The sequence below is a fragment of the Phyllostomus discolor genome, chromosome 7 (genome assembly GCF_004126475.2).
Source record: "Phyllostomus discolor isolate MPI-MPIP mPhyDis1 chromosome 7, mPhyDis1.pri.v3, whole genome shotgun sequence".
In the NCBI taxonomy this organism is placed as follows: Eukaryota; Metazoa; Chordata; class Mammalia; order Chiroptera; family Phyllostomidae; genus Phyllostomus; species Phyllostomus discolor.
In genome coordinates, this window is record NC_040909.2 from 58,435,069 (window position 1) to 59,432,275 (window position 997,207).

At 39.6% G+C, this 997,207-nt stretch overlaps 1 protein-coding gene, 4 long non-coding RNA genes and 1 pseudogene across 26 annotated transcripts; 3 read left to right on the forward strand and 3 right to left on the reverse strand.

The window, feature by feature from the left end:
- Nucleotides 1-220,892: 220,892 nt before the first annotated feature.
- Nucleotides 220,893-825,087, reverse strand: MAGI1 (membrane associated guanylate kinase, WW and PDZ domain containing 1). Of its 22 annotated transcripts, none has more exons than XM_036031542.1 (25): nucleotides 824,136-825,085; nucleotides 455,739-455,855; nucleotides 348,595-348,714; nucleotides 331,164-331,370; nucleotides 326,025-326,226; nucleotides 315,416-315,498; nucleotides 312,314-312,349; nucleotides 307,024-307,081; nucleotides 304,564-304,667; nucleotides 302,079-302,171; nucleotides 297,343-297,525; nucleotides 296,178-296,798; nucleotides 263,739-263,770; nucleotides 254,280-254,496; nucleotides 250,717-250,800; nucleotides 247,607-247,698; nucleotides 244,950-245,142; nucleotides 242,065-242,355; nucleotides 238,940-239,143; nucleotides 231,652-231,745; nucleotides 231,459-231,519; nucleotides 230,379-230,522; nucleotides 227,930-228,068; nucleotides 225,826-225,914; nucleotides 220,893-223,940 (listed from the first exon to the last, which is right to left on the reverse strand). In XM_036031542.1, the coding sequence occupies exons 1-25, from the start codon at nucleotides 824,446-824,448 to the stop codon at nucleotides 223,884-223,886; spliced, it is 3,834 nt and encodes a 1,277-aa protein (XP_035887435.1). In that variant the 5' UTR covers nucleotides 824,449-825,085; the 3' UTR covers nucleotides 220,893-223,883. The 22 variants fall into 22 exon arrangements, with proteins under 22 accessions (XP_035887435.1, XP_035887421.1, XP_035887423.1 ...); XM_036031540.1 differs by having other exon boundaries at nucleotides 223,750-223,940; nucleotides 263,724-263,770; nucleotides 312,314-312,352; nucleotides 824,136-825,087; XM_036031543.1 differs by having other exon boundaries at nucleotides 223,750-223,940; nucleotides 238,940-239,140; nucleotides 312,314-312,352; nucleotides 824,136-825,086.
- Nucleotides 679,589-686,082, forward strand: LOC118501827. Its single transcript, XR_004904490.1, has 2 exons — nucleotides 679,589-683,152; nucleotides 683,310-686,082. It is a non-coding gene; the product is annotated as an uncharacterized LOC118501827 (long non-coding RNA).
- LOC118501826 lies at nucleotides 722,403-728,398 on the reverse strand. Its single transcript, XR_004904489.1, has 2 exons — nucleotides 723,896-728,398; nucleotides 722,403-723,847 (listed from the first exon to the last, which is right to left on the reverse strand). It is a non-coding gene; the product is annotated as an uncharacterized LOC118501826 (long non-coding RNA).
- Nucleotides 723,720-723,890, reverse strand: LOC114502232 (annotated as a pseudogene).
- LOC118501829 lies at nucleotides 792,091-794,575 on the forward strand. Its single transcript, XR_004904492.1, has 2 exons — nucleotides 792,091-792,672; nucleotides 792,708-794,575. It is a non-coding gene; the product is annotated as an uncharacterized LOC118501829 (long non-coding RNA).
- Nucleotides 825,088-826,082: 995 nt separating the features above from the next.
- LOC118501828 lies at nucleotides 826,083-832,110 on the forward strand. The gene is made up of 3 exons (XR_004904491.1): nucleotides 826,083-826,199; nucleotides 826,962-827,004; nucleotides 831,873-832,110. It is a non-coding gene; the product is annotated as an uncharacterized LOC118501828 (long non-coding RNA).
- Nucleotides 832,111-997,207: the final 165,097 nt, after the last annotated feature.

Consider the following 997,207-nt stretch of genomic DNA (forward strand, 5'->3'; position numbering starts at 1 on the left):
AATGTAAAGCAAAATTGCAATGAGATACCACCTCATGCCTGTTAGAATAGCCATTATCAATAAGACAGGTAATAACAAGTGTTGGAGAGGTTGTAGAAAAGAAGCCCTCATTCACTGCTGATGGGAATGTAAACTAGTACGGCCACTATGGAAAACACTATGGAGACTCCTAAAAAATTTCAGACTAGACTTACTATATGACCCAGCAAGAGGGTAGTGGGTAGGTAACCAAAAAATTTGAAAACACTTATTCACAAAGATATATGCACTTCTATGTTCAGTGAAGCATTATTCACTGTGACAAAGACATGGAAACAACCAGTGTCCTTTGATGGATAATTGGATAAAAAGATGTGGTACACACATATTATGGAACACTACTCAGCCATGAGAAAGATGAAATACTGCCATTTGTGACAACTTGAATGGACCTTGAGAATATTATGCTAAGGGAATTAAATCAGTCAGAAAAGGCTAAGAACCATATAATTTCACTCATATGTGGAATATAAAACTGAAACCCATAGCCACAGACTACAGTATGGTGGTTACCAGAGGGAAGGGTGTGGGGAGGTAGTAAAGGGCAAAGGTGGCCAAATATATGGTTACAAAAGATAATATGATTTTAGGGGGGACACACAATGCAATATATAGATCATGTATCATAAAATTGTACAGCTGAAACCTATATAATTTTATTTAGCAATGTCATCATAATAAATTTAATTTAAAAATATAAAATAAAATAAAAAATATGTCAGTAGCCTTAAAATATTGCAAATAGAATTCAATCTTCTTCAAGTGCGTTAGGCACTTGAAAGCAACAGGTTTGTTGCTTTCATCAAAGAGTGGTCTTCAGGCCTTCCAAAGATGGCGGCTTTACTCTAGGCAGCATGATTCTCGGCTTCCGTGAAGAGGAGGGAAACTCGAGGATCAGTGGAGGAACAGAGCAAGTGGCCTAGGTTACAGAAACATTTTTGAAAACAGGACATCAAAAATTATAGCAATCATTGAAAAACCAGAGGATAAGGAGACTGCTTCAGGACAAACGGGACCCAGGAATCAGCGTGGGGACCAGGGGGGTTGCAGTCCCCAGGCCCAGTACTCCCGGGTCTGGCCCAGGGGAGTCGCTGCTCCCTCCCCGGAATACGGGGGTTGAGCAAAACCAAGGGAGACCTTGTTGCTTGAAGGCACAGAGAGGGCAGTTGGACTGGGAAAAAATTGCCCAGGGACTGTGAACAGCCACCCATAGCCCTGGGAGAAGTGAGTGCCACCAGCTGGCATGACCAGGGGTGGCCTAGAAGTGTACCTGCACCCCTAGCCTGGTGGGAGTGTGGATCAGTGGAAAGGGCGACCTTCCCTACAACATCCATCCAGGAAAGGGCGAGGGTGTTCTCGGGTTTCTGGAGCCTGCGGTGCTGAACTGTGGAAGCGCACACCCTGTCGGGAATCCTGACTCTCGCGCTGTGAACCCGGAAGGAACGCGGCACTTAGTGCCTTCCTAGAGCCCAAAACTCAAAAATTTGGTGGATGGGCGTGCCCTTTTATGATCCCCAGCGATGGCACCATGAATCCCAAAACGTCACAGGTGCTCCCTGAGATCATAGAGCTCGCCATGGTGTAATTCAGGGGAAGAGCAAGTCTCCTTGTAATCCCTGGAGCTTGCATCCAGAAACCGAAAAGTCACAGGAGCCCTGCGGGACCCAGAGCCTGGGAGACCACGGCAGTGAGCTCCAGAGACTGTGCTCGGGAGCACCCAGGGTCCTGTAGGGGAAAGTCAGATTGGCTCTGGGGATAGTACCTGAGACACTTACTGAGATTTGGCTGGGAAGAGTGATAAGCATTTCAAATGTCCCTCAGCCAGCTGAAGCCAGCAAGATCAGAAAAACTGGTCTGGCCAGTTAGAAACCAACAAGAGGTTGTTTTGTTTTGTTTTGTTTTGTTTCTGTGGCTGTTGTTGGTTGATTGATTTTATCTTGTGTTTTAAGTGACTTTTCATTTTTCAATTCTTATTATTTTTATATCTCTCAATCCCTTATGTTTCTCTTCCATTCATCCTAGTATTATTCCTTCCACTCCAAATTTATCTCTCCTGAACTCCATCTTCTGCTTTTTTTTCTTTTTTTTTTGATCTTACAAGTTACTGTAAATTTGTATTATCTTTTTCTCACTTTTCCGACACTTTTTATTTTAATAGTATTTTGGTATTCTTTTTCTTTCTGTATAATCTTCTTTGCTTGGCTGGTTATACTGTCATTTGATAGGTTCCCCCTGGTATCTCAGCCACAGGGTGTTGATAAGTTACTATCCTTCATCTGTGTTCCATTAATACACCTCTCACGGTTCTATACTCCTTATTCTTGATATATAGATCTCATCGATTCTGCCACAAGACTGTTCCTTTACTATCACTGTTAATAAGACTTAGTTCATACAATTGTAAGTACTACTCAACACCCCTACCTGATCTCACTCCACTTTGCAACTTCCTGGGCTATACTATTCTGGGGGTTGTCTCTATTCTTTTACACACTACTCCTATTTACTCATCTTTATTCCAATGTTACCTTAGAATCTGACCTCCCACAGCCTCACAGCTTGCTAGATCCAACTAACAATCCTTTTGTCCCCAATAAGAGTCTTACCTTCTTTCCATCCTTTCTAAAACGTGGGTAGTGGGGTGGAGGATCACGGTTAACACTATAAGGAGCCAAAGGATAACCCATCTCTTCTCTACTGGCTGCTAATGTAAATATCATAGTATACCGTCTTGCTGTCTTAAACCATTCTGCCTTACTCCTCCAACTGATCACAAAAAAGAGTAGGAGGAAGTTGTGAACACCAGGGTATACGAAGGAGACTGCACCACTGAATCTCACAAGTATTCTACCACAGAAGTTCACACCATAATTACAGGGAACCAGAACAGATCAATTTAAGAAACAGAGGCTAACAAGGAGAAGCCCACGAACAATGAGAAAACAAAGAAACAATCCCCAATTCAAGGGAAAGGAGGAAGCCTCAGGAAAAATGCTAAGTGAAATAGAGGCAACTCAACTATCAGATATTGAGTTCAAAACAATGATTATCAGGAAGTTCAATGAACTCACAATAAGCTATCAGAAACTAGAGGGAAGCTACAACAATCTCACTGCAAACTATATAAACATGAAAAAAGGAAATAGAAACTCTCAACAAGGGCCAAGAGGAAATGAAGAATGCCATTTCTGAACTGAGGAACACAGTAGAAGGAATGAAAAATGGGATTGATGAAGCAGAAGACCAGATTAGCGAGCTAGAGGACAAAGTGGAAAACAACACCCAGAAAGAGCAAGAAAAGGAAAAGAGGCTCAGAAAAAATGAAGAGGGATTAAGAGAAATGAAAGACAATATGAAACGTAATAATATCCGTATAATAGGGATACTAGAAGGAGAAGGAGAAGAACAAGGGATAGAAAACCTATTTGAAAAAGTAATGATGGGAAACTTCCCTAATTTGATGAGAGAAAAAGTCACACAAATCCAGGAAACACAGAGAGCCCCAATCAAGAGGAACCCAAAGAGGGTCACTTCAAGACATATCATAATTAAAATGGCAAAATTTCGAGACTAAGAGAGAATCTTAAAGGCAGCAAGGGAGAAACAGGAAGTAACATACAAGGGAGCCCCAATAAGGCTAACAGCTGATCGCTCAATGGAAACACTCCAAGCCAGAAGAGAATGGCAAGAAATGCTCCAAGTAATGAGAACCAGAGGTCTGTAACCAAGGTCTGCAACCAAAGCTGCACCCAGAGGTCTGTAATCTTAAATGTAAATGGATTAAATGCTCCAATCAAAAGACATAGAATAGCTGAATGGATAAGAAAAAATGACCCACATATATGCTGCCTACAAGAGACCCACCTCAGGGTAAAAAAACCTGCACAGGCTGAAAGTGAAGGGCTGGAAACAAATCATCCAAGCAAATGGACAGGAAAAAAAGCCAGGGTAGCAATACTCATATCAGACAAAATAGACTTCCAAAAAAGGTCCATAAAGAGAGACCCAGAAGGTCACTTCATAATACTCAAGGGAAGAATCCACCAAGAAGACATAAATATTGTAAATATATATGCACCCAACATAGGAGCACTCAAATACATAAAGAAAATCTTAGAGGACTTCAAGAAAGATATGGACAGCAACACAATTATTGTGGGGGATTTTAACACCCTACTATCAAAAATGGACAGATCTTCCAAACTAAATATCAACAAAGATATTGTGGCATTGAACAATATCCTTGATGAAATGGACTTTACTGATATATACAAAGCCCTTCATCCCAAAGAGGCTAAATACACATTCTTTTCAAATGTACATGGAACATTTTCAAAGATTGACCACATGATAGGACACAAAACAAGCCTCAAGAATTTCAAGAAAACTGAAATCATACCAAGTATTTTCTTGGACCACGAGGGACTGAAGCTAGAAATCAACCCCAAGGAAAAAAACCCAAACCACTCAAAATCATGGAGATTAAATAGCATGCTATTAAACAATGAATGGGTCAAGAATGATATTAGGAAAGAAATCAAAATGTTTCTGGAAACAAATGAAAATGAACTCACAACAACCGAAAACTTATGGGACACAGCCAAGGCAGTCCTGAGATGGAAGTTCATAGTGATACAGGCTGACTTACAACAGTTAGAAACATTCCAAACAAACAACCTAACCCTATGTCTACAAGAACTCGGGGAACAACAACAAAGACAGCCCAGAGCAAGCAGAAGGAAGGAAATAACCAAGATCAGAGCAGAATTAAATGACATAGAGACTAAAAGCACAATTCTAAGGATCAATGAATCCAGGATCTGGTTCTTTGAAATGATAAACAAAATCAACAAACGTTTAAGCAGACTCATCAAGAAAAAAATGAGAGAAGACCCAGATAAACACAGTCAGAAATGAAAGAGGAGAGGTTACAAAAGATACTACAGAAATGCAAAGGATTGTAAGAAATTACTACAAAGAATTGTATGCCAAAATTTTGAAAACCTAGGTGAAATGGACAAATTTCTAGAAAAATATAGTCTTCCAAAACTCAATGAAAAAGAAGCAGAAAGCCTGAACAGACCAATAACAGCAAAAGAAATTGAAGCAGTAATCAAAAACTCCCAACACACAAAAGCCCTGGACCAGATGGTTTCACAGGAGAATTCTACAAAGCATTTAAGGAAGAGCTAACCCCTATCCTTCACAGACTATTCCAAAAAATCTAAAAAGATAAAAGACTTCCAAACTCTTTTTATGAGGCCAACATCATCCTAATTCCAAAACCAGATAAAGACACAACAAAGAAAGAAAACTTCAGGCCAACATCACTGATGAACATTGATGTTAAAATCCTCAACAAAATACTGGCAAACTGTATCCAACAATACATTAAAAAGATCATACACTATGACCAAGTGGGATTCATTCCAGAGATGCAAAGATGGTACAATATTCACAAATCAGTAAATGTAATACGTCGCATAAACAAAAGCAAAAAACAAAAACCACATGATCATATCAATAGACGCAAAAAAAAAGCATTTCATAAGGTACAGCACCCATTTATGATAAAAACACTCGGCAAGGTGGGAATAGAGGGAGCATTCCTCAACATAATAAAGGCCATATATGAGAGACCTGCAGCCGACATCATACTCAATGGGCAAAAATTAAAATCTTTTCCATTAAGATCAAGAAGAAGACAAGGCTGTCCACTTTCACCACTTCTATTCAATATAGTAGCGGAAGCTTTAGCCACAGTGATCAAACAAGAAAAAGAAATAAAAGGCATCCAAATAAGAAAGGAGGAAACAAAACTGTCACTGTTTGCAGATGACATGATAGTGTACATAGAAAATCCTATAGACTCCACCAAAAATCTGCTTTACCTAATAAATGAATCTGGCAAAACAGCAGGATACAAAGTCAATAACCAGAAATCAAAGGCATTTCTGTACACCAACAATGACACAGCAGAAGCAGATATCAAGGAAAAAATCCCATTCGATATAGCAAAAAGAAAAATAAAATATCTAGGAATAAACCTAACCAAAGAGGTAAAAGACCTATGTTTAGAAAACTACATAACACTCAGGAAAGAAATCAAGGAAAACACAAACAAATGGAAACATATACCGTGTTCATGGATTGGAAGAATTAGTATTACGAAAATGTCCATACTACCCAAAGCAATTTACACATTCAAGGCAATTCCTATTAAAGTACCAATGGCTTATTTCACAGACATAGAACAAACACTTCCAAAATTTATATGGAATTATAAACGACTACCCAAAGCAATTTACACATTCAAGGCAATTCCTATTAAAGTACCAATGGCTTATTTCACAGACATAGAACAAACACTTCCAAAATTTATATGGAATTATAAACGACCCTGAAAAGCTACTGCAATTTTGAGAAAGAAGAGTAAAGTAGGAGGGATCACAATACCTGACACTAAACTATATTACAAGGCCTCTGTAATCAAAACAGCCTGGTACTGGCATAAAAACAGGCACATGGGCCAGTGGAACAGAACAGAGAGCCCAGAAATAAACCCAAGTCTCTATGGTCAATTAACAAAGGAGGCAGCAACATAAAATGGAGTAAAAATAGCCTCTTCAACAAATGGTGTTGGGAGAACTGGACAACTACGTGCAAAAAATGAAACTCAAGCACCGGCTTACACCTTATACAAAAATAAATTCAAGGTGGATAAAAGACTTAAATATAAAACGTGACACCATTAAAGTCCTAGAGGAGAACATAGGTAGGAAAATCTCAGATATTTCATGCAGAAACTTTTTTACTGACATGTCCCCTAGAGCAAGGGACATAAAGGAAAGAATAAACAAATGGGACCTCGTCAAAATTAAAACCTTCTGCACAGCTAAAGAAAACAGTACCAAAATTAAAAGAGAACCAATTGTATGGGAAAACATATTTGACAATGATACCTCAGACAAGGGTTTAATCTCCAAAATATATAAAGAACTTACACGACTCCACTCTAAGAAGACAAGGAATCCAATTAAAAAATGGGCAAAGGACTTGAACAGACACTTTTCCAAGGAGGACATACAGAAGATCCAAAGACACATGAAACGATGTTCAATATCGCTAGCTATCAGAGAGATGCAAAACAAAATCACAGTGAGATACCACTTCACACCAGTCAGAATGCCCAAAGCAACAAACAACCAGTGTTAGAGAGGTTGTGGAGAAAAGGGAACACTAGTGCACTGTTGGTGGGACAGCAGACTGGTATAACCACTATGGAAAGCAGTATAGAACTTCCTCAGAAAAGTAAAAATGGATCTGCCTTTTGACCCTGCAATTCCACTGCTGGGACTCTATCCTAAGAACACTAAAACACCAATACAAAAGAACCTTTGCACCCCGATGTTCATAGCAGCACAATTTACAATAGCTAGGTGCTGGAAGCAACCTAGATGCCCATCAGTAAGTGACTGGATCAAAAAACTATGGTACATTTACACAATGGAATTCTATGCAGCAGAAAGAAAGAAGGAGCTCCTACCCTTTACAACAGCTTGAATGGAGCTGGAATGCATTATGCTAAGTGAAACAAGCCAGGCAATGAAAGACAAATACCATATGATCTCACCTTTAACAGGAACCTAAACAACAAAACAAAGAAACAAGCAAAATATAACCAAAGACACTGAAATAGAGGACAGGCTGACAGTTACCAGAGGGGAGAGAAGAGGGAATTCAGGGGACAATGGGAAGGGTTTATGGGAACAAATTTAAAGGACACATGGACAAAAACTAGGGGATGGGTGGTAATGGGAGGGAAGTGGGGATGTTTGGAGGGTAGGCTGGATTGGGAGTAAAAGGGAGAAAACTGTACTTGAACAATGATTAAAATAAAATTTTTTAAAAAAGGAGTGGTCTTCATTATTGTTAGTATTATTCTACCTTGTAATCATCCAGAATTCTTTGCTCATACTATGTGTTTCACCAATTAACTGGTGAGTTGAATTGCTTAAATGTTTTCTCTTCTTAGTGAAGCTTTTGTCTATGTTACAGGGTAGGAACCAAATTTAACTCCCTAATCATAAGACAAATATTTACCACAAATAATAGCATTCTGACAATTTGAATTTCTAACTGCCAGCAGAGCTGTTACAAAGAAAATTATAAGCACAAATGCTCCATATTGAAAGACCCAACTGCTCCTAAGCCAGGCAGCACATGCCCAAATTGTCATTTTCTTCAATTGAGAACTGCTGTTTATGTCTTGACACCTCCACTTAAAAATTATTTCTGACAAGAATCTTAACAGCTTTAAATCAGTCTAATTAAAGATAATACATTTTTGCTAGAAAAGTGTTTGAAATTATACAGTATTGCAGAGTTCACTTTTTAAATGAAGTTACTGAGTGCATTAGCAAATGACAAAAACACCTCCATTGATGTATGACCTTCTGTCAAAGGGAAACATTTCTATTATTCTTAAGGAAGTTCCTAACTGCAAAGTAATTAATTAAAAAATGCTTAGAAAGTTTATATATATTTTATCAGCACCATTTCCTCAGATATTGCTTTGTATCGATGTAGCAGGAAGCGTCTGACAGGATTCTCAGTGATGCCTGGGATTCTTGTCCTTGCATAACCCACTTCCCATCAGTGTGTTTGGGACCTAGAGACTCACTTCTAGCATACAGAATATAGCACTCGTAATGGGATGTCATTTTCATATGAGGTTATAAAGGAGTCTAGCTTCTATCTTGCTAGTTTTCTCTTGGTTGCTCTCTTACCTTCTTGATTCTTGCTACCATGTTGTCAGTTTCCCAAGGAGAGGTTCCCATGGAAAACAACTAAGGGTGCTCAACAGCTTATGAGGAACTAAAACTCAGTTAAAAAATGTGCAAGGAACTGAATCCAGGCAACAAACACATGAGTGAGCTTGGAAACTTATCCTTCTCAGTTAAGCCTTGAGATGACTGTGGTTCCATGAGAGACCCAAAACCAGAAGACCCAGCGAAGTTGAATCTGGATTCCTGACACACAGAATCTGTGAAATAATAAATATGTTTTCATTTTCAGCTGCTACATTTTGGGGAAATCTGTTGTGCAGCAATAATGAAAAAAACATATGATATGAACTTTGATTCATTCTCTTTCTAAAAATCTATTCTTATATGAAAGTCTCATTTATCCTATTCCTTGATACATTTTTGTTATGGTTTCACCATGCTCTTAAATTGAATTCCGTGTCTTCTTACCTCCACACACACCACACATGTGTCATCTGATGTCTATGTTTTTCAAAAGCATGCTCCTTTATACCCTTTTTTCCTCTTCTCCAAAATCCAAATGAATGCGATGAGAAATGTAACCCCAGTCATTTGGGTTCTGAGCATTGATGTCATCATTAATGTCTCCATTTTCTGCCTTGACAGTCCTACACAGTCATAATGCCCTCACGTGTGCACCCTTTCTTAACAAAGGCAGCCACATCTCTCTTCCCTTCTTATTGTTTCTTTTTTGTGTCAGAACTATTGTAATTGTTCAAAACAGATTTCAATTCATTCTGTATATACAAAGCCTGGTTACACCTTCTAAAATAGCTCTCATTTTACATGAAGCTTTTGCCTAAAAACCTAGAGAATGCTCATTTGTGTTTAGAAAATTACCTTTGACCATGACATCCAATCTGACAGTGCACCTGGCATGCCAATTTTATCTCTTTTGTGACCAGAGCCTTATGAAAATGCCTTCTAAGGTTTAGTTTTTCCAAGTCTTAGGGCAAAATAAAACAGCACAGCCAATTTGATATAATATCCATCTAGGATGTTGTGACAAGTCAGGTTCCCAAGAAGCAGACTGTGAGATGGAAATTATTACCATGAGAGAAGATTGTTAGGGAGTCCTTTTAGGCTGATTGTTTGGAGTGTGGGGAGTGGAACTGGGAAGAGGGAGAAATTGGGAGACAATGCAATCATTAAGAAAGCATTAGCCTTATTCAGAACAGCATCTTTACTCATAGAAGCATAAAACTGGGAACAACACAAAACTGTCCATCAACAAAATCAATTGTGGAGTATCAGACAAGAAATATATGCAGTATTTTTTAAAATACAAACTACTATTAATTCAACAACATAGATAATTTTCATAGACATAAGAGTGATCAAAAGAAATCAGTCACCCAAGGGTAATAACTATATGATTCCATGAATATGAAGTTGAAGAAGTGACAAAACTAAGCTGTAGTGATAGAGATCAGAATAGTGGTTTCATCTTAAGGGAGAGGGGTTATTGTCTGAGAAGAGCCATGAGGGAAATTTCAGGGACATGAGGACTGACAACCTTGTCTTGATCTGGGTGGTTGTCATATACCTATGTAAGAATTTCTCCAGCTATAGACCGAATATCTGTGCAGTATGATGTATGCATGTTATAACTTCTTTTAGAAGGAAAAAATTAGCGTTAGTGTAAATAAAATAACAATTATATCAAACAAATATGTTCATCTTCCTTGACCAATGAGCTAAAGTTGCAGCCAATTTATAACTTTCCGAAGCTGTAGGACTATGTGTATACTTCTGTTCATAAAGTATAAGATATATGCATCAAAACAGGAGGAAGACACTTGAATAACAAAATAGTAATCTCTGGCACACACTTTGATTGTGTGTAAATTTTATTTTCTCTTTTTTACCTCTTTGATTTTTAAAAGGCAAACATTGATTATTCTTTAAAAACAGATTGTAATTCATTGGAAATGGGCTCAAATAAAAAAGCAATGCCAGAAGTGAGGTTATAAACACTGTAATTACTTAGACTCTAAGTAATTTAGTCTTAGAGTATGTGATAAACAGCAAAGTGAAATAATATGATTTATTTTTTCCAGTACAAGAGAGTGAAGATTAGTATAGAATGCTAGTTAAAAAAAAAAACAAGCTGAAAATGACCCACACTGAAATGACAGTGCATTCAGATGGGACCATCTAGTTTAAAGGACCACAGCATAACTACTGACATCAGTGAGGGGTTTCTGGCAAGCAGCAGGCAGAGACAGAGGGGCTGTCCCAGCAGCATGTCTCTGATTTCCCAGGAGGCCAAGAGAAAGCCCCATCCTCTGACAATGAAGGCTCTCTCCACAGTGGCAGCTTCCAATGCTGCACAGAGGACAGGCTACACCGACAAAAAGCATAAAACCCTTTCAGTCATTTTCAGATGCCAGGGCAACCAGGATGTCAGCCCTGCTGCCTAGGAATACCCAGAGTAAGCCACAGTGACAGGTAAATATAGAAGTGTGTGAATTTGTCAGACTCCCAAGGCTTCCAGCCACACAGACTCAGTGCCTACTAAAATCATTTCATGATGATCAGACTCTTCCCAGGGCCCCTGTGGTAAAGTATTGCATTCTCTGCCAGCACAACTCAGGATCATGAATCCCCAGGGATGGTTGAAGGAACACAGACATTTTCATGCAGAGGTTTTATAATAACAGGGAAAAGAGTCTCTTTCCCACAAAGAATGCTGAAAGCTCACAAAAAGAAAAGGTTTCTTTATCATCTAATAAAAATAAAACAATAATAAAAATAATTTAAGAATTTATATTTGAGGAAGGAACAGGGAGATAGAGTGGCAGTTTTGAAAAATGCCATTTGTCTTTGTGGAAGCCTTGAGATTAAAAGCATTAGTGTCAGCTGCATGGCCTCAGACAGTTTACTTCTCTGTGCATCAACTTCCTCCTGTATGGAGTAGGAGAATGATCACATCCATCTCACAGATGGTTGTTGAGCCAAGAGTAATGGGTTGATGTATACCCTGTACACTTAATACAATGCCTGACACATATCAAGCATGTATTAACAATACATGTTACATAACACATGCTATTATTGATTCCCACTATATATTGGCAGCTCTCATTATAGTCTCTTTTGACACTTCCCAGTTTCATTCCTGGTGTAAAGTCTTCTTTCATACCTCTTGTGTGTTCTTATTTCTAAAATAGAATCCAGCCTTGTAAAAAGGTATGACAAATGCTAACCCAAGCCAACTGGCACAAGGTCACAGTAAATGGATTCAATGCAACACATTGCAAATCCAGATAAACAGAAGCCTAGTTAAGACAAATAGGCAAAGTCAGCTTACCTGGTTTTTCCCATTGGAAAGACATCAGAATCTTGACTCATAAAGTCTGGTGTGATCCATCTATGTACCTACACATGAAAATACCAAGATGCACCCTTTAATCACAAAACCTGAGGGGCTCATAGGTAGATAGAATCCATATTCTGTAAAGAAATCTGCATTCTGTGAAATTGATAATAAAAGATAAATAATCTCTAGCTACTTCTTATTAAGGAATTGGTGATAATCTCTGAACAATGAAGTCGAGGAAAGAGTTCTCATACCATGTCTGGTAACAGAGAACCTTATTATTACTTTTGGCTTAGATTTGCTAGAAGCATAGTATCATAATAAAAAGAGCAGACTTTGGCATCACACTGCCTAGGATTCTAACCCAGTACCAACATCTGCTAGATGTGTGGTTTGGGTATGTTAGCATCTCTGTGCCTCAATTTTGTCAACAATAATTGGCATTAACAATAGTACCTATCTCAAAAGATGACTATAAGTATTAAACTTATTTATGATAAGGTAAAGAAAGCACTTTAGCCCCTGCACACAGCAGTTAAATCTTTAACTATTTTTATTAATACATTTTTGATCAATGGATGTCTATTATTAACTTTTTAATCATGTTCACTTCAGAAATTTGAGAAAATAAAAAGGAGAAAAATAAATTAAAAGGAAGAAAAAATCTTATTATCTAACCTCTCAGAGTTAACCACTATTAATGTTTTAGAAGTTTCCTTTTTAAATATAACTCAGAACAAGACAAAAGTATACTAGAAAAGTTATAACCTAATATGTTTCAACTTAACCACCAATTATGGTGGAGGGAATGTCATATTTTTCATTTAACCATGCTTTATGGGGAAAAATTCTTGTCATTAAATATTCTTCTACAACAATATTTTGCCCAATGCAGAGTATTACATTGCTTAGGGATATTCATTTAACCATTCCTTCATTACTAGGTATTTTAAAAGTATCCAAATTTGTATTATTTTTAAAAAATGAAAGACCATCTTCCCTGGCTGGTGTAGCTCAGTGGATTGAGCTTGGGTTGTGAACCAAAGTGTCACAGGTTCTATTCCCAGTCAGGGTACATGCCTGGGTTGCAGGCCATGACCCCCAGCAACCGCATATTGATGTTTCTCTCTCTCTCTCTCTCTCTTTCTCCCTCCCTTCCCTCTCTAAAAATAAATAAATAAATAAAATCTTTTAAAAAATTAAAGCAGATGGCAAAACATATACCCCCATTCATCAGAATAGGCATTGTTTTGTCTAAAAAAAAAAAAAAAAAAAGAAAGTAAGACCATCCTTGGAGCTGAATGTGCAGATCTAAATTTTTTTTCTTCAGAAAAATCCTAAGAGTGCAATTTTCAATATCTGAAAAGAAAAACATTATTAAAGCTTTTGGTATATTTAATGGATTTCTAATGTAATATATTATTTCTTCTAAAATGCTCTTTAAGTCTCAGCTGGTATAGCTCTGTGGATTAGCACAGGCCTGTGAACCAAAGGGTTGCTGGTTCAATTCTTAGTCAGGGCAAATGCCTGGGTTGCAGGCTAGGTCCCCTATACCGGGCACACGAAAGGCAACCACACATTGACGTCTCTCATCCTCTCTCTTTCCCTTCCCCTCTCTCTAAAGATAAATAAATAAAATCTTTTTAAAAGATAAAATAAAATTCTCTCTAATGTTCTTGTCTGGAACATGTGATGCTACAGCTCTTTGTCTCACTAATCAACAGGTTCTTTCTTCATTTCTGTTATGAGATCCACATTTTCCTCTGTGGCAGTAGAAGAACTTTCAAAACTCTGATAGGAAAGAATCCTTCTCTCTTGCCTGCAATTGGATTATGAAAAAATATGAACCATGATACTTATTGTGCAGCCTCTGGCAATAGCATCCCTGGATCTTACCTTTTCATCACTTGAAGCTCAGTGTTTTGTGTTTCATTTTTCACCTATTTGATGCTTTGCTATAGTGAAGAGCTTCAACACCTCTTGACCATCTCTCCACTTTCCCTTTTCACTTTCTGAACTTGTGATATTATATTTTACAGGACAAAGTAAAAGTTAAAAACATGAAATCCCCGAACTTCAACTATTTTACAAGCTGATGTTTGCATCAAATTTCCTCTAGTGGCACCTCCTTGGAATTAGAATAAATATCAAACACACTGACTCTCGGCACTGCCACCAGGTAGAAACAAGGTGCCAGGCTGGATAAAACAAGGTAGAGGGCCAGATTCGAGCCATGGGCCTTGTGTTGGCCACCTGTGTCCTAGAGGTACAAGCCAATGTAATGATTCACAGAAAGCAAGAATGATATATTATAGGGCCAACCAACCAAAGAGAGCTTCAAAAAGGAATTTGAACTGAGCTTGAAGAATTAGTGATTTTTTAATAGGAAGAAATGAATAACAAAAACATAGCAGATCCTGAACTAGCCCCTGGCTATTCTCCAACTGTTCTGCTCCCATCTCCCCTTTGCCTACCAAACTCTAGTCACACAAAATATTCTTCAGGTCCTTTAACATGCCAAACAATTTTGACCCTGGAACCTGGGCCTGAGCTGACCCTCTGCCTGGAATTATGTTTTGCTCTTACTTGTTATTCAAATCACCGCTGAAATGACATCTGCTCACAGACCTCCCCGGCCAATCAATCTTAAGATACCTCTCACTTACTTTCTGACATCACCCAATTTAAATCTGCATTGCACTTGTCATTTTCTGATCTTGAAAAACAGAGAGGACTTCAATGTCTTGTTCCCTGATATAGCCATTGGTACTAGTGCCTGCCACATGGTAGGTGCTTAACAAATATGTACTGGAAAATTTTGTTGAACAAGGTATGAAAAAAATTTCTTGTTATGCCGTGCTCAAAATGGCCATCAAACTTGAGTTCTGAAAGGAGGGGAATGTTATAATGAGAATAAGGTGAACCTCTGCAAGAATAAATCTGTTATATAACTAGTTTTAGGAGACCAATTGTGAGCAGATCTATAGATATTGGATAGGATATGACAGGTTTAGGGACTTTTAAGTGACAGAGAAACTTCTTCCTGATTGTCAAAAAGTGATGAAATGAGAAAATGAACAGGATTTGGAGAAGAGAGAAATGGAGGGCTAAGGAAAGAATGGAAAGGGAGAGGTAATGAGCAAGGAAAAGAAAGAGTGAATTCAAAGTTGGTGTTTTAAGTGCTATGTGGTTGAGATCTCCTAGGCAGGGGTGTCAAACTCATTTTCACTGGGAGCCACATTAGCCTCATGGTTGCCTTCAACAGGTCAAATGTGATTTTAGGACTGTATAAATGTAACTACTCCATAACTGCTCCATAAATGAGAGCTCGGCACTGCCACCAGGTAGAAACAAGGTGCCAGGCTGGATAAAACAAGGTAGAGGGCCAGATTCGAGCCATGGGCCTTGTGTTGGCCACCTGTGTCCTAGAGGTACAAGCCAATGTAATGATTCACAGAAAGCAAGAATGATATATTATAGGGCCAACCAACCAAAGAGAGCTTCAAAAAGGAATTTGAACTGAGCTTGAAGAATTAGTGATTTTTTAATAGGAAGAAATGAATAACAAAAACATAGCAGATCCTGAGCAAAGACAACTAAAAATAAAGTGCATGGTTCACAGGAACAGAGGTCATTTTGTGGGATTGATGTATGAGGAACAGAGGTGATGGGAGGAAATTATGACTGCTAGTACCTCTATATTAGGCACACATATTCCCCAGGAGAAATAGCAAGGCCTGGCTGGTTCTGACCTGTAACAAGAAGAGAAGTCAGTCATGAAATCCATGTTCTTAATGATTTTCCTCAATTTTCTTTTTCCATTTTTCTCTTTCTTGGTATCTTTATTGAGATATAGTACACACACCTTCCAATTTACCCACATAAGTGCACAATTCAATGGAGTGGGGTTTTTTTTACATTTTTAATTTTAATTGTTGTTCAAGTACAATTTTCTGTCTTTTACTCCCATCCCAGCCCAGCCCCCAGTGCTCCCCACCTCCCTCCCATTTCCACCCCACTTAGTTTTTGTCCATGTGTCCTTTATACTTGTTCCTGTAAACCCTTCCCCTTTTCCCCTGAAATTCCCTCCCCTCTCCCCTCTGGACACTGTCAGCCTGTTCTCTATTTCACTGTCTTTGGTTATATTTTGCTTGTTTCTTTGTCTTGTTGTTTAAGTTCCTGTTAAAAGTGAGATCATATGGTATTTGTCTTTCACTGCCTGGCTTATTTCACTCAGCATAATGCTTTCCAGTTCCATCCATACTGTTGCAAAGTGTAGGAGCTCCTTCTTTCTTTCTGCTGCATAGAATTCCATTGTGTAAATGTACCATAGTTTTTTGATCCATTGATTTACTGATGGGCACCTAGGTTGCTTCCAACACTTGGCTCTTGTAAATTGTGCTGCTATGAACATCAGGGTGCAAAGGTTCTTTTGGATTGGTGTTTCAGGGTTCTTAGGATAGAGTCCCAGCAGTGGAATTGCTAGGTCAAAAGGCAGATCCATTTTTAGTTTTCTGAGAAAATTCCATTCTGTTTTCCATAGTGGTTGTACCAGTCTGCAATCCCACCAGCATTGCACTAGGGTCTCCTTTTCTCCACAACCTCTCCAACACTTGTTTTTTGTTCATTTGTTTAGATGGGCATTCTGACTGGTGTAAAGTGGTATCTCATTGTGGTTTTAATTTGCATCTCTCTGATAGCTAGCGATATTGAACATGGTTTCATGTGTCTTTGGATTTTCTGTATGTCCTCCCTGGAGAAGTGTCTGTTCAAGTCCCTTGCCCATTTTTTAATGGGGTTGCTTGTCTTCTTGGAGTGGAGTCGTGTAAGTTCTTTATATATTTTGGAGACTAAACCCTTGTCTGAGGTATCATTGGCAAATATGTTTTTCCATAGTTAGTTCTCTTTTTATTTTAATACTGTTTTCTTTAGCCATGCAGAGGTTTTTTATTTTGATGAGATCACAATTCAATGTTTTTTAGTACATGCATTAAGTTGTGCAACCAACATCACAATCTAATTCGAGAATATTTTCATCATCCCCCAAAAGAAAGCCCATTCTATTAACAGTCAGCCCTCATCACTTCCCTCTTTCCCCAGGCAAACATTAATCAACTTTTTATCTCTATGGATTTGTCTATTCCAAACATTTTATATAAAGGACTCCCACAATATGTGGTCTTTTCTGACTGACTTCTTTTACTGAGCATAATGCTTTCAAAATTCATCCTTGTTGTAGCACCCATCATTATTTCAATTCTTTTCATGGCTGAATAATATTCCACCTTGTGGATAGACCACAATTACAGCTATTCATCATTTGACATATAGTTGGACTATTTCCATTTTTGGCTATTGACTTTAATGTACAAGTATTTCTGTGAACATATATTTTCATTTGTCCTGGGAATATAGCTAGAAGTAGAATTGTTGGGTCATAGTGTTTATGTTTAATATTTTTAGGAATTGCATAGCTGTTTTCCAAAGTGGCTGTAGCATTTTATGTTCTCACCAGCACTGTATGAAGTACCAGTTCTTCTACATTCTTGCCAACACTTATGACATCTATTATTTTGGTTACAGTCTTCCTAGCAGATGTGAACTTATATCTTACTGTGGTATCTCATTACAGTTTTAATTTGCATTTCTGTAATGACTACATGTTGAGCATATTTTATTGTGCTTTTGGCCATTCTATTCTGCTCAATCTATTCTTCACACTGTAGCAAAATTATAGTCTTTATCCTACACCAGGTCTGAATACTACCTTACCTAAAACTTTGAAAGGCTACCCATTATACTTAAACTAAAATTCAAATCCCTACTACAATATACTAAGCCCTGCATGATATTACAAGTTGCAAATATTTTACTAATTTGCACATTTCGTTTGGGGGTATGTTTCAGTCTTTCCTACTGAGAAGAGCAGAAATAATGTCTGCCTGTCCTCCATGAATCCCCATGCCTAGAACAATGGCCAATAAATGGTAAAACAAGCACTCACCAAATGCATGAACAATTAGGAAATTACAAAGTAAATGATTCCCCAAAATATAGCTAAATAATACACAATACTATATGAATAAAAAATGACAAAAAGTTGTGTCCCTTATTTATTTATATGGAATATAAATAGTTTGTTAACTTTTGTCATAAAAACATATATACTAGTTGAGCTAGAAGTAGAGGGTGTAATTAAAGTAGTCATACCTATTGTAGTTAATTCAATTCAATCACAGTCCCTAAAGAGTGTGTCAGCTATTATGACATTCCCAACCAGCACAACTCATATCCATGTGCTGTATATTTGCCACTCTGAACTATAAAAAAGGAGAATAAATTAGGCAAACAACAGGCCTATTACCATTATGCAGATATATAATGCAGGCTTATTTGTATAGATTGATACTGATGTGATTATTCTGATTGTGTTAACAATGAATGTGTAACAGCCAAATGAAAGTGTCAGCTGTTCCATTGTGAGTCTGTGTCTTAACACATTCCAAAGTCAGCCTTTGTTCAATAAAACATAAAAGTCATTTTTGAACTATGCTGTAGATGTAAGTGTCCTTGGGGTTTTGAGGTTGCTCTTGCCACACCCTTAGTAATTTAAAGTAATTGGAAGTTAATTGAGAAATAAATTATTCATGTCATGTGTTACTTAAAATATAAAATCATCATTATGATGGCTTGTAATCTTTTACATGGAAAGCATCATTTGCACTGGCTGGTGTGGCTCAGTGGGTTGAGTGCAAGCCTGCAACCAAAGGTTCACCAGTTGGATTCCCAGTCAGCGCACATGCCTGGGGTGTGGGCCAGGTGTCCCCAGGGCAGGGGAGGGGCTGGCACACAAGAGGCAACCACACAATGATGTTTCTCTCCCTCTCTTTCTCCCTCCCTTTTTCCTCTGTCCAAAAATAAATGCATAAAATCTTTAAAATAATTTTAAAAATTAAAAATAAAAAAGAAAGCAACTTTTATCCTTAGTCTTTCTAAATATATGACTTCGAAGATTCTGAACAAAACAAGAAATAGTTCCTACCTAAGCCTCACTGACTTCTCATACTTATTTGCCCCCCAAGAACTCATCTTGTTTAATTATGTAAACTTAGGTAAGTTTAGCTCCCACATAAGGATTCTAATGAGTCCACTCTGTCTTATCTCAAATCATCCACTTCTTTCCACCATGTCAGTCACCACCATGGTCTGAGACACTCATTTCTTTTCAGGACGACTGCAGCCACTGCCCTTGTGTCTTCTGCTCCACTTGTGCTTCCCACCAGCTAACCCTCCACCAAGCAGGTCAGATCCTGCCACTCCCATCATTACTGAATGAATGAATCAGTGAATGAATGTCTAACTCATATGAGGAGGAGCAGCAATTCTAATGATAATCTTCTCGTATGTGCAAAGCACTTGTTCATATCCTCAAACCAGCATTTTGATGAGAATATGTAAGAAGTATTATTATTATTTCCAATTTGCAAGTGAAGAAACTGAGACTGGAACAATGGGATGATTTTCTCAGAATTCTACAGCTAGTTTGGGGGCAGACAGAGCCAAGATTCTAACTTGAAATTCCAAATTCCCTGCCCTGTGCTCTTTCCATGATGTGTCCTCTGCCTTCCCTACCTAAACACACACACACACACACACACCAATTCAAGTAGAATCTAGGGTGCCCAATCTGCCTCAAAACAAATCTAAAAGCTATTTATGTTTTCTGTCTTTACATCAAAAGAAACTATTCCTTGAACATCTGCAATAGCAGAAGTATACCAGTGGGAGACTACTGCATTTCCAGGGCAGAACCAATCATGCTGTCCTCAGAACTGCCCAAGAAGAAACTCCCACTCTCAGAACATGAACACAGTTCAAATTATCAAGAAAGTCACTGAGATAAGAAAGCCTTCATTTCCTTTGTAAAGAGCTGCCTCAAATTAATGTTCTGTTGAGCATATCTAGAAAACTTTTGAGCCAGTTATTAACTGAGACAGAACTCTTTGTGAGGCCCCTTTTTCTTGTAGCTCACAAAAGGAATTTACAAGATAATGCTGGATGCTCTGATTAGGCAGGGCAAAGGAGAATGAAGAAAATATAATAAAAATAAAGAATCATAGGGTATCTTCATACTGAAATACATCTTAGAACAGAACTCATGCAGGGTACAGAGTGTCACAAAACTATTTCACTGTGCCATCTTCTTTCTTATAAACCATCTTAATCTCCTTTCTCATCCAGGACAAGAATGACACCCTCATTTTCTGGAAAAGGTGGTCAGGTAAGTACAAGGGAGAAAATGCTTCCATAGGTAACATGAAGAAGCTGGTTTCCATATGGTACATTTTCATTCTTTTTTAAAAGATTTTATTTATTTAGGGAGAGGGGAAGGGAGGGAGAAAGAGAGGGAGAGAAACATCAATGCGTGGTTACCTCTCATGTGCCCCACTACTGGAGACCTGGCCAGCAACCCAGGATGTGCCCTGATTAGGAATCAAACCAGTGACCCTTTGGTTTGCTGGCCTGCACTCAGCCCACTGAGCCACACCAGCCAGGGCCCATATGGTACATTTTCTATAACTAGTCAAAAAGGTAACTGAGAACTAAAGGGAACTAAGGGTAATCAAAATTAGCCTAGACCAAGGAATCTAGAAGAAAAAAAGAAAAGGTGTGAATCAGAGCTTGAGTCAGGAATACATATAAAGTCAAAAATTCTTCTTCAAGACCAATCTCCTCATTTCCACATGTAGGTAGTCCCTCTTACCTGTCTCTTTACAATTTTTGCTTAGTTAGTTAGTACCACCCCCCACCTAGATCGCTTCTTCTTCTTTCTCTTGAGTTCTAAGTATGGAAAGTTTTAAGAACAAGTATAAATGACCTATGGACATGGACAACAGGGTGGGGATTGACTGTGGAAGCAGGAGGTGGGAGAGGCAGGGGAGAACAGCAAGGGGAAATTGGGGCAACTGTAATAGAACAATATAAACTAAACAAAACAAAAACTTTCAGATGCCTAGGTAAGTTAAAGCAGAGCAGTCATGAGCTGCCAAGACCCTTCTCCTGCTCCACCCCATGTCTGCCAAACAACCCTGTGACACTGTATCCACATTTCTACCACATAGAAAGCGCTCTCTCTCTCTCTCTCTCTCTCTATTCTTTAACCACTCCACATGTTTGATTCCTGGGGACCTTCAAAAAATGTTTCTTTCCTCCTCTTGGAATGCTTTCTTTTACTCCTCATTTTTCTTTGGGTGACTGCCTTGAACCTGCCCCCTTTCCCTATCCTAACCAGACCTGATTAGTTCACTTTGTCTCACTCTCATGGTACTTATCACAGAAACAAACTAATTAATGAAACAATTATAATTTTTTATTGTGTGTCATCCAATTAGACTGGGCAATACAAGAGGAACATGATCTAATTCTTCTATTGGAATCCCAATGTTTAACTCATTGCCTAGCACATAAAGGGTGCTCAATAAAAATTTGTTGTTCCTTTGGCTACCTCACCTTTAAAAATCTTTCTACTCCATCATCTTTCTCAAGTTGTAATTCAGTATATACTGACCTGGAGATAAAACACAGGTGACCAGAGGGTGGCTATTAGGCCCTAATGACCAAGAAGCAGTAGGGTTGTTCCTCTCCTAGAATAATCTATCTTGTTGACATGGTTCACCATCCTTCTTGCTGCATCACCAGAAATCTAGACATCATTCTTGATACCTGTCTCTCTTTATTTTCACATCCCACATATTACCTAGGACTGCCTATTTTATCTCCTATCTAATGCTGTACAACCCACTCCCCAAGTCTCCTTCACAACACAAGTCCAAGCCACCACTCTCCCTGCAACAGCTTTCTTCTCACTGGTCTCACTACATCCATCTCTGTTGCCCCTTTCCCCTTTATTCTTCACTTAGCAGCCAAAGTGTCTCTTTTGAAACATCTACCATGCTGTAGCTCTGGCTTCAATGACTTCCCATGATTCTTAGGACAAAGAGTAAAAGACTTAGTTAGTCTATAAGGCCCTTGTAGAGAAGACCACTGTGCACCTCACACACCAATTCCTTGTGTGCTCAGCCATCTTACTGCCTTTTGGCCTCCTAAGCCCTTGGCATCACATGTCTTTGCACAAGTTTCCCTCAGTTCACAGTTCTCTTTTCACCCCCTCCCCCATGAACTCCTGATCATTTTTCAGATTCCAGCTCAATTGTCTTGCTCAGGAGAGCATTCATTTACCACATTCCCTTCCTAACTCTAAAGTCAATTCCTTCCCTTTCCAGGTTTAGATATGCTTCCAAATGTTTTTAACTGTGCATTCCTTCAGTAATAGTATATGAGTAATTCCTGTCTTTTATACTAGACTCTAAGTTCCTGGTCAGCAGAGACTTGATATTTTAATCCATCCTCAACATGTAACACAGTGCTTAGTGTATATAAAAGGCACTAAATAAACTTTTGTGGATGGATGACTAGTTTAAGATGCCATTTATCTGTCATGGAAAGCATTACAAAATCCTCACTGGGGCCGACCAAAGGCCATAAATGTGTGAATTATGCTGGGGGTTAGTAAAAAGAGTGGTAGAGAGTGCACTGAAATTTAAAATTTTCTTGAAACCTTACGTTGGGTCAACAAAATGTTTGCTGGCTCTTCTGTAGCTTTTAGTTTAGCCCTCTGAAGAGATTGTTCCAGGAAGCTCAAGTCCCACCTACTTGGCCCTTAGAGAGGAAGGAAGGCTTTGCTGCTGACAGGTCATGACCACAGTCTCTCCCCCAAGACCTCTGATTTCAGAAGGCAAGTTCTGTTCACAGGAAACAAAGAGTCTCCATATAAGCCCAAATCCAGTGAAGAAGTCTATCACATAACCAAGAAGCCAGAGACTGCAGTTTCACTTATACTAATACATATCATGGAGCTTAAGAGACTAAAAGAGGTTTAAAACTTAAACATGTGATATAACCCCAACAATTCATTTGTTTAGTATTTTTTTCAAAAAAAAAAGAAAGGAAAAAGTTAAACTTAGTAACAATAGCATGAAAACAAAAACATTTCCTGGGAGCAAAAGGAGTATTGTGTCTTTGAAATTTTGCTTTTATCTTCATGAGAAAAGCAAGAGCTTACAAGCGGAAGAAAATAAGTTTCCTTTTGATCAACTCACAGGCTATTGGTTCCCAATGACCTCAACTGATCTTTTTCTGATCCAAATGAAAACCACTGTCATTTTCATTTATCAGTCTTATTCTTTTCTATAATAAGAGCTAAATATATTCTAAGTTTACATATGATTTTACAAGATTTTTGCTATTGGAAATCTGTTTTCCCTTAATTACAAACTATCTGATTCTGATTTTCCCTTTCCATAAATCTGAAAATTTACTACATTTTATCTGGGAATACAACAGATGGGCTATGAACCAAGAAAAATGCAAGGGGAGGAAACAGAAGATAAAATTATTGGGAAAACCATACAGAATATGAAACAACTCTCAGATAGAATGTGATGGGGATGAAAGATGTAATCCCAACAAAACAAAAAATGATTTTACCACTAACTTCAAATGAAAAAAAAACATATTTTCTTTATTAAGAAAATTAAGAAACAGCTGGATTCACCTTTAGTGTTGTTGCAAACCACAAAGAAAGAAGCAGCTTTAGCATTTTATCAACAATATTTGTATGTGCTGCCATCAAAAATTTCTTTCCACTGTTTTCTGCATACTCTCTGGTTATAAAAGAGGGCAGCCATTTTCATTAATGTTAAATCCACAAGCTCCTATACTCCTGCCCCAAAACTGCATGTTTCCCTGAAACCAAACTCACTAGACAATTTTCACCAGACTTACAAAAAGATATTATATTTATTATGGGTCCATCAAATATTCTAGAGAACACACAGGTAAGAGCAGAGCCAATTGACTAAAGTCAATTGTCAATTATCAATTGACAATTTATACTTGCTACAAAATATTTAAATAGGAAAAGTTAAATTCTACCTAAATTCTACATCATATATGTACTATGTACTATGCCTACATGATGCCAAACAGATTACTTGATAGTTGCACATTAAAATAGCTGTCTTCATGTTAGCAACTTGTATCTAATTTCTATATGGTTCTGGTCCTGCAAAACTTCTCTGTTGTACACTGCTATCCTATTTTCTAAAATCCCTTAGCAAAAAATTCAAGATAAAAGAACCTTTATCTGATAGAAGAATCCCATCTCTCGTTAAAAAAAAGTCACTGATTAAACTTGACTTTCAATCAAAACCAAACATTCAGTTTTAAAAATCTCTACAACACTGCTTTCAGCAATTTAGAAAAACATACAGGTTAGAGTTTTTATTATTGTTGTCGCTTTTTACAAGGATTTATCCCCTTTGTGTTAAAGGCTCATTTTGTCCCAAGTAGCAGAAATTTACTGAATCTTGCTTTGGGATGGGGGATGAACAAGAATACATTTTGGAACTCAGGGGCAGGAAACAGCTCAGGAAGCACAAGACCCAAAAGCTGGACAGCCAGTCCCTGGATCCTTTGATTTCTCTGCATGAAGTCCATCACCACCACATCTCTGCATAGTCAGTGCTGGTCTTCTGTCTGTAAAAAAGCCTTCTCTACCACTAGGCCTGCTTGACAGAAATGCCATTCCCTCAGCTTGAAGATGGTGGGTTCCCAACTCAAATGACTAGACAAGTTACCTTTTCTTTTAAATTTCCAGATGGACTTCAACTCCCAATCAGCTTTTAGCAGAGGGGCACATTTCCATTGTAGAGTAATCCAGAACTACTCAGGCAGATTATGTCTCTGCCTTTCCTAGAATTTTTACTCCAAAGAGCATTTCACAGAGGTTTGTAAAGGGACATGAAAAATGCTGTCCTTTGCATGCTGTTTATTGTAGTGCCAAGTTAGGGGCTCATACCTGGGAGAAGAGATTAGGCAAAATTCAGTGGATGCCTATCTCAGAGTATTAAACATAATTTAGAAGCAAAGGACTACATATAGCTACACGAGAAATCTTTGTTGAGTTCAGGGTTTAGTCGCACACTATGTAAGCTTCACATGGACAGACTAGAAGTCCCAGAAAAAAAGGGCAGCTGCAGGAAATTGGCCACATAGTTGCCTTCACAACCACATCTCATGAAAAGATGTTCTGAGGACAGAGTGCAGCCAAATACATCATGGGCCATGTGCTCCTGGTGGGAGGACCACCCCTCCTTCTAAGGCTTGTGAGAGCTGCCTTGTAGAGCCACAATAGGCCATGTGGGAGTGTTGGCTCTTCAGGGGAGTTGTATGTCTGTGCTAATTCCACCTGGAGAAACTTTTGGGAAATTGAGACTAGGAGCAGCCCACCTGGCTGGAGAGAGAGGAGGAGCTTTCCAAATCCCAGCCAGCTTCCAGTTAATGGGAAGAGAAGACTATATTCAGCAGTTGACATTTTCATGGTCATTGCAAATCTTAAATAGAAAAAAGAAATATAGAATCAGAATGAGTACCATTCACATAACAGTGGGGTGTGTGCTAATAAAATGGGGTGGATGATGAACAAATAGAACAAAGGAGGATTTTTCACAAAACAATGATGATAATGTGGCAGCAACTGACCAGAACTCATCTGGACCCTTTCTTTCTATTGGAGATCCATCAACAACAACAACAGAAAAAAAATTTAAATAAGTAAATAAAAGACTTATATACCTATAATTTCAGAAAGGCTGGGGGTGTCAGGCTGAAAAGATTGCCTCAAAGCTATTTATGAAAACCTATCCCTAATCAATTGTACAGACATTAGATTCTGATTCTGAACCAGAAATGAATGTTGTTTTACAATGGAGCTAGAATGACCTTTAAATCGCAGCCTCTCTGCTAGCAGAGTATTTTTTACTGAACAGTAGACTGCTAAGAAATAAGATGAACTCTTTTTCTTCTGAAGGTGGTAGTGATGGTGAGATCAAATACCCTCTTGACCTCAAAAATCACATAAATAGCAGCCCAGCAATGTAATGCTTTATTTTTGTCAAGGAAAATCTTATCAACGAGCACTTAAACATTTGTAGAGAAAGAGGAAAAAGAAAGTATCTGGCAAACATTTTAATAAATCACTACAACTTAGAAATATGTCTGAAGTGCATGGCATAATATCTTATGCATGGCATAAACTGATTTCTAGATTTCTTACCTTAAAGTCTTGAAGACATTCAATACCTGTATGAACATATCTATTTAATGCTCATCACCTTTCAAATCAACTTAAAATGAGTCTAATGTGGTCCATGTAATGTCCAAAAACATCTTTGACTAATGAGAAACAGGCAGATTTCCTATATCAGAGGACAATTAAACACTGGGTTTTTAACTATAAACTTTCAATTATATGCCAACTTATGTTTCCAACTTTTGCCTTGTATCAACAAACCAGGATTGCCAGAGGGCAGATTTCAGAGTGTGAAATGCTGATTAAAGCCAAGCCAGGGTTGGATGGGGAGTTGAAAAGAAGCTTGCTCTTTTCCCTGGAACTTCTGGGGCTCACAGAGAACACAGATGATTGGGTCTGCAAGGAGAGAGGCCTCTGGCCACCAACAGGCAAGCAGAAGATCACTAGTTTAACGATGTACATAATGTCATAGTGACCCTTCACTTGGGTCTCAGGCTCCACAATTTCTAGTTTAGCATTATGTGACCTCTGGGAGTTTATTGAGAACCATTACTTTTCATTAGTAGTTTTTTTTTTAGCTCCAAGTTTTTTTATAGCTCACCTCCAGTATTCTTACAAAGGGCACTATATTTATAAAACCACTCAACACCCAAGAACTTGGCTGAATCAAGGCAACCCTGGGAAATGGTAACATCTGCTTTTGTATTCCAAACTTATCAGCCTTTTGTCCACTGCTCTTCTATTACTAAACCCTCCCCTTCCCAAATAGATGGCCAGCTTTGCATCCTTGGTCCCTACACATACTTTACTTCTCCTCCCCTGGCTGCCCCTACCCTGGCTTGGGTTTTGCTAAGAGACTGCTGATATTAAAATGAATTCACAATGTACAAGAATCAGCAGGTGCCACTGTTTTAATACCCAGATTCTCAAAGTTCAGCATGTATCAATGACCATACGTGGTATTAAGTAGCATCTGTTCTGATAGCTCAGCGCCCATGACACATTGGTTGTTAAATACTTTAACATCATTCTGCATGTGGAACTTCTGCAAGCTGCATATGCCATTCCTTCCCTTCCCTCCAATTTCTCTGTTCCTTTACCCAAATACAGATTCTGTGTTATGCCCAAATGAGTCACTGTGACTGATGAAGATGTATGGTAATCTGTAGGTGTTTTGATTCAGAAAAAAATATATATCCAAGGACCAGAGCTTAACTTCTTATTGCAATCATTTACAAGCCTGGTTGTAAGTTAGAAAATTATATGGGAGGGATTTTTATTTTTTAAATACTAATGCCCATTTCTACCTTATGCCAATTAAATTATATTTCCTTTTAGATGTTGAATAGCATCAATATTTTTAAAAGACTTTTCCAGTGATTCTACTTTGCAGTCATGGTTGATGACCACTGGCTTTGATGTTTATCTGTGCTTTAGGACATACAATGCTTTAAACTCAAAGGAAAATTTTACAGAGAAATTTCAGCTATTGTAGGTGAGTAGAAGAAATATTTTTGATCAGTTTGGACATCACATTATGTAGACAGTTTTTCTTCCCTCTATGCATGGGATGCCAGCATTTTGTCTTCATTCTCATCTTATTTAACCAACAGAGAAATCAGACTGGCTAAAGACTGGTAAGAGGTGCTCTGGTACCCACTGGGGTGTGTCTGATGAAAGCTTTCTCTTGGTAGTATATCCGTGTATGGTAAAGCAAACTCTGTGGTACTGTGCTGTTGAACATTGAAATTTTTTTAAAAAAGAGCAAAAACTTAAGACACTCTACTTCATACTTGATTTACACTACTTAAGTTTACTTCATGCTGGCATTTCTATATTAAATTATTTTTCCTGCTGTCTTGTATTTTAAAGCCCTTTGAAAAGTCCAACATTAAATTGGCCACACAATAGAAAATTGGAAGAAGCAGACTTCCTCCCACCCTCTTTTGTTACCATGATTGTTTTTATTAAGTAAGGTCCAAAATGAAAACCACAGGGGCCTTCCATTACAGACATCCATTTTAAGTCATGTTGAAGGCATTCTCAGAATCCTTATTAGAAGCCCTACTCATGGAAACACAGAGAAACTTGCTTGAAAATTCTGATATCTCAGAATCATTTCTGAAGAGTCAGGTTGTGGATAGAGGTACAGGCAAGGATCATTAAGCTAAACTACTTAAGATTAAAGAAATGTCTCCTTAAATTAACATTTTTATTAGAGTTTTTCCAAAATGTTATCACCATAAAAATCCAAGTGATTATTTAATTTTTTATGGCTTTGGCATTTCTTCTCCTCTCAGTTGCTTTTGTTTGTAATTGTGAATATTTTCTATCTTAATTCTGATGCCTCCATACAAAACTTTGTATACCATACATAGTAAAAGTTTTTCCCAAGAGAGGATGGTGGCCAGGGGATATTTATTTGACACCGAAACTGCTACCTATTTTTCCGAACCACAGATAACAAATACAATAAGTGCATCAATGACTTACTCTGCTTACAACAGATGCTTAAGGGTAGTGACTGTTAAAGGTTCCTTTAGGAGGGCTAGCCATAGCTTTATCATACAACTATCACTTATTAAGCCTTACTATGGGCCGTTTTCATTTTAAATCCAATTTCTTGTTTAACCCTCACCGTCGATATTATTCTCCTAATTTTACAAATAGAGGAACTCTCTTCATAGTAGTTAAGTTACTTGATCAAGGACACACAGCTAAAGAATGGAAATCCAGTTTGTCTCAGCCCAAAGCTCTCCATAACAACTCTCTTCCCTTGTGTGACAGAGACTATTAAACAAATTCTGAAAGGGAAAGCAAATGCACACATATCTTCTGGCCTGAATCCTCCTGGGTCATCTTGAAGGACACTGGATGGAGGAGGTGGGAAGTGCACGGATCAGGTCATTCTAGTAGGGCAGTGTTTCTCCGTCTCTCACTACAAACATGTGGGGCCAGATGATTCTTTGTTGTGGGGCTATCCTGTACAGTGTGGCATGTTTAACACCCTTGGCCTCTACCCAGTATGTACCAGGAGCAACCTCTCCCAGTTGTGGCAATGTAAAATGACTCAAGACATTGTACAATGTCTTCTAGGAGCAAAATCCCCCAGATAATCCCCAGATAAGTACCAGTGACACAGACTAAAATGAGAATGGGGAGCCCTGGCATTGTGCAAGGGCAGCAGTCCTGCTGCATTCTATTCATGACCAAAAGGCTTCAAATGAAATTTGAGATCCAAATGAAGTAAGTCAAACCAAAATGAATGGATGTTACTAGAGCAGAGTGGTTTGAGACTCCTCTAAACTATCAATTTTCTACTGGCATCCAAGAAATTTCAAAACATACCCTATTTATTCAGGGCACCAACCTCTTTTCCCTTAAATTGTCAAATAAAAAAAAATGACAACAGGCAGCACAACAATAGCCATCTGGCATGAGCGAATCAAAATTATACCTATTTCTTTTGTCAGATTGGCAAAAAATACAACATATTTTTTTTGGTGTGCTGCAGAATTTTAGTAATTACTTTATGTGTTCCATGACATGAGAAAGGTTGAAAATTACTGGTCTAAAACATATGTGTACCACCAGATTGACTGGATTGGAGTCTGCACCATTCCCCAAGTCAGCGAATCATTACTTTACAGACATCTCTTATTCACATTCTTCTAGGATCAATGCAGTTGGTGTCACACTGCCATGTCTGGTTTATGTCACACCCTAAGACATCTATTTTATGCTCTGTGCTGGAGTCTGCATTTTGCATCTTTCAAAAGCAGAACAGAAAATGGAGGCAGTAATGAAGTTGGCAGGGATGAAGTCTAGAGGTCAATGTGCAAAGTCTTGCTACTAGTCTGGTTTCCTTCACAGCATACACATTATTCCTGTTCTACAGAATGTCCATCTCATATATTCTAAAGACTTCTGGCCTAACATTATTCAAATTGCTGACATCATCTTTCACCCTATCACTGGCAAAAAAACTAGGCAAACTGAGCCACAAAAGGCAGTTCTTTAAATCTTGGGATGTTAGGCTTACATTAGAATTAAGACCTTGACAGGCTCATGTAATGAATTTTAATCTAAATGCCAGACCATTAGCAAAACAGAGTAACCATGACACAGATTGAATATATTTGTTGGTCTTAGCATTTTATCTTCTTATCTCCCCAGTGTTGATCCTAGTAGAGTCGCAGATACTTTCAACTCCAATTCAAGGCAAAACCTAGGATGAATGCAAGCCTTTTCATTAATGGCTGATAACAAGTAAAGAGGGAGGGTAGACAGGAATGTTCTAAGATTCTAAAGGCATTTTCTCTAGACCAACTTGCTCACAAGTCAGTCTGCAATTCATTTTCTTTTTTCCAGCGGGCTCAAGACAGGGGATTCTACACATAACATTAAAAAGCTTTTATAGCTTGGTCTTCATAGGGCCTGTTGCCTGCTGTCATCTCTGGGTGTCAAAGGAGGTGTTATCCCCTTGGTATCATGGCAACAGATGCTCCTAGGTTGGCTGCCAGACACTGGGGCCTGGAAATGATATTCAGGTCACATGGACACTTCTCCCTTGGCACACTGGCGTCCCAAACTGAACCAATGGTATTGTCTCCCTGCTAGAAATAACTCCAGGGATTTCCCTCAAGTGAATTGGAGCCTAGACCCACACTTGGCCTTGAAAGTTCTTCCTCTCAGCCACTTAACAGAGCCCACAGAATGAGTTATTTTAGGCAAAAGAGACTCCTTTGAACCTAGGACTTCTCTGTTCCCACCAGATGACTCTAACAATAAATCCAATTTCTCCTCCTTGTCGCTAATTTTCAAGCCATGTGCATGTCTCACAAACATTTTTACAAGTGGGAGAGTAAGGAAAGAATAAACAAAACAGCTCAGTCTCTTACCTACCCTTAAATTATTTTTCTAGTACATAAGCCTCAGGGAACTAAAAAATCATTGGCTGAAATAAGCACATCTGAAAACTTGTGACTTTTTTTAGTCAGGATTATGCCATGCTTTGGTTTTATCAATACCTGTGAGTTGGCAAGGTCTTACCCTGGTGCTTGGCATTGAGGTTGGTATGTTGGGAACATGACACACATATAAAGCAGATAAACTCACTCAAATAAACTCAGAGTTTGGAGAATGGTAGTCAACAAAACACAGTCCAGAAATCAAAAGGGAATTCAAATACATGAATTCTTTACACACAGAGAAGCACCAGATAAGGAGCCCCTACCTGGTTTCTCTGCCTCCTCTCCTAATCTCCAGCAGTTTATCTTCCATAAAGCAACCAGGATGACCAAATGGAAATGAGGCTATGTTACCCTCCACTTAAGACCATAAAATCCAAGGTTGTATCAGGTCCTCCATGTTCTGACCCATGATCAGCTACCTCTCTGATCTCATCTCCTACCTGTGCCCTCTTAATGCCTCAGTCCTTTGGTCATTAAGTCCTTGCTCTGTCTTTTTTCTTTTGTCTTATGAAGTAAAAAGGACTATGCAATAAATCTGACAGGGTACAAGGAAGCCCTGACAAACTCAGTGACTGAAAGTAATCCTACAGGGTTGTCTGATCACAAATTCCTAACTGAGCAGGTCATAGAAAGTAGTCACGTCCCCGGCCTCTTGCTTCCTTAACAAAGGTCAAACTTCACCTTACATGAGGTCCATTGTTCTTATACATCTAGGATTACATACCTTTGAAATGTCACAGTAATTTTTTTTCCAGACCCCCTCAAAGACATAACTGCAGACACAAGAGCACAAGACACCAGAGCAAGAGGCCACAAAGCCCCTTGTTGTTACCTTTTTGCCTGAATTATACCTGTATTTACTGTAAATGTTGTGTTAACTATTCTATACCCACCAATGTAAAAAAATGTTTCTTTATATTTTGTCTTTTATCCAATCCTAGAGATTTCCCCACCTTGCTTTCTCCTTCCTCCTTAATCTACCACCAGTGGATTTCATACACCTTTCTTATATTTTCTAACTTTGATTCTAATGTATAAAATAAGCCTAAAAACTTATTCTCTGGAGCATTTGAGATCTTGCTCCCTGGTAAATGTCATCAGTTTCACTCAAATAAATTCATAAAAATTCTGTACACTTTTGGATGTTTCTTAGGTTGACACTTTGAAAGTATAGACCTGTCCTTACCTGGTTCAAATGTCCACCAATCAGGACTTTGCTGACTGGTCAGTACAGCCTTGTCACAGCATCTCACCCAGATTTTTCTATTTTTTTCCTTACCCTTACTTGGTTTCTTATCATATTAAACACTAATTAATCTTTAATCAATTTACTTGTCATCTCTCCCAAAAAGGTCAGCTTTATGAAAACAGAAAGTTTTCCAGGAGAATGGTCAAAGAAGGTTTCTCTGAGGAGGTAATATTTGAACAGAGACCTCAGTGACCCCAGATAACCAGAAGGATCAAACTTGTGGAGGAGAGTTCCTGCCAGGACATAAACACAAAGACTCTGAGACAGGGCTGGGCCTAGCAATTACAAAAAACAACAGGAAAAAAATCATAATTTCTTAATGTTGGTTTCCTCACTTTCTGGGGAAAAAACACCTCTTTCCAATGCAGTTCATTATATTTGATAGAATTAGATTAAATCTTTGTGTTTGTATAGACTTACAAATTCTCTTGTCTGAGATTGAGTATTCTCTGTAGTAAGACAAGTGGAGCCCAATAGGTGTTCTGTAAAAGACAGCATGCCTGGGGAAAAGAAAGTGTAGACTGCCAATTCATTTCTCTTCTAGTCACAGGAAGATTTGCCTCTGGGAATTTTAAATGTTTTCTCCCAGTCTGAGTCCATCTCTAACCTCTTTAGGAAATAGAGACTAACTAAGCAAATGAACTGTCACCTTGACTACTCAATCCCCCCAAAACACTAGTTTACAGAGTAAACAGGCTAAGTCCTAATTTTTTAAAAGAATTTTAAAAAGACATCCCAGAGGCCTGTCTTCAGAGAGGCTAAGTTCCAATTCATGGTCTGTTACTCTGTCTTGCACCCCTGTGTGTATTTTCTTTTCTTAAGGAGAGATGGTGTTACAGGATTTGTGAATCTGTGAAATGCATGAGATACACATACCAAAGCTTAGTTTAGAGCAAGGAATTACCTGCCAGCTAATACTTGTGGGTAGATGAGAGAATTTAGGCCAGGCGTCTATAATTCAATTACGGCAAAAGAGCTGAGCTGGTCATGTTTTTTAACAAGCTTTGACTACTTTACATACTTCTGAATACGGAGCCATAGGGGATACCCGCCCATCTATCACCCAGCATTCAGGAAAAGATCTTTTAAGCTATTTCACCCCAAGGTGATAGAAACTTAATCTACTACTTCTCCCACAGTTGTTTGTATTATAATTTCACTTTGCTAAAACATTTATTAAGCACTTGCTATGAACAAGGCTTTCTGTTCACTGATTAAACCTGTCTTATCTCAGTGATTCTTAATAGAATGGGGCCATCAGAATTAAGTTGGGGGTGGGTATAAGTAGTTTTAAAAATATGTATATTAACTATTTTTTTCATGATATAAACTATAGAAACTACAGCTCAACCAATTTCCTCTTGGATAGTTGCCTTGCACCAGTTGACTCTCGACCTTGAATGTGTCCCCCTCCTCTCTTTGTCCCTCAACCCCTCAGAGTACACATCCTGCTCCTGCTATCTGCTTGCCAACTCCTACTGGCTTCTCAGTCTCTCTTCCATCACCCATGTGACCAATTCAGTGCAACATATCCTTCAATTTTAAATACAGAGAGTTCTCTATTTTTATGGTTGGATCCTAAATGACACAGAGACCATATGTAACATGTCCAAGGTCGTACATAAAAGAGGTAGAACTGGGAATGAAACTCAAGTCTGCCTGTATCCAATAGCCACACTCTTTCCACTGCTTCTTGCTACTTGGACAGATTAAATATTTCAACAAATATTGATTGAGCTCCCACTGTCTGCAGGCACTGGATGAGGAAGTGGATAAATAAGATTCTGAAAGCAAAGGCTTATAACTGACTCTAAGGTGGTCCTAGCTTAGACCCTGTGGTAAGAGGGTTCCATTCCCAAACATGAGCTCTCCCCGCACTTAAGGCCACATACTCCAGCTCAAACACTGAGGGAATGCTTGCCAGACCTCAATATATAAGAAATAAATCTAATTTTAGGAAATTATTTTGTCCATTTATGCTAACATCAGGCATCGCAATTGTGCTCAGAGATGGTCAGAAGGGTTATCTGAACTTCACAACTTTCACCACTCCCACTTCCTAGATACACTCTGTCTGCACTCATGGGTGTCATCTCCTGATTTGTTGAATCCTCAGAACCATCCTCCCCTTGTCACATACAGAGACAAGCTGGCAGGGAGTCTGGTCTCAGCACACAGCTTGTCATAAATTACTATTTCAATGTCTCCTGCTCCCACAGCAGGTTACCCCAAATAATATCATGAAATCCATCGTGCTTTTCCTTCTTTTCTTCTTGTGTGATGTGTGTGTGTGTTTCTTTTCACTTTCTCTTCCTAGTGCTTAATACTATAACTTTTAATTTCTTTTGGTAGGTGGTAGATTTTTATAAGTTTTTAAAGGTATTTCTAATTCTTTTTATTCAAATCACTGATGGCAGGAAACAAAGCTCTAATTCAACTGTAAATTCTATAGTAGACACAGGTTTCAGTTCCTTGAATAGAAGTTAATGGAACTACTTATTATTAAAAGAATAATTAAAATCATGTAGTAATATAAATGTCACAGCTAACACTGTTCACTCTTCTGTTTATTCACATAACTTTTTTTGTTTTATTAAAAATTTTCTTCACCATCAAGATTTTATTTTAACTTGCAAATGATTGTAATAAAATCTTTGGTTTATATCATATGTTGCTTCTTAAACAAAGAACAATCTGATCTTTGGCTGTAAAATTATCTCTTCCTGTATCTTATCAGCAGGGAAAAATGGAAGCATGTGACAGTGACACAGAGACCGTGGGATTTATTGAAAGGCCAAGCATATTCATTTTAAGATTTATGAGTTTAGGCATCTAGAAGAATTAGGTAAAACACATGTATAGGAGGGCTTTTTGTGTGTGTGTGTGTGTGTGGCTGAGCACCTCAGGCTGTAAGGTTTGTGGGGTTTAGACATGAGCTCCTGAATGCATGAAACCCCATGCCCAATGCAGCCTGACAGAGAATCCAAGGCACATAAAGATGGCATGATTTTCCCAATGTCATAATCTGAGTTTGTTGCAAATAGGTTTGACAAAGTCAGCCATCAAAGTTTTTCTCAGGCAGGAAAGAATGGCTGCTTACTTGTTTTGGCTAATAAAACATTTTAAACTATTTATATACACACACAGAGACAAATACATGCAATTATAAGTTTAGAAACCCTTAGGAAATATTCTATACATAAGGCATGAAAAGAGATTAGACAAATCTAGAGAGCAAAAAGCCATTCTACTATTTGGCATATCTTTCCTCAATAAAAATAATTATTTACACAAGAAAATAACCCCCTAACTATATCCAAGATCTTCTGTACACACAGGAAATACAATGGCTGATGAAAGGGTGAGTATGCTGTCTTCCCTTCACCAGGAACATTGCTCAGGTCAACAAATAAAAATGTCTCAGCCCTGTCTGGCATAGCTCAGTGGATTGAGCGCGGGCTGGGAACCAAAGTGTCCCAGGTTCAATTCCCAGCCAGGGAACATTCCTGGGTTGCAGGCCATAACCCTCAGCAACCGCACATTGATGTTTCTCTCTCTCTCTCTCTCTATCTCCATCTCCCTCCCTTCCCTCTCTAAAAAATAAATAAATAAATAAATAAAATCTTAAAAAATACATATCTCAGTGCATACATAAATTCTTAGCATGAAATTGAATTTCTTTGGGATTTGGAGTACTCATTAAGAAAATACATGTGATTTTTTCTGGTCTAGAAATTAAAGACCTTAATTCTTAAACTTAGTAAACTTATAACCTTCCTCTGTTAAACACATATATATCTCAGTCAAACTTGCACTGACATAGGAATAAATGTCAAGTGCTAGCTCAGAAAGACAAAAAAGATATTTTAATTTTCATGTTATGGTTTAAAAATGCATCCACAAATTCTTCGAAGCTCCTCTCATTAAGAGTGGATTCTCACCCTCACTGGTGTGGCTCAGTGGTTGTCATCCAACTTAGTGTAAGGTTACCTGTTCGATTCCCGGTCAGGGCACATGACTGGGTCACTGGCCTGGTCCCCGGTTGGGGCGTGTGCATGAGGCAAATGGATATTGATGTTTCTTTCACACATTGATGTTTCTCTCTCCCTCTTTTTCCCTCCCTTCCCCCTCTTTAAAAAACTAAACACAAAATATTTATTTAAAAAATGTAGGCTTCGGTTCCACTCCCATTAAATATGACTCCCTTCTAAGGAATAGAAGGCTACAGAAATGATACAGTGTAACTTCTGAGGCCAGATTCCTCCAAGGTACCTGGCTGCCTCTCCTCTTGGGACACAGACCTCTGGAGCCCCAAGACATGACGTAATAAGTCTGGCCACCTCCCACACTGGGGAAACCACAGAAAAAGAGATGAACAAGCGATTCCAGCTCTTCAAGTCTTCCTAGGCCAGGCACCAACTCTGTGAGTGGCAATGATAACTCCAGGTCTGCTACCATCTGGATGCAACAGCTTCAATGACCTAAGTGAAAAACATCTAACTGAGTGCTGTCAGCCCACAAGACTGCAAGACATGTTAATAATAAATGATTATTATTGTCTAATGCCATGAAGTTGGGATGACTTCTTATATAGTCACATACCAAATAACAATGTTTTGATTAACAACAGACTGCATATATAACAGTGGTGCCAGAAGATTATAATGGAGCTGATTTTCCAATAAGAAATGGAAGAATATGTGGTTCAGGAGGATTCTTTTCCTATGACAGGAGCCATATCTGTGAGATATGACAATAGAGTCCCCTCTCACTCAGCACCTCAATTTTGAGTTCACAGATGACATCCCAGTTAGTCAGCCAGCAACAAATTTCAGCACAGAGGAGCCAGACCCCCAGATCTAGCTTGATGGTCTTCAAAGTGTGTTGCTGTAAATTCCTTGTTGGGGACCTAAGATTCTGTATAAGGACACAGGTCCACAGGAGCTACTTTAACAAGTACTAAGTGCCGCTGCCACTTGAGTAAAAGCTTTCTGTGGTTGTGTGGGGCCAGCCTAGACTTTGGGAATATTTCCAGGTTGTAATGATGGAAAGCATAGGTAAGTTTTATTTCTTCCAACAATTCAATGCCAGAGAGAGTCTTCTCTGCTAGATAGGGTTATTGAAGCCAAAAATAAGTATCCAAAGTCAAAATATGGAGTCCTCAGTTCTACACCATCTCCATATTAAACCTCCTCTTTTTTCTATGAACACCACAAAGTTCCTTAATCTTGCCACCACTCCAACATGCAATAGCCAAAAACACATTGCCATGTCAGTTCCCTGTGCTCCTTTATCTCTCTATGTTGATTTCTTATTTCTACTGATCCTCAGGCCACCTTTCACTCCCTCCTGATAGTCACTGTTGTGGTAATTTACGCCTTACCCAGCCTGTTCCTCCTCTATATTTCTAATTAGTCTAGCCCACATCCTTATTCATGGAGCTGTGTTGACCTTTTTTTCTGACCCTGTTGGAGGACACAAGGCTTGTGGGACAGAATTTATAAAGTCCACAGTAATGTCCAGTCATATGTTCGGCCTTCACATTCACTGACAACTCACTCATGGACTCACATAGAACAACTTCCAATTCTGCAAGCTCCATTCATAGTACTTTTTACAGGTGTATCATTTTCTATCTTTTATAGAAATACTTTTACTATATGTTTTCTATATTTAGATATGTTTAGATACACAAGTACTTAGCATTGTTTTACAACTGCCTACGGTGTTCAGTATAGTAACATGTTTTTATAGGTCTATTGCCTAGGAGCAATAGGCTGTACCATATAGCCTAGGGGTGTAGTAGACTAGACTATCTATGTATATGGAAGTGCACTCTGTGAAGTTTGCACAATGACAATTCTAAAAGTGTATACCTTATGTTAAGCTATGCATGGCTTTACAGCAATACATAATCACAACATCCTAAGAAATAAATTATTACCTTTCTACTCAGTGCACCTCTGGTAATTTTTAGCTGCCTAGGCTTTCTCTTTTAGGAATTCTTCTTCTTCCCAATTCCATATGATTTTTCTGGAATTTTCTACCTGATAATTTGGAGTCCTCTGACTCAGGGACAGATGTGTGGCCCAACCTAGCCAATCATAGTATCATATCTCAGGTAGTGATTGGTTCAAGACAGGGAACACATGACTTAGAAAGTTCTACCAGAGACCCACCACTTCGGGAATCAATGCAGACTTTAGAAAGAGGGGATGTTGCCTTTTTCTCTGCGTTTTCTAACTTTGGGATGGCATCTTTGAGGAAAGGAAGAAATAGTTAACATGGAAACACGGATGGGACAAGAGAATGCACAGTGTGGACACAGAGCTGTGGAAAGCAGAGGTGAGGAAGTGGATAGACAGAGAAAGCGTTTGAGTCCCAGTGCCTGATTTGAACCCTTGGCATCTGGTAATTCTGAAGGCAGGATTCACCTACTTGGATTTTTCACACACATGAGTAAATAAAGCTTCATTTTTGCTTAAGCTACTTTGACTTTTACTTCTGACACTTGCAAAATGAGTTCTATCTAATTCAATTTTTTTAAAAGAAGCGTTCAGGAAAGAAGCAAAACAAAATTATAATTATTCATATAAATCCTATATGCCAATGATGGAAAACAAAACATGCAATTCATTATTTTTAGCCTCATTTGAAGACATTTTTTCATTGTTTTTAGAGTGAGATAAAGGGAGACAGAGAACCATTGACTGGTTGCCTCCCATATGCTCCAGGATGGAAGATCAGAGGAGGCATCAAACCCACAACCTAGGTGTGTGCCCTGACCAGGAATCAAACCCACAATGCTTCAGTTACAACACGATGCTCCAACAAACTGAGCCACACTGGCCAGGCCACAATTCATTTTTAAATACACATAACATAATCTAACTGAAAACAAATGAATAAAAGTACAAAACAGAGGGTTAGGATAAAGACTGGTATTAGGCTTATAAATGATTTTATTTAAGATGTAAATATTACTTTAAAACTTAAACTTAGTGGTTTAGAACTTTATTATCTCACAGTTCCATGGGTCAGTGATACAGAAGTGGCTTAGCTGGGTTATCTAAGGATCTCTCAGGCTGAAAACAAAGTGTTGGCCAGAGCTGGGGTCTCATCTGAATGCTCAACTGGGAAAGGATCCACTTCCAAGCTCACTTCTGTAATCATTGGCAGGATTTTTATCCCTGTGCCTGTGGACTGAGAGTCTACATTCTCCACTGGGTGTTGGCAAGTAGACACCCTCATCCTCAAGGCCAATCCACAACATGGTAGTCCACTCCCATCAGAACAAGCAAATGAGAAAGTGTGAGAGAGTGATAGCAAGACAGAAGTCACAGTCTTTTATAACACAATCCTAGAAGTCACATCCCATCACTTTGCCCTATTCCATTCCTTAGAAGTATGTCATTAGGTCTGGCCCACTCTTAAACAAGGATATGAATACTGGAAGACAGGTGTCACTGAGAGCACTTTTAGAAGTGAAATGTCTTTACAGAGGTATTCTCACTTCACAGAGGGCCTTTGTGTGCTCTAAGGCCAGACTTCAAGCCTTAAGAGTCTTATGATAGAGTTCTCAGAACAGAAAGGAATGATGGCAGAACAATCCTTTTAGGAAACTGAAGGAAGGGATTTTCCCAAACCTAGGCTGCTCAGAATTTCTATATATTGGAGGATTATATTCTATAGTCTTTTTAGAAGATAAAAACTAGATTTGTTTCATTTTCTTTTAGTTTGTCTGTGAGCAGTTGAGGAGTAGGGATAGTGGATGGAGGTTATGATGGTACTCGACCTTCTCTATGCCTCAGGTGTACCAGCATCAGAACTTTTTGAGACACAACACAAAAGCCACAACTTTTTAGTCTAAAAGAAAACTGGCCTTGGACCAAAGCCTTCCCATTCAAGTCACCAAGGTCACTCACACTTTTCATCCTTGCTGAGGAACATAGGTGTATTAGGATCTGTAGGAATGGGGGCTAGAGTCCAGAGCAGATGAACTGGTGGAATTGGAGGAACATCACAAGCTATCTGTTTATCAGAAGCACTTGGGTCCCCTGTTGTTTTTTAAAAAATGTTTGTTCCTCTTTCTTTCTTACCACTGATTATTCCATACAATCTTGTTGGCTATTGTAAACATGTTCCTACAGCTAAATGAGTCTGTAAAACAAAACTGACACCATTGGAACAGCTCTTTGTTGAGCTTTAGATAATGATTATCATTGTTCTTATGTGGCACAAAGAAAAGAATAAAATTATTTGCATAAAAATTATTGGATATAGAATTTTAAAAGAAGCTTCAAGCTTCAGAGTACTTTATTCAAAAATAGTTTCACTTTTTTTAAAAAAGCATCTATAGAAGGAGTTGTTTATCATTTTTAGTTACTTTTTCCCCACATATAGAGGTACATTCTATATTTTGTATGTTTTGTACTGATTCTTGAGTAAGTGCTTCCATTTTCCCATCTTTGTGGGAGTCAGTGTTAGATTGTCTCTGGAGAACAATGGACACAAATCAGGAGGTGGAAGATATCTTGTGAGTGTGTTTCCTGTGTGGAAAGGCCAAAGCTGAGGCAGAGGCTAAAGCAGAAATAGAGAATTTTCACAGCTTGATTCAAATTGTGTATGTGTCAAGTTCACTCAAGAATCAAAAAAATGACCTGCCATCTGGCTATTATTAATATAAGGCATGTGATCTACAGAAGAAACTACATGTCAGCAGAGATCTCTGCTACTTCCCATCACCAAAATACCAATATAATAATTGATACTTGATAGTTGGTTGTGACCTTTAAAATTGTAAACAAGCTTCCTAGTGTTCCTTTCCAAACTAGTTATGAACACTACAGGCACAAAGTTTAAGACTTGGATGTTTCCATGAGAAGCAGCATGAGTTCTCCTCTCCCTTCCTGTAGCCTTTAACCCAAGGAATACAAACTAGGTCAGAAATGACATAAGTCTCCACTCTGTGTTCTCACTCAGTGTTGTCCATGAAAGGCATCTCACATAAATGGGACACAGTGCTGGTTAGAATAGTTTTCAAGTCTTGTGGCTAAAAGGGTGACACCATACATATATCCAAGAACTCCAAGGTGGAAGTTGTCCTTGAAGTCGTTTTGAAGTGGCTTGCTTCAATACATAATTCCATTGGATGCAAACATGGCAGGGGACATGATAATAAAAAATGTGACCTTATTGCTCTTCATTCTTAGATCCTCCAATGCCAATGGGAGAGTCCTATTTTCCCCACCTGCACAAGGGAACACTACAAGGGAACACTACAAGGGAACACTACACCTGTCTTTTCTCTATCCTAGCCCCACTGCCTTTATAGCTGGTTCTCAGTTATGAACTATTGAAAACTTTTTACCTGGACTTAAATTCTTGTTAGGAATTTCATCTAAAGCCCCATATTAGACATTGTGATTATCTCCAAATATTTATTTCACTTTTCCCCACTGGGAAGATGACATAGATTTTTGGGAAAATGGACTTCATGCCCAGGACCCCCACTCCAGATGAGTTGTGTTGAGGTTTCCCAGTTTTCGTTTCTCATGGGAGACAGCCTGGGGGCTAGGAGCACAGATTTTGGTGTCAGAGAACCTAAGCTCTAATCTTATTCCTGACTCTTACTCTCTCTGGGCTTAATTTTCATCATATCACATTGGGGATGATAATGGTATCCACTTTATAGAGATGTTGCATGGGTTAAATGAGACAATCTCATGCTTTTAATAGTGCATATAGTAGATGTTCAAAACATAGCATAAAATTGGAATATAGTAGGGTTCAGTACAAGGAAGCAATGCCATCATTATATTGGTGGCACCAAGTTTGTGGAAATAGTGAGTTCTTGCATTCAAAAACAAACAAACAAAAAAACACGCAAAGAGTGACAATGCACAAGTTTCAAATGGAGGTGTAAAAGGTGTGTGAGAAAGAGAGAGCTTGGATGGACCAGTAGCTGGACAATTGGTTTGCATGTCCTGTGTCTGGAATGATGATGAGATGAGGAAAACGCAAGCTCCTATGCTTTTTCAGTTATTCTTCTCCCAACCACTAGGGGCCTGATGAGGTCATGACAAAGTCTTAGTCCTAGTCATAGAAATTTAGAAGTATCAAGTACAATCCTCTAATTTTATGGATAAAGAAATGGCAGTCCAACAAGGTGAAATGACTTCCCCAAGGTTATGCAATGCAACTGCTTTGTGGTGGAAGTAATAATGCAATACAATTTCATGACATCCAGGACTATTTTTGTATCCACCAGCCAGAATCTAATTAGCTTTTGCTCTTTATTAATTAAAGTTATTGGGATGACATTGGTTTGCAAAGCCATACAGGTTTCAAGTGCATAACTCAATAAAACATCATCTGCACACTGCCTTGTGCACCCATTGCCCCAAGTCTCTTTCCATCCCCATTTCCCACCTGCTTTGCTCATCTCCACATAGCCCCACACCCCTTTCTCACTAGTTTATCACCACTCTATTGTCTGTATCTATGTGTTATGTATATATGTTTTTTTGTTAATCCCTTCATCTTTTTTCATCCAGTTCCCCCACATCCCACTCCTCTGACAACTGTTTTCTCATCAGTTTATTTTGTTTATTAGATTCTACATATAATTGGGATCATGTGGTATTTGTCTTTCTGTGACTGGTTTACTTTACTTAGCATAATAGTTTCCAGGTCCATCCATGATGTTGCAAAAGGCAAGATTTCCTTCTTTTTATGGTCAAATAGTATTCCATTGGGTCTATGTACCACAGCTTTTTTATCCATTCATCTACTGGTGGGCACTTGGGCTGGTTCCAGATATTTGGCTATTTGCATATATTCTTTCGAGTTAGTGTTCTGGGATTAGGATATATTTCCAGAAGTAGGATCACTGGATCAAAAGGCAGTTTCATTTTTAATTCTTTTGAGGAAACTCCATACTGTTTTGCACAGTGGCTGTACCAGTTGCATTCGCACCAACAGTGCACTAAGGTTCCATTTTCTCCACATCCTCACCAACACTTGTTTGTGGATTTATTGATGATAGCCATTCTGGCAGGATAGCTGATTGTGATTTTAATTTGCATCTGTTGATAATTAGTGGCATTGAGCATTTTCTCAGATGTTTATTGGCCATCTCTAGGTCCTCTTCAGAGAGGTGTCTTCAGGTACTTTGCCCATTTTTTATTGGATTGTTTGTCTTCCTGGTGTTGAGTTGTATAAGTTTTTTGTATATTTTGAAGACGAACGCCTTATCAAATGTATCATTGGCAAATATGTTCTCCCGTTCAGTGGGTTCCCTTTTCATTTTATTGATGGTTTCTCTTTCTGTGCAAAATCTTTTAGTTTGATGTAGTCCCATTTCTTTTTTTTTTTCCTTTGTTTCCCTTGTCTGTGGACATACATAGGCAAAAATATTGCTATGAGAGGTATTTGAAATTTTTTGTCTATGCTTTCTTTTAAGATTTTTATGGTTTCAGGATTTACATTTAAGTCTTTTATCCATTTTGAATTTTTTCTTGTGTGTGTGTTAAGTTGGTGATCTTGTTTCTTTCTTCTTTTTTTTTTTTGCACATGCCTGTCCAATTTTCCCAACACCTTTTATTGAAGAGATAGTCTTTATTCCATTGTTGACTACTTTGTCAAATATTAATTGAATATAAAAGCATGTGTTTATTTATGGGCTCTCTGTTCTGTTTCATTGATCTATATGCCTATTCTTATGCCAGTAGTACCAGACTGTTTTTATTACAATGGCCTTATAATATAATTTGATAACAGATAGCATTCTTCCAACTTGTTCTTCTTTCTCAAGATTACTGAAGCTATCTGAGGTCTTTTTGTTTTCTGTATAAATTTTCGAAATATTTTTACATCTGTGAAATATGCCACTAGTATTTTAATAGGAATTGCATTGAATCTATAAACTATTTTGGGTAGTATGGACATTTTATTGGTGGTGATTCTTTCCACCCATGAACATGGTATATGCTTATACTTATTTGTATCTTCCTCCATTTCTTTCTTCAAAGTCCTATAACTATCTGAGTATAGATCTTTTACCTCCTTGGTTAAATTTATTCCTAGGTACCTTTTTTATTGCAATAGTAAATGAGATTGTTCCCTTAGTTTTTGTTTCTGATAGTACATTATTTGTGTATATAAAAATACCACTGATTTCTGAATAATATCAATTTTGTATCCTGCTACTTTGCCAAATTTATTTATTTAAGTCTTTGGACTTCTTTAACATACAGTATCATGTCATATGCATGTAATGAGTTTTACTTCTTCCTTTCCAATTTGGATACCTTTTATTTCTTCCTCTTGTTCAATTGTTGTGCTAAGACTTCCGGTACTATGTTAAATAAAAATGGTGAAAGAGGTACTTGTTCTTTGTCTTGTTCTTGATCTTTAAGAAAATGCTGTTAGTTTTTGCCCATTGAGTATGTGTTGGCAGTTGGTTTTTCATATATGGCCTTTATAATGTTGTGGTGTGATCTCTCTATTCCAGCTTTGCTGAGAGTTTTCATCAAAAATGGGTGCTGGATTTTACAAAATGCTTTCCTTTGTATCTATTGATACAATTATGTGGGTTTTATTCTTCATTTTGTTTGTGTGATATATCACATTTATTGATTTGCTAATAATATAGCAATCTTGCATCCCAGAAATAAATGCCACTTGATCACGGTGTATGATCTTTTAAATGTATTGCTGGATCTAGTTTGCTAATATGTTGTTGAAGATTTAGCTTCTATGTTCATCAAGGGTATTGGCATATAATTTTCTTTCTTTGCAGTGATTTTATCTGCTTTTGGAATTAGGATAATGCTGGCCTTGCAAAAATGGCTTGGAGGTCTTCCCTCCCCTTGTTATTATTTGAAATAATTTGAGAAGGATAGGTGTTGGCTTTTCTTTGACTGTTTTGTAAAATTTACCTGTGAAAACATCCAGTTTAGGACTCTTGTTTTCTGGAAGTTTTGATCACTACTCTAATTTCATTAGTTGTTACTGGTCAATTCAGGTTTTCTACTTCTTCCTGAATCAGCTTTGGAAGATTGTATATTTCTAAAAATATATCCACTTAACCCAGGTTGTCCAATTTGTTGGCATATAGTTGTTCATAGTATTTCTTACAATCCTTTGTATTTTTGTGATATCAGTTGTTATTGCTTTCTTATTTCCGATTTTATTTATTTGGGTCCTTTCCCTCTCTCTCTCTCTCTTGAGGAGTTTGGTTGAAGGTAACTCAATTTTATTTATCTTTTCAGAGAACCAACTTCTGGATTTATTGATGTTTTGAATTTCTTTTTAGTTTCTGTCATTCATTTCTTCTCTGATCTTAATTATTTCCTTCCTTCTACTCCCTCTAGTATTTGTTGTTGTTCTAGTTCTTTTAGGTTAGTGTTAGATTGTTTATTTGAGATTTTTCTTGCTTCTTGAGGTAGGCTTGATTGTTTATTTGAGATTTTTCTTGCTTCTTGAGGTAGGCTTGTAATGCTCTGAACTTCCCTCTCAGGACTGCCTTCACTGTGTCTCATTGATTTTGTGTTGCTGTGTGTTCATTTTCATTCATTTCTAGGTAATTTTTTATTTCTTCTTTGATATCATTGATAACCTATTAATTATTTAATAACATGCTATTTAGCCTCCATGTATTTGAATGTTTTTGAGTTTTTTAATTGAGGTTGATTTACAGTGTCATGCCATTGAGATCAAAGAAAATGTATGATATGATTTCAATTTTCTTGAATTTTTTAAAAATATATTTTATTGATTATGCTACTACAGTTGTCCCATTTTCCCCTCTTTGTTCTCCTCTGCCCTGCACAGCCCCTCCCACATGCATTCTCCACTTTTAGTTCATGTGTATGGGTTGTACATATAAGTTCTTTGACTTTTATATTTCCTACGCTATTCTTAACCTCCCCCTGTCTATTTTCCACCTACCATTTATGCTACTTACTCCCTGTACCTTTCCCCCCTCTCTCATCCTTCCACTTCTCTGCTGATAACCCTCCATTTGATCTCCATTTCTGTGATTCTGTTCCTGTTCTAGTTGTTTGCATAGTTTTTGTTTTTATTTTAAGTTCAGTTGTTAATAGTCATGAACTGTTTGTCATTTTACTGTTCATATTTTTTATCTTCTTTTTCTTAGATAAGTCCCTTTAACATTTCATATAATAAGGGCTTGGTGATGATGAACTCCTTTAACTTGACCTTACTGAAAAGCACTTTCTCTGTCTTTCCATTCTGAATGAAAGCTTTGCTGGATAGAGTAATCTTGGATGTAGACCTTACCTTTCATAACTTTGAATATTTCTTTCCAGTTCCTTCTTGGCTATAAGGTTTCTTTTGAGAAATCAGCTGATAGTCTAATGGAAACCCCTTTATAGGTAACTCTCTCCTTTTCTCTTGCTGCTTTTAAGATTCTGTTCTTATCTTTAATCTTGGCTAATGTAATCATGATGTGCCTTGGTGTGTTCCTCCTTGGGTCCAACTTCTTTGGGACTCCCTGAGCTTCCTGGACTTCCTGGAAGTCTATTTCTTTTTCCAGATTGGGGAAGTTCTCCTTCATTATTTTTTCAAATAAGTTTTCAATTTCTTGCTTTTCCTCTTCTCCTTCTGGCACCTCTGATTCGGATGTCAGAATGTTTAAAGTTGTCCCAGAGGTTACTAAGCCTTTTCTCACTTTTTTTAATTCCTGTTTCTTCATTCTGTTCTGGCTGAATGCTTCTTTCTTCCTTCTGCTTCAAACCACTGACTTGAGCTCCAGTTTCCTTCCCATCACTGTTGGTTCCCTGTACATTTTCCTTTATTTCACTTTTCATAGCCTTCACTTTTTCCTTTATTTTGCAACCATACTCAACCATTTCTGTGAGCATCCCAATTTCCAGTGTTTTGAACTGTGCATCTGCTAGGTTGGTTATCCCTTTGTCACTTAGCTGTATTTTTTCTGAAACTTTGATCTTTTCTTTAATTTTGGCTTTTTTTTTTGTCTCAGCACTCCTGTTACGTATAAGGGGTGGAACCTTAGGTGTACAGCAGGGCAGGGCAACCCATGTCACTGCTTTGTGACACTGTATGTGGGGTGGGGGTCTGAGAGGGAACAGTGTCACTTGCTCCACTCTCTGCTGCTTTTTCTAGATAATTTTCTAGTTACTTCCCTTGCTATGCACAATCAATTTGGGCCCTTCTGGTGCTGATTCCCTGGTGGTTGGGTTTGTGTATGTTCTAGGAACCTGTGGATCTCTCCAATGAACTCTCCTGTGAGGCTGGGAGTTTCTCCCATTGCCTCAACACCCACAGATATTTTCAGTCAAAGGCTTTGGGGCTTTATTTCCCTGTACTGGAACATTGGGTTGCGTGGTCTATCTCGCTCCCATTTTTCCTCCCATTTTATCTGCACAAGAATGTGGAACTGCCCAGTCTGCAAGCTGCCACCTCGCCCAGTCGACCAGCCACCACCTTACCAAGAGTCCATCTCCACCTAGCTGCCCATCTCTGCCCCTCCTACTGGTCTGGATGAATGTTTCTTCTTTAACTTCTTGGTTGTCGGACTTCCATACAGTTCGATTATCTGTCAGTCCTATTTTATTTTGTTTCTAAATTTGTCATTGTTCTTCTTTTGGTTGTGTGCTTCCATCTTGGCTGGGAATCCAATTTTTTTGAATTTGTTAAGACTTATTTTGTGTCCTAACATGTGGTCTATCTTTGAAAATGATGCATGTGTACTTGAGAAGAATGTGTATTCTGCTGCTTCGGGACGAAATGTTCTGTAAATATCAATTAAGTCCATTCAATATAGTGTGTCATTTAAGGTCACTGTCTCCTGGTTGATTTTTCGTCTCTGGAATATTTATCCACTGATGACAGTGGGATGTTAAAATCCCCTGCTGTGACTGTATTGCATCAATCTCTTCCTTTAAGTCCACCGAGATTTTCTTTATATATTTAAGTGTTCCTATCTTGGGTGTATACATGTTTACCAGGATTGTGTCCTTTTGTTGGATCAATTTTTTTAGTATTTATATACTGACCTTTTTTTGTCTTTTGTTATGGCCTTTGTTTTGAAGTCTATTTTGTCAGATATAAGTATTGCTACACCAGCTTTTTTTTCATTTCCACTTGCATGGAATATTTTTTCCATCTCTTCATTTTCAGTCTCTGTGTATCTTTTCTTCTGAGGTGTGTCTCTGGTAGACGGTATATATGCAGGTCATGTTTTCACATATATTCAGCTACCCTATGTCTTTTGATTGGAGCATTTAATCCATTTACATTTAAGGTTATTATTTATAAGTACTTATTTATTGCCATTTTATTCTTTTTACCTATATGTCTTTCTCTCTTGACTTTTTAAATTTCCTCTTCTTGAAGCAGGCTTTTTACATTTCTTACAATACTATTTTGGTGATAATGGACTCGTTTAGCTTTTTGGGGAGGACTGGGTGTCTAGAAGTTCTTTATTTTGCCCTCAATTTTAAATGAGACTCTTGCTGGATAAAGTAGTCTGGTTGTAGATCCTTGATTTTCATCATTTTCATGATTTCATGACAATATCTTCTGGCCTGAAGAGTTTCTGTTGAGCCCTGGCTGGCATAGCTCAGTGGATTGAGTGTGGGCTGCGAACCAAAGCATCGCAGGTTCAATTCCCTGTCAGGACACATGCCTGGGGTGCAGGCCACGGCCCCCAGCAACTGCAAAATGATGTTTCTCTCTCTCTCTTTTTTCCTCCCTTCCCTCTCTAAAAATAAATAAATAAAATCTTTAAAAACAAACAAACAAAAACAAAACAAACACACACACAAAAAACCCCTCCCTCTCCATTCCCCAAATATATTTTAAAGAAAGAGTTTCTGTTGAAAATCAGCTAACAGCCTTATGAGAGCTCTCTGTACATAACTAATTGCTTTCTTCTTGCTGCTTTTAAGATTCTTTCTTTGTATTTAATCTTTGACATTTTAATTATGTGTCTTGGTATGGACCTTTTTAAATTCATCTTGACTGGTACTCTCTGAGCTTCCTAAACTTGTATTACTTTTTCCTTCACCAGGCAAAGGAAGTTTTCAGCCATCAATTCGTTAAACATCTTCTTGATCCCTTGTTCTCTTTTCTCCTTCTAGTATCCCAATGCACATGTTGTTATGCTTGATGTTGTTTTAGTGGTCCCTTAGACTTTTCTCATTCTTTAAAATTTCTCTTTTCTTTTTGATGTTCTGCTTAGGTTCTTACTGTTATCCTCTAAATAACTGGTTTGCTCCTCTGCTTCATTAAACCTGCTGTTGTTTCTTTGCAGTGTATTCTTCATTTTAGATATTGTATTTCTCATTTATGAATGGTTCATTTTCATGGTTCCTATGTCCTTTTTAGTGCTCTCTTTATTTAAATTCTTAGTAAGATCATTCATCCCCCTAAGGTACTTGAGCATTCATAACCATTGTTTTAAACTCTGTATCTGGTATCTTGGTTGCTTTCATTTCATTTTATTCTTTTTCTGGAGTTTTCTTTTGTTCTTTCATTTGGGGATATTTTTTGTCTCCCAATTTTCTTTCTGTGCATTATGTATATCTGCTATGACTCCCAAACTTGTTATGATGACTTTATGATGAAAGTGTCATGTTGGGCTCAGTGGCACAATCACCCAAATCACCTGAGGTCCGTGCTCCAAGAATGTTTATTTTGGGTTATGTACACCCTTCTGCTGTATTTGAGTCTTGAATGTAGTTGGCCCTTTCATGGGTGTAGTTCCCTTCAAGTTGGCTGACAATAAGGGTAAACTACAATCACCACGTAAAAGACGGTGTGCAAAGTCTGCCCCCTGAGGCAGAGAGGTTCCCAGAAGTGTCTGGTGCCTACTGGAACCCCCTTTTGGTTGTGCTGCTTGGGTATCTAGTTGTGTTCAACTCTGGTGTGGTCTGAAGCCCACCACTGGTTGTGTTGGTTCTGGGTCCACTTGGGTGGGATTCAGGTACATGTCGATGTCCGATGTTATGTGTAACTGGCCTGTGCAGAGTTACCATGCTGTTCACTGTTTGTGGTTGTGTCAACTGAGCCTGTATGTGCATAGGAGGGGTCAATGTGTGTATAAGGGTCAGCTTCCTCCAGCTTACATTTAGGAGCAGATCTATAAAAGGACCAAGGCTCCCTGAGGTCCACCTCTACCTGTTAGCTACTCCACCTCTTCCTGAGGTTGCCTGGTTTTCCTACAAGGTCTTCCAAAAAACCACTGTAGAGTAGACCCAGACTGGCCACACTCCACAGACCCTTCCACAGGTGGCAAGCTCAATAGGGCTGGGCAACTGGGGTTTGGAGGACAGGACTAGTGGTTCCCCTGCTTGGGTGTCAGAGAGTCAGGCACTCAATGAGGGGACAGTAGCTCCTACACCAGAGCCAAAACACTCTGTTTCTGCCATAGTCTTCAACTCTAGTTCCCCCAAGAGGGTACACAGCAAGTTCAGGTTGGGTGCAGCCAGGTATCCCCTCTGCAGGAGCAATCTCAGCTGGACAGTCACCAGACACAGGGAGACAAATTAAGAGTCTTCATTGGGGGTGATGCCAGCCTAGCCCACAGGAGGGGATTAAGCACTTTGTCCCAGTCTCAAACAGTAGCCTCTGAAGGACTCACATTATGAATGTCTCAGTTCTGAGCAGCTCTCCTTTCCCCTGCAGAACTGAGGCCAGTGTAGCAGGGTATCCAGGACTTGGCAGGGCTGTTCCAAAGGTCTCCTATTATAGATGATGCCTACAAGCCTGTAGGAGCAGGGTGGGAACTTCTTCCTTTTCCAGGGTAGCATGAGGTGAGCTTGCTAGGGAGGTGAGAGTTGCCCTGCCCCTATAATATAGACACACACCCCAGAACCTGCCCATCTTGTTCCCAGACAAAAGTTTTCCCAAGAGACACACTCCAAAAGTCCCCACTCTGTGCAGCACTCTGGTCCCCCTGCACAGTTGAAATCAGCAAGTGATTCAATGTGTGAGGGGAGTGGTGCCAGCTGTGTACTCAAGGTTGGGGGAACCTGCCTTCCTTCCAAAGCCATGCAGTTTAGTTATTGTCTGAGTCTCCATCAAGAGCTTCCTCATAAGAAGAGAGTCCCAAAAGTCACTGCTGGGTACATCCCAGCAGAACCTTCCACAGGACCAAGAACAGCAAAGTGGCCTTGCAAGCATTTTAGGACTGAGTAGTACACTCCTGAGGCTGGTGGTTGTCTGTGGGAAGGTGAGTTTTCCAGGAGGATTGAATCCTTACTGATTTTCACCACCAGATCTTATGCGGGCTTCTCTTTCCTTCTCTGTTTCTCTGGGTTAGGGGTCGCTGAGTGGGGTTGAGAACTTGTGTTCCAGGGGAAGGGAGTTTTGCAGCCATAATATCTTTCTGGCTTCTCAGCCCTCACACCTGGGTGTGGGGGGTACATCTTTTCATGTCTCTGCTTTTCTTACTAGTTTCTATGCTGCTTCTACTGTAAATCCTTGATTATAATATTTCAATCCAGGTAGCCTTCCATTGGTTATTCAGGCTGGTTGGTCTGTGATTTAGCTGTAAATCTTGTTTGGGGCCAGAAGCAGGTGAGTGTAGCTTCCTTTGCAGCCATCTCGGAATCATCTACTGATTAGCTTGATTATAATATTATCATGAAAGTGTTTCAGGTGTCATGACCTACAAATCAACTTTGCATAATAAAAAGTTTTTAAAAACGGTTTAAGTTTTTGTTATTGAGGATGTGAACGTGGCAATCCAAACTACTGTTCGTCAGTAAGAAATACACAAAACAAATATTATTATTGTAAAATTCCCAAACCATTGGATTATTGAATAGAATGTACTTACATTTAGAACATCAATCTATACATAAAACAAAGCAAACCACCAAACACAAACTGGATACAGGCAGAATGGGGAAGGCTGAGATGTTAACTAACAAAACTGGTCCAAGATAAACCTGATGTAAAAGTCCTCTCACCAACCCAATTCACCATTTTATTCCTTATAACTGTCACGAGACCCAGGACACAAAGACCTATATTTCAACTCTCCTCTTCTTACTAGTTATGTGACTGGAGCCAGTTACTTAAACTCTCAGGTCTCCATATTCTACTTCTATAAACAGGAGATAATAACATATGACTCACAGTGCTGTCTTCATGAGGCATTAGAGAGAAATTGCTGATGATATCCAGAGTAGTGCCTGGCCCATGAAGTTTGGCACTGCCTCTCCCAGTCCAGGTATGGTCAAAGATTCATGTTCTAAAAAAGCAGTAATTATCTGTTGCATAGAAAGTCTTTCCTAATTGGGCTTTTGTTTTGTTTTGTATAATGATTTTTCCAAATTTAACAGAGAACAAAGAGCTGGTTTAGATTACAGAGTCACCACAAAATAGCTGAAGCTGTAGATATGACCTATTTTTAAGCTGCCACAGCATAATTGGGATTTTTTTTTCTTGGGAAGGAGCCAGAGTTGGAAGCCTTCTCTCCTCTGCTGTGTAGGTCATATCAACAAGGCAGCCACTTTAACAACTCCAAGGCCCTGGCCCATGCCTGGTTGCTTCCTTTGAACCTTCCTGAGGTTCCTCCCTTGAAGGCTTGCTTAGTACATTTCTCAGAATTATTGAAATTCCCTCTACTTGCAATTAAACTCCCATCAAGGCAATCATAAATGCATTTATGATGCTATTGATGAAACATCTACTGCCTCTAAGTCCAGTCGTGGCTTTGCTGAATTCTACAACAATTTGTGGTGGATTATCTCCAAAGACGGTCACAAACGCATCTTACAATAAATACTAAATGAAGTTTGTTAGGCTGAAAGAGAGGATTCTCAAATAGTAATCTGACTCCACATACACACACACACACACACACAAACAAAGTACACACCAGTTAAGGTGATAAAAGATATCATAAATGCTTATTGCTTTTACTTTCTTCTCTTAATTAATTTAAGTAGCAACTATACAAAAATATGTATGTCATTGTATTATTAGGGTTATAATATATGGAAATATGGAATATTTGACAATAATAGCACAAAGGTAGTGGGTAAGAGCAAAACTGCATTGAAATAAGAAAAGGACACCAGATGGTAACTTAAATCCAAAGAAATGGAAAAAAAAGAAATGGCAAATAGGAAGGTTAATATAATAAACTCTATAAATATATACTTGCCTTCTTTTTCTGTTTACTTTACTTATACATATAAATTATACAATGTGATAATTATAACAATGAATATTGGGTCTGTAGCATATATACATGTAATATTGTGACAACAGCACAGAAAGGAGCAAAAGTAATAGAGACATATAAGAGCAATGTTTCTGTATCTCACTGGAACGTCATTTGTACAAATCTGAAGTAAATTCTGACAAGATCACATGTATGTAGTTTAGCCCTAAAGCAACCACTAAAAAATAACTCAAGCCCTGGCTGGCGTAGCTCAGTGGATTGAGCATGGGCAGTGAATCAAAGTATCGCAGGTTCAATTCCCAGTCAGAGCACATGCCTGGGTTGCAGGCCATGGTCCCCAGCAACCGTACATTGATGTTTCTCTCTCTCTCTTTCTCTCTCCCTTCCCTCTCTAAAAAATAAATAAATAAATAAATAAATAAATAAATCTTTTAAAAAATAACTCAAAATATATAGTAAAAAATCACTAAGGAAATTGAAATGTTTCACTAGGAAATATATACTTAAAAATTTGCAAAAGAATATTTGCAAAATATTTTGCTATAATTTTTTACTACAAAAGAAGCAGTAAAGGAATAATAAAGGAGCAAAAAAAATGCACCATATAGAAAACAAAATGCAAAATGTCACACTTAAATTCAATTATAGTAATAACATTAAATGGGAGTGAATCAAGCAATTCAAAGGCAGAGACTGTCCGAGTACGTAAAAGAACAATATACAACTATTAACTTTCTACAAGAAACACACTTTAAATTCAAAGATACAAACATATAGAAAGTAAGAGGATGGGGAAAAGATGTCATGCAAACAGCAATAATAAAAAAGCTATCTTAATATTAGACAAAATATATTTTAACCACAAAATGTTACTAGAGACCAAAAAGGACATTTTATAATGGCAAGTTATACAACTTTTTGTCACTCAATCAGGAATATATAATAGTTATAAATAACTATAGTTTAAAATAAGCCTCAAAATACATGAAGCAAAGCTAGGAATTGGAAGGAGAATTAGACAATTCAACAATAGTTCACTTTCAGTAATGGATATAACCAGGGTATCAACAAGAAGACAGTAAACTTGAATAACATGATAAACAGACATTTATAAAACACTGCAACCAACAACAGACAGGATACAATGTTCCCAAGGACACATAGACCATTATTGAAAATATACCATATGTTGGGGACTTCCGGCAAGATGGAGGAATAGGTGGACGCACCGTACCTCCTCGCACAACCAAGATTAGAACAACAATAATTTACAGACAGAATAACACCCAGAACTGACAGAGGATTTATCTGAATGGAAGTCGGACAGCCAAGAAGTTGAAGTAGACCCGTACATCCAGACTGGTAGGAGATGACGAGCTGGGCGGGTGCGGGGCTGGCGCAGAGGTGGGGGAAAATTTGGTGCAAAATCAGCGCGACAGCCATTGGGGCGCAAGAACGCAGCGGTGATCCCTGAGTACGCAAGCTGCAGCTGGCGGACCCAGTGAGGCAGTGATTGTGGACCAGGGCAGAGCTCGCAGCCCAGGATCCCAGAGAAGGGTCTGAGCCCAGAAGAACAGAACTACTGCCATTGTTCCCTCCCGTCCCCACTCCCGCCCCCGCCCCCACATATAACATCACAATCTAGTGACTGGGGTGCCCAGCCCCGGTGGACACCTAAGGCTCCGCCCCCCACCATAACAAGAGCGACCAGACTGGAAAAAAAAAAAAAAGGAGAGATAGGGAAAGACATAAGGCATGTTTCTAACAGAACAGATCAGTCCCCCAGGACTCATCCTTTTGAGCGACTAAGAAATAGCCAATCTATCAGATGCACTGTTCAAAACACTGGTGATCAGAAAGCTCACCAGTTGAATTGATTGATTTTGGGCGCAAATTAGATGAAAGGATGCAGGTTACCATAAAAGAGATGCAGGAAGATATGCGGAGGAGAGCCAATAGTGAAAGGAAGGAATCTGAGCCTCAAAACAATACAGTGGACCAGAAGGAAGATAGAATCAACCAAGTAGAAAAGCATGATGAAATAAGAATTGAAAAAAAAAAAAACACAGAAAAGCTTAAGAGCATCCAGGACACCTTTAAACGTTCCAACATCCGAATTATAGGGGTACCAGAATGGGAAGGGGAAAAGCAACAAATTGAGCACGTATTTGAACAAATAATAAAGGAGAACTTCCCCAATCTGGCAAAGGGAACAGTCTTCCAAGAAATCCAAGAAGCTCAGAGAGCCCCAAAGAAATTGGACCCAAGAAGAAACACACCAAGGCACATCATAATTACATTAGCCAAGGTAAAAACGAAGGAGAGAATCCTAGAAGCAGCAAGAGATAAGGGGACAGTAACCTACAAAGGAGTTCCCATCAGACTGTCAGCTGATTTCTCCAAAGAGACCTTACAGGCAAGAAGGGGCTGGAAAGAAATATTCCAAGTCATGAAAGACAAGGACCTACATCCCAGATTGCTCTATCCAGCAAAGCTCTCATTGAGAATGGAAGGGCAGATAAAGTGCTTCTCAGATAAGGTCAAGTTAAAGGAGTTCATCATCACCAAGCCCTTATTTTATGAAATGCTAAAGGGACTTATCTAAGAAAAGAAGATAAAGAAAAGACATGTATAGTAAAAGGACAGCAAACTCACAATTATTAACAACCACACCTAAAGCAAAACCAAAAGAAACTAGGTAAACAACTAGAACAGGAACAGAACCACAGAAATGGAGGGCACATGGAGGGCTAGCAGTAGGGGGGTGGGAGGAGGAGGGAGGGGGAAAAGGTATAGAGAATAAGTAGCATAGAATGTAGGTTGAAAATAGATAGGGGGAGGGCAAGAATAGTACGGGAAATGTAGAAGCTAAAGAACTCATAAGTATGACACATGGACATGAACTAAAGGGGGGGAACGTGTGTGGGAGAGGGGGTACAGGGTGGAGGGGAGAGAAGGGGGAAATGGGACAACTGTAATAGCATAATCAATAAAATATATTAAAAATATTGTATAATGAAGTACATCAACATTTGGGTAATTTGCATAATCTGGTGAGCCAATGTTTTTCGAATAACTAATGTGTGTTATAAAATAAAGCAGGGGTAGGAAGAGGGAAGAGAAGATGGCTGAGGAATAGAGGAAAGTTATACTCACCTACTCCCAGGCCCAAACTGGAATTACAACAAAATTATGGCACAATCAACCTAAATAACCAACTGAAGACTAGGTGAACAGAAGTCTTATAACCAAAGATTTATAGAAGAAGCCACATCAAGGCTAGACTATGTGACATAAGAGCCACACAATGGAAGAAGCCTCAATCCCTGAGTGATTGTCTAAAAGAGAGCTACTCAGAAATGTGGCACTTACAATGGACTTTGCACAATTAAAATTAAACCTTTATTTCATTAAAAAATTACACAGGGGTAAAAGATTAATTCAAAGTGAAAAACAGATCAATGAGTTTTAAGGTAACAGAGTATAAATATTTCACTGATACAGTTTCAGATTTCTCACTGCAACTAACTTTTAAGAAAGTACCACTTGTTATACCTGAAACTAATACAAAATAATATTAAATGTAAACTAAAATTGAAAAATAAATTTTTAAAAAAGAAAAAAAAGAAAATATACCATACGCTAAGCCATAAAATAAGCCTCAGTAAATTTAGAATGATTGAAATAATATACAACATATTTTCTGATGCCAATAGAATGAAATTAGAAATCAAAGCAGGAAAAAAAATTTATATTAACAAACATAAAAAATTAAACAACCCACTCCTAAAAAAATCAATGTTTCAAAAAAATCACAAATAAAATTAGAAAATACTTTGTAATAAATTAAAATACAGACACAATGCCACCGGAACTCATGGGATGCAGCTAAAGCAGTGTTAAGAGGGAAATTTATAGCTATAAATGACTACATTAAAAAATAAGATATGAATCCCTTGCTGGCGTAGCTCAGTTGATTGAGTGCGGGCTGCAAACCAAAGTGTCGTGGGTTCAATTCCCAGTCAGGGTACATGCCTGGGTTGCAGGCCATGACCCCCAGCAACTGCACATTGATGTTTCTCTCTCTCTCTCTCTCCCTCCCTTCCCTCTCTAAAAATAAATAAATAAAATCTTTTTAAAAAAAGATATGAAATCAATAACTTCTACTTTAAGATACTTGAAAAAAAGGAGTACACTAATCCCAAAGTAAACAAAATTAGAAAATAATAAATATTAGAGCAGAACTTAATGACTTAGGGAATAGAAAAACAATAAAGAAAATCAATAAAATTAAACATAAGACACCAATAACCCATTTGTTTTTGGACACACATGCAGCTTTTCCTATGAAGAAATGGGAGTCTATTTCTTTTCCATATGAATCTTTAGTGTCATTGTAATTTGCACTAACTAGTCAAATAAGACAGAAATGAGAGTTAAAAGAGACCAACCACCATGTTATATAAGTCCAGGCTTGCATGCTGTGAGAGAGGCCTCATGAAGAGTCCTAGGAGGATGAGAGAACATGAGGGGAAGGTCCAAAGTTTCCTAACCACCAACCAGCACTGTAACGGGATTTCTGGAGACAGGATTTCTAGAGCCTTTGAGTCCTGCCCAGCCACCAGCTAAATGTGATTTCGTGTAGTCTTGCCAACACCATGTGGGGCAAAAGAACCACTCAGCCAACTGAAAAAAGTATAAGAAATAGCACGTGGTTATGTTAAGCCACTGAGCAAGATATAACTGAAAATAGTCTTTAGTATTAAACCTCAAAAGTAGAGGAATTTCCAGTAAAAGTTAGCTGAATCTCAATCTTATGTCTCCATAATGTTGAAGATAAGAGGTCTTTAGCCTCCCCTAGAAGAAACTGGATGAAAGTTAAGTTTCTCTGGTTGAAGTAAACATGGTGGCAGGGAGACACTCAGAAACCTACCTGTTTGGCCTCTCTCATTACCCCTCAGAGGTTTCTCATAGCCAGAACCTTTGAAAAACCAAATATTGTTAACATTATTTGAAAATCCATGATTTAAGTTGATAGTGTGGTTTTACAAACCAGGCAGCTCTGTAAAGGAGAGAAAGGAAGTTGCCCAAGTCATATAAAAAGTTACTGGCTTACTTGTAATCAAAGTCAGGTTTCCTGAGTGTCATTCAGTACTTTACTTTTAACACCAGAATTTTTCTGAAAACTACCTCTCCATGCTCACTTTTTAGGGCCTTTCTCACTGTTAATGGGCCATAGACTTTGGAGTCACATTCCCTTAGTAGTTGTGTGAACTTAACCTCTCCCAGGAGCAGAGACCAACACTGAGTCCCCGATATGACACCATTCTCCATGGTGGTCACCCAATTACATGGCAGCAGATTGATTATATTGGACCACTTCTATCATGAAAGGGACAGCAGTATGTTCTTACTGGAACAGACACTTATTCTGGATATGGACTTGCCTTCCATTCATGCTACCTACATAGCATTGCTCCTGATCCAGGAACTCACTTCACAACAAATGAAGTACAGCAATGGGCTGATGCTAATGAAATTTCTGGTCTTGTATACTCCCTACCATCCTGAAATGGTTGGCTTGATAAATTGGTGCAATGACCTTTTCAAGACTCAGTTACAGTGCCAGCTAGATGGCAATGCCTTGCAGGGTTAGAACAAGGTTCTCCAAGAGGCTATAATATATTCTGAATCAGCATCCAATATATGGGGTGCTTTTCTTTCATAGGCAAGATTAATGGGTCCAGGAATCAAGGGGTGATCTACTAGCTAAAATCCCTACTAATCCACTAGCACATTTTGTGCTTTCTGTCCTGGGAACCTTTCTTCTGTTGAACTAGAATTCTTACTTCCAGAAGGGGAAATGCTTTCACCAGGAGAAAAAATAACAATTCCATCAAATGGGAAATTACGAATGGCACCAACTAACTCTGGGTTCTGCATACCTCTAAATCAATAGGCAAAGAAATGGGTTTCTTTGCTGACTGGGATAACTGATCCTGATCACCCAGGGGAAATTGCACTGCTACTCCACAATGTAGGTAAAGATGAGTAGGTATGGGTTACAGATCTCTTATTATCTCTTAGAACTCTTTTGCTTTGTGATTAAAGTCAATGAAAAACTATAGCAACTCAGTTCAGACAGGATGACTAATGAATGGCCCAGACCCCTCAGGAGTAAAAGTTTGTTTGGGTCACCCCACTAGGTAAAGACTCACAGCCAGCTAAAGTGCTTCCTGAGGACAAAGGGAATATAAAAAGGATAGTGGAGGAAGGTAGTTATAAATACCAGCTATGACCACATGACTGGTTATAAATATGGGGACCCTAGTTATTATGGATACTTCCACATTTGTTTATAAATGTGTATATTAAGCTAATATTTTTCTTCTCTTTCTTATCCCTTTATCACATTAGATAATATATATTAACTCTACATTATGGTACTTAAGTGTTGTTAATTTTACATCATATATTTAAATAAAAAGATACCAAAAAGTGTATATCACTGAAAATTTTTTTACCTTTTCAGGGAAAAATATTAGTAAATTTTTTGTTTACAACAAAAAAATGGACTATTTGTATCATATTAAGCAGAAGTATGACCTAGTTATTGTTTTTATTAACATATAGAGATTAAGTATAGTTTAAGGGGATGTATATAGGTTTCAAGTTGACAAGGGATAGACTGTAATGGTTAATTTTATGTGTCAACTTGGCCAACTAACCAGAACTCTGACGGTTAATTTTACGGTGCCCAGCTTCTGCTCAAACATCAGCCTAGTCCTTGTTGTGAAGGTATCTTTTAGATGTAACTAACATTTAACTTAGTAGAATTTGAACAATACAGGTTATCTTCCTTACTGGGGGCAGAGGGCTGATCCAATCCATTGAAGGACCTAAGAGAAAAGCCCTCTAAGGAAGAAGGAATTCTGCCACCACACTGCCTTTGGACTTCACCACACTGCCTTTGGACTTGAGCTGCAATATCAACTCTTCCACAGTTTCCAGCCTGCCAGCCTGCCCTGTGGTTTTTAGACTTGTCAGCCTCCAAAATTGTGTAAGCCAATTCCTTAAAATAAATCCTTTTCTCTCTTCTCTCTCTTCCCTTCTCCCTCTCTTTCTTTTATCTCACCATACAAGGAGATAGATAGATAGATAGATAGATAGATAGATAGATAGATGATAGATAGATAGATAGATATTCTCTTATTGCTTGTTTTTCTAAAGAACCCTTACCAATAGAAACACTACATAAACATGTGCTATTATTATAATATACTTCATTATTTTAGGTATCTTTATATGCCATCTCAATTTTCCTTTGAACTATTAGATCAATTTCTATCCATGCAACACTTCAAAGCAGAGTGTGGATATCATTCTCCCTTTACTAAAATCTAAAACCTTGAGAACAAAAGCTAGTTTATTCATCTTTATATTCCTATAGCAAATAGCAGGTGATTGATAACTACTTTTGAATGGATAAATGAATGAATGGCTGAAAAATTCTGCCTTATAGCAGACACAAAAGTTCACTTGCTCTTAGTTCATGTCACATTAGTCTGATCAACTTTTGTCAGTGTAACTGATGGCTAAACTGTGGTTATGTTAAAGGAAAAAAATGTTTGATGACAACTATTTCAGAGATGAAACACTTATTATAGGATCCATAATGCCCTGTCATTCTTTAGATAACATCTATTAACTAAAATTTTCCCAGAGTTCTTAATCATAACACAGGAAAGAATCTACTCAGGTTTCCAAAGTTAATTACTACAGTATAAGTTGTCTTCAGGCTGAAGGTGCTTAAGAACTATGAAGATATGAAGACACACTTTGAAAAAAACATGAGCAGTTCCCAATACTTCATGATTTCTCAAAACCAAACACTCAGAAAAGCAAACCAACCAAGCCAGAGCCCAATAATCCTCAGTCCATCATCCTTTACTTGATGGTGTGGAATTAGTGTAATGAGCATTTAACTTACTATTTCTTGGTCACCTATTCTTGGCAGCTTGCTCTGTCTTCCATTTTAGCATAGCTGTTGAATTGGTGCAAACCAGAAGACAAGTAGTATATTCAGAACAATCAGTACCTACTTCTGTGGGCTAATGAGAATCAATTGCTAGAATTTCATCAGACACAGTCTTGTAATTATCATTATAATTAATAATAATTATAATAAGTAATCTAATTAGCAAAGGTGAAATTACTCAACACAAAATTGACAGATAATCTCAGTCATGATTATAGGCTCATCTTTTTAGCTGCTTGGGAATATAACCATTCTCTTGTCAGTTTAAGGAGGTGAGCATTTGGGAAATTTGGTTTATAATAAGTCATAGAATCCCAGAATCTCAGAAGGTCAGAGCTAAGAAAATGATCTATATTCAATCTCTTTAGAAGAGATTAATATATACTGGTGTGAGAAAATGTCCAAGCTTTATTGTCAAGTTGGACACAATAAATTGTTAAGACAATACATATAGTACCAATTTTTCATAAACATAACAACTACAAAAATAAAAATAAATAAAATGTTTTCTGAAAAATATGTATTCTCCAAAATAAAAATAAATATAAGTAATTTGGATAAACCCAGAAGACTATACATCAAAATAGTAATAGTGATTATTTCTGAGGGAATAAAGTTATGTAGTGATTACAAAAATAGCACCAATTATTTCCGCTTCCTATATGTATGCTGCTTTTGTGATATTACAACTCCCCCAACCAAAATGTGGAGTCAGTTTCTCCTTCCCTTGAATCTTGGCTGGTCTTATGACTTGTGTTGGCCAATATAAGTAGTAGAAGTAAGTGTGTCAGTTACAAACCCAGGTATCAGCGGGCTTCCACTTGCTCTTGTAAGGCCCTGCTCAGCCACCATGAACAAGCCCCAGTCTAGTCTGCTGTGTGATGAAAGATGCAACCCTCTCACCCCATTGTCATTGCCCTGACAGCCAGCACCACCAGATTTGGAAATTAGGCCATCCTAGACCAGTGGTTCCCTAGCCAAAATACCAGCTGACCATAGACACATAAGTAACCTCAAGTATGATCTTCTAATTTTGGATCAGGTCAGCAGAAATACCCAACTAACATTTATAGTTCTAAGCAGTAATTAACATTTATTTCAAACCACTGGATTTGAGTGTGATTTGTTATGCAGCAATCATTAACTGATGCAACCAAACAACAGTGATGTGGACACAACCAAGTGATCCATTTCTATAATGTTGTAATTTTAAAATAAGCATAGATTGGTTTTTAAATCAGACAGCAAAATATTTTTAAAATACCTAACTCTTTAAAGAGAAGCAACCTGAAAGCCTGAAGAAGAATTGCCCTACTTGTTACAACTCTGGCTGCAAATAACAAAATCTTCATTCAAAGTTTAAGCAAATCAGCTAACTTACTGATTCACAGGAACTTCAAGTCTGAGTGAACATTTCCAGTTTTGGTAATGGGTGAATTTAGGTGATCAAATCATATTTGCATGGAATATCTTTCTCTTCTTTTGCACTGCTTTTCTTCTGATTTGACTTCATTCTTAGGCAGGCACTTCTAACAATGAGAAGATGGCCATCTACAGGTTTAACACAAGAATTCTCCTTTTCTAAAAATTCTAGCAAAGTCTCAAGATTCATTGTAATTGACCCAGTTTAGGTCACATTCCCATCTATCATTCAATCACTCTTGTTCTTATTGGCCAGGCCTTTTCACACCTATCCTTCAATCAGGGATGTGCCCAGAATGAAGAAGGAGCAGCTACTCAAATGAAAATTGGGGTACTGTTTTCCTAAGAAGAAACAAGTGAGAGTTTGACAGAAAAATAAAAGGTTCACAACACCCAAGGACAAATAACTAGTAAGTAACCAAGTCGGGATTAACCCCCAGATCTCTGACTTCCAGCACCAGCCTAGAAAAAATGCCATTCCACATCTTAGCATAATATGGTATAATCATTTCTGCCCTTGCACTCTTCCTCTAACTGGAAAGCAGGCTTACCAATTATGAAATGTTTTCCTGCTATGATACCTTGTGACAAAATGCTGTGCTTTCACAAATTAAAATGAAGTAGCTGTAGCCCATTATTGGGAAGCAACAAAACTTGCATTCATTCATTCAGTAACTATTTTGTGGCCACCACAGTCTATTACATACCTAGGCTGTTCAATGATTCAATTGGCACATAAATGAAAAGCAATACAGATGCCCTAAAAGGGAGTTAAGTTTAATTATCATCTCGCAACTCCTCTGTTTCTCAAACTTTCTGGAATAGAGTAGAAAAGATGCCTTACCACAACAGAGGCACAGGCAGGCCCTCACTTGATATGTGAAATGAACTGACTCTGTAAAAATAGAACCTTGATATTTTAAAAGATATTATTTATTATTAGAGAGAGGGGAAGGGAAGGGGAGAGGGAAACATCAATGTATGGTTGCCTCTAGCACATCCCTTACTGAGGACCTGGTCTGCATCCCAGACATGTGCCTTGATTGGGAATCAAATCAGCGACCCTTTGGTTCACAGGCTGGCACTCAATCCACTGAGCCACACCAGCCAGGGCTAAAAATAGAAACTTTAAATGAACTTTTACTAGAGTTAAGTAACTTTCATGCTTTTCTCCTAAAGTTTCAGAATATGTACATATTGTCACATTTACCACAAACTCTCATAGCAAGCCTCCTTTTCACTGTAAAATAAAAGAATATTAAGCCCAGAGAGAGAAACCACTATGCTCAGTTTCACTGTTTGACTAGATGTGTGTCAGCTCTGATTATCCAGGAGTGGAAGGATCTAATCCAGTGGGAGGCAGAGACATTTTCTTCCATATATTTTGATATCACACCAACAAAGCTGGTACATACAGAAAGTATTTGAGGTCTTCCTCCTCTGATTCATTTGGTAATTAATCATGGACTGCCTTGTAGTATTCCTCCTTTCTTCAGTTATTTTGAGCTGAAAGTTTAATCTTTCTACTTTCCTATTTTCATGTTTGTCTTGGGAACAGAGACTCTATATCAAGCCAGCAAAGACCAGTAGGGTGTTCCCTGGTGTACCCTCTCCAATCAACTGCTGATAATTGATGGGGTGTTGGAAAGTTTGATGCCAGGGCTCTGTGGGAAAGAGGGCTGAAGTCACTGTTAATCCCTGCCATGACCTCAGACAGGGATTTGATTTGACTCCACAACTTTTTGTCTTTCATGAAACATTGATTAGTATCCTTTATCTAGGATTTAAACCTTTGTATGGGTATGGATAAATAAATGTTAGATATGCCCATATTCTTTTAAAAAACAATTTGTTCTATTTTCCAGTTAGAAAATGATCACATGCTCTGTGTAGTAAATTTAGGAAAAATTATAATAAACATAATGTGATAAGTAAAAATAACTGTAATTAAGTCATCCAAAGACAACCACTAATATTTTTGGAGCATTCCTTGATAGTCTATTTGTTTTTCTATTTGGGTTCCCCCAAATTTGGTTCATGCTAGTATATAATTGTAGATTATTTTTATAACTTTGCACTTATCTTAAACATTTTAAGTATAATTATTCTTCAAAAAAAAGTGTTCATTCCAATAATATTCCTGTACATGGATTTCCATGTGTTGATTTTTTATTTATTTGAGGATTTACCATTATTAAGTTATATCAGTTTTGATTATTTAGATAACTATTTATGACTTTCCTTAAAACAGTAGGACTTCTCACTGCATTATTACAATACATAAAACATTTTCACTGGTTATGCTTCCAAACTGGAAAAAACATCCTGAATTCAAGCCTCAAACATCCTAAATTCAAACCCTACCAGGATAACAATCTGCCTCGGCTATACTGTTGGAAAAACAATATTATAAAGAAAGGAGAATAGTAGCTAGGTTATGTGTCTATTGGAATATGATATGGAAGAAAATTATACTTTTTTATTTTTCTTACTGAATTTAGAATTTACAGTAAAGCCATCTAGTTAACTTTTTCCCTTAATTGCCCTTAGAGCCTCCATGGCCTTGAATCCAGGGGAAATAGTTATATTACCAACAGAGAATTTTCCTCTAACCTTCTGGCAGGTAATACAGTCTTCACAATTTATTCAGGAACATTCTGCAGAAGCTGTCCTTGGGATAAGATTGGAGGGAAAAAAAGCCAGCAAGAGCTAGAATTCAAGATAGATCACCCATAAGTATTTTTTATTTTTTCATTGACTCAAAAAGAAACTTTAAGCCTAACTATGATCAGTGTTTTTCAAGTTACTTAATGTTGATATACATTAGCATTTCCTAAATTCAGTTGTACATAATAATTACCTTAGAGCTTGTTAAAGTTTCAGATTCCCAGACTTGACCCTAGACCTACTAAATGAGAATGGTAGAGTAGAGGAGAGGAAAGCCATAGACTGTGTGTTGTAAAAAGTTCCCAAGGGGTTTTGATGAAACTCATGGAAAACCGCTCTCTGGAAACAAAGAAGTAGAATTTGAAATCACAGTCAATAATCTGCTATGTCATCTGCATGATTTGATACCAAACATTGAATAATGTATTTTGGTGAAACAGAGTCCCTGATCCAAGTCAACTAATAATATATTAAACATTAATGTGTTTATCTATGTCCTCTGCCAATGGTTTACAATTTTTTCTCTGTCACATTATACAGATCTGATAACTGGTCCACACACATCCCAGAAATTTCTTTATTGGCCTCGGCAACCAACTGATACCTCTGGCAAACAATGATAAAACATATATTACCACCCTGTTCATATAGTTCCAGCCAAGAACAAGAAAACTGACATCTTGGTTGGCCTAGCTGTCTTTAGGATGGGAAAATGTCTGGTTACATTTTGAAATACTAAAAATAAGTCCAAAATCCTCATAAGCTAGTTTTTACTCATAAATCTCTAGAGGTGTGGATTTACCAGGAGAGCAAAGTATAAGGCATATCCTTACTTAAGAAAATCAAAGGGGGATGAGAACAGAATTTATTCCAAACAGCAAAAAGGGAAAAATATAAGATACTGATTAAACAAATGAAGGAAGGACCTAAGTACTAGAAGAAGTTGGTGACCAATAAAACTATATGAGATTTGTTTTCTCTAATTATTTTAGCCTTGCTGATAGAAGCTTGCCTACAATTGAATGGTTTAGCACGATTTTTATTTTTAAATATATTTTATTGATTATGCTCTTCCAGTTGTCTCAATTTCTCCCCTTTGTCTTCCTCTATCTGGTACCCCCATTCCCTCCAGCCATCCCCTCTTTAGTTCATATCCATGGGTCATACATATCAGTCCTTTGGCTATTCCATTTCCTATACTGTTCTTAACACCACCCTGACTATTTTGTGCCTACCAATCTATACTCCTTAACCCCTGCACCTTTTCCACCATTCTTCCCCTTCCGCCTCCCAATTGATAACCCTCCAAATGATGTCCATGTCTATGATTCTGTTCTTGTTCCTCTTCTTTGCTCAGTTTGTTAATTAGATTCAATTATTGATAGTTATGAATTTTTGCCATTTTAATATTCATTATTTTTATCTTTTTCTTATATAATTCCCTTTAGTATTTCATATAATAATAACTTGATGATTATGAGCTCCTTTAGTTTTACCTTATCTAGGAAGTACTTTATCTGCCTGTCCATTCTACAGGTTAGCTTTTCTGGATAGAGTAATCTAGGTTGTAAGTCCTTGCTTTTCATCACACTGAATACTTCTTGCCAGTCCCATCTAGCCTGCAAAGGTTCTTTTGAGAAATCAGCTGACGGTATTATGGGAACTCCTTTGTAGGTAACTTATCTGCTTTTCTCTTGCTGCTTTTAAGATTCTCTCTTTAACATTTGGCATTTTAATTATGATATGCCTTGGTGTGGTCCTGTTTGGGTCCATCTTCTTTCAGATTCCCTGTGGTTCCTGGACTTGCATGTCTATTCCCTTCACCAAATTAGGGAAATTTCTTTCACTACTTTTCCAAATAAATCTTCAATTTCTTGCTCTTCCTCTTCTCCTTCTTGCATTCATATGATTCGGATATTGGTATGTTTAAAGATGTCCTAGAGACTCCTTAACCTATTCTCATTTTTTTAATTCTTTTTTCTTCTTGCTGTTCTTATTGAATGTTTTTTTCTTCCTTGCATTCCAAATCATTTATTTGATTCTCAACTTCATCCTCTCCACTGTTGGTTCCCTGTAGATTTTTCTTTATTTCACTTAATGTAATTCATTTTTGGCTGCATATTTTTTATGCTCTTGAAGTATCCATTGCATTCCTGGAACATCCTGATAACCAATGTTTTGAACTCTACATCCGATAGGGTGCTCATCTCCATTTTGTTTAGTGCTTTTTCTGGTGTTTTATTCTATTCTTTCATTTAGGCCATGTTTCTTGTCTCCTCAGTTTGTCATCCTCCCTTCATTTGTTTGTATTAGGTAGAGCTTCTTTGACTCTCTGTCCTAGTAGCATGACTTACTGTAGAAAAGCACACCTGTGAGTTGTAAGGGGAAAAGCCTTAGGTACTCACCAAGGTGGGGCAACCAGTGTCATTGCTCTGTGGCTCTGTGTGGGAGAGGGCTCAGAGAGCAGACAATGCCATTGCCTGGCCTCTAACGTTATGTCTAGGAGGAAGCTGTCTGTTGGCATTTGCCCTGTTGCCAGTCAGTTCACCTTCTCCCTGTATGCCAATGGTGCCCTTCCAAGTGTTGCCCTGTTGCTGAATCCCAGAGAGGATGGACCTACATGAGTCCTAAGTCCATTGTGGGCCCTTTAAAAGGAGTCTGTTGAGAATCCCGCAGTTTCTTCTGCCTGAACCTCATCCCTGACCCTAGTTTTTACTATCAGAAGTTATGGGGATTTATCTTCTTGGTTCTGAAACACTGGGTCAGGTGGTCTGGTCTACGGCTGGGATCTCTCACTCTTGGAGTATCCCTCCTGATTTTTACCCACCATGTATGGATTTGGGACTACCTGTTCCACATCTCCATGCCTCTCCACCTTTCTGCACCTCTCACACATCTCTGCATCTCTACCCCTCCTACCCATCTAGATGAGTGTGGCTTCATTACATCCTTGGTTGTCAGACTTATATACAGCTCAATTTTTTTGACATTTGTGGGCAATATTTGTTTTATAGCCTAGCTGTAATCTTCACTATAGTTGTATAAGGAGGCAAGGTGTGCTTTCCTACACCTCCATCTTGACTGGATATCTTTGTGATCTTTATTTTAAATGTGTTGGTATCATATCATCTCTGGATCCTGGATGGGTCAACCATTTTTGTTTGCTAATATATTTCAGGAACTTTTTTGAAAGCCTGATTTCAACCAGAAATTAGTCAGTTAAGACTTTAAACATACAATCCATTTAAAGAAGCAACTATAATTCATCCTGTCCTTCTTCTTGTACTAAAATATTTTTTGCCACAGCAATCCAATTTTGAATCATCAACAAAATAAAAAGACAATCCACATAATGGAAGAACATATTCACTGATACATCTGATAAGGAGATAATATCCAAAATTTACAAAGAACTTCCAAAACTCAACACACACATAAAAAAACCCAACAATTACAAAATAGGTAAAGGACCTGAATAGACACTTCTCCAAAAAGGACTTACAGATGGCTAATAGACATATAAAATGATTCTCAATGTCATTAATCGTCAGGAAAATGCAAATTAAAATCACAATGAGATATCATCTCACACCTGCCAGATTGGCTACCATCAATAAATCAACAAACAAGTGCTGGTGAAGATGTGGAGAAAGGGGAACTCTTTTGAACTATTGGTGGGAATGCAGATTGGTGCAGCCACTGTGGATCTGCCTTTCCACCCAGCTATCCCACTTCTGGGAATATATCTGAAGGAACTCAAAACACTAATTCAACAGTACATAAGCACCTCTATGTTCATTACAGTGTTATTTGCAAGTGACAAGATATGGAGGCAGCCCAGGTGTCCATCAGTAGATGAGTGGATAAAACAACTATGGGATATTTACACAATGGAATTCTGTGTGGCCATAAAATAGAAGGAAATTTTACCCTTTGTGACAGTATGGATGGACCTGGAGAACATTATGCTAAGTGAATAAGCCAGTCAGAGAAAGACACGTATCATATGATTTCACTCATATGTGGAATCTGATGAACAAACTGAACTGACAAGGAACATGAGGACAGAATCATAGATGGAGAGCAGGATGACAGCTGGGGGTGTGTGGTTAGGGGGTGGAGGGATAGAGCAAAAAGGAAAAAGGACTCATGGACATGGACAACAGTGTATAAAATAATAGTAATAATTTTCATTCAAGCAATCCAGTTGTGAATTGCCCAAAAGATGTCACTTACAGAATGGTTTGTCATGTAAAATAAAGAGGGGATTGATTAGTTGTAGTCAGCATCATTTCCCTATCTCATTTTGAAAGAAAATTTTTCTTTAAATATAATGGAAACTAACATTTAGAAAGCAAATGCTACTGAATATTGCTATGGATATAAATGTATTTTAATATTAAATACATTTGTATTTCAAAAAACTTTATACTATAATTCTACCAACCAGAAAGGAGCAATGTTAACACCTTGGTATATAACCTTCCAAATCTATACTTAAATGTATCACATGTACACACATGCACACACATGGATATATTTGTACAATACATAGGATAAAAATTAAAAATGTGAAGTTACACATAATATATTTTTATAAATAAGGGATCATGTTTAAAACACATGTGTAATCTGCTTTTTAACTCTATATGCATATATATTTTTCCCATATCAAAGTGTTCATCTTCAATGTTATTTGAATGGATAATTTGAATTCTATTACACAGATTTGCCAAAAAATGTATTCAACAAGTTCCACATTGTGAGATATTTAGATTTTGTCATAAATTGTTTTCTATTTTATTGATATAAAACATAATGATGAACATTGAAAAGATAACATATTTTCTCCAGTATTAATTATATTCTGAGGATAAATTTCTTGACGTGGAATATGGCAGCCAAGTGTAAGCTTGTGGTACACATAATGCCAAGTGTTCCTTGGCCCCTGCCCAGGCCAGAACCATGTGCCGGTGTTCTTTGCATCAGAGGGGAGTAACTGCCTGGCAAGCCCATCTTTCTAAATAATGTAGGTCTCCTGTTCTAACACACATTATAGTGCTAACACATTAAAGGAGCAAAAAGACATCCTCCCTACTACAAGTGAGGTTGAGGAAGGTCAATAAGGTGAAGAGGGAGAAATTTCACCAGGCACATTTCATTCATTCATTTCATGAGCAGGGATTAAGCATACACTTTGTGCAAGGCACTGTGTTTTGTGTTGGCAGTTCAAAGTTTACTGAGAAGTATTTTGTATAGAGATAATCACAGATTCTCATAGATAATCCTAGAAGGTTATGATGTGTGCCATGTGAAGGTCTTGTGCAGGGTGCCTTGAAAGCACAAAGAATAATGTCAGACTCTACAAAAGAAGTCAGAGTCATAGGTCATGGAGAAGGTCACCTATACATGGGAGGACATTCAGCCAGAGGGAACAGGTGTGCAAAGGCCCAGCAGCCTGTGTAAGAATGGAACATTCTGGGAAATTATAATATAACTGTGGCTATTAGGGAGCACAGAATCCAAGGTATACACAGGAGATAAAGATGGAAATGTGAACTGGGCCAGACTTCAAAGGCCCCTAAATATCAGGTTAAGGAGCCAGGACAACAAAATATTTTTGAGAAATATTTTTCTGAGAAAAATATTTAAGAGAGAGATTTTTTATTTTTAAAGACATGATCTCATTTGACCAGACTGAAAGTGATTAAATATAATGCTTTGAAGTCACCTTAAGCTGGAGATATCTATCTTAATTATTTGTCATTAAATAAGTTGACATTCATAAAGATCTTAGCAACTGCCTGAGTTATAATCTATACTCAATAAATAGTAGATGATGCAATAACAGGCATAATAGTTTATTATTAATCCTCACAGCAACCATTCAAAGAAAGCATTAGGGGAAAGGAAAGTTCAAAAGTTGAACATCTTGCCTAAGTTCCAACAGGTAGGTAGTTGCAAACTTGACTTCAGCATCAAGTTTTGTGGCTTTAGGTTCAGTGTTCCCTTTTTTACATCGTAATGTGTTTCACACAATGTGTGATGTTTCACATCACAATGTTTTAACTGACTGGAATGATTTCCTTTGATATTCAGCCAAGATTGAGCAAATTGGAACCCCTCTAAAAGACCATCTCTCCAGCCTCTCCAGGAAAGTAAGGATAAGAAAAATAACAAATTTGGGCTAACCACTAGCTTGGTTGAAAATAACAACATCAGTGATAAGGCTAACATAGCAGTTAACAGTATGAACAATCATGAGCTTTTATTGAACATTTGCTAGGTCCTGGGTACCACATTTTACATGCCTTACAATGTAACAACCTCCAGCTCCAACCAAAAATTAAGCAGGATTCTACAGGTGAACAAATTGAGGATTGAAGAGTTTAAACTTGCCCAAAGTTTCAAAAATATAAGATTCAAACATGAGCCACATCATTCCTAAGCCAGTATTTTTAACTTCTGTCAACATTGTATCCAAATAAACCAGACATCCCACCTTTCAGGAAAAAAAGGAAGGAAGGGAGAAAGGGCGGAGGGAGGGGGGAGAGAGAAAGAAAGAGAGAGAGAGAGAAGGGAAGGAGGGAAGGAGGAAGGAAGGGAAAGAGAGAGAGAGAGGGGAGAGAGAGAGAAAGAGAGAGAGTCTTGACAAATGTCATCATCAGCTTGGACATAGTCATTTTCCAGAGCTGATGCTCCTGTCTTGAACGCCAGAATCACCAGCTTATAAGGCCACTGAGTGACCCCTAGCATGCTGCAATTCTATCTCTTGCAGAAGGACAATCTCCCATTTGAAAGGTTACACTGGGGAAAGGCTCTTTGCTACTTTAATGAGCTGATAGGATCATTTGTAACTGGGTATCACTGCCTTGCACCAAAGGTCAGTGATGAATGGAAGTCGAGAGTGAAATTTATTAAATCAGATAGCACCCTCCATGCAGAGGAATGAGGAGCATGAGTCAGCAAGAGTGATTCACTGAACCTGCTTTGGCAGTCAGTGAAGACTTTACTCCAGACCCACAGCAAGGAAAAATATCCTTAAATTATATTGCCCACACAGCTCTCTGGGAATGAAATCTATCATGTTACTATAGGGGGAGAAAGAGAAATAAGCCCTGCAATTGTGTGCTGTGTCCAGTGACTGGTCACTGTTGTAAATATTCAAACATCCTCCAGATGTGCAATGAGAGGACACCAGCAACACTTAGCCAATGGGCTGGGAGGCTCCACTGGGCTGTGAGCAGCTTTGAGGTGATAGGAAACAGCCTCATTGCATAGAGGATGAGAAGAGAGCTTGCTTGGAAGGCTATAAACTGTCAGGAAGATAAAAGCAGAATTCTAAAAGGGAGAACACACTGCATCCATCTGCCCTCATGGTCAGTCATTGTCTTCCTTAACCAGGGATGTCAAACTCATTTTGACAGGGACCACACCAGTCTTGCAGTTGCCTTCAAAGGGCTGAATGTAATTTTAGGGCTGTATAAATGTAACTACTCCTTAACAAAGGTCAAGGAGCTCAGTGCTGCCGCCAGGTAGAAATAAGGTGCCGGGCTGGATAAAACAAGGTAGAGGGTAGGATTTGGCCTGTGGGCCTTGTGTTTGCCACCTGTGCCCTAATCTGAGTGTGAGCTTGATATGAGGTCCTGCCTGTGTGCAGGAGAGGTGGGTCAAATGCTTAGTGGTATTCATAGGTAGGGGGAGGCAGAAAAGCTTTAGCAACTACTTACCACCTCACCTCCTTCTCTAACCATATTGTCTATATCATGAGTCCTAATCTTTGTTGAGCCCTCACTATATGCTGGGTACTGTGCCATGTTAAGTCCATTTGTAAAACAAACCTCCAAAATGGGGATTACTATTATCCCTATTTTATAGATGAGCTTTCAGTGACTTGCCTGGGGTCACCCAAGTCATGAGTAGCTTTGCCAGGATTTAGATAGAGCCTTACAATCTAACCACTAGGCTCCCCCACCTCAAGTGCCTACACTAGGTTCTGCTCTTGAAGGTCATGGCTACATTACTACTTGTAATGGGGGTGATACTGAGCCTTTATTGATTCCCCAGTTCATTTCCTGTATGAACCAGAGGTGGGAAAAGTAGGTTTACAGTTGTTTTTATGGGGAAAAAGGCAAGTTTTTATTATTACTATAGTTTTATCAACTGTGTGTTTTGCATACTCACAAATGTAAACCTACATTTGTAGTCTCCTCTCCTAAATTCATGTCCACCCAGAACCTCAGCGGTGATCTTTTTGGAAATAGTCTTTGCAGATGTCATTAGTCAAAGATATCAAGATTTAAAAAACAATCCTGGATATAACGTACACCTTCTTCCTTCTCAGAGGAGATATTACAGAGCAACACAGAGAGCAAGTCCACGTGAAGACACTGAGACAGAGACTAGAGGTATGCTGCCACAAGCCAAGGAATGCCTGGAGCCACCAGAAGCTAGATGGGTCAAGATTTCTCCTCCAGAGCCCTCAGAAGGGAGCATAGCCCCACTAACGCCTTGATTTCAGACTCTGACCGCCAGAACTATGATAGAATACATTTCTGTCATTTTAAACTATCCAGTTTATAGTAATTTGTTATGGCAGACCTAGGAAACCAATACAGTAGTGAATGTATTTGAGAATACAGCTAAACTTAAATACATCATTCATATATACGTACGTATAGAACAACAGCAAATAACCCAAATTTGAAGCAGTTCAGGTTCTCTCTGGGAATAAGCTTAATGAATAAAAGTCTTAATTCATAGACAAGATAAATTACAGAGACAAGATCTTCTCAAAATTATTCATCACAGGATCTCCTCAGAGCAAGATTCAATTTAGCAAAATGTTTACTCACGAATTCTCATCCAACACTTTGTGAGCAAAATAAGATAAAATTGTAAAGACCATTGTCTTTGAATCAATAACATTCTTTTTTCTTTGCCTGATAAAATGAGATAGACTGCTTATTTATCAGACTTCTCCCTTTATGACTTTTTATAGTAAATAATTTCATTAAAGTATAACATAGATATGCAAAAGTACCCAGCATATATATGTGCAACTCAATAAATTTTTACAAATTGTTCACACCCATGTAATCAGGCAAGAAATAGAATGAGACTCGAGTTCTAGAAACTTCTCTCCTGCCCCCTCCCAGCCACTATTTTAACCTCTAACACCTTTGGTCAGTGTAGCCTGTTTCGAATATGTGTAACAGATTCACACAGCATGAACTCTCTGTCTGCTTGTTTGCCCAACATCACATCTCTGAGATTCATTCATGTTATGCATACACAGTATTTTGTTCTTCTGTATTTCCGTGTAAATGAAACATTATTTATTTATCCTTTCTACTGCAAATAAAATTTGGGTTGATTCCAATTTTGTAGCTATTAAAAATAGCACTTGTATGAACATTCTTGTATCATCCTCTTGATGCACATGAGATATTCAACATATTAGTGTTGAATTAAAGTGTTATAAAAATACATATACGCATTCACCTTTCCAATATAGTCAATTTTAGTCAATTTAATGGATTGCTAGTGGTATTTCATTGTGGTTTTAACTTGTATCTCTGTGATAATTAATGATGTTGGGCACCTTTAAAATACTTTCAAATATTGGTTGTCCATTTCATTATCCTGTTGTGTAAAGTGCCTGTACAAGTCTTCCCATGTTACAAAAAATTAAGGTGCCATCTAACATATCTTTAATTTCAAGTTTCCACAAAATTATTTTACCAAGTTTATGTGAGAAACATTTTAGCTGACCAACTACTGTAAACAAAAGGCTGACTATAGGAGATCTATTTTGCAATGTGGTTAGAGTGCTTCCCTCTTTTGTTGGATAGGCAAGAGCCTTAGAAAACACTAGGCTTTGGAGTCTTGAGGCTAGAGTTCTATTTTGGGCCACAAAATCAGAGTTACTATTGCAAACAGGCTGTGGAATTCCCCTGGGAGCCACTTGGAGAATGTCAATCCCTGAAGAAGAAAAAGGAAAAAAAGAAATCCTTTTTTTTTTTTAATTTTATTTAATTGTTGTTCAAGTACAATTTTCTATCTTTTACTCCCATTCCAGCCCACCCACCCAGCCCTCCCCACCTCCCTCCCATTTCCAACCACCCCTAGTTTTTGTCCACATATCCTTTATACTTGTTCTTGTAAACCCTTCCCCTTTTCCCCTGAAATTCCCTCCCCTCTCCCCTCTGAGCACTGTCAGCCTGTTCTCTATTTCAGTGTCTTTGCTTATATTTTGCTTATTTCTTTGTTTTGTTGATTAGGTTCCTGTTAAAGGTGAGATCATGTGGTATTTGTCTTTCACCACCTGGCTTATTTCACTTAGCATAATGCTTTTTTTAATAAAAAGAATTGATTGTCTTTCTAATTTTCACTTTGCTTTTAGAGAAAATACTTTTTATAATAAGTACAATTGGTTGGCCTAGATCTTATTTCTGTCCATACTGTGCTTTTTCTACTAATTACTGACATGACCAATTTGGACTAATTTGTCCTCCTCATTGATGGTAAAATGATATACTTTTCCAGGATTCAAGCTGTGAAGAAGTTACCTAAAATAGAGTGAAGAAACTTTTATATTCAATGGAGAAATCACGGTTCCTACTGGTGTTTTAGACTTTGGGTCTAGAGGCAGCTGTGCAGAAAAACCCTGGGGAAAAAGTCTGCAGAATTGAATATGCAGTCCTCAGGCCTTTTTATTAGGTGAATTTTCCAAATACCATTCTGCAATGTTACCACTGAGACACCTGACAGCAGTTGTAGCCTTGGGGGATGCTGGATGTAAGTCAGGGGGCAAAAATTTCATCACTCAGACAGTCTTTCCCTCCATGACAGACCCAAGTTTCTACCTGGAGTTCACATGCTGAACCTAGTGGTAGAGCTCTCAACCAACACTGGTGATATATAGCTTTGTTGGTTCTGTTTGCAAATTATCCTATGAAATAATTAAGGTATGCACAAAGAGTTGCAGATTAGGATGATCATGTCAGCATTATTTATAATGGTAACATATTGCCAATTACCTAAATATTAAACAGTAAAAAATTGGAGTTATGTGTTATGTTTTCCTTATTTTTGCTTATATGTTTTCTTTCCATTTTCCCACAAAATTTCTTATTTAATTAAAAAATATTTTTTAAAATTAAATGATATTAAAATCAGGTTAGATTGAAAAGAAGAATACAGGAGACTAGTTGCAAAGAACTATTTCACAATCTTTGAACTAGAGCTTCAGGATGGGGTGGGCAGGGCTGGGCTTCTAGTTGAAGGAACTTCCTTTAGAAAAGGAAGATAATGGAACAGTAACACGAGGCAGCTGGATCCTGTAGAGACTCTTGTTTGTAGAAAACAGTAACAGTGGATTTATCCTTGGGTCTAGTGATAGTTACCATCTGAGCACCATGCCAGACCATGTGCCGGACATAATTACATGATCCCTCAATTTGGGCAAAGATGTGATGCAGGCTTTATGATCTACACCTCCACCTCTTCTGCAACCCCATCCTTCCTATCTACACTACTTCCCTGACCCCCTACTCCCAATTCCTACTCCATGCCTCACTCACTACCCTCTGTGTGAGGAGTTGTGCTGTGTTCCTCTCTGCTAGTCATCCAGAGCATTCTGGACCTTCTCCGCACCCCACAGTCATGTTATGTATAGCTAAGTCATTCAGTCATTCATTCTTCCACTGAACATTGAGTACAGACCCAAACTCAGATAGACAAACTCTGAAATCAAGCACTCTCACCACTCTGTTCTAATAGTGGAGGGTAAATGGAGGCAGTCTGGCTTCCTCACCCAAGTGTCTGGGTAACTAAGGGAAGCAGTCTTCCCATAACCTTGAATAGGCATGATGAGTGCTGTTCACAGCCTTGAGACTGGGTCTGATAAACAGTTCCCATAACATGAAGTGGGCTCGAATGCACAGAATCATGCTGTTATATAATTTTTTGGCTTTTTCCAGTTTTGTTTGTCTTGTAATTAAGCAGGTAGGGGCTTCTCACTATAGGGACACACAACTTTCAGCATGTGTGTCTTGCCCACCCCTGAATAAAGGCATGTCAGACATCCCAATATTCTTCCATCTGCCCAAATCCTGTGAACCTGTCCCACCTTGAATGGTCACAACACAACTAGCCTTGGTATATATACAAGCTTTGATCTACATAGAGAGGGTTCAAATCCCTATGCTGCCAGTTTCTAGCTGTTTAAAACCTTGGGTAAAAGCTCCCTAAGCCACACTGTCTTTATTTGTAAAAATGGGTTTACCAATGGTAACTATTTCATAGGCTTAATGTGAGGTTTTATTTAAATAAGACAATGTAGCAGAAAGTCTTGCTCAAAGACTGACATATAGACAACTTAGTTTGATTGATTATAATTGAACTGAAAAACTGGCTCATCAAATCAAGCTTCTGAAAGAAAAATTTATAAGTGTTTATTGTAACACTTGGGAAGTGGTAGGAAATGAACCATGTCAATGAAGCTTTTTGGTCAGTATAAATACTGAGTTTCTGTTGAGGTCAATTTGTTTCCAGCCATCCCAAATTATCATTTTATAAAGGGCTAATTGAGGGCCTTCTGTTCTAAGAAGTAAACATCTCCTCTAGCAAAGTTTTCTCTAATTTTCTGCTCTCTCTGTCTCAGATATAACCTTCTGATCTCTTTGATTCACCTCAGTAAGATTTAAAATAGGATATTATGTTATAACACACTACAAAATTTGCACAGTATTTGAAGAAAGGAAAGACCCTCCAAGATTATCCCCCTTGCTGCTTCTCAATTTTTAATGTGTACACAAACCACCTGTAGTCCTTCTTAAATACAACTTCTGATTCAGCAGATCTGGAGTTGGGCCCAAGAAGCTGCATTTCTAAGAAACTCCCACATGATATCATGCTGCTTATCTAAGGATCATACCTTGAATAGCACAGCAACAGAGCCCTAGTTTTCAAATGTCCCCATATATTTGAGTTACCTCAGAGCTGTTAAAATACTGATGCCTGGTTCTCATGCCCAGAAATCCTGATTTCACCAATGTAGGGTGCAGCCTGGATGGTGGGTGCGCTATAGCTACTAAGAACAATAGTTAGTAGCTATACATACAAGATTTTGAAGAAATGGTAGCGTGTTTTTCTTGAAGTATTCACATATTGTAAGTACACAGAATGTACTGTGATCCCTAGGAACAAGAAGATAGATGCTTATACACATAGCCCAGATTGCTTTCTGTCAGATAAAATCCTCATTAAAGGACAGCTGGGGTCTCACTGTGTCTCACTATGTACCAGAAACTTTGTAATTACTATGTAATTACTGGGTCTCACTATGTACCAGGAACTTTGCTAGAAGGCACATGTATTTCACCTGACTCTAAGACAATTTCTGGGTTAGATATCATTAGACCCATTTCACGTTTGACACTCAAAAAAATTAAGTGATTTCCCAAGGTAACATTGTCAATGAGAGGCATAGTTGGGACTTAAAATCAAATCTGTCTGATGGCAAAGTGTGTGTGTATGTGTGTGTGTGTGTGTGTGTGTGTGTGTGTGTAACAGCTTTGAGGCATAATTGACATACAATAAATTATGTATATTTAAAGGGTATGACTTGATGAGTTGTAAAATATGTCTACATTTGTGAAGTTCTTACCACAATCAAAAAAAGGCCTCTATCCAAATAGCTTTTTTTCTGACCTTTTGTCATTCCTCTGTCCTTGTCCCCACCCCACACCCAGGCAACCACTACCTTTCTGTCACTATAACTTGGTTTCCATTTTCTGGAGTTTTATATAAATGGTATCAGAATGTGTGCCATTGTGAGTTGCTTTCCATGTTGTTGGGTGTATCAATGGCACTCCTTTTTATTTCTGAGTAATATTCCATTGTACAGATGTATCACAACTTGTTTATCTATTCACCTGCTGATGAACACTAGAATTGTTTCCAGTTTGAGACTATTACACATAACACTGCTAAAAGCATTCAAGTATAATAAGCAAATATTATATTTGGGTAGATATGTGCTTTCATTTCTCTTGGGTAGATAACTAAGAGTGGAATGTCTGGGTAACATGTTATCCATATTTAACTTTTTAAGGAACTTCCAAAGTGGCTGCACCATTTTACATTCTCACCAGAAGAGTAGAAGAGCTCCAGTTGCAGCAAATTTTTGCCAGCATTTGGTATGACTAAGTTTTTTTTTAATTTTAACAATACTGATGGATTTGTAGTGATTGATACCTTGTTGTGGTTTTAATTTGCATTTCCCCAGTGACTACTAATGGTGCTGAGCATCTTTTCATATTCTTATTTCAAGTGCAAGATTTTACATTCAACATTAGTGTTTCTCAAACAAATAAAATATGATTATTTTAAGTGAAAAAATATAATCAGACGTATCTTTGAACTTTATTTAAATAACAGTTATAGTGACATTTTCTTCATTATAATATTAATAAAATGTCAATATAAAACCAGGCAAACATTTGTTTTACTTATAAATTTGATATCACTATAAAAGTTAAATCCAAACAAATCAAATATTCCCTCTAATATAAATAACAATGAGACATGATGATGTTTGCTGACCCTAAGTCATGACTTGCAAATTTTTTTTCTTTTTTTTTAATTTTATTTTAATCATTGTTCAAGTACAGTTTTCTCCCTTTTACTCCCATTCCAGCCCATCCACCCAACCCTCCCCACTTCCCTCCCATTACCACCCTCTCCCTAGGTTTTGTCCATGTGTCCTTTAAATTTGCAAATTAAAACCACAATGAGATACCACTTCACACCAGTCAGAATGGCCATCATAAACAAAGCAACAAACAACAAGTGTTGGAGAGGCTGTGGAGAAAGGGGGTCCCTAGTGTACTGTTGGTGGGACTGCAGACTGGTACAACCACTATGGAAAGCATCATGGAACTTCCTCAGAAAACTAAAAATGGATCTGCCTTTTGACCCTGCAATTCCACTGCTGGGACTCTATCCTAAGAACACTAAAACACCAATACAAAAGAACCTTTGCACCCCGATGTTCATAGCAGCACAATTTACAATAGCTAGGTGCTGGAAGCAACCTAGATGCCCATCAGTAAATGAATGGATCAAAAAACTATGGTACATTTACACAATGGAATTCTATGCAGCAGAAAGAAAGAAGGAGCTCCTACCCTTTGCAACAGCATGGATGGAGCTGGAAAGCATTATGCTAAGCGAAACAACCCAGGCAATGAAAGACAAATACCATATGATCTCACCTTTAACAGGAACCTAATCCACAAAACAAAGAAACAAGCAAAATATAACCAAAGACACTGAAATAGAGGACAGACTGACAGTGACCAGAGGGGAGAGAAGAGGGAATTTCAGGGGAGAATGGGAAGGGTTTATGGGAACAAATTTAAAGGACACATGGGCAAATTTTCTTGAGTCATTGACATAGCACCCCATTATATTATATGGCCTTCCTTTGGCAGGAATTCATAATTTATGTACAAGGTCTGCCTTCACTCTTTAGCTGGTGTCAATCAAAGAAGATCTTCCTTGCTCCAACACTGTCATAAACACCAAAGCAAATGTGGGCACTGGCATTGCATGGCAATACTGGGTTATAAGGAGAACCAGATGATTCAAAATATGTTTATATTGTTTTTGTTAGATTTTCATCCAAATGGAAAACACAATATTGAAATGCCTTCACAGTAGTCATCCCCTGAAGACAGGGCTATGATACCCAGTCAGTTTGGGATGCCCTATAGTTAGAAAGGGCGTCTTCTAACTGGGCTGGGCTGTGCCCTGGGCTGGGCACAGGTCTTAACCTGACCACACATTCTGCTTGCACCCAGCGTCCAAATCTCCTTGCATTATCCATGTGCTAATGACACTTCCAACAGTTTATATGTCATTGTGTCACTGATTCCCCTTCCCTGCCACAGATTTCTGGATGAGGAAACTGAGGCTGAGAACTTTAGGTAAACCCTTCCGCATTCATATAAAAGAAACTCATGGAGTCAACACTAAAGCCAGTTCATCCAAGTTCAGATTGCATTTTTTCCCTATATTACAACCTCCCTGGCCATAGTACTAGAAGAAACATTCTGGAGAACATAAAAGCCTGGATCTTTTTAACTAGCTCTTCTTATGATCAAACAACAAATGTTTCCACCCATCTCATTTCCACTAATCCAAAACAGACTCAGTGTCTTTTGCCTGTAATTCATGTCTATTCTTTTAGTCATCTTTTTATCCTCCTCTATAGGATGCCCAAAGTCCTGGGCACACAACTGGGTATGACACAATCCAGATGCCACCCACGTGCAGCTACTGCCCATCATGTAAAAACAGGGACACTTTTCTCCCTCATTTCTTCAGACAACGCCCTTGTGTTTTTATAATCACACCAGCTTTCAGTTTTCTCCACACACTCATATATGTCATTAAACATGCCACATTTTTTTCCAGGTGGATATTTTCAAATAAAGCTCTAAAAACAATTACAACAGAACCACAACACCTGCCATTCATTGAGCTTTTGTTTCAGGTCAGGCTTTATGCTAAAAACTCACACATGCCTCATCACTATGCCATATCTCTGCAAGGCAAATGCACCTATTCTCACTTGGGAAATACTGCAATGAGTTCAGAGTGACAGTTTTACACAGCTAATAACTAGTGGAGCCAAGAATCAAACCTTTTAAGTGCCAGTAATGCATACTGCTATTACCTCAGAGAGGTCATTCCCAATTTCTGCTAGCTGTAGGGAATAGTTCCTTCCTCTAAAAAGTCATAGCCCTTCAATTATATCTCTTACTCTACTTAGCACTTCTGACCTTACACATTCTTAAACTGTGAGTCTCATACAGTGGTGAGCACACTGCTGCATCTATAATGGGCATTTAGTAAAGGTCTATCTATTTTGGGGTGGGGGGCTGGCTAAATGGCTGGATAGGTAGGCACATGGATGGAGGGGACCCAGTTGCTTTCCTCTGCCCAGCATCTTTATTTCTGGAACTAGTACCCACTACCTTTACCACCTATTTCATGAGTGGACAATCATCTTGTTCACTCCCTCCTCTGGTCACATAAATAAAATGATTCCTGAATTTCCCTGCAATAGAAATTGATCCAGAAGGGTCAGTTTATCCAAGCAAACTCAATTCTTGAAGTCTTACATGGACAATGGCAGAGAGAAGTACCTGATCCTTCTGGAATGGCTTAACTAGGACAAGGTGACTCTGAAATAAATGGAGCTTATTTTTCCACACCCTGAGGAGAGAACCTGCATGTCAGATGAGGGAAATATCATTTGAATCCTGAATTCAGCTAGCCATGCCTGAAACATGAAATCCCACCAGGCTTACTAGTTAAGTGAACCACATTTGGCCTATACTCATTTGAGTACTGGCCACTACCAATTTCAAGTGTCCTGAAAAACACAAGAAACAAGGGTCTCTATAAGGACAGTTTTATTTACATAAATTATAACTCTGTGTTATTATTATAAAATTGGTGATGGTAGATGAGGAAGGTAGACATGACACATGAGTTTTATGGAATCTGTCATAATTCCAAATACTACTTCACACAGCTAAGATACCATGGTCTTCACATGGATTTTCTCCTCTAGTCTTTTATTTATATTTTTTGTGCATTAAAAAGAGCAATTGATTTCCCCCCTTAAATGCAAAGTCCAGACATAAAGCTGATTTCAGGGTAGAATCAAACAATACCATCAAGGACCTGGTTTCTCCCTTTCTCTTCAACTTGATTCCTACCTTGTTGCCTCTACCTTCAGGCTTTTACATCATGGGTGCTTGGTGGCTCCAACCTCTCTCTTCATGGCCTCAAATGGCTGCAGTATTTCCAGCATGACCTCCTTATATTGCACCATACCAAGAAAAAAGAAGACTCTCTTGTTTTATTTATATATATATATTCTTTTTTTCTAATTGTCACCTGAGGATATGTTTTTCTTAATTTTAGAGAAAAAGATAGAGACAGAGAGAGAGATCCAGCAGTTGCCTCCCATATGTGCCCTGACCATGGACTGAACTCACAACCTAATTATGTGCCCTGACCAGGAATTGAACCTGCAACCGTTGGTGTATAGGGTAATCCTCCAACCAGCAGAGTCACCTGGCCAGGGAAAAAAATCTCTTCTGGCATCTCTGACAAGAGAGCTTGGTATAACTGAGGTTGTCAGTTTCCAATAATAACATGATTAAAAAGGGTGAAAGAACAGAGCATGTATATACAGAGAGAGAGAGAGAGCAAATAGAGCACAAGTATGGTAAAAAAATTAAATCTGGGTGTGGAAGGTATTTAGGTTTTCAGTTCAGTGCATGATTTTTTCAACAGTTCTACACATCTATAATTTTTATGATAAAAAGTTGATAGAAAAAGAAGGTATGGAGGACATTACTGGCTCCCACCAAGTATTCAGTTCTCAGCCTTTCAGACACATTATGAGTTTATTCTTCCCCCCGTATCTGAATTTTGATGTGGACAAGTGAGATGCCCACATCAAAGTGAGGCTTTGGCCTGTGAGAGGTGACTAGTGTCACTTCTGGAAGAAGCTCTATAGGCCCATTTATTACAGTGATCAAGGAAACATATATTGAGATGAAGCACCCCTCAACCTGGATCTCTGAGAATTTGTACAGAAACAACCCCAGGCAAACTACAGTGGGTATACATCTAAGCAGGAAATAAAACTTTCTTGTTACCCATCTCTAAGATTTGAGGGTTGTTTGTTATAGCAGCAACACTTATATCATCCTGACCAATATAAAATTGATGCTATGCAAGAAAAACAATACCACTCATAAAGTTTTAACTCCTAGATCATTTCTAAATAGGAGATTTCAAGCACACACTCTGAGTGGGTTTAAAATATTTATTTTTTTTATTTAAAATGATCAGTTAGATCACAGCCCAACACTAAACACAATGTGTTCAATCTTTTAAGATATCTGTGCTGTTAAATAATGTGGGGAAGATAACCCCAATTGCTGTATTTCCTTTCTTTTTCTGTCCTCCAAGAATGCATTCCAAATGGTGTCAGAGCGGTAGGGAAGAACTTTTGTACAGTGCTAGAGTCTGTCCCATTAGCCGATTGCTTGTGGATATGAACATCCAGCAGCACATTGTAAGGCAGATCACTGTCCATCATGTCTAACTGCAAAACAAAGAAAAGCAGCAAATGTACCTGGCCCTTGGAAAGTTTCCAATAAGTTGTAATAGTGAAGTGGAATGAGAATGAATTAACCAACAATATCAACAAAAGAAGTAAATGATTTCTCTTCACTACTTAGAGGAAGTCTTTCTAAACTACTCAAAATCCATTTCACCTACTCCACAAGCATTGCCTTGTCTGGCAAGAGGCACTTGGTAGGTCAGTATTGGATTTTTAAAAGTAACTGAAGTGACCTCTCCAAAGAGAAATCATTTAAAAGTGAAGAAGTCACCTGGAGTCCAAATTCAATATGGAAAAGATTCTCTGAGACCAGAGGAAAATAGGTAAATGGCCTGATGGATAGGCCTGTATTTTTTGTCAGGAAAGGACCACAGCATTTCTGGTGAATGATGGGTCCATGTTGACTGCAGCATGGGAGTGACTCACACCAACCTTTGAGGTCCCACCCACTATGTTACCTCTCAACAATTCCTTCAGCAGGTGTCTGAAACTGTTGTATTTTTCTCTATTGACTTAGCAGCCACAGGGTCTTGGGTAAGTTACCTAAAATCTCTGAACTTCAGTTTCCCCAACTATAAATGGGAATAAGGCTATTGTAAAGATTAAGCAAAATCAAAATATAAAGTGCTTGGCACATAGTGAAAGGTCAGTAAATGTTTAGGGGCTGTAATTATAACCTTTGTGTCTTTCTTGGATATTGTGTGTGTGTTTCTGTGTGTTGGCTAGCCTTTTCCTTTCTAACTCTTCCAGGTTTCAAGTCATTCTTTTCTTTACTCTTCAATTCAAGGATAGTGAACTATGTGCCAGGCACTTTTCTCTAGGTTGGTGACAATGATGGATGAGGCAGATTTCCTTGTCCTCAGTAGACAAAACACAGAATATAATGTGGTCAGATTGTAGGGGGTGACACCATGGAAGAGGGACAAAAGAGCTGGTCTTGTGTTCTGGCTCTCCTACCCTATGGAGCTGATATTTGAATGGAATTCTCCCCACAAGCCCAGCTCTACTCCTAGCAGGACCTGCAAACACCACTCTACCTGCACTTGTTAGGAAACTAAAGCAAAACTCCTCACCCAGCTTTCAGGGTTTTGGAAACTGTCCTGAAGAAAAAGCTTTGGGAGGCACAGGTAAACCCTAGACTCCAAGCCATTGGGCTTGGGGCTTGAGGTACCAGCAGGCATGGTTCTCTGGCTTGTGTATTGGACATATTCATAATAAACAACATAAAGATAGAACTTCTATTAAAAATATTAAGAAAACAAATCAAATTGCTGTCTATCCTTCTTTCTGCAGTTTCTGCAATAGACATTTCTCATTGCATACTTGTGTAAAAAGCTTCACTGGACAGTCTCCCTGAATCTCCACGTGAATTTATTGCTTCAGCAAAACCTCAGCATAATATTAGTGTGAACATACATCTTGATTAGGTTGAGATAGTCCTGCTTTATGCCTACTGTCCAAGTGTAATTGTCAATACTATTACCTTTCACTTTCAAAAGTGCTTCCACTTCAATAGTAAATTATAATTATACAGTGAACCCAATTTTAGTAAACCTCTCTAAAATTAAAAAAAAAAGCTTAAGCTAAAAAACAGTTCATTTTGATGCTGAAAATTCCTTAAAATTATAAGAGACATTGAACTCATTTTCAATATTATTTATATCATTGATTGATAGAATCATAGTAGAAATAAAATTATATACCATGTATTAAAAAGCAAATATGCTAGTCATTATGCTAAGGACTTTTCTTTCTCATTTTATTTTCTATATAAACTTCATAGTTCCATTTTGACTACTTTCTACAGATGGGAAAATGAAGCAGAAGACAGGGAAATAGCTTGTTGAGGAATCATCAAAGGGTAGGTAGAAGTATGTAGTGGGGGGAGACAAAGGCATGGTATCTGGAGGGAATATGGAAGATGCTATAAGAAGAGACTGGAAAATAGGGAGAAAGCAGAGATAAAGAAGTCTGCTTGGTTCAAGGCCAATCATACTCCTTGGCTAGCACCTTGCAAAAGTTGAAACACTAATGCTTCTTGACTTTGGAGCTTGAGTCAAACATTCAGCTGCCCAGATGCTTAAGTAAAGCCCTGAAGTCCACTGATCCTAGAACACTGTGATGCAAATCTTTGCAATAATGAAGTTTTTCTCATCTCAACTATCCATCTCCCCAGCTTCCACCCTAAGCTTTGTGACATCTCTCAAGAGCTCTCTAGAGAAATATCAAGTTATAAAGAGAAGTATGACTCAAAATCCAAGGATTATCAAATATGAATTTGAGAGTTGTCATGGCCTGCAAAATCCTTATGTGGCTCAGTGGCTGAGGACAAATTTTATACCCCTTCTCAGATTAGTCTACCCTAAAATGAAGCATGGTCAGTGAATCTGAGCACTGGGAGGTTGGTTCCAATCTCCCTTCTCACATTATTCACATTCTCACTGCTGCTAGCATAGGAGTCTCATTTCTGACATCATGATTAATCTAATCTTTCCAGGTTTTCACTACTAATCACATCTTCATAAAGTTTAATTTAATGTAATTTAAAGTAATACTGCCCTCTTGTGCCTCATTGCACAAGGGGCCTTTTGGAGGAAAGATTTATTTTTAATTAAAAATAAAATTTATAATTGCAGCACCTTATTGAACATTAGATGGGGAAGAGAGAACATATTTCTTGTTTATTTCCCTTCATCATTTATCCCAGTCTTTTGCCACATTGGTTTATATCATTGATAACTGCTGGCCATGGGAATCAACTCTAAGGGTAGATTTCAATGTAAATCCACGTGTGATTATTTTAAAGTAGCATATGGACGGAAATAGCAAACAATGAATCCAGGCTGCTGGGCAATGAGGAATGCAGGAGAAACTGAGTAAGAAATCAGGAAATGAAAGAAAGTTATTAAGTAGACTTGCCACAGATGGCTTAGTGATTTCAATAGACTTGGTTAATGGAAAAAACAATCATAGAGAGCCCTTTAATTGCTTTTCAGCTGAGCTCCTTTCCACCTCTTTATGTTTGCAGAGATTAATTAAGAGTCCCAATCACAACCTAAAGCTAAAGTCAAAAAGACAGATCAGAGAAATTTTTTTAATGGTGGCATGCTCCAGAGACTTCTGAGCAGCATGGCTCATAAAAGCAATGATCAGTGGCTCTGGTTTGCAGAAAATTACTTGCAAGGAACAAGTAATGTAAGTGCAGAACCTAACATCAGATAATACACAAATCACCACTTTTTGAGTCTTGTTTCTAGCCCCAAAATTGGGTCTTATATTTTTCTCTTAACTAGCCACTACTCTGCACTCAGGTGGAAAGAATAATGGGAAGGAAAATTATCTAGAAAAACTTAGATACTCCATAAATCACCTAAGAAGAAAGGATACAGCCAAGCTGATCTCTAAGATAAGGTGGAACACAGGGGCTGCGTACACACCTCTGGAAGTGTGCTCTTCACTCTTTCAGGGAAAGACCTTCCAAGATTGTTCCATTTTCCATTTGGTTTTCTGACTCCAGCCACCATCTCTATGATTATCTCAAAAGATGGGCATGTTGGCCAATGATAGATATCTGAGGACTGGGTACATAGGAGGGGTGCCTACTTTTCCCTTCCCTTACTCATCCCCTGTTAGGCCATACTTTGCTTTCTGAGGATCTCTTTTCACCAAGTCCAGAAGGTTTGGCTTTGCTTTAGGCTCTAGACATTCCTAATGTCTTAAGCTACCAAGAAGCTTCCTTTTGCTTTATCTTCTATTCTCTATTTTGTTTGTTTTGTTTTGTTTTCAAAATTGTGCCCCTTGCTGGTCTGTGTAACCCAGAACACTATCAGGGTTCCATGACAGACAAGCAAAAACGGGGCTCTGAGAGGGTCAACTTACCTAGTTTGGCAGGCTTCCCTCAGGAACTTTCACTCTCCTTGAAGATGAGAGCCTTGAGGGTGTGTAGGGGAAAAGGAGGGGGAAAGGAGAGGAGGATTATTCCCAATGGGAAGCATAGCAAAGGTGAAAATCAGAATCAAATAAGGAGCTCAGTGTGTTGGGGGAATTTACAAAATTACAGTTAAAAGCAAATAACTATAGAAGGGGACAGTGTGATGAGATGAGTCTGGAAAGGTACATTTTATGGCATTTTTTAGGAGACAGTAAGAACTCTTATGATCATTATACTATGGCTCCCCTTTCTTGATCCTTAGTACCCCATTTCTCAGGGCACACAAAGTTCTGCACATGGCAATTCTCTCCATCCACCACAATTACATCTCAACCATGCAGATGATGAAAACACATGCAGAAGTGACTACAAAGTCTTCATGAGTCACACCATTCCTGAAGTCTTGGTAGACTACAGAGCCTATAGAATCTGTAGATAGCTTGAATTCAAATCCAATGCTTCACTCTCACCTTCAGTTTCCTCATTGGTAAAGTAAAAATATTAATAGCACCTTCCTCATAAAGCTTTTGTGAGGATTTAATAAGATAGTAAAGAATTTAGTATGGGATCTAAGATGGCGTCAGAGTAGGAAGGAGCAGATTCGGCTTTCCTCTGCTCAGGGGAGAAAATCCTGACCGATCTATGGAGTAGAAAGGCAAGCAACCAACATATTTCAGCATTTTTGAAAACAGAGGACCAAGGATTGTGGCAGAACCGAAAGAACAAAGAACGGGTCCTAAGGGGAGTGCTGCAACAAGGTAGGGTCCCAGGACAGGCGTGTGGTCCCAGGGCTGCAGCCCCAGGCCCAGGCCGCTGCTGGGTTTACCATAGGGTCCTTGGGAGAGAGCCAGGTCAACTGCTCCCTCCCCAGCCGAGCAAGGTCTGAGCGGCTCTGGGAGGAATCCAGGTGCTGGCAAACACACGGGGGCTGTGAGCACCTTTGGAGGCAGTGGGCACCAGAGGGGCTGAGTGGCGCAGAGGACCTGGACTCCCATGGTCACCTGTCTGGCTGGAGCCTTTGGGGGTGAGAGAAGCCAGGCCACTGTGGGGAGCATCGGGCCTCAACAGGAGGAATTTCTCAAGAGGAAGGAGTGAATAGACACAGACACTGTTTGGGGAATTCTCCTAAAGTGATCAGTGGCCCCAGCCTCCCTGCAGCTGTGGGCGCGCTGGCCCGGGCGCACCGGGTCACCGGCACACTGGCACACCGGCACACCAGCACACCGGCACACCGGCAGACCGGAGCAATGGTGCATGGGCGCACCGGCACACGGATGCACCTGCAAGGAGAGCATCCCCACACACCAGCCCACAGCAGTAACCCTGGGGAAAGACCTGATTCCCACACCCAGGGCGCAAGGCTGAGGAGCCAGTGCGAACTCCACTGGCCAAGGAAGAAAAGCCAAACAAATCATCCTTCAGCCTGCCTCAACCAGCAAGAGCAGAAAAACCGGTTTGGCCACTTTGAAATCAAGAGACTTTTTAATTTGATTCTATTTTTTTAACAATTTTTAATTTTTTAAGTTTTATTGTTTTTATTCTCTTTTGATTTCTTTTTCCTCTCTTACCTGATCTCTTGTTTTATTCCTTCCTCCTTCCTGTCCTCCAATTTTATCGCTTCTTCCTTCCTTCGTCTGCCTTTTCTATTTTTTACTTTTTTAAATTTTTTCCTAAATACCTACAAGTGAGACAAAATCCTGGATCTGTGAAAAGACCAAAGTTGAACCCAAAGAAGGGACATCACAACAGCTGGGACAGTGAGATAAATGTCATTCTGCTATTACAGAGAACCTGCAAGTTATTGCATATTTGTATTATTATTATTTTTCCAGTGTTCCTACATCTTTTTTAAATAGTATTTTTATATCCCTCTTCTTTTTGTATAGCCTGCTTTGCTAGGCTGGATATATTGTATGACCTGACAGCTTTCCCCTGATATCTCTTTCTATACTGTATTACTAATCTGCTGTCCTTTAACTCACCTGTGTCCCATCAGCACACTACTCAATGTTCTGTACTTCCTATTCTTGTTACCTAGATCTCATAGACTCTGTCATATGAATATTGCCATAATATTACTGTAAATAACTGCTATTCCATGCAATTGTAATTACTTCACAACACCCCCCCCCCCCGCCCCGCACAGATCTTAGCCCATTTCAAAGTTTCCTGAACTCTATTACTGTAGTGGTTAACTCTATTCTCTCACACACTATACCTATTTACTAACCTTTCCTCTCACCTTACCCCAGAATCTGACCGCCCACAACCTCCCTGCTTTATAGATCCAACTCACAATCCTTCCTCCCCCAACAAGAGTCTTATCTTCTTTCCATCCTTTCTAAAAATCAGCTAGCTGGGTGGAAGACCACGGTTAACACTATACATAGTGAAAGGATCTCCTACATCTTCCCTACTTGCTACTACTGTAAATAGCATAGAATTCTCTGTTGCTGTCTTAAACCATTTTGCCTTCCCCCTCCAACTGATGACAAAAAAGAATAGGTGGAGGAGGTGAACACCAGGATACCCAATGGAAGAGGAAACCCAACAACAAAGGAACCACTAACAGATAACAGCAGAAGAAGGTGAAGGAGGGAGTAGTAACCACACAAACCTCAATCCAGGACTTATCTGGAAATAAAACTAAACAGTAGAGACAGTACGCAATACAAACAACTGAACAAGATTTCTTTAAACCTTGTACACACAGAAGAACCAGCTTCAACAAAACCTGCCCTCACCAGCACAACAAAATACAGAAGGTAGTGGAAAGAGTGACCCATATTTAACCAGCTGGTGGGAAGGAACCACCAAAGAAGGACTCAACAACAACCAAAACCCAAAGGCAAACACAAAGCCAAATTAAACGACAGCCCAAGACCAGTGAGCTTGTGAGATCCAGGAAACAGCACCACTGAAACCCACTGCTATTCTACTAAAGAAGTTCACAACATAAACCCAGGGAGCCAGGACAGATCAATTTAAGAAGCTGTGGCTAACAAGAAGAGTCTCACAAACAATGTGAAGACAAAGAAATAATCCCCAAACGAAAGGAAAGGAGGAAGCCTCAGAAAGAATGCTAAATGAAATACAGGCAATTCAACTATCAGATATTGAGTTCAAAGCAGTGATTGTCAGGAAGCTCAATGAGCTCACAATGAGCTACGAGAAACTACAGGGAAGCTACAATGAACTCAATGAAAACTACGCCAGCATAAAAAAGGAAATAGAAACTCTCAACAAGGGCCAAAAGAAAATGAAGAATACAATTTCTGAACTGAAGAACACAGTAGAAGGAATGAAAAGCAGGATCGATGAAGCAGAAGATCGGATCAGCTAGCTAGAGGACAAAGTAGAAGAAAACACCCAAAAAGAGCAAGAAAAGGAAAAGAGGCTCAGAAAAAATGAAGAGGGATTAAGAGAAATGAAAAACAATATGAAACGTAATAATATCCGTATAATAGGGATACTAGAAGGAGAAGAAGAAGAACAAGGGATAGAAAACCTATTTGAAAAAGTAATGATGGGAAACTTCCCTAATTTGATGAGACAAAAAGTCACACAAATCCAGGAAACACAGAGAGCCCCAATCAAGAGGAACCCAAAGAGGGTCACTTCAAGACATATCATAATTAAAATGGCAAAATTTCAAGACAAAGAGAGAATCTTAAAGGCAGCAAGGGAGAAACAGGAAGTAACATACAAGGGAGTCCCAATAAGGCTAACAGCTGACTTCTCAATGGAAACACTCCAAGCCAGAAGAGAATGGCAAGAAATAATCCAAATAATGAGAACCAGAGGCCTGCAACCACGACTACTTTACCCAGCAAGGCTCTCAATCAAGATAGAAGGCCAAATAAGAAGCCTCTCAGACAAAAGAAGTCTAAAAGAATACACCTCCACTAAACCAGCTCTGCAAGAGTTGCTAAAGGGACTGCTTTAAGGAAAGAAAGGAAAAGAGAGAGTGAGAGAGGATCACACGTACATAAAAGGCAATGAATAAGTACCTATCAATAATAACCTTAAACGTAAATGGATTAAATGCTCCAATCAAAAGACATAGAATAGCTGAATGGATAAGAAAACATAACCCACACATATGCTGTCTACAAGAGACCCACCTCAGGATAAAAGATCTGCACAGGTTGAAAGTGAAGGGCTGGAAACAAATTTTCCAAGCAAATGGACAGGAAAAAAAAGCCGGGGTAGCAATACTCATATCTGACAAAATAGACTTCCAAAGAAGAACGATAAAGAGAGACCCAGAAGGTCATTTCATAATACTCAAGGGAAGAATTCACCAAGAAGACATAAATATTGTAAATATATATGGACCCAACATAGGAGCACCCAAATACATAAAGAAAATCTTAGAGGACTTCAAGAAAGATATGGACAGCAACACAATTATTGTGGGGGATTTTAACACCCCACTATCAAAAATGGACAGAACTTCCAAACAAAATATCAACAAAGATATTGTGGCATTGAACAATACCCTTGATGAAATGGGCTTTACTGATATTTACAGAACCCTCCATCCCAAAGAAGCTAAATGCACATTTTTTTCAAATGTACATGGAACATTTTCAAAGATTGACCACATGATAGGACACAAAACAAGCCTCAAGAATTTCAAAAAAAATTGAAATCATACCAAGCAATTTCTCAGATCACAAGGGACTGAAACTAGAAACCAACCCCAGGGAAAAAAACCCAAAACACTCAAATTCATGGAGATTAAACAGCATGCTATTAAACAATGAATGGGTCAAGAATGATATTAGGGAAGAAATCAAACAATTTTTGGCAACAGATGAAAATGAACTCACAACAACCCAAAATTTATGGGACACAGCCAAGGCAGTCCTGAGAGGAAAGTTCATAGCGACACAGGCCCACCTAAAACAGTTAGAAACATTTCAAACAAACAACCTAACCCTACGTCTACAAGATCTCGAGGAACAACAACAAAGACAGCCCAGAGCAAGCAGAAGGAAGGAAATAACCAAGATCAGAACAGAATTAAATGACATAGAGACTAAAAGCACAATTCTAAAGATCAATGAATCCAAGAGTTGGTTATTTGAAAAGAGAAACAAAATCCACAAGCCTTTAAGCAGACACATGAAGAAAAAAAGAGAGAAAACCCAAATAAACACAATCAGAAATGAAAGAGGAGAGATTACAACAGATACCACAGAAATACAAAGGATTGTAAGAAATTACTACAAAGAACTGTATGCCAAACAATTTAAAAACCTAGATGAAATGGACAAATTTCTAGAAAAATATAGTCTTCCAAAACTCAATAAAATGAAAGCAGAAAGCCTGAAGAGACCAATAACAGTAAAAGAAATTGAAGCAGTAATCAAAAACTCCCAACACACAAAAGCCCTGGACCTGATGGTTTCACAGGAGAATTCTACAAAGCATTTAAGGAAGAACCAACACCTATCCTTCACAGACTATTTCAAAAAATCCAAAAAGATGGAAGACTCCCAAACTCTTTTTATGAGGCCAACATCATCCTAATTCCAAAACCAGATAAAGACACAACAAAGAAAGAAAACTACAGGCCAATATCACTGATGAACATTGACGCTAAAATCCTCAACAAGATACTGGCAAACCGCATCCAACAGTACATTAAGAAGATCATACACCATGACCAAGTGGGATTCATTCCAGGGATGCAAGGATGGTACAATATTCGCAAATCAGTAAATGTAATACATCACATAAACAAAAGCAAAGACAAAAACCACATGATCATATCAACAGATGCAGAAAAAGCATTTGATAAGGTATAGCACCCATTTATGATAAAAACACTCAGTAAAGTAGGAATAGAGGGAGCGTTCCTCAACATAATAAAGGCCATATATGAGAAACCTACAGCCAACATTATACTCAATGGGCAAAAATTAAAATCTTTTCCACTAAGAACAGAAACAAGACAAGGCTGTCCACTTTCACCACTTCTATTCAATATAGTACTGGAAGTTCTAGCCACAGCAATCAGACAAGAGAAAGAAATAAAAGGAATCCAAATCGGAAAGGAGGAAACAAAACTGTTACTGTTTGCAGATGACTTGATAGTGTACATAGAAAATCCTATAGACTCCACCAAAAAACTGCTTGACCTAATAAATGAATTCGGCAAAACAGTGGGATACAAAGTCAATATCCAGAAATCAAAGGCATTTCTGTACACCAACAATGAAACAGCAGAAGCAGAAATCAAGAAAAAAATCCCATTTGAAATAGCAAAAAGAAAAACAAAATATCTAGGAATAAACCTAACCAAAGAGGTAAAAGACCTGTATTCAGAAAACTACATAACACTGAGGGGAGAAATCAAGGAAGACACAAACAAATGGAAACATACACTGTGTTCATGGATTGGAAGAATTAATATCATCAAAATGTCCATACTACCAAAAGCAATTTACACATTCAATGCAATACCTATTGAAGTACCAATGGCTTATTTCACAGACATAGAACAAACACTTCAACAATTTATATGGAACCATAAACGACCCCAAATAGCTGCTGCAATTTGAGAAAGAAGAGTAAAGTAGGAGGGATCACAATACCTGACACTAAACTATACTACAAGGCCTCTGTAATCAAAACAGCCTGGTACTGGCATAAAAACGGGCACATGGACCAGTGGAACAGAACAGAGAGCCCAGAAATAAACCCAAGCCTCTACGGTCAATTAATATTTGAAAAAGGAAGCGGCAACATAAAATGGAATAAAAATAGCCTCTTCAACAAATGGTGTTGGGAGAACTGGACAGCTACGTGCAAAAAAATGAAACTCGAGCACCAACTTACACCTTATACAAAAATAGATTCAAGGTGGATAAAAGACTTAAATATAAAACGTGACACCATTAAAGTCCTAGAAGAGAACGTAGGTAGGAAAATCTCAGATATTTCATGCAGAAACTTTTTTACTGACTTGTCCCCTAGAGCAAGGGACATAAAGGAAAGAATAAACAAATGGACCTCATCAAAATTAAAAGCTTTTGCACAGCTAAAGAAAACAGTACCAAAATAAAAAGATAACCAACTGTATGGGAAAACATATTTGCCAATGATACCTCAGACAAGGGTTTAATCTCCAAAATATATAAAGAACTTACATGACTCCACTCTAAGAAGACAAGTAACCCAATTAAAAAATGGGCAAAGGACTTGAACAGACACTTCTCCAAGGAGGACATACAGAAAATCCAAAGACACATGAAACAATGCTCAATATCACTAGCCATCAGAGAGATGCAGAATAAAAAACCACAATGAGATACCACTTCACACCAGTCAGAATGGCCATCATAAACAAAGCAACAAACAAGTGCTGGAGAGGCTGTGGAGAAAGGGGGTCCCTAGTGCACTGTTGGTGGGACTGCAGACTGGTACAACCACTATGGAAAGCATCATGGAACTTCCTCAGAAAAGTAAAAATGGATCTGCCTTTTGACCCTGCAATTCCACTGCTGGGACTCTATCCTAAGAACACTAAAACACCAATACAAAAGAACCTTTGCACCCCGATGTTCATAGCAGCACAATTTACAATAGCTAGGTGCTGGAAGCAACCTAGATGCCCATCAGTAAATGAATGGATCAAAAAACTATGGTACATTTACACAATGGAATTCTATGCAGCAAAAAGAAAGAAGGAGCTCCTACCCTTTGCAACAGCATGGATGGAGCTGGAAAGCATTATGCTAAGTGAAACAAGCCAGGCAGTGAAAGACAAATACCACATGATATCACCTTTAACAGGAATCTAAACAACAAAACAAAAAAACTGGCAAAATATAACCAAAGACACTGAAATAGGGGATAGGCTGACAGTGACCAGAGGGGAGAGAAGAGGGAATTTCAGTGGGGAATGGGTAGGGTTTACAGGAACAAATTTGGAGGACACATGGACAAAAACTAGGGGTGGGGGGTAATGGGGGGGAAGGGGGGAGGGTTGGGTGTGTGAGCTGGAATGGGAGTAGGGGGGAGAAAACTGTACTTGAACAATGATTAAAATAAAATTAAAAAAAAAAAGAATTTAGTATAATGCTTAGAGTATCATAGCAGGATAGTCCTAGCATTCTGATCATGGGAACAAAGCTTTAGGCAGAAGGAATAAATCCTGGTAGAATTTTGGGTGAGAGTGAGGTGGAAAGGGATTTATGATATGCCTTTTGTTCATCCTGGAGTTATGTGCAGATCTCCAACTTGGCACATCGAAAAGCAACATTTACTGTCTCATGAAGCAAAGTGGAACACACTTTATAAACCACTTCATTGTGCCTTGGACCACAGGGACAGTACAGTATTTATCTTGGAGGGGGAACTGGAAATGTTTCTTCTTTTTTTTTCTGACTGGTTTATATTTACCTATCTATTAGTAATAAACATGAAAGACTTTTGCAACTTAAAAATACATTTTTTTAATTTAAATTTAAAAACATCCTTCAAAGAATTTTTATAGGCTTGGATACTGGCAAGCCTATAAAATTTTTCTTTAAAAATTTTTACCAGCCCTGGCTGGCATAGCTCAGTGGATTGAGCGAGGGCTGGGAACCAAAGTGTCCCAGGTTCAATTCCCAGCCAGGGTACATTACTGAGTTGCAGGCCAGAACCCCCAGCAACCGCACATTGATGTCTCTCTCTCTCTCTCTCTTTCTCTATCTCCCTCCCTTCCCTCTCTAAAAATAAATAAATAAAATCTTAAAAATATTTGTTTACCAAATTTGGATGTTGAAATTATTTCACTCCCTTTTTCATACACTATGTACATTTTTCCTTTGCAGCAGTATCTATTACTATTTAATGTAAAGTAATAATCATATTTTCCCTGTAAATCATCACCTTTTGTATATGGAGCTTTGATGTATACAGTGTACATGTGTTGAGGTGGGAGAAGATATAGGAAAGGGGGCAGAGACTGATGAGGTTTTAAATCCAGAGACTGATGAGTTTTGAATTCAGAAGAGAAGAGTCATACACACACAATTAACTGCTCCACAATGTGGGAAAAAATCAGTGCCTTCAGAGGTAGATATCAGTGGCCCTTAGCCTTCAGTACATATCAGAGCCACTTGGGCAATGTTACTCTCAGTCTTTCAGTTGAGGAGAGAGAAAGGGGCAGATGGACACTGTGAACATGGCAGCGGTACTGACCACATGTGCACTGCCTTCCTTGAGTATCCCAAAGTGAAAGGAAGAGCTCTGATTGCTTCTCTCAGGCTTCTGCCTTGATGAGAAGGCAAGGAAGCAGAGGAGACAGCTCAAACTCTAAAACCACTCTGTATTTCTTCTCTTTCCTTTCCATCTCCATCACACTTCTACTTTTGTTTGAAGGGATTGGAATGGCCATGGACATCTTTGGTATTAGGCTAAAGTTGGGGATATGTTTTGTTTGAATTTACATGTTTACAGTCATTTTCATGTAGTGACATGAAGATAAAGGACAAGCGGTCATATCCCACTGTAACTTGTCCTACAGTACCCTGCACCACAAACATGTAGAAAAGAAATATAAGGAAATTGTATAGAGCCAGAGGCTCATATGTAGATAATTTTTTCAATTCTTACAGGCTTCCTTAATTTGACAATTCTAAAAATGTTTAATACTGCCAAAAATATGTGTGAAGCTGAAATTAACTTTTGTAAGTCACAAATAATAAAAATTAAATGATAATAAAGTATGCTAAAAACAAGACTAATATAAATTTAAACAAAGAGGAAGTCATCTACAGAGATGTATCAAGCAGTTAACTAATAAAAGTATATTATTATTTTCTGGATTTTGTGTGATGTTTGTGATATTTGTCAGCCTTTTGAAATCTATAATTTGTTATGATTTATTTTCTCATTCTAAAAAAATAAAACACACTATGTTTGCATTAGTATAATTTTTTGCCTCTCCTGAAATCTGGAAGAAAAGCGTCAAGGTGAATACTTTAAATGTTGCAAGAATGTGTCTAGTCTTTAATCTCAGGAGAAAACAAAATGTTATATTTATTTATATATTTAAATTGAATTATCTGACTTCCGTTTTGCCATGGGATCAGGGAATTGTCAGTCATTATTGGTGTTTCTGCACCCCAGGACTGTGGGAAGGTCCTAGGTACCTTGGGATTGTACCCAACCAGAAGCATGGGGCGATGGTAAGGAAGCAACACTGCTCATTTGCTAGGCATCTGTGGCACACTGCTCCCAAGGACAGGCTCTATGGCTCCCATGCTATGCTGAGCAAATGAGAATCTTGGACTAGTGCTGAAGCCCTTGAGATTGCTTATATTCCTGTCCCTGCGCTCCCTGGGTAGGCCTGACCCCTCCCCAACTCAGGAACACAGCCTTGGACAGATCTGCTAAGCTTCCCACTGAGCTTCACTATGTTTAGGCTCTTCCCAATTCCTAGAAATACTCCCTTATCCTCTATCCTTGACCCAATAAGCTTGGATTCTTATTCTCATATCTTCTAAAAGCTTAGGCTTTTCAAAAGGCAAGAACGGTGTTATCTTTGGGCAACTTTGGCTACCAATATGGAACAGGGGGAAGACATGACTTAGAGGAAATATCCAGGGTCTGACCACTTCTTGGAACAGAGAGAAGGGGGAACTACAGGAAGAATACTGGCCAAAAATATTTAAATAATATCTCAAATTAAAAAACAAATCTGCCCTGGCTGGTGTAGCTCAGTGGATTGAGCTTGGGCTGCGAACCAAAGTGTCTCAGGTTCGATTCCCAGCCAGGGCACATGCCTGGGTTGTAGGCCACGGCCCCCAGCAACCGCACATTGATGTTTCTCTCTCTCTTTCTCTCTCCCTTCCCTCTCTAAAAATAAATAAGTAAAATCTTTAAAAAATAAATAAAAAATAAATAAATCTGACCATACCACCCCCTTAACTACATCTTTTCAGTGGCTTGCCATCACTTACTAGGTAGAGCATGTATCCATTACTGAAAAGACCATTTATGATATTGCTCCCATACAATAAACTCCATACAAGTTCTTTCTAAGATTTAATGTGCATCAAATTGTTTGGGTTTTCTCAAAATGCAGATTCTGATTTAGGAGGTCTGGAGTGGGGTCCAGGCTTCTACATTTCTAACAAGTTCCCAGGTAATGATGCCAAGGCTTCTGCTTCAAAAGCCACACATGGAGTGGCAAGGGACCACAGCTTTCTCCTCTGAGCATTCCAAGCCTTCTGGGCCCACTGCCAATCTGGAATGACTACCCTTCTGTGTGGCTTTCAAGCATCCATGAATACATACTTTAATCCTTATAGTCTGTCTGCTTGGATGTCTTTCTCATAGCTTGTGAACTACTTGAGAATAAGACATTCTTTATCATTTATGCACTATGGACATTACCCAGTGCCAGGGATGAATAAATGGATGGATAGATGAATAGATGGATGGACAGACAGATAGATAAAGAATGAATAAATCATGTGCAGATCAGTCTTTTAATCTAGACACATATAGAAGTTTTACTTGAATGAAATTCATGGGAGTCATTTAAAATACATTTAGTTAAATACATAGTGACAAAGTCACAGAGTGTGGTCATTAAAAGCTCAATAAAATATGTCAAAAATCTCAAAAGCAGGGCTTTTCTTCCCAAGAGGACTATGCCCTCTATTTTGGCCTGCAACCATGCCAGAGAGATGACAATAAAATTTGCTTTTAAGAAGTCATTTGAGAATGTCTTCTGCAGTCCTCTGTGTGCAGTTCTACTCACCCTTATGTCACCCCTACGTCACCCCTAGAGCATATCGCAGTTTCTAGCGCTATAGCTACTGTGTTACAAACTAAATTACAGCATCAAGATCAGCTGAACTATATGAAGCACTTTTTACCACCCAGGAACTCTGTTGATTCCTTTTATTCTAAACATCTCTTGTAAACTGCACAATGAGGCCAATGCATGTTACAGATGAAGAAAATGAGATTAAAGTGCCTAAGTTAGCTACCCAAAATCAATAGCTGGCAGGAGAATGGAACTGGGAACCCAGGACTCTCTGACCCCAGAGGCCACACTTGTAACCTCTACATAACAGTGCCTCCCAGGGAAAATGCTTTGGTCACCCATGCACATATCATTCAAAGCCTGTGGCACATTTATTTGGGTAGAACTTTGGATTTGTCACCATTACACTGGACGACCACTGGGAATTTTTGTCTTTGAAAACTCCTTGACAAAGAAATCTTTATGTTACTTCCTAGGGGATAAATCATACTCACGTTAGCCCCAGCTCCCATCCAGACCTCTGGGACCCTCACCTTCTGGACAGTCTTGCCTTTCTTCACCTCCATGTCTTATTATTAAAGCAGAGGGAGAGAGTCAATATGTGGTTAGTAAGTGGTATGTTAAATTACCCAAAGAATTCCACAAAGCTCAGTCTTGCCTAGACTCAAGGTGTTGTTTCTAATGTTACTTACAATTTCTGGAAGGATGGTGGTTTCAGGTAAAAATCCATCAAGGCTGAAGCTTTCCTCCAGTTATCCACCTGGCTGCTGAGACCTCTCTGCATCTGAGATTTAGATTAACTGGGTTTCAGTCAACGATTATGATACCCTCTCAGAGGCTTCTGCCACTTTAAATTTCTCCTATATGCCCACCTCCTGCATATGTTTTGTTTCCCTATTTTTCCTCCCAGATGAGAAATTCAGTCCTTTTCAGTTTCTACAAAAGCATTCCAAGAGTGAGGAAGAATGTATTAGCAAACAGGAAATAAGAAAGCAGTCACATCAGGCCTCCTGCTACATCCCCAATCCTCCTCCTATCTGTCTTCCTCACTCACTGCAGAGAAGCCAACTTAGTCCCTCCTGAATATGCAGAATAAATACACTAGACACTGATGCTTGGAGAATCAGAAACATTTCTCTCCTTTGCACCCTAATAGAACCCTGAGATTTTTAGCAATTCCCCTGTATAAGCCTCTGTGTGCTTCAGAGGATGTCCCCCTCCCAGCTACAGACATAACCTGAACACAGGTCTGGCTGCCCACTGCTCCAAAAGCCAATACTCTCTAGAGGCATGTGCTAATATAAAGGAAAGTGGTTTTATTCAAGTGCCAGCCACTTGGAAGATGGGGTACTCTCATCTCAAAGCCTATCTTTAACATCTCAGTGCAGGCAGGGTGGTTTGTAAGGAGAGAGAAGAGCAAGAATAACAAAGAGAGCAGGGAGAGGGGCTGCAGACACACAGGCGATGTCCTTGTTGGTCCTGATATGGATCTTTATGTCAGTGTCCTAGAGCTGGTCAGTGCCAGCCACATTCCTGCAGTTGGGCAATCTGCGTCACCTGAAGTCATGGACATGGCCATTTCTTGTACAAGCAGGAGCTAGAACTGCTGGCACTTGCAATATGCTTAAAAAGAATCTGTCAGTATGCGAGTTCTTTTCCAGTTTGTTAGTACATTTTCTTCTAATTCCATTCCATGGTAAGTCAGAGTAGTATAAAGCTTATAGTCTCTGCTATACATTGACAGGCTTGACTTGTCAAGGAGAAATTCCATTTCCTGCCAGTGATCAGTGAAGATAGAAGCAGCAATCAATGACCAATAAGAAGTAAGGAAAGGTTTTCTAGGGGCTTCTGGGAAAAATATCCTTATTCATTGGAGATGACCCAAACCAGAAATAGCCTGTCTCTTTCCTCCTTCTTCCATGCTAGATGGAAATGACACCTAGCACTACTACCTTCTCCTGGTAGGTAACTTTGAGAATGACACAGCAGAAAAATGGAAAGAACTCATGAGAAAGAGATAATATAATAAGCTCACTAAACCCATTTTATTTTCCTCTTGGGCACATAGCAAACCAGTTAACAGAATCCCCGAAGGTAGGCAGTGACACAAAACTGAGTCCTGATCAGTGGATTATGGATGGAAGTGACTTTTACAGCTTCTAGGCCTGGTCTTTTTCCTCCTGCAGGCTGGATCATGCCAGGGTGACCCTAAAGCCATCTTCAAGATGGCACAACTACAGTGCAAAAGAAGCTGAAGTCTTTGGATATAATAGGAGCCTCCATTTCCACAGAAAGTTGGCATGAATGAGTAGTAATGTTGTATTGTGTGAAGTCCCTGATCTCAGGACTAGTTTGTTATAGTGTGTTATAGACTAAATGTCTGTGTCCTCCCCCCCCAAATTAATATGTTGAAATCTAATCCACAATGTGATGGTATTTGGAGGTGAGGCCTTTGCAAAGTAATTATGTCATGAGTGTGGAGCCCTCATGAATGGGATTAGTGACCCATATAAGAAGAATCTAGACAGCTAGTCTGCCACATGACTATACAATGAGAAATCTTAAGCCCTCAGAAAAGAGCCCTCAAGAAACCTTGACCATACTAGCACCTTCATCTGGAACTTTCATCAGAACTTTAAGAAATAAATTTATGCTGCTCAGTCTGTGGTATTTTGTTACAGCATCATACGTTGACTAAGACATAGCATGTGGCATTTCTTACACTGACAGATACAACCCAAATTTTTGAGTGTTGAATTAAACAACTCTAAAGTCATTCTACATCTAGACTTCCCCTTATGAACTAAGTTTTTCTTAATATTTAAGCCCATTTTGGGCAAGATATTTTGTTAGTTTCAGTGAAAAGTAACAGAAAATTTCATAGTTCTACAGCTCCTACTTTCATACTTGTGTAAATAAACTCATTAAGATGTTTGCAGAATGAAGGCCAGGATCCACTATGTTAAAGAAGATTACCAATCTATATAAGAATTTTTTTAAACACTCTGTGGGGGTTGTTTGCTTTCTGATCTTCATCATGTGATTTTTCTGCCCTTTATTGGCAAGAATCTATTTCTGTGGTTATTTCTGCTTGATGAGTCCAGTGAATTCTCCTAACCAGTACCCTCTTCCACCCAGATAGGACACCTACAGCTATGTGGAATTTAGCATTAAGCATTCTAAAATATCTCTCTTGATATACCCATTGATGAGAACTCCTTGAGCAGTTCCCTCAGATCTAGCAATAAATTAGATTTTTTCTCTCGAGTCTCATCTCTGCTTTTGGTTCATTTGGCCTCCTTTTAAGAGAAGGGTCTTTCAGTGATGCCACCCTCCTTCCTTTGTATGCGCACTTTTATCTGCCCCTAGACATGGGGCCACAACATTGGCCTTTCACCCACTACAGGTGTCCCATCTTTCTCAGCCTGGTAGCACCATTGTCCCACCCTAAATGGATGTATCAATGTATCCACCCATATTCCAAGGATTTCCAGACTACCTCAATTGGTCTTCCTGCAGTTCCCATGGATATACAGATATAGATCTAGAGAAGAAATAAAACATCCCAAAAATCAAATCAGGAGTCACAGCACTATTCTGTATGTATGGCAAGTGTCTATATAGTCTGCTTCCTTATAGTATTTTCTCTTATAAAATGAAGTAATTTGTCTGAGCTCCAAAGCCTTTCCTGAAACTCCTTATTCCCCACATTAGAATTCATCCCTTCCTCCTGTATGTATCCTGGTATGGTACCTACTGTCCTTTGACATGCTCTTTGAAGTAGCAGGGTATAGACTTTAGGAACTTGGACTCTAGAATCAGGAAGCTTTGGCTAGGTTCCTAGATCTCTTAATCACTTGGCAAAGTAACCTCCCTGGGCCTCAGTCTCTTCACCTGTAGAAAGGGATAATAATAATAATAATAATAATAATAATACTGACTTCATCAGGTAGTGGTGAACATTAATTGATGAAGTTTACTTTACCTAGCCAATTAAGTGCTTAATAAATATCAATTAAGTGCACAAAGCTATTTGTATAGTATCTGTCTACCTCTTCTTAGATTATGAACTTCTTGAAGACAAAATCTTACTCATCTTTGTAGCCCCTTGATAGACCCTAAGTAATTCTCTATATGTATTGTTTGAGTGAGTGAGTGAATGAATGAATGAATGAATGAGGAATAAGTAACTGAGTGAATTTCCAGGTGTGCCTATGGTTAATAAGCAGTTACTGAAAGACATTCCCACTAAAAAATAGGACTTTATACCCACATAATTCCAGTTTTTGTGTCATGTGTCATAAACAAAGCCAAGTTTGGTTTTATGTTCTCTGTACCACTGAGATTTCTGATGCCTTTCCTACTCCTACCCCACACTCTCAACTCCCCCAACTCCACACCTGGTCCAGGTGAAAATATTCTGCTTATCTAACCACACGGGAATGGTTAAGAAAGTTAAATCATAGTATGAGGCCTCTAAAAAGGGAGGTTAGATACGTCATCCTTCTGCAGAAAGATGTTTGTAATAAACTGTTAAGTGATAAAATTAGGTTATAACACTGTATTATTTACCATTTTGGTAAAATATACATTTTATATAGTAAACATCTATACCTGCAATTTTTACTGCACATTAGAATCTTTAAAAATGATGCAGCCCAGGCCCACACCAGGCCACTGGAGTCAGCATCTCCAGGGTAACGCACAGGCAATTGTACACTAGCCTGCCCCCATCTGCAGTTTTGCTTTCTGCAGTTTCAGTTACCTGCAGCCAACTATAGTCTGAAAACACTAAATAGAAAATTCCAGAAATACACAATTGGTAAGTTCTAAATTGTGTGCTGTTCTGAGTCATGTGATGAAATTTCACACAGTCTCACTCCCTTGCTCCCAGAATGTGAACCATTCCTTGGTCCAGCATCTCCCCACTGAACATGCTTCCCACCCAGAAGTCACTTAGCAGCTATCTTGGATATCAGATCTGTCGTGGTATTGCAGTACTTGTGTTTAAGTCACCCTTATTTTACTTAATAATATCATCAAAGCACAAGAGCAGTGATGCTGGGAATTTGAATATGACAAAAAGAAGCTGTAAAGTGCTTCCTATAAGTGAAAACATTAGTACAGTATAAGATTCTTTGAGAGAATGAAAGAGAAAGATGTCATTCACATAGCTTTTATAACAGTATACTGTTATAATTGTTCCATTTTATGATCAGATGTTATTGTTAATATCTTACTATGCCTAATTTTCAATTAAACTTTATTGTTGTTATATATGTATAGGAAAAGAGATAGCATATATAAAGTTTAGTATTATCTATGATTTCAGGCATCTGTCAGGGGTATTGTAAGGTATCCTCCATGGATAAGGAGGGACAATTATATTTCCTAAAAGGCACCCAAGTGACTCTAAAGACATAAACTGATATGTTTATCAGGGCTGTCTTTGTCTGGTGGGATTATTAGTGTTTTTGTTTTCTTCTTTTGGCTTATTTTTTTCCTCCAATGAAAATGTATTGCTTTTGTGATAAGGAAAAAACCCACATTCAATCAAAGCAGAGGTGGAGAGAACAGTAGAGTCCAGACAGTTTTTATCATCAGCCTTGTAAGAAGGGAGCATACTGCACTGTTTAAATTCAATTCCACAGCTCAGACTACATGCAGGTCAACACCAGCCACTTGGAAAATGATTAAACAATAGGCTGGGCAGCTCTAAACACTGGGCTCACTGTTCTTTTTCTTTTTTTATAATTGAATTTGTTAGATGACATTGGCCAATAAAACCATACAGATTTCAAGTGTACAACTCTATAACACATCGCCTGCATAGTGTATCATGAACTCACAACCCAAAGATCTCTTTCCATCACCATTTATTCCCTGTTTGCCCTCTTCCACCTCCCCCACCCTGCCCCTTCCCAATAACCACACTGCTGTCTGCATCTGGTTTTTGTTTTTGTTTTAGTTCTGGTTTGTTTTGGTTTTGCTTAATCTCTTCACTGTTTTCACCCAGCCCCCCAACCTTCCTCCCCTCTGGCAACTCTCAGTCTGTATCTCTCTTCTAGGTAACACTTGGCTCACTTTTCAAGTTTATTCACCTTTGTGTTTGTTGAAGTCCAGCTTTAACTGTACAGTGCCATTGGACTTTCACTAAGAGAAGATAGTGTTCACAGAAGCCCCCTAATAGTCCCTAAGACTGTCTGAGATGTCTGAGGTGCCATGTTTGTTTGTGCAAATAAATGCAATCCTCTGCACAACCCTCTGTAAAATCTACAGATAGAATGTACAGAATTTGAAAATAATGTCTGAGTTTTCTCTATATTTCAAGATGATCATAAATTTCAGTATTTACCTAAATAGTGGGCTCGGTAGGAAGATCTGAAACCACCCCGAACATCTGCAGGGTCTGGCTCAAGAGTACAAATGGAGGCCCACATATTAGATGTCTATCTTAAAGTCAACCTAACCTACATGCCCAGCAGTAAATGAGTGGATCAAAAACTATGGTACATTTACACAATGGAATACTATATAGCAGAAAGGAAGAAGTGGTTTCTACCCTTTGCAACAGCATGGATGGAAGTGGAGAGCATTATGCTAAGTGAAATAAGCCAGGCAATGAAAGACAAATACCATATGATCTCACCTTTAACAGGAACCTAAACATCAAAACAAACGAGCAAGCAAAATATAACCAGAGACATTGAAGTAAAGAACAAACTGACAGTAACAAAAGAGGAGAAGGGTGGGGGGTAATAAGAGAAAAAAGGGGAAAGGTCATCAAAGAACAAGTATAAAGGACCCATGGACAAAGCCAAAGGGGGGCATGATTGAGGGTGGGAGGTGGGGATGCGTGGTGTGGGGGGGCGTGGTGCGGAGAAATGGAGACAACTGTGCTTGAACTAAAATTAAAAAAATCCCCCCCCACCAAAATAAAGCCAATCCAACACACTGTTAAATAAAAAGAGACTAAAGATACATGATAACCAAATGTAACATCGGATCCAGGATTAGATCCTCTTGCTACAAAGGACATTAATGAAACAATTGATAAAACTTGGGACATGTTGGTTAAATGGTTGTCATTTATCAATGTTAATTTTCTCATGTGTTGGTCATTGTTTAGTTATATAAGATAATGTCTTTGTTAAAGTCAAGTGTGCTCTAACATATTAGGGGATGACTGGGCACTATGTTTGCAACTTTCAAGTAGTTTGGGGAGGAAAACAAATTCATTGTACTGTTTCTTCAACTTTTCTGTAAGATAGAAATTTAAACACTGTTTTTATTTTTTATTTTTTATTAAATTTATTGGGGTAACATTAGTTAATAAAATGATATCAGTTTAAGTGTACAATTCTATGATACATCATCTGTATGTTGCAATATGTGCCTACCACCCAAAGTCAAATCTTTTTCTGTAACCATATAATTGACCCCTTTTACCCTTTACTATCTCCCACCCCCATTCTTTATGGTAACCTCCATATTGTTGTCTGTCTCTATAAGAATTGTATCTTTGTTTTTCTGGTTTGTTCATTTGTTACTTTCAATTTTATATCCCAACATGAGTGAAATCAAATGGTTCTTAATTTTTTCTCTCTGACTCCATTTAGCATGATATTCTCAAGATCTATCCACATTGTTACAAATGCCAGTATTTCATCTTTTCTTTTTTTAATTACATATTTTTAATTTTATTTTAATTGTTGTTAAAGTACAATTTTATACCTTTACTCCCATCCCAGCCCACCCACCCAGGCCTCCCCTCCTCCCTCCCATTTCCACCCACCCCTAGTTTTTTATCAATGTATCTTTATACTTGTTCCTATAAACCCTTCCTCCCTTCCCCTGAAATTCCCATGATATTCCCTCCCCTCTACCCTCTGGACACTGTCAGCCTGTTCTCTATTTCACTGTCTTTAGTTATATTTTGCTTGTTTCTTTGTTTTGTGGATTAGGTTCCTATTAAAGGTGATATCATATGGTATTTGTCTTTCACTGCCTGTCTTGTTTCACTTAGCATAATGCTTTCAGGTTGCATCCATGCTGTCACAAAAGGTAGGAGCTCCTTCTTTCCTTCTGCTGCACAGAATTCCATTGTGTAAATGTACCATAGTTTTTTGATCCATTCATTTACTGATGGACACCTAGGTTGCTTCCAACACTTGGCTATTGTAAATTGTGCTGCTACGAACATTGGGGTGCATAGGTTCTTCTGGATTGGTGTTTCAGGGTTCGTAGGATATAATCTCAGCACTGGAATTGCTGGGTCAAAAGGCAGATCCATTTTTAGTTTTCTGAGGAATTTCCATACTGTTTTCCATAGTGATTGTACGAGTCTGCAGGTCCACCAACAGTGCACCAGGGTCCCTTTTTGTCCACAACCTCTCCAACACTTGTTGTTTGTTGCTTTGTTTATGATGGCCATTCTGACTGGTGTGAAGTGGTATCTCATTGTGGTTTTAATTTGCATCTCTCTGATAACTAGCGATATTGAGCATCTTTTCATGTGTCTCTGAATCCTCTGTATGTCCTCCTTGGAGAAATGTCTGTTGAAGTCCTTTGCCCATGTTTTAATTGGGTTGCTTGTCTTCTTAGAGTAAAGTCATAGAAGTTCTTTATATATTTTGGAGATTAAACCCTTGTCTGAGGTATCATTGGCAAATATGTTTTCCCATACATTTGGTTATCTTTTTATTTTAATACTGTTTTCTCTAGCCATGCAGAAGTATTTTTTTTTATTTTGATGAGATCCCATTTGTTCACTCTTTCCTTTATGTCCCTTGCTCTAGGGGACATGTCAGTAAAAATGTTTCTGCATGAAATATCTGATATTTTCCTGCCTATGTTCTCTTCTAGGACTTAATGGTGTCACGGTTTATATTTAGATCTTTTACACACCTTGAATTTATTTTTGTGTATGGTCTAAGTTGGTGCTCGAGTTTCATTTTTTTGCACGTAGTTGTCCAGTTCTCCCAACACCATTTGTTGAAGAGGCTGTTTTTTACTCTATTTTATGTTGCTGCCCCCTTTGTCAAATATTTTTGACCATAGAGGCTTGGGTTTATTTCCTGGGCTCTCTGTTCTGTTCCACTGGTCCATGTGCCTGTTTTTATGCCAGTACTGAGTTGTTTTGATTACAGTGGCCTTGTAGTACAATTTAGTACCAGGTTGTGCGATCCCTCCTACTTTGCTCTTCTTTCTCAAAATTGCAGCAGCTATTCAGGTCATTTATGGCTCCATATACATTTTTGAAGTGTTTGTTCTATGTCTGTGAAATATGCCATTGGTACTTTAATAGGAATTGCATGGAATGTGTAAATTGCTTTGGGTAGTATGGACATTTTGAGGATGTTAATTCTTCCAATCCATGAACACGGTATATGTTTCCATTTGTTTGTGTCTTCCTTGATTTCTTTCTTCAGTATTGTGTAGTTTTCTGCATACACGTGTTTTACCTCCTTGGTTAGGTTTATTCTTAGATATTTCATTTTCCTTTTTGCTATATTGAATGGGATTTTTTTTCTTGATTTCTGCTTCTGCTGTTTCATTGTTGGTGTACCAAAATGCCTTTGATTTCCAGGAAAAAAATGCCTGGATAATGACTTTGTATCCTGCTGTTTTGCCAAATTCATTTATTAGGTTGAGCAGTTTTTTGGCAGAATGTATAGGATTTTCTATGTACACTACCATGTCATCTGCAAACAATGACAGTTTTGTTTCCTCCTTTCTGATTTGGATGCCTTTTATTTCCTTTTCTTGTCTGATCGCTGTGACTAAAACTTCCAATACTATGTTGAATAAAAGTGGTGAAAGTGGACAGCCTTGTCTTGTTCCTGATCTTAGTGGAAAAGATTTTAGTTTTTGCCCATTGAGTATGATGTTGGTTGTAGGTCTCTCATATATGGCCTTTATTATATTGAGGAATGCTATTTCTAGTCCCACTTTGCTGAGTGTTTTTGTCATAAATGAGTGTTGTACCTTATCAAATGCTTTTTCCGCATCTATTGATATGATCACGTGAATTTGTCTTTCCTTTTGTTTATGTGATGTATCCCATTTACTAATTTGCGAATATTGAACCATCCTTGCATCCCTGGGATGAATCCCACTTGGTCATGGTGTATGGTCTTTTTAATGTATTGTTGGATGTGGTTTGCAAATATTTTGTTGAGGATTTTAGCATCTATGTTCATCAGCAATATTGGCCTGAACTTTTGTTTCTTTGTTGTGTCTTTATCTGGTTTTGGGATTAGAATGATGATGGCTTCATAAAAAGAGTTTGAGAGCCTTCCATCTTTTTGGATTTTTTGGAATACTCTGTCCAGGAGCTAGCTCTTCTTAAACGGTTTGTAGAATTCTCCTGTGAAACCATCTGGTCCAGGGCTTTTGTGTGTTGGGAGTTTTTTTATTACTGCTTCAATTTCATCTGCTGTTACTGGCCTCTTCAGGCTTTCTGCTTCTTTTTCATTGAGTTTTGGAAGACTATATTTTTCTAGAAATTTGTCCATTTCACCTAGGTTTTCAAATTTCTTGGCATACAGTTCTTCATATTAATTTTTATAATCCTTTATATTTCTGTGGTATCTGTTGTAATCTCTCCTCTTTCATTTCTGATTGTGTTTATTTGGGTTTTCTCTCTTTTTTCTTCATGTGTCTGCTTAAAGGCTTGTCAATTTTGTTTATCTTTTCAAAGAACCAGCTCCTGGATTCATTGATCCTTAGAATTGTGCTTTTAGTCTCTATGTCATTTAATTCTGCTCTGATCTTGGTTATTTTCTTCCTTCTGCTTGCTCTGGGCTGTCTTTGTTGTTGTTCCTGGAGTTCTTGTAGACCTAGGGTTAGGTTGTTTGTTTGAAATGTTTTCATCTTTTTTAGGTAGGCCTGTATCGCTATAAACTTCCCTCTCAGGAATGCTCTCACTGTGTCCCACAAGTTTTGGTTTGTTGTGAGTTCATTTTCATTTGTTTCCAGAAACTTTTTTATTTCTCCCCTAATTTAATTCTTGACCAGTTCCTTGTTTAATAGCATGCTATTCAATCTCCATGATTTTGTGTGTTTTGTTTTTTTTTCCTTAGGGTTGGTTTCTAGGTTCAGCCCCTTGTGGTTGGAGAAAATGCTTGGTATGATTTCAATTTTCTTGAATTTGTTGAGGCTTGTGTTGTGTCCTATCATGTGGTCTATATTTGAAAATGTTCCATGTGCATTTGAAAAGAGTGTGTATTTTGCTTCTTTGGGATAAAGGGCCCTATATATCAGTTAAGTCCATTTCATCTAGGGCATTGTTCAATGACACAATATCTTTGTTGATATTTAGTTTGGAAGATCTGTTCGTTTTTGACAGTGGGGTTTTAAAATCCCCCATTATAACTGTGTTGCTGTCCATATCTTTCTTGAAGTCCTCTAAGATTTTTTTTATATATTTGGGTGCTCCTATGTTGGGTGCATATATATTTATAATGTTTATGTCTTCTTGGTGGATTCTTCCCTTGAGTATTATGAAATGACCTTCTGGGTCTCTCTTTATGGCCCTTTTCTGGAAGTCTATTTTTTCTGATATGAGTATTGCTACCCCAGCTTTTTTTTCCTGTCCGTTTGCTTGGAATATTTCTTTCCAGTCCTTCACTTTCAGCTTGTGTAGGTATTTTGTTCTGAGGTGGGTCTCTTGAAGGAAGCATATGTGTGGTTCATGCTTTCTCATCCATTCAGCTGTTCTGTGTCTTTTGATTGGAGCATTTAATTCATTTATGTTTAAGGTTATTATTGATAGGTATGTATTCATTGCCATTTTTGTACTTGTGTTCCTCTCTCTCTCTCTTTTCCTTTCTTTCCTTAAAGCAGTCCCTTTAGCATCTCATACAGAGCTGGTTTGGTGGAGGAGTATTCTTTTAGACTTCTTTTGTCTGAGAAGCTTCTTATTTGGCCTTCTATGTTAATTGAGACCCTTGCTGGGTAAAGTAGTCTTGGTTGCAGGCCTCTGGTTCTCATTACTTGGAATATTTCTTGCTATTCTCTTCTGGCTTGGAGCATTTCCATTGAGGTGTCAGCTGCTAGCCTTTGGGGACTCCCTTGTATGTTACTTCCTGTTTCTCCCTTGCTGCCTTTAAGATTCTCTCTTTGTCTTGAAATTTTGCCATTTTAATTATGATATGTCTTGAAGTGACCCTCTTTGGGTTCCTCTTGATTGGGGCTCTCTGTGTTTCCTGGATTTGTGTGACTTTTTCTCTCATCAAATTAGGGAAGTTTTCCATCATTACTTTTTCAAATAGGTTTTCTATCCCTTGCTCTTCTCCTTCTCCTTCTGGTATCCCTATTATATGGATATTATTACATTTCATATTGTCTTTCATTATTCTTAATCCCTCTTCATTCTTCCTGAGCCTCTTTTCCTTTTCTTGCTCTTTCTGGGTTTTTTTTCTACTTTGTCCTCCAGTTTGCTCATCTGATCTTCTGCTTCATTGATCCTGCTTTTCATTCCTTCTACTGTGTTCTTCAGTTCAGAAATTGTATTCTTCATTTTCTCTTGGCCCTTGTTGAGAGTTTCTATTTCCTTTTTTATGCTGGCGTAGTTTTCATTGAGTTCATTGTAGCTTCCCTGTAGTTTCTCGTAGCTCATTGTGAGCTCATTGAGCTTCCTGATAATCATTTCTTTGAACTCAATATCTGATAGTTGAGTTGCCTGTATTTCATTCACCATTCTTTCTGAGGCTTCCTCCTTTCCTTTCATTTTGGGACTGTTTCTTTGTCTGCCCATGTTTGTGGAACTCTTCTTATTAGCCTCAGCTTCTTAAATTGATCTGTTCTGGCTCCCTGGGTTTGTGGTGTGAACTTCTGTGGTAGAATACCTGTGATTTTCAGTGGGACAGTCTCCTTGATCTCCGGAGCTCACTGGTCTTGGGCTGTCATTTAAGTTGACTCTGTGTTTGTCTTTGGGTTTTGATTGTTGTGAGGTCTACCTTTTGGGGGGTTCTTCCCACCAGCTGGTTAAATGAGGGTCACTCTGTCCAGCACCTCTTATATTTTGTTGTGCTGGTGAGGGCAGGTTTTGTTGAAGCTTGTTCTTCTGTGTGTATAAGGTTTTGAAGATTCTCTCTTATTCTTCTTCAGTTGTTTGTACTGGGTAGTGTCTCCACTATTTAGTTGTATTTCCAGATAGGTCCTGGGTCGAAGATTGTGTGGTTTCTACTCCCTCCTTCACCTTCTTCTGTTGTTATCTGTTAGTGGTTCCTTTATTGTTGGGTTTCCTCTTCCAGTGGGTATCCTGGTGTTCAGTGCTTCCATCTACTCTTTTTTTGTGATCAGCTGGAGGGGGAAGGCAAAATGGTTTAAGACAACAAGACAGTATTCTATGATATTTATAGTAGCAGCCAGTAGAGAATAGATAGGCGATCCTTTGGCTATGTATAGTATTAACTGTGATCTTCTACCCAACTAGCTGATTTTTAGAAAGGATGGAAAGAAGATAAAACTCTTGTTGGGGAATGAAGGATTGTGAGTTGGATCTAGAAAGCAATGAAGTTGTGGAAGGTCAGATTCTGAGGTAAGGTTAGAGTAAAAGACAGTAAATAAGTATAGTGTGTGAGAGAATAGAGTTAACCACTACAGTAATAGAGTTCAGGAAATTGTGAAGTGGGCTAAGATCTGGGAGGAGTGTTGTGAACTATTTACAATTGCATGGAACAGCAATTATTTACAATGATATTAGAGCAACAATCATATGACAGAATTTATATGACCTAGGTAACAAGAAAGGGAGTATAGAACCTTGAGTAGTGTGCTAATGGGACATAAGTGAAGTGAAGGACAGTAAATTAGCAATACGCTATAAAAGAGATATCAGGGGAAACCTGTCAAGTGATACAATATAACCAGCTAAGCAAAGTAGACTATACAGAAAGAAGAGGAATACAAAAATACTATTAAAATAAAAGATGTAAAATAATGGAAAAAATAATAATACAAATATACAATAACTTGCAGGTTTTCTGTAATAGCAGAGTGAAATTTGTCTCACTGTCACAGCTGTTGTGATGCCCCTTCTTTGGGTTCAACTCTGGTCTTTTCACAGTTCCAGGTTTTTTTGGTTTTTGTTGTTTTTTTTTTTTGTCTCACTTGTAGGTAATTAAAAAAAGAAAAAGGCAGATGAAGGAAGGAAGAAGAGATAAAATTGGAGGAAAGAAAGGAAGAATGAGTAAAACAAGAAAAAAAAGAAAGAGAGGGGAAAGAAATTGAAAGAAAAATTAAAAATTGTTTAAAAAATAGAATAAAATTAACCCTGGCTGGTGTAGCTCAGTGGATTGAGTGCGGGCTGGGAACCAAAGTGTCCCAGGTTCGATTCCCAGCCAGGGTACATTCCTGGGTTGCAGGCCATAACCCCCAGCAACCGCACATGGATGTTTCTCTCTCTATCTCCCTCCCTTCCCTCTCTAAAAAATAAATAAATAAAATATTTAAAAAAAAATAGAATCAAATTAAAAAGCCTCTTGATTTCAAAGTGGCCAAACTGCTTTTTCTGGTCTTGCTGGTTGCAGCCAGCTGAGGGGTTATTAGTATGGCTTTTTTTCCTTCCCGATCTGCACTCAGTCAGCCTCGCACATCATCTGGGGAACTATTGCGGCACCTCTCCCGGGCGCCTTTGGCATGGGAACCAGGTCTTTCCCCGGGGTTACTGCTATGGACTGGGGTGTGACAGTGCACTCCTGCACACGCCCTCAGCCAGGCTGCCTCACCATTCCCAGTGCTATAGGGGTGCACAGGGTCTTCCGCACAAGCAAAGCCTTCCACACAACCTCAGGATCGCTGCCCGGCTGGGTAGCAGGGAGGCTAGAGCAATTGCTATAGGATAATTCCTGAAACAGAGTCTGTCTTTTCACTTTTTCTTTTTGAGAAATTCCTCCTACTCAAGCCTGCCACTCCATACAGTGGCCTGGCTTCTACCTCAGCCCAATTCTCCAGCCAGGCCAGTGACTATGGGGGTCAGGGCCCATTGCGTGACTCTCAATTCTGCAAGTGTCCACAGACTCCAAGGGTGCTCACAGCCCCTGTGTGTTTGCTAGCAACTGGGTTTCTCCCAGTGCTACTCAGACCTTGTTTGGCTGGGGAGGAAGCAGTTGCCCCAGCTCTCTCCTAAGGACTCTGTGGCAAACCAGCAGTGGGCACAGGGCCTGGGGCTGCAGCCCCCCTGGACCCTGCGCTGGTCCCTAGGACCTTATTGTCCTGAAGCACTCTTCTTACCATCTGGTGTTTCGGTTCTGCTACAATTTTTGGTCCTTTATTTTCATATATGTTGAGTTATGTTGGCTGTTTGCTCTTTTACTCTGTAGATTGGCTAGGATTTTCTCCCATGTGTAGGAGGAAGTGGATTTCACTTTCCTTCTACCCCAACGCCATCTTCCTCCCCCCCCCCATCAATTACCTCATCTCTTCTTATGGCTGAGTAATATTCCATTGTATATATGTATTACATCTTCTTTATTATCAACAAGTAATAACAAGTGTTGGAAAGAATGCAGAGAAAAAAGGAACCTTCATTCACTGCTAGTGGGGAATGTAAACTGGTATAACCACTATGGAAAACAGTATGGAGATTCCTCAAAAAGTTAAGAATAGAGTTACCATACAACCTAGAAAACCTTTTTCTGGATATCTACCTAAACAATTTTCAAAGATGTGTAGGAGACCATTCTGCGTGGCATGGACCCAGCTCTCACTTGGAGATGCACAGGGCCTATGCCCATGGATAAGTTCTCCCATGGGGAATCAGGCCTACAATGTGCCTAGGCCACTTTGAGTCTTGCTCTTGCTAAAAGACTCCCTCACCCTGAATTGAGGACATTTACTGCAAAGTAACCTCCTAAAATCCATGCTAAACCTTCCAAGGATGAGTGTAACTGGTTCAACCACTTTTCCCTTTCCATTTGCAAATATCTCTCTTCTGTAATGTGTAAAAGATAACCACCTAAAGTGAACCTGTACATAGTAAATGAGAGCCATCATGTAATGGGCGGAGAAACCCTATAAAGGCCGGTCACAGGAAGGGCCAAGGCTTTTTCTCCCCATGAGAGAAAAGCCATGCTGTCCCTTTTCCTCCACCAGACTTGGTAGTCCATGTGAATGTCTCATTTCATCCATAATTATGCGGACACTGCAGGCCAGTGTCTGCATCAAAGACATATGCACACATATGTTTACTGCAGCATTGTTCACGGTGTCCAAGATATGAAAATAACCACAGTGTCCTTTGATAGGTGGTTGGATAAAGAAAAGAACAAATTGACAGTAACCAGGGAGGAAGATAGTATGGTGGGGTGGTAACAGGGGAAAGTAGAGGAAGGGTCATCTGTTGGGGGGGTGGGGAGGGTCTGCTTGCAGGCCCCCCCACCATCCACTACAAATGAGAATAAGTGTACCAAGACACTTATCTACTTGAGGAGGAAAGAAGATCAGTCTCTCAAAGGAGAAGGGCCAGGAGCCTGTTCCTCAATGGGCTTTTATTGGGTTTAATTTGCATAGTAATACAGGTAAAGTTCGTCAATCACTGTCAGGCAGTGAGGATCAAAGAATAGATAACATTCAAAGAACTATGAGGGCTTACTCTGAGTCAGGGTCAGTTAGCTAAAGGGCTATAAAATTTTGGGGAACAAACGTATTTTATGCTTGGACCCTTATCAAAAAAAAATGAGGGCATTCTAAGCAAAGCAGTTTTCACAGGATTTTATGCATTCTTTCTTAGGCGTGATTGCCCCCGGGGAATCTACCCATTCCTGCCCAGGGCTGCACCACCCTCCAGCATTGTTTCAGGCTTAAGTCATACAGGGGAAGAAAGGCAACCAAGAGATTAGGAGACTTCTTACAGATAGAATGAGGACTCAGGCTATATCAAAGTGAAGGGGTGAGGCTCCATCACCCCCTTTTTTATAACCCCCGATGTCCTTTCCTGAGGGCAACTTCATGACCATGTAACAGGGTGGATCCAAAGGGGGGACCCAAATAGGGATTTGGAATGGGCCCCAGAACTCAGGGTGTCCAGGAAATATTAGAAAGATATATAAGGTGTCCTCACCCCTTCCCCCTTCAGGTGTGAGTTGGGGGAAGGGACACATGGAGCAGGGCCATTGAGAGCTGTTTTGCATAGCAACAGCCTTACAACTAACCTCTGGCATAGTCATTTAACATATCTATAACCTTTAACTGGTTGCATAGATATGTTAAATAGTTGTGGCCATGCTCTGAGCAAGGGGGATGGAAGTAACTTCCCCCTCAAGATGTAACTGGGAGGCAACTCCCCCAAGTTACAGTGCCTGCATGAGAGCTTGGAGATGATTGGCTCCATGACATGGGGCCACACCTGCCCAGACTCAGGATGGCAGCCCCGTAAAGCTGGAAGGATATGAGACTGCTGGCATGTGTAGCCAATTGTGGAAGGAGTTGGAAATGGGGCTGCAGGGGAAGATTGGTGCAGGGATTTAAATGGGGATGCGGCAGCCACTGGAAGGAGAATCACGTGACTTTGCCAGAGTGGGGATTCCCAAGGCCATTGTGCAGAGAGGACCACAAGGCTGTGGCAGCGAAGGAGAGCCACTCGGCTTTGCCAGAGTGGGGACCTCTGTAGCTTTAGAAGGGGGAACCACCACCCAGCTTTAGCAGAGATCCCGCCAACACAGCTGATGGTGCTGGGAACTGAGGGAGGCCTACCAGCGGAGACAGATTACTGGGATGAACTGGGGCCTGCCTGAGCCACAGACTTCTATTTCCTTTCCTGAGATACGGTACCCCAGACTGGGAAAAGGGGAAAAGAAGGACTGTGCATGTTTGTGGGTGTTTTAAGGGACTTTGGGATTTTGATGAAGACATTAGGTTACTACTTTAAGTCTGTACAGCATTAAATAAACATTTTCTTTCCTTTTCATGAACCTCTGGCATTGAGAGATGTCTTTCCTATAAGGTGGAAGACATAACAAAACTGGGGGGTTCCTTTCAGTAATAGTATATTGCCTTTGCCCACACCGCCTTCTTCCCCTCCCCCATCCCCAGCTCTTCTGTAACAATCATGCACATCTTAGTCATCCCTCCCTTGAGGAATCTTACTCATCATTGGCTGACCAATCATCCACCCGGGGCCAATCAGGGTGAAGTAAAAGGGGGCAGAGGTGGCTCCCCTGCCAGGAAGATAAGCTTTGTCTCCTTAGTGGCTTTTGGTCCCAAAGTCTCTCTACTCAGCCTTAGCCATGGAGGGTTACAGCTTCTGAAACCAGGCAGGATGGTTCCCAACAGTCATCAAGGAATGTGTAGAAAGGACCCATGGACAAAGCCAAAGGGGGGAAAGATTGAGGGTGGGAGTGGGTGTGGTGGGAGAAAGTGGTGGCAGGAAAATGGAGACAACCATATTTGAACAACAATTTTTAAAAAGGACAGAAAAAATAAATAAATAAATAAAGATGTAGTCCATAAATATTGTTTTTAAATCACCCATCCTGAAATTTCACAATTATTGACATTACTAATTCTTCTACTATAAAAAAGTTTTATTTTCTCCTAACTCCTCTTTTTAAACTACTAATACCCCTAAAGGAAATTAACACTTTCTATGACCCATGATTGATTGATTCATTAAATAAAATTTTACCCATCTATTCAATAAATATTTTAGCACCTATTAGGTTTTGGGAACTATATTAAGCAGTAGGAATATGTTGGTGAGCAAAATTAGTCTTGATCCTAGCCCTATTAGGCTGATGATCTAGTAAGGAAGACACAAATTAATACAAAAGTCACATTAGCAGCTATAAAGTTCCAATTGTGACAAATATTGCAAAGAAATGTGAGGATATTACAGAGGAATTGACCTAGTAACTGTGGAGCACTGAAGATAACAAAGTCAATGGAATATACATTTTATCATAGTGTAATTAAGAAAAATATGAAATACTTTATTATGCTATGGTAAGTCAAATAACAGTAATGTGAAAAAATACACTGGTAGCTCAAGGGCAATATGGTCTTAATGTAAAAATCAGTTCATGGAATAAGTGCTGTCTGATCCAAATCTTGAAAAATGAGTAGGCAATGAAGTACATCTGAATTCAAGAGAGTTCATGGGAACAAATATGGTGGTGGTAGTAAGGAGAGGGGTACAAGTCTTGTTAAGAAAGAGGCAACTATCACAGTTTATCTGCTACACAAATTCTGAGAAAGAATGGTAGGAGCTGTGGTATCAAAGGCAGTTTAGGCTTGAATTGAGAAGGAACCAAAATTTGACCTTTTTCAAGGTAATGTGGAGCCATTAAAATTTTTAAACAGTAGAGCTATATAGCCACTTCTTTGTTTAAAATGTAACTGTACTTGTCCACTGTATTGAGATTCCAAAGTATTGCATGAATAAATGAATTAATAAAGTAATCTTATACCTAAAAGGGTGGCTGTTAGAAAGACTTCTGAGAAAAGTACAAGATATAATCTAATGCTTATTGCTAATGTGGTGTCACTCCAGATTTAAATAATACAACCACACTTACCCACTCTACTAGTTTGGCTCGATTGTCCAAACTCTCACCCACAAAGAGCTCCAATTCATGCCTAAAGTGAACCTCTCAGAATCGTTCCCACATAACTTTTATCAATGAAATGTGAATTTCTGCAATATATACAATGCTATAATCTTATACAACCTCTATGGTCATTTTTACAAAAATGGGTGGTTTCCATATATACAGGAGGGTACACATCAAAATATGTTGATTCACATAACTGTGAGGCAGAACTTTGTAATGTAAGTGACAGAAAGCTAACTGGAACTAGTATAAACAAAAGGGAAACTTTAGGATCATATAACTGAGAAATCAAAAGGTTGATAGATGGGCATAGTTTGATCCAGAGATTCAACTGAAGTCAAAGGAATCATGTATTTCTCTCCATTACTCAAATCTTCCTGAACCTGACTTCATTTTCAGATATGTCCTCTTTCCATGGTGGCAAATTACCAGTTAGCAGCACCTCATTCGTATCCTGAATGTTTAGGATTCTCAGTAGTAATAACAAGCTTTTTTTTATAGCACCAGCCACAGAACCTTGGAGAAGACTCTTACCATGTCCAGGGGACATGCTCATCTAACTGAATCAGTGTCTACCATTGAGTGAAGTGTTCCCTTACAGAAAAAATTAATAAGTAAATAAATTCTGTTTCCAGAAGAAATAAGATGATGTGGTACCAGGCAAAGAAGAACAAGAGATGTGGTAAATTGTGCAGGTTAGCTCATGGCTTTCCACTCCAACCCCCCCTTATAGTATGCCATCCTGGATGCTAGAGGCTGGAAAGCTAGAAACTATGCATCCCAGACTCCCTTCCAGCTCAGATGTGCACAAGACAGTCTCTGCAGAAGACATACTCATGCAAAATTTAACAACTTATGTTGTTTATTCTGGCAAGTACAGTCATAGAGGCATTTTGATGAGATAATTATAGATGGCCTCCAGCTTCATGGGCAACAAGAAAAATAGTTTAGGACATCTTTTTGCTGGAAAGGGTCATGGCTGAGACAATCTGGTCTTGGAGCCAATAGCTGTGGCAACAGCTTGCTCATCATTGCTCTGGTAGCAGCTCCTTTGGTAAACCACTTTTGTAATGTTATTTTGGAAACACTCCATGAGAGCCCAGCCTACAGCCTGCTCCTCCAGTCCCTCCAAGGACAGTGTAAGCCCCTAAATGCTCCATATTTAATCCCTTTCTATGTAAATCAGGTCAATTATTTTCTGTTATCTGTGATTGGACCCAGATCAGTGCAGTTATCTGCCATAATTTTTGAACAATGCTCAAAAAAACTTTCTTTTTTTAAATTTTTATTTTTTAAATACAGTTGATATTCAGTAGTATACTAGTTCAAGTATACAGCATAGTGGTTAGACATTTATACAGCTTACAAATTAATCCCTTGATCCAAAAACTTTCTTCTGAATTTTTTACATAAATGGAATCCACCTTAGTGGAGTAATCTGTACTTTCACTGATGGGCCTCAACAGTTTGAGATAATACTTTTTTATTCTGATATACTATACTTCATGGATTTGTTCTTCTTTATATTATTTGCTATTAAACTTGTCTCTTAAGATGTTAATCTTTATTATTGTACTTTTTAATTCCCATGTTTGTGTTTGGTTCTTTTAAAATCCATTGTATCATTTTTCCAGTTTCCTGACAAGATTTTTAATTTTTCAAGCATAGTGACTTTGAAACTCGTTTGATCTTTTCATTTGGGTTAAGACTTAACTCTACTTTCTGTTGTTCTATTTGAATTTAGTCATGTGTAGTGTCCTTGCGTACCTGGTTATCTGTGGATATAAATGTATTTGAAAAAGCATTCACAGAAATAATTTGAGAAATCATGTTATCTTCTTCCAAAGAAGAGTTTCCACTTAACTTTTGTCAGGCAACTAGAGGCATTGAGAATATAGAATCACTTCTATCCAATTTGTAGGAGTCACTTACATAATTTAAAGGTGCGCTCCAGATTCTATGTTTCCCACCTATTATATATACCTTTTACTAGCTCTCTACCCTTAGTGGGTGCTGAACTTCAACTTTTGTCCTCCGGGTCCCATCAGGTCATCAAAAGCAGTGCTGAGCCCTCTGATGCCTCTTCCAGAATCAGCAAGTGCACCTGGAGTTCAGGCAGCCAAAACTGCTGGTTTCCCCTCTCTAGAGTGCTTCTGTCTCCTGCATTTCAGCCCAATAATTTCTCATAACCTAGTTAACTCTTTTAAACCTTCAAACATAATTTTTACATATAATGTTTTGTCCAGATTCCTGGTTGCCACAAGTGAGAGGGTTGTTCCAAATTACAAAATCTGCAAAAATCCAGGGGAATTTTACATTCTGAAATCCTGAATAGCTTTTCAAACTCAGTCTATCTCAGACTGTACAAAGACTTAAAAGAAAATTATAAACTTATATAGAATGTTCCAACTATTTTTAGAAAATCAGCCTGGGTACACTTAAGGGATGAACCAACCATTTTAAGGAAGTTAATGGCCATGAACTTTTCTCTTCCCTCAAACACAACAGTAACTAGAAACTCTTGTGAAGCAGCACTCTTCATGGTAAGACAGGCATTTCTCACACAGGAGGCTGCTGCTCAGGGAATCACTTCATTACCGACAGCTACTCTGCACTCTCCTCACTCCTAGCAAGCTGAGAATGGTTCTCCCAGTAAACTTTTTTATTTTTTGGTCATATTTCATTTTTAGTTGGCAGGGCATAAAATATGCCCTGTTTTTGGGTGTAAACAATTTTCTCTCAGTGAATAAAAATAAAGAGGCTTGCCTCAAACATGTTTTACAAAGGATTTAAATTTTAAATATATTTGAGATTTCATCATATTTTGTATGTTTTGCTTTGGCATATTGCAAGAAATGCTCCTTTGATGAACTTTTGCCTACATTTAATCCTTATCTAAAATCTGACCTCGTCCAAGCCTGCTGTCTTCACAGTCTCTTAGCATTTGCTTCAGTCCTGATGCTGAAGAGTAACAATCACAGAGCTTAAAGCCATTGAGTGGAAACATGATGCACTAGCACCAGGAAGCCCCAGATGTCCTGGGTTTTCTTTATGAACAAATTTTTTCATTCCTTTCTATAAGAAAGAGAGTCCCTCCATGCTGCTCCTCTGGTAGACAGATTCATTATTGCTGAGAAATCTGGGAAAATTTCCTGTGAAATACTAAGGACTGCCATGTTGATTGAATTTATTAAGCAACCAAGGATAAAATATCACCTGCAGAATTCTGCAAAATGACCCATGAAAACCAGTAACTCTCAACAGGTGGGGGGAAGGCTAGAGAAGCTGGTCATCAGAGCTGCCCAGAAAAAAGTTACTTTTTGTTAATGAGCCGCCCTGTAAATTACTGACATGAAGATGATGTACGGAACAATGAGACACAGTCAAAAGACTAAGAAATTAAAAATCATATAAAATGAATGTCAGAAAACAAGAATATAGGTCTTTGAAGTTTAGTTTTTCTGTGTGGACCTATGCAATAGAAAAACAATTCTCATAAAAGTAGATTAAAAGTGAGCTCAGTGCTTCCTAGTTGAATGAGTTTGGACACACTTCATAGTCTTTCTACACATCAGTTTTCTCATGTCTAAAATGGGGTTAGTAACAGTTGCCATCCTCAAAGGTCAATTGTATATGAAGAGGTTAGAATAGTCTTTGGTATAAAGTAAGTGATCAATAGTGTGATTGTTGATGTTACCACATTATTATTAAATTATCTTCCATGAAAACCAAAATACAAATGACAAAATGAAGTGGTCCCCAGAAAAACTGATGTTAGCCAAGGAGGAAGAAAGTACAGTGTCTTTAAGACATCATAATAAAATGTCCTTAAATAAAAAATCCACTACTTCAGATCCAGTAGTGCTATAAAAAGTGCCTCACTGACTGTTTCCTTTGAACCACTGATTTTTTAAATATATTTTATTGATTATGCTATTACAGTTGTCCCATTTCCCCCCTTCTCTCCCCTCCACCCTGTACCCCCTCTCCCACCCATGTTCCCCCGCTTTAGTTCATGTCCATGTGTCATACTTATGAGTTCTTTAGCTTCTACATTTCCCGTACTATTCTTGCCCTCCCCCTATCTATTTTCAACCTACATTCTATGCCACTTATTCTCTATACCTTTTCCCCCTCTCTCCTCCTCCCACCCCCTGCTGCTAGCCCTCCATGTGCCCTCCATTTCTGTGTGAACCACTGATTTTTAAAAAATGTTTTTAAACAAATGAAATAATGGAAAGTAGATTATATGGATTGCATATTACCAGCTTCAACAAAAACAGGAATATATGTGCCAGGTCATTACTCAAAGGTGACTCTGCTTTCAGACTTGCTTAAAAGAATTAACCATATTCACCTTGGCAAAGAGCTCTTAGTACAAGCAACAAAGATTCTTTTCCCATTTCTATGATATTTCTGTCTTCACATTCTTGACAAAGTTCTGTACATCCACTTGCTTCTTAATTTGCATTAGCCACAAATCCTGGTGACTTGCTCTGCTGGAAGATGTACCAGCAGGTCTTTTCACTTGTGCATGCAGAACCTCACTTTGATTTGACCTCACCTGAAAGCCAAGGGTTGATGGGCATCAGCATGTGAAATCCTGATAATCAGATGAAATCCATTAGGAATCTGTTTTTGTCAGGTCTCAACTGTTTTCCAAAGTGGTGGCTGACTCCCCTCACAATCACAAACTGCCCACCAGACACTGATCTACTTAGAACACCAGCAGAAAAAAATGAAAACTCTTTCTCATACATTCATAATGTATCTTGGACCTGATTCTTAGTGAATTGGCTTGGGCCTCTTTCCTGTCACTGAACCAGTCATGGTGCCAAGGGGAAAGAGGGTACATTTAGCCAGACCTCTATTACATGTCCATTCTAAATAACATAAAGTGAGAGTCAATCACATCCAGCCTACCAGTCTGAGAGCAGGGGTACAGTAACCCAGAAGAAAGAGGTATGTTCAACTAACAGAAGAGAAGCTGTGTATACAGAATAATAATTATTGCATGCTTTAGATCTTTCCTGTCTGGCCCCACTGTCTTCTCCCAACCTTCTGGACACTCTCTGCCAGTGAAACAAAAGGACTACTGCTCCTCAACCCTCCCTCCCCATAAATGTAATCTTCACTCATCTTGTAAGACTCTACTCAGTCACTACTTTCTCCAAGAAGTCTTCCTGACTATTCATATCACCATAACCCTAGACAGAGTTAGGAGCCCTCGCTAATCCTGAAATTCTCTTTTCTTCTAACATGTACTTACACATTTATGTGTTACTCTCTACTCCTCCACTGAACTCCTTGAACATAAGGAATATCTAAGTCAATTTCATATACCTTGAATTTAGCATACTATTTAACATACAGTAGGCATTCAGTTAGTCTTTGATAAATGAATGAGTTGATAAAAAATTCAACATAACATAAGGTCAGATGCCAAATAATTATATACACATGCACAAAGAGATGATACTCAAAATTGTTAGCAATCTGTAAATTCACTGACCAATCAGAAAGAACATGCTGGCTGTAGGAATTGGACAGGGGTCTGGAGGTACCCTCCAAGAGTCAAATGTTGCCACTCAGTTGCTGGATCACAGGGAGACTGAGAGTTATGAAAGTGACAAGAGGAACATTCAAGGGCAGCAGCTATTCACCAAGTTCTATGGGGATATCTCAGTATTTCCTCAGCAGAAATAGTTGTCCTGATACATACTTAGTAATTATCAGCTATATAAGTGTTTGTATTTATATGGACATATAGTTAATATACATATGTATGTATGAAATATAAGATTTCCATCTGTTTCCATTTTATACATTCCCCTATCTAAAAACTTCCAACAGTATCTAGGCAAGTCTCAAGATTTCTGATAAATAGTGTGTGTGAGCGGGAGTAAGGGATGCTGTCTTGGGGTGTGTGCACCTGGAACACTCCAGAATCCAGGCTGCTTTCAGCAATATCTCCATGGATTCGCAGGTTAGTTCTTTCTGAGCCCCACATGTTCACCAGATGGTTGAGGCAGCTTTAGTTTCATCATCCTCTTCATTCAAGCCTAGCTAAGAGAAAGTTTATTTCCTAATAGTCAAGCAAACCCCCAGATTTGCTTCTCTTGGCATAATAGCCTTTTTTGAGCTTCATCAAACCTGTAACTGAGACACATGGAATGACGTTTTGATGGGTGCATCCTGGGTCATATACCCTACCCTTATACCCATTCTGAAGGTAGCTTCACTGGGTCCTCTAAAGCATAATAGAACTTTAGTGGCAAGGACAAGTGGTAGTATATAGATACCGAGTGATCAAACCACAAATATCCATCCACCAAGTTCATCATTTTATTCTCCAAATATTATAATCACTGGTAATGAGGTAAGGGATCATTTGATTTACAAAGTTATGCTGAATAGTGATTTGGTCTTTGGATTCATCTATGGTAAACGAAATTGAAGTCTTAAGACTACACCATTAATCCAGATTAGAGAGGGGATCCAGGATGGCAGAGGAATAAGTAGAAGCTACACTAACCTCCTCCAAGGACTAATCTGGAAGTACAACTAAATTGCAGAAAAATCATCCAGAATAAAGAACTGAAAAATAATAGGAGAGACTTATAATCATGGACAGACAAAAGAAACAACTGCACTACAATATGACTGGTACAGAGTGCAGAGGAGCGTGAGAGGGTTCACTGGGCTCCCACAGGTGTCAGCTGAAGTGTTGGAGGAATATTTCAGCAGCTGGGGGTATCCCCTGAGAAGTGTGGGGTCTAAACTCCAAGTTAGGCTCCCCAGCCTATAGCACCAGAGCCCAAAAAGAACCCAGATAATATCCAGCTGCGAAAAGCAGCAAAGTTTCTCTTCACCAGGGACAGATGTCTGGAATCACAGAGAGCCTTTTAAAGGGCCAATGCAAAAAATTTCATTTGCAGCCACTTACCCAGAGCTCCAGCAAAGGGGGGTCAGAATGGACTGGAGACACTTGAGGAGGGACTGGTGATGGTGGCTTTGGAGAGATAACTGAGAGAGTTGCCACTAGGACTTTGGTTCTGAATCATCCCCCATACTTCAGAAACCACCCTGGTCAGGCAGAGCACTCCCCTCCAAGTGGCACCACTCTGAGGGAAAGCAATAGCCCTGCCCACAGAAATAACTCTACACCATGCTATGGTGCTTAAGCCTAATTGCTGATTACAGAGTGACAACATTAACAACGAAGGAGTCAGCCACAGACTAGATCTCTGGTAGTCTTGAACAGGCTGCCTGAGGCCGGACTGGATCACCATCTGACATCACCAGAGGCAAATCCAGAAAGAAAAAATCAGTGCACCTACACAACAGCATACAAGACATGGTTGGCAGAGTGACTTGTAGTCAACAAGATGGAGGGAAGGATCCACCAAAGAATGACCCAACAGCAAGCCAAACCCAATTACAACTATAGAGTTAACATTAATGACATAAAGTGTATCCCAAGAACATCAAGTTCAGGAGATCAAGGAGGCTGCACTACTGAATCCCACAGGTCTCCTATCATAGGAGTTCATACCATGAAGACAGGGAGTAAAAGCAGAACAACCTAAAAAGCAGAAACACACAACAAGAGTACCTAAAATGGGTAAACAAAGAAACAACCCCCAATTGCAAGGAAAGGAGAAATCCCCAGAAAGAGTGCTAAATGAAATAGAGGCAAGTAAACTATCAGGAGTTGAGTTCAAAATAATGGTTGTAAGGAAGCTCAATGAACTCAGTGAGAACTACAGGGAAGCTACAAGGGACTTATTGTGAACTATATCAGCATGACAAAGGACATGGAAACTACAAATAAGAGCCAGGATGAAATGAAGAATACAATTTCTGAATTGGAGAACATAGTACAAGGAATGAAAAGCAGTCTAGATGAAGCAAAAGACTGAATCAGTGAGCTGGAGAACAAGGCAGAAAAAAAATTCCCAGACAGAGAAACAAAATGAAAAAGACTCAAAAAGAATGAAGAGGGTTTAAGGGAGCTGCAGGACAATATGAAGTGCAATAAAGTAATATTATAGGAATACCAGAAGGAGATGAGGAGCAAGGCAAATAAAAGCTGTTTGAAAAAGTAGTGACAGAAAACTTCCCTAATTTGATGAGAGAAAAAGTCACACAAGTCAAGGAAGCAGAGAGGGTCCCAATCAAAACAAATCCAAAGAGGCCCATGACAAGACACATCATGATTAAAATGGCACAATTTAAAGACAAAGAGATAATATTAAAGGCAACAAAGGAGAAACAGCTAGTAACATACAAGGGAGCCCAGATAAAAGTACACACTGATTACTCAACAGAAACACTACAAGCCAGAGGGAATGGCAAGAAATATTCCAAGTAATGAAGAGCAAAGGCCTGCAACCAATACTACTCTACCCAGCAAGACTCTCATTTAAATGGAAAGCAAAATAAAGAGCTTCCTATGCCAGAAAAAAAAAAGGCTAAAAGAACACATCTCCACCATACTAGCATAGCAAGAGATGTTAAAAGGACTGCTTTAAGAAGTTGAAGAAAAAGAGAAAGAGGAACATAAGAACAAAGGGAAAATGACAATGAATAAGTACCTATCGATAATAACCTTAAATGTAAATAAATTAAATGCTCCAATTAAAAGACATAAGGTAGTGGAATGGATAAGAAAACATGACCTACACACATGCTGCATACAAGAATAAAACATCTACACAGACTGAAAGTGAAGGGATAGAAAAAATATTCCAAGCAAACAGACCTGAAACAAAATCTGGAGTAGCAATACTTATATCAGACAAAATAGATTTCAAAACAAAGCCCATAAAAAGAAATAAAGGAGGAAACAATGTAATACTTAAGGGAACCATCCATCAAGAAAATATAACCCTTGTAAACATATATGCACCCAACATAGGAGCACCCACATATATAAGGAAAATCTTGTAGGACTTCAAGAAAGATATCAACAGCAACACACTCTTAGTAGGGGATTTTAACACCCCACTGTCAACAATGGATAGCTCTTCCAAACAAAGAATCAACAAGGATATTGTGGCACTGAACAACACTCTAGATCTAATGGATTTAACTGATGTATATAGAACTTTTCACCACAAGAAGCAAAATATACATTATTTTCAGATGCTTATGGAACATTTTCAGAAATAGACCACATGGCAGGTCACAAAAAAAGCCTCAACAAATGCAGGAAAAATAAAATCATATCTAGCATATTCTTGGATCACAATGGATTGAAACTAGGAACCAATCTCAAGGAAAAAACCTAAAAACATTCATAGTCATAGACATTGAATAATATGCTATTAAATTATGAATGGGTTAATAATGAGATCAAGGGAGAAACAAAAAAGTTCCTGGAAACAAAAGAAAATACACACACAACAACCCCAAACCTATGGGATACATTGATGGAAGTCCTGATAGAAAAGTACACAGCAATATATGCCTACCTAAAAAAGATAGCAAAATTTCAGATAAACAATCTAACTTTACATCTACAAGAACTAGAGAAACAAAAACAAACAAAGCCCAGAGTGGATAGAAGGAAGGAAATAATCAAGATCAGAGCAGAATTAAATTACATAGAGACTGAAAGAACAATTCAAAGGGTCAATAAATCCAGGAGCTGGTTCTTTGAAAAGATAAAAAAAAAATCAACAAGCCTTTAACCAGCTTCATTAAGATGGGGTGGGGGAGAGGACCCAAATAAACAAAATCAGAAACTTGGGGGGAGAAAACTGTACTTGAACAATGATTAAAAAAAAAACAACAACAAAAAAATCAGAAACAAAAGAGGAGAAATTACAACCAATACCACAAAAATACAAAGGAGTTTAAGAAATTACTACAAACAACTATATGCCAATAAATTTGACAACCTGGGTGAAATGGACAAATTTCTCAAAACATCCAAGAAGAGGGAAGACTCCCAAACTCTTCTTAGGAGGCTAGCATCATCCTAATCCCAAAACCAGGGGTGGGGTGGAGTGGTGAGGAGGAAATGAAGACAACTGTACTTGAAAAACATAAAAAAGTGTGAAAACAAATTTTTTAAAAATATTTTATTTATTTATTTTTAGAGAGGGAAGGGAGGGAGATAGAGAGAGAGAGAGAGAGAGAGACAGAAACATCAATGTGCAGTTGCTGGGGGTTATGGCCTGCAACCCAGGAATGTACCCTGGCTGGGAATCGAACCTGGGACACTTTGGTTCCCAGCCCGCGCTCAATCCACTGAGCTACGCCAGCCAGGGTTATGTGAAAACAAATTTTAAAAAAATTAAATTAAATTATATTACATTTTTAAAAGACACAACAAAGAAAAAACGACAGACCAATATTGCTGATGAACACAGACATTAAAATTATCAACAAAATATTGGCAAACCACATCCAGTAATACATGAAAAAGATCACACACCATGATCAAGTGGGATTCATCCCAGGGATGCAAGTATGGTTCAATATTTGCAAATTAATGAACATAATAGACCATGTAAACAAAATGAAATACAAAAATGACATGATCATATCAACAGATGCTAAAAAAGCATTTGATTAAGTATGGCACCTATTTATGATAAAAAAAACACTGAGAAGGGGGGAATAAACAAAGCATATCTCAACATATAAATGCCATATATTAGAAACCTACAGCCAACATCAGACTCAATGTGCAAAAACTAAAAGCTTTCCCCCTAAGATCAGGAATAAGACAAGGATGTTCACTTTCACCACTTTTATTCAATACAGTATTGGAAGATCTAGTCACAATGATCAGACAAGAAAAAGAAATAAAAGGCACCCAAATTGGCAAGGAGGGAGCAAAACTGTCATTATCTGCAGACAACATGGTAATGTACATTAAAAAAACAGAGGCTCCACCAAAAACTGCTCAATCTAATTAGTGAATTTGGTCAAAAAGCAGGACACAAAGTCAATATTCAGAAATTGAAGGCATTTTTGTACACCAACATTGAAATATCAGAAACAGAAACAAAAATCCCATTTACTAACAGAAAGAAAAATAAATTATGTAGGAATAAACTTAACCAAGGAGGTAAAAGAACTCGGAAAACTACAGAACACTAAAGGAAGAAATTAAGGAAGATACCAACAAAGGGAAACATGTACTGTGTTCATGGATTGGAAGAATCAGCATCATTAAAATTTTCATACTACCCAAAGCACACCATAAATTCAACACAATCCTTATTAAAATATTAATGACATATTTCACAGAACTAGAACAAATATTTAAAAAATGTATATGGAACCAAAAATGACCCCAAATAGCCATGGCAGTCTTGAGAAAGAATAGAATAGGAGGGATCACAATACCAGATATCAAACTATACTACAAGGCTACTGTAATCAAAACAGTCTGGTACTGGCATAAGAATAGACACATCAATCAATGGAACAAAATAGAGAGCCCAGAAATAAATTCATGTCTCTATGGTCAATTAATATTTGACAAAGGGGACAGGAACATAAAATGGAGTAAAAATAGCCTCTTCAACAAATGGTGCTGGGAGATCTGGAATGGAACACACACAAAAATGAAATTAGGTCACCAATTTACACCATATACCAGAGTAAACTCAAAATGGATAAAACATTTAAACATAAGCTATGATGCCATAAAAGTCCTAGAGGAAAACACACAGTAAAATTTCAGATATTGTTGCCCATGCAACAATATTTTTGCCAATACATCCTCTAAGGCAAGGGAAGTAAAGGAATGAATAAACAAGTGGAACTACATCAAATTAAAAACCTATGCAGCTAAAGAAAACATCAACAAACTGAAATGGGGGCCAACCACATGGGAAAACATATTTGCCAACATTACCTTGGACAAGGGTGTGATCTCCAAAATATATAAAGAACTCATATGACTCAATGCTAGGAAGACTAACAATCCAATTAAAAAATGGGCAAAGGACATGAACCGACACTTCTCCAAGGAGAACATGCAGGGGACCCATAGGTATTTGAAAGGATGCTCAACATCACTAGCTATCAGAGAAATGCAAATTAAAACCACAGTGAGATACCACCTCACACCTGTCAGAATGGCCATCATTAACAAATCAACAAACAAGTGCCAGCAAGGATGCACAGAAAAGGGAACCCGAGTGCACTGTTGGTGGAAATGCAAACAGGTGCAGCCACTGTGAAAACAGTATAGAATTTCCTCAGAAAACTAAAAATGGAACTTCCTTTTGACCTGACAATTGCACTGCTGGGATTGTACCCTAAGAATTGTGAAAACATCAATTCAAAAGAACCTATGCACCCCTATGTTCATAGCAGCATTATTTGCAATATCCAAGTGCTGGAAACAGACTAAGTGCCCATCAATAGATAAGTAGATGAAAAAGATGTGGTACATTTACACAATAGAATACTACACAGAAGAAAAAAAGAAAGAATTCCTACCTTTCATGACAGCATTGATGAAGCTGGAAAGTATTATGCTCAGTGAAATAAGCCAGACGGCAAAAGGCAAATACCATATGATCTCACCTACAACACAAACCTAATGAAAAGAACAACCAAATGAGCAAAATAGAACCAGAGGTGTGGAAACAAGGAACAAACTGACAGATAGGGACCAGAAGGAAGGGAGAAGGGGGATAAAGGAGGAAAGAAGGGGAAGGGCCTAGTTAAAGAACAAATATACATGACCCATGGACTTGAACAACAGGGTGGGGATTGACTGCAGGAGGAGGGGGAGGGCAGAGCAGGGAAGAGGAGCCAGGCAAAATTGAGACAACTGTAATAGAACAACAATAAAAACTTAATAAATTACAATGAAAAAAGATTTCTGAGAAGTATATCTTTGCCCAGAATGATAATATAGCTCTCTTCTCCATTATACTTTCCATCAAAGAATCATCTGCTCTGACTTCAGCTCCCAAAACAATTCCTGTAAGCTTCATGGAGATGACTCAAAGATGATGTTTGTCTCTGTGACTCTTGTTCCTACCATAGCAATGTAGGTATACTCATAGCCTTCCCTCAAGCTTGCATTCATTTCCCAAGTGGTTTCACAATCCTTCTCTAAAAAGATGAAACAAACATTAAGAGTCTTCAGTGATCTAAAGGCAACCTGGTTGGGGAAAACCTTGAAAAAAAGCTAATTTTGCATTCACAAAGGAAGTGGCAGTAGTCAGGTCCTGCCAGTGAGTGAATTTACAACATGTAATTCTTTCAGAAAGAAATATGCAAATTAAATCAATTAAATCCTGGCTGTGGTTGGCCATTCTAATGTGCGCACTCATCAACACATTAATTGAAATGGCACTGAAGGAGTCTTAAATTCAGAGAGATAAGTTGACTGAGATAATCAACAGGCAATGCATTCATATTGGGCTGAGTAGGAAGAGCTGATTCTAAATCATTCAAGAATTCAGCATTGCATGTGAGAGAGACTAGTCATGTGGAGCTGGTACCCCCCGCCCCACCACCAAAAAAAGCTGTTTTTTTATTATATTGATAAGAGGCACAACTTGCTCAAAATAATAGCTGTTTCCTCCCCTCACTCTGGATACTTAGCCAGAATGAGGGTGAGGAAAAGCAGTAACTAAGATCTTGACTTAGCAAGAACTCAAGAGAATAAAATTAGGCCAATTGCTAGAAGTCAAGCAAGACAATTCTCTACCACACAGCAGTGAGTAGCTTAAGACAGAAACCTGTTTGTTATCCTGGATTCGTACCCTTCTGATGACCCCTTTTCACCAGCCAATCAGTCAGCAGATCCTCCTTTTTCTGTCTTCTAATTATACTCTTAATCCATCAGCCTTTCTCAATTTCCATTGACACCACCATCCTAGACCAAGCCATCACCATATCTTCCCTGAACTTTTGTAACTGCTTCCTCATAGGTTTGCCTGATTCCACTTTTGTTTACTTTATCTGTTCTCCATGGTGGCTTTTATGAATAGAAATCTGATCATGTTACTTCTTGCTTTAAAAAATCTCAATGATTTTGATATAGGGTACAGCCACAAAGCCCCCAAATGCGGATTTGTAATGGAGTCCAGGACTCAGGGTGTCCAGGAAATATTAGAAAAAAAATATATATAGGATGTCCTCACCCCCACAAGTCTGAACTGGGGGATGGGACTCAGGGAGTCTGGCCATTGAGAGCTGTTTTGCATAGCAACAGTTTTTCAGCTAACCTCTGGTATGGTCAATTAACATACCTATAACTTTTAACTGGTTTCATGGATATGTTAAATAACTGTGGCCATGGTTTGAGCCAGGGAGATAGGAATGACTTCAACCCATGATGTAACTGGGAGGCAACTTTTGCTGGTTACAGTGCATGTGTGAGAGCTTGGAGATGATTGGCTCCATGCCATGGGGCCATGCCCGCAGACTTACTATGGCAGCCCAGTAATGCTGGAAAAATACAGGAACGCTGGCAAGTGTAACTGATTGTGGGAGGAGTTGGAAATGGGGCTGCAGAGAAAGATTGGCACTGGGATTAAACCCAGGTGCAGCAGCCATACCTGACGGGGACCATGTGACTTTGGGGTGCTTCCTTTTGCCACATGGCTTAGGAAGCGGGAGGAACCTGCTGGGAAGAAAAGGGGTGAAATGACTCCTGCTGGTGAGCTGTGAGAAGGTGCCACAAGGTTTTGGATTAACTGGAGATCATGGCGGCAACATAGTGGATGGTGCTGGGAATTGAGGGACTACCTGAACCGTGGACTTCTTTTATCCCAGACTGGGCAGAGGGAGAAGGAAGAACTGTGTGCATTTATGAGTATTATAAAGAACTTTAATATTTTTAAAAAGACATTAAGTCATTACTCTAAATCTGTATAATTTTTTGAATAAATAATTCCTTTCTTTTTTACCAATTTCTGGCATTGAAAGACGTCTTTCTCTGGTGGCAAGCAAGGTGAACCTAGTATGGGGGGTACCCCCAGAGCACAAGGGGGGATCCATTCGGTAATATTACATTGTTCACCCCCCAACCCTGGGTCTGTTCTGTAACAGTCTCCTATTGCACTTTCAGTAAAAGCCAAACTTTGCATCATGGTCTAATTGGCCAAGCATAATGGGCCCCTTCCCCAATTTCCCCACTCTCTTCTCCCCGACTCCCTAATTATATGGACCACCTTTCAGTTCCTCAAATATACCAAGTTCTTTCCTCCCTCAGAGTATTTGCTATGCTATTCTTTATATCTGGAACATTCTTCCCTACTTCCCCCAGCCTCATCCCTAACCCCTTTTTATTATTGGCTCCTTCTGATTTTACTGGTCCTACCCTTAATATGACCCCCTCAGTAAGCCCTTCTCTTACCACCCTACCCAGAGAACATTCCTTTCCCATTCCAAAGCCCAATTCCATGCAATACCACCTCCGTCAAAGGAAGTTTGATACTACCTTCTAGGGTAGTATTTTCACAGTATCCTCTGTAGCTTGTTTAAAGAGATTGAGAAACAGAAACCCCCGTTGTTACCCTGGTCATCTGAAGCCTGTCAATGCTGCTGCAGTAGCAGTGAGAGAGTAAGTACTCAGAGATCTGCTCCTGCTGGGATCCATTTCCTCTACCAGCAGGCATACTCCAAAGGCAATAGCATTTGGATGACTAGGACCCACTTGAGCTGATTTGCCTTCAATCCAGTCAACAGGCAAGGCAATTTAACCCCACATTTAATACCGCTTGCTTTGCTGAGTACATTCTAACAAGTTTTAGTGATGCAGGGATCCCTCTTTCTACACATGTATCAGTTGATTGGTTGAGAACTTTGATTTTTCTCACTGGACATCTCCTGTATTAATCCATCATTTATTAAGCCATTAGTCAAAGATTTCAGCACCCCAAACATGCTGTCATTAAGACTTTAGCTACTCCCCTATCTCTCACTCTTCTGTTCCACTTCTTGGAATGACTTCTGGGTGCTGCTGCCTGAAGGTATCTGCCTCTCAAATCAATGGCATCCTCACCCCACATCATGTTCTGCCCACACCCTTCAGCCTTAAACTATGAATTACCCAAAATTTTCAACAGAATTGTCACAGTAGTCTTAACCAACTTCTCTACTCCTTAATGTAACTTCGCTCATCTTGGCCCTGTAAGGACTTTTAATATGCCCAGTGAGAGCTTCCCATTTTTTCTCAATTGATTTGGCTAACCCACTTAATTAGATCCATCTTCTGAAAACTCATTTTTGCAAATATGCTGGAGACTATGACACCAAAGATATATATATATAATGGATACCAGTCCTCTATAAAACATAGTCCATCAAATTGCTAATTTAGGAGGAGGGAAGATGGTGGCATGGTAGGAGGGAGCAGATTTTACATGGGAGAAAAACCTAGCCGATCTACGGAGGAACAGAGCAAACCACCAACAGTATCACAACATATATGAAAATAGGAGATCAAAAATTGTAGTGGACATTGAAAAACCAGATGGTAAGGAGATTGTTTCAGGATAATAAGGGCCCAGGGATCAGCCCAGGGACCAGAGAGGTTGCAACACCAGGCTGGCCGCTCCCTGGTCTGCCTCAGGGCACTCAGGAGCAAGCTGGGTCAACCACTCCCTCCCCAGCCAAACAAGGATTGAGCAACACCAGGGGAGACCTGGTTGCTTGAAGGCACAGACAGGGGAGTGAGGACTGAGAGGCAATCAGTCCTGAGACTGATTGAACAGGGGCTGAGAGCACCCACCAATACCCCTGGGAAGAGTATGCACCCCAGCCTGTGCAACCTAGGGTGGCCTGGCCGCGGGCCCATGCCCGCAACCCGGAGAGAGTGTGCTTTTGTGGAAGACCGGGAGCCCACAGCCATGAACATGGAAAAGGCACGGCCATTCCACAAGATCCCCAGTGCCTACGGCCATGAACTTGGCCTAAGTGTACACCCCTCAAGAGCCCCAGAGCCCACACCCCTGAACCCAGAAAAGGAGTGGGCGCCCTGCAAGAACTCGGGAGCACATAGCTACGAACAAGGAAAAGGCGTGGGCTCTCCCTGGGATCCCCAGAGCACACAGCCCTGAACACAGGGAAGGCGAGCCGACTCCACAGGATTCTGGAAGCCCACTGCCATGAGCTCCAGAGAGCATGCTTAGGAGAGCCCAGATCCCACTCCCAGGGTTGGGCGGAGAGGCACCAGACTGGCTCTGGGGAGAACTGGAAAGGCTGACTGAGTGCTGAACGGGAAGGGAGAAAAGTGACACCAATCGCCCCTCAGCCTGCTGAAATCAGCAAGACCAGAAAAACCGGCTTGGCTAGTTTGAAACCAACAAGAAGTTTGTTTGTTTAATTGTTTGATTTTGTCTTTTTTTAAGTAACTTTTTATTTTTTTAATTCTTATTAATTTTAGATCTCTCAATTCCTTATGCTTCTCTTTTTTCTTTCTAGTGTTATTCCTTCTTCCTTTCTTTCCAAATGTATCTCTTCTTCCTTCCATCTTCTCCTTTTTCCCTCATTTTTTTCCTTTTTCTTTTTTTTAACCAGCAAGTTATTACATATTTGTATTATCATTTTTTCATTATTCTTACATTTTTTATTTTAATAGTATTTTGGTATTTCCCTTCTTTCTGTATAGTCTTCTTTGCTTGGCTGGTTATATTGTATCATTAGACAGGTTTCCCCTGTTATCTCATTCATAGTGTATTGCCAATTTACTGTCGTGCATTTGTGTTCCATTAGTACACTACTCAAGATTCTATATTCCCTATTCTTGTTATCTAGATCACATAGATTCTTTCATATGATTGTTGCTCTAATATTACTGTAAATAATAGCTGTTCCATACAATTGTAAATACTACACAACACCCCTCCCAGATTTTAGCCCACTTCACACTTTCCTGAACTCTATTACTGTAGTGATTAACTCTATTCTCTCACACACTACACATATCTACTATTCTTTACTCGCCCTACCTCAGAATCTGATGTCCCACAACCTCACTGCTTTCTAGATCCAACTCACAATCCTTCCCTCCCCAACAAGAGTCTTCTCTTCTTTCCATTCTTTCAAAAAGTGGCTAGTGGGGTGAAAGATCACAGTTAACACTATATGTAGCCAAAGGATCTCCTATCTCTACTGGCTGCTACTGTAAATATCATAGAATACTGTCTTGTTGTCTTAAACCATTTTGCCTTACCCTTCCAACTGATCACAAAAAAAAAGAGTAGGGGGAAGCTGTGAACACCAGGATACCAGAAGGAGACTGGACCACTGACTCTCACAGGTATTCTACCACAGAAGTTCACACCATAAACCCAGGGAACCAGAACAGATCAATTTAAGAAACAGAGGCTAACAAGAAGAATCTCACAAACAATGGGAAGACAAAGAAACAATCCATAAATGAAGGGAAAGGAGGAAGCCTCAGAAAGAATGGTGAATGAAATACAGGCAACTCAACTATCAGATATTGAGTTCAAAGGAATGATTATCAGGAAGCTCAATTAGCTCACAATGAGCTACCAGAAACTACAAGGAAACTACAATGAACTCACTGCAAACTATATCAACATGAAAAAGGAAATAGAAACTATCAACAAGGATGAAAAGGAAATGAAGAATACAATTCCTGAACTGAAGAACACAGTGAAAGGAATGAAAAGCAGGATCAATGAAGCAGAAGATCAGATGAGCAAATTGGAGGACAAAGTAGAAAAAAAACCCAGAAAGAGTAAGAAAAGGAAAAGAGGCTCAGGAAGAATGAAGAGGGATTAAGAAAAATGAAAGACAATATGAAATGTAATAATATCCATATAATAGGGATACCAGAAGGAGAAGGAGAAGAGCAAGGGATAGAAAACCTATTTGAAAAAGTAATGATGGAAAACTTCCCTAATTTGATGAGAGAAAAAGTCACACAAATCCAATAAACACAGAGAGTCCCATTCAAGAGGAACCCAAAGAGGTCCACCTCAAGACACATCATCATTAAAATGGCAAAATTTCAAGACAAAGAGAGAATCTTAAAGGCAGCAAGGGAGAAACAGGAAGTAACATACAAGGTGTATTTTGTTTCTGTCCAACATTTCCATCTTCCAGCCCACCCCCACTCTACCCCAGGCTTCCTGGGGATCAGGGCCTCATCTTTACTCCTACCACAGTACACAGTAAAAATTCAGAGTCCTTGTCCTGGATTTAACTCTTCTTTGTTGTTGATCCTTAAACAAGTTGTTTAATTTTTCTGAGCCTTAGATTCTTCATCTATAAAATGATGAATGCCTACTTTGCAAAGTCATTGTGAAAATTAAATGAAGTAAGGCATTTGTAAAAAAAAAACTTACATTTCATTGGCTAAGCACCAAGAGAATGACTCACTTTATTCAGATGTCTATCCTCACCCATTCTGGAGTCAGGGAGGAGGATAGTTATGCAATATAATCATAACTGAAGGTTCTCACTTCTTTGTGTGTGGAGACAAACAATTTCTCAGAGAAACAGAAGCCCAAAAGCAGCTACTAGAATAACCTTGACTATTAAAATGACTGCCTAGTGTTCAATCATCTAGCTTCTCTCAAGCATCTCAACAATGGGCACCTCCATTTACACATTATGACAATTCACTCATAAAGAGATGTGAACTCTATAACAGTGCCGCAGTCACAGAGGTGCACGGCTCAGTTCTCCTTTCAAAAGACTCTGCCATCTCAAGGAAATATTTGCATACCCATGTTTATTGCAACATGTTTCACAATAGCCAAAGGTAGAATCAAGCCAAGTGTCCATCAACAGACAAATGGGTCCAAAAATGTGGGATAAATATATAATAGAATATTATTCAGCCTGAAAAAAAAAGGATGAAATTCTGAGAAATGTTAAAACTTGGATGAACCTTAAGGACAGTATGCTAAAGTGAAAGAAGCCAGTCACAAAAAAAGACAACTCACTGCATGATTTCACTTATAGGAGGTACCTGTGAAGGAGGTGAAGGAGGAAGTGAAGTGAAGGAGGAAGAGTCAAACTTTTAGAAACAGAAAATAAAATGGTTGATGCCAGAAGGTGTACTTGTTCAATAGATATCAAATTTCCATTTTGCAAGATGAGAAAACTATAGAGCTCCGAAGTAAAACAATATGAATACTTAAAATGGTTAAGATGGTAAATTTTATCTTATGTGTTTTTGAGAGAGAGACAAAGAGGAAAGACAGCTGTTAGTTTCCACCTGTGGGTATCATCTGACTGTTTAAATCTCCATCAAAGGCCCCTGTTCCCAAGCACACCCCAGCCAGTAACAGACACCATGATGGCACAGGGCTCACCAACACAAGATCCAATGTCCAAGCACAATGATGGCATAGGTAATCTTTTTACCAGTGCTCCCTTTGGGCTGGCCAAGACTTTCTCAGGGCTGTCCTGCACTCTGGGACTCTTCCATCTTCTCCTTACCTTTCACAGGTGTCACCCTGACTTCACGATTTGAAGCCTTTCCCAGCCTGTTCTTTCTCCCTTCCTCTTACCTTTCATAGGAAATATCCCCAATAAATCTCTTACCCTTCTACCTCTGTCTGTCATCTGTTTTCCAAAGAATCTACACTTCATAAGTCACTAAAGCTACACACACAAACAAGTTCTCCCATGCACCCCAAGAGAACACCATAGGAGAAAGCCCCACTGAAGGCTGACAGTGAATTCCCCCAACAGCCTCATCTTTCCTCTATTTCCATTGAATCTTAGCACACTTAGCACATCTATTTGCAGTTAACACTTGTTTAACAAGTTCATGATGCCACTGTGAATATGCTCCCTGAAGGCTAAGGACTTAGCCTTATTTATTTCTGTATTCTGAGCAACTGCCAGGATTCTGGCAGAAAGGACATTCTCAGAAAAAGTTTAAGGAAGGAAAGAAGAAAGGGCAGGAAGGAGAGAGTGAAGGAGGAAGAGTTAAAGGATAGGGACCATTCAATACTGCCCACCCACAGGTATGTATACAGTATTCTGCCCCTTCCTGTGATCTACTCAACAGTTAATAAATATGTATTGAGTGTCTACTAGTGCCATACGGAGAGAGACTGTCACCACATGACTTTTGCCTGTGGTTGCTGTCCTAAGCACTGAAACACATGGGGCATTTGATTGTACTGTAATCAGTTGGTGTCCATGTTTCCCACAGCACTATTCAGTCAACAAAGCATCCTGTGCACACTGTGGATTTTAAGAGGAAAAGTAAAGGTCAATGCTTGAGTCAGTGACATTGTCACTGATGGTTCTTCCAAGAAGGTGCATGGAAACATTTCACTTAAAATAAGCTATTAGTCATTTTCAGGTATAGCCTAAGGTTTCTCCTCACTAATTATGTTGACCTTTCTTGAGGCAAAGATTTATACTGTGAATATATTATTTGTTTCAAGAATCATTGGTTTAGAGGTGTAATGATGTTGTGGTGCCTGGGGAGGTTTGCAGACTCAGCGACATGAACATTCCTTCCATTTGAAAGATTTTACCACACTTAAGTCATTTAAGACCTTATAACAATTGTCCCAATGATTATAAAATCACGACTTTCTTCAAGAACAAATACTACTAAATATAGCTGAATTTTAGCTCAATCTTTAAAATTTGTATTGCTGACTTATCCTTGCTTTGGGTGGATTTCTAAGTTCCAGAGTGGAGTGACCAGTAAGTGATGGAGATTGGTTCAGTTCAGTGTCCCTTAGCAACCACAATTTCACTCTCCTGTTGCCATAACAACCATAGCACGAACATCAAGGTCATCAAATCCACTGAGCCTCTCTCAGGAAGCTCAGCCTCTCACACTCTCCAGGTTTCTCTTCTCCGTTAGCTCTCACAGGAAATGTATTATGGAAAATGACCTTTGCTTCTCCCTTCCTCCACTCTGTGTTACTTTAGAAAGCAATGTATTTAAATAAACAAAGTAATCCATAATAAAAGAGATGCAAAGGCCTCACCTCTAGATTGAAAGAGCCACTGTTACCAAGCATTATGATTGTGCTGTATTTCAATTTTTTGTTTTAAAAAAATAGATAGATAACGTGGCAGGAGGAAGGATTTTGAAACTCTGAGTCTTGGGTTCCAGTGACATTTGTCACAATCTTATGGCTCAGTTAGGTCCTCTAGCTTGTAGTTTCTGGAAAAGAGGGAGAGGCTTAACTTGATAGTCTCTAAGGTCCATTATATAGGTGTTACATTTTGTGAATCCACATTTCAATGCATTACATTTTTCAAAGGCTTGCTTGTAAGTGGTAAACTGAAGTTAGTCCCAGCAGGCTTGTCCAGCTCCGATGAAATAATCAGCTTCATGGAACAAAGGCAAAAGGCCCCTCTCAATATAAGCTTTTGTGCTTGTTCCTCTGTGCACAGGGTAGAGATGACACACCAGAATGTTGAATCACTATGAATAATTATGCAGTAGGGAGACTTTCCTTTCTCTGTGTTCTCTTAAGAATTATAAGTAGTCAACAATAAAAAGTAGCTTTTTACATCAGCTCTCACCCAAAATCAGAGGAATTAGCTAGATATTAGCCTTTGGAGATAGTGGTTTTATAGCTCTATTAAAGCAAACAAATCAATCTCCCAGCAAATTGATTCCACTTTGGGGGAAAGAAGGGTCTGTCTACTTAGGCTCCTACAAGAATAAGGGATCCTGAGCACATTCCTGGCAAGCCCCATTTGCCAAGCTTTCCAACCATTATTATCAACTGCAAACATCTTCTGAAAGTCTGCACTGCCATTCACACAATGTAGGTCTTAGGGTATGTTAGATAAATTTGATTTTAGGACATGTACACGAGCTCATTTAATGAACTGAAGACCTTATCTTTTTCCTCATGTTTTTCATTGATTTTTTGTTGGAAAGAAATATTTCATTAGTTCAAAATAGTTCTTATGGTATTTTGCCTTTTTCTATTTGCCAAAATGTTTACAACATTGTCATAACGATTTTCTTTTTTTTTTCCAAAATGCAGTGCTAGCAGGCATTGATGTTTGAAATTACCATCTGGCCCCTTTCTAGCCTTCCAATCCACACTGACATCAGAGTCTTACTGTTTATGGCCTTATCTCCCACCAGCATGCACACCTCCAGAAACTGCTAGGTGGAAATGGGACACCAAGAACACCACTGACATAGTTGAAAATTTTTTTTCTTTGGGGTAAGGAAGAACACTGTAATAAAGAAAGGCTGCTTCCTGGTTGCCCTGATTTTACCAGTGGTTCCTCAGGAAGAGAAATAATGTCTCTTGGCAAAGGAGGCAGGGCACCTAGAAAGTGGTCAATAACTTCCTCTCGAAGGTTGAGACCTGAGTAGTATGTTCCTTAGAACTGGAAGAAGATGACAGATACAAAACAAATGATAAATTCCTTATAACCAGCTAATTAGAAACCAGTGCCTGGCACACAGTGAACATTTAATAAATATCTACAGAATGAATGTATGAATCCAATGTCAGTAATTAGTGTGTGGTGAGTGCAGGTAAAATAAAGTTGAAACGCTGAAGAATTAAATCAAATTCATCCACTCATGGATGGAAGTTAAATAACTTCCTGGAAATCATATAGCTAAATAGCTACCCAACTGGGGCTTTAGTTTTTCCTGACTCCAGCCGAGTGGCTTTACCCTAAGGTGGAAATTTTTCTACAAGGTGGATGAATTTGGAATTAGAATACCTTGCCTATTAAACACAGTTAAAGCAAAAAAAAAAAATTTTAAGGTATCAGTTAGGATTCCTGGCTGCAAGCAAGAAAAACAACAGTGACCACCTTTAGCCAGAAGAATTAATTGGAAGGATGTTAATGGTTCCTACAACTGATGGCTGGAAATGGGGATTGAGAATGGCAAGGGCTCTTGGGCTGATTTGCTAGAAGCAGAAAGCACAGCAACTCTCTCTCTTCAGAACTAGTCTTGTTAGACATTGTACAGGACACAGCTCTTGTCACTGCCATCATTGCCATTGATAGCCATGAAAATTCATCCAAATATTTTCTTTATGCCTATTTCACTGCTTCAAGATTAAAGTCCCAGGAGAGGATGTCTGGTTGGCTGAACTTCTGACTCTTTCAGAGAGCAGATAGAGCAGGAATCTGCTTTCCTTGCCCCACCCATCAGTTTCTATAGCAGAAGATGAAGGATTACTGATCTGAATGAAGGTCAAGTATTTGCTATTCCCAGTTATAGATAAATGTATTGTCCGTAGAATTTTATGAGTAAGTTAAAGCTCCAAATGTAAAGAACTGGGCCACCACCCATCACTTGGACCCTTCTTAAGGTCCCGGGGAAACATAGTGAAAATAGAAGCTAGAAGGACTCATAGACTCTGAGAACACCTGGTTGACTTTGAGAGATGCTCTGACATCATGGAAGAAGATATCTTCAGTTCTGCTTAACAGAGAACATTTCTGCAAAGGCTGGTGCTAGTTAGCCTTGCTCTACACTGCACTGTATTTTTTCACTGGCCTCCTAGTTCCATGTACTCCTCCATAATAAGCTCACACCTACAGTGGGGTTCTTACTAGGAGAGAAGAAGAAAGTAAATCAACACATCATTTTGCCTTTAATTTGGAGTATGCCACTGTGGGTCTCATCTGTTGTCTACTGAATCCTTCAGGCCAATTAGTTCTCCTTCCTAAAGCTGTTTCTACCACTTAGCTTCATGGATGCTTATTAGTTTTAGAGGCATGTTGGCACCACAGTGAAGAGCTGCTAGTTTTGTCTATCCAGTACCCTTTCTTCTTTTTCCAGACATTGCCTTGGGATTCTGGCAGGAGGAACAATATCCCCTCTATCTCAGACTTCATGGTTCTGGTATCGCTGACTACACCCTCCCTTGACCTGGAATGAATATGACCAAAGCCTGGACAAATCCTTCCACATGGCAATAATGATTGGTTCAGGAAATGCATGTGCTATTCAAGTTGGACCAATGATATTCAAGTCTGGGACTTCTGATGAAAGAATAAAGAAAAAGAAGCTATTTTTAGTCTGAGATGACTAAATTGTGAGGATGTCATCTTTCAGCCAGCCAGTGGTGGTCTGCTCACCATAAGGTTGATTGGCTTATGCAGGAAGAGAGAAGCAGAGCTGAGAGATGGAGACAAGAGATTTGACCCTTACTGGGTACTTGGATGCAGTCATTCCTTCATCCATTCCTAAATCTATACCTGAATTTTCAATTACGTGAGTCAATAAATCCCTTTTCATGATTGAGTCCCTTTGAGTTGTAATTTTTCTCCATGTTTATTCTCCACAATATAAGAATGCTAAAGCTATTAATTTACTCAGCAAATACTTATTCAGTTCCAGGCACTCTAATAGGTAATGGGGATATGTAATGTGTAAAATAGACATGAACTTGACAGTCTGGGAGTGGAGAGAGACATTAGTCAAGGAAACACACAGGTAAATATGTTTTGAGAAATTGTGATGAATGCTAAGAAGGATGACACAGAGCACTATAGCACTGGACACAAAAGAGATTATGAAATGTCTATAGGTGAAGAACACTGTTGATGTTAGAGAACAATGAAGTGTCATCTTCAGGAAAGACCAAGTGAAATGAGGCAGATCAAGCCAGCTTGATAAGGCAGTTTTATCTTAAATTTGTTAGACTATCCCCCTTTTAAAAAACTGTGGTAAGAATATTTATCATGAGATCTATGCTCTAAACATATTTTTAGGTGCACAATATAGTATTGTTAACTGTAGGCACAATGCATGGCAACTCTCTAGAACTTAATCATCTTAACTGAAATTTTGTACCTGTTGAAAAAATAACTTCCCATTTCCCTTTCCCCCAAGCCCCTGGCAACCATCATTCTATTCTGAGTTTCTATGAATTTGATGATTTTAGATACCTCATATAAGTGGAATCATGAAATATTTGTCCTTTGTGATTGACTTATTTCATTTAGCATAATGTACTCCAGATTCACCTCTCATATATGACAGTGTTTCCGTTTTTTAAGGGTAGGCTCTAAAGAAGGCAAACAGAGAACTATAAAAACTCATTGTCCTTAAGGGGCTCACAGTGTTGGTATAGTTGAAACAGTAAGAGTAGTCAGTTTACCAAGGGCATAATTGTGTGAAACAGACAAACCATGTTCAAGGCCAGTAATTCTCAGTGGAGTAGGAGATGCTTGATATTTGAAAAAGCATTAAATATCACAAAAAAACATAAGTCATTACTAAACAATTTTATAGCTGGTACAGATACACAGAAAACAGTTAAAAGTGTTCAGGGAACATGAGTTTTTAAATGTGTAGAAATTCTTTTTCTAGAGGAGAGGTTCGGGACAGATGCAGCAGTGGTGGAAGGTAGCCCTTTTTTGGCAGGAGGGCTTGAACCAAATGGTCCAGGGTTCAAATCCTAGCACTGGCACACACTATCTGTAAGGACTGGGACTCAGGGCATGTGGCTTCACTTTTCTGACTGATACACCTCTTTTAAACAATAAAGATAATAATGTAGCCTACTTTACTTTTTAATTTTTTTATTATTGTTTATGCTGTTACAGTTGTCAGTTGTCCCAATCCTTCTTCCCCGCCTCCAGTCCTCTCTTCTCAGCCAGTCCCCCACCTCCATAGTCAATCCCCATGCCATTATCCATGTCCATGGGTCCCTTATATATATGCTTTTTGACTAACCCCTTCACCCTCTTTCAAACAGTGCCCACCTACCTCTTTCCCTCTTCCCATTATCAATCTATTCCATGATTTTATGCCTCTAGTTTCATTTTGCTCAATTAGTTTATTTTGTTCATTAGAGTCCTCTTATAAGTGAGAATATATGATATTTGCCTTTCACCAACAGTCTTATTTCACTTAGCATAATAGTCTCCAGTTCAATCCATGCTGTCACAAAAGGCAGGAATTCTTTCATTTTTCTGTTGTGTAGTATTCCATTTTCTGCTGTATAAATGTACTACATCTTCTTTATCTACTCATCTACTGATGGGAACTTAGGCTGTTTCCAACTCTTAGCTATTGCAAAGAGTGCTGCTATGAGCATCAAGATGCATACATTCTTTTGAATTAGTGTTTCAGGATTCATGGGGTATATCCCCAGCAGTGGAATCATTGTGTGAAAAGGTAGTTCCATTTTTAATTTTCTGAGGAAATTCCATACCATTTTCCACAGTGGCTGAACGAGTCTGCATTCTCACCAACAGTGCACTAGGGTTCCCTTTTCTCCATATACTCATCAGCACTTGTTTGTTGATTTATTAGTGATAACCATTATGGTAGGTGTGAAGTGATATCTCATTGTGGTTTTAAATTGCATCTCTCTGATGCCCAGTGATGTTGAGCATTTTTTTCATATGTCTATGGGCCATCAGTATGTCCTCCTTGGAGAAGTGTCTGTTCAGTTCCTTTGCCCATTTTTTCATTTTTTATATATTTTTATTTAATATTTATTGTATTTGTTCCATTACCATTCAGTCCCTTTACACTCCTCTCTCTCCTGTAATCACTACACTGTTGTCCATATCCATGAGTCCTTTTTCCTTTTTGCTCAATCCTTCCATCCCTTAACCTCCATTCTTCCAGCAGTCACATTGCTCTCTATCTATAAGTCTGTCCTCATTTTCCTTGTTAGTTCAGTTTATTCATTAGGTTCCACAAATGAGTGAAATCATATGGTATTTCTTTTTCTCTGACTGGCTTATTTCACTTAGCATAATGTTTTCCAGGTCCATCCATACTGTCACAAAGATAAAATTTCCTTCTTTTATGTGGCCAAAGAGTATTTCATGGTGTAAATGTCCCATAGTTGTTTTATCCACTCATCTAGTGATGGACACTGGGCTGCTACCATATGTTGACAATTCTAAATAACGCTGCAATAAACACAGGGGTACTTATGTACTTTTGAATTAGTGTTTTGGGTTCCTTCAGATATATTTCCAGAAGTGGAAGAGCTGGGAGGAAAGGCAGATCCACAGTGGCTGCACCAATCTGCATTCCCACCAATAGTTCAAAAGAGTTCCCCTTTCTCCACATCCTCACCTGCACTTATTTGTTGATTTACTGAGGGTAGCCATTCTGGCAGGTGTTAGATGATATCTCATTGTGATCTTAATTTGCATTTCTCTAGTGATTAATGACGTTGAGAATCATTTAATATTGGCCATCTATTGGCCATCTGTAAGTCCTCTTTGGAGAAGTGTCTATTCAGCTCCTTTGCCCATTTTTTCATTGGGTTATTTGTTGTTTTTTTTTTTGGTGTTGAGTTTTATAAGTTTTTTATAAATTTTGGATATTAATCTCTTGTCAGATGTATCAGTAAATATGTTCTTGCATTCTGAGGGTTTTTTTTTTATTTTCTTGATGATTTCCTTGCTGTGCAAAACTTTTTTAGTTTGATGTAATCCCATTTATTTAATTTTTCTTTTGCTTCCCTTGCCTGAGGAGATATATCTGAAAAATATTTCTATCAGCAATGTCCAAGATTTTGCTGCCTATGTTTTCTTTTATGATTTTTATGTTTTGGGGTCTAACTTTTAAGTCTCCAATCCATTTTGAATTTATTCTTGTGTGTGGCATAAGAAAATGGTCTAGTTTCATTTTTCTGCATGTATCTATCCAATTTTCCCAACACCACTTATGGAATAAACTGTCTTTGGCCCATTGTATGTGCTTGCTTCCTCTGTCAAATATTAATCAACTATAAAAGTATGGGTTTATTTCTGGGCTCTCCATTCTGTTCCATTGATCTGTATGTCTGTTTTTGTGCCAGTATCATGCTGTTTTGATTACTATGGCCTTAAAGAGTATAGTTTGATATTAAGTAGTGTGATTCCTCTTCTTTGTCAGGATTGCTGTTGCTATGCAGGGCATTTTGTGGTTCCATATAAATTTTTGAAATATTTGTTCTAGTTCTGTGAAATACATCATTAGAACCATGATAGGAATTGCATTGAATCTATAGATTGCTTTAGGTAGTATGGACATTTTAATGATGTTAATTCTTCCTATCCCTGAACATGGTATGTGCTTCCACTTATTTGTATCTTTTTTTATTTCTTTCTACAGTGTCTTAAAATTTTTTGAGTACAGGTTTACATCCTTAGGTTTACAAACCTAACCTAAACCTTGGTTAGGTTTATCCTAGGTATTTTATTCTCTTTGTAGCAATTGTGACTGGGATTATTTTCTTCATTTCCCTTTCTGTTAGTTCATTATTAGCATATAAAAATACAACCAACTTCTGGATATTAGTTTTGTATCCTACTACTTTGCTTAATTCATTTATCAGTTCTAATAGTTTCTTGGTGGAATCTTTTGGGTTCTCTATGTACAGTATCGTGTCATATGCATATAATGACAGTTTTACTTCTTTCTTTCCATTTTGGATGCCTTTTATTTCTTCTTCTTGTCTGATTGCTGTGGCTAGGACTTCCAGTACTGTTGTTGAATAAGAGAAGGGAAAGTGGACATCCCTGTCTTGTTCCTGCTCTTAAGAGGAATGTTTTTAATTTTTTCCCATTGAGTGTGATGCTGACAGTGGGTTTGTCATATATGGCCTTTATTATATTTAGGTATATTCCCTCTGTTCCCACTTTGCTGAGAGTTTTTAACATAAGTCGGTGCTGGATTTTATCAAATGCTTTTTCTGCATCTATTGATAATGATCATATGATTTTTATCCTTCATTTTATTTATGTGGTGAATCACATTTATTGATTTGTGAATGTTGTACCAATCTTGCATTCCCAGAATAAAACCCACTTGATCATTCTGTATGATCTTTTTGATGCATTGCTGTATTCAGTTTGCTAATATTTTGTTGAGGACTTTAGCATCTATGTTCGTCATGGATATTGGCCTATAATTTTCTTTTTTTTTGTAGTGTCTTTATCTGGTTTTGGAATTAGGATACTGCCGGCCTTATAAAATGAGTTTGGGATCCTTCCACCCTCCTGAATTTTATGAAATAACTTGAGAAGGAGAGGTGTTAGTTAGTTCTTCTCAGAATATTTGGTAAACTCTCCTGTGAAGACATCCAGTCCAGGGTTTTTGTTTGTTGGGAGTTTTTTGATTACTGCTTCAATTTCACTAGATGTAGTTGGCCTATTCAGATTCTCTGATGTTTCCTCATTTAGTTTTAGAAGACTGCATGTTTCTAGGAATTTATCCATTTCACCCAGGTTGTCCAGTTTGTTGGCATATAGTTGTTATTCATAACATTTTCTTACAATCTGTTGTATTTCTTTGGTGTAAGTTGTTATTTCTCCTCTTTTGTTTCTGATTTTATTTCTTTGTGTCCTCTTTCTTTTTTGTTGATGAGTGTGGCTTAAGGTTTGTCAATCTTGTTTATTGTTTCAAAGAATCAAGTCTTGGACTGATTGATCTTTTGTATCATTTTTTAGACTCTATATTTTTTTTCTGCTATAATTTTATTATATCTTTCTTTTTACTTACTTTGGGTTTCTTTGTTGTTCTTTATCAAGTTCTTTTAAGTGTAAAGTTAGTTTGTTTAATTGAGCTTTCTTGTTTCCTGAAATAGGCCTGGAATGCTATGAATACACCTCTTAGCATTGCTTTTCCTATGTCCCACAGATTTTGGACTTTTGTGACCTCATTTTCATTTTTTTCAAGGTGTCTTTTGATTTCTTCCTTGATCTCATTGTTGACCCATTGATTGTTTAATAATATATTACTTAGCTTCCATGTCTTTGAGTGTTTTTTTGGTGTTCTTCTCATGATTGATTTCTAGTTTCATAGGATTGTGCTCAGAGAAGATGGTTGATATGATTTCAATCTTCTTAAATTTATTAAGACTTCTTTTGTGTCCTAACACTGGTTTATCCTAGAAAACATTCCATGTGCACTTGAGAATTATGTTTATTCTGCTGCTTTAGGGTGAAGTGCTCGAACAAAGCAATTAAATCCATTTGATCTAGTGTGTTGTTTAAGGTCTCTATCTCCTTGTTGATTTTCTGTCTGGAAGATCTATCTATTGAAGTCAATGGGTGTTAAAATCCCCAAGAAAGACTGTATTTCTGTCAATCTCTCCCTTTATGTCCACCAAGATTTGCTTCGCATATTTAGGCACTCCTATGTGTGTAAATGTTTACTACAGTTATATTCTCTTGTTGCATTGTTTTCTTTATATTTATGTAGTGTCTTTTTTTGTCTCTTACTATAACCTTGGTTTTAAAGTCTGTTTTGTTGGGTATACGTACTGCTACCTCAGCTTTTTTTCCTTTCCATTTGCATGAAATATCTTTTTCCATTCCTTTACTTTTACTCTGTGTGTATCTTTCAGTCTGAGATGTGTCTCCTGGATGCATCCTATATACAAGTCTTGTTTTCTTATCCATTCAGCTGTCCTATGTATTTTGTTTGGAGCATTTAAGCCATTTATATTTAAGGTAATTATTTTTAGATACATATATAGTGACATTTTAATGTTAGACTATTTTCCTGTGTTGTTGTTGTTGTTGTTGTTCTTCTTCTTCTTCTTCTTCTTCTTCTTCTTTCTTCTTCTTCTTCTTCCTCTTCCTCTTCCTCTCATTCTTTTTCTTTAAGCAAGCCCTTTAATATTTGTTCAGTACTAGTTTGGTGTTAACAACTCCATTAGCTTTTTCTTATCTGAGAAGCTCTCGATTTCTCCTTCAATTTTAAATGATAGCCCTGCTGGGTAAAGTAGCCTTAGTTGTAGCTCCTTTCTTTTCATCACATTGAAAATTTCGCACCACTCTATTTTTGCCTGAAATGTTTTTGTTGAGAAATCAGATGACAGTCTAATTGGTGCTCCCTTATACATAACTACCTACTTTTCTCTTATGGCTTTTAGGATTCTTTCCTTCTCTTTAAACCTTGTCATTTTAATTATGATGTGTCTTGGTTTAGGCCTTTTTGGCTCTAACTTTCTTGGGACTTTCTAAGCTTTCTGCCCTTCTCTGTCTTTTTCCATCTCCAAATTGGGGAAGTTTTCAGACATTATTTTTTCAAATACATTCTTGATCCCTTGTTCACTCTTTTTTCCTTCTGGTGTTCCCAGGACGTAGATGTTGTTACACTTCATGTTGTCAAAAATGTTTCTTAAGCTCTCCTCATTTTTTTAAAATTATTTTTTCTTTTTGCTGCTCTTCCTGGGTGTTTTTTTCTACCTTGTTCCAAATCACAGATTCAATGCTCTGCTTCATCTAACCTACTGTTTATTCTTTCCAGTGTATTATTTATTTCAGATATTGCATTCTTTTTTTCTGACTGGTGCTTTTTTATGGTTTCTATGTCTTTTTTCATGCTGTTGAATATCTTTATAATCATTACTCTACGCTATCTGATACATTGCTTGCCTCGATTTCATCTAGCTCTTCTGGAAAATACTCATGTTCTTTCATTTGGGGGTCTGTTTCTCTGACTACCCATTTTGGCTGCTTCTTCGCATTTGTTTCTATGTAGTAGGTAGATCTGCACTCTGGTGCAGACCTTTGCCCAATGCTCCTTGTGACTGGCCCTGGTCAATTTGTTTGTAACTATTAGCAATCCACAGCATGTGACTCCCTCTTTTGGGCCTGTTTGTGTGCAGAAAGAACCAGGCTGTGCACCAAGGCTGGTTATTAGCACCAGGCCCTTGGTAGGGCCAGCTAAAGTTTCAGAGAGCTCCCAGAGATCTATCTTAGTTGTTATTTAGTGATATAACCTCAAGCTGTAATCAACAGCCCTGCTTAAATTCCACAGGGTGGGGCAGAGTAATCCCTGTGGGTGGGACTATTGCTTCCCCTAATGCTGATACCATTTGGAAAGGAGTGCTCTGCTTGAGAAAGGGCTGCTGCAGCATGGGGGTCCTGGCAGCTCTTCCTTCAGTTCTCTCCCCACAATCACCAAACCCAGGCTCTCCTTAATCATTTCTAGTCCACTCTCCTCTCCCTCTTCTGGAGCCCAGGATAAGTGGCTGCAAGAAAAATTTTGTGCATTGGCCCTTTAACAGGTTCTCAGAGTCTCCAGCCATTTTCTCCCTGGAAAAACAGAAACTTTGCTGCTTTTCACAGCTGGCTGTTATCTGGGTTCCTTTCTGGCTCCGGTGCTGTAGGTTAGAGAGTCCAGCTCAAGGTTTAGACCCCACACTTCTCAGGGGGTACCCCCTGGCCACTGACATATCCCTCCAGAACTGCAGCTGCCACCCTTGGGAGCCCAGCTAGCCCTCTTGCACTTCCTTCACACTCCCTACTAGTCTTATTGTGGTGAAGTGGTTTGTTCTGTCTGTCCTTGGTTATTAGGCTTCTCTCCAGCTAGTAGTGTTCAGTTGGTTATTCAGGATGATTTCTCTATGCGTAGTTGTAATTCCAGATTGGTCCTGGGAGGAGGTTAGTGTAGCTTCCACTTACTCCTCTGCCATCTTGGATCTCCCTTTGCCCATTTTTAATTGGATTGTTTGTCTTCCTGGTGTCAAGTCATACAAGTCCTTTATATACTTTGGAGATTAAACCTTTGTCTGATGTATCATTGGCAAATATGTTCTCCCATACAGTCAGTACCCTTTTCATTTTGATGATTTCTTTAGCTATGTGAAAGCTTTTTAATTTGATGTATTCCCATTTGTTTATTTTTCCTTTATTTCCCTTGCCCTAGGAGATATACCTGCCAAAATATTGCTTCATGAGATATCAAATCTGAAAGTTTACTGCCTATGTTTTCCACTAGGATTTTTATGGTATCACAACTTATATTTAAGTCTTTTATCCATTTTTAATTTTTTCTGGTGTATGGTGTAAGTTGGTGGTCTAATTTCATTTTAATACTGCCTATTTTAAAAAGTAGTTGTGATGCAGAGATGAGATATTTATCAAAAAGGACTTTATATTGTCTGGTACATAGTAAATACTAAATAACTCTTAGTTACTATCATTAGTATTATCGTTTTGGGTCTTGATGGATGTAGAAAGTGTAGATAGATTTGGCTCCTGAAAACTAACATTGCCCTAATAGCTAATAATAATAGTTAACTTATATAGAATATTGATTCCATTCCAGGCATTATTCTGCACTCATAACACAATGAGGAGTTACTATTACTACCCTCATCTTACAGGAAACAACACAGAAGTACAGAGAATTTAAGGTACCAGTCTAGCTTTACACACCTGAGAAGCAACAAAGCAGAGATTAACCCTATACAGTCTGACTCCTAGTCCACAAAGTTCACCTTTATGCAGTGCTGCTCAAGGCATGTTCACCAGACTGTTCAGTCTTCAGAACCACTGCAGAAATTTTTTTCAAGACTTTGTTTTATAGTCTCATACCCAAGTCCTCCTTTCAGTAAGTTGGGGTGGAGGAGCTAGTAATAAATATGCTTAAATCTCTCCAGGGGGTTCTGAAGATTAAAAGATTTTAGAAACCCCAGCCTTAAAGGACCATGACCCTGATGACTCTGGCAGGGAATTAACTGTAGCTGCCTTCCCCCCACCATACCTCCTATTCTGGCCTTCAGGTAGACAATGCTGAGTCTCTTTCCATTATCAAAGAATTGTTTTCCTGCAGTATTAACTGATTTGGAACCAGGTATAAGTCAGTAGGCAGGGGCTTACTCCATGTGTTGATTCCCTCCATCAATGTCAAGAGCTTTCTTTGCCCAAACTTAAAGACCACTCAAATATTAATTTTAGTTCTATTATAAATCATGGTTATACCATGTGCCTACACTCTTTTAAAGTATCTCAAGCTTTCTAGACTGATAAAGTCTGTAATGAAACTCCCTTTCAATTTATCCTGCTTCCTCCAAAATGTTTGGCTGTCTGTTATGACCTTCCCCAGCTCATGCCAGGCATGGCTTCTCAAACATTGCAAAGGAGACAGAGCACTCTCCACGTGGTCCAGAGCCAAAGCAGCTCCCATCACAACTCTCATGTAGGCTCAGAGCAGGAGTTACTTGCTTAAGTGGTCTCATTACATGTTTGGCACAGACTCACTGCATCAAGTAAAAGCTCTATTTGATTCTCTGAGAGCACTGAGAATAAACTTTGCTCTCAGAAGATCACCTAACCAAGACTGGAAGTTGTTCCCTATAGACTGTAAAACTTCCAGAGCTGAGGGCTTCAAGCAGGTGGCTTTCAGCTCAGTCCAAACAAAGCTATCACTTCATCATATGATGCCAGCAAGCCATTCAAGACATGTGGTACTGATACCCATATATTAATAATTCAGGCTAATATATCCACAGCATCCAAAGTCAAGGGTGCCCAGTAAATGTTTAATCCTGGCCCAGAATTTACATGCTGTGGAACTATTTAGCTGCTTAACTCTTTTCCACCTTTTCTGGCATGGTATCCGAGTAGTCATTGCTGCTGCCTGGAGCACCAATAAACCTTGTTTAGACAAGTGTTTGAAGCACATTGTTCACACAACAATGGAAAGAGAGACAGTGAGCAAAAGCTCTGTGCTTTGACTGATGTGTGGTATAGCCTAAGGTTGACATATTATAAAATATTTAGTTGAAACAATGCACATAGCTGGAGCTCTTATGCAAATATAAGCATCAGCACCTTCACAGCAACTTCCTCATTATCTGCCATGAGCTGTTCTGCATGGTTCCTTTGCTTTATCCTCTTGATACAGCACTTTTGGGGTCTTCTTCCACTAGCTTTCCTGTGTTTTTAATGTATTATTAAAATGTATTATTTTAAACATTGTTAAAGATACTTTTTAACTCTAGACAAGAAATCTAAGGACAATGTCCTTTGAAATCCGAAAAACCTTATTTTCTACACCAGGAAGGGCATGAAGGTAAGCAATGCTACTTGGTAACAATTGATGTCAATCTGTGAAATGGGTCTCCTTGGGATATGTGTGGAAAAGCAGGAAAATGACCTACCTTCCAGGTCATCCCCCATGACCTCCTGCCATGGAATATGTATTTTAAACAACTTCTCGGCATGTGAAATACCCTATTCCTGAATTCCAGATGAGCAAGCAAACCATGAAATTAAATGGAAGCAGGCAAACTTGGGGAATGTCAACTCTAAGATTTTTCTATCCCTATTTCTTGTTTCTCTCCACAAAAAATGTTAAATATAACTACGTCCTGTTATCCATGTGTCATAGAACCTATACTTTTGTGCCAATGGGGACATTTATTCTCTTTTAGTAACAGTGATTTCCATATTTTTACAATCTATTCCTTGCTCTCATTTTTCTTGGTTAATAGCACATTTAGGATTCACTTTGCAGAGCCTATTTAATTCTCAGTGCTGCAGTGATTGAACACATTCAAGTAACAAACACATATTGAGCATATCATTTATGATGAAGACATAGCCTCTACTCACAAAAATACTAAAATCAAAATAAGACATGCATCTTATTCTTTACCTCATCCTTCCAAAGGAGCAGCTATCTCTTCACAGCAGTCACCAAATCATCATTTGAAAGTAACCATTTTCTAAAATGTTGTGGCAACCTCCTAGTTTTTGTCATCTGTTTATCTGTTTGGGCTACCTAAACCAACAACAGTACCTGAGTTGTAGACATAGTTGGTCATGGGAGTTAAACCAGAATAATAGAAAAAGAAAATGAAAGCCTAGTGGACAACTAGTGGCAGTTTCCCATGCTCCCTCCCTCTTCTTCCTCAACAGCCTTCCATGTGCATTTGGAAATCCACATGGTTCTGGGAAGCTGACTCCACCCCAAATTTCAGTAGGGGAGCATGTGACCTCAGCTGAACCAATGTACACATCCTCCTGGTTAGTAAATTGGCTTAGGAGTGCCTAGGTGTTTTTAAAAAGAGATGGCTATAAATGGGACAGAGACACAAAATTAACAGTGACTTAAGCAAAATCAAAGTTTATTTCTCTATCACATAAAACTTAAGCTGATATGATGACTCTTCTCTTTAGGGACATCAAGGGCTCAAACTGCTTCTGTCTTGTTGCTCTTCCATTCCTAGAGTTCTGCTCTTGTCTGCATGGTCCCAAGACTGCTTACAATTAGGAAATCCCCCATGTTTCCTCTTCTTTACTTTAGGGGCAAAACATTAAAATTGCCCAGAATAATTTCATCCACATCTCATTGGCTAGAACTCAATTAGATGGCCACACTAGCAGCAAAGAAGGTAGAAAATACAATCTTCGGTCAGACATATATGTGCCCAACTAAAATTCTATCACTAGGAAAGATGGGGGGACCAGATATTAGAGGTCAACTGGTAAGTAGCCTCTTCCTAGCATGACTTAAACTATTCCAAATCCTCATGTTTTCACTTGAAATCCAGAAAAGGCGGTGCATATTGTCCCTCTGGATATATGATTTGCTGAAGTGGGAACTTGAGTAACAATAGCAATTTTTGCATCCCTAAGAAACCAATATTAGGATGAAGCTGACATGCAGAAGGGGTCAGGGTCAAGCAAGTCCCAGAGAAAAGTACCTGGGTATTTAGTGGTATCATAAATTCTGGATTAAACTACATCTGAAGCTCTGTCTTCACACTTTTTACTTATGTCAGCCAATAAATTTTCTGAAAATATATTTTCTGAAGCAGCTTGAATTCTATATCCTAATATATAGAATAAAAAATTGACAGTGAGACAGGGAGAAAGACTGTGAGACAAAGACCAAAAGCTACCAGATAGCCATTAACATGAAATCTTGACAAAAGTCACTTTCAGAGTCTTGAAGGGTATAAGCTACTTAGAACAGGAGAGCTGAATAGTAACAAAAGTAGGAAATAGCTTAAATATTATGAAAGCTTCTTAAAACAAAGAACTGAGGACAAATAGCTGGTATCAAACAACCAAGAAGTATGTTTTAAACAATTCTTTCCAAAACTGTTAGCTTGGATTGAACTCTGCTGTTATATCACATTCAGTTCTACCACCTGACATAGAAAAAGGGTTTGTTGGCTCAGATAATGCCTTGAATATAAAACCTCATTAGATTGGCAGTTTTTCTAGATCAAAACTTTCAATAGATTCTTCAACAAATTCTACTGTGTTGTCAATGGGAGGCTGTGAAATCTAGCTTTGTAATATTTTAAATATTTAGTCTATGGTCCTTTAGCTTTTGGCCCTGAGAACAAGACCAAGTAATTATGCCCATTCTGGTCTGTATTTTTCCCTAATATCATCATAATAAGCAAAACTTAGAATATAAATGAAGAAGAAATATGCACAATTATTAAGGAAACTATTAAAGGAGTTTCTTTTTTCTATAGGGTAACTCAAAGCTGGATAACAAAACATGTTTGAATAAGAGATTAGAAAAAAATAAGATAGAAAATATTTTGTTCTTCAAAGTCACAAATAAATTAGAGATAGAATGGGCATTAGAATTCAGATCTCTTGTTATAATAGACATCATGCCAACAAGTTCTTCCATTTTATTGATTTCTAGACTGAGAAGACATATATAGTCGAGGTAAATATTGAGAGAAATATTGCTTAAAATTGACATTCTCCTAAATAAAGTGTCATTCAGATTCAAAAGAAAAGCCAGACATTTCAGTAGATATTATCATATATTATTTTTCATGTGAGAAAGGTAAGGGTAAGAGCTAGACTGTTAAGAATACGAATTACGCAGCAGAACTGTGGGGGTGCTCTGTCCTGCAGAGCCCTCCCAGCCACTGCAGATGAGAATAAGTCTGCCAAGACATGATCTGCTGAGGGAGGAAAGGCTGACCAGTCTCTCAGAGGAGAAAGGTCTTCAGCCTCTCTCTTAATGGGCTTTTACTGAGTTTAGCTTGCATAGTGATGGTTTCTGGGATTGTGGGGGTCCTTTTGAGTCAGGGTCTGGTAGACGGGATGATGCCAATCAGCTGTAAAACCTTGGGAAACAAACTCATTTTATGCTTGAATTCTTAACATTTAAATTGAGGACATTCTTAGCAAAGCAGGTTTCACAGGACTTTATGCATTCTTTCTTAGGCCTGATCACCGCCCTCCAGGAACCACCAGTTCCTGCACAGGGCTGCACCCCTCTTTGGTATTGTTTCAGGCTTGAACCAGGTGGGTGAAGCAAGGCAGCCAAGAGATTAGGGGACTTTTTACAGATAGAATGAGGACTCAGGCTATGATAAAGCCGAGAGGTGAGGGTCTTTTGTCCCTCCTCCACAATCCCCTAAATCCTTCCCTAATGGCCCCTTCATGACTATGCCTGTCTTAGGTTGTTCCTCCCTTGAGGAATTTTACCCATCCTTGACTATCCAGCCATCCTCCAGGGGCCAAACAGGGTGAAGCAAAGGGGGCAGAGGCTGTGCATCTGCTAGGAGGATAAGTTTTGTCTCCTTAGTGGCTTATGGTCCCAACGTCCCCTTGCCATGGGGCCTTTTTGCCTGACAGTGGGGTTACAGCTCCTGAAATCAGGCAGGACAGTTCCCAACAAGAAAAGAGCAAGACTGTTAAGAACACAGATTCTAGAACAGGACAGTCATTCATTCATTCCACAAATACTGATTACTCCAACTGCATGCCATGAACTAGTCCAGGTGCTAAGTATATAGGCAAGAAACCACTGTCCTCAAAACCCTCACCAGGTGGTGGTAAAAGCTAAGGAATTCTGTGATAAGATTGGGAAAGGAAGGACAGTCTTAAGTAGAGTAGTCAGGGAAAGATTTCCTAAGAAGGTGACAATATAGGTTGTCCATTACTCCATAGAAAATTACCTCTAAAACTTTGCATCTTAAAACAACAAACACTTATTATTTCACCATGTTTGTAGATTAGGAATTCAAGAGCAGCTTAGATGATTCTGACTCAGGGTCTCTCATGAAGTTGCAGGTGACCAGGACTGCAGGCGTCTGAGGCCTGCCTGGAGCTGAAGAACCTGCTTTCCAGGTGCAGGGGGTCACAGCTGTTGGCAGACCTTGGTGCCTCCATGGGCTTGCTGCATAGACTTGCTCTGTACACCTCTGTGAATGCACACAACGTGGCAGTCAGCTTCTGCTGCCACCCCAGCCCCAGCAAATGGTGACAGGAAGAGAAAGCCCAAAGTCAAAGCCACAGTTCTTATAACTTGATCATAGAATTGACAACAGCCCTTCTGCAGTGGGGTCTTGGTCATGGACTAAAGCTGGAACATTGTGGGAGGTCACTTCACAAAGGTGTCAGGAGGCCAGGAGCAGCAGAGGCCCTTTTGGAGACTGGCTAACTCTGGCATTGAGGAAATAACATAAAATAGGTAAGCTCGAGGTCACATAACTTTAGGCAAGTCACTTAAATTTTACAAATTTCAGTTTTCTTATCTACATACTAGAAATTTTTAAACTATGTTGTAGTTATATTGAGAAGACTTAGATAATGCAAATAAATTTCTTTATCTCAGTGCCTGGCATTCCACAAATGAGCATGACAAGTAGCTATAATTACTATTATCATTATTGTTGATGTGGTTATCATTATCATCCTCATTTTATAGATGAGAAAACTGAGGCTTCAAAATTTAAATACTCAGTGATGGTCACACCCCTGAAACAGATGATAATTACATTCAATCTTTCTGAATTCAATTGCTTCTTTATTTAATTGTGCTGCCACATATATACACCATGGGAAGGATGAATCAAAGTTTTAAAAATTAATCCAAAGCAAGAATTAGAAAATTAGCATGATATAAGGGGGTAAAGTCAAAGAAGATTTAAAAACTTCCCCACTGGTAATAACCAAACAGGGCTGTTAAGAGTGCTTTAGGCTTAAAGTAATAGAAACCCAACTTCTCCCTGGCTCAAACAACAAACATAAAAGTAGGTAATTGCTCACTTTGATCCCGATGGTAACCGTTTAGTTTTTTGTCTTCATGCTTGTTTGCTAATGCTTACAAGTTAGCTGCTGTAGTTTCTGACACCACAACCACTCTACAGGAGGAGTGAAGAGTGGTGTCCATGAGCTCTGCTTTCTAAGAGGCCTCAGCAGACTTTCATTTATACCTAATTGGCTAGAACTATGTCAAAGGTTATCTTAGTACAAGGGTAAGAGGTGAATGTATAGCTTAAATCAATCGTAATGCACCCTTCCCCCCAGGTCCAGACACATTACTGCCCAAATAAAATCTGGGTTCTGGTTTGGCAAAAAAGAAATGTCCATGTCTTTCTTAGGCAATCAATCAGTTCTGCCACAGTCAGTGAATTCCCCAACAGAAAAGCACCCATAAAACATGGTTATTTGTTTCACACTTACCAGGTTAAATCTATTCAAAGCAAAATAATTTCATGATAACTGAGAAGAGTTACCATAATTTACTAGAGGTCAGAGATAAAAATTGCAGACAAGCCCCTGGGCAAATGCACACATGCCCACTGGAAGCACTTATCCTTGTTTATGTGAGGTCTCAAAGCGGCAGATAAGAGAAACCTGGTTTCATCTTGATGGAGGCTCTCAAAGGGCACCAAAAAAAAAATAAAGTAAAATAAACTCCAAGAAGCCCACTTGGCAACTCAGCTGGAGTGGACTGTCATTGCTTCCCCATCTAACTTCACTTCCCTCCCCACGTGACTATACCTCGAAGTGTTTCCTTTCATGGTAATTCAGGATAGCAGTTCTTGCTCTCAGTAGGCAGTAACAAATGTTCTCATTATTCCAAACCACAGATATGCTCATCAACATATAGCATAGAATGAATCATTTTTCAACATTTTTCAAATGTGATGTTTTGTGACCATTTTGTACTCTTTGTGGGCCCAGAGAGAGTCCAGAGATACATTTTACAGAGGAAAGGCTTTCAAAGGCTAACAAGTATAAAATAGACTTTTTTGTTTGTTTTTTTTAAATGACCGTTAGTCTCAGATAATCAAACAAAAGCACAATTCAGAGGATTTTTAAAAATTAATTCAAAGAAAGCAGATGATTTTTTTAAAAAAAACCTCCTTTCCATTGGAGTTATGAGGTGGGGTGGTATATTAGAAAGAGCATCCAAATCCCCCAATTCTAAGCCCTATTTGTCCAACTATAAGTCCTGAGGCATAAAGTAATTCAGCTATGCTAAGGTGAAGCTATTTTCTGCCAATTCCATAAGGTTGAGAGGTGGGCATGGTGATGACCAAAAACATGATATTGTTGTGTGGGAATGCTTTCTAAGTAGCCACATTTTATTATGAGATAAGTTTGTGGAAAATGCTACAATGAGCAGTTGACACTCATCTCACTTGCACCTAATCTACATAATAGATACTGTTGTCACTGTTCTAAAGCTGTAGAAATTGTGGATCAGGAGAGCTAAAGTGATTTAGTGTTGATTACGTAGAGAGAAAATCAAGCTAGATTTGGACCTGTATGGCTCTTTCCACCACAAAATTATTTTCAGTTCAGTTCACACACACACACACACACACACACACACATGCAGAATCTGTATTTATATTCTCTAGACTTGTCTACTTTCCAAAACATCTCCTTGTCCTTCATATCTGACCATACAATCTTTAAACAAAATCCAGCCACTTCGGTATCTCTGTCCTTTACCAAGAAATCTATTATTCTAAAAACATATGCATATATATACAAACAAACTTCTGGATGTTTTAGCTTGGGGTGAATAATCAGAAGATGAATAAAGTGACTGAAACAAAGTAAATTGAAAAAATGAAAGGAATAATATTGCTGAAGCTACAAAACATTTAGAAGTCAATAATCTCAGGACAGAGAAGCTTATTGACATTTGAACAGAAATGAGAAATCAAAGAGATGAGAATGGGGAGAAGAAAATGATTCTGCCTTTTAAAAACACAAGGAAGGAGGGAAAAGAACAGCATAAGCTAGGGAAGTAATTATGCTAGAATACATTTAGTCTCAGAAAAAAGTTCTTTGATAACCAAAAACACCACTTTATAAACTTAGAGATTTAATAGTCATATAAGTTCATTACAGATATAATCTTTACCATGCTGGAAATAATTGAAAAACAGTCACACAATTGACCACTTTACGGCTTCTTTGATTTCTCCAGACTGTTTGAAGTGTTGAATTCTGGAAAGAATTTGAAAACTGGGCATACCAATCCTGACCAGCTAATTGTCAATGAAGAGAATGAATTACTTGGCAATAATATTAAAGCTGAAAGAGGTCCCAGGGAACAACTCTAACAAAAAAAATGGGCTGACATGGGATAAAAGCTTGACTAGTGACAGCCATGACTATTAAGATGTTGAGCCTGAGTTCAAAGGGAGGACAAGATCAACTTCATATCTGGCAATCTTTAGACAGGGTCACCACCCTGTACCAAGCATGTGCCAACTTATTCAGATGTGATATTTAATTTCATATATCCTTTCTTCACCCACCAAAGTTTTAAAATGCTATCAGATTTGTTTACCATGACTTGTACCTGAATTTGTTCAAAAAGTTTTCCATCCAGGTCATTAGTTGGCCATTATCAAGCTACAAACAAATGTAAGACAAAGCAGCATAGACAGATATTCTTCTAGAGCTATAGATACTCACCTTATGGGACTCATTAATCCCAAAAGCTGATAGAGCTTTAAAATAGAGATAGATTGCAAGCAGGTTTTGATAATTCTTGGATGACAGCTCATAATGGATTTTTTTTAAAGGGGTCCAACAATTATCTAGTGAACCTCTACTAGGGTTGCCACATAAAACACAGGACACCCTGTTAAATTTGAGTTTCATATTAAAAATGAACAATATTTTAGTATAAGCATATTTTATGCAGTATTTGAAACTTACTAATACTAAAAAAGGTATTGTTTATCTCAAATTGAAGTGTAACTAGTCATTCTGATTTGTTTGGATTTTTGTTTTGGGGTTTTTTTTCTTGATGGTTTCCTCACTTTCTTGCCTGCTTGTTGTTGCTAAATCTGGCAACTGCAATCTCTTTTGTTGTAGAGTACTATCTCCCATGGGTTAGTTTTTTAGTTGGTAAGGAAAAAATTTTCTGTCTTACAAATTATCATGAAAAATCTCCTAAGTCACTCAAAGTCAAGTCTACTTGATTTAATGTCATTGTAATATCTATCAATGATTCCAGAAGATACCATTTCCCCTATGTCGAAGAGTTCTCTAAGTACAAATTGTTAATATTTCCCAAATGCTATAACATCTCTGCCACACACCTATGAATAATATTTTCCATTTCCTTAAACACATCAGTTCCACATTTTTCTTCCCCAAACACCTTCTTCCCAGAACTTTCCACCCCTTTTCTCCATTCTGTATTTTCCAATCTAGGCCTGCTGATCAACTGACATTCTGGGTCTTTTCCTTTGCAGTTCTCCTGTGTTGGAGTTCTTGATACCGTGTTTGCTCTTGTTGTTGTTTACCCAAATGTTGATAAGAGTACACCGTCCAGAATTTTCCTAGGGGAGGCGACCCTTGGAAGTAAATATGTTGAGTCCTTGCAAGTTTGACAGTGTCATTTGTCTATTCTTATTTGAGAGACTGAGTAGAATTTTAGCTTGATAATTATTTTCACTCATAATTTCACTGGTCCATTGCTTTGAGTTCCCAGTGTTGCTGATGATGAGAAATCTGATATCATCCTGACTCCTGATTCTCTACATGTGACTTATTTTTTCCCCTTTTGAAGCTTTTAGAACTCATTCTTTAATTTGGAGTTTTAAAACATTGTGATCTTTAATTTTTAAGTGTGGGTCTAATTTCATACACAGGGTTGAGGACTTGTATTAGTTTCCTAGGATTGTGGTAACAAAATACCACAAGTTGGGTGGCTAAAGCAACAGATATTTAGTGTCTCACATTTCAGGAGGATGGAAGTCTGAAATCAAGATGTCAAAAACTTTGTTTGCTCTGGAGACTCTGAGGTAAAATCTGTTCCATGCCCCTCTTCCAGCATCTGGTGGTTGCTAGAAATCCTTGCCAGTCCTTGGCTTATAGCTCTATGACTAAAATTTCTGTCTATTGTCACATGGGCTTTTTCTGTGTGTCTCTTCTGTGTGTTGCTCTGTGGCCTTCTTATAAAACACCAGTCATTGGATTTAGGACCCACTCTAACTTAGCATGACTTTATCTTAGTTTAACCAATTATATCTTCAAAGACTGTGTTTCCAAATAAGGTTACATTCTGATGTTCCTTGAGAACACAAATTTGGGTGGTCATTATTTAAACCACAACACTGCTAAGGGGGGCCTGGCTGGTATGGCTCAGTGGATTGAGTGCCGACCTGCAGACCAAAGGTTTGTCAGTTCAATTCCCAGTCAGAGCACATGCCTGGATTGCAGGCCAAGTCCCTCGTTGGGGGCATATGAGAAACAACTGATCTATGTTTCTCTCCCTCTCTCTCTCCTTCCTTTTTCCTCTCTCTAAAATTAAATAAATAAAATATTTTTTAAAAAGCACTGCCTAAGGGTCCCTTTCATTCAGGAGCTTACTGCTTCCACTTTCAGATGTTTTTCTTAATTAATTCATGTTTTTCTTCCTTCTCCTTTTTCTAGTTTTGCTCTCTGAAATTCTTTTTTTTAAATATATTTTATTGATTATGCTATTACAGTTGTCCCATTTCCCCCCTTCTCTCCCCTCCACCCTGTATCCCTTCTCCCACCCACGTTTCTCCCCTTTAGTTCATGTCCATGTGTCATACTTATGAGTTCTTTAGCTTCTACATTTCCCATACTATTCTTGCCCTCCCCCTGTCTATTTTCAACCTACATTCTATGCTACTTATTCTCTGTACCTTTTCCCCCTCTCTCCTCCTCCCACCCCTCTGCTGCTAGCCCTCCATGTGCCCTCCTTTTCTGTGGTTCTGTTCCTGTTATAGTTGTTTACTTAGTTTCTTTTGGTTTTGCTTTAGGTGTGGTTGTTAATAATTGTGAGTTTGCTGTCCTTTTACTATACATGTCTTTTCTTTATCTTCTTTTCTTAGATAAGTCCCTTTAGCATTTCATAAAATAAGGGCTTGGTGATGATGAACTCCTTTAACTTGACCTTATCTGAGAAGCACTTTATCTGCCCTTCCATTCTCAATGAGAGCTTTGCTGGATAGAGCAATCTGGGATGTAGGTCCTTGTCTTTCATGACTTGGAATATTTCTTTCCAGCCCCTTCTTGCCTGTAAGGTCTCTTTGGAGAAATCAGCTGACAGTCTGATGGGAACTCCTTTGTAGGTTACTGTCCCCTTATCTCTTGCTGCTTCTAGGATTCTCTCCTTCGTTTTTACCTTGGCTAATGTAATTATGATGTGCCTTGGTGTGTTTCTTCTTGGGTCCAACTTCTTTGGGGCTCTCTGAGCTTCTTGGATTTCTTGGAAGACTGTTCCCTTTGCCAGACTGGGGAAGTTCTCCTTTATTATTTGTTCAAATACGTGCTCAATTTGTTGCTTTTCCCCTTCCCATTCTGGTACCTGTTGTGCGTGGGTCACCGGCCAGCAGTGACCACAGAACGCTGTGGATGGCTCGCCGAAAAACACGCGAGAAACAAACATACATAGAGACAAACTAGTTTCTGTGGGGAAGCAGGGACGAAATGGCCACCACCCCCCTAGTGGGGAGGGCCCTGATTTACCGTCCATACACGCTTTTATTGGGCTCATTTTGCATAATAATTCAGGTAAAGTAAAGTACTTATCAGGGGGAAGTAAGGAACTATAGAAAACAAGGAACTCTGCTGGTCTATTGAGTCGGGGTCAAAGAGCTGTAAGACTTTGAAGAACAAACTTCCTCCTTGGACCCCTCTCATTTAACTGAGAGCATTCTAAACAAAGAAGGTTTCACAGTAATTTACATGTTCTTTCTTAGGCCTGATCACCCAGGGAATCTGCCCTTTCAGCACAGAGCTGCACCACCCTGTCATTGTTTCAGGCTTAGCACGGGAACTAAGGCAATAAGGAGATTTTCTCCCAGACGATGAGAACTCAGGCTATGTCAAAGCCGAGGAGCGAGGGTCCGTCACCCTCTTTTGCTGCAGCCCCCTAAGTCCTTCCTTTGGGGGGCCTCCCAAAGTGATCGTGCCTGCCTTAGGTCATTCCCCCCGTGGGGAATCTTACCCGTCTTTGGCTAACCGACCAAGCTTTTGGGGGTTCAGTTATGAATAAAGCAGCAGAAGTAGCATTCCTGCCAGGGAGATAAGCTTTTGTCTCTTTGCTGGCTTAGGGTTCCAAGGGCGTTCCCTTAGCCTTAACCTAGGCGGGGGTTTCAGCTTCTGATACCAGTCAGGGCGGTTCCCAACAGGTACCCCTATAATTCGGATGTTGGAACGTTTAAAGGTGTCCTGGATGCTCTTAAGCTTTTCCTCGATTTTTTGAATTCTTATTTCATCATGCTTTTCTACTTGGTTGATTCTATCTTCCTTCTGGTCCACTGTATTGTCTTGAGACTCAGATTCCTTCCTTTCACTATTGGCTCTCCTCCGCGTATCTTCCTGCATCTCTTTTATGGTAACCTGCATCCTTTCATCTAATTTGCGCCCAAAATCAATCAATTCAACTGGTGAGCTTTCTGATCACCAGTGTTTTGAACTGCTCATCTGATAGATTGGCTATTTCTTAGTCACTCAAAAGGATGAGTCCTGGGGGACTGATCTGTTCTGTTGGAAACATATCTTTCCCTGTCTCTCCTTTTTTTTCCCGGTCTGGTCACTCTAGTTACGGTGGGGGGCGGAGCCTTAGGTGTTCACTGGGGCTGGGCACCCCAGTCACTAGATTGTGACGTTATATGTGGGGGCGGAAGTGGGGACAGGATGGAACAATGGCGGCAGTTCCGTTCTCCTGGGCTCAGACCCTTCTCTGGGATCCTGGGCTGCGAGCTCTGCCCTGGTCCACAATCCCTGCCTCACTGGGTCCCCCAGCCGCAGCTTGCGTACTCAGGGATCACCGCTGCGTTCCTGTGCCCCGGATGGCTGTTGCACCAATTTCGCGCCAAATTTTCCCCGACCTCCGCGCGCTGCAGACCCGCACCAGCCCCGCGCCCGCCCGGCTCGTCTTCTCCTACCAGTCTGGGTGTACGGGTCTACTTCAACTTCTTGGCTGTCCGACTTCCATTCAGATAAATCCTCTGTCAGTTCTGAGTGTCATTCTATCTGTAAATTATTGTTGTTCTAATCTTGGTTGTGTGAGGAGGTACAATGCGTCCACCTATTCCTCCATCTTGCCAGAAGTCCTGCTCTCTGAAATTCTTATTATTTGTATCTTGGGCTTCCTGGAATCATTCTCTAATTTTCTAATCTTTTCTCTGTTATCCATTTTTCTTTTTTTGTTATGCACTTCTATAAAACTGTTTTTATTTTAAAATATTATATTTATTTATTTTTAGAGAGAAGGAAAGGGAGAGAGAAAGAGAGGCAGAGAAACATCAATGTGTGGTTGCCTCTTGAGCACCCACTACCAGAGACTTGGCCCTCAACCCAACATGTGCCTGGACTGGGAATCAAACCGGCAACTCTTTGGTTCGAAGACTGGCTCTCAATACACTGAGCCACACCAGCCAAGGCCAGGGCTAAACTTTTAATTTCAGCTTTCGTTTTCATTTCAGTTCAGCATTTAACTTCTAAAAGTCTTTTCTCTTTCTTAGAGTTTTTCTTTCTATATCATCTTGTTCTCAGATCATATATGCCATATCTTGTAATATCTCTGAGGGTATTGATTACTCTCTGTTATTGCCACTGATATTGTTGAAAATGTCTCTGTCTATCAAGTTGAAGGCTTTTCTCAAAAGTGTGGCGATCCTTGCTCTTCTTAACTAAAATGCGAGATAGTAAAAAGGCAAATTGAAATCTCTTTATACAAGAATGGGGTTAGTTGCAGGATGGTGACAAAATAAGCCACTTCTCAATGCAATTTCTCCAGAAAAAAAAATATCCAGTCCCTTGTCAGGGATGGATGGGGAAGGTAGTCTACTGACTGAGAGAGTAGAACAAAAATCTAGGCTCTGATAGCACCACACATATTTTTTTCTACCAGTCTCTGTTTCTTCAACCCCATTCATCACCCCTGCCCCTGGTAATAGCTTCTTGGATCAATACAAAGTAAGAAAGCAATCTGTTTTTCAGGGCTTAGTGTATACCAGGCACTTTAAGAAAGTCTCATTTCAGGCCCAGGCTGACGTAGCTCAGTGGATTGAATGTGGGCTGCAAACCAAAGTATCGCAGGTTCGATTTCCAGTCAGGGCACATGCCTGGGTTGAGGGCCACAGCTCCCAGCAACCGCACATTGATGTTTCTCTCTCTCTCTCTCTCTCCTTCTCTCTCTCTCTCTCTCTCTCCTTCCTTTCCCTCTCTAAAAATAAATAAATAAAATCTTTAAAAAAAAAAGAAAGTCTCTGGTTACATTTTGCTTGCTTCTTTGTTTTGTTGTTTAGGTTCCTGTTAAAGGTGAGATCATATGGTATTTGTCTTTCACTGCCTGGCTTGTTTTGCTTAGCATAATGTTTTCCAGCTCCATCCAAGCTGTTGCAAAGGGTAGGAGTTCCTTCTTTCTTTCTGCTGCATAGAATTCCATTATGTAAATGTACCATAGTTTTTTGATCCATTCATTTACTGATAGGCATCTTGGTTGCTTCCAGCATCTAGCTATTATAAATTGTGCTGCTATGAACATTGGGATGCACAGGTTCTTTTGGATTGGTGTTTTAGTGTTCTTAGGATAGAGTCCCAGCAGTGGAATCGCAGGGTCAAAAGGCAGATCCATTTTTAGTTTTCTGAGGAAGTTCCATACTGCTTTCCATAGTGGTCGTACCAGTCTGCAGTCCCACCAACAGTGCACTAGGGACCCCTTTTCTCCACAACCTCTCCAACACTTGTTGTTTGTTGCTTTGTTTATGATGGCCATTCTGACTGGTGTGAGGTGGTATCTCACTGTGGTTTTAATTTGCATCTCTCTGATAGCTAGCGATATTGAACATCGTTTCATGTGTCTTTGGATTTTCTGTATGTCCTCCTTGGAGAAGTGTCTGTTCAAGTCCTTTGCCCACTTTTTAATTGGATTCCTTGTTTTCTTAGAGTGCAGGAAAAAAAAAAAGAAAGTCTCACTTCTAACATTTGAAGCTGCCATCACCGAAAGCTTCTCAAATATTTTTTTGAATAATGATAAGAATAACTCAAAATGTCCTACCTTATATGATGTGAAAAGAAAGAGATGGCATTTGCTAATAGCCCATCAAAGCTGCTTTGGGGAGTTCCAGAACAGCTATGGGGTGAGGATACAATATGGAGTTTAGAAATTCCTAAATGACTACGGATATAATACTAATTGGGCAATAATATTGCTATTGGACTATACATAGATAAGGTCAGTGCGGGTGGTATGTGGGAAGGATGAGGCTTCCATGCTCAGGACATTCGTGATCAAGAACTGGGGCCTGAGTTTGAGTCCCAGATTATATATCTTCTTACCAGCTCTGGCTCCAATTTCTAACTCATGCTGAATTCTCCTGCTTTGCTCAGAATCCCTTCCTTGCTTGCACTTTTTTTGAAGGGTGTCAGGCTACATTGGATACATCCTAGTGCCTTCACACCACAAAGTATGAAGGCAAAAGATAATGTATAAGCTCCTCTATAGATGTTTTAGGAAAGAGTGATTGGACAGTGGTAAAAGAAGGGGTACTCACTCATCACAGAGATGGACTAAAGTCTGGATTTGATCCACCATGTTTTCTTTCTTTTTTTTTTAACCCTCTGCAACTGCCACTGGCTCTCAGCTTGTCTCTAGCCAATTTGCTGGCTAGCTCTCCTTCCTCCAAGCCCACTTGCCTCTTTCCACAGTGGCTCCTGAGAGCTCTCAGATTCATTATGATGAGAATTTAGTTCTCATTATTTCATTTTTCTACTTTGAGGACCTGTACAGAGCCCATCATTTTGTTGATAAATGGCCTATTTAATGCCTTTTGCTAAGCAAAGGTTATCTGATCTAGAAAGAAATGTTGCCAACCCTTAGAGACAAATGTGGTTACACATGTTTTATTGGTAAAGAACAGTCTGTTTTTCTCATATTCACAGACTCAAATAAGTGTGGTCACATTTTTATGACTATATATGTGTATATCCACATACATATTTACATATTTCATAAAAGTATGTATGTATGTTATAAATAAATATAAATATATATTATACAAACTTACATGTGTAGAGAAAAATAAAGAGAACTTTAGAATAGTATTTACTAAAATTGTAAATAGAGCAATAGAAATTATCTCTGGAAAGTGCTGCAAAGAATAGCTTTGGTTCACTGCGTCTTCACAGGGATGTATTACCCAAATAATGAGAAAATAAAAACAAAGTTATCTCCATTTAGAAAAAAAGGTAAATTGAGTATTTGTCAGATGAGTAATAAATATAAAATGTCTAAAGAGGACCTCAGAGAACTTAGAAAGAAAAAATACATTTATAATAGAGAGGGAGGAAGTCATAATATTACAAAATTTACTAAACAGAAGATAACACATCTTATGTAACTTTCCCATAATAACAAAACAGAGGGCCTAAGTGCATTTCATGAAGCATGAAAAAAATAAAACTAAAGCTTAATGAAGGCTAAAATGACAGAATTTCATTTTAAGACTTGCAAAATCTATGCAGTCTGGAATTGCATTCATATTAAGGAAGTGGGTGGCTCATACTTGCCTTCCCAACTTACCTCTTTATGGATATCTCTGGTTTTTCTACCAGATTAATCCAGTTTAGATCAGTTTCTTTATGTAGAAATGTTAAATAAGCTAAGTAAGTTAGCCAATTTGGTTGATTTTATAGAAAAATGGTAGTTATGTACACAATCCCACATCCCATGAAGACAAGGGTTGAGGCCCAAATTTCACTGCAGTGGTTACCATATGCTCACTTCATCTCTTCTTCACACTCTGAAGATGATGGTTACATTGGGAAAAAATATGGATTCCAAGAAGCTAGAATGATCTCAGTTAAGAAAAGAGAGAGAGAGAGAAGAAGATGGGGAGGGTAGAGAGAGAGAGAGAGAGAGAGAATAGGGTATAAGTTACATAAAGCTTTAAAGTTCCTGAACTTATTTTTTTCCAATTATAAAAAGGCAAACATTATTGAAAATGATTCTTTAAAAAGTTGATGAGGTGTAATAATAGATCGGGTTATAATGAAAAAAACTAAAACCACTGTATTAAACATTTGTAATCTTTTTAACAGCCTCAAAGAGCTGACAAAATAGAAAGGAAATACTAAGTAACTTCTAAAATAAAGAGGTAAATGGAAAACTTCATAGTTGCTTTAGCACTGGAGCCACTGGCAAATCGGAAAGGAACTGAGCTGTGTTTTGGATGGCTGTGTGGTCTAGGGAACAAAAGTTAAAGCAGGGGGCCCATTCAGTCTTGTGTGTCTGTAAACCAACTGCCAAAGCCATTAGGCTGAGGTCTCAGAAGGCTACATCATCAGGGAAAAGATAAATCAGGAGTATATCCACCCCCTCTGTTCTCCACCCTAGTAGTTTTCGAGAGATGTACCTTGGCAGTGAGCAGAGCAGGAGAAAAGAATAGAAGAAAGAGAGAACTGTCCCTAAGAAAATGTAAGCCATAGATAGGCTTTTTCAAGGATGTACAGCCCCAATTTTGTAGTACCTAAATGGTCAAAACATATAAACTTATTTTAAATTAAAGTAGTTCTTCAATCATAAGGAACTACCTTCACTGCACCCCTACCACCCCACCCCACCCCACACACAAATAGTTGTTTATGAGCAGTGAGCAGCACGCAGACAACAAGTATGTAAGGAAATAATGTACCATGAGTGAGAATGAACAGAAATAAGCAGTACCTAAATATTTCGGATATTATAATTATCAGACATGAATTATAAAAAGTTATGTTTCTATGTTTAATGAAATAAAAGATAAATTTGAAAATAAATTAATGGTACAGGGAATTATAAAAAGTGTGTTGTAGATTTTAAAAGAACCAAATTGAATTTGCATAAATAAAGAAAATACAATAACCAAAATTTAAAACTTTTTCAATGTCTGCAACTAGAAAAACTGATATGATCAACATATATTTACAACAGTTTATTAATTACAAAATACTGTGTTAAGTAAGCATTAGAGTTAAAAATACACGTTATCACATGTGAAATATATGTTCTTTCTTGAAGAACAAGAGCTTCATAAGGGTTTTGTAAGGGCAAGATGGACCTGAATTCTAACCTGATTTTTCTACTTGCTTGCTGTGCAGTTTAAACAACTTATTTAAAGCCCATCTGAGGTTCATTTTCTGTTTGTAAAATGGAGACAATAGAATCAAAAGAGGTAGCACACAGATAGCAGTGACAGTGTGCATGGCATTTGGTAGATGCACAGTAATGTAAGTGTGATTGCATTAAGTGAAATTATTTTTTTGAGGCACTGGAGAAACTTTGCAAATAACATTTAATTTCAAATTACTTGTGAATCTACATAATCTTCAAAGCCAGCAAAGTGCTGAAATCTATCTTTTGATTTTAATATGGTTACCTAACAATTTGTGGAGAATATTACTAGTGCCCTACCCAATATGTGTCCCCCCTTCCTCCTAACATAACCTAAAATGTATCTGTGGCAGTAATCCGCTGAGCTAATAGTCTGTCTCCCAGGCCCTTGGAAGTCAGAGTGTCCATGTGGCATACATCTGGTCAATAAGGTATTAACCATGCTGCTGTATGACACTCCCCACAAGCCCATTTGGCCTTTTACCCCTCCATCACCTTCCTGCCTGGAATGCAGATGCAGCTCCTAGATGTGCAGCAGGCACCTTGTGAGCATGAGAGAAAGCCACACAGATGGGCAAAGAAGGAACATGGATGGAGCCTGGGTCTCCGTCACTGGGCTGCGATGTCAATCCAGTACTGCCTATTCCCAGACTACTTCTCATGTGTGACAAGTAAACTTCTTATTTAAGTTTTATAGGCTTTTTTATTACAAGCTGTATTAGCAGTGTTCTCCAGAGAAACAGAACCAACAAGATGTAGATGATGATAGATGATAGGTAGATAGATGATAGATAGATGATGATGGATAGATAGATAGATAGATAGATAGATAGATAGAGATAGGTAGATTTATTGTAAGAAGTGGCTTACATCATTATAGAAGCTGAGACATCACAAGATCTGCAGTCAGCAAGCTGAAGGACTAAGGTGTAAGCCTCAGTCCAAAAACTGGCAACCTTGACCTCTAAGAAAAGCCAATATTTCTATTCACATCCAAAGGCAGGAAAAGATGGACATTCTGGCTCAAATACTCAGGCAGGAGGAGTTGCCCCTTACTGGGAGGCAGGTCAGCCTTTTTGTTCTTTTCAGGCCTTTGGTTAATTGGCTCAAGGCCACCCACATTAGGTAGGGTGATCTGCTTACTCATCTACAAATTCAAATATCAATCTCACCCAAAAACACAGATACACTCAGAATAATGTTTAACCCTGTGGCTCAGTCAAGTTGACACAAAAAATTCAAGCATCACAAAAGCAGTCAGATATAATTCTGATACACCAATACAGACCTCCTCCTGGGCACCTGTAAAAGAAAATCCAAGCTCATTTAAGAATAAGCTTCTTATTCTTATTCATTCTTCGTATTCTTAATGTATAAGAAGCTTGGAGATGAAGTGTCCCCATCACCTACAGTTTTATATTTAGAAAGTCTAAGAGGGGACAGATAGTGGAACATGGACACAAATATTAAGGGAGTTAAGAATAGTAAAGGAAATGGGCTACTGTAGTGTAAAATGTTAACTAGCCCTCAAGGAATAGCTGCAGTAAAAGTCTGGGGAATAATTAGAGAAAAATTATGAAGGACACCCTCCCCCAAGATGTCCTTTATAATTGCTGTGAAAGGAGTTTGGAAATCTCAGTTTTCAACTAGAAAGGAGATACAAGCCACAGGTCCCACCACTGGCCCCAAGAGAGAAAACAGAACCATGTACCTCATCACTACTACAAAAGCTGATGTTCTTAATCATTTTCCCTGTTACTTTTGAATTTGTGTATAATGAGCATGTAAGGCACAAATTTGTGTACACAATAAAAGTGATTTGATGAGCCCAAAGAAAGGTCATAATTTACATGTGACATTTGCTCACTCATTTATTTACTTGCTGGATAAATTATGGAGAGCATTCTACGTGTCAGGCTCTGGGGACACAAAGCCAGGCACTCTGTAAAGAGGTTCAAGGAGCCAGTTCTTCCTGTAAGAGTTAGTAATCTAATATTAACACTGACATACATGCAAATATTTCATGGCACAGAATAAAAGAATTCATTTAGGACATTCTCAGACAGTGAAGTATTTATGTCACAGACAAATTAGCTTAGCATTGAAGTTAACATTTGCAAATAAAAGTAATTGGGAATGTAATGAAATGTGTTTCTGCATGAACTTCCATTCCCAATCTAGCTGAACGACCTTGGGCAAGTAGCAGAGCCTCTGTGAACCTCATGCTCATAAAGAAAACAAAGATAATATCTAGCAAAGCAGATTCTTTGGTGATTAAACAACAACTTAAAGACATAACACATGCAGCACAGTGTGCAGCACAGAGTAATTAGAAAATGCTATTAATAGCTGTTCCTACAATCATCACAATTGTTGGATTAATATTAATCTCACTATAAAAGTAAAGGGCTGTATATACCACATGTATGTTTGAATTTCACAGACTTACTGTTCTGCTACCAAAGAGTCAAGGTCCATAAACTGAGTTCTCATCAAGGCAAAAAGGTTTATTTGAGCAAATACTATAGGGGGCTCAAAGTATAGAAAGAAACCAAATTAAGTGATACTTTTAAATGCTTTTCCAGTCATGGAATTAACTATGTCTATATCATATTATCAGCTACTGGTTTTCTGAAATCTCTCAGTCAATTAACCTTCTCCTTAAAATGAGCCCTTTTTGTATTGTTAAACATTATTTTCTAGGTCCTTCGTTTAAGACATTCATATTTCATTTTAACAACACTACTTTTATTCATTTGGTTACTCTTTTGTTAAAAATATATTTTTAGTATGTACTAATAGCTGGTTACTGTTTTGAATTTAATATGTTAAATAATATCATCAAGATAGACACAGTTCCTATTCCCAGGTACCTTAGTCAAGGCTGTTCCCTCCAAAATGTCTTTTGGATCCTTTCATGTCATACACTTTCTTGGCTGATCATTGTACCTTTCTTTCATCCCTTGAAGATGGATCATAACATAAGTATCTACTAAACTTTCATCTTTATTTATAGACTATATTTCATCAAGCTTATTTTGATTTCTGCTTCTGTTCACTAATTCTGAGTTTCTTGAATTAGTGGGCCCCAGGATAGACAGAAGTACAGATGCTTAATTTTGGTGCTTGGAAAACTGTGTTAAGGTTTGATTGAACAGTAACTCATTCCTCTGACACAAATGAGATCCTAATGCCATGTGATGATGACACATGAAAAGGAGGCTTTCAAATAAATTCTTTATAGTTTTCATCAACTCAGCAGGTAGAAGAGACTGCATATCTGCTCAAAGCATATGTTTATCAGGGACACATGTACTAAGATGTGAGCTATCACTTTTCCAAGCAAGATCTGAAACTCCAAGTACTTTCATGTTACAAGACATGAAAACGCACTGAACATTCAGTGCATGAATTATAGTCCTTTACTGTGTGGGAACCAGTGGGTAATTCTGTGCACATCAAATTTTCCATTTCTCTCGTGACGTTAATGCCAGCCTTGGCTGATCCCCTGAAAAGAGTAGTATACACAGACCAGGTATTCAGAAAAAACTCAGCAAATTTCTGGGAAGAATTGAAAGCATGTTTTGTTTTAAATGTTCATCTTCCTGTTCATGGGTGGGATGAGATAAACACATTTCCAAAAGTTCAGCAAAACATCTTCAGAAGTTAAACAGAAACTCCTAGAAAGCTGAAAGGTATTGATTCCTTCCAGCCCAGCAGCACTGTCCTAGAGGAGTATTTAACAAATTTAACTATATTGATGTCTTTTCTGAATCGCCTAATTTATACCCAGGAAGTAACTCACACAGCAGAGCTTGCCTCTTTGCTTAATCATCCACCAACCCCTTCAGAGCCCCGTCAGGATGATAAACTGGTCAGCAGGCAGAAGCACCCCTAAGTGCTCATGGGCTTGCAAGTTCTCTGCCTCTCAATTTGCCTGTCTCATGCTTGTCTGTCAGTGTCCACAGCAATCTGACCAACTGAATCTCTGCCTCTGTGTCTATCACTGTCCCCAATTCTCCCTTTCTCCCTGTTTCTCTGTCACTATGTGAATCTCTCTCTGACTCCCTCTGTTTGCGTCCCTTTCTTTCTGCTGCTCTCTATATCTATCTCACTCTCTCCATTTCTGTTTCTCTCTCTCTCTCTCTGTTTCTGTGTGGGCTTTTCTGTCTCTTTCTCTCTGTCTCTGTATGTCTCCCTCATACATGAGTTATTTTTCAATCCAATAGGTATACCCACCATCATATATTTTTTGCAAATACATATATATAAAATTCAAGATTTCTTAATGTAGAATCCACAGATGTACCCAGGAGCTCAGGAACCCCTGAAGCTGAATGTAATTTTTTGCCTATAAACATTTTTCAGGAGAAAAGTTCAGAGCTTTCAACAAATTCCCTAAGGAGTTCTTACCATACAGACAAAAAAAGTTTAATCATCAATGTGGTTTTCATTTTTAATAAATTATAAATTTATTGTAAAGGTTTGATTTGAGCCAATGCATACCTTACTAACCAAGGATACTCACAGGAACACACCACTGTTACATGAAAGTTCACAAAATATTTCACAATTAAAATGGTACAAATAACTGCTTTAGATGCTTAGAAATTCTGCCTACTGGGAACTTTCTCATTTGTCACTGATGTTATTTTTCTATCTTTTCATTAATATTTGAGACCTATTTATGACATAGTCTGATGAGCTCCATCTCCATAAATTTGTATCTTTCTGAATATTTCCACAAGAATCTTGTCTTTTCTAACATAGCTCCTTAAACAGACACTCATAGGTGAGGATAGAGACATGAAGCTTTTAGCAAGTCCCACGTTCTATTCTCTACAAGTAGTTCTACACAAGTTGTTCTAGAGAAAATTGTGAAGAGGTTATATACTGTTTGGCTTCTCAGCACAGAATGTGTTTGTGTGTTTGGCTTCAACAACTCCCCAAATGACAAAATGGTGAAGGTTAATTCAACATAAATACTTAACTTTAAAATACAATTGTCATTTTATTTTATTCTAAGTATATTTTATTAATTATGCTATTATAGTTGTCCCACATTGTCCCCCTTTGACCCCTCACTCCAGTACTCCCCATCCCTCCAGCAATCCCCCTCTTAGTTCATTTCCATGAGTCATCATATAAGTTCTTTGGCTTCTCCACTTCCTATTCTATTCTTAGCAACACCCTATTTTGTACCTACCAGTTATGTTTCTTAATCCCTGCACCTTTTCCCCCATTCTTTCCCTTTCCCCTTCCAGCTGATAACCCTTTAAATGATCTCCATAACTATGAATCTGTCCCTGTTCTGGTTGTTTGCATAGTTTATTTTTGTTTTTATGTTTTAAGTTCAGTTGTTGATAGTTGTGAGTTTGTTGTCATTTTAATGTTCATGGTTTTGATATTCTTTTTCTTAAATAAGATCCTTTAACATTTCATGCAGAAATGGCTTGGTGATGATTTCCTTTAGCTTTACCTTGTCTGGAAAGCACTTTATCTGCCCTTCTATTCTAAATGATAGCTTTGCTGGACAGAGTAATCTTGGTTGTAGATCCTTGCTTTTCATCACTTTGAATACTTCTTGCCTTCAAGATTTCTTTTGAGAAATCAGCTGATAGTCTTATGGGAACTCCTTTGTAAGTAATTCTTTGTCTTTCTCTTGATATTTTTAAGATTCTCTCTTATCTTTAACCCTTGGCATTTTAATTATGATGAGTCTTGGTGTGCTCCTCTTTGGGTCCATCTTGTTTGGAACTCTAAGCTTCCTGGACTTGTATGTCTACTTCCTTCACCAAATTAGGGAAGTTTTCTTTCATTATTTTTTCAAATAAGTTTTCAATTTCTTATTCTTCCTCTTCTCCTTCTGACATCCCTATGATTTGGATGTTGGCACTTTTGGAGATGTCTCAGAGTCTTCTTATACTCTCCTTGTGTTTTTTAAATTCTTGTTTCTTCTTTCTGTTCTGGTTGAATGTTTATTTCTTTCTTATGTTCCAAGTCATTGACTTGAATTCCTGCTTTATTCCCTTCACTGTTCATTTCCTGTGAATTTCTCTTTATTTCACTTAATGTAACCTTCATTTCTTCCCTTATGCTTTTGACATACTTAGTCAGTTCTCTGAGCATCCTAATCACCAGTTTTGTTTTTTTTTCTAATTACCAGTGTTTTGAACTCTGCATCTGATGGGTTGGCTATCTCATTTTCATTTAGTTCTTCTTTGAGGGGGTTTGTTCTGTTCTTTCATTTGAGCCATATTTCTTTGTCTCTTCAATTTGGCAGCTTCCCTGTGCTTTTTTTTTTTTTTTCTGTATGTTAGGTAGAGCTGCTTTGATTCCTTGTCTCAGCATAGCTGTTAAGTTGCATAGGAGGAGCCTTAGGTATTTGCGAGGGTGTGGCACCCCATTTTATAGCTTTATGGCTGTGTGTGATGGGAGGGATCAGAGAGGGGACAATGCCATTGCCTGGCTTCTGGGGGTTTGCCTGGCACTTGCCCCATTTCCAGTCACTTCACCTACTTTCCATATGCAACTAGTGCCATTCTAGCTGTTGCTCTGGTGGTGATTCCCAGTGGGTGAGTTTGTATATATTCTAAGTCCATGCAGGCCCTTTAAACAGACTCTCCTGAGACACCAGCAGTTTCTTCTGCCATCTCAACCCCCACTAACTTTGATAGCCAGAAGTTATGAGGCTTTATATTCCCAGTGCTGGAACCCTGGCATGGGTGGTCTGGGTTGGGGCTGGGATTACTCACTACAATAGTGTCTCTCCTGATTTTTATCTACCACACCTAAATGTGGGACCACCCTTTGCACTACCAGCACTGCCACTGCTCCGGCCACACTGGGTAATCTCCACTCTGACTCTGTGACTCTGCCCCTCCTACATGTTTATATGAATATGGCTCCTTTAAATCCTTGGTTGTCAGACTTCCATACAGTTCAATTTTCTGGCAGTTCTAGGTGTTTTTGTTTTGAGGTTGTAATTCTTCTTGTGGTTGTACAAGGAGGTGAAGCATGTCTACCTACACCTCCATCTTGACCAGAAGTCCCAATTGTCATTTTATTTATAAAACACATCTAAAAAGAAATGATTGCTTGGAAAAATGGGTATCTGAGCAGAGAATTAAAAACAAAAAATGGGTTGCTCAGCAAGGATGCTGGCTTCAAGAAACAACAGGAGGCCCAGGATAGAAATATTCTTTAATAACTTCCACAATGCCAAAAGACAAATCTTTCAGACTAGACTTCAAGGCTCCCTAGAATGTAACACTAAACTTCAGATGCATCCTGACCTCCAACATTCTTTAACAGCCAATTTATCTCTTTTATTCTCTTTTGAACCTAATATTCTAATATCTCTCCATATCTTTCTTCGCTATTATGGCAGAGAGAGTACAATGGGTCCACTGAGATCTCCAATGTGCCTGCCATCCACATCTTTGTATTATTCTATGCTTGGGTGTATACATCCAACCAATAGAATATGGCAAAGGGGATATATTATGCTATGTAAGACTGGAATCTCTCTCTCTCTCTCTCTCTCTCCCTTCATCCTGCATCTATATTGTTCACTTTGAAGAAGCAAGCTGTCATAAAGTTTATAGCCCCAAGAAATTCTGCCAGCAACTCAATGAAACCTGAAAGTTTATCCTGCTTCAGTTGAGTCTCTGATATGATCTCTGCTTCAGTTGAGTCTCTGATAGATCCCAGCCATTGTCAACACCCTGACTGCAGGCTTCTGAGATCTTGAGCAAGGAATCCCATCCAGCTTCCCCCAAATCCCTAACCCACAGAAACTATGAGATAATAAATGTGTGTTGCTTTAAGCTCCTAAGTTTGTTACACAGTAAAGAAAATTCATACTATTAGTTCTTTTCCCTTCTTCTAGAATTCTCTCACTCCTCCTTTGAAATCCTGTCCCTTTGTCAAGAATCAGATCCAAAATTTCTCCTTCATCTTATTCTCACCTAAAAACTGGCAATGTATCTCAGGGCTTTTCTAGTAGTTTGATTTTTCAGCCTTTCTCCAATGTCCCTTTCCCACATGCGTGACTTTGGACCTTGCTGTCTTGCAAGAATGTGTCTGCATGTTACTATGTGGATATACATCTGTATAGTTGAGCCATTTGGCCTGATTCCTTCTTCATGGCTTTGGTTCTGTTTCCCTGGGCACCTCACTCCTCCTTTTCCTACCACTCAACTCTCTTCCTTTCTCCACAGCAAAGGCATTCTCTGTGCTCTCCCTGACTTTAGCGAGACCACAGGTTTAGACCTGTGGCCTGGTTTCTCCTTGGCTCTAAACCCAAGCTGATTTCTTCAGCTGACCAAACCCTCTGTCTCAAGTTTAAGAGAAGGTATAAGGGCTTGAATCTGAGTGTTTCCATCAGTGGGCACAGGTCTCTCACCCAATCAAGAAAGCCTCACCACTGGTACACTAGAGCAACAGCTGTGACACAAGCCTCTCATCCGGCCTCCATCCACCATTTTAAACATTCTACGTTCAGATAAGCCAATACTCACTAAACATCAGGTGAATGTATAGCTGGCTTTTGATGCCCACAAGATATTATCCAGAAGGGAGTGTAAACTGGGAAAGTCTTTTTTGGAAGACATTTTGGAGTATCTATCTAAATATAAGAATTTATACCCTTTGACCAAGCAATCCCTTTCCACTCTGATTAATACCATAGAAAAATATCCTCATGGGTGTACAAGGCCATTCAGTGAAACATGGTTTCTAGGGTAAAAATCTGGGAAAATGTGGAATATGGATGAAATAAGTATGATATATATATATATATATATATATATGTATATATACATTCATACCACAGGCTGGTACGCAGCAATTAGAAAGGATGCTGGGACTTCTGCCTCCAGGGAAAGTAAGCAGACATACTTTTGTTTATTCCTCCTGCTAAATATAACTAAAAAACACTGGACATTATATATAAAAACAAACTTAAGGAAACTTGGAAAGGAATGAAGAAGGCAGATCTGTTGGGGGTCTGTGATCAGGGAGATGGCATGGCAGCCGATGTCCCAGATTTCCTTTTCTCTTTACACGTCCTGAAATTGGAGCTGAGGAAGCTCACAGACCACCTGTACATGAATGTTTGTAACATTCTTAATGGCCCCAAATAGAAATAAGCAAGATGTGCTTTGATGAGTAACAAAAGCAAATAAACATTTGCATACCCACACTATGGAACACTATGCAACAGTAAAAAAGGAATTATCTGTTAATACATCTAACAACAGAATGCATGTTTGGAGAGCTGTGTTGGGTGAAAAGAGTCAATCCCAAGAGGGTACATACTATAAAATGCTGTTTATAAAATGTTCTTGAAGTCACAAAATTATGGAAATGGAGAATGAAGTAATAGTTGCTGGGTTTACAAAGGGGGTGGGGGCAGGAGAGGAGGCGGTGAAGATGTAAGAGGCTGACACAGAGTCCCTGTGGTGACGGAAATGTTCTCTATCTTGACTGTAACAATGTCAGCATTTGGGTTTTGATATTGACCTTCAGTTTTACGAGTTGTTCCCATTGGGTGACACTGTGAAAGGATATACACAGGATCATTTTGTTTTTCTACATGTGAACTTACAATCATCTCAAAATAAAAAGCTTATTTTTTTGAAAAAGGACATATAATCTCTAATTCCTCCAAGATGCATTGTTAAAAAAAGTAAGTTTCAGAACTTGCCTAAGTATGACCCCATTTAGGCTAACAACATTAACTAAACTTTACAGAGACTTACTGGGTGGCAGGCACTGTTCCAAGTCCTTTCCATACATTCACTCATTTTATCCTCACTATGAGTTAGGCTCTACTATTACGTGCATTCTACAGAGAAGGAAATTGAGGCTCAAATAGCTCAGCCAAGGTAACTCAGCAGAGAACAGAGGATTTGAATTCAAGCTGCCAGACTCCAGGATTCATGCTCTAAACCTTTAACTAATTTGTCTAGCTCTCAGTCCAAAATGAATGTTTACATGTAAATAAGTAGAAAAGGGTCTTAATAGATATACATGAAAAGTGGTATCCTTCTAAAAAATTATTTGCAGGGGGAGCTCTAATTTGTATTCTTTGACACTTTACATAGCACAAATACGGCCAATTTCAAGCTACAAATGTGATGCCCCTAAACATAAGCATTGATAGAAGCCAGCTCTGACATATCACTGGTTGTTGTGTCCCAGTGTGTTACACCACAAATTGAAACTAGGATACCCCTGGGAAGAGGAAAGGAGAGGTGCCATATGATTTCACCTATAAGACTAATCTAATGAACAAAATAAACTAACGAACAAAATAGAACCACAGGTATGGAAACATGGAACAGCCCGACAGTGACCAGAGGGGTGGGAAGAGGAGGATATTAGTGGAAAGAAGGCAAGGAGACTTGTTAAAGAACAGGTATGAATGATCCATGGACATAAACAACAGTACGGGGATTTACTGTGGAAGCGGGGGGTGGGATGGGCAGAGGAGGGCAAAGAGGGATAAATTGGGACAACTGTAATAAAATAACAAAAAAATCTTTAAAAAAATGAAAACACAAAAAAAGTAAAAGTAAAAAGAATAATTTTACTTTCTAAATTAACTGTCTACAATGAGAATACACACATTGCTAATTTATTTTAAAAATAAAAAATAAAAGCAATTTAAGGATGTATCCTATTGGCTTAGAACTTAAAATCCCTTATGGTCCCAGGCCCTTCCAACATACAGGGTATGGCAAAAGTAGGTTTACAATTGTGAGCACATGAAACACAGGGTTTATTCTTATATTATTAGTTATTAATTATTATACTATTTTCCCTATAAACAACTGTAAGCCTGCTTTTGCCACAGCTATGTTCTTGTGCTCAAAACACGTCAATGCTCTCATTGCCCAAAAAACACCTCAGTGCCCTTCTCAGGACATACATGTCTTCTGAAGTATTTGGCCTTGGTCAGGTCCCAGCCTCACCTTGTACCTCTCCTTCCACAAACTCCTGGGCCTCGGACTACTTATCATACACTGCCTGTCACAACACCTTTGTTTATGCCATTTATGCTCTGGGTAGGCCATTCCCTCCCCATGTCCCCATGCATGTACCACAGCTGACATAAAGCCTCCCACTGCACTATACCCTCCTTGATAGCAGAAATCATTTCTTACTCATCCTTTTCTCCTTTAGTCCCCATAGCAACCGTACATAAGGGGCATTTTTTTTCCACAGTTTACAGGTAAGGGAACTTTGATTAAGAACTCATTCAATACATATTAATTATCTATTGCTGCAAATTACCTCAAAACTAAGCAACTTAAAACAATGATATTTATCTTTCACAGATTCTGTGGGTCAGAAATCTGGGCACCAGTGAATCCCTAGCCCACATTCTCTCACAAAGCTGCACCAAGTATTGCCTGCAGTCTTATCTCAAAGCTCCAAGGGGAAGGGTCCACTGCCATCCACTGATGGTTGTGGGCAGGACTGGTCTCCTTGTGGACTTTTGGACTAAGGGCCTCAGCTCTCCACTGACTGTCAGCTGAAGCTGCCTTTGGTTCCTTGCCCATCAGCCTCTCCCTAGGGCAGCTCACAGCAGGGCAGCTCACTTCATTGCAGAGCAAGTGAGAAGAGTCAGAGAGAAAAAATTCAGGTGAGAAAAGAAGCCACAGTCTTCTAAAACCTCTGCATGGAACTTCCTTCCCGCATATCTCCACATGCCTTGCTCCCTCGCTTCCTTCACATCTCTGCTCAAGGAGGCTTACCACTCCCTCAACATCCATCTTTATTCTCTTACCTTTTTAATCATCTGATATCATTTACACTTTTTGGTTTGTGGGTTTATTCCCTGCTGTCGCTCAGCACCCAGGACAGTTTTAGGTACATTGTATGCATTTAATACATATTTACTAAAAGGATGCATATAGTGAGCTAGAGAACACTGTGTACTCAGGCAGATAAAAGAACACTGGATATCCATGTAAAAATGCTGGAAATGTTAGTGTGTCTGCTTTTGGCCCCTGGGCGCTGCTAACACAAACAGTGCCCATGACCTCTGCCTCCTGGTGTCTATGCCCTTGTGTAAACCTGTCCTTTTGTATAAGGGTGGAACCTAGTGACTTACTCTAACAAATGAAATGTAGCAAAAGTGATGGGATTAGGTAGCACTTCCAAGATTAGGTAATGGTGGAAGAGAGTTCCAAGCAGAGGGAACAGCAAATGCAAAAGCCCTGAGGTGGGGCTACGCCTGATGTGCTCAAGGAACAGAGAGGAGGCCTGGAGGGGAATGAGGGGGTGAGAGAAAGGGAAAAGGGTAGAGGACTTGGCAGGGCCTTGCAGGCTATGGTAAGAACTTTGGTGTTTTACTTTACATGTGTCAAGAAGCCATTGGAGGGTTAAAAGATTTCTTTTCAAGACCAACTCATGTAGTGAGAGACTGAAGTAATTTTTGAGCCTTTCTCTGGCCCTCACCACTGTCCTGACTTTGACAGTTTTTCTTTTATCTTTTTCAAAGGAAGGAGAATTTACAAATCGTCAGCAAATGACATACCCATATCAGGGTTCACCATCATGAACCTAACGTGTTTGCACTGAAGCCTTCGCTTTTCTCTTTTGGGCTTCATTTAGGAGGTCAACAGCAAGTTGCCAATGAAATGACAAAAAGATGTTTTTCCCTCTTTCTTTTTTTAAGCAAACCCCTTGGTTTTGTCTATCCAGTTTGACTAAGAACACACGGACACTAGCCAAAACGAAGTCCAAAATTGTACAAGATGAAAGCCAAGCTAAGCCATTGAGAGCACCTGTGTAAACAAACATTCCCACACTATCCAGTGTGTACCCAGGGAGTCCTTACAGCTTAAAGAGGTTTTGTGTCATCTATATGTGTCTAGATTTGGACTTCGTGCTTCATCCTCTCCTTCAGATTTGAAGTGAGTACATCCAAGTTCTGATCTGTCTATGGCAGGAGTAAAAGCAAGGTTCTCAGCCTCACTGCTCATAACGTTTTGGTCTCCATGATGCCTTGTTGTGGGGCTCACCTGTACACTCTTGGACATGTACTAGCACCTGGCCTCAATTCACCACTCTGAGGTGAATGCCAGTAACACCTTCCCAGTGTGACAGCCAAAATATCTCCAGACATTTGCCCTCCAAATATCTCTTGGAGGGCAAAATGGTTCCATTTGAGAATACAAATCTATAAAGGCTCAGGTGTGTGTTTTGGGGGAAGTTTCTAATGCTCTTTGGCCCACAGTTGTTCACCTAGACAATGAGAAGAATATTATCCTACATGCCTAAGAATAGGAAATTGGACAAGGTGACTTTCCAAGAGCTCTGTTCAAGAGGCATGCTTGCATAAATCTGTGATACTCAATGAAGCCATGACATTAATTGAGAGTATTCCTCTGATACTCTGAACTACTTGAAGGTCAGAATGAAATCTTCCACAACATTGTGTACCAATGTCCAATTTGTGACACGCAGTACATTCTTAACAAATATTGGCATAATTATGATTAAATATTACTCATAGTGTTCTCATGATTGCACTACTAGTCATCTTATGCCTAGCATACCTAGGTACTTAATAAAGGCTTAATGCTGTTATTAAATGTGGTAAGGACACCTTAAATCAGGTCCTTTGTTAATTCAAAAATGTTCAAGTTACTAACCTATTGGTCATTGACAATCATCCAAATACTGGACAGATGGATATAAATAGAACATGTCTTCTGCTCGTCAGAGAATCATGCTAAGTGACATAAGTCAGGCCCACATCAGACAAGATTCCACTCTACAATGAAAGATGTTATAGTCAAAGATGACAGAGGGTTCCAGAGACAACTGTATAACTCTGCCAACCATTTCCTTGCATGGATCTCTAGGGTAAGGAATAGTGGAAAATTGAGGTATATTAATAGAGTAAACTATATTTTACAGAAATTAAGTCATTTCTTGGTTAGAAGTCTTCGTGAGATGGGTCACACATTTCCCCAGCTTCCTAACTGAATCACATGTATAATTGAATCCAGTGATCGCTTCATGTTGAGTGTCAACTTTGACACCTATTTGTTTCCAGGAGAACTATGTCAAGAATGATGCTAAGGCCACATTCACGCCCATGCTCAATGTCATCATGAATCCAGCATGAAGAAATGGTTCACTTTCAGATATTGACCATCTCTGATTTAACCTCTTCTTGAAAAATCATGATAACATTGTAAATATGGTCCACTATGTCAGTAAATGATAATGCCATAATTTTATTTGCTTGAACATAAGTCTTTGGAATCATCCTAAACTCCTCTTTAACTGTTACAGGTCACATCTAAATTGTTAGCAAATGTTACAGTGCTACCGGCAGCAAATATACACCTCCACTGCTTCCACCCAGGTACAAACCTCCATCATTTCTTTATCTCCAGCTACTCTCCTTTCCACAATACTATTCCTTAAATCACCAAGAAACCTCCCAACTCAGGACTTTTGAGCTTCTAATTCCCTCTAGCTGGCATGATCTTTTACCAGGTAACTTTACAGCTGGATCCCTTACCTCCTCCGGCTTCTCAGTGAGGCTTTCCCTAGCCTTTCTATTTACAATTGCAACTCCAGCATCCTTCCCTTTCTGTGACTTATAGGTATCACTCATCATCAGCTGATATCCTAATGTTTTTATCGTTTATTTAGTGGAGACATCTCCCCACTAAAATACATGCTGCATGAAGACAAAGATTTCTCTCCATTCTATTTACTATTATATCTCCAACACCTAGAAAAGTGCAAGTGCATGGTGGCTGATTAATAAATATTTATCAAATGAAGAGTAGATAAACAAGTGCATGGTCAGAGCTATAATTCAAACACACTCAGTGATTGTGGTACTTTAGGAATCTCTTTGTTCCTACACTAAGTGATCCGGTACAATAATGCTTTGGCTACTTCATTACAGCAAGAGAGTCTGTCTGGAGGGGTACCATCTACTATAAAAGCTACAAACCACATGTAGCTTTTGACATTTAAGTTTACACTAATAGGTATTCAGTAAAATAAAAATTTTAGTTCCTCAGTCACATTAGCCATATTTCAAGTGCTCAAAAGCCACATGTAACTGGCAGCTACCATATTGGACAGCACATATGTAGAACATTTTCATCATTGCAGAAAGTTCTCTTGGCCAGCACTGTTCTGGAATATTCACCCACACTACCCAAAATTAATTACTATAATTAATTTGATGATTTAGAGATCAGTTAAATCAGCTTGTGGATGTGGGGATGCATGGGGTTGGGGGGGAGTAGTGAGGGAAAATGGAGACAACTGTACTTGAAAAGCAATTAAAAAAAAAACCTGTGTACAACAAGAGGAGTATCTGTCAAGGCCTGAAGAATTCTTTCATGAGATTATTTGCCTGGGCTGATCCATACTGTATCCTTCAAAATCTTTTCTTCCTTCATTTTGGCTTTTTTTTTTTGCTGTTCCAAAGTGATGGATTTGTCCAGTAGATGGTCTGTAGTTCAATGACTTGCTATAGTACCACCTCTACCACATAAAAATTGCTCCCTGAACTCAGAACTCTATTTTGTCAACTTTCATAGATAACGGACATATGACACAACTATCAGAAATAAAGATAGATGTGGGAAAACATTCTCTTTGTGTTTGGGGATCAGAGGAGGGGTAAGTGGACAAGTTATGAAGACTGGTGGACAGAACATTGTAATGTCAATAATAGTTGATAGTCATAGTATAGGATAAAAAGGCACAGGAACATGGTATACATTTTCAGCTTGAAGATTTTTCTCAACTCAGGAAGAAAAGTCATATAAATTTGAATGTCCATCATCAATTTTTTGTCAGTATGTTATGGGACCCACATACTGCTTCACTATTGACCCCTCCCATATGTCCCCCCAGTGCTCTTTAAATAATCCAGCCAAGCCACCTGAAGAGGTCAGGGTGGGCAGGCATCCCTGGAAAGGACGTATTTTACCCTACCTGCCTTTTGTTCTCCCCTGGCCTGAGGACGAACAGATCTGTCACTGATGAGGGGAGTCTGCACTTCAACACTTGTAACCGTCACCTTCAGAAACCACCTCAGTCTCTCTCCCTCTTCTTGCTTAGTTACAAACTGCCTTCAGATCCATCTAAGGAACTGTATCTATCCCTTATTTACAGCAATCCCTGAGAGCCCTCAAGGCTAAGATCAGAGGTTGAGTTTAAATGAGCTACCTGTACAACCTGACCTAATTGTTAGCCCTGCTAAATAACTAAAGGGAAAATTTTAAGCAAACAATTTAAAACAACACCTAAGATGGTCTTTTAATTTACAATTAAAAGTTATTTATTTTTAAAACATACCATGTCCTGCATGGTGTAGCTTGTGGTTGGTTGGGACATTGTCATCTCATAACCGAAAGGTTGCAGGCTCAGTTCCTGGTCAGGGCACATACCTAGTTTGCAAGTTTGATACCTGATCCAACCCAAATGATCGCCAGCCTGGGCACATGAGGGAGGCAACCAATCAATGGTTCTCTCTTGCGTCGATGTTTCTCTGTGCCTCCTCACTTTAAAAGCAATCAGAAAATATCCTCGGGTGAGGATAAGTTAAAATACGATATGCTATGTTTTATGTGTTTTACCCCTTCTTTTTTATCCCTTCCATGGAATACTTTTGCTATTTCATAGCCGAAATGTTCTTATTGTTTTCTGAAGGCCAAATCTTTAACATGGTGGCTTTTTACTATTTAATGTTGTTTCATGAGTAACAGGATTGTGTCCTAATTTCCTTCCATGATTAATTGGCTCTTCCCTTATCTATGCCTCCATTCCATGTTTTAGAAAGTTGACCAGTGGATCTTCGAGAATCCCGAATAAGTCTTGTTCACCTTTTGTGTCCCTCATGGTACCTGATAGAGAATTGACCATGAACTTGTGTGCCATTCTTGAATAAATGTAGGATGAAAGAATGAATGAATAAATACAGAGTAACTAGTGGAAGACTCATCACAGCTCTTGTCCTGGGTGTCTTCACTTTGAGAATGCTCTCAGGGCCTGCAGTCAGAAACACCTTTATCAATGGGACTTGGCTAGTGTGCAGGATAATCTACCTTGGCTCAGTTCAAGAGTAATTGGGAACAGATCAAATAGAGATACCGTGTGAACATGGGGATGCAACACAGCTTTGAACAATAACAAAGACTCAGACAGATGCCATGTTCCTGAATGGGTGGGAAGAAAGGCAAAGCGCAGGTGCAATATGTATAATGTACCAGGGAACAAAGAAAACCTGAAATTGCTCCCTTTTAAGCCACATACCGGCACCTAGATTATCCTTTCTGAAATGGTTCTCAGTCACTCTTCTGTTGGTTTCTAGAGTGGCAGTGAAATTCAGTCTGAGCTCTAATTTAGCAGGCCACCATGCAAATGCAAATGTCAAGGTGGCTGAGCATCAGAGACTCTGCAAAGCTAAACTAATGCTCAAAGAATTAATGCTCTGAGCACTAATGCACTAATGCTCTGGCACTCCTTGCTCTGCCACTTGTTAGGTCATACTTGGCCATGATACCCAGCCAAGTTACGCCTCTGTACTTCAGTTTTTTCATGTACCTAACTCATGGGTTTTTTGTGCAGATTAGCCAAGTTGACAAATGTAAAGCACTAAGGATAGTACCAGGCATGTAGTATGTCATCATAAAGTTATTGATGCTATGACAATAATGACAATGATGATGATGTTAGAAAAAGGTGCTTTAGTTATAAAATGCAATTCTAGGATACAGCTTGTGATGTTGGGCAATCTTGATTGCATTCATAAGCCATATGTTCCATTACACATTCCAGACTAAGGGTTCCACTGTGCTTCCACATACATACACACAAGTGAGATGATTCTATAACACAGATGTCTGGTCCAGCACCACAAAAGCAAGAGGCAGAAGAATGTAGTGTTTACGAGTCAGAGTGGAGTGAGCTCAAACCCCAGCAATATCATTTACTATCCAGGCACTGTGGACAAATTAGTCAACCTCAATCTCTCCTCTTCTATGAAACAGAAAAAGCAGTTCCTATATTCCTAGTACTGCTGTGAAAATGAAATAAAACACTGCATGCAAACTTTTTAGTCTTTGGTGCAGATGAATTGTTCAGTAGAAGGTAGCTATCATAATGTATCTTTTTGGTTAAGATGCTGGTGGCAAACCTTGACCTGTTTCTTTGAATCCATCTCAGGACTTTGATTCAAAGGCCGCTCAACTCTCTGAACTGAAAAGTGCTCCAGGATCATTCACTCTATGGTCCTTTCTTTACAGATAAGAAAATCAGAGGCCCAGAAAAGGGAATTTATTTGCCCAAGTTTACCCATGAGGGTGAAGTCAGAACTGGGATTAGAAGACAGTTCTCCCGGGGCTCTGTTAGCTGTGCCCCATCACCCCTGCATGAACATGACCCTCCTCATTCCCAGTCACTGTTTTCTTCACCATGCCCACTGCAGCAGGTGCATTCCTGCCACACCTTCACTCTCAGCACTGGTTACTCAGCTTATAGTGTCACTGCTGGGGAACACCTCTGAGGATGTCCAACACTGTTCCCCTGGAACTGGGCCCCAGCAGACGTAGTCTGTTCACTAATGCACCTTGTATTAGCTTTCTTTTATTTTTTGGCTCACTTCCTAATCACCTTCCCAGTGCTTCCTGGGTGGAAAAGTCACTGTGCCCCCTCTATGGACAGTCCCACAGCATAGCACAGCACCTCTCTCCATCAGCAAGTACCCATAATTTTGCCAACCTATAAAATATCCCATTTTTCTAATCCCCTGCAAATTTCTCTTCCCACCATGTACTCTTCAAACAGAAAGTCCTAACCTCAATGAACTCAGTTCCTCATTTGCCTTCCCATATACATGAGTGGTGAGGGAAATCTTTTAGACTGACTCTAGGCTTAAGCTTTATAGCCAGGACAGCTAGTTCAATTCCAGGCTTCAGAGCCACTGCTAAATAGGATAAGCTATTTCAGCATGATGAGCTTTAGTTTTTCACATGTAAAATAAAGTAGTAATAGCTGCTTGAAATAATGTTGTGATAACACAATACAGTGTCTGTAATGCACAGACTGGCATATTGAAAGAACCAACAAGCAGCAGCAATACTGAACCTGTACTGTGTTGTTATCACTCTTGCTATGTAATGACTTCATTTGTTCCCACTGTCATGCCTCCTGAGGCTCTTTCCTGGGTGGCAGGCACTCTCAAAGAACATTTGTAGAAGCAAGCTTCCTCCCCTTTCATCATAAAGGACTGATTTGGAGTCTGTCTTTGAGCCACTAAGCAAGGAGAGAAATGGAGAGTCCTCTAAAAATAGAAACAGCCTGCTAACAAACCTGAAGGAATAGGCCTTGGGAGCCAAGGGCCATAGTAAAACAAGAAAAAAGCTATTGTGATGAAGTTTAAAGCTTCCTTGCAAAAATTATGCATGACTTTCTGCTTCTAATTTAAGTTTCACTATAACTTATTGGAGATCTTGAAAAAATATGTTGTTTCTCTTCATTGTTTTTGTAATCAGGACAAGTCAAACTCACACAGGAAATTCAACAGGGAGATGAACCCCTTGATATCTGTTTTAAAATACTAACACCATCAAGTCAGAATTCCTCTATTTTACACTGAGAGAAGAAATTATTTGTGAAACCACAGAAACCCATGAATACAATGAGCCTGGGATAGCAAAACAAAATAACAACTTCTGGCTAAGGGTGGGCTAACTGCTGTGACAAATAGATCCTAGAGCATATAGTAGCACAAACATAACAGATTTATTTCTGGCTTATAAGCAGGTCTGAGTAGGTAAATAGGGTGGTGGGGGTCCTCCTCATGCAGTCGTTAGGGGATCCAGACTGGAAGAGCTCTACCATCACCAGCAGAGGACTTCCATGAGTGCCTGGAAGCTGTCTTGATTTGATCCACCTGGCAAGGAAAGAGCCTAGAGGAAAGTGTGTGGGAGGCTTGTGGATCAGCCCCTACAAGTGCTCATGCATCCTTCCCAGTCCATTGACTAGAACTTGATCTAGTGGTCTCAGGGTATTTGAGGGAAGATGATATAAATGGTGGTATGTTCACAACAGTGTTTTCAACAGAACTCCAGATTTGATTCAAGAGCCATTACTTCTAGACCTAGCTACTAACTAGCAGTGATAAAGTAACTTAACACCTCTGAGTCAATAGGAGAAGTTGAAACCATTTTTATAACATGGATGGGATGGACAGTGTATGAAAGTCTCCTGGGTGTTTCTGAAACTACACAGTGACTCCAGGATGGCTTCCCTAGCCCTGCCCACCAAGTCAGGTTTCAGTATGACATCACAGCATTGTGTCCCTGGTCCAGCATCACTGGCACTGGGTACCAATGGCAGTGTATGGCATCATGGGTTGCTGAGATGGAAATAACCAGGCTATAGCAGATGCCTAAGGTTGCTTTCAGCTCCAACTTTTAACAATTAATACTCCTGCACATAAAAACAGTACACCAATTATTCCCCTAAAAAGACAACAGTTGTTATTGAAGAGAGGGGAAGCTGTCATCTGCACTTACCCATCATGTTCTTTATGTCTTCTGGTTATAGAACACAGAGATCCAAAGCCAACACCAAATGCAAGCAGAAGCTAGGGAAGGAAAGAGGAAGAAATCCCTGTGACGTTATATGAGATCCTGGATTTGAAGGTGCCTGAAGGCAGCAAAGGTCCTGACTTCCTAGGTCACAAGCTAATAATTCTTCTTTTACTTGTACTATCTTAAATTTTATTTCTGTCTTTGGCAAACAAGAGTCCTAACTCATACAAGTTCTTGGGTAATTAGCAAATTTGGACCAACAAAAGCAACACTTAAACATAAAATAAATGTTTTAGAGGGTCTTAATAATTACAACCCTGGCCAGGTAGCTCAGTTGGTTGGAACATTATCCCAATATGCCAAGGTTGTGGGTTCGATCTTTGGTCAGAGCATATACAAAAATCAACTAATGAATGTATAAATAAGTGGAACAACAAATCAATCTCTCTCTCTCTCACTCTCTCTCTTTCTCTCTCACTCTCTGTCAAGTCAATAAAAAAAAAATTAAACAGGAATAATACACAGAGGCAAAACAAGAACAAAACAACCAGAGAAGCTGACAACCTCTTTAGGTGTTCACTCACCTCCTTTCTAGAATAGTGCCCAAATATGACTTGGCTCCAACAACTTTCCATCTATAACTACTAGCATTTAGTTTTTCCAATTCTTTGGAGAAAAGACTCTAATTGGCCCTACTTGGGAAAGACACCTCTGCCCTTTCACAAGAATTCCTCAACCTCAGCACTATTGACATTTTTGTCAGGATAACTTCACTATGGGGCCTGTTCTGTGCATTGCAGGTCATTTAGCAGCATCCTGCTTTCTCCCACTAAAATGCCAGTAACACTGACTCCAGATATTGACAAATGTCCCTGTAACGCAAAATCATCCCTGGCTGAGAACCACTGTCTTACACTGATGAGCTCTGACTATGAGCAGGTCACACCAACTTGGTCACTGGGAGATTTGGGAAAAGCTAGACAGCCACTCTAGTGTGTGTCTACTCAGAAGATTTCTCCCTGGAATTTCAAACTCTCCCTGCAGATATCTATGGGCATCGCCATCTAGATATTATAAAATCAAAGAGAAATGCAGTATTTTCCCTTGAACCTGTTTCCTCTCTTATATTTGCTATTTTAAAATATTGCATATCATCATAGTGATACTTTTATTGTAATTAAGGCTTTACATAAAGAAGTGTGGAGGTAATATGCCACTGTTTTGATTAACCATCTAACAGAATTTTCACTGAAATCACTTGAGGAGTTCTGACCAAGATGGAGGCATAGGTAGAAACCCTTTGCTTCCTTGCACAACCAAAAGGAGGATAATAACCCATCTAAAATCAATAAACAACCAGAAGTGCCAGAAAATCAAACTGCATGGGACCCTGACAACCAAGGAATTAAAGAAATAGTCAACCAGAACTGCCAGACTAGAAAGGCAGTGGACCATGGGGGTGGGGCTGGCTGTGGTAAGGTGGCAGGCTATGCAGGACGGGCTGACTTAAGGGGAAAATGAGACTCAGAGCAGACTGTGGACTACAGCAGTTGGTGCGATGTGATAAACTCCCAGTCTCACACAAGAGAGTTCTTTGAAAAGCGCTCTAGAGATGAGCAAGACAACAGCATTGTTCCCTCTCTCGCCCCTCCCCCACAGGCAGCGTGGCAGCACAGCAAGGAGGGTTGCCCTGCCCTGGTGAACACCTAAGGCCCTGGCCCCTTATCAGCTGCATATCAGCTGCTCTGAGACAAAGAAATAAGGCCAAAATGAAAGAACAGAGCAAAACCTCAGAAAAAGAGCTAAGCGATGAGGAGATAGCCAACCTATCTGATGGAGAATTTAAAGCCCAGGTAATCAAAATGCTCACAGAACTGATTGAGCTTGATTGAGAAATGGAAGAACAAGTGAAAGATACCCAAAATGAAATAAAGCAAAATATTCAGGGAACCAACAGCGACAGGAAGGAAACCAGGACTCAAATAAACAATTTGGAACAAAAGGAAGAAATAAACATCCAACCAGAATAGAATGAAGAAACAAGAATTCAAAAAAGTGAAGAGAGTCTTACTAATCTCTGGGACAACTGGAAACATTCCAATATCCAAATTATAAGGGGGCCAGATGGAGAAGAACAACAGCAAGAAATTGAAAACTTATTTGAACAAATAATGAAGGAAAACTTCCCAAATCTGGCAAAGGAAATAGACTTTCAGGAAGTCCAGGAAGCCCAGAGAGTCCCAAAGAAGTTGGACCCAAAAAGGAACACACCAAGGCACATCATCCTTAAGTTACCCAAGATTAAAGACAAAGAGGCAATCTTAAAAGCAATAAGAGGAAAGGAAAGTTACCTACAAAGGAGTGCCCATAAGGCTACCACCTGATTTCTCAAAAGAAACCTTGCAGACAAGAAGGGGATGGAACGAAGTATTTGAAGTCATGAAAGGCAAGGACCTACATCCAAGAATACTCTATCCAGCAAAGTTATTATTTATAATGGAAGGGCAGATGAAGTGCTTCCCAGTAAGGTCAAGTTAAAGGAGTTCTTCATCACCAAGCCCTTATTATATGAAATGTTAAAGGGACATATTTAAGAAAAGGAAGATCAAAAATATGAACAGCAAAATGACAACAAACTCACAACTACCAACAACTGAACCTTAAAAAAAATAAAAGAAAGAAAAACAACAAAAACAAAAACTAAGCAAACAACTATAAAAGGAACAGAATCAGAGATATGGAGACCACATAGATGGTTTTCAGTGGGGAGGGGGAGGGGAAGAATAGGTGGGGAAATGTACAGGGAAGAAGAAGCATAATTGGTAGGCATTAAATAGACTGGGAGAGGTAAAAATGGTATAGGAAATGAAGAACTCAAAGAACTTTTATGTACAACCCATGGACATGAACTAAGGAGAGATGCTGAAGGCTTGGCGGGGTACAGGGTAGAGGGGGGATAAAGGAGAAAATTGGGAAAACTGTAATAGCATAATCAATAAAATATACTTTAAAAAAAGAAATCACTTGAAAAGATGAATGATAAGTTTTGGGGAAAATTAACTTTTAATTTGAAATCAGAATATTTTCCTACTAAATACAAAGGGAAATCCCTGTAATTTATTAAGAATTCTTCACCTTATCTTTTACCGTACACTTTTTAATTTTTAATAAGGTTGAGGTGCACAGCATTATAATTTGACATCTGTATACACTACAAAATGATCACCACCAGCAGCCTAGTTGTCATCTATCACCATACGGTTGACCCCCTTCACTCATTTTGTTCATCCCCTAACCCCTTCCCCTCTGGTAACCACTAATCTGTTTTCTGTACCTATGAGGGGTTTTTTTTGTTTTTGTTTGTTTGTTTTTTCATTTGTTTTACTTTTTTAGAGTCCACATATGAGTGAAATCATATGGTATTTGTCTTACTCTGACCTATAAGCATAAACTCACAAGCTTCATTCATATTGTTGCAAATGGCAAGTTTTCCTTCTTTCTTATGGTTGAGTAGTATTCTACTGTATATATGTACCATATCTTCTTTATCCAGTCATCCATCACTGGACATTTGGGTTGTCTCCATGTCTTGGCTCTTGTAAATAATACTGCAATGAACATGGGAGTACAGATGCCTTTTTGAATTAGTGTTTTCACATTCTTCAGATAGATACCCAGAAGTGGATTGTTTGCTATCTTGACAAATAATAAAACCACTGCCTATTCTCCCCAAGCTGACACATGTCTCTCACCTCAGCTTCTTCATCACCCCTACCCAACTTCTAGGCCAACAAACTCTGCCCAGCTTGTCCCACAATTCTCTTTTCTTTGCACCCTAATTCCCACAGTCTCAGATGTGGCCCACATCATTCCTTGCTGGACTTTGACAATAGCCTGTTGACCAGGTTCTCTACCATCACTCCTCTTGGCTGTTGATCTTCTAATCAACAGAGTGATCTCCCAATAGTTGTATCTCATCCTGGCACACCCCTGCCCAAAGCATTGTGTGCTCTTACTTCTTTAAGCGACCAGTTCAAATTTTAAGATTGGGACAAAATGTCATTCCTTGTCTTGCCTCAGATTATTTTTCTACATTTTATTTTCCTTTCCTCTCCCTTCCCCATTCTTTGTGTTACACAAACACACACACATGCACACATGCAATTCAATATTTCCAGAGATATGCCATGCTATTGTCATGCTTTTATATGCACTACTGTATCATATTGGAACATATTTTGCTTCTCTTCCAAATAAACTTCTCATTCTGAAGTGTCTCTAGGGTACAGTCTGACATTCTCAGAAAAAGTTACATGTTCTCTTCTCCAAGTTTTTGCTGTGCACTGTGCTTCATCCCCTATGGCACGTCATTGGTGGAATTAAACTGACCTGCTTACCTGTTAGTCTTCCCCACAAAGTCATTGCTTCTCCAGTCAGTGGTGATATCTGTCCAGCACCTAACAGAATACAGGACATCTAGCAGACAGATAGATGAGTTTTACTTAATGTGTTTGTTCATTGAAAGTTTAGGCTATTATTGGAAGGGCAGCCTAAAATTGTTAAGTGTATAAACTCTGGAATCAACAAGAGCCAAGTTCTCATGCTGGCTTCTCCAACCATGTTATCCTGCCTTTCTGCTTGAGTTTCCTCATCTCTCGTGTGGGGATAGGCAGACCAAGTTCTGCATGACCTTATTATGAAGCTCATTAAATGAAGGCTAAATAAGATCACCTCTGTTAAACACTTACCCCTTTGCAAGCCCTAAGTAAGTATTATCTGCTATTATTCATAACATCACCATCATTATTATCCATTCATACTCTGCCAAAAGGCACTCAGGTCCTCTGTTGAAAAGCCATTACCAACTTTATGTTGGAAGAGAGCCAGAAAAACTATCCAGATTTGAAGGGCTGTGGCCTGGTGACATTATCCAGTACAAGCTCTGCAGTCAGTGCTTTAACGAGGCTGAACATTATCATAATGTCAGACTGTTCTGAGGCTCCAATCAATGCTGCATCCCTCATACCACATTTGGGAGGCCTGTGAGGATGGGGAATCTGTCTTTAATCCTCCACCCATCAAACTTTGGGCAAATGGCTTCTAGGCCTCAGTTTCCTCATCTATAAAATGAGCACAAAATTATCATATATACTTCTCAGGGCTGTGGGTAATAACATTTTATTGTCATAGCACTTTGCAAAGCTTTAGTACTCAGTACTAATGCAGGTGCTGTAGTTTTTCAAACCAGTTGTAAATGTTCTCCATCAGGTATCCAGCAGAATGGGCTGGGCTGAGGAAATTCAGTCACAAGCAGGTCCAGAGTATTCAGAGAATCAGACTAAAAACTTGGTCAATCACTCAAATGATTCAGCGCACACAAGGCCACAAGGCTGGTGGGATGCACGTTAGTGCACACACTGAAAAGACAGCTCAGATTCCTTACATAGGAGCATTTCAGGGGAAAGCCTGTGGCCCAGGGTCACGCAGTAGGTAGTGGAAGAAATCTGTTAGAACCCAATCACAGACTGTCTCTAGATGAAATCATAAACACTGGAGTTCTCACAGAAAACAAATAATGCATAGTTAAGATTTTTAGTAAAAATACAAAATGCCCCTACTATGTTATGTGCCAATCACTTTATTAGGCATTATACATACTTCATTCTCAATCTTTCCCCAAATTCTAAATTCCATTTTTGGGGGGAAATGGAAGCCCAGATTTTAGCCTGGGTCACACAGCTTGCTCACAGTAGAATGAAATTTGAACCAGGTCCTCCTCCAAAGCTTGAATTCTTCCCACTCTGTGACATCCTACTTCATGTTCAATATACACCTCCTGCTTGAAATGTTAATTGTCCTAGTTACTTTCTCCTGGTCTTGGCTAATTTCAATTGTGCATCCAACACAACAGCTGCTTAAATGTGTTTCAAAGAGCTTCAAGGCTTCTGAAATGGAAGACCTTAGGGGGTTTAAGGACAGGAAACAAACGCAGCTTGTCTCCTAAAGGAAAGGTAATTTTGATAAGCAAGACTGGAGTCAGGCTAGCCTGCAGGTTGCTTTCCCAGCCAGAGCGTCTGTGGGAGTTCAAGGTTGACAGGAAATCCCAAATGAGCTACTGAAGTGCTCAACCACACATCAAAAAGATTGCCAAAAATTTATTCTTTAAGGGACAGACTTCAATGCCATGAAAAACACACAGCTTTTGATAAGGGCAGAAAGGTAGGCCCATAGCCAAAAATCAGGGACCTCCTTCAAGGAGGAAGTGGCTTCCTCCATTTTGCAACCTCAGTGACATCCAGCTAAGGGTTCACTGTTACAACTGGTTCTCCTGGGTCAAGATCATTTTCACGGTTACCATGGCTACTCATTCAGCATAAGAAGTGATTAGTCAGTGTGTGTGTGTGTGTGTGTGTGCGCGCGCGCGTGTGTGGACTGGGGGAACAGAGGTGGGATCGAGGAAACTCTAGAGAAATGGACAAGGCCCAGAATGAAAAAAATTAAAAGTAAAATATAGAAATGGCCCTGGCTGGTGTAGCTCAATGGATTGAGCATGGGCCTGCGAACAAAAGGGTTACTGGTTCGATTCCCAGTCATGGCACATGCCTTGGTTGTAGTCCAGGTTCCCCAATAGGGGGCGCATGAGAGGAAACCACATATTGATGTTTCTCTCCCTCTCTTTCCCCTTCCCTTCCCCTCTCCCTATAAATCAATAAAATCTTTAAAATATATATAGAAATGCCAAGTCTTTGAAAAATAAAATTTGAAGTCATTTTATGGTGCAGAAAAATAAAGAAGGAAAAATAAATGACTCTTTTTAAGCTCATACTTTTTCATGAATACAGGACACTTGCTATTTTCTGTTCATAAAAAAAAAAACAGAAATTCACGCTTTAAGTTAGGATAATCATTTCAAGTCTCCTCTGTCAATGCCAAGTTGGTGCTGAAGGAAACTGGTAATTTTGTCTGGGAGGGAAAAGCTGCAGAGAACTTGAGGTTAAGCAAGCAATTAATCCAGTATTGACAGTGGGTCTGCTGACAGGCTAACAGCTTGGGTGTGATCTGTCTTCGAGCTGCCTCGCATTTACACCTCACCTGTATTAGCCATGTTTTGACTGGGAAGGAAAGTGAAAAAGGAAAAAGAAATAAGCCTTTGTCAAAGGGTCAGATAATCTGGGTTTTAATGGATCTAGAATTTCTATGTAGGACAGACTTACAACAAAGCATGCGGAGAGTGTGAAAAATTAGAAGGCAGTGGTGAGAAAATTATCTTAAATCTGCATTTGAATAATCAGCACTAAGCTGTTCTTTGGGTTGTTATGTGTCTTTGCAGCATCTTAAGGGGGCTGATAGACACATAGGTGGCTTTGCTTCTTACTAGCCACATGCAACATTGGCAAGTTATTTAACTTGTCCAAACCTCAGAGATCTATCAACACTTATTAAAGGCCTATTATGTGCCAGGCATTGGCTCAGAAACTGAAGAACCAGTTGTAAACCAGGTGGATGTCTTGCCCTCAGGAAGTTTACATTCCAGTAAGGGCAAGAGACAAAAAGCATAAATATACACTCTAATTTCAGGGAGTATTATGCTGGATAATGGAATAAGGAATGAGTGGGGCCAGAAGAGGGAAAATCTATTTCCTAAAGAGTATGTCAAAAGCTTTCTCTAAAGAGAAACAGTTAAGCAGAGAACTGAGTAGTACCAGGTTTCCCATTAACAGTACAACTGACACTTGGGGCTGGATCATTCCTTGTAATGGACTGACCTTGGTAATGCAGGATATTTACCAGCATCCCTGGCTTCTTCCCACTAGATGCTAGTAGGACCCCTTCTTGGTGCTGACAAATATGTTTCCAGACACTTGCCAAATGATCTCTTTGGGGCAAAGCTGCCCTCATTGAGAAGCACTGGAGATGAGAAACGGGGAGAGCAATCCAGTTGTCCAGAGGCAGAACCTTCCAGGTGAAGGAAGGGCAAGTGCAAAGGGGTAGAAATGAAGCAATGTTTTGTAAGAACAGGAAGAAGCCTCAATGGCTAGATGGCCGAAATCAGGGAAGAAGAAATGGGTAGCAGGTGAAGTCAGAGAAGTAGTGAGGGGCTAGCTCATTCAAGGCCTAAGTGATAGCAGGAAGAAGTTTAGGATTTGACCTGATTTCATCTTGAAAGATCACTCTGGCTGCTATGGGAGAACTGACCCTAGAGGGAAGGACCACTGACAGATGTTCAGGCATCTAAGGAGAAATGCTAGTGCCAAAGACTGTGATGATAGCATGGGGATGTGCAGCAGTTGCCAGATTTAGGTTGTATTGCATTGGAAGCACTGGCAGAATTTGATGATATATTGGATGGGAGAAATAAGGGGAACAGAAGCCAAAGAAGTACAAGTTGGAGGTGTGAAACCTGGGTGGGGCTGGGCTGGGGAAGACTGGGCAGAAGCAGGTTGGGGTGGAGGAACCAAGAGTGCCAACTTGGATGTGTTGATTTTGACATGCTTCTCCAGAATTCAAGTGTGGGTTTTGAACAATGCTGGCTCATAGCAAGAGTTAGATCAATACAGCAAGAAGATGCAGGGTGGGGGGATGGGAGGGGTGGGCAGGGTTGGTGAAGCAGATACACCTGAACAATCACAACATAGAATTATTTACTTTACAAAGCCTTATGAACTGTTCATTTAAATTATGCATTATCCTCATGCATTTTAAATAAGACAACTACAAGTTTATTCATGTCATTTACCCATAGACTTTGTTCCCAATATTTCCATGCTAATGTGGGATAGTTGATAGGAGGAATTTGAGTATCTAGGATCCATCATCTCTGAGAAATTTGGTTAATCTTCATGACCTCCCCCATTAATTTATTTATTAGATAGTAAATCAGTGGCAGAATTAACTGAAATCAGTCTCTCTATAATATTTTTCTCTACGGTTTCTTACATTCCCCAAAAAGTTACATTCTAGAGAGAAGGATTACAGACTTTGAAATGCTGACTACAGAGAAAAGTGATTTTTCAAGGAATTTAAGGGTGACATTTGTACTTAGAACAATCTAGAGTCCTGTTTTTCAGTAGAGAAATTGCTACTGGTCATTAATTATATAACCTCCACTGCTTCTCCCTGGGCAGCGTGTGTCCATGTGTCCATATGAGAAGCATCTGCACCCACATGGTGGCTGCCATTAGGAGCACCTACCTCTGCAACTTCAAGTTTCTGCTTCTCATCTCAAATTGCTATTTTCTCCGTCCTTGCCTCTTCATCTATCTGGCACATCTCTTCCAATTATTAGCACATAAAACCTTCATTTTAGATATTCTAAAGCTGAGATTGGCAAAGTTTTTCTCTAAAGGGTCAGATAGTATTTATTTTAGACATCACAGGCCTTATAGTCTCTATCAAAATTGTACAACTACCATTGTGGCAAAAAAGCAACCACAATAAGTAAACAAATGAGTGTGACTGTGTTTCAATAAAACTTCCTTCCCCAAAACTGACCATGGGTGGGATTTGGCCCATGGACACACTTTGCCAAGCTCTGTTCTGTAGGATTAACCTCTTTCAGATAACAGCCAAGTCATCTGTATGGTGACTTCCACATATACAATATAGCTATATTGAGAAAATCATATGAAGCATAGCCTTCAACACTGTTTAAAATCTACAGTAATGCATAAAGGTAAAACTATAATATTTTTTCTTTTTCAAGTTTTGTGTTAGAACATTAGCATTTGTAACTTCAACAGAAAAAATATTTGGTAGCATATCAGCTATATCTGTTACTACCATGAAGAAATATAATAAGTCACTGCAAAGCTTAGTAGCATAAAACAACAACCATCTTTTACTTCTCCAAAATCTATGGATCACCTAGATGGTTCCCTTAAGTGGACCTGGTTTGATGATCTTGGCCAGGCTTGATTTTGTGTCTGCAGTCAGTTGTTGAGCTGGCTGGGACTGGCTGGCCTTAGATAACCTTGACTAGGATGACTTGGGTATACTCCATGTGGTCTCTCATCCTCCAGAATACTAGCCAGGGTGGGTACTTGTGGCATTGCTGGTGTCCCAGCATGAGCAGGACCAGCTGAGCAAGAGAGCAAATGAAGTGTGCCAGCTTGAGACTTGGGCTCTAAATTGTCATGCTGTCATTTATACTACATTCTTTAGGCTAAAGCAAGTCACAGATCTCTCCCAGAATCACATGGAAATGGAACAATATATTTTCAGGGCAGAGGAATGAATATAGAGAGACCATCAACTGGGTCATCAGTGCAGATGGTTTATCACTGTGGCCACTCCAATACAAGCTGATTCCTAGTGTGTTTTGCAGGGTTGGAATACCTCATAGTATCACTTAAACAAGGAAGGGTGGGTGAAATCAATGAATTGATTCAGAGTCTTTGAAAACCTGTGTTCCAATGATCATGCTTTTAGAATAGCTGAAAGATGTCATTGCTTATTTTCTCTGTCTAACCACAATTAAGAGAAGTACTTTACCATTCCAAGGGTGATCACCAGAAAATATACTTTTCCCCAAAGGAAGTATTTAACAGAGCCCAGAAGTCTTAAGAAGTAAAATGGTGCCAAAATTCTCTAGTTGGATGGGCAAACTAAAGGGGGAAAAATCCAAACAACAAAAGCCTGTCAGTAAATCTAAATACAAAGCACTGTGCTCCCCACCATCTTTCTCATGGTCCTCTTCTGGGCCAGGAGTCATAATGTTAGGCCGCCTGAGTGATCTGAACAAAAGTCTTCCAGTAGGAAAGAACATCAAAGATAATTCACTTCTTTTGTAGCAAGCTAGCAAGCTCCCTGGAAATTGTATCATTTAAACCCTTTGGCTGCAAGTAACAGTAACCAACTTGAACTAGCTAAAGTATTTTTGAAAAGCTTTAAATAAAGATGCAGATTGTCTCTCAGAACCCATGGACAGAGATGCCACTGAGCTTCAGGAGAAAACTGGAAAGTTAGCCGAGAACAAGGATAGTCCTCCTGTTCGCTTACTTCTCCCTGATTTTATTCCCTCTCTCTCTGCAAAACTAGCTTTTTCTGTGACTTAGCCCACATGATAGAAACTATGGGGTGAATGGCTATCCCATTGTGCCTGTGTTTTATTTTTCTTAGCTGAACTAAAGTGCCCAAGTCCTAACTCCATATTCCTGAAAGAATAGATTTCATCCAGGCTGGGTCAGAAGGCCATTTTGGTTCAATCATCTACGACCAGCATTAGAAACTATAAACACGATTTCCAGGGCCCTGAGTTTTATGGGTGAAGGGGGGCACTTAAGGAATAGTTGGTAGTTGTTCAGTCAAGTCCAAAATGCTTATCATAGCAATTCTCCCCAGCTGTAAAATGAGTGTCAGGAAGAGGGAAACCAGTCAAGCTTGTGATAGCATAAAGAGGCATCATTCAAACACTTCTACTTTTGTGAAGCCCTTTGGTTCTTTATATTCTCCTACTCATGAAGCACAAGGGCTATTAATGATCCAACACCAAGAAAAGACTACTAAGTATTTACTACTGTCTTGGTTTGGGAATCCTCTCAGCAACAGACCCTGAGTTAAGGATTTGACAGCAAATAGCTTATTTGGGGATGGTCCCAGGAAACGCCAACACAGGAGTGAGAAAAGTAGACAGTGACTAGAAAAAAAACCAATGGTGAGTTAACAAGTGAGTTAACAAATTACTACTGTAATCAACTGCTGCTTAATCCTGCTGGGCAACACTGAGAAATAGTGTGGGTTATAAACTCAAGGATTGTCAAACATTGGTTGAGGGCTTGACATGTTAATTCCCTGACACTGCCAGCCTGCAATTACATGGTAAGAACTGGCTCCACTGACCAGAGAAAACTCACAGGCATCAAAATCTGGGCTCTTACCATTAGAAGTCCAGCTGGTGTGTACTGGAATGATTGACATAACCAGCAAGCACATTGGGTGTGATGAATTAGGGAGAGGCCACCCAGGCAGATAAGGGACAAGATCTGACCTACTGCTAAGAAGACCCACACCAGAAGGGGCAAGTGTGGAAGCACTAAGATCAATTAGAAAGCTATTGGATTAGTCCAGGTTCAAGATGCTGGCATCTTGAAAGAACATCAGTGGTAAGAGTGGGGAGAAGTGGTTGACAGATGGTAAGAGTTCTAAGGAAGTCTGAGGAACTACTAATGGGTTACAAGATGACAAGGATAACTCCAAGGTGGGTTTGTTGGATTTGTTTGATTTTATTTTGTTAGGGAGGGGATGACATTTTGGGCCAAGCAGCAGCCATGGAAGAGGCAAGTACCAGGCCATGCTTTCTTTAAGCCTGAGGTGCTGAGGTTGGAGAGCTTCCAGAAAGTTGGGTCCAGGTCTGATTCTGAAGGGTACACACTGCCTTGTACAGGGGAAAGGGACACAGTCAGATCTGTGTTTTATAGTTATGTTGGCCAATTATGGAAATCAGATTATCAGAGGAAACAGTGTGGAGGTCAAGGGGTCCAGTTACAAAACTAACATAATCCTGAAACGTTGAGGGGATGAGGGCAGATTGAGGCAGAGGCATCAGCAAGAAGTGAGAAAAAAAGATTTGAGAAGCATTTCAGGATTGCAGAGGATGAGTCCAAAGAGCTGGTGACTGGATGCGGGGCTGGAAGACAAACACCTGGGTCAAAGAGGCTCTCAGGGTCAGCGCTGGGTGGTGAGGAGGATGGTGAAGCTCAGGGGCACAGAGAGGCAATTCAAAGACAACCGTTTTGTCTTCTGTAGACCTGCCAGATAAAATGTGAGAGGCCCAGTTATCTTTGAATTTCAGATAAACTACAAATATTTTTTTAGGATAATTATGTCCCATACAATATTTGGAATATACTTACACTAAAAACTATTCATTATTTGTCTAAAATACAAATATATGGAGCTTTCTGTATTTTTACTTGCTAAATTAGGCAACCCTACTGTTTGGAAGAGCTGAATTTGGGGTGTTCATGGAATAAAGGGCACAGGTGGAGACATGTCTCACATTGAGGGGCAAGGTCTCTGCTAAAGGCACACAACTGAGAATCACAAAGGAAGATTCATACCTCTGGTTCTTACACTTGGCTGCAGTTTGGAATCACCTAGAGAGCTTAAAAGAAAAACCCTACTGATGATCAAATATTCTGATTTAATTAGTCTATAGTAGAATCTGGACACTGGGATATTTTTAAGCTCCCCCAGGTGATTCTCATATGCAACAAAGCTTAGAAATCACTGATCTAAGCCACGTAAGTAGATAAAACCACTAAAGTAGAAAAGAATGCACAAAATGGTTCTCTGAGGGGAGCCATCATGTCTTAACACACATAGGGTCAAGGAGACCACAAAGGGTGGTGAGGATACAGGGCAGAGGGGGAGGGAGGAAACAGCAAAGGCCAAGGGGAGAGTCAAGGAGGATGTGATCAGCTGTGTTCAGGCCTGTGGGAGAGGGGAAGTTCCCCTGGGCCTGTTAGGACTGGGGGCTTTTATGGGCTCAGAATCAGAGGGGGTCAATGTGGAAGCCAAATTGTAGGGGTTGAGGAGTGTGTGAGAGATGAGCAAGGTGAATTCACCAATGGACTTGTTGATATTTGTAGGACAGTTTCTTATCTCATCTCTTTATCTGAAGAACAGAGACAATTCCACTTTCTCTACTAGATTCCCAGGAGGCCAAAGTTGTATAGAAAAAAAAAAAAGGTGGGGAGCAGTGAAATTTCTTTCATATGAGTTCCTAGAAAGAATACAATATTGATTTTTGAAACAATCAGTCCCAGGGTGATCACTTCCCAGCTGTGGTCGAGACAGCAGCCTCTGTGAGCCTCGGTTCTGCAAACTGGGGATAATGGTACCTATGTCAATGGAGACAAGAGGATGAGATGTTGAATTCAGCCTTCAGAACAGTGCCTAGAATATTTGGGGTTCCCTTTTTTTTCCAAGCTACAAAATGCTATACAAATATAAGATGATGATGACAGTGACAATGGTGATAAGTATAAGGGAAGAAGGAAGCGAACTCCAATGGGGTTAAAAGGCAACATCTATACATTACAGAAAACCCTCCCTGCCCCTGGGGGTCTTGTTATTCTATGGTTCTTTTTGCTTGTCGCTGATAGGAACTGTAGCTTTTAATGCCAGAGTTCGGAAAAAAGGAAAGGAACTGTTTATTCAAAAGTTATACAGGTTTAGAGTAATGTTGCTGTTAAATCTCAAAGCTCCTTTAAAACTGCCACAAACACACACACACAGTCCTGCCTCCTATGGACAAACCAGGCCAGTCAGAGGCACCATATGTCAGGAAAAGAAATAGAAGTCCATAGCTCAGCAAGGCTCCTGTTCTTAATCCCAAACTGCATCCTCATGGTGGGCTGGAAATTCCTTCAAGTGCCACAAGGCTGCTACATCCTGCTTTCCTGCTTTCTAAGCCACATGGTCAAGAGAGCCCCCTCTCCACTCACAAACCACATGGTAAAAAGCCCCAGCATGGCTGCCATGCCTGGGCTTCAATCCTAGCATGGATCTTTTTCCATAACCCCATTTTTCAGTCCTCTCACACTGGATTATACCTGCCAGTAGTCTGGTTTCTTCTGCCTTTCTCAGCTGCCATTGTTAGTCCAGGCAAGCATGGCCCATGACAAAGGATTCGCCTCCAAGCCTCTAAGCCCTTCTGGTGACATCGCCTCATGGGTTAGAGTCACGCCCATCTCCCTGGCTCCAAAGGCAGGCACAGCATTTAATGTTATTAAAAACACTGGCCAAGTTTTTCAGATAAGCAAAGTAGTTCTCAATGGCCTTGCTTTGCTTCCCTCATCCCCCAAGCAATAGCTATGGGGATTTTCTCCATTTTGTGAGATCTCCAACTCAGCAACCTGTTACATACACAGAAAAGAAAGATTTCCCTAACATAAGTGTGGTTCACTTGAGACATTTCTACCAGTCTCATAATCACACTGTCCTCTTTTTGGGGATGGGGGAAGGGTAGCATGGGGTAAGAGAGGTGGAAGGAAGAGAAAGTGAATGAATGAATGAATGAATGAATATGAGTGAGAGAACACAGCATTTCTGCAATTTACTTATTGGTATTTCAGTGGTAATACCCTGAAGTCCTCCATCACCATGAAGGGATTTTAATTTCCACTGGGGATGTTTTTCTCTTCATCTCACCACTAAAAGAGAATTTGAAAGTAGCCATCACAAAACAGGTTTGCATTTTTCCACTGTGAGACAACTGCTTATTCTACTATCCTTCCTCCCAGTGAACCAACTGCTCAGGCAAGTAAGAAGACAGACAGGATCAAAGCCATTAGTAATGACTAAAAAGTCCTAATTTGCCTAATTATAATAGTTAAAATTCAAAGCCAATTTTTTATCTTTAAAGCCCCTTACAAAAGTTAATTAATTAATCATTGTAACACCTTCTGAAGCATGTATTATTTTTTTTTTAAACTCAAGGTGAACTTAACAGTTGGTGGCTGAAATTTAAATCAAGGCCACTTATTAGTGAGAAGTAATATAACTGAATATGCAACTGAACTCTGGTTGGCTGTTAATGTCACACACTGTTCTCCAAGGATCCTGGGTGTTACCCCTGAGAAATTTAACAGACTGCTTCAGTATCGGTCTGAAAGCACAACAAGGAAATTGTTAACTAAGATATTCCTTTCAAAGAAACATTGAAATCAGCAATTTGGGAGGAATTTGGGCTTATCTAAAAATTACATCTTCTGGAGAATTAAGATGTGAAGCCCTTGTTGGGTGACCCAGTTGACTGGAGCATCCTCCCATGAACCAGAAAGTTGCTGGTTTAATTCCAGATCAGAGCACATACCTGGGTTGTGGGTTCAATCCCTGTTCAGGGCAGGTATGGGAGACAATCAATCAATGTTTCTTTCTCACATAAATGTTTCTCTCTTTCTTCCCCTTTCTCTCTCTCTAAAATCAATGAACATATCCTTGGATGAGGGTTAAAAAGTTAAGATATCAATAGTCTTTGAAATTATTTGCCCTACTGCAAGGCCCCAGTGTATTTCTATCATTTGATTTAGAGCAGTTTTTCTCAGCCTTGACACTACTGACTACATTTTGGACTGGATAATTCTTTGTTTGGGGGGCTGTCCTGTGCATGGTAAAATGTTTAGAAGCATCCCTCACCTGTACTTACTAGATGCCAGTAGCACACCACCCTCCTCCTCCCCTAGTCCTGACATTGAAAATGTCCCCAGGTATTGCTAACTGTGCCCTTGAAGGCAAAATTGCCTCTGGGTGAGAACCACTGGCTTAGAAGAGAAGTCAAGTTATTCTTGTTCAGTATTGCACACATCCGGAGGGCTCTTGATTTACGAGGAAAACAATTTTTTGTTTCTTCAGTGGGTCATTACTCTTTGATCTCAATGAACAAAGAATTCCAGATTTTCTCCTGGAATAAGGTGACAGGTATATGCACACAGAAGGTTCCCAAAGGTATGCAGAATTGAAAATGTTGCATTTTGGTTAAGTGGGTGCAAATAGTGCTGGACAGCTCTGGGTAGTGGCTGGAAAATGGCCTGGGGATGTCTCCCTGTGGCCTGGAGTTTTGCAGTCTTCCCAGGTTATCCACTGGCAATGCTAATTTTCTAGGAAGGCATATAGCCCACAAAAGACATTTCCAGCCTTGCTTGCCTCCTTCAACTTTCCATCCTCAGATGCCAGATTCTCCCACTTCCTGGCAGGGGTGAAGAAACTGAAAACTCAGTGTGCCAATGAGATTGAATAATTGGATATCAGTCTTTTAGAAATCAGTCTTTTGCTTCCCTATCCCTCCTCATCTCCATTCCCTCTCCCTGGCCTTCCCACAACCCCAAAGATAAAGTAAATCTCAGGGTCTTTTATACCAATAGACAAAATCATGTTGTAGTTAAGCTTTAAAAATGTAAATGAATTTATCCCATGGCAGATAAAGTGAAAGGGGTGGACTGAATTGTGTGTCTCCAAAATTGATGGGTTGAAGCCTTCATTCCCAATGTGACTGCATGGAGATAGGGCCTTTAGCAGGTGACTAAGGTCAAATGAGGTCCTAAGAGTGGGGCCCTGATCAGAAAGGACTGATGTGAAGAGCAAGAGACACCAGGAGTGCACAGAGAAAAGGCCATGTGAGATCATAGTGAGAAGGCAGCTGTTTGCAAGCCAGAAAGAGTCCTCACCAGGAACCAACCCTAAACCTTGATCTTGGACTTCCAGGATCCACAATTATGAGAAAATAAATTGCTGTTGTTTAAGCCACCCAGTCTATAGATTCATGTTGTGGCAGCCTGAGCAGACTAAGACATTATAGAATACTATCCAGAATTTAAAAAAAAAAAAGAGAGAGAGAAGAAGAAAGTCACAAGAGTCCTCACTAACGTGGAAAGATCTACAAGATGTATTAAGTAGAAGAAAACAAATACCACCACTGAACCACATGTACATTATGGTGGACTGTCATCTGTGCACCCCACAGACAAAAGCTGTCGTGTGGACATGTGTTTGCACAGGCACAGTAATGTGTCGGGAGAAGAGCCCAATCTGGCTACAGTGACCTGGGGGGAGGCTGGGGTTTGGGAGGGGTGTGGCCATGAGGGGCTTTTATACTATTTGTGCTTTTTAAAAACAAAGCTAAGCCCTGGCTGGCATAACTCAGTGGAGTGAGTGCGGGCTGCAAACCAAAGTGTCGCAGGTTTGATTCCCAGTCAGGGCACATGCCTGGGTTGCAGGCCACGGCCCCTAGCAACCACTCATTGATTGTTTCTCCCTCTCTCTCTCTTTCTCCCTCCCTTCCCTCTCTAAAAATAAATAAATAAAATCTTTAAAAATTTTTTCACTTAAAAAAAACAAAGCTAAGATAGTATGTGTTAATTATTTCATAAAACAAATAAAAATTTAAGCTCTTAAAAAAATCTCACCTGCTGTCCTAGTCTTTTCAAAGCCTGAAATATGTTCTCAGTGATGCCCACTCCTGGTCCCTGCTGAAAGTAGCATAAAACCATACAGAATATGGAATTCTTTTAATCTAAATACTATAAATGAACCAGATAATTTTCCGACATTTGAATGTAATATTCCACAATGCCATGTTGGGGGAGGGTCACAAAGGAAAACACCTTCATCAAAATACAAATTAAAGTTAATTAATAGGAAGGAAAATGAAGATATTTTACACTCTGTAGATATGTGACCTTGAGATCTGTCGTTCAACTCTTTTCAATGGAATGCAGGAAGAGAGAAAAACTTGTAATAAAAATGAAGATAGAAATAGGCAATCCAGACAAAATACACTGAAGTAATAAAACCCCCATGAAATAGATTACTAAGATAAAACCAGAATTGGTTGAGAGGAACAGACGTTAGAACCCCGACTAGGTAATTCCATGGGATCCATGACACTGAGCAATCATTCTGCCCATCTATCTACAGGAAGAGTTTCCCTGTGGTGAGCTTACAGTAAGACCTGCCCATGAAAGAGTGACTGGCAGCCAAGGCAGTCCCATGCTAGGCATGCTTTCCCTGACCCACATGTTGGCTTTTGCAGGAAAAATAAATAAAATATTTGCTCCTTTGTAAAAAGGAGACAGACCAACACAGGATTCTCCCTCCATATGTTTGTGGTTATTCTAGATTTTAGGATTACAGAAATTTAGAATGCGGGCTGTTCTCACTGCTTTTTGTCACACGGGTTATTTTAGCATTGGGCCTGGGAATGTAAATTCACAGGTGATTCCCTATAAATTGCTCCTTTGGTCTTTTCTCTCCCAGTAGGAATAGGCAGTGAGCCTCTCTCCCTGACTCAGACACTTTCCAGGTCTTGCTTTTCTCTTGTCTTTCTTTGCTATGCTAGATCTTTGGGCCAACAGGTTGGGACTTGCTGCCCTCCAGGAATGTGCAGGAGGCCATTGCCCAGGTGGGACTTTCTCCTCAGGAAGCCCTGCCTCCTCCTTTCTTTGCCCCACCCAGACTACACCCCCTCTTGTAGACAGTCATGGGCACCACATACAAGTCCACAGGTCTTACCATCATTTCACTCAATTATTTAATGCTTGTCTATCCTGCTAGACACTAACCTCCAGAAAGGCTGGGTTTTCTGTTGCCTTTGTTTGACACCGAATATCCAGCACCGTGGCTCCAAAAGTCCTCAGTAAGTATTTAATAACAAACTGCTTTGAACTAAACTACATATTTCAGGAGATAATAGAATAAGTTAAAAACAACTAAGAAATAATTTCCAAGGATAAGTGAAGAGCTGCCTCAAAAAAATTCTTTGTGGATGGGGCAGCCATAGGGAAGGCTATAAAATTGGTGGGTTGGGAAGATAAATGAACTTTTCAGTGGTCTTGCCACTGAAAAGCAGCCAATGAAAAAGGGATACTACTAGTCTTATATTTCAGGGCCATTTCAACCTTATTCTTGAGTTTCCCTTTGGTGCAGAGTTAATGGCTAGGAGTATCAGGATGGATTCTGTACCACTGGCCTGGGTTGAAGTTACAGTCTCTTCTGTTCACACTAAGTAGGTTGCCTTTATTCCTAGCAGTATTTTCCCAAGACTTTTGTTCCCCTGAAAAATTTTTTCCTTTTTATTAAATGTATTGGGGTGACACTGGTTAACAAAATTATACAGGTTTCAGGTGCACAATTTCACAACACATCATCTGTACACTCGATTGTGTGCTCTCCACCCCAAGTCAAGTGTCCTTCCATCACCATTTATCCTCCCTATATCCTCTTCCACCTCCCCCTGGCAATCACCATACTATTGTCTGTGTCCATGAGTTTTTTCCTTTTTCACTTTTGCTCAGTCTCTCCATTCCCAAAAGCTGTCAGCCTGCTCTCTATTTATGAGTCTGTCTCTATTTTTCATGTTAGTTCATTAACTGATTTCACATATGAATGAAATCATATGGTATTTTTCTCTGGCTTATTTCATTTAGCATAATGTTAGTTTCCCTTAAATTTTAAGGCACATGTGTTGTTTTGGTCATAAGAATGTCATATCCCCCTTACTCAGCCATGACACAATTACTTTCAGCCCCAAAATTGTCTGCTGAAGTAGTTGTGGGGGCAGCATCACAAATATCCCATTAAAACTTGTTAGGAAGAATCTTTTATCTGTATGACTGTTAATCGATAATTATTGAATATTCTCCCCTTTTTACTAGGTTTTAATTCAGCACGTGTCCTATTTAATAAGAACACTAAAATATTTCTCAAAATAATTTAAGTGAAAGTGTTAGTGGTGAAAAATGGTGTCAGATCTTGGTTCAGCTACCTCGGTACTTGAGTTTGAGTTGAGAGTTCAGAGTCAACAAACTCAAATTATAAAGAAAAGATTTTTTAGAAAGTTTCAGAGACAGTAGAAGGGCCCTTGGAGCTTAGGAGATAGAGGGAGAAAGATAAATGTCTTGAGGGACAAAAGAGAGAGGGGAGGTTCAGGAGTGAGACCAGGAGAGGGGAGGGGAGGGAAGGGGAGGGGAGAGGAGAAGAGAGGAGAATAGACTCTCTTCACCTGGCTTATCCTGCCTACTCAGCTGCTGCCTAACTGTCTACTACAAAAATACTCTGGCTAAATCTTGGATAAATAATAGTGCTTTGATCTCTTGTCAAGAATGTAGACATCTCTCAATTATCCTTATTACTGAATAAGTTTAGTGGTGACAGGAATATAGAACAGAATTCACAATCGACAAACATGTGCCCATTAGGTTTATATTTTGCTAATAACTTTTTGGAATCAGAAGACTGTTTAGTTTACTTTGGAGAAAAACACTTTCTAACCATTTATCCTTGGGGCTGCTGCTATGTTGCAAACTAAAACCAGGCGATGGTAAGCAACATAAAGAGAGAAAGAAGCACAGCAGACCCATTAAATCCCCGTCTATGAGATTAAAGCAGATGACAAATGTAATGGCTGCCTATTACCATCACCTGTGGGGACAGACTCTTAGATGGAGAGCAGGATGACAGCTAGTTGTGGTTGGCGGAGGGGAGGTTAGGGGGTGGAGAAATTGACTAAAAAAGGAAAAAGGACTGGTGGACAACAGTGTGGTGATTGCTGGGGGGAGGGTGTATAAGGGGACTAAAAGGTGATGTAAACAAAATACAATAAAGATTAAATAAAAAAATAAAAAGTAAAAACACTCAGGTCACACCCAGACTGATTACATCAGAATCGCTGGAAGGTGGGCCTAGGCCTTTTTAAAGCTCCCGGGTGATCTGGATGTGTAGTCATGGCTGTGAACTGTGCTTAGTGGCTTCACTGTGCTTGGTAACTCTCAACTGATGAGATATGTAGCTCTGAAGCCTGCAAGTACTTTGCTAAAAACAGCTGTTTCCAATGAAAGCATGCAAACCCTCAATAATATCAGTGTCACCAGAAATAAAAAAGAACTAGGAGTCACAATGTATCCCTTCAAAAGTATTTAAACCAAACCACTCACAGGTACAAAGTTTTACATGTAAGGTTGTTCACTGCAGCACGTTTTTGTAATCCATAAGGGACTAATTAGATAAACGGTGATTAACTTCAGGGCGTGAACTGCTGAGAGACCAACCAGAATACTTCTATTTCCTCAGTGCCTACTATGTGCACCTACTATAAATGTGATCTTGTTCCAGGAATTTGGGATTCACTAGAGTTCAGGACAAAGATCCTTACCTTTCTGAAACTTACCTTGTGGATAAGGTCAGCTATATAATTTGTGGGACCCAGCACAAATTGAAAAGGCAGTGTTCCTTATTGAAAAATTACTAAAATTTCAATATAGTGACTGCAGAGCATGAAACCAAACCCAGGGCCCTTCTGAGTGCGGGCCTCGAGTGACTGCAGAGGTGGCATGCCTGTAAACCAGCCCAGATTATAGAGGGAGACAGGTGATAAAAACACAGTGATAAGTACATAAATCATCCAGCATGTTAGAAGAAGATAAGTGCTATGGAGTGGAAAAAAGTAGAAGGGAAATCAAGTTGCAATTTTAAACAGGGTGGTCAGAGTGGGCCACATTGGAAGAGTGATATTTGAGCAAAGATTGTAACGAAGTGAGGGAGTCAGACATGAACATTTGGGGAAAGAGCTATCCAGGGAGGGTGAGGGGCTAAAGCAAAGGCCCCAGGGAGGTGTGGGAGTGTGCCTGGGGCATGGCTGGAGCAGAGCTGGTCAGAGAGGAAGGGTCAGAGAGGAAAGGAGAGGCTGGACCACACAGGGCCTTTTTAGAATTGCTCTGGCTGCTGGGTGAAAAGTGTGTGGGTGCATGGGCAAGAGAGCAGCAAGGGAGCCACTGCCATAATCTGGGAGAGAGGAGACAGACAGAGAATGAGAATAAATTTGGTATATGATAATATATATATAAATATAAATATATATATATATACACACAATATGTGTGTGTGTGAGTGTGTGTGGTGACATGGACAACCACCCACAATATATGAGATAAAGGTGCATTGCATAAAACAGACTGTACTTACTGACTCATTCTTTTGGTGTAAAAACAAAACCCCAAACTTTACGTGCATGGGATGTTTCAAGACCCCCAGTGGATGCCTGAAACTACAGGTAGTACTGAACCCTATATATACTATGTTTTTTTCCTATACCTATATACCTATGATGAAGTTTAGTTTGCAAATTAGGCACAGTAACAGATTAACAGTAATCTGTTATTAACAACAGTTATTGTTCTTTCACAGTAAAAAAGAACAATAACAATGTACTAGTAATAAAAGTTATGTAAATGTGATCTTCCATTCACATCTTCCACACACAAATTTAGTGCCTTTTCCATCCTAACTAAGCCCTTATGCGCTGTGGCCATAACTTTTTCGATTTGAGGTATGACAGCAAAACTTGCACAAATTTATTTTTTCTTCACAATTTCAGATAGATCCACTTATACTGTAGAGCTAAGCCACTTTGGCACACTATTTTTTCCTTTCCTTATTAAGTCACAAACTTTCACCTTCTCACTTAGAGGAAGCACTTTTACAGCTCCTCTGTGGCAATTCTGAATTGCCAGCATCACCCACAGCTCTTGTGATTTGGGGCCATTGTTAACTAAAATAAGGGGGACGAACACAAGCACCATGGTACTCTAATTGTTGGTCTCATCACCACGACAGATGACTACCGAGTGACTGATGGACACTGAGTGTCTACAGCATGCTGGGCAAAGGGGTGGTTCATGTGTGATGGACACCATTTCATCACATTACTCAGAATGGCCTGCAACTGAAAACTTATGACTTATGAATGGTTTATTTCTGGAATTTTTCATTTAATATTTTCAGGCCACAATTGATAACTGAAACAGCAGAGTGAAACTGGATAAGGGGGGTACTACTGTATATACATTTATATATAAGTAGAAAAAAAGTGTCAAAACCAAATTATTAGCAATAGATACTTCTGAGGCTTGGGAATTTTAGCTGGTAAGGAACAGCCTGTTGTTTTATTTTATACTCTCCTGACATGCTTGAATATTTTACTGTAAGTATGGTTTTGTAAATTTAAAAAACCTGCTTCTCAAAGTAGGCTATCATAGGACCAGCCCCTCTCTCAATACTCAAAACCTGACAAATATCTGACAAAGATGACATAATTGGGCTTCTACAAATTGAGAAAGATGTCATTAATCTCAAAAACAAAAAGTAAAAATAAGATTAGAAGGTTTGAAACCAGGATCTGAAAAAAAAGTGGGAATTTCTAAACCTGAGGAAAACCAGATAGCATCGTAAATGACTGACTTTACTCAAGAAATCCAGTACAAAGCAAAAAGAAGAAACAATTTAGGTTGGAAGGAAAATGAATTCTAAGAGGATGGTAAACATGGGCCTGGAGATTCTGGCCCTGAGAAAGTCTGTCTGACCTTGGTTTTTCATAAGGGCTGCTGCCTGGGTTCAAAGAGCCTAACTGGATTCATCCCCAACCTCCCCTGTATTGCTCTGAGGCCATCTTTCTGAAGCTCAAACTTGAGGTGGCCACCATCCTCTGGCTGAACTCACATGGAGGTCACTGGCGGCCCCGTTAACCTCTTCAAAGGTCTCCTGTTACTCTTAAGCCTAAAATTCAAACAAGGCCAGCCTGACCCCTCGTGGTGTGAGCTCTTCCATTTTGTACCACACTCTGTCTGGGCTTGGGACTCCCTTTCACCAGTTCATTCCTTTTCCACCTTCTGGAATTACAACCTTCCTCAATCTGGCTAACAACCTCTATTAATTACCTTCAGAGGACTCTGTATGTGGTTTATAGGTAGTCTTTCCCCACCAGATGATAAACTCTCAAAACCAGGAAGCAGTTTAGTCCCACCAAGTACCTGGCAGAGTCAGTCCTCAGTAAGTATTGAAAATTGAGTCATCAAGTATCAAGCCTTGTCTATTGTACATTAGAGATTAGTACCCTTTCTGAGCTACTTTCTGTTCAGCTGTGTGATCCTCTGAGATCAAATAGATTTTATTCCTTGAGGGATAAATATATTTAACAGGACAGCACTTAGTGTGGTATTTAGAGGTCCAGGCTGCGAAGACCAAGTGGACCTCTTGGGACATCCCAATGAAGTGGAAAGGTGATAGAGGGTAGCAGTCACATGCAATACTTGAGTATTTACTGTTAATATCACCTTGCTTAAGTCCATCTTCTTTCAAAAAGATGTGGTGATGCAGTGATCATCTCACATTAGGGAATTAAAACCATACTCCTTTATAAAGGACATATGGACAACAATGAGCCGGGGGGGGGCGGGTGGAAACAAGGGAAGAAGGCAGGGAGGGCTGGTGTGGTGGGGAGAAAAGGCAGAAAACTGTACTTGAACGATAAAAAAAATCAACTTGAGAAAACAAAACAAACCAAAAACAAAACAAAACCATACTTCTGCTCCTGATAATAAGCATGAAGTATAAAGACCTCACTGGTGAAGCGAATCAAAAATTTTCATAGAAAGCCCATTCCTACAAAAACCACCTCAAATAATTATGTTGGAGAGTGCCTAGCTTTGTCATTTCCCAGCTTCAAAGCTTGAAATGATGTGTATCCCAAAAGCAGTAGGATCTTACTGTGCTGAACACCCCACCCCCAATGCTGATCATGTTGCCTGATTATGAGAAAAACCACCTGGAAGAACTTGAAAGGCCTCTTCCTCTCACAATTAAAGCAGATCATCAAAGGTGGTCTCAGACTGCTCACCAGCAGGAAAAATCCCCGAGAGCTATGACTGAGGCATATCCCATGTTTTTTTTTGTGTGGCTATTTATGGCAGGTAAAGAACTTGTGTGACGTAGGGCTTTACAAATAGCTTCCACTGTCAGTTAAGCCAGAGACCATTTCCAGATGCCACTTTAACAGAAAAGATATTAGTAAAATGAGCAGTGTCCATAATTATCATGTTGGTAACAAAATAAAGCAAAATACAGCAAAAGAGAGAAATTGTAGGAAGGCCTACTATTAAACACAACACCCCTTTGGGTGCCCGGAACTTAGGTTCTGTAGGAAGCTAACTACTAAGTTATACTGAAAAAAACAATCCAAATCCTGTGTGAGGGAACCTGGAATGTCATTAGAAACTACAGAATCAACCAAGACTTGTCTATTGGATCACTCACTAATGGGTTCAATTTTTCATCTAGTAGTACTAGTTGGGATTATGTCTAACTCCACATTCATCTCTATCTCCAAGAGTTACTCTCCTAGACTATTTTTGTCTTAACTTTCACAGCACAGCTTCTGGTTTCATATTTCAAAACACTGGTGAGCACAATTATACTTGTGAAGTACCTTGAGCCATATTGTTCATGAACTTTTTCATTAAAATAGAAGGTCATCCTCCCCATTTTGAGCAAGAAAATATTTATTTTGATTGGAATATAAGAATACTGATTGCTATACAGATAATTCCTCCTCCTCCTCCAAAAAAAGGTCTTTCACTGAGGATTCTTCTGATTGTCAGAGGTGTGCTGTTTTGCATTTATTCTTCCCAACTCTGAGGTGTGGCCTTTTAAAGATGAGGAAACTGAAGCTTAAAAAAAAGTTAAGGAACTTGCCCATGATCACAGGTAGGAGGTGATAATGCCTTTTGTTTTTGAAGGCTCTTCTTATTACCAGGGTTCCAAAGCTCTACCATGTTCCTCAAACTTTCCTGAGCATACAAATTAGCTGGGGATCTTGTCAAATGCACATTCTAACTTCATAGGTTCTGGGTGGGACTTGAGATCCCACATTTCTAAGAGGTTCTACAGTGATAACGAGGCAGCTGGTCGATGGACCACTTTGAAGTAGCTAGGTCCCACACTGCTGCAAAGGTGTAATTCCTTCTCTGTGAAAGGAATGGTGTATTTCAACCAGCTGGAGCCAGACACTCTCACTTGACTACCTAACATTGATATATTTGAGACAACACGGAGACAAGAAAGATACCAATCCAGAAGCGGTAGTGGTTATGGAATGCATACATTTCCATGTATTTTTACAGTAAAAATGCATTAAAAATTCTTTCACAAAAGAAACTTAAAAAATACAAGTAGGGTGTTGAGTCCCCCCTCCCCCCACATTCTTCCAGGCATTAACTGTGTAATGGGTGAGAGGAAAATTTCTAAATTGTTTGATTTTATTGTACAAAATACTCATCCATCATCTCTCATCAAGACATTTACATGAAGTGGGGGATTAGGGAAAGTAGGCTCACAAGAATCAGTCTCCAATTTAAGGTTACAGTAGTTTAGAGAAAACTATATCTTTCTGTTTAGTGCATATTCCCGGTACAGTACAGTTATTTCCAAAGCAAATCTGTGTGGAATTCGGAGGAAACTGCCACACCAAAAGTGTTCAGATTGAGATAGGCGCAGGTGGGTAGCACACAGATTTTCAAATGTCAAATGTCATCTTTGAGGACAAGAAAGACATCAAAATGTGAAGTTCAGGACATACTCCCCAAATCTACTTTGATTTCATTTATTTAAGACTCTGGACCACAACTGAGAGCATTGATCATTTAACAACAAAGATTTTGCTAGAAATAGTGAGAAAATTCCTAGCAGTGGAACCTTAGGAATAAAGTCCCCAAGTTGGTTCTTTGGAAATGGATGAAAAAGAACATCATTATTCAGTTGTATTCTTTCTCAGCCTTACTGCTACAGCTCAATGTATGCTTTCTATGGAACACTTTGAAAAAAAATAGCAGTCACAGACTTTTCCCTCTTTTTTAGATATAGAATGTTCATTGTCTGTTCCAGGAAATGAACTTGTTTTGTGAATGTCCACACAACTACAGCTACTCATTCCAATGTTATGTATAAACCCATAAGTCAAATAAAGCTATGAACAATGTAATATTTATATATGCATAGTGTTTTATAAAAAGATTGGCCCACATACTGCTTTTCATCAATAGAGAAACAGCATTAAATCCATAGCACACTGCAAGAAATGAGTGAAGAACAGAATGCAAACAAGTGCTTAATAATTCACAAGCAGGCTCACCATGGAGGAAATGATGATATTCAAACCGACTAAAGCTTTAGAGAATTACTTACACAGTCTCCCACTTTAAAACAGCTTTACATACCTGATTTAGTTTACATTAAAATATATCCCAATTGATTTTTTTCCATATTCAGAAATATGAACACATCACATTCCTCATACTTAAATGTTTTGTCATAAATTCTCTTTTATACAGGAAAAAAAGGCAACATTTTTTTAAAAACAGGCTCTATTAATTACAATTTTTAACTCTGTACACACAATGATTGGCTGGTTTTCTTCATTCTTTTTTTCCCTTTTTTAAAAACAGTACCATAAGAACAACAGTGATTGACTCGCAAAGTTTTGTGTCTGTATGGAAAATGCAAAACAGTACTACAGAAATACACAATGTATTGTAAGCAGCGGTTTGCTATAGTGGTCCAACAAGTACAAGCAAACATTTTGGCTCAGCTAGGCAGTAATCCATTTCAACCACTTCCCGGGGCTACAGCCGATCCAACTACACCTTATGTGGGATTGCCAAAAGAATAGGTCTTTTCTAAAAAGGAAAATCATTATGTTTTGTTGTCTGTCCCGAAATTCAAAGGACAGGGTCATGAAGACATAAGTTTGCCAACTAGTTCTACAACCATTGAGATCACGTCCTTTCTCCTTCATTCATTCTGGAGACAGTTAGTTTCAAAGGGAAATCAGCATTTCTAAGAATAAGCACCTCCAACCCTAAAATTCAACAAAGAGCTAACTCCACCAAGGCACATTCCCTTCTCCCCAATTTGGCAAAGGGCAGCCATGGCCTTATGCTAAAAAGGGGGAACATAACCTTCTGTATTGTGGACTTTTATGGCTCCTTCACACTGGGCACATTGTCCTTCACTCCATCTACTCTTAAGCTTCAAATCAGACATGACAACACAGGTGGTGTTAGTTGGTCCATTCCTTCCAGTAGTTGACTGAAGCTGTGACAGCACTGCCTTAATGAAATCTTAGTAGATGTTGGTGATGCTAATGAACCTGACCATCTGCACTTGGATAATGGTGGCCAACCTTCTCCTCTCTATGCCTTTCTATGGCCAGGGGGAGTCCAAACTGTTTTCTGAACCAACTATGACTCAACATAATGTTTTTGTGTGTGCCGTGTAGGTTTCCTATATCCTTCATTTGCAATAGTAGTCTCTTCATACAGTTTGCTTGATTTTAGGATCATTGGCAATCCTAACCCATCTAGAGTTCTCAGCTTTTACAAATATAGCTTTGCTTTTTTATTTAAAAGGAAATCTCCTAACTACAGTATAGCACTACATCATTACATAACAGTCTATATCAAATTAATTAAACTTAATAACGTCCCTTACTTAGTGAAAATGATCAACAGCCCTATTTAATCAGGAGAGAGATTGCCCTAAAAAGGGAACAATTCTTGACAATTCTACAGTTCATGTAGAAACAAAATTTATATCCCTTTGGGGCAGCATTTGGCAAATAATTTCCAAAAAAGTATGCATTTAAAAATACTTTCTTTAATATTATACATCAGGCACAACACTTTTCATATATATTTTTATAAGATTTCAAATGCATAAAATGTTTGTTGCTGTTCATAGGATCATCAGGTGTCAGATGCTTCATTAGGTAAGAAACTAAAGTATTTCAGGTTTGTGAACTTCCTCATAGAACCTTTGACATGGTAAAGGTTGGAATGTGACCCAGAGCTCAGATACTGAGGTCGGTGCTGCATTCTTTGTAAGGCCTCCTTCTCTGCTCTGGGGGATGTCTGCAACTTCTGCTGGCATCCTGCTTCAGGCTTGGCTCTTCTCTTTCTCGTTGGCTGACTCTGTCCTCTCTGTTCCTTTTCTCAAGAGACCGCTCTCGCCTCCGCTCGGGGGACCTCGCTTTCCTGCGGTCAGTCGATTTTGCTCTCCTTTCGGGCGAGCCCCCCCTCCTTCGCTCTGGAGATCTTCTCTGATCCAGGAGCCTTTCGAGAGACCTCCTACGGCGGCTGGGCGAGCTGTCCTTTCTGCGGGTGGGTGACCGATCTCGCCTCCTCTCAGGAGAAATCTCTCTTCTCTTGTCGTGCCTCTCCCTCCTCTCCAACGTGTTGTCAGCGCTCCGGGTGCCTTCCCTCCGCTTCTCTGGGGACCTCCTCGTGGGGCCATTGGTCACCAGCCGCTCAGGTGGGGCTTCTCTTCGCCCCTCGGACGCCCGGTCCTTGGGTCGGCAAGCCCCGCTGTCGAGTGTCCTGGAAGTTCCGTTCCATGTGTGGTGCTCGTTGGGTTGTCTGCCATACTCTCGGCTGCCTTTTGAATCTTTCGCATGTGCCCGCTTTTCCCCATGTGGTGATGATTTGTGAAGATCGGGTAGATAACTGGACTCCAATGGCGGGTGCGGCCTGCGGCCGGCCGGCCCGGGCCTCATTTCCGGGACACCCTGTGCCGGCCCGGGCCTCACTTCCGGGACACCTTGTGCACCGGCAGAGGCGCCGTTCCGGTCGCTGCCGGGGTCTGCAGGAAAGTAAATGAGAGTGACATTTGGGTGAGAAGAACCTTGGGCTCCTGTCCCCACTTCCACGCTTGAGCTCTCATTAGTGACAACAAACACACAACTGTTACAGCGGTCAGAATCAAAGCCAGCTGAGTCCTGGTTAAGTGTAACTGCAACTAGTTCAGTTAAAAACTAGTGCGCACGGCTTTTAGGGTCTACCCTACTGTTCTCTCTACTCAACATATATACGATTAAAGGAACTTAGAACATAAAGGCATGCCCTTATCAATAGTCTGTCTGTCTATAGGTATCTACATGTATCCAAACGCTCCCACTTTACCCCTTGCTCTTCCCCCACCCACCAACCCTTCTCCCTTATCAACCCCTCCCCTGTCCCCATGAAAGAAAATACTTCCTTTAAAGAAGACTTTTAAAAATTTTACTTAAAAATGATCTGGGCATGAGGGAACTCTCTGGGGGAATGTTAGTAGCCTATGTTTTGATCTGGGTGGTAATTAAATGGTTGCACACAAAGGTGAAAACTCACTGCACTGTATAGTTAGGCTTTAGGCATTTTATTGTATGCACAGTATACATCTATTTTAAAATATTTTTATTTAGAAAATAATAATAATCCAGGGTGGTGGTTGGCTCTATGGAGCCAATACCATCAGATGTGGACAACTGGCAAAGGTGACATTAAGTGAGGGTCCATTTAACATTTTCTCTGCCCTTGCCCATGTTTATGCAGCTATTTAATTTTGTGTGAGTTTAAGAAACTTTTTAAAATATGGAGTTTTCTTACAGATAAAAAGGAGTGGAAGGGAGATTGTGAGGGACCCAGCTTACATCAGATGGAGTTCAGATAAAGTCTTTAGCTTAGGGGCACTTTTCTTTATACTCAGCCATCATTCCACCCATGAGCCATGGAGTTGCTGGACTGCTTCTTATAACATCAAGGTATCTACAGATTTAAAAGCAGGGCAACACTCATGGGCTCTGGTTTACTATTAAACTATTTAAAATAACAGTGTGCATGTAGGTGACATCCTGAATTTATGAGAGCTCTCTCAAAGCATAGCTACTTTGTTACCACTGAACTTGACAGGTCCTAGATACCACTACACCATTTTCGGCAAGGCACTGGTGATGGTGTGCTGCAGCATGGTGGGCAAACCAGGGGGACAGTAACAGAGACAAAGTGGATGCTCTGAAAGATCTTTCATGAAGCAACAAGCTCAATAGTAAGCAATCTGTTTCATGAATAATTTCCCAAAACCTTAGGTAGGTGTTAACAAAAGTAGGAATATAGCCTTGAACAGAGGCTGGCAAATTTTTTCTGTAAAGGGCCAAAGAATTGATGTTTTTGGCTTTGCAGGCCACTTAGTTTGTTACAACTACTCAACTCTGGCACTGTCATATAAAAGCAGCCTTAGACAACACATAAAATGTGTTGTGTTACTCAACTTTACTTGTAAAAACATGCTGTGCACATTATGGCCCATCAGTTGCCCTTTGCCAAGAGACAACTGATCAAGCAGGAAATCTCATCTTCTTGTCTAGCAAAGCCCTATATATACCTACATACCTAGGTGAGTGCTCTGTGATATGATGTTTGTTTTTCTTAATGCAAGGTAGGCTATTAGAATTAATACAAGTCATTTTAAGATCTGGGTGAGAGGAGGTACTTAGATCATTATCATAAATCTAGCCTTGGGGTTCCTTACACCTAACTTTTAAGATAAGGGACAGCAAGACTTCAACAGGGTCAGCGGTGTACTTACAATTCAAAGAACGCAGGGTGCTCAGAATGAATTGCCAAACATACCAAAATAGAGCTAAGCAGAAGCAATGAGGAAATTAGGCCACAGCACAGAAACACCTAGTATTGATTGAGCTACAAACCGTAGTTTGATTATGGCCCATAAGGTAGAAGCAAGCCTCCCCGAGCTTTTCATTTCTCATACATGCAGCGATATTAGGAGGTATCATCGCTGTAGAAGGGAGGGGCCAGCACCAAGAACAGTCAGAGAGAAAGAGAGAAAGAGAAAGAGAAAAAGTTGAACATTTAGATTCCCTATAACAAAGAGGAAAGAAAAAATCTGCATTTGTTAACATAGGGCAAAGAGAGTTTATTTGTCCAGTCAGACAGTCTAAGGCAACACTCAAATAAGGCTGCAGAGACCGCAATCAGAACAGTGACGTTTTTAGACAGCCATATAAGGTGACTCGAGGACCCAGACAATAGATGCATCCTTTTTTCTTTCTTTTTTTTTTTCAAACAACTGGAACAATGACAGGCTGGCATAGGAAAGCATTAACAATAAACAACAAAAGAACAAAGTCCCTCCCGCCCCCCTTAAGACCGCGGCAGTTAAATTAAGTACAAAAAACTCATTACAAAAATAGCCTCACAGAGAAGCAGGTTCCAATCAAGTCAGAAAAATATTGGAACTTAACATATTATAACCCATTTGTGAGTCTAATCAATAGAATTAGAGAGATTTAGTCCAAATGACACATGAGACATTACAGCAGCACAATCCTAACATGTTCAACCCTTCTTGGAAAACCAAGTATTTAAATGATCTTTATTTCTGGCCCAAAGAACATCTGTTAGTGTTGGATTTTCATCCTCAGTGCAACAGACATTGGTTTTGAGAGGGTACACAGGTTACTGACGGTGACTCTCAAATGGAATATCACATCCAACAGAAGCATAGGGAAGACAGAAAAGGAAACAATGTTACACAGTTTCAGTGGCATCAATATACCTATCAATGGTTCAGTACGCACAGCTGTAACATCTTAGTGTTGTCAGACTACCTTCCCCGAGCGTGGTTGGCTACAGCTGAGGGGGCTTGATCTGATAACTACCCATCCCCCACCTTGGGCCCCTCATACGTTGCACCTGTATGAATGTACAACACCTGGGAAGACTATCCTTCAAAGGAGTTATCTTGTCCTTGAGCTGCATCTGAATTAAGGATCTCAACAGGTCCAAAATGCAACTGGGAATTGTGCAGAATGACTTTCAGAAAAGGGTGGTTACAGATAAAATCCCTAATAAAGGGGACTGATGTACGTGGGGACCATTCAATCACAGTTTCTATAGAAACTTTTGTAGACCTTTGGTTGGGAAGAAAAGCCCTACATCTAGGGCATAGCTTTTTTCTTTTTTTAATTTTTAAACAATAATCTCAAATAAATAGGACATAATTATTATAATATATAATATTTTGCCATCAGGACACTAAGCTAGGTAAAGATCATTGCTGTTTAGTCAAATCATGTCTATAGATATGACAAAGGAACTCTATGTATAATCTGGCTTTCCCCATAGGAAAGGTATAATCATGTGTTTCCCTCATGATGGGCACTGGGAATGTATTTCACCTTTTATCATTTAACATCATATGGCTAACATATCAACAGTTTTGTCTGTTTTCTAGTAATGGGCTCAGGTGGTTTGGGTTGGGGCAGGGACCAGAGGTGGGGATGCAGAAGTGTTGTATACAGAGCATAAAAGGAGGTAAGCAAGGCCCCAAATAATCTCAAAGTTTCACGTCTCATAAATAAGACATCAGGTTACCACAAAAGAAAAAAAAAAAGAATTGTGCCTCAACATATCACTCAGGAAACCTGCTTTCCTGCTTCTTAAAAGGAGTATAGTCATTTTGTGCTAACAATTGGATCTGAGAAACAGTTTGGCACAGTTCAAACAATCATTCCTTCGCTCTTGGTCGGACTAGACAAAATGTTCTCTCTGATTATCAGAAAGGGGGCTATAAAGATCTTGTCTTAGGCCATGCCCCAGTCCATGTAAGCAAGCAAAAGGATGAAATGTGTAGAGATTTCAGAACAAACGAGGCAAATAATCACATGGTGCGAAAGGCTGGTAAGACACTGGTGAATAGGGAAAACAAAAAGACTTTCCTGCTGTAGTTCTGAAGACAAATTCATGGAGTCATGCCAGGGAAGGAAGGAATGTTTTCATAGTTTGACCCACCATATTCTGGTACTGAGCCGTCTCCCCGCTTCAGAGACAGACGCACTCTGCGGCCACCATTCTTAATCAGTTCTATAGCCCGAGAATGCTTCATGTTTTTGGTGGTTTCACCATTGATCTCTAAAATTTCATCACCGATCTGCTCAAAGCAAGAGAGAAAAAAGTGAAAACACCACAAAAGAGTTTCACCAGCTATTGAAGTGTTTTATTATTTAAAATTCTTTCATTTATTGATTACCTAAATACTTATTGAATGTACCCTAGAAAATCTATGGCTTAGGATGCAACAGTGAAAAAATCCCTGCCCTGATGGAGAGGACATTCTAATGAGGGAAATACAATTAACAAGAAAATCAGAAAATTACATCTATGTTAGACAGTATTAAGTGCTAAGGAAAAAACTAATAAAACAGTAAAGGGAATATTAATTGTTGAAGAAAGGAGGATGTGGTAAGCAGCTTCTGCATGGCCCTCAGTGATCCCCACCTCCTTATATTCACATCCTATGTAATTTTCTTCCCTTGGAATGAGGTTTGAAATTGGTGACTTGTTCTAACAAACAGAATATGGCAAATATGATGAGAGGTCGGTTCAAAGATAAAGTTACGAAATGATTCTGGCTTTTGTCTTGTTGCCCTCTTTTGTTCTCTCACTTGTTCACTCTCATGCATGCTGCCCTATGGAGTCCATGCTAAGGACATATGGGAGGCCCAGGCCAGCTGCCTGACAGGCACTGCATCCTGCTAACAACCCTGTGAGTGAGCTTGGAAGCAAGTACTTCCCCAGCAGAGTCTTCAGAGGAGATGGCAATCTGGCAGATATATTAACTGTAGCATTTACTATGTGTTAGCCTCTATTCCATGCACTGGAGATAGAGGAGTAAACAAAACAGGCCAGATCCTTGCTGTCATGGAACTTATATTCTACAAGGCTTTGGACTTTTAAAGTCCTGAATTTGTGCCTATTGTTTGTTAGCTAAGTGACCTTGCCCAAGTCCTTTTAATTTCTCAGAGTTCACTTCCTCTCCTATAGAAGGAGATGATAATATCCCATGCTTATTACCAAGCTAAGGATTTGAAATTGGATAATACATGTAAACATGTCTTGTGATCTATATAGCAATATACAAAATATCATGATCATAGTATTTCATTCAATCAGAAACTCTCTTAAGTGACTAAAAACATGAAAAAGCATATCCCATATGTGTTTGAAGTTTAAATAAAAGAAATATATACCAGTATACAGGGTCCAGCACAAATAATGCCTTTTTTATTACAAAATCATAAGCATGTAATTCTGTAACATAACAATATCACACTGAAGCACATCATATGACATTGTAGGTGAAATGCTCAAATTAAAACTATAAATCATTACACCCATATTATTACCTTACCACCCACACTCAAACAGGTGTTACTTCTGCCGGATCCTGTATATTGACTTGTACAGGCACCAATTGTGCATGTATGTGCATGAAGAAACTGATATGCAGTTTGATCCAAGAAACTGTATTTTAATTATGTAACACTTTTTACTGTTGAATTTTTTAAAGCTGCCTATGTGGTCTACTTCTCCAATGGAAAAGAATATGCATGAAAAAATTCAATCCGAAGAAACTTAAAATTTAAGATTGTGTCTTAAGTACAAGTATTAAGTTCCCTACCCTTGGTCACTTTTTCCCTCTTTCTGCCCAGGCCCAGTTTCATTCACTTTTTTCTTTTCCTGGCCTGACTCCTGATTTTTTTTTTTAATTTGCTGCCAATTGCTTCCTATGTGTGTGTCTTGATCTATGCGGCCTATCTTTAGCAAGCACATGATTTTTCTTTTTGTAGTCATCTAATCTGCCAAGGAGAGCAACACATTCGTATGCAATAACAGATATTAGATACCTAAACAGAGCAGAGTGGATTTTTGTATTTAAATTTTGTAGCTTTGACTACTATAGAGTGACCCTGAATATTCATGCCATGGAGTGACTGTCCCTTTGCTGAGGGTCAAATGCTGCTGAGGCTAAGGTAAGATGGCTGGTGACTAGCTAGTGACCAAATGGAGCTCACCACCCAAAACCTACAGAACTACAGAGCTTTCCTGCTCTCTAGGCATCCTGGTACACACCGGAATTCCTATCAAGTGACAGGTCTGCCTCATGAGATTAAGTATAAGGAGTATGAAATGATGTTCAGAAAATATCTCCTTCAATAATTTTGTAAGTAATTTTAATCCTCCTTCCAACCCCAAAGAATTGAAAGGGTTCACTGAACTTTGGCAGCTACCTCTAACTATGCTTCAGGGAGAGATTTATAATAGGGTGGGACTCGTATTTTGATTATCCTGAAAGCTGTAAAAAATGAAATTCTCATAAAGAAGTTTCTAGCCACATAACATCCAAAAGTCACTACAGATGATGTATTTACTTTGACTCTGAACTCCTCTTCTGACTTACCCTCATCTTTCCACACCTTTCTGCAGGACCATCCTCTGCTAAGCGCAGAACATAGAGGTCCATGTTATACTCGCGGCCCCCTCGAAGACTAAAGCCAAAGCCCTTGGCTCCTCTTTCCAGTTCCACAGTGTAAAACTCCTGCTCCTATTTTAAAAAAAATTAAATGTAATTATTCTGGGAGAACTTGTATCCACACATATTTTTCTCCTTCTCTTTCCAAACATTCTCTATTATGATGATTTGACCAAAAGCCATAATCACTATCCCCCTCTTGGTGACCCTCACTTGTTTATTAATACCCATTAACCTTAGAAGTTTGGAGATCCAGAATTTGAAACATCCATGAGTGTGCCTGTAGACTGCATGAGAGCATGCACATATTAAAATTTAAATCGCTGGAATGGGAGTAAGTGGGAGAAAACTACTTGAACAATGATTAAAATAAAATTAAAAAAAAAATTTAAATCAGTGAGGCTGCAATTCTCCATTTATTGTGGGAAAATTCATTACATGACATTCTGCAAATTGCAGGATGTTCAGCCTCCCTGTCCAATGATCGAAAAACGCCAGCAGTGCTCATTATGAGAATACCAAAAGGCTTGGAAGGCCAGTAAAAAAGGAACCCGTTTAACTTTGTATTGTACAATGTTTCCCAAATTGGCTTCACCTGCTATTTATTACTTGCATACCCTCCATCACCACTGTAAGGGACAGTTGTTTGCTCTATGGGTCCCACCTGAAATTCACAGGTCTGAGACATACCTGAAGAAAAAGACATCTTAGCATAAATGCAATTAGGAATACCATGAGCAGGTATCAGCTGTTTTGCTCTTCCACTGGTCACCATTTACAACTTTTTATTTTGTTCCCCCCGAAAAGGATATCTAGAAATATTTTTCAAAGGTAGTAAAATAAAATGTCATTTCCTAGACAATCAATGTGACTCCATATTTAGTGCATTGCCTCACAAAAGGTTATTTATTTTCATTGAGGTACCTTGTAAAAGACACCTCATAAAAATAGCTTCAGAAAGCTGGAAGAAACGTACAAAGCAAACAGAAAAAAAGAAATGGCCCTCACCTGTGTTGCCTGGGGTGCTTTGAACTCAAACTGAGATTCTGGCTTTGGTTTGGTGGTATTCCTGCTAAAGTGAAAGAAATATATAAAAGCAACCAGTGGGGAAACTGAGAAAGAATGAACGAGGAGTGTCATCATGCCAGGAGTTACTTTTCCCCCCTTTAAACTAACAAAAGAAACCGCAGCCATGTCTGACCTGGTCTCCTGGGCCCCTGGCTGAGGAGGGGTGTGTGTGGTGGTGATGGTGGCAATCTTCTCCGCATTGGTTAGCAAAGTGGCATTCGAAGACTCTGTAGGATGAGACAGAGCACAGTGAAATGTGGGCCCCAGAGAAGACACTGTCACACTAGGAGGTATCCACAAGCCCCATGTCTGAATGACAAATTGGGCTTCTTTGTCACCATTTCAAGCAGTTCTGGCTTCAATTTGTCAATAATTAAGACTTTAAAGTATCACTTTAAGATACTCTATGATGTGAGCCATGTAAACCCCATTCCCCTTCTTCCAATCAGACATCCCAATAAAGGAAATAGTTTGCCCAAGAAAACACTCCCCTAAAGCTGCATCCAAGGTAGGTGTCTCTCACTCCTCCCCCATCAGTTACACATGGCAGTCCCACTGAAACACTGTACTGCACCAAAATGACTTCCTAGAATTTCACGGGCTGGTAATAAATATCTTTCCAAACATTTCCTGCAATTTATTAGTGATATTTAATTAATCTTTAATTTTCTCATATGAATGTCAAATTTAGAAATGTGCAGTGTCTTGTTAAAAAACACACCATCTACTTCCCCATTGCTGTTAACGAAGTACAACGGAAAATGTGGAGTTCTTGACAGATCTCATCTAGTATCACTCATGAGAAATTAATTTTAAAATCTGCACTTGTTAGAGCTAGAGTTTGTAAATATAAGTTGTATAAATTATGAAGCCACCCTAACATAATAGATATGATTATATTCCTATGTAAATTGACTTTCTTCTCCACTAACCACATTCATATGCAACTTCATTAATCTCTAGAAGTGTGGAGACCCAGATGTTGGAAACATTCATGCACATGTCTATACACTGCACACCAATGCACACATTAAAATGTAATCATTCATATAGTAATAATTATATATTCTTTTAAGAATCATTTCTCATTATGATCAAGGCAGACAGCAAGCAACTATGAGCAAGTTGCACTTATCTTTAGGTTGACTGTTGGAACATGGCATAAGTTTTCTATTCATGAAAATGCTAAATATGATGGTTAGATTCTAAGATTTGCACATAAATGCTTGTTTAATTCACAGTGTGTCAGGAAGTCTAGAAGTTTCTAGAAGTCCTTTGGCTTATAGGAGGCACTCTAATGTTTATCAAACACATATATCTACCCAAGATGTATAACAAAGTTTCTGTGGGGAAATGTTAAGTATCCCCACCTGGGATACCAGGGCTACATTTCTTTTCATTACAGTCCTATGTGAAAAGACACCCCTCAAATCCCAATCACTTGTGGTCTATCTTCCATTACGTGTTCATTTTCCTTACACACAGTTCATAAAAGCATGGGCTTGAGACTGAAACCCAGGTTCAAATCCTCCTTTCCTCACTTATCAGCTGAGTGACTTATCTTCCTCATCTGATAGAAGGGGGCAACGACATTAGTTCCCTTGGAAATGTGTGAAATTCCACACATTTCCTGCCATACAGTAAGCACTCAATACTTATTTCCGGAAGGCCTGGCCCTTGCCACTGCTTCTACTTTTTATTTACTACTGTGGAACTTGTATACATTATTTAAATTCTCTGCACAATGAGAAAGTCAAAATATGATTTTAACAGTTTGTATTCCAACCATAAAGCCCATGATTGTTACAGCCAAGGTACAAGTTAATAAGAAAATGTAACTGGATCAAGTGAACTGAAATGTGTATCCTGCTCCTGCATTAGGACAATGTTTCTCACAACCTGTTTTGCCAAATGTTTCTGCAGATTCTGAAGGAAAAGGAACCTGTGTTCAATTAAGGGTGATACTGAACAGAGAGAAATGTTCCTGCATGTCTGTGTTTTCTTTCCTAAGGACTCCTCCAAACCTTTAATCATGTCACTATGCTTTGCAACCCTTTGAGTAGGGGAGGTGAGGCTTCTCAAGTTTATTGGGAGGCAGTTTAGCATAACAGTAAGTAGGTCAGATTCTGAAGTCAAGACTATTTGGCTTTGCATCCCAAGCTCTGCAATTACCAGCTGGGACTTTAGCAAAGTTAAACTTTCTATGCCTCAGTCTCCTCTACTGCACATGTGGGAGAACAGATATATGTTAGAGAATTGGTGCAAAGATGATCTGAAAGAAAAGTGTGTGTGATAATGCCTAGAACATAAAAACTGCCCCCAAAATGCTTGGCAATTTTTACTGGTAGTATGTGTTTATTACTGTTATCATAATACTAAAAGCATATTTTTATGATTGCAGTTAACTGGTACAGTCAAGGTGATAAATTTAAAATATTTCATGAAGTATAGCCCACTGTGCACATACAAAGGGCTAACACTGCACAGCCTCTCATTATGATTTACCAGGCATTTCATAAACACTTGTATTGGACCTTTTAAAAAACTTGATATTGCTCACTGTGATTACATGTATGGAGACTCTGGGAAATCACAAGGTGGTCCGTCCAGGCCATGGGGAAATCATAATCAGGATACCAAAAAGGATGTTCTCTTATAATTACAGTGATTATAATTACTGAGTTGAGTAGGGGTTTCCCTTCAGAGTGCTTGTGTGTTTTGGAAGCCAGAGTTCTCCAGGCAGATCACATCTCAAACAATTTTTCTATTTCTGCTGCTTTCATGATTGCTGAGATATAAAAGATAACTACTCAATATGCATTTTAACAGAACTATTTTATTAATTTCCCATCTATAATTCATTTGTTATTTTTCACTGATTTGTATGCAAATCTGTTTTGGTTGAAGCTAAACTTCAAGCATTTAAAAAATTAACATTTAGTATGCAGCCCTGGCCGGTGTGGCCTAGTTGGCTGGGTGTCTTCCCACGAACTGAAAGATGACTGGTTCAATTCCCCGTCAGGGCATGTGTCTAGGTTGTAGATTTGGTCCCCGGTTGGGTCACATGCAAGAAACAACTGATCAATGTTTCTCTCTTACACCAGTGATTTTCTCACTCCTCCTCCCTCCCTTACCCTGTCTCTAGAATCTATAAAAGAAACAAAAATTAATATGCAAATGCCTATTTGAGCTTCTTGAATTTCCTGGTTGTTTCTCTTAATCTAGGAACAACCACCATTTCCTAATTACACTGTGCCAAAAACTGTGCCAGGTGCTGTATCACATGCGTTATTTCATTATTTATTTTAATTCTCACAACTCAATGAAACATGTGTAATAGTACCCCCATTTTATAGATGGAGACTCTGAGGCTTAGAAAAGGCAGGCAATATACCCAAGGTCTGGAAACTTTTAAGTTTTCATTTAGAATGAACCAAGATTTTAAGTGCTGAAATTCCCCCCACTGTTTTAAAATAGAGGAATGAAGCCCACTATCATAAACTCATAGCTCTATTCCAAAGTAAAATTTACTGCCTATAATAGAAAAAATATAAAAGAAGAGCCTGATATAAGAGTAGGCTCCAGCAGCAGTACTGTGAAGGAGTGTCAATGTATTTGACTTTTAAAACTCCAAGGCAGAGGGCCAGATTGGCTGCTTTTACGATAAATGACAGAAAGTACCCTACATCCTTTATTAAACAGTGTTTACACCTATATTAGCTCCCTCAGAGGAATGAAAATGGATATTACTATACTTTGCATAGCAACTGTGCACCAAGAAAAGCATGTGGGAGCTCTCCAGGTGCTGCCACAGTGCTGTGCTGAATCAGGGAACTAACTTCTGACAGCAGCATCTATCTGGGGTTTCAACATATCTCCATGACAAGAGATTACAGTACTAACCTTGTTTCCATGGTAATATCCTTAACCTCCCATATGGAGTCCACATTACAAAGCCAAGCAAATCAACAAAGGATACAAACATTCCTTTTATAAATATTGTAATGCACAAACACATATGTAATAAACATCTGAAGGAAGCCTTTGGGAGACTTTTTAAATGTGTGTGGTTGGAACCCTGTTCTCTTTGCCCAAGTCTATGCTAGCATGATGTCCACAGAGCCTTCTATTAAGATGAAGTCACACTATTCTGTGCCTTCACCAAGGAAATTTCGATACCTGTGCTGCCAAGCCCTACCTCTTATTTAAGCAAATACTTTGAATCAGAGTGATAAGCACTACAAATTTATGACCATAATTTAAATAATATGTTTTTAAGCTCATAAATATTCTCATCATCTTGAACTTGACTCAGTCTGATGGTCCCATGTTAGCCTGGCTCACTCAGGGTCTACCCTATCTAATTAAAGTCTCATTTCCATCCAGACTTCAGAGAGCATCTCTATACAACACAAGTGGTAGGAAGCATATGTGGTCGAGTTTGTCAGATTTCAAGTTCCAGTTCAGTATAGTCAGGGGCTGGCTTTAGCTCAGCAGGTAATTCCGGTCAAGCTTCACTTAGTAACAGTACAGTCAGCTCTTCTCTGGGCCTTTCTGTGATGCCATTATGTACGTCCTATCCTGTACCCTTATCTCATAGGAGAAAAGGATCTGTCCCACCCCACCCCCACCCTGGTCCCAGATATAGTAAAAGCAGGGATCATGAGGCCTCCCCTGGTCTAGGCCTGTCCAACATCTAAATGTCACAGAGATTTTGTTGGAGGGGGCTGGCAGAGAGAGAAGGAGAGAGCAAGATGGAAAACAAAGTGAGGAAAACTATAGACCCAGATACGTGAAGTTGTAGAAAAAAAAAGAGGTGAACGATGATAAGAAGAAAGAATTAGGCAGCATAAGTAAGAGAAAGAAGTGGATTTGGAGGGGTTCCAAGCACTGGCTAACCAAGGGTGCATCCTCCTGAAATGCCTCCTAGGATTTCTGAGAATAGTTCTCTGGACAAGATGGATTTCCAAGAGATTTAAAAATCATTCTGATTGAGAAATTCAGTCTCCTCATGAGGATCACAAAACAAACTGCCTTTGGGCTACCTGATGAATTAAACATTAGAGTGAAAGGTCTGATGGAGACCAGAGAACACCTCCCTTTCCTTACAATCCAACATGTCTAAACCACTTTCACAAAGAGGAGGTGGTACCACCATGCATTTCCCTTCATCAAAGTGTAAAACCCTCCGGGGTGGTTCCAGCCTCAGCCCAGAAATCTAACTCCCCTGCCTCAATGCTAATTTCCAAGAAAGCAATTTTTGGCCCCAGTTACAAGATGAGTATCACAAGCCCACCTCTGTCAGACTTGACTGACTTCTGGCCTCCAAAACTTACAGAATAACTGATGGAGAGTTTTATTACTATGGCAACAAATTCCTTAGTGTCTTGGATGAAATTGTGAAATTGCATCCTTAGCAGTGCATCAGTCCTTAACTATATTGTATCAACTCCAATGTTTATTTCTTCTAAACAAAACTCTCTGTAGATATTTTTATCTGAAGTTCATATTTTTGAAATATTCAAGTTTAAAAAATGTCTTTTCATTGATAACTATTATTGGATAGTTCACCATGCATTATATTTTTTGTTGTTCAGGTTTTCCAAAAGTATTTTCCATTGCACTTTTTAAAAATCAAGTCAACACTTAGTACATGCACAGTAGTATAAGTTGTTTCTGTATATTTTTGTCTTTCCTGACTTCACACTTTTTTGCCAAGCCCTTTCCTCAAGGATGTGCTTTTTTTCCTTCGGACACTGTCATTCTACATAAGGCTGACCAATATAGATTCAGCAAGTCAATTCCTATGTCCAGTTCTTTTGGACTAGTTTTTTGAAATCTCTCCATGTGTCTAAATTTATATACTACATTTGTCTCTCTCAACCATTTCTTATTTACTTTTTCTAGTTTTCTTCATCCTTTCCATAAGGAACTTATGCTCTATCATCTTGTGATCACTTTCCTAAATTATAATAGCTTTCCAGGGTGGTGAACTGGTAGAATGGACTCCAGACCCGAGGGTCCATTACTAACCATGCATTTGAGACAGTCTGGACCATCATTCAAGGAGCTAATTTTTCCTCAATGTTTGGTATGGGGCATTTTTGTGCAAAGCAAATTCTTTCTTTTTGGAACCAACAATTTTCAATATTATTGTTCGATTTTGGGTTTACTTTTTTTGAAAGACATAGTCTATACTACCCAATTGTTAAATTATAAAGCTCACTTTCTAATAATTCACATATGAAAACATTCATCTGGTGAATTATGTTTAGATAAATATCTCTAATTTTTAAAATTTTACATATCAATGGCATAACATTTGTATCACACTAGCTCTATAAAACCACATTTTTTCTTGAGAAATACTGACTTTTAGAATGTATATTTTATTTTATCACATGCATAGCAAAAATGAAAAAAGACAATGAAATATTTTGGGACATGTAATCAGTTTCCTTCCAAGGGCCAAATCTACTTTAAATGAGGTCAATATTCAGGACTTAATTCTCTGAAAAACCTATACTTAGTGACATTAGTGTATCAACTTCACTTTTATTAAATATGAATAATACAGTGAATATTGACATTTTTGGCTGGATAACTTTTGGGGGGGGCAGTTGTCCAATGTACTGTAGGATGTTCAGAAGCATCCCTGGGTCTACTCATTATATGCCATAAGCATTCACTCCAGACAATGCCAAATATGCCAGGGAGCGGAGGTGGGGGTGGGGTGGGGGGAACATCACCACTGCTGGAAAAGAACCAAAGATCTGCATTTAACCAACCAACCAAGAAAGAACTGGCCAGTTTAATGTAGAGATAACCTGTAATTAAATAAAAATACACAGACTTAATTCCTTCTTTATTCATATGTAGAAGTTAGAAACAAATCAAGGCTAAACAAAACCGCAAGACTCTCCAAATTAAATAAAAAATTAGATACATTCATTTACTCTGGAAAAAAAACACTACTGGCTCTGCACTGACATTATGTCATTATGTAGGTTTTGTGATGACACCATATTATACAGTTAAATTTTAGTAATTATTTAAAGAAAAATCCTTAGTGATTTCCAGATGGAATATTAGGAGGTCTTTATCACCTGTATTCAAACTATTAACATTGTTTTAAAGCCAAGCGCACCCAAACCAAAATCAATTGGAGAAAGTTGAAGACTTTTTTGAAGTGTTCATATCTGTAGCAAGACAGATATTAAAGGCTAGAGGATGAAGTACAGAGGGTGAGGTAAGGGTTGGTAACAATGGCTCACATTTGTTTGATGGGTATGCTCCCTTAAGGATGGATAAGGCTGTCTTAAATCAACACTATTCAATTACAGGAACACTAATGATAAAGAAATCAAGAGACAGAGATATCAGAAAAAGAGATACAGAGAGACACAACAAGTATACTTTACCATCCCCAGGAATGATGCGGAGGGTAACTGTGTTTCCTGCTTCTTTGATTAGGTTGACAATGTCTGAATGGGACTTGTTGGTGATGGAACAGCCATTTACCGCCAAGATCCGGTCTCCTACTTTCAGCTTGCCACATCGGTCAGCAGGGCTCCCCTCAATAATCCGACCTATTTTGTGAGGCATAGCCACACATGCATTGCCTGCTTTGATATTGAGTTTTAATTTTTTTTTTAAGTTACGTGGGAATATAGTACAGGGAGGAGAAAAAGGGTTGAAAAGGGAAAGAGAAGGTTAAGTTGTTAATTAATTAAAGCATTAAGCAAATGTTATTAAAGGAGAGCTCTGCGTCGATGGTCAAAACATTGGCAACACTCAGGGCATCCATGTAAGAAGCTACTGCCCTGACCTGCAGTTCTTCTCTGACTCCAGGGGAAAACCCCAGTGCCCCTACTTAAATCAATTATAAAATTTGGGATACTTAGCAACTTCAAAGATTCTGAAGAGCCCCAAGATAACTTGCCATTGGCTTACTTTAGGACTTCAAATGTAAAACCCAGAGCTGGGATGGATGCTTTATGTACTCTGTGTCTGTGTCACTTCGCTTTTGCCAGCTGTTGTTTAATCTTCTGCCAATGTTTTGTTCCTTCTCCATTTAGAAAAATAATCACTGGGAGTTTGGTGAGGCATGAGTCTGCTAGCACCAAAAATTTCAACTGAAAAACACCTACTAGACAAACACTTAAACTTCCTGCCTTCTAGCCACAATGAAGAAAGCTCTAGAAAACTAGAGATGAGCCAAGAAAGTCCCCAAGCTTGACATCTATTTTTGCTTTTACAACCCTTGATCAACCAGCCTACCTTGTGTGCTTTCAGGGTAGGGCCCAAATGCCTCGTGAGCTCTGAAATCATCCTGTATCCTCCCGAAAATCTCAAAGGAATATGAAAACCTAGTTCCTACTCACGCTGAGGACAGTGATCCAAAGCTTGGTTCATATCATTCCTCAGTACTTTTTCTTTAATCATTGCCTTTCACATTATCAGTTTCTACTCATCTATAACATGAAAAACCAGGATGAGTCCATTTGAAGAGGCAGGTTTATTGTGCACGTTGAGGGATTCCAAGTCTCAACCAAGAGCATTGTTAACCTCTGAGAGAGGTGGAAAATTGGTTTTGAAGACTCACACAGAGTTTTCAGCTAACCGTATATTAGTTTCCAAGTTTCTCACTCATATTCACCAATTTTGGGAATTTGTCTTTCTGGGGACTGTGAAGACAGTTATGCAGTTGAGCCACCTTTTGGAAAGTGTAACAAAATTAACATGGGAGACGCTGAAACTAAGCAGGCTCTTCCAGCACAATTTGGACCTTGAGGATAAAATGTGTGGGAAAATAAGCTGTAATCCATTTGAATTTCAGCATATTTGCCTGAGCTTTTATTATTAGATGTAACATTATGTCAAAATAATTTTTTAAAATGAAGTTAGATTTTTTTTTTCTGAATCCAACAAGCAGGTATGGTAGAAAGTTTCATACTCAAAGTCAAGGTCTTAAGTTTAGCCCATCTCCAAGGACAACCCAAATGAGAAAGGTATCAAACAGCAGGTATGTAGAAAACTCTGTATAGCTTGAAACAGAAGTCTCATGCAAGGTATGTGGGATAGTTTAATTCATTCACTGTTAAGAACCAGAGGAAAACAATCAAAGACCAATTGTGAGTGAAGACATTCAATATTCATTAAATAACACATAGCCTTCCACCTCCTGACATACCTGCTACTTCCTTCTAAAAAGGGAAACTGAGAATTCTGAAATCCTAAGAACATTAAAGGGTACACGGGGACACTAAAAATGTGGGTCTGAAGTTTCACTTGGGAGTTGTCACACCCCCTGCCTTTCTTTTTATTTTTTAAATTAAACAGAAGAGTCTCCAAAATTATTTTAAAAACAAAAGATCCTTGCCTTGATGCCATGTCACCCATCCATGGATTATTAAAGTAGCTCACAAAAGCAATGTTAGTCATGGGTGTTTGTTACTGCAGCCACACATGCACAGACCTGCTGACTCACTTGTCTCCTTGTGGACAAGCCTTAGGGAAAACAGGGTTAGCAGGAAGCAACAGAGGCAAGGGAGTTCTACAGAAGGAGGAAGCTAAAGGGATGGAACTTGTAGCTGAACTCAGCCAGCAAGTGCCCTGGGTCACTGCTCCTCATATTCCTGGTGAGTCATTTGGGGATAGAGCTGAGGTACATTTCAAAGCCTGCACAGCCCTTCCTGCCTCCCATTATATCAGCAAATATGCTTGGGGAATAACAAATGACTTTTTATCCAATGACGGTGGATCATTCTTGGAGTACATATTTATAATCCATTCAATTGGAAATAGATTCGTAGATTAGTAGTTCCTGGAATCACCTCCTTTCCTCTTTGTGTCTGCTGGTGCACCCAGAAGAGAGTTAACCTTTTGAGAGGGTGACAACTGAGTTTCTCTATACTCTGCTGAAATCCCTAAAACATGGATGAGACAGGGAAATCACCCTTGTTAGAGTTCAAGGGCAATGAAGACAAATGACTGTCAGATTTGAATTAGACTCCTAATCATGTGACAGTAAAAATATTATTTAAAATTAAAGTTAAAAATTTCAGACGGGGATACAGTAGGGAAAGGACACATTTCCTTTGGAAATGGAAAGGGCATTTCATATAATATTGTTATTCCTTACACCTCTAATTTTTCCTAAGCATATTTTATAGCCATATGCTTCTTTTAAAAACTCTCAGACTTTCTAATGCTACTGCTATCAATGATATCTCACCCAGGACCTTGCAAAAGGTTCTTCTTGGCAAGAATTTCTCACTCTCTATACTGTCAAGGGGTGGTTCTGCAAATTTCATGCAGATTACACTTATGCTTTAGGTTGCTGCAGACGTGTTTACAGGTGTTCAGAGTGGATGCTAAACCGTTACCAAAAAAGCCCTTCGACCTCCAGGAAGGGAAAAGCTACCAAATAAACTGCATCCCCAATTAATACTTTAATTACCTGAAGCAAAAAGCAGGGAGGCATTTCTGTTAATGATACTGGGGAAGAACTTAATGATACTGGGGAAAAACTGACAGCACTCACCGAAGGTTGTGCCTGCCTCAGGCCGGCTCACTGAGGACACTATGACGAACCCGAAGCCCTCGCTGTCCCCGCGGCGGATCTCCACGTCGTAGGGCTGCAGTGTGCTCACCACACCGCTGCCCCCTCCCCCGCCACTGCCGATGCCGCTGGTGCTGCCGCTGCCTGAGCTCACCGTGTTCAGGGAGTTCTGACTGCCCTGTGGGGTGCGCTTGTCCTCCGTCAGGGAGGCGGGCTGCGTGCTGCTGTGGTGGGAAGAGGCTGGCGAGGGCACCTCCGTCTCTGCTTTGGGGGCTGTGCAAACAAAGTATGTGCCTCTCAGTAACCTGGCTGGGCCCAATGCATGCCCGCCATCCTTCCTCCTCTCCCAACTGTGTATGGGCAAGAGGTCAGGAGGTTTACATGGCCTCACAGAATCCAGATAGAAGAATTTCAAACGGCTTATCTTGGGAAAAGTATTTACTTCTCAGTATTTACTGACAATGACCCATGGAAAAATGCCAAAAAGGACAGCCAAATCGTTTCTCATCTACAGCACGCTAATGCATCAATATCCACACCCAGATTCCAGCTGCAACACTCTGAAGTGTTCCCTGGGCAAAAATCAAAAGCAACCCAGAGGAAGTGCAGGTGTGCCCCATACCAAGGATGACCCCTATATCCTCGCCTCAGAGAAGTGCCCAGGGCGGTACATTAATATTGCCATTACCTAGAAGTGTCAGCCTACTCAGCTTTCCAAACATTTTCTGCTTTTGAGTTTTCCATCAGGCAAGAGATGGTAACTGACAGTACCATTGAGGTCGCCATCCTGTGGGAAATCTGACAATATCTGTCAGAGGTATACTTCCTAGTTTCCAGGTGTCAATTATCTGCTCTGATCACACACTGGATCCATCAGCCTCCCTCAGCATTCCCGTTTTATAAAATCCCAGTTTGATTGCTTTGTCAGGTGACAGGGTAAAGCACTCCTAAACTGCCACAATCGTTGGTGGTACCAATTTATGTTTCATGACAAAACCAAAATGTGTTGTGCATAGCCTTGGATAAGACTACATTTATTCAAGAAATCTTGGCCTTCCCTAGATTTCTTTTTCATTGTAGTAAAATAGAAACATAGAATTTATCCTTTCAACTACTTTTAAGTGTACAGTTCAGTGGCATTAAGTAGTCACACTGTTGTGAAACCATCACCATCATCATCTCCAGAATTCTGTCACCACCTTCCCAAACTGAAACTCTGTACCCATTAAAGTCCAAGTAACTTTTTCCCTCTCCCCCAGCTCCTGGCAAACACCATTCTACTTTCTGACTCTATAAATCTGACTACCCTAGGTGCCACAAGAAAGTTGAATTATGTAACATTTGTATTTTTGTGACTAGTTTATCTCTTCATAGATTTAACATCTTTGACTGAGAGCTAAATACCCCAAATACTTAAGATTTTAAAAATAATTCTGAAATAGACAAAAATCACATTGTTCTACTATTTTTACTTAGTCCAGTGAAGTTAAAAAGTTTTCATCACACCTCAAAAGCTACTTGTGACTGACTGTTACTGGCAGCATGGAATACTACTATTTGCAGAAAGATTCTGAGGCCATAAGTGAGCACTAGGGACCTAAATGATTAACATTTTCCCACAGCTGCAGTAGGCAGGACTCTCACACTGGAACCTGACATCTTCATTCTATAATGAATGATATACCATTTAAATGACTTACACTAGCTTTTTTTTTTTTTAATTTATTTATTTATTTATTTATTTATTTATTTATTTCTGGGGGTGGGGGAGAGAGAGAGAGAGAGAAACATTAATGTGCGGTTGCTGGGGGTTATGGCCTGCAACCCAGGAATGTACCCTGGCTGGGAAGCGAACCTGGGACACTTTGGTTCCCAGCCCGTGCTCAATCCACTGAGCTACGCCAGCCAGGGCAGTTTTTTTTTTTTTTTTTTTTTGACAAGGTACCAGTTGATTTTATCTGATAAGTATTTATTTGACTAATATTAAAACTACAGAGAATTCATATTATTTCATATCACACTTCTTCAGTAACTCAACTGATACCACACTGCTTCTACGGCCTCCTGAGTTCCGTCTTGGACATTTGGAGGTGGGGGCTGCAAACAAAGTTTAACCACCAACAGTGTGCTTTCAGGGAGCTGGAGAATCAGTGGCAAAGACTGACACATGGTGAACTGTCATTACCTGGCAGATTCTGATATAGGAGTAAACCCTGATTCACAAGAATGGCAAGAAGTGAATGCTAAAATCTAGAGGCACTTGGAGGAAGGAGGGACTATCCAAGGGTGTCACAGAGAAGGTTATATTTGAGTTGGGCCTGAAAGGATAGGTAGTATTTTGAGAACTCAAGTACTTCGAAGCTTGTAGGAGGAATGAATTAAGTATGACCTAGAAAGGGGCAGCTTTATACCTTTCCTATAGAGGAGAAAAAAATCTTGCATTAATAAATATTACTGTCGACAATAGAGTAACTTTTTATGAGCTTATTTTGTGGCACAAACCTAATTTTTATTCTCTTAATTTGAAGTTACAATGCTCCTGTCATAGTGACCTCTTTTGTTGAAAATTATCATCGGATGAAGAGGACAGCAAGGTTCTAGCTGGCGAGGTGTTGGGGGAAGTAATATAGTTCCAATTAGCCTTCTAGAAGTCTTGGCTGAACAGGTACGAATGGCACATTGAAGTACTTTTGAATGACAGTAGTTTTGCAGTATTTGAGAGAAGTAAACTATCTGGAAATTCTGAGCTTAGTCACATTTGCAAACATTTGCTAAAACAGATGCTTGAGGAGGCAGATACAGAAAGGGGTCCTTTTCTGTGCATGAGGTGACAATGCTCTGCCAGAAGGAATGAATGAGAAACATACCTGAAAATACCACTTTACGCCGCACTGTGAGGTTGACATGGCCTTGCTTGGCGGCTTGTTGCATAAGCTGGACCACAAGCTGGTGTGATTTTCCAATTACTGGTGTCCCATCCACACAGATTAATTCATCCCCTGACCTGAGGCGGCCATCCGTATCAGCAGCACCCAGTGGTACGATGTGACCAATATAAATCTGTTGAGTAATTGGAGGATGGATAAAACATTGATCTTTTGGTTTGCTATTATACTGACAGCCTCCATATCTCTGAGAACATTTTAATCCATTCATTCATTCATGTCTGCATCTGTGCCAGAAACATTCACTGAGTGCCAATTGGATACTAGGCATTGTGCTAGTACTACAACAGTTTTCACAAGGTGGGGAAAAAACAAGTTTTTCTTATCTGGTTCCATGACACTTATCTGTGGTGGTGATTCTCTTTTTTATCCTTTGCAAAATTAAATCACTTTTGTTTGCAAAATCCTTGTTCCTTTTCTATCTACCTAAGGACCCTTCTTTCAGAAAACTCTGCTAATTATAATGCTACTTTCTTTAAAATCAAGCATTGTGACTTGCAATAGCAAATGCATAATAAATACTTTTAAATAAAGAAATGAATCAAGCAAAGTCTGGTCTGACACTCCCATTTCTGTACTCCCAGCACCTGTATCCAAGCAGTCTTTATGCAGTGCCTTGCTGTTGTATTTACTTTCCACTAAACTTCAGTTGAAATATTGTGCTTTCCTCGCCTTCTTGTTAGGTAATAATACTATAGCTACCTTTGCATGGCCTGTATAGTTTACAAAGAACTTTGACAAAAAGACTTGTTAAAAATACGGACTCCAGAATCAGACCCTTTCCAGTCCTTCCATTTGCTAACTCTATAATCTTGGGGAAGTTAATTAATCTTTTTATGTATTCACTTGCTGATTTGAAACAGTGGGATAAATTCATGGATTTGAAGGATAAATGAGAGAATGTATGTTAAAATCCTTTGGCATAACATCTGGCACAGAGTAAGTACTCAATAAATAATAGTTATTTTTATTACGATGAGAGAATTAATACTTTTCTTTAGTTTTCTTTTCCCCTTTCAAAAGGATTCTGTGATATAATCCTAAATTCATTCTAAAGATGAGGCCCAGCAAGGTTAAATGTCTCCTGATTCTTTCTCTTCTTTTGTAAAGAGGGGGGTCCTACTTTCCCTAATCTCTCATGATGCCTTGTGAAGTGCTCTCCCTGCTGGTGCTATTCAATACATGAAGGCAGTGGCAAATCTAACAGAATTGGCCACTGTTTTCTTTCCTTTTTTTTTTAAGATTTTATTTATTTATTTTTAGGGAGGGAAGGCAGGGGGAGGGGGAGAGAGAGAGAGAGAGAGAGAGAGAGAGAGAGAGAAACATCAATGTGCGGTTGCTGGGGGTTATGGCCTGCAACCCAGGAATGTACCCTGGCTGGGAATTGAACCTGGGACACTTTGGTTCCCAGCCCGCACTCAATCCACTGAGCTACGCCAGCCAGGGCTTTTTTTTTTTTTTTTAATTTTTAGAGAGGGAAGGGAGGGGGGAGGGAGAGGGGGAGAGAGAGAGAGAGAGAGAGAGAGAGAGAGAGAGAGAGAGAGAGAGAGAGGGACATCAATGTGCAGTTGCTGGGGGTTATGGCCTGCAACCCAGGAATGTACCCTAGCTGGGAATCGAACCTGGGACACTTTGGTTCCCAGCCCGTGCTCAATCCACTGAGCTATGCCAGCCAGGGCTGGCCATTGTTTTCTTAATTGATACCAATTCCTATTTAGCTTTTTGGTTTCATTTTCTTTGATGGGCACTTCAGATGTATTAGCTCCCAGTTTTCACATATGTTAACATAAACCTTTTAGAAACTGGATCTAGTGAAACTGAGGGTCCTTATATCTTTGATTAAATTTAGGTTTAAATCCTAGCCCTAGAAATCATCTCTGTGTGTCTATACCCCTCAGAGACCTAGCCTTTCCCCCAGGTAATCAGCAACCCCCAAGATGGCAGAAGACAGGAGCCCAGACCTGACTAGTGATCACAGGGGTCTGGACCTCTGGCACCATAAAGATAACATCTCGACCTAAGTTATGTTTCAGCTCCTGAGGCCCAAGTGGAACGATGCCCTGGCTATTTTCCCATGAGACTGGAAAGAGGGATGCCAGAACAGACCTCAGGTGTGCTCAAGACCTATAAGAAATGATGTAGTACCCTTACCTCATCTCCCATCAATCAGCTCTCAGAACGACCCTGAACCCCTAACCACGGTGTCTTGTGATTTTTCCCTGTATAACCTGTATCCTACATGCCCTCAGGGAGTTCGCTGTTTTGAATATTAGCTTCCTGCTCTCCTGAGTGGTGCCATTCATGATAAAATACCCAGTCTTTTTCTACTGCAATTCTCAGTGTCTAGTGTTTGGCTCTGCTAGCACCCGGTAGATGAACTCTTCCTGTTCTCTAATACTAGTCTCTTCCCTCAAGACAAAAACATCTCTACAAAACCTAAGGAAAACCTCCACTGCCTGAGATGAAGCAGTGTTACACCTAGAGTGACTCCAATCATGGTGATTTGTTACTGCTGCCAATTTGCTTTGAAGTCTTAGAAAAGAACACTGGGAGAGGGAGGGGGGAAACAAAAGACTCACAGGTTCCCCTGGTTCATTTCCACCAAGAATCCTAAATCCAAATCCAGTCTCTTTTCTCCAGAGGAAGATATCCTGTTCTTGGTAATCTGGACCTAGAGAGGGGAGAAGGATAAGAGAGATTACTTCTCTGATCAAAGCAATCACACTGCTGAGATCACACAGTTACAGGACCAACACTGATGGTGCTGAGCAGATGACAGTTTTCTAACACAGACAAGGCAACAACAGAATCTGGATGTGAAGTAATGGAGGATGCTGGGTGAAAGGGAACAATGGGAGTAGTCATTGAGCCCTAAGTTTTTTCAAAAGACTAATCAACTGTTTGATAATTCCTAATCAAGACCAAGTCATGATCTCTGACTAAGCCAGAAATCAGCATTGACTGCTCTCCTCGGCACTGTTCAAGGAGACTTAATTAAAATCATCATGTGCTGCACTGCACTGTGGATGCCCCTGTCCAAGAGAGAGAGATGCCGAGTCAGAGCGACCTCTGAAGCAGGGGCTGGCTCGGCAGACTTAGGAGGCCCATTAAGTCGCCTGATGTTATAGCAACTAAAAAACAGACAAAAAGCTTTGCAATAAAGTGTTCCCTTAAAAAAATTACTTCTTTTTCCTTTAAAGTAATCAAGACCAGCAATGCCAGTAATTTGATTTGTTAGATCATCTTTGCCAAAAAAAGTTAGTCTTAAACATCCTAATATTTCCAAATTTGCAAAGTTTACTACAGTTTCAGTACTATTACCAAAAAGCAGCCAGACTTCCATAACCTAAGATTTATGGTGACAACAAAATTGTTCTACATCAAGCCCTGGCTGGCATAGCTCAGTGGATTGAGCGCGGGCTGGGAACCAAAGTGCCACAGGTTCAATTCCCAGTCAGGGTACATGCCTGGGTTGCAGGCCATAACCCCCAGCAACCACACGTTGATGTCTCTCTCTCTCTCTCTCTCTCTTTCTCCCTCCATTCCCTCTCTAAAAATAAGTAAGTAAATAAATAAATAAATCTTTAAAAAAAATTGTTCTGCATCAATGAACCATACTTCATTGTTAAAACGACTGACTGCTTTACTCCTGAGCTTGCTGTAGTGTTTCAACATTCAAAGTATTAGTTTATTATCAAATAACTTGATATTTTACTTTTAAAACTCAATAGTTCAGGGTTTAAATTTTTTTAAATCTCATTTTTAAAAAATAAAAGCAATTTTCATAAAAAGATGCTCACTGCACATGAAATTGTTCTATATACCACTGTGTTAAAGGTAATAAAAGGGTTATTTCTATTTAATTCGTATTTAATACTTTAATATATAGTGTTTTACAGTCTGTAAAATGACATATCTTTTATTTAAAGAGAAAAAATATAGTTTAACGGCAGAGAATCTTAAAGAATTTCAAATACCGTTCTGCACACTTTCTGCTCTATTTAATTAATTGGATTTTGGGCTGAAGCAGTGTATGGGCCTGAGCATTTAGCTCTCATCACCTCCAATCTGTACGATAGAACAGGGAGGAAGGCAGCGGTGTTTATATTTCAAGCTAGTGAGAGCTATCCCTCTTCAGTGACTCGTTTACAAGCTTAAATGTACAGTGACTGAGTGTGCCCAGAAAGAATCAGCTAAGTAAACAGGTGAATACACGTCAGAGGTTTGAATCCAGTATTTTGCTTGAGCTATCTTAATGCCATGGCTTTCAACCATGCTTTTCATCCAATGCTTTTTTATTATAATTGCCAAGACTAAGCTGTAAGACACCATGGGACATGGAGTTAAGCTACATCATGGCACTCTCATAAATGATTTGAGAATGATATTTTCTTGAGCATACGAAGGAAACATTTTCTTTCTGTTTGAGTAGCTGGCTAAAGGATATTTACTGTAATGGACTCACTGCAACTACGAATTAAATCAAGTTAGGTTTCCATCTTTGTTTCCTCTAAGCGGAGGATTATTACCAAAACAGGCCACAGGGCTTCCCAGGCAGCACCAGGGCCCAGGTAGAGTCGGCCTGAGTCTGTGGGGCCTTTCTGCGAACAAGGAAAGGGACTCTGCAGAGACTGCAGCCCATCCACACCCATTTTTTCCAGCATCATTTAACCCAGGAACACTCACTTGTCCTACAATGACACCAAATGTAGCAAGTTTTTGCCTTATACTGTTCAGTTAGGTGTAAGCTAGCACCGTCTGGGTGGCTGTAGCCAATTGACTTGGACTTATCATACAGGTTAGTCCATAGGAGAAAAGAATTTGTCTTTCTCTATGAATCAGTGGGAAATGGCAAATTTATTAAAAAGCTTCCTATTGAAAAACAAGATGCCCAATGACACCAAGACTGTTGAGGATTCCAGTGATGAGTCAGAAAAACAGAGACACAAACACAATACACCAACACACAGAGATATTGCAAAGAAAGTCTTTTGGCACCTCAGTTTTGGCATTTTAACAATTATACTCTTCTTCCACCAACCAAATGCCAGGTATACAAGCGTGTAACTTTGGTGATAAAGTGGCGCTGCCACATAGGGAATTACAGAATTTTTTTTTGTGCATCCTCAGCTGCCAGGGGCACTGAGGTTTCTAAAGTACTCCCCCAACAGGGTTTGTTCTCTTCTTGATTTCAGGCAGATTCCATTATAATTACATTTTTAGGAAGTAGCAGGGTAGAACCATCTTTCTGATGTTTTTATCACTTTGCTTTTCTTTTCAGTGAGGCTAAATAAAAAAGGCTAAGAAAACCTTGTCCAGCTTTCTTCACTTTTAAGCCCTTGCATAGGAGACAATCTCAGCAGTGAATATCCTTTGGTAATGCAAGCGACAACTGAATAAAGTGGCAAAAAGACTTCCTTTGATAATTAGAAAGAATGGAATCACCAGGTTTGCAGAGAAACCTCTCAGTGTCTCCATTACTACAGAACACACATTTTCAGACTTAGCAAAAAACATGCCCATCATTTTTTATTTCATCTTTTCTTTGGTCCATGCCTGGTCCACAAGAATAGCAAAACGTTTTTGTTCATGGCATTTCTCTTTCTGAGTTTCTCCCCAGCCCCCCAGACCAATGGGAACATCAAACAGGATGGATATAATGAAGAAAAAGTTTTCAGTGAATCCTTACTCTGACATTCTCCAAAATTCGTGGAATTGATTTCTCTCTCTCTTTCACCCTTGCTCAATCCCGATGCTGGCGAAGGTGACATAGCTGGAATATTAATTTCACAATTTTGCAAAGCTTAATGCATGTGCTTTCTCTTAGTTCATGTTAATTTCGTTTTGATTGATAAGGAACGTGCAGTTAAGCTTTCACAGTAAAGGTCATGGCTGCTGTGAAGTTTAAAAGACTACAGTTTGATTCTGCTTTATTTTTTATCCCATGGTGCTTTTCTTGTCAAAAAGCTAGAAATTACTATAGTAGTGTTGGAAATTTCATTGAACTCCCATTACCATCTAAGACTCTTCATATTTAAATAAACCCCAAAGTGTACATTCTTGCATGACTGTTTTAATCACGTCATAAATTTTAGAGTCGTCTAAACACTTATTTCTTTAAAAAAAATTAAGTATACTTTTTTAACTGCCACACTGTGGCACTTATTTGTTCCTGATGGAATACATTCCTGTGCTAATACCTGTTCAGGTGAATTCTATGCAGTTCAACCAGGATGGTTTTTTATTTGGAGGCGCAAATCATCAGATCTGACTAAGGTTGAACACACACAAATAAGGGCTGTCATAATAGTTCTTAAAATCTCGAAGTGCACACAAGGCTCCTTAAACTCACTTTGAGGAAGAAGCCTGTCCACCAGTTCTAAATTTGTAAACACGTCTCCACGGAGCAGTGCAGTTTTACCTTGGTTAATATGACAGCTTGGATGTTTTTTCTTTCCAAACTAGTTTGTAAACAGGCAAAATTTCAATGGGAAGTTTTAGACTTTCTTTCAGAGTAAACACTAGTGGATGCTATCTGGTCCTGAACATTAACCAGTATGATTGCATCAATGTCATTTTTCAAAACATTCATACAATAGGTATGTTACCTGGAGAAAACACAAAACTGGCAATGAGGCTTTTAAAGGACTTTCATACTTGCCTTTGTTTTTAATTAAACATGTAAGCCCTTCAGAGGGGTTTATTAATACGTCTGTAATTCCAGATTGACTCATTTGACACTGCTGTTTTGACAGATGGCCGTATCAAGAATATGGTATTTTGCACAGTAGTTAGACCATGTGAAGGAATTGGATCAGACTGTATCAGTCTTCACTTTGCCCTTCACAATAAAATGAAATATAAGAAAAATATATTTTCCCCTGAAAAGGGGCATAAATTAAGGGTACACTTAAGGTATTAGGACTGACTTCAATTTTCTAGGAGTACTTTGCTTATTGTAATGTCTTGGGGAAAGGGGCAGCAAATCACATCTTAGGCTACACATTTTTTTCTTCAAAAAACAAGATAAAAAACAACCAAGGGAATATCAGAAACATGTTGGGGATGAAGCAAAATACTAAATAAAAGGCAAGATTGACGTAGGCTCAGTCACAGCACTGGTACTGTGAAAAGTAGAAAATCTGTGACAGACTCAGAATAATTACCATTGTGGGAAAAAGTCTCATCGTTACTCTCACTTAGCAAGCAGCTAGGAAGAAACCCAAGCAAATCTTAACATCAGTTACATATCTACAATCACTCCATTACCGAGTCTCCAGTCACCAAACAAATCGATTCTCACTTATGCTGCTGGATCCTTCAGGTGGTAAAGAAAGGGGAGATGCGAAACCAGCCCCACCCCGAACGTTTCAGTTTGCCTGCCCCCTGAGCAATTCTGATGCTTAAGGTGTCTGGCTGTGGCAAGATTCTTAGTGTTTTTTAAAAAATGAATTACATATTAAATTCTGAAGAAATTTTGCTTCCATCAGGGTAAAAATGGCATTTGAGCTGCAGCTTCCTGTTAACTGGATGCATTAGCATCACCTGTCAAGTGTGATGTTCCCACCAGTGCTTCAGAATGCCATTTATTTTATCACAAAAAGATTCCTATAGTCCTAAATGTGCACTGTACTGAGAAAAGCAGAGGCACGGTCCATAACGCAGCATCTCAACATCAACAGAAGTTGGGCCATTGATTGGAGAAGCCACATGGTTATGAGAATTCTCAAACATCCTCTTTGGAACACAATTCTTCAATGAACTTGCTACAGTTTGTGAGAACAGACTCCAGGTCCATAACTCAGAAACTACTGCTTCTGAGAGACCTTCCAAAAGGGGCCGCCAGGGTTACAGTCTTCCAGGGTCTTTCCAGTCCAGGGATGAAATAAATCCCTTCCCAAATTATGTGGCTTTTGTTGGCATAGAGAATCCTTAGCCAAAATAGCCTATTTAATTCCACACACTGTTAGGAGAAAAGGGCAATATTTCCCCTTGAGGAGGAAATGATGGAGGGACCCCTGAGTGACTTCTAAAATTTGATAATCAGCTAGACTCCAACTTGCCTTGTGCCACGTAACTGCTGAAATGCAGCCAGTAGTGTGGCCAACTTTCCTTCTCAGACAGGGATGCTGGCTTTGTTCCCATTTTGTGTTTTGTTTGGGTCACAGAGGAGTTCCTCCAGCCAGCCAAGGAAATGCTTCCTAGCCACGTCTGAGGGGGTGTGCCAGAGCTGGGGCACCTACCACTGTCCCACCTCCTCTGTGCCTCACTCTCCAGGGGCCTCTGCCCAAGAGGTAGCACACCTGTGTTGAGGGGGAGGGGCAAAGAGGATGTGCTAAACAATTCTCTTTTCCCTTCCAGTTTTGTTCAGACCCTTTACCAAATGCCTCCTCCATCCTTAAACATTCTCTCCTATTCCAGTCCAAGAGAAAATGAAGTACATGACCTCCATAGTTGCTTCATACTGACCAATCATCCTCAGGAGAAAAGGTCAGCAATAGCAACAGCCAAAAAACGACCTGTTTGTATGCCCCCAAATTAAAGCATTTTAGGGACTTTCATCAGTGATAAATTAAATGAATATTTTTATGGTGAACAGTCTTTGGAAATCGCTTCATAATAAAGTTAATATTTTGTTTATAAGAATCAAAAAGTTATGATGCATGCCATCACTAGCTCGTATTTATTGGAAATGTAAAGCCAGAGGAACATAATTAAAACCGCAGTATAAATAATTAAAGTACAAACCACTCAAATTTTTTTAAGGGGAATGTTTAGAAAAAGACTGATAATATTGGTAAAAAAATTACCAGTATTCTTAAAAACTAAGAAACCACTAAGAAAGAACTTAATTTCATCTCACTACTCCTGCAATCTGAACCAATCATATTTATGTTCTATTGTACATCAGAGCTGTTTAACAAAAGCATGCTACAATCTCCACACAGGGGAGAATTAATGAGACAGCAGTTCTTATCTGCTACCTCTTTAAACTGAAAAGAAAAAGAAATCCATTATTATCCAGGCCTTTTATTTGTTGGCCATCCATATCTGCCCCTCCCCAAACTGGACATAATGGAGCCCCCATGACTATCCAGCAGATTCTTTCACTGCTGAGAAGCGTTCACCTCTCACCTTGGTTCACCTCTGTTCAGTCTACACACTGAAAATCTATTTTTAATAAGCCTCGAGAGAGAGAGTTGAAGCCCTGGAGTGGGGTCGCAGAAAGGCAGCAGCCAGAACGCTACTCACGTCGGCTTTCATACATGCTCCTGGACTGGGCCCAGATTTTGAAAGGATCTGGTTTTTTCTGCCCAGTGCTGTCGGTCTGATCTGGAGCTGGGGCTTCTGCGGGTGGGTACTCAGGGAGCACCTGTGTGCTGTGGCTGGGGGACGCTGTGTGCAGGCTTCGGTGGCTGGAAACACTGTGTTGGGAACTGTTCTGGCTGTCTTTTCTTTCCAGAGGTTGCTGAAAGTGAGTGAGAAGGGGAAGAACAGAAGATTACTGTTGGTTCTCTAAGTGGGTGTTTTCCATCAGTTTGTCTTTGTTCAGCACTTCTGCACACATATACACAAACACATCAACAACACTTTGGCTTCCACCTTCCTCCAGCCAATGCTGAATGCAGATAAAACCCCAAGTGATCAGCTCACGGAGAGGGGGTGGGCCAGATGCAAAGACATAATCACAAACCGTACTGCCCTCTGGGCTGTGGCAGAAAACAAATCCAATTTTCATCAAAGGTTCTTGGCTAAGACACTGGGCTAATTTATGATGAGATGTCTCAGTCTTAACATCCTCATTTTTTCACAAAATGTGTGGCACAAAATACCACTAGTAGTTAAATGTAAGGCTATGATATCCAAAAGAAATACAACCAGTGCTTAAAACCATTTGGGATTCCATGTCTTTTATTGTTCTTTCAATGATAAAATACCTGTCTCTAATCTAAGGGTTTGCCATCAGTTTTTGTGGACTGTAGGAAAAGGAGATTGATCTTTTAAAAATCACTATGTGTGCACTTGAACGTATAAGTATATAAATAACTATTATATGAAGAGCTGTCATAATTCTTAGGTGATCAGTTTTGCAGGTATCAATTCACGTCTTTATCTCCTGATACTACTGTTGGTACTTTATATACAGGTTGAACTCAAGGAGTCAGCCTTCTTAGATCTATACTCTGTCCAAAGTCCAAGAAGTATTCTAAGGGAAAGCATATCATTTAAATTTCAACAAAATAAGCAGTTTCCAATTCCTTAAAACATGCCCAGCAAATGACCCTTCCCATTTTATGAAATGTTCTTTATTTGAATGGGGAGCAAAAACTAAGGGGGGGATATGAAATAATTTCAGTTCTTATTTTCTCCAGTAGAAGATTTGTACGCACCGTTGTTTGGTTTCCCCCATTCCAAATTAAACCCGGAGATCTTGTCCCTCACATGATGGATACTATGTCCCTAGACTTATCTGCTAAAGAGCATCCTGAAGGGACAGAGGACAGGAAAGGGAATCTCTGTCCTCTCTTATGGCTCTTGTACAGCTCATGATTTTGAACTACTTTATAAGATCTTTGGCTCAGAGCATTCTGGGTCTCTATAGTTATTTACAGAATCAAAATCTTCCCCTTGGTCTTCAATGAATCTTATCAATAGTTCTTTGCTTTCTCCCTAGGTATCCTCCAGTTTTCATTCCCCATATTGATGGAAGTTTCCAAGGTCCCTTTCATTTAAAACTCACGTCTCTCTGCCCCTCTCTACCCAGTCCTCAATTTAAAATAAGTATCTGAAGAAAGCCCATGGAGGACAAAAGCTTCATTTGCCCTTGACAATTACAGATTACAATTTGAAATCAGGTTTTGGCAAGGATTCAAAGTTGAGGAAAATTGGGCATGCATTTAATAAAGGTAGGATAGACAACTGAAAATTTTCTTCTGCGTGCCTGTGGCAGAAATTTGAGAACCATATTCTAAACTAGCAGAGAGGTCTTGGTAGACTGTGGGAGGGGTCTGACTCCAGACACACTGTGTGGGGGGGATGTTGGGAAAAGCATAGTTTGGGTGCTGACAAACACCATCAGAGACCCAGGAATCATCCTTCTCTTGGAGGATAAATTACTCATCTCAGACATGGGTGGATCAGCATTCCAAAGACTTGGAATAGAACCTGATTCTGCCAACTTCCAACAGCACCCTCCCTAACAGTGAATTCCGACTCTTTGGGCCAGCTGTCTGATTTCTGCCCCAGAAAGTCAATACCTGCCTTCTTGCTTCCCCTGGAGGGCATGCTGAAGATTTTCAGAATCAAAAAACACCAATGGCAGATAGAATCTCCATTCTCTTTTGTAAGTACATAGGAATTTGTTTTTCTCTTCATTGTGATCATTACCAGGGTGGTCTTTAAAAACCAGCAGGAGCAGCACCAGCCCCGTTTGGGTGTGAACACACATTAACATAAACAGAAGGACCTGGAATCCCAGGTGGGCTTTCCTCCCTCTTCATACTTTCCTGTGTTGCCTACTTTTAATTAGAATGCAGAGAATGCTTTCTATCATTGACACACAATTTAAAGCTATTTTCATTTTGAAATTCACCTTGGTAAGAAAAATTAATGGGGATTATTACTTCTATTTTTACATTTTGGTGGTACTTTGTTTTTGTTAACCTCTGGGGCGAGGGAAGACTTTAAATGTAAAAGCAAATAATTCAATAAAGGACCTCCCTGTTTACCCTGGAAGTTGCTTCCCTTCCTTCAAACGCCCACCCTCTCTTGGTCCCTCAAATTAGTAAATGCCACATTGTGGGGTCTGTCCCCGACACTACCTTCAGTTCGCAATTAAGTCTCTCTGATCTTTGAAGCTCCAGTTTCCTTCAGGTTTACACTACTCTTTACAAAGTCTCTTGGGGACTCCAGGTGAGCTGCACTGCAGGCTTACCTGAGGGACACATCACACTTCTTCCTTCCTGGGGTTACTCTGTAGTCCCTGGAACCTCAACTTTAACCTCTTCCATTTGTTCCCTCTTCCTGAACTGGAAGAAACTCTTTCTGGCAACCCTGCCCACCAGAGGGAGTCTGATAAAGGCTGGGCCTTTTTCCTGCTGAGAAGCAGGTGAGCTTCTCCATGTGTACCCACAATGCACGCAGAGTCTGCACATCTCCTCATGGGTTTTAAGACCCTTCCCCAGCTGGTCCATGGTAACTAATCTCTGGCATGGAGGACTGGACCTCCTTAAATTAATTGAAGATGTAGTTTTGCTATAAACAGAGGTGCAAATGAAGTCTAGTGAACACAGTTTGAGCCATTTTTTAAATTTTAATGCCCCTTCTCACCTCCCCAATAAACGAGTCATATAGGTCTAATTTAACACCAAATGACAGATACAGTTGGAAACAAGTTTGGAAAACTGCCTCACAATCAAGTTGCACTTCTGCAACCGTTTTAAATGCCATCTAAACGTGGTTCTTAAATTTGGAAAAGAAAAAGTAAAGCGGCATCTTCATAACATGCCCTAAAAACTGTCACACTGGGGCTTTCGTGAACTGGCACGTTTGTATCTACTTGGAAGGCTAAATACATATAATGGTCTGGATGCTTGTGGTATTTTCCCCTAGGTAAGATTGACCTCACTTTGTTTCTTCTCAAGTTCAATTATGAAAACTACTTAATTTGAAGATGCATTTTGTATTTAATATTTAGCTGGCACTCTGGGCTTTCTGAAGTTTTATGTTCTCTATATACAAAAAAGTACAAAAATATGCCTTTTTATTTTCTGTGAGCATGATAATTAGCAGTGTCTTTTATCGGGTCAGAGCCCAGAATTGTCCAGGAGAAAAGCTGTGTCTGTGTTTATCTCTCCAATCTCAGTCAACTGGCGTGCCCTTCAGCAGGCTGCATCATGTCCCAGAAGACTTGGGGCATGAGAACACACTCACTTCTGAATTAGTTATGAGATCAGGATCAGATCTGCATCTAATGTGATTGGCTTTCACCTCATTTTCTAGGTGAAAAACTGGCCCAAAGACAAATACCTGTACACAAAGATGCACTTTCAAGCCTGTTGCAGTAATGAATGTAAACTAAGAATCGGGATGGAGGGAGCGCCCGGTCCAACAATGACAGGACACCCAGCCTGGGTCCTCCTCCTGAGTAACTAACTAGCTACAATATATTTATTCCCTCCTCCAACAAGTACAGAGTGACCACCTACTGCGAGTCAGATTCTAAGATAAGCAGTGTGTAAAAATGAGAAAGAGATGGTAGCTGCGCTGTTAGAATATATACCTCTGTGTGTATGTAGGGTTGTGTGTGTGTTTGTATGTATAAATAATAATCAAATAATTGTAACAGACTGATAACAACATAATGCAGTGCCCTTTAGCTAGGTAACAAGAGGCCTCCTAAAGAACATTCTATTAATGGAAGCAGCGTGTGCTAAGTCTTCAAAGCAAAATGGGTTTGGAGTGTTTGAGAACAGAGAGAAGGCTAGTGTGGCACAGGAAGGGGCCGGGGCAGTCTTAGATGAACTTGGAGACGAAATAGTGTAAGGGCCTTGTGGGCTACTTTAAGGACACCGAGTTTCATTCTTAGTTCAGGGGAGGAGGAATTGTATTAATTACAGGAAAGCAGGCATGCATCAGGAGCCACCTTGCATCCAGAAAGTTTGGTCTGACTACTGGGTGGTGTAAAGGTTGGTGGGGAAGGGAGAGAAAGCAGAGAGCAGTCAGGAATCTACTGTGTGTCCAGGGCAGGAGCCCAACGAGGTTTACACGATGGGAGTGGTAGTGATGAGGCAGAGGGACAAGTGAAGTTAAAAGACATTTGTTGCGAGAGTCAATAGGGACTGCTCACAGACAGAACAGGGGACAGGGCAGGAGGAGGAAGAAGAGATCTCACAAACATAGTCATTTAATTCCCACGTTCCGGCTTTAGTAACTGGTTGGAAAGGTCTGCCATGTATTGAGGCAAGTATTTCCAATGCTCTGTTGTCACTGTGCTGATATTTTTGAATCAAGAGTTTAATTTCTGAATGTAAAATCAGAACCAACTAGGAAAAAAGAAATGGGCTTAATTTTGAAAACTCCACAGAAGTCCTTGGCCACATACTAGCCATAAGACTTTTCAAGATAAAATCGTACCAATCTCTCTATAATGAATGATTTCCTTACTACTGACAGGCCAGGGAGATCAGGAAGATGCAATGGTCTTGATAAATGGAAATGGGAAAAAAAATCAGTTCATCAGTATTTCACAGAATCATTTTGAAATGAAGGTACTTATAAAGTGAGCTGAAAATATTCGCTTGGAAGAGCAAATGAATATGGACAGCACTTAGGAGCTTTAATGATGAAAAGAATTCATGTAGCTTAAAAATGACAAATCGATACATTTTAAAACAAAATTATTTACAGTTCACTTATCTGCCAAGATTGAAGGCCACTGCAGCAATTTACATGGACAACAGGAAAAACTCCAAGTGCTGATGCGATATTAGGCCAATGTCATTAAAGGTTGTACGGAAATCAGAGACTCAAATACAAGGCAAAGCAGCTGATGGTCCTTGTTTTTGACTATTTCTTTTATTATTCATAGGTCTAAGTCAAACAACTTCTTCCAAAAAGGCAGGCAAGAGGAGTTAATGGAGAAGAAAAGGGAGGTATTGACTGGATATGAAAATGAATTTTAGTTCACACTGAATGTAAAGCATCTAACACAACTGGCAAGTCTATTTTCTAGGGCTGCAAAGGGTGGAGGGTATGAGTTGATGTGGGAGGTGAGAGACAAGGAGGTTTATTTAAGTCCTTCTCCCATCCACTCCTCACCTTGTAGCCTGCAGGAACTTTTAATGGGTTGTATTATTGCCTTGGCTGAAGGACAAGTGGCATCAGAGTCCTGCTGACAACCAGGAGAGTTTCAGAAAGAGACAGGACACATAAAACTGGATGAGTCGTCCTGGGCTCACTCACGGTACACGGGTGTCTTAGAGGGCTCTCCCTGACGTCTCTTAGTGGCTAGTTGTCAGTGAAGTCCTTACAATCCTTCCCAGGGGAAAGGAACAGAAGACAAAGGAACAGAAACCTGTCACCACAGCTAGCTTTCAACTTGCTGGATTTGCAAGAGGTTGTTGGAGAGACTGTGTTTCCCCCAATTCAGTGACCCCCTTGTGAAGACTCTACATGAGAAGTTTTTTAGTAACTGGGAACATTGTATTTCCTTAGTGAACAGCGTATGCTTTCTTTGATCTGACACAGTAAATAATGTGGTTTCCTACATTGCTCAGGCTTCTAGTGAACTTGAAAGAACTCCACAGCTCAATCACAGAACCTAATTCAATTTTGGGTCTTTTTATGGCTTTATATGACTATGGAACTTAGGTTATTACAATTTAGAGCTGAATGATTTTCATTAAAGTGTGAACTTGGTTCTGCTTTGTCGACTTGTTAAAGTATATGCTCATCAGACTTTAAGCCCCGTGAGGTGGGTCTATGTTGATCTGTCTGTTCGTGTGGCTGTTGGTCTCTCCTCAGTGGCAGGAGGGGAGGACTGTCTTCTGTTTTAGTTCTTGTTGTATCCCAGCATTGGTCTGACAGAGAAGGTACTCAGTTAACACTTATTGTTGGAACAGAAGCATTAAAACATTTTGGTGATTTGTGACAATGAATCTATTTTTTGAAAGTAACAATTAATACATTTTGTGTTTGTAAGCTCCGAAAACAAAGGTACCATGACATCTTATTTATTATAGCTTCTCAGTGCCCCACACAAAACCTGACACTTTGTAGGTTGTCTGTTTATTTGCTAAATAAATGAATGGATATTTGAATTAATGAATAAAAGGTAAATGTACTGGTAGATAAATGGATAGATGACAGCTGGACAAGTGGACAGATGAAGGAAGGGAGAAACAGAAGTACAAGTGAGAAATGAACAAGTGAGAAAACATAAATGGATATTAACTTAAAATTCAGAGTTTTCTATGATATGTAGAGTTTTAGATTCTCACACACAAAACCCTTGTGTGTGATCTAGACCAACACTCTGCCACATGAGTTTCCAGTCAGGGGGATTATGCTGGACCACAGAATGGGTCTCCTAGTAGGATCTAAAACCTGGCAGCAAATATGTCTTATTCTTGTCCCTGCCATTTGGCAAGAAAATTTGATGTTATGGATGTCCCAGCATTAAATTAATACAATTTTATTAAGACAGTGCCATTGTTCCCAGTGAGGATATAAACCATAAAGTCAACATTTAAACTAAATGTAGTAGGTGAAATTGCTTATTAAGAATAAACTATCAAGGCCACCCAGGAGGGGAGCCTAGATCAAAAAGATAAGTCCCTCTGTTCTAATAAAAACCCAACTACTTAATTACTAAAAGCACTATTTTTTAAAAAAAGGCATGAGGGCAAAAAGAAGCTATCAGTCACATGAGCAAGCCAACAATGTCAGGAGCCTCTAAAAGAAGAGAAAAACACATGTTGCTGGGTAAGACAGTATGTTCACAGAGCTGATGGTGAATCTAAGTGTATAACATCCCAGGCATTTCACTCCACAGCCTGCAAACCTGGCCTCGCCTGTCATTACATGAATGCCTGTCCAGGACCAAGACATGCAGCGTCCCCGTGGATTCCCTCAGACCCCACCAGAAAAACCCCATGCTCATCTGTCTCTCTGGCAGGTCATCACCGAAATTCAGACTGGGAAAGGAAAACAGCATTCGGCCCACCTGTACAGTGCTCTAACTGATCACAGATGTCAGCCATGCTCCACTGGCGGCAACAGACCTTGGCTGAAATACCCCAAATTTTGTACAGCAGATGCCTGAGTGTGCCAGCAGTGCTGTGAAAACCATCATCCCTGTCCTGGCACAGATACCAGGTAAGGACTGGGGGCTTGTTCTTTTCTAACCCAGCAGCACTCCAGCCTCTTGGCTTCAGGTAATTAAGAGCCAGCAGACTGTGGGCAAAGCAGTTGAGAGAGCGTTTTTCCTAGGAATGCAGTCTGAGTAATTGGCTTGCTCTTGCTAATGACATGGCTTCTACAAAAATAAACTGTCATAGGGAGTTCTTTCAGCTGACTCTGAATGCAGGCTCTATACCTGTCTGATACCCTTGAGTGCAGCAAGGAATTCCAAAACACTTTGGGGAAAAAGAGTCACAAATGAATCTACAAAAATCCTCGTGCATGGTAAGTTTGAATGGGGTGCAGAACGAAAGGAACACCATGCCACTTGATGTCTTGTTGCCTGTGCAAAACTGCTGAATCTCCCCCAGTACACTCCTGGCCAAGACTCCGTTCCATGTGGGTGTGTAAAATAAGTCTATCGTGTAGCATGGCTGAGGGTGGGGGGAAAAAGGAGTGGCTCCTGCTAACTCAAGCTCATGTGATACATCCTCCAGATTTCTCTTTTCTGCAGGCTGAACAGGTTCCTGACTGACCCAGGGATGGGAAGACCCATGTGCATGCATACACACACACAGACAGGCTCTGGCATCGTGGTGCCCACCAGCACTTTTCTGCCTAGACATTAGCACAAACTGACAAGGGAAGCAGCCCTGAAGTCACATGTCCCAATCATCATGGCACTAATCCATTGCAATCACATCAATTATTGCAGTTTTTCTCTTAGAAGAACTTGGGAGCAGGGCTTCAGAATGCAGGAAGCTCCCTCTCTCACCTCTTTAATAAACTTCTGCCTCCTGCTGCCAGGCTTGGAGGCAGGTGGAGAGAATTCAGCTGGAGTGCCACAAGCCACAAAGTTTTAAGGTTCTCTTTTCCTAGTGACAGGAAGCTGTAAAATTTCCCTCCCCCAAATATTCTAAGCCGCATGGAAATGGCTACTTTTTATCTGAATGGCAATGAATTGGGAAGCCTCTTCCACCCAGATCAATTTCATAGGCATCGGGGTTCCAGATTTTTGTAAGTAGCATTTTAATTTGTTGTCAGTGCCCTGGGAGAAGCTCACACCACCAATCAAAATACTACAGCCTCTAAGCTATTAGCTAACATGTCAACTAGGTAATGCATCTTCAGGGAAACCAGATTAGAAAGGACAGCAAACATTGATTTTTTTTTTAAAGAATCCTATACCTGCAGCATAATGCTGCAAAAGCTAGCAAAAACAACAAAGGACTTCCACAGCAAGGGAATATCTTATTCTCAGTCTGGCTGGGGCAGTGAACATTGTTCCATGTGAACATGGACACGCATACAGGGCAGAACAGTTCTTCCTTAAACCTACAGGCTTTTTAATTTTGTAAATCATTAATCCTCCAGTGCACAGGAAAGCTCAGGAGGAGCATCCACCTATGTGAACGACTGGAAACACCAGTTGAGAGCAAGGCTACCCAGGAAGCAGATGGAGCTTTTTTCCCCTTCTCCTCCCAAAAGAAACAATAGCATTTCTCTCAAGTTAAAACATCTAAGAAACTCATCCATTTGAAAGAGAGTTGTAATGCATTTATATAGAGAAGATTCTAATCCTGCATTCTTTATCCCGGCTCCCGCAGCCTTCCCACAATCACTACAGTTTAAAGACAAACCCAAATACCTTCTATACTAAACAGATCCCCAGAACTTAATCTACGGAGGGAGGCTCCTGTCTCCCCATCCGCTCTGAAACACACACATTTAGCGGAGTCAAGCACGACAGCATCCCCTCCCACCACTAACAGCCCCCCACTTCCCAATAAGCACCTGGCAAGTCCTTACCGATTTAGGGCTCTTCTTGGGAACTGGCAGTCCTGGAAAAAAATGCAACAAGGAGGGGTGGGGGGTGGGGGGGGAGAATCATTAGCATATAAATGTTACCTTTTCCTGAAAGAACAACCCCCAGGTGTTTCAGGGCAACCTAGCCATCTGCAGAGTTATGTCAGATTCCTCCCCAGCACTGGAGTTACCAGGCTGTTCATATCGAATCAAAGCAGGGGAGGAGGAGACGGGAGGTAGGAGATCTATCTGCATTAGCTATGCTGACTTGTACTGCAGCAGCCTGGAGGCTGGGAAAAGAAATTCACAGACCTCGGCGGCCTGGGAAATTGAACACTTGGACAGAATCTCAAATGCTCTTCTGGATTAAGAGAGACTTAATTTACAATTAAATCCAGGATATTTCCTTTCCACCGATCCACTTGTCAATTGAAGTGGACCAATAAGAACAGAGGAAGGGGTGTGTATTAAATTTCAGTGGACTACATGGTTAAAATTTCTTTCTTTCTTTCTTTTGGGGGGGGGTCTTTTCTTTCTTTTTTTCTCTGCCTGTCAGCAGAGGAAATGCCGTCTTTATTTGGGTGAGGAGAACACCAAAACAAAGACGATGCTCTTCTGCCAGGACAGAACACAAATGCAAGCTGGCCTAGGACCCCCATCTGGGTCATGGACACGCCTCTCTGTGTGTAGCAGTCATCCAAGCAAACTCCTATTCAGCCTGCTGGAAAGAACTCAGCCCCTCCCAGGGAAAGCAGGTTGTTGGGGAGTGAAAAAGAGAAATTTTACAGAGCTGAGAGAGAAAGATAATAATGGAGAAAGAGGAAGGCAGAGGGAACAAAGATGGTCAGGGAACCTGGCTGGCTCTTCCAAAACCCAGTCTTTAAGTGGGAGTAAGACAGCTGGAAGGAACCTGGGATCTCCTCACTTCTAGGCAAGTCTGGAGGGATGGGGCAGAGCATGGGAAATGTACCCCCAGGGGAGTGTAGCAAAGGAGGTACCGAAAGGAAAACTGAAGCATCCAACAGTGTCTCAAAAGTAATCATTTCTGCAAGCTGCCCTCTCATTTTTTTTCTTTTCTGGTTTGAGCAAGGATTAGAATGCAAAATGCAGATTCTAACTGTATTAGACACCAAAGATGCCCTTGGGATCTGATGATTTTGCACTGCAAATTTCAACCTTTTTAAGGAAAATGATCCCCATGTAGTGTGAGGATGTCTATTCTTTGTGAAGTGACTTGACAAACCATGAGCCAATCTTAAGTTCAGTGCAAGTAGCACAAAGCCCCAGAAATGGGTAAGTAAGGAAGAAGCCGCAACAAGGAGCAAGGAGAATGTGTCCCTCGTAGGGGCCCGAGAGGGGTCAATGGTCCAGAAGGCATGAGGGCACTCTTTTGGCAGGGCTTATCACATCACCAAAATGAGGTCACCACAGTCTGGCAGAGTGTCTCTCCGACTTCAGAGTGCTTAAGGTGCTCCTGGCAGCTTGTTAAAAATGCAAGATCCTGGTGCCCTGCCTCACCTGGCAGGGGCCCAGGAATCTGCATATGAACAAATATTCCAGGGGGTGTGAGGATCGCATCTAAGGAAGCTACAATAGAGTATAGAATATTACTCTTTCCAGTCAAGTAGACTCAAGAGGCAGCTCTCAGTGAGCTGCTTTAGAGCCCTCTCTGCTTCAGTTTCTCAATTTATGAGAGGGAGATAATAAGACTCACCAAGATTGTTATGGTAAATAAAAGGACGGAATTTTTAAAACCTTTGTACCTGGTATGGGGTAGGCCCTCCATCGTCCTCCCCTGTTCTCTTCCTTTGCTAACAGACACCCTTCAGGGAGGAGGTGGCTCTGGTTTTTTTACTCTAGCCAAAATCACTTGTCTAACATGTTAAAATATAAAACATATTGTAGGGGAGATATTTTACCTATGGATGAGAAGAACTGTGTGGGGCAATTTAGATATGTCATTATTCTTAAAAATAATTATTAAGTGCTTTTTATTTATTCATTAATATGATATCCTTAATGAATTTTATCAAGTTATATTAGTGTGTTTCACGGTAGTATGTACTTCAAAATTACACAATATTACATCTTAAAGTTCTGACTTTTCCCAATTCAGACTGACCTTATTCATTAATTAAAGTGAACACGGTTTCACCATTGTTAGCTAGACTTGGCTTTACGCAGGTTCCCTACAACTCTCTACAAAAATGTATAAAGTATGTCCAAGTAGGTAAGAGGAGTCAGGGAAAATGGCTTCAACCCACACTTTGCTAGTCATTTATAATACTATGGCCATCTTAAATGCGCGGCCTCTAAAGATTTTCACATGTGAAATAAAGGGTACTTTTCCTTCTCTGTCACAGACACACACACACACACACACACACACACACACACACGTTCAAAGGTGCCTGTATAAGGATGCTTACTGCAGCACTGTTGGTATAAAGGGAACCTGGAAACCAGTGGAAGTCCTAAATAAACTGTAGTAAAGCAGCCAACCTATAAAGCAGTCCACAGAGGTTAAAAGAAATGAGCCATCTTAGGTGGGCAACAACATGGATAGTTTCTGAAACACAAGGCTGAGTGAGAACAGCAGGCTGCCAAGTGGCAGTGCGGAAGGAGACAGGTGCTAACTGCACTTGGACACAGGCACAGCAGTTGCCTTCCATGACTGTCCATGCCAAACTGGTAACATGGACATTTCTGGTGGGGCAAGGAAAGGCAGGGATCCAGGGACTAGTATAGGCAGAATTTAGCCTTAAATTAGTATTCTTATCAGAAGCACCATATTTACATCTGGCTAAGACAATGAAATATTAATTTAAAACTATCCACTAATGAATGAATGGCCCTTCCACCATTAACTGTCTGAAGCACATTTTGATGGTCTCAGCTCAGCTGACACAAGTTGTATTTGACAACAACAAAAACAAACTCATTTTAATTTAAAGGAGAATTTGTTCTTATTTATTAACTGGTTATTAAAAACCTACTTTTAAAAAGCCACACTTTTTACAGGATATAAACGGGCCACAATTTAGTATTTTAAAAGTAAAAAATCAGGACATTCCATTTGACTGCTTTAAAACAACAACAAACATTTGTTTGGGGTCCATGCATTCATTAGGTTTTAAAATCTAATGAATATGAATGCTGGAACAAAGCTTCTGATACAATTTATAATTTAATTTACCCCAAACTATTCAGATGGATTGAAAACAGCTGGGAGACTAATGGAAAACACTCAAAAAAGGTCACCATTTGGTAGAATCCTCCAAGGCCAAATCAGAGGATGTGGCTCTTGTCTAGCTGGAGCCAACTGTTGGCCACCCCACACTGGCTGGACGACAGCAAGAAGCTCAGTCCCAAACTTCATAGCACATCGGTGGTTCTCCTTAGGACAAACACACACTTTGTGTTCCCAGTGGGAAGATTTGTTGTATAAATCGCATGTTGCATAGGAAGCACATGAGTGGAAACAGCACCTGTCTTATTGGGTTCATCTGCTCCCTCCAGGAAAAGGAAGGGGGATTTTGAGAGGAGGCAGAAGAAAGAATTCATGGATGGCACCGTCTGCTCTGAGGGCCTAGAAGGTGGCAAATGCTACTTCAAAGGGACCCCAGAAAACTTTTAAAGGGAAGTGTATGTTCAAAGCATGAATCTAAGTGAGTGTGATTTATAGAAGTGAGAAAAGCCTGGAAACTGAATTTTTAAAGTTCTCTACAATAAGGTGTCCCTCGGGAGGAACAAAAGGCTAATTGTCTGCTAGTGACTGGGATCTGACCAATTAACACGAGGAGGAGAAAACTCCTTCCTTTTAAATATCAAGGCCATAAACTATGCTCCTGAACATGTTCTCATATAACTAAATGGCAAATGTTATTTTGGTGAAATTCTATAATGGTGATATACAATTCACATAAAAAAGTAAAAATATAACAGAATACATATGCATTTGGAAACAAAGACTCAAAGGTTATACGCCAAAACAGCATCCATCGTTCTTTAACTCATGGGATCCAGGATGGCTTTATTACTTATTTTCTACAACATGAAAAGCTTTATTCATTTATAAATACACACATATGTATACACACAGATGTCACAATAAATAAAGCTCTATACAGCCTTTTTAAGTAAGTTAAATTTCAGGACATTTTATTGCACTTTTAAATCTGTAGAGCCCTCACTGACCACTACATCCAAGAGTTATTACTTCTATACATACAGAGTTTCTTTAAGCACTCTGTTGAGATTAAGACTTGTGTCTTCCCTGTTGACTAAATGGAAATAGGAAGAATGAGAATGATGTTGGATAGCTCAGCTGCGCTACCTGGGACCCAGACCAAAACCAAGAAGGACCATGAGAGCACAGAGATGAGCAAGACCTGAGTTGTTTGGAAAGAGATGGGACTTCCCTGAACCTTACTTCCTCTTCTAGGTTTAAAGAAAGTGAGAATGTCAACCAAACTCACTAACAGAATCAAGAAAATTCTGTAAAGGGCTTCAAAGGGGTGAACTCTAACGTCACTATCACATGCAAAGTGGATCAACAAATCATAAAAATCTACTTTATCATTTTGGTTCCCTCCTCAGCATTCTAACAAACACTGTGTCTATGTCACTAATCCACATGTCACTGAACACACGAGATACTTCTGAGTTTTGCGTAGCAAATATTGCATTAAAAACTATATTGCACCTGAATCAGGTTATGCAATGTGCAAGGAGCAGGGAACTGACATATATATATATTTAGAGAAACACAGCAAGAAAGGGGCAGGCAGTTATGGAGACCACTGAAAAGCCACGGAAAGCAGAAAACTCGGAGAGCTTGGTTAGGGGATGGCATTAGGTACCAAAGAGGACAAGGCTACTCCTGAGCACATTCCTCTCAGAGCCCTAGCCTTCTCTCTTATTCTATAGTCTATCAATATATAATCCTAAATGCAGGACAAAAAAACTATAGCTAACTTTAACTCAATAAACTCATCACTAGGAGTTTATATTAAGGAAATAATTAAAATGTCTCAAAGATTTACATAAAAAAGATGTGCAAGCCGTGGCCAGGTAGCTCAGTTGGTTAAAGCATCGTCCCGATATGCCAAGGTTGTGGATTCAATCCACGATCAGGGCACATACCAGAATCAACCAATGAATGCGTAAATAAGTGGGACAACAAATCGATGTTTCTCTATCTCTCTCCCTTCTTCTGTTTCTAAAATCAAATAAATAAAAAATAAAAAAGATGTTAAACACAGGATTAGTTAAAGAAGATTAAAAACTGGAAGTAATACAAACTTCCATGAACAGAGGACTAAGCAAACAGATTATTATATCAATAAGTTGAAGAATTATAAATCCATTAAAAATTAGTACAGAGAAGAATAGTGATGTGGAAAAATGGTAATGATATAAGTCATGAAAAGCAGGACAGAAACTGCCATAGAATATAAATTTATTGTTTAAAAAATATATATAATCATATGCATATATCATATACCCAAAGACTAGAAGGAAATGCATTAAAATACTGTTTCTGAATGCTATGATTAATATGTGATTCAAGTCTTCTTTTCAGTATTTCCCAAGTTTTCTAGGTTTTACATAAAACACAGCTAGAAGCATGAACAGCTAAGCACTGAGTACTGCAGCCATTCTGAGTGTGCTTGGACAGTGGCATGTACTCACTGTCTTTAGCGCAGTGATAAATTACAAAGTAACTGGAGTTCTAGCTCTTTCTTGACTCAGTGACTGCCATTTCTACTCAATTGGCTGTGCTACTAAATTACTGGCCCATGGCTTGATTGAAGCCTTTAGAATTAGAAGCTGTTAAGAGCCTCTCTCAAGCAAAGCTGTATAGAAGCACACAACTTTGCATATTATTTTAAGCAGTCTCTGAAACCTTTGACCAGTGGCCTTGAGAAGCCCATTCTGTTATGTCCTACAATCCTCAGGTTAAATAATCCTTGCCCAAGCACATCACTATAGTGTTAGATGCATTCCCTAGGGGGAGATCACACCTCCAAAGTCTGTGCCTCTGATAAGGGCAGTATATGTAAAATACTGTATCTGCAAGTAGAAGTGACAATGAGAAGGATCAAGCAGAAAGGGAAACGTTTCATTGCTTGCTTTTCCCTTTCTTTCTTGGAAAGATCTAAAGGGCTCATTAAGAAAATAAATTTATTTTGAGGAGAGAAAATTCATTAAAGAATATATCAAGACACTAGTATTTATCAGCAAAATGCTCCTGCATAAAAAAAATAATAAATCTTACAGGTAATTGAGGAGGAGTATGATGATGGAGCAGAATACCAAGAATTCAATGAAGAAGAGATATAGAGAGGAGTGCAGAAAAAATACAGTGAGAAAATCTATGATTTACCTAGAAATGCAGAATTGATGGCTGACTGCAAACCAGTGGCTCTAAACAATTAACATTAATGACCAGTAACCCTTATAAAAAGAAGCTGTGTGTACCATCCTCTGCCAACTAGTTTTTTCATTTCATACATAATATGTAAACCATGAAATAAATATTAAGTGCCCTGCTCGTACCAATAAAATGCTAAGGACAGTCCAGAAAACTGGAAAAGGTAGGTAAAGTCAGTCCTAACTTTTCCCACTGAGGGCAGGAAGGAAAATGGGGAAAATTCACTCACTCATTTAACTGAACTGTGCTAAGGGCCTACTATGTGCCAGGAGTTGGTATGAAATGAAGCAGTGAACAAAGCCTATGAGAGCCTATTTCCACAGTCCTCATGTTCTGTGGGGAAAGAGAGAATAAACAACTTAGTAATTTCAGAGTGATCACCTGGGTGAGGAAAGTAAAACAGGGTAATGAACAGGCTGTTCTTGGTATGCAGAGCTCATTGTACTGGGCATTCAAGTACGTCTTTATTTAAGAGACAGTATTTGAGCCAAGACCTGAGTCATAAGAAGGGACTGACAGTGTGGCTATTCAACCTTATAAGATTTACTGAGCTCTACCATCTATCAGGTAAAGCATTACTGAAGAGATAAAGGTAAATCAGACTCAGCCCTGACCTGGACGAGTTCATGGTCTATCCTTTAAAAGAGAAGGAAGCAAAGTGAGTTATAATTCAGTATGGTCAGTGCCCAGGCCATGACACGAAGAAGCACACTGCTCTCGGGAGCTCAAGGAAGGAAAGCTAATCTAATGTGAAGAAGGGTCAGAGGGATGAGCTGAGCACTGAAGGAGGCCCGGCACTGAGTCACAGGGCCGGGGACTGAAGCAACGTGCAGTGATTGATGCTTCATTGCATCATGGCAATGAAGTCTCTTAAGGTATTTTTAATTTTTAAAATTAAAGCCAAATCACTGTGCCAGCATAAACTCAAGGCCAAGTTTAGAGTACATTCTCATTGAAGGATCTTACAAACAGTATATATCACAAAACTGAATCTATAAAACCAAATGAAAAAAATGGTTCTAGTTTAAACATGTTTCATTTTTTTCTCCTCTCTCTGGACAAATGCCATAATCAACTCCATGGTACAATTTTTCAATGTAAATATGATACCAGCTGCCAAGAATAGAAGCATCAGACCCAGTCTCCAAAAAGATGAAAACATTCTTTCCTTTGGGGACCTTGTAATGGTCATTATGATATATTATGACTGTCACAATTTAGAGAGATGGTTGGACTTCAGATGTTTAGAATAAGTAGCTCCCAATGTTGTGTCAGTTGGCATTTTATTAAGAAGATTAAGAATATGACTGTATAGCTTTATAGCTATGGAGAAGTCTGCTTCAATTACATAGTACGTACAGACTAATAAATATGTCCTGAAGAGAAATAAATGGTTTGCAAAGCTGGTGATACAGCTTTGCTCTAACAGTTTACAGAGCCTTTCACCTGAAAGTCTTATTGGCACAGGTGAGGAGACACCTGAAATCATTAATACTTTGGGCTGCTCAAAACACTGGGTAAAATGGATAAATTGTCATCATGCAGTTTCTGAGTGATAAATGCTCTAAAGTGAAAAGGTGTCATTGAAATAACAGAGTCCTATTGTTGTTGACTCTCAAAAGAATGTAAAGTAAACCATGAAGGGTCGAAAACTTGGCTTCCCTTTACATTTCTAAAAAGAAAAAGAAAAGGCTGAGTGCAAAAATAACTAGCAAGAACTGGGAGCTTTGACATTGGTGTATACTTCATAACTGCTGTCTGAGTTAAGTACTAACATCATCCCTATTTCACAGACGAGGAAACTGAGACATTGATGGTTAAGTAACACAGCCAACGTCACATAGTCAGGTGAGCAGTTAGGAAGAGTCTTGGTCAAATGCTGGGCCTGTGCTTTTAAACACTGAACTATCTCATTCAGAGGTACTTAATCTGTTTTGGATCATAACCATCTATAAAGGAATTAAAACAACATTGTTTGCACATACTAAATGCATTCATAGAAAATTCTGCTCATAGCTTCATAGAGTACATGGACATCAACCCATAATTGTGATGTGAATTTAGGAATTTCCTTTTACAGATAGCATGGAAGTCTAAGCATAGTCAACTGAGTTCTCCTCATGTCTCTGATACTTTACTTCAAGTGACAGTACCCAAATGATTGACTATTCAAAACCACAAATGTTAAACATGGGTCTCTGATTTGGGGGAAATGAAGCAAGTCTTCAAAGTTACCAAATTAACAGGTTGGCTGGTCACCAATCTGTATGAAGTACTTTCAAAAGTGGGAAGGAGGCCCTGGCTGGCGTAGCTCAGTGGATTGAGCGTGGGCTGTGAACCAAAGCATCGCAGGTTCGATTCCCAGTCAGGGCACATGCCTGGGTTGCAGGCCACGGTCCCCAGCAACCGCACATTGATGTTTCTCTCTCTCCCCCTCTCTTTCTCCCTCCCTTCCCTCTCTAAAAATAAATAAATAAAATCTTTTTTAAAAAAGTGGGAAGGAACTTTATCTAGCTTGTAAATGTATTATGACACTCCCTGATAAGAGGACTGTTTACAAAATTAAGGGCGGGAAATAGATGGAGTGACAAAGTAGGGTGAGCTATGCTGTCTTCTCTCTAGAAGGGGAAGGAAAAGAACTGTCAACTGAAAAAGACCACTAACTCGTCAGGATGGACCCGCATGAGGCCAGTCGTTCTTCTCTAGGGAGTATTTCTACAAGTATCTACCTTTTTTAAGGGTGGAATTAAACCAGCTTCTCAAATGGCTCCAGGAAAGCTCTCTAACTCTATGTGGGTTCAAAATATTCATAATTAGGCTGTTTAGGGACAGGGTCTTATTTCAGTCTATAAGTTCTTCTACTTCTGAGAAAGACTCCCCAGCTGCCAGACTTACAGCCTAATTTTCCTACCATCTATATTCCACATTTGAATTGATTTTTGAGCAACCGCTTAAGGGTTGGCCCCATTCTTCTTATCTATGGTTCATCAAGGTCTCCCTGGGATAGGGAAGACAACTTGTATCCTGGAAGTTCCAAGTCAGTTCCTCTAAACTTGAAAGTTGGATTCTTAGCTACATGGGATATATGGGTGGTGGTGTGGGGGGCGGGGGGGGGGGGTGGTGTGGGTGGGGAGGATATGAAACAATAGCTCAAAATAATCCATTGAAAGAAAAAAAGCTGTAAGTATTCCTTTTTGGGGTTGGAAAAACAGGATGCTGTGTGAGGCCTTATTTTAAGGTCACTGGCCCCAAAGGGAAACCTATCACTATAATTGGTGCTGAGCTGTTTCCAGGTTATATATATATATATATATATATATATATATATATATATGCCATGATCCTTTATTTCAGGATTACTGACTTTTAGGATGATCCTTATCCCGCTTACTTATTTTTAGCAATGTAAGTTAGGCATAGAACCAAGAAAGAGTATACTAATTTTTATCTTTATAGGACACCAAACCCCTGAAACAAACACACTTCTTGAACATTCTTAATCTCTCCCACCACACATCTACAAAACATATGGATGGAGTCTCCTGACTCCATCCATGTTTGTCCATCTCCATTGCCACTGACTTTTCTTTCCTAAATGAGTTCAAGAGCCTAAAACCTGGGCTCTCTGCTTTATTCTCCATTCCCCTTAATTCATCATCCAGACAGAGGCCAGAGACATCTCTCTATGGCATAAAACAGATTATATGATCTCCTAGTTACATGTCCCTGTGGCTTCTGAGCACAGTTTTGATGAAATAAAAATTCTTTTTCTTCCTTGATCTGACACCTCTTTAGTTTTACTTCCTTCTCCTCTTCACCTTAACTCATTTGCTCTGGCCAAGCTGGCACCCTCTACTTCTGGGCTAATTCCTTTCATTCCTCTGGACATTTCCACTGGCAGAGTTCCCTCTGCCTGGAACACTGTGCCTGCACTGAGATTTGTGGGTAGCTTCTTGTCACTCAAGGCTCTCCTCAAATGTCACTTCTTCAGAGAAACCACCCAGGGATACAGGCCATCAGCAGATCTGAAGTGATGCTTCTTATCATACTTCATTCACACAGCCCAGTTTGTTTTCACAGATCCTAGGACTCTCTAAAATTATTGTTTATGCCCTGGCCAGGTAGCCCAGTTGGTTAGAGCATCGTCCCAATACACCAAGGCTGGGGGTTTGATCCCTGGTCAGGGCATATACAAGAATCAACCAATGAATGAAATGAATAACTGGAACAACAAATCAATGTTTCTCTCTCTCACTCTGTAAAATCAATAAATAAAAGTTAAAAAATAAAACAATTATTTATTTTGTTTACTGTTACCATTTACTTGTTTACAGTCTGTATTTCAGGGACCTAGTCTCTTATTCTAGAGCTAGTTCTCAGGTCAATAAACATCTTCTGAATAAATGTGGGAATGTGTTGGGCTTGTGAAGTGAATTTGTATATTGAGGGCTGCAGGAAGAGCTGATGCAGTGAAGGGAGGGGCAGCTTAGCCTTTCTTTTGATCACCATTATCACTGCTGTGACTACTTCATAGCTCTTGATCCCTGGGCCGCACCCTGATTTATTGGTGAGCTGCCAGGCCTAGCTCAACTCACCACTGCATCCCTCCACGGAGACAGCAAGGTTCTGCTGTGCCACCTTGTGTTCTAAATTCCTATCACAACGGATGGCTCAAGTCCAAAGTTAACTGAAAGCTTATAAAGAAACCCCAGACCCTACAGCTCTTAGCCTCAGTAAATGGATATGTTCTTGGGGATTCCTTGAAAGTCTAAAAAAGCTTAAGGACACCTTCGTGTCTTTCCTTAGAAAAGCATTTTTATGACAAAACTGAGTTAAAAGGCTCCAAATGCCTCACCATTCCCCACAAAAAGCAAACACTCACTCAAATATCACTGATGAAAAAGAACATTTCAGATCCTTTTCACTAGCCAATCCATGAATCTCTTGAGGAGTTTTAACAACCACATCAGCGTGACAATCACTTTTCTGTTGCAATGTACTTTTGCAAAATAGGAGGGATATTTTCTTGTTTTCTCCATAGGGGCAACTGTTATTTAGGCACTTCAATTAACTTTATTACCAAACTTTAATTGCACTGAAGCCAACCCTGGCATCATATAAAACTTTATCCCAATCTCTTAAATTTAGGAAATCATATTAGACTTAGAAAGCACTGGTCATGGCCAACAAAGGCAAGGTGAACCCATGTTGGAAGCCTGTAGGACTGCATTATTCAAAGTGTCTGGAAGTCATACCTAAAGACCATTTAATGAAGAGTTGGGTTTTTCCAAAGAGCAAAGGACATAGGATGAAGGGCCCCATCCATCTCCCATGGAGATATTAAATGCCTTGAAAAGCCTCTTTCTGAAACAATATCTGAACTGTTTTTTAGTGATTATGTGAAATACAGAGGAAATAAAGCTGTTTCCTTGACTTTGTCAGTTTCTTATGAATTGCTGCCCCAGATAGCTATGGAAAGCAGACGCTTATGCTCTCTTCAACTAATAGATTTCAGGTTTCAGTGAGTCAATACTCATTTTGCCAATTGGATTTGCTTACAGGCAGAAGAGGGGAGTCAGTTTCACTTACACACACCTCAGCATACACACTGTCCCAGTCAGGATGAATCTCAATTAAAAATAACTTTTGTAGGTCAAGTACATTTAGGATGTAGGGAAAATTCAAGAACTGCAAAGTTACTTAATGATTTTTTTTATCCAGTAACAAGATGTATCCAAGAGGAACAAGGACAATGCCTTGAAGGAGTACTTTGTATTTTCCACAGGGAAGGGTAAGTAAAAGAAATTCACTCTGGCAATGAAATGTATGCTGACCCAGTAAGCGTTTACAGTGAGGAAGACACTCAACAAGTTTCTCACACTGGAGATTAAGTACCAGGGTAATTTTGCTTCCTCTCCTGTCTGATTTTGGCTATAACCTGTTGATTTTTCTAGGTAAATGAGGCTCTAATTAAACTTAGAATCAAGGTAGATGGAGAACTTCATGCGAGCAAGTACTCGTACAATGGAAATGGTCTTTTAAAAGCTGTCATAAAGTTCTGAAACTACTTTGTACATACAAGAAATCAGCCATAGATACTTTGGGATATCCAGTGCACAGTAAATTTGCAGTTTACCCAATTTTTCTCTTGCTTTTAGATTTAACATTCCTCAGAACAAAAGAATTCATGAGAGTCAAACCCATAAAGGTAGTATATGTAAGGGCAACACATAGGCAAGTGATGAAATCTAATCATGGACTTGAACCCCAACTCAGCCTCTCCCTAAATTAAGAGACCCTGGGAGCAATGGGCAGAGAAGGTGTGGAGTTCCCACTGCCTCCCTCTGCTCTGGATCCCAGTCCCCACTCACACATCACTCCTACGCATCCCCACTCCTGTTCTGTCTTCCCAACCTCCTACAGGCCTCCTAAACTTTAGATTTCACACACTAGAACATTTTTGTAAAACTGATTTAAGCAACTGGTCACACTCTGTCAATTTCTTATTTTGTAAATTAGGAACATTAAAAAGGGAGAGACAAATAATCAACCACCTTCCCATCAGTAAAAGCCTATATCATCAAAAAAAAAAAGATAGAAAGCATATCATCTGTAAAGGAGCATCCTTCACCTTGGAAAAACTAACTTCATGAAAAACCTGTTCAGTTCTAATTTTTCTCACTTCCCTGTTTACTGGAAATCATGTCATCACAGGCCAGAAGGAACACATCTCCAGCTACCTTTCCCCCTGAGGCTCTTCCTTATCTTTTCTCAAGCCCAGAAAATTACACTAAAACAGTAGGAATATCTGAGTATCTCCTCACCTCCTTTCTTTTGAGCCCCACTCAATTGAGCAATAAACCCTCCATCAGGACAGGGTGGCATTGTGGATCTTGTTCCATGCATACTACAAACAGAGGAAGGTACAGTTCCCCTCATATTTCAGATGACAATGCAGAGGCTCAGGGACACTGCCCATGGCTGGCCCAACGTGCCCTGTTAGCTAGCGGCAGAAAGGAGATTGGAAGGGAGATTATGACACCTGGCCAAGTGGCTATTTCCATTACTGAGGTGATGCAGAAGGAACGACTGAGAAGAAATGTGGGAATTCTCACATGAAATTTCTCCCACCCAAGTTCTACAAAAAATAATCCATAAACTGATTTCATTGGCACCTATAAAAATAGAACATAGCATTTTTAATAAGCAAAACAGATGGGTGTCAATGGGCTTAAACAATGATTCTCAATCAAGTTTGATGTTGTCCTTCAGGGGACATCTGCCAGTATCTGAAGGCACTGTTGGATGTTACCACTGGGGAGGATGGGGGTCTTACTGGCCTCTGGGTCGGGGGTGGAGAGGCCAGCAAGGCTGCTAAACATCCTGTGAAGTGCAGGGCAGCCCACATAGCAGAGAACCATCCAGTCCAGGATGTCAAGAGTGCCCAGTTTGAGACACTGTGATAGAAACAGCTGTTTCTTCCTCCTCCAATCACCAAAGTCTCAGTGACAGCTGCTTTGCAGGGGCAAACTACATTAACAATGAGTTCCATTAATTCATGGGCTGTGCTATTATTTTTAATGCAATCATTTCCCACTTTGTTAAATAATATTTATGGCAAAAGTGAGCATGGAGAAAATTTTAGAATTTAGAATCGACATAAATATCTAAGGAAGCAGAGACCTAATTCCAACTAGTTCCCAAAGATTAAAAAAATAAGTTTATGCAAATGTAAGAAAGCATTTTAAAATAGTTTTTTAGGTGAGTACATCATGACAAGCCTCCTGACCATACCAACTGCCAAAATAAAAGTATAATAAACACTCGGGTGGCTGAATGAGGTGAGTTGATAGCCAACAACAGGGATAGAAAGGGATTCCTTCCACTGCTGTCTCACCATTGGCCCACGTTTCAGTTTCCTAGCTACTATGGCTGCTACTCTACAATAGCATGCAAAGGATCATTCAAACTACCTTGCTTCAAATGTTAAAATTTAAAAAAATAGTATATTAGAATTTTGCATGGTAAAGGTAATATATCAGGTGAGCTTTCTGGGAAAATAATTAAGCAGGAGAAAATGGGGAGGATATGACTGACCACACTGTACTTTTGCAGATGTTTGCTTGCGTGCCATTATCTGTAATGGAAGATGAACACAGTGCTGACATTTGTTAAGTGAAAGAAAAAAATGAATGGTGTTTTACCGCAAATGGTGAGAAACAAAAAATGTCAAGAATGTTAGAAACATAAAAAGAAACGAGTATAAAAAAAGCCAGGTAGCAACTTGGCACAAAAAAAGGCATGTTGCACGTTGCCAATGGAAACAACCCTCCTAAGGACCCGACACTATTTTCAAAGACCTTAGGATTCCAACAGTGAGATTTCTGAACCAAAAAGGATTATGTTCATGAATAGGGACACGATTAATATCTGAGCAGGAATACAACTAGGGAAAGTACCAGGTAAGGTATAAGTTGGGGAACTCTTTAAAAATCTGCAGGTGACAATGCAAAGACAGCTTCTGTAGAAACCACAGCAAATACTTCACTCCAGATGGTGGTAAAGAATGTGGGATTTTATTTGAGGGCAATGAAGGAAGGTGAGAAAATGTTACATACAGTAAAGTCTCTGCCTCAAATAAGTTTTTAAAATGGTCAGAACTGAAAGAATACTCAGAGGAGAGGCTAGGAACGTATGCTCTCTTGTAATATAGAGAAACTCAGTGAAATAAGGTTGCAGATATAGTGTTAGAGAAGGGAGAAGCTGTTATAATGTTCTTCATGGCAGAAACTTTTCACGTGGGAGACACCATCCAAAGGAGGTGTTAACTACAAAGTTAATCTTTATATGGGACCAAAATAAAGGCAGAAAATAAACTCAAAATTTAAGAAAAAAGTCTAAAAATATCTAGTTTCTTCTGTATAAAACAAACAAAAAAGGGAAGAGTAGCCAGTTCCTGGTATTTGGAGAGGATAGTGGTAAAAAGAAATTCCTGAGAAATGGCGCACAGGAGGTCTATGCATCTCTCCTAGTGCATTCATGCATGCTGTCTCAGTTTAAAAATTATAAGACCAAAAACAAGAATTTCTGAAGATGCTGAAAGTGAGGGAGACTTTTTGTGTGTTATATAATGAAATACAGACCCAAAATAGAGACATTTTATATTTGTCTCATCTCTTGCTATAAGTCATTTCAAATATAAATATGACTTAACATTCTGTAAAAAAATTCTGAAATTAAATCCTTGATAACTGTAAACCATGCAATGGACAAAAGTAGCAACTTAAAACAGCATTAGTAATTAGCCAGAAGGCTCCTTACTAGCAAAAGTGACTGCTACACTGGTCATAACCATAGAAGTGCTAGAAGTTTGCTAATTTAATTTGAACAACTTTTAATAGCTAGGAACATATGAGGCAGCAGTGGATCTAACCAGAGAATTTGGCTTCCAAAATTATTAGAAAACTAAGCACCGTTGTTATCAGGAAGGCCAATTAGTTTGAGATACCAAATCAGATATATACTCCAAGGAGATTGCAACATCTTTTTATGTGGCTGATAGCTCATGTGGCAGATTATACATTACTTTATATGTAAGAATTTAAGGTGAATTTTGTGTTTTAAAAGTTCTTCCTCTTTTTGGATTAAAGCTATTTTATATAATAAAATCACCTAAATTAAGCTTTTTGAACAGTGTCAAAAAGTATATGTGAAGGCCCTGTAATTCCCATTAAAACTTGATAAGCTGTCTTGCCCCAAGTGCTAATACTTTACAAGTCTTTTAAGTTTTCTGAGTCTCAATTTCCTGTGACCCCTTAACATTTAGTTACCAAGTTTAAAGAGCTTAAAGTGGTACCTGCATATGGAAAGAATTGAATAAATAGGACCTATTATTATCATTATCTGTATACAAAACCTCATTCACCATGAAGTTGCTTTCTATTCCATATTTTCCTTATATTCCTCATATACAAATAAGAGAAAGAGTAAAATAAGAGATATTCATCATCTCACTTCTGAGGGTAAAATAATGAAGCTCTATAGAGCAGCACTGTGCAGTAGCACTTTCTGTGAGGACAGGGATGGTCTATGACTGAACTGTCCCTTATAGTAGCCATAAGCCACACTGAGCTCTTCAAAAGTGGCCAGATGGACTGAAGAGCTGAATTTTACATGCCATTTAATTTTTTAAATATATTTTTTATCCTCACTTGAAGATATATTTATTGATTTCAGAGAGAGAAGAAGGGAGAGAGAGAAACATTGATAGGGGAGAGAAAACATGTTTCAGTTGCCACCTTGAAGAGGACCAAACCAGCAACCTAGGTATGAGCCCCAACCAGGGATCAAACCCACAACCTAGGTATATACCCTGACCAGGCATTGAACCTACAACCTTTTGGTGTGTGGGATGACACTTCAACCAACTGAACCACCTGGCCAGAGCTTTGGCATCTAATTTTAATTAATTAAATAGTCACATGTGGCTAGTGATGGCTGTGCTAGATGTTGGAGAACACACTTAAATGGACCAATGATTCCATGATGTGATTCTCCATTGCATTTCCTTGTCATGTAGAGCATCCTGCAACAGACAGCCCAGGCTTTGAAGGTGAACAGGCTGTCAACTTTCTACTGTGTGCTTTTGAGATGGTCGATCTCTCCTGCCTATTTCTTCAGCTATAATGATAATGTTCACTTTAGAAAGTGCTCTTGAGAATTGGTGTTTATGAAAACAAAAAGCCAGGTATTAATTTTACATTTTTGTTCAACAAATATGACTGACTATCTGAAGGCTTACAATGTTCCAGGCACGGTTGTAGGTGATGGGGTGAAGAAATGGCTGAGACCAAGCTTCTGCCCTTGAGGAGATCTCAAGGAAGTTTAGGTGCCAGGAGGGAGAAGAAGGGAGCAGAGAATTACAGTGGTGGATGCTACTTTATTTTCTATAGAAGCCAGAGCAGGCTTCTCAGAGAAAAGGACCTTTGAGCAGAATCCTGAAGAACGTGCATGAGCCCTGTGGCTCTCTGGAAGAGGGAAAATACAGAGTAAGGAAAAGAGCAAGCACTCAGGTCCCAGCACAAGACTTTACAGTTCACTCTGAATGGTGAGAACACATTCTGGCATGAGGAGTGACTTGATCCAGAGGATACTAAGTCACTATGGTTGGGAATGGACTGCAGGAAGCACTGAGACCTGTTGCAAGGCCCATGCAAGGCCAGGTGCCACATGATGATGGCTGGTGGAGGCCAAGGGAGAGCTGGGAAGCACACAGAGCCTGGGCACATGGAGAATGAATGCTGACAGTTTGTTGGTGTGCATATACAGAACTATTAGGCTATCACTCTGCAAGCAACCTGAGTTCCTTTTTAGAGGCCCTGAAGCTCATTTTGAGAGATTCTGGCAGTTAAATACTTAAGCAGTGCAATTTGCAATTCGTTCTCCAGTCAAAGACCAAGGGCAGAGAGAGGAGAGGTGCCTGATCACCTCCAGGTTTAGATGTCTAGTACATAGCTCACTGTGGTTCTGATTATGATGGTTGTGCATCATTTCAGAAGGAAAAAATACACACACAAAGAGGGTCTAATGCTAATGATGGGATTAGATGATAAGATTAGATATTTCTTTCCCTATTTGGATCAATGATTTGTGTAACTAAACCCCATCATTAAATCTGGATGAACATTAAGTGGTAGCAACTTGCCCATGGACTTCAGACTATTCATCCCTTTATGTGTAAGTTATATTACTTAACAATTAGGGTAATGGAGTTTCTTTCCCATAACACATAAGGCTGCTTAGTATAGTGGTTAAGGACTCAGTCTCTAAGACTTAAGTTCCTGAGTTCAAATCCTGGCTTTGCCAATAATCAGCTCTGTGACTCTGGTTAAATCATTGAACTTCTTTAGTCTCATAGTCCTCCTGTCTAATATGGAGTCAACATTTTCCTTACCTTAGAGTGTTCTTTTGAATTATGAGATAAAAATATTTTTAAAGCCAACGATTGCTGGCACATTGTGAAAGTGTTTATTGTTTTTATTACAAGAAATTTATACATGCTTTACTGACCAAAACAGAAATTTTCCCTTTCAACACTGTAAACAAAAACAATTTCTCAATTTCTCACCCTCTAGCATAGAGACCAACAATCACAGCCTTCATTGCCTAGAGGGGCCTACTCAGAATCACACTGCAAAGTGGTAGCAGTTCCAGTGTGATCACAACAATAGGTATTGTGAAGTGTTCTGTTGTGGGTGTGTGGCTTGTACAATAACAAGCCTGGCACATAGTAAGTACTCATCGATGATAGTAGTAACAGTATCATTACCATCACCACCATTTTCATATTTAATATTTGCCTTTTAGCATCTCTTTATCACCTTTCTACAGTTATGAAGTGTGACTATAAAGCTCTATGATTACTTTTCTATTGTGACTTGTGGAGCAAGTTTAATTTATTTAGCTAGGATTTACTGAGACCTCACCACATGCTATTTCCTCTGAGTTTCCAGGGATATGAGTCCAAGGTGGAATGTTAACATTTCATTATTTTATATTCATATACTAAAATTATTTAGTGACCCAACAAAAGCATTCTGTATACAGTTTGTGCAAACTAGAAAGCAAAACATCACTTCCATTACTGTTGTGATCAGCAAAAGTCACTGGGAGGTTGTGCTCAAAATGAACATTTCCAAGATCAAGTCTTCCCTTTTGTATTCCTCAGAAGTCAAAAAATGTAGAGTTTGGGAGCTGAAATGGACCTCAGGGAAGACTGAGAAATCTGTTGCTTATAAAGTAGACTTTAAAGGAAGGATATTACTCTGAAATGAAAGTAGTTGTTTATTGTTTTCATAAACTTATTTCTCCCTAAGTTATATGTCATAGAATCAAAACTAGAAGGATCCCTGTGGGCAAGAGCTTAACACTGGTTACAACTTGGGCTGTACATCAGAATCACTGGCAGAGCTTCTAAAAACATACAGATGCCTGGTGGTCAAGCACTGAGATTAAGATACTGTAGGCCCAGGCTAGAGCTGTTTTAATTTTATCTTTTTAATAAATAAAAAGCCAACCCTAGCCAGTTGCTTCTAGTATTAGGTAATATTAGTAAATACCACTAGTTTATCACGTGACTACTTCTATCTCAGGAATGATCACAAATGCTATCTTATTTTTATCTCTATCATGTGCAGGCATGTGCAAAATAGGTATTACCTTTCTAATTTTTTGAAATGACTTGCCTAAGGTCACAAAGCCAGTAAAGACAGGAGCTGGAATTTAAACTTGCACCATCTGGCTCTAGAATCTTAAAAACAAGACAACAGGTCCAAAATGGAGTCATTTATGCTAAGCCCCTATCACCAAACCCAGACTTTAATAATTTAATTACAGATTTGGCCTCTCTCAAGAATGGAATCTTAAACCAGTCAACCCAGAATTACCTGGTTATCACTAGTGAAAGGTAGTACCTGAACAGACCCCTGACATCCCCTAAACAAGAGTAGCAAAACTACTCTATTTTTAATATTAAAATTTCCTGCCCTGATCCCTCTGCCTGTAAAAGTCTTCCACTGTGTACAGCTCTTTGGAGTGCCTTTCTGGCTATTAGATAGGATGCTGCCCAATTCACAAATCATTAAATAATGTCAATAAGATCCACACAATTTACTCAGTTGAATTCTGTTTTGTTATACATCATAAGGTCATTCTTTGCATAAGGTTATAACCAAAGGGGTTAACCTAAAGGTGATCTAGTACAAATCACTCATTTTTTATAAAGTAAGGTAGTATAAACCACTCATTTTTTTTATAAAGAAATGAGGCAGAAGTAGTAACCTGTCAGAGGTATAGAGAGGTAAGGGCAGAGTCTGAACTAGAGGTTGGCTCCTGACACACCCGGTATAGCTTTCTTTTCAATACACACTGTCTCTCCAAACCAAAACCAAAATATAAGTTTTTCAATTTTATAAAGTATTGCCAAATATTCTCTTGAAACAGAGTATTCTGATTCAACCCAAATTATATCTTAAAAAATGACGTACCTACTAATTGGTATGAATTAGCCATTTTTAGAGAGAGAGGGAGGGAGGAAGAAAAAGAGAGAAACATTGATCAGTTGTCTCTCGAATGCACCCCAATCAGGGACTGAACCAGCAACCCAGGCATGTGCCCTGCCCAGGAATTGAACTGTAATCTTTTACTTTGCAGGATGATGCCCACACTGGTCAGGGCACATAATATTTTATGCGGAAGGGTAGAGGTAGTTATATGCTTCATATAAAACCTTTCTTTTCTTTTACAAAGTAAAAAACCTTTATGGAACAAATTCTCCATCTTAGTAAACTAAAACAACAACAACAACAACAAAACTTGGGCCAATCTGGAATTTCAACTAAAATAAACAACATCCAATCATCCAGAATAACCAACTGAACTGGCTGAAGAAAAGTCTTATAACCAAGGATTTACAAAAGAAACCACATCAAGATAGGCAGGGAGGGCAGAGACATGCAAAGTGCAGGCCCACTCCCACAGGCTGTGGCTGAGGTTCTGGGTGGATATGTCAGCTGCAGCAGGGAGTGGGGTTCCCTGTGAGAAGTGTGGGGTCTAAGCTCCAAGTGGGGCTCTCCAGCCCAGAACACTGGAGCACCAGAGTCAGGAAGAGGCAACTACATAACATAACATCTGGCTGTGAAAAGCAGCAGGGTTTCTGTCTGTTAGGAAGAGATGGCTAAAGACACAGGCACCCTCTTAAAGGGCGAATGCACAAAATTGTGTTTGCAGCCACCCAATCTGGGCTTTGGCAAAGGGAGGGAAGAATGGACTAGAGTCACATGAAGAGGGTCTGGGGTTTGTGGCTCTGGGAAGGGAATTGAGGGGACAGTTGCTAGGACCTCTGTGCTAAGTCATTCTCTGATACCGTATACACCATCTTTCTTGGGTGGAGCATGCAACTCCATATGGCATTAACCTGGGGGAATGCAATACAACCACCATCTGGACTCCCTCTTGTCCCACCCTATGGATCTTATGCCCTGGTAAGGAGTGAGCCAGAAGCTATAAGTGAGTAAGCCTAATAAGCAGCCTGCAGGCAGAGGTAGGTGGAGGGTCCTGAGTTGCCTTGGGACATTTACTGATCTGGCCTGGGCCCAGTGCTGGTAAAAGCCAACCTTGGTGTACAACTTTGTCCTTTTCACATGCACCCAGGCCCAGTAGAGGTAGCCACAAGTTTTGGATTGCTTTGTAGCTCCTAACAGGTTGCCCAGGGTCAGCCACAGTCAGCACCTGACACTGTTCTGCTCAGTGGCCAGCTTCTGAAAATAACTGCAGATTTCAGTAAGATTACAAGCAGCACAGCAGCGTATTTAAAGGGAGATCTTGGCAGGTACCAAAGCTTACTGAGGCAATTCTGCTTCGTGGGGTCTGCACCTGCCCAGCAATTTGCACACTGTGGTCAGAGTTGAACCTCACAGTCTGCCAGCCAGAGGGTCGATCCGAAATATGAACAAGCCAATGGCAGTCAAGACTCAGTTACAACAGGAGGGCCCACGTGGGACATTCCCAGAGCACCCAGCTCAAGTGATCATGGAAACTGCACTACTGGATCCCTCAGGACACCTACTACATAAGGCCACACTACCAAGACTGGGAGCCATAGCAGGTATACCTTACACATAGAAAGAAAGACAAACAGGCAGCCAAAATGGGGAGACAACATGCCCCAAATATAAGAATAGGAGAATTCTGTAGAAAAAAAAAGAGTTAAATTAAATGGAGGCAAGCTTTTTATCAGATATGGAGTTCAAAGTAATAGTTATAAGGATGCTCAAAAGCATAAAAAAGATAAATTATAAAAAGAGACCAACTAGAAATGAAGAATACAGAAGGAATAAACAGTAGGTTGGATAAAGCAGATGATCGAATCAGTGATTTGGAAGACAAGGTAGAAAAAAAACATGCAATTGGAGAAGCAAAAAGAAAAAGGAGTTTCAAAAAAGGAGGATAATTTAAGGGACCTTGAGACAACACAAAATGTAAAAACATTGGCATCATAAGGACAGCAGAAGAAGAGAGAGAACAAGGGATAGAGAACATATCTAAAGAAATAATGATTGAAAACTTCCCTAATCAGGTGAAGAAAAAGACATACAAGTCCAGGAAGTGCATAAAGTCCCAAACAAGATAAACTCCAAGAGCTCCACATGAAGACACATCAAAATTACAATGGTAAATGTTAAAGGCAAACAATGGATCTTAGAAGTTGAAAGAGACAGTTATCTACAAAGGAGATTCCACATGACTGTCAGCTAATTTCTCAACAGAAACACTTCAGGGGACAAGGGGTTGGTATGAAATATTCAGAGTGATGAAAATCAAGGACCTACAACCAAGGCTGCTTTACTCAGCAAGGCTTTCATTTAAAATTGAAGGAGAAATAAGGACCTTCCCAGATAAGGAAAAGCTAAAGTAGTTTGTTACCACCAAATCAGTATTACAAGAATTGTTAAAGGACCAGCTTTAAGAATAGTAATAAGAAAAGAACCAGAGGGACATAGTTAAAAGAATAAAATGGTAGTAAATACATACTTATCAATAATTACTTTAAATGTAAATAGCTTCAATGCTCCAACCAAAAGACATGGGGTAGCTGAAGGGGTAAGTAAACAAGACCCATGTGTATGCTGTCTACAAGAGACCTACCTCAGAATGAAAGATACATACAAAAAGGGTAGAAAAAGATATTTCATGCAAATGGAAAGGAAAAACAAGCTGGGGTAGCAATATTATATCAGACACAATAGTCCTCAAAACAAAGGCTACAAAAGAAACAAAGATGGAAACTAAATAATGACAAAGGGGTCAATCTAACAAAAGTATATAATCTTTGTACATTTATGCACCCAGCATAGGAGCACCTAAATATATAAGACAAAGCCTGATGGACATAAAGGGGTAGATTGACAGGAACAGCCATAGTAAAGGTTTTTTTTTCCCCCTAACTTAAAGGTAAAATTTATTGTATAAATGAATCAAAACAATTTTGAAGTTTGGACATTTTCTTATTTGTACTAAATCACTTGTGCTTTCTACTAATCACAAGACCCTTTGTGCTAACCTGTTTGATGAACTTTATGGTTAAGGCTATTGAAGATGAATTCTGCTTAACTTTCCAACTTCTTGACAATAAGAAAGGTAGAAAAGACCATGCGGCTGTCAAAATTGGAGACCCTGCTTCTCAGTGAGTTACATGCTGTCATAATAGTATACATTGTTGAGTATCAATTTCCTGGTCTTCCTACTTCTGTTCTATAAGTTGCCTGCTCTTTGGGCATTGGGGGGAAGGATATGGGGCAGAGCAATACTTTGGAGATTTTTTTTAAGACTTTATTTTTTAGAGAGGGAAGTGAGGGAGAGAGAGAGAGAGAGGGAGAGAAACATCAATGTGCGGTTGCTGGGGGCTGTGGCCTGCAACCCAGGCATGTGACCTGACTGGGAATCAAACCTGCGACACTTTGGTTCGCAGCCTGCGCTCAATCCACTGAGCTACGCCAGCCAGGGCAGTAAAGGGTTTTAACATCCCATTTACATCAATGGATAGATCTTTCAGACAGAAAATTAGTAAAAGTGGCCGTAAATGACACTTAAATAGATCAGACTGATTTAATTGATTGTCTTCAGGGCATTTCACTCCAAAGCAATAGAGTATACATTCTTTTAAAGTACACATGGAACATTATCTAGGATAGACCACATGTTAGGACACAAAACAAGTCTCACTAAATTTACGAAGACTGAAATCATATCAAGCATCTTCGCTGACCGTAAGGGTAAGAAATTAGAATCAATCACAAGGTAAAAACTTAAAAACACACAAAGATATGGAGGCTAAATAACATGTTACTAAACAGTGAATGGGTTAACAGTGAGATCAAGGATTAAATCAAAAGGTAGGGTGAAGCAAATGAAACGAGGGCACAACAACTCAAAATCTGTGGGACACAGTGAAAGCAGTCCTGAGAGCGAAATTCATAGTCTTACAGGCCTATCTGAAGAAACAAACAAACAAACAAACAAAAGCTCAAACAAACCTTACACTTAAAGGAACTTGAAAAAGAACAAGAAACGAAGCCCAATGTGAGTAGAAGGAAGGGCATGCTAAAGATCAGAGCAGAAATGAACAAACTAGAATCTAAAAAAAACAAAGAAAGGATCAGTGAAACCAAGAGCTGGTCATTTGAAAAGATAAGTAAGATTGACAAACCTTTAACCAGACTCATTGAGGAAAAAAGAGAAAAGAGAGAGGACCTAAATAAATAACATTTATTTATTTTATAATAAATTAAAAGAGGAGAAGTAACAACTGACAGCAAAGAAATGCAAAAGATTGTAAGAAAATATTATGAACAACTATATGCAAACAATTTGGACAACCCGGATGAACTGGACACATTTCTTGAAACATACAGTCTTCCCAAACTGAATCAGGAAGAATCATAGAATCTGAATAGATAGTAACAACTAGTAAAATTGAAGTAGTAATCAAAAACTTCCAACAAACAAAAGTTCTGGACCAATGGCTTCACAGAGGAATTTTACTAAACATTTGAGAAGAACTAATATCTACCATTCTCAGACTATTCAAAAAAACTCGAGAAGAGAAGATGCTGAAGCCCATTTTATGAGGCCAGCATTATCCCAATTCTAAAATGAAATAAAGACACTACAAAGAACACAAATTATAGGCCAATGCCTGTATCCCTGATGAACATAGATGCTAAAGTCCTCAACAAAATATTGGCAAACCAGAGCCAGCAATACATTAAAAAGATCATTTACCATGATCTAGTGGGATTTATTCCAGGGATGTAAGGTTGTTACAATATCCGCAAATCAAAATGTGATATACTACATAAACAAAATGAAGGATAAAAACCACATGATCACTATCAATAGATGCAGAAAACACATTTGATAAAATCCAGAACCCATTTATGATAAAAACTCTCAGCAAAGTGGGAATAGACGGAACAAACCTCAACGTAATAAAGGCCACATATGACGAATTCATAGCCAACTTCATACTCAATGGGCAAACACTATAAGAGTTTCTCTTAAGATCAGGAACAAGATAGGGATGTCTGCTTTCACTTCTCTTATTCAACATAATACTGGAAGCCCTAGCCACAATAATCAGACAAAAAGAAGAAATAAAACACACTCACATTGGAAAGGAAAAAGTAAAACTGTATTATTTGCCAATGACATGATAATGTTTATAGAGAACTCAAAAGATTCCACCAAAAAACTACTAGAACTGATAAATGAGTTCAGTAAAGTAGCAAGATACAAAATAAATATCCAAAAATCAGTTGCATTTTTATATACCAATAATGAACTATCAGAAAGAGAAACTAAGAGAACAACCCCATTCATAGGTGCTTCAAAAATAATAAAATACTAGAAATAAATTTAACAAAGGAGTTAAAAGACCTGTACTTGGAAATTGTAAGACACTAAAGAAAGAAACTGAAGAAGATACAAATAAATGGAAGTATATACTGTGTTGGTGGATGGGAAGGATTAACATCATTAAAATGTCCATACTAACCAAAGCAAAGTATAGATTCAATGTAACGCCTATCAAGACAACAATGGAGTATTTCACAGAGGTAGAACAAATATTCCAAAACTTTACATGGAACCACAAAAGACCCTGAAGAGCAACAACAATCTTGAGAAAAAAGAACAAAGCTGGCGGAATCAACTCCCTGATATCAAACTATGCTGCAAGGCCATAGTAATGCTGTAAAACAGCATGGTGCTGGCATAAAAACTGACATATAGATCAATGGAACAGAGTAAATAGAGAGCCCCAAAATAACTGTAAAGTCAACTAATATATGACATAAGAGGCAAAAATATATGACACTGTAAAAGGTAGTTTATTCAATAAATGGTGTTGGGAATACTGGACAGATACATGCAAAAATGAATCCAGACCACCTTCTTACAGAATATACAAGAATAAACTCAAAATGGGTTAATGACTTAAATATTAGGCTTGAAACCATAAAAATCCCAGAAAAAACATAGGCAATGAAATCTTGGGACATTTTTCACAGCAATATATTTTTTTCTTTCTGATTTGTTTCCTCGGGCAATAAAACAAAAGGAAATATAAGCAAATGGGAGTACATAAAACTACAAAGTTTTTGTACAGCAAAGGAAACCATCAACAAAATGAAAAGACAACCCACCCTGGCTGATGTGACTCAGTAGATTGAGTGTTGGGCTGTCAACTGAGTAGTTCCTGGTTTGATTCCCAGTCAGGGCACATGCCTGAGTTGCAGGCTGGGTCCCTGACTGGGGTTGTGTGAAAGGCAGCCAACTGACTTCTCTCTCACATCTATGTTTCTCTTCGTCTCTTTCTCCCTTCCTTCCCCTCTCTCTGAAAATAAATACAGTCTTAAAAAATGAAAAGACAACCCACTGAATGGGAGAATGTATTCGCCCATACATCTGATAAGGGGTTAGTATCTAAATTTATAAAGAACTTATAAAACTCAACACCAAAACAAACAAACAAACAAACAATTCAAGTAAAAAATGGGCCAAGGACCTGAAGAGACATTTCTCCAAAGAGGACACACAGATAGCCAATAGACCATAAAAAGATTTTCAAATTCACTAATTATGAGAGAGATGCAAATAAAACCACAATGAGATATCACCTCATACCTGTCAGAATGGCTATCATCAATAAAGCAACAAGCAAGTGTTGGTGAGAACATGGAGAGCACACTGTTGGTGGGAATGCAGACTGATGCAGCTACTGTGGAAAGCAGTATGGAGATACCTCAAAAAATTAAAAATGGAACTGCCTTATGACCTATCTATCCTACTTCTGGGAATTTACCTGAAAGAACTGGAAACACTAATTCAAAAAATACACACACCCTGTATGTTCATTGCAGCATTATTTACAATCGCCAAGATTTGGAAGCAACCTGAGTGCCCATCAGTAGATGAGTGGATAAAATGGCTATAGCACATTAAAGGATAAGAACAGACACATAGGCCAATGGAATAGAACTGACAGCTCAAGTCTCTATGGTCAATTAATATTTGACATAGGGGGCAGCAGCAGAAAATGGAGTAAAAATAGCTTCTTCAACAAAAGGTGTTGGGAGATCTGAACAGCAACATGCAAAAAAAATAAAACTCGACCACCAACTCACACTATGTACAAAAATAAATTAAAGGTGGATAAAAGACTTAAATATAAGTCCTAACACCATAGAAGTACTAGAGGAAAACATTGGCAGGAAAATCTGACATTGCACATAGTAACATCTTCACTGACATGTCCCCTAAAACAAGGGACAGAAAGGGAAGAATAAACAAATGGGACCTCATCAAATTAAAAAGCTTCTGCATGGCTAAAGAAAACAGCATTAAAATAAAAAGAGAACCAACCAAATGGGAAAAAATACTTTCCAGTGATACCTCAGACGAGGGTTTGATCTCCAAAATATATGGAGAACTCATAGACTCAACTCTAAGAAGACAAGCAACACAATTAAAAAATGGGCAAAAGACCTGAACAGACACTTCTCCAAGGACATACAGAGGACCCAGAGACATATGAAAAGATGCTCAGCATCACTAGCCATCACAGAGATGCAAATTGAAACTATAATCAGTTACCACTTCACACCGGTCAGAACGGCCATCATAAACAAATCAACAAACAAGTGTTGGAAAGGATGCGCAGAAACGGGAACCCTAGTCTACTGTTGGTGGGAATGCAGACTGGTGCAGTTACTGTGGAAAACTGGATGGAATTTTCTAAGAAAACTAAAAACGGATCTGCCTTTTGATCCAGCAATTCCACTGCTGGGATTATACACTAAGAGCCCTGAAACACCAACAGAAAAGAACCTATGCACCCCAATGTTCATAGCAGCACAATTTATAAGAGCCAAGTGCTGGAAGCAACCTAAGTGCCCATCAGTAAATGAGTGGATCAAAAAAACTGTGGTACATTTACACAATGGAATTCTATGCAGCAGAAAGAAAGAAAAAACTTATACCCTTTGCAACAGCATGGATGGAACTGGAGAGCATTATGCTAAATGAAATAAGCCAGGAGGTGAGGGACAAATACTATGTGATCTCACCTTTAACAGGAACCTAATCAACAAAATGAACAAGCAAGCAAAATATAACCAAAGACACTGAAATTGAGAACAGGCTGACAATGATCAGAGGGGAAAGGGGAGGGGATTTCAGGGGAAAAGGGTGAAGGGTTTGCAGGAACAATTATAAAGGACACATGGACAATAACAAGGGGTGGTGGAAACAGGGGAGAGAAGTGGGGTGGGGAGGGGAGTGGGGGAAAGGCAGAAAACTGTACTTGAACAACAATAAAAAATGTTACAAAAAGGAAATAAACTTTTCAAAATATCTTAAAAATTAAATAGCTATAGTACATTTAGACAATGGAATACTACATGGCTATAAAGAAGAAAATTTTACCCTTTGGGACAGCATGGATGGACCTGGAGAGCATTATAATAAGTAAAATAAGCCAGTCGGAGAAAGACAAGTACCATATGATTTCACTCATGTGTGGAATCTAATGAACAAAATGAACTAACAAGGAAAATAGGACAGACTTACAGATAGAGAGCAGGGTGACCACTGTGGGGTGGTGCTGGGTGGGGGACTATAGGAACTGAGCAAAGGAAAAAAAAAGAGAAAGAACTCATGGACACAGACAACCATGTGGGGGTTGGAGGAGGGTATGGGGGGATAAATGGTGATGAACGGAGACTTGCATTGGGGTGGTAAACAAATATGTTGTACAGATGATGTATTGTAGAATTGTACACCTAAAACCTGTATAATTTTGTTAACTGGTGTCACCCCAATAAGTCTGATTAAGATAAAAATAAAATAAAAACCTAAAAAAGTCACTAGATAGGCAATATGAATGCAAATGCTGTTAAAAAAATAACTAAAAAGTATTCTGACTGCACGGCAGAGGGAGAAGGAGGAAAGAGGCTTGGTAAGCTGAGAGGCATAGTAAGCTGGGAACCAGGCACAGGAGGAAGGTGCTGCCCCTCAGAGAACTTGACTGACAGACAGACCAGTAGGCAGGGATGTCTACAGAGGAGAGATTTATGAACAAATCAGCAATGGTCCCAGTTGCCAGGGATATGGATGGGCACTCCCAGCAACTCCAAGCATGACCCAGGAAACTGACTCTTGAAGTGGACTAATGATATCTCAATCTCTGTTTGATTTCCAGGTTGGGAGAGGAGGGTGGAAAAGATGAAAAATACCTAAAGCCAAGATGTATCTGATTCTGAAAAGAACAAAAAACAAAAATGAACTATGAAATTAAAGTTTTAAACAAACTACAAATGTAGCCAGTTATACCCCAAAGTAGAAAAAGGCAGTTCTTTAAAACAAAGAAAGCCTCATCCTCAGACCTAAAGTCCTGAGATTCACAAAAGGTGTGGATTTAATGAGTTTATCAATCTGCTTATGTGGAGTTACGACCTGAGGTTCATGAGAAAGAATAAGTGAAATGGCCATTTATGTTCTCATTAACTGAGCTTCTGTCTTTGTTGCCTCATCAAATCTTTTCAGTTACACCCCACCACACAGGACAGGTGATTAAAATGTCAGTGCTGATACAAATAACTAATGTGTGGCAGAAACAGATATATTTATATGCTGTCTAGAAAGATTAATAATAGCTACTGCTGACCTGCCAACTGAACATGTTCAAACATTCTGTCCTACATGTAAATCAAACACAAGGCATATGGTATATTTTAAAGACTGCTGATGTCACAGTTATCTTAAATTACTCAGGTCCTGGAGTAAACTATGCAGATGTTGACTAATGAGGGTGTATATTCTTGGTCTTTCCATATTAGTTTAATGTTGTAAAATGTAATGGCACTAACACAAAGGAGGTCTCAGAAATTAAGAAGAGAGAATGCAAATATTTGAAATCAAGAAATATGTTTTTATAATCAGTTGTTTGTTAGTTTGGGCATATTCACTATAATATGATTCCAGTAATCACTGTCAGTTAGTAGATTGTGATGAGACTGTATTTTTGGTCCTCTTAAAAGTGAATCTAACAAAAAAGGTAAACTGAACACATTGACAAAAGAAGGACAAATATATTAGGTAGGAGAACAGAGAACAGAGTGCCTTGTGATAGTCAAATATGCAGGAGCAGAATGAGAGATGCCCCGATGAACTAAAGACTGCTGAAAGTTTTCCAAGTTGCTAACTACAGAAATCAACAATTATGGGAAAATTAGTATTTTTCAGAGTGAAGTAAGGCAGAGTACTGGAATGCAAACTACAGACTGGAGGTGGACTTCTCAGTCATACCACGGGCTGGCACCTTCCTACCTATCAGGGACATGGTGAAAATGACAGGTGTGTGACAGTATGAAAGTGCTTTGTAATTTGCCAATTTATGTGTAAATGCCGGGTATTATCATCATTATGCTTACACTCAAGTGGACTAGACACAAGAGACTTCAAAGTTGTATGGATGGAAACATTTTTAAGAATCACACCTGCACAATGGCTTTTATACTGTTCAAGAAAGATTGAGCATTTCAATTCCCACAAACAGCTGCTCTGAATTTTGGGTTTCCTTCCAATGACACTAATCATTTTGATCACAGAATGCATGGTTTCACGAGAGCATGAGAACAGGCTGCTATGACAGAAATGAGTGCCACTGTTGCAAAGGAACCAAGAGAAAATGAAAGCCTGGTTCCTCATCTCTTTTCAGAGGGTCAGAATATGCTATGCACGAAACAAATCATGTTGGCAAGGATTGAGGGGACAATCAATATCAGGCACATGGTGTGAAGTGATCAATCAAGACTAGTTACACGCACATATTTAGAAACAAGACACTTCAAGATTGTGGAAAATATTTCTCAGTGTGAGGTCCTGGGAGTTCTGGTGGAACAAGGGTGGAGCATGAAGGCAGGGGAAAGGAGGAAGTCTGGTATCTCAAAACAGCATATCCCACTTCTCTGAGATCCTTAACCACTTCATTAAATCACGGGTATGTCGAGATATGTTTTTAATAAAATTGACGGAGCTGTTGTTCCTGATAAGTATAGATAATCACATAATCATTCATTCATTCATTCATTCATTCAAATACCTATTTATTCATGAATACCTAGCAGGGGCCAGATATTGTGTTAAATGCTGGGAATATAGCTACCTACATTCAGACATGGTCCCTGGCTTTATGTATCTTACATTCTAGTGAAAAAGAGAGCAGCAAAAAACACATATACAAATCAATGACTTGTGATAATCATGATAAAGGCTGTGAAGAAATGAGGTAATGAAGTAGAGATTACATGGAGGTGTTGGGAGGCTACTTTAGATAAGTGGTAAGTGAAGCCTTCTCTCAGGAGTTGACTTGAATGAGACTGAGCCAGCCAAGGGAAGAGTTGGGAATAGTGCATGCCAGGCAGAGGGGCCAGGAAGAACAAAGGCTCTGAGACATAAGGGGCCTGGAGCTCAAAAGACACTTCAGAAAAGAAGCCAGGTGACTAAAGCATAGTGAGCAGGGGAGAAAGGTATCGGAAGAGTGGCCAGGAGCCACATTTCACACACATGCTGTGCAGGCCAGGTTCAGCGAACTAAAGGATAAAAGTTTTTAAATCTTAATGGTCATTAAAAGACACAATCTGATTTATATTTAAGAGTATCACTCTAGCTGTGCATGTGTAACCTAATGTATAAACACAACCTTTATTCTAAAGATGCTAGCACTAGAAGAAATCAGAAAATATTTTGAATGCATTTCCAAACATTTAAATAAAAACAATCTTAGAAAAGTAGACATTTAAAAAGCTCTAAATAGCCAACTAAAAACCAGTTAAATTAGACAATGGGTATGGGTTAAAAAAATCAAAGAACAAAATAAACCTACATACCTCCTCGTTGCACCAACAATGTGACCTCACTTCCCTTTGGACATTCGATCAGCATATCCACGACCTGGTTGTGAGTCAGAGCCTGCACATTCTTCTTATTCACTTCCACGATAAGATCCCCTTCTTTCAGACCTCGGCACCTTGGACTGTCAACAATCTGTTTCACTCTTTGGCCGCCCCCACCAGGACTGTCTGCGATAGTAAAACCAAAGCCCATTGGCCCTTTGACTATATGAACAGTTATAAGTTCAGGCTGAGTGGCTATGGAGGAAGCCAAAGAGACAGTGTCATTGGGGTAACCATGGGAACTGTTTGAGGCCACGTCTGCTGGGCTGCTTGGCCTGGCATCCTTCATGCCATTGACTTTGCCTGTTTTACTGCTATGACTGGCAGGTGAATCATAGTTCTCTTGCCCATTCACAATAATTGGTTCTTTATCCAAAATGGCCACCGAGGTCACTAAACTCGTATTGGGGTCATCTGGGTCAAAAGGCAACGGATAACCTCGGCAGAGTTCAAGGTCCACACTGGCACCGATGGGAATGGACTGGAAGATTTTCACAACTTGTGCATGTGTGTGTCCCAAAACACAAGTGTCGTTCACACTGACAATTACATCTCCTGCAAAAGGTAAGAGTTTGGGGGTTAAAAATACACAGAAAATTTATATCAATATAATAATATAAATGCCTACCAATAGGAAACTGAACTGAAGCTGGATTTGGGGGTGGTATAGTAGGACACAAAGAGATTACTTCTATTACTTATTTTAATGGCTAATAGGGCATTCTTTTAGGATCTAGTGTCTTCTCTGCCAGTGAGAATATAAGATCACTGAAAGAACATGGGAGCTTTCTTCTAAAACAAATTCTCACTGCAGAAATCCAAGTTCAGAATTCATTTACTCAAATAGATCTACAATTTTAGGAAATTACTGCTTTACTCTACTCAATAGCACCTTAAGAGCTCCCCAAAGTTAAAATGGTTTCTAAGGTTTTCTTCTATACCAGGGAATGCATTTATGTAGTGTAGGAACTTTGCTCATGTAAAGTTTTTACAGGAGACTTATAAACTCATGAAATCATGCTGCTCTTTGGTCCTGTTTGAGTGCTGGGTAGAAGTCTCACCACACAAGGGATGCTACTCGGCCATGTGGTTTCTCTACCTGTTTCCATCTTGCCATCCAATGCAGCAGGACCATCTAGGACCAAGCTCTTGATCTGCAGAAACTCATCAGGTTCATCCCCTCCAACAACTGTGAAGCCAAAGCCACGGCTGCTCTTCCGCAGCTTTGTGTGAATGAACTTGCCTTTCAACTCTGAAGGGTTTCGTGTAAAAAAGGGTTTGCCTAGATTAAAACAAGAGAAGTATAAAGAAAGTCATGAGAAGTGAAATGGTGAACTATATATGAGATGATACAACTTACAGATAATTCTCCAAGTTCCTGTGCTGGGGCATTTGGGTACATAAGTGTCTAAGAGAGCCCTCCCTTGATTTCCGTAATTGGGGTGATTCTTGGTCCCTTTGTTTAGGGAGGGGCACATGGAACTAGTAGACTGTCAGCATGGAGATCCAAAAGGAAATATAAGACTCAAACTGATGTCCATCCTCTGATATCCGCCCATGGTTTCAGTTCATGTGGTGTGACAGCAATGGAGTTGCCACAGGGCCCTTCACAGAAACAGTGGGCCTTTGCATTGTGTCTTTTGTGTTGTTATCGTTTATACTTTGCAATACAGCTTCTACTGTATTGCTTTGAGGTTGGCTCCCATTGGTAAAACCAAATCAGCAAAATGTTTAGCTTTTAATTAAACAGAAAACTCTTTCTGAAAAAACATAGATAATACTAAGAATCATATTATGGTCACAAAGAATAATTTTCTAAAAATGTATGATCACTACTTTCAAAATGAAAAAAGTCATAATTCTACTTTGATTTAAATTCTAAATTCAACTGATCTTTCCATTAATTTGCAACTTTTAACAATCTGTTAAATAGTCTAGATATGTCCACTGCTAAAATTTATTGCTTAAAAAAATTTAGGGGTCTAGAGGTAGCTCAGTGGTATAGTGCATGCTTTGCCATGTGTGAGGCCCCAAGTTCAAACTCATACATCAAAAAACAAATAAATAAAAAAATAAAAGAAGTTTAGAAAAGTGGTTTGGAATATTTTAAAAAATAAAACAAAATAAAAACCTAAACTAAGTTTAGGTTTTTACTTACTAACTACTAGTTAGTAAGTACAAATACTTACTAACAAGAGTCAATAACTCCAAATTCAGTTGTTTTATTTAAAATAAATTGATAGATATATAGCTAAATAACTTCCAAACATGCCTCCTAGGGTTTTTTTAAATTTTCTTGATAACATTCATAAAAAACATATTATACAGAAACCAACAGTTTTGCATTTTGTTATTTGGGCATTACACTGTAATTTAGAAACTTACTGGAATTTCTCTGGTTATCCCAAAAGCTCAGCCTTTCAATTCTTCTAATTATATACTTCCTGTCTCATCCTTCCCAAAGTTTCCCTATGTGCCCTGTGTCTTTCCTATCAAAAATGTTATTAAAAAAAAAGGAGAAAAAGTCTCCAAAACCCTTGCTCCAGAGATTGGCACCCAGGAAAGTTATTTTTGATTAGCTTTAACTAAAAGGCCTTTTAAAAAATGTCTCTGGGAACACATATCACTTCTCAAAAGCTTTGCATATTTCAAAAGCTTCTGGCTTTTAAATAGGAGTCACAGGTCTGCTTCTCAAGCTCATCCTCTCTGGGGAAGTCCCAAGGCTGGTGGAAGCTTGACAGGCCCCATCACCATGGCTGAAGGAAGCAAAGACACAGCAGGTTCCCCGTGTAAGGTTGTCTGCCAAGGCACCAGGAGGCCATGTAAACTGCAGCCAGGGCTTGTGGGTGACAGCTGCCATGGCAATCATCTACTGAGGACAAGTGAGATGATTCCCCAAAATTACTTTGGGGTGTGTGTGAATGGGCTGTGTGGGGACTTACAGGGAACACTGCCAAGACACCAGTAGCTGTCACCTCAGTGACACCTTCTCGACCACCTTATGAAAAATTGCAACACCTCCTCCAAAATTCCCAGTCCCCTTTTCTGCTTCATTGCTGTCCTTAGCATTTATTGCCACCCAACACAGTCTTATGTCTCACGTACTGGTTTGGCATTTTGGCTCACTGTCCCTGCCCCATGTATGGGGGCAGCACATGTGCACACACACACAGGACCCCTAGATATAAACTCTGTGTGGATCTCTGCTTATATGTCCAGTGTGCAGAATACTGTCTCTTTCATTTTACGTGCTCCAAAACCATGTGCTGAATGAATGAATGAACAGCAGCGCAAAGAAATGAGATTTAACGTGTCTTTGAGAAGGCTGGAAGAGGTGGGTGCATGTTTAAGCTTTCCACCCTTATAACAGGCAAAGTTAGAAAAGGTAAAAATGTACCTGGCAGTTTATCTGAATGAATTTTTAAAGGACATTAGCATATTTTGAGCTTAGTATGTTTTAAACTTATTACAGTCATGAGCAGAAGTTTGAAGTTGACCACTGATCTCCTTTTTAAGGCTTAACAAGGAAGGGAAGATCAGAGGGTTTCACACCTATGCATATTATATTATGTTTTATGTATGGGAGAGTCATCAGTTAATGAAGCTTGGGAAAAGCAATGTCTTTCTACTCACAAGCAGTGAATTTGGAGCTCTCTCTGCTGTAGCCCTGTGGTACATGTGATTTTCCGGGAGGTCCTGGTTAGCTGCCAGTTGTAATATCCGGTTATGGGAGAGAATCTCACTGTGTAGCCCTTTATTAAATGTACTCATTTTTAGGGCTTGCCCCAGACTCACTGAATCTGAATCCTCTGCCTCTTGGTCCTCAAATCTGCTTTTGAACAACCCTTAGGTGCCTGCTTCCCTGTCAGGTTGGTAACATTCTTGGCACTACTGTGTAAAGGCCCTGGACCACCACTGTCCAGTACAGCTTCCATGGTGCAGTTAACTGTTGAAAGACCAGGCTCAGCATGAAGACGCATAGCAGAAGGGCTGGAAGAATCTGCATGGTCCCCAGGGAGAGTGCAGTGAGTGTATCCCAAACCCCAAACCCAAGTGGGAATGAAGAGAGTCAAAGAAGAAAAGAAAGAAAAAAAGAAGAAGGAATCTGAGATGAAGCTCCTAACACAGATAAGTAACTTGGCCCCTTACCTCATTGGTGCACTAAATTTTTGGCACCCAGATTTGAACCTTTAAAGCTTTAATTTATTTAAACATCTAAGACAATTCTTTAAGGAAGCTGGGCTGCTTAGTATGTATGTATGTATGTATGTGTGTATGTGTGTATGTGTGTGTGTATATACCTACAATGAGTTGATGTCAAAGGAACTCTGCCTAATTTGGAATACCCTACAGTGAAATAAACAGTCTCCTGCTCTGTGGAATTTAAAGTCTAAAGAGAGAACTATTGTCAAATAGCTCTACACAAATAAACTATTATAAACTGTTAAATTCTATAAATGAGAATAAAATGGGAAGACTGAATATAATAGGAGAATCTAGCAGTAAGCTAAGATGGGTAGAAGTTAGTAAACACCAGCAGGAAAAGACAGCTGCAGAGGAAACAGCACATACAAAGGCTCTGACATGGTTTAAGTTTTGCTGGTTTGAGGAAATGAAGAGAGGTTCCAGGAACTGAAGAGGTAGTGTAGCTAACTTACCAGGAGAGGGGGAAATAAGACAACATGAGGCTGCTGAAGAAGTTCTATATTTAAAAAATATGAAGAAGGCCACAATCATGTTGATATTAATTAATATGTTATTACCTACTATGTGATATCTTTATTAAAACCACTATCATCATTAAAAAGTACAGCCAAGCCAGAAGAAATTCTTTTACATAAGTTGATATTAATACCAATCTCATGACAACACCAGCTAGCAGGGAAACAATTTCTTTCTTATGATAATTATAATGGAGAAATCAAAATTAAGAGAAAGCAATTATTCTACTTATGTATATCTCTTTAAAAATGGAGAACACATTTTATAGTCTTTTTAACAGTTTTGTACTACATTCCTCAACTCTATCAAATATGATGCTTATTCTATTTTTCTTATTTAAAAGAAAAAAATTAACAAATCTGAGAACCTTTTCTGTCATTGAAGATTAATGAGGCCTGAAAGTAGCAAGATTGGGAGCTTTCAATTTTCAAAAATGAGCCTCTCTAGGGGATCAAACCTTTTGTGAATACAGAAAAATAAGCCCCCATGAAATGCTGTAAAATGTGTACAAATGCCAAAACTGCAGCAAGAATCAGAGATGAGAATGTAAAACAACATCAAACCATTTTATATGTACAGAAAAATTCTGGTTAAAAGCAAATATGTTGCCTGGAATCTTGAAATATCTAATGCTTAGTTTTCAATTTACCTTATTTAACAAAATTGTTAGCGTCTGTAGTCTCTAAATCAGTGGTTCACCACTCTGCATGACACCATTGAGACACTTCTGATTGTTACAATGTGGGGAGAGTGGTCCTGGTACCCAGTGGGTGAGACCCCATATACTGCTAATCATCCTACAGGACAGCCCCAACATAGCCTTATCTGGCTCCAAATGTCAACTGTACTGAGGTTGAGAAACCCTGGCTTAATTGATCCTTAATGACAGGTAGTCATTAATTTTAGAGCATTACAAATAGCTGGAGAAATTCATAGAGAAAAGTTTCTAATCTTTTTTGACAATTGTGATTAATGATATATTTTGAATTTCAATCATTATGGTTTTTACTATCAAAAGAATGAGTTGGGAGTAACAAGATTCCACTCCTTAAAGTACCTTTAAAAACCAGGTTTTTGAGCTGAAACAATGATGTGATTATAAAAACCCTTTACCCTGAAGTGGAGCTTCTCTGGCAGGCTCCGGATTGCTTGAGGGGTGGTTGGGAATAACAGGAGGCACAAGCGATGAATGGTCTTCTGTCCATTCTGCAAGACAGGGAATAAATAGCTCACTTAGGATTCACCTTTTTCTTCATTATAAAACTGCCCAAACCAATAAAACCAGGGGCCAATAACTTTTTTTAAAAAAAGGTATTCAATTCTACTCTATGTTAAGAATTTCAAGATTCTCTCTTTGTCCCTTTTTCCCCTAAGACCTTGTAGATAGAAATATTGTGATATAATCAATAAATCTCTAGTTCTCTCTGGCTGGAGATTCCAAAGTGAAACCAAATCAGAAACATCTGAAAAGACCCAGTCAACTAAAGTCAGCCCAGTAAGGAAGACACTTCTGTAGCGCAGTTGAGACATGGGCTTGGCTGCTAAGAGAGGCGAGAAGTGATGGTGAATTTCCTAAGGTGCTATCTCCTATCATCTCTGAACTCCAAACTGGTCCCTCACTATAGTCCCATTCCCCTTTGAGACCTAGAAATAACTCAGTGAGTGACCCTTGATGTTTACCCTAAAGTTCCTTTCTAGCTCAGCTCACACATTCAACGGAACACCCCCATTCCCCAAACTCCACTAACACTACCAAGTTTTACCAGCTGAGGAAAAACATTAAAAAAACACTTTTTAAAAAAACAGAAAAGAAACTGAGGTAGAAAGAACTTTTCAATAGGTGAGCACTCTCTTTTTCTCTCTCTAAAAAATAGTCTATAGCAGTGGTTAGCAAATTATAGCCAAAGGACCAAACTGGGCCTAATGCCTGATTTTATACAACTTGTGAGTCAAAAATGGCTTTTATGGTTGAAAATAGAAAGAAGAATATTTCATAACACATGAACATTAAATGAAGTCTAAGTTTCAATGTCCATATATTAGGTAGCACTGGAACACAGGCAGGCCCACTTGTAGACACACCGTCTGCAGAGCTGTTCCCACCCAGCTCCAGACAGCATGTGCAGCCATAGACTGTATGAACAGAGGCAACAAAATTTACTGCATACCCATTTGCAGAAAAAGTAAGCTTATTTCCACTCTATGATCTATTTTTATTATATGCAATATTATAAAGAGAAAAGTATTATATTTGACATTCATGTGTTATACTGAGGGTATACTAGGCCTATTGTTTTGAAAGAGTGAAATAAAAACTGGGAAAGGCCTAAGCATCTATTGATAAACAGATGGCTAAATGAAGTGGTGACATTTATAAAATAGACTATAATGCAGCCATTAAAAACTGTGAGATAAATCTATATTAACCAACTTTGAAACATGTGCAAGGAATATATTTAAGTGAAAAAAACAGGTCACAAAACTTAAATATTGGGTTGGCCAAAATGTTCATTTAGGTTTTTCCATAAAAGATACTTTTTTCATTTTTACCAAAAACTTTATTGATTTGGATATTTTGAGCATGTTGGCTATCTCCCGCATGGTATACCATTGACTGTTCTCAATTAATGTCCTAATTTGATTGCCATCAACTTCAACTGGTCTACCCAACCATGGAGCATCATCCAGTGAGAAATCTCCAGCACGAAACTACGCAAGTCACTTTTGACACGTTCAATCAGTCACAGGACCTTCTCCATATACTGTTCAAATCCATTTTTTATTTCAGTTGTGTTTTTACCCTCCTTGAAATAATAAAGCATAATATGCTGAAAATGTTATGTATCTTTTTGTAAATGCACACTTATATGACAGCTGTCACAATGGAGTCTAACAAAATTGTTTTGAATGAAGTTAAAGACAACTAAGTGCTACTAGAGCCATCTTACAGAAAAACAAAAAACCTGGACAAACTTTTTGGCCGACCCACTGGATACACATATAAAATATGATCTTATTTTTTGTTAAAACATGTATATTTGTATATCTCTAGAAAATTTCTGTGCAGTTTTTATCTCTGAGAATGGGTTAGGAGCAAGTATGGGAAATTTTAACATTCTATACTCCTGAATTGTTCATATTTTTACAGAGAGCATGAATTAACTTGTAGTTTTTAAAAAGCTGGTAAATCATCAGCTTTTTGTGATACTTGCATGTAATCTCATTAAAAACAAAAGTCAGTTTCATACCTGATAACTTCCCCTGAGGTGCTAAAAGTGGTTTAGACTTAAACACCAGTTGCTATGCAAAGGCTGCTGGGGGAAAAGATTCTTTCGCCATCAGAAAGTTCTCCAATCTAAATTAAAGGTCCTTTCTAAATTAAAGTGGAGATTTTGGTGCCTGTGAATGGGGTCCCCCACTTCAGCTATCTGGGGTCTAGGGCAGGGACTCTGGCAGCTCTGTATTCCCCCCAGCAGGACATCAAGTCCTCAGGGCAGCAGGAGGACTTGACCATGTAGGCCAGCTCTGACCACACGGGGGTGTCAGTGCCAAGGCTTCGCCCTGTACTCCTTGGCCCACAGATCAGGAGAGAGCCAACCTTCAGACTGCTGCGGCTGCTGCTGCTGTGGCTGCTGCCCAAGCTGCTTCTTCCGTTTGGCTTCTAGAACTGGGTTCTCATATTGTGTCTTCCTGTTGATGTGGCTGGAGCAGAAGGCAGATAGTACCTATTTAGAAAACATTTTATCCCACAAGCAAAATGCCAATCAGGCCAACTCCCATGATTAGTGCCTGAGCAAAGCAGGTGGTTTGAGATGCTGACCACCTTGTGTCAAATGTGCAGTTAGGTAAAGGAAAAAACAATGATTTCCAATACTGACTGCTTATATGTGCCAAACACTATGTTGTAAGATTTATGCACATTTTATTTTAAAATCTTCAATAAATTCAAAGAGTTATGTCCTATTATTATTATTTATGTTTTATGGATTAAAATAAGTAAATTTCTGAGCAGTTAAGTAATACCTCACCTAACGTAACATAGTTAGTAAATAGTAAAGAGGCAGGAAGCTGCCTGCTTTCAAATCCCAGAACTCCCAAATTTCCAAGGAATCACCTGATGGGGTAAGCTGCTTTAATTCAACAAGAAATACGTTATAGAATTATTCAAAAATGAGATTAAAACAGTGACGTGAGGATTCGGTAACATACAATGCCAGAACTGCCATCTAACTTTCTATGACAGAATTCATGGATGCATATGCACTCACCCAAACAATAAGCTCAAAGAAGTACTCTACAACATCTGTCAACTATTCTAATCAATAGACATGGGGTCAGGATTAAAAGTATAAGCCTTAGGCAAAAAGACTCCAGATGTAACTAACCTAACTGTGATATGTGCAAAGTTACAAAGACCCACATACTTTAGATGGTCCTAAAACTAATAAGGCCATGGCAAAACACACACACACACACACACACACACACACAATATGAATACACAGATGGTTTTTTGACATGGCCATATTTAGTATATATATATGTACATACACACATTATATAAATACACATAAGCATAACATATTTCTATTTTTCTTCATCAAAATCATACTTCACTAGAAATTTGGGAATATATCAATTATATGATTATTTAGGATCTAATAAGGTGGATAGACTACCCTTAATTCCTACTGTAGGACTTGTTTCTTTCCTAATTCTTGTGGGCAATTTCATGCTAAGATATACTCTAACATTAACAAAGCATTAAATCTGAAAAGATACAGGGAGGCAAAGTGTATAGTAGGAAAACAACTTGCTGCTTAAACCAAATCTCTTCATCAAAGCTGTGTTACCTGCTCCTTTTCTGTTAATACACAGTTAGCTGAGGAAGCACTCAAAAGGAGCCCCAAATAGGCAAGAACCTCACTATACATGTGCAAGAAAGATGATCTGCTGAGCACACAAACGGATTTTATTTTATGAAGGTCAGAAAAATGACTAAGCTTGCCTTTCCGATGCCCCAAATCATAATCTTCCCTGTTAGGAAAATAGGGGGCAACATGAGTAAAGGCCAAGGACACTTGCTATACTGAACTCATAATTTTTTACAATAAGATGCTGAGCATTTTATGACCCAGTGTTTTTATATCTTATGTTCTTATCTCCAGGATATTACACAAATGGTTTTTCATTGCCAGCAGCATGTGGGACAGAAAGCTTGTCAGTTATTTCATTGTGGCAGGTAGAATTATGATGACAGGACATTAAATGGCATTTGTTTCTTTCAAAGGATCTTTTATTAGTTATTTCTCATCTTCCTCAGAGGAAATGATATAAAGCATATTTTTTCAATGTTTAATCACTTGGGTTTCTTTTATTTTCATTGGTGTCATCCTACTCACTGATAGGATGGAGGAAGACAGAGTCTGGAGCTGGTGCTAGAATAAGGTGCACAGTATAGAGGTCATAATGAGGGCTTGAGACTCTTAAAAATGGCATAGGAACCATGCGTATGGTCCTCAGGCACAGGAGAGACAAAGAGGCATACAATCTTGCAGGTTAGGCTAGTTCCCAATTTCCTTTTTTATCTTGGCAAAATTTCATACATTATTAAGATTTGTCTGACCCAATAAAGTCTGAATGAATAAATAAGTAATTCTGAGAAGCTCAGGCTTGGGCAGAGCACAATGTAGGCAATCAGGTCCTCCTCCTGAAATAGTCCCTACTCATTTGGTCTGTTAAATTTTTGCTTCTCTCATTCATTCATCCATTCAACTAATACTTACTAAGCACCTGCCACATACCAGGTTTATGTTGGGCCTCAGTAATGCAGTGGAAAACAAAAGATGCATCTACGACCCTCATAAATTGTGTAATATAATTTGCTACCTTCAGATTCATTGAATAGTTTCTCATTCATTAAAATAGACATATTTTCATTGTGAAGTTATATTATCATTATTTCCTTCATATTTTATAATGATGGCAAATTGTGAACAGCATAAACATACATAATAACAGAGGGCACAAACTAAAGTGTGGATCAAGGGACACTCACTCTACATAGTAGATACCATAGACAGGGTCTTCAATCTTTTCCCAACCAGCAGGCAGTTCTGAAAAATAAAAGAATATTCAGAGTAAGAAGAGCATATTCTCAAAGAGCCTTGGGATTTTCAACAAGTTAGGCAAAAGAAAAAACTCATAAAAGTATTTTAAATACAATAAAAACTGTGTATCCTAAAAGCAAAGCAACCATTGTTTTTATTTTATCAATGTATTTTTTTCTGCATGAAGAACAATTATTTACTTATATTTTGCTCAAGCAAATGAAACTTAATAATATGTAGTCCCAGGTGCCTTCATTCTAAGTCAATTATTAAATTAGATTTTAATAAAAATAGAGTTAAAATTTGCCTTGAATGCCTAGTTGCTATTTTAAATATTTATAGTTTTCTCATTTTATTTTTAGACTATGTTAACACAAAAGCAAAACTGGATAAAAATTAGTTCCTTTTCATGTTCAATAGAATAGTGCTGTTTTTCTCTTCCTGCAATAAAATAAAATTTACATCTGATTTTCTCCTTATTCCCAATTATAATGCTACTGAGTAAGTAAAAGTGTCCACATTGCACTGGGTTTTTGAACTGCACGCACCCATCACTCAGATCGCTCAGATCCGGCAGGCCTATCTTTACCAGCGGTTTGCCTACAAAAGCACAAACACAGGTCCTGCTCTCCAAGAACTCGCTAGATTTTATTTCCTTTAAATATGGTGGTAAATGGTATTGGCACATACACATGCCTTTCTGTAAACTCAACTGTGCTCTATTAGACTTCACTTTGTAAGGTTTCATGTGAAAGGTTGGCCCTTGATTAACTAGCTAACAGTGAGTTCTGTCACAAGAATCTATTGTGAAAAGGCCCTCTGCAGTAGATAATCTGACTTGGTGAAAGAAGTAACCAGGCTGTTGTTTTGAGTCATTAAGCAATTCTTTCAGGCAGAGAATAATTACTCAACTTAATTTGAAAGCCACCCAGATACATACACAGATACATAGTTAAGGCAAGCTTGTATAAAACAGTGCTCCAAAGTCAATCATTGGTCCTAAAAGTAGCCATTAAGACCAGCTTGAATGGAATATTACAAACTCTTGAAATAAGACTTATTTTGAAATACTAGATTTTTTTTTAATTCAAGGAATCATTTGATCACTATTTTCAAACAGTGACTGTTTCACCAGGGCTTACATGTCACAAACAGTTCCATACTGAAATGGGGTCCTGCACGTCACCCAAACACACAGGCTAATTGCTTAAAATTTATGTTTTGCTCAAATTTGGCTGTACATCAAGACACATTAATTTCATGGTTTTTGCTCCACGTTATATATTTGCAAACAAAGAGAGACAGTTTTCCCGCTTTTTCTAAATAAAAAAAACCCCCTGATTTTAAAGATGTCCTTGAATTCCGGGAGATGTAAGCTACTAAAAACACAAAGAAAAGTCCAATTTGCAGATATTGATACAACTTTGCGTTTTTATACACAGTCTTGTGGACTAACTAATGCAGATCAAATGCTGGGAAAATAGTTTCCCCTTAAAAAGCTGGAAATTATCATTTAAATTAAAATGAACCAGGAAAATATTTCCAAACATTAGGAAATTGAATATTAAAAAAGTGCAAGTTGGGTCACAGTCATACACTTGTTGTGGCATGGGGCAAAAGGATGGGTGAGTGTGGGGGTCCACATTCTGCTTAGTGAGCCAAATCTCTTCTCAAAATCTGCAACCTTAAATATTTGGCTCTATTATCTCTAGATGAAATAGGGAAAATGGTAAAAATTCAGTTCATTCCATTATTAGTTGTTAAACATTTGTTAAGTGCCTACTGTCTGCCTGAGAGTGTGAGAGGCACGAGGACACAAAGACAATCACAAGTGTGCCATCTGAGCAGGCGGCTCACACACCGCACGCTGAGCACCTGGCGGAGGTCCGAGAGGGCACAAGGAAAGGGGCCACTTCTGACTTTGTCCTGTCACCCAGTCAACGAAGAGAATGAGGCTGGTCAACGAGGGTTTCTGGATTCTTGTAAATTTAAACACATCTTCTGGGACAGATTAGCAAATGCCAAATTTTTTTCAGTTTTTCAATTAAACTTCATTTAAAATTTAAAAGGTCGATTTTGATTTCTCACTCTCAAAATGTCAATTAATTTAACCATAGGAATTAGTCCTCTACTACTTAAAACAGAAATGTTTGTCCTTTAATTTGCCACTTGGTTCTAAAAAACTGAAAATAGAAAGTATTAAAGCTTAGAAAAAGATGACATCACTTCTTTTACTAAACACCCTCAAGATCCCCGAAGAGCCACACTGCCCTCCCCACCTTGTTTAACAACTGCTGGACATCAGGCCAGACTGCACAGCCTGTCACAGACGCCGGGCAGCCAGGCCCACGGGGTTGCCCAGGTCTGAGATGAACCTTAGCTCCACCACCTCACAAATCTGGAGTTGGGCTACTTAACATCTTGGAAGCAGGCCTTCCTCTTGGATTTACCACAAAGGTCGACTGCAGATGACATGGGGATGTCTGTAAAACATTTTGCACAGCACCTTGCTGGCACATAGGCTCAGACAACTGGTCTGGGAAAGCAGACAAGGAACTGGACAGATCTGTATTGTGCTATTCATCACCACAAAAGCAAATATGGAGCAGTCAAATGTTCTAAGTTCTTTTCAAAAGGTATTTGTCAGCATACAGATTGAAAGTCATGTTCATACTCAGAGATAAACTTCAAAACTATGACTTAGTTTTGGTTGGGAAGAGACTTCATTTCCTCCTCTTAACCTCTCCTAGTTGGTTTCAGCATAAGAATACCCTATAATTCCAAAAGAAGGTTTGCATGTGCCTTTCAATTCTAGGGAGATATTATCACAGAGGACCTCATAAATTCTGTAAACCAAAAGTGCATAATGGAGCTCCTGACCCTGATCAAACAACAGAGTTAAGAAATGACAACTCTATAATCAAATGATCTTTGTCCAACACCCTGCCTCTCAGAGGCAGACTGTATAGAGGGTTTCCTTTTCACACCTGGAATTGCATTTTTCCCTGAAAACCTGAGAGTTGCCTTGTTTAAGATTAGGATCCTCTTATTACAAAAATAGATAATGAGCTTATTACCAGATTCTGGAGTGAATGCAAAAGAAATGTGTGTGTGTGTGGTGTACACCACTCTTTACGGTGGACATGTGCAGGTAAAAATCAGAGTAGAAAATCCTATTTCTACGTTACCTATGAGGTCACATTTGGGACATTGCTACAGTATATACATCCCTCTCCTGTCCCACATTAAAGGCAAAAAGTACCATAAGGCAGTATTGAAAAGTCCAACAAGAGGGAGTTCAGTAATAAATAATAAAATTGAGGGATATAAAAGGGCTAAATAGTAATGGGAAAAGTAAAATTAAAATAGATAATAAAACTGGTAAAAACAATATGAGCTGACCACAGGGACAAATATTAAAACATATCTATCAAGTCTCCTCAACAAGCACCAAGGAAGCTCCTCTTTTAGCTTCTCAACAGATAAGGAAAGGGAAGCTAAGAGAAGGTGAATGAGTTGCCCAAGGTCATAAAGCCAGTGAGGGGAGATCTGAGGCCAGGCAACCTTAAAAAGATAGTCCTCTGTTTCCAAACCACCACCCAGAACTGTGGCCATGGCAGATACTATGCAGCCACTAAAACTTATTTGTTAAGAGTCCTTAAGATCGTAGGAAAATCCCGACAATGTTATAGTTACTTGGGAAAAAAGAAAACAGACACCTCTTTCCTAAAGAGGCAAGACACCTCTTTTAACATTCAAACTTGCACAGAAGCAAATTAAAGTGTGCTGGGTACTGGGCTGTACTGTCTCCACCAGCCATGCACAGACAGCAGTGGTCACTCACACATATTAGGTGGCAGCAAGAATGGTTCCAATTGGTTCAACAAGTGATTAACACACTCATTTTATGTTTGGAAAACCTCTCTTTCTTTTTCAATTACTTTATCTAATATCACTGGACTGAAAATTTTTGAAGAATAAAGTTAGTTTCAAATTGTTCTATTATATAGGTTGAACCTCAAGTCATTCCTACTATAGTGACCACAATGACAACTTATTAATCATGTTTAAAAATAGATCTATCAATGGTTATCAACCATCACTGGCATATCCACCAATTACCATAGGATATGTTCCAAACATGAAGAAAAGTAGAGCTAAATTCTAGTATATCCTAACTCCAGTCAACCATGATTATCTTCATCTATATAACAAAATTCAATAAAAATAATAATCTCTATTAAATATTATTTTCAGTTAAGGCAATCTTGAAAATGCTAGGCTGATTCAGTGATCTCACTATAGTTCCATTCATAGTGATGTTAAATAATTTTATATTTTAAAAATATACTATGGTCAATTTTTAATAAGCCAAGGCTTTCTTGTACAGTTTAGCCACAATCTGAGCTTTCTCACCTATCCTTCTGGGGAGGAATCAGATGGAATGCAACCTGATATTAACATTGTTCAAAGCTGAACTCTAAACAGCTAACTTAGGGAACAGCAGATATATTCAATATATTCCAACAGCAGAGATAAAAAACAGTTTGGCATTTTCTGCTACTGTAAATTACTTCCAAACTACAATAGCTAGGGTAGTAAAGACCTGATTTACATAGATACATACACTCTAAGGGAAATGGTATACACAAACAAATACAGCATCTGGTTTTCAAGCCATTTGCTACAGTTACAAACATGTGGCAAATAAATTAAAAACAACATAATACTGAAAATATTAACTATTTATTCAGTGAAGAATCACTAAAGTTACTGTACTACTGTCACTCCTATAATGAGCCTTGGATTAGTCTGATAGGTTTTTGCTTGTTTTGCTTTGCTTTTTTTGTATTACCTATGTATAATAACTACCCACACCAAACAAATAACAAAATGAGGCTGAGATAGGTTATATGAGAGAGTTCAAGGGACAAGGCAAGGATCTATCCCCTCAGTTTTTTCTTAATCCTCAATTTACAAGAATACCTAGTAACCATTTGCTAACTCTCATTGTACTCTCAATTCACTCAGACTTTTCCTTTGCAGACATAATTTACTACAATCCTGTATGATGTCTGCATTTAGGCACCTGTTGTAAGATTGACCTTTCGTGGATAAACTGGAATGAAAATCACAATTGGAGAAGTGTAAACTAAAGAAACTGAGAGGTTAAGCAATTCACTGGAGACAAACCCATTCAGGACAAGTCATGCAACAGCAGCAAGCTGGAGGGTTTACCTAGTTCACTGTCCAGCTCCTCGGTGTGGACCCCTTCTTCTCCAAAGGAATAGCAGGAATGAGACAGAAAAGAGAGAAAGAAAAATTCAGACACCAGCACCAAGAAGGAAACTCCTCTCAGAAAAACAGCAGCAAACACATCACTTGATTTTGTCCTTACCTGTATTGTGGCTTATTTCATTGGCTTGGCTAACAAACTCGAGACCTCAGTGTGAATCATAAAATGGTAGGAGCTGGGTGGTATTGGCAACATAATTATATAGCTCATTTCCTTGCATATCAAAATAGGGTTTGATTGGTAGTAAAAGATGATAAGTACCTTTGCAGTTTCAATGTTCTTAAGCATTGTTCTTAAGCAAAAAGCCACTCATTACAGGCCTTATTTCAAATAAACAAAGCTGTTATACCTTTCAATATCAGTCCTTTTAATAATTCAATAATCCTCTAATCATCGAGGTAATTACACTCACAATTAAAGCACTGCTTATCTTATAAGTGATACTGCTGCCTGAACAATGAGTGGTGAGGTCAAATTGAGAATGCAGATTGTAAAATGAGGTACACTTGAAGATATTTTAAATGGGGTTAGAAAGATGAATTATGTCATGATGATATACATTAGGGAAGCAAAGCTTGAAGGCTACCCTGAAGGAGGCAGTTTACTTTATATTAAGTCAAACAGCTCAGAAATATTAGAATGAAAATGTTCTCAGTAATTTCAGTGAGTAAAACAAGTCAAGATCCTTTCCATTCTAGACACCTTCTTGATGTCAGTAAAACGTTTTATTGCCTGTGGGGAGAACACAGGCCTGCACACACAAATCATTTCATACACCAAGTCTATGCAGCTACAGAGTGGCAGCTTTCCCTTCCACAGTAAGCCCCACAAAACCAGGGAGCGAGCCTGTTTTCAGTAAAGCAATTGGCTCATGCCCAGTGTAGTTTTGGTACATGATAGGGACAAAACATTTCTTGAATCAATGAAACAAATGAATCAATTATTGACTTATAACCAGCATGGCCCTAAATACCTTATACACTTTTTAAAGACTATACAATTGTAAACAGTAAGTTCTGACGCTGGCATTATATCTCAATAAAGAGGGAATATGATTTACATAAAATCTTTCATGAAAATGCTCATTTAGATACTATTTAATAATGTCTTTGGGGACATTCATTTCATTTTGTCAATAATTACTTAGTGAGACCAACCATGTGCCAGTCACTATGCCAGGTGAGAGATATCGAAATGAGCAGTCACAGCTCTATCGTTCTGGAGGAGGAGGTAAGTCCAGAGCTCACGCAGATAAAAATTAAGTTAAAACTGGGATAAGTTCTCTAGAATAATACATATAAAAGAGCGATCTAGTCACATCTGGGGGCAAGGTCATAGGAACAGTCCTTGAGCTATAATTTGAAGGATGGGCAAAATTTAACAAGAAGATGTAGACTGAAAAATGACTAGAATTTAAGCCCTCCAAGAGCAGGACTTTTTGTTTATGGTGTTCATTCACACATCTGACATTCCCAGAACACATGACATGTAGAAGACACTCAATATACAGGTGTGGGATTTAAGAGTATTTTGAGGAGAGAGACCTGCACATCTAACTGGCATGCAGCATGTTATCCACAGAAAGTAGAAAGAGACACAGAAACAGTACTATCACCAGCAATGTTATTCTTCTTTGTGTCAGGATATAAACAATAATATAAGGCAGCTTTGTGTTAATCGGCAACAGGAAATGCAGGTATGGGAGCCTATACTTGTCACAGTGGTATAATCTGGTTATATATTTATACTGTTTTGTATAAAGGCACATGGACATACATATCATTTCTACTAGAAACAGAATATGGGGATTATAACATTGAAGGGATAATTACTAAAGTAAGTACGCTGGTATGAATACATACTTGTTTCAAAGGAAATAACATTTATAGCAACAGTAAGAAACGTAAGAATTAAAACTTACTAGATTTGGTAACAAAACCACTGGGTAGTTCTACTCAATACTTTCACTGCATTAACACTTTTTCCTCAATAAAAACTATTGGAGTTTTCTACAACCTATAAAATTATACTAACAGGTATTTTCATATATTCCCATACTATAATGGACATTGACAGTGGGGATAGAGTGACAGCTCAGCCTATGTCTTGGAAAAATACACTTTTCATGTACTTAGGATACACTCAAAGTTACAGGGGTTCCCAAACAAGTCAGCATCTGCTTTCCCTACCAGGGGTGTCCAATCTGCAGGCTGCATTCGCCTCAGGATGGCTATGAATGCATCCCAATACAAAGTTGTAAATTTACCTGAAACACTGAGATTTTTTTGTGACTATGTGTCACAATGTACTTAATGTGTAATGGCCCAAAACAACTCTTCTTCCAGTGTGACCCAGAGAATCCAAAAGGTTGTACATACCTGCTACACCAAGACTGGGAAAATAAGAGTTATAAAATGTGGACAGTTTAAGAAAAGCTGATATTCCCTCCCCTCTAGACTTTTGTAATAGAGGATTAGGGTTCAATAGGCAAGTCTTTATTCTTAGACTTTACAGAGTCTCCTCCAAGTCCCTGAAGGCAGAGAATATATCTTCATTTAAATAGTTTCTGACTGTGTAAAGTTCTGTTTCCAATGGAAATATGACTAATATGACTACATACCTGCCTCTTTGTGTAAACAAATTATTCTCTTAATATTTCTACTGATTTCTCTTTTGATTTTGGAAACCTCAATACATTACTAGAAATTGGATTACATTTTTTAGAAAAGATTTTATTTATTATTTTTAGAGAGAGGGGAAGGGAAGGAGAAAGAGGGAGAGAAACATCAATGTGTGGTTGCCTCTCCCATGCCCCCTACCTGGGGACCTGGCCTGCAACCCAGGCACGTGCCCTGACTGGGAATCGAACTGGTGACCCTTTGGTTTGCAGGCCCACACTAAATACACTGAGCCACAATAGCCAGGGTTGGATTACCTTTTAAAAACTCATTGTTAAAACTGGTTTCACCTTACTACAACTCTAAAATATGCATGTGTGAACAAATGGCCAATGAATTTAAACTGAGACCTTCTGAGCCCCTTACCATCATCTTCACATTCTTCCAGGGGCTTCTGCTGCTTGTTCAGGCACCGAGGGTCTAACCATGATGTTGTTTTTGTGTTATGACTGAAATCCAGAAACAAAAACAAGAATATGTTTGAAAAGGAAAAGCAAAGAGCTCAATGACAAACGACTTTTACACTCTTGAACATTTGCTCTTCAACCAATCAAAGATGCTTTCCCAACAAACGCAGACCAGAGGAGAGCCTGAATTTGGAATAATAACACAGCTCAAGGAAGACCTCTGGCAGGCTTTTTACTTGTGCAAGATATAATCATTCCATTATTGCAAGCTAAAATTGTAACGCCAGTTTTGTTTTTTAAAAAAGAGTTCCAAACGACACACCTTGTCAATACTGTCCACCATTACCTAGTCTTATTTTAGTCTTCACATCTGCTAAAGAGCAAATTCCAATTTATTTTAAATTTTCTATGTCTTAAATCTTGAATGCTGGAATTCACAAGGAAGGCTGCTATTTCATTCATTCTACTATATAAGAATTCTCATGACATTGGGAAACCCCCACAATTCATACAAGTAGCTCGAAGCGGCTAACATATATCATTAATTTCAGTGTCTCAAGTTATGATTCAGATCTAGTGAAGGCGGCCCAAAATTACTTAACATAAATAAAACCTGGGCCAAGAAAAACCTTCGAGAAGGTCAACATTATACCCAACTGCTTTCTGGAAGGTATAACTCTAGATGAAATGTTTGAACAGATACTGATACGGGCCTTGAAAGTCTGAAGTACACAGGAACATTTCAAAGAGTGTTGGCCTCAATTGTCTTAGAAATGTCACAAGAACGAATGGCAGAATTGGCCTGAACAGGTCAATGTGGGGGTGGGGTGGGCAGCTCTGCCTGAGCACCCAGTGCACTCTGTGCACACAAATGGGGAGGACAGAGGGTTGCCAGTCCAGGAGTTCATGCTGCAAACTGGAAATGAACATAAACTAAAAATAATTTTTTTTAAAGATTTTATTTATTTATTTTTTTTAGAGAGGGAAGTGAGGAGGAGAGAGAGAGAGAGAGAAACATCAATGTGCGGTTGCTGGGGGCCGTGGCCTGCAACCCAGGCATGTGGCCTGACTGGGAATCGAACCTGTGACACTTTGGTTCGCAGCCCGCACTCAATCCCCTGAACTACGCCAGCCAGGGCAAAAATAAATTTTTTGAAGTTTAGGCTATAACCTAAAATTTTTTGAACTCTAAAGTTTAAGTTGTAATTATGTTTTTAAAAACTGCCACAATTTTTTTATCTTAGAATAAAATCTTATTGAATGTTGGCAAATAATTATTTCAGTGAAAAACAGAATGTAAAAATGTATGTAACACGTCATCTCAACTGGGTTAAAAGAAAGGTGATATACAGTAACAACTATTGCCAGCAATACTACTTATTTGTCTAGCTACGACTACCAGAACCTGTTCTTTCACGTTACAATTTATTTCTTTCAATAACCCTATGAGAAGAGTATTATTAATATTGAAATGATTACTCCCCATTTATCAGATAAGAAAACTCAGAACACAGAAGTGAAGGAATTTGCCCAAGGACACTGCTGATGCAAGGATACCTGGGGATCAAGCCCAGACAATCTAGCATGAGAACCTATAGTTTGTACTATACTCACATAGCAAGACAGTAAACATGGTCAGTGCCAGGAGGGAAGAGTGTGTATGATTAAAAAAAGAAACTTTTTAAAAATAATTTTGAGATAACTGCCGATTCACATGCATTTATAGAAAAAAAACACACAACAGATATTCCCATATTGCCTTTTCTTCAGTTACACCATTGGTCACATCTTGCAAAACTATAGTACAATACAATGTCATATCCAGGAAACTGATATTTAGACAGCCAAGATGCAAAATATTTTCCATCATCTCAAGGATTCCTCATTCTACTCATACCCATACCTGGTGTCCTTCTAATTCTTCCTTGTAAAACCCATTTTAAAATAGTGTCAACCACTAATCTGTTTGCCAATCTGTAATTTTATCATTTGGAAAATGTTATGTAAATGGAACCATACATTATATAATCATTTGGGGTTGGCATTTTGCATTCAGCATAATTCTCACTGAGGTGGTTGCATACAGGGGTTTGCAAAAGTAGGTTTACAGTTGTAAATATGTGAAACACAGAATTCATTCTTCTATTATTATTTGTTAATTATTGTATTATTAATTTGTATTAAAATGTAATCCTACTTTTGCCCACCTCTCTACATCAGCACTGCATTTATTGTTGAGTAGCATTCAATGGCATGAATGGACCACAGTAACCACTAAAGGCTATCTCGGTGTTTCCAGTTTTTGGTTTTGGGTTGGCAAACAAGTTCATTGTTTGTTTCCATAAGATAGCTCTAGAAGTGCCTAGTTGTCTTTAACTTCATTTGAAACAATTTGTCAGATTGTATTGTGACAGCTGTCATAACAGCGTGCATTTACAAAAAAAATATCAAAATTGGTATATTTTTGTGTAGCCATTTTAATATTGAAGATGAAAGAAATATGCAACATTTTCAGCATATGATACTTTATTATTTCAAGAAAGATAAAAACGCAGTTGAAACACAAAGAAAAGGTTTGTGTAGTGTATGGAGAAGGGGCTGTGACTGATTGAACATATCAAAAGTGGTTTGCAGAGTTTTGTGCTAGAGATTTCTCACTGGACAATGCTCCATGGTCGGGTAGAGCAGTTGAAGTTGACAGTGATCAAATTGAGAAATTAACTGAGAACAGTCAACGTTATACCATACGGGAGATAGCCAACATGCTCAAAATATCCAAATCAATTAAGTTATCGGTGAAAATAGAAATGTGTCCTTCATTTTACAGAAAAAAGTAAATAGACTTTTTGGCCAACCTGATACTTGAAATAGATCTACTTAAATATTCATGCATGGGTTTCCATGTGAATGAAAATAAATGTTCACTTCTCTGGCCAAATGTGCACCTGCTGGGCCATATTGTAGCTGCCTGTTTAGTCTTTTAAAAAGCTGCCTGGCTGTTTTCTGGAATGCCATACAATTCTGCATACCCACTAGCAATATATGAGTGATCTAGTCTTTGCATCTTTGCCATAATTTAGTGCTGTTACTTTTTTTAATTTTAGCTATTCTAATAGACACATAATGATATCTTTGTAGTTTTAATTTGCATTTCCCTAATGGCTAATGATGTTGAACATTTTCTCAGGTACTTATTTGCCATCTGTATACCCACTTCAGTGAAAATTTATGTTCCTGTCTTTTTTTTTTTTTGAGAGGGAATGGAGGGAGAAAGAGAGAGAAAGAAACATCAATGTGCGGTTGCTGGGGGCCATGGCCTGCAACCCAGGCATATGCCCTGGCTGGGAATCGAACCTGCAACACTTTGGTTCGCAGCCCGAGCTCAATCCACTGAGCTACGCCAGCCAGGGGTTTATGTTCATATCTTTAGCTTATTTTCTAATTGGATTTTTATTTTTTACACTGTTGAGAGTTCTTTATATATTCTAAATTGACACCAGTCAATCTTTAGATGTGGGGTTTGCAAATACTTTTCCCAGTCTATAGTTTGTCTCTTCATCCTCCTACCAGGGTCTTTTCTTAAGCAAAAGTTTTCTCATTTTGATGAATCTGAATTTATCATTTATTCATTTAAGGGATAATGTATATGATGTAAAACTAAGAATTCCTTGCCTATTCTCAGATCTCAATCTAGGAAAAATCTGTATATTTTGTTATAGTTTTCCATCTAAGTCTTATTGCTTTACATTTTATATTTAAATGTATGGTGATCTATTTTGAGGTGTTTTTTTTTTTTTGTATAAGCTGTGAGGTGGAGGTTGAGATTAATTTACTTGTCTCTGGCTGTCCAAACACTTCAGCACCACCCTATTGAAAAGGCTATCTTACTCATATTAAATTGCTTTCTCATCTGTGTTAAAAATCAGCTGGACACATATGTGGGTCGGGTTCCATTGATACATGTGTCTATCCATCAACACCACTTTCAGAAACACTTTGTTTGTATAGCTATATAATAAATCTATATCAGATAGACTGATAACTCTTGATTTATTCTTATATTTTCTAAATTGTTTTACTTATTGTAGTTCCCATGCCTTCTTATATAACTTTTAGGATAAACTTGTCTATACTAACAAAAATGTCACTGAGATTTTGGGAGGATGTGCAATAAATCTGCATACTCATTTGGGGAGAAGTGACACCTTTACTGTACCAATCCTGAGTCTTTTGATCCATGAGTAGGGGATGTCTCTCCACTTATAAAGACTTTTCATTTCTTTCATCAGCATGTTGTAGATTACAACATACAAAATCCTGTATGTTTTGTTAGATTTAAACCAAGTTTTTAAAGTAAATATATTTTATTTTGAGTTTTGTTGTCCATATATCCATCACTAGTATATAAAACGTACAACTGATAGTTATATGCTTATGTTTTATCTTGTAATCTTGCCAAACTCACTTATTCTAGAAATTTTTGTACATTTCTTGTTATTTTCTACAACAATAATCTGCAAGGAGAAATAACTCTATTCCTTCCTTTTCAGTTGTATGTCTTTCATTTCTCTTATTGATTTATTATCCTGTCTACAATTCCAGCATGATATTGAATAAGGGCAATGAGAGCTAACTAATATCCTTGGTTTATTTCCAATCTTGCAGAAAAATATTTTCTTCTACCATGAAGTATAATGTTAGCATTAGATTTTTTGTAGAGGTTCTTTATCAAGAAAATTACCCTTTATTCTTTTTTTCTGAGAATTTTTATTGTGAATGAGTGCTGAATTTTGTCAAGTGCTCCTATTGCATCGATAATTATGACGTGATTTTTTTCTTTAGTTTCTTAATATGGCAAATTACATTGATTACTTTTTCAAATATTGAACCAATTTTGCATCCCTTAAATAATTCCCACCTGGTCAAGGTGTATAAGTTTTTCTAAATTACTGAATACCATTTGCTTATATTTTATTATAGATTTTTGCATCTATTAATACATTTATGAAGATATTGCTCCATAGTTTTCTTTTTTTCTTGGACTTGTTTTTGGTAACAAGGTAATACTCACTTCCTAAACATTGGAAAGTATTCCTCCTCTTCTATTTTCCGGAAGAAAGTGTAGAAATTTAATCCTTTGAACGGTTCTCTAGTGAAACCATCTGGGCCTGGAGATTTCTTTTTCATGAGTTTTTAAATTAAAAAGTCATTTTCTTAATAGTTATAAGGCTATTTATATTATCTATTCCCTACTGAATGAGTTGTGTTCATTCATGCTTCTCTAGGGAGTGGTCCATTTTCGTCCAAGTTCTCAAATTTATGCATGCAGAACTGCCGGCAGCATTTGCTTATCTTTTTGAAGTCTTCAAGGCCTGAGGTGATTTCTTGTTTAATTCCTAATATTGGTAACTTGTGTCTTCTCTAAGTTTTTTTTTCTTTTTCAGTTTTGTTAGAGGTACTTCAATTCCATTAATCTTTTCGAAGAATCAGCTGGGTTGTTTCATTGATTTTTCTCCACTGTTTTCATTTTTAATTTCACTGATTTCTGCTCTTTATTATTTCCTTCATTTATTTATTTCATGTTTCATTTGCCATTCTTTTTCTAGGTTCCTGAGTTAGGAGTTTAGATGGTTTATTAGAGACCCTTCCTCTTTTCTAATACGTGTGTTTAGTGCTATAAATTTACCTTTCTCTCTCTCTCTCTCTCTTTTATTATTGTTCAAGTACAGTTGTCTCCATTTTTCTCCCACCACTGCCCCCCATCCCATTACTTTTTTGGCTGTATCACACCTATTTTGAGATGCTATATTTTCATTTTTATTCAGGTCAATGTATTTTGTTATAATTTCTCTTGAGATTTCCTACTTGACCCACAGATTTAGAAGTGTGTTGTTTAGTTTCTACATGTTTAGAGATTTTCCTACTTTATCTGATATTAATATGTAACTCTTACTTTCTTCTGATTAATGTTGTAAGGTATATTTTTCTAAGCTTTTACTTTCAACTTACTGGTATTTTTTTTTATTTGAAATTCGTTTTGGTAGACAGTATATAGTTTGGTCATATCTTTAAATCTCTGCCATTCTCTATCTTTTAAATGTTGTATTTAAATTCATTTAATGCAATTATTGATGTGTTAAGACTTAAGTCTTTCCTTTTGTTTTGTGTTTGGCCTGTTTTTTTCCCACCACATGAGAACAGAGAGGGAAGACAGCTATCTGTGAACTAGGCAGTGAATTCTAATCAGATGCAGAATCTACCAGCACCTTGATCTTGAACTTCCCAACCTCTAGAACTGTGAGAAATGTGTTGTTTAAGCCACCCACTCTGCTATTTTTGTTACAGCAGCCAAAATAGAATGACTATATCATCTCTCAGTATATGTAGTCACATACCTAGTCATTAATCTATGTTTTTATACATATATATAATATACACATATAAATATCCCTTTTCCCTCCCTCATTTATAATAAAATTGTCTTAGATATTTTCTCTACATCCACTTAAAACATATTAGACAGTTATAATTTTTGCTACACTCTCAAACCCAATTAGAAATTTTAAGAGGAAAAATGGATTTTATTTACCTATATTTTTACTCTTTCATTGTTCCTCCTTCCTTTCTAATGTTCCTAGAATATTTCTATTATAATTTTATTTTTGTTTAGCAAATAAGCTTCATCCATTCATTTAGTACAAGCCTGCTAGTGGCAAATGCTTAGTTTTCCTTCATCTAAGAACGTCTTCATTTCCTTTCATTTTCACTGGATACAGAACTGTGCATTTATCTTTCTTTTCCTTCAGTACATGAAAAATGCTGTACTGTTTCCTGCTGGCCTATGGCTTCTGATGAGAAATACAGTGTCATTTGAATTGTTTCACCAATAGAAGTAATATATTATTTCTGTCATTGCTTTCAAGATTTTTCTTTGTTTTCCGAATTTTGACTATGATGTGTATTGGTATAGTTTTTTGGGGGAGTGAGCCTGTCTGTATCCACTGAGCTTTTCTGTAGGTTTATTTCTTTGGTCAAATCTGGAGAATTTTGTTCTTTCACTACATTTTCAGCCCCACTCAGTTTCAATTCTCCTGGGATTCTGAGGATACAAATATTAGATCTTCTGTTACTGTTCTGAAGCCCCCAAAGTTCTTTTCATTATTTTACACAGTTCATTTTCTCTCTGTTCTTCAGAGTAGGCAATTTCTATTTTCTACCTTGAAGTTTACTGATTCTTTCTGCTCTCCCCTCCATTCTGTTGACTCTATCTACTGAGGTTTTTATTTTGGTTATTTAATTTTTCCATTGTAAAGTTTCCAATTTTTGTAATTTCTGTTGTTTTCCTGAGACTTAATTTTTGCCGAAACTCTATTTTTCCATTTGTTTCAAGCATGTCTGTAACTGCTCATTAAAGACCTTACACGATGGCTGCTTTGAAATTTGCCACATCATGCTGACATCTGCCATTGGGCGTTGGCTTCTACTGGTTATATCTTTATTCACTCAATTTGAGATTTTTCAGACTTTTGGTACAAGGGAATTTTTATTAAAACCAGGACACTTGGGACACTAGAGTGCTATGTATAGCATTCTAGAGCACATTTAAACCTTCTGTTTTAGTAGGCTTTCTTGACACTGTTCAAGCAGGGAAAGAGATAGGGCCACCTGTTACTTCTGAGTGAGGTTAAAGTCCAGCGGCCCCATTTGGCCTTCACTGATGTCCAAAGGGGAGAGGAGCTCCTTGTTATTACTGCTAGGTGGAGATGGGAGTTCTAGCTCCCCTCTGGGTCTCTGCTGATCCCAGCATGGCTGGGAGGGTAGTAGTGCCTTACTACTGCTCCCAACTTGGTTCCACTGACTCTGTGGGATGGGGGCTTCTTTTTTATTTTTATTTATTTTATTTTTTAGAGAGGGAAGGGAGGGAGAAAGAGGAAGAGAGAGAAACATCAATATGTGGTTGCTAGGGGTTATGGCCTGCAACCCAGGCATGTACCCTGACTAGGAATCGAACCTGTGACACTTTGGTTCGCAGCCTGCGCTCAATCCACTGAGCTACGCCAGCCAGGGTGGATGGGGGCTTCTTACCACTGGATGGTGGCAAAAGTACTGTCTCTCCACCAGACCTCCTATGAAAACATCCTGATAGGGAAGAGGAGGCTGCCTCATTACTTCTAGGTCAGGGTGAGGGTCCATGCTTTCCCCCACATGGCCTCCACTGAGTCCACACTGGAAGAGGGGGGATATCTATTATTGTCTGGTTACAAGTAATGTCGCAGCTCTCTCTGTGCTGTTTTTGACACCACCATGGCAGAGAAGTTTGGGCTCCTAGTTTCAGCCTGTGGAGGGTAGGGGACTAGGGTCTCCACCTGACCTTTGTTGGCAGGGGCAGGGCCACAGGTTTTTCTGTGTTGTTGGCTAGACTACAGTAGTTATTGAAGAAAAGCTTTCTGTCTTGTAGGATGACCCTTTCCTGTTGCTTTGGCTAGAGAGAGCAGACTTTTAGTGGGGCTTTTATTTTTCCTGGTCTCCACTTGGTATTTCTGGGTTACTGGTTTCTTCAGGTCCAAGTTTGGGATATATGAGGTAAAAACTTCCTTTGTTCCCAAGCTTCCCAGCTAGTCTGCCTTTTCTTCCATTCAAAGTCTTTTTACATTTGTTTTCTATATTATGTCCAGGGTTTGTTAGCCCATGCTCCCTTTTTAGTATTCTTTCAAATTCCAGCATTTCTTAGATTACTCATAAACTATAAATACTCACATTCATACATAAAACCAGGCACATCTGACTCTACAGAAATTTAACTTTGCTATTCAAGGTAAAATATTCTAAGATGAAGATCTTCAGAATGAAGGGCACCTGATAACTCATTAATCAGGATATATAATTTAGGCTAAAATATAAATGGTATATATCTAATAACTTAACATTTACAGAATCTGATAGCTTCTGACAAAATCCCATTGTTGTCAAAAGCCATACTTTTGCATAACTTTTCTATTAAATATTAGGTAAATGTCTAATATTGTAGAAAACATTACCATCAGTTAAAAGCTAAATCAGGTTATGAAAAGTAAGCACATTGCTGCAGTCTCCTAAAAGTTAGCCAGTCCTGGGTCTTCACTAAGTATCTTCACCTAGCATCAAAATAAACAATTCACTTTTTTCAAATTCATGAAGTCAATTGTTAGGAAAAATTATTGGTACATTATTTTCCAAGGATATGAGGAATTCCTGTTGTATTTCCCTTTGTTCCACACAATTTTTCCTACTAATAGATGTAATTTCAAAAGCAATTTATTACAAAAGCTAAGCACAAAATCCTAAGCCTACAGTTGAAATCAGTTTTATAACAATATTTAAAATCCTCTGTAATAACGAAAGGATGATGATGAAAATGGTAACTGTGACAATAATGCTCACTAATTAGTTCTAGCCCAAGTACTTTACAGCCAGTATCTCATCGAATTCTCATGATGATCTGACAAGGAAGGCATGATTCATAATCTTTACACCTTTTATAGGTATGGCAAATTGAAATACAAAGAGGTAAACTCAAGTTTCCAAGGTTACACAACTAGTAAGTAAGGGAAACAACATGACTTTCTAGGTATGCTCTTAACCACTGTATCTCTGGCTTCAAGGAAAGGACTACATCTTCTTCCACCCCTGTCTTTAATAAGCATTTGTCATTAACATGAAGGCAGAAATGTGGACTGCCCCTCCTCCTGGATGGAAGATAACACAAGAGCTCTAGTTTACTTATCTCAAATTGCCTAAGCTGGTTCTAAAAGAGGGTGTTTTGAGATTCAAGCCTTTCTTTCACTTTTATTTTTTTAAGAAAATTATACTTTCTTATCCTCATGGTTTTTCTAATTGTTAAATATATGCTCAAATATATAGGGTCTGGCAGAAGTAATACCTGCTTAAGTGTGGTTGGTAGGGTAATCATATGGGTATAATAATTTATAGTTTTAATTTGAACTTTTCACCTAAAATGTCATATGCTGTGCTTGAGTGTGATATCATGTTATAGAATGACATAGTTATGATTTTATAATAAAAGATTTTGTAATAAAACAGGGGTGTTATTTTTGCCAGACCCTGTATATTTGAATGGGAATATATACTTAAGAGACACAGAAATGTATTATATGGTTAGAAAAGAAATTCCTTAAATTCCTTATGCAAATTCAAGTATTAAGATATTTCTAGAATTTGTCTACACATAAAGCAGTATCTGTTGATACATATTCACAGAAACAAATGGCTAATGGCTAAATATATTCTTTATATATATAGACCATAATTTATATATACACCATAATTTAGATTTCTAACACTTTAGGTAAATTATCAACCTTATGTTTCTCAAGCCAGCCAGGTTCAATGACTAGGATGCTATGCTAATTGCCTTTTTTGTGCAAAGCTTGTTATATTGTATAAAAGAATACCACCAGACTGTGTTCCATCCTTTCAGAGTAAATCTATTTCTGTAGCTGCTAGAGAGAGGGAAGGAAGGGGAAAAAAAGAAAGGGAGAGATTCAGGTAGAAATAATGGTATACTTTACTCTATAAAATAGACTTCTCCATTTTCGGTATAGGCCATCTCCCAGTTTTCAGGTAGAGGACCTAAATTATCCTCTGCAGAAAGAGGTAGGTATTGTGGGAACTTCTGAGAAGGGTCCGTGATGGGAGCAGCGATGATGCTACTATTCACAGGTGGTAGCGTTGTTTCTTGGAGAGGGCGCTCTTCCTGATCACCAGAATCGGCTATTTCATTATGGGGAGAGAGAGGAAAAACAATCATCAATCATATGCCAAACTGGGGCCTTAGCCCAAACACTGTGTGCATCTAAAAGCCCTCATCCTTTCCTACTTTCTGACCATTGACTATATTGTTTTATTTAGATAAGAATTTTTAAATACAAAACATAAAAATGATGGACTAAATATATTTTACCTAAAAATAAAGAAGAGAAAAGCAAGTTTAAATGCATTGTTCACCATCTTGGACACATCAAAGAAGAAACACATCAGGACTAAAAACAAACCCTTAAACTAAGGTTATCAAAACACAGACTGAGATGCACTCTCATTTTGGAGGCATCATTTGGCTTCGTGACTCAGAGGACTTTGAATGCAAGAATGAAGTCCATGATGAAAACACAGATTTGGTAGTATTACTGTCCATTTCATGTAAGTTATTGAAAACAGTTTTGGTTAGATAGTAGCAAAGATCAAAGACTTACAAATCAAGCTGGAAAGCACATAAAAGTTTAGAAGTTAGAGACAGCTATACCAGTGAGTCACACTGAGTATATTTTACAAAAGTGAGGAGAATGTTCCTATGAAAACCACTGCAGTTACCCCAGAACAGTATTTTGTGGGTGGATGGATTTAACTTGGGTTTTAAAAGAAGGCTCTGAGTCTGCTTGTCTTCTTATCACTAGAAACATCAAGAGGTGATGTCATCAAAGCATCCACAAACTGCGGCAATGTTGACATTCATGTTGAATTTTTATAAAGGCTGATGATATTAAATGTCAGCCTCCAGGGGGGTTGAAACATAAAATTAGAAATGGAGTTTCTTTCTTTCTCCCCTAGTGATTATCCTGTAGACATTCTGATTTCCTGAATGCAGACTGAGGAATGATGAAGGGCTGTAACTGGAATCTTTCTCTGATCAGTAGCTCCCAATGACAAATATGAGAACAAAGGTAACAAAAGTTGGATGGAGGATGTCAAGCCTATGAAACAACCACAACCACCAAAACCAAAAAACCTTTGAGGAGGCTGTCTGTGGTCTTTCCTTACTCTGCATCTGTTCCCTCCTCTGGTACCATCACTCAGATCTCCCTTTAAAAATCATCCCCTCTACTCTAGATCCAGGCAGGAACTGCCTTAAATGCACTCCTAGCTTATGTGGTGGGCCCAAGTCATACTCGTATCACTCTTGCCTTTGTGACTGGACCAGGTGCATGATCCAAGGCAAACCAATAAATGCCAGGCATGGAAGTTTTGCTCTTATCAAGGTGGCCTCTTGATGCCAAAGTTATTATGTTGATAGGTTTGTGTACTGGAGGGTACTGGTGACCCTCTTTACACAGCTTGTGAAGACCTGCCTGACACACAAGACTACATAAAGAAAAGCAGAGATGAAGATACAGAAAATCACCTAATACCATGACTGAGCCTCTGATTTCATATCTGAAATCAAGGCTACGCATGATCCCCTAAATGCCCATTCCTACTTAAACTAATTTGAGTTGGTTTTATAATTTATATCCAGGAGTACAGATTCACAAAACAACTATAAGTTTGAAGAAAAAAGAGAAATTAAGCCAAGAGAGAAGAAACATTTTGAAATTACTAATCAATACAAAATAAATTCATAACTTGGCAAAAATGAAAAGATTCATCCTTACTCTTCTAAAAGCCAACACATATTCATTGCTAGTGTATCTTGGAAGGTATGTAAGAATCACCAGGAGAGACTGTTAACATGTAAGACCTCATTATGCTATTGTCACTCTATGCTCAAAGTGGTGGATTTCCACTTAAAGTGGTACAGAGTGCAAAATGCTCTGACACAGTTTGACACACATATCATTGACTGGGTAGTATCAATTATTTGAAAGAATTTATGAATTAGTGTATCACAGGTTACTAGCTGTCATTGGTTGTAGTTTGGTAAGCGAGAGGGCATTCATTTAACATATTCCTTATGTCATAGGTGGCAAACACAAGGCCCACGGGCCAAATCTGGCCTTCCACCTTGTTTTATCCTGCCCAGTTCCTTGTTTCTACCTGGCGGCAGCACTGAGCTGTAACTTAACTGTTAAGGAGTAGTTACATTTATACAGTCCTAAAATTACATTTGGCCCTTTGACAGCAACTGAAGCTGATGTGGCCCCCGGTGAAAATGAGTTTGACACCCCTGCCTTACATCAACACATTCCTTAAACACTGAGGATATCCCACCACATGTATATATTGAGGCAGTTAGTTATCTGTGCATCCTATTGGTTTTCTTGTTGTAAAGACAGGCACCCCAAAAAGACCGCCAAGTGCCACTTTTTCGTGTAGAAACTAACGATCAGACTGACTTTAGCAAAGATGATCTGGGCCTAGAAGTTTTCCTTTGATGCCAGGATTTCAAGAAAGATTTTATGGCAACAGATTTTTTGAGGCATGACATCTAGAGACAAGAGATTTTACTTGTTAGAAATAGGAAAAGCATCAAGACCTATGTGCTTGGTCTATGTGCTTATTTGTCAACAACCCCTATGTGCTTTCTATCAAGAAATATGCAGCATAAATGAAGGACAAATAAAGACACATGCTTCCTGTGAGCCATTCAGCCAGCTTGGCAGAACTATTTCACTGCACATTACTCCAAAGGTCTTCTGTTTCTGTACCCACATCTTTGTTTTGGGTTATATCATGATTTATTATTATTTGTTGAAAGATTAAGACATTAAAATATTAGTTATTTTTAAAAGAAATATAGACTTTTAAAATAATTTGATCTTGCATCAATGAGTGCTACTAACTATAAATGGATAAAGTATTTATTTTTAAGTGGATAAAATCACCTGATTTTGATAGGCAAGTATAAAAGATGGCAAATTTCTTCTAGCTATTGTAACTATAGGTTAGCCAGCCACTGGCCTAACCAATTCTAATTGAGAAAATAAAATTTGAGAAAATTTTAGAAAATTGAGAAAATTGAGAATTTTCATGGAATCAAATTCTTAGAGGTAGAAGGGAAGTACACAGACATGATTTAATCCTAGGTAGTCATTTTAGCAATAAGGGAAGTAGATACTATTATGTTTAGGAACCAAGCAGGGATACCAAACCAGGTCTCCTTCTTCTTTTTCTAATGCTTCTTGCAGAGGGCTTGGGTTATTGTTATAACAATGGAGCCATCAAAAAATGTTTTTGATTGTTATTACATTTTGAAGAATTTTAGGGTTTTGAGCTTGAAGAATGAGAAAACTTCAGAGAGGCCTATACAGGCTATAGAAAGCATTCAAATAACACAAACTTTTCCCTAAATATCCTATCAGACTTGAGAGCACAAAGAAGAAAATGCAGAGCTTAAGCAATTTTCCTTTATTGGGGTTAAGTTTAACCAAATAATGACTGAATATGGTGAAGTCAGAAGAGGCCACTAAGAGAGTGTGAGGCAGGAGATAGTCAGGAAGGAAGCTCCAGAGGCCCCTGCAGGGCTGAGGTAGAAAACATCTATACATGACAAAGACCCCCTAAGATGGGTTGTTCCTGTTTACTAGGATAACTCTGAATCATAGAATGCGCCTGTGCGCTACCCCTGATTCATTATAATATCATTATAATGAAATAACATCGTGGGACTCCCTTCTCCAGTAGCCAATCAAGAAAATCATAGGAAACCACACATGCGCAGTAGCTTTGAAATCCAACTCCTTGTACCTGCACAGGAAAAGCCCGCCAAAGATTAGCCAGGGGGCTTCTGCCCTATAAGAATAGAATCCCCCAGCCCACGTGCCCCTTTTTCTCTGCTCAGAGCTGGCCCACTCCCATGTCCTGTGGAGTGTACTATCACTTAATAAATCTTCCCTCTTTCTTTATGCTATAAACTTTGTGTGTTCGGTTAAATTCTTTGTCCTCGATCACTAAGAACCTGGTTACCTGTGCACACCTGTGACAAGTGGAAGATTTAAAATACTGAAAATGGATACCTCCTTGAGAACTGTAGCCCTAAAATATTAAAGAAAATATTAAAGTAAAAGAAAAAAAGAAGAAACAATATATTTTTCTAAGTCATAAAACTGTAGAAACTCACATATCATGCAGTTGTTAATTTTGCGTTACTATATAAGGTCAAACCCCCACAGAGTGGAAAATATTTTCTAATACGGTCACTGTGACAACTCAGGGAACACATCATGCCTCTGTGAACGGTCCCTCCCGGAAATATGCAAGACCCAACCTATATAGTCTTACCCAGAGAGGCCTTTCCTTGAAGATCCTTCCATAAAATACACATACCTAAGTGTGGGGGTAGAGAGCCCTGAATATATATATATACATAGATAATGCAATGAGTAATATATGCTATATAATATAGAATGCATGTGCAAGGTATAATCAGCTATTTCTTATCTTCCACCTTATAGGGAATATAGCAAAATTTGCCAGTGTTAACAGAACAAGTGATATATTTCCACTGTATCTCTACTTCCAAAGGTATGACGTAAAAGGATGATGTTAGCCTTCCATATGGCATCAATTGTTATTAAACTGTTAAACACATTCTCATATGTCTCTTTGTAAGCAATCAGCCATAATTATGGTACAGTGTCAAGGCCAGGAAATAAATGAACAAAATACAGATATGCATATATATGTGCATATTTATATATATAATATATACATTATATATAATTTTGAAGAGACAGAAACAATATGATTATTCTCAATGACCTTCCACAGACATTTTCTCTTAGGCCCTTTTAAGATATTTGGGTGAAGTTAAAACAGTCTTGTGAAGAAGCTTGAAAAACAGACTGGAGAAAAGACCACCTCTTCCAACACTGTGTGGTCAGAGTTGGAATTTTGGTGACCCCTCCAAATTCCTCTTCAGGAAATAATTCTTTGCGAAAAGCCTCCCACTGCCCACTTTCCCCAAGTCCACTGATGCGAGTGTCATCTGGATTTACCTGTAAAGCTACTGTTCATTTCAGGAATGTCATCCTCCTCCTCATTCTCCGCATGGACTATGCCAGCATTTTGCATATCATTGTAGGACTTGGTTCGCTTTGGGGTTGATTGCTTGGAGCCAGACTGAAGGCTTTGCAAGGCATCCGTTGTGATCACTTTCCCACTGACTGGCTGGCTAGGAGGCTTGGGTGTCCCATAATAGTTTCCTAGGTGATGGAAAGACACATTTGCATGTTTCAGAAAGAATGCATTGTTTTTTTCAATACTTTACATCCAAATCTCTTGGCACATTTAGAAAATATGTATTTAAACTGAAAAAGCCAATAAACTGTATTTCATTTTTGAAATGGGTTGGAAAAGATGTCGATCCCTCCCAGCCAGACAAGATGATTTCAGAAGCCAGAAGGAAAGCTGCATTGTTTTCATGCAAAGAACTCACTAGAGCTCAAAACAAAGGAGGCTGCACTGAATAGCACACTTTACCCTCATTACATTTGAATTAGGTTGACCACCTTTTTACATACATATGCACTAGCCAAAAGCTGAATCCCATTCAGAATGAGCTTCACAGAAAATAAAAAATTCAATACTGCCTGCACCCTTAAAGACCAACCAAGTAGAGGTCCTTCCCTTAATAAGGGGGCTCCTCGAGAGGGAACCGGGGCAATATTTAAAAAGGACAGTGACCACCACGTGGCGCCTCAGAATGGCAGGCTTGACTCTCAGGGCCATTCAACCTTGCCAAGTTTTAACAGAAAGCTGTGTCAACAGTGGCACTCCTTACAGGACACTCTTTTAGTAATTACCCATCTTCTTTCAGCCACTTTTCCCCAGACATTGGTTCAGGTCTAAACAGAATGTGCTTCTGAGTAGTACATGGATGGATTTCTGCACTTTAATAAGAGTGTATATTAGCATGTACTAGAAAAAAACTAACTAGTAAATTATGGTAGTAAAATAAGGTTCACTTTTAAAAGTTAAGGGGAAAAACAGTATTTTTTAAAATTGAGTTTTTTAACTTCAAGTTTAAAAAAGCAATTATATGGAATAAGAAACTAATCACCCACGTAAAACATAGCAATGATTGTGAGGCACTTCCTTTTGAAAACTTAAGTTAGAAAGTAAGTTTTTCAAAAGAAAACTTTAATAACACACATTATGTTCAGATATGGACAAAATCATGAAGGTGGCTAAAGTTTGAAAAATACAGCTTATAATCAATAAATTCCCTGACTAGATGATAAAAAACATCACCATTAGAATGCCATTGATTCATTCACCATCTCACATCTTTTAGAATAAGCCCAGGAAGAGAAATCACATTCAGCCCTTCAATAACTCCTAAACCAGTATTGTTATTCTGTGCTTAGTAAAGTAGAATTGTTACTGGTGGACAGTTGGTCAGAGACCAGGGAGTCTCCCTGCAGCCAACATGGTGGTAGGGGAAGGTTCTTACACTGAGCCTGGGAAAAGTCCTTCCTCCCTGCCCCTTCCAGGGCCAGACTGGAGGCAGGACCAGAGGAAGGCAGGCACATGCACCATGGAAGTCAAAATAGCAGTAGGGGGAGGTACTACACCAAAAAGGCCTGTCAGTCGAGCCTGGAGAAAGAAGGAATTGGATGGGAGGTGAACCTACCCTAAGCATATGAAAGTAAGGGAAGTTGATTGGTCATTTGAGAAAGCACCTGGTCCATCCCACACCTAAGTTAATATAATCTCAGAAAAAGAAACACTCTCTTGCTCATCACTCTTACTTGGGATCTGGACTTGCACAGCAAGACTTGTCTGTTCTCTCCATGGGCCACGTGGCCCAGGGCCTCCAGGAGAGAACCTCTCTTTCTTTCCCTCTTGCCCACCTGGGACACACTAGCCTGTGTGTTTGTGTGACCTTGTGGCCTTGGCAGCCCAATTGCCCATGGCCACGAAAGCTACACATGAAGCCTCCAGGAGGGAGCCAGAAATGAAAAGCAGCTGGGAACAAGCTAAGCTACCTTTAACAGCTGCCTGCAGGCTCTACAGGACTGGACTCTAAATTGAAGCAGGAACTCTGGACACTAGATTTTGTCTTGGTTTTGTGGAGGAAATGAGCTATGAGACAAGTGTCCATTATTCTCCCAGATCATGATACCTGAGTAAAACCTCTTTACTCTTTCACCATTATCTGCTTCATGAATTTGGCTTTTGATGGTGGCAGGCAGCTGAACCTCCCTTTTTTTTCAGTAACAGAATTTGTAAATCACAAGAAATCCTGTACATGCTTTTTTTTTCCTCATGGATCTCTTCCCATTGTCTAACTTCTGTTAATAACATAAAACATACATTTATTTTATTATACAAGCATGAAGGGTAAGAAGCATGAAGGGTACAAGCATGAAGGGTAAGAAGACAGTGAGGTATTACTCTTCATAATACATAAGTGATGACGAATTGCTCCCATCAAGCTGTATCTTTATAATTAAAAAGTTTAATTAGTATTATTTCTCTAAAATATTTTTGAATCACCAAATTTATGGGTATATACACCTACTTTCTTTGACAGAGGTGTAATACTCATCAGTAGAGGAATGCTCAACACTCAAATTAGAAGTGCAGTCGAGTAAAGAGCACCATATTTGAATTTGAAGGGTGCCAGACAAACCTCATACACACATTCTGGTGAGCCATACTCAGGCACTGCAGTTCTTTCACAAAAGGTGATAGATGTATCAATCTCTTAAATTTCTTTCAGGCTTCCAACTCAAAAGGTACAGGGGCTAAGCAGAACTTGCTTGAAGAATGGCACCCGATGTGTATTTTTAGGAGCTAATGGATGTGTGCAAGGAAGAAGGCACACATACGTGAACCAAGACTCAGCTTGCACTTCTACAGAGGTTACATTGGAGGACGTCCCAGGCCTTTTCCATTAACAGGAGACCTTTAGTGAGGTTTAGGAAAGCAAAGCAGCTATTTTTAAAAAAATCTTTACAGTGAACAAAAAATAGAAACAAAACTTTACTGAATTTAATTCTAATTCCTTCCCATTACACCAAAACATCATGCATATTTTTGATAAACAGGTTACACTAAGGTGACATCTATAAATAAGAGCCTTCCACTAAAAGATGTGACTAAAAGTTGGGTCCCTTAATTCATAATTTTATAATTATAATTTTACAATCATATCAATTTTCAGTGGCATTAAACTGAAGTAACACTCATAAAGATATTGTCATTTAAGTATCAATTAAAACTTAGAAACTCTCAGCTTATGACAGAAATAAATGTTTGGAAAATAAAAGGTATACCTAAATCTAACAAATAAATGTGGATTTTCCTCAGTTTTCAAGTTCAGGGTCTTTCTTAAGTTAATAAATGATTAGATGATTTCTGAACACAGCTAAAAACACAAAGACACCCCCAAACAATCTACCTGTTCATAGTTGTTTCCTGTTTCTGGACATTAGTTTAAGATTGATTGGAGACAGACAAGGTGCATTTCATTAAGTTGAACCATATGAAATTGCTGTTGCAGAAGACAAGCTGTCAACAGCAGCAGTTTCATGTGGGTGAATCTAATGAAGGGGCCTTTGCAGTACTCAAACTACTACCGCTATAGTGGTTGTTCAAACTCCAGCCTCATTGCCTGCACATTGGGCAAGACAGTTCACCATTCTGGGAAAAATCATGTTCTCTTCTGTAAAATTGGGATTCTAAGAGTACCTAGGTTAGACCTAGAATATCTGTTATGGGGATACAGTGAGATAGTCCATTTGAAGCCTTTAGCCCATGCTACAGCCACTAGGTTAAGGCTTGATAAAAGTTTATTAATGTTGATTGATGGTGTAGGTTTCTAATTTTTAAAATGAAGCTTGTTACACCTGTTGGGAGGATTAATGAGACAATGTGTCTCAAGTGCCTGTCACCTGGTAGGCAAGTATTTTTTCCTTGATATAAAGGAATAAGCGAGAGAATCTACCAATAACCAAATAACTTTGGTCAAGTTTTTCATACTCAATCTAATACTTTCTCTGTGAAATGGGAAATTTCTCTCTGAAACAACACCAGCCCTAGCAACCTCACAGCATTATTATAAAGATCAAATAAATAATTTTCTTGAAGGTATCCTGTAAACTATAAGCTGTGGCAAACAGGAGATGGTGCTGTTATTCAAACTGCTCTAGCATTTCTCACTTTCCATATCACTACAACCTTTATAGAAAGGCTTCTACTTAGTGGTTTCTAATTGCAAAGTGTTCGACTTTCCTTTGCAGATGTGAATTTTCATATTTAAAAATATAATTATGAATTAGTGACTAAATTTATTATAAAAACTGAATGTTTCAGATTATGCAGTCCCCCCAAATTTGCCAGTTACCAGAGGTCTCCACTACCTCAGCCACCCTATTACACCCTACTCACTCTCTCACTCTACCTGCCAAATCCCCATGCCTGCCCCCTTCCCCAGAATTTGAATTCACATCTCCTCCCTTCCACAAAACTCTCTACCTTATCAATACTTTGCAGTCTGGTCATAAATAATCAGGCCAAGCCCAGCCACGGCAGAAACACAATTTTTACAGAGTATGCACAAGAGACTCACTGTGAAGAATACATGGATCACTTAATGGTATTAAATAAAAATCATGTGAAGAATTATAAATGATTAAAAAATTAATTTGGTTCATCACTTGGCAGGCTGCACAGTTTCTAGGAGACATGAGCTGGATTCCCCCTAGTCTCCACGTCAGCCAACATGCACCTCCGGAGGTGACCGGGCTCCCTCCCAAGTGGGAATGTGTGTGTCTCTCTTGCTATTTTCAGAACTGGCTCTATAATAAAACTCAACAGGGATGGCAGCTGGACAGAGGGGAAGGGCAGGACACATTGGATGCGAAGCCACTGCTGGTCTTAATTAACAGGCAGAAACTTTGGATACCACCAAGCCAAAGAAAACATTTTCTGATATGCACTTAAAAATTAATGGGGCCTGCAAATCAATTCTTAGAGCTTGATAAAATATTTAAGGAGAACTGTACCCTGAGTTTTAAGTGAGAATGAATTAAATCTATACCACCTCTCACTTTGTACAAATTTAGTATTCACTCATTTATTTCCTTACAGAGAAGCTTTTTGTGCCAGACACTATGGTAGGCACCACCAATAAAATGCAAAAATGGGACTAAAACACTATCTTCACAATTGTTTTGCATGGTATATATCAGTGTTCTTAAACTTTGTGCAAACAATAAAGTTACACATTAAATGATTCAGTAGGTCAGGGTGGGGCCTGAAGTTTGGAGTTTATAGCAATACTCAGGTGATGCTGATGAAGCTGGTCCATGGACTACCCTTTGCATAGTAAGGTAAACGAACAGGACAGTGGATGAAGAACAATGACACTCAGAGTAGCAGAAATGCCTTTCTTAGCTTCAACCTGACTGGTCCACACTAAACAGCACTCAGGCCCTTTGTTTCGAAGTCCCAGGTAGGGGAAGGGAGAGAGACTTGTCTGTTTTATTATAGAAAAAGCTTTTGGAAATGAGAAGAATATGATGGTAGTGATCACCAATAGCTAGGAATCGAGAGCATACATTTTCAATGGGACAATGTCAACCCCAAGGGGGTAAAATACAGTTTTATTAGGCAGGGTGTTGGTGTACAGGTCCACACAGAGAATGTAAAGACACAGACATCCAGCATATCTGTTTTCACCTTGGCCCAAGGCCATGCATAACTAACCTTCCTGGCTCTGCAGGCACGTTTCACAGTCATTCTCCACTGTTCCTTCTGCTCCGATCCCACTGGTTTTCCTTCAGCCCCATGTGCAAGCTGTGCTCACCTCACAGTTCTTGCATCTGCTCCTCTCTCTGGTTAACACCCTACTCCTGCTTCTTTTCCCACTGTCACAAACTCATTCTCAGGGACGGTATCTGACCCCACATACTGGATCAGAGCTGCTGTTAGAAGTTCTTATGTGTCCTCAGGGAACTATGTGCCTCTCCTTCCCAACTCCCTTTGCTGTATTTATCAAACTGTTTAATTAATCAATACCTGTCCTTACCTGTGGACTATGACGTCCTTGAGGGCAGGGACTACATCTGCTCTTATGCACCACCACATGCCCATACCTAACATGGTGCCAGGTCACTCAGGAGTTCTTTGTAGCATGAGCAACTGAACACATGGAGACAGCACCCATAAATTGCAGCCATGAGTCGCTATGCTGTGGATCTGGTTTTTAATAGCATGACTCAGGGCAATTTCTTTTCAGTCCAATTACATGTGAATCACCTCAGATCCGCTTCACTTCCCATCACCCCTTGTTAGCTCAACACTTGATGGCATCATTCATAAAACCCTCATCACTTTCTTTTAGTTCTTTCTTTTCCTAGCTGCTCTGCCTGCCTTACAGACTATGGTTTGTGTGCACAGAAGGTTGATAAGCCAACATCCTATAATTAGATGTTCGTTCTTGCCAGAGTCATTTGGCTTTAAATATAAGACCAAAAAGGGCCATGCAAGTTAATAGTTTTGTTACCCTGAGCAGGTAAGGGACCTCCCTCTTCCCAGACTCAGTTCCCATGGTATAAAACAAAGGAATAGCACCCATCAATAGAGGTTTCATGAAGACTAAATTAGGTGATATATATAAAGCACTCAGCAATGTGTTTGGGACAAGGTTAGCATGTAGCAAACCCCAGCAGTCTTAAATTGTACCAGATGTTTAAAGCAGATAAAAGCTTTACACTGTAGAAGAGGGTGTTGTTATCAAAACACATATTCAGAGAAAATTAACCAAAGCTACATTTATTATGCACCTACCAAATGCCACTAGCCTTATATTTACTTACTCTAATCTTCATTAACAACCCTACAGAAAAATGTCATTAGTATTTCTATTTTCATATAAAGAAACTGAAATTCACACAATGTGTTAAGTGATGAATGGTATTTACGCATAGGTTTGTGTGTTTTCAACATGTATGCTCTCAACTTTAAAAATCTTCTGGGCTCTCAGAATAGGGAAGCAAGTGAAATGTCCCTGGCCCCAGGCCTCCTCCTCTTCTTATGCAGAGGAACAGCCAATAGCAACACAGATTCTCTCTGGTTATTTTCATTATCAACAGAGGCCATTCTATGGTGGAGTTTGCCAACAGCGCTTATTATAACAGAGGCTTCCAAGGCCTGCCAAAGAGTAAGACTCCAGCCCGTCTCACTTTCCTTAATGACAAACAAGAACTCTCTTCACCCCTTCTTTATCTGAGTCCCCCCAAAGTTATGTCCATGCAGCTGCTTTTATGCAGACCTTCTAGGAAGCAAAACAATAACATTATTGAATGCTGACATTCCCCTTCTAATTAGCATGCAGAAATATGCAACCCTTAACTTCAATTTGAAATGTCACACTGGCACTACACTTCCAAGCCCAGGGAAAATCTCTGCAGTGCTCAGAGTGCATAATCAGCCTCTTCCACCCGGAAGCATTTGTAAAAACTGGCATGCTTGGAACCTCCCCCATGGAAGAGTGTGTCCCTTGTAAACTTTCTCCTGGAGAAGTCCCACAGTCTAGCTGAGGCAGCAACCTGTCTTGCTGAGAAATACTGACAAAAGGAAAAAACAAAAAAAACTGAAAGCAAGGCAAAAGGGAGTTGCTGTAATTGATTTCCAGCATCATGTCAAATACATGAGTGTCACTATTAGGAAGTTGGACCAAAGAGGAAAGACACATTTATTCTTGTCCTCTTTGCCTTGACTTGTCTTGATACTGATTCTGTCTAGTGACAGAAAGAGAAGTTGGTTCCAATGCAAAGTAGAAATCAATTTCAAGCTAGTTGGGTTCCTTACATAACCAAAAACAGCCTCAACTCTGTTGGGGTCTACATGACTGTTGGCATTATAGCTGGTGGGGCTGGACAGTTTCATCAAGGAGCCCCTGCCCCTTCCCACCACACCCGGCCTTCTCCAGTGTTTCACATTTCAGCAAATGGTAATATCATCTATCCAGTTATGCACAGAGGAAACTAGGAGTCATCCTAGTCATCCTCAGAGGGTTCTCATCACTTACTTCTTTCCCCCCTTATTATGATAACCAACACTTTACCTAGTCCAGCTTTTCAATCACGTATTTCTATATTAATTGACTGATTACCACCACCACAACCAATGTGGTCCAAAACTAACTCCAACTAGGGTTGCCAAACAAAATGCCAGATTGAGTCTTTTATATATTTATTTGCTAAATCTAGCAACTTGACTCCAGCTCAACCATTAGAGGCCACCTCAAATATTACTTCTACAGGGGAAGCTCTTCCCAAATCCACAGAGATCAAATCTCTCCATCCCATAGTCTCCTTTATAGTTCCTAACATTTACAATAGTATATTTATTTCTGTGATTATTTAAGTAATGTACCTCATGCACTAGACTTTAAGACCGAGAAGGACAATCATCATATCTGGTTTTGCACAGTATTTCATCTTTAATGAATGAACAATTTGTAATAGAATCTATAAAACAAATGTCAATATTCAGGCAGCAGACATGGGAAATATCGGCATTCAAGTCCTGCCTGGGACGTGACCTAGGTGACAAGCATTTGGTCAGGCTTTGTACCCCAACTCCCTTCAGTGTCTTGACCAGTCTCTCTGGATCTTAGTTTTATAACCTGAAGAATAAACACTACCACATTTCTAGCTTTAAAATCTTACAGTTTTGCAATTCCAAACCCCAAACAAATATTAGGCCTAAAAAAAGGTTATCAGGCCTTGAGGTTTCATTGGTTCACTCTACTTGTCTGCCATATCGCATGCCGCTGAATGTATTCACAAAGGATGATCATCACTCCTCTGTAGTGACATTATTTTAGGGACAATTTAAAATTATACTTTTTTTAAAGGAGCTTAACACTTAGAGATGTACTCAGCTCCCTGAAGTCAGCTGGTGAGAACAGAAAAATCTTTCTGAATAAGTCCTTACACTTCCTTGCAGAAGCTTTTATTCTAGAATTGCACTGTAAAATATGGCAGCCACCAGGCACATGTGAAACTTGTTAAATTAAATTATAATGTGGTTTCTCAGTTGCAACAGCCACATGTGACTAGTGGTTACCATGTTGGACATCTCAGAATACTGGGTATTCATGTTTATCACTTAAGAAAGTTCTATCGGATAGCACTGGTTCTTTAAAAAAAAAAAAAAGAGGACATGGTGCCTTGCCCCTCCTTCTTGAGGACACATCATTCTAAACTTGTCTTTGTTCATCATCTTGCTTTCTCTGGATTCAGGTGTCATGGCCAGTGATGATTTTGAACTGAAACATAGTCCTAAGCCTGTCACTTAAGCTCATGAAATCTTCTGACAAGCTTCAATTCAAATATCACTTCCTAAGGGACCCTGCTCTGATTTGGGATTAGATGAGATTAATTTTTTTACCCGCTTCCAGAGCACCCTATTTTTCCCTTCTCAGAACAATTATCACTTGTCTTGAAATATGATAAAAATTTAATTACCTCACGAGATCGAGGGGCTGAAGAGTATGGACCCTGGAGCCAGACTGCCTTGGTTTGGATTTCATCTTTACCTGGAGCTCATCACGTGAACTTAAAAAAGATAACTGAGACCTCTGGTCGAGATGGCAGAGCACACAAACATGGTACTCACCTCCTCCCACAACCACTTCAAAATTAAAACTAAACTACAGAACATCCATTACTGAGAACCACCTGAGGTCCAGTTGAACAAACATCCTATAACAAAGGATACACAGAAGTCATGACGAGACTGGGAGGGGGGAGCAGAAATGCAGAATGGGCTGGTCCTAGACCCACATGTGGTGTTAAAAATCAGGAGGGATAGCTCGGCTACAGAGGTCCCTGCCCCCCACCCCCCACACTAAGCTCCCTAGCCCAGAGTTCCAGTGCCTGGAACAGAATTCTCCATAACTTTTGGCTATGAAATCCAGGGGAAATTGTGGCTGAAGCAGAAGATGCTGGAGGTCCATGCATTCCTCTTAAAGGGTCTGCACACAGACTTACTCATTGGTGGACTCACTTGCTCTGAGCTCTAACACTGGGACAGCAGCTAGAAAGGTGAATGAAACATATGGGGAGGAATGCATTTGTCTAGCTTCAGGGTGAGGGTTGGAGGGACAGCATTCTCCCAGACAGAATGCTGGTAGAGGCCAATGTTCCTCTGTTGAACCCTCCCTGTACAGAGCAGACAGGTAAGCACCAAATCTATGAGCCTCCATGAACCTGGCTAATACCATTCACCCTGCCTTGCTGATTCCAAGACACCCAGCCCCACCCAACTTGTGGGCCCAACCAAGTTGCTCCCAGTGGCTTTTTCATACAAATGGCCTGTTTTGGCTCATGCTGCAGACCTTCCCAAAACAAGCATGTGCAGACAAACCACAAATAAGCATTATCTGACCTTGGCATGCCCCAAACCTCTTGCTAAGCAGCTCCAGGCCTGGCACTAGCAGCAGCTGGCCTCAGTTTGCAGCTTAGCCTCTTGTAGAGACCTCCAAGTCTAGCACAAGTGACAACCATTTGCACATCACTTTGTGGCTCATACCAAGTAGCATGGGGTAGGGCACAGGCAGTGACTGAACTTGGCCTGCACCAAAGACCCTCCAAATAGGTCCTAGAAACAACACACTCATTGTTCTGCTTCAGACAACACCAGAGCACCACCCAACCACCTCCACAAACCACACACCTAAACAGCAGACTCGGCAGGCACCAGAGTTGCTAAAGCAAATCCTGAACAATAGCTCCACTGTAGTAATGGCCAGTTCTCAACCACTCAGGTTGAGAGACAATCCCTCCCATTGATGTGCCAATAGCAATCATGCCTCATCTACAACAGGAGGCCACAAACAACCCATACAAGCAACACTCCCAGACCACCAGGCTCAGGAGATCAGGGAGACTGTGCTACTGGGGCCCACAGGCCACTCTCCCAAGACTGGAAGGCATAGCAGCTATTCCTAATATATAGAAACAAACAAAGAAAGGCAGCCTAAATGAGGAGACAAAGAAACATGTCACAAATGAAAGAACACATCAAAACTCCAGAAAAAGAACTAAACAAAATGGCCCTGTCTGGTATGGCTCAGTGGACTGAGTGCTGGCCTGCAAACCAAAGGGTCACTGGTTAGATTCCCAGCCAGGGCACATGCCTGGGTTGCGGGCCAGACCCCGAGTAGGGAACATGTGAGAGGCAAGTACACATTGATATTTCTCTCTCTCTCCCTCCCTTCCCCTCTGTCTAAAAATAAATAAACAAAATCTTTAAAAAAAGAGCTAAACAAAGTGGAGAAAAATAATCAACCAGATGAAGAGTTTGTAACACTGGTTATAAGGATTCTCAATAAACTTAGGGTAACAAAAAAGGAACTTAATGAGAACTTCAATAAAGAGATAGGAAACATAAAAATGGAGGTAGAAAGCATAAAAAGAACCATTCAGAAATGAATAGTACAACAGATTATGTGCATGTAGTAGAGGATTGAATCAGTGATTTGGAAGATAAGTAAGCAGAAAACACCCAATCAGGATAGCAACAAAGAAACAAACAAAACATGAGAATAGTTTAAGGGGCCTCTGGCACAATATCAAGCATACCAACATTATCAACATTGGGGTACCATAAGGAGAAGAGAGAGAGAATGAAATTGAAAACCTATTTGAATAAATAATGATGGAAAACCTGGCAAAAGAAATAGCCCAGGAAGTGTAGAGAGTCCTAAACAGGATGAACCTAGAGAAGCCCACACCAAGACACATTGTAATTAAAATGCCAAATTTAAAGATGCAGCAAGAGAAAAGCAGTTAGTACCTACAATGGAGCTACCATCAGACTTCCAGCTGATTTCTCAACAGAAACTTTGCAGGCCAGAAGGAATTGGCATGAAATACTCAAAGGGATAAGTATGTCAACTGTAATGAAAAATTAAAAATTATTTTAAAAAAGATAACTGGCATTTCTGTGCCTCATATTTCTCTTCTGTAAAATGGGGATAAATTATAACTACCTTATAGGATTGTTGGGTCATGGAGTCAGTTAGTGAATGTAACACCCTTTGAACAGCACCTAGCACATAGGATACAATGGACAAGTGTTGGCAAAAATAAGTAACTAAAAAGCCTAAGCACCTTCAAGGCAGAGCTGCTTTGGTCTTCTGCCCTGGACATCACACTCTGTGGCTCAGGACAATGACCCAAAGTAAATGTTCAATACATACTTGTTGAAACAAACTGTACTTGTTTAAAAGGTCTTGCCTTAAAACAGCACTGCCAGAAACTTAATCTATAGATATATTCAAAAGTGTAGTGAAATATTGCACAGGAAAGCTCACTGTAGCATTGTTTACAAAAACACCTAGGTGTCCAGCTACTACAGGGCAACTGGTTAAATAAATTACATATATTCATATACTGGGATAATGTGCCGCATTTATAAAGGATGAAGTGGAATTGTATGGGGTAATGTGGAAAGATCTTCCAGATATGTAAGTGTGATGGGCAAGCACAAAGTGAAATAAACAAGAACACATATGTATATGCCATTTATGGATAAGTTCTCTGAATCTCTGCACTAGATCCGGTAACAGTGGTTACCTACAGGGAGGAGGGGAAGCAATGGGACTTAAATATTTGTAGGTTCCTTACCGTAGGAAGTATTCCATCATGTACATTTATTGCTCTTACTTAAAAATGTTTCAAGTGTCTTACTTTAAAGAGTATTTTGTGTTGTTGCAATATAGTTCTCCTCTCTGGAGCCAGGATAAGGCAAGGGGGAAAAAATTGAGCAGGGAAAAAAGATGGTGAGTCCCTGGAAAGTACATAAAGCTATTTTCCTGGCAAATCTGTTGGCTTACTGACCACTAGAAGAGGAAGAGAATGCCCCCAGGTGGCAACTTAGGACCAGTCATGTGTGTAAACAAACGGTACAAGAGCTAACGCTGACTGAAAGCTTGCATGTGTCAGACACTGGGCTCAGCCCTTTCCAAATATTGTATCATTTCATCCTACCTATGATGAGGCATGATTATTATCCTCATTTTTCCAAAGTGAAATGGAGATATGGAGCATTAATCAACTGTGGGAGGCATACAGCTGAACAGCAGAGGGGCTGAGATTCAAACCCAGGCAAAGTCAGTCTGCACCCCTTTAGAGTCCAGCATGGAGGGGTGGTTCAGAGCACACAAAGGTAGAGGAAGCTCTCAAAACTCTAGCCAAGCCTATTCCTGTCACAGTACCTGGCATTTAATAAAAATTCCACTTTGCTTTCAGCTTATGAGAATCAACATCGTAGACTCTGGTTGGTCCCAAAATATGATGAGCCATCTCATATGGTAGGTAAATTATACAGCTAAAAGGTCAAAGACTTAAAATACAGTGTAGTCAAATGCCTTAAAATGGAATGGATTAATCTTGGGCATAAGAAAATTTCAACTCCAAAATAGCTAAGCAACATTCAACGAAAGCCTGTTTCATATGAGATGATCAGACATTTTTTAAAGATATATTTTATTGATTATGCTATTACAGTTGTCCTGTTTTCCTCCCTTCACTCCCCTCCACCCTCCACATCCCCTCCTACCCACATTGCCCCTCTTTAGTTCATGTCCATTGGTCATACATGTAAGTTCTTTGACTTCTACATTCCCATACTATTCTCACCCTCCCTCTGTCTATTTTCTACCTACCATCTATGCCATTTATTCTCTGTATCTTTTTCCGCTCTCTCCCGCTCCCACTCCCCTGTTGGTAACCCTCCATGTGATCTCCTTGTTTGTGGTTCTGTTCCTGTTCTAGTTGTTTGCTTAGTTTGTTTTTGTTTTAGGTATGGTTGTTAATAATTGTGAGTTTGCTGTCATTTTACTGTACACATTTTTATCTTCTTTTTCTTAGATAAGTCCCTTTAACATTTCATATAATAAGGGCGTGGTGATGATGAACTCCTTTAACTTACCTTATCTGAGCACTTTACTGCCCTTCCATCCTAAATGATAGCTTTGCTGGATAGACCAATCTTGGATGTAGGTCCTTGCCTTTCATGACCTGGAATACTTCTTTCCAGCCCCTTCTTGCCTGCAAGGTCTCTTTTGAGAAGTCAACTGACAGTCTTATGGGGACTCTTTTGTAGATAACTGTCTCCTTTTCTCTTGCCACTTTTAAGATTCTCTTCTCGTCTTTAATCTTGAATAATGTAATTATGATGTGCCTTGGTGTGTTCCTCTTTGGGTCCAACTTCTTTGGGACTCTATGGGCTTCCTGAAAGTCTATTTCCTTTGCCAGATTGGGGAAGTTTTCCTTTATTATTTGTTCAAATAACTTTTCCTAAGCCTCTCCTCATTTTTTGAATTCTCATTTCTCTATTCTTTTCTGGTTGAATGTTTCTTTCTTCCTTCTGGTCCACACTGTTGATTAGAGTCCCAGTTTCTTTCCGATCACTATTAGTTCTCTGTATAGTTTCCTTTATTTCTCTTATCATAGCCTTCATTTTTTCATCTAATTTGCGACCAAATTCAACCAGTTCTGTGAGCATCCTGATTACTAGTGTTTTGAACTGTGCATCTGATAGGTTGGCTATCTCTCTGTCATTTAGTTGTATTTACTCTGGAGCTTTGAACTTTTCTTTTGTTTGGGCCACATTTTTTGTCTTTACGCGCCTGTTACATACTGAGGGGTGGAGCCTTAGGTGTTCAGCAGGGCGGGGCAACCCACGTTGCTTTGTTGTGATGCTGTATGTGGGGAAGGGGTCTGAGAGAGAACAATAGCACTCGCTTCACTCTCTGCCCGATTTTAGTCACTTCTCCCACTTCCCACAAGCAAATTGGGCCTTTCTGGTCCTGATTCCCATGTGGCTGGATTTGTGTATATACTAGGACCCTGTGGGCCTCACCAATGAACTCTCTTGTGAGTCTGGGAGTTTCTCCTGGCACCTCAACCCCCACAGGTGTTTTCAATCTTTTTTGAGGCTGTCAATCAGTTTTGAGGCTTTATTTCCACACATTGGGACCCCGGGTTGCATGGTCTATCCCGCTACCCAGTTTAGCTGCACGCAAATGTGGGGCCACCAGGTCTGCCAGACTCCTTGTGCCCCCCTCCACAATCTGCCACCTTGCCGCGAGCCCTCTCCTCCCAGCTGCCCATCTCTGCCTCTCCTGCTGGTCTGGATGAATGTGTCTTCTTTAACTCTTTGGTTGTCAGACTTCCACGCAGTTCAATTTTCTGTCAGTTATGGTTGTTGTTTGTTTTTAAATTGTTGTTGTCCTTCGTTTGGTTGTGCAAGGAAGCACAGTGTGTCTACCTACACCTCCATCTTGGCTGGAAGTTGATCAGACATTTTTTTGAAAAACATCTCTGTGTTGCTACATATCAGGAAGTTAAGTTAAGCTACTAATGGGTTGTTTTTCCAACTTTTTAGTTACATTTAGGATATTCCTTTTTTAAGATTTTCAGAAAAGAGTATGGGATGTGAAGTCAAACTGAGCTGGTTTTGGTTCCTGGCTCTAATATTCTAGAACTAGCTGTATGGCCTTGATAAAGTAAACCTTGAGAAAATTCCTAAGTGCTACTTGGCCTCAGCATCCCCATCTAAAAATCGATGCTTTGACTACCTCTGTCAAAGCAGTAAGATTAAATGGGAAAAGAAAATGATTCCACCTCTGTGTCACCTGCAACATAAACAGCTCAAATGAGTTCATTTTCTTTTTTTCCCAAACCAGCTGTTGTCCAGGTCAAATTCTTTTTTCCCTTTCAGCCCAATACTCTTTGGCTTTGCACAACCACTCTTAGTCTTAACCTCTCCCAAAATGCAAATGGATGTTTTTCATACTAAGGGACTCAAGCTCCCCGGGCAGGCTTAGTAACTGATTTCAGAAAAGGACTATTCATTTTCTGCTAACCAAATAGGATTCACATTTGTTTTGTTCTCTACTTAACTAGATTCACATCTATAAGGCCACACATAGAAGATGTTCCTAGTATTCCTCCCTCCCCTCCCCTCACTCCTAGTCCTTAATGAAGCATCTTGCTTTGGGCATTCTGAGATCCCCTCCTAGCTCCTCAACCCACAGGATACTAAGACAACTGACAGTTAGCAATGCTCAAAGGAAATATTCCTGAGTTCACAATCAGAAATTTGATTAACATCTAAACAATGTCCATTATATAGTCACAATTTGGAAATCAGCACACCTAAGATTCATCATCACTTAACTGTTAGCCACTGCCTGGAACAGGGGTTATTCTCACATCAAGGCCATGTCCCTAATAAAATAATAGTCAACTTTGTATTTACTCTGTTTGTAAACCCAATCTTGAAAATGCCCCTGTAATCATGCAATAAATCCAAATGTTCAGCATTCATAAAGAGATACGATAATAATTTGACTAAGTTAATAATTGACCTAGGTAATAGTATCATATTATGTCCTCCTGTCTCAAATACTAACATTCAATAGAACAATCAAGCTATAATACTGTTCCATAAAATGTAAGTTAAATTTTTTCCCCACATTTGGCTTTGACCTTATAATCTCATTTGTGGTATCTTATCCTATAGATATATTTTCATTTGTGTGAAATGATTCATGTCCATGTTATTCAATGCAACTGTTCAGTGTTTTAGAATATTAAAAATATTTATCCAACAGGAACCAGTTAAATAAATGATGATATGCCCATAAAAAAAGATTATACAGCCACTGAAAAATAAAACAAGAAGTGCCCTATTACCAAATTGCAAAGACCTATAAGACATACTATTGAATAAAACAGCAAGGTTCCAAATGCGATGTATGTATTATATACTACCTGTTAGGTAAAACAGGAAAGAAATATGAACACATGCACATAAAAAACATATGTGTATGCACACACACACATCTGTATTTACATAAAGAAATTTCAGAACAGTAATCAGAAACTAACAACATTGGTTGTAATACTGGGAGGAAAAAGCACTGGAAATTAGGCAAGTGGAAAACAGGTATAAGAAAGAGATTAGTTATTCAATATTTTTGAAATAGTTTGCTTTATGAACCATGCAAATATATTATCTACTCAAAAAATCCATTAAAAATCAATTAGTGGTAAAAATGACATTTCATTCCTTCAAGGTTAAAACAACACTACAATAAGGTCACATTTTGTGGCTGATCATGATTCTTGTTCACCCTCCTTCTAATACCATACATGCTCACATTAAAAAACAAAACACAAATATTTAAAATAATTAAATCAGAAACTCACAGAAGAAAAAAACCCCAAAACTACCTTTAAAGAGCTAAACAAAGTTTTATTTCTGTATTTTATTATTCACATTAAGGTGAACTGCAATATTAGTTGTTTAGACTTCACTAGTCCACAAAGCATTTCTTCCTAGATAGCCCTGGATCTCCTGTGTCCTTGTCACTGCCACACATTATAAGCTCACCTTCATAGGTGCCGACTTCCAGAAGAGTCCCACTCTGCTCAAGGTCCAGGAATTCCTTCACAGTCAGAAAGTTGTAGTCCACACCAGGCACTTCTCCTTCCCTCCGAGACCGGGTTGTGCCTACAGCAAAAAAGACACAGACACAAGAATCCATCAGTCACCTAAAGCAGGAAGCTCCACATCCAGGTGTAATTAAAATAACCTGTTGAGTAAGCTGAACTACTGAAGACTCTGAGACTGACCTGCCCAGACAGGGACCTGATGAAGACAATGTCTAACAGAATGACATCCTTACCTCCACCAGCAGTGCCTGGGACTCTCAAATAGGAGCAGGAGAAAACCAAGCACAGTGCAGTAACCCAAGGAGAGTTTTATCCTTTCAAAAACACACTGAGTGAAGCACGTGAACTGGATTTTATACAACATTCATCAGCAGCAGCTTTGAGGACTCTGGTAAGTACTAAAAAGTGATCCACCTTAAGCTCAAAGCCTAAGGGGTTTATATTTTTTATCACAGTCCTCAAGATTCTTGTGTTCCTCAGTACATTTGGCAAGTTCCAATGTAATAACACACATTGATGAAAATGACACCCATTGCATAAACACATCACTAGGGAAATGTGATTGCCCAAGATCTGTGGTTGGTATCTCCTGGGGACTAAATAATGCTACTGCTCTCCATGTAATTAATATGTTGGGTAAAAAGAGGTCACCCATAGTTTTGACTAGAGAGAAAGGATACTGCATTTTGCTAGAAAATTCTCCCCTTGAATTAAGCTGGTTATTCTGTCAATGACTAATAAATAGAACAATCCCTCTTGTAAAATAATAAATATAGAGCTTCTAGAGAATGTAAGTGACCCAGCTCAGGTACTAGGCACAGACTTATCATTTTAGTTCAATCTTGACTGAAAGTGTGGAAGCATTGTGGAGTTGTGTGGTTTATACAGAAACCAAGAAAAGAAAATAACCAAGAGGAAATTATGTATAGCATACTAGGGATCTATGTTAAATATTATGAAAGACCACCCCCCCCACACACAAAAAAACCCCACAGAATCAGCAAGACACATGATTTCTGCTTCCATGTTCAAATTAGGGGATATAATTGACATAGTTCCTTTTGAAAGGCACCACCACCTATGAAGCTTTAAGATCAATATTTTCATATAGAAAATGCAGAGATTTCCCTCTATTCCTATGAATTTCAAAGCAATTAAATAACTAACTGTATATACCTAGTTACTCTAATGTTCCTAGCACAGTGCAATCTCTGATCACTTACCTATATGACTGATCATATCCACAAACCTATGGTGGACATCCATAATTTTCTTAAGTCAAAAAAAAAAACCCAAATAAACTCAACACATTTTGCATATTTTACTCAAGATAAGTACATTTTAAAATGAGTCCAATTTTTCTAATGTCTAAAATATGAGTGCCTTCAATAGTGGCAAATTTTCCATAGAATGGTTATATTACAAATGTTTGCTTATCACACCTAGCACGCTGAGGCTGTCTGGTAACACAGCCTGCTTGTGCAGTACTCAGAAGTCCACTCTTGTACTGTTTCCTAGTTTGTTCCCATTTCTGGCTTCCCTAGCATGCAATGACAAAGAAGTCCCTTAAGGAAGCTCACAACTTTTCAACTCCAGAAACATAAAGAGTATCATGTAGTGTAGACTAGCAGGGGACTGGAGTGTGAGCAAGGAGTTCATGGTCTGGCTCCCCAACTTGTGGTCTTGGGTAAGTCCCTTAGTTTCTGTTACTTCTCAGTTTCCTCACCTGCAGAATAGGGATCATAATGGGACCTCTACCACAGGTTTGCTGTGTCTATTGCATGGAATAATCCTTTTAGAGGACTTAGTTCAATAATCATTAGCAGATATTATAGTTTAGAAACAGTAACATCATTTATGTTATTGTTAGAATTAAACGAGTTAGTAGAATCTTTGAGTTCAAATGGTTTATATATTCATCATTACATAGATCCTATTTTCCATTGATTAATAATTAGTTTCTGAGGTCCCCATAGATGTCAGACACTAATTCTGTCACTGAGAAACACTAATGAAACAACACAAAGCCCCTGCCCTAATGGAATTATATTTTACTATGAAAGATAGAAAATAGATAGATATGGAAATAGACATAGCATTTAATTTCAACTGGAAATCATTCTTCTGTAGGAAACATAGGTTAAAGTATTACAAAGTATTTCAGATAGATTAAAGAGCTTGAAAGTGTCTTGGAAGAATGAAAGAAGGTGGAGAGTAGAGAAGTGACTTTAAAGAGGTGATTAGGAAAAGCCTGGCTAGGGAGGTGCCATCAAAATTGAAAGCCCTGCAAAGGCGATGGGAAGACCATCCCAGGAAGGGGTTAGGCCCAGAGAAACTGCAGCCCAGCAATGGAAAAGAGGTTAGTTAGAAAGGAAAGCCAGGGTCCAGGCTGTGTAGGCCACAGAAAACACTTCCTATTTTATTGCAAGTGTGATGGGAAGTGACTAGTAGGGGTGTCCAACTTTTTGACATCTCTGCACCACACTGGAAAAAGAGTTGTCTTGGGCCACACAGTAAATACATTGTGACACATAATCATACACACACAAAAAATCTCATAATGTTTTAAGTAAATTTATGATTTTGTGTTGGGTTGCATTCATAGCCATCCTGAGCTGCATACAGCCCATGGACTGCAGGTTGGACACCCCTGCACTAGAGGATTTGGAGCAGGGTGATGCCATGACTCATTTTTAAAAGATCACCTGGCTTTACAGAGAACAGTCTATGGGCAGAATGGCAGGGGCATGTGGCCAAAAACAGAAGTAGGCCAGTTAGCTGCTGTTACAGTGTCCAGGAGAGATATCAGGGCAAAGACAAGAACAGTAGAAAGAAGGAGTCACAAAGCACTCAGATTTCTATCACAAATTATTGAGTATTTTAAACAGCAGTAATGTAGTCCACAGCATAGACATGTTAAAAGTGCATCAACTCACTAGACCACGCTAGGTCCACATCTTTGGCAGAACTTGCTGATGGAGTGGATATAGTGTGTAAGAAAAACGGAAAAATAAAGACTAACATCTAAATTTTGGTCAAATGGGTACTGCCATTTATAGAGATTAAGAAAATAGGAGAAATGATATTTAGGGAAAAAGAATTAAGTGAACTCTTAGGTAAAGTTTGAGGTGCTTTTTGGGGTATAGAGAGCTGTAGACAGTTGACTATATAAATCTGAAGATCAGACTGAAGGTTGGGACATAAATTTGGGAGTGATCCGTAAACCAATGGTACTTAAAGGCAAGAGACAAAAACAGCCAATTTAGGGACAGAGAGTGCAGAAACAAGGAAGCCAAAAAGTTTGGGTTGAACACTAAAGCCTTGTGATATGTAGAAACTGGGCAAAGAAGGGAGATCCTCAATGGAGACTCAGAGGCAGCAGTCAGCAAGGCAGGAGCAAAGCATGGGAGTGTGATGTCTTGGAATCAAGTGGAAAAGCTGTTCAGCCAGCTACTTAGAAAAGATCACATTGGGAAATTCCAGTGCGGTGCAAGAATAGAATCTCTTTGAAACTTGCTGTAAAAGGATCTGTCCTAAATAGGTTCTGTATGTTGCCATTAACTTAACCCCCCCCCCCCCGCTCCACTCCCACCTAATAATGAGCATGAACAAAACCAAACAAAAGATTTGTTGGGTTTTTGTCTTACCAAACCAGACAATCATCCCTGAGTCTTAATTTCCTGAAAGGATTCAAAAAAAGGGAAAACTTCAAAAATGCTACATTTTAGAAGAAAAAATGAAAATAGCAGAAACCATTTTCCCATGTAAATGAATATACTTAGATGGCCTTTGGGGTGGGGGGAGGGGGAGCATGTCTCCACCCACAAAACCTTCAGGGTTTATTACCGGACAAAACCTTCCCACTCTGCAGGCTTGTAGGAGGTTTACTCCCAGTAACCCTCTGAGCAACACACCCTGGGTCTGGGCCAACCTGACTGGGCTCCATTCAATGATGTGAGGGAGGAAGGAGACTCTGCCTCCTCTTTTCTTCCAGCAGAATGACAGGCTGCCTGCTGGACACACGCCTGGCAGATGGCATTTCAAAGGGTTTTCAGAAGCCATCTGGGGTGGGTACAATTATTACAAACCATGCTTCTAACAAAGCCAGAAGGGCTACTTCCTGGCAGAAGAGATGTAAAACAAACTCTATCATGTTTTTCAGGGACAGCATATAAAAAAAATCACCAGGATTACAAACTGGGGTATTCTACATCCTACAACACTGCCTTCCTGCTCATCTAGCTAGAAATTGGCCCAATGATATCTTGTTCATTATTAGCTTTAAATAAATAAATACAGTGTCCACCTTCCATTTTCAAAAAGAAAATGGAAAGAGATTATCAAATACTAAGAAAAGAATAGTAACTTCCATTTATTGGATATTTCCTTAGGCAAGGTGTTAAACACTCAAGACTATTGTATATAACCTTCACAGGAAAGGTAGAAGTAAGGGTCACTATTATACTCATTTTACTGATGAGGAAGCTAAGAATCAGAGAAGTAACCTGCTCAAGGTCACATAATAAGTAAGCTGGGCAGCATGATGGTTTCACTGCAGACATTCTGATTTTGGCAGTCCTCCTTCCAAACCATCACTGTCCAAAGGAACTTTCTGCGGTCATAGAAATGGTCCACATCTGTGCTAATGTGGTAGCTGCTAGTCACATGTGGCTATGGATAAATGAGGTTATGACGGAGAAACTGAATTTTAAGAAGTTTAAATTTGAAGACCCACATGTGCCTGGGGGGCAACCAGTGTGTCAGTGCAGATCTAAGCCATATGGGTAAGTTGCCTGCACTATACCGGGCCTGGTTCATGTCCCACAAAGCACTTCTGCTTTCAAAATAATAGCAAGAATCATACTTACATTAAACAGCAGATGTCTTATACTCACACAGGAAAGCTTTCTTTTTAAAAATTCATATGCTTTGAAAAATCATCTAATCCAACTCTGTTTTGTACTAAAAATTCTATTTAGTTCCTATTGGCCCTGGTCTCTTAGAAATAAAACCTCCTCCAATATTTGTGACAGCATGGTTTGTAGAGAACTACAACCAAACAAAAGCAGCCTCCAAAACAAAACATCTGAGTGCCCATTAATATAGGAATGACTGATAAAATAGGTATTTTCACCCTTAAAATTTTGTTTACTATGTAAAGGATAGTTAGATATATAGTTACTGGAAGGAATCTCTATGATGTTGAGTGATAACACAAATTATAGAATAAAATGCAAAAATGTCACTGCATTTTATTAAAAAAAGTCCTATGGACACTGAATATTTTATGAGTTAATAAACAGTTAAAAGGGTAGAATAATACTAGAAGTTTAACAGTAGTAACCTTTGGATTGTGGTTTCAGAAATGGGAAGAGAGGAAATGATTATTTAAACACCTCTCACATTGAATTGTATCATGTGTATGTAGTTGTTTTAGCATTTTATAAATTGAATAAAATAATTGTTTAAGGAATCTTGACAGACTTAATTCTTGGGTATCCTACTTAAGTATCTTCAATAATAACTTAGTCTATTCAGAAGCACACACAAAAATATAGGGTCCAGCTGAGTCAAATAAACATATGTTCCAAGGTTTCCCAGCCCACAGACAGACAGAATCGATGTCAACAATACCTGCTTACAGTCTTTAGTGGAGCATACTACAAATAAAGTGGAGATAAGGTGGTACTACTTTTCTGCCTTTGTTTTAAACCTCAAACTCACTTAAGCAGAGTTCTTTTTAAGTTTTAAAATACCTACAAGATTTGTACCAGAGTAATGAATACTGTACTATCAACCCTTTCAGCCCCTAGATAATAACTTAATTAATTTGAGTTATGCCCTACTGAATGTCTCAGTATGAATTAGCAGTGCCCCCCCAAAATCTGCCCCTTAAGACTTCAGTGGCTGCTTGCTTCTTAAGCACATTCTACGGTTCATAAACTTTTAACATACCTGGCTTGAGTGGCCCTTGCAGCGGAAATCAGAAAGTGACCTTCCTTATCCAACTCCACAAACCATAGCTACAGAAAAGAAACCATATTCAGAGCTCATATGCTCTCTTTCCTTATTCAACTGGAAATTCTCTTGAAATATTGAGTTGAGGTAACAAAAACATCCTAGAGCCGAGACACTGTCACGCCATTCCTTTGGCTCCATGTTCCCAACACTATCAGGTTCCTGGCTAGCACCAGCCGAACTGTGTGTCAAGGCCAGGCTGCTAACAGAGGAATCATCACCCGCTGAAGATTAATTAAGTTGCTAATACTCAGTATCACCAGATAGTACCTTAATTTGGGTCCTGCTTATCAAAATCTAACAATACGACTTTAAAAATTATAGTTACAATTCCATGTTAAGAAAAGATCATTTTCCATAATGAAACAAGTGCTTGCATTGCTTGAAATAGTTAGATACCCAGGATGGCCTCATGCTCCTCATCCTTCAGCCAATGGAGATGGAGGGCAGTGGAACATGGTGTTCACTCAGCTACCTACTCAAATCCCTTGGCTGAATCTCAGGACCAGCAGTGGTATTCACTCAATATCTTCCCTTCAAAATAAACTGAATACACACACACACACACACACACACACACACACACACACACACATTCATGTAAAAAGGAAATATTAACTGCTCCATACCTATTAGTAAAATATCTACACCTCAGGGTTCTGCATAAGCATCCAACCAGACTCCCCTGCTGTAGACCCCATCAGTGTCCAGTGTGTAGTTAAGCATCCGAAACAAACAACAGGTGTAATTGATATTCAGCTGACTTTGATTTGGCTGGCTTAAAAACTGGGATGTGAATCTCAACACCATTCTTAAAGATATGATCATGGTTGAAAATCTCTATGCTTATGACATAGCTACAATATGTATTATTTTGTACTCACGCAAAATATCATCAAAGTCAAACCTGCATCATTCTTTGGATTCTGGCCTTCATTTAACGCAACCCTGTGTCCTGGCTAATTGTCCTGCCTGTGTACTATTTCAATCCTGTTTCAGAAGAAAATGGAGGGGGCATACACCCTACAGCTAGGCAGACTTTCTGTTTTCCTCCTGAAGGGAAGTCCTGACTCTTTGGCTCAAATTCACAAATGATCTTGTCCTCTTTTCATCCTCCCAGAAATACAAACCTTGTAGCACGTCCAGTGCAAACTATTCTCCATGAACTGGTGAATGGTGAATCCCTACAATGAACACCACTCCATAAACAACACACATGCACAGTAACCCTCAAATTCACATGCCAAGGGAATGAAAAGCCTTTTTCTTAGGGAGCCTAATCAATCACAGTAAGAATGTAAATCTCTTTATTCCTCAGTGATTTGGAAATAATGCCTACAAATACTGACCATAGCCTTATGCATGTTAGGGACTCAAAACACTAGCGACTCCTCTCTGTGCTTCCAATGTGGCACCAGGCACTTACATGTGCAGCCACTGGCATGTGCACTGCTTGTGATCTTCCTAGAGTTTTTAAACAAAATGCACTCACTTTTACTGAAGCTTTTGTGTCATTAATACTGCCAGTTAACATGAAGTATCCTCAGGGAACTGGGAAAGAAGACCAACAGATCTTTTCTCCTAAGAGAATGTGTCTGTGTTTAACACAAGGTTACCTGGCTTCTTGCTTGTGTCCTTTCACATTCATGTCCCTTGGAAAAGGGGGTCTGAACTGACTGTCTGTAACTGTGGGGCATAATAGGAACAACTGGAAAGCATTTGAAGAGAAGGAGAAAAGAGCTAAAAACAGGAAGCACAAGGCTTGGCCCTAACATGACTATTGAAAGTATCACCTTGTTAAGGAACACAGAACAATATTATTAATAGCTACTATTGATTAAGCACTTACTAGGTGCCAGGGAATTACTCAGTAACTCATAGTCCTGAGGCTTGGTAAGGGTATAAGTCTTTAACATCACCCACTTTCCAATGGATGCTTGCATTCTTTTATTCTTCCAACAACTATTTCTAAAGTGCCTACTATGTATGGGCCACATACTGTGTAAGATGACGGGGGTGAGCAAGACAGATGCAGAACCTTCTCTGAGAAAGCTTAAAGTTTCTGTGGGGAAGATAAAAGCAAGTAATCACAATAATGAACAATAAGTAATGTTAAGGAGAAAATCAAGAAGGCTCTCAGTGGTCCCATCAAAGAGACCTCTATGTGAGAAGACCCAAGTGAGAGGAGGATGTTAAAGAGTGTAAAAAATTCCAATGGGACAACAGGAGAGAGTTTGACAAAGTGGTCATGAAACCACAGAAAGGTCTGGAAATATTCTGTGTCTTAAACTTGGTGTGTGTGTGCAGGGGAGGGGCAGCAAAAGAGAGGAGGTGAAAACCCATTAACACTGTTGGGTCTTGGATGCGACAGCTGTGTCACTCAGAATAGTCACAGGAATGAATGTATCCCAAACTGTCATTAGTGTCACTGAGCATCTCACACACACAGACACACCAGCTGTGCTGCATTTCCAGCAGAACAAAGCTGAAAAGGTAAGGTCCCTATCTTCAAAGAGCTCAGATCTACTGGGCCTGTAGATCCAGTAAGGATTGATGTCTCATCATAAATGGGAAAGCAACTAAAAAAGGACATGACTGATTAAAATAAAAAGAAATAAAGAAGGGCACCCTAATCCTAGGGGTGCTAGAACCAAAGTTTTGAAGATGTCAATGTGTTCTTTAATGCTCCACATGGTGATCATGACTTATGGCCTCTCACTTCTTCACTTCCAAGGACTCTGCACAGGGATGAATGAAGGTTACTTTCATGTGTCAACCTGACTGTGTTAAAAGATGCCTGGTTATCTGGTAAAAGATTATTTCTGGGTGTGTCTGTGAGAGTGTTTCCTGAACACATTAGCATGAAGTCGTTGGAGAAAAGACATTTACCCTCATCAGTAAGGATGGGCGTCAACTCATCCATTGGGTGCCTAAATAGGGGCACAGGAAGGGCAAATTTGCTCTTTCTGCTTGAGCTGAGACACCAACCTGTCTCCTCCTGCCCTCAGACTACATGGCTCCTGGTTCATGGGCTTTTGGAATCAGACCAGTACTTATATCCCATTAGCTCTGCTGGTTCTCAGACCTCGGACTCAGGCTACATTACGCCAGATCTCTTGGTTCTCCAGTAGGTCCACGGCAGATAGTAGAACTTTAGGCCTCCATAACCACATGAGCCAATTCCTATAATCAACCAGTGTCTCTACCTACACACACACACACACACACACACACACACACACACACACACACTATAGGTCCTGTTTCTCTGAAGAATCCTGACTAATACATAGGCAACATAAATTGACCCTTTTGACAAACACCATTTTAACTGAATATTGTCCCTCTCCAAATCTTCCAAGCCTCCTAAAAACGGTCAGAAGCAGTACCCTTATCTTTCTATCCTGGACACTTACATAAAATACTCAGTATCTATGCATGTCTTGAGTGGAGTACTGTCAAGCTGCTCAACAGCGGATGTGTAAAGATAATTATTTCATGTCAGCTACAACTCACATGCTTGGGATCAGAAGACCCTTTTAGGCTCCATCTTGCACATAGGAATACTGTATGATGGAGACACAGAAATCTCATTCACTGATCCCATCTACAACACTTGAAATAAGTAAGGACCCGGCATTTATTCCATGACACTGATGATTCAGAAAAGTGCTGTAGATATCAGGGATGGCAAACAACTGATCTGGTTTTCAGTTTTTCTCCACAACTGTGATTCAGAATAGTATGAAAAGAAAGGAGACATTTTTGACTGCCCGATCCAGTGAATCACCCAACTGAAGGCAGCTAAATAGAACAGTTCAAATTGTCCATACATCTTTTTCTTGGAGGCCAGTTGTCATGTTATTAGGAGATGTTTGAACATGCTACCTTTTAAGGAGATTCACACAATGACTGCTGAGTGAATCACATTATGATACAAAATGAGGGTATATTTTTCCTATGAAAGCCTTTGGCAAGCAAACAACTCCCCAAAATAAAGAGGCAGCAACTGAAAAGAACTGGTATAACAAGAAGAATCAAGTTCTAATTTCAGCACTGCTACTAAATAAATGATGCCACTAACCTTGGACAGTTCCTTTTTTATGTACTCACATGTCCTTATTTGTCAAACCATAGGGTAGCCATTGCCCCTGATAACAAATGGACTTCAGTGCAAAGACACAAAATTGCTGGTAAATTTAAGGCATTTAAGTTTTGTTCATATTAAGAAATCTGTACCTTGGCCAACATTTATACTTTGTCTGTGTTACCTCATAACAAGCATATGAGGTAGGCACCACTACTACCCTGACTTCACAGATGAAAAAAAATGCATAGATGAGGCGACTTGCCCAAAATTAACCAGCCAGTAAGTGGCAGAGCCAGGATTTGAACCCAGGATGATACTGCCACATTGCAGAAAAGGCTCCTGTACCCAATGTAGATATTAGAATGGGGGAACAAACTGATGGGGGGAGGAGGACAGCTGAATCTTCACAGCTTTCACCTGAGGGTGAATGAATCATCACCTGAGTTATCAATATCAAAGAAAGGAAATGGATGCTGATGGAGTCGAGCAGAGTTGAGTGCGAGGGAGAGAATGTCCCTCTTCTGTGATCTCTTTGATCCAAAACCCAAGCTTTCAGAAATTGTCTTACTACCTCTTAACTGGAATAATAAGGTAAATTATGCCAGAATCCATCGAACAGGAAAGTTAAGTACTAACCTGAACTTGACTATTAATAATTCTTTCTCTTTCATATGAGAGAGGAAACTTTGGTACACGTAAACTCATGGAAACCATTGCATTCATTAAAAATAGGAAAGTGAAAGTTTTCAAGCTGTCATTTTGATTTATTTCAAATATTCAGCATTGAAAAAAAAAGATAAAAAATCCTCCAACACTCAAGACATGCTTATCAATAATCAACTTCTGAGGAGGGTTATCTTGAGGCATTTTTGCCCAAAAAGGAACTCCAGAGATCAGTAGTGCCATATCGTAGTACTACAGGCTCTTTATGTAAAGGTGGATTAGACCAGATAAACCTGTTTTGATACGTAATCCTTTTCACTTTATCTGAGTTAATGACAGAAATCGATTGTGTAAAATTGAATGTACAAATTCCAATTATTTCAACCAGATAATTTCAAAAGCATAGGAAAGAAAATGGATTATTTTGTTGAAAAGCTATAACTAATTAAGAAATCAAGTTTCCACAGATTAGGTTACTTTGTATAAATAATATTGAATGTTTCTAATATTTGGCAGCTTTCTCTCTTTAGCTTAAAAAAATTAAGAGTGACTGCAAATGGCTTTTTGCAGGGTATGAGCATGTTCTAACATTAGGTGGTTGCAGTGGTTCCACAGTTCTAGGAATATAATAAAAAGACTGAATCGTGCACTTTAAAGGGGTAAATTTTATGGAATGTGTATTATGTATCAATAAAACTGTTAAAATAATATTAAACTACAGAGATACAGGATAGAAAAAAGTGTCTTCAAGAATATCATAACTTAGTAAACTGTTACATTTCCATAAAAAATATGTTCATGGAATAATTCATTCTTCACCAATTTTGTAGCTCCCTCAATTAATTCTTCTAATATATGAACCAAGAACAAGTGTGAGATGAGAAATTACTGACCATGTTATGGTATTTTCCTAAAAACTGCAGGGTTCCAGAGTTCTCCCAGAATGAGAGTATGGAGAAATTGTTACAAAAATCTAAAAATCAGACTTGGTGAGTTAAATTCCAGTTCTGATATTTACAAATTGTGCAACCACAGCCAAGTTAAACATTTCAGGTATTGGTTCCTCATCTCTAATAATACCAACCTCATACAGTTGTGTAAGGATTATAAAAGACAACATATACAAAATGCTTAGCAAAGTCATAATATGAATTCAATAAACACTGGCCATAGTAACAACAAAATCACCATCGCCGGCACCACACACTCTGCTTTTAAAGGAAAACGGTTGTTAAAGAAAGGAAAGAAGCTAGCTATTGATCTTTTATTCTACTGCTAATATTGAACATAGGTTTTCTACATATAATGCCTAATTCAATGCTCCCAAGAGGGGCATTTTTCCCTATCTTCACATAATTTTCTCTCCTTAATCACCATTTTTCAAAGCTTCTCATGCAAATGTACACAACTCAAACTACAATCCTTTGATAAGAAATCACAAAGTCTGAAGGAAAAAAAAAGAAATCACAAAGTCAACACACTCTGTTAATACCTTAATTGTAGTTCACCATTTGTTACTGAGCACTAGCATCTATTTATAAGAAAATGACTTTGTTGGCATATAATGTCTTAATTTGAGGACCTCAAGTCCCCTAATTTCATGTTATCATATTATTCTTCATGATTAACTTCTAACAGAATGGATATGATATATAATTGTTCAAAAAACACTGCGTGGCTGGATGTACAGAGAGAAATCAACATAAATCTAATACTAAACAATGTAATCACAAAAGCAAGTCAAGATGAATGTAAGAGAAAAGCAGTTTGTGTTGATTTAATAAATACACTGGTTCCCAGTTGGCCTAGGCATGCTAGTTCTTGAAGCCTTCTCAGGCTTATGGCCAGATACTCAACACTGTGTAGACTGAATTTTGGCTCCCATCAAGTATATGTACTGCATGTCAAAGTAATCAAAAGGGAATATTGTGTAGTGTGTATATTAAGCCTGTACCAATGAAATATATACTACTGTATCACTTATGTGCCTTACTATGTATGGGTACTTTCGTAGCATAAAAGAAAAGAGAAGGAACAGTAAAATTTCTAGGATTATAGTTCAGCATGGTATTGAAGGATTACTGAGTGAAGTGTGTAAAAACTGGATGTTTTCCTTCCATTTTTAAATGCGTGTTTTTTTCTTTTTTTTTTTAAATAACAGCTTTCACCCTGAAAAAGCTTTACTGATATCCAAAACCCTAACATTCACAAAGTATTTTATGAGCAAAGACAGAAACTTGAGCATTTGAACATCACTTAAGGGGGGGTCCCCAGGCAGCTGAATTCACTCTTGCGACTCAATTACTCATGAGCAACTTATACTTGAATTGATGACATCAGTAGGTTCCCAGAAAACTGAATTACCGCCTTGGTTCCCCCCACCCTGGGACCATCCATTACCTCATCTAATGGTTGCCAAATATCTCTGTAACCGTAAGTCAGAACCCCAGAAAGTATGAACTTGGAACAATCGCAAAATGATCTAGACCCTGTTGATTAACTGTAATCGCCTTCACTGCAACTAGTTCACTTCTCAACGAGCAATTGTATTCTCTTATTATGCAGTATTTCTCTTGCCATCATAACTCTGGTTCATTTTATGTCACAGACTATACTTTTCAAATAGATGAGTCCTATAAATTATTATTTTTCACTTTGTTAAGCCAAATTCGGTAGCTTGTGGAGGTGAAATTACAAAAAAGTACTAATGCTTAGAAAATGAGAACAACAATGAATAGAAGCCTGTGCTGATGTGATAAATTAAAAATTTAGTCTTCACCCACATTCATTCTTTAAAAAATTATTTCATTAGAATACTATATGAAGTATCAAGTGTATTATGAGAAAACAAGTGGCCAGTTTTTAAAAAGATTTTACTTATTTATTTTTAGAGAGAGGGGAAGGGAAGGGGAAAGAAAGCAAGAGAGACATCAGTGGGTTGTTGCCTCTCATGCACCCCCAAGTGGGGACTTCACTTGCAACCCAGGCATGTGCCTTGACTGGGAATCGAACCAGTGACCCTTTGGTTCGCAGGCCCATGCTCAATCCACTGAGCTACACCGGCCAGGACTGAAGTGGCTAGTTTTTAAAATGTAAAATAAAATGCAAATCTTTATTATTATAAATCACTAAGAATAATTATTATCTAAAACAATAATTATTTTATGGCTCCATCTAATAGAAGTTGGCACTTTCAAACAAGCCTTGCTTCAGAGATGACCATTGAGTGAGTGTACTGCCTTCTAAGATGGCCACATCAGTTTAAGCCTCCAGACACGCACAAATGCAAACAAATAACACTTAATCTCTTATTTTTCTCTTCAGACTTGAAAAAATGCATGCTGTACAAAATGTAGAACCCACAGAAGAGCACAAGGAAGACAAGCATCCCACCACTTAGGAATGGACACTATCAACAGTGAAGGACCCAAGATGTCCTTGTTACCTATACAAACTAGATCTAATGTGAGTCCAGATAAAATCAAACCAAGAATCAAATCAACAACTTTTTATTAGAGACAGGAATTTCAAGATCAAGTCATTAAAAAATAACACCATTTTAGTTGTGACATATATACAATCTATTCTTCAAAGGCAAAAATTGAGTGGTTTCATTTGTTTCTGCTTTGCTTTATTTCACATATATACATATGCATATACATAATGTGTGTGTGTGTGTATAAATTAAGTGTCCTGCCTCACAATGCTTATTGGTTATCTCTCCTGGGTTTCATCTAATTCATCATCCTGTCAACAGCACCTGCTGATCAAGGGCAAGGAGTGGGGAGAGATGATCTTTATTTCTCAGACTTGGCAGTGGGGTCCAACTGCCATTAGCTCCCTGTCAGCAGGTGATGTGATAGATGGTCCTGGAGCTCTTACAAGGAATTTTCATCAGATACCTGCCTACTAACCTATTTACCCAGCAATTATACTCTCATCTTCTGGGAAGCCCACACTGTTGCCCAGAGGGGAACAAAGAGTCGAAGTCTTTCAAAAATCCAGACACTGCCACCAAGACCTTCTATAGGCTTTGCTTCTCAAAACAAACCAAAATAAAAAAAGAAACAAAAACAAATGGGTATTTAAATGAGCCATTGAGAAATTCAGAACACTTCTAATCTCAATATATAATACATTTGAAACGAGTAATGAAAGATTAAAGCTATTCATTTGTAAAGTTAGTGACTTCACAAAATGTTATAGAAGAAATGTTTGGGTTTATATAGGTAAAACAGGAAATAAGACATTTAAGAGAAAACAACTGGTTTTCTAAACCTTTAAATGAACACTGGCTAATGTCAATTTATGATATTTACACCCCCCCCTAAAAATAGCAGTAGAAAATAAAAAATTCACAAAATAAGACCTGATCAAATTTTGGATATAAGTGGCTAACTTTAAAACTAGTAACACTTAATCTCTTATTTTTCTCTTCAGACATGAAAGTGCATGCTGTAGAAAATGTGGAACCCACAGAAGAGCACAAGGAAGACAAGCATCACCACCACCTAGGAATGGACACTATCAACAGTGAAGGACCCAAAGCCCCCAACCACCACTCCAGGGACAGGGATGAAGTCCTGGAGTCTTCAGGGAAATTCTTGGTCCCAGAATTGTCACTAACCACTGTAGGGTTCATTACAATAAACACTCAACCACAAGCTAATACTTTGCAAGGAGAAAGCATATGAGTACCCCTGCCACTCACCTGCTTTAGGTTACATGAGTACTGAAAATGAAAGTGAGAAACATCGCAAAATTTATTGAAAAATGAAGTACTGACTGATGTAGAATTCAGAAATCTTTAGGTGGGGTTGAGGGACTGGAATAATAAAAATCCCAAAACTTATCAGAAGCAATTTCTTGCTCTAGATATTAGTAGTAGTAGTAACAGCCATTGTAGTAATGAGGAAGAGAAGCAGAAGCAGTAATAGCAGGTGATCAATTAATAATACAGGTCTACTATTATTACCAGCACAACCAAATTTTAGTAAGCAGTTACTATATGTCAGACACTGGGCAAGTACTTGAACATTCTTTTCCCTCTGAGATCTTATCACAACCATGAGCATAGGTTTAGCATCCTCGCTTCTCAGGTGAGAAAACAGAGGATTGGAAAGGATATATTAACTTGCATAAGGCTATCACATAGTTAAAGAGGGAGATGAACTGGGATTAAAACCCAGCATTTTCTGATTTGAAGCTCTAAAGTGTATTCCCTTATGGCTTCATGTGTCACTGTGTCAGCCATGTTGGTCTCCTCATTCTTAAAAAACTCCAGGCAGGTTCCTGCCTCAGGGCCTGTGCACACTCTTGCCAGGGGAACACTCTTGCACCAGACAGCTTCATGGCTGCTCCCAAACCTCCTTCAAGTATTTCCTCAAACATCACTGCTGTTCACAAAATTGTGTCCTGCCCCACCTCAATTTACACGTTGAAGCCCTCACCCTAATATAAAAGCACTTGCAGGTAGGGATTTTGAGAGGCAATTAGGTTTCCAGAGGTGCTGAGTGTGGGCCCATGATGGGATTAATATCCCTATAAAAACAAACACCAGAAAGAGCTCTTGACTTCCCCTCTCTCCTATTCTCTCTCCCTTTTTCCTCCTCTCCTTTTCTCTCTCTCCCCCACCACTCCCCCCATCTGCTATGTGAGGACATAGCAAGAAAGTAGGCCATCTGCCGGCCAAGAAGAGGCCCTCACTACAACCCAACCATGCTGGCACCTTGATCTTGGACTTCTATTCTCACCGTCCAAGCCACGAGTTTAGGGAATTTTGTTATGGCAGCCCAAGCAGACTAGTTGTCTTCTCAGTAAGGAGATCCCTAATGCCTTATTTTTATTTTGTATTCTATTTTGAAAATACAAAATTTCCCCAAATTTCAACATCCTCACATCTATTTTAGCACTTTAGCTAACTCAGTAAATCAAACTATAATGGCACCAGTTTATGAGACTTTGTAAATTCATAAAAGAAAAAACATAATTTTATCATTCCATCAAAATTTTGCTGCAGAAAATGAGTGTAAATGCCATTCCAAAACTCTAGATATGTGACCTAACATGGACTGCAGAGTGGAAAAGATTCAAGCAGAAGGATGGCTTCATCACTTTATTAGCCTGGGCTTGATAACAGATCACTGAGATACTCACATGCACTTCCACTTTATTAGAGATTACACTGAACAGAGAGCTGATTTTAACAGTAAGAGTCTTTCTGTGGCATTTAGCCAGAAGCAATAAAATTCTGACCTAGTAGCTATAACAAAACAGAACAACCCACTGCCATATATCTCTATAAAACAACCAGACTTCAAGATACATCACTGGGAGGACGCTCACTGAAAAGGAATGTTGCTTAAAAAATATCAATACCCCATGATATAGAAGCAAGTGCAACAGATGTTTAGAATTGGTTTAATAAATGTTTAAATATGCACGCCAATATGCCATTAGTTTGTCAAATGTAGATTTCAGAAAATATTGACTTGAGGTCAATATTTTCACTTGAGGTCAGTGAGTAGATGCAAAGTATAATGAATATTCATGAACAATGAAAATTTACTATTTTAATATAACTATGCATACCTGAGTTCCTAAGCAATTTAGCTTCCTATTTGCTGGTTGTTAAGATTATGATAAACGTTACATTCCTTATCATATGTTAGTGAGTAATTTAAAACACAAGAGCATTATAAAGAGTCAAGTTTTCATTTTAAACTACAGAATGTTGAAATGTATTAAGAAGTCATTACAAACTAACAATCATAAAACTTACCATTTTTACAAGGAAGCCACCATTTATGTGCTGAAGCATAAATGAGAATTTTGTTATTTTTAAAAACTTGTATTGGCTATTAAACTTATTGCTTATTTCAACAGAATTTAATGTATCTGGGATGTGTTCTGCTATCATTTCCATTATTCTTCTTTATAGCTACATAAGCTTAAAATGAGTTCCCCAAACTCTTTTTATTGCTTCAGAGAGGTAGAAATAAAGGGTACATAGATCTGGTATTTCCTACCAGAAAGGGAGGAAATAAACACCAGTTTCATTCCTCCTTCACTCTCACAATGGCCTTCACAAAGAACTTTGCTTTCTCACACAGTGTGGCCTGCCAATGTTAACATACTTTCATCAAACAAGAGATCAGAGTCACATAATTTCGGAAAGTACTAGATTTAATCCAATTAAAATATTTACTGCAAGACTTCATCGAAATCCTTAATGTGCTGATATTCAATGAAAGTTTTTATCCAACTCTTTCTTCACTGGACATTTCAGAGGACTAGTGTTCCCCGGCATACATTTTGGAAAAACAAAACAGGCTTTGAGTACCACTATGCTTAATCCCATAGGCAGCTTACCTATGTTTTTAGTGTCAAGAAAAGATTCTTTTTCTTATTTTCTTCTCCACATAAAGCCTAGATTAGGATGAAATCTCACAATGATTTATGAGGTAGGGCACACTTTCTAAACCCAGAAGACATTAATAGCAATAGCAAATACAAATCTAATTATAAGGGAAGACCCCCTAAAACCCTGGAATTATCTTCTGGAGAGCGGGCCCCTTGTAGTACAGGCTTCCCCTGGCAGGTGAATGTTCTAGGAACCCATCTGAGTCAGTGTACCTGCTGATGGTATTGTGGGAGGCTGCATTTGGCTTCGGTGAATTTTTTTTAAAGACTCAACATGTTTGCCCATTTCATGATGGGTGATTTACAAGTGCACCTGGCCACAACATATTGTGTTCAGCAATTTGGGACCAAAACCGGCATGACCCCTGTGCCCCAACCTTCCTATTCACTTGATCTCGCCCCAAAGGACTGTTTTTGTTTGTTTGTTTCCCCAGATAAAAAATGCCCTCAAAGGGAAATGTTTTGCTGACGTAGAAGAGGTAAAACAAAAAAACAGCAAAAGCACTAAAAGGCCTCAAAGCAGATGGGTTCAAAAACTGTTTTGATCAGTGGGAAAAAAAACATCTTGATACGTGTATTGTTTCAAATGGAGAGTACTCTGAAAGTGACTGAAGTTTAAACATGAAAGAATAAACACACAGTTTTTTTAACAAACAAATTCCATTTCTTGGGTTCCGTGCTAGTATATCATTCCTGTGTTTGAAGTCCTCCAATGGCTTTCCAACGCCACAAGAGAAAAACCAAAATTCTGCAGAATTCCTGAAAGTTTTTCTAATCCAGTCACTTCTGTCAGCAATCAGACCCCAATTCTGGCATTCCTGGCTCCCTGCACACCCTTCCCAAGTAAGTGCTCCAAGAGGCAGAGAAGTCTTGGCTAATTTAGCTCAATGTGGCACCTACTCTGTGTACACTTGGAGGCATTACACTTATTATTCCTCTATAGGGAAACAGTACACTACCAATTACAGCTGGGTTTCCATTTATTATTTTAGCTTTAGGTTCAGCTTAGACATTACTTCTTCCAAGAATCCTTGATGGATACACAAAGGCTGGCTGGGTATCAATATTACAGGTTCTCATAGCATCCACTCCTTCCCCACACCACAGGACTTACCAGTCTCCATTGAAATGACCTGTTTACTTGTTTTAACCAGCATGTCTATCCCCTGGGGGCTAAAAATGGGGTCTTAGTATATATATATATCATTTCTAGTAGAGTTTTTTTCACCACAATCAATTGACCCAATGCATGCCTACCATTTAATTTCAAGAGCAGAAAATTCTCCCTCAGATCCTCTGGATGTTTAATGAGACCATGCTTCTACCTCCACCGTTGTGAAGGTCCAAGAAAGGGTTAGTGGGCAATCGCTATAAACACCATTTAATGTGTGCAAACTTCATGAGTGGAGTCAGAAAATAAGGGAGGCGGGGAGAAAAGAAAGGACGTGAGGTAGAAAAACAAGGTAAAGAGCACTGTTGTTTCTCCACTTCAGTGAACTTCTGTCCTGAGTGACCAGGAGGTGAGAGGCTGTGCTCCCACTGACCGCTGCTCCACATGCATCTCAGAGTGACCGACCGACCGCCTTGCCCCACAGTGTTAGACGCTGCACAAGTTAAGAGACTTTCAAGGGAAACCCTGACCTTAACCAACTTTTGTTTTCCTATATGCTTGGAAATGGGCTCATTTGTAAGTTACAACTCACCTGCCTAAGTACTCTAAGAAAAGAATTATTTCAGTGTTGGCAAGAACTGGAAATAGTGTCTAGAATTAAAATGCATACATAAATTTGCCACAGGGGCTAAAATATCCCTTTCAGAATTTTGTGTCATTTAAGATAACCAGCATAAATATTTCCAGAGTGCGCATCCTGGGAAATCTCACTACAGAAGAGCTGACGATATGTTCTTGCTCCTGACATCAACAGAAATTCAAATTTCAAGATCACATAAATCACAGGTTGCAAGTTACTACAGCAGCTGCTACAAAACAAATGCTCAATGAAGCTCTGAGAAAGGAAGGAAGGAAATGAGAAAGGGAGTGAAGGCAAGCAGGAGAGAAGGAAAAAGAGAGGGAAGAAGGGAAACAAAAGGGAAGAAAAGGAAAAAAAAGGGGAAAGAAGAAAGTAAGGATAGTTTTGGCCTTTGCAATAGCTTTGTTATTCCAAAGCAACCACTTATAATTAAAATTTTAATCCACACTCTCAAATCACAAAGTGTGGTGAACAATGAAAACAGATAATACTGCCCAGTGGAAAATATCTGCTGTGTTCATTTTGGAAACGGTGGAATCTCTCCTAAATTCCTAAGAAGAAAAACAAAGTGCCACAGGTAAGACAAAAGTCCTCACTTCTAATCAGCAGCTCATAAAATTGTTCTGAGAGTTCTCAGCGGTAAGAAAAGGAAAGTTTTTTTTAGCATATAGCTTGGCCCTTCCCAGGACTTAATGAACATTTGACTCCAGTTCTATTACTCTGCTCTGGCTTATAGAAAAGTGACAGGCAGGTAGCTGTTTCCTGTCAAAGTTCCAAGGCAAATGCTGGACATTCAGAGAATCACTCAGCTCTGAAGTTGGCTCTGCCAGAATGGGATGGGACCACATACGACAGAGACACAGAAAAACGGAGCAAATGTGACCCACTCCACAGGTGTCAACACATCCTGCTCTCTTGGCCTGCTGTGAAAACAAGCAAATAGCAAAGGGTATCGTCTTTATTAACCAAGCTGAGGCAAACAACAGAGGGTGACAGATGGATATTTGGACAAAAAGTCCAGCCATGCAGAATTCCCTATGGTCACTTATATTCTGACTCTTTCAGCTGCATGTGCTCCCTCTGGAGGTCAGCGCCCATCCACAAGGGCCTGGCAATGATCCAGAAAATGTACTGGGAAAACGGGCAGAGCTCCCAGCCCAGCCCATCAAAACCTGCAGACTGTCATGACCACAGGTCTCGGAGGTGCAGCCTCACATATGTCTTCCAGAAACAATATTTGAAAACAGGTTCATTTGTGCTGTTTGTTAGAAATGGTTTCCTCTTCCGTCAGCTCTAACCTCCCTCAACCACGATTTTAAACACCTACTTGGAACTGCATCTCTGGACTCAAACTGAAACACTGTCATCCAGTCCATGGTCCCTTTCCAACTCATGACCCTCAGCAGCAAGTTTCCCAGATGCAACCAGCCCTCTGCCTTGATGTCACAGCTGCCTCGTTTGTGGGTAACCTTTGGGGAAAATTCCAACTTGTGCTGAACAAAACACCTCCCTCAATCAGCAGCTCCAATTGATTTTCTCACCAACTCCATCAACTCTCATTTGTTTATTCCCTTCTTTTCCCTCACAGTCTTTATGCCCAAGCACACTACTTGCTATACTGAGGTTGTCCGCACAAACCCACCAGCTAATGTTAGGAATATTTTGAAGATCTATACAATTAAGATAAACTCATGATACTCAAATATTTCACTGTCACTAGAGGATCTAACTGTAAATACTAAGTTTAGAATAGTGATGTTTCAGGTCTACTAAAGTAGCTTCTAAAAAGGTAAAAATACAACAACATCTTACCTTAAAACATGGACTATTGTCTGAAATAAATCTACATGCTCCACTGTATTATCTTTTGAAATTAATGTCATGGAGTATTTCAATCACAAAGAAATTCTGATGTGTAAAAATTTATGAAGAAGCAAAGGGAAACAAAATAATTATCAGTGATATCAAATGTGCCTAATTCTTAATATCCTCAGGTTCAATGACAAGAATCCACTTCATTATACAAATATTTTCTTAGCACCTACTATGTTCAGTCACGGTGCCTGGTGCAAGTGATACTAACAGACACCTCTCAGTTCTACAACTGACACACGAGAATGGAATGAGATCAGGGCTTGCTCACTTTCCTGAGGACCTCAGTGACTTTACCAAATCACAGCCAGGGAGAGATGGCAGTTTTTAGAAAATGTGTATGAAAGAAAGGTTTCCTGATCTTTGTAAAAGCAACAGAGAATCTTTTGTTACATATAATAGTTTTCAAAAGCTAATCTCACATTCTCTATTTTCATCACAATTTACATTACCCTAATTAAGTAGAACTGCAAGTTAGTATCTATTTTGATTTTGCACTCCAACAATACAACAGGATATCTGATTTCTTTTCCTGCCCTCCGTGATGCTCAGTTCACTGTAAAGGTGTTCACATCATTGCCATATTTTGCCAACATGGCTGCACACATTAAGGTAACTTGGGAAGTTATTGCCTGTAAAACAAATGGGGCATCACTGAAATGGGTACTTCTTGCTTGTATATCATTTGAAACTTAACAAAGTCAGGGAGATGGGTCCCACAAGCATACCTCTAGTAAAAGCTCCAGCTCTCACTAGCAACGCATGTTATGCAGTAATTATGCTACCAAGCTGTCCAGAATTCCTATCTGCATGCAAATTAGTTCATATGTGCTCCAGCTGCTATTATAACAGTATTAAAACAAGAATGTGATAATGAAACTATCCTCTTTATGAAAATGCCATTCAGTTACTCTGAATGGTAACACACTGTGCACACCTGCAATCACTCACCAACTGAACAGCCAAATTCCCTCCTCACATGCAGGACCTTCTTTTGACCCATCTTTTCATTGCTGTAAATAGGTTGAAGAACAGCAAAGAGAATTTCTGGGCTACCTTTGACAGACCTGACTCTTTCAGTGATGTGGTGGGAGTACTCCTCAACTGACAATATGGGTACTTGGAGCACTAAAGATTCCCACAATCCTCAAAAGGTTAAACAATTAAACAGCTATCAAACCCTCAGCTGTTAGGTCCTAGCTTTGACATCAATCATTAACATGAAGACCTGGGAGCTACCAGCAGGCAGAAGTAAGCAAGGGAGAAAAAGAGTATAAGCTTCTTAATTCCAGGACTAAAGCATAAGCATAAAGCTAAGAATGCAGGTTCTAAACCATTAGAATGATCATTATATAGGGTGGGTAAAAGTAGGTTTATAGTTGTGAGTACACAAAACACAGTTTATTTCTGTGTTCCTATTTACTAATGATGGTACTATTTTCCATACCAACAACTGTAAACCTCCTTTTGCCCCACCCTACATTACAGGAAGGCTAACTTTCACACATATTCTCTCCTTCCTCTGGTGATTTTCTAGATTTCTTGAACAGCTGTCCTAAGCCATTGCTTTTAGGTGGAACCTGCAGGGAAAAGTAAGCACTGTTGGTCACACCAGCCACCTTCTTTCCAGGATGTTTCCAGGAAGCATCCACGTGTACTGTGCTTGGGATTTACCATGAAGGCCCTTAGAGTCTCACATGTACATATCTGTAATGTTGTTTTCAAAGTTGAGAGCAAGTGGCAATTTTGCAAAAAGTGGGGAGAATTGATCTTCACATAAAGTTTTTTTTAATCCTCACCTGGGCACATGCTTATTGATTTTACAGAGAGGGGAAGGGCAGGGAAGAGAGAAGGAGAGTAACATCGATGTGAGAGAGAACCATTGACTGGGACTGAAACTGCAACCTAGGCATGAGCCTGATTGGGAATTGAACCTACAACCTTTAGCTTTACAGGACCATGTTCCAACAAACTGAGCCACATCGGCCAGGACTAAAGTTATTTTTATAAACTGCCTTGTTTGGTTAACTGAAAAAAATACAAAGGCTTTAAGAGGACCATAAATTAATCACAAATTGCTTACATATTTCTCTTTTCCCTTCACATCATAAAAGGACTGAAACACCTTGAAATAGGTGGCTTGAAACACTTTTTTAAAACAGAAATACCATATTTTTTCCTGACTTTTCTTTTACTCTATGTCAACTGATACTGATTTATCTAACAGCACAAATTCTATCTTTTTCCTTAAAACTGATATTTTCAAAGTGGTCCAATTGCCAGGAAACATGGTGCTATTTTACATAGCAGAAAGTCTCGTCCATTCATTCATCAGATTCAATACATACATCATGGCAGGGCAGGCCTCAGGGCCTGAAGTCCCCATGGATGAACAAGGAGAAGGGGTGCCTGTCCCCTTGGAGCAGAACCCTCATAGGAACAGCATCTCACTCTCTGAGACACTGGGCAGATTCCAGGACTACCTCTACCTCAACTTCTGAATCTGTAACATGAAGAAAATGCCCCCCACAATAAAAGACTGTTGTGATTATTTAAATTGATAACATAGTTCAGCACTTCACATGGACCTGGAAAAGAGCAAATATGTAGCACATGTCAAGTCACATTTCCTTCTCCTCCCCAAGGTGAATTTCACACCTGCCTCAGTACATTACTTTTAGCTATTCAAAATATTGCCATTAATTATCCTATTAGAATACTCTCTTTTCTAAAAATCAAAAGGAAATTCAGGAATTTCAGTTCCCATTTTTAAAGCAAAGGATTTTGAATATATATTTTTATACTGGTAAAATATAAAAACTCCATACCCATTCATTCCCATTCCCATCTTCCCACATTTCCTGGCAACTACGATGGATTTCCTTACTCTGGATATTTCCTATAAATGAAACCACACAGCACATGTGTAGCCCACGTACAACCTTTTGTTTCTGGCTTCTTTCACTTAGCATAATGTTTCAAGGTTCACTCATGTGGTAGTATGTATCTTCTTATAGTATGTACTACTTCCTTCCTTTTCATGGCTGAATAATATTATCTTGTGTGAATATACTACATTTTGTTTATTTAGTCATCAGCTGATAAACATCTGGGTGGTTTCCACCTTTTCACTATTTCAAATAGTGTGTTGCCATAAATATTCAGGTACAAGTTTCTGTTTGAACATTCGTTTTCAATTATTTTGAGTATATAACTATGGAGTAGAGTAGATTTTAAATATACACACACATTAATATATAGATATATACATAAAACACATAAACACATATACACAAACATACAGTATGTATACACACATAGATATAATACCTAAATACAGTTGTCCCTTGAACAACATAGGTTTGAACTGCACAGGTTGGTAACAGGTGCACCGAGACAAAGAGATATGGCCCAAATGAAAGAATAGATCAAAGCTCCAAAAACAGAATAAGCAATGAGGAGATAGCCAACCTATCAGATGCAAAGTTCAAAACAATGGTAATCAGGATGCTCACAGAAATGGCTGCCTATATTTGCAAAATAGAGGAAAAAGTGAAGGCTATGCAAAGTGAAATAAATAAAAATGTACAGGGAACCAACAATGAAGGGAAGGAAACCAGAACTCAAATCAATGCTTTGGAGCAGAAGGAATAAACAAACATTCAACCAGAAAAGAATGAAGAAACAAGAATCTAAAAAAATGAGAGGCTTAGGAACCTCTGGGACAACTTTGTGTTCCAACATCCAAATCAGAGGGGTACCAGAAAGAGAAGAGGAAGAGCAAGAAATGGAAAACTTATTTGAAAAAATAATGAAAGAGACCTTCCCCAATCTGGCAAAGGAAACAGACTTCCAGGAAGTCCAGGAAGCTCAGAGTCCCAAAGACGTTGGACCTACGGAAGCAGGTAGGTCACCAGGCCACATATAATTATAGAACACCAAGAACATATAATTTAGAACACCAAGCCACATATAATTATATTACCCAAGACTAAAGATAGGAAGAGAATCTTAAAAGCAGCAAGAGAAAAGGAGACAGTTTCCTCCAAAGGAGTTCCCATAAGACTATCAGCTGATGTCTCAAAAGAAACCTTACAGGCAAGAAGGGGCTGGAAAGAAGTACTCAAAGTCATGAAAGACAAGGACCTACATCCAAGATTACTCTATCCAGCCAAGCTATAATTTAGAATGGAAGGGGAAAGTGCTTCCCAGATAAGGTCAAGTTAAAGGAGTTCATCATCATCAAGCCACTATTATATGAAATGTTAAAGGGACTTATCTGGGAAGTCCCTTTAAAGGGACTTATCTGGAAGTCCTGAAAAAGAAGATCAAAAATATGAACAGTAAAATGGCAACAAATTCACAACTATCAACAACTTAACCTAAAAACAAAATAAACTAAGCAAACAACTAGAACAGGAACCTAATCACAGAAATGGAGATCACATGGAGGGTTATCAGAGGGGAAGGGATGGGGGGAGATTGGGGAAAAAGGTACAGGGAATAAGAAGCATAAATGGTAGGTACAAAACAGAGAGGGGGAGGTTAAGAATAGTGTGGGAAATGGGGAAGCCAGGAACTTATATGTATGACCCATATGTAAGGGCAAGGGGAACTGGTGGGATACAGGGTAGAGGGGAATAAAGGGGAGAAAAATTTGAGACAACTGTAATAGCATAATCAATAAAATCTGCTTAAAAATATTAGAGAGCAAACATTTTTCTAAATGGGGAAATGTTAGGAGTAATACACTAAAAAAAGAAGAAGAAGAAAGGAACTATGCTGGTCCACTTTTACATGGCTTTGTTCAAAATTTTTTTGGAGATTTCCTTACTATCATGAAGCAATCACATCTATACACCAGGCTACTACAAAGCAATTATGGTATTGCTGCTTCATCATCTGTATATGAATCTTTATACCTATAAATAATATGAATTTCTTTTTCATATTATCTTTTAATTTTTGATGTTTAGTGCTAATAATATGTATAACATCTACAGTGTTTTATATCATGAAAGATAGTATTTATGTAGGCACTGACACTGATGATTCATTTTGTAATCAGATGATTAAAATTATGGTATTGATATAGTACAGTAATGTAAATGTATCTTCTCTACCTTATGATATTCTTAACAACATTTTCTTTCTCTAGCTTACTTTGTTCTACAGAAGAATATACTGTAAAAGAATACAGTATAACATACAAAATCTATTAATGGACTGTTCATGCTGTTGGTAAGGCTTCCAGTCAACAGTCGTATTAGTAGTTAAGTTTTGGGAGAGTTAAGAGTTACACATGGGTTTGGAGCTGCATAGGGGGTTGGTGGGTGAGCTCCCCTAATCACCTCATTGTTCAAGGTTGAACTCTACATAGGTAATAGAATTAATAGGCAGTTACACTAAACACATATGTGCCCACAGCAGGCAACTTCTGTGGCAAGCCTTCACTGTAGTTGTTTGGTTAAGGATTTTCCTGTTTCTTTCTCCATCATTAGAGGATTTTGACCCCTCCCATGTTCACATTTATAATTTCTTAAATGACCTGTGTCCTCTTCATGCTCCACCTACCTTTGTCACCCATATATCCAAGAGAATGCCTAGCTCCTCTCAGGGTTCTATAAATGTTTGCTGAATAAATGAATGAATGAAGTAGTACCCTGGATATAGCAAAGATAAAGTGTGCGCTTGAGGGGAAATCAGTCATGCAAGGTTAAAATAAAGAAGGGCATTTTTTACTGTTCAGAATGCTACCTTGAATGTCACTGAATACCTATCACCAATGTCACCTATGCTGTTGAATCAGCAAATGCTGGGACTGACCTTGATTTCCCTCTTTATTATAAAACTCATCCAAATGGTTTATCAAAGTGGTTAAAATCATAGGTTTGGAGAGAGCTATCACAGTGTTGGCATCTCAACTGGTCGTGTTACTGTTTGCAGTTCCCATAAGCTTCTATTTGCCTCTCTCTCTAAAAAAAAAAAAAAAAGGACAGTAATCCCCATGCCTTTGAGTTACTGTGGGAATTAAATGGCATAATCCCCATCAAGTGCCTGGCACATAGGCAGCATAATCAAAGGTACCTTTTAAATAAGTAGGTTCCAAGCATGAATTAAATCTCTCTTAGGGCATGCCTAAATCTGTGGGAAATTCAATGCCAGTTGCTCCAATACAGACTCATGGTTCTACATCTATATGTTGATGAATCTTAAACTTATGCCTCAAATTTAGAGCTAGAATTGCACTCAGAGCTGCAGACTTGCCTGTTATCCAACTGCCTACGTGAAATCTCCACTTAACTCTAAGATCTCTGAAACATTTTACAATTAATAAAGCACCTCATGAAGACATCATTATTGAAGGAATATACACAGGACCTCTCTGTATTATGTTTACACCTTTATGTGTGTCTTAAACTATTTCGAAATTAAGTTATTAGTAATAATACCAAAACTAACATGGCCCAAACTGAACACTCACAGATTTGCTCTCCTGCCCCAACTTGCCTATGCATCTCTGCAAATGAGCCACAGGGCACCCAGCCACTCAGGTGAAGCACTTAGCATCACCCTCAAGGTTATAGAGAGAGCAGCAGTAGGAGCACATTCCCTGGGGTCACACTACCAAGTGACCTTGAGCAAGTTAATTGACTTCCCCATACTTCAGTTTCCTCATCTGCGAATGAGAATAAATGGGACCTATGCATAGATTATTATGAAAATTAGTGAGTCAATACACTAAAGTGCTTCATATGGTGCATAGTGCATTCCAAGTTTTCAGTAATTAGCCCTTAATTTTCCTGTGCTTTACACTCATATCCAACATGTATTCAAAACCTGACCTTGTCTGGCTTGCCCAACTGCCAATAGCTCTATTATAACCCACCACCATCATTGATTCCCATAAATCTGCATATCCTCCTCTCATATGTCTCTATTCTCATTCTTGTCCTCCTACATACAGTTAATTTTCCATAGCAGTCAGAGTAAACTTTCTAAAACCTGAATCAAATCATCTTATCTTTTATACCACTGGTTTCCATTCAATGCCCCAAAGGTTTTCCATTAAGAAAAATTTTTTTAAATCCTAACAATAACCTAAAAAAACTCCAACTTCTTTGACCTCATCTGCCTTCACTCTTTTCACTAATCTCCAGTCACAATGGCTTGAACATGGCAAAGCTTTTGCACTTGCTGTTTGTGGCAAGGGATTGCTACTTGACCTCCAACATCCACTCTCCCATCCTTCCTTAATAAAGGAACTCCCAATTTCTCATGGCCACATGGTATCCTAGAATGGAGACTACACTTTCAGCCTGCCTATGGTTGATACAGATGTAGATGTAGAGACAAGGGACTACATTCTAGCCAATGGAATCTAAGCAGAAACTTTATGTGTGACTTTCAGGAAAAGACCTGAAATCTGGAAAGCACATCTCCCTTGAGCGCTGCCTTGGTCAGATAGGCTGCTGTGTAAATATGACAGCTGAGGCTTGGATAGCCATTTTGGAGCATGAAGTTGGAAAAATGAAAGCAGCAAGACAGAAGGGGCCAGAAGCCATAAAAGGCAAAGCATAAACATAGCAGGAATCTGTGCCCAGGAGATGGTCAAACTCTATTATCACCTCTGGATTCCTTACCTCCATATTGTTAACATGAGAGGGAAACAGACAGTGCTCTCCTATTCTGTTTTAGACACTTTAACATGAGTTCTCTCCCCACTTCTTTGCAGAACAATTTTCCCCGAAGATCTGTGTATGGCTGCCTCTTCCTCATCAGTCAAGTCTCCCCTCAAATGGTACCACCTTTGGGAGGCCTCCCTGACCACCCTGATTCAATAGGACCCTCATCTGCCTCCTTGTAGCTCCACCACATGCTATATATACTTTCTTCTTTGTAGCCCTTGATAGCACAAGAAATCACTTTACTTCTTTAATGTTAGTCTCTTTTCATGAGTGGTAAGCTTTTTTTTGGGGGGGGTGGTGAGGGGTGGTCCTCTGCACCCTCCAGCATTTAGAGCAGCTCCTGGCTCACAAAATGAATGAAATACTTATCTTTTGACTGACTGATTGGTGAAATGCTGAATGAATGGCTTGGTTTTTTTGTTTTTCTCCACATACTGGTGACCTTCTCATCTCAAATTAGTGGGTTTAATTCAGTTAAACATTTATTAAACACCTGCTGGGTGGAGACACTGGAGAACAAAGATAACTGAGGCCCAGTCACTGCCTAGGGTGGGGCTGGGGCTTCAAAATGTGGCAACAATGTATTCCACATTTCGTAGCACATCATTAGATATTCAAAGAATAGATAGTAAGTTGATAGCAAATTTTGCTCTGTGTACACTTAGAAGCTTAGATGTTACCTATTATTTTCTTCTTTGAGTGTAGTTTTGAAACATACTGCAATCATTACATTAGTTAGTGTTCTGACTATCACAAAGTATGGACATCTTCCAAAACACAGTTTCAAAATGTCACTGCATACCCAATTATTGAGAAAGTCTGTGATTGTACCATTCTTCCTTGAAAAGCACTCTCCAGAATTCAAAGACTCTAACTACTCCCTGAAAAGAGTAACAAGTAGGATTCTACCAAGTCCTTTTAATGAAGACAAATGTTCCCACAAGAGACAACTCCTAACAAATCTCCTGCATCAAAACATTTTCTGTGTATCTGAATAAGGAATTATCTACACAGTTAAGACAGTTTCTTGGTCTAATTCTACTTAAGATGGAAACCTTGAAAATTAAACCTGCAAAGTCTTGTGAGACTATGCCATGTATCACATCCATCCAATCCAAAATCCTCAACTGCCTAAAGAGCACTTATGAAAGCTTGTATCACTTCAGTAAATTCTGGAGTTGGATGTTTTATAAAAAGCATCATCACTAATGTTCCTCTTTCCAGATTATGTTATGACTTGGAATGCAGAACAAAAGCATAACTTAATATTAGATAATCTCTTACTGAAAAGGCACTATTGGTTAAGAAAATGGGATTTGTAAAGGCAGAGTCTGAAACTGGCATGAGCCCTGTAACTCTGACAAGCAAGTGTCTTAATAACCATTCCAAGCCTCAGTTCACTGAGAGCTGATATGACAAACAAGATCAGAAAAAGATTGCAGTGCCTGGCATAAATGCTCATTATGTTTGTCAGTGAGACCAATGACATAATAGCACGAGTGGGCCAGGATTCGAACCCCAGTCTGACTACCTCCAAAATGCAATCTCATTTCACTATCTATTGTTTAGTTTTTTTATTGCTGGTCACCAATCTACAGAATTTACAGGAGGCTTCAGCTCTGATTTTTATGGCGCAGAGCCTCCAAATCCTCTGGGGTGGAGAAGGATGAGTTTGTTCAACCACAGTACCATGGCAGATAATTTGTGTAGCAGAAAGAACAGAGATTGAATGGAGAAAAAGTGCCAACTCTCCATGTGGGGGACAAGGCACCATATGGCCCTGCAATTAGGAAGGAAGAAGAGTGCCAAGGGCAAAAATAACCCTGGCAAATCCAATACTGCTGTAGGAGATGCCAGCCCAGGTCAGCTTTTTTTTGGAGTTGTTCTTGTTCCCCAAGGGATTTTTACTGCCACCCCTCACCATGACTTTGAAAAGGATTTGAAAGATGAAAAGAAAGTCTGATGTTAGTGGATATTTCTAAGGTCAGGTCATTAAAACAATTTTCCTTTTTCCTAAAAGCCTCACATGAACAAGTCTTCAAAGGGAAGATCTGATTCAAGAGAAAATCACTGTTAAGGTTGAGGAAACTTAACAACCTCACTCTCCTCTCCTGTAAAAGAAGTGAACCACATGAGATGCCTTGTCTCTTGCAGCTCTGACATAAGCTCCTAATGTAGTCAATATGCTAGAGACAGCAACAGGGAGAGGAGGAAGAAAGCTATACATCCTACGGTCCCAATGAGTGAAGTTTATGTTCAAAGGAGAAGGGGAGGGAACTTTGAAATAGCATCCATAACGATGTGTTAAGACCTCAACTATATTTCTATCAGCATACAGGTTTGTCTTCACACCAGGAAAACAAAGAACACAGTAATCTTTCAAACCCAAAAAGTAACCCAAATGTTCCTTTTCTTTCTCTTATAGTGGAATAAAACTATCAATGACATTCAAACACCACCATTCATTCAGCTGAAAGCTATTTATACATTTGACTACGAGGAATGATTCAAAGAAAAATAGCTAAGGCTTAAATTTGGCAAAGTTAAAATTAATATTTCTTAAAATAGAGATCAGTTAGGTAATCCCTATCTTAATTGTGACACCTCAATATTTTTGTCTTGACAGCTTATAGTCAAAATCACATTGATTGCTGCTTCTCTAGTTAAGTAACAGCTGAGAAAGCTGGCTTGGATTCAAGGACTATGTTGAATTAAAAAAAATACATAATAAGCACTAAAATCATATGGACTCAGTGAGGTACTCACATCATGAGGGGCACGTGGAAACAGAAAACAAATACAACAGGCTGATTCACGCCCTAACTCCTCCGTCACTTGGAGAGCTTTACCTATTGTTTATAGGTTTTTTCCTTATAGACTATTGATTTTCTGTTTTATACATACTCCCATTTCACTATATTATTATTTTGGTTCTGATCTTATCTCCCCCACCAAGCTACAAATTCTGTAAATGCAGGATTCATCTTTTTATAATAATTCTTAGCATACTGGAAGTTCCTAGCTTCAAGGCTTCCCACATTCCAGGTTCTCAGGAACCCTGTAGTGAATAACATGAATGAAAAAAAGTAAGTGATCTGCTAATGAAATGTGAGTTTTAAAAAGCCATACAAATATTGCTACAGCCTACCCTTCCTAAAGATTTCTACAAAAAGGATGAGCCTCTGCCTGGCTCCCTTACAGCAGTTATGAAGGTAAAATAAATCAGAAGGGATTTCAGGGTATTTTCAAAAGAGCGAATCCTTTTCATTGTGTGGGGTAGAATTGATAGTATGGGAAACGTACTGCTTTGATCTAACTAGTCTCCATTCCCCATTTTTTTCTGCAACCAGCTCCCAGCTCCAGAGATCAGCTCGTGACCCTGACCTAGCTAATCAATACAGTCTTCTTTTCCACCGAAGTACTCAGGGCTGGTGGTATAACTCCAGTTAATCCAATTGGACTGAATCTCAAATTTTGGTTGTAACCAATTAGAGAAAGAAGCTCATTTTCAGAGAGGGTGCTAAGCACAAGGATAGAAGTCTAAAGCTGCCAGGATTAATCCCATCCCACCAGGGATAAGCCTGTTGATGAAACCAACACAGCAGAGGGCACAGCTGAGGTAGGACAGGTTCATAACAGCAACCTTTGGGTACCCAGATCTAGCCACGCCTGAAGGCATGTATGTATCTTTGGACTTTTTCATTACATAAATCTATAAATTCTCTTTTCTGTTTGAGTCAATTTGAGTTCAGATTCTGCTTCACTATGTTAATGCAAAGGGTTCTAAGTGAAACATGGGTGTCACCAAGGATCAGCAGAGGTTTGCAACACTCAGATCCTTCACAACATACCCTCACCTACTTTCTCTAACCTCACATGCCACCATCCACCATTCATTCCATGTGTTTAAACAATAGATACACTCCACTATATGTTGCCCATGAGTAGGCCATGCACATTTATGCCAATATACCTTTGCTCATGATGTTACCTGCCTTGGCAAACTCCTGTTGATGCTACAAAGCCCCTTTCTGTGTTAGCCATTATCAACATTCACAAGCAGAAACAACCACTCCTTTCTCCATGAACCCTTTGCATTTTCTTCATGATGTATGGCATCTCATGCTATTTACCACACTGGATTATTGTTATTTCTTCATTTATCTCTCCCCCTGCTCACCAGTCCATACTGAAGAATTATAACTTATTCTCTTTTGTCTCCTCATAGCTTAACGTTCAATAAACAACTGTGGGAAGGAAAACAGAATCGGGGGGGGGGGGGGGGGGGGGGGGAGGCGGCGAGAAGAAAAGGATGCTTTCTGAACAACAATCCCTAGGACCCAAATATACCTTGAAATAAAAGCAAAACTCTGCACACCAATATTGAATTCAAGTATGTATTTCCAAAATAACATTTTCATCTTTCAATTTACATTGAGGAGTTACTAGATTATTAAGTAAATGCAAAGGAAACAATCACTGTTAAACTAATAGTCAAATTAGGATTCCACGTTCTTCCCCACACCCTGAAAATTATACATTTAATGAGACACAGAATGAAGTTACTGATCATTTAAATGCAGTCACAATTGTTTCTGTCTGCCACTTTCCTGAACCTGCAGGTGGAGCAGAAGGATGAAGCCAAAGGGCAGAATTACAGGAATCAGGACAGCAATGGCCTTGTTACAGGGTGCAGCCAAGAAGGGGGACCCCAAATAGGCACTTGAAATGGGGTCCAGAACTCAAGGTGTCCAGGAGATTTTAAGGTGTCTTCACCCCTTCCCCCACAGGTGTGAGTTGGGGGAAGGGGCACACAGAGCAAGAACATGCTGGGCAGCTTTGCAGCTAATCCATGGCATGGTCATTTAGCATTCCTATAGCCTTTGGCTGGTCACTTAGATATGCTAAATAGCTATGGCCATGCTCAAGGCCAGGGGGATGGAAAGGGACCTCCCCCCAAGATGGGACCTGGGAGGCAGGTCCCCTGAGTTACAGCGCCTGCGTGGGAGCTGGGAGAAGATTGGCTCCAGGACATGGGATGACACCTGCCCAGACCCACGGTGGCAACCAGAAAAGCTGGAGAAGACAGCGGATTGAGGGCAACTGTGCCCAAGTGTAGGAGGAGTTGGAAATGGGGCTGCAGAAGAAGATTGGCGTGGGGGATTTAAACCCAGACACGGCAGCCATTGAGGGAGAACCACGTGGCCTGGACAAAGTAGGGACTCTCCCTTCCCACAGCCCTGAGAGAGGGAGAACCATGCGGCCTGGACAGAGTGGGGACTCTCCCTTTCCACAGCCCTGAGAGAGGGAGAATCATGCAGCTGTAGAAGTGCAGAGAGGACCGCAGCCCTGAGAGAGGGGGAATCACGTGGCCTTGACAGAGTGGAGACTCCCGCAGCCCTGAGAGGAAGAACCAGAGGACTGCCTGAGCCATGGACTTCTATTTCCTTTCCTGAGATATGGTACTCTGGACTGGGCAAAGGGGGTGTGTTTGTGGGTGTTTTTAGGGACTTTAGGATTTTTGATAAAGACATTAGGTAACTACTTGAAGTTTGTATAGCATTAAATAAACATTTCCTTTCCTTTTCACAAATCTCTGGCATTGAGAGACATCTTTCCTAGGGCGGCAGACATAATGGACCCGGGGCCTTTTTTCAATAATAGTGTATCGTCCCAGGCCCCCCCGTGTTTGTTCTGTAACAGCCTCACAACCTCCAAAGTCTAGTACAATCAACAAAATGCCTCAACTAAGTATGAGGCTTCAACTGGGATAGATCTAATGGATAATTTCTTGGTCAGACTAACAGGTACATAGCACACTTTCTGGGTAGTGAAACACCAATCTACCTTTCTCATCCAGAAATATTTGTTAAGTATTTCCTGAAAAAAATACAGATATCTAGACATCCCCTACAGGTAGATTCATGCTAAGTTGGCTGGGTTTATCGGTAATACTACAGAAGCTCTTTGAAATCTGGAAAATAAAACATATCAAAAGTAGCCTGTAATTGAGCAGAAAAATTAATTAGTCTCAGAGTAACTCTCTTCACCTGGTTAAGAGCCGCTAGATGCCGTGCTACCATCTAACTCTTGGAAGGCAAGATTCACCGCAGAGCCGCAGGGATGTGCAAGTGGCAGAACCAGAGTGGCCACTTTCTCCTCTCCTTGTGATCCTCAATATTCTTCTTTCTTTAAACAAGACACACATACCATCAACCGTCATATAGAAAACCCTTCCCCACAATGCTGCCAAGGGGCCATCTGAAATGGATATCCCCAATTCTCTAGGGAACAAGCACCACAAAAAAAAACTGGTGTCCTCTTAACCTGTATCCACAATTGTGATCTTGGGCCAAAGCAAATGTGCTCAATAACGGGGTGTAAGAAAACATATGTTAAATCACTCACCATAGCCCAACTGGGATCAAAAGCAGAGCCTTTCCAGGCTATTCCTAGACACAAAAAGAGCTGGCTTCCTCTATACTCAGCAGACCCAGGGCAGCTAGTTAGCATATGAAGAGAGGCCTGTCATGGATATAAATATAGTTTACATGCCAATGGTTTCTAATTAACCTATTGCCAGTAGTTTTGACTACAAGTGCCTATTCCTTCTTAGTCTCAGGAACCTAGGGAAGGACTAAATCTAGACTTAAACACAGTCTGGATTTGAGTATCATCAACTCTGCTACTTAGGAGCTGTGTGAATTTAGGATGGTAATTTAACCTCTCTCACTCCTCACACACTTCAATTGAAGAGATTTAATAACTAACTCATGAGAGCAGTAGGAATACGAGATTAAATAATATATAGAAAGTACTTGTCATCAAAGGGAAAGTCGTCAACCACACACAATGACAACTGGTAGTTAGATGTTCATTAACATCGAAGCTCTAATGAATATTTTGGATCAACAAATACAACCCATAGGAGAGAGACTTCCTACTTTTTATTTGCCTTCCTGGATCGCTCTATCCAAAATAAACACTGACCCTTTGAGTCTCTTATCTCCTCACCAGCTTTGTTATTTTACATGACAGCATGTAGCATTCCTTGGCATTTCACATTTACTTGAGGTTTACTTTGTGTCTGTGAAATTTGGCTGAGCTCGCTGCTATACCCCCAGTGCCCTTAGGAGTGCCTGGCAAAGAGGAGGCCCTCAGTAAGTACTTGCAGGATGACAGAATGATTGGAACATCAAATTATAGGGAGTTATAAACTTTTACATTTGGTTTTAGAAGGGAACCGTATTATATTAAAATAATTCTCAAAATTGCAGGTTGCTTTAAGTCTGAAACAGGACTCACATCTACATAAGCAACAAATATTTACTAGACAGCCTATTTTACAAAGCTGCCTGCTAGGTATTGAGGAAGAGGTACTGACTAATCAGATTCTGGCACTAAAGAGGTACTGGAAGAATATAGTTCATACACACTGGGGTGCAGGAATGCACAACAATCCTTCACTGGGATCTGTCCCTCTCCCTTCCACATGGTGACAGCAAATGCAGCCACGCTGGTAACAAGCAAAACCCAGTGTGCATGAGAGGGAAGGAGGAATCAGATGTTGGGAGCAGCAAAAGAGGCTGAGAATTCCAGGGCTCCCCAGGTGCCGCAAGTCTGATGATCAAATCTCGGGATAAAATCTTTGTTTGAAAAATAACCACACAATACTTAAGGAGAACTTTTTACAAGTATTTACATTTTTATGTTTCTAAGGAAATCTATCCAAAAGAAATAAACAAAAATTTAAACATACATTAAAACATGAAGATGTTGATCACAATAGTTAAAAAGGAAAAACTGTCCATTTTGGAATAATTTAAGGATGTGTGTGTGTATATATATGGAAAGAGGGATGTAGAGGTAGGTGTGTGTGTGTGTGTGTGTGTGTGTAGAGGAAATATAGCTGAATGTTCATAATAATTATTCCTGGGTCATGGAATTCATGTCAATTTTTTATTTTATTCTTGAAATTTTTTAGTATTTTTCAGATTCTTTATAATGCATAAGTACTACTTCACAAACAAAATGCTATGTTTCACTTTAAAATATTACTCAAAGGCCCTGTCTGGTGTGGCTCAGTTGGTTGGACATCATTCCACAAACCAAAATGTCCCTGGTTCAATTCCTGGTCAGGGCACATACCTGTGTTGCACACCAGGTCCCTGGTTCCGGATGTGCAACCTATCGATGTTTCTCTCATGCACAGATGTTTCTCTCCCTCTCTCCCTCCCTTCCTCTTTCTCTAAAAGTAAATAAATAAAATATTTTAAAAAATAAAATGTTACTCAAAGACTTCTGAAAAGTTCTTCTGTTTCTAAACAACTAAATAGCAAATGCTTCAAAGACCACCGGGAACATACTATAGTTGCAAGAATGGGCTAATGACTCATTGCAAGAGGGAGAATGTACCCTCTGGGGAATTGGTGGTACTCAGTAGGAAGTGTTGATTGCAGTGGGCTTTTATAGGAGTTGGGCATGTGTCCAGCTGCTTCAAGTGATTTCAGGAAGGGTTCAAGGAAGCAGGGCTTCAGTCTGGACTTCCCTTCAGAAGTGGAGGCAATTCTAATGTGTGTGTATCCTAATAAATCACACCTGGAACATGGCAGGGATGAAGCAATGCTACAATTATAGTTGCAAAAATAAAGAAGCAGAAGTCAGACATAAAGAAGCAGGGGGAAATGTTTAGCCATTTCTGTGGTCTAGATAACTTTTAAGTTTTTGTCTGTGTTAAGACATGATTATGAGTGATTTTGTCCTGACCTATCACCAAAGCCTAACTGATAGTAGCAGGCCAAACCCACAATGCTGTTAGAAACAATGAGGAAAAATCAGTGTGATTAGTGCTACCTCGGATAACAAACATAATGCAAATTTGATGAGGTTATTTTCTACATTAATACATAAGAATGATTTATAACCTGCCATAACATGTCAATATGTTGCTAACATCTTCACTATCACTATCATCTATATGGATCACTTTTAGGACATAAGGATCAGTATCTCTTTTTGGAGGGCTGCAATAGACATGTGTGCATTATTTGAGTTTACTGAGATGGTCAAGGATAATGGAAATAAAGACCCAAATCTTATGAATTTGCATATACTAAAAATTCAAATAACAATGTAAAATAGACAGTTCTTCCAAACTCTAATGTCATTCTTTAAAATTCTGTAAGAAATAACAAAATGTAATACCTATCTAAAAATATAGTACCTTAAAAGAAGCTTAAGAATTTAAGAAAAGCACTGGCAGAGGTGAAGTGGCATACTGTGGGCAACTAACTTTCAATGGTTCAGTCAAAACAAATCAAGCAATGAGAGAAAGCAAATACTATTACTATTTGGGCTATATAGGGTATTTTAAAAATGACACTTTAAAATTGTACAGACATAGAATGTGAGATTGTTTCTTCCTGCATTCTCATGGGTCATCTTGCACTTTGAAGCAAAGACCTATACAAGAGGTCAGAATTCTAGAAGTATGTGTAAGATGCTTCTCAAAGGCTAGGAAGTACCCATCTTGAAGTAAAAATTTCTTACTTTGAAATCTGCCCTTATTATCATGAAATTATAAATTCTCAGGTGACTCAAGCTCTAGCCATCTGTTTACTTTGAAATGTCTATGGAGTTCTTCAAAAGGACCAGGCTCCATCTAAGGCATGGCAGGTTTATGAAGACTACAAAGAACAACAGTAAGGTATGCTTCATGAGCAAATGCATAGGCAGGACGATGTACCACTTACACAGGAATTCCATCTATAGACACCTCCCACCCCTTCCATGCTTATCATCCTAGCAAAGGGTTGCAGTATTTAAACAAGGCAAAGAAATTAAATGGCCTGTAGTAAAGTGGTAACAAGAAGGGTGAGTTACACCGAATAAAAATTAAAAACAAATTCAGGAAGGCCCTCTGATTTTTTTTTGTTTTTAATTAGTACATGCACATAATGGTGAATGTTACAAATAACCAACCAATCAACACAATCACTCCCCTCTAGCCCCCCCAGTCCCTCCCTAAAAACAACCACTGTTTTCTACATGTGCACAGACACATAAATTCATTTAAAAGCATACATAGCAATGAACTAGAGACACTGTTTAATACCTTGCTTTGTCTCAGTGAATACTATTCACTCAGTTGTTCAATTATTTATGAAGCAACTTTTAAGTAGCAAGCACTGTTCTAGGAGGTACTAAACATGGATTAAATTCTTGACCCCATGGATTTAGTATTGCAGTGGTCCATTCCATACACAACACCTCATTCTTTCAATAGGGTCTATTCACCTCATTATAAGTATATACTGCAATTTGTTTAACCAGTCCCTTATTGATGGGCATTTAGGTTGTTTTCTAGTCAACACATTCTGTTTTATAAACATTGATCTCACAGCACCTTCTTCATTTATAAACAGATTTCTTGGTCAAACTCTAAACAGCTGTTTAAAACACATTAATCTATATCAACAATGCATTTTTGAAAGTTTCATTCAAAGACTTCACTTATCAATATCTATAAAACCGTATCTGAAAAGAAACTCATTCTAGAATCGTTTAAGATTCCAAATGGCTATTTGTAAGTTCTGCAGCATGTGTAATCAATTTTAAGAACCTATGAAAACAGTAACGGTCATAGTCAATCCGTTTTTTTTCCTTGCAACCATTAGGTGTGGTGCTAATTCTTCCAGCTGGTTTTCAGACAGCTTTAAAATTAACTCTGATGTTTCCCTAGCCCTTAGAAGTCAGAGTGATTGCTTTGCCAAGAGAAACCGGGCTCTTACAGAACAACTCAGAATTCACTATGTTCTTATAATTTCAAGTGTAGACATTCAGGGGTATGTGCATGTGGGTCTGTGTGCATGCACACACTCAGGCACACATGCCTAAGAACATGTGTATGTGTGCACATGTGTGCTGACAAACTCCTTAAGCTAAATTTGTATTATACAGGTATATGATGCCCCACAGTCCACGGAGTAATGCACAACCATATTAATCCAGATATTACAAAACAAAAACAAACCCAATGCAGTAGCCTATACTGATTTACAAAAAATATATATATAAGCCCAACAGCAACATTTCTTGAGCAGAATGTATGCCAGGCCATGTGCTGTTTTAAGCATATCTTCTCATTTGGTTACAGCATAGCCCATATTACAGATGTGAAAATGTAGACTTAGGAGGTTTCAGTATTTTGGCAAGTTCATTAGCCCCAAAGTGAAAGAGTTAAACATAAGCACAGATAGCCTCTGCTTTAAAATCTGTAACTGGTTATGGCATTGTGCTCTTGCAACTACATACTACATCTAATAATAACTTTATGAATTATATGCTAGGCATTTTATACTCATTATTATATAATATGCCATATCGGATTTATACAGGTTAACTAGCAAATTCTGTAAATGTTGAATCCAAGATACAACCTAAATCTATCTGACTCCACAGTAAAGAGCATGAGCTCTGCACAGATTCAAATCCCAGTACAACCACATAGTAGCTGTGGACACTGGATAAATTAATCTCCCTGTACTTCTTCTGCTTTAACTGGGGATTCTTGATGACTATGTGCATCAGGGTGTAAACAGGTGTAAAGAGACAAGAACAGTATATGGCCTATGCTTACACCCTCCATTACAGTTGGCTGTTGTGGTTATACTGCTTGTATTCATTCTATAACAGACAATTACATGTTTTCTCCCACATACAAACCACGGCTGGACCATGTTAAGACAGAGCCTGTGGTTGGGACATCACACTTGTAGGAAAGTCCAAGCATGAAGCTACATTATTAGGAAAAAATAAGGACAATTCTCAGCTGGGGAGCAACTGGAGTAATTAAGGAATTTCCAAATTCCTACCTAAGACTTCCCCAAGCAAAGGTCTCTAATAAACCCCCAACCCAGACTAGAATACAGGCAACTCACTGATGGATCCTATTTGGTCTAAAGGAAGGAACTCTGCTCAAAGTATTATGACCAAGAAAGAGGAGAGTTGCATTTCCTGTGAGTGGGCGGGGAAGCCATGGAAATTAGCATCAGAGGGTATGGGTGGGGGGGGGGATCCAGGTGAAATGGAGCCCTCACAGCTTCAGAGTTGCCTTTGGCTCACAGAGGAAGAATCCCAATAGGGAAGAAGATGGGGCAGCTGACGGACAAGCCAAGGAGCTCGGTGGCCTAACATTCATCTTTCTGTTTGGAGGACCTGCAGAGACTCTGGATGGGAGAAAAAGCCTGCTTTACAATGGGGCTCTGCATACAAGGGCCTCTTCTTTTCAGACCCTCTCCATTTTCTCCAGCTGAGCCCAATTTTATGCAAACAACACTCTTAGAGGAGCTCAAAATACAGGCGGGGGTGGGGGGGGGGGAGAAAGGAAGCCAACAATTCATTAAGTGGCAGCAGGCCAGTCAAGTGGGGACAGCGAGAATGGGAGACATCGAGGGGGAATGGAGCCCGGCTCTCAAGCGACCAGAGGCCAAGTAAAGCATCCTCCCCTTGACCCTCACTCCTAGCAGCGCAGACCTGGAGGAGACTGGCCATTCCCATCTCTTTTCACCTGTGCCCACGCTGTCCCCGCGCGCTGGCCTGCCGCTCCTCCGTGCCCGGGAAGCTCGCCCAGAAAACATGGCTGGCTGCAGCCTGCGCTACGCGGGAGCGTTCCGGGCAGGCATGTTGACCTCGCCCGCTGATGGGGAAAGGTCGGATTTGGGGAACTTGAACGTCTGGTGTGGCTGCAAGTGCAGCTCATATCAGCTAGGCTCCTTCCTTCCTTCCTTCCTTCCTCCCGCCTCAACCCTCCCCCCACTGCCTTTTCCTTCCTTTCTTTCCTTCCCTTTTCAGCCTTCCCCCTCTTTCTCATCCCTGCCCAGCCTCCGCCCAGCCAGCCAGGCCTCCGCCCCTCCCCTCCTCCGGCTGTCACTTCCAAGCCCAAGGACAAAACCTGCCTGAGGCTCGCGGTTACCTGCTGGCCCCTTGGGCCCCGAGGTCCGCCTCGGTCACTGCCGGAGCCCAGGAGTACACTCAGCAGCCACCCGCCTCATCCCCACGCGTTTGAGCGGCCGCGGCAGCAGCTGCTCCTTTTATGGGGCCCGCAGGCAGAGGCAAAGCTCCAGCGTCCCCAGCCCGCGCTCGCTAGGGTGGGGGTGTCAATGCGCACTATTCACACTTGCCCCCCCCCCCCCCCCCCCCCCGGCTGCTGGGTCCCTCGGGAGTACAAGACTTCCCCCCCTCCCCATCCACAAAGTCTGGGTACGAGTGGTGGGGTGGGGTGGAAGATAAATATTGCTTTCAGGGCACCCAGCAGGGGAAAGGCGGTCACGTGGTCCCGGGCCCGGTTGGTCAGGGAAATTTGGGCCCAACCTTGGAAATGAATGTGGAAGTGTGGGTCAAACAGGACAGGTATTTTATCCGTTAAAATAAAGCAGAAATAAGGCTGAACCATCCTAGTTATATTCCCTATAGTAACAATTTTTAAATGACACCTGCCACTTTATTAAATGATTATTATAGGCCAAAAAATATTCTCTACTGGTGCAGACCATTTTGGAAGCACTGTGATGGTATTACAGTCTACCATCCCCACTTCATACATCAGAAATCCAATCATACCTCAACTCTTCTGGAAACTTACATCTGCCCCCAATCCAAGAAATACAAGATAAACACCTTAGCTTCACATCCTAGGTCCCTTAAAATCTATCCTAGCACGATGCTCCAGCCACAATATGGATGCATCTCAGCCTCCTGCCACCCAAGAAAGGGGTAACTATTTGTCTTCCCTTTGAAAGATGAGAAAGGTGAGGTTCAGAGAGGATAAATGACTGCCAAAGGTTACTCAACTAAGAGGTGTTTGGAGCAATGTCTCAGGTCAGTCCCAGTTCAAAGCCTTGGGTCTTGGTCTCCCTATGCTACTGCCTTTGTAAACTCTAAGGCCAAGAGAGCATGCCTTTTGAATTTTGAAAGGTAATTCACTCCTTCTTTGGCAAGGATAACTGCCTTCCCCACCTCCTAAAAGACTCCCAGGGCCATAGGAAAAAATAAAAAACTCAGAGAGCCCCTTTGAACTTGACACCTCAGGCCAGCTCATCCTTTTGATTCATACATCATTTTGGTTCTAATTTCAGGTGGACTGTGGCAATAGTGAGTGGGCATTCATGGGAAATAATTGATTTGACTACACTGGTTTTGGCTTCTGGCATGCTTGCATCACTGCCCAGGACAGCAAATCCTCTAACAAGGTGGGAGCCAAAAAGCAATTACTTGACATAGTTTATATAATGTTAAAAGTGATTTTTTCCATGTGAATTACAGAAGCAGGACAATAAAATCCACAATATAAGTTTGAAACAGGCCTCCCCTCAAGGGTGTGGAAATGCATTAGCCAAATGAGAGAGTAATATTACATTCACTCGTGTCTAGTTGTTTTTTTTTAAGCTGGCACAGGGAAAGGATTTGACATGGGGGGGTCCCAAAAGCAAAGCCGGTACAATTTTCTTTGTGTAGAGCTCATCAGAGAGTCCTGATTCTGATAAGATGCAGTCAAAGAATGTCTAAGTAACTTCAAAAGAGAAGGGTGGGGTTGAGATAGTGAAAGTGATTTTCAATTTTAAATAATTACATTAGGTCATTCAATGTGTGGAATGGAGTGTCTGTAGTACAGGGCGTCCCTGCTGAGTGTCCTCAAAGGTAGAGTGTTAGGTGGCAGAAAACCTGTAATTGAAGCCCTGAAGCACTCAGGTCTCCATGAAGAGGGCTAGGGGCGGGGGAAGAGCAAGAGCAAGAGAGAGTGAGACAGAAAGAGTGAGAGTGAGAGTGAGAGTGAGAGAGATACCCTATTTCCCAAAATTACCATCTAACTATACCAAGCCTTATGAGCTTCAAGGGGGTGGGAAAAGAAGAATTAAATGCAAAGGGAAACAAAAAGGCCACTTAATAGAATTCTAAGAAATGTGATTTAAAGAAAGAATTATTTGAACCCACATGCAAAAGAAGCTTGGTCTAACACAGGGGTGGTTTATCCTTTGAAGCAGCCAGCAAAATCCCTAACCATTCAGATTCTGAGCTCCACAAATTTTGTTTCATTTGCATTTGTGGTAGATTTTCTTACAAGCCCTCTTAGTGCTGCTGGGAAATGCCACTGGTAACAAGAAAATGAGGACTTGGTGTGATGTCACCATCCTTTTGTCTATCTCTACTCATATATATTGAAATGGACTTCTTTTGAGCCATGCTACCCTCTCTTGAGCCCTGATCCTCTGAATTATGTACCTTGTGAAGGATCTCTGAAAACTGACATTTGCACTTGTCTGTAAGGGCATCGTTTGGCAAATCTAACTCAGTTTTGTAGCCACTCCTGAATCTTCAACCTAGATCAAGCAGATGCAGGTGATATGTCTCAGTAAAGATTATAAAATGAACTTTAAGTTTTGTGTAATATGCTGACTAATGTGTTTCTTGTTCACAGATGGTTAAAATAAAATTTCTTAGGGAGAGGAAATTTCAAATTTTTTTGTACATCCTCATACAACTCAGGGTTTTGCATGTGTGTCCAGTGCAATGGAACATCTCAGGTAGGCTGAGTATCCACTTCAAACATAAATAGCTGTCCTTAATACTCAACTGTGAAAAGAAGGTGCTTTATATCTCGCTCAATTGTATTATCAGCAGTCTATCTCAAAGAAAAACCCTGTGGGTTCTTTCAAGCCCCTCAGAATGGATGGGAAAATTAAGTCTGATTTAATCTCTCAGCCAAACAAGATATAATGACATTACGTTATACATGTGGAGTTGCTAGAGGTGGTTTCTGTATTAAACTCAACTGGCCACCCAGAACTTAACTTTCTCTGTGGTAGGTATGAGTCTTCTGTATTTTGGGGTTGGTGTTTATTTTTTTAAGTGCAAACATCATAGCTCTAACATCAAAACAGAATTAATTCAGTTTGGCTTTGAATTTTTTTTCTTAAAACTGTAACATCCTTTCCCTTTTATTTGTTCAACACATATTTTTTGAGCACTTCCTATTTGTTGCATTGTTCTGGACACTGAAGATGCAACAGGGAACAGACAAAAGGCCCTGACTTTATGTAAGTTTATGCCTGTCCACAAGTAGAACCCTAACATCATTGCAAGTGTACACAGAGCTGACCCACAATTATTTACCCTAATTATAAGGTAATATAACAAGGAATTCCAATGAATAACTAACTCAGCCTAGAAAAGTTTTCCTTGATTTTAGGATACACTATATATTTTCTTCTATTGATTTTCTTTTTTTTAGTCCTCACTTGAGGACACGTTTCCATTGATTTTCAGAGAAAGAGGAATGGGGGTGTGGAGAGAGAGACATCAATGTGAGAAACATCAGCTGACTGCCTCCTGGACATGCCCCAGAGACCAAACCCCAAACCCAGGCATGTTTCCCGACCTGGAATAGAAAACACAACCTTTTAGTAAAGGGAACCATGTTCCAACCAACTAAGCCTTTCGGCCAGGGCTAACTCATTTTTTAAAAAATATTTATTTATTTTTACAGAGGGGAAGAGAGGGAGAAAGAGAGAGAGAGAGAAACATCAATGTGTGGTTGCCTCATACGTGGCCCCCACTGGGGACCTGGCTCGCAACCCAGGCATGTGCCCTGCCTGGGAATTGAACCTGCGATGCTTTGGTTCGCAGCCCGCACTTAATCCACTGAGGTACACTACACCAGCCAGGGTGGCTAACTCATTTTTAATACAAATAAGGCTACACAGTGATAGGGATGATCAGTGTTTGGACCTTGGCCTTTGGAATCTAGGATATCCCCTATCTACCCTGGGCTCTGTGACCTTGAACAAATTACTCAATTCCACTAAACTTGTTTCCTTATTTGTATGTTTTAATGGAGAGAATAAGAACACTTAATTTGAGGTAATGTTGTAAAATTAAATGAGATAATATAGGCAAATCATTTTGCCTAAATCAATGTTTCTCAACCTTCTTTTCATTATCAATCCTACCAATAAGCTTTTTTAGATTTTATTTCCTCTAATCAATCCCCCCATAAAATTTCAATACTATAGATATCCTGCATGTCTGTTTAGTTCTATCTGTACATATACATTAAAAAAGTAAGATTTTTTTCACCCCTCCCCCAAAGAAACAATGTCTGTACCCTTAGGGTAGAATCATTCTCTACTGAAAAGGCCTCCCTCAACTCAGATCTGGCATCTAGTGCTTGCTAAATCTTAGCAAATATAATAGTAATAAGAAAAGAAAATAAATATAAAACCTTATGTCTCCAGAAGCAAAAGGGAGTAACATCTGATAAAATGATGATGAAGCATATCTCCTAAACCCAGGAAGCAAAAGCCTGAGTCCAACAGCACAGCAAGTAGCATATGGTGGCTGGGCTTGAGCCCCCAGCAAGAGGACCTGCTTGCTGATGGGAGCACGGTGGCTAGACAAGGAGTGATTACAACTCTTAACCAGTCAGTTAAGGCTCCCCATTAACTTGCACATGCAAAGAAGAACCAAGACAACACCAAAGGGCTCCAGGACAGATACGTTTGTACACCATTCTCCTGGCATGAAAGGTCCTCTTTCCATTTTTCTGTCAAGTAGCACCCTTCTGTCAAGCCCACCAAAAGCTCCACTTCCTTCATGAGGTCCTTCCAGTGTGAAGTCTCTGCCAGCCCTCAGTCATCGGATAACCCTAAATTGAAAGCATTTTACAAAACAACTGGCTACAGCTCTTCCTCAAAAATGTCAAGGTAGTGTAAGACAAGGAAAGACTGAGGAAGTGTCTCATATTTCAGGAGACATGACAAGTCAAGGCAGTGTGTGGGGTCCTGGAGTGGATTCTGAACCAGAAGAAGGACATGAGTAGAAAAAATTGGTGAGATCCAAATAGTCCTTAGCTCACTTAACAGTGTTTTGACAGTGCTAATTTTCTGGTTTTGATCATTGTACCATGGTTACATAAGATGTTAGTATCAGGGGAAGCTGGGTAGAGGATATATGGGAACTCCCCATACTATTTTTGCAACTTTTCTCCAAATCTCAATTATTTCAAAATAAAAAATTAAATTAAAAAATCATGGTGACTTGCTCATTTTTTCTTTCAACAATCATATCCTGAGGGCCTATCCCATGCTAGGTCCTTTCAGGGGCTTGGGAATCAGCAATGAACTAAACAAGACAACAATAGCTGTGAGGCAATACCTATGGGTCTTATCTTGTCTATTATGGCCATGCGACATCCATGTCCCCATGGCATGGTATAAGCTGCTCAAGGGCAGGATATGGCTATTGTTCTCTGTCACTCAAAGGAATGAGTGGGAAAGGAGAGCTGTTAAGTCCATTGCCTAGCATGTAACAGGTTCCTAGAACAATGTTTGCTGGACAGTAAATCTTTGATGGGTGAGAGAAGGTACCATTTTTAAAAATATGAAAGACCTTGACAGAGAGTCTGGCACAAAGTAGGTGTTCAATCAAGATATTTCTTGTGTGGAATATAAAAATAATCAGCTCCTGATCCCCTTAGACTTTCAAACATTATAATTTTATAACATGTCATAATTCTTTTACAAATAAAAGTGTATGTGTTTTTGTGTGTGTGGAAGCAAGTTAGAGAATTCATTTTGGAGATACAGGGAAAGAGGAATGGAGACCTGAAATAGTATATCATAATATACCCTAAAAATTACTTCAAAAATTAATTAAACTCAGCCCTGGCTGGCGTAGCTCAGTGGATTGAGCGCAGGCTGGGAACCAAAGTGTCCCAGGTTCGATTCCCAGCCAGGGTACATACCTGGGTTGCAGGCCAGAACCCCCAGCAACCACACATTGATGTTTCTTTCTCTCTCTCTCCCTCTCTCTCTCTCTCCCTCTCTCTCTCTCTCCCTCCCTCCCTCCCCCTCCCTCCCTTCCTTCCCTCTCTAAAAATAAATAAAATCTTAAAAAAATTAATTAAACTCAGATTTAAAAGATTTCAACAACTTGCTTTAAGAACAAGAATGATAATCAAAAAAGAAACACCAAGAATTCCCTATGCATTGCCAAACTTCAGCGACTCACATAAATTAAAACAAAAACAACACCTGTCATATGGTACTAAATGTGCAGCATGCTTTTGTGAATCAGTGTGGGATTACATTTTTCTTGGCAAAGACTTGCCTGCTTATCTCCATACCTGAACAACCTGATACAGCTACTCAACATATGCAATGGTATCTCAGTTTAGGGTCATTTCTATTATGTCCCCTTCCAGGGTTCCCTCTCTTGGTGAATATTACCTCCATACATCCCATTCTATAAGTCGGCACTTCTGCAATCATCCTGGATGACCCCTGAGCTGCATCTCTAAGTTGTGACAAATATTCCCCTGAACTCATGTTTATCATGTCCATCATGTCCTCATCTCTGTCACCAATGTTCTCATCTACCATGTTCTTTAGCCTGGACAACTATAACGGCTTCCACACTGGCTCATAGTAGGAAGAAATGTTGTTTTCTTTTCTTTTTTTAAAGGGGTAAATGTGATCATGTCACTCACCAATTTAAGTCTCCAAAAAAAAAACCCCAAAGTCTTAGACTTCAAAGAACATGTGTGGTCTGGTCCCTGCCAACCTCTTCAGCATCATCTTCCAGCTCATGATTCCTAGCTATTTCTGCTCTATTCATGCCAGTTTTTATTCAGTGTGAAAATGTACCATGATCTAACCACCCAGGAAAGGCTCTCTACCATGCCCCCCCACTCCACCTGCTCATCCTTTGTATCTCAGCTTCAACAGCCTTCTCAGAGAAACCTAAGAACAATCCCCCAGACTTGGTGAGTTGCTGACCTCCAAGATAGCCCTCATTGGTTGGTGCCCGTTTCCTGGTATTTGAACGCCTGTATTCTCCTCCCACAGTGTACTAGGGGTGCTCTGCGTGAACAATAGAATGTAGGAGAAGTGATGGTATAGGTCACTTTCAAGGTTAGTTTATAAGACTTCCAAGAAACAGTGGCTTGGCCAGTACTTCCACTGGATTAACTGTAGAGGCTAGGGTTGTCCAGCATTCTTCAAATACACATTTTCAGCTGTAGTACTGCTTTAAAAAATACACAAAGTAGCAAAAACATATAACAAAATTCACCGATGGTTCTACCAACTAGAGACAACAAAAGCAAACATTTGGGATATGTGTATGTGCAAATCTATGTTGTTTATTTAAGAATCATAATATATATTCTGTCTTGTGACCACCTTACTTCACTTAAAAGTATTGGGACCACCTTTCTATGCCATTAAATTTTCTACCATGTGAAAAAACCCCACAGATTTAGTACCCCATCCCAATCTATCTAGTCAGAATTTCCAGAAAAGGAGCCTATGAATCTGTATTCTAACCAGTAACTCAAGAAATAGACTATACACGCTCATGTAACCTAAAATAACTTCTACTATAAAGGGCTATGATCCCACAAATGCACATATTTGCTCTAATACAGATGACAAAACTAAGGAGAACAATGACAGCAAAAAGCTTTAGGAACTTCATTGTCAAGTATTACTCCTCTTGTAAATTGGGCTTCTCACAAAGGAACTAAAGGATCAAGTTATACCCACATTGCACACTAGAGAGCTCAAATTCTTTTCATGGCAAGTGGGGGTAAAAATCATACAGCAATGAAAGTTAAGAGCACTCTTCCTGGAGTTCACTTTCATGAATGAACTCATATGTGAGGAACCCCAACTTTAATATCTCCTTGAGGATACCTCCTTTAGAAGGTAATCACCTGAGGAAAATTACCAGAAAGATTTTGTTTTGTCATTTATCACTATTAAAATCAATTGTGTTCCAAGGCAGAGGACTTAAGCATCTTTTCACTTTCCTTAGCCATTCTTTCTTATCCTATCAGGGATCATGAACAAGAAGCTGTTTTTGACCTGAACTTCCAACCTACTTTAAACAACTCTACCTAAAAATCACAATTTCCATGTGATTGGCTGATTCTGCAATACTGTCAGTTTGGAAAATACCAATTATCTATATGAAAACATTTGTCTACATATACTTGAAATTCAGTAAAATTTTTTTCCTTTGCTCTTTGTTAAAATATCTCCAAAATTCTTTGGGTGCTTACTCAGTGTGTGCCAGGTGCTACACTGTTATTTAACCCATTACTTATTTTAATCTGCCCCAAATTCTCACAAAGAAGGGATTTTTCCCTTTATATAGATCAGAAAATGGAGGCTCAGAGGGCTTACAAAAGTTCACATCGCTCATGGGTGATGAACCAGGATGTAAAACAAATTTCAATTATCCAACAATCCCACTTCTGAGTATATATCCAAAGAAAGTGAAATCAGTTTCTTAAAGAGACATTTGTACTCACTCCCATGTTTACTGCAGCATTATTCACAGTGCCAAGGTATGGAAACAACCTAAGTATCTATCTATCCATGGGTGAATGGATAAAGAAAATGTGAAAAAGTATACATAATGTATAATATATATGTATGCATTATTATATAATTATTACATAAATATTATTCAGCCATAAAAAAGCAAATCCTCCTACCTGTGACAAACATGATACACCAGAAGACATCAGGCTAAGTGAAACAAGCTGGACACAAAAGATAAACACTGTATGACAACTTATACATGGAACCTAAAAAAGCAGATGTCACAGAACCAGAGACCAGAACAGTGCTTTCCAGGGGCTTGAGGGATGGGGAAAATGTGGAGAGGGTGGTCAAAAGGTACAAATTTTAAGTTATAAAATGAATAAGTTCTGGAGATCTAATGTACAGCAAGGTGACTGTGGTTAACACCCTGTTTCATATACCTGAAATTTTTAAGTGAGTGGATCTTTTTGAAGTATTCTCACCACACACAAAAAGTACCTATGTGAAGTGATGGATGTTTAAGCTTGATTATAGTAATCAGTTAATAATGCAATATGCCATGCTGTAATACCTAAAATATACATAATTTGTATTTGTTAATCTTACCTCAGTAAATCTGGAAAAAAAGAAAATAAAACAAATCTGACATCAACCCTGTTTTTTTTTTTTTTGGTAAAATACCAAACTCCATATGCAGAATAAAAATAATTAATACTGTCCCATTGTGAAAATGAAAAGATTGATTTAAGACAAGTAGATAGGGGATTCCCTGGCCCATATCAGTGTTTTCTATTACTCCAGAGAAAGTGATATAACATTGCTATTAAATCAATCTCTTTTAAATTAAAACTGTACAGCAGGATGGTGCAATGAAAAATGGACCCCTATCATTTACTCTGCCCTTTAATAAGTAGAGACTACAACTGCTAGACTGAATTCTTAAGGCACTTTTGGAGTCTAAAAATGCCAGCCACCTGCCAATTAATTCAATACTATCAGAGGAACTGAGACCTGTTTCCGATCCCCTACATTATGCAATATGGAAAGATGGGCACATGAAAGAAATGGCACTGTGCACAAAAAAGGAAGGAAAGCCACCAAGTTCAGAGCCATAGTGCTGAGGTTTGTCTCTGGGGGAGAGCTTCCTGTCATGGTGACCATTAAAGACAGTAACAGTCACATGGCCAATCTCCAAACTCTGGGGAGCCGGAGGTAAATGCTGCTCTGTGATTAATCCAGGTGACAACTGCTAAGGTTGCTGATTTAAGCACCAAAGAAGGTGACCCACTCAGATAAGTATTTGTATTGGTACAAATCAAGCCCACTTTTTGAAGGTGTACATGCCAGTACATAGTTCCTTCAGTAATTCTTATGGGCACAACACAACTAGTATGGCTGATATGTAGAGAAAAGAAAAGCACAAGCTTTTCAAGGCACTTAAATGTTCAATCTCGTGCTTTCCCTGTTTCTTTAATGGACTCTATAAATGGGGGTTTTATTGAGCCTTTGGACCTCCAAGTAGGTAAAGCTTTTATAAATGTTCAAACACTACTAAGAAAACTCAAAGTACAGTATAACAATGTTTTTTTTTCTATCAATAACTCTTCCTTATTTGACAGAGCTTTGAGCTATAGATCCTTTATTAAAGTATTTTGAGAGCTTCTTTCCCTCACTAGTTGTACTGGCACCGGGACAGACTGTGGCTAGGGAACTGACAAGTCAGAACTCCAGATGGATTAAGGCAGAGGATATTAGCAAAGGTCTGAGCCTTAATGAACAATCCATAAACTCAGAAGAATTCAGAAAGTTCTACTTTACATATTTTTAATGAAGAAAAAAATCTTAATACAGAAAACCGCAAACTCAATAAGCAAAATTCAAGTATGTGCTTAGCCTGATTTGTTCAGGAACAGGCTCTGGGTGGTTGATTAACTCCTGAAATCACAGGCAAACTTTGGGAATATGCCCTTATGGACACTGTGTGTTGCAGACGGCTGATGAACTGCATCCTGTTATAAAATACATCTGACCGCCCCCAACACATTAACAATTAACTTCTACTTCCCTCTAGAAGAGACCCAGAATCTGAGAATGGTCAAGATGACAGGGCCTTTAGGCACAATTTGTTTCAACTTTCTCATTTTACACATGAGAAAACTTAGACACACAGATGTGATGTTTACTACCTTCACTTTAAAAAGGCAGGGAGTTTCCCACTTTTTAAACCAGGTCACTGCTTTAGGAAACTTCATTAATAAATTTAGACAGACTAAGTTATCCAAATCACATCTGGGGAGACATACCCACCTCATTCTACCAAGGAATTCACATGTATTTAACATATTCTCAAGAAAATCATAAAACGACCATATTTAATCAACTATAAGACAATTATAGTTTATGAAGCAGTAAGGCAGAGAAATACTGCCAGTTAAATGACAACATGCCATGATGAGAGAATGCATTTCAATTTCTCAAACATTAAAATGCAGAAAACAAATCTCAGAATTGATGAAATATGATACTGCAAGAACTTTCTTGCAATGCCTTGATTTATATGGTTCTTAAAAGAAAAGAATGTGGTGAATTTCTTTTTGTAATAATTAATAGGAAAGAAAGAGCCTGCAGAACATCTCATACATTAAAAGCCTTCTTTCTAAAAAGTGTGAAACCAGCTTAGTAAGTTAATCAAAAGAGTTACACAAAAGAAATCATAAAAATTATTCATATACTCTGTATTTTTGGACTATAAGACACACACCCCAAATTTGGGAGGACAGGGGGGCTGCACCTTATAGTCTGAATGTAGCTTACCTGGCTCACTGTGGCGGGGGCGGGGGGGTCATGCCCAGGGGCAGCAGCGGCCTATGTTATTCACGTTATTAAATATTTTACCACATTTTTTCCTTCAAAAATGTTTTCTCCTATTTTCCTCCTCTAAAAGCTAGGTGCGCCTTATGGTCCAGTGCATTTTAGATTCTGAAAAATTCAGTACATAAAGTATCTTATTTTAACATACACAGCATTCGTTAATTCATTCATCTTTTAAATTAGATTAAGGACATTTTTTGAACCTAGTTTCCTTTTTTGGGATTCTAAAGAATCTTTCTTGGTATATACTAGTATACTTATAATTCAGAGTCTAACATTTCCAAATTGAAATGAAGTGATAATGGAAAGACACTTGCAAAGCAATTTGAGTGCTTTAGATTTTTAATGACTTCTCTTTATATTTTATAGTCCTTCCTAAACATGATTTAACAATTTTTAAGCAACCAACCTTTGTCGAGTAAGTTTTCAAGGAAACATCTCTCTTTTTTCTCACTTATATTTCATTGGATTATGTATATTTAAGTATATGTCATTATGTTAACAATATAAGAAGTATAAGCAGGTTTTGGAATAAACAAGTGACTACTTGAAAGCATGCAGTGGGAAGAGAAGTGTGTAGGTACCCACTTTCAAGGTGGCACCCACTGATTCTTGCCCCCAGGTATTCAAGTTCCTATGTAATGTCCTCCCACATTGAACAGAGCTATCCTGATACTGCAGAAATGATGAAGTATGATTTCTGAGGTTAGGTCATAAAAGACATTACAACTTGCAACTAGCTTTCTCTTTGGTCTCTCATAAGAAGGAAGCCAGCTCTTGTGTCATGAGGTCATTCAAGTGACCCTATGGAAGAGTCCACATGTTGTCTGCCAACAACCAGCACGAACTATCTAGGTACGAAGTGAGACACTTTGGAGGTGGATCATCCAGCCCAGTCCAGCCTTTACATGACTACAGCAACTTAGGCTGACATGTAGACCACAGTCTCATAAGACCTCAGCTCAGGACCACACAGCTAAGTCATTCCCAGACTCCAGAACTCCTCAGATTCTCAGACTACAGGCACTGTATGAGGTGACATATGCTTATTGTTTTAAGCCACCACCAGTTTGCTACATAAAAGTGATAACTAATACAGCAGTTTACTAGCTGACATGGATCATCAGCAGTCTGTGGGCACCTTCTAGAATGAAGAGTAAGCTGGTTCCATAAGAAAGGTTCTCTGGACTTCTGGACTCACAGAGGTTACCAAATATTCCTTTATAGGTGAGGTTCTTGTATCCTTTCCTAATTCCCCACTGGGGAATTATGAGTAATACTATTACTCATATTCTTACAAATATGAGGAATAAATTAAGGAAGTGTGATAACAGCACCATCCAGCCACAGAATTGGGTTAAAGATGAATAAGCCGTGTACACAAAAGGAAGCTGGGAAGAAGAGAAGATACCAGAAAATCAGACCTTCCCTGTGCTTGTAGCCTCTGCAATGGCAAACCAGTGCCCACAGCCAGGCATCCCACCTTGACACTGACAAGAGGTGTCCAGCCATGAACCTCAGTGCCACTTGCTTCCTACTGTTCTTGTACAAAACACATTCCACCTCCAAAGGTCTACATCTAGGACAGCCTGACCCTGGGAACTGTCAGGCTCGAAAGAATGGATCTCTGAAGTCCACGAACAAATCTGTTTTATAACAAAACAAAATTGAGGGCATCACAAACAAGAAGAAAGTGATCCAGAAAATACCTACATTTCCAAATATTCTATCCAGTTCATCTTTGTATGCAAAGAAAATCAGTTAGCAAAAACAACTGCCATCCTAGTCAAATCCCACAGTCAAGGCTTAGCTAAATAAATGTTTTGTGAAATACAAAAGTACATTAACATAGTTTATGAGCATGTGTTCAGTGACACAGACCTCAAAATTCACAGAAGGACAAGAATGGGTTTTGATTGGCATTAAGAGAAATAGATGCCATGGGTCTCAGGTGCCCTGAATATACTTTATTTCTTATAATTACCCTATAAAGGCAATCTTATCATCCCAATTTTACAGGTAACATGTCATGTGATTAAAAATTTACCCCAAAATCACAGTCAGCTTAATTTCAGTACACTCATTATTTCTGCCATAGACTAAGAAGGGGCAACTGATATGTAGATGCTTCTCTTCCTATCCTTTCTCCTCAGGCACTGGTCAGAACACAGGCATTCAAGCTGCTCACTCTCTGGCATGGTGGCGAATTCTTCTAACTAGCCTCCAATTTCGCCAGGTGTAAGGAGAGTAGAAAGGTTGCAGAGAGAACTAAAGAGGAAAATCACAGTTGATTTTCCTCACAGTTGAAAACCACTTCAAAATTAGGAGCCTGATTTTGGAAAAAATATAGGCGATGCCCTCTTCAATTCCTGGGTCTCTGGGACTGAAATGCCTAAAACAGCACTGAAGATAGAATCTAGAATTGAATTCAAAACTCAACCCCACCTCTTGTAAGCTGTGTGAATATTGGGTTAAGTCAGATAAGGCTAACATCAGCAGGTTGTCATAAGTCTAAATAAAAATGTCTATAAAATAGTTGCAAAATGCAAGCACCCATTAACAAATGGTACTGATCACTAATATTATCGGTGCCTATAGTGCATAAATTTTGTAATCATTCCAACCTGGGTCTGAACCCAGACTCAGCCACTTACTAACTAGGTAACTTTGGGTGAGGTACTCCACTTTCCTAATAATCAACATTCTTACCAGTAAAATGGGGTTGGCCATTGTGTCCACTCATTGGGTTGTCATGAGTTGCTAACTTCAATATAAATATTGCTAACAAGCAATTATTACTGAATACATTCTTATGTCAGAACACTGGGCCAAGCCTTTATATTCACAATCATTATTATGGTAATAAGCCTTCACAGTCCTTATCTTCTCACCTACCAGGTAGGTACTCATGCACAGCACTAGGAAGTACTTAATAAAGGCAGCTTCCAGCAATAGCACATGTGGTAAGTAAGCACTCCTGCAACTACAGACTGGGCTGCAACACGACACAAGTCTTGACTGGCCAAATGGATGGCCCTAGCTCCTACACATAACCCTTTCCATTCCTTCTCCCCTACTGAAGCCACCTTCCTGACTAGATCAGTAAAAACCAATTGAAATAGCATTAGCGTGCAGGGCTGGCAAGTGACCTCATGAATCCTGGACCAGCTCCCCTGCCTTAGACAAGACTACAAAAATAGATAACAAATCTTTTAAGGAAAAACAGGCAGAACAAATCTATTTTAAAGATTCTTTCCTTCCTTTTACAATCACAATGTGCTTTGCAAGTGCTCTGATTTTGGTATTTCTACTGCCATCTCTGCCCTTGCATTTGGCTGTCTTCCACATCTAATTTTGACTTTTCTTGTTCGCTGAATAGATCTAGCCAAGGCAAAGGACAACTAGATGGCATAAGAATGAATGAGATTTATTTTTTTAAGGAAAGATTCCCCATAAATATCTCCCTGCAGAAATTTTGAAATAACGGTAGATAAGAATTGTCATGTAATTTACAATACTAACATGAATACAAAAAAAAGAAAAGAAAAGAAAGAGTAGGTCAAGTAGTGGCTACACCTGAATCCCCTGGGCAATTAACAATGGGCACAGCCTTGTCTCACGTTCAATAGCAACCTAAAGATTTATTTGCTTAACATTTTGATGGCCTTACAGTATTCTAACCTGCAGCCAAGGTCTTTAGCAGAGAGACTACTTGTCAAAAATGCTCTTAAATGGCAGCATTAATGTTTTATCATTAAATGCCTATGAGAGAATAAATTTACTGTTCCCTCAGTGCCAACCAACTCATCAAAGGCAGAAACACAATATGTTTCCAAAGGCTTCAGACCAAGTGGGACAACAACTTAAAAACAAAGATGAGCCAGAAGGCTACATACTCTGAGTACTGGTTCCCCAGAGAACATAACAACAGACCTTCCGTCAAGACCAGTGGGAGTGCCAAGATACTGTCTAGCTCTTTCTAAACCAAGACACCCACAGGCATCAACACAAGCCTATATGCAATCATGCAGAGGTATACACACACACACAGAGAAGCAATTTGTTAAAGGGTTAAACACATCTCTAATGACAAATGAGAAAAAGTGTGCATGATTTAAGACAACTTCTCCCTTTTTCTTTTTATTATCAGATGCTGTGACCTATATCAGATGCAGACTAACTCCGATAGAAAAATGAATATTTTATCAATGGCCCATCATATCCCTTGTTGTTAAACCACAATTCGTAACCAAATCCAGCATGCCAATACTAATTAGAAAGTATGTAGGAACAGGCATGGACAACAAATACTCCACAAGTTTAAAAGAGTAAAAGCATACCATGGCCATTTGCACTCATGGTTGTGAGGTCCAAGTGTTTAGGGTGATTTAACATCTCCAGATCCTCACCTTTCAGCCTGACAGTGTGGTTGTTTGGGCATTGCTACTCTCATTAAGAAACATTTGTGGAAGAACCTACATCACCTCCAGCAGAAAGTGAAAATCTATCACACAGTAGAATGAGAAGAAGCCCTTAACAATCATGTGGCAATTACAGGAACTGGAAAAGAAAGATGTCACAACATTTTACAAAGAAAAGAAAGGACAAAAAAGCAATTTTGGTTACTATAGACAGATATGTTACATATATGTACATGTCACCTGTATGCGCACAGAAGAAAGATAGGAAAGATAGCAGCAGCAGGTTATTAACAGGGACTAAGTAGTGGGATTCAAGGTGATTTTGGTTTCTCCTATTTTGCTTACCTGTAATTTCTCTCTACAATGAACACAAATAATCTCTGTGATAGTCACATTAATTGCAAATGGTAACAAAAAAAAAGTACACACTTCATACTAACAACCTGCAGTAATCTTGTTTTCCAAGTTTCTTAAGGCATTGGCTAACGTGGCATGTTAACTCAGAGCTCTCAGTTCTCCCAGGTTAATGTTACTGAGCTTTATGGTTGCTTGTTTTGGAGTGTGGACCATATACTTGTATGAAAGAGTTTAGGCATTTACCAAAAAGTAACCCAACATATGATATAGGCAGTGTTAATAGCAGAGTTTCTATAAAAGCAGGCAAATTCGATGGGGGTCTGACATGTCAAAAGAGGCCCAGGATGTATACAATTTTTGAGAACTTCAGTACAAAAATATCCATAAATGGTTATAAAAATAATGGTTTATCTTTAGATATATTGTGACTATATGTATGTGGCTCATATGTCCACTTGCCTTTGTAGATAATGTAAGAAGTCTAAATGTGAGGCTCTTATCCCTCCACAGCCACCCTGATACTGGGAAAAAGAATGCCTGCCCCCCAAAACTGCTATTAAAATTAAAACATAATTTTAAAAGCATTTGATAGCAAGCCCTATAATTATGTCCTTAACATTTTGATTGAATCCAAGAAAAGAAGGAAGAGTAGGATGGGAAGCAGCAAGCACTGCTCAGACTACTGCTACTTCACACACTACTGGAACATGGCCCATTGGGTGTCATATTTCCATAATTGAGACTGCCCCAGGCTCTAGCAACTGAATGTTTCCTTCAAAGGGATGTCAGGATATAAATCCTGGTATCAGCTTCCACATCAACACCAACAAAGGAACCTTGAAGATCACCTTCCTAAGGGAACCTATTTCCCAGGGAAGCAACACAAACATAGGACATTAACGTGAAAGCGAAAGGCTGGTGAAGGTCAAGCATCTACTTAAGACCAACTCTTCAAAAGTTCTTTACCCACCTGGGTAAGTAGCAAGCAGCGTTCTTATTGGTAGTAAAGAAGGAATTATTTCCCCATCTCACTTCCTCTTCTCTCCCCAGTTCAGATCCCAAGCTTTGTGGCAGTGAAAACAAAATAATTTTGACTGGGAAAACACAGTTTTTTTCCCTCTTGGTTGTTTACTGGAGGTTAGAGAGGCCTTGTTATATCCATCCAAGCAATCCAGGCAGTGCTTTGCTCTGGTTTCTTAAGTCAATCCTTAACTGTAATCAAATCAGGACACAGAATGGAGTCATCTTTGGGAATCCTCAAGTCAGGGAGCACAGCACGTGAGCAGGGAGCTGTGGCTTGATTATGCCCAGGTTCCACTCAGATTGGTGATTCGCCAACAGTGTACCGGGCAATAGGGACTGCGCTCCCAGCGCTGCAATATGTTTGTTCATTCACTGTGCACCTGCTCGGCGCCCACTTTGGGCAAAGCTGCGTGCAAGGTTCTGTACGTTGGTTCCCAGAGGAGAAGGACTGCTGCCAAGTTTCCTTTAGAATGTGAACTACACTGAGTGTGAAATGTAAGTGCTGGGAGTCTTGAAAAGTCTCTCATAATGCTTCATAAATTTCAGTTAGAAAATTAGCCAAGCCTTTAAGTAAGTGGATGGAGGCCTGTCCCATTACTGTAATTTCCAGGGTTCCTTTAGCCTCCATGCTTCCAAGGTTTCTGTGACTTATAGCAATGAGTTAATAATAATGCCTACATATAATTTTATTATCTATGTAGGGCAGCCAACACACAAAATGGCAGTCCATGTGCTAAATTCAGCTAGCTGAGAAGTTTTTTTGTCTGGCTGACAAAGGGCTTTCAATTCTGTTAAAAAAATGAGTTGCCAAGCAACCCAAGTATCCATCAGTGGATAACTGGATAAAAACAATGAGGAATATACACGCAATAGAACATTCATTATTCAGCCTAAAGAAGGAAGGAGATTCTGACCCATGCAATATGGATGAACCTCGAATGTTATGCTAAGTAGAATAAACCTGTAACAAAAAAGCAAATATTATGTGATTCCATTAATATGAGCCACCTAGAGGGGTCAAATTCTTAGAGACAGAAAGTAGAATGGTGGTTGCCAGGCACTGGTGGAGGGGAAATGGAGAGCTGTGTAATGAATGGGTAGAGAGTTTCAGTTACACAAGATGAAGAGTTCTGGCGATTCCTGGTAAAATAGTTAAATGTATCTCACTGGTTGTCCACTCAGTGTGAATGTAATGTGACCAAACTGTACGCTTAATGATTAAAATTGTAAATTTTATGTTATATGTATTTTAATTCAATTAAAAATAATTAGTTGCCTTAAAAAATGGAGAAGATCTGGCAACACAGGCCTGCACGGCTGCTCGTGCCCCAGAGCTCGCAAGTCTGTCATCCCTGCTGTCACTCTCCACTGCACACTCCGTCTCATGTCAGGAGTTCCCAACAGGAGTGTTCTGGGTGTGCCCAATGAAGGGCACCACCTCTTATGAAGACCAGTATATTAGAATTGCCTGATTCATGAACACATAAAGCCTAACACTAGATGGATGCAAGTTAGAGAGCCAGATTGGGCAACAGCTCTAAGACCAGCAGATTGGTACTCATTAAGGATGAAAAGCCCTGAGCTTTCCCAGCTCAATGACATGGGCTCTCTCTGCAGGGGTGAATGGAGCCCTCCATTCTCCTAAAATGGAAGGTCCTGTCTCTGAGCAGAGGTTCTGAGCCTTGCTCTGTCCAGAAGGCATATCAGAGTCAATTCACAATGATGATCGCAGTGGTCACTAGGAACAAACATCCTTCTCCCTCTCCATGGTGACTAATGGACCATGGCAGACATTCATCTAGAGATAATGTCCTGTAGCCTACTTACCTCTTTGCTAGCCAAGGATTGTGTGTGTGGTGTGTATATAGGAAGATTTCTTTTAGACAGATTCATTTTACATAGACAATCTTTTGTTGTATTGAATAACTCTAATAATAGAAATTACTGGAAAACACTACTTACAGGCAGTGTCCATATTACTTTACATCTAATTGGGAAAGTGAATATAAAGCAGTTTGCAGGTCTCAGACCCCACACATGTGATAGAAAGGTAATGCCTACTAACTCTGCCTCTCCTCCCTTTTCACCTCCCCAGCAAGGAAGCATTCAGAAAAGGTGTGGATATGATTTTCATTGGCACATAATGAATGATATCCAGCACTTGTGACAGTGTCACACAGTGGAACACTCCCATCCAAATGGCCAATAAGACCCTTAAATTAAGTAAAGAGAAAACCATGCTGGCTTTGGCAGCCCTCTAGCATGTGACCCAGGATGCAGAACTGGTGCACCACTGTCAGAATACTAGAGCTGAAGTACAGAGATCTGTCTGCAAATCTGAATACCTTATATCTACTTGCAGGCCTATAAACTTTCTCAATCTCAGTTTCCAGATCTATAAAATGAGGCCAATGACCACTGCCCACCTTCAAACTTTTCTGGAGTTTCAGATAAAACATGGATAGCAAAGGTTTTTAACTATAAAGCAAAGGACACATTTAATAGAAGACTTTACAAAAAACATGGAAATAATGCAAATGTCCATCAATGGATGAGTGGAATAAAAACTGTGGTAAAATATGTATATATTGGAATATTATTCAGCCCCTGAAAGGAAGGAAATTTTGACACATGCTACAAAGGGTTAACATCGAGAACATTATGCTAAATTCACTAAGCCCCTATAAAAGACAGATTAGATAATTCTACTTATATGAGGTAGCCTGAATTGTCAAACTCAGAGAGACAGAAAGGACAACTGTGGTTACCAGCAGCTGGGGAAGAAGGGAACTGGGGATTGTTATTTAATGAGTACACAGTTTCAGTTTAGGAAGATGAAGGAGTTCTACAGATAGATACTGGTAGTGTTTGCTCAACAGTGTGAATGTACTCAATGGAACCGAATTGTTCACTTAAAATGATTAAAGTGGTAAATTGTGCCATTTATATTTAAACACAACAAACAATTTACAAAAACCTTCAATATTTATAAAAATGAATATATGAGCATTGCGGAATCAGAAAATACAGATAAGTAAAAGAAAATATGAATCCTTCCGTAACTCAAATAATCACACTCAATATTTTGGTTTGTATCATCCCAGGATTTTTTCTCTTAAGATCCTTTAAGATGAAAAATGTTCAAGCAGACATATGTGGTGAATACTGACTTGATACTATTACTATTTTCACTAGAGTACTCAGCTGGGACAAGACAAGGAGGGATTCGCAGCATTAGAAGGAAGGTGAGAGTCAATTCTCCCCCTCGACACGGAGGTGAGCTGTCACTTCTATAATACCTCTTAAGGAACACATGCTTAATCAAATCAAATTAAAAATATAACAATGAAAGAAAAACATTATAAACTGAACAGAATAAAAGGCTATACTAAAAAATAAGAATACCAAATATTATGAAAGGCCTTCTAGCTATAAGTCTTATAAACCGTATCAAAACACACTACCATGTTTGCAAATAAAATTATATTGAGGTCCAGAACTTGTTTTGGGATAATCGAGTGAGCAGAGGAGTACCCCGGAGGGGATGTACAGATGAAAGAAGAGTGACCAAGAGTGGATGATTGTTAAAGTAGGTCATGGATACTAGATTGATTATAATATTCTTTTTACTTTTGGAGTGGGTGGGAACAGATGAAGTTAACAACAGAAAACAGAACAAGATACGAATAAGGACTCAACTTTTCCACCATCACACTCCATTTCTAGCTGTCTAGTTGTTGGCGTCTATTTTAAATTCAGGGGTTCAAAAGAACTAATTTTTTTAAAAGCATGCACACAAAACTTGTTCACTACTGAATAACAAATTCGAGTCTGCCAACTGTATCTGTGGAAAAGTAGGTTCATGTGTTTTGAAAAGTTAGGTGTATTTACTAATTTTGTTTCCTTGAATACAGCAGACAGAAAGGCCATCTCTTTCTCTGAAGACTTATAAACCAGTTTGCTTTTTATTGTTTTTCATTAAAATTTTAAATGTGAAGTATGTTCCAGCAAGTGAAAAATCCAGTGCACCAACTCACACTTGGGATTAATTGCTTGGAAAATTCCATTTCAAAAAGCACAGTGTTTGAAACTAAGGGGCATTATCTTATGTTTTGCTCTTTACTCAACTGCACATGAAGTATTTTGTGTAACTTTTGATCAAGGCAATACAAACATATAATAGAAATTTTCCCTCAAATTTTGTATTTGGAGAATATAAAAAAATAAATGTTCTTTAAATGTTTTTTTAAAATTATGAATACATATAATGAAGGCCTATCACTGAAAGGAAATTATGTAGTGTTATTTATAAAAGCACCAAGATGATGTTCAATTAAATGTGTAAGTTAACATTTCAGGGAGCTTTATTAAATAGAATTTTTCTTTTTTTAAGGTAGATTTGTTTGTTTATTTGTTTGTTTGTTTGTTTATAGAGGGGAAGAGAGGGAGAAAAACATCAATGTGTGGTTGTCTCTTGCATGCCCCCAACTGGGGACCTGGCCCACAACCCAGGCATGTGCCCTGACTAGGAATTGAACCTGTGACCCTTTGGTTTGCGGGTCAGCACTAAATCCACTGAGCCGCACCAGCCAAGGCTATAAAATAGCACTTTCTATTTTCTACTTAATAAGTTTGTGAAATATACCCTTCAAAAGCAACCAATGATTATTGGGATAGACCATGAGATTATCAAGAAAAAATTGTAAACAATCAACTTCTTTGAGTAATTCTTAGCGTTCTATATTATAGATCACAGGCCAAGGAATATAGAGCAGAGTGTCTAGATTTCAAAAGGCATTTGGTAGGGTTTTCCTATGATATCCCCAAGAATGGAGGAGCCATGGTGAATAGATAACCACACCAAAAGGGTATTAATTAATGGGTCAACTTTCAGAGATGTCACCAATCTCCAGATTTGACTTTGTCCCACTCAGTGATGTATGCAGGTTTTAAATGCAAACACAAACGGCACGCTGATCAAATATAGCTCTAAGACAGTGCCAATAATATGATCCATAAGGGGGGGATTTGAAATCATTTTGTTGCTTTAGACAAATATACCCAACCTCACAAGAAAAGATTGAAAAAATAAAAGTCCTATTTTGGGGTGAGTAAAAAGAAAAAAAATTCACATATACATAAATTGAAAAAAATTAGGAAAAAAGGAGACAAAGAAATTATCCTACAACAGAGAAGTAATGTATAAAAGAAGGAAGGAATTAATCCCACTTATTTTTGATGTGTGAGGATGAGGTAGATCAGACAGGTTTATAGTATTGAGTACTTAATATGTGCCAGGTACCATTATCAACACTGTACAAGTATTATACAAGGAGACAGCCTTATTAGGACTCCAAGGGGTTAAAGAATGATCTAAGGTTACATGAATTGAGAGCAGGATTTGCTTCCCAGGCTAAGAGAAACATAATGAAAATACAAGAAATTAAGAACAAGCTAAAGGTGTTAGAAAAACAGGAAGAACGCCAGTGTTGCTAGCATACAGCGTGTGGGACAAGATGAGGGGAAGCTGGACAAACAGCTGGGTAGTTATTGTTGACCTCACCAGTGGAAGAGTGAAGACTTCAAGTCTGTAAACATCTATCCTTCAAAGAGGTTAAGCAGAAGTAGGAGATCACTTGTCAAACATGGGGACTGGACTTTGGCAGTGATTGTAAAATTAAACTAGAGACCTGGAATTTCTTTGATTCTATCAACAGGAGCAGCAGTAGCACTAGAGATTACATTTTTAGAAAATGCTCTGTGCTCTAGTTTCTTTGTATTACCCTTTATCCTTACAACAATAATTATCCATTATTATGCCTATTTTAAATGCAGAAAAATCAATGGCCCATAGCAAGTCAGGATCCAAGGTCAGACATATTTAGTGACAAAACCCCATGCCCACCACGCTACTTTCATTCCCACAGGAAAACCAGACCATGGGAGCACTGGATTTGTTCAACAGCTTTAGGAAGGATCCAACACCAGCCAAAAACCAGACTGTTTCCCTTCTACTTACATGGTTCCCAGAATTTTAGCCTACCCATGAATTTCAATTTAGGCTTGCAAATTCTGCTTTGAAGTGATGAGGTTGTTGGGTGTTTTTTTTTTTTTTAGGATTTTATTTACTTATTTTTAGAGAGAGGGGAAGGGAGGGTGAAAGAGAGGGAGAGAAACATCAGTACATGGTTGCCTCTCGTACACTCCCAACTGGGACATGGCCCGCACCCAGGTATGTCCCCTGACTGGGAATCGAACCAGTGACCCTTTGGTTTGCAGGCGGGCACTTAATCCACTGAGTCATCCCAGCCAGGGCTAGGTTTCCATATTTTTAAAAGTAGACATATTACACACATATGAAGACAAAACTAACTGTCCTATCCCATTCCCTCAAATACATCCCAAAATGACCAATGTAAATATGCTGGTGTCTATATTCATTCCTTTCATACCAAATTATATAAACATATAGTTTTTCTTTTTCTTCCTTTCAACCACATAGAATCAAACTATACATTAATGCCCAACAATATCTCACATAGATATTTATATAAAATTCTAAGCAAAATATTAACAAATCAAATCCAACAATGAGTTAAAAGGATAATAAATCATGGCCAAGGGGGTTATCCCAGTAATGCAATATTGGTTTAACATAAAAACATTTATTAGTATAATTTGCCACAGTGATAATTTAAAAAGAAAAAACATATGATCATCTCAACAGACACAGAAAAAGCATCTGACAAACTTCAACACTGATTGCTGATAAAGTAAAAAAAAAACTTGGCAAACTATAAATATCAGGAAACTTCCTCGACCTGATACAGGGAATCTCTGAAACACCTAACATCATACGTAATGGTGAAAGAGCAAACGAGACATCTTCTCTCCCCATTTCCATTCAACATTTTCTAGAGATTCTAGCCAGTGTAATAAAGCAAGGAAATAAAAGCACCCAGACTGAAAAAGAAAGATGTAAAACTGCATTATGTTTTCAGAAAGCACATTTATTTATGTCAAAGGTTGGAAAACTGTGTCAGTTTTGTAAACAAAGTTGTACTGAAACATAGTAACATCCAATTCACGTATGTATTGCCTATGGCTGCCCTCACAGACCCCTCACCAACAATGTGGAAAAGCTGAAGAGTTGCCACAAAGATTCCCAAATCAAAAATATTTACTATCTGACTTAAAAAAAAGTTTACTGACTTCTGATCTATGTAGGAAATCTGACAAAACCTGCAATACAGTTAAATAGGCAATTTTAGCAGTATTTCAGAATACAAGATCAATATACAAAAGCCCATTATATTTCTATATACAATTTGTAGTCACGAATTAAACATTTAAATACATTTATAATAGCACCAAAATTATAAAAAATACTCAAGAGAAAATCTGATTAGAGATGTGAATAAACTGCATGAAAACTGTAAAAATTTACTGAAAGAAATTTAAAAAGATATGCACTGTTCACAGTCAATATTTTTAAAATGTTGATTCTCCCCAAATTGACCTATATATATTCAATGTAATCCTAATGAAAATTCTATCACACTGTTTTGTAGAAATGGACAAACTCTCCCATCAATCAAGTAACAATTATTAATAACCCATTCAACAACAATGTTTAAACATACTAACCTCGGCCCTCTGGAAATTCTGTTAAAGGCATTGGAATACTCCATACAGTGACACCAACACAGTGATGCATGTGACATATTAGCATGGAACTAGTGATGATCCACAGCAACCCCATGCAGACACTGCCATTGGTCACTGCCCTTTCCTCAATGAGCCTGGATAAAGGATCCGAATTAAAGCAGTTTGGAGCTAGTACCCTCTTTAACATCTCAGAGGTCTGATGGATGCTGCTGATTAAGGTAGGCAAGTATGTTTTTACCTTTATTTTTTTGGCCCAGCCTTCTCTGCCATTTTTTTTGCTTTGCCAAAATAAAAAAAAAATGGGTTCTGTATTGGTGGCTATATTTAGCCTTGCATTTAAATTTAATGTCACATACTGTTCTCCTTTAAAAACAAATATACAGCTCATATATTGCAGAAAGCTTCCTATTCATTAAGCCTATGTCATAATAAATTTTACTTTTTCTGAATCCTTTCAACCCTATATTCTGTGCTAGACAATGCTGAACTCAGTTCTCTGCTACTAGGGTTACTATCTGAGCCTTATTTTTCTCACCTGTCAAACTGTGAAACTGTATCTGTATCACAGAGTTATGAGGACTAGAGAAGATGGTTGGTTACTACTGGGATGTTAGCTCTACAATATCTGGATTTTGTTTAATTTGCATATCACCATAGCCCCAGCACCCACAATAATGCTGAGTAAAGAGCAGGTGTTCAATAAATAGCTATTAAATGAGTGAATTGTAACTAGCTTATTACATATTATGGCACATAAAAAACAAGTTCAATTCATGTGCATAGTTAATATTCTATTGGGTTGGCCAAAAAGTCCATTTGGGTTTTTCATAAGATGGCTCTAGTAGTGCTTAGTTGTCTTTAACTTTGTTGGAAACAATTTTGTTAGACTGTATTGTGACAGCTGTCATATCAGCATGCATTTAAAAAATTCATCAAAACTGGTGAATTTTTGTGTAACCATTTTAATATTGAAGATGGAAGAAAATATTCAACATTTTCAGCATGTTATGCTTTATTATTTCCAGAAAGGTATAAATACAACAGAAACACACAAAAAGATTTGTGCAGTGCACAGAGAAGGTGCCATGACTGAATGAACGTGTCACAAGTGGTTTGAGAAGTTTCGTGCTACAGATTTCTCACTGGATGATGCTCCGTGGTTGGGTAGATCAGTTGAAGTTGATAGCAATCAAATCGAGACATTAATTGAGAACAGTAAACGTTATACCACATGGAAGATAACTGACATACTCAAAATAACCAAATCAATAAAGTTTTTGGAGAAAATGAAAAATGTCTTTTATTTTACAGAGAAAACTAAGTGGACTTTTTGGACAACCCGATATATAGCCATTTGCAATCATTTTCATCACATGGCATACAAAGTACTAAAATTCTGCAGCACACCAAATATATATATATATATATATATATATATATATTGCCAATCTGACAAAAATATAATTTTTATTTATTCACACCAGACAGCTATAGTTGTGTTGGGTGTGTTGTCACTTTTTATTTGACAATCTCAGGGAAAAGAGGCCAGTGCCTAAATAGTTAGGTATTGCATGCTTTAAAAATTCTTGCAGCACAGTAGTGTGCCACTACACACCGGTGGAAAATCGCCGTTCATAAGCTGCTTGAACACAATCACCCAAGGTCCTCTATTTGTCCCCTGGAATCATATTTTACCCAGGGCTTCAAGTTAGAAATTACGGCAAATGCCAGAGAGCCAGACTAAAGTGAAAAAGTAAGATACAATCCTGGTGTGCAAAATTTAAAATGCCAAGAAAATACAGTAATGAAGAGAAATAGTATTTTCATGCAATATTTTATAAAAATCAAAATAATACAAAAAAATTTCATGGTGAGGAAAATCAGTTTAAAACAAAAACAATATCAGTTAACAGTACCATGCTGAGACATACTGAAGCCTGACACAAAGGGGGAAAATCAGTAGCACTGATCCTATCATTATTTAAAATAATTAGATTTTAAATGTCACATGGAAATATTATTTCTCTCAATTACCAAGTTTTTATCATGCCCTGAAATTCTCTGTCCCAGGTAGATGTCTCACTTGCTTCCCCTAATCCCAGCCCTGAACAGTAGTCCAAGTTGTTCTTGAAAACCCCTTAAACTGTCCATGAAATAATATAACATTCTATTCTTCATAAGTTCTGCTCAGCCAAATTTGTGGCCACTGGTGGAACAGCTCACCATTTCTCCAGGTGAGTTCTGGATGAGGACGCTGGTTTACACTGAAGGAGCCGTGCTATCCACAAAACATGTGTCTTTAACCAGCAAAGCCACCCTCAGCTCAGGGAGGTGCTAAGACTCTCCTGGTCTCTGAAAACAGCAGAATCATGTCTCCCTTACTCCTGGCAAGGCCTCTGAAGCAAGTGGACCCACTACACTATTTCATGTATGTTCATTCTTGCTTATGTTATTCCTCTCTCTCTCACACACACACACACACACACACACACACACACACCTGTGCAATTTGGAGGCATAAACAATGTGATTCCGATGGAAAACCCTTTGGCTCTGCCCAGCATGCCTGCTCGATGACCAACTGACTCTGTCCTCAGGAGCCTTCGCTCCCACAAATCTCCCACAAATCTTCCATAAATTGCTACTGATTTCCTCCAGCTGCCAAGACAAAGGCAACTCTGGCAGCCAGGCTATGTGTTCCTCTTGCTTTCCCTAAGTACCCATACCATGTTGCTTCCCACAAATTCACAGTTTTATCCTGAGATGAAATCGCACAATTTCTGCCAGGAATCACACATGGAAACGGTTTCGTTTTGCTTCTGGACATACTGTATTTGATAAAATTAAAAGGAAGTCACCATATCAACATTTTCACACAAGAAGAAAGGGGGAAAAGAGGAAAGTAAAACTCAACCAGCTATGAGACCTAGTACAGGAAAGATAGGAGAAAACATTCCTTCCCTTAAAGGTTTCAAACCTTGAGGTATAAAGTACCCTCTTGTCTTTCTCTTTGTTCCTACTATGGCATCTAGCCAGTCACCAACTAATATGAGAGCTGGGTGCCAATTCCATTACATATATTTAAACCTAAATGGAGAGACAGTCATAAGAGGAAGTGAAATCTCCCTGTCCAAGTCTCTCAGTGAGAACAGATGCTCCCTGCAAGCTCTCTGAAATCAGTTTCATTCTTTGGGTCACTGACACAAAACATGGACTTGGCACAGGGCAGGCCATGGCAGAAGGCAGGTCCGATAACTGTTCATGTAAATATCTATTAGGTGACAACCTTGAAGTCGTGTTCAGGTGCTGTCCAACACCACTGCTGTGCAAATGTGGGGGGGCACCAAGTATCAGATTCCACATGTTTCTTCCAGGTGCTTTCCTGGAGATAACAGGTGAGGTAACAGACTTAGCAAGGCCAAGTGACTTGTCTTAGGTCACACTGACAGCAGGTACGACCCTCCACCAAAGCTTCTGCCAAGGAACCATGATGGGTTCCTCTGCCCTGGGGCAGGACCATTTGAACCATGGCACATGTTCCTCATGCAGCCTCTCCCCATGATGAGGGGAGTGAGACCCCTCTCCCCAGTGCAACAAGATGTGCCACATGATGTGAGTGGCTCTAGAAATGCAGCTAGGAGTCACACAGCCACAAATACCTGCTCCTTTGAGACCACAACAGGGAGAAACATGGATGCAGAGTGATTCATAAAAACTCAGTACTGGTACACAAAACACCCAATGACACAAGTTCAACTGAATTCTTTCTTCACTAATCAATGTATCTTTTTAATAATTATAAAACTATAATGATATCACAAGGCTATTAGCTCCTTAACATTGCAAAACCTTTTTCTTTCTGTCTTGTTCATTGGTCTATTCCCCACCCAGACCTGAATCTAACACTGAATAAGCATTTCCTGAATAAATGAAAAGATATACATAGATATAGATAGAGATACACACACATAATATATTCACTGACAAAATCCCCAAAACATGGAAAAGTATTATAAATAAACAAAACTCTCCCATCATTTCACAAAACAGAGATTTATATTTTAGCTACATCTACAATTACATTTTAGGATATTCTGTTCAGAATGTATTCAATCTAATTTGAGATTAGACCATATACAGAATTTTGTATCCTTTTTTTGTCAACACATCTTGCCTTTAATTTTTATCCTTCCCTTTGGTTCTCTTTTCTTCAACTCAAGTGCATTTATAGCTAAAGACCCCAGAAATAAGTAAATCAATATACAATGTCCCAAAGTGATCAAACACCAGAAATTGCTGGAGTTAAACACTTCAATGAAGTAAAGAGTTGCTCAGAACCAGTTCTTCCTCACTCCTAACACAGGTCATTTTTTCAGTTAACAAGTCAAGCAAACACCAAGATCACTATAGTTACACTCAACTTTGTAGTATTCTTTGCATAGAAAAGACATATGTCTTTCTACTAATGTACAGCTAAAGAATAGAACTTAAGGGCAATCGCAAGGATGTGGAAGACCACAATCCTGCATATGAGATTACTCAAGCACTTCTGAATCCTAAAGACTTTAAGAATCACAGATTTGTTTCCAACTATTTCACAATGTGAGCATTGGTTTCTAAATATGAATCGTGCATTTTAACTCAGCAGACTTCCCTTTCAGTATCTCTGCTTGGATACCTAATATACAGTGAGACCCAAATTCCATAGTTGAACAATAATCTTTCCCTTCGAAGCTGCAACCTGCACACCCCATCTCAGTAAATGAAGACTCCAGGTTTCCTTCTGTCTCAGGGCAAAAATCATGATGTCATCCTTTTCTCCTCTTTCTCTCATACCTCCCACCAAACCTCTACCTGAATCTGACCCAGAATCTGACTACCTCCTACGCTCTCTGGGGAGGCATCTGTCACTGCTCACCTTGATGACGCATGGACATCCCAACTGGTCCTTCCACATCCACACTTGTCTCCTCACTAATAGCCACAGACCATCCTGAATTGTCCTTTAAAATGTTAAGGCAACAAAGTGGCAGCACAAGGAAATCTTCTGGAGAAATAAAATGATGATGGACTCTGTATCTTGACTATGATAGTGGTTAAATAACTATGTTTGTTAAAGATCACAGGACTGTGTACCAATAAGGGGAAATCTTCTCATATGTTAAAAAAAATTAAACCAAAAACATAAATCAGACTACTGAAGTTCTCTGTTCAAAACCTCTAGTAAAAGTGAAGTTTGTACCTGACCCAATTCTCTATTGTCTTTGACTTCATTTTCTAATGCCCTTTCTCCTCTTTACAAACTCTGGTCCAAGCACACTGACCCCTTGCTACTCCTCAGATAAGTGACTTAGTACCCAGTCCATCCCTTCTCCCAGGAACATGTTACCCCCCACTACCCTACCTCCCAGATAAGTGCAAGGTTGACACCCTCCACTCCATCTCTTGAAAAAAATGTAACCTTCCCAATTGTGCTCTATTTAAAGATGCCACCCATCTCCCATCAGCATTTGCAATAGCTCTTACCTTGCTCTAATTTTCCTTGTCCTTTCATAGTTTTTATCAATTTCATACATTCCACATAACCGACCTACTTATATTTTGTGACCATTATCTGACTCCCCATTACCCACCCCCAGTGGAATTTAAGCTCCGGAGAACAATAATTTTTCTTTTGTTCACCAATATATCATCAACACTTAGAAAAGTGCTTAGAGTAGAGTACGTGTTTAACAAACATCAATTGAATGAATGAGCAGACACAAAAGGTGCCTACTATATGTGAGGCAATGCACTAGCCCCCTACAGTAGATTACAAATGTAAAATGACACTTAACCTTGTTTTAAAAAATGTGTTGGGCTGTATATTCCCAAGTCACCCTTCCCTGCACAGCTCACAAGTTCATTCCAAATGAGTGTTTTAAATTACAGGCTACAGCAAAATGAAAGCTCCCCAAAGGCCAGGATCTTAGCTTTCTTGCTGCTACATTCAGTCTCAGTACAGTGTGTGGCCCATAGTAAGCACTCAGTATCTGGTGAATGAGTAAGCTCCCTGTGGACAAGAAATACAGCTCTTGTTGGTTCTGAGCTTCTGATCCTCCCCAGCACAAAGAAGGAACATCAGACACAGAGGACCCAGCCCTGGGTCTGCTCTGCATAGTCTCTTAATGGCAACAGTGTACACAGACTTTCCTCAATATTCTTGGGAACATTAGTGAGAAGGATGATTTTTAGCATGCCAAAGGAGCACTTCACTTCAGGTGACAGCCCTCTGGAATTCCTATTGGGCACATTGCCTCAAAGACAGGCTCACCGATGTTGACATGGATTCTGAGCGTGAGAACAAGGTCAACAACTAACATGCCCATGGACAGCAGTGAGAAACTGCTGAGTTTTCCTTTGTATTATGACCTCATGACCTCATTTCTTCATTTTTAAACTTCACAGCAAAGTCACCATGAGCCCAAATATCCAGGAAAGGAACCTCAGCCATCTTCTACCCCAAGGCCCTCTGCTCCACCAAAACTCTCAAAGGCTTTGCATCCCTGACTCTGAATTTTCCAAAGATAGAAATGCCTCATTGGCAAGTGAACAGCACCTGAGATATGACTTCAAGTTCCACAACCACAGTCACATGCAGTGTTTCAGCCCTGTTCAGTAAACATATAATGTGAACAACAGGTATAATTTTAACTTACATATATGATATTAAAAAGAAATAAAAAGGAACAAGTGAAATTAATTCGATAATATATCTACTCTGACTCATTATATCCAAACTACTATAATTTCAATATGAAATAACAATATTAGTGATATATTTTACCTTCTTTCTCCAAACATAGTTTTGTAAATCTAGCATATGTTTATGTCACCTGACAGCCTATCTCAGTCCAGACTGGCCACATGAGACACTCCAACAGTCGCCTGTGGTCGTGGTGACCATACTGACAGCAGTACGCTCCTTCTTTTTCAGGATGCTGCTGTTCTTAGATTCATACTGTAACAGGGTGCAGCGGGGAGGGGGGGCAAATAGGTATTTGTATGGGGTCCAGAACTCAGTGTCCAGGAAATATTAGGAAAAAAAGTATATAGGATGTCCTCACCCCAGAAGTTTGAGCTGGGGGATGGGACACATGGAGCAGGGCCATTGAGAGTTGTTTTGAATAGCAACAGTTTTGCAGATAACCTCTAGAACAGTCGTTTAACATATCTATAACCTTTAACTGGTTTCATAGATGTGTTGAACAGCTATGGCCATGCTTTGAGCCAGGGGGATGGGAGTGACTTCAACCCATGATGTAACTAAGAGACAACTCCCCCTGGTTACAGAGCCTGTATAAGAGCTTAGAGATGATTAGTTCCTTGCCATGGGGCCACACCTGCCTGGACTTACTATGGCAGCCCAGGAAAACTGGATGAATATGGGAATGCTGGCAGGTAACTGACTGTGGGAGGAGTCAGAAATCGGAGTGCAGAGGAAGACTGCAGAGGAAGACCAGCCATGCCTGGTTGGGACTATGAAGCTTGGGCAGAGAAGAACCAAGGACTTCTATTTCTTTTTCTGAGATATGGTACCCCGGACTGGGAAGAGGGGAAGGAAGGACTGTGCATTTGTGAGTATTCTAAAGGACTTTGGGATCTCAGTGAAGACATTAAGTCATTACTCTTAAGTTTGTATAACTCTTTAAATATATAAACCCTTTCCTTTTCACCAATCTCTGGCATTGGGAGATGTCTTTCCCCTGGTGGTGGGCAAGGCAAACCTAGTACAGGGTGGGGGATCCCTGGAGCACAAGTGGGGGTCCATTCAGTAATAGTTTATCATTCACCACCCCCAGGTCTGTTCTGTAACAATACCACTGAAAGATGTTATAACTGATTTTTAAAAGTCTTTTAAGCTATACTGACATCACTTTCATTATTCTTAGCTTCAAAACATCTTCTTGTAAGGCAGTTAAACAAGGCAGCATCATAGTAGGAAAGGGCTTTTCAGTATAGCAAAGCTAGCCTGTCTCCCTCACTTACAAATAATATGTGGGTTTCTCTGACCTCTAACTTGAACCTATTTCATTGAATTCCAATGAGTTCCTTACCTTTTTTTATGTGGTATTTCTTATTGATGACAGTGTAAGTATGTGCTGGCTACAAGGTATTTTGAAACAGCTATGCCAACAACAACAGCAAATGGTAAACTGAACAGAAACAAAAAGGAAGCTGGAAGCACGAGGAAGCTCAAGGGTATTTACCTTCTCATTATAATTGCACTCTGTGTTCTAGCTCCTAGTGTTCTAAGAGGTACAACCAAGATGAGGCTTAAGAATAACAGGGCTCTTAAGGACTCAGCATAATGTTCCAACCAAGTTTTTAATGAAGAGGAACTAAAAACACCTTTAGGTTAGGTGGTAATTCACCAGGTGAGAAAGTTGCTTTAAAAATCTGTACCAAGAAGAGCTCTTGTCATTTTTTTCCTTGAAGATGAGAATATTGTTTCTACTAGTTTCTCAGAGATGAAATGGATTACATATGAAAGGCAGTTCCATTTGGAGAACTTTCCACAGGGACAGCAGTGTGAAGTTGGTAGCTAAGTGGAACATAAGATAATTAACACATCATAAAACATATAGACTCTGACATTCTCAATCCCCTATTTCCATTTTCCATGACCCCAGAAAGCTACTTTTGCAAAAGAAAGCAATCTGGATTAAAGTTAACTTTCAGTGCAAGATTGGTTTCAAGTATTTCTCAGCCTACAGCATGAGATATTCTGGCCCAGTTCTAACACCTGACTCAGCAGAGACCAGCTGCAACAATGGTTTTCAGGAGACCAATGCTGAAATTGGTGAGACTCTGAAAGTACCTTGCTGAAGTTGCCGATTTCTTAAAATTGGGTTCACATTATAGGAACCCTGATGCTGTATCTACAGCCCTGGTTTCTTAGAGAGAAGAAAAGACCAGCCTATAACATATTTCTTATCCTACGAACAGCCAAGAAATAATTGGCAGCAACCTCCAGTAGAAATGATTGATACTCAGTGCTTGGCAAAGAGCCAGGAAGCAATTGATTTGTTCTGCAATTACTTGCAAATATCACCTTGAAGTAGAAGAGAAAGCTAAGAACCTGTCATGGACCATGGCCCTTTTGGCCTTTGAAAATGCATATAAAAGCAGAGAGAACAAGAGTGAAGCACATGGCATCACAAATCCTTATGGTTTCAGCCTCCAGAAATAAATCTGAAGTGTGTGAATAAAAAGATATCAATGACTACAGCACTAAAATTAATGGAAAATGTAATAAAGGTACAACTCAACAAATACTTCTAGATTTGGGACAGTGCCTAATAACACTGTATTTGTGATATTTTTGATAAGTCAAGTACAAACAGTATTCATTCTTTCTTCATTCACGTATTCATTCAACCAGGCCATCCGAGCCTTTCATATGTGGGGTACTATGCCAGACACTGGTATCACAATGGTAAACTAAACCTGACATGGACCTGCCCTTATGAATCCTACTCATCCACTGTGAGGAAGGCAGACATAGCTACATAAATTCACTTGAGTCAGTAATACTGATAATATTTGTAAGAAGAATTGTCATTTAGTGAATGCCTAATATGCACTGGGTTCTATGCAAGGCATTAACCTAATAACCACCAGCAAATAAGCATTAAGACCAATTCAGAGATGAGATAACTGAGTCTTATAACTTGCCAAGGTCATCCAGATAGTAAATGACAGAGCCAGGATATAAGCCCAGATTTGTCTAACTCCTATCATAAGCTTAATGTTTGAAAAAAAGATGTTCAGCACGGACTGGAGTGGCTCAGTTGGTTGGGCATCACCCTGCAAAGTGGAAGGTTGCTGGTTCGATTACTAGTTAGGGCACATCCCTGGGTTGCAAGATGTGGGTTCAGTCCCTGTGAGGGAGCACACTAGAGGCAACTAATTGATGTTTCTCTCCCTCTCTTTCTCCTTTCCCTCCCCTCTCTCTAAAAATAAATAAAATCTTTTAAAAAATAAGATGTTTGAGTGGGCTGAGAGGGGAGTAAAAGATAGAAAATTGTACTTGAACAACAATTAAAATAAAATTCAAAAAATTAAGACGTTTGAAAATATCATCATGATATGTTAAACAAATTAGGCAAATCAATGGTTAGTAGGATTGAGCGATGGTTTGTGCATGCCATTAAAATTCTTAATTGAAGAACAGCAATTTACAATATGCATAAAGAATCTGAATAGCTCCAGGTAGTGCGGCTCAGTTGGTTGAGTGTTGTCCCAAGAACCAAAAGGTTGTTGGTTCAATTCACAGTCAGGGCACATCAGAGTGGGTTGTGGTTTCAGTCTCTGGTTGTAGTGTGTATAGAGGCAACCAACTGATGTTTCTCTCGCATATCAATATTTCTCTCCCTCTTTTTCTCCCTCCTTTCCCCTCTCTCTAAAATCAAAAATGAAATAAGATAAAAGCCCTGGCTGGTGTGGTTCTGTGGATTGAGTGCCAGCCTGTGAACCAAAGGGTCACAAGTTCAATTCCTGGTCAGGGCATATGCCTGGGTTGCAGGCCAGGTCCCCAGTAGGGGGCATGTGAGATGCAGCCACACATTGATTTTTCTCTCCCTCTCTTTTTCCTTCCCCTCCCCTCCATCTAAAAATAAATAAAATATTTAAAAATAATAAAATAACAAAAAAAAGAATTTGAACAGACATTTCACCAAGGAAGATATATAGATAGCAAATAAGCACATCAAATCATGTTCAAAATCTTTAATCATTTGGAAAATGCAATTTAAAATTACAATGAAATACCACCATACTATTAGGAAGTCTGGGGGGAATTTTTTTTTTTTAATTTGACAACAGGACGTACTAGTGAAGGTGTAAGCAACTGGACTCTTAAGTGGCATTAAAAGGGAGAGTTCAGAATGGTAATAGGTTTGGGAAAGAGTTTGACGCATTCTTATAAAGTTAAACATACTCACTGTACAACCTAGCAACTTCACTCCTAGGTATTCATTCACCCAAGGAGAATGAAAACTGTTTACCACAAACCTCTCCAATACACACTTGGTTCCTTCCCTGGGGGTTTGAGCCTATTCTCTTGCTTTCTTTGGAAGCTCCTTTAATGACTTGATTCATAATCTCCCAAAACTGGAAATAACTCAACTGTCCAAGTGGATAAGCATATTGTAGTACAGTCTCACAATGGGACACTATGCAGCAATACAAAGGAAAAAAACTAATGATACAAACAAAAAACAATGCATAAGTCTGAAAGTGAAAGAACCTAAATTCAAAAACTGCATACTATACGATCTCAATTACATGACATTCAGAGAAAGGTAAAATTTTTAGGAATAGAAAACTGATGTGGTTGCCTGGGAGTGGGAGATAGGGGGTGGGGTGGGGTTGACAAAACCACTCTGTATGCATTTGTTAAAATTCAGAACTGTATAGTAAAATGAGCAAATTTCATTGTAATTAAATTCAAAACATGAATAAAATTCATTTCAAAAGTTGTGAGTTTTAACGTGAGAAATTAAACACCTCCCATAAATACATGGAACTATTTAAAATTCATCTAGCTTAAACCATCTCAAATTACAAGACGTTTTTCTTGATGACAAAATGTTGAAACATGCATATTTTCAAACTGGCAAGTAACTGACTTTTTTTTGCAACACCTCTCTGGTTGGCAAGCAGCTCAGTTTGCTCCAACACCTTCACTCTTTGTGCAGGGAAATGCAAACAGCGGGCAGGGCGTTTCTGGAATGGGGATGCAGGTTTCTCCTCAGCCTATAATAAGTCACAAAATCGGCTGTAGCGAATGTGTGTCTTCACAGAGGAGAAACTGCCAAGAAGCTGTAATTTTCCAAAAGCTTGCTGATTTCTCAGTGAGAGAAACACATCATAAGAATAACCTGGTCAATTGCCTGGGAGTTTCTATCCTTATCATCTGCTGGTAAGTGCTCTGCAGTCAAAGTCCTGGTTACAATCCCTCTGTCATCCTTTGTCATTCCCCAATAAAATATTGTGCTCGAAATCTTTCCTTACCATGTGCTTTTTTAGTCACTCAGACATTAACCACACCCTCCACTCCACTTCTTTGCATGGCACATTATAACACAAGGATACCTAACACAGGACACCAATCAGCCAGTCATTTTACAAGCATCTGGCAGGCTGGAGAGTAGCTCACCTTGGCAGTCAGTGCCAGGAGAGCAAGACCCCCTAGGTCTCTACTCTCCAGCACACACCTGGGTCTCCCCTGGGGCCCCAGGGCCTATTCTCCTGCTCTCCTTAGAGGCTCCTTTGAGAACTGCCCTCAAGCTCTGGCTCATTTGTTCCTCAAAGACTTACTCAAAACCCTGTATTACAAGTAATCCAAAGCAAGAAATGAAAAGTGATGCTCTCGAGAACTTCTGTAAAGATGAAGACAGGAAGCTGCCAAAGCCTGTGTTCCTTCATTTTCCATGCCAGTTTTCAAGAATACAGTTACCAGCATGTTATATAAAATAAGAATATGGACTGGGTGAAGCATTCCTCCCTAAATTAGAACCCATTAAAGCAGTGCTTTTGCAGTACAAGACAAGTCCGGTAGGGCTATATTAACAGAAAAAAGAAAAACTTCAGAATCAACACTCACCACAGTAAAGATGACAAGCAATTCCCTGTATATAAAGGTGTATTAAAATAATGAATTATTATACTCTTGACTGGGAATTACTATACTCTTGATTGTTCAGCACAATATCTGAACAATCAATCTGAACAATCCAGATGAAAGTCTCACCACTCTCTTAGTGACATGGGCAGTTTAAGTTCTAGCTCTATGCAATTTAAACATCTGTAAAATAACAGAGCTGAGCAAGAACAAAATTTCAGAGTTCTCTTGCAATAGTATGCTTCATAGCTTTAGGAATCAGAAAAGCATAGAGGGCAATAAATTGTCTGTTTTCCACTCTTAAAATACAACTTCCATGAGGACAATCCTGGTACTCTTAGTACCTAGCAAAGTGCCTGGCATATACAGTGTGCTCAGTAAATTTTTGTTCGATGACTAAATGAGTGATATAAAAGGCAGGACAAGTTTGCTTTGCCCCATCATTTGACTATCAGGTTCTGTAATTAAGAAATTAAATTTATATACCTAAATTATGATTTCATGGTAAATGTGGTAGGCATAGAAAAGAGTATGAGACCCTGAACTTACCTTTGATGTTCTAGATGGGGAAATAAGAAATGTTTACTTGAGCAAAGAACAATGTGGGCAGTAAAGAGTCTGCACTGAAACTATGCAATGGTTCAGAGCAGGGATAGGTCACAGTGCGGAGTGCACAGCCTGCAGTCTACAGAGAAGGCTTTTTGGAGTGTACACACATGAAGCCAAGCTTTGCTTGACTGGTCAAGAAACATTAAAAATGGCAAATATGGGGTTCATGTCAAGAACAGGTTACTATACTGGGCATTGAGATAAGGTACGTCTGGACTTTTATGTATTAACAAGATATGGTGAAAGCAGGTCCAAACTTAAACTTCACATTTTGAATGTCCACTTATGCCACTCCCAGGTTCACTTATCCCACAGTCTGTCACACATTTCCATGTAGATGCCCCTACAACTTTCCAGTGTACCTGATCACTCTTCCCAGGACACCGTGTACCATCTTGGACTCCTCCCTTACCTCCAATTCCATCTCTCACTAAGTTCTTTTTCCTGAATACCTCTTGGGTTTCCCCCTTCCTCCTTTGCCTTAAGTTGTACTTTGGCCATAGATTCCCTGATGCCCCTCCTGCATGGATTTTATCCCCTATATCAAGGATCAACAAAGTTTTTCTGTAAAGGGCCACGTAATAAACGGCTTAGGCTTTGAAGGTCATACAGTCTCCATCTCAACAAATCAACACTAGCATTATTGCCCCAAAGCAGTCATAAACAGTATGCAAGAAAATGACTGTGTTCCAATAGAATTTTTTAACAAAAAGAGGCAGTGAGTGGAATTCTGCCCGAGGACCACAGTTTGATGACCTCCTCCTCAGATTACTACCACAGTACCAGGTGGTTTACAAAAAATACAAATAGAACCATACTGTTCTCCTGCCTAAACTCTTTCAACACTCCCACTGCCCTCAGGATAAGTTCCAGGGTCCTTGGCAGGACATACAAGGACCTCTGTGTCTGCCCCACTGCCTGGCCCTCCAACTCTTACCACTGCACATTCAACAATCAACGACTTGATGCTTTCCCAGAAATACTAGCCTCTTGTGCCATAATTGCACATGCTTGGTTCTATTCATATAAGGTCTCCACTTGTCCATCTGGCAAACTCTTGTATGTCCTTCAAACCTACAACCAACCAATGTCTCTTCCACAAAACCTTTGCTGACCGAAATTCTGAATAAAGTCAGGCCAGTGTCTATTCCCCAAACTCCTTTACATTCTTTTATAGCGCATGTGACATTGGACTGTCATCGCTAGGTATGTGTTTCTCACCACCATCAACTCCACTGGGCCCTAATGAGGGTAAAGGCTGTATATTGCACATCGTGTATCCCCTGGATCTAGCAAAATCTAGCACATAGCTAGGTCATAGCAACTATTTGTTTTATTAATCTGTAAAAACAAATCACAAATATTCCAACCTGGTTCTCATTTGATCTTGTATAACGTAAAAGAAATCTGATTTTTCTCAACATTCTAACTACTGTGGTTATGCAGATGATTTAAATTCAACACCTTCTATTAAAACTTGTCCAAATGTCAGAATGAATTGTTCTTTCTCAGGATGTTGTAACTCAAAATTTCCTCTTTTAAAGGAGATGTACTTTAAAAACTGCTACTTAGCTGTCTCCCCATTAGTCTTTCATTAGCTACTTGAACAATGGTAAATATGTTACATCCTCTTGCAGACAGCATAAGTCCTCAAGCAATTAGTTTGTTCCACCAAACACAGATATACTTTGTTTTATTGCATGTCACTTTTTTGTGTTTTTTACAAAGTGAAGGGAAAATCCTTCATCAACAAAAAGATTACGACTCGCTAAAGGCTCAGATGATAGTTAGCACTTTTTATCAATAAAGCATTTTTATTTAGGTATGTACATTTTTTAGACATATTACTATTGTATACTTAATAGATTATAGTATAATGTAAACATAGCTTTCAATGCACTGGGAAACCTAAAATTTTGTACGACTCACTTTATTGAGTTATTAGCTTTATTAGGGTGGTCTGAAACCAAACCTGCAATATCTCTGAGGCGTACTGACCTGGTCACCACATGACCACAATGAGCAAAACTTCACAGAGCAGGGAAAATTCCTGTGTCTTCCAGAAGCTAAATGGAACCTGAGGCCAGAAGACACACGAGCTCATCAGTACAAACTATAAAAAAAACCTTTCACCCATCAAGCTGGCAAAACTTGAAAAGATTATATTCAGTTTTGGTAAAGATAAAGGGAAATGAATAACTTGTACACACTGATGGGAATGCAAATTATACAATCCCTTTGGGGGGTAATTTGGAAATACTCTCTACTCCTAAAATGCACACCCTCTTAAACTTGGCAGTGCCATTTCCAGGACTTTAACCTGTGGAAAAATTCACAGTTGGGCACCCAGCCCTGTGTGTAAGGACACACCTTTCAGCATTTTTTGACAGCCCACTACCATGTCTAATAGACAGACATCTTAAACTCACAAAGTCCAATGAAACTCCAGAGCCTCAACCAAAAAATTGCACAGCACAGCACTCCCCATCCAGGGAATGGCAACTCTGCCCTTCCAGTAGTTCAGATTTAAAAACACCTTGGAGTCATTCTCAGCGCCTCTCTTTGCATGGCCCTCATCTTATCCATCAGACAATTCTTTGGGGTATGCTTTCAAAATACATCCAACCCCTTTTTACACCATCTCTACCACTCCTATTCTGAGCCAGCCACCATCAGTAATAGCTTCCTAATGGTGTCCTTTGCTCCCAGCCCTCCATACATCCTTAATACATTACCTAAGGCGAGACTTTTCCAATGTTGAGGCATGTCATTATCCTAGTCAAGACCCTGCAATGGTTCCCATTTCTCTCTGAGTAAAGTTTAAATGGTCTAAAATGCTTGGCATAATCTGTCTGCTCTCTCTTACACTCTGACCTCTCCTTCCATATTTCTGGCATTGCTCTCCCTATTCCAGGCCACAGGGCCTTTGTATGTCACACAGTGCAAGAACCACTTCTGCCACAGGGCCCTGGCACAGAGCCTTTGCACTTCTGCCTAAGTACAAGGCATTTGTACTTTACCCAAGTACACACATGGCTCCTGCCTTTACTCATTCAAGTTTTTGCTTAAATACTACCTTCCCCGTGAGATCTACCCTGACAACACTATTTAAAATTGGGGCAACATACCCTATCTCCACAGTCTTGACCACCTAACTCTGCTCTTGTCCCCACCTTTAATATCACTTAACAGTTTCTTCTTCTTAAGATTTTGTTTATTTTTAGAAAGAGGTAAAGGAAGGGGTAAAGAGAAGGAGAGAAACATTGATGAAGGAGAGAAATAACTGATTGCCTCTTGCATACCCCAACCGGGGACCTGGCCCACAACCCAGGCATGTGCCCTGAGTGGGAATCAAACCAGTGACCTTTCGGTTTGCAGACTGGCACTCAACCCACTGAGCCACACCAGCTAGGGCTTACCAGTTTCTAATACACAAATTTATTTATTTATTTATTTATTTAGCATGTTACTACTTATTGTCAGTCTCCCTAACCAAAATATAAACCTCATGAGGGATCTTCATTTGTTTTGCCCAATACTATCCCACATAAAGGTTGCTAAATAAATATTTACTGAATGAATACATATATATTAGACTTTTTGTGAAACCAAAATGAACCAGCCCTAACAAACACCCATCTAATCAATTTAGGTTCCAGTTATTATTAGAAAGAATGAAATAGGCATACATATCCTAATGTGGAAAGGTCCTCCTAGGTAATGGCAATGAGAAAAACCAAGCTGAACTAGGGTGCAACAGTAATTATTACAGAATTATTAGTAATACTGAAAAGATGAAAACAATCTATAATCTCTCCATCCAGGGAACCGTTAATTGAATTATACCAACCCTCACCTCCACACTTTGGATACCAGGCAGTTGTCACCAAGAATTATATTATTGTATTAAGATATCTATTTTAGGTGGGAGAGAAAGGGGACTTATTGATTGAATAGGAAGTACAGTGTAATACTATTTTCTCTGAAAGAAAAAATCTTTGTACATATTAATGCAAAAAGGTTTAGAGAGAAACCAAATGAAATATATATCTAATAGTTACATTTAAGCAATGAGGGTTGGTACTTAACTTTATTCTGTATTATTCCATTTTGCTTAACTATTTCTGCAAGCAATCAAGCAAACTTCAGTTTTGCCAACCACAATAATTTTAGGAACAAAATTCTTACAACTGAAACATTTCATTTTAACTAATCACTTCAAACTTATTCCCTATTCCCTGATCTTATTAAGACTCAATTAACATGGATTTTAAGGCAAGTTTTAAGAGGGTGTGTGGCAGTATGAGGAGCATGGGGGTGTCTGTTTTGTTTCCTGAACCATCCTTAATACCTAAAAAGTGCCTGGCACATAGTAAGCACTCACACATTTATAAAGAAAGTTAGTTCTTCTATGAGACCACCTTCAGGTAAAAACATAAGTAGTAAATTCAAGGGTCCAAAAAGCTATAAAAAGAAATAGCAAAGGCCTCAGTAAACTCAGTAAACTGGAGTGTTAAGCCTCATAAAAAGGATTTAAATGTTTTCGAGTTTTTTTGCTTCCCCTTCAGATCTCTATCTATAATCAGTGGGTATTTTTAAAGCAGCTCTCTTTTTAAAGCACTGTGCCACAATTAATTAGAAAATTAGCCCTGGCTGGTGTGGCTAAGTGGACTGAGCACCAGCCTGCAAACTGAATGGTCACCAGTTCAATTCCCTGTCAGGGCAAAAGCCTCTGTTGAGAGTCAGGTCCCCAGTTGAAGGAGTGCTAGAGGCAACCAATCATTGTTTCTCTCGCACATCACTGTTTCTCTCCCTCTCTTCCCCCTTACTCCATCTCTGAAAATGAATAAAATCCTTTAAAAAAATTATGGCACTTACTGTCTTATAGGCAAGTGTTTCATATAGTTGTTAAATTTGTAGATTACCACTGATCTAATCTTTACTGCAGCAAAGAAATAGACCCAGTGCAATAATTCAGGAAAGGTAGTGAGAAAAAGAGATTCTTTAATCAAAAGAACAACATCAACCTTTAAGATCAATTAAACAGTGAATAGAAATCTAAATGATTTTTATTCCAGTAGAATAAATGATAAACTAGTTTATAGAAAAGAATGTGTATTATTAAATACAAGGGAAAGCTCTGTTTCTTTTTTTCCTATTTTTAAAACAATTTTTTCATGGGATTATACTTTTTGCTCTGTTTGGTAATAGCAACTCCACTCTAGGAACCAGCCCAAACTTCTCAGTGATTGGTCAAAGTTCTCAATTCATTCAGTCATTCAAGAATTACTGAACACATGTTATGTGCTAAGCATTGTGCTTAGAACTGGGGTGTAGAAAGAAAAATAAAAACAACCCCACCCTAACAGAGGTGTTAATACTAACAAAATAGAGTTACATGCACTATGTTTTTTTGCTGCCCTTTCAAATCAGATAAGCACAAACATTAAAACTGTAAAAATCTTTTCATTCAAGAGAGTTCAGTGCAGTTCAGATTCATTTTCTTTCTTTTGTTAAAAATTTTATGTATTGAGCTTTTTAAGAGAGAGAGAGAGAGAGAGAGAGAGAGAGAGAGAGAGAGGAGAGAGAAAGAGAGGGAAACATTGCTTTGTTGTTCCACCCATCCATGCATTCATTGGTTGTTTCTTGTATGTGCCCTGACAGGGGATAGAATCCACAGCCCTGGTGTATCAGAGCAATGCTCCAACAGAGTTCATGGACCAGGGCACCCAGTGATTGATTCATTTTCAAGCTCAGACTTCCCCTTTACTCTCATGCTTAAGATGTCAAACATCTTAGTAAAAATCAAGTGCTATTTTCCCCATTCTACTTTTACTGTTGAATCTGACAGCACACTGAAAGTTTAAGGACTGTCAACCTCATTATGATGAGGAATAAAAATCAATAAGAGCAGTTCAAGGATTGTATAGGACAGGGGTGGGAACCCCCACAGACACTTAGATAGTGTTTAGGCATCAACTCATTAGACTACAGGGGACTGAACAGATTTAGTGCCATTGTTGGCAACATGAAATCACACATCAAATGGGTTTACCAATGCAAAGCAGCCCCCCCCACACTAGTAATGAGCATGGCTTAGGCATCATCTTCCTGGCTTAGGGCATCCTAAATTAACCATGTAGATAGATGTGCTGGTGGCCAATAATGGCAGAAATGTGTCATCAAGACCTGATTAGTAAAGGAAGGCCAGCAAGATCTTTGTACTTAGGGTTTATACCACTTCAAAAGTCTGAAAGCTGACACCTGCTCAGACACAGCCATCCACAGGGTGACTGAATTCATGGTTGGCATCGCGGCCTTTTCTTCCTACCAGCCTTCTCCAAGATGCTATGACAGTTTTTCTGGTGCCAGAGGGTGTCAGTATGACTGCAAGGGATGTGCTTACAGCCAGATATTTGGGTCTGATTAGCAACATAAGAAATGTTTTTTAAAAGGAACAAACATGCTGACAAAATGGTGATTACCAAACTAACTAGATCTTGCCATAAATATATGGTTGCAAAGAAAAAATGTGAAATGTTTTCACCAGCGTGAAGGACATCTTTTTAAACTATCTTTTCCGCATTTACATTTAACTTTAGAAATCATTTTACCTTTAGTTATAGGTGTCTCTCAAATTATTTTCCCTACAGCAACTCTAACAAGCCAACCTCAGAAACACTCATGTGTCTACATTGTTACTGGGATCATTAAGTGGGCAATTACAGTTGGTATCACATCACTTACTTTATATGACATGGCATAGGAACAAGGTCAGAATTCAGTTTATCAGTAACTCAATCTGGTGATAGGCTCCTTTGTGAACATGGAAATCTCATTCTCTCCTTTTTCCTCTCCTCTACCCATACCCACATGCTGAGAGTGAATAAAAACCAAAGTGGAGAGGAGGAGTACCTTATTAGAAGTCTCTGCTAGATGTGTCTTAGTAATATCTGCTAGAGTCATTGCTTATGGTGCCTTTTAACAAATGGGTACAATTTCTGTTCCTACACACAAGGGTGTCAAAGACGTATAGCTGTTCATCACAAAATAGTGCTAGATATGAGAAAAATATAATGGTTTAAGGAGATCCCTTCTGTTAATGAAAACTGTTATCTGCAAGTTTCTAAAGAACCTGGGTCCAGCAGACACACCTGAGCCACATTATAAACTGCTTCTTCTGGCCACAGTTAACAGGTAGTGAGGTTCTGGTCTCCCCTGGGAGAGGTCTCACAATAAACACGACTGCCCATGCTTTTTGCTCAGCAAGGACCGGCAGGAAAGACTCAAGTCTAAAGGTAGTAATAGACCCATTCAAGAGCCATAATTAAGTGAAAAGAACAACAAACTGACCCCATACTTCTTTATTACAAGCACAGCAAAGCCAAATACTAAAACCGCCCAATTTTTTTAAATGCTGCCACAGAAATACAGCCTGAAATATGCAGCCTAAGAAAGAAACCACATAGAAATGCAAACCAGTAGGGTGGGGTGGGAGTTAGAGCTAAGTGTCCTCAGCTGGGACCCTTCCCCTGGGCCTCATCCCCTTTCCCAAAACCAGAAGAGGAAAAGCCTTGGGAGACAAGAGCAGACGGCTTCTGCTTGCTTGGTTGAGAAATGGAGGAATCAAGTCTCTGTTGACATCATTAATCTGCTAGAGCTTTCAACAGCACTAAAATTCATTGGCAAGTGATGAGCTGCGTCTGTTGACAAGTTACAGTGCAAGTTAAATCGCGAAAAGAGCCTAAAAGCATATCCAATCAATACTTGAGGGCTTCCAAAGTTATCATAAAACACTAATTTTCAGAAGTTAATAGCCTTACAGATGATAAAATATAAGCTTTGCTCAGCTATGAAATGCATTTATTTTTCCAGGATGACAATATCTTATTCTGTGGGTTACCCAGTTAATATACATGGGTTTGTGTACATGGCACATATACCCACACTTAAATATTTTTAATATAAAAAAGTGATAATGCCCACATGCAAAAGCTCCCAGTTTTATAGCGAACCCCCAACAATTATGTCTGAACCTTCTGAAAGCACTGAATACTTGTTCACGAGGAATGCCAGACAGACGACAACAAGCCCAGCAAGGGCTATTTGGCCAGCACACACTCTTGAGTAGTCTCCTAAAAGACTCTCAATTGACAGAGCCCTAAGCACAGTGAACTCTAGGAAATAGAATGGACACTACATACCTAATCCTTCCTTATAAATAGGCTACACGCGCCCCCAATTTGACCCAGGTACAAATCCACTTCCTTTGTTTGTAAGGCAAAGTGTATGCACCAACACCATGGACGTGACGGCTTTCTTGCTTTCAGGTACCCAGGGCAATTGAACTTAGGGCTTAAAAAATCCCCAGCCTTCCTGGCTTGGCCCTTTCACTTACAAGAACAAAATAGGGAGACTGACCTTTCAGCTCCCCAAAACTCAGCAAACCAGACCCTGGATTCCAGTTCCTATTTTCTGGATGCCTACAGATAAGACAGTGCTGTGACACACACACACACACACACACACACACACACACACGTTAATTTCCAGGAAACAAACCTAAAAAACCTTCTGCAAGTACATCCTTTCTTTTAAAAACGGGGGAAAAGGGAGGGAGTTCGGATGCAGCTCCTTCCTCTTTTATTAATTCCCGGGAGCTTGCAAAGCCCTCCAAAGTGCAAAGGCATTTGTCACCACCACTGCCCAGCAGAAGCTGCTCTCCCTCTCCCAGCCTCCCCAGCCTCCCCAGCCTGGGGGCCTGAACAATGCAGCAACATACATTTACCAACACCTGCTGGAGCCTATTAATATGCACGGGGACGTATTGATTTCCCCCCTCTCCTTCCCCTGCCCTCTACACTGAGCAGGCTTTCATCTCTTCCTTTACCATCCATCAGGAACTCATTTCGTTGGCCCCCTCCCCCTACCGCCCCCAGTCCCCATTCAGCCGAGCCCCTTGCTCCAAAAGCCCAGACTGACGAGCACACTTTGGAATGCACTTCATTAAAATTTAGCTGCCCAATTCCAACCTGCAATGCGGAGGAGGCAATACAAAGCGCGCGCCACACTTCCTCCAGCATCCCCTTCAAAAGCCCCATTGTTCGCCAGGCATCTGCTCCAGAGCCCGGCCTCTCCCTACCCACTGACCCGATTTTTTCTACCACTCCCCCGCCCCTCCCACCCTGCCCGGCCAAAGGGGCCTGCCCGGTGAATTAAAACGCAGCCTCAGCCATCTGGCCCTCACAAGCTGGCCCGGTTTCTCCCCGCCCCTCCTCCCTGGCACACACACACAGACATACACACACACAGACACACACACACACACAACACACGGCATCTTCACCTCCATGGATGTTCCCACAACCCAAGCACAAACCTCCAGTGGCCAGGAGCCTCTGACACCGCCTGCCTGTCCCCAGGCTTCCTCCAGCGGCGCAGCGTTCGAGTCCAGAGGTGGGCAAGGGGCAGCGGGGTTGGGCGAGGGGGAAATCTTGGACCACTTGTACTTGCCTGCAAACCCCAGCCAGATCGCCAAGATTAATCCTTCCCTTTGTGAGCCTGAAAGCGCCTGCCACCACGATCGTCCTCAGCTCTGCAGCGGCTGTAAAGAGAGGCGGGGGGTGGGGAGGGGTGGGATCCGAACCCCTTCCTAGGCGAGTTGGGGACGCCTCGGCCACCTGACCAGAGAGCGGTTTGCGAGGGAAGAAGGCTCTGGCAGCAGGAACAGCTGACCATGCGATAAGGGAGAGAAGATGCCCAAGCTTGCGCCTTTTATATTACTGGCGACATTTCTAACACATGACAACAATTTCCATCTGTATTTAAGCCGGGAGTGTGAAAAAAAAAAAAAAAAAAAAGAGCATTACATCACAGAGCCCGGGTTCCTAGAGGCTGCCGATATCTAGGCCAGGGGGATTAAGGCCACACCTGAGAGGCAGGCAGAGCAGAGCAGGGTGGGCACTGTATCTGGAGCCAGGCATGTCAGGTCCCCATGGCCCGCCTGGCCCTGTGGAAGCCCCAGGGGAGGGAAGGCAGGAAATGGGCTGCACCATTGGCAAGACGCTGGAAGCTGGGTGGATGAGTGGGTGAAAGCAGGGCAGGGGGAATGAGGACTCTCCAGCTAGGGGTGCAATTCTGACTTAAGGAGACCAGGGGCAGACAGTTTCCAGGGAGCTTCCATGGGACCCACTTCTGCCTCTTCCCCAAGTCTGGAAGGAATTTCAAAGATAATAACTCTCATGTTTGAAATAATATTTTCTGTGGAGTTAAGATAAAGGTGGATGGAGAGGCTTAGAATATTAATTTGAAGAATCCACTTTTGAGGAACAGCCACTTCAAGAATTAAGGATAGAATCTGGTTCAGAATCAAGCTATTTCTTTATTGCTTATCTCTATGTCATTCAAACCCATTCTTTAAAGAATCTGTAAGAGCCCAGGTGTTATCTCCATACCACTCCTGATGAGACATCCCTCCCCTACCCCTTACCCTCCTTGGTGAGAAAACTTTATGGAGACAGGCTTTGGAGAGGTAAGCTTTCTCTGTTGTCAAATGGCCACTCCTTGTCATAAGACAGAGAATGCCCAGACTGTCAAAGCACCTTTCTGTCAGCCAGGTGCTACGCAGTCAGGTGCAACTATCATCCAGGAATTCACTACCTGCTACAATTCAAAGAGAAGGAAATGAAGAGGCTAGAGGAGGCTCTGAGGTGAAGAATAGTAAGAAAATGGTAAAGGGAGGCAGAAGCAAGGGACAGTTCTCCTTGCGGGGGAGGGGTAGGGAGGAAAAGGCAGTGCAGACCCTTGATTCAAAATGAGTGAAGGTCCACGTGATAAGAAAGCAGTTTTAAGAATGAGAGTGGAAAGTTGGTGGAACTGCAGAGCTGTTTAAGTAAGAAGGTAATAATAGATCTTTTCCTCCAATACAGTCAGTGGGATTTCACAGATGAGAAAAGTTGTTTCCTGTACATTCATTATTCAGTAAACAGTCACTGTGTGTGTGGATGTCTGACTGCCTATTCCCTGAACACCCAGGGAATGGGTGTGGAGCATTTCTAATGCTTTTTGACCTTCTGGTCACTCATCATGATCAGAGACTCAACTCTCAAGTCACACTCACTGGGTTCTAATCCATCTCTCCAATTCCCTGCTGTGTGGCTTTGGATAAGTTACTTTCCACATCTATGCCTGTTTCTCCAGGAAGAAAAAAAATGGAACAAAACCTACCTACCTGTTGTGAGGATAATGCATACCAAGTGCCTGGCACAGTTCACCATACCTGAAAAGTGCTCACTAAATGTTACTTATTATTACTTTTGTTATTATGTTCATATCTCTGTGTAAACTGTCTCCACAAAATGAAAGCCCCATCCTCCACTGCAAGACCTGCAAACTGGAACAGCTCCCAGGGCTTCAATTAGCAAAGTGCAGACACCAGCACTCCAGGCATCACTCAACCTGTCAGAAAAAGTGAACACAAATGCCTTAAAAGAAAAACATATTCTTTGCTTCTTGCCTGTTTCACATCTACTTTTAGGAAGGTGAAAATACCTTGAGAGCTGCATGTGAAGTATTAGCTTATATTTTTGGTTTGAGGGAGAAAAATAAACCCTTAAGGGAATAGTGTCTTTTTAAAAAATTTTATTTATTTATTTATTTATCTATTTATTTATTTATTTTTAGAAAGGGGAAGGAAGGGAGAAAGAAAGGGAGGGAAACATCAATGTGTGGCTGCCTCCTGCACACCCTCCACTGGGGACCCGACCCACAGCCCAGGCATGTGCCCTAGACTGGGAATCAAACCAGCGACTCCTTGGTTTGCAGGCTGGTACTCAATCCACCAAGCCATATCATCCAGGATGGGAATAGTATCTTTATCAACCATAAACATAATACACGTGGACATTTACATCATACCCCATTCAATCATTACCAAAGAAAAAAAAGAAAGAAAGTAGATTCTACTTAAAACTTTTGCAATCTACCCTCTCTGGGTGGCTCGGTTAGAGCATTGTCTCATGCACCAAAGGGTTTTGGGTTTGATCCCCGGTGTTCCTCTCCTGTTCTCTCTCCCCCACCCCTTTTTCTCTCTCTAAAATCAGTGAATATATCCCCAAGTGAAGATTGAAAAAACAAAGAAAAAACTTTTGAAAACCCTTAGCCGCAATCTAATGTTGAAAAATGGGATTTGTATTTTATTAGTTTTCCACAAGAAAATTATTGTGCAGTATAAATTAAATTGCTTTTTTGCAAGGAAGCTGCATTGAGACTGCATGGAAGGGAACAAAAATACAATAGTCATTCTCTCTGTGAAAGAAAGAAGGAAGGTTTTATTCAGTAGGATTCAAGGATAGCTCCCCAGTCTTCAATAGAAGGAGAATAATAGCCCTCATTTGGTTTGGAAATATCCTTAACAATAACAAATTATTTTCAGCCAGAGCTCCAAAGACCAAGTTTCTATGCAGAAGTAAAGCAGAAGTAAAAGACTCCATGAAAATCTACTTGCTTTTCATCAGAGTACATACTTGATCTCAAAAACCAAGTCTCTCTGAGCTTGTGTGGTCTCCAACATAAACCAGGAGAGATGCTTAATTGAATTTCTTCTGAACTCTTTTTTTGTCACACACAAAAAATTAAAACCAATAGGTCCTGGGCCAGCCTTTCTTCAAGTGGTGCCTGACTTCTCAACCTTCAGGTCAAGCTATGCAGTGTCTTCAGCACACACTTTAGCATGGCAGCAAAGTGTAGACCCTTCCTCACTAGCAATTTTTAACAAACAACTGTGAGAAAGGGGCTAAGAATTTACCTCAGTGGACAATTCAAAAGCAACTGGGGAAATGATCAGGAATCAGGCCAATTAAATGTTGTGAAAATGTGACCACTGATAGATAGCTGGTTCCAACCCACCTGGGGCTGGATTAAGAGACATTACCATGCCACACCTTCACTCTCTTCGGGGGGAGGGGGGGGTGATGGGAACAAAGAATTCCTTCCTCACAGGACTGTTATTAAGACTGAGACAGGCCCTGGCTGGCGTAGCTCAGTGGATTGAGCGCGGGCTGGGAACCAAACCAAAGTGTCCCAGGTTCGATTCCCAGCCAGGGTACATTCCTGGGTTGCAGGCCAGAACCCCCAGCAACCGCACATCGATGTTTCTCTCTCTCTCTATCTCCCTCCCTTCACTCTCTAAAAATAAATAAATAAAATCTTAAAAAAAAAAAGAGTTCAATTAAAAAAAAAAAAGACTGAGACAGTACAGGGCAAAGCACTTAGATGAGTGCCAGGCAGAGAAGGGTGCTCAGTGCTAGTTTTCACTGCCATGTCAATCACTTCTAGCACAGGTGTGAATTTCCTCCAAAAGCTTATTCTGAACAGAAGAATACATGTTTGTATTATTCCATTTATATGAACTTCTAGAACAGACAAAATTAATCTAAGGTGATAATTCACAACCATGGGTACCTCTGGGAAGGAGAAATATTCAGTAGGAGGAGACAGGACAGAGCCTGTTGGAAGCTCAAGTGTTTTATATATTTATCTGGGTAATTGCTACATGGATGGATGCATATATGTGTACATGTGGGAGTACATGTGTGTATGCGTGTGTAAAAATACATCAAGCTCTGCACTTAAGATTTATAGAGCTTACTATGTGTATTTAATTCCTCAAGTTTTAAGAAAACTCTGTTACAACCCATATATGCCATGCTGCAGTAACTGTCATAACTGTCATGCTATTCCAGCCGAGTCTGGAAGATGGGGAAGAAATACACCAGTTTGTGGTATAAGGAAGAGAGAGGGGGAAGGAAATGGAGAGAGAGAAGTGGGAGGAAGGCAAGAACAGAGGAAGGGAGAGAGAAGGATTGATACAGCAGGCAAGCCAAGCTCCTAAAGCAAATAATATGATTTCAGAATAAAACAGCAATGCCCTGGCTAGTGTGGTTCAGTGGTTGGGTGCCAAGCTACAGATCAGGGGGTCACTAGTTCGATTCCTGGTCTAGGGCACATGCCTGAGTTGCAGTCCAGGTCCCCGGTAGGGGGCACATAAGAGGAAACCACACATGATGGTTCTTTTCTCTTTGTCTTTCCCTTCCCCTCTCTAAAAAATAAATAAAATCTTTAAAACAAAAAACAAAACAGCAAGTGCTATTATTAACAAGTTATTTTTTTATCTCATCAGTGTTCCTTAGAGATAGCATACTTGTTTAGTTATATCTGACAGTGTTTCTTAATTTTGAAATGATTCATATCTATAGTGAAATGAGAAGATGGGAAATTCCCCCACAGGATCCCAGACACAGATTTGGGTGGGGTGTCTAATTCTAGTAAAGTAAAGGAGTCAGAATGCCCACCAGTTCAGTGGGTGGCCTATGGGAGGGTAGATTCAGTAGCAAACATGAAACTCAATCAGACCTCTATTAACCACAAATTTCTATCCCCTGGGAAAAAATTGGGAGAGCTGGGTCAAAGACCTTCTTATAGATTCCCAGAATTAGCTATGGTCAAGCAGGCAGTGCTGCCAGAACTTAGGCCGAATTTCAGTTGCCCTGATGCTTTTATATGACGTTTCATTTTCAAGTCATCTCATACACATGAAGAACATTTTATCCACAACTCAGGCAACATTTCCTCAAAATCCCACTGAAATAGGTGTGGTGTTTTTTTTCCCCCTAAATCACTAATTAAGCGAAGTTGAGACTGTGCAAAACCATTTAGAGATGGAAGTAAGAAATGTACATTCCTCAGATCAAATTATGATGAAAACAAACAAGACAGATGCTGTAACTCCTAACAATCCTATAAGATCTGTTTGTAATGATGTCATCCTATGAAACGGGAGAGGAGAAAAATGTCAAGTTCATTTATGTACAGCAACTGCAATTAGAAAGCCAAAGTAATAAATCTTTTACAGGTCAGCAGCTTGTTGACCTTGAAAATTACTTCATTTCTAGCATAACCAAATTTTGACTCACTTTTCAAAGAAAAGCACTTAAGGCAATTGTATGGCTCCACTTCAATTAGGCAGGTCACAAGAGCAGAAAAGTCCCAACTAGAAATGTGGCAATCAGAAGACATGGTCCAGGAATAAAGAGTTTTCTTCTGATGACAGGAGTGATGAGAAAGGCAATGAGAAGGCTGTGCCCTGGCAACACTGGGATTCTGGTAGCACCAATCTTGCCTGCTTATACAGTACTTGAGAACTGTCACTTGCCTTGATTAGATGTCTTCCATTAACAAGCAGCAGAAGCTGGGTGTGAAATAGCCAAGCCTTGGTTCAGAGATGTCACCCCATAGCCCTTCCTATCCCTCAACATTGCCAAGGAAAGGAAAGAGCAAGAAAGTCATTTGACCCAGGTCTCCTAGTCATGAAGGGCATCCAATTTAGACTTTCATTCTCTTCAAGTAAAGTAGTGTCCACAGTTACAAAGATACACTAAAAAGAATAAAATATATTTAAACCTGGGGTCTGTTACCAGACTATTACTGATTTCAGTGCACCTTACGTTAATGTCTTATACATCTTGCAACTAGTGAATAGTATAATTATATTGCATTGTTTTGTGTATGGTAAAAGGATTAATTAAATGCAAACATTAAAACCATGTCCTAACTTGTGCTGTTGCATTGGTATTTGTTGTCATTTTTATATTTCAAGAGACTAAAAAACCTAAGTGGTCTCTTAAGCCTTAAGAGGTCGTTAGGAGCAAGCATCATCCAAAGGGCTTCATTATCTAGAGACTGGGCCTGAAGATTAGGATGCTTAAGGTATCTATTATACCCCTAATAAACAGCTTCCTTTTAAAAGAGAAGTTAAGCTTAGAGATGTTAATTTGCCCACAATCACATGGTTAGATCTTTCCTGATTCTCCCTGTGAAAGAGGTTCCACTACTTTCATTTCACCTCTCCTTTGGTATTTATGTCACTTCCTGGTCACACTGAATCACTGGTCTCAAGATTGATCTTGGTGCTGGTCCTTGTATGTCATTCCATCCTGGACTTAACCTGATGGTGGGATTTACCTTACTCCGGTATAGCGGCCTCCTATTTGTCTTCCCCATTACACTGAGGACTCCCTGACAGCCAGAAATGTTACTTGCTTGTATTAGTATTTACTACATGTTTGTGAATGGACAAATAAATGGAAGAAATGTAGAATGGCAGGGTAACTACATAGATCAATTGATTGATAGAAATAAAAAATGAAAGAAATAATAGTTACTACCCAATAAGATCCAAATCTAATACTGTCTCCAGCCTTTAATTAGCTGAACGAAGAACGGAGAGATCTTCTAATTTGATTGGATTAGACTTCCATGTTTACGGACCCAGTGAATAGTAAGTAGCCTTGCTGGGGTAAGGCGCCACTTCACCATATTTGGAGAGCATGATTGAGGCACGTAACTCCCAAATGAATGAAATTTGATTCTGTCTCTCAGGCTTCACATCTAGCTGAGTATCTACAATGAAAACTCAGCCACTACAATAAAACCTCGCAATCAGGGTGCTACCACCAAGGCACCATTCACACAGATTACAAACTATATGCCCTCTGGAGTTGTATAATACAGTGCCTTTAATGGGATCTAAGACTAGAAAGTATATAGAAACATAAGAGAAGACACCACCTCACAAAAGAGGTATACACTTTCTTTTTTTAAAAAATCTTTTCTGGCACTATAAAATAGGCAACATGAGCCACTGGTTAAGAGCAAAACTTCTAGAACAATACACCACAGCTCTAGCACTTAACAGCTGTGACACCTTGAGCAAGTTATTTAATCTTTTTGTTCCTCAGTCTTCTTGCATTTGGACAGCAATACCATCTACACTACAGGGCCACTGCAAGGACTGAATAAGTTACTATGCTAATATGAAGTAAAACCTAGCACATGGCAAGTGTTCAATATGTTAGTAATAATATTATATTTTTATATTCACCTAGAATCTCAGCAGATATTTGGATCCATTTAAAATATTTTTCTTTCTTTCTAAAAATAGTATGTGCATATCTATCTATACACATAGATGTACACATACATGGTCTAAGCAAATAAAATGTGGTGGTTACTAGTGGGAGCTCTAGTATCCATCCTGATGTGCATTCCAGTCCCATTCCACACCTGTGAGGCAACTCACTGAACACTGCTATACCCCAGTTTCCTCACCAAATAAAAAAATATAATTAAAATATTTAGCATATACCTGGTATTCCGTAAGTGGCCAATCTTTTTTTCAGTATATGTACAATGTTGGCTCTGGCTGGGTATTTTTGTTGGTTAGAGCATCATCCTGATACTGCAAGGTTGCAGGTTTGATTACCGGCGAGGACACATACAAGAATCAACCAATGAATACATAAATAAGTGCAGCATGAAACCAGTGTCTTTCTCTTTCTGTCTCTGTGTCTCAAATCAGTAAATAAGAATTAAAATAATAATAATATACGTACAATGTCTTTCAGGCTAGTATCTCTATACTTCAATAACAAAATCTCAATTATAGGCTAAAAACACTGATAATAAATAATGGGGGGGGGGAATAAAAAGATAACACATGTAATCCCTTTCTCCAAATTATATTGATTGCTTTTTAATTTTTTGTAAGGATTTATTTTTAAAATATTTAGAAATAATTTCAAATTTACAGAAAGCTGTAAAAATAAGAATAGTACAAAGAATGCTGCATACACTTCACCCAGAGTCACCTAATATTGACTTTTTAGCCCTTTCCCCACACATAATACATTTTTAACAATTTTTAATGTTTTGCAGCCATTCAAGAGCAAGTTGCATTTACTGTGGCCCTTTACATTAAATACGTGAGATTATATTTCCTAAAAATAGGAGCATGTAATTGCTTATTTTTAAATGCAATAGGAAAATATGTCACTGAGTGAAGTCTACCCATATTATGGCTAAAATAACACAAATGACATATTCTTATTTAAATTTAAGGTGATAATTTGGGGTAGTGCATTCCCTTGGGACTTTCGGTAAGCCCATCAGAATATGGCCAGTGAAGTGTCCCTGGCTGGACCTTAGCATAAATGTGCATAATCCATTACAGAAGCTGAAAAATTATCTATACTATTTTACTGAACATATTTGATACAAGATTTATTTTAAAATATATTGTACTTTATTCCCTTCATTTAAATGACTCTTGGAAAGCTAAAACATGGTAAAATCATCTCATAAATAATAGAGGGTAAGGATACTGTGAAAATGTCCATATCCCTACAGAAATTGCTGTGGAAATTGCTTTATAATTGCAACAAATCTTGATGAAAAATGTTAGCTGAAATTATAAAGCAATTAAATAAATTAACATGACTACCACACAGATATTTTAGTATCCTAGACTCCACCAAGGACCACTCTATAGGTTATTAAGACTCTTTTTAAAATTCAATACATTAATTTCTAAAGGGACTACACCCAAAGACATTTACCACGAGCTTGGACTCTTGGATGCAGTTAGACTGGATTTGAATCTGGGTTCCATCGTTAGTAAACTGCATCCTTGAACAAGCCACTTACCTGAGCTCCCCATACTTCAACTGCCACGCTCATAATACAGGATGATAACACTGTGCCTCTCAGGGTTTGGAGAGAATTAAAAGGGACAGGATTTGTAAATTGCTTAGCACAGTGCCTGGTACATAGAGTAACCTCTCTATTAATGATAGATATTATTATTAAGCAGTGAGGCAGGTCTAACACGTTTTCATAAGACTATAAATTACATCATCTCTAATTATACTTAAATCTAAACTCCTATGTCTTCTTGTTTTTCTCTACTCCTGAGAACCTTAGGACAAAGAACACCAGCCAAACCGTGTTTATACGAGTCTATTAACACTGGACATATAAATCAAGTCCAGTGTTATGAGCTCTTAAGTTTGTAGTTTTTCTTTCTTTTGTTCCCCAATGACTTCATCTATTCAGCAAATATACAATGGCAATTAGGGTAACAACATATAGTAAGAAACACCAAGAAAAAGAACACTGAGGAATTAGCTGATGCTGGGAAAATGCAGTGAAAGTACTGTTTCAAGCATGCCTACTCTTGGCTGGATCATCCAATTATTAATCTTCATATGTTCTTGCCTAACTTCTAGTGTTAGGTTGTTATTCAACAAATGTTAGAAAATATTTTTTTAAACTTAGCTTGCTCCCCCAAAAAAGAATCACACAAATTATACAAATCATTAAGAAGAGAGAAAGTCATATAAATAAGGCACAAGAGCCTAATGAGAGCTTGAAAAGAAAAAAGGGAGAATGTGGGTTTGAGGAGTCATGCTAGGAGGAGAGGGGAGGGGAGGGGAGGGGAGGGGAGGGGAGGGGAGGGGAGGGAGGCCTGAAAGAAAGACGACTGATCTAAAGGAGGACCTACAATGTGCAGTGCTCACTGCTGGGGGCTTCTGTACTTCTCATGAACATCAGTAATGGTGATGAGGAAATGGAGTCCCACAAAGTCTCAGTCACCTGCTCAAGTCAACAAAACCAGTAAATGCTTGAGCCTGCCAGCCACTCTAACCCACCATACCTAAAAGTCCATCACACCTGGATGTTCTAGCCCCAAGGAAAAGAGGAAACGCCTGATTCAGGAATGTACAAATCCTCTTCATGAACTCAGTGATGGCACAACTCAGTATAGATTCCTCTGGTGCTTCAGTGGTCCTTAAGGGACAGTCTAGAAATGAGAAGTGCCATTGTGGTTTGGGTTGTCACAAACACAGGGTGTGCTCCTGGCATTTATCTGGTGGGTGTTATCAGGAGAGCAACAGAGAACTTTCCCACCTCCCTCATAATCCTCAGTGCCCCTCCCAACATTCATGTGGAAGAAAATCTGTTCATAGTTACCTGAGCCCAGAGCCTAATTCCAAATTATATCTGAATAAAAAGTAATTTTTCTAATCTCGTGTTTCTTTTATTTCGGCATAAAACTCCTTACCTAGACTACTTTGTTACTTTGTAAAACAAATCATACTCCAGCTTATACTTGGTGGAACAAGACACTGTATGAGAAGTGATCCAGCAAGCAGAGGGGAAAATCCCCTTGATACAGGCAATCTTGTGTTTAAAGTGTTTTCTATTTATATAATGCTGGGCCAAGCACTATAACAAGTACAATAACAAACAAAAAGCATAAGAATTCAACCCTAGCCATGAATCTGCTTTGTCGGCAGAACATCTCATTATATTGGGTGTTTTTAGCAGCACCACACTTAAAGTCATCTGTTAAAATATATATATTATGTAGGATAGAGAACCCTATACCACAGTATGAACCGCTCATTTCTTTAAGTCTTGGCTTCTTTGAGGACAAGCCAATGGGAATCCAAGGTAGAACAAATACGTTCTGATGGAGAAGGAAGGAAAGGCTAGGTGGAGGTAGTAAGTCACTGAGTCAGTGACTAAGAAGAATCTCAAGACCACAGACCATCCAGAGCACAGGAGAAAATACAATATTGATGGGTAAAGTTAAGGGCAGAGAAGAGTTGAGAACTGATGGAGAATTAATGAAGACAAATACTGATTGTGTTATATGCAACAAATGTTTGATTGAATAGAAACAAGGCAGGATTGAAGAGACAAATGGGCTTGAGTTCAGACCTCTAATAGTTTGTGTATCCTCGATGAGGCCAGAGTTAGAGATGACACATATATAAGGATCATGGCAGGGTACCTCACCCAGTAGGAGAGGCCACAACTGAATAGCTATTATTGCTGTTCCTGGTGACAGTTTTACAACAGGCTAGGCTTTGTAAAGGCTGAAGCAAATACCTGTTGTAGACAGTACTTCATTTTGTTAGAGGACGAGAGCAGTACACACAGTGAGAAGTTCCTAGTGACTTTTATCTGATCAGTTCCAGGGATGCTTGTAGAACTGTCTAGTTCATGAATTACAACCTGAAGCATTCCACTCATATCAAACACGACCTGAACATGGGGATACACATTCCAGGAGAGAAGCAGTGTGCCAGTGTCCAGTTCTTTATCCTGGTCCCCTGCTGATAAACTGGTCTAGCTCACATCATCAGCTCGAATTTGAGAATGGGTTGACTTTTGGCAAGCAGTGTTGGAAATAGCTATGCTTAAAAGAAATGAATAGGTTAAAATATATTTAGAAATGGCACAAGCAAAATTAGGATCCTTTATGTTTACCATCACATGAAATTTAAATTGTCTTGTAGATCTAAGCAATTTAATCCCTTTGTAAACTTCTTTAAGTCCATGATGAATGCCTCTTGCACAGGTTACAATGGACCTAGTGTGAGGCACAGCCTTGGTCAACAAAGTGTTAACCTACAGAACAAAAATTACCTATCCTTTCCTCTTTCGGATGAACTCTGGTTGAAAAATAAAGAGACCATCATAAACAAATCAACAAACAAGTGTTGGAGAGGATCTGGAGAAAAGGGAGCCCTAGTGCACTGTTGGTGGGAATGCAAACTGGTGCAACCACTGTGAAAAACAATATGGAATTTCCTCAGAAAACTAAAAATGGATCTTCCTTTTGACCCAGCAATTCCACTGCTGGGATTATACCCTAAGAACCCTGAAAAGCCAATCCAAAAGAACCTATGCACCCCAGTGTTCACAGCAGCAGAATTTACAATAGCTAAGTGTTGGAAGCAACCTAAGTGCCCATTAGTAAATGAGTGGATCAAAAAACTGTGGTAAATTTACACAATGGAATTCTATGCAGCGGAAAGAAAGAAGGAGCTCCTACCCTTTGTGACACCATGGATGGAACTGTGAAGCATTATTCTAAGTGAAATAAGCCAGGTGGTGAGGGACAAATATCATATGATCTCACCTTTAACTGGAACATAATCAACAAAAGGAAAAAGCAAGCAAAATATAACCAGAGAAACTGAAAGTAAGAACAATCTGACAGTAACCAGAGGGGAGGTGGGAGGGGATAATGAGGGGGAAGGGTTTTCAGGAACTACTATAAAGGACACATGGACAAAAACAAGGGGAACGGTGGAAACAAGGGAGGGAAGGGGATTTGGCTGGGATGGGGGTAAGTGGTGGGGGGAAATGCAGACAACTGTAATTGAACAACAATAAAAAAAAAATTTTAATAAAGAAAAATAAAGAGAGTTCCTTAGAGTGGAGCCCAGAGAAGAGACGAGAGGAGAGCAGGGCGGGGTATCAGGGTGTCATTCAGCATTCCAGAGAACCAGTACTACAGGATGAGTTGTATCTCGTTTTGACAGCCACAGTGTAGTAAATGACAAGCCCTGTCAGGTGACACATTTATCTTCACAGGAAAAGCAGCCATTCCAAAGCAAGCATCTCAGATGTCATACCAGCTCAGACAAGAAGTCATAAAGCAGGAAGACTATTGATGCAGGAGGTGCAGGGTGTCTAGACTGTAATCAAAGCAGTGTGAATGGGCACAGCAGCTCCAAGCTCACAGGAGCCTTGACTTTCTCTCCGGGCCGGGCCTGACTTACCAGCCAAGTAATTGGTGGAGGCCTTATCAGCCATCTAGGGGCTCAAGCCTCTGAGCTGCCTTTTATTCTAAAACCTTTATGGCAAAAGCAGCCCTGCTGTTTCTCCCAAATTCGAAGTAGCCAAGAAAACCAAAAAACAAAAACAGAAAAACAAAGAGCATCTTTATCCATTTCTTCATGTGTTCATTCATTCAACAAATACTTATCCCATGGTCTAGTCACTAATCTGGGTACAGGCTGGTCACTGAGGTAGCTACAGTCCCCAACTTCAGAAGAGTTAGATTCTAATAGGACAGACAAACATGTAGGAGGTATGATGGGAGTCACAGAAGGTGATTCCGGGAGCACTGAGGAGGGCAGTAGATGCAATCCATGGAGGCCTTCATGGAGGAAGTGGTCTCTGGGGTAAAGCTTAAAAGAAGGCTGTGAACTGGTCACATGGAAAGTTAGTGAAATAATATGTATCCAGTTATAAAAAGATACCAGGTGTGCTTGGGGAGTTGATGAAGTTCATACAGCTGAAGCACTGAGGGAGAGGAGGTCAAGAACTTAAATAAATTTGAAGGGCAGGTGACAGAAATATTATCCAGATGGCTCTGAGGAATCAGAGAAGTGAGCAACACAGACAATATTTACATACATATCAAGTCCATTTATTTAAAGGTGGTTTTCCATAAAGTATACTAAGAAGAGATCTAATGAAAAATAAGATAAACCTAGATATTTCACGAGAATCCTGTAATGATTTTTAAAAGCTAAATAATCATTAGCAATTATTAAAATTCCATTGTACATACCAGTGAGTTACTTGAAATTCAGGAAGAGGACACTTATTTTTAAGATACAGTGTTTTACATAGCCCCAACCCCCAAGATATAAAACCCCATGATTTTAAACAGTCAGAACTATAAAATTCAGCAATGGGAAGCTTTTTTCCATTTTTCTTCCATTCTCAATGGTCCACATTCTACTGCTCTAATCAGTGTTATTTAGTACACCCCACACAAGACTTAGAACTGTCTGAACCCTGACCATGCCACTTGCTAACTACATGACTCCAGGCAAGCAATTCACCTAGCTGAGCCTGATTCCTGCGATGGACCCATCTCTGAGGGTTGCAGGCAGTGTCTGGGGAGATGGTGATTGCAGAGGGTGCCTCTGTTTCTGTTTTACTGAAGCGTAAATGAGACCAGAGAGGTTACATGATTGTATGGACCACACAGCTACACAGCAGCCCCAGCCTTCACATCAGGACTTCTGACTCATTCTGCATCTAGTTCTCTTTTCTGTCATATTTATTTTGGCAGTGTGGTGATTTTCAATGGTAAATATAATCATATTTCAACTGCAATGACCTTTTTCATACTGTGGGAAAAAAGGTTTTGAATAAAGGGGAGTGGAGAATAATAACTAACAAAAATAGCACTGGATGAATATTTTAAATGGGTGAATTGTATGGTATGTGAATAATATTTCAATAAAGCTATTAAAGTTAAAACAGCACTAGATGAGATATGGGTAATGAGGCCGTTAGAAGAGGTTCGATTTTGAGGAAATCATGTATGCTGCTTCATTTTCTCACCTGTGAAATGGGGCTACCATTACCTGCCCTGTCTTTGCTTAGGGTGAGGATGAAACGGAGCCTCAGTGGTAAAACCATCATGGTGCACATAAGGCTCCAGTGCACTAGAGGACACTGAAAAGAACTAGAGAACAAAGGGGCTTTATTTATTAATTAATAATGATATGTGAGCCTCCTAAAATGTATAGGTAAAGAACGCTAGCCCAACTGGCAAGCACCTGTTCATGAGGTCATCCCTTTTCAAAGTACTGAAGTCACTGAAGTAGCAGCAACAGGAAGCTCTGGGAGACAGAGATTACACAAGCTTGTTTCTCTATGGCACAGTTATACATACCAGGAAAATCCGTTCTCCAGATCGATGGTTTCCTAACCAATTATCATGACAGGTTGGTATAGAGGTTCTACTTCACAAGTCACATGGGTCAAAGAATCCGAATAAACACACATGTGGCTGGAGATATAGAGCCTATAACAGAATCCTAAGTCCCATCTGGCCTCCTCATGTTCAAAGGCACACACACTGTACCAGACTCAGAAACAGACCTCTGCTGAATTTCCTTTCCATTTTATGAAGGAAATGTAAAATGAAACGTTACCTGTTTTTTTTTTTTCCAGTAGGAAGACCATTTCCATGTTCCAAATTCCTAATTTATTGGTTTCATACAAATGCAACATCAATACCAAGGACTTCATACAAGCAAAGATAAAACATGATTTTTCACAGTTTTTAAAAGGCTGAGATCATTTTTGCTCCAGTTCCTACATAGTGGTAAGCTTAAAATCAAGCCATTTAGCTCACAGTCAGGTGCAATAAAATCAGTGGAAAACATAAATGGGAAAGCATGCCAAAAATGTAACCATAGTAACACCACAGATGCGTCAAGAAATGGTGTGCCTGTGATGGTGTGCCTGCGTGCTTCATTTCCCATTTCTTAAATTGGAATCTAAGTAGGGAAAAGTTACACAAAGAACAATCATGATTCTGCAGCTACTAAATTCTGCAAAACTGCACTCAAACTGAAGATCTAGAACTTCAGAGGTGGCTCCAGTATAGCCATAGAAACAGCCCTGATGGTTTAAGAGATGCCACTTAGCAGTTACCTCCTCTCTCCATGACTGTTTCCTCATCTATAAAATAGGTATTAAAAAATCCAACCTCAAAAGGTTTTTCTAAGAGTAAAATTGGACAATATGTCAGAGGCAGGAGACCTGAGGCCCTGGTCATTGTTAAGCCTGTTTTTACTGTCTTACCTTAGTAGTGCCTTGGTTTCTTGATCTATAAAAAGAGCATGATAATCCTGCTTTACCTATGTGTTTAAAATTAAAAATTATTACTAAGCCAAGTGTAAGGAATTATTATTATACTATTAGGATTATAGTTTTCAATTCCAATGTTGAAAGCCCAAGGGAAATGAAAGCTAGAATTTCCCCTTAATTCATTATGACATTTTCTCTGTCAGGTGCATTTCTGCCACTCTGCAGAAAGGGGCAACTTTGGGGCACTGAGCCACATTACTTGAAGTCAGCCTCTCTTTCTCTGGGAGCCTTGGTTCTTTCAACAAGTAAAATGGAGGACAGGGGTGTATTCTAGAATCTGATCTCTAAAGGTCCCAGTCTAGATGCATGGTCTAAGTCCATGCAGAGCTGTGGCATGTCTTCAATTAAGTTATGTTTATTATTTTGCAGTAGTATCAGGAAATATTCACACTCTAGCACATTTCTTGTGAAATATTATCTTTAAAAAAAAACAAATCACAGCAATAGGCAAGGTACCTTAAACTTCAATTTATTCTTCCTTTCTTTTCCTGGTTAAAATACAATATTTCTAAAAGACATTTCAAACTTTGAAGGATGGGGTAATAGAGAGGAGACAAAAAAACTTCCCGAAACATTCTTTCTTCTATTTTGAATGAAATCAAATAATTTCATGTCCTTGCAGGTTTACTACCTTATGACTGGCTGTACAGGGATGAAGTTTGGTAGCACATGGTAATACTTCACCACAATTAAACTGCCAATAATCTACTTTTCACACACCCACCCATCAGTAAGGTGCCCAAACTGGCTACTTACAAGGCACAGCATGGCAATAGGTACCCACTTCCTCAGTTCTTAGTCCAAAGGCCTCGTCCACACCATGGATAACAATTATGGTTAATATTTATGGAAGCTTACACCTTGTCCATACTAAGCAAAATTGACATACCTCGTCCCATGTACTACTCACAACAGTTCTATGAAGTTATTAGTATGACTGAGATATCCTTTTCACTGATGTGGAAATTGAACCTTAAAGGAGAAATAACTGTCCTGGCATTATAAGCCAGTAAGTGACAGAGCCAATACTTGAAAGCCATGTAATTCACCTTACACTGTCCTGTGAATCCCATTGTTGATTATGATTCCCAGACTTACGGAGCCACTGAGCGAGCAAGCTGTCACGTGTTCCAGACCAGCTCTCCTCTCTCCCTCTACTTTTCACACACCCACCCATCAGTAAGGTGCCCAAACTGGCTACTTACAAGGCACAGCATGGCGGTACAGATTATCCCTTATTGTCTGCTGGAGTTCGTGATCAGGAGACCCTTTCTGGAACCGCTGGTTGAGAAAGTGCCGTAGGTCCTTGTTCAGCTTTCCTCCTGTAGGAAATGTGTAAAACAGATAAAACACATCAACAACAGGGCTTCCCAGAGGCCAAGCAGCCTGAGAGCTATGTGGAGAAGCCACAGGAAGCCCTTCTATTCAGCCACCCTCAGTCATTAGGAGGACTGACTGGAGGTTTTTCTGTGCAGAAGAGGAAGCAAGCAAGAATGTAACAATAATAAAGCAGCATAAAACAGCCTCAATTTGGGGGCCCACTTCACATAACACTAGAAGCCTAATAATTTACACTAGGTTATTACATTAAAAATATGTGGCACAGACATTTGCAGACACTGTTACAGGAAGAGAGTAAATGGCCAACACCCTAAAGAGGACAATCTCACAATAGATGACAAATCAGGAAATGTTCTTTGCCCAGGGATCCAACTGGTGAAAATTTGCCCTATGGATATACTTGCAAAAGTCTGCCAGCATATCTAGTATTGTTAATTGCAGCATTTTTATAACCGCAAATAAATAAAAATAAAAACAACATGGAAACAACCACCAGGGATCAACAAGTTAAAGCAGTTCATCTAAATAGTAAATGCTGTGCAAAAGCTAAATCTTTATGCATGGGTAGTGTAGGAAAATATGTAGAATAGTGCATGCTATCTCATCCCTTTTGTATACAAATAAAATTAAGAAAAGGAGATACCATGTAATAATGGAAGAATCAATCACCAGAACGTTCTTTAAAGTGTATTTTATTGATTATGCTATTACTGTTGTCCCATTTTTTTCTCCCCTTCACCACCCCTCACCCTGTACCCCCTTCCCTCCAGCATTCCCCCCACTTAGTTTATATCCATGCGTCATACATGTAAATTCTTTGGTTTCTCCATTTCCTGTGCTATTCTTAACCTCGTTCTGTCTGTTTTGTACCTGCCAATTATGCTGCTTATTCCCTGTACCTTTCCCCCACATTCACCCTCTCCACCTTCCCACTGATAACCCTCCATGTGATCTCCATTTCTGTAATTCTGCTTCTGTTCTACTTGTTTGCTTAGTTTTTATTATTTTGGGTTCAGCTGTTGATAGTTGTGATTTTGTTGTCATTTTACTGTTCATAGTCTTGATCTTCTTCTTTTTCTTAGATAAGTCCCTTTAACATTTCATATAATAAGGGCTTGGTGATGAGGAACTTCTCTAACTTGACCTTATCTGGGAAGCACTTTCTCTGCCTTCCCATTCTAAATGATAGCTTTGCTACACAGAGTATTCTTGGATGTAGATCCTTGCCTCTCATGAGTTTAAATAGTTCTTTCCAGCCCCTTCTTGCCTGCAAGGTTTCTTTTGAGAAATCAGCTGACAGTCTGATGGGAACTCCTTTGTAGGTAATTCTTTCCTTTCCTCTTGCTGCTTTTAAGATTCTCTCTTTATCTTTAATCTTGGGTAATTTAATTATAATGTGTCTTGGTGTGCTCCTCTTTGAGTCCAGCTTGTTTGGGATTCTCTGAGCTTGCTGAACTTGTATGTCTATTCCCTTTGCAAGATTGGGGAAATTTTCTTTCATTATTTTTTCAAATAAGTTTTCAATTTCTCACTCTCCCTCTTCTCCTTCTGATACCCCTATGATTTAGATATGGGAATATTTAAAGTTGTCCCAGAGGTTCCTAAGACTTTCCTTGATTTTTTTATTCTTATTTCTTCATTCTGTTCTGGTTGAATATTTCTTTCTTTGTTTTGTTCCAAATCGTTGATTTAGTCCCGGTTTCCTTCCCTTCACTGTTGGTTCCTTCTATATGTTGCTTTATTTCAATTTGTATAGCCTTCACTTCTTCCTTTATTTTGCAGTTGTACTCAGTCATTTCTGTGAGCATCCTGATTACCAGTGTGTTTTGAACTTTGCATCTGATAGGTTGGCTATCTCCTTGTCACTTAGTTCTTTTTGTGGAGTTTTGTTCTGTTCTTTTATTTGAGTAATATTTCTTTGTTTTGGCACACCTGTTATGTAGTAAGGGGTGGAGTCTTAGGATTTGCCAAGACAGGCAACCCACCTCACTGTGTTGTGGTACTGTATGTGGGGGAGGGGCCAGAGAGGGAACAATGCTGCTTGCTTAGCTCATACTCTGCTCCCACTCACCTCCCCCAGTAACCACAAGTGAACTGTGCCCTTTTGGTGCTGATTCTCGGTGTGTTTGTGTATATTCTAGGACCCTGTGGGCCCCTCCAATAGACTCTGTGAGACTGGCAGCTTCTCCCACCACTGCAATCCCCACAGATTTTTACAGCCAGAGCTTTTGAAACTTTCTTTTCCCAGTGCTGGACCCCTGTGTTGCATGGTCTGTCTCACTCCCTAGTTGTTCCTTCTGGATTATCCACACTCAAATATGAGACCACCTAGTCCACCAGCCATTGCCTTGCCACGCATCTTCTCTGCCCCAGCTGCCCATCTCCACCCCTCCTACGTGTTTAGATGAACGTTTCTTCTTTAACTCCTTGGTTGTTGGACTTCCATACAGTTCAGTTTTCTGGCAGTTCTGGTTGTCTTTTGTCTTTAAAGTGGTTGTTAGCCTTCTTTTGGTTGTGCAAGGAAGTGAAGTGTGTCTACCTATGCCTCCATCTTGGCGGGAAGCCTCAATGTTTCTCTCATCTGAAAGTTTTTAACAGCAGTTTCCTTTAGGGAGAAGGTCTTGGGCATGGCAAATAAAGGAGATATCACTCTTCCTTATATAGACAGATAAAATATAGAGATCTAACTATCCGGTGTTGATTTACAAACACTAAATACATATTTCTTTTTTATTAATGTTGCTGTTTAAGCAATAGTTAATTGGGTGGAGCTTTGAGTTTATTTCTTTGTTAATTCCCTACAGTAAAAGAACAAAAATAAAACTAAAAAAATTATATTGTTACAAATATATGCCTAGAAAGAAGGTAACTAAATTTTTTAAAGTTATAAATACAAATTATAGTCTACAGCATCTACAGAAGGCCTGTAAATCAACCTAGATAACATTCATTCTTATGGAGAATGACACTTCAGTGACAGCTAAAAATAACAAGGCTCAGATTGTCCTTCCAAATTTAGACAAGATAAAAATTAGGTAAGAGCATTTCTAGCCTTAGAGAAACAATGCAGTAATTCAGTATCCATGTAAACCACAATATTCAAGTCTTTAGATAATAACTTCCCCCTGGTCAAAAAGAGTAAGTCACAAAGATGACAGGAATAGTTAGGATGATGATATATCCTACCTAGGACAGGAAACTACTGATCTTTACTCTAATGTCATGTTCAAAACAAGATTCCCTGCTATGCTTGATCATTTTAGAAGATACTAATAAAAAAATCTGAACTTTTATTTGAGTTGTATTATACCTACAGTTTCAAGTGGCCAAAAAGAAGATACATGTACTCGAGTCAAGCTTAGGTCATTCAATAAATATTCAGTTAGTCATCAGATATTTGCTTATTTGTTTATTTATTATGTTTTTTTATCCTCACCCAAGGAAATGTCTATTGATTTTACAGAGAAGGAGATAGAGAAAGAAAGAAAGGGAGAGATACATTGATGCGAGATAGAAACATCTATCGGTTGCCTGTTGCACACACTTAACCGAGGACCAAACCCACAACCTAGGAATGTGCCCTGACCAGGAAGGAAACCCATGACCTTTTGGTTTATGGGACAATGCTCCAAACAACTGAGCCATACCAGGCAGGCCTCATCAAATATTTATTGAATGAAGAAGACAAACACCCACACACCCTACTTCCTCCCCTCTAAAATGAGCACAAGGTTTAATCAAACATTTTGCAAAATAATATATATGATTGGCCATTAAGCACATGAAAAGATATTCAATACCACAATTATCAGAGAAAGGCAAATTGAAACGACAATAAGATCCTATTGCATACCCACTAATACAGCAAAGTTAAAGACTGGCAATCTCATGGGTTAACAAGATTGTAGAGTAACGGAACTTCTACATACTCCTAGTGGGTATATAAAATGGTTCATTCTCTTGGGAAAACAATTTAGTTGCATCTTATAAAGTTAAACCTAAACTAACCAAATGACCCAACAATTACATTCTACTCAAGCAAAATGAAAGCAAGTCCACACACACACACACAAAACTTATAAATGAAACTTCATAGCACCTTTATTCATTATGCAATAGTCCCAAATTTGAAATAACCCAATAAGCAAACTGTACTGTATTCAAACAATAGGATGCTATACCACAATTAAAAGGAGTACATACCTAATATTAATAAATCTCAAATACACAGTGCTAGCAAAGAAGCTAGGCACAAAAAAAGAACATACTGTACAATTCTATCTTTACAAACAGTTTTAGTAAAGGCTAGCCAGATTGAGAATGACAGAGGGCAGTTAAGTGGTTACCTGAGGGTAGACAGTCTACAAATGGGTACAGGGGATTTAAGATCTATGGAGCATATCAACACTGATTTCTTGGCTTTGCAATTGTACTACAGTTATGTTATAATTGGGAAAAAATGAGTGAAGGGTACATGGGACCTCTGCATGCACAATGATTCCGAAATAAAATATTTTATTTTTTAAAAGATTTTATCTATTTATTTTTAGGCAGAGGAAAAGGGAGGGAGAAAGAAAGGAAGGGAGAAAGAAAGGGAGAGAAACATCAATGTGTGGTTGCTTCTCGTGCACCCCCTACTGGGGACTTGGCCTGCAACCTAGACTTGTGCCCTGGCTGGGAATCAAACTGGAGACCCTTTGGTTCACAGCATGGCACTCAATCCACTGAGCCACACCAGCCAGGCAAAATAAAATATTTGAAAAAGGGGGAGCATAAGAAAACTTTTGGGAGGAGATGCCAGTAAAATGTATCTTGGTTATGACAGTGACATCACAGGTTTAGATATTTGTCAAAACTTACAGAGCTATACATTTATATGTAAACAAGTATATTTTATAATATGCAAATTATACTATAATAAGATCTCTTTCAAATTTTTAAAACATACATAATTATTGAATGACTATGTGGCAGACACTGTTCTAAATACTTAGTTTTCAAGTTATTAGAAAACTGAACTAAAAGAAAGAGAATAAATCTTGGTAGTTAAGACAGCCCTGTGTTTAAATCCAGGGCATGCTGTTTTTTTAGCTAGTGAGCCCAAGAGCACTGCTTATCCTCTGAACTGCACTCTTCTCATCTGCAAAAATGGAACATGGTATCACAGTAGTTCCATCACAAGACCGTTATGAGGATTAAATGAGGCTTGCAGTGCTTGGCAATGAGAAAGCACTCAAAACTGATGGAAATTACCATTATGAGAATATGGCACAGACAACTGAAGCAAGAGAGAAAGAACTGGTATCAGTCCAAAGGTGGACTGTTACGTAAAAAAATTTGTTTCAGCTAAACATAAAGCCTGTCCTGTTATCTTAGAAATAGTGAAAAACAAAATATGGGCCTAGGGAAATATGGATTACGTGATATTTTTCAAGTTTCTGAAAGGGAATAAAATATTACTTGTGCTCAAATGGTCTGGACGTTTGTAAACTGGTTAACAAACACTTAGTACATGATATAGTCCAGGCACTGTTCTGGAGTTGAAGTTCAAGAAATGAAACCAACTGGTAAATCACTGATATTTGATAGTCATTCTGCCAACTCTACCTCTAGGTATAAAGCACTCTGGAATTTGACCAAAAGGATAACAATGTTTACCAGCAAAATCTCTATTACCTAGAATCTAGGGTTTTATATTCCCCTTAGAAACCAGAGTGCTAGACATTAAAAAGACAGTGAGTTATCATTTGAGCCTTGAATACCAAAGGCGTCTATGGGATCCAAATGTACTGCTTGAGTCAAAAGCAAAATTCCAAAGAAGATTCAGGATACAGTATCTCTTCATCATATATATACTGTAGGCTTACACATGACATTCCTACCAGGATAAACCAGGGACTTACAGGTTGGAAGGCATTAAGACATAGACGCACTTGGTTTACACTTGAGCTTTACATTAAAACTAGGCAAGCCAGCTATAGTTTATGATCTTTGAAGTAAAACTCCTTTCTACTGCAAACGTGTCAATGGGCAGGGTTAACTATGTTGCCTGTTAACATTTACTCTATGTTCCGTGACATTTATAAGTGAAAAGCCTCAACCTTTGCATTACGTTAACAATACTATACTTTTTGGCATCTAATCTCAAATTAATTGCCAATTATTTAAGGGACCTGTCTATAAATCTTCCCCTAATTGTCAAGAGCAGTGAGCCAATGAAATAATAAATTGCAAGACAGAGTTTGTCATGCATCTACACTTTCCTTGAAATTCAAGATTTGTTTTACAAATGGAAAACATAGGTCAGGAATACAAGGAACTTTTTCCACGAAAAGGATTCAGAGTTTAATTTAAGACATTTTATATGTCTTATTATAAATGGGAAAAAGGGGGGTTAGACAACCATAGATTTACCATTTTACATTTCATATTTTATCTACATATCTGGAATTCTGTTTTTTACATTTAAATCAATATATTGCTGCTTTTTAAATTTGCATTAGTTTACAAAAATTTAACCATGTCAATTGATGTAATTTTTGTTATTTTAAATGTTGTATATTTCATTTAAAAATATACCAAAATATAATTCTCCTTCATAGAATATTGAGCTACCCCCATTGCTGCAATACTATTGTAATGCCTTTTTAAAAAAACAATGTGTTAATTTTTTCTCTAGACTATCAAAATATGGAAATGGATATAAACATCTTCAACTCACCTAGATATTGGTAAATTCTTCTCCAAAATAGTGGTGCCAATTTACCTTCCAGCAACAATTTTTAGAGGTCCTGCTTCCCCACACTCAAAGCGATGTTTGCTATTATTAGTGTAGCAAGGGTCCCTGATACCAGCCCCCCCCGCCATTTGCTGATTCACTATCAGAATTCACAGGACTCAGTATAAAGTTGGCTCAGAGCTATGATTTTTATAGCAAAAGAGTGCACAGCAATAGCAGCAAAGGAAAAGTCTCACAGGGCAACAAAGTCCAAAGGCCTTCAGATGACAGTTTCCCAGTGTCCTCTCCCACTGGAGTCACACACTTAATTCTCAATACAAATTGTAACAATACTGTGAAGTGTTGCCCATTTGACACTCTGAGAAGCTCATTAGACACTCAGGGCCCATAGTTTTTATTAGGAACCAGTCAAATAGGCAGTGTATGCCTGACATGAAACAAAACTAGACTTTTAGAAGGAAAGCATAAACTGCATCTTTTGCCCAAAAGGTTAAAGCACAGTTAAGTCAATGGAGGGAATCCCTCCAAAACCCAAGGTCCCAGATTCCAGCCAAAAACCAACTTGGTAAGCAGACTTTCACGTGAATAGTCGTTAACTCTTCTCTGCACAGTCCGCCTTTTTAAAATCTTTCTAACCTAATAAGGATAAAATGACAACCCAGTGTTATACTAATTTATAATTATTGATTACTAGTGAAATTGACCATTACATCTTTTTTTGTCTATTTCTTCTCCTGTGACTTCCTGTTCATATTCTTTGTGCATTTTCTTAATGAGTTTTTTGTTATTCTTGGTAAGAATCTGATATGATTCCTTTATCAATTATTTAGGTTCCAAATTTTGCTTGTCATTATTTCAACATAAAAGGATCCCCTAACAAAATTGAGGGGTGCCATTTTTCCAATTTTGCCTCTCCTATGGTACACAGTTTTCTGCCAACTCAAACAGAAGCATCATTTTCAAGGTTAGCAGACTGCTTGATCTGATATCTGCCTCCTAAGAAAGAATATAAGTCAGTAGAAATAATCTTCATGGTCAAGAAACTGGGTTTTCAGTGAAAACACTTTTCAGCCTTAACTCATCCACTTCTGATCAAGAAGGCAAAACACAACTCACCCTGTGCCATGTGAGCTCTAGATGATCCACCTCTACTTGGTCAAAGAATAGTGTTTCATTACAACTAGAACTTAGACTTTAATACATTTAACATTTTCAATGTTGAGGAAAACTTGTATATGAATATTAAACTAATAATACTTTCAAAAGATTCTGCTTCAGCACACAATTTCTTCATGAAATGATCATATTTGTAGGAAACATTTATTAGGGCAACAAAAAGTTTGCACTGTGGTGAAGCTATTGCAGCAAAAAAAAAAAAGAATCTGTCAGTTCAGCAGTTTAGGTTTAAAAAGAAAAAATTTTTAAAGATTTTATTTATTTATTTTTAGGGAGAGGGGAAGGCAGGGAGAAAGAGGAGAGAAATATCAATCAGTTTACCTCATACACACCTCGTCCAGCGACTGAACCCACAACACAGGCATGTGCCTTGACCGGGAACTGATCCAGCAACCTGCTTTGTGGCATGATGCCTAACCAACTGAGCCACACCAGTCAGGGCAAGAATAATTTTTTAAAACCAAAACTATACATTGAAATCCAAATTAACTAGTTTTATAGTCATTCAAACTCACAATTCAAAATATATTGAAATGAGCATTGTTTGAAAAAGATGTTTGCTATTTATTTCTTTCTGATACATTTTTCTAACTGTAAAATTAATGTAAATTATTGAGGAGTTAGTGATTTATGGGTAGAGTTTCCACTAGGAAAAATAAAACATGTCTGAGGAAGGCTGGTGGTGATGGCTGCACAACAAGGTATTTACTGCCACAGAACAGTAAACTTAAAAATGGGTAGCATGATAAATTTCATGTTATGCATATTTTGCCACAATAAAAAGGTAACATAGATTACTTACAACTTTGAAAAGTACACAAAAGTACAAAGAAAGTTAAAACCAAGTGTATCTTGATTTGTATCACCCTTAACATTTTTATTGTGTGTACACACGTATATTATACATACTTACATACTTACACAATACACTTAGACATTTGAGGAGATCCACTCACTCATTCAACAAATATTTATTAAGTGCCTCCAGCCCTTAAGATCCAAGAGGACAATGCAGAATCCCTGAGCAGGGACTGGCAGGTAGACAGGCTGGCCTCCAGACAGAGACAACTGTTAAGATGTGAACTGGAGGAAGACAAGAGGCTGGCTGGCTGGTTGGCTCTGCACAATGTGGGGAAAGAACATTTACACAGAGAGAACAGCATGTGCAAGTGGTTTGGAAGTAGACAAGAGGTCAGCATGTTTGAGGAATGGCAGGAAGCTCACATGAGGGGTGACACGGACTGAGGCTAAAAAGAGACATGGAAGCCAGATAATTCTGCGCCTCACAGACCATGATAAAGAGCTGGAATTTTATTCCAAGCTCAGTAGAAATCCACTGAAGTGAGTTTAGTCAGGGATGGGGGAAGGTGTGGTCTAAATTCTGAGATGACTTTTGCAACTGTGTGGTGGATCAGGTGTAGAGGCAGTTGACAGGATGAAGCCAATGGAATTGATCACCCATCTGGGGTGCTGGGAGGAGGAGATGCCCCTGACAAGAAGAGGGCAGGAAGGGACAGAGAGGAAGTGTCACTGAAAGCTGGAACTGATAGGGTTTGCTAATGTGATAGAGAGCAATAGCAAAGGCAAGGGAGGAGTCAAAATGAATCCAATGTCTGCTCTTAACTAGTGATGAACAGGTTGGATGGAACACAGAGTTGCTATTACGTTGAGATAGATGTGTAGGTTCGTGCTATATATGTGCATTTTTATACAAATATCCTAACACAGAATTCAGAGCATTCCCAATATACTACTAATGCTCAAAAATATAGTTTTATTAGCTATATACTATTTTATTTTCTCATCATATCACAGCCTATTTAACTATTACCAATTACTAAACATACATTCCCTGCGATTAATCTTCTTGTATAAATGCTATCTGTATTTCTGGTTATTTTTCTCATGATTCCTGAAATGAAAATATTGAAACTAAAGAGATAAAAACGTTTAAGGCTTTTGATACAAATTCCTTCCAAAAAGATTTTATCAGCTTTCCTTCACTCAGCTGGGTTTTAAATGGCTCCAAAGTAGCAACGTGGACTCATCATACTATTATCAGTTTCATGTTAAGACATTTAGATATATTTCCTTTAAAAAAAACTAGTATAAACAATGCTGTTATGAAAAATCTTGAATATAAATTTTTGCTAAATTTTCCTAAGATAGGAATTGCCAGAGTAATAAATATGAAAATAATTTTAAATATTCTTGACAATTACAAATTGCTTTCCAAAAAGGTTATACCAGTTTCTAAAGTCAAAAAGAAATACAATATCATTAATCTGACAATTATAGTGTCAAATGAGAATGATTGTTCCCCTTTTAATTGTGTGATTTTTAAAATTTTCTACCTATACTTCAAATGTATGCCAATTCTATATTAGTAAGGCAACATGGATGATAAAACTATGCTGCTTTTCATTTTGAGAAAGTGCTGATTCCAATAAGAAAATTAATTTGGAGAATGGTTTGTTGGGAAGTAATGAATGAAATTCATTAACATATATATTTAAGTAAAATAATAATAATAAAGTGAAACAAACAAGTCCTTGCTTCTAAAAAATACACAGATTGGGAACACTTAGTGTGCTAGTTCCTTACCAAATTATTCCAAGCCCCCTTTCTCAAATGACATGAAAGTGCTGGTCTCGTTTAGAGGTCAGCAAAATTTTTCTATAAAGGGCCAAGGGCCAGATACATATTTTCCAGCTTTGGGAGCACATCAGGACCCTGTCCAACTACTAAACCAATCCTCCCTTGTCATTTAAAAGCAGCCATAGATTACATGTACACAAGGTTGTTTTCCAATAAAATTTTATTTACAAAAACAGGAAGCATATGTGGCCTACAAGCCATAGTTAGGCTAACACCTGGCCTATATGTTGGCCCTGCATCTCCAGGTGAGCCATTCTCCTTAAGCAATTCTTAGGGTAGAGGTGGTGGGTATTCACTGTCTCCAAGGTTAGCCTAAGTAGCATTACCCAGAAACTTATTCAATAAAAATTTTGAGGTTCCATCCCAGACTTACTGAACTAGAACCTCTCCCTTTCAGCAATCTACGTTTCAACAAGCCTTCCAAGCGATTTTAATAGATCCTGAAGTTGGCAAACCAATGGTCTAAGCCACAGCAAAGCCCCCTAAGAAAATGTGCATAGCTACACTTTGAGAAGGAGTCTATTGGACAATTCTACACATATGTTTCCCATCTCTGGCAAACCTCACTACTGCCATGCTACTACTGGGCTAATAATAATACCTTATAATAATGGGCACAGCAGAAATGACTCCAAGCAGGTGGTACCTAATCAGACATGCAGAGATTAAATCTGTTCGTTCCCCTAGTGGTACAAAGACAGTTATTCTTTCAGGCATGTTTCTGTAGAACTTAAATAACATGAAAAAGAAAAATGTGCAGTGAGTCTATGATGTGAAATAGATACTGCACACTGTGTGTGCTGATGAAGCTCTAGAAACTACTACTGACCTTGAACTCCCCACATGGACAAGCACAAAACATTCTGCTAGCACTTGAGGACATTCACTTTATTATTTTCTGACTGCCTTCTCTGTTCTTTTTCTCCTGGAGAATCTTTTTATAACAAATTATGCACAGAAAGAAACACAAGGTTTAAATTCTATCACCTCTATTTTTAAATTATTTTCATCTTTTTTGTTTTTTATATTTATTCCAGCTACACTAGGGTAGTAGAATAATATCTATCTGAAAGTAAATAAAAATACAGATTTACATAGAGAAATCAGAAAGCAACACTGGCAAAGTAACAAAGGTGATGTGAGTTTACGACCAGCCTTAACCAACTAATAGCTGCGTGGCTTCACTGAAAGCTTAAGTCAGCCATCTCTACACTCAGAACAGTGAGTGGGGTCTGAACACATGTGTGTGAATGTGTGTCCATTTGTGAATGTGTGTGTGCCCTTCAAGAAAACACTATCCCCTGACCAGTGTGGTTCAATTGGCTGGCGTAGTCCCACAAAATAGAAGGTCACTGGTTCAATTCCTGGTCAGACCACATGCCTGGGATGTGGGTTTGGTTCCCAGATGGGGTGTGCACAATTGATGCTTCTCTCCCTTTCTCTCTCTCTAAAAATAAATAAACAAAATCTTTAAAAAATATATAACTCTAAAACAAAAAGAAAACCTAATGTTTAAGACAGTCCATTGGGATCTAAAGAAAACACTGCTCAGATGTCCTGCTGGGCTCCAGTCATAACAGTGAACAACTCTCAAGCACTTTTGACAGACCAGACACTGTGCTCAGCAACAACTTCACAATCCTCACTCCAACCCAGGAGGTTGGTTCTATTTCCAATCCCATTTTAAACAAGAAGAAACCAAGGCTTGCAGATTGCCCTACCACCCAGGTAATTTGGCCAAATGAAAGTGTATGAATTTAGAGAGATGAAATGGGTATATGAAGATATGAATAGCCAGTGAGCCTTGGTGACAGAGGTGCTGTTCTTTCAATTTTGAATTTTTTCAAAATAAAAAAACGTAAAATAAAAGTGTTTTCATATACACCATGCCACCAGAAAATACCTATGTGAATCTCAATATAGAAACCAAAAACTGACTTCCCATTGTAATGTTGTCCTAATATCCTTCTCAATGCCTAATGTTTGCAGAAACTGAGAAAGTGATATCTAAACAGCACTGGCCTCCAGAGAACACCCAGCCAGGGATGTCACATAAGCAAGGTTCCTTCCCAGAAACCATAAAGGCCTTAGGACATTGCTAACAAATAAGATGTTTTAAATGGTTTCATGCAAATGCAAGCTGGGATCCTGCTGACATTTCAGAGCCTGGAATATCCATAGCAATTAACACAGCTGTGGCCCTTGCCACCTAGCCTCACCCTAATTTATTCTGACAGGTATGGATATCAAACTAATCTGGATCACAAACTATTCTAATATAGTCTGATATCATTTGCACAACAGCAGGCTGGAACCTGAGTTCCAGGCACTCTGATCCAAACTGGGCAATCTCATACAAACAAGGTTACAATACAGTATGCCTCTCAAACATCTGCTGGATTATGAGAACAGAGACCATCAGCTATATCCACACCATTTGATGGTTCTGAAAAAGGTGAGACCAGTTCCCCTCAGCAGAGCATCCTTAAGAGAGCATCCTTAGGAGTTCATTCTTTGCACAAGACCCCTCTTAAACATCTTTCAAAGATGGAAACAAAAAAGAGAATCACATGGTCCCAGCCCAGCAAGAATACAAAGAAAAACATCCCAGGCATCAGTAAGATTCTAGAGCAGGGGCACACAAAAGTTTTCTGTAAGGTCAGATAGTAAATATTTTAGGGCTTTGCAGGCTGTGAGATTTATGTTCCTACTAGTCCATTCTACTTTTTTTAAAGCAGGAAATAGGCCCTAAACAATATGTAAATGACTGCATGGCTCTATGGTAATAAAATGATATTATAAAACCAGGCAAATTTGTCCCCCAAGCTGTACTTTGCCACCCCATTCTAGAGGACTGTGTCTATCAAAAACATGTCACATTTTCCCAATATTGCCAGGGTGTGCATGTGTGTGCACGTGTGCAGGAAGCTCTGGGTGTGAAAACCATTCCCTTAGAAAAGGAGTGGGAAAGTGAACCACAGGTCCGTACTGAAGAGACTTTCACAGAAATACTGACCATGTTAAAAATACCCCCTCCCCACATCCTCTAGAAGGTAAAGTAATTTTACCTAATTTAATTTTAAAGGCCTGGATAGCCTTCAAAAAAATCTATTGAATGACTCCTGGAATAAAGTTTGTTACTGATGTCAATCTCCAGTTTATACAAATACACAGAATAGAAAAACTCATAGATTATAAATACAAATTTCCCTTTGATGATTATAAGTCGGTGTCTTATCATAAACTACTTTTATGAGTGTTATCTCATTTATACCTAATCAAACCCAATGAGAATGGTGGCATCATTCCCACGTTTAAACAGATAAGGGAAGTGAGACTCCCGGTGCTGAAGCACTCAGGTGCAGGATTAGAACCCAGGTGTCCGCCCCCCAAAGTTCCACACTTCCCCCCTTCACCTGCACAACTCCAAACAAGAGGTTCCTCCAGCAGTGAAGGGTGAAACTCAGTTTTGTTAAATCCATTTAATGATAATCTTCGAAACTATCAAGGTCATGGAGAAAGAAAGGACAATCAAGAACCTGGTGCAGACTAGAGGAGTCTAAGAAGACACGACAAACAAATGCAGTGTAGAGTCCTACACTGGATCAAGGACAGAAAAGGAACATTGGTGGAAAAAACTGGTGAAATCTGAGTTAAGAGCAGAGTTACTAGTATAGTGATACTAACTTCTTACTTTTGACAGATGGACCATGGTACCAAGATGCCAGCATCGGGAAAAATGAGCAGAATGAGATTCAGGAACTCTGTACTGTGTTTGCAACTTTTTTCCATCTTCAATATTCCAAAATAGAGTCATATTTTTAAAGATCTTATTTATTTATTTCTAGAGAGATGGGAAGGGAAGGAGAAAAAGAGGGAGAGAAATGTCTATATGTTCAAGAAATACATTGACTGGTTGCCTCTCTCACGCCTTCAACTGGGGACCTGGCCTACAACCCTGGCATGTGCCCGGACTGGGAATCAAACCAGTGACTTTTGTTTGCAAGATGGCACTCAATCCACTCACCCATACCAGCCAGGGCATAAAATGGAGTGATTTATATTTTTTAAAAATGGTGCACTGAACACATAAATGTGCCTGTGTGCAGGGTTCTCGGGCTCTTTTGTATGTTGCAAACCCACTAAGGTAAGAATTCTTAGAGATTCATCTCTCTAGATTCACCACAGCTTCCATTTTTAGAGAGTGTGGTGCACAGTACATCTGGCTAAAAAATATTTGGGAGAGAGAGTTCTCATCCCATAGGCTGATCATCAGATATTTCTTCTAATCTCCATAATTCCATAAGCAATGATCATTTTCACATTCTATTTTCATTCTACCTCACTGGAGTCTTTCAGTTGCTATTCAAAAGTGATTATAAATAATGAGGTTATAAAAGCCATTCAGTAATCAGGACACTCACTGGCCATATGCCCACCTTGACAACGGAAGTGATTCGTGTGAGGCAGTTTAATCAGCTCGCTTGGCTTCCCCTGACAGGCTCTTCAGTTCCTCATCAACATCACTCTTAAGAGTGTTTCATTTTTTGACTAGTGAGCAGGCCAGCAAGTCAAAGTGCTCCAGCTTTTTAAAGTTTGTATGCAAGTAGAGAAAAATAAACTGAACTCTTTTCTGTTTTGCCATCCCACACATCCAGAGGACAGGAGGGAAAGCATAGAATGTAATGAATCAACACAAAGTCCCGGCCTTTGTCATAGAACAGCGGAGACCCAAGTGGAATCAGAGGACTAAAGAACTCAGACCTGGCCAAAGTTTGGCCCTCAACACTCAAGACTTCAGTACATAAGCTTAAGCCCATTGCATGATTCACTCAGTATCTCCCAACAGGACCATGGGCATCTTGGCAAGGACAGTTCTATGTTGTTATGGGGTCGGCCCCCTAGACATCAGCAGCCTTGTTCTTGGCAGCCCCTTGCAATTATTGTGACAGCCCTAGTGGGTCGGTCCCATCCTGAGAGGTAGGTAAATGAACAGCAGTCAGAGACAGTTATTGCTTAACTGTAAATTTCTTTTCTTTTTTCCATTTAGCTCCCAGAGCATATTAGAAGAGAATATTACAAAAGGGTCCATATTGGTGAAGATTGTATTTGCAATGCATAAACTTATGTAAATATGCGTGTCTTTTGGTCTACAGCTGCTGACTTCGAAGCTGGGGAGCTCAGTGCTAGGATCCGAGGGTTTGAGCTCATGTCCCAGTGGCTCAGCAGAGACCTCTTGGACAAGGCCTGCTGCAGGCGGCCCTCCATCAGTGACTGTCCCGTTGCTCTGGCTGACTGTGCTCAGAGCCATTTTCTTTGAAATAATGTCTTTTCCTTTTTTCTTATATTGTTATCTGTCACTTCCCCACCAGGAGGTTTTCATATGAGAGCTGAGACCCTCTCCACTTAGAGGAGGAGTTGGCATACACTTAACGACTGACTGGATGAATAAAGAATGGTAATACTAATTAAAATAATACAAGCAGTAACTAATCCAAAACCAGGTGGACCTATGTTCTCACCCTGACTTTGCCCTTTGATGCCTTAATCACTCGGAGTCCCAGTCAGTAAAATGGGCAAACTGACAGTATGTACCAACACGGCTTTCATGAGGAAGAGTTGAGAACACACAACATAATGCTCCATAAATGTTAGGTATCCCCCTTCGTCATCTGCCTTGAAAGTAACATTTTAAAAAAACTTTCATGAAATTTAGTTTGTTCTCAAGGTGAGATATTTTTTGAAGATTTGTGATTATGACTAAGTAAATAAAATAAACAAGTTAAACAAGCCAGCCTTTCCATATCACTAGACAGCAAATTAATTAAAACCTAAATGTTATCACCAGATTGCTTTGACACACCCACTTCTGTTGATAGTACTTGGTATTACCAAAGGCTTGCAAAGGAAGAGACAGGATTTCCAGGTTCGTGTGAACTATGATGACAGTGCAGGGGACCAAACAACCGTGTTCTTTCCTCTAGACCAGGTGTCAAGGTATCTGGCATTCACTCTTTACTTAACCACTTATTTATACGTCCTTCATATATGTATTACATTGTTTGTTCATTATTTTAATTTGGATTACCCGGATGACTAATGCTGTGAAACATTCTGTCATGTACTACTGTGTACCCTAGATGCTAGTCCTTTGTCAAAAATATATTTTCCAAATACCTTCTCCCAGTCTGTGTCTTGTCTATTCACTTTCTTGATGATGTTCTTTCAATAAGTGGAAGTTTTGATTGTTGATGAAGTCTAATTTATCAAGTTTTATGAGTTTTTGTATGTGTTATTCATTTATTACAGATGAGTCAGCAAGCAGCATAATCAAATAGACAGAAGAACAATGGGTGAGGGTTAAGATACCTGGATTAACACCTAAATCTGTGTAATATTTGTTTTGGGGAAGTCATTTGTGAGGATTAATTTTAAGTGTCAAGTTAAGTGGGCTGGCCATGGGTGCCCAGATATTTGCTCATATATTATTCTGCATGTTTCTGTGGCTATACTCTTTTAACACTGAAATGATATACTTACTGAGTAAAGCAGATTGCCTTCCCAGGTGTGGAGTGGGCCTCAACCAATCAGTTGAAGGCCTGAATAGAACAAAAGGGCTGACCTTCCCAGGAATAAGAGGGAATTCCTCCTGCCTGAGCTATCAAACTGGCTTCTTCTTGCCTTTGAACATCAACTCTTTCTGGGACTCAAGCCTTCCAAGGCTTAGGACTAGAACTTACAGTATCAGCTCTTCTGGTTGCCAGGCCTTCAGACTCTGACTACAGCTATACCATCAGCTCTTCTGCATCTCTAGCTTGCCATCTGCTGATTTGGGGACTTATCAGGCTCTATAATTGCTGTAATTTTTCACAATAAATCTCTTTAAATATAGATATTTATACACACACACAGGCACTATACTGGCTCTGTTTTTCTGGAACACTAATACATCATCTGCCTCTTTCTAGCTCCAGCACAGCACAGAGCATTTTAATAGGTACTTAATGAATGTTGCTGGAATCTCTAATAAATTGGCCTGGTTCACATGTTTGTAAATGAATGAATGGGATTTCACAATCTCACAGGTCTCTCCCATTCTGAAAATCTCGTATTTGGTCTCACCTTTCCATTCCAGCAACACCTTCTCCCTGGAGTGTCCTCTTCCAAAATTAATTTGACTGTGCCTCTCAGAAAAACTGACAAAGCACCCTCCTAGCTAATCAACTCATCAGTCACTCTAACAGGCCCCTGCTCTATACCATCATCCTGTTCCAGCTTGCTCTCCCACCTGGGGGAGCAAAGCTAACTCACGCAAAGTAGTTGGCATGTTTACTCTCAATGAGGTGGTAACCAGTGACAACTTCTAAGTTCCTCCTTTAAATATATTGCTCATCTACAGACATACTCACCCCACTTCTGAAATAACAATTTTTAAACTGCACCAAAGATTCCAGCTGAGATAATAAAACTAGTTACTGACCCACTGTTGGGCAAGCAATTCCCCTGCACTCTGGAGTTACCAATTCACAGAAGGGGTCGGACATTTGTCAGAGGAACAAACAAGCAGGTCAACACCTCAGCCTCTGGGAACCTGTAACACCCACTCTTCCCTGCTTTGTTTCAGACCCGCCCTGAAATTCCAGAGAGAAACTGACCTTTAGAAATTAAATAAATTTAATAAAATTAAATAAATTAACTCTAGTAAAATTAAGTAAATTTTGCAATGCCTCTTGAGACCAGCCTATACCCTAGGAAGATGCCAAACCACAATTCAGAATTCTTACTTTATAATAAATTTATATTTAAAAAGAAAATTAGGTGATAATGATTGAGAGTTGTAGTGAGAACCTGAAGAAATTCAGCTCCCTGGATTCCCTGACATGGCTGTAACAAATGCAGAGAGCTGCTCACTCCTTTGATCCTTGAATGTTCCAGTAACAGGGAACCAGGCAAGTTTATTCAGAATTTAAGTGGTAACTGGGCGTTGCCTGGAAGGGAGGAGTCTGAACCTGGCTGAACACTGGAATCACCCAGGGCACATCTGCAATAACACTTGCTTAGGCCCGGATCTCCGACCAATTAAGAATCTGTGGGGAGGAACTTGGCTTTTTCCTTTGGGGGCGTAGGGCAGGGTGGGGCGTCTTCCCCAGTGACTCCAGTGAACAGCCAGGGTGCTAAGCCTAGCCTCCTTCTCTGATCCTGATTCTCAGTGGATCCACTAAATGTGAGAATATCCACTCAGAACATTCTGTTTATAGAGCATCCTATCAGATCTCCTAGGATGAAGCAGCCTGAGCTTCAAAGCAGAAATAAGACTCTGAATCAGAAACAGGATGGGATGGATGGGAGTGAAGAACATCAAGGGGAAAGGGAATTAAAAAACCCCAAACATCCTCTTCGAGTCACGATCCTGGGAATTTACATTAAGTTTCTGCCAGTCCTAAGGAAGAAAACACAAATTAGCTGGGTAGAAAATTCATTTCCAAGAATCAGGGGACCCTGGGTGGTCTGGACTTTGAAGTCCCACTGTGGTTCAGCCACCTTTTCACTTTCACACCAATTGCCTGAGAACAGTCATGAGATACTTACATTTAGTTTGAAAAACACACATCAAATGTAAAGGGTGGGATGGGGGCGGGGTAGGGGGCCACAAGCCAACCCCCTGGCTGTAATGGGTGACAAAGAGTGAGGTGAGAAGGGCTGTGGCAGCACAAAGGGGGGCTTTCCCTCACTGAAATGCTGCCTCTGATGACTTCAAGTGGCACAGGCTGACCTCTGAGGCTGAGGCTGAACACAGCGCCAACACATTTAGAAATAGCTAAAGAGGATGAAAGAATACACAGAAGGCTCCAGCAAATGAAACACAACTCTAATGTATCTGATGTGAATTGAGTAGTTCTTATGTTGATGGATTTGACATTCAAGCTAACACTGAACATGTGCTACCTCAAAAGGTTTCTTCACACCAGCTGAGTGGCCTTCGGCCACTCCCAGATCCTGATGTACCTTCAGTACACAGAGGATCAATTTCCTTTAATGAGATATGATTCTGCCACTGGTCACAAGTACACGAGCTGTTATAGCTGGGCCCTCTATCCAAAAGACTCCCAGGGAATGAATGAAAAGGCTTCAGTTTTTTTTCCATCAGCAAACTAAAAATATTTAAGCTCAGCAAAAAACCCTTTCTTCATCCAGATACCTAAATTTCCTGTAAACTGTTTCTATTCTGGCTTACCTAGACATCCACGCTTTCTGTAACCTTGATATGTTTTATTTATATATATACTGAAAGCACACTGGTAACTTAAAAAGTTCAAGTGAAATCAAATTATGAAAATAAAGCTGTTATGCTTCTCCTCTTTTTCCTTGTTGAAAGAAGACTAGCTTAACATTTGCTTTTCTCCTCATAATTAGAAAGATTCTGGAAAGAAAATGTAGTCAAACAGGCTTGAGCAGAACAAAGCCAAAAATGAAGTCTTGTATATAAAGGAATAACAATTAAAGGATAAAAGCTCCAGCTCTCACTTGATAGGTACTACCTGCCTGGAAATGGAAATATCTGTTGTGCTATCTCCAGAGAAGCCTTCTGTTCCCAAATGAGGGTCCAATGTTTGGCTGGTACAAGCCCAACCAGCCGGAAGAAACAGACGGTTCTGCAAAGCTTCAGCAGAACAAGCCCTAACAATATGTCAAGAACACGTTTGGCACAACAGTAGTAGAAAAATATTTTCAAAATCAGTTCTTGGCTTAAATACAGCATCTGGTACCTAGAGTAAATACAGAGAAAAACAAACTTGGTGATGTCCTATGACTTTCTGAACTGCACAGGCCAGCCGGTGGGCTGGTTATTCATTTACCAGGCTCTGCACCCTCTATGCCCTTCCATCAGCAATTTTCCAGTTCAAGGCTCAGAAGGGCTGGAAAGAAAAGAACTGTAGAAATACAGACAACTAACTTTCTTAGCCATTATGTCCTTTAAAACCATGCTGATAGCAATACCTAATGCCATCTCAACAATTCTCATTATTAGATGTTCTGGATTATAGAGTCAAGTTGATATCTCACCTGCTGCCTATAAAAAGTAAAGGGGTATACCTTCCCCCTCTGGGAAGATGGGGCAGAGAGGCATTTGCCTATTCCTCCCAAGTGCAACAACAGATTTTGGATGTTTCCTGTAAGACAAGCAAGAAGTCTCTAAATGTAAACAGAGGAAGGCAGACAAGCAAGGAACCTCCAGAAAGACTTCAACATAGGAGCAAGTTCCATGGGTTTTCTCTACATCTCACATATCCCAGAATTTAGAGTGAAGAGCTGGCAAGTGGCAAACACCAATGCATCAGACATAAGGAGAAGAGAAAAGCCTGATTTCTCTAGCTAAAGAACCAGAAAAGATGTAGACTAACAGCACAAAAAAACAGTAACTGCTCTCCTCCAGCCAAACACCACAGGAAAACATACTATGATCCCAGCAATATCCAACCCAGAAATTATGGAGCAGGGAGCCTAGACATCCATGCTGTCCACGCTATAATGGGGTGTCCAATCTCCCTGCTCCATGCCAGAGAACACAGAGCAGAGAAACAGAATTTTCAAGCCACTGGATTGAAAAGAACATTTCTCCTCCCTCCTTCCTCCCTTCTACCCCGTGTGTCCCAGAGGAAGTTACAACTTCTGCCCACCCGAAGTAATAAGAAGCCTCCCCACCCCCACAGAGTGTCAAAGGAAGAAGAGTAAAGACCCTGGACTTCCATTAGCCCCTGTAGTAACAAGGCATCAGCCCCTTCCTCTGTCAAATGATGGGAAACAGAAAGTTTAAGTAAGATTCAGAGTTTCCTGGCCAATGTGGCTCATATTGGAGCAGTACTGTCCTGTAATCTAAGGGTTGCAAGTTCAATTCCCAGTGGGGGCACGCCAGGGTTGTGGGTCTGATCCCCAGTTTGGGTGCATACAGGAGGCAGCCAATAGATGTTTCTCCACATAACATAGTATCCAAAATGTCCAGATTTTAATTGAAAATCACTCATCATAACAAGATCCAGAAAAATCTCAACCAGAATGAAAATAATCAGTACTGTAACCAACAATGAGAAGGCAGAGATGTTGGGATTATCTGACAAATACTTGAAAATATTCACTGTAAAATTGATTCAAGGAGCAATTACACACTTGAAACAATGAAAAGGTACAAGGTCTCACCAAAACAATAGAAAAGACATTATAAAGGTAAAACAAAGAGAAATTTTAAAACTATAAATTAAAATCAATGAATAATTAAGGGAGAGCAGAGGAAACAATTACTCAGCTTAAAGGTAAAATTTTAGAAATTATCCTATCTATCCCAGTCAGACCACATCCCTGGGTTGCAGGCAATGGCCCCCAGCAACAGCACATTGATGTCTCTCTCTCTCTCTCTCTCTCTCTCTCTCTCTCTCTCTCTCTCTCTCAATCTCTCTCCCTCCCTTCCCTCTCTAAAATAAATAAATAAAATCTTTGGGGAAAAAAACAAGAAATTATCTTATCTGAAAAAGTGAGAAAATGACTGGGGAAAAAGAAACAGTACCTCAGCTATCTGTGGGAATATAATGAAAAATCTCACATTTGTATCACTGGAGTTTTGAAGGAAAGGAGAAGGAGGGTAGTGTTAAAAACTTAATTGAAGAAATAAGGATTGAAAACTTCTCAATTTAGCAAGAGACACAAACACACAGATTCAAGGTGAGCAAACTCTAAAACAGAATAAAGTTTTTAAAATATACACCAAAATACATCATAATTAAATTTTTGAAAACTAAAGGAAAAGATAACATTTGAAAGTAGTGGTAAATGACACCTTACCTAAAGGAGAGAAATAATTAGTATGACAGTGGATTTTTCATAGGTAACTATTATGGAGGCCAGAAGAAAAAGGTACACCATTTTTCCAGTGCTGGGGAAAAAGAACTATCAAGTTAGAATTCCACATCAGATGAAAATCTGCTTCAGAAATGTAGAAATTGAGACATTCTCAGATGAAGGAAAATCAAAAGACGTAGGTAGGAGACCTTCCCTATAAGGAACTAAACAGAGAAGTTGTCTAAACAGAAAAAAAATGTTGTAAAAGTAGAAATTTTAGAATAAGAGGAAAGAAAAAATAGAAAGAGCAAAAATGTCAATAGATACAATATATAGTATTAATACAGACACTACTCCCCTTGAGTTTTCTAAGTTAGAGTTGATGGTCAAAACAAAAAGTATAACACTGTCTCATGAGGCTCCAAGTGTACACGAAGGAAATATTTAAGACAGTGATGTTATAAACAAGGATGTAAAAGAGGCAAAGTTTCAATAATCCACTCACTTGAACTGATAAAATGACAATAGTACATTGTGTAAAGAGTCTATATCTAAAGTAACACTGAAGAACATTCAGACAAATCAAAATAAAATGCTAACAAATGTTAAAAATAACTCACAGGAAGGCAAGAAAGAAAAACAAATGAGTAAGAGAGAGACCAAACATACACACACACGTGCCAGACTTAAGCTCTATATTGTCAATAATTACATTAAGTGCAAATAGTTCAACTGCATTCTATCTATAAGAAATTTGCTGAAAGTAAAAGAATGGAAAAAGCTATATTGTGTAACGTTAATGAAAATAGGACTGCTAATACTAATATCAGATAAAACACTCTTCAGAACAAAGAGAGTTAACACAGACAGAAAAAGACATTATGTAATGACAAACTGGTCAAAGCACCAAGAAGATAAAAGAGCCAAAGCACCAAAAAGATGCATCAATCATAAATGTGTGTGTATCCAACAAGAATACTGCAGAATACACAGAGCAAAATTGACAGAACTGAAAGGGAGAAGAACAAATCCACAATTATAGTTGGAGACTTCAACATCCCTCTCTTAACAACTAATAGAATTAAACAGAAAATCAAATATGTGCCCTGGCTGGCGTAGCTCAGTGGATTGAGTGCAGGCTGTGAACCAAAGTGTCGCAGGTTCGATTCCCAGTCAGGGCACATGCCTGGGTTGCAGGCCACGGCCCCTAGCAACTAAACATTGATGTTTCTCTCTCTCACTCTCTCTCTCCGTCCCTTCCCTCTCTAAAAATAAATAAATAAATAAATAAATAAATAAATCTTTAAAAAATAAAGTGGATAAAATGAACCTCAACAAATTTTAAGATTTTATTTATTTATTTTTATAGAGAGGGGAAGGGAGGGAGAAAGAGTGGGAGAGAAACATCTGGGGACCTAGCCCACAACCTAGACATTTGCCCCACTGAGCCACACCAGTCAGGGCCTCAACAGATTTTTTAAATTATTTTTAAGTATATTTTATTGGTTATGAGATTACAGTTGTCCCATTTTCCCCCTTTATCTCCTTCTACACTGCACCCTCCCTCCCACAAGCATTCCCCCCACTTAGTTCATGTCCATGAGTCGCACATATAAGTTTTTTGGATTCTCTATGTCCTATACTATTCTTAACCTCCCCTTGTCTATTTTGTACCTACCAATTATGTTTCTTTTTTTTTTTTTTAAAGATTTTATTTATTCATTTTTAGAGAGAGAGAGAAAGGGAAGGTAGAAGGGAGGGAGAAAGAGAAGGAGAGGAACATCAATGTGTGGTTGCCTCTCACCTGCCCCCTTTTGGGGACCTGACCCACAGACCAGGCATGTGTCCTGACTAGGAATCAAACTAGTGACCCTCTGGTTCACAGGCCAGCAGTCAATCCACTGAGCCAAACCAGCCAGGGCCCAATTATGTTTCATATTCCCTATACCTTTCCCCCCAACTTCCCCCACCATTCCCCACTGATAACTCTCTATGTGATCTCCATTTCTGTGAATCTGTTCCTGTTCCAGTTGTTTGTTTAGTTTATTTTTGCTTTTTTAGGTTCAGTTGTTGATAGATGTGCATTTGTTATCATCTTACTGTTCATAGTTTTGATCTTGTTCTTTTTCTTAGATAAGTCCCTTTAACATTTCATGTAATAATGGCTTGGTGATGATGAACTTCTTTAATTTGACCTTGTCTGGGAAGCACTTTATCTGCCCTTCCATTCTCAATGATAGCTTTGCTGGATAGAGTTATCTTGGATGTAGGCTGTTGCCTTTCATGATTTGAATACTTCTTTCTAGCCCCTTCTTATTGAGAAATCGGCCAATAGTCTTATGGGAACTCCTTAAAGAACTGAAATCATATATACAGAGTATATTATTTAAGCACACGGACATCAAACTTGAAATCAATAAAAGATAAGAAAACTTCTAAAAACTACAAGCCAATACACTACTTTAAAAAAATGAGCCAAGAGAAAAAAGTTTCAGGGAAAATAAAATACAGTAAACTGACTGAAAAATAAAAGTGCAACATAAATTTTGTGAGACACAGGTAAATCAATGTTGAGAACAAAATATACAGTACTAATGGATTATATTAGAAAAGAAACATTTCAAATCAAAATCTCAGTTATTGCCTTAAGTATTATAAAAGGAAAAGGAAAATAAACCTAAAAAAAGAAAAAACATAAAGACAGAAATCAATGAAATTGGAAACAAAAACAATGAAGAAATATTAGTGAAACAAAAAGCTAGTTCTCTGAAAAGATCAAACAACTGACACATTTCTAGCAAGACTGACAAAGAAATTCCCAGTAGCAATCCAGCAATATATAAAAATAATTAGCCCTGGCTAGCGTAGCTCAGTGGATTGAGCGCGGGCTGTGAACCAAAGTGTCGCAGTTTCGATTCCCAGTCAGGGCACATGCCTGGGTTGCAGGCCACGGCCCCCAGCAACCACACATTGATGTTTCTCTCTCTGTCTCTATTTCTCCCTCCCTTCCCTCTCTAAAAATAAATAAATAAAATCTTTTAAAAAATAAATAATTATACATTATGACCAAATGAGGTTTCAGGGATGCAAGGTCAGTTACAGATTTGAAAATCAGTCACTATAATCCACAGTACATATTAACATGCTAAAGAAGAAAATGCACATGATCGTATCAAGATATCCAGGAGTATTTCATAAAATTCAATATCCATTCATGACAATAACTCTCAGAAAAATTATGAAGAAACTTCTTTAAGCTTCTCTTTAAGATAATGAACATATACAAAAACCCACAACCACTTTATACTCAATGGTGAAAGCCTAACCAATCACCACCCCCTTGCCCCAATGGTAAACAGCACAAGATTGTCACCCTGTCATTCAACAAAGTCTAGAAGGTCTGGCAAGAGTGTTGCAAAAGAGACCAGAGAGGGAAAAACAAGGCATACAAATCAGAAAGGAAGAAATAAAACCATCCTTATTTGCAGATGACATAATTATGTATATAAAATGTCCCAAGGGATCTGCTGAAAAATAAAAACAACTCCTGGTATGAATAAGTGACTTTAGAAAGACCACAGTATACAAGAAACACATCAAAAAATCAGTTCTATTTCTATATCCTAGCAATGAACACAATGAAGTCTACATTTAAAATATGGTTTACAATTGTTCAAAAAGATGGAATCCTTACATGTAAATCTGACAAATCATGTACAGGACCTGTTTTCTGAAAACTAAAAAACAGTGATGAAATAAATCAAAGAAAACCTAAAGAAATGTAGTAGAAAATATACAGCAATTCATGGACGGAAAGTATCAACATAGCAAAGACATCAATTCTCCTCAAACTATCATACAGGTATGATACAATTCCTATCAAAATCCCATTGAGGTATTCTGTAGATATATATAAGATTATTCTAAAATTCATATGGAAAGGCAAAGAAATTGGAATAGCAATTTTTTTAAAAAAGAAGAAAGTTAGAGATATCAGTATACTTAATTTCAAGACTTCATAAAGCTAAGTATTCAAGCCTGCATAATACTGATGTTGGGCCAGACATGTAGATCGATGGGACAGAATACAAAGCCCAGAAATATATTCACACAAATATGCCTGACTGACTTTTCATGAAGCAGCCAAAGCAATTCAGTGGAGCAAGGGTAACCTTTCAACAAATGGTGATGGAACAACTGGATCACTAAGGAAAAAAGATGGATCCTAACTTACACCTCACACCTTGTATGAAAATTAACTCAAAATGAATGATGGACTTAAATGTAAAATATAAAACTGTAAAATACTTATGGAGAAAATAATAAAAATCTTTGGTATTGAGAACAAGGTAAAGAGTTATTCTTGACATCAAAACCACAATCCACAAAAGAAAACAATAAATTGGGCTTTATCAAAATTAACAAGTTGTTTTTCGGCAAAAGATCATAAAGAGGATGAAAAGGCTACAAGAAAATATTTGCAACTATGTATCAGACAAAGACCTAGTGTAAGATGGAGAGAAGGATGTGGACATTGTGAACATAAACAAATGGAGAATAGTTTTTAAGTCCGGATACCTTACAACAATCTGTGCAAAAGTTTCCCCACCACTTTCAAATCAATGAATGAATCAATTCATTCATTTCAAATGAATAACAAAAGCTTCCAATTCACAACTTCCTTTGACACGCACAGTTAGGACTCTTTCTATGTGCTAGTGACATGCATAGTGACTGTCTAATTTTTGCCCTGAAGAATGTCTTTTTCATTATGGGTATGCCAATGTACCCCCATGAGAAATTTTACCTACTCTTACCTCTACTTCTCTAAAGCCACAGCATGAATCTTGGTCAGGGCAAAATGAACAGATGTATAGAGACCACCGATTGCTCAGTCTCCTTCTGACTGCTAAATTTGTCTTCCCAAGTTTCTGAGTGTTGGGCCTTTGAGTGTAAGAATATCAACTACACTGACTTTGCTGCCCAGTGGTTTTATAAATGTAAAACGTTAAGCATAGATTGCATGTGTAGTGATTATATGTATTTCACAATCGTCAAATAACTTAAATTTAAACAGGAAAAAGCCTCTCACTATTTTACCCCATTCCTTTCATATCAGTTTCAAAAGATGAAATTGCTGTCTTGGAGCAGCAAGACCAGTTGTAATCATTACAGGGGCCTTTCTAAGTTCCATCCATTACACATATGCATTCCCCTACCAATGTGATGGCCAGTGTGTGTGTGTTTGGGGGTGGGGGTTCTCATTCAACCCCCTGGTATTCTAGCAGCATGACCACTGGGAGTATAAAAACAGGGAAGGGGGTTGGGGGGGCACATCTCACCACCAGTGAAAAACACTTCACTGAAAACCCATAAAGGCTTAACAATATATAAAGCAATGCACTAATTAAAGGCAAGATCTACATCCAGCTGTACATAGTGACAGATTATTACATACACAGTCAAGTGTGACTTCTGAAATAGAGCAGAGTCAAACTCCAGCAAAACATACATGAGAAAATACAGAGCTCTTCTGTTTCTCCATCTACTAATGGAACAAAAGAATTCATATAGGTTTATTAAGACAGAGTTTTTCCATTTAGTTCACTTTGACATGTAGAAGAGAATTTTGAGTTGCCATCACCCATTACCACAATGACAACAATTTATTACAGGACTATGCTAAGCATTCACATACATTATTTAATTCAATCCTCTCCACTGTGTGAAATGAGAACTATCATTATTGCTATTTTAGAATAAGGCACAGAAAAGTTGAGAAAGTTGCCCGAGTTCACACAACTTAGTAAAACGTAGAAATTGAGCTTGAATTTATGCAGTTGAATTCTAGTGTTCTGACTCTTGTACATTCCTTGTGAAAAGTCTTGTTATTTAAACAAAAAAATAATCTTCTTAGGTTTGGGACTTGGGATTTTTTTTTTTTGTCTCTTCTCAAAGCTTGGCTATACCTTGAGATCACTGATAACCCAAAAAGCTTTTGTGTCAAAGACATTAGAACTATCTATTCATAAAGGTGTGGATCTCCCAGCTAACCATTCCAGATTTCGTTTTTAATAAAAATATAACCTTCTAATGTTGCCAAGTCTGCATCAGGGCAAGAGAAATGAAGTTTAATGACTGGTAATTTTTTTAAAGTTTCCCTTAATGTTATTGAGGAAGTTCTAGGTAACACATTGAGAAAATTCACTCTTCTTCATCAAAAGCTGGAAAACATGCATCCATCCCAAAGCCCCTTGGCCTCTGATGAATTCTAATGTCTCTTAAACTACATACGACAATATGACAAGTCTCTGCTCTGTTTGTGTTTCCAGTACACCACCCAGAAGGTTTAATACTGGAAATGAGGTGAATGAAGTCTGATGTAAGTTTTCAAAGACTACTTCACATTCACAGGGGTCAAATCCTATATGCCAAGCCACCATTAAACACAGAACAATATACATCTTTAAGCAATTTTCAATTCCAAATCTCATGCATATAAAATGTTATGGAATATGAAATAAGATAACGGAATTTAAGATAACCATCAAAGGTAAAAAAAGACCCTGGAAACATTATTCTTATTCCAGAGGAAAACAATGAAACAGAGTTATCTGATAAAATATGGGAATCAATGAAAGACTATCTATGTATTCTATAACAAACAAAGGATGCATCAGGAAATATCAAAAAGTGACACAACAGCAAACATGATGATAATGAGAATAAGGACAATAATATCAATGGGCAATATTTATCAAATGCCTTCTGCCTGCCAAGTATTAGGTTAAGAACTTTATACATATCCCTGCCTTCAAACACCGCAGTATTCCTAGGAGCTGAACACTACCGTTACCCCCACTTTAAAGAGAAGGAAACAGAGGCAGAGGCAGACTAGGAATCTTGCCAAAAGTATATAGTAAGTTTGGAGCTGGGATTTAAACTCCAGAGTGAGCACGTGCTGATCCAGACAGAACAAACAGAAAACAGTATAATGGGGTAGGGCAAGTGCCCTCAACTTTGTATATACAAGAGCAAGAAATGTGGAAGCCATCTGCTGTTAGTTATTTAGGGAGCAAAACATACTAATTTCCCAAGTGAACACCTTGTTAAAGGAAAGAATAAGTTGGAACCCTGCTCCCACCCCCTGAGCAACTGGGCAATGAGAGTGCAGTGAAACCCATCTGGCTTCACGGCCTGGCTAAAATCGGGTTTCTATTAGAATCTCTACTTGGCTGCATTCTAATTAGCCTAAGCTTTGTGCAGCCAAAACCGGATAGCAAAGACACTTGCTTCCAAGTCTGGAGCAAAGGCCAATAAAAATCAAACCCCCTTGCACAATCCTCCCTCTCCCTCTGAAAGAAGTGAGAGCACTACTAAAGCCTTGCTTTAAATCTTGACTCTGCCACTGAAAACAGCTGCATATTACTGGGAAGGACACTTTTATTCTCTGAGAGTAATTTCCTCATCTATCAAATGAGCCTAACACTGACTTCCTTAGTGGTTCATTGCTAATTGAGATAATATGTGTAAAACGTTTTAGCACCATGTATGATGTATTGATCAGTAAATCACTGTGTACATGCAGGGAATAATTTGGGGGTTAGCATTAATCTAATATGCTAGGATGTTAAAGTGACATAGAAGCCACATCAAGGAAAATCACCAACTTCATCACAAGTTCCTGGGGAAAGAGATTTAATGCTAAAAAGAACAATTTGTAACAAGAAGGCAGAACAGGGTAATGGTTCATTAAAATTACCTTATTTTTTGGACTATAAGATGCGCCTCCCCACCATTTGGGAGGAATAATGGTTGTTAATGCTGCTGTTGAGTTCTGCTTATATTTACATTGGTGAAATATTATGTTATTTATGTTATTAAATATTTTACCACATTTTTTGCTTCAAAATTTTTTTCCCTATTTTTCTCCTCTAAAACCTAGGTGTGTCTTAAGGTCTGAAAAATATGGTAACTGATTCTGGTTTTCTTTGGGGTTTTTTTGAGGGAGGGGCTCAAATTCACTTATGAAACCTTGTTGGGCTGTAGAGAGTTGTAAAGTTCTCTTTATAAATGTCACTGCTGACTTTTAATATAGACATGATAAACCAAATATCAATCATGTCAGCATAGGAATACAAGCTCCAGTTTGAGATTCAGTTAAAACCCAGTGGTCAGGTAAAATGCTATTATTTTAATAATCAAGATTAATTTTAAAGATTTTACCTTCTCTGCCCTCTAACACCATCATGATAGTAATCAAATTAATATAATGAACAAATGAATTTTTTAGGGCAGATCTTCTCAAATATTATCTGCCTCTCAGTCATGTAGGCATTTAGTTATAATGCTAATTTTGGTTCTGTAGGGCCAGGGTGAGCCCTGAAATTCTGCATTTCTACAGGCTTCCACGTGATGCCACCCTTGGTGGCCCATGGGCCACCACCCTTTGAGTAGCAAGGCTGTGAGACATGTCATCTCTCTCTCTCTCCCTGCCCAGCTTTACATTTTTTAAATCAGCTCAGAAGCTGTTTTTTGGTCCTCCTACTGCAGAGGAAGTTTCTTTCCAATGTCAAAACCAAATAAAATACCTACAAAACACAAAATTGTGGGGGGTCTAAATCTGAGATTTTCTTGTCCTGTACCTTGATATAACTACATCAGGATAAAAACACAATACTAGAAATCAACCAGAATTTATATCCACACCTCCTTTCTTTAAGGATTAATGATAATTGCTTTTTTTCCCACATGTTTCACACCAGTCCTTTATGTTGATCTAATCCCAACAACCTCCAGGTAGGCCCTATTTTTATCTCTATTATATAGAAGAGAAGAGTGAAGCTCAACCAGATTAAATAACTTGCTTACTGTCATCCAGACAGGAAGTTCAGAGTCTGTGTGACCGATTCCCTGTTGTGAGGTACAACTGTCCCAGACCTTTCCATTTTCCTTCTGGGGTAAAGGGCACCAAACTACTCACCCCGTGTCACACTGATCTCGGCCCCTGCTCTTCATTTCTCACATCCTAAACCTCCAAGTGAGCTCCTGGTGAGGGAGGCAGGTTCCCAGAGTTTGGCTGCAGCCTGTCCATGTGCTACATGAAACCGGTGGTTTATAGCCTGCCCAGAGCAACACTGAAAGACACCAAGCTGACCACACTCAGCTTATCCAAACTTAACTGGTTAAATAAAAAAATGATTCCTCTATGCTGTATTGTGTGGTAAGTACAAGAAAGAGGTTGTGGTCAGAGAGAAAAAGACAAATACCATACGATTCACTTACATGTGGAACCTAATAAACACAATAAACAATAAAACAAAACAGAGCACAAATTGATAGTTTCCAGAGGGCAGAGGGGGAGAGGGGATGAGTGGAAAGGTGAAGGTAAGTAAGAAATACAAACTTCCACTTACAAGGTAACTCATGGGGATGTGTTGTACAGCATAGGAAACAGGGTCAATAATATCATAATAACTATGTACAGTGACAGGTGCATACTAGATTTATCACAACCACTTCATAAGGTATCTAAATATCTAATCACTATGTTGTTGTACACCTGAAACTAATGTAATATTGTATGGCAACTCTATTTTTTTAAGTTAAAAAAGAAAGGAAGGGAAATGGGGCAGGCAGGCTGCTAGCCTCCAAGGGCATCTAATTTTTTGGCAAGGTAAGACTTCACGGTTTTCATTCATTTCACAAAAATTCACTAGTGACTGTACTTTCTCACCTACACTATAGTAGGGTACTAGGGCCATGAAGGTATCTATGTCAGATGAGGGCCTCACCCTCTTTGAGTCCATAGTTAAGCAGTAGAGAGAGACATTTAACAGACAATTATATAGTACAAATAATCAAATTGTGATAAGTGCAACCAGGGTCAAGTACAAGATGCTAGGGAAGTTCTGGGCTAATCAAGGGGTACAGACAAGACATCCTAGACAACTTAGACAAGGTGAATACTCAAATACCCATAATTACTCAGTTGTTTTTTTGGGGGGGTGGGGGTTGGTCTAATTACACAATATGACTGTCCCTCTGACAACTCTGAAATCACCACATTCTTTGGGAACAAAAAACATTACTGTGTTTTGAAAAAGTTTCTAGATTTCATTAGGAAAAAATGGGCCAGATTCCTGCTCTTAATGGCATGTTTACTTCAAACCATGCTTAAAGTCACAGAAAGTGAGGCTGTCGAAAAGTTTTCTGACATCTGTCTTCTAGCAATACTTTTCACTTTCAATTAAATGAATTTTGCTCTGATGAAACACAATGAACAAGGAGCACCATCTCTTTTGGAGGCCACAGTACCTAGTCTTCCATAGTAAGCTATTACAACACATTGGAATCATCTACATGAGGCCAAAGGACCAATTATTATTAGAATTTAATTCTGGGAATAAGATTAGTAGCAAGAAGAGCATCAAGTTCAACCAGAAAAACACATATCACACTGGTACCTCATATATCAAACAAAACTGTAAACTATACCCCAGGATTCCAGCATGAATACTCATTTCCTTAAGTAAATTAGATACCCTTTAGGACATACAACCATCTTCTCTGACATCAGTTTAGAGCTCTAGAAAATTAAAAACAAGTTGAAAACCCAAATGCATATTATTGTGCACATTTGCTCACTGGATGGTTTGCAACTAGATTAACTGGGGCAGAAATAGCCTTTCCAGATCCCCATTCTAGAAATCTGGAATGAGTAGGGAAAGAAGCAAATGTCAAAGATAACTCCATTATCATATGTAAATCACAGGGTAAATGATTTCCTGTCAACGAAATAAAAATTCTGTGTGTTGCTGTGAATATAGCATCTTATTAAACACACAAGTTATTTTCATAATTAAACAAGGATAAATTCCATAGAAAACAGCATTTAAAATGACATTGTGGTTTTTCAGGAAAAAAAGCCTGAATGTTAACATTTTAAAATATGTAGTGAAACATAAGCCACATCACACATCAATAATCAATAGGCCCTGCTGTTTAAAGAATTAAAACTTGACTCAGGTCAAGTCAGGTCTTCCACTCTACTCCTTCCTGACTGGGAGACTTGGGCAAACTACCCATCTTCTCTGAGACTCAGTTTCCCCATTTGAAAATAGGGGAATGACAGATTTGCTATGATGCAAAGCATATAAAGTTCATAGCCAGCACCTGGCACTCATAACTTTTACCTGTTGTTACTATTCTTATAAACATCTTTGTATTTCATTATTGTTGCAACCAAAAAAAAAAGCAGGGCACTAACATAATGAAGAAACAGGCATTACCAAGAACTTCACTAATGAGATCGGGATAGATGCTCAATCAGATCAAACTAAAAGGTGAATTAAAGGAGGAAAAAAATTGAAATCAAAAGATTGGATCCCTCCCTCCCAACCCCCATCTTTAACAAGTTGGACTTCCAAGAAGCCAAATTACTTACATAGGCAAAAGCGAATGAGCAGCCTAGCCTGGTTTTAGATGAAAAAGTACTCTTTTAAATTAGGGAAAAACAACCATTTTCAGTAAAAGGCAAGGCAGTAATTATTTCAGGCTTTGCACACCATGGCAACTCTACAGCAACTCCTCAATTCAGCCCTTCAGCTTGAAAGTGGCCAGGGGCAACGCAGACAGTAGGCATGGCTGTGTGCCAATAAAACTTGACTGAAACAAAGTACCCCTGATCTAAGAGGGTTTTACAGAGGTTGGTGTGTAGCTATCTTCCAGTTTATAGTTCTTCTAGTAGTTGCTTCTGACTGCTTCCTGAGATTCCAGCATCTGGGAGGGGCAGGGAGTGGATGGAGGAGCACAGTGGGCGGCTGGGCAGGGCAATAAACAGCCTGGCCTAAGGTAAGGAAGGGCGCCTACCTGTGCCTAGCATATCCTCAAAGCTCAATAAATACATCCACAATGTTTTATTTCTTAAAAAAAAAAAGCAAAAGGTGACAGAGTAAGATTGAAACAGAGATCCACACATGAATTTATATAACAAAATGTCAACATCTGTGAAATCTTGGAAGTGGGAGTCCCAGAGCTGGTTACTTGTGCTTCTCAAACTACCAGAGGTGGACAGCTAGGGTTTAAAGCACCCACACTGCTGTAGACCGATGTTTTGCACTTGCAAGACAAACACCACAGTGTTGCCCAGTTGTTATATAAATGTTCTACTCTTACTCCCACTGTCTTTACTGGCTTCCTGAGAACTGATATCAGTTTGCACCCTGGCCCCAGTTCCCGGGTCACAATTAGCACACTGCTTATAGTATTTTCTGTGTTCTCCTTACATAGGAAATATGGCACAACTGATACTTTTAAAATAATAAAATCAGAAAGGAAGAGATTAGTCAAAGAGCTGAAACTTAAGATGTGGAGGTCATACAGCCCAAACCAAAGGGCTACGTGTGCTACAAATCCATTCAAAAGGTTGAGCTACTGAGGATCCTCCTGGGTCAGACTTCAGGAGAGCAAAGAAGCCCCAAAGCCTGCCTTCAAGAAACCTTCAAGTTTAGTTTAGGGTTTTTCACCATTGGAACCCCTGTCAGTTGGAGTCTGATAGTTCTTTGCTTTGCACAGATGTCCTGTGCATTGCATGCTGCTGAGCAGTATCCATGGGATCCACCCAGTAGATACCAGTAGCACCTCGCCCAGTTCCGACCAAAAATTTCCCCAGACATCACTAAATGCACCCGCAGCATCCACTGGCCTAAAGCAAAGGAATGATGGTTACAGTTAACAAAAGTCATTAACATGCCAATGGTGCAGAAGGGGTTTTAAACTCAAAATGTTAAATCCTCACAGAAAAATCATATTCATTATAAAATGTAAATCCTGACTAAGTGATAGTTATCATCATTAGGAAAAGGGTACACTGTGTTCATACTGCTCTGTGATGTTGCCACAGGTCCTGTGATGGGCGTAGGAGTGGACCGAATTCTCTCACCTATCGAATGTCATGGAACTCTCTCACAACAGCCCTGCCAAGTGTTACAGTATGCAACTGCATGGAAGGAAAAGCAGAGATCCAGACACTACATCAGATTTACTGTCTCCAAGTCTAGTATTACTGCCAACAACACAAAAGGTAACATTTATTCAGCATGCATGTATTATATGCATAACAACCCTATGAGCTAGCATCTGACATTGCCACAATTTACAGGTGAAAAACATGCCCAAGGTCATACCACTCTCAAGTGTTGGAAGAGGGTTTCAATTCTGTCTCCCCAATGGCTCCCCAATCTAGCTTCATATGGAGAAATAGTCAATCCTAATTATTCTTATGTATTTGTGCATATTAAACTAAAATTTACTTGTAACCCCCAGTCACTAAAATTTATTTGTAACTCCCAAAATCAACACTTGTGGCACTTTTATGGCCATTTACAGACCCACACTAATCAATTAAAAATTGTAGTCAACCAATGTGCATGTTATTAGTGAGATGATCAAATAAGGCCAAACTCTGCTTTCTTGTTTCAGCTTTCCAATTAATGACAAGTGAACTTTCCATATCTTTTTAGTGGCATGTTTTCACATTTTTGTGGTGTTTTTTGTGTGTGTGTGTGTGATTGGTCTATTTTAAATGGTTCTCAAGTGTGAAGCTCAAGTTCCTAAGTGGAGAAAACTGTGATGAGCCTTACAGAGAGAGCACACAGCAAATAACCTTCATTCAGGCATGAATTATGCTGTGTTGGCCATAAGTCCCATGTTTTCAACAGGAAAGCACATCCAGAAAAGCAAGAGAAAATCTGCCAACCTGTAAATTTGTGGATTCTTCAGATGATAACCAGCAAGAAAAAAGTAGTAGTAGACAGTGTTGTGAGACTGAAGGCCAAAGAAATTTACAACCACATAATCCAGGATCAGGATAGTGTTAAATCTTTCTCATCTACGGTTTTATTATAAAGAAATACTGTAAGTATGATTTGTAAGAAATATAAATTACATAAAGTATCTTTAAAGAGAATCACAAATAAAACAAGGGTATGTATTGAGCAATGATATCATTGTGGCCAGGAGCCCACAGGAACTTAACCCTGTTTTTTCCCTAGGAGCAATGGCTTAGTATTTGCTAATTCAGTGTTCCTGGATAGTCTACAGAATATGACTACTGAAAGAAAAAAAAAGGATCAGTTGCAACTGCACCATAGTTAGAAATTGCATATGTATGGGCTTCATCTCACAGCTCCTGATATAAAATTTTCAGCAGTAGGGCCAAGAAATCTGAACATTTTAAATCTCTTCATCCACACACCTGTGTTTATGAGTCGCTATGAGTGATACATGATGCTCTCTAACAAAACTGAACTATCACCCTGGCTTTTAGCATCACCCTGAATTTGATTTGTATGACAAACAGCATTGCCCACAGTCATACAAGGCTCATGCTGCAAAATTATTTGGCTTACACCCTTGCTGCACGGCAACAATTCCTTAAACTATTAGGAAAAAAATTCAAATGTGTTCTGTATGGTCATTCGAAAAGTGACCCCACCCAAAATTCTAACCAGCAGTCTATCTGCTGAGGCAGAAGGCTTTCTGTACTAACAATTGTTACACTGGCTCGTGTTGGTCAATTCATGGATTTGTCATTAACTCCCTGTTCTAATGTCCCTCACCTTTAAAACTTTCCATTTGTATGTCTGTTTGCCATGTACTATTATATTAGTAATGAGAGCAATATACAAATAGCATTAAAAGATACTCAGACTTGGAAATAGTGATTTAGAAATGTACTTTAAGAGAACAATGACTGACTCATGCTAAAGGTAGATCTTAGGGTCATCCCCAAATGTCCAACAATATTTATCTCCAACACAGAATTCCACAGAGGTGGTTCTGCTAAACACAGTCACTTAGAGTGCTTTGAGAAGAAAGAATCCTATGGCAGGTGAGTCTGGAAAATGCTGGAGGCTACCTTGTACACACTCAATCACATATTAGTGTAATAAAAGCTCTGTGAAGCCCTGAAGGCAAGATTGGAATAAAACATATCTAAAATATGTTTCAGTGAGCCATTCCCAGGCTTAGATACCTACAAATTCCAGGGAACAGAGGCCACAGAGAGCGATAAAACAATTCACCATTAATGGCATTTTCAGTGCTCTCAGACCTTCCATGACTCCTCACCCACCTCCCTCCCATGAAAAACTCACAGCAAACAAATCGCCACACCGTCTCAGGCCCCTTCAGAAACTCCACAGCTACAATCACTTGCTGCCTGACCACAGTTAAGGGCTACCCTTTGGAGGAGCTGAGCACTAGGATCCACTATCCTTTCCTCCATGACAATATCAATCCTAGATTAGGTAATATAGCCCAGGAGAAGTTTTGGAAACACATACTCTATCCCACTGGGACAGATGAGCATGAGAAAAGAAGGTTCTCATACAACAAAAATGCAGAAGTAGTAAAATGGCCTCCTTCTGCCTGGAATAAGAATAGAAGAGAAAGACTTCAAATTAAGACATTTTCATTTTCAAAGGCCTTTATCTAAATTATTTAGTGACACCATCAGAGATTCCATGAACAAGGGAGCAATAGGCTATTGTCCCTTGAGGAACAACTCAAAATGGTAACTGGGACTTGTGGTATGTATGATGGGTGGATGAGGAAGGTGTGGAAAGATTTCAAAGTGGTTTAAAGAGAAGAACAAACATAACACAGAGAAGAGTTCAGTTCATCAGAATTCCACAGTGGCCAACCCTGTGAGAAAAGCAGCCAGAAGGTAAAACTTAGTTAGACTCTCCAAGGCCACTGGAGACATGCCTGCGTGAGGACTGTGATGTGTGCCTGACACTGGCTGGGGAAGGAAGGACCCCATGTGTACGAGAAAACAGAGACAGGAGGAGTGAGCATCTTATCAGAATTTCAGACCCTTAAGGAAAATTGAAATTAGTAACATTAGAATTTCTGAGCAATAACAGTGTAATGCTGAGGTACAGAGAATGAACTCTGAACCCAGGCTGCCTGAATCTCCATCCTAACCCTGCCATTTACCAGCTGTGTGACCTTGAGCTAGTTGCTTAAACTCTGTGCATCTGCAAAATGAAGGCAATGATAGCACATCTACCTCCAAAGGTCTGATATGAGGTTTAAATGAGCTATCCACTTTAAGCTCTTAGCACAGTACCTGGCACATGCAAGTGCTATTAAGCAGTCATGTACTGAAGCTGGTTGTACTGGTTCATGACAGCCACTCTCTTCCCAATTCTGTGTTCAGTGATGTCAGGCTCATCAAAGGCTGAGTCAGTTGTTAAACACTTACCAGCGCATCGTACATATATGCATGTGTGCACACACAGAGGCATGTATCTGTGCATATATATACATGTTATATACAACATACCCACACCTGTGTATATACATATACATGTTATCTATGCACACAAGCACACACACATATATACACACACGTATATATATCTCCTTGTGTGTACACACGCACACACATACACACGGGGTCTGTCCAGAAGATATACAGCCATGTAGTATGAAAAATAAAGACATTTATTGAAGAGGATACAAGATACAAGAAACACTGTATGTAGGACAATGACACCTCAGTCCTCTTAGAAGTAGGCACCTTGGGACCTCACACAGTTCTCCCAATCACCATTGGCTGTCCCACTGTATTTTCTTGGATCTCATCAGTGGTCTGAAATCTCTTCCCTTTCAAAGATGATTTTAGTTTTGGGAAAAGCCAGAAGTTGTAAGGTGCCAAATCTGAGCCATTGGAGGCCTGAGTCACCTGGGTGATTTGATGTTTTGCCAAAAAACTCTGGACAAGATGTGATGCATGGGTGGACACGGTGTTGTGATGAAGCTGCCAATCATCAGTTGCCCATAGTTGTGGCCTTCTGAATCATCCAAATAGTTTCCATGGAGAAATGTTCAAGCTTAATGAAAAATCTGATGTACATTCATTGCTCTATTCGCTCATTTTGAATGCCTCAGCCACACAGTACATGTACTTAATTCAACAGCACCTACCAACCCCACTGACTAGTACAGTGAAATCCTCATTGTTTACGCATGAGTATTCCAGTCCACTCTCCTTGGCTGCCAGGTTACACTGATGTCATGTAAATCGTTCTCATTATATTAACAATGGCTGGACTTTTTCCAGAAAGATCTCGTATGTACATTTGCCGTCACTATTATAACATTACTAATATCTGTTTTAATGCAACTCAAGTAGAGAGTAGGTCTTTTGAATTCCTGGCTTTTAATGCACGTTACATAAAAATTCTGAGGTTGACCCTAAATCCTCAATGTTCATGAAGTGCCGGCAGCATGTCTGGCACAGTCAAGTCATTATGGCCTATAGAAGAGACCCAAAAAAGGTCCTTGCCTGTAAGCTGTTTACAACCTAGTTAAGATGATACCAGAAATAAGACCCAAACTCACTCAATGTCCCCTGCCCCTTCACCTCTTTCACAAGATGAAAGGAAGAGCAGCGGGGAATCTGGCACCTGGTGAGCACTGCTTTCCCTGTGATCATTCTGAGCATCACTGGGACTCACCTGTTTTTACTCCTGTTCCCAGAATTCAGTTATCTCCACAGTTAATGTGGATACATATAGCCATTGCCCTGAAGCTGTGAACATTTGCTCCTCATACCTTTTACAGATATATACTGAGAGAAAGAAAGAGAGAGAGGAAGGAAGGCAGGCAGGCAGGCAAGCAGGCAAACACATTTTTCAACTTAAATCACCAAGCCTATATTAAGTCTTTAGAAAATGTGAGAGGGCTCTTTGTAAATGTCTACATTTGAGAGCTACTTTTTCATTATTTTAGCTAAGCATTATACGATGTTGTATTAAAACAAAAAGGCATGCACTACAATGATAGTCAATTATAACACCTAATGTTTACTAAGAATGTCCTAGCAGCCACACACTCTTCTAAGCACTTTACATTACTCCTCACAAGCCTGTGAAGTATCCTGTTACTATCCCCATTTTACAGATGGAAATACTTCAAGAGCTTGAAGAGATCAAGTAATTTCCCTAGGGCCACAGAGGCAGTAAGAACTGAAATTTGACCTGGAGTTTGGCAAACTCCAGAGTTGCACATCGGGTGCCTCTCAAGGCTGGCGTGACTGGCATTGGCCTAGGTAATCCCTTGCTGTGCTCCATTATGCGCCATAGATGTTTAGCATCGTCTCTGACCTCTACTGACAAGATACCAGAAGCAATTCCCATTTGTGACAATGAATGGTATCACCCATAAGAAACACTCACCCAAAACGGGTTTGCCAAATGTCTCCTCTGGACCAAAATTGCACCGGCTTGAGAACCACTGCTATAAACGAAGGAAACAGAATAGAGGAATTCCTAAACCTGGCTGTATGTTAGTAATGCCATGGGATACTTTTAAAAATAAGATTAAGTGTGGAGATATCAGGCCCTACTACCGCCTCAGGAAATCAGAATTTCTAGGGGTCCAGCCTTATGGCCCAGGAAAACTATTAGAGGAGACATCTGCCACCAATGAGTTATATCATCTTGGGAAACTACTTGCCCTCTCTGTGCCTCAAAGCCCTTATCTACAAGCTCAACAGACAGAGCCAGACTATGAATGAGGCCTCTGCCTGCTAACAATCCATCTGTGACACCACCTGACATCCACGGCTTTCTTCCTGGCCAGACTTCCACCCCACACTGCACATAGTGGCTCAAATCCACAGAGGGAAATGGTTTATACAATTCCAATCTTCATATAACTATGAGACAACCTGACCAAAGGCAGATTCTTTGACAGATTTACAATCTCTTCATCAGAGACACAAACTGGGGCAGGATCACTGCCAGGAAAAGGCTGGTTTCTGCTTCACATCTGAGGGGTGTGAAAATTTAACCCCAAATTAGCAATGCATCATTTCACCATGCAAAGTGTCTGCTACATCTCTGAAGGAAAAAAACAACCAGTACTGCCATAAACTGGATGCATCTGAAATCTCTGACTGGAGATTCCATGTTCATGCCTTCAGATTCACAAAATGCATTCACTAATCTGCACATTACATTAATTTAGGTCACTTTTAGTTTATACACCCATGTGTGGAAATGGAATACAATGGTTACATTTGAAAGTGTCTGAGGTTGTTGAAGAAGCAATGACAACCACCATTCTTTAGGTAGGAGGGGGAAATAATCCCTGCAAGAATGTTTCATAGATGGAACCTCAGGGAGGAGAGAGGAAGGGGAGATTTCCTGGATTACAACACCATGTGCTTTCTGTATGTTATTGATTAACTAAGAGATGATCAGATACCACTAAATCAATTTAGCAGAAACTGATTAGTAGCTGTAATTATAAATCCATTCCTATAAACATGTACTACCAATACACTCTATCAAGGGCAGACTTTACTTAATATTAAAGCATTAAAGAAATTATTCCTACTTTCTCAGTGAGTATGGAATAACATAAGAAAGGAATCAATTGGTTTTAAGAGATATGCTGCCATCAAGTATGAATAATTGCTTTCTCCTATCCCATCTTAATTGATGAGTTAGACAGGTTCCGAAAAGGTGTTAAAAAACACTAGTTCCCAAAGCCCAACAAGGCATCACCTAAACAAACCACTACCACCATCTATTGCTGGTAGACAGTGCTGCACTTTTACATTTCTTGGTTCATTGGATCAAGATTCCTTCATTAAAGTTTTCCATGTGGAGAGGCGTATTTTGACTATTCTTAATGGCGTAGTACAGAAAGTCTAAAATGTTTTTCCTAACATTTGCACTTCTAACACGGCTAAACCCTGAATGGATTCCCTGTAGTGATCTGGAGCTAAAGTCTAAAGCCAGGGAACTTTAATTCCCTAGTATATAATATTTTAGCTTGAAATTTCATCTGAATTTTGTGCTATATACCAGAGTAATCCATGTCACTGGTTCTCTGTAAAGGTATTTAAGACTATACACAGTTTGACTGCTTTGTTTTTTCACCAAATATTCAGGTTAAACTGATGAGTCATTTGGTTACCATATTTAGCCTCTGGTTTCACATAATCCTGGATACTAATGATCTCCCAAAGTAGCCTTGCCCCAATTTGAAAAGAATCTGAATGAGGTTAAGTTCAGCTCTGCCACAGCCTGAAGTGCCCATGCTCAGTCTCAGTTTCCTTACTGGCGAGGAAGAACCTTGGACAGGATCTTGAAGGATGCTCCCTGCCCTGACAGTTTCTGCATCAATGGCCATCAGACACAAGCCTCACTCCTCTCTCTACAGGTGAGCTGCCGGTGCACATTCTTATAAAGTATGGGCACAGAAAATGTAATAATGCTATTATGTTATATAATACACAAGTAAATTACTAAACATTATAAATAGACATTTCCTATTTCATCTATATTCCTAAAAGCTCTTGTATACAAGTTGGAAAAATTTAAGTTCCTCCCCAATTCCTGTCATTAGCAAAATAGGAAAAAGCCTTACATGTGGGGTCACTTCATATTTAAGCATACACAGTAACTCAGTTGGCTAGAGTTCAGGATTGGAGCAAAAGGTGACACTAGAGACATAAGCAGTGACCATACCAAAAGAAGTCTCAAAAGTAATTTAAGATCCAAATATCCAAAGAATTCTTAAAACTCAGCAATAAAAAAACTAATTACAAATGGGCTGGGAGGGGTTGCAAGATGGTAACAGAGTAGGAAGATTCTCACATTTGCTCCCAGAACTAAACTGGAAATAAAACTAAAGAGGGGAACAGTCACCCAGAATTACCAACCTGAAGAGGATTACCTGAAGATGAGACTTTTAAACAAGGATGGGCAGAAACCACCTCAAAACCAGTAGGAAGGGCAGGGTAGAGAAAGGGGCCAGCCCACTCCCACAGGCAGCAGGCCAAGGTTATACATAAAGTGTAACTGCTGCCTGAGAGGAGTGAAGCCTGGACCCCAGACAGGGCTCCCTAGCATGGAGTGCCACAGCAGGATCAGCAGTCTGTGTAGCATCCAGTGGTGAAAGGCGGCGGGGTTTCTGTCCAACAGGGAGAGACGGAGCCTACTGGAAACAAAGCCACATCTTTTTAAGGTTTTTTCATTCTCAGCCAATCACCTTTTGGGCTCCTGTGAAGGGTGGGCAGTGCAAAATAGAGTCAACTGAGGAAAGTCAGGAGTGGGAGGCACTAGGGAGAGACGTTGAGGAGTGGCTGCTGGGATACCTATCGGGGTCATCTTCCAATATCACAGCAGCCATTTTTCTTAAAAAGAACAAGTTCCTCCCAGGGGGATCAGCTTGGAGAAAACAATTATCCCGTCCTGAGGGATACCACTTGCTCCACCTTCTGGAATCCTGCTCTCCTCATCTTGCAGCTTTTTTTCTGCCCACTCTGCATCTCAACCCCTGCTGAGGAGACAGCAACATAAGCAGACTTATGGGGTGTCAGAGACCAGCTCTGGGGCCTGCCATTCTCTGTACTTTCTGGGGAACTGGACTAGTGTTTCTCTCTCACACAGAAGTGCCTATAGAGACACCTGTTACAAACACACTCCTGATCTCCAAAGTCTGGGCTCCAGGCTCTACCCTCTTGCCTACTAGGAGCTCTGTCCTGCCAAATAAAAGGAAAGAATCCAGGAGAGATTCAGAGGTGAGCCCTGAGTGCAGGATAACATACCCACAATCTTCACTGAAGTCTGAAAGGCACCTCCCCCCAAAATGGGAGATCCAGGGTGCCCATCCTCCGGATTCAGCCAGAAGCCATTTCAGAAACAGTCAGTGTCAGTCCAGCAGGCAGAAGCAGATCCTGCAGTGCCCTGGGATGTTTGCTGACCCACCCTTGGGCCCTGTGCTGGTAAAAGCCGGCCTTGGATCTCACCTTGGCCCATCCTGGAAGCAGCCAACCAAGTCTGGCAAGGCAGCAACAAGCTGTGGATCACTTGGAGCCTCAAACATGCAGTGGAGGGCCAGATGTGGACATGAGCTGACACTGGCTGACACCTGCACCAGACAACTCCCTTTGGAGTAGCACCCAAAGGGAGCTCGCAGCAGGCACTAAACTCTGCTGAGATGAATTCCACTTTGTTTTTTTTTTCCATTATTTTTGTGATTTTTATCATTTTCATTGCCTTTTTATTTCTTCTTTCTTTTTCTTCTACTATTTCTTACTCTATTTTTTCTTCTTTTGCCCTTTCCTTATTTTATTTCTAATTCTTTGTTCTCTTCCCACTATTTTTCTTTGTATTCCTTATTTTTGTCTCTCCTCCTTCTCTCCTCTCATAATCATTTCTCTTTCCTTAAGTGTTCTCATATTCTTTTTTATTTCTTTTTATTCTATTTCTCTTTTCTCTTTTGTTGTTGTTGTTGACTTTATTGTTGTTGTTGGGTATTTTTTTTACTTGGTTTTCCATTGTTTTTTGTGTTGTTTGGTTTTGTTATGTTCTGTCAGCATCTCTACAACATCATTCAGGTTGTGGTGGAAATTAGCCTCTTAGCCAGCCAGCCAGGGTGGAGACCTTACCGATGAACTGACCAACAACAAATACAACAGGAGAGCCCACGTAACCCATACAAGGACACTCCTAGAGCATATAGCTCAGGAGAGCAAGGAGACTACACGACAGGATCCCACAGGACATCTACCACATATGGTCAATGCATGAAGATGGGGAGTCAAAACAGACCTATCTAATACATAGAGACTCATACCAAGCCACAACATAATTGTAATGGCAAAGTTTAAAGGCAAAAAGAGGATCTTAAAGGCAGCAAGAGAGACACAGTGAATTACCTACAAGAGAGCTCCCATAAGCCTGTTAGCTGATTTCCCAACAGAAACACTTTATAACAGAAAGGATTGCCAGCGTATTGAAAGTGATGAAAAGCAAGGACCTGCAACCAAGACTACTCTATCCAGCAAGGCTCTCATTTAAAATTGAAGGTGAAAAAAAGAGCTTCCCATATCCTCCCTCCAAAAAAACCCTACAGGGTAAAGGAGTCAGAGGAGATAAGGTAGCTGAATGGATAAGAAAATATGACCAATATATATGCTGTCTACAAGAGACCTACCTCAGAACAAAAGATTTCCACTGCCTGAAAGTATGGAAAAAATATTCGCTGCAAGTGCTGGTGTAGCAATACTTACATCTGACAAAATATACTTCAATACAAAGGCCATAACAAGAGACAAAGAAGGTCACCACATAATACTAAAGAAATCGATCCAACAAAATGATATAACCCTGGTGAGCATATATGCACCCAATATAGGAGCTCCTAAATATATAAAGAAAATCTTGGTGGACATTAAGGAAGAGATCAATATGATACAGTCACAGTAGGGGATTTTAATACCCTACTGCCATCAATGGATAGATCTTCAAGACAAAAAAATCAACAAGGAAAGAGTGACCTTAAATGACACACTAGATCAAATGGATTTGACTGATATTTACAGAACACTTCATCCCCAAACAGCAGAATACACATTCTTCTCAAGTGCACATGGATCATTCTCAAAAACAGACCACATGTTAGGACAGAAAATAAGTCTTAAAAAATTCAAGAAAATTGAAATCATAGCATTTTTTGGATGATGATGGCATGAAACTAGAAATCAACCTCAATTTAAAAACTCAAAAACATTCAAATACATAAAAGCTAAAAAGCGTGTTATTAAATAATGAATGTATTATCAATGAGATCAAGGAAGAAATAAAAAATTACCTGGAAACAGAGTCTTCCAGCCAAGATGGAGGCATAGGTAGACACACTGTGCCTCCCCGCACAACCAAAACAAGGACAACAACAATTTAAAAACAAAAAAACAACCAGAACTGACAGAAAATTGAACTTTATGGAAGTCCGACAACCAAAGAGTTAAAGAAGAAATATACATCCAGACTGGTAGGAGGGGTAGAGACAAGCAGCTGGGCAGAGAGGACTAGGGGTAAAGTGGCAGTGGAGAATGGGGGCAGGCAAAGAAGCAGCTGGTGGACCCAGTGAGGCAGAGGATTATGGAGCAGGGTGGACAAGGCTGCAGCTGGCTGGCAAAGCAGCAGCTGGCAGACCTGATGAGGCAGCAGCTGGTGGAATGGGCAATCCCACACTCACATGCAGATAAACAGGGAGGAACATCTGGGGAGTGAGACAGACCTCACAACCTAGGGAAATAAAGCCTCAAACCACTAAATGAAAACAACTGAGGGGGTTGAGGAGGCAGCAGGAGAAACTCCCAGCCTCACAGGAGAGTTCTTTGGAGAGACCCACAGGATCCTAGAATGTATACAAGCCAATCCTGGGGAATCGGCACCAGAAAGGCCCACTTTGCTTGTGGGTAGTGGGGGAAGTAACTGAAATCCAGCAGAGAACGGAGCAAGCGCCATTGTTCCTTCTCAGACCCCTTCCCCACATACAGTGTCACAACGCCACATGGGTTACCCCACCCTGGTGAACACCTAAGGTTCTGCCTCACACTACATAACAGGCACATCAAGACAAAAAAAATAGCCCAAATGAAAGAACAGATCAAAACTCCAGAAAAAATACAACTGAAGCAACAAAGAGATAGCCAACCTATCACATGCATAGTTCAAAACACTGGTAATCAGGATCTTCACAGAACTGGTTGAATTTGGCCGCAAATTAGATGAAAAAATGAAGGCTACAATAAGTGAAATAAAGGAAAATGTACAGGGAACCAATAGTGATAGGAAGGGAACTGGGACTCTAATCAACAGTGTGGACCAGAAGGAAGAAAGAAACATTCAACCAGAAAAAAATGAAGAAACGAGAATTCAAAAAATGAGGAGAGGCTTAGGAACCCCCAGGACATCTTTAAACATTCCTACATCTGAATTATAGGGGTACCAGAAGTGGAAGAGGAAGAGCAACAAGTGGAAAAGTTATTTGAACAAATAATAAAGGAGAACTTCCCCACTCTGGCAAAGGAAATAGACTTTCAGGTAGTCCAGGAAGCCCAGAGCACCCCAAAGAAGTTGAACCCAAAGAGGAACACACCAAGGCACATCAAATTACATTACTCAAGATTAAAGATGAGGAGAGAATCTTAAAAGCGGCAAGAGAAAAGGAGACAGTTACCTATAAAAGAGTTCCCATAAGACTTTCAGCTAACTTCTCAAAAGAGACCTTGCAGGCAAGAAGGGGCTGGAAAGAAGTATTCCAGGTCAGGAAAGGCAAGGACCTACATCCCAGATTGCTCTATCCAGCAAAGCTTGCATTTATAATGGAAGGGCAGATAAAGTGCTTCTCAGATAAGGTAACTTAAAGAATTTCATCATCACCACACCCTTATTACATGAAATGTTAAAGGGACTTACCTAAGAAAAAGAAGATAAAAAACATGTACAGTAAAATGATAGCAAACTCACAATTATTAACAACCACACCTAAAACAAAAACAAAAGCAAACTAAGCAGACAACTAGAACAGGAACTCCATCGAAATGGAGATCACACGGAGGGTTATCAACAGGGCAGTGGGAAGGGGAGAGAGGAGGAAAAGGCACAGAGAATAAGTAGCATAAATGGTAGGTAGAAAATACACAGGGGGAGGTTAAGAATAGTATGGGAAATGTAGACGCTAAAGAACTTATATGTATGATCCATGGACATGAACTAAAGGGGGGGGGGGGTGTATGTGAGAGGAGGTATGCAGGGCAGAGGGGAATAAAGGTGGGGGGAATGGGACAACTATAATAGCATAATCAATAAAGTATATTGAAAAAATTACCCAGAAACAAATGAAAAGGAACCCAGAAATGCCTGCCATAATTGGTAGGCTTTAAATAGATGGGGAGAGGTCAAAAATGGTATAGGAAATAGAGAACTCAGAGAACTTATATATACAACCCACATACATGAACTAAGGGTAGGGGCAGAATGCTGGAGGGTTGGGGGTGCAGGACAGAGTGGGGATCAAGGGGGGAAAATTGGGAATACTATAATAGCATATTCAATAAAATACACTTTTAAAAAAAGGAGAACATATTTGCTTGACCCTTATTATGGATGAAGATGTGGGGATGGCCTCAGGGACTGTGAGAGGCCGAGTGGAGGGCATAAAGGGGGAAAATTGGCATAACTGTAATAGCATAAACAATAAAATATTAAAAAGTAAAAATTTTTTAAAATAAATACATGGAAAATAAAAATGGGCCAAAGAACTTAAGAGACCTCATGAAAGAGGAGGTATGGATACAAAATAAGCATATGAAAAGATGATTCATATCATATGTCATCAGGAAAATGCAAATTAAAACAACCAAGGTACCACTACACAGTGATCAGCATGGCCAAAATCTGGAATACAATACCACCAAATACTGATGAGAGTGTGAAGCAACAGAAATTCTCATTCATTGCTGATAGGAATGAAAAAATGATGTGGCCATTTTGGACGACAGTTTGGAAGTTTCTGACAAAACTAATTGTACTCTTTGCCATCAATCCAGCAACCACAGTTCTCAGTATTTACCCAAAGAGGTTAAAAAATATATGTTATGTCCACACAAAAACCTGTACACAAATGTCTATACCAGTTTCACTCGTAATTGCCAAACCATGGACTCAACTAAGACATCCTTCAGTAGGGGAATGGATAAATAAATTATGATACAACTAGAAAATGGAATATTATTCAGCACTAAAAAGAAATGAGCTATCAAGCTATGAAAAGACATGGAGGAATCTTAAATGCATATTACTAAGTAAAATCAATTTGAAAAGCTACATACTGTATGATTATAACTACATGACATTCTGGAAAAGGGAAAACCATGGAGACAATAAAAAGGTGAGGGGTTGGAGGAGGAAGAGGGATAAACAGGTGGAGCTCAGAAAATTGTTAAGGCAGTGAAAATACTCTATATGACACTATAATGATGAATACATGTCATCGTACATTTGTCCAACCCATAGAATGTGTAACACCAAGAGTGAACAGTAACATAAACTACGGACTCTGGGTTACAAGGACATGTCAGTGCAGGTTCACCAATTATGACAAATGTACCACTCTGGTGGGGGAGGCTGCAGGGTGGGGAGAGATGAGGACATACAGAAATTCTATCTTCTCAATTTTGCTGTGAACCTAAAACTGTTCTAAAAGAAAATTAAGTCTTCAAAACATAATTTTTCCCTTTACATGTACATATATCAAGAAAAATGTTTTCCCCACTTGGTGGCCTGTGGATTTTTATACTCTGACAAGTCCGGCAAGCTTACACACCAGCATAGAGAACCAACCACAGCCTGATGAGGCCTTCAGTGTCAATTCCTGCAAACAGAAGAAGGTAAGCTCCCAAATAAATTTTCCAGAACAAGACCAGTCATTTTATTTCTTCCCTATGGTGACAGACATTCCCAGTCCCATGAGGTACCAGTGACATTCCACATATTGGAACTATATTTTCGGGAAAAAGGCCACAGTGTCAGAGGCAGAGTATCACAAGAATAACTCCTTCTTTCTCCATTACTGACAAAATTCCATGTTCTCTACTTTCTGTAGCAGCTGTTTCCAAGGCTTTACATTCTCAGACAAGTTTCAACATAGTCTTGCTCCTAGAGTCACTAATAAAAAAACAGATAAAATTTCCAGTGTGCCCTTCACCTTACCATATCCCTACTTCATCCCCCACCCAGCACCTTGCCAGCAATGTAATTAAGACCTGGTGCACTTCCCAGTCACATCAGTAGTCTAAATATGTACTACAATGACGGCTTCAAGCAATAATCAGTTGCAAATCAAATATTAAAAATGAGAATTAACCTCATCACTGCAGCCTGACAGATGTGTTTAGTGTTAATAAATAAACTTGAAACCTCCTGCAGATACTGTGAAGTGAATCCCCAATTTGCTTTAGAGCCTGGTTCCTGATGGAGAGCACTCCATTGAGATGCTAAGGCTGCACTGCCCGAGGATTCTAGCAGCTGGCTCTGCAGAATCTCAGAAAACAGAAGAATCAGAAGAGGAGAAACATTTTGACCTGCTGCCCTCTGACCTCCCTAAGGAACCTCCAACCACACCCTGGTCTCAGTCACATTGTGTGGGCACTAAGATTCATGAGGCCAATAAAAAATAAAATTACGATAGTCATTGATGTGTGTGATGCAAGGGTCGGTGAAAAGCTCCACATGTTTGCAGTTTTCAGTATAATTTAAAACAGCAGCATATCGGCCTTAGAAACAGAACCCCTTAAACTTCAAGGATAACAGAAGCTGCTTGGTCAAAATAAATCAACTTGGAAAGCTATACTCATCAGTCTCAAAGTAATTTCTGCCAAAGCATAAATGACAATATAAATATGGAGGGGGTGCTACAAAAACTATTGCTTGAACATTTATTAATAGCATATTACAGAACATATATAAAAGTTATGTATTAAGGAATATGTGAAAAATACACAGAGATAAACTCATATGCATGCATGCATGTAAAAATGTAGCACAGTGAGTTCAACACTATGTTGAAAACAAAAGCAACATACCATGGACCAAGTAGGGACAATCCACAAATTTAAGGCAAGACAATAGATCTATTAAAGTAGTTCAATGCAATGGTAGAGCATCATACATACATTTAACTTAAGAATTTTAACTGTATAACCAAAGTAAAAACAAAAGAGAAAACAACAACAGAACCAAGAATAATCATCTTTGATGAAGGATGTTTCTAAACACAAGCCAACCATTTCATGTTCAATCAAAGAAACAACAATCCGTTCCAATAGTGGAGGAAAACCTGACTGAGCTGTTCTCACTAAGAAATGCTAAAACAGAAATGGGAATGATTTAATGGGTTTTCAAAGATAATTATAGCAATAGTCAATTTTTACCTTGTTCAATGACTTTAAACATTAATACCCCCAACATTGCAATAGTTTAGAGGGGAAAAAAACCACATCATTACCTCAGCATATAGTGTAAAGAAAGCAAGTGATAAAATTGAGCACATATGCTCAATACACTTTTAGTAAAGCACAAGGAAATTTGTAGTATTGTTATTTAATAGTAAATTTTGGAAACACCCCCCCCTCAAAATTGTGGGACATTTATACTACAAATTCTGAGTAACCATTTAAAAATGAGATATATACATAATAATGAGAGGAAAGAGGCAAACTAAAGGAAATGATGGAAACTAGTATAGCTGCACTTTTATGAAAGTCATGACATGTATACACATATGTTTCCATACTTAAAAAGTATGAAAAGACATACATCAAATCATTAATTATGGTTATCTGTGGGGAAAGATATTAAGTAGAGGCTTTCATATTTTACTTCATAACTTTCTGAAAACTCAAATTAAAAAAAATATTTTGTAAGTAAAAAAACTAGGAAATAAGAAAATAAAAACCCTGGAATGAAAAACACAGAATTGGAAGCAGCCCAGACAGATCACCTAGGAAAGGTTACGTGCACCATCTCCATCAAAGACGATGCTTCTTCTGTGAAGACTGCAGGGAAGGAGGTGGCGGAGTTCCTATGTAATCCAGTCAATTGTTATACAGCCTGAACAGTGAAAAAAATTCTTCCTTTTATCTACTCCCTTCTTCTTATCCTAGCTCAGAAGCTAATCCTTTTGTTCTTCCCTCAGAAGCTACAGAAAACAGATGGTCACACCATCCTTTGAATTTGTCAGTGAGCCACACAAAACCAACAGTGTTCTTCTGAAGGGACAATACTGTTGTGTTGACAATACAGAATGACACATCCCACTTTGCTCCTCACACATAAACTTACCAGACTTCATTACTAATGAGCTATTCAAAGGGATTTTACTAGATGTATTTTCATTCAACAGCTATTAATTCAGTGTCTCCAGTGTACTTGGTATTTTATTATGAGTTAGGAAGGGTCCTATAGAAATTAAAAATTTCATGGTGGGGAGAAGAAAATGACAAAAAGGAGATAAATGAGTCAAGATGGTTTAAAATTAACTAGGAGAATGCACTCATGTCATTATCATTATTAACGCATAAACTAGATCTTTAGAGTTGAAGCAAGGCTAAACAGGGTAAAGAGAAAACTTTTATGACCTTTTAAAAATTACTATTTTATTTTGTCTTCCTTTTTACAGTTTTTTTTTTAGATATATTATTTGCCAGCAAAGTGGAGTAAGGTCTGAAAGGAGAGTAGTGAAAGCCAGGCTAGGGCACACTGCCAGGTGGAGGGAGAAAGGCTAAGGCAGAGGCTTTTGGGTCATTAGGCATCCACAGCTGGCGGATGCAGTGACCCAGACAAGTAAAAGAAGACTTGACCAGGCTTGATAACTCAACACAGAAAGGGAAGTTCCTGTAACTGACAAAAACAGAGAAGAAAATGTCCAATTTGAGAAGGGTGCTGAAGGTAATATAAACTGTCAGTACTGGAAACAGAAAGGCTGTCTCAAAAGTTAAAACTGGGCCCTGGCTGGCATAGCTCAGTGGATTGAGCACGGGCTGTGAACCACAGCATCGCAGGTTCAATTCCCAGTCAGGGCACATGCCTGGGTTGCAGGCTAGGTCCCCAGTGGGGGCCACACAAGAGGCAACCACACATTGATGTTTCTCTCTCTCCTTCTCCTTCCCTTCCCATCTCTAAAAATAAATAAATAAAATATTTTTAAAAAGTCTGAACTGGACCCAGATTCATCACATACAAGAATCATCACTTTGTTGCCTCTCCACTTTGCACACCTCACAGCTCTCTGCAGTTAGCAACACAGTTGAGTGGCAACTCCACTATCTCAAACTCTTCTATATACATGTCCAAGGCAAATCTCTTCATATGCCAAGTAGTCACCTCTGCCTAATCCAATCACAAAAGAATGCACCAAAGAACAGGCATCACCCTAACAAATACTGGTAGCTGTGTGTGTTTCCTTCTCATTAAAAAAAAATTGTGTCTCGTACTGCAAAATGGTAGTATTTTTGCATTTTCTTTAAGTATCTACCTTGCAGCCCCAGAAACTAAACCAATGGTCCTTGCTAATAAAAGAAAGTGAGTGTTAGCCCTAGCTAGATAGCTCAATTGATATACAGCATCATTCCCATACACCACAGTAGCAGGTTTGACCCCTTGTCAGGGCGCATACAAAAATCAACCAATGAATGCATAAATAAGTGGAAACAACAAATCAATGTCTCTCTGTCTTGGTCTCTCTCTCAAATCAATAAAACTTAAAAAAATAGTCCCTTAACAATAAGGGAACATGCAGCTATCCTTTGGTCTTAGTGGCAGGGACAAACAACAGACACTTTGTGAAGTCCACTCTGTTCTTGGACTTTCTGCAGACACAGGGAACCCACTCTTGTTTGGTTACACTGACAGGAACTCACAGCTTGCCTTGCTAAAAGGAGGAAGCTCAGAGACATCTTTTTTTAATTTGCTCATCAGTTCTGTTCTTTTCATATTTTGTCAGCCTGTTGTGCTAACACTTTGAACAAGAAAACTGTCAATGGGTATAAAATTTCTCTCCAACACTGAAATTCAACAGACTTGTAAAAATCTGCAAAATTCCACACATACTTACTTATTCTAGGAATTCTGAAAATCTTTTACTGATTTCAATTTACCTTTTCATTTCAGAGATAGTTACCTTCTATCCTTATTGACACCCAAATAAATAATTAGAAGCCACTCACCCTTTCAATATGAATAATAGCCTAAGTGGTTACAGAACTCTTTTTTTTAGGTCCGTGTTTATTTGCTCTGCTTTTCCTCCTCAATCATGTCGTTTAATGTCTTGTCAGCTAAGCCTATCTTTGGACTAATAAAGCAATTTTCCCTACAGTATGTCATTTTTGCAGGGAATGTTTTCTATTTACCTGCCTACATCCTTGAGCTCAAAAAGAAGAATGAGGTAGACTTAACTGTCTCAAATATTCTGCATTTGCTTTGTGTTTGATACATGAACTACATAGAGTGAGCCATGTCTTAAAATTGAATGCTTAGTGGTTACTTCATCTTAGGACCATCTTTTCACAGGCATCCATGGTGATAAGAACTGTTGTTGAGGTTTCCTTGGGGATTCTTTGGTAAATCTTATCATTTCCTTAACAGCATTCCCACAGCTTAATGAAAACCAACCAGAAAATCCATCAGAAAAGAAGAAAACAAGTCCAAAGCACAAGATCATGGGGGATCTTCCTTTAGAAGATCTGTGTGTTACCTGTACAGACAACTCAAGGCTCATACTGGGTAACGTCTCCACTCCTGGTCAGTCATTCTCAAACCTTACTATCTGCCCACAAGGGTAGAAAGAATGTCACAAGAAAATAATCAAATGTTCATATTTGCAAATTATTTTCTATTTTTCTCATAAACTAGAATGAATTGGAGGCATGTTTATAGAAAGTTACTCTCAGATCTGCATTCTAATATGTCTTCTTGAGTTAAACGAGAAGTGTGTGAACTTATAGCTAAAATGTAAAACACCCCACCTAGCCCTTATCTATGCTGGGAGGAACAGTAACAAACACTTCTCAATAAAAATTTTTAAGATTTCAATTTAATTTCTTTCTAAAATAATACTTTTTGAAATATTATAAATTGCTTGTATCATTACTTAGGTGCTTTAAAAATATTGCTAAAAATTCTATACCAAAAATTCTGTAGTTGCCCTGATCCTGCTCAGAATTATGTCATTGCACACTCCTTAGAAGCAGAAGAATGACCAGGTCCAAAGGGTGTGGCTTTTAAGAAAGTCTCTCTTGCCCATCTTCATACCACCCTCCAGGAAGAGTGCTGCAATGGTTGGAGAGGGTAAAAGGAATTTTAGCAGTCTCTAATGCTGGGTGAGGTTTCACATGCTCATCAGAAGTCTGACAGCATGGGGATGCTGAACCTTTCCCATTCCTAAGTTTCCAGGAGGCTCTTGGGCAGTAGGACAAGGGTGTGCCCAGACAACTCTGATATTCATTCTCTTGATGAAGTGGGAAGAAGGCAGATCCTAAAGCTTTCTCCCTTCCTAATATAGGTTAAAAAGCAGCAAGGGCTTCCTAAAGAAATGGGTCTTGCATCTCATTTTTTTTCTTGTACACTCTTACTCTTGCATGCAATTAGGCAGAAGAGGTCTGCAGGTCTCTCCCTTGGATTCCTATGCCCTACCCCAAACTCACCTTGTTCAAGACATAGCAGTGGACAGTAGTGTGGGGTAGGTCTCCACCAAGCATTAGGCAGACTCTTATCATCATCTCTTCCTTGCACTGTCTCCAACTGAATGTGTTATGACCATAGTGACCACATAATCCAAATAGGTATATTTGAGAATGAAGTAATTAAACTGGGACACCCAGAGATGGATACCATAGGTGTTCCAGGCAAACAAGAAAATTATGGTATGACTTTTTTCACCTTAATGAGTTGAAAGATCGGATATTTGCTTTTGGCCTTCGGGAAGGACAAAGGACTGGTATGGGCCGACTCTAAGCCATCGTGGAGCACCGGTGGGCTCAGGAAAGTAGTTCACAAGTCCATAGGTCCAGATATACATAATCAAGACCTACAGGGGGTGCTTCACACAAAGCATCTATGTTCTTATATTTTGACTCATCACCTGTGCTTAAGTATCACAGAGACTTTGAGAACAAAGTGCAAGTATTCCTTGGTCTACTGGCTAAAACACCATCACAGAAACTTCACAGCATCCATTCCATATTTATAATACAAAGAATAATTCTAAATCATTTCTCCCTGAATTTATTCCCTCTCTCTTCCAAAGGTGTGGGTCTCACTTGTAGAGCACAATCTAGAAACGTCTTCACACTAGCTATTCCTTCAGAGACCTTGAAAAATAACAAGGGCCTACATGACTCTAAGAAAGAAAAATCATCAGTTTATCTTGCCATTATTTTTTAATGTGAGTGATATCACTTTCACTTTAAATGAACAACCCAAATATTTTTAGGAAAAAACCTCTTCATATGTTTATATATTCAATGAGGGCAGGCATTACAATTAACACTATCATTTGCTGCCACACTGTTTGGAAATAGTTTCCAAAGAAGATAACTCCCCAAAACTTTCTATTTAAATCAACACTGGCTGATCCTCAGCCCTTATACTTATGCTCAAGTTCACTGACACTCCAACTCAAAGCCATCTTGCTTTTTGAACAGAACGCTATTAGATGGCCAGTGGGTAATCATCCCAAATCCCAATCATGTAGATAAGCTTGAACAAAATAAAAACTTAAGAACTGGATGCCCAAGGGAGCAGATCATACAAAAGCAGAACAAGCCTGTGGCAAGTTGTTTAAAAGTTTGGCAAGTTTTGGTAGGCATAAATAAAATCATTCACAATTTAATTTTTAGGACACTCAGAGAAAAAAAGAAAGACAGGATTCCCCATGAAAGGGAAAATGCTCCTTTAGTAAAACAAAATACTTTCTGGAGGGAAACCTGCAAAATGAGTCCAGGGTTGAAAATCAGCATCATGAACAGACATGAACACCAGAAAAGAGGACCCATCACCACAAGCAATCCAGCCTGAGAGTAGCTAAAACAATGCTGATGAAGAAGAATGAAGTAGAAGGAATCACTCTACCCAATATTAAGGTTCATTATATAGTTCCAGTAATCATACACAAATATGCCTGACTTCTGACAAAGCTACACAAAAATACCGAATGGCAAGAGGACAGTCTTTTCAACAAATGGTGCTAGAAGTGGACATCCATAGGCAAAAAAAAAAATGAATATTGACCTAAACCTCATAGTTCATACAACAATTACTCAAGATGGATCATGAACTTAAATGTAAAATGTAATACTAGGTTTGACACCAAAAGCATGAGCCATAAAAGGCAACATTTATTGTTTGAATCTTACCGAAATACAAAACTTTTACTCTGTGAAAGCCCATTTGAAAAGTATAAAAAAGGCAACCTACAGACTGGGAAAAAATATTTGAAAATGATACACATGTTAACCTAAAAATAAAAGGCCTTTCCAAGTGAGAAGCAACAAGCATCTATTTGAGATCAAAGCTATATACAGCAAGCACTGATTCAGAAGGAAGCCCACATGGTGTTCTAATCAGGAGACAAAGGCAAGGGGCATTTATGAGAAAGGGAACAATCACATTAATGGAAGAAAGGCATTCTATTGGTGCAAATTACATAACATAATGATCCTAATTCTAAATTTTTTTTAAATTTTCAGTCCAATAATCATTAGTCTGGTAGTCATATTTCTGCTTTCTTGTTATCCTTGTAAACAGTTCTGTGGGATGTGAGGTTGCTTTAGGCACAGTCCAAAGATATTTTGCCCTGTTTTAACATCCAAAGGTTTGAGGCTTGAGTCACGCAAGGCAGGTCTCCTGGCATGGCAGCTCTGGCTCCATTTTAAAGGGGCTCCATTTGTATATTTTTTTTAATTCACGTGACAAAAAACTAGTATCTAAAACATATAAAGAACTCTCAAACTTCAAACATTTTTTTAAAAAATCCAATTAAAAAATGAGAAGAACACCTGAACAGACATCTGACTAAAGAGAATATGTACATGGCAAACACATGAAAAGATGTTCAATGTTATTAGGCACTTGGGAAATGCAAACTTAAAATACAATGAGATAACCTTACACACACCAGTATGGACAAAATGAAACAGGCACACCACCATACGCTGGTAAGGATGTGAAAACACCACATCACACCCCTGTATTGCAGGTGAGAATGCAGTATGCAGCCACCTCAGAAACAGTTTGTCAGTTTTTTATAAACTAAACTTATGACTGAAATTACACTCTTGTGAATTTATTGCAGAAAAATAGGAGAATGTTTATTCAAAAAGTGAAGAGAAAAGAAAAAAAACCTTGTGGAATCAACCCAGATGTCTTTCAGATGAGTGGTTAAGCAAATTGTGGTACATATAAATATATATATATATATACAAAATAAATACTCCTAACAACCTAGATGAATTTCCAGATAATTACGCTGAGTGAAAAAAGCCAATCACAAAATGTTAATATGTATTATTACATTAACTTAAAATTTTTGAAATGACAAAATTTTAGAACTTGAGGGACGATTAGCAATTGCCAGGGGTTGGGTGGAGAAAAGAGGTGAGAAAGGCTATAAAGGGGAACAGGAGGGGTCTTTGGTGCTGGAACAGTTCAGTATTTTGCCTGTAGAGGTGAACACATGAACCTATACAGGTGATACAACTATACAGAACTAAATACACATTATCTACACAAATGAGTACAAGTAAAATTGAAGAAATCTCCATAAGATTGGTAGAGTGAATCACCATCAATATCTTGGGTGCTGTATTATACCACAGTTTAGTGAAATATGACACTGATGGAAAACTGGGCAAAGTATATAAGAGATCTTGCTGTACTATTTCATAAAACTACATATAAATCTACATTTAACTAAAGTTATTCCATTAATAAAATAACAATTGCTAATAAAGCATCTTAATATTATAACATAATATTAAGTACAAATACTAATGTACAAAACTAGTGGACCCACACTGATTTTGTTAAAATGTGAGCTTTTGTGCCTGTATATTTATGCTTTAAATACAAAGATTAAGATTGTACTTATAGTGGTTGTCACTTCCGGGTAGTGAGACTATACATACTGTTACTTGCTTTGCTTTTTTAATTGTTGTTCAAGTACATTTGTTTCCATTTTCACCCCACCATGCTCCCCCACCCCACCCATCCCTGCTTCCCACCCTCAAACCCACCCACTTGGGCTTTGTCCATGTATCACTCATACATGTTCCTTGATCCCTCCTCCCCATTATCTCCTATTATCCCCATCTCTCTCCTCCTCTCTGGTCACTGTCAGATTGTTCTTTATTTCAATGTTTCTGGTTGTATTTTATTTGCTTGTTTGTTTTGTTGATTAGGTTCCTGTTATAGGTGAGATTATGTGGTATTTTTCTTTCACTGCTTGGCTTATTACTTGCTTTTTCATTTTACTCTCAAATTTCTAATTTATTTTTTAAATAGTCTACAATGAATAAATTATTTTTATACTTCAGTGGTTTTAAAAATGCTTGATACCATCCTTGGTACCAAAAGAGGGGAAATCATCCCTATCATATATATTTCTTATCAAGCACAATATCAAAGAATGCAGTTTGAGGGTTTAAATATTTTAAAAACTGTGAGGCAGTAAGTAGTTGAATTTAGAAAAGATCATCATCCCTTGAATAAAAATACCTCTTGTGATGCAACTTAATAAAACCCACTCTGAGCCATGGCTGGCATAGCTCAGTGGATTGAGTGCAGGCTGCGAACCAAAGTGTCGCAGGTTCGGTTCCCAGTCAGGGCACATGCCTGGGTTGCAGGCCATGGCCCCCAGCAACCACACATTGATGTCTCTCTCCCTCTCTCTCTCTCTCCCCCTCCCTCTCTTCCCTCTCTAAAAATAAATAAAAAATAAAATCTTTAAAAACAAAAACCCACTCTGCATACTCGAATTCACGTTCAGTCAATCCGCCTTTTTATTTTAGAAATAAGGCTCTCAGTGCCCATCTTCAGAGGGCGATGCAGCCCTGAGAACTGGCCTCTCCGCCAGGAGACATAGCGGCCTCAGGTGTTGGGAACACAGGGCAACTGGGACCCATGGAGACTGAGCTGGAAAAACACAAATCAGTCTGTGGTTACCAGGAAGTTAAAACTCACTTTCTTCTTCCCCCAAATTATCTTCATTTGTTTCAGATACTTCACAGGCCTCCACTTAACACCTCTGACGACGTGGTGCCAAACAAATCTGTCAGCTGCAAATATGGTCATAGCAACTTTTCCCCAATTACTGGGGCAACAAAGTGAACAGCAGAGAAAACACCACTGAAAAGAACGTACCACTCTGCTTGTCACATGGGGTGGTGTTTCCTGGATTTCCTGGATTGTGGGACAGTCTGCTTAAATAAACTATAGGTCTTCCCATCACCCCATGAACCTCCCTGTGGCCTACTTGGTTTTTATTGGTCTTTGGGTTCAAAGTTCTCAACAGATGGTAGGTCCTCCTGGGAGCCATCTTGGAAATCAGTGGGATGTTTTCTACATACAGAGAGGAAGGGCACTGCCTCAGCCATGGGGAGGCAATCTGGGATTTGATGGCTGGGGTGTCTCAAAGAACTGTGCCATGATGCATCAGGACTGCCAAGCATCTGAGCCTAGAACCTTCCTTTGGGTCACATAAATGCAAAACATGTTTTTTAAAGTTTCAAATAAAATGTACGCAAAATTGTGTAACATGAGAAGGAATTGCTACTTCTTTTTTGGGAACTTCACCAAGGTTTGTTCACTATTTCAGAAAATGGCATTACCAACTACCCTTTTCAGTAACCCACTGCATGCACCTGCAGCAGTTGGTTTTACAGCTGGAGTATTCACAGGGATTCTGAGTGGAGGTGTAAGCAGCTGATATTCCGATACATTCTCCAGCACCTTGCTATTCAAAGTGGGATCCAAGACCTGTGGTTCTGGTGTCACCTGGGAGTTCATCAGAAATGCAGGATCTCAAGTCCCAAGCCAGAGCTGGCTTAAATCATAATCTGCATTTCACCAGGACTCTTCTGAACTTGGACTGAAGCATGTACTACACGTATACCACTTATTATAAATTACTTTCCTTTTTCATTTTCTATAGTTAATTAGGTCACTATATAACTTTAAGAATTAGATCAATTGAAGGATGTATGAGGGAGAATCCCCCTCAAAAAACTGGAATTATCTTCTGGAGGGTGAGTGCCTAGTAGTATAGGCTTCACCTGCTAGGTCGGTGTTCTAGGAACCCATCTGTATCAGTGCACCAGCTGGTGTTGTTGTGAGAGGCTGCATTCCGCTGCAGTGAATTTTTTTTTTAAGACTCTTTCAACAGATTTGCCCATTTCATCATGGGTGATTTCTGAGTGCACCTGCCCACACCATACTAAGTGTTTAGTGGTCTTTAACAAAAACGGCATGATCCCCATGCCCTACCCTCCCTATTAATCAACTTGCCCCAAGCCACTTTTTTTGTTTCTGCAGATGAAAAAAGTCCACAAGGGGAAACATTTTTGCCCATGTGGAGGAGGTGAAACAAAAATTGGCAAAAGCACTAAAAGGCATCAAAGTCAACAAGTTCAAAAACCCTTTTGAACAGTGGAAAAAAGTCTTGATAGGTGTACTGCATCAAATGGAGAGTACTTTGAAGGTGACTAAAGTTTAAACGTGAAGAATAAATACACAAGTTTTTATAAATAAATTCTGGGGTTTGGGGTAGATCTCCCCAAGCATTATTTATTTACTAATTTCACTTGAGGATAATAAAAGTAACACTAAAAGTATTTTAAAACAGGAAGTTACTGAATTGAGAACTACCAAGTAAGAAATTATTTGCACGTTGCCAGCTCTGTTTGTAATTTTTCTACAATATCCCTAGCCCTGGAAACATTGTTGAACTACAGGTGACTACAAAAAAAATCAAACGTGAATTTTTCTTGACTACAATTTTTGTGCCCCAAAATTGTTTCATTGAGTCAATGTGATGTTATGTCACTAAAATATGGCATCGAAAGCAATTTGCCACTTACAAATGGAAATATTTAAAACGCATCATCCCTCTGAGACCTACATATCAGCAACTTGAAGAGAAAACGAATACTCCAAAAACACTTCCCTTGAACTGTGTCATTACAGGATAAAGCATCCTATCTACTGCCCCTCATGAGGACACATGCCTACACTTAATGAGAGAAAGCTCTGTCCTGAAGTAGATGAAATTGGACTTTCCCATGACACAAGCAACAGGCCTGGGGCCCATGGTCCCAAATGCCAACTGTCCCACCAGCAGCTCCAATGCATTTAACTTGCAAAGCCACCTTCAGCATCTTCTCTCCTAAATCTGCTCTTTCTCCTTTGTTCTCTTATTTCAGTTGAAGACACCCCTCCCAACAATGACAACAACAACAACAAATAACAATCCCCTAATTCAACAACAATAAAAATAATCATTGAGAATTTACTATGCTAGGTCATGGTGACACCAACATGACACCAACACAGTCACCCTGGTGGACAGGCTCACAGACAAGGAGGGCTCCTGGTCCACTCATCACCTGGACCATTTTTGTCATCTTGAGTCCTCCCTCTCATGTGTCTCCACACTTAATCCATGGTCAGGTCCAGTCGGTTTTACTTCTGTGACATCTCTCCCATTTGTTGACTCTATCACACCTAATTACCTAACAAACTTAATCAGCTATAGCTTAGCTAACTAGAAGGTCAATTAACTGAAATATTTTCCCTTCAACATGCAGCAAAAGAGATTTTGACAAATCAACAAACTAAAATGGCAGCTGGATGGAATACCTGTTTTTCCCTGTCAGACATATATTCCTTGGGCCACAACATCTCCATTTGCTTCTGGGCATCCACTTCCCACGTCCTCACCCTGGCTCAGTGCCTGTGGTCTCAGTGGGGTTGGCCCTACTCTTTGGCATAAGAGACAGCACACATCCCAGCCTTGCCCATCAGAGGGCTGAGAGCAGGTGGGAGGAAGAGAGTCACAGGATGAAACCAGGCCAATGGGATTTCAGTCTGGACTTTGTTAGAAGATAGCAAAGAAAAGTTTGATTTGTACTGCAAAAGCTATGTGAATAGACCTGCTAAGTCCATTTGCTACATAGGCAAAGCTCTTCCTGGAGAATCAAATGACTACAGACAAAAGAAAATCTAGCAGATGGAGTAGGGCTGAATCCTGATGACACACTCTTAGTTACATCTCTCTCCTGATGCTTTCATACTATTTTTATCTAAAGCCAACTGGAATTGGCTATCTGACATTTGTAACAAAAAATAGATGTTTTATTTTTCTAATTGCTGAGTTTAGTAATAAACTTACAGACAGATCTATAAAACTTTAACCATTATAATGGTCTATTTTAAAAATTGAAATTTGGAATGATGCCTGTGAAATACCAAGATACAACACTAGGATATCCGGAATGGTAAAAGACAATATTCTGAAAAAATACCACATTTACCAAACCAATAAAAATCTGTGAGCTATTTTAGATTGTCTAGAAAAACCAACTCAAAGACTGTTTCTCAGGATTCCAATCTCTCAAGAAAAAAGTATGGGGAAAAATGTGTGTAAAGGCCTGCATACAGTAGTCCCCACTTGGAAAGTGGCGATATACACTAGCATATTCAGGGCTCTGTGCAGTTCTGCCTTTTAGAAAAGTGTTTTCCAGTGCTCTTTCACTACATAACTTTCTCTTATTATATTTTAAAATTTTCATTTACTGATTCTTAGGGAGAGAGAGAAAAGGAGGGAGAAAGAAACATCTATTTGTTTTTCCACTTATATTTCCAGTAGCATTCACTGGTTGCTACTTGCACACACCCTGACCAGAGATCAAACCTACAACCTTGGCATGTGGAGACAATGCTCTAACCAACAGGCCTGGCCAGGGCCTCTTTTATTATAATTTTTATTTATTCTTAGCAATACCCAGGAGCATCTCACTAGGGAAGCATTGCACATAAGGGCCCACCAGCTCCACCTGAAGCACAACCCTATTCTTGTTCCCCCCAGTCTGCTGCTGTATTGATAAAAATGCAAGCACCTTGACTTTCAAACACTAACAGAATTTGAATCCTACTACCACAGCATATCCCAAGATAATATACTTTCAGCAGTCATGCCATCAGCACTGTGTGGTATTTCTCAATTTTGTACTTGAGACTGCTGTGGCGGCTTGTGCTACATGTCAGGGAGGAAGAAAGGTAAGTGTAACCAGACTGAGACCAACCCAGAAAACAGATGCAAACCAATTCCAACTTAATCAGTTTCTTGTCAAAGCTGAAAACCTACTTTATCTAATGAAATAGCTATTATTAAATCAAAGTGTTGCATTTCAGAACAGAATAAAATTCAAGTTGTTAACTAATCACTCCAGAGTCAAAATTTAAATATTCTGTGCTGAATCAAGTAAACAAGTATATGCACATGAGATTTCTTTTTAAAAATGTAACCTGGACATTCCTAGATTGGATGTATAAACAAACACAGAAAAAAGGAACACAGAAAAAGAGAACTCAAAGAATAAGCTCAATGTTAGAACATGTGATACAAATACATGTTTTAAATGTTTCAATGGTCAACCAAGTATGGCATCACTTATTCATGTCTGCAAGCATATTCATTCATCTAGTAGCTATTTATTGACGGTCTACTCTGAGCTAAGTGCTGTGCTACACAAAGGGGAAAGAAAAGTTAGCAAAATCAGATTTCTTTCCTTTCCTCATGTTATTGACTGAACTGTGCCTTCACCCCTACCCATGCCAAATGCATATGTTAAGGCCTAAATCCCAATATCACAAAACGTGACTGTATTTGGGGATGCGGTATTTAGAGAGGTGATTCAGTTAAAATGAAGTCATCAGGATACATGACTGGTGTCCTTAAAGAGGAAATTAGAACAGAGACACACAGAGAGGAAAGACCACAGGAAGAAACAAAAAGGAGGCGGTCATCTACAAGCCAACAAATGAAGACTCAGAAGAAATCACCTCTGCTGAGACCTTGATCTTGGACATCAAGCCTCCAGAATAGTGAAAAAATAAATTCCTGGAGTTTCAGTGTCCCAGTCTGAGATGTGTTGTTATGACAACCCTTACAAACTAATACACTCATAAAGCTTGAACTCTGTTTGGAGAGACAGACCTTGATTGAGTATCCACACAAATAAACCCAGACCTGGAGCTCTGAGTTGGTGCATGAAATTCAACAATAGGTACTTAATAGCAGAAAAGAGTCCCCTCATGGGGGAGATCAGTAAGATTTTCCCTGCAAAAGTGATTCTTGAACTGGAATGGAATGATAGGAGGGATGAGAAGTATATTCGAGGCAGGGGAACCGGTATGTGCGGATGCCCTGTGAGGAAGAATAACATAATGACCAGAGGTAAGCTGTGTGGTTGTGGAGCAGAAAGCAAGGGAGTATGACAGGAGACATGTGGCTGGGAAGGAAATCAGAGACCAAGTGGTAGTGTATAAGACAAGGAAGGAATTATTAATAAGACCATATTCCAAGGTCTGGGAACTTAGAAAAAAAATCACATTCTTTTTTTCACTATTTTTAACTAAAATTCAGCATTTCCTTCTGTTATGAATGTAGGCAACAAGTCAAGGTAGTATTATAGCAACTTTTTCACCAATAGAAATTAGTGGTATTTTCATATAATGTTGAGGTTCTTGCAGACACCTTGAAATTAATCTGTGTTCATTACTACTTTGAAATTACAGTTATTATGCCTGGCTCTAGATTTGGTTACTTAAGTCATTTAAAGAAGCTCATATGTTACTTCTGTGATCCTTATGCTACAAGTTTATTTAAAATATTTTACTAACTGTACATAATTATTTTCTTTGCAATATTATTTTGTGCAGTTAAAAACAGCATTCTGAGGTTCTTTCCATGGTGGGGGCAGGTGACAGCCAGGTTCAAACTTTGAAAGATTATTATGGCTCCAATGTAGAGAAGGCATGAAAGGGCTCAGTGAGGAGACCAAACAGGAGACTCCTAGAGCAGTGTGGCAGTTAAAGAATTTTCTAATCTAATACTATACTATTCAGTAGAGAAAACCACCCTTCAGATCAGATCTTAAATAGAAGTCAGATACATAAATCAGATAAAAGCAGCATCACTCCAATTGAAGTTGGGTGTGCAAGCCCAGTCCCATCAGCTCAGCATTTCTCTGCTCCCAGAAAATCAATTCTGACACATTTATCAAAAACTCCTGAATCAACAAAAACCATAATTTGAAGGACTGTTCAGAGTTATCTTTTGATAGGATAATTCTGATACTGCCCAAACTGTTAAATAGTCCCAGGCTCTTACAAATTGTAGCATCATCCATTCTTTAATTTACCTGCATGTTAAGTTTCAGCAGAGATTCATTCATTCATTCAAAAGTCCAGAGTACTACTTTGTGCCAGGCACTGTTCTAGACACTGAGGATACAGACACATTCATAGCATTAAGTGAAAAATCTAGAGGGCAAATAAGACAGAAAATAAACAAAATAAGGGAAATGTATATGTAAATGAATATGTTTGTATATCATCATTACCTAGATTAATGCCTATATGGCCATAACATTGTAAAATGGTCACAAGCCTGTCTCACCTCCTGGCACAGCCTAATATTGCTGAGATTCTAGACCATTTCTTTGATTTTTTTTTACATCCAATGTTCTTCTCTTTGATCATAACTTCATTGTTTATTTTTTATTTATTCCAAGTATATCACCATTTTTCTATCTTATCTTTATTTTAAATACTTCTGATGCCTTGCCTCTATTTCTTCTATTTTCCCTCTTTTGCAAATATGTTTTTGTGTGCTTAGTATTCTCTGGATAAATTCCTCCTCTATTTTCAACCTCCTAGCCATGCAATGAGTCAGCACCTCCTTCTGAAGTGCCATGCAGAGAGCTCTGTCTCTAACCCAACACACTGTTCTTGGAAAACCATCCAATGTGCCATCATTTCCCCCAATTCTGATCCTCAACCTACAGGATGAAAAACTTGTTTAAACTAGTAGGCACAAGGGGGCTGCGTGGGGAAGAAAGTAAGCTCTATGAAGGCAGCACTGCCCCTGTCCTGTTCACTGTTTTATTCTAGGGCTCAAGGGGCATTTGATAAAAGTAGTACTCAAGGCTGAGAAGGATGAAGGGATGAACAGATGGAAAGATGGATGAGTAGGTGGGTTGGTGGGTAGACTATTGGATACACAGAATAAAGGGGAAGAAGAGGGGGTGATAATTAACATCATGAGGGAAACTACATATTGAGGAAAAAGTAGAATACATAGAAATTGAAGCATATTATTTGAGAGAACTTGAATTACCCTATATAGATTTGTATAATTCACATAACCCTAAGAGATTTTATGAGATGAGATCCATATAAATGTATGAAACCTAGTATTACCATCGATATCATCATCACTACTACCCCCATTTTGTAAACATGGGGGCTGAGACCTTTAAACACAAAGCTAAGACTTGGACCCTTGTCCTCACTGCCCCACACTATTAGGTTCCAAGACACCTGCAGCATAAAAAATAACACACGAATTGGCAATGTTTTCAAGAAAGTCAAGTGAGATTCTGAAAACATGGAAAATGAGAAGTGGAAGGATTGATCAAGATCATAATGTTCCGGAGGATCTTTTCTAGTGTATTTGAAATGTCTACTCCCCTATCACCAAAGGGAAATCTAGTGTATTTGAAATGTCTACTCCCCCATCACCCTCTTCCTGTAGGGTCCCAAGAAGGCCTGGCCCAAGAGGACAGTGGATGCTGTGCTCTAAGGGAAAACAGGGGTTAAAAAAATTAAAAACAGACTTTTTTTTACCATCAGGTAAACAAAAATGCAAGTTAGTGCCATGAAATGAAGCTAGAAAACTAAACAAACAAAAAACAGGGATTAAGTACCTGACCTCCTACTCTGGAATATAGTTAAACTATGTTTTTTTTTAAGTCAAATTTAAACATTAGCAACTGCAGTTATTTCCTTTGCATGAACATCTGACATCTATCTGGCACTGGACTCAGCAGGGTGCCCCTGATCAACTCACTTACCTTTTTAGTATCATGGTTTCCTCAATGGAAACATGGGGATACCAGTGTCTACCCACCAGGCCATAGTGAGGAGTAACTGAATTGGTATCTGTAAAATGCTTTGGAAAATGTCTGGCAGGTCATAAGTGCTCATAACATGAACTGTTCTCATCACTACCACCCTGGGTTCCTCCTTATAGCAACCCAATAAGGCAAATTCAATCAACTCCATTTTATAGATGAGTAAACCAACACTTGGTGAGCCATCCTCAGGGGCTAGAGAGCAGAAGGGACTTACCTAAAAGCCTCTTTAATTCAGACAGTTACAGACAACACTGACAATTTGTTCCAGCTGAGTTTTCTGCTCTTGCCCAGTCACACCTGGAAATTCCTACCCTGCAATTGGCAGGTGCCCTGATGCTTCCCCTTAATTCCTGCTCCTGTGACTAACCCCTCAGCTGTACTTGTCGAAGCAATGCCCAATAAAATGAGTGTACTAAAAAGCAGAAATCTATTATTTTCAACCAAAGACTTCCATGACAAAATACTTCAATTACTACTCGCTACTCTGGTTGAATGACTCTGAACATGAAATAATTAGTTTCCTTTACATATTATTTTTCCTATTGAGTGACATTTTCTGTATGTATATTTTAGCAACTACTACATCAGGATACAAAATGAGAAATGTATTTTGTATATAAAGTTACTTGTGCTTAAGGAAAATTTTAGTATATTAGATGGGTATTTATTACAAAAAATAATTATAGAGGAAAAGGGGGAGAGAAAAAGGTCCCCAAACTAATAAGTTTTTTACTACATAAATGTGATGTGAAACCTATTTTCATATCATCCCCCAGAAAATCCTGTTCAACATAGGTGACTGGTAAAATGAAAAAAGGAGGCTAAAGGAGAACTGAATTAGAGGGAGGGGGACAAAGTGGAAATCAACACAGGAGACAAGAGGTATTTGGGGTGGGAGAGTGTTAGGAAGTCCAAAACTGAAGGAGGCATCACCCCTATCAAATGATTCAGACACTTGCCAATCATGTCACAGGTAGCACACTGCAGAGCTCATACTCAGCATGGGCTGAGAAAAGAGGAAATGTGCCCTAGATCCTGCCCGCCAGTCCATCTTGCCACTGGGACCTCGTATGTGTTGCTCCCTGAAACAAAAGCCCTTCCTGTGATTTAAATGGCCAACTCCTCATTGGTGTGAGATTTTCAGATCTCACACCAGTTTTCTTCATAGCACTTAGGATCTGAAATGATTGTTTATTGACTTACGGGCTTTTTATTGTCTGCCTCACAGTGTTCAATATATAGGGTCTGGCACAAATAACATCCCCTTTTTTTTACAAAATCATATGCACGTGATTCTGTAACATAACAACATCACACTCAAGCACACCATATAACATTTTAGGTGAAATATTCCAATTAAAATTATAAATTATCACACCCATATTACTATCCTACCAACCCCACTCAAGCAGGTGTTACTTCTGCTGGACCCTGTATATTGTGGATGACTGAATGAATCTGGAACAAATGCTGAGATCTCTTCTAAGGATAAATAATGCATTCATAAGCCATTTGATGTATGAACTGTTGGGACAGACAGAGATCTCATTTCATGTGCACACTCCAAGCTCAGAGCTGCCTGCAGGCTGTGCTCAGAGGTCATCCCCATCAACATCTAGACCACCAGGAAAGGACTTTGCCATTGATTTGTGGCATCTGCCACATGCACAGCAACAACTTTGCCAGTGTTTCACTCACGCGTCACTCATCCTACATCGCCTGGCATGCCTTGCTTCCATTCACCATAAGAAGCCTGAGTGCTGCTTCTTCCAAAGATAAAGCAAACCCTTTCACTGTACTTTTTTTATCCTCACCCGAGGACATTTTTTATTGCTTTTAGAAGAAGGGGGAGGGGGTTGAGAGAGAAGGGAAAGGAAGGAGAAAGAGAGGGAAAGAAACATCGATGTGAGAAACATCAATTGGTTGGCTTTTATACGTACCCAAAAGCAACTGACCAGGGTCCGAACAGTCAGCCCAGGCATGTGTCCTAACTGAAATCAAACCTGAGACATTTCAGTTTGTGGGATGGTATATCCAAGCAACTGGGCCACACACACTAGCCAGGGCATCACTGTGCTTCTCAAAACCCTTCCATGATACTCCTTCTCACTCAGAAGAAACTCCATGTGTCCTTCATGATCCCCATCCCTCTCCCCCAAAGGGTCCCAACTGCACTGGCCTCCTTGGTAATCTTCAAATACAGCAAGGACACTCCTGCCTTCCTGTCCTGAAAGGCTTTCCTCCATCAGAAACAGCCTCCTTCCCTCAACATCCATGAGCACAGACCCCTCACTGCATGCAGCAACTATCACAGTACCTGGTGGCCAACCTTGCTAGTCTGATGTAAAACAGCCCTCTTTCGTTATCACCGTAATTCCATCCAGTTTATTCTTTATTACATTTTCTTCTTGACATGTATTGTAGTCATTGTCAGCTTCCTCCTTCTACCACTCCTGTATCCCAACCAGTACCTAGACCGAATTAGGGAAGGAATCTTATCTTCCTTATTCACGGAGTATCTGGAACATTTAAAACATACCTGGTACATGGGAGTGCCCAATAAATGTGGTGAATGAATGAATGAATTCCCACTGATAATTAAAGTGATTAATACCTATTTTCACATAAAGAACAGCTTATGCACCCATTAAAATGTGTATTCAGCCTAACACCTTGCTACCCTTCTGCCAGATACCATAAACCCAATTTTGCAATTTGAAACAATTGTGGGTGAAAAGCCAAACAGAAATACACATTTGGATTCTTAGCAAAAAGCAATGTACCTCATTATGAAACACATGTAATAAAGAAACAAGATGGGCAAGGAGCTCTCCCATGTAACCCCTTATATATAAGTTTTCCCTGAAGCCATATCCTCCTTGTGTGGTCCCTACACTCAGCATCAGAACTCCCTGGACACTTGCTAGAAACGCAAGTTCTTGGGCCCTACCTGAATCAAAAACTTTGAGAGTAGGGGCCCAGAAATCTGTATTTTTATAACCCCTTCAAAGGATTCTGACACACACTCAAGTTTGAGAACTACTGCCCTGAAGGAAGTTGTGAGATTTTAGAGATTTATTTTAGGGAGGCATAATTTTACTCTTTTGGCTGGTAAATTAAAAGCATGATTATAAGGTGGGCAAGACAGCCCTTAAATAATAAACAACAAATTTTACCCTGGCATCTAAAAGGAATTGTCATTTTGGCTAGAAACTATCACAAATGGATCTAATGTTTGGAATAATTTTTTTAATCAAGCTTTGTATTCCACAGCTGCCCGGGGTGTACTTATAACTGAACAACCATATCTAATTTCACCCTAATGTTCTGATTGTTTCAGGTAGCCTTTCTGATAATTAGCAGGAATCAGCAAATTAAAAAATGACAATAAAACATTGTATAAGAAACCTTTGAAGGATAGAAAATGTGAAAGTCTAACAGCCCCATGTATAGAAATCTCAAAAAAGTCTTTACCTGAAGCTGTTTCTTTAATTGCTTCTAATGAAGTCAGTGCATGTGTTAATTAAATATTAAGTGCAAATGTGAGTTCTCACAACATGCAGCAGAGCTCTGCAGAGCATAAGTGCTCTAGCTACTCCCCAAGTCTATGGGACAGGGACACCTGAGGTCCCCAGTCACTTAGTCAACTGTCCTCCTAAAGCACTGGGGCCACCATCAAGGCGCTCATTACCAAATTCCAGAGACAAAAATTATGCCCACAACATGGCTTGAGGACAGTGTATATGAACAGGTTAGTAGTAGTAATCGCTGGCCTTATGCTAAGTACTATGTACCTTTTGTTTAATTTTCACAATAGCCTATGACATTTATATTTATTTCCAGTTACAAATGAAATAACTTTGGTCTCAACAGACAAAGTAACTAAAAATCTACAATTCGTAAGAATAAAGCCTGAACTTGAATCCAGGTAGTAATCAATGCAAGATTTACTTTTTTTTCCTATCACATTTATAGCTCCCATGAGCTTCCAAGACAGGCCCCAAATAAAGGCACTTTTACTACAGGACTCAGATGGACAAGGAAGGGCCAGAATACAAACTTCATTTGCCAAGGAATGGTCTCTGGTGGACGCAGACATTTCCTTTTTCTTTCACTGATGCTCTGCTCTGAACCACAGCTGTACATTTCCAACAAAAAGAAATATACGAATTACAGTCAATATAAGCAAAAGAATAAAACAGGAGGGAGAATGGCTACATGGGACTCCATGAGAAAATTTTAATTTGAACATTTTCTGAGACCAGATTTCAGCTTATCGAGTGCTGTGAAAATCACACACAATGCCTGCATATATTCCCCATGCCTATTATTTTCTCTTCCTTTTTTGTTCCCCCTCCCTAGGATGTGGCCCTTGAGAAATCCAAATACAAACAACAGAGCTCTGATCACCCTCCTGGCTCAGTGCTCAGGCTGGAACATTGGCTGTAGTGGAGAAGAAAAATCTCAGAGGTTTTTGATCGGTACTCAGTACTTATGTTCACAAACAAGCCCACTGGTCTGCTATAATGGCAGCATTAAACCCAAATGTCAAGAAGAATTTACACAGAAATATTTTTTAAGTGTCAGTTTAAAAGCCCTCAGCCCCATTACATGCAGACTTTTGTTACCCTGTGTCTTTAAAAATCAAGGCACACACCCAACAAACCACTTTTGGGGAGTACCCATTAGGCTTTTGAAATAAGGATTATAATGGGAAGAAGGGCAGTCCAATGCTGCCATGGCTTTGGGTCGCTGTTGTAACTTGTCATAGGACAACTGCAGGCTACCCCAGGAGACACCTCTCATGGCACACTCTTGTCACATTCTAGAATTATGGAGCTGTCTCCTCCTTGGCCTTTTCACTTGTTCTTTAACTCTTCTTGATTATTCTCCTACATCTATCCCCTTTGCACCCTCCAGGACTCAGTTTAACAGCCTCCCCTCTGAGAAGCCTTCTCTGGCTAACGAAGACCATCTAATTATTTTCTATCAGAATACTTATATCACCTGTAATTATTTAATTTATTTTATCTCTATATTTCTACCAGACCCAAATACCTTGAAAGCAAAGACCTTGTCTGTGTTGGCAACCAGAGTATCTTGAAAAGCCTTAGTCTTTAATGCATACTTGTCAAATACATGAATAGGTTAGCATCTCTTTTTTTATTTTTTAATTTCCACTCCTAAAAACTTGGGCTCAACATATGATGGTGAGTAACTTCATTTTTTTAGCTCTCTATGATGCAGAGCTCCCCCCATCCTCTAAGATCATGGAAGGAACTTGCCTTCGAAACATACTTTCAAGTAGAACCTGGACCAGAAGCACTGAGAGAAGGGGCATACATGATGTGCTCCAGACTGTTGGGGCAGAGGGTGGCTGGCTTTTGATCTTTGCTGCTGTACTACTGAACCAGTAGATGAGCAAATGCAACAGCTGCCCTAATGCTGAGTAAGTCTCACTAGAGAAATGAACACCATGAGGACAATCACTGAACTCAGAAGTGGGCTGTGAAAGTGAGGACCCATGACTGGTGAGTCAATTATCAATTCAAATGCTAGCAAGACTGCCCCACTCAACTTCTCTCACTTATTAGAATAAAGACCCAATAAAAATTTGCCCAAGAAAATTTAAATATACTCCCAGCACCCTTTCTCATTTCATTAGAGGCAATGCCCTTAAGTGGTTCTATCTAAGCCCAAGTCTTCAATTATCTCTATGCTGATAAGTCTTCCAGGCTGGACCTTTCTTCTGAGAAACTGTCACATACCAACTGCCACTTGGACACTGCTACTTGGATATCTTGCAGGCATCTCAAACTCAAAATTGTGTAAAACTTGCCTAAGGTCATGCTGATAGAAAGCGGCAGGTTATTTCATGTTTTGATGACACCAAGGAATATACAGTACTCCCCCGCTCTGCCATCGATGGGGATGCCTGTAGGACAGTGCAAGGGAGGGTGCGACGTACTGATTTGCTTGGGTAAATGAAACTCAGGGAAATGAGTTCTAGATTGGTAATGGCAGTGAAGGTTGTCAATAAAATGCTACCCAGCCTCCAGTAAACCCGGGAAATAATGTCAGTGGTAGTTGGGGATTTCTTACACATTAATGCACTTGAAGTTGGTTCAAGAAATTCACTTGCCTAGAAAATTGTGGGGCTTTGTGCGGAGTGGGGGGGGGGTGTCTGGTACAATCTCTGAACAGCCTTTTACTGCTTACGTTACTTTTTAAGAGCCTCAGGTAATGAAGTGCCTCCCTGAAAAGGGGATGAGAAAGTGTGGAAGAAGAAAGGGGGTCACCAATAATCCTCACAGAAACATACCATTTTTTGAGCAACATTCTACAAGTCCACTGGCTATGTGTTCTGTCTCATTTCTTTTACGTGTTAGCTCGCTGACACGAATAGGTGAAATTATTCCCTTCCTGAATAGAACTGTGTCATCTCTTTGCAGTTTGTTTGCAAGCTTCAACACCTTCCAATTTTCTTAGACACAGTTATTGCCAAACGAGCACCAGCCCCAGGATTCAACTCAGCCTACTCACCCAGGGACGAGCAACCCTCCTCCCCAGTAGGGGCTCAAACCAGACTGGCTGTCCTATCTTGCTTCATTTGCACATGCTTCCTCAGGATTTTTTGGACATTACTACTTTCCAGGTTTCTCCTGCCCATGATCTCCTGTTTCCCATTATCTTGGTGTAGACAGATTATTTCGATTTAGATATTTTTCTCATCTGACTTGACACCAAGAACTTGCACATTTGACAAATGAAGTCAATGGGGCTTATGCAGTTTGTACATTTAGAGATGCTATTGTAGATCTGTTTTCTTTTTTTCAACAGTTATTTTAATCAGTTCCTGAGAATTTCTGTGCACCAGTACTTCCTGATCAGTACTCACTCATCAGTACTTTCCGAATTCCTGACCACATAATGATTCATATTTTAGATTCATTTTTAATTCTGCAAGTAGCAGTACAGAGTTAACACTTTGTAGAGATGCTTCTCTAGAGTGAGGCTGTTTCTCCTCAATGTTAGTCATGCACTAGACCCTGTCTCATTCCACTCTGCAGGATGTCTGCACTGTGAGCTCTTCCTCGTATTTACCTGCCCTTCCCAATAATTCCTATTACCTTCCTTCTAAACTCAAAACACTGCTTTCCACTGTTGCACAGATTCCTCAGGGGCCCTCCCAAATCCCCACTCAATTAAAAATGCCTCTGCCTGGCTAAATTTTTGGAGACCTCTGCCAAGGTTAAGGATCAGTCACAATTCATCTCACATTACTTTCACTCAAAGATTGGGTAGGACACTAATGCAGAGAATTTCAGGAGATTTTACAAAAGTTCTCATCCTCATGGTATTAAGTCAAGCTATATTCTTATCAAGGTCTACTTGAAGTAAGAGAATATGATTTCTATGCTTATATTTGGATAATATAGTGTTATTTTAAGCACTTTAATGTTTTTAGAATATGTTAGCTTAAGTGAGTATTTTTTTCTGCTCTGTGAAATTCCACGAAGCAGCTAGCATTCAATGGCATACCAAAGCCAGCTATGCGGTACTTCAGAAATTTACTAAAATTCCATCTAAAAAGAGTGTGTGTCTTGAAAACCCCCAAAAGGACCAATACCAACTATATACCTTATCCCTTAAAAAGCAATGTGCATACACTTTAAAATGGTTAATTTTATGTTATATGAACTTCAGCTCAATTTTTTGAAAATCAATTGTGCAAGGTGCTAAGTCCATCTAAACAACTTCAATGGTGATGCTTCTTTGTTACATGGGCAGCCTGTGACTATCATATTCAGTCACAGAACCTCCAATTTATGGCTTTGAATAATAGATTTTAGACATCTTCACACCCTATTTTCTTGTTCACACAGGGCAAACAGACAGGTTTGGGGCTACTGCCGTTTCAATAAGGAATCTAATGGAAAGTTAGCACTGATATTCTTATTAATTAACAAAGGAAAATCTTATGGTGAAGAGATTATTTTCTTACTGCAGCAATGTTTCTACTTAAATTGTAGTTTTAGCATAAAACATATCCCAAGTCCATGAGGTAACAAATTCTTCTCTAAAAGTACAAACTAGAATCATGCTTATAAAGGATAAGCCTTTCAGTACATTCTATTAAACAAAGAGTTCATCCCTGGCTGGTGTAGCTCAGTGGACTGAGCGTGGGCTGCAAACCAAAGTGTCGCAGGTTCAATTCCCAGTCAGGGTACATGCCTGGGTTGCAGGCCATGACCCCCAGTAACCACACATTGATGTTTCTCTCTCTGTCTCTATCTCTCTCCTTTCCCTCTCTAAAAATAAATAAATAAAATCTTAAAAAAAATGAAGAGTTCAGTAGAACCAAACTAAGTTCTCCAAGCATTTTTTTTTTCTAACAGATGTAATGAAAATAGTAGCACTTCTGGTGTGTTCTTTTAGAAAGTCCATTGGTAGAATAGATGATACACAGGCAAATTTAACATTTACTTTGCTTTGCAGATAGAATTTAAAACAAAATAATGTTAACTTTATATCAAATTGATGCTTCTGTCTGAAAGCACAAAATCTGTTTTAAAAAAAAAGAGAAAAGCTCTGAAATAGCAAACCATGGCAACTGTTGACATGAATGAGCAAAATCCAAGCAGAATTTTTAAAGCCTCGCTGGAATGCTTAGCATGTATTCCAGAAGGAACAAGGAGCCGTATTAAAACCTTTGTCTTTCCTCAGCTTATCCAGGCTCCATTCACTGACTCAACAAATGTGCACTGGGCTCTTTCCATGCGACAAGCAGAGTGCTACAAATGTGGAAACTGTCAAAAAATTAGCCAAGGCCCCTGTTTCCAGGAGCCAGAAAGCAGTGTCAGCTAGGATAGAATTAGCCATGCAATACTGGCAGAGGGGAGCCTGGGGTGTCAGCAGGTGTCCAGGCTGGCACAGCCTTAAGTGGAGTGAAAGATGAGGAGGATCCATACATGGACAAGACGGCAGAGATTCAAGACAAAGGTAATGGAAAGGCAAGCATCCTGAGACAAAGTCAGTCCAAGAGCACCATACCTTTCTGTTGACTACAGTGTGATGACGGCCAGTGTCAAAGTACCATGAGATGGGGCTGAAAAGCAAGAAGAGGCCAGATACCACAGGGCCTGTTGGCCATAGTATTAAGTATCTGCATTTTATTATAATTTCAACAGGAAGACAGTGATAGCTTTGATTCGGGATGCTCAATTTTCTTTAAATCCAGTCCTATAACTCCATCTTTGTATGGCATAAACAAAAAATTTACACACCAAGATCACCTATGGGTTTTATTCATCATTTCAAGTGCACCACTGTCTCAGCACAGCAGTACAATAAATTAAAGACCTGGTGAAGGATTCTGGAATATGACAGCTCACTGATCAAACATGAGTATATTTGTTGTAGTTACTAGATGGTGCAGGAATTTCTACCCCCTCACAACTTGACTGAATCTTAGACGTAGGAAACTTTTCTCCACTGTTGACTAGCAGGGCTGCTAAAGTAGAACTTTCAAACTAAACCTGCCATTTCACACTTCCAAATTATGTAAGTATTTCATTACTCATATGCTGCAGAGTTAATGCTATGCCACACAGAGACACTTTGGAAATAATCAAAATAGGCAATCAAGATGGCAAAGAATCCCTGGAGAAGAGAGAGTTATGAAGCCACAAAGATAAAAAGACATTTCACCAGCTGGGGATTTCAAACTTCCCTCTTAAGCTTCTTTCTCAGTAAAGCCTTTAAACTATATCAACAGCTGAACCAGAGAAAAGCAAGTCAATAAAACATTGACAATTAAAAGGTTTGTTAAGATCCAAGGTTATGGTCATGCCAATCTGACCTGGGGCAGTGACTGTGTGAAGAATATACAACCAAATAGGTACAAAGAGTTAAGCATCATTTGATAGACCATCAATGGATACATATTTAAAAAGCATTTCATTATCAAGGAGCATGAAATAGGGTATCTTTAGAAGCAACCTTGACAAAATCAATGCCTCTCCCACACCTAAACTTTCTCCAACCTGACATTCAACATTGCCTCAACCATTTACAGATGAGACTCAACCTGGCTTTCCCCCCTTTAAAAAAATCAATCTCAATTAAATATAGAAATAGTTTAAAAATGAGCAAAGCCAATGAAGAGAAGGTAATGAAGGCCACAAGGGGAGGAAGGTCCACTTTTGTTGACATTAGAAACCCTCTGGCCCCTTACAACTGAAAGTGAGCAGTGTGGGCAAAGCTCTCTGTCCCTGTAGGAAGAGAGAGAATGTGCTCAGAGGGGCAGCCGTGGTTGTTCACTTGTGGGGAGAGGCAGGGATGGGGAGAGTCCGGTCATAGATGGGCTAAAGAGAGACTGTCTGAGGGATGCCATTTTGTCATTGATCTAGAAAAGCTTTACCTTTTTAAAAATAAATTTGGGGAGAAATGATCAATCACTTATTTTTTCTAATTAGAGCTTTGGTAAACAGGGAGGTTGGCAAGTGAGTTATTGGTAGTGAAAAAAGGAGGAAGATAAATTGAGAAAAGAGAAAGGGAGGACAGAAGGATAAAAGGTTGGGAGTAGAGAAGAAGGTGAGAAAAGAAAGAAGAGAAAAGAGAGAAAGAAGAGGAAGGAAAGAGAAAGAATAGACAGGAGATAGCATTCCATTTCTTGTGGCAGCTTCCACAGAGACTTTGCCATTCTTTTCAGTTAGCCCTTTCCTATTTTCTCTTCTTCCCACCAGAGGCCAAGTTGTCTGAAGCATATGAAGAAAAAGGAGGGAGGGGAAGTCCAGCCAAGCAGAGAAGAATAACGTCCCACCTTCTCACTCTCTCTCTCAATTCTCTTCTCACTCACTCTCTCTGCTCAATGGGCCCTGGAACCTTAAAGGAAGAAGTCAGAGGTTTCCTAAGAATAAACAAATTGTTCTAATTTAAAAAGGACCCCAAAGATCAGATAGACCCACACACCCCAGCTTTGTCATGGTAGAAATTAAATTTAAAATTGGTTAGTAATTTTCAAACAGACATGTGTATATATATTAAATATATGCCATATATATAATAGATTTCTGTTGCCATTTGTGTGACAGAAATTCGTTCTGCATTCACATTAACATTGCTCAGTGTTTTCCAAGTAAAGAAAAGGGCATGGGAAAAATGTGCAGCCCAATATATTTCTTAACCCAATCTCCGAGGCAGAGCAGTTAGCAACACACCAGAAAATGAAAACCTTCTTTCTCTTTGTTTCCAGTCTCATGATTAGCACACTGGATTACAGGGCCATCAGAAGTTTTAAGAAAACTTGTATTTGAAGCTGTGTCTTTTGCCAAGTTTCTGCCTTTAAAAGTGACTTGCGCCCTGGCTGGTGTAGCATAGTGGATTGAGCTCAGGCCTGCGAGCCAAAGCATCGCTGGTTTGATTTCCAGTCAGGGTACATGCCTGGGTTGCAGGCCATATCCCCAGTTTGGGGTGTGCTAGAGGCAACCATACATTGATGTTTTACTCCTTCTCTTTTTCCTTCCCTTCCCCATCTCTCTAAAAATAAATAAATAGAATCTTTAAAAAAAAGTTACTTGGTTCATCCCCACCTATGAATACTTCTGATGTCTTCCTCCATATTTAAGAGGCACTGAAAGGGCCAAATTGAGGACAAAATAGTTAAGCCTCTTTTAGAAACATCATAGATGAGCTTTAGGAAAATAATGACACAAAATTAGAGAAAAAGAAAAACATCAGCAGTCTTACTGCATTTCTTTGCCATGGGAGCTTTTAGTAAGACCAGATGCATTTATTACCTCCCTTTCCTTGTCTTATCCATGAGAGATGTGTGTAAGCAAGCTGATGACCAATTCTGACCCCTCAATCAGCATATAAGAGTGTTCACTTCATGTGGTGTAAATTAACAGGTTAAATATTCAAGATCTGCTTTGGTCAAGCAATTTTTTAAAAATTTAAATGACTCAAGCTTCTGTATTAATTAAAACATACACCATAACTAATGTAGCACTTGCCTAGAAATAGCTGGTGTGCTTTAAGTTATGAAAAATAACTGTGTCCAAAACTGATGTTCTTATGATTAAAGCGTGTCCAAAAAGCTCACCTACTTGGTGAGAAAACAGTGAACTGTGGCAAATAAAATCCTAACTTTTTAACTTCTGAACATTCTGTTTGTAGGTTACCTCATCATTAAAAGTTTGTTAAGAAGTTATTCCCCAAGATTCCACAAGCATTTTCAATCATGGTTTAAAAAAGGGAAATACTGGGTTGGCCAAAAAGCCCATGTAGTTGTTTCTGTAAGATGGCTCTCATAGTGCTTAGCTGTCTTTAACTTAATCCAAAACAATTTTGTTAGATTGCATTGTGATAGATGTCATATCAGCATGCACTTTAAAAAATTATCAAAATTGGTGAATTTTTGTGTAGCTACTTTAATATCAAAGATGGAAGAAAAGACAACATTTTCAGCATATTAGGCTTTATTATTTCAAGAAAGGTAAAAACACAACCGAAATACAAAAAAAAATGTGTGCAGTGTATAGAGAACGTGCTGTGACTGATCAAACATGTTAAGAGTGGTTTGCGAAGTTTCCTGCTAGAGATTTCTCACTGAATGATGCTCCACAGCTAGGTAGACCAGTTGAAGTTGATAGCAATCAAATCAAGATATTAATTGAGAGTAATCAATGTTCTACCACATGAGAGATAGCCAACATACTCAAAATAACCAAATCAATAAAGTTATTGGTGAAAATGAAAAATGTGTCTTTTATTTTGTGGGAAAAAACTAAACGAGCTTTTTGGCCAACTATATGATATTATACTATAGTCTCCCTCAATTTAAAAGACATAGTCTTAAACCAGGTAAGCTTAGATGATTCTTGATTTTGACTCTCATTTCCCTCCTTACATTTCTAGAGCACTTTGTAGTTTCTAGATTTGTCTCAACACCCTGAGTGCTTATAAAGTGCCCACACCCTGTGGGGTAGATGGTTGCAAAGAGACACAATTATTCTAATTTCAAATATGAAGAAACTGATTTTTAGAGACCAGTTTGCCCCAGATCACACAACTAATCAAGAGTTAGAAGCAAACTGGTACTAACGTTTTCTAATTTTTCACCCAGAACACACTGGAGTGTGTTCTTCCTAGGCATCCAAAGAAATGGACATTCTTGAAGTCCTACCTCCCTGCCCTCTCTCTAACTACTGCTTTTTCTTTTGTTCATTCTCCTTGCTGTATCCTTTAAATATGGTATGATGGTTAATTTTATGTGTCAACTTAACTGAGCTAAGTGATACTCCAAGAGCTAGTAAAACATTATCTGGTTGTATACATGAGGGTGTTTCTGGAAGACTTAGCATTTCATTCAATACAATGAATAAAGATCTCCCTTCCCCAGTGTGGGTGGGCATCATCCAACCTGTTGAGGGCCCAACAGAACAAAAGGACAATGGAAGGGGGAATTATTCCCTCTCTCTTTTTGAGCTGGGACATCCATTTTCTCTCATCCTGGGTATCCATACTCCTGGTTCTTGAGCCTGTGGACTCTAGAACTTACATCAATGCTTCTCAGGCCTTCAGACTGGGAGTAATACCAAAGATACCACCCCTGGTTCTCAGACCTCTAAACTCAAACTGAACTATACCACTAGCTTTGGTTGTCCAGGCAGACAGAAGATCACGGGACTTCTCGGCCTTCACAGCCATGTGAGCCAGTTCCTATTCATTCATTCATTCATTCACTCACTCTCTCCCTCCCTCTCTCTCTCATTCTGACTTCCTTTTCATACACATTCCTCCTGATGTTCCCACCTATTTTCATAACTTCTATGCAGTCTACTTCCTGAACATTCATTCAAAAAATGCCAACTATATTCTTTGCACAGTAACAGGTTTCAGGGATGATGCAATGAATGGGAGAAGTTCTTGCCTTTATGGAGCTGGCAGTCTAGCAGAAGAGAAACAATTCTCAATACAAACAATTACTGTAAACTCCATAATGCCATGATAATCGAACATAAATTCTTCTGGAGCATAGAGACGGGATCAATCAGGTAATGACTGCCAGAGGAAATGAGGTAAAAATTTGGAAGCTAGACTTCTTTAAATATACTTCATAAATTTTACTTTGAAACAATGTAAACATTTTATTTCAACATAAAACACAATTTAAAAGAAACCCCTAAAAACAGAGAGAGTCACAAATAATTTAAAACTGGGAAATTTGAGTTTACGTCCATAGCAAGATACAGACAAAAAGATCTGCAAAAAAACAAAAACAAAAAAAACAAAAAACTTCAGTCAAATCTCTAGTTAGAGCTTTACTGTGTCCCTCAAAAATTTAAATGCTGCCCTGGCTGGCGTAGCTCAGTGGATTGAGCTCGGGCTGTGAACCAAAGTGTTACAGGTTTGATTCCCAGTCAGGGTACATGCCTGGGTTGCAGGCCATGACTCTCAGCAACCACACATTGATGTTTCTCTCTCTCTTTCTCCCTCCCTTCCCCCTCTAAAAAATAAATAAATAAAATCTTAAAAAAAAAAAAAGAAAAACCCAAATCTTAAATGTTATGACCTTAAAAAAAATTTTAAATCCTGAGGTCTTCATTCACAGAACCTCAAAACATGACTGTATTTGGAGACAGGATCTTTAAAGAGGTAATCTATAGGGAACCGTTCCAAGTGGCATGGGAATGTAGCCCAGCTCCCACTCAGAAAAGCCAGTGGAAAGCAAGGTCCGGCACACAGGAGCCACGCCCACGGACAGGTTCTCCCATGGGGAATCAGGCCTGCGTTGCACCTAGGCTGCTGTGAGACTTGCTTTTGCTAAAACTCCCTCACCCTGGATTAAGGCAGCAAAGGCTTACTATAACTTCCTAAAATCTGAGCTAAACCTTCCCAAGTATGGAGTGTGACCAGTTCAACCACTTTTCCCCTTCATCTGTAATATCCTTCTCTTTGAAGTAATTAGCAACATTCTTTCCTTTGTTACTTGTAAAAGGTAGTCACCTACAGCAAACCTGTGTGTAGTAAATGAGGACCATCCTCAATGTAATGTACCCAGAAAAGCAATAAAAGCCTGTCCAGGCAGGAGCCAGGACCCTCTCTCTCACTTAGAGAGTCGCCATGCTGTCCCTTTTTCTCCATAGGACTTTTGTGGTCCCTGTGAATTTGTCTCTCACAGCACAACACAGGGATCCTGCAGCCAGGACCCACATCAGTAATCGAGATAAAATGAAGTGACATGAGTGAGCTCTAAACCAACAGGATTGATATTCTTATAAAAAAGGAGATTAGAACACAGATACGTATGCATAGAATACAGACCAGGTGAGGATGCATGAGAAGGAAGAACTTGCAAGTTGAAGAGAGAGGCCTCAGGAGAAACCAAACCTGCGACCAGTGATTCTGGTCTTCCAGCCTCCAGAATTGTGAGAAAATACATTTCTGTTGTTTTAGATCCCCAGTCTGCAATATTTTGTTAGGGCAACCTGAGCAAATTGATTTGGTCCCCATATTATAGGCTCTCAGACTATGGCCCTATCAGGGCCCTCACCATACTGCAATTTACCTTCTATTTTCATGTTTTTAAATTGAAATCTATCTCCCAGGCTATAAACTACATGAGGACAGAAAGAGGGCATATTTCTTCAGTGTCCAGCACATAGTTGGCACTTGTGATGGTTTAAAAACACAACCTAAAAAGCCTTTGGAACTTTCTCCATTGAAAGGTAGGATCTATGTTGCCTCCCCTGCAATGTAAGCCATACCCATGCCCAGGCTGAGAGCACAGAGACTTCCAGTTCCTCTCTCCTGGACACTCACTGCTGGAACCCAGCCACGATGCAGTGAGGAACTCAGGCCATGTAGTGAGGCTGTGAGCTCATGCTCTGGCCGACAGTCCAAACAGCAGCACCAACAACACACGTGTGAGTCAGCAGTCCCACAGGACAAACCACAGTCCCAGTGACCCTCTGAAGTACAACCACATAAGAGACTAGACACAAGAACTAACTGCCCCTGAATCAGCAGAGATAATAATAAAATTGTTGGTATAAGCACATGTTTTGGGGTGGTTTCTTATGTAGCAATATATTACCTAAACAGCACTCTAACAATATTTGTTTAATGAAATTCTTTCTGGGATACTTCTACAAATTTTGTCCTTTTGGCTGTCCCTGGGAACCTCAGCAGGTGAATGTCAATCTAACTCCATTCTGTCACTGGTAGATTCCCCAGCTACACATGCGCTCAGGAAAGTCAAAGTCACAGAATTAATCCTACTGTCAACTCTTGGCCCTAATATAGGCAACCCTCTCAAAAATGCAATGAGGAGAGAAAGCATCAAAGACAAAAACAGCTTTTCAGGACCCATTCCTTCCACCCATGAGCCAGTTTCTGTCCACTGTTATTGGCTGCAAACCCTACTGTTTGTGGTCATAAAGGGTTTCATTACTTGGTAATGCAACATCATCACCCTGTCTCACACTTCCTCTCCCTGCCACACCAGCTCTATTAAAGCTGCAACCATCACCATGGAAACTAGCCTAGGAAGAAATTGATCACTCTTGGTCAAACCTTCTATGCTCTCACCCACAGGGAGCTAGAGAGAGAGACTAGTATTTAAGGAAAATGGTTATTTTTGATTCTGAAAGGCACCCATTCAGGGGTTTTTTGAGGGGAGGGGCATTGTTTTCTCCCTATCAAGCTTCAAGAGAGATTAAAAACATAAAAATAAATGAATCTCTTTCATTTCTAACTGCTTCAAAAATAATGTTAACTGCCTGCCGTATAGGAATTACTATGACAATCCATACAAAACCTAAGCCCCAAGGATGTTTGAGCACTGGGCTGATATCACTACTAATTGAAGAGGGCAGAGATTAATAAAGGTTAAGAACAAGGCTTCAGAACCAGACAGACCTCAGTTGAAGTCTTGATTCCATTACTCAGTATTAGGGCAAACGCATTCATTCATTTAAATATTCATTCAATAATTTGTTCATGCATCTACTAGGTCACAGGCACTTTGCTAAACACTGAGAAAACCCTCAGGTTCAAAACAGACACAATCTCAAAGTATGTACCCCCCATTCCTCCCACATACCACCAGGTACTAATCTGGCTGTAGGAAAAGCAAAAAAGCAAAGGCGAACAAAATAAAGTCTGGCTTTGAAGAGCTCTCACTTCAGTGGCAGAGACAAAGGAGAACATTTAAATAACAGGACACATCATGATAGGAATAACGAAAGAGATATACAAAGGGCTAAAAACAGAAAATATTAGAAAGAGCCTCAATTTAGGGCAGTAGTCAGAAGAGGCAATAGTGTTTACACTCTTTAGGTACTAGTTAGCCTACCTATAAAGTGGCACACTTCTACACTGGGTTATTACAAGTTAACCCATGCAGAGCATGTGCACTGTTCTTGGTGTGCAGTGATGTGCAGTAAATGGCAGATGTGTTACTGATATGACATACAAAAGTAACTTGGGGGACTCTTGGGTATAGCAACCCACCATGGGCCCTGAACTCCTACTGCCCCCTCTTAAGAATGCTAAGCCCTGACTACTCTTTGCCTGGGCTATCAAGCAGAATTGTGTCTGCAGTGAGCAATCCTGAGGGATAAGGTCAAGGTTCCCTCCAGGGCCAACAGCAGGTTGGCCATAAATATGAGTGGGTTCCCCAAGCTCATGGTTCCTTGGCTTCGAAGCAAACCCAGTGTGCACAATACCCACCGGGGCCCTTTTGCATAAACCCCCTTGGAATTTGGGGAGCTTGAAAGCAGACACAAAATGATGCTCATTCTGCCTTCTGTGCTGGGGGTGATCAAGTCCTTTATCTCTGACCCAAGAGTCTAATGGTTTCTGTCAGTATGCATAAAACCATAATAAGCAAACATTTGCTTGTCAGTAGAATAAAATCCCATATCCTAATAATGTTCTTCAAGAATCGCCAGTGAGCCTTAACTTAGTTTTCTATAGTTAAGTCTCAAGTCACTTCCTCTCTGACAGTAATTTCTTTTAATGAGTTTGTAGGTTTCATCATCAAGAAATACACCACACAATACCAAGCTACATCATCCCAAATTTCTGTTCATGATTACACTGAGCCTAGAAGTTTCTTTTGTTCCTCACCATTGGAGATTATAGATATTAATGGTTTTATTTTCCCACAAAGCCAGAAAGAGCTGTAATCACAGATACAGCTTTAGAAGCAGCATACAGGATGGTGAACAAGATACAAGATGATGAGAGAGAGAAAGGGATGGATGGGGAGGAAGAGTCAAAGAATCATAGGAACAAAGAGACTGGCAAATTTGCAAATATGGTATAGAGCACAGATTTGCTCTCAAAATGGAGACTTACCTAAAAAGAAAAATGATCTCAAACAAGTAAGTTTTAATCAGCAATGCTTTGCAAAAGGCACTTTGTCAAGGACATATCACTTTTATTAGATGATATTATGTAACTCAAGTAAAAGTAAAAAGTGCACAGGCAGCAGGTATAATTTTTAGCAGGTCATAAAGGATTTCTTGGTCCCCTTGTACTATTTTCTTCCTTCTCTCCTGGCTAGTTTTTGTTAAGAGCAAAGGTGTAGGTGGAACTTGCTAACTCTTGCTATATATGGCAAAAGTTCAGAATTCGAAATGCACTTTTAATTAAGTGTACAGCTGGGAATTTGGAAATTCCAATTGGACCAGCATTTGTCTATTGCATCTTGATAGCAAAAAGCAGCAACACTCTCCTCTCTCATTGCCACTTACTCCTAGGGTCACATGGCCAGTCCAGGGAAAGAAATGGCAGGTACAAAGAGACTTGTACACATATACACCACAGTTTCAGACACACATTTTGTTTGTTTCAAAAAGAAATCATCTGGAGAAAGGAAGCAGATTTATCACTTGTCCCAGGCACTAACCATGCTGTGAAATTATATCACATCAAAGATAATTGCATCGATGAAATATTTATGTACACGTATTAGAGGCAAACACTCCATTTCATAACCAAGACTTTGTGCTATGTAAGTAAAAACGCAAGAAAAGTTTAGGTTGTAGAATTTGTTCTGGCCTGGATTTGTAAATTTTGTAAACTAAAGCCCGAGCAGCTCCCATTGGCTGAGATGCCCTTCAGGCAACCAGAGGTGCTGGAAGCAGTTTGTGAGAGTACAGTTTTCAAAAAGTTCCACGTTCCAATTAAACGTATGTGAGATTCAGGTCTCTGTCCTCTGGTGCCTGAAAAACAAAAAATCAAGTTCCAAGAGAGCATATGCTGAACTGAACCATTCATGCTCCCTTGGACTGCTTTAAATTAAAGGCATCCTCTGGTCCTTACCTTCAGCACTATTGGAACAGATGCTGTCTACCCAGCCATGAGGCAGAGTCACAGGCAGGACCAGCCTGAGATCTGGGAGGGTTTCTGAGGACACAAAAGGCATAGTAGAAATAGCCAGATACGCTATAGGCCAGTGAACTGTAATCCCAAAGGGATCAGTGGCATCTCCCTGTTAGAAAACTCAGTCTCCAGAACACACAAGGCAGAAACACAGAATACTTAATCTTGAGAAACTGACCTGAGAAGGATAATAAAAATAATAAATTCTTCTCCACCCAGGATTGATTTATCAGCCACCTGCCTCAGTGTGCAATGCACAGAAAACAAAAGGACCAAAGAGAAGCAATTAGGCCAACACAGAAACAGACTACCTTATTTCACAGAGTGGTAGGAACAGTGGGGAACTGCAGTTGTTCCTTGCTACCTGACTCTGAAATCCCCAGGTCTTCAAAATCACCTAATTGCTTATCTTTGCAGGAAATGTTTACTTCCCTTTTCTGCATTCTCTCTCCCAGAGCCCTGCCTAACAATTCATGGAATAGAATTTCTAATAATTCTCCTCCAGGGACCCAAAACAAATGGTAAGAATAAACCCACATACAATGAGTCCACATGGAGGGACACTGTGTACCAGGCTTTTTGTCAGGGACAAGGGTGGAGGGAGAGGGGAGGGAGCAGGGATGGAAAAAAAAAATATCTGATTCTAAAAACTGCAGCCTGATTGAGAAAGGTTTCAAATACTAGATCTCAGACATTTTATTGTTAACTATTAGTTGCAGTAACTGAAAGTCAAGTCAAACTAGTTCAAGAAAACATAAACTCAGTATATATGGCAGGCAGGATAATGGCTTCCAAAGGTCTACTCTTCAAATTTGTGAATGTCACTTTACATGGTGAAAGGGACTTTGCAGAAGACCTCGAGAGGGGGAGATGATCCTGGATTATGTGGATGAGCTGATCTAATCACATAAGTCCTTAAATGAGGAGAACCTTTCCAGAAATTAGTCACAGATATGATGACAGAAGCAGGGTCACAGAGATGGCAGCAACAGAAAATTAATATAGTACAAATGACTAAGAAGTTAAAGAGTTATTTTCAAACCCAATGAGATCTGGTTGTTTCAATCAGTAGTTCTCAACTAGAGACCATGTTGTCCATCAAAGGCCACTTGGCAATGCCTGGAAACATGTTTGGTTATCACATCTGGTGCCATGGGGATCATGCTATTAGCATCTAGTGGGTAGAGGCAGGAATGCTAAGCACCCTACATTGCATTAAGACACCCCCCTACAATGAAGAATTATCTAGGCCCAAATGTCAATTGTGCTCTGTCTCACATTTTCTCTACATATCTTATTTTTGCTTGGCTTTATTCTCAGGTAAGAGCTCCCAATATGGTAGCAATGTGGCTGCACACAGCTTCAAGTAACAACTTTCAATCTTGGAAACCCATTTTTTGACAGGTCTGGCAAAAGTCTTTGTATTGATTCTGACTGGCCAGCTTGGGTAACATGCTGACTCATGAACTAACCGCAGTGGCCATGAGTATGGAGCACCATACTAATTGGCAGAGCACAGTCACATTCCCACCCCTAGGCTGAGTCAGCTCCAGCTCCACATACACTATCATGCAATAGTGTAAGGCAGTCACCAAAAAGAAACAATGTAAGAAAGAATTTTTTTAAGTGGCTGCCAGAGCAGTAGATTCTGTCTAACCCAGTGAACAAGATACCATTCTGGAGGGTTTTATGAACACTGCAAAACAACGCCTTCCATGCACAGGTCTCCACACCTCCACACCTGCACACCTCCACACAGAACTATGAATTGATTGGTATATTAATCTAAATCCCATCGAAGTGTTTTTCAGCAGGTCACAATGAAATACTATGTTGTCTGATATGTGACATGAATTTAGTCAATGCAGACTTTCTTTTTAAGGGTACTGTGAGCAGTCACTCAAACAACAGAGGCAAGCTCTACAGCATTGCCAGGAGCACTGTAGCTGGATCTAAAACGTAGATTCCAGAAAGGGTGGGGAAAGGATCACACTGAGAACCTGATACAATTCTCTTCACAGCACACATGTCTAGAAGGAGAGGGGGATGAACCAATCTTTGATCAGCTGTAATGCTGAGTATCTGCTTTATTCTTTCACATCACTTCTATCACACATCTCTCTGCAAAGCTTGGTCCTCGCAATGAGCCTTGACTTCACATTTCTTCACGTTCTCATAACTCTGGTACAAACAATCAAAGTGGCCTGTCGACCAAGGATACAGATTTCTATGCACATACTGAGGTCAAACCATTATGAGATTCACATATAAACATGGCAGATAAACCTCGAAATTAACATAGCACTAAGAAGGACAACATAAAAAGTGACATCTTTTTTTAAAGATTTTATTATTTATTTTTAGAGAGAGGGGAAGGGAAGGAGAAAGAGAGGGAGAGAAATATCAATGTGTGGTTGCCTCTTGCACAACCCCTACTGGGGACCTTGCCTGCAGCCTAGGCATGTGCCCTGATTAGGAATCGAACCTGTGACCCTTTGGTTCGCAGCCCGCACTCAATCCAGTGAGCTACACTAGCCAGGGCTGAAATCTCTTTTTTACATGACTCTCCCAGAAATAACATATTGGACATTCCAGGATTCATGTTTCCCAGGTCAGATATCACTAGGCATCCTTCAAAGACTTCCACCTGTTCTTTCAGACTGGGCCACAGTATTTTCCTTCCTTTGTTTGTTTCTCCTTTCTTCCACTTTCCTTCCTTCCTCCCACAATTCCCTAAGAGACAGTGTCAATCCACTCCCTCTGCCCTCTCCCTGCTCCTCCACCATGGCTCTCTGCTCCCTTCCTGAATGCCCCCCCAGCAGCACACAGCCCTACAAAGAAAGAACACAGTGCAAATGCTCTCAACTGCTCGATGCTAAAAATGTTCTTTAGAAATCCTCTGAAAAATAACTTTAAAGCAAAGCATTATATATTTAAAAGAGAAACGTCAGAAGACAGCTAAATACAAGGAGATCCACAAAGAGTAGTCTATCCATATGAAGCTAATCTGTATAAACACACTGGTATGGATTTGTTCAGGCTGCATATAAGGTACATGTGGATTATATAATTTATTATATAAAACACATGCAGTGTATAAATATATACACATATCTGGACTTACTATATATAGTTCCACTTTTATAAAACATACTATATTTAATACACATTAAATATTTTAATAAGTAATAGAATATTTTGTCCTACTTTATAACTAGCTTTTTATAACTAACACTACACATTGTGAATACTGTTCTATTCCAATTAATATTAACCTATGACATCACTGTTAATGCATAGTATTTTATTGAAGATATACCATAATTTACCTACTCAATCCCTTCTTTTTATTTATTAAGTTTTTTGTTAATTTTATGATTTTAGTGACAAATTTTGAAATATTTCTATTCAGACAGCAAGGCTAAATGCAGCTTCTTAACTTTCTTTATAGTTTATTTAGTCTTCCTTAAGAGTTCTCCTTTTCCCTCCCTCACCCCATGGCTGAGTAGCATTAATTTATTGTTAACAGTATTGCAATTTCTTATGATCTGAATGAGGTCCTTGAGTAAAGCCATTGAATGTAGCTCCCACAAAAGCAAAGATTCTTCCACTTATTTTTTTACTGATGTGTCCCCAGGATGCAGAGCAGTGCCTGGCACAGGGATACATTTTCAAAGAACAAATCCATCTCATTGGTGAGAATGCAAACTGCACACTCTCCATTGCCCTCTCATGCCTTCTAATGCCTAGGGAGACAGCCCAGTGCAGGGCAGGCTTACACAATCTTGCAGCAGTGAGGAGTAGGACCCTGTGCTGGCCTCTAGGTCCCCTGCTCTCTGCCCTGAAGCATCTTACCTCTCCAGGTTTACCCACGGCTGGACACTGAATTCAGCCCCAGGTGACTCAGCTCTGCTCTCCAAGCACAGACAGAGCCCTGTGTCCTCCTTCCCATCTCCATCCTACCTGAACTCTTCCATCTCCTGGTGAACTGTCTGGATCTTAGTCCTATCTTCCAACCAATCCCTGTCCAGCCTACTTAGGCTGTACCCTCCACGCTGTAATCTCATGTTCCCTAAGTCTCCCCTGTGACAAATCCTCTGGTTTTCTAAACATCCCCCCAAAGAATATGTCAACTTGCCTTTCACATCAGGTGGGAGCCCAGAATGCTCAAGACTGACAGGATCTCTCAGGCTTTCTCTGCCTAAACCCACCATACTGTTCTTATCATGCTGCTGCCCACCTGTCTCCATGAGGTGACCCTACATTGCAGTCTTCTTAGGGTTCCAAGGACAGTGAGGCCAAAAATACTATCACCACTTTTAACTAAGATATCCACCTGCACTCCAAACTTTGGAGAGAAAGTAAAGCATAAATATATCAACTGCCTTCTCCTTTCCCATATTCACTGGGGCTTGAAGGCTCAGCTCCTTCTCATTCCACATTCTTTGTTGCAGAGATTTCCCTGTAATTCGTCATCTGAACCAGAAAGCATCTGAGAGTGAAGGGGGCACTACTGACAATAGACCAGGACAACGTGCATGAACAGAGCCATCCTAGGCAAAGTGGCAAGTACGGTCACTCTAATTACACTGAACCTGACACTCAAGTCCACTAATCCTAGCTCTTGATAATGGTCATGGAGGCTCAAGGGATTCAGAAAATGTTACTTTGGTCAAAAGTTGAACACTGATTCTTCCTTTCTGTTCTAAGAATCCTCCTCATCTCTTGAGCCAAACAGACACTTCTGAGTGATGAGGAAGGTGGTTCTGTGCACAGAACCAGAGAAGAAAAAACATAATAATTTACTCAAAACAATTCACTCTCTATTGATGTTTTCTAAACAATGTAGCAATGGCCACTCGTGGAATTAAATCACAGCACACAAGCTCCAAGATTTTCTTATGCATATTTTAAGGAACTGGGCTTACAAAGACTTGATAATTACTGAAGAGGCTTGTGAGGAAAAAAAACTGCTGGAAGCCTACTAAACAATTTAATGTCCTACTTACATAGTGTTTCTCAACTCTGGCATGCTGTTTCTTTTCCCTGTAATGCCCTCCTACCATCATCTCCTCCCCTCCATGGTGAAGTCTTTACTGAGTGTCCTCCATCCTCCTCCTAAAACCTCCCTACTCTCGGTCACTGGCTCCCTCACAGTCTTCTCCTGTGTTACTGCACATGAGGGTATTACCCATAGAACTCATCAACCAATTTGTGTAACGGAGGTAGGTAGAGTATTACCATTTTGCAGATTAGGGAACTGAATTTAGTAAATCATGGTACAAGTACTCTCGCCAAGGTTTACTCAACATTGTCTACCTCACCTGGTTTTTTGTTGTTGTTTTAGGTTTTTAAAGATTTAATGACCTATTGAACGTGAAAGCTCTTGGAAACAGTTGAGGAGGTGGGGAAATATAACAAATTGCTTTAGGTTCACCTTTTTCTACCTGAATGTTAAAGCCTTGGATAATAAAGACTAGATTTTATCTAAATGCTAAAACATTAACATGATATTAAAAGCCTCAAGAAATTCTTAATAAATTAAATGGTAGCAGAAGTCTCACATGAGCAAACACAATTCAGCCCTCCAGATGGCCACATTTCTGGAAAGAAACAACAGCATCACCATGTGAGTTTCCCGACACTGCTGCATCTAGAATTAAGTCCTGGGGGTGGGTAGGTGGAATGATATCTTTGACTTTATAGATACTGGAGGCACGTATCCATTATTCTTGAGGAAGGCTGTAAATAAGAATTTGAACCTCCAAGATCCCTGAGCAGAAATGATGACTATTAGGACATCCCCGATGGACTGAGGCTGACTGTGGTCATGAATCAGAAAAGAATGTCAGGGATGCCCAGGCAAAAAACTAGCTTAGAGTTTGGACTAATGATCAACAAAACCTAGATGCACTGAGAAAAGGAACGGGACAGGCTAGAGTGTGGTTAGTGGTGAAACCCCCTATAGCACTGAGACTGCACCATGGAAAGGAAGACTGTGCATGTATGTGTGTATGTGTATGTGTATGTGTATGTGTATATGTGTAACAAAGAGCTACATCTCCAAAAACCTGAATACCAGACCTTTTGTGCAGAATGTCCAGCATCTGGTGTTTCCATACCCCAAAAGAAAGCTGAGAATCTTCAGGGGCAGAAAGCACAGCAGGGGCATATCCTGATCCCTCTGGCTGTGGAAAGCCCTGGAACAGCAGTCCTGGAAGTTTCAGGACCTCTGTATGCTCTTCAAACCAGCGTTATACAGGGGCCTGGATTCTACAGATGCTGTATTTGTGACACACCCAGTCACTTCAGCCATCACACATTATAAACTGGAATCTTTAATCAGTGATTTCTCATCAATGTTAGAAGTTAGCAACAATAACAAAAAATGACAAAATCAGCAAATCTGATATCTAAAATGCACATCATAATCAGAGTTTTGGTGGAAAACTTGAGCTAAAGTGAGAGTAATAAAATCTTAATCACATAGGAGGGCCTCACTAGAGCTTTTGAGTTTTTCATCCTCAGTGAGCTGCAGTGTGTCATAGAACTTTGTGTGAAAATTAGTGTTTTGGATTAGAAAAAGTGAGAATTTGTTAGGTGTACCTATGAACATATATATATATATTAAAAATGCCATCACTTGCAGACATACCATCATTTCAAACAAAGCAATTGCATTTTGGATACTCCAAGCAGTATAAGCCTGTACAGATAGCTTTAATTAGTCTGAACACTGTGGATTTTAACAAAGACAATACACAAATTAGAGCTGCTTCTACCACAACCAGGCTTTCTAAAAGCACATGTGTTTATACATAAACTCACATTTTCCTGTCAAAATTATGATGTAGTGGTGGAGGGGGATGCTAAGAAAAGCAGTCACCATAGCAACAAAAATCGCCACCACACTGGAGATGTCTGAGTGATTTTGTCTCATCTCTGAGGTTCTTGCCAGAATGACTTGCACTAGTTATCCTTCAGCAGTCCTGAGGACAGTCCTTTAGGCACTGGACTCTGATTGTTCTGAATCACCTGAGTACAGTCATAGTTACAAAGTCTTTGGGTAGGGAATTTACTGCATACCCGGCTCAGAAGATCAACCAGTACTGCCCACTGGAGTGTAGGCTACCTGCGAGGAGGAATTTTCCCCCATTTTTGTTCTTTGCTGAATCTCCACTATCTAGGACAATGCCTGTCACATACCAGGTGTTCAATCAATATCTGTTAAATAAATTATCACTATGAAAAGCACAGCACAAATGAAAACCACAGCTCAAATCTCCATACTTTATTTTAAAATCTCAAGGCCCAGGATTTGAGTCAAAGAGCTCAGTTTTTCAATCTACTTAAAAAAAGAAAAAAGAAATGAAAACCCTTTCAAATAAGATTTCAATGTAACACAGCTTGATACTGTGTCCCTTCCAATTCATCATTAAATCATTCAACTGAGATGAGATAATACAATGGTTAAGTATGTGAACTCTGTGACCCCAATGCCTGCGTTTAAAACCTGGCTCAATCATTGTGTGAACTTGAAGAGATCACTTAACTTCTGTGTGTCCCCCGTCTCCATGTGAAAAACAGGAGAGTGCTGGGATCTACCTCAATGTTAGTATTATAGTTAAGCTTACACCATAGATAAAAAGATGAATAAACATCTGAAGTGTTTATTACAGCACCACCCACATGGTGTTATACATCTTGTTGTATATGTTCCATTGTCTCAAGTCAGCAATGGCTGGTATAACATTTCCAACAGTTGGGAAGTGGATTTTAAACTCCACCAAATCTTTGAAGATCATACCACGACAATTATGTTTATATCATTTGCTATTCTGAAACGGAGGCTGGAAAGCAAACATAAGGGCTAGCTTTTTGATCCTCTGGCATAGCATGGAAAAGGAAGAATACAGGGACTTCAGTGGGACAAGCTAAATGGAAAGATAGGAATCAGTGGATCCTTCACTCTCTGGTCAGATCTGGAAATGAGTGGCACCACACTTTAGTCCAACTTAGATGGTCGAGGCATAGCCTTAGCCGCCAATCATACACAAGTGATCTGGCACTTAGGTTACCAAAACCCTGCAAAGTGGTTGCTCCAGCACTAGAAAAGTCTGTGCATAATGTCAACATGTGAAAACTCATCTCAAAAAACTTGATTCTAGGTAATTTAATTAGTAATATAAAAAAGGAAAAGAGAAACTATTATGAAAAAGGTTAAGACACTAGTAGCTTTTCAAAAATTTTCTGAAATCAGTCTAGCAGGGGAAAAGTGATTTATATGAACAGATTCTTGGCAAAAATAGTATAGTACAGAAATATAAAATTATACAAAGGTTTGTTGAGATTAAATGAATTACTGTAGCATATGAATCAGTCTTTTTTAAAGAAGCTATACAGTATAAAATAGACATAGCCTTGTGGTTGATTAGATTTGCACTTCCATCTTATTTAAACTGTGCCACCTGGGGAATAAAATAATTCAACGCATTTTATATAAAACACCTTAGCTTAATATTTCACAATGAGAAGCCTTGCTTTTGGATTAACTTATGCCAAAATAGGAGTCTAGGAGAAAAGAATATTGAGTATGTGGGATGTTAGTCATTCAATCTAGTAAAACACTAAATCTCCTGCACTGAATGACTATTGCAATGTACATTTTCCTACAATTGGGAATTGTGTTTAAAAATGCTACCAAATCTTTGATAACCTGACCATCAGGCAGACATAAATTGCCATGTTTTCTTATAAAGGCACCAAGTTTCTGCAGCATTCAAAGCTTAGAAATCTCTGAACAATGCAATTCTCGGTTCATAGATATCTCAAAAATAACAGAATTAGTATTCTAGATACTCTAATGTGGAAGAAGGCATAAATTCTATAGGTTATTATCCATAAGTGTGCACAGCTCCTCAACCAATGTTCCTAGATAAACTGATGCCCTTAGCCCTCAGGGTCCTGGGTGGACAGTCAGGCAGCTAAAGGCCTCGGGACAGTCTCGTTCTATGTGCATCTTGTCAGGGCTCTAAATTCCCTCCCAAGATCATGTAGATATCACCACTGTGTATTTCAGCCATGGCCTGCAAAAAGTAGAAGGCACGTTGAGAGGATATATAGTTAGTTCCACACAATGTTAACAGGAGTTTGGAAGAAAACAAAATACCTGGGGATAGAGGAGATTCTGTGGCCAAATAATGTAAACGTTGAGAAACAAGTAATAGAGGTTTCATCACTGAGGAAATTTGAAAAATTCTGTAATATGCTAATGGAATCTACTAAAGGACTATAATACCACTGTATTTCACCAACTTTTTTGGCAGTACACTCTTTTTCATGAAGTTTCATCAAGATTAATAATGAGCAAAACAGTTTGGGAATGGCTGCTTTAAGCATTTAACTTGTGTTACCTGATGAAGGGGCTTCAATAAGCACTTCAGTTACATCTGAATTATTTTAAAAGCAAATTTAAAAAGAAAAGGAGAGTCATTCCAGATGGAGTTCCTAATGAGGCAGATGTTTTATAATAGAGTGGACTGACTGTGGCCAGGAGAAGTAATAATATATTTGGATGGCCTAAATTAATTCTCCCATTTCCCTTCTAAAATATCCCAGGTATATATGTACATTGTTTGTGTTTCCTTTCATTTTATTCAAGGAGTATTTATGAGTGTATACAGGTGCTCCAGGCACTGGGAAATCTGGTCTCCCTTGCAGACAAACAAGATGAACAAACAAGGTAGGCAAGCTGGAACTCCCATTTCCATAGAGGGAGATGGACAACAGAAATGCTGATATATAAAATAAATTCAGAATTAAAATTATGTTATGCTTTTAAGTGTGATATATCAGCCTGGGTAATGTGATAAAGATGGGGTGGCTATTCTAAGGAGGTGATGTAGGTACTAAGTTCAAAGCCATGAGAAAAAGGCAGCAAGGCAAAGATCTGGGAAAAGAGATGTCCTTACCAGGCAAACAGATGCAAATGCTCTGAATAGACATGAATGGAGGGGAAGCTGAGAAGAGGGCAGCTGTAACTGGAGTATTGTCCTAGAAGGCCAGAGGCCCAGGCAGGAAGAGACCATGTGGGCTGCACAGCTCAAGGTTAACAAACTTGGATGTTCATCTAAGGGAATCTACTCAGCAAGTTGTAGCAGGAAAAGGCCATGCCATGATTTCTATTGTTACAAATAGGTGCTGTTATATGAAAAACATCAGGAAAGAGGCTACAGCAACAAAGTGGTGCAATTCACACCTAAACATGGCAGACACCTCCTCAAAAGTCAGGGTCTCAAAACCCAAATCCTGGAGGAAGGAGTCATACTCAGTATTTACCAGCTAAGGAATGAACTGATGTATGTCACACAGATGCACTTCACCCTTCACATAGTATTGTCAGATGAGATACAGTCATCCCAAAGAAACAATGCAAAGAAAAAACACATCTGCTTTAATAGTATTTTGCCTAGGGTGCTACTGTTCTTAACAATCTTCTTTTGAATCTTAAAGAAAAAAAAACTTGGTGATAAAACTTACAGTTTCAACTACATAAGCATGATTCCTCCAGTAAAACTCGAGTGTGTATCAAAGCCAATTATTAAAATAAACAGTAATGCTTTACCTTGGTTCTTACACCCACATGACAGCTCCCTACAAAATAACTTGAAATGTTCAGAAACTCCTGAGATTAAAAAGAAGCAACAGTAAAACAATCAATTCTGACCCTATTAAATCAGAGCCTGTAAAAATTTGGATCTGGTAATCTGAATCTGTACTCTGCTTTATCCAATAAGAAAAATTCTGGTCTACATATTAGCAATTAGCTTACAATTAGAGTTCCAGCCAAGCTGGAGGTGTAGGTAGAAACCCTCCCCTTCCTTGCACAACCAAAAGAAGAAAAACAACCAATCTAAAATCAATAAACAACCACAAGTGCCAGAAAAATCAAACTGGGTGGAACTCCGACGACCACTGAATTAAAGAAACAAAGAGAACAACCAGATCATTAAGGTGGTGGACGGAGGGAAACTGCAGTGAGGTGGCAGACCATGGGGGCAGGCCTGACTTAAGGGGAAACTGAGACTCAGAGGTGACTGTGGCCTACGGCAACTGCCACAGAGGGAGAAACACCTAGAGTTCTTGAAAGCAGGCAAGCTGCAATGTTCCCTCTCTGGCCCCACCCCCACAGGCAGTGTGACAGCACAGCAAGGAGATTTGCCCTGCCCTGGTGAATACTGAAGGCCCCACCCACTTACAACTTATCAGAGGCCCCAAAAAGAAATAAGGCCAAAATGAAAGAACAGTGCAAAACCCCAGAAAGAGAGCTAAGCGAGGAGGATACAGCCAACCTATATGATGGAGAATTTAAAGCCCTGGTAATCAAAATGCTCACAGAACTGATTGAGCTTGGTCAAAAAATGAATGGAATAAAGCAAAATATTCAGGAAACCAATAATGACAGGAGGGAAATCAGGACTCAAAGCAATAATTTGGAATAAAAGGAAGAAGTAAACATCCACTCGGAAACAGAATGAAGAAACAAGAATTCAAAAAAAAAATGAAAAGAGGCCCAGGAATCATCACCAAGCCATTATTATATGAAATGTTAAAAGTTTAAAAGGACTCATCTAAGAAAAGGATGATCAGCCTGAAATGTTCCAATATCTGAATAATAGGGGTACCAGAAGGAGAAGAACAACAGCAAGAAATTGAAAACTTATTTGAACAAATAATGAAGGAAAACTTCCCAAATTTGGTGAAGGAAATAGACTTTCAGGAAGCCCAGAGAGTCCCAAAGATGTTGGACCCAAAGAGGAACCCACCAAGGCACATCATCATCAAGTGACCCAGGATTAAAGACAAAGAAACTATCTTAAAAGCAGTAAGAGAAAAGGAGACAGTTATCTACAAAGGAGCGCCCATAAGGCTATCAGCTGATTTCTCAAAAGAAACCTTGCAGACAAGAAGGGGCTGGAAAGAAGTATTTGAAGTCATGAATGGCAAAGATCTACATCCAAAGTTACTCTATCTAGCAAAGGTATCATTTAGAATGGAAGGGCAGATAAAGTGCCTCCCAGATAAGGTCAAGTTAAAGAAGTTCATCATCACCAAGCCCTTATTATATGAAATGTTAAAGGGACTTATCTAAGAAAAGGAAGATAAAAAATATGAAAAGTAAAATGAAACAAACTCACAATTATCAACAAATGAACCTAAAAAAAGAAAGAAAAACAACAAAAACAAAAACTAAGCAAACAACTAGAACAGGAACAGAATCAGAGAAGTGGACATCACATAGAGGGTTTTCAGTGAGGAGAGGGAGGGGAGGAATGGGGGGGAAAGGTACAGGGAAGAAGAAGTATAATTGGTAGGCATTATATAGATGGGGAGAGGTCAAAAGTGGTGTAGGAAACAAAGAACTCAAAGAACGTATATGTACAACCCACGGACATGAACTAAGGGGAAGATGCTATGGGGTTCAGGGGTGCAAGGTAGAGGGAGATAAAGGGGAAAAATGGGAAAATTGTAATAGCATAATCAATAAAATATAATTTTTAAAAAAACATACAATTGGCCCTGGCTGCTGTGACTCAGTGGATTGAGCACGGGCCTGCAAACAAAAGGGTTGTTGGACCAATTCCCAGTCAGGGCACATGCCTTGGTTGTAGGCCAGGTCCCCAGCTGGGGGTATGTGAGGGGCAACCATACATTGATGTTTCTCTCCCTTTCTTCTTCCCTTCCCCTCTCTCTAAAAAATAAATGAAGAAAATCTTTAAAATAAAAATAAAGTCAAGAAAAGTAAAATAAATAAAATAAAATAATAAAATAAACATACAATTGACAGGGATAGGGAGCGATTTCAATCTGAATAGAACAAACTGTACAGAAATATACAGAACCAACACACTAATCACAAAGTGGGCATCTATTCATTATAGGAGGTCACCAAAAGATCTCTATTACATTATCAGAGTACTTTGAGGTTGCCTATACCTACATCTTAGTAAATGAATGTATTAATTTAAAAATATTACCTAGTTGAAAGTTTTCAGTAATTCTAGCTAGTTTTAGAATACAGTTCATAGAAAAGATTGACTTTGGCTCAAATCACATGAAATCAGTACTTTTAACATTTTGGGTATAACATCATGTGTGACAAACAATATAAATCAGACATTTTATCCAGTCACTTGTAGATTTTTTTTTCTAAATTTCTAAGTGGATTAAGCTCCAGCCATTCAGGTTTAGAAATGAACGATACTGAATCTACGTCTGAGAGGAGCCCCTCTCCAGCAAGGCCGAACTCTTTGAGCAAGCCCCTGGTGGTCCTCTCCGGAACCCATCTCTGAGGATCCTACCACTAACAAAAGTGAACTCTATCTCCTGACCTTTTCAGCTGCTCCAGCCATAACCAGAGTCTCCTGCGAGAAAGTCTGAGTCAATTTATTGTATATATAGTACTACAGTCTAAGCAAAAGACTGGACTAGATTTTAAAACAAGTGGTTAGCAACAAAAGACAGCAACTAAAATCACCATGTAATTTAATCGTGCTAGCTCTGATCTTCGGTGATTCAGTGGCATAGGATGATTTAATTAAATAAGAAATTCTGGATTATTTTTTTCTGTTGCCAAATATTTTAGGGCCGCATGTTCAATTAAAAATTAAAACTTGGCCACACATACCAAATCTAATTACATTTCTCAACATCTGTCTTTAATTCCAGGCCAAAAGAAAAATAATATTTACAGAATAGCATATTGAAGCAAAAAATACTGCTGTCTTTTCATCTAGTTGAATTGGTAAACATCTCCATTACATAATTTGCCTTTTAGATGGTGTGTCAGTTACGAATGCTTTTGGCTACAAATAAGAGAATCTCTGAATAGCAGTAGCTTAAATAATGAGTGGTTTATTTTTCTCATAGAAATCTGGAAGGAGATGGTCCCTAAGAACGATGCAGCTATTCAACAATGTTGTCAAAAGGTGCAGCTCTCCCCTTCTATCCCACCATCCTAGCATGTTACTTTTCTTCTTCAAGCCTGTTTCCTCATTGTTACAATGTGGCTGCTGTATTATAAAGCAATGTATCTTCCTTCAAAACGAGAAACAAGAGAGTCAAAAGAATTTATTTTCATGGGTCTCTATTTTTTTCCCAGGAGGGCACTGGCTCCCACTTTCCCTTATGTGTCACTGGCCAGAGTTGAGTCACATAAACAGCTCCAGACCAACTGCTGTGGAAGAAGAATGCATTAGGCAGACTGGCTGAGACCAATCATGATTCATCAAGTACCACCAGGGACAGGCCTGCTTTACCTGAGATCAAGCAACTGTGCTGACTAACCACAAATCAGGGTTCTGATTGTAGAAACAAGGTAGGGTTAGCTGCTGGGGAGGCCATGAAGTAGTGTATCCCACAGGTGCTTCAGACAATGGAAGTGTGTGTCTATAAGTAAACAAACAGCCATTAAAGGAGAAAAGTAACCTCACATTTTCTGTCTGCTCTAAAGCTTGAATATTGTGGGAATCTGAAGTGTCAGGGCTGTAAAAGAGAATGACTTATCATGAACTTTCCTCAGATTTTTCATTCATTGTTTTTAATTAGAGAGGTAAACATCTCCATAGCAAGTTTTACCATGTTCACTGAAAACAAGTGGGATGAATGACATCACCTCTGGAAATATCTTCCAACTCCACAATTCACTGATTACATAACTCAAAAGGGTAACCAAAATGCAACAAGGTATTTCATCCAGTTTTCCAGGAAGGTGGTTTAAATATCAATTTTGAATGGGTGATACGTATAAAGAAAAGGTAAAACTTACAAATACTCCCACAAAGGAAACCTGTCCTCAGACTACTATAGCTCCAAAGGAGAAATGAAGGTGCGTGTTTGCCATGTTACAGCTAAAAATGCACAAACTTAACATGTGGTGGCAGTCTGGCCAAAATGGAATTCTAGCAGCATATAAAGAAATTTACATTATTGTGCATAAATTAACAATTTCAGTGCTTTAAATAGTAAATGTTACTTCTTATGACTCAGGCATCAAGCAAACTGTACATACTTATCCCCAGAAATCAAGGCCTGATACTAAGAAGAGCATTAAAAATTGATCATAGGCAAAACTGGAATATAATATATAATGTCCCTTCTTGCTAGGTCTACAAGCACAGGGAAGAACGAGTCTCCAAATTTTACCAACAGCCAGTGTAATATAATTGGTGGTGGGTGTTCATATAAAATATTAAGATGATAATTAAATGTTGATTAATTAAGTTAATAAACAATTCTATAAGTGTTGTGAAACTCTACCACTTTAAATGATATTGCTGCCTACTAGAAAGTAACCATGTAAATCTGTTAATCAAATTAGCTCTTGCTTACTTGTTCAGGAATAAAATTAATTCATACTTGGCCTCAAGAAGAGGTCACAAATCTAAGAGAGAGAGACAACAGAACCTAGAGTGAAAAACCTCCTGCCTCTTTTGACGCATCTCGGTGCTAGAATTATAGTCCAGTTGTTTGGCACTTAGAAGATAAGCAAAACACACATGCAGGTTGTATTTGGCTACTATATTTTAAAGACACAGAGAATGGAGGAGGCAAGACAGCGGAGGACTGAATGGAAGCCACACTATCCTCCTCCCAGAACCAATATGGAATTACAACTAAGTTGTGGAGAAATCACCCAAAACAAATAACCAAACAATATACTGAGAGAGGAGCCTCATAAACTTGCACAGACAGAAGAATCACCTCCAGCACTGACTGCACCTGTACAAGAGCACACAAGACTTAGTGGGAAGAGTGACCCTCAGTCAACCAGCAAGAGGGAAGAACCCACCAAAGAATGACTCAACAACAATCAAAACCCAGTTATATCCAGAGAGCCAACATAAACAGCATCTCAAGAGCACCAAGTTCAGGAGATCAAGAAATCTGTACCAATGAATCTCACAGGTTTCCTACTATAGAAGTTCACACCACAAATTCAGAGAGTCAGAACAGATCAAAGAAGCAGAGGCTAAGAAGAAGAGTCTCACAAACAATAAGAAGACAAAACAAAACAAAACAAAACCCCAGAAGGAAAGGAGGAATCCTCAGAAAGAATGTTAAATGAAACAGAGGCAGGTCAACTATCAGATACTGAGTTCAAAGCAATGGTTATAAGAAAGTTCAATGACCTCATTGAGAATTATCAAAAACTACAGGGAAATACTATGAGGAAAATACTGAAAACTGTATCAACATGAAGAAGGAAACAGAAACTATTAACAAGAGTTGAGAGGAAATGAAGAATACAATTTCTGAATTAATGACCACAGTAGAAAGAACCAAAAGCAGGCTAGAGGGAGCAGAGGATCAAATCAGCGAGCTTGAGGACAAGGTAGAAAAAAAGTCCTAGAAAGAGAAAAAAGGGAAAAAAGACTCAAAAAGAATAAAGAGAGGTTAAGGGAAATGTAGGATAACATAAAATGTAATAACATCCATATAATAAGGATACCAGAAGGAGAAGAAGAATAGCAAGGAATAGAAAACCTGTTAGAAAATGTAATGATGGAAAACTTCACTACTCTGATGAGAAAAACAGTCACACAAATCCAGGAAACACAGATGATCCCAATCAGGAGAAACCCAAAGAGGCTCACTGCAAGACATGTCATAATTAAATTGGCAAAATTCCAACACAAAGAGAGAATCTTAAAGGCAGCAAGGGAGAAACAGGAAGTAACATACAAGGGAGCCCCAATAAGACTAACAGCTGACTTCCCAATGGAAACACTCCAAGCCAGAAGAGCATGGCAAGAAATATTCCAAGTAATGGAAAGGAAAGGCCTGCAACCAAGACTATTTTATCCACTAAAACTCTCAAAAAGGAAGGAAAAATAAGGAGCTTCCTCAACAACAGAAGGCTAAAAGAATACACCTCCACCAAACCAGCACTGTAAAATATGCTAAAGGGACTCCACTAAGAAAAGGAAGAAAAAGAGTGAGAGAGAGAGGAACACAGGCATGAAACAAGTAAAAGGGCAATTAATAAGTGCCTATCAATAATAACCTTAAATGTAAATGGATTAAATGTTCTAATCAAAAGACATAGGGTAGTTGAATGGATAAGAAAAACATTCACATATGCTGCCTACAAGAGACCCACCTCAGAACAAAAAAACCTACATAGACTGAAAGTGAAGGACTGCAATATATTTATTTGAAACAAATGAACAGGAAAAAAAAAGCCAGTGTAGCAACACTTATATTACACAAAATAGACTTCAAAACAAACATCATGAAAAGAGACACACAAGGACGTTTCATAATACTCAAGGTAAGAATCCATCAAGAAGACATAAACATTATAAACATATATGCGTCCAACAGACAAGCACCCAAATATATAAGGAAAATCTTGGAGGACTGCAAGAAAGATAGCAACACAATTATAGTATAGGATTTTATAGTATATAGATAGCAACACAATTATAGTATAGGATTTTAACAACGCACTGTCAAAAATGGATAGACCTTAAAAACAAAACATCAACGGGGATATTGTGGCATTGAACAATGCCCTTAATCAAATGGGCTTAACTGATATATATAACACTTCATCCCAAAGAACCAATGTACACATTCTTTTAAAATGCACATGGAACATGTTCAAAGATAGACCACATGATAGGACAAAAAAACAAGCCTCAAAAATTCAAGAAAACTGAAATCATATCAAGCATTTTCTCAGACCACAAGGGACTGAAACTAGAAACCAACCTCAAGAAAAAAACTCCAAAACACTCAAATTCATGAAGTTTGAATAGCATGCTATTAAACAATGAATGGGTCAAGAATGAGATTAAGGAAGAAATCAAAAAGTTTCTGGAAACAAATAAAAATGAACTCACAACAATCTAAAACTTATGGGACAGAGCGAAGGCAGTCCTGAGAGGGAAGTTCATAGCAATACAGGCCTACCTAAAAAAGATAGAAACATTTCCAATAAACCTAACCCTATGCCTACAAGAACTTGAGGAACAACAGCAAACAAGCCCAGAGTGAATACAAGGGAGAAAATAACCAAAATTGGAGAACTAAATGACATAAACACTAAAAGCACAATTCTAAGGTCAATAAACCCAGCAGCTGGTTCTTTGAAAGATAAACAAAATCAAAAGCCTTTAAGCAGACTCATCAAGAAAAAAAGAGAGAGGACCCAAACAAACAAAATCAGAAGTGAAAGAGGAGAGATTACAACTGATACCACAGAAATATAAAGGATTGTAAGAAATTACTACAAAGAACTATATGCCAAGAAATTTGAAAACCGAGGTGAAATGGACATATTTATAGAAAAATATAATATTCCCAAATTGAATGAAGAAGCAGAAAGCCTGAAGAGACCAATAACAGAAGATGAAATTGAAGCAGTAATCAAAAAACTCCCAACACACAAAAGCCCTGGACCAGATGGTTTCCCAGGAGAATTCTACAAAGCATTTAAGAAAGAGCTAACCCCTATCCTTCACAGACTATTTCAAAAATTCAAAAAGATGGAAGACTCCCAAACTCTTTTTATGAGGCCAGTATCATCCTAATCCCAAAACCAGATAAGGACACAACAAAGAAAGAAAACTTCAGGCCAATATCGCTGATGAACACAGACACTAAAATCCCCAACAAAATATTGGCAAACCACATCCAACAATACATTAAAAAGATTACACACCATGACCAAGTGAGATTCATTCCAGGGTTGCAAGGATGGTTCAACATTCACAAATCAGTAAATGTAATACATCACATAAACAAAAGCAAAGACAAAAATCACATGATCATATCAACAGATGCAGAAAAAGCATTTGGTAAGGTACAGTACCCATTTATTTTAAAAACATTCAGCAAAGTGGGAACAGAGGGAATATTCCTCAACATAATAAAGGCCATATATGAGAGGCCTATAGCCAACATCATACTCATTGGGCAAAAACTAAAATCTTTTCCAGTAAGATCAGGAACAGAACAAGGGTGTCCACTTTCACCACTTTTTTTTAATATAGTATTGGAAGTTTTAGCCACAGTGAGCAGACAAGAAAAGGAAATAAAAGGCATCCAAATCAGAGAGGAGGAAACAAAATTGTCATTGTTTGCAGATGACATGGCAGTGTACAAAGAAAACCCTATAGATTCCACCAAAAAACTACTGGACCTAATAAGTGAATTTGGCAAAACAGCGGGATACAGGGTCAATATTCAGAAATCGAAGGTATTTTTGTACACCAACAAGGAAATATCAGAAACAGAAATAAGGAAAAAAATCCTGTTTGCTATAGCAACAAGAAAAATAAAGTACCAAGGAATAAATCTAATCAAGGAGATAAAAGACCTGTACTCAGAAAACTACACAACACTGAAGAAAGAAATTAAGAAAGACACAAACAAATGGAAACATATACCGTGTTCATGGATTGGAAGAATTAACACCATCACAATGTCCATACTATCCAAAGCGATTTATACATTCAATGCAATCCCTATTAAAATACCAATGACATATTTCACATATATAGAACAAACATTTAAAATATTTATATGGAACCATAAATGACCCTGAATAGCCACAGCAATTTTGAGAAGAACCAAGTAGGAGGGATCACAATACCTGATAACAAACTATATTACAAGATCACTGCAATCGAAACAGCCTGGTACAGGCATAAGAACAGACACACAGATCAATGGAACAGAATAAAGAGCCCCCCCAAAACCCCCAAGTCTTTATGGTCAATTAATATTTGACCAAGGGGGAAGAAGCATAAAATGGAGTAAAAGTAGCCTCTTTAACAAATAGTGTTGAGAGATCTGGACAACTACATGCAAAAAAATGAACTCAACCACCAACTATACCATACATAAAAATAAGCTCAAGATGGATAAAAGACTTAAATATAATTTGCAACACCATAAAAATCCTAGTGCAGAACATAGGCAGGAAAATCTGATATTCCATGCAGCAATATTTTCACTGATATGTCCCCTAGAGCAAGGGACATAAAGGAAAGAATAAACAAATGGGACTTCATCAAAATAAAAAGCTTCTGCATGGCTAAAGAAAATATCGGCAAAATGAAAAGGGAACCAACTGCATGAGAAAACATATTTGCAAATGATACTTGGACAAGGATTTGATCTCCAAAATATATAAAGAACTCACATGATTCCACTCCAGGAAGACAAACAACCCAATTTTAAAAAATGGGCAAACGACCTGAACAGATACTTCTCTAAGAAGGACATAAGGAGTACCTAGAGACATATGAAAGGATGCTCAGCATCAGTAGCCATCAGAGAGATGCAAATTAAAACCACAATGAGATACCACTTCATACCGGTCAGAATGGCCATCATAAGCAAATCAACAAACAATAAGTGCTGTCGAGGTTGTGGAGAAAAGGGAACCCTAGTACACTGTTGGTGGGAATGCAGACTGGTGAAGCCACTGTGAAAAACAGTTTGGAATTTCCTCAGAACACTAAGAACAGAACTGCCTATTGATCCAGCAATTCCACTGCTGGGACTATCCCCTAAGAATCCTGAAACACCAATTCAAAAGAACCTATGCACCCTAATGTTCATACTAGTACCATTTATAATAGCCAAGTGCTGAAAGCAATCAAAATGCCCATCAGTAAATGAGTGGATCAAAAAACTGTGGTACATTTACACAATGGAATTCTATGCAGCAGAAAGAAAGAAGGAGCTCCTACCCTTTGCAACAGCATGGATGGAACAGAAGAGTATTATGCTAAGTGAGTAAGTCAGGCGGTGAAAGACAAATACCATATGATCTCACCTATAAGTAGAACCTAATCAACAAAACAAACAAGCAAGCAAAATATAACCAAAGACATTGAAACTAAGAACAAACTGACAGTAACCAGAGGGGAGGTGGGAGAGAGTAATGGGGGGAAATGGGGGAAGGGTTGTCAGGAACATGTATAATGGACATATGGACAAAGCTAAAGTGGGGCAGGATTGAAGGTGAAAGGTGGGGATGGCTGGGGTAGAGGGGGTGGTGGTGGGAAAATGGAGACAAATGTACTTGAACAGTAATAAAAAATTTTTTTAAAACACAAAGACTTGCAAAAATAGTTTAGACACACACACACTCTTATTTGATTGATTCCTAGGGGCACTAATAAGCAATCCTAGCAGAAAATACAATGTACATCCCTCTTTCCATATGTTCCAAGAACTCTCTTTACTCCCAGAATTACCATGCAAGGAAAACTGGAAGAAAAAGGTTTCTGAATTATTCCAAATCAGTAGCTAAGCCCCAGACTCTGTCCTCAAGCTGCTCTCTATTTCCCTCTTGAGGATGTCAATATTATAGCAGGAAAAGAGGGACTGCTCAATTTTCACATCATCCTATTCACTGATGACTTAGCAAACAAGAATGTGAAATTGATTTAAAATGAGTATTTCTTGCACATAAGATTCTGAACTTTTAAGACGTAGGTTTTTACATTTCAACTATTATAAGAAAACCATGCAAAAATCTTGCCACAGACTGTACATCACAATTAAGCATAATTAACCCAATAGCCCATCGCCCCACGTTTTGTCTACTTCCTGGAGTTTATACATCCACTACCTGTAGGTACTAGACTATCTGCTCTCTAAAAAGTGTCTCTAAGTCCTAAAATTCATGACTCAGTGATTCTTAAATTCAGTGATTAGAAACTGAAACGAAAGAAATAAACTAGGCATAAAACACTGGGGGGATGCCCTGACTGGTGTGGCTCAGTGGGTTTGGTCACAGGTTCGATTCAATCAGGTCACATGCCAGGTTTGCTGGCCAGGACCCCACCTTGGGGGGCATGCCAGAGGCAACAGATCAATGTTTCTCTCCTTCTTTGTTCCCCTCTCTTCCCTTTTTTCTAAAAATAAATAAAATAAAATCTAAAAAAATAAAACATTAGGGGATAATAAGACTGTGGCAAACTGGGAGATCTCACCCCCATGAAAGAGGTTCTTGCTAATTATGTGGATTCATTGTTGCAAATCACCTAATTTTTTTAAAGAAGAAAAGTCAAAAATCTTACATAAAAATTTCCACATTTCATATGTTTTAATTACCTCAAAACACTGTATTGGGAAAAATAAGTCATGGCAATAGAGTGGGTTCAGCTCACCAGAGCAGACATGTCTGCTATAAGATCATCTATCGATGGCAACAGCAAGCCAGGAAAAAAACCAGAGAAGGACAACTCATCCATCTCTCCTACAGTGAGATTCATCCTATCAAAAGACATCTGGTTAATAGGGATAGATGCTGCAGTTATGGTAATTTGAAGAGTGCTTAAATCTTCAGACAGTCCCTTCGTTTGGATGCTTCCTTTTAATTTTGAAACAAAGTGGCTTTCTATGACATATTAAAGCATAAATTAATCGCTCTAATATTCTGGGCTATTTCTTCTCTTCCTGGCTCAGTCCAAAATCTCAGAAGACAGATAGTTAGATGGACATTCCCAAGGAGGAAATGGAGGCAATGGAACAGAGTCACATAATGCAGGAGGCCCCATCACCACAGCTGTCATTAGTCTCCCAGAGAAGGGAAACCAATGCAGGTCCAGGTCTGGTTAAACCTGGAAGCTTCAGCCTTAATTCCTACTGCTACTTTTTTCCCATCTTGGGTTAGATTTAAACTCCAATCTATCCTTCCTAATGGCCCTTTCTTACACCCATTTATCTTTTGAAAAAACAAGTGCATACACTTAGTCCATTTTCTCTACAGCCAACAGACCATGGGACAGATATGGAATAGATTCAGCAAAAGAGGATGAGTTGACAAGATGCCAACTTGTTTTCACTTACAGGTTAAATAGACTGTCTTATCTATATAACCTTTGTTATCATTAGTCAAATCTCTATTTAAGCATTAAAAACTCCTTACTGACTGTTCCCAACTTAAATACATGACCTTTGAAGACTCCTAAAGGAAGAAGACTTCCTAAAACCTAATGAAAGGACCCAATCTCTTTCAATATATTTATGTATTTATTAGAAATTCCTGGGGTGCTAAATCCAGTATTAAATCTAGATTAACAGCTCTAAAGAAGAGAGAAAGACAAAGCAAGTAAGGGAGAGAGAACAAATCCTAAAATTATCCTACTGACCATTGCCAACTCACATGATAGTTCCTCTATATATATTAAAGAATGCATGTACATGTAATTTACTTGAAAATCTGGCCAAATCTTTACTGATTATTTAATAATAAATTACTCCTGAAGGAGATAACAAAATTAAATTTAAAGACCTATGGATATCATTTTACCTCCAAAGAATTCTTCAGATTCCCACTGAAACTGTGCTATATTCCCAGCATTTATTACCCCTGCCCCAAAAATGAATGAATGGGAGCTATACAGGATGCTTGGTTTAAATTTCACTTTATCAATTGCTATCTGGAAGTGTTCTAATAATAGGCAAATGGAAGCAGAAATTTATAATGCTCCAGCCTCTTTTTTAAAGTGGTTAAAATCCATTTTTTAAAGTTATGTTTGATTTTTTTTAAGGACAGGAGGTCAACAGAAAATATAAATATTGGAAATAATACCTAAGGTTATGCAGGCAATTAGAAGAAAACAGTGCCGATCAGAAGTGTGGGACACTGGGATTCCATGGACTTGCTATATCATGCAGAAATTATAAATCAGAAGAATCAGGAATGTTGTCAAAGGGACAAAGGCAATGTGACGACTCCACTGGGTGCTCAGACAGCATTGAATTTGGTCAGTATCCGCTTCTGTTGCTAGGGATCATCCTGACACAGCAGAAACTCCCTGAGCTGCTGTAAAAAGTAACTGCCCGGCACCAGGGCAGCAAAATCAGTGGTGATTATTGTCAATAACCCACTGAAGACCAAAAACAGGTAACACACACTGACCAAGGAGACCCCACAATTAGAGAGCCCTCCTTTGCTAATTCTTATTTACAGCAAGAAGAAATCACACATTTCAATACAAATAAAGATAATATTTAACCATCAATTAAATATTTAGAATGTTAAAGGCATTGTGCCAGGCACTTTGCAGGCACTATGTCAATAAATCCTCCAGATGTCTTATGAGGCTGCTGTTCATATCCTTATGGTCAGATTTCACGGAGGCCCCTGGAGATTAAATGACTCGATCAAGCTCACACCACCAGTGAGGACACAAGCAGCAACCAAACCCACATCTTTATCCAATATGCTCCAACAGTTAGAACTCACACACACAGAGTTTTCAAGAATTAACACTGATATTTTTAAACTGAATTCTCATCACAAGAGGACTTTCATTTACATCATTCTATCTCAAGTCTGTAAGAGAAGTTCCCAGAAAGAGAAGAAGCCTCACCTATCTGGGAGTTGCAGGTGGTGATTCTTAGACCAACAGAGCCCCGGGTGACAAGAAGAGAGCTCCCATTTAATAGGATACTATTCATTTCAAAAACAACATCATTCACCAAACATTACAAACTCCTGATTATTGCTTCAAGCCTTTTAAAATGCATGAGTGGATGGATGAGTGAATGGATGAACAGGTGGACAGACTGTCCAAAATGAATAACGAAAGCAATTTCTTTAGGTAAGTGACAAGTCAACCTTTAGAACTAATCCACTTAGTCACCAAGTATGCCTTGAGTTAGCACCCAGTAAAGTGCTCGTCACCAGGAATCCAAATGGCCCAAGACAATTATGTTAAGTTGCTCCAGCTGAACAGCTCCAGTAGGGGTGAGCAGAGTACTATGAGACCATGGCAAGGGGGTGCTATAACCCTGTCCCAAAGACACCAAGGTCACCTTCCCTCACAGCTGGCAAATGTCTACAGCTTCAGCTGAGTGGCATCAGTGAACTGTGGGACTTGAATGCGTGCTTCAGCTACTGTTTCAAAGCCACTTGCTGCCACATGTGGCCAGGCCTTCCAACTCTTCTGAAAGGCAGGAATTGAAGATTTTAGATGACTAAGCAGCTGGGGTCATGTCAAATTAGAATCAATAAAAAGTTTGAAACAAGGAAGTGTGGTCATTGATTCTGCTTATGAACATCAGTCCAGCTCCATGTGACAGGTTGGAAATGGGTGACAGAACAAGTCTTAAGTTTCACTTAACCAGTTACTGAAAACACACACTTACATTAGCCCATGGAACCAGCCTCATTAGACCTCCTAAAATAGATTGTGCATTCCCTTACAATTTTCTAACTTGAGAAAAACTCACTGCAAGCAATAGTGTTTTCAAAAGCCCTCCAGTTTTCCTTTTCCTTTGTGTCAATGGCTTCAGGCCATATCTCCTCACTCCAGTATCAAAGTGTTTAAATCATTAAGTTTACACTGAAACCAGAACTCATACTGTCAATATACTCCACCAAGACTTATAATGGTTTTTATGTTTATCCAAAGCCTTGATAGTACACTCAGAAAACACAGGCGCTCCCACCTGTACACACACACACACACACACACACACCAGCCCATATTCTTATTTCTGCCAGGAAACACCATGGATCAGCTTCCACTAGGGGTGCCTTTAAGATTTTTATACTGATCTACTGATAATGACACTAATGACGGATAACAACACTAAAAACATCTTCTATGTGCTAGATATTGTGCAAGGTACATTTCGTACATCCTCCTAACATTTGATTTAATCCTGGCATAAATGCTAGGAGGTTAGAACAATTATTATTCCCATTTTCCCAGTGATGCTTTGAGTGATTAATGAGCTGGCCAAAGGTCACACTCCCACTATGATGCTGAGACCTGGATCTGGACATCCTGACTCCTACCCATTTCTAAATGCCACACCTACTGTATCAAGTGTAAGAACAGAAAAGGTTGTTCTTCAAAGGCTTCTGTTGTTATGTATCAATGACAAGAACAACAGCAATAATAGGCAATACCTAGAGAGCAATAGGGTGCATCAGATACCATGTCAAAGATTCTACATCATCACATTTAATTTAAAGAGATGATTCTCACAATCCTTGCGCCCATGTTTTGAAACCATGCATGTATTTTTTTTCTTTTTAGAAAAATCCATCATATCCCAAACATGCTTCTCATTTTAATAAATCTTTTTTTAGAGAGAGCAAGTAGGGCTTTGGAACATGATGCATCAAGGTATGAACTGTGACCTATACCATGAATTTTTCAAGTGGACTTTGGCAAGTTTTATGGTCTCTGAAACTATCTGTTCTCAATGTCTTTTCACAGAACTCTTCAGAGGTTTACATAAGATACCATGTATGAGTTAATGTGTGTGCACTGCCCAGTATTCAGAATGGTAATTGCACAATGGCTGAGCATCATCTTATTCAAGAAAAGATCTACAGCCAAACTGTTTCATGTGTTCTCACCCTTTTAAGGAATTCCATTCTGTAAAAACTGTCCCAAGATTCATTATCACATTTCCACTGGATTCTGCTGAGTTGGTTAAGCTTCTCTGTCCCTGCATCTCTGAAAAGCTAATAGAACTTGTCATACAACAGGAAAGCAGAAAACAGGCTTAAGAATCTGCTGTTAATTGAAGAAACTTGCTGATTGACAATATGTCTGGAAAATTATTGTAAACAAATTCTGAAACATCTGCCCACATAAATGTCTGAAAACAGATATGAAGAGTAGCTTTTGAAGAAAGGAGGGTAAATGAGAGGTAGTATAAAATAAGCCCTATGTTATCAACCACTGAAAAAAGTCGTAAATGCTCTATACACAAAGCTATCTACATGCATTCCTGGCGCTTAGATACATACACACAGGCATACAAACATCAGTCACACCATCCTACTGTCACCACTCTGATTTCCTTGAGATCATATATTAAAATAATATATCTTTATTCCTGTGGGGATAATATTCATACCCTAGTGTAAAAGTTCTATTCTTTCACAACCTATTTATTCATTTAACTGTATATCAAGTTTCTACTATGTGCCTCCTACTATACAGTGAAGAGATAGTAGATTCCTAAGAATTTATCCACTCAGTTCAAATTCCACCATCCCCCTTCTGTATCAACCAGGGAAAATATTTCAAAAGCAGTCCTAATACTGTCTCTTTCAGTGTTTAAAAAAAATCTAAAAAACACTTCCACTTGTATCATTAAGGCTCTTCTTGAAATAATTTTTCTGCATCTATATTTAGTATATATTCATTTTCTTATGTCAGTTCTGAAATCTAGAGTGGAATATATTTTAAGAAAAGAAAGGCTAGGGAGAATTAATTTACACATAAGAAAAATATATATTCAGAACACAGTTATCGTGTGTGGGCTTTGTTCTTCTACTTCTTAAAAAAGTGACACTTCACACTTCTTCCCCAGAATTCTGGTAAGGAGACCATTTGGGTTTTTGTTGTGTTTTTTTTAACACCTCTTTCAAATTGTTCATTATATTATAAATCAGTTTTTAAGAGAGGTCAAAAAATATGTGTATTCACTAACAGAAAAAAGGAGAGCTGACTCTGGAAAATACATACAGTAGTTTATTCATGGCCAGGTTACTTTCAAATAGTTTTCAGGTTTTAGAATTAAATGTCTTACATCAGAGGATTTTTAGGACAAGAGGAATGTTACAGAATCCTAGACCATCCACCCAGTGTCTCCCAAAATACACTGCACAGAACTACTTTGCATATGTCAGAGGATGTGACCCAACTACTTAGGCCTAATCCTGGCTTTCCTGCACTCAGAGGGCCAGCAGATGTGTGGCACCCAATGAGTGGTCAGGAACTACCTGGTAATGAATGAGGGGGAGATATCAGCAATAAACAGAAAAAGGCTGAGAAGGATCATGGTAGTACTTGGTCTTTAATGAATGTGTCTGATTAGAATGAACTGCTTTGTAGCTGACGGTATTGATGCAAAGGTTTCAATGGTATAGAAAAATACTTATGGGACCAAGACAGGGTCCCATAAGTATTCACCTCTCTTATTCAATACAGTACTGGAAGTCCTAGCCACAGCAACCAGACAAGAAATAAAAGGCATCCAAATTGAAAAGGAAGAAGTAAAAGGTGGTCTTTTTTGCAGAGGACATGGTACTATACATACAGAATCCCAAAGATTCCACTATGAAACTACTAGGACTGATAAATAATTTCATAAAATTAGCAGGACACAAAATTAATATCCAGAAATCAGCTGCATTTTTATATGTAGTAGTTACATATACAATGTCATGCAACCATCACCACTATTTATTTGCAAAATGTTTTAATAATATCTCAATAAAACTGGTGGGAAAGCCGTTTTACATTACCTAAAGCAGAAATTCTGTAATTTTAAGCAATAATTCCACATTCTCTCCCTTCTCCCAAACCCTGGTAACCTGTCCCTGTGAATGTGCCTATTCTACAGACTCCATGTAAGTGGAATCATAAACTATTGGTGCCTTTGTGTCTGGCTTATTTCAATTATCATAATGTTTTCAAGGTTCATCTACAACTGATATTTTTTAAATATTTTTGGATATGTGATTTTTTATAGTGAAAAAGTTATATATGGGAAATTGTCAGGCTTTGTGTTTGAAACAAGGGGTGAGATAGGCGTCCCCGCAGGATGAACAGGGCAGATACAGGTGCAGAGGGCAGACATGGGCCTCCACAGCATGTGGGGATGAGTGCTAACAAGCAGTGCTCAATATGTCAGACTGCATTCGGAAATCAGCCTAACAGAGAATGTATATAGCCCAAGTATCTTCCATAGCTCTTACCTCAAGATCCACTGCACTGAAAAAAAGCACAGAGCATTTTACTTACAATTGAAGCCCTAGTTTTGCAGGCAAGCGTATTTTGCATGATTTGGCAGGTTACAAACAAATGCAAGAAGACAGCATCTGTCAAATTCCTTAGGAAACCAGGCAGAACCAAATGTAATTCCTTACCTGAAAAACATAAACACACAACACACATTAAAATTCAATTGGCATAATTCTATGTCTTTCTTAGTCGTTTAAGCCACATGTTTAATCAGTGATTTCTTCTTCTCATGGCAGGCTGGCAATGGCACATGGAGATAGAATTCTTAATTCAATACACATTTATTCCTGAGTCCAGACTGTTTTGCTGTAACGTCCCCATCTAGGCTATATACTCCGTAAGTGCTTCTAATGCAAGTATGTGAAGTCACTGTGTCAAACATAACTCAGATTTGACAGCAATTATTTTTAAATATATTTTATTGATTATGCTATTACACTTGTCCCATTTCCCTCCCTTCATTCCCCTCCACCCTGCACACCCCCTCCCACCCACATTCCCCCACTTTAGCTCATGTCTATGTGTCATAAGTTCTTTGGCTTCTACATTTCCCATACTATTCTTGCCCTCCCCCTGTCTATTTTCTCCCTACCATCTATGCTATTTATTCTCATGACAGCAATTATTAATAGTATAATTAGTCATTTCCAGGATACAATACTCAAATAATCAAATGGACCCTCAACTCCCTCTTGAAATCCCATCTAACCCCTAAATCCATCCACTCACTAGCTGAATATCCATCCATTCACTCAGCACATCTACTGAGCACGAACTATGCCTGTTAATGATACACAGAGGAAAAGCATGATTCCAGTCATCAAGGACTTCACAGTCTAGTGTAGAAATAAATTATGTGTAAGCTTCTTTTTCCCTTTTTACTAGTAAATTGCAAATGGACAATACTTATACTATTTTCCATTTCTTCTGCCTAGTCAATCATTGATTCAGTAAGTATACGAAGAGCATTTGTACTAGTACTACACCGTAGAGCAGTGAACAATCCTTGCCCTTGGAGAACTCACAGTCTCAGAGCAAATACAGGTATTCTAACACAAGCAAGTGTGTGATGGAAAGGCGGAACAGAGAGGTCTAGTCTAAGGTAAGAGAGGCCTCCTTGACAACACATATGGCAACTGTGACCTAAAGGATGAGTAGTAGTTAAAGGAGATGCCATCTGGGTGTATGCAAGTGGTTCTCAACGTGTGGTCAGGGGGTTCCCAAGGCCCTTTTGGAGGATTCACAAGCTCAAACCATTTCCTAATAATACTAACACATACAAGACCTTTTCACTCCCATTTTCTCACCAGTATACAGTGGTGTTTTCTAGAAGCTATGTGACTAGTGACATTACAACAGATTGAAGCAGAAGCAATTATTAGATGCCAGCTGTATTCTATTAAACCAGACCATAATGTAAAGATTGGCAAAAATGTAAAGAAATGCCAGTTATAATATATAATTTATCAGTTTCAATTTCTAAGAAGATACATAAAAACAAAAGCCCTTTTGTGTTCTCAAATACATTTATGAGTGTAAAGAATTAAACTATGGACTTTAAAGAATATATTGATATTAATTTATCAACTGTAACAAATGTTTATACTAATACAAAACTATTGGGTAAGGGGAGATATGTGGGGACTCTATGTACTTTCTGTGCAACTTTTCTGTGAACCTAAAACTGCTCTAAAAACTAAAGTCTATTAAAATACAAAGACAAAGTACAGAAGTGCTGAGATCAAAAAGTTTAAGAACCCCTAACCCACAAAAAAGCAGTACTGAGGATGGGGAGAGAGGTAGGCTGAGAAACCTCTAATCACAAGGAGAAGCAGTGGTAATTAGAACAAAGGTGTGGCTGTAAGAAAGCTTTTCACAACAGTTTCTAGCCAGAAACAGAATGCCATTCTCTTCAAATAATGACATCTAAGAGGGACAAAGAAAACATGAAAGTCTCAGAGACAGTCAAGCTACAAGCAAGGGCTGATGCACCTTACTAGCAGAATTTAGACATTGAGTCTGTTCACACTTGCTTTGACCAAATTTAGGAGAATTAAGATTTTTGAAAAATATATACCAGGTAATTCAAAAAGTATCCTCAAAGAATCAGAGAGGAGCAGCACTAAGCCAGTTCATATCCACTGAAGTTACATTCTCCCGTGGCAAAGAGAAGGAAACTGAAGCCATGAGTGCAGACACATTTCAATTCTCAAGTTCAAGTCTTCTGGAAATGATCAATGCAGAGCCAAGAACAGGGTATGAGCCTTTAGATCTTCCTACTCTCTTCTGGGTTAGGAATTTGAAAAACTGAGCAGTAACCCCCAGAGAATACAGAATGCAAAGCAAATGCAATTATGTGTCATTTCAGACACAGGATAATATATTTATAAATTTCTACCTACTGCTTTGTATTGCTATACAATACAGGCAGGCTAGGTTCAGCTGTTTGTTCATTCATTCAAATGATATTTATTAAGCCCCTACTATATGCCAGACCTGACATCAACGATCTGGTGATCAATCTGGAGAAACAGGTTAAAAAGAACAACTTTAGTATTTTATGAGAGAGATGAAGGATGCTATTAGCATTCAGCGGAAGGACATGAGGAACACGTCTCTCTGGAGGAGCTTTTGTCAAAATTGAGGTCTGGTTGACAGTAATATTTGGCCAGATTATGAGTAGAAGGATGGAATGCACAACAGTGTTGAGACTGGGGGAACCACAAGTGCAAATGGGCAGAAGCAACAGAGGATCTCAGAGGATTTCTGAGAAGGGAAAGGAAAGCAGAGGCAGGATAGTAGGCAGGAGGGATGACAGCAGTCCCGATGGCATCCTGAGCTAGGCCAGCAGCAGCAGGCGGAAAGAAGTCAATGGGCCCTGAGATATTTCTGAACGGCACTGATGGGCTCTGGGAATAAATGGATACACGGAATAAAAGGGAGAAGCACAATGTAAACCACCAAATCTCTATCATGGAAATGCTAATGGGCTTTTACAACTCAATCACATAAGAGTAGAAGTTGGTGGCCAGCAAACCCTAGCAAAGGTAGTGGTACAGATTAAATGAAAAAATACCAAATGCCTGTATGCAATTAAAAAGACCTGTTGTTACTATTATTATCATAGCTGTCCTTATAACTGAGCATCAGACCAAATAAATAAGATGACTTTGACTCTGTTTTATATAAATCATGACCAAATTCAGCTGTAAAGCTGTGCTCTTGGCCAATCATCTATTATGTGAGTGAGGTTAAAGGTTATATCCAAGAAGAGCTGATATTACTTAACCAAATGTTGGCCATGCAGTCAAAGGGGAGCCCCTCAAGTTATATTCCAAATCTTTATTTCAAAATGTTTTGTTTTTTTCCCACTCTGGTAAGGTCCAGCTGATATAGATGGAATATACTCTTCCTACCTGCTCCATAACCTTAGGGGGAACATTTAAAGTCAAAACGATGATCAAACACAGACAGGGTCGGGAAGTCCACAGCACACGGGGAAATCCAGCCTCCCAGAAGCCAAGGCTCTGGTTAAGGGCAGGCAGAATAGGAAGGGGTCCAGAGGTTGCTGAAGCCAGGACACATGCCACCAATTAAAGTCAGAAGGCAATGCACTCAGGCAAACACCAGAACAAGAGGAGTGGGTAACTGGCAAAATGATTGTCAGGGATGCAAAGCAACCATCCTATAATTCTGTAAAGTGTCCCTGATGGACGCAGGAACAGATATCTGGAGGTACAAATGTCACAAAGGAAAACAGGTTCTGAAAGGGCAATCGAGGAACTGGCATTTAGAACTAGAGAGGCAAGAAAGGAATCTTTAATACTGCCTCTCAAGTAGAGCTGCATCGTCAAGACAAAATCTGGCATTAACAGATGAACAAGAGAATGAGTTCATAAAATTTATAAAAGACCTCATGACATGGGTCTTCTAAATTGTGGTTAATTTAACAAATACTGGTTTATAAGCATTTTAGAAACCCATGCAATATAACTAGTGTCTCTCTGAGCGTCAGAATTAGTTCAAAATTTGCTATTGTAGATTAGAGTTTCTCCACATATGGTCGATGCACAACCTATACGTGTCTCACTTGAGGTATCTGTGGAAAATGCACATCTTTGGGACCAAATTCAGATACTTTGCTTTAGAATCTTTGGGTCACAAAATGTGAATTTTCTATAAGCTCCCTAAGGTTATTGACATACACTAAAATTTGAAAGTCCCCAGGAGGAAACAAGTAGACCTTGAAGGAAAGGCTCCTACATACTCCACTGTTATTGATCAACACAGGAATAAAGCACCATTTGGAATTTGTGTAGGCAAAGAAAGAATTTTACAACAGGAGGTGTCAATGAACATTGAAATGAATTATCAAAGATGCATATAAAAAAAAATCTCTGAACCTTTATATAAGATGCAGTGGGCAAGTTATGTAACTTCTCTCAGCCTCAGTTACCTTATCTTTAAAATGGGGATTAAAAATAACATCATGAATCTGTTATGAAGATGGATGTAGCTAATACATTTACTATGCGCACAGTGTCAGTCACACACACAAAGCTATGAACTATACAATATAAGCAATGAGTATATAACATTTGGTTAAAATGATATACTAGTTCTTCATTCAAAAGAAAAAATGAATGTGCATTACATTCTGCCTTTACTTTCTGCCTTTACACCTGCCCTAACCAGCTCAGAGATGTTCGGAAATAAAAATAAGGATCTTCAGCTAGCAATGGCTCATGAAGAAAGAAACAAACTGCCCTGCCCCCTGCTGGGCAATGGAGTAATAACAGAAAGAGAAAGAAAAAGTATCATCACAGCCTGGCCGCAGTGTTTTCATTATGTGGCAAGGTCAAATACAAAGAACAGTGTCTCCCTTTGTCCACTTTGATGTCCCTTTTCAATCTAAGATTATGATGTTGCACTGACCTTCGGAGAAAAGGGCACTGTTCCACACAGTTCTGATAAGCTGCTTTCTAAAAAAAACACTTCCTAGCAGTACTTCTTACCAAGAGAACAAGATGATGATCATGTCATTTAATAGTGGCTTTATGAAAGAGAGACAGATGAGAAAGGCTGTTTCCAAAGGTCACTGGAAACTGGTCTTTGAGAGTATCCCTGAGTTAGATGTGGACGGTATGCATGTAAGAGTGGGTATGTGCATCTGTTATACACATGTGTATATTCCATATAATTTTTCTCTCCCTAATTGAAGTACATAAAAATCCTACACTCAAGTTCATGTAACACTTTTACAGTTTAAAATAAGATGTATAATATTTACAGTCAAAAAGACCTGATCACTAACCAATTTTTTATTTCCTTTTTATTCTGTTCTTTTACAAATTAAGGATTCCTAACACAAGGATTTTGAAACAGTATTTATCTTTAAAGAAGTCTTTAAAGGCTTATCTTTAACAGCTGGAGTTAAAACTTAGATTTTGTTACTTCAATATAACGTTAGGCAAGTCAACCTCTGTAAGCTTCAATTTTCTTCTTTAAGGTAGGGGAAATGCCTACCTAGATTTCTTGTAAGTGAAATAACGTATGGTAAAGTGCTTTACAAATGGTAATTACATAAATGGAATTTAAAGTCAAAATTAAACCATGTAATTAATCCAAAATGATTGCTCTCCACAAATTTTTTTGGAAATGATCTTGCACAGCTACACCTGCAAGCCCACAGGTATGATTTTTTAGCATACAGCATGAAGCTTCTAAGGGGGTGGCGACAAGCAGGCATCTATTTTTGGAGGACCAGGCCTTCCTGTATCTCTGTGTACTGACTAAGACTCTCCTTGACCAGGTCCTGATCCTGGCTCAGTCTTGTCTTTGGCCTGCTCAGCCCCATTTTAGCAAAGACTCCTGTCATTCCCCAACCCTTGAAGTCTGCACCTTGGCCTACCTTCAGCCAGAATACAAAGTCTGTCTATCATAAAGCCCCACCTACCCATGTTTCCTCTGAGTAATTTTCCATCCACTGACCATCCCCCAACTCTGCTCATTGGTTATGAATGCCCATTGTCCTTCTAGTAGTCAGAGTTGAAGCCTAACTCTCTCCCCTATTGTAAACCCTCATTGTAATCATCCTGAACAATCTTAAGTGCTGTTTTAATAACAGTCAATAATTTTCTCTTTAACAGTCTGTAAAAGAAAACTAGAAAAAGCATGAGCTCATGCCATAGGACACTGACAAAGATAAATAAATAAAAGAAAATCAGGAAAAAACCATATATCCTAAATTGAAATGGAGTATCTGAAAATTACAGGGAAGCATTTGATCTCTCTCTCTCCCTCTCTCCCTCTCTCTCCTTCTACCCCCCCTCCCCCACTCCCTTCCCTCCCTTTCTCTAAACTGTCTAGGGTCATTGAAATTTGTGGTGGTCCAGACACATTGCCATCATCACCCAATGAGAAAAAACAAGAAAAAAATACTGAAATGAAGCACTCTTATGACTATTTTATCACTGAATCTTCACAGAAGTAGGGTAAATTAATTAAACAAGGGAGTCTTTCAACTGATATTGCTTTAAAGACTTAGACTACATGAGCTATTCAAAACCTAAGCTAGGAATGCCTCAAGACTAAGAAACTGAAACCAAAGGACAATTACAAATAGCTTTCCTAAATAAGGCAACCACTTAAGTTACAGCCAATCAGTTTCCTGGCTTAGTTAGCTTCAACCTCTTCTCTGTAGAAGTCTCTCTCAGGCTCCTGTGGGTGGTGTACTCCTAACCACTTTCAGAGTGGCTATGCCTAAATTGAACTGACTTTTTCTCAAGTAAACTCTCAAAAATTTTACTAACCCTCAGTCTATCTTCTAACATAGGGATAATTATTATTTCCATTTTATTTGTGAGATAACTAATAAATAGAAAGGCAAAGTAATTTGTGCCAAGTTATACAGCTAGCAAGTGGTAAGGCCTGGATCAAATGCAGGATGGTTGATTCTGAAGACCATTCTTTTCACCATACAAAACTGACTCCTTGGGAGTGACATTCAGGAGGAAAGAGGAAAAGGAAAATTGAAATTCCAGGAGAAGTGGGGGACCCAGAATTAGAGAACCATGGCCACAGGGATTTGGGCAATTTTTGAATGAGTACTTAATGTCTAACAGAACAAATAAGTTAGTTTGCCCTCTTCATTAGTTATAATCACACAAAATTTTTCTTATTATTCTTCAGATATTCCTCCCAGATAACTTTCTTCTCTTCCCTACCCCATTTACTGTTCACTTGAAACCTATCAATGATGGCTATTGATATAATACAGTAACACTTTTTTTACCAATTACTTTAAAGCATAAAAGCAGAGAACATCACCTACATATGGTTGAAAGACAATTTTGATCACCACCCTCAATTTTTTGATCACCAATTTTGAAGAGTGAATCAGCAAATATGCCAGGATCTGATGTAAAAACAGTGGCACATTAAAAGTTAATGTCCATCCCCATTAAACTGACAATTGCAAGAGGGAAAAAATAAAAAGCTAATTTGGGATGAAATGAAAAAAAATGAACTTTTTAAGACATCTATCAAAGACATCAATGCTCAGGGTGCACACACATGTCCACCCAAGTTTGTGCTCACTCACTTGTGTTGGTCCTCAGACTTTTATCTTCATCATTGTTTTTCAAGGGCAAGAAAGTTATTTCACAAGCATCCAAAACAAGCATTTTATTAGATGTACATGGTGCACTCTTCAGTGTTGTCAGTCTGCCTTTTGACTGGTGCCATTGTAAAAGGAGTGCCTTAAGGAAAACAGTTTTGTGTCAACCAGCACCAACCCCCTACCCCCGGGAGTGTTAGTTTCAAGCATCTGAAAGAAGTAAAACTTAAGAGAAGGCCCTCTGGTTTTCAAATTCTTTACTCATTATTTGCAGCCAAGTATGCTAAGTTATAGATAAACATATGGCAAATTCCTAGTCAACCAGTTTGGAAAGTATTTTGGAGGCTAAACCAATTTGGAGTACATATGAATTGATTGCTGGGGGGTTTTGTTTGCTTGTTTAAGAGAGTATCTTCCATATGAAAAGAAAAGGGGGTACCTCTCCAACACCTATTATACACCAAAACACAATGAATTTACATTTTCTCAATTTTTACACACTTCCCCCAACCCCCAGCCTCAGCCTCTGACAACCACCACATTGTAAACTGCCTCTATGAATTCAGTACTTTCAGATTCCATACATAAGTGAGATCATACAGTATTTCTTTCTCTGTTTCACTTATTTCACTTAGCACAATGTCCTCAAGATCCATCCATGTTGTCACAAATGACAGGCTTTTCTTCTTTTTATGGATGAATAATATCCCATTGTAATATATATGTATATATCACATTTTCTTTTTCCATTCATCCAAGAAGAGACACTTCGGTTTCTTTCTGTGTCTTAGCTATTGCGAAGAACGCCGCAATGAATATGGGAATACAGATATCTATTCAAGACAGCGATTTCATTTCCTTCAGGTATACATATACCCAGAAGTGGAACTGCTGGATCATATGATAGTTCATTTTTAATTTTTTGAGAAACATCCATACTGTTTTGCATACTGGCTTCACCAATTTACACATTATCTCAATTAATGCTTAACAACAATTCACCCAATGAGGTACTTATCTCCTTTAGACAATTACAGAGAAAGGGCTTAGAAAGATTAAGTAACTCAGTGGAGTTGTGGTCGTTTCTGACCAGGTCCAGCCCATACTTTTCCCATATATTTGTGGTCTCTGGTGTTGGCATATTTGCACAAGTATGTGGGAGTTTATTGAAATAAAAATCATCACTTCATATAGTCATACAGGGAAAGAGTGTAGTTGGTATTAGAATTAACTTCCTCCAGTGTGTGAGAGAATTCAGCATGAGATGGTAGAAATTTACATAGAAGCATAAAAAAATCAATGTCTTCTATGAAAATGTAAATGATACCCAAGGATACAACTATATATACTTACGGCCTACAGGAAGGTTATCATAATGTTTTAATATTTGCTCATGTGAATAATGAAATTAACTTACCGCAATCAACTAAATCTTTTAAAAATTAAGAAAATGGTTATTCTTCAAACTTATCATAATTATTAAAATAAAATCTCATTAACCCTGTGCCAAGTTATTTCAGATACTACCACTTTGAGAACACTGTTACCCAGAAGGCAACTTAATGCATTATTATGCTACAATACAAATAATGAATAATCTGAATGTGGATAATTCAAAATCTGTCATTTCTAACATCTTACATTTAAAATTCATATAGTTTTATCATTATCACTTCTCCACTTATGAATAAGCTCTTCTCTTAAATCTTTAAAATAGTTTCAACTTTCACAATGAAAGATATTCTAAATTTGGGAACAACTATACAATATTCATGGAGTAAGAACATCAACTGGGTTCCCCCACCCCACCAACTCCCATTTGCAGAAAAGAGAAAGGATGATCTGATGTAGTTTTCCACTACGGGATCGTTGCGGGGGGTTGGGGAAAGGAGTTAGAATGGAGGCTGCATGCTCCTGCTGAAACAATGCTGCTGGGCAGAATCACGCACATCTTTGGGCAGCCTAGCTAAGCGGTGCATGATGGTGTGGCAGAGAATAAAGTCCTCAGGTGTGGAGAACGAGAGAAAGTAGAAGCCAAAAGATTTCAGTGAGAGTTGCTCCAGGGCTGGACAGCATGAGCACACCTTATGAACATGATCTGGCCACTGGCTGGCAGCACCTGCTATCAAGCCTTTCCTAAGCATCTCTGTGCATCCTGGGATATGTCCTTGGCCTACTGCAAACACTCCAAAGTGAATTATGGTGGCATAATCTCTTCCTATAAGTGACACTTATAAAAAATCATGGCCATATTCCCAAGTGACACATTCTGAGGTAGATATTATCTGCAATACAGAGTATTCAGAGAAGACAGCTAAAATAAAAACTACACACAATGTCTAGACTTATGTCTTAAGTAAAACATAATACCCACATACATGAACATACCACCATACAAAGGATACTTTATTATCTACCCTTGCTGAAAAGAAGAGTTCTTTGGTAATGGGTACCCTATATCTAAACCTCATGGAAAGCCAAATTTGAAAGCATTTCAGTTCAAGAGAATAACTCTCGCCCTGGCTGGGTAGCTAAGTTGGTTAGAGCCTTGTCCTGATATGCCAAGGCTGTGGGTTCAGTCTCCAGTCAGGGCACGTACAAGAATCAACCAATGAATATATAAATAAGTAGAACAACCTCCCGCTCTCTCTCTCTCTCTCTCTCTCTCTCTCTCTCAATCCCCCCAATCAATAAATTTTAAAAAGTTTTAAAAAATAACAAAACATAATGAAATAATTCTATTTAGGCACTGAAAAGGCTATATTTAAAATCTCATTATATATCATAGCGTTGGGTATCACCTTTTCAATGCAGTTTGTAAAATCACTTTAAAGCCCTTCTCAAACCTTGTACCTTTCCATTTGACTTTTTTTAACAGTAACTTGGAGACAAAAACATATTTGATTGTCTACGCCGACTCTTTAATCTTCACTGAGTCTGAGCTGAAACAAGCTCTAATTTATAACCATTTTAGAGGGACAAAGCCAGGATGAGGGAGAGGGCGTTTATGGAAAAAAAAAAAATTCTCTGAAACATGGAAACAAGGAGACTATGCTGGAGAGAGAGAGGGAGGGAGGCGGCACTGTAACAATATAACCAGTTGATTTTTTAATGTAGTACAAATTAAACTTCTATAAATAAAACCATACCCTCCCAGTGACATAAACCATGTTTTCAGAAGTGGATCACAGTGTTATGCAGGGACAACTAACTACTTGTATTTAGGTTTCTCTATCAGATTCTCTGCTACCTAATCCATAAGAAGGAATTCTCAAATAAATTATTTTAGAAACTAAAAAGAGGGGAGAAAAGAAAATGTGCTCATTTCTCTGGTTAAGTTGAAATCTCCATCTTTGATATTGAAACAAAAAACACATGAATTTTAACTAAAAGCCATCATCTAATTTCCTTTGAAAAATAGAGAGAAATATTCTGTTTCAGGGAGACACTTCAGAGCATTTCTTCTCTTGCCAGAAACTTCTCTCAGGAAGAGCTGACTTGAGAGGCCTGTTTCTGTGGTGTTTCAGCACCTTACACACACAGAGCTCATAGTCACCTGAGATCCTAGAGTGTAATGAAGTGGGTTCTAACCCGATAAAGGACACTTGCTGACTTCAAGAGTGTATTGATTCTCAAGGAGATGAATCTCCCAGTCCTAGCTGAGTCTCTCAGAGAGGCACAGAAAGAACCAACTAAAATGGAATGGTTGAACCAATCACCTTCTTATGCTAGGAAAGCAAGGTGGAAAAACAAGATTTTTCATGAAAATGGGGGGGGAAGCTAGGGTAGCAATACTTATACCAGACAAAGCAGACTTTAAAACAAAGGCTATAACAAGAGACAAAGAAGGACCAAGCAATGCCACTTCTAGGTTTTTATTCGAAGAAACCAAAAACACTAATTCAAAAAGACATATGCACCCCTGTATTCAATGCAGCATTGTTTACAATAGCCAAGATATGGAAGCAGCCTAGGTATCCACTAGTAGATGAATGAATGGATAAAGATGTGGTTTGTATGTGGAATATTACTCAGCCATAAAAAGAATGAAATCTTACCATTTGCAACAACATGGATGAACCTAGAGAATACTATGCAAAGTGAAATAAGTCAGACAGAGAAAGAGACACACCAGATGACTTCACTTATATGGGAAATCTAAAGAACAAAATAAACGAACAGAACAGAAACAGACTCATAGACACAGAGAACAAACTGATGGCTGACAGAGGGGAGGGGACTTGGGGGCCTGGTTGAAAAAGATGAAGGGATTAAAAAGCACAAATTGGTAGTTATGAAATAGCCATGGGGCTGTACAGTACAGCATAGGGAATGCAGTCAATAATATTGTAATAACTGTGTATGGGGCCAGGTGGGTACTAGATTTATCAGAGGAAGCACTTTGTAAATTATAAAATTGTCTAACCACTGAGCTATACACCTGAAGTTAATATTGTATGTCAAACATAATAAAAAAAATTAAGAATTATTTTATAAAGAAAATAAAGCAGAGCGTGGATGGGAGGGGACAGAATATAAATAAAGGCAAGGGAGAAAAAGAAAGGTTATTCATCCTTTTCAAAGATGTGTCCTGCTACTGACTTTATTATAATCAAAACTTTTCACACACTAGACAGCCAATCTGTCTCACTGCCTTTTTTTCTATAATCACATGGAGTTCCTTCCCAAGAAAGGCACTCTTGAAATACAGGGGGAAAGTCCCTTTGGTCCACAGTGAGCCAGATCTCACAAACTGTCCACAGGAGCCCATTATCACGTTTTACCCAGTGTGCAGTATATTTACTTCCAAGCTACTCCTTTGCCAGTATAGCATCCCAGACCAATGGCTCTCAGCTGGGGTTGCTATTGCCCTCAGGGGATGTTTGCTCCGTCTAGAGACGTTCTTGGTTATCACAACTGCTAGGGGGATACTGCTGACATCTAATGGACAGAGGCTAAGGATATTGCTAAACCTCCTACAATACACAGACCTCTTGTGACAGGAAGCACCCAACCCAAAATGTTTGCAGTATCAAGGGTGAGAAACTGATTTCTAGAGAAATCAAAAGCATTTTTGTTGCCTTCACTCATGGAGAGCAGTGTTTCACAAAACAGTAAACTTTCTGACTCACAACTTTCACTAACTTGGACATATACCTATATATATGGTATATATAACATATACCAACAAGTCTGAAAATGGGCAAATATTTACTTACTTCCACATTTAAAAAATAAGACAATAAACACATATGCTTATGAATGTTAGCAGAGTTCACATTTTAAACCCACTAAACACTTGCAAGCTTTCCTGTATGTTACGTCATGTACTGCACCACAGCCCCACGAAAGGGGAAGTGTCATGCCCATTGTAGAAGAAAGAAAGTGAGCCTGAGGAAAGTGAAGTGATTTGTCTGGATTTTCCCAGTGTGTGCAAAGGACAGCAGAGAATTAAATCTCATCCCTAATTTTGGTTTTTCCTCCTGCAGAATGAGGTTCTCCTCCAGAATGGTTTGACATGCAAGTAAGCTGCTAAAATTGTTGCCAGTCTCATCCATGTCAAATGTTCACAGGTGTTACCCAACTCATGCAAGTCTCCGTTTCCTGACCTGTGAAGTGGGGATGTGCTGTGTGGAGTAAATGAGACAGAGCTCTCAGGTCTGTACTAAGCGTACCATGATCTCTCCAGTACAAGCAGCTGCTGCTGATGCTGTTAGTGAGATCTCAGGCTAAAGTGTGGAATTATAGCAGAATGGTATTTGAGCAAGCAACCCAAAATTGGGAGGGAAAAGCTAACACCAGAAACATCTATTGCAGTATATGAGCAGAGTAAGCCACGGGAGAGACTGCTTTCAGGTCAGATGGGGCACAGGGTTGAATAAACAAGTCTTTGGCATTTACCTTCATTTCCTTTTCTGCTATAGAAGACAAGGCATGGGTAAAGGTATGGCTAACAAATGTGTGGACATCTTTGTGCCAGTTAAATTCAGTACATGCCTCCTTACTGAAGGGGATAGTGAACAGATGAATTAGGTTCAAAATAGAGTTAATTTTCACGTGAGTAATGTGGCACTGACAAAACTCAAGGCCCTAGAAACAGATAGCTTCGATTCAAATCTTAGCTCTACCTCTTACTAGCTGTGACCAGTAAAAAGTTAGAAACCTTTCTAACCTTCAGCTTCCCTGGCAAATTTGAGACTACAACAGTACCTCCTTCACAGAAATTGTTGAGATTCCAATGATATAATGCATGTCAAACTGTTTACACAGTGCCTGGCATACTGCACACGTAAACTTGAACCATCACTACTATTGCTGCTGTTACCATCATCACCATCATCCAAAAGGTCCAGCTCTACACCCAGCTCAAGTCAGACTGACAATAAATGTCTGCTGATTAATAATGGCTAACATTTAATCATTTTTTACTATGTGTTAGACAATGTTCTATGGGTCATCACTATTTATATTTACAAAGTACTAATTGGACCCCAGAGAGGGTAAGAAACTTGTTCCAGGTCCCATAGCCACAAAGTAGCAGAGCTGGTATTTAGGCCCAGGCTGTGAGGCTGGGTTAGCATGTGACACTGCCTTATTATGGAGGAAAATTAAAGAGAGGTTAAGAAATTTCTTGTAGTCTGGGATCACTATCACTGAAATAGGCAGATATTTGGGGATGAAAAGACAGAGCTTTTCCACAGGATACACACAGCAAAATACCACATGTGATTTGAAACCCTCAGCTTGTTTTGACTCTCACTGGGCAAGTACAATTTCCAGAGTGTCCCTGAGATGTGAAGGCAAAAGATGGTATATTTGTAAAAAAAAAAAAAAAAAAAAAAAAAAAAAAAAAAAAAAAAGCTTTAGACATCACAGCCACACAACTCTACCATCTGATCATAAACTAAATCAGAGGAATAATTATTAGATGTGAGGTGATAACAGAGACTCCCATTCAGCAAGAGAAGGCAAATGGAGTCAGATTAAAACCAGACATTTTTATAAGACATTTTTATAAGGTTCCTGTAAACCTAGGAGTAGTCTTGTCAGTAAGGACTCTGCAGAACTATAGCAAAATACCAAATCCTAACACTGTCAAGCTGTTTCCGATAATAATTACATGGGGTTTCATTTCTAACCTCTTGAAATGCTTTTAAGTCTGTTTTCTAGTGGCAAAGGCAGAGGTTAAGAGGAGAGAGCTGTTTTGTTGAACACAAGCCACAAACCGAATGCATGATGCTGCAAATGTAATCTTTATGCTGCCAGCCAGCCTGGTCATTATCCAGCCAAGAAAGAGCCCAGAATACACAATGTCCTGGTAATCACAGAAAGCAGACGTCTGTGGCTGCAGGTAAAACTCATGTGTTTGCCTTACGGTGCCACTTGGTAGGGAATTTCTTCCTTCCAGATTGCTAGACCTCCAAGTGTTTGTGAAAAGAAGTCAGGTGTGGGGACAGCACTACAGAAATGAAAAATGGTCTGGATGAGACAAACACTGCATTTCCCATCTTGTTTTAAATGGGCCTAGAGAGACACGACATGAGGGCTGCTTAAACCTTTGGACCCATGGCTCCGTAGAGCACAATGGAACATGTCCCCACAAAGTTTTGTGAGGTCAACAGGGCACTGTGGAATCTTTACAGTAACTCACTGTCATTTACCCAGTGCTCATAATACCCCAGAATGACTGCATTTCAACAGGTAGAAAGTGCTACAAATACCCAGGTCCCCTCAGGCAGGCAACCCATGAACAATCACAATCACAGCTCAAGTGGTTCCACTTTTTCCCTCTCTAGCAAGAACCAGGAATGTGTCCAGGGGTTCCCACTGGCAGCTCCTTCAACATCCATCTCTCTCTGCTCTGGACTGAAATTCTGCACAGTGGCTGCAGGCCTCTGATGATGGAAAAGACACACAGGCAGCAGAGGAGACTCCTGGAGCACACAGGCATCCTCCAAAATCTAGTCTCCCTTAGAACTCTCATTACTGCACAGCAGATGGACATAGGAGGTACAGAGAGTAGAAGGGAGAAACCCAAACGGCAAAAATGTGTAGCTCTCAGAAGGAAACCACCATTATTTTACTTCATAATAATCCCAAGAAAAGACTGAATCACTCACAGCTTATTTGTTCATTCACTAGAGACCCATGGGCAGGCTCTGCAGAAGCAACATAATCAGTAACAATAACAACTTTATTTCTACTTCTTTGGTTAGTTACATCATGTCTAGTATATTTACTGTGAGTCAGGCACTCTGCTAAATGCTTTTCTCATTTAATCTGTTTAACCATCCACTGAAGTAGGTATTATTGTTTCCTTCCATTTCATAGAAAAGCAAACTGAGATCTTGAGAGACTAAATATCTCACCCAAGGTCACACAGCTAGTAAGTAGCTGAGATAGAATTTAACTCTTGTCTACAGTAAGAAAAAGAAACAGAGCAGCATTCTCTGTATGTTATTAATGTAATGTGCATCATACTACCACCTCCAGAATGTGGGCTAAATGCAGACATAATTAGTGAGTGTACAAGAATATTCATTGCAGCACAATTTGGAACCCAAAAGTAGGGGTGGTTCAATCAGCAACAGAAAAGCCATACAATGGGATATATGCAGTCATTACAAAGGAAAAATGAGCTAAGTGAGGTGATGACAATGACAACTTTTATATAGTACTTACTACTTGTTAGGCACTTTCATATATTAGTTCATTTAATCCTCACAACCTCAGGGGAAAGAGAAAAACAGGCACAGAGAAATAAAGTAACTTGCCCAATCATAGCCACCAAGTGCAAGAGCCAAAAATCCAACCTTGGCTGCTTGGCTTCAGAGTCTATGTTGTTAAACATGACCCTCCACTAAGGTAACAAGGCAGCACAATCTCCATGTTGGGAGTGTATGCATATTCCTTAATTTTATACACACAAACACACACTTTTTAGGAACAAAGAAGAACTCTGATTATGAACAAGGGTTATAGTTGGATAGTAAGATGGTCTTTCTCTTTCCTTTTACAATAAACATGAAACGCCACAGTATAGTTAGCAAAATTTCTACATTCCCCCCAAAAAATGATATAGATGTCAAAATGGCATGATACTGAATTATCAAGATCTTCTCAGCTACACAGTTAACGTAAGCCTGCATAGCACTACTTACTGTTGTGATCCATTCTTTCTCTGCCTTTCCTCTCCCCTTCTCCCTCCCTCACTACTCAAAAAGGAAAGGAAAATCTGAATGTCTGGCTCTGACACTGCAAGGGTTGCTGTACTCCATTTTACTATGTTTTCAAAGAAAGCAAACAATTTTTAAAAAGAGAATGTCAGTGTTATTTAATTTGGTTCTCCACTTTTTATTGTTGTAAAAATTAATAACAGAAACCTCACACACATGTCACTCAACAAAGACTACTCTTCCCCCACAGGAAGAGACTGCCTTTTGTCTCAGACAGAAGTGGCAATACTTGACTCCACAGCAAGAGGAAGGAAGGACTCCTCCTTGCCCAGTAACAGCTCAGCCAATGGGAGACTGCCATAACCAACCACTTGGAGCCTTCAGTTTCCTCCAATGGACTCTGTTTACAACAGCCCCTCCCAAGTCCATAAAAGAGCGTTTCTCTCCTTTGTTCCTGTAGACTTGTGCTAGGTTCACTATTAGACCAAATGTTCTGAGTTGCAATTGTTCATATTCCCAAATAAAGCCATTTTGCTTGACAACAATCTGGCTATCTCATTAAGGTCAATATTCTAAATCAGGGATGTCAAATTCATTTTCACTGGGGACCGCATCAGCCTCAAGGCTGCCTTCAAAGGTCCGAATGTAATTTTAGGACTGTATAAATGTAACTGTTCCTTAACTGGGGGCAAGGAGCTCAGCACTACTGCCAGGTAGAAACAAGGTGCCAGGCTGGATAAAACAAGGTGGACAGCAGGATTTGGCCCATGGGCCTTGTGTTTGCCACCTGTGTTCTAAGTCAAAGTTCAATTTACCTTAACATTTTAAAAGAAGATCTGACAAGAGGCCTTTTGAAAGGATCACCTAACTTGACAGAACGCTTAGCAAAAAAAAAATCATGAAAAGTCCTACATTTTGCAGATAGCAGACATCAACTACATATCAGGAGTTTGGGTTTTTTTTTTTCTTTTTTAAGTATTCTCTTTAGGACATGGTAAGGAAAAAAATAGTATCGTGTAACATGAAATTTTAAAGGATTTCAGAAATTAATTTATTTCTGGGATAATCATAAGTATGCACAGAGATTCAGAACATGCCGAGGGCCTACTGATTTCTTCTAGACATATAAATATATCACTTCTTGTTCTGTCTATTTTCATGTCTCTCGTACATGGCTCACAAAGTAACATGGTAACAGGCTGTGTACAATTTCCTTGGGATTCCACCTCTGAAGAAAGACTATGACAGAAAAATGGACACAGTCACCAAAGAAATTGTATGAACTTAATTATGTCAACCAAACAGTGAGGATGGCTTTCACAAAGGGGCTGTGGCCCTAGGCACACAGTGCATACTTTCCATCACAAGGTCAACAGACAGCCCTCAACATTGTGTCCTTGGTGCTACAGAAATTAGTAACAAACATTATCTGACTTATCTGTTCCCTCTTAGAAGTATAATATATGATATCGACTCCATTAGAATGAAAATCTTTGGCAAATATGATAAATCCCATTTATAGCTTCTGTGTTAGGAAATGGACTGACACCAAAGGGTAAGGCTACCTACCCCATAACAGGATTGCTATTAGGAGGCTTGATTTGCATTTGACATAGCACCAGTATTCAACTTTATCACAACAATTGGTAATGATAACAACTATAAATTTACCAATAATCGAGTGCACACTAAGATCAAGAGTCTCATTATTGCTCTTAACAATCTTAGAAAGTACATTATTAACTCAATTTCACATAATAAAGAAAAATGAATTTTCAAATATTTAAGTACTGTACCCAACATCACTCAGCTAGAGGATCAGAAGTGTCAGGATTCAGCCCTGGCTGGTGTGGCTCAGTGCACTGAGTGCTGGCCTACAAACCAAAGGGTTGCTGGTTCGATTCCCACTCAGGGCACATGCCTGGGTTGCAGGCCAGGTCCCCAGCAGGCAGGGCTCGAGAGGCAACCACACATTGATGTTTCTCTCCTCTTTCCCCCTCCCTTCCCCTCTCTAAAAATAAATAAATAAAATCTTTTTAAAAAAAGTATCAGGATTCAAAGCCCAGGACAGCCTAACACACCAAATCCATTAAGCTATAAGTACCTTTGTACCACCATCTTTTAACTTGCCTAAAAAGTTGCTTGAAGAAGTACTGAGATTGGACTTTAGAAATACTCAGCTAGAAACTGTGTAGCCTTTTAGAATTAATTCTGTAGAGAATTTAATCACTGGTTTGGGAATGCCAGTGATTCCTTCCCTGTAAAATCAACTCAGTTTTTCCTCATGCAAATCAATGGACAATCTTCAAAATTTTCAGAATTTCTGTCTTTCTCAACTTTGTTTGTAGCCAAAGCAATGCCTATGCAAAATAATTCACATTTCTGCAATATCTACCTAAATTGCTAACAAGTACATGACCCTGACAGTATAACAAAAATATTTGCGGCCCTTAACTAAATAATTTGACTTGACCATCTCAACCCTCAGTTCCATGTGTGGCTTAATTCTTGTTACCTATTAAATTGAGAAGGACAGGTTGGGCTGAACTATGCTTAACATTTTCCTGCTTGTATAATTGACAGCTGTAAATATTTGTATTTGTTTTCCTAACATATTTAAACCTCACATATGCAGCACAGCTCTTTCTACAAGACACAACACAAGTTGTTAAGTTAATCCTCAGAAAACATCGGGGTGAGTGGGGAGGATAACTGCTTCAACTCAGAAGTGGGCATAAGCTTTTTATTTTAATAAGTTTTGTTTGCACTCAATATTATCCAGGTAAAGGGAGGAGGTGTCCTGTTCTGGTGTGCAATAGGTAGAACACACCTGAGCTACTGCAATCCATGCTGGTGCCACATTTTAAGAGGGACAAAAATTGAATTGATACAAAGGAGAGGTGGGCAAAAACCAGGTTCCAAACCAGGTTGGAAGAGATTCAATATTTGTCTCAAGCAGTAGAGTGTTGGGTATATACTTAAAACAATGTTCCTTAAATTAGCTCAAAGCATAAGTTTAATGAGATACACCCCCCAAAAAATTGGGTCAGGGGGTCTTCTGGTAAAGTGGTTGGAATTGATATGTTACACATTTTATCCCCCACTTAGAATTTGAAAAATACTAGTATTCTAATGAATATATTCAGGGAATAGATGCTAAAGTTTTACGTGTGCTTTTCTACATGGCCTAGACATCTATGGCACTACAGTTAGCAACTACAGCTTGCCAGCAAGAGCTTGAAGACAACAGAATGGCAAAGGAGTTCTCTGGATAAAATGCAAATATGGGGAATGTGGCCTGCTAAAGTGCAAAAAAATTGTCATCACACCTATCACTGTGATGAAGCAACAGAAAAACACACTACCTCAAGGTAAAGATGCCTGAGTTCTAATCCAGCCCTGGTTGGCAACAGACCACCTTCTGGGGAGAGTTAATCTGCTCTGCGAGATTCTGTCTCTGGTCTCTGCTCCAGTGTTTGGTCTGGATACTTCACAGGGGTGGCAGAATCGAAGCGTGCAGCACCAAGTACAGACATGTTCTGTTTGACCAGCATGAATAGTATTTTTATATCATTTAGGAAGCTCAAAGCCATCCATTCCTCCCACCAAGGAAAGCACATCCAGGAATGAAGCTCTGACAATAGAATTAGGCAAGCATCCTCTTCCTACCGGAATCCTTTGAACAAACTGCAGGAACAATTATTTAGGAACACTGGTTCCACTGTATCAAATTCAAGAACTGGTAAAACAAAGGTCACTTGCTGCATTTTTTAATTTTTTTTTTTTTTTGCTTTACTAAAGCATGCACACACACACACTATTGAAACCAAATGGGACAAAATTAGAATGCTTTCTGAAACCTAATCACTCCTGCAGGATTCACAAAATCACACCCGCTGTGGGCGAGGACAACTTTAGCCACATCTATTAAATAAATGACAAAGAGGAAATGCAGCAGTGGAGGCCCATTTGTTCCAGTTAAGGTAGAGTGCCCAGGAGTATGCCTTTGAAACTTCCTAGAGCTTAATTTTTATATCTCTACTTTAGACCACACTATACTGCATTACATTAAAGAAATCATTATCTTTTGAAAACTGTGTAAAACATGATTTTAAAAGATAAAAACTGTGAGGCACAGAGAATATTTTCTTTTAAACTCCAAGGCAAAGCAGATTTTCCATCTTACTGGAAGCCACTGGATTCTGAGAAGGCATGTCTATCCGAACTCAGTGCTAAGAACACCTTGGGACTTAAACCCGTAAACAGCTCTAGATAAACTGATGCATTTCAGTTTTACAGCCAGTAAGTAACTCCTCAACAAGAAGCACCTAGGAAAAACTGGCAAAACTTGAAGTCAAACTTTGCTTTACCATCAAACAAAAGAAGAAACTATTCTTTAAAAGTTGCCAAACCTTTTTTTATGACAAAAGTTATATAAGCAAGGCCAAATGATTACATAGGTGTATATAATCCTCACATGTGTGTCTATAGAGGTCTGTGTTTCCTTTTGATCTTTTTGCAGAATGAGTTCACATTGTAGATGCCCTCGGTTTGGGTGCTCAAAGGACATCAGTATCTCAGGGAGGTTATTAAAAAACACACAATCTTGCCCTGGCCAGGTTGCTCAGTTGGTTGGAGCATCATCCCATACACCAATAAGTTGCAATAAGTTTCCACCTCATGTAGCGATGGAATATTGTAACAGGGAATTGTAACCCATGCCACCATTCATTCTTTTGGCATTGTCTCTGTTACTGCTCACTCTGACAAATACGTTAGTTTGAAGATGAAGAGTATGTTTGTGTAAGAATCCTAGGAACTAACTTCAAAAGATAAAGACCTAGACCTTCAGGCATCCCAGGTCCAGGAGATTTGCTGACCTTCAACTATAGAACCAAAATGGTGTGGAGCCAGGATGACTAAACCAGGGTGATGCACACCCGACCATCACGTGCCTTATCAGAATGGGCTGTGCACATCTGCACGTAGAGGACTTTGCAACCTCCTTCCTTTGATCTCTTTGCTCTGTTCCCCTCTCCCTCCTTATAAAAGCCTCTGCTTCCAATGAGAAGTGGAGATGGGCTTTGTGATATGAGTCCCCCATCTTCCAGATAGACAGCATCTGCAAATAAACCACTTTCCTTCACATCAGCTCCTGCCTCTAGAGCATTGGCTTTCATAGCAACAGGCAGTTGGTTCTATTTTCCATTATCCCCAACCAGGGCACAGAGCTAGGTTGGGGGTTTGATCCCCGATTGTGGCATGTGTGGGAGGCAACCGATCGATGTTTCTCATATCAATGCCTTTGTCTCTCTCACTCTTCCTCTCACTCGAAAATCAATAAACATATCCTCAGGTGAGGATTAAAACACACATACACACACACACACACACACAATACACAAGCTCAGGCAGGCCCCATCTCAGGCACAAACAGCACTTAAACAATATTCCAAGGGGATTCACATGCAAATATAAGTTTAAAAAGCCCTGGGTATAGAATGGTTATAAAGCACCAATCTGATTCCTCTTTGATGGGAAGATACAAGTACTGATGTTGATAACACACATTGCTGGAAACCAAAGATATAGTTGCTGTCTCTATACAACAGTGCCTCCAAAAACAGCATGCTCATCTTTTTTTTTAAGAGCACATCCATACAAGATGTCTTATTTACTGTCTACTGAACTGCTGTGAAAACAAGAGCAAAATAAAATAAAATAAAATAAAATCATAAAATAAAATAAAATAAAATAAAATAAAATAAAATAAAATAAAATAAAATAAAATAAACACTGAGTTCCAACCACTGTAAGGAATTTTCTAATCTCATTATCCATCTCATTTGATCTTGGTGCAATCCATTTCAAATCCATGTTTGATTTGTGAAGAAATTGAAGCAGAGTGAGAATAAAGGGAGCCTTCAAGTTCTGGTTCTAGGGGGTAGAGGGCCTTTGGCAAAAGCTTCCCCATGTTGCAGCAATTCTCTAATAATGTGGCTCAAACACCATCCATGAAATGAACTCTCCTGTCACAACCTCTGACAAAAGTCACTGTATCCAACAGGGCCCTTGGGCAAAGATGTTCACATCCAAAGCACCCAATAAAAGTCGCAAGTTACAGATTTATGTAGTGCTCACGAGGTTGCTAGCTGGGGCTCATGGCACTATTGCAGCTTTCACACACATTATTATTGGGATGTAGGGCAGTAAGGGAGACAGGAGAAAATATTGACATATCAGAGGGCAAACTGCTCTCTGTGCTTACCATGCATTTGGGCTAAACTCCTGCCTGCAGAAAGGTGACCCTGGGGCAAGACCTTTAAGGTCACTCCACTTTTCCCAGACTCTATACCGTTTCCTAACTCCAAAGAACTCAGCCTCCTGAAAAACTGTAATCAGGATTCCCAATCTCTATATCAAAATTAGTCAAACTAATTATCAGGAGTATGTAAAATGCTGACCATCGCTGCCATTTAGTTGTCGTGGGACATCACTCAATAAATTGAATCTCTGATCCATCTTGCCAGGTAGAATAAGAAACAGAGTTGGCCTGGCTGGCGTAGCTCAGTGGATTGAGCGCAGGCTGGGAACCAAAGTGTCCCAGGTTCGATTCCCAGCCAGGGTACATTCCTGGGTTCCAGGCCATAATCCCCAGCAACCGCACATTGATGTCTCTCTCTCTCTCTCTCTCCCTCCCCTCCCTCTCCCTCCCTCCCTTCCCTCTCTAAAAAATAAATAAAAATAAAAATCTTAAAAAAAAAAAAACAAAAAAGAAACAGAGTTGGGAGAAAGCCTGCTGGTCAGTCCTTTCTTTGAGCATGCCCAGAAGCCCTTGACACAACCAAGTCACTCCATGTGTCCCAGTTCACTCTTGTGTAAGTGACACCTGTTTCCTCAAGTGTGTCTCAAAGTGTGGTTTACTTCCCATGGGGGGTAGTAGACAAGGACTGTAAAAGGCAAGTTTGTAAAAGATGAGTTTAACAGGTGTTCAATATTAGAAAAATACTGGCTCTTTGTACATAGATGGGTCTTCTTTTTTAGTAAACTGTTGTTTTTAAGAAGTCAAGTTAAAGACTACTATTAAGCAAATATCAGCTCAGATCATATGTCAATGTCAGGAAAAAATCTTGAAGATGGTTTTTAATCTTTTCAGAAGGCAGAGCATTCAGAGGTGAGCATTTATTCTGAGAATATAGGGAAATACTGAAATATTCTATTTCATCATAAATACAGGGAAAATTTTATAACTATATAATATAAAATGACAACTATTAGATTACATATCTGCAAAATTTTTAAAAACCTCATTAAATCAAAAAAGGACATCGCCAACCATTTTAAAGTGTGTTGGTTAATAGTTGTTTGCTATTAGTTTATATTGCTTTTCTTTTTCTAGTATTCAAAAGTAAACAAGCTAGAGTAAGAATCAAATATTTTAAAAACTTTGATCAAAGGAATAGCTTAATAAATTTAATTTTTTACTCAATAAGACTATGACTACTTTACTCTATTTCTACCTTAATCATGAATTTCCAAAGCTGCTTGGAACACGCTTTAAGAAGCAGGGGATAGATTATGTCTGAAGTACATTTTATTATTCTATATCATAATTTATGGTTGTGAATATTTTAAAAGAATGTTACATACTAGGTCAGACTCCTTCCCTGTAGGGATCAATTTCCTCTTTCCTCATCAGAATAGAGACTTTATGTCTCTACTTTATGACTCTATGCTCAAAGATCTACCCATTAGGAAAGTCAGACTGTAGGGAGGATCTGCTCCTTCCCTGCCTCTACCCACTCTTCATGGGATGCCATGGGACCCAGTATGGCCATCCATCAGCGGACCTGGCTATTACTGTCACAGGAGCCAAGGTGGCCAACCAACCCTGCTGTATGTGTGGGACCTGACTGAGCCAACTGAGCTCTAGTCAGCGAATGACAGTGGTGCTGGAAGGAAGGGTGCCTCCTGCCTTGGGACCATTAGATGTGACAATGAAGTGAGTCAGGAACCATCATGTGGAGACCACTTTCCTGAGACTGAAGCAAATAGACATGAACAGGAAACAGAGAACAGAACGCTGGTGAGTCCTGGAAAGCCTCCCAAACAAGGAAGCTGGCAGCCTTCGGAGGAGTCAGGGGTGGCTTTTGTATACCAGTTTGTGTTTGGGACAAGACCTGTGCAGGGATCTGATTTTGTGACCCAGGCCCTGATTGCTGAACAGGCTGGTGGGGATTTCTTGCCTGTAAGGATGACAGAAAAAGTGCACACGGACTCCCGGCAAGATGGAGGCATAGGTGGACGCACCATACCTCCACGCACAACCAAGATTAGAACAACAACAATTTAGAGCCAGAATAACACCCAGAACTGACAGAGAATTTATCTCAATGGAAGTTGGACAGCCAAGAAGCTGAAGTAGACCCGTTCATCCAGACTGGTAGGAGGGGCTGAGAGGAGGAGCGGGCACGGATCGCGGCACACGGAGATCGGGGAGAACTGGGTGCATAAGGCAGCCAGGAGCTCGTAAGCCTTCCAGGAAGCAGCGGTGGACCCTGAGTACACAAGCAGCGGCTGGCGGACCCAGTGAGGCAGCATTGTGGACCAGAGCAGAGCACACAACCCAGGATCCCAGAGAAGGGACTGAGATCCCAGGAGAACACAGCTACCGCCATCCCCCACCCCCCCCCACCCCCACATACAACATCACAATCTAGCGACTGGGGTGCCCAGCCCAGGTGAACACCTAAGGCTCTGCCCCTCACCTTAACAGGAGCGACCAGACCGAAAAAAAAAAAAAAAAGGAGAGAGAGAGACATGTCTCCAACAGAAGAACAGATCAGTCCCCTAGGACTCATCCTTTTGAATGACCAAGAAATAGCCAATCTATCAGATGCACAGTTCAAAACACTGGTGATCAGAAAGCTCACGGAATTGGTTGATTTTGGGCGCAAATTACATGAAAAAATGCAGGTTACCATAAAAGAGATGAAGGAAGATGCATGGAGAACCAATAGTGAAGGGAAGGAAACTGGGACTCAAAACAATAGAGTGGACCAGAAGGAAGAAAAAAACAACCAAACAGGAAAGAATGAAGAAATAAGAATTCAAAAAAAAAAAAACGAGGAGAAGCTTAGGAACCTCCAGGACATCTTTAAACGTTCCAACATCCAAATTATAGGGGTACCAGAAGGGGAAGAGGAAAAGGAACAGATTGAGCACGTATTTGAACAAATAATAAAGGAGAACTTCCCCATTCTGGCTAAGGAAATAGACTTGCAAAAAATCCAGGAAGCTCAGAGAGCCCCAAAGAAGTTGGACCCAAGAAGAAACACACCAAGGCACATCATAATTACATTAGCCAAGGTAAAAAACGAAGGAGAGAATCCTAGAAGCAGCAAGAGATAAGGGGACAGTAACCTACAAAGAAGCTCCGATCAGACTGTCAGCTGATTTCTCAAAAGAGACCTTACAGGCAAGAAGGGGCTGGAAAGAAATATTCCAAGTCATGAAAGACAAGGACCTACAACCCAGATTGCTCTATCCAGCAAGGCTCTCATTTAGACTGAAAGGGCAGATAAAGTGCTTCTCAGAGAAGGTCAAGTTAAAGGAGTTCATCTTCACCAAGCCCTTATTTTATGAAATGTTAAAGGGACTTATCTAAGAAAAGAAGATACAGAAAAAACATGTATAGTAAAAGGACAGCAAAGGCACAAATATTAACAACCACACCTAAAGCAAAACCAAAAGAAACTAAGCAAACAACTAGAACAGGAACAGAACCACAGAAATGGAGGGCACATGGAGGGTTAGCAGCAGGGGGGTGGGAGGAGGAGAGAGGGGGAAAAGGTACAGAGAATAAGTAGCATAGAATGTAGGTTGAAAATAGATAGGGGGAGGGTAAGAATAGTATGGGAAATGTAGAAGCTAAAGAACTCATAAGTATGACACATGGACATAACTAAAGGGGGGGATATGGGTGGGAGAGGGTGTACAGGGTGGAGGGGAGTGACGGAGGGAAAATGTGACAACTGTAATAGCATAATCAATAAAATATATTTTTAAAAAAAGAAAGAAAAAGTGCACACAAAGCAGCTAACGACCTGAGAATTTAGGGAGGGGAAACAACATGGAGAGGTGGGACATGGGAGGTTATGGGGTCTGCAGAACTGGACCTGGATCCAGACTCCTCCTACCAGACACAGCCTCCCTCCTCTGAAAAATCTGTAAAGTGACCTGAACCCTTTAGGGCCTAGTTTTTTCACATACTAAATAGAGAAGCTACCAGCATGGCAGTGCCATTGTAAGAAATAAGTGAAATCATGTGTATGAAGTTTTCAGAAAAGTATTGGCCTGGAATAGTCCATTAATGTTAGCCATTATTACCTTTATACCCATAAAATGTAAAATTAAAAAAATATGTAAGCTCCCACATTCTCACCAGTCCTGAAGTGCTATGGCCAAGGAATAATATATTAAAACAACAACCAACACCTCCAAATATTAATGGCCTGAATGAGTGGGAAAGGGTCACTGGCAGATCCACTCAGGACACTCTGGTCCCAGGTGGTCCACATTATCCTGCTTGGTTAATGTCAGCTCCTGGCTTGGAAAGTTCCATGGGTTGTGGTGCTCATGAGCAGGCCTTGGAGTTCTGTAATATGCTGCAGTCACCTTCAATTTGCTCTTTGATCTACACAGTCACAAGACTGCCTTCTGAAAAATATGTTGAATTCATAAGGAAAATATAACTATATTCTAATTTGCTCTTCTCAGGTTTCAGATTGCCTTGACTAGGCTGGTTAGCATTAATTATATTTGTCATTAATTTTAATGACGTTTTTGTAATTAGATACAAAGATTAGAATTTTTATATCCCATTGTACTTTCCTTTTAATACAAATTACTTGTGGTTTTTGAATGAGTTATAAACTACAATAATTTCTTCCAAAGAACAGAAAGAAGAATTCACAGGAAGAGAGAAAACTCCAAAGGATAAATAACTCTATTGCAGATATTACACACTCTAGAATCCCATAATGTAACTGCCCAATAATTATTTGGCACGTAAACATTTGGGGTTTTTTAAAGATTTGTTTATTTATTTTTAGAGCGGGAAGGGAGGGAGAGAGAGAGAGTGAGAGAGAAACAGCAATGTGTGGTTGATGGGGGCCATGGCCTGCAACCTAGGCATGTGCCCTGGGGGAATTGAACCTGTGATGCTTTGGTTCACAGTCCGAGCTCAATCCACTGAGCTACGCCAGCCAGGGCAACATTTGTTTTTTATAGCCCCAGATTCTCCAGCTAATAAACAAAAATAAAAAATTGGTATTTAATAAAGATTTAGTCTAACATTGGACTTAACTTCCCATTGTTATAAATGTCTACTTTCAACATAAAATTCTAGCTGAACCAAAATTCTGGGGTTTTAAAAAATATTTGTTTGTTTGTTTGTTTGTCTGTTTGTTTTTAGAGTGGGGAAGGGAGGGAGAAAGAGAGGGAGAGAAACATCGATGTGCGAGAGATTGGTTGCCCCCAACTGGGGTCCTGGCCCACAACCCAGGCATGTGCCCTGACCGGGAATCCAACCAGTGACCTTTTGGTTTACAGGCTACCACTCAATCCACTGAGCCACACCAGCCAGGGCAAAAAATAAAAATCTGTTTTTGACAAACACAGATGTCCTGAGCAGAATAAAATAGTTGTTATCATCTTTAGTGTCACTTTCAAGACTTGAAATATATTTATCACAAAATCACTGATCCCTCTATGATCTGTCTGTGATTTTTTTCACCCATGAATTTATTGAAAACATGAAATGAGCCCAGTTTTTTTCCTGCACTGCTTCCTACATAAGTAATTCATTTCTGAGGTGAGCAACATTTAAAATGTCAGGGCAAAGAGTTCCTTCTTATTTTGAATTCCCAGATTTTAGTAGAAACTACCCTTCATAAGAGCTCACATATTTTCCCAGAAGCCTGCTGGTACTTGTCCCCCAAAAACTCAGAGTCCACCAAGCTTTTGTTCCCATGGTCTGTGGATGGACTGTGCACCCATTCTTCACCTTGACATTGGTCTGTTGCACTAAGAGAAATAGCGTGCTTAAAATACTCTCCCATTTGGTGATGAACAACTACATTGAATTTAAAGACCACAAGTGATGTTAAGTAAGAACAGCCAAGAAATTCAACCAAAGAGCCAAATGGTACTGAGCACATGTTCTTACCTAATAAGGGGCCCTAAGATCTAGGACTCAGCTTAGACAGCAGGAGGATAATAGTAAGAAATCAGCCATTGAAACCAAGTAAACCTGGGTTTGAATCCTGCATCTGCTATTGATGATCTACTTGAGTCAATTTCTGAGCCTTTCTAAGCTTCAGTTTCCTCTCCACAAATTTGGGATAAAAACATTAACATTGGACAATAGTGAAAATTTAATGTGACAACATATATAATAAAGCCTGGCATATAATAAAGTGCCTGGCATATAGTTAAGAACTCAATAATACTATCTATAAATTTTTTATCATTATCATTCTTATTATCATCAAAAAGGATCATATCATATAGCATGAACACAGTTTACTGATCCCAAATGCAAGTTTTATTCTTAGTTTTCTAAAATCTGTGATGTAATAATTCTGTCCTTCCCCGCCTCCCCCACCCTTTAAAACTACTGCTGCTTACACTGGTGAACAACAATCAACATCACAATAGACAATACCTTATAATAAAGATCTCACAGTCTGTATATGAAAGGATATGCACAGACAAAAATCTACAATCACCAAAGTATTCATTGTGATTATAATGATTGATAGGTGTAGGTCTTTTTTTTTTAAGATTTTATTTATTTATTTTTAGAGAGGGATGGGGGAGAGGGGGAGAGAGAGAGAGAGATCAATGTGCGGTTGCTGGGGGTCATGGCTTGCAACCCAGGCATGTACCCTGACTGGGAATCAAACCTGCGACACTTTGGTTCACAGCCCATGCTCAATCCACTGAGCTACACCAGCCAGGGCTGGTATAGGTCTTTTTAATGGCATTTTATAATTGTTCCCTGACAACACATATTACTTTTGAAATAAAGAAATTGAACAAAATTCATTTTATAAAAGAAATAGAACATACAACCCCAACTTACATTGTGCCCCAAATCCAATAGAATAAATTACATGAATATAGTTTTTGTCACTCTTACTACAAAGTTTGCAATTTTTACTAGTCCCTGGCAATATAAATAGGCATTACTCTGCCTTCTCCATAGGTAGTACCCAAAGAATAAAAGAAACCAATGCAGCATTCTTTACCACTTGCTGCATGAAACGCTACTGGCATCAGACAGCTGGGGTTTTATGGCTTCTGAATGTTTTAACTTCCATTAATTAAATCCTACTTAAAATTATTTGTAAAAAAGCCACAAAAACATTAATGTCAAAAAAAAAGTGATGAGGTGAAAGAATGGAAGATACAGTTCCAAAAAGTTTTCAAGGTCTCTTGAGTTCCAGAAAACACCATGTTGAAAATGGTAGCCCTTATTTAAACACACACACGCACACGCACGCGCGCGCGCACACACACACACATTGAAAAAAGATCTCCTTTTCAAACATATTAAATTATAAATTGGACATCAGTGTTGTAAAGGCTGATTTCTAAATCATAATGGAACACATCTGGGCGATTTTCTGACTCTCCTTGAATATTTGGTTTTCTTGGCAGCAACAGGAAATCTCTGGGCAGACATACAGCTAAAATAATTAATGCCAGCTTTCAGGCACAATGATGAAAAAAATTCATGACAGCAACAAAAAATGGTCCCCCCCCAAAAAAAAATAACCACAGAGATTTAATGTAAAACATGAATCCACACAGCCTCCAGCCTAGAGCAGCTGAAAGACATTTGTGTGATTCATGAACAAAGAGTCATTCGATCTCTTCCTTTTAGACGACTGTTGCATTTTCGGCGACTTTTGTTTACACCCAGTACTGGCTGCTTCATTCATACCCTGGTTTTCTCTGCGCTGAACTGTGCTCCTTATTTCCACCACTGGCTCCAACAAGGCCTGTGCCTTCTCTTGTTCCTAAGCTCCCACAAATGCAGAGCCCAACACAGTGCCTAGAACAGAGCAGACACTCCACCAAACACTGGGTAGATACACTAAAGGACAAATGAGTGTGTGAATAAATCAGGAATGTATGAACAAAAAGCAAACATCAAAAACCAAAAGCTTTCCCCAGTTCTAAAATGGCTTCATTTCAAAAAGGAAAAAGGACTCATGGACATGGACAACAGTGTGGTCATGGGCAGGGGTGGGGGGAGGGTGGTCAGTACAGAGAGGGAAAGGTGGCAGCGGGGAATAAGTGGACCAAATAGCAATGGAAAAACTACAACTAAAACTCATTTGAAAAGATGGAGGCATAGGTAGAAACACTGTGCCTCCTCGCACAACCAAAAGAAGGACAACAATAAATTTAAAAACAAAAAAACAACCAGAAGTTGTTTTTGCAGAAAATCGGCAGAAAATCAGACTGTATGGCAGTCTGACAACCAAGAAGTTAAAGAAGAAACACTCATCCAGACAGGTAGGAGGGGCGGAGATGGACAGCCAGGTGAAGAGGATGTGTGGCAGGGCAGCAGCTGGCAGGCGGGGCAAGGCGGGGGCTGACAGAGCAGGTAGTGCCACATTTGCATGCAGATAAACTAGGAGGAACAACTGGGGAGCAAGACAGACTGTGAAACCCAGGTTTCCAATGCAGGGAAATAAAGCATCAAAACCTCTGACTGAAAAAACCTGTGGGGGTTAAGGTGGCAAGAGAAACTCCTACCCTTACAGGAGAGTTTATTGGAGAGACCCATGGGGCCCTAGAACATACACAAACCCACCCACCCCGGGAATCAGCACCAGAAGGACCCAATTTGCTTGTGGAAGCAAAGTCACTGAAGAAGTGGGTGGAAGAAGTCACTGAAAGCCAGCAGAGAGCTGAACAAGAACTACTGTTCCCTCTTAGATCCCACCACCATACAATGCCACACACAGTGACATGAGTTGCCCCACCCTGAAGAACACCTAAGGCTCCGCCCCTTACTACATAACAGGTGCACAGAGACCAAAAAAAAAAATGGCCCAAATGAAAGAACAGATCAAAGCTCCAGAAAAAATACAACTAAATGATGAAGAGATAGCCAACCATCAGATACAGAGTTCAAAACACTGGTAATCAGGATGCTCACAGAAATGGATGAGTATGGTCACAAGATAGAGGGAAAAGGGAAGGCTATGAAAAATAGAATAAAGGAAAATACACAGGGAACCAACAGTGATGGGAAGGAAACTGGGACTCAAATCAATGATTTGGAGCAAAAACATTCAACCAGAACACAATGACGAAACAAGAATTCAAAAAAATGAAGGGAGGCATAGGAACCTCTGGGACAACTTTAAATGTTCCAACATCCAAATCATATAGGGTGCCAGAAGGAAAAGAGGAAGAGCAAGAAATGGGAAACTTATTTGAAAACACAATGAAGGAGAAATTCACCAATCTGGCAAAGGAAAGAGACTTTCAAGAAGTCCAGGAAGCCCAGAGAGTCCCAAAGAAGTTGGACCCAAGGAAGCACACATGAAGGCACATTATAATTACAATACCCAAACTCAAAGATGAGGGCAGAATCTTAAAAGCAGCAAGAGAAAAGGAGTCAGTTACCTACAAAGGAGTTCCCATAAGACTATCAGCTGATTTCTCAAAAGAAACCTTACAGGCAAAAAGGGGCTGGCAAGACATATTTGAAGTCATGAAAGGCAAGGCCATACATCCAAGATTACTCTATCCAGCAAAGCTATCATTTAGAATGGAAGGGCAGATAAAGTGCTTTCCAGATAAGGTCAAGTTCAAGTTCATCATCACCAAAACCTTATTTTATGCATTGTTAAAGGGACTTATCTAAGAAGAAGAAGATCAAAATTATGAACAGTAAAATGACAACAAACTCACAACTATCAACAACCAAACCTGGGTAAGCAAACAACTAGAACAGGAACAGAATCACAGAAATGGATATCAGGGTTATAAGCAGGGGAGGGGATGACTGGGAGAAAAGGCACAGGGAGTACGTAGCATAGATTGTAGGTACAAAATAGACAAGGGGAGGTTAAAAATAATATAGGAAATGGAGAAGCCAAAGAACTTATATGTATGACCCATGGACATGAACTAAGGGGAAAGGGAATGAGAATGGGAGGGAGTGTGCAAGGCAGAGGAGAATAAAGGAGGAAAATGGGATAACTGTTATAGTATAATACCAAATACCAAATACCAAAGGACTTGAAAAATATGTTCAGCCTCCTAAAAGATGGGGAACGAATGTTCACAGGTGGCTTCAAATGCTGCCTGTTTGATAGGGTGGTGTGTAACCTGTGGGACTCTGGAGGCCATCTTTAAAGAGAGATGGTAAAAATAGTTCCCATCTCATAGGGATTTTGTGAAGATTAAATTAATAGTATGTATAAAGAATTTATTGAGCAGCCTGGCACATAGTTAATAATGAATATATTTTAGCTAACACTACCATAGTGTTATTTGAGGATCTGGTAGGTGGTGCATACTAATGCACCATGATTAAGTAGGTGGTGCATACTAATTAATGTTGTGCATCATTTCTTCATGCATCTAATGCTTGTGGAGCACTTACATCATATCAAGCAATTTCAAATATCATAATCTGCAAAAGCCACAATAGCCACATGAGACAGTTTACAGCACAAACTTCATTTAAAAAACAAACAAAAAAACATTAATTTTAAAAGAAGAGCCTTTTGAGAAATATAGAAGAGGATTAAAAAAAAGATAGTATTGATTAAAGACCCAACATATTCCAGGCCCCATCAAAGGCCCTTCCCATATATGATCTAATTTCATTCTCACACAATACTAAAAAGACTGATGCCATTACTTACACTACACAGGTGAGGACACGCAGCAGTTGAGCCACTTCACTTGCCCAGACCACACAAGTCACAGAGCCAGAATTCAAACTCAGATCTACAGACTTTATGCCCATCTCTTTAAAATTTGCCAAAAGAAAAATGTAAAGGTGAATAAACCAGTCAAAATTTATCTTTACTTTTAGTAACTTTAAAAAGACAAACTGTCATCTCAGCTCAGGTTGACATGACAAGTTTCCAAAGATTCTAATGTATTCCCAAGATTTTCTGCAGGAATGAGTATGCCCCCAGGGGACACTGTCAATATCCAGACACAGTACTGGTGGTCACAACTAGGAAGGAGCTACTGGCATCTAGGGGTAGAAGCTATGGACGTGGCTAAATACCCTACAGTGCACAGCCTCGGACAACGATGTCCAAAATATCAATAGTGCTGATATTAAGAAACCCCGTGTTTACCAACAAAACGAAAATCTTTGAATTTCCATAAAGTTGTCCAGTGCTTGGCCATGCTCTAGAATTCCACAGAAATAACCAGTCAGTGTGCTCATGTTTTCCCACTATGAAGCTTATGCTTCAGCACACCTTACTGCTAAGGTGACCTTGTCCATCACCCCCTGAGCTTGGCCAGCATTCATGCATGGCAGGGACCCTCTTCTCCATGCAGATGTGGACAAATGGACTGATGATCATTTCAGCGATACAGAAGGCTCCCAATTGGCTTGTAAAAGGGTTCAGCCCAAGGTAAAGAGAGTCAGGAGGGCGCTCTTTCCAGTGCCATATATTTGCACTCAACATTTTTCCAGATATAACACATCTTCAACGCAGCACTGTGGTCGTTTTTTGCCTGTGTTTTCTGGCATAAAAAACTGTGAGACCATTTAAAATGAACTTTGGAAGGTAAATTTGAATCTGCTAAGAGCAAGAATTGCAGTCACTTGATAGATTTATCCCCTAATTTGATAGCCTCTGCCCCTTCCCAGAAAAATTCAGCTTAGGATTTATGGTTCTCCTGTGGGAACACAAGCCTTTGAAAGGCAGTCTAATGAATTTTACTCACACCGTGAAGGAAAAGCTCTTGATTCCTGAAGGTCTCCAAAAGCTATCTCTCTTTTGAAAGTGACAAGTATATGTTGTTAGGCCAAGCAGTAACAAGTAACTCTAACCTTTTCCTAACTGGCTAGATCTGTTCCCTATTACATGTGAGGAGAATATGAATTTTCATGCAAATCACAGCATTTCAGAATGAGAAGAATGACAGCTGTAATACATTTGACAAACTTGAAGAAGGGGTGGCACTCACTGTTTGCGACTGTGCTGTTAATGTGTAATAATAGGCAGGGAGAAGGAAAGGTGGTCTATTCTATGTTATTGCCACCAAATATCTAAGCAGGAAGGCAAAAAGACTCCCCCTATCAAACACATACAGATTAATTTAAGTCAATATTTAATTCTAAAATTACTTATTCGAAGGACCTGCAAAAGCACTGAAGACAATTTAAAACAAAAGTTCTATAACCACAATACTAAGGACACTGAAAGGATGAGAAAGCAGATCTGAAACTAATCAAAGAGGAAACCTGGAGGGCTAACTCCCACATTTATTCACAGAGAGCTTTAGTGCTCAGGTTCAAGGTAACTCAGGACCACCAGGTGTTAACAGCTGAACTCAAATTTTCACTTTGAGGGAAGAATCCAATTTTTTTAAATGATTCTAGTAATTTTTTAAAAAAATATTATTGTGATCAATTGGATAAAAAAAAATCCTGTATACATATTTTAAGAGCATGTGTGGACTGTCTGTAAAACTGTGAAAAATTAAGGAAGGATGAGTACCAAATTGTTAACAGTGCTTTGCAGAAGATAGGAGGAAAAGAATCTAGCCCACATCATGCAGAAGGTGTGGAAACACTGCTTGTTTAACTCTTTGTAAGGGCTGTGACTATGGGTGATTCTTACTTTTTTCAGTATTTTTTAGTGTTTTATGTTTTAGTGATTCCATTTTTTACTTTTAAAAGTTTGGGAGGAAAACAGAACTGCATCAGGAACAAATGTTGGAACATCACACGCTACTTTACAGCATTCGCAGAGCACTTCTAAGTGCCAGACCCGGGGCTAAGGCTTCCTTGTTCATCTGAGTCCTTGACTGTTTTCTCTTCACAACTGCCATATCTACCCTGATCAGGGACTGGAGTAGACTCTTTTTAACTAAAAAATAGGCTTCAGAGAACTAGGTTCATTAAATGAGTTATTACAGATATTATACAGCAATTGCAAATTTTCAAAGACCAAGGATGTAATGAAATTGACTTGACATGAAACTCACAGATAATTCAGTTTCATCTCATGACTGAAAAGCTGTTATGGGGTTATAACACTTTCAACCCAACATTGGCAACACCCTGAATAACAGCAACTCCCATGACAGGGACCTACTGATGACTTTAGCTCATTTCTCATCCATCTCCATCGCTCTGCCCCTTCTGAGGCTACAGAATCAGCTTAGGTAGCTTTCTTGAAGTCACAGGGGTCAGTGGGAGGCTGAGCTATCTGACTGTTCTGTAAAAATAGACACACATGAAGAGAACCTTCTCTGGGTGGACTGGTAGATTTCGCTGTCTCATGGAGTTTGGCATGGGATGCCATTCATGTCAGTTCATCACTCTAGTCTAGATAACCCCTGGCTATCAAAACTCTGCAGTCATAGCTGACAGAAATTATAATTAAGAAGTGTGACAGGCAGAGAAATGGCCCCCATAGATGTCCATGTCCCAATCCCCAGAACCTGTGAGTATGTTACAATATGACAAAGGAGAATTAAAGTTGCCAATTATACTGACTTTAAAATAAAGAGATTATCCTGGCTTATCTAGGTGGGACAAATCTAATCACAAGGGCCCTCAAAAGTAAAAGAGAAGAACCAGAGAAAGACACTACTATGGAAGAAAGACAGAAACACACAGCATTGCTGGCTTTGAAAACAGAAGAGAGAAGCCAGAACTGAAGACCATCATGCTAAATGAAATAAGTCAGGCGGTAAAAGACAAATACCATATGATCTCACCTATAAGTGGAATCTATTCAACAAAATAAACAAACAAACAAAATATAACCAGAGACATTGAAATTAATAACAAACTGGCAGTAGTCAGAGAGGAGGTGGGAGGGGGTAATGTGGGGGAATGGGGGAAGGCTTTTCAGGAACATGTATAAAGGACACAAGGATGAAACCAAAGGGGGTAGGATCAAGGATGGGAAGTAGGGATGGCTGGTGGGGATGGGAAGAGTGGTGGAGGGAAAATGGAGACAACTGTACTTGAACAACAATAAAAAAGAAGTTTTTAAAAAAAAAGAAGCCTCTAGAAGTGGAAAAGTCAAGGAAACAGATTCTCCCACAGAGCCTCAAAAGGGAACACAGCCCTGCAGACTACTTGGGCTTAGCTCATTAAGTCCCTGTGGGACTTCTAACCTATAGAATCATAAGACAATAAATTTATATGTTTTAAGACACTAAGTTTGTGGAAATTTGTTACAGCACTAAGAAGGAAACTGATACAGGAAGTAACTACTGAATCTTTCTCTAAAACCTCTTAGAACAGGAAGAATAGCAGCTATTTGAAAAGGAATTATATGTATTGTTTCAGCAAAAGAAAAAATCACTTTTGAAAGTTGTACTTTATTATGATTATTTTCCTCAAAATATCTGCCTTCCAAAGTAATTGATAGTTACAATTGCAATTTAGGATATAACCTTGATGGTTTGAAGGGCTCTATTTTAGTAGGGCTGGTATGTTTTCAGGTCAGATAACCACAATAATAAACATTTACTGAGTGTTTACTATGATCCAAGTATAAGTATCATCTCATTAAGTCCTCACAACAACCTATGAGGCAGATACTATTACTTCTAGGCCACTAGTAAAAAGTAATTTAAGGGATCATAAGTCTTAATAAAATAGGTAAAACTATAAAACCCTTAAAAGGAAACACAGAACTAACTTTCATGACCTTGACTTAAGCAATGGTTCCATTGCTTGGATATGAACAAAAGCATAAGCAACTAAAGAAAAAAAACAGATAAACTTGACTACATCAAAATTTAAAACTTGTGTGTTATACTTAATGATACCAAGAAAGTAAAAAGACAGCCCACAAAATGGGAGAAATATTTGCAAAACCTGTATCTGAAAGGATCCATGGTGCAGAATATATAAAAACTCAAAAAATGGTCAAGTATTTAACAGACATTTCTTCAAAGAAGTGATCTTATGTTGAGCATATAAAAAGATGCTAACATCAGTTCAGTACACATTAGGGAAATGGGAATGAAAAGCACAATGGAATACCACTCCACATCCACTAGGGAAGCTAACATCAAAAAAGAGCACTAGCACCCTGGCTGATGTGGCTCAGTGGATTAAGTGCCAGCCTGTGAGCCAAAGGGTCATTGGTTCAATTCCCAGTCTAGGGCACATTCCTGGGTTGTGGGCCAAGCCCCCAGTGCGGGATCACACAAGAGGCAACCACACACTGATGCACTGATGTTTCGCTATCATTCTTCTCTTTAAAAATAAATAAGTAAAATCTTTTTATAAAAAAAGGAACAATGAGAACCATCATGAGTCAGCCACTTTGGAAAGCAGTTTGGGAGTTCAAAAAGTTAAACACAGAGCTATGACATGACCAGCAATTCCACTCCTGCATATATATCCAAGAGAAACCAATGTCCACACAAAAACTCATGCATAGATTTTCTTAGTAGCATTATTCATAATAGTCAAAAAGTAGAAACTACCCAAATGCCCATCAACTGATGAATAAATAAAATGTGGTATATCCATACAGTGGGATATTATTTTACAACAAAAAGAAATGAAGTACTAATACATATTACAAAATAGAGGAACCTGAAAACAAGGTAAGTGAAAGTAGCTAGTTAACAAAACACCCCATGTTGTCTGAATCTAATTGTCCAGAATAAGCAAACTGATACAGACAGAAAATAGATTTGTGGTTTCCTAGGGCTTAGCACAAGATAGGGTGGGCTGAACAAGGAGTGACTACTAATAAGTATGGGATTCCTTCCAGAGCCAACAAAATGCTCTAAAATGTGATTGTGGCAACAGTTGGACAACCCTGTGACCCTCTTAAAAACACTGAATCTGTAAAGGACCCATGGACAAAACCAAAGGTGGATAGGATCAGGGATGGGAAGTTTGGATGGCTGGGGTGGTGGGGAAAGGCGAGGGAGAATGGAGACAACTGTACTTGAACAACAATAAAGAAAAAAGTTTTAAAAAATTGAATTGTACATGTTACATGGATGAAGTAGATGGTATATTAATTATATCCCAATAAAGCTGTTTTTAAAAATGTTATTTAACTTATATATTCCATATGTGTCCCTGAATTAATGTATAATTTTTATATAAGAAAGCAGATATTTGAGAAAGAATTGTGAAACAACCAGTCAACCACAAGAGGGCACTTTCTTCATAAGCACAGAATGAGGAGGCTCTGAATTACCTAGGTAACACAGTATTTACCAGTTTGACCTCATTCCCAGCCTTGTGTGGGAGCACGGCCTGGGGTGGGGGGTGAGGCAGTTCTGAGCGTGTTCCATCCAACACATTTACACCAACAGTGTTACCCTAGTTGATGATGGGTCAAACAAATCATGACAAACACAGATAAAAAGTAAATGTTTTAACTTCAGTAATAGATAAGTGGTAGGTAGAATAACATTGGGTTCATTTCTTTTCCTTCTGGCCATACAAGAAATTATACAAAGTTATTTATTTAGCATAAAACTCATTAAGATAATACAAATCATTCCAAGAAATGAAGCGTGTTATAAATATTTGGCCTCTGGTTCTTCAGCCTCCAGAACAATGCCTGGTATAATTGGCACCAGATAAATATTTATTAAATGAATAAGAAAATGAAGATGAGTGATATACACATTTCTTAAATTTCAGGAAAAAATTTATCTACTATGCCTTGAAGACCACATCAAACTATCTCCCTTCATCCACAGCAAATAAATACATGCCAGTCATTTCACAAAATAAATCTCTCTCAAACAAGTTCATAGAGACATTCTGTGGTGTTAAATATAATTTTTTGGCCAAGAATCCCTTAATATCGACTGATGCATTCACTCAATGAGTTATCTTTGGTCTTCCTACTTAATGTTCTTTAATCAATGCATCTCTTAATAAACCACAAGCACAGAACATTTCATTTGTGGAAACTGGATTCCCCTCTAGCCATCTCCTTTTTCAAACAGTCTGGCATCAGAACACTGTCTGGAGGCAATAATAATTCTGGCCCTGATTTCCTCCACACAAGCCACTTACAACTGCAAAAATTACATTTGACACTAAGTTCCGTCACCACAAAAATTAGGCATAATTTTTAGAAGTATTTTTCATTTGAGATTAACAACTAGGTGATGAATGAGCTGTTGCAGACTCAGGAGAAGGATGAGCGGCTGCAGAGTTTATCTGGCACTGGAGCATTGTCATAGCTACACACTCTAGGAGACACCAGATCACCGAACGATAAACAACTTGAAAAGTCTTCTCTGCCGTGTGTGTGTGTGTGTGTGTGTGTGTGTGTGTGTGTGAACAGTCTACTGTCAAAACAAAGATGTCATGTTTAGCTGGTTCTAGGCAGCCCAGAAACTTAAAATAGAATGCCAAAACACTTTGTACTTGAGCGACAAGGGAACTAACCCTCACACATCATTCATTTATATGTCTAAAAATTATACCATGTAACTAGGTGCTTGGAGATATGCTAGCAAACAGGGCACATGAACTGCCCTCTAGGAGCTCACAGCCCTGTAAACCAGTAGGCCACCAAGTGGGCAACAACAGAACAGCATGGAATGACAGGGTAGGCCCAAAGTGCTATGGGAACACAGAGGATGAACTCCTAATGTAGCCCCAGGTGGTTAGTAATAGCTGTAAAGGGAGGCAATAATACAGTGGGAAGTTAGGAGAAGGAGGTAGCCATTGAAATAAGTAGGACAATCACCCATGGCAGAGGGAAAAGCCCGTGCAAAGTCCCAGAAGCAAGAGAGCTTAGCAAATTCAAGAAATAAGAGAGTTCAGCATGGTTGACACTGACTGTGGGACAAAGACTAAGAGAGGTTAAGGAGGTAAGCCCAAGCTAATCATGAAAAAATGTAATAACCATTTTGGTGCATAGGAAGCCACTCTGTAAGGACCCCCACATTTTCAAGACCCTTCTAAATTTCCTTGAGGTCAAACTAGAAACCTTAAAAAGTAATTAACACATGTTGTCACTCACCTGTGCCCAAGTTAAGTCCACAGAAAACAACTGCGAGGAATTCTCTAAAAAAACCCTTTTGGGGAAGACTCACAGGTCACATGTATGTTAAGAGAACTTGACAGTCTTACAAAGAGTTTTCAGGTGCAGTTTTTCCCAGCAAGCACACAACCATCCCACAACATAAGTGTTCTCATCCCAGTCTTGCAAACAATATTACTGCGGTTCGAAAAGGAAAAGGAAAGAACCAAGGTCATGAACTCAGTAACAGCACTTGGACTCCAACTCCAGTCTGCTTTATTCCAGACCAGTAGTTCTAACTCACTCAAGTGCCAAAGCAAGCTTATCCTCAGCCCAATTTCACCAAACAAACCCAACATTAAAAATCAAGATGCAACATTCAAAATTAATAAAAACTATGAAACCTCTGGACCATAATAAGGATAAACAAAAGAAAAAATGCTTTGTTTGACCTTTTAATCTATCGTACTGCCTTATAAATTACAGCAGTTTATGTAATTGGAAAGAAAAAGAACAAGGAAGCCCACTGAGGCCACCTATCAAAACATTTGCCTAGAACAGGTCTACCTAAGTTAGTCCTTCACTAACTCAGATCCAGCCAGCTTTTAATCCAACCCCTCTGAAATCTAGTAATGGTCCTTCTTTTGACGAAGCCAAACTGAGTAGTCATTTCATTGGTTAAGCAGTAGACATGACATTCAAGACAAAAACACAGCCTATTTTTCGGAAAACACATAGATTTAGAACTTGATATGATAACATTGTACTAGTCATATTAAATTGGCTATAGGATAAAAAATGCTAAACTTAAGTTAATAAACTGGGGAAAATAGTAGTCTTGACTCAAAAGCATTATGGCACATCCCCCTAACAATCTCAGCTTCCTGGGGAACACCGGTGAGCCTTTCAGTTCCACGGTGGTAAGAGATGGGTGCAATAAGTGAATGTTCAAATCAACATGCCTTAAACATGCCATGCTTTTGCCACAGACACCCTTCACTATGCTTGCAGTCCCCTCCAAGCCTGTCAACTTCTCACTCCTGGCCCCTGATGACTGCAGACTCAGCCTCCACAGGAGGAACCCATGAACCCATGATCTCCCAGACCAAAGGTGAGTGACCCAGGCTGGGCCCATCAGAAACTCTACCAGAATTCAGAATTGGGACACAATGTTAGGTATCTGCTTGTAGCCCTCTCAGGGGTGTGCAACCCGCAGCCTGCAGGCCACATGTGGCCCAGGATGGCTATGAATGTGGCCCAACACAAAATGGTAAATTTATTTAAAACTCCTTTTTTGTTCATCAGTTCTAATTAGTGTTTGTGTATTTGTGACCCAAGACAACTAACTCTTCTTCTTCCAGTGTGGCCCAGAGATGCCAAAAGGATGGACGCCCCTGTGACTCACAGGTCCCAAAAAGCCAGGGCTGCGATGGCCATTTTTCCACCCTGTACATGTGAAAACAGAGAAGCTGGTGTGGAGGGGAAGAAAAACAGGGTAGACACAAAAAGTGATGAAAGGAAATGAGAAAACAAGAAAATGCAAAGTGGGACCCCGGTTACTGAATTTCTACCGACCAGGCAAAGTCCCCACGGCTCCTGCTCTTTCCCTTGTTCTTGGCCTCTAAGAGCTGCCCTCGGGTCCTTTGGTAAATTCCTTTTGTGCTCCAGCTAATTTGAGTAAGTTTCTTTTTGTGTTAAAGCCTTTAGTCTCACATTTCCACTTTGATGTAGAATGCCACCCTGAGTTATAATTTTCTCAAGAAAATGGTTGGATAAATATACTAATACATACAGTCTATACATAAATACATTCACTGGGCAGAAACATAAATGACAAGCTCTACCGGATTGGTTACATGAATTATGATTCATACATTCTGATACTGTTCAAATATTTACTTACTATCACTTATGGGCACTGTTGCAGGCATTGGGCTCAGTTGGGAACAAGATGAGGTCTCTACCTTCAGAGAGCCTACCCCTAGTGACATGATGGACAGCGATTAAAAAGCACATGGTTAAAAATATTAATGTTGGACAATATTTAAGGGACAGTAAGTCGAACAAGTTTATGAATGAGACCCTCTAAAAATTATCAGATTATCAGTAGATATATAATTACATATTTCTAACATACAAGGGCAGAGGGAGAGGACAAAGAAGAGGAAGAAATGGGAAAGAGGAGAGGAAGAGATGGAGGATTTACCATCTTTCCCCCCAAATGAACAATAAGATAAATGTTTTTATTGGTAGCTTGTAGGTAGTGTTTACTACATGCTTCATGCTTTCTTCATGCTTTTCCACTTACCAAGTTTTCTACACATAAAATATGTTACTTTCATAATAGGGAAACAATTTATTTTTATTTTTATATAGCCATGTGTATAGACATATAGATACATTCATATGCCCCCGCCCTTGGTGTTTCTGTGAGGCCATTGTAATAATAGTGCAGTTGGAGCTGGGGCCATCGTCGACACATCTGCCTATGGGTGCCCTCCAATCCTTATAAACCAGAACCTCTAAAGTGAGGCCCTGGAACTTGTATTCCCAGCCTTTGCGCCACTCAAGCACACCACAATAAAAGAACTACCACTACACTTGAGTTTGAAAAAATAGTTAATTTTAAGGCAAAATTCTGACCCTAATGATTTCTTCAGGCAGCCAGCTAAGTGGAATAGGTTTCTTTTCTGGCTAAGAAACCCTTTGAAGACTGTCTGTAGGGAAGCCAAGCTTAAGAAGACAGGGCCTTTGGATGGCAGGGCTAGGGGCTCGGAGTGGCAATTACCTCAGGGTTTGATCATTTTCAAGTGGATATATACCATTTAGGCACCCTGTGGGCTTAGCTGAAAGCAAGAAGCCCATTTAGCCAGAACAGATATAATACGGGCTGAATCTATCTGTAACCATCTTTAATAAAATTTCTCAGGCCCAGGCAAGAAAGAAAATGAATGGCGTATAAATAGCTTAATTACACACAATGGTGGCAATGACAAGAGCTCCCACCAACAGAGCCTGAGTCATTAATCCAGTCACCTTCCACTGTAAACCCCAGAATCTCAGAATGCTACAGGTGGGACAGGAGAAACTTTTGAAACCTCACCACTGACTGAGGCATTACTGTGAGCAAACCTCAAGGCTTTAGCCTAAGCATCCGGGTGCTACCTAGAAGAGAGAACAATGAAAATACGGGAGCAAACAGGAGCCCCACTGCTAGGTTGGGTGAAACGGCTGGAGACCTGTACCTGTCTGGGAGGACTTCCAGGGCTGTCTGCCCCTGGTTTCTCCTCTCAGTTTGTCAACACCACACTCTAACAGAGAATCTAACAGTGGAAGAGATTACGAAAATATATTATACAGATATATTTCTCTACCAGTGGCACACAGATAAAATCCACTCCATTCCTGCTATTTGATGCTGGCTCTTGTGACACAGATTGTACCAGCCTTCCCCTCAGACTGATGACGCACTTCTGTGAACCTGCACACTCTCCTCAAACACATTTCCTTCCTCCTTGGAGCAAAATGGCCACAGTATGTTGGATAAGGTGCATTTTCACAACACAAATCATGCCTTGCATCCCATGTCCTTCCCTTCCTGAGCCACACACTAATGCTGGAAGATACCAATGAAAGTAAGAGCTGAAATGAAAGTCATGGCCAAAGGCAACATCCAGGCAAATTTCTCTGGAAGTTCTTAATTAACTCCTCTTCCCAGTCACCTTACATATATTGCAAAGTGCTAAAACAAACAAAAACAAACAAACAAAACCCCACTGGTTTCTCTTTTAGATGTTTATGAAGAGATAAAGAACAAGTCCGGGTAAAGCTTTTTTTTTTTTTTTTGGCTAACACCATAGATCTAAAAGTTTCCGATGGAAAATTCATTTTTGAAATGGCAAGAAACTACCATAAAAATTCAAGGGGAAAATAGATTTCAAAAACAGCAGGTGTTTAGCTTCCAGTCATACAAAAGCACTGATGCAGTCAACACCAATGGCTTGAGTGCTTTCAGATCTAACACACACAGGACTGGTTTAAAAAAAAAGAGAGAGTACACAAAGCTTTAAACTGATAAAGCTAGCTAAGTCTTGAGATTGAATGCCAAGTCACAACATTCTAGAAAAATGCCAGGTCTCTGAGATCTTAGATTCCATCAACATGACTAACAAATTTGGAGAAAAATCTTTGCAGTTGGATCACTTGGCTAAAGTAGCATCTTAGGCAAACTTGGCTGGAGAGAGCTCTACATCATCAAGGTCTGACGAAGATCTCTACAAATCTGGGTATTAATGGGAGGGGGCAATTTTCCCCTTACCCTTCTTAGTTCTGAATGGCTGATCGAACAATGAAATAGACACAAGACAGATTTACAGAGAAAAAATATTCATACATATGAATATCTCATAGAAATGGTATCCAAGAAGTAACCCAGGCAGGCTGCTTATATATTTTTTTAGACAAAGAAACAATTATTTGTGAAGATATGACAAAACTATGGGTTTTGTTCAGGGTAGCAAATTAATGAAGAAGTAAAGAAGTTTGTTTATACAGATTTCATAGCCTTGAATTCCCTAAGGCTGATGATAAGCATACCCTCAATTCTACTGGTACAAGAGAGAAGAGGCTTCACATGGGTGACTTAGCTCCAGCTGTCAGGGGGAAAGGGCAGGGCAGATCAGAGAGTTCTTGTAGCAACTGTTTCTCAAGTAACTTTAATTCAAAATAATCAAATGCCAAAGTGGCATATTTTGGGGTTGCCTACTCTGAACCCCAATCATTATCCATCTCCCTGCAGCCTGCCTCACTCTCCAATACCTCCCCCACCATTGGCTCTACACTCCAGCTCAGTAGCTCTCAACTTTTCCAAATATGCAGGTATATTTTCAAGTTTAGTGGAACCTAACATGACAGTAATTAAAATTTTAGTATCAGTAGGTTAAGAAAATACATGTAAACAAAAAAAACATCAAGAAATTCACTGAGTTCCTATTTTATTAACCCTCAAAGCAGCTGCATTAATTTAAAAATATCCATTCAACTCAAATTTATTTGAGCTCCTACTATGTGCTAGACATTGTCTGAAGAACTTGACCAAACCCCTCTTCCTTACTCCCTGACCCCTCCCATCTCTCTCAGAAGCGGTCTGAATGAAATGGTTACGTCTAACAGGGAAATTCTTAATTCTATTTGGTTGAGGGAACGAGGGAAGAAAGAGAGATGGAAGCAATTTTCCCTCTGTCTTTGGGGTTTTAATTTTTTACCACAAGAATGCATTAATGAATTACTCATGTAACTAAAACTAAGTGGTGTTTTCAGGGGACTACAGTATTTGTGTGAGAGAACTTTAGAAAAATTTTAAAAAACCTTTGCAGTGACTTTAAGGCCTCCTAAGATTATGAGATACCACTCAACCGTGCACTGCTTAGTCGGACAAGAAACTAGTGGTTCTGCCAATTGTTCCTATCAATGCAAAATTAGTAAACCGGTGGCAATGCTCAGGCAAGGACCACCTTTCTTTTGTTCATCCTGTTGCCTCCATCAAGTACACAGTGCCTGGCATATGACTAACACTCAGTTAAGTAAGTCCTGAACAGCTGGCTGAAAGAATGGGTAACTGAGACCTAGTACTGGATGCCTGACCATTTTTTCTTCTTTGGTGACTAACGCACTCTTCACAACTCTCCTTAAATAAATCACCTCCTCTGTGTATGTCTTTTGTTGACATCTAACTTATCCATGATGCAGAACACAAACTTCAAGTCCACGCCTAGATGTTTTCTGCTGTTGAACACACTCATGTAGGTAAAGGCAGAGACAACATTTTCGGTGCCCCCAACAGACTCCCTCTACATTGCTTCTTTTATCCTTTTAATAACATGTTCATCCATTCTTTGTTTGTTTCTTTGTTTTCTTCTACTTGAAAAGTGAAGTGGGTTATGAATAAAACTATGGTTATATAAGCTGACTTTTTAAATTAGGGACAGCAAACATCTTTAATCTGGCAAAGTGATATGAACTCAAAATAGTATGAGGAATCTAACAGCACTCTATCAGGATATGAAAATTTAACTGGGCTAAAATTACATCAGTGACATTTATCATAATGGGCATCAGGAACAGGCAAATGTATTATAGATTTAATTGTAATACCTTTACTCTAAACAGTCGATGCTTAAATAATTTTTATTTACATGTTTCTTGACTACAAGTAGAATATACACTAAGGACATACTCAGCTGAGACAGAATGTACAACCTCAAAATCCTCATCTTAAAATTGTCCCATTTATGCCCTGGCTGGGTGGCTCAGTTGGTAGGCACATTGTCCCATACACCAAAGGGCTGCAGGTTAAATTACTGATGAGGGCACATACCTAGGTTGAGGGTTCGATCCCCAGAAGGGGTGTATACCCAATCAATGTCTGTCTGTCTGTCTGTCCGTCTGTCTCTCTCTACCCCTCTCCCTTCCTGTCTCTCTGACATCAATAAACAAACCCACAGGCCCTGACTGGTATGGCTCCATTTGTTGGGCATTCTCCCGCAAAGCATAAGCTCACCAGTTGGATTCCAGGTCAGAGCAAATGCCTAGGTTGAGGGTTTCATCCCTGGATGGGGCGTGTACAGCTACCAATTGATGTTTCTCTCTCATATCAATGTTTCTCTCCCTCTCTTTCTCCCTCCCTTCCTTTCTCTCTAAAAATAAATAAATAAAATCCTTTTAAAAAGTAAATAAATACATCATTGGGGGAGGATTAAAAAAAGAAACATTTTTTTAAATTGTTCCATCTATGAAACCTTAGTCAATCTATCACGATGTTAGAAGGCATAATAATTCATTAAATAGATTTTGCAAACAACAAAATACTTCATGATCTTCTTTTACACAGGAATGACAACATGAGTGCTTCACACACAATGTTTATCTAAGGTTTATAAAGACTACCTAAATCATTGAGATTATAATGCTAAATTAACAAGAACCCAGAACAAACTGCATAAGGCATCTCTAAAATCCACTTCCGCCTCTCCTGGGACAACTCCAAGAATATTCAAGTCCCATGTATAACATTCAAGAAGTTTGAAAAGCAAACATCTGTCTTATCGACATAAAAGCCCAGAGAAGTCTCACACTATCAGCTCCTCAACACAGCCTGGAACAGACTCTGCTTGGCACAGAACACAGATAAGAAAGGAAGAAAGTTCTAAAGTTGTCATTTTGCAAAACAGAGCATTTTTCAGATGGCTTAGAGAAAGGAACACAGTAATGCCAAACCATTGAAACAAAGAAAAGATTTCCAGATGTTATCAGTGACTGGTGTGAACACTTTATTTATATCAGTGTTTCTCAGCCTCAACACTACTGACACTTGGAAACAGATCATTCTCTTTTAAATTTTTATTTATTGATTTGAGAGAGAGAGAGAAACATTGATTTGCTGTTCCATTTACTTATGCACGCACTGGTTACTTCTTTTGTGTGTCCTGACCAGGAATTGAACCCCTAACTTTGGTGTATCAGGACAACGTTCTAACCAACTTAGCTCCCTGGCTAGGGCCAGGTCATTCTTTTTTACTGGGAGGCTGTCCTATGCACTGTAGATTATTTAACAGTGCCCCTAGTCTCTACCCACTAGATGCCAGTAGCATACCCACCAAGCTATCAAAAAACATGTCCAGACACCTTGGAGTGTCTCGGCATGTCCCCTGGAAGAAAAAAACAGCCCTTGGTTAGGAACAACTGATTAATAATGATGACCGACACAGACAATGATGATGACAATGACGATGATGATAGTAATAGCAGTAATAAGGAAAAAACATACTCGTAATTTCCACCTATTCGGTGTTCTGTATCAGATGCTATGCTGAGGATTGTATATATACTTTACAAAACAACCCTATAAGACAAATAGTATAATTTTTCATATTTTATAGATAAAGAAACTAAGGTTCAAAAGTTAAATGTCCCACTCATGGTCAAACAGTAAGAGGCTGACCAGGGGTTCAAACCTAGGTCTAACTTATAAATCCTCAAGTTTACCGACCATGCTATATATTGCCACCTCCACATAGAGGCTGCTCTTTCAACACAGCACCAGGCTGTTCCAAACAGAGGCAAATGTAGAACATAGTATGCAAAGGACACAATAAATGATGTGTAGAGGCAGTGGAAGCAGGCCACCACTGGACAGGGAACTCTCGTGTGGCTTCTATTTGTAACATAGGCTTTGTGTGCTCATATGATCTCAATAACCCTCAGAGCAACTTTCAAGATAGATACCATTATTCCCATGTCACAGGTAAGAACCCCTTGTCCAGAGAGAGTGAGTAAATTATTTGAGGTCACATAACTGGCTCTTCTGATGGAGCCATGAGTTACAATGAGACTGCTCTGACAACTGAGTCTCAATTACTTTGGGTACAATGACTTTGTGGGCTGAGGAAAAACAATAAGGTAAACAGCTGACATACAATCAGCAGTACCTGACACGGGTGAAATACCCCTGGGTCCCACTTCATCATGAGACCCTCATAAAACCAACAAAATTCCAGCCTAATGCTCCAACCACCTCACCCATTGGGACTGTTCCGGTCTCCTGTCACTCTGGACTTACTCAGGTTCTGAATGGGTCTTGGCTTTTCAAATATCATTTTAAGTAGAACCAGATTTGGGGGGATGGGGTATGTAAGTGAATTCTCCCTTCACAAAAGTATTAACTTCACAGCTGAAGCTCATCAGGGACATGTGAAGTATATGAACAATGTAGCTCATGGATAACCCGAAGGGAGAAGGAAAGAAAAAAAAGAGAGATTTATGGTGGGAAACTGAGAGCAATACCCAGGGTGAGAATGATCTAAAGTGCAGATATTTAATCTGAGAGAAATATTTGGATGTTGGGAATTCCAAAGAACTGAGCCCATGATTAAGGTCAAGACAGGCCCATGGGCTGTGATTAAGAAATGTACTTACATAGAAATACTAGGCCATATACACATGCACACACCGGAGTGGTGTAAAAGTGCTGTGTGAGGTTTCACACGGCACTCCCACCACAGACAGTGATGGCATGCTCTAAAAGCTGGGATAATTGACTGCACTGGGACCCAAAGCTTCTTTCCAGACACTTCTGCAGCTCAAATGTACACATAAATTTAAATTTAAGGCCATTAGGACACAGGAACAGTTGTTACCATTTTCAAGGGGAGAATAAATAAGTAGGTGAAAGAATTTATATAAACCTTTAGCAGGGTCTGAGAAATTCAGCTCTCAGATGCCATCCATTTTAAGTTCCTTTGCAATATGTAAATAATGGAGCATTTACAAGTCCGAGAAGTGGAGGCAATACAGGTGGCAGAGAAGAGACATCGAAGGGTAGGAAAGAACAATTTAATTGGGAGTCTTTTAGAAACACTTTGCAATGGCTGCTCACTTTGTTCTGCTCAATCCCACACCCTGCAGAAATCCTGAACAATCGGGGCAGAGGGAAGGAAAACCTTTCAGTTACGATGAAAACCCAACTTAAGCTGAAGACAGGACACTTTCAGCTGCTGACCTGGGCACATGTGCAGCCTGGAGCATGGGAGCACAGTACAGGATAGACTGCCCTGGGAGAAGTGGCACCCAGTTAAACAAGTAAAGGGGAAGGGATGCAATGCAGGGAAAAATACAGACTGCACATTCAGGTCAGTCTGGTCATGCAAATACAATGGCAAACACATTCTGCTTTCTAGAAAAGCTCCCAGTCTTCAAAACTCACATGGATTCCTTTCCCACTACTGCCCTTCTGCACACCCTCATCTTTCGTGACCCTCCCCCAACTCTCCTCCCACTTGTCCTCTGAGCACATCTGGACTCCCCTCCCTCACTCACCCTGTCTATCATCTAACACTCTCCTTCATTTCAGTGTCTCTTTTACCAATTATCTCATGATTTCATCTCTGCCAGAAATACAGCCAATAGATGAATTAATTCATGAAGTTTCTACCAGCATCATTCTTGCCTGTAATGATTAGGTAAAGTCACCTTAACTGGAAGGCATGCAGGCTAATGGTGGGATCTCAGGTACTGTGCACTTTGGAGAGACTAAGAGGACCTTTCTTCCTAATGGCCTTCAAATCATGCCATCAAGACAAGTGTGCCTCTGAAGTCCAGCCAGCAAGAGGCCTCTCTCTTTTACCCAATTTCTACCCCATATGCTTAAAAGGCCAATCTGTGTAGCAGTAATGCCTCTACCTGGACTAGCCATCCTCCCAAAAGGTTATTTCCAGACAGATTCTTAAATGAAACATGAGTAATTCTATTAGAGTGTTGATTAGAAACTCAAGTCAGAAACTGCTCCTGACAAGAAACTAGTAACCTGAACAAATGAGAAATGAACTACAGCTTGGCTTCCAGAGAGAACTGAATGAGCTGATGATATTTTCCTTTTCTAATTTCCAAGGATCCCTCAGTTTCAGTGACACTAAGGAGTCGGGTCCAGGGAAGATGGCACCAGCCCTCTGTTGGAGCACTAGCAGTCCTCAGCCAGCCAAGGGGAAGTAGCCCTATCTCAACACATGGCAAGGAGATTTCTCCACTTCCCTGAAATATGGGTGATACAAATTCAAATTCCACCACTCTCCTCCTTACAAGACATACACACCCACAACCACACATACCTACCAATGTGGCTACTCAAACTGCAGCATAACTCACAAATAGCATTACCACTGAAAGAACATATCTGCCTTAGCAATTTCACTAAATACTCACTACAGTTTTCTTATAGTATACACATTTTTTAAAATGTCAACCTTGGGATCTGTCTTCTAGTTTCAACGTATGTCCTGTGAATTGACTTTCTCAACCCACAGGACAAGACACCCCATATGCTTGGATGCTTTAGGTGAAACTCATCTCTCTGGCATCCAGACCTCCTGGTGACACACCTTGGCCAGCCTGAGACAATCGTAGGTCTTCCTTGCTTTGTGCCCTGCCTGCAGAAAGTTAGATGCTGCCTTTACTGTGACACCACAGGCCTCTGTACCTCTCATCCCCAGATACACATGCTTGTTGTCATATAAGCCTTCTATTACAAAACGCACCATGAAGCTTGTGGGTTTGTTAAAATAATAATAACTCACCATCTCCTAGGCCCTGATATTCCAGGCTCATTCACACCACAATCGGCCTTGCTCATTATGACTCAGCAGTATGACTGCCTGCCCTTGCCTCTACCTGGAAAGGTGTTTGCCCAATCCTTTCCATTCTTCCAGTCTGGATCTCATGTCACCTTATCACAGAAGTCTTTTTCATGATCTATAAATAGTGGCATGGAAAACAACCCTATTCCCTCCCCAGGTCACCTGATTCTCAGCCTACTTATGTCCTTCACGGCACCTACATATCTTATTATTCTGTTTGTCTTGTTCTTCATGTACATGCTTATTCTTTCTACCCTACTCCTCCATCAGACTATATTTAGGAGGGCTCTGGGTAATATCCTTATTACCCTATAAATACCTGGCACAGAGTAGACACTTAATACATACTGGTTCAGATCATTAATCCATTGGTTTTAAACAAAGAATTGATGAATAATTTAATGAATGCCTACATACTGTCTTAGTCAAAGATAGCTGTCATAATACCATAGACCAGGTGGCTTAAATAGGAAGAATTTATTTCTCATAGTTCCTAAGGCAGAGAAGTACAAGATCAAGGTACCCACTGATTGGATTCCTGGTGAGAGCTCTCTTTCTGGCTTTCAGACAGCTGCCTCCTCACTGTGTCCTCACATGGTGAAGAAAAAGTAAACTCTGGTCTTTCTCCTCTTATAAGGACACATCCCATCAAGGGGGGCCCCTTCTCAGGACCTCATCTTAACCTAATTACCTCCCAAAGGTCCCCATCACCAAATACCATCATGTTGGGGGTGAGGACTTCAACATATGGATTTGGAGAGGACATATACATTCAGTCCATATCACATACAAAAAAAACTTTTCTTCTCAAGGGATAATTGATTTTTAGTCACTGCAGACTCAGCTAAGAGAAAATGTTCTACAATACCTAAGTGTGTATAAAGGAAAGCAAAAACATGCTGTATATACTTTATTTAACTCCACATAGTTTCACAAAGCAACATTTGCATCCTGGCCTCTTAACATGTGTTGAACATTTATTGTTATGGTATTTTTTCCCTTACTCATCATTCAGTGCCTACTGACAGGAACAAACAATGAAGACTACATTTGCTAATGTTTCCTGCTTAGAGTCTAGGATATTAGTGTCTAATTGCTGGGGGGCGGGAGCAGGGTCTTATTATATTGGACATCTTTTGGATTGCCTGCCAAGCCCAGAAGCTATCCTTCTTCTCAGGAACTTTTCTGCCAGACCCCCATGGGGAGTACAATGCAGCCCTGTTTGCACTGGGAATCCAAGCTCCACACTGGCCAAGAGCAGTCATCTGACCCAAGTTTGGCAATGCAGAGCCTTTCCAGGGAATGTGGAACTGCAACTGAGAGCCAGCTAGTCAGTCTCCATGGGTGGCTGGAACTGTATAAGGAGTTAAGGGTTATTCATGTTTTCCTCATGAAAGCCACTCTGCTGAGACAGAAAAAGTAGCAAAAACAAACAAGAAGGGACCAGAGGGAGAAAGTCCTTATGGTTTTTCAGGTTTAGATTCTAGTCTGTTTCCAAGAACCAGCCTCTTGGCCCTAAGTGGCATGAGATACCTTGATGTAATAAAGATCCCCTCTCTTCTTCTTTTTTTACTTAAGCTAGCTTCATTGCTAGCTAGTTCATTCATTGTAACTGAATACCAATGTTCTAATTTCCTGAGAATGTGAAAATCTTTTATATATTTACATACACATGTGCTCTCAAACACACTCACACACAGCTATAAACACAAAACTATTTCTTTTTGTGAAAACTCCCACAGAAACTCTGAGGGAGGGAAGGGGGAAATTACCATAACAGAAATTAGCATTTCTAGAACACGTACGTTGTGCTATTATATTGCACCTATGCTGAGTCAGAAATGAGAAAAGACTGGCCAACTTGGTGATACATTATTATTTTCCCCTTGTACTTAAAAAATATTTGTTATTTGTCTAGGAAAGTGGTTAGCTTGGCTTCTAGTTACCACAGAGGAGAAGGAAAATGTAGCATATTTTGCTGTGTATAATGTGCTCCCATGTGTAATATGTACCCATGTTTTTGGCCCAAACTTTCAGGAAAAAAATCTTTCATTTTAATTTTTAATTCAATTGTTTATGTATTTATACTTAGAAACAAAACCATTTATCGTATTCCAGGGTATATTTTACATACAGATATGATTATTGCTTTCTAGAGTTACACTTTTAACACATAAGTATAAATAAAAGAATTAAAAATATTTATATAGATATGAAATTAGCACTACCCATGTATAATGTACATCCTTATTTTTCCCTCAAAAATTTGGTAAAAAAAGTGCACCTTGTACATAGCAAAATATGGTAATCTCATGATCTCTGAATTAATCCAGCCTGAAACTCATCTGCGTATCTCCATCACTCAAGGCCAAGCTATCTAAAGAGCTTTCAGAAAACATTTCACTAGACAAATAACAAATATTTTTTAAGTACAAGGAAAAAATAATAATAATGTGCTGCCAGGCTAGCCAATCTTTTCTCATTTTTGACTTAGCATAGGTGCAATATAATAGCACAAAGTTGATGCTCTAGAAATGCTAATTTTTGTTATTATTGCTATTAAAATATTATAATGTTCCTGCTCTTGACCCAGTGCTCCTAAGTGGAGCTGGTGAGGTACAGCTACATGATGCTATGACTCTAAATCCATAAAAACATTTTCTGTGAGCAAAGACTAAATAAAATCATGGGATAATTACAAACCAACCAAGGCACTTGGCATTCTGTATTCTAAAATTATTTTAAAATACATAAAATTAATGACACAAAGTGACTGGTTACAACTGGTTTACATTTTTTAAAAGACAAAAATGTCAATTTATACTTACTTATTAAAGAGAAAAAATACAAAGTCACAATGACACTTGAGGAAATTAACATATCTTCATTCATCCCAAAGAATCCAGAAGTGAGAGGCATGGCATTCTGGGACTGCTTTCCACACACAAGAGAGCTCCACTCTCTTTTTTTCACCAAGACTCACACCCCCATTCCTTCCAGCTCTCCCATGGATCCAGCGTGGCTGAGCGAGAACTGTAACAGCTGAAGGCCCTTTATTGTTCACCACCGACCCAACCAAAGAAATCCTACAGCAAAGTATGACTACCCTTAAGAAAAGTTGACCAAAAGCAACTTGGGAGAATAGGGGAGTAAAAAAGGGACTAGGAAGTGATAGGATTCCATAATCACCTTCACTGGCAGCCAACAAATTAAATGGAAACAATGAGAGTCTACTTGGGACCTATCAAATGGGCAATTACTCAGAAAAAAATATATACTACCGAGTGATAGTAAGGATGTGGAAAAAGTCTCTAGCTTGACTAACAGAAGGGTAACTTGTCTTAAACTTTCTAGTGCTCTTTATTAAAATATGCAACATCTTAGGCACAGAAATTCTACTTCTATAAATTTATCCTACAGATATAATCAGAAAGATGCAGAGTGCTTAGAGGAACACAGGTGTTCCAAACAACAAAAACCATACAATGGCCTTGTAACAGGGAGAAGATGGCAACCATCTAATGATCCCATCATGGCGGAGTGATTCCCAGAAACATACACATACATGAATTTAAGCCCCGGGTTCTTCAAACTTTGATCTTTATCAAATCAGCTCAAGGAGTGGCTGAGTTAGCTAAAGATCTCCTGCGGCAGAGAGCGGGGAGTTCCAGTGGATGTGTCCCTTCCCCATTCATCCCAGATTTACTATGCATTACATACTAGGCATCCACCTAAAATTATATGTAGTGAAATTCTTCTATTGCAGAAGTGGCAAACAAGGCCCACAGGCCAAATGCAGCCCTCTATCTTGTTTTATCTGGCTCAGCACCTTGTTTCTTTCTGGCAGCAGCACCAAGTTCCCGCTTAACTCTTAAGTAGTTACATTTATACAGTCCTAAAATTACATTTGGCCCTCTGAAGGCAACTGCGAGGTTGATATGGCCCCTGATGATGAGTTTGACACTCCTATTGCTTAAGAAACAAAAAATGGTTGGGTACTAAAAACTATTATGCAACTGTTATAAATCATGTACTATAAAGACTGAAAAGCGTAATTAGCTACCCAAAGACCTAGTAGGTTCCTGTGAAGGGCGGGTCTTTAGTGCCTACTACTTAAAGAAACAGATTGAACTCTTAAATATGGTGTAACCTTCTCAATTCCATCTGCATAAAGAAACAATGATAAAATCTCCCTTCTAAGATAGTAATGAAGCTTAATTGAGATAATTCATGTAAAAGTTTTTAACTCATATCTGATACACAATATTCCATGATGGAAGTACTTTCAATATATATCAGCCTAAAGCTTAGAGTTTAACATTTAGCCAGTAGTCAGCCCTACTTCCATTGATGTAACAATGAAACCAACATCAGCTCAGACATCCTTGCAGGCATCCATGACTCCAAGTATTTTATATACATAGTTAAAAATTACCTCTCTTGCCCAAAAGAATCCCTCTTCGAAACATACAGGCTTTCTGTTCTGTTTTGTTTTGTTTTTGTTCCTAAGGAAGCAGGTACTTCATTTCTTAAGCAACTGAATATCCTCACTAACAACCCCAACAGGTCACCTTTCCCCACAATCACAGAAGTACTCAAAGAACGCTCGAGCATCACAGAATGTTACAGATGACTTTATGGGGAAAAGCAGGGCTGGAGAGTTTTATGTCTTTGAGAAATGACAATAATTCAGGTTTCATTTCTAAAGTAATATGATGTGATCATTTTAAAACACAGACATGAAATGGCTCATTTATATAACCAGTTGCTCAGAGTCTTGTCATTTTAATGGGCAGCTTATAAAAACATACCTTTTGAAAGAAATAGTAGTGTCTACAGAGAGGAAAAGGATGGATGAAGCTCATAAAATGTAACTGCATTTTAGTTTTCACTTGGGGAAATTAATCCACAGACCCACTGATACATCGCTAAGTCCTACCTGCTACAGTTCCCAGCCAATTGCTGCCATGAAAGCCCCTTTTCAAAAGGGTTCATCCAATAAGCTGCATCAAACAGCAAGAGTTGACATCTGCCCCTTCATCAAACCTCTCTGTGCGACCTCATGGGAGTCTTAGTGACTGTAGGAACTGGAAAGGAAATTCTGATAAGGCTGGGCCCACTGGTCTGAGAATAAGATAGTCTTGCCTAATTCAGGCCAGGGCCAATGACCAGTTGTTGACCACTCTAAGAATGGAGGTGGTACCAGCGCCAGTCATTTCTCAAGAGAGAACACCTGTTAAGAGCATTCAAATTCAAACTTGTTCAGCAACTCTACCATGCTAACCAAGAAAGGAGAGAAAGCAACTTGTAATAAATACAACAGACTCTCTAGAAGCCTTCCTGCCCCAAACATCTCCCCATTCATTTAACACTGGTGCCCAAATCCTCATCTTGATTTCCCAGTGCACAAAGTAAGGAGAATATTTAAAAGTTCCCTGCCAGGGAGGGCAAAATTCCCTTCCTGGAGTTTGTCTCCCCATGAAGACAAATCATGTAGTATTATCTTAGGAAGGATATTATAAAATTATATTATAAATATCTTTTAAATATTTTATTCTATGCATCATAAAATATATTTTATTACATGCATCATAAAATATATTTTATTATAAATATATTAATATTAAAGGCATATGTGCCAGGAACTGTCACAACTGTTTTATATACCTTATCTTAATTAATCCTCACATGCTGAAAGGCAAGTACTACTATTATGTACATTTTACACATGAAGCAACAAAAGCTCAAACTGGTTAAGTAACTGGCCAAAAGTCACTCAGCTAGTAAGAGCCAGAACCCAGGGTCGCTCGGCTCCCAAGACATTATATTCTATTGTCTCTCTCTAAGCAGGTTCCAAAGGAGGTAGTTTGAAAAAAGACAGGTGCACCAAGTTCAAAGGACAATGATTTGTACATCAAAGAAATAAAGTGCTATCATCTAGAATGGTGTTAGCAGGTGACTGGAATCACTAAGGGAATTTTTTTAACGTTGGTGCCGGAGCTACACCTCCCCCCCACGCCCCCAACAGAAACCATTCTGATTTCAATTGGCTTGAGTGCAGGAATTTTTAAACACTACTCAGGAGATGTTTGTGTAGAGTCATGGTTAGAGACCACACCTGAAAGGATTTGAGGCCGAACTTAAACGTTAATAGAGGAAGCTAAGTGAGCAAATGAACTTTTGGAAATCTCTAGAGCAGCTCTGTCTGAAAACACGTCCTTCAGTGAGGGAAATATCCAAAGCCTGCGCTGTCCAAATGCTAGTCACTAGTTACACTGGCCTGCGTGACTAAGGAAATGGATTTTAAATTTTATTAAATTTTAATGAATTTTAATTTAAAAAGCCCCACAAAAAGAGCGTTATTGTACTGGACATCAGTGTGCCCCACTTTGCTGGTTTGAAATGGGTGAAGAGGGATGCCGTCTCCAAGCCAAGAGGCAAAGCTGAGGAGTGCTTACTGTGAGTATTAAACAGGGCTGCTTCTCCAAAATGGACCTCCATTAATGATTCAGGTACTGTGAGGGGCTAAAAGGGGAAAAAATCACCAATGCCTTTGAAAACAGGTCAAATGTTTTCAGCCAGATATGCTTTGAAGACACAACTCTTCAGGATCATTCTTAATGTTCTCCGTATAAAGCTAATTCTCCAGATTTAGTACCAGCTGCTAGCCACAGCCATCATATATACTGTATCATAATGATAATGCAAAGAAATGAATTTAGGATATGAGAAATTACGCACTCATAAATCTGACACTACTTCAATTTTCTAAATATATATTCAATTGATTAATTCAGGAATTTTCAATTGGTGTGCCTAAACAATTTTTAAAACATGCAATACCTGACTATTTAGTCAGGGGCACTAACCTTTTTTCCCTTAGACCACAGGCGGCAAACACTAGGCCCATGGGCTGAACCCCACCCCTACCTTCTTGTATCTGGCATGGCACCTTGTTTGTACCTGGTGCCATCACTGACCTCTTTGCCCCTAGTTAAGGAGTAGTTACATTTATACAGCCCTAAAATGACATTTGGCCCTTTGAAGGCAACCACGCGGCTGATGTGGCCCCCAGTGAAAATGAATTTGACACTCCTGCCTTAGACTGTCAAATAAAAATAACAGCACCCAACAGAACAATAGTTATTTGAGTGAATACCTTGTCTTGAACCATAAATGTATAGGTCATATAATAATGGAGTTGCTTCTTACTGGTCATATCATATAATAAGGTTGCATCTGATTGGTTAATTCTTGGTACCAGAAATTCTTATATACAAGTATAGGCTCCTGATTTTTAAAAAGTCACTTTGGAGCAAAAAGTGTAGGTAATCACTATTATTTTTGTGTGTGTGTGTAAATCAATCAAAATTATACCTAATTTTTTTTGGTGGGGGAGCAAAATAAATAATTATTTTTTGGTGTGCTGCAGAATTTTAGTAATTAGTTTATGTGTGCCATGAGATGAAAAAGGTTGAAACTTACTGGATTAGTTAATAATGTAATGACAGAGCAATTATGAATATATTCATCCAATATCTTTAATATTGTAGCTAACCATACTTGAAGAATATAAGGGCTTAGAGATAAGTTAGCATCTAGAAAAGCTATCAATACATCTCACTTTTATTAGAATAAGAATTTTTTACATTCTCAGGTATACTACATGCCTGTGTGCCAAGCTGTGCACTTCATTTGAGCTACAAGACTGCATTTCAGAGGACTAATTCCAGAAATGTGTATGTTTCCCTAAATTTTGCCATAAAATGATATTTTTAAAAGCCTTAGATTTATTGAATTTTGCATCAGATATCTGAATTCAATTTAGAAAAGCCTTAGCTAATTACACATGTGAACACCTCCATAATTTAAAATGACATTATATTCTGAGTAGCACTTTCAAAAAGGAAACATCACCTATGGCTCCACATTTATCTCTACAACATAGTCATGCTAAAACCTGGGCATGGGACCAATTTAAAAGCAAGCAAGAACTTCATCTGGTAAATTAAATTGTCTGGAGATAAGAAACCAAAAACCTACTGATACACTTCTCATTAACTCAATAATAAAACTGAACTTCCTCCCATTTTCCAAAACGAAGCCAGACTGACTACTGAGTGGCTATTAGAAAAGTGAGAGGGAAACTGATCAGTGACACTGAACATGTCACATGGGCTCAGTTCATCAGCTGCTTTGAGGACACGCACTCCTGGACTATGCCTATTCCATTCCATCTCATCTAAGTAATGGTTACTGCTCTGGTCTTGGTAAGTACCATTTTTATGACAGTCATAAAAAGAAAAAGTTTGCCTGTGTTTTTAAGCAAATGACATAGCAAATATATTAGAACAAGATACATGGTCTAATAAAAAAGAAAAGCAAATCCTAAAACAAATTTGGACTGTGATACTGGGCTGAAATAGTCATTTCCAAAGCAAGAGATCTCATCTTCTAATTGTTCCTTTCTAGTTAGACAGTGAAAACCAAAACATACAACATATTAACTATAATCAGAGAACAACTAAGTGAAATTATGAGCCAGTCTCTCTCTCATTTTCTAAGTAGAATGTAAAAAGAGCTGGAGTCTTTTAATTCTTTTAACATTATAGTCTATATTACCCAAACACTGTCCTAGTCTAGAAAATGTGGGTTCATTTATCATCTATGGATTCTCTTATACATTTTTCCACCACAGAATTTACTGTACTATTTTGTAGTTAGTTTGTACATCTATCCCTAATATTCAATTCCACAAACATTTATTGAGGGACCATTTGTCAAGGACCATACCAGATACTGCAGATCTGGTAATAAACTTGGTAGGTTTCATGGGCTGATGGAACAATACCTAGATTTATGGCTGAATAAGGGCTGATAAAGGCAATAAAGGGAGTAAATACAGGGTGCTGTCAGAACATGCAATGGGGGTCCCACCCAGATGTAGCAGTGAGGAATGACCTTCCAGAACAATGTGACCCACAGCATGAATTTAAGTTGGCCAGGAGAAGGAGCAGAGGGTAAAAAAGTTAAGAGCATCATTGGCCCAGAAAATGACACGCACGACTACTTGGCAATGAGCACAGCACTAAAATAAGAAGAAAACAAAGTTCAGTAAGCTCAAGGGGAGAGGAGTGTGTTCAAGATGAGGCCAGAGAATGAGCAGAGGTAACCACTGAAGGCCTTGTACTTTCTGTTCAGGCATTTGACTTTTATCTGGATAGCATGGTGGAACCAGATTTGAGTTTTATGGGACAATTTTTCTGGCAGCTGGAAGAGAGGAGATCAGAGTGGGGAGGAAGCCAGAAAGCAGAAAACTCCTGCAGACTGCCTCCCAGAATGCAGTTTAATGAGCTCAATGTAAAATCAATAATGTTGATTCAACTTAATACATGCTGGAAAACATATCCATTTACTAATTCACTCAAATATATATATTTCTATCATTCTTTACTGACAATGTATATGCTCCCCAACCAATGAACATGGGTTTGAGCTACTTTATAATTACTAAATTGGCTGCCCTAAGTTTTATGCACTCTGCCTCCACCCCAGCATCCTCACATTCCTCATTTGAGTGGTCAGCACGTGCTCAGTGGCAGGCCAGAATCAGAGATCCCCTGAACCGAGTTAACTCATTTTTTCACAATGTTAATTCTATCAATGTGAGTCTACCCCAGAATTACACAACAAAAGCAAAGTTAAAGAATACAAGCAATTTGCCTATACATACAGAAATTGTTTAGCAGATTTATGTATCTTAAGCATACACACAGCATGTGCACAGATATGTCACTCAAGAAGCGTCCCACTGGACCACTCTGGGCACCATCCCTGCGATTTTATTAATCAGCTGATTAACCTTCAAACAGACCCACCAGAACATCCAACAATCAGCACCTGAACAGAAACAAATCTTTACTGCTGTACAAGCAAGTAGTTCAAAGTGAGAGGAAAAAACAAAACCAGCACTTGAAGGTAGTGTTATTTACTGTTAGTGTTATTTTATGCAGTGCAAGCTTTCAGCTTTCAGCTTGCACTGCATAAAATTACCATTTCTAGGAGATCCTTGGAGATGGGTCTCTGGTGCTCATGCCACAGATGGAACAGGTGTAGAAGCCTGCTCACTGACATGTGAGGTTTGTCCTCCAGTTACATTGTGATGTCATCCTCCATGTCACAGCCAGAACTGGGCAGAAGGGGTAGTGATGGAGTGGTGATCTTTTTTCTTTAAGTCAAGTGTACAGCTTCCATTGTAATTCAGAAACATCATCAGGAGTCCTTAATCTTTTGGAGTCATGAGGCTAGGGGGTCATGCCTCCTGAGTATTACAAAAGCGTGAATGCAATTTCTAAAGCCCATGTATGGACCCCCAAATGCATGCAGATCAGCTGGGATTCTTTGGTTTCTAAGAAACAGGAAATCAAAGTCAAACTAACTCAAGCTCTCTAACCCCAGGAACTACAATGTCTTATACAAATAACATAACTAACATGTCACTTAACAGCATGGCACAGCTTGAGTCAGGAGGTACAGTTTGCACCAGCAAGACTGTCTTGCTTTCATCTCTGTGGGCTCCGTTCTCAGGAGCTATATGGTGGTACAAAGGAGTAAGGGGCTCCCGGCCAGCACCATCTCAGGTTCAAAGGAAAGGAAGCAGTATGTTTTTTTCCCCATTGTATCAACAAAACTCACAATAATAGCTCTAATTGCTTCTGATAGGGTCACAGGCCCATCTCTGAATCAATCACTACAGCCAAGGAAATGGGATTCTCTGCCCAGTCTTATGCCACATGCCAACCCCAGAAGCTGGGAGGTCAAATCAGCAGAAGAAGGGGACATGTTGGTTCAATATAAATCTAAGAGGCTTTATGCTGGAAGACAAGGAAGTGAGTGATGGTTACAAACTCCTGATCTACACACTGAATTTAAGTAATCTAAGCTTCTGCAGCAGAGTCTTAGAACTACAGAATGTCAGAATTTAAGGAAACAAACATAATGATCTAGACCAGTGGTTTTCAAAGTGTGGACTAGGGCCCCTGGGGGATCCTGGGACCTTCTATGGACTCACTAGGACTCAGTCATTCCCCTGCACCATTTCAGGCACTGAAGACTCCTGTACATTGGCTACAGTATATATGGTCATATGATTGGTGCCCTCTACCCTTGTCTGTAAGCTCCATATAGGCAACACTCCTGTGTGTGCCACTCCCCACTGTTTACCCACATCATTCTTTTCAGATGTTATACAATAAGAAGCTTGATTCTTGTATGGAGCTAAAACAGGTTATCACTACAACATAAACATGGTATAAACTGTAGTTAATTTACTTGGGAAAAGGGCTTTCTTAGTGCCCCTGTGCCTTAGCATTTTTGGATTGGGGCAAATTTTAAGATAAGCAGCTAAGAGGACAGAGTTGATGGTACATAATAATAAGCAGACTCAAACTTTACTAAGGCATGTGCCAGGGGAATGATGGTTGCAATAAGCTAAAAAAACCCTGAGACAAATACTCTGTTTTTGAATTTCATTTTTATATTTCAAGGGGTCACCTCAACCTGACCATATCACTCCATTTTCCATTCACCCAAAGAAGGAAGGTAGCAAGTGTCTATCTGCACCTACCAACTTACAGGAAACACTGAGAACCGAGGAACATGTGAACTGAAATGGGAGGATGGACCGGCTAGTCCACACTGTGAGAAACTAAATGGCAAACAACCCACGTTCTTCAAAACTAAACTGCAGGGAGAGGAAGACTTGGTGGGCAAGGGAAATGGAGAAGGAACTTAACAAGAAGCATAAAGAACCAGTCATTCAACCACAGAACAGGGATCTTATTTAGACCCTTATTCAATCAAAGAGAAAAAACTATTTTATAACATTTGATAATTAGTCATTTGAACATCTACTGGATATTTGGTGACTAAGGTATTAAGCTAATTTTTTTAACTTTACATTTTTTAAATCCTTCTTTCTTACAAGTACATATTGAAAAATATATGAAGTATAATAATATCCACAAATTGCTCCAAAATAGGAAGGACAATACTAAGGAGAGCTCTTGGGGGTGGGTGGGGTACACAGGGACGGGTTCATTATACTTCTCAGTCTCCTGATGTTCCATTTCATTTTCTGGAGACAGAAAATGGGTTCCACAAAAGCAGGGTCTTAGCCATTTTGTTTTCTGTTACATTCCCAGTCGCAGCACAGTTCCTGACAAAGAAGGGCTCGAGAAACATTTGTTAAATGAAGGCGAGGACACTCCCAGTACTACACATTATCCATTTCACTAGTCCAAGGTCAGCAGCAGCTATGTGGAGGGTCCTATAAAGCTAAAGCCTCTCCAGCCTGCTTGTACTGACATAAGCACTGCACACTCTGCTATGGTCAAAAGCATCTTTTTATTTTCACCCTCTTTGTCACTACGGACAGCTTAGTACATAATCTCCATTATTATGTAAATGGAATAAAAGTGGGGGGAAACCCTACCCATAGTGATCAATATATGTTTATACTATACACATACAGTATATATTATATTATACATATATATTCTCAATCTGTACTATAAGCCAGAACTAGGTATTGAGGATGCTTCATGGCACTTACATTTCTAGTGGTGGACACGCCTGGCACGCCCCTTCTCCAGTGCCCCCGGGTGAGAAGCAGAAGTGTGCACTGGGCTCCAGAATGTAAATGACCAGGTATGAGTCTGGTTTGCCATCTAGCAGATGGTAGGACATTAGATGAATTGTTTAAACCTTCTTCACCTCTATGTCTTCACTGGTAAAATGAAGAACCATTTAAGTGTTTCCTAGAGTTGGTATTAGAATTAAACATAAAGTGCCTTTCATAATGCCCAGTACAATAGAATCAAAAAGTTACTATTGTACCAATTTTCTTCCCTGGAAAATTTTAAAGAATTTGTTTTAACTAAATAAGATTACAAGTTATTTAGCTGAGCCACCTATGACTGCTCACCATCACTGCAAATTTGGAACTTGACATGATTTTGACATTCCCTGCCCTGCCTTCACCTCCCAAGCCCTTGCAGGATCTTGAAGGAGAGATATAATTAACTTCCAGAGCTTCAGGCATGCAAATAGTGGGTCTTGTTTGCAAGTCGTATCTGAACAACTTTCCATTTCCTTGCTGGCCAAGAATTCTTTGCAAGTTCCAAAGCAATACATGTCACTTGTGCCCATGCTACAAGGTATAAATGAACACATCCAACCACTGCAGGGATGGAAGAAAACAAGGGTGGGCAGGTCTAGAGGCCCAAGGTTAATTCCCAAACTTGGAGCTGTTAAAAAACAAATGAATGATCATGAAGACATTAAGAAAGTTGCACATACAAGCCAAATGGATTGTTGAAACGGTTTTGCATAAGAACCACTGTCCTCAAAAATCAGTCTGCTTCAGCTGACCAACCTCTTTCCACCATTCACTAATTCATGAATAAAGAAATGGCACATCAGCCCTCTATTTCCTCCTGAAAGTGGCCACCTAAATACCTTTCATACCTAATGTAGCATTTAGAGCTTAGGGTTTTTAAGTAAGGCAGACAATATTACTAGAGGCCATGTTTTTTTTTCTTATCTATCAATAATTTAACCTTGCTGAAAATGCCATGTTTCTTTCCATCTTACCTCTTTTGTTCCCAGACACCGAAGCATCCATGGGAATATTAAAACATATTTTGAGATTAAATGGACACTAAATACAGATGCTTCCCGGGAGAAGCATGTTCTGCAGTCCCTAGCCCATGCCAGCAAATATGCACACACTAACAACCTAAGATAAGATCCATGAAGTAGAGGAGAGAGTAATGTCTTCAAAATGCACAAAGACACAGGAAATGCATTAACTATTTTAAAACAACATTTTGGTGTCAGATGTTTTAAAAGATTATCTTTAAAAATTGAAGCACAATGTTAGCTTTGAAAAACTAAAAGCAGCAGTGAAAGAAAAAGAGTTTGATAGGTTATCTATTAAACATTTTGGCCAATAGTAGGCATTTTTTCCCCCTAGCTGACAGTCTCTCTTACCATGCGGAGAATCTGTTTAGCGTCTAAACAATACTTCTCTTCAAGAACTATCCTTAAATCCACTGTTTAAAACTTTAACCTTAGCGGTGTGGTGCTGAAGCTGGCGTGTCCTGGTTCACACAGTAACACCTCTTCACTATTCCATGTTCAGTTACTTCATACTGGTAGCTGGACATCTGCCATGGTGGTGGTATATATACACCATGGAAATCAGGGATCAAATCAGGGCTCTTTTTCCTCCAGTGAACCAGTTGTTGAACACTTACCAGCATGCTACTGAAACTAAATGTCCATCAAAAAGCAATTTTAAAAAAATAAATCATAGCATAATTATACAATGCACTTTGAAAGGTAACATAGAACTATATATTTATCAATGAGGAAAGATGTCCACAGTATTTTAAAGTTAGTATTATATACATATATTCACATAAATATTTTATATTAAGCCCATTTTAGTAATACACACACACCCCTATAGAAAAACATCTGAAAAAATATACATTGAAATGGTAAAAACATATTATTGATGTGTGGTAGGATCATGAGTGACTTCTAGTTTCTTCATCCTACTTTTCTGAACACTCCAAAGTTTTTGGAATGAATAACTATGATTTCATAATGGATAGGGGACTGCAACAAAACTTAAATAAGAAGAGATTATCATAGTAGCAATGCTAGTATAATGAGCTACTTATACGTGTATGTGACTGGGGTAATAAGAAATAGAGGGGAGTATTATTTTTAAAATGTTCTGAAATGGATTCAATATCAGACTTCCCTGTAACTTTTCAAGTCATTTTGGCCCAAAAGGACCTTCATCTGCTCTGGGCCAATTAGGTACGGCTGTTCAGTCTGGTAACACTTTGAAAAAAACAGATAATTAAGAAGAGTACTTTTCTTAGTAATCTTTCCTATCATTATACACACTGATTACATCCTTCAAGACTTGGATGTGCCCAATTAAAAGACCAGACCAACCTGACATTTATTAGTGTGGATTTTTTTTAACTCCCTCCCTCTCTAATGACTCTAAGGGCATTGTATTGGGATGCCAACAGTTTCACCATCAGGATGCTCTAAGAAGCTGGTCCTCCAAAAACCCTTTGCTGTAGCTTTTGAAGATAGGACACATGATCAACTTCACATTTCAAATGTCTATTCCCCAAAGCCTTTTAAACGTATCACCAGTGGTAACATTAGTGAGAGGAATAAGAACATCTTTACAAATAAATGACAGCAGCCCTGGCCAGTGTTCCTTGAAGCACTGGCCCACACACCAAAATGTTATGAGTTTGGTTCTGGTCAGGGCGTATGTGAGGCAATCAATGGATGTTTCTCTCTCCCTACCCCTCTCCTTCTCCCTTCTCCTTTCTCTCTAAAATCCATAAGTATGTCCTCAGGTGAGGAAATAGATAAATAAATAAACAGAAATTGATCCATTCTATTAGCACTGCCCTTGGCGACATTCTTCTGTTTCTCCTCACGTTCCCTGACTCACTCTAACCTGACATGAATTTGTGCTGCCACTCCCTGAATCCTGCCCTTTGACAAGGCTTCCTGCTTCTCAAGAAGGTGCCACATTTCCATAATCCTTGAGGGTTCCATAATCCAGGGTAATCACCTGATCAATAAGGAATTGCTTTTTCCCATTCAACTTTCTTAGACTGGCCTTGTTTTTCTTGACCTTGACAGTTTTGAAGAATACTGGCCAGGCATTTTGTAGAATGACCTTCCATTTGGGTTTGTCTGATGTTTTTCTCATGATTAGACGACAGTTATGTTTTGGAAAGAATACCAAATTGTGAGATGTCCTTTTTGTCACATCATATTAGTAGTATGTGCTGTCAGCATGGCCCATTGCTGATGATGCTGACCTTGATCACTTAGTTAAGGTGGTGTCTGCCAGCTTTCTCCACCGTAGAGTAGCAATTTTTCATTCTCTGTGTTCTAGTCTTTGCATGGGAGTCACTATGTCCACGCCACACTTTAGGAAGCAAATTAAGCTCCCTCTTCTAGAGGTGGAAGTATCAACCTATAGTACTTGGAATTATTCTGCAAGGTAGGTTTCTCTCTTCTTCCTCAAACTGGAAGGGGGGAGGGCGGGTGTGTGTGTGTCTTATAGTCTGAAAAATACGGTAATACTGAATTGGGAAGCAAGGCAGCAAACAGGAAAGAGATGAGGGGTGGGGACTACCTTATTTTCATAAGATGCACCCCCCAAATTTGGGAGAAAAGGGTGTGTGTCTTATAGTCCAAATGTAGCTTTACATTTACATTGGTGAAATATTATGTTATTTATATTATTAAATATTTTACCACATTTTTTCCTTCAACATTTTTTTACCTATTTCCCTCCTCTAAAACCTACGTGTGTCTAATGGTCAAAAAAAATACATTTCTTCCATTCATTGATCATACCAGGCACAGTGTAGACAATATTATTTTTTTTAAAAAGGTCTCTTTAGGAGACAACATTATCATTAGAATGTACACAGTAAAATAAGATAATGCAGAAGTGTCACAGAGCTAGTTAACCATGGAGTCAAATCGCCCTTGCTCCAAAGGCCTTCCTCTTAAGCACTGCACTCTTCTGCCTCAAAGCAGGCCTCCATCTAACCCTTCAAATGCCTTTGACCTAGGATGTTGTGTCAAGGGGGTCGAATGCAGACATGCAGGTGCATCTTTACTTCAAGGTTTACTCATCTACATTCCCTCCCTGACACACTAAATTTCTGGCTCCCAAGCTGTTCTCTCTTGGCATGGAGGACGTTTTTACAACTGTTGACATAATTACTACACAGGGGGATAAGCTTTCTCCCGTCTCATTTCAATACTCAGAAGTACCGTTCTACTTACATTTATGTAACATATAAGTTAATGTTCCATCAAATCCTTCCCATTGACTACAGTACAACTTTTTTTTAAAAAGGGTATGTGTACAAATAAGCAGCATCGTTACATCTACTCTTAGAATGTGAGGCTTAAATCCGTTCCAAAAATTCTCTGAGCACTTCCTCCCAGGTAAAGCAGTAACTACCAACTCATACAAAGTGCATGCTCAACCAGAGTTGGTTTCATACTACATTAATTAACACAGCATCATTCTGCAGCAACAAGGGCCCATCTGCTTTCTTGGCAGCAAAGAAGAGATGGATTTCAAGTCAGTTTAAGGAACGCTGAACCTGGAACATTTCTATCTGCACATTAAGCTGGAACTTCTTATCTAGTTCTACTTCTCAGTGTTAACTCAGCAAATCTTAACAGATTTCTTCAACAGATCACAGGAGGTCCATATTTATCCATCAAATTCCAGCATCATAGGCTAAGTCTGAAGCTGAACTTTGGAGCTGAACTAGGAGGAAGGAGGCCCATCCCACCACGGTAAGATTTTTCACTGCTGAAACTGAAAATAGTAACTTATCTACAGCTAGAGCCCCTTTCTGCATTGTTTGTGTTCTCTGGGGGCAGTGTAATCTCAAATCAGTGGCTGGACCTCTTCAAATGGCTCTTCTTGAGTGCCCTGATGGGGGACTAGAAGGAGGGTGTAAGCACTGTTGATGTTGCTATGTGGTGAGTGATCAATGCTCTGCTCTCCAATTCCAAGGGCAAAAATCTAAGCAAATTAACACGGTTTCAAGTTTAAAAGTCATATAATGGATAGGCTGTGGTAGGCAGAATAAGGGTATCCGAAAGATGCCCACATCCCCAGTGAATATGTTACCTTACATTTCAAAAGGACCTCGAGGTAAGGAGATTATCTAGGATTACCCGGTGGGCGCCACCTAATCACAAATCCTTGAAAGCTGTGGACCTTTCCTGGTCAAGAGATGGGATTGGAGGAGGAGAGATTCCCAGAAGTAAAAGGAATTCAGCCCACTGTGGCTGACTATAAAGATGGACTCACAATGGCCATGACTAAAAGAAAATGGGTTGCCTTGTGCAGCTGAGAACAGCTCACAGTTGACAGCCAGCAAGGAAACAGATTCTCACTACTCCAGTCACAACAAACTGAATATGGCCAACCACCCAAATGGGTAAGAAAGAGATCTTACCCTACAGCCTCCAAAGAGGAACAGAGACAGCTGACACTTTGATATTAGCCCAGTGAGACCCATGGAAGACTTCTGACCTTCAAAATATAAAATAAATTTTTATTGTTTCAAGCCACTAAATTTGTTGTCATTTGTTCTGGCAGCAATAGAAAACTAATAGATAGTGTCAGGGTAAATGAACCCATTCCTCAACATACAGGTCCTAGTTTTTAAAATCAAAAGGAACCATAATACTTAAATAGCACTCTACTGTATACAAACCCACTTTAGTAAGAATTGCTGCAGAACCACATTTGTGATGCTGAAAATAGCTGTTGGTGTTGGGCAGTCTCTGAGAGATCACTACCAAAGATATTGATATTAAATGACCCCAGACCACTCTGAAGGGCAATGATAATTAACACTGACCTGTGATCCCAAGTATTTCAAGTGCAAGGAGCATTTATAATGGTTTAAAAAAAAAAAGGCACAGATCCGACATGGAAGTCGTGCTTTCAGTAATGTGGACTAATAAAATGCATAATCCCCCAAATCTGGTCTGGATTCACCAGTGTTTGTAAGTGAATTGCTGTCTTATTAATCACAACAGCATCAACATACAGGTGAAAACTGTACTCCAGACATATGAGGTAATTATTTATGTAGACAAAGTCTGGAACATGTATGGGTGCAAATGTCCCTTTGTGTCCTGACCACCAGCACTATCCAGACCCATAATACAAAAACCAGAGTCATGGACTAAATACACCATCAGCATCCTGGCACATATGTGGCACAGGGTACCTCAAGGGCATCACAGTTTTTGTCATTTCTTTCTAAAGGATGAGTCTGATTTTCTCATAATTACAAATCCACCTGAGGCTATTTATATACTGCTAAAGCCACACTTGGGAAATATATTGTAAAAGGAATGCAAGGAATGACTATAAAAAAAAGTCACTTCCAGGAAAAAAAACCTAGGGCCGCTATGATTGGTATGGTTTAGTTCATTACCAACCCATGATTGCTTTAACCATGACTCCAGTGAAAACTTATCTCATGAAAAGCATGAGATTAAGTTTTAACAAAGAAAATGGATTCAAATAATCTTCTAAATATTAAATCAGAGATAACCAATAAGCTACCACACACATCACCTCTCAGGAGATATTACTTCCACCAGGCTCCCAGTCTGACTTTGTATCACACACCTTCCCAATACCAATTCAACGAGGCTCACATTTGCAATCGATTTCCAGTGTAGTTCATGAGTGACAGTATAATAGTATGCAATCCATTAAAAATAATCAGATGTTTCCATGCGATTGATTCACTGGAACACTTGCCCAAAGCTCCTCAAGAGAACAGTACTTCCAATTCCTTATTGTGGGTTGAAAAAAATGTATAAAAAGATGACAATACCTCCTTTGTTGATTATAAATCCAACTTGTGACTTCTGGTGGAAAAAAAAACGATGAAATGATTACAGTATTAAATTGAAGCCAGTAAGCAGGGAATAGTGGAGAGGTGTTGACATTAAATGGTTTTAGGAAGGTTACATAGGAACCTTTAAAACCTTTCAAAGTAAACAGTAGTCTAGCATGTAGAAACTGTCAATACCCAGCTGTGCATCTTTAGGCCAGTAACTGAGCCTCTCTGAACCTGGGATTTCCCCCTCATTTGTAAATTGAGGAGCAACTCCACATCAGATTCTGCATTCTAAATTCATGAATGCTACATGGACTAGCAATATCTCTAACCATGACTTTTGATGCTTGATAATGTTCTTCACTTCTAGCACAGAACTAGAATCAGCCTGCCCCACTGCTCTGAACACTCCTCCTTATTCCATGGACAACCTTGAGCAAGCGTGGCTTCCCTAGCAAGCCTCAGTTTCTCCTCAGGTCTACTTCTGAGGAAGAATAGGGCAACCCAGAGAGAAATTTCTATATAATTTAAGTAGTATTACTGATTACAAAAACTACAAATATGGATTAAAACCCAGAACTAGTGAGTTTAAATTCACTCATACTTGTAAGAACAGACTGTATAGCCCTGGCTGGCGTAGCTCAGTGGATTGAGCGCGGGCTGGGAACCAAAGTGTCCCAGGTTCAATTCCCAGCCAGGGTACATTCCTGGGTTGCAGGCCAGAACCCCTAGCAACCGCACATTGATGTTTCTCTCTCTCTCTCTCCCTCTCTCTCTCTCTCTCTCCCTCTCTCTCTCTCCCCCCCTCCCCCTCCCTTCCCTCTCTAAAAATAAATAAATAAATAAAATCTTAAAAAAAAGAAAGAACAGACTGTATAAAGGAAAGAAGTGTAGAGATAAAGCACCTCACCATAACCAAGCACACTGATGGATCTGACCATTCTTTTTCCAAAGTACACAATATGGAACACTTAAGATTGTCCTCTAACTGTTGACATGTGGCATACAGCCACAGTAAAGAATGTCAAGATTTTGAACAAAAAAAAAAGAACTAAATTACTCCTGCTATTAAGATATGGGCAGGAAAGTCCCAAACAAAGCAAACCAAAGTTCCACAAAGATTTTTGCAAGGCAGAATTTGCAAAGCTCCTACTAGAAAAAGCCTATGTGCATGAATGGAATTTTAGATAAAATGCCCACACTGAACTACAGTGACTTAAAAAAGATAGAAAGAAAAAAGGAAGGTGGCAGGTATTTTAAGTGTTTGTTGCAGATTTAAATTGAAAAAGGCAAATCTGAAGCATGTCACCACAGATGTGAGACCCACACTGCAATGAGGAGCACACCATCATTTTCTAATTTATATACTGTATTCACTCCTAGATTATGGGGATGTTGGGTATTAATTGTGGCAGCCTTGCTTATAATATTGTGCCAATACTCTCTTGAGAGACTTCAAACTGTCACTTATCAACAGGTTTTTAACATTTTGTTGTCATCCCTCCTGAGTGCCTTCTTCTCTGTGATGTTCCCAACCTCCTCTCTTTCTGAGCACACCTCTGTCTGCCCGCAGACGAATGTGTAACAGGGCTTCACAAGGAGCGAGGGCTTGGCCACCAGCATAAACCCCATTGAAGACCCACTCACCACCATACTTAATTGGCAGAAGTGATGTCTGCCATACCAGTTCCTACAAATACAGCTGGTTTTGGTATAGTCCTTGTGTCTTATAATTTGGCTAAGCCTAAAATTGTGCCAAGGGGGGAGCTAAGAGAGAATCTTCGAAATGGCAGTGAGACTGTCAGTGTGCATTTAACAAATTTAATAAGACTAAACACAGAAAATGAAACTACTAGGGATCGGCTTACTCACCCCTAGTAGTTTAAAAAACAATAAAAGGCTTAAAGGGAATCCTTTGTAGCCAAACTGCTAGCACTTCTCTGGATCAGGGGAACTTCACTCATCCTTTGAGACCCCTGAGTAAAGCTAGATGCTCCCCTCTCTCTCTTTGCCACAAGAGCTTAGACTTTCTGTTCCAGAAATTATCATGTGTTTTGTAGCTGTTCATTTTTCTGGCCATCTCTCTCTGGTATTGAGTAACAAGACCAGAGCTTTTTGTTCATTTCTCTATCTCCACAGGTTGGCCCCACCCAGACACACAGGAGATACTTCATATTTACTGCAATGACTATCAAGCAGACAAAGCATCTGCCTTAAAATGTAACCAGCAGAACCTCTATCTACTTCCATGAAGATATAACTGTTGAGTTTTCAAGTCTGATTATTATTCACTGTGGTGGAAGCTTAAAGCCTACACACAGATTTCCCCCAGTATATAATTATGTCAAAGAGACAAATTAAGCATGCATTATTATTTTTTTTCTTAAAACCCTCCCAAAAACTCTACAGTGGTGCTTTTATCATTCCCATCCTAATGGGTGAGGTGAGTAGGGCTGGTAGGGAACTGACTTTTCCGACATCTCCCAGTAAGAAAGCCAGTGACAGAGCCAGGACTAGACCTGTCAAGGTTCCAACACCCATGATTTACAACCTCCCCAACTCACCCAACAGCATATGTTCAACTATCTGAAATAGAAAAACTAAAACCTTGAAGGTGACTTTTCACTTAATGTGCATTTACATGTTCAAATACTTATTTAACAGGGTAACCACTATTCATCATTTATCTATTTGCAAATTTTTGTTATGCCATATGAACTAAACAATATCCATTTCTAAATCCCAATGAATTTAAAAGTCACTGGTGTAGATCTTTATTTCATTATTGCAACAAACTTTAGGGAACTACATGCCTTTTTCCACAAGTTAAGTTTGCAGACTTCTGAATGCTTTTGAGCATATCCAACCTATTTCAATCCATGCTCCCATGAGAGTGTCCTTTGGTGGGTTATCAAATAGGTGAAACCAAATGTTAGCTAACCAGAGAAACTAGTTCTCTGTGTTTCATTCTCATGCAGGAAAGAGTTTGTTTACTAACTTTCACAAGATGATTCCCTGTGGCTTTCTGTAGCAGGAGAGTATCTTTAGGTAACTACAGTACACACGACTACCTCGGTGATACAAACCCACCGTCCACTCAGCACCTTCTGCCCTGGGGGCTGGGGATACTGTGTAGCACAGTATTTCCTCCTTTCCTAGAGCTAATAGTCTTGTGCATAATTGTGGCTGATAAATAAGTAAATAAATAAAAAGGTAACTTCAGATAGCAATAACAACTGAGAAGAAAATGACAAACTGATAGAAAAGTAGAGGGATGGGTGAAGACAGGAAGATGGTAGCAAGAGGGCCATGCAGAAGTTACTTGACATAGGTAAATACAGAACTTTCTGAGGTGGTGTTGAATTTAGTGCTCAGAATCAATAAGCCATGAAAATGTCTAAGGGAAGAACATTCTCGACAGAAACTACAAATGGTGTGAATGTTCGTACTATATTCAAGACACAATACAGGAAGTCCAAGTAGCTGGAGCTATCTTTCCCTTACTGATTTCCCCTTACTGATTTGATTCCACTGTGATTGGAGAAGATATTTTCTGTATGATGCAGTTGTGTTGTTGTTGTTGTTGTTGTTTTAATTTAGTGAGGTTTGCATTATGGCTTAGGGTATGGACACTCTTGGTATATGACCTGTGAGTGTTTCAAAAAAACTTTTATTGTGTTCTATATAAACCCTCATGGCCGATGATGTTGTTATTCAATATCAATTCCCTTAAAATCTCTCCAGTTGTTCTATCAGTTGTTGAGAGCGTTGTTGAACTTTCCAACTGTAATTATGCTGGATTTGTCTTTTATTTTTCCATCACATAGTTTGCAGACCTGTTGTTTGGTGCATAAACACTTAGGATTGTTATGTCAACTTCATGGAGTGACACTTTTTTATTTTCTCTGAGGTATACTTTATCTGACATTAATATAGCCACTTTTGCTTTCTTTATTTGTGTTTCCAAGATATATCTTTAGCTATCCTTTCACAATGAACCTGGCTATGTCACTTTATTTGGCACAAATGTCTTGAACACCTGTATAGTTCTGTTTTCGTCCACCTGCCAGTCTCTGTCATGAAATTTATCTATGCACGTAGGCCATTTGCATGTAATGAAATTACTGATGTGTTGGGGCTTAAGTCTACCATTTTATTTTTCATTTGTTTTTTCTCTCTTTTTTTCCTGCCTTTCTGTGGGTTACCTGAATATTTTTAGAATTCCATTTTGATATGTCTGTAGTACTTTTGAGGGTATCTCTTTGGTATAATATTTACTTTATTTTTATTCAGGGGCTTATTATGTGTTAGATACTATGTAATTACTTTACTCACATCAAGGAAACAAGAGATTATAGTTACATCATAAGGATATTTTAAAATTCACTGGGTAGATGGTCTGGAAGGAAGAGAAGTGTCAGAAGGGCCTCTTAGTAGCAACGATAAATGTACCAGCAAGTTAATTTATATCAAGCAATGTAGAAAAGATTCACTTTCAACCCAAAGCCAATGCATTTTCTAATTCCATTCATCTGCATTTGCTGACTTTCTGATTCTTACCATTTTAACAAATAGAATTCATGAATATGATAAAAGCCATTCATGGTAAGCCAATATTTGAAAATAGATGACTGTGTACAAGAAATTAATAACTCTGGTGTATTTACTTTCACTGCCAAATAAAATCTGCATTAATATTACATTTTTATGGTGAAATACTAAGAAATTTAAAATATTTAAATGTAAATGAGAACATTCTTATTTCACACTAAGTATTTATAGGCCATTATTTGGCAGGTTTAATGATTTATATTTACAATTTTAGCACCCACTGCACCATATATAGACTCTCCTGTCCTGTGCTTGAAACCAGAATTCAGCCCTTCTGTTCAACAGCCCTGTTTCTCCCTTGTGGATTACATTAAGCCTTTAATTTATTCCTCCTTCAATTATAAATTGGCATGATGGAGAACAGGTAAAAGCAGAGCTGAAGTTCCTATCGCTACAAACGAGCAAGGCACTGCCTGCACAACCTGAGGACCAGGATCAGGATACTTGTGTTCCAGTGGTGGCTTCTCCCTGTCACCCACATCACCTCAGGCACAGACTCTGTGGTCTACCCACTCAATATTGCCAGGAGCAGAGTGTGTGGACCGGAGAGGAGTGAGGCATGCCTAGTCCTGAATAGGAGCACACAGCACCACAAAGTTGAATGAAGATGATGTATTCACTGAAAAATCTGAAAACTTGACTCCATGAATCAGGAGAGTAAACAGCTCTATTTAGCAATAGGCTGAATGGTCATGAAAAAGCTGATCTAATTTTGCATGCATGGTGTGATGCTTCTGCAGTTTCACTAGTTTCTTAAACTACCTCTAAAACACAGAGGTTGAGGCCCACTGGCTAAGTAACAGGGGAGGCAAAGAAAGGAAAAATATGAGGGAGTCCAGGGAAGACAGAACCAGGTATGTTTCCTTGTGAAGCACTGTGATATCTCAGTTCCATGGAGACACAGGTCAGATATGGGAGCACTCCTGCTAAAATAATCCCAAGTAAAATGTGGTTTCCCGGGTGGGTGCACACCTCCCTGGCCTTGCACCTCCACGCTGGGCCCTGTCTGTCATCTCTGCAAGCAGCTGGCCCACCTCCCAGAGGTAGGACAGGGCTCCTGGATTTCTCCCAGCCACATTCTGCAATGCCCATACACCTGCAATGTCACACGGCCACAATATCCATCCCTGCAGCTCACCAAAAGGCACTACCACAGCCAGTAGGTGCCTTAGTCTTTTGCTTATGTCAAACACACAGCCACTGCAAGCAACTGCTCGCCCAAGACACAGGCAAGCTCCATCCAGGCCCCTACTTCCTGGTAACAGTGTGCATTTTACCCATGGTATAAAAAACACATATGAACATAAAGCACGAAGTAACTCAAATTGGCCATTTTCTCTCTCTTATGCAATACTTTACTCTCCTTTAGACTCACAAGGTTTTGTCAGCATTCTAATCTAGGTCGGTCTACTCTGCTCATCTATCAGGTCCTGTCTGATGTTATTATCTGATGCCTCAAAGGCATAACCCTGAATCTCATGCTTCCCCAGGGTTTCTCAAACTGAAACTCTTGACACTTAGAGCTGAATGATTCTATATCATTGTGGCTTTGCCGTGCACTGTAGGACATTTAGCAGCATCCCTGGCCCTCCCCTTGTGACAATCAAAAAGTTCTCCAGACACTTCACAATACCCCCAGCATGGAGAGCGAGTCCTCACATTTGGTGAACAAATGATCCAGATCACAACTGACCTAAAATGAGTCAACTCCAACAGCAGGAGGGACGTCAGCAGTTCATTTTAAAAATAGGATCATCATCTATGTTGATAATGTAGACACAAGGGAAGCCAGTCCCGGTAATGAAATATTTAAATATCAGTGTAAGCATTTTTATCATTCCACCTTCCCACTTCCTGCTCCAGACCTCCCTACACAGAAATTTTGGTCTCAATGAAAATTTACTGCCATTTCGCTATCATCAAAACAGATGTTCCAGCTCTGAGTTATGGAGCAGTTTCCTAGAGAGCAGGAAGAAGCTGAGTTTCCCTCCCGGGTGCCTTAAGAGATAGCAAATAAACAATATCACCTTTTGTAACACCATAATTTACACTCTGGTAATGGAGGAAGTAGAAAAGGTTTAATCAAGCAAATAAATTCACACCTGTTCTCTCCTCTTTTCCTTAGTTCTGTCTCCCTTGCATTTTATAAATGTGTGGTTTTAACCTATTACTCTTTCCTGCTAAAAGAAATATTTGGACTATAGCAAAATGCTGCTATGCAATTCCTTCCTTCCTTCTTTCCTTCCTTCTTTCCTTCCTTCCTTCCTTCTTTCCTTTCTTCCTTCCTTCCTTCCTTCCTTCCTTCCTTCCTTCCTTCCTTCCTTCCTTCTACTAAGCTTCAGAGCCCACAAGGTTCCTGGGGTGGAAACAGGGGTACAAAATCATGCTGGCCAATTGTTCCTGATTTATTTCCATATATGCCTTACTATTCTCTGCTTACTTGTGGACCATAAAATATGATACAGTGAGAGACAGTAGCTTTTTGTTCAACTGTCTCCTCACCACAAATGAAAACTGAAGCATGTCTCTTCTACCAAGAAAAATGCGTATTTTCACTTCTGTGGTAAGTTATAAAAGATCGTCTCTTTGGTCTTAGGTTCTCTCCCTCATGCTCTCCCATCCTTCTTCCTCGAAGAAGTCAGGTGCCACATTATGCAGTCACTGTGTGGAGAGGTCCATGTGGCCAGGGACTGAGGTGTGCTAACCACGAGATGATCTTGGAAGGATAGTCCTGAGCCACCATAGTCGGGCCTTAGCTGATACTGCAGCCCCTGCAGACAGCGATGTGACTGCAATCTCAGTAGAAACCTTGAGCCAAGGCAGCAAGTTAAGCCATGCTCATATCACTAACCCATGGAAACTCTAAAATACAAAATGTTTGTTGTTGTAAGCTGATAAACTTGGGGGTCATTTGTTATACAGAAGTAGGTAACTAATAAACCTGCCCAGCTAGAGGCCTCCACAACCAAAATAAGAGTTAGTCAGCTGTCACTTAACTCACTCATTTCCAAGAGACTCTGTTTGCAGAAGACCCTTCACTTCAGCTCTCCTCAGCAGGTTCCTCAAGTAGAAGTCATTGCCATGACTTCTCTCTGTGGAATGTTTTTCACATTTAAGCAACCAAAATGTAATGGAAGCAAAAGGAAGTAAAGCTCAAATTTTTCACATGTTTTCAACACTTGTCTCAGAAGAGCTCAGTAAGAGAGTTTCAGGGTCAAAAATATTTTGACAAGCTATGCATTCTTCCTGGAGAACACTAGGATTTCTTACCATGTTGAAAGCTCTGAGAATCCTGCAAAGGAGCTCTGCTAAACATCAAAACACTCTCCACACACCAAGTATCTCCCACAAAGGTCCTACTGAACCAGTATAAATGACATACTTGAGGGAGCAGAGGTCTAGGGCAGCAGTTCTCAAAGTGCAGCTTTAAAAGTGAGTAAAAACGCACTTCACACAGGTCTTTGTCTTATTTGACAGGGTGCTTCCCACTGCAGATCGCAGCCTATTCTAAAAGCATGAAAACCAAATGATGAATGGAGTGATACTGATTATTATTTACCACTCTTTTCTCTAAAGGACATGATGGGGGCCATGAGTCTACTCTCACTTCAGATTTCAAGGTTAGAGAGACATCAGCTTTCTCGGTGGCTGTGTATAAAACTGCTCAGCCCTTTCTTTCTTTCTTTCTTTCTTCTGCCAATCAAAATCCTTGGGAGCACAGTGCAGTAGTTAAGATGATGGGCCTTGGAGTAACTCTGAACTTGATTTCTGCTCCATCACTTACTATACATGTCAGCTAACCCCTTTATCTAATATAAAATATGGATAACAAGACCTACCTTACTGGATTAGATATTTATGTTTAATTTTGGCACAATGCCTGGCACAGAGTAGGCACTCAATACATGTCACCTACTTGGTACCATTATCATCACGCAATACATTAGATCTTAATTAACCACTCTAACTTTCTAACAGAACCCCAACATCACAACACATCCCAACCATGTCATTTGAAACTACACAGGTGCCATGTCCTTGCTGTCTTTGCACTGCCAGATGGAAGAATCTGATGCTTTACCTTCACCCTCACGTGGTAGCTCTTAGCTCCTGACCCTCACCTGTCTCGGCCTTCTCTAGTTTCCAACTGCAGGCAATGCCATAATAACCACCTCAGTTTTAGAAGTTTCATAGTCGTTTGCAAAAGGTAAGCTTTGCTGTTTTGCTTCCAATATCATTCACAAGGCCACCCAATATTTTACTGTGGTCTAGAAGACAGATTAACCTACAAGGCCTATCAGAGCCTTTTGTCCTCCTTATCTGGTTCAGAGATGAAAAGTAGGTAGATGGCCATGCTTAAAAAGTTAATTCTTTCACTAAATTTAGAGATCAGAGCTACAAAGCAGTGGTAACAATGCTACACTCAGCTCCGTGCTTGACCAGCTGAGAACCCAAGGAAAACTGAGCAGGTGTGTGGAAGATCAGGTGGCTGCGCACACAGGATTTGCCAGCTCCATGCTAACACTAACAGAAGGCAATGGTTATTTAAAAGTGCTATTTTCAAGATGCTCACTAGAAGCTCTAAAGCTGACTACAGGCTGTCTGGAATGAGTGTCATTCAGAGATGCAAGCCATGAGGTAATGTGGTCTCCAGTGAATTAACACCCGGAAAGAGAAATTTCACTCTATACTCAGCAACATGGCAAACTCACATCTAAGTTGAGACACACATGCAGCTTGGCCTTTGAGTGACTTTAATAAGGTATGTAAGCTCTCTAAGCAACACTTTCTCCTTTATAAAACCAGAGTCATGGTCTGGACTATGTAGGTTGTCAGTGGTAAATTATGCTCTTCCACTAATGACATATGTAAGGACAGCTCCATAAGGGTCCTTATATTAATCCCAAGTAGTAACTGGCTCAAAGTACCAATATTCATGGTCTCCAACATGTTCCAAGCATTTACTCTGTAAAAACATGTGTGCCATACTTTCTGCCTCATCACAACCCTGACGTAGGTCCTGTTATTATTCCTACAACAGATGTGATAACAGCAGGCCTGAGAGGCTAAACAACTTTATTCACCCAGCTAGGAAATGCTGGAGCTAGGATTCAAATCTGAGGTTCTAGCCATTGTAGCACACTGCCTCCCTGAGGAAGCATTTCATACATATTTGTGAAAGAAAGGATGAACTGTCAAGGACAATTATTTGGTTTTTATCCTGTAGCACTTTCTTTTTTCCAAAAAAAAAAGAAAACATTGATTTGTTCTCCTTGCAGATTAAAAAGAGCAGCAGCTTACTAAACACCAAACACATTTCTTTATACTAATTTTAAGACAATTACTTCCTGAACCAAATTTTTACTACCCAAGGGTGGGTACTTATTTCAACACTGCCACTTAATGACATGAGGGTCCAAAAAGCAACAGCTGGTCACTACAGGCAATTTTTATTTTGTAAGTACAAAAATCCCAGAGGCTAAAAGAGTGTAGCATAACGAATCACAAATCAGAGACAGAGCCTTTGACATAAGGATTTAAAGCTCAAGAATTTCAATGTACTTAATAACATGAAATCTGAGACAGATGGCGGAATGCCTTAAGAAACCCCAAATTGTTAAGGTTATCCCGGATGGAAACTACTTAGCTGGGTTTGTATTTCTTCTCCCTTGATCAGAAAATGGCTGGCACCACCTGGTGGTTTTTCCTCTAAAAATCGAAGTCCCCATGAGCCAAAAAACTAAGATCTGAACCATATTCTTGCTGTCAACGAAACTGACCTTACTGAAGAAAGCAGTCAATCATTAATTTATAATTTATTCATGTAATTCTAACTGAAGTGTTGAACAAATTTAGTTTTTATCTAAATAGAAATATTCTCACCTCTACAGTACTCCCTTAAAAATAGAAAATAGATTGTCCTGGCCAGTGTGGCTTAGTTGGTTGGAGCATCATCCCATAACCAAAGGGTTGTGGATTCGATTCAGTCAGGACACATACCTAGGTTGCAGGTCCAATCCCCAGTCCAGGCACATACAATACCTGGTCTGGGCACATAAGGGATGCAACCAATCGGTGTTTCTCTCACACTGATGTTTCTCCTTCTCCTTCTCTATATCCCTTCCTCTCTCTCTAAAAGCAATGAAAAAAATGTCCTTGGGTGCGGATAAAAAAATAGAAAATGTCCCCAAGACTCACACCCAGGACAGTGTAAATGCTCCTGAACTTACACACAGCCTGGGTACCACCAACATCATGCATTCAATCAGGCTGAGGATGGAAAGATGCTTTCCTATAAGTTAAACATACTTGCAGCGATGCTACACCATGGGGTACCAAGCTCTTCACCATTTTACAGATGAGAACACTGAGACTCAGCCTGAATTTGGAACCTGTTCCAGAACTAGGATGGAGTGACAAGTAGCATATTTAAGATTTAAGTGCAATTTTGTCTGTTTGCATAGTCCTGGCTATGCTGTGATTTGCTTCACCTTGATGGGCATGATGCCCACTAATCCTCACATAGTACATGAAAATGGATGAGTTCTAATGAACGTTTGAACCCCATTAACTAATGGCAGTCATGTTAAAATTCTCCTTTGCTGGCAGTCCTAGTGAGTCAAGGTGCAGTTGTGCTAGACACATACTAGGTGCTCAAACATTGCTGATTTCTTAGTTTAAGCTCGGTTGACCTTGGGTAGCTCTGAAGCACTAAATGTTCTTCCCTTATGGAAGCACAAAGGGATAACCAGAGGGTAAGAATTATCCAAAGGGTAGGAAGGACACTTGTCAAATTTATGACCAGCATCAAGACGAAGATAAAAATTAGAAGAAATCCACTTTTTCCAACCACATGTCTCTGAGTTACTAGAAGTGTAGTAAACATGGAAACTGTGTGTTATCCTGAATGAACTTTCAAGTAAAGAAAATCAAATGGGAAATAGCAGAGACAGTTAAAGGTGGGCAAAGAGAAGGGACCTAAAATATTTCACAGCCTCTGTTGGTTCTGGACAATCTTAAATAGATGCTCCAATTGATGTCCTATGGACTGGCAACCCACTTCATTACTTCAGTACATTTTCCCTCACCCAGGGACCCATTATTGCTCAGCTTCACCATAACACATTTACAGAAAGCTGACAAGCAATCTTTGAGCAAAATGAACTGGAAATGAATGACTTGCATAAAGAAAATGACAGTTTCTTTGGGAGAGTTACCAAGTTTATGTTGTATCCAGTTTGTGTGTGCATGTTTTCCTTCTAAGCTGAAAGTTTTTATTGAAGGGAAGAAATTGCCGTTGCTGGTGTGTCTCAGTTGGTTAGAGCATAGTCCCATACACCAAAAGGTTAGGGCTTCAACTCCCGGTCAGGGCACATACCTAGGATGCAAGTTTAAAACCCAGCCAGGGCACATTGCAAGGCAAACAATCAATGCTTCCCTCTCACATTGATGTTACCTGCCCACCCCCTCTCTCTGTTTCCTCTCTCTCTAAAATCAATAAACATTTTAAAAATAAAGAAAGAAATTAACCTTGAAATTTATTGAGAGAAAAAAGTCTACGGTGGAGAGAATGGGAGGAAAGGCAGCTGGGTAGCTTGTGTTTAAGAGCTTGGCTGCTGGACCAAAGTTTGAGTCCTGAATTTGAGCCCTGCCACCCACACAGGGAATGCTCAGGGCAAAATTACTTAAATCCTCTGAGCATCAGGTTCCCTACCTTAAAATGCAGACTTCCTGCACCCTGGCCCTCTGCCTCTTCCTTCAGGTACAGGGAAGGTAAACACACCCCTGCCTCCTCTCTGATAGGTAAGGTGGGGCTGTATGATTAGTTCTGGTCAATAAGTTGTATGCAGAGGTGTGGTGTGTCCCTTCCAATCTAAACACAGAACCACAGATTCAAGACCATCCAGAGCCTGCTTTTCCCTTGTGCATAGCAATGTTGGAACAGGCCTCTATGTCAGTCAGAGTGACTAGGATGAGCAGGCCTGCTCCCCACCCACTCACATGTTTGATGCACATGCATCTTGACCTAAAAACAGACCTTTTTTTACAACACTGGTATTTGTGGAGTGGCTGTGGCTGTTACTGCACATAATGCTGACTGACTACTTCATAAGCTGCTTGTACGGAGTAAATAAAATAGTGCTAAGATGTCTGTAAGTGTTCATTGAGTGACCTGTTCTCCTTCCTTCCTCCCATCCTTCCATCTTTCCTTCTTTCTTTCTTCCTTCCTAAGGAACAAGCACTTCTCCTAGACAGGTACAACATGGTTAGTACTGCAAAGTTATGCTGGGGGATATTTTACTTTACACCTAATAGAGAAGGAACTTAACTGAACTAAAATATAAATCAATAAGCATTTTCTTTCCTTTTTTTCAGGTTCCACTGAAGATTTAACATTGGTTTTTAGAAAGTGTAAAAATTTAACCCCAAGGAAACCAGCTTTCCCTCTCAGGATTCGGCTTCAAACTAGAGCACTTCTTTGCAATATAGATAAATAAGTTACTTTAGTAGTTTGGTACAAAGCAAGAATACACATCAAAAATTAATACACAACGGTTGAGGGCTATGTTATATTTTTCCTATGAAATAACTGAAATTAGAAGTGAAGTAAAATATCACCAGCCAAACTCATCTGGATACCCAGTTTCTGTACAAAAATAATGCTAATTTTAATTCACTACTGGGGGAATGCTCTCAGATTTTGAACTAGTGTTCCATCATGTTCTCCATTACAGTAAACGGCCCCTTCACTGCCCACTTTAACAGGCAATCAGGATGACCAACTAGTCCCATTTTGTCTGAGACTTACCCAGTTTTAACACCCAAAGTCCTGCAAACCTGGGAAACCACTCAGTCCCAGCAAACCAGACAGTCCGGGACTGTCTCAGTTTTAAGTAAGTCTGCATCCCAGAAGCACCCTCAACCCAGGACGAGCCAGCATGGTCGGCCACCCTAATGCAGAGACAGCCGTAAGCACAAAATAAGCAAGACACCTCTCCTTGGGGTGTAAGGTACAAGGGAGGGGCATTACATTATCTAAAAGAGTTTTACTTTAAAACAAAGATATGTAACATTACTATACAAATTCTGAGTCAACTTTTAGGAGAAAACTCAGGTGGTCAAATTAAGGTTGAGCATTCTGGCCTGTTTTTACAGGGGCACACAGGTGGAAAAGCCTGATAAGCAAGACAGCAGAAGAAAAGCCACAGACACAGAAACACCCAGGGTGCCACGTTCACGCACTCCCTACTTTGCTGCATCAACTTAGCCCTGTCATTTAAGCTCTCTAGGCTTCAATCATGGTTTCTCGATTTTAAAATCCTACCCAGAAGAAGGCAGGGACTTTGCTTTGTTCATTGCTGCATTTCCAGGACCTGGCACTATGCTTGACACAGAGGAAATGCTCGCTCTGTAGTGTGTTAATGAGTGCCTACATTTCTACATCAATGATAAAACTAACACCCATATGAGCATCACTGACATTCTCAAAGATTAAATATGCAGAAGTGTTCTGCATGGTAATAAGGGCAGTATGAAAGTAATTTCTATTACTTCTACAAAGCTCTTTATTATCTTCTTTCTCCATTTAGTGACTCCTGGATTTTGTTGAGTAGCAGTGATGGAGTGTAATTTGTAGACTTCAGTCAGGGAAAATCTATTAGGCCAAGTTAAACATTACAGTAATCTCTCCTTATCTGCAGTTTCACTTTCAGCAGTTCCAGTTGTCTGCAGTCAACCATAGCCCAAAAATATTAAATGAAAATTTCCAGGAAGAAACAATTCATAAGTGTTAAACTGCACGCCATTATAAGGGGCGTGATGCAATCTCAACACATCCCGCTCTGTCCCGCCCAGGATGTGAATCATTCCTTTGTCCAGTGTCCCTACACTGTTAATGCTCCCCAACTGTCAATCATTAGTACCAGTCTCAGTTATCAGTATAATAGTCTTGCGTTCAAGTGACCTTTCTTCTACTTCACAACGGCCCAAAGCACAAGAGTAGTGATGCTGGCAATCTGAATTATAGGCCAAAGAAAAGCCAAAATAGCTTCCTTTAAGTGAAAAGGTGAGTGCAGTACAGTATTTTAAAAGAGTGAGAGAGCACATTCACAGAACTTTTGTTGTTATAATTGTCCTATTTTATTAGTAGTTATTGTTGCTAGTCTCTTACTATGGCTTATTTATAAACTAAACCTTACAGAGGAATGCATGTATAGGAAAAAGCATAGTATGTACAAGTTTCAGTACTCTCTGTGATTTCAGGCACCCACTGGGGGTCTTGAAGCCTTATCTCCCACAGACAAGGCGGGTCTATTGTTAAACTTATGAGGCAATATATGTTTGGAAATACTTTCTAAAATATACTGAAAGAAATCAAATGTTTATACTCAGTAATATCAAACAAAGTTTACTCAAAAAGTTTGAAGACATGTGCATCATAGGGAGGAAGAAACTGCAGTTTGATCTACCAGGAAAGGAGAGAAGGAGAAAAATTCGACTGGCATGTGAATGAAGGCTGAGGGGGACCACAGTTTACCTCTCCAAAATATGTCTTTGGGATATTCATGGTTGTAAGCTAGTTATTTTTAAGAAATAAAGACTCAGGAAAAAAACCTTTGATCTCCTCCCTAAGTGCCTAAAAGGAGTTTAGATAGGGGACCAGCACTAGGAAGGGAGGTATCATCACAGGAACTACAGTTTAATATGAACTCGTGTGTGATAGTCAGGGAGGAAGTCCTCTCTGTAGCTGCCTGTTCCACATGGCCCAGCAAACACCTACTTAGCAACATGTGCTTTCCACCTCCATGTGAACTACCTTCCTGCCCTCTGAAGTCCCAGAAAACTTCCCCCCACTTCTCCATAGCTCCAGATGGCACATAACCCTCAACAGCCCAATGTGTAAACTGGTCTCATATTCCCATGTTGCCCCCACATGTACATCCACACTAAATTTTGGACAGTTTCTCCTGTTAATCTGTCTCATGTTAATTTGATTATTAGCCCAAACAGAAGAACTTAAAAAGGTAAGAGGAAAATTATCTTTTGGCCTCCAAAAGGCCAAAAGCTGAGACAGTGTGAGGAAGGTTTTTCTGTAGGGAAACAAGAGAACACATCGAGCCAGGGTGGGAGGACCCCAGAGCACCTGGCCCAGGGCAAGATCTCCACTCCTCCACCTGGTGGGGCTAGCACCAGCCTAAACACCAAGCATTCCTGGGTCAATGCTATCTACACCTGCCTTTCTTTTTTTGTCCTTCATATAAGGAAGAAATCCGAGGCAAGGTTATTTCAGGTGACACAGCATCTAGTAATGGGAACACATGCTGTCTGGGATGGGTATCAGATTTGAGCCTGCCCAGAAAGAGAAGAGGAGGATAATGAGAAAATAAATTTTATGTTTAACCACTGTCCCAGCATTATGTTTGGGACTGTGGATCAAATGTGAAACTCCACCTAACAGGTAAAACCAAACACTAGATGTGTGTATATAAACACATCCATAACCATTACCATTTTTAAAAAAAAATTGTTAGAAAACATGTCTGACACACATATTTGAAATTATTGGCAAAGTATTAGAAAATATTTATGGTTGTTATTTTGATACACATCATCAACATCCGAGTTGATTCATAACTCAAAGTTCAAAAAGGGCTCTTTTGAGATTTACGATGTTCTCTCGACAGCCCCACCTGACATGGGTGCAGCAAACAGCTGAATGGAAACTGTAAACATTACCTGGCCTGCATGATAGAAAGGAACAGGTTCACAAGTGCACTGTGTAATGCACTGATGAGTGAGTTCCTGGAAGTAATAGGGGACTCAAAAGTTGGAAAAATTTAGTTTAAGATAAAAAGTTACAAGCCTAGTAAGTAATGTATACGTTAAAGCTTTTGTTTCAGAAACTACAGATAGATAAGGGCCATCCTGACTCCTGGGAAAACAGCCGAGCTCCTGGGGCACTGCTGAAGATTACCACCTGGGGATAAGGGAGGCATTCAGGCCTTTGTGTTCTGGGAAGAGACAGACGACCACCTGCCCCTGGGAGCAGCTAACTGCCCAGGACAAGAATGTTGCCCATTTCTTTCACCTAATCCTCCGTGAACTTCAAAGCCCCTCACTGTACCTTGTTTATTCCCGGCTATAAAAACCTTGGCCTGGAAAGAAAAGGGAAGATGGTCTGTTAGGGTAGGAACCCACCATCTTCTCAGATCGCCCATAAAGATTCAGTCACTGTCATTGCTTACTGGGTTTGGTAGTGACAAGCAGCCCGAACACCCGTGTCTTTTCTGGTTTCAGCAGGGTCAAAATCTTACCTCATTCTTGTATGGCTACCCTGTGCTGATAAAATTTTTAACACAAGTGCCCTCTCAAAAATATCTCAATACCAAAAATCTAAAACACACCACACTTTTCTCAGCTGCTGGGGTGTTCTGATGTGTCTTATTCATTTATCTGCTCTGCCCACACTGCCCTCCTCCCTCAGGTTAATATTAGGGAAATGTAGGCTGCATTTCTCGATCAATAAATGAAACTCAGATTTGTCCAAAAAGGGCAGCTGGATGTCAAAGAAACAAAAGCAGAATCCTTTGAAATACCTGACAAAAATAATTTGGTTGTGTGAAAATTCTAGCCTATTTAAAACTATACATATTTTTAAGCATACAAAAAGCAAAGAAGCATAAATGCAACACACTTTCTCTTTTCATTCAAAACACGCCATCCCTGACAGCTATCAGACAGGAAGGGGACTGCAGAGCAAGGTGGAAAAGGTGAAGGGATTAGTAAAAAACTGCAAACACAAAACCTCATAGACACAGACTATTGTATGGTGATTACCAGGGAGAAAGGAGCTGGGGGAGATAGAAGAGGGTAAAGGTGGAATAAATGGTGATAGAAAGGGACTTGACTTTGGATGGTGGACACAAAATACAATATACACATGATATATTATAGAATTGTACACCTGAAACCTATATAATTTTATTAACTAATATCACCCCAATAAATTCAATAAAAAGGAAAATGTAGGCCATTCCAGTAACTCAGTGCTTTATATATAAAAACAACTATTTTTTAAATAAATGAATGAGTGAGTGAGTGATAGGCATCTCTCTCTATTCACAAAGCTCAGGAATCCCTATGCCAGCAGTTTCACGCCACAATTTCCATATAATTTAAATAAAGAGCCTACCAGGTAAATAAAAAGTGGTTTCAAAGGCCAGATTTAGAAGAACCACCCTTTCTGCAAAATGAATAACTTTCAAATATGGTCACAGAAAACCTCAAAGCTAGTCTTACAAACACCACTTCAGGAAGCCCTGCCAGGGGGAATTTGCATTGGACCTCCTCCCCGAGGGTGCCCAGTGAAGTGGCTTCTGCAAACGAAGCACAGACTTGAAAACAAAGCTAGTCTCTGCCAACTAAATGGGGTGCTATGTCACGGGGCTCGACTGGACCCATAACCCATGGTTCCCACACCTACCAGGGCCTCACTACAGAAGAAGGAAATACACAAAGCCCACAACTGAGGGAGAATCTGGCACCTCAACAGTCTGAACAGTACCCTCTGGTCAGGGGCCTGGAAGGGAACATACATAGGTCACCCATCTGCTGGGTATCACACAAGAGGGGACATGCTGGCTGCAGCTGGAGATGAAACTGAGAGTACCTATGACTTTCACTAAATTTAGCTTTAAATCCTAGCTCTAGAAATCAGCTCTCTGTGTGTCTAAACCCTTCAGCAACCTAGCCTTTCCCCCAGGTAGTCAGCAACCCCAGAGGCAGGAGAAGACAAGAGCCCAGCCCTGACTAATGGTCACAGGTCTGGACCTCTGGCACCATAAAGACAACATCTTGACCTAAGTTATGTTTCAGTTCCTGAGCCCTAAGGTGGAACTGACTACTTTCCCATGAGACCAGACAGAGGAAGCTGTCTAGAAATAATTCATTATCCTTCCCTCACATCCCCACTGGTCAGCTCCCAGAACAACCCTGAGCCCCTAACCCACCATATCTCGTGATTTTACCCTACAAAACCTGTATTTTACACACATTAGCTTGGCCTCTATATTGGCCAATCCAATATTAAACAAGTTTTCTTTCTATACTACAAACTCCTGCCTTTCTTTGAGCCAATGCAAACCCCAAGAAAAAAATTGGAGTTTCAGTAACAGAGGGACAGAGAAGATATGCCACACCTGAAGGATAAAAATTACTAGTTAACCTCTGGGCTGACCAAGTAAAACCTGCCCAAATCCACAGGGGTGTGAGTTCCCAGCCTCTAGAAGGAACATATCACCATGAGGTTGTGACAGGCTGTAGGCGCCAACCCAGAACTCACTCTTGTCTCACTGCTCGTGGAGGGAAGCGGAAATTTCATGGGAGGCAGAGTGGCAAGCTAAACGACTGCATGTCCCAGTGTCCTTCACAATGAGGTGTCCATAGAGCTATTGGGTGAAACTTGAAGCAAAGTTCTTTAAAAGACCGTATTCCCTTCCTGTTTCTTTTGTCTTGAACTCCATCCAGGAGCCTCCTGTGAGGTAAGGACAAGGGCCTGACAGAGGGGCAGCAGGACAGAGAGCAAACGTGGTGACACTGTCATGCACCTGACATTCTGGCCCCTGGCCCCTGGACTCTTCATTTCCTGGGAGAAATGTCAATCTTGTTTAGGCTACTATTTTAGAGTTTTTGTATTATCATCCCAACACAATTTCTAACTGACATGGAGCCCTAGGGGCTTCTAAGGTCAGTCAGAACACTGATTCCCGGGGAAGCAATAAGGACACACAGTGAGAGAAAGCCCATCTAGGGGCTTTAAAGTTTTGATAAGGATGTGACCACTGGCTCTGCAGCATTTGAGAGCTGGCTCTCCTTAGGCAAATATCTTGACTTAAACAAACCAGCAGGCCCCAGCTTTCCCACCAGGTCCTCCAGTAGCACTACCTTCAGAAAGAACACCTGGGCTGCATTGAATTGTTTACCTGAAGCACTTCCCACACAGTAAAAGGTGTCAAAGGGAGTAGAAGACAGGGTGAGTCCACAAAAGGAAAAGGGCTTCTGGAATGTCTGCTTTGAGATCTGCAGACAAGAGATTAACAGCATCAAACAACTGTGAGGAAATGTAACCCAGTAAATGAAGTCAGAAGGAGGGAGATGGCACAAGTAAACTGGTAAGAACCAGGCGTGGACACCTTCACTTGCTTGGGCCACAGACAGTCGCCAGGAGCTTCTCAGGGGCCAGGGACCCATGGCTCGGCACCTCAGGCTTGATGGTGAGCACAAGCATGCATGCACACATAAAGGCTTTGCTCTTCAGGGTGTACTGTCTCTAGTGCAGTACAACAGAACTTTCTGCCATGACAGAAATATTTTAGATCAGCATTGGCCTTTATAGTAGCTATAGAGCACATGAAATTTGGCCATTATGACTGAGAGAATGAGGATTTCTTTATTGCATTTCACTTTCAGTTATTGATATTTCAATTTAAATAGCCACATGTAGCTAATGGCTACCACAATGGCCAATGAAGGTCTAGGCAGAGTGTGTAGGAAATAGCCCTCACCCTGAGGAGAAGGGAGGGAAAAGAGGGAGAGCAGAGGACCCAGAGGAATGGAGTGCAGGTCTTCCCTCAACATCCCTCACATCCTCATAACTTGCTGTACCTCTCAGATACCTCATGAGTTCAGCTTTTTCATTCCTAACTCCTCCAACCTTGAAACATGCCTTCCCGGGTAGAAGCTAAAAATGAGTGGCAGATGGTGACAAACACTGAAGGTGCCCCTCTTCAAGGAACTGTCTACCAAAGGACTGAGTCGACGAACTTGGGTGCCCCATCCAATTTAGTCCTAACTGCATGCAGCCTGGTGCTGCTCCGTTCCCACACTTCCCTGCAAGAATGACAAGGTCGCCTTCCCATCAGGTGACAAAAATGCTGCAGTACTATAGAAAACAAGGAGTCTCCGAAAACACACCAGCCTTTTCTCCTCTCCATTCTGACATGTTTCGGATGAATAAGTGAGGATGTTATATGTTAAGCCTTCATGTCAACAGCATTTTTTCAAGATCAACTTGCCCCCACTGTATCAATGCCTGGGGCATGGGGCAAGGAGTTGATGGTCTCAACAGCTCTGTAAAACTGGAGTCATTCTAGACACAGCCAGCAGCGCACCACAGTCAGCAGCATGAAGAAACAGTACCTTCTCCCTCCAGAGGAGCTCAGGGGTGAGCTGGGGTTTCAAGGATGCCTAATGGTAGGGGGCTGCAAATTGCTCAAAGTGATACAAGGTGCAGCCAAGAGGGGGGCGGGTCCCAAAAAGGGATTTGGAATGGGATCCAGAACTCAAGGTGTCTAGGAAATATTAGAAAGACATATAAGATGTCCTCACCCCTTCCCCTCCACAGTTGTGAGTTGCGGTAAGGGTCACATGGAGCAGGAACATGCAGGGCTGTTTTGTACAGCAACAGCTTTGCAGCTAATCCATGGCATGGCTATTTAACATATCTATAGCCTTTGGCTGGTCACTTAAATATGTTAAATAGCTGTGGTCATGCTCTGAGCCAGGGGGGATGGAAGGAACTTTCCCCCAAGATGTAACTGGGGGGCAGGTCCCCCTGGTTACAGTGCCTGCGTGGGAGCTTGGAGAAGATTGGTGCCATGACATGGGGCCGCACCTGCCCAGACTCACAATGGCAGCCCAGTGGACTTGGAATAATACAGGAATGCTGGCAGGTGTAACTGATTGTAAGAGGATTCAGAAATGGGGGTACAGAGGAAGGCTGGTGTGGGGATTTAAACCCAGACACAGCAGCCATTAGACAGAGAACCACAAAGTTTTGCCAGAGTGGGGACCCCTGCAGCCATGTGAGGGAGAAAGCTACGAGGCTTTGCCAGATTGGAGACCCCCACAGCTTTGGTGGAGAGAAGAATACTGCAGTTTTGGCCAGAGTGTAGGTCTGGTAGAAGAGGACCACGTGGCTTTGGGTTGCTCCCTTTGACTGTGTGGCTTGGGAAGCAGAAGAGACTTTGCCTGGAAGAAGGGTGAAGGAACTCTTGCCAGTAGGCCATGAGGTACCACATGGCTTTGGATTAACTGGAGATCCTGCCTGGACGGCAACACAGCTGACAGTGTCAGGAGCCTGAAACATGGGACATTTGCTTCTTTTCCTGAGTTATGGTACCCCGAATTAGGGCAGGGGGAGAAGGAAGCACTGTGGGAGTCTGTGGGTATCCTAAAGGATGTTGATATTTTAATGAAGATGTTAAGTCACTACTTTAAGTCTGCATAGCTTTAAATAAACATTCCCTTTCCTTTTCACAAATCTCTGGCATTGAGAGAGGTCTTTCCTATAAGGCAGCGGACATAACAAACCTGGGGGGTTCCTTTCGGTAATAGTATATCATCCTCACTCCCCTTAGCTCCTTGTGTTCTGTAACAAAAGGGCTAGCCTTCCTTCTCTTGAAACCAAGTGATATATTAGAAATTATCAACTAGTCTGCCAAAAATACAGAGCTCACAAGAAAACCAATATAACCTGATTGCTCTGTTCACCTGACAGAAATCAGTGAGCCAAAACAGAGGTGATGGGCTTCAGTGGGGCTCCTGGCCGCTGTACATGCACAAGATGCGCCTGGCAGAAGGGCAGCCCTTATTTCCCAGTGAGAACTGGCCTTAGTTCATTGGGTCAGTGGCAGGAGTCATGGTCAGCAGCGTTCTGAGCTGCAAGTAGAACAAGTCTGTGCGAGGGCTGGCAAGCAGTTTCTTGGGGGGAGAAACGTGGAAATATGGCACAGAATCTAAGACTTTTGGAGTTCATGAAACATCAAAATACAAATATGATGCCAAGCAATCTATGATTTCAGATATGTCCTATTTTTCACATTTAACTACTTAAAAATTTATAAAATTATATAATTATCACCCTAAGATTGTTTGCAAATCAGAACACTTTATCAGGGCTATTTTCTAATTCAAACTTCCTAATCCTCGCATGTCTTCAGCCAAAGTCAATGTCACCACCCCCAATTCACGTGGGAGAAAGCACCGTTCAGAGTAGAGAGGCTCTGACTTCCCCGCAGGGCTTTCTGATAGATCATATATTGTGGGACACTGGTCAGCAAGGCTGTGGTTTTTAGCTCTTTTGTCTAGTATTGCCACCAAGGAAGAACCTGAAAAGAACAGCAGATACCTCCCCAAATACGCCTCTCTGGCACAGAATTATGTTGAACTGGTTATTTTAAAGAAATGACAGACACATAAGAACTCTGAAAACTGAGTAAAAGTTACCCTTTTATAAGAGACATTTATATTTACAAGGGAAATTTCCATTTGTAAGTGTCTCGCTCTGGGTACCAGGAAGAGGAAGATGACTAAAACTCTATTATCAGTGGAGGAGCCCAGATGTAAATATTCACACCCTCATCTACTGGACTTCTCCTGGCCACCTCCCATAACTGGCCTTCTTCCCATCCACAGCATCTCTTTTGTCTTCAGCTGGAAACAGTTTTTAAAGTGATAGCTCGGGCCATTTCATGGAGTTACTCAGTCTTCCTAGGTATTGCCCGTGTATATGAAAGTATTAAACTTGTTTGTTTTTCTTCTACAAATCTCTCTTTTACTACAGGAGGGAGGGTCTCAGCCAAAAATCTAGAAGGGTAGAGGGAAAATTATTTTTCTTCTCCTACAAACCTAAAAAGGCATAAACCCAAAATGCTGCCTTTCATGAAATGGCATGAAAGGGCCCTCTGGGACAGGGCTTTGCAGTAAGAATCCAGATAGGTAGCGGTACAGTCTGCCACCCACACAGACTGGACGGACACAGGTAGGTCCTGCTTTACCTGAACTGGATTCTTTTCACAAAGGAAACATTGCTAACACCCCTTCAGGCATTTCAGAGCAGACAGAAAGGGAAGAAAGGAACAAATTGGCCTAGCTACACACATTTTGATGATTAAATAAAGGTTCATGAAAATGCAGTGTTTTCAACAGTGTTAATTCTAAAGTGATGATAACAAGTACAGTATTTTAACAATGGCCTAAGTATAAGTGTGATCATTACCATCGAACAGAAATTCATACCAACAGCTTCTAGATGATTACAGAAGAAACTCATTTGCTCCATGTTCACGTGATAAGACGTGCTGCTATAAATTATGGAGCTAAACAATGTGATTAGGAAAAATATCCTGGCTCACATCCATGACACAAGCCAGTTGCTATGGAGACAATACATCAATGGGTCTCTGCTGCATTCAACTAATTTTTAATCTTGCTGATCTGTGAGTCTGCTTGGCTGGGTAATGCTATTAATAAATATGAAATAATGAGAACAAGGATTTTCCAGGTTCTAGTATGAGACAATTAAATAATTGCTTCTTCTCAACAGGAATCAAAAATTCCTTTACTTTGAACTCTACTGTACTCTTATCTCTTCATGGGGCATATTTGAGACTATCTGTTTTTTTGAGAAGAGGAAAAAGGAGGACAATTACATTCGACCCTAAGGCTTTACTTTTTAAAACCACCAAAGGCCTGCTTTTCTCATCTCTGCAAAAAAAACCCTCACCTGCAATCGGGGGCAAACATGGCAATTTTCAACAATTATTTTATGCAAATATATAATCTCCAATTGCACCTACACTAAAATAGTTATAAACCAGATCCTATTTTCTCATTGACTTGTACTATTATTTCAGAGTTAACCCATTTTCATTTCTGAATGAGCTAACACCAAGTTTCTCTGCATCTATCACAAATGCAATTAGACTCTTCAAACTTACAGAGCAAGAAATTCATACCAAAGCAAGAAAGGGGAAGAAGAGGAGATCAATTATATGTTGAATGCCTGCCATGTGCCAGCTGCTTACTATGTGCTTTAAGTATGTCATTTTATTTAGTCCTTGTACCAGAATTGTAGACAAGTGTACTATTGACAGAGCCATCTTTACAGATGGAGACAATGGGGCAGGGTAGAACCGGAAGTCAAGGAGCTGGGCAATGGGCCACCAGTGTACTGATGTACATCCCTCCACACTACCCCAAAACAGGGAGAAGTCCTTGGGGGAGACTACAGGAATCTGGGTCCATTTCTAACAGGAGCTATGGGGATTCACCATGGTGATGGCATCCTCAGCTAGGTGTCTTAGGCTAGGGCCCTCTGGGACTGTGCTCGGAGCTGGCCCTCCCTAAGTCTGCTGACACCACTGAACAGAATGCTCAGGGGAGAAGAGCAGGATGTGTGCGAGTGTGTGTGAGTGTGCTAGGCTAACAGCAGGTAATTTTCTCTCTTCTTCCACTAGCATAAGCTGCTTTGAGAGGGGAGCTGTCCTTTATAAATTTGACATAACAAATATATTGTCTGAGCATTTTCAAAGTATCAAACAACAATCATTACTTTCCCCTTGCTTTCTCATTACTTCCAAAGTAGCATACTGAATCCAACCTCAGGCACCAGTTGTACTTTCATGAACATCCTCATTTCAGCAGCATTTCCAAGGAGGTGAGATAGTCAGCCACAGCACTGTGGCCATGAGGCCGGCGCCACCCTCAGATTACAGGTGACAGAAAGCAAGCTCTCCTCTCTCTAGTTTGTCAACTGGGGGGAGATGTGGGGATGCCTATATCCTGTTTATGCTGCTGCTGGTTTTCACAGATTTCTCCAACATGCTATATTCCTTAGTAGAAACTTGGGGTCTGAGCACAGCCCTTGTAAATATTTTGTTTGCCAACACAAAGGGCTTTTTTTAATGGAGTTAACAGTTCCCCAGACCAGGTGTGAACTCATTTGTCTAACCATCACCCCACTTATTCTGACCAATTCTATGTCAGCCAGGCCAGTGTCACTTTTGTGTCACTTCTCTGACCTCTAAACACTTCGTGTTCGCAAACCCAGTTTTGTATATTCAGAGGGGGAAATGATGGACAACTCATCCCCACAGAAAGTATGCATCTATCCTAACCTTTCCTGTATATAAATAAACCCTAGACACTGGGGACTGTTAATACCCTAACTGAGGAAACAGACCCCAGAACAGGCCATAATAAAACGAGTAAACAGCACAGAATGAACAGAGAGGAGGGAAAACCCCTTCTGACCAGGAGGTTAGGGCAAGTTTCAGAGTGGGGGACCATTTGACCTGGTCTTCAAGGTGATGGGAAGCTTGCTTACAGAGGGGAGGGACACCCTGTGACAAAGATGTTCACACAATGAAGAGTAACATGGCTCAAAGGCTGAGGCACAGGGACTGTGCCTACACTGTCCATGTAAAATGTGCATCCAACTTTCCTTTAACAACCAACACAAAGAAACCAGTGAAAACCCTTATAGAGCAGCATTAACAGGCATGTGCAATTCCTGTGCTAAACCAGGGCCTAGCCTTGTGCGGTGGCAGATACAGACCTTGGAAGGCCTCGTGCACAAAGTCACACCAACATGCCTTACCTTTCTACCTGGCACCAGCAAGCCCCCAAGCATGACATCTTTTCATCTTTGATTCCTCTCTTCCTCACCTCATTTCATACATGGCTGTCTTTTCACCTTCTCTTTCCTTCTGCATCCCCATAACAACAGCATGGCTAGCTAGCAAGAAGCAGGCAGTAGGTTAAGAGTTCAGGAGCAGCCTGGGTTGGAATCTTGGTTCTTCCAGTTTTCAGCAAATAACCCCCTAGGCTCAAGTTTTCCTTCTGTAAAACAGGGCAAGAGCAGCACCTGTCACATAGGGTTGAAGCCCCTGCCATACAGTGAGTGTTTGATGAATGCTAGCCTTCGTTATTCCTGCCTTCACCAAACAAGCTGTCATATAAATCATGACATAGCCATAGTTATAACCATAAAAGTGGGTATAGTACCCTCTTTTCCCATCCCAATTCCACCACCACATTTGGTACCTCAGGTCACAGATAAAGTGCCAGCCCTCAGGGATGAAGTCCCCTCTGCTATTCACTCACAGAGCAACTTTCCTGCAGGGCTGGTATGATGCAATATGATTATTTGATTATTATCTATCTCTCCTACTAATATTAAATGAATGACAGTGGAGTATTTCCTTTTTATTATTAAATAGGTTAGTGAATGAACAAATGAACAACAGAATATTTACATGAAAAAATAATATATTTGTAATTGAAAAAATTAGGTTACATAGTATCAATAGCATGTTCAGCATAACCCTATTCTGTGGAGGAAAAATGTTGTGCCCACCTATCAACACACACACACACACACACACACACACACACACACATTCCTGGACAGTACTACACAAAATATCAACACTGTATTTTTCTAGCCAAAGTTAAAAGTATCTATATGGGGGGCAATTATGACCCCACTCAGAAAATTCCAGGTTCATCTTTCTCCCTGGTACAGTCCAGGGCAGTCCCCCAGCAGTGATGGATAGAATGGACAATTTCTGTGAGCAGGTGGAGGAGGAGCCTGCCTCCCTGCTTTGATGCAGCTTTGATGCCCAAGTGTGGACTGTCCTGGCTGTCCGCCAGCCATAGCAAGGTGAGGGAGCCTATGGCAGGGGCCTGTGGCCAGACCAGACTCATCCAGCACTACCCAGCTATGTCAGAACTGTGAAAAACAGCACATTCCACTCCAGTTTCCCAGCATGAGCCAATCCATTATAGAGAAAACCAGGTGGTTTTTCATATCAATCCACTGGAAATATTGGACTAATGCAAAGGTCCTACCTACACATTCTATTAAAATCCAAACTACATCACAAAATGACAATAATAAAAGAACATATGCCGATTTCTATAATGATGGACATAAGCTCATATCTTCAATGCATCAAGATGAAAGTATCTGTAACTCTGCCACATATACACACACACACATTTAACATACATATATAGAGGGTATAATAATACAGTGATAACCCCAGTTCTCAAAATTAATTCATTCCATTAAACTGTTCAAGAAGTGATTTATTCAAAAACCATATCTCCCTTGTTTGTTGCCTGAAAGATGCGTGACTGAGCATACAGGTGTTGGCTCAAGAGTGTTGCTGGGTTGAGAATCGAGACCCGAAGTTTTGTTAGACAACCAAGACATTTTTTTCCCATGAACAACTTGGTCGAGACTAAATTCTTTAAGAACCAAGACGTTTGAAAACTGAGGTTTGACTGTATATAGGCATGTTTATTTAAAAAACAGAAGTTGGGGAAACTGTATATCCTTTGTGGTACAATTTTCTGCTGTAAATTTACCAAATAAATAACCTAGAATGTGTGCCAATATAGAAATCTGGAAATATCGTAAACAGTTAAAGAAATCATGGTATACCAAAAAGGAAGCACTTCATAAACTTTTAAGCCCACAAATGCAACTGCTGACATAGAATAGTGTCCATGATACATTACGGAGAAGAAAATAAGTTTTAAAACACTATATATTGTTTGATTTGAATTTTATAATATAAACATATACCTTATATGTATAAACATGCAAAAATTCTATTAAAATATAAATATTTTACAGAATATAAAACTATATGAGACATGTAAAATGAATGTATACTATCTACAAAGAAAGTAGTTCTGGCCCTGGCTGGTGTGGCTCATTGGATTGGGCACCAGACTGCAAACCAAAGGGTCACCAGTTCAGTTCCCAGTCAGGGCACATGCCTGGTTGATGGCCAGGTCCCCCAAAGGGGTCTCCCAAGGGGTATCCACACATTGATGTTTCTCTCCCTCTCTTTCTCCCTCCCTTCTCATCTCTAAAGACAAATGAATAAAATCTTTAAAAAGAAAAATAAAGTAGTTATGGTTGATATTGGCTATATTTAAATTTTTATTTCCTTTTTTTCTTTAAGAATGAGGTATGTGATTTAAAAAACAACAAAAAAAAAACTCATAGGGTAGAGAAGAGCCAGTTGAGAAAGACCAGGTCACAACAGACTAGCCCATGCAAGTTGGACTCTGGACTTAATAGAGGTGGCATCTCGTCTATATGTTTAAGATGGTATTTCCCCTGTGGGCACTGCCCACTATATCTGTCCTACATTCCCCATCCTCCCAAGCATCCGAACTTGACTGTTTTCTGAAGTCGACTGTTTTCTAAGTCTGGAGTGCCACCATATTTATCAAATAAACTTGAAAAACAAACTAATTCAAGGTTGCCCACTACACGAGAAAGAGGCCAGGTAATCAGCACAGAGAAGACAGAGGCATCACAGAGCAGTTGATGGTGGGGATGGTCAATCAGCAGGAAGAGCAGACGCCCAATTGCCACTGGCTATCACCAAGCAGGACCAGAGCCCAGCAGTGTCCATCCATCCTCAAGTCCTTTTAAAAAGAAGCTGAAAATGCAGATGTCTGGGAAATGTCCTGATATTTTAAGTGCTCATTACTACATGGGTAGGCCCTTGGGAGAGTTACACAAGCACTCTCTGCCTTACTCCCCATCTGTAAATTGGAGATAACAGTATCTATCTCACAGGGTTGCTGTAATGTTTAAATGACTTAATCCACACAAAGTGCTTAGAAAGTCACGTGACCAACATAAGCACTTAGTGCTTATCATCATCCAACCGTGAGCTCCCACAGGTCACCCCTGAACTACCACTACTTAATGGCTAGTAGCAACCTGAGGACAGGGCCTCTGCCAGCTTCATTCATCTGAGCACTGTACAGTAGCTGGCACACTGTTGCCAGCAGTGTTTTCTGGTTATGTGAATTCATCATGGGATGATTCCTAAGGAGTTCGATCCATGAAGAACTCTCGCATCACCAGGCCAGACCCATGTGATCTCAAAGGATGTGAGTGGGCTGCACAGCAAGCAGCCTACCTGGAAGACTGCCCACACCCCAGCCCCAAGGACCTCCACCCTTTATTCCTATTTTCTGAATTCCACTTAGGGTTGTAGATTCAAGATATGGCAAGTCTGGGGATGACTGGAACAGATGGCAGTCCCAGGGATGACTCCTGTAACTGCTGATCTACCAGGAACCCACAAGCCACTTTTCCAGGCCCTATCATTTGTTTACACATCCACCTGCTGAGAAAAATCCCCGGGGGTTCTTTCAATCCATATGCTATTCTGGAAAGTTGGCCTGTGTTGGGAGGAGGAAGTAGAAGTGCCGGAGTGTTGCTACTACACTCCTCTCACCTGGCCTCAGCACAGAGGCTTTGTGCCACTAACTGTCACCTGATGCATCCTGCCAGGAGTAAAACCTCAAATGATCCTGCAGATGAGGACAGACAACAATGAACACTGTTGTGACAACACATGTCAGACTCCACATTCAACACTGCCAACAATCCTTCTGCCGGCGTACCAACAACCCTTTGCACAAGCATTAACATTCCCATTTCACAGAAGAAGAATTCAAAAGGTAGTCTGACTCTGAAGACAAGGCTTTAATCACTTCACTGTACCTCAAGGAGAGGTTCTCGGTGCAATGGGAAAACATCCCAGAATCTCATGTGTCACTGGGCCACCCACAGAGCACCTGCTCAGCATCCATCTTGGGAAGAGTGTTGACTGAGAATCAGTCCCTCCTCTGAACTCCACAGAAATCTGTCCACACCATTCCCTGAAGTGACTAATTACTTCATAGAAGCTAAATGATCTTCAAAAAACTGTTGATGGATAAGCCGTTCCTATATTACCCAGCTCAACAAAGCCTTGTCAAATGAGGACAGAGTGGTCTTTTCACTACTTTGCACTTTTCACTGGATTCGCCACTTCCCCATGAAGTCACCTGGATTATTCCATTTAATACCATAATCTCCTAAACCCTGGACATTGTTAATCCCCTGACCCTGCTCTACTTTTCTTGATTCCACAGCCCTTACTAACTTCTAATATACTTCTTCATTCACTCACTGATTACGTTTATAGTTTATCATCTATCCTGTGCCACCTGCCCACCCCCACTAGAATAAACACTGCACAAGGCCAAGACTTCGTTTTCAACTGATGCATTACAAGTTGCCTACAAGACAGTCCTGCACATAGTAGGCACACCACAAATATTTCTAATTGAGCTGAACTGAAATGCAGGTTCTCATTGCTTGGTGTCTCATGTTCCTTACCTGCAATCAGCGGTTCCAGTGCTACTTACTCCACACATTGTCACGAGCATACAAGGGCCAGACACAGCGTGGGGCACTTGGTGTGACGCCCGGCACAAGGAAAGCCTTCAGCGCAGCTTCCCTGTTCTTTCTTATTATTGTTGTTGTTGATCAATTACAGTTGTCTGCATTTACCCTTTACCACTCCCCACCAACCCAGCCAAACCCACCTCCATCCTTTGCTTCTACCCACCCCTTGGTTTTATCCATGTGTCCTTTATAGGACAGCTTCCCTGTTCTTTATCCCATAAAATGAAATCCACACTGTAGACTGTACTTGGCTTCATATATTGAGCCATAGACTGCTAACCTTCTAGCAATCAAGCCAAGTCTTAGGTCAGGAAAGCCATTCTTCTTAGACACAATTCCTCTTAGAAGTAGCTATTTATTCTACCAGAAATGCTCAGCATTTCTTTCTTTTACGTAGGAACCTATAATGGTGACAAATGTCTTAAATTATCAGTAAATAAACACATAAAGGGTAGGAACTAAACTAACTTTAATAGGTTGCCTGAACACTGGGATACATTTTTTTTTTTAAATTCCCAGGAGCCAAGCTCAATTCACTATTAGAGCAACAGGCCTGGGTCTCCAATGAGCCTTCTGTTTCATTCTAAGTGAAAGAGGAGGACTGTACAAATGATAAAAACAAAGCAAAACAAACAAAGAAAACCTTTGTAGCAATTAACAATTCACATCTGACTTCTGTACAAGACCTTGATCTCCCAGCATGTAAGGGCAGTGTCTTCATGCATCTTTATGTCCCTTGGCCCCAGCACACTGACTGGACCAGACTAGCAATTCACTGAAATGAGAAGGGGTGGAGGGAAGAGAAGAAGGAAAGGAACCAGGAAGTAAGAACAAGTGGGGAAGCCAGTAGGGGTTACGGGGGAGGAGGGAGGGCAAACAGAAAAGAGGAGAGAAGAGGAGGGAAGGGACTGTGTGTATAATGACACTATCATTTTAGGGGAAAAAGGGTTTTAGGCTATGATTGTTACGCTTTCATATATTCCTATAGGTGTGAAAAGACACAGTCACCTGATAGTACCTGGAGTGGGATCAAAGGAAGCATTGAGATTTTAAGGGGTGGGAGATGTGTTAACATTTTCTTTGTTGTTTATTTATTTATTTATTTATTTATTTATTTATTTTTAGAGAGAGAGGAAGGGAGAGAAAAAAGAGGGGGAGAAATGTCAACTGGTTGCCTCTTACTTCCTAACTGGAGACCAGGCCTGCAACCCAGGAATACGCCGTGACTGGTAATCAAACCAGTGACCTTTTGGTTTATGGGATGACTAACCCACTGAGCCACACCAGTCAGGGCATGTTAGTATTTTCTTCATGTACCTCTGTAATGTCTGACTTGCTCTGGTACTGGGTTTGTGTGACCACAGTAGGTCCATCCCAATGAGAGCACAGCACTAAGAGAAGAGACTTGGGGAACTGCTGAAGGGAAAAGAGAGAAAAATAATTATGGAATCTTGGGTACTTCCTAGGAGGCCAGTACTAGATCTCAGGAGCCAAGCAGTTAGCAGCCAAAGGGTGGTGTGAGACCAGGACAGCCCACAACATGGCAGACAGGGAGAGAAAGGGAAGGGAAAAGAAAAGCATGTTTACCTGGGACCATTCTCAGGAAGCACACTGCAGAAGGAGCAGGCTGGGGGGCTTTAGGCAGAAGTGGCACGAGGTAAGTCTGGACTGTTCAACAACATCTCAATGCAAACTTTTCTAGTGAATGCTGGGAAAGAAACTCAAAACTTCCTCTGGAGATGAGGCTATATACTATGGAAAGAGATTTGCCAACTTTCCTTTCTCCTTCATCTCAACAGTCACCATTCCTTCTTGGACTACTCCAGAAAAGCCTGGATGAATCACCTGGTGAGTTATCCTGCCTGTATCCACAATGGTTCTTTACTTGTTCATGTCTCAAAGCAAGTACATGTCAGTCTACTCCCATGGTCTCTGCAATCAATACATTGATGTCAACCCATCAGAGTTACCACTGCACTAATTTACCAGTTCTGTGACCTGGGGGGCACATTACTGAGCCTCTCAGACCTTTAGCTTCCTAACTGATAACCTGGGAAATAAAAGTCCATAACTCACAGGTTGTTGTGAAGATTAAATTACCTAATTATTCAATACATCAGCACAGTGACTAGCACCTAGGAAGCTCTCAATAAATGTAAGCTTTCACTTTGAGGCATTGCTCATATTCACCCAATGATACAAGTTCTTATTATTTGCCCCATTTTACAGATGAGAACTGTGTGCCTCAGGTGAATACGTTTCCTGAAGTTAAACACGTAGTAAGTGGCAGAGGTCGAATTTAAATCCAGACTGAAAACTTGTATTCTCAACTCATAATTTTTACTGTCTCCAAGTCATTCTCTTCACTCTCTTCCCTTAATACTCTCCCATTTGACATTTTAACTGTCACAGTCTTCTTTAATATAACCTAACCTTCTACCCCTTTCTGCTTCTATCGAATTCTCTTCCTCTTTCCCCTCTCTGACCTACACTTGCCTGGCAACAAACTCATACTCTCAGCCAGAGCTTAGAGAGGGATGTGAACAGGAAAAGAGGATCAAAAACCAGAATCCACTTAGCAGTGTCTTCTAAAGCCAAATGCATACCCATCATCCAACCTAGCTCTTCCATCCCTGTGTAAATGCATAGAAGAAAGGAGTGTTTGTGTCTGCCAGAGTACCAGGACAAGAAGAAATACAGCACTTTAACTGAAAATAGCTCCAAAATACAAGCTACACAGATTTCCATGAGCAGAAGAATAAATATTATGGTATACTCATACAGGGGAATATTAATTACACTGTATGATATAAAATAAAAGCAATAGTAAGTGAACTACTGGTAGGCACAATAAAATGGATGAGTCTCACAAACATTATATTGAACAAGTTAAGCCAATCATAAAAGAGCAGATACTACAGTATTTATTAATTTGAATTTCAAACGTAGGCAAACAGACGTGACCTCTTTGGGTAGGGAGCTTTGAGAAGGAAGAGGCACAAGGGAAGCTTCAGAGGTGCTTACAGTATTCCAGACCTTGATCTGGGCCATGGCAACAGAAGAATGCATAGGTTAAAAGTTTACCAAGCTGTATGTAATATTAGTGTGCTTTATGTATTCTAGACCTCAATTTTAAAAAGAACAAAGGTAATACAAATATCTAAATCCATTTCATCGCAGAGGTACTGAGGCTTCTGGGGCAGTAGCTAAGATGGTGGGCTTTGGTGCTGTCCCCAAAGCGCTGACTTGTCCCCTGGCTAAGACCTGAGACAACCCTGTATGCAGGAATGGGAACAGTGTGGGTCAGAACACACCCAGTGGAGCCACAGCCAAGTGCATCTGCTGCTCTCTGCATCTCTTAGTCCCCCAGGCCTACAAAGGTCTGCCACAAAGGCTATAAAGCACAGCCCCTCCACAGCTGGGCAGCTTGTGCTTATGCTGTATCATGTTCTTTTGGAAATCCTCAAAATTGAATCCTAGTTCCTATTTTCTGGTACAGTTGATGGTTTTTAGTTGGCATAATATTATACTTTGGATCTCTATCTTCCCCTTATTTGACGTAGAATGCTAGAATAACCCAAGATGATTATTCCTTCTGGTCATAGAGATTTCACACAAAGGAGATTGTTAGAACCCATTCATTTTATTATCAGACACATTATTATATTAGTCACCCACATTTTGAGGGACAGAAAGATAGTGTAACAGTATGTCAAATCTCCTGCAGATTTAATTTTCAACAACAGTGCCAAGACAATTCAATGAGAAAAGAATAGTCTTTTCGACAAATAGTACTGGGACAATTTCATATCTACATGCAAATAAAACATGGCAGAACCTTTTCCTCACACCATACACAAAAGCAAACTCAAAATAGATCACAGACCTAAGTATTGTATAAGACCTAAAGCTGTAAAACTCTCAGAAGAAGATACAGGAGTAAATCTTCAAGATTAAGAGCTAGGCAAAGCCTTCTTAGATATGAACCAAAAGCGTCAACACAAAAGAAAAAAATTAGATAAAACATTTGTGCTGCAAATGACACCAAAAAGATGCCCCACAGAATAGGAGAAAATATTTGCAAATCATACAACTATTAAGGCACTTGTGTCCATAATTTTATATATATATATACACACACACATATATATGTATTATATATATATAAACTATACAAGTCATTAATAGAGACAACACAATTTTAAAATGTGGAAAGCATCTGAATAAATTTTTCTCCAAAGAAAATATACAAATAGCCATTAAGCACAAAAAAAGATGCTCAATATCATTAACCACCAGAAAAATACAAACAAAAACCACAAGATACCACTTCAAATGCTTGAAATTGGATCCTTCATACACTGCTGGCAGGAATGTAAAATAGAGCAGCTGCTTCAGAAAACAGTCTGGCAGATCCTCAAAAGGTTAGGTGTAGTGTCCATGTGAACCAGCAATTCCATGCCTAGGTGTGTCCCCATGAGAAATGGAAACATATATCCACATAAAACTTGTACATAAATAGTCATAAGAGGCAAAGAAATAACCAAAATGTCCATCAACTGATAAATGAACAAAATGTGTATCTCTACAATGGAAAACTACTCAGCAATAAAAGGGAATGAAGTACTGATACATGCTACAACACAAATTAGCGATTTTCAATCTCTATGTCGCAAGAATTTTTCAAACATGCAATACCTGACTATTCAGCCAGGGGGACTGACCTCTTTTGCCTTAAAGTGTCAAATGTAGAAAACAACAGTCAACACAACAATAGCCACCCAGTGTAAATGAATCAATATTGTATTTTTTTTGGTCAGATGGCAAACCATACATTTTTTGGTGTGCCACAGAATTGTAATTTGTTTATATGTGCCATGAGATGAAAAAGACTGAAAATCACTGGCACAGATGAGTCTTTTTAAAAAGATTATTTGTTTATTTATAGAAAGAGGGAGGGAGGGGAGTGAGAGAAATATCAATGTGTGGTTGCCTCTAGCACACCCCTACTGGGGACCTAGCCCGAAACCCAGACATGTGCCCTGACTGGGAATCAAACTGGTGACCCTTTGGTTTGCAGGCCAGTGCTCAATCCACTGGGCCACCCCAGCCAAGGCTGACACAGATGAGTCTTACAAGCATCATATTAAGTAAAAGAATCTGGTCACAAAAGGCCTTATATTGTAGGTTCCATTTACATGAAACGTCCTCAACAGGTTTGACTGATCTACAGGAAGTAGATTAGTAGTTGCTAGGGATGGGAATTAGAAGAGTAGGAGCAAAAGGGTGCAGGGTGTCTTCTTGAGACGATCAAATGTTAAGTTAGATTTTGGTAATGACTGCAACTCTGTGAATGTATTAAAACTATAGAATTATAAAATTTAAGTGGGTGAACAGTGTGGTATTTGAATTATAACTCAATGAACCTGTTCTCTATTTTTTAAAAGAAAGAAATTAGGAGAGAAGAAATGGCTATGACATTTTTTAAAAATAGAAAGAAAACAAAACAAAACACCCTGCAGGCTACTGAGGTGGCATGAGGAAATGGAAAGAACACCTGACTGTGACTGAAGTAAGAGGGGTAGCAGTCTAGTTCTGCTCTACCTCTCTGTGCCAGACTGGCCCCATGACCTTGGCAGAGCCACGTATCTCTCCTCTCGGTCTCACTGTAATGTGAAGGGTTATGTTGTAGCTGTCTCCCAACTGTAATATTTCCCGATTATTATAAATATATTGCAGATTAGCAATCACAGTGTAACATGATGAAGAAGAGGAGAACAATAAAAAAGAAAAAGAGTAACAGTAACTAATACTGACTGAGCTCTACTTTATGCTACCGGCTTACCTATATCAGCTCATTCAGTTCTCACAATAACTCCCTGAGACAGAGGACATCCCCATAGTGCAGATGAGGAATGATGGCTGAGAGGGGTTGAGACCCTTTGCCTTTCAAGGATATTACCAGGGGAAGCTTCAGGGAAACAAGTGTGGAATGGACACAGAAAAAACCCAGTGTGGATCAGAACAAGAGCACAGAAAACAATAGGAGAAAAGCCTCCAAACATGCTTTGTTTTGTTTTGTATTGTTTTTTAAAGGAACTGAGGGATTCTTTTATTATTTTTGCTATGTTGGAAGCATTTTTCAGTTCTGCTGTAAAGCATGGGGAAAATTAGAGATGAACACAAGAAAAACTAAGCAAAAAAGCAAAGAAACTAAGTGTCATAAAAAGTCATTATACTATACCATATGGCTGTGAATGTTTACCCAAAAATGCTGATATGCTGATAATGATATGTAGATATTATTAGCAGGGTAGAGAAAGAAAGTGTGAGTTTTAGGTGGAGTAAGAAGATGAAACCTCAACTTCTTACTAGGGACAAGAGTAGGTAATACCTAAATTTGAAACTGGTTTGTAAATCTGGAGGGAAATACCAGAAGCAGCAGCTTACAGAGTTAAAGAGGGCACTCTCTGAGGGGCCCTACTAAAGCATGCAGAGGAGTGATGTAGGAACTCCTTTTTTTGTTATAAATCTTAAAAATACTTTTCACGCTTCTTAAAATTATCTACACGCATTACTTAAATAACATTGAGTTAAAACAAAATTAAAACCTTTGTCCAAGTTTGAGCTGGGATTCAAACACAGGACTAAGCACACAATCCACGCCATGGGATCATTATCCCTGAGAGATATATGTAAAATGCTCTCGGAGATGACTTAGAAAATATCCTTCAACAAAGGAAGTCATTTTTGACATAATCACCAACATGAGTTACTTCACCCCACATTAGAGATGAAACCTACACAGCTCAACTCTCTCCACAACACTTAACCCTCACACAGTAATGAAGGCAGAGCCATAAACACTGGCAGCCTTCCTCCTAGTATGAGCAGCTCTCAAAATCCCACAGATATTTCAATGTGCTTTTCTCCACTTCCAACCACGGGAGGGTTCCCAGAGATGTCCTTAGGGTATATCCAGATGCAGAGTGCAGGACTCATCCCTGGAAAAAGTGCCCTAGCTCTTGGGCACAGAATTAGTAAGGTTACAAAAAGAAGGAGAAATGTTTTCCCACCAAAACAGCCACCTGGATTTTCCAGTTAACTACATTCAGAAGCTCCAGTCATCAGAAAAGAGTCTGATCTCCTGCAAGAACAGAATCTCTGGTCACAGAACAGGACCACAACATGCACAGAGCCACCTGACTGTAGAGGAAATTCTCCACTAATAGGGTGTTCAGGCTTCGAGGTGACAGATGGGATATAAGACTGTAGGTCCATTCTTTGGTTGCCCAAATAAAGGTAAAATAAATTATTATTATTCTCTCCAGTCCTCACATAAGTGTTTATTATATCTGCAATTAGAAGAAAGGAAGAAATAAAAGCAACGGACAAGCAACACCAGAGACAAAAGGGAGTTTTCCTGCTGTGGCGGCACAACACATTTGTGACCACTTAAACAGTGTGCTCAGCTTCCCCACTGTCAGCCTGGTTACAAACAGCCCAGTGCCCTGCTCCTAATCACAACCCAAAGGAACCTGCTGGATTGATTTAATGACCAGCTCTGACCAGAAGCTGCCTTCAATTTATCTATGGAAAAGGTGGAGCAGATGGAGGAGCTGAAGGTGGGAACTGGTTTTTGCATTTGGCAGTTTCTTCCTCCAACGCTTCACCATTCATCCTATCTGAGCTGCATTTGCCTGCTCCTGTAGCCAGAGCTCCACCAGCTGGGAGCTAGATTGACCAAAGCCAACACAGACCTCACTCAGAATGGATTCACTGCCATTAATCCACCTTAAAAAGAATAAAAGCTCCTCAGTAAACAAGAGTATCCCCACCAGGCAGGCCCTCAGCCTAATTGGAGGTGAGTCAGCTCACCAATGCACCAGAGACTGGCTGAAACCTCCTTGAACATTTCTCAACTTGTTGATGCAAAGCCAGAAAAATGAGGTGGAAGCACAGAATGAATAGAAGCAATTTAAGTTCACTGGGAGTCCCAGGATCAACAGTCAAACCCCTAAAAAGCAATCACTCTACCTTTGCTTCAAGGACTGTAGAAGACCAGATCCATCTCCAGCTGCAGTAGACAGAATGTCAAAATGAGAATAAAAGTGCTGTGCAGAGAGAAGTCAGGGTGACCTCCACGAAGGAAGAAGCAGGCTTCCTTGATGATTAAAGACTAGCTTGTGATCACGTTATTACACTTGGAATAAGTGTTACAATGTGCCAAATGACATCATGCTCAAAGCATCACATGTTATAACAACCTTGGGCAACCAGACCACCTGTGTCCCAGTCACAGCTCCCCTGCACACTGGCTGTCCTCATGTGAAGTTCTTATTCACTGAACTCAGAATCATCTGTAAATTGGGAATGATGATGATTCCCACAGCCCAAGGAGAGTTAAAGGGTTTGAGGTGTACAGTCTGGGTAAATGCCTAGTACATTCTAAGAAGTGAACATCATTACTCCCATCTCACAGATAAGGAAAGCAGCCCAAGAAGGAATCATAATTTTGTCTCAAGTTATACAGAACTAAAGTGGCAGAAAGGAGTGTGACTGCAGAGATCACTCTTAATTACTATTATACTCTCTCCTCTCCCATCTACTCTTCCTTTTATAATCCTTAAGGAATACATGAAACCATCTCTTGGCTTGTCTATGTAATAAAAAAAAAAGAAGTCTTGGAAGAAAAATTAAAATTCCTTAAAGACCCATATAGTAGTAATAGTAGTAGCAAGAGGGTTGTTGTCATCACCATGGTAGTACTCAATATAGAAGTGGCCCCTGGTTGCCACTATGGGCTGCGGTGTGTACATACACCATCTCGTCTCCTCTGTTTGAGAGACTGTAATTCAGCTAAAACATCAGGTATTTGGAAGTGGCAGCACAGAAGAAGACAGATATGTTGGCAGGACGATTATAAACAAGAACAATTGCTGAACAATCCCAAAACAATCACCCTTCGGACAGAAGGGGGAAGAGGACCAGCATAGCCAATGCCCATGTCATAGAAGCAGGCATTACAGACATCACATCTAAGGAACTGATGGACAGCTGGCAACCACAGACCACTGGGAGATGGTCCTGACTAAACCGCAGCCAGGGCAGGAAGAAAGGGCCTGAATTTTTCTGCACCAGAAAAACTCACAGTGAAGTCATGCTACTGAGAGGAAAATTTAAAAATATAGTTGTAACCTCCTAAACTAAAAATCAAAATAGTACTCTTGGCCAGGGACACTTTTAACAATGACGCATTTTCATCCTCTTTCACATTTTCATGGAAAATGAAACATCCCTGGGTCTAATTTTAACTCCTCTTCTGTACCCTAATCTCTACAAGGGCAGGTACTGGGTGCTGTTCACTGTTGTACACCCAAGTATCCACAACAGTACATGACACAAAGTAAGTATATAATAAATATTTGCTAAATGTGTAAGTGATGTGTCTAAGGCTCTTAACAGGCAAACACTAAGAACTAACTAAATAGGTGCTAATTGATTAGCATTATTTTCTATTTTTCTCTACAGAAGGACCAGTTTACTCCTTTGAATCCCCACAATTCTCAAGCCTTAAATGCAAAGTTCATATTCAACAAGCGCTTCATGAGTACACAGAGAAAAATATGAACATTTGCCACTAAGCAGATCCCTGCCATCATAAATGAGGACTTAAATCAAACCAAAATCATACACACAGAGACACATAAATACACACAAAACCCCTGCAATTTACTGTGTGTATACTGAACACTTCCTTCCTAAGAAGAAAGGAGAATCTACACAGCAGAAAAAGTAATTAACCAAACAGCTGCTTTTTATAACCTGGAAACTCATCACTTTGATCCCTTTCTTCCAACAGAAAGCAAAGTCCTTGAGGGCAAAAAGTGAAAAAGAGAAAAATCCAAGATTGCTACTTCAGTTGGCCAGAAAAAGAGACAAATAGTAAAATTAAAAATTTCAGTTTATTACAGACCTCTTTTGAAGGGGAAGACAATAATGTTTTAACAAAAAGGAAATGCTTCCCCATACCAATGTTTCTGTTACTTATTCACACCTACTCCTACTTTCACTAAAAAAATCCATAACATTTGATAACTAAAAGAAAAAATCAAAGATTATCTAATGACTAAGCTTCTCATTTTCCCAACAGAGAAAGAAAAGAGATGTGGCAATTTCATGAGGAAACTACACTATACTCAGGACATTTAATGTTCTCAGAACATACTATAATTAAAACAAACTAATTTGAGATCTGTAAAGGTCATTGACACCACTGTAAATATATACATTTTTGTCTCCATTTCTGCCTTGTTCCTTTCTTCATTCCCCAGTTTCCACATATCTCATAACTTGACATCTCTCCTAAGAACTCGTTTATACAAGAAGGTATTGCAGCTGCAGGCCAACACGCATTCCCAAATCTACATATAGGAAGGGAAAACGAAAACCAAAGCCTCGAGGGCAGATCAATGGGTAAAATGTAGTTATTCACTATGAGTACTCACACAAGTTAAGCAGGCCCAACCCACCCTGACGAAGCTTTGGCTTCATGCCACAGGTGACACACCCAGAGCCCAAGAGGTTGTGGTTCCACTACACTCTCTGTGATCTTAGCTCATTCTTCAAGGTCATGTGCAACACCTTCCTGTTACTCATAAACTGAAGTCCAGAGCAGTGAGATACGGAAAAGCAAACTCAGGTTTCCTGGTTCCCAACCCTGTGATCTTTCTATGGCCCTGACTGAACAGAGACCATACGAGAGGGCCGGGGCTGCAAAAACACAAGTGTAATTTGTCATGTTTTGGTACCTTCCCCAGCTCCCACAAACTAAATCAGTTTGTCTTTCTAGGCCAAGCTAAATGTCATCTCCTCTGTGAGGTCCATTTCATCTTCCCCTAGCCCAGTGGAGATCAATCACTCCTTAGTCTATGTCATCAACTCAGCCCTTTCCTTGATCTGTCAATTAACCTTCAATTCAGTCAATCCTGTAATGAACTTTATCATTTACCACTTGTCTTGTCCTCTAGACTGGAAGATCCTCATTGGCTGGATTCACCTTTCTACTCTCCTGTTCACCCGCAGTCTTCCCTGCCCTGCACATTTCCATGTACTCATCAAAATGTTAACTTATCTGACACATAGTTACTAAGATCCTACTTCATTCCACACATTACACTAGAGATATAACAATGACCAAGACAGAAACTGAAACTGCCCTCATTCACTCTTCACTTGTAAAAGGAAAGAGTCACATTAAAGAATCATTCAAATAATACTGAGGGGTAGTACTGACTGATCAGGAAAAAATGCACTGTATTTAAGTGGGAAGGAATGGTGGGGGTAAGTAACAAGCAAGTGAAATGCTACTTGAGAGAGGGTCTGTATGTGGACATGCATATTTGGGGACGGACATTCTGCATATTCTGTACCAGTAGTAGAATGTATTCAATCTGAAATTTTTGGTGATCATAATTGCACCAATTAAAAAATGTCTTGGGCAGTAGAGCCAAGAGGAATAATTAAAAGTTCTGACCTGTTTGTGACTAAAAAAGGGAGGGAGGAAATGAAGTGGGATTTTGGAAGAAATATCTAAAGAATACTGCTGAGATCAGATAAGAAAGGATCAGAGTGGTGGAAAAGAGTTTCCCCAAGAGAGAGTTTTAAGCTGAGAACTACACTGTAACTAAGACTAAGGTAGGTGGGTTGAGGAGGATGAGAACCAGAAAAGGTATGGATTTTCCCAGGTGGAAGGAATAACAGATTTATATCAAGCCTGAAAATTATAAGTAATTCACACACTATTGGCATCCAATGGCTGTAAAAGTAACCAATCTTTAGGTTCCTTCATCTCTTCTTCCACCACTAGAATCCAAACACAGCAGCCAGATGCTGCCAGCCTGACATGTCGATTCCTCCCAAACACCATTTCAAACAGGTTTCATTTCCCAAGAAGCATCACGTATAAATTTAAAATTGTTCTTGTCTTAAAGGACAAGATGGTCACAGGACAGACATTGCACAGAAGGAGTTGGAAAACTTGGGCTTAAATGCCAATTTGTGGTTAATATACCAGGTGGCCTTTCGCAAGTCAATAAACAACCTTCTGCCTTCCATTCTGTGTCTACAAAATGATTTTCCAGAATGACCCTGTTTTTTAAAACACTGCAATGTTATACTATCTGCCAAAATATACCACTGAATCTGCTTTAAAATGATTCAGTAATTCAGTCAATTCAAAAAATTGTTTATAAGTATTTAAAAGTTGTTTCTTCTTTTGATGCAGAGGAATTTTATTGCAAAAGATTGTGCCTTTTTTCTAAATTGTTTGAAGTCTACACTACAGCTTTTACATTAATTAAAAAAACAATAGATGGCCCAATTCTTATGCAACAACTGGGAATTTGAAAGTAGACAAACTACAGGCCAAATGTCCATGGCCCCACGTGTTAGTGCTTCAACAGTGCAAAAGGAACAAAAAGCAGGGAGCAACACTTCGAAGATGACAGATGTTAGTTTGGATTCTTCCTCCCTCACCTCACCAGCAAAGTAGCATGACTTTGGGGCTTAACCTTCTAAGACTCATGTTCCTCGTGGAGTAAACGGAGTTCAAGGTTACTTTAACTGGCAGCTACTGCAGAGAATCAACTTCATAATATACCATTAGCAAAATTTAGCACAGTATATGGCACATACCAGGTGCTGAGCAAGTGCTAGTCCAACTTAACCTCAGAAATTAGAACAAGGAAGGCCACTTTGATAACCTACAACTACTGATTAAATATTCAGCACATACATAGCTCTCACTGTGCCAGGTACAACAGTCAAGGCAAATAATAATTAAAACCCTGAAGATGTACAGGGTGGGGCAAAACTAGATTCACAGCTGTAACTATGTGAACACATAGTTTACTCTTGTACCATTATTAATTACTGTATTATTTTCCATAAGAACACAGGTAAACCTACTTTTACCCCACCCTGTATCAAGTCACTTAATTCTCTCAATAGCCAAATGTGTATTATTATTGTTTCCCATTTTACAGATGAAATTATGCCACTGAGGGGTAAACAGTTGTCAGCCCAAGCAGTCAAGCTCCAGAGCCTGTGCCACTGACCACTGGGATATGCTGCCCCTTCAGAGAAACAGGGAGTCACTCTCTGTTCTTCACCACAGGAATATTATGATCAAAGAATTTTCTTAGAAAAATTATTCAGGCCATATTAACAAAACTGAATGAGGTAGACTAAAATCAGAGAAACCAGGTAAGCTCATTAGGGTACTCCAGAGGAAAGTGAAAATAACAGGAAAGAAAATAAACATCAAGGGGACCAGCTTTCCAAAGACTCAGACACATGACATAAAACACGTGGGGATATCAAGTCTGGCTGAATTTCTGGGGTAGGCTGGATCCTCTGTCCAACCTCTAGTCTATTACCAGGTATCCTCTAAAATCTTAGCAGAAAAAGAAAAATTGGGGGAAGGGGCAGGGAATAAAGCTGTTCCTCTTGGCCAAGAGCTATGAAGAGCCATTTTGTAGTGTGAACATGAGGTTGTCTCTAATGTGTACTGGAGAATTCAGAAGCACCCAGGGTCCAACCCAGACAATCTGGTTGTGATCCTAGAAAGTTAGGACTAACACGTGAGTGTAATGAGCTCATCTCACATTTGTAGTAAAGCTCATATCAAATGACTGTACTTAGCCTAATGAACATCTAGGTATATAGGAGAATGTGTTCTCAAATGTATGGTGCAGGACTTCAGCCCCTGTGTTCTTCTGAATTCATCCAGATCCATTTCCTAGCAGGTGAGCTGAGTGGGAGAGAAAGCTCAAAATTCTTCTCACCTGAGTAAGCAGTGGTCAAAAAGCCATGAGAGCCTCTGGTGAGGAAAGGGCAGTAGGTGACAGTGCCATCTAAGCACTGGCAAGAGGACACCAGGTTTCAATTTGGATCATACAAATAACTCATCCTATTCACCAAACAACCTTCTGTTTGGGATAGACTTCCCAACTGGCTTGACAATAAACAACTTCATTAAAATGCTACAATAAACATTCTAATTTGTGTATCATTCTCTGTAAGGCGAAGTAATGTGAGTTTGCTCCAGGCACCAGAGCGAATACTCCTTCCATGGTCCCTTGGCTGCTGCAAAAGCTTCATTGAACCATCATGAGATGTATATTCTCATGATAGACTTCTCTGCTGGCAACAGAAACAAACTTATCAAAAAAATAAGTTTCTTATGTGGCCACAAAATAAAAAAAAAGCTAAAGAAACAGCCTTAGAAAAGATGAGAGCCAAAATATTTTTAAAGATCTAGTCAGGAAGAGCTAAGCTTTTTTCACCTCTAGGTCAGTAGTTTTTACATAACTCAGTTTCATTTCAGTTTCAGGAAGAGTGAGTCTGATTGGCTTAGCTTAAGTCACATGTTCTCCCATCAGAAGACAAAGAACCTTGGCTGACCATCCCATGGAGACTGAAAGGGACTTTTTCCAATAAAAGGCGTGGGGACAGAGGAAGGAAGGGAGAGAGGGAGGGAGGAAGGATGAATAGGAGGGTAAAGGGAGGAAGGAAAGGGAACATGCACTTACCCCTCCATGCAGAAAATGCACACATTCATATTACAAACATTCAAGGAGTCCACAACAGCAACTTATACAACTGTTTATCCTCCCAATTTCTTTCACGTTCCAGTTATTTAGTGGGTCTAGATATACGAAAAAGATTGAAGTTCAGGTCTGAAATTACAATGGCCTCTCATGAGAAAAACATAGTTAAAATGCATGTATCAAAAATGAACCAAGCCCTGGCCAGTGTAGCTCAGTATGCAGTGTCATTCCATAAACTGAAAGGTTGCGGATTCAAATCCCAGTCAGGGCACATACGTAGGCTGCATGTTTGGTCCTAGTCAGGGAACATATGAGAGACGACTGATAGAGGTTTTTCTCTCACATCAATGTTTCTCTCCCTCTCTCTCTCCCTTCTTCCCCCTCTCTCTAAAATCAATATGCTTATCCTCAGGTAAAGATTAAAAAAAAAGCCCAAAAATCAGTGAGAGTCATAAAAAAGGATTCCGTTAATTCATTGCATAACCTTTACTGAAGATGGATTTGTGATACCTCAATGAGTTGAAAATAATCTTTCAGAAAATAACCCATGCAGAAGTTGCACTTGTCTAAAAGAACAGTAAAATCAAATAATTCTGAAATGAGACCCAAAAGACAAGACTATCCCTTTCACAAGCCAGGTGGGTCATAGGAAGGAAAAAATTAATACTTGTTAGACAAACAAGTATTTGGAACAATTATAACAAAGATTTATATCTAGAATTCCACTGAAACTGGCAATTTACTCAAAGATTCTACTGGTAAGACCACTCACTTTAAAGGGAATGTGTCAATTACTGAATTGCTAATATTCACACTTTTCAAAAGATATTCTTTGGAAGAGATTTGCTTTGAACACTGGTATTAGAATATCCATTTGTACAACACATGATACATATCAGGACTACTACTGTTCTAACCTTTTCCATGTTCTTCTTTTCCCTGTCTCCCACCCTCGGACAGAAGGAGAAAGGGTAGCTGCAATCGTAACAACAGTTCATCTTGGGTTTTTTTAACACATAAATCGCCTATGGGCATTTGGTAAAATATGACTTCCCCAAGTAAACCAAGTGGAGACAGTACATCTCTTGTTCATCAAGAAGAAATAAGGCTTGCAGTCTTAATTCCCCATACTACCAAAAAGAAAGAAGGAAAGAATTCTTTCAAAATTGTTTCCCAAATAAGTGAAAGAAAGAAAATGAGATTATAGTAGGAAGTAAGATAGGAAAAGGGATGAGAATGAAAAGAGGAAGGTAAATGGAGAAGACATCAACCAAAGGCTATACTATTAAAGGGATCTAAAATTGATGGTCAACTAATACAATTCCTGAATTCACAATAAAATAGAAAGAGAAAGAGGTACCTGCCCAAATAAAGCCTACCAGCCTCCTCGCCCCACCTGCTGCCATTTGCTGTCTACCCTTACATACCACAGGGAGCTAATGACAGAACATAAGAACATGAGGTATCTGAGTGCAGGCTCATTACCACCATGGAAGGATACTCTGTATGACACAGAGTGGAAGAACAAAGAGAATTTGACCTCACCACCATCTAGAAACACATGAAAATGGCAAACAATGAACAAAAGTACCTCCCTCCAATACAATAAGCCATCATTTCAAAGTATGGGATAAAATTAAAGAATAAATTTCAGACAATTTGAATCAATTCCCTATGGAAATACTGAACTATCAAACAATGAATTTTGATATCAGGTTAACAAAGATTTCAATAAAAAAATAAAACTCCAGGGTTGCAGAGAATGTATATAAATTTGTATAAACATGACATGTACCAAAAACTTTTAAAAAATATGAATTCCATCACCAAGCAAAATTGCATGTAATAGGTGTCTCAAGGAAATATTCAGATAAATATAGAGCATTGTATATACATATTCACAACGGTATTGTTTATAAAATCAGAAGTTCAACAAAAAACTAAATATTCTCCAATAAAACTCAATAAGTAAATTATAAAACATTGGTAAAATAAGTATCTGAATAGTGATGAAAAACTGATGTTTTACACGTACTGTGGACATCATTCCATAGGTCATATGGTTAAAAAATTCAGGCTGTGCAATAGTTAAAACTTATGGGACAAATGTTCATGCAGTTGTAAGCCATATATGTGTGTGTATCTATAACCATAAACACACATTTGCATATACATTTATACACACACATTCATTTATACATATGCTATTTAAAAACCAAACATCTCACAATGGTTATCTTGAGTAGAGGTATCACAGTTTATTTATCTATATTTTCTAACTAGAGCAAGCAAGTGTGATAAACTAAAGCAAAGATACTTTATAAGGATAATGTGTCATACTTACAAATAGGTTAGAACAGTAACAGGCCAAACTTCAATCAGACTGAGAAATAAACTGCTGTATTCCAAATCTCCCTAGTTTTACATAGTCTCATTTTTCATTGCCTAAAAAAAACTTACTTCACATCTATTCTGCAGAGAATATTCACATGTGAAAGTCTCATTATTAGTAAAATTATATTTTTGACAAACTACATAAATTGATGAAAACAAGGAAAAATTTAAATAGAAAATAATTTTTTTCACCTCTGGTACATCAATGGAATTTTCACTTAATTGCAAAATGTTAATATTTCAAGATTCCTTGTGAACAAAATTATAAAGTCATACTCTTCAGAAAAAAATGAGTTGCCATCTAAAATGCATTCTCCCCACCCTCCAAATCCTCAGCTGAGCATATGGTTGCCCTGATTAAAGTCTTCCACTGCATGTGGTTATGGCCATATGAACAAGGTCTGGCTAATGAGATGTAAGCAGAAGAGATGTGTGTAATTTCCAAGATATGTCTGTGAAGAGACCTGCCCTCCCTGTTCCCTTTGCCTGAACATGAAGACTAAAAAAGATGGTAGTACTCTCTTAATGGCAGAGCAGAAACTGAATAGAACCCAAGTTCCCATCTCCACAGAACCACCACATTAGCCATGGGCTATTACAGGGCTGGACCATTATATAAAACAGAAGTCAACTTCTCTGATACTGAAGCCACTATAATCTGGGGTCATCTGCTAATGCAGTCAAACCTATATCTTGGCAGATAAACAGAAAACTTGACTACAGTGTAACCAGTCAGCTATTTAATTTCTCCAATCTGATCTCATACATCTCTTCAAAAAAAAAATCTCAAAATGAGTTGTCACTTCTTAATCATGTAATAGAGTACCTAGTTAATGCCAAGGGCTTCTATAACACATAAAAATACTAGGCATACTTACGATAAAATACTGATTAAGGATAGTCTAATTTGAAAGCAAGATTTTCAGACAAGAGTAAAATATCTGCCATCTAAAGAAAAAAAATCCCAAAGAGTATGTGTATGTGTATGTGTATGTGTATAAAAAAGCTGAATAATATATCTTAAATTGTTTACCTCTGTAGGGTTAGAACTTTGGTTGGGGATAGAGGGAGGTAACGGAAAATGTAGTTTTCTTTTTTATATACCTTTGCAACAAACATGCATTACTCTAGTAATATTTTTTAAACTACCAAAAAAGCATATTTCAAAACTCTGTAAGTTATACTGACATTAAAAATGACTGGGGATGGGAAGGCAATGAAATTTCTATCTACAAATAAAACCACAACTTTCTGAATTCAGTGGAAAAAAATCATAAACTTGTAACTTCTATACATTAAAAAACTATAGCATACCATAAACTATATTTCTATTTCTTTAACTTCCTTAACTTCAACAAATACCATAATTTCTCTTAGAGATGGTAAACAGGAAAATGAAAACATGAAAAATTAAAGGGACAGAGAAACAAGCATCCGTTGTCTGGTTAAGACATTAAACACAGGATCACAGGGCACCACTGGCATCCAAGGACAGTGTTTTCAAATCGGATGTTAAGTCAGCCTATCTTAAAGCCTCAATCAAGCTCTGATGGCTATCAAGACCTTATTAGGATGTGGCAGGCAGCCCATTTTCAAATTTAGGCATTCATTCATTGCAGAGGACTTACTGCCACAGAAAAGTGCATAACTACACCACACTGAATGATAATGCACATCAAACATACATTAACATCCTATACACTGAATGTTAGCAACTATGAGAGTTTGCATAACACAGTATCAATAACTGACTACATCATTCAGGCTGCCATTAGTCCAGTATAGTTATTGTATTTCATTAAAAACACCATCAAATAACACTTCTTTACATCAGCAATACCCAATTTTTATTAAAGGTGCACCCAGTTGATTAGCTAAATCACATTCTCACTAGTGTAATGGTAAAAGAGTAGCCACATAACTGTGTGACATTATCAACTTTACATTTTCCTAGAAAATAGTGCTTCTAATCTTCATGGAACTTATGATCTAAGAAGCCATATTAAGCATCTAGAATTAATCTCAACAACCTTACAAAAACCCAAGGGTATTCAAAGATAGGCAGAGAAAGGAAGGACTGTATCTTTCATCTCCAAGGGCAGAACCAAGGAAGGTGCTGAGCATACAACAGGGACTTAATACATGTCTAATACTGGCAACCAGAGAATTCAAGAAACCCATTATATAACTCTGAAGATCCAAATGAATCCTTAAGAGGCTAAGCTAGTGCACACTGCAAGTTCCTACTGGCAGAAGTTAAGAAAATAAAATCATTCAAGCAGTAAATGGGATAAAATTTCTAATATCAATGAAAGCAGTTTTAAAACCTATCAAAATGCAAGTGTCCCAGGTTCGATTCCCAGCCAGGGTACATTCCTGGGTTGCAGGCCATGACCCCCAGCAACCTCACATTGATGTTTCTCTCTCTCTATCTCCCTCCCTTCCCTCTCTAAAAGTAAATAAATAAAATCTTAAAAAAAAAATCCTATCAAAATGCAGAAATTAATTTACAAGCCTTACACACACACACATATTTAATTTTTAAATGTTTCCAAAGCTTTTAATTCCCCCATTCTAAAAATAATAGTAATACAAGAGAGCATAAGTTTGCCCAAGATGCACAAGACATTAAAATTCAATGCTCTCAATAGACTGTGGGTCACAAAATCTGATAGAAAGAATAGTTATTCCAAGGGATATAGGATTCTATATGTCAAAAATTATCTTTATTACTAAACATATAATGTAATTAGAACATAAATATTATACATACATACATATGTAATAGATATTATGTGGATGTAATACATAATAGATATTACTGGATTCAAAGTAATTTTACAGAACTAACAGATTCTGAGAGTACAACTAATATTAAGTGAGCATCTGAATTTTGGGGTTTTTTAAATACACTCCATAGATGCTAGAAGACTGGAAACCACTACCCTATCCAGAGTGATCTTTTCATTGACCTAGATAATACAATGCCTGGTAGACTGGGAGAGTAACTAAATTAGCCCTAGGTCAGAGGGAAATGGCTACATTAAGGAAGCACAGAAAACAAGCATCTGATTATGTAATGGAAAATGTGTGAAAGGAGAAGAGAAAGTTCCATCAATGTAAAAAGGCAAACCTGTTTAGAGACACAATTTCTGCAGATTTTGGATCAGCAGAGACCTTCCATTTTCTTCTGGGCTTAGGGATACCTGCAGCATTTTCAGTGCAAAGTCATAATTTTCTGTCCTCTTGGCTACTCACATACATAATGAGCCACAATAATGACTATTTTTAATACTGCTAGAGACTTTCAACAAATTGTAAGCTTATGCCAACCAATTTTAAACGTAAGTGATGCAGAGGAGTAACACTCACCAGGGAGCTGCAACTTGAGACAAACATCATATTTCAATGTCAGGAAAACATAAGAGTTTAACTTGAGAGGCCTTAAAATAACAACAATGCAAAATTATTCAAAATAAGGAAAAGAAAAATAATAATGGCCATCACCATCTTTTGAGAACTAAGGTACTGGGTAAATTTACATTCATCAACTCCACAGGGCAATGGCTCCAAAGGCCAGAAAACCCACCATTGAGCTCTCCAGTTTTTTAATGCATGCCTTGGAATAAGTTGAATGGGCAACATTCTGTTTTCTATGCAATCAGAGGAAAACAAAGGTGTAGGTTATTCAAAGTCACCAGATAACAATTATGGAGCACCACCCCTTTTGAATTCCATCTCATTAAACTGGTAATAAAATAAATATGCACTTCTTAACACATACCAAACACAGTCAGAAATGACTAGTAGAATAAATGTGTGAGGATTTAATAAACTAACATTGGCATTAAAATACTGTATTACTCACTTTCCTAGTAATACACTATCAAAAAACAATACAACTTTGGATAATTCAAACCATCACATTTACATTTTCCCTTAATTTAATGAAAGGGTATGAGAAATACCTCCCTGAATTTTAACCAACAAGCTGAGGAAAATAAAGCCAGAAAGAGAAATATAAACCCCAAGATGAAAGATCCATGTTCTGATTAAACTTTGTGTTATGTGAGAGAAGGAATAGGAGGCAAAGTTAGACACAGAGATTTTGGTGTTAGTAAACATCCATCTGTCCATCCATCTATACATTCATACGCAGGATGTATGAATCACATGAATTACATACAAATGAATTACTATGTACTAATATGTACTGAGCATCTATGATGTATCATGTGGGGCTATAAATATAAAGGAGGCCATGTTTACCCTCAAAGAACTCTTGGTGGGGGGCTGGAAAATAAAGTAGACATACTTTAATAAAAATATATGTGGTACAGAAGGAAGCAGGAAAAGAGGCACTTAACCAGGAAGAAAGGAGATGTGGGAGGATCCGGAAGAGGCTGTCAGGTAAGACTGCCTGGAGGAGGTGCCACCAGAGCTAAAACCAAAAGCAAAAGTAGAATGTAAATCTTTGGGCATACAATCACAGGAATAGGTATGAGGATGTTCACACATGTATATGGGTGTGCACTACAGTGTTCCTTATAAAAGCCAAATATGCCAATAAGCTTTATAGCTTTCAACAGGTTATAATCTTAATGCCTTTCTTGTGCTGTCCATTAAAAAAGTATGGTAACTATATGCATACACACAAACACACACTTATTGTGGTTATCATTTCACAATATATTCAAATATGGAATCATTATGCTGTACACATAAAATTATTATATTATGTGTCAATTATACATCAATTATTTTCAAAGACAACCATAATTTTATCTTTCATGACTTCTGACTCAGGATTTTGTACAGAGCACAGTGGAAATGTCTTGTCTCTGCTCCTTGGTGCCTAGAGCATCCACTGTGAAGAAGAGGCAACTCAACAGCCATGGGCTAGAATCCTTCAGGGCCTTGGCAGGGGATAGCTCATGAAATCGCTCAGTGATCAGTGGCAGTGTGTTCCATTGAGTCTGCTGCAGCTTCCTCACAGCCTGATGACTATGTTCCAAAATAAAATGTCCCAAGACCATCAGGGAGAAGACATGCCCCTTTGTACAATCCTGTCTTAGAATTTTCATAGTGCCACTTCCTCCATAGTCATAAACCCCCAGATTCAAAGAGAAAAAACACAGACACCACCACCCTGTTCATCCCCAGATGCAGTGCAGTGCCCAAGTCACTCTGTAAGAAGAGTATGTTGTCACTTAACTCAATTTCTGCCATAATCCCTAAAAAAAGCAATGAATATCATGATTCCTAAAAATGAATGAAAAAATCTAGTTTCAGAGGCTATGTGAGTTGCCCAAGGTCACACAATTAATAAGCCACAATACTAAGATGCTAAACCAAGCCTGTGTTACTCCAAATCCTGTGGGATTTCCATTACACCATTTGTAAAACATGTCATTGAAAATGTGCTCTACTTCAGTGAAAGTCAGGACACATGTATGTTTTTTAAAAAATAAAGAAAAGTAAATCATCCCACAAAAGTTATGTTAAAAGAATATCCAAATATGAATTACCATATTTTGGAAGGTTAGCAATTAGAAATCCTATTATATACTTAGCTTTACCAGTACTAAGCCTATTTGTTTTTAATTGAGGATTAGTATAAGAAAAGAGAAATAAATACGAAGAGTATTCTGCAACTAAAGTCCTTGAAATGAACAGGAACAACCTAGGACAGTAGTGCCATCATCCAAGAAGCCCAAACAGGATATGCTCGAGCAACCCCATGAGCCAACTCGTCTGATGACAAGTCCAAAAGAGGTATTCTCAGTCATCACCGTTGACAGCCTTGAAAGTGCCAGTCCCAGCTATGAGTGTCTCTTCTGGAACAGGAAATTCTACAGCACATCTGTACTGCGGGCCAAGGATGCTTACATCACCCAGATTTGCTGCCTTTTGAAAACCTGCAATGTGAACATTTACTGTTGTTATGGAACCTTCACATGAGGTCAAAATAACACACACCCATTGTTGTAACATTTCCAAATGAGACTGATAATCATAATGATGGGAAATAGAGACATTTGATAATGTATTTATTACAACAAATCAAGACGCCTATTTTTAGGTATCTGTGATGTTCCTGGGGGACTGAGCAGTATATACACACTCTTTCATAATTTGACAATAAGCCCATCCATCCTTTATTTCACCATCATGGTGAATACCATGAAGCGTCGGCTCTGGCTCCCTCGATGGGTTCACAGCAAGTAGAAGAGATAGAATTGCTTATTTAAAAACCCAGTGCCTCTTTCAATTCCTTTCTTCTCCACCCAACACCTTGGCCAAGGTATTAAAGAACACAACATGAAACACACACAGCATTTATGGGTCTGGGTTTGATGAAGTAACATTTTGAGAATTCAAAATAAAACGCCACCTCAGAGCCAGAGACGACAATTCTCAAAATCACTATCGTTCATTAGAGTAAGCAAGGCATAGTAAATACTCGCTTTGTCTTCAAACACTAATCAGATTTTTCTTTCCAAACCCCTACAAGAATCTTAATATGACTAATGACCACCTATCCTACACCTTTCTTTATGAATGGGAATAACCTAAATTAATTATAGTTTGAAGTGCCAAGTGGGTAGTTAATGACTAAAATCAAAACAAAGTCATCTAGATGGTGAAGCTTCTTCCAAAATTATGCCAAATCTCTCTTCATGTTAATCTTGAAAAACAATGCCCATCTCTGCTGTCAAAACACTAAACACTTTCATCCTCTGAAAGAGTTCTTCAGTAATAATTGGTACTAAGCCCAAAAGAATATTCAACAATAGCACTGAATATCTCCCTGGAAACCAATTAATTATTCAGCATTCCCTAGCTGCCTTGAAACCCAGAGATGTCCAGGCTGTTCAGGGATGAAAACACTTGCTCAGGACTCCTCTGGGGCAGAGAGGACTACAGACTCAACCCCACTGCAATACTCATGAACAGATGCTTAGAGGGGATCACATCAATGACACCCAACAGGCTGGCTGAAAGCGGGAAGCTGCACACAGATCACATCTCTACCAGCTGTGGTATTTGTCTCCCTAAAGTCAGTGGACAAAAGGCAAATGTTGCAACAGATCTCAAATTCACACATGAGTAATAAACACACTTAGGCACAGAAGGAAACTGATGTTCCAGTCACAAAAGTGAAGCCATCAGGATGTTAAATAATGACAACAACAACAAGAGTCACTACAGTAAAAGTACAACTGTGCCCAGTGCCGATGGGAAAGTTATTCACAGCAGACACACCAAAGTCTTAGACTCAGGAATTCCGCTTCTGGGAAGCTCTCCCAGGAAAATTATTAATGTGTTGGACAAAGATTTAAGTACAAGGATGTTCATCACAAAGTTACTGAAAACAGAAAAACCTGAAAGAACTAAGATACCCAGCACTAAGGAAGTAGTTACATAGTATGTGCATACTACAGCACACTAAGCAACCCTTAAAACTGACGGTGTAAAACCACTTGGGTTTCTTCTTTGACAAGGCACATATTCATGATATTAGGAAACAGAAATTCAAGTAGCAACATATACATATTTCAATTTAAATTTTATATACATATACATAATATATCTAGAATAACATATCCCAAAAGGGTAACACTGGTTATATTTGATTGGTGGAATTACAGGTGATTTTTTTATCTATTCTTTCTAATATTTCTATAGCAAACATGCAGTACTCTTTTGCATTAGAAAATTAATAGAAACCATTTAAGCCACAGGTGGCAAACACAGGCCTTCGGGCCAAATCTGGCCCTCTACCTTGTTTTATCCAAACTGGCACACACTTTGTTTCTACCTGGTGGCAGCACCAAGCTCTTGCTTAACTGTTAAGGAGTAGTTACATTTATACAGTCCTAAAATTACATTTGGCCCTTTGAAGACAACCATGAGGCTTATGTGGCCCCCAGTGAAAATGACTTTGACATCTCTGATTTAACTATTTCACCAACATGCTTTCACATAGAGCACTTATAAAAGCATACTGTTTTCAGGAGCCCAAATCCAAATATTTAACTCAATAAAAAGCCATCAGTAGCTCTCTCTCTATAGAACTCTTAAGAATGAATGCTTCAGATAGCCTAACCATCATCCAGAAAGTTTGATATACCAGTCAGTGCAATGATTCTGTAGAATCCCCGTTCAAAAGGTATCCTCAAAATATCTATTCTTGCCATGTGTTTTCACCCAGAAATCCCATGTTGATTATGCCATACAAATCCTATTCTTCCCAGATAATAGTCCACTGAAAACTCTTTTACAAAAAGGGTATGGGGAAAAAGGTGAGGATAAATATTACTTTACTACACACACCTAAGGAAAAGCAATAAAATAGAAGTTTAGTGTGGCATCATATAATGTAGGCATTTACATGTAAAAATTAAATACATGTGTATGTATAAACACATAGGTATACATGTGCATGTATATGTATGATTATATAACAAAAAGATAACCTGAAATTCAAATTGTTGATAAGTACCGAATATGGGAGTGAGTTGATGGTTCCTTGCTTTGTATGATTCATTTCAGCAGAAGTTCCTATTACTATTTTGAAATATTTATTATGCATAGTCCCCCAAAATATATTGACCTAGAACAACAAGTTAAAACAACAGCAGCCAATGACAAAGCTATTCATTGTCAATATGTCTTTCAAAAACAGAAAATGCATTCACACTGTGAAATCCCTCTGAAAAGATTCAGCTCCATGAAAGCATACAAGGCAGTAAGTTCATAATTATTAAGTCCATTTTCTCTCCGTAACTCTTACTAATAATATGTACCTTTATGATCATTCATCTGAAGAAATCAGGCTTACCATGAAATGAAAACAGACCACAGGAAGACAGAGAAGGAATGTCAACCTCAGGAAAAAAAGAGATCCTTTCCAAGGTGCTGAGAGATCATGGAAATGTCACCCATGCCAAAACCACCATCCCTTTGACATGACTGGGTATTAAAATCCCTTACAGACAGCAATACCAGAGGAAGGCAATAAAGAAGGCTGGAAAGAGAAGAAACAATTACAAGCTGTCCTTATTTCTTATGTTGGAAAATTAACTTATAGCAAGGACCTTGGCACCAATGTAAATTCTCCTTACACACACCAATTATCCACAGAGATTTTTAATACAATTTATAGTATACTTCACCTAACTTGCTTTCATTTTGAATTAGACTTCCAAAGGCAGATTAAAGTTAAAACTGGATTAAAAAATACAAATCAAAACAAATTCTCCCTGATGCATTAATTTTCTAGATACCATATAAGGCTTGGTCAAGTCCAAAGACTTCTATGCCCAAAGACTGAAATGGCCCTAAAGCCACAGAAATCCACATCTTGCTTTCAAAGAAAAAGGAAAAGGGAGGTTTTTCACATATCTTGCAGTTAATCAGTTGTATGCTTACATCAAAGAGAATACTTAAATATAGGTCCAAAAGAATTTCAGGTCAGCTTTGTATTCATTAACTATTTAAAAATCATACCCACTACCCAGGAAAAGAAAGTTATAAATCAAATATCACTAACCAACCTGCAAATGACTTCTCACTCACTATAAGTATGGGTGAGAAATAGACAGAAAACACAGGGTTATCACTGGGAAGAGGTTATAAAGGGGTGGATGAAAATGAAATGAGGCATGAACTAGTTGTCTAATTTTAGACTTGAAACAGAGTTTAGCATATAGTAGGCACTCAATAAATGCTCACTTAGTGATAGTATACTAGACACAACTTATTTGCCATATCTGGCAATACCATTCACATGAATACTATTACTTGACTAGGTTCTAAAGTAGGAATTGGGGTGGGAAGGAACTTAATAAGAGGTCCAACAAACAAGGATAAAACCCAACTGTGGAAAACCACAGTGTTCCTGGGCAAATGCCCCATCCCCCAATTTTTTAGCCATTGTCCCACTCCTATCTACTGGGTACAACAGACACACTTCCAACAGACACACACCCAGCCACTATATTTACATGGAACTCACTGTATTGGCAGTTTGTTGATCCTGGCCCTTACAGACCAATCAGAGCCCCTCCCCTGAAATGTATAACAAGGACTAAAAGACTCCAGTCTCAGTCTGGTTGAGACCATGAGAGGAAGAAATGTATGCTAGGAGCTGTGGGCAGCCAGGTGCTGCTACGGTAGGTAGAGCAGTCTATTTTAAGAGAAGAATATTTAACCAATGAATGCATAAATAAGTGGAACAACATATTGATGTTTCTTTCTCTCCCCTTCCTCTCTCTCACTTCTCTCTCCCCCTTTCCTCTCTCTGTAAAATCAATAAATCAAAAAAAAAATTAAGAGAAAACAATAGAAAAATAAAGCAAGAGTACATTGTGGGGGGAAATACAGATACCTACAGAAAAAACTGATAAAGTCAAAGTCCTGGGTCCCAGGGTGTTTCTCAGGCTTGACTATATCCCTGAGCTTGGGTATCCGTGAGGTATTGTATACCCATAAAATACTCAGATACACCCTCTTTCTATTGGGCTCAAGAGCATTACACAAGTTGCAACTCAGGGTCCTACACAGAAGACTTTATAACAAAAATAATCAACAGAGAAGAAAAAAACAAGATGAGGCCACAGGACGAGGAAGGGCAAATAACCCAGGGTGGCCCCAAACAGATGAGGAACACACCATGCAGGGCCAGAACGGAGAAATGGGAACTCAGAGAGAATGTACAAATAACAATTCTGTTCATCCTGTGGAATGTCAGAGGAGTGACTAAACTGGCGAGAATATCAGTTGTTTTCACAGTGTTTTCATCTCTGCGAATACCACATTCTTTTTCTCCCTTGCACGGTCTTGTTTGAAACTGGCAAAATGTTGTACAGGGAAGCAATTGAAAGTTGGCTGAGATAAAGTTCTGAGATTTCAATTAAAAACACTCTCTCACTCACCGCTTGCTAACACCATGGAATGTAAAGAACTGCAAGGGCGAGGTTTTCTTCATTTTGAAAAATATTTCTGTTAAGCTCAGAATGGGGAAAATCATCTATCTACATACACAAGTAACTGCTGTTCAGGCTATACCAGGGCTCTGGTCCAATCCTCAGTTTCTGGGAAAACTGGTAAATTTTGTATAAACTAATTCTACTGTTCTCATTTCCTAAGCGACCTCCACGAATTTGCATTTATATATCCAAGAATGCCTAAAACGTTCCACAATTGCCTGCTATCCCACAGAGTTCCAATTATTATCCCTTTTACTAGTGCATGCTCATTCTGCTTCAAGAGATATCTACTGAGTTTTAAAAGTCATTCTTACTAATAATAATAAACAAAAACTTTTACCACACCACACTCCCAAGACTATTCCCTCCAAAAGGTCAACATCCCAAATTTTTCACAAAGACACTAAATACAAAAGAATACAACAATAAATCCCTTTTGAGAATTTTCTGATATGAATGAATGACAACTTCTAATATAGTGATAGTAGGGGATGAATATTTAAGTTTGCTTCTGTTACTGAACAATCACACAGGTTGGAATGTTAGTATTATACACACAAAAGGAAGGCATACAAGCAAAGTTGAAGGAGAGAACTCTCCCACAGCTCTGAGCTGATCTTCCCAGAGTACTGGTCTCCCCAACACTGCTCCAACCCCCAGAGTGCCTAACAAGGACAGGAGCCACAGACTGACACCCTCTAAATGAAGCCCAACTTTAAAAGAATAGAAAAACAACAGAAGGAACCAAGATGGCTCCTTCACAATGAAATTCTGAGAATGCAGGGAGTCAGCAGCCCAGACAGAGACTTCAGAAGGCAGGAGAAGCCCAGGACCCTTGACTGTGTAAAATAAGCCCCCTATGGAGTCATTCATTCCTGCAGGAAGCACCCAAGGCCTGCAGGAATCACAGGCAGAAGGGTCAAGTTTGGCTGTGAAGAAACAGAGGAGCTCAAGCTCCCAGCTCTGAATCTCTTACCTGCACCTGCCTGTGGCTCCCTTCCCCTTATTCCAATTAGGAAGAGGCAGCCATGGCACTTCCAGCAACTCTGTGAAAGGGGCGGGGCTGCCTGAGCTCTGTTGGCACCTGAGTAGAGCAAACTGAGCATGCTCCCCAACCTGGGAGAACCACACTCTCATTTCTAGTTTAAGAATAGACCAGACCAGCAGTGTCCACCTTCTAACATTATTAATAACCTAGGAAAATATGAGTAAAAACTAAAATTGCCCTAAGGAGCTTTATGAGAATTAGAAATTAAAGATCAAAGGAAGGGAGCCAAAGGGGTCTTTGGGGTCACTAAATGGGTCCAACAAGGCCACAGGGCCAATTGGGTAACAACAGCCATGGAATTTGTCCACATTCAGCCAGGGTCACTTTGACTGAAGTCTAAAGACAGTGCAGGAAGAGTGGGTAAGAGTTCAAACTGTGGGACCTGGGTTTGCTTTCTGACTATGCCATTTCCTAGTTGGGTGTGACCTTGGGCAAGTCACTTCTCTCTAGGGTACAGTCTCCTCATCCACAAAATAGGATAATAACAGTGCCCACCTCACAGGGCAAAGAATTAAATTCCTAGCATAAAGAAAACAGTCCTGAAATGTCGTTATCAAGCACAATGCAATCTAAGAGAGTCTACACACACATACACACAGACTCACACTCACACACACATACCCTTCCCTGGACATCTGGTACTTCCTGAAAGGTTTTTGTTTTTATTCCGTGCCAATGGGTGTGTTTTATTCAAAGTTCCTAAATGTCTTTTATAAATAGCCTAGCTTTCACTTTGCCTAAAACCAGGCATAGAAAATAATTTAAAATTCTGTGAAACTATGTATATCTAGAAAATTAGAAAGAAGTACAGAGTCTTTAGGAAGTCATCTAGATTGTGCAAGAGTATCTGGATTCAGCTCTCACCTTTCCAAGGAATCCCAGACAGCACAGAAACACAATCACATTGACAGCTTTTAGTTCTACAAAGTACGCAGCAAAAAGAGCTGGTGAGGGCCCGAGTGACCTGCATGGCTTTATCTTCTATTTAGCCCGCTTGACCTGAAATCAGTCTCAGGATTAGAAGGGCAACAAGGCCACCCAATCTCAAGGCCCTTCTCACCTACGACATCTCCAAAGGGTTATTCAACCTCTGGCGATAACAACCTGGGGGAGGAGAAGCTCACTGCCTGCTTAACATCCTCTGATGGCTGACCACTGCCCTTGGGACAAATTTCAAATCCCTTAGCATCATGGCCTTCAAGGCCCTGTGGTCTGTCCTCTACTGCTCTTCCTAATCCAGTTCCCACCATTCTCCCTGGGCCCAACCTCATGAGACATTCCAAAGTCCGTCCACTTCTAGGATTTTGTTCCCACCATCCCTCAGCCCAGTGTTCTTTCTTTCTCATTCCCATCTCTAGCTCTTTTTCATTCTCCAGGTCTTAAACCACCCTGCCTCATACAGGCCCATAGCCATGTGGTTCACACCATACCAGGCTTACAGCCCATCTCCGTATCCCCCTACACCAGAAGCCCCATGAGGGCAGGCACATGAGCTGATTCCCAAGTATATATGAAGCAGCTGGCACATGATAAGGGTGAAGAGACAGGCAAGGTGGTGGTAACCATCTCCAGAAGCTTCCCATCTCCTCTTTGGATACCATTCTGAGACATAGCTTAAGCAAGTAACAGGAAAAAAAAAATCCATCTTTTATGGAAATCACCAAGAATACACAACCCTAAGCAAAATGTCAAGTACACCATACACAGAACCTGACCCTTGACTGCACATTAGAGTAAGAAGGGGAGCTTGAAAAAGATATTTTAAGAGGAAAAAAAACTGATGCCTGGGTTATATATCGCCAAGGTTCTGATTTAACTGACATGCAGTAAGTCCCCTGGCACAGGGAGATCTGACAAGCTCCCCCAAGTGGGCCTAAGCGTGCAGCCAGGGTCAAAAACCACCACTTTTAGACAACTCCTTCTCAAACTATTGGCAGGGAAGAACCAATTGTTTCTTGCTTTCAAAAGTATCAATATACAGTAAAAGTGAATTACTAGAAAAATGAAAACACGTACTCATAATTATTTTCTTATTTTTAAGATTTTATTTATTTATTTATAGAGAGGGGAGGGAGAGAGGGGAGAGAGAGGGAGAGAGAGGGAGAGAGAGGGAGAGAGAGGGAGAGAGAGAGAGAGAGAGAGAGAGAGAGAAACATCAATGTGTGGTTGCTGGAGGTCATGGTCTGCAACCCAGGCATGTATCTGACTGGGAATTGAACCTGCGACACTTTGGTTGGCAGCCCGCGCTCAATCCACTGAGCTACGCCAGCCAGGGCATAATTATTTTCATTAGTAAAATCAACAGACATACAATTGCTCTATAAAACTATTATTAAATTTCTAAATGCTGACACTCAATTTCTGTATTTATACCACTGTGCACGGGTAAGAAAAACAGTTGGCGCATGTCTACAGAGCATGCTTAGTGCAACACTGCCCAGAAAGTTTAGGGAAAGCACAAAATGTAGTCTACCAACTGCTGCTTCTGGGTACAAGGAAGAGCTCTCTGAGAGCTCTTACAATGATGAAATTTCTGGAGTGGTTTGTGCACAAACTATTTCCTGATTAAAAACATAACCTTACTTGTGTTCGCTTGGTTTTTTTAATGTCGCTGTACTGAAACAAGCATTTGGTGTTACCTGATAATACAGAGGGGTGTCATTCTCCTCCCTGAAAATTTGCTCTTATCATGAAGGCATGTGTTAATAATGATAGCATCTTACATTAAGAGAAAATATCACTGATGTAGAACTGAGTGGGGAAGGGAGAGGCATGGCCTAAAATAAATTCAAGGATGGGAGTGATCAGGGTGGGTCAGAGGAGCAAAGGAGGGCCTCATGAAGGAGGAAGCTCCAGGGGTAGGCTTAAAGAGGCATTGGGATTGGACATGGAATGAAGGAGAGGTTCCGGCCCAGCCTGAAGGACAGCGAGGAGACCAGAGAGCTGTGGCACAGGGCTCTGCACAGCAAGGGAGAGGGGCAACCGGCAGAGGAACCATATCCCCCAGGCTCCCAGGCCCATGCTGCCTTTTCAGTATCCACAGAAGCCAATGCTTTCGTTAAGCTCTCAAAGGAAATACCAAAAACAAAGAGAAGTTTAAGTATGATCTAAGCCAAAGTGGTCTTCCTAATAAGTTTGAAAAAGGAGAACTTGATAATGTACTTCTACACTAGAACTGTGGTGAGAAAAGTGGGATTTCCATATTGTGTCTAGCACTTCAGTACGATGAATCCACAAATTCAGTACGATGAATCTTCCTTCTTGTTTACTTCAAACCAAACCAAACCACAGAAACAGTCTCTACTTGGTAAAGGTTAAGGACTTAAAAAAACAACAACCAGCTTGATTACAAATAATATTAGTTCAAAGGAGGGCCCTTAATCATATGTTTCAAACTGCTAAGAATATTACTACTTATCTCCCTTTTTTTTCCAATATGGCATGTTATGTAATATTGTTAATAATAAACACCTTATATAAGTTATTCCATTTCTCTTTCAGATAACCAGTGTAGGTGGATGGATATCACTATCTTTTTACAGACTGAGGCCTTAGAGAGGTGAAATTACTCACCAGAAGTCCCACAGATTGTCAGTGACAGCAGTCAGACTCCAACCGCGGGCTCTGGTGCCAAATCCTTTGAAGGTCACCACCTGCAAACTGCTTTCACTCCGCTGCCTTCCTAGATCTCAGAACAGATCTGCCAGTCACACTTCGGCTAACAAAACATAAGCAAATTTTAAAGCAAAAAGAACATAAAAGCAAGCACAAATACTGTTTTAAAATCTAGACTACTCTGCTCTGTGGAAATGGTCAACCAAAAAGCTCCATATTTTTCAGGTTGAAGTCTTCAACAGACCTGGTGTTTTACGTGGTCCAGCCCTGAACCCTCATTCAGCATCACCAGTAATCCTAACGGGTAACGTCACTTCACTGGCCTTTAAGCCTGTCTGAAGCTATTCTTTCTCCACCACAATTACTTTCCTCAAACATGCAGTGGCTTTTTCAGACTTGTCCCTGTCTCAAAGCTTTGACACTTGTCATTTTCTTTGCATTCACCCTTTCTTCAAATGTCCGTGTACCTGGGTTGGAACTATATTTGTGTCTCTGCTCAAACTCCACTTCTTCAAAAAGGCCTTCTGGGAATACCCTGTCACCCTCTGCTTTACTTGCTCTCGAGTGTGTACCACTACCTGAGATTCTTAGCCATTGGACATGCAACCTCCACATGAGCCCAACTTAAAGGAAAAAAGAATCAAAGTTAACACAACAAATAAACCAGATGCCACACATAACAGAAACAAACATACCCTGAAGGAAATAAAGCTAAAATAAGAGAAGAGACCGAATATTGGTGAGATTGCTAGTGCATGTGTAGCACACAGTAAGAAGCACTTAAAGGCAGTGCACACAGAAAATGTCCTCCAAACAACAAAACACCAGTCCTTCTTCCTGTTGTTTAATACTCTTCTCTCAACCAATATTGTCGATGACAAACTTTAATCTTTCTAAAAGGAACAGTTTTTTAACTGTGGCTATAAATTTTCTCCAGTACAGCCCCCTCTATGAAATAGGAAAACCGATAACTAAGCTGTCCAACATAAAGTGTATGAGGACTCCCTGTGCAACTTCCCCCTCCAGAAAACTTGGATTAGTCTTTCCAACAGACTCTTCAGGGTCACTTTCCCAGGTGCCTTATCATTAGAAGTTTCTCTCAGTTATCGGCCGTAACAACCATTCACAGGTCCCTCATTTCCGTCTGCAACACACGAGCTGAAATGCAGAGCCTGCTCCTTCCCCAGCATGCTATGCTGATGCACACCAGTGTTTTAATAAAAGCGGTAAGTTTACGATTTTAAAATATAGAGGATGACTTCCAGCTTTGACAAAACAACCCATTTTCTAGAGATGGCCCTCTACAATGCCAACCCCATGCACAACTAGAAAGCACATTCAAATGTGACCGTTTCCAAGGAGAGTGTGTGAATTCTTATTGCAGGATATTTTCTGATGGCTGTGCCTGCCCTCCCCATGATACCACCCTATAACTGTATTCACAGGTACAAAATCTAAAATTTCTGTTCTACAATGAAGTGCTAGTGTGGGAATGGTGTTCTACAGCCCACCTCTTCTAAAAGCAGCTGTTGTCAGCTTTATTTCAGAAGTTTGAGGATTCCAAACAAGATAAGCAAAGCCAGATAATACCTACACAACACAAACTCATACCTATAGGTTTGTGTTTGGAGAAATTATATACTGAATAACAATATAAAACAATAAATCTGAAAATTTAAGGAGTACTTTTGTCAAGAGATACAACTGGGAATGTCAGCGTTGGAAGGAGATTTTATCTTCATGAAAAAAATATACCAGTTATTTCAAAACAAATAAGTGAAAAAATGACAATATTGTACTGACAATATACAAATCTGTCAAATGTACTATTCAGGGTAAAAACAAACACCCATAAAAAAATATGTGTAGCCCTAGCTGGGCGGCTCAGTTGGTTGGAATGTTGTCCCATCAAAAGTTTGCACACACGTGTGCCTCAGTCAAGGCACATACGTAGGCTGCAGATTTCATCCCTAGCTGGCACATGCAGGAGACTACCAACTGATGTTTCTCTTTCACATGGATATTTCCCTTTCTTCCTCTCTCCCTCTACCCCCCCCCCACCTTCCTCTCTCTTAAACAAAACAAAACAAACAAAAAAATCTCAATAAACATATCCTAGAGGATTTTTTTAAAAAGAAAGAAATTAATGAAAAGCAATAAGTAAACCAGCAAAAACTAATATGACAGAGGACATAGAGACATGAGGTAACTAGGGAAAATGATAACCAATCTAAGAAAAGAATACTGCTTATTAAAACTATTTAAAATAACTTGCTATAAAAAAAAAAAAAAAAAAGAAAAAAGAAAATGACCCTTAACTTCCACCAAAGCCCTACAATGGCTTCCAATTACCCTCAGGACATAATCCCAAACTACCTCTCCATCCTTCCCATCATCCTCTAGACACAAACACCTTGATCAAGAATGAAATATCTGTGTATCATCTATGCGCCATAGTGGGTGAATCTCTATTTTTAGGTTTCTTTCATACATGGTGGGCCACTGCTACCCAACATCCATTTCCCCTCTCTTGGTAGGAACAAGCCAGTGTTGTTCAAAGAAAATACTGTTTCTTCACTGGCTATGGGTTGTGGGACCAGCAGGCGAGCGGCTCTGAATGGGTGTTTTACACAAGCTGAACAATTCAAACATTTATTCATGTGTTTTTCATCTCAAACAGAAAATGGTTGGCGTAGATTCATCCTCCAGGAGGCACCTGACAGAGATGGTACATCAGCTCCCCTCCACCCAGCAGGCTGGAGCTGCCCAGTCTCTCTATCTTTCCATTTCCATTTTTCAGGTGTCCCTCAGATTCTATAATCTATCCTTTGTTCCTGTTATTTGCTTTTAACACATTTATTTATTTATTTATTTATTTATTTATTTATTTATTTAAAGTAGATTCAGGGTAGATTTTTCAGGGCTGCTTGCAACCAAATTGTCTAAAACTCACATGCTTACCAAGGTCCTTCTTGTACCTAGGTACAAAGGCCCAGCCCCCGATTATTTTCAAGTCCCTCAAATCTACTAACCAACACTATGACCCTCTCTCCTCAAAATTATGTAAGTACTATCATGGACTCTTACTTTTCATTTACCCCATGTTTCCAAATAAAATACAAAAGCATAATTTTGTTTTATAGCCCGTTGACTTGTGACTTTCCAGCACTGAATTTGCCACCTAGATGGTGATAAAAGTTTTTTTTAATTCCTCATTACTAAGTACTAAGTACTTACTATACATAAGGCACTGTGCTAAGTGGCACACAAGATAGGAAGAGTTGTCCCATTTCACAGGTGAGCATACCAAGGCCGAAAGATTACTTACCCAAGATCAAACATACACAGCTAGTAAATGAACAAACCCTTAAAAAACCTAAATTCCTAAGCACTATAATGATAATACTTGATGCGGAGAGAGGGTGGGAGGGGAGGGCTGAAAGTAATTGTATCTTGGGAAATTTTATTTCTTGACTGACCATTAATAACCAAATCCATATCATCTCTTGGGTATGGTTATGAAATTTGGCCCATTTGAATGCCCATGAGCCCTGTCTTAGAAACTGTTTAGAGTTAAATGCAACAGTCCATTATTTCAGTTAAACAAAAAAATTTTTTTAAACTTGTCCTCTTTAAAAAAGAGAGAGTTGTGCTGCCTGAATCATACATACCATGTTCTTAGACTTTGGGGCCGAGTTATAAACTGCTCTGACCAGGCGGTGGTGGAGTCAGACAGAAACAGCAGGGAGGGAAGAACCCAGCAGCCAGGCACTAAAAACTACTGCAAGTGGAGAATAATTTGTATTTGATCATTTGGATTTGGGTATGCTTAAAAATAACTTGCATCTGGTTTTAGTCAAGCTCCCTGTTTTGTCTAATAAACAAGTGCCAAAAAGTAACAAATACTGACTTGTGGCTTTTAAAAAATTGGGTAACATAAATGTATTTTTCAACTCACACAACAAGTTGAGTTAGTTTAGAGAATGGGCACCTGCAGCTAGAAAGCCTAATTCACTGAACTAACACACCAAGTTACTTCATCTTTTTGGACCTGTTTCCTTACAAAATGGGGAAACATTTTTTTTAGTTGCCTCACAGGATTACAATGAGACTCAAAATAAAGTATTTTACGGGGGAAAGATTTACAATCATGAGAACAAATATACCCAGAGGAGGCAGAGAAGGTCCATCTAAGCTGACATTTACACAAGTGTGTCTAACATGCCATAAACCGCAGCATCAGCTATAAGTCATTACAAGTCACCAAAAGAGAAACACAGTCCTACATCACCTGGTGATGTCACCCACCAGACATCATGAGGGATGATATAAGCTTTTATTTAGCATAGACATTGTGAATACTACCAAGCCTTTAATTTCAATTCTTCATTAATAATTGTTCATATTTTAAACTAAACACCTACAATGCTCCCTCTGAGGTTCAGGAACCATACTGTGAGACTATTTAAAAGCCAGATAAGAGGGGCATGATGGGCAGACAAATCTGACTTAATCTACAAACTAACCCTTGACCTTGATTGAACTTGGACGGGGCCCAGTTGCCCTATAATCCTCAAGAGTGAGGAATGACCAAAAGAAATGGGGCAACTGTAACCATTCAGAAACTCCTTTCTTTAACATGGCTTTTTCTACTTTCTGTTCATCCACTCCATTCCTTAATCATTAAGCCCTTAAGGCATCAGATTCTGATCAGCATCAAACTGTCTTAAGAACAAAGCCTCAGGTACATTTTGACTTCTATTGTGTTTCAGCCCCAGGCCCCAGAAAGCAGAACCACCCTACGGACCACACACTCACAAAACCAGACAGAACAACGCCATGGCTCACATCAAGACCTAATACAATGATCAACTACTCCCTACCCTGGCCCCAGCCAATCCACAGAGTCCACAACCCTGACTCATTTAGCCACTGTGATTAATGATTTTCCCCTGTATAACTCATCCCCTGAGGCCATCAAGGAGCCAGGTCTTTGAGCGTGAGCTCACCTGTGACTCCAGGCATGCCACCATTTCCTTAAAAATAAACCTTCAATTTCTTAGCTGAAAAAAAAAAGTCGTTCATATTTGACAAACTTGCACTTCACAAAATAAGTCCATTGAAATGAAACTGGAATTAGACCACTGCCCCCTCAAAAAAATGAAGACATGGTTTCATGCTTTCAGGCAATTTCTACAGAGAGGCAATGTCAAAGTACATGCTGTAGAAAGCTAATAGGTACAGGTTGTTTTGTAGGATAGGAGGTGGTGTACAGAAAATACAGATTCTACGGTGGGTTCTCTGGTCAATTAAGTTTGAGTGACACTGTGTTGGGCAAAACTAAATATGTTCCTTAAATATGCTCCTGCTCAGAGCCTTTAACATCTTATATATTTCAAATTCCTAAGTAGGTGTTAGAATAAAAAGCATTTCCCAAACATATTTGTATAGTGCATCCTATGGACAAGTATTTCACAGGAAACACACTAATAATGCGGCAGAAGATACTTAAAGATGAAAATACAAGGAACAGCCCTGGCTGGTGTGGCTCAGTGGATTGAGCACAGGCCTGTGAACCAAAGAGTCGCCGGTTTGAACCCTGGTCAGGGCACATGCCTGGGTTGCAGGCCACGTCCCCAGTAGGGGGCATGTGAGAGGCAACCACACACTAATGTTTCTCTTCCTGTCTTTCTCCCACCCTTCCCCTCTGTCTAAAAATAAGTAGGTAAAATCCATTTTGTTTTCTTTTTAAAGAAAATACATGGAACAGAAATTTCTTCAAAACATACCACATTTAGAGAAGTCATTGTCCATAAACAGTGGTGTGGGGAGTCATCCACCACCAATCCTGTACCCGAGGTTCTCCAGTCCAGGAGTCCCAGGGCCCTTGAAGAATCTTGATAATTTAGAAGATAATCACGTGGGGCCAGAATGGAATTTATTTAAGCTGGACAATCAACTGACAAAAAAATAAAGGTAGGAGGGAAGAGAGAAAAAAATCACAGGCCCTCCTTTTTCTACTAATGCTTATGAACAGCTTATGAACAAACAACCGACTTGCTTTAGTTTTTTTTCTTCAGTAGATGCCCTGATGACAAGTCACCTCCAGGCACATTATTAGAATGAATCAAACATCAGTCTTCAGGAAATGCACCATATGACTCTATCCACAGGTCAGCAGACAGACACAACAAATTTAAAGAACTTGGAAAATTCTACAAACAAAGGGCCTTCTGTGAAAATGTTAGAAGTGAATTGGTAGTAAAGTCAACCCACTGTTTAACACTGAGTAATGTATTATGTACTAATAATCAGCAATGATTATTTCAGGACAAAAATTGATTTGTTAATGTTAATGTGAACCAACAAATAAATCTCATTAACTGTTGTATTTCACGATTTAACGGTTCTGCCATCACATATTCAAATTCCATCACGAGCCATGCAGATAAACTTAGTGAATGAAGTAAGCAGGGCCTAAGAAAATGAGGACTTACGGGGACTAAGGGGGAACTTGAAAGTACAAGCCAAGCCATGAGGCATGCATGCTCAATTCAATTAAAACACAGTGCTTTTGTCCTTCACTGCCCCCCCCTCAAAAACTACAACAGGTATAGTCCAAATTCTGCCCATAGGATACTAGTTTGAGACTGTGGGAGAGCTACCATCCTTAGGAGGGTTTGAACCTACTTTTCTAAAATTGCCTGAAGAGCACATTAAATTTACAAATCACCAAGTTGAGTAGAAAGTATCACCCAGATGTGTCAAATATATTTGCTTATAGTGGATGAATATTTGCAAGGTGTATGTGCAAACATAACAGGCTTTCAACACTGCATAACTGAGTTGAATGCCTGCTCAGTGACCTGGAACAAGGTATGTCACCTCTCTGCGCCTCAGTTTCCTCATCTTAAAAATGAAGATGATAATGCCAGCCTGATCCTTTGGGAAGTAGTGAAGGTTACACAGGAATACATCTGACACACCCTTAGCATATAGTAGGCACGTCATTAAACAGTAGTTAATCATTGTTTTTACAAGGTATATTTCAGTTACTACTACAAGTGATGTTTAGAACAATTCAGGTGAGGGTAGAGTGAACTTCACAGGCAAACTGTTGGGTAAATGATGCTGAAAACTCCCTTGGAAAAAGCCCCTTACCATGTGACCAATCTCAGCCACTTTCCAGAAGTCATGAAGAGATGCTGGTGCCATCTCAAGGAAATGCTCAGAGCCCAGAGGAGATAATTTAAAAAAAACTAAACAAAACAAAAAAACTCTTATACTGTTCAAATTTGAACAACAGCTTCAAATTTGATCAATAGCTTGCAAACATTTAGCAATAAGTCTGTAAAATAAACACTCAAATCAAAAGCGCAGATCCAAACACACAGATGCAACATGCCCAGTTACTTGCTCTCCATAATTCACACCCGTTAAGATCACCATTCTCACCTCATCTTCCAGCAGATCATCTGTATTCTTGCCCTTTTTAAGATATGGAATGTTCTCCACTACAGAAAATTTACATTCCAACTTGTTGGGCCTTTTTTTTTTAATCCCTAAAGAAACTGGACTGGGAAGAGGAAAACTTATCAAGTAAGAACACACAGGTGCTTCCTCCCTAATTAAAAGAGAAGTTTACAGCTGCACTGGCCGTGAATCACCCCTGTGGTTACCCACGTGTATCCTTCAAGAGGCACGTAGCTCCATCAAGAGCCATATTCCATATGCTTTCCTGAAAACTGCCTTCTCTTCGCTTGGTAAAATGATGACTATCAGGTAACTAATGGTATTTTCTGCTTCCTGTCTTTCCTCCCTATGGACATCCCAGGTCATTTGTTTCCTTAACTCTAAAAATAATTAAGCAACCTGGAAGCAAGAGGCTCAGAGCTTAGCAAATCAAGCTTTGATTTATATTGAATTAAAGTGTGCTGTCAGTTGGGGGAAAAAAGCTAGTTGCAAAATTATGGATATGTTACCATTTGCTTCAAACGCATGATGCAATATGTATTTTACACACACACAGCCTCCAGAAAAGCCCACTGATAAAAGTGAGGGGAAGCTACCTGGTTGAGGGAGGAACTACTTTCTTTTTATCTTTTTATTTAATACCCTTTTTATCTTTTGAAAATCACATACCTAATGAATACATTAATCACCCTGAAAACTTATCTTTGACTTTAAAAATTTCTCTGGACTGCCAAGTGTTTTCTTACATTTCATTACTGTCAAAAGTGTTTAAATTATCTGATTCTTATTTTGTGAACTTAGCCAAAGGTATTTCTTTTTTATATATAAATTAAAAAACAGCTAGAAGCCCTGGCTGGCGTACCTCAGTGGATTGAGTGTGGGCTGCGAACCAAAGTGTCGCAGGTTCGATTCCCAGCCAGGGTACATACCTGGGTTGCAGGCCATAACCCCCAGCAACCACACATTGATGTTTCTCTCACTCTCTCTTTCTCCCTCCCTTCCCTCTCTAAAAATAAATAAATAAAATCTTTAAAAAAAAAAAAAAAAAAAAAAAAACAGCTAGAAAGATATACATCAGACCACTAACTCTAAGAATGAGGAGGTAAGAGGTTTTGCTTTTTCTCTATCCTTCTGAAATGTTATCACTTTTAAAATTGAAAAATAAAAAGCTACAGAGGAACAACAATGAGTTACCACTACATATCTATTAGAATGGCCAAAATCCAGAACAGTGACAACACTGAATCATCACAAACAAATTCCTATACTTAAAGCATTTTTATTAAATGCCCAGAAAGACACCGGCAATTTAAACATAAACTTAAATAATTATATCAGGTTAATTTTCTGTAATCTTTTTTTAACTTAATTTATTAGAGTGATATTGGTTAATAAAATTATATAGGTTTCAGATGTAGTTCTGTAATACATCAACTGTATATTGTATTGTGTGTTCACCACCCTAAGTCAAGTCAATTTTCGACACTCTTTACTTTTGCTTATCTTGATTAAAAACCTGGGGCTGAAAACGTTCACCTGCTGATTGCTCCCTTCAGAGGATCTATGGAAATATCTAGTTCCACAACAATCTTCAACTACTCTCTTTTGGCAACAAATGAGTTGCTCTCGTTCTAATTGTTGGTGGCTAAACATGTCAGCTTAAATTTAATTGCTTAAAATCAGAATATTTAACATAGTCTCCCTTTGAAACTGTCCCACCTACAAACAAATGTAAGATAAGAACAATGCTTGTAAAGTGCTGAAGTGTTAAACTTTATCACAGGGAGATCTGTTTTTCTTAAGGAATAATAATGCTCCTCATTTTCCAAAATGATCAAACAAAACAAAATGAAAACTAGCTGAAAGGGGATAAAACTTGAGTCCCATATTATTCTGGCAGACAGTTGAGTGTCTATCAGGGCCTTCACTGCACAGGAAACCAGGTAATATGATGGACCCTGATCTGGGAAGACTATCAGTTTTCACGACCCTTGCTTGACAGAATTTCATCAGCTTTTCCTTTGGAGAAGAGTGAATTAATTCACTGAATTTGAAGGAGATTCTTTTTTTGTCCCAGGAAATAAAATGCTGACTCCTCATTCTAAAATTATGTATGTAACAAAAACTTGATTTTCCATTTCTTAACCCCCATAATTCTTATACAAGAAAAGACATCCAGGAGATAACTTGTATATACTCCCATCCATTCATTCATTCGTTCATTCAAACGTTCATTCGTTCATTCTCTCTCTCCCCCCCACCCCTCCCTCCATGTTTTATTCACTGTGACAAGTTAGAAAACTGCTCCCAACTCCCTAGAGAGAATACATTTAATTATTTTATTTAAAAATGCAATTTCCCAGAGTTTTTGGTTTTGATAACAATGACCATTAAATACTGCTGGAATAATTTTCCCCATACCCATTCTTGGCCTCCTCCCTAAAATCTAGCTACTGCTTTGTACATCAAAACTCTACTTCTTAGACAAATACCCCAAGAACCTTCAATCACTGTGCCCCTTTTCACTTTCTCCAGTTGTATCCCATCGGTCATCATCCTGGAAATTCAGTATCTAGGTGGTCACCTGGCCCAACTTCGAATCCAATCTTTGGGTCCACTGTAAACTTCCGCTTGGAATGACCCAGCCTGGGCTTGGGAAATTCAGTTATCAGTGAAAGAACCACATTTCTAGGCGATTACATCTCATTTTAGGGAGCTTTGCATGTCATCAATTACTCCCCAGAATTCTGTTTATGTCTCTTTGGGCCACAGAGAACAAATTGCACTTCATTTACACATATTGACTCTCCAACCAGTTAGTATTAACCCTCCACCCAAGTCCATTGTGCTGTGTTATTTTCTCCTAACTACGCACTTCAGACCATGCCCTTCATTTCTCTAACACCTCTGTGATAAGTCATTAAAGACAGTGATATTCAAGAACAAGAGCTTCCACATTGACCTTCTCTGTAGTTTTAAGCTACATATTGGATCTTCACTCAGATTGTCAGTCACATACAAACACCATATGAATTTCTAATCCTGAACCATCTCTTCTTGAGAGACATAATACCTAGGTCAGGTGAAACCCTAATCTCTGTTCTCCTAGATTCAAGCACCTCAAGCTACTCCATATTTATAAGTTTCATTCTCTCTTGGAACTTAAAAATATTTTTAGAACAATATGGTATAATTAATTTTAGTCCATTTTGCTTCCTCTTAAACAGATTCTTAACATGTATTCAGTTTCACATTTCAGAACAAAATGAAAATTAACATTAACTTGAATTATCACAGGTGACACACAGGTTTTAATTTATATTACATTTACTAAGTACAAAATAGAATTGAGCTGCACTTTTATACTTTTAATCTACCCCACTATCAAATGTTCAGTTCAGATTATAATTGCACAGAAAACGCAAACACATTTCTTTGACTTTTATCACCATTTCTACCCACTGCAGAATTATTTAACATGGTTTTGCCAAATTGGAAAAACCCAAACACATGATCTCTTGCTCAAGCCAATGTTCAGCCAAAAGAATTTGATGTGAAAAGACAAATTTCTTAAGTCAGTCTGTATTTTACCACCGACTTACAATTTTCTTAAAAACTTTACCACCATATTGGAATAACCTCTAATCAACACAGAAACTCTTACCTCTATTGAAATCTTCCTAAAGGAGTGATCAATTTACCAAGTCAATCAAAGGAGAATCAATCAAAATAACTGATAATTGGCTACAACCTACTAATAAAAGTTAATGGAACAAAAAAAATCAGAATTGATTTGGAAAATCAGTAAAAAGAAAATCAGAAAATATCTTTAGATTTGGCTTCAGATAAAGGAAAGAAATAATAATAAAAGTATATTAAAAGCTTTTCCCACATACTGGTGACATTTTACATGGCTTTCTGCATCACCTCACTTAATCTTCAAGACCTCCTACGAAACAGGTACTATTACTAGTCCCCTTTTACAGAAACTGAGACCGTAAGAGATGGCATGAATTCACAAGGTCACACAAAAAACAATAGAGCCTTTACCTAAACTCATGGACTAGCCACTATGGAAAAGAGGTGAAACCTGGTGTACTGAATTGAATAGTGTCCCCATCCCCCTAAAATTCATGTCCAGCTGGAACCTCAGGTGACCTTAATTAGAAATAGGATCTTTGCAGACATTGTTCGTTAAGATGAGGTCCCACTGGATTAGGGTCAGCCTTAAACCCAATGTGACTGTTGCTCTTACAAGATGAGAGAAGACACTCAAGAGACCCAGAGGGAAGGCAGCCATGTGCAGAGGGAGGCATAATTGGCATGATGAGGCTGCACACCAAGGAATGCCAAGTACTGCCAGCAACCAGGCTAGGAAGAACTAAGAAAGGGTCTTTACCAGAGCCTTCCAAGGAAGCATGGCCCAGGCAGACACCTTGGTCTCGGTCTTACAGCATTCAGGACTATGAGAAAATAAATTTCTGTTGTTTTAAGCCACCTGCTTTTTTATGGTAACCCTAGGAAACCAATACACCTGGGAAGAGAATGTAATGATGCGATATAACATTACAGCATGAATAAAGTCTGTAAACAGCAAGACAGCATTAGTAACCACAAGTCAAAAGATCACCAGGTTAGTGTCAAATAATCACTAGTGTAATCCCAGCTGCTTCCAAAAGTCATTAGAAGCCCCAGCATGCAAGAGATCTGGTTACACTGTACATAATAATAAAACATAACACTTTTTCTTCCTAGCAGGAACATCTGATTACATGGAACAGAAGAGATTAACAACAGAAGAGATTTACAAAATGCAGCCTCCCTGAAGGCTGAGAAGCACTTAGATAAAACTTGATGTCTCCGTACCAGTCTGCAAGTTTGATTTTAAGATCCTAGGTCCATGTGTCCCAGGCAAAGGATCTCTAAATCTTCAGTGCAAGACCTATGCTTGCTCTATCCATTCCATTTGTGCCCATCCTCCAACCCATGCACACAACTGTCAAGCCTGCATTCAATGCACATCATAAACAATAAACATGATAAAGAGCTTACCAGGTGCCCAGTATTTGCCAGTTCTTAGAGATAGAGCAGTCAAGATGACAATATGGGGTTACCCTCCAGCAAGAATGAGACATTCAACAAGTCCTTTTGAGCGTGATGAGAATTACCCAGGGGGCATGAAGGATGTTGTGAGGGATATGAGATGAGGCTGGCCAGTCCTGTGCAGCTGTGCAGGGCATGCACTGCACAAGGACACTTGGCCAAGGAATGTGTTGGGGCGAAGGTGCAGCCCTCTCTATGTGTTATTTTCTCATTATCACAAAGAAGCAATTTGAACTAGCATCAGCCCTGAAGTTACAGAGGCCAGAGGCCAGATATTACAGACAGCATTAATGAATTTGGATTTTGTATTAAGAATAATAGGAAATAATCAAAGAGATTTTTAAGTATTAGACTCAGCTGTGGAGGGGAGCAAGGCAGTAATTTACTCGACATGATTTCATCACTTGTATAATACCAAAATAATTCAAGGAAATGTATAAATAAATGAAGTTAAGACCATCTGTTAAAATGCCATTTTGGTTCTTGATGAATTAGCATGCATTTAAAACCTGGTGCAGCGTGTAGCATTTTTGCATTCTTTTAACTTAAGGAAAATTTAAATGGTTTATTAATCCAATATCCTTTCAATTAACTTAAGTAGGATCACAGGCCCTATTCAAACCTGTCTTCCCTTTCCACATATCAAGTCCTCACCCTCAAGATGTGCTACTGAAGTTCTCAAATAAAAAAGGGCTGGTCTGCAGAAATGGGATCAGCTCCCCTTATCCAGGAGATTGTCAAGTTGAAAAATTAAACCTGCCACTTTAAGATATATGAGTCCTACTTCAAGAATTTCTAGCATCAAATCAAGCGAGACTATCATGAGAGACAAATCTATGCAGTGCAGGGATTCTAAGACAAGTCCTCATTTCCTGGGCAGAAACCAGAGGCCTAGCACCATGATGAGGTCAGAGTGAGGCCATCCTACATCCAAAATTGTCTAAGTGAGAGTCACTTTGCTAGAGCATCAGAGTAGGTTTCCAGGTCTCTAATCTGACAAGGTGCATCACAGAACCTGTCTCTGATCAGGTAAGCTCTGGAAATGCTACCTCCTCAACTCCATGCTTCAGTTTACTCATATATCAGATGACAATACATACATATGTCTACCTCAGTGGGTTGTTGTGAGGATTTATAAGTCAATACATATGAACTGCTCAAAACCATGTCTGGCACATACTAAATAAGTGCTAAATTAAAGTTAACTTATTATTATTTAATATTTTAGAGCATTATGGGGATTTTCATACATAAAATACTCTGAGAAGATGTGCAAATAGATAAATCTAGTAAGCTTTATGTATTCCAGTCTTTCCCAGACTTGTCTGCCCACCTCCCCACCCCAACCCTGTCACTGTCCCAATAAAATACTTTCTATCACTAGAGGACCTCAAGTCCTATACAGCTTACCTTGGGATATGCCACCTCAAGCCTGTGTCTCTCTCTGCCTCCTTCCAAGTGCTTATCTAATAATCCAGGAGATCTTATTTTTCATTTAAACCATGAGATGGCAGAAGAAGAGAAAGCAGATCCATACTTAAGCCACCTTTAAATTTCCAGTTCCTCATCTATTGAATCACCCTTGAAATTTCCGTTGAAATTTAATCCCAAAGTAATAAAAGTCCTCAGTCCAAGAGGTGCTTCTGTGTATTACTTATACATAAAAAATTGGCCTAAAGGTCAAACAAAATGACAATAAAGGGCACCTTGCCCAGACTTTGTATAAAAAAAGCCAACCTTGACCCAATAAGAACAATTAAAAACAACCCAGGGCAGTGAAAACATAATTCTCCAATAAGAAACTGGGAAAAAAGCAATGGTAACTTTGTTCATAATATTAACACAATATGGCTTATTTCTTTTTCAATTTACATGACCTAGAACACTAAGTAATATACTCCTTGAACGGCTAGGACACGTTGGTTAGACTGATGAAAATGAATGAAGAACATCATCCCCTTAAAAAATAATAGAAAAAAATAATCATAGCTCACACTTACATAGGTATAACTATCCTTAATACATTAACTCATTTAATCCTCACAATTATCTTTTGAGGTAAATACTTACATCCCTATTTTTCAGATGAACAAACTGAGGCACCAAGTACAATATTAAGTACCTTACCCAAGATCATACAACTAGCAAAGGAGGGATTCAAGCCCTGACGGGTGTGGCTCAGTGGGCTGGGCATTATCCTGCACACTGAACAGTCACTGGTTCAATATCTGGTGGGGGCACATGCTTGGGTTGCAAGGCCAGCCCCCCCCCCATTGGGGGCATGTGAGGGGCAAAAAATGGATGTTTCTCTCCCTCTCTTTCTCCCTCCCTTCCCCTCGCTAAAAAAATATATAAATATATATATTTCTTATATATATAAAAATATATATTTTTAAAATACATATTTATAAAAATATACATTTTAAATATATATAAATATATAAGGTCTGAAAGGTCTTACATTTTTTAAAGGTCATATATATATATATATATATATATATATATGTCTGGAAGGTCTAAAAGTTTTATATATATATATATATATACAATCTTTTTTTAAAAAAAAGAGATTCGAATCAAGAGTTTGGCTCCAAAGTTTATGCTCTTAACCACTGCTCCAACTACATGATTACAGTGAGATATTTTTAGATTTTAAAATGTTGTTACTTATCTTTTGACCTCGGCTAGTAAAAAGATTTATGTCTATTTCTGACCCGGCAGCATTAGACAAATATTAACCAAACTTTAGACATTGAAAAGCCAACTTTATAATGTGACATACTTGAAAAACACCTATCATTTATGCATATTTGCTTAAATGACATATTGTAACATGAACAGATCTAATTTTATTTCATTATTGTGAAATGAAAATCAATATCACCTACTCTAACTAAAAGGAAGCCCTAAAAAATACAATGTAAATAAAAGAATGTTATTAATTTCTAGCTAAAAACTGTCATTTGCAGAAGGTCCAAGATTGGCATTCTCTCCATCTCACTGTCTCCCTTTTCTGAACAGGTGGATCAGCAAGGCTTAAAGATACTACAGACCCATGTACACCAAATGAGACAGTCTCAACCTCATCACACCCACTTACAAGAAGTGACCACCTCACTGCAAGATTCAATGCCAATCCCTCACGTATAATGGGTAGCCCCACACTGTAGAAAACACTGCTTCAAGGAGCATTAAGAAACAGAGACGTCACAAATGCAAATTTGTTTGCTAATAAATCAAGTTGCCCCTGCAGGTTTTTTATATAATGAGATACCACAGAGATAAATATAAAGGACTGATTCTAGGTTCACTCGATCAATGATAAAATGACACACTGAGGAAAACAAGGCTTGGCTGGCAGGTGTCCTGTTGGAAACAGATGTGTGTTTTAGGCCGACCACAAGATCAATACCAGCCAAGAATGTGACATGGGTCCAAGGACAGGGAAGGGCCTCTACCCATTAAGGACCAAACCAAGGGAAGGAAGGGGAAGGGACCCCTGCCTGAGGCAAGCCAGGCAGACCACACCTGGTGCTCAGGAAACACAACTAAAACACAGCACATCCTTTCCAGGAGAGGCAGTCAGCAAAGGAGGAAGGTCTGAAAATTAAATGATCTAAGGGGGTAGTATCACCGTATTTAAATTTTTTTCACCTCCTAACAAACATTCATTACTTTTACATGAATTTGTTGTCTGGCTGACCCCGCCAAGATGAGGATATTTTACTGTTTCGGTCCCTGACACACCCCTAGCACAGAGAACAACAACTGACACCTAACAGATGCTCATTGTGAGTATCTGAATAAATTAGTGAGTTATTTAATAAGAACTGTGGATATTTACAACTGGAAAAGAGAAAGCTTATGGGAAATGCAATCAACTTTTAAACATTTAAATAATTATTTATATTTTATAATAATTACAAATGTAGACCCTAGAATCAGAAAGACTCGGGTCTGAATCTCACACATGCCACTGAGAACCAACTTCACTCTGAGTTTTTGGATAACCTCAGATCTACACTTGATCTTAGCCAAAAGGCCAAGAAGCAATATAACCTCAGATCTTATCGAGATGACTAACGAGAATGAGAATCCAAGCACTTAGAAATAAAGGCTGGGTCTAGTAACAGTACTTATTTCAGACCGTGCTCCTTAAATAATGTGTGTAAAAGAGCTTTTAAAACTCCTAATCCCAATGAACCATTATCCACCCTCATTTATGGTTATTATATTATCAGTCATCATACTTTACTGAGTATGGAACTCAATGGTGGCAGGAGCCACCTGCATTAACACCAAAGAGCCAACTGTATGCATCTACCCAGCTCTGTGTTCTGTGCTTGTACATTAGTCACTTCATATTGGCCTTTGTGGGAGTATTTACACAAAGGAAATGGGCAAATGTATTTATCAAAACACCACTTCCATTCTTATGTTTTCTTCAACTTCTTTTCAAGTTATATTACAGGGTAAAAACTTACACATTATTCCCAGGGCAGAGGGAAACCTGCTATTATGTGTGAATTTACACACAATTTTGGGTTCCAGCACAGTGAAAATCTCCACATGTATTTTCTTACAATTGACTTTTCATAGCCCTATAATTAGCATAGATATACATACAGTCATTGAAAAGCCTTATGACAGAAATTAAACCATGTGTTTTAAAATATACTCTCCCCACTGGAATACCATCACATATAACACATATAAAAAGACTTCATTGAAGCTTGGAGTTGCCAAATATTGCAGAAAATAAACCACAGAAATAAATTAAGATATTGGGAATCCGAGTATTTTGGAACCTCATTAAATTACCTGTTTGTGGAAAGAAATATTTACAAACACTTCAAAAGCTTTCATTATGCTTATTTTTCAGCAAAAAACACTTCAAAACTTATACATTTTACATCTAATCTATACAACATTTTCTTGCTCATCTTCTCTTCTGTTCTGCTTAAAAGAATGCAAAGAAGGCCTTGACAGAGACCTATGGAATTATGCTGTACTGAAATTACTTTGTTGTATTGTTCATGAGGAAGTATTTCAGATATCTTGACCCTAAGTCCTATGTGGCAAATAAACACATCAGAACTGTCTCACGTATTCAGCCCAAACTCCAAGAGATGCTTAAGTTCACAAAGACCAGAACAATATCTGTTCTTATTCCCTCTACTCTTTCAAATGCATATTTACAGGTGACAGTTTTGACTAGCCAACAACACTGACTTCCCTTATAAATATCATAAAAGTACATTATCAGTATAGCCTTTGATTTTGGCTTTTAGGGTATGTAGTATTATTTTACCCCCAAATACTAAAGCTCTTGGTTGTAAAAGGTATAAACCCAGGATCTAAGTAGGAAGGAGGAAGTGGGGGAAAAGGATAGGCTTTCTCAGTGGTCACTGCTTTGCATAACAATAGGTTGAGGATCTGCTGCTTTATAAAGCTGAGATGGTACATCATGTTTTCTAAACCAAGTTCTCTCCTCTTGAAAAGGTAGCAGATACCTTTTCAAGTGCTTGTCTGTCCCCTAGGCTCCTTCTTTAGAACTTTATCACCTTTACCATCTTCCCCTCAACACACACATTCCATCAACAGGAATGTGCTCCTGGTAGCCCATCCCTCAACCCCAACACCCTCCCATCTCTACATACCCCCACAGGCAATGGCTGACTGGCTCAGTAATGACCATCTGGCTTAGGAGCCACCAAATTCTTTGGGGAAAACTAGAACACAAACCTCTGTGTGACTAAAACTGTCACATAATAAGTTAGGAGGCTGTGCATAATAATAAGCTGTGGTGCTTCCAAATTCCACCTTGAAGATGGAAAATCAAAGATCTAGAGAGAAATACATGTAAGGCAAAGAGGAGATAAAGTAGAGTCCTCACAACTTTCTATTCCAGTTCCAGAACCTTCATGAGGCCCTACTCCATCCTTACCCTTGAGTTTCATGAGCCATTCCTCTTTCTATATAATAAATTCTCCTTCCTTCACATGCATGCTATTAAAACCAAAGATGATTCATAATTAACTATAGATAAAGCATTATTCTCTACTGTCCTAGAGCAGCTTCATTTACTTAACAATTCTATCTTTTCAAAGTTTTAATCTTATGATGTAGGAATAACATGAGAGATGAGACCATCCTACCTGTCTCTAAGTAGCATCTGACTAAATGTCCCATTGAAAATTGGGCATCCAGGAAAGATTATAGTCACACTTCTCTCCATAATTATTGTGTAAATACCATGGCTGAAGGACCTTTTCCAGGGCTAACCTCAACCAATCCAGTTGCAGACAAAGGCTAACTTCTTTTCTTAAGAGTCCACAGAGAATGCAAAATGGCTGACATATTAGTTCTCTATTGCTGTGTAACAAATTACTCCAAAATGCAGTAGCCTAAAACAACAATCTCACTTTACTATCTCACACAGTTTCTGTGGGTCAAGAACTTGGGAGGAGTGCAGCATGATGGTTCTGGCTCAGGGGCTCTCATGTCATTAAGTCAAGACGCTGGCCAGAGCTACAGTCATCTGAAGGCTTCATCGATGCTAGAGGATCTGCCTTTCAGAAGCTCATAATATAGCTGTTGGCAAGAGACCCGGGCTCCTCACGATGTGGACAAGTCCAAAAGGCTGCTTTCACATCCTCATCCTGTGGAAACTTCATCCTGTGGCTTACCCCAGAGCAAGTGATCCAAAAGAGCAAAGCAGAAGCCAAAATACCTCTAATAACCTAACCTTGGGAGTGACATGCTGTCATTTCCACCACATTTTATTGGCTCAAATGTCCATCCTCTTATATTGTGGAGATTTTTGTTGTTATTTTTTATTTGCTTTGAAATTAAAGTATGCAAAATAAAGAAGATGCAGTTTTATTTAAAAAAATCAGTCCTCTTCAGTGTGAGAATGAACTATACAAGGCATGAATACAAGAAGTGAGAAGTGTTGGGGGTGGGGGTGGAGAGCTCTGAGGGCTGGCTACCACAACCAAGTAGACTGGAATATATACTCATTGAGACTCTGAAATAAAACACTAAATGCAGTGTTTGGAGTAAAAAAAGAAGGAAGAGCAATCTTGGATGAGCCAGTGTTTACTAACTAATTATGATGGTATTCACTGTGAAGAAAGAAATAAATGATGTATAAAACATATTCCTTTTTCTTCAAAGAGTTAAATCTAGGTGAGAAGCTGAGACTTGCACATGGAATAATTAGAGAGCAATTAGGGTGACAAGCTGACTCTAAATGCAATATAGGTGCAGAAAAGGAGGAAATAATAGGGTGGATGAGCTAAGGGAAAGTCTTTCTTAAATTAGTATCTGTAACCACCTATTTTATAGACTACAAATAAGATTTTTTCTGAAGTCATTTGATATTAGCAAGTGATTTAACAGGTCTAACGGCTTAATAAGTCTAAGAGAAAGGCTTCTGACCTAATTACATCACCAAGTCCTCTTCTACTAGGCTATTTCTTTGAGCAGAAAGGGATAAAGGGGGATGGCGGAGACAGAATGAGATATTCCAAAAGGGAACATCAAGATCATCTTGAGAGCAAATGCCAATAATGAATCTGCCCCAATTTGATCTGCATTCTACAAGTATTTCTTTCACATCAACCATTATAAGCCAGTCACTGGGCTGGATACTACACACACAATAAGAACAAGATAGATGCCAGTCCTGCCTCCTACAGTTTAAAGTTTATCAGGAAAAGATTAAAAATATAATAATAATAGTTATTATTAGTAGTAGTATTATTACTATTCTCTTAAAAGAGTGATGAGTGACATTATGACAAGGAAAGCAAAGGGAATTATTAGATCATAGAAGAGGGATTATATTTCCATAAACCTAGGGCATGGGCAAGCAAGAGCTCCCTCATTAAGTGACAATGAAGCTGAGATCTTTAGTATGTGTAGCAGTTAGCTGGAAAAAATAGGTGAGAAAGAATATTCCAGGTGGTAAGAAATACTTATTGTCAGGCCAAAAGCTGAAAAACAAGCTGAATTTAAGAAACTGAAAAAATTTAGTGGCTGGAATAGGCAGTGAAAGGGGACATATGGAAAGATCCAGAGGAATGGCTTGGCAGACCAAATTCTCTACAGCAAATACCATCAAGAAGTGGAGTCTGTTTCTTCACCCTTTGAATTTTGGCTGACCTGGGACTTCCTTTGACCAATAAAATGTGGAAAAGGTGACAGCGTGATTGCCATAGCATGGGCCTCAAGTGACCTTGCTTCTACCTTCACTATTCTCCAATGCTGCCCTGACACCATCAAGTAAGAGAGCCAGCCAGTCTAGCCCTAATGAACGTAAAGACACCATGTGGACAAGAACCAAGATAACCCCAGTGGACAGCCAGGACCAATGGCCAGACAGTAAAAAAAAACACCTTGACCATTTGGCTCAGTCACCTTTCCTACTAAACATAAAAGAAGAGTCGACCCAGGTAAAACAAGCCCAAGAACTATCTGGCCAATCCAAAAAATCATTAGAAATAAGAAATTATTGTTTTTATTATTTTTAATATTGTATTTATTTATTTTTAGAGAGAAGGGAAGGGAGGAAGAAAGAGAGGGAGAGAAACATCAATGAGTGGTTGCCTCTCAGGTGTCCCCTACTGGGGACCTGCCTGTAACCCAGGCATGTGCCTTGAATGGGAATCAAACCTGCAACCCTTTGGTTTGCAGGCCTGTACTCAATGCACTAAGCCACAGCAGCCAGGGTTTGTTTTTATTTTTTTAAGCCACAAAGCCTTGGTGGTTTTGTTAGGCAGCAAAACAAAGAGGTCAGATCATACAGAACCAGGTTATGGATGTTGACCTTCACCTGAAAACAATGAATAGCAATAGAAAGGTTTTAAGAAAAACTATCATAATCCATCAGCACCACAGACATCATGTCTAGGCCAACAAGTTTTCCAAGGGTCTACAAATTTTGTAATTGTTTTTGAGGCAGGACAAAAAGAAGATGGTAATGGTGTTGGTAAAATTGGACAGATACATACAGGAAAATGAAACTAGACCACCTTCTCATACCACACACAAGAATAAATTCAAAACGATCAAAGGCTTAAATGTTAGACCCAAAACCATAAATATCCTAGAAGAAAACATAGACAGCAAAATCTCAGGACATTGTAGGAATTTTTTATTGGATATATCTCCCCAGGCAAGGGAAACAAAAGAAAAAGTAAACACATGGGACTTTATCAAACTAAAATGTTTTTGCACACAAAGGAAATGATCAACAAAATAAAAGACAATTCACTGAATGGGAGAACATATTTGCCAATATATCTGATAAGGGGTTAATAACCAAAATTTATAAAGTACTTATAAAATGGAACACCGAAAACACAAACAAACCAATTAAAAAATGGGCAAAGGACCTGAATAGATACTTCTCCAAGAGGACATACAAATGGACAATAGACATATGAAAAGATGCTCAAAGTCACTAATCATCAGAGAAATGCAAATAAAAACCATAATGAGATATCAGCCCACACCTGTCAGAATGGCTATCATCAATAAATCAAAAAACAACAAGTACTGGAGAGAAAGTGGAGAAAAGGAAACTCTTGCACTGTTGGAATGCGGATAGGTGCAGCCACTGTGGAAAGCAGTATGGAGATCCATCAAAAAAATTAAAGATGGATCTGCCTTTTGACCCAGTGATCCCACTTCTGGGAATATATCCAAAGGAAAGTAAAACACTAATTTGAAAGAACATAAGCACCCCTATGTTCACTGCAGCATTATTTACAATCACCAAGATATGGAAGAAGCCCAAATGCCCATCAATAGATAAGTAGATAAAACAACTATGGGACATTTACACAATGAGATTCTACTCAGCCATAAAAAAGAAGAAAATTTTATCCTTTGCAACAGTATGGATGGACCTGAAGAACATTATGCTAAATGAAACAAGCCAGTCAGAGAAAGACAAATACGAAATGATTTCACTCATAATGTGGAATCTTAACGAACAATCTGAACTAACAAGCAAAACAGAGATAGACTCATAGATGGAGAGCAGATGACAGTTAGTAGACATAGTAGATGGGGGGACTAGGGCGTGGAGGGATTGTGCAAAAAGGGGAAAAGACTTATGCACATGGACAACAGTGTGGTAGGGGGGAGGGGGTATAAAGGGACTATATGGTAATGGAAAAATATAATAAAGACTACATATTTTTTTAAAATACGGCAAAAGTAGCAGTTGGAATTCATCCATGTTTCAGTAGATATCTGCGATCCATAGCAGGTCAACTGTAAATCAGTTCTTATGTAGATACATATGTTATCTGTCATCTGAGAAGTCAGTACATTTCAATTAATTTCATTAGTCATGGAGGGAGGATTCTCCAAAATACCCTGTTCCTTGACTGTCTTTAAATGGCAAAGATGGAACAGAGGGGACTCAGAAGTTAGGGTAGCAAGCAAGGAGACCAATGGATACAGCCAACAATATAGGAAAGAAGAATTATATTTACCTGGCCAACCAAAAATAAAATAAAATTCGGCAAAATTTGAATCAAACTGCGAAAAATATATATATGTCTAACTTTCTCTGTGGACAGCATCTTTCATCCTGAAGATGAACAAGTTTGTAGAGCTTACCAAAAGCACAGCCTCCACCAGTGTGGTGATACCACAAAGAGAATATCATCAAGAAAGTAAACCTGTAAGGAGGAAGAAGTTCCATGTTCTGCCATCTAAATTCCAATTGCAAGGTACTACTGCTTGAGATTTCAAGAGCTGTCAAAAGAATGGCAGGCAGCCTAATACCTTGAAAATGCCTTCAAACTGTCTGCAGATCTCAGCCTGCTTTTTCTGGTCACAACTCCCTTGCCCTTTTCCCACAAATTTCAAGGCTTGCTGTCTTTGTTTTGAATGACACTGTTCAGCCGAGGAAATCCCCTCCTTCCCAAGCTGGCTCACCAGGAAATTGTTTAGAAGTCAGTGTCTTCCTGGAGGTGATCTGATTGCCCACAGGGAGAGTAACAGCTAAGAACACCGCCCCCCCCCCCCCCGCCGCCCCCCGCCCCCAGGCCAGTTTGTGGCTGATGGGTGTACACCAGGCCACAGGCAGCCATGGCAACCTGAGGCACCAGTGCCCCTGGGTTTCTATATGTTTCTATTTGGCTTGTTCTGGATAAGCACACCCACAACTCACTGTCCCTCACCTGCTAAATACAACTTTTAAGCCACACCTTTATTTGATTTTATTTATTTTTTACTTCTAATTTGATCAACTTCTGGCAAACAAGACAGCTATTGCAAAGGGTAATGTTTAATTCAAAGAAGGGGAAAGAGATAAATAACAAAATTGCATAAAATTGTTAGATGGTTACTTTAGGCCAGAAGGTATTTTACTGAAATCAGACCTTGTCAATCTAATTTTTAAAAATACACACACACACACACACAGCAATTCTTTTATTTTTCATTTAATTTTATTTTTATTTAGGGTTTTAAAAAAAGTTGTCAAAATTAAGAGTATGAACAAAGTAATACTCTTCTAAAAATGAAATATTTTACCATGTACCCTAACCTTAAGAAGTATATTCCATATTAAATGTCAATATAATCACTCTTTCCTCTCAAGTTCACATATGTACAAAGAAGATAAACTTCAAGCTACTGAGCATTTTTTCAATTACCCAAATTAAAAATAAAAACAGTGCTTCCCTGAGAAATGCAGAACTTGATCTGCAGAAAGGAATAATTTCTTTCAATTTACCTTAGTCAACTGAAGTGTTACATGATGATGGGGCGCTAGATTTTGAAACTTGGACTTCTCTAAAAACCTTTAACAAAGGCTCTGTTCTCACTCATCTGCTCAAGGCGAGTCAAGTATTACACAGAGCCTGTGACAGGGTGACCAACCTCTGAATGCCACCTTCAGTCTTATGACACTGTCAAAATGACAAGCTCCCCACTAGTTATATTCTGTGAGACTTGATGCTTTTTTGCCTTTCTGCATTTAGACAGGCCAATTTAAAGCCCAGAGTAGAATAAAATAAAATAAAATAAAATAAAAAGTATCAAACATACACCTTTGAAGGCATACTGCTTGTATTGAATCTAGGTGGGACATCCTAATTATCTAATGCCTCAAGATGTACTTGTTCTTCCGTGTAACAGTGACATAAGATTTATTTATAGTTTTCCCAAGACTCATTAAGCATTTCCTGAAATGAGACTGACTCACTGAAATCACTTTATTGTGGTAAGATGGCAGAGCACAAAGGGACAGCAGTCCTCAATGACTAGATGGTTCTGCCCGAGTTTTTGGAGCAGAGGGCACGGCATGTTTTTACTGAGGTTGCAGCCATTGTAGGTGAACCGGGAGAACTCTCCCTCTGTTACATCCTGTCCTCTTTAACTTATTAATTCAAGCGACTCTAAGCTGCTGGAGTAAACACTAGCATTAGGAATTCTTTTGTGACTACCCCTCAAATCACTTCATTGACTATGACACTAAAGAGAACAACATAAACCCATCTACTTATTCTTTAAACTAACAGATCACACATGCAATGGGCTATTCAGATCACCACTCTTTTGAATTTATTTCCCTCTTTTTAATTGCCTTTTGCAAGTCCTGAATAGTTCCACATTACTATTATTATGGGCAGGAAGACTAGACAAATTACAAACAGCTAAATGTAGACAACTATAGATGATCCTGAATTCCTTATAGACGCACTGAATCATTTAAAAGTATTCCAAAGAAACGCTGTCAAATGGTCTTAAAGATGGTTTGTTTTCTAACTTCACAGAAAATATTTCAACAGTGAATTTTCAATTATGAGCCCATCTAAATTATTAAGTCGGAGTGATATGGGCTATATAAAATACCAACTCCTACTTCTCCATCACTCAGAGCAGCCCCTCTGATCTTCCCTAGAATGTGTCATCTGCATCTAAGACTCTGCAGAAACAGGGGATGATGGATTTGGGGAGTAAAATGATTTAAGCAGTGATGGTGTCAAGTTTGGGGCTAATGAGGATTTGGAAGCAAAGCTGACATTCCTCATATTCTTTGAACATCAGTGAGTACAGTGTGGCCAACTGATAAATGGTTGCTCATAATATTACTTCGTTTCTGGATCATTTTATAGTCTGAGGAAGGAAGGAAGGAAGGAAGGAAGGAAGGAAGGAAGGAAGGAAGGAAGGAAGGAAGGAAGGAAGGGGGGAAGGAGGGAAGGGGGAGGGAGGGAGGGAGGGAGGGAGAGAAGGAGGGAAGGAGGGAAGGGGGGAAGGAAGGAAGAAAACTCTTACATGACCAAAACAAAAAAAAAAATCAGAAAGGAATCTTTGAGTATCATAGTGAAAGGCTGCAGATCACCCATTGTCCCTCCTACCCTTTTGGCTCTTAATAACAGAATTCACATCATTGGCAACCACATGCCAAGAGCTGGGCTAGGCAACCAGCAGGGAGGAAAGGCCCTACTTCACCAGAGTCTCACTTGAAAAAGGAGTTCTGCAAACCTCACTTCTCGTTATTCCAAACAAAGCACAGTTCACAAGGAGAGCAACACTAGGAATGCCCTGTCAAAGAATTTTTTATTTATGCCACACTTCAACAAAGAATTAGGGAGTCTATTGGGATTCTTCCCTCATCTTTAAAACAGGTAAGATTTTGAACTTTATTGGATATTATGAGTAAGCAAAATATATGCAAAGTGCTTATCACACTGCCCAACCTGGGACAACCTGAAATATGTTACCACGATTTAGTTTGTTCATAGCACATGCTTCCCATAAGATCCTCCAACATCTCACAAACTCCAAACCAGAAACAGCCCTGTCCAAATTCAACAATTTTCCTATCTATGGACACCACCTCTCACCTATTCTCTTCACTGCAGCCCCTGCCCCCAGAAATTTGCAAATGGACATGAAACAATATCCAACCAAGAAGAAGAATTTTAATGAAATCAAGGATGAGATAATCAGAATTCTATCGCTCCTAGTTAAAAAACCAGGAGCTTTAGTAAAACAGTTTACTAAGCCAAAACTACATTGAATTGCTCTGAAGCAAGCTTTCCCAACCTTCTACAATTTGCATAATTCTCTGTTGTGAGAAACTGTATTGTGCATTGTAGAATGTTTGGGCAGCACCCTCTGGGTGCCAGGAGTACCCTCTGAGTTGTGACAACAAAAAAATGTGTCCAGACATCACAAAATGGCCTCTGGGGACCAAAATAGACCCTGTTGAGAACAACCACTACTCTAACACCAAGGAATGAGAGCCACAACTCTACAGTCAGAAGCTCTTTGGTTTGGCTTCTCTTATAAGTGGATAATCTCTTTAGGAATCAACAGTGTTTTTCAGTAGTTACGGGGCATTAAAGGAAGAGCATTAACTTTCTCAGAGAATGCCACTTTCTGTTCTGGTGGAAGGAAAAAAAATATTTTCCTTCTACCCTTCTCAGTTCTCAGCCAGGAAGGGATCTGGATCAAAAGACAGATAAACATTAACAGGAGACAAGCATACAAATTTATTTCATATAAGTTTTTTATTGATTGATTTTAGAGAGGAAAGGGGGAAGAGAAAGAGAGAAACATTGATTTGTTGTTCCATTTATTTATTCATTCATTGTTTGTTTCTTGCATATGCTGACTGAGGATAGAACCCACAGCTTTGGTGAATTGGGAGGATGTTCTAACCAACTGAGCAACCCAGCCAGGGCTCACATAAACTTTAAGTGACGTGGGAGCCTTCCTAAGGAAACTAAAACCCCAAGGAAGCAGTTCAACCTGAGCTTTTTAAAAGCTAGTGTTAGCAAATGCAGCTAGTTAGATATATTAACAAAAGAGAAGGGAACAAAACTGGCTAAGCCTAAACCTGATCATGTCTGAAGTTATAGCTTCAGACACCCCAAGGAAAAGCTTCAGACACCAAGGGGACAGCCACATCCTCCACCAAAGGGGACTTCACCCTGAGACCAGTTTTCCAAGCTGGAGTGGAGTGTGGGGAGGCACACTACTAGCCATTAGCAGGGATCACCAAAAGAGGACAATTCCTGAGTTGGGCACATGCACAGGAGCCAAGATGATGACCATAAAGGGAAGGTATCTAGCCTGGGAAAAGGATCGGACTGGATAAGGAACACAGAACCCTGGAAGATCTAAGAAAGGTATTGGCTACAGGGAGGTCTCAGCACAAGCCCTTGAAGGATTGGGAAAGAGATTAGCTAGTTTGAAAGACAGCCAGCTCCTTCCCAAGCTCGAGATAATATAATCAAAATTTAAGAAAGGCCCCTCTCAGTAGCACGTGTTTGTCAGTTAGTTTGTGAGGTTTTACATTCTTTCTCATAGCAGTCGTGAGGCTCCAAGCACGGCCCTGGGTACACAAGAGTGGCACCAGCCAGAACACAGCAGGGAACAGAGACTAAGCTAGCCAGACAGGGAGAGACACTAAGCTGGACTAAGCTTTGGCATGGATTGAACTGAACTACAGCAGCTTCAGATACCCTGCCGATGCCAGCAACAGTACAGCATCTCTGGACCCTGGCCCTTCTTCTGGGCTTGGTGAAGACAAAGCTGGACTTCTGCTACAGCTGACAGAGCTGAGCTATTGGGCACCTGAGCTATTGGACAGTCCTTTGTGTTAGCTTGGGCTCCAAAAAATCTTACTATTACACTTCATCCTCCTATACATGAGTTCCTGAAAAATATTTCTTATAACTCCATGGAAGAACCGCACTTCCACCAGCAACACTAGGTTTGATGAAGAGTGGAGTTCTAGAAACTGACAGAAGGACATGAGCAAACGGTAGCCAACTAGGGCACATTAGGGCTTGTTCTTTCCTCTCAGTGTCTTCCCCTTCATCTCAGGAAATAAGGATGCTCCTTTCCCCCAAGTATGGGTCATATGACCTTCTTCAGGGGAAGGGCAGAGAGTCCTTCCTGCAAATGCCATTTCCCAAACTCCTTCAACTTGAAATATAAGCCAAGGTGCAATATTTGGGGGTAGTGTGTCCTAAACCCTGTCACCATCATCTCTTATGGCCAGGAACCTCGCCGCTCAGCATGTCACTGTATACACTGTGTTAAAGTTACTGAGAAGTGTCACTTCTACTCTCATCTGCAAGAAAGACAGGTGCAAAATCAACATACGGAGTAATCTTGACACTGATGAATATTATTTACTGAGGATCACTGGCCATCACATGCAGTGGCCAGAAACTAGCAAGCAGTTTTAAAGAAGTTCTATTTGTTCTAGAGAACTGTCTTCTTTGAAATAGTCCTCCGTTGATTGTTCTAGGGTCTAAACATAATTTGCTTTGTCCCCCAGCCCCATTATTAAGGGGCCAGAAAGAACATGGCCCATGATCACAACTCTACTGTAGCATGGTAGGCTTCTGGTTTTGATTTTTAATTATCATGACTAAATAGGAGGTCAAAGTTATATATACTAGAGTAATTACTACTGTCACTTTCTTATTTTATAGTTAATTATATCATAAAGAATGCTAGCAAGTACTTCACTTTTTTCACCCATAAAATGGGGATAATAACAAAAGTGTGTACACCCTACAGGGTTGTTATGCAGATCAGATTAGTTAATATTTGTAAAATGCTCACAATGGTGTTGCCACATGGTGAGTACTACATATTTCTTGAATAAATAACATTAATATTGCTCTGATATTTAAAGAAGAAATTACAGTGTTCATGTCAAATTGGCTGTATTTTCATGTTGTTTTGTTTTTCTTTTGATGGGGGGAGGTGAAGAAACAGTCTTTTGAAATGTCCTCTTCTGTCTCTGAACTCTCGGAACACTCTCACACACCTACAAAACACCTTTTGGGAAACACTACCCTACCATATGTGAGGCACTAATATACGTGTGTGTTTATGTATATGTAAATTCTGGTTGTAACCCACTATATGGATTTCACTACCAGTAATCATGAATCTTGCCCTACAACTGGAAAAATAGCACTTTAGTATTCCCCAAAGAATATTCTATAGAGAAGTGACATCAGGAGATATTAAAGAAAGGGTTCCATAGTCAAACAAGTTTGGGAAACAGTTTATTTCATATACCCCCAAAACAATACAGGTCTTAAGAAATTCTGTATTTAAGAACTCTAGTAATTCCATATAGCTCCAAAGGCCCCAAACTTACCTGTGACCTGGGAACATTTTTTTTCCCACTACAACAGATTAGCAACACCTAGCTTAAGAAACTATAGCTAAACTTTATTTCTCAAATTAAAAAAAAAGAAAAAAAGGAGAAACACTAGTCTTGTCTCAAAGTGCCCAACCTAGGCTTAATCCAACAGAAGTGCCTAGGAATCCCTGCTCTACTCCACTGAGCTGTTTTAAAATTTCTTGGTGAACATTAAACAAAAAGAGGTCCCAATTGTTTTTCCCTTAAAAAGAAATGTACTAGTTAAACAAGTAAGACAGTAGGCGTTGAAAGTGCTATATAAATGCTAACAGCTTTAATAGTCTTTCCTGTTTTTGTCCCACTCACCTATTTATTTATTGATCTAGTCAACAAATATTTATTGCCAATCTACTATGTGCCAGACACTGCACTGGATGCCATGGGCGGGGGGGGGGGGGGGGGGGGGGGTGAGAGGATGTTTGGCATGTCTAACCCCCCCAGTTTTACTGTGATATAATTTACATATAACATTGTATTCATTAAGGTGCACAGTACAATGATTTGATACATGTATATACTGTAAGATGATCACTACAATAAGTTTAGTTAATGGTCATTATCTCACATAGAACTTTTTCAATCATCTTTTAAATAAATAAGTACACATTTTAAAACCACAAAGGAAGTCCTTTGGATACTTATATCTCTTTTCTACAAGAAACTTCTAGAAAAATACTACCAGCTCACAAAAAGAAAAACTCTATGCCTGAATTTTTTATTCTTTGTAGGATTCAAAAAATAACAGAAATTTGGGGGCTATCCAAGAATAGGGAATTGGTTAAATATAGAGAGTGCCAATGTTGTTGGATAATCAAAAAGTATATAATAACTGGGTAAATATTCAGTTGCTATATTTGGTGTATTCATTACACAACATTACTGGGGTGAGGTAGGGAAAGTGGACTAGGAAATGGGCACTAAGATCTTCACATTACAATACACGTACGAAGAGCAACAGGGAAACTAGAAATGGTGTATTAGGTCATCTGTTCTCAAATTTGGAGACATACTGACTGGAGAAGACTATTTAAAAATGCAGATTCTCTAGCCTCTCTCCTAGGCATTCTGATCCTGCAGGCCCAGGGAGTTCCTCCTGAGAATCTGCATTTGCAATGACCACCCAGAAGCTTCTGAGCCAGTGGACTGTGGACCATACATTCATTCAATGAAAATTTACTGGGTACCTAGTATGTGCCAAGTTCTGCTCTAGGTGCTAAAACACAGCAGTGAATAAAGCCACACTTGTGAAATAAGCATTAGTGTGATAATTATGTTTTAAAATTCTTTTAAATTAAATTCTATTTCTCACAAAAATTGAAAAAAATCATGGGCCAAAATGCCTCTGCTGTCTAATTTCTTTTTTACATAAGAGGAAAAACAGATGCCACAGCTCTCTGGGCTCCCCACCCTCAGGTCAGCCTGTGGCGGGGACCCTGGAAGGGAGTGGAATTAGCTGGCTGCAGAGGGCCAGCAGCCACCTGGAGAGGGCTCCAAAAATGAGGCCCCAGCATTTCCTGCCAAGCCTGTGTGTCCTCCCAGGGAATTAAAGGCAACAACTAGAAGTCAAAAAGGGTGGCGAAAGAGAACACAAAATGTGTTACCTCACCTTTCCAAAAACACAAGTGAAGGGACATTTAGAAACTGCAGTTCCTCCTCTGCTTCTTTCTGGTTGCTGACATTGACCTCTGAACTCTGTACCAGGTACAATTTGTTCCCCAGCTTTCCTGAATTTTATCATTTATTTCTGGACTTGGAATATTAAAACTTCACTACCTCATGTTTTGGTGTTCGTTTGTTTGTTTGTTTTCTTTTGGATACAAGTTTCAACAAGCTTCTCCAGGGTAGAGAAAGGTAGAGCCAATGGTGGAATGAAATCCAGCACGGGCATAAGCTGCCACCAACTGGGACAACTCAGTCCTATTTGTCTTGGCAAGGTGTTCAGTGAGCTGTTGGTTATGTCATCTGCCCGCAAGTAGGCAGGCCTGGCTGTTTTGCAGTCAGCCACTTCCCAAAATTGGGATGCTGGACACACAGAGCAGTACACCACCCCCTCTGCTCTGACTCCAAAAGCAACAAGACCAGGCACGAGCAAATAAAACCCAAAAGATACAAGCCACATAGAGCCAAACACATAAGAATTTTAAATATTAAAATATTTTTTCACCTAAAGAGTAGGGAACTTCAGGAAAACGTTGATGGCTAGAAAATTTTATCTAGCAAATGAGTTTATACAACACATTTTTGAAGTTAAATCTATAATGACAAAACCATGAAAGCTAAACAATACTCAAAATTCTACCACTAAACTGTTTCATCTCAGGTATTTTATATGAATTAATTTCAATTTACAATTCAATGTCAAGGTAAATTGGTTCCTTTCTTTATTGTGCTATATTTGGTGCCCTAAGGCCTTTAGGCCCCTCGTAATTTAAACATAAGTAACATTTTATCCTGATTGTTATGTAAAATAATTCCCCAGCTTTTGCTGCCTTCAGTCCCTAAAGGAAACAGAATCCTACTGTTGCAGGAGAGTTAGAACTACAAGCCACAGCAAACAGTTCCTGAAAGCAAACCAACAGATGCAAAGATAACACTATGTCCCTTCACATTCATGGCTGTATCTATAGGAACTCTGGGACTAGAATTTCTAAATTCCCCAAAGAACAGCAAATCAGATGATCAAACTAAGATGGGGTAATAGGGTGAATAAACAACAGCATTTCTCTAAATTCAGGCATAAGATGAATTGTAAGGATTAAAAATCCTGTATTTATATTTTAAAAATCATCAAATGAGTACACTGAAACAAACTATCATAAAATTATTGTGCTCATATTACATTACTTATAAATGCACATTTCTGGTGAACTATTGAAGCTTTTAAGGGAAAGCTTTAATCAGTGAAAACCTCCTTGAAATCTTTGGCAATGTCGCTCCGACTGTGCTGAGCCTGATCTGAGCCCTGAGCTCCCACAAAGGAGCCTGCTCCAGACGAGCCCTCCCTTTAGAGACCCTTGTGTGTTCAGAGACAGGACTAGTGGCAAAGGGCCACCCTGCCTATCTCCACCATTTCCCAGTGATCTCCTTGTTTTATAAAATTCCACGTTTTCTCTCACTACTTTAAGACTTCCCTCATTAATGAAAGTTCTCCCTATTGCAACAGCCTGAGGAAAATGTCCTCTGCCTTTGCCCTTTCATTACAATAGAATCCAAACTGACCACTAGAGTTTACAGTGCCTTTTGGCCAGTCTCACTAAACTACAGTTTGTGTTATACTCAAGAGCCTGAAAATTCTTATAAAGTTGGTAGGGCTAACTTAAAAAAAAGAAAAGAAAAGGAAGAAATCAAATCAAAATCCATTGTTTGAATTTTGGAAATCTTCCCTTTAAAAAATAAGGGCACACTATTCAATATATTTGAAAAACAAATCACTATGCATGCCACAAGCAAAGCCATCTATCTCCAGCCACGGTGGCCTTACAAACTCAGAGACCCAAAGTAACCAACCACAGATGGTCTGAAATTAAAATTTTCTAGCTAAAAGCAGGTCACGGGTGTAGTCCTGTCCTAGGCCTGTTGCTCCCCTGACAAAGGTCAATCTGTACCTTAACTGAGCCTGTCTGCTGTTTTTTAGCATCCACAGTAACATACCTTTGGAATGTCAGGGTAATTTCCTTTTCTTCCCCTGACACCTCAGGGCACAACCACTAGAGCAAAGAGCACAAATCCCCTCATTGTTATTGTTGTTGTGTTAATTGTTGATGGTTAACCATCCAGTATCCACCTCTGTAAAAAAACACACATGTCTACTCCTTTTACTTTTCACCCAATCCCAGGGGTTTCCCCACTTTGCTTTCTCCCTCCCCTCATCTATCACCAATGGATTTCATGTAACCCCTTATGCTTCCTCCTTTGACTGTAATGTATAAAATAAACTGCAAAACTGCCATTCTCTGGAGCATTTGATCAATCCCTTGAGATTTTGCTTCCCAGAATTATCGTCAGTTTGGCTCAAATAAACTCATAAAAATTCTCTACAGGTTTATGGTAGAGAGTTTCTTACATTGACAATGCCTGCAAATAATATTTAAGCAACAGTATAAACTGTTTAAATTTTAAGTTGCTTTAAATTGTTTTCACCACTTAAAATCTGTTTTGATTTTAGCTTCATAACATCTCTTAGCAGCCCTTTAATTACAAAGTCTCTGGGGCACAAAATGATGGTATGATAACTACCGATGAATCATGCAGCTGAGTTCTATGTCCCAAAGCAAGTGACTGAACTGTATCATCCAGTCTCCTTTAAGGGTCCAGAAACCATCCCAAGATGACAAGACCAGGATGAATGAAGAAGTGAGAAAAAGATAAGCAATGCAGGCCACTGTCACTCCTTCAAGTCTGTCCTCATTGGACCTACCTGTATTCTTCAGAGCACTGATCACTTCCTGAGCATATCTCCTTTGCAGCCATGATAACATACACCTTTAGAGTGTATCCACTCAACTCATTAACATGCCAGTGTGCAAGTGCCACATCAGATCTGCTCCACACCTGCAGAGGCAAACTGTGTGTGCATTGTGTTGGTTGCTGTAGTCTAGGACAGTGCTTCATACATAGCAGACACCCACTAAACATTTGTGGGAGGAATAAATAAATTCTATTTCTGTTGTTATTACTACTAGTTGGATGGAAATTACTAAGTTTCTGTTAGGCATAGAATTAAAAAAAACAGAATCCATGGACAAACCTGTCTCAGTCAGCATTTAGACTTTTCCAAGTTTACTGCTTTATTTTACAAAGACTACAACTGCTCAAGAGCAGCAAATATGTCTTTTATTCTGTTTCAGAAGCCCTACCACAGTATAATATTCAGCTGAGGTATAACACATGTATCCAGGTTTCTAAGGGCCAAAAGTTTTAACGTTCTCTCCAAAGTGCAAAATACACCAGGAGTTACTACTGATGGGCAGAATTCACCTACTGGCAGTATCAGAACACACTCCACATCTTCCTCACCTCAAGTTTTTACACTTTGATATCTAGGAAACTGCAAACTGGATCAGGAGTAGCAACTTTATGGGTTCATAATTTTTTTCAGAACTTGTCAATTTTATCAAAGGAAATGAAAAAGCCACATCCAGTATCCAAATCTAACCCACACATTAGCAAATGAAAGTAGAGCTCAAGTGACTAATTTACGGTTGGCTGAGATCACCTAGCTTACTTTTGGAAACTCACCCCTGGAAAGGAAAAGGAGTTTTTAACAACTTTAGCCAGTGGGAAGCATGGAGCGGCACAGAACCTTAGCAGGAAAGGTCCCCCATGCGGATCTGCAGATCCTCTCGAGCCCCTAAAAGACTATTAAGACCCGGCTCGCACCAGCCCTAGCTAGTGAATGACAGTCAAGGATGGTCAACCTGGAATCCAGAAAGGAAGGGCACAAGATGAAATCAAGTCCTGCAGGACACCAAGGAGGTGGGGGTGGGGTAAAACAAACGAAGCCCTAAAAATTCATGTGTAAATTAAATCCTATTATTATGCCAAAGTTTGCTCAAGAGGAAAAAATAGAATCTTTCCTCTCCAAGAATTTGTAAATCCCTCTTCAAAGGCCAAAATGGGAATTACAAAATTCCACCCCCTACTGATCTGCAAAAGCCTTCTTTGAGTCACACAAAGCCTCAGCCAGTCTATTCTGTGTTATCTTTATTGAAGTGAGAGTCTGGGGACAGGAAGAATGCTGGGGACATCTTAGGGAGAGGATCCCAACAAGCACCCGCCTCACTAAATGAGGCAACAAAAGATGACGCTGCAATCTCACTGAAGTTGCCCGGAAGCACCTTCCCTGTTTTCTCCTGTCAGACTCTGGAGTTCGGCTGCCTGCTGTGGGCCCCATGCAGGGGCCAGGGTGACTGTCAAACTGAATTGTAAATTGCATTTAATTTTTAAAAACAATTTTATCTTTGGGTTTTTTTAAAGGTTTTATTTATTGATTTTGAGAGCAGGGAAGGGTGATAGAAAGAGAGGAAGAGAATCATAGATGTGTGAGAGAAACATCAATTGGTTGCCTCTGGCACACACACACACACACACACACACACACACCCGGGAACCTGACCCACAACCCAGGCCCGTGCCCTGACCAGGAATAGTTTGCAGGAGGTCACCCAACCCACTGAGCCACACCACTCAGGGCTTTAAACTTCATTGGCTTAAATTTTAATGACTCAAAAGTTAATGGAAAACTTTTCCCTGTATTTGGATATGAATCTACTTTGCCAACAAAATTCTGTTAACTGTAAATACAGACCCAAGTATTACCAATGAAACTTAAAACATCCAAAATCAGATGTACTCTAAGTAAAAAACACACACCTAGTTTCAAAGACTTAGTATGAAGAAAAATGTAAAATATCTCATTTGTAGCTTAATTTTGACTACCTCTTGAAATGACATTTTGAATAGATTCAGTTGAACTGATTATTAAATTTAATCAATTAAAATTAATTTTATTAAAATTACTAGTATTCATGTGACTTGTTCCATTTATTCTTCTTAAAGTAGCTACTAGAAAATTCTCAATTGCATGCCTCTTCCATCACATTTCTACTAGACAGCACCATTCAAAAGATTCAAGCTGCTTGAACTTTCCCCTTAAAACTCCCTGTGCCACGTTTTTGTGCCTGTACTCATTTGGCAGCTGGATGAAATCTGTGGGCCTTTCAGAATGATGTTTATAAATGAGTAAAATAACATATGTAAGAGTACAAAAGAAACCAATTATACTGAAATACCGTTTAAAAATACTTAAAATTAAAACTATGCTTTTTCTAAGTTAAGGCACTGAATATCAATAAACAGTGGTGAATCTAACAACTAGTATAACTGCTAAGTACTGATACACACAACCAAACTGTAACACCATGCTAAAATATCTAAGATTTCTATTGATGACAAAGTCCTGGGAATTACTTATGCTGCTGTGGTTTATTGCCTACATTTATAATTGAAGGAAATGCTCAGGTTCAGTTAGGGGTGAGGGAAAAATGAGATGTCACTTTTACCCCACCCAAGTGTATGATGCCCTGACTCTATCCACAGGCCCCCCTGGGGGATGCATGGACTCCAGGTTAAGAGGGTTGTTTTAATACCTGGTGAGTTCCGGAGTCTGTTTGTCAAAGATGAACCCTGTCCTTGAGATGTCATTTTACCTTGGCTCATTCCTATTAATTTGGAGTTCATGACTCACAGTTCCTGTTTTTGACCACAACCAAACCAATACTATGAGGAAGCGCCTGTACTTGTGTTTCCCCCAAATACTTTTGCTCTCCAAAGGGACAGGAACAGCAGTAAGGAACATACATTTAAAAGGAAAAAGTCTTAACAACATACCAAAAAAAAAAAAACCCCAACTCTCTTAATCTAATGGTTAATTTCTGTGTGTCAGAATGATCAGCAATCAGAATGACCACAGAAATTTTGGTGACACTTCATATAATTTTACAAAGTATTTCCCATTTTATTTTCATTTACAAACACCTCTACAACATTTCTGTGCTAGGTACTATTCTAAGAACTACAAATATTACAATCTTAATCCTTAATACAACCTATGAGTTCATTACTTTTTTTAAAGATTTTATTTATTTTTAGAGAGGGGAAGGAAGGGAGAGAGAGGGAGAGAAATATCAATGTGTGGTTGCCTCTCGAACGCTCCCTACTGGAGACCTGGCTCACAACCTAGGTATGTGCCCTGACTGGGAATCAAACTGGTGACCCTTTGGTTTGCAGTCCAGCCATGGCCATTACTTTTTATTATTATCCCCTTTATACAAGTGAGAAAACTGAGACCCAGGGAAAAGTTAGGCAACTTGCCCAAGGTCAAGGTGCACTTCCAACAGAGATCAGCTAGCTTACCTGTGGTGTTCTCAAGGAGCCTGGCAATACCAAACAATGGGACCTCAAGGCTAATTCATTGCAAGTGAGCAAAGGGGATTAGGAACCCCATTCCCTTTCCTAAATTACTTGCTGAAAAATTCAACCTAGATGGGGTAAGGAAGGCCACTTTTATGCCTTCTGGCCTATTCACAAGCAGCTTTCAAAATTAAAACAAATGCCTTTCTTTGTCTGTAAGGGAAAATAAAAGTTCCTCTGTATCTTAGGGCAGCAAATGCTGGGCCTGACATTTTTCCACTCTTATCTGAAATATGTTGCAGGGGAATCTAGGTCCAGTGATAAGCCAAGTTTCGACCTCACCACACCAGCTTAAGAGAGATTACACACATACTCAGGACTTAATGAGCAAGAGGACACAGAAAACTCTGTTCCTCGATCCAGTCACTGTTGATTCTCCGTTGCCAGGGCCCAGCCAACCACCTGTGTCAAGTGCTGAGCAGTGAGGTTTTATCAGCTAAACCAGCCCAACAGGTGTATCCAGGGAGGCAAGTACACAATGCCACATTCCTTCCTCCCAAGAACAAATGAAGGTTTGTCTCCTTGATGCTTGGGGCCAGAGAAGCCTTGCTCTCTCATACAATAATCTCAGCATAGGAACATTTTTGCTAGCTGCCACTCTTAACACTGAAAGTAAAATGGCTCTAAATGCCAACCACAGGAAAAAAGAGGCAGATAATATTACAATAACATTTATCTAGAAAGACAATACTCATTAGGTAAAATTTAACTACAGCAAGAATCTTTAGGGCAAATGCAATCAATAAATATTGTGGCTCTGAAAATTTGCTGCTACCTTTTAAAAGTCTTTTTGACTAATTTAAAAGCTTTATCTTGGCTGTGTGAACTGCCATCCCCTTTCTGGAATGATAGAGTCCCAGTGGTAGCTATAATATTAAATAAAATGACCTCATTTCCTCCAGAGAAATATTTTTACCTCAACCCCCACGCTCTGGTACTCAAATACAAAAAACTCCAATATCAGGGGCAAAAAGTCAGGACTAATAGGCCTGGATCGTTCTCAGATTAACAACCTTGGGGGAATAATCCTATAAGAAAATATTTTAAAGATTTTGTGTAATAACATTTTTGGGCCAGATGAAATTTGTTAGAGTTTGCACTTTTGTTTCTAAAAACCTCTGAAGTCATTTGTTTCCCACAGTTTTTCTCAGAAGCTACTTTGTGGGAAAGAAAGCCAGTCCCCAGGCTGCACGCCAGCCAGAACGGGGTTGCTCTGAAAGAAAGCCAGCCCTGCCAAGGCTAGGCCAGATGGCGAGCTCCTGCCAAGGAGGTTAATTTGTTACCTTGGGAGAGCTATAGGTGCTGCCATTGAAGAAAGTCTGTGACATAGCATATCATGAAGCAGGCAGATCACATACAGAGTGAGTGGTAGGATCCCAGGTTTGTTTCAAATTACATAGGAAGAGGTCTGGCAAACTGAAATGGTTATCTCTAGAGAGATGGGGGTTTCGTTTGGAGGGACAGTGGGAGAAGAGCAATATGGTGATTAACGACAGATTCTACAACTAAACTACCTCCCATTCAAATCCCAGCTCTGCCACTTATTACCTGAGTAATCTTAGTCAAATTACGTAAAGACTCTCTGCCTCAGCTTCCTCATCTATGCATTGGAGCACACAATGTGTGCAAGTACTTTAGGTAACCAGCCGTTACTATTTTTGCAATTCTCAAGTGTTGCTTTGTAACATTTGTCATTTTTAACATAACCTTCAGACCTCAGTGTCCCCACAAAGAGATGAAACAAATGAGGCTGAGAGAAATCAAGGAACTTGCCTGAAACCCTGCAGGTAATTAAGATACATGCAGGGAGGCACAACCTGAGTGTAAATTCCAAGGCAGCAGTGCCACCCTCTAGACTCCTGTCTGCCTTTTCTTTCTTTGCCTTACTTTCCCTTAAAAAAGAAAGAAAAGGGATAAGTAAAGAAAACATACAAAATTAACCTTAGCTAATTACAAATGAAAGTCCACCAGGTCAAATGCTGGGAAGCTGCACGCTGAGGGCTAGCCCTCTCCTACCCCCCACATGGCCTGCACCCGGATTCAAGCTGAGTGTCCCGGGCAGAGCAGGTGAAGGACAGTGAGGCTGGCAGAGGGAAGCTAGGAACTCAGCCACCTGAACCAAAGCTCCCGTGTCCTTGATGCAGTTTTACTAAGGCTCAGGGGGCCAAATGATAAACCTGGGTACTCAGGGGAGCAAATGTGAACAACCTTTGTGACTCTTCTGTTTTTTCATCCTTGAAATGCCTCACAATTTCCCTCAAAAGAAAAATTTATCTTGTCGTTCTTATTTCTCTGGCATCACTTTTTCATTTCTGGAACTGCTACAACTCTCTTTCAAATATCAGAATGACAACCACTGATCTTTTAAAATGCTACCCATGGTCACCACGCAATGGTGAGAGAGGAAAAAACAAGGACATAGGCTGCCAGTCACAATATTTACCGGGGATGGAAAGTTTGTTTGTCCTCGGTGGAGGATGCAGAGAATTGACAAAGGAAAAACAAAACTCCTCTGTGTCAAAACACAAGCTGAAGATGACTTCCTTCTCCGTGCAGCCCTGTGTCAGCCGCACACAAATCCAGAGCGGCCCTGGGCTCCGGAAGTGTTTATGGTCCCACGGAGTCATAAACTGCCATCCTTCAAAACAACACAAGAGCCTCACGAACATCAAACAAATGGGGCAGTTCCACAAAGGATATACTGGGTTTTGACGTCTAATGCTCTGAGTGCAATAACCGTGTTTCCCCTAAAAATAGATGAACTAAAATAAATATCAGAGTGTTCCAAAGCAGTGCAGCCAGCCACTTCCTTCTGTGACTCACAGCAGCCTCATGACTTCTTTTCTATAATGACTATGGGGGCAGGAACTCCGTGCTTTTTAGTGGATTGACTTAAATACCCTGTATACCAATTCCGTGAGGAACTTAAGATCATTCCCATTTTGTAGATGAGGAGATTGAGGCTCACAAAGGTTAAATAAGTATGTAAGTTCACACAGTTTGCCACTGGCTTTTTTGGACCCTGGTCAGATTCTGGAAGCTAAAGTCAAAAAAGACTGCCCTACACTCAGTTAAGATCACAAACAGTCCCTGAGTGGTCCTTCAACCAGGGTACGAGCGAAATTCATTCAAGGTTTCTGGGCTCTAAACGTCAGCTTCACTTTCTTTCAACAAAATACACAGACATCTAATGATTAATTTTAAAGTAGGCGTACTTTTAAATGGCTAAAAATAAAAGATTAGCAGTCCTAAGTGCTGATGAGAATTGTTTTTGAGATTTAAAGAATTTATTTTGAGAGAGAAGGGAAGGGAGGGAAAAAGAAAGGGAGAGAAACATTGATGTGCAAGAGAAACATCGATTGGATGCCTCCCACATGCCCCAACCGGGGACCTGGCCACAAGCCAGGTATGTGCCCTGAGTGGATCGAAGCAGCGACCCCTCTGTCTGCAGGACAAGGCCAAACCCACTGAGCCATACCAACCAGGGCTGCTTTTTTTTTTTTTTAAGATTTGAGAATGTTCAACAATGGAAACATATCCTGCTGGTGCAAATGTAACTGGAGCCACCATCTGGGAACACTCTTTGGAATTATCCACTAGAATTAGATAAATCATACTCTATGACCTGATCCCCAGAGAAATGCAAATACATTCCATGTATACCAAAAGACATGTACAGTCATAATGATAGTAACATTATTCATAATATTCCCAAACTCCAAATAATGCAAGTATCATCAAAAGTAAAACATGTGAGCAAACCTTGCTATCTACATGCTATAATACTATAAAAATGAAAATGAATGACATATAGCTGTGAACTGTGCAACGTAGACAAACCTATGTTGAGCATAACATTGAGGAAGTAAAACCAGTACAAAAGACTACACAATGAATGAATGAATCCATTTACACCAAGTCCCAAACAAGTAAAACTCATTAGTGGGAACAGAAGTCAGGGCAGTGATTACTTTGGGGAATGGGGGGCGGGGGGCAGGTAGTGAGCCCTGAGAGGCATTCTTTTTTATTTCCAATGATTTCATTTATTTTTAGAAGAGGGAAAGGGAGAAAGAAAGGGAGAGAAACCTCAATGTGAGAAATAAATATCAATCAATTGCCACGTGTACCCAGTCCCATCAAGGACCAAACCAACAACTCAGACATGTATGCTGACCAGGAATCAAACTGGCCACCTCTTGCTTCATGGGACAACGTTGACACAAGAGCCAGCCACACCAGTCAGGACCCAAGGGACATTCTTGGTTGCTGTCATGTTCTAGTTCCAGATTGGGTCTGTGTTATCCTGGTAGGCTGACACTTTGACATATCCACTGTATACTTATGATTTTTGTGGCTCTCTTTCATATTACAGCAGCCCTCCCTTATCCACAGTTTCACTCTCAGTGGTTCCAGTTTCCCACAGTCAACCATCCAGTTCAAAGACATGAAAGAGAAAATTCCAGAAATAAACAATGTATAAATTTTAAATTGTGTGTCATTCTAACTAGAATGATGAAATCTCACACCACCCCATCTCCATCTCACCTGGGATGTGAAGCATCCCTGTGTCTAGCACATCCACACTGCAGATGCCACCCACACATTAGTCACTTAGTAGCCCTCTTGGTTACCACATTGGTTATCACATCAACTGTCGAGGTATTGCAGTGTTTGTGTTCAAGTCACCATTATTTTACTTAATAATGTTCCCAAGTGTAAGAGTAGCAATGCAGGCAATCCAAACATGCCATAAAAGAGCCATAAAATGCTTCTTTTCAGTGAAAAGGTGAGTATACTACAGCAAGATATTTTGAGAGAAAGAGGTCACATTCACAGAACTTTTATTACAGTATATTATTAATATAATTGTTGTATCTTATTGTTAACTATTATTGTTAATCTCATACTGTGACTTATTTATACATTAAAATTTATCATAGGTATGTGTGCATAGGAAACAATAGTATTTATAGGGCTTGGCACTACAGGCAGTCTCAGGCATCCACTGGGGCTCCTGAATGTATTCCCCATGGATTGGGAGGCACTACTCTACCTCCTCTCTAAAAAATAAGGACATTACTACAACCTGTAAACCTAAACCAAGTTTTAAAGATCTGAACAAAAAAAAGTAGTACAATGACAGACATTCTTACACTAGCTCAATATTCTTAACATGCAGAAACAATTCTACAGAGAAATTACTTCAACAGTATTTTAAACAATGTTTGTATTCAATAAACACCTGCTTCCTGTGGTATCAACACACATGCAATCCATTTCAAGAACAGGCATCCACACAGAGTGCCTAGGGTTTGAAAGTATAACTCTTGTTACAATAATGAAGTCATTTAGTGTTGTGGCACAAAATACACTGAGCTAGTGTAAAATTGAGTATTCTGGGTTCATCAGTGTTACTTGCAGTAGTCCTACAGGAGATTATAGGCCTCTATACAATATGGCCCACATATTTGAGGTAAAAAGCCAATGCCCATGGTCCTAGTCAACAAAACTACTCATTTTGTCCCTTGACCAGTATAGAAAGAATTCTAGTGCTTCTTACATTTGCCAAAGCAAAACTCTCCAGAAACCCAAGGGCATGGTAGCTCTGAAAGATACAGACCCTGGGACAGACTAAACTAGCTTGCTTCCTCTCCAGCCCCTTCATCTGGTTAACTCTCAAAAAGACTTCAGACTTACCTCAAGCTCACTGCATCCAAGCGTCCCCGGCCTCTCTTTCCCCTGTGTTGGGTCCCTCCATCTTCTGCTTCTTTAGACTGTTGATCCTTTCCTATTAACTCTTTACTCAAATTGTCATTATACCCTTACCTGCACAATTATTTGATTCATCACAAAGAGCATCACTTTTCTGCCCATCTTTGATTCTCTACAACAAAGGGCAATGTCTGTGCTTAGTAGGTACTTGATAAACTCTTAATGGACAAGTGAATAATAAATTCTCTCTTAAAACAACAAAAACAACAGAGACAAAGATCTTTCCATTCTTCCCAAACCAACAGCCACAGCGCAGTGCATTTCAGGAGTAATCTGAACTCATTCCAGAGTAGTTTTTGACATGCAAGCTGATTTTTCTGTGAGCCTCATTTCCCAGGTGGAAAAGCTCCTAGAAAGGCTTGCCTAGATAAGGAGAGAGTGATGTCTAGACACTTCTGCTTTAGCCTTCTTCTGGGAAAACCTCCAGCTACTTCACTGAACCTCATACAACCAAGTGAGAGTTTACATTTTACAGATTCCTCATAAGGGTTTTGGCATTTTTGGAGAAGACAGCTGGGGGAAGGGTGGGCAAACATCTGTCTTTAGAGTGGTTTCTAACAAAGTGATGAGTACAAACAATTCTAGGACAACTAGGATGTCACTGGTCCCTTTATCAAGTGAGGCTGCCAAACAAAAAGCAAGTCTGACCTATGGAATGACACCAAAGAGGAAAAAGTACTTAGTCCAGATTTAATTATAATATTTAATCCAGAAATCATAGAGGAGAAAATTACCCAGGTCTGAAGCTGGAATTGTGGGTCTCATTGTCCACAAAATACAAGATTGCCCTTGAGCAGAACTATGCAGGAAGGTGTTCCTTCATACCCTTCACCCATTTCAATTCTCTCACTTTTCCCTACAATTCCCCACTTTGTTTGCACATCATTTCCCTATCCTTGCTCCTATGTGGCTTCAAGAAAAAAATTCTGACAAATGAGCTTAAATGCTCCACTTACACGCACTCCTTTGTTTTCAGTTAATAACCCATCACTCCTGCTGACCTTCTCTATCATGCCTCTACACTCTAAGCTCTTGGTGGGCAGGGACTCATATGTCTTTTCCATGTTATAGGCAGCTCAGAGTACATACAGGCCAGCCTGGCAGAGGAGGCATGCAAATAGTGATAGATGGCAAAGAGCTTGATGCTGGGGTGTGGTAGATGGATGAATTAGGTTCCTATTATGCTTTGAAATAACATGAAATCCTAGAATAACTTTTGAACTTTCATGACACCATGCTTCTAGGGACAAAAACAGTGGGGTTACTCCTCTTTCCATCTAGCACACCCCAACATCAGGCTATTTCCACTTCCTGAGATATATCAGAAAGGAAAAACAGAAAACTAAGTGGTCTCTCTCCACTTAAAAAATTATTAAACACAGCCCTGGCCAGGCAGCTCAGCTGGTTGAAGCACTGTCCCACACACCAAAATGTCATGGGCTTGATTCCCGGTCAGGGCACATACCTAGGCTGCAGGTTTGATCCCCAGTCAGAGCAAGTACAAGAGGCAACTGATTGATGTTTCTCTCTTGTGTCAGTATTTCTTTCTCTCTGTCTCTCCCTTCCCCTCCCTCTCTCCAAAATCAATAAAAACATGTCCTTGGATGAGTATTAAAAAACAAATTATTCAACACAAATGTATATAAATAAAAGTGACCTTGAGCTTGGTACTACTTACGCAGCATGCATTTGCCCTTACCGCACTGAATTTACTGTGATTCAGCCAATCCCTTCTTGGATGGTAGTTACTAATATGGTTACTGTCAAGTCAAGGTCCTCAAAGAAACACTAAATATGAACACATGGAACTGTACACTGTCAGCACTAGGTATTTCACTAGGATCTTGAAGATTCCTGATATAAGTTAAGGAAAAATACAAAGCAGCCCTGGACAGTATGGCCTGGTTGGTTGGGCATCATCCTACAAACAGAAAGGTCATGGGTTCAATTTCCAGTCAGGGTACATGGCTGGGTTGCAAGTTTGGTCCCTGTCGGGGTGTGCAAGAAGCAGCTGATCAGTGTTTCTCTCACACATCAATGTTTCTCTCCCTCTTTTTCTCTCTCCCTTCCCCTCTCTCTAGAATCAGTGAGAGAAAAAATAAAAATTTTTAAAGAAGCAATACAAAACAAAAATTCCACTGAAAACGATTTTGTGGCATTCTGCATGGCTGGCTTTAACAACAAAAATACCTCTGTATATGTACTACGCTGGGTATGCTAGGAAATAATGTTAAAAGGAGCCCTTTTGGAGATCCCAATGAGATAAGGAAGGTCAAGGGACTAGATAATGCCTCAGAAGGCACTGTGTGGAAACCAGGTATCCCCATCTCCCATACAGTCAGGAGGTAAACTGATAATCCATCCAGTACTGCATCCAATCATGTCATTTTACATATTTCAGAAAACAAACTTTCCAATAAGGATAGACTCTATCCCTCTTCCCCCTGACCTTCCTGTCAGGCTTCCCTTACTAAAGTTTCTACCTGATAAACACCATGAATGTTCTATTGTTCCAGAAGAAAGACTACAGGAAATTGCTGGGTTAGAGCTAAGAGCCTGGGAGGCACCTGAGCAATCAGCTAAGTTAGTTGGAAAAGGTTATTCCTCCAACTGGGACAGTTTCCATGATCTGAATTAGCATAATATTCATCAAAGGGTTGTTTTTCTTCTATCTTTCCCATATCGGTAGTTTCAGGATAAGAAATAAGCACATGTGGCTTGTTTGTTCTTATGGATACTACTCTGAACTACATTGTTCAAGTGTACTCAAGTTTTCCCAGGAGATACATGCATTCATACACACACACACACACACACACGTACTTTTCAACTCAGTTATTTAAGAAGATGAGCTCTGTTATATCAAAACATTGATTAAAGAATCATGACACAATGGGCAGTGAAATTATATTTCATCTTTTGAGCAGGCAAAAAAAGAACATTAAAAGAATATCAGTTTTTTAAACACTGTGTATAGTCTTTCTAGGCTTCCAGCCAAGATGGAGACATAGGTAGACACACTGTGCCTCCTCACACAACCAAAACAAGGACAACAACAAATTTAAAAACAAACAACAACTAGAACTAACAGTAAATCAAACCATATAGAAGTCCGACAACCAAGGAGTTAAAGAAGAAACATTCATCCAGACCGATAGGAGGGGCAGACACAGGTAGCCAGGCAGAGAGGACTAGAGACAAGGCAGCAGCTGGAGGACCAGAGCAGGCAAGGCGGCAGCTGGCAAACCAGGCGAGGCTGCAGCTGGCAGACTGGGCAGTCCTCCATTCAAAAGAAGATAAACTAGGAGGAACAACTGGGGAGAGAGACAGAACTTGCAACCCAGGGTTCCAGCCCAGGGAAATAAAACCTCAAAGCCTCTGACTGAAAACACCTGTGGGGGCTGAGGCAGCAGTGGGAGAAACTCCCAGCCTCACAGAAGAGTTTACTGGAGAAACCCACAGGGTCCTAAAATATATACAAACCTGCCCACCTGGGAATCAGCACCAGAAGAGCCCAATTTGCTTGTGGGTAGTGGAGGAAGTGACTGAAAACCGACAGAGAGTGGAGCAAGCGACACTGTTCCCTCTCAGACCCCAACCCCACACACAGCATGACAAGGCAGTGATGTGGGTTGCCCTGCCCTGGTGAACACCTAAGGCTCCACCCCTTACTACATAACAGGCATGCCGAGACAAAAAAAAAAAAAAAAGGCCCAAATGAAAGAACAGTTCAAAGCTCCAGAAAAAAATACAACTAAGCAACAAAGAGATAGCCAACCTATCAGATGCACAGTTCAAAACACTGGTTATCAGGATGCTCCAGGAACTCACTGGGTACTTCAACAGTATAAAAAAGACCCAGGCAGCAATGAAGGTTACATTATGTGAAATAAAGAAAAATCTACAGGTAACCAACAGTTATGGGAAGGAAACCAGGACTCAAATCAATGGCTTGGCTGAAAAGGAAGAAAGAAACATTCAACCAGAACACAATAAAGAAATAAGAATTCAAAAAAATGAGGAGAGACTTAGGAATTTCCAGGACATCTTTAAATGTTTGAACATCCAAATCATAGGAGTTTCAGAAGGAGAAGGAAAATTTCAAGAAATTGAAAACTCATTTGAACAAATAATGAAGAAAAACTTCCCCAATCTGGCAAAAGAAATAGACTTTCAGGAAGTCCAGGAAGCTCAGAGAGTCCCAAAGAAGTTGGACCCAAGGAGGAACACACCCAGGCACATCATAATTACATTGGCCAAGATTAAAGATAAGGAGAGACTCTTCAAAGCAGCAAGAGAAAAGGAGACAGTTACCTTCCAAAGGGGTTCCCATGAGACTATCAGCTGATTTCTCAAAAGAAACCTCATAGGCAAAAAGGGGCTGGAAAGAATTATTCAAAGTCATGAAAGGCAAGGACCTACATCCAAGATTACTCTATCCAGCAAAGGTATAATTTATAATGGAAGGGCAGATAAAGTGCTTCCCACATAAGGTCCAATTAAAGAAGTTCATCATCACCAAGCCCTTATTATATGAAATGTTAAAGGGACTTAACTAAGAAAAAGAAGATAAAAATATGAACAATATGAACACTAAAATAACAACAAACTCACAGCTATCAACGACTGAACCTAACAAAACCAGAAAAACCCTAAGCAAACAACTAGAACAGGAACAGAATCACAAAACGGAGAACACAAGGAGGGTTATCAGAAGAGGAGTAGGAGGGAGAGAGAGGGGGAAAGGCACAGAGAATAAGAAGCATAAATGGTAGGTAGAAGATAGAGGGAAGTTAAGAATAGTATGGGAAATATAGAAGCCAAAGAACTTATATGTACAAACCATGGACATGAACTAAATGGGGGGAATGTGGGTGGGAGGGGGTATGCAGGGCAGGGAGGAATAAAGGGGCGAAAATGGGATGACTTAATAGCATAATCAATAAAATATAGTTTAAAAATTAGTAAAAGAAAAAATAAAATAAAATAAATAAAACACTATGTATAAAATAAGTAATTTGTTCCAAGTTCTGTTGTTAAAATAACAACTCAAGGTAGAATGAGCAGTTCAAAACTTTTCCAAAATGATTATTTTATAATTTTAAGAAGAGCTCTATGCCAAGCTCTTTACAGGCACTATTTTATCTAAATCTCAGAGTCATCCTAGATGAGAGGGGAAAAGACCACAAGGGTGGGAACTCTGCCCATCTTTTTCACCCATTTATCTCAAGATCTGGTACAGTGCCATGCATACAGTAGGTACTTAATAAAATTTGTTAACTCAAAGTCAAAATTTTTTACATGTTAGATAAATGTACCCCCTCCCATTTGCTCCCACTCTTAAGAGGCTCCATGAATTGCCAACGATTTCATACTAGTGAGTATCTGGTTCTCCTTCCAAGGCAAGGATCTTCCCCTTACCTTTCCTCCTTTCCAAACTTCAGGTTATTTAGCACTAACTCAGCTCAGACAGATTTTCTGAGTAGCAGCACACCTTTATCTCCCTAAATGGAATCCCTGAGAACAGTGCACATCCTCAGGCTTATCCTGGATTCTCTTTCAGGGGACTCCCTGAGGATGTCATTTTTTCATTTTCACGTGCATTCTGAAGCCACCGGAGCCTAGTAGATTTATAGTACCCATTTCTCGGATGTATGGCCAAGTAAAAAAAAAAAAATGCAAAGAATTTCACTAAGAAGTGAGAAACATCTGCATCCAACTCACCTATTCTGGGTGCTGATTATACCAAGGACTGTGTCATGAAAATAAGCCTGCCTGGCCAAAGCCCAAGGGCATAATTATCCTTGCTCTAAAACCTTCCACCAAGGAGGCCAGAACTTACTGCATACATTTTCCTTAGACAAGAAATAGAGGCAGGGTATAATGATTTTCAACTAAGCATCTCCCAAACAGATGCAACTATGAGGGGGGGACCCCCAAAAAACAGAATTTATTTATAAAAATTGTGTATTTATTCTTACATGTTTTAATTTCAGTCATCTTCAAAGTATTCTCCATTTGATGCAATACACCTATTGAGACATTCTTTTCCCCTGCTGAAAACAGTTTTTGAACTCATCAATTTTAATGCCTTTTAGTTCTTCTGCCATTTTTTACCACCTCTTCCATGTTTCTCTTTGAGGGCTTTTTTCATCTGGTGAAACAAAAAAAGTCACTGGAGAGAGGTTGGGTGAATAGGGAGGTTGGGACATGGGGGTCATGCCGTATTTGGTCAAAAACTGCTGAACACTGAGCAAAGTATAAGCAAGTACATTGAAAGAGTCTTCAAAAAAAATTCACTGAAGCCAAACACAGCCTCTCACAATAACACCAGCTGGTGCACTGATACACATGGGTTCCTAGAACGGTCACCTAGCAGGAGAAGCCTGTAACACAAGGGGCCCGCTCCCCAGAAGATAATTCAGTTTTGGGGGGTATCCCCCCTCATATCTGATAAATGTTCCCTCTGTCCAAAGCATCCAGTCAGTGGAGACTAGACAGACAACCTTGAGGATCATTCAGTGCAGGGGTGTCCAACCTTTGGGCGTCTCTGGGCCACACTGGAAGAAGACTTGTCTTGGGCCACACATTAAATATATTGTGACATGTAATCACACAAAAAAATTCACAATGTTTTAAGTAAATTTACAATTTTGTGTTGGGCCATATTCATAGCCATCCTGGGCCCCATGTGGCCCACAGGCCCCAGGTTGGACACCCTTGATTAGTGTTTAAAAACTTCCATCATTTGCACCTCATCCTCATCACTTTTGCCGTATCTCAGTACTAACTCTACTATTTTATCTTAACTTTTTAAAAAGTTTCTTTTATGTAATTAAATGAGCTCTATATTAAATCCTTATATCATCTCTAAGGAGACATACAGAATTAGCTGCCATAAAAATAACGTTAACTCGAAGAAAATACAGTGAAAGCCAAATGATATTAAGACCTATAGCCTCTCAATTCTTAAGGGAAGTTAGTAAACGTTAAGGAGTGTTAAAGACACACTGGCACCTGGAATCAATGGGAAAAGGCAAAGGCCTGAATCTGAATTGAGGCAGGAACTCCAGTGAGAAGACAAAATGTGAGGGCTTTATTTCACTCTCCTCTTCACTGTGGATGTATACCCTTAACACAGCTTACAGTGGACCACTTCTCAGAGACACCAATGTTACTTACCAAGGCCAAAACTTTCACCCTAATGCAGGGGTTTCAAACTCATTTTCATGGGGGGGGGGACATCAGCCTCCTGGTTGCCCTAAAAGAGCTGAAATAATTTTAGGACTATATAACTGTAACTACTCCTTAACTGTTAAGAAGTTGAAATTGCATTTGGCCCTTTGAAGGCAACCATGAGGCTGACGTGGCCCCCCGTGAAAATGAGTTTGACACCCCTGCCCTAAAGTAACAAACTGGGGCAAGGCTTTTCCTCAAAACATCCAGGTCTATGAGAGAGTCAGTAGGGATATTATTTTTCCATTTCCTATTTTCAACAAAAGAGTTTGGAGAGCAAACTAGCAGTAATTTTCTAGCATCTGAGACATTAAACAGTTGACAGATGAAGGCACTGCCAAACGCCCCGAGGAAATTCCGATTGGCTAGGTCAGCCAGAACTCCAGACAGCAGGACCTGGAACTGGAAATGCTAATGGAAGGGAAAGTGTGTTAGCGAGATACAAAAACAGCAAGGTGTTCTTTCTTCGGCAGTATTGACCTTCAAGGTCACAGCGAAGTAGTAAAACCTTGGGTGCTTGTACCTGTTTCCCAGAGTTCAGATGAAAGGTTTCTTTTTTTCCCAAGCACAGAAATCATGGCCACCTTACACAATTCCTGAAATGTCTCCATGGTGAGGCTAAAAGACAAAGGGAAAAACCTGGAGATTATGGCTGAAGTGCAACAAATCTGTGACTGAATCCCAGCACTGCCACTAGTAAGGTCTCAATTTGCTCATCTGAAAATGGAGATAATTTGAGGATCAAATGAAACAATAGACTTAAAATATCGGACATAGTATCAAACACACAGTGGCTTCTCCCCTAAAATCCATAAAAACCCACAAAAATCCTTGAAATTAATATTAATTTAGCACTTACTTTATTGGCATGTACTACATGGTTAATGTGGGTAGCCTCTGTTCTAAGTGTTACAAACATACCGATTCATTTAATCTCACAAAACCCCATGAAGTTGGCACTAGTATTACCATTTAACAGATGAAAACACTGAGGCACAAAGAGGTTTGGTAACTTGCCCAAGATCACAGGATTAAACAGTGGAGACAGGAATCAAACCTAGGCAGTCTGCCTCCACAGCTCACACTCCCCCGTATCGCAATTCCTGTGAAATGCCAGAGAAGGAACACTAAAAGAGCCCAAAATACTGACTAGAGGGTTAGCTGCATAATAAAGCAAGTATAGTAAAATATTCATGGCAGAATCTATTAGCAGGCATATGGCTGTTCATTACAAAATTATTTCAACTTTCCTGTACATTTAAAATTTTTCATAATAAAATATTGGGAGGACAGCAAGGAAGAGCCCAGAATGTCACTTCATGCTCAAAAATGGTAGGCCGCTCAAGAGAGGCTCTCTGCCAATAATATCAGGGTGAGAGGATTAAAAAGACCGTGTCCCAGTTAAACTCTACAGGCCACAGAATCAAGTTACAGGTGACTCCAATTGGGGTCAAGGGCTAGGAAAGATAGAGAACCATGTGGGCTGGAAACCCAGGTTCCCTGCCAGCTTAGCAAGAGAAACCATCTCCCCCATGAAAATGTTAATGGAAATGCTGGGCCAAAGCAATTATCTGGAAACCATGTCTTGACACTGTATAAGCAAACAGACGCTGCTTCTTCTGAAATGGCTAAGAATGCAGTGGTCCAACCATGCCTATCTTCAGTGCTGGCAAATACCCAAGACAAGTGAAAAGATTTCAACTTCTCAGGTGCTAGAGATAAAACCAGCTCTTAAATGCCTCCCGGGGAATGAAAGGGAAGGAATGGTGAGGAAGCAGCTTCACCCAGATACAGTTGAGCTGGCAATTAACAGGGAGAACAGAAGCGAGTGTCCAAAGAAGTCCTAGCAGTGCTCAAAAAGTGGACAGATTTGTGTCTTTCCATAATGTGCCCTCGACTTGTGTTCAAATACTTCATTGAGGAAAACCTTCTACTGAAGGCCTCCCACCTTCTTGACTGGGTCTGGGGCTTGGAAGGGAAGACAGACATGGGAAGGAAAGGATAATAAGGAATAAAGGGATGCAGTTTTAGGCATGTCCATATATATTAGTAAAAATAGAAAATGGCTTATTTTAGAAGGGCAATTTGGCAATGTAATAAAACCATAAAATGAATTTGCATTTTGAACCAGAAAGTCTCCTACTGGGATTTTCCTTTATAAATACAATTATATGTGCATAAAGATCAAGGTACAAGAATATATTACCCATTGCCATATTATTTGTTAAAAACAAAAGGCTGGAAAGGACCTTAATGCTCATCAGCAGGGGACTGGTTAAATGAATTGTGTATGGAACAGTGACACAAAGGGGCACTCTAAGTCACTGAAAAGAATGAAGCAAATCTCAGTGCTAATGAAAAAAGGGCTCCAAAACAGTGCTGTAAATATTAACTGAAAATAATAAGGAGTAGAAACTGATATATACATATCATCAAAAGATACATAATGTATATAATACATATATACACACATATACATATACACACATGTATTCTGCTTTCTATCTTTTTCTGTGTACTTTATTACAAGAAAGGAGGGAAAGGAAAGAGGAAAAGAATATACTTATAATAGCATGAACAATTTCTAGAGAAAAAACCATCATCTAGGAGAAGTCAGGGGATCAAAGACTTTCACCCTTTTGTACCATTAGAGTTTTTTTTCTACATCTATACTCCCTTTTTTACTTTAAATAAAAGTAATTACATATGGATATTCCCAATCAGCCCACTGAAAAGATATTTCATATAGCTTCACAGTGCATTTATGGTATTGTTTGTGAGTTTGTACTGAATTATTTTCTAAGGGGCTGTGACAATTAGTGGTATACCATAAAATACTGTACATCAGTTGTAGGACTTTAAAGTTCACTTTCATATATATTAACTGCTCTTGATTAAAATCTCCAGAAAAAAAAAATGTGTCACTTCCATGGACATTCTATCAAGGAATTCTTCAGTGATAAAAAACAAAGTCTCAGGCTGTTGATTTTTGGAAATCAAGTTGATTCAGTTTCCAAATGGTTAAAACTCAGTCTTCTTTAAAATCATAAATCATAGGTCTCCCTTTTAAGTACATATAGATCTTTCAAGTGATGCAATGCAGAAATTCCTCAGATACTGCATCTACATGCTGAGATGGTTTAAGATTCTGAAAAGACATTTTCTGATGCCCTTTGGTTACCAGTAAAAACATGCAGGACTAAGATCATCACTAGCCAAGAGATCACTATTAAGATACCGTGAGGCCCCACTATTTGTTTTTTAAATATTTGATTCATATAGAATCTAACAGCTTATTTGATATTTAGTCAAAACATCTCTGTGAGCCTACTGCAATGAAATGCCCACTATGTGTTAGATATTTCACAGGACTCCCATAAATCTAATACTCAATTTACACAGGATGTAACTAAAAAACAGAACTGCTAAATAACTTGTTCTATATGAACCATTTAGCAAAAGGCTAAAACAAACCCAATTCAAAATACTTCAAGTGAAACAGTAAAGGTTCATGACACTAAAGTTCTTGACAGAACCCCAGCAAAAGACAGTGGCTCATCTCAGGAAAAGACAAGTGGAGACTGGAACCTGGTCAGGAGTCTCTCTAGCCCTGTGGCTTCATTTTCTCTCACTGCACACGAGCTTCTTCTACATGCCAAAAGCATGGCTCTCAGTCCCCTATCTTTATTTGTAACCATTTCATCAGGAGCAGGGACATATCTCATGTTTAAAATTAGGAGCCTTTGGAGCCACAGAGTTCTTTGCTGTGGGGGGGCTGTCCTATGCATTGTAGAATATTTAGGTAAGATGCCCAGTGGACCTCCCTTTTCCCCCAGGTATGAAAATCACATCCTCTCCAGCCACTGCCAAATGTCTCTAGGAAGTAAAGTTGCCAATGACCTACAGAAGCCAACCTACCTGCTCAGTTTGCCTTCCAAATTGCTGAGGGAGGGTAAGTGCTGATTGGCTGGCTTGTTGACAAATAAACTATGGCAAGCTAGAACTCACAAGGTGACACCTTGATAGACTTGTGGGTTTAAGGGAACAGTTTTCAGAAGTAGAGAGTTGTCATTCTACCATTGCTAAATGGCTTTCCCTAAAACTTTTCCATCAGCACTGTCCAATACAATAGGCACTAGCCACAAATGGCTATGATCACTTGAACTGCAGCTACTGCAGTTGAAAAAATGCACTTTAAATTTTATCTCACTTTCATTAAGTTATATTTAAATATAACTACTAAATATAACTACTACTAAAATAGTTACCACATGTAACTACTGGCTACCAAATAGGGCAATACAACTTTAAGTATTGAGAGAGTTCAGCTTCCTTTAGAGTAGCTACTGGGACATACAGGGTCTGGCAGAAGTAACGCCTGCTTGAGTGTGGTTGGTACAGTAATAATACAGATGTAATAATTTAGTTTTAATTTGAATATTTCACCTAAAATGTCATATGGTGTGCTTGAGTGTGATATATTTATGTTACAGAATTACATGCTTATCACTTTATAATAAAGACAGAATTTCAGGCTTATGATTTTGTAAAAAAGAAGGGCGTTATTTGTGCCAGACCCTGTGATAGGTATTAAATAAGTATTTGCTGATTTAATGGATACATGAATGGACAAGGCTGGACCCAGAATGCAACAAGGAAAAGATCATTAAACAAAGGCAGATGGCTCCAGTCTAGGTAGAATGAGAACTCAACAACAAATAATAGGAAAGTAGCCAGTCAAGGAAAGTAAGTAAACACTGTGCCCACCTCCTCTGACAACTATACCAAAATTACAACTACAGTATTTTGCTGTGCATAATGCACGCTTTGTTACCCAAATTTTTTAGGGAAAAATAAAGATGTGCCTTATACATGGGTAGTACTAATTCCATATCTATATAAATGTTTTTAATTCTTTTATTTTTGCTTATGGGTTAAAAGTATAACTCTAGATAGCAATAATGATATCCATATCCAAAATAATACCCTGGAATATGAAAAGCAGAGTTACCTATAAAGGAGTTCCCATAGGACTGTCAGCTGATTTTTCAAAAGACACTTTTCAGGCTAGAAGGGACTGGTAAGAAATATTTAAAGTCATAAAAAGCAGGGGCCTAGATTACTCTATCCAGCAGAGCTATCATTTAGAATGGAAAGGTATAAAGTGCTTCCCAGACAAGGTAAAGCTAAAGGAGTTCATCATCACCAAGCCATTATTATTGAAATGTTAAAAGGGCTTATTTAAGAAAAAGAAGATCAAAACTATGAACTTTAAAATGGCAATGAAAGCCCTGGCTGGTGTAGCTCAGTGGATTGAGCGCGGGCTGCGAACCAAAGTGTCGCAGGTTCGATTCCCAGTCAGGGTACATGCCTGGGTCGCAGGCCATGACTCCCAGCAACCACACATTGATGTTTCTCTCTCTCTCTATCTCCCTCCCTTCCCTCTCTAAAAATAAATAAATAAAATCTTTTTAAAAAGGCAATGAATTCACAACTATCAACAATAGAATCTAAAAAAACAAACTAAGCAAACAAGCAGAGCAGAAACAGAATAATAAATATGGAGATTATTTGGAGGGTTGCCAATTGGGACAGGGAAGTGGGAGAATGGAGGAAAAGGTGCAAGGATTAAGAAGTAAACTTGGTAGGTACAAAATAGACAGGGGGATGTTAAAAACAGTATAGGAAATTGAGAAGCCAAAGAACTTATATGCATGACCCATGGACATGAACTAAGGGAGGAATTGATGGAGGGAATCGGGGTACTGGGTAGAAGGGGACAAAGGGGGGAAAACTGGGACAACTGTAATAGTATAACCAATAAAATATATTTAAAAAAACAAAGGCTATAACAAGAGACAAAGAAGGACTCAGCAATTCCACTTCTGGGTATTTATCTGAAGAAATCCAAAATACTAATTCAAAAAGGTATAAGCATCCATATTTTCACTTCAACATTATTTACAATAGCCAAGATATAGAAGCAACCTGAGAGTCCCTCAAAAGATGAATGAATAAAGATATGTGTGTGTATGTATAAATAGAATATGATTCAGCCATAAAAAATAGAATGAAATCTTACCATCTGCAACAACATGAATGAACCTAGTAGTAGTATTGTGCTAAGTGTAGTAAGTCAGACAGAGAAAGACCACATAATTTCACTTACATGTAGAATCTAAAAAATAAAATAAACAAAACAGAAACCAACTCATAGATACAGAGAACATTTTGATGGTTGCTGGATGGAAGGAGGGTTGTGGGGATGGGTGAAAAGGGTGAAGGAATTAAGAAGTGCAAATAGACACTTATGAAATAGTCAATGGGGATATTAAATACACTACAGGGAAAATGGTCAATAATATTGTAGCACTGGCTGGGTAGCTCAGTTAGTTATAGCATTGTCCCAATATGCCATGGTTATAGGTTTGATCCTGACTTCTTCTATGTGATCTTGGTCAGGACACACAGAAGCAGCAACCAATAATTGCATAAATAAGTGAAACAACAAACTGATGTTTCTCTCTCCCCTTCTCTCTCTCTAAAATCAATAAATATAGTAATGATATTATAATAACTATGTAAAGTATCAGAAGAATAATATATTTATTGGGGTGATCACTTCTTAAGTAATATAAATACCTAATCACTATGCTATATACCTGAACCTAATATAATATTGTATGTCAACTGTAATTGAAAAATAAAAAAGTATTTAAAATATTTTTAAAAAGGAAGAATCAGGAAAATGTAAGTAACCCAAGTGCCCACTGACATAGACTTAAAATGAAATATTATTCAGCTCTAAAGGGAAGGAAATTTTGACACATGCTACAACATGGATGAATCTTGAAGACATTACATTAAGTGAAATAGGTTAGTCAAAAGATAAATATTATATGAGTCAACTTATATGCGGTAACTAGACTAGTCAGATTCGTTGAGGCATAAAGCAGAATGTCAGTTGCTAAGGGCTGGGGGAGCAAGAAATAGGGAGTTAGTGTTTGGGTACACAGTATCAGTCTAAAAAATTGAACAAGTTCTGGAGATGGATGATGGTGACGGTTGCAAAACAATGTGAATGTAATTAATGCCACAGAAAGAACTGTGCACTCAGAAATACTTAAAATGGCCATTTTAATATTATGTGTATTTTACTATAAAAAGAAGGGAGAAAGAAAAGGAGGCAGTATGAGGGAAGGATGGAGAAGGAACAAACTGGGAAAGCCTAACACAGTACAGTAAACAGAACCTCACAGTTCTTCATGCCTTCCCTGTATTAAAATTATACATCCATGCCCTCTGCCATACAACTTCTCAGGTCTTTCTGAGATGGAGGGAGTACACTTCTCTGCACCATGAATCCCAGGATTGACGTGCATTCTGGGATTCTGCTTTGGCCAATGGAACGTTCCTGGGCATGACAAGACACAAGCAGAGGCTTCAAATGTGCTTTTGCAGTCTGCTAGTCCTCTTTCACTCTGGTGATTCACCATGAGCAGAATATATCAGAGTAGCTACTAATCAGAGAAAAAAGAAGAAACAAATAGAGCAGACCCCAACCCAACCCCACACTCTAGAGCAAAGACCAGCCTAACCTAGAGTTGCCCACAAAGTTATGACTGAGAGAAAGACATCTTTGTAGGCTAAGGGTTTGGGAAGCAGTTTGTTGCACAGCAAGTTTATAGCAAGAGCTACCTGATACAATGAGTTTCAACAGTTGTGGCTTTGCCACCAAAAGAACGATCAAAGAATAATGAATATTTGCCACAAGGGCAGTTAAGAATCAGGCATATTCTAGAATTACAGATATATCAGTTATTTTAAATATGCCCTGAACCATGTACTTTTATGAATCATAATTTAGAAGGCCTGCTAGGCCTCAGAGCCTTAAAGATGGTAGGTCCAACATAGAACTGTACTTCATTCTTAAGGGGCTGTGGCTTACAGTTGTAAGTGGTGTTGAACCTGAGGAAAACACATCCTGGAACCCCTCAAAACTCATTATCATCCCTGGAGACAATCTGATTGTAAAAGGATCCAATTTGAAATGCTCCCTGAAGCACTTCAGGCCTCACTCAACATTCTCCTCTTAAAATTTCTCCTTTCAGCAGCCCCTGGCAGTCACTCGCAGCTGGCAGCCAACATATTCTACTATCTGAGGCCCTTCACCCAGAAAGGAAATTAAATTTGCATCCAAGTCAAGCACGTGTTTGTATGCAGTTCAAAAAAATCAAACCAGGAAAACTCAGCGGGCTCACAGGAGCTCTGTCATCACGCACAGCGATTTGTGAAGCTGACTCCTTTGTGAAGCTGACTCCGGGCACCCTCACTTCCACATGACAGTATGCCTCCCTGCAACCTGCTAGGGGGAGCCCTGCCCAACTTCCTGACAGTTCACTTCCCTGGGCTTCAAACAGCTCCACGCGCAGTCCCAGCTTCCCTACCCCTCTGCACCAAGTGGCCAAGGAGGGAGATGGTTTGGAATTTTATTCCCCCCAGGGAATAAACTTCCTACCCTACTATGGCCCAAGCTCAATGCAGGTTCCTCTTGAGCACCCTCAATAATCATGCTGTACCCAGAATGAAGGAGCAGAAGGAAAATCCAGGGGCAAATGGGAAAACATCTTATGGGTCTGAGGAGAGCACTTCAGAAAACACTGACTCAAGGGAATAAGGGCAAGGGGGTCAGTCAAGGCTCTCTCAGTCCCACTGCCTACATCCCAGCAGCCTGACTGATCTCTAAATCTGCCACATCACATGGCAAAGTGGATCCATCACTTGTTTGGAAAACGGGCAGAACATGAGGCAGCAGGTAGTGGGAACACATACAATAGCAGTAGAGAAAGAAGTGAAAGACAGAAGACCATTAAAAGAGTAAGATTTATGACAAACCCATTGTTGTAAATTTAAATGGTTAGCTATTGTGGAAAAAAATTCAAATTGCCTCACTATTGTTAGAAAGATGTTCACCAGCCCTGGCCTGTGTAGCTCAGTTGGTTGTAGCATCATCCCATAGACCAAAGGGTCACAGATTAAATTCCCCATCAGGGCACACACCCAGGTCGCAGGTTTGTTCCCTGGTCGGGACCCAAATGAGAAGGCAACTGATGGATGTTTCTCTCTCTTATCAATGTCTGTCTGCCTGCCTGCCTGTCTGTTTCTCTCTCTCTCTCTCTCTCCCTGAAAGCAATAAAAAAAAAAAATGTCCTCCAGTGAAGATTTTTTTTAAAATGTTCACCAAATGATGAAATTTTGCTGATTACACCTTAGCAATTTTAAACATTTTCTGATGCAGTAACATTCCATTCCCCAATGTGTATGTCATATGCACATAACAAACACATTTGTTTCTTCTTTTATTTAAACTGTAATTTAATTAATTAAGTAGTTATTCCTTCTAAGTTACTTTCTGTTATATATCTCCCTGGGTGGTCAGCACTGTCTGAACTTTACTTGCCCAGAACCATTTGTTCCCTGATTTTTCTTTAAAGTTTCTATTCAGCCAGACATTTCATGTATTTCTGTTAAAATGGTTATGACCCCTTTGAAGGTTAGGATTGGGTGAGAGAGGCTGCTCATGATGAAAATAATGAAGAGGAAGAGAAGGAAAAATCAGACAAGAAAGGGATCTTATATTCAACTATTAATGGTTAACATTTATTAAGTACATACAAGTATATGTATAAACTCAATCCTCAAAACAACATAAGCATGTTAAATTATTCTAATTTCATATATGGGAAAATAAGCTCAAAAGTGCCTAGGCTTCTTGACTGAAGTCACATATATGGTGAACAGTGGTGCTCGAATTAAAGTCCTGTTCTCTGAACAATGTCACTAGTGTCCTGCCCTCCAGGTAGGTGCCAAATACCTTGATGAAGACAAGAGGTAATGGCCTTGGTACCCTTCCAGGAGACATCAGCCCACTTGACTCAGCCCCTTGTCTTAACAATGATTAAAATTTAATAAGATGAAGTACATTTTCCTGAGGCCTCTAATCTGGTATTTTCTCTTCCTGTCCCCTCACTTCCTCCTCCTCCTCCTCCTTTTTTTCACCTTCAGCACCTTCATAAATAAAGTACCAAAAAGCTCCTTTGTGTCACCCACAATTTTATAAGACACTCCATTTAAAGTTCTGACTATTGCAGCCTACCTGATATTCTGATACCAATTTGGCAGAACCATGTTGTAAGGGCTCTGTTTACACATAGCAAACAATGAAACTAAATGTGTCCTGGTAAAACTATAAAACTGCAGAAACATGCAGCATGATATTATGCAACTGTACACAAGTATATACACATTTATGAATAGCAGAGTAACTAAGACCTTGAGATCTGGGTTTGAAACTCACCTCTAATCCTCATGGATTTCTGGATTTTGTGCTTAATCTTACTTTCATTAAAAGTAAAATAGGGATGATCATTATATCACCTTGTGAGAATTAACAGGAGAAACATATACAAATTGGTGATCATTTTGCAATGTACACAAATACCACATTGTTATACTGTACACTTGAAATTAATAAGCATATAATGTATGTCAATTGTATCTCAACTTTTTAAATTTAAAAAATATTATTTCACAGTTTCTGTGGGTCAGGAATCCAAGAGAGGCTCAGATGGGTGGTTCTGGGTCAGCTCTCTCACACCTTTCCCAAGTGTCTGTGGGAATGTGGTCAGCTGCATCTGACAGGGTCTGGAGAATACCCTTCCAAGCTCACTCACAAGGCTGTTGACAGGACTTCGTTCAATTCCTCACTACATGGGCCTCTCCACTAGGATGATCACAACACAGCTACCCCCAACCGGAGGGACCTAAGAGAGAGGGCAAGGGAAAAATTGCCCAGGACAAAAAGCAGTCTTTTATTTTATAACAATCTCAGAAGTGGAATACCATCACTTCTGCCTGTCACTACACTACGGGTCACAAGGACCATCTAGGAAAGTATGAGGAAAGACTGTATAAGGGTGTGAATCACAGGAAGCAGGAATCATGGGGGACATCTTTGCAGGCTGTAAAGTTTGAAATCATCAAATCTTCTAAATCCTAGACCCAAACTCAGACAATGAAAAATTGACACAGCACCACAGGCAGAGTTGTTTTTGCTCAACTGCAAAAACTTAAACAAACCATTCATGTTATATTACAAAGGTAAAAGTAGAAATATCTATGAAAAAAAATTACCCATGAGAAATATCAACTTTTCTTTTCCTATACCAAAAATAACTGAAATGCTCTTGCTACCTAACTTCTACTCATGGTAATCTTGATTTCCATGCTAAAAATGCAGGACTTGGCTCAGCAAACACACCAGTGTCCAGACAGTAAATTCCCCAAATTATGTCTCTCGTTCTGGAGCAAAGGCTAGGCCTAAATGAAAAAAAGAGTTTAGACCACAAAATGGTCTGTCGCCTCTAGCCTGTGTATAGGCAAGAACATTTTAGTAAGGCATAAAATAAAAGGAAACACTTTTCTGAAACACCATATTATCCAAGTCTGAATTGGAAGATGGATTTTATACCATGAAAAGCTTTGCAATGATTTCTCTCTTCTCCTTCATTTATAATTAAATGTCACTCAGACTTGGACTAAATTCAAGTCCTAACTGACAGATGTTGATTCCCCTGAGTTGGAGCTCTTGCACGACTGGATCAAGCCCATGAGTAACTTTACTTGGCACATTCTTCTTCGTTTTAAATATTTCCAGAGGATGGTGAAAATGAGCAGCATGGATTAATACAAAATACCTCAAATTGTATTTTTGAACTAGAATTAAGGAGAAACAAATGCCAGGCTGAACACACTGCAGCTGAATGATGGATAGGGCCTCTGCTGCAAAGGGCAGACTTTTTTTTATGGCTGCTTCCTTTCCTGGTTCCTTCAAAATTGCCCTTTGCAAGTGTTTCATCATAGCTCTCTACTCTGAGTGCTAAGAAGCCAGAGTGTTTGGTGAACTCAACCGCATCTTTCTGTGTGGGCCGCCTACCTCTGGCTGGCCCTCCCTAGTCAGCCCATATGTGATCATGTAAGAGCTGCTGAGTCATAGTTATCCACAATTAAAGCAAATCATCACTAGGCCCTGGCCGGGTAGCTCAGTCAGTTAGAGCACTGCCCCTGCCCCCCCCACACACACCGCCACAACCACTGATCCCCTGATACACCAAGGCTAAGGGTTTGATCCCTGCTCAGGGCACATACAAGATACAACCAATGAACACATAAGTAAGTAGAACAACAAATTGATGTCTCTCATTCACTTTCTCTCCCCCTACACCACCTTCCTTTCTCTATAAAATTAATTTTTAAAAAAACAAATCATTACTAACACCTTCAAATAATGGAATTTACTGTACATGACTACCTTTAAACAGAGTATGTGTATGTGTGTGGGGGAGGGCAGTGTTAAAATGTAGACCCTACAAAATTTACTTCAAAAATCTTTCTTACTGATGAGCTTATTGATGGTAAAAAAATAAATTATCATAAACTACAGTTAATTATTCTTGTACTTGACTGTTACTCTTTTAAACCAAATTTAATTACATACAAGAATCAATCAAAACACACTTAGCTTAAAGGACAGGTAACCATGAAGAAGTATTAGAAGTTGTGTAGCATGCCCTGACTGGTACAGTTCAATGGGTTGGGTGTTGTCTCACAAACCAAAAGGTCACCAGTTCAATTCTCAGTCAGGGCACATGCCTAGGTTGCGGGTCAGGTACCCAGTTGTGGGTATTTGAGAGGCAACCCATCAATGTTTCTCTCCCTTTCTCCCTCTCTTCCCCTCTCTCTAAAAATAAATAAATAAAATCTTTGAGGAAGACATAAGAAGTTGTACAGCATGATCCTAAATTAGCAGAAGCTTTATTTACTGCCCTAATCAAATCACACACTTTCACACTTGCTTTGTTAAAAAGAAACAACAGGTAGAGGGCATCCTCAAACATTCTCAGCAGTATCTCTTACAGGTATTTTCAAGTAGAAATCAATTGCACATTTCAAGTTAACAAGAAATGGAAATCACTCCAACAGGCAATATTCCAATATTTCAAATTCCAATTCTAGGAAACCAAAATGTCAATTAAAGCACCTAACCTTGAACCTTTTTAGAGATGCTCAATACTTATTTATAAGTTGTGGTGGTGTTACAGTGTCTGCTTCCATTTAATCTGTGCTTTAGGCATCTCAACATTGGAAAGGAACCCAAAGCTCACCATAGAGGCTAACCCTGTGGTGTGCAGACATCCCTTGCCCCAATACTATACATGGAAGGATGTTACCCTCAGCCTGCTAGCACTCCACCTGACTTCATCCTGAGACCACACTCAGGCATGGGTTCCAAAGTAGCTTTTTCAAAACCAGATCACTGCTCAGCTCAAGACCCACCATCCTTACAATAAATTACAGCTTCATCTCCACAATCCACAAAGCCAAGCATGATCTGGTCATGGCCTTGTCTTGAAGCCATTGCCCATTTTTGTGCCACTGGAGCCAGATTGGTCCTCTGGCTCTTCCTCACTCACTGAGTTCTTTTCTGCCTCAAGGACTCTGTTGGTGCTGCTCCCTCTGCCCCACATCTTCATGGGGCAAATCCTTGGAATCCAGGTTCTGTCTCAAATATCAGCTTCTCTAGGCCTTCCCTGACCATCTTATCTAATATTTCAACCCCCACTATCCCTATTGCCAGCTGCTATTTTTATCTGTATTTATTCATTAACATGCCTATTATCTATCACATGGGTATGCATGAGAAGGTAAGCTCCATAATAATAGCAGTTAATAAAAACTAAGACTTATATTTTATAGATGACTTATTGGGTGCCAGGGACAGTTCCAAGCACCTTACCTCTCATAACAACCCAACAAGGCAGGTAAAAGCATTAACCCCATCTTACAAATGAGAACACTAAAGCCCACAGAGGTTAAGTAATTTGCCGAACACACAGCTACTAGGTAGTAAAACTGGGATGTAAATCCAAAGTGTGTGACCCAGAATCTGTGCTCTTAACTACCAGCTCCTGCTGCCTTCCCCATCAAAGCAGGAACCTTCTCTGTTCTGTTCAGCTGCATCTCTCAGAACTCAGCACTTGGAAGAATAGCAAGAGGAAGTAGCTCACTCATCTCCTACACTAGGCCCACTTCCTTCCCTCCTATCACCCCCAAATACCTCCAGCTCAGGGACCCTATCCTCCACCCCCGCTCCTCTAGTGTTCTCAGCTTCTTCACTGCAAGGGTAATCTGAAGTCATCCCACACAGTGACTCAGCCCTACATCACTTCATTCACAGAGCAATGATGGTAAGGATCCAAAAAGCACCTCTTTCTTCATTCAAATATCCGTTTCACTGAGTCATTCATTTTCTTAAATTCCAGAAAAAGGAGTCAGGTTAGAGAGAGTAGCCAGTTTTTTATCTGTTTGTTTTTTACCACAGCTATATACAAAAATCTCAAGATCTCTGGAACAGTAAATAAGAATTGAACATTAAACCCAGATCAATTTTCTTACAGTAATTTACCTAGCAAGGCACAACCTCAATTTACAAAGCCCTTCCTGCTATTCCAGCTTCTATTTGAGCCATAATATTTCTGTCTTCAAGAGATCACATTCCCAGGGCTGGGAAGCAGCCTGTTGCTTAATCAAACCACTATCCAACAAAAACCTTCCTCGCAGCTGAGAAGGGTTCCTCCAGGAGCAGTTGGCTGAGAGCTCAATGGGACGTGTGGTTTCAGCTATTCTTACTCTTCAGGATAGTACTACTTTCCTCAAAGCAACGTAACCCAGCAACCCCATGGAAACCTGAGTAACTTCTTTGGTGATACGCTCCTAAAATTCATAACTCTCTTCACTTCAGGGAATTTTAATGACACACCTCTGTTTCATGACAGACAGCCTTACAACATCCACAGGAATATGAGCAAAAATTGATACCTCTTCTGGAATGGTCTTTCTTTCTCCTTGGTCCTTATTTTGTTTTCAGAACACAGGTCAGCTTAGGAACTGAAAACTATACCTTACCTTGATGATGTGGGGTCCAAGAAGTTCTTAATAAGTGAATAGCTTATGTGTTAATAGGACACGCCAATTTCTCCACTGTCTGGGGCAGCCCAGCTTTGATGGTTCTGGCAGTAGGCCATGAAACCAGGGATTCAGAAGCAGTCTCCTTACAAACTGTGGGCTCAGCAATATTCCAGGGTTCAACTGCACTCCTGGTCCCAGACAGTCATCTTGAAAGTATGTGCTGGTGACTCAAGATTAACTGGCCTACAAAGTGGGTCAGTACAAACTGATTACTATTCCTAAAAAAGGCTGCCAAGCCCTTGGCTCTGAACAGGAGCATTCCTGAGCAACACCAGGACTGGGATTACAGCGTGAAGAGTAAGGCAGGGACAAACAAATGCAGGGCTGAATCCTGATTGTATTAAAAACTTGACATTTTGTTCATCATAAACTTTTCCATTAATTCTGAGTTTTAAAATATTACCTTGAGCCCTGACTGGTGTGGTTCAGTGGTGTAGGCATCATCCCACAAACTGATAGTTTGCCAGTTCAATTCCTGGTCAGGGCATATGCCTGGGTTGTGGGCCAAGCCCCCACTTAGGAGCAAATGATTGATGTTTCTCTCCCTCTCTTTCTCCCTCCCTTCCCATCTCTCTCTAAAAATAATATATAAACTCTTTAAAAATATGTTACCTTGATTATTGGAGTTGTTGGTGCCCCTTAACTTTTGCACCCAAGGCAAGTGCCTTACCTGCCATACACTAGTCCCTGCCCTGACACCCCATTTCTTTGGATTAATTGCTCACATCCTAAGCTTCATGCGGCAGTTGATTTATTTATCTCTGCTATGTTATTCAATCTTCATGACAACCTTACGAGGTAGGCATCTGCTATTATCTCCACTTTGCTCAGGACACTAAAGCACAAGGCAGGCTGCATGCTAGTGACAGCAGGGGCTCTCAGGGATCCATCCCAAAGCAGCCAGAGTGGAATTTGTAGCTGCGCTGGTATTCCTTGACAGGTAAGCTTAAAACCCTTACCTGCATTGCCTACTTTCACTTAAAGAAAGGGCAGCTGATGAATACAACATAATACTCAAAGTGTAAACCCAAAAACAGCTGGAAAGAAGAAACAGCTTGTTGGGCTATCATAAGCTAAATAAAAATAATGTAACACGTACCTTTAAAAGACTATCTAAACAAACAAGCTTCTAAGTTTCCAACTGACATTTCAAATATGGCTAATGAAGCACAGGAGAAAACAATCTCAATTCCTGAATCTGAGCCAGAACCAAACTCACTGAAATCCTGGTAAGGGATACACATACCTCAGAAAAAGAAATCAAGTACATGCAAGGTGGAAGGACCAAGGATGTGTGCATTTGCACCTGGGGAGCATCAAAGCAAGATCTAATTTTAGGACTGGCTATCTCATTAGAATCCCTTTACCTTAATTACATACTTCTGCTAATAGAGCTTAGAGATTCACTCAGATTCAGATGAAAGAGTCAAATTCAGGCACCCCCAAATCATCTATGTATAAAATTAGTATAGGTTATACATGTATTTATAGGACCTTTTCAGCTGAACCTAAGGATCCCTGCAAATATTAATTCCTCTACTAAGGCAATAATTTTTTAAAGATTTTACTTATTTTTAGAGAGAGGAGAAGGGAGGGAGAAACAGAGGTGTGAGAAAAACATCAACTGGTTGCCTCTTGCACATACTCCAACTGGGGGACCAAACCCACAACCTGGGTATGTGCCCTCACCAGGAATTGAACCTGCAACCTTTCAGTTTGCAGAAGGACACCCAGCCAACTGAGCCACACTGGCCAAGGTAGGCAATAATTTTTTTAAGTTAATTTAATATCCCTGGCCAGATGGCTCAGTTGGTTGGAGAATTGTCCTGTACACTAAAAGGCTGTGGGTTTGAACTTCAGTCAGGACACATAAAAATCAGCCAATGAGTGCATAAATAATGGAACAACAAATTAATCTCTCTCTCTCTCTCTCTCTCTCTCTCTCTCTCTCTCTCTCTCCCCCCCCCCCCCCTTCTTTGTCTCTCCCCCTTCCTCTCTCTCTAAAATAAATAAACATATCCTCAGGTGAGGATTTAAAAAGTTTATTTAATATAGGTAAAATCTGGACTACATCATTTAAAAAATGTCATGTCATAAACAGCATCAGTTTGCATTTCATGTGCCAATTCCATTACATTGAGAATAACTTTGCAAACAAATTTACCTTTGGTGGGAAAAGGTACTATGACTGAGTAGCTATATCTGCCCAGGATGGGGAGTCAATGACCAATGATGTATGTTCATTTAACATATTTGCTTCCCCTCTCCTATACCCTTGCCCTTGAGCTGGTTATCCAAAAGCCAATGAAGAATAAAGAATCTACGACCAGGGTAGATATCTTTACAAAATACATGCAACATTTACTACATTCTTCTTGACTAAGGTTATAAGTCAAGTCACAGAGCATGTTCAAATGGGCACTATTTTAACTGTTTTAGTTTTAATTTTTCAACTTTCCATTTCACTCTTTTTTGGTTTTTCCAGAATGTCACTATCCTTTTCACCTCAACTCAGAGATGCAGAAAATGTGAGCTAAATTGGGTCCATCCCAACTCACTGTCTGAACTCACTGCCTTCTTATGACCATAGCTCCCGTTGTTCTGAGACAATAGGACGTTTTCTCCAAAGTGAGAGTTAGTAAACAATCAATCAAATACTGGGATTGAAGTTTACTTTAGCTTCCCAAGTACCAGGGAGGAAAAAATAAGAAATTCCTACTTAAGACAGTTTATTAGTCACACTACTGTAATTCTGATTCTACTGAGCCCTTCAGGATATACTATCTACAGGAATTTTCCAAGAGACTCGAGAAAGATACGCATTTTCAACTTTACCAAATAGCATATCATGTACATTTCCAAGAAGGAGGTACCTGAATACCAGTTGGCTCCAGCTAGGCACTGCGAATATCCCTGCATATAACCAAATGATCAGGCTACCAAAATGGGCACTATGGTCATTTTGTCCATCCTTAGAAGAGATTACATTCATGAACAAAGTCTCAACTTGAATGCTTCCTTGACCTGCCACCTGCAATACAGATAATGTTAAGAACAACCTGTCCTATGTTCCTAAAACACTCTCAGCATTCCTCTAGTTACATGCTCAGGATAAGAGTATGGCAATCCAATTCATCACAGAACTCAAGGGGCTCACAAAGCATCTCAAAAGTGACACCTGCCCAGGAAATGGGGAAACACCGAGGTTGCCATCAGCACCAAAAATGAGGTTGGAAGGGCTATTGCAGAGAACTGGACTCAGAGGTGGAAAGCCTGGGCCTCCGCCCCACTCTGACCCTAACTGTGAACCACAGTTCTGTCCTCAAGTTGCTCTATTTGCAAAACAAGGGAAAACACCTCCTCCTCTCCATGGTTCATTAATCTGAGAACAAAATGACATATTTTGAAAAAACTATTTTAAAATTTTTAAAAAGAGGGTAAAGGAGATATAAACATGAAAATTGGCCATTGCAGTTTCAATAAACACTTCCCATCTTAGTACAGAAAACTTTCAAAAAGAAAACTTTTTTAAAAATAAGTAAATGCTAGGTTCAGAATCCATGAATGCAGAACCACCTTTCTATTAACCACCGGACTCCCAGTATCCAGCACACTGCCTTTTAAAAAGGGATTTAATTACTGTTTGATGAATAAGGGAGCAAGTGGATGAAAGAATGAGGATGCCAATAACAGAAAATAATAATGACAACATATTGAGTACTTCCTCAATGGGTACTACTCAAAGCACCTTCTGCGCATTAACATATTTAAACCTCCCACCACCTTCTAAACTCTACCTGTGGCACTTACCTTCTGGGTTTAGCACTAACAAATACTCTCATTTTACAAATCCGAAAACAGAGAGGTTAAGTAATCCATCAAAGGTACCCATGTGGGAAGTGGTTGCTCTCAACTATCGTTTCCAGCCACGCCAGGCATGCTGAGTGACCGAGAAAGAGGACCTGAGGAATAATAAGATAACTGGGAGGAGGGACAGGGAAATAATTTATTTAAAAGACTGTCCACCAAACCCTTCAGTTTGATTTTTTAAAACACAATATTTATCTAAAAAGAAAATGTATTTAGAGAAGCAGATTCAAATTTGGAATCATGCTATCTAAGTCTAGTTGTCTGTTCAAATTCTTTTAATCCAAATTATGTGAGCAATTTAAGAGACAGCAAAATCCCAAGTTTCAGTGGCATAACAGTCATTTCACAGAGAGAGACCTTGGAGAGGCACATTATACTCTACATTCTTTGGATAAAAGGACTTCATTTAATTTTCACAGCTTCAAAGAAGAGACAAGCAGACAACAAGTGGTCCATAAGTAAGTGACTACTGAAGCTGATGAGAGAAATAAATCACCAATCCACATAACAAAGGGAAGGGAAGGAAGTATAGTAGTAGGCAAAAGTTGTTCCTATGGAAAAAGACATGCAAGTTCTTGATTATTACAATAGCTTTGTTAACTCAAAAGGATAATACAAGAATAAACTGTTTCACATACTTACAACTTGAAACCCTACTTTTGCCAACTCTGTGTCCATGTCAGGAAGCAAGTAGCTTTTTTTATGATGCTTCCTGACCCCCACTTCTTTATGAAACCCCATACGTGAAAATATCCATGTTCCTGGCTGTTAAAATTTTTTTACAAAATATTTTATAATATAAAACTTGCATTCACAAGGCTGATCATGAGAGCTTCTGAGAGCTTTTAGTCCTGGGGCCTCTCAGTCACAGACTTCTGGCAAATTCTCATACTGAGCTTTAGACACTAGGACTCTGACCTACTGACTAGATTGAAATTACACTGCAGTCATGACAACTTTACACACGAGCCCCATTACTGGACTATGCATGCTCCAAGACATTGATAATTAATACTGTTTATGAAGTCATAACTATCCAATAATGGTGATCAGTCCACACGGCATATTATGTATGCACTGAAAGTACTAATTTATTTGACATAAATATTTAAAATATACCATCATTTTTATAGCCATGTTTTGGCATGTCTTCACTGTACGAATACACCATGGAAATTTCCCAAGTGTCTCAAACCCTGCCCATGACTGGTGGTGAACTATCTCACCAGTGAGGAGGAGAAGGGTAACAGAAAAGAAATTTGCCTTTTTTCTGAAGCTGTACCTTGCATACAAAATATCACACAAGACAAGGAGCATGTCGCTTGCCCAAGTTTAGCCAAGTTTAATCCTTGAGATAAACAGAGGGTGGGAATTAACCCGCAGGCTGGCCTCAGGCTGAAGTGGTCGTGGAAACCCTCTCCCTAAGTCAAGACCTCTTCCCAAAGCCACTAAGAAAGGGCCAGATGCCCAGGGAAGTGGGCCAAGAAGTGCAGGCACTTGTCTGTTGATTCAACCCAGCTCCAGCCAAAACGGCACTGCAGAAAAAATATCCTTTACTTGCTTGTTTTGAATGGCATAATTAAGGTCTCCATTTTTGCAAGGTCAGGAGGTGCTGCAATGCAGTAGTATTTAAAGAGCTAGGACTCTTAAGGCAGACCTAGAGGCTCCACCTACAAGACCTGGGGCAAGTGCTAAACTATACATAAAAGATATATACCATCTTTTGATCAGTTAGTATACACAATATCTCATATAAGATTTACAATAAGTCTGTAAGGGGGCTATTATTGTCAATCAGATAATTTGTGGAAAAGCCAAGATCAGAACCATTAGTCAGCATAACTCCAAGATCATCTGCTTCGTGGCCCTATTTTACCAAATCCCCCAAAAGGCAAACTGTGGGCCACATGGTTCTCCTACCTGTTAGAGCAACACCATCCAGTAACAGTTACAGTGACGAATGTGTTCTAGTCAAGCTATCTGATGCAGTAGCCATCAGCCACATGTGGCTGCTGAGCTCTTGACATATGGCTAACGTGACTATGGAATTAAATTTATTATTTCATTTCATTTTAATTCCTATAACTTTAATCATTTAAATTTAAATATCATAAACTTAAGAGAGGGTAAGCAGGGGCACACATGGATGACCCACTGCAGGGCTGGTGCTAATCAGCAAGCAAGCTTTCAGGCGGGTGGGTGCCCTTCCACAGTGTCAGACAGCAGGAGTCCCATGGGCCAGTCTTCCACACACGTCATTTAACCAGTCTGAGCCTCAGCTATTAACTAGCAACTCTGTGCTAAGTTGCCAGGCTTTCCACATGTTACCCTTTTATTCATGGACCCATGAACTGTATTATTACAGTCCATGAAAATGTGGCTCAGAGATTCTAAGTAATTTGCCCCATGTCACATTGCTAACAAGTGGCAGGAGCCAGGACTCAAAACATTTACCTTCCGACTCCCTTCCTTAAAGCTGAACTCTAGCTGCCACCACCATTTACTTATATAAAATGAGGAAAATTCCTTTCCCAATTACCTCATATCGTTATAAAAATAAAATGAGATCATGGATCTGAAAGTGCACTGACGACACAAGACAGGTGTAAGTTATTATCTGGACACTTTTTTAAAAGTTTGAAAATGAAACCAAAAACTTCTCAACTTTTCAGCTTACTATTGTGAACTTATGACACTCCAATCAAATAAAAAACCTAGGTCAGTAAGTATTGGAAATATTCAGAAATCTCTCCAAGTCACTCAAGTCTACATTCATTCCAAAGTTCAACATATTCATTTATGTCTGTGAGATGCCTCCTCCTTTTTTTTTCTTGTCAGCCTATGGTTCCCAAAGCCAAAGTGGCCAGCTATTTTCAAGTTGAAGGTTAAATCAGGCATAACTGTGTTCTGAACAATGTTAGCAATGGGCCGTGGTATAAGGGGGATCCAGATTGCCCCTAAGTCCAGTGGGAGATGGGGAGTGTGATGTCTCTCTTCACCCCATCACTCCATCTGAACCAGCATCTGCTGCAAAGCAAGATTTCTACCAATAACATGGAAACATGCAACTTCCAAGGACTCCACCCACAAATGAGGGAAAATCCAGGGCCAACTAACCCACACTGGTAAAGACAAATAAACACATGGAAACAACAGTGAAAGGGACTCTAACCTCTAGATATTGCAGCCAAGCTGTGTTTTTGTTTTAGTTGTAGTCAGCAGCTGCTGTTCAACAAGCATTCAGGCAAGCCCAGCTGTCCTTTTCTGAGGGCTGTGGGCAGTCCAAGAGTGAAAAAATGGGCTATATTCTATAATTATAAGCAGTAAGAAGTCATTTTTTTAAGTCATCACCATTAGCGTGAAATATATTCTCAAGTCCTTCCCTATTGTTTAATCTTCCCTGAGCCTTAATTAATAATAGTTATATGCCATGATACCCTTAAGAAAGTTGACAGAACATTCTGAAAATACATTTTCTCATTTGACCCATACTCAACTCTGGGAAATATTGATGGTATACATTAATCTCTCCATTTGACAACAGACTTAACAATGGCTCAGAAATATGTAGTCATTGCCAAGTTAGTAAGTGGCAGAACTAAGCCTGGAACCCAAGTCTCCTCACTTTCATTCCAATGCTGTATCACAAAATTATACATTTAAAATGTCCCTGGTACTGGCACTATTCAGAGCACCATGACAATTTCTATCTAACCAGTAAGGCTTGAAAAAGATACTTTTAAGAGGATTAATAAAGAAATAGAGTAAAACATGCATTAAAATGGGTAGAGACTAAAAGATAGTAGGACTATTTGACCATATTCTGGGCTCAGTGTTTTCCAGTTTTGGTTGTACATTAGAATCTCCCAAGAAACTTTTTAGAAAAACTCTCTATACCTATATCCCATTCCCAGAAATTCTGACCTAACTGGTGTAGCTTCATACATCGAGATTTTTTAATCTCTTCCCCAGACAACTCTAATGTTACACTTTAGCTAAGAACCACTGCTAGAAGTCAATAGTACATGGGAAGGTACAATTTTTTTTTAATGTTAACAGTTATGTGTTCATTTTAACGATTATTTGAAAAAAGTTAGCTGTCTTATAAAACTGATAATTTTATTTATGTTTACAAACTGAACTTTAAAAGGTGTTTGATTCAAAGAAAAATGTAAGTATAAAATAGTGCAGGTGGTCCACAGACTAGTTCAAGGATGACCCAAGTCTAGCTATCTAATGAGGAAAGCTGCAAGGGTTCCAGGGGAGGGGGAGCAGACACAGTGGGCAGAAGCATCAGGACCTTCGCAGTGACCTGAGTGAGGCAGGGAAGAGAAAGAGCAAGAGCCAACCAGTACAAAGCCAAGTTCTGCATCTTGTTCCAAGTACTACCAACACCTGGTAAGTAGGAAATAAGCATTGCACCCAAGGCAGAAATGGAAAGGTTAAAGGCCAAGGAGGTTACAGGTGCAAGACTATCATTGAAACCAACTGCTCAAGATTGTTTCATTAGACAGATGTACAAGTTGCTTATAAATGGTGCCCCCTACAATGGTTGCCTGCCAAAGAATGGTGCGTGGTAAGGGAGACTCCCCTTATTTAGCTGAAAACTCCTAGACCAGGGGTATCAAACTCATTTTCACTGGGGACCACATTAGCCTCACAGTTGCCTTCAAAGGGCCAAAATAATTTTAGGGCTGTATAAATGTAACTACACCTTAACTGTTACATTTATACAACTGTTAAGGAGTTGAAATTCGCTCCTTAGAAGGCAACCACGAGGATGATGTGGTCCCCAGTGAGAATGAGTTTGACACCCCTGTCCTAGACCCATAAGAACATAACTGTCAGGCCATTTTCGGGTACATGCTTCACATTTCTTTCTTCAAATTTGGAGCCTGCTAGGGCACTATGGATCTTTGAGCCAGTTTGCCTCCTAACACAGGCACCTGATAAATGTGAACTTCAGTACAGTAAACTCTCCTGAAGCCCAAGTGTTGTCATCTGGACAACTTGCTCAGAGATGGTTTTAGACAGAGAACTCCACCCTGGCTGGTGTGGCTCAGTGGACTGAGTGGCAGCCTGAGGACAGAAAGGTTGCTGGTTCAACTCCCAGTCAAGGCACATGCCTGGGTTGTAGGTCAGGACCCCCCAGTTGGGGGCGTGCAAGTGGCAATGGATTGATGTATCTCTCACACATCGAAGTTTCTCTCCCTTTCTTTCTCCCTTCTTTCCCTTCTCTCTAAAGATAAATAAACAATTTTCTTTTTTTAACTTTTTAAAAAAGATTTATTTATCTATCTATTTATTTATTTTAGAGAGGGAAGGGAGGGAGAAAGAGGGAGAGATAGAAGGATCAATGTGCGGTTGCTGGGGGTCATGGCCTGCAACCCAGGCATGTACCCTGACTGGAAATCGAACCTGCGACACTTTGGTTCACAGCCTGCACTCAATCCACTGAGCTATGCCAGCCAGGGCAATAAACAATTTTCTAAAAAAAAAAAAAAACTAAAAATGAAAGAATTTCAGCAGTGTAAACTTATTTATCTTCAGTCATACTCACCCATGTGCAGAAGAATTTAGATGATATACAGACCCAGAAAAAAAGTAACAGTAAATTACATTTTGAGAAAATTATTTCCTTTCTAATTCTCTTTCTACCCTTCCAGTTTTGGACCTCATAAGGTCACAGTTTGGAACTGTAGGGGTTTTGTCACCTACCACTGTTGGTTAACTGCACACTTTAATGAGGAGACAATGGAATTCAGGTTCAGAAGCCTGGACTTACGTGTGTTACACTCATGGCAAACTGTGGGTTTCCATTTATGACTGTGATATAAAGTTTGCTCTTAAAACTTAATTTTTAAGTGACTCAGTCACAGAAAAACAAATCAATACTATAGAAATAATATGCAAATGTGGCAAAAAGTTATTAAGGTGGTTTCCAAGTGACTCATATTTGAGGCCTTTGCTTCAGATGCCATGTTTTACTGTTCTTCAGTGATATTGTAAAAGTGTTTCTCTGCAGCTTCACTGTATTTATGAAATGCAGGTGTTGGAAATGCCGAATGAGATACCACTTTTTCTCATTCCCAGGAAATTGAAGAAATAGCTTAGAAGAGCTCATTCTAGCAGACTGCCTCGGGGCCTGCTTCTGATGCAATGAAATTCAAATATTTACCAACCACTACATTTCAGACTTTGCTCTGATGGACCAAATGTGAGTTTTGGTGTAGACTCTTTTCTTGCTTAGATTCTTCCCTAAATCATATATTGATAACAGTTTTAAAAATCACTCCCCCCTGGCTGGCGTAGCTCAGTGGATTGAGTGCGGGCTGGGAACCAAAGTGTCCCAGGTTCGATTCCCAGCCAGGGTACATTCCTGGGTTGCAGGCCATAACCCCCAGCAACCGCACATTGATGTTTCTCTCCCTCTCTCTCTCTCTCCCCCTCCCTTCCCTCTCTAAAAATAAATAAATAAAATATTTTTTTAAAAAAATCACTCCCAATGCCATGAAAAAGAAGTGCAGGAGGGGTTGGATGACACAGAGATGTGGCATTTGACCACAGGCAAGTTAACCCCATAAAACATCCATGTCCTCATGAAGCTATAAGAAGACTGAATGAAACAATGTACAGAAGGTGTCTCATACATTAACTGACATTTAACAGGCACTTCATAAATGTCAATTTTGGAATAACCCAGCCAGTTATGCAGTTAAGGAAACACTACCTCATCAGTGTCCTGACAGAGACATTCATCCCATGAGTAACTCAGCACAAGTATTTGTTCTCCGTCCCCAGGAACTGAGTACTATCCTTGAGTACCTATAATGAAATAACATGGACCGGTACTGGAGAAAACCTGAGCCAAAACAACAAACAGCTCTGTAATCAAAGTCCATTGTGTAGCAGCGATTGTATCTCACCTGCCTACAAGCAACAGTCATCATGTTTCTTCCAGGATCATCTAACCAAACCTTTCCAATCACCCTCCCAACCATAAGTTTACTGCCTCAAGGTAGTACCTGGGGATCTTGATAAAATGCAAATTCTCATCTAATAGGTCTGGGAAGAGGACTGAGATTCTATATTTCATAAGCTCTCAGGAGCCCTGCCTGGTGCAGCTCAGTCAGTGAATTGAGTGCCAGCCTGTGAACCAAAAGGTCGCAGGTTCAATTCCTAGTCAGGGCACATGCCTGGGTCAAGTCCCCAGTAGGGGGCACTTGAGAGGCAACCACACATTAATGTTTCTCTCCCTCTCTCCCTCCCCCTCTAAAAATAAATAAATAAAATAAAATAATAGCTCTCAGGAGATGCTGACGCTGCTGGTCAGTCCATGGACCACATTTTAAATAGCAAAACCCTAACCAACGACAACGCCTTGCAGGCCAGCAAGGGGACCAATGGAAGGAAGGACATAGTCCTTATCAGGTTTTCACAAATCCTCTTCTTTTTCCAAGAATCTGACCATCATTTCAGTTTATTCCTGGATGCTCCAGGAAGGAAATGAGATGTCTAACTGAAAATCCCATTTAATGAAGCATCACTGCAACAGACCATATGGAACTGGTTATAATGACACATTACTAATTTGCTTACTTCACACAATATTACTGACAACCCACCTGATGTCAGTTTCCCCATGACACTTGGAAATGACAGTTCTGCCTGTTATCCCGCAGGATGTGGGTCTACCTTGGTAGAACAAGAACCCAGGTAGCTAGAGGCCAGTGCGTCATGGTAATGACCCACTGGCAATTAGAAGAACCAATGAGCCCTGACTGAACACCTACTGACCAAGAATAAGTCACGTCCAAATAGACCACACATTAGTCATCATTCAACAAATGCTTGTAGGGCATTAACCAATGCCAACTACTCTTCTAGGTTCCACCGCCTGACCCCAAACACTGTTTACCACTGCAGCCTCTACTCCTTTGGGAGACACTTCATTTTTCTAATCAAATTCAATGAAAGTTGATCACAGCAAGCCTGTGAGTTACTAAGTTCAAATATAATCTCATCAGTCCTGGCTGGTGTGGCTCAGTAGATTGAGTGCCGGCCTACAAACCGAAGCGTCACAGATTTCATTCCCAGTCAGGGCACACACCTGTCTAAGAGCCAGGACTCCAGCTGGGGGCATATGAGAGGCAAGTGATTGATGGATCTCTCGCACATCCATGTTTCTCTTTCTTTCTTTCTCCCTTTCCCTCTCTCTAAAAATAAATAAAATATTAAAAAAAAAACAAATATGGCCTCATGAGACCCTACGCTACATCATCTTACATACTTTTCAGACTCCATGTGGTAAACATTATCTGTAGCTTACATACACACACACACACCCCCTTCTTGAGGTCATTAAGTAAAATTCTCCCAAATAACACAACTAGTAAATGCCAATCAAACCCCACCTGAGTGCAAGATCCATGGTCTTAGTTTCCAGTCTGTGCTCCCTTCTCAGGGAACAATGGCAACTCCCTACCTGTTCTCCAGGAGTTTATCATCGTGTAAAAGAAAGAGAACAGCCCATAGCTGGGAGGGAGTCAAACAAACAAAATAGTAAGTGGTACGCAAAATGAACATTCCAACACAAAACACTCTAGAACTCAGCATCCAGTGAGAGCCCACTACCCTTCCCAAAATACTTTTAACTAGGAAAAATGTATCAAATATCTTTCTTCTTACCCATACACTAAGCTCCCTGAAGGAGAGAGACCAGCCCAATGATGGGCCCACACTTGGTGCTGGCTAAACGTCCCCCATATACATTTTTGTTATCTTTTTTATACCAAACTATGCAAAGCTAAGTGACTTAGAACACACAACAACCATTTAATTATTTCTCACAATTCTCAAAATTCTCAGTGAGGAATTTGGACAGAAAATAGCAGGATGCTTGGTCTTAGTTCCCTATGCTATCTACTAGGCTGGAGCATCTAAGCAAAATAAAATGCCTTCAACACGCACAAGTCTGGGGTCCCAGCTAGAATGGCTTGCACAGCTGAAGCTGGAGTAATGCTTACAAAGGGTTCAATGGTCAGGTGCTAAATGTGAGGGGCATGGAGTTCTTGGACAGGAAGCTCCTTCACTAACATACAGTAGTCCCTCCTTATCCACGGTTTCAGGTACTTATGGTTACCATGGTCCAAAAACACTCAATGGAAAATTCCAGAAATAAACAATTCATAGGTTTTAAATTGCTTGCCTTTTTGAGTATCTCACTTCATCACATCACACAGGCATGGTATTATCTCACATCATCACAAGGGTGAGTACATTGCAATAAGATGTTTAGAGAGAGATCATATTCACATAACTTTTATTCCAGTATACTGTTATAGTTGTTCTGTTTTATTTTTACTTACTGTTGTTCATCTTTTACTGTGCCTAACTTACAAACTAAAATTTAAAATAGGTATGTATGTTTGTATGCATGTATAGGAAGAAACATTATATATATATATGGTTTAGTACATATATATATATATGGTTTAGTACTATCTGTGGTTTCAAGCATCCACTGGGGGTCTTGAGGATGGACAAGGAAGGACTATTGATTGTATAAGCTTCTGGGGGGCAAGAATATTGCCTTGTTCCCCACGGATCCCCAGTGCTTACACACTGCAGGCCCCAGACAAATACGGAAGGAACCATGACCCTCTGATGAGTCACTTAGCTTTGGCTTTTCCCTAGTGCAGGCAGACAATAAGAAACACATTTCCATAAAGGAGCTGAGATAAGCAGCAACATAAATAACAAACGCAATATGGTCTCGGATGGCCTGGCTACCTGACAGGGCCCGTCCAGAGGGCTTCAGCAATAGCCAATAATTACAATGAGTCATTAGTAGGTAAGTGGCTAGAGCTGTCCCAACACAGGGGAACCAAGAAATAAAAAACAGATTTGGTCCCAGTGAAAGGTCAAGTTAATTAGAAATTAAAAATACTTTTAAACAGTATCACTGATAGAAACAAGACGACACACTGTTCGCCCACTTTCCAAGTAGGGATTTATAGCTCCCTTAAGGTTTTTTAAAGATGGGGGTCAGATCCAATGTCTGTTACCAGGCCCCAAACAATTAATTCAAATCCTACTCCAGCTACAGTCAGGAAAGGAGAGAAAATAAAAGAACCAGCAAGCACATTCCTAAAACAGCAAACTTAACCTCCAATAATTTCTTCCAGCTGAGAACGCACTACACAGCTGGGCCTTCCTATTCCCATTTGTAATTATTCAGGTGCGAGCGTTTCCATAGTACTCAAGTCTACCTAGGTCCATGCTCTGGGAAGCCTGAGAATAGATTCTTTCAGATAAAAGATTGTGCACCAATTCAAAAGGCTCTTCTTCTGTCAAAAAATAAAATAAAATAACCATAGATCTAAAAATTTGGGCCCCAGAATATGCAGGGGTGGCTTATAATCTGGGACCTTCCACTCACTAGCTAGGTAACTTTGGGCAACTGCTGAACTTCTCTGAGCCTCAGCTTCCTCATTTATCCTATGAGAATCATAATGGTGCCCAACTCATAGGGTGGTTAGAAAGATAGAAAAAAAATGATACTGTGTCTATCAAGTGCTTCTTCCAAGACAAGGCACCCAATAAGCTCTCAATAATTGCTAGCTACTATTATAACTTGTCTTTTTATACTACAGCTAACCCTAAATTAACAGTGAGACAACTTTGTTTTAAGTCTCATAATTCCACTCCATTCAAATCTTACTGAATTTAAAATATACACCAAAAAAAAAAAACCCTTAAAAAAAGATACAGGCACAGCTGCCAAATGGCAAGTAAAAAGCCATAATTTTCCATCATTTGAATATATTTAGTGATAACTATAAATGAAAAACTAAGGGAAAAAAATCCCCAACTTAAAGTTACCCTCCCAGTCTGACAGTCTAGAAACCAAAAATGAAGTTAGACTTCCACCAGCTTTGCTCCTTTCCACTCCCGTCTGTCAAGGTTGGGTGGAGAACTCCCACATTTCCTGTTCTGAGCCAGAAGCACTCTGCCAGGTAAAGCAAGAAACACTCCAGCTTGCATTGGACAGCTGGGACCTTCAGAGCACTGGGAACTCAGGAAGGTTTCTCCCATTATTTCTGGGTTATTTCTGATGGTATCAGCAACCCTGAACTGTGAAAGGGCCCCAGCCAGCCAGGGTAAAAGTTCACTCATCAAGTGACTAGCATGCCTACATCCTAACAAGCAACTCCTGTTTTACCATACAGTTCCAATGACATCATCTCTGATACACACCTTGTCGGCTATTCTAGCCCCAATTTCTCACAGCTGAAAAGCCACTAGCCTGTTGGCTCCTCATTTTGCTTAATAGAAGAAGAAATTTAATTGTGGTATGTATGATTTCTTAGATTTTCTTCTGCAGATTATATAGCCTGCAGCACTTTACACACTCTAGGTCACAGTGTCTGATCTAGGGGTACTTAAAATGTGTATTTGTACAGATCTATCCCTTGATGGACATCAGACATCCTCCCTTACATTAACCAGCATGTACAAAACTTCACAGAAAATCCCAAACACCAAAACCTCCACCACCTTACCCACAGTTCAAAATTCAGATTTGCCAAAAATTATATAAAACTATAGCAATGTCATACTGGAAAGGAAAGAACATCAGCCCTAAATCACTCAATAAAAATGACAAAATATGATATGACTACATTTTACCCAGTCATGTTCTACCATACCACCCAGCCTCTATCTGAAATTATCTTGTCCAACTAATGTGTTTTTGTTAATGTGTTTAACTCTTTTTTCTCTCCACCCAACTCTCCAAAATGAGAATATAAGATCCGTGAGAGGAAGGACGTTTTCAATTTTATTCACCACTGTAACTCTAGACTCACAAGAATCTAGACTCAAATGGCAAATACTAGTTGTGGTGAATTAGATTATTTTTGACAAATATTCTCTCCTTCCTTCTCCAACCTCTATGGAAGCAATATACATCACTGATGTGCCTTGGACATGAGCTGAAATGGCAGCATCTTGTCAGCTCCAAGACCAGGCTTCATTGTCCACCTGCTTTCCCCTCTGGGAGCTTTGCATTGGGGCACCAGAAGCAGCTGCCCCACATACCACTGTCCAGTCCAGCCTGGGCCCCAGAATGAGACAGAACAGAGCTCCCTAACCAATCTGTAGACCCAGGAGTGTGAGAGTAATTACTTAATGCTCAATGCCATGAGTTTTGGTGATTTGTTACAAAACATTATGCCAATAGATGACTGATACAGCAAGTTCTCAATGAATACCTGCTAAACAAGTGAAACAAATTCATTTGTTATTAACAAATTAACAAAGGAATTAACAATGAAAAAATTCACTAAGTATTTCTAAAATCCATTAATTGTGAAATTCTGCAATATTTTAAGTTTTAAGCCTGGTTTCTACTTTGGAATACACCCCTTTGTGTAATAAAGAACACAATCAGAAACTGAAGCCAAAAGCTAATAACCACTTCCTCCATTTGTAGACTATACTAAAACCAATGATGGCTGGGTTTTTGTTTGGGTTTTTTTATTTTTACCCTCTCCTTTCCTAAAATGCTGGTGAAAGTTTTAAGCTCATAAGATACCAATTTTTATAGGGTACCATTCCTTTCATCTAGTGCAAAAAGCCTTGAAGCTCATAAAAATGAGGCTATAAACTTTTAAGGCATATAGCTTCATAGGATCACTATTGATGTGTTCCCAGTACTTGAAACATTTAATGGAAGTAGGTCTACAGTTCACTTACATCTCGTATCTACAATTATTTCATTTCTTAGCAGAGAATAGAATCACATCTAAATGGGGTAAAACCAAGTTACAGTTCATAAGTAGCTTTTCATTCTCACCCTTTATTATTCAAGGCAGTGGCTATAAAAGAACCCTTTTTTAATGAAATTATAACTGGGGCGAGACAGAGATTGGGGGGGGGTGGACTGACAGACAGACAGAAAGGGGATAGGACCAGTAAATATGAGACCAATATGCTTCCCATCTATGGTATTGATATTCTTAATCTGAATGTGCTAAACATATGAAATACCAAAATTTCATGTGAGCAGATGGTTATAATCTATCAGTGCCTTCCCCTCCTCCAAGTGTGAAAAAATATGGAAGCACCTAACAGAGAACCCAGAAACTTATGGTGAAATATTCAGTGAATAAAACAAGTCTATTTTAATATATATTTTAATGACCTAAAATCAGATTAATTCAAAATGCTTTCCAGGCCACATGGAAAGTCCATAATTTTCCTATGTCAAAAAGCTCAAATCATTTCTTGATGCATGCAATAATGTTGGTTTACTCCTTTCTTTATAACCAAGTTCCCTTTTAAGATATGACAGGATATGCCAGTGGTCCACAATCCTTTTGCTATCAAGAACTAATTGCATCATGTTTCAAAAATACAACCCAGTTGTGAGAAGTCTGAGCTCCCCACTGCACTAATGAACTAATGAGTAACTTATCTGCCCCTGAGATAGCCAGTGTAACCAACAGAGTGGGGATAATTTCAACAAAAAGTAAAGAAACTTGACTTTTTAGTTAACCTAAGTAACCATATCTTTAGAATATGTACTCTTGTCCAGTGAGTTTTGTTCTCTCTTAGTAATGAAAACAGCTTGAGATTCCTTCCCCAAAAGCCTTTAAGGACTCCAAAGAGAGTCAGGGAATGAGGCTGGGAGGTAATGTTCAGTTTTAATCCCTATTTTCCCTTCTCTCTCTTCCTACACCAACTAAATTTTCTTACTGAAATAAAAGTAGGCTAAAAAAAACCCTAATATGACTAAGGCAAAAATACCCTCTGTACACACACTCTGATACTTCTAAATAAAAGCACATGATGGGCCTTGTGGGGGATAAAACCTAAGACATCCAAAGGCAGACAAGATGAAAGGTGTTCAAATTGGAGTATTACAATTAGGAAGCAGGTGGGCTAAGAACTTGGCTCACATCCCAGGCCTCCTCTGGAGGGGCTAAATGGCACAAGGGCCTGGCACGCACTGGGCTCCTGATGAATGTCACTTTCTGTCTGCAACAGGACAATACTTCATCTCATGGGCTAAACCTTCCACATCAGGCTCTATAAAAGGTCAGCAAATATTTATTCTCTCAGTTCACCAACCTCAATGAGAATCCAGTACATGCTAGGCCCTGTCTAAAGGGCTGCACACCCTTTACTTCATTTACTCATCCCAATGGTCCAGTGAGCAAGAAGGAAACTGAGGCTCCAAGAATTGCAGTCAGCATGGGTAAGACATGAAGATGACTCGTCCTAGTGCTGGATGACTTACACAATCAGTACCTTCAAGACTGCTCCTACCTGCCCTTCAGATTCTGTTTCCTGTCCATTTCATAATAATGTGTTTGCCTAATCAAAAACAAGTAGTCTGAAGAACAATGGAAAATTTTGGACACCTGTGCCAATTTTAATAAAATAATCACTTGCCCACAGGCCAAGCTGTGAAAGCTCATAGAAAAAGATGGACATTGAAACCACTTGCAAACATCAAACAAAAAGCTACCTAGAGATGACCTTCTAGGTCCAGACCTTCCCCAGCCTCTGTCCTTGTTCTCAACAGAAAGCCCAGGTTTACTGAATCACTTCATGCCTCATCCTTCCTGTGAGTCCCAGGGTGCTTAGACCCTCACAAGCCGTTTGTGAGGCTGCTGCCTCTATTTTGTAGAGTGAGTCTCATAAAGAAATACAAGGAGCTTACCAGTAAAGGGACTCCCATTAGTTCACCTCAGACAACTATGAACTTTAATAATTAGCTTAGAAATAAAACATTTGTAATTAGCATTTTTGGAAACAAAGAGCAAACTGGCAAGAAAAAAATGTCTTGATTGGTGAGGTGAGACCTCACTATGTTAAATGTCTCTATAATAAAGAATCCCCTAAGCTATCAATTTTAATCACTTGATATTTTGCTTCCTTTTAATGCAAATATACAGAAGACAACACTACATCTCTAATTTTATTTGTAAGGATATAGGTCTTAGGCAAGAATTAGGGCCTATTTTTAAGATATTTTGAAAGGCAGGAAGACCTGTGTCTTCTCCAAAATGATTGGGTAGTACTCACCCGTCCACTGAAACCATGCGTAAGGTCTTGCTTTATGCTCCCCAAAAGCAAATTGGGGTGGGGGATCCCATTCAGATTTCATTTGAAGGAAATGCCTTTTTCTATCCATTCTCTCTCTGTCTCTCTCTCTCTTTCTCTCTTTCTCTCTCTCTCTCCCTCCCCCCCTCCCTCCCTCTAATTAGTAATACTCCAAAACAAACCATCGCAAAACTTTGGGGTATAAAACTACCATTTTATTGATCTGGGGTTTAGGAATTCAGGGGGGGTGCAATGGAAAAGGTTGGACTCTATGGTGTCTCTGGCTTCAGCTAGGGATGCCCTGACATCTGGGCACTGGAATATCAGGAAGCATCTTCACTCACATGCGTAGAGGTTGACACTGGCTATCAGCTGCAATACCTACAAAAAGACCCTCCGTGTGGTCTCTGCATGGTATAGTTTGGACTTCCTCACAGCGTAGAGGCTGGGTTCCAAGAATAATATAATACCCCAAGAGAGCAATGCAGATATACATGGCATTTTTATGGTCTTGCTTCAAATGCCATACAGTGTGAATGATTTTTGTCATGCTCTGTTGGTTGAGACAATCACAAAGGTATGCCCAGGCTGTTGGCTGATACAATCACAAAGGTCTGCCCAGACTCAAAAGGAGGGATATGTGGGGAGGACAGTCAAGGTCATTTTGTAAGATGAGCATGTGGGATGGGAGACAGTTTTGCAGCCATCTTTGGAAAGTGCAATCTGCCACATGGCACCACCACAGACAAAGAACCCCACAAATAAGGTTGACTGCAAAAATCGGGGTATCGGGCATCTTTGACTATTGCAGATTTAAAGCAAACACTTTGGTAGGCAAAAGATCACAGCCCAGAGCTAGAAGAATGAGAAATCCACCAAGCTGCCTTTGAAGTGATGATTACAAACACTAGTCCTGGTAACAACTAGAAGGGTCCTCGACACACATACCTTCGTTGTTTTATTACAGCTTAGTTCCGTCTGTACCCCATTGACATTTGATTTAAATGTACAAGGGTATTAAAACATCTGCTGAATTATAATTCCAAAGTTCAGAAGACAGTGAGATGAAATCTATGAAACTATGAATTCGTCATGTTAAATAGTTTTTTTTTATTTTTAATGGAATACAGAGAGCAGCTGTTTATAAAGCAGCCCCATATGCAAAGCCATGGATTTGGTTTAATTTGCAGCTGATATGACCCATGACTTCTGGATATGTTGCAGAAGAGACTTCAGTCTTCAATAATGCAGCATGTCATAGCAGTCCTGCTCTTGGGGACAGGAGGGGACGGGAGACAGAGAAGGTGGTCAGCACTGAGCATCCCATACCTTGGTTTTCAGTACCTTTTTTCCCCTTCTTAAACCTAAAAACCATGCCCCAGCCTCTTCTTCTATTTTAAGGATGTATCAGGACCATCTTTTAGGTTTCCAGTTCCACCACTAACCAGGGTCACCATCAGATATTAAGCTAATATCCTTATTTTATAAGTAAGAGTCCCACTCCTATTGTTCAAGAATCAAATCTTCACAACCTCCTTGCCTCTCCTCACCTGCTAAGAAAATATTTGGCCTTGCCCACTCAGCATCAGCCCCATTCCTAACTGCTTTCCCCTTCTCCTACTCCTTCCCCTGTGTCTTACTCTGCAGATAGAGGTGATCTATGTGTGAGGGTGGAGGAGGGGAAAGCAAAGGGACATAAGAGCAGCTGAAGCATAAAGAAAAAGAGAAGGAAGAAAAGACACAGGAAGGGTGCCAGGAAAGATCTGGTAGAGGGAGGAACGTACAATGAGATTTCCCAGGCATATACCAAGTACCAAGAACTGAACTGAAGACAAATAGGCAGAGTAGGAAAATATTGCGGAAGGCATTCACCTGAGTTCCTCAAAATGTTCTTTGAGAGGCAGAAGATGGGAATCTCTTCTGCTGGCTCCTGGACTTTATTTCTTTGAATGAGAAATGTTCCAAGAGTCAGTCAGTTAGGATACTTAGATATCCATGGGTTCTATGCAGCTGATGAAAATGAGGCTCAGAGAGGTCAGTAACTGGGAAAGTAACTGCTCAGTTCTACTTGTCATGAAGGCTAGTGACTTTACCACTATCACACTGCCAGTAAACAAAAATCTACAGTCATTCAGCCTTTATCACCAACTGGTCATAAGAATCAGCTATGCGGCAGGCCAAAACCCACAACCAATATAAAGCATTTATGTTGCTACTACACAAAAAATACCAGCCAATGAAAATTAACTCGCAAGACACTGGAAAACTGTTAGTGCCATTGATGGATGCGAAATAACACAAACTTCCACTTTCTAAGAAAGAAAATTGCCAAGGATTTTATTCGGAGTTTTAAAGTCTTTAAAAGTTCTCATAAAGTCAAACAAGTAATTTTGTTTCAATAAAAGAGAGATGAACTTCACCCAGCACGGTGGTTCTCAACCTGTCCTCATGAGAATATTAACCCTTGAAGCTAAAAAAAACTTTTATTAAATAAGAATAATCATTTGCATGTAATGATGCTAAGCCCTCTCCTCACATTCACTATTTTGTTAAGTCGTCACAGTAACTCTGTGAAGTTGGTGCCGCTATTAACTCCAGTTTACAACAAAGGACAAGGAGGATCAGTCACTAGCTCAGGCTCTAATTGTGTGTCCGGCTCTAAGCAGGCTTCTGACTCCTCAGGACCCCAGTGGGCATCACCCTACACGGCAAGCTGGCAGTTCCCAAAGGGCTCCCCCTCTCACCTTGAGCTCTTGTGACACAGCAATATCATGGTGATGTTCACGGATTCCCAACAAGGCCTGGTACACTCAAATCCTCACTGAGTTAAAGCTTGAATGAAGGAACCCACCCCTAGACCAAGAGTAGAAGCAGGTAAAGGGTAAGAAAGATTAAAACAGGTGGACTTCATAAAAGTGCCCCACTTACATATGGCTTGGAAGGACTGCAGTGTCCTTAGTAGGCTACCTACCTTAAAATCCCTAAGGACTAAATTTTGGTAAAATGTTCAGTAACTTCCTCTTCCAAATTTCCTGTTTGGACTCGTTGAAGGAATTGCCTAATCCCTGCTTTATTCAGCCACTAACTGTCTTTATCCTTCTGCACACCACAGACACCACCAACTTGGTTTTTATTAAACATCTTTGCCCTCGGGATTTCCAGGCAGTGATAAAAGCACCAAGGAAACAGTTTGTGGTGTAGGGGGTGTGCACAATGGCAGCAAGCTGTAAAGCACAGGACCAGGAGTAAGCTTTCTAGGAGGAAGCCAAGTGTTACCTGTGGCATTTAAATGGTAAAGGGTCTTGAGTCAAGTGTTTCCCCAGGGAACTGGAGAGACACCAATTTGCTCAAAGTCACCCCTGGCTGGGAAATATAATAGAGGGCTAGAGTTCAGACTTTTTTATTCCAGCTAATGACTCATTTAGGACAAATGATTTTACCTTTCCTTTCATACCCATGACAAAAGGTATTTTGGAGAAAGCCAATTCAGCAAACTTCAAGGGTGCCCCACACTGCAGCAGACGTAAAGCCACATAGAAAATGAAAGGACCTGCCCAAAGTATTCTTTTCTATGGCAGCTAACATTCCAACAGTCATACAGCAGCAGAAGCAGAGGTCTGGGGACTAGTCAAATGTGAATTGAAAATGAAACACATCCACTTCCCAGATGTGTGTCTTCAGCTAAGTTACTGAAGACAGTGTCAATTAAATTAATACGAACACTCACACACACGCCTGCATTATGTGCTCATATGCAATGAACACCGCGCTACGCCTCCAGGGTCCCCAGCAATGACTGCAGAGAGCCACCTCCTCCTCCTAGGTCACATGCCCATCCTAAAAGAGTCCACACCCAGGGGTTAGCTGACCTGACAAGTCAGCCCTCTCATCTCAACTCAGGACAACGCTGCAGAACCATCTCAAACTCCCAAGCTTCCTGTGGGTTGGCCTGGGGTTCTGCTGAGCTCTCTCACAATTCAACCAGCCCCTCTGTACAGGCTGACTCGTAGGCATTCCCTAACAAATGTCCTGTCTGCAAATCTCCATCTCAGTTTGTTTTCCAGTGAGACAAATCATATACTTCACCAAAATACTGGAAAGAGAAATAGTACTAATACCACTTGGCTTGTCATTTTTCTAAGTAATATGCAAATCTGAAAAAAAACTAACTTAACTCTTTACAGAGCTGATATGATACCCAACAGACACTCAACCTTTCCTTTTTTCTTAGCTCTAATCCTCCCTACGTCATACAAACTGGTCTATACCAGATTTGTTTTTGTTTTAATTAAGTGGGTGTTTGAAAGCTTTATCTTTGAAATTAAAAAGAATGAGAGCTAATGAAACAACAGGCTAACTGAAACACCCAACTTTAAAATACATAAAGGCTTTAATTTCTCAAAAGCTTAACTAAAACTTTTCTTGGACAGGTAATATATTAGAAACTATTTTTTAGCTTGGGGCAAACAAATTACTCCATAATCTGCTAAATTTGAAAAATACACACTATACTTTATCTAGGAAACATTCATTCCAAGTTGTTCTTACAAATATAAATATAGAAAAAGATAGCATTAGAAGTCACCAATCACCAGCCTTTCCTTGAAACACAAAGAAAAGATATTAAAGCTCAGTAATAATCAGTTATTTTCGGAAAAGCAGAGGTGGGAATGGATGAGAGATAAAAAGCAAATGGTGAGCCTTTGTTAACCAGTTTAATTCACTTAAAAGGGATTTCCCGGGAATGAGCCTTGAAGTGGCTAAGAAATAGACCAATGTGTAGCATAATGGCTAAATGCCACTAATACATCACCAAATGTTCTAAGCAGCATTTTTAAAGCTTCTTGCCATAACTCTGAATGGGGTCCTATGGTTACAGCACATCCCTGACTGACCAGGGCAAAGAGAATATAATATCTGACAAAGGAGGGACAAGATTAATAAATTAAGAAATGTCTTCTTGGTTTAGCACTTTTAACCTCTTCAACATTTGCCAAGCACCATTCATCAACTAATAGGATTTTCAGGTACTTTTTTCTACTTCCCCAGGAACTGAAAATGAGAAGCAAGAAAATTAGGCCTGGAGGAGAACACAAACTGCCAAGCATAAGGGTCTGTCTCGCTTTGCCTGACTACTCTTAAATCTTGATTTGTCTGGATTCCACAACATTCTTCAATGTTGGTATGGTAAAGTCATTCTGAACCAGGGACTACTCTGTCTTCCTCTCCCCAGGGACTTCTAGCAATGTCTAAAGAAATTATTTGGTGGTTACAACTTGGTGGAGATGGGGGGTGGCATTTTACAACACCCACCACAGCCCCCAACAATAAAGAAGAACCCAGCACACAATGCCAACGGTGCTGAGGTTGAGAAACACGAGTGGAGTGAACAGAATACTAAAATTCCAAATTGAAGAAGCCTGATTTGATTCCCAAATACCAGGGTCAGGTACTTAGCTTTTCTGAGCCTCAGTTTCCATATGTATAAAATGGTACTCATAATACTCTTCAAGAGTTCTAGTAAAGAATAAATAGGATTACAGATAAGAAATCACCCACATAGTGCCTGGCACATCAAAGGTGTCTATGAAGTCTGGTGAGTCTGAATCATTGCTGTTTTTTAACTGCCGCTATTTCCCGCCCACCCCCATTTCCTCCAGGGTTTTACTGGGAAGCAGAGAATCGGGGAACCCAGCCAATTCTAAAGCCCAATCTAAGTCAATAGTTTACATGTAGCTCATTTAATAATTTTGACTCCCATTGTGTCTAAATTTATGTTTGAGGAACCTGGGGGTGGGGAAGGCCACAATTTCTACATTTTTTTAAAAGGTGTGTTGTTTTTCTAAAGAAGAATTTCAATTCAATGACCTGGGAGCCAAAGAAAGAAGGAAATACAAAAATCCCCACTAGATCTTTAAAAAAGCACATTAATGTGGAATGCTAAGTACTTTTCCCAGACAATAAATATCTTTAATGAATTAACTGAAGACATTTAAAGAGAATGAAGTAGATGCTCAGATATCTGATGCCCCCCCCCTCCAAAATGGTAAGTTCGTCCTTATTAATGACCATATAGGGTGGCTCAGTGGTGAACCACTACATAATGTATCAGGGCCCTAATATTTAATTCACCTTATAAAAATATGTACCCGCTGTAAACTATACCAAGAAGTCACATGTGTAATAGTCAGTTTCCATTACTTTGGCCCCAATCCCAATCCTCAGAGGAAGGCCAGGTAACCATATGATTCATCATCCAAACTAAGACACTGAAGACTGAAAGGGGCACTATTAATAATTAGGCCAGGTGTAAATTGGGTATTTCTCAAGCAAACTAGGACATATGTCCACTCTACTCAGAGGCTGCCAAGGGCACAGTTCTCTACACACAAAAATGTACCCACCTAGCTCAGTGAACAGTTACACAAGTGCAATTATTTTATAGATGCAGCCCTATCTCTAGCTTTTTTAATTTAATACATATACCAAGAGATGTTTACATGATTAACCTCACTCTTTTTAATTCACAGCAGAATATGCCACTATAGGGAGATACCATAATTTTTAATCACCCATAGCACAAACAAGGTCTGTCTGGAAAAAGTCCAGCCTTTGTTAATATAATGAGAGTTGTTTGCACAACATGACATCAATGTAACCTGGCAGCCAAGGAGAGTGGACTGGAATGCAAATGAATGAACAATGATGACTTCACTGTACTAGTCAGTGGGGGCAGTAGACGCCTCTGAGTGAGCATATGTACCGTGTGGCCATCACATTCAAAATGACTGAGTGAGTAGAGCAATGAATCTGCATCAAATTTTGCTTTAAGCTTCAACATCCCTTCACGGAAACTATCTGTATAATTCAGAAGGGTGCAGCTATGGGCAACTGGTGATTGGCAGCTTCATCATGACAATGTACCCACTCATGTATCACATCTCATGAAGAATTTTTTGGCTAAACATAAAATCACCCAGGTGACTCAAATTCCTACAGCAAAGATTTGGCATCATGGCTTTTGGCTTTTCCCAAAACTAAAATCACCTTTGAAAGGAAAGAGATTTCAGACAATCGATGAGATTCAGGAAAATACGATAGAGCAGCTGATGGCAATTGGGAGAACTGTGTGACATGCCTACTTTGAAGGGGGCTGAGGTGTCATTTCCTGTGCACAATGTTTCTTGTATCTTGTATCTTCAATAAATGTCCCTATTTTTCATATTACATGGCTGCATATCTTCTAGACAGACCTCATATAAGTCAGCTTTCTATTTTGTGTCATTATGAGCAATGCTATAGAGAACATAGCACTACACCCACCTTCTACAGGCTTGAGTATTTCCAGAGAATAGATTTCTAGTGATAGCAATATAAGGTGAAAATGTTACCATTTATGATGGATTCCTACCAAATGCTCTCCAAAAAGGCTTTACAAGTCATATCAAGAACAACAGTTAATAAATACTTCTGAAATTCTGCAAAGCTGATAAAGGGAGCATGTTATCTCATTCCATTCCTTTTTGGCATGTTCCCTCATCTCCAAATAGTGTGAGCTGTGGGTATACTAGGAATTTTGCTGCCTCTAGGTCTGTGTTCATGTTTGTTAAATGGAGCCTCTAATTACCATTGCTCACTGGATCAAATAATATTAATAATGATAGTTAATAGGTACTGAGCACTCAATATGTACTATGCACTCTGATGAATATTTCTCATGCATCATCTTACGTAATCCTCACAAACATTGTGAGGTACGTACTTTACAGATAAGAAAACTGAGACTTGAAGAAGTTGTAAATCTCACCAATGCCACAGATGAAGAGGGGATTCAGAACCACAACTGCCTGACTCCAGAGGCCCCTTAACACATTCCAGAGTATGTGCACCTTAGAGAGAGAAGTCAGCAGAGTCCCCAAACCTCCTGGTCTCACTTACATACAGATTCTTTCATAAAATATACATTCCTTTATATGCGTGCAGACTGGATTTTCAGAGGCGAAAAATCCTGTGACCTAGTGCAATCACTACTCAGGTATGCCTGTCCCTTCTCCACCCAGCTCCCCACCAATGAAACCAGATACAGGGTGGGGCAAGGTAGGTTTACAGTTGTGAGCACATGCAATATAGTTTACTCTTGTATTATTATTTATTAATTATTGTATTATTTTTCTATATGAACAACTGTAAATCTACTTTTGCCTCACTCTGTATTTACTTTAAAAATAAAATGAGTCCCAAGGGCAAAGACAAATGAAACAACCCTATAGAGGGCAAATTTCAGGTCTCCAAGGCCAGGCTCAACCGATATCCTTCCAGTCAAGGAGATCCTATACTTGACCTGCACTGTAGCGTTCAGGTCCAAAGACATACTCCTGCAGCTCTACGGCAGCACACTGCCCTGAGAGAGGAAACATGGCCAGCACTCCGACAGTCTGGGCAGTGAGTCAAAGTGAGTCTTGAATATGCCCACCCTGTCAGGAATTTCCAGCCCCACAGTGGGTTACTGTGAATACTCAGTCCTCAGGGACACAATGAGCAGCGACACCACATCCTCACGATGGTTGGAATTTAGTAACTTCACTGAATCCAGCAGTGTGTCTTCACATCTTTGAATATGGCACAGTATTCTTTCTACAGATGAAGAAACTGAGGCATGGTCCTGGGTCATTTGAAACTAGAAATAAAATGGGACTGCCAGTAAGCACAATATTTCCCCACAAAAGCCACACTGATTTGCTGCATCATTTGCAGTACTTCTCCTAAATGGTTTGGGAAAATGTAAAAGGAAAGATGTACTGGACATGTACTAAGTGATACAATGAAGATGGCTGTGGTAAATCAAAATCAGCTTGGGGTATGGCATCAAAGACCTAGGCAGAAGGTTCTGGCTCTGCTGATCTCAAAGAAGTCCACTTACTCATTGATTAGTGAAGACACAGTCAACCACCTCCCTGCGCTGATAAGTGTATCCATCATTCCTGCATTGGAACCTGGTTTGCATCCCAGTTCTGCCATTAACAGCAGGGGCAGAAAACATCTTAACTTTTCTGAGCCTCAATTTCATCTGCAAAATGAGGATGACTATAGTACCTATACTTCACAGAGTTGTTTGAGGACTAACTGAGATAATATGGAGCACTTAGAGCAAAGTACAGCATACATTAAGGATTAAATGAGATTAAAGCATACATAAATTTTTATAAGCAATAAATGTCTACTTGTTCCCTTTTAATCTCATTCACAGCTGAAAGAATCAATTAAAAAAAGAACTGACCCAATCACGCATCTAGTCTATTGCAAAACACCTGTGTGCATTTGCTCCCCTTCTATCTTGACCCCAATCACTCTACAATTCTAAAGACTCCAAAATCATTTAATTGTGCACTAATCATTTAAATTTAGTGGTAACTAAATTCAGACTTCAGGAAAGAGAACTAAGGGAAATAACATGAAGACATACAGATAGTATACTTAGAATGTGTTTCTATCAAATCTGCTCCATATAATTGGGTCCAACAAATTCAGCTGCATAAAATCTAAAAGGAGGTGACAGTGCCAGGAAAGAAGATAAAGTCCCAATGTATTAAACAGAACTGTTCTGAGTCCATTACACAGTCAGTTCAGTGCCTCCACAAACCTAAAATCAAAAGTTATCAGATTCAGTTGGTTAGCATACTGTCCCGATATACTAAGGTTGTGGGTTTAATCCCCAGCCAGGGAACATACAAAAATCAACCAATAAATGCCTAAATAAGTGGAACAACAAATCAATGTTTCTCTCCCCCCCAGCCCCTCTTTCCTCTCTCTAAAACCAATAAATAAAAAAAATTAAAGTTATCAGATTCAAAAGAGGAAAACTGACCAATGGACTATCACAAATACCATTTATTCAACACTGCCTCTGCTCTATGTTCCATGCTGAGAGTTTCACTGTAACACTTCCTTAATCCATACAAGGTGTGTTCCTATCACCGTGTCACAGGAAAATCACACTCCAAAGGTCACAGAGCAGGTGAACAGTGGGACTGGGCGTGAGCCCAGCTACTTGAAATGCAAGCCTGTGAGCATAACTACTGATCATAAGTCTTGAACCCAGAAAGGTGGACTGCTGGCCAGGTCAAAGCTGATGGAAGGATTAAAGCCCCTAAGACCAGATGACCAACATACATACCCTTACCAAACTGCTCTAAGTTCCAAAGAGATGACAAGGAAACATTACCCATCCTCACAACTAGCGACACCAGGCAATCGGTGGCCCTGAGAGACCTGGGAAGGGCAGGCACAGCAATGCAAGAGGGAGAAAAGCAGAAGGGAAGCCAAGGCATGGAGAAAATCAAACTTCACCTGCTTCTGAGGGTAGAAAGATTAAATCAAACAGAAAAGGTCAAAACTCCAATGTCCACTGGCAGATCAATGGATAAGCAAATACCGCACATACATAGGATGGAATATTATTCAGCCTTTAGAAAGAAGGATATCCAGACACATGTGACAAAATGGATGAGCCCTGAAGACATATATTAAGTGAAATAATAGGCCAGAAGAGGACAAGTGTTGTATGATCCACTTACATGGGTACCTAGAGTAGTCTGAATTACAGACAGTAGGATGGTGATTGCCAGGGACGGGGAGGGGAGTTGGTGTTTACTAGGTACAAAGTTTGCAATGATGAAAATGTTCTGGAGATGGATGGTTGTGATGGTTGTACAACAAGGTGAATATACTTAATGCCACTGAACTATACAATTAAAAATAGTATAAGTGGTAAATTTTGTTATGTATATTTTACCACAATTTTTTAAAAAGTCAAATAGAGACATCATGGGTGTTGTTCAGTGGGCCTGCAAACCAAAAGGTCGCTGGTTCAATTCCCCATCAGAGCACCCATCTGGGTTGTGGGCCAAGTTCCCAGGTGGGGGGTGTGAGAGAGGCAATTGATAGATGTTTCTGTCTTGCACACTGATGTTTTTCTCACTCTCTCCCTCCCTTACCCTCTGTCTAAAAATAAGTAAACAAAATCTTTTAAAAAGTCAAATAGAACCTTGCTATGTCCATGAAGTACAAGTTCCATGGCCTCGGACTATGTCCGAAGAGACAGCTGCAATCATCACTGTGGAGGACACTGGCACTGTGTCTGGACCTGCACAGGGCACAGCTGCAGATGGACAAACAGAAGCTGTGAGGTGTGAATATCTACACCCACCACCAAGGCACACACATTTCCTTCCCCTCAGAAGGCACAAGGACTGTGGCCCACCCCAGTGCAAGGAAGGGTGGCTAGCTGCTGGACCACACCTGGAACTTTCTGCACCCTAAATTCACAAGATGGTGTGGTACAGTCGGAGGAGATCCCACCACATGCCATGACGCAATAATGCAGCTTCTGCTGACAGCCCGGAGGGTCTCCAGACAGGAGAAAACCCATCATTGTCACTTCATCAGCTGAGTACCTGGGACTCCTTAAAAGCCTCAGTGTCCTGACCTCTACAATGGGAGGATGGTGCATATTCTTCACAACTGAGCTGAGGATGAAAGATTATCTCCTGTGGTGTTCAGAGCAAGGCCTGACCTGACAAGCACTGAATTGAGTTCCACTATTGCTGGCATCATCCATATTTGTCTTCTCCCCCAGGTTTTCACTCCCACACTTGAAGTTCAACAGGCAGATGACACGACAAGGTGAGGAGGTGGGAGCTGGAAAGCTGCCCACTTTTGGCAAGAAAGAAGGACTTTTAGGCACACACAATAGAGGAGAAAGCCAGTGAGCAAACAGTGAGGATGCCGGGAAACAATGCTAAAAGAAAAAGCAAAAATCTTTACTCTTCTTTGGGAGTTAATATATATAAATTGCTGTATTATATTACATTCATTTATTTTTCCTTCTTCCACCTTGGTCAGAGATGGGGTCCCTAATTATTGCTGGCTGTATTCTCTTTCTCACAAACACACACAACCATGAAGCAAAGATTAGGACACTGGTGTGTGTGTGCATACACATTTCATGTTGTTATATTTCACAAGTCCAGAACAAAATACCTTTAACCACCACACACACACACACACACACACACAGCTCCTGCATATTTCCACATTTGTAACTTTCTGCTATCATCAGTTGAGGGATGTAAAAGCAGACAGTTTTCCTCCACAGACTGTATACATGGTTAACAGCATTTGGCTCTCTTTCCCAAAAGACAGCATCCATTCCCCTCTCCAACCACCAGAGTATTATAGCCAGGATTTCAACTCCATCTGTACTTCTAAAACTTTTAAGCAATAAGCTGTGTGGCCTCCAGCCAGGCACTACTATTATCATCACTTTTTATAGGTGAAGAAACTGAGGCACAGAAAGACTAAGTGCTCCAGGTTGTACATCTGGTAAGGGGTGGAGCTGGAATTAAAATCAGGGCAGCCCACTGTAATCACTTAGCTAACCCAGCTCACATGGATCATGGTCCCTTGTGGCCAGGTTTCCAGGTGTACCTGCCGAAGCCTTTGGTGGCCACTGATGAGATAGTGATGTTCTTTGCATCCCCTTGCATTCTGAGCATCCGGGCTCTAATCAGCCACCCAAACTCAATCTCTCACCTCACTCTGCACAACACAGGTTGTTCTGGTTACTTATCTCCCTTTCTCCTCTTCACATCACTGCTTCTCAAGTTTGACCAGCAGAACAAAACCTTGTCTGCTCTTCTCTCACTCTGCCCTTCAGGAATGCAATGTGTCTCCAAAGATAACCAACACTGTTCAACGCTTCTGGCTAATTGTTATATCTTTCCTGAACTATGTCCATATCTGAAAGTACCTACCCACCACAAGAAGGAAGCCATTTGGGTTGGTTCATTCACTCATTTATTCATTCATTCACTCATTATGCTGCTCACTTGCCAGGTGCCAGGTACTGCATAGTCATAATAACAATAGAGTATAGGACTCAGGTTCCTGCCCTCAAGGTAATTACACCCCAATGGTACAGAAGAAATAATCTCAGATGGTGAAGAGTGTTAAGATGAAAGTACAGTGGTGAGTGACTACAGGGGGAGATTCTATGAGAAGGTAACAGGAGTCTAGACCAAAATTTCTAGGTCTTGGTTGGTATTTGGTGTTTGGGGCTAGGTAATTCTTTGTTGCAGGGGACTGTCCTATGCACTGTGGGATGTTTAGCAGCCTCTCTAGTTTCTATCCACTATTTGCTAGTAAGTCTTCCTCAGCTGTAACAACAAAAATTGTCTTCACACATTGCCTGATCGGGATGGGAGCAAAACCACCTGGGCTGGAAACCACTGATCTTAAATGATATTTAACAGCACCAGTTCTAGAATGAGAACCAGATTAGGATTGCTGCTTATTAGCTCTTGAGCTGAGGCAAATTACTTAATCTAAGCTTCAGTTTCTTCATTAGTAAAATAGGTAAAATAATATCTATATTAAAAGTCACTGTGAAGAAAAATAATACCTGTTGTCATAGACTGAATATTGGTGGCCCCTCCACCCCAAAATCACATATTGAATCACTAACCCCCAGTGTGGCTATATTTGGAGATGGGACTCTTAAGGAAGTAATTAGGGTTGAATGAGACTATAGGATGGGGCCCTAAACCAAAAAGATTAGCGCACTTATTAAAAAGGGACACCAAAGGTAAGAAGGTAGCCATCTGCAAACCAGGAAGAGAGCCCTCACCAGAAACTAAAATTTGTCCTTACCTTGATCATGAACTTCTAGCCCAGAACTGTGAGAAAAAAAAAATTTGTTGTTTAAACTACCCAATCTGTGACATTTTGTTACAGCAGCCCAGGCAGGATAATACATATTTTCTCTTAAAGAGTCCATAGCAGAGCTACAATAACAAAAGGTGAATAAATGGAGCTGTTACTTTTCTTGAATCCACCAGCTGAACTCATATCCAAGGACTCCTTTCTTGCCTCATCTATACTCAGTTACAATTGAATTTCCCATGGCATTTGTCCAACTTGACTCCCTCTAAATTCACCATCCTGTTGCAGGCAGGTGCAACAATTAGGTATCAGACCCTGACGAGCATGGCTCACTGGGTTGGGCATCATCCACAAAGTGAAAGATCACCGGTTGATTCCTGTTCTGGGCCTATGCCTGGGTTGCTGCTTCAGTCTGCAGTCAGAGTTCATATAGGAGGCAACCAATTGATGTTTCTCTCCCTCTCTTTCTTCCTCCCTCACACTCTTTCTAAAAATAAATAAATAACATATTTTTAAAATAAAAAGAACTAGGTTTCAGTTACTAACATCCATCCCATGTCTTCTCCCTTCTTAACAGAGCCTATTTGTTTCCCCCACTGTAACAGTCACAGGGCCCAGGTCTGAATTGACTTTACCCCTACCACAAATGAGCACTGATTTGCATAAGCTTTAATGATTGGTGTAGAGATTGCAGACCTAAACCACTAGCACACAGCATGTGACATTACTCTAGGCCTCCCTGTAAATAAGCAAGCACATCACCCCATTTACCAGTCACCCTTCTGCAAACAAGAGAAGCTGTCCTAAGGCCAAAGCCAGCACAGTGCAGAGTGCAGCACTGAGAGAATCCAGAATGTCCTTGACAATATCTGGGTTGTGTTCTGACAGGTGATGAGTATGGGCTGATATCCAGTTCTGCTGGGATGTGTATGCCCAGAAAATATATATGAGAGGTACTGTTGAGTTTGAACAAGGGTGCCATATGGGCTAATTGCAGTTCTGAAGCAAACCAAAAACATGACCCATGTCTTGATCAAACCCTACCTGAAGCTCCCTCTTTTCTCTAAAAGTCCTAGTTTCATGCATCAGCTAATCCCCTCTGTTCTTTAAGCCAGTTGTTTTTTTTATTACTTTTAACCAACAGCATCAAGGTGATTAAAATAGTTTATGCAACCAAAAGGTACCATATTTTTCAGACCTTATGACGCACCTAGGTTTTAGAGGAGGAAAATAGGAAAAAAAAATTTGAAGCAAAAAATGTGGTAAAATATTTAATAACATAAATAACATAATATTTCACTAATGTAAACGTAACCAAAACTCAACAGCAGCATTAACAACCATTATTGTTCCCAAATCTAGGGGGAAAACAGTACACCTTATAGTCTGAAAAATATGGTAATTTAGAATCTCCCCCTCTGTACAAAATACTCAAACTAAAAGTATTTATGCAATTGTCCATTATATCAGCTGCTGGAGACACAGCAATCCCTAGAAACGTCATGCCAACACACATAGAACATATCTGTTCTGATGAAGCTACTTCACTTGGGAGAATCAGCACACTCTACACGCTGAGCTTCTTAAAGAAAACTGTCATCAGTAAACACATTGATAAAAAAAGGTCAAAGGAACACTCAAAAACTACCTATCCCAAGCTTTCACATTTAACAAGCATCAACCCAAAGTGTCACTCCAGCCTCTTCTTCATGGAGAAGGTAAATATGACATCAAAGAATGTGCCTGTCCTCACCATTTGTAATGGCACTGTGTCCTGTGCTGTTCAGTTTGGCAGACACTAGGCAGTCACATGTGGCTACTTAGAGTTAAATTTAAATTCATTTTATGCAAATAAAATGAAAATATTCATTTCTGTATTGTGACTAATGAAATGTGGCCACACTAGCCACATTAAAAGTACACAATCTCAACCAAAGCATCATAGGTTCAATTACCAGCCAGGGCACATGCCTGGGTTGCAGGCCATGGCCCCCAGCAACCTCACATTGATGTTTCTCTCTCTCTCTCTCTCTCTCTCCCCCTTCCCTCTCTAAAAATAAATAAATCTTTTTTTAAAAAGTATACAATCTCTACATGTAGCTAGTGGATGAAACACTGGACAGAGGAGATGAAGAACATTTCCATTACTGCAGAATGTTTTATTGGATAGTACAGTTTTTCCTCCAGAGTCCCTTTGCTATTTTAAAATGGCAAGTGTGGTGCTGAGGAACAGGTCCCTCTAAACCAACAGACTAATGCCAGGATCCAGAAGCAAGAAAATGATCTTCCACCTACACATATGCACACACCCGGTATTTGCCACCCTAGAACTAGTAGCTCAAATCACTCAATTAGTCTTTCTCTTCTTTACAGTCACCCTCAATCAGTGGTCATTTGAATAAAACATACGGTCTCTTACCATCATTTATTAGGTAGCTGGAATTGAAAAGGCCAGTATTTTAGGGCCCAGAGCCTCAAACTTAGGACTTCCCCTAATCAGCCAGAACTGTTTTAAACAATGGGTTCACAGGGCCCATCGCCCAGGATTCTGATTCCATAGGTCTGGGAGGGGGCCTGGTGACCCCCATATTCAATAAACACCCTGGATGATTTTGAGTCAGTGGCTGCTTGTGGATCATTCTCTGGAATTGGGGCACCAGGCTGTGCAGGGCAGGTATACATGACTCCACATCACTCATAAAATCACCCCCAGGACTCCCACAGCTTGAAAACTCCCAGGTAGTAATTCTGGTGCACTTTCCTTTCATGCAAACCCAATTTGTGGGCCACCATTTCTGAAGTTGATCTTTGCCAAGTACCTCTGCCTGCAATCTGCTAGCAGCCACCAGGTAAATAGAAGTGCCTGGTAACAGGTACACAGGGTCACAAAGTTCCCCACACCTTTTTAGAATATCTCTTTCCCCTCAGGAAGTCAGGCAACAGGGTGACTCATCATGTTTTATTAAACCCCATGGATAGGCTCCTTCCACCAAAAAAAGACTTCAATAGTAACCAGCTCTCATACCCCCTTTAATGCCTCCTTCCCACAATCATCTTCCTCTGAGATAATTATTTCACAAAGAATTGCTTGAGCTTCCACTTTAAGGTGAAATGAGCCTCAGAAACAGATTCACACTGCTTACAAAAGCCAGGCCCTTTCTTACTTACAGCAGTATTTTCCCACAGGTTTAGAGAGGCAGAAATAGACAATAGCTACATGATTTTTTTTCCTTGCTGGGCATCCTATCTCTCTGACTTCTTTCTTCTAAATAATTAGATATGGACAATATATCAATATGGAAAGAAACAATCTGTGCTTTCTAAAGAATTTTTATATGCACGTGGAAGGGCCTAACTATGGCTTTGCACTACAGCATGACTCACTGTGGCTAGACTCTAATCTTTACCAAAGACCAAAGCTCAAGAATTTTATCAGGGATCACCTGTACTAAAACACCATGGAATATAAGCTTTGCCTGCTATATCTTATCCTTCATCATTTTAGAGAAACAAAAGCCAAAGTTCATGCCAACTTAGGGGAATTGTAGGTACCCCAAAAGCAATTATAATAAAGGAAGTGGATCCAGGTATACAGTAATCAAAACCTGAAAATTGTCCTCAGCTCTCACATCCAAAGTCCTACATTACATACAGAATATCCTATCTAAACTTTGAGTTCCTAGACAGACTATTGGAATGTTCTTATTCTGTCTGATATGGCTATGGAGAGAGGGAAGGAGAATAGAAACACAATACAAATCCAAACCAAGCAAAATTGAAACTCCATGTTGGGCTTTTGCTGCCAACTGTATAGTTTTCATTTTATAGAGGCCCTTCCTTGCTTGGCTCCTTGACAAACTGCAGTGACTAAACTCAAGTCTGAATTATCCGAGTCCCTTCTGCCATCCCACTGCTGCAGACCCAGTGCCCAACATGAATTATGCAGGACAGTCCAGTACACAGGCAGGAAAGCAAAAAGGGCTGTATCGGTTTTCAAGGGACAAAACTCTACCATATAATGCACTCCCTGAAAAACAGATGCCCACTGATAATAGAGGTTAATCAAGTTCTGAATACATCCACTCCTGGAATAAAGGTTAGAGACCTTATTTATCTGTAGAATGTCCAAACAAGTCATGTTACTAGGAACTTTCCGACTATATTTAAAACCAGACTTCCCTAAAATGTGTACATAGAATTCATTGATTCTTTTATTTGTAAGGTCACATACTTCACAGTAAAATCACTTAAGAGCAGAGAAAATACAAAATACACACACACACACACACACACACATCTATGTATTTCCAGTACATAGTCATATAAATGTCATCATCAGGATGCTATTTTTGCACTCTGTTTTAAGAGTCAGCAGACCAGAACCATAAGATAAAGTATTCCAAGAATTACAATCAGCTGTCAAAATATACCCTCTCCCCAGCTCCTCACAATTAAGGTGGAGGAGCTGTCACCAGGTGGGCCCCAAATAAACTTCCATGGACTAGACTGACAAACTAGACCACTTCTGGAACTTAACATCCACTCTGACGCACACTTACTGACCTTCACTGCAAGTTGGTGGCTCTCCTGAGCCCCGAGAATACAGACAAGGGTAGGAAATGTGATCACTGCTCTTAAAGAAAAGAAGTGTGAGAGATGTCAAATAAGAGAGACAAATACATAAACAAGAGGTTGCAAGTTTGTCTCCTGAGGAGCAAATATGGCTCCCAGATGTGTTTTGTTTGGTTCATCCATGCTTTTGAAATAACTTTGAACCAGCCTTTTGAAATTGGCGGTTAGTTTTTTTAGCAAATTCAAGTTCCTGGGTTCTCTTGAAAACTTGAAAAATCTGGCAACACTGGGCCAGTGTTCCCACATGACAGCAATAAGCTGAAGCTGAATGGCAACTGCTCCCTTTGAACAAAACATGACCTTCCAGTCCCCCACAGGCCCCACTGCTCCCTAATGTCTTTTAACATACCTACTCAGTATTTGAGTTTGTGATGACTATTATTAGGTAGAATCTGTTATAACTAAGATTAGTGAAGAAATACAAGACTCTCACAAACTCAAATTGGTGTGCTTTCTGAAGAGCACTATAATGTTAGGAATTTAAGTCTTAAAAAGATAAAATTCATGTGGGCCAAGAATTCTAGATATCTATCTGAAGAAAATCTCTAAAGAACTCACTAAAATATATATATAAGGATATTCATCAATGTTTGTGAAAAATAGGGAACTGAAAATAGCCTAGGTGTTCATCATTTAATATATAATATAGTAAATATAATGGTTTAATATATTATAATGCAACCAAAACATGGTTTAATATGTCATCATACAACCAAAAATTGATTCCACAGTCACTGTAATGATAAAGTAGCTATATAGGCAGTGAATAAAAAATATCCATGCTACACTGTTAGGCACAAAGAAAAATCCCACTTAAAAAAGCATATATTGTATGATCCAATTCTTATAAGAAAAAGACCCTGAAAAGTCTATCAAAAAACCATATCTAATATATGTTTGTGAGTGTTTTACATATGCGTGTGTTTGTGTGTGTATAAATAGTGTTAACACATTGTACTTCTCTGCAGTGGATGAGCAATGTGTATACACTTTTCTTTCATATTCTCATCTTTCTATATTGCACACGTTGTTTAAATGAGGGGACAAAATTAAATTTCACCAGAAAAAACATAACCTGTAGAAGCACAGACCAACTATGGGTAGTGATTGACAGCCACACAAGATCACAATACTATTTGAGTTTTTAAAAGATTAGAAACTGCCCTGGCCAATGTAATGTAGCTCAGTGGATTGAGTGCAGGCTGTGAACCAAAGAGTCGCCAGTTCAATTCCCAGTCAGGGCACATGCCTGGGTTGCAAGCCAATTCCCTAGTGTGAGCCACATGAGAGGTAACCACACACTGATGTTTCTCTCCCTCTCTTTCTCCCTCCATTCCCCTCTCTCTAAAAAAATAAATAAATTAAGTCTTAAAAAGTTTTAAAAAAAGGATTAGAAGCTATAATCTAGATGCCTCTGCTTTAATTTAAAAAAATAAAAACTCACATGTTCCAAAGTAAGTTCTTTTTTAACAACTTGATCTTGAGTTTTGAATTTTTAACCAAGTCACACAGACTTCAACAGCCTAATAGAGGAGGAAACAAATAGGCTTTCCATATCAGATGTAAATCATAAAGCTTGGCCAAGAATTCAGGTGGTAAAGTACTGACTCTATTTAAATCAAGCCAAAAAGTGATGCCTTCTGTGGCCACATTACATAAGCAATAGGTTCAATCACTGAACACATCTGGCCAGAATAAAGGCCCTCTGTGACCTTCAACACAATTAATTCAATATTTTCTATATAGTTCAAAATGCTACAACTGGCAGACAACCTCTTAAATCTTCACAGGAAAGTCAGACATATGGCTAAGTATATTTAATATGCCTTAAAAATAAGCCATGGATTTTCTAGCCTACAAGATCTTAGGCAAGAATTTTTTTTTTAATTTAAAAGTTATGCCTACTCGTTACCCTCAAAAGAATTCAATTCAACAAATAGTCATTGAGCTCCTACTGAGGACAGAGATGACAAGGAGCTCGAAAACAGGGATGATGGCTTCAAGAATTCAAGAAACTTATAATCCAGTACAGAAGAGTGGCAAGTCTGCAATTATATCCAAGACCCTACTGTGAGTTTTGAAATCAAATGTTTATGAGGGAAAAAGAGAGAGGAAGGAATCAGCAGGATTGTGAGGGAGATCAGGGAAAACAGAAGACGGTAAATGAGCAGAATTGCTTGAAAGTAGGTAGCAGCATGCTGTGTGTTCCGGCAGACAAATACTTCAGGAATCAATGTTGTACTTCTAACAGTCTTCGGTGGGGCCACCTGGCATGTTGTACTCATGCAACAACGAGACGGCCTCTAAGAAGTGCATCCACACTGACTGCAACAGTCAAAGGACATGGAGTCAACACATTTCTGACGTAGAAACTTACCAGAGAAAAATTCTGAAATGTCCTATACTAAATTACAGCAGGCTGAAGGTAGGAAGAAGAAATAAGGAGAGTTAATCAGTTAACAACCACGGGGCCAAAACCAACAGACTGCTCACATACTTGAATGTATATTAAAATGTTGAATCAACTTCCAGGCAGCTACTTCAGTTCTTATCTAACAGGATTAGCCGACCACCAGATGACACCACATCTTGCTTATGCATGAACTTCCCAGACTGTTGCCCACAACCAATCCAGAAGCAGCAAATACTTCATTACTATGCATCTGGCCCAGAACTTTCTCTGCTTCACCTTCTCTCACCCCAACACAAATTCTTTCAAAACAACTTATGTCTTCTTTCTCCAAACTCATTATAAAAGAACCCAGGATGGTGGACATGTTTGTCTTCTCCATCTGGACCTGCCGCTGGTGGTCTAGACTACATGCCCCAGGACCTGGTCCTTTTCCTGGACAAAACCAAGGATAAGAATTTTAGAACCAGGAATCTCACCTATGTCAGCTACCAGGGGGCCAGGATATATCACTGACCTCTCCAGCTAATTTTCTCATGGCTAAAATGAGACCGACCTCATCTACCCAAGTGAAACCCTAACTGGATGTCAATGACATGTTAGAAGATCGGGGGCAGGAGGGTGATTGGGGGACTGGATATAAAAGGTGAAGGGATTGAGAAGTACAGATTGGTGATTACAAAATAGGGATATATAAGGTACAGAATAGGAAACACAGTCAATAATATTTAAATAACTATGCATAGTTCCAGGTAGGTACTAGAAATATCGGGGGGAACATTTTGTAAAGTATATGATTGTCTAACCACTGAGCAGCACACCTAATACAAAATAATATTGAAGGTAAACCATAATTGAAAAAAAACTTCAACTGGAAAACAAAAATGTTTAGCCCTGGCTGGCATGGCTCTGTGGATTGAGTGCTGGCCTGTGAATCAAAGTGTCGCCAGTTCGATTCCCAGGCAGGGTACATGCCTGGGTTGTGGGCCATGTCCCCAGCAGAGGACACACAAGAAGCAACCACACACTGATGTTTCTCTCCCTCTCTTTCTCCCTCCCTTCCCCTCTCTCTAAAATAAATACATAGATAGATAGATAGGTAGATAGTAAATTTATTTATTTTTAAATTTTTAAATTAAAAAAGGAAGATCAACAAATAATAGTTTGATTATTAGTTTACGACTCCTAAATCAGATTTCCAGTCTTAACCATGAAGCTTTACCATAGAGCAGGTTTCTTAGCCTCAGCCTTATTGTCATTTGGGGCTAATTCTCTGGTGCGAGGCTGTATTGTGCACAGTAGCACGGTTAGCAGCATCCCTGGCCTCTACTCCCTAAATGCCAGTAGCACATCCCACCCTTGGTTGTTAACAACCAAAAATGTTTCCAGACATTGCTAAAAGTCCCCTGGGGGCAAAATTTCCCCTAGTGAGAACACTGCTTTAGAGCAACTCACTGATGAGTCTCTATCTCACAGATGAAAATTATCACAGCTATTAGTTACTATGAAGGTTATTTCAGCAAGCACTCCTTAGGTGCCAAGCAAAGGACTGTTTTGCACACATTTTCTCATTGAATCCTCACAACCATCCAATGAAGTAGACAGTATTCTCATTTTCAACGGAAAGAACTGAGGTCCTGGAAGGTTAATGTGTCCATGGTGACTCAGCTGGAAAATGGCAGAGCCTGAACTTGAACCCAGCCAGTCCAATCAATTCCAAACTCTTATAACACCAAGCTCCCCTGTCTCCCCAGCCATTCCTTAGACTCTGGGAACCTAGGTATGATGCCAGAAAGAACAAGGGACATTCTCACAGATCATCTAGGGGTTACTGCCCAAGACCCCCAGAAAATAGGGAGAGAACTTGTCCCTCCTTTATGCCTTACCTCAACCTCAGGCCTGATGACAATCATTAGAATCAACTGTCACCAGTGACAATGTGGGAGAAGTTCAGGCAACTCAGAACTCCACCTATGCTTGATGAGGAGTAGGGGTTTCCTTCTTACTTGACTGAACTACTCCAGCCTCGGCCTTTTAAAAAAAACAGCATCTGAATCATGTGGAAAAATGAGGGTTTTTTTCTACACTTGAAATGCTCTCCAGAGAACTGTGTACCACAATCTCCATCTCTTAAGAAATTCTTCTCTTCCAAATGCTTTCAGACAGGGAACATTCAAATAATAATGGAAGCCAACATTTACTGAGAACTCACTATGTGCTGGGCCCTGCACCAGGTGATTTACTTAAATCTCATGTTATTCTTCCATCAGCCCAAGGAAGTAGGTATCATTATTTTCCCTATTTTCAGAGGGAGAAATCCTTGTACAAAGAGGTGAGGACTCTCACTCTGGGTCACTGAGCTAATGAATGGAAAAGCCTGCCTTCTAACCTTGGCCAGCCTGACCCCAAAATCTGTGAATCTACAACACGTTGAGAAATTGATATTTGTGGATTACCTTACAGTCCTATTAACTGTACTGCAGTCCTTTTAACACTGTATGTTGCAATAATTTTGAAACATGGCTTATAATCAGGGCATAATTTCCGCTTAATTGCACCATCAAGCCACTGTCCATAAAGAGAGTTTCCAATCTTGTCTCATAATGGTCTGAAAGATTTGCCTTATTGTGGAAAACATAACTGCATCCCATTAAATGCACACCAAATGCCTCCATTGGCAGTAAAGACACCTTAGATGCAAGAATGTAATTCTCTTGCGTACTTTGTTCTCACAACACTGGAGATGAAAAGTCTATACACACAGCTGCTGACGGTCCCAGAAGAACCTCTCACAGTCCATTTAAGGTTGACAGAGTTTGCAAAGTCCCCTGACACTCAGCACATGGGGCCAGCAATGCTCACTGTCTTCAAGAATATTCAAGTCCTCATTGTCTATATTAATCAGCTAAGCTCTAGCTCCAGTCAGAGCCTGCAAATGCTAAACCCTTAGCAAGTTGAACATGATCCATCACGAATCACCTAAGTTGTCAGAGACTTTCAAATATTGGAAATTTTTAGAGGCAACTGAGCTCAGCAAAGATTTATTCTAGTTCTAAATTTGACAGTGGAAGTCAGGAAATAGTTGTACAACTACTATGCACTAGGCACTATTCTCGGTGTTGGGAGGTAGCAGGGAAGAGAATCAAACACATCCCTGCTCTCTCAGAGCTTGTTTTCGAAGGGACAGACAAAACAAGGAACTTACCTATTTTGAAATTATTTACAAATATACAGTAAAACAAAGCAGAGAAAGGGAACAGGGAATGACAAGTGACACTGGACTTACAGTTTTAAATAATGAGGTCAGAGGAGGCGTCACTGAGAAGGTGACATTTGAAAAGGACTTCAAGTTCATGAGGAAGCAAACCTTCGACATGTCTGAGTGGGGAAGAGCAGGCCATGGACAGGACAGAGAAGGAATGTCATGGGCCACATCATGGAGAGGAGGGGGCCCATTAGTCCCTGTAAGGAATTGGGCTTTCACTCTGAGATAGGGACTATAGAAATGACTAAAAATAATGGGTTATTCCGTTATTTAATTACTTAGCTATAGAAAGAAAAGATTTAATCATAGAAGACATTGTTTAAATTACATTTTCTAATTTTGCTACATGCCCCCAGAAAAGCTGACATCCAAAACACATTGGACCTCACCCAGGACACCTGACTATAAAGCAGAAGTCAACGTGACAGGCATGTCCTTGACATCATGGGGGTTTGGCTGTGGAAACACCATCACAAATTCACAAGAAATATTACATGAATGCAGACATCCATAAGATGCAGTATAGCGAAGCTCCAGTATTTACTAGGGATTTTTCAAGGTTATGGATCTCACATAATAGCTGCATGAAGACAGACAAGAACACAGTAACCTACTTTTTTAGAATGTGAATGTCAGCTCTTAACAAATTTGACAGCCTTTATTCTCAGTGTATACAAAATCAGTATATCCTGTTACACATATATACAAACTCAAGGAAGAGACCACTAACATCACAGATGGGTGTTTTGCATTAAATAACCATCGTTTATAAAGCAACATCCTTCGCATAAACCCTTGTGGTAAGGAGATGTCAGAATGTTTTTGCTTATAAACCACTTAATTCCCCTTGGTGGATATCATCAATTCTGCCATCTAAAACTAGCTGGGGAACAAATGCCAACAAATGCAGTGAACCAACTGCATGCCATTGCATCATAAAGTCAAGTTAATCTATTTTTAAGTAACACAGCCATTGGCCAAGGGTGGCCCCTGGAAACAACGCACAAGTTGGGATGTCTGTCCTTGCATTATTTTTTGTAAAAGCTGTGGAATGTTTCAAAGTATAACCCAAAAATATCCTTCAGAGAGTGGTCTTTTGGCACCAAGAACAAAAACCGATTGATTTTTGAAAGTTTAAGTTAAAAAAAAAAAGACAAACAAAGCAATTTAAGAGCAGGAAGGGAAAAAAATCAGACTTTCTGTACCAAAGATCTGATTTGCTCTTGGTTGGGAAAACTGTACAGAGAGACAGCGATACAAGGAAACAAAGGTACAGTGTCATTCTTATGGATCTTAACATAGAACCAATCCCACATCACCAGGAAATAGAAAAACCCCTCATCATCCTGCCTGCTGGACATCTGAATTTTCACTTCGTAAAGTCCAGTAAGAGTCAACACAGAAATACTTAAATGTAATTCATTAAGCCTATCAGTCATTTATTTATTTATAGCGCAGTCTAAATTATTAGACACAGGAAACCAGCTAAATGGAAGATCTGGTGATGAGAAAATTAACATACTGTGTTCCTAAATGAGAAGAAATAAAAGATAAATAGGGAGAAAAATAGGAAATATGTTGTAGATGGTCTAGCCTACACGTACTTACCTAAGAAGCAACACTGGAAAATTCATTCACGCAACCAAGAAATTTTAGTGAGCAACTATGATTTGATGGGTACGATTTTGGCAATGGGAAATAGAGGGGTGAACAAGCGAGTAAAGCTACTTGTTGTCATGGACCTTACATTCCAATGGGAGGGGAGACAGACAATAGAGAAGAAACAGAAGACACTGTGAAATTTTGGCAAGGCTATAAAGACACAAACAGGAAGAGGAATGGCACGGGGTTCCAGGAGCTGTCTTCCAAGGGGTCAGTAGAATGCTGACTCTCACAGAACTGATTACTCTCAGCTCTTCCCAACTCAGTGATGCCACAGAGCAGGGCCTCCCCTTTACCAGAGCTGGCTGGTAGGCATTTAGCAGCACAGCTCAGGAGAAGGAGCTCAATGAGGGTCTCTCTGAAGGGACACCAGGAGAGGAGTCAATCTTCTGACACTCTGGAGGGAAGAAAAAGCAAGCCCAGAGACACTGAAGCAGAATTTGTGGGAAACCAAGAAAGACAAAGCATTGTGTTTTAAGATAAGAACAGAATTTTGTTATAGAACTATTATAATATATTCCAATGAGTCAAAATAAACATATAACATCAAAACAAAACAAAAAAAAAGCACAAAGAACTATATTCATTTGTGTGTGGTCATAATTCCCTCATTATGGCGAGGGAAGGGCCAGGTGGTGGTGTTGTGGTTTTCAAATTGTATCTTATTTATTTTCTCCATTCTGTCTCAGAAAAAAGTAGAGAGACCATTTTTGTTCCTGGGTAATTTGCAAAACCACAAAATTCACCTATAAAAATATGTAAGCATGACCTATAATATTACCAGTTTGGGAAACTACAATCACACTATCTTAAACTTCTCAAGTCTGAGTTATTCATGGAATTGTTGCATTTTGAATGCAAAAGACAAGAAGGAGCAAACCCACTTCTTTCTGGCAAGAAGAAACTTAGGCCCAAAGAAGGTGCCTTGCCAGAGTTACAGTGCTAGCTGGCGAACCTGGAAGCCAGGTCATCTGCCTCAGATGATGTCATTTTCTCACTGTCAGTCTGTCACTCTAGAACAATAGTACTCAAAATTGAGCATACATCAGAATCACCCAAGGGCTCATTTAAAACACCCCAGAGGCTGCACCCCCATGAGCTTCAGAATCAGTGAGGATGTGGTGAGGCCAGGAAATGTGTACGTCTAACCAGTTCCCAGATGATATTGGGTTGGTCAAAAAGTCCATTACATTTTTTCCATACGATGGCTCTAGTAGTGCTCAGTTGTAACTTCCTTTGAAACAATTTTGATTGATTATTGTGACAGCTGTCATATCAGTATGCATTTTTTAAAATAAACTTATCAAAACTGGTGAATTTTTGTGCAGCCATTTTACTATTGAAGATGGAAGAAAATATGCAACATTTTTGGTGTATTATGATTTAGTATTTCAAGAAAGGGAAAAAACACAACTGAAATGCAAAAAAAAAAAGATTTGTGCAGTATAGGGAGAAGGTGCTGTGACTGATCAAACATGTCAAAAGTGATTTGCAAAGTTTCTTGGTTCTACTGACATTTCGGCCAAATAATTCTTTGCTATGGGGCTCTCTTATGCATTGGAAGACGCTTAGCAGCACCCCTGCCCCCTACCCACTGGAGGCCAATAGCAGGAGATAGCCGACATACTCAAAATATCCAAATCAATAAAGTTATTGGTGAAAATGAAAAATTTGTCTTTTATTTTACAGAAAAATCTAAACAGACTTTTTGCCCAACCCAATAACAATGCAATTGGTCTGGGGACCGTACTTTGAGACCCACTGACCCAGTAATTTAGGAGTATGGGTGTTTGAAATCCAACACAGCTGAGTTCCAGCTCTAGTTCTGCCACTTGTATGACCCATGAAAAAGCCACCCAAACTCTCTGGACCTTAGTTTCCAACATCTAAGTTATGAGGAAAAAAGAACCAAATACCCCTCCAGCATCAGCTTAGCCAAGGACCTGGCACATTCTAAAGCAAGTGCTTAGTAAAAACTAGCTACATCCTATAGCAATGTTTCCTTAGTTTTTTTCTTTTTCCACATACACTAGAATGGCTAAAATTCAAAAAACATCAGACAAGATCAAAGATTAGCAAAGATGTGAAGCAAACAGAACATTTATAGCAGCTTTATTCATCTAGCTATTATTCAACAGCCAAAATATGATAAACGGTCCAAATGTCCATTTGTTTATGAGCAAAAACATAAACAAACTGCCCTGACTGGTATGGCTCAGTGGGTTGGATGCCATCCTGCAAACCAGAAGGTCATTGGTCAGAGCACATGCTTGGATTGCAGGCCATGTGACCTGACAGAGAAAACCAATCCATGTTTCCTTTACATATCAATGTTTCCCTTCCTCTCTCTCTAAACAATAAATAAATAAAAATCTTTAAACACACACACACATACACACACCCCTGACTGGTGTGGTTCAGTGGGTTGGGCATCATCCCACAAACTGAAAAGTCCCCAGTTAGACTCTGGGTCAGAGTATATGCCTGGGTTGTGGGCTGGGACCTTGGTTATGAGTGTGAAGAGCAACAGATCAATATTTCTTTCACACGTCAATGTTCCTCTCCCACTCTCAATAAATAAATAAAGTCTGTAAAATATATATATATATATATATATATATATATATATACATATACAAATTGGTATGCATATATAAGGGAATACTACTCGATAATAAAAAAGAACAATGATGCACACAATATGAAATCTCCAAAAATATTTTGCTGAGTGAAAAAAGCCAGACACAAAGAGTACATGCACACTACATTATTTCATTTGCATGACTTTCAATAATGAATGAAAGTAATTCATAAGTGGGGAATATATGTTGATGGAAGGAAATGTGACTTGGGGTGGTGGACACACAATACAATATACAGATGATGTATTATAGAATTGTTTCTCTGAAACCTATATAATTTTTTTAAAATTTTTATTTACTTTTAGAGAGAAGGGGAAGAGAGGGACAGAAACATCGATGTGATGTTGCCTTTCACAGGCCCTTAACTGGGGACCTGATCCACAACCAAGGCATGTGCTCGGATCAGGAATCCAACCAGCGACCCTTCTGTTCACAGGCTGGCTCTTGATCTGCTGAGCCACACCAGCCAGGGCCAAAACCTATACAATTTTATTAACAAAGGCCACCCCCAATAAATTCAATTTAAAAAAATAAAAAATAATATCAAAAACAAGTAACTGATGGTGGAAGAAATCAAACAGCCTTTTCCTCTCGAGGACGTGGGGGGAACTGACTGGAGAAGAACATGAGGGAAATTTCTGGGGTTCTATATCCTAACCTGGGTGAGTGTAACATGAGCATATAAATGGGCAAAATTCAGCAAATCATATACTTAAGATTGTGCATTTACCATAAGTAAATATATAAAGTATACATGTATGCTTTATTATATGTAAAATAACATTTATATAGCATATACACATACACACACATATATATAAATTTTTGTAGGTACTTTGTGACAAAAGCCTATCTTCTCCCTTTAAAATGAATCAACTCCAACCTGGTGGATCCATTTAGCTTGATTCCTTCACAATCCAATCATGCTTCATGTAATACCATTTCCTATAGACTATTTTGGTGTGTGCATCATTCCAGAGGCCTGTCATTACATAGAAACAGCAGAATTTTCTCCCAGAAGAAGACCATGACATTTCAATACAGATAGCACCCACAGTGACCCATGTCCCTGGGAGTAGCTAGCTCAGGAGGCAGACAACACCAAAGTAACATTTTCTTTTACTATGTACCAAGTAAGAGTCTATCTAACACAATTAAAACACAGTAATGACACAGTAAGAGCTATTCTGTCATAATTTAAATTATATTGTCAATGTAAAAGAGGGAACAGAAGACCAGTGAAATGCTTTCTAGTGCCATGTTTCTGTAATGAAAATGTTAAAGAGCTAACTATGCCCATGTAATTATCATGTGAAATAGTAGCTTTCATTTTGTAGTGGATTCCAGGCCGTTGGAGTGTCTCCATCCACATCTTTATTCTATCCCACTACAAACAGGTCAAGTTGATTTACACATACACACCTGATGTGAACACTCCTGTGCAGCACAAAGATTCTGAGGAAGGGAAATAACATAACACTTGGAGACACTACCATTTCCTTCTGGCCCAGAGATGTCTGACTCCAAAAGCACTTGATTATCTGACCAACGCTTCCTAAGTTCATTGACAAGGCAGCCCTTGGTCAATGCCTCTCAGATCTTTGATAACTGGTGGAAGAGGCTCAGCACATGCAGCATCTTGATGTGGAACACCAGCTCCCACACAAAACCCAATGGACACCTGGAGTCCCCCACTAGATGGTACCCCTGGCTGGCCTTCCTCCAGCCCTTTCTCCAGAAATGGCTCTGAACTGAGACCTATAGCTGCTCTCATCAAATGATTTTACAAAGTATTTCCTCTACAGTTCCAACAAGAAACTCATAAGCCAGGTTTCTAACACTGAAAGCTAGACTTAAATAAATAACTGCTCAAATTCAATTTAAATATAACAATAACAGCTAATTTTTACTGAGCACTTACTACGTGCCAGGCACTGTTCTGCATACTTTCCACTTAGTAGTTTATGAAACAACCTCAAGAAAGCCAGTTTACAGCTGGCTATGAGGACACAATCTCCAGTGAGGCAAGGGACTGGCCCTTAAGCAAAGTCTGGGGAGATAACCAATGAATGAAGCACTCTTTCCTTTGGTGAACTTACTACCTTGTATGCAATTGAGACAAGAAGACATCTAACTCACAGTTTAGAATAAAGAAAAACTACAAGATACACATTTATGGGACCCCAGAGAAAGAAGGATTTGTTCACCCTGGCTGGCTGCTCTAGGGCTCCTTCTTAAAGGAGGTGTCCAAGTGGAAACTGAGGACATAAATGGAAGGAGCTTTCCGTAGCTAAGTGTCAGCCCCTCAGCTCCCAAAGCTAAAAAGCCAGGTCTACTCCACCTGGTCTCCTCTGTCACCTGGAACAGGCCAGTTTCCAAGGCAGAACCAGCCAGCCCTTTTTCCCTTAGACATGTTCCTCCAGCTGCTGTTGCCCCTGCAGACCAGGCACACATGGGAACTTTTCACCACATTCTGCCACCTCCGCCAGAGCTTTTAAGGAGAGGAACTGCGTCATGGCACTGGATAGTACTAGGCAGGCCTTTACTGCTGATACAGGGTCAACCTCCTGCCTGCACCGACTGAAATGTAAAGGACTCCCCATGACCCACAGCCATCAAAGAGGCAATCATTCCTCTACACACTTGAGAGGAATTTGCTTCCACTCCCTCCTCACAAGTCACCCCCTCCCCTCCCCAAAGGTCAGCTTCCCACCTTTTCCTCCTCAGTGCTTAAGGCTGTGCAGCAGGGCTCAAACCCTCAGTTCGGTATCTGTGTGATGTCAGACAAGTAACCTAACCACTGTCAGTCCCAGTTTCTTTATCTGGAATATGGGATTTATAAGAACAACTCGCCCTCAGGATTCTTGTGACTCAGAACAAGATAATGCAAGAAACGACTTTTACAGTCTAGTATGCAGTAAGTTAACAATAAATAGTGATTACCCTTATCACCATCATTGATGGTGACGACGGCGATTGGTGCCTATAGTAGTGGCAGCATCGACTGGGGCTTGGTTCGAGCTAAGTAAGAAATACCCCTCCTCTCCCTCCCCCAGTCCACCGCCCCCCCCCCCCCCCCCCCCCGCCCCGTGCCTTGGTGCTGAACAGTACGGAGGAGACACATGCGTCATCCAGCTGTGGGGTGAGTGCAGTATCTTCAGGAGGCTGGCTCAGGAACATCCGGTACCCCGACCCACCTGGAGGGTTGCAGGGTAAAAACGATTTTCTAATGGAGGAGGTACAACAATCATAGATCCTCTCCTCGTGCATACCCATTCTCTAGGTATGGACACAGACAATTGGCAAAAGAACGCAGCACTGCGCCTGCTGCAGCGCTCCCCCCGGCCAAAGGGGCCAGGAGAGCCTCCACTCTGCCCCAGCCTCAGTTCCCCAACTCTCCTCCAGGCGCAGGCGTAGCTGCGCTACACTTGGTGGCTGAGATAACAGGTTGGCAAAACGGCCGAGGAAAAGTGCCCCGGCTCCCCAGCACAAATCCAACCCCTTCTTCCCAACACAGGTGGGCAAACTACCAGCAACCTCTCCACAACTTTGTGTATTTAACCTACCATCGGGTGAGCAGCCTCAATTTCCCCCCTAAGCTGCGCTCAGAGGAGCGAAGAGGGAAATCGAAATGGGGGTTGGGAGGAGGGAGATACTCTGCAGGCCGCTCCCCTTTTCTGGAAGCAAACCTGAGGTGCGTCCCGTCCTACCTTGTCTGACGGCTTTGAAGGTGACGGACTCCTTGCAGCTGTCGATGACTCCCAGCACGTCATAGCGGGGCAAGCCGGAGACCCGGATCCCCTGCACTTCCAGAATCAGCTCCCCCTCGCCCAGCCGGGGGCCCTCGCCGCTGCCTGGAAGCCCTGCCGCCTCGGCCACTGCTACCGCTCCGACATACAGAAACTCCCCATTCTCCGCGCCCCCCAGCACCGTTACCCCCAGCTCGCCCTGAGGTCCCAGCTTCACGGTGCATTCGTGAACCTTACTAGTCCAGTGGTTCTTCTTCTGGATCACTTTCGACATGACGAGTTATATCCCTCCTCCCCCCCCCCACAAAAAAAATAATAAAATGAGAGACAGGTGTCCCCCAACAGCGCAGCCCCCAAACCCCCGCTGGTTCATGGGAGAGACATCTTCCTCCAAATAACGCAAAGAGAGAGAGAAACTTGGCAGCCTTTCTCCCCTGCACACGCTCGCGCACTCAAGCCATCATAAAACAAACTTTCTGGGCTTCCTCGCGAGCCCTGCACCGGCGCCCGCGAGCTTTGTTTGCATTCCGGTGCTTCTCGGTCCACGTTCTGGCGCCGGATCGTGCTCCTCGGGACCAGAGTCCACTCTGCGCCGTTTGTGTTATATTTTTTTCCTTCCTTCTTTTCTTTCTTGCCTCTTAAAAATGCAAAGGCTCCTCTTTACCTCCAGCTTGGCTCTCCTGTCCTTGCTGGCGCGCTGTTCCCGAGGGTGAGGGAAGCCCTTCCAGTTAGTTGCTGGGAGCCCTGGAGACGCTGTTGCGGGTGGGGGTGGGGGTGGGGGACAGGAGGGAAGTGCCTGCGGCCCCTTTAAGCAGATACAAAGGCTGGGCTTGTTTTGTTACAATTCATTCTATTCCGCGCCGCTGAGCGCAGCGGCCAGCCGGAGGAGACGCGCGCGCATGCGCCCCGCGATAGCTTGCCGGCCTGCCCGCCCGCCCCACCCCTTCTTCCCAAAGAGCTAGATTCCAATGAGCTTCCCTTTGGGTCCTAAAACCGACCCTCCACAAGAAGGCTAGTTACCTTCTCTCACACACCCCGCTTATTCCTCCCTTTCTTTCAGTGCCCTGGACGCAGCAAGTCCCTTTGGAGCTAGGAAGACGAGCACGTGTTTTACTCCAGCTATTTGCAACTTTTGAAACAGGTTAATCTGGCTTTGGCATTTTAAAACCATTTCAAACAGGTGGGGGTTGGGGGAGGTTTACACCTCACCCTCACCCTCGCTCACTGTCCCGGGCCTAAGCCTCCTAATCGCCTTCGACCAGTGGGCTGGCCCTGCTCGTCCGTCGCCCCGCCCCCACACACACACACCCCACGCCCCCCGCCACATTTCCCTCCAATACCCCTGTGCCCTACTTGGAGGCCAGCGTCTGCTCGTGCCGATGCAGCGCAGGAGGGTTCGGGTCCTGAAGTTGGGTCTTGCCCGTGTCGACGGCTAGAGGAAGTGGGGGTTGCGGGGGTCCTCTGGAACCGCGTCGCACAATACCACACACAGATATCCGCACCCTTAAACTCTGGGGCCAACTTTTTAAGACAGAGGGAAAACTATAGGCGAGGGTAATAAGCCAGATGGTGATAGTGGGTTGGGGGCTTTTTAAATGCCCTTCCAGAAAAGACTTCTGAAGTCAGTCATCTCTAACCCCAAGTTAAGTTTCTGGCTGACTCTGAAAGGCTGCGGACCCGCTCCAGGGCCAGGAGATAAAGATCACCCCCGGGCTTGGGATCTGCACCCACGTCCTGGCTCCCGCGGGGGCGTTGGCGCATCAGCCACCTCTTGAAATTTGCAGCCCCGGGGTGGGTACCGCCTTGGGGCGGTGGGGAGGTGGGGAGGGGTACAGTGAGAGTCTGTCCAGAGCTGGGGAGTTGCCGACAAAGAATACCCTGCCCCCGAAATATTCGGGGAGACCCGAATACTCCCCAAATCGTCCTGGGCGGTACATTTTCCCAAGCAAAATTTTTCCTCAGTGATTTGTAAGTTGTTTATTTATGTTTGGTAACAGGAGAGAGTCCAAGTGCTCAATAAAGGAGGTGAGTGGAATGGACTCTCAGAAGGGTGGGATGCTGCAGCAGCCGGGGTTGAGATCTGGGTTTAGGTTCTCACTGGTCCAATCTCTCTGTGTCCTTGAGGGAGCTCCTTAACCCCGGGAGCCTTCGTTTCTTACGTTAGGTGAGCATAACAAAACCTCACATGGTTTCTAGTAGTACACATGCGCGAACATTTGTAAAGTGCCCAGCATGTAAAGTGAATACTTTTTAAGTGGTATATAATAAAAACTGATACTATTAGTAGTAGTATCACAATATATGGAAAGTGAATTGGGAAATCACTTGGGGTTTCAAATTAGATGGTGATGATAATTCTTCCTCTCCTTTCTAAAGCTTAAATTAGTATTTAGAAATACATTTAAATATTTTTAAAGCACTGGTTGGAGGGTACTACCTAAGCTAATCAATAGAAGGGAAAACTGTTGATGTTTCTCTCAAGATATCCAGAACTGAAAATTCCCTTCCTTCGTAGTATTTGTCAAAGGAGGAACTGGCCAGTTTTTCTTGGCTCTTCTTGGTCAGGAAAATATCATTTCCATCCTCTTCTCAGAAGCAATCAGTTTATCTCACACCTGACTGGATCAAAATGAGTGGGAGCTTCAAAATATTCCTTCCCAAGCCCAAACAACCATCCAGCCCATCAGAAACTGAGGACTTTTAACGTTCCCCTTACGTGGTGCTGATACACAACATTGAGGACCACAGATCTAGCATTTTGATTGCTGAATGTTATTTACATCACAGACGCTTTGGGAGAATAAACCTGTTGCACATCTTCCTCTAGAGTGTAAGTTCCAGGAGGGCAGGGAATATTGGCAATCTGGTTTATTGATATATTCCTATTTCCTGGAACTGTGTTTGGTACCTAGTTAATGAACAATTTTGTTGAATCAAACCCCCCACAAAAAAAGCACATTTTTGCATACCACCTGAGAGTGCAGTCATAGATTCCTCTACAAATCACTAGTAAACTTGAAAGCTTACTTCTCCACCACTCCATATTCTAGTAGCCTGATTGCTTGCCAAGGAATCCCCCACCTGCCTAGAACTGGTGGTCTCCTCTCTCTTTCCCCAGTATACTCTTGCTCCCACCAGCAGGAGTCCAAAGGATGGGCGAGACCAAGTGTTCTGTGATTCCTCCCACTGCACAACATCATCTTCCCTCTCTAGGACTGCAGCTGTCCTGTAGCTGAAAAGGAGAAAGAACTTGGTATTTGTCAGAGTTCAGATTTTAGATGTGGAATAACCCCAAGAAGGAATATCTGAGGGTACAAGGGCAGGACAGAGAGATGCACAGAGAGATACACAGAGAGACATATTAGAATCCAAGAACATAAGTATGTTGATGTTCCAAAGCAGCTAAGACTGCCAGTGTTCAGATACTAAGTTTTTGAAAACTCCCCTCCTCTGACCTTTTCTGTCTACTCTGTTTCACCTGGTCTATTTCCTGTGTCCCATTATCCAAAGCAACTTCAGGGCAGAAATATATGTCCACTTCAACCTTTCAATTCTTAGCACCTAAACCCATGCTTTGTGTGGAGTGTGCACCATACATATTTGCTGAATGAATACATGAGGACATAGATGAAGAGTGACATTAAACTTCAGAATATGTGGCCTTTGATACAAAGCCTAGTTAGATTTGGTGGCTAGATCCAAAGGTATTTACAGATTGTTTTCTTGAAAGAACTTACAGTTATCTCATTTTTAAGTAGATTGTTCTTGGAAAGATGTGAAGTGGGATCCTAGTGCTCTGGCTTCTCTCACTTAGTCTATGACTTGGGTAATACATTCCAATGGGGAAAATAATGCCATAAAATACCAAACTTTGAAGCTTACCATGTGTGCCAGGGTAGTTATGTGCATTATTTCATTTAATCATCACAACAACTGTGTAAAGTAGGTATGACCTTGATCTTACATGAATGACCTTGATTTTACAATTGAGGAAAGTGAAGCTAGGGAAATAAAAAAACTTGCCCAAGAGCTTGGAAGTAACAAAGCTAGGACATCAACCCAGAGGCATGACCCAAAACCTGTGCCCAGAACACTGTACTATGAGAGTGTTGGATGTGGCCTGCTGCCATGTAGCATATTTGACTAATAGTATTTTTTTGATTTTTGAATCTGTCACAGTGTGGGCACATTAAGTTTCTTTCCTATCTCTTCCCTTTAATGTGAATGAATATAGTGTTCCACTCAGGAATCCAATCTCCTGTTCCCCACCTGTGGGCTCTGAAGATTGAATAATTTACTGGAATGTAAGTGGGATTAATTTACAAACATTTCTAAAGTGTTTGGAGATCTATAGGATGTGCTACTGGTGATGTGCTAAACATTCTTATACTCATGACATTAGCATTTCAACAATGAACTTTCAATAAGCATGGTAGATTGAGATAAGAACTAAACCATAACTCTACACATAAAACCTTATTTTCATATAGCCAGTTTCACTAAGGGGAAGAGAAAAACCCATGAATATAAACTGTGCATTTCTTCTCTTTTTCCCAAATATGTTTCTTCTCAAAGTTCTCCATTTGTGATTAAAGAAATTTATATTTGCAGTCTTAAGTAGTGGTTTTACCTCATTTTTCTGAAAATGTGAGTATGGAAAATAAGTTGGTGAGCTGTGAGGCAAAGAAGAACACATAAATTGGTTATCATTTAATGATTTTTCTGGAAAATGCCATTAAAAGGTATATATTATAGATATCAATGAAAGTATGTTGTATGGTAACTAACTCCAAACTGGTGATTTAGAAAAAGAGGAGCCTGATGTCATTAGTTCAGATAGAAGGTAAACGACAGGCAGTGAGGGCATTTTTATGATTCACTTGGTAACTTGTTCTGTACCTCACAAGAGGCAGATGGGTAGTTTTCTCTGACCACAGTATTTCTTTCTCCTTTTAGTACTTTCAGCTAGGCAAGAATAAATAAAATCTTAATTCTTATGACCTTCCTAGACAATACATGTACGCTATTATTTTAATACTCCAGAGAAGGAACTCCAGGAAGAGAATTTAATCTTGACTTATGTTCTGTTTCACTTCCATGGGAGAAATGAATATTGGTAACTAGAAGATTTGAAATTTTAGAAACCCAAGAATTTATTATGAGAATCTCTCCTAAAATTTCCCAAATGATTAAGCTGCATAAAATACTATGTATTCCACCCTGGCCTGGTAGCTCAGTTGGTTGGAGGACTGTCTAGATGCACCAGGGTTGCAGTCAATTCCAGGCCAGGCACATAAAGAGTCAATCAGTGAGTGCATGGATGCCTGTATCGATGGATCCATACTTCTCTCTCTCTCTCTAACTCAATCAATAAAAAATAAAAAACCTTCAGGGGAAAAGGGGAAGCAGGAACAAGTATACTTGCAGGAACAAGTATAAAGGACACATGGACAAAAACTAGGGGTGGGTGGAAATAGGAAGGAGATGGGGAGGGATGGGGGGGTGGGCTGAGATGGGAGTAAAGGACAGAAAACTGTACTTGAACAATGATTAAAATAAAATTTAAATTTTTTTTAAAAAGTTAAAGCAAAAAAAAAACAACAAAACCTATATATCCCATATTAGTTATACTGCGTAATTCTACTGAAAATGTATTTGTTAATCTTGTTAATTTTCTTGAGAATGGGACATTTGTTTTTTCTTGATCATAGACTTTTGTATCCCTTTTATTCCATTTCTCACCAACTCTATGACAATATAGTTATTTGAACATGATAGGTGCTTAAAGAATACAGGATTTTCGCCCTGGCTGGTGTAGCTTGGTGGATTGAGCATAGGCTGCAAATTAAAGGGTCAATGGTTCAATTCCCAGTCAGGGCACATGCCTAGGTTTCAGGCCAGGTCCCCAGTGGGAGCCATGTGAGAGGAAATCACACATTGATGTTTCTGTCCCTCTCTTCTCCTTCCCTCCCCCCTCTCTAAAAATAAATAAATAAATAAAATTTAAAAAAGAATGTAGGATTTTATTTTTGAAAGTATCTCTCTTCTTCCTTATTGTATATCTTGAACAATTTATTGCACCAAAACAGAACCGAATGAATTCACACTGAAACCAAGGGTGGAATAAGCATATTTTTTTAAAAAAAAAAACCCTACTGATATATTTTTAAAATATTTTCTTAACTTTCTCATGTTTTTAAAAAATATTTTATTTATTTATTTTTAGAGTTGGGAAGGGAGGGAGAGAGAGAGAAACATCAATGTGTGGTTGCCTCTCATGTGGCCCCCACTGGGGACCTGTCCCGCAACCCAAGCATGTGCCCTGACTGGGAATCGAACCTGCAATGCTTTGGTTCCCAGCCCGTGCTCAATCCACTGAGCTACACCAGCCAGGACTAAAAAACCCTACTGATATGTTTTTGTCAAACAATTTTAAAATGGGTAAATAAAAGGCAGCATTAAATCAAGATATTAGAAATTCTATTAGCTAGAAATATCTACTTTTTACATCTGGTTATATCCTGATATATACTTTTTACATCCTGGACTTTGGCCAAAACAAACACACACACAGATCTCTCTCTCTCTCTCTCTATCTCTCTACACACACACACACACACCTTTTGAGATTTATAGCTAATATATGGAATGAAATCATGCTTTTCATTTCCCAATATATTATCAGTTTTCCTATTTGTAAATATAAACCTATATTTATCATTTTCTATGGCTCAACAATATTCCATTCTTTGAATATTTCAAAGTGTGTTTAACCAATGTGCTAGTAATGATCATTTAGGATTCTAAATGGGGCTAAAGTAATTATTTGTATTAGGATGTTTTGGTTACCAGTGACAGAACCCCAGCTGAACCAGCTTAAGCAAAAAAGGAAATGTATTACCCTGTATGACTGGCAACATTAGAAGTGAAACTAGTTTTCAGCATGGCTCTGCCCTCTGCTCTCTAACTCTTGTCTCTGCTTTGCCCTGTCACTCTCATCCGCTCTTACTACATCCAGATTGGCCTTCTCCAGGCAACTGGAATAGATAGCCACAAGCAGCTTGCATCATCCAGATTTAACAATGTCAGAAGAAAGAAGATTGTCACTAACAGAAAAAAGCAATAAAGAAATCTCAGTTTATATTACAGCTTTCGGTTTTAATTGTTGAGGGTAGAGGTACAATCTGCCTACTTTTCAGTGGCTTTGACAGTAAACACATGTCACAAACAAGCTGCCTGATCAAGCCTGGCAGAGTATGTGTAGACTTGGGAGACTCAGGGAAACCCCAGCAAGGTGGGTCCTCTGTAGGCTCTTATCATCGTCACCTTTCCTATAGTTAAAGAATTCCAGGAATTCTAATGTAGTGACAGTTTGAGTTCAATCAAAGCTGCAGTGGTTGGGCCACATTTTGGTAGATATGTTGAAGATATGCTGAGGCTGGCAACTGTTCAGGTTCAAACCCTTTACAAAGGGGGCCAGTCAAGTGTTTTACTTGTTTAACACAGATGCTGTGTTAAATTACATAAGACTGATTTCAAATGTTTGGAAATGAATTTTAGTTTCTCTGAGGATATACCAAAAAAGAAAATTAGATATTCTAAGATGGCACATGACAGTGATATTCATTTATTCAACATATTATTTTCATTCATTCAACTAATGTTGATTAAATTCTTAATTTCACCAGTTCCTACTAGATATTGATAGTTCAAGACTAAAGGACACACTTTTTTTTCTGGAGGCAGTTTACCTCCTAATTGGATACTCAGACAAGAAAACAATTGTGTTTGGTAAGTTCAATGACAGGGAGCCTGGGGTGATCCTGCAGGGTATCTCATTAGGGAGGATTGTAATGTGCAAACATGGCTTCAGAAATTAAAGGTACCATTATTAAGAGAAAATCTTGCCTGCTCCCACTCTAATTTATTTTAATAGTATTTTAAGAAGTTGGGGAGAGCTGGGGGGTAGGCTGGGATGGAGGTAAAAGGGAGAAAACTGTACTTGAACAACAATTAAAATAAAATATTTTTTTTTTTAAAAAAAGTGAAAGACACCTGGCTGGCGTAGCTCAGTGGATTGAGCTCCAGCTGTGAACCAAAGTGTCGCAGGTTCGATTCCCAGTCAGGGTACATGCCTGGGTTGCAGGCCATGACCCCCAGCAACTGCACATCGATGTTTCTCTCTCTCTCTATCTCCCTCCCTTCCCTCTCTAAAAATAAATTAATAAAATCTTTAAAAAAAGTGAAAGACAAATTCCAGTTTTATGATCACATTATGGTACTCAAAGGTGTGTTTTATTGGAGCCATTCACAGAGTTCTCAGTCACCTACAGTACAAGTACATGGCTCCATAAAGCACAACACTTTCTTGACATAAAGCTGATCCAGCAAACACTAGGTAGAGTTTTGGAAAATGACTTAGGATCATTATTCAATCTGGAACCTGCACAACCTTGATCCTTGAACTGTGCCATCTTTGGAAAATTGTTCCCCACAAAACCTAATAGACAGATACATGAGGAACCTCCAAAAATGTATAATTCATTTTCCAGATTTAGCACATTCCTAGAATTTTAAACCTATTTTTATAGCCCATTGCCCAGGTGAGGGGATGCTTAGGCAAACCAAAAGTGGTGAAGAGCAAAATCCCCATGGAGTCAATGCCCAAATTTAGTGTCTTTGTGTTCTGAACACTCCTGACACTCCTGGCTGAGAAATTCAGCATGCTGAGTTTGGGTACCCCAAAGATTATACATGCAGCAGAGAACTGCTGAATTAAGCTAAGTATTGGAAGACACCGCAGTTTTAATTATTAAGCTAGCCCTCTGCCTTAGTGAATACACAAGCTGGCATAGGCTTGGGAATGTTTCTGCTTCCAAACTCATAGCATCTGCATTTTTTAGATATTTGACCTTGTTCTTTTGACCTTTCCTCTATAGTCCTGAGAGTGCTGGGATCACTCACAGCTGAGTGGTGGAGGCAAAAATTGGAAAGACAGCAATTTTTTTTCAACTTAAATCCTAGACTACTCTGTTTTAGACTAGACTCAATTTCCCTTTCAGTTATTAATTTTATTTTGACATTAATTTTGTCATGACTTTACTTTTTGAACTGACACCACTAGAGCCTAAAACAACCAAAGCTATGTGATTCCCTTGCTAAGGCAAACTATAGTTGCCTGACACTGCTCTCCAGATAGCTAAGATCCTTCTCTAGGTTAGTGTTTTCAAATTTTTGTTCTCGTTGTTCAGAATAAGAAAAGCACTTTGCTTCTCTACCCAGCATACTTACACAGCTATACATATTATGGAAACAAAAGTTTCATGAACCCATATTTGTTCTTTCTGTGGCACTGTGTTGAGTGTTGTGGTCCACAGTGAAATCCATTCCTTAACCTTTCTTCTTGTGACTGACCAATTAGCTAAGAATGATTTTACATTTCAAATGGTTGAAAAACAAATCAAAAGAATAATAACATTTATATTATAATATTTATTTACAATATGTCATGTACTCTTAAATCTTTGCATTTATCATCTCATTAAATCTTTATAATAATTTATCTTTGTCTTAATCAAAATCATGATCATAATAGAAAATGATGGTTAACACTTTTGGTCATTGTGTCAGGTGCTCTGGTGAATGCTTTAGATGATGCATTCATTTAATCCTCTCTATGAGACAGGGAGTATTAATATTTCCATTTTACAGATGAGGAAACCAAGACTCTATGTAAACACAGACAAATTAAGTTATTGCTCTTTTCTTTAAAAAGTAAGCAATCAGCCCTGGCTCATGTGGCTCAGTTGGTTGGAGTATGGTCCTATAGACCAAAGAAAGGGTTGAAGGTTCAATTCCCAGTCAGGGCACATGCCTCAGTTGTGAGTTTAGTCCCGGGTCTGGGCATGTATGAGAGGCAACCAACCCGTTTCTCTCTCTCTCACATTGATGTTCTCCCCCAACCCCAGTCTCTCTAAAATCAATAAGCATGTCCTCAGGTGAAGATTAAAAAAAAAAGGAAACAAATATATGTTTCATTTATTGAGTGCTAAACACTTCAGGTAAGTACTCTCAACAAGTTTTCTCTTTTGATCCTCATAATGACACTGTGAGATAGATGCTATTCCTATTTTTCAGAATGTCAAAGACATAAAGTACCTTGTCTGAGGTGATATACCAGTATTCAGACCTATGTGATTAAGAACATGTTATGCTATGTAGCTTGCTTTATTAATTTCTAATGTCACATAGCTTATACATATTAAGCAATGTAGCTTGCTTCATTAATTTCTAATGTCACTATAATACTATCTATCCCATTTGTAGGCAAAATAAACAATGTATTAGAGCCTTCATTAATAACTATAATGTTTCCCAATGACACATTTCTCTATCAAAAAGTTCAAAATCTCTTGGAGGAAGTAAAGAAGTACTAGAGGTACCTTCTGGTACATTTGATAGAGAGATTGTGTTCTTAAAATGTTGTTATGTAATCTTCGCTATTTTTCCATAAACCTAAAATTAAGTTTATTTAAAAAACACTTTGAAGCACATATGGGATCTAGGAGTTAATAAGAAATATTTTATTAATTAATAAAAAAGATACCTACTCTACCCTTTTCCCTGAGGATAACTCAGCTGTTGCCACAAATATCCAGACTGCTATTTCTTCTGGTATTTGCATATGGCATACTCCCAGGTAATTTATGGAGCAAATCTTAACACAGCTCCAAAAGAAATCATGAAGCTGCTTTAGTATCATTAATTACCAAAAGGCCAAAATGTTTAAAGAGGCAAGTGAAATTCATCTTCCAAAAAGCTAACATAGGATTCTCCCTCCACTCTGTACTATATATGGTTCTTCCCCCCTCCCATCCCCATGCAACTCAGCCTTTGTAAGTAAGAGAACACTTCTAGAACTCAGCCCTCTAACCCTGCTCCTTTTCCTCTCTGGCTCTCCTGGGAGTTGAGGAATGCTGAGAAACAGCTTTGGAGTCTGGCTTCTAGTTGGTCAATCCTGACACTAATTTCTGGATGGGACACTTTTAATCTCTTGGCAAGAAACTGCAGGATGACAAAGGCTGCCAGCTGAGTGAACAGATATTTGTTGAAGAGCAGCAGAATGGGTCAGATGCAGATCTGGGGAGTGCATGTTTTTATAAGAGTTCCCATCCCTGCTCATGCATTCTAGTCTTACCACAACTGTAACAAAGTTTGACTGATATTTGGCCTATTGGATTAACACAATCAAAATGACTGAGAGCCCCTTATTCTTCTGGGTATTTTGTGTGACTCCTCCAACTAGGGTAAAGGCTCTGTATTTTTTAGTAGTATATGTATGTCTTCATTCAGGCATTCATTCATTCAAAAATATTTACTGAGTGCCTGCTATGTGCTAACCAATTGCCAAGCACTAGATACTAATTCATCCAGCCTTTCACTGAATAAATATTTATTGAACATCTAATACCTGTTGGGCATTTGAGCTACTAGAGGAAAAAATTGAGAGGGGTTTGTTCTCACAGAGCTTACATTTTAGTGTTGTAATACGCAAATGAGAAAAGAGTCTTTAAATAGCATAGGTGTTAGGAAGGGGGAAAAGGGAATTGTGATGCCCAAAGTGGGATTTGCTCTTATGTGTAAGGAGGTCAGGGAAAGAAAGTGAGCCTGGTGGCTCTCTGGGAGACAGTGCTCCGGGCAGAGGGAACAGCAAAGGCCAAGGCCCTGCAGCAGGAGTGTGCTTGGTGTGCCATGGGAACACAAGGGTGAAAACAACAGACAACACTCTCTCCTTCGCAGATCATGCAGTCTGCTTGGGGAGCCAAATGGTAATCAAATATCTCCCAAATGGATATCTAGTTCTGAAGGGTCTAGATACCAAGAGAGAAATACAGTTGCGGCTGAAGCCCCAAAAAGGATATCTGATCCAATCTTCTGAAACATAGTTTAAAACTGAAATCCAAAGAAGAAGAGGTTAATCTGGTGAAGGAGAATGAAACAGTGGGGTATTTCCTGTAAAGGGAACAGTGTGTGTTTAAAGGGTGGAAAGAAATAGAGCTGGTTCTGAGAAATAAAAGATCCAGGCACCTGCCTTGCAGGGAATGAGGGGGAAGCAACCTTGATAAGCCAGAAGATATGAGTAGGAGATACATCCCACAGGGGCTCCACAGTTTGTATTTATGTAACTGTTTAAGTAAATATGTCTACAGTCTATCTTCTGTGCTGGAGCGGGCCCCTTGGGGCTAGGCCCCTGCCTTGGTCACCACTTCATCCCTCCTGCCCAGAGTGCATGAGGTCCACAGCAACAGCTCAGCCTGGTGCATTTACCTGCCTGGTGTAAATCTCAAGCCACCTAACATCCATCTGAAACCCTAATAATGAAACTGCAACTTGGGTTTTATAAATAGTTAGCTCCGCCAAATTCTGGATTTAGAAAAAGTCAGGGCCCTGGCCAGGAAGCTCAATTGGTTAGTGCCTACCCATACACCAAGGTTGCAGATTCAGTCTCTGGTCAGGGCACACACAAGAAGCAACCAGTGAATCCATAAATAAATGAAACAAGTTGATGTTTCTCTCTCTCTCTCTCTCTCTCTCTCCTTCTTCCTGTATTTTTCTAAAATCAATTTAAAAAATTTTTTAAAGAAAAGGCCAGTAGACTCAGCAGTATTCAAAGTTGTATTTTCTCTTTCAAAACTATAGATAGCCCTGCATGCGTGGCTCAGTTGGTTGGAGTGTCATCCCATGCACCAAAAAGTTTTGGGATTGATTTCCAGATGCAGCACATACCCATCCCTCATGGGTTATGGGTTCCATCACTGGTCAGAGTGCATACAAGAAGAAACCAATTAATGTTTCTCTCTCACATCACTCTCTCTCTCTCTCTCTCTCTCTCTCTCTCTCAAATCAATACATATCCTCAGGTGAGGATTTTATAAGTAAATAAATAAATACATAAACTAAAAGAACCATAGATGAAAGCTGACTGTGACCGTGGAGAACTCCTCCCACTAAGAAGCAGCATCTACATGGCACCTTGAAACCTTGGCTGTACTGATATGGAGCAGAGTTCTCATCATTACCAGGCAACAGTGCCCTTCTTGGATGGGTGCTCATGTACACAGTAGTAAAGAGTAAAACTGTCAGATATGAAAACAACATTGTTCTTTCATTTCCAGAGCATGTGTGGTGTTACCTAAGATACCTGTTGTCCACCCAGTAGACTGATTGCCTAGCCATCTTCACTGTGAGAGAAATAAAGTATAACATAGCTCTGGGACAAAGTGCAGAGATTAGGCAAGTGCTCATTTTGTAGGATGAAAGATCAGCCTTTTGGGCATCATGTATGTCTTTTGGGACTCGGGTAACAGACTTAACACTTGTCTTCAGACCTCCACTTCCCCTTCCTCCTTCCCTACCGCCCTCAGTTTCCATTTGAAGATACCTATGGTTCTGGGGAAGCGAGTCTTTCCTTCCCAAAACAGAAGCAGGTTATCCAGGTGTATCTCCCAAGCTCATTTTATTCACCTGGTCCCAGTCACGGATTCAGCACTGCACAGGTGACCTAGGCTGGTTCATTGGTATGAACCTTGGTTGTTGCACTTGGAATGCTGGGACAAATGTTCCCTTCATTCTAGACTGTTATAGGGCCTGAAGCAGAGGTGGCTATTTTTGCCACCAATACTGTAGGCCAGCCTGGGACCATCGTGAATTCAAAAGAGGCCTGAGTTAAGAGAATTAAAGGGAAAGAGTGGTGAAATCCCCAAAACACTGTGAACCTCATAATTAAATGACACCTGGCTCCTACCCTGCTTCTGGACTCCTTCATTAAGCCCAGACATTCTGTTCATTGTTTAAATTGAAACTTCTGTAATTGGTGGTCAAATCATCCTGGATAGTAAGGGTGATAACAATTCAGAAAAATTTTCTGTTCTCTAAAAATACAGCAGGTCACCCTTATAAATAAATATAAATAACATAAATATAAATTCCATTATAAATAAGTATAAGTAATATAAATGTAAATATAAATATAAATATAAATATATAGCAGCACATACAGGAAATCAGAATGTGGATGGAGTTGCTCCATGACATCTTCTCTTAAATTTTATAGGTGAAATCTACCTAGAGTTAATTCCTTAAATATATTAATGAAATTTTACATAAAAATATATATATATTTTTATGTAAAGGGGCACACAGCGAGAAGAGGGTCTCCATTCCATTCTTCAACATTCTTCAACGTTCCCTCTCAAAGGCAACATTTTAACTACTTTACACAGTTTCACATGTATACTTCCTAAAATATTCTGTACATAGTTTTCTCTCTTTTTTTATCCTCACCAGAGAATATGTTTATTGATTTTAGAGAGGAAAGGGGAGAGAGAGAAAAAAAAAATTCATCAGGTGCCTCCCATACCCGCCCCAACTGGGGATCAAATCTACAACCTAGGCATGTGGCCTGACCAAGAATCGAACCCACAACTTTTTTGTGTAGGGGACAATGCTCCAATCAACTGAGCCACCTGGCCAGGGAAGATTTCTCTTTTAATTTGCATTTAGCCCCTTGCTTTTTTTGCTTAGAAATAAATCTCAGAGGCTGATCCATATCAGAAAATATTTAGCTGCTTCCTAAATATAGCAACGTGGCTGAAATTTTTAATTCTTCATTTCATTGCTACCTGCAAACAGGGGCCAGAAATAGTCTGTTTAACCAGTAAAATGAAGCAACATTAGTCAACACCTTCACAGACTTCTGTGAAAAGTCATTTAAAATTATGAAGTAGCTCCAGACCATCCCATTTTTGGTTCTGTAATTTATTTACTCAAGATTCTATGGATCCCTGGCCTGGTAGCTCAGTTGGTTGGAGTGTTGTCCTCACATGCCAGGGTTGTGGATTCAATTCCCAGTCAAGGCATCTGCAAAAGTCAACCAATGAATGTATAAATAAATGGAATAAAAACTCTCTCTCTCCCTGCCCCCAAAATTAACAAATTAAAAAAAACTCTATGGAAAGTCATTTAGGCTACAACTTTTAGCAATTACGTACAAAGCTACAACAAGTGTTGTCTATGCTCCTTTGTTTGAGAGCTGAATAACATGTTCTCAACAATAGTCTATATAAATATAGGCTATGGAAACAAAAGTATTAAATTTCAGACCCTGAGGAAAATAATTAAAAAATTGAGTGGTGTTTTTTTTCTTTTGGCATTTAAACCTCTTTGTCCCTACAAATAGATGGGCTCCTTTTTCTCATTCATGAACCCATCCATTTATTTATTCAAAAAATATTTATTTGGCACCCACTATGTGCCAGGGAACATCTGGGTGCTGATTCTTACCTTGAGAGCCTAATATTGCATGTTTATTTGAGAAGGTAATAGTACTTCTAATAAGAAGGACTATTCCATCCTCTGTGGGTATTTACACACATTAGTAGTCAAAGGATTTTAACAGTAACAGCTTTATAGTTGTTTCAGTGCAAACCAGCTATTCTTGGACTGTCTTAGAAGGGGTCATATCTGTTTTTTGTAATTAAAATACGTTAACAGGAGAAAAAAAAGTTTAATACATGCACATGGGGAATTCACATAGACATGATAATTCCATGAAAATCCCAAAGACAGTGAGCCAACATTGGGTATATAAGGTATTTTTTAACAAAGAGGAAGGGGAGGGAAGAGGGTATCAGATTTCAGACATGAGAATGAGTGATTTGCAGGTAGTTGAGGAAGAGCAGACATATATTGGCAGAAAAATCCTTGTTAGACAGCTCAGGAACAATGGGACATGGTTGGGGGGCAGAGGGGAGGATGTTGTGCCTAGGTAACAGATACATGCCTGACTTCCTCTTGCTTACCATACTTAATTTAAATTAGACTAAAGCAAAATGCTAACATCTCCTTCCTGAAGCAGGTTTCTTTGTTTGAATCTCTTGGGCAGGAAAGGGGGAAGATCAAAAGTCCTTTCTAAGTTGGAAGAAGATCATTTAATATTTATTTGTAAGCAAAAAAACACAAAGGACCAATAGTCCTTTTCAAGGGAGAACCTTCCCCACAATCTCTTACTGCAAGACACAGCTCCAGGTCATTCACCCAGTGTCCGTGCCCATGCAGGTTCCCTGCAGCCCTAGTTGTCTGGATATGGCTGACTAGACCAGACATGGGCATGGGACCTAAAGGCAGCCACTTTATAGGTTGGCTGGTGGCCTATCAGCAGGACTGGCTCCAGAGCTTTGTCCAATAGGAATGATGGTAACAACATTTCACCAATCAGATTCTTTCTTTGAATTGACATACAGAGAAAACAGATGCATGGCAGCTAAGGAAGAAAAACCAAAGGAGAGTAGTAGCTGAGTCATGTAACCATTGAACACCTAGTCAAGGTTTTCAAATCCAGTGGCTACCCAGGTCAGGGAGTGGCCTTCGTTCTAGAGTATTTGTTCTCAGACTTGAACAGATGCTGGTCTCACCACCAGAGTTTCTGATTCATTGGAGATGGGGTGGTAGGAGGTGAGAATGTGTATTTCTAATAAGTCCCCAGGTGATTTTGATGCTGGTGATCATAAGACCACACTTTGAGAACTACTACTCTAGAGAAATCTTCCATTCATTCAAGTCCAAGTCTTTATGGGTCCTGTTCTTACCTTTAGAGCTGAGTATTCTGTTTGTTGGATCCCTTTGAGATCACTCTTCCACACAGCCAAAATTCTTGATTGCCAAATTTCTCTGCAGGGCCTTAGAACATCTCCACATTATTTGAACTAATCAGAGTGAGTCCTTACCACAATATAAGCCCAACAAATAGGACATACTAATAAGTACCTATATATAGAAAGCATTCAATAAATAACTAGATTTTCTCTTAGGGACTACAGTAGGTCTTATACTTTGTCTCTAAGTTCATTACTGTAGGGTTGTTTATTTTTCTTTTGAAAAATGTTTAATTTCCTCTTGAATATTACCAATGAAGTATTTAAGAACCAATTTTGGCTCAGCATTTGCATTTTTTCTACAGTTGCACTGTTCAATCCCATCATATTCTCAAAATATTAAAACACTAGACTTCTGGCCAAGAAGGAGGCATAGGTAGACATGCTTCACCTCTTCACACAACCATAAAAGGGATAACAACCAACCTAAAAACAAAAAACAACCAGAACAACCAGAAAATCAAACTGTATGGAAAGCCAGCAACCAAGGAATTAAAGAAGAAACATTCATCCAGATAGGTAGGAGGGGCAGAGATGGGCAGCCAGGGCAGAGAGGATACAGTGTGGTGTGGCAAGGCAGCCAGTGAAATGGGTAGTCTCACATTCATGTGTAGTGGATAAAAACTGGGAGGGACAATTTGGGAACAAGTGATCTGAGCCCCAGGCCAGACTGTCAGTCCCAGAGTACCAGGGAAAATAAAACCTCATAACTCTGGCTATAAAAGTCAGTTGAGGTTGGGGAAGCGGAAGAAACTGCCAATCTCTCAGGAGAGACCTTTTAAAGGTCCCACAGGGTCCTAGAACATACACAAACCCACCAACTCAAGGAATTGTCACCAGGGCAGGAGCTAGAAGTGTTCCAGTTACTTGTGGGAAGTGAGTGAAAATGGGTGAGAGCTGAGCAGGGGACATGGTTCCCTCTCCTCCTCCACATACAGCACCACAAAGTGATGAAGCTGGTTGTCCTGCCCTGGTGAATACCTGAAGCTCCACCCCTTACAACGTAACAGGTGTGTCACTTGGGAAGTCAAAGCAGCTCTACCTAATACACAGAAACTAATACAGGGAAGATACCAAACTGAGGAGACAAAGAAACATGGCCCAAATGAAGGAACAGATCAAAATTCCAGAAAAAGAACTAAACAAAAGAGAGATAACCAACCTATCAGATGCAAAATTCAAAATACTGGTGAACAGGATGCTCACAGAAATGGTTGAGTATGGCCACAAAAGAAAGGAAGAAGTGGAGGCTACACAAAGTGAAATAAAGAAAAATATACAGGGAACCAACAGTGAAGGGAAGGAAGCCAGCATTCAAATCAACAATTTGGAACAAAAGGAAGAAATAAACATTCAACCAGAACAGAAAAAAGACACAAGAATTCAAAAAAATGAGGAGAGGCTTAGGAACCTCTGGGAAAACTTTAAACTTACCAATATCTGACTCATAAAGGTGCCGGAAGAAGAAGAAGAACAAGAAATGAAAAACTTATTTGAAAAATAATGAAAGAAAACTTCCCTAATTTGGTAAAGGAAATAGACATGAAAGTCCAGGAGGCTCAGAGAGTCCAAACAAGTTGGACCTAAAAAGAACCATACCAAGACACATCATAATTAAAATGCCAAGGGTTAAAGATGAAGAATCTTAAAAGCAGCAACAGAAAAGCAGACAGTTACCTACAAAGGAGTTCCCATAAGACATTCAGCTGATTTCTCAAAAGGAACCTTACAGGCAAGAAGGGACTGGTAAGAATTATTCAAAGTGATGAAAAACAAGGACCTACCTCCAAGATGACTCTATCCAGAAAAGCTATCATTTAGAATGGAAGGGCAGAGAAAGTGCTACCCAGATAAGGTCCAGTTAAAGGAGTTCATCATCACCAAGCCCTTATTATATGAAATGTTAAAGGTACTTCTCTAACAAAAAGAAGAAGATAAAAAATAGGAACAGTAAAATGAGAACAAACTCACAACTATCAACAACTAAACCTAAAAAAAAAAAACAAAAGCAAACTGAGTGAACAACTGGAACAGACAGAAAAATCACAGAAATGGAGATCACATGGAGGGTTATCAGTGGGGAAGGGGAAGGGGAAAATGGGGGAAAAGGTGCAGGGATTATGAAGCATAACTGGTAAGTACAAAATAGAGAGGGGGAGGTTAAGAATAGTATAGGAAATGAAGAAGCTGAAGAGCTTATATGTACTATCTATGGACATGAACTAAGAGGGTGGGCACTGCTGGAGAGAACAGGGGTACTGGGCAGAGGGGGGCAAAGGGGAAAAAGTGGGACAACTGTAATAGCATAATCACTAAAATACACTTAATTTAAAAAGTTAAAACTTTAAGAAAATAACAATTACTAACAAAATGAGACTGAACTTTTTGTGTGGCCTAGACACACTGCTTCTGACAATGAGTGTGTTATTAGAATGTTTACCTATGAGGAAATCTGATCACATTTATTATAAACAGAACTAGAAAGATTTCACAGAAGTTCATTGCTGTCAGGTACCATCTTTATAATCTCAGGTCTTTTCTTTTACTTCCTATTTGTCTTATGTCAAACTTTAAAATGTAATATTTATTATATTATTATTTCTTGTCTTTCTTCTCCACTGGATTGATTCTAAGCTTCATGAGATCAGTGACTAGGTCTATTTATCATGCAACTTTCAAGGACTAGCACATGACAGGTCCTCAGTAAATATTAGTGGATGTTTTGGACTAAATGTTTAAGTCCCCCCAAATCCTAACGCCCATAGAATTTGGAGGTAGAGGCTTTGCAAAGTAAATAGGTCATGAGGGTGGAGCCCTCATGAATGGGATGGGTGACCTTATAGAAAGGCTCCAGAGAGCTCTCTCCTCTCTTTCTGCTCTGCAAGGGCACAGCCAGAAGACGGTCCTCATGGAAATTAACCATAATGGGCCCCTGGTCTCAGACTCCCAGGCTCCAGAAGTTTGAGAAATAACTTTCTGTTGTTTATAAGCTACCCAGTCTATGATATTTTATAGCAGCCTGAACAACCTAAGACAGTAGAATTGAATTTACTGGGTAATGCTCTTATTATTAAAATGTACTAAAGCAAGAGTAGTTTGCATAATAAAATTAAAATAGCAATATGAGGGTAAAAGTAAAATAGTAAAGTGAAGTTAACGTACTTCATTTGGTCACCCAATGAGTAGGAACATGGCTAGGAATTTGTTCCCTCTATTGATAGAAACACCACCTGTGGCCAAGGACAAGTGAATTTGCTTAATTGATGAAATGAGGCAACCACCTTCACAGGATTCTAAGAAAACTCTTCATTTAAAATGACTGTGCTCTACATCCTATAAAAGAAATGTAAGCCATAGTACAAATGACAGTCCGAAACACCAAAATGGCCCTTTCATCTCAAGACCTTGAGGCATTTTGCAAATGGTAATTATTTCTTACCTCATCCCCTCTGAGGTAAGAATTGTTTTCCCCATTTATAATGGAGCCTATGAAAAATTATTTCTCACAAAGTCCCAAGTCATGACTGCTTTTTGAACCCCTTACCTGCTGAGATATGTGTGTGAGTGAGCACATAAATCATTGTTAAAGAAAAACTTTAAATCAGGGCAGTTATGTTTGAGCTATCAAAAGACTAAGCTCATTAGGGATTTCAGATATCAAATAAAAATTTCCCAGTGATGAGTGGAAATGGAAATGGACTGAAAGAATTTCAAGACAAAAATCTTTTCAGTTCTACTTCATAATTTAATGACATTTTCAATATTTGGATGGGCTAAGAGATTAATGGATTTCAAAACACATTCTGAAATTACAGGTGACCTGAAGCCAAAATAAAGAATATCTGACCAAGCATACATTCTCAGAGGAATGATAATAAAATCCTAGACTGGAAGAATGTTTCATTTTATTTCCCAGATCCATAGAAATTCACCATAGCAGAGCAAACTTTTAATATCTGGTCACAACAGGATATCATCCTTAATGATACCCAGCTGCAGAGAGTGTGTGCTTGGAATTTTCTGCCCTACCTTTGTACTATGAGGGACCCTACATTTTAAATTTACAAAATTTTAGAACTTTTATTTGTAAATAAACACAAGTATCCAGAAACCTCACAAAGACAGTGCAAAAAAGTATCATATATCTCTGCCTAGATTCACCAATTGCAAACATTTTGCCCCTTTCATGTATCTTATATAAATTTTGTTCCTAAACCATTTGCAATTAAGTTGTATTCACCATGCTACCTTTCTCTTAAACTCTCCAGTGTTTCTTCCCTAAGCACCAGGACATCCTCTTACATAACTGCTGCACATATACCTACTTCACATAATTAAACATCGATTGATACTTTTATTTCATCTACTGGCCATATTCCAATTTTGTTGACTGATCCAATAAGGACCTTTATTTCATTTTTCTCCTCCAATATGGGATTCAGACCAAGATTGCATATTTTATTTCATCATTACATCCCTTTTAATTTTAATCAGTCATTTACCCTTTCTGTATTTCATGACATCAACATTTTTGGAGAACACAGGTCCATTTTTAAACAGATTACATGGAGAAAAATTTTGAGAAATGTAAATGCTATGTTTGTTGTTATTGTTTTCCAATGAACAACTTTTGATGGTGACCAAAAGAAAAGGAGAGATGAGGACTGCATGGTGTCTGACTCAGCACCATGGGGAAGTCCATGCACATGTAATGTGTGCAAGCAGTGCCTGGCACCTGCTGCTGCCCAAGAAATGACCTCAAAAGCACCCTTTCTGCCCCCCACACACATGTAGGCCCCGTGTAAGTGAGGGCCATAGATGAGTCTTGTTGGTCATTGTATTCTCACAGAAATGTCCAACCACTGGCCCGCAGACCTTATGTGACCCAGGAAGGCTGTGAATGTGGCCCAACACAAAATTGTAAATTTACTTAAAACACTGATATTTTTGTGTGTTGTGATTACGTGTCACAATGTATCTAATGTGTGTACCAAGACAACTCTTCTTCCATTATGGCCCGGGGACGCCAAAAGTTTGGACACCCCTGGTTCTAACACAATGGGCTGGTATTCAGTATATTCAGCAAAGAGTTTGTTAAATAAATGACTATCACAGGGGATAGGAAGTGTACTCAGGTGTGTTAAATGGCAGCATCTCCTCTTTCCCCCCTTTTAATCCTCTCAATGTAGTGACAAGGTATGAAATCATCAAGCAGTTGACAGCCTTCACCTTTGCAGGAAAGTAGGTTTTCCCAGAAGGCATCAAGCGTACTCCTGGAAAGAACATTTTGTTTACTTCCCAAATGCTTAAAATCCACAGACATGATATTATGTTCCATTATTTTTAACGATTGTCACATAAAATTTTGTTTTTTATTCATTCCTTCTCTCCACACTTTGGGATACCAAAAATTCATGAACTTAAAATCTGCTGAATTGAAATTTGTGAAGTTTTTAAAAGTTCTCTGTCATCTGCCCTGGCTGGCATAGCTCAGTGGATTGAGCACGGGGGCGAACCAAAGCATTGCAGGTTCTATTCCTAGTCAGGGCACATGCCTGGGTTGCAGGCCATGACCCCCAGCAACCGCACATTGATGTTTCTCTCTTTCTCCCTCCCTTCCCTCTCTAAAAATAAGTAAATAAAATCTTAAAAAAAAAATAAAAGTTCTCTGTCATCCGAACATGCTAAGCAACTTTTCACAAAATAAACAGTTGTAAGGGTGCCTGTTTTGTCTGCTTAAGGAAATCAATAGTAGTTTGCTTAGGCATCATTTACATACAGGCGATGAGTTAATTGCAAAGAGATGTATACTATTATTTAGTCACCAAATTTAGAGGACACTTACTATGTTTCTGTTCACTGTTTTAATCCCCACATAACCACATTTCAACCACAAACAAGATGATTGACAGAGATTAGGAACTAACCTAGTATTACACAGCTAGTAAATGACTCAGCTGGGATTTGAATCCTGGTCTGGCCTGTAACAGATTTGTTTTAGAAGTGCAGTTCCTTATAGCTACGATCCCCTAGTAGGAAGACCAAATGTGCTTAGGCACCAGCAAAGCAGACTCACTAAAACTTTTTTTGAAAAATTATTAAATGTATAATATTTGGAAAAAATCAATAATGTAGCATTTGTGGGGAAAGCAAACTTTAATCTTCTTTTTATTTACTTGTTTTTATTTTTTTAATATATTTTATTTATTATGCTATTACAGTTGTCCCATTTCCCCCCTTCATTCCCCTTCACCCTGCACAACCCTTCCCACCCATATTCCCCCCTTTAGTTCATGTCCATGTGTCATAAGTTCTTTAGCTTCTACATTTCCATACTATTCTTGCCCTCCCCCTGTCTATTTTCTACCTACCATCTATGCTACTTATTCTCTGTACCTTTTCCCCCCTCTCCTCCTCTCATCCCCCTGTTGCTAACCCTCCATGTGATCTCCATTTCTGTGGTTCTGTTCCTATTCTAGTTGTTTGCTTAGTTTGTTCTTGTTTTTGTTTTAGGTGTGGTTGTTAATAATTGTGAGTTTACTGTCATTTTACTGTACAGTTTTTTTTAATCTCCTTTTTCTTAGATAAGTCCCTTTAACGTTAATAAAAATAAGGGCTTGGTGAGGGTGAACTCCTTTAACTTGACTTTATCTGAGAAGCGCTTTACCTGCCCTTCCATTCTAAAGGAAAGCTTTGCTGGATAGTGCAATCTTGGATGTAGGTCCTTGCCTTTCATGACTTGAAATACTTCTTTTCAGCCCCTTCTTCCCTGTAAGGTGTCTTTTGAGAAATCAGCTGACAGTCTTATAGAAACTCCTTCCTGGGTAACTGTCTCCTTATCTCTTGCTGCTTCTAGAATTCTCTCCTTCATTTTTATCTTTGCTAATGTAATTATGACGTACCTTGGTGTGTTCCTCCTTGGGTCCAACTTCTTTGGGACTCTTTGAGCTTCCTGAAAGTCTATTTCTTTTGCCAGATTGGGGAAGTTCTCCTTTATTATTTGTTCAAATAACTTTTCCACTTCTTGCTCTTCCTCTTCCCCTTCTGGTACCCCTATAATTCAAGATGTCCTGGAGGTTCCTAAGCCCTTCCTCATTTTTCTTAATTCTTATTTCTTCATTCTTTTCTATTTGGTTGTTTCTTTCTTACTTCTGGTCCACTCCATTGATTTGAGACCCAGTTTTCTTCCCATCACTATTGGTTCCCTGTGCATTTTCCTTCATTTCACCTAGCTTAGCCTTAATTTTTTCGTCTAATTTGCGACCAAATTCAACCAATTCTGTGAGCATCCTGATCACCAGTGCTTTGAACTGTGCATCTGATAGGTTGGCTATCTCTTGGTTGCTTAGTTGTATTTGTTCTGTACCTTTGACCTGTTCTTCCAGTTGGACCTTTTTTTTTTTTTTTGTCTTGTTGCTCCTGTTATGTATGAGGGGCAGAGCCTTAGGTGTTCACCAGGGCAGGGCAACCCAGTCGCTGGACTGTGACACTATGTGGGGGCGGGGTCCGAGAGGGAACAATGGCACTTGTTCTGCTCTTTGTTGGATTTCAGTCCCTCCCACCGCTTCCTCCAGACAAACTGGGCCCTTTTAGTTTTAATTCCCATTTGGCTGGGCTTGTGTACATTCTAGGACCCCTTGGGTCCCTCCAGTGAACTCTCCTGTGAGGCTGAGAGTCTTTCCTTGCGCCTCAACCCCTACAGATGTTTTCAATCAGTGCCCCTAGGCTCTATTTCCCCAGAGCTGGGACCCTGGGGCTGCCCAGTCAGCCAGTCACCTTGTGCGCAGTGCCTCGCTTCACAATCGCCACCTCGCTGGGTCTGCCCGTTGCCACACCAGGACCAGGATCTGCTAGCCGCTGCCTGTGTGCCCAGTGCCACCGCTTTTTGTGCCATGATCCCTCTCTGCCCAGCTGCCTGACTCTGCCCTTCCTACTGGTCTGGATGAATGTGTCTATTCTAACTCCTTGGTTGTCTGACTTTCATACAGTTCAATTTTCTGTCAGTACTGGTTGTTATCTTGTTTCTGAATTGTTGCTGTCCTTATTTTGGTTGTGCAAGGAGGCACAGTGTGTCTACCTACACCTCCATCTTGGCTGGAAGTTTTTTTGTTTGTTTTGTTTTGTTTTGTTTCGAAATACAAGATGGAATGGGGGGAGTAGCCATCATATTCTCTTCAATCCTTTGAGTTTTTTAAAATTTTAACTCCAGGTCTGGGTCCTTTAAAAGTAATAAAATGACGTTTCATTTAAAAATATTCTTTACTTTGGCCCTGACTGATGTGGCTTAATGGGTTGGGTGTCATCCCACAAAACACTGGGGGCTTGTGAGAGGCAACCAATCAATGTTTCTCTACCTCTCTTTCTCCCTTCCTTCCTCTTTCTCTGAAAATAAATAAAATCTTTTTTTAAAGTGAGGAGTTAATAGTTAAAAAACAAAATATTCTTTACTTTGGATAAATCTTCCCTCACATCGATTTAATGAGGTTTTCCTGCAAAATATGATTCTGAGACACTTTGCTTTATTTTAATTTTTAAATTCTAATATCTTTTATTGATTATGCTATTATAATTGTCCCATTTTTTTCCTCCCTTTTCTTCTCCTCCACCCTGTACCACCCCTCGCACCATCATTCACCCACCTTAGTTCATGTCCATGGGTCATACATATAAGTTCTTTGGTTTCTCCATTTCCCACACTATTCTTAATCTCCTCCCCTCTGTTTTGTACCTACCATTTATGCTTCTTATTCCCTGTACCTTTTCCCCCATTCTCCTCCCTCCCCCTCACTGCTGATAACCCTCCATGTGATCTCCATTTCTGTGAATCTGTTCCTGTTCTAGTTGTTTGCTTAGTTTGCTTTTGTTTGTTTTTTTTTAGGTTTGGTTGTTGATAGTTGTGAGTTTGTTCTCATTTTACTGTTCCTATTTTTTATCTTCTTTTTCTTAGGTAAGTCCCTTTAATATTTCATATAACAAGGGCATGGTGATGATGAACTCCTTTAACTGGACCTTATCTGGGAAGCACTTTATCTGCCCTTCCATTCTAAATGATAGCTTTGCTGGATAGAGTAATCTTAGATGTAGATCATTGCCTTTCATGACTTCAAATACTTTCTTCCAGCCCCTTCTTGCCTGTAAGGTTTCTTTTGAGAAATCAGATGATGATAGTCTTATGGGAACTCCTTTGGAGGTAACTATCTCCTTTCATCTTGCTGCTTTTAAGATACTCTCCTTATCTTTAATCTTGGGTGATGTGATAATGATGTTTCTTGGTGTGTACTTCCTTGGGTCCAACTTCTTTGGGACTCTCTGGGCTTCCTGGACTTCCTGGAAGTCCATTTCCTTTGCCATATTAGGGAAGTTGTCCTTCATTATTTTTTCAAATAAGTTTTCCTTTTCTTGTTCTTCCTCTTCTTCTGACACCCTTATGATTCAGATGTTGGAATGTTTAAAGTTGTCCTGGAGGTTCCTAAAACTCTCCTCATTTTTTTGAATTCTTGTTCATTGTGTTCTGGCTGAATGTTTATTTCTTCCTTCTGGTCCAAACCGTTGATTTGAGTCCCGGTTTCTTACCCTTCACTGTTGGTTCCCTGCACATTTTCCTTTATTTCACTTTCCATAGCTTTCACCTTTTCCTCTATTTTGTGACCATACTCAACCATTTCTGTGAGCATCCTGATTACCAGTATTTGAAACTCTGCATCTGATAGATTGGTCATCTCTTCATCACTTAGTTGTATTTTTTCTGGAGCTTTAATCTGTTCTTTCAATTGGTCCATATTTGTTTGTCTTGGTGCATATGTTTTGTAGTGAAGGGTGGAGCCTTAGGTATTTGCCAGGTGGGGAAACCCGCATTGCTTCATTGTGGCCTGAATGTGGGGGAGCGGTTGGAGAAGGAACAATGCTGCTAACTCAGCTGTGGGCCAGCTTTCAGTCACTTCCTCCATTACCCACAAGTGAATTGGGTCTTTCTGATGCTGATTCCCAAGTGGGTGGGTTTATGTACATTCCAGGACCCTGTTGGTTTCTCCAATGAAGTCTCCTGTGAGGCTGGGAGTTTCTCCTCAACCCCCAGAGGTTTTTTCATTCAGAGATTTTGAGTCTTTGTTTCCTCATGCTAGAACCCTAGGTTGCATGGTTTGTCTCATCCCCAGTTGTGCGTCCCCGTTTATCTGTATGCAAATGTAGGACTGCCCTCTCAGCCAGCTGCTGCTTTGTCCACCCCTGTCCTCTAGTCGAGGACTTGCCACAAGTCCTCTCCATCCTGGCTGGTGCTCGTCTCCACCTCTCCTACTTGTCTGGGTGAATGCTTCTTCTTTAACTCCTTGGTTGTCCAACTTCCATACAGTTTGATTTTCTGGCAGTTTTGGTTATATTATGTTTTGAAATTTGTTGTTGTCCTTTTGGTTGTGTGAGTAGGCAAATTGTGTCTATTTATGCCTCCATCTTGGCCAGAAGTCTGAGACTTTGCTTTTGAATTACTCAACTTGAAGCACATTTTGAGCGATTAGAACTGCTGTGAGATAAAGGCATGCATTTGTGTTTAGAGAGAGTTAATGGAGACTTCAGGGTGGGAATTACTTTTTGACTTTTCATTGTTTATATCTGGTTAGCTAAAAATTAAATTCTCTCACCCTGGCTGATGTGGCTCAGTGGATTGAGTACTGACCTGAGAACCAAGGGGTCGCCAGTTCAATTCCCAGTTTTGGCACATGCCTGGGTTGTGGGCCAGGTCCTGAGTAAGGGTTGTGCAGGATGCAACCACACATTAATGTTTTCCTCCCTTTCTTTGTCCTTCCCCTCTCTAAAAATAAATAAATAAAACCTTTAAAAAATTAAATTCTTTCTTCACATTCTGATTAAGTGCTCTTCTGAATATTTAATAGGCCACTCTATGTACAGTTGAATTTTTATTTCTTTATTTTTTTTAATTAGGGCCATAGAATAAGTGGAATAAGAACAGTATGTTAGATGTATGAAAGAAATTTCATTAACTTCCTTAAAGAAAGAATCTTTTAAATGTTTTACTTATTGATCCTAGAGAGAAAGAGATGAAGGTAGAGGGAAAGAGAAGGAAATATCAACCCACTGTTCCACCCATTGAAGCACTCACTGGTTGAGTCCCCTATGTGCCCTGACCAGGAATGGAACCTACAACCCGGTCCAAGCAATCAGCCACCCAGCCAGAGCTAAAGAAAGAATCTTGAAATGGTCCACTTACCCTTATTTTAAATGCTGTTTTTATATATGTGATTTAGACTGGTTATAATCTAATTGGTTCCATCTACTCATGATTGTGCTAGCCTCAAAAATTATGGGAAAACGAAGAAGACACAAACCTCCTTTTGCATTTTACCTACACAAACAGATGAATGAGTGTTGTATAGTGAACCTGCATATGTTTATAATCACTGGAGTGAGACTGTCCTAATTTACTGGCTGGTACACAAACCAGTAGTAATAGTAACCACACCTGGTATTTACTGAGTATTGTTATTTGCAGGTACCAAGGGAAGCACTTCACTTTCACTTAATCCTCACCTGAAACCTCAGAGGTAGTGATTGTTATCAGTTTTGTAGGTGAAGACAATGAGGCTCAGAGAGACTATGGCTGAGCTAAAGCCCCTATATAGCTAACAAACCCATTCAGTGTGACTCTAGTCTAGCAGTTACAGCTTGTTTGGATAAACCTCACTGGCAGCTGTCAGAAGGCTGAATTACAAGGCATCCAATGGAGTCAGGAAACCAGAGAAGAAACAGTTTCAGGTGTAGTTTCTTCACCTGTTCCCTCTCCAGGTAAAGGTTAATGGTAGCTTGGAGTAGAATTTTGAAGGTGGCATTAAAGGAAAGTGGATGGAGATGGTCAGGTCTTGGTGATGGATTGGATTGGGACATGGGAGACAGGTGGTTTTGAGGATCAGCCCTGGGTTTTCCCTGATAAAGTATGAAATATACATTTGATCTTAGTCCTTACTTCTTATACAGAGCTTCTAAAACTTTGATCCCTTTATTTTGTTAATAAGGTGATTTGGGGGCCCCAAGTAAGGATGAAGGAGCTGGTTGCCAGGGGAGCCAACCATGTGATTCAAGGGTTGGAACTTTCAGTCCTGCTCATGACCTCTGTAGAGGGGAGGAGGGTAGAGATTGGGGGTTGAATCATTTTCCAATGGCCAATGATTTAATCAAACATGCCTAAGTCATGAAGCTTCCATAAAGCCCCCAAGAGGGCAGGGTCCAGAGAGCCTCCAGGGTGGTGAACATGGGAGGGTGCTCAAAAGAGTGACCCACTTGTAGAGGGTGCAGAGGCTCCATGCCCCTTCCCCATGCTTGGTCTACCCATCTCTTCCATCTGGCTATTCCTGAGTTATACCCTTTTGTAATAATCCAATAATCTAGTAAGTAATATGTTTCTCTGAGTTCTTGAGCCACTGTAAAAAATTAATCAGATTCAAGAAGGAGGATGTGGGAAACACTGATTTACAGCTGGTCAGTAAGAAGCACAGGTAACAATTTGGGCTTGTGACTGGTATCTGAAGAGGAATGGGGGCAAACTAGTGGGACTGAAACCTTAACTTGTGAACCTGATGGTATCTCCAGGCAGATACTGTCGAAAATGAGTTGAATTGTAGAACACCCAACTGGTGTCCTGAGACTGCTTGGTGATGTGGGGAAACCCCTCTCCCTCACACATACATTCATGCATTGGAACTGGGTTTGGGAACTCCAAAATACATGGCAAGGGTAGATGGTGAGGGAGCAGCTCTGAAGAAAAAGATCCATCAAAGCCTAGTTGTCTGACACCTTGTTAGAGGAAAACCAGCCAGGATCAGTGGAAGGTTAGAATACTAAAATATTTTAACAGAAATAGTTTTATTATTTCCAGGAAGTAGAACCAGGCTATAAAAGCATTCCCTGGTCTGTCCCAGCACTTGTTTGATAAAGAATTAGAATGACTTGCAATTCACAAATCAGTTGGACTGCAAATAGTGCTTATCAAGTGTTTGAAGGTGATTAAAAGCAGTTTGTTTTTCTTAGCAGCTTAAATATTCCCTCTGGTAATCTTGTTAAACTCTTCAATTGCTTCCCAAACTCTTTCTCCTTATAAAGAGGAAAACATAAATTTGAGTTGAGCCTCTGTCATAATTAATGAGGCTTTGCTCATTTAGGAAATATTGACCACTGCATTAGTCTGTGTCTTTTTCTGCAGCCAACTGAGGCACCTTTTTATAAGGCACTTAAACCTGAGCTGATGTTAGTGGTTATTTTAACTACAATATTGGCGTCAGCAGCAACCACCCATGATTAGAAATCTATACTCATTTAAAAATTTTTTTTCATTTATTGATTTTAGAGAGACGGAAAGGTGGAGGGAAAGAGAAAAACATTAATCTATTGTTCCACTTATTTATACATTCATTGATTGCTTCTTGTATGTGCCATGACCTGGGACTGAACCTGCAATCTTGACCTGTGGGGATGATGCACTAACCAACTGAGCTACCCAGCCAGGTCCATACACTCATTCTTGATTCCTCCTCTTCTCTCTTACTCTTTTTTTCTACCTTGCATAGCTAATAAAGTGCTAAAATTTAATGGTTTCACTCCTACATATTTTTGTACTAGTTTGTTAAAATCCTCTGTATTAGTTTTGCATGGCTGCTGTGAAAAATAACCAAAAGTGTAATGACTAAAAACAACACAGATTTATTCTCTTACAATTCTAGAAGCCAGAAATCTGAAACAAGTCTGATAGGTCTGACATCAAGATATGAGAAGGGCGACTTCCTTCTTTAGGCTATAGGGTAGAATCCATTTCTTCATCCTCTACAGTTTCTGGAAGCTGTCTGTATTTTGTTGTTCATGGCTGCTTCCTCCAACCACATCACCTTTTCTCTGCCTCCCACCCCACTACATCCCCAGTCATATCATCTTCTTCCTCTTCTGCATTCAAACCTCCCTTTCCTTCAGTCTTATAAGGATACAGTGATTACAATTTGGGCCCACCTATATAATGCAGGACAGCCTCTGCCTCTCAGGATCCTTAATTACATCTGCAGGGTCCTTTCTACCATACCAAGTAACATTCACACATTCAAGGGATTGGAATGTGGACATCCTGGGGGCAATGTTTCTGTTCACCACACATTCCTGGCCTGGCTCTGTCCTCACCCCTTACTTCCCAGCTTGTCTCCTTGCCTTTAGTTGAATCTATCCTCCCTCCCTGCCACCTGTTACTCAGAGCAGTGGTCCTTGAAAGCAAGTTCATAAGTTGAACTCTGGGAAGTTTGTTAAGGATACAGATGCCCACCTCCTAGCATACTGGCACACATTTGACATTCAATTAATGTACAGTCAACCCTTGAATAATTTGGGGTTCAGTTGAAAATCCATATATAACTTTTGGTTCCCCAAAACTTAACTACTAATAGCCTATGGCTAACCAGAAGCCTTACCAGTAACATAAAAAGTCCATTAACACATGTTTTGTGACCCCGGCTGGGTTTCTCTGTTGGCTGGAGCGTCATCCTGATGCACTGAGGTTGCAGAATCAACCAGTGAATGTGTGGGTGGGGGAAGCAACCAATGTTGCTCTCTCTCCCTTCCTCTGTCTCTAAAAATCAATTTTTAAAAAACCCATATTTTGCATGTTATATCTATTATATACTGTATTCTTACACTAAAGTAAGCTATAGAAAAGAAAATATTAAGAAAATTGTCAGGAGGAGGAAATACATTTATAATATGTAAAGAAAGAAATCCCATATAGAAGTGGATCATGCAGTTCAAATCCATGTTGTTCAAAGGTCAAGTGCATAGAAATATATGATTCAATGAATTAATGAATAAATTAATAGAATTAATGCTAGTACAAAAGAGTTTGTTGAGTTGTGACTAAAAGAAAACCTATTTTGATGAGAATCTGAGGTAACAGATTAAAGAATCTGTTGGGAGAAGCACAGACAACCAGGTTGTTCAGAGATGAAGGTGAGCACTTGATGTTGAGGAGTGTTACCAATGCTGGCTGGTGATGATGCATGTCTAAAATGAACACAAACACTTCTGAGAAGTAAAAAGCAAAGCAGATGTATGTTATTTGTATCTGTCTAGATATGGGGCATACAGATAATAGCTGACACCTACATAGCACTTACTATGGGTGAGACACTCTTCTAAACACTGTGTGTGTGTATTGGCATGTGGGGGGTAACTGTGGACATGGCCCCTCCTCCACCTCAGAGAACAGGTGGCTGCCTGCCCAGCTGCCATTAGGAACAAGGAAAACAGTCTGTATTTGGATGTCCTGGCTCCCTCAAGGCCCCTGTGCCTCAAGGCTCCTGTATTTATCACAAAAGCATAGAATTTTCACATGCTAGTCCCTCCCTAACCCTATAAGTAGCACCAAGACTGGAACCTTGACACTGCCAAGACACAGTCCCTCTGGCACTGATCTGCTGCCATTGGTGCACTGCCCTGTAATGTGAGTAATAAATGGCACATGCACAGTATGTCAACATCTGCTGGTCCCCTGGGTGGTTTTTTTGGGATATCATGAACACAAGTGCAGCTCCCTGATGTGGAGCTCCTGCATTACATCATATATGTACATCTCTTTTAATTTTCACAAAAACCTTCATATCCCCCCCCCCACCACACACACACACACACACACACACACACACACACACTATCATTTTCCAATGCTGAAACAGTGTGATTAAATAACTTGCCAATGGTTCCACAGCTGGGGAGCAGATTCAAACCTGAGCAACCTGGCTTCAGAGTTCTCACCACTATGCTGCACTGCCCACAGATCTGTGCTGTCACACTGGGCAGGAGGAATTAAAGAACAGGTCCCAAGTGTGTGATGTGGTCAGGTAGAAAGAATATGAACATAGACAACATTTTGAGACTATGGAAAATAATTTAATACTGATATACTTGTTTCCTGAAGTCATAAAAACTTAAGGAAGGAAAGCAGCTTGTCCAAGATTGTGCTAGTAAGTGGCACAGCTGAGACTAGAATCCACCTGTGTCTGAGACCAAATCCAAATACTGTGAAGTGTAATGAATCTTTCTAAAGCAGGTCCCAAAGGAAGGAATAGCCAGGGCATTTTATTTAATCAGAGGCTAAGAAGGACCTGGCATTGTTATTATTATTATACAATTTAGTTATTTTTATTAAATTTACTGAGTAAAATGACTACATCTAAAATCCAGTTTCAGAACATTTTCATAAACCCAATAAGATCTCTCATTCCCTGTTTCTACCTCCAGCCATGAGCAACCACTAGTCTACTTTTGTCTCCTTTTTATTGAATTTATTGGGGTGACACTGGTTAATGAAATTATACAGGTTTTAGGTACACAATTTCACATTTGTTGGCTTTTTCATGTAGCATAATTTGTTTTTAAAGTTTCATGCATGTTATGGTGTTGGCAGTGGAAAGATGACACCAGGCATTAACCTCAGTTCAGCAACCTCAGTTGTTCAGTTCTGTCTCAGAACCGAGACTCAAACTATAAGAGAAAGTTTATTTAGGAAGTTACAGAGGTAGAATAAGTGAGCCATAGAAGGAATGGGCTCAGGAAACAAGTTATAGCAAAAGAAAGGCCTTTGGAGGGAGAGCAAGAGAGAATGAGAATACCCTGGGAAAGAAGTGGGTGAGGAAGGGTGTGCTCCATAGAGAGAGTTCCTCTAGGTACTCTGTCCTGCATCCTGTGGGCTTTTATCTGGAGGTCTCAGGGGAAGATCTCAATAGAAGATTCACCAGCTTTCGAGGTGTGTCCTTTCAGGGTCATGGTCTCCACTGATTGGTTGATGCCAAGGTAGAGTGTCATTAGTCATCACAACTGGCTCATGTTAGCCACATCTGTTGCTCTGCCTGGTTTTGCTGATTTTCTGGGCCTGAAGCTGAAGCACAGCTGAGGCCTCAATGTCATCTCCAGGGACTGATGCTTAAGGGAGTGGTCATGCAAGGGCTTGTAGTTCTGCCTGTTGCTAGACACCTAGGGCTCTCACCTTGGTGACCCTCTGCACCTGGCCCATCTTTCCTGCTCTGCTCATACCTATCTAACTGCCTACTCCAGTAGCATCTATGTGTACTTCTTTCCTTTTTATGGCCAAATAATATTCCATCATATGGCTATATCGCATTTTTTTTTAAGATTTTAACTATTTATTTTTAGAGAGAGAGGAAGGGAGGGTGAAAGAGAGGGAGAGAAACATTGATGAGTGAGAGAAACATCAATCCATTGCCTCTTGCATGCACCCAACTGGGGACGTGGCCCGCAACCCAGGCATGCTCTCTGACTGGAAATCTAACCAGCAACTTTTGGATTCGCAGGCCGGCACTCAGTCCACTGAGCCACACCAGCATCATTTTTTTCATCCAAACCTTTGGATATTTTCCAGTTTGGGCTGTCATGAATAATGTTGCTGTGAACATTCATGTACAAGGTTTTATGTGGACATACGTTTTTATTTCTCTTGGGCACATGCCTAAAACTGAAATTGCTTGGTTGTATGGTAACTTTGTTTACTTTTGCTTATGTTTAATTTTTAAGGAATTATGATCTGACATTTAAGCCAAGATGTGAAGGCTGAAAAAAGTAAGAAGCCAAAGAGAAGGGGCAATGTTCTCAAAAGTGGGAAAAGCACTAGTTTCTTTGTTTCATATGTAGCACCAATAAAGTGATAATTATTGCATTTTGTATTTTAAACCCAAGGCAAAACAATGTTGTCAAATCAAACTTGTCAATTTCTGGGAGGTGATAAATGCGCTCATGCCACAGCAGGGCTGCCTTATCTCAGTTGGCACTGGAATATTCTATGAAAAATAACAAAAAAAACCCCACAAAACCAACCAAACAAAAAAAACCCCACAGGTACTCCAAGCTAACTAGAAGGAAAACAAAGAGCAAGCAAACAAACAAAAGCCAAAACTCTGGCCCTGAGGGTCTGGTCTAAGAAGGGAATATGCCAAAAGGAAGAGTCTATCCTACTGCTTATATTGTCTTTTTCTGTGTTTCAGCAAGTTAATCTCCTCACATGCACAGCCATGGTGTCTGCAGAGTCCAGAAGCCACAGCTTTGTTTGCACTGTTTCCCAGAAGACAAATGGTAGTCAGCAAAATGCAGAAAAGTAATCACACCCAAGTCATCTTTCTCCAATGTGCTCTCTTCCTTTTTGTCAGATTTAGTCAAAGTTGTTTTGTGTGCATGTGTTTTCCCTCTGCATGTTTTGCAGTGCAAGACTCCAGCAGCTCAGCCAATCAGTTGAAAATACAACACATTGGTTAATCCAAGGTGACCTGCACATTTAAGCTGTGTTTGCAGAGGCAGCTGCAGTACAACCATGAAGGCAATTACGGCATTATAAACCATGGACATGAAGTTGGAGAGATGATTTCTAAAGACCCAAAGAGAGTTTTTACTTCTTAGGCCAATGACCAGAAGTTCATGGCACATTAAGTTTTCCATTTGAAAACTAAGAGAATCCCTTGTGACAGCTTCTAACTTCTGAAAGTGATTGGAGAGAAAAAATATCAGGATTTCTCTTGATGAAAAGTATTCTCTAAGTGCGGTGGTAGAAGGCCAGTTTCTTCCCTGTGCTTTAAGGCTGAGTAGGAGATAGAGATTGGTGGTATGCGTAGGTAGAGATCAGCAGTGGCCTTTTTTTAAAATTATCCACTTAAAATTCTTGTCCCTAACTTTTGGAAAAGGCCCCTTGACTTTTTTTTTTGGTGGGGGGGGGGGGTTGCCATTCTCAAGTTCATGCAGTTTGGTTGATCTGACAATATCACAGTGTCCCTGGGGTTGGCACATGACCCCTACTTGAATAGTTGGGAAGATGTCTTATCCTGGTCACTGTGATTGTTTCAGGAATAAGCATGTAACCCAAGCTGGGATAACAAGGATCCTGGAGCCTTTGCTGAAACAATCAGGAGAGAGGTGTTTTTTTCTTTGGGATAGTAGGCTAGAAGAATGGAAAGTTAGAGCTGCTAATGAATATCTTCTCAGGCCACACAGAGGGCACCAGTCTGTAACAGAAGAGACTGAAGGCAGCAGAGTGGAAAGTAGAGCCCAGAGGTGGAAGATGATGGGTTAACACGGCATCATCTCAGCATTTTGAGCCAGCTGTGCTGGAGCCGCCTCAGCCTGCAGACCAGTCCTCTTTTGAACCAGTAATTGCTTGTGTGCATATTTGAGTGGCGGCGGGGTTTTGTTACACACAACCAAAAAGGGGGAATTGGTTTGGTTTAGGGTCCACCCAAAGCCGTGTTCAGTACTGAAGGGAAATGACCTTTCTCCCTACTTTTATCCCCAACTTTGAATCAACATAGAAATAGCAAAATAGTCTTAGCACATGAAGATGGTTTCAGCATATTTTTGCTTTATCTAGACACAGGTATCACATGTCAAAATCTCAGCCAGTTAAAACTGAAAGAATCCAGGTTTATGACCTAGTAAGGTGAAGTGGCTGTCCTAGGGTCATAAGATGTGGTATAATTGAAGTGCCATGGTGTCTGAGTCTTTCCCTTTCACTATCTTTTAGTGAAATATCTTTCAAAATTTAAAACCCTACACATAAGTTGGTTGTAAAATCAACATACTGGATCATGGTTAGCTTTTTAAAATAAGTGAAATTAAATAGATAACTTCAGACTATATCACCTATGAGGGTAAGTAATATTTTGTGAAGTTTTATTTCAGTTGTGTATGAAAGTAAATATATATCCACATATACTTAGATATCACTGCAGTGAGCCTGACATGAACTCTGTACTTCTTTTCATCTGAAAGGTAAAAATATACATATATTTGTTGTAACAGGGAAGAGTCACCTGGCATTCTAGTCAAGCTAGCCCATTTTGGATGGCATGGACTGTAATGAAGCTTCAAAGCCTGAGCTATGGACACATGACATCCCCCTGTTTGTCTTCCACATCACTGAGTTGCCAGTAAAGAGCATTCTTTTGGAACACTTTCAGAATTCTTTGGGGATTGAAAGTGCTGCATAAAATTAAGTCCTGTCTGTTTATGGATGTGATTCCCTGTGCTGAGAGATCAGAATGAGCACTGTGGCCTGAATTACATGCATCTGACTCTCATTAACCAAGCCATCTCCCCTTGGACGGGGTGCCTCTGCCCTTTCTGAATCCCTGTGCATGTGGCCGGCTCCTGCAGGCTGTTCAGCCTTGGTCAGCTGCAATCGAATCTACTGCTCTGTTACAATCCACACTGCAGTTTGAGCAGACCCATATCAAGAGTGTTTTAGACATAAAAATTCTGTTTAATGACTAAAGAAATTCCCTGAGCTAAATGTTGCTGACTTTACTAAGTTTATTACCCAATGCTGTGGAAGAGAAGGGGGGGATTTGATTTCTCAGGCCTGTAGAAAAAAAAATTGGACAATAAATGTTTATTACCAAAACTTGGACAGCAAGCAAGTCCTGTCTCAATCACTTTTTAGTGCCAAAAGAGTGTTCCCAACTTTTTCTTAACCTAATAAGTGCTCATGTCATGCCTACTATGTGTCATGCATAGTCTCAATGCTTAACAATTATTTACTCATGAAATCTGCATAACAACACTCAATCAGGGTGAGCTAAGTTATGCTCAGTAACAAATAATCCCCAAATTTTAGTGTTTAAATCTGTAGGTGTTCATTTCTCCTTCATACCATGTCTTCCTTGGGTCAGTGTGTGTGTGTGGGGGGGGGGGCTCCTTTCCATGTTGTCTACTGTCAGGTACCCTGGCTGCACCAGGCAAATAGCAAGCCACTGTGGCAGAGGAATAAACAGCTGCACATTGTGACTGGTTCTTAAAGACTCTACCTAGAAGTGACATATTCCTTCTGCTCACTTTCCATTGGCTAAAGCAATTCACAGGCCTCACCTAACTAACTGCATGGAAAAGAAAAGGCTGTCCTACTATGTTCCTGGAAGGAAGAGAAGCAGACACATTTTATTGAACAATATAAGTACTACTACAGCCATTCCATGAAGAATGTGCTTTAACTATTCCTTTTTTTTTTTTTTTTACAGGTGAGGGAACTAAAACACAGAGTTTGTGTAACTTGCTCTAGGTCACAAAACTAGTAACTGGAGGAGCGCTACTGGGTTTAGCAAATAAAAGTATAGGATACTCAGTTAAATTTGAGTTTCAGATAAACAACTAATCATTTGTTAGCACAAATATATCTCATATGCAAGTTTGAGACATATTTTCACTAAAGATGTATTTATTGTTCATATGAAATTTAAATTTAACTGGGTGTCTTGTAGTTTATTTGGCAACCCAATAGCAAATCTGAAGACTCCTTCATCAAAGAGTAGCATTCTGGAAATGTTTTCTCACTAATAGTCTCATGTAGAGTCCTAGGAACTAGGGAGTGGGGTGGGGACAGGAGATGGAGGAGTAGGAGAACAGAAGAGAATGAGAATCTTTGCTGTAAAAATGAAAGTCTCCTTTCAGATGTGTCTAGTGATCTGCTTACTAATGTTCTTAACTAATGAAAGGGAAAATGCAGGGCAGAAAATCAAAATGACAGTTAATTCCTAAAACTGTCCTCTGATTTTGAAATGTGACATATTTGGCTTCCTAATTAGGAAGCACTTACGCTGATAATAAAGTTAGTTTGCATTCTCTGACCACAATAATTGAGGACATAGGCTTGAGCAGTTAGATTCACACCAGGGGTAGTCAGTGGGTATGTTTGTGTATGTGTGTGGGTGTGAGCTTGAGAGGGGGAATATGAAGGAAGCCTAAGACTCCAAATCTTACAGATACTTTCCCACAAAGTGGATAGTTGATATGTAAATAATTAAGTGTTGAAAATAATGACAGCTGATACATGATACATGTAATAAATATTTATTAATTGCTTGACTCAGAGCCTGGCAGTGTTGGGAATTGAATATTTGTTAAATCAATGAATGTTGAAACCCTGTAAGATAGATGCCTTTATTTGCCCTATTTTACAAAGGAGGAACTATAAGTTTAAAGGGGCTCTACTGACCCTGGATTAAAGTCTGGCAAACTTCTGAAGAGCTTTCGTCTAGTCTAGAACTTCAGTTTAGTAAATAGATGATTTTGCAGAGTTCCACAATGCTACTGCCTTTGATTTGACTTGGCCTCCTTAGGACTTGCAGTAAGCAGCTGAACCTGGTGACTCATCACCCTTATTAGGAATAATGACAAACAGTTATGAAGAGTCGATTAGCATGCCTGAACTCTTGAATAAGAAAATAAACTAAGTACAAAAAAAATCTATTTTTACTTTTCTTCTTTCTTTTCTTTTTAGCTATACAAGATGGATGTTAATTAACTTACTGTATTAATCAATTTACAATATATGTAAATCAAGCCATCATGCTGTATGTCTTAACCTTTTTTTTAAATTGATTTTTAGAGAGAGAAATAAACATCCATTTGTTTCTTTAAAATATATTTTATTGATTATGCTATTACAATTGTCCCAATTTTCCCCTTTTCCCCTGCTCTACCCAGTACCTCGTTCCATCTAGCATTCCCCTCACCCCACCTTAGTTCATGTCCATGGCTCATGAATATCAGTTCTTTGGCTTCTCCATTTCCTATACTATTCTTAACCTCCCCCTCTCTATTTTGTACTTTCCAGTTATGCTTCATAATCCCTGCACCTTTTCCGCATTCCCCTCCCAATCCCTTGATAACCCTCCAAATGATCTCTATATCTACGATTCTGTTTCTGTTCTGCTTGTTTGCTTAGCTTGTTTTTTCAGATTCATTTGTCAATAATTGTGAATTTGTTGCCACTGTAAGGTTCATAGTTTTGATCTTCTTTTTCTTAAATAAATCCCTATAATATTTCATGTAATGATAGCTTGGTGACGATGAACTCTTTTAGCTTTACCTGGTCTGGGAAGCACTTTCTCTGTCCTTCCATTCTAAATGATAGCTTTTCTGGATAGAGTCATCTTGGAGGTAGGTCCTTGTTTTTCATCACTTTGAATAATTCTTACCAGTCCCTTCTTGCCTGTAAGGTTCCTTTTGAGAAATCAGCTGAATGTCTTATGGGAACTCCTTTGTAGGTAACTGTCTGCTTTTCTGTTGCTGCTTTTAAGATTCTTCATCTTTAACCCTTGGCATTTTAATTATGATGTGTCTTGGTATGGTTCTTTTTAGGTCCAACTTGTTTGGACTCTCTGAGCCTCCTGGACTTTCATGTCTATTTCCTTTACCAAATTAGGGAAGTTTTCTTTCATTATTTTTTCAAATAAGTTTTTCATTTCTTGTTCTTCTTCTTCTTCCGGCACCTTTATGAGTCAGATATTGGTAAGTTTAAAGTTTTCCCAGAGGTTCCTAAGCCTCTCCTCATTTTTTTGAATTCTTGTGTCTTTTTTCTGTTCTGGTTGAATGTTTATTTCTTCCTTTTGTTCCAAATTGTTGATTTGAATGCTGGCTTCCTTCCCTTCACTGTTGGTTCCCTGTATATTTTTCTTTATTTCACTTTGTGTAGCCTCCACTTCTTCCTTTCTTTTGTGGCCATACTCAACCATTTCTGTGAGCATCCTGTTCACCAGTATTTTGAATTTTGCATCTGATAGGTTGGTTATCTCTCTTTTGTTTAGTTCTTTTTCTGGAATTTTGATCTGTTCCTTCATTTGGGCCACGTTTCTTTGTCTCCTCAGTTTGGTATCTTCCCTGTATTAGTTTCTGTGTATTAGGTAGAGCTACTTTTACTCCCTGTCTTAGTAGTGTTGCCTATTGTAGAAAAGACACCTGTAAATTATGTGGGGTGGAGTATTAGGTAATTGCCAGGGCAGGGCAACCCACTTCACTGCTTTATGGCTCTGTATGGGGGTAGGGTTCAGAGAGGGAACAATGCTGCTGCCTGGCTCCTGGAGTTTTCCCCAACACTTTCCCCATTTCTAGTTACTTCATCTATTTATCATATGTGACTGGCGCCCTTCCAGTTGTTGCTCTGTTGCTAAATCCCAGAGTTTGCATACCTTCTAAGTCCATGCAGGCCCTTTAAATGGAGTATCTGAAAATCCATCAGTTTCTTTTGCTGCCCTGACTCCCACTGGTTTTTACTGCCAGTAGTTACAGGAATTTATCTTCCCAGCACTGGAACTTTGGGATGTTTGGTCTGGCCTGGGGCTGGGATGACTGACTCCCAAGGTATGCCTTCCGATTTTTATCCACCACATGTGAATGTGAGACCACCTGTTCCACCATTGCTGATTCTCTGTGCCACATTGCAACTCTGTGTCCTTCCACCTAAATCCACAACTTTGCCTGTCCTACCCATCTGGATGGATGTGTCTTCTTTAAATCCTTGATTGTTGGATTTCCATACAGTTCAATTTTCTGATGGTTCTGGGTATTATTTGTTTTTAGATCTAGTTGTAATTCTTTCTGTGTTTGTGCAAGGACGTGGAACGTGTCTATCTATACCTCCATCTTGACCAGAAGTTTAGTTTTTTCCACTTATTTATGTATTTATTTGTTGATTCTTGTATGTGCCCTGACTGGGGAGTGAATCCACAACTGTGGCATATGGGGATGATGCTCTAACCAACTGAGCTACCTAGCTAAAGCCATGCCTTAACCTTAGACAGTGATATATGCCAATTATTTCTCAATAAAACTGGAGGATAAAAGAAGCTGTGGAAAAATTGAAACTAAGGTGATAAGGCTGAAAAATGAGGAATTTACCATCAAAACTAAGATAAGAAGTGTGAAAGATAGTAATAAGGTTGAAATAAAGAAAGAAAGCCCTGACCAGTATGAATAAGTTAGTTGGGCATCATCTTGTGAAGCAAAGTGTCACCAGTTTGATCCCTGGTCACGGCACATACCTGGGTTGCAGGCCAGGTCCCATGTCAGGGTCCATACCAGAGTCAACTGATCAATGTTTCTCTCACATGGATATTTCTCTCCCTTTCTTTCTCCCTTCCTTCCCGGTCTCTCTAAAAAGAAATAAATAAAATCTTTTTTAAAAGATGATTGATAGATAGATAGATAGATAGATAGATAGAATCTCACAACCAGAAAGCAAAGTTCTATGGGAGTTATATGGTTGTGTGAATATCACTCAAAAAATGAGACGTAAAGCACTCTAGGGGGAAGGTGCAGCAAGAAGGCTGGTGGCATGCCTGCATTTGATGCTCTGTATGATGCTATGTATTTAAATAGGTTACCTGTTTAGATTTAAGGGATGCTATTGATCTGGTTTCCTTATTTAGCATGCCAGAAATTGGATGACTACCATTAAAACTATTTTCAGCTTTGCAAACAGATTTTCTTGTTCATCCTTTTATCTCTAGTTACTACCACAAAAATCACTGTTCATTTTGGTTGGTTTTCTTGCAGTTTTTTTTTTCTACAGTAAAAAAATTCCAGTTAACCCTGGCTGGGTAGCTAAGTTGGTGAGCCCATGATCCTGATACCCCAAGATTGTATGTTTGATGCCCAGTCACAGTACATACAAGAATTAGCCAATAAATGCATGAATAAGTGGAACAACAAAAGTCAGTCTTTCTCTCATCAATAAAAAATAAGAAAAAAAGCTTTAAAATCCATTTATACACCCTTTTATGTATTTATTCACTGACATTTGGTGTATGAACTACATTAATATTGAATTTAATACAAGATTAACTAATAATAAAAAAAGATAAGTAAGTACAGAAGATTAGCATTTCCTTGCTGCTAAGTGGCCTGAGTTTCCTGTCTTAATTAAGACAGCAATCTTACCCTAGGCAAGGTTTTTAAAGATTTTACTTATTTATTTATTTTTTTAGGGGGGGGAAGGAGGGATAAACAGAGGGAGAGAAACATGTGAGAAGAAAACATAGATCGGCTGCCTCTCACAAGTCGCTTGACTTGGAGACCTGGCCCACAACCTGGGCTTGTGCCCAGCAACCTTTCAGTCCACTGGCCAGCACTTAGTCCGCTGAGCCACACCAGCCAGGGTCCTAGATAAGGTTTTAAAGCAAAGTATTTCTTGTGCTTTGATGATCCTACCAACAGAACTATATGTCTTTAAATCTCTTCCTGCAAAGACACAACCTGTGTATTTTTGTTCCAGAAATAGCTATTGTATGCAAAAGCATTGTGATGCTTTGTTTTAATCTTGTCAGCTTGCTTGTTGTTCAAAGAAACTTCCTCCTCAGTGAGGCCTATGCAGACTATGTAAGTTCTGAGCAATGGGGATCCCTCAGAACCCTCTTATGTACCTCAGTGCCAGGGCCAGAAAAAGGAAAGTTAATGCAAGTCTGAAGAAGCTGTTCTTGATCAGGAAGCTATTCAACATTGATGTATTTCTTGGGCTACTTAATACGTTTTGGTGAGGCACTAGGGTGTATCAATAAACCACATATACATACCTTGAAGACTTTAATAGTGTAGCAGAAGAGAACACTCAGCATTAATTAATTAGTATTGAGAAAACTAATTTTTATTTAGTTGTTACTATATCCTATGTCCTCCCCTATGTTCTTTACCATGATCTTATTTTATAATCCTCAAAACAGCCTTACTGGTGGTTATACAGCTTGGTAAAGCCACTTTGTAATATTGTTTAGCAGTTTCCAAGCCATCCATTCCTCAATATACATCCCACAGAGATGTGTGCTTGTGCTTATGGAAAGAACAGTAACATTGTTGGTGACAGGAACAACCCCAATGCCCATCAACTTTATACAGGTAAGTAAGTTGTGGTATATTCGCATTTGTAGCAATGTAAATAAACCGTCTGCAATTACATGCAGAAGAATGAGTATATTTCACAAACATAATGCTGAACCAAAGAAGGCAGACACAAATGGAAAACTGTATGATTCCATTTTATAAAGTTGAAAAATTGCTAAAATTCCTGTGTCAGACATCAGATAGTGGTTACCTTTAGAGGATGGAGTGGTGACAGAACTCTAAGGTGGCCACGTGATCTTTGCCAGTAGTGTTACTCACTTGTTTAATCCATGACCCTGAATATAGGTAGAACCTGTGATTTGATGGGATGCCACTGATTTAATTAAGATCCCTAAATACACAGGAGATTTTTCTGGGTGGGCCTGACTTGATCAGGCAAGTTCTCAGAAGAGCATTTCAAGTCAGAGACAGAAGTCAGAGAGGCAAGCTACTGCTGGCCTAGAAGAAAGCAACAGTGTGAACTAGCTGTAGAGGTCATGTGGCAAGAACTGTAGGCAGCCTATAGGGGCTGAGAGTAATCTCCAGCCAACAGCTAGCAAGAAAATGGAAACTGCGGTCACACAGCCATGAGGAATGAAATCCTGCCAACAAACTGAATGAGTCAAGCCTAGATGAGACCCAAGCCTTGGCTCACACCTCAATTGCCACCTCATGAGCAGAGGATCTAGCTCAGCCATGCCCAGAATCCTATGGACACTGAGATAACAAACTTGTGTTGTTTTAATACACTAAGCTTGTTTGTTACGCAGCAAGAGAAAACTAATCTTGGTGGTAGAGACTGAAAGGGAGCTCCTGGGGCTCCACTGAAAGCATTGTTTCCTGATTTAGGTGATTGTCACATGAGTATATTTTTAATTTCTGAAGATTCATTGTGCTTTGCACTTAGTATGGGTGTACTTTCCTCTATGTATAAGATACTTGATACAAAATATCAGTACAATAATACAAAGTATTCATAAAATTAAGATATGATCTTATGAAGTAAATTGTATATTATAATCTCTAATTTACAGCAGGGGACATGGAAGCCCATAGACAGAAAACCCAGGCCCACCTGTTACACTGTACTGTGAGTCCATATTACACCATCCCTCTTGTTGCTGGTCATGCAATAAATATATCCTCTGGGAGGTACTACTGTGCAGTGGTGGGAGTGGGGGGAGAAAGAGGAAGAGAGGAGTAACCTTAGAATGATTCAGACCTTTGAGATATGTCATTATGATTATTTGGAGAAAGTTGATAATAATTCTGGTCATTCTTCAAGGGTGCAGTAAGTGAGCTCTGATACATGCAAACTTTTATTGCTGTCTCAGTGTCATTGCTTCCAGAGACCAGCCAAAACTGTAGCTACTGAAGATTCTGACTTTTGACCCAACAGGAGAGAATGAAATTAGTAATAAGAATAAGAGGTAAGGGTTTGCCCAAGGTGTGTTTATCCAGGGAAAAGCACCCTTGGAGCCACAGGTTTTTTTTAAATAAACAAAAACCGAACAACAATGGTCTTTTAAAGATTTCCGAACACACATCCACTTCAATAGAATCAAACGACTTTAGAAATTAAAAACCTGCAAACTAAAGACTCTTCAAAAATAATTGCTGATAACTTGTGGGCATGTCTTTCTTTTGTTTGTTTATGTTTTAATGATTTTGCTGTCTGTTTGAAGTATAAAAGTGAGTGAGTAGAAAGGTTCCAGAGAACAGAATTGGCTGTCCTGTTATTATGTAGCACAACAACACAAGCATATGTAAGACTTAGGGAAAAAAATGAATATAAATACATCAGTGGTATTTTATTGATCACATATTAAAATGATAGTCTTTGGGTATATTGGGTTGAATATTTATTACCAGAATAAGATTTTACCTGTGACTCACATAATATTTCCATTGGATAGGGTGATATTGCAGATTCTCAGAAACACACCTACAAAGGAAAAAACTGGAGATTTAATTCCATGGCATCATTATTTGTTTCTTACTCATCTTTTTTTCTGATTATAAATGTATTATAATATAGTTTTTTTTGTTTTTTGGGTTTTTTTAAAGATTTTATTTATTCATTTTTAGGGAGGGAAGGGAGGGAGAGTGAGAGAGAGAGAAACATCAATGTGCAGTTGCTGGGGAATGTGGCCTGCAACCCAGGCACGTGCCCTGACTGGGAATCGAACCTGCGATGCTTTGGTTCGCAGCCCATGCTCAATCCACTGAGCTGTGCCAGCCATGGCATAATATACTTTTTTAAAAAATCAGAAATACAGGAAAGAATAAATTAGTAAGCAAAATCTCTCCCATAATCAGAATCATCATTTTTGTTAACATTATGGCTTATACTCTTACAAATGATATATATACATACATACTGTATATAATCTCTTCTATAAACATTTTTCACTAAATGTATTATGGACTTCTTTCTGTAATAATATATAAGTTGGTGTTTTACTATATGAATGGCCCATATGATTAATGTTCCAATAAATACATTTTTTCATGGAAAAAAATCAAAATGTTACCTACTAAAATTCCAATAGTACTTTTATTATTAATTCATAGCAATTTTAGGGTATTAACTCTTCAGGGAGTGCCTGGATATTAGTGGGTGCTCAATTGCTATAATTAACCAAATTGGAAAAATCATTCAATTCTATCTACCCAAACTTTACACCAGTAAGATTAGCAATAATTTATTGGAAATATAAAACCATTGTGTTCTCAGGAAACATGCTTCACTCTAAAATACATACCTCTAGGGATTTAAGACCTGTAGATTAACATTCTATACTATACAATTCTTCAGGTGATTTTCTTTTTTTAAAAAAAGGCAAAAATGTCACCTACTGGAGTGTAATGTACTTAGAACAACTTGAGTAGTTTCACCTGGAGATGGGGGTAGGGATGGAGGATAGAGCCTGACTTACATGGAAAAACCTCAAGGTGAGAGGCCATCGCTTCTGGTAGATACAGAGTGAGCTGTGAGCCAGGAGTGTGGATGCCCACAGGCATTGGTAACCTTGTTTAAATCTCATTAAAGAACCCCCCACCAAAGAAGAATGTGGCAGAATACGCAGTATGGGCTGTACCCCAGAGCAGACCAGGAGAGGACACACAAGCTCTTGGTGAAAGAATGCTGTCACTAAGAAAATAGGGTGCTGTCAGAGTCCCTAGTTCTGGGGTGGTGAGGGAGGCAGTGAGTCGCTAAGGAACATAAAACTGTCCCAGAAAGGAAGAGGCCAGTGTTGGAGATTGTATGCCACCAGTTCAGGAAGAAAATATTGTCCCCATTTGATAAACTCTTCTCCCTTTTGGCACCCCAACTCTGTGTGATCCAATAGCTGAGAGTGATTAGAACTGGAGGCCCAGCAAGGAGAGAACAAAAATTCTGCTTTCCCATCTGGAGTTACAACTCAACTACTGCTGAGAAAAGCTTACATTGGATGAGACACTGAAGTTCTGACATTAAAACTGTATCAGACATTTTAATACCTGAATATGACATGGGTTAATACTTGACTGTTCCTGAACAGGCTATGGAATCTGCCCTAGATGTTGACCTGGGGTAGGAGAGAAGAACTCAGTGAATAAGGTTTGAAAACAGCAGTGGGAGAAATGAATTTACTTCCTTCTGTATCTCGTCAAGTCCAGTTCATTTAAGTAGCCAGTTTCTCCTGTAGGTCTTCATTGCTATGTAAACAGTATCCCAGCCCTGGCTGAGTAGCTTAATTGGTTAAGAGTATTGTCCCAATATGCCAGGGTTGTGGGTTTTATCCCTGGTCAGGGCACATATAAGAAGCAACCAATGAACATGTAAATAGGTAGAACAGACTGATCCTTTCCTTTCCTTTCCTTTCCTTTCCTTTCCTTTCCTTTCCTTTCCTTTCCTTTCCTTTCCTTTCCTTTCCTTTCCTTTCCTTTCCTTTCCTTTCCTTTCCTTTCCTTTCCTTTCCTTTCCTTTCCTTTCCTTTCCTTTCCTTTCCTTTCCTTCCTTCTCTCCTTCCTTCTTTCCTTCCTTCTCTCTCTCTCTCTCTCTCTCTCTCTCTCTCCCTTCTTCTTCTTCTCCTTCTGCTCCTTCTCCTTCTTCTTCATCTCTAACAAGCAATAATAATAATAAATAAAAATTTGTATACCAGTTTTTAACAGCCTGAGATAACCTGACTGACACCATGATCATATGTGGCTTATTAGTTTGGGATCTGATAAAGAGTCTCTACTAAAAGCAGATGGTTCTCTTTTGACTAAACAGAAACTGATCACCAGCATTTGCATCACCCAGGAGCCGTTAGAAATGCAGAATACCCAGGTTGATTCACATGCACATAATAGTATGAGAAGCTTGATTAGTGAACTGAGTGTGTTTTGGATTACCAGCTAGACAGAGAATTGCTCATTTTGATTTCAGGGTTGTGGGATGCTGAGTTAGAAGGAGCTGAGAATTATGAGACCTGGGACCTCTCTGTTACCCTGGGCAAATCATTTCCAGGACTCTCCTGCTCTCTCATTGTTGGTTAATTAGATGAATTGTAAGGTCCCATCTGGTTCTGACATTCTATAATTCTAAGAAATTTTGCAGAAGCAAAAGAAAAAATAAAACCCTGTTGAAATGTAGTAAATACTGTAATAAATTGATTGAAGAGCCACTGCGGCTTTACCATGTCATTGTGCAGCTGTAATGGAGGGTATTGTTCATGTGTCCAAGCTCATCACACAGTCCTGTGTCAGCCCAGGTGAGAAGTAATTTCCTGTTTAATAACAATTACCTCTTCTCCACTGAGGAGTAAGCACATTTAATGGGAAAAGATTATCATCACTAAAACAAAAATATATTTAATATAGCAGATGTGAGGAACTTCTGAATCATTTCTATCGGAATCATTAGCAAATTCTTTATTTCAAAAACAGTTAATCAGGGTCATTTTGATGTGCAAGAATTTTTTTTAAGGAAAAAGAGATAGCTCTGTTGAAAAACAAAAGAAAACCACACAAATATAATAAACTCATAAATGATCTTCTGAGTGCAAGTCATGTGTTGGTGTAGATAAAGGGCAGTACTGAGGAACATGTTTCAGGTGCATCCCTGACCCACTGTGTGACCATGACCAAGTCTCTTTCCCTCTGTGACTCAGTTGTATTGTTTTAAAAGTGATAGGATTGGGCTATCGCATCCTGCATTTTTGTTGCTGCTCCTTAATAGAGGTCACCTGAAACTTTGGACTGAGAAGTATGACAAGACTTCAAGCAAGCTCAAAGGGAAAGAGTTGATCGATTAGTAATGCCTGTTCTGGGTAAGATAACAAGGGGTCACCACGTCCAGTCCATTTGTTTGCCAATTCCTAGGCTAGAGGCTCTCTGAGGACATTAGCTACTTTAAATATTTCCTCCTGAAAACATTTATGAAAGGGTATTATAGGATGAAATGAGAGAGTAGACTGATTACTAGGTTTATTATGGCTATTTTAGAGTCTTTTGGTAGTATACATTTATTTTCTGGTCTTGATAGCAACAAGCAGGATAAGCTCTCTGGGAAGAGAAAAATGTGCCTGGATTTAAAAGAAATTCAGTATGAGGTATCTGATAGGTTGAAAGTGATTTATGCAAGGACTCTTCTATTTGGTTAGAACACAGATTGCTATTCTATTTGGGTCTTTTATTTGAAACAGGTGCCCAGTCTTTCAGGCAGGCACCCTGTGCTAAGGTACATGGCATTTTGTATAAATTATTGTAGACCAAGGAAGTAAAATTGTGGATGAACACATTGTTATTGGTTTCTTGGCATAGAAGTCATTTTATCGGTCATTTGTTTGGGGCAATCTTTTCCCCTTTCCTCCTAGGGGATTGATTGGTTATGAGGAAAGTGTGGAACATTCTGTAGAGAAACAAGTTCTTCAACCTAACAGGTTCCCCCTCAGATTTAACATGATGGGGAAGGTAAGTGCCTCCTTCCCAGCCTGTTGAGAGAGCTTGTTTCAGTTTCAAATGTAAATCCCTAAAAGGAAGTGGCATTAAAGTAACCCACAGAGTTCACAGAGCAATACATTTATAGTTTTCTTTTTTCCCTTTAGGTCACTGAGCTCTTATTTCACTGGCCAACTTTCTACTTCTTGTTCTAAAAATAAAAACGTCACTGTTTTCATGTTATTCCTTGGTTCCTTGTTTTTAATAGTCAACTAATGATCATTCTCTTCATACTTGAAATTAACAAGATCATTCCTTTATTCATTGGTTCAGTGTGCATTTAATTACCTGACTGAGAGTGAGACACGCAGCTGGCCACCCAGATTACAGCGTTGCACAGGACATGCCCTGTCTTCAAGGTTTACCACCCATAATGGGACCAGAAATATGTTCAAAATTAAACAAAGTTTAAATATAGTTTCTGATTTTGGAAGTCCTTATTTATTTTAGACATTGTTAAATGTTTTCTTAAATGTTTAAATTACAATTTTGATTGTAATATTTGAGTTGGTGATATAGTCACATGATTGAAAATAAAAATAAAATCACAAGAAGTTTTATTCTAACTCTTGACCCCCACCTACCCAATTTCCCACTGTTAGCTTCTTATTCATAACCATTCCTCTGATTTGCATAGCTTCCTGTTGTTAATTTTTATGCATATATAAACAAATACAAATATATTCACTAAATTTTTAAAAATTTATTGATTTGAGAGAGAGAAACATTGATCTACCATTGCACTCATCTATGCATTCATTGGTTGATTCTTGCATGTGCCCTGACTCAGGATTGAACCCACAACCCCTGTGCAACAGGACAATGTCTCAATCAACCGAGCCACCCAGCCAGGGCTATAAATATATTCTTATTTTCCCTTCTGTACATTGAAATGAGGACACTATGTGGATTATTTTTGCATCCTACCTTTTTCATGTACTAGCCGTCCTGAGATATTTTCACAGGGCATGGAGAACTGCATTCTCTTTTTCACAGCTGTGTAATACTGTGTAAAAATGCCATGGTTTATTTATCTGCTCCTCTCCACATGGACTCTTGGATGTTTCCAGCCTCTTGTTCACACATGCACACAACTCTACAATCAATAATGGAGTTTATCCATCACTTTACTGCATGCTAGTTTAAGTATAGCTGTAAAAGATAAATCTCAGGAGTGAAATCACTGAGTAAAAAAGTAAATGAATTTTTAATTTTGGTAGGATTTGCTGATGAGCTTCCCAAATGGTTGTACCATTTTGCTTTCTTGCCAGCAATGTATAAAAGTGCCTAATTCCACTATTTATTACAGAACACATTGTATAATTTTTGAACTGGATTTTTGCAAACTTGATAGGTGAAAAATGATATCCTCGTATGGTTTTGACTTGCATTATTCTTATTATAAGTGAGATCAAACATCTTTTCACTTGGATAAGAGACATTTATTTTCTTGTGAGTTGTCTGTTAATATTTTTTGCTCATATTTCTATTGCTTTGTTGATATTTTCTTCACAGTTCTATGGAGAAACTTTATTCTCATTTATGAACATTTATTCTAAGGATCTGAGCTAAGTCCTCTTTATATGTGCATTTCTTTAATCCTTGCAGCAAGCCTGGGAGGTGGGTATTGCTACCTCATTTTAATAATGAGAAAACAGGTTCAGAGCAGTCAAATAACTGACTGCAGGCCACATAGCCAGTAAGAGGCAAAACTGATACTCAGATCCAAGTTTGTCTTATTCCTAAAAACTTTCTTCTTAATCACCTGTTATTATTCTTTTTCTTAGGCAGAGAACAGAGTTAACTAATTCTAACTGGCTTTCATTTCCCAAGCACACTAGATGACAGAGAAGAGTTTTGCTGAGATCATGCTGGGTGGCATTCGGAAGCCCAGCTGGGATTAGAAACATGGCTCGCATGATCCACCCAGTGAATAATTCACAGGAGATTGATGCTGTACACCCTAGGAAAGTTTCTCCACCACACAACTGAAGCCAATAGGAAACAGAAATGACAAGTGGCTGAAATTACCCAGGAAACGGATTACACAGAGTCAGGCATCACAGTGTGTGGCCACCATGAACCAATGCAGAAACCAAACTTTACCCAAAAGTGGCTCCCCAGAAAAACATTAAGTGTTGCAGCTCCTTCGGCTTCTGCTGTCTTGAAGGAGGTTTCAGGGAAATCCTGGTTGTGGGCAGCATCTGGAGTCCCTTACCTAGTTATTTTTTAAACAGTGTGGGCCAGCACCCAGAGCTCAGGGTTCTTGGGAAGGATCATTTCCCCTCCCAGCTGTACTCTCTGTTTCAAGTTGCTTGTCCTGTGGATGAAAAATAGAGCTGGCCCCAAATAGAAAAAGAGATAAAACTGCAGTTCATTTATGGCCTTTGACAAATCTGAAAGATTTGACGCAAATACATTACCAGATGATTAAAACCCTGGGTTCCCCCTCCAAGAGTAAATGTGTGAGAACATTGCTCTGAATAATGGAATCACTGTACTTTCCTGTTGGTTCAAAAGTAGAGCTGAGATGCCCTTTCCACTCTATTTACCAATTGCATTCTAAAAGCCATCTTCCTTACAGCAAGTTGCTCCATTTTCTTTCACTTTAGTTTATCGTGACTCAGTAAAGTATGAATCCAGTGGGTTTAAACTTAATTGAAGCTACAGTCATATTTTAAGCAACATAGCAGGCATGTTCAAGGGCATGTGCTAACAAGATCCTTGGTGGTGTCTCCTGGTGTATAGACTGATCACTCATAATAGGAGGGGAAGTCCGGTTTAGTTTAGCTGAGCATTTAAAGTTTTCTTTAGCATACAGAGGTTCAGCATTTCCCCTGAATGCATATGTTCAGAAATAGAAAAAATATTGGAAATGGATTTTTAGTATTGTTCCCAGTGCTTTAGCTTGATGGCATAGGGGAGCTGCTATAGTAGAATCAGGATCATTTTTAAGCTGTAGCCACACCACAGAGCTGAGGTTGGCAAACTTTTCTGTAAAGGGCCAGAAAGTAAATCTATAAGGCTTTTAAGGTCTCTGCTCCCCTCTGCCATTCTAGTGCAGCAGTAGCCAACACATAAATGAATGGGAATGGCTTTGTGCCAATGAAGCTTTATTTAAAATAGTAACAGCAGTGGTTAGACTTGGGCAGACTTGGTCAGAAAGCCATACAGCAAAGCATGAGAACTTTCTTCTCTAGGTAAGGAATCCTGCTCTGGGCAGTGCCTCCCCCCACAAAAATAGAACTAGATACCACCAAGAGGATCATGGAGGTGGGGCTTCCACCAACTTTTTATTTTCATCATTCTTGCTTTTATCTCCTTTTAATCATAAACTACTTATTTAATACTTTTCCTATCATGTGACATGGTTCTCTTTTCTTTTCTGTTCACTTTCTCCGCCTTCCTGCTGACCCTCGAGATACTATCTCGAGGTAGGGGGAAGGAGCAGGCTTGAGGCTTTCTCACACCTGGATTAAAGCTCAGCACAGCCACTCATTTAAGAAGCTGCTTGACTACTGGGACTGTGATTTTTCATCTTTTGAATGAGGCTTGAAGTAGATAATCCATAAAGTTACATTGATGTTTATGAATAGGAATAAAGATTCACAGGTTACTATAAGTATAAAAAATGTATATACAAAATAAGTCTAAACTGTTACTACTAGTTTGTACTTTATAGTATTCTCTCTACTTTTATGAGTTTTTGTTCCAGATTTCCATATTTGATAAGGTTGGAAGCATAGAAGTCCTCAGAAGAGAATAAGTAATTGTTTTGGGTATTGTTAAGCTTGGCTGTGAGTAACTAAAACACAAAAAAGCAGTGGCTAGGACAAGAGAAGCTGGGCAACATGGTGCCAGGATGGAGGCCCCTCCACCTTGCGCCTTCCACATCCACATTTTGTCCGAAGTGGCTGCTCTGGCTCTGTGGGTACATAAGCAATCAGACAGGTCAGAGCAGAAAGAAAGGGCAAGGAGCAGAAGGCTGTGCCAAATCAACCAGTGGTTTCCTCAGGTACTCTCTGTCACACAAACCTGCTTCACTTGCTGCACTAACTGGAATCTTCTTGTGTCTTTCTTTGTATGTCTATTGTCTGTTTCTTCCCAATAGAATATTAAGTTTCAGGATTGTGGGGACTTTTATATGCCACTGTTTCCCTCAAATCTGTTACAATGGCTGGCACATTGTAGATACACATCAAGTATCTTTAGAATGAATTCCAGAGTAAAATCATTTCACTTTGACACAATGAAAGAATTATTCCTTGTGTCCCTCAGAGTGCTTTGTGCATTGTAGGTTCTCAATACAAATACCTGGGCGAGCACTAGAACACTGAGTAGAATATCAGTTAGCTTGAATTAGTGCCATCAATCAATAATAGTTAACAATGATTACATGCCAAAGAATATGCAAAGTATTTTACGTGCTTTACCCTGTTTACCACTCCTACAACTCAAGAACGATAGCTTGTAGTAGCATGACTACTAGTAGTAGCAATACTAGTGGTAGTTGTAGAAGTGGTGATACTAGTGGTAATAGTAGTGGCAGTACTAGCGGTGGTAGTATTAGCAGTACTAGTGGTAGTACTAGTGGTAGTGGTACTAGTAGTAGCAGTACTAGTGGTAGTAGCAGCAGTAGCTGCAGCAGTCATCTCATTTTAATGATAAGGACACTAGACTTGAGGGAACTGAAATAACTTGCCCAAGGTCATACCACTGAAAGAACGAGAAAATTAGGACTTGACCTAGGTGTTTCAGATTTAAGGTCTGTTGTCTTAAATACCAGATTGTATTGCCCACAGTGACCCCACTAAACAATGTGGCTTGATTGAGATGATTTCAGGATTCCTGGACTAATCGGAATAAGAGATGTTTGAGGTGCAATAGGCCAGTCTCCAATATGTGTGGGAAAGAGATACAAAGAAGTACTCTGCAAAGGAACTACTTTGTCATCAGCCATTGACTTGACAGTGAGTCTGTCTGAACTTGTTCTATTATTTTATTATGATTAGTGATAGTCATTCAACTTAAATTCAAAGGAAAGTTAATGAAGTGAAGTTTAAAAGTTAGCAAAAGAAGAAAAATAAATCAAGCTGATAAAAAACTAAACTTAAAGACTTTTTCCAAACATTTGAAATCACATTTCTTTATAAAGAGCCAAGTGCCCAAACTTTTCTTTAATTAGGCTTTTCTTTTTTGGATGTAGTACAGCTAAATATCATGAAATCATGACCATAATACAGGTTGAGCAACTATAACCATGAAAATGATTTGAAATTCATTTTTTAAAAATACAAGTCAAAATCATCATGTTTGAGGCAGTGTGGGATAGCAGGAAGCATCCAGGACCAAGAAGCAGACACATCTGACTTTAAATGCTGGCTTTGCCAGCTCCTGCCTGGGTAGTCAATGTCTTCTCACATCTGACACTTGGTTTCCTCATCTTAAAAAGCGGGGGTGGGGGGATGGGGGATCGGGGTGGGTACTAAAATCTTCACTGTTTTGTCATGAAAAATCAATGAAATAAAAAAATCACTTCACACAGTGTGCCAATTGTAAGCACTCTTGAAATGCTGACTTGGGGTCTGAATGTAACATCTGAGGTCTGTCCTGGGGAATTGCAATATTCACTGACAGCACCATGACTGTAAATAGTACATTGCTGGGTTTTTATGAGGAGCCTAGTCAATGCAAATCACTGAGCTTGTTCATCGGTTTTTCTTGATCAAAGTTGATTTCGTTCTTTTCTTTTAGACACTTTTTTTTTAATTTGAGGAATAACATTCTTACAGCAAAGTGCATAAATCTTAACTACAGTGCTCACTGGAATTTAAATGTGCATGTGCCAATGTACTCCAAGCTAGATCAAGATAGAGAACATTTCCAAGTACCCCAGGTTTCCTCCCATGCCCCCAGTTGGTACCCAAGGGGAACCAGTATTCTTTTCTGTCTTTTGTAACTTTTCATTTTTAAATCATCTCAACCTTACCAAAAAAATTGTGAAAGTTGAACAAAAATTCCTGCTTAACAACTTCACCCACTTTTCCCAAGTGTTAACATAATATTTTCTAATTATAAAACAATTGTCAAAACCCAGAAATTAAAATTGATAAAATACTACCAACTATCCTATGGACTTTATCTCAATTATTCCACTAATGTTCTTTTTCTAGTCCAGGATCCAAGCAAGGTTCATATACTGTATCCTGTTGTCGTATTTCTTTAGTCTGAACCCCATTCTGGGACAGTTCCTCTATCTTTCCTACCCTTCATAACATTTTAAGGGGCTAGTCCATTGTTTTGTATAATGTTCCTCAATTTAGGTTAGTGTGATGTTCCCTCATGATTAAATTCAGGTCATGCCTTTTTTTTTTTTTTAGATTTTTATTTATTTATTTTTAGGGAGGGAAGGAAGGGGGAGAGAGAGAGAGAGACAGAGAGAGAGAGAGACATCAATGTGCGGTTGCTGGGGGTTATGGCCTGCAACCCAGGAATGTACCCTGGCTGGGAATCGAACCTGGGACACTTTGGTTCCCAGCCCGTGCTCAATCCACTGAGCTACGCCAGCCAGGGAGGTCATGCCTTTTTTACAAGGATGCCACAGAAATGATATTGTGCCCTTCTCGATGCCACATATCTGGAGATGTATGATAATTACTGATAGTCGTGAACATATGATAAAGGTGCTGTCTGCCAGATTTCTCAACTGTAAAGCTATTATTTTCTCTTTTCTAATTAATAAATATCTTGTTAGTAGATATTTTGAGACTATGCCACTATATCATTACTCATCATACATTTACCTGCTAATTTTAGCATCCGTTGTTACTGTTTGACAAAGGTGGTTGTCTAATTTCATCATTCCTTCTCCATTTATGAATTGGAATTCAGCTATAAGGAAGAAGTGCCCCTTCCCCATATTTCTTTAGTTTTTAATTAATAACAGTTTATATGTTAATGGAAGTTTACTTTATTCTGTGTGTTATAATGCATTACCATCCATATTTATTTTACAGCTCAAATTGTCCCAGCTTTGTCTACTGGAGGTGCCTTCATACTGGCTCCTGTGCCCATTCAAGGTGCCCCATCACCTTTTTTGAGCAGTTCCAAGCTCATCTCATGCTTTCTCTCCTCCAGCCCCGGAATCAACCATTGTTTTAAAAAGTCCTGCTTCCATTTGTTGGGGAATGGCATAGAGACCATGATCTGTGAATAACATACACTCATTGCCACTAGAACATCATTCTTTCCTTTTTTTGTCTTTCTTTTTATTTATTTCTTAACTTTTAATTTTAATTTTTTATTTTAATATGTTTTATTGGTTTTGCTATTACAGTTGTCCCATTTTTTGCTTCCCTTTATTCCCTTCCACCCTGTACCTTTCTTCCCACCATAATTCTCACACCTTAGTTCATGTCCACAGGTCATCTATGTAAGTTCTTTGGCTTCTCCATTTCCCACACTATTCTTAACCTCCCCCTGTCTATTTTCTACCTACCATTTATGTATGCTTCTTATTCCCTGTACCTTTTCCCCCATTCACTCACCCCCCAACCCTCCACCACTGATAACTCTCTATGTGATCTTCGTTTCTGTGAATCTGTTCTAGCTGTTTGCTCAGTTCATTTATGTTTTGGGGTTTTTTTTAGGTTTGTTTCTGATAGTTGTGAGTTTGTTGTCATTTTACTGTTCATAATTTTGATCTTCTCCTTTTTCTTAGAGAAGTCCCTTTAACATTTCATACAATAAGGGTTTGGCGATGATGAACTCCTTTAACTGGACCTTATCTGGGAAGCACTTTACATGCCCTTCCATTCTAAATGACAGCTTTGCTGGATAGAGTCATCTTGGATGTAGGTCCTTGTCTTTCATGACTTCAAATACTTCTTCCCAGCCCCTTCTTACCTATAAGGTTTCTTTTGAGAAATCAGCTGATAGTCTTATGGGAACTCCTTTGGAGGTAACTGTCTCCTTTTCTCTTGCTGCTTTGAAGATTCTCTCCTTATCTTTAACCTTGGGTATTGTAATTATGATGTACCTTAGTGTGTGCTTCCTTGGGTCCAACTTCTTTGGGACTCTCTGGGCTTCCTGGACTTCCTGGAAGTCCATTTCCTTTGCCAGATTGAGAAAGTTGTCCTTCATTATTTTTTCAAATAAGTTTTCCTTTACTTGCTCTTCCTCTTCTCCTCTGGTACTCCTTTGATTCAGATGTTGAAATGTTTCAAGTTGTCCCAGAGGTTCCTAAACCTCTCCTTATTTTTTGGAATTCTTATTTCTTCATTGTGTTCTGGTTGAATGTTTATTTCTTCCTTCTGGTCCAAACCGTTGATTTGAGTCTTGGTTTCCTTTCCTTCACTGTTGGTTCCCTGTACATTTTTCTTTATTTCACCTTTCATAGCCTTCACTTTGTCCTGTTTTGTGACCATGCTCAACCATTTCTGTGAGCATTCTGATTACCAGTGTTTCTGAATTCTGTTTCTGATAGGTTGGCTATCTCTTTATCAATTAGTTGTATTTTTTTCTGGAGCTTTGATCTATTCTTTCATGTGGGCCGTATTTCTTTGTCTGGACATACCCATTATGTATTAAGGGGTGGAGCCTTAGGTATTCTCTAGGGTGGGGCAACCCACACTGCTTTGTTGTGACCCTGAATGTGGGGGAGGGTTTGGAGAGGGAACAATGCTGCTTGCTTGGCTCTCAGCTAGCTTCCAGTCACTGTTTCTGCTACCCACAAGCAAATTGGGCCTTTCTGGTTCTGATTCCCAAGTGGGTGGTTTTGTGTATGTTCTCAGAACCTGTGGGTCTCTTCAAGGAACTCTCCTGTGAGGCTGAGAGTTTCTCCTGCCACATAAACCTCCAGAGGTTTTTTAGTCAGAGGCTTTGAGGCTTTATTTCCCCATGCTGGAACTCTGGGTTGCGTGGTCTGCCTCGGTCCCCAGTTGTTCCTCCTGGTTTATGTACATACAAATGTAGAATAACCCACTGCACCAACTGCTGCTTCATTCAGTCCTCCAGCCGTCTCCTTGTCGTGAGTCCTTTCCACTCCAGCTGCCTGTCTCTGTCTGTCTTAGTAGTTTGAATGAATATTTCTTCTTTAACTCCTTGGTTGTTGGACTTCTATACAGTTCCATTTTCTGACAGTTCTGGCTAATTTTTGTTTTTAAATTTTTTGTTTTTCTTCTTTGGCTATGAGAGGAGGCAGAGTATATCTACATATACCTCCATCTTGGCTGGAAGGCTCCCTTTCTTTTTAAATTACAGTTGACTTACAATATTATATTAGTTTTAGGCATACAGCATAGTGATGAGACAATTTATGTAACTTACAAAGTGATCCCTTGGTAACTCTAGTACCCACCTGATACCATACACAGTTATTACAATATTATTGACTCTGTTCCCTACACTGTACTTCTGTCATTGTTTTCATTGCTATGGATCCTCTCACCAGAATGCACTAGGAAATATATACATGTATACTAACACACATCTACATTTATTTCTACATCTATCTGTGTGTGTAGCTTTGTGTGTGTGTGTGTAAATGTAATACATAATCATGGGTTCATACTGATGATTCTAATGCCAATCCAATACCACAAAGCTTATTCTGTTCTTCCTCATTTTCCTTTTTCTTTAAAGATTTTATTTATTTATTTTTAGAGAGGGGAAGGGATGGAGAGGAGAGAAGCATCAATGTGTAGTTGCCTTTCATGCATCCCCCACTGGGGACTGGGCCTGTGCCTGGCTTGGGAATCAAACTAGTGTCCCTTTGATTCACAGGGCACTCAATCCACTGAGTCACACCAGCCAGGGCCTCATTTTCTTATTTATAACTCTTTTCTCTGACAGTGAGAAACCCATATCTCATCTATAGTATATTGCTCTTGAATACATATAAGATAGCCTCCAAATTGCTAACCCGTGTTTAAAACAGTTCATTATTGTTATAACACATAGTGAAAATACTGTTTTCTAGAAGTTACTTTGAAAAAGAAGTTGGTGCACGTCTCACCTCCAGTCATTCTGTTATTCAGTAGTAATATAAGTTCATTTGTTACTATTTGTATTCTACTAGCTTCCCTCTACATCCTTGTTGATTTCAATTATGTATTTACATTTTGAGAATGCAAACACTAAAATGGTTCTAGACTCCAGTGCTCTTCTCAGAAGGGTCACTCCCTCTGCATTTGTTCCAGCCCTACCCCATTTCTCCATCCTTTCCACCCCATGCATGGGCATCTCCTGCAGGGTGCTATTTTCATTAGTTTCCATTTTACCTGCCATGTATTTCCTTTTGTAGAAGTGAGCAGATGCACATATATTTTCTTCCATCCTCTTCTTTCTTACATGAAAGATGGCATATACAGATATTCTTTTGTACTTTGCTCTTTTCACTGAAAACATACTGTGGAAATCACTTTTTATCTCTTCATTAAGACTTTCTTCATTCTTTCTTTCTTTCTTTTTTTTTTAACAGCAACATAGCACTCCACCTTGTGATGCACCCTGGTTACTCGACCATTTTACATTTGGGCATGTAAATAATTCGCCAGTATTTTGCAACTACAAACAGTGATGTAAAAATGTGCATGTGTATTTTTGTATTGTTGAAGATGTGTCTTCAGTACAAATTCCTAGAAAAAAGACTGCTGGGTCAAAAGGTAAGGGCATATGGAGTATTGTTAGATATTTCCAAAGTCCCATACGTAGGGCTTGCACCAGTGTGCACTTCCATCAGCAATGTATGGGAGTAGTCATTGTCCCCACAGTCTTGCTAACAGAATGAGTTATCGTAATTTTTAATGTTCACAAATTGATAGGTAAGAAAGAGTATTTCAGTGTTGTTTTAATTCACATTTCTCTAATTACCTAATTATGAGGGACTTTGCACATTTTTTCATAAGGTTAAAGGCCATTTGTGTGTGTGGTCTGTTCATGTGGTCTTTCACCTTCTTTTGTTATATTATTCTGAAGTGAATTTTTAAATGTTCTTTATGTTTTAGTAGTATTGAGTTATGTGATATGTGTTGAGAGTATCTTCTTCCAGTTTTTCAGTTGTCTTTTTGACTCTGTTTATCGTGGTTTTGGTCATGAAAATTTAAAATGTTTATATAGTCAAATATATTTATGTTTATATTTACATTTACTGATACTGCTTTTATTACCTCTAGATTTTGAGTCATTGTTAGAAAGCCTTTCTTACACTATGGTTAATGAAGAATTCAATGGTTTCTTCTAGTGCTTATATGGTTTCATTTTTCCATTTTCTATTTGGCTGCCTAGTCTACTTGGAGATTATTCTTGTGTATGGTATGAATTGTGCATTTAATTTTATCTTTTACAATTGGCTAGCCAGTTATCTCAGCACCATTTATTAAAAGTCTTTCTTCTGGCCCTGGCCGGGTTGGTTAGTCGGTTGGAGCATCATCTAGATAAGCCAAGGTTGGAAGTTCAATCCCCAGTCAAGGGACATGCAACAATTAACCAATGAATACATAAATAAGTGGGAAAACACATCAATGTGTTTTTCTCAATAAATAAAACAATTTAAATATTTTAAAAATTAAAAAATAAATAAATATTTTTAAAGGTATTTTTCCCTAGTGATTTGAGATGCCACCTTTATCACATGCTAACTTTTCATATATATTTGAGTCTATTTTTAGGCTCTATTCTATTCTGTACATGTGCTTTTCATTTTATTTGCAAATACTATACTGTTCCAATTCTGTTTGCCTGGTAGAATGATGAAGTTTTTCTTTTTCAGTGTAGATAAAAACTATTTTGACTTCTATCACTGTAGATTAATTTTGGCTGTCTTTGATCATCATATAAATGGAACTATATTTTCTGTCCAGCTGCTTTCATTTAATCTTTTATCTGTGAGGTATATTCATGAAGTAGGAAGTATCAGGAGCTTGCTATTTTCACTGCTGTGTAGTATTCATTAATGTGCATATGCTGCAAATTCTTTGTCCATTCTTCTGTTGTTAGACATATGTATTGCTTCCAGTTTGAGCTGCTCATAAGACAATGTATGCTTAGCTTTAGTAGATACTACCAAATGATGTTTCAAAGTGTTTGTACCAGTTTATACTCCTACCAGCAATGGTTGATATTTCCAGTTACTCCAGAGTCTTGTCAGCACTCAATATTGTCAGTCTTTTAAGGAAAAAACTTCTGCCTGAAAGGAAGAAAGTAGAAGAGATTGATGAAATGGACCAGGCAGAACTGGTGGACTTGGATCCAAATCAAAAAGGATAGCAACATTCCAATGGAGACGCATATGAAGATGATAAACATCATCCTAGGAGTGGTGGTCAGTGTCAGACCTCTTAATGGGGCCAGTGAATGTCACTCACTGTTGGCATTTTATATACAGTAGTAAAAGAGAGGAGGACTATAATCATAATATGCTCACTACTTGCTATTGTTTTGTTTCAATATTCAGCTATAACAGTGTTTTAAAAGTTAAAGGAGGAATAAATTCAAAATATTAAAAAAAGAAAGAAAAACCTCACATGACAACAATTCTTCTTCCTCCTGAGACTCAGAAGCCATTTCCAAAGCAAGGAATACCCTTGAAAAAAAAACACAAACAAACCACAGTAGGCCCCATTTCCAACACATCTAATAAATTACTCATGGAGTAACGAATAATTCCATTTTATAGAAAAGTGTAAAAAGTGGTTATTAGCTTAGATTCAGTGTAGCAGTTTGTTGCCTATTCATAAGTCATTTCCTCTCTTCTTTATCAGCAGGACCTCAATTTTGTTCAGCCCCCATCCTACAGGGACGGTGAACCTATCTTCAGCTCGGGGGGAATCCTGATTGATTTAAGCTAATCATGGCTTTCCTATTCCTGTCACAGTAATTAGCTGAGGAATGATCATGGACCCAGGTCTAACCAGTGAGAAATGAGGAAGGACTGCTAGGGGCTAGGAGGCTCCTAGAAAAGGTTTTCTTACTGCAGAGACAAGATTCCAGAGAAAATGGCCCTTTTTGCCTCTGATGTGTTATATCTGGATATGATCCATAGAACAGCAATAGCCGCCTGATGGCCAGGCTGAAAACACAGCACATTCAAGAAAGAATCACAAGACATGGTGATCAAGCCTTCACCATAGGTCCTGGAACCTGCCCTATCCAAGTTTCTGAGAATTAATAGTAGCTAATTGCCTAAGACCACTGTGGCTGGGTTTTTCTATTACTGGCCAACTCTAAACTAATAACCCTGGACTGTGTCAAAATAACAAAGGGGAAACATTGCTCTTATGTATGCTTTATAAATATGCATAGCAACTTTCTGCATCTTTTAGACCAGTGGTTCTCAGACTTTAGCATGCATTAGAATCTCCTGGAATGCTTATTGCAACAGGTTAATGGAATCTACTATAAGAGTTTCTGATTAATAGGTCTTGCTGTGTTAGAGTCCAGAATTTGCACTTTCCCAAGTGATGCTAATGCTGTTGGTCCAGGGACCACTATCGGAGAACAAGTGTTCTCGAGTATAGACACCGTATTATTGTTTTTATCAACATGCTTTTTAAAAATTCATATATTTTTAAAGATTTTATTTATTTTTTTAGAGAGGGGAAGTGAAGGAGGAAGAGAGGGAGAAAAACATCAACGTGTGGTTGCTTCTCTCACGTTCCCTACTGGGGACCTTGTCTGCAACCCAGGCATGTGCCCTGACTGGGAATTGAATCAGCGACCCTTTGGTTCTCAGGACACTGCTCAATCCACTGAGCCACACCAGCCAGGGCCAGGATTTTTCCTTCTTATATCAGCTCCGTAATCCCTCTAGTCCAGGGGTGTCAAAACTCATTTTTACCAGGGGCCATGTTGTAATTTCAGGAACCAAATGTAATTTCAACTCCTTAACAGTTAAGGAGTAGTTACATTTATACAGTCCGAAAATTATTTCAGCCCTTTGAAGGTAACCATGAAGCTGCTGTGGCCCCCCAATAAAAATGAGTTTGATACCCCTGTATACTCCCAGATATATTGTCCTTAGGTTTTGGTATTTTGCCAGAGGACTTTAGGTTGATCCTGCTCAGCAGGCCAAGACCTTGACCATTTGTCTTACTGTGGTCTTTCTTTCATATTAAAGGAGTTGAACACAGAAGACCACAGCACTGCCAGGCATAGGCTAGTCCATTCCAAAGAGTTCATTTAGTCACTTTTATTAGAGGAAATGAATGGATGCCTGAAAGCTTCTTACATCTGTGTTTCTCTATAGCATGATAATTTGAGCATGCTTTCTATCTTTGTCACATTTTTCTTTGAAAATAAAGAAAACCAACTCCTCAGTGCTCCAAAGATCAATGCTTGCATTTAAATGTCATCTGTCAATCATCTCAGATATAAAAGAAAGTCACTCTGCAGGGAAAAAGCTGAGTCTGAGTTACAGCTATGGTCTTTGACCCATGAAAGCATGGGTTTTTCCAGCCCCTTCTTGCCTGTAATGTTTCTTCTGAGAAATCACCTGATAGTCTTATGGGCACTCCTTTGTAGGTAACTGTTTCCTTTCCTCTTACTGCTTTTAAGATTCTCTCTTTATCTTTAATCTTGGCTGACGTAATTATGATGTGCCTTGCTGTGTTCCTCCTTGGGTCCAATTTCTTTGGGACTTTCTGAGCTTCCTGGACTTCCTGGAAGTCTATTTCCATTGCCAGATTGGGGAAGTTCGCCTTCATTATTTGTTCAATGCTGGAGGGTTGCGGGGGGTGCAGAGTGAAGGGGGGATAAAAGGGAAAAATTTGGGAAAACTGTAATAACATAATCAATAAAATGGACTTCAAAAAAGAATTGGTTTTCAGATGTATCTATACTCCTAACGTAACAGTGGAAAATTTAATGGTGGGAAATTGTAACCCATCCCACCATTCTTTTGATATTATTTCTGTAAGTGCTGACTCTGACTAATATGTATCCTGTAGATGAATAGCATGTTTGTATAAAAATCCTGGGAACTAACTTCAAAAGATATAGATCCTGACCTTCAGGCATCCCAACTCTGAAAGATTTTCTGACTTTCAACCATGGAACCAGGATGATGTGAAGTCATGATAACAGGAAACCAGGATGACTAAACCAGGATGATACACACGAGACCATCACTTGCTTAATCAGAATGGACTATGCTTGTATGCATGTAGAGAATTTTGCAACTCCCTAAGGCAGAGTAGCACGTTCTGTTCAGTCAGGACATTTAGTATAATTTAAGGGGAAAATGTTCATAAGAAGAAAGCTGACACACAAAATGTAGATGATACCCAATTATCACTGGTCTTGGCTTGAATTCTTTAGGCACCCTGAGGCAAAGTTTGGGGCACCCAATTCATTTTCATTGTAAATATGCAAGTTTATTTCTCTTTCACTTAAACCCCCCGTGATGAATGGTCCAATACTGGCTTAACAGCTCAGCCATCACTGATTTGTATACTCCCAAACCATTTGAATTGCTGCTGCTTCCCAGACAGTGGGGAGTGGGTGATGGAGAGAGAGAAAAGGAAGAGAGGCAGGAGGGTGAAAGGAAAATGTATACTAAATTGTTTTTAAGAACAAGACTTTAGAATGTGTATATACCACTTCTGCTCACATCCCCTTGGCAAGAACTTAGTCAAATAGCTACACTTAGCTCCAATGGTTTGGTCTCTAGCTGGGCAGCCATGTGTAAGGCACTAAAACTTTGATTATCTGGAACCACACATATTGTGCTTCCAGATAAGATTTTGTTTTGATCAACGATTCTGAAGTTAAGAATTTGAGATATCACAATCTTGCCCCATCTTCTCATTTTAAAGATAAAGAACAGTTTTATTTGTCTATTGCTGTGTAACAAACTACCTCAAAACTTAGTGGCTTAAACAACAGCCTTTTACAGTTGTAAAAATCTCTTACAGTTCTGTGAGCTGACTGCATCCAGCTGGGCAGTTCTGCTCCGTGACATCCACTGAGCTGGTTATTTGGGTGCTCAGCTGGCTCACTTGGCTAATGTCTTAACTGGAACAGGATCCCTTAGCTCAGTGGGGCACTAAGTATCTCTCTGCCCTTCCCTTCAGAGTGGCAAAGCTCTCTGTCCACATGGACTCTCTATGGAAGCCTCTCTGTTTGGTTTCCTTAGCCAGGAGTCTGGGCTTCTTGCATGGCACCTTACTCAGGCCAAACCAGGTCTTCCTGTGCCATAGGTCTGAGTCTAGGACAGTGTCACTTTTGTGATATTCTGCTGGTTAAAGTAAGTCACGGAACATTTAGAGTGAAGAGCAGAGGGCTATACAAATGTATGAATACCAGATGGTGTGCTTTATCAGGGGCAGTCTTTGCAGATTAACTCCTACAGAAACTGAGACCCAGACTGAAAGCTTGTTGTAGCAGCTACTAGCATCTTGACTGTGTCATTTAGAAGGCCACTGAAGGAATGAGAGCTCCATTCATGGGATGGAGAGGGATGGAGGAAGAAGACAAGGTACTTATCCCTGGCTCAGGGTTTTTCAACCTCAGCAATCTTGACATTTGGGGTCAGTTATCTCTGTGTTGCTGGGGACTGTCCTGTGCATTTTAGGATATTTAGCAGCATCGCTGGCCTCTACCCAATACAAGGCAGTGAAAGTTCCCCTCCAGCTGTAAGGATGAAACATGTCTCTGGGCATTGCCAAATATTTCCTGGAGACAAAAGAGTTCTAGCTGAGAACAACAGCTCTAGACCGAGAAGTATTTAAAGGTTGTGTTACTTTACAGAAGCCCAAGAGGGCTAGAGAGCCTTATCTTACATGTGGGCCAGTGGAGCACATTTATATTTCTTAATTCTTCCCATGGGAAATGTCTCTATGTAATAGAAAAAGATGGGATAATCAATTTGTTACCCTGGGCCACTTACTCGATGTCAAGCCTTTACTTTGGATAAGGGCTTTTTAACTTCTGCTCTAAGTTTATGAATGAGACTGTACCCTCAAGTGGAATCTGAATTGATATTCTCCTTCTCTTCTAGAATGTAGAACTAAGTGATTTCACTACCATTTTTCCTTTTTTGTTTTTACCAAGAGCTGTCCACAAATAAGTAGGTGGATTTTAAAGTCATGAGATACAGTGAAATCAGCCAGAGAAATAAGCAGATGAAGAAAGAAAACATGGTAACCTATGACAGGCTCCACCCTGAGTCCCTTCAACACTTAAAAGTGGGATAGAAAAGAAAGAAAACCAGAAACATATTTATGTATATTTATTTAAACAGACATACACTTATATGCATATATACATATGTATAAATACATATATATACATGTATGTATACAAGGTCTATCTAGAAGGTATCCAGTGATGTGCTATGAAAAACTGAGACATTTATTGGAGAAGATAGAAGAAACATTGTATGTAGGACAATGATGCCTCAGTCCCCTGCAAAGTAGGCACCTTGGGACCTCACGTAGTTCTCCCAATTGCCATCAGCTGCCCCATCGTATTTTCCTGAATCTCCTCGATGGTCTGAAATCTCTTCCCTTTCAAAGGTGATTTTAGTTTTGGAAAAGCCAGAAGTTGCAGAGTGCCAAATCTGGGCTGTAGCGGGGCAGAGTCACTTGGGTGACTTGATGTTTTGCCAAAAAACTCTTCACAAGATGTGATGCATGAGTGGGTGCATTGTCATGATGAAGCTGCCAATCACCAGTTAGCCATAGCTGCAGCATTTTGAATCATACAAATAGTTTCCATGGAGAAATGTTCAAGCTTAATGCAAAATTTGACGCAGATTCTTTGGTCAGTCATTTGGAATGTGATGGCCACACAGTACACATGCACACTCAACAGCATCTACTACCCCCATTGACTAGTACAATGAAGTCATCATTGTTCACACATATGCATTTCAACCCATTCTCCTTGGCTGCCAAGTTGCATCAATATTGTGCAAACTATTCTTGTTGTATTAACAATGGCTGGACTTTTTTCAAACAGACCTCATATACATATATGTATATATTTATATTTTGTGAGATAATACAAAATATGTATTGGTCTCTGCCTCCAGTTCCTGGCACAGATCCCTTAAAACCTTTGTAATTTCCTAAGTGATAAGAACACTAAAAGCATCTGTTATTGTAATATTTGGGCCTTGGGCTTTGACCCTGGTTCCTGACACAGGGCTCCTGAAACCCTTGTAATTTCCTGGAGGAAAGGTGTATCTTTTGTTCCAGTGAGGGGATTCTGGGTGCACTCTCGGTGAGGGTTGGTCACCAGAAAGACAAGCCATCATTAGAAACTTGGGTTTTTCTGTCCACCCTCATTCTTCTGAGAAGGGAGAAGCACTGAAAATGGAGTTATTGATCAGTCGTGTCTACATGATGAAACTTTTATAAATCCTGAAAGTATGGGGTTTGTAGAGCTTCCAAGTTGGTAAATGTGGAGATGCTGGGAGGGAGATAAACCAGGACAGGACAGAAGAGCTCCATGCCCCTTCCCACATAACTTGTCCTGTGCATCTCTTCCACCTGGATATACCCTCATCATATTCCTTTATAATAAGCCAGTGATCTAGGAAGGAAAATGTTTCTCTTGAGTTCTATGTGCCTCTCTTGCAAATTAATCAAACCTAAGGAGGGCATTATGGGAATGTTTTAAAATAGAAAGAAAGGATTTAAAACAATTTTTAGTCACACTTGATTAATGCAAAGAATTGATCTGGTCACTGCCAATTCCAGGCTTATCACAGCCCTGTCTAAATTATGAGGGGACCATATTCGTGAGTTCCATGAAAGTAGCCTGCTTGCTTACCCCTGTGTCCACAATGCCTGGAAAAGTGCATGGCATGGAGTAGGTGCTCAAGTTAAGTTTGTTGAATGAGTGGGTAGTCTGTGCTGCAAGGGAAAGGACTTGAACATGTGCAGTCAGATGATATGGGTGATAGGTGCAACTCTGTGTGAAGTCACTGTGATTGGTGCTGTTGGTACCCTGCCCAGTTCCCATTTACTTAGAGGGGCATCCATCCTCCAGGGACTCTAAGTATTGGCTTAATCCACGTGAGTGATGGTGATGATGTGGACCACAGTATTGTCAGTAGAAGTATTAGAAGTGATTGGAGTCTGGATTGTATTATTTATATGTTTTATTTTCTGAAAGCTATGATGATAAAAAAATCTTTCTGGCCCAGAGATACTGCTCCTTTTAGGCTAATCAATTCTTAGAGATAGTAAAGGGTTCAACATGCCATTGATGTAAACTAACCAATCCAGAGGCATACTTTCTCCTTACCTAGCTGGCCCTTGCACCCCAGGAGGCAATATTCCTCTGCCTTAATCATCCCAAGGCTGCCTTGGCTGAATAGCTGATTTGGTTAGAGAGCTGTCCCAATATGCCAAGATTGTGGGTTTGATCCCCAGTCAGGGCACATAAAAGAATCAACTGACGAATGCATAGATGAGTGGAATAAACTGATGTTTCTCTCTCTCTCTCTCTCTCTCTCTCTCTCTCTCTCCCCTCTCCACTTCCTTTCTCTTTCTAAAATCAATAAATAGAAAAACTAAAAATAAATCATGCCAAGACCAGATACCTGGCAACTAGAGACTACCTTTATAGTTTAAAGTCTGAAAAAATTGTTCAAACTGTTTACCCTTCCCTGCCTTTCATCTCCTGCAGACACCCTAATAAAGGCTCTGGCATAGATGTTTCCCCTATACTCCTGTCCTCAGCCCCTAGACCAGAACCTGGTTCCTCACAGGGTCTGTGTGGTGTGTCATGCCTCGTACTCCTAGGACCTTCACTATATTAAACCTTGTTTTTCTGAACCTTTCCTGTGTCTCTTTTTGTGGCCACTCCTGCCTGACCATCACATAAAAGAACACAGACCATGGATACATTTTGGCAGTAGAGCCAACAGATTTCCTGGTGGGTAGGATATGGACAGTAAGATAAAAAGAGCAGGCAAGGATGATTCCAAAGTTTCTGACTAGAAAAACTGGCTAGAGGAAGTGGGAATTCGCTGAGATGTGGAAGACTGCATATGCAAGCAGTGAGGGGTAGAGGGGAGGAATGGTAGCGGTTATGCCTTGTTAATGTTGATATTTCTATTAGACATCAGACAGAAGAAATTGAGAAGGTAGTCAAAAAGTGAGTCTGGGCTTTAAGAGAAAGGTCTTGGCTAGAGATATATGCATAATTTGGGAGTTATTGGCATATAGATGTCTGAAGCCATGAAATTGAAAAAAAAAGTCACTAAGGGAGTGAGTGTTTAAAGAAAAACAGAGGACCAAAGACTGAGGACCAAGGACTGAGCCCCAGGATCACCAAAGTTTAAAGTTAAATGTTTATCCTCATGGTTCTTTATGATTCATTTTCATTATCTTATTCAGTAAGCATCCTGAGGGTAATAAATTTCTCAGTCTTCCCAAATCTATAAATTCAGTGTATTTCCTTTCAATTATTCACCACTTGAATCAAATTGTTATTGTTTACCAAAACATAGGGACATAAAACACCAACTTTTTATTATATCTCATAATTTTGTGGGTACAGAACGTGAGCTGGTCTGGGTGACTCTTCTGATCCCTTTGGTGCAGCTGGAGGTCTGTTGATGGTATTCAGCTGGTGGATGAACTGATACAGACAGTATGGAGAGATGTAAACCTACTGTTGCAGCCACACAGGTAAGAGCTGATGAAAAGAAGTTACTGTGTCATGGGAAGAGAGGGTTGGGCCTTTCTGAAGAAGATTTCAGTCTTCTCAACCCTAGGGCTGTTACAGAGCTGGGGGAAATGACCAGAAGTTTGGTAAATTGAAGTATAAATAATTAGACAACTTTACTCATGTTCAGAGTAACAGAATCCTATCAGAGTGTGAGTTCTCCTCTAGTTCATCACTGTCATTTCATCTAATAACCAATCCCCTGAACTATGGGTCCCTGTGCTGGAAACCACTACTCTCACACTTCACAGTGAATGACCTCCAGACCCCCCCAGGCAGCAGGGGTTGTTTCTTCTGCCGTGTTCCTGCAGTGGTTTGCACCACCAGGGTCCTCACTGTCTGAGGGGCACACTTCAGTGCACAGTGTGGATGTGTGTTTCCGGGGAGGGCAGGTTTAATGGAAAGAAAATGAGAATAAATTAATTATTTCCTATTCAATATTATTTCTGATTGCAAATACACGCAAAATTCAAAGAAGAAATCACCTGTTGATTGTTTTGCTTGGTGTAAAGTTTTAATAGACAAAATTTCATAATAAATGGCATAATCCGGCTGTCACTTTTTTGCCTAATACAAAATCAGTTTTGCATTTATATATGCATACTTAGGTGTGTGTATAAATGTTCTAGAGCTTCAGAATTTGAAACATTTTTTGATATATACTTGCAGAGAAGTGCACAACTCGAAAGTGCACAGCTCAGTGAATTTTCGTTCTCACAACATGTTCACACCCAGGTAGTCAGCACCTAGGCCTGGAAAGAGACCTTACTAGCACCTGAGTGCTCCTCTCTTGCTCAAATAGTTATTATCCAAGAAAGAATTCTCCTTACTTAGATCAGCATAGATGAGTGTTGCTGGTTCTTAAATGTCATATAAATGGAATTATGTTTTGTATCTGGCTTCTTTTTCTGCACATTATGCCTGTGAGATTTATATATGTTATTGTTTACAGTAGTTTATTCAATCTCATCAGTATGTATTCCACAGTATGTACATGCTAAAATTTATTCATTTTGCTACTGATGGATATTTGGGAAGTTTTCAGTTTTAGGCACTGAGTAATAGGGTTACTCTGAATACCTTAGTACAAGTTTTGGTTCACATGTGTGAACCAAATGTCATTGGTTCCCAATGTACTTCCTCTTCCCTTATAAATCTGTTTACTTGGTTGTATCTGTTCAAAATTGTAGCTTCATTGATGTTTTGCACATTGTTGGCACCATACATATTGAATTCAACTGATGTTTAATATACTTTACAGAAGATTACACAATGATTCAGATGCTCTCTCTGGAGGACAAACTCATCTGAGGTGTGGAGGGACAGGAAGACCATTCTGGCTTCATGTCTAGGCAGTGTTCTATCCAGTTTCACAGCCGTGAACCACCACTGCGGTACAAGCCCTCATTATCTATTACCTGTATCACTTGTGATAATTTCCTTAGAAACATTTCTGCTTCCAACACTACCACTGTTTACAAACTGTTCTCAGCACAGCAGCTAGAATGAGCATTGAAAACATATGACAGGACATGTCATTGCAAACGTGCAGTAGCTTCCCATCCCACCTGGTGTCCAGTCTGAGCATCCCACAGACCTGTGCCCTGTGACCTTACTTTCTGACATCCTCTCTTACCACTCTTTTCCCTCCCCTTCTCCCTCCTCAGCTACAGCTGTACTGACCTTCTTACATGCCAAAATTTGGGGCCTTTCTCAGTTTGTCCCTCCAGGAACACACTTGGAGACAAGGATTGGAACATAAATCCTTTATCTGAAAAGTGAAGGAAATGCTCTAACGGGGGTATACAAACTTTTGGTGTCTCTGGGCCTCACTGGAAGAAGAACTGTCTTGGGCCACACATTAAATACAGAAACACTAACAAAAACTAATGAGCAAAACAAAGGTTTTAAGTAAATTTATGATTTTGTGTAGGGCTGAATTTAGAGCCATCCTGGGCCACATGCAGCCCGTGGGCTATGGGTTGGACACCCCTGACTAAGACATTGGGAAGGGAGCTAGGACAGGGAAGGTGGCTAATAAAATTGTGCTACATGCCAGCTTCCCCTGTGGGAGGCTGACCTCATCCACTGGCAAAATCTGGGAGCCAGCATGCAATAGGTTCCTTGGTGTTAGTTCTCCAGAGAGTCAGCGTGTGTGCACAGAGGAACTATGTGGAGGAGCACAGCAAGCACCAAGGCCCAGAGAAAGCCCTCAGGCAAAAAGGATTCAGATGCTGACAATCTGACTTCAGACTGTCATTAAAATGGTAACCTGAGGCATATAGGCTTGCTGTTTGCTCTGCCTAGAGCACTCTGTCCTCTGATATTGGCACATCACCCTTTCAGATCTATACTCAGATGACGCCTTAGGAAGGCCTTTTCTAACTGCCTTCTTTAAATTGCCACCCGACTTCTAACACACACACAGGTATCTTGTTTATTGCCTTTCCTCTCTCACTAAAGGGAGGCACCAGGAGCACAGGAAGTTGAGTCTGTATGTGTGTTGTTTTATGTCCACTCCCCAGCATGGTGCCTGGTACATAATAGGAGTTCATTGAACACTAAATGAATGAATGAAAGCTCATTTTTAAAATGGACTTTTTCATTTTTCTCCTATGTCTTTGTCAATAGATTTATAATCCTTAGAGATGAAAAATATGATTGGCATCTATAAGCACCAACATGTACCTATTGGGACCTGATTATGAATGGCCTTAAATGGCTCTCCTCTTGCTCCCATACAGGTTGAACATCTACTGTGTGCCAGGAACTGTTCAAAGGACTAGGAATACTGCTATATAATGGCTAGGAATGACTTGGTAACAGGAGACAGAAATGCCAAAAGCAATGGCTTTAACCAAATAACGGTTTTATTTTTCTCATGTAATTAGCTGTCTAGATGCAGGCAGTCCTGTATACATACAGTGGCTCTAAGGACTCTTTAGGGACCCGTCTGATTCTACCTTCCCCTGTGGTTCCAGGCTTGTTACTCCCCCTCCAGCAGTGTCTGCATTCCAGGCAGGAAGGGACAACACATGTTCCAGAGGATACCTTACTCTGTGATCTGCTTTCCTGAAAAGTCCACCCAACAATTCCTGCTTGTATCTTCTTACACATCTCTTGGCCCCCTAGCAGTAAGGGAGCTAAGAAACGTAGCATTTTTGTGATTAGTTTGTTTCCTTTAGTGGGTTACTTGCTTGTGGAAACAAAATTGGGGACAATTAAATGCATCCCTCAGTAAGCCACTAGCAATACCTGCTGTCCCGCTGCTGCCGTGAGACTGACAAGCACCATGCTCTCTTGAGGCTGTCCTTGGTGAGCAGGCAAACAGAAAACCAGAAAGCAAGCATATACCCACTTACACATACATACTCACTTGCAGAAAGTGCCAACTAGCTATGAGAGCTGTGCAAGTAGTAAAATGAGGGGAGTGGTTACAGTAATTCAGACTCTAGTTACACCTAGAAGCCAGAGGCTGCTCTCTGACATTGATGCTGAAGTGACATTGATGCTGAAATCTGAATGACGAGGCAACCTTGCCAAGATCAATAGCAATTTTACTGATCCTTTGTTGGTTATAACTTAATCTGGGACAAGAGAGCAGTGTCTGCCTAGTTTTACAAAATCCAGCTTTCTAGATGTGGAATAAAGCATCCTTATTTTTGCTAAACATTTTCTCAAAGTTGTGATGGGGCCTTTTCTCCTTCTCAGGCTCCTCTCTCTCTTTTTCTCTCCTCTCTCTTACACAGCAAAAGTTGATGTTGTTCCTTGGCAATAATGGGGACATGATATAGGGTAAAGAGATGGAGAGGCGTTTTGGTTTTTTTTTTAAAGCTTGTCAAAGCATGAGCGCGGGCTGCGAACCAAAGTGTCATAGGTTCGATTCCCAGTCAGGGTACATGCCTGGGTTGCAGGCCATGACCCCCAGCAACCGCACATTGATGTTTCTCTCTCTTTCTCCCTCCCTTCCCTCTCTAAAAAATAAATAAATAAAATCTTTTAAAAAAGCCTAATGAAAAAAAATTCAGGGAAAATAACCAGATGAGGGCAATTTATAACAGAGGGAGAAATTGTAAAGATGGTCTGTTCACACCATACGCCAGTTCAGTGAGGGTAGGTTTTATTAAAGAAGATGCATTGTAAGAGCTTGATGTTTTGGCTTTGAGAGCTTGTCAGTGGCATTGGATGACACAGTCTGCCTGTGGGTTACATCCTAATTCACACACAGTGTTGGCATGATACTCAAGCGTTCATGGATTGTAAGTTAGCTATTACAGAGAAATGTGGTTTTTACATCTATGAGGTTTGTTAGCCACAATAAGGGTTCAGGTGTCACTGCATTTATTTTTTGAGACCGCTGAGAACTTGTTGCCAGTTCTTTTCTCCCAATGCTTCAATGCCACAATTTGTTATCCTTTATCTAATAGCCACAGGCAGAAACACCTTCATGCAAGTTGGCAACTTGTGGCTCCTCAAAATCCTGGCTAGACTGGAAACAGCAGGTGACTTCAAGTCCGCTTTCATGAGAATCAACAGAGAGGAGAGTGGAAAAATGTCAGTGAGTGCTGTGAGTCTCACATGTCTATCACAGACCACTTTGTGTTACACGTACCGGTGATTTTTTTACACTTTGTGTAGAAATATTTGAAACATCTTTCATCACATATCATTTTAAGGTTACAATGTTGTAGGACTGTTTTTTCTTTTTACTTTGGAGATGGAGTGCTCTGAGCCCAGATCACCAATGCTTGCACTCAACACCGTATGGACGGCCACATCCAAATGAGGTGACTTTCTGTTTTTCATCTGGATGTTCAGTACAGTGTAAATGTTGCCTCAGTGGAATATTTTTCTTTTTAATTGTAAGAAAACTATATTATAATGGACTCAGATAATGTTATTGTCTTTATTACATATAACTTTTTTAGTAATTATCTTCTCTGTATAAGGAGTGCCTGCTGTTTATACTGTTCCTTTTGCAACTGCTAATAATTAAACCCTATGTCCTTAATTTCTGAATTCTATATCTTGTTCATATAATAATTCTACTTATGGAATAAATATATAAGATAAAAGATATTGATAATCAAGATTGTTTTAAAATGTCACTTGAGTGGTTTAAATAAACTCATACATTATTATAGAGGAATTATTTATAATGATTAGTAACCATATTATTAAAGTATTTAATAAAAAATGGTGATAATATCATGTTAAATAAACATAAAAAGATAGAATAATGTAATTACTGGATGTAAAACATAGAATAATGTAATTACTGGATGATTACAATTTTGTAAGATGCATTAAAAAACTAGAAAATAATATCTCTGAGTATTAGTCACTGTATGGTGGGAATTCGAGTAACTTTTACTTTGTTACTTTGCATTTTCCTGCATAGTTTGCATTATTTTTTCAATGAACATGTAGCATAATTTTAAACTTTTTTATTTTAAAAAAGGGGAGGGAAGGAGAAAGAGAGAGAGAGAGAAACATCAATGTGTGGTTGCCTCTCACATGCCCCCCACCAGTGACTTGGCCCGCAACCCAGGCATGTGCCTAAACCGGGAATCAAACCAGCAACTCTTTGCTTTGCAGGCTGGCACCCAATCTACAGAGACACACCAGCCAGGGCAAAAATCAGTTTTAAAAAGACTACCAATTTATTTTTCAGTGAGGAGGTAATTTATGAGGAAAAAAGAGCACTGGCTCAGGAACTGAGTAAATGTGAGTTCAAATTCAATTAACTGTTTATTACATATGCAACCTAAACCTCTCTAAGTTCCAATATCTTTTTTTTCTGTAAGGGAGAGGGATAAGTAGTTCTCCAAAGCCATACCTTTTCCAATAAATACAAAGACAAGGGTTGAAATGACAGTGCTAGAATCATAATGAGACTATGACAGAGGAGCCTGCGAGAAAGAAAAGTCATGAGATGGAACACACTGAGAAAGTGTTCAAAGTGAAGCCCTGATGTCACCCATGCTCCCAAACTACCATCAACACAGGCTCACACTCCAGTGTCGGAGCACTTCCAGACACTAGCTACCCTCTTCCTGTAAGACGGGAAGCAAAATGCATATGTGTAGTGTGATCATAAGAAGATGCCAGTAAGATCCCACACATTGTGGGCACTCAGAATTGTTATATTCTAATGTTTGCTTTTGTCACCCACAGTAGAAAGGAAAGAAGGGCTAGAACATGAAAATCACCATTTGTGCTGAGGGCTGCTTTAGATACTTAGAAGTCTATTTTAGCAGGCTTCCCTCCAGTTGGAAAACAAAACCTCTATCTTTTTCCATTTAAACACAGATATCCTGTTCTGATGACCTTCGACACTTTATTACATGACGGTGGTAAATAACAACTTCCCCATTTCAGACTCCAGTCCTGGTTAAACACTGCCATTAATTGCTGTACATAAAAATTGAAGTTTTTGTGAATAGAAGGAAATGTCATTTAGATTCCTTTGCTTTGTTTGCTAAATTTATTGGAGGGCTTGGGTGTTGTCGGCAGCTAAGACAGTATCACTGAGTTGTTGGTCTGTCACTGGGAACTTCCCTACACAGATGCTAAACACCAGCCAGCTTAGGGGCAGTGCTGACATGTTAGGAGAATTATAGAGCTTCATTGGAAATCTGAGTGCAAAATGAAATTGAGAAATGAACTTCCAAACACTCACAAACAGATTTAGTTGCTTAGAAAATGCATTTTCAGTTACCTTAGTTACTGTATAAAATGACACTCTTTAAGAACTTGCAAAGAAATTAGTTAAAAATCATGTAGGTAGCTTTGAAGAAATTCTCAGAAATTGCTTTACCATAAATTTCTGTATTGATCAGGACATTGGGTTAAAGCTTTTATCATCTTTCACCTTTGGTTGTGTCATTCTTTGTCAACATTTCTTAAATAAGGAAAGCCTGGGATTATATAATTCAAATTTTACTGAAAATTGGTTTGCTTCTAGTTTTCTCTTATCAACTCATTTTTATTGCAGTTTAATTTCAGAAATTATTCATTTTTATTACAGATTGATTTTCAATTTATTCCTAATGTTTTGAAACTAAGCTTTAGTAAAATAGAAATAAACATTATAATCTGCTAGATGATAGAATCTTACAATTTTAAAATTAGAAGAGGCTTTTCCTGCCCCATCATTTCCATTATTGAGATGATTACTAGAGAATCATCAGCACTGGTAATATTTTAAAGGAGAATAATTTGTTCTAGTTCACTTATCTTGTATTATAAATCTCCTATTTTCAAAAATGGTGTTAATTTCTGCAGACTGGGTCTTGATGTAAGTGTAAGGAAAAATTAAGACTTTGGAGTAAACAAAAGGAATGACTGGCTATTCTCTCAGTGGAACACAGGTCTCTGGGGATCATGTAATTCTACAGGAATATACACCTTTATCTTTCACTAACCTATTTTATAAGTCACTGAAATAAAAGCTAACTTGAAAACTTTTTTACTATAAATTTCTAAATTGACCAGAAAAGTTCAGGAGTTGATGAGAAAACTACAGTAATGCAAATAATCCTTGTCCTGTGGGTGGTCAATGAATTTCCCCTTCCCATTGTGCAAGAAGACAGTTTTTGTCTATTTGTAAATTTATTTCAGCATTCTCATTTATCTATGTTTCTGTTCTTTGAATTCTTCTTCGAGTTGTAATTTTTCTAATAAATTAAATAAAACATTCACCAGGCATTCATTTTTATTTATATAGGAGTCATTATTTTACCTTTTTGATAAAATTATCCTTTAACCTAAGATATTATGCAAATGACCATTGTGTGATAGAAAGCCAGTCACACCTTTTTCCAAGCTTATGAACAAAACAAATGGAAGCTCAGAGAAACTCAGCATGCATGATGTACATGTAATGAACTGCTGAGTAGCTGTGAGTACATGTCTACTTGGTGCCTAAATTGATGTTCTTTCTCTCTCGATGCACTGTCTTCTCATGGAATGCTTCTCAAACATGAGAAATACTTCTTTATTCTCAAGAAAATTGCTTTTAGTTTCATGCTCCAGTTAATGCTGATGTTTCCAAGTATTTATTTGGTACTAAAAAAAAAGGGCACTCCCATAATCTTGAGATTCATGGCAGTGAAATTTGATTTACATAGTCTTTGAACTCAGTCTTGTCTTTCTGACTGCTAGGTTTCTCTGTTCTGCTTTGGCTGAGATATTTTTCTTGGCTTTGCATCAAATACCAAATTTCTTGAAGTCATAGTTGGTATCAATTAAGGTATGCATTAAATTGCACACAAAGCTCCTCCCTTCCAGCACTTGTCAGACCTTCTGATTATGTCTAGGAGAAAGCTTCAGTAGGGCAGTAGTGTGTCTTTAACTTCTCTCTTGAACTTGCCACTTGCTATTTTATAACAAAGAGGGAGCTTCAGAGCCTCCCAGAAGGGTCAGTATATAATTTTCTTTTTATTTTGTTTTGCTTATTTCATGATTATCTTTTATTTATGGAACATAATTCTGTTTTGTATTTACATTAGAAGGAAAAAGCTTCTTTTAAAATAAATTTTAGTTAAAAATAGGTTGAAATAAAGAACGTCATTAATTAAATAACCCAGGTAATAGTTATAAGGTAGGAGATGGCAAAAATTATGATTCTTATGATTACTCAAATTTGGGAAGGAGGAGAATCTTTGGAGGTGAAAATCCAGGGCTACTCCAGTGAACCATGTAATGGTTAAGTAGCCCTGGGTCACTTACCTATAAGAATCTGCCTGTCAAACTGAGGATTTTGTAGACAGTACCAAATAAAGACATTTTTGTCAGTGAGGAGCCGCATATACAACAGTGGCCCCTAAGATTACAATGAAGCTGAAAAATTCCTATCACCTGGTGACATGACAGCCACAGTGCAATGAGTTACTCATGTGTTTGTGGTGATGCTGGTGTAAACAAGCCTTCTGCACTGGGAGTCATATAAAAGTGTAGCCCATACAATTACAGTAGAAGGCTATGCCATTTAGGGTTTTGTACATGGACTCTAAGCTCTTCACACAAAAACAAAATTGCCTAATGATGCATATCTCAGAAGTATCTCCACTATTCAGTGGTGCACGACTATGCTATCTACTTCATGGAGCCATTGTGACAAGGTAGATGACTGTAGGTTTTCTGATGTCACAGAGTCTGTCTATTTTATCTGTTTATTCCTCAGCTTCTAGTACAGTCCTTAGCACACAGGACTCAATAAGAGCTCATTTTCTTTCTTCCCTTCTGTGGTTCTCCCTAGTACGGTCACTTGAACTTCCCTATGGTGTTTTAAAGCAGAGAGTATTGCATAATAATACATGAAATATACACAAGCACTTATAATCTTTTATTTTCCCTGTGATTATCAAAGCTGTATACTATACATTGACTGCATACAGTGTGTGTGTATGGGGGGTACACACACATATATGAAATACAGAATGAAGCAAAAAAAATTCCTGAAATGCCATGTCTATACACACACATCACACCTCAAAGTCAACCACTTTTAATTTGATAAATTTTTATTTTTTCTGTAATTAAAAAAATCTTTATACATTGAGATGCTACCATTACCAGTTTTATAACCTATTATTTTTATTTAACATTAGATCATAGATTTTTTGACTTGGCATTTAAAATTCTTTCATTCAACATAATTTTTTTTATTTTAAAGATTATATTTATTTTTAAAGAGAGGGGAAAGGAAGGAGAAAGAGAGGGAGAGAAACATCAATGTGTGATTGCCTCTCACACAACCCCCACCAGGGACCCTGAACCACAACCCAGGCATGTGCTCTGACTGGGAATCAAACCAGTGACCCTTTGGTTTGCAGCCCACACTCAATCCACTGAGCTACACCTGCCAGGGCTCACTCAACATAATATCTAATGCTTGATCCACACTGGGGCCTTTCTTTCCCTTCCACCATGGGATCTACCAAAAGAACGTGATCCTGTGAACCCTTTGGTAAAGGACCAATCAGACTCTTTGGATTTGGGGAGTAAGGCAAGGGAAAAAGAGAGTGAAAAAGGGAAGTGGGTGGGGGGTGGGTAATGGGGAAAGAGCTTCACCAGCACAAGCTGGGTTGGGAGGTCTAGGTCAGGGAAGAGGTTGCCTTGCAGAGCTTGAAACCCACCCATTAATCTTGCGCTCCCCCTGCTGGCCTTGCAAGCACATCCACGGGGCGAGGTATGACTAAGCAGGAACCGAGTCAATTGAAATCACCGGTGATCGAGCTAAAGAAAAACAGCCAGCTTTGTGCAATTTTTAAACATCAAAGTTTACATCAACATCGATGGATTGACTGTGCTTAGCATTCGATATCCCGACCCTTTCCTGGTCTCTTTCTCTTTTTCTTTGCCCCAGGGAAATGAAATTTTAAAGGTCTCAGCTTTCCTTTTCAAGATTCTTATTCTCCAGCCAGGTCTTCCTGATCTTGTTGGTTGTTTCTCTTAACTGTATTTTGCTGTTGCTTTTTTTTCCTTCTCTCTCTCTTTCCATTTTTTTTAACTGTCTTTGCCATCCTCCACCCCTTGCTGGTGCATTTGTGAATAAAAAGGGAACAGTGAAACCCTGCCTTTGCCTTGCAAAGCAGAGCTCCATTAGCTCCTATAATTATGCAACCTCTTATCTCTCCATTTGCGTTTAATTTGAAGATGTAAAAAGCTTTTCAACAATAGGTGTAGGCTCAACTTGACAGTTGTGATAAAACAATGCCTCCAATAAAGAGAAAGGCACATTTGTAATTTCCTTTTCCATAATTTATAGTGATTTAGTGCCCCCCATCCCAATCAGGAGATAAGAATTTCTTTGGGAACAATTTTCTTTTAATAGTACCACATTAAGCCACAAACACTTTTTTTTGCAGCCATTAGAGCTCCTAGTTTACAAAACAGTGACTAGAGATTGAATTAGGATTTAGAGAGAGGCTGTCTGCATCACATAAATAAACAATGAAGGCCTGGGCCACTTCATCACAGAACTTAAATAAGCAGTAGAGATGGTCACCTGCTGTGCTACACATGCATAACCTATTTAAAAGATGGCAATGGTAATGAAAAAATATAATAAAGATAAATATTATGATCAGAAAAAAAAGACGACAGTACAGGGTCAGAAGCATTAATGGACTCACAGTGCCATTCATTTACTCTACCTGAGTATTTCTTTTACACTAACGCCAAAGCCATCCAAAGCCATGGGTCAGGTAAATTATTGCTGGCAGTAATGCAGACAGATGAGAAGACAAGGGGATTGTTGAATGATGAAAGGAAAAATACTAAATTAACTTAAGGATTTGTGGCCCTAAGCTTAACCTAATAAATGTTATTTGCCACTGATCCTTTTCACTGAGTTGTGACAAGAAAAAAAATCAATTCATGTTTAAGCACACACAAAAAGGTAGTTTATTACCTTGTTGGTTCATGTACCAGAAATTTAGAGCTTTAGGTATAGCTGGTTCTAGAAGCTGTTAAAAAAACAAAATTCGGTTTTGTTTTGCTGTGTAGAAAGGTCAAATAAGGGGGTGAAAGATGACGGCTTTGCTCCAGGCAGCATGATTCTGGGCTTCTGTGAAGAGGAGGAAAACTCGAGAATCGGTGGAGGAACACAGCAAGTGGCCTAGGTTACCGAAACATTTTTGAAAACAGGACATCAAAATTTATAGCGATCTTTGAAAAACCAGATGGTAAGGAGACTGCTTCAGGACAAAAGGGACCCAGGAATCAGTGCAGGGACCAGAGGGGTTGAGGGTCTGCCTCAGGGCACCCGGGAGAGCAGAGTCACTGCTCCCTCCCTGGATTACGGGGGTTGAGCAACACAGGGGGAGACCCTGTGGCTTGAAGGCACAGAGAGGGCAGTTGGACTGGGAGACAATCGCTCAGGGGCTGCGAGCACCCACCCATAGCCCTGGGAGAAGTGAGTGCCTCCAGCCGGCACGACCAGGGGCCCCAGCCCTGTGGGAGTGTGGGTTGGTGGAAAACCCAAACCTCGAAGCCCCGATCCAGGAAAGGGCGAGGCATTCTCAGGTTTCTGGGGCCTGCGGTGTGGAACTGTGGAGGCGCGCCCCAGCGGGAATCCTAACTCTCGTGCTGTGATCCTGGAAGGGACACGGAGCTTAGGGCATTCCTAGAGCCCGAAACTCAAAAATTTGGTGGAGGGGTGCGCCCTTTTACAATTCCCAGGGAGGGCACAGTGAATCCCAAAACATTGCAGTTGCCTCCTGAGATCATAGAACTGGAACCCTACAGGGACCCTGGAGTCCAGAAGAATGCAGCAGTGAGCTCTGGAGAGCGACTGTGCTCGGGAGCGACCAGGGTACCTGAGAGACTTGCTGAGATTTGGCTGAGAAGAATGATAAACATTTCAAAGGTCTCTCGGCCAGCTGAAGCCAGCAAGATCAGAAAAACTGGTCTGGCCAGCTAGAAACCAACAAGAGGGTTTTTTTGTTTGTTTGTTTTCTTTGGTTTGGTTTGGTTTGGTTTGGTCTGGTCTGGTTTTTATGGCTGTTGTTGGTTGATTGATTTTATCTTGTGTTTTAAGTGACATTTTATTTTCAATTCTTCTTATTTTTATATCTCGCAATCCTTTATGTTTCTCTTCCATTCATCCTAGTATTATTCTTTCCACTCCAAATTTATCTCTCCTGCACTCCATCTTCTGCTTTTTTTCCTTTTTTTGATCTTGCAAGTTACTGTAAATTTGTATTATCTTTTTCTCACTTTTCCGACATTTTTTATTTTAATAGTATTTTGGTATTCTTTTTCTTTCTGTATAATCTTCTTTGCTTGGCTGGTTATACTGTCATTTCATAGGTTCCCCCTGTTATCTCAGTCACAGTGTGTTGATAATTTACTATCCTTCATCTGTGTTCCATTAGTACACCTCTCAAGGTTCTATACTCCTTATTCTTGTTATCTATATCTCATAGATTCTGCCACAAGATTGTTGCTTTAGTATTACTGTAAATAAGACATAGTTCATACAATTGTAAATACTACTCAACATCCCTCCCTGATCTCAGCCCACTTCACAATTTCCTGAACTATATTATTGTGGGGGTTGTCTCTATTCTTTTACACACTACTCCTATTTACTAATCTTTATTCCCAACCTACCATAGAATCTGACCTCCCACAGCCTCACAGCTTTCTAGATCCAACTAACAATCCTCTCATCCCCAATAACAGTCTTACTTTCTTTCCATCCTTTCTAAAATGTGGATAGTGGGGTGGAGGATCACAGTTAACACTATAAGTAGCCCAAGGATATCCCATCTCGTCTCTACTGGCTGCTAATGTAAATATCATAGTACACTGTCTTGCTGTCTTAAACCATTTTGCCTTACTCCTCCAACTGATCACAAAAAAGAGTAGGGGAAAGTTGTGAACACCAGGATACACGAAGGAGACTGCACCACTGAATCTAACAGGTATTGTGTCACAGAAGTTCGCACCATAATCACAGGGATCCAGAACAGATCAATTTAAGAAACAGAGGCTAACAAGAAGAATCCCACAAACAATGAGAAAACAAAGAAACAATCCCCAATTGAAGTGAAAGGAGGAAGCCTCAGAAAAAAATGCTAAATGAAATAGAGGCAACTCAACTATTAGATGTTGAGTTCAAAACAATGATTATCAGGAAGCTAAATGAACTCACAGTGAACTACCAGAAACTAGAGGGAAGCTACAATGATCTCACTGCAAACTATATAAACATGAAAAAGGAAATAGAAACTCTCAACAAGGGCCAAGAGGAAATGAAGAATGCCATTTCTGAACTGAGGAACACAGTAGAAGGAATGAAAAGCAGGATTGATGAAGCAGAAGATCAGATTAGCGAGCTAGAGGACAAAGTAGAAAACAACACCCAGAAAGAGCAAAAAAAGGAAAAGAGGCTCAGAAAGAATGAAGAGGGATTAAGAGAAATGCAAGACAATATGAAACGTAATAATATCTGTATAATAGTGATACCAGAAGGAGAAGAAGAAGAGCAAGGAATAGAAAACTTATTTGAAAAAGGAATGATGGAAAACTTCCCTAATTTGATGAGAGAAAAAGTCACACAAATCCAGGAAACACAGAGAGTCCCAATCAAGAGGAACCCACAGAGGCCCACCTCAAAACACATCATAATTAAAATGGCAAAATTTCAAGACAAAGAGAGAATACTAATGGCAGCAAGGGAGAAACAGGAAGTAACATACAAGGGAGCCTCAATAAGGCTAACAGCTGACTTCCAATGGAAACACTCCAAGCCAGAAGAGAATGGCAAGGAATATTCCAAGTAATGAGAACCGGAGGTCTGCAACCAAGGCTACTTTATCCAGCAAGGCTCTCAATCAAGATAGAAGGCCAACTAAGAAGCTTCCCAGACAAAAGAAGTCTGAAAGAATACACCTCCACCAAACCAGCTCTGCAAGAGATTCTAAAGGGACTGCTTTAAGAAAGGGAAGGAAAAGAAAGAGAGAGGAACACATGTAAATAAAAGACAAAAAATAAGTACCTATCAATAATAACCTTAAATGTAAATGGAATAAATGCTCCAATCAAAAGATATAGAATAGCTAAAAGGATAAGAAAAAATGACCCACACATATGCTGCCTACAAGAGACCCACCTCAGGATAAGAGACCTACACAGGCTGAAAGTGAAGGGATGGGAACAAATCTTCCAAGCAAATGGACAGGAAAAAAAAGCCGGACTAGCGCAATACTCATATCAGACAAAATAGACTTCCAAAAAAGGTCCATAAAGAGAGACCCAGAAGGTCACTTCATAATACTCAAGAAAAGAATCCACCAAGAAGACATAAATATCGGAAATATATATGCACCCAACATAGGAGCACCCAAATACATAAAGAAAATCTTAGAGGACTTCAGGAAAAATATGGACAGCAACACAATTATAGTGGGGGATTTTAACACCCCACTATCAAAAATGGACAGATCTTCCAAAAAACTATCAACAAAGATATTGTGGCATTGAACAATACCCTTGATGAAATGGACTTTACTGATATATACAGAGCCCTTCATCCAAAAGAAGCTAAATACACATTCTTTTCAAATGTACACGGAACATTTTCAAAGACTGACCACATGATAGGACACAAAACAAGCCTTAACAATTTTAAGAAAATTGAAACCATACCAAGTATTTTCTTGGACCACGAGGGACTGAAGCTAGAAATCAACCCCAAGGAAAAAAACCCAAAACACTCAAAATCATGGAGATTAAATAGCATGCTATTAAACAATGAATGGGTCAAGAATGATATTAGGGATGAAATCAAAATGTTTCTGGAAACAAATGAAAATGAACTCACAACAACCCAAAACTTATAGGACACAGCAAAGGCAGTCCTGAGAGGGAAGTTCATAGCGATACAGGCCCACCTAAAAAAGTTAGAAACATTCCAGCCCTGGCTAGCGTAGCTCAGTGGATTGAGCGCGGGCTGGGAACCAAAGTGTCCCAGGTTCGATTCCCAGCCAGGGTACATTCCTGCGTTGCAGGCCATAACCCCCAGCAACCGCACATTGATGTCTCTCTCTCTCTCTCTCTCTCTCACTCTCCCTCCCTTCCCTTTCTAAAAATAAATAAATAAAATCTTTAAAAACAAAAAGTTAGAAACATTCCAAACAAATAATCTAACCCTACATCTACAAGAACTTGAGGAACAACAACAAAGACAGCCCAGAGCAAGCAGAAGTAAGGAAATGACCAAGATCAGAGCAGAATTAAATGACATAGAGACTAAAAGCACAATTCTAAGAATCAATGAATCCAGGAGCTGGTTCTTTGAAAAGATAAACAAAATCGAGAAGCCTTTAAGCAGACTCATCAAGAAAAAAAGAGAGAGGACCCAAATAAACACAATCAGAAATGAAAGAGGAGAGATTACAACTAATACCACAAAAATGCAAAGGATTGTAAGAAGTTACTACAAAGAACTACATGCCAAGAAATTTGAAAACCTGGGTGAAATGGACACATTTCTAGAAAAATATAATCTTCCAAACTCAATGAAGAAGCAGAAAGCCTGAATAGACCAATAACAGCTGACGAAATTGAAGCAGTAATCAAAAAACTCCCAACACACAAAAGCCCTGGACCAAATGGTTTCACAGGAGAATTCTACAACGCATTTAAGGAAGAACTAACACCTATCCTTCACAGACTATTCCAAAAAGTCCAAAAAGATGGGAGACTCCCAAACTCTATTTATGAGGCCAACATCATCCTAATTCCAAAACCAGATAAAGACACAACAAAGAAAGAAAACTTCAGGCCAATATCGCTGATGAACATTGATGCTAAATCCTCAACAAAATACTGGCAAACCGCATCCAACAATACATTAAAAAGATCATACACCATGACCAAGTGGGATTTATCCCAGGGATGCAAGGATGGTACAATATTCCCAAATCAATAAATGTAATATATTGCATAAACAAAAGCAAAGACAAAAACCACATGATCATATCAATAGATGCAGAAAAAACATTTGATACGGTACAGCACCCATTTATGATAAAAACACTCAGCAAAGTGGGAATAGAGGGAGCATTCCTCAACATAATAAAGGCCATATATGAGAAACCTACAGCCAGCATCATACTCAATGGGCACAAATTAAAATCTTTTCCACTAAGATCAGGAACAAGACAAGACTGTCCACTTTCATCACTTCTACTCAATATAGTACTGGAAGTTTTAGCCACAGCGATCAGACAAGAAAAAGAAATAAAAGGCATCCAAATCGGAAAGGAGGAAACAAAACTGTCACTGTTTGTAGATGACATGATAGTGTACATAGAAAATCCTACAGATTCCACCAAAAAACTGTTTGACCTAATAAATGAATTTGGCAAAACAGTGGGATACAAACTCAATATCCAGAAATCAAAGGCATTTCTGTATACCAACAATGAAACAGCAGAAGCAGAAATCAAGAGAAAAATCCCATTTGAAATAGCAAAAAGAAAAATAAAATATCTAAAAATAAACCTAACCAAAGAGGTGAAAGACCTGTATTTAGAAAACTACATAACACTGGGGAATGAAATTAAGGAGACACAAACAAATGGAAACATATACCTTGTTCATGGATTGGAAAATTAGTATCATCAAAATGTCCATACAACCCAAAGCAATTTACACATTCAATGCAATACCTATTAAAGTACCAATGGCTTATTTCACAGACATAGAACAAACATTTCAAAAATTTATATGGAATTATAAACGACCCCGAATAGCTGCTGCAATTTTGAGAAAGAAGAGTAAAGTAGGAGGGATCACAATACCTGACACTAAACTATACTACAAGGCCTCTGTAATCAAAACAGCCTGGTACTGGCATAAAAACAGGCACATGGACCAATGGAACAGAACAGAGAGCCCAGAAATAAACCCAAGTCTCTATGGTCAATTAATATTTGACAAAGGAGGCAGCAACATAAAATGGAATAAAAATAGCCTCTTCGACAAATGGTGTTGGGAGAACTACACAGGTACGTGCAAAAAAATGAAACTCGAGCACCAACTTACACCTTATACAAAAATAAATTCAAGGTGGATAAATGACTTAAATATAAAACGTGACACCATTAAAGTCCTAGAGGAGAATGTAGGTAGGAAAATCTCAGATATTTCACGCAGAAACTTTTTTACTGACATGTCCCCTAGAGCAAGGGACATAAAGGAAAGAATAAACAAATGGGACCTCATCAAAATTAAAAGCTTCTGCACAGCTAAAGAAAACAGTATCAAAATTAAAAGAGAACCAACTGTATGGGAAAACATATTTGCCAATGATATCTCAGACAAGGGTTTAATCTCCAAAATATATAAAGAACTTACATGACTACACTCTAAGAAGACAAGGAATCCAATTAAAAAATGGGCAAAGGACTTGAACAGACACTTCTCCAAGGAGGACATACAGAAAATCCAAAGACACATGAAATGATGTTCAATATCGCTAGCTATCAGAGAGATGTAAATTAAAACCACAATGAGATACCACTTCACACCAGTCAGAATGGCCGTCATAAACAAGGCAACAAACAACAAGTGTTGGGGAGGTTGTGGAGAAAAGGGGTCCCTAGTGCACTGTTGGTGGGACTGCAGACTGGTACAACCACTATGGAAAGCAGCATGGAACTTCCTCAGAAAACTAAAAATGGATCTGCCTTTTGACCCAGCAATTCCACTGCTGGGACTCTATCCTAAGAACACTAAAACACCAATACAAAAGAACCTTTGCACCCCGATGTTCATAGCAGCACAATTTACAATAGCTAGATGCTGGAAGCAATCTAGATGCCCATCAGTAAATGAATGGATCAGAAAACTATGGTACATTTACATAATGGAATTCTATGCAGCAGAAAGAAAGAAGGAGCTCCTACCCTTTGCAACAGCTTGGTTGGAGCTGGAAAGCATTATGCTAAGCAAAACAAGCCAGACAGTGAAAGACAAATACCATATGATCTCACCTTTAACAGGAACCTAAACAACAAAACAAAGAAACAAGCAAAATATAACCAAAGACACTGAAATAGAGGACAGGCTGACAGTGACCAGAGGGGAGAGAAGAGGAAATTTCAGGGGAGAATGGGAAGGGTTTACAGGAACAAATTTAAAGGACACATGGACAAAAACTAGGGGGAGGGTGGTAATGGGAGGGAAGACGGGAGGGTTGGGTGGGCGGACTGGATTGGGAGTAAAAGGGAGAAAACTGTACTTGAATAATGATTAAAATTAAAAAAAAAGAAAGGTAAAAAAAATTCGACTGGGTAAATTTAAAGATCTAATTGGCTTTGTTTAATCCATGAATTAGTTAGCATCCCTTCTAGCAAACAGGAAAGAGCTCCAAAGACCTGAACAAAATAAGAGAGGGTGGAAAAAGGAAATTTCCATTGAAGAAGGGATTGTTTCAAGCAGTGGTGTATCAGGCAGATCGCCTCACCAGGCTGACCAGGTAATTCCAGATTGACTGGTTAAAGGTTACATCCCTGAGAGAGGCTAAAGCTGCAGTTAGATTAGGTATTAAGTCTTGGTTTGATGACATGGGCCTAGCATCAGTGACTCCATTTTGGGCCAGTTATCACTTTTTCAACAATGCTCAGGTAGGGTTGTCAGGTCTGCTTTCGTCCCTGTTGGCTTCATTTACAGTGTGCTGTCCCTGCTGGTGTTCGCTGATGTTCTACATGTACATAATAACACAATCAAGTCCACCAAAAGAGATTCTTTCCTAATCATCCTAGCAAAACGTCAGGGATTATATCTCTTTGACTTCTTTCAGATAATGTGCATTTGTAACTGAGCAACCCAGGGTCTCCCATGAGACCCAGTACTTCTCTTGCTCCCCACATGGCTATAAACCAAAACCAAGGCCAATAGTTCCCCATCTCCTTATCTGTTCTTAAGCTGGCTGCACAAACATTTCTCCATCCTCTCTGGAAAGAACACTGGTGGGTTTCAAAGTGTCCATCCTCTTGCAGCAGCTCTCTCCTTCAGGATCTGGGGTACGTTGTCCTCAACCTCCATATAATAATCCGGGTAAACATATAATAATCCAGGTAATCCATGTTACACTGGATCATGATGAAGTCTGGGAAGGCACATGTCCCAAGAAAGCGGCTTCTCTGTACATCTTTCAGAGAAGCAAAAGTCTACAATCTCAGCATCCTGGCCACAGTTCAGCATTCCAGCCATCTCCCATGAATCTATGCTTGGTTTGGCTGGTTTTCTCACAGCTCCATCAGCTTTGCTGCTGGGCTCTCCCAGCAGGTTTCCCATGGCTCTCCTCTTTCTTACTCCAGCTCCTTCCTTATTACAGACCACATGGCTGCTTATTACATTACAGCCTGCATAGCTGTGTCTCCTCATGGCTACCTCCCTTTCAAACCACATGGCTGCATCTATTTCTCTCCCATGGAGGACCAGCTCTTATGATGGAATTCTCAGAGAAGCAGAAGAAGCCCCTCTCTCACTGCAGGCAGCGTGGCAGAATCTCTTTTTCTTTTAGACCACCCTTATTTTAAATCCTGACCCAGAGCTTTCCATGTGACCTCCTATCCGGCTGCTCCCATAGTGTGCTACATTTGCCAGTTCCCCCGTATCATTTATATTCTTTCAACTTCCATCTTTAGTCAGGGCAAGAATGACCCAGTGAGACACTCAGGCCTCCACCTCCCTGCCTCTCAGGTAGGCACTGTACAACACCCCTGGCTAAGTCAAGAGTCTCTGAATACTCTCTGGAAGTCACATAAGCCTTTTGCCTGGGACAGTAGCCTGCTTCCCTTCAGGAAAGGCACTGCTATCACTTTGTCATTGTTATGAAAAGTATCTTAAGCCATATCATCTGCTTTTCCCCTTCTCCCAACCATGAGTTGTGGGGAATATCTCCTATTTTGGGATCCACTTGCTTTGCACCCTTTTTCACATTTTCTGAACCAGTCATTGTGTACTGAAGAATGGAATGTGTTGATTGAGTCATGCACCATGCTCTGGGCCATGAGTGTGTGTGTGGGGGGGAAGAGACGAGGGGTGTGTGGAGACCACCATCAAAACAGCTAGACTAAGACTAAAATCTACATGCCATTAGCAGAAGATTGTGGAATAGATGCCAAATAAGGTAAGGAAGGCCTAATCCTTCAATGAATGCAGTTTCGAAGGGAGCAGTCTCTAGAACCTTCTAATGAATTCATTTAACACATAGGATGGACCCTACAGTAAACACTGGGAAGTGTCTTCAAGTCTGTTTGTTCACCTGAGGGTCCAGTTCTAAGATAAATTTATTAGGAGGCTGTATGAGCAAGTGCTCTTAGTAAGTAAAAACTAAGTAAAAACTATTTTAGTAGTACCCTTAGATGCTACCACTCTATGTTTACCAAATTTCAAGTTTCCCATTTTCTCAAGTGACAGGAGAAAATGTTACTGTATCACATTCTTCAGTGTGTTGAATTAAACAAAATGCTGGGCACTAACCTGAGAATTGTGGCACTGAAAGGGTCAAGGGAGTGTAAGAGGCCTAACTGGTTCCTGACTGCTAAACCCCTCTCACTATTTTAAAACTGTTTCTTTAACTTGTACTTGGGTCCATTTACTTATGGTTACTCTAGATCTCTCTGGAATTTTCACTATTCAACAGACTATAATACCAAGAGGAACTGTTGTTACACTTCAATACAGAAACAGGACACCCCTCGCGCACACACACACAGATGAATATGTATGATACCGCTGACATTTGAATGAGATATAGATGGTGTCAATGTCAGTTTCCTGTTTGTGTTATTATTCTATAGTTTTTCAAGATGTTTTCAATTGTGGTAATTGGGTAATGGGGACATAGATCTCTCTGTATAACTTTTTAAACTGCATATGCATCTAAAATAATCTCACATTTTATTGTAAAATAGTGTAAGACCAACAAACAAAAACAGCCAAAAAGTAGTTCTAGGATTGGCATTGTGATGGTAACAATGACCTGTGTCATCTCAGTGGAAGCAAATGTTTGAAATGTTTTTCCAGATAATGGTTGAACGTACTCTTATTCATGCTGACTCAAAAGCTTTGGGCTGAAGTTGCTGAAGATCTGGGCTGGGGGAAGAACACTCTGCACTAAGCTGTGGGAAGAGTGTTCTCAGTAAGTATTCATTCAACAAATATTTATTTTTTAAAAACCAAAGTAAAGTTCACATAACACATAATTCATTACTTTAAAACACAACATGAACCATTTAAAGTGAGCAATTCAGCAGCATTCAGTATATTCAGAATATTGTGCAACTGCTATCTCTCTCCAGTCATGCCCCAGAAATAAAACCCAGTACCCAACAAGCGGCTTCTTGCTATCTCTCCCCTCCCCTCATCTCCTCTGGCAACCATTAACCTGCTTCCTATCTATATAGATTTACCTGCTCTGGATATTTCATATAAGTAGAATCACATAATATATGACTTTCTATGTCTGGCTTCTAAAATTTAGCATAGTATTTTGCTAAGGAAAATGTACATCCATGTTGAGCATATATCAGTCCTTCCTTCCTTCCCATCGCTGCATAATACTGTTACTTAATATAGCATATTTTGTTTATCCATTTATTGGTTGATATATTTGGGTTGTTTCTTCATTTTGTTACAATGCTACTATAATGTTTGTACAAGTATACAACTATTTGTTTGAATATGTGTTTCAATTCTTTTGGGAGTATACCTAGAAGTGAAATTACTGGGTCATATGATAATCCTATATTTAACTTACCAAATATTTGTTGAGAACCTACCATATCCCATAGAGTGTTCTTAGTGCCAACAACACAATATTGAACCAAAGAGATGAAAATTCCTGCTCTCCTGGGGCTTATGCTCTAATAGCAAAGAGAAAAGAAACATTAAGCAGGTGTGGCACCTAACTTGTGATACAAAATGAAAATGTGGATCTCTGTGGGAAAGCATTATTATTCTAAACTTTAAGATGGCAATAACAGGACATTAAAGCACATGGAATGCCCTTCCGGAGAGACTGCATATCACCCATCCTGTAGTGCCCCAGATGACAAGAACATAAACACAGTGCTTGCAGGTGCCTGGCACCTGCAAGGACACAGAATGAGGTAACATGACAGAACCCTGGGACTGGATGAGCTATTTGGGAAAAGGCTCTGAGAAGGTCATGTTCAAGTTCAGACCTAGATGATAAAAAAACAGCTTTATCAAGATCTAGGGGCAGAGTACACAAACACAGGGAACAGTTTGAGCAAGGGCCCCCAGGTGTAAATGTGTTTGGTGTGGTTAGGGAACCAAAACAACCAAACACAGCCAGATCCTGGCCAAAATGTGGCTAATTCTGGCTGTCTTCAGCCTGGGTCCAAGTATGATTTCTAACAATATGTTCCTTGAAGAAGGCACCCAAGCCTTTACATTTCCAGTCAGTGAATATGGGGGCCTGTTCTTCTGAATGAAGCCAGTGAAGTTGTCTTGGTCACTTCAGGCTCTGGACCCATGGTTCTCAATGAGCAGAACACCAGTGTTCCCAGGTATTTTCTAGGTGGACCCCAGATTTTGGTGAATATGTAATATTTACTGTGCTTTAACAAAGAATGCCCAGTATCTTAGGCATGCTGGGCTGAGTGCTGGCTGGAGGTGGTACATGTGGACTACAACACGAACCTTCTGAATGATGGGAAACACATCATGGTGTCAGCACAGTGCTGAAGGCTGTCTACTGGGATGCACGGAGAAGGTGGGATTCTGGGAGCATGAAGGGTAGGAGGTGGAACTGAGGCCAAGAGAACAGAGGAAGTTTGGGGCACACTATCATAGACACCACCAGATATTGTTAAGCTGAAGTGGACACTGCTTCGTAATCACTGCTGATGTCTCTGTGTCTTTTTATCTCTTTAAGCATGTCTCCTAAAGTCCTACTATTGATCAAGTTCTGGGAACTGGAACAATATGGAGAGCATGGCTCCAGACAACATTGACAAAGACTGTGTAAGGTAGAAGGGTCCAGTCCAAGAAGTAGGGTATATACCCAGGCCAAGACTTTTCTGGGGCAATGAGGCCAGAGGTGGATGAGTCAGAGAGATGATGTAATCCAGAAGGAATCTCTTAAGAATCACTGTAAAATCAATGGTTTAAAAACTGGAACTAATGGGGCTGGAGACTACATATTAGCAAGGGGGAGAATCTACATTCACCATGTCTTCCCCAAACAGTATTAGAAACTATGAGGTGGGCAATGTGTATCATCTGAAAGGAGAAAGTGAAGAAAACAGATCACAGAAATGATTGCATGGGAGTCTAAATGCTCCACAAGCTTTGCATAAATAAATCCTTCCCAGTTCTTTTTGGTGGATAAACACTTCATCTTAGATCATAACTTGGATCTATAAATGTGGTCATATTCATTTTAAAGGACACTGTCTTAGTCACTTGGGGCTTCTGCAACAAACCATCATAGACCAGGTGGCTCAAGCAACAAACATTAATTTTTCACAGTATGAAGGCTGGAGGTCTGCAATCAGGCTGCCACATGGTCAGGTTCCGGTGAAAATCCTCTTCCAGCTTGTAGACAGCCACCTTCTCATTGTACCCTCACGTGACAGAAAGAGAGTGGGAGAGAATTCTGAGGTATCTTTTTATTAGGGTGCTAATCCCACTTGTCTCTGCTCTACCTCATAAATTAATTACCTCCTAAGTCTCTTTGCCCATTACACTGAGGGTAGAACTTCACTATGTATATTGGGCAGACACAAGCATTCAGTCCACGCCAGAGTCTGAAGTGGCCTTCATAGTCGTTGACTTTGTGGAACTACTGATTGCTGAGAACATCGTAAGTGGTTCCAGCCATGTTTGGGGGCCCAGTTATAAGACAATTCTTGCCAGGGTACAGAGTCCCCAATCCTTTTTCCTTGTTAACAGGCATAGATGAATCAGTATTCTATTCAGTGTGCAATACATAACTTTTGTGTTTTTAAAAATACTCATCATCACTTGGCAAAGTTCTTTTAAAAAATTCTTTCAAAGTGAAATACCTAGGGAAAATGCTATATTCTCATCTACAGCTAAATATAACACTTCCAGATAGGAGTAGAAATTAGAAAATGTTCCATCTCATTTCAATTCTCTTTTTTTCTCTAGTATGATAGTAAAAGGAATTCATGGAAAACAGGTCAAGTCAAAAAAATTCCCCACATTGATTTTTTCTAGCTTGAGTAAAATGTGAAAGGTAAATCACTTCTTTATGAGAGAACTCTTAAAATAATTATTGGTAATTGTTTGGAAAAAGGTGAAGTTATAATAACCCTAATAATAATGTTCTACAAACATAAAGTAATTTTTATATGATTGAGGTTGAATCTGAAAACATTAGCTTCCTATTACCTTTTTTTTTTTCAGGAATAGTAAACTATTTTACACACTGTCCATTTAAAAACCTAATAATTACACTGGCTGGTGTGGCTCAGGCAATTGAGTGCCAGCCTGTGAACCAAAGGGTCACCAATTCAATTCCCAGTCAGGGAACATGCCTGGCTTGCGGCCCAGGTCCCCAGTTGGGGGCATGAGAGAGGCAGCCACACATTGATGTTTCTCACCCCTTCTCCCTCCCCACCCCTTTGTCTGAAAATAAATAAATGAAATCTTTAAAAAAATTTTTAAAACCTAATAATTATTCCACTTTTGTTCTATTTTTAAAAATCTGTGTATGTATACAGAGTGGGGCAAAAGTAAGTTTACAGTTATTCATATGGAAAATAATATAATTAATAAATAATAATACAAGAATAAACACTGTTTCATGTACACATGACTGTAAACCTACTTTCCCCCCACTCTGTATATATTTATATGCAAAGAATAAAATATAGAAGGGCATAGTTCAAAATGTAAGTAATTATCACATCTAGGAGTAAGATTAGGTATGATTTTTCTTTTCTTTTTGAATTTACATGTTTTTCTACAACGATATGTATTATTTTTATAACTGGGGAAAAATAGAAAACTAACATAGGCAAACTATGGGTTCGAATCTTGGCCATAAACAAATGGCATACTCAAGAATTTGAACAAGAAGAGTGGAGTTGAGTTAATGCCTTCGTGGAGAGAAGCAGTCAAGAGTTAAGGAAGCAACAGGGCATAATGAAGTTCCCAACAATTAGTGGGATGAGAACATGATTCCAGAGCTTGGAGAGCTTGAGACTGACAGGACCTTGGTAAGGCAGAGTCTGGGTACATTACCTAGCTTTGCTTTCTTGCCCTTGATCTGAACCCAGTGGAACCCAGGTTCAGCACTCCTAAGAGATCAGTCTCAAGGCCCCAAGCAAGGCAGAGAGCAAAGGATGAGGGATGCACTGGACAAATGGAGAAGCAGCAGCAAGAGCAACCAGGTTATAAAGATACAGTGTCTGCTATGGGCTACATTCTCTTGTATGTTTTCACTATTTTGAACAAAATTACTTTTTTAAATCCATTATTTTCTTCATTTTGCTCTTTATGGAATTGAAATAAATTCTATGTGTCTACATCACAGACCACTCTCTCAACACCCATTAGGGGTTGAGTGCAATTTAACAACCTCTGTTAAAGATATGTGTGGTAGGCATCTGTTTTTTTGTCTATCTTCCATTCCTTCTGGGGAACATTTTCTCTCCAACTCTGCATGATGAAAGAATTAATCAATGGCATCCATTTCCTTTGCCATGTGATGGGCACATAACCCAGGCTGGTCGATCGGCATGCTCCATCTCCCTGGATATGGGGTTAAGTGAATACAGGACCCCCATGGGAACCACCTGATGGGAACCATGGGAATCAGTCCTCTTTTCTAAGGACTGAGATGAATAGTTGGAAATAAAGGCTCTTTCTAAAAGAAGGCTCCTTCTTTCTAGAAGGCTCCTTCTAAAATCAGGAACTCTAAACACCAGATCTGGAGCTCTCAGCAGCTACTTGTTCTACCATCTAGCGAGCCTTTGGTGACATTGGTAACATGCAGGAAAAGAGAACTAAAAGATGGAGGAAGAACACAAATTCCTTATGACATCATTTAGCATCTGAGCCTTGCAGCACGTAAAGCTAGCAAAACCCCTGGACATCTGTGTTATGTTTAAATGTTCTTTTCTGCTTATGTGACTTTGAGGTCCATTTCTCACACTAAAACTGAAAGAGTACTGAAGGCTAGTCTCCAATGGAAGAATGAGGGTGGTAACAACTACTGTTCCCTGTGTTCTTATATTGTTTTCATTTCTTTTTTTTTAATAATTTTTAAAGTATTTTATTTATTTATTTATTTATTTATTTATTTATTTATTTATTTATTTTTAGAGAGGGAAGGGAGAGAGATACAGAGAGAAAGAGAGAGAAATATCAATGTGCGGTTGCTGGGGGTTATAGCCTGCAACCCAGATATGTACCCTGGCTGGGAATCGAACCTGGGACACTTTGGTTCCCAGCCCATGCTCAATCCACTGAGCTATGCCAGCCAGGGCTGTTTTCATTTCTATAATAACCTTTAATGAAAGTAATATTATTATTGCTATCTTCCAGATAAACAAACTGAGGTAGAGAGATGTTAGGTTACTTGCTAACAACCCTAAGGGACTAAATTGTCATTCAAATCTTAGTTGGCTCAACTGCAACTTAGTTGGCTTTGCTTTTTAAATGTTTTTTTTTTTTTGAGAGAGAGAGAGAAGGAGAAAGAGAAGGAGAGAAACACTGGTGTGAGAGAGAAACATCAATCAGTAGCCTCTTGTATGCACTCAGCCAGGGACTGAACCAACCAGGGTATTGAATGCCTCAATACCCATGCATTTGCCCTCACTGGGTGTTTGAACCCATTTCAAACACCCAGTGAGCAGTTATTTTGCTTTGCGGGATGATGCCCAACTGATTGAGCCATGCCAGTCTGGGCAAAAACCTGTGCTCTTAATAAAATAACTATGTAATTTATCTGCTAGGCCAGAACACTTTTATAGTGACACAGGAATAATAGACACAAGCCAGGACTGTCCAAACTCAACTGGGGTCCACCTGTCTATCTGTTTACCATTCTACCATAATTCTCATGAATGATGTTTCACTGTTTGAAGAACTGAAATGTGGACAGGTTGAGTGACTTATCCAAGATCGCATGCTAGCACACGTCAGAGCTCTATGGTTAGGGAGGAAGAGGATTAAGAGAGTGACCATCAGCCACATCTGTGTCTTGCCTATACCCAACCTGAGGCTTTTCAAGATTCATTGGCTCCTCATTGATGGATCCATACAGAGGCACTGGAGATCAAAGTTCAGACTATGACAAAGGCTTATCTACAAGTTAAAGGAACTTGAAGTACAAAGATAAATTTATTAAGAGGTAATTTTTGAGCTACTAGAATGACAGAAGTACAAATTTTTAAAAATGTATGCTATGGCACCTAGAAGAGCAGCTATTAACAGGCTGGATTTGAGACTGAGTCAGAGACTATGAGATAGTAGTAAGTTAGGACATCTTTTCATCTACTCACAAAACCATCTGGATTATCCAAAAGTTATTGGATAATATTTAATAGGCTCTCTTTTTTAGATCACAGTAGCTGGTGGTGGGAATTAGCTTGTCATCCTATCTTTCCTTTGGGATCCCCTGTATGTGTATGTGCGCGTGCATGCACACTTGAGAGCATGTATTTGTGTATGGTGTGGGGAAAATGTGGCATGTGCCTTGCACTGTGCTGTGTACTCACACAGTCACCTCTATAACACAACCTAGGACTCAGATACTATTATTATCCTATTTTATAGACAAGGAAACTGAAGCTCACTGTGGTTAAGGAACCTGACCAAGGTTATTCAGCCAACAGATACTAATTATAACCTCCTTTGGGCCAAGGTGTGTGGCCCAAAGTGCTGAGAGTCCAGTAGTAATGATGTTACCTTCAGTGGCCCTCGCAGGAATGATGTCGAGACTGCTTCAGTCCAGGTCAGCCTGATGGACTGCCTCATTTTGCCTGTCAGCCCCAAGTAACAGGAATGCTGTGAACATGCTAAACTATGCTGGTGTACTCTGCTTTGTTGAGAAAAGAGGGAGAAAGATAAGATCACAGATGTTGAGGGAAGGGCTCAGGTTTTGCACCATTCTCAATGAATAAGCTGTGCATGCTGGAAGAGGCTGTATTAAATGCATCAATGACTTTCTGCACAGCAAAGGAAGAAATCAACAGTGAAAAGGAATTCTATGGGAAGGGAGAAAATATTTGCAAACCATCTATCTGATAAGAGAATAAGCTCCAAAATATATAAGGAGCTCCCACAACTTCAGTAGTAGTAGTACTAGTAGTGGTGGTGGTAGTAGTAGTCGTCGTGATCTGATAATTGGGCTAAGGAGTCAGTTAGGCATTTCTCCAAAGACATACATAAATAGCCAACAGGTATATGAAAAAAATGTTCAGCATCACAAGTCATCAGGAAAATGCAAATCAAAACCACAATACGATATTACCCCACATGTGTCAAGGTAGCTATTATCAAAAAAGACCCCCAAAAAACAAGGGATAGCAAGGATGTGGAGATATTGGAACCCTTGAACACTATTGGTGGGAATGTAAAATGGTGTAACAACACTGTAGCTGTTCCTCAAAAAGTTAAAAGTAGAACTAACCTGTGATCCAACAATCCACTTCTAAGTATTTAGCCAAAAGAATTACAACCATGATTTGGCAAGACATTAGCACTCCCATGTTCATGGCAGCACCATTCACAATAGCCAATTTGTGGAAAAAACTTAAATGTCCATTGACAGATGAATAGGTAAAGAAAATGTCTGTATGTATACATATATATTTATATATACTCACATATACACAATGGAGTACTATTTAGCCTTAAAAAAGAAATCTGCAAAATGCAACAACATGGATGAACCTTGAGGACATTGTGCTAAGTGAAATAAGCCAGTTACAGGAAGACAAATACTACCTGATTCTGCTTATTTGAAGTAACTAAATAGTCAAATTCACAGAATCAAAGTGGAATGGTAGTCTCCAAGAGCTGAGGAAGGAAAAATGGGGAATTACTAATCAACCAGAATAAGGTTTCCTTTAAGTTGAATAAGCTCTACAGATCTGCTTTACAACATTGTCAACCTACAGTCAACAGTAATGCATTGTATATGCAGGCATTGGTGGAGAGGGTAGATCTGATATTAAGTGTTCTTTACAAAATAAAATAAAATTTAAAATATAATGTATCAACAGTTTTATGACCATTTAAGGATTAAAGGGGAAATCTTCTTAAGATGAACTTTATTTTTTTCTAACATGGATCTTAAAGTGTTGTAAGGCCTGGCTCTTGACCATCCCTCCAAACCCATTGGGAACCTCCCCATCCCCAGTTCAGCTTTCTGCATCCCAAACCCCCTGTCCTCTTGAGGCTGACTGAGTTGGCCCTTCTTCTCTCTGAATGGGAATGACTTATGTGTCATCCTTTCTTCTGCCTTGAGTATTCTCCTCTCCACCTGTTCCAGTTTTCTTTACTCACCCTTCAGATCTCATCAGGACAGGCTTGCCTAACCACCCTGATCACATCAAATCTCCTCTATGGCTCCAAGCACCTCTCCACAGTAGCACTTATGTAACTGGCACCTTAACATTTGTTTGTGATTAAGCACTATCTGTTTTCTTCAAATAGACAGTAAACTTTTAAAAGAAAAATACTGCCCTTTTCTCTTCTTTGCTTACTTTTCAATATTTTTGTTAATTTTATTGAATTTATAAGTGTCATGCTAATTACATATCTGTTGAATGAGTGAAATAATGAATGAATTGATGAAAATGAGGTGTTGCCAAGTATAAAATAGGGCATCTAACAAGTGAGAGAAGCCGAATAACCATGTCTGTTTTTTGTTTATCATTGTCTCCTGATCACCTAGTCCACTACTTGACAGATCGGTTATCTAAGCCACTGCTTCAGAAACTTGAATGTTCACACTAGTCACTCAGGCATCTTGTTACCATGCAGCTTCTGAGTCAGTAGATTTGGAAAGGAGCTTGAGATTCTGCATTTCTAGTGAAGACCGTACTTTAAGGAGCAAGTCTCCAAGCAACATCATGCTGCAAGAAGATATTGGCTTAGAGTGGTATGCTAGTTAGGATGCTTTAGTTGCAAGTAACAGAAAACCCAGTTCAAACTGGCTTACTTAAAAATAAAGATGAACCGAAGTGTTGCAGGTTCGATTCCCAGTCAGGGCACATGACTGGGTTGCAGGCTATGGCCCCCAGCAACCGCACATTGATGTTTCCTCTCTCTCTCTCTCTCTTTCTCCCTTCCTTCCCTCTCTAAAAATAAATAAATAAAATCTTTAAAAAATAAATAAAGATGATTTACTTTGTCACATAACTGAAAAGGCCAGTGACAGGGTGGCATTCATGCACAAGTGGATCAAGGCTCCCATTCTCTCTCGTGTGACTCTCATGTTGCTCTCCTCTGAGTGCCCTTTCGTTCCTTCAGTTGACTTCCTTTTCCTTGGTGCTGCCAAAATGACTGCTGCTTCTTCAGCTGTCATATCTCTGTACCATACTATTTAGTAGAAAAGAGGTTATCTGTTTCTGCAGCCATCAGGAAAAATTCTACTTTTAAGCCTGTTTTGACCAAGTTTGTTTATAAATGGGGTGAGGTGGGAGGAATTTAGAATGTATTTGGCTGAAGTTGTCCATTTGCTAGCCTCAGAAGAGGTGGATCCTATTGTCCTATCTGCACGTCTGGTCCTGATGGTATGTAGGCCGTAAATATTTCCCTCTGTGCTTCATAACAGAATAGGCCCTTGCCTCCAAGTGTCTACGTAGTTCTCAAATCTGACACATTAGAATTACTTGGGAAACTTTGAAAATATAGGTACCTAACTTCTACCTTAATCAAACAAATTAGAGTTTTGGGGGGTATGGTGCAATAATCTAACTTTTAGAAAGATAAGATGCCTGAGTAATTCTAACTGGCAGCCAGGATTGGGAACCACTTACCTAGGGCAGTGCTTCTCAGTGGGGAACAGGGGGGACTTACCTTGAGGGAACATTTGCCAATGTTTGGAACCATTTTTTGGTTGTCACAACTGGAAGGTAGTTATTACCTGTGTCTTGTGGGATGGTGCTAAATGTCTTATAATGTCCGGTGAAGGCACAGGACAACCCCCTGTCCTCATACGAAAATTACCTGGCCCTAATGTTGATAGTATCAAGTTAGAGACCAGTTGACCTAGAAGGGCACATGTTCGAGCCACTGACTTATCTGCAGCATACAGCGCGCTGGCAGGGTAACATACAGGGCAGAATAGCGGTTTTCAAACTTTATTGTACTTAAGAATTAGTAGAAGTGTATGCTTAAAAGGAAGGTTCCTGGGGCCCTTGCCCAGAAATATTGATTTATTCAGTCACCTTGATGTCTACTCTGATGAAGTTGACTTGAAGGCAGGTGTTCCACAGACCATGCTGTGAGAAACAGTGACAGAATATAACTTACATTTCACAGGGTGCTCTCAGGGACCAGCCCAGCCTGACCCCAGAAGTAGTGTCATGGAAGGTAGCATTGGGCTGGAATGCATCTCCTGGTGGGAGTTAAGGGGCCGCAGTGGATGAGAGGTCCTGGGGAGACCTGGCAGCAGCTCTCATTCTTCTCTGCTGGGCTTGGCCTGGAAAAGTCAAATGAAAACCCAGTTAGTTCATGATCTCATCTTCCCCTGAGAAAAGATTGTCTGAAGACAGGGTTACAGCTTCCAACCTACTGACTGAGCTCTGAGGGTTTTTATTGACATTCGCTTTTATAGCTCTGAGGAGGTTATTTTTATCCTTCTGTCAGCAATGTGAGGTAAGCATGGAGGAAAATGAAATTCCCCAGGAGCACACGATTTTGTGGAGCATTGTAATGTAATTGTGATGAGCCAGTGTGAGCCTCATGGAAGCTCTGACCAGCTTGCTTGTCGTCTCACTGCGGTGCTGGTGCCTGGGTCTGCAGGCCAGGCCCCAGAGCCTGGCTGCCAGAAGTTTTGGGGAAGGGATGGCAGCCTGGCAAACTTCAGCCTTCTGCACTGCCCCCCCCCACCCAGGAAGACCCTGGGCCTCCATCAGAGCCCCAGCACAGTTGGGAGTCTCACTAAGACCACATGGTTGTGCTTCAGCAGAGAGAGCTGACTAAATGTCTCTTCCTTGTGCTGCCTACATTATTTTGGGAGAGTTTATCCTAAAAATAGGATAGCCAAATCCTGCCTGGATGCCCTCTGCAAGGTTATACAGTGTTTATGGTTTGTACATAGTTGGAGTCTCACAAAAGAGGCAACATTTTGTAGGAGGAGGAAAAGGAAAAACAGTGGGCTTTGGAGACAGGATACAGCAGCTAAGTTCTGGTTCTGCCTCTGACCAGCCTCAGTGACTTTAGATAAGTCACTTAACACTTGTGGGGCTCAGTGTCACTGCAAGTTTTCAACTTGCTTATAAAACGGGCATCTTCTAAGACTGATCTCTTGGAGTTAATCTAAGGAGAAAATCAGATAAAATATGTATCAGTTCTTTGGTAAAAAACAATATGAGTGTTCCTATTCTGAGCAGACTGTGGTCCCCTTAATACTGAGGATGATATAGGTGTCTGTGTATAGCCCACCACCATCCTAGGAACAGAGCAAGCAGTGTGTGCTACAAAGTGAAATTCACTATTCCTCTTCTTGTATTTATTTGATTAATGACTCTCACCCTGCCAGAATGTCACAAGAGCAGAGATAGTGTCTACTTCCTCTTCTCCTTCTGGCACTCCTATGATTCACATGTTGGTACATTTGGAGATATCCCAGAGGCTCCTTATTCTATCATCCTTTTTTGAATTCTTGTTTCTTCTTGCTGTTCTGATTAAGTGCTTTTTCTTCCTTATGTTCCAAATCATTGCTTTGAATCTTCGTTTCATCCCCTCCACTGATGGTTCCCTGTAGATTTTTCTTTATTTCACTTAATGTAACCTTCATTTCTGCTTGGATCTTTTTTTATGCTGTTGCAGTATCCAATGATCTTTGAGCATCCTGATCACCAGTGTTTTGAACTCTGCATCTGATAGGCTGGCTACCTCTGTTTTGTTTAGTTCTTTTCCTGGGGTTTTGTTCTGTTCTTTCATTTGGGTCATATTTCTGTGTCTCCTCAACTTGGCAGCCTCCCTGTGTTTGTTTCTGTGTATTAGGTAGAGCTGCTTTGACTCCCTGTCTTAGTATGGTGGCCTATTGTAGAGAAGGCACCTGTAAATTGTGTGTGGTGGAGACTTAACCTTAGGTAGTTGCCATGGCAGGGCAACCTATTTCACCACTTTGTGGCTCTGCCATGAGGGAAGGCTCAGAAATAGGAAAATACTGCTTCCTGGCCTCTGGAGATTGCCTGGGAGGGAGCCATCTTCTGGCACTCACCCCCTTGCCAGTCACTTCACTTTCTTCCCTTTCGTTTGTGCCCTTGTATGTGGTATACCGCTTTGCCCTTCCAGCTGTTGCCCTGGGCTGAATCCTAGAGCAGATAGTCTGTGTGACTCCTAAATCTGTTGCGAGCCCTTTAAGAGAGGTCTCTTGAGAATCCTGCAGTTTCTTCCACTGCCCCAACCCCCATTGGTGTTTACAGCCAAAAGTTACACGGACTTATTGTCCTGGTGCTGGAACCCTGGGCTGAGTGGTATGGTCTGAGCCTGGGACTACTTAATCCTGAGGTATCCCTCCAAATTTTTATCCTCAATGCATGAATGTGGGACTGACTATTCTGCCACCTTTCCGTGCCTCTCCATGCCTCCTTGTCTCCACCCCTCCTACCCATCTGGATGAATGTGTGTCTTCTTTAAATCATTGGTTGTACAACTTTCAAACAGCTTGATTTTCTGATGGTCCTGGGTGATATTTGCTTTGTAGTCTATTGTAATTTTTGCTGTAGTTGTCCACAGAGGCAAAGTGTGTTTACCTACACCTCCATCTTGACCCTAAGTGTAAACTCTTATTAACCACAGTCTCTGACTGCCAAACCTAAACTTCCAAGAAAGAAATTATGAATATCTTAGCTAAGGGAAGGAGTCTACTCCAGGTCCAATCAGTTATGATGTCATGCATTTGTGCTGTGTGTGGGTAGGGGAGAGCCTCTGATATGCCCCTTACTTTGCAGAATAATCTTGGATGTTGGGAGGGCGTGGAGTAATTCTGAGAGGTGATCATTGGTAGAGACCTGTCTAGAACACAGAAACAGTGCTGGGCACTGGGGTGAGCATTCATTCATTCCAGAAATAGTCATTGGATGCCTACTTTGTGCCAGCCACTGTTCCAGGTGCTGGGGATACAGCGGTGACAAGAAAGACAGGCAAGAGCCATGCCCTCCTGGAACCCTCATTCTGAAATGCCAGTGGTTCTACATTATAGCAAACAAGAACATCAGGAAGACAAGTTCAGACAGTGGTAATTGCATTAAGAAATTGCAGTACAATTCAGGATGATAGGGCAAGGGGTGCAGAGATTATTTTCAGTTGCCCCTTAGAGTATCCTATTCTGTTATATTGCCAAAAAAAAAAATCAACAATAGTGCCATGCTCTGATTGTTCTGATCATAAAAAAGCAGTAAAAGTCATGTTCAGAATGTTTTTCACAATTCTTCCTTTGCTTTTCATGATGTGTGTGTGTGTGGGGGGGCAATTGGGTGGGGGCAGAACACTTAGCTAGGGCTGGATTTGGGACAACCAGGCCATTGAGCCACCTCTTGAACCCTCTTTTGGAAACATTTAAAGCAGCTCTAAGTGGCCCAGGACAAAGCACAGTCCAGGAGCCACCTGCCTCTGCTTGCTTTGGGGGCCTGCCTAATAATGTATGCAGCCTTCAGGCAAATAGAGGAAATGTTATGGGAGAGGGGAGGTCATCTGTTCACCTCAACTTCGGGCCTCTTGGGCTTTCTCCAACAGTCTTCCATAGAAAGGTACAGCAAAGGTCAGGCTTTTCTCTAGCTATCCTCTGAGATAACAATAGTTAAGGGATGAATAGCTATATGTTATTGAATGCTTAACACAGGCCAGGCACCATTCTAAAATCTCTGTATGTATTGTTATTTAATTTAACATATACAGTTATAATATGTATTAATTTATTTAATTTCCCTATATTGTAAGGTAGATATGATAATATCCCCATTTTACAGTTGTGGAAATCAAGGCACAGAAAGCTTATATACACCTTGGCCAAGATAGAGGCATAGGTAGATACACTTTCTCCTCCTCGTACAATCAAAATAAGGACAACAACAAATTTAAAAACACAATTTAATCAGAACTTTCAGAAAATTTAACTGTATGGAAATCTGGCAACCAAGGAGTTAAAGAAGAAATATTCATCAAGACCAGTAGGATGGGTGGAGATAGGAAACTGAGGTGGAGAAGACTCAAGTCAAGGTGGCTGGTGGAGTGGGTGGTCCCACACTTGCCTGTGAATAAACCAAAAGGGACAACTGTGGAGTGAGACAGACCATGCAACCCAGGGTTCCAGCGCAGGGAAATAAAGCCTCAAAATCTCTGACTAAAAAAACTTGTGCAGAGTTGAGGCAGCAGGAGAAACTCCCAGGCTCACAGGAGTGTTCATTGGAGAGACCACCAGGGTCCTTGAATGTACACAAAACCACCCACCCAGGAATCAGCACTAGAAGGGCCCAATTTGCTATTGGGTAGCAAGGGAAGTGGCTGAAAGTTGGCTGAGAGACAAGCAAGCAGCATTGTTCCCTCTCTGATCCCCTTCCAACATATAGTGCTACAATGCAGCAACCTGGGTTGCCCCACCCTGTCGAATACCTAAGGCTCCGCCCCTTGCTACATAACAGGTACACCCAGACAAAAAAATACGGCCCAAATGAAAGAACAGATCAAAGCTCCAGAAAAAAAATACATCTAAGCAATGAAAAGATAGCCAACCTATCAGATGCAGAGGTAAAAACACTGGTAATCAGGATGCTCACAGAAATGGTTGAGTATGGTTGCAAAATAGAGGAAAAAGTGAAGGCTATGAAGAGTGAAATAAAGGGAAACCTACAGGGAACCAACAGTGAAGGAAAGGAAACTGGGACTCAAATCAACGGTTTGGAACAGAAGAAAGAAATAAACATCCGACCAGAACAGAATGAAGAAACAAGAATTCCAAAAAAATGAGGAGAGGCTTAGGAGCCTCTGGGACAACTTTAAACATTTCAACATCTGAATCATAGGAGTGCCAGAAGGAGAAGAGGAAGAGCAAGAAAAGGAAATCTTATTTGAAAAAATAATGAAGGACAACTTCCCTAATCTAGCAAAGGACATAGACTTCCAGGAAATTCAGGAAGCTCAGAGTCCCAAAAAGTTGGACCCAAGGAAGCACACACTAAGGCACATAATTACAATACCCAAGATTAAAGATAAGGAGAGTACCTTAAAAGCAGCATGAGAAAAGGATATAGTAACCTACAAAGGAGTTCCCTTAAGACTGTCAGCTGATTTTTCAAAAGAACCTTGCAGGCAAGAAGGAGCTGGAAGGAAGTATTTGAAGTCATGAAAGGCAAGGACCTACATCTAAGATTACTCTATCCATCAAAGCTATCATTTAGAATGGAAAGGCAGATAAAGTTCTTCCCAGATAAGGTCAAGTTAAAGGAGTTCATCATCACCAAGCCCTTATTACATGAAATGTTAAAGGGACTTATCTAAGAAAAAGAAGATAAAAAATATGAACAGTGAAATGACAACAAACTCAACTATCAACAACTGAACCAAGAAAAACAAAATGAACTAAGCAAACAACTAGAGTAGGAACAGAATCACAGAAATGGAGATCACACAGAGGGTTTTCAGTGGGTTGAATGGGGAAAAGTTACAGAGAATAAGAAGCATAAATCGTAGGTAGAAAATAGATAGGGGGAGGTTAAGAATAGTATGACAAATGGAGAAGCCAAAGAACTTATATGTATGACACATGGACATGAACTAAGGTGGGAGAATGATGGTGGAAGGGGGCTACAGGGTGGAGGAGAATAAAGGGGAGTAAAAAATAGGAGACTTGAAATAGCATAATCAATAAAATATATTAATATTTAAAACATAAATGCTTATATAATTTGCTTATAGCCATATGATAAAACTAGACTTCAAATCTAAGCATTATGGTGACAAAATGCATGAGTGTTTGTTTGTTTTTATGAGTAATTCCTGGTTCCAGCTGACTCAGAACCTGGTCTCTGGCTTTCCTCAAAGTAAGTATTAAACCACTAAATGACTACATCATGCTTTCTATGTTCACCAGATATTCCACTAAATGAGGGCCATTATGCAAGGCCAATATCTTTCAAAGTTCCTACAGAAATAAGAGAGTCAAAGAGATAAAATCCTTGAATTTCAGATTAGATGCAGAATGATTCATTTTTGCAACCCTTTCATCAAACCATGGTAATCAGACACCCATCGAGGGGAGAAAGAGTTATATTATTCCTGTCTTCATTTAGGGAACAGATTGGTACCAAACGTTGCTCCATACATTTGTAGAGTAAGAGCAAAGTATTAAAACACTTAGACTAGCCCTGGCCAATGTGGCTCAGTTGGTGGGAGTGTCATCCCATAACCAAAGGGTTGCAGGTTCAATTTCTGGTCAGGGCACATACATAGGTTGTGGATTTGGTTTCTGGTTGGGGTCCCTAAGGGAGGAAACCAATTAATAGTCTCTCTCACATCAATGTTTCCCTCTTTTCCTCCCCCTGTCTCTAAAATCAATAAAATGTATCCTCAGGTAATGATTTCAAACAAACAAACAAACAAACAAACACCCTTAGACTAGAACATGACTCCACAGGAGAGGTTCAGGAATCAGTGAGTAGGCAGTGAAAGGTTTAGGGTCAGGGCAGCCATCTTTATGCCGCCCTTGTCACTGCTGTCTTTGGGAGGGAAGTGTAGCAGAATGGATTTGTTGAACTCAAGTCTGGTTTTGTTAGAAGGAATTAGAGAGAGCTAGAGATTCTTTTCCCCCATTTTTCACTTAAATTTAATTTTTTAAAAGACTTTATTTATTTATTTATTTAACTAAGGGATAAAAAATAATTTATTGGCTCATGTACCTGAATAGCCTAGGGGGATAAATTTCAGACATGGCTGGATGTGAGTGTTCATAACATGTCAGGAGGTACGTCTGTCTGACTGTCTCTCATCCCTGGTCATGGTTTGCCTCTGTGCTGCCTTCATTCTTTAAAAAAAATTTTTTTATTCATTATGCTATTGCCATTGTCCAATTTTTTTCCATTTATCCCCCTCCACCCAGCACCCCCCATGCCCTCAGGCAATCCCCACACCATGTTCATGTCGATGGGTCATGAGTATACGTGCTTTGGCTACTCCATTTCTTATACTGTACTTTATATCCCCATGGCTATTCTGTAACCACCTACTGTATTTTGCTGTGTATAATGTGCATCTAAGTTTTGGCACTGATTCCCATGTATGATGTGAATTATTAGTGGGAATTTGTACTATCCATGTATAATGTGCATCCTTACTTTTCCCTCCAAAATTTGGACAAAAAAGTGCACAGTATACACAGCAAAATACGGTATTTGTACTTCTTAATTCCTTTGCTTCTTCACCCATTCCCCTATATCCCCCTCCCATCTGGCAACTATCAAAACACTCTCCATAACCATGATTTTATCTCTGTTCTTCTTGTTTGCTTGGTTTGTTTTCTAGATTTAATTGTTGATAGGTGTGTATTTATTGCCATTTTATTGTTGACAGTTTTGATCTCCTTTTTTTGTTTAAATAAATCCCTTTAATAATTCATATAATAATGGTTTGGTGATGATGAACTTCTTTAGTTTTTTTTCTTGTCTGAGAAGCTCTTTATCTGCCCTTTGATTGTAAATGACATCTTTGCTGGGTAGAGCAATCTTGGCTGTAGGTCCCTGCTTTTCATGACTTTGAATATTTCTTACCAGTCCCTTCTCACCTGCAAAGTTTCTTTTGAGAAATCAGCTAACAGGAATTCCCCTGTAGGTAACTCTACTTTTCTCTTTCTGCTTTTAAGATTTTCTCCTTACCTTAAACATTGGCATTTTAATTATGATGTGTTTTGGAGTGAGCCTCTTTGCATCCATTTTGTGTGGGATTTTCTGTGCTTCTTGGAATTGCTCTTCTATTTCCTTCACCAAATAAGGAAGTTTTCTTTTACTTTTTTAAAGATTTTATTTATTTACTTTTAGAGAGAGGGGATGCGAGGGCAGAGAAATATCAATGTGGGAGAGATACATTGATCATCAGTTTCCTCTCATATGTCCCCAATGAGGGACCTGGCCCACAACCCAGGTGTGTGCCCTGACCTGGAACCTTTTGGTTCAAAAGCCAGCACCCAATCCACTGAGCCACACTAGCCAGGGCAGGAAGCTTTCTTTCATTATTTTTTCAAATACATTTCCATTTTATTGCTTTGTTTTCTCCCTCTGGGACCCCTATAATGCAAATGTTGAAATGCTTGAAGTTGTCCCAGAGGTCATTTATACTACCCCCATTTTTGTTTTTTGTTTTGGATTCTATTTTCTTCTTGTTATTCTGATTGGTTGTTTTTTGTTTCCTTATAATTGAAATCATTGATTTGATTCTCGGCTTCCTTCACTCTACTGTTGTTTCCCTATAAACTGTTCTTTATTTCAGTTAGGGTATCCTTTGTTTTTGATTGGATCTTTTTTATGCTGTTGAGGTCCTCACTAAGTTCCTTGAGCATTCTTATAATCAGTGTTTTTAACTCTGCATGTGATAGATTGCTCATCTCCATTTTGTTTAGTTCTTTTTCTGGAGTTTTAACTTGTTCTTCAACTTGGGACATATTTCTTTGTCTCCTCAGTTTGGCAGACTCCCTGTGTTTGTTTTTATGTAATAGGTAGAGCTGCTATGACTCCCTGTCTTGATAGTATGACCTAATGTAGTAGGTGTCCTATAGGGTACAGTGGCATGCCTCCTATATCATCCAAGCTGGGATGTGCCCTTCTTGTGGGCTGAGAACACCCTCCTATTATAGTTGAGCCTTGGTTGCTATTTGCAGGTCAATGGAAGGGATTTATCCAGGCAAGTCAGTTGCAAGGCTAGGCTGTGACCACTGCCCACCAGCCTTAGCCCTCTGTGGAGGACCAGCTGTGCAGGGGAAGGGTAGTGGTGCTCTGATGTGGTCTCTAGCTGTCCACTGGGTGCATAGACTCTGGAGTTTCCCAGGTGATGCAGACCAAATTCAGCCCCACCTGTGTTTTGTCCAAGCTTACCATGCCTAAGCTATAGAGCAATCTGAGACGGCTGATACTTATGCTTGGCTTGGAGATTCCCAGGTGAAGCCAACCTATGAATTCAGGCTGGCTGCTGCTAGGGCTGGGTCTGGGGCCACTTAGCAAGAGGCATGGGGGTTGACAGCTCACTGAGGCTAGCTGTTGCTTATGTGAGGAGATTTAGGAAGTTGTGAAGCATGAGCCAAGACCAGCCATTCATATGGAAAAGCCACTGTTAACAGCTACAGTTTGGGTGTGATAAAACCTCAAGGGATCTCCAGCACAGTGCAAACAGAGTTAGTCGTGTTGATGGAGTCTCAGATATGTTACCTGCCTGCTGTCTCTGGGGCTCTTCCCATCTTTCTGCCTGGGAGAAAGCTGTTCCCCAACTCTCTGATTGATGCCAGCCATTGCAGTTTCTACTGGTATGTCTCTGGTGCCTTTCAAACTGCAACCCTGGTGCTGAAGTTCAGAGGGAGTGAGTCTGAGTAAGTTTGTGTGTGGGTTCTTTAAGAGGAACTGCTTGGAACTCCAGAACTTTCTTTTACTGACTCAGTCACTGCTGGTTTTTGCAGTCGAAAGTTATGGGGACTCATCTTGTTGGCACTGGTAACCTGGACTGGGGGGCCTTGTGTAGGGCTGGTACTCCTTGCTCCAGAGATACACCTCCTGAATTTTTATCCACTGAACATGTTTGTGGGACCAGTCTGTTCTGCATCTCTGCCCCTCTTACCAGTTTGGATAGATGTGGTTTCTTTAATTCCATAGTTGTCAGACTTCCATTCAAGTTGAATGCTGCTGGTTCTGAGTGATGGTTGTTCTATAATTTAGCTGTAATTTTGATGTGGTTGTGTGAGGAGGCGAGCTGTGTTTACCTATGCTGCCATCTTCTATTTATTTGTTTTTAGAGAGAGGGGAAGGAGTGGAGAAATAGAGCGAGAGAAACATGAATGTGAGAGAAATATCAATCATTTGCCTTTCACATATGACTTGACCAGGGACTGAACCTGCAACCTAATTATATGCTATTGCTGTGAATCAAACCAGTGACCTATAGCTTTGCAAGACAATGCCCAACCAACTGAACCACATTGGTCAGGGCTCACTTAAATTAAAAAAAAAAAAAATTGAGCCTAGCTCTGGCCAATGTGGCTTGGTTGGTTGGTTGTCATCCTGTAAATTGAAATGTTGCAGGTTCTAATCTGGTCAGAGCACATGCCTAGGTTGTGTTTGGTCCTTGGTTGGGGTGCATATGAGAAGCAACCCATCAATATTTATCTCTCACATTGATATTTCTCTTCCTCTCTCTCTCCTTTCCATACTCTTTCCCTAAGGTCATGTTCTTGGGTGAGGATAAAAAAAAGATTGAGATCTAATTCACCTACCATACAATTAACCTTTTAAAGGTTAAGTCTAGTGTATTCACAGAATCATACAACTGTCACAGGTGGGCACAGGTAGCCAGGTTCTTGGTGATTGGGACAAAGAATCGAACCAAACACCCAGAGTATATAGCAGAGAACATGGGAGCAGGCCAACTCCAGGCAGAGATTGACCTCATGGGCTAGAGGGACTCTATTCTTACAAGGCGGATTATTCCTGGCTACTTTTGGGGGGCTTTTACTGCATATGTGCAAGTAGTTGTGTTACTTTAAAGCTATTGTGCATGTGGTCTCCCATGATTTTCCCTGATTAGCCACCACAGAAGGGGGTCCCACAATGTTACTGAATTTGTTACAGAACACACAAGGGGGGCCTGGGATGATATACTATTATTGAAAGAAGGCCCCGGGTCCGTTATGTCCGCCGCCAGGAGAAAGACGTCTCTCAATGCCAGAGATTCGTGAAAAGGAAAGGAAACGTTTATTTAATGCTATATAAACTTAAAGTAGTGACCTAATGTCTTTACCAAAATCCCAAAGTCCCTTAAAACACCCACAAACAGACACAGTCTTTCCTTCCTTCCCCCTTTGCCCAGTCCAGAGTACCGTATCTCAGGAAAGGAAATAGAAGTCCATGGCTTAGGCAGTCCTCTGGTTCTTCTCAGTTAGTACTCCCTCTCGACTGGGAGACCGCCCTGGGTTCCCGGCACCCTCAGCTGAGTCACCGGGATCTCTGCTAAAACGAGGTGGTGGTTCCCCCTTCTAAAGCTGTGGGGGTCCCCACTCTGCCAGGCATGTGGTCCTCTCTCTCTCAGGGCTGCAGAAAGGGAGAGTCCCCACTCTGCCAAAACTGCATGGTTCTCTCCTCCAAGGCTGCCACGTGGTTCTCCCTCTCTCAGGGCCGCAGGAGTCTCCACTCCGTCAAGGCCGCGTGGTTTCTTTTTCTTAAAGCCTCTTAAACCCGCCTGGTTCTCCTCCTCAGGGCTGCACATGGCTCTTCTTCCTAAAGCAGCATGCTTCTCCTCCCTAAAGCAGCATTACTCTCTCTGGGATGGGCATGGCTCTCCTCCTCAGGGCTGTGCATGGCTCTCCTCCAATGGCCGTGATCTTCTCTGAGCTCCCACGCAGGCGCTGTAGCTCAGGGGACCCACCCTCCCCAGTCTGGGTGGGGAAGTTACTTCTGTTCCCCTGGCTTAGAGCTGATCACGGCTACTTAACATATCCATGCAGCCAGCCAAAGGCTATAGATATGCTAAATGACCAACCCAGAGGTTAGCTGCAAGGCTGTTGCTACGCAAAACAGCTCTCAATGGCCCTGCTCCATTTGTCCCTTCCCCCAGCCCACACCCTGGGGTGGGGGATGGAGACATCCCAAAATCTCTTAGACACTTTAAGTTCTGGACCCCATTTTAAAATGCCCATTTGGGGCCCCCCTCTTGGCTGCACCCTGTAACAAATTGATCACCCCTTCTCCTGGGGTCCCCCTGTACTAGGTTTGTCTTACCCATTGCCAGATAATTATAGCTCTCCATGTTAGAGATTAATGAAAAGGAAAGGAATTATTTATTCAAGTTATACAGACGTAAGAGTAATGATTTAATGTCTTCATCAAAATCTCAAAGTCCCTTAAAACACCCACAAACACACACAGTCCTTCCTTCCCCTCTTTGCCTGGTTTGGGGTACCATATCTCAGGAAAAGAAATAAAAGTCTGTGGCTCAGGCAGCCCCTGGTTCTTCCCAGTAGTCTGTGCTCGGCTGGTAGGCCTCCCTCCTCCTCCATTCCTGGCACCCATCAGCTCTGTCCTGGGATCTCCAGTTCTTATTCCAAAATCACATGGCACCTTCTCACAGCCCGCCAGCAGGAGTCCTTTCACCCCTTTCCTTCCTGCAGCATCTCTCTTTCATTCTTCCGAACTGCTAAGAGAGAGAGCTCTGTATCGCTGCTACAACTTCCTTTCCAGCTTCCTAAGCTGTGTGGCAAAGGGAGACCCAAAGCCACGTGATTCTTCCTTTCCAAAGCCACATGGTGGTTCTCTGCTAAAGCCTCATGGTGATTCTTGTCATGGCTGCTTCACCTGGGTTTAAATTCCAGTGCTAATCTTCCTCTGCAACCCCATATCCAACTCCTCCCACAGTCAGGTACACTTGCCAGCACTTCTGAATTTTCCAGCTTTTCTGGGCTGCCATAGTAAGTCTGGGCAGGCATGGCCCTGTGGGGTGGAGCCAATCACCTCCAAGTTCTCATGCAGGCTCTATAACCAGGGGGAGTTGCCTCCCAGTTACATCTTGGATGGAAGTCATTCTCTTCTCCCTGGCTCAAAGCATGGCCACAGCTATTTAACATATCTGTGAAATGAGTTAAAGGTTATAGATATGTTAAATGACTATTCTAGAGGTTATCTGCAAAACTGTTGCTATGTGAAACAACTCAATGGCCCTGCTCCATGTGTCCCACCCCCAGCTCAGACTTCTGGGGGTGAGGACATCCCATGTTTTTAATATTTCCTGGACACCCTGAGTGCTGGACCTCATTACAAATCCTTCTTTTGGGTGCCCCCTGGCTTCACTCTCTTACACAATCATCACCACTATCTAATTCCAGAATGCTCTTTTTACTCCACAAGATACCACATGCCTATTAGTAGTCACTCCCCATTCCTCACTGCCCCTAGATAACCACCAGTTTCCTTTCTTTCTTTGTGAATTTACCTATTCTGGATATTTCATATGAATGGAATCAGACAATATGTGATCATTGTATCTAGCTTTTTCACTTAGCATGCTATGTTGAAGATTTATCCATGTTGTGGCATGTATCTGCATTTCTTCCTTTTTTATAACTTAATAATATTCTATCATTTGAATATGCCCCATGTTATTTATCCACTCACCTACTGAAAGGCATTTGGGTTCCTTTCATTTTGGGGTGTTATGAATAATATGGTTCTCAACAAGGATGTACCAGTTTTTATGTAGATGTTTGATTTTAATTACCGTAAGTACATACCTAGATGATATTGCTCCTCTTTTCCATTATCAGTTGTTGATTCTTGTAGGTCTTTCATTCACAAATTGTTCTACAAGATGGCTTTTGTTTTACTGGCTATAGGAAAGTAAGGATTTATTTAGCTATTTATGTGTATAGGGGTTGGGTGCAGTAGGGACAGTAGAGAATTTTGTTACCCACCCTTGCCAATAAGTTTATCTTGAGTCTCAGGGAAGACAGGAGGCACCTCAGAGTACAAGAAGTTCCTCAAAGACCTGGGAAGATTCTGTGCACCAGCAAGGTGCTTTGGAACCCAAGAGACCAGGTTCAATGGTATAGGGACCCTTTCCCCATACTGATGCTGGAATATGGGGCAGCATGGAGGGGAGCTGACGGACCTGAGCACTGTAGTGGCACAGCTGCTCCATGTTCATTGAGGGCACTGGGAGGAACATGTCGTGTGATCCCTCCTCGAATGGCTGGTGGTCAGTGGCTTCACAGGGAGGCTGGGCTGCAAGAGTATATAGTGACACACTGAGCAAATTCTGCTTCAGGAGCTAAAATCAGCACAGTTTGGGAGTGAACCTTTGACCCACTGGCTGGCAAATGCTGGTGCCATGTACATGTGGCCGCACCTCAGAGGCCCCATGCAAACCTGAGTTCTTTTGTTTTTTGCCTTCTAGGGAATTTGGGCCTGACAAGTGTAAGTAGCTTTGAGCCTAATGAAGAAATGGAGATAGAAGCCCCTGCATCCTTTCAATTCCTCATGTTTTCACCCAGCGTGCTGTTTCTCATTATTGTTTTACAGAATGGAAGAAATAGATTTTGTGCCATGTAAATTATTTTGAGTTTGTGGTCTCTGGAGAAAAAGCCAGGGCTGATTCTCCAGAGGATGTTTTATGCTAGTTTGTTAGCAGGAGCTCTTTACTGATGAACCAATAAAGCACACTCTGCTTGAACTAGATCAGAATCTCCTAATTCCTAATTAACACTCAGGGAAAGGGCCTCTACATTCATCTGAGTTCCATCCTGTGGTAATGGATGTTTAATTTCCATTGTATTGGCCAGGGTTGGTAAATCCTGGAAGATTCTGGTTCCAGACATTTATTCTGAGAGGCTTCTGTGTCCTTTGTTGTTTTTAATTTAATTATTCCTTTTGGGAAACAAGAAAGCCTGTAATGTCTTAGCTTTTTGTGCACTTTAAACTAGAAGAAGCTCTTCTGCGATTTTGTTTAGGCTCTGTGCCAGCTTCAAAAGGTAGGATGAGGTAGGTATCACAAAGCCTCATTTGAACTTACGAACTAACTGAAGCTAGAAATGGGTTTTAAGTGGCAAAAATTGAATCTTGACCCTGATTCTCTCGACTTTATGCAAGTCCTGTGCTCCATTTATAAAATATTACTAATGAAACTTGTAAAATTTGCTTTATTGTCTTTATCTACAGATCAGTCTGTCTCCCATTTCTCCACCATCCCAAAAAGCCAAGGTGCTTGGAGCCAACACACTGTCAGGATGACTGATCGATTCAGTTAAAATAAAATAAAGTGTGCCCAAGCAAAATAGTTTAAAATATTATGAATGTATTGCCAATACACTGGCCTCTCCTCCCCTGCAATACTTTAAGAGAAATTATTCTATGTGCACGATAATCTGTGACAAACCTGAATTGACACATAGGGTTAAAAAAACTATTATGAAAAGCAATAGTAAATGGCTAGAAATCCCACTGCTACTAATCACTTTTGCTGCCTCTAAAATCAGCCTGTGATTTATAGCTTGTTAAAGTGAGTTTCAAAACCAAAGGGAACTCTCTTTAGGGTAGGCATGTATTTGATTTAGGGTGTATTGATTTGCATAATTTAGCAAATAAAGTACTATGCAATTAAAGATCTGGAGATATTTACTCTTACCTAAGTTAAAAAAAAATCCTATCTTGTGGCCTAGGTTAGTTACATGAGCACCATACTGTAAAATGGAAACTGTGCAGGTAGAAATTATTCCAGCCACACCTTGAGAAACCTTTCACCAGGTAGCTTGGTTATTATCAGGCCTACATATAAGAAAGTAGGATTATATAGAGAAATAAAAAAAGACACCTGGAAAAGAACGGAATGTAATAAATGTAATAGCCAGAGATTTTATTACAAATACAATATAGAAAATTTTCAAGAACAGAAAAAAATCAATAGTAATTAAAGGGAACACTTAGCTGACAAAGTTGATAGAACTGAAGTACTTGCCAGCTCTTAACTTTCTTTTACCCCACAATTGCTCCCTCTGGCTTTTCATGTCTTTCTATTGTTTGTTAATATCAAAAAGATGAACTAGCCTGCATGCTACTGGGTGGTTTCAATTACTAAAAGCATAAACTAGGATCCCATTTTGAAAGAACTTCTCTAATATTGGACTTATTCCTTTAAACTCTGTCCTTAATCAATGGTTACATGAAAAACAGTGGCCCATTGCTTTCCCATGCCCATCAGTATAAGTGAATTTGAACTTTATCAGGAGGTACTAAGATCAGATATTTGTGGATTCCCAAATACACAAGAATTTTTGTTTTTGCTTCCATCGTCTCTTTCCATCATCTTCTCCTGACTCCTATGGGAATTGGGGTACAGAAATGGCAAGACCCAGAACCAAGATAAATAATGGAAAACTCACCAGAAATTTTTCTTTGACTGCTAATGATTCTAGGGCCAAAGTTAAGGGATATTTGAAATCTGTAACTTCATAGGTCTAGTGAGTTATAGATACTTTTATTAGAAGTTAGTGAACTTAGGTAAACTAACTAGTAAAATGTTGCTTCAAGTCCATGTTTCTTCAGTGAAAGAGTTTATATTTGCCAAAATTATCTGGATAACTGACATGACATTTCTTCATTCATATCTATCCATCTATCTATGGAAAATATACTGCATGCATTCTATATATCCATAGATATTTAGGCATGTCTTGATGGTGCAGAGACAGACAATTCCTGGCCTCAAGACCTTCAGTCACCTATCCCTCAAGCCGTTCCATCATTCTGCATACACCTACACACTAAGAAGGAGACAGAACATAAAGCAGACAATTCTACCTGATGTTTTTTGAAAAGAAAAATAAAGCATGGTATGGGAACATCATGGTTGGCCTCCAGGAAGTCGCTGAAGATTTCCTGAGGTATATTAGTTAGGGCTTCCATAACAAAGTACCACCATCTGAGCAGCTTAAACAACAGAATTTTATTTCCTCACAGTTCTGTGAGGCTTAAAGTCCAAGATCAAGGTCTCAGGAGGGTTGTGGGGGCAGCACACACCTGTCTTTACCTTCAAGGTTCTTTTGGCTGGTCTAATAATCAAATAGATATGTGACAGATTAGCGAGAGAAAAATAACCAAATTTAATATATGTGTATGTATGGGAACCCTGCATTCATGAGAGAGTCAGAGATCCCACATGTGGGAGAGGTTTAGAGATAGAAAGGGAGATTGAGGTGTGTAAAACATCTTGAGCTAGGTAAGTGGTAATACACCTTGGGGGCTTCAAAGAATCACTGCAGGATGATAAAAAGAACAGGTGTTTGGTAAATATAAGATTTTTCCTGCCATATAAGTGATAATCTCTTCTTATGGGCAAGGTCTCTATTCAAGTTCTTCTAGGTGGTTAAGGGAGGGGCATAAATTTCTCTTGAGCCTACAGATATTAAAGTTGCCTTTAGTGCAAAACAATCTGTACATTTTGGGGCAAGTTGTTCTGAATCCCCATAATTTCTTCAGAGCCCTCTCCCCTTAGCTTTCACACAACCACCTTCACATGGTCTTCCTTCTTGTGTATGTTTGTGTCCTAATCTCTTATAAGAACACCAGTCATATTGGATTAGGGTCTACTCATATGACTTCATTTCACCTTAACTACCACTTTAAAGGCTCAGCCTCTAGACCCTGACCAAGTAGCTCAGTTGATTAGAGCATCTTCCCAATATTCCAACAGTGCTGGTTCAATCCTCAGTCAGGGAACATACAAGAATCAACCAATGAGTGCATAAATACGTGGAACAACAAATTGATGTTTCTCTCTCTCACTCTCCCTTCCTCTCTCTATCTCTAAAATCAATTTTTTTAAAAAGCTCTATCTCCAAGTAGGTGCTGTTGGTTGGGACTTGAACATGTGAATGAGGGGGGACACAATTTTCACCCTATAACATAGGGAAACTGACTTTTAAACTGGGTCTTGAAGAAAAAGTAGGATTTAGTCAGGTCAAGAACTAGGGAAGAGGGCATGAAAAGTGAAATAAAATGATGTCATTTATGTCAAGGGTTTTTAATGGAGTCAGGAGGTCATTTAGGAGATGGACTTTATGCACATCTTCACCAAATGGAAATACGAACTTCTGAACTGGGCAGAATCACAACTCTTCCAAGAACACCTAGACTCTATGAAGAACACCTGCTACTTGCTACAGTAGCACTTTTACTTAGTCCCCTAAACCACTCATGTTTTCCCCAAACTAGCTTTCTTCCAGCATAATCATAACTCTTTGTAAACAACTTCTGCAAACATTGATTTTTTCCCCTGAAAAAACCCTCTGACTTTTGTTCCCTAGTGGGTCACTATTTGGATGGCTACCCAAATCTGAGCATCCAGAACTGTAATTCTTTGATCCCAAATAAACACTTTTGCTAGATTATTGCAGTTAAGACAGCTGTTCCATGTAGACATTCTAGTTTAATACTCCTAATTCACAGCTAAGAACACCAGGTCATAAAGTGATGGAGCAATTTGCCTAACCAAGGACACAAAGCTAGCACCTGGTAAGCCTGAATTGGAACTCCAGCCTTTCACCTACTTGCTCCAGGGTCTTTCTAGGAAATCAGCCTCCAGAGTGGTGAACTGCATTCTCTAACTTTTCTTTCAAGAAGTCCTGCAGCACGTGTTTCTTTGTGGGCTACTCCACATTCTTGTTAAAGTGTTTACTCTTTTAAGGAGGAAAAAAGTTGTCATTTGTGAAGCATTTACTGACATAATTACAGCCACCATTTGGTGAAGTTGAGTGAAAAGACTCCAAAGATAAACCACACTGCATATGCCGCAATCTGTCAGGGGCCAGAATTGACAGAAAACAGTTTGATGCAAACTTTTCTGTTGTATTTTCAAAAGAGACAGATACATTGCTGAGAACCACATTGCTATACTGACGTATTTGTCTCATTATCATATTGTGGTTTTCCAACCATTTTTGTGAGCTATCTTCTTCTTCTTCTCTTATTTTTAGATTTTATTCATTTATTTACTTTTAGAGAGAGGGAAAGGGAGGGAGAAACAAAGGGATAGAAATATCGATTGGTTGCCTCTCATACACACCCCAGCCATGGATGAAACTCAGGCATGTGCCCTTACTGTGAATTGAACCAGCAGCCCTTGGTTTTGCAGAAGGATGTCCAACCTGCTGACCCACACAGGTCAGCACTGTATGCTATCTTCTAATCTTCCTCTCCTCCACCCATCCTTTATCAAAACCTTCACCCCAAAGGGCTGCAGTCTCCCTGAACTTTCTGGACATCATTAGTAAGATCACATTTCTTTTCATCTGGCCCTTTGTGGTCCCCAGGACTAGTGTAAGACATAGACCAAGAAACTTTTCTCATTATGTTCCAGTGAGTTCTACATACTAGAAAGGACCAGGAGAAGAGCTAGCAGTAGTGATCTCTGAGCCCTGCCGGCCTGAGACATCGCTGAAATTACAGTGTCCCCTCCCACTCTTCCCTTGTCTTTGTGGTCCCAACTAGCCCTCCCAATTGTACCCCTTGTCTCCAAGGCCTCTATGCCTTCACCACAGTTTGACTGAACCTCATGTTTAATCTTAAGTTTTGCATAATAATTTATGATAGAAATTAATATCCTAAGAATCATTCAATTAGACCAGTGGTTCTCAGTTGGGAGTGATTTTGCCCCATAAGAGACATTTGAAAATATCTGGGAACATTTTATTAATAGCATCTAGTGGGTAGCAACAGAGAAGCTGCTACCTTCTATACTGTACAGGACAATTCTCACCACTGAGAATTACCTGGGTCCAAATGTCAGTAGTGCTGACAATGAGAAACCATGATTTAGACAATACTTAAAACTTTATTCTATGTCAGGCCTTACTGTAGAAATGAGGGATTCTGTGATCAACATACATTTTGCCCTCTAAAGTTCACTGTCTACAGGTGAGTATGTATAATTTAGAGTGTTTTCAGTGGCAAGTAACAAAATTCCCAAATAATGGCTTAAAGATAGTTTTAATTTTCCCATATAACAAAAATTTGGAAGTAGGGTGTTTTAGGATTGGTTAACTGAGCAACTTAACATCAGGTATCTAGGTCTGATGCTCTAGAATATAATATTTTATGCCTTTCCCTTCACAGTTTCAAAACAACTGCCACAGTTCCATTCTCACCAGACAACCCCCATAGCAGGATGGACAAAAAGCATAAGGAATATCCTCTCATGTATCTGCTTTTCTTTTAATGAGGTAGAAAACTCCTTTCCAGAAAAACCTCAGGTAGGCTTGTCTGGTAGGCTTTCCCTTATCTCTTTCATGCCAAAATTAGGACAATTGGGAATGGGATTATCATCAGGAACTTAGACCAGGCATGAGTAAACTTCATTTATAAAGGGACATGCAGAAAAAATTTTAGGCTTTATGTGCACTCTATGGTCTGTGTTGCACATTCTTCTTCTTTCAATTTTTACATTTTAAAAATGTTAGAACTATACTTAGCTCATGGGTTGTACAAAAACAGGCCATGGGCCATAGTTTACTGACCCCTGGGAAAAAGTGCTTTCTAATACCTGAACAAAAGCAGGTTCTGCAGCCAGGAGAATGGGGATAATGACTGTTGGTAAGCAGACAACTATGTCTGCCACAGAAGGGTGTGCAACTGAAATATAATTATAATATGGTGGGTTGAGACTATGATAAAAGTGCATAAAAGAAGCTGTGGTAGCCAGCCTCCAAGATGCCCCCAAAGAGCCTCCTAGGGTTCATACCTTTGTATCAGGTTAGTTTGTTGGGCTAGTGGAAGTGACAGTATATGGTTACTTCTACTTCAGTCTCTTGAAGTGCCCATTCTGGGGGAAGCCAGCTGCTACATTGTGAGAACACTCAAGTAAACTTTTGAGAGGCTCACACAGTGAAGAGCTGATGCTTTCCACCCACCAGGCTGCCAGCCAAAAGAATAAACCACTTTGGAAACAGCTTGTCCAGCTCCAGAACAAGCCTTCAGTTGGCTGAAGCTCAGGCTGATAGCTTGACTGCAACCTCATGAGATATCCTCAGCTAGAATGTCTCAGCTAAGCTTCTGAATTACTGAATGACCCACAGAAACTGTAAGATAATATACATTTGTTGTCATAAGTCCCTTAGTTTGGGGGTTATTTGTTATGCAGCCATAGGTAATTAACATACAAGTATCTAAGGCAGGTGGCGATGCCTTAGTTTTAAGACTTTTGGAATATAATTTTTAGATATTAGTGTTACAGGGTGCAGCCAAGAAGGGGGACCCCAAATAGGCATTTGAAATGGGGTCCAGAACTCAAGGTGTCCAGGAGACTTTAAGGTGTCTGCACCCCTTCCCCCACAGGTGTGAGTTGGGGGAAGGGGCACACAGAGCAAGAACATGCAGGGCAGCTTTGCAGCTAATCCATGGCATGGTCATTTAGCATACCTATAGCCTTTGGCTGGTCACTTAGATATGCTAAATAGCTATGGCCATGCTCAAGGCCAGGGGGATGGAAAGGGACCTTCCCCCCCAAGATGGGACCTGGGAGGCAGGCCCCCTGAGTTACAGCGCCTGCGTGGGAGCTGGGAGAAGATTGGCTCCAGGACATGGGTGACACCTGCCCAGACCCACGATGGCAACCAGAAAAGCTGGAGAAGACAGCAGATTGAGGGCAAGTGTGCCCAAGTGTAGGAGGAGTTGGAAATGGGGCTGCAGAAGATTGGTGTGGGGGATTTAAACCCAGACACGGCAGCCATTGGGGAGAAACCACTTGGCCTTGACGGAGTGGAGACTTCTGCGGCCCTGAGAGAGGGGAAAAACCACGCAGACTTGACAGAGTGGAGACTCCTGCGGCCCTGAGAGAGAGAGAACCACGCGGCAGCCCTGGAGGAGAGAACCATGCAGTTTTGGCAGAGTGAGGACTCTCCCTTCCCGCAGCCCTGAGAGAGAGGACCACGTGCCTGGCAGAGTGGGGACTCCCACAGCTTTAGAAGGGGGAACCACCACCAGGTTTTAGCAGAGATCCTGGCGACTCAGCCGAGGGTGCCGGGAATCCAGGGAGGTCTCCCAGTCGAGATGTAGTTCTAACTGGGAAGAACCAGAAGACTACCTAAGCCATGGACTTCTATTTCCTTTCCTGAGATATGGTACTCTGGACTGGGCAAAGGGGGAAGGAAGGAAGGACTGTGTGTTTGTGGGTGTTTTTAGGGACTTTAGGATTTTTTTGATAAAGACATTAGGTCACTACTTTAAGTTAATATAGCATTAAATAAACATTTTCTTTCCTTTTCACGAATCTCTGGCATTGAGAGACATCTTTCCTAGGGCGGCGGACATAACAGACCGGGGCCTTCTTTCAATAATAGTATATCGTCCCAGGCCCCTCCTTGTGTGTTCTGTAACATTAGTGAAATAGTAAAGTGTGGTAGTGGGTAGTAGGGAACCCAACAGAGGGTTCAGGAGTCCTGGGACCTCTAGTTCATTTATGAGCTTGGGGCAAATTGATTCACTTTGGATGACATAAGCAATTCCTGGGCATGAGAGTGAATAATTGTCAGAAAAGTGCAGAAACTATCAAAGATTTGTAGAATAACCTATATATTGTAATACAAGGCTCAATTATCTTTTCTAGAAGGTAGCAAATAATGTATATTTCCCCTCATTTATCTGGAAACAAAAATACATAAAAACTCAGTACCAGGAGAGGTTGAACAGGAAGGAGTACAAGTATCAGATACTAGAAAAAGCTCTGCATGGAGGAGTGGTTCAGAACCAAGGACAGCAACCCACATACTTCTACCTTTTCCCCCAAAGAAAATTTGGGGCTTGATATGCATTTTCTGGCATCCATTCCCTGATATATAAAATTAGGGGAGTTGAATCACATGCTATGTAAAACTCAGCTCTAATCTTTAAATACATGATTCTAGGTTATTTGCACTGTTCTCAAATTTCCACCAAACACCTTCAGTTTCTGCCAGTGCAGAAGGTCATTCTTGTCCATCAGTGGACAAAACACTGAAGGTGACACATTAACTTGTGTTCATTTACCAAGGAAAACAGGACAAGCACAGGTTGCTCGTGTTTTTCTCTTTACTTGGCTCATGTTTACTGCTGTTTGCTACCAGTGCCAAGCTCTGCAGGCTACAACAGAGGGAATCACAGATTCTTTCTTTAAAAAGTCTGCAGTCTATATGAAAAACAGTATGGAACTTCCTCAGAAAACTAAAAATGGATCTGCCTTTTGACCCAGCAATTCCACTGCTAGGATTATATCCTAAGAACCCTGAAACACCAATCCAAAAGAACCTATGCACCCCAATGTTCATAGCAGCATAATTTATAATAGCCAAGTGTTGGAAGCAACCTAGGTGCCCATCAGTAAATGAATGGATCAGAAAACTATGGTACATTTACACAATGGAATTCTATGCAGCAGAAAGAAAGAAGGAGCTCCTACCCTTTGCAACAGCATGGATGGAACTGGAAAGCATTATACTAAGGGAAATAAGCCAGGGGGTGAAAGACAGATACCATATGATCTCACCTTTAACAGGAACCTAAACAAAACAAACAAACAAGCAAAATATAACCAAAGACACTGAAATAGAGAACAGGCTGCCCAGAGGGGAGAGGGGAGGGAATTTCAGGGGAAAAGGGAAGGGTTTACAGGAACAAGTATAAAGGGCACATGGACAAAAACTGGGGGAGGTAGAAATGGAAGGCATGTGGGGAGGCCTGGGAGGGTTGGCTGGTATGAGAGTAAAAGTCAGAAAACTATACTTGAACAACAATTAAATTTAAAAAAAGTCTGCAGTCTAGAGGGGAAATGAAAAGGATTCAAATTACTCTACTCACTGCATATACCCTTCCTCCTTTATACACATTGCACTCATCTCCCTAAATAAGACTGATTCTCAGTGAAAGATCTTGTAACAGACCTTTACTTTGATGTGAGTTTAATTCACTGTGTTACTGTGTACTTGAAACTTCATTTATCTTAGGGAATGGAAGGTTTAATCTTCTGTTAAAGAAATTTCAGGCCATCATTAACTGACACTTTTAATTTGGGCAAGTCTAATGTTAAATTTTTTTAATCTAAAAAATGGGGCGACCAGTATTGGTACTGCCTGTTTGTAGCTTTTTTTACTCAGCACTCCTCTTTTATTGCTGAAATAGTACCCCCAACCCTAATACCATGTGGCTCTGATTGGACTGTCAATCACACCCACTACCCATAGACCTGAGCCTGGCAAATGACAATAAACTGTTCCATTGTCCATAGAGATTGGTTCAAGGAATGAGTCCAGGGCCAAAGCAAGACCACTTAGAATCTTTCACACAATTTGATTTCTGCTTCATCTGGAACTGAAATCTACAAGGTTGATGTTGGCTTTAGCTGCCTGTAGTAAGCCATCCACAATAGGAAAAGATGACATTAATGTGTTATAAAAAATGAAGTCAAGCCCTGACCGGTGTGGCTCCATTGGTTAGGAGTCACCCCATAAAGCAACAGGTCATGGGTTGGATTCCTGGTCAGGGTACATGCCTGGGTTGTGGGTTCTGTCCCTGATAGGGGCACATAGGAGGGGCAACTGATCAGTGTTTCTCTCTCATATTGATGTTTCTCTCTCCTTTCCCCTTTCTCTAAAAATAAACAAATATAATCTTTAAAAAAAGGCCCTGGCTGGTGTGGCTCAGTGGATTGAGTGCTGGCTTGCAAATCAAAGAGCTGCCAGTTCAATTCCCAGTCAGGGCACATACCTAGGTTGCTGGCCAGGTCCCCAGTGGAGGGCACACAAGATGCAACCACACACTGATGTTTTTCTCTCTTTCTCCCTCCCTCCCCCTCTCTCTAAAAATAAATAAATAAAATCTTTGGCTGGGATGGGAGTAAAAGGCAGAAAACTGTACTTGAAAAACAGTTAAAATTAAAATAAAATAAAATATAAAATAATGAAGCCAAGATACTGAGAAGGTTGGAGAAAGACAGAAAGAGAGAGGTAGAGAGGTAGTTTGGCCTCTGAATCTAGACGGGTCTGAATGTAACACATTTTATATAAGCCAACATATTCTTTTTTATGCTTATACATGCTTGAGATAAGTTTACATATCTTACACTTACAACCTAAGAGTCTCCTCATTAACATGCTAACTATAAGGGTTATTGTGAGGACCAAATAAAATATATGAAAGCCCTTTGACAAACACTCAATATAAAGACTGCACTAATGTTCTTCAGAACTAACCCTTTAATCTCTCCATATGTCTCTAAGAGCATAATAAAAATTATTCACTTCTGTCTTGCAGCCTTGATGTTTTGATAGTGGGGAATACCTTCAAATTTTCTTCCTTTAATATTAAGCTAATGTGTTTAATTTATTAAATTTCTCAGTGAACTAAATAATAACCTGAAAGACCTCTGTATTCTTTCAGTATGGGTTAAAAATGCATAGCTACTTAGAGTTAAGTGCAACCAGCTTTTTGCTTTACTTTATAGCTAGAACTTTGAGGGAACCACTGCCCATTGATGTTTTCTTTAAATTGCAGTTAAATAGTTGCTGTTTGGGATGACAGACACTTCACTATTCACTGCCCCTGATTTTATCTGCACTAAGATAAATCCATTATGGTGACATCCCTTAAATTCTGAGGCAGGGCAAAACGCTTGCAGGTGTTTTCTCAAGTTGATTTTTCTCTTTGGATGGGAGTGGTGGTATCTTTAGAAAACCCTACCTTTAAAAGGCATCTTTAGGAAGTCTTTTTGGAGATTTGACTTATAGTCAAAATTATAATTAGTCTTATTTTCCCCCAGACATGAAATATGGGAAACACGAGATTTTGACTTCCCTCCCAAAGTAGGCACATGTTTGGAAAATACTTTAGAGATGTTGAAGATCTGATGGTTCAAGTGAAGGCAGGGGCTGACGTGGGGGTGAAAAGCTTGGTGGATCTAAGCTTCTGGCTGATAGAGGTGGTTTTGAGCTTTAAAAAGTCAGGTAGCTCAACGATTCCTAAAAATTAATCTATAGCCCATAGGTCTTCCTGATAAGGTATTTAATAATTGAAGAAGTGTTGGTCCTTTCTTGATTTTTTGCAAGGACTTTTGGTTTCTTAGATTTCCATTATACAGAAAGTCTAGTCCTAAAAACCTATTATATAGTTACTAAGTAGTCATTAATGCTCATTCAGATTTGGCATTCAGAAATTAACTTAGTGCACTACAGACCTTATTAGTGCCTTACTAAGGCCTCACATTCAGTATTAATTTTCTATGTGCCAGCTAAGTGGGTCCTGTCTCTATTCCTCAGTGAAGCCAAGTACATTACCTACTTGGTGCTTTTGTGCTGTTTCTTGTACCTTGGAATGCAGTTTCTTATATCTTCATATTTGCCTCCATCTTGCCACTAGGTGTCAGCTCAAATGACTCCTCAGGATGCCTGCCCTGCTCACTTCATTAAAATAGCCACCCACCAGTCACTTTTGGTGACCTTATCCTACTTTGTTTTGTATACTGCTTTTTGTGTTTATTATCAGATTTGCCTCTGGAATTTCTACTCCATGAGAACTAGAGCCTAGTTCATCTCATTTACTTCTATATCACCAACTTCTAGAAACTGCCAAATGCCTATTTCACACTCAATAAATATTGCTGGATGAAAGAAAATCTAGTGTTCATGTACCTTTACACACTGGCTCGTGCATATTAGATTCCTCTTGGACACTGGAAGAGAGTACATAGGTGGACTATGGTGTTTTTGTAGCACTAAAACAAAATGATTGCAGACTTTTAAAAAGTTTTAGAGTCACTAATCAAGGAGAAGGTTCTTCACCTGAAACTCACAAATAGGTTGTAGAGGCCCATGAACCCTCTGAAATTTTATGCATGTTTTTTTTGGGGAGGAGGACAATAATGTTAATGAGAGAAACTTGGTTCTTTTTGCCAATGCTATAAAAAATTACTGATCAGCAAATCTATTAGCATGCAAGCAAGATTTATTGATGGGCCTTGCTGAGGTGGGGGCGGTGAAAGGCTAGGTTCAGGGCAAAGTGGGGTAAGGGTGGCCAAAGGCCAGGGTGGCAAATGCCCCTGGTCCTTCATTCTGAGGACTTATATAGTTGTTAGGATGGCAGGTGACGGGGTTAAATATTGATTTACAGGTAAAAGTGGTGCCGGCTCTGGGGAGGGGCTGGTTGTGAATACCCAAAGGTGTTAATGGGCTTCTTCCTTTGGGCACTGTGAGTGCTTTCCATCCTTTCAGGTCTTGGGATAAAAGCAGATTCAAATGCTTTCTTTCCCAGATAGTGGAACAGATACATAGAATTTCAAGGGCTTCCCTCCTTCCTGCCTTGGTTTACTCTTCATCCTACCTAAGTGCCAAAAGGCATTTCCTGGTAACCAGGACCAGGTCAGCAACAGAAGTGCAGTCTCAGAGTTCTTCCTATGTTATCTCCTGCCTCAGGAATATTCCTCATTTCCTACTGGGATGGTCAGCACTGGCTGAGGCCCACTTGTTGCTCATCTAGACCAAGCTGAAACCAACTCTACTGCACTGAAGTTCATACCTAAGCAACCCACATTTCCTCCTTTCCAGCCTGGGAACCTGCCTTCAGGTTCAAAAAAGATGCTAACGAAGTGCTTTTATTTGCCTTTACTTTTTAAAAAAATCAATTGTTTTAAACTATTGAAGTTCCTAAGACATTCATGTAAGCATATACAGATATAGAGCAGAAAAAAATATTTTAAAAACTTTGGTAATTTGTTGCCTAAACTCCCCATGGTTTTTATACCTCAGGTATGACTGAAGCATTTCAACACAGCTTGCTATTCCTGTCAATCTTGCTGATATCCAAGATTTCAGGCTCTGGTGTCAGATGGATTTATGTTAGAATCCAAGCCCAACCACTCTATGACCATGCACAGGTTGCTTTTACTCTCTGCATTGCAAAACGGTGCACTAGCCTTGAGGACTGTGATGAAGAGCACACGGTACTATATGCTGAGCACCTCCCAGCTATTTCATATATATTAATTCAGTAATACAGGGGGACCCCCAAAAAAGGGAATTATCTTCTGGAAGGTGGGCCCCTTGTAGTGCAGGCTTTCCCCACTAGATGAGTGTTCTAGGAACCCATCTCTATTAGTGAACTAGCTAGTGTTGTTGTGAGAGGCTACACTCAGCTTCAGTGAAATTTTTTTGAAACCCCTTTTAATGTGTTTGCCCATTTCATGATGGGTGATTTACAAGTGCACCTGCCCACACTCTACTGAGTGTTCAGCAGTTTTTGACCAAAAACAGCATGACTCCCATGCCCCACCCTCCCTATTCACCCAATATTGCCCTGAGTTACTTCTTTTTGTTTTACCACATAAAAAAAGTCCTCAAAAGGGAAATGGTTCACCAATGCAGAAGAGGTGAAACAAAAAATGGCAGAAGCACTAAATGGCATCAAAATTGACAAGTTCAAAAATATTTTGAGCAGTGAAAAAAGATCTTAATAGGTATATTGCATCAAATGGAGAGCACTTTGAAGGTGACTGAAGTTTAAACATAAGAATAAATATACAATTTTAAATAAATAAATCTGAATTTTGAGGGGTGCCCCCTCATATAGTCTTCATACAAATCTATGAGGTAGGTAATTTAATAGTCATTGCAGTCTATAGACTGGGAAATGGAGGCACAAAGGAATTACATAACTTGACCAAGGTTATTAAATGTCCCTGAAATAAATAAATAAGTAAATAAATAAATAAATATCCCTGCAGAATTCAGTCTTTATACATACACCATTCCACAGGGCCTGACACATGGTGGGCATATCACATGGCCTTGGGGTTGTTGGAATGAATAAATGGGAAGATAATTTAGTACGCAGAGCCCAGCACTGAGCAGGCATTTCATAGATGTTATTGCTTCATTGAAAGCAGTCCTTCCTGTCAGAACAGTTGGTGGCAGAACTAACCCAAATGTAGCCTAATCCCCGAAAACATTAATATTTTATTTTTTTGGACCAGAAGGTCGTTATGGGTAAACCAAACTCAGACTACAAAGCGTTTGTAAAACATTTCTCTCCTTCACCAGTGACAATAACAAATGCAGCCCAAAGTGAGATGTTCAGTGTTCAGGTGCAGTGGCAGTGGAGTCCCCACAACCGGTTTTATGGCATGATTTGATTATGGTCCTGGCTGTGTATGCCAGTCAAGTTCTCTAGTCATTTCTGCAATTATTTGGTTTAGTCAATATCTTCTTAATACATCCCCACCTTATTTTTGTTAAAGGAGCTCTATAGCTTGCACCTAAGGACTCTGAGATTTTTCATTTCATTTGTTTATTAAATATTTACAGACCAACTATTAAGTGATAAGCACTAGAGATACAGCAGGGAACCACAGAGAAATGTTCCTGCTCTCACAGACCTTATGTGAGGAGTTTCTGGGACAATTGTCTTACTCCTGTTTGATTCCTGCCTTTGAGTTGTCATTCAACTGGTTAATATTCCCAGCTCCCTTGCCCTCTCCTGATACAGGGTGCAGCCAAGAAGGGAGGCCCCAAAAAGGGATTTGGAATGGGATCCAGAACTCAAAGTGTCTAGGAAAAATTAGAAAGACATATAAGACATCCTCATCCTTTCCCCCTCAGGTGTGAGTTGGGGGAAGGGACACATGGAGCAGGGCCATTGACAGCTGTTTTGTACAGCAACAGCTTTACAGCTAACCACTGGTGTGATCATTTAACATATCTATAACCTTTAACTGGCTGCATAGATATGTTAAATAGCTGTGGCCATGCTCTGAACCAGGGGGATGGAAGGAACTTCCCCCGCCCCCAAGAGGTAACTGGGGGTCAGGTCTTCCTAGTTACAGCACCTGCCTGGAAGCTTGGAGAAGATTGGCTCCATGACATGGGGCCACCCTTGCCCAGACTCACGATGGCAGCCCAGTGTATTTGGAATAATATAAGAATGCTGGCAGGTGTAACTGATTGTAGGAGGAGTCAGAAATGGGGGTACAGAAGAAGATTGGCATGGGGATTTAAACCCAGACATGGCATCCACTGGGAGAGAGAGCCGTGAGATTCTGGCAGAGTAGGGACCTCTGCAGCCATGTGAGAGAGACAGCAATGCGCTTTTGCCAGAGTGGGGATCCCCGTAGCTTTAGTAGGGGGAACCATCATGAGGCTTTATCAGAGAATTACCACTCAGCTTTGGCAGAGTGGCAACCCCCTCATCCCTGCAGCTTTGTGGAGAGATCCACACAGTTTTCCCAGAGTGCAGAATCCCGCAGCTTTGGTAGAAGAGGACCATGCAGCTTTGGGGTGCTCCCTTTGGCCACATGGCCTGGAAAGCAAGAGAAACTTTGCCTGGAAGAAGGGTGAAAGAACTTTTGCCAATAGGCCATGAGAAGGTGTCACATGGCTTTGAATTAATTGGAGATCCTGCCTGGACGGTGACACAGCTGACAGTATCAGAAGCCTGGATTCTGGACGTTTGCTTCTTTTGCTGAGATACGGTACCCCAAATTAAGGCAGGGGGAGAAGGAAGCACTGTGGATGGCTGTGGGTATCCTAAAAGACTTTGATATTTTAATGAAGACATTAGGTCACTACTTTAAGTCTGTACAGCATTAAATAAACATTTCCTTTCCTTTTCACGAATCTCTGGCATTGAGAATTGTCTTTCCTATAAGGCAGCGCACATAACAAACCTATTGGGGGTACTTTCGGTAATAGTATATCGTCCTCACCACCCTTGGCCCCTTTGTTCTATAACACTCCCAGGTAACAGAACACTTTACCTGGGAGTGTTGTTGTTTTTTTTTTTTTTTTACTTTTTAAAAATTTTTAAAAATTTATTTATATTTTTTTAATTTTAATCGTTGTTCAAGTAGTTTTCTGTCTTTTACTCCCATCCCAGTCCCCACCCAGTGCTCCCCACCTCCCTCCCATTTCCACCCCTCTAGTTTTTGTCCATGTGTCCTTTTGTTACTGAGCACAACAAGACAGAGGTGGGGGGGACAAAGGCAGGCCGAGGGCAATATACTATTGACTGAAAGGAACCCCCCAGGTTCATTATTTCCACCACCTGAGGAAAGACATCTCTCAATGCCAGAGATTCGAGAAAAGGAAAGGAAATGTTTATTTAATGCTATACAAACTTAAAGTAGTGACCTAATGTCTTCACCAAAATCCCAAAGTCCCTTAAAACACCCACAACACACACAGTCCTTCCTTCCCCCTTTGCCCAGTCTGGGGTATCGTATTTCAGAAAAAGAAATAGAAGTCTGTGCCTCAGGCAGCCCCTAGTTCTTCTCAGTAATCCGTCTCAGCTGGTAGGCCTCCCTTGGTTCCTGGCACCATTAGCTGTGTCCTTGGAATCTCTGCTAAAGCTGAGTGGTAGTTCCCCCTTCTAAAGCTGCAGGGGTCCTCACTCTAGCAAAGCTGTGAGTTTCTCTCTCCACTGCCCCAGCCGCATGGTCCTCTCTCTCCCAGGGCTGCAGGATTCCCCACTCTGCCATAACCTCATGATTCTCCCTCCAATGGCTACAAGGAGGGGGGTTGCCACTCTGCCAAAGCTGAGTGGCGGTTCTCTGCTAAAGCCGCGTGGTGATTCTCTCTCACAAGGCCACAGGAGTCTCCACTCTGGCAAAGCTAGAGTGGGGACTCCCCCTATGGCTTCAGTGTCTGGGTTTAAATCTCCACACCAATCTTCTTCTACAGCCCCATTTCCAATTCCTCCCACACTTGACCCCACTTGCCCACACTTGCCAGCACTCCCATATCCTTTATGCTTTACCGGGCTGCCATTGTGAGTCCGGGCAGGTGTGGCCCCATGTCATGGAGCCAATCTTTTTCAAGCTCCCACGCAGGTGCTGTAACTCGGGAGACCTGCCCCCCAGTTACGACTTGGTGGGGAAGTTACTTCCATTCCCCTGGCTCAGAGTATGGCCACAGCTATTTAACATACCTGTGTAACCAGGTAAAGGTTACAGATATGTTAAATGACAATGCCAGAGGTTAGCTGCAAAGCTGTTGCTATACAAACAGCTCTCAATGGCCCTGCTCCATGTGTCCCTTCCCCCAACTCATACCTATGGGGGGGGGCGGTGAGGACATGTTAATATTTCGTGAACCCCTTGACTTCTGGACCCCATTCCAAATCCCTATTTGGGTCCCCCCATCTTGGCTGCACTCTGTTACACTTTATATTTGTTCCTGTAAACCCTTCCCTTTTTCCCCTGAAATCCCCTCCCCTTTCCCCTCTGGTCACTGTCAGTCTGTCCCCTATTTCAGTGTCTTTGGTTATACTTTGCTTGTTTCTTTGTTTTGTTGTTTAGGTTCCTGTTAAAGGTGAGATCATATGGTATTTGCTTTCACCCCCTGGCTTATTTCCCTTAGTATAATGCTTTCCAGTTCCATCCATGCTGTTGCAAAAGGTAGGAGCTCCTTCTTTCTTTCTGCTGCATAGAATTCCATTGTGTAAATGTACCATAGTTTTCTGATCCATTCATTTACTGATGGGCACCTAGGTTGCTTCCAACACTTGGCTATTATAAATTATGCTGCTATGAACATTGGGGTGCATAGGTTCCTTTGGATTGGTGTTTCAGGGTTCTTAGGATATAATCCTAGCAGTGGAATTGCTGGGTCAAAAGGCAGATCCATTTTTAGTTTTCTGAGAAAATTCCATAGTGTTTTCTATAGTGGTTGTACCAGTCTGCAATCCCACCAACAGTGTACTAGGGTCCCCTTTTCTCCACAACCTCTCCAACACTTGTTGTTTGTTGCTTTGTTTATGATGGCCATTCTGACAGGTATAAAGTGATATCTCATTGTGGTTTTAATTTGCAGCTCTCTGATAGCTAGTAATATTGAACAACTGTTTTTCATGTGTCTCTGGATCCTCTGTATGTCCTCCTTGGAGAAGTGTTTGTTCAAGTCCTTTGCCCATTTTTTAATTAGGTTGTTTGTCTTCTTGAAGTGGAGTTGTATAAGGTTCTTTATATATTTTGTAGATTAAACCCTTATCTGAGGTATCATTGGCAAATGTTTTTCCATACAGTTGGTTCTCTTTTTATTTTAATAGTGTTTTCTTTTTTAATATATTTTATTGATTATGCTATTACAGTTGTCCCATTTCCCCCCTTCACTCCCCTCCACCCTGTACACCCTCTTCCACCCACATTCCCCCCCTTTAGTTCATGTCCATGTGCCATACTTATGAGTTCTTTAGCTTCTACGTTTCCCATACTATTCTTGCCCTCCCTCTATCTATTTTCAACCTACATTCTATGCTACTTATTCTCTGTACCTTTTCCCCCTCTCTCCTCCTCCCACCCCCCTGCTGCTAAACCTCCATGTGCCCTCCATTTCTGTGGTTCTGTTCCTGTTCTAGTTGTTTGCTTAGTTTATTTTGGTTTTCCTTTAGGTATGGTTGTTAATAATTGTGAGTTTGTTGTCCTTTTACTATACATGCTTTTCTTTATCTTCTTTTCTTAGATAAGTCCCTTTAGCATTTCATAAAATAAGGGCTTGGTGATGATGAACTCCTTTAACTTAACCTTATCTGAGAAGCACTTTATCTGCCCTTCCATTCTCAATGAGAGCTTTGCTGGATAGAGCAATCTGGGATGTAGGTCCTTGTTTTTCATGACTTGGAATACTTCTTTCCAGCCCCTTCTTGCCTGTAAGGTCTCTTTTGAGAAATCAGCTGACAGTCTGATGGGAACTCCTTTGTAGGTTACTGTCCCCTTATTTCTTGCTGCTTCTAGGATTCTCTCCTTTGTTTTTACCTTGGCTAATGTAATTATGATATGCCTTGGTGTGTTTCTTCTTGGGTCCAACTTCTTTGGGGATCTCTGAGCTTCCTGGATTTCTTGGAAGACTATTGGGGAAGACTATTTCCTTTGCCAGATTGGGGAAGTTCTTTATTATTTGTTCAAATACATGCTCAATCTGTTGCTTTTCCCCTTCCCCTTCTGGTACCCCTATAATTCGGATGTTGGAATGTTTAAGGATGTCCTGGATGCTCTTAAGCTTCTCCTCATTTTTTGAATTCTTATTTCTTCATGCTTTCCTGCTTGGTTGATTTTATCTTCCTTCTGGTCCACTGTATTGTTTTGAGACCCAGTTTCCTTCCCTTCACTATTGGCTCTCCTCCGTATATCTTCCTTCATCTCTTTTATGGTAACCTGCATCTTTTCATCTAATTTGCACCCAAAATCAACCAATTCCGTGAGCTTTCTGATCACCAGTGTTTTGAACTGTGCATCTGATAGATTGGCTATTTCTTGGTCGCTCAAAAGGATGAGTCCTGGGGGACTGATCTGTTTTTCTGTTGGAAACATATCTTTCACCGTCTCTCCTTTTTTTTCCGGTCTGGTCACTCTTGTTATGGTGGGGGACGGAGCCTTAGGTGTTCACCGGAGGTGGGCACCCCAGTCGCTAGATTGTGACGTTATATGTGGGGTGGGGGTGGGAGCAGGGACAGGAGGGAACAATGGTGGTAGTTCTGTTCTCCTGGGATCTCAGGCCCTTCTCTGGGATCCTGGGCTGCAAGCTCTGCCCTGGTCCACATTGCCGCTCACTGGGTCCGCCAGCCGCAGCTTGCGTGCTCAGAGTCCATCGCTGCATTCTTGCGCGCCCCGGATGGCTTTCGCGCCAAGTTTGCACCAAGTTTTCCCCGACCTCTGCGCACCGCCGACCCGCACCCTCCCGGCTCATTGTCTCGGCCCCTCCTACCAGTCTGGATGTACAGGTCTACTTCAACTTCTTGGCTGTCCGACTTCCATTCAGATAAATCCTCTATCAGTTCTGGGTGTTATTCTAGCTCTAAATTGTTGTTGTTCTAATCTTGGTTGTGCGTGGAGGTATGGTGCGTCCACCTATTCCTCCATCTTGCTGGAAGTCTAATAGTGTTTTCTTTAGTCATCCACAAGCTTTTTATTTTGATGAGATCCCATTTGTTTATTCTTTTCTCTATGTCCCTTGCTCTAGGGGACATATCAGTAAAAATGTTGCTGCATGAAATATCTGAGATTTTTCTGCCCAAGATCTCCTCTAGGACTTTAATGGTGTCATGGCTTACATTTAAATCTTTTATCCACCTTGAATTTATTTTTGTGTATGGTGTAAGTTGGTGCTAGATTTCATTTTTTTGCATGTAGCTGTCCAGTTCTCCCAACACCATTTGTTGAAGCAGATATTTTTACTCTATTTTATGTTGCTGCCCCCTTTGTCAAATATTAATTGAGCACAGAGACTTGGGTTTATTTCTGGGCTCTCTGTTCTGTTCCACTGGTCCATGTGCCAATTTTTATGCCAGTACCAGGATATTTTTATTACAGTGGCCTTGTAATAGAGATTGGTATCAGGTTTGTGATCCCTCCCACTTTGCTCTTTTTTTCTCAAAATTGCAGCAGCTATTCAGGGTCCTTTATGGTTCCATATAAATTTTTGAAGTGTTTGTTCTATGTCTGTGAAATAAGCCATTGGTACTTTAATAGGTATTGCATTGAATGTGTAAATTGCTTTGGGTAGTATGGACATTTTGATGATACTAATTCTTCCAATCCATGAACACAGTATATGTTTCCATTTGTTTGTGTCTTCCTTGATTTCTTTTTTCAGTGTTGTGTAGTTTTCTGCATACAGGTGTTTTACCTCCTTGGTTAGGTTTATTCCTAGGTATTTTATTTTTCTTTTGCTATATCAAATGAGATTTTTTTCTTGATTTCTACTTCTGGTGTTTCATTGATGGCATACAAAATGCCTTTGATTTCTGGATATTGACTTTGTATCCCACTGTTTTGCCAAATTCATTTATTAAGTCAGTTTTTTGGTGGAGTCTTTACGATTTTCTATGTATACTATCATGACATCTGCAAATAGTGAGTTTTGTTTCCTCCTTTCTGATTTGGATGCCTTTTATTTCCTTTTCTTGTCTGATCACTGTGGCTAAAACTTCCAATACTATATTGAATAGAAGTGGTGAAAGTGGACAACCTTGTCTTGTTCCTGATCTTAGTGGAAAAGATTTTAGATTTTGCCCATTGAGTATGATGTTGGCTGTAGGTCTCTCATATATGGCCTTTATTATGTTGAGGAATGCTCCCTCTATTCCCACTTTGCTGAGTGTTTTTTATCATAAATGGGGGCTGTACCGTATCAAATGCTTTTTCTGCATCTATTGATATGATCATGTAATTGTTCTCTTTGCTTTTGTTTATGTGATGGATTACATTTACTGATTTGGGAATATTGAACCATCCTTGCATCCCTGGGATGAATCCCACTTGGTCATGGTGTATGATCTTTTTAATGTATTGTTGGATGTGGTTTGTCAATATTTTATTGAGGATTTTAGCGTCTATGTTCATCAGTGATATTGGCCTGAAGTTTTCTTTCTTTGTTGTGTCTTTATCTGGTTTTGGAATTAGGATGATGTTGGCCTCATAAATAGAGTTTGGGAGTCTTCCAGCATTTTGGATTTTTGGGAATAGTCTGTGAAGGATAGGGGCTAGCTCTTCCTTAAATGCTTTGTAAAATTCTCCTGTGAAACTATGTGGCCCAGGGCTTTTGTGTGTTGGGAGTTTTTTGATTACTGCTTCAATTTCATCAGCTGTTATTGGTCTAGTCAGGCTTTCTGCTTCTTCATTGAGTTTGGAAGATTATATTTTTCTAGAAATGTGTCCATTTCACCCAGGTTTTCAAATTTCTTGGCATGTAGTTCTTTGTAGTAACTTCTTACAATCCTTTGCATTTTTGTGGTATTAGTTGTAATCTCTCCTCTTTCATTTCTGATTGTGTTTATTTGGGTCCTCTCTCTTTTTTTCTTGATGAGTCTGCTTAAAGGTTTGCCAATTTTATTTTTTCAAAAAAAAAAAAAAAAACAGCTGCTGCATTCATTGAGCCTTAGAATTGTGATTTTATTCTGTGTGTCATTTAATTCTGCTGTGATCTTGGTTATTTCTTTCCTTCTACTTTCTCTGGGCTGTCTTTTTTGTTCCTCCTCAAGTTCTTGTAGGCATAGGGTTAGGCTGTTTGTTTGAAATGTTTCTATCTTTTTTAGGAAGGCCTGTATCACTATGAACTTCCCTCTCAGGACTGCCTTTGCTTTGTCCCATAAGTTTTGGTTTGTTGTGAGCTCATTTTCATTTGTTTCCAGAAACGTTTTGATTTCTTCCCTAATGTCATTCTTGACCCATTCATTGTTTAATAGCATGCTATTCAATCTCCATGTTTTGGGATTTTTCTCTTGGGTTTGGTTTCTAGTTTCAGTCCCTTGTGGTCAGAGAACATGTTTGGTATAATTTTGATTTTCTTGAATTTGTTGAGGCTTATTTTGTGTCCTATCATGTGGTCTATCTTTGAAAATGTTCCATGTGCATTTGAAAAGAATGTGTATTTTGCTTCTTTGGGATGAAGGGCTTTATACATGTCAGTTAAGTTCACTTCATCTAGGGCTTTGTTCAATGCCACAATATCTTTGTTGATATTTAGTTTGGAAGATCTGACCATTTTTGACAGTGGGGTGTTAAAATTCCTTACTATAATTGTGTTGCTGTCAATATCTTTCTTGAAGTCCTCTAAGATTTTCTTATGTATTTGGGTGCTCCTATGTTGGGTACATATATATTTACAATGTTTCCACGTTTTATTTCTATCACCACTTTGGTCCCCTCTTCTGGTGCTCCATGGGTTGATAGAGCATTTGTGAGGAATGTTACATAGGGAGTGCTGGAAACTCAATCAAATTAAGAAGAAAAAAATGATTGGTTCAGGAAATTAAAAATTCTAGGGCAGGTCAACTTTATCCAAGCCTGGTCATTGGCTCTAGATTACTGTGCTAGGGCTGCCATGGCAAAGGACTGCCTACAGGGTGGCTTAATGACAGATATTTATTGTCTCACTTTCAGATCCTAGAAGTACAAGATCAGGGTATGGGCAGGGTCAGTGCTTTCTGAGGCTGTGAGGAAGAATCTGTTCCCTGCCAATTTCCTAGCTTCTGCTGGTTTGCTGGCAACCTTTGGCACTCCTTGGAATAAATCTGCTTAAAATATTAATCAGCAGAAAACAGACAGGATGCCCCTGTTCACAAAATTAGAGTTATTTAATTCTTCCATGATAGGAAGTTTCTGGCCAACAAAGAGCTCTCCCCAGAAAATTCAGTGTCTCCCCAAACTCTCAGAGATAGGAGTAGTTTTGGAAGTTGTACCTAAGTTACCAAGCCCCAAGTACATGTGTTTCCTCACTACTGCATTAATACCAACATTTCCATTTTGAACCAAACTTTCTACAAGCTCACTCATTCTTGTGACAAGGCTCTCAGAAAAGACACTGTGCCTGGAGCACTTATTAATATTCATCATTATCTGTAAATGAGGACCAAAACCAGATAATGTTGTCAGGCTTATGAAAATGCACTATGAAAAGTCAATTAATATTGCTCTGCAGAGAATGGCACTTGAAGCTTTTTTTTTTTATTTCAATCATTGTTCAAGTACAGTTTTCTCCCCAACTTGAAGCTTTAAAGATGTAATCAGTACCTCTCCATCTACCTACCCTCATACTACAGTTAGCCCAGGAAGTGAGTGGATTCTCATCTTGGCTTATTTGTTAAATGAGGCAGAATTGATACACTGAGAACAAAATTTATTTGCAAACCTGGCTCTTGGTTCATAATGGATCTGGTTCTACCCCCAACCAAGCTCCAGCCCCTCTACTCTCTGGGAAAGTTACTGAACTGCTCCAGGCATGTTTCCTCATCTGCAATATAGAAATAAATGCACACAGAAAATAGTTTTCAGGATTAAGTAAGTTAACTTATGAAATTAGGTGGTCTAATACCTGTCTACAGAAAGCATTGATCACAATGACAACCATGGCAAAGTTAAACACACACACACACACACACACACACACACAATCTTTGTTCTTTAATAATCAGAAAACATAAGTGCCTTTGATCCTTTTGCTTGAACATGGTGTTTAGATAAATGGAATCTTTGAAAAAACACACCTGAATAATATTTTTGATCTTGAAAGAAATACCTACCAAGTTGCAAAAGTAGTGTTTCATTGTGTATTTACTGTTGTATAAGAGTAAGTATACCTTTAAGTAATTGTTTTGAAAAGCTATCTATGCATACACACAGTACACAGTTCTTTAAGAAACAAACTGGAGCAAGTATTCTGGCATCTTACACTGAATCTGAGAAAAGTGTTGAGATGTTACATGAGCATAATAGATAAGGAATGATGACCATTTTTACAGCCAGAAGGGTGAGTATAGAGGGAGTCTATAGATGGTGGCATCCTTTATAAGTGACAGTCAGAGTTTCCCATAACATGCTGCTCTTTTATACAATAAATTCAGAGAATGCCTCGGAGCCTAATAAAACACAAGTACATTTGAACCTTATTGATTGAATAAAAAATCAAATTAATCTTCTTCTGAAATCTACTTGCAGTTACAGAATATTACCTGAAATTTTAGAGTATTGAGGAAACTCTACCAGCCAAAAATTGCCAGCCAAAACCAGGTTTTTAGAGTTTAGAAGATATCAGACTTTTATTTTTTAAAACATGTGTATTGATTTTACAGAGAGAGGAAGTGGGGAGGAGAGAGAGAGAGGAAAAAAAACCACATTGATTGGTTGCCTCCCATACATGCCCTTACCTGAGACCAAACCCACAACCTTTTCTTGTACAGCACAATGCTCCAACTAACTGAGTCATGCCAGCAAGGGCAGATCTCACACTTTTGTATTTACTTGACTCAAAATCTAACATCAGATTATATCCAAATAAAATAAATGATATCATTGCAGACAAGAATCCGAGGGTGGACTTCCAGCCAAGATGGAGGCATAGGTGGACAGGCTATGCCTCTTCGCACAAACAAAATTAAGGACAATAAAAATTTAGAAATAAAAAAACAACCAGAACAGACAGAAAATTGAACTGTACAGAAGTCTGGACCACCATTCATCCAGACTGGTAAGAGGGGCAGAGTCGGCAGCCAGCTCAGAGGCGTCGTGGCAGGAAAAAGCAGTGGTTGGCAGATCTGGGTACGCAGGGTGCAGGCGGTGGCTAGCAGACCAGAGTGGCAGACCCCAGGCATGGGCTCGGGGAGGCAACAGACAGACCTAGTGAGGTGCACAAGGCAGCTGGCTGTCTGCAGTCACACATCTGCGTGCAGATAAACCAGGTGAAAATATGCAGTCAGACAGACCAGGCAACCCAGGGTCCCAGTGCCAAGAAATAAAGCCTAAAAGCACTGATTGAAAACACTTGTGGAGGTTGAGGTGCTAGGAGAGACTCCCAGCCTCACAGGAGAGTTCATTGGCGAGACCCATAGGGTCCTAGAATGTACACAAGCCCACCTACCCGGGAACTAGCACCAGAAGGGCCCAATTTGCTTGTGGGAAGTGGCAGAGGGGACTGAAATTGAGCAGAGAGTGGAGCAAGCGCCATTGTTCTCTCTCTGACCCCACCCCCACATACAGCACCACAACCCAACAACTGGGTTGCCTCGCCCTGTTGAGCACCTAAGGCTCTGCCCCTGACTATGTAACAGGCACAACCAGACCCCCCCACCAAAAAAAAAAGGCTCGAATGGAATGAAAGCCCCAGAGCCAATACTTTTAAGTGACCAAGAGATAGTCAACCTATCAGATGCACAGTTCGAAGCACTGGTGATCAAAATGCTCACAGAATTGGTTGACTTTGGTCACAAATTAGATGAAAAAATGAATATTAATGCTACACTAAGTGAAATGAAGAAAAATGCACAGGGAACCAATAGTGATGGAAAGAAAACTGGGTCTCAAATCAATGGAGTGGAAGGAAGAAAAAAAAATACAATCAGAAAAGAATGAAGAAATAAGAATTCAAAAAATTGAGGAGAGGCTTAGGAACCTCCAGGATATCTTGAAATGTTCCAACATCCAAATTATGGGGGTACCAGAAAGGGAAGAGGAAGAGCAACAAGGGGAAAAGTTATTTGAACAAATAATAAAGGAGAACTTCCCCAATCCGGCAAAGGAAATAAACTTCCAGGAAGTCCAGGAAGCTCAGAGAGTCCCAAAGAGGTTGGACGCAAGGAGGAACACACCAAGGCACATCATAATTACATTAGCCAAGATTAAAATGAAAGAGAGAATTCTAGAAGCAGCAACAGAAAAGGAGACAGTTACCTACAAAGGAGTTCCCATCAGACTGTCAGCTGGTTTCTCAAAAGAGACCTTGCAGGCAAGAAGGGGCTGAAAATAAGTATTCCAAGTCATGAAAGGCAAGGACCTACATCCAAGATTGCTCTATCCAGTAAAGCTTTCATTTAGAATGGAAGGACAGATAAAGTGCTTCTCAGATAAAATCAAGTTAAAGGAGTTCATCATCACCAAGCCCTTATTATATGAAATGTTAAAGGGATTTATCTAGGAAAAAGAAGATCAAAATATGAACAGTAAAAAGATAGCAAACTCATAGTTATTAACAACCACACCTAAAACAAAAGCAAACTAAGCAAACAACTAGAACAGGAACAGAACCACAGAAATGGAGATCACATGTAGGTATAGCAACAGGAGAGTGGGAGGAGGAGAGAGGGGGAAAGTTACAGAGAATAAGTAGTGTAGATTGTGGGGATAAAATAGACAGGGGGAGGGCAAGAATAATATGGGAAGTGTAGAAGCTAAAGAACTTATGACACATGGACATAAACTAAAGGGCGGTAATAAGGGGCGGTAATGTAGGAGGGGGTGTGCAGGGGGAGGGGAGTGAAGGGGGGAAATGGGACAACTGTAATAGCATAATCAATAAAATATATTTTTAAAAATGGAATCCAAGTGTAGGAGGGTGCAGCCAGAGGGTCCCCAAAAGAAGGATTTGTAATGGGGTTCAGAACTCAAAGTGTCCAGGAAATATTAGAAAGATATATAGAATGTCCTCACCCTCCACCACAGGTGTGAGTTGGGGGAAGGGACTCATGGAGCAGGGCCATTGAGAGCTGTTTTGCATAGCAACTAACCTTTGCAGCTAACCTTTGGCATGGTCATTTAACATATCTATAACCTTTAACTGGTTGCATAGATATGTTAAATAGCTGTGGCCATGCTCTGAGCCAGGGGGATGGAAGGAACTTCCCCACAAGATGTAACTGGGAGGCAACTCCCCCTAGTTATAGCACCTGCGTGAGAGCTTGGAGATGATTGGCTCCACAACCTGGGGCCACCCCTGTGCAGACTCATGATGGAGCCCAGTAAAGCTGGAAGGATATTTAAACCCAGACTCGGCAGCCATTGAAGAGAAGCATGCGGCTGCAACCATGTAAGGAGGACCATGCACTTTTGGCACAGGGGGACCCCCCCCCCCCAACCGTGGATATGAGAAGAATCACCACGTGGCTTCAGCAGAGAACCAACACGCGGCTTTAGCTGGAGATCCCGACAACACAGCTGATGGTGCTGAGAATGGAGGAAGGCCTAACAGCTGAGCATGGATTACTGGGAAGAACCAGAAGCTGCCTGAGCCATGGACCTCTATTTCTTTTCCTGAGATACAGTACCCCAGACTAGGCAAAGGGGGGAAGGAAGGACTGTGTGTTTGTGGGTGTTTTAAGGGACTCTGGAATTTTGACGAAGACATTAAGTCATTACTTTTAGTCTGTATAACTTGAATAAATTACTCCTTTCTTTTTCACCAATCTCTAACATGGAGAGCTATAATTCTCTGGCTTAGGGAAAGGTGAACCTAGTACAGGGGGACCCCAGGAAAAACAGGGGTCAATTTGGTAGCATTGTGGGACCCTCTTCCCTGGTGGCCAGTTGGGGAGGATCATGGGAGACCACATGCACAGTAGCTTTAAAATAATACAACCACTTGTACATACTCAGGAAAAGCTCACCAAAACTAGCCAGGAAGGATCCGCCCTATAAGAATAGAGTCCCTCCAGCCCATGAGGCCAATCTCTGCTTGGAGTTGGCCTGCTCCTATGTTCTCTGCTATAAACTCTGGGTTTTCAGTTCAATTCTTTGTCTCAATCACTAAGAACCTGGTTACCTGTGCCCACCTGTGATACAAGGCACTTTATATTTTTTTTTCCTTAAGGGACCCCTCCTAATTTTGTAGGAACTGATAAAGATTTTATTTTTTGTTGCCTTAATTGTGGAAGGAGTATAAGTGATAAGGTGAAGAGAGGGGGAAGATCCTGAGAAATCTACTCACTTGCCCATTAAACAAGAAAGTTTAGACGATGTGAACCCCAGCCCATGGGGTCCACAGTGTTAGAGATAAAATACGAGACAAATTCACATGGATGAGGAGTCCTGTGGAGGAAAAGGGATGGCATGACCACTCTCTCAAGATGAGAGTGCCCTGACCCTTGCCTTGACAACATTTTATTGCTTTTCCGGGGCATATTACATTGAGGAGGGTCCTCATTTACCATGTACAGGTTCACTTTAGGTGGTTACCTTTTACAGAAAACAAAGCAAAAAATGTTGCTAATTACTTCAAAGAGAAGGATGTTGCAGACCAAGGGGAAAAGTGGTTGGACCGGTTATGCCCCATACTGGGGAGGTTTAGCACAGACATTAGGAAGTTACAGTAAGCACTTGCTGCCTCAGTCCAGGGTGACGGAGTAGTTTAGGAAAATTAAGTCTCATAGCAGCTTAGGTACAATGCAGGACTGTTTCCCTTCGGGAGAACCTATCCATGGGCGTGGGCCCTGTGCATTGGACCTTGCTTTCCACTGGCCTTCCAAGTGGGAGCTGGTCCCATGGCACACAGAACAGTCCCCTATACTTAGAGGTATCTGGTCCCTTGTTTTACCACATAACTGAACCTATTATTCTGATGATAAATGATCTTAGGTCTCTTTTTTCATCCTATAATTTTGGAATTCCAAGAATAAAGCATCCCTTTGGCTATTAAGGTAACTAAGGAAAAGATCACACTTAGGCAAAAGTTAGATTATGGCCCAAGTCATCCAGATAATTGCTACAGTCCTCTGCTATCCTTTGGCTTTGGAAGCCTGTCATGTTTTATCAAAAGAAGTGCCCTCTTGATTGAGGGAAAGAGATGGTTAACTGGGTTCATCGAGAACTGCAAACACTCATATGCCTGGTATCACAATGAATGTCAGCTCATATGATCTCTGCTTTGCAGAATTTTGGAACTGCTGATGGAGCTAGACTGAACACAGATTGTCTTATAGATCTGGGCAATTTTAGTGATAATGGTAAGTAACAAAAAGACTTTCCCCAAAGGCCACTAGACTAAATAGCTTTTGCACTTAAGGACCCTAAGCAAAATTGTGAAGATACTAAAACTTTTTCCAGGGACAACTCAGAACATATTCTAGTTTCACCCTCTCATCATTTGACCTCTTACCCTTTCTTGCCAACATCTCTTGTCCCCTCCATATTGAATCCTCACAATTGCCTTTTGCCCCACATGGAACCTTTGCTATGAACACCTTTATTTCTCACAATGTACCCATCTTCTGCCCTGATTGCCCAAAGATGGGAAAGAACGAGATCCGTGGGTGACCTGGATGGTGCATGAACCCCCTCTCAGGCTGTGCACTCACCCCTTGAAGAGTAATGCTAAGTAAAGTTGGCATTTTAGATACTAACTGAGCTCAGTAGTTCACTACTATGAATATCTACTATGTGCTGGAGTTTTAGAAATAGCTGTGGTTCATTCCCTTTAACTGCAGTCTAGTAGAGGCCAGCGAGGAAGATATTGTTCCTTTCTTACACTACTGGGCAGCTGCTCTTTCATTCTACTTATGGGAAAGCAAGTGGCAACATGAGTGGACTGAACAGAATTGAGTTTTCAAATTGGCATTTTGGCTAGCAGAGGTGGGTCACTTCAAAGATGGACCCTTGTTTGGAATTTTCCAACTGAGAGAGCTCCTGAGAATTGGACACTTGATCTGCCTGGCATTTGCTGAATTTGAAGAAGCAGGGCAGGCTGCTCCTGTGTAGGCAAATGGGAATCATCTATAAGGAAGGAGTCTTGCCATGACCTGTTGTCCAGCCTTAGTGGCCCCAGTTGGGGGCTGGGTTCCAAAGGCCATCTGCTCTGGGTGAGCTCAGAGTGAACCTGCTAGCCACATCCCACTGACAGACACACGTAGAATGCTAATAAACAATGAATGGGTCAAGAATAAGATCAAGGAAAAAAATGAAAAAGTTTCTGGAAACAAAAGAAAATGAACTCACAACAAACCAAAGCTTATGGGACACAGTGAAGGCAGTCCTGAGAGGGAAGTGCATAGCAATAGAGACCTACCTAAAAAAGATAGAAACATTTCAAATACACAGCCTAACCCTATGCCTACAAGAATTTGAGGAACAACAACCACCCAGAGCAAGTAGAAGGAAAGAAATAACCAAGATCACAGCAGAATTAAATGACACAGAGAATAAAAGTACAATTCTAAGGATGAATAAATACAGGAGCTGGTTCTTCAAAAAGATAAACAAAATCAACAAACCTTTAAGCAGACTCATTGAGAAAAAAAGAGAGAGGACCCAAATAAACACAATCAGAAATGAAAGAGGAGAGATTACAACTAATACCACAAAAATGCAAAGGATTGTAAGAAGTTACTACAAAGAACTACATGCCAAGAAATTTGAAAACCTGGGTGAAATGGACACATTTCTAGAAAAATATAATCTTCCAAACTCAATGAAGAAGCAGAAAGCCTGACTAGACCAATAACAGCTGATGCAATTGAAGCAGTAATCAAAAAACTCCCAACACACAAAAGCCCTGGACCAGATAGTTTCACAGGAGAATTTTACAAAGCATTTAAGGAAGAGCTAGCCCCTGTCCTTCACAGACGTATTCCAAAAACTCCAAAAGATGGGAGACTCCCAAACTCTATTTATGAGGCCAACATCATCCTAATTCCAAAACCAGATAAAGACACAACAAAGAAAGAAAACTTCAGGCCAATATCGCTGATGAACATTGATGCTAAATCCTCAACAAAATACTGGCAAACTGCATCTAGCAATACATTAAAAAGATTATACACCATAATCAAGTGGGATTCATCCCAGGGATGTGAGGATGATACAATATTCACAAATCAATAAATGTAATACATCATAGAAAAGCAAAGACAAAAACCACATGATCATATCAATAGGTGCAGAAAAAGCATTTGATAAGGCACAGCACCCATTTATGATAAAAACACTCAGCAAAGTGGGAATAGAGGGAGCATACCTCCACGTTATAAAGGCCGCACAGAAAAGACCTACAGTCAACATCATACTTAATGAGCAAAAACTTAAAGCTTTTTCACTAAGGTCAGAAATAAGACAAGGATGTCCGCTTTCACCACTCCTATGCAAGATAGTATTGGAAGTCCTAGACATAGCAATCAGACAAGAAGAAGAAATAAAAGGCATGCAAATTGGAAAGGAGGAAACAAAAGTGTCATTGTTTGCAGATGACATAATAGTGTACATAGTAAATCCTATAGACTGCACCAAAAAACTACTTGATCTAATAAATGAATTTGGCAAAACAGCAGGATACAAAGTCAATACTCAGAAATCGAAGTCATTTTTGTACACCAACAATGAAATATAAGAAAGAGAAATCAGGAAAAAAATCCCATTTGATATAGCAACAAGAAAAGTAAAGTACCTAGGAATAAACCTAATCAAGGATGTAAAAGACCTATATTCTGAAAACTACACAACACTGAAGAAAGAAATTAAGGAAGACACTAACAAATGGAAGCATGTACCATGCTCATGGATTGGAAGAATTAACATTATAAAAATGTCCATACTACCCAAAGCAATTTATAGATTCAGCACAATCCCTATCAAAGTACCAATGACATAGTTCACAGATATAGAGCAAACATTTCAAAAATTTATATGGAACCATAAATCACCCCAAATAGCTGCAGCAATTTTGAGAAAGAACAAAGTGGGAGGAATCACAATACCTGATATCAAACTGTATTACAGGGCCACTGTAATCAAAACAGCCTGGTAGTGGCATAAGAACAGAACTTATTTGCCAATGATACCTTGGACAAGGGTTTGATCTCCAAAATATATGAAGAACTCACATGACTCCACTTTAGGAAGACAAACAACCCAATAAATAATGAGCAAAAGACTTGAACAGACACTTCTCCAAGGAGGACACTCAGAAGGCCCAGAGACATATGAAAAGATACTCAGCTTCACTAGCCATCAGACAGATGCAAATTAAAACCACAATGAAATAACACTTCACATTGGTGAGAATAGCCATCATAAACAAATTAACATACAACAAATGTTGGAGAGGATGTGGAGAAAAGGGAACCCTAGTGCACTGTTGGTGGGAAAACAGACTGGTGTAGCCACTATGGAAAACAGTATGGAATTTCCTCAGAAAACTAAAAACGGATCTGCCTTTTGACCCAGAAATCCCACTGCTGGCATAATATCGTAAGAATCCTGAAACACCAATCCAAAAGAACCTATGCACCCCAATGTTCATAGCAGCACAATTTACAATAGCCAAGTGCTGGAAGCAACCTAGGTGCCCATCAGTAAATGAATGGATCAGAAAACTATGGTACATTTACACAATGGAATTCTATGCAGCAGAAAGAAAGAAGGAGCTCCTACCCTTTGCAACAGCATGGATGGATCTGGAGAGCATTATGCTAAGTGAGATAAGCCAGGCAGTGAAAGACAAATACCATATCATCTCCCCTTTAAGTGGAATATAATCAACAAAACAAACAAACAAGCAAAATATAACCAGAGACATTGAAATTAAGAACATTCTGACAGTAGCCAGAGGCGAGGTGGGAGGGAATAATGGGGGGAAATTGGGGAAGGGTTTTCAGGAACAACTATAAAGGACACATGGGCAAAACCAACGAGGGGGTGGTGGAAGCAAGGGAGGGAGGTGGGGATGGCTGGAGTTTGGGGGGTGGTGGGGGGTAAACGTAGACAAACTGTACTTGATCAACAATGAAAAACTTTTTTAAAAAATTTAATACATATTTTTCAATGCCAGCAAGCAACATAGAAGAAAAGCCTTTAAGAAAGCATAATGAGAATGAAAAATTAAGTTGAAGAGTTATACACTAAGATGTTTATGTACCTGTTTAAAGACATACCAAGCAACATCTTACATAATTGGTTACTACATATATTTGTGGTCAAAGGATACATTCCAAATTCAGTGTTCGTCACCTCAGGGCAGGCAGGTGGTGGGGGAGACAGACTAGCAAATGCGGCTTGCAAGGGACACAGAAGGAATTTCAACTTTATCTCCAACTTTTGTCATGTATTTTATAGAAAAAAATTCAAGAAAAGTTGACAAAATGTTATCATTTGTTTATTTTGGTTGGAAAGGATGCATGCATGTTATATTTTTCTGCTATGTATTTTAACATTTTCCCCAAATTGAAAAGTGAATGCAATTTGATGTTTTGTAATAAAATTCAGTGAATTCAAAACTTGGAAAAGGAATTATGATGACCTGTACAAACTTGGCCCCAACCAGTAACCATACTGGCAGTTTAATACATACTCCTTCAGCTTTTTTTTTCTACCTTAGTATTTGTTGAATTGAAATGCAACTCTAAGTCTTGCTGTCTTAGCAGCTCATAACTTCTGTTGTTGACTATGACAACCAGGGTGGAAGTGTTAGTAACAGAAATTTTAAAAATATATTAATTTTTTTTCAGAAAATGTAAAATTAGCACTATGAGTAAATATGGGGTGTGAGTTATTTCACAGTCACATAGAGAAAGTTCCCAAAGTAAAGAATATTTGTTCATGCCCCAGATGGTTGAACACCCATCTAGAATTTTTATCAGAAATAAATCAAGTTCAACCACATTTCTATCTTTCTTCTACCATTCAGCTATAAAAAGTATAACATACAAGCTTTATTCTATCTTCCAGAGAACTCTTGGTTACTGGGCTAGTTTTTCCTTTTTATGGTTACAAGTAGCCATGATTAAACTTGCAAACTAAACCTACAGTTTGGAATCTTGTGCATGGCTGCAACATGGTGTTACTCAGTATTATTAATATATTGATTTAATATATATGTTGGGAGACAAAAGTATATTTTGATAAATACTTGTGAAATTTACCAGATCAATATGCACACTTAGAGTCTCTATTTGCACAAAGCAATGATGTGAACATATGGTTCCCAAATTCTGAAGCCTGATACTGTTCGATAGATTGATGCTGGTAATTTATGATTACTCGCTATGAGTGGAGAGATGAATTGTAAAATACTTTAATGGTTTCTGGCAGGCAACAAACCTGACTGGCCTTTGTGTCTTTGCCCTTAGTCTCATCAGCACCTTTGTGAAGCAGGGCTCAAGAATGAAGGTCGATGGGACATTTTTTTGCTAAGTTTTTAGGAAAAGACCAGGAAGGCTTGGTTACATGCAAAACTCAGCAGGAAACACTACAGAGATAAAACCACAATTTATTTTCCTTTGAGGCTTAAAAAAATCCTGCAGTTTTGCATGCTATAAATCTTTCTCTTTGTTTCCCTTTTCTTGCTCACCCTCCAACCCCATAGGAACCAGGAATAATAGTTTCTAATGACTGTGTGGGGTGGGGGGCGGGTGCAGGGGTAGCATGCTGCAAAGCCCTGTAAGGGATTTGAGAACTCTTGACTCCTCGGACCACTAAGTGCCCGAAACTATAAATAGTAATCCTTGGCAAGAGGGGCAGAAGGGACAGGCCTTTCACTTCTGAATGCTTTCAAGCAAGAGAGAGAAAATATTCATTCCTTTAGAACTTGGCCTTATGGGACAGCAGATATTTGGGCAGGTTTGAGAGCTGAAAAATTTTGCTGCTGTTGACTTGGTGAGATTTTAGAAAATCCCTCTTTGGGGGGAAAAGTAGACAAACTTTTTATTTTTCAGGGTATTTTTCTATTACATGTTTGTTATGGACTGAGTTGTATTCCCCTCCACCTTTCCCCCTAAATTCATATTTTGGAACTCTAACCCCCAATGTGATGTATTTGGAGATAGGGTCATTAGGGAGGTGACTGAGGTTAAGTGAGGTTATAAAGGTGGGCCCTAATTTGACTGGATTTGTGTCCTTATAAGAAGAGGAAGAAATACCAGGAGACTATATGCACACAGAAAGGCCATGTGAGGTCAAAGCAAGAAGGCAGCCATCTGCAAGCCAAGAAGAGTGTCCTCACCAGAAACTAACCCTATGAGCACTTGATCTTGAATTTCTATTCTGCAGAACTGTGAGAAAATAAATCTCTGCTGCTTAAGTCACCCAGTCTGTTATGTCACGTATTCTGTTATGGCAGCTCAAGTTGACTGATACAATGTTGTTTAACACTGAGAGAAGATTTCATTTCATTTGTGTATATGTAAAGGCACTGGGTACAAATTAAGTGGCAGCATGGCTAAGGAAATTGGCTATTGGACTTCAGCAGGCCATGTTCAAGTCCAAGTTGACCACTTACTGGGTGTATGACCTTCAGCAAATTACCATGCCTCTGTGTGTTTCTTCATATGGAGAACAGGAATAATAGTTTATACCTGCAAAACTGTTGTGAGATTAAATGCTTTAATATAAGTATGGCAAGTCCTAGTGGCTATAAATAGCACTGTACAAATGCTAGCTCTTGTAATGATGCTGGGTTTTAATGTTTATAGCATTTTTGGTTCACAAAGTACTTCCATAACTATCATTTTACTTGATTTTTACAATGATCTTATGAGATTAGTTGGGAAGGAAATATTACACCCACCCAAGGGGAAAGGAAACCAAAATTCAGAGAGGCCAAGCTCAAATTTCTACTAAGTTAAATAAATTAAGCAGAGCCAGGCTTCAGTTTAAGGTCCCTGACTCCAACTCCAGTGCTTTTCCTCCTCATTTCCTCCCTTCTTATTGTCTTCGCTCCCCACTCCCCAGTGTGTGCTGAGTATCTATCATGTTCCAGGCATTTCTCCTTCTTTCCCTAGACTTCTGTATTTCTTTTTATTTGTTTTGACCTGGATGCTATGTGTGTGCATATGTGCACATGTGTGTGCATGCATATGCATGTTCCAGCATGCCCATGCTCAAGCATCCTGAGATGTGTTACTCTCACTGAGGATGACTCTCTGCCTTGTCTCTTCTCTTTTCTACCAGTTTATTTTGTTTTAGCTCAAGAAGTCAACCTCCACTTTCAAGGACCTATTATAAATAGAGCCTTAACAGCAACTCTTATTCTCATCTGAAAACTGACACCAAGCACAGACAAGCAGGGCAAAAAGAAAGAGAACAGGATCAGTGGTAGAGCAGATTTCAGTATCTTTAAATGACATGAGAGCAGAGATGCCCAAAAGAGAAGTGAGAGGAGACCTGAAAGGTACAGCCTGAGAGAGTTTGCTGGGTTATAAAAGCAGATTTCTTATTACAATTTTTGTATTTGGAAAAATGTTAAAAATTTTATTCTCATAGTGCAAACCATGGAAATTAATGCTCTGCAGAATGTCCCTGATCCTAGAAGGTAAGCAAGAGTTGAATTCGGTCCCCAGGACATAGGTGCCTAGATGGGAGATGAGATCATGACCTGCATTTTAGGCCATATGAGACATGAATTTTATTTTATTTTTAAAATATATTTTATTGATTATGCTATTAAAGTTGTCCCAATAATTCCCCCTTTATCCCCCTTCAGCCAGTACTCCCATTCCCTCCACCAATCCCTCCCTTAGTTCGTATCCATGGGTCATGCATGTAAGTTCTTTGGTTTCTCCATTTCCTATACTGTTTTTAACACCATCCCCCTGTCTATTTTTGTGCCTACCAATTTGTACTTAATCCCTGCACATTTTCCCCCATTCTCCCCTTTCCCCCTTCCAGCTGATAAACCCTCCAAATGATCTCCACATCTATGATTCTGTTCCTGTTCTGCTTGTTTACTTAGTTTATTTTTTAAATCCAGTTGTTGTAGTTGTGAATTTATTGCCATTTTAATGTTCATAGTTTTGATCTTCTTTTCTTATATATCCCTTTAACATTTCATATAATACTGGTTTGGTGATGATGAACTTCTGTAGCTCTACCTTGTCTGGAAAGTACTTTATCTGCTCTTCAGTTCTAAACAATAGCTTTGCTGCATAGAGTAATCTAGATTGTAGGTCCTTGCTTTTCATCATTTTGAATACTTCTTGCGAGTCCCTTCTAGCCTGCAAAGGTTCTTTTGAGAAATCGGCTGACAGTCTTATGGGAACTCCTTTGTAGGTAACTGTCTCCTTTCCTCTTGCTGCTTTTAAGATTCTCTTTTTATCTTTAACCTTTGGAATTTTGATTATGATGTGTCTTGGTGTGGTCCTCTTTGGGTCAACTTGTTGGGACGCTCTGTGATTTCTGGACTTGTATGTCTATTTCCTTCACCAAATTAGGGAAGTTTTCTTTCATTATTTTTTCAAGTAAATTTTCAATTTCTTGCTCTTTCTCTTCTTCTGGCACCCCTATGAGTCAGATGTTAATACACTTGGAGATGTCCCAGGGGCTCCTTATTCTATCCTCACTTTTTAAAAAAATTCTTTTTTCTTCTTGTTGTTCTGGTTGAGTACTTTTTCTTCCTTATGTTCCAAATCATTGGTTTGAATTCTGGCTTCCTACCCTCCACTGATGGTTCCCTGTTGATTTTTCTTCATTTCATTTAGTGTAACCTTCATTTCTGCCTGGGTCTTTTAAGGCTGTTGAAGTACCCAGTGAGTTCCTTGAGCATCCTAATAACCAGTGTTTTGAACTCTGCATTGATAGCTTGCCTTATTTCCATTCTCTTTAGTCCTTTTTCTGGAGTTTTGTTCTGTTCTTTCATTTGGCGATATTTCTTCATCACCTCATTTTGGCAGCCTCCCTGTGTTTGTTTCTATGTATTAGGTAGAGCTACTTTGACTCTGTCTTAGTAGCCCAGATGACCTACTGTAGAAAAGTACACCAGTAAGTTGGATGGGGTGGTAGAGACTTAGGTAATCTCCTAGGTGGGGCAACCTGTGTCAACCAAGTTGAGGAAGTCTCAGATATGGTGTTGCCGTTCTGTGGCTCTGTGTGGGAGAGGACTCAGAAAGGGGACAATGCCACTGCCTGACCTCTGAAGCTTTGTCCAGGAGGAAACTGTTCCCCAGCACTCATCCTGATGCCAGATACTTCAATTTCTCCCCATATGCCACTAGTGCCCTTCCAGCTGTTGCCCCGGTGCTAAAACCCAGAGGGAGGGAGTCTGCGTAAGTCCTAAGTCTGCTGCAGGCCTTTTAAGAGGAGACTCCTGAGAATCCCACAGTTTCTTCTGCTGCCTCAAATCCCACTGGTTTTTACAGCTAGATGTTATAGGGTCTTATATTCCTGGTACTGGAACCCTGGGCTGGACAGTCTGGTTTGGGCCTGGAATCCCTCACTCCTGAGGTATTGTTCCCAATTTTTATCCACCACATGTTGGTGTGGGACCGCCTATTCAGTATCTCCATGTCTCCACACCTCTGTGCACCTCTGTCCCTCCTACCCATCTGGATAAATGTGACTTCTTTAATTCCTTGGTTGTCAAGCTTCCATACAGCTTAATTTTCTAACAATTTGGGTGATAGTTGTTTGTTGTCTAGTTGTAATTTTTGTTGTGGTTGTGTGAGGAGGTGAGCCATGTTTACTAATACCTCCAGCTTGACCAGAAGTGGGGGGCATGCATTTTAAAAGCTGAGAAACACTATTCTGCAATCTACATGAGAAGCATGGCCCGAGATTTGGGAGGGTAAGTGCCTGAAATGATTCCACAGAGTTTGAAAGGACCATTGAATCCAATTGTCCTGTTTTATACATGAGGCAACTGATGCACAGAGAGAAGTCACTGCATGGGGGTAAGAGTTACGGCCAGATGTGCCACGCACAGTACTGCTTCACCCTGAAGGTGAGGGGATATTCTGAAAGACCAAGGAAGCTCTGAGTAGTTATTCTCTTCTAATATAGAGAATGAAGAGGTGGCTTTAGGAAGCTGGGCCCAAGCCCAGGGCATTGGCTCAACAGAGCTGAAGGAAGAGCTGGGAGGGCTGCAGGAACACAAAAGTGGATGCTGTTCTAGGTAGTTCTGAGATCACAGTTCATTCTCACAAAGATTCATATCCTGAACCTGACCATCACCAAGATCCTGATCTTGACCTTGACCCAGACACTCAACGTGATTGAATTCTCACCATTAATTGAACCTCACACTAACTCTATCCATAATGCTCAGTCTGAGTCTTAACTCAATGCTGAATAAGCTCCTGACCCTGAACCTGACTCTCAACCTGACCCTACCTTAATTTAGAGCCTTACCCTGACCTTTATTTGACCCTTACTTTCATTCTGTCCCTGAACCTTACTTTGAACCTTACACTAATCTAACCTTGACCCTGCCTTTCCTTTGGACCCAAATCCTTATGCATGTCCTACCTCAATTCTTATCTTGACTCAGATCCTTATACTCACCCTAACTCTGACACTGACCTTCATCCTAACTCTGACCCTGATTTTGACCCATACCCTTATCATGACCCTCATTCTAACTTTCTCACTGACCTTGAACCTGACCATGAATCTTATCCTCACTCTGATGCTAACATTGACCCTGAACCTCACCCTTCACAAGACCCTGAGCCACACCTTGGCCATGTCTAGAACATTGAATGTGATTGCTGATCCTGAATTTGACCCTCATCCTGGCTCTCACCACAGCTCTGATGCTTACCCTGACCCTTATTCTCACCTTTACTTTGTACCTGACACTTAAGCTGACCCTGACAACCTCATCTTAAACCTCACCCTAACTCTGTCACATAGATTACCCTACTCTGACCATGTTCCTGACCCTGATCCTGACAATGAACCTATCACCCTGAACTTTATCCTTACCCTGAACCTCAGCTCAGTCTTGACACTCTTCCTTATCCTGATCACAATCTTCACCCTTACCATGACTGACTGTGAAGCTTATTTGATCATGTCTTTTATCCTGACCTTAAAATTGATCCTCAACCTAGTCCTTAAAACTAACCTTGAAACTAACCATCACATTAACCCTAACTATGACAGTGTCATTGATCTTCATCATGTCTCTAAACTCTACTCTGAGCTTGACCATCAACTTCACATTGGCACTGTCTCTGAATCTTGTACATACTATTACATTCATCCTGACTTTTACCTGCCTCTGACCATGATGTAGACTCTGAAGTTTATCTTCATTGTATGCCTAAATGTGAACAGGGCTTTTACTATGACCCTCTTCAGACCCTCACACTGAACCCGATCCCAACTTGACCCCTAACCTGAACATGACTTTCAATTTCACATTCACCTGAAACTTACCCTCACTCTAACCCTAAACTTAACTCTGAATCTAAAGTTTACCCTAATCCTCACACAGAACATGACCATGACCCTGTCCATGACACTGACCTGATGCTTATCTTAACACTGAATCTGATGCTCATTCACACAGTAACCCTGATACTGACCAAGATCCTGATGTTTAACTGACACTATCCTTCACCCTATTCTTCACCCAATTCTTCACCCAAAACTGACCCTCACCACGATACTGACCCTAAATCTTGCCATGTCCCTGATTTTGACCCAAACTGAAACAATTACATTGTCACTGATTCTCTTCCTTTCACATAACTTAACCTGACCTTTAGCCTGTTCCTTACTCTCATATTCCCAGTACCCTGACCCCCACACTTATCCTCTTCTGAACACATACTAAACCTTGCTCTTACTTTCACCCTAATCCTGAGCCTCACACTGACCTTGTCCCAAAAGCTGTCATGACACTGACCCTCAAATTGACCCCCACCACGACTCTTACATTCTCTATGACCATTTACCCAAACTGATTCTGGTGATTCAGAGCTAATACTGGCTCTGACTTTCCTACTCACAAGCCTTACCTGAACTTGATTCTCAACTTGACTTACCTTTACTCTGACCCTGATTATCACCCTACCATGAAAACCTTGACCCTGATCTTGAAGCAGACCCTGACCCAGACACTACTCTCACGCTGACCCAGATCCTAAGCTTGACCCTGAACCTTACCTGATCCTAAACTTTACATTACATATCACCATGTCCCACAAGATATTGACCATGACCATAAAACTAACCTTTATCCTTACCCTTTACCTTTCTCTAACAATAATTTGACCTTTACCCTTACTATGACTCTCATGCTGACTCTGACATAACCCTCTCCCTGAACTTCACCCTTACTCTCACCATGTCTCTGACCTTGATCCTTACACATACATGTTCATGTGTTAAGATATGCAAATACCTTTGGTTAGTAATACATATGCTTGTATTTGCCTTATCAAAGCTTTTATTAATATGAGATACATACTCAAATTATCTGGGCAATTTTCAACTTTCTGTATTCTAGGTATCTCTTATATCTAAGAAAAAATACAGTATTAAAGATAGTATGTAGCATAGATAGTTGATTATACTGGTACAATCATTGCAGAGATATACAGGTGTGTGTATGCATGGGATATGAGTTTTTGTTTATTTTTGAAAGTTGTACAGTTCATTCACATAATAAATTTAAGATGATATATTGCTTTATTTAGTATACTGACAACTATATTTTAAAGCTGCCATTTAAATCTTTAAATTATTACCTAACATATGTTTTACATCTACAAAAAGGTATGTATTCTTTTTCAAAAGATTTTATTTATTTATTTTTAGAGAGAGGGGAAGGTAAGGAGAAATAGAGGGAGAGAAACATTAATATGTGGTTATCTCTCACATGCCCCATACTGGGCACCTGGCCTGCAACCCAGGCATGTGCCCTAGACTGGAAATCAAACCAGTGACCCCTTGGTTCATAGGCTTGCACTCAATCCACTGAGCTATGCCAGCCAGGGCAAAGGTATGTATTCTTTATTACAATTTGTACATATGTACCAAAAAAGTTGTTAGAATTTAAAATTAGAATTGGGTCCTTTTCTGTAAAATGACTTGTTATTTTATACTCAGATTCACAGAAGTTACTTTTTGTCACAGTTAACAGTTGGTAAACTATAAATGCTCATATTTTTGCATACTCTTCAACCATATGCTTAGTGATACCAAGGATACCCTTAAGGTAATTTTTTTTGTTCAATGTTAAAAATGCTACCATGGGAGCAATGGGTTAAGATGGTGACATAGGCAGACATGGCTTGCCTCCTCCCACAATCACATCAGAACAACCATCATTCAGGAACATCAGAAACAGAGTTGAATGGAAGTCTGACAACTATGGAATTGAAGAAACCACATCCATCCAGACTGGTAGGAGGGGCGGAATGGGCCGGCCCTATACCCATGTGGATAAAAATTCAGGTGGGATATCTTGGGAACAAGGAATCCCAGACCCCCCAGGTCCCCCAGGCCAGGATTCCAGTGTCAGGAAGATAAGTTCTCACAACTTCTGGCTGCAAAAACCAGTGAAGATTGAGTTGGTGGTGGAGCCCTAAGCAATTCCTATTAGGGACCCCACACACAGACTCACCTACTCAGACTCACTCCCTCTAAGCTCCAGCACTGGGGTGGCAGCTTGAAGTGGTAGTGGTATACAGGGAGAAACTGAAGTGTCTGGCATCAGGGTGAGTAGAAGCCATTGACCCTTTGCTGGGCCCTCCCCCAACAGAGCTGGTAGGCTGGTACCATATCTGAGACTCCATCAACCTGGCTAACACTGTGTGACGCACCTTAGAGACCCATAGAAACTCTTCCCCACCCAATTTATGGGCCCACCCAAGCTGCTTTTCCATAAGAATGACTGTTCTTGGCTCCTAAACCTATCAAATAAGCAACAGCTGGCTTCAGTGATCCCTAGCAGCAGACAGATTAGAATCACAGCTTGCTTCACCTGGGAATCTCCAGGCCCAGCAACACAAGTAGCAGCTGTCTCAGATTGCTTTACAGCTCAGGCAGGGTGCCTTGGGCAAACCACAGGTGGGGGCCGAACTTAGTCTGCACCACCGAGGAAACCCTAGGGTCAATGCACCCAGTGGAGACCTACAAATCACATCAGAGCACCACTACCCTGCCCCTGCACAGCTGATCCTCCACAAAGGGTGGAGGTTGGCAGTCAGTGGTCACAGTCAGACCTTGCAGCTGACTGGCCTGGGTAAATCCCTCCCATTGATCTGCCAACAGCAACCAAGGCTCAACTATGAGAGTAGGGTGTACTCAAGCCCCCACAAAGGTGCACCTTGAGTACCCAGCTTGGGTGATAGGGGAGGCTGTGCTACTGGACCCTACAGGACTCCTACTCTTATAGGCCATACTACTAAGGCATATGGTCAAAGCAGCTCTACCTAATACATAGAAACAAACACAGGGAAGCTGTCAAAATGAGCAGACAAAGAAACATGACCCAAATGAAAGAACAGATCAAAATTTCAGAAAAAGAGCTACACAAAAAGGAGATAAGCAATCTCTCAGATGCAGAATTCAAAACACTGATTATAAGATTGCTCAAGGAACTTAGTGAGGACCTCAGTAACATAAAAAAGATCCAGCCAGAAATGAAGGATACACTAATTAAATAAAGAACAATTTATAGGGAAACAACAGTAAAATGGATGAGGCCAAGAATCAAATCAATGATTTGGAACATAAGGAAGCAAAAACAACCATGTAGAACAACTGTTGGGGACCACCCTACCTGGTCTCAGGAAGCTGTAACCCCCCCCATGACTTAGGCTGAGCGAAAGACCTCTGGACCAGAAGCCATTAAGGAGACAAAACTTATTTCCCTGGCACGATCAGCAGTCAATGACAGGCAACAATTCTCTAAGAAAGAGAATGAATCTAAGACAGACGCGACCACATAAGAATGCCCTAAGGGGAGAGACTCACGGGGCTGTGGAAATGAAGGGGTGATCAACACCAACCCCTGCCTCCTCGACTTGGTTAAAGCCTGAGTCTTTGTTCTTGGATGTGAGAAATCCAAGTCTCCTGGTTGTCTTTGTCTTCTCTGTTAACTCAGGCCTGCAGGAAATGGCAGGGGTGGTGCAGCCCAGACCAGAAACAGCAGACCCCCGGAGTGATCAGGCCTGGGACATAGAATATGCAAGATCCTGTGAGATCTGTTTGTTGGAGGATGTTATTAACTTGGAATTTAAAGGCACAGACAGGAAACCTTTGGAACCTGTAGTCCTTTCATATGTTAAAACTCCAAACTTTGGCCAGAATCCCAGGGGTTCTGTCCACACCTTTGTAAGTCACCTACTTCTTTTGATCTTTTCTGCCAGACTGTGAATCCACAAACTAAGTCTGTATTCTTAATAAAAATCTGCTTGGGAATAGATATAGGATGCTCTCCACTAGAGAGAGTGGCCCTTCTGTTCCTATTTCCCCACAGGACCTGGTTGTCTCTGTGTATGTTTTTTCTCGTGTTTTGACGAGCATCCACAGCCGAGATGGATACTGCTGGATGGTATCATCCACAAACAACAAGAAAAAAAAAAGAATCTAAAAAAATAAGAATAGTATAAATAGCCTCTGGGACAACTTTAAGAGGTCCAACATTCACCTGATATGGGGTGCCAGAAGGAGAAGAGAAAGAGCAAGAAATTGGAAATCTATCTGAAAAAACAGTGAATGAAAACTTCCCTAATTTGGTGAAGGAAATAGACATGCAAGTATAGGAAGTGTGGAGAGTCCCAATTATGATGGATGAAAAGAAGCTCACTCCAAGACACACCATTATTAAAAGGCCAAACGTTAAAGATAAAGAGAGACTCTTCAAAGCAAGAGAAAAGTTAGTTAGTTACCAGAAGGTTGCCAGATGGGAAAGGGGTGTGGAGGAATGGGTGAAGAGGTGAGGGGTTTAAGAAGCACAAATACATAGTTACAGAATGGCCATGGGGATATACAGTATAGGAAATGAAATAGCAAAGAACTTATATGCATGACCCATGAGCAATGGTGGGAGGATTGCCTGAGGGATTAGGGGGTGCTGGGTGGAGGGAGGCAAGGGGGAAAACTCAGGACAACTGTAATAGCATAATCAATATATTATAATTCAAAAATAAAAAATAAATGCTATCAGTGTTAAATTTACCCTTTAGATATAGACAACTTCCAGAAATTAAACCAGTTCAGGTGTCTAGCATAATTGTTCTTACACAGGCTTGCCAACTAACAAAATAATGAAAGTTCAAATATTTATACTGATAGTAAATGTGCTTTTAGGTTAGTCCACAAACTCACCATTCACAATCATTTAGAAACAAAGGTGTTTCTAACCTTGAAAAACCTGGAAAACACATTAAATAACTCTTAGATGCTTTGCTGTTATCTAAGAACATAGCTATAATGAAAATTAAAAAATCAAAGATGAAGATCCAGAGGCTCACAGTAATGCTTTGGCTCACCACTATGTTAAGCAACATTAACTTGGATAAATACTCTTAAGAGTCACACAGACAAAAGTCTTGGAGAAATTCAAAGAGGCTGTTGTTAACTGTCAGAAAAAAGTCTAATTTAACTGAAGATGCTTATTACTGGTACATCTTGAGGTGACTCACTGATTACACTAAAACACTTGAAAATAGCATTTAACAAAAATCCTTCAAATATGAAGCAAAGATAAATCAGCAACAATATTAAGTCAGCCATGACTGGTGTAGCTCAGTTAGCTGGTGTCATCCCTTAAAGTGAAAGGTAGCAGCATTGGATTCCCAGTAAGGGTACATGCCTGGATTGCAGTTTAGACCCGGAGTCTGAGCGAAAGCGATAGGCAACCCATTGATGTTTCTCTCACATCATTGTTTCTCTTCCTCTCTATTTCTCTCCCTTCTCCTCTCTCTAAAAATAAATATGATATTTTTTAAAAATAATATTAAACCAACACTGGGGTCCTAATTTAAGATGTAGAGAATGGTTTCCAAGCAAGTCTTATCTAGCAACCACAAAATGCTGATAAAAAGGTCAAGGTGGGTCATGGACAGGAACCAAGGGCCCTAGGGCTCTTTAAACACCTCCAAATGTCCTTCATTCAAATACATTTTGCATTAAATAGAAATATGTTCAATTTATTGTGTAATTATTCTCAGGGTGCATTGAAGTTTTTCCTTGATGAAGAACTGTGCCCATACCTGGGGGAAGACGAAGGTGGCTTGGTTTTGTTTTCACGTCTGGGAAATTCTCAGTTACCTCTCTAATGATAGAGACACTGATTTAACTAGTACTGCTATTAAATAGTACTTTTACACAGAAGCTTCACTGTCCTTGACTATAAGTACTCAAGAACAATAGAATTAATGGAGTTCTAAAACTAAAATGAACAAAGTTCTCAGAAACCCTTGAGTCCCTGCCACCCAAACTACTATTGTCCTTCAAATCTGTATTCTTTCTGGGGCCCACGCGTTTCCTCCTTATTCTGCAAAGGTGAAACTTGCGTAAAAGGGAAGGACTCAGTGTTCTACCTGAGGTCCACACTCTGCCTCCTGCACCTTCCAGAAGGGAGATTGCTGTAACAGATCTGACCACAACAGGTTTTACACCACCCAGCGTCCTTTGCACTTCAGTTTGTTTGTCATAAATCGCCCTCCCACTGCTTCTCAAAGCAAGCTCTCGGATAGACGGTTTGACACTCCTGGCAAAGTTGGTAGAGAGGAGCCTCTGCCCTTGGATATTCCTCCCAGAACCTGGGGCAGTCAAGAGTCACTGGGGCTAGGAAACTCCTTGTGCGATCCCCTTAATCCTGCCCAAACCTACTGACCTTTCGGGAAAATCCCCCTGTCCGACTACTGACCACGGTGGGACTGGACGATTCCAGGTGCGTTGTAGACCTTAACAGTTCTCAGGAGGCGAGCGCGAGGTAGCCCTGCCTAGCCCCAGCAGCAGCAGTTCGGCAAGGATGGGGGTTACCGAGATGTATTGCCTGTTCCCTCCCCATCTTTTCTCAAAAGGAAGAACCACAGGACGGAATGTCGGAATGTCGCGGCTCAGATAAACAGCAGGTCCCAAGCCCCTGTTCACATGAAAGTGCAGTTGCGCTGGGCAGGTCGGAGGGCGTGCTTCTGGAGGGGTGGTGCTGCTCCGCCAGCGCAAGCACTTAGCGTCTCCACCTGCTGGTACGTCAGTTATTTTTAGGGCTGAATTAAAGAGCGATGGCATTTTAAAATATGAAAAAATAAAGTTAGGTCAGGGCTATCCAAGAGAGTCTTAAAAGAATGGTTGAAGGGCATGTAAAAAGTGTTGAAAATTAACACTAATTTGTGACAAAAGGAATCAATTGATCTGGGCATAAAATAACTCTAATTTTTACACGAAAGACCTAAATCTTCCTTCCTTCCTTCCTTCCTTCCTTCCTTCCTTCCTTCCTTCCTTCCTTCCTTCCTTCCTTCCTTCCTTCCTTCCTTCCTTCCTCTCCCCTTTTTCCTCTATATATAAAAGACACTCAGAGGACAGAAAGTTTAACATCATCCAACTTTTTTTTTTTAAATAAATAAGCCTTGCCCTGACCAGTGTGGCTGATTTGGTGGGAGCTTCGTCCTGTAAAATGAAGTGTTACATGTTTGATTTCAGTCAGGGTACATGCCTAGGTGGCCCTTTGGTCCCTGGTTGGGGTACTTATGAGAGGCAACCCATCGATGTTTCTTGCCGGAGTCCAGCTCCAGCAGGTTCAGAGATTCCCAGTGGAGGGACGGCGTCGGTGGAGGAATGACACGAGAGGTGCAGTTTCAAGCTCAACATCCAGGCATCTCTGCTGGGCTCTTGAGTTCTTTATTTTTATACAGATGGGTGTGTACATGTGGCATATGTGAAAGCAATCAAAATGCGGTTCTTAGGACATATTTGCTTTCTCATTGTTCTGCAGAAAATATGACACAGGCATATTAGGAAGTAGCTGTTCATTGCATATTATTGTGCAAGCTTTTAGCTCCCAATCTTTGCAATTAATCAGTAACATGTTTTTACCATGTTATATAAACCTTAATTTCCTAAAGCTTAATTGAATTTTAATCTATATATTCTAAAGCTGTAAGCTGGGCACGTAAATGGGCACAGGATTGTTTTAGCTCACTGGCAAAGGCCATGCGGAAGGCTTTCGTGGTCAATGTGGTAGTTCCTGTCTCTCACTTCTCACTTCAGCGCCAGAGCCCTGTCTTTCTATGCAAGTTATAATCTTTGTGTTGCTCAGTCCATTTGGCTGCCTCCCATTCACGTCGGTGTTGATGCATTTCTATTATTTGTTTCCATCTTTGATGTCTGACCTCTTTTGGCAACAAACACCATGGGGGCCCTGATCGCTTAAGTGCCTCATAGAAGGGGAGTGTATAATAATCTTTCCAATATCCATTTATATTTACCCATCACATCCCTTTATGATAGATGGAAGGAAGGAATTCCAGTATAGAGTAAAGGGGAATCAGTGGGCCTAGGAGTTAGAAAGGGAACAGACCATGGATACTGGTACAATGCTGACCAAATGTGCTTTTTGAATCTACTTCTAGTTCCCAGAGCCCTGGTTTTAAGGAATTGTGTAATAAGGTTGGGTATAGGGGCTTTTGTAGGGAGTAATCCTAGGAGTCTTTTCCATTCCCATTCTTTGAATTCCCTAACCCACTTAGGAGGACACTCTGGTGGGGAGTCACTCTCCAATGAGCTGTAATTTTCTTGCTTACTTCTGAAGAACTGTATTTCTTCTGTGGAATTGCCATTTGTCCCAGTCCTATGGTAAATCACATAGACCCCAAGCATGGGTAGTAATACAGTGATTAAGCAGAGGAGTGCCAAGTACTTTCCCCCACCATGTCTGCTGTGTGGACTTGTGGCTCCCTCTGTGACTGTGTCAGACAGCAGGGTTAGGCTGGCTCCTGGCAGTTTCTCTCCCTTTCTGTCCCTCCCTTTCCGTCTCTCTAAAATCAATAAGCATGTCCTTGAGTGAGGATAAAAAAAACTAAAATTAGCTTTTATCTCCTACTATTTTAAAAAATTGGAAAGACAAAATAAAAGATATTCTAACCCTGACCAGTGACTCCACAGCTCCTGTGCCCATGAGCACATTCAACTTGTCAGTGCCATTGAGTCAAAAAACCCTAAGCTCATACCTGTAATTGAATTTGGCTTATTACTGGTTGCATTGGAGGAAAATGCACACCCTGCGAACTATATGATGTCTCAGTAAGATGGTGTTTAGAAAGTACCTATTATAGAATTGGACCCTTTGTTGGATGATTTAGGGAAGGTCTGAGGAAGTGAGGGTTTGCTTTAATTTCGGTGCTGTTAGAAAGTGGGCCAATTCTATGACTGGATGCTTTGTGGATACACCAACAAATCATTAGGTAATAATTTAAAGTTGTTTTACTATAGATTTAAAATACATTTAATTGTCAGTGTGTTAAATAAAACAACATATATCATATTGAATTTATTATATGAATGAACTGCAATAACTTTAAAAAATAAACACATAGAAAATCATGTATGTGCTCTCTTTGTAATTTTGTACCCAGTATAATCAACTACCTACATTATTATCTTTCACTTAAGTACTGTAGTCTTTTCTTTCTTTTTCTGTAGACATTAGTGACACCTAGAGGACAAAAAATTAAAAATGGTCCTGGGTAATTTTTTATGAGCATTAAAAATTTCATATTAAAAATTTCAAGGGGGCAAATACAAACATACATGTATTATAATACAAAGAATTCACTGATATTTTAAGAAATAAGGGGTCAATTAAAATATGGTTTATAAACAGTGTTTTATATATATATTTCTTTACTTAAGATGTGTTTTTGTAATGAATGTGTTTTGCTCTTTTATGTTTATCTCAGTTTACTCTAAGGAACAATAAGAACTTCATTATGAAAGGAATGTCTGAGGCTGAGGAGGTTTACACCAATAGGAATTTTTTTCAATACTACTTCTTGTTTCTCTAAAATGAGAATTATGTAAGATTTATGTGTGATTGAAAAAAACAGAACTCAGAAAAAAATTTTGTCTCAATTGCTCATACTTCCTATGAGTTAGAAGGTAAGGGTAAGAGTAATATAAGTCATATATGTGGAAATGAGCTCATATTTACACATTGTTCTCTACTGTAGCTTCTTAGGAATTCAAGCATATATAGTTGCAAATTACATGTATCTTTATAAACAAGGATTCATGTGTATAGACATGTATGTATGTGTAAAGAATAAATGATGCTCAGGATCAGGCATTTGTCTCTAAAGAAAATTCTTTTTAAATTATATTTTATTGATTAAGCTATTACAGTTGTCCCAACTTTTTCCCTTTTGCCCTCTCCACATGGTACCCCCGTTCCCTCCAGTAATCACCCCCTTACTTAGTTCATGTTCATGTTTGTGCATGTAAGTTATTTGGATTCTCCATTTCCTATACTGTTCTTAACCTCCCCCTGTCTATTTTTTACCTACCATTTATGCTACTTATTCCTTGACCTTTTCACCCATCTTCCCTCACCCCCTCCCTGCTAATAACCCTCCATGTGATCTCCATATCTATGAATCTGTTACTGTTCTGGTTGTTTGCTTAGTTTGGTTTTGTTTTTTAGATTCAGTTGTTGATAGTTGTGAGTTTGTTACAATGTTAATGTTCATACTTTTGACCTTCTTTTTCTTAAATAAGACCCTTAATATTTCATGTAATGATGAATTACATGATGAATTTCTTGTAATGATGCATTGAATGATGGTGAATTCCCTTAGCTTTACCTTGTCTGGGAAGCACTTTATCTGCCCTTCCATTCGAAATGATAGCTTTGCTGGCTAGAGTATTCTTGGTGGTAGGTCCTTGCTTTTTCATCACTTTGAATACTTTTTGCCAGTCCCTTCTTGCCTGCAAAGTTTCATTTGAGCAATCAGCTGAGTCTTACGGGCACTCCTTTGTAGGTAACTCTCTGCTTTTCTCTTACTGCTTTTAAGATTCTCTCTCTCTTTAATCTTTGGCATTTTAACTGTGATATGTATTGGTGTGGCTCTCTTTAGGTCCAACTTGTTTGGGACTCTCTGTGCTTCCTGGTCTTGTGTGTCTATTTTCCTCACCAGATTAAGGAAGTTTTCTTTTATTACTTATTTCAAATAAGTTTTTAATTTCTTGCTCTTCCTCTTCTCATTTTGGCATCCCTATAATTCAGATGTTGGTACATTTAAGTTGTCCCAGAGGTTACTAAGACACTCCTTGTTTTTTTGAATTCTTATTTCTTCTTTCTGTTCTGGCTGAATGTTTATTTCTTCCTTTTGTTCAAATCATTGATTTGAATCTGGCTTCCTTCCCTTCACTATTGGTTCCCTGTATATTTTTCTTTATTTACTTAGTATATTCTTTGTTTCTTCCTTTATTTTGTGGCCCTACTCAACGAGTTCTCTGAGCAATCTGTCACCAGTGTTTTTTCAACTCTGCATCTAATAGGTTGGCTATCTCTATTTTGTTTAGTTCTTATTCTGCAGTTTTGTTCTGTTCTTTCGTTTGGGCCATATTTCTTTGTCTCCTCAGTTTGGCAGACTCTCTGTGTTCCTTTCTGTCTATTAGATAGAGCTACTTTGACTCTCTGTCTTAATCACATGGCCTATTGTAGAAAAGGCATCTGCAAATTGTGTGGGTGGAGCCTTAGGAAATTGCCAGGGCAGGGCAATCTTCTCCACCATTTTGTGGCTCTGTGTGTGGAGCAGTAGGAGGCTCCGAGAGGGGACAATGCCACTTCCTGGCTTCTGGAAACCTGCCCAGCACTTGCCCTGCTTCCAGTCACCTCCTCCAACTCCTGTATGTGATTAGTGCCCCTTCCATCTGTATGTAGGAAAGACAATATCGTAAATCATGGAGAAGACCAAAGTGGTTTTTGTCTTGGTATTCTCTAGTATTTACCACTGATTTTTCTTTCTAGATCTGTCTCTGGTGATGTCAGATGTTTAACCCATCTGAATTTAGGCAGCCTGTTTGAGACTTCCAGGGATCTACTGTCTGTGGCTGACTCCATCAGTTGTTAATCTAGTCACTGTGCATTCAGCAGTCAGGCTTAAGCACCACAGGACCAGGGCAGAGTCCTTCCTGGGATTGGGGCTATTGTTTCTGCTTAGGCTGCTGCAGCTAGGAGGTGAATGGTCTGCCTGAGCATGATGGCTGCTGCCATATGAGGGATGACTCAGCACCAGGATCCTGGTACCTATCTCTCAGTTTTCTCCCCAAAGCTTCCATTCCCAGTCTCTTATCAAGCATCTCTGCCTCTGCCAGAGCCCTGGGTAAGTGACTGCAAATGAAAATCTATGCATTGGCCCTCTAAACGGCTCTTTGTGTTTTCAGCCATCCATCTCTGCCAGAGAGCAACCCTCCTGCTTTCTGCTGCTAGGTTGTTATCTATGTACTTTTTGGGCTCTGGTGCTCTAGCCTGGGAGTCCCAACTTAGGGTTTAGATGTCATTCTTCTCGGGGGGATCCAACTGGCCTTTTAATTATCCTACCCGTGCTGTTGCCTGTGGGCACCCAGCCAGGCTTCTTGAGTCTCCACAGCATTCCTTACCAGTCAGGTTGTGCTGAAATTGATTCTTCTTTCTGTCCGAGGTTATAAGGTTTCTCTCTCACTATTATTGTTCAGTTGTCTGTTCCTGGTGTTTACTCCACAATTTAGTTGTAATTCCAGATTAGTCCTGGGAGGAGGTTAGTGTGACTTCCATTCACTCCTCTGCAATCTTGCCAAATTCCTGGGAATCTCTTTTGAATGTGTCTTCTTTAAATCCTTGGTTGTCAGACTTTCATGCAGCTTGATTTTCTGATGGTTCTGGGTGTTATTTGTTTTTGAGATCTGGTTGTAATTCTTTCTGTGGTTGTGTGAAGAGGCAAAGCATGTCTACCTACGTTTCCATCTTGACCAGAAGTCCTCTAAAGAAAATCTTTAATGACTATTAGAATTAATGAAATTGAACCCATGTTTTAATTGAGGCAAATTGATGAGAAACACATAGTCTTCCCAGCTGCACATTCTTACTTTGAAGTAGAACATATCAAAACAAATCAAAGCAGCATATTTGAAATACGTGGTAGAAGCATAAGTAAGCAAGTTTAGAGTTATACATCATTCTCAAAAGTACATTCATAGGAATTAAGAATCTAGAAAAGGAATCTAGAAAAACTAGAAAAACTAGAATCTAGAAAAACTAGCATGTAACTGTGCAAGATTTCATGTTCAAACCCAACTTGCTAATGGAAAGGCTCACTTCAGGGCCAGGATCACATTTTAAAACTGACATTACCTTGACTCTCACCTTACTCTGACCCTCATACTCATTTTGAACCAGATTCTTTCCCTGACTGTGATCCTTACTTTCATCCTTATCCGAACCTGATCATCACCCTGATTATGACCCTGAGCTGACTTGACACTTGCCTTGATCAAGATTTGACTTTTACCATGACTGTGACAGTGCATCAGATCTTTACCCTGATCATGACCCTCAACTTTACCCTCTCCATGACACTTATCCTCAATCTGACGTTGACCCTGATACTATATACCTGAACTTCCCACTCCTTGTACCCTACTTGACACTCAACCTGACCCTGACCCTGACCAATTCCCAGATCCTTATACTACCCTCACCTGGGCCTGACCCTCTCTCTACCTTGACTCTGATCATGACTCTGACTGACCTTAATCATACCTTGACTATTCTCACACTGATTCTGAATCTGACCCTCACCCAGACTCTGACCATCACCCTGACCATCCCCTAAGAAAGTGACCCCACATTCTCGTGTTCCCATGTTGTTAATCTTTACCCTGTTTCTGAAACTGACAATAAGCCTCCTATATAATTTCACCCTTACTTGGCCCTCACTCTGACCCTGACTCTTACAATGACTGTAAGAGTAACCTTCTCAACCTGATCCTGACTATCACCCTCATACTGACCATAATAGTACACTCATTCTCATCCTGACTCTGTCCTCTAACTTCACTCTGACACTAACCCTGACACTCTACCTGACCATCCCTGGATCCTACTCTGAAAATAAACCCTTCACTGACTGTGACCATTATGTTGCGCCTGACATACACTATGACCCTGATGTTAACCTGAATCTTATTCTCACCATGACTTTGATCTTGACCCTCACTCTCACCCTCTCCCTGACACAAAACTTGGTTCTAATCATGACCAAACCCTGACCTTGACCAGAGCCTGACACTGAGCTTGACCTCTATCAGGATCCTGGCCCTAAAACTGACTCTGACACTGTGTACCCATCATTCATGGTGACCCTCACCAGTATCATGACCTTGATTCTAACCTTGAACTTTACTATAACATTCATCCTGACCTTGTACTTAGCCTTAAAGCTCACCTGGCCCTCACCTCCGTCTGGACCCTCTTCTTTACCACTACCTATCCACATCCTCAGCTTTATTATGACCCTGACAATGTCCCTAACACTGCATTTGATCTTAACTCTCACTTTTAGCTTGATCATTTACCTGTCCTAATCCATGTTGGTGACCTTCACACTGATCTTTTACCAGGTTGCTAACATTGATGCTAAACTGGAGCATGATGCAGATCCTGGCCAGCAGGATCTGTGTGTTGTGGCTGCAAGAGACAAATTCACGGGAACTACAGAAGTCCTGTGGAGAAAAAAGGGATAGCATGGCCAGTCTCTAAGTGAGAGAGAGGGCCCCTGCCCCTGCCTGGACAGGCTTTTATTGTTTTTCTGGGTATATTACATTGAGGATGGTCCTCATTTACTATGCACAGGTTTGCTGCAGGTGATTACCTTTTACAGATAACAAAAGAAAGAATGCTGCTAATCACTTCAAAGAGAAGGATGTTACAGATGAAGAGGAAAAGTGGTTGAACTGGTCACACTCCATACTTGGGAAGTTTAGCACAGACTTTAGGAAGTTACAGTAACCCCTTGCTGCCTCAATCAAGGGTGAGGGAGTTTTAGCAAAAGCAAGTCTCATAGCAGCCTAGGTACAATGCAGGCCTGATTCCCCATGGGAGAACCTATCTGTGGGCGTGGCTCCTGTGTGCTGGACCCTTGCTACCCACTGGACTTTCTGAGTGGGGGCTGGGCTACATTCCCACACCATGTGAAAAGGTTTCCTATAGGAATATATTCCACATTATGACACCAACAATTCTTATTTTTACGATGAACCTCTACCTAGACTCTGACATTCCTGCTGACTGACTGGCTTTGACCTTGAATTTGACCCTCACTCACACTTTTTCTGTCTTATTACCCTATGACTCATTTTTTCTCTAATCCTCATCTTACTTAAAAAATATATTTTATTTTTAGAGAGGGGGAAGGGAGGGAGAAAGAGAAGGAGAGAAACATCAATGTGGGAAAAAAGCATTGATCTGTTTCCTCTCACATGTCCCCAGCTGGGGACCTGGCCCACAACCCAGGCATGTGCCCTAACCCTAATAGGGAAATTGAACCAGTGCCCTTTCTGTTATCAGGCCCTTGCTAAATCTGCTAAGGCATACTACCCAGGGCTTCTCATCTTACTCTTTGGTAACTCTCATGCTGGCTCTCATCATGACCCTTACACTCATCATAATGACATATACATTCACACTTACTGTGAATCTGACTCTAACCCTCAACTGCCCCTGACACTAAGTCTGAGTTAGGCCCTGATCCTCACAATCATACAGTAGAGAATCTGAATGTTAACCCTATCCCTGCCTGACCCTGACTCTGAATCTGATTCTGACACATTGACTCTGTCCTTGATGCTCACGCTTATCCTTACTCCTCTGATTCATTCTGACCCTGTTCATGAAGTAGACCTAGACCCTGACCCTGACCCTGATGCTCCCCTTGCCCTGATCTTACCTTCATACTGACACTGACTGTGATTATTATCCTGATCCTGAGCCTGAATCAGATTCTGAACCTGACCCTACCCTGTCCCTGGCTCTCATGTTTACACTCTTAAAAAAACCTACCCCTCAAACTCACTCTGATGTCACCCTCCCACCATCTCTGATCTTCCATTCATTAGAAGTTACCCTGAAATTGACCTTCATCCTGACCCTAACAATGACCCTGATCTAATCTGTGACCATGATCAACACCCTGAACTTGACTCTAAAGTTGCCCTTAACTTTTATACTTCTCTAACTTTGACCCTATTCCTGAAACCTACCTACATCCTGACCCTAAATTTTCACCTAATTTTTAGTCTGAAACCTTAAACTACCCTAACCCACACTAGAATCCTCACCTTTACCTTTAACCTGATTTGACTGTCATCCTGAACTTTAGCCTGAAGCTGATAGTTACTCTGACCCTCATATGAATGTGACCTTGATACTCACCTCAAACTGTACAATCACCCTGACTCTCACCCTGAACCAGACTTTTACCTTGTGCCTGATTCTGACCCTCACCCTGAACCTGGCTTGTACCCAACACTAACACTATCCTGCCCTGATTTGTTGTACATACTGCCTTTACACTTATCTGATTTGTTGTACATACTGCCTTTACACTTATCTGAGAGTCAGAGTCACCTGAACGGACCTTC

Bases quoted from the DNA above. Each gene is read 5' to 3' on its own strand.
- MAGI1 (XM_036031527.1), bottom strand. From the start codon at position 824,448: ATGTCGAAAGTGATCCAGAAGAAGAACCACTGGACTAGTAAGGTTCAC. The intron at 297,526-302,078 runs GTAAAGGGTTTT...GTTTTAATCTAG, and splicing joins CAGAGAAGCTCCACTTCAGG to GCAAACCCTTTTTTACACGA. The intron at 242,356-244,949 runs GTATGTTTCTCA...TTGTTTGCACAG, and splicing joins GCGTAAAGTGGTATTTTCAG to CCCCCAAAGCAGAGACGGAG.